Source organism: Lissotriton vulgaris, chromosome 5 (genome assembly GCF_964263255.1).
Source record: "Lissotriton vulgaris chromosome 5, aLisVul1.2, whole genome shotgun sequence".
Taxonomy (NCBI): domain Eukaryota; kingdom Metazoa; phylum Chordata; class Amphibia; order Caudata; family Salamandridae; genus Lissotriton; species Lissotriton vulgaris.
In genome coordinates this window covers 931,365,553-932,518,985 of record NC_141693.1, presented here as the reverse complement: position 1 = coordinate 932,518,985, position 1,153,433 = coordinate 931,365,553, and the positions used below count along the sequence as shown (strand labels likewise).

At 45.1% G+C, this 1,153,433-nt stretch overlaps 1 protein-coding gene and 1 non-coding gene across 2 annotated transcripts; one reads left to right on the top strand and one right to left on the bottom strand.

Annotated features, from left to right (window-relative positions):
* The first annotated feature begins 274,670 nt into the window (after nt 1-274,670).
* On the top strand, nt 274,671-989,708 carry LRRC27 (leucine rich repeat containing 27). The gene is made up of 11 exons (XM_086922538.1): nt 274,671-274,762; nt 417,036-417,312; nt 470,441-470,571; nt 539,519-539,577; nt 637,481-637,633; nt 721,419-721,656; nt 724,960-725,088; nt 747,247-747,352; nt 880,198-880,343; nt 929,031-929,148; nt 989,133-989,708. Exons 2-11 carry the CDS (start codon nt 417,088-417,090, stop codon nt 989,277-989,279), a joined length of 1,452 nt encoding a protein of 483 aa, XP_086778664.1. The 5' UTR covers nt 274,671-274,762; nt 417,036-417,087; the 3' UTR covers nt 989,280-989,708.
* On the bottom strand, nt 640,725-640,831 carry LOC147711813 (U6 spliceosomal RNA). The gene has a single exon (XR_015296277.1). It is a non-coding gene; the product is annotated as a U6 spliceosomal RNA (small nuclear RNA).
* Nucleotides 989,709-1,153,433: the final 163,725 nt, after the last annotated feature.

Below are 1,153,433 nucleotides of genomic sequence, written 5' to 3'. Positions count from 1 at the left end.
AACGTGTTGCGCTATATAATATGGCGATGGGTTGGATGGACAACCCACTTAGAAATCCACCCCGAGTTGTTCTTGAAACATTTAGTCAATTCAACATACCGACTCAGAGATATGTGTTTGACGAAATGTGTAAACTCCTACATGATCAGATAGCGGCCGTTGCGCCTGACGAGGTGCTGACCGCCCTGTCTAATCTTCGGCTTCAATTCGCAGCTGGATTGATAGTCGATACTAATGTCCGACGTGCTATTGAGCAGTTACTATCCCTACGTCCCGCTCCCATTCCTCACGCACTGTTTGTTGAGGATCTTGAACGCCAACAAGCCGAGTCTGGCCAATATCCTATGCGTGAAGTTCCGCCAGTTTGGGTACCAGCTGATAATACTGGTGCCCAGCCAGTTCCGGCACATTTCCAGAGAGTGTGGATACACCTCCCATGGAAACGATCGGAAGTGCTTCAGGTGAAACAAACTTTGCCCGATCCTCGCAAAAATCCTGCGGGGTATTACAAAGAATTATCGCAGCTCGTGGATGCTACGGTAATGAATCTTGCCGATATCGATATGTTGTTCGGTAATGTCGTACCGCAACCGGTATGGGCTAAGATTCGTCACCAAGATCACGCAAATGAATTAGGTGGTGATTGGGCTGCCATTACAGCGGCAGATGCTGGACAAGCGGCTGCTACTAAACCCGATCAGTTGATTGAACTTCTTCCCCAGCGAATCATTACATTAATGAAAACGCTCATGCCAGCTATGAGGGTAAATTGGGATAAGTTGTCAGCCTGTAAGCAGAAGAAAGATGAGAGTGTTTCAGACTTCTTTACGAGGTTTGAGGAAACATTCGTCGATCATAGTGGACAGGATATGGGTACTGAGGGTGGACAAAGGTTGTTTGTGGATAAATTTGTATCGAACTTATTGCCCGACTTGTGCAACAAGTTGAAGAATTCAGAAAGTGCGTGGGCCGTTTCTACCTCAGCTCAGATATTGGCCACGGCACAATATTATGAAAATAGGGAAAAGGAGGAAAATGACCGTGCTGATAAAAAGACGAAAGAGCTGAAAACTAAAGTGTTGTTGCAACAAGCGTATCCGCCGCGTTCTAATCAGAATGCGCCTCAGCAGAATAGATCGCAGTCGCAATCGAATCGATCGCAATCGCGTAATGATTCCTCTTTCCAAAGATCTTCATTGGGGTACAATCAATGTGCTTATTGTAGACAGGAGGGACACATTAAATTTGATTGTCCTGCTTTAAATGACCGTAATAGTGGTAATTCGTCTAGAGGAGGCCGTGGTGGTTCGCAGAATGCATCACGTGGTAGAGGTCGTGGTGCTCAGAACGACCGCTCTGACAACTCATCAAATTCTAATAACTGTTTCGATCAACGTGGATCATCGCAAGGACGATCTGCGCAGTACAATGTAGACGATTATTACGTCGATCAGGGAACTGACGACAGTAATTACTAGGACAGCCAAAGACAAGGAGAGGGAGTGGTATCAGTTCCGGTTGATCAGAGAGGGCCTTACGTCGCAGTTGCTACATCAGGCGTCGTTGAGCCTTTTCTGTTGGACACTGGTGCAGCGAAAAGTTCTATCATGCATTCGAAACTCCCTGGCGCACCTTTGTCTGGCTTAACAAATGTATCCGTCGGATTCTCTGGCGCCCCCGTTAGCAATCCAGTTTCGCGCCCTTTGCCCCTTAAAATTGGGCCTCGTGAGCTCGAAGCTCCGTTGATTTTAACCACTGGTTGTGGTGAAAATCTTTTGGGTCTGGATTTGCTTAAACGATTGTATGCAACTTTGTATTGTTCTCCTGCGGGTGTACAGCTTACGTTCGGAGAGAGAGTAGTCTCTCCCATGTATTTGTCCCTCGATAAGCTTCCACCGGAATTGGATTCTCTTCCTGCGTCTTTGTGGGCGACGGGTCCAAACGATGTGGGCCTACTTGATATCTCCCCTTATGTTGTTCAGTTGAAATCGAATGTGCGATTGCCACGTATTCCCCAATACCGTATCTCCCTTGATGGTGAACGAGCTTTGTTAGCGATCATCTATGATTTGATCGAGAAAGATGTTATTGAGGAGACTCGGGGAAACGTGTGCAACAGCCCTGTACTGCCCATTCTTAAACGTACTGATCCTACCAAACCGCCTGTTTATCGTTTTGTTATCGATTTACGGGAGGTAAATAAAATTGTGGTTCCTCAATTCCCTGTTGTGCCTGACATCACGGCGCTACTGACTCTGATTCCAGCTACTGCTTCGTGGTTCTCGGTGATTGATTTGAAAAATGCGTTTTTCAGCATCCCGATTGCCGAAGAGAGCAGGGACCTTTTCGGTTTCTCTCTTGGTGGACGTAGCTTCCGGTTCAAACGCGCTCCTCAGGGCTACTGTGAAAGTCCATCGATTTACAGTCAAGCCTTGAAGGGTCAACTGGATGCGTTTAGGTTGCCGGTTGGTGCGGCTCTAATCCAATACGTCGACGACTTATTGGTGGCGGCTGATACTCAGGACATTTGCAAAATTGCCACGGTATCGTTGCTGCAACATCTCTGTGAATTAAATCACAAGGTGTCACCTTCTAAACTCCAATATTGTTGTCAAGAAGTAACCTACCTAGGTCACTTATTGTCAAAGGAGGGAAGGAGATTGACCCCAGAGAGAATTGCAGCGATTGCGCGAATGGCTGTGCCACAAACCCAAAGAGATGTGCGTGCCTTTCTAGGTATCACGTCGTACTGTAGGCAGTGGATTCCTAATTTTTCATTGCTAGCGAAACCATTGGTGGCTCTTACGTGCAAGGATGTTTCAACTCCTTTACCATGGACGGAAGAATGTCAGAAAAGTTTTTCTGAATTACGTGATTCATTGTGTTCGGCTCCTGTGTTAGGTACTCCTGATTACAGCAAACCGTTCACGTTATATGTTCACGAGAGGGAAGGTTGTGCTTTGAGTGTTTTAACGCAACCTTTTGGTGGTAAGCAACGTCCATGTGCATATTTTTCCTCGACCTTAGACCCAGTAGCTAGAGCATTGCCGAGTTGTTTGAGAGCAACTGCGGCAGCTGCGGTCTCTATCCGACAATCAGCAGGATTGGTCATGGATAATATGCTTACGGTGATGGTTCCGCATGCAGTCGACACTCTTCTGAATCGAACGAAAACTCAGCACTTGACGAGTGCAAGGTTATCTGGGTACGAATTGACGCTCTTGGCAAGCCACATTCAGATAAAACGTTGTAATGTCCTAAATCCGGCAACTTTGTTACCAATTAGTGCAGAGTCAGATGAAGTAGCAGAACATGACTGCTACTTGCGGACAGAGGAGGAAACAAAAGGTCGAGTGGACCTTAAAAACACCCCATTGGAAGACCCTGATGGCACCCTGTATGTGGATGGGTCATGTTTTAAATTGCCGAATGGTGATGTGACTACTGCTTATGCTGTTGTGACGTTGAATACTGTTGTTGAGACTGCGAGATTGAATCAGAATTCTGCCCAAGCTGCAGAGCTGATTGCTCTTACTAGAGCATGTGTATTAGCAAAAGGGAAACGTGGATGTTACCGGATGCGTATGTACTGGCCGTTGTGACAATGGCACATGGGTTAGCACATATTAGCGCGAAAGGTATTTGCAAGTTGCTGGCTGATGTGTGGAAGAATGATGGTATTACGAAGTGTGCTGAACGTCTGGTGAAGAATTGTATGGTGTGTATAATGTACAATCCTGGCAAAGGAACCCCAACTCCCCCTGGCAGTTTTGCTCCTCCGTCGTATCCCTTTGAGGTGATTCAATTGGACTTCATCCATATGGAGCGATGCAATAACCTGAAATATGTTTTGGTTGTGGTTTGCGCATTCTCCCGATGGATCGAGGCCTATCCCCTCAAAGACAATACTGCTTTGTCTACTGCGAAAATCCTACTGAAGGAATACTTTCCTCGGTATGGAATGCCTAGAGTCGTGTGGTCAGATAACGGAAGTGAGTTTGTTGGAAGTGTGATGAAGAGTGTGTGTAAGGGCCTTGGAATTAATCAAAAATTCCACAGCGCCAATCATCCCCAGTCAGCTGGATTGGTTGAAGGGTACAATGGCACCCTTAAACTAAAATTAGCGAAGATTCAGGCTACGACTGGACTTTCGTGGCCTGACGCTTTGCCTCTAGCACTACTGTCAACTAGGGCGACTGTACACTCCCGAATAGGGCTTAGTCCCTATGAAATAGTGTTCGGCCGTCCTGCAAATGTGTGGGGGGTTCCTAGGCCAGGTATATTCGTTGATCTTGAGTATCCGATGTTGATTGACTACTTACATGACTTGACTGCTAAACTGAGGTTAATTCATCAACAGGTTTACGACGCCTTGCCGACGCAGACGGAGGGTCCAGGCCACCAGCTCCAGCCCGGTGATTGGGTAGTTACCCGTAACTTCTCACGCAAGAAGAATCTGGACCCCCGCTTTGTTGGACCTTACCAGGTGCTCCTGGCCACGAGGACTGCCGTTCGTCTTGAGGGGCGGAAGAATTGGGTACATGCTACCCATTGTAAGCGAGTCCCTATTCCTTTGCCGGCAGACCCGTGGGTGAGGAAAGGCATTGCGTCAACAGAAACAGAGACATTGCCGGCGTTTGTACCTTTTAGCGACGCACAGCTTGTTGAAGAACCCTCAGCGCAGCAGAAAGCCACTGTTGGAACATTGTCAGCAAAAGACTCAAGACCAGATCAACAAACTGATCAGCAGGACGCTGTCTCCTCAACGGATCCTTTGTTCGACGAGCAGACACGTCCCGGGAAACATCGATATTCTTTGCGTTCTCACACTAAGGACAAATAAAATTTTCTTGCTTTGCTGAAATTGATAACTGCAATATCTTCGTTTCCCCTGATCAACTTTGAATATTCGTATCATTGAAACTTGTTTTGTACATGTATCAAGCTTCTACCTTGTATCTTTTTCCTTCCACAGCTGAATTATTGTGCTAAATAAATACATATTGTGTATTGAGGGCCGTAGGGCCGCGCGCGTACTTCCTTCTGGACAGTAGGTCTTGACGCTAGGTTAAAGGCCGTCGGTTCCTAGGAACTCCTGGGGATTGACTATTGCTGCACAGAACGAAGTGCGTCAAGAAACGTTGCGGACGGTCGTAGGGAAATGGCATTTTCGAAGCTGAATGATTTGGAAGGAGCTCAGGCGTACAGAGTCAAACTGCAGAAACTCAGTCGTACTAAATGTTTTGTATTCCAATTGTTTGTACTGTTTTTAACTGCTTCTGCATTCTTGGCGGGTGGGGTGTATTACACTATGTCTTACTTCTTACTTGCTACCCCTACCCCTACTCCTTACCCTAACCTTACTTCTACTACTTCCACCGCTTCTCCCCATTCCTTTCATATTTTACCGGAACACGAGCAGGCTAGACGTGTAGAATTCCGCAACAATTCCTTTATCCAGCTCCTCCATCAGCATCAGTTAGTGGTTAACACTACTAATTGTTGGGTGTGTGGGTTGATGCCACATACTACGGGTAAGGGAATTCCATATCTGGTGTTACCGTATAGTTCCCAAGGGTCAGCTCGAGCATTCCAAACAATGTTTCGAAGCGCACTAGGTTTCCACCCCACTTCAGAACAACGTTCCCCCAACTCTGGTCCTACCTCGTATCAGTGGGTGCTATCGATGGCAATAGAGGATATGGAAGATGAGATCCATGATGCTTTTCTCATTCCCAAAGAAGAGGTACAAGCCTATAGGGTCCTAAGTAGAGGGGAATATAGTATGTTCACTAATGAAAAGCAGCTTAAAAGCTCGTCTCCAATATGGGTCGTACCCCACACTGGTAATCTTTGTCTTGTGGGTCGTGGTTCGCAAGCCTCACTTGGAGCAAGTGCTTGCACTGAAAGTTACGTTCTGCCAATGTCCCCGTCCCCTGTGTTTCTGGCTGCCAAGGGTACGTACTTTATCTGTCATGATCGTGCATACACATGGTTGCCCGCAGACTTCATGGGCTCATGTTTTGTTGCAAATCTGTTGCCTCCGACGTTCACTGTAGATGCTGATTATCATAAGACTAGAGTTGTACGAGGCGTAATTAGCGAAGAGGATACTGCCGGTCAAGAGGCAGGAGACTTTTTCAAGGGTTTCCTCCCGTTTTGGGGACCTATGGTTAATAGTAGGAACCTGAGACATTTGACTCGAGTGGTAGAATCGACAGCTAATGTTACTGCCAGTGCCCTTGGTAATATCACCACAGAACTTCAGGCGGAGAGACTTATGACGTTACAAAACCGTATGGTTTTAGATGTCGTCTTGGCAGATCGCGGTGGGGTATGTAAAGTGATCCATTCGAGCTGTTGCATTTTCATTCCAGATAATGCTCCTACTGTCTATCAAGCCATCTCGAAGTTGCATAAGATCTCCGAATCCATACACGTGGATGTAGGGGATTGGACGTTACTTGGATGGTTTTGGGGCCTGGTATCGACTTGGGGTTGGAAGATTCTGATGATCATCGGGGTTGTGGTAGTGTTCCTGTTCACGTGTTGCCTTTGCGTGCAGTGTGGTCCTGCCTTATGTGGCCTCTGTGCTACAACGTGTATGAGACAACCACCTGTTACCAAGGGGACTCGGTTGGACAGATCTATGCTGCAACGACATCTTGATGGTCTGATGAATATCGAATATGATTCCGACTAGTGCTTGCCTACATGAGGGCAAAAGGAGCGTCTGAGGTTCCGTGACAATTGTAAGTGGTGTTTTCGACTCGCACGAATATGGTCGAGTCTGGTATCTATGAACCGCAAATGACGAGTTTAGTAAGTGTGCGCAGTTTCGCTGTGCTAACTTAACCCGTTCGTTTGTTATGTGGGTTTCTCATCTGTACCCACGGGTTCCATCTTAGATACGGCATCCATTTTGTCTCTTGCCCTCAAGTAGCCAGCGAACGGACGCTGTCCGCTTCGCGACCCTGGGACTCCCAAGATATTTGCGGAAGACACATGTTCTTTGAAAGTGTCTTTATGACGAGGGGGTTGCTGCTGTAAGGCAGGTGGCGCCGCTCGAGGCTCATCTTGCCGCACGGACTTATTGTCTCAGCCGTGCATCTCATTAGGCACGTCCCTTTGATGCCTGTATCTCGTGCTTCCCGACACCTCCCCTTTTACACCCTTTCCGATCTCCCCACTGTCTCCGTCTTCCTCTGCACCTGTCTTCGTTCCTATCTCGATCTACTTTACTGCTGATTGGAATTTGCTAATGGTGGGAAGATGGGTTTTTACAGTTGGGAACCGCCAAATGTTTCCGCACTTATGTTCCGGACCTTGTGTGTTTCAAAGTGACCAAAGCGACCCCTCTGGGAGCTAGATGTGGGAACTGGGTTGTAAACTATTGTGTATCATGTTAGCCTATGGGTAAAAACTGTATAAAAGGAGCGATCCACAGAACCAATTTGAAGCAGTCTCCCCAAGTTGCACGTGTTGTACTTGTCGTGACTTCTGTGTTCCCTGCAGTAAAATAAACCTTGACTCTTTGACGCCGAAGGAAGTGTCCCGTGTCTCTGTGACTTGTACGCCGGAGCAGGTTACCCACGAAGGTTTCAGGTGTTGTGCCCTGGCACCGCTGGGTCCAAAAGAACCCAGTCCTTCAGTGTGCCACATCACAGCGGAAGTAAACTGCGTGTGCAGGCCCTGCAATGGTAGTGGCCTGAGACAGGTTTGAAAGGCTACTTTGGTGAATGGCGTAAGCAGCACTGCAAGCCCATTAGTAGCATTTAATTTGCTGGCCCTGTTTATCTGAGATCCCACTTTACAAGGGACTGATAGGTAAATTAAATTAGCCAAACAGGTGTAGACCACGTTTTACCACAGAGAGCACATGCACTTTACACTGGACAGCAATGTTAAAGTGCCCAGAGTCCTAAAACCACCAACACCAGGTCAGAAGAAATACCAAGAGGAAGGCAAAAAGTTCAGGACGACCCTGAAAAAAGGGCCAAGTCCAACAGGAGATGTCTAAATGCAAACTTCAGTCTGATGAGTCAGGGGCATCACTGATCAGCTCAATCTACCTCTGCTTTGCAGTAGTCCCTGAGTGCCACTTACCACCTGATCTGTACCACTGACCCAATCTGTGTTTCCTAGCAACCAGTATATTTTTGCTGAGGGATTCGGTGATTTACACTTTCTAGTCATCGTTTGTCATCAGCCCCTTCTTGTTGTTCTGCAGCAAACGTTTCCAGAAGATGCATTCTGCCCAGTTTGGGACAGTAAATACATTTTAAAGAAAGCTTGAAATAAAACTCTTTAACAAAGACGTCAAAGCATGGTAAATACCCGTCCCATGAATCCAATAGCTGTACTTTGAACGAAAGAAGTAGTCTGCCGAGTACATTATAATATCTAGATGGGTAGGATCATGACAGGGTCTACAAAGAACAAGGCCTAACTGACTGGAACCCCTGTGGAGATTATCTTGACCAAGTGAGCCATCCAGGAGCAACTAGGGTCATAAAATCACACCAAAATTGCTGAACCACCCAGGAGATTGACAACTGCATTGTACTTTTCAAGGCCTCCCCAGTACTGGCCATGCACTTCCCTAACCCATTCTGAACCATGCCTGTAGATGTAATAGCCTGTTTCTGATTTGGTCATTAATCTTGTTTACCATCTTCTCAAACACGCTCCCATTGTCTTGGGTCGGAATTCTGCTCGTTTTGGGTAGCAGGCTCTGTAATAAGATTAGGTTTGGATCTGCTTTCCTCAGTTATTGGTCCAATAGACGTGAACCAAGTTATTCTCCCTTGCATCCAGACATCATCAAACAGTAGGCCAGATGGAAAATGCGTTATAGCAGCATGATATGTTTTACAGTTTTCCTAGTACCCCAAATAATGGTATTTAGTAAACAAAGCAAACTAGAGAGTACAGGTAGACATCTCAGGACACCCAAACTAATAACCAGGGATAACATTAATCCCAGAAATTAGCGTTTTGTACGTTAATGCCTTACATCATTGGCGCTATAAATGCACTTTGGGTTGTATCTCAGCCGCACACAATGGTAGAGCTTTCTGTTTAGTGCATGGTTTCTATTTATTTTATTGGCCATATTGGCTAATTTTTGTTTACCAGAATACCTGTTTATTGGCTAAGGTTAACATAACAGTGTACACTGTCTTTATTGGATGTGATTACATGGTATCAAACAGAGTTCCAGTCCTAGTCTACCTTCTTGTGCAAAACTTGAATGCGTACTCTCACAATGTAAAAGGCCCTGGGACAGAGAGAGAAACAATAGTACCCAAGGTGCTTACTGTTCAGTAGCCAACAATTGCCCTAGGAATCGGAGAAAAATATTTACAAAGGGCAGCGGTGGCAAAATCATGACTGCATCCACCTGGAACTACTAGAGACAACGAGCTACAGATGGGAAATGAAATGTGCAAATGCCATATCACCCAATGACAATGCAGTACACTGTACGTTCATTGCCACAATAGTGTCTCTGCTGAATAGCAACGTTTAGGCTGTTTTTGCACACAAACAAGCAAAGGCTCAAGTGAACACACTTGTGTGAGCATGCACACAAGCCCATACCGCCACAATTTCACGTCTAGAGAATATCACATAGCACAGCACACTCATTCTAGTGCTAATAAAAGATACCCAGCTATAGAAATGAATGCCAGCACAGCTATTGCAACCGTGAATGGCCACACTTTAAGCGCCCGTTTTAACATGAGACAGACAGATAGATATTCGTTCTCACACTTGCATGCACACACATACATACACACGCACATACATCCACACAGAGACACACACACAACACACACATACGCCCAACCATACACACATGCCAGGCCTCAATCCTTATGGCACAAAATTATCTGCATCCATTCAAACAAAACTACCTTCAACATCTAAAGATTGCAACTGAGACTTATGTCCCCATTAACAAACACCATAAAGGGAACTGCCTGGCGACATCCCTGCAAACAGCTCTCATATAAATGCAGACAGAAGGGCTACTAGAATTGTGCAATATTCACAAATGAATGACAGTTGCCAAGACATTGTCCCTACCTCAATTATCTCATCAAGATGGCCCTCCCTCAATCCTAATCAATGTAGCATGCCAAGCATGGATAATGGATTGGATAGAGAGCGAAATGCCTCAAAGGATTGTTTTGTTGAGAAAGTTGTCCTTTCCTGCACAAAAACAATCCTGCCTTGAATGCAGGCATCCTTGCACCATGGCACAGGGGTGCCTGCATTGGCGCATAAGCTACACACATTGCACAAGTGCAAGGAGAGAGCAGAAATGCTTCATATCCTTGTAAATATGGAACATTGTTGCTCTCTCTCATTCATGCAATGCAGTGCAGCAACTTTTTTTGCTACTGTGCTTTGGGTGAAAAGTTTAGTAAATGTGCCCCCCGATGGCTGAAGCGCACCATCAAAAATAAACCACAACAATCCCCAAGTGAGTCAGCCCAATGGGGCCCAAGATATATATCTGTATTGATCGTTCTTTATGGAGAAACCATCTAGAAAGTTCCAAATGCCCTCAGGTGATTAAAGGCAATTTTTTGAGAAGCATTTTCAAAACTAACGTCTCCCAAGGACGGACTTGACACAGAAGACTATTCATTGATGGGAGATGTGACTGGCACCCCCCCCCCCCCTCCCGCCTCCCTCCTACTTACACGTGCAGGGGGTGCTAGGGACCCGGGACGACTAGCAGCTTGAGGGCTGTTGTGCTCCATTATTAAGGGCTGCCAGGGAAGCCCAGCACCACGGGAGCATCACTGTGTGCCTCCTCCAACTGGAAATGCCTGGGGAGCGCCTGTACCAAGATGGAAGTGAGAATAAACGAACGAACGAGTGGGAGACCACCTGCCTCTCCGCTGCTGAGGAAAGCAGAACAAAAAGATCCAGCTTGCTACCCTCAAAAAATGTCGTGGGGTTGGCGGGGATCCAACGGAGCCGCACACAGGTGCCACACGTGTGCAGGTCCAGGCTCAAAGTTACCAAAAAGAAAGGAATCAAAAAGGTACGATTGGTCGCATTTCTGATCATGAAAACAGGGAAGTCTTGAACAGCTGAAAGATAATGGCTGTGGGGGAAAATGCATGTCAGGGGGTTCTGAAAATGTTTCAAATGAGTATTGGCACTACCCCAGTAAAGGGTAAGCACAGGACTAATGATTTCTATAGGGGTTGCATAGAGAGTGGCAGAGGACCACGTGAGTTTTTCCTTGTAATGGTTTCTCACCCTAAGTATGCCAGGTTTCCCAGGTAGAGAAAAAGATGACATTGAGAGAGTTTTGCATTGTTTGAAGCATTCATTGGGCTATGATGTTTGATGAAAAGGCATTTAGGTGCAGGATTGCATTATATTAGGTCCTGTGGTTGGTTTGTAATCAGTGTAAATGTAGAAGAAATACACACTGCATAACCTTCACTGTGCCTGCATGTATTGTTAGGCCCATCCTGGAGAATTTCAATATTGATTTGCAGTGTGTATGACTCGATGTTTTGTATTTAACTATTGTGTTGATATTGAGAAAAAGTCTGTTGGCCTGAATTTTATTAAATGTAACCCCCTGTGTTGTGTTAGGCTCATAGTGGGACTATTTTGTTTAGGGTTAATAGATTGTTAATTGTGCTTCCAGCGTAGGGGGTCCAGGGTACATTATGGGGCATATTACCAACAACTAGCGATAATTATCGCTATGTTGGCTTAGCGGCAATATTTTTATCGCCGAGCTGCGGTGATTTTTATCGCTTAGGAACCTTGCTATTATCAAGGTTTATCTCCTAAGCAATAAAAATCGGCCGAAATGCATAAATATCGCTGAAAAGGCAGCGATATTCATGCATTACCGAGCTAATGCTCTTAGCCATGTTATCCACCTACCATTGGATAACATGGCTCAGAACTGCTCAGGGGCAGGTGTTAGCTTTTGGAGATAGCAATGTTAGCGACTGTTTCCAGTCGCTAACATCTTGGCACGCCCACTTTGCATGTCATCAGTGATAAATATCACTGACATGCAAAGCGGGGCCCAAGATGGTCGCTATCTCCTATTAGCTGTCGCTAACTGGTGTTAGCGACAGCTAGGTAATAGGGAGATAATTTTATCTCCGCTTTCTTGGCTTTCAAAGCCAAAAAAGCGGAGATAAACCCCCTTGATAATATGCCCCTATGTTTTTTTGTGAGGTGCTTTAGAGGGTGTCACTATAGGCATTTACACCTGTAATTCTATATATATTTGGCAATATGTGCATAATATTACATAGTGTTTATAATATAGTACTTTTCCTTTTCAAAGGGAAAAGCACTGGTTGGACAGGTTATATTATTTGGTTTCTGCTGTGTTGCTCAGTTCTGAATCTCATCCCACAGCACCTCCCAGGAGAGAACTTTGGACTGTTCTGCCTCACTACCCTGAGAGTCAAATGCTAAAAAGGGATACTTGGTTTCTAGCTGAGGAATCTGTGCCAAAATATCTCAGTTGTTACAAATGTGGCCAGGGAATCCCTATCTGCTGTGGGATGCTCTGACCCACATTCCTCATGGACCTGTTTGCCCGAAAAAGTGTATGCTCAAAAATGCTTAGTGCACTAAAGCCTGTTAAGCACTCTAAAAATATGTATAGTGTATCCTCTTATGTATTAGGTGCAGTGTCAAAGAAAAAGAAGTGAACCTTCAGATGTGAACCAAGGCTCTACACCGCTATTCATCAATATGTTTTACAACAAAAAAAAACATGAAGTGCAGTTAATGTACATCACAGTACTCTGCCAATAGTAAAGATTTACATGTACATGCATATACACAAATGAGAAACCTATGTGCTTTAATTGTCATGAAAAAATATGGCATGGTCATAAAACTTCAGGTAAGTCCATTTATTTGAGTGTTTCAGCACAACTAAGGAGTTGTAGTGGGTAAACAAGGCTACAGGGTAACTTGATTTAGAATACCAAGATGTGCCTTCTTGGCTGATGCAAGCTCCATCACGACATTCAGGGAAAAATCCCACCAGCATGGGATACATGTGACTGGTGTAATTCCCGGGTTTCCAGCTCACAAAGTGACAGTAGAGAAGTTTTTTTGGGTTAAAACAGTGATCATCTAAAAGTATATGATGATGTAACCTAGCACCAGCCCCAGTGGTGGGCTAAAATGACCAATGGTCAGCAATAGATATGTGAGGCTGCTGATATCTAGATAGTCCAAATTCAACAATAATACCTGCCAAGAAAGAAGATCCATAGAAAAGCACACTTGCATCTTTTTAGTGAAACTAACAATGTTCAATACCAATTTTGTGAAAAAGAAGGGGTTGTAAAACTTAGCCAGTCTGACCCTGGTGATATCAAAGAAGGGACCGAAGGGTGAGATAGATGGGATACAAGAACAAGGTTGGACAAAGGTAGTCTGAAAGCTATGACTTGTGTTTCCATTTATTCACACTATTATTAGTGTGTAGATCTTTTAGTATTGAAAGAGTTGGGAATCCACTAGTACATTGATCAAATTGATGCAATATGTGTAATCCTCATGAGACTATAATTATTAAAGAAATTAGGGAGGTTACAGTGATGGAGCAAGGATTCGCACGTAAAGCGACTTGCTCTTAATCAAGAACCTCGCCTAACTTGTAATAATATTAATCCAACCTGTCCGTCATTTATTTAGCATTTTCCCCAACACGCGGGTGTCCCTAGGAGGCTTGCCTGTGTGTCTTTTCATCCTAATCATGCTTGCACTACGGAAATGGCTGCTTCGCAGAAAATCCAATCTGCGCATGCGTCGGTCATACCCTTGTGATGTGACGCACTCGCATTTTGGAGGGATACTGTTGCACATGCGCATTGTTGCAAACATGGCCGCTTGCCTCTAACCATGCTCTCTGCTTGCCACCGCTGCTTCTGCCTATCTGTCTTTTTGCACTAAACCTTAATGCTATAGATATTATAAAGTAAGGGGTGCAGTGAAGCTTTTAACGGTATACAGTGTAATCATTTTTTCGTATGATTCTAATTTGTTTTCGCTTACTTTTCATGTACCGCGTATCTATGGGCCTGGGGACGGGGAGCCACTCCATATTGAAGCTCTTCTAAACCCTGTCACGTGACATGGGAGAAACCCCACTGCGCAGAAGCTGAAACAAGCCAGCTGGTTCCCGAAGCTCGATGCGCCTGGGAACCCACCTAGAAGATGCTGCAGTCCACCTTGACTATGAAACATTGTTTCTATATACTGTACACTCTCATTGTTTTCTATATTCCTATGCCTGGGAACGTGAACCCAAGGGACGGGTATGAAAAATTATATATTCATGATGGGAACACTGAATTATAGGTGGTGACAATGACAAAGTCACCTCTCCTGACCAATCATAACGTGGGAATTTTGTCACTTGCAACATTTGTGGGTGGTCTAGGGGTCCCAAAACAGTATAACTAGCTTAGTATAGCTTAGAGAAATTGTCCGACCTGTCCGAATAGCAGACCTGTCACTGACCCTACGAACTCTATAGGTGATTGATACAGAGTGCTGCGGAGCACTCTGCCCGTATTTTCCACAAAACTAGAAGGGGTGGAAATAGTCTTACGTGCTGGCGGAGCACTTTGCTGGGAAATTCGAAAACCCAATCGGGGTTACTGGCGGATTACTTGCAGAGAGGGGGTAACGCAGGCGTTGCATCCGAAGCTGTGGGTGTTGGTCGTACCTTGGAGGGCCCAGTCCTGATCCAAACCTGAGGGGTATCCTGTCCTGACTGTCCACGAGCTGTACCTGCTCGCTTTCTGGTATTCAAATCCTTGAGGGTCCTTGTCCCCGTCTTGTCCCAACTGACCCGTGGCCAGGGTTAGTCATCATTCTCGTTCTAGGTAAATATCCTCTGTGGGTGTCTGTCCGACTATACTCTTTCTTCCCTTCTTAATAAAGCTCTCTTGCCTGTGATATTGCTCTATCACCTCTGAAAGCAATTTATATGCAATTGTTTATTAGTGATGTTCCACTTCTCTCCCTACCTATAGGATATTATTAAACTGTCATATTACTTTAGTGTGTTCCATTTTTCCCTTCCCTTTAGCATGATTGCCGTGAACTTAGTAAAGATAGCATAAGATCCAGGGATTAGGTTTAAGAATATTAGGGCACATTTTAGGTCCTCCTCAAAGTCCCTTTTCCTTAGTTTAAACTCGTGCTGAATAGCGTGTTTTCCAAATGACTCATACCCTGTAGTGTTCCCAACTACTCTAATGGTACTTGCCCTGATCCATAGTTACATTGTGGCTTTAATATTAATAATTGATGTATTAATTTGTATTTGCCTCATTATTCTGGCATATTCTTTCTGACATCTTCTTTATATAAAACTTTAAAAACCCATCAGGTGTCTGTGGTCACTTTACAAAGTAAATGTCATTAAAGTATTAAATGTGAAAGGTGTTCTACTCTTTTAGGAATCTTGTTACCTGTCCACTGCTAGCTCCTGATCCATCAGGAGTAATGTGCCTGGGGTAAGTCAGGTACATGTATAGTAAGTGGTGTAAGTGACACCCCCCAAATTACTCATAGTAGCGTGGTAGAGGTTTCACCTGGTTCATGAAAAACTCTGTCATTACATGCACACCAGGGTCCAGTGCGTGGAAATTGGTAATCTAATGACCCAGGTAACCTACGCGCTCTATCAGTAATTTTCTGGTAGCCAGAGGATGGTTAGGACTAGTTAAGATAGGTAGACAAGATAGTTAATAAACAAACCGTGAAAATAAAAATGTGCTGCTAAAAACTTTTTATTGATTGTATTGCTTAAAATTATTGCGCGAATGTTTTAAAGGGTTTGATATATATATATATGATTTTTTTTTGCAATGCTGCTATAAGTGTTATATGTTACATTAACAGAAATTGTTTGTAAGTGTTCAGTGTAGTCCGAATCCCCGGGAAAGTCTATAGCTAACGGTGAGCAGAATCCGGTTAGCTGATGAGGTCGCATGTCGTGAGTCATTAGTGCATGGTTAGGAAGGACCGGAAGCACTAATTAGTGTCTTTTATATCTGAATCAATGATAGCCACGAGTCCTTTAGTGAAACTTTCATTGTGATATCTCCTAACAAAGGGCACATACGGAAGGAGTGATAGGGTCTCCGAGGCTTGACTGGTAAGCAAGGTAGTCCGCTGGTGAAAGCCTGACTTAGTATATATCCCGGAAAGAAGTGGATGAGTCAGAGGAGTAGCAGGTTCTATATTGCTCGTGTGGGAGGTTAGACAGAGAAGTCTATCCGGAGTGAATGAAAAGTAGACAGAAGAGGTTTACTTGTAGTGAGAGGAAAATTTTCTTTCTATTTAGAACCTCAGACACTGCGGCGAACGTTGCGTGTTGTTCACTAAAATTTGCACTCGCACTTTAGGAAAAATTCAAAGTTTCCATTACCTTGTGAAGGAGGGAGTCAGTCAGAAGACTGCCCTGACGTCACTTCGTGCCGCGCTGGTATTGGTCGAGACAGCGGGCGTGTAGTGGAGCTGAAATTGTAAGGGAGGGGTGAGTGCCGGAGCGTGAGACCTCGTCTCGCGAAAGGCCGCGCACCCATTGGACAAGGATTTTTTGAAGTCACAGCGTTGATTGGTTACAGCAAGATAGAAGTCGCGTTAGCATTGGAAGCACAAACGTAAACAAAATTAATCAACAGGAGCTTGAGAGGAGTTTGGAAAGGTGTATGTGGTATCCTGAGTTTATACCTAATCCACAGCACTTAGGCTTCTATAAGGAACAGATTTTACGAGGTAGACCAAACAAAATGTACGGAGTTAAGAGGAAGATGTCTCTTGCTGACAAAATTAAGAATTATTTCAAGAAAGACCAGCCTATTAGAACTAGGGAGGGTGTGATCATTCCTCCACCAGATACTCCTGCCTCTTTCATGATGTTTGATAAGGGGTATCATACTTGCGTATGGTTAGAAAATTGGGTAAAGTATACTGCAGATGACGGAGTCCTAGCCTTTCCTATTAATGGTTCCTTTAATGGCAGAATCCTGTTTAACCTGAGGAATCGAATGAATGAATTACACCCCAGACCCAGATTAACATAGTACGAGGCACTAGAGGAATGGGAGATTGAGGCTCTGGAAAGAGACAGGCCCGAATGGATAAGGGTTTGAGTAGATGGTATCCAAAATTGCCAAAAGAAACCAAAGAGCAGAAAATGAAACAGTGGAGGCAGAATATGATGGTTGAGGGGTTGTTTCCAATGATGGGGGTACTGGAACAAGGGAAAGGAAAATGTACTGAGAAAACCCGCCACTTAATGACCGTGGGGGACTCTGAAGATGAACACCTAGAAGATTTGTTGATGAAAAACCCCCCTCCCTATGTTGCAGAGTCAGAGCCTTTGAGTTCAACAAACCCGTTTTCTAAATATCCTAGATGTCGGAGGGATAGTGAAACAGATGGAACGGGTACGGATAGTAAAACCAGTGATGGGGACGGGTTTTGCAGACCTAGTTCTACAGTCCCGAATTACCGTCCGTTTGGAGAAGACCCACCTCGGTTGGTTACTCCAACAGCCCCAAATATTTACCCTCCCTTGGTACCCCAAGTGGTGCATCACAATTCCGCAGAAAGGGCTTTGCGGGAGAGAGAGAAGGAAGCCCTATCCAGACAGCGAGATGATTTAATTTGGACCATAGCCCAGATACATCCTCATCCAGATTCACTGACTATCCCAGTAACTATAGGTCCAGCCATTCCTCTTTACGGGGATAGACTGGCCAGCCCACGGACTCCTGTTATAACCCCGAATATGCCAACTCCTAGTGTTCCGCTCCCGAGAAAAGAGACGCTCATAGATGATGATCAAGAAAGCGAATGTGAGTCAGTGGTCTTAATGGATCTGCCCATAAGGGAACCTAGAACCAGTGTACCAAGGGCAAGAAGTCAGAGTAGGGTAAAAGAGGTAATGATCGAAAGCACCTCTGGGGTCAGGAGTGCCACAGTAGTATCTCCAGAGGAATTGGACAGATGGACCAAAGATACAAAAACATGAAGTGGAAGGTGCACACAATTAGAGTCCAAAGGAACGGTAGTGTATTGTTTATCTTCTTCTTTATTTAACAGTTTTTTCAAATACAGGCACAGCCAACGCGTTTCGTTCCATTAACCATGTGGAACTTCGTCAGGGCGGTTTGATTCAATTTTGGGATTGGAATCTATTCTGACCAACGTTGTGGATCGAAAAGCAGCTAATTCTGGGTCTTCAGAGGCATGTAACCTTCGTACATTCAAAGACGGTGTTCAAACTGGATACAAGTAGGTAAGCCCAGTAGATGTTCCCATGCTATATCCAGCAATATTCCGAGTATAAAGGGACTAGGTATAAAGATTGTTCAGGATAGTGCGGACATACGCAGGAAATCTAGTATTCGCAAAGACAGTCTCTTGCTCTTTTCTATAATGTCGAGCTCCGGTACGGGCATAAATTGCAGATGACGAGGCCACCGGTCCGTAGTAGAACCCGGTGTTCGTGGTAATAACCACTGAGCACCTGTAGTCGGGTGCTCCAATTTCGTATGTCGTCTCGTGGCGGCGTCCCGGGACGCCGCCACGAGACGACATACGAAATTGGAGCACCCGACTACAGGTGCTCAGTGGTTATTACCACGAACACCGGGTTCTACTACGGACCGGTGGCCTCGTCATCTGCAATTTATGCCCGTACCGGAGCTCGACATTATAGAAAAGAGCAAGAGACTGTCTTTGCGAATACTAGATTTCCTGCGTATGTCCGCACTATCCTGAACAATCTTTATACCTAGTCCCTTTATACTCGGAATATTGCTGGATATAGCATGGGAACATCTACTGGGCTTACCTACTTGTATCCAGTTTGAACACCGTCTTTGAATGTACGAAGGTTACATGCCTCTGAAGACCCAGAATTAGCTGCTTTTCGATCCACAACGTTGGTCAGAATAGATTCCAATCCCAAAATTGAATCAAACCGCCCTGACGAAGTTCCACATGGTTAATGGAACGAAACGCGTTGGCTGTGCCTGTATTTGAAAAAACTGTTAAATAAAGAAGAAGATAAACAATACACTACCGTTCCTTTGGACTCTAATTGTGTGCACCTTCCACTTCATGTTTTTGTATCTTTGACTCAAACACCTATTGGTAGCAGGTGTAGGAAGAAGTTTGCACCACCTAGAATTGAGAAATACAGAACTAGTAGTGCTTGACCTGGTTTGCTGCCTTGATCCTTTTGGTTTTTAGATGGACCAAAGAGTTGGAAAAGGAGACCACACCCCAACCGAAACCCTTAGAAATCTATAGACTAAGGATAGAAATAGAGGAACTAGTGGCTGGTAATGTAGGATTAGACCGGTTAAACTCCTTTAGTGAAGATGAGTTACTGTTTATCAGCAAAAACCTTACCCGAAGCACTAGATTGCTACATGAGAGACTGATGGACACAGCCACTGACATGGGAATCGATATTAGTCGATCCAAAGTCCTTAAGAAACCTTACAGAGCAGATTTTTCTGACAAAGACTTAGAGAATATGAATATGGCAGGAAAACAGACCCAGATAAAAGAATTACTGAAAGTCCTCCAGAATTGGGGAAATGTAGAAAAATGGAAAACCCGATGGGCGAAAAAGAAAGAAGAGAGTAAGGCAAATCCAAAGGGCTCAGAATACTTACTGAAAGAGGTAGAGCCAGCAGAAAAATTGTGTCCCATGAGAGAGGTACCGGGGGGGAAATATGTCCATGTCCCTTGGTCCCGACAAGACATTGTGTCATTTACTAATGACTTTCCAAAATTGAGGGAAAAACCAGTTGACTGGTACAGACAGGTTGAGCGCTTCATCAAAGTTCAGAAATGCCTTTTGAAAGACCTGGATGGATTTTTCGACATTGTGGTGCCTGTAGATTTGTGGACGGATTGCAAAATTGAAATTGATTGGCCCAATGATGAATATGCGAGAGACCCTAGAACGGGAGCTCCCTCAGCTGAAGTAATGAGGAAATATGAGCAAGTCATACAATACCTGAAGAAAAAGGTGCCCGCAAAAGAAACTGATTGGACCCGGATAGATAGAACTACCCAAGAGCGAGATGAAACTGTTCACTCCTTTTATGAAAGGTTACTGCAGGTGTTCAAAACTTACAGTGGAATTGATAATGTGGACATGAAAGACATGACCCATTTCAGTTACAGATTCGTGTTAGGATTAAGGCCTGAAATATCCCAGTGGATTCGAGATAATAAAATCAGTTGGCAAGGCAAGCTCATAGATGATGTCCTCAAGTACGATAAGTACTGTGAGGATGAGATAGAAAATAAGAAGAAAGCCCTAAAGGAGAAGGTGATGTGGGCACAAGTGAAATTGGCTGAACAGCAAGAAAAACAGTTAAGTAAAATGAATAATGCTAATAATGCCCAAAATCCCAATGCTGGGGGAGGAGGGAAACCCCGGGTAAAAATGAGTTGGGAGGAGGCTATGAAGAAGTTCCCCTGCCACGGGTGTGGTCAGATAGGGCATTGGAGAGACGAGTGTCCACATCTGCAGGCTGGTAATGCCCCTGTAAATGGTTTAAATCCACAGGTGCAGAAAGAGGGGATATGAAAGAACCAGCAACAGGTAAAGCTACCTCCAGTGCCTCGCGCTCCTAGACCGAATTATAAGAATCAGGGTCAGCAGAATGAAAGGGCCGAGATATGGGAGGGAGAGAGTGAAAGAAATGCAGCGATTCCACAGTTTTTGTTAAATGACTCCTTTTTCTGTGAAGATCAAGATTGACGGGGCCTGAGAGGGGAGGACAAGGAGTGCGTGCTTGGCGCCTCCTTACCGGTAGACCAGACTGGACCATATATTGAAGGAAAGGTTGAGGGAAAAGACGTCACCTTTCTGTTGGACACTGGTGCTACCCGTTCTACTGTGAGAACAGTGGATGTTCCTAACCTACCCCTCTCGGGAGAAGCCATCCAAGTAGTGGGTGTTTCAAATCAGATAATCAGTACTCCGGTAACTGAACCAATGGAGATTTCCATAGGGAACTTCAAGGAAATGCACAGATTCGTGGTCTGTGACTCCAGTCCCGTGAACCTGTTAGGACGAGATTTGCTGTGCAAAATGAATTGCACCATATTTTGCACACCAAATGGCGTCGAAATTCAGACCCCTGAGGAAGATGGCCTGTACAAATTGATGTTGCTAAGGCCAGATACAGAAGTTAGACCCCTGTCCATTGAAGACCTTCCTGAAGAATTACAGTCAAAAGTGGTACCTGAAGTTTGGGATTTCACTGGAAGAGATATCGGCTTAGTGGCGAATGTAGACCCAGTTAAAATAGCAATAAAAACAAATGCTGTTTATCCAAAACCCCGGCAGTACAAGATGAGTGCAGAAGTGAAGGCTGGAGTCGCAACTGAAGTAAAACGGTTGCTCGAAGCAAACATAATACAGGAAGTACTGAGCAGTCCCTGTAATTCACCCATAATTGGAATTAAAAAGCCTAGCGGAAAGTACCGGGTAGTGCAGGATCTGCGCAAGGTAAACCAAATTGTTGTACCTTGCCGTCCCATTGTGCCCAACCCCGCAGTGATACTATACCAAATTCCTTGGGATGCGGAATGGTTCACTGTCATTGACCTGTGCCATGCATTCTTTTCCATCCCATTGCATCCAGAAAGCAAGTTCCTTTTTAGTTTTGAATTTGACAGCCATATCTATGTCTGGAATCGTGTCCCCCAGGGGTACACCGAAAGTCCATCGATTTTCAACCAGATCCTAAAAAGATGCCTTGAATCGTTAGTACTGCCAAGAGAGTCTGTTCTGGTACAATACATAGATGACCTTCTGGTGGCGTCTAAAAGTCAAACTGACTGTGTCACTGATACTATTGCCTTGTTAAATCACCTAGGAAAGGGAGGACATAAGGTCTCGCCTGACAAATTGCAGTTCTGCAGAAACTCAGTAAAATATCTGGGGCACCAGATAGAGAAAGGAATTCGAAAAGTCACTACAGAAAGGATCAAGATAATTCAAAATATGGGCCTACCCGTGACCCAGAAAGAAGTGAGAATGTTCCTAGGAGTTGTAGGATACTGCAGACAATGGATTGTAGGATTCGCAGCTCTAGCAAAACCTTTGATAAACATGACCAAGAAGGGAGTGGAAGATCCAATGAAGTGGAATGATGAAAGCATGTCCGCTTGGGTAAAATTGCGAAATTGTCTGTGCTCAGCTCCTGCATTAGGAATGCCTGACTATTCCAAGAACTTCGAATTGTTCTGTGACACAAGAGACAATTGTGCGCTCTCAGTCCTAACCCAGGAACATGGGCTGATCAGGCGTCCCGTGGCCTATTTTTCGGCCACTTTAGATCCAGTGGCTGCTGGATTACCAGGATGTCTGAAAGCAGTAGCTGCTACTTGTGTAAGTCTAGAACAGAGTGAGAACATTGTCATGGGACATCCTGTCACTGTATATGTTCCTCATTCTGTTGTGATCTTACTGACCCGAACAAAAACCCAGTATCTCACCCCTAGTCGGCTGACTAAATATGAGAGAATCCTAGTTGGTGCCGAGAATGTAATTATTTCCCGGTGCAATGTCCTGAACCCTGCAACCCTGTTGCCTATTCCTCTGGATGTAGAAGCTGAGGATGAAATGGAGCATAACTGCTTAGATTTAACAGAGTTTAGCACCAAGCCACGTCCTGATATCAGAGAAATAGCCTTACTTGATGAGGATATTATGATGTTTGTGGATGGCTCATGTTTAAGACATGAGGATGGAGGTCTGAGTGCTGCCTATGCCGTAGTCACATTGACCACAACCCTGGAAGCATCTTACCTATGCGAAGTGAAATCTGCCCAAGTAGCAGAACTAATCGCATTGACAAGAGCTTGTAAACGGGGGAAAAACAAAAGAGTAACTGTTTATACCGACAGCCAGTACTGTTATGGGGTTGTTCATGACTTCGGCCAACTATGGTTACAAAGAGAATTCATGACTTCCTCAGGTACCCCTATCAGAAATGGAAGGTGGTACAGAACTTACTGGAAGCAATTCAATTGCCCAAAGAATTGGCTGTGGTCAAGTGTGCGGCTCACAGATCTGGAAATGATGATGTGACAGCCGGAAACCGATACGCTGACCAAATTGCCCAGTTTTGTGCCCGACACAAAATGTCCCTCCAAATTGGATTATGGGGTGGTGGAAGCAGCTGCCAACTGATGTTGTTTGAAAGTGTGTCTACATGGGAGGAATTGAGAAACTTACAACAGGCAACAGACAGGGAAGAAAAGGGCAGATGGAGGGCGAACGAATGCAGAATAAGGAATGATGGTGTGGTGGTGAGCCAAACTGGTATGCCTGTACTGCCAGACAGCCTGGTAGACCCCATGGTCAGAATGATACATGCAATGTGTCGTGTGTTTGACAAAGTGTTCTATAATTCAAAATTCAGGAACCAAGCGGAAAGGCTTTGCCAGAGGTGCCTAGTGTGCCAGCAATTCAACGCAGGAAAGAGGACTGTAGTAGAACAAAGTACAATTGGAAAGGCAGAAGGTCCCTTTGTCAGGATGCAGGCGGACTTTATGCCATTGCCCAAGTGCAAGGGATATAGATATGTCCTGGTCATAGTTTGCCTGTTTTCCAGTTGGGTGGAGGCTTACCCAGCAAAGAAAAATGATGCCATAACCGTGGCCGAACTATTACTGAGGGAACTGATACCTAGGTATGGAATTCCAGAGACTATTGAAACAGACCAAGGTGGGCATTTCTCAAACGAAATCCTAAAAGAACTCTGTACAGCATTTAAAATGGAGCAAAGGCTGCACTGTGCCTATCATCCAGAGGCTTCTGGAATAGTTGAACAGATAAATGGTACGATCAAGTCCAGACTGGCGAAGATGTGTGATTCCACCAAAATGAACTGGATAGAAGCTTTGCCCCTAGTGCTGATGAGTTTGAGAAGCATTCCAAACCGAAAAACAGGCCTAAGCCCCCATGAAGTGCTAATGGAGAGAGTGATGCGACAGGCATGGGTACCTGGACACAAACTGCTAAGTATTTCTGATGATTTGGTACTAGAATACTGCAAGCAGCTGGGTGACCAAGTGCGTTCTATCTCTCACCAGATTGGAGAGACTGCTGACGATTGGCCCAAGACTCCAGCACATAAACTGCAACCAGGTGATTGGGTGGTGTTAAAGAAACACACCCGGACGAGTTGCCTTGGACCAAAGTGGGGAAAGCCAAGACAAGGGATCCTTGTCACCACAACTGCTGTAAAGTGTGCTGGTGTACCGAAGTGGATCCATGCAAGCCACACGAAGCGGGTAACCGGAGAAAACGCGACTGAAGCTGAAGGTAGTCCAGCTGAGGAGACTCCCGAGGAGAGTCCGGATCTCGCTGACATCGAACTGCCGAGCACAAGTCAAAACATTGATTGGTTCCCTGCTGATGAACAGGTTCTTGATCCAATACGAACCAGAAAGTATTCCTACCTAGATAGTGAGTGGGATAGTGAGGGTGAGACAGAACTAGAGGACAAAGGTCAGGTCAACGAGACTCACATCATACCTGATCAGGAAGTAGGCCAAGTAGGGACAGACCAAGTCATCGACACTCCTCCTGAAACTCCGGAGTCTGGAAAGGGACAGATAGTGGTCAAAGTTGAAGTTCATGCGGAAGAAAATCAAGGGAACGAAGTGCATGAACAGGAGCAGATAGATATAGACGAACGTGTTCAGGAAAAGGAATCCAGATCGCCTGAAAGTAAAGAACAAATACAAAGCCAACCTGAACAAGGCCAGCTTAGAAACCAGGCAGAAGAAATAGATGAAAGACCTGGAACTAGTCAGACAGGAAGGGAAATAGACACTGCCAGACCAAAGGTGCCACAACAAAGCGAAATAAAAAGAGTGCACAAGGAAGGCCAAGTTTCCTCGACCACTGAAAGCCACCAAAGTAAGGGTGAACCCCGATACATCAAAAGACTGAGACTCCGAATAAAGACAGTTGAAGAAAAACTAAAAGACCGAAAAAGGGCTGAAAGTGAAAGGAAAGAAGCCCGAGGCAAGTCTCTCAGAAAAGGCGACAGAGTAAAGAAACAGAACAGATTGTATCGGAGCCCTGAATGGACTTACTTGGTGTTGGAAGAAATTGACGAGCCCAACCACAGTGGCAAAAGTGACGAGGAGTCCATTGCTGATCGGAGCTCTGACGAAGACCCTCCCTGAAACACACCTAAGTGAGCCTCTGGTGTAAAGAAACAAAGAGGGGTTGAAAAGCCACCTGTAAGCTATAATGTCTGATTCAAGTGTCAATGGAAGATCCAAATTTAGGTGTTGCAAAACTTGCTGTAAAATATGCTTATGTAGTGTAGCCATGTTGACAGTGATATGGATAGGACTAACAGTCTTTATACCTTTTATGATAAGTAAAGATCCTAACTTGTCACCTACTGAACCCGAGACGCTAGACACAAACGTTGTACAGACTGAAGAAACACCACGAAGTTTAGAAAAACGTGACAATACAGTTAGTATGAGACACACACGACCTAAATTAGAAGCATCAGATGAGGGCGGACTTCATTTTCACAAGATGAGAAACAGGACACATTTAAATGTTTTCGCTAACCTTTTAGTGCATTATGTAGAGGCTATGGAAATAGAAGATTGTTATGTCTGCATGAAACTTCCCACTTCTGTAGCTGAAGGTGTGACCTATCACCATTTACCCCTAACCTATGGAATTTCCTGTAGTATATTAGCAAGCTTGTTTTATAGAAGCACTTTACAGTACTACTACTCAAACACTGACGTAATCTTTTCAGAACTCCCTATTCAAGGAAACCTGAACCTTGTACATATTAGAAGTGAGGTGACCCGCTACATGGGAGAATATTTCCTGACTATAGGTGAAATAGACTTAAATGAAGCAAGACAAGCTAATCTGACCTGTTCCTTACAAGAGCAGGAAAAGATGTTTATAAAAATGGCAGATAGAAGGAGAGAAAAGTTTCAGAAAAAGGCAAATGACGAAAAGGATAGAATCCCTAGGTGGGCAGAACATATGGACAACACCTCACAAGGCGAAGCTACTCCTGCATTGTTGCTGGATTTTCAACGGAAAGGGAAACTTTGTCTCCATAGAGAAAGGACAGATTACTATAACAATGTATTCATCGGTTCCAGCGAGTGTGAACATAATTATAAGGTAATTGGAGGTTGGGGTTTCAAAAATGGGTCAGAACCTGTGTTTCCCGGAATTTATTATATATGTGGGAACAAGGCTTATTTCAAATTGCCGGATCACTGGTATGGGAGCTGCTACTGTGGCATTGTTTTCCCGAAAGTATACCATGTGAATAACGCTGCTGGAAGCAATGAAGAAACTAATGGCTTAGCGCGTAGAAAAAGAGAAAGTGTAGGAGAAATTATAGGTGATATTTTTAGTGCACTGATACCTGGAATGGGGGTAGTTCTGAATACTCACAGAATCTGCAACTTGTCTACAGTAGTGGATCGGTTATCAACTGACACTGCTGCCGGATTTCTGCTGGTCAATACTGAAATGGTTGCGATCAGATCAATGGTTTTGCAAAATCGCCTTGCTCTTGACACCTTATTGGCAAAAGAGGGCGGAGTCTGTAGAATGCTGAAGGCGCAACATTGTTGCACCTACATACCTGACAAAAGTATCGAACTTAAGAAATATGTAAGGAACATAACTAATTTGGAAAAAGAACTCAAACCATTAGAGGATGACAGTGCCTGGACGAGACTGACTGGAGGTCTCTCCTCTATAGGTAGTTGGTTTTGTAACTTAGGTAAAAGTCTTCTGTGGAAAATACTGATGCCAATAGCTGGAATAGGTGTGGTTGTACTAATCATCTTTATCTGTTGTAAATGTCAAAAATGCAAAAAGTACACTGTGAATAAGAGAGGAGTGAAGCGAAATATTGATGAGTTAGAATTAGAAGAATTGAGGAATCAAATCTATAAAAAGGCTAAGAATCACCACTCTCATAGAGAAGCCGAAAGAAAATTAAACAATAAGTCTGTTGAAATTGAGATGGAAGATATGGAAGAATGAAGTTGGCATCTGTTTCCTTTTTAGTGATGATAGTAAATATCATCAAAGAAGGGATTGATGGAGCAAGGATTCGCACGTAAAGCGACTTGCTCTTAATCAAGAACCTCGCCTAACTTGTAATAATATTAATCCAACCTGTCCGTCATTTATTTAGCATTTTCCCCAACACGCGGGTGTCCCTAGGAGGCTTGCCTGTGTATCTTTTCATCCTAATCATGCTTGCACTACGGAAATGGCTGCTTCGCAGAAAATCCAATCTGCGCATGCGTCGGTCATACCCATGTGATGTGACGCACTCGCATTGTGGAGGGATACTGTTGCACATGCGCATTGTTGCAAACATGGCCGCTTGCCTCTAACCATGCTCTCTGCTTGCCACCGCTGCTTCTGCCTATCTGTCTTTTTGCACTAAACCTTAATGCTATAGATATTATAAAGTAAGGGGTGCAGTGAAGCTTTTAACGGTATACAGTGTAATCATTTTTTCGTATGATTCTAATTTGTTTTCGCTTACTTTTCATGTACCGCGTATCTATGGGCCTGGGGACGGGGAGCCACTCCATATTGAAGCTCTTCTAAACCCTGTCACATGACATGGGAGAAACCCCACTGCGCAGAAGCTGAAACAAGCCAGCTGGCTCCCGAAGCTCGATGCGCCTGGGAACCCACCTAGAAGATGCTGCAGTCCACCTTGACTATGAAACATTGTTTCTATATACTGTACACTCTCATTGTTTTCTATATTCCTATGCCTGGGAACGTGAACCCAAGGGGCGGGTATGAAAAATTATATATTCATGATGGGAACACTGAATTATAGGTGGTGACAATGACAAAGTCACCTCTCCTGACCAATCATAACGTGGGAATTTTGTCACTTGCAACATTTGTGGGTGGTCTGGGGGTCCCAAAACAGTATAACTAGCTTAGTATAGCTTAGAGAAATTGTCCGACTTGTCCGAGTAGCAGACCTGTCACTGACCCTACGAACTCTATAGGTGATTGATACAGAGTGCTGCGGAGCACTCTGCCCGTATTTTCCACAAAACTAGAAGGGGTGGAAATAGTCTTAAGTGCTGGTGGAGCACTTTGCTGGGAAATTCGAAAACCCAATCGGGGTTACTGGCGGATTACTTGCAGAGAGGGGGTAACGCAGGCGTTGCATCCGAAGCTGTGGGTGTTGGTCGTACCTTGGAGGGCCCAGTCCTGATCCAAACCTGAGGGGTATCCTGTCCTGACTGTCCACGAGCTGTACCTGCTCGCTTTCTGGTATTCAAATCCTTGAGGGTCCTTGTCCCCGTCTTGTTCCAACTGACCCGTGGCCAGGGTTAGTCATCATTCTCGTTCTAGGTAAATATCCTCTGTGGGTGTCTGTCCGACTATACTCTTTCTTCCCTTCTTAATAAAGCTCTCTTGCCTGTGATATTGCTCTATCACCTCTGAAAGCAATTTATATGCAATTGTTTATTAGTGATGTTCCACTTCTCTCCCTACCTATAGGATATTATTAAACTGTCATATTACTTTAGTGTGTTCCATTTTTCCCTTCCCTTTAGCATGATTGCCGTGAACTTAGTAAAGATAGCATAAGATCCAGGGATTAGGTTTAAGAATATTAGTGCACATTTTAGGTCCTCCTCAAAGTCCCTTTTCCTTAGTTTAAACTTGTGCTGAATAGCGTGTTTTCCAAATGACTCATACCCTGTAGTGTTCCCAACTACTCTAATGGTACTTGCCCTGATCCATAGTTACATTGTGGCTTTAATATTAATAATTGATGTATTAATTTGTATTTGCCTCATTATTCTGGCATATTCTTTCTGACATCTTCTTTATATAAAACTTTAAAAACCCATCAGGTGTCTGTGGTCATTTTACAAAGTAAATGTCATTAAAGTATTAAATGTGAAAGGTGTTCTACTCTTTTAGGAATCTTGTTACCTGCCCACTGCTAGCTCCTGATCCATCAGGAGTAATGTGCCTGGGGTAAGTCAGGTACATGTATAGTAAGTGGTGTAAGTGACACCCCCCGAATTACTCATAGTAGCGTGGTAAAGGTTTCACCTGGTTCATGAAAAACTCTGTCATTACATGCACACCAGGGCCCAGTGCGTGGAAATTGGTAATCTAATGACCCAGGTAACCTACGCGCTCTATCAACAGGATTTCTACTGCATATTAATAATGTTATTCATAAGTATTCCCAAAAATAGGGATTCTCCTTGAGATATAATAAAAGACAATGACACAGATTTACTAGATTATCGCCCAAAGCAGCAGCCGTAAAAGCTGTGCTGCATTGCGTGAGAAGGAGCGAGCAGGAGAGTGCCATTATTCTGTAAATATGGCACTCTCCTACCCTCTCCCTTGTGCCTCTGCAGAAATGTGCTGCCCTGCCCCATGGACACACCTTTGCACCTTTGCACCATAGGTCAAGGGTATCTCTGTGCGTCTAGCATAGGTTTTGTTCTGGAAGGATAGCCTTCCAGCACAAAATGCTATGCTTAGACTAACTTTAAACGTTTTCTCACTTTGTATGTGTGCTGTTCATAGAATCACACATGCAAAGTCGGAAAAGAAAGGAGAAATGAAACATTTCTCCATGAGAGCACCTGGTTGAAGTGGGTGCTATTTTCTGAAACAAAACCCTGTCTACTTTTTTAAGTAAATATGTTTTTGCATCAGAAACCTGGGGTGGTTGCATGGGAACGCCCATGCAGCATCCAAGGAACAAACCCTTTGCGCTATCTGTTGCAAAGCAGCTCTGTGCTCTGCTTTGCATTACTTTAGAGTGATTTTCCTTCGCTAAACAGGTTTAGCGCTGGAGATTAAATAGGTAAAAGAAGTTTTGCGTCGATTTGCGTTACTTATGTGATGCACACGTGGCGTAAAAACCTTAGTAAACACACCCCAATGTCTTTCTGTAAATCATACTATGTATTATGAATCCAAATAGCAGAACTTTACCATACTAACCTGTGACATCGTCACCATCATGAATGTGGTGTAATAGCTAGTACTGGTAGCACAATTACCTTGTGATTGACTGCACCTGATGTTTTGCAGGAATCCAAGTATAACTGCACAAGAAAAAAATCTAAATTGATGATCTTCAGTAGTGTCCTGCTACATTGTGGAACATTGTTAATTTCAACAATGCATGTGTTGAAAATGGCCCTCTGTGCAGGGTCACCCCCACACCTTTTGCTTTCCTCCTTCAACTATTTGTTGGATGTTTGCCTCTGTTGGCCTTAGGACTCTGTGCTCTTTTTCATTGCTAACCAGTGTTAAAGTGCTTGTGCTCTCTTCTCTGAGCATGTTTTTTTGACATAAACCTGATTGGCACATTTAATTTACTTATAAGTCCTGTGTAGGTTAGTATACCTTATACCCTGGCCCTGTAAATGAAATGCTACCAGGGGGCCTGCAGCACATTTTGTACCCCCCACTTAAGTAGCACTCTAAAACATGTCCCAGGCCTGCCATTACAGCCTAAATGCAGAGTCACACTGCCATGTCGACTTGACAATTAAAACCCCTTTGCCAAGCCTTAAACTGCCCATTTATCCCATATGTCACCCCTAACATACGCCCTAGGTAGCCCATGGTGCAGGGTGCTGTGTAATTAAAAGGTAGGGAATGTCCTTTTCAATTTTACATGACCTGGTAGTGAAAAACCCCCAAATTCATTTCTCACTACTGTGAGTCCTACCCCTCCCATAGGATACCATTGGGGATTCCTTATTACATCTAATAAGCTGAAATTCCTTATTGAGAGGAGTTAGTTACATCATGTTTGGTACCTATGGAACTGTAATGATAACCTCTATTTAATCGCTTGGTCTGATTTTTCATTACAATTTTGAAAATACAACTTTTAGAAATTTGCCATTTTTTTGCTCTTAATCCTATGTGCCTGCAACCTGTCTCTGATTGCATGGCTGAGTTGGCTGACAGCTGGACTTTGTGTATTTTCCCTGGATAGCCACAAACAATGGGAGCTTAAGTATGATTTGCAGGACCATCCTCACAGGATGGGAGAGAGTAGCTGGGCACAGCCTCATGTACACCTGAATAGGCTGTGTCCTTTCCACACACAAAGGATGTATAACCTGTTCCCATAGGGATTCCCATAGTCCGTTTTTTATTTTCACTACCCTGCTCGCCTTCACACTCATAACGCTCACGGAGCACTTGCTCGCGAACTTCACGGAGTCTTTCTGAACTCCGGTCGCCTGTTGAAACCCTCCTTGTGGGATTCCACACTAAACTACCAGCATATCACGTAAGTGCTTGTCTCCTTAATTTAAATCACCACCGCGCGCCTCGTTGCGAGTCAGCGGTCACGCTCACTGTTCGTTTGATTGTTTTCTTCAGGCTCCGTCGACCGAGGAAACCTGAAAAGTCTCGTAAGTCTCGCTTGTACGAGATATTGATACCTCTTGCATGTCACTCGAATTTTAATACTCTGGTAGCCTCACGTCTCGCGTGCACCAGACATTGATACCTATTGCATGTCACCCGATTGTTAGTAACTCCGGTAGCCTCACCTTTCGCAACGTTTTTGCATTAATGGCAACCCTTGCCCCATCGCCGTTCTTAGCTTAAACACCCTTCCCCACCCTACCCGAACACCCCACTTGTCACTCACTGCCTTTTGAACTTTTCGATACACCCTCCCACCACCCTCCTGTATTTTTTCTTTTCCTCTACCGCATGACCCATATTGGTTATCCTCTTATGCACTCACCAGCACTGTATTATGTTATGAATATGATTTTCAGACATTGATGAGTCCGTTATGTATTTTTTGTAGTGCTCCTTGACAAAGGGCCCTCCGGCTCGAAATGCATCGGAGCTCGCATGCTTAAGAATCTTGGGTTCACCATGAAACTAAAAACTGAGAAAAGTCTGGATAATGAATAACTGAGAATGTATCAGTTTAACAAAAACGATAAAAATCAAGAGTGAACTTTAACCTTGAACTTTGTTGTTTACATTTATTGGAGTCAACGAACCATTATTGAGTGCCCAATTGCAGGGATGCATTTACACTAGAGGTAATGCACTCAACCTTTGCATAGTTTTCCGGCGTACCAGGACAGTTACGCCACCTGCTGGAGCACCTAAAAACTCATCAAAATAGTTATCCTGAACCAAGCACCTTTAGTAAAATATTCACACCATAAATTCAGCGCAGTGCGCCGTGCCCACACATTTTCTAGATTTCACGCCCACTGTCCAACGGGCAGGCAGCACGCCACTTTCCACACAATTGCAAAATGCAATACGACGAAATATCTAAGTCCACTGAAGCACAAGCCAGCTTATTGGCATTTGGATCTGAAGAAACAGAACGTATCTACGCACTCATCAATGAAGATTTATCACAAGCCACTACAAGTAGGACCAAGGAGCAATGTGCTAAACAACTATTATACCTTTCCAAACGAAGGATTAACAAAAAACTTCATGCAAATACATTAATCAAGTACCACAAGGCGCTACGCATACCTAGAGGCCTCCGGATAGCCTTAAAGCCCTCTTTATGTAAGAACTCAAAAGCTTTCCAAGAAAGATGGAACGCCATCTTAAACAAGTGCAGCCTGGATCTTATTTTGCTCATCGTGGAGGAACTATCCGAAATACTTTCTGAACTCACCAAAGAAATCACAGACATCGAAACAGAATTAAAAGAGGCAATCAACCCCGAAGAATTGAGCGTGATCCTGGAAGATATCAACAATCAGCTGGATAAACATACCAAAGAAATAAATGAACGAAAAATCCGGAAATCCCACCGGGATACACTGGATTACAAATTAGGGGAAGTTTACACGTGGGCGGACGTCTACGCCCAACGCAGACGCAATAAGCCTTATAGCCAGAATACAGACACTTCCTCATCAGGAAGTGACACCTCCAACCGTCCACCTAAAAAAAACAACAGCGGAAGCAACAACCGCCTCAGAAACAAGAAGCCAGAAACCATCGCAAACCCCAACTTCAACTGAGTCCAACTCCACCACTCCTGAGCCTTTTTTAGAATCAGGCCCAGGCACAACCGAAGACCCAGGCGGGGCAAAAGGGCTGGAAATAGAAGCAACAGACCCCCAACAACTTACAAAGACCAAACCGAAAGCGAGGAAGAATCGCTAGTCATTAACATTTCGGATACCCAATTCAAAGATCACGAAATTAATGTGTTACAGAAAGGTATGTCATTCATACCCACCAACAACACCAACCTTCTTGAATTGGAAGTCAGTACCTTTAAGTTCACTCGCAAACTACGTTTGCGACACTTTTTTGACAAAGTTCTGGAACCTCCAACTGAAACCAAACCAGACTTGCTATTAGGCTTAAGACCGTCTAGCACCTACATGCCTCCACTAAGCCACAAGAGCATTGACACATTTGAGACGTTAGTAAAGCAAGACATCTCAAAGATCAACTTTCGTAAAAAACACCAACAAAATCTCACTACCAAAGATAAGGGCACCTTAAGGAAGATAGCTAAGAACACTTCAATCAAATGTCTAAAAGCAGACAAAGGAGGAGCTTTAGTCATCTTGAATTCCGGTCTATACCATCAAAGAATCAATGAGCATATCAGAGATCAAGATACCTACATGGTACTAAACGGGAACCCTACTGAACAATTCAAAGCAGACTTGATGTTATTGATCAATAAAGCGTTTGATGACGATATCATAGATGAGAGAACAAAGAGATTCCTAACAATCGAACATCCAAAAAGCCCTACAATCACCATGTTACCTAAGATCCACAAAAACCTCAGGAACCCACCATTCCGACCAATCGTGTCCACAAGAGGGTCAATACATGAACCGATCGCGAAATTCATTGATCGTTACCTCCAACCGTCCGTGACCAATCTACAAAGTCACATCAAAGACATCACAGACTTCCTGACCAAATTGTCTTCTATACCTATTAGGGAGAACGAACAAATGATCTTGTGCACAGCAGACGTCAAAAGTCTGTACACCTCAATCCCCCACAATGGTGGCATTGAGGCAGTAGAAAAAGCCTTACTACAGAGTGACATTACGGGTCAACTTCAAACCTTCATCTTAGAATTAATGATATTCACTCTCTACCACAGTTATTTCTCATACGACAAAAACTGGTATCTACAAATGTCTGGGATGGCCATGGGAAACTGCGCAGCACCGACCTACGCCAATATCTACATGGGTGATTTCGAACTTAATCATATCTACTCTGACAGCAACTGGACCAACAACTTGAAATTTTACGCATGCTACATAGACGATCTGTTTTTTGTGTGGAAAGACTTTCAAGAAAACCTGGATAATGCCCTTAAAGACCTCAATTCTAAAGATCATCGCATTGAGCTCACATGGAACATCAGTAATGAAGAAATCACTTTTCTTGATGTACTCATAAGATCCACAGACCAAGGCTTACAAACAGACCTATATCGTAAAAGCACGGACCGCAACAACACCCTGCATCACTCTAGCTTTCATCAAAATTCTCTGAAAAAACACCTTCCCTTCAGCCAGATGCTTAGAATCAAACGCATTGTATCTGACCCAGAAACAAGTATCCAACAAATGGAACACATGGCAAAAAGGTTCATTAAACGAGGATACCCTAAAGGAATCATAGATGAAGCCATATCACGTGCATCTACTATTTCCCGTGTGGAAGCCCTTAAGGGCACCCCGAAAAAGGAAAACAAAAGACTAGTACTTGTCAGCAAATACTCTACAGCCAGTCAAACATTCAGAAGCATTATTATGAAACACTGGCGCATCCTATCCTCCGAACCTGATTTTGGTGATTTGTTCAAAGAAGCACCCATCTTCGCTTACACCAGAGCGGAGAATATCAAAGAAACTTTATCCAAAAAATCTCCTGAACATTGCACCTACACAGGCACCCGTCCATGCCACAATTGCAACAACTGCAATAATATCATAAAAGGTACCTCAATCAACCATCCCATGAGGGGATTTGAAATTAAACTGAAAGTCAACGCTACATGCGACTCATGCAACTTAATATATCGGTTGAAATGCCCATGCGGCATGATCTATGTGGGAAAAACAACCAGGAAGATCAAGACTCGTATTAATGAACACAAATCTAACATCAGAACCAAAAACACAAAATCCAGCATCGCTGCTCATTTCATTGAAGCGAACCACAACGTAGCACAACTTAAGTTTCTGGTTCTTGAGATGGTGCTGAACACAGAAGGAAGAGACACCAACAAGACGCTTCTCCAAAGAGAAACATCCTGGATTTACAGACTTCAGGCCATGAAGCCTCATGGCCTCAATGATCGGTTGGAATTGAGTTGTTACCTGTAGTACCCTTTGTGTACATATTATGCACTTTGCTACCATCATTGGCCCACACTGCTTGTTCACCCACTGTTTCACTAAATCCACCACTCTTTTCCCTGACGTTTCACTCCTCTTAACAATGGCCACCCCAGGCACGAGCATTCCCATAGTCCGTTTTTTATTTTCACTACCCTGCTCGCCTTCACACTCATAACGCTCATGGAGCACTTGCTCGCGAACTTCACGGAGTCTTTCTGAACTCCGGTTGCCTGTTGAAACCCTCCTTGCGGGATTCCGCACTAAACTACCAGCATATCACGTAAGTGCTTGTCTCCTTAATATAAATCACCACCGCGCGCCTCGTTGCGAGTCAGCGGTCACGCTCACTGTTCGTTTGATTGTTTTCTTCAGGCTCCACCGACCGAGGAAACCTGAAAAGTCTCGTAAGTCTCGCTTGTACAGGATATTGATACCTCTTGCATGTCACTCGAATTTTAATAACTCTGGTAGCCTCACGTCTCGCGTGCACGAGACATTGATACCTATTGCATGTCACCCGATTGTTAGTAACTCCAGTAGCCTCACCTTTCGCAACGTTTTTGCATTAATGGCAACCCTTGCCCCATCGCCGTTCTTAGCTTAAACACCCTTCCCCACCCTACCCGAACACCCCACTTGTCACTCACTGCCTTTTGAACTTTTCAATACACCCTCCCACCACCCTCCTGTATTTTTTCTTTTCCTCTACCGCATGACCCATATTGGTTATCCTCTTATGCACTCACCAGCACTGTATTATGTTATGAATATGATTTTCAGACATTGATGAGTCCGTTATGTATTTTTTGTAGTGCCCCTTGACAAAGGGCCCTCCGGCTCGAAATGCATCGGAGCTCGCATGCTTAAGAATCTTGGGTTCACCATGAAACTAAAAACTGAGAAAAGTCTGGATAATGAATAACTGAGAATGTATCAGATTAACAAAAACGATAAAAATCAAGAGTGAACTTTAACCTTGAACTTTGTTGTTTACATTTATTGGAGTCAACGAACCATTATTGAGTGCCCAATTGCAGGGATGCATTTACACTAGAGGTAATGCACTCAACCTTTGCATGCATCTATACAAGGTCATAATGTACATGGCCAAGTACTTTATCTTTGGGGGGAGGGGGGAATGCGGGCATTGCTGACCTCTCCGTGCCATTGACAGCCCTTCTCCACTGAAATGATGGGCCAATCCTGCATGCATCAAAGTGGGAGCAGTGGTGTATACAAAATCATCTATGGTGTTGGGCAGAACCAATACCAGTTTCATAATGTTTGACTTAAAGGTTCAGAAGTGGAGACCTATTATGCTATTTTCGTATTGAATGAGGCCAATGATCTAGGCTGTTGCTATGGGGGTATCTGCACTTTTTGTGGTTTCGAAATATGTGGAATGTGCCCTTGGTGGTATTTTGCATTTAAAACCAAGTACTGCGAAATTGTTCCACCATGCACATTTCTGCAAATGTCATAATTCGCAGAACGTTTCTGGCAGCTCATGGTGTTTCACGGTGGTTTGAATGACAGCAAAATACCAAAGGGTTTATGAAATATAGAGTTTTGTTCCTTGTCTTTTACCAGCCCAAATCCGTGCAGGTAAAAACGGTGGAGCCGGGTTGGGGGGGGGGGGGGGGACGATTTCGACAGACGACTACGATGGAAAATCAATTATTTATTTAATTTTCATAGGTGGTCGTCTGTCGAATTCCCCTCCCATGCAACTCGAACCTACCGCTCTTACCTGCACAGGTCGCAGCTGTCTTTTACACCTTTTCTCCCCAGTTTTGAGGACCACAGGAGAGAAATTCCAAGAATTATGAATGCCTATCTACTGCATTGTGTGAACAAAAATATTGCTTAATCAGTTGCATTGACCATCCTCTCAAACTCTCCTTGAAGCTGCTACTGCTGTGAAAAATTCTGCACTTTGACTACACCTCCATAGTCATAAATCATATCACTGTGATGCAAAAAACTGGATTGGTTGAGCATAATTTACAGTTTTCTATGAATAAATATGAATCATTCAATAAAGAAAAATGAATGAATCCTATCCCTTGTGCTGGCACTAAGATAAAACGGGATAGCTTATTTCTAATCTGTGCTCAAATATATCATTTTTTTTATAGCATGGTAGGGGTAAATATTGACGACTCATGATGGCTGCTCAGGCGCACAATACATTCTAATTTCCTTTCCTAACATTGTAGCCTGCCTGAGTCTTTAATTTTACCTCATTCTTGAGTTAACCAAACACAACTAAGAATCGTCCCGTATTCCGAATATATGTTTTTTCGCAGATAGCTCTGTTTCTTGGACGACAGAAAGGCATATGAGATATTTCTCAGGAATTGTGGCTCATTTAGTCAAAGGGGGACCTTAAGGTTAAGGTTAAGAGAAATAGAAGATATCACACTAGAATAATTTCTTAATGATATGAATTCACATAAATATGAGCCATCACAGACTCCTCATTGACTTGATTTAAGTCACTGTATTTACAGAAAACAACATTAAATTAGTTAAATGATATTATATTCTTAAATTATGCAAACAAACTTTACCGATCTAGCTTTGGCGTTCATGATACATGATCTGAAGTCTCCACCAATACTTAGTGCGTTGTAAGTGTAGGTACTGCTGGACGAATTATCCGTGCATCGAGAGACCTATGAAGTAGATAGAACATAGAGTGATGATTTTAAGCTACTTCTCAAACTATGAATCTCATATAATATTATTTTCCCGAGCAAAGAAGAAGATGACAAATTAAATGATCGTCTTGCTTAACATTAGGTTTCCACAGTTACCGCATTGGTTGTGCCATCATCATCGCCATCATCATCAAGAGCACAAAATGTACTCCGTCAAAAATGTAGTGCCATGGTTCTCTTCTGGTACCCTATGGATGTTCTAAGAAAAAGCACTCAGTCTCCCTAATGGTGACATGTCTCCCCAAAGGGCTGCTCTTCACATTGGTTGAGCTGATTACCAATGTGGACTACCCCAAAGTCAAAAGTTGTTCTTCCATGTGCAGCAATGAAGGTGCTCTGTGCACTGCAGATAAGGCTCCATGCAATGAAGACAAGCAGCAGCTTAATATACAATTGACCCCCTCACCTCTGGGTTGGTATTAAAAGACACCTATTATAGAAACGTAGTAGACTCTTTGCACTTCTGGGCATGGGTGCCACTGCATCTTGTGCCCTTATCATTGTACCTTCAATTCATCTCTGTTTGATATCTTCATGCCACTCTTATCTCCTCTCTGTACCTCTTCTTACCCCGTATCCACTTCCACTGAATCTAGCTCACTTGCCCTTATCTCATTCCTCCCATTTTTTTAGTTTCCCTCTGTCCTTTCTTCTTCTTACCCTCTTCACTTTTTTTTCTCTATTTCATCTTTGCTCCGGTATTTTCTCATCCTGTCTCCTCTTTTCACTCTACATTCTACCTCCTCTCTCTCAAAAATCCTTATCTTGACTATGCTTCTTTCACACTCATTTCGTTCTTCCCTTTGTCTCCGATCTCCTTCTTCGCCACCTCCTTATGTACGTATCTGATTTGGCTGTTTAATCATCCTTTCCTTCCTTCTTTATTTTACCTCCCTTTTTCCTCCTCTTTCTATGGTTCACTTCCCTTTCGTTCCCTCTTCTTTTCTTGCTTATTTACGTCTTCCTTTTTCTATCTACCTTCCATAGCTTATCCTCCAAGGCTAACCCTTCACATTGCATAAACAAACTTTTAAAGTATTCCGCATGCTGGAATGGCAATTGCGTGATCTGGCGTGTCAACGCGCTCACAGGGAGAGATGAAGAAATGGAGCTGTGCCTTCCATTCTTCACAGTGAGCGCGTTTATCACGTACTTATTAATGTACACACTGCTTTCTGGCCGCCCCTTCTGAATACGATTGTTTAAATCTTGTGCATGTTCGGTGGTGTATAACTTTTTTGACAGCCATGGTGGCATGCATTCTACATCGGTACATGTTAGTAGACAGTCCTTGGTCCTGTCAATTTTCGTAGTGAGCACGTTTAAAACCTGATTATCTTGGTGTAGGGATCCTCACACCGTTTGTAATATAACAGCTCCTGAGAATGCAAGCACTATCTGTGGGGTGAAGTTCCTAATTAGCCTGGACTCCGTTGTCTAAACCACATACCCCGATATTTAGTGGTGTCAACCTGATACCATCCACCTTCCCTGGTACTAGAATGCTTAGATCTTTGCTTGTCTATTTCTATTTAGGAGGCTAGTGACCTACCTCGTTCTGGCTTGGGGAAATTAAAATCCACCAACCTTCGTGGAGTTCAAGCTCCGACCCCCACTCATTTGTGAAGATTAATCAAGATCCAAACTTACACCATGAAGTAAGTGCCTTGCAACATTCAGGCTTTTACTCATTCGCCCTTACCCTCTAGGATTTCTGTTGATACATGCGCCTGGTTGTTAGCCAAATGTGAACTCAATTTCTCTTCCCGTTCTGACTTAGGAGCCTAAGGGCCCACCGTCTCTAACTCACCAGCCTGATAATTCTTGCTGCTGTCAATCGGTAAACAGCCATTGTCATTACGCATCCTTGTTTAGAACAGTACCCTTCATCACCAGACTAATATGGATTATTTAATTATCTCTAGGTATCCCCTCCCTCCCATCCTTCGTCCTGCTGAAAATCCCAGGCTATGGAACAAATAACCTTTATCTCACATAGGGGCCGAAACATCAACGGGCCTTCACAACCTTTCGAGCACAGACGTTAAAAATTAACTATCTGGGTTTGCATAATGCTATGTTTGTTTTGTATTCATTTGCCTTTACAAGGCAGGATAGGTTTCAGAAGTCTTTGATGTGAATATTGCACATTGCCTGTCATTTTCTACAACCCCCACAAGCACACATTCCTTCCTGAGCACTCTATCCACCCTTTTTTAAGCACCGTTTTAACAAAATGTACAGACAATCATGATATCCTCTATAATCATGCGATGAATTGAGAATAAATTGCATATATTTGATTTGTCATGGTGATGCTTGAATGATTGGATTCCTTTTTCATGCAAAATTTACCTCCACTGTGACCATCTTTTGCTGTACTGCACTTTACCCGGGTCCAGTGGTATTTCGGGTTACCCCATTGTTACATAACTCTTTAAATAAACTGCAGCCAGTGGAGAGGAGACTGGGCCTCTCTCCTTTCTGGGATGCATGCCACTACACTGTCTGCAGCAAAAATGGCCTCACCTCTGACTAAAATCACATGTTAGGAACAGAGGGGCAGATGTATCATTCTTCCATGCAGCGCAACACAGCAAGCTACCTTGGTGCGCTGCGTGAAAGGGTCAGGAGTTGCCATATTTATTCACAAAAACAGTCCTGAGAGCATTTCCGTCTTTCTACGTGTCCTGCAGAAGGCAGCACATTTGGAAAGAGGAAAAAACAAGGATAAATCAAGATATTTCTTATTGCTATGCCTCGCCTGGGTTGGGGTAGCATTTTGACACATTCCCATATCTACCACTAATGTAAAATCTGAGAATGCACCAAAGCCCATGGGTAGAGGCATGGGAACACCCACGCTCCACCCATGGAGCACTTCCCTGGAGCAGAGTAACAAAGGCAACTATCTGACCTGGCAGGCGTAACTCTAGGTTTATCAAGCCATGCAGGGCCATGCAAGGTGGCCTTCCATGTCTTGATAAATATCACTTAGGGCATCTAAAATCTGGCCTTAAGTATGGAGTGGCACTCACCATCTCTTCTGGACCACTCGTTTAACCTCCTTCAGACCCTCACAAGGTAATGAGGCAGGCGGCCTTGGCCAGGCCAGGTGCCCTCACCCTTTCTGCCACTAGGAGGCCCGCATCCACACCTCACCACTTGGTGATGGCTTTAGTACAGGAATAATGATGTGGTTGTTTGGTTTTCTTGTAATTATACAGTGCTAAATACTCTGAACAAAGCTGTCATGTATTCTGATTTGCATTGTGATTCCGGGCACCCTTTTGGACTGTATGGTTGATAGGGATGTTGGATGTAGTGTGGCCGATAGGAGAGGAGTTGGATTAGCTGCATGAATTTCAAAGACATGACTCAAACATCACTGCAGATAAATATAAGGTACCTCAGAAAGAGTGAACATTGACCTACTATTTTGCTCAAAATGTGCAGTTAAGTGAATTGGACCATCTACATCATTAGTCACCCCTAAAATTCGGATGTTTGTACATTTTATGATTTGGCACTCTGTAAGAGCCATAATTTACTGAAAGCTGTTGGAGAAAGTTTATTTCTTCTTTACAATCCAGAACAGGTCTACATAAATTTGGCCTGGCACCCCTTGATAATATTGGCAGCAGAGAAATTGACATTATATGACCTTTGACCCTGAATCTTCTCAGCAAGTGATATCACATGACCTAAACCATGATGACATCGCAAAAATTGACATTTCTGAAGTACCATAATAACTACACGGTCATTATAACGACTAAACACAAATGCCTGTTGCAGGTGCTAAGTTTCTTAGCGTGCTGAAATGATGTTTGAAAGTGGTAATACAATGCTTTCCCTTAATTGTAGAAAGTGAGCAAGCAAGTTCTCTTCCAAAGAGGTTTGTGGAGTGGTTGGAGGGTTGTGGTCGTGTTGTTTACAAGAAAAGTTTGAAAACATGCAGTTAAACAGTGCATTTAAAAGCACAATTTTCACAGACATTTGCAAAACCTAAGTGCTCTGAAAGGGCACACATTTCACAGTCAAGTCCTTCCTGGTATGACTAATCAATTAAGCCTGATGCACCCAGGAGTCGCCACACTTTTCAAAATGTGCAATCGGTGCCCCTATGTGTCAAAAACTACCTCCATTGTGCTAGGGTCAGTATTTTGTCAAGGGTGCCGCACATGCCTACAATTATATGGATTATGGTAGTTCCAGAATTTTGCCTTTTATGCCATCTATGTACCATGGGTGGCATTTATGTCAATAATTACCTCTAGTCTGTCCGGCCTACCACATTATTAGAGTTGGCCCCCTCATGTGCCACAGTAATGTGCTAGCGCAAGTATGTTGCCATGGGTGGTCCATACCATGATTTTTCTTAAGTGTGCCAGCTCTAGCCTTTTCCCACTGCTTCCCGTCATGCCACGAATTTCCTTTAGTGTGCCAGTAGCAGGTTTCGTTTGTTTTTTTTTTACCATGGGTGCCTATTATGCCAAGGATTATTTCCAGTATGACAGCAAAAACATTTTTCCATGGGTGCTTTTATGCAAAGAATGCCCTCCTCTATGCCAGCACCAGCCATTTGCTATGGATGCTCCATATTCCTAGTATTATCTCTGGTATGCCAGTGTGAGTATTTTGTCACCGATGCCTGTCATGTTCAAAATGACTTTCAGTGTGCCAGCATCAAATGTTTCCATGGGTGCCTCTATGAGCCAAAAAGATGCATTAGGCACTTTTATGCACATGTGCTCAGTGCGTTGCAGTAGGCATCAAGCACATCATCAAAGGACAAAGAGTGGAGCATTCGTCGATGAACACTGCTGATGCAATATCCCTGTGCATTACAATGGAGAACCCGCTAGCGTGATGCATTCGTAATAGTCCAGCATTGTAAAGTAAAAAGGGTGGTATTAGATACAAACATCCATACTCCTCATTTTGAGGCAGCATTGTCTGTACTCAAATTCTAGGATTAATGCTTTCATGTGTTCAGCCACAAAACACAGAACCACCAATTGTAAATTCTCACTTATGGTATGCATGCACTTGACATGAGGATTCAACTCTTAAATCGGTCACATCTATGCTACACACGTTATTGGTACTGTGTGTAAAATAATCCGGTTAACGAAAATGCATTAATAAAGTTGAAACTTTTCTTAATTTTATAAGGTTGAGTGGTTTCTAACTGGTAAACAGCCAAGTTGTGGTACAACTTGAAAACACATGCTTTGTTAGCACTTCTTATGCACAAGCTCTTTGGTTTTTTACTGGTACTATTACTTTCATGCTCTCCTGCTTCAACAGAACCTAACCTCTGATTTAGCAGATTTATGAAAATTATTGAAATGCTGGTTGTTTGCTTTATAATTGTGCTTTATAGGCTGCTGAGCCTCCGTCCTGATTTGCTATTCTATGATATCAGTTTTTGGTCTAGCGCCAGGATATGCCCTTGGGGTGCCTATCATAGATAATAATAGAGGATACTATGCAATAAGTGCCTTACTTCTATATGAAATTCCATTAATGGAGACTTCTTTATTGAATGCTCAGCCATCCTTAAATTGTACTGAAAACGAACCATTTTTCCTATTTTTAAGAAATATTCTCTGTCTTGAGAACCCCTGCCCCAAATAAACTATTGGAGCAGCTCAGGCTTGCTTATTTCACTTGCAAACTCTATGGAGATTGGGTATAATATTTAGCCCCATTGCATTCAGCGATTGCCCTGTTCGAGGCAGCTCTTTTTTGTTGATCTGAAATCGCATTTGTAATTATTGACAGCTTTTTTAATATGCACTAGAACATTATTATTATTATTATTGCATTTATTGAGCGCACAGCTACCCGGAGGTTTCCCGGCGCTTGCCTTGGGAACCCGTCCTGGCTTTTCCCTGTGAGATAGCCCCTACAGGGCATCCCCAAGGTGAAATCAAGGCATCCCGCCGCAGGGGGGCCGTTGTGGAAATTAAGCAAGCTTAATGCCCAGAGTTGCAGAGTGAGAACCCATGATTAGAGCAGGCACCGAAGCGAGAATTATCGAGTCCGTGGACATTTGAGCTCAAGACCCTGCCGCGTCGGGAATTGAACCCTGGTCCCGGGTCTGACCTCTGCTTCAGGGTCTGCCTGCTCTACACTGTGAGCCACACTTCTCCACTAGAACATACTTACCATCATAGAATCAGTTAGAATAAAACAGTGATTTCGATATTATAGCCAGCTATTCGGGGTATTATTACACTAATAATATTATTTTTGTTCATTTCTTGAAGGAGCTTCTATGAACCATGACCTGTTCCTAATCCACTCCTGTCAAGAAGGAGACCGAGTAGGCGCCGCCCAGCACCCCAACCAGCCTGTCTAGCGGTGGCCGGGATATAGAGAGGAGTGCCAAGAGCAGTCAAGAGTCGGTGGAGACTCCCTTTGGATGGCAAGATGATCTGGGGAGGCAGTTTACGACCCACCGAGAAGAAAATGTCTGAGGCCTCTGGAGGCAGGCCTAGCAAATCGGAGCTCTCATGGGAGGTGAGAGCCTGATTCTCCCCTGCAACACGCCACCGGAGATGCCAGGAGAGGTGTAGCGCTGGCCCCGGCTTGACGGGAGAGGATAGAGATGGCAGGAGGAGTAAACGACCCAACAGCCAGCCTCAGATGGGACAAGGAAAACCCCCTATCCCCGGACCACAGTGGAGGAGGTGGCTGTGAAGGTCGAGCCGGAGGGTCACAAAGGGCCTGCCCCTGTCCTTGGCACGCGAGGAGGTGACTGGGAGGCAAGGAGCCTGAGGTGAGATGGCACCTCATCCCCGGGGGCCATCTGATGGCATGGACAGACCCAGGGGCCCGGACGACCCAAGCAGGGGCTGCAGAGAGTGGCCACGCCCATTAAACAGATGTTAACTCAGCAGCGAGGTGCACACCGGAGTGGTGGGCCTGGCCCACTGTGGGGGCCCTGAGAAGAGCAGAGCTGGTTGAGAGGAGCGGAGGCCCACACGAGAAAAGAGTCAGCCTCCGGAAAATAGACAGTGAGTGCGAGGGACCCCTTGGACTTATGTGACTGAGGCAAAGCTCACCTATGGACGTCCGGGCAGCAGGTAGGCCTGGGGACACTCGCCTGATTGGAGTAGGACTTGGGAGGAGGAGGGAAGCAGAGCACTGGAGTGTGCCGCGGCCCAGAGCGAAGAAGTGGGCACCAGGGCGATGTGACCTTGGCAAGGTCGGCGTACTGGGGAGGCCCGAGAACAAGAGGGTAAAGCAGTCTGAGAGAAGCAGAGGCCACCGCGAGGAAGAGACCCAGCCCCCTTGGGGCAAATAGTGGAGGTGAGGGACCCCTGGGTGCATTTGATTTTGGCAAACATCACCTACGAGCGGACGGACAGCAGGAAGGCCTGGGGTTACCCTCTGGATTGGAGAAGGACCTGGGAAGAGGAGGGAAGCAGCACATTGAAGCCTGCCATGGCCCAGATTAAAGAGGTAGACTCTGAGGTACTGCGGCCTCGGCTGGGCCCGAGCACAAGAGAAAGCAAAGGGTGGCGTCATTGCAGGAGTATCTCATAGGTAGAGTGAATCCTCACAGAGAACTGCAGGAACCGAGTGTGGCTGAGAGAAACAAGCTCCTAGCAGGAGAAGAGGCATAGCCCTGATGGCGTCGGCATGAGCAAAAAAAGAGGGCACACTCAAGGATATGTTCACGACACAGGCTGCACCACAGGATTCAGAGGTGCAGAAAATGGCGGGTAGGACAGCCTCGCCCTGTGGGGAGAATACGGAAGCTCTGGTCACTCGCTCCTACTTGGGGTCTTTGTTTTCTTCTTGTAGAAATGATCTGCAACACATCAAAAGAGACATCACTTGCACACTGCAGTCTGCCAGGAAGGAGGTGACAGACATTGGGGATCTGGTGGATGCCCTGGAAGGACATGAGAGCACTCAAGACAAGGAGATCGAACTGCTACAAGAAGATATAGTTCGACTTACAGACCAGCAACTGGACTTGCAGGCCCACGCGGGGGATCTTGAGAATCGCTTGAGAAGAAATAATATCCGAATCAGGGGGGCTCCGCGTGATGGGGGAAAAGGAGATGTGGTACCTTATGTAACCGAGCCTTTCACTCAGATCTTGGGCAACACTCCAGGAACCACAAATTGCCTCGATAGAACACCTAGAGGGGTCATGGCAGCCCAGGGCAAACGCAGCCAGCAGACATTTTAACCTGCGTACAGAGCTTTCCTTTGAAGGAACGGATTCTACGAGAAGCTAGAGCATTGCCGCAAATAACTTTTCAAGGTCATTCGATACAACTGTTCCATGATCTTGCTCCTTCCACACTCCAGAAATGGAGGGAGTTTCGTCCGGTCACATCCTTCCTACAAGACCATAAGATTCCATACTCTTGGAGCCACCCCTTTAAGCAGACCTTTCTCTGGCAGGACCTACGATCTTTGAAGGAGGCATGTGCAAAGCTGCAGATCAACTCTCAAGATGTGGAGAACACAGGAGCGGAGAGATGAAAGGGTCAAGCAGGAGGACCTTTGAGGTGGGGACAGGTGGCTCCTGGGCAGGGAAGCTCTAGGCCAGAATGACAGAGCATCGCATTGGAGAGAAAACCCCTGCTGGAAAATACATGATTCCTTCTGTGGGAGGAGGTCGGCCGGCTCAGGGTGGGGGGATTGGGAAGAGGGGAAGATAGTCATGTTCTTCAGATACACTTTTCCACTGGACTGAGTTTGGAGGTTTGGGCCCTTCCCACATTCCGGGTACACATGTTGTTCTTTGTCCTTGACGGGGGGGATTCCGGGTACTCTACTTTTTAGCAATATCAAAAGAATGGTCAAGGGGAGTTTATACAGAGATAGGACAGGGAGGAATGAGACATGTAGGAGGGTAGGAAACGACTGGTATGAAAGGCTTCTCCCACTTTCTCTATGGTGGGAGATTTAAAAGTGTTATCTCTCAATGATAAAAGGCTTAACAACCCTGTCAAGAGACGTTCCTTCATTTCTTATCTGGAACAGACACAAGCTGATATTTGCTTATTCCTGGAAAGCCATTTGTAGTCTAGTAATTGGCATAGTTTACGAACCAGGGCATTTACCCAACAGTTCTCTTCTTCCTTGCCACGTAAGGCAGCAGGGGTGGCACTGCTTTGCTTACGCTCATTCAAAGGGAAGGTAGGGGTTAAAACCACAGAAATTAAGGGCCGTCTTTTGGGGCACAGGGTCCACATGGGTACACAAGTGTTGGTGGTCGGTTTCATCTGTACCCCAAATGAAGGTCAGGAAAAATTCCTACAAGGGGCAGTGGCAAAGGGGGATCGATGGGTGATCCTGGGGGAGACCTCAGATTAGTGTTACGCAATGACTTGGATCGCTCGGTCCAGAGACAAGGAAATACAGGAACAATATCAAAGGATGGGACCCAATGATTGCAGGAGTTAGAACTGAGAGACCTCTGGAGGGATAATAAACCCAGACACGCGGGATTATAACTTTCACTCCCATGCGCACAAATCTCTTGCCAGACTAGAGTACTTTTTAGGGTACTGGGAAGTACAAGAAGCCGTGGAGTCGATAGAGTTAGAGTTGTGTGCTCTATCGGACCATTCAACAGTTTGCATGGAGCTATCTCTATGAGGGTGGGAAACTGGGCGCATATATGGAGACTACGGCAGACTGTTCTTGCTAGACAGGAAGTGGTCGCGCTGATAAAAGTAGCAATGAAGAATTCCTTGCAAACTAATGACATGCCATTAGGTAAAAAACGCAACGGTTAGGGAGGCATTGAAAGTGGTGTTGAGCGGAGAGTTTATCACCATTTTGGCAGAGGACAACAGGGAAAGACTGGAAAAACACTCTTGGCTTCTAAAACTGGTGAGGGAGCTGGAACGTATCCATCACCTTACGGGGCGCCTAGAGTATGGCGGCAATTAGAGGCAGTCATGAAACGATTAGCAGTACTCGACTTGGATTATGCCAAATATGCTCTCCTATGTCTCAAACACTCTTTCCATGTTGGGGGTAACAAGTGTGGCAGTTTGCTGGCGAACAAGCTCAAGGGACAGAGGTAATCCACAGTGGTGGAATTCCAGTGGGAGGAGGAGGATACCCTGGTAAAGGGAGATGAGCAGATGGTGGAGAAGTTTAGATCCTACTATGCAGCCTTGTACGACTCTCAAGAATGCCCGTTCCAGACATTAAGAGCTACCTGACGGGTGCTACAGTTATGCACCTTACGACTCTAGTCTCGATGCACCAATTGGGGTTGAGGAGGTGATTTCAAGGTTAAAAGAGCATAAGTAAGCGGGTCCGGATGGATTCCTGGCGGCTTTCTACACGACCTTCGGCAGGGAAGTAGCTCCGCTTCTCAGTAGGGTCTCTATCTCCATTGAGGGCCCAGACAACCTCCCACAGCCATAGCCATGCCCGTGAAGAATAAGCACCATTATGGGTCCTACAGAATAATCTCTCTCTTGAACGTGGACTTGAAGTTAGTGACAGGTGTCTTGGCTGCTTGCCTGGCTCCATTTATGCAGGGACTAGTCGAGCCTGATTAGGTGGGATTCATTCCAATTAGACAGTGGGCGGATAACGCGAAGAGGGTCTCACACCTGATAGAAAAGATCACCCTCATGCGTAAGGAGCCTATGCTATTCGATATTGATGCAGAAAAGGCATTTCACCGAGTCCACTGGCCTTACTTAGCAGAGACACTCACTCACTTTGGCTTGGCTAAAAGGTTCAGGGCTTGGGTGTGAAGTGGATACGGCACCCCTGTGGTGGCCTCTGTCAAGGTGAACGGGCATAGGTCAAAACACTTCCCGATTCGACGAGGTACCCACCAGGGATGCCCCTTGTCTCTGCTCCTCTTTGCACTCTATATGGAGCAATTCGAGCAGAGGGATCAGACATCCCAAGGGGGACGGGAGTGAGCTTTGGGGGAGAGGAGGATACGCTGATGATGTACTGGTGGTGTTAGAACATCCACGGAGGAAGCTTCCAGGCTTTCTGGAGGAGGCACAGAAGTTTGGGGAGGGCTCGAGGGTTCCACATTAACATTTCTTTATCCCAAGGGCTGGACCTCAAAGTGGCCCCTGGGTCTCGTGAGGGACTCTCTAGGATGTTTTCCATTAAATAGCTTTGCGGTCCATCTCATATTTGGGCCTGTAGATCGCCCGACAATGGAGGAGGCATCTGCATTGAACTACCAGGATCTATTGCAGAGTGTAATAGTGCCTTTGTCTAGGCTGGCTGGATAGCAGCCTTAAAAATTACAATATTACACACAATTCTGTATCTGTTCCAGACCCTCCCACTGCAGCCCCCAATGGGGATGCTACATCAGTTACAAGGGGAGCACCAACAATTTGTATGGGCCGGTAAATGCCCCAGGATAAGCTGAGACCGTAGCTGGTGCTCTCCTTTGAGGGGAGGTCTGGGGGATTCCGTGCTTGCTCGATTATTACCAAGCCACTCAGCTTCGGTATTTGGTGGAGTGGTTGAGACCAGATTCCGAAAAACGGTTGCTACTTATGGACAAAGCTCTAGCTGGAATAGACCTGTGGAAGGTTCCCTTCCTGGCAAGCTCTAATTTCCCTATTAATCTTTATCTATCACTGGTAACATCGCCCACTCTTCAGTCTTGAGATGCAGCAGAGAGTTGAAAAGGGATGACATCCTCTCCTCCCCCCCTCACTACTGTGATAGGGAATGGAAATTTTGCACCAGGCCTGGACGGTAGTTCGTTCAAGGTTTGGCAGAGGCCGGAGTGTTGTTCAGTGGGTTACTTCTTTGATGAGGAAGGCCCCCTACCCTTCGATTACATGCTAGGAGAATTAGCAATTCCTGAAGGGGAGAGATACCGGTACACCCAGATAAGACACTGGTTGATGCAGCCCATGGTGAGAGAGGCAGCATAACGCCCGCTAACCCATTTTGAGAAATGGTTGCTACGCAAAGACAGGGGACTAATCACAGAACTATATGGGCAACTACTGGAAGGTGAGGCTGTCCTGATATCACCCTCGCAGCTCCTGTGGGAGCGAGAGGTGGGTAGACAGTTATCCACAAAAGATCTCTTCTACTGAGCACGACACACTGCATAAAACACAGCTAGTATAGAGACAGAGACAAAATCGTTTCATACTGGTACCTGACTCCTGAAAGACCACACCAGATGCACCCAGAACGAAGTGATAGGTGGTGGAGGGGTTGTGATTCCCTGGAACACTGCGGTACAAAAGGGGGTGGTGATAGACGGAGCATCCGAATCAATCAAACACTCACACCCAGTCAAAAGATCTGGGTTTAATCCATCACCGTTCTTTACCCCACTCTGCCGCCCCAGTTCAGACATGCCTATATGCAAATCAGTCTGACCCTGTGCCTCATGGGAACAGTCCAGCCCAAACTGCCAAGCCATGTCTTCCCTGGACCGGAAACAAGCTTCCGAGGACCGGTTTCTGGCATTCCAGCCGTCTTCAGCCCGGCTTGCTTGATTCCAGTGGCAAAGTGAGCAAGGGACTCACGTCTGAGCATACCCTGCCACACTTATGGCGGCCAAAAGCGGTACAAAAGGGGGTGGTGATGGACGGAGCATCTGAATCAATCAAACACTCACACCCAGTCAAAAGATCTGGGTTTAATCCATCACCGTTCTTTAGCCCACTCTGCCACCCCAGTTCAGACATGGCTATATGCAAATCAGTCTGACCCTGTGCCTCATGGGAACAGTCCAGCCCGAACTGCCAAGCCATGTCTTCCCTGGACCGGAAACAAGCTTCCGAGGACCGGTTTCTGGCATTCCAGCCGTCTTCAGCCCGGCTTGCTTGAATCCAGTGGCAAAGTGAGCAAGGGACTCACGTCTGAGCATACCCTGCCACACCTATGGCGGCCAAAAGCGGTACAAAAGTGGGTGGTGATGGACGGAGCATCTGAATCAATAGAACACTCACACCCAGTCAAAAGATCTGGGTTTAATCCATCACCGTTCTTTAGCCCACTCTGCCACCCCAGTTCAGACATTTGACTGGGTGTGAGTGTTTGATTTATTCAGATGCACCGTCCATCACCACCCCCTTTTGTACCGCTTTTGGCCACCATAAGTGTGGCAGGGTATGCTCAGACGTGAGTCCCTTGCTCACTTTGCCATTGGATTCAAGCAAGCCGGGCTGAAGACGCATGGAATGCCAGAAACCGGTCCTCGCAAGCTTGTTTACAGTCCAGGGAAGACATGGCTTGGCAGTTCGGGCTGGACTGTTCCCATGAGGCACAGGGTCAGACTTATTTGCATATAGCCATGTTTGAACTGGGGTGGCAGAGTGGGCTAAAGAACGGTGATGGATTAAACCCAGATCTTTTGACTGGGTGTGAATGTTTGATTGATTCAGATGCTCCGTCCATCACCACCCCCTTTTGTACTGCTTTTGGCCGCCATAAGTGTGGCAGGGTATGCTCAGACGTGAGTCCCTTGCTCACTTTGCCACTGGATTCAAGCAAGCCGGGCTGAAGACGGCTGGGATGCCAGAAACCGGTCCTCTGAAGCTTGTTTCCGGTCCAGGGAAGGCATGGCTTGGCAGTTCGGGCTGGACTGCTCCCATGAGGCACAGGGTCAGACTGATTTGCATATAGCCATGTCTGAACTGGGGTGGCAGAGTGGGCTAAAGAACGGTGATGGATTAAACCCAGATCTTTTGACTGGGTGTGAGTGTTTGATTGATTCATATGCTCCGTCCATCACCACCCCCTTTTGTACCGCTTTTGGCCGCCATAAGTGTGGCAGGGTATGCTCAGACGTGAGTCCCTTGCTCACTTTGTGAAAAGTGTGATCAAAGGGCCTTTGATAACATCCCTTAGGCACTCAGGTAGGTGTAATCCTCCACAAAATATTCACTGAAAATTCGGTATTTTCAACAGAGTTTATTACTCATATTTCAGGTTTGTAATATTTTCCAATTCATTGTTTGAATTGGAAAATATTACAAACCTGAAATATGAGTAATAAACTCTGTTGAAAATACCGAATTTTCAGTGAATATTTTGTGGAGGATTACACCTACCTGAGTGCCTAAGGGATGTTATCAAAGGCCCTTTGATCACACTTTTCACGATTGTTACAACATCGCCCTGGGTGTTGGGCGACACCTTAGAGCACCTACTATCATAAAAACCAACCGTTTGGAAAACTATAACAACAGCAGTGCACGGGTTTCCTCATACATAATCTGTGAATCCCTTGCTCACTTTGCCACTGGATTCAAGCAAGCCGGGCTGAAGACGGCTGGAATGCCAGAAACCGGTCCTCGGAAGCTTGTTTCCGGTCCAGGGAAGACATGGCTAGGCAGTTCGGGCTGGACTGTTCCCATGAGGCACAGGGTCAGACTGATTTGCATATAGCCATGTCTGAACTGGGGTGGCAGAGTGGGCTAAAGAACGGTGACTGATTAAACCCAGATCTTTTGACTGGGTGTGAGTGTTTGATTGATTCAGATGCTCCGTCCATCACCACCCCCTTTTGTACCGCTTTTGGCCGCCATAAGTGTGGCAGGGTATGCTCAGACGTGAGTCCCTTGCTCACTTTGCCACTGGATTCAAGCAAGCCGGTCTGAAGACGGTTGGACTGCCAGAAACCGGTCCTCGGAAGCTTGTTTTTGGTCCAGGGAAGACATGGCTTGGCAGTTCGGGCTGGACTGTTCCCATGAGGCACAGGGTCAGACTGATTTGCATATAGCCATGTCTGAACTGGGGTGGCAGGGTGGGCTAAAGAACGGTGATGTATTAAACCCAGATCTTTTGACTGGGTGTGAGTGTTTGATTGATTCAGATGGTCCGTCCATCACCACCCCCTTCTGTACCGGTTTTGGCCGCCATAAATGTGGCAGGGTATGCTCAGACGTGAGTCCCTTGCTCACTTTGCCACTGGATTCAAGCAAGCCGGGCTGAAGACGGCTGGAATGCCAGAAACCGGTCCTCGGAAGCTTGTTTTCGGTCCAGGGGCGACATGGCTTGGCAGTTCGGGCTGGACTGTTCCCATGAGGCACAGGGTCAGACTGATTTGCATATAGCCATGTCTGAACTGGGGTGGCAGAGTGGGCTAAAGAACGGTGATGGATTAAACCCAGATCTTTTGACTGGGTGTGAGTGTTTGATTGATTCAGATGCTCCGTCCATCACCACCCCTTTTTGTACCCCTTTAGGCCGCCATAAGTGTGGCAGGGTATGCTCAGACGTGAGTCCCTTGCTCACTTTGCCACTGGATTCAAGCAAGCCGGGCTGAAAACGGCTGGAATGCCAGAAACCGGTCCTCGGAAGCTTGTTTCCGGTCCAGGGAAGACATGGCTTTGCAGTTCGGGCTGGACTGTTCCCATGAGGCACAGGGTCAGACTGATTTGTATATAGCCATGTCTGAACTGGGGTGGCAGAGTGGGCTAAAGAACGGTGATGGATTAAACCCAGATCTTTTGACTGGGTGTGAGTGTTTGATTGATTCAGATGCTCCGTCCATCACCACCCCCTTATGTACCGCTCCCAGGAACACTGCTACACATAATGTGGGAATGCCCCAAGCTGAAACAATTTTGAGAGGAAGTATTGCTCGATATCAACACATTTCGATACTCAATTACCTAGGTTTCCCTTTTATATAGTGCTCAGTCTCCCTAACCCACTTATGTTCCTCCTGCATTGTAGACGAGGTAGGCCCATAGCTTTGGCACTGGGTGCTGCACATCAATCTATTTTAGATGCATGAGGAACGGAGAGGGCTCTGACACAATTAAATTGGTTGCATTGGTCGTGGCATATTTTGGGGAATGAGAGACTCTCATTGACTTTGGCACAACATGGCAATGCATATCAGAAGCTATAGAAACCGTTCCTCTGACTCCTCTCACAAGAATGCACAGAACTCACCTGTCCTAGGTATCTGCGCCTGCTCCTCCTTACGGCACAGACGGAGTGAACCTGATGAGGGGCAGACAGTGAGTTTCAATACTACCCCAGACCTTTTCTTTTTTGTTATGGCTATTAGATTTTTGTTTAGGTAACCGAAAAGGGGGGGGGGGGGTTAATCTAAAAGTTGATCGAGTGGCCTGATATAACTGCATCGAGATGTGATCTAACCTGTATGTAATGCCTGGCTCTTGGTTCCAATAAAACAAAATTTAAACCTAATCCACTCCGGTCTTCTTCTATGATTTATAGATAAAACTTACTTTGACATTTTCTATTTTTCTATCAATTATTAGAAAATATCCCTTCTATTCCAGTTGTTCAGAGAGCCCCAATTCATTCCTTTAGAGGTTATGCAAATGCCCTAAATGGTTACAATCAGTCCTACTTTAGGCTCTGTTCTAAGGGAACATATTGCTGCAGGAAATTAACACTTGGTCCCCTTTCCCTTAATACAATGGCTTCTAATAAATCTCCTTTTGTTTTTTTAATTAAATCTAGGGTAGTGCTTACGGTAATGTGCTGGATATTTAAATGGTGGAATGGAGTAACCCCAATATACATGGAAGAAAATACCGGCTACTGTAAGTTTGCAAGAGCTTTTTGGTCATTTGTTCTTAATAATTTGCCACCTCATTAAGAGTGCCGTATTATCTTTCTGTTAAGTCTGCCCACCTGCAGTTACCAATACTAGAGCTAAGGTAAATCTGGGGGGGTGGAGGTAACAGTGATTACAAGGTGGACCTTAAGGGTTCCCTTAGAAGTGAGTAACTACCAAGGAATCAGTTATTCTGGTCCTGATTCCCTCCACATGACACACACCTGGGTAAAGGCTCTGCCCCTTCACCATTCTTATTGATGGGAGTAGCACTGGCATACAGTGATAGAAAGTAGGGACAGAGGTACTAAGCGACAGGTTGCAATAAGTTGTCACAAATTGCACCAACTTTTTTTGATTTGTGATGGTACCTTTGCGCAGAGGAGGTTGCATGTCAAATGCACACTACACACGGGCAACACATTTTATGACCAAGACGATTACGTTTTATTGATCTGTGCATGAACAAAATGAAATGTGTTTTTCTCCATCTTCACTAGTAGATGAGTAAATGAATTAGTAAATCTGCCCTTTATTGTTTAATTATTTAAAGTAAATACTGATTGGTCTCATAATATTATGGTAATTGATATTTAATTTTTCCTTTTCTGTCGGGTAGGGGAGATAAACAAATACAATAGATTTCCTAATTAAGTGCAGATCTACAGTTAATAATGCCATTCTATAATGCAAGTGTTTTCAGATAACGCTACTGCACTGTATACTGTTGAAAGCTTTTGAACATTCAAATGCGAGTATATATTTATCAGTCAAATAAATGTGGAAAAATACCCATTGCAAAAAATAAATATTGATAAATACAGACTGAAATTTTGAAAAAATTAATACCATAAAACGGGGAGCCATAATTATTATCATAAAGCCCCAGGCTCTGTACGGACGTAGGAGGGGGGACCCATGTCCCCTCTCCTCAATACTTAAAAAGCTGCATGCCCCCAGGCCCTGCCGGCGGCAATATTATGAACAAGCACAGGAGACAGCGCTTGTTTTTTTTAGTTTTTAATTTTCACAGAATTCACAAATCAGTCGCGATTTTCTGCAATTGATTTTTTTAAAACAACAGGTTTTCTGCTCTGATGAGGTTCCTCTGGGACCCCAGCACCAAGGCTATGGGGGCAGGGTATTCCTACTCTGCCCCTTTTTCTTTTTTTTTTATCTTTTTGTTTGAAACTCGGCTGAGGGCTTAGGGGCATATTATCAAGGGGGTTTATCTCCCCTTTTTTGGCTTTAAAAGCCAAGAAAGCGGAGATAAAATTATCTCCCTATTACCAAGCTGTCGCTAACACCAGTTAGCGACAGCTAGTAGGAGATAGCGACCATCTTGGGCCCCACTTTGCATGTCAGTGATATTTATCACTAATGAGATGCAAAGTGGGCGTGCCAAGATGTTAGAGACTGAAAACAGTCGCTAACATCGCTATCTCCTATTACCAACTTTTGGAGATATTCGCGCTAAGCGGGAATATCTCCAAAAGCTAACACCTGCCCTGAGCAGTTCTTAGCCATGTTATCCAATGGGAGGTGGATAACATGGCTAAGAGCATTTGCTCAATAATGCATGAATATCGCTGACTTTTCAGCGATATTCATGCATTTCGGCCGTTTTTTATCGCATTTGCGATAAACCTTGTTAATAGCAAGGTTTATCTGCGATAAAAATCGCCGATGTGCGGCGATAATTTTTGTCTCTAAACAAGTTAGAGACAAAAATTATCGCTAGTTGTTGGTAATATGCCCCTTATTTTCTTTAAATAGCTCCAAAACTGCGGAACAAATTTACACAAAATAACAACAGGCACACTTTCTGAAACAAGAGCTAGCAAATTTGGTGTGATTTTGTTCAGCTGTTCGGGCTGTAGTTGTGTCAAAAACCCCAATGAGAATTAACATGGAAAATGCACTTTTTTGACCTCCCCCTTTTTCTTGGTCCCTGCTTGACAAGTCACCATGAAACTTTCCATGCACAACTAGAATCAGGTGGGCACTTTTTTGGAAACATTTCTATCATGCACTCATTTTGTCACCTACTTCACCATGTTATTCAATCACAACTCACTTTAAACTTTCACAGTCATTACAGCCACCACTGTTACAAAGAATTATGTGTATATGGGTGCAAGTATAAATTATGCAATTAATATAAAAATATTTTATCATCCAGCAAACCTGATTCACTTGTGGTTACTGTATCCTTGTTTTTCCATGTGCCCCTTCCCAAAATATTTCTTTGCCCCAAAAAAACTTTCTTTGCACATTTGTCTGTTGAGTGAAATAACGTGTTATTTGTAGATCCAATTGTAATGTGAAGCAATATTGTGGTCATACCCTACAGAACCACTATACCTTTTTGCAATTTATACCCAGGTTCTGAGGTACACGGGGTCACCCTATTGTTTACTTAACATAGACATTTTAAGAGTCATCTGGTGGCCATTGACCTTGTCAAGTTTCCACCTGTATGCAAAGTAGCAACTTTATATGGTTGCCTAGGGCTAGCAGCTCAGCAAGTTTTTGAAAACTTACCCTCCATTGCCCCCCTCATGGAAGCGCTGGCTGTATGAAGCACTGGGATGCTTACAAGGAGGCATTGGCCCGCTTAGGAAAACAACATGATCAAGAGCCAAGCATGTTTGAAAGGCATAACATTTTCACGAGGAGGCAGAGCTCAGCTGAAAGTGTGAATGAATATATTTCAGTGTTACAAGTTTTGGCATCCACATGAGTGTTTGAGGCTCACACTGACATTTATATTCGGGATCAATTTGTCTTTGCTTGCTGTTCTAAGAAGATCAGGAACGCATCCTTGGTTGTGGAAAGCCAACACTTGTGGAAATAATCGATATTGCTAAAAGCATTAAGCGCTCAATGGTCACATCAAGGGCACTTCTCAATGAACATTCTGGTAATGTTGTGAAGGTTCCTGGAAATGATACAGCGGACTATGTGAATGTAGTGAACATATCTAGACATGTTAAGCAACCTTTCAGGAAAGGTTCCACCAGTTTTTTTAGGTGTGGGTTCAAATCACATCTTAGCAATAATCCACCTTGCCCTGCCTTAGGCAAGAGATGCATGCTTTGCAAGAAAATAGGTTACTTCCAAGGGGTGTGTAGATCTGCGAGAAAAGCCACAAGAGTTAACAGCGTAGAGATCGCTGATGCTGTTGAAGAGTTTTCTAAGCAATTGCATGATGTGTTGTTCACTGTGGAGTGCAATGCCTAACAAAAATTAATCTGCCCACCTGTAACGCAACTGGTGCTCATGTAAAGTGCTCTGATACCTTTGCGCTATATAAAACTGAGGTGAAAAAATATATACTGTTTTCGAGACTAAGAAGGTCAAAGGACCTTGTTGAGATGTGTTGTTTGGGAGAATTGAGGTACCAGTCATGGCGGATTCGGGCCCACCAATTAAAATCTTATCAGAATTTTGTTTCTCTGCAAGTGGAAAGGAACTGTCACTTTAACTCGTGGCAATGGGAATCCCAAAGCATTCGGTGAATTCAATATAGACATGTTTGGATACTTCATGTCCAGGTTGGAATATTTGAGAAGGTCTACTTGTACAAAAGTTTACATTGCAGTCAAAGGACGCAAGATCTAGCGAGAATGGGTTTGTACTTAGTTCCAGGTTTGGTTCACCCCATCGCTGTGGGAGAGGTACCTGAAGACTATGTTGAGTTTGGTCATCTTGAAGAAGACACTCAGGAAGGTTGCGCAGGGGTCGAAGAATGCAATTTGGACATCAAGAAGGTGTTAGACCATTAAGACTGGTTGCTGATAAACTGGGAACTTTCAAGGGTTTCCAGCATCAAATTCGACTTAATGCTAATGCCCAAGCCATTGTTCATAAGGTGCATCCCCTTCCCCTGAGATGAATTTAAGTCAGTTCTGAAATCCTTATTGATGAATGTGTCATGGCACCGTGTGACTTCACGGAGTGGGTTGCCCCATTGTTGTAGTAAGGAAACGTCTGGGAGGGTCAGGTTATGTGCTGATTTGCGTTCTTTGATCAAAAATATCTTGATTGACTATCACCTCCTCCCCAAAATTCAAGAAATCCTTGCTAGCTTGGGGGATGCCACATTTTCCTCTGTCATCGACTTCCGTTCAGTGTGCCACCAAATGCCTCCAACTGTTTCTCAGATTGCCTTTTGGTGTGGCCTCCGTAGCCTGTGTCTTCCAAAAATTGATGGACAATATTTTTGGAGACATCCCGGGGATCCAGGCCTATCAGAACAGCATTTTGGTGTTCGATTCTGATTGGGATAACTCACTTGAAGAATCTAACCAATGTTTTAGGTGAGTTGGACAAGGCAGGTATGACTACTAGAATGGATAAGTGCAAGTTTGGTACTCAGCAACTGGACCACTTGGGGCACACTGTATCCTCAGAGGGCATCAAACCTATGCTATCCTTGAGTAAGGCCATTTGTAATGCAGTATGTCCCAAATATAAGGATGCCCTTCCATCCTTTTTGGGATTAGCAGAGTACTATGCACAGTTTGTAAAGGGTTGAGCTCAAACTCTTGAACGCTTGTGTGCCCTAGTGCGGAAGGGCTTAAAGTTTGTTTGATCTGATGAAATTTCTCAAAACGTTGGCCAAGTCAAGAAATTAACTGTTGAAGCACCTGCTTTGCCTGCCTTTCAAGATAACTATAAATGCTTCCTCATGGTGGATTGCAAGTCTCACTGGATTAGAAGCAATTCTGGGACAGTGGTTGCTGATAAGGAACATACCAGCCTTTGGCACCAGGATGCTTAGCCTGTCTTAGATACATTATAGCACAATCAAGTTTAAAACTTTGGTGTTACATCTGGGATCAAGAGTTTGAAGTTTTTACCGACCACAAGCCTCTTATGCACATACTTGGCGGAACTGGTTTAGGAAAGGCGTCAGGTATTGTGAGGTTGTTGTTAAAACTGCAAGAATTTCACTTTTCTATTAAGCATATACCTGGAGGGAAAAATTTCAGGGCAGACTGCTTATCCTGTATGGGCTTATCTGATGAGCGTGACGCAGTTGATGTTGAGCACACCAAATGCATAGTGGCAGCCGAGAAGGCAGTCAAGGAGTGTGCTGCTGTAATTGAGCAATCATGGTTCGCACCTTATGACAAGGGCGCCAATCTCAAGCAGGTCAAAGAGTTCATTGTAAAGGGATGGCCGGAGAGTGGAAAGTTGGCTGGTCAAATACGTTTTTTTTTAATGGTGACTTCTGATTTGTCTCTTGTCAATGACATGGTGATGCGTCATGACTTGTTCATCCCTCCAGAAAGTCTCAGAGAATATAATTATCATGTATGTGCACTTAGGTTTTTCTAAGACATCTCAACTTATTAAATTGTATTACTGGTGGCCTTCTTTAGAAACTCAGGTCACGTTTTGGGCAGACTCTTGTGCTAAATGTCTTGTGTCTGGCAAAAGGTGGAAGTTAATGGATACTCCCCTTCACCCTGTTCCTTTTCCGGACAAACCTTGGAGCAAGGTTGGGTTGGGTTTTTCAGGTCCTTCCGATATTTTGCTTGATAACATCAGATTTCTCAGTTGGTTGATTGATTATCGTTCCAAATGCTGCTTATACCATATGTTTTGTGATGCACCTAGCACTGACAATGCAATCAAGTTTTTGAAGATTGTGTTTGCAACTGAAGGGTCACCCTCCGTGATTGTGACAAACAACGACACACACTTTTGCGTCTCATAAAATGTTCATATTTTTGGCAGCCAGCGATGTAAAACATTTCAAAGTTGCCTTGTATTCTCTGTATTCCAATCGGTAGTTGAGAGGGCAAACAGATTAGTGAAGGAAGGGATACATGCAGCTCGGTTGTCATGCCAGGATGTGTAAGAATTTGTTGATGCCAAAGTGTGGTTGTATAACATTTCTCCTCATTGCACAACTGGGATGCCACCTTTTACTCTCTTAAGAGGAAGGAGAGTACACACTGATCTATGTCCTGAATGGACAAGTAGTGATAGTAAATGTGTTGCTTCTCAGGTGATGCAGAAGCAGCATGCCATGAGGTTGAGGCTGGATGATGGCAAACGTTTTAAAAATATGGATCTATAAATAAATTATTTGGTCCTTATCAAAAATCCTAAAAAGGTCTCTAAAGGTTTGTTGAAGTTTTCCTCTCCAGTTCAAGTGACAAATTTGAGCAAAGGTTTAGCACTCCTTGGGAATAAGGGCTGGTGGAACAAGAGGTCGTTTGTGCGTCTTTCAGACTTTCAAGCGAGCTAGTTGAAGAAATTGACAAAACTGGAGGTCGAACATTGTGATTGGCTCATTTGAACGCAGGATCCAGCTTCAGGTGTTTCAGTGTCTGCAAATGAGGGTGGCTCTGGGGACATCACTTTGTCTCAGTGAGTCACTCCATCAATTGGTGTTGACACTCTTCCTGCCACAAAGGAATCTGTTCAAAGGGGCATCGGTTCTCAGCAAAATGTTGGTGTAGGCAGTCGCCAAAGGAAATTGCCTTGGAAGTTTGATGACTATGTTTTGAGTTGGATACCTAATCTCAGTTATATTTTAAGTTGTGCTGTGGCCTTTCAACTGATACCAGTTTTTGTTATTATGATTGTTTGTGGTTGTTGTCTCCAAAAGGACGGAGAAGTTGTAATATTAAAACACCCCATGTGCCACTGTAGCACGTGGGTGCCCTGTACCATGTGCTGTTTGTATTGACTTGAATGGTGTTCCACGATCGAGGCTGGAATGATGGGTGCAATGACTCAGTGAACGTTTGGTTAGTTGGCAGAGTCCTGTGCACTCATCGGGAGCTCTCGGTTGTGGGTGTTGTTACTATAATAAAATTACCCAAAAATACCTACCTGTTGCAGAGTCTTCTTCTACCTTCACAAGCCAATAACATTTTAAAAAGAGAGGAGGCCCTCATAACCTCCCCTCCATTAGTCTCCTATCGCCTCGGGGACTTCATCCCCTAGGGCCGGCCTACTTGCTGTGTCACTTGGAGCCTATCGTAAGGACACCGCAGTTTCCCTGCCTGCACCGGAGTGGGCAGGAAAACTTGTTTGCTCTCACCTGGCGGGAGCATTTTAAAATCTCCCTTCAAATGAAAGCAGACACAAAGTCTGCTCCCAGCGGGCGGAAGCTTTAATAATGCTCCTGCCTCTAGGGAACAGACTTTTGATCTGCTTCCTTACCTGCAATGATGCGGGCAGCAAAACAGATGAAGATATTGCTCCCAGTCGGAGAGAGCAGCATAAATAGCTTCTCCCTGTGGAAGGGAGCAATGCTGGTTCCTGAAGCATAAGGGGAGCTGGCTGTGGTCACATGTGTATGACGGGCACCCATCTATGATAGTGAGAAGTCCCGGGGGATGGGGTCCCCGAGGCCAAAATAGGCTCAAGGAGGGGGCTGCACTGCCCCACTCCCCTTTAAAAAAGTTATGGCCATAGAGGATGGGGTTCTGTCACAACAGAGACTGGTTGGCTAACTTTGAGAAGCCGGATATAGCAGGAACGATGAGGATGCTAGACAACCTCTTCCCTGTAAGCAGCACTATCTGTGAACTGGTATATATACGCTCTACAAATATTACCACAACAGGGTAAGGGGGAAAAACGAAAAAACTAAACAATAAAGCTGTGGTAGTCAGAACACGTAATGGTGCAGGAGAAAGGAGTTGTAGGCTTCACCTCTATGAAAGCCCCGTGTTCCCTGTAGGAGAGACACAACACAACAGGTATTTAGAGTTCCCTCTAACCCACTCAGAGAATATATATATATATATATATATATATATATATATATATATATATATATATATATATACATACTGTGTTTGACTAAACTTACATAACGTCTGCCACAATCAGCTTGAGATAAAGAACAGCACAAAAGGAAAAATTAAAGAAAAGAAAACAAATTGTTCTTTGTTCCTAGTAATCCTGGGTTGCAAGATTCAGAATAAAGGAGGCACTGAAGTAATGTACTTATCTGTTCATGCAGTTTCGAGCCTCTTATATTTTCTTTATAAACGTGATTTCATAACAAGAACGGAGGCTACATTATGCAATGACTTTTAATTGCAGATCCAAGCAGCCGCATCACAATACAAAGGTTCCAATGAGAAAACTGAGATAAACTAAGAGAAATAACATAGCAACTATCTGCCTCTTTTAAATGCGGCTCCAAGCAGATAAGTAGCTTATTATTGTCTCTCTCTAATTTTACTAATATTATCTTTTAGTCAATAATTGATTGGTATTGGGGGGTTTGCGCGAAAGGGCGGCTTTATCCCCACCCCCACTTTCCCCCCTCCCTCCCTATGGTCTTTATGGAGATCATCCTCTCCCCTTTTTTCCTACGTGCTGCTTAAGCTAAACCTTTCCTTTCAGGTTGTTTTTTTCACAGGGTTTTGGCTAATTCTTAGATCTACCCTTATGCGCTCCTATCCTTTACAGGTACTTGTTTGATATTTTTTGTACATCTCTTATGCACTCCCAAATCGCCGCTAACTGCCCCCCCACCCCCGCGAGCATGGTCGGAGCAGTTCTGACACCTCCTTCGCTCGCTGACACCTTTAACCTCTAGTAGGAAACGAGCACTGATCGGATTACAGAGCGAGCACCTCTCTCATAACGCGAGCGCCTCTCTCACCCTCAATGCTCGAATGAGCGGAGCGGTTTGCGAGCGCTGAACTTACCCAGATTTCTAGGGATGAGCGCTCCATTATACCCGCTCTCCCTTCGCTCGCCTTAATATACAAACACCCGCGGTGACTTCGAAAGATCACAGCGGTGGACTCGTTTCTGCAAGACGTGCATTAGAGGAATGATCCCTGGCAAGAGGCATGCTTCGTGCGTGTCTCGCAAGGGTCTTTCCTCCTTTTACCGGCAGTTGGAGAATCAGCTGCTCGAGTCATTTTCAGAGTTTATCTCCGATGTACTCATTTGGATCGGTATTTAGGAGATTTTGTTACAACAAAACCTATTGTATTAACCCCTTAAGGGATAATATTGACAACAAAGCCTATTACCTTTAACCCCTTAAGGATATATATATATATATATATATATATATATATATATATATATATATATATATATATATATATTGGTGTTGATACGCCAATTTTACCAAATTTATTTTGGAAAACAGAGATCCTGCTCCAATAAGGTCAATTTGTGAGACATATATACTTAAAAAAAAAGGGGTGAATAATTATATTTTGTATGTTTAAAAAAAAAAAGAAAAAGAGGGAATATTATTATGGAAAATGTATCTGACTTTGAGTCGGAATTAAATAATACCGCACTCCCTAATTTTGATAGTCAAGAATTTCGACTTCTAATCCAAAGAGAGATGAAGTCTTGTATGTTGGAGACCCTTGCCCAAGTCGCACCTTATACAAGACCCCTTTCCTCTCAGGAAGATGTCTCTGATGAGACTCCCGGCATTGGCTTAACTGTGAGCGGCAAACACGCAAAGAAGTCTAATTATACCACTCCTCACGTCCCAGCGAGCACAGGGGGTCCTAGCACCTCTAGCGATATTGGTGGTTTTAGCACCTCAAAGCAACCTAGAGGTCTTCGCACCTCAACTAAAAAAGCTGTCCTAGCGACACGTTACCTTTGGGTGCCCTTCGCGGCCCAAACATCTCGGATGCCCTCAGCGGCTCTATCTCTCATGGTGCTCAGAACTATACAGGGGACTCGAATGATGATAATTCTGATGATCCAGATGAATATGTTCTGGACCTTGATGATGAGAATGTTGGTCTATTCGACACGGAGGATGAACCCCCTTCTACATCGAAAGACAGTATTTTAGATCCATTAGGGGAAGAAATATTCTCCCCCCTAAATTTAAAACACCCCCGTTCATCACAATGATCTCCCCAAGAGCATGTCTCGAAGTTCATTAAGAAATGGATACGTGTCCCTCTTGAAAGGGAGACGGCAAATATATTAAGGGCGGAGTGTTCTAGACCCTCCATTGATGAAAAGGCATGCTATACCCCTAATCTAGATCTGGAGCTGATTAAGTTCCTCTTCAGGCTTGGGCGCGATCCCAGGAAGGGACTAGAAAAATTGTTTAAAGGCTGCCAGGAACGCCTACTGAATGTCCTTGGGCCACTTACCAGAATACTTGATTCCGCAGAGGAGTGCCACCTTCACCGGACCCCCCTCAATACAGATTTGATTAGGGGATGGAGTCAAAGGGCACTCATTCTTCTAGGCAACGCCAACGTGAGTATTAATGCCGAAAAGCGTAGACTGATTCTTTATAAACTCGATCCCAAACTTTCTGACATGGCAGAGAAAGAGCCATCTTCAAACCCGAAAGGCCTTCTCTTTGGGGAAGAGCTTATAAAATCGCTTGGAAAGTATGTGTCTACTTTCACAGCACTCGATAAGGCCCAACATAACATAAGGAGAGTATTTAACGATAATGTTTTTTGGGAGGGCCGGAAGAAGGGGCCTTTTTTCCGGCCGTTATAACCAGAGACCCGACCAGAGATCACGCCCCTTCGGAAGAGGCTATCAACCATATAACTACAACACCCCCTTCAATCGTGGAAGAGGTAACCGAGCCAGATGGGCAAGATCGCGAGCTTCATTCACCTCGAATCCTCCAAGTAAGTCCTGCTCCTTTACTTTCTCCTTCTATCCCCTTAAAGGTGGCAGGCAGACTAAAGCTATTTTCGAAAAGATGGGAGGAAATAACACGGGATCCCTGGGTTCTGTCCACAGTGAAGGGCTTTATGATAGATTTTGTTCAAACTCCGTCTCAAGCTTCCTTACCAAAGGACATCCCTGTTTCACTAGAAAAAGAGAAAGTAGTAAAGGAGGAGATCTCCTCTATGCTGCAGAAAGGAGCGATAATAGAAGTTCCTTTAGATTCTTTAACTTTCGTAAGCACACTGTTCCTCGTGGAGAAAAAAGAAAAAGGTTGGAGATCTGTCATAAATCTGAAAGGCATCAACAAATTTCTTGTCTACAGGCATTTCAAAATGGAAGGAATACATCTCCTGTGAGATCTTCTCCAAAAAGAAGACTGGTTGGTCAAACTAGATTTGAAGGATGCCTACTCACGATTCCGATGGCGGTTTTACATCAGCCGTTCTTACAATTCGTATGAAAAAATCACCTTTACCAGTTCCAGGCTCTCCCCTTCGGACTTTCTTCCACCCCTTGGTGCTTTACCAAGGTTATGAGAGCAGTAGCCTCCTTCCTGAGGGAATGAGGCCTTCACCTTATCATTTACCTCGACGACATTTTGATAATGTCTCAAGACCTCCATCAAATTCTCCTAGATCTGGAAACGGTTATGAATCTGCTAGAAAGTCTAGGATTTATCATCAACAAAGAGAAGTCCATTCGATCCCCCTCAAAATCCCTGGAGTTACTGGGTTTCACTCTGGACACTTCCAAGTGTCTTCTCCTCTTACCTCCTTCAAAGATATCGAAGATCAAAAAAGAGATTTGACATGTATTGAGACAGGAGGATATCCCTTTAAGGGAGCTGGCAAAAGTACTAGGTCTCTTATCTTCCTCCATCCAAGAGATCTTTCAAGGCCACCTGGCCAAGAGACTCTGGATGTTCTGCTTAGAACACAAAATTGCCCTCAAAGCGGAATACTACCGAGGGAAATCGAACGTGCCTGCCGGTTGGAATTCCAGATTCCTTTTGGACTTCAGCGATTGGAAACTCAACGTCGCTGTCTTCGACTCACTGAATTCTTGCTGGGGTCCATTCTAAATAGACCTTTTTACGAGCCGTCTCACCTCTCAACTAGAGCATTACTTCAGCTGGATGCCAGATCTCGGTGCTCTAGCAGTGAACGCATTTCTCCAACCCTGCTCAGGGATCAATGCATATGCCTTTCCCCCATTTGCAATGATCCAGAGAGTCTTGCAGAAAGTGAGGCAAGAGCGATGCTCTCTAGTCCTGATAACTCCCTTCTGGCCGTCACAAGCGTGGTTCCCCACAGTTCTGGAGCTAACTTACGAACTTCCCTTTCAGATACCTTCTCTAGAAGATCTCCTTACAGACATAAACGGAGATCCTCACCTCCTGACCCTATCCGGGAGTTTGAACCTTCTTGCTTGGAGAGTGTCAGGAGATCCAACGAAGTCTCAGGACTTTCGACATCAGCTGCTACTCTCCTCAGAGTCTCATGGGCGCCTGGAACCCACTACAAATACAATACAGATACAATAATATCTGGAAATCTTGGTTTCGTTGGTGCCTGGAGAGGGATTTGGATCCCATACAGGCACCTATCGTTGATGTAGTGAACTTTCTGGCTGAACTTTTTGACAAAGGTTTGAGTTATAGATCGATTAATTGCTATAGATCCACTATCTCTGCGGGTCATGTTCTTGTTAATGGCAAGACAGTCGGTAAAAACATCATTGTTTGTAGGTTTATGAAGAGCATTCGTCTCAAAAGACCTCCAAAACCATAATATGATACACTCTGGGATGTGAATTTGATTCTAGATCTTTTCACCTCTTGGCCCGACAATTTTCTTTTGAATAAAAAATGTCTCTCTATTAAACTCGCCACTCTTCTTTGCCTTATCTCTTGTCGTAGAGTTTCTGACTTTAAAGCTCTGGAGATTTCTAACAGGTCCTATAATTTGTTTGGAGTCAAATTTAAGGTCTACAGAAGAACCAAGACCATGTCTGACTCAATCTTTTATCTTCGTTTCGACCCTTGGCCGAAACTTTTTGTAGTTGAATGTATGAAAGCTTATGATCAGACAATGTCTTTCCTCTACTTCAATTGCTAGATGGGTTAAGTCTGCTATGACTCTGGCAGGTATCAATATAACCAAGTTTCAAGCTCATTCTCTCAGAGGTGCTATGGCGAATAAGTCACTTTGGTCCGGAGGTGAGCTGGATGATATTCTTAAAGCTGCCGACTGGTCTAATGCTAGTACCTTCGCAAGGCACTATGGTAAACCAATTGAACACATGTCTAATGTCGTTTTACAAGGCTACCAACATGCATAATGTAGCCTCCGTTCTTGTAATGAAATTGCGATTCTCCTATTAACATGCCTAGAGAATCTAGGTTTCATTAAAGACACGGAGGCTCACATTATCCCACCCATCCCATTCCCTGATTGGTATTTGGTGTCTCATTATTATTCTCACTTATAACCTGATTGCTCATGTTTTTTCATTGACATGTGATTTCTAATAGGTTTGCATTGACATATGATTTAAACTGTTAAATTCGTTGTGATTACTCTGTTCCATTGCCCTTTTTCTTTTCAGATAACCCTTCTACTTGAGCTACGTTGGATGGTTTCTCACTGGCTGGTTGCCTTCTTAAACTCTTGTTTGGATTTAATTTCGAATTCTCTCCTTTCTACTGGATCTTCTTTTCGCCTGATTTAAAAGAGGCAGATAGTTGCTATGTTATTTCTCTTAGTTTATCTCAGTGTTCTCATTGGAACCTTTGTATTGTGATGCGGCTGCTTGGATCTGCAATTAAAACTCATTGCATATGTGAGCCTCCGTGTCTTTAATGAAATCTAGATTCTCTAGGCATGTTAATAGGAGAATCGCAATTGTCAGTTGGTTCCAGTTACACCATGTTGAAGACACACAGTAAATGCCCATCACGTAGTACTGATGGAGCAAAGATTCGCACGTAAAGCGACTTGCTCACACTCATGAACCTCGCCTAACGTATAATCACATTAATCCAGCTGTCCGTCTTATATTTAGCATTTTCCCCAACACACGGGCGTTCCCGAGAGGCTTGCCTGTGTGTCTTTTCATCCTCACAATGCTTGCACTAAGGAAATGGCTGTTTTGCAGAAATCCAGTCTGCGCATGCGTCGGTCATACCCATGTGATGTGACGCACTCGCATTTTGGAGGGATTGTATTGCTCATGCGCATTGATGCTAAAATGGCCGCTTGTCTCTCACCATGCTCTCTGCTTGCTACTGCTGCTTTCGCCTATCTGTCTTTTCGCACTAAACTTTAATACTATTGATGTTATAAAATAAGGGATGTGTTTAAATCTATCACGGTATACAGTGTGATCATTTTTTTGTATGATTCTAATTTGTTCTCGCTTACTTTTCATGTATCGCGTTTCTGGGGGGTCGGTAACACATGAGCCACGCCATGATGAAGTTCCTCTGAGACCTGTCATGTGACCTGAGAGAAACCTCACTGCGCAGAAGCTAAAACAAGCCAGCTGGCTCCTGAAGCCCAATGCGCCTGAGAAACTTCTCCAAGAGACTGGATCTTACCTTGAGCGAAGCAACACTGTTGCTACCTGCTATGAACTGTATTGTCTTGCTGTATTCCTATGCATGGGAACGTGAACCCAAGGGGCGGGTAGGCAGAAATTATTAGTAATGATGGGAACACTGAATTCTAGGAGGCGACAATGACCAAGTCACCTCTCCTGACCAATCATAATGTACGAAACTGTCACTTGCAACATTGGTGGGTGGTCTAAGGGTCAACAAACAGTATCATTGCACTAGTGTAGCTTAGGAAAATTGTCCGACTTGTCCGAGTAGCAGACCTGTCACTGACCCTACGAACTCAATAGGTGCTCAATCTAGAGTGCTGCGGAGCACTCTGTCCATACTTTCCACAAACTCCTAGGGGTGGAAATAGTCTTAAGTGCTGGCGAAGCACTTTGCTGGGAAAATTCGAAAACCCAATCGGGGTTACTGGCGGATTACTTGCAGAGAGGGGTAACGCAGGCGTTGCATCTGAAGCTGTGGGTGTTGGTCGTACCTTGGTGAGCCCAGTCCAGACCCAAAACCTGAGGGGTATCCTGTCCTGACTGCCCGTGAGCTGTACCTGCTCGCATTTTGGTATTCCTTTCTTGAGGGTCCTTGTCCCCGTCCTTCCAAACTGACCCGTGGCCAGGGTTAGTCCTCATTCCTAGATTAGGTAAATATTACTCTGTGGGTTTGCGTCTTTCTCTCACTTTCTCTTTTTCCTTAAAAGTGCTCTTGTCTGTGATATTGCCCTATCACCTTGAAATGCAAATGATATGTCATGGTTTATTAGAATTGTTCCACTTCTCTCCCCACCTGTAGGAGATTATCAAAACTGTCATATTTTACTAGTGTGTTCCAGTTTTTCCCTTTCCTTTAGCATGGTTGCAGTGAACTTAGTAAGAATAGCATAAGTAGCCTAGCTTAAATATACATTCTAGGTTCTGTTTATGTCCCTCGCCTTAGTTTAAACTTTTGTTGAATAGCGTGTTCCCTAAATGCTCATATCCTATAGTGTTCCCAAATATTCTAATGGTACTTGCCCCAATCTATAGTTATATTGTGGCTTTGGTTTTACTGATAGATGTGTTACTGTGTATTTGGCTTGTTATTTGACATCCATTCTAAAATCTTTTGATAAAACCTTGAAAACACATCAGGTGTCTGTGGTCATTTTACAGTACATAAAGTGGATAAATGTATTTTGGTTTATGAAGTATATTCTTTCCTAGGAAGCCTGTCACCTGTCCACTGCTAGCTCCTGATCCGTCAGGAGTAATGTGCCTGTGGTAAGTCAGGTACATGAATAGTAAGTGGTGTGAGAGTCACCCCCCGAATTACTCATAGTGGCGTGCAAGAAATCACCCGGTTCACGCAAATTCAGTCTTGCTCACTCGCGTCAGGGCCCAGTGCGCGGGGAAAATTGGTAAACTTGTGACCCGGGTGACCTGCGTGCTCTATTAGTAATTTTCTGGTAGCAGTAGTATGGTTAGGACTAGTTAAGATAGGTAGACAGGATAGCTGATAAACAAACCGTGAAAATAAAATGTGCTCCTGATTTTCTACTGTATTGGTTCAAAAAAAAAAAAAAAAAATACATTTTTGAAATGTTGTAAGGATTTATATATAAATGTATATGATTTTTTCATTGCTGCTATAAATGTTACATGTCGTATTAACCCAGAAACTGTTTGTAAGTGTTCAGTGTAGTCCGAATCCCCGGGGAAATATATAGCTAACGGTGAGTAGAATCCGGTTAGCTGAAAAGGTCACTTGTTTAGAGTCATTAGTGCAGGGTTAGGAATACCTGGAAGCACTAATTAGGATCTTCCTGCATCTGAATATATGATAGCCACGAGTCCGTTATAAAACTTCCCTTGTGATATCACCTAGAAAGAGTCACATGTGGGAGGAGTAATAAGATCTCTGAGGCTTGACTGGTAAGTAAAATAGTCCGCTGGTGAAATCCTGGCTCAGTACATATCCCGGAAAGAAGTGGATGAGTCAGAAGAATAACGGGTTCTATATTACTAGTGTGAGAGGTTAGGCAAAGAAGTCTATCCGGAGTGAATGAAAAGTAGACAGAAGTGGTTTACTTGTAGTGAGAGAAAATTTTTCTATCTATTTAGAACACTCAGACACAGTGGCAGACGTTGTGTGTTAGTAACTAAATTTTGCACTCGCACTTTAGGAAAAGTTAAAAGTTTCCGTTACCTTGTGAAGGAGGGAGTCGGTCGAAAGGCTGCTCTGACGTCACTCCGTGCCACGCTGGTATTGGTCAGGACAGCGGGTGTGTAGTGAAGCCGAATTTGTAAGGGAGGGGTGAGTGCCGGAGATTGAGACCTGCTCTCGCGAAAGGCCGCGGACCCATTGGACAAGGATTTTTGTATTCGCAGAGTTGATTGGTTTCTACAAAATAAGAGTCGCGCTAGCATTGGAAGTACAAAAGTAAACAAAATTAATCAGGCCGAGTTAGAAGCAAGCCTGGAAAGGCATATGTGGTATCCTGAGTTCTTACCTAATCCACAAAACTCAGGCTTCTATAAGGAACAGATTATACGAGGTAGACCGCACATGATGTATGGAATAAAGAGAAAATTGTCATTTGCCGACAGGGTAAAGAATTTCTTCAAAACAGATAAGCCCATTAGAACGAATACTCCTGCTTCCTTCATGATTTTTGAAAAAGGGTATCATACCTGTGTATGGCTAGAGAATTGGGCCAAGTATACTGCAGATGACGGAGTCCTAGCATTTCCTATTGATGGTACGTTTAATGGTAGGATCCTGTTTAACTTGAGGACCCGCATGAATGAATTGCATCCCAGACCCAGATTAACCCAGTACGAAGCCTTAGAGGAGTGGGAAATTGAGGCTTTGGAGAGAGATAGACCCCGGATGGACAAAGGAGTGAGTACATGGTATCCAAGGGTCCATAGAGAAACCAAAGAGCAGAAAATGAAACATTGGAGACAAAGCATGATGGTGGAAGGGTTGTTCCCAATGATGGGGGTATTAGAACAAGGGAAAGGAAAAAGTAAAGAAAAAACCCATCACTCGATGCCCGTAGGGGACTCAGAAGATGAGCACCTAGAAGATTTATTGATGAAAAACCCCCCTCCCTATGTAGCCGAGTCAGAGCCTTTAAGTTCACCAAACCCGTTTGCCAAATATCCCAGATGTCGGAGGGATAGCGAGACAGATGGAACGGGTACGGATAGCAAAACTAGTGAAGGGAATGGGTTTTGCAGACCTAAATCCACGGTCCCGAATTATCAGCCGTTTGGAGAAGGCCCACCTCGATTGGTTACTCCAACTGCCCCAAGTATTTACCCTCCCTTGGTACCCCAAGTATTGCATGACAATTCCACAGGAAAGGGTTTAAAGGAACAAGAGAAGGAAGCCCTGGCTAGGCAGCGAGATGATTTAGTCCGGACCATAGCCCAGATACATCCCCATCCCGATTCCCTGACTATCCCAGTAACCATTGGGCCCGCTATTCCTCTTTATAGGGATAACCTGGCTAGTCCTCGTCCTCCTGTTATTTCCCCAATAATGCCTACTCCTAGCATCCCACCCCCGAGAAAGGAAGTATTCATAGATGATGATCAAGAGAGTGAATGTGAATCAGTGGTTCTGATGGATTTGCCCATTAGAGAACCTAGGACCAGCATGTCGGGGACAAGAAGTCAGAGTAGGCCGAAAGAGGTTTTGATTGAAGGTACATCTGGGGTTAGGAGTGCCACAGTAGTATCCCCAGAAGAATTAGATAGGTGGACCAAAGAGTTGGAGAAAGAGACCACTCCCCGATCCAGACCATTAGAGATCTATAAACTAAGGATAGAAATAGAAGAGATGATGGCTGGAAATGTAGGATTAGACCGCTTAAACTCCTACAGTGAAGAAGAGTTACTGTTCATCAGTAAAAACCTTACCCGGAATGCTAGATTGCTCCATGAAAGATTAATGGACACAGCCACTGAAATGGGGATCGATGTCAGTCGCTCCAAAATCCTTCAGAAACCCTACAGAGTAGATTTTTCGGACAAAGACTTAGAGAGCTTGAATGTGGTAGGAAAACAGATTCAGATAAAGGAATTATTGAAACTCTTGCAGAAATGGGGAGATGTAGGGAAATGGAGAACCCGGTGGGCAAAGAAAAAAGAAGACAGCAGGGCTAAATCTCAAGTTTCAGAATACGTGCTGAAAGAAGTAACCCCGACAGAAAAATTGTGTCCCATGAGAGAGGTCCCAGGGGAAAATATGTCCATGTCCCTTGGTCTCGACAGGATATTGTGTCATTTACAAATGACTTCCCGAAATTACGGGAAAAGCCAGTTGATTGGTACAGACAGGTCGAACGCTTCATAAAAGTTCAGAAATGTCTTCTGAAAGACCTGGATGGGTTTTTCGGCATTGTGGTGCCTGTAGATTTGTGGACCGAGTGCAAAATAGAGATTGATTGGCCCAGTGAAGAATATGAAAGAGACGAGAAAACAGGAGCTCCCTCACCTGAAGTAATGAGGAAGTATGATCAAGTCATACAGTACCTCAAGAAAAAGGTGCCCGCAAAGGAAACAGATTGGACCAGAATAGATAGAACCACCCAAGAACGCGATGAAACTGTCCATTCCTTTTATGAAAGGTTACTGCAAGTATTCAAGACTTACAGTGGTATCGATAATGTGGACATGAAAGACATGACCCATTTCAGTTACAGATTCGTGCTAGGATTAAGGCCTGAAATATCACAATGGATTCGAGATAATAAAATAAGTTGGCAGGGAAAGCCCATAGATGATGTCCTGAAATACGCAAAATACTGCGAAGATGAAATCGAGAATAAAAAGAAGGCCCTCAAGGAGAAGGTTATGTGGGCCCAGGTGAAATTGGCTGAACAGCAAGAAAAACAGTTAAGTAAATTGAATTCCAATAATAATGCTCAAAATGCTACTGCTGGGGGAGGAGGGAAGCCCCGGGCAAAAATGAGTCGGGAAGAGGCTATGAAGTAATTCCCCTGCCACGGGTGCGGCCAGTTAGGGCATTGGAGAGACGAGTGTCCACACCTGCAGGCCTGTAATGCCCCTATAAATGGTTTAAATCCACAGGTGCAGAAAGAGGGGACAAGAAAGAACCAGCAACAGGTAAAGCTACCTCCAGTACCTCGCGCTCCTAGACAGAGTTATAAGAATCAGGGCCAGCAGAATGAAAGGGCGGAGATATGGAAAGGAGAGAATGGAAGCAATGCAGCGATTCCACAGTACCTGTTAAATGATTCTTTCCTCTGTGATGAACAAGATTGACGGGGCCTGAGAGGGGAGGACAAGGAGTGCGTACTTGGTACCTCCTTACCGGTAGACCAGACTGGACCATACATTGAAGGAAAGGTTGAAGGAAAAGACGTCACCTTTCTGTTGGACACTGGTGCTACCCGGTCCACTGTGAGAACCGTGGATGTTCCTAACCTACCCCTCTCGGGAGAAGCAATCCAAGTAGTGGGTGTCTCCAATCAAAGAATAAGTACTCCAGTAACTGAGCCTATGGAAATCTCCATAGGAAACTTTAAAGAAATGCACAGATTTGTGGTCTGTGATTCCAGTCCTGTGAACCTGTTAGGACGCGATTTGTTGTGCAAAATGAACTGCACCATCTTTTGCTCACCAAAAGGCGTCGAAGTTCAGACCCCCGATGAAGATGGTTTGTACAAACTAATGTTAGTGAGACCTGATGCTGACATTAAAACTTTGTCGATTGAAGACTTGCCTGAAGAGCTTCACTTAAGAGTGGTACCAGAAGTGTGGGATTTCTCGGGAAAAGATGTAGGCTTAATGGCAAACGTGGACCCAGTTAAAATAGCAATAAAGACAAATGCAGTATATCCCAAAACAAGACAGTACAAAATGAGTGCAGAAGTAAAGGCAGGAGTCGCAATTGAAATTACCCGATTGCTTGAAGCAGAAATCATAGAGGAAGTAATGAGCAGTCCCTGCAATTCGCCTATCATTGGGATTAAAAAGCCTAGTGGAAAATACCGAGTAGTGCAGGACCTGCGCAAGGTAAACCAAATTGTTGTACCTTGCTGTCCCATCGTGCCCAACCCTGCAGTAATCTTGTATCAGATTCCTTGGAATGCGGAATGGTTCACTGTCATTGACCTGTGCCATGCATTCTTTTCCATCCCATTGCATCCAGAAAGCAAGTTCCTTTTTAGTTTTGAATTTGACAGCCATATCTATGTCTGGAATCGTGTCCCTCAGGGGTACACTGAAAGTCCTTCGATTTTCAACCAGATCCTAAAGAAATGTCTTGAGTCCCTAATACTGCCCGGAGAGTCCGTTTTGGTACAGTACATAGATGACCTTTTAGTGGCATCTAAAACTCAAAATGACTGTGTCACCGACACCATCGCCTTGCTGAATCACCTAGGAAAGGGAGGACATAAAGTATCCCCTGACAAATTGCAGTTCTGTAAAAACTCAGTAAAATATCTGGGGCACCAGATAGAGAAAGGGATCCGAAAGGTCACCACAGAAAGGATCAAGATAATTAAAGCAATGGACCTACCCCGAACTCAGAAAGAGGTGAGGATGTTTCTAGGAGTGGTGGGGTACTGCAGGCAGTTGATTGTGGGATTCGCAAATCTAGCCAAACCTTTGATAAAAATGACCAAGAAAGGAGTGGAAGACCCAGTCAGCTGGGACAGTGAAAGCATGTCCGCATGGGTAACATTGCGAAATTATCTATGTACCGCTCCTGCATTAGGTATGCCCGACTATTCCAAGCGTTTTGAACTATTCTGTGACACCAGAGAAAATTGTGCGCTCTCGGTCCTGACCCAGGAGCATGGGCTGGTCAGGCGTCCCGTAGCCTATTTCTCAGCCACTCTAGATCCGGTGGCTGCTGGATTGCCCGGATGTCTGAAAGCAGTAGCTGCTACTTGCGTCAGTCTAGAACAGAGTGAGAATATTGTCATGGGACATCCTGTCACTGTATATGTTCCACATTCTGTTGTAATTCTACTGACAAGAACCAAGACCCAGTATCTCACACACCTAGTCGGCTGACTAAGTATGAGAGAATTTTGATTGGTGCTGAGAATGTAACAATTTCTCGGTGCAATATCCTAAACCCGGCAACTCTGTTACCTGTTCCTCTGGATGTAGACGACGAGGACGAAATGGAACATAACTGCATTGATCTAACAGAATTCAGCACTAAGCCCCGTCCTGACATCCGAGAAGTAGCATTGCTTGATGGGGATTTTACAATGTTTGTGGACGGCTCATGTTTAAGACATGAGAGTGGAGGTCTGTGTGCTGCCTATGCTGTAGTCACATTGACAAACACCATAGAAGCCTCTTACCTGTGCGAAGTGAAATCTGCACAGGTAGCCGAGCTCTTCGCATTGACAAGAGCATGTAGGAGGGGTAAAAACAAAAGAATAACTGTTTATACCGACAGTCAGTACTGTTACGGGGTTGTTCATGACTTCGGCCAACTATGGTTACAAAGAGAATTCATGACTTCCTCAGGTACCCCTATCAGAAACGGAAAGGTGGTACAAGAATTATTGGAAGCTATTCAATTGCCCAAAGAATTGGCTGTGGTCAAGTGTGCGGCTCACAGATCAGGAAATGATGATGTGACAGCCGGGAATAGATACGCTGACCAAATCGCACAATTTTGTGCCCGACACCAAATGTCCCTCCAAATTGGGTTATGGGGTGGGCACAGCTGCCAACTGATGTTGTTTGATAGTGTGTCAACGTGGGATGAATTGAAAGACTTGCAACAGTCAACAGGCAGGGAAGAAAAAGGTAGATGGAGTGAGAATGAATGCAAATTGAGGAATGACGGTGTGGTGGTAGACAAAAATGGAATGCCTGTGCTGCCCGACGGCCTGATAGATCCCATGGTCAGGATGATACATGAACCAACACATATGGGAAGGGACGCCATGTGTCGTGTGTTTGATAAGGTGTTCTACAATTCAAGATTCAGGAACCAAGCGGAAAGGTTTTGCCAGAGGTGCCTAGTGTGTCAGCAATTCAATGCAGGAAAGAAGACGGTAGTGGAGCAAAGTACCATCGGAAAGGCAGTAGTTCCCTTTGTTAGGATGCAGGCAGACTTTATAACAATGCCCAAATGCAAGGGATATAGGTACGTCCTGGTTATAGTGTGCCTGTTTTCCCGGTGGGTGGAGGCTTACCCAGCAAAGAAAAATGATGCCTTGACTGTAGCCAAATTATTGCTCAGGGAGTTGATACCTAGGTTCGGCATTCCTGAGACGATTGAAACAGACCAAGGTGGGCATTTTGCCAACGATGTCCTAGAAGAGCTCTGTAAGGCCTTTAAAATGAAGCAAAGACTGCACTGTGCCTACCATCCCGAGGCGTCTGGGGTGGTTGAACAGATAAATGGCACGATCAAGTCCAGATTGGCGAAGATGTGTGATTCCACAAAAATGAACTGGATAGAAGCTTTGCCCCTTGTGCTGATGAGTCTGAGAAGTATTCCAAATCGAAAAACAGGCCTGAGCCCCCATGAGGTACTAATGGGGAGAGTGATGCGACAAGCATGGGTACCTGGACACAAACTGCTAAGCATTACTGATGATTTGGTGCTAGAATACTGCAAGCAACTGGGTGACCAAGTGCGTTCTATCTCCCACCAGATTGGAGAGACAGCTGACGACTGGCCCAAGACTCCAGCACATAAGCTACGACCAGGTGATTGGGTGGTGTTAAAGAAACACACCCGGAAGAGTTGCCTTGGACCAAAGTGGGGAAAGCCAAGACAAGTGATCCTTGTCACCACTACTGCTGTGAAGTGTGCTGGTGTACCGAAGTGGATCCATGCCAGCCACACAAAGCGGGTAACCGGAGAAAACGCGACTGAAGCTGAAGGCAGCACCGCTGAGGAGACTCCCGAAGAGAGTCCGGATCTTGCTGACATCGAACTGCCGAGCACAAGTTGAGACGTTGATTGGTACCCTGCCGACGACCAGGTTCATGATCCAATACGAACCAGGAAATATTCCTACCTAGACAGTGAGTGGGATAGTCCAGGTGAGACAGAACTAGAGGACGAAGGTCAGGTCAACGAGACTCACATCACACCTGATCAGGAAATAGGCCAAGTAGGGACAGATTAAGACGTCGACACTCCACCTGAAACTCCGGAGTCTGGAAAGGGACAGATAGTGGTCAAAGCTGAAGTTCATGCGGAAGAAAGTGAAGAGAACGAAGTGCATGAACCAGAGCAGATAGAAATAGATGAACGTGTTCAGGAATCAGAATCCAGTTCACCTGAAAGCAAAGAAAGCCTACAAAGCGAACCTGAACAGGGCAAGTTTGAGGACCAGGCAGAAGAAATAGATGAAAGACCTGGAACTAGTCAGACAGGAAGGGAAATAGACTCTGTCCAGCACAAAGAAAAAATAAAAAGAGTGCACGAGGAGGGCCAGGTATCCTCGACCACTGAAAGTCACAGAAGCAAAAGTACACCCAGGTAGGTCAAAAGGCTAAAACTCCGAATCAAAACAGTCGAGGAGAAACTGAAAGACCGTAAGAGGGCTGAAAGTGAAAGAAAAGCAGCCCGAGGCAAGGCTCTGAGAAAGAGCGACAGAGTGAAGAAACAAAATAGACTGTATCAGAGCCCCGAATGGACATACCTGGTGTTGGAAGAAATTGATGAGCCTAATCGCAGTGGAAAAAGTGACGAAGAGTCCATCACTGATCGGAGTTCGGACGAAGATCCTCCTTGAGACAAAACAGAGCGAAGTCTTGGTGTAAAGAAACGAAGAGGGGTGCAAAAGCCACCTGTAAGCTAAAATGTCTGATTCAAACGTAGCTGGAAGGTCCAGACTTGGGTGTTGTAAAACTTGCTGTAAAATATGCTTATGTAGTGTAGCTATGCTAATAGTGATGTGGATAGGATTAACAGTCTTTATACCTTTTATGATAAGTAAAGATCCTAACCTGTCCCCTACTGAACCTTAAATATTAGAGACAGACGTTGTACAGACTGCAGAAACACCACGAAGCTTAGAACGACGTGACAATTCAGTTAGTTTGAAACACACACGACCAAATTTAGAAGCATCAGATGAGGGTGGACTGCACTTTCACAAGATGAAAAACCGGACACATTTAAATGTTTTTGCTAACCTTTTAGTGCATTACGTAGAAGCTATGGAAATAGAGGATTGTTATGTCTGCATGAAGCTACCCACGTCTGTAGCTGAAGGTGTGACATATCACCACTTACCCCTAACCTACGGAATTTCCTGCAGTATATTAGCTAGCTTGTTTTATAGAAGCACTTTGCAGTACTACTATTCAAATGCTGACGTAATCTTTTCTGAACTTCCCATTAGGGGACACCTGAACCTTGTACATAGTAGGAGCGAGGTAACCCGTTATATGGGAGAATATTTTCTGACTATAGGTGACATAGACTTAAATGAAGCACGACAAGAAAATCTGACCTGTTCTTTGCAAGAGCAGGAAAAGATGTTTATAAAAATGGCAGACAGAAGGAGGGAAAAGTTTCAGAAAAAGGCAAATGATGAAAAGGATAGAGTCCCTAGATGGGCCGAGCACATGGACAACACCTCACAAGGCGAAGCTAATCCTGCTTTGTTGCTGGATTTTGAACGGAAATGAAAACTTTGTCTCCATAGAGAAAGGACAGAATATTATAACAATGTATTCATTGGTTCCAGCGAGTGTGAACATAATTATAAGGTAATTGGAGGTTGGGGTTTCAAAAATGGGTCAGAACCTGTGTTTCCCGGAATATATTATATATGTGGGAACAAGGCTTATTTTAAATTGCCGGATCACTGGTATGGAAGCTGCTACTTTGGCATTGTTTTCCCGAAAATATACCATGTGAATAATGCTGCTGGAAGCAATGATGAAGATACTAATGGCTTAGTGCGTAGTAAACGTGAAAGTGTAGGAGAAATCATAGGTGATATTTTTAGTGCACTGATACCTGGAATGGGGGTAGTTCTGAACACACACAGAATTTGCACACTGTCTACAGTAGTGGATCGGTTATCTACTGACACTGCTGCTGGATTCCTGCTGGTCAATACTGAAATGGTTGCGATCAGATCAATGGTTTTGCAGAATCGCCTTGCTCTTGACACCTTATTGGCAAAAGAGGGCGGAGTCTGTAGAATGCTGAAGGCGCAACATTGTTGCACCTACATACCTGACAAAAGTATCGAACTTAAAAGATATGTAAGAAATATAACTAATTTGGAAAAGGAACTCAAACCATTAGAGGTTGACAGTGCCTGGACGAGACTGACTGGAGGTCTCTCCTCAATAGGTAGTTGGTTTTCTAACTTAGGTAGAAATCTTCTGTGGAAAATACTGATGCCAATAATCGGAATGGGTGTGATTGTTCTGATCATATTCATCTGCTGTAAATGCCAAAAATGTAAAAAGAAGTACACAGTAAATAAGAGAGGGGTGAAAAGAAACATTGATGAGTTAGAATTAGAAGAACTAAGGAATCAAATATACAAAAAGGTAAAGAATCACCACTCTCATAGAGAAGCCGAGAGAAAACTAAATAATAAATTTGTCGAGATTGAAATGCATGATATGGAGGAATGAAAGTTGGCATCTGTTTCCTTTGTAGTGATGATAGTAAATATCATCAAAGAGGGGATTGATGGAGCAAGGATTCGCACGTAAAGCGACTTGCTCACACTCATGAACCGCGCCTAACGTATATTCACATTAATCCAACTGTCCGTCTTATATTTAGCATTTTCCCCAACACGCGGGCGTTCCCGAGAGGCTTGCCTGTGTGTCTTTTCATCCTCACAATGCTTGCACTAAGGAAATGGCTGTTTTGCAGAAATCCAGTCTGCGCATGCGTCGGTCATACCCATGTGATGTGACGCACTCGCATTTTGGAGGGATTGTATTGCTCATGCGCATTGATGCTAAAATGGCCGCTTGTCTCTCACCATGCTCTCTGCTTGCTACTGCTGCTTTCGCCTATCTGTCTTTTCGCACTAAACTTTGATACTATTTATGTTATAAAATAAGGGGTGTGTTTAAATCTATCACGGTATACAGTGTGATCATTTTTTTGTATGATTCTAATTTGTTCTCGCTTACTTTTCATGTATCGCGTTTCTGGGGGGCCGGTAACACATGAGCCACGCCATGATGAAGTTCCTCTGAGACCTGTCATGTGACCTGAGAGAAACCTCACTGCGCAGAAGCTAAAACAAGCCAGCTGGCTCCTGAAGCCCAATGCGCCTGAGAAACTTCTCCAAGAGACTGGATCTTACCTTGAGCGAAGCAACACTGTTGCTACCTGCTATTAACTGTATTGTCTTGCTGTATTCCTATGCATGGGAACGTGAACCCAAGGGGCGGGTAGGCAGAAATTATTAGTAATGATGGGAACACTGAATTCTAGGAGGCGACAATGACCAAGTCACCTCTCCTGACCAATCATAATGTACGAAACTGTCACTTGCAACATTGGTGGGTGGTCTAAGGGTCCCCAAACAGTATAATTGCCCTAGTGTAGCTTAGGAAAATTGTCCGACTTGTCCGAGTAGCAGACCTGTCACTGACCCTACGAACTCAATAGGTGCTCAATCTAGAGTGCTGCGGAGCACTCTGTCCATACTTTCCACAAACTCCTAGGGGTGGAAATAGTCTTAAGTGCTGGCGAAGCACTTTGCTGGGAAAATTCGAAAACCCAATCGGGGTTACTGGCGGATCACTTGCAGAGAGGGGTAACCAGGCGTTGCATCTGAAGCTGTGGGTGTTGGTCGTACCTTGGTGAGCCCAGTCCAGACCCAAAACCTGAGGGGTATCCTGTCCTGACTGCCCATGAGCTGTACCTGCTCGCATTCTGGTATTCCTTTCTTGAGGGTCCTTGTCCCCGTCCTTCCAAACTGACCCATGGCCAGGGTTAGTCCTCATTCCTAGATTAGGTAAATATTACTCTGTGGGTTTGCGTCTTTCTCTCACTTTCTCTTTTTCCTTAAAAGTGCTCTTGTCTGTGATATTGCCCTATCACCTTGAAATGCAAATTATATGTCATGGTTTATTAGAATTGTTCCACTTCTCTCCCCACCTGTAGGAGATTATCAAAACTGTCATATTTTACTAGTGTGTTCCAGTTTTTCCCTTTCCTTTAGCATGGTTGCAGTGAACTTAGTAAGAATAGCATAAGTAGCCTAGCTTAAATATACATTCTAGGTTCTGTTTATGTCCCTCGCCTTAGTTTAAACTTTTGTTGAATAGCGTGTTCCCTAAATGCTCATATCCTATAGTGTTCCCAAATATTCTAATGGTACTTGCCCCAATCTATAGTTATATTGTGGCTTTGGTTTTACTGATAGATGTGTTACTGTGTATTTGGCTTGTTATTTGACATCCATTCTAAAATCTTTTGATAAAACCTTGAAAACACATCAGGTGTCTGTGGTCATTTTACAGTACATAAAGTGGATAAATGTATTTTGGTTTATGAAGTATATTCTTTCCTAGGAAGCCTGTCACCTGTCCACTGCTAGCTCCTGATCCGTCAGGAGTAATGTGCCTGTGGTAAGTCAGGTACATGAATAGTAAGTGGTGTGAGAGTCACCCCCCGAATTACTCATAGTGGCGTGCAAGAAATCACCCGGTTCACGCAAATTCAGTCTTGCTCACTCGCGTCAGGGCCCAGTGCGCGGGGAAAATTGGTAAACTTTGTGACCCGGGTGACCTGTGCGCTCTATCAGTACAACCTATCCGAGCCTCTCAACAGCTCAAGTATTCCAAAATGTAAAGTAAAAAATAATCCATCCGGGGTATTAGAATTGCACCTTGTCCTGCGGTGGACGCAGCTATAGAAATCCAAAAATAAGATTGTCTTCTCACCGCACAACATCTAATATGCAGGTATGCACTATTCCTGCCGTGATGTTCTATTCTTAATCCGTGCCGTTGCGCTCCAGCGTGAACACCAGCTGGCAACACACACACACGGAATTCCAGACGCTGCCGGCTAAAGAAAGGATGCGGTCGCGCTCCAGCGCGATAGCGTTTAAACTGAAAACGAGCCGAAAATGCTTGTAAATGCCAGACGCTGCCGGCGGGTATTAGGAAGCTGCGTGCATCAGCGTGAACAAAGTAGAATGAATAACGGAGGTGATCTCTGACTCCAAGAATCCACAAGTAGGAATAACATAGGCAATATTCTTTCATCGGGTCGACTTCACCTCAGAACACAGGTGAAAAGCACCAGACAACAGGAAAGAGGTGCCTATAATGGAAGTAGATTGAATGGATAGTAGACAGAGAAGACAGAGCTATCCTCTAGGTTTTATGGGAGATGTAGTTCCCTAAGCCCTTTTCTTTCATTCATACCCGCTGGCTGCCTATTTTCCTGGCTTAAACATTCCCAGGGCATTTTTAAAGCTCGGTAGGGGGCCATGCACTGCCTTCCCCTTTTTCTGTAAGATTTGGCTCCAAATGGTTAGCTCCCTGGGGTCTATATTGGCCCTGGAGGATGTGGTCCCCAGAGCCTAACAAGTCAATTTTCATAATTACTGGTCAATAAAAAAAACAATCAATTATTAAGTAATTGTTATTCGATTATTAATTAATTAACTTCCCACCCTGTACCCCTACACATATAGCAGCCCGCACCTAAAAAACAAAACAAACAAAAGACCAGTTCCATAACATACATATTTAAAGATAAATTAAGTAATTAACAGTTAATAATGAATTCCTAATTAATTTAATACTTAATTAAATTCCCACCAAGGACCCCTACAAACCAAGCAGCCTGCAACGAAAGAAACATGTAAATAAATGAGTATTACACAATTTACATTTTTATATTCCAATCAAATATTTATATTGTAAATAATAATTATCTGTTAGTTTAATATCACTCAGTTAACTACCCACCCTATAAACCTAGCATCCTACAACTAAAATAAAAGTACAAAAAATTAGTAGTCCATGTTTTACCGAATTAAAAATCTATTAAATAACTAGTTAACAATGATTAATACATTGTTAATTAATTATTACTTAAAATCCAACGTACATCCCTACATACCAAGAAGCCTGCAAATAAAAGCATGTAAAATGAATAAGTATTTCCTAAATTACATAATTAGAAATCAATTAAATAATTAATTAAGAATTAATTGTAATTAATTAATACTTAATTCCCTTCCCACCCTACCCCCCTACAAACCTAACAGCCCACAAACAGAACAAATCAAAAATGTGTCAGTATTACCCAAATCACATAATAAACATCAATCACAAAATTAAATTAAATGTATTGAATCAACCTTAATTAATTCTTACACAATTAACTTCCCACTCTATCCCTCTATAAACCCAACAACCCACTAAGACACTATAAATTATGACTAAAAATGTACAAAAAAATCGAAATCACTTACAATTATAAGCTATATTTTAAAAACCATTAATAACATTTACATAAACTATAGTAACACATAAAATGTATATTTCAAGCAAAGCACATTAAAATAATGTAAAAACGTTATTTTACACATTATGTGAGTAAAAAACGACATTTACAATAATATTATTTACAACGATATTACTTACCTCAAAAAACAACATTCTGTGAACGATATTTGTGCATCAGGATATTTGCATGTCACAATATTTAATTTACTAAAGTGGAAGACATAGGTGAGGTATGAATAGTGTGATAGAGAGTGGGCTAGGTACATAGATATATTAAGAGAGGTGAGGTGAAGTAAGAAGAGGGACATGAGACAGATTTTTTAAAATGTTATTGCCACCAAATGCACAAGAACACGTGGATTATGGTTGGACAGGCCCAGCTTCCACACTAAAGGTCCAGAAAGCGGGCATGCAGAGCTGTCAAATTAGAAAGGAACCTGTTTTTATGCATAATATTTACAGTCGCATTTATGCACATGAATTAACGCTAATATTGTGGTGTTCAAACATGTATTTAACAAATTCATGCACAACAGTTTAAATATGGTGTGACAACACAGAACGAGACAATCGCAATAATGCCAGCAGTGTATCCTTTATGTTTACTAATCACATGATCGGGGTGTCAGCATCACGAAAAAAACAGGGCAGAAAAATAGCAAGCGGACTGCTTTTCCGTCAGTGAACAAGGATACTAAGGTATTCGAAACGCGTCTGACTACTTGGCTTAATAAACCCAAACCTGCTAAAAACCACGACAACCGTTTCCCGTTTTCATCGTATCGCCAGCTGGAGTGCCTGAGAGTGTCGGGGAAATACTATTTGAATATTTACAGTGACTAACAAGGTCACTTTACCTGTGGACCCTTTGGAGATAGGGGTCCTGGGCATTTGCCAACTTTGCCCATGCCTTGAAATATCTCCAAAATCTTGCGCTATGCCCTGGGACACAATGTGGTGTGTTCTCTGGGGCAGTATATTATTACAGACAGAAGGCGGTTACAGACACGCGTGCATCTGCTTCTGTAATACTGATAGCACTGGAGCAAAAGTAGTACCAGCATTATCTTGTTAGGACAGTCTCTAATTTGCACGGGGTAAATGCTCAATGCAGCAAATAAGGGAATCACTTTGCCTCTGAACCTATTGCCTATTATGGATGCTCTTAGGTGGCACACTGACAGTGCACCCCAAAATGGAGATGCAGTGTAAGTGTGCTCAGAGCTCTAGAGAAATATTATCAGCTCTTGAAGTTTAGTAAAGAGGCCATAGGTCAACCACTTCCACAGCAAGATTCAATATCATTGGTAAACCTCTTTAATTTGATACACTGTTATATCATTTTAGTCAGTTCAACCAATGGACCAAATTATACATCGAATCCAGATGCTGATGCACAAATGAAGGTTCAGCTCTTTGCAAAGGGGCACAAGGGGGTTAAGATTAAACAGTGGAGGGTACTTGAATAATGCACATTGCAAAATATAACAGCCACCAACTAGAGTCCAATAAAAGGCATCTCTTCTACTTTACAAAAACTTCAAGCCAAATATATCAGATAAATTGGGCACTTGGCCTTATTCAGCACTTTTAAGGCCAATAGTACTATTCTGTCACATTCAACTATATCCAAATGTACAGAGAACCATGGCTCCTGGAGATAAGTCTATTCCAAACCCACAGCCCTATAAAATTACATGTTTTTCTTTCAGTATTTTTAAATACATTGTGATAATACACAATGGAAACAATTCCTTGTAGATCTATGTTGTAAATAAGATGGTAATTGATGACAGGATACTTCTAGTTGATGACATGTAGATTTATTGTAGGACACAGCTGAGCACACAACCTCGCCAGCTGACCAGACCATCAACTGACACTGGTAAAACACACTGGTACCGGTTAGAACACACACAGGTATACAGGAAGGCATAGAAGGTGAAACCACTAAGGAATGACTAAAGACTACAGTCAGCCATATTACAAAAGAATCAATGTATAACACATCTCCCTCCTTACAGAAAAGAAATGAAACTAACATCAAAATAAAGCTTGATGCATGGGAGACAACAACAATAATAATAACAACAGAAAGGAGTTCTAAGACGACTTGTTGGTACCCATGGTATACCCTATGTAGGGTATGTTGTAGTTTGTGTGTTTTGGGGGTCGTTGTGGAAAGTGTAAGAAGAGCTATTGTGGCTATACTTTCCTAGGGCGGTGTTCTAACCCAATAATCAATGTACAACAATCTACATTCTTGGGCCTTCTGTAAACTATTTTGAAATGGCCTGTCTCTTTGTTTTTTGGTTGAAATGTAGTTTAAAGGTTCCCTAAAGTGAAAGGTTTGTAATCACAAAAAAAAGGAATCACTGCTAAGCTTTCTGTTTTTATATTGGCAGCTCTCTTACCTTGTTTTCCTCCATTTGATGGAGCAGAGTATCCGCTGCTAGAAGCACAGCTATGCCTTCAAAGAGCCCTATTCACAATGCAGGAGGTATTTGGGATGATGAAAAGAAGTCAACAGTAAGTAAATGTCAGTGACTGTAAAACACAGAAAATAAGAATAAATGTACTTGAATACCTTCTCAGCCTCCAGTCTCCAGTCTCCAAGCTAAGAAATGACCGGAGAAACCCAATTCCGGAACAGTAAACCTTGACACAACAATGGCTACATCAGAGTTACCAGATGATTCTGCAGTGACAAGATTCCAGAGGCTTCCAGAGCTCCAGACAGAACATCAGGGCTACAGGATTCCAATTCATCTCAGAACTTTTAAGAACTTAGCTAATAGTAGATATGACCTTCTGAGGAGTAAAGCGGTATCACCAAAGTGTTAATTCAGATTATATATGGTATATAGGTTAATTTACTTTGTTTCACAAGCATCAACCACAATTCTCTTCAGGGTGAACCACAAAAAGTCACTAAATTAACCTGTGCTTAAGGCAGAAGGGAGATCACTGAAAATAATGACTTGGAACATTGCTGGTCTCCGATCCAAAAGGGAAGACACATTATGGCTAGAGACTATAAAACAGTATGATGTGGTTGCACTACAGGAAACTTGGGACACCAAATGTAATTTCTGGGTAGAAGGTTATGCATCCCACTTTTTACCAGCCCAAGAGTCACACATAGGGAGAAGCAAGTGGGGGCTAGGGTTCTTAATCTCAGTGAGTCATCTGGGGACGATGAAAGTATTAAATGCAAACTTCCCTACCTGTTTAGCCTTGGAGGTATCCATGTGCACTGGAGAAAAAATTCTATATGTTTATTTTTATAATGCTATATACGGTACACATGGCAGTGAGAATATTGCAATGTTGACTACATTTTTAAATGAGTATAAAGAGGGTCAATCTACTTTCGTTCATTTTATTCTTTTGGCCGATTTTAACACACACTTATGCAAATTGAATTGTCAGTATGGAGACTGCATGGAAGATGATTATTTGACCCATTCGCACTTTGAACACTCGGCTAAAGGGGGTGCCCTAGAAGAACTTCTGATAGATATAGATCTTTCAGAACCAGAATTTGTAAACCCCAAAGATAGAGTGGCAACATATAGTGCGAGGGGCAGTAATACAATAATAGATTTTATCTTTGTGTCACCAAGCATGCTTAAGAATGTTATCTTTTATAATGCAATACAGTCGTCATTCAGCGCCCATAACCCGGTAATTATGGAATTAATTAACGGCAACCCAACCATAATAAATAACGAAACCCAACCTAACTATCCTCTAAAAGTTTGGGCCCATGACCAGGGTAGACGGGTAAAATGGTCTAAGATTATTCCTGATGACTTTTTTAACGAACTATGTGGAAAAGTGGGAACAGAAATAAGTATTTGTAGAGACCCACTGACCGTTGGAGGGAATATCAAAAATGCCTTTGAAATAATATGTAGAAATGCAGCACAGTCACTTACGTGTAAGCCAAACCACAAGCCTCGCAAAGTGCACGGGTGGTTTAATGTGGAGTGCTCAAAGGCCCATAAAACCCTGCTAGACGCTCTGAAAAGTATACCGCGAGACACCTTAGAAGTGACTAGACTGAGGAAGGTGTATAAAATAACGGTTGAGGCATGCAAGAAAGAAATTAAGGCAAAGGCCTGGGAGTCACTCTTTGATAGATCAACCCTGAGGGATAGTGCAAAGTTCTGGTCCATAGTGAACACGCCTCTGTTTAATGGTAGGGAAAATGAGGTACTGGAGGTTAACATTACAGAGAAGCAATGGTTGGACCATTTCGAGACTATCTATGGCAGTAACATCGCTATACATCCATTCACCCCTACACAATCTATGACCTCAGAGATCCCGCTGAGATTTTCGGTGAAGGAAGTGCAAAAAGCCATAGAAGATACTGCGGGTGGTAAGGCCCCTTGCCCGGACGGGGTCCCTGCAGACATGTATAAGGCACATTCCCACATATGGTCTGTAGTCCTTGCAAATGTTTTTAATTTAGCATGTATGGACAACTCTAGTATACCTTCCTCCTGGTCCCACTCCATTATAATCCCCGTTTTTAAAAAGGGCCAAAGGGGAGTCCCAAGGTGTTACAGACCGATATCATTGATTGACTCATCTTTTAAGATATTAGGTAAGGTCATCCTAGAAAAAATCAGCAAGTGGGAAAAAGATAACGAGATCTTGTGTAACGCCCAATACGGATTTAGAACTGGGAGAGGCACGGAAGACCAGTGCCTTAATTTGTACCTGACTGTCAGTAAATATACTGTTGCTTCCAGGGGGTCGATCCATTTGGCTTTTATGGACCTGTCCACAGCCTTCGACCTAGTAAATAGGTCGAAGCTGTGGACAATGCTTTTGGAGCTGCTTTTGGAGCTGGGCATGGACCGGGTACTTGTAAACTTTCTAGCATACCTACATAGAGACCTGAGAGCATCAGTGCATCAGTGCGTATGACACAGGACGGGAAATGTACTGCTGGGTTTAGATCAGTTAGAGGTGTGCGCAGGGTTGCATTCTGGCCCCCATGCTGTTCTCTTTGTATATCAACTCACTGAACAAAACTCTATCCTCAGCCACTCCAGATATACCCAGCATGGGAGGGACTCCACTACCTGTTCTGTTATATGCCAATGACACGGTCTTAATTTCTAGGACCCCAAACGGCCTACAGCAGCTCCTTGATTCTTTTGGGGCCTTTATGCAGAACTTAGATCTGGTAGTGAACATGGAAAAATCACATGTCATGTCACTGGGGAAAGGGAAGAAAAACACGAAAACCCTGCGCTGTAATGGCGTAGTGTTGACAAAAGTCAAAATATTCACCTACCTGGGAGTAATATTCGATGACATGGGCTCCTGGACCCCCCAGATTGCAAACAAAGCAATGGCAGTGCGAAGATCGTCGGAAAAGGTTGGGAGGGAAACTCATAGAAGTCATATTGACCTTGCATAGAGCTAAAACATTGGCTCTAGCAAGGTATGGTGCTGTGATATGGGGTTTTAGAGATTCTACCCTAATACAGAAAGAGGAGAACAAATTTCTGCGTCTAGTATTGGGCCTACCACACTCTACCCCATCCTTCGAAGTACACACGGAACTTGGGATAGGCTATATTGAGGACACACTTAAAACGACCCCACTACTCCTCTGGATGAAAATATGGCTGAACCCAAGTTTAACATTAAATCATAAAATTATTAGCGATTGTATGGGGCGAGACAGAGCAAAAGATATACAATGGCTGACACACATTAAAGCTAAAGCCACCCAATTAGGCCGGCCTGAACTCTATTATAATCCCGAAAGCCTGAGTAAAGATGGCATCTCCTGGGTAAAAGTACACTTCATGGATAGCAGAAACCTTCACCGTGAAGCCCAGGAAATTGAGAAATCAACAGTAAGAGCACATTATTCATTGGTATCCACTATGGCAATACAACCCTACCTGACAGTCGTGAATAGATCTTACCACCGATGGCTTTTAACGAAATTTCGTTTCAATCAGGTGCATTTCTTACTGGGTGGATATACTAAAGGGTGTAAACCAAGGGAAAACGATCCATGTAAATGTGACAGCTTCTCGGATCAAGACTTGATACATTTAGTATTTTTTTGCCCTTTTTTTGCAGAGGGCAGAAAGAAATATATTATACCACTTTTGAGGGACAAGGGATTTAAGTAGGTGAAACCTGCTTTGATGTTCTTACAACTTATGGTGTCCCCTATAGTGATGTTTGGGGTTGCAAATTTTCTGGTAACATCTATACGTGCTAGACGGAATAGACTGATGAGAACCCCAATGATGGAATGTACACAAGTTTAGCATATTTTTATTCTTCATGAGTAGCCTATTTTGGATTATAAGGAATTAAGTAACCCTGTAAGATGATATTTATAGATAACTTCTTTTAATATGAGATGTTATGTAAAACTGATGCTTTTTTACGATTTTTAACTGTTTTTTATTTGTTTTTAAATAATTACTTCCCAGCAATTGCTCTATAATGAACTGAAATGACGATATGTGTATATTTGTATGTGTAGTATACTTTTATGATTTTAAATTAATCGAATAAAGTATTTTTGACTCTGAAAAAAACAAACCTGTGCTTAACCTTCTAGCTTTGTACAAAATCAGTGAGGCTTAACTTAGAGGTGATTTGTAAAGCATTTATGCAGCACTCAAACAGTAATAAAGTAAAAACACAACACAAGAAAGATCCCACACCAGTCAAGCAAATAGAGTATATTGTTAATAAAATGATAGCAGAAAGACATAAATCGAACCAGTGGAACTGGAGATTTGCAATTTTAATGTCTTGGGTAGTCTTGAGGTTATCTTGTTGTATCTGACTGGGACAAAGGCATACGTTCAAGAGGACTGCGATGGAGAGTGAGCCAGACACAGAACTATATTGGTTCTGATGAGGCCGCCGATCAGGAGCTCTCAAGTGCAGCAATGTGAGGTCTTACATCCGGAGCTTCTTATGTCCCTGTAGATCAGAGCAGAAGGCAAGTGGGCTATCCCTTGGAGTCCTTCCAATGGTTTGGGGTCAAGGAGCAGGTCAGGTTCTTTCTTTCATCTTCTGGCTGCAGTGCAGTTATTCTTGCAGCAGGGCAGTAAGGCAGTCCTTCCAGCAGCAGGGCAATAGGGCAGCAGAGAAGCCCTCCTTCTGAGTCTTCCACAAGTCCAAACAATGTCTGCAGAGTTGGCCTGTGGGTCCAATATGTATCCCTAATGCTAGATTTGAAGTGGGAGAAACTTATAGACTCCCCCCACATCTGGTTCTTGAATTTGCTTCCTCCCTACCATGGTCCCAGGATGTGTGGAGTCCCAAAAGGCTAGTGTGAAGTTCTTTGTGTGTTTGCTGAGGCAGTTCCTTTGTAAAACAGGTATGGTAGCTAAGAGCTCCCCTAACTTCAGGACAGGATGCCCAATCCTGCCAACACCCAGTCCCTCTTTCTTATGATGTCTAGGAGGAATACACAAAGGCTAACTACCAACTACACCTCATCATGGGACTCAGGATACAGGCTGCAGGCACCAAATGGTTAGGAAAAGAAAATACAAACTTTCTAAAAGTGGCATTTTAAGAACTGTGACTTAAAATCCAACTTTTTCATTAAAGAGGATTTTAAATCACAATTAGTTTGAGACCAAACTTGCCATCCTTATCTGCTTCCAATCAAACATTATTATGTAATAGGGTTACCTAATGTTATCCACTGGGAGAAAAAAGCCTTGCAGTAGGGAAAAAACGAATGTAAGAGTTTTTCACTGTCAGGACATGTAAAACTTCAAAATACATGTCTAACATGTTTTAAATAAATTGTACCCTGCCCTGTCGGCTATTTAGGGCATATAAGTATTCAAAAGGAAGGTTTTGACCTGGCAAAAGAGGTATGTGGCCAGATCGGAATGACAGTGTAAAACGCCACACAGGCTGCAATGGCAGGACTCAGACATATTCAAAAAGGCTACTTAGGTGGGCAGAAAAATAAGTGCTGCCATAATTTTTGGGTCGCCCCTGTTGTGGTCAATTATTGCAGTCCCACCAGTAGCATTTAATTTACTGGCCTTCAGTATATGTAGTACCCATTTACTAGGGACTTACAAGTAAATTAAATGTGCCTGTTTACAATTTTGCCATGTTTACAGGGGAGACCACAGGCACTTTAGAACTGGCTAGTCGTGGAAAAGTGCACAGAGTCCTAAACGCCAACACAAACAGGTTCAGGAAACAGGAGCTGTGATGGAAAAAAGTTCAGGGGTGACATTACAGAGAGGGCCAGGCTCAACAGGTCCACTTCAGCTTGCACAAAAGAGTGTACAGTCCCACCCTTCACCCCCATCATCTACCTAATGGCAGTACTTTAGAAGACCAGTCAAAATTCCCTGACTCAGCAAAGGGCTAATTGAATTTCTAAAGAGGCATTGTCTACTCTTCCCTCATTTTATTGTCTAGATCTCATCCCTCAAACCTCAGGAATGTCAACAGTGCACTTCCACTGTCTGAAAAAACAACTTAATCTCCATCTTGTGCAAGAGGCAAAGCAAGGAGTATTAAAAATGGATCCCAGAGACCTCTGCTACTCATTTACACACACACTATGCATGAATCACGTAGGCTCAACACACGAATATGCACAGATACACTTGGGAAAAGAGCATAGAATTGGACTATTATACGAATGGGCCAGTAAGTATCCACACCTGGGAGACAGATAAAAAGGTCTGCCCACCTCAATAGATTTACAAAACATGGTATGCTGCCACAATGCTCTATATGCTGATCCCATTATAGGGACAGGAATCCACTGTCTGTCAATTAGGGTATTCTTGGTGTGCCCCTCCAGGTCACAGGACAGCTCCAGGATACTATTCATGTCAAGGGACTGGCCTAGGCCTCTGAACAGCTGTGAGGCTAGCGTGACACCACAGCCAAAAAGCAAGATACCTAATGAATGCAGGTGTGAACTTAGGGCAGGGAAATACAACTGTAAACTATACAGGGAAAACCTTTCACTTAGCTCTCCCATTCAAGTACTGTATGCACGTTGGACTCAAACAGGTGAATTTCTCCATTCCTCAGTTGGTGTTCGAGCTAGAAATGAGATGAGTGACCAACTTGAAAGTTCATAGCCTTAATGGTATGTTTTAGCTCCTGAATCTTCACCAGGAGCTGTTCTATGTGTTGTTCCTATAGGCCAAGCAGACCTCTTCTAGAGGCCAGTCACAACACAAGCTAAGAAAATGGTAAGGGCATTCTTTAATATGAAAAGCAAAAGCTCGAACTAGGAGACTCCCTCTGGGGTGAAGAATGTGGTTTTCTTCCTGGCACTGGATGTACTGAGAGCCAGATTGCACAAACAAAACTAAAAATCTGTCCACCCCTGCTTGGGTAGCAGCATCACAGGACAGGTCTCTGAATTATGGGGGCATTCAATCAGTCCCAGGTTCAACATCCTGGCCACCTCTGCCTTCCTAGATCTGAACTGACATCCTGTACAGTTTGCTTTTCACTTGAAAACACCCCCGCCCCCAGTCCCTATGCTTTGTAAACAGACTGGAATTAATCATGAGATAAGTGAGAAGAGAAATGCAAAGTGTTTTTATATCCCTCTCTACACTTCTCCCACTGCTCAGAAGGCTGAACAGGAGTAGCTTTATACCATCTTTCTCATTACTGTGCAACAGAACTCAGAGGGGTTTTCTTTCTTCCTTGGCCTTTTCAACCAATGCCAGAATGCTGACTGGGTAATCTCTCTGGATGTATGGCTTAATCTGTTTTATATGGAACACCTGTTGAGTTCACGAGTGGTATCTATGTCAATCAGGTTATTGACATTAGATAGCTTCTTAGCCATCTTGGAAGGACCGCACCATTTCTATGCCAAAGCTCGATGTTCTGATACCTCCTGATGCTATTGGTAACTAGTTAGGTCTGCCACCTGGTCATAATTCTCCCTTATAATTTCTTGATTAACCTGGAGGTTTTATTCATTCTGAGCATATTCTGAGCATTCAGCATCCTAAGGCTCAGAACTTACCCCACCACATTGTCAGGAGATTCATGGGTACCTTCCAGCCCTCTCTATTGGAAGTGAGTAGACCACGAGAAGGATGACCAAACAGAACTTCAAAGATATTAATTCTAACCCCTTCTGTCACTGAAAGTTAACCAGAGACATGGCAGTAGGAGATCCCATATCCTCCTACGGGTTTTTGACACAGTTCCCATCACACTCTTTCAGGTCTTAGTAAAGTGTTTACTAAGACACTGGTCTGGAGGGGATAGGAGGGGGAGAATTGCCTAGTCAATTCCACCTGCTCTCATATCACCCACAATTGTGACAAGATGAAATGTTCACCCCTATCGTATATCACTGTCCAGGGAAATCTATCACAGCCTCCTCATCAAGCTGACAGGCAACCTGTGCCCGGAGAAGCATCTGGTGCATTCCAAGCAGACTCTTACACTCAGCATCTGCCAATTTAGTGACCATTCCTTGATTCCAAAAGCTGAATTTGGGGGGAAGAGGATTTGTGCTGAGAGCCTCTAAAGCCTGAAATGGCATACCTCTCCATTTTAGAGCCACATGCCACCACTTGGCATTTAGGAAACTTTTGAACACATGGCTTTTCTCCCTTAGTTAAACACTTGGGGTTTATATGGAAAGCAGCTTTAGCTTAACACCAAGACAACTTATCTTGTATTTGAGCGCTTTATAAGCATACGTAACATTAACATTAACTGCTGACTTTGTACACATCATATAGGCCCCTGGTCTGATGAGTGACTTGGTTGCAATCAGGTCATTGCCAATTAGGCACTGAACACCTTGTTTCTATCACAATCCTATGTCAACAATGGCACTCTTGCCATTGACGTCTCAACACTGGAAAGAGGAACTCTATGTCATTTCCACTAGGGATATTCTCCTTATAGTTAAGATATGTCCTCTCAAACATAGTCATGTATGCGCTAGTACACCTACAAGAGAAACCTTCTCCCCATTTTTACCCACATCATTAACAAACCCCAATGTTTTTGTGTCAATATGCTTGAGCGCACCTGAGTTTCTTTCCCAGATGTCCTTAGTGACCAGGTAGAGAGGGTAAACATTGTTTACCACGAAGTTTTTACAACGCGGTACCTTTAGCACGCATCCCTTACAAAGCAAGTCGTTACCACGACTTGCGCTGGAGGGCGCTAAAGGATTAAAAATAGTAAATTTACTATCCCAACACCTTCCCTAGGGTCCACGGGGACTGGTGTTAGAATAGTAAATTACACTATTCGAAATCCGCACCCCCAACGCAAGTCGTGGTAACGACTTGCGTTGTAAGGGATGCGTGGTAAAGGGATGCTTTGTGACGGTACGCGTTGTACCGTCATACATCCGGCAGAGAGCCAATGTCTAGGGTGCAGCAAGCATTGGATCCTTAACTGATCAATACTTCTTGCAATGCTCTTCTTTGTGGTACCTAAAACAGGTTACCCCCTTGTGTAAGGAGGGGGTTACCTTTCCTTCCTTTTGTGGTTTTGACTAAGAATCCAGTCTGTATCAGCCGGGAGCCAAAGAACCATTCTTACCCTTGCCTTCTATCTTGGAACCAATTTGCTAGGAGCTCTTCCCCCTCTTCAACTTGGAACCATGCTGCTCCAGTCAATTATTCATCTGGTTAGCTAACTAACCACTTGTTAGCCAATTCAGCTAGTTTCTTGGGATCACTCTTAGGTCAGAGAAGTATCGTATTTGTTGGGTACAACACTCCTCCCTGAGTCACACCCTTATCATCAAATATTTTAAGGGACTGGAAAGCCTTAACTTCCATCCCTCTCCCCCACTTCTTATAATCACACACTATATCTGGATCTGGCTAGCGAACAGAATCCAATCTGTCCTGGCTTCAGCACAAACCATATATTCAGAGCTCTCATGCACTCACGTCTGATCGTCATTGTCAAGTTTCCCTCCAATAGCAAAACGTCCCTTTAAAAGTGTGACGATTCAGTAGCGTCACTGTTTTAGACTTATCCTTCAACCTTACATCTTATATAAAATCTCACAACAGTGGAACTACCCCAAAATGGCAGGATCTGACAAATAAAATTGAATCAGCTCCTTTGGCGATTTAGTGGTGGCTTCCTGGGCTTTGGAGGGGAATTACTATTTCCTCCGCTATACCCTTTTTCTGTACTCTGCTAAGTTTCACTTTTTCCATTGCTAGCCACACCTTCTCCAAATACTGATCTCTCTCTTTCTCCTGTATTCCCTGTTCCCTCTTTATCTATTCATGGGCCCACCTCTACTTTTCGTCCAGGAGGGCTAACCTGAATTTCTCCCTCTCAAACTCCGTAATCTTTTCATAAGTTTTTCGTTACATTTCGGGAGTGCTAGCGCGGGTTTACGGCTCTCAGTAAGACCTAACCTACGGCACCAACAAATGGGAAATGGACATGGCCGCCCTGAGGACAGAAGTAGGACACTTTCAAGTGGCTATTACAGAAAATAATCTAGGTAATACAGTGGAGGACACTCTAGCAAAATCTGCACTCTAAGACACTCTCAGCCTTGTACACTTCACTCTCCTGCGTGCTATCTTCTACTGAACCAGCCCTGCGATTTCAAGAGCCTCCTTTTCTGTGACAGCCTGTTTCTCTCAATGGTACAAAAGGGGGTGGTGATGGACGGAGCATCTGAATCAATCAAACACTCACTCCCAGTCAAAAGATCTGTGTTTAATACATCACCGTTCTTTAGCCCACTTTGCCACCCCAGTTCAGACATGGCTATATGCAAATCAGTCTGACCCTGTGCCTCATGGGAACAGTACAGCCCGAACTGCCAAGCCATGTCTTCCCTGGACCGGAAACAAGCTTCGAGGACCGGTTTCTACACCTAGGCACCCCCCGCCCAACAGCTGACCAGGCAGACTGGAGGGGCAGAACGGGACTCGGAGGGGTGGGGGGGGCGGTGCCCACCAGGGCAGAATTATGGCAGCTATCCAGGGCTCTAGAAAGGTGCTAGAGGACAGAATAGACACTGTTTCCATGAATGTAAACCTACTAGGTGCGGATTTCCGCAAGATGGCTTACAAAGTAACAAGCGCTGAGGAAGATGTAGCAGAACTGAAAGACCAGGTTGTAGCCCTAAAGCATCGAGTAGCACAGATGACCATGGCCACAAAACCCATGGAGAGTCGCACCGAAAAGGCAGAAGGGAGGGCAAGGCGCAGTAATATCCACGTACTGGGCATACCAGAGATAGTGGACCAAGGATCAGCTGAACAGTTCCTGGAGCGCTGGGTCAGAGACAATGATGGGGGACACGCCCAGACAGAACCCGCTGGCAGCAGAAGTCTCGAGTGGAGTCGCAGAGTGCCCCGGAGACATAGCAACGGCGGATAACGGTGGGCGAGGATGGATGTCTGCAGGTGAACCACCTTGCGGAAGCCGCTGTGGACATTGACTCCCTGGGAGCTGCTTCTTTTGATCCAGCTGCACAGGATCAGACTCTAAACCTAACAATGGACACTGTGCCCGAGACCTTGATAGAAGGCCCTCCTGAGGGAGAAAATGATAAAAAACTGAATACAGGGCCCTATCATTGCAATTTTCACTAGGACTACTCCATAGAAGTACGGTAAAAATGCACAATGTTGTCTGTTGCTGTGAGAGATGGCGGGTGACCATGGTGGAGAGAGGGAGGGGTGGAACTGAGACACTTGCAGGCTTTAATGGACATTTATCAGCTTATAGATATATAAGTGGGGTATATACCCCGAAATGGCAGCAGGCTTACAGATAAGTGGGGGGCGGGTGGACCGTGGACAAGACTCTTTTGTTGCCCCTGTTGGTCCTAGTGGGATAATGTGTATGTCCTGGTATGAGGGAAGGGTGGGAAGAATTGTCTGCAATGTTAGTCGAGTATTGGCCCTGGGTGGGGGGGATTGTTCACTTAGTTGTTGTTGTGTGAATGTAAGTTACTTGATGAAGGAGGGCATGTTATCGCAGGAGAGTGATGAGTCCTGGAACATGGTCAGGTAGCATGTATGAGCAAATGAATATGGCGCAAGAGGTAAAGCTCCTTAGCTGGAACGTTAGGGGGTTAGGCACCTGCACCAAACGGCATAGAGTCCTCTCATGCCTTAAAAGACATAACATAATGTTTGCATGCCTGCAAGAGACGCATTTGGATGATGCGGGGGCTGCATGTCTGGCAAAAAGATGGAGGGCCAGGTGTTCCACATGTTGTACTCTACCTATGCTAGGGGGGCCCTGATTTGGGTGGCACCCGGTGCCCCTTTTACGCTATAGTATACCGAAGCAGACGTTGAGGGTCGATGTGTGTTATTATGGGGCAAGTTGGATGGTAGATACATTACCATACTAAGGGGCAGATTTACAAGCTCCTTGCAACACTTTTGCGTCACTTTTCCCATGTTAAAAGTGATGCAAAAGCGGTGCAAGGGGCTTGTAAATCTGCCCCTAAATACTTATGCCCCGAATATTGATGAGCCCAATTTGTTTGTGGCCCTGAAGGATTTGACCACCGCAGACTTTGATACCCTAATGCGGTGGTTAAGTGACTTTAAATATGTGCTGGATCCTGAGTTGGACAGGTGCCCATCCCGGAGGGGTACCAAGCCGCGAATCACCAAGCTGTTGCAGAGACTGATGAGCAACCTGGGCCTTCGGAATGTTTGGAGGTATCACCATCCAACTCAGAAAATATACACATGTTACACGCCCACCCACAATACGCATTGCCGGTTAGACAGGGTGTTGGTGACAGAGTACCCCGCATTTATTGCAGCTAAGATCACTCACTGTGGGCGGCAGGGGAGCAGGGTCACCGTAGATGGTGGTTCCCCTCCGATATACTGGAAGATCAGGTTGGTAGAGAGACAATTCCAAATGTGCTGAAAGAGTACATGTCTCTTAACTGGGGTACTGCAAGTATTAGAGCCAATGAGTGGTTCGCGATGAAGGCGGTGGTCCGGGGGGGACAGCAATGGGATTGACATATGGCATCTGGAAGCAATTGCAGTCCGAGCTGTGGGACAGGAAGGACACCCTGGCAGAGCTCCACTCGGGTCGCAGGGACAAGATGACACTCAGGGGCGAGAGAGTGCACTGCATGATCAGGTTGCAGATACGTGGGATAGGCTGGATAAATATACGCTTACTAAGTATTGACAATGGTTGCACGCGGAGACAAAACCGACCGACTACTGGCATGGATATTGCATAGAGAACAATCACCCCCTGCTGATTACTAGCCTCCGCGGCCAGTCAGTGAGCTGGTCTATGCCCATGCAGGTATGCTGGAGCTATTTTGGCAACACCGGGAAAACGTGTACAAGGGTGACCCCTTGGTCAGCACTGATCTCTATATCCCATTTTTGGAGGATCTTCAGCTGAGAAAGCTGTCTGAAGAAGCTAGGGCAGAGATGGATGTGCAGATCACCGAATAGGAGATAGGAGAAGCAATATCAGACATCCCTATGGCTAGGGCTCCGGGGGGCAAGGGCTGCCGATCGAATATTACCAGGCTTACTCAGCAAAGCTGGTCTAGCCATTGCTGCAGGCATTTAATGAGTGCTTTGATAGAGGAATATTGCCTCCAACGATGCGGGAGGGCGAAATTTGCATGATCCTGAAGCTGGGTGGGGATGGTCATACTGACCATTGACAATATTAACATAGACGTTAAAATCTTATGCAAAGTGCTGGCCAAATGGCTGGGACCGCACATGGGCTATTTAGTTCAGGGGGCCCAGTGCGGTTTTAAATCCGGGCCGTAGCATGTCCATGAACATACAACGGTTAGCGCATATGTTAAAAAATGTTATGTTACGTTAAAATTTTGTTAAAGCGCGCAGCTGCCCCATCTAAGGGGCGTCCCGGCGCTGACCGTTTAATTGTACAGAAAATGGTGAGACTGAGAAGATAGAAACCTTAGATCAGAGGAAAAAGATAGGTCTTAATGGCTTTCCGAAATGGGAGTAATTCATCAATACAGCGAATAGATACAGGCAATATACTGCACGAGACGTAGGCGTTCCCCGAGGAGATGGTGCTCGTCTCTATTGATGTTGAAAAAGATTTTGACAAGTGGACTGGGGTTATCTGTTGGAAATTCTCGGAAGATTGGGAATCAGGCCTTACTTTTGCAGGTTGTTCAAAATATTATATACAAACCCAGCGGTTAGGGTGCGTCTGGGTCAAACCAGGTCAGTGCAGTGGTTGCTAGAGTGAGGCATGTGACAGGGTTACCTTCTGTCACCGCTGCTGTTTGCTCTGGCTATTGAGCATATGGCGGTATGGGCTAGGCAAGACCTAGGTCATTGGAGCATACAAATCTGGAATAGTACACACCTTATCTTGTTGTATGCGGATGACACGCTGTTCTAAGTTATGTCTCCGCAAGAGGCAATTCCGAAATTGCTGCTGTTGCTGGATCAATTTGCGGTATACTCTGGATTGAACATCAATAGGGGCAAGTCCTTAGCCTTCCTCCTGGCAAGACTAAGAGAGTGTAGGGCAGAGGAGATACCTAGTCTGGCTGTGAGATGGGAGACGGACTACTTCAGATACCTGGGGGTGCAGGTGGCGCACAGCGACGCAGTTACCTCAGCTGAACATAACCAGGGTTCTTGAGTCCCTGAGGCATTCCGTGGATTTTTGGAACATGCTGCCACTGTCCCTAATGGGTAGAATAGCTGTGGTAAAGATGGTGATGCTACCGAGATGTCTGTAATTTTTGCAGAATGTGTCAAGCGCAATCCCTGCGAAGGTGTTTCGACAATTGAACTCGCTGTTATTATCCCTGTTATGGGCGGGGAAACTCTGCAGAGTAGCGCTGCAGGTCCTTTCAAAACAGTATGAGCAGGGGAGGTTGGGAGTGCCTAGTTTCGACCTCTCTTATTACGCGGCTCACCTTCACCATGCTGTGTAATGTTGGATGAGGGTGATAATTGGTAAAAGCGCTTACTCAGCGGTCGGGTGCAACCAGAGAATGAATGAACTTACCTGTTATTTTGATGGAGGGTGCTGGGATGAGCGTAGAACTACCATATGTGGTTCGGCAAAGAGCCTTCTTGTTGCAGAAAGTTGTGGACCGAGTGTTGGGTCGGGCTCCATTTCACCCGGAGTTGCCCATATGGCAGTTAGTTCCAGTGCGAAGGATGGTAGCGAGCATGTCCTTCCAGGCGTGGAGGGAGGGTGGCTCATGGTTTTGGCAGACTTCTGCATGAATGAAACCTTCCTTACCTTTGAGCATGTGTGCGAAGGATTTGACTTGGGGCAGGGGCAATATATTCAATACGCAGGCCTGGTGGAACTGGTCAAAGTCACATGGCCCACTTACCCAGATATGTCCCAGACCACTGAGACCCTCAATATTTTGTTAATGTGTGGTGGTGGGCGTGGGCTGGCGTAATTGTTGTATGAGGCCATGAGGATGGACTCGGGGTCCTAGCCCTTAAGGCAAGGGAAGCTTGGAACGAGGACCTGCAGGTGCCATTGCCAGAGAAGGACTGGGTGACGGTATGCACACTAACACGTAAGGTGTATTGTTATGCCCGGCTGAAGCTACTGCACTATAAATAAAGGTGTTTATGACCCCTGTGAGGCTCCACCGTATTGATGCCACCCGGTCACATGAATGCTATAGATGTCACAGGGTCCACTCAGAATTTTTGCACCTGGTGTGGGAATGCCCAGAAGTACAGCAGTATTGGGCTACTGTAGTAGCAAAGATCTGAGAAGGGTTGGGAATCTTGTTGGCGGCTACACCAGATCAGTGTCTCCTGGGGCTGATCCCACAATGCAAGAAGTGGAAAATGGGCAATAAGTTATTACATTTAGAATTGGTGCTGGCCAAATGGAGGGTGGCAATATGCTTGACGGGTGAACAGGTTCCAACGTTCATAAGCTGGATAAGGGATGTGGGAGAGTGGTCTCTGGTGGAAGAACTGCATATGAAAGCGCACATTGTAATTTGGAAAGAGTTATATAGGGAATTGTTAAATCCAACGGGGACAGGAAGTGAGCAGCATAATGGCTCTGATAGCAGTAGTATCATGTAAATGTTGGTGCTTGGACAACACTAACTATGTATGATGCTGGGTTTACTGCTGTGCCATGAATGTGTAAAGGTATAACTGATTGTGAAATGTGTTCAGGAGTCAAATGTATAGAATGGAAATAAGTCAATGGGTATTATCTCGAAGGATTCTGTGTATTCCCGCTCAGTTACGGTGTGAAATATTTCATAAATAAAGTTTGGTTTTTTAAACTAGAGATTAGGAAATACATAGAGTGAACAGGTGTACCATATAGAATATCAGAAGCCACCTTCCAAGGTCAGTAGTACAGTAAGGCTAAAAATCTTCTCTTGTTTTCCAACATTAATATACCTGCAGTACAGATTAGACCCAGCTGTGTAACCAGGCACTGTGATGATATCCAGTGTCTCTCTTTCTTTGTCTTGTCCCCTCCTCTTTTCCCTGGATCTACTGCTAAACTACAAGGTAATAATGTGAGGTTGGCTGTTGGTTAAGTGAAGTATGGAAGTTCCCATCACTCCTGGTGGTTCCAGATTTCAATGTTAGCATACAGTGGCAATGCTACATTCATGAGATATCATCCTAAAATGAACACACCAGACTATTTTACAACAAAATACCATACAAATTGAATACTGCTATTTCAAGGATATGTTCATTGAAAAACACACGGAGATTCTTGGCAAAAGTGCCTTGTGCAGACTGCCGTACAAGGGGGCCACTATGTGAGGCTAATGTTATGTCAATTCTCCTTCTGGTTTCTCTGGTGTCAACTATACTGCTTCTGACAGGGAAGCATCACATAGATTCTTTGGACTGAAAAGTGCACACATTGTCATTCAACAGTGACAACAATAGTAAGAAACACTGTAGTATTAACCAAGCACCAACAATATGCTGCTGCCAAGACTAGAAGTAGCTCTTTGCTTGCATCTAATAACTCATCATTCCCTGATGTGCTGCAGAGTGGCCCCAGAAGAAGGGTTGGGTTGTGCGTGCAGAGCTGTCCATGAATGAAGTGGCCCACCATCAAAGCATCCACTTAGGGGCCCAGAATGATTCCCTAGATACTTATTCAGTAAAGAGGTCAGAGAGACGGGGCAAGATCCAAGCTCCAAAGGTAAATAAGGATGACCCTGAATTCAGCTCATCATGGGGCGCTAGAGAAGCTTTGTCTAATCAAGTTCACAGAAAGCGTCTGAGAGACCACTTCTGTCCACCAATGTATATACCAGTTGCGTGTGGAAAGTTGAAGGGGCCCCCCTGCAAGGATTTAACCCGGAAGTCTCAGGCCTGAGTACAGTGCTGAGGGGGCCCCCTGCAGCTTGGGCATCCCCCCGCACCACCGGGGCTGCGGGGGCCTGTGTTCTGCCCATGGTATATACAGCGGTTGCATTCTTAAAATCGCTAATGGCATTTAATACAGCCAAGAAACATAATTTTGGAATTAGATGGACTGCATGACAGAGACTTTTGAAGTTTTAATAGATGAATTAGATGACAAGGATGATAAAAAGATGATAAAGTATTTGAAGAACATGGCTGGTAAAGGAGTGAAAGAAGTCATGAAAATGATACACCAAGAAGGCAAAGTGATGTATGATCAAATCAAAATAGCATTAAACATCATATTAATCCAGTGCTAACTGTGGATTATGAAAGATACATATTGAATCAGGAATGTAAGAGACCTGGTGAAACCATAGATGAGTTTATTGAGGGACTAGATGTTCTTGTGAAACACTGTAAATTCAATGCATTCAATGACGAGGAAGCGGCCCATCTCAGAGTAATAGATGGATATCTGTCAGATACCTTTTAACGATGTATGCTGAAAGAAACTCTAAGCTTAGAACAAGTCTTCAAGGCCACGCATGCTGAAGAGCTTGCTGACTTTCAAGTGACCGGCATGGAGACTGGAGGTGCCCAAAGTGCATCGGTCATCAGCATGAACATTTTCCAAGATACAAGGCAGAGGGACACAAGGCAATGTTTCTATAGAAAGAGAACACGTGTTACAGATGTGAACTGTCATTTCCACACAAATGTAAATGTCCTGCCATTGAACAGATATGCATCGGCTGTGGTGAAGCAAACCATTTGGTGACGGCTTGAATAGCAAAGAGAAAAATAAGTGAGGCATAGCATGAATACAAAATGGCCGACCGAATGCTAACTCAGCACTGTTTGACAAGCTCCCATAGTGCCAAGCAGTGACACCAACTGAGGCAAATCGACACCAAACAAAGTCAATTGTCATCTAAATCATCAACAAAGAGCTTCTCATTATCGGTTTCTAGTGACAGTGACACTAACAAAATTGTGAAACATTGATGCACATGTGGAACAAGTTAAATGTGAGGAAAAATTCAAAGTGAAGAAATATCAACACAAAAAAGCTCCAAAATAATTCAAACATTGTCTTAAGAGCACTCTAAAGATTAGGTTTAATACTATTCATAAGTGACATAGGTGTGTCAATAAATATCATGCCTAAGGGGAATTATCAACAATTAACTGAGTTACCACAACATGTGAGAGAAAGACTTAAGTATGCACCAGGGCTGTGTCAACGTCCTTAAAAATTCAAGGTTTATATGTAGCCACAATGAAAACTGTGATACAAGCACCTATTCATGTACTTCAAGGAGCAGAGACAAGTGCCTGTTTGCTGAGTTTCAACACTGCTGCTGATATGGTACTGATATCAGTGAACTACAATATGAATGCTTATCATGAAATGTTAGGTCAATTTCCTTCATTATTTCGTGGTCTAGTGAAACTCAAAACAATGAAAGTAAAGTTACATATAAATGAAGTTGTTCATTCTGATGCTCAAAGACACAGATCAGTTGCAGTTCACTTGCAAGAAGCTGTTGAAAAGGAATTTAATGCATTGCCTAAACATGACATAATTGAACGCTCACTGGTCCAACACAATGGGTTTCTCCCATTTTAGGAGTGCCTAAATGAGACAGTGAAGGAGCTGCCCACACATGTGTTGACTAGCATCATGTCAACAAGGCAATTGAGTGAGAGAGACATCCCAGTACGTGCATTGCTGATATTGAATAGTGTGAAGTGCTTTTCTTGACTCAACCTAAAAAATGGATATCACCAATTAGAAAAATCCAGGTATATTACAGTCTTTTCTATGAATATTGGTTTATTTCACTACAACCAATTCAGTTTTGGTATATCTTCTGCTTTCAAAATTTTTACAAGACATCATTCGATGTATCATACAGCTTGTTATAAATTTAGTTTACTATAGTGAAGGCATAATGGTTTTCAAAGCTATATAGAACCACTGAAATGGCCTACTTTGATCCGAAACTTTACACAGAGGTTGTAGTTGACAGTAGCCCTGTTGGGTAAGGGGCAATCCTTGTACAGCACAATGGACAGCAAAATGCCCGAAGACATATCATGGCATACGCAAGTACAAGCCTGAAAGTGCTTACTCGCAACCAGAAAAAGCAAGTTTGGCAGTGGTCTGCCCTTGTAAATATTTCCATGTGTTTTTGTACAGAAAGCCAATCGCAATAGTGACTGATCATCAAGGACGGTTGACGATATTCAGCAATCCCAAAGCTAAAATTCCTCCAAGAGTTGAACATTGGGGTTTGAAGTTACAAGAATGCAAATATACAATTCTTCATTGACCAAAGAAATCAATAGCAATTTTCTCCTAAGCATGATGTGGCAATGTTGACATGCTCAAAGGGTGCTGAATGACTTGACACGAAAGACAGTTGCGTATGTGACCAGTCTTCAATACTTTTAAGACCCTTTCATCGCGATATGGAAACCAGATTTGATCATGGAGAGCTCTCTTAGTGGCAACTATTCCTTGATGTCCCTCATGGGCAATGTTGATTGCTTGTTCGTGGAGACTCTCTGGAATCACAATTCATGTACCTCACAGAGTGAAGCTTTCTTGAGTCTCTGAAAGTCAATCTCTTCCATTTGTGAAATTCACATACTCACTGCCATTAGTGAGAGGTCTACAGTGATGGATCCACAATGGCAATAATATATTTTAACTTTAACATGTCACTATCTTGACTTGTATCAGTGACAATTTGTTCAAAAGACATGGCAGCTGGTGTGCCTGATTTCACAGTAAAATTGATGTAGGCCTCTGCTGTTTTGAATGGCGTACCAGGGGACTGTAATGGCACTCTTGAAAAATATCTAGATTAAATGGCTTTAACTTGCACACCGATTGCTTATATTATGAAACAATTGAAAACCTGTTAATCATAAGTGTAATCAACGTGTGCTGCTTTGATCAAGGACCTGCTAATTCCCAAGTGACTAAAATGCAAAACATGTGTGCATCAACATACACACTTTCACAAAGAGCACTACTCAAAGACCTCTAGGGTTCTGATGCAACTTCTCTATTTTAACTAAACACTGTGAATGACCTTATTGAAACATAAACCATTGCATTGAGTCATTCATTTGTAAGTAATACATGTATAATCTTACAACACAATACATGAACTGTCAAATGTTACATCACATCTTTCCACCATGTGTGTATATACATCAGTGATGTCACTGACCATGTCATGAATATGTGACATCATCAGCAGTGGATTGCGGGCGCGCGAGTTACAGTTAGTACAACTAACTATAACGGAGGAATTTCAATGGTTTTGCACGAGTGAAATATCCATCTAACTATAACACCCCTGAAATCTATGGTTTTTTCAATGAATTTCTAAGGTATTTTAAATGCTAATTTCTAACTATAACATGTCTGAAACCTATGGTTTTTGCAGTGAATTTCAAAAGTGTTTTAAATGATAATTCCTAACTATAACATATGTGAAACCTCAGGTTTTTTCAGTGAATTTCAAAGGTTTTTTCAATGACAATTTTTAAATGTATTAATTGTTATATTTATTTCTTTGGTACTGATTTACTAAATTTGTTTAATCTATTTATTTGTAGACATCTTACTTTTTACATTACATAACACCTTTTTAATATTTTTCTTTGAAAAAAAATATTTATTTAATACATTTATTTTTTATTTTTTTTACTATATTTTTATATTTTCTTTAATTTTTGATCAATCTGGTGATGTGTCTTGCTTTGTGAGTGATCTCTGCAAACATGCACAGCAACATCTATAGAAAGCCCTTTCAACATAAAGTGGTGTGTATGCTGAAGTCGTATTTACATGGAAAAGACAAGGTACACAGAATGCCTTTTCCTCTCCTTGTAAATATGAAAGATTTTTTACGCTATCACTATGTTACAATGAGTGACATATTGTTGGCATAGGATCCTTTCTATAAATATCTGTTGGGTTACTTGGTCCCCAGTGACACTCTGGGGCAGTTTTACAAGCTCTCTGCACCACCAGTACGTCACTTTTCGTAACATACTGGTGGCGCAGGGGGGCTCCTCCATATTTGCAAGGAGAGGAAAAGTCACCCTGCATGACTTTTCCTTTCCTTGTAAATACGGCCCCTTCACACGCAGCACTTTGCGGTGATTGGGCGTTTCATGGGTGTTGCTGTGGGTGTTCTCACGCAACACACATCGAGCAAGACACATCTCTAGATTTACGAGAAATCGTCATTCTGGAGATGTGTCTGAATGCTACGCCACCCCAGAGGTGGTGTAGGGAGGCGCAACGAGGAGACATCTTTTCATTTCTCCTCGTTTTTTCCTCTTTCAATGCGTGCTGTATTCTATAACATGCATTGAAAGAGGAAAACGCTTTTAGTGATTGTTTTTGTGCAGGTGCCCCTTCCTGCACAAAAACAATCTACCCATGGCACAGGTATCCTTGCATCATGGTGCAAGGGTGCCTGCGCCGTTGCTTGGCAGCTGTTTCTGCGCCAGCGCAGGGGAGAGCAAAGAAATGTGACATATCATTGTAGACATGTCGCATTCCTGTTCTCTGAAAGTGCAGCAGCATCTCGCAGTCAAAGGGCTTGCAGTGCCACGCTGCAGCACTTTCTTCTAGATCTTCCCCTCAGTATTCATGTTAATTTTATCCTGTAACTTAAAACACCCACAGAACATCTTTCCACATATTTCTACTCCGTTCTTCTCAATTTTCTTCACCTGTGTATAAACACAGGCTATTGTGCATTTTAATACTTAATTAAACTTACTTGTACAATAATATAAATAACAAATGCCAGACATCTTTTTCAGTTTTTTAATAAAATTAATATGAATAAATTTGATACTTTAGAATTAGAATCTGTAAAAGAGAAGAAAAAATACAGTTATAATACATAGTACTATACTTTTTAGAAAACAGAATAATTTTTACATTTCACAAATTATTTTCTTTGCCTTTTTTGCTGTTCTCAGAATATATTGAATTTCCCTAGAAACAGTGATTTCAATTATACTCATCACATAACAGCGGGCAAACAAAAAAAAATCAATAAGATTGTTTAAAAAACAAATCCATCCTCAATAAAATACCATAAAATACAAATCACACATATATAAAATACTTACTGGTAAGAATATTTTATAACTTAAATTTATAAACACTGTAAATGCTGTTGCTTAAAACTATACACTGAGACAATGTGCAAGAAAAAGCCCATAATTCAAATAAACACCTTTCCTGAGCGCCAAATGGTATTCTTGAAATCCTTTATCTCGAAATTTTGCAACAGTAATCGTATTAATGCATATTAATAAATTCCTCAGAGGCCGAATTGAGTTCCTAAAACTTTGGCTTTAAAAATATTAGGTAGGAATTAGGTAATTCGTTTGACAAACGTTGTTTAGAAACCAACTGAGGATCATTACAAAGTGTCCAGCCTTTTTCACATTTTAGATAGGTAGTGTAATGTCCAGATGTTGTGGAAGAACCATCATGGAGAATTATTGCTACTGCTACAAAAGTCCTTCCTGATATTGATAGTTGACTTGCTATGAAATGTTTCATTAAAGTTTCTAAATTTCTTTCATCAGCTGTACAACGTTGCATCATTAAAATGATATATTGTCCATATCCTTGTATAAATAATGTTGATAACATTTCTGATTTGCATTGGCTGCACTCCATGTTCTGATTTGCTGCTTTAACTAGTTTATTGAAAGAAACTGGTATACAGTGTGGCAATGTCAAATATACAAATCTTTCAGTGTCTATGTTAGCGCTACATGTATACACACAATTTTCACAATGATGTTCCCGTTTATAACAAAGACCAAAAAGGTTTTCAATTTGTATACCTTCATTTTCCAATATGGTAAGCATATACATTAGAAATTCCTGAGCATCTTGTTGGATATTTTGCTTAAATTGTGTAGAACCAGAACATACATCCAAAAGATTACGAATATCACAAACACTTTGTATTTTACCTTTATCAGTTCTCAATTTTTCATAAACGCAATACAACAATGAACAAAATCTTTCTTCCCGATTCTCTATAATTTGCTGTTGCAAACCTTCAAGAAAAATAACAACATTGACCACTACATTAGCATAGCAGTTGACACCTGAACTATTTTCAAACTGATAACCAACAATCTCTTCAACAGTGTCCTTTATCTTTTTGCTTGCAGTCACAACGTTATCTTGTTTTTTTCCCTTCTCTCCACCTCCCCTACAGATGTTCTCATCTCATATCTTCTGTTTCTTCCTACTACATGCTTTTCAAATACAGGATATTGACCTAAATTAGGAGCATAAACTCTTCTTAACCGAGTATACTCTTCTACACAGTTTGCATCTGCAGTAACCTTTGTATCATCAAAATCAATCAAAAACAAACCAGATGTAGTTTTGACTCGTGAGAAAGCAACATATGCCATACCCTCTTTAAACACAGTATTTTCAATGTTCACCAAAGCACTTTCTACACTTAAACCTTGAAATTTATGAATAGTCACTGCATATGCCAGAGAAACTGGAAACTGTTTTCTACGGACTTCTAAATCTTTAACAAGTAAAAAAACGAACTGAACAACAACCAATTTGTTTTACTTCTTCAATCTGATCAAATTAAATTTTTACAAATTTAATACCATCTTTATTCTGATAATTAACAAAATCCACAACTTTGCCCATTGCTCCATTAACTAAACATTTTTCTACATCCAAATTACACCTTAAAATTACCTGACAGTTTTTACATACATATAAATTCTTTTCTAAACCAGCAGTTTTAGATATCGATTTTTCTAAAGAATCCTATTTTGTTTTCAACTTTTCTGTCAAAGTAATAGTGATTCCTTCATGCTCAATTTTATCAATGGCTTCCATTTTTATGATTTTTTCATTTTCCAGCTTCAAAATGTGTTTGTTGAGTATAGAACACTCACGCAGAGTTTTCTTATATATTTTCTCAGGAAGTACATTTTCATTTGGAAACAAATTGGAAAGTAATCGACTCTGCAAAGCTTCTCTGCCATGTTCTATCAGTATGCCAATTCTTATATCTTGAAGAATAGTTCCATAATCAACATAATTTGCCTGTCGCATATTTGTAGTGAGCTACTTGTATTCAAAATATGATCAAATGTTTAAATTTCCAACACTACCCAGAGACTTGCTGGTGTCTTCATGCACAAGTGTTTTAAATGCTGGTTGTCCCTTTACTGGAGTAAGTTGCAGTAGATCTCGAAAAAACTATGACAGGTTTTCCTCCAAATAACATGAAATACTCTGTTTTAAGAATTTGCTGCCTTCTTAAATGCACAAAAGCTAGCATTAAGTTTGAGACCATGCTTACCTCATCCATAATCAGAAGTTTCATTTTCTTCAGCACTCTTGAAACTTCACAACAAACTTTTCCAGATAGCTTGTGATATTCCAATTTGTTTTCATTCTCCACAGGTAGCATCAGTAAACGAAGTAATGTAATTCCTTTCACGTTGTGTGCTGCTAACCCAGTTGGAGCAGTTACAACACAAGCCAAATGTGACTCAGTTATTTTCTGTAGATAACTGGTGATTACTTTAATTAAGAAACATTTTCCTGTTCCAGCGTGTCCACTCAAATACATTCGGATAGATTGAAAAGATGAGCATGTATATTCTTTCTTTTCATGAAGAAATCCAGGATCAATCTGTTGTCTCACTTGCTGATATATTTCTTTCTGTTCAACATTTAGTTGTTCTTCCAAGTTTGCTAAGTCCTTTACATCTTCTTGAGCTTGATGCATTACTGTTTCCTCCTCATTCATGGCGATTGCTGCTTCATTTTCAACAATTGGTTGTCCTTATGGATCTTGACTCAGCGCAGAGAACTAGGACTGTCTTGAGAATCTTCATAGCTCTGAAAATCTCCAAGTAATTCCAATTCTGAACGCCACAGTTTGAACAGTTGCAAAAGAGCTAAATAGTAACATTCCTTTTATCAGCAGTGTTGCAACTCAGATTCCTGTGATTAATCACATTTCATTTTGTTTGTTTTACCAAACATCCTTCGGAACCAATCACTCCATATTTTCCATCTTTGATGTTCTCTGTAGTATTCCGTTTAAAAGTGTCATTTTTCAGCACTTCATAGAGACACATGTCTCAAGATGATGACTTCTGTTTGGGTTATATGTGTCCAACATATTCGTTTTCAAAATATCTGTACTTTCTGGATCTTTTTCTGCTAAATATTAAATTTCTTGAACAGATTTCAGTACTCGATTTCGCATTGCAGAAAGACCAAGACTCACCCAAATAATTCTTCTAGATTTGGAGTATAGACTTGCAGATGATAACCGGTCTGAGCATTCATATGCTCAATTTCTCGATGGGATGACATCTTCAAACTGAACTGTATAATTTCTTACTTAGACTCTTTTCGTGAGAAACATCTTCCCACATTTCTTTCAATTCCGTCTTTTCTGATTTTGTAACGTAGGACGTTATATATCGAGCAACAGCAATTGAATTGTCCGCAATATATTGAATATCCATGTTAGCATTCCACATGGACAGAATAACCGGATTGTAGTCATTTATGTATTTTGACTCTTTGCTTCATCTTAAATTGTAGGTATTTTTTGGAGACTTTCTTGGGAGGACATAAAATGTCGCATAGCTGACATAAAACTGTTCACTCTTCCTTTGGATATTACAGGACGTGGAAATGCAAAACGACATATGGTATAGAACTTATCCTTAGACTTCTACTTTCGTCTGCAGTATTTTCCATATCAATGGCTTAGGAATCGTAAGACTTGCTGTCTTAAGTTGTTTTCTTCTGTACTCTTGGGTACAGCACATGTGGCATATTCTTCAATAAAAGACAAAACAGTATCATCTAAATCTGTTTCGAATTTTGGGGCATCCTTGATCCATAATAGCATATGTATATGAGGAGCACTTCGTGCTTGATACTCCTTTCTCCAAAATAAATCCACAACTTCTCCAAGAGGAGTATTTTTTTATTGTAGATAAAAGACATCATAGCTTCAGATCTATGATTAAATTATGTGCATACATTAACAGGATCCAAAGAGCACAAATCTCCAGGTGTCTTGTATTCAATATTTTTTATATTGGAATTTGTCTCGCGAAGAAGTTCAAGTAAATCATCCCAAGTGTACTCAGCACAGCTTAGGGTAAGGAACCATGTAGGAGTTCCTAATTTCCATAGCATAGATTTCAGTTCTCCATAACGACGGTGCCAATATTCATTAGTGCCACGCTGACATGTCATTAGATTAATCAGCAGAGATTCTAAATGATCATCCCTCTGGTGCACTTTATCCATAAAATCCTTTGCAGAAACATTTTGCAGATGTACCCCTGTTTTCAATATGTGATTGACTGCATATGAAAGTCCAGACAAGTCACTTTCAAACAAAAGATGAAATATATAAGGGATATATTGTCTAAATCTTGGATCTTCTGCATATAATCTTGCTGTCCAATATTCAGATGCAGGAATTTGTACAGGTCGTTCATCATATCGTCCTCCTTTTCCTGTTGGAAACAACTGCGGAAAACAACGAGCTTCCAAGCTCTCTTCCCATACACTCATGGGACTTCCCTTTGCTTTTTTGGTTTGAAACAACTCAATTGTCTGCCCCATCTTTTGAATGCAGTGGATGTACACTGTAATGTTCATAAATTTCTTCACTTCTTGACGAATCCACTTTTTCAATTTGTCCACTTGACGTTTCAGTATCTTCTGCTAAAAGTATTTCTTCTTCTCCGATATACACATTTTTATAGGACTCATTGTTTTTTATTAAATTCAAAGTCGCCTTCTGCACTTTCCTAACATCCACTAACTCCTGCCAGATTGTCTTACTCTTAGTAGGAACACCATTAACTAGAATCACTAGTGGTTCATTTTCTACACACTCGACACCAATAGTTTCAACATTTTTCTTTAAATCTAATGGTAAACATACAACTATACCTTTTAATCCTCTCTGTAAATCTGAAGGAGGCAATTTACCTGTTTTAGGCTCTATATGAACAATAGCCTGAAACGGGTGCATACGTTGAATGAGAATAGACTCATAGGTATTTAAATCTATGAATTCTGGAGGAATAGCAACCAACTCTAGATTATTATGGACAGCTCTAGCGCATTTCATTCTCATTCTAATTCTAATTTGTTATAACAATATTTACAAATACGCTGATCAGAACCCCAATCAAAACAATTTTCTACCAATAATTAAGCTACATATTCTTTCCACATATCATTATTTCCTCTTTCACTTTTTAATTACAGATCAACACTCCTATTATGATTTTTATAGTGAGTTCGCCGGCAACAAATACAAGAGTAATTTGGCCTTTCATCTGAAATCACCATAAACTTTATAATTTCACCTTCACAATTTTTTGTACAACTATGTTCAACATTCTTTTCAACATTTTTTTCTATTAATGTCTGGGTTTCCCCACTCTCTTGTTCAGGACCAAAGTAACAAAACTCAATGTCATCACAAATCTTCTTCACATCTGAAACTGACCCACTCAAAAGAGCACTGTTCAACTCATTTAACTTTAGTGCTGGACTTTTTGCATAATACAATCTTCTGACTAACTTCCGCATTTGAGTATGATATACTGCCAACATCCTGAAATGATGAAAAACACTTTGACATGCTTTTCTAGAAAGACAAGCCAGAGAATGACCTTGTAAACCAGTATTTTTTCTCACTCTGAAAAGGTCTAGTCCTTGCAACATCTTAATTTTTTGTTTAACACATTTTTTTTACTATATTCTCGTAAGAAATTACCTAAAAGATCAATAGATTCTTGTCGAACACTACAAATACTACTGTAATCCCACGTGTACACTGGGGCTTTAGCACGTCTGCCTAGAACTTCATCAGCTATCACTTCTTCTGCATTTCTGGGAACTATTTTCTCTTTCTCATTTGGAAAACCATTTCTAACCTCATAAGCTCGAACACTGGTGTCAACTGCATTAAAACAAATCATTGGTCTGAAAATAACTCTCTTTATAAATAAAGGCTCTGAACTTGAACTGTGTTTCCATTTCCCCCAAAAAACATCACAAAAATTAGTTCTATTAATTACTCTTTTCCTCTTACTTTTGGCCTTCATTGAATGGATTGGTTTATATCTAGTGATCGAATTCTGTTTAAAAACTAATATAAATAGTTTTCTTTTTACTTCAAAAGCCTTTTCAAAAATGGATTCAATATGCTTCTCTTCAAATCTTTCAGCAAATTATGTACTACTCTATTATAAAATATTTTCTTTCGAATCTCTTTATACTGATTTTCTCTCCTTTTACCAAAAGGTGATTTTTTTGATTCTACATTTGTATTTTCCTTTCCTATTATTTCGAAAAAAAAAATCTAATTGAACCGTCATCACTGCTTTCAACATTTTGAACCTTATTATTCGGTCTAGAAACATTTTTAATAAACTTCTTAGTAATCTTACCTGAAGATTTTCTCTTTTTGGCCACATTATGTTGCTCATCCAATACTTGTTGTTGAGTTTTTTTCAAGTAAATATCCTTTAGCTGTGTTTTTCTTTTTCGACCTTTTTCAGGCATGATAACTTTATTTTAATGATGATAAACAATATCTGTAAAAAATAAACATAAATAAAAGTATATCACTAATCTTATAAATTATACTTTTCTATTACTATGCAAACACATTCCATAGGGGATAACGGTTTGATCCCCGGTTCTGGCAGCAGGGGTCTGCCCAGCACCATGAGACTTTGGGCAATAGCTCCCTTAATCTTCCCAACAGCCCCCAGTGCCGAGATACCCCTTAGGGGATGATTTGTGTCCTTATACAAGTACTGGATTTACATTTACAAATGTGTGGGGAGACTCAAAGGTACTCCCCAGAAAAATACTTAGGTAGGACGGCCTTAAAGACCCCGTTCGGCTCCGGGAACCGCTACTCTTCGAGGCTTTGAAAAACAATGGGTCGGAGGGCTCAAAGGTACCTCTAAGCCTGGCTGATTACCACCCTCCGGGGCTTTTTATATTGTAGGAGAGAGGCCGCGTGGCCCCCATTCTGGAGCAGTCGAAAGCTTTGGGGAACACCACCCCCGAGGATCAGCTCCTGCTGTAAATCGGGGTGTCTACCCCCGGGACACTGGCACTGTTGTTTGCTATTGCAATGCGGAGTCGAGGTCCCGTTCTGTCATAGCAAACCTGAGGGTATATTAACAAGTGCCATTTCGCTGCAATTTTAAAAAAAAAGGCAAAAATACGGTTAAAATTATATCGTCCTATTTACTAGGAGACGATAAGAAGCATTAACGCATGTTTAGCAGCTGGTTTGTTAATGGCTTGCCTCGTATCTCCAATGAGTTGCAATGTAGGCATTCACAGAGGCAAGGTATGTTTTCCTTTGACAATAGAACATGGAAGAGGGGAGTACGATAATAGCGTTGTATTTACAAGGTAACGGAAGCGTGAAGATTTTGAAAACAGACAACGTTGCCATAATCTCCGCATCCTAGGACTACTGGAGAAAATAGAAGGGGAGAACGTTCGAGCTTTCATTATCAAACTTTTTAGCCAGTCTATGTCTGAAATACAGAACTGGAACTGGGAATTGGAAATCCAACGGGCTCATCGAGTCCCTTTTAATCCACCACCGAAGCCAGGGGTATACCCACGTGCTATCTTAGTATATTTTGGCAATTTTCTACTTTGGCAGGCAGTGGCGGAGAAAGCGAGATCGGATCGCAAATTAACTTTTAGTGGATTTTCCTTCTTTTCAAGACCTGACTTTTGTCACGCAACCGTCGAAAGACGATGGAGGTTGTGATTGCTGATCAAACCATTTCAGGAAAAGGGTGCTTTGGCTTTTTTGAACAACCCTGCTAGACTTAAGATTATTCATGGTGGCCAGACAAAGTTTTTTCAGTCTGAGATAAAAGCGAAAGCGTATCTAGATGAAATATCTTAGGCAATTTTGGATATGTCACTGATGATCGCAGCAATAATCTACATACTACATAATTTATAAATGCGCAGGGAGGGAAAGAATGAGATTTCAGTATTTCTTTTTCTTTCTGCTTCTTTCTGATGGCTTGTTTGATACTTTAAGAAATTGTTTGGTTTAATTTAGACAGAAGCCTGATGAGCCTGCTTAGGCATATATTAGATGTCGATGACAGGATGAACACTGTTATGATATATGATATAAATTTTCTGTTATTTATGGCAAGGAGCGGTAGCTCAGTAGAAGTGCAGCAACTTCATCACACAGACTCTGGTAGAGTCTGAATGCCTGTGTAAGGGGGGGAGGGAAAAGGTGAGGGGCAATGGGCGGGTCAGAGGGAGGGACAGTGGGGAGGAAGGGGGGGCTGGAGAAAGGGGGGAAGCGGAAAATAAGAAAAACAAACCAGGTTTAATAGAAGGAATAAAATTAATTTTTGAAAAGACACAGCAGGACATGGATATGGAGTACTATTTGAGCAATGTTATTAGACAATGTTATAACATCAACAATGGGTAAGCTTAGTATACAAACCTGGAATGTAGGAGGGTTACTGACTAGAGATAAACGCTTAAGGTTAGAGGAATTAGTAAAATTACATCCTGTAGACATTTTGTGTATGCAGGAGACACATATTCCTTGGAGTAAAAGAGCGTTAATAAGACTTAAGGGATATAATTTAATGGTAGCTTCATCTCAATCGACAAATATTAGGGGTGTGGCAATTTTTGTTAAAAACTGTTATGGGCAAGGAACACGCTTTTGATCTGATGCACGTGGAAGGTGGGCGATTGCTAAATTAGCAAATGGAATCACTATATGCACTGTTTATGGATCAAACCAGGATGATCCTACAATCTTTGAAACTTTGGAAACAGAACTAGCTATGTGGCAAGGTCCGCTAATTCTCTGTGGTGATTTTAACATTTCCTTGATACCACCCTTATCACCGTATGCATCTAAACTTAAATATATAGGCCGGAAACCGAAGGTTTACCGTGCTGTTAGTAGCTTAATATGTAGCCTTGGACTAACTGACGTATGGCTGCAAAATAATCCAATTGACCCTGGCTATACTTACTATTCTCATCCTCACCAAAAACATGTACGAATAGATTATATCTTTACTTCTAGAGACTTAGCACCTTCTTCACATATAAGTAAATTCCCAAAAATAATCTCGGATCATAATCCCTTAATATTACTAATTGATTATGATACTAATCTCACCCAAAAAACATCATGGTGTTTTGATAGGAAACTACTATGCAACAAAGAATATATTGATTATATTAAAATCTGGACTGAGAAATTTTTTAATATGAATCGCTTTAGCGCATCAAGAAACACCGTATGGGATACCTATAAATCTGCATTGAGGGGGGAAACTATCAGCTACCAATCCAAAATCAGAAAAAAGGAGAAAAAAAAAAGAATATGAAATAAGAATAGCAGCTCTAGCTAAAGCCGAGGAAGAACATACTCTCAAAATTATACAAAAACAAGATATTAGTCATGTGATGATGCAGGTAGCAGTACTGAAATCAGAATTAAATTCTAAACTTAGCCAGAAAGCTGCCCAGACATATCAATTACATAGGAAACAAATATATGAAAGTGGAGAGAAAGTGGGCAGACAACTGGCACTTAGTACACGACAAAAAAACTGCAAGAAAAGATATTATTGCTATAATAGAAAATGGGCAGACTTTTACTCATGCAGCCGAAATTAATTCTCAGTTCCAGAGGTACTATCAGAATGTGTATACTGAGGAAGCTTTAATTTCCGAGGAGGATATAAATAAAAGACTATTTAGATAATTTCCTTGTTAATCCTGAGGCCACGAAATTACTAGATGACGCCACAAAGGATGATCTTGAAAGAGAAATTACACTCATAGAGGTGGGTGCTGCATTATCATTATTGGCATCCGGCAAAGCAGCAGGCCCCGATAAAATACCGATTGAGTTATTTAAGCTCCTTAGTCATCAATTAGTTCCTATTTTGCATGATTTATTTCTTGGGATACAGTGTAATGGTGTACCTCCAATCTCTTGGGAGGAGGCTAATATAATAGTTTTTCCTAAAAAGGGAAAATCCCCTGAACGGATCACCTCGTATCGCCCCATATCCCTAATTAATACATAATATATGATATTATATTACTGGGCAGCACAGATAAAACAACTTACGCCTATGATTAGAGGCTATAACTCAGAGAACTCAGAATGCCCTGCTGAAATACCTTCAATATATGAGCTTCTGGTAGGTCAGGAGGCTAACGGCTTACTATTACGAAAGACCGAGACAAGAAATTATAAAGATTTTAAAGGAGAAATTATGGTTAATGCCTGGAAAACTTGGAATAAAATTGCTAAATATATGCAAATTGAGAAAATTAATCGATATACACCGCTTTTGCACTCTAACGCCATTCAGGGACAGGATCTTACTGGCATCTGAAAACAATGAGCTAAGCGGGGAATTAGAACAATTGGCGAGTTTTTAATAAATGATTATGATACAACCTTTCCTGCTCTAAAAGTAAAATATAAGCTACCCAATGGAGATTTTCTAAAATTTGCACAGATATTTGCTAAACTAAAGGCCAAAGAGTCCCTAATTTGTTTATATAAAATTGAAATCATGGATGTAATACCTAGATCAAATACTAGAATTAGAACTTTATATAATATTCTTTTAAGTATGAAGAATGATGATCTTTATAAAACGGAAAGAAAGTGGGTCTTAAAATTGAATAATCCGAATGTAGACATCAATAAAGTATTAAATATGAGTCAAAAACTACTGATGGCGAGTAATCTTAAAGCACAACTCTATAAAACCTCTACTTCACCCCCGCTAAACTGTTTATGTGGGGTAAACGTGAGAATGATCTATGTCCTAGATGTACTCAAGGGCCGGCAACTCTCACTCATATGCCCCGATTTGATTCTAGTCAAAAATATGATAATTTCCTTCTGGGAAGAAATATTAAGGCACAAAATACCAGAATCAGAAACTTTATTTTTACTTGGCCATGACCATTCTTTAAATCTGATGAAATCTGAAGAAAGACTAATTTTTATTGGTATGGCAGTATTTAGGATAATCTTATCTGCAAGATGGAAAGAGGTAGATCCTCCAAGCTTCCAGATGTGGCTAGCGCGCTTTTTGGCAGTTTATAAATATGAAATTGCAATATTTGAAACAAGAGGAATACACTCTAAGTTACGCGGGGATACACTTTGGCGACCAATAACTGAATGGAAAAATGGAAAAATGTATTATCCCCAGCGGTATTGGCTGACTTTGAAAAATGCTCGCAAGTGATCTTAGGGTTTATTAGTTTGGTGCTGTATTTAATTTTGATGTTTGATTTCATCCTGCTTGTTTCATCATGATCCTTGAACCACTCCTTGAATTTTAACACCTGCTGTTCGCTTGTATTGTTGTATTATCTGTCTTATGTATTTGTATTTTATGTTATATTATTGTAAAATGATTACTGCTTTTCGCCTGGTATAAAAATAAAAAAATAAAAATAAATTAAAAAAAGTATTTACAAGGTAACCCTGCACTTGAGGAACGATACCAAAACTCTCGCTAATTGTGGTTTATGCAGGATCCTAACAGCAGGCACACTTGTAATTCTAGACAAGCAACACTACTACCTGGATTTTACCAGGAAAAACACATTAATTATATTAAAAACAAAAACCTCCATGTAAAAGTCTTCACAAATTACTAATTTACCTTTCAAATTGATTTGTTGATTTAGAACAATATCGGTAACACACCAGATTTTCTTATACAGAATCTCTGTACTGCACTACTTAGCAAAACCAAAAAATGGCAAAGTTTCCCTCTCATTCTGCCCACATATACATGTAAATATCAAATCATATTGCTTCCCACATCAATTCAAAATCTAACACACATTTCGATTGGTTACACATTTCAGCCCTTTCCAATTGACATAAGTTCGAACCCTATGCCCAATCTACTTACTGCCTGTTACCATGGTAACAGTACATGCAACACTGAACTAAGCACACAGGTCACAAGTTCCGCACACAATGTTGATAATGGAAACAGCAAGTGTGCTTGACTTTTCAAAATATTACATAATCTAATGTAAAGTTCCATTCAAACAGTTTTTCTTAACCAATAAGAAATATGCTTTTAAAAAACAGAAACATGCACCCTACTTTTCAGACTACAATGTTTTTAAACAACCAATCATTTCTATTGTTTTTTCAAAACTACACCTTATCCACCATTTTAGAAAAATCTTACTTTTCAAACTGCCATTTCATTTACAGAGACCATCTCCGTGCATCCAGAGCTACTTTCAAGATGCTTACAATGTGGATTGGGGACACAGCTATATTTTCTGGAGCCAAAGGTATGCAGAAAATGGAGCCATTGACAAAGACCTAGGTTTACTAAATGTAGACATTAAATGGATTGGACAGAGAGGGTTAAAGTGGCACCAATTGATGCCATTGGTTAAATCCTTTTTATATCTCCAACACCCTGACCTCATAATTGTGCACTGTGGTGGCAATGACCTAGGCACTTTGAGTGGCGTAGGTCTGGAAATGCTTATGAAGGACACCTTTACAGAATTGATGTCACTTTTCCCCTAAACTGCCTATGTCTATTCAATTCAATTCAAGCAAGCTTAATTCGACCAATGTTATAAAGCATAAAATGCATAGAATTCATCTCAACGAATAGAAAGATTATAAAACACATAATATCTGAAATGCAATTCATCTTAATTTTTTTTAAAAGGGCATAAGATTCATAATAGCTAAAATACACAATATACTACAGAGTACCACAATTGCACAATATGGCCAAGTCACCCCTTCATCATTTTGCTCCTAATGGTTCAGGACCACCCTAGGAACTTTGCCACTGCTATGTATACAGGAGGGTTAGTACTTGTGCACATGATTCTACTAGCTGCCATACCACTCCTGGTATCCAATAGTTTACACATTGGGCGCAACCATGCCCTGCAAGGGACAGAGTACGCAGGGCACCCGAATAACATGAGGCCAATTGATTCCAAGGGGACCGGACAACAGGGACAAGAGGCCTTTCCACCGTTTGACCACCTAGATGTAAATGCTCTAATTGGTAAACTACCAACTATAAGCTGAAAATAGAGCTTTCTATCCAGTGGCTTGGTTATGTCATCCCAGAATGTTTCTAAAATAATCACATCTTTAAATTCCAGGAAAATCCCTGTGAGTGTGAAGTGGAGCAGTAGTCCTAAAAGCTTTTGAAGCTACCATCTCCCAGTACATACCCTTGAAGACCTTTTTCGGTGGAAACCTAGCATTAAGTAGATCCTCCCATAACTCTTGCATTCCTAACTCTACAAGAATCCCACCAATGCCCGATAACCATTTGATTTTATGAAAGGTATCACTTTTGATTATATCCATGAGTCCTGCGGCAAATATTCTTAGTTCAGGAGTTGACCATAAGCGCCTCCAGTATAATACTGGTCGGAGATTGGCAATAAGTTCAATTGGTCTTATTCCTAAATCATAGAAAACAGGACGCATAGGGGTACTCTGGGGTAAATTAATAAGAATGCGCGTGAACCTATTTTCAGATGCAGTCATTTTACCTAAACTCTCAAATCCCCAGATCTCTACACCATAGAGGGCTGAGCTAACCACCTTGGCGTCGTAAACACGAAGAGCAGGGGCAATTGGTTTTGTTAATGACTTAGCATGTTCTGAGCTCAATGCTCCAGCCAGTTGGCGATGCTTAAGCGTTGCCAACTCAGCCTGTTGGTTCCATCGCAAATCATGTTGTATACTAACACCCAGGTAGCTAAATGTCTTGACTTGCTCGAGGGGTAATTCATTCATAAATATATTGCCCTTATATGATTTATGTTGATTAAAAGACATACATTTAGAGTTTAAAACATTTACTTCCAGACCTCGGTTGGAGCAAAAAATTTCAAAATACCTAGCACTTTTTGCAATCCACTCTGGTCTTAGCAATGATTAGACAATTGTCAGCAAACATTAGAATGGGTACTTTCGCACCTACAAGGGTTGGGGCACCAACATTAGCTTCTATCAGTAGTTTGGCCACATCATTATTGTATAGAGAAAATAAAGTTGGCTTAGCACACAGCCTTGTCGTACCCCTCTTTCTAATGGAAACTGGCTGGTAACGCTTACAAGAGAACCCCATCTGATCTACGCATAATTATGCTTATTTAGTCTCATAATTAGCTAAAGAAGGGCACGAGGCATACCCATATCATTTAAAACAGACCACAGGATCGAGCGCGGAATGAGATCAAAGGCTGCCCTTGGATCGATAAAGACAGCATATAAACTAACCCCACCTAATTGAACAGTCTTCCAGTAGAGCATTGCAAAATGCAGTACTTGGTTGACTGTACTAATACAGGCTCTAAATCCTTCTTGGAGGTGGGATAAGAGACTCTGCTCACGCTCCCATTCCTGCACTTTGTTTAAAATCAGTCTACCAAAGATCTTTTGCATGGTATCAATCAGACTGATTGGGCGGTAGTTACCGGGGAGTGACTTGTCCCTATTCTTAAAAACTCGAAAAATGTCCTCACCATTCCACGATTCGGGTATAGGTGCTCCCTTTGCTATTAGATTTGCCAAATATAGTATGTACCATTCCCAAGATTCTCTATCATGCAAGAAGGTATCTGCTGGGACGCCATCTATACCTGGCGCCCTACCTAGAACCACAGAATCGAAGGCACAGTTTACATCCCCAATATTAAATGCATCTTCCAAAAAGGGTGTGTGTGTAACCTTTGGACTTGTATTTGGTTCCACACTTTTGGCATATTGCGACTTGAAATAAGCCTCCCACTCTTCTTGGAATACCCAATTGTGCGGCTTTTCAGGCTGGCCCTCACAGCCCCACTTAAGTATGTTCCAAAAACATTTAGAAATCTTTGGGGCACTAGCTTCCTTGAGCTCTTGCCGCCTCTTCTCGTCCCAAGCTCGCTTTGATTTGGATATTACACTTTTATAGGCCACCCTTGCAAGGCGTACATCGATGCTAGATCCAAGCTTAATAGCCTGACCCAAATCATAGCGTGCTTGTCTACATTCTTTGTAATACCAACGTGGAAAGTGGTGAATTTGTGCCTTGTTCTCCTTGCATGGTCTAACAAACAGTCCTTTTAATTGGTTAAACAATGTTTCATGTACCCTAGTACCAAATTCTACGTCTAGATCCTTACCACCACTACTGGCATGTGCCCCCAACTCCCTTGTTGCTTGCTCTAGCTTTATTTTTGCTTTTTTTTTGTTCTTGTACATGCCACCAGAAGATGGAACTTCTAAGTGGGATCACTCCGAGCCACTTGCACACTGAGTCTTCTTGGATTCCACCCTTGATGTTATGTGCGAAGCATACAGAGATCACTCAGAGGCAGGCAATTTCTTAGTCCAACTCCCTTTCGGCACGTTACCTGGGAGGACCAGACCTATAGCCTCTGGCATAATCATTGGACTTCAGTTATTTTTTGGCCCAAGTTCTTAAAGCTGACCACACTTTGCTAGCACTTTCGCCACCACACGCCATGTCCGACTGACTTATCATCATAACATTCCTCAGGCATTCTCCAAATTTTGGAGAGGCCTCCAACTTCCACTCTCTACATATTTCTCTCCTTGCAATCACAATTACATAGAAGATGAATTGAGTGACTGGATTGTTAATCAGGTACCCTTGTGGAAGCCCAAAAAAGATTAATCTAGGGCAACAGATGATCGATATTAGCAAAACCTCTTTCAAAAAACCACACCCCTGTCTCCAGTAACTAGTAATTTGGGGGCACTCAAAAAACATATGCTCCCAGCTTACACTTTGGGCAACAATCTGCTGATATCCTAGAGAGTTTGGCCGGAGTCCAATACACCCTGTAAGTTGTAAATAAGTGATTCTTTCTGAGGTTAGCTGGTTGGATTGTCTTTTGTGATATTGCAAATGCATCTGTCCAAATTTTCCTAATCTCCTCCGGATTTTCTGCTAGATCTCCACTCCAAAGGCCGGATATTTCCAAAGTTAAAGTGTCTTTTGCCCCTTTCTGAGTACTATACCAGAAGGCCACCTCGCGCTTCCAGACACTGCGTCTATCAATAAGATCTAGAAATTGGGGCTCCTCCTGCATCCCCCAACCTTGTCTCCCCCACCATGAGGACAACTGATAGAACTTAAATCGTGTTAGGGACCCCCCAGTTAGATTTACTAATGATTCCCAGTCAAGCAGCTGAGAGTTAATACTAAGGTCCCCCCACTTTACAACCCCGCCTCTCTCAATGGGGTTGCCAATCGATCTAGCAGACAGTCGGGGGTACCGGGTGAGTCCCAAATGGGGGCATGCATATTGTAGTAGGGGATTTGCGAAACTTTCCGAAGATACAGCCATGTTCTTAATGCAGCCTGCAGGATTTTCAGGCTGACCTTTTTTTAGAATTTTTGATGGCCAAATTTATAAAGAAAAAATTCCGAGCTAAATGACTGGTCTGATAACATTGCCTGAAATAAGCTACCATTGGAGGAGGAGTCAAGCCTGTTTGCCAAAATTCTAACATTTTTAAGCTGGAAGGCGTAGCAATACATCAGGAGATCTGGCAACGCAAGGCCTCCCAGCTTCAACCCCCTTCTCAACTTCCTCCAGGCAATTCTGGGAGATTTTGTAGCCCAGATGAATGAGCCGATTTTCCCTTGTAGGTTGGTGATGTCTTTGTGGTCAAATGATTGTGGTATATTAATTAAACAAAAAGGTTATTTTGGGGAGGATGGTCATTTTTATAAGGTTCACTCTTCCATAAATGTTCAAAGGGAGAGTCACCCGCCTCGATAATAGCTTACTGACTTCCTTTACTACCATCTGCCAGCTGGTTTTAGCGGTGTCTGCTAGTTTCTGTGTAAGCTGTATTCCTAGATACCTCATTTTTTGTTTAGCGCCCTGTACTGGGGGAGTACTATTCCAACTCATGATTTCGGTCTTCTCCGTTTTTATTTTGTAACCCGACACCCTCCCAAATTCTTCGGACAGTTTAAACAGTAAGGGGATCGATTCTGTAGGGTTAGTAGTATAAAGGAGAAGATCATCTGCATATAATGCGGTTTTAAATTCTACTTCCCCCATTTTAAAGGGCAGAATATTAGGATCTGATCTCAAGGAACATACAAAGGGCTCAATGTATACATCGAACAGTAGGGGAGACAGGGGACAGCCCTGCCTTGTACCTCTGGAGATGTTCAACCAGTCCGTCATGCCTCCGTTAATCAAGACTCTGGCCCGGGGATTCTTATATAGTAATTTAATTCCCTCAACAAACAAGGGAGGGACCCCCAGCCTGGCCATTTTCTCCCAGAGGAAACCCCAATTTACCTGGTTGAATGCCTTACCGGCATCTAGCGCTACTATTGTAAGTGGGAGGCCTCTTTCTTCTGCAACATCTATTGCCCCAACACCTGAAACGTGAGTACGTTGAGCTGCCGACCCGGTATGAAGCCTCTCTGATCTTGATGGATTACGGACTTAATAACTTTTGCTAACCTGGAAGCTAGTAATCCAGAGAATATTTTCAGGTCGGAATTCAAAAGAGAGATCGGCCTATAGGATTCTATCCTCTAAGGGTCCTTATTTGATTTTGCTATTAATACCATAGTAGCCTCCAGCCAGGAGGTAGGAGTACTTTCCCCTTGAAGAAGAATTCTGTTAAAAAGTGATACAAGGACAGGCAGAATTACTTCTAGGTTATCCTCATAGACTTCTGTTGGTAAGCCATCTGGGCCTGCCGCTTTCCCCCGACTCATCTTCTTCACTTGCGCCCTCACTTCCCCTTCTGTGATCTCACTGGCCAATAAGCTCTTTGCCTCCTCGGGTAATTGGGGCAGATCTATCGGGCCCAGCCAGGAATCCACCTCCTCTACTCCAATACCTCCATCCTCTTGGTATAGCCCCTTAAAGAAACCCCTAGCTTCCTCCCTGATCTCATCCTCACCTGTTAACACAATCCCAGAGGCTTGTTGGATTAGCGAGTCTATGTTATTCCTGCTCGTCTCTGCCCTCGCTTTCCAGGCGAGAAGGGCTCCACATTTCTCCCCATACTCAAAGTTCTACATTTTACTGACCTCCCACCTGTCCTTAATGACTTTATCGCTCCTTGCTTGGAATAGTGATTGGATATCCAGAAGGTATTTTTCTAGCCTTGGAATACTTTCCCTATCTGTCCGGACCGCTAACTCCAATTCCAATTCCTTCTTTTTAATCCCTTAGAGGTCCTAAATTTCTCTTATCTTTAAGGATTTTCTTTTAAAGGACATCAGGGAACTCAATATACCCCTTAAGTAGGCATTAAAGGAATCCCAGACCAGTTGTTCTATGCTTGAGCCTATATTAAAGAAAAAGAACTCGGATATACTACCTTTGACCTTGGACTTAGTCTGATTCTCCAGGGTCCATCTGGCCACAGTAGGCTTAATCCTGAAGTTTAATATAAGCTCTATCGCTGAATGATCAGAAAGGCCTACCGGAATATGAGTTACCAACACTAAATCAGGCATTAAGGTATCAAAAAATAATCTATTCTTGAGTAGTGTTTATATTTCTTGCTGTAAAAGGAGTATTCTTTAACAGCACCATACTTAACTCTCCATGCATCTTGAATATTGAAATCTTTAATGATATTTCTTAAAACTAGGAGAGAATTTTTTGGGGTAGAGTATTTCGCTCTAGAAGTACGATCAAGCAGGTTATCAAAGACCAGATTAAAGTCCCCTCCTAATATTACTGGAGCATTATACTGTAATAGACTACCCTCAAGCTTCAAAAGGAAGTTGGAGTTATCCTCGTTGGGGCCATAATACACTGCACACATATAACGGGCATTATCTAATAACATAGCCGCCACTAACCATCCACAAGACTAGTCAGTGTCCCATTTCTGGACTTTTATCCCTTTATTAGCTCTAATAATAATAGCTACCCCCCTTGATACCCCCATCTGCCTTGAACAAAGTACCTCTTCTACCCATCCTAGTTTGCTAAAGACTTGTTTACACAGCTTTGCCTCTAAATAGGTTTCCTGTAATAAACAGACTGATGCCTCTGAATTTTTTAAAAATTCACAGACCCTTGCTTGTTTCCTCACACTCCCAATACCGTTGAGGTTTCAAGAAAGAATTTTTTTACCATTAACCCAACTAGCAGCCATGATAGACCATAAAAAGTAACATTCCCACTTTCCTATGTGCTGACTGGCTTACTGGTTTTGCATTATATGAGGACTTTTTATTTTTTCCCTTCCCCCCTAGACCCTTCCCTAACCCTCCCACAGGGAACCCTACCATCACGATAGGCGCTGGTCTCACCTATGGGGAGCCCCCAGCTCCTGCGGCACTGCACACTCTTATTTGACTAATGCAGGACTTCCATATGTGGTTTTTTTTTTCCTCTCCGTGTGTTTTTGTCTTTTTTAATATGTTTTATGACTGTGTTTTTTTTTCCTTCTGGGTCACCCACTACTGGGAGAGAAGCTTTGCATTTAGTATTTATACATCAACATTTTTTTTTTAAATATTTCCCAGTGTTTCCTAATTTCTTTTACTCTTTTACTCAGATAGTGTCTAACAATAACTCCCATTTTAGTTCACCACTTCTCCGCTACTCAACTGGTTAATAATCTGAAACCAAACTATTTTCTCATTTTGGATAAGAGATCATCTACCTCCTCTGGGTGGGGACAATTATACATTTTATTGTTCCACATCACCTTTAACAGTGCGGGAAACTTCATCTGAACCTGTGCTCCTAGTGACCTGAGTTCTGGCATTCTGGAGCCTAATTCCCACTGCCTCTGGGCAGTGCGGCCTCCGATGTCGGAGCAAATTAAGTAAGGTTTAGCTCGATGATGTAAGGAGGACCGAGAGAGGCACCTATTTAGAATCAGTTCCTTGATGCTATGGGTTGGAAATTGACCAATATTTTTCTTGGTGCCTTCCGATCTGGATGTAACCTAAAGGGGTCCCTGTTCACCCTCTGGATTTCTGATTCCAAATCGATGTCTGGCCGATCCTTCAAGACCCCTTCTCGTAGGAGCTTGCACACAAAACTTTTAATATCCTCAACTTCCTCTCCTTCTGGAATTTTCAATATTCGGAGGTTGTTCCTACGTGTGTGCATCTCAAGTTTCTCTATATCCATCATTACTGATCGATTTTGTACCTTTAAGGAAACTATATCTTTGGTGTTTCCCGACGTGAAATCAGATAACAAAGAGACTTTAGATTCCAACGCATTTGTACGAGCAGAAATGTCCTCTAATTTTGCCTCGAGATGGTCGAATCTGTCAAGAAGAATCTTCTGATTACTTTCAAATATCAAATTTGCTCAGGAGATCCTCCCTAAGGGACTGGAATAGGGAGCCAATCCTATCCCCTTCAGACTGAAAATTCATCGAACACGGTTGTGGTAGAGGGACCGTGGTGTCTTGGGTAGCTACAGAGGTAGTCGAGACGTGGATCTGTGCCGGGATCTGACCGGGACCAAGACCCACTGGAGCCTGTATCAATGAGGGCGATGGGGAACTAGACAGCCCTGATGGTTGAGAATGCACTGGGGGACCCTGTATAGTGTTGACTTCAGACTCTACAGACTCCGCTCTAACAGTTGTTGTCAAGGTCCCTGGCTCCGCTCCGTCTGGAACGTTATCAAGAGGTGCATACTGATTTTCCAGCGTAATGGCTGCGGGCTCAGGCTCAGGCTCCGGCTGAGACTGAGGCTGAGGCCGAGCTGACTCGTTCGCTTTCCCCTTGGGACCCGCCACACTCTCCACGATTTTGAAGTAAGCTTCGAGCGATGGAGTGTTTTTCTGAGGCTGTAGCTGGTAGGTCACCTTGGGTGCCCCCGCTTTCTTAACTCCCAACTGTCTCTTTCTTTTCAACGGAGTTACAGGGGACGGGCCACCTCTCTCAAAGTTATCAACATAGTTCAGAACCCCCTTTAGCTTCAGGTCTTGCTTAGACCTTAATTGATATCTGTTTCTGCTATTTACGAGTTGTTTCCCTGAGTTTTCACTTAAATTACTCTCAGCAAATGGTGTAGAAACAGATATGGAACAGGACACCACCACAACCTCTGTAGAAGATAGTGTTCCGCTCTTCTTTCCAGGTGATAGTTGAGCTAATTGAGCAGATGACACCGGTTGCAAATCCATGCAGTCCCCTCTTTTTTGAACCGCCTTACCAATATTTTGGGCACTGACTCCGCTTACTGTTTCAACCAGGGACCGGCAAACTGGCCCACGAAACTGAATAGTAAGGAGTGCGAGTTGCGCGCGGTTCCACAGCCTCTTCCGCTGTTCGCCGACTGACCACGCTGATTCGGCTCCTGACGCCGGTACGAAGAAGGATCGTCTGCTGCTAGACTCGGCTCTTACCATCACGCCGCCTGCCATACGTCTTCAGGGTCTTAGCGCCCTCGAGCACTATAGCTGGCTCTGGTGTCTGAAAATGATCCCGAAGGGGAAAATAACAAAACCTAATTATCTCACCGCATCAGGAGATCGAAAACCGCGTCCCGCTAGTCGACCATTCCGCCTTCTTCATCTGCAGTACCGCTGAGCTGCTGGGCTCTGCGACGAGCGTTAACCTGCCACTGCCATGTTCCCTCGGCCCCCCGTCGCTTGCTCTAGCTTGCTTGAAATACAATCTATATGCTCCTGGCATTCTAACAATTTAATCCATCTTATGTGGCGCATGTCATTCCCAAGAACTATATTTGGGGAGGACACTTCAATTGATCCCCTGGCAGCCGTAGGCGCCTTCCAGTATGACAAGTACATACATAGAGGATTGTGATCGCTCTCCAACCGGTCAACAACCATCATGTCCTCTAGGTGATTCCGCATTCCAAGACTCACTAAGATGTAATCGATTCTACTTTCCCGTAGACCACTCTTGAAAGTAGTAGCACCCAACATGTCCTGCAATGTCCTGCCATTGGTTGCCCTCAACCCCTTGTTCAAACAAATTGAATTAATCTGGATTGCCAGCTCAGTCCACCTCTTTACTGGCTCCAATTCAAATTTAGGAACTCCCCACTGCTTGTCTTCTTCATCTGAGAGGTTCCAGTCGCCACTTAACAATGGCTCAAAAGTCGTAATAAAATCACCTGCTACAATTATATGTGATTGCGCGGAGTATCTTTCTATGAGTTCTTCTAGGGCGGCAGAAGTCTCTAGTTTCTTTCCCCCTGTACTCCTCGCATATACATTGTAGATATCTACAGGTTTGGCCTGTCTATACTTAAAGGTGACGATCTGTATGTCTATGGTTTGAGGGGAACACCTTTACACTAACATCTAGGTCCTGCCTGATCCAGATAGCTAAACCCCCTGAGGGTCGCCCTCTTTCACCCTTTTCCACGGGTATGCTGAAATTTAAAAACCCAGGGAAATGCTTTGCTTCAAGTATCCAGGTTTCCTGGAATAGACAGATATTATACAAATTGATAAACGAGGTCCATTCCGGGATTTGGATCTTCGTGTTCAGACCTGCGACATTCCAAGATAAGATTGAACCACATTTATCAAGGCCATCAAGAAGGTTAGAATTCATATTTCGATTTAAATTTGGGCATTCTGTAACACAACCTGACATGGGGTTATTGTGGTCTTCCAGTGGCCATGGAATTACCGGTGTGGAAGGAATGCCTGGGTTAGGGTCTACATGCAGGCTCAGACTTTCACCTGCAAGGCAGACTGAGAGTCCTGTTTGATCACCTTTAACTAGTAGCCAATCATTAGACTCTAACCCCGAGCAGACTTGTGCGCTTTCGTGTACTCGCTTTTCGGTTTTAGCCGACCAATGTTGAGGGAGAGAAGATCTCATTTGTATGGCAGAATGATCTGGGGAGCAACTTCAAAACTCCAACAGTATTACATTTTCTGCCATGTTTGCCTTTTAAACATCAATTCAATACAGTTGGTTTTGTCCCCTTGGTGTATAAGCCTTTGTGCCCTGGCAATGTCATCTCTTATCACGGATCGACAACCCCTAGTGTGCCTAATCCAGTGAATTGCTTAGTTAGAGATTCCCTTGATTCTCGGTCCCTACCGGGGCCCAATTTTGGAACATTTACCATATAAATTTTCGGTGTTTCATTCAGATTAGTATGGTGCTGTTGATCATCTCTGCCCATTGCAGCAATTTTATTATTAGTTTGTTTGAACATGCTCAGTTGGTCATAATGACTACCGCTCAATTTAGAAACACCACTTCTTTCCCTTAGCTGGGTTTCCCCTGGCATTACATTTGGTTGTTTAATAACATTAGTGTAAGGGACTTGCGACAACCCCTTCTTTGCCCTAGCTGCTTCACTATACAAAACACCAGCCTGACTCAAAACACTATCTCTGCTTGCGTGAGGCACGATGTGTTGGGCTGCCACATTTCCCTGGTCTATAGGTATACCACTTGTCATTTGCTAAACAAGTAAAACAGGGACCACAACCCAACATCGTGTTATTTACTGTGGCGGTAAGGCTTTCAATCTTAGCCTGCATGCCCTCAACCAGTTCACATAATTGTTTGACCACAATGGTCAGGGCAGTGCTGTCTTCCTCAGCAGAAACGAAAGAATCAAGAAGACCCCCAGTGATAGTTTACTAGCTCCTTGGGGAACATCAATCTCATGTGTGCTGGGTTGGGCTACTTCACCATCAATCATAGAACTACAGCTATCAGTATTTGCTAGGGCTATAAACCTGATTTTACAAACAATAATTGGATCGACCACGAGGGGTCAAATAGCTCTATGATCTACACCAGTATTAGTGATCTCATTTTCCCCCTCAGAATTCCCTTGTTCTTGAGCTCTATCACCTTGTTTTTTTCCCTAGGAACATGTCAGGGACCACTATTGGACCTTGTTTAATCCCCCCCCTCTCAGTACTTCCACGGGGCTCCTAGGACCCCTTTCTGGCTTCCGGTTTGGGAGGTGGTTGGTCATAAATAGTGCTCCACATTCCTTGATTAGTTTGTCAATGCGGTTCATAACACAGTTCCCCCCTGCATGCGTTACTACTTTCTTAGACTTTCTTGGCTTCTTCCCCTTTACCAACACACCTGCACCCTCGCTCCCTCCCTCCATACATTTTCTTTTCCCCATTACTTCGGTCCTCGCGTTATTAAAGCACTCGTGCATTGTCAACAGTACCTTCTAGAGGTGGAAACAAGGGGGATGGCCCAGCCCAGCCTCCTCCGGCCCGACGGCCACAGACGGCCCGCCCTTTCCCCGGTTTAGCTCAGCGCCCACCCGCTTACGTCCTGGGTTTGCGGGAAGGGCCAGTTATTTTAAGTCCTTTCGGACACAGGGGGGAGGGGCGAGTGGTCCGGAGCAGCCCAACAGCGTCCTGGGGCTTGTGGTCCTCCTGGCAGCCCCCAACCAGCACAGCGTCACCTGAGCGATGTGTCTCACCTATTCTGTCTATTCTAAAATATGTCACAGTCGGAAATGTGAACTGGTCTAATCAATTTTGTCCACAGATTGATAAAGCTAGGAAACATGTCAATAAATCTGTTTCTGCTTTTCTCCAAGATTATAGAATGGGGTCCATTTACCACAGCAATCTGCATTTCAATAGGGATGGCATCTATAGGACATATAGTGTACATTTTACAGATGCGGGTAACAGTGTCTTCCTCATGAACTTTAGACTCTGCATAGGTACTGTAGAAATCAATAAGGTCTGGTAGACAGCTCTTGTAGTTGTAGTTGATTCTTCAAGTTACCGCTTGATAAATTCCAATGTAAGTCTTAATATAAGCCCCACCAGGAGCAGCCTGCTGGCTGCTCAGCCCATCTTCTCCAACAGCTCCACCTTCAAATACAAACATCCATAACATTCCAAATTACATCATATAGCTAGAGCATCTGGCAGAGAACCAGGGCCAGGGAGATGCGTTACATAAGAAGCAGATTACTACACATCTTCCGCTTTATAATATTTAACAAAATTAAATAGTATACACATATGTAAACATAGGAAGAGAAGATAAACATTCCAGAAGTAAACGTAAAAGAACACCCTAAAAAGATGAGCCAAACTCTCCTTATGTAATAATAACAATAATGTAAAAGCAATGCAATAATGAGTAAATAGTATTGTAAGTAATAAAATAGCCTTTTTCTATGTAATAATATTAATATCGATGCAATAGTAGTAATGTAAGTATTATACAGTAAGACAACCTTCTCTATGTAATAATAATGAAAATAATAATAATGACATAGTAAATGTAGTAATATAAGTAATAAAGTAGTAATATAGAAGTTGTAAACTTAAACAAATGGCAGGACCAGGGAGATTTACATATCCTCTAATGCAGACACTATAATGTTCCATCTGCATACCAGTGCAGGACCACACACGCAGTAATACACAGTAACCTCCCAATAAGAGAACACATGCCTCTTCATAAAGGGGAATCCACCTCCCTATAAACCAACACACACAGTAACCCAGGGGGGAATCCACCTCCCTATAAACCACCACACACAGTACCCTCCCTAGGCGGAATCCACCTCCCTATTGCCACACACTCGCAGTAACCTCCCAAATAATTGTAAAGGTGGAATCCACCTCCCTATAAACCACACACTCGCAGTAACTTCCCAAATAGTTGTAAAGGGGGAATCCACCTCCCTATAAACCACACATGTGCAGTAACCTCCCAAATAATTGTAAAGGGGGAATCCACCTCCCTATAATAATACTGTAAAATGAAAATCACATTGAGTATCAATTTAGAATGACACGTTGCAAATCAAAAGCAGATGTACATAACATTGGCATATATCACCAAATTCATTGCAGTGTCACTGAGTGACTTAGCCGTCATCAGATGCACCACAACAAATGAGTGAGTGACTTAATACTTAACAATCATCTCACACAGTACAGATCTGGGTTTCTTATTTCATTTGACCCACACTCTAACTCCTTATAGCAATATTTTATTACTGTTCCAGTCCTGAATCCTCCTTTCTCTCCGAGTGAATTAGTTAATTCCTTTTCTTGGTGCAATTGCGCTCCATAACCAGAAGATGGCGTCGGTGCACTGGTTCTAATTTTTCTAAAGCGACATTCTCAGTAATATGTAGTTTTCAATTAGTGTACATGACAGTACCTGTGACGATCTTCAGGCAGCAATGCTCATGGCAACCCTCACATTAAAATCATCTTAATCACCAGTACTTGACTCACTAATTAGCTCTGATGGCAATCCAGGTCAGCTACAGAGCACAGAGACACAACAACAAACTGGGGACTTCTTGCGATTCCATTTCAATACCATGGAGACACCTGTCGTGGTTGGCAAACACTGCACAGTTACAAAAGACTGTGCAAAGGCCTGTAGACCACAATCCAAAGTTTTCTCCACATTTGTTCTCTGTCACATTTTTAACAGCGGGGCTTGATGATTCTTTAAAAGAATGTGATCAAAATCTGCCCCAATTATTTTCTACCATGTGCAGCCACTTCTCATCAGGGCACACCGGAGCCTTGTCAGCATTCAACACCGGGGCAGGACCTTCGCCCCTACCGGGGCTCGATGTGTGCCCCGACATCACTACATCACAGTCCATTTCAACACAGCGTTCCATACCCATTCAGCATTAGTGACAATTTGAGGTTGATTTAGCACATACCTCTTCATTGGGCTTCACAGTTTTAAAACAGGACTGCAGATACACTTTACAGTTTCATACACAGGTAGATATGGCACCTAAAATTATTTAGGGCGACCGTTGTCAGGGTCACTGGTGGGGCGGGTCCCTGAAAGAAGAAATAGTTCAATGTCTTTAGTTTTATTAGTACCTTAAGTGGGAGTAGCCATCAAATAGCCTTCTTTTCTCCATGCGTAAGTTCTTTTCCTTTTAAATCATCGCCAATGTAGAAATCAATAAGGTCTGGTAGACAGCTCTTGTAGTTGTAGTTTATTCTTCAAGTTACAGCTTGGTAAATTCCAATGTAAGTCTTAATATAAGCCCCATCAGGAGCAGCCTCCTGGCTACTCAGCCCATCTTCTCCAACAGCTCCTTTTTCAAGTACAAACATCCATAACATTCCAAATGACATCATATAGCTAGTGAAAAAGGGGAATTTTACCTATGCCTCTATTAGCAATTGAAGAAACAATTAATGCATAACAGAGGGTAAACCACTATTTATTAGTTCACCCAGACATTTGATTTATGTCATTTACTTTTTTTTTATTGTACATTAAGCATTTGAAGACAGAAAGAGAAACAATATCAACTTCACATTGAGCCAACCATCATTGTTTGGAAAGAAAAAACAATATATACAATTAATGTGTAGGGGAATAAACATAAAATACAAATGTGCATTTAAAAATTATCCAGTTGTCATTAAACAGTTGCCACAAAACCGTACACTAGAACTGTAATTGACCCATACATTGATTTTCAGGGGGTAAACCTTATTAACTACCACCCAACATTCCTGTGACAATGTTACTAATGTTCATGTTATTTGACACCAGGAATGTAATGAATGCCGATGGCAAAATTTGCACAAGTGAAATAATTTGATGCCGACGCGTTTCGAATCACAATGTATTAATCATAGGATTCTCTTCAGGGCAGGAAGTATATCCACAGGAACTGTTTAAAGAGAAGAAGGAGAATTATTTAGAGGGAGTCATCCTCTCGTTAAGTAAGATAACTTTTTCAAAAAACGCATCCGAAGATGCAGCATACCTTGTGAGGCCAGAAGTTTTCTGGTCTTAAAGAATCTTTTTAGGCATATCATCAAAAACCGTGGGTGTCAACCTGCAGGAGAGTGAGATTGTCGTTTACACTTATTGAATCACAAATGGAGACTGCCCCCAACTGTGTGGGTCGAGAAAAAAATATGAAATGGATTTACCTTCAAATTTGGTACATCCAAGTGGAGCTCGAGAAACAAGAAAAATGAGGTCCCAATGTCATGTCCTCTTTATAAATCTAAGAACAAATTGTATAATTGAATTTTAATGAAACCATCTTAACACGGGCACTGCCTTGCAAAATAAAAGCCACAGAAACAAGAAAAACGGCTAATGGCTTACTTGTTTGAAGATGTGAGTTAAGCGAGAGGTGATTATTTCTCTCAAGTGTCCTGTGAAAAAAACACGAAGAAATCAGTGATTTGCTCCGGTATTTTAGAAAAAATGTGTGTACCAAAGAAGACAAGTATGCACTGTAGGAGGAACCGCGAAGCGTCTTACCGACAGTTGTGACACTTGGCGCGGTATATTTTTCTATACTTATTTTTAGACGCCAGGAGCCGGAAAATGACTTCAATTGAATTTCCAAGATTCGGTCCTGAAACAGACCAACGTATTTGAGTCAGTAATTTTGTTCGTTGTTTAAGACAGGGCATGCGTCTACACTAGAGGTGCAGAGCAACAAGTCTTACCGTTAGTTAAACATCTTGACGCAGAGTCAGACGCCAGCGGTTTGGAGCAACAGCGTGCGGCCGCAGATGTAATGAAAACAGTCCACAGTTACATCACATGGTGTCGCCAGCCAATCAGGCATGTCGGAAGCATGCAATGTGGCAGCTATGGATTATGGGAGTTGTAGTTTACATTTTGAAAACAATTTATGTGAAAGGACGACATTGGGATTTATTGAAGTATAAAAGGAATTGTATCCTATTTACTTCACTCAAGCAGTTCAGGCCATTATTTACACTGTTGAATCTCATGATGAGGTATGCCTCTTTACGCAAAAGTGCAGCCTCAATATTTGGTGATTAATGTTTGGGATCAACCCATGCAAGTACTGTCCACGTGAAATCATTTTCCCCATGGTTGTTACCCAAACAATGTTCAACCATGGATGCAGAAACCACTTTTTTCTTGATTCTTGAACGGCGGTGCGTGATTCGTACATTTACTGGTTGACAAGTTTTTCCGATATACACTCTGTTGCAGGGACATACCACGGCATAGATCACATTCCTGGTCCTGCAATTCGTAAGCATCTCATGCTTCCATTTGACCCCGTCGTGGTCAAACACATTACCTTCCAGTGTAGTTGAACATGATACACAATTGCCACACTTGTGGTGCCCGCATATGGGTTTTAGATTCCACTGTGTTATCAAATCACTCCTCTGTTTGGGAATGTAGCTGTCTGCTTTTACCAATTGTTGGCCAACACTCCTATTTTTACGCTTGGCGAAAAAATATTTTTTAACAGATGTTCTAAATTTTCTAATAAGTGCCAATTATTCAAAATGATGCGTTTAAATTGGTTTGTGTGTGACCCAAAAGTTGTAACACAAACCAATTCATTAAATTCACCTTTTTCCCTTTTCTGAAGGAGATTTTCCCTCGGGGTGAATCTCGCACGTTTCTTTGAATGATTTAAACGTTTTTTTGGGTAACCCCTTTTCGCCATTTCAGCACAAAAAAGTGACGCATGATGTTCAAAATCTGCCAAATCCGTGCAGTTTCGCCTTATTCTCAACATTTGTCCTAAAGGAAGATTTTCTTTTAAGCACTGTGGATGCGAGCTTTTATAATGGAGGATGGTGTTCCTATCAGTTGCTTTCTTGCGTAAGGTTGTTGTTAGAATGTCGTCGCGGATGCCTACTGTGATGTTGAGGAAAGTCATTTCGCTTTTACTAGACTCTATTGAGAAACTGATGTCAATATGTCTTGAGTTTAGCCAATTGTAGAACTGGTCGAGTTCAGTCTGGCTCCCCTGCCACAGGAGCCAGACGTTGTCAATGTATCTTAACCATTGATTTATATGGCCAGCAAATGGATTGTTGTTATATATGAATCTTTCTTCATACTGCGCCATATATAGTACCGCCATCTCAGGTGCGTAGGGGCAGCCCATGGCGATGCCTTTGATTTGGACAAAAAACGCATTCTCAAACTTAAAATAGTTGCTGCGTAACGTGATCTCCGCCAGTGATAGAATAAATGAGGTGGGCACCTTGTGTGGTCTCTCCCGTTGATCAAGGTACAATTCTAACACCTGCATCGACTCATCTTGAGGGATTTGGGTGTAGAGTGAAGCGACATCTAAGGTCACCATCATTTGTGTTGCCTCATTGAATGATTGTCCTTCTATTCTGGTAATGAACTCAGTTGTGTCCCTGAGATATAACTTAACTTGCGGTAGAAATGATTTAAGAAAAAAATCTATGTATTTGGAGACCGGCTCTAGTGCGCAATCACAGCCCGACACAATTGGTCGGCCTGGTGGTGTTTGGTCGTTCTTATGAATTTTTGGTAAAAAATAAAGAACTGGCATTCTTGGTGATTTTTTATTCAAATATTCAAATTCCTTAGGACCTAGAAATCCCTCATCAAATCCTGCCTTGGCGATATTTGCAATCTTGTCCTGGATTGCATGAATGGGGTCCTCCTTAACTGGTCTGTACCAATCACGATTATTGACATGTGTTGTGCCTTCTTCTAGATACGTAGTGCGGGGCCAAATAACTACTGCCCCACCTTTGTCCGCCTGTTTTATTAGAATAGATGTATCTGATTTAAGATCTTGAATGGCAGATGTCAAGCCTTTATTGATGTTATTGTTTACAAAACTTTTTTGCTTTTCAAGTTTAGAGAGAGAGGAAAGGACCGCTTGCTCAAAGGCAATCACTTGTTTTGGGATATTTTGGGTCAGAGTGAACCTGGACTTGACCCTCAATCCTGTAGTTTCCTGATTTGACATCACTTCGGCATCCACGAAGAAGACCTTCAACCTTATCTTACGACAAAATCTAGTGCCTCCAATTTAAGTTTGGTAAAATCCGTTCTTTTATTAGGAACAAACTTGAGGCCCAGGGTTAAAAGTGTTTCTTCGTCCTTAGTAAGTTGTCTATTCGAAAGATTGACTATGGTTGACTGGTCTAATTCTTGTAAGATTTGTTGCGAGTTCGCATCTCCCATGGCTGCTTGAAGCGGACTCGTGACTGTCCGCCTCTGGCTAAAAAAGGAGATGAAAGTGCAGCCCCTCGTCTTTTAGAATTGTCTTGTCTAGAATCCGACGACGAGTCAGAAGATGTTGTATCTGAAAATGTGAGGAACCTATTCCTTGATCTGCCTTGGAATGATGTTAAGGCCCCCCTCGATTCTCCTGATGTATAGAAATCTTCCTTAAGGAACGGGTAAACCTGTTCCAATTTAAACGATTTAGAATCTCTTTCAAATTGTGTTGCTTTTACATTCAGTGTATTATCCTTGAAAAGCTGTATTTCTTTTTCAATCTTATCTAGGAGAATCTTAGCTTCCGTTACAGTTTGATTATCTGTAATAATCTTAATTAGCTCTTCGATTTCTTTCTCTTCTTGACTACAAATACGTTGGGCTGTCTCTATAGTGTGGACCATCAGGTCCCTACTACATTTGGTGTTTATTTGACTGAAACCTTTTTTGTAATCCGCGTCTTCAGTGAAGATCACCGGAATGTACCAACTGAACTACACGGCCATTTCTTACTTAAACACCTTAAAGCCGGAACAATTCCCTGAGGGCTCCAGGTAAAGAACATTCCGGTGATCTTCACTGATCACTCATTTTTTCTAAAATACTGGGGCAAATGACTGATTCCTTCGTGTTTTTTTCACAGGACACTTGAGACAAGTAATCAGCTCTCGCCTAACTCACGTCTTCAAACAAGTAAGCCACTAGCCGTTTTCTTGTTTCTGTGGCTTTTATTTTGCAAGGCAGTGCCCTTGTTAAGATGGTTTCATTAAAATTCAATTATACAATTTTTGCTTAGATTTATAAAGAGGACATGACATTTGGACCTCATTTTTCTTGTTTCTCGAGCTCCACTTGGATGTATCAAATTTGAAGGTAAATCCATTTCCTTTTTTACTCCGCCCACACAGTTGGGGGCAGTCTCCATTCGTGATCTCACTCTCCTGCAGGTTGACACCCACGGTTTTTGATGATATTCCTAAAAAGATTCTTTTCTCACAAGGTATGCTGCATCTTCGGATGTGTTTTTTGAAAAAGTTATCTTACTTAACGAGAGGTTGACTCCCTCTAAATAATTCCCCTTCTTCTCTTTAAACAGTTCCTGTGGATACACTTCCTGCCCTGAAGAGAATTCTATGATTAATACATTGGGATTCGAAACGCGTCGGCATCAAGTTATTTCACTTGTGCAAATTTTGCCATCGGCATTCATTACATTCCTGGTGTCAAATAACATGAACATTAGTAACATTGTCACAGGAATGTTGGGTGGTAGTTAATAAGGTTTACCCCCTGAAAATCAATGTATGGGTCAATTACAGTTCTAGTGTACTGTTTTGTGGCAACTGTTTAATGACAACTGGATAATTTTTAAATGCACATTTGTATTGTATGTTTATTCCCCTGCACATTAAGGGGGTCATTAGGATCGCGGACGGACTTGAGTCCGTCCGCGACCCCAGAGCATGAGGGAACGTCCGCATGGGCTGCGGCGTTCCCTCTGTGCAGATTAGGATGTGACCGCCAGGGTGGCGGTCACATCCTCTATTTTTAACATTGCTGCGGGTGGAGCTTCAAGCTGCACCCGCAGCAATGTTAAAAATGCATGCACAGCATTTGCGTGCACAAAGCGGCAGGCACCGCGCGGTGCCTGCTGCATTGTGCACGCAAATGCAGGGGGGTACCATAGGTACCCCCCATGTGCACCCCCCACTACACCTAGGGGGCCCGCAACGGGCCCCTGCAGTGCAGTTACACATGCTTTTCCACGGCGGAAAAGCCGCCGCGGAAAAGCATGTTCCCAAGCACATCCTAATCTGGCTGACGGTGTCTAAGAGACACCTTCACCATTTTAGTACTTTTCCGCCGCGGTTGTAAGCCAGCCGCGGCGGAAAAGCTGCGGACCTAAACCATGACCCACCAGCCATCCTAATGTGGCGGTGGGTCCTGGTGGGTCCGCAGAGGATTTTCCGCATCCTCCGGGCCGGCGGTGGCTTCCGCCGGCCCGGAGGATGCGGAAAATCCTCCATCCTAATGACCCCCTAATTGTATATATTGTTTTTTTCTTTCCAAACAATGATGGTTGGCTCAATGTGAAGTTGATATTGTTTCTCTTTCTGTCTTCAAATGCTTAATGTACAATTAAGAAAAAAGTAAATGACATAAATCAAGCGTCTGGGTGAACTAATAAATAGTGGTTTACCCTCTGTTATGCATTAATTTTTTCTTCAATTGCTAATAGAGGCATAGGTAAAATTCCCCCTTTTTCACTATAATAGGCCCAACCTACCCTCTTTCCCACAGGGCCAAACCCCTCCTTTTTCTCAAATCATATAGCTAGAGCATCAGGCAGAGAACCAGGGCCAGGGAGATGCTTTACATAAGAAGCAGATTACTACAGGTACTTACTTGTAAGTACCAACATTCTCTCAATAAACACAAGGGCTCTTTTTTGGGCCACCCAAAATCTAAACACATAAGCTTCATGTATATCTGAAAAATATTACTTTTTTTCCCTTGGATTCGTGCACCCGACGCGTTAGAGTCGTGCATCCAACACGTGCACACAAGGGAGCCATAGCAAATAGAAACAGCGGTCCCTGGGACTAGAGGGGCCTTTGAGCCCCCCTCAACCATTTTTTAAGAAGCCCCAGAGTGTAGCAGGCCTTTAAGCCCCCCACCCATCTATTTTACTGGTGGGGTGGCAGTTGAGCCACCCCGCCACCCAATAATGTTTTTGTACCGGAGGGTGGCGATCCCCTGTGTTAGGAAGCCCCTCTGGGACCCATAAAATTGAAAACTTTTGCCCCCTGAATTTGCCCCCCAGTAGCTAATTATTAAAGCCTGCGCTTCCTTTTATTTGTTTGTTTACAGCACGATCCGCGCACCCTAAGCGCACTTTGCCGTTTTTAGAAGAAAAAAAAGATTTTTTGGCCCTGGGAGTCATTGTTGGACCCTATAAGCAGGTATAAAGGGTCAAAATATTTCTACCCTACCCCCGTTATACGTTTGCCATACTTCTTCCACTGACTTCTTCAACCTCGCTTCTACCGAGGAACAAAATGGCTGCCAACACTTCCTGGTTTCGAATGTTATCAACCACTTGACAGCCAATTAGCATTCAGCGCGTGATTGGGACGGTACGCTTAAAGTCCACGCAAGATGCGCAGATCCACCAAGTTCATACATATATATGTATTTTTATGTATTAAATATTTTATTGAGCATAGGCAAAAAATGCACCTCAGCGACATCTGTAAGGGCCGCCACCACGTCAGGGAGGTCGAGGTCAGCGACCCCGCGGATACCCACATAGGGCCAGCGGGTACGTCATCTTATTAACACAGCAAGCCGCCTACAACCCAATGGGCCGGCCGCGTCTTAAGAGGTGCTACAACGGTGCAAGCTGGTCAGTGCTAGTGCATTGGAAGAAAACACAAGAAACAAAGAACTGTAAACAACCCCACCACCCACCCCACCCCAGCCCTCCCTTCTCCTTGTCCATGTCCGGAATCCAGCTATAGGTCGTGAACCACCCTCAACAGTCAGTGGACGCTACGCGCGTGGGGCCTGTGCGCTTACGGGTGTGTGTTTTGGGGTCCGGGAGAGGTGTTTCCGCCAAGCGTAGCAGACGCAGGTAGCGTGGGCAGCTCACCTCCCGAAACTCCCCGGTAAGCAAGGCGAGGAATGGCCGCCAGAGTTCCGCAAAGTCCGCCCCCCTCCCTGATGCTGCCAGCGATAGTTTCTCCATTCCCAGGATCGCCCATAGTCGGTGAAGCCACCCCAGTTGTTGCGGAGCTTGGGTCGCCCTCCAGTGTGCCACAATGTTTTGGACCGCAGCCCCAAGCGCGAGCGCGATCAGGCGCCCGCGCCAGGATTTCAGAGGATACATGAGTGCGTTTGGAAGGCCTAGTAGAATGTACGCTGGGAAGCGCGGCAGTTGTGTGTCCAGATGTGCATCTATAAGATCCAGGATAGGGTCCCAATAGGGGCGCAGCACCCTACAGCTCCACAGCAGGTGCTCCAGTGTCCCTAGTTCCCCACATCCCCTCCAGCACCTGTCACTGATTCGGGCATCCCAGTGGTGTAGTCTCTCAGGGGTGTGGTACCAGTATGTTGCAACCTTAGTCAATGTCTCGGTAAGGCCGGTGTGGTGCGCCGAGTGTCTGGCTCTATGGTACACCCCCTCCCATTCCTTCCTAGTGAGCTGCCTCCCCAGGTCCCTCTCCCACCGGACCTGGCCCACATTGTATGTGTGTGCCTGCGTGAGGAGCAGCTGCTGATAGAGGTCCGATATCAACTTCTTATCCGAGGTGCGTGTCAGCAGCCATCGTTCGTAGGGCGTGAGGTGCCGTTGGGCTCCGGGCTGGATCGAGGGATGGAGCACCCAGTGGCGCACCTGTAGGTATTGCAGGCGTTCCAATTCGGCCACGCCGTAATCCGCCTTGACCTGTTGGAACGGCAGGATGCCCTTGATATCGAACATGTGTCCTGCCGCGCGACAGGGTGTCGTCCGCCACGTCGTGAACGTGCCGGTGTCCAAGCCCGGTGTGAAGTCTGGATTCTCAAAGATGGGAGTCATGGGTGAGGGGAAGGTGGTCAGCCCCTTGGTCACGGCTACTCTATCCCACACTCGCAGGGCGGTGCTGGTGATTTCAGAGGCGTACAAGTTAGGGGGACGGTGTCGACGCGGAAGGAAGGGCACGCCTTGGAGGGTACGGCCGGCCACTGCCTGGTCCAGGAAGAGCCAGTGCTTACCGGACTCCAGTTGGAACCATTCCACAAAGGTGCGCAGCTGTGCCGCCTGGAAGTACAAAGTAAGGTCTGGCACGCCGACCCCTCCGTTCGCGGGGGGTAGGGTGGCGAGAGCATGCTTGAACCTGGGTCGCCGGCCGTTCCAGATGAACCGGGACAATTCCGATTGAGTTTGTTGGAGCCAACCCGCCGGGGGGTTCAGGGGGAGCGTCTGGAACAGGTACAGAATCTGCGGCAGCAGTGTCATTTTGACTGCGGCAATTCTTCCTAACCATGACAGCGTAAGCGGTTTCCAACGCCGGAGCTGCTCCCGGAGCTTGCGGGTGAGGGCCTCGTAATTGGCCCGCGCAGTGCCTCGGACAGTAGGAGCCAGGCGAACGCCCAGGTACGGGACGGTTGCGTCCGACCATTGGATTTGGAATTCCGACTTAATCTCGGCCACCACATCCGGGCTCAATGAGATGTTCAAAGCCTCAGATTTGGCTTCGTTGATTTTGAAGCCCGAGGCCAGGGCGAAGGTGTGGAGCTCCACAAAGAGAGCACGCAGGGATCGCATCGGGTCAGTGAGGGACAGCAAGACGTCGTTGGCGTACAGGCTGATCTTATGCGTGTCGGCCCCAAATTTAATACCTGAAATGAGGGCATGTTGCCGCACCCTCTGGGCCATCGGCTCCATGTACAATGCGAATAGGAGCGGCGACAGCGGGCAGCCTTGGCGCGTGCCTCTGCCAATGTCGAACCTCGGGGAGGTATGACCGTTCACCCTTACCGCGGCGTTGGGCCGGCGGTAGCAGTTGAAGATGCGGTGGCGGAGTTTATCTCCAAAGCCGAAGTGACGGAGGGCCTGGTCGAGGTATGGCCAGTGTACTCTGTCGAAGGCCTTCTCCGCATCAATGGTGAGCAGCATGCAGCCGGGTTTAGTGCGCGATCCGGCCTCAATGAGGTGCAGCACCCGCTTGGTGTTGTCGCTGGTCTGCCGTTGGGGGATAAAGCCCGCTTGGTCGGGGTCTATCAGTTGTTGCATATATGGGGCGATGCGGCTCGCTAGTATGCCAGTGTAGAGCTTCAGGTCTACGTTCAGTAGCGATATGGGTCTGTAGGAGCCGCAAACCGCCGGATCACGGCCCGGTTTGGGAATAACAGAGATAGACGCCTCCAGCAGATCCGGATGTATGGCGCCGGGCGTGTCAAACGTGTTAAACAGGTCACGCAAGAGGGGGGCAAGCTGCTGGCAAAAGGTCTTGTAAAATGCCGCAGTATAGCCATCGGGTCCCGGGGATTTCCCGACCTTGAGGCGTGCAATGGCCGAGATGACCTCTTCCAGGCCTATGGGCCGCTCCAAAAAGTCCGCTTGGGCTTGGGTGAGGGTGGGGAGCTCCGCGCCCCGCAAATAGGCTGGGCCGGCATCAGGGTCTAGGTGATCCGCGTCGTAGAGCGCCGCATAGAAATTGCCAAAGGCCGTCGCAATCGCTGCGTTCTCTGTGACCAGGTCGCCATTGGGCAACTGAAGAGAGCGCACTTGTTGCCTCTGGGTTTGCGCCCGAAGCCTACTCGCCAGCAATCTCCCGCAGCGGTCGCCACCGGTATAGTAGACGTGTTTGAGGCGCATAGCGGCGTATTCCGCTACGTCTTGGTCCAAGGCCGCTAACATTTTCCGCTCGGCGCACAGTTGACGCCATGCTCTGGCTGCCCCTGTGCGTTGGTGCATCTGTTCCAACTCCGCCACGCGCTGGGAGAGCTCGGCACGCTTCAGCTCCCTCTCCTTGTTGTTGGCCGTGGCGATGGAAATGATTTCCCCGCGCAGGACCGCTTTGAGGGCTGCCCACTGGGTAGCTTTGGTGGTGTCCTCATTGGCGTTGTGCTCCAGAAAACGGTTAATCGCTGTCGTGAGTCGGGCCTGGGTGTCAGGCAGCTGTAAGAGACCGTCCCGCAGCCTCCAGTGCCGTTGTGGAGCTGGCATAGCTCCCACCCGAAGTGTCGCCACCACCGGGGAGTGGTCCGAGAGCGCGGCTGGCAGTATCTCCACGCTCTCCACTTGCAGCGCCAGCTGCGAGGAGCCCAGAAAATAGTCCAGCCTCGCATACGTCTTATGCGCAGCCGAGTAATACGTGTAGGCAGTAGTTTGGGGGTGCGCGTGCCGCCAAAGGTCGATGAGGCCCAGGTCTGTCAGGTGCGCGTGACCCGCCGCCGTGAGCGCCCCTACTTGACCGGATCTCTGACCCGAGCGATCCGCCGTGTTATGAAAGACTATGTTGAGGTCCCCCCCAGCAGCAAGTGAGTGTGTGTGGTGGCGGTAATGGTCTCTAGGGCTGTATGCAGGAACTTTTCTTGACCCTCGTTCGGGCCATAAACAGAGCCCACAAGCAAGGTGTGGCCCGCGATTTGGAAGCTATAGAGTAGGAGCCGCCCCCTAACTTCGGCCTCTTTCTGGAGGACTTTCCCCTCAAAGGACTTAGCCACTAGGATCGCCACCCCTGCAGACTTCTTCGGGGAAGAGGAAAAGAACTGCCACGGGAACGCGCGGGATTTGAGTCTATGCTGGTCGCTGCGCACAAGGTGTGTTTCCTGGAGAAGGCAGATATCCGCCTTGGAGCGCTCGAGATAGGATAATATCGCCCTGCGTTTGTTCGGACTGTTGAGACCTCGCACATTAAGCGTAAGCACTATGAGGTGTCGTGGCATATCTGGGATCGTACGAGTAAAGCCAAGCCTGCCCGGCGGCCGTGACTGTGGGCCCGCGGGTCGCGAAAGACACTGCGTTAGGGGCCGCGTCAGAGCACCTCTTGGCGACCGAACCCTCTGGACAAGGAGAACCCCCCCGCCCCTCCCCCCTCTCTCCCCAAGACCCCCCCAACCCCAACTGCCCCCCCAAGCCCCCGCTCAACCGGAGCAACTGGAACAACCTCCCCACCTGGGTCCCCCCCTCCCCCGGCACAGACGCTTCCCATCCAACTCCCCGTGCCCGCCCCCCTACCCAACCTTTCTCCCCAACTGGCAAAGAAATGTGGTCCAACATTGTCCCAGGTCCAGGCTCATGGCCGCTGGACCCGTGGTAAGGTAAGTCCGTAGAATGGGGGCAGTGGTGGCGTCGCAAGCAGGTCGGCCCGCTCGCAGCACTCCGCCACAGACGAAGAGACAGAGTCACCATCAGGGAATACCAAGGAGCGCTCTGCACACGCCCCCGCCGCCGGACTAGATTAGCCCGAACCAACCATGGCTTGTGGAACCAGTGCGTCGCTCTCCCAGCGGTCAGCCATTGTTTGCCGGTGCCAGGCCCTGCGCCACCGTCTCCACCGCAGCCCTCTGCCCCTCTTCTATCTCAGTCGCCGCAGGGCGTCTCGGCCTGCGTCTGCGTCGTTGCTGCTGCCAGCGGCCTGGGCCAGCCTCGTTAGTAGTCTTTTCTCCCGGTGAGCCATCGTCGACCATCGGCTCCTCCAGGCCCAGCACGCGGCAGGCATCTCTGAGGGTGCGCGGCTGATGGAGGACATTGCCGAGCCGAAACACCAGGCGGAAGGGGTGCCCCCAGCTGTAGGAAATGTTGCGCTGTCTCAGTTCCGCCGTCACTGGCCGGAAGGTGCGCCGTTTCTCTAGGGTAAGTGCAGCCAGGTCCTGGTAAAGCGCCGGTGAATGGTCGCCAAAGGTGATCCTCTCCATGCGGCGTGCCTTGCTCAGGATCTCCTCTTTTGTCCTGAAGTCCTGCACGCACACCAGGATGTCCGGTGGGTGCGTTGCATCGGCCCTCGGCGGGCCCGTCCGATGGGCCCTGTCAAGTCGCAAGGGGGCGTCCGCCTGTCGGCCCAAGACGTGGTTGAAGAGACCCTGCGTGAACCGAAAGAGGTCCTCCGTGTCCGGGGTCATTTTCACTCCTCGGATCCTGATATTATGCCGCCGGGAACGGTTCTCCAGATCCTCGGCATGCGTCTGGAGATCCACCTGCTGGTCATGGATGCGGGCCAGCTCCTGCCTTAGGGCCTCTATTTCGGCGTCCCGTGTGTCGCTCTTTGTTTCCAGGTCTGCCACTCTCTCCCCTATGGCATCGGTGTCGCGGCGGACCTCTTTGATCTCGTCCTGGAGCTCCTTCTTTAGGGCGTGGATGTCCTCCCTCAGCCCAGTGAACAGGGACTCCAGAAAGGACCGCGTGACTGGAGCCTCGGGATCCGCTCCCCCAGGTGGTGACGAGGCCACCGTCTGTTTGTCCGCGTCTCCCCAGGGGTTTGACCCCGCGGGGCCATTCCGCTTCCCCACGGTAGGGGGGGTGAAGAGATCCTTAATGGTGCGGTCCTTCCTGGGCCTCCCGCCGGACATACCGTCCCAGAGTCCCCAGCCGCGTCCGCTGGTATCTCCTTCTGCTGGCCGCAGATCGCTCCTCAGGCCTTGTGGGCACCGATCCGGCCCCGGGACAACCAGTGCAATGTGAGTGGCACCTCCGCGATCCCCCCAGCCCTCCGCCACTCCGGGTGAGCAGTGCGGTGTCGCCGCTCCACGTATCCGTAGCAGGGCTCAGGGGGGGTCGCGTGATGGGCGCAGGGGCGCCGGCTCCAGAGGACGAGGCGGGGAGCGCCGGCCGGGCCGGGCGGGAAGCCGCCCAAGATGGCGCTCGCGGCTCACCGCGGTGCACTGTCCAGGGGGTGAAAGCTCAGAACGGTCGCAGGGGCCTCTTCGCAGCAAGGGGGACCCGCTCGCCTCCGTGGGGGTCGTGGTCGGGGGGGCTCGGCTACTCGTGTGGGTGCCTCCAGCATCTGCTCAAGTCGAGGGCCCTCGTGCTGTCCCACCACGTGCGTGGCCCCTGTGGATCCTCTCCGCACCCCCCGCGCCGACCGGCCACCACCTCTTCTGTCGAATGCCTAGGCGCGTGGATGCAGCCAGAGATCGGGGCAATGCTGCAGGCGGGGACCGGCGACCGCGGGGGTCTCGCCGATAGGCCCTGCGCTGGCCGAACGTGTCCTCGACCGTCCCGGACTATCTCTGTGTCGTACTGCCAGTGGACGGGCCTGCGGGGGTGCCAGCCGACCTCCGCTGTCTCTCGGCGGCCCCGCGTGAAAGGGGGTCTGCTGGGCCGGGGGGGTGGGGGCCCCCTCCACCACCGCTCCTCACCTCCTTGTCTTGGGGTCCCTCCCTCGACCCAGGCCGGGTCCGCCGTCGGCCACCATCAGCTAGGCACACCCACAAGCTGCAGGTCTGTGCGGCGAGCCCGCAGAAGCCCCCGACAGGTGTAACGGGGGCCTCGCGCTCAGCCGCGCGGGCCGGGCTCGCCGTCTCAGCAGCCGCCGGGCACAGGCGCCTTCGACCCGGCGTGCAGGCTCCGCCCCTCGCGGCCTCGCTGTCGTGCCGCGCTCCCTCCAAGCCGTCAGCGCCACCAGGTCGCCGGGCTGGGCTCAGCCGGGGTTCCGCGCCGGGAACCGGCCGCACAGTCGTCCTGCACTCCCCCGCAGCAATGCTGGCCTCAGGCCCGCCGGGGAAGTGCTCGGTTCAGGGCGTTTCGCTAGGAAGTATGCTGTAGTTAACGGCCGGCGGCGGGAGCTCCGACAAAGCACGTCTGCTCACGCCGCCATCTTGGCCACGCCCCCCTATATGTATTTTTAATTGTCATTTTCTCAGGAACTACTGAACTGATTTAAGCAAAAGGCACGAGTCTTAACCAAGGACTACCACTTTGCCAAATTTGGTGTAATTCCATTCAGACGTTCGGGCTGCAGCAATGATGAACGGTTCCTATGGAAAAGTGCATGGGGAAAACATGTTTTGGGAACCCCCTTTTTTTCTCGGTCCCCGCTTCAAATGCAATATTTTAGACCCGGGGATTTCACCTTCCCATGTAGCTAATTTTTAAACAAGCACAGGAGCCTGCCCTTCATTTGTTTTTTTTTTTCAGCAGATCCATGCACCCCGCACACATTTCTCAGTTTAAAAATAATTATTATTATTTTTGGGACCCTAAGGCTCCTTGTGGGACCCCCCTAAGCATGTCTAGAGGGTCATAATATTTCTTACCTGCCCCCTTTATAAATTTTAAACACTTGTTCCACTAATTTCTAGATCCTCGCTTCTACTGAGGCACAAAATGGCTGCCAACACTTCCTGGTTTCGAATGTTGACAGCCACTTGACAGCCAATCAGCATTCTGCACGTGATCAGGACAGTGCGTTTATAATCCAGTGTTGACATATATAAATAACTGTGCATAAGAGCCAGTGAATGTGTGAGTGGCTGTGTGGATCATTGTGAACATGTATCAGGGATTGTATAAGAGAGTAAATATGTGTTAGTATATGTTTGAATAAGTAAGGTGTGTATAACTGTATAGTTGAGGAAATGGAGGTGTGATTGATACTTTGCATGACTGACTAGGTGTGTGAGTAACTCCATGGATGAGTGACAGTCTGTGAGTGTCTGTTTACGCTGAGTGGATCTAAGGTTATATTAGAGTCTGAAGAGCTTCATCGTATTATCACATGAATGATGTCATCAGTGATGTCATCAGTGATGTCATTTAAGATGTCATCAGTGATGTCATTAGTGATGTCATTTGACATGTCATCAGTGATGTCATCAGTGATGTCATTTGAGATGTCATCAGTGATGTCATCAGTGATGTCACTGACCATGTCATGAATGATGTTTTATGTGACATCATCAGCAGTGGATTGCGGGTGCGCGATATATAGTTAGCGCAACTAACTATATATGCGAATTTCAATGGTTTTATGCGAGTAAAATAAGGTTTTGTAAATGCTAATCCCTAACTATATATGGTCTATAACCCATGGTTTTTTCAGTGAATTTTCAAGGTTTTGTAAATGCAAATTCCTAACTATATATAGTCTATAACCTATGGTTTTTTCAGTGAATTTCATTGGTTTTTTAAAAGCTAATATCTATAGCTGTAAAATATATTCTTTATTACGTGATGTACCACGTAGCCACGTGAGACGCCTCATGACGCGTCACATAAACGTGACGTATCGTCTCTGCAGCGCAAACAAAACCCGTAACGTAAGCGCGCCAGAGCACGCTTACAGATATATATATATATTTTTTTAACCTTAATTAGACAAAATCCACACGTGCACATATCTTGAGGCCTTGCAAAGGCACATTAAACAAACGGACAGTTTGTTTAATGTGCCTTTGCAAGGCCTCAATTTTGCCAAGTTTGGTGGAAATCTATTCCTTTAAATTTTATTTTACTGTTTCTCTTGGTTTTCCCCTTGTTACGCTTACCGGAACGCTACCCGGTACGCAAACCGGACGCTCCAAAAACACAAGATGTCGGACTCCCGTTACGCTACCATTTAGCTGCCCGGTTGGCGTACCGGGAAGCGCCTCTACCCCGAAAAATCACATTTTTTTTTTCTTTTTTCCTTTTGCCCTGCGGGGCACTTTAATATCCCCCTCATCAATCCTAGGGGGTCAGGAGGGGTCTACCCTGCCCCCTTTCCTTCATTTCCCCCTTCGTTTTTCACCACCTCTTGTCTCTCGATCCTACAGAGAGACAAGATGGCGGCCACTCCGGACTGTTTACAAAGTTGACAGCCAATCAGCTTCTCCTCAGACTCCCGTTACGCTGCCGGTTAGCTGCCCAGTTAGCTGCCCGGTTCGCGTACTGGGACGCGCCTCTACGGCGAAAAATCGCATTTTTTTTTTTTTTGCCCCGCGAGGCACTTTAATATCCCCCTCATCAATCCTAGGGGGTCAGGAGGGGTCTACCTTGCCCCCTTTCCTTCATTTCCCCCTTCGTTTTTCACCACCTCTTGTCTCTCGATCCTACCGAGAGACAAGATGGCGGCCGCTCCGGACTGTTTACAATGTTGACAGCCAATCAGCTTCTCCTCAGACTCCCGTTACGCTGCCGGTTAGCTGACTGGTTAGCTGCCCGGTTCACGTACCGATTTGCGCCTCTACGACAGAAAAAACGCCAATTTTCTTTTTTTTTTTTTTTTGGCCCCGAGGGGCACTTTAATATCCCCCTCATCAATCCTAGGGGGTCAGACGGGGTCTACCTTGCCCCCTTTCCTTCATTTCCCCCTTCGTTTTGGCCTCCTCTTGTCTCTCGATCCTACCGAGAGACAAGATGGCGGCCGCTACGGACTGTTTAGAATGTTGACAGACACCGGAGAGCCAATCAGCTTCGATTCGCAAAGCTCCGTTACGCGAAAAGTACGCAAACTGTTGCGCTATCCGGGGCGCTGTCACAGATATATAATTCTTTTTAAACGTTAATTTCTCAAAATCCACAGGAGCACATATATTGAGACCCAGCAAAGGCACATCGGGCTAACAGTCCCTACAATTTTGCCAAGTTTCGTGCAAATCCATTCAGCCGTTCGAGCTAAAAGTGAGGCCAAACGCCATATTGAAAAATGAATGGGAAAAACGCGTTTTGGGACCCCCCTTTTTTCTCGGCCCCCCCTTGACGAAACCCTCCCAAATTTTCAGGGGCTGCTCAGAAACAAAATGTGCCATTTTCCTGAAAATTTCAGCTGATTCTGTCCACAAACGCCAAAGTTATTAGACATAGAATTTTCAAAAGTCCCATAGAGAAAAAATCCTAACTATATACACCTACTGGCGACCGCCAGTAGGTAATATATATATATATATATATATATATATATATATATATATATATATATATATATATATATATATATATATATATATAGTCATGTGATCAAGGACGGGATCGCCCGAAACGCGTAGTGGCAGAGCTGGCTAAATAAAATATCTGCACAAATACTTGGGTCCACGCTCGTCTTTTCTGGGTGAGACAGACGGTGTGTTCGAGCTAAAATCATATATATATATATATATATATATATATATATATATATATATATATATACATATTTCCTATGGAAAGTAGGTCCTAACTATAACTACCTACTGGCGACCGCCAGTCGGTAAATATATATTTACAAGAACAAGAGTACATCTGTACTCGAAACGTTGTATTTTTGAAAGGCACGAAATAAACAACTTGCCTGGACAACGTGGGGTCTGCCTCTTCTTTCGCTGCTCGTGTGTGGAGGTTTGAAGCCTACGTGTATATATATATATATATATATATATATATATATATATATATATATATATATCAAGTTGATTCATGTGCAATATTATATTTGGAGGGATTGATCCCAATACTGTTAATTCTGTTTTTAAAGCGCAGCGCAAACCAAGGGGTAATAGTGTAGTATTTGTACTATTTTCCTTGCGCTTTAATTTGTACACCCACTGTAATTGGTTAAACCAGCTGCACTAGCACTTTAAATTTCTGCCGCCGCCCTCTGTGGCGCCATGTGACCAAGGCCTCTGGGAGTCCGAAACATTATGCTGTCCGTTGCAGAATAAATAATTACTCACGGAAAAATCTTGGGTTTCCTGTTTCTTGGCGGTGCCGCGGTGGGATTGAGCCTGCTGCATTGTTCGTAGAAATCTGTGGGATTTGTCAGCCGGTTGAGTGCTTCACCCGGCGCTGAGATACCCCTCCTTCAGGAAGTGACTACGCGGCAGGAAGTCGTAACCTCTTGTTTCTCCTGTTTGGGAGAGACAGCGAAAAGCCCCGGGATACCCGTTAACATTGCCGTTTTGAAAACCGACCCGGCGTGGTGGTGGGACGGCTGTCTCAGGACCGCGTTGTTTGAACTTCTGGAGAACGCGGCGAGTTGGGGACACGTCCCGTGAAGGAGTTTTTGTTCCATATTCGTCGGCGAGGGGCATTCATCTACCTGCCGACGAACAGTGAGTAACGCATCATTGCGTGTTTACAACATTGCATTCTAGCGGCATGGCAGCTGGCGCAAGAAGAGGGAGGGAGGTGGCTGCCCTCGACGTGTTCGATGATTCCCCGGCTGGGGGGTCACATGTGGCAGGTTCCACAGAGCAAACATTGGACAGTGCCACTAGTCTCCCTGACAAATTTAAAAAATTAACCAAACGCGAACAGGCCAAGTGGTGGGAGCACCGCTCTCTGAGCAGATATCTGGAGGTTGATCGCATACCCAGGGGGCTACGAGTAATGCTGGCCCCAAGTTATGACCAACCCGACCCCGAAATGCTCAGAGAATGGGCCGAATGCAATTTGGACTCTTCCAAAAGACTGGTTCAAATTCTGGTACGCTATGCAGAATCGGATCGGATTAAGTTACAGAAGCAGATTGACGAGTTGAATACAGAAATAGAGAGTTTGGGTGCGGATAGTGTCCCGGAATGTCAAAAACTAAGAGAGGAAATGATGATCCGAGTACAAAAGGAGGAAGACACGATTATCAAAAGGAAACAGTACAAATTCCAGCGTGACAAAAATGACTATCTTGAAGGGCGCATTTTTACATTTGCGCGCAAGTATGACGCTAGGAAGTTGTCGCAGCCCCATACAATTCGCAATGTTTCTGTCGGCAATGGCGCCCAGAGATCAGTTTCACCGGCCAGTTCTTCCAACGCAGACCTCAGCTCCAACATTGATAGCGGGTCGGAATATGAAACAGGCAGAACCCGGTCAGGGTTGGGGTTTACTCGGTTCACCCTGGCACAGGAATTGGAATGTGTGAGCCAGGACAGGCGGTACACGTTGCGGCCCAGGGTGGACCCTCAAACTACCAAAAAAGCCCCAACACAAAACGGAGAGAGCGCCGCAAAGCAAACGCAAGGCCCAATACCAAAACGCAAGACCTACAAAAAACTGTGGAACAAAAAGAAACAGCAATAGGGGTGCATGGCGCGACAAATCTATCTGTGATTAATCTCACTTCTATGACACTAACGCCTATGGAATTGAAGACTCTTTCTATGGGGCTGTCTTTTTGCCCCCCCAGAAACTTCAATTATGCGGACACATGCATCGGTTTGTTTAAATTCACGCGAAAGCTCAAATTGAGGAAGCATTTTGCAAACAACAAATCTCGCAAGGCAGAAGTGAGAATTGACAAAAACAACCCTAGCAGTCCCAGCCCTCATAGCAAATGATTTGCCATTATTACAAGACCTGGAGGGCCTACGACTTGAACAATCTCTTTCACAGAGTCCAAGCACCCTTTCTACTGTGGCCACTGGAGGCCTGACGAACTTCAAACCACGGTCAACCTATACACCAAAGATGTTGCATGACAACATCGATATTTTTCAAGAGGCAGCTGTCAAGGATATTAAGGGCCTATACGAACAAACACTTAAGAGCAACAAGCACAAACACAGACGCAACCGCAAATATACTGATTTGGTGGCTAAAATACAGAAATGCGGCAATGTCATCGTACGTCAATCTGATAAGGGGGGCAATATTTTACTGTGGGCACGAGATCTCTATATGGAGGAGGCGTTACTACAGCTGAATGACACCTCTTGCTACAGACATTGTGACCTGGCAGCAGTCAAGAGGTCCCAAATAACTTTTTATTCCATGTTGATGGGGTGGAGATCATCGGGCCTCATTAGCATGGATGAATTGAAATATCTCAAAAATGAGCACCCCATTATGCCCGTCCTTTATCTGATCCCCAAGGTCCACAAAAACCCCAATAAACCCCCTGGCAGGCCCATCATCTCTGCATGTGGGGGGCTGTTGGAAAAAACTACTATCTGTGTGGATACATTCTTGCAGGACTTTGTGCGTGGATTGCCCTCTTACATCCAAGATTCCAGCGATTTTTTGAGGAAAATCAACGAACTACAATGGGATCCAGATTATTTGTTAATTACGCTTGACGTCACGGCGTTATACACAAGCATTATACATGTGGATGGATTGAGGGCTGTGTCACACTACTTGGGTCAACGTCCGATTGAAATGGTTGAACACAACAAGATGTTACTGTCTATGATCAGTTTCTGCCTGAACAACAACTTTTTCATGTTTAATAAACAACATTTCCAACAGGTCAGGGGTGTAGCCATGGGGGCCTGTTTCTCTCCCAGTTATGCCTGTATCCATATGGGATACTGGGAGAGACAGGTCCTCCATGGTGAGCACTCAGCTATTTGCAGAGACCACATCGTTCGGTGGTACAGATACATCGACAATGTTTTTATGATCTGGAATGGTACACGCACACAGGCAGAACAATTCATAACTCAGTTACACATTAACAACTACAACCTAGCATTCACATCCAATATCAGTGAACATCATGCCACTTTCTTAGATGTTGCAATTGAAATCAACAATGGCCATTTGGAAACAGCTTTGTTTAGAAAATCCACGGCGGTAAACACAGTACTGCACGCCCATAGTCATCATCCTCCGCATTTAATCAGGAGCATCCTTATGGGGAGATGCTCAGGATTAGAAGGGTTTGCAGTACTGAGGTGCAATGCAGTGCAGCACAGCAGGCCAGTAAAATCAGGTTTCTGTCCTGAGGCTATAGTGAAAATATAGTTGCAGCGGCGATACGCAAAGCCAATGCTCTCCCGCGTGAAGTTGCCTTACTTCACAAAAAATCCCAACTTCCAACGGTCATACCCACACAACAACCTGTCAGACTGATATGGTCATTCAATAGCCAACATGGGGCACTCAGAAAGATTGTCAACAAATACTGGGATCTAGTGAGATGTGATCCGGTTATTGGGAAAGACATGCTTAGGAAGCCAGCTATGACTTATAGAAGGGCTTACTCCCTACAAGACGCTTTGGTAAAATCTAGCCCAGAACTGGAGATAAGCAAAGACTGGCTGGGAGGTAGTAGAGGGTTTAGAAAGTGCTCTACTTTAAAGGCATGCTCCCATGGGGTTAATAGAACAGAATATCTTACCCCCTTTTCTGAAGTCCCGTGCAAGATCAATAAAAAACTAACCTGCAAGAGTGAATTTGCAGTATATGTGTTGGAGTGCCCATGTGGCTTAAGATATGTGGGCAGCTCTAAGCTGCAAGTACACAAACAGGTTCTCCAACACCTGAGGACTATTAATACCAACGACCCAGTATACCCAGTGGCTAGACACTTCAAGGAGTATCACAACAGCAACAGCACTCTGTTGAAGTACTACGCCATTGATTCAGTAGCACCCCTGAGGAGGGGTGGTGTCAGAGATGCTGCACTTAGGAAGTTGGAAACCAGATACATTCTGATGTTAGATAGTAAGGCACCGCAGGGGCTTAATGCTTCGGAAGACCTTTACACCTGTCTCTGAACAAACATCGTCTCTAAGCTACGCCATTCTGTGTCTGTATTATTGATTTGTTCATGCCAACTGACACGGATATTTGACACAACCTTCTGTAATACCAACTGGTTGTCATAATTGGGTGCATTCACAGTCAGTTGTGCAGTAGATCCCCCCTTGTTTTTGTGGAACCTGCCATTAGTTGCGTTAGGCTGTCAGACTGGGATCAGTCTGTTTAACATCTCATCCACGCAACACAAATTTATGTCAACCCCCAAAAAAAAGGCTTCTTTAAAATATAAAACACAAAAAATCAATCAATCAATCAAAGACATTTATAGAGCGCACTACTTACCCAGAGGGTCTCAAGGCGCTTGGGGGGGGGGGGGGGTGCTGCTACTGCTCGAACAGCCAGGTCTTGAGCTTCTTCCTGAAGGAGAGGTGGTCCTGGGTCAGGCGCAGGTCGGTCGGGAGGGAGTTCCAGGTCCTGGCGGCCAGATAGGAGAAGGACCTTCCTCCTGTTGTCGTTCTTCGGATGCGGGGGACGGTGGCGAGGGCGTGACTGGCTGATCGGAGATGGCGTTTGGGAGCGTAGAAGTTGATGCGGTTGTTGAGGTTGCTCGGGCCTTGATCGTGTAGGGCTTTGTGTGCGTGGGTGAGGAGACGGAAGGTGATTCTTTTGTTGACGGGGAGCCAGTGCAGGTCTCTCAGATGTCCGGAGATGTGGCTGTGTCGTGGGATGTCGAAGATGAGTCTGGCTGAGGCGTTCTGGATCCGCTAGAGTCTCTTCTGGAGCTTGGCGGTGGTTCCGGCGTAGAGGGCGTTGCCGTAGTCCAGTCGGCTGGTGACAAGGGCCTGGGTGACCGTCTTCCTGGTCTCGGTGGGGATTCACCGGAAGATCTTCCGTAGCATGCGCAGGATGTTGAAGCATGACGAGGAGACGGCGTTGACTTGTCTGGTCATGGTGAGGGAGGAGTCCAAGATGAAGCCCAGGTTGCGTGCGTGGTCTGTCGGTTTGGGTGCGGTGCCCAGGGCGGGGGGCCACCAGGAGTTGTCCCAGGCGGAAGGCGAGGAACCCAGGATGAGGACTTCCGTCTTGTCTGAGTTCAGTTTCAGGCGGCTGGTCGTCATCCACTCGGCTACGTCTTTCATCCCTTCGTGAAGGTTGGCTCTGGCGGCGGCGGGGTCGTTGGTCAGGGAGAGGATCAGCTGGGTGTCGTCAGTGTAGGAGATGATGTTGAGGTTGTGTTGGCGTGCGATGGCCGCGAGGGGGCTCATGTAGACGTTGAAGAGGGTGGGGCTCAGCGAGGATCCTTGAGGGACGCCGCAGATGACTTCGGTGGCCTCTGACTTGTACGGTGGTAGTCGGACTCTCTGTGTTCTTCCGCCGAGGAAGGAGATGATCCATTCCAGAGCCTTCTCCTGGATTCCGACGTTGCTGAGGCGCTTCACTAGGGTGCGGTGGCAGACAGTGTTGAATGCCGCGGAGAGGTCTAGGAGGATGAGGGCCGCTGTTTCTCCGTTGTCCATCAGGGCTCGGATGTCATCGGTGGCAGCGATGAGGGCGGTCTCGGTGCTGTGGTTGGCTCGGAAACCAGACTGTGAGGGGTCGAGGGATCCGTTCGTCTCGAGGATGGCGGCCAGCTGTTTGTTGACGGTCTTCTCGATGACTTTGGCTGGGAACGGGAGGAGCGAGATGGGGCGGTAATTCTTGAGTTCGGTGGGGTCCGCTGTAGGTTTCTTTAGTAGGGCGCTGAGTTCGGCGTGCTTCCAGCTCTCCGGGAAGGTGGCGGTGTCGAAGGAGGTGTTGATGATGTCCCGCAGGTAGGGTGCGATGACAGCATCGGCCTTGTTGAAGACGTGGTGAGGGCAGGGGTCGGTCGGAGATCCGGAGTGGATGGAGTTCATCATGCGGACGGTGTCTACGGTGCTGATCGGAGTCCAGGCACGGATGGTGGTGGTGGGGGGCGGTGGTTCGGTCGTGGGGTGCGTCGGTTGGGTGCTGAAGCTGTTGTGTATGTCCGCGATCTTGTTGTGGAAGTAGGAGGCGAGGGAATTGCAGGGGTCTTGCGATGGGGTGATGTCGTTGTTTCCGGTGTTGGGGTTGGAGAGCTCTTTCACGATGTTGAAGAGTTCCTTGCAATTGTGTGCGTTGTTGTCCAGCCGGTCCTTGAATGCAGTTTTCTTGGTGGCGCGGATCAGTTGGTGGTGTTTCCGGGTGGCAAGCTTGAGGGTGGTCATGTTGTACGGTGTTGGTTCCCTTCTCCAGGCTTTCTCGAGGGCTCGGCAGTTCTTCTTGGAGCTCTTGAGTTCGTCGGTGAACCATGGGACCTTCTTGCTGCCGGGTCTGCTGGGCGGGGTCCTCAGTGGGGCGAGTTCGTCCGCGCAGTTGCTGATCCACTTCGTGAGGTTGTCGGCGGCCTGGCTGGGGTTCGCTGAGCTGGCGGGAGGGTGCTGGTTCAGGGAAGCGGCGAGCTGGTTGGCTGTGATCTTGTTCCAGCTTCTACGAGCAACCTGTTGCTGGTGGTGGTGGATCGTCGTTTTTCTGAAGGTGAAGTGGACGCAGCTGTGGTCCGTCCAGTGGAGTCCAGTGGCGTGGCTGAAGGCAATGTCTTTGCTGGATGAGAAGACGGCGTCGAGTGTATGTCCGGCAAGGTGGGTGGGGGTGGACACCAGCTGCTTGAGTCCGAGGTTGGCGAGGTTGTCGAGCAGGGTGATGGTGTTGCGGTCGTTGTTGTTCTCCAGGTGGAAGTTGAGGTCCCCCAGGAGGATGTAGTCAGCGGAGGGGAGGGCATGCGGGCTGACGAAGTCGGCGATGTCCTCGCTGAATTGTCTGCGTGGTCCCGGGGGTCGGTAGATCAGGGTGCCTCTGAGGGTGGTGTTCGGGTCGGTGCGGATCTGGAAGTGCAGGTGTTCGGCGGTTGTCAGAGTGTCGTCGGTGTTGGTCGTGATGTGGATGGTGTTCCTGTGGATGATGGCGATGCCTCCTGTTTGTTTGACGCGGTCTCTTCGGGTGATCTTGTATCCCTCTGGGATGGCGATGGCGATGTCGGGTGCTGAGGAGTCGTTCATCCAGGTTTCCGTGAGGAAGGCAACGTCAGGAGCTGTGGTGTCGAGGAGGTTCCAGAGTTCGATGGTGTGTCTGTGGACGGAGCGGGTGTTGAGCAGGATGCACTTGAGGTGGTTGCTGCTGGTGTTCGGCTTGGCGAGTGCTGGTGCGAGGCAGGTCCGGATGCAGGTGAACTTGCAGACGCGGCAGCTGAAGGGTCCGTGGGTGCGCTTCGGGGTGGCTCGGTAGCATCCGGGGATCCGGCCGGTGTTGAGTGCGATGAGTTCGGTGGCATCGTAGGACAGTCGGGTCGTCTTCCGTAGGTGGGGGCCAGGGGTCCTGGCACTGGGCGCGGTCCAGGCGCGGACGGGCGCAGACGGGCTTCCCTTTGGCGCGCCTTCGGCGCGCTTAGGGCGCGCCCGCTGCGCGTCAACGCTGCGCGTCAACGCTGCGCGTCAACGCCGCACGTTGGCCACTCTGCCATATGAGGAGAGTGGGGGGGGGCGGAGCGTGGGCGGAGCAGCTGGGAGGCGGGAGGGGTCGGCAAATGGGAGGGGGACACAGGGGAGTGGGCGGGTCCGCAGGGGGGCAGCGGCAGGGAGGTGGCGGGAAAACGCGGCAGGGGCTGGCCTCAGCAGGGGGCCAGGGGACAGCGGGGGAAGCTGGAGGCAACGGGGAGAAGCCCAGGCAGGGATCCTAGGCAGGCGGAGGTACGGCGGCGCTCAGAGGGAGGAGCAGGCAGCGCAGGCGGGGCACAGGCTGGGCGCAGCGGCCGGGGACCAGGGGAGCCGCTGGTGCTGGGGGGCAGCAGCGAGCCTGGAGCACGGCTGGAGCGGCAGACGGGCAGTGGTGGTTCTTGGCAGCAGCGGGGGCACACCAGCCTTGTACCAGGAGGAGTGAGCTCGGAGCATGGGGTGACCGGCCCAGAGGGTCAGTGGTCACCCCACGCACCGAGCTCACTCCTCCTGGTACGAGCCTGGTGTGCCCCCGCTGCTGCCAAGAACCACCACTGCCCGTCTGCCGCTCCAGCCGTGATGATTTGTTGATTTTGTTACACTATTGAGCACTTTATTATCATTTTCTTCACTGACTCATCCAGTAGGGTGTCATGATACAGAATATGTATTTGCGAATTTGCACATATATGTATTATAAATGCATTGGCGAATCTACTAAGGCTGCAGCATTGATGCTTACTCATTTTTCATGTACATAGAAAATTGAATTTTAGGTTATCTGTAAATATATGCTCAGCATTTTTAGGGGATTTTTGTATATATGTATATAATTATTTATAGCAAAATACCTATTATTTTACTGATGTTGTCGTGTATATTATTGCACGCTGTAATTATCAATGCTACTCACTGTGGTCCTGATATAGGGTCCCAAAGATTGATATTGATTTATATGGAAACCTTGAAAGATATAGTTAGGGATTTATCCCATAACTTTGTATAACTTTTGATGTCGGGACACATCAGATTGCCAGCATTATGCGACCCAATTTATCAAGTTTATTCATGTGCAATATTATATTTGGAGGGATTGATCCCAATACTGTTATTTCTGTTTTTAAAGCGCAGCGCAAACCAAGGGGTAATAATGTAGTATTTCTACTATTTTCCTTGCGCTTTAATTTGTACACCCACTGTAATTGGTTAAACCAGCTGCACTAGCACTTTAAATTTCTGCCGCCGCGCTCTGTGGCGCCATGTGACCAAGGCCTCTGGGAGGCCGAAAAGTTATGCTGTCCGTTGCAGAATAAATAATTACTCACAGAAAAATCTTGGGTCTCCTGTTTCTTGGCGGTGCCGCGTGGGATTGAGCCTGCTGCATTGTTCGTAGAAACCTGTGTGGATATATATATATATATATATATATATATATATATATATATATATATATATATATATATCCCACAAGATTGCCTGTGAATGAAGTGTGCCTCACGAGATGATGAAATTCTGCCACATTTATTGAAGGAGACACACAGCGTCAGGGAATTACAGCATGCACACAGATTGTAGTCCTTCCCGACGCGTTTCGTGCTCCTGCACTTCTTCAAAGGAACTGGACTCTGCAGGGATTGCCCAGGCGATCTTCCGCGCTACTTCAATTCCGCCCATATGGGCGTGGCCACTCCCGTGGCCCGATGGTACTCGTAGTGCCGGTTTTTCCACAAGTGCGGTCTTAGTGACATTCCCCAATGTTTTGGCATAATTGAAGTGTTACCCCAGTGGGTTGTGCATCTGCACTCATACTCATGCTGTATTCGTGATTCCCTCGTCAACTGGCATCATATCCCAGGAATGGAGACGTCATCAGGCGTCTCCTCTGGAGGGCTGGAACAGCCCCGGAGCCTCGCTTCGCGGCTCAGGCAGGCCGCCGTCAATCCCACAAGATTGCCTGTGAATGAAGTGTGCCTCACGAGATGATGAAATTCTGCCACATTTATTGAAGGAGACACACAGCGTCAGGGAATTACAGCATGCACACAGATTGTAGTCCTTCCCGACGCGTTTCGTGCTCCTGCACTTCTTCAAAGGAACTGGACTCTGCAGGGAATGCCCAGGCGATCTTCCGCGCTACTTCAATTCCGCCCATATGGGCGTGGCCACTCCCGTGGCCCGATGGTACTCGTAGTGCCGGTTTTTCCACAAGTGCGGTCTTAGTGACATTCCCCAATGTTTTGGCATAATTGACGCTGTGTGTCTCCTTCAATAAATGTGGCAGAATTTCATCATCTCGTGAGGCACACTTCATTCACAGGCAATCTTGTGGGATTGACGGCGGCCTGCCTGAGCCGCGAAGCGAGGCTCCGGGGCTGTTCCAGCCCTCCAGAGGAGACGCCTGATGACGTCTCCATTCCTGGGAGATGATGCCAGTTGACGAGGGAATCACGAATACAGCGTGAGTGTGAGTGCAGATGCACAACCCACTGGGGTAACACTTCAATTATGCCAAAACATTGGGGAATGTCACTAAGACCGCACTTGTGGAAAAACCGGCACTACGAGTACCATCGGGCCACGGGAGTGGCCACGCCCATTTGGGCGGAATTGAAGTAGCGCGGAAGATCGCCTGGGCATTCCCTGCAGAGTCCAGTTCCTTTGAAGAAGTGCAGGAGCACGAAACACGTCGGGAAGGACTACAATCTGTGTGCATGCTGTAATTCCCTGACGCTGTGTGTCTCCTTCAATAAATGTGGCAGAATTTCATCATCTCGTGAGGCACACTTCATTCACAGGCAATCTTGTGGGATTGACGGCGGCCTGCCTGAGCCGCGAAGCGAGGCTCTGGGGCTGTTCCAGCCCACCAGAGGAGACGCCTGATGACGTCTCCATTCCTGGGAGATGATGCCAGTTGACGAGGGAATCACGAATACAGCGTGAGTGTGAGTGCAGATGCACAACCCACTGGGGTAACACTTCAATTATGCCAAAACATTGGGGAATGTCACTAAGACCGCACTTGTGGAAAAACCGGCACTACGAGTACCATCGGGCCACGGGAGTGGCCACGCCCATTTGGGCGGAATTGAAGTAGCGCGGAAGATCGCCTGGGCATTCCCTGCAGAGTCCAGTTCCTTTGAAGAAGTGCAGGAGCACGAAACGCGTCGGGAAGGACTACAATCTGTGTGCATGCTGTAATTCCCTGACGCTGTGTGTCTCCTTCAATAAATGTGGCAGAATTTCATCATCTCGTGAGGCACACTTCATTCACAGGCAATCTTGTGGGATTGACGGCGGCCTGCCTGAGCCGCGAAGCGAGGCTCCGGGGCTGTTCCAGCCCTCCAGAGGAGACGCCTGATGACGTCTCCATTCCTGGGAGATGATGCCAGTTGATGAGGGAATCACAAATACAGCGTGAGTGTGAGTGCAGATGCACAACCCACTGGGGTAACACTTCAATTATGCCAAAACATTGGGGAATGTCACTAAGACCGCACTTGTGGAAAAACCGGCACTACGAGTACCATCGGGCCACGGGAGTGGCCACGCCCATTTGGGCGGAATTGAAGTAGCGCGGAAGATCGCCTGGGCATACCCTGCAGAGTCCAGTTCCTTTGAAGAAGTGCAGGAGCACGAAACGCGTCGGGAAGGACTACAATCTGTGTGCATGCTGTAATTCCCTGACGCTGTGTGTCTCCTTCAATAAATGTGGCAGAATTTCATCATCTCGTGAGGCACACTTTATTCACAGGCAATCTTGTGGGATATATATATATATATATATATATATATATATATATATATATATATATATATATATATATATATATATATACATATTTACCTACTGGTGGGCGCCAGTAGGTAGTTATAGTTAGGACCTACTTTCCACAACATTCTATTTGGAATAACTTTGGCGCCGGTGGACGAATCTTCGTGAATTTCTCCAAGAAAATAGCCTGCTTGGTTCTGCTCCTTCCCTGAAAGTTTGGGGGTGATTCGTCAAGTGGGGGCTGAGAAAAAAGGGGGACCCAAAACGTGTTTTCCCCATGCAATTTTCCATGGGGACTTTTAGCCAGGGCTACAGCCCGAACGGCTGAACGGAATTACACAAAATTTGGCAGAGAGGTAGATTTCTGTTCACAGATTGTGCTTTTTGTTAAATGGTGTCAATCTGTTCAGTAGTTTCTGTGAAAATCGCAAGTAAAATCATAGCGATAGCTAGAGACGGAGTTCAGCACGGGTACGGAAATCTGTTCAATAACGAGCGCGAGCTGCATGCTGATTGGCTGTGAACTGTCTGTCAACACTCGAAACCAGGAAGTGTTGGAGGCCATCTTTTGCCTCGCTAGAACCGAGTCACAAGAAAATAGTGAAGCAAAGTTGAGAAATAAGGGAAGGGGGTAGGCTAGAAACATACTGACCCTCTAGGCTTGCTCACGGGGTCGTACATGGATGTTTAGGCTCTATTTTTATTTTTATTTTTTTAAAGGAAAATCGAGGCGTAGTGTATGGAAATACGTACAATTACGAGCAAGAGCTGCATGCTGATTGGTTGTCAATACTCCAAAACAGGAAATGTTGGCAGCCATCTTCTTTGTCGCGAGAGCCGAGTCACAAGAAAACAGTAAAACAAAGTTGAGAAATAAGGAAAGGGGGCAGGGTAGAAACATTCTGACCCTACAGTCTTGGTCAGGGGGGTGGTACATGGATCTTTAGGCTCAATTTTTATTTAAAAAAAAGAAGAAATGGCGGGGTACTCGTGCAGTACTTGTACGCAGTGGAAAAGGTGAAAAAAAACTAGAAGTCCGTTTTGTTTATTAGGTCTCGGGGGCAAATTACGTGGGCAATTTTTAGAGCTATATTTCTATGACAGTATGTAAAACTTTTGGGGTTTTTTGCTGCATCAGTTATACTCTCTACGCATGCGCAGCCTTGTTTGTAAGTGCACTTTTTTTCTTTTTCTTCAAGTTCGCCAAGCAAACCTCTCCTGATTGTAGGTATTAAATTTGCTGCTTTCTTTTCCAAGGTCATGTGTGTTATCCTGTGCTATACTTTTGTAATATATTAATAAACATATTGTATGTATATTTATTTGAAATGTAGTGTCGAGGCGCCAAAAGTTGATTACATACTCCGTTCAACCGCCATTTTAGTAGTTTTCCTCCGTTATTTTTATTATACCTGTTACTTTCATTACTTTCATTTTACCCTGCACATATTTTCTCTGTGATCGATGATATTTCGTGCCACAGATACCACAGTGTTTGTCCTTGGCCTCTGATCTTATCAGACTTGGTCACACGTATACGTAGAAACTAATTTAAAGGACGTAAGGCACAGGCATTCCAACACGTGTTGGTCAACAAAAAAACCTTATTAAGATTATGCATTTATCATGTGTGGTAAATGCATACTAGTTGTAAAAGCATGTGTGGAAAAGCGATATGCGTGCTATTGGTTTTGTGGTGACGATCACGCGTGCTTATGAACCGGGTCTGGGCATGCTGGAGTCTAGGGTACCAGGTGGAGGGGCACGCAGCTGCACTCATACAATATAGAAGTAATGTAGGATTTTTAAAACTTTAAAAAAAAATATTCCATACTTATCCTAGATTAAGTCTTAAGTTAGTATGTTCATTAAATTCATGAATGTATGTTTTTAAACAATTCAAAACATTCACATCTTTTTTGTACGGGGCGTACATGACGTCACATGGAAGCTTTGATGCGACACGTAACCTCGAAGAGTATTCGTAGCGTATGCTGAGAATTATTAGCAGTACAAACTATGGTGCAATCACTCTCTCACTGTCAAATCAGAGCACAGGGCGCGCTATGAGAATGGTTAGAAGTGGTCACTCATTGGAGATCCAATTTAGGTGTGTGGCTTATCCACAGTATCATAACGTTATTTTTTAACCTGGTTAAGTTTGAGGTTTGCATGAAATACTGTGCTATAGGCAGATATGGATGTTTAGGGAGCGGTTATCTCCATTAAGCTTGGTTATTATCCTTTACATATAGTTGTCTGAGGGAGGGAATAGAAGTCTATGTGAATGGCGAGGATTGCACAATAGTACCAGATCACTCCTTAATTTGTAGACACATACAATTGCATGGCTCTTGTATACAAGATGCGCCTAATTTGGAATGAGTTTTGAAAGGTAGTCCGACACCTGCTATCATAAGAGATTTGAGATGTCATCAGTGATGTAATGAGTGATGTCACTGACCATGTCATGAGCGATGTACTATGTGGCGTCTTCAGCCGTGCATTGCGGGTGCGCGAGTTATAGTTAGCTGAACTAACTATAACGGGGGAATTTCAATGGTTTTGTATGACAGAAATGTCCAGCTAACTATAACATGGGTGAAACCTATGGTTTTTTCAGTGAATTTCTAAGGTTTTTTTGAATGCTAATTCCTAACTATAACGTTGCTGAAACCTATGGTTTTTTCAGTGAATAATATATATATATATATATATATATATATATATATATATATATATATATATATATATATATATATATATATATATATATATATATATATATATATATATATATATATATATATATATATATATATATTACATGCTGGCGGTCGCCAGTAGGTAGTTATAGTTTGATATTATTTGGTTTACAGTAACTAAACCCCCCCCCCCCCCCCGCCCCCTTTGTCTTTTTTTTTTACAGATTTAGGGTTTAATTTAGTGTGGCAATGTAAATTGTGGTATTTAGGTTTATGGCCATCCAGGCCTCAATCATTGCCAATTTTTCTGGAGATCATGGGGATTGGGATACTTGAACTGTACACCAACATGTTAATATGATCAGTCGAGCAGTGAGCCTTAAGCTGGTTTATGATTTCAAGTTTAATTTGTTAGAGTAATTGCCCATCCAGGGCTTAATGTTTTGAAACACATATTCTGGAGAGTTCACAGGATTAAGGATGATTAATTGTACAGCTTATATTCATTGCTCGAGAAAGTTTATCATTTTGTATTGTAAATAGCGTTATTTCATCTCTTTAAGATGGCGCTTTCATTTGTGTTATGATCCGTTTTTTGTTTCAATGAAATGAGCCTTATCAACTTCCGCCTTGCCGTCGCCAGCTGACACTGACGAAGGCAAGTGCTGAAACGCGTCTGTTTGGATTGTTTTTGCGCAAAATAAACTGTACGTGGTTTAAATCTCTGCTGCGAGTGCCGTTTTGTTGCTGATCTGTTGCCGGATTTTTTTCAATGTTAAATCTCAAAATTCTTTTTGGAATAACTTTGGCGCCGGTTGACGAATCTGCCTGAAAATTTCCTCAAAATGGCCTCGCGGCGCTCTGGTCCTTCCTTGAGAGTTTGGGGGGGATTCGTCAAGCGGGGGCCGAGATAAAAGGGGGGTCCCAAAACGTGTTTTCCCCATGTTAATTTCCATAGGGCGGTTGATTTCACTTTAAGCCCGAACGGCTGAATGGATTTCAACCAAATTTGGCAAAATTGTAGGGACTGGTAGCCCCATGTGCCTTTGCTATGTCTCAAGATATGTGCTCCAGTGGATTTTGAGTAATTTAGGTTCAAAAAAATATATATATCTATGGCAGCGCCCTGGTACGCGCACCGGGGAGCCCTCCGGGCGCGCCACGCGACTTGCGCACGGAAAGCTGATTGGCTCTCGGGTGTCTGTAAATATTCAAAACAGCCCGGAGCGGCCGCCATCTTGTGTCTCGGTAAAATCGAGACACAAGAGGTGGTAAAAACAAAGGGGCAAATGACCATAAGGGGGCAGGGATAGACCCCCACTGACCACCTGGGTTTGATGTGGGGGCTATAAAAGGGCCCGCGGGGCAAAAACAAAAATTTTTTTTTTGCTTTGCGCGGGGGGAGCGCCCGGTACGCGCACCGATGAGCGGACCGGGGAGCGTCCCATGGGGAAAAATGAATGATAGAGTTTTCAAAAAATGTAGCCTTTTTTTGAAATTGTAGGTAGTTCTAAAAAGAACTGTTTTTTTCTTCTTTTTGTTGTTTTATATTTTTTGTATTGTTTTTATGAACATTTTGTACTTTTTTGGGGTTTTCTGAACAGTTTTATATTTTTTTTGTATTTTTCATGGGGAGAAAAGAAAAAACAGGGAATTGAAAATGGCTCAACTGGAGCAAAAAAAAAAAGAAAAGAAATAATTAGGGTTGATTGGGGCATTTATGGTTGTCCCCAGCAAGGACGATGAGCTTCACGCTCTGTTCTCCGTAATGAGATGGTCTTCCCACAATATTTGCATGTGATTCTGAAGTCAACAAATAGTGGCTGAATGCACGGCATCGCCTCACTTTCTTCTGGTGCAGACGCAGTGGGGTGCTTACTTTTTGAGCTGGTTCGTGTTGATTGGGGAGGGTTACTGGCCAGTTCCCTCATCTCTGCAGCAGAATAGTTTATAGGATGCTTGCGCTGCATGTGACGGATCATTCGGTGATTTCCAAAGGAATATTTTTTATTAGGGTTCCCCCTAGAATGTTCCATGTCACAGATCAGGCAAGTCACCTTGGCTGCATTTACCTTTTTCTTCCCCTGTGGAACCGAAAAAAACTCCCAAATAATATGTGGTCTGGGCTGGTATGGGGTATTATGTTCTTGGAGAAATGGTCTCCTCTCTTCTTCCTCCTCCTCCTCCTCTTCCTCCTCTTGTTGACCACCAATGAAATCTTGTGGTGGTCCTCTTGGTTGTTGTGGTGGTGGTGGTGGTGAAGATGCACCAGCTGCTGCTACTACTGAAGCCATTATAATGATTAAATTGGTACAGAGAGGTACAAGCAGGTCTTCCTAAGTCAAAGGACAAAGTCAGAATAAGGAAAAAAGGTGGGGTCTTTCATCATTTGGAAAAAAAAAACTGTCCTGAACCAATGAAAAGTGTTATTTTCAGGTCACAAGACCAGGGGCTTCATCATTATGAAACCAAAACTGTTATGAAGCAATGAAAAGTGTTATTTTCAGGTCACATGACCCGACGCGCTTACGCTACGCGCCCCGGGGTGCGCCCGGGGACGCGCTCCGGGTCGTAAGCGCGTCGGAAATTTACGAGTACTTCCGGGTGCGCTTACGCCGTGCGTTTCACGCATACGCGGCTGCGCGATACGTCACGATCATGTTTTTGTTCGCGATAATGACGCTTACGGGACGCTAACAGGTGCGCGCCCCGGGGCGCTTCATTTAATTATGCTTTCCGGTGCGCTCCCCGGGGCGCGCACCGAAAGCGCACCAAGGCAAAAAATATATATATATATTAAAAAAAATTGGCAGAATTGTAGGGACTGGTAGGCCGATGTGCCTTTGCTATGTTTCAAGATATATGCTCCAGTGGTTTTGAAGAAAATTAACTTTGAAAAAATATATATTGGGCTACATTGGGCTATATATATGTTAGAGCCCAAATGTAGCCCAAATGTAGTCCAATGTAGCCCAATATAGCCCAATATAGCCCAAAGATGGCCACCAGAGACAAAAAAACAAATGTAGCCAAAATATTAGCCAGATGTAGCCCAAATATAGACCAATGACAGAATGTCCAAGAGTGTTCTAAAGAACAACTAGTGCGCTAACAGTCTTACTTATAAACTGAGATTTATAGTTAGCAATTAGCATTAAAAAACTTTGAAATTCACTGAAAAAAACATAGGTTTCACACCAGTTATAGTTAGGAATTAGCATTTAAAAAACCTTTGAAATTCACTGAAAAAACCATAGGTTTCACACCAGTTATAGTTAGGAATTAGCATTTAAAAAGCCTATTAAATTCACTGAAAAAAACCATAGGTTTCACAGCAGTTATAGTTAGCTGGAAATTTTACTGACATAAAACCGTTGAAATTCCAACGTTATAGTTAGTTGGACTCACTATAACTTGCGCGCCTGCAATGCACTGCTGATGACGTCACATATTACATCACTCATGACATAGTATATATATATATATTCACTGAAAAAACCATAGGTTATAGACCATATATAGTTAGGAATTGGCATTTACAAAACCTTATTTTACTCACACAAAACCATTGATATTCGCATATATAGTTCGTTGCACTAACTATATATCGCGCACCCGCAATCCACTGCTGATCATGTCACATATTACATCATTCATGACATGGTCAGTGACATCACTGATGACATCTCAAATGATATCACTGATGACATCACTGATGACATCACTGATGACAACATCCTGTGACTGTATGTTTCTGTAAAGTTAAAAAAAAAGTTTATGTTATTTTGTTATATTACACATTTTGAATCTTGCTAAGGAATTATTCTTCCTTTCTCTTATCATCAGACGCTGGTATATATTTTGTGTTTACATGTCAGTTTGGGGCTGCATATTCCAGTTGGTCTTTAAACTCTGGCCTTTGACCCTATCTAAGCTTTTTTGTGTGTCTTGGATAATTCGGTTTACCAGTTTTCTAAGTTCCTAAGATTTTTTGCATTTTCAATGTGGTAACTAGGAGAGGAGTCTTCGTAGTATAGATGGGCCTGACACAATAAAAATGTCAACAATGATGTTCTTTATTGGGATGGAGAAAGGTCTTCTATATGACTCACCAGAGGCTTCACCCTTACCTTGAGGTCATCATAACAAGCTGTAGATTTTTGACCCCCAACTCAGCAAACGCAACAATCTCACATGAGTGCTGGAGTCATTTTTGTAAAACTAATTGCGATCAAGAGGGCGGTTCTGTAGTCTAGAGGGGTACACACTCTGTACCCGCCTTATCAAGCTAACTATGGTCAGCTTGCTCTATTGTAGAGGACTGACTGTGGTTCCAGTGATACAGTTTGTAGTGGAAAGGCAAGCATTCTTGTTTGTCCATGCCAGGAGGAGTTACCTAATGGCTACTCCCATCCCTTTTAAATTGGTCTGCCAGTCCCCTGTGAGAAATTCCCTCATCCTATAAATGTGGGACATGTATGTTACAGATGACTAATTATCTGCATGTGTGGAGGATATGAGTGGAGCCTGTGTGATAATGTGGCCATAGCCACATTGAACCTCATTTTGCTATTGCACCAAGTGGTTGCTTAGATGTTGCGTCTGAGACAGCTGAGGCAGCAGATACAAATTGCAGGGCTCCTCCAGGACATTCCATGGATTGTCTGTAGTGGGTCAGACCTTTGGGTGTGAAGAAGAGACAGATGGCCTTTTGCAGCTTGGGGAGTTTCACCTGTCATTTTTTGACAAATTTTTCACAGGAAGGACACTCCTCAAAGGTGCAATAGTAGTTAAGTGGGAAAGCCTTCCTTTATTTTGTATCCTTGTTTGGGGTCTCTCCCACCAGGAGATGCCCAGCTCCATCCCACTTTTTTGTTTGCACCTTGTAACAAAACATTGGTTGGACAATTTTGAGTGGAATTAGCAAAAGAGCAGAATCGCTCTCAAATCCAACTCCTGGAATTCATAACTACTGTTGCTACTTTAGTGTAAGGATGGGTCAGAATCTTCCACCCAGTGTGAAAAGATATCTTTATCAGAATCTAGAGTTTCCACACCAGTGGTGACAGAGAAACCATGTGCCCCAGGGTTGAGGAATTCACTGCCTTCTCCCGTTCAGGACAAGAAATGCAGCAGCTTTGGCTAAGAATGACAGGAGGGGATGTCTAGACTGTTCTTTGAGGGAGGAAACTGAACTAAACCTCAGGAGGAGCTTTAGATATGACATTGGAATAGACAGTAGCGTACCGAAACTTGAGGTGGCCCCCCTGCAAGGTACATTTGAGGGGCCCCTGAATCAAGAGATCTCGGGCCATATAACAGTGCTGAGGCGGTGCCCTTTCAGCTTGGGGACCCACAGGGGCTGCGGAGGGCTGCTTTATGCCACTGGAGTAGAGGAAAAGAAAGGATCTGACATTAGTCCAGAGCTGCTGGCTGGGGAACCAGGTTTGAGTCACAGCAATCGGCTCACATCAACAGTGATTCTGAGCAAATCACTTAGGGCCCGATGTAGATGGCCAAATACCGGTCGGTAAAGCCGAAATTCGGTAAATTTCAGCTTTACCGACCGGTATTTAGCCCTGTGCGATGTACGTATTACCGAATGCCTTCGGTAATAACGAATCGGTAAATCCAAGGGAAACAGTTACTGATTCCTTATTTATGGATCAGTGAACACCGAAACAAACAATACCGAATCGGTAAATAACGAATCGGTAAAAATTGCGAAATGCAATGTAACAAAATTCGGTAATACCGAATTTAACCAAAATCCGTATTAACAAATTGGTATTTACCACTGATCCAGAGCAGGTGGTAATCAGGTGTAGTGCATAAAAACAGCCCCAAAATGCAACAGTGTGAACACAATGGCGGGCCTTTACCTCATAGCAAGGCAGCTACGTTTGAGAGCAGCAGGAGTGAGGTTTTGGAGATGGGAAGAGCGTGTGTACAGACTGCATATCACACTGTTCCAATTGACTGAGCCTGAAATCCATGACAGGTACAGGCTATACCCACACACCATCCTTGACCTGATACGGGACCTGAAACCATATCTTGAGCATTAGACACCAAGGGCGCACGCAATACCCACCCATGTACAGGTGCTCTGTTGCCTACACCTCCTGGCATCAGGAAGTTACCAGGGTGTGATAGCCGCAGAAGGTGGTGTGTCAAAGAGCTGCCTATCCCGTTTATTCAACACCTTCCTGGACGCCATGATGGACAGAATGCATCATTACATAACCTTCCCCAGCACACAGGCGAAGCTGCAGAAGACCAAGCTGGATTTCTACCAAAAGGCACAGTTCCCACACGTAATAGGCTGCATCGATGGGACCCACATACCAATCTGCCCACCAGCAGCAACATAATACATTTACTGCAACCGCAAATCCACTCACTCCATAAACTTGCAGGTGATATGTGATGCAAACTTCATCATCACTGACATTGTTGCCAAATTCCCAGGGAGTACCCACGACTCCTACATATTCAGGAACAGTGGCATCTACACACGTATGGCTGCTGGTGAATTTGGAGAAGGATACCTACTAGGTAAATCAATGTCACACACCCTGATGTATACCTTGAATTAACCTATTGGTGACACAAATTAATGGCACTTTCTTTCACATTTAAGTGACAGTGCATATGCCCTCTGGTCTTTCTTACTCACCCCATATCTCAACCCATCCACCCCAAGGGAGAGGAGATACAATGTGGCACATAAAGGCACATGCAACATGGTGGAGTGCACCTTTGGACTACTAAAAAGCAGGTTCTGTTGCCTCCACAAAAGTGGAGGTGCACGTCAGTACAGCCCCATCAAATATTACATAATAATAGCAACATGTGCAATGCTACATAACCTTGCCACAAAAAAATGGAACAGCAGTGGAACTAACTGACTCTGAGGACGAGGGCAAGGACAATCCCCAGACAGAGCCCTGCGCAGCTGGTGTGGCAGCAGAACAGGATGGGAGACACACACTGGCTGAGATAACATGCAACTATTTCTGAGTGAGTAAGGAGACAGAGCCAGTTACTGTATTTGTGTGATGTTGTTTAATAAGCACACCAGCAGGATCAAAACCAGTGTCCATACAGACATGGGTGACATCATCCATCAAATGAGTCCCAAATCCTAGTTGGATCTATTTCCTGTGTCCACGCACTGCATTTCCATGTTCCCTTGCCCCACTGTCTGTACTGCCTGTATGTTCCTGGGCAGCGCTGTGGTGTTCGCTGCGCCTCCTGCTCTCGGTGGGAGGGGGCGTAATGCTACTACGGCTAGTAGCCTCCTCACTGTCCAGCCCCCCGCTTCCATAGTGGTCACCTTCTCATTCTGCAGCAGTTCCAGTGCAGAAGTCATTGACACCATCCCCCTAGCCAAATCCCTACTACAATGTGCCATCTCCTCCTGCATGACTATTGACCGTCTGCATATTAGGGAGTTAGCAGTGGACAGCCGGTTCACCACCTTGGTATAAGCCTCAAGTCTCTGCCTCTCTCTGCGCCTACAAAGAGGGTCCTGTTCTAACTGGCTGCAGAGCTGGCTCACAGACGTCGCAATGTCTCTCATGCCCTCAGGCATGTTGTTGTTCATTGCACTTATGCCCTTTTCAATTCGGTGCATGTGCTTGTTCATATGAGACATCTCTCTATGCAATGACCGCATTTCCCTCCATTGCAGGCGCTGGTCCTGAAGCATGTTGCCTTCCAGTCCAGCGAAGACACTTTTACCCTGTTCCGAGACTTGAGGACTGGGTGGCCTTGCCCTGCAGCGTCTTGAGGATGTGTGAGCGCGCTCTGATGGTGTCTCAGCCCTCTCCATGTGGCCGTCCTCATCGACTGGAGACTGTTGGCCCCCTGTGCCCTCCTCCTACTCTGACTCCTTCATCTGCTGGAGGGTGGCCACGGCATGCCTCCTGCCTGACTTTGGTGGTGGTGGGGATTGTGGCAGTAGGGATAGAGTTGGGGGAGATGGTGGCGTTGTCTGGTGCTGTGGTGATGGTGGGGAAGAAGTTGTTGGTGGTGGTGCGGTGGTTGTGTGCCCTGCAGGCGACCTCTCATCCTCCTATTGTCTCCCCTCTGGCCTGGGTGCCTTCGCTCTGCTCCCCTCTGCTGCACTGTGAGATGTCTCGCCTGTAATGACAGAATGTAGATATACTCACTTCTCTGTCTGCATATGCATTGCATTAAACGTCATGCCTACCAATTACACTGACTGTCCTCTGTTTGCTAATTGCTTTCACATGCTATTGGGTTCGCTAGGCTGACTGTTCTGTACATGTGTTTCCTAAGACTACATCTCCCACAATGCATTGCAGGTAATGAGTAAAACATGGACTGGAGTGGGAGCCCCTATGCCTCTATGGGGATTGGGTTTGGGGAGGGGGAAGCACAGCATGTTGGGCATACATCTTACCTTGTTTCCTGGCAGCTCTGGCAGAGCTGTTAGCGTCTCTCACGCCACTCCCACTCTTCGGCTGGAGGTTGGACTCCACCATGTGTTCCAGTGCTGTTGGTGCAGGTGCTGTGCTCTTCCCTTCACCAGTTCTGCTGGCCTGCCCCTGCCTCTCTGCCATCCTTGCCTTCGCCATCTTCCTTGTGTCGTACGACATTTTCTTGATGTCCTCAATGGAGCGCTGGGTGACTCCAATTGAATTGATTTTGCTCTGGATCCCAAGCCAGATCTGTCTCTTCTGAGACTCGGGCACATGGAGGGACTGCTTTCCAAAAACCTTCTCATGGTCCTTGGTCACGTCTTGGATTAGGACCTCCAGCTCCTTCTCGCTAAACTTCGTCTTCCTTTTTCTTTCTGCTCCCTCCTTCTCTCTCTCCTGGCTTGCCTTTTCCAAGGTTTGTTGTTTTTTATTTGAAGATGAGAGGCTGTGTTGCTCTTGTATCCTCTGCTCAGCTACCTGCCTCACAGTCATCTCCAGGTTCAGTGCAGCTGCCTGGGTGTGGCCACTTCCTGTTTGGGAGGTAATTGGGATGCAGAGGATTGGCTGATTCATCAAAACCACATTTTTGAATTACTGATTTGGTATTTACCGATTCGGTAATGGATTCAGTAATAACGATTCGGTATTGGTGTTTCTGTATTTTTTTTAACCGATTGCTTCTGATTCGTTATTTTTACCGAATTTTACTGAATCGGTAAATTTTACCGAATATTTACGCACATCGGAGATACCGATTCCTTAATACCGAATCGGTAAAATTCGGTATTAAGGAATCGGTATTTCACGTTTACCTACATTTGGCCCATGATCTCCCAGGAATGTGTCCTTGTGTAATGTAGCCATTGCTCTTGTAAAGCACTCCAATATCTTAAGGCCAAGTTCGTGCTGTATAAAACTGTAAAAATAATTGGTTTCAATCACTCATTCAACCCAGTTTGCATCGCAGATACTTAAGGTGCTTCTTAATCTGCAAGGTGCAGGACGCCACCTGTCAGGCAACGCCTCCCTTCCTGCCACTGAAAAGATAACCCTTTCACAGTTCATAATGGGCTGAATGAGAGTTGATTGTCCTTTGAAAATGCCGGGGTGTCAAACTGCAGGACAATTGGCATCATGCTGTGCCTTTGAGTGGGCAGTCGGGATAGGATCGCCAATTACAGGCCAAACTGCTCAATGTATACTGGGCCTGAAGGTATGGTTTTGGGCTGCAAGGTCCAGGGGAGAAGGGGGTCCGCCCCTTTCTCTATTCCTCCAAGCACTACATGTTCCTGCGAGGCCCAGGAGAGAGACGCCCCTCCCCTCAGCGGGACTGGCAGAGCTGCAGCATAGGGGCGAGACCCCATGCTGGTGTGCTGAGCACAGGGCCCTGAGCAACTGCCCATGCCTAACATCGGTCCTGCAATCCAGACCCTTGACTTGGGCCTCCCTGTTAATTTGTTGGGTGGCCTACCTCTACTACACCCAGGCACGCAACGCCCATTGGGCTCAGAGGGCTTCAGCCCCCCCCGTCGTGTGTGTCAGCCGGGCTGAGACTGCATCCCGGGCACACACACAGCTGCACCTGAGTACTTCACAGGTCTTTCAAAGACCATTTACTGGCTTTGTTGTGCTTTCACCCCTTCATAGAGCCTCTGCATCTTCACTCTGCCTATTGCTGGAAGAATTATTCCCCCCCCTAAATTTTATTAGCCCCTCCTGAAATTTTATTAGCCCCTCCCGAAATTTGGCTCTAGTTGCGCTCTGACTGCACCCATAGAGTGATCATTCCCAAGAGTTCGTCCCATGCAGGGGGACTAGCCATGCCATATTAAATTGTCGATGGTGAGAGTTTTTTAAAAATGTAATTAATGCAGTTTTGTATAGCGTGAAATTTAACTAAAGGTGTCCGAGGGCTGTCATCCTCAAACCAAATAGAGTTTCTAGTCTATGAGATGGTCTTTTTCTTTCTCTTTTGATGCAAAGACCTGGAGTGTTTCTTGCTTTCAATTTGACTGAAACAGTTTTTAAATTGATGTATAAACTGTTATTAACTCAGCTCCTTGTGAAGCCGTTCTTCATGACTGTCCCTCACGACCCCCTCTTTTCTGCACCGCCCTCCGCCCTCATAGCTGCCAAGGTTTCAGATTGCTTGTGAGTGACATTTTCATAATTTCAGAGTGACATTCAACGACTATGAGTGACACTTTCTCTCGAGCAAAATCAGGCAATGAAGACGTGGGAAACATAAATATCAGAAATTACACTCATTTGAGTAAAGAGAAACTTTTTTGCATGTGTAATACTAAGCAATGTAGTCCACAGAAATACATTAATATCAGAAACTACACAGTTTGAGCAATGAAAAGCTCTGAAAAGGACCTTTAAACTACTGCAAATCCTTGAAATGGAAGATCACTAAAGTACAGCTGCTTTTTAAGACGACTATTACATCTTCCCACAGGCCTTTATTTGTTGGTTAGGACCTCATGGCACTATGAATAAAGAAATCAGTAATTCCCAAAGCACAAAACAGGGCACAAATCGGTCTTCTCTAGTTACACACACAACCTACATGTGATTGTATTAATCAGTTGAAGTTTCATAAGGTAAACGTAAAAGAAAAAATAATTCATTTCCCCATCAATGTAACTTGCATGATCTGTGAGCATCTTTAAACTAAAGTATATCATGGTTGTATATATGGTAACCTGAAGAACAAAGACCAGAATAGATTTAGAACACTTTGTTCGCAAAAGCAATGTGATGTCTTTTACACCCACAAGCACACTCTGAAAGACATGATTATTCCCCCATGATTATACAGCCCTCACCTTAGGTGCTCTGCTGGGCTCTCATCTCTTATGCCATCAGAAGCCCAGCGAGCGTCTTTTCTTTGGCCAGGTTGTTTGTCAGGGTGGGCAAGTGAGCTTCACACAGTGCTGAAAGTTAAGCAGCAGATTGTAGGTGGCTGCGTGCCTCTCTCCTCTAGGACCGTCGACCAGTGTCCCTCGATGTAAATAACTAGTCAAGCACCTGAGTAGGTGAGTGCTGGCAGCCCTCGATACTCTGGCAGACTGAAGGGAAAACAACATCCTGCCAACTAAGCATGGGCGGAAAATCCGTTTCGCTCGCGGATTTTGCGGATTTTCGGGAAATTCGCAATCCGCGAGATTCGCGAATCTCCCGCAAAATCCGCAAATCCGCGAGCAGCGGATTTTGCTCGCACTGCTCGCACTGTTCACGTGAGTTCGCGGCTTCCCAGTACAACTTCGCGCCCCGCGAATAAGTGCTAAATTGCAGAAATACGATCTTAGCAAAACTGAAACTACTTACCAGGTTCAAAAGTTCAGGCTCATCATTAGTAGCCATTTCCTGTAGTGCTTCCTGAGGGGCCCCTCCAGAGTTCAGTTGCCAGTTGCAACTATTATGTGACCCTGCTCTGAACCTAAGAATAGTTACACATATGCCACAAAGGTCCTGAATTACAGCTAAGGGAGACAAGCAGGAGCCAGGCTGGAAGTTAAAATCCATTAATCAGCCCCTAATTCATTATTGTCAGTTGGGGCAGGGCAGGTGTTGTAACTAATTTTGCAACAATGAAAGCACTTAGCAAGTGCAAAAGATCACTAATCAGGGCGCACTAAGGAAGCAGGTGCCAGCTAAAAAAATATTCTGTGACACATTAATCAGCCCCAAATTAATTCAGGTCACTTGAGGCAGGGAAGGTGTGCTTTGCTTTGCCGAAAATAATGTACACTGGACAACCAGAGGGTGTGGTGATGAAACAGAGGGTGGCATGGGTGGGCCAGAGGGTGGCATGAGTAGTCAGAGAGTGGCAGTGGTGACAGAGAGTGGCAGTGATGAAGAAGAGTGTCCCAAACAGGCTGGACACGTAGAAACAACAAGTTCGCAAAACTTGCGACCCGACAGGTAAGTTCGCAAATTGGGAAATTGTAAAAACCCTCGCGAACTGGCAGAAACACGGGCGAACACAAAAAAAAAATCTGCAAATTCGCGGGAATTCGCGGATTTTGCGGATTGCGAGTTCGCAAATCCGCAAAATTCGCGAACGCGAGATTCGCAAAATTCGCCCATGCTTACTGCCAACACAACTCTCCTTCGCAAGCTTGCTGAGCTCTTGAACCTGCTTCTAATTTAGCAACTAGGGAAATGTAACAGCTGCCAGCAGTGGCCTTAAACTGCAACTCACATCTGCTCTGCCAAATGCATTTCACTGTAGTACAATTTATTAGAAATGTCCATAACTCACAAGTTTGCATGTGCTTTCATATGTAACAATGAATAGAAGTAGGCCCAGTGAAATTGAGTATTTGCCCAGGATCACCCAACTTGGTCAAACAGGAAAGAGCAGGTGACAGGTAAAACCAGGTTGAAAAGTAGCCTTTTTTACTGCAAAGCAGATCGGAAAGGCAGATATGATTCTCTGTCTTCATGCTACCCGATGTCCCTCTTCAGAGTCTCCAAAATCACATGTGTGCATGTAGGTGATAATTACTGCTGCAGTGCTGAATGTATACATTATAGGCACAAGGGAATCAAATCACTAACCTAAGAGCAGAATGCATTCTTCCAAATAGGATACGGAGCGCCCTCAATTTAGGGTTTTGAGACAAACATTGGGAAAAGTTAACTAAGTGTAACCAGGGCTTTAAGTGGGATGAAATAACTGGAGGTTCTCTCAAAGGGACATGGTCAATGTAATTAAGGGTGTGGCTTAAAATCAGAATAAGCTAAAAATCTTTAGCACAGTGTGCCGCCCGACTTTTATTTTGCTGTTCCTGTCATTGCATACAGATGTATGATACAACAAATCAGGGCTATTGGTTTTGTCAATGGTTGGTAGTTGCATAAGATAAATAAGCAGCAATTATGGCTTGTATATAATATTGAAAAAGCTTCCACCTAAAGCCGTAGTGACACCGCAACAATGTTGCTGCTCCTGAGATTTAAAAAGAGAAGAAAAAAACCCAGAGAGATTATGCCTCTATAGGATTTCCCTTCCCCAACAACGCTCACCTGGCAATGCGTCATGACTTAACTTCTCCACTAGTGAGAAGTGAGCAGTGTAAGCACGTGCACATTGATGTGCTGCTGTCACTGCAGTCCGGAAAAAAAGGAACTGCCTGTGCCAGGCCACACAACAGAGCCCAATAGAGACCAGCTTTGAGGCCTCCTTAAAAAAAACTGCCGGTGCTTAGACCTGCCCCACTTAAAGCCCTGCGTAACTGGATAGAGCTGCAGAATTTGAAAATGGGGAACCAGATTATAGTCCTGGCATCGGCTCAACAATACAGTAACCCTGGGTATATCACTTCACCCTCATTTCCCTGTACCTTTAGAAAATACATTCTAACGTAAGGCATTCATATAGAATGCCTGGCTCTCATGTATAGCGCTACTGCCTTGGGTCAAGTTCACGCTGTATAAACTGCAATTATAAATACAAATAACAAAATACCCCTACCAATAGTCTTGGCACCTGGAAGTTTCCATTTGGGTATAGTTTCCATCTGCCAAGCCAGGAACAGAGCCTGACATACCGAGTTCTGAGACAGAACAACTATAGATGGTAAAGGGCTGACTGTTGGAGAAAAGGAGGCCACAGGAATGCGTCACAATTCAACCTTCATTCTGGTAAATGTGCTGGGGGTGGCCCAGTTGGAGACTGGATCCCTTCCTTTGGGAGAAGTTAATCTGTCCTTGAAGGGAAGTGCATGGCTGAAACTTGGTGCGTGGAGAGGGCTGGCGGCTGAATTACAAGGTATGGTTTGGGAAAAGGGGGTGGCAAGCAGTGTTCAGTAGGGGTGGCAGCAGGCACAGGTGGATGCTTCTTGGATCTAATTGAGCCACTCCCTCCCTCTGTCCATGCATGTCTGTCCTATCAAAATGGCCCCTCTACAGCAGCAGCGATACCGGAATGGTGTTTCTCTGAAATGGCCCTTTAACCCCTTCGCTGTGGGGCTAATTCCCCCGAGCTCAGCTCATGAGGCACAGTGGAGCTGTGCTCCACTCAATAGAATGTCCCGCACAGGAGGGGAATTATCCCCACGTGGGCATTCCGCGGCAGTCATGACACAGCACACTGTGCCTCATGACGAGCTGAGCTCGTCATGAGCGCCGAAGGGGTTAACCTTAGCTTTTATCCACAGTCACATTTCGGAAGTCTGGTGTAATGTCCTCCGGGTGGGTAATGCTAAAGCTGGGCCATTACAAAGAAAGGGATTTTGCCCTCTTAGTAAGGGGAAATCACCACATTTGCTTTTAGGGATAATGTGGCACCCCCGACAGCGCCGTAGCGCATCACAACACAGACTTGCCCTACAATGCCAGGGTGATGTGGCCTAACTGTAACTCATTTCTTTAGTCACTGTTCCCGGGCGGTGGTGAAATGCTCACCTGACTGGTGGGGGTTGCTGACACAGGGTTGGGGGAGGGGGCAAAAGCCTTCTCCTGATATGCTCACTCAGTGTGCACAACCTCCCCCTCAGTAGCACAGAGCAGCACTGACTGCAAAGCCGAAGGGGTAGACTTGCGCCTAGACAAAGAGGCCTGCGATACTTGTCTGAAGAGCAAAGCTGCCGCCACAGTTACTCCTTGTGGCCAGACAACGTTCAGAAAGCCGAAATAGTGTGCCGAGGGGGCCCCTGGAACTCAGGGGTCCCACAGCAATGCGAAGGCTGCGGGGGCTTGTGTTACACCCCTGGGCATAAGGGAGACATTGCACAGAAGGAGATGGGGAAGTTGAGGAGGGATGAGTCAAAGATGTCTGCAGCAGCACAATAGAAGGACCTGCACTTCTTTGCAAGGGTAAAGCCCTGGAGACCACAAAGTCTCTCCTCAAAGTAAGAAGAACTGTGGCCCCCCTTGGCTGGCTACTGAGGAACTAAAGTCTGTCTGAGTTGCACTATGAAGATGGAGCACCAAGAAGCCAGAAAGAGCTAGGAGAAACCAGACTGCAGTGGACCCTGTCCGCAAGAAGGATAAACAAGAGTGAACCAAAAAGGTAGGAACAATGGCTATTCTCATGGGGAGACAGAATAAAGAAGGAATAATTAGATGTGCTAGTCACATCCAAGTCAGCCTTTCACAAAGACTTAGGGCCTAATCATGACTGTGGTGGTCCATAGGACCACTGTAGTTGGTGTGGCGGGCCAACAACAGCCAACTGCGGGACTGCCCACAGTATTACAACTGCAGTAGTTGTTCCACCACGAGACCACCGCAACCGCCAGGCAACCACATTCCCTGGCGGTCCTGCGGCATTCTGAGGGCCGAAATATGCTTCGTGCTGTCCTGAGGCCCCGTCAAGCATATTTCGACTTTCCTCACTGCCAGAGGTGTCATGGAGGATCTTCCTCCATGTTACTGCTGGTGGAAATGAAAGAAAGAGAGCCCAACAGGGCCTCCTACAGCCCCCATGCAGGGGGGCATGCAAGGGGCTCATGGTGTACCCCCATGTCTTTCTGAACCTCCAGTTCCAGGACAGCATGGACTTTACAGTCCATGCAGTACTGGAACGCGCTGTGGCTGGCACTGCCTTTGAATGGCTCTCCTATGAGCATTTGAAAGCAGCACCGTGGGCCGGCCGCCGCACAACCTCTCACTGGATTTTAACTCATAATCCAGCGAGCGGTGAGCAGACAGCTTTGGCAGTCATGGAACGGGGCGGCTGTGTGGTGCCCTGCTTCATATCTGCCAAATTTGTAATGAGGCCCTTAGACTATTACAGGCTCCCACTAGGCAGAACCCCACAAAATAAATGTCAACTGTTGTACAGGGGGTATCATAGAAGGTTGTCCCACCTGAGCACCCTAGGATGCCTCCCAAGTAACCACTAAAGATTACTAACACTTCCCAGTATAATTTCCTGTTCGCTGAGATATTATTTACAGTATTACATTGTGTGTGATTCAAGAAAAGTACTTCTTTCTTAAAGAATAAGCACTGGCTTAACACTAAGGAGGTCATTAGAATGGCGGGTGGACATTCTCTCGGGGAATGGGACCACCCGCCATCGTTGCGGGGGTCCTGTTGGCATTAGGATGCGCCCACCAGTGTGGCTCTCAGCACCGCCCGCCACAATGCCAAGAAGGCATGTTGTGCAGTTTCATGCACCACATGGCAGGCACCGAGTGGTGCCTTCCATGTTGTGCATGGAAGTGCAGGGGGGTACCATAGGTACCCCCCTGTGCATCCCCCACCCCCTAGAATCCCTGGGGGCCCACTACAGGCCCCCAATGGCGAAAACCACCTGCCTTTCCGTGGGTGTGTTGCTGCCACGGAGAGGCATGTCCCGCCATAATGCTAATATGGATGGTAGTGTCTCCCAGACACTGCCACCATGTCAGCAGCTTTTCCGCCCGGTCGAGGAACCGGCGGACGCTCTTTCCGTCTGCCAGGCTCTCTCCCTGCCATGGTAATGTGGCATGGGGACAATTCAGAGCGGGCGGAGGTGTTTTGCGGGCGGATCACCACCACCATACGTGCAGTGGCGATCTGCCCGCAATCATAATGGACCCCTAAGTTATTGCCCTGTATTGATTTATTCATTGAGTTCTAAGTATTTACCCCACATCACCTCACTGAGTAAAACTTGGACTGTACAATAAACGAAGGATGGCTGAGTGATGGTTGCGCTGGGTTGTGAGAAACCTAAGATCACAATATGTAGAGCTCCAAGAATAAGGTGATGGCCATCCACCGTCAACCAAATGGGTAATGCAAAAACAAAACCACATATAATTCAAAAATAAAGATATATCCTGAGCTAATAGCAAGAGTCAATAAAGTAATAGAATGTGTAATCAGGATTAAGGGTCTGGAGACTTGTGATCCGACACTAAAACCAGGAACACTCTGGTTCCTGGTTTTAGTGTCGGATCACACCGCATCCGAAGGTCATTTGGGGCTCCTCTGTGAATTTGAAGCGTATTCTTGAATCATGATTGACTGAATCGAGAGTCTCCAGACACTTAATCCTTATTACTCGTTCTATTACACGTCGATATTACTTACCTAGCGATTACAAATTGTTGGTCTAGCAATAGCCCTGAAGAAGTCTATGGTCTATATCACCAAAGACGAAACACGTTTTGGCGGCTAGATTGTTTTAAGAAGAACCACATCGCAATAAATGAAGACATGAAGACCATCTTTTTTGTGACTTATTTGAAAAACGTTATTGACTCTTGCTATTAGCTCAGGATATATCTTGATTTTTAAAACTTGACCTGCTCAAGATTTCTACCTTGAGGGTGACATGCTAATGGGGTATAGTTGTTCTCAGTTTGGGCTCAATAGTAAGGTTAAGACCTTAGCACTATTTGTGTCTGGTTGACCCTGCTTGCTCTGGAAATCCTAAAAAGTTCCCACATCCTCTATGTTATATTTTCTAAAAACTGTATAAATATTGCCTATGGCAAATATTTGGGGAACTGAAATGTATAAATACTAAAAATCACCAATTTTGGGAACTTGGAAAAACACTGAAAGATGGCCATTTGAATTTATGAAAGATAAACACTGAAAACAGGAAACCTTAGATATGGGACACACATCGTAAGGTTCCTTTTCCTTATAGGCTTGACACAGACTATGCTAATTTAAGACTGATCCCTTGGACAAGGTACAGAGTTTCACAGTGCAAGTCAAGGCACATTGCCCTGTCCGATGAATAATGGTGGGTACTATTCAGATGATCCCTCTTTATTTGCCCATCTATGTCTCCCAAACATTTGTGGTTCTGCATAGTGTGCAGTGTTCAAAAGTTCTTCCTGGAATATTTTTCCCCCAGTACTGCACCTTTCTTGCATTCTGCTTCTCTGTCCTCCACAGTCTGGAGTTGCCGTTGTTGAATATGAGACAAGACCACATTGCTCTGCCCCAGACCAGCTGAGTCTGAAACTGCTTCTATTGGGCATGCGCACACAACTGATAGCACTTAGGTGGGGTGAGTACCTGTGGGAGATGGGGAAAACACTTTGTTGAGTGTGGTACCTGTTGGGTAAATCCGCGTTAAGGAGTCTTTCTCAGGCCAGCACCAGAACAAACAAAATGCCCATTCCAGGTCGCAGCCTTGATCTGAAAAAATGTGTAATTGAACTTGGATTATCTTAGTTCTAGGGCCAAGCCTGTCAATACTATTTGGCTCTGTTTCTTTGACTGTCTTGATTCTCTTATTACTATGCTATCATGGGCACATGATGTGCAGAGAAAACTGTGAAATGTGTTTGCTGTTTTCATGAGCACTCCGTTACAAGCCCTCTGGCTTCCAAGCATGCCCTTTAGGGACAATGTCTCAAAGCTCACCACAGGGCATGGCAGTGCAGCTCCATTCTTGGGCTGCAGTGATCAGCTTCCAGGTTATTCTGCCTCAGCCCTTCCATCCCACCTTTTCTCTGTAGTGTCTTCCTCGTGCAAGTATACCTCCAGAACACCTCCTTAGAAACCCATCAATTCCTTCCCACCAAGGCAGTATCAAGACTGATTTTCCAATGTCAGTGTATAGAGCACCAGCACTGTGAGGTGGATGATGAAATTGATGTCGCTGTGGTTAACTTAATAATTAACATACACACACACACACACCAATACAACATACAGGATTTAAGCATGTACATATACATAAATGTGTTTCTATGGGGGAACAATGTACTCTTTTATGAAATTAGGTTCCTCAATGTATGTAGTTGTGGGTGTATTCCTTCTGAGGTTGGTTGGGTCCTTATGGGAGTTGGAATTACTTTTCAGGGCTATATGGTCTGAATAGTAGGGTGTTACCAAATGATACACGTTCTAATGTGATATTATGCTCTTTCTTCAGCTGTAAATATTTAGGGAATCATCAGGTGTAATTTGTTTTGTTGTGATCACGTTGGAAAGTAGAAATAGTTCAGTTCAAAGCAAATTGCAGATGTGACACTTTTCATACAAAGTACTTTGGATCTGTCACGCACATAAACAAAAAGGGTTGCAGGGAAGGTGATGCGTCGGTTCCTTACCATCAGGGAAGGTGATGCGTTGGTTCGTTGTTATGGGGAAGGTGATGTATTAGTTCCTTACTGCTGCACAGGGGAGGTGATGCGTTGGTTTCTTACTGGAGAGGAGGTGATGTGTTGGTTTCTTACTGCGTGGGGAGGTGATGCGTTGATTTCTTACTGCATCCCCCAACGATGCGACAGACTTGGCACCTCGAGGCAGTGCAACAATCCGAGATGATGCATGGGTTCTTGGAGCGGCACAGCAGGGCTTGCGTCGGAATTGGTGCTGTGATATCGGACTTCGGAGATAGGTGCACTCGATGTGGCGTGCAGCGATTTTTCAAGCCGCGCGCAGGTGCGGCGACAATTTCTTCAGCGATGCATCGGAAACCGGCGCAGATGCATCACGCTTCTCGAAGTTGCGTTACTTTTTCACCTCCCAGCAGCAACAAGCCTCCAAAGGTCCAAAACAACAGCAGGCTCCTCTTAGCATGTTAGAAAACTAAGCAAGGAAGTTCAGGGGAGCTGGTGGTGAAGTCTTTGTGTCTCTGAGGCATCAGAACAGGAGGCAAACTCACTTTCAAGCCCTTGGAGATCTTCCTCAAGCAGAGGACACACCAAATAGCAAAGTCCTTTTCCCTTTCATTGGCAGAAAGTAGTCACTGCAGGCCAACCCCAGACAGCAAATAGCACAGGGGCAGTATTCCTCCTCAGTTTATCCAGCTTTTCTCCTTGGCAAAGGTTCCTATTGATTCCCAGAAGTGATCTAAAGTTCTGGGGTCGGGGCCCCATATTTAAACAGCACAATCCTTTGTTCTCTCGTGGCAGAGAAGCCCTGTGCTCAGTCAAAACCAGTTCTTTCCTCTCTGGTGCAGCTTCCTGTCAGGGGGTGGAGACAGCATTGTGGAAGACAGACCACGCCTATTCAAGTGAAAGGAAATCTCCTCTCGCTACTCTAAATGCAGCCCAGGTCTATTCAGTCCAACCCTGACTCATCCAGACTCTCTGGAGTCACTGTGCATCCTCAGCCTCTCCCACTCCAAAGCCAGACAGTCAATACACATCGTAGCAGAGGCTCACTGGATGGCTAAGCAAGAAAATACCCACTTTCTGAAAGTGGTATTTTCAAACACAGAATGTAAAATTCACCCTCTCTAAAAGATGCACTTTAACATTCTGAGTTCAGGCATACTAAACTTTATTTTTATACCTTGTTCCCAGGTGTAGGTATGTTTATAAGATGTTATAAGCAAACTCCCCGATCTATTCTATGGGAAAACGTTTGCTTGCAGTAGTGAAAAACGCAATGGGCAGTATTTCACTACAAGGACATGCCACGCACATCAGGCCATATCCTACCTTTCACATGCACTGCACCCTGCCCACCGGGGCACTTTGGGCCTACCTTAGGGATGAATAACATGTAAGAAAAGGAAAGGTTAGGGCCGCGCAAGTGGGGGCACTTGCCAGGTCAACATGGCAGTACTAGAGTGCACAAAGGCTATGCAATGACAGGCCTGAGTTGCATTTACAGGCTGCTTCTGTAGGTGGCACAATCAGTGCTGCAGCCCACTAGCAGCATTTTATTCACAGGCGCTGGGCACAAGACTAGGGACTGACTAGGAAATTAAATATGCCATTCATGGAACCACCAATCCATAACAATAATTTACAAAGGGAGCACTTGCACTTTGGCACTGAACAGCAGTGGCAAAGTGTCCAAAGCATCTAGATCAGCAAAATAACAGGAGGCAAAGGCAAAAAATACAGGGGAAACCCATGCCAATGATGCCAGGTCTAACACGTATGTTAATAGGAAGTTGTTTATCAGGTTTCTGACTGTAATGGCTTCTGATGTTGATGAGAAGATGTTCTTGAAGGCTTGTGTGGTAACAAGGGTCAGGAGCACTGTTCCCTTTAAGGTGCGCACACGCACCTCTCTTCCTGTGAGCACGCACTGCCATGTGGAGTGCGCACACACACAGGACATCCTGCCAGAGAGGTTGCGCTGCCACTTTAAAAAAGAGAGCAGCGCAAAAAAACTGGCACTTCCTGGATGCGGCTTGGACAGAGGAAGAGTTGGGACTCGGAGTGCAGGTAAGGCTGGCTGTCTGGCTTGGGGCTGTTAGTAAAGCGCGGTGCGGGGCATATTGTGTGCTTTAGTTTAAGTATTTATGTTAATCACAGCCCCTTCAGAGCTGTGATTACCATGAATACTTAAATAAAAGCACACAATCTGTCCTGCACTATGCTTTACTCACAAAAGAGTACAGCAAGTTGAAAAACACAGCGCTTTACTCACAAGAGTGCCACCCATCCATCACTTACTAATGTATGCAAACTCCATTTGTTCAGTCCTGTATTTTATGCTTCAGCTCCTTAAAGCCACAATCATTAGCTTTGCCCAATGCCCATTAATGTCCACCTTCTCACTACTTCCTAGTTCCTACTACTTTTGTGCTTGGCAAGCAGTATGCATAAATCTGCTAGTTGAGTACACTATCTCTTTAAGGATGAACTCTATCTTGACAGCAAAAAGTTCTATGTTTATCCAGAGCTAAACGTTCTCTGCAGCAAATCGAGAAAGCCCTTTCTGGGATTGCTAGTGGAGGTGATGGCTTCCAGTGTAGGGAGAGGTGGTTTTAACTAGGCTTGCAATTGGAGGTGATGGTTTGAGTTAGGTAGAGGAGGTGTCCAGACCAGCAAGTGGATGTGATGGTTTGTTCTAGGGAGAGGCAGGTGTCTGGACTTGCAAGTTCAGGTGATGGTTTGAGCTAGGGTGAGGGGGTGTTCAGAGTGGCAAGTGGGGGTGATGGTTTGAGGTAGGAGGTGTCCAGACTTTCAAGTGTAGGTGATATTTTGAGCAAAGTAGAGGAGGTGTCCAGACCTGCAGGTGACAGTGATAGTTTGAGTTAGATGAGATGTCCAGACTTGCAAGTGGAGGTGATGGTTTGAGGTAGGTGGGGGGTGTTCAGACTTTCAAGTGGAGGTGATGGTTTGAGCTAGTTAGAAGAGGTGGCCAGGCAACAAGGTGGAGGTGATGGTTTGTGTTAGGTAGAGGTGGTATCCAGGCTAGCAAATGGAGATGGTGGTTTGAGATTAGTAGGGGAGGTAGCCAGACTAGAAAGTGGAAAGATATTTTGAACAAAGTAGAGGAGGTAGCTAGTCTGGGGATGGTTTGAGTTAGGTAGAGGGGTTGTGCAGACTTGCAAATGGAGGGGATGGTTTGAGCTAGGCAGAGGAGGTGTGCAGAGCTGCATGTGGAGGTGATGGTTTGTGCTAGGCGGAGTGTGTGTGCAGACTTGCAAGGAAAGGAAATGGTTTGAGGTAGATTGGGTCGTGGAGTGTTGTCCAGACTTGCTAATGGAGGTGATGGCTTGGGATGTAGGGGAGACAGTTATAGCTTTTATTCATTTATTTGATTTTTTTGTAGCACAAACTAGACCCAAGGGCATCCAAGCACTTTACAAAAATTACATAAAGATTGTTTACAAGAGCTATAACCACAGAGTATGGCTTTACAAGAATTACATGTGCATCATTTACCTAGTTTTCAGTAGGCACAGCAAAGAGTCATCCAATATAGAGAGAGAAAAGTCATACAATATAGAGCAGGAAGCATGAAAACAGGGTTTGTTTACCGGGCTAAGATAAAGGGGGGGGGGAGCGAACATTAGTACAATATATGGCGGTGGTGGGGTATTCAGAGGAGGGGTTGAGTTCAGATTGATCAATTAATTTTTTTAACTGGATACTTGGTAGGTCAAGCAGGGAAGTTTGGGCTATTAAGAGGGGTATCCAGGCCATCGGCCCTATGAACATTAAGGTGATGAATATGTACATGGTCTACTTTTCACTGTGCTCTGGCCGCCCGGTTGCCGTGCTCACCATGCGACTGGACTCAAGCTAGCCTGGCTATTGAGGGGTGATACCTCCCCCAAAAATGCCCATCAATTGTTCTTTTTGTATTTGTCACCCTAAGTGGGATAGGTATGCCCAGACGTGGGCCCCATGCTTGTCATGCCACTGGTGTCAAGCTAGCCTGGCTGATATGGGGTGATACCTCTAAACCTTTCTCAGGATGATTGTTTCCGGTCCAGGGAGGACTTGGCTTGGCAGTTCGGGCTGGACTGTTTCCATACTCAGTGGATGATATGTATCTACTCGCGATCAAACGCTTTTGGCTCTGAACAAGTTAACGTTACTGGCCTTCTGTTAGATATCGCTCGAGATTTAAAAGTACCATTCTGCCTCACTTTGAACTGTGAACTCTATCATTCCTTTTTTGAACAGTGCAGAATCGCTTCCTCTTCACTACACAACCCATTGCTGTAACTCACCTCTCGTGCCTTTATTTACTTCAAATTTCTCCCCAGGAGTTAATGGAACTCTTACTTTTAGCAGGAGAGTCTCCTTATAGTAAGGAATTTGATGCAAAGTTATCTCTCAAAAACTATGTGTTGCATGAAACTTCGCTACCAGGTGAAGATCAAAGTAAGTTTGGCGATGCAGCCTAACTTTTTGAAATCCACCAATGGGTGCTTTATGCATTGAATACTAAAGCGTTATTTGTCAGGTAAAGTTTAAGTACTTTGCAGTTATCAGTTATCATCCCCATGTGTTGTAGGTGTCCATACACCCCTTCGGCACCCCTCTCTTTTACAGCCTTTCAGTCTCTTGTTCTCTGCTCCTTTCTCACACATCCGGGTGTTAGCTGTGGTTTCAGATCAAATTTTCTGAGGGCAATTTCGCCACAAAAGTGCTGATGCAAACTGTGTGTTGTATGACCTTTCAAGGCTTTACAACTTTGAAAATGATGTTATTTGTATCTGTATAGCTCTAACTGCTGTTACTGTTGCGTCATTGTGCTTTCTCTATCTGAGAAGCTCTAGGAATTAATAGAAATGGTGGTTTGTGAGACTTAGCTGTGGACTACTTCATGGGCCCATCTGTGGCCAGATGTTCATGTGTAGGTGTGTTTCTCTCCAGCTGTGAAACGGTATTCGAGTCCGAGGTTGTGGCCTGGAGTTTGTGGCCAGCTGTGGACAGTTGATTCTGTGGCCGGGTGTTTTTCACTCCAGCTATGAAATAGTGTTCATGGGCCTGAGGTTTGAAACTAGAGTTTATGGCCAGCTGTGGTGAGGTGTTTATGTACTGGTGTGTTTCTCTCCAGCCGTGAAATGTTGTTCATGTGCCTAAGGCTGTGGACATGAGTTTGTGGAAAGTCGTGAACAGGTGTATGTGTGCAGGTGTGTTTCTCTCAAGCTGTAAAACTGTGCTCATGAGCCCGAGCTGTAGACTGGAATTTTTGACCAGCTGTGGAAGGTGTTCATGTGAATGCGGGTTTCTCTCCAACTGTGAAATGGTGCCATGTTTGCAGTATTTTGACCTGTTGTAGATGCCTCACCTGGTATATTTTACTGCTTTAGGAGACCACATTTGGAGTGTTGTTTTTGGTTTTGGACCCAAACCTGCAGACTGTTTCTATTTCGGGATTCTGCATCTGGGGTGTGGTGTTCTGATATAGAGTCTTTGTCTGAAGTATTGTGAGTGCCTTGGATAATAACTTGGGCGAAGGCACGCATTTCTTGAACTGTTTTCTATGGCAAAATAAGATCAAAGCATCTATTTTAATATTCAAGGAACTCCGTTGAATAGGCCGCCCTACTGAGCGTTGTTCTGTGTTTTGTTTAAACTTATCTGCAAGTAAAACATGATTGAAGGTTATTCCTCTTGATGCTGATCTTGTAAGTTTAATCCTGATTATTTTTTTTAATTTTCCGTTCAAAAACACCCTTAAGTTCCTGCAATCAAAAGCTACATTACTCTTCCGCTCGGGGGGTCTGTCGCAGGTTTTCTGCCATTGCAATGAATGGGAATGCAGCTCTTTGATAGTTAATAGCCCAATGTTCTATATCAGTATTTAAACTTATAAACTTCAAGTAACAAAAGGGGCTCTCTGACAGAAGCAGTAATGCACTGACCTATTCACATTGCATGCTATTTGTGATCTGCATGGTTCACCAGCTTCTTTGCATCAGGCATTTTAACCACCTCCGCTACTTTATGATAAGTCAAAACTTCCACTAGACAAAACTCAGATCTCTCTGCAGCAGGTCCATCAATCTTCAAAGTTATCTTGACATTTTTATGGTAGCCTGAAAATTGCTAGAGCTTCTTTATCATATGTTTTGCATGCCACTGCATAATCTTCAGGTGTGATTTTTTGATGGCTTGTGTGCTTCTCAGTCTTTTTTGTGAATTTCCTTGTTCACCCAACTCAACCATTTGTGCAGTTTGAATGCCAGGGAAAAGCAGTATCATAGAAGGTGTAACACACTACAGATTTATAGGCTTGTTTAAGATAATGAATGCTAATAATGAAGCTCATGGGCACCTGCCTGTTTTGCCCTGAACTGGAATCCCAGGTAACTATTTGGTCATTTTTCCTATTGGGGTCTCTACACCGGTCCCATTCATAGTTTGTAACTCTTTGAACGTTTGCTAATGATCTTGTCTTCATTTGCAGGTTTCCAGTCTGTAAGGTATTTGGATTTGAGTGGTCAGGTACGCTTACCCACAAAGACAAGGTAATTCTGTTTACGTTCCTCGTTGGGTTGGGGGTTGCAGGGTAAATAGATTCACAATCTGCACCGCTTTTCTTTTGCAGGTTTGTGAGACCGTACTACGAATACAATTGTACAGGCAGAACAAACAGATAATTGTTTGGTAGAGTTAAACTGGTGCATCTTGTACATTGTACTATAACAACATATCTTACTCATGTTTACTTCTGTTGCAGGTTTTGCCGACAGTACCCCACACATTTATACAGGCGTCCGTGAGTACAAGCAGAACAGATAATTGTTTGGTAGAGTTAAACTCTGGTGCTTCTTGTACATTGTAGCATAATATACTTAGCCATGATTTCTTCTGTTGCAGGTTTCGCCAACAGTAACCCACACATTTAAACAGGCTTACGTGAGTACGAGCAGAACTGGTAATTGTTTCAGTCGAGTTCCCTTATGGTGCACATGGTATATGGCTCTATCACAATGTGATGTATCACACTGTGCCATAACAATCTTTATTTCTACTGAAGGCTCTCTATACAGTGCTACATATAAGTTTGGGAGGGCAGGGCAGAGAACAGAAAAATCCAGGTAATTACACTCTATGTTTTGCCAGCCATACCTCAGTACTATGTGAAAGATTGCATTCATGAGCATAGGCGTAAACATATGCTATGTTCCTTTCTTTTGCAGGCTTTGTAGCACAGCAGGTTCAAACCGGCGGGCACGGAAATGTTCAAGCGCAAAGCTGTAACTTTGGAAGAGTGTGGTGCTTCACCACAAAGGAAGAAATGTTGCCTTGTATTCAAGGAAGAGTGGATGAAAAAAATTGTGGAGGCTGAGACACAGAAACCATGAAGCAAGGTTTGCGTGCAACTCAGGGAAGTATTTCAATACAGTCCAGACGTGGGCTTGATTTGCAAAGCATGTGCCAAAGCCAAGATTGTTGGGGACTTTTTCTACATGGAAGAAATGGAGTGATGGCTGGAAATCGGATTACATGAAACGCCATCTAAGTAGCAAAGTTCACAAGTCTGCCATGGTGATATTGAGAAACAGAAGTGCTGCTGCCTGAGGAGATAAAGATTCTCATTAACGTGTTGCTGGTAGTCAATGTTATCTGTACAAGACATCCATGACCACCTAGCTTTGTATGTGAAGATACCAGACAGCTGGAGGAGCAAGAACTATGCCCTTGAGTTCCATGAGGCGATCAATGGAGTTATACACTGTGAAGCTATGGCACAACTTCGTAACGCCTTGTATCACATATTGGTAATTGATGAGAGCACAGATCATCTGTTACAAAAATGCTCATCCTGTTCTTCAAGTTTTGACCTGTAACATCAATAGAGCACAAAACACTGTTTGGGGGCATAGAGAAGCTGACTAGTTGTAATGCTGAGGCTATCACTACTGCTGTGAAAGAATTATACACTGCCAATGAACTGGACCTCATGAAAATGGTCATGTTTGCATCTTATGGTGCGGCTGTGATGCTGTGATGCTGGGTAAGAATAATGGTGTTGCTACTCGCCTTAAACAATCCATTCCTCAACTAGTTGAGCAGCATTGTGTCGCCCATCGAGAAGATTTGGGATTTGATGATGCCTGGAAGAGGTTTCCAATGATTAAAGAGATGGAGACATTATTGAGGACTGTCTACACTGTGTTTTTCAAGATCTCCTGCAAGGAAGCTCTAGCTGGATGAAATTGCATCGGTCATTGAAATTCAAGTGGTTTATTTTCGACCACTAAATGAAGTCAAGTGGCTTACAGGGCATTTTGCTGTTGGTGCACTAATTCGTAATTATGAGGCTGTTCTTAAGTACTTTAAGCATGAGAAAGTTGAAGGGAATGATCCGGCTGCTAAATATTGTTTCAAAAACCTATCAGATTCCAACTACCATATTTCCCTGGCAGTACTAAATGACATTCTGGCTGAATTTGCATCTTTGTGCAAACTATTCAAAAAAAGTTCTTTGACTACTGCTGAAGCTGTTCAGTATGCAAGCGCAAAGAATGGCTAATTTAAGGAACAGTATTTGGGGAAACTGTCTTTTGGAGCAGCAATGTAAGAGATATGATGGTGTTGTACAAGGAAAGGCAAGATTCTGACTGTGGGACTATTTTTATCTTTTGTTTCCCTGTTTGTGAGCACATGCAAAAAAGGTTCCCTGAAGAACGTGGTGCTGTATGTGTGGAAATGCATCATCTTTTCACTTTTTAAAGTAAACGTTTGAAGTGATATTTGGCACAGCACACATGCGCTGTGTGGTTCCTGGTGCACATAGACATGGTGCAGTGCACAGAGACCCTCCACTGCTGCACACAGAGGAAATACATTTAAGGGAACATTGGTCAGGAGATCAGAATGCTGGTCTGCTTGCTTTCACAAGTTCCATGTATTCAGTCATTGACATTTAGACAGATAGCAGACTTGAGGCTGGAGCTGTTTATTGATTAAGGTTTGAGGCAAACAACTTGCTAAGTTAGCAAGTATGAATCCAGCATGTCTGCTTGGCTACGTAGTGTGTTGCCAGTTTATTACAAGAGTCCTGAAAGTTAGGATAGGGTCCTTTGATGCTTTCTAATATGTGGAATTCAGACAACAATTTAAATAGCCCTTTATAGGGACATTTTACTTCAGTCAATCTGCCTGTGTCCTAGCATTTTCTTCTTTTTTGATTAATAACTTGTGATCCAGCAGAAGCGGGTCTGGATATACCCACTTGCTACCTGTCCTTTTCTGGTATAGCTTAAATCCAATCATTCAGGCCCATTTTCTTTTTCCTGATTTTACTCTTGACAGTTAAAACCTACTACCAACGGCTACCATGCACCACACAGGTCCTATGATGGATCTTGCGTTGAGCTTTAAGGGACTAGAATATTCAGGAAATTAACAATTATCCTAAGAACACCTGGTATATATAATTGTTAATCTCAATCTACCGTTTCAACGTAACTTGCACTTTCATCAACCATGAATATAGATTCATAGAGACAAAGAATATCAACAAAAGAATGAGACAGAATTGATAGAGGTAATTTAGTAAAAACATTTATCTAATGCCTAAAGAATGCTGTAAGTGCAGAAATACATTTAAAGATCAGGTTTAACAACAAGTTGAAACACAAGAAAACCACACAGTACATGACATTACTGATTCATTGATGCTCATAGAAACCAATCAATGTTGTTTCAGGTTCTGTCCTCAAGAAATCAGTTTGTGTCCGTTATGTGGCTCCGATTGCTACATCAGAATTAAGAATAACCCCCTCCGCAGAGAAAGGTTATCTACCTGCACCTGATTGCCAGCTGGCAATTGTACAGGATAGAATCTCAGTTTGCTCAGGATTTAATTAGTTAAAGTCTAAGACACTCAGATTGAGTGAGTAGGGGCAAGACAAGAAAGTTTAAGACAAGGAAGCATGTGTGAATCAAGGGAAATCCCGGCAGCATGTCAAGCAGGGAATGCAGGAAAGCTCAGACAGCCAGCCCTCGACGACTCCTTAATTTGGGCAATATTACTCCAATACATCCAAGTTTACACCCCTTAAAGTATCGATTCCATCAGTCCATGGGGATTCATTGGTTGCTCATGATGGGCTGTTATGTGGTGTTCGGTAAAATATACAAATCTGGAAGAATTAAGTAATTCTCTTCCTCACAGTTTCTTTAGGATCATTATATTTCATCTAGTTGATGTCTCGTAACATCCTCAGAAGTAGATGGTACATTTTGTCATCTGTCATTAGTTTATTCCCCGGTGCTTTTGTCTGGGATGCAACTGAGTTGTTACATATTCACTAGAGTGTGCTACAAGTGAGAAGTGAGTCCATTGTAAACGAGAATACAAATGGAAACTTTATAGAAAGTTCCCATAGGGCTTGGTTGACAACTTCTCATGACTCAACATTGGACAAGGAAAGAACATCCTTTGAGGCCTAAGCAGAAAACAGCTGTCACAAAATAATAAATTATTAAAGAGCACACATTTCTAAATGCATTTAGCCTTTTCTTATTAATCCAAATACGATTCACCCATGAAACACATGTAAGTATTAAGCACTAAAAACATATTTCTGTCAAGTCATTATGCGTACGTTACTATTGCATGTTTCAATTTCAATGTTTTACTTTTCGATATGTGTAAATATATACATTACGTAACAGAAGCCCTTTAACATTCTATGTCAGTTTTCTTTGATAAATGCATTCTTTACTTTCAATTAGTGTAAATACATGGGTTTATAGTGCAGTTAAAGGTAATACATTATGTATGCCTGTTATTATTCATCAATGTAAGTTTCTAAAGGTTACAGTTTGGTTTTCATCTCTTCTACCAAATCATGTAAATGCTCAGAATAACTTTATCGTTTCTTAGCATGGTTTCTCATTGCCACTTATATCATATATTTTCCAACAATCTGCATGCTTTTACGATGCAGTATAAATACATAAGTGTGCAGATGAAATTTCTCTCAGTAAGTAAACATATCATTATTTTGTCTCATCTCTTAAAAAGGTGTCGAAATCGATTTTACAGGTAGGAGTTGGTGTAGATGGATGGATGATAACATCTACGCTCTGTTAGACTTGGCATTTTTTGGCATGTTTCCCTGTCTTTTTGCTTTCTACCCTACCGGTTTTGACTCGGTTTTCGCTGGTTTAGTGTCTCTGCGCACTTTCTCACTGCTGTTCAGTGTTAAAGTGCAAGTGCTCCTGTTGTAAATTGTGTTATGGATTGGTGTTTCCATGGTTGGCTGATTTGATTTACTAGTCCCTGTACAGAACACCGTGTGTGGCCCGGGCCTGTAAATCAAATGCTGCTAGTGGGCTTGCAGCACTGGTGGTGCCACTCATGCAGGCAGTCTGTAAATGTAACTCTGGCCTGCCATCGCAAAGCCTGTGTGCAGTTTAATACTGCCATTTCGACTTGGCAAGTGTGAAACATTGTGTCAAATAGTTTTTGTCCGGATGGTTCATTTGAGTGGATATCACTAAAATTGTGAATGTTTTGTTTAAAGTGTTCAAACAGTTAAATTATTCTCTCGCAGTGCACACAGTCTTTCAAGCAATTTATTTGCTTGATTCCCTTACATATCGCTTTTCTATGCGGGACGGACAGCGCACAAATACTGTGTAGCACACTACAGCACATAAACTTGAAGAATCGTATGTTAACCTGGTACAAACCTTTTGTTTACTTCAACGGTGTGCACCGTTAACCTTTTTCATTTCAAGTGTACCCACTTGCCAGGCCCTAAGCTTCCCTTTTCTTACATATCAGTCACCCCTAAGCTACGCCCAAGATACCCCTCTGGGCAGGGTGCAGTGTATGTGAAAGGTAGGACATGCCCTGGTGTGTGTGGCGAGTCCTGATAGTGAATTACTGCCAATTTCATTTTTCACTATTGCAAGGCTACCTGTTCCCATAGGACGGAATGGGGAGTTTGCTTATAACATTTTATAAATATAACTACCCTTGGGAACCAGGAAGGAAAATAAAGTTTAGTATGCCTGAACTCAGAATGTAAAGATGCATCTTTTAGGGAAGGTTATTTTTACATTCTGTGTTTGAAAATACAACTTTTAGAAAGTAGGTATTTTCTTGCTCGGCCATCCAATGTGCCTCTGCTGAGTTTGTGGATTGACTGTCTGTTTTTGGGATGACAGGGGCTGGGGAGGAGCAGTGGTTCCAGAGAGTCTAGATGGGTTAGGGATGGGCTGAATAGACCTAGGCTGCATTTAGAGTAGGGGGAGGAGATTTCCTTTCACCTGAATGGGCCTGGCTGCCTCTGACAATGCTGTCTCCACCTCCTGCCAGGAAGCTGCACCGGAGAAGAAGACAGAACTGGTTCTGGCTGGGCACCGGCACTTTCTGCCCCCAGAGAACAAGGGATTGTGGGCTATAAAATGTTGTGCCCAAACTCCTAAACTTTAGAACTCTTTTAGACCAAGAAGAGTGCCAAGAAGAAGAGCTGGAGAAGCTGTAAGGAGGAACTACTACTTTGCTGTGTGCTTTGCTGTATTGGCCTGCACTGGCTGCTTCTTTCATGGGTAATGAAAGGACTGGACTGAACTTTCTACAAACTTCTTTATTGAGTTTCTCCAAGGGCTTGATCTAGAGCTTGCTACCTGTTCAAGAAGTCCCAGGAAAAGCAAGACATCAAGCTCTTCTGCCATCAGCAATGGGGACTGTGTGTTTTGTGCTACAACAGAAGAAAAGCAACCTGACACCATCTACGATGCCGCTGACGACTCCGCGTCCTGAAGGCACCACATAGGGCACTGCTGCAGCACCACACCACAACCCTGGTTTCACAGACAATGCCACCTGATGCCACCACCGAGCCGCTGCTTGCACTGTGACCTGTGGGCACAGCACTCAGCACCGCTTTGCTTCACGCCATTGCCCTGGTATCCCGACGACGCCGATCCACGCTGATATCAACGCTGCTGCTTGCATCGTGGTTCGAGGGCACCGCTCGTTAGCTACACAGCGCACCGTCCTCATCCTGCACCACAGCCTTGGCCTATCGACGCCGGCGCTTGAAGTACTGGGATATCAAATACCCAGCGGCGCCAGGGACACGCCCAAAGTCCTCTGGGTTCCCTTGCCTTGTTACACAGAGACACGGAATACTTCTAGGTGGCGTCAGAGATCAAATTTATTAGCTGCAGCTAGTAGCAGCAATCCCAGCAATACAACACAGTGTACACCTCAAGAAACTGCTCAATTTTACTAAGGCGAGACATCCCTATTTATACACAAAAAGGTACATTATAAAATGCATGCCCCTGCACCAAAATTCAACCAATAGAAAATACATGACATCACACAGCATCATACAGTAAAGCTCATTTTACAGTGTCCCAACCCACAAGTTAATATTTAGGCATATCTAAATAATAATCTGGAAGGCCCGGGCAAACCCTTAATTGAAAGCGTAACCCATGAAATGAAGAAACAGTAAAGAAAAGTAGTTTCAGATAATGTGCAAGATAACAGAAACGTAAAGAAACTTACAAGTTAACAAATGTCTTGAATGGTGATTGGAAAAGTGGATAATGATCTTGCAGGGAAATTGGCTTGGCAGGGTCAATTCCAGGTGAAAGGCCAGCTTCTGAAATTAACTCCAGCGCACGAAGAAAACCTTAGTTAATGTATACATGACCCACAAAAGGTCAGACTGCTTTGCATGCAGACTAACTTCTGAGGCCTACGTAAAAGGCAACACCAGATGGCAGTCACGACGCATGGCAAAAACCCATGTTTAGAAAAGAAAGTTGTAAGGAAAGAAACTATTTAGATATTGATTAGGATAAGATATGTGCAAGTAAACTAAAGGTTAACGAGGTCCTGAACAGTGATTGAAAAACTCAGATAACGATCAGCTAGTGAAACTGGTTTTGCAAAAGGTCAGTTTCAGGTGAAAAGGGTCACTCTCTCTGCAGTTCATTCAGAGTCAGAAAAACCCAAGTTAATATATGCACGATCTCAGAAGGCCAGGCCATTGTTCGTTGGGCCTACTTCACAGGCCTACGTGAGGGCAAGACTAAAATGGAGTCAGGTTTGAGAATTACAGAACCACAGACCCTCCTTTTGCCATTACGTAGGCAATAACCTAAACTCATGTCAATCTGAATCTAGGTCTATATCTATTCTCATCAGGTCATCAAGGTGTTGCTGTAACATCATCTTATTATCCTTCACTTCTCTCGGGACTGGTCTTCTCACACAGATCGTAGCACAAAGACTACAAATGGCGGGACCACACTGGATGCATAACCAACACGAGAAAGGGACAGCTAACGCCATACCAAGGAACATCAGAATCTTCCATCCCCATTTGGACAGCGATTCCCATAACCATCCCATCAACGACCAGTTACCTTCGTCCACATGAATAGACTCAGAGATCTTATGTAGTCTAGAGATGGCTTGGTACACTGTCGGGGCATTATTTGGTATGAAAACGCAGCAACTAGATCTAATCAATTTGCATACCCCACCTCTATCTGCAAGTATAATATCTAAAACAAAACGGTTCTGTAATCTCATAAGGCAATCCGCTTGAAGCTCAGCTGTAATATTGCCAAAGGCACCTGCAGTCTCATTTATAGTGGCCTCAACCACTCTCGTAAGCTGACGAATATTCCTACTATGAGCCATAGGACCCCAAAAGGGTAGGAAACCCTTGAAGAAGTCTCCAGCTTCTTGTGCGACAGTATCTTTCGCATTGATAATACCTCTACCATATCTTGTCTTATGGTAGTCGAAAACAGCAGTGTATGTAGGGGGAAGCAAAAATGCCACGTAACATATGCCGGAAAAAATCAGATGGCAACCATGTGTATGCTCTATCGTGACAAACAAAATACGTGCCTTTAGCTGGCACGAACGGAGGAGATTTCTGGGACGTATAAACGTATGTGTGAACACACACACTCTTGCCAAGCTGAGCTCTCGGATTCTGACCATTACCTTGCAAACAGAGATGACTACGGTGGGGTATAATCCAAATAGGAGGAGACCTTCGCGGCCTTTCTTTCTCCGTCAAGCTAACACTATATGTTGTCTTATTCTAACCGACATATGCTCGTACCTCATCTCTAGGGATAGCGTTATACGCATCGATATCTCTAATCATATCAACTATTCCCCGTATCAAGGCATTATTACTTGCATTTGTCTTTGACGGAACGTACAGGAGAGGCTTCATTCACATAGATAAACATTGATTGGAGTGCCCAAACTGACCCGTTAGGGGAAAAAGGCAAAACCAAATATGGCCTTCCCTTATCTGTAGTATGTGGGATAAGACCACTCACCCAACAATTTGTGGTATTTATGACTAGCTGATGCTGATGTAACATCTGTATAAACGAATTGTTCACAAATTCTGATCTTCGTGTCTGTTCCTGTTCAGGTAACGTATGAAACTCATGTGGAGAAACAGTAGAAAAAGAAAGAGTAGGTTGGGAGGTAGATGTAAGTGGCAATTGTGTGACATAGAAAATCTAACCCACACAAGCTAACGTAATATTCACAAGCATAAGAAAACACAATATTAAAAACAATTTGCTACGAATCAATATACATATTCAGACTTTAGAATCCACTTTCCTAACACATTTATCAGACTCAAGAAACTCCATCCTCTAACGTGCTGCTCACGGAAATTTTCCTTCTTCACTTAAGTGTGCGGCAAGATCGCACTAACGACCCTGAACCACAGACCTTGTGTCAATACGCGGCTCACCCCTTAAGAACTTCCTACCGTGACCCTGCAGCTGAGTCCGGATGGTGACTCGAAAAAGAAAAAAGCAAAAAAAGTCTCCTGATCTGACAAGGTGTAATTCACTGTATAAAAAAATCGTTTTTTTTGGTCCATGGTAATAGGCTTTCTTGGCCTCAAATTGTAGTGTTCTTTATCAGGTACAGTTGGATCCTTAAATAAAAGTTCCGGATTGGTGGTGTCAATCTTTAGATGAGGAGGCACAGCAGCTTGCAGAACATCATCATCCTCGCGTTCTGACCGTGTCCATGTCAAATGAGCATCACTAAAGGGCACAAATGTGGGGACTCTCTCGCAATCTGTGTCAGCTATACCATCCCTCACCCACTGATCATACGGTAAAGGAACTTTTTTCGTATGGGTGGCATGCACCCAGTTCTTTTTACCAGCTACTCTAACAGGAGTTCTAGTGACCAGCAATACCAAATAGGGACCAGTCCATCTCGGTTCCAAATTCTTGGATCGCTGAAAATTCTTTGTCAAGATAAAATCACCAGGTTGGATCGTGTGCCCTGGATCTGTAGTAGCTGTCGGCAAACTGTCATAGACCTGTTGGTGGAGAACACGTAATTTAGCAGTCAAGTCATGTAAGTAATCCACCAACAGAGGGTACTCAATACTGCTGTATTCTTTAGGACGAGGCACACCTCAAACATTCGCAGGACGACCAAACACAATTTCATACGGACTAAGTCCCACTCGAGAATGCCCAGTCGTCCTTGTTGACAAAAGAGCCAACGGCAAGGCATCCGGCCATGTAAGACCAGTGCTCGCTTGTACCTTAGCTAATTTCAGCTTCAAGGTACCATTGTAACATTCAAGAAGTCCAGCAGACTGGGGGTGATTCGCTGCATGGAACTTCTGATTTATTCCCAAACCAGCACATACATTCTTCATGATTTGACCCACAAATTCACTCCCATTGTCCGACCATACAATTCTCAGCAAACCATACCTAGGGAAGTACTCTCTCAGCAAAACCTTGGCTGTAGACAAGGCAGTATTATCCTTTAGGGGGTAGGCCTCTATCCACCTGGAAAAGGCACAAACAACCACAAGGACATCCTTCAAATTATTGCATCTCTCCATATGTATATAAGCTAACTGTATCACTTCAAACGGATACGTTGGAGGAGCAAAATGACCAGCTGGAGTTGGAGTTCCCTTACCAGGATTATACTTCAGACAAATCATACAATGTTTCACCACGTTCTCTGCACATTTCGGAATTCCAGCATTCTGCCAAACTGGAGCCAACAACTTGCATATTCCCTTCGAACTTATGTTAGCCATTCCATGGGCCATTGTAACCACTGGGAGCACATACGTATCTGGCAACAGCCATCGCTGGTGTTCTGACAACTCAACCCAACAACCTGTCGAATCCAACATACCCGTAGTCTCTCTCCAAACACTCACTTCTTTCTCAGTCGCTTCAGCCTGAATCATTTTCACACTTTCTATTGTGTCTTCGCACATTCCACCAGCCATAACCCAATTAGCTGGGCCTGCAACATACATACAGCTCATCAAGTCTTTCGCCGTTTCCTTCGCAACTTCATCTGCAAACGCATGCCCTCGATCAACATCGTCCACAACTTTCTCATGCGCACTACACTTCATAATTGCAATCTGCTTTGGGAGAGTGAGAGATTCCAAAAGTTCATTCACCAACTGCCCATGCTGTATTTTGGTTCCATGCGAAGTAAGGAACCCACGCTCTCTCCATAAATGCCCCAAACTATGGGCAACACCAAACGCATACTGGCTGTCGGTGTAAACATTCACTTGCTTTCCTTCTGACAACACACACGCTCTAGTCAGTACAATCAACTCTGCTGCTTGCGCAGAATTCTGTGGTATGCGTGCTGTCTCAACAACTGTATGCAAAGTTGTAATAGCATACGCTGCAGTTGTTTCACTATTCGGAAGCTTAAAACACGAACCATCTACCCATAGGGTACCATCAACATCCGTAAGGGGAGTATCCCTCAGGTCAACTCTAGCCTTCGTTTCTTCCTCTGTACGAAAAAACCAATCATGCTGTTCCTGAGGATCCGTTTCTGTAGAGATCGGTAACAATCTAGCTGGATTCGGGGGGCGGAGCTAGCCGGCAAGCGTAATGGCCGCTTAATCCCGCAGCTCCGCCGTGCACGAACCAGAATATCCTTATCTATCCTTGTATCGCGACGTCCGAAGACTGGCCCCGGCTCTCGCGACCTGCCTGGGGTGGGTGGAGTGGGCGGACGACCCGACGGAGGCGGGAGAGCAGGATCGAGGCACAACGGAGAGTGCGGCGCCTCGCTGAAGCAGGGACGCAAGACCACGGACTTGATTTCGGGAGCACCCGGGCAGCGTGCTAAGACGTGCGGCCGCAGCCGCAGTGAAGGTCCCGGTCCAGCGGCCCCTCCCAAGAGCGCAGACTTTGCCGAAGGTGTGCCTGGGGTTGACGCCCCCAACCCACGGCTCTACACAGCGGGGCGAGACCCGGGGGAATTGCCCCCCCCCCTTGAAGGACACTGACAGGGGGCGAAGAGGTGCTACGCCCCCCCCCCCCCCCGGGGGTTACGCTGAGGAGTGCCAGATTTAGTAGGACCCCGGGGGCTTCCTAACGACCCGCATTGAGGGGTGAGAGAGATTGGGTGCTACTTCCCAGCAGGACTCGCGCGAGGCGAAGTACTGCCCCTCGCACGATCTTCGCGCCCTTCCTACACACGGCGCCTGCTGGGCCGGAGGAGCGGGGCGACCTCGAGGAGGCTACTGCAATCGCTCCTGAGTGAGAAAGTAGCTGCTGACCCCCAGGAGGACGGCCTCATGACTGACGGAGACCTCAAACATTCCGACTCGCCCGCCAGAGATGAGCCTGGTTTGATCCTTTCTCCGGCGGCCAACGTCCCGATACCGACGGCCCGCAATACTACAGATCCCCAGTCGAGGGGTGGTGCGAGGAGTAGGGCAGACTGCGAGTGCCTGAGACTGGTGAAGATCCGACCTGAGGCCTGCCCCGGTGTCCCTGCGTTCTTGAGTGATCCCTGGGAGCGAGTGGTGGCATAATGGGGAAAGGGGACAGGACCCAAAGTAAGCTCCCCTTCTCGCAGAAGCGTCTATTGCAGCAGAGCCCGGCTGCGGAGGGCGCCTCGACGGAGCGAGCGGTGGAGGCTCTGAGCGTGGACTCAGACTTGAAAACTATGCTTCTCTCCATGGAGCAGGGCATCCAGACCAGCATATCGGCCCTGGGGTCCAAGATCGTCGCAATGTCCTACAGAATGGATCGAATGGCGGAGAGGCTGGACAAGCATGCTGAGAGGCATGATATGGCCGAACGCAGAATGACGGAGGTGGAGGAGGCGCAAACCGATCTGGACACGGCGCAGAAAAAGATGGAACGGATGATGCGGACATTGCAAGACAAAACTGGGGATTTGGAAGTGCGTTCTCGGCGCTGTAACCTGTGCATCACGGGCCTTCCGGAGTCTACGGCGACGGGCCCTATGGAGCGCTTTGTGGAACAGCTTCTAGTGAAACTTCTGGGAGACGGAGTATTCTCAAATATGTTTACAGTGGAGAGAGCACATAGATCGCTGGCGCCCAAGCCGCAGCCAGGCGCGCCTCCGCGCCCTGTCATTGCGAAACTTCTCAACTACAGGGACAGAGACACTGCTCTTCGCCTGGCACGCACGAAACAGAACCTGCAGTATGAGGGGTCGGCTATATCCCTGTACCCAGACTTTACAGCTGAGGTACAAGAGGAGCGGAAGCAGTTCATACCACACGAGAAACGTCTGAGGGAGATGGGTTTGGACTACGCGCTATTGTATCCGGCCAAACTACGTGTCAACAAAGTAGGCCACTCTCATATTTTCACGGATCCCAAAGCGCTGCAACAAGCAATGAAGAGATGGTCGAGGGAAGCGAAAGAGAGCTCGGACAGGAACCACGAGAACGGCGATAGCGACAGCCGACTGGACGATCAGGATTGAATCTCTCTTGTTTGAGGCGCCCCGGGACTCGCTGGGCGGACTATTCTCATTGAGGCCAACTCCAGGTGGGGTGAAGAATCTCATAATGCTCTTTCTGAGGACTGCAAGCTGCACAGATAAGTGATGTAGGGTGTGGGAGGGGGGCTACCCTGGTTTCGCGTTCCACGCGACTCCAGTCCTGACACCAGCAGGGGCATACTACATGGGACTTTTCCATGGCCATCAAGGGGTGCAGGAACTGGACCTGGGACAATTTGCCGGTCAAGGTCATGGGCAGGTCCCGCGCGGGGGCGAAGTGGCAATGGCTATTGTTAATCTGTAGATCGTCGCACTAATTAGGGTTCTTGTGCATGGCGGGAGCGGGTACAGAGGCTGACATAAGTTCTGAGACTTAGGTTGAGACTATGACATTTGGCTACCTAGGCCCCGCGCGTTCAGCGTATTGGTTTGTTGGTTGACTTCAGTTGGGGTGGGTGCTCTGGGGAGTGGGGTGGGTAGAACACTGCCGGACTGGGTTGGGGTGGTTCTGCTGTGGGTGGGGGGTGGAGGGTGATGTTTGGGAAGTTGATGTTCCTGGGGGGGAGGGGCGGGCGGGAGCTGGGGGAGGAAAGGGGCTATTTTTGGACTGTGCGCTGTACCCTCTGGATGATTGGAGTAATGTTGGTGTCATGGCGACATTGTACTACTATATGACCTCAGCTGGCTCCGATGGCTAGTGCCCGGGTGACGAACTTGGATAATCCTCCTGATTCCTTAAGGGTGTTGACCTGGAATGTTAGGGGTCTTAATGACCACAGGAAGCTAAGGAAACTACTCCATTATCTACAGAGACATCATATAGATATTGCGCTCATTCAGGAAACCCATTTACCGCTCACCAGCAAAATGCTACAGCACAGGGGCCTATTGGGGAATTCCACAGTGGCGGGCTACACTACACATTCTAGGGGTGTCTTAACATGGGTGAATCCGCGCTCTAACTTAGCTATACGACTGCTTCAGGCTGATCCCGAGGGCCGTTACTTAATTTCGAGATGTGAGGGTAAGGGACATGATCTAATTGTAGTGAATATGTATGGCCCGAACTATGATTCCCCTGACTTCTATTCCCGGTTAGCACTCAGTTGTAGGACCCATGCTTCAGCGCACATGCTCTGGGGGGGGGTGATGTTAACCTAGTGCTAGACCCAGGGCTGGATAGGTCTTCTGGTCCCGCGCGCAGACCGGCTGCAGCGGCTGTAACCCTACAAGCAGAGTTGCTGACATTAGATCTAGTGGATGTGTGGAGAAGCAGGAATACGGGCAGAGGTGGGTTTACACACTACTCCTCTTTCCATGACATTCATACTAGGATCGACTACTGGTTGGCCTCTCATTCCATCACTAGCCAGATCGTAGAATGCACTGTACTCATGCGAACGCTGTCGGACCACTCGCCAATACTACTGGTCCTTGCAACGCCGAATCGCAGGATCCCCCCGTTCACCTGGCGCTTCCCGCCATATGCCCTTTTGGATGATACCTTTAGAGGGGAACTGGTGGAGGAGATAGACCTCTTCTTTGAGAAGAACCTGGGCTCAGTAGACAACTTTCACACGATCTGGGAGGCATTCAAGGTCTTCATTCGTGGAGTGGCCATGTCCAAACAATCAAGTGTGCTTAAGGCTATACGTCAGCGACTCCGTACATTGGAGTCTCAACTGGCGGATTTAGAGTTGAAACTTTTGACTGACTCGGACCCCACGGTGGCTGACAGGCTGAGATCCTTAATCTCAGAATTCAACGAAGAAGCGGACAGGGAGGTCTGTTATATGGGGAAATACGCCTCGGCGAGAACATATGGCGAGAGCGAGTGCCCGAGCTCGCTGCTAGCCAGAATATTACGAGAAGATAAGCGAAGCCCCAGACTGACGGAACTGGAGGCCTCGGGATGGGGCACGGTCACGTTCGACGAGGACATTCTCTCTACCTTTCGGGACTACTACTCTGACCTGTACACTACCAAAACGCACGATCTGGAGGCGGACATGGACGATTACCTAGAGCATATTCAACTACCATTCTTAGCGTAGTCGGATAGGGAGTTTCTCAGGTCGCTTTACAGGCAGACGAGCTCTTGGAGGCCCTGGCTACCATGAGAGCACACAGCGCTCCAGGGATCGATGGCCTGACAGTCTGCTTCTATACAGCCTTCAAGGACAAACTTATCCCACACCTTTTGTCCCTGTTTGACGAGGTATGCGAGAAAGGTAGCATGCCCGGCACAATGAGGGAAGCCCTCCTGGTTACTATACTGAAGCCGGGTAAACCCCCTGGTGTCTGCAGTTCATACAGACCAATATCGCTCTTAAATGTCGACGCTAAACTTTACGCCAAAGTCCTGGCCGCCCGACTGTCCCTGATCGCGCCGGAGGTGGTTGCTCCGGAGCAGTCCGTTTTTGTACCAGGACGAAACTTGTCCTATAATATACGCACGGTGCTAGGTACCATGCAGCATGTGCGTCAGGATGCGAAGGCCGACGCCATCTTCCTGGACATGGAAAAGGCGTTCGATTCTGTCGAATGGCCATTCATGCTGAAGGTATTGCACCGTATGGGGTTGGGGGAGCAGTTTTTACAAATGATCGGCGCACTGTATTGGCAGCCAGTGGCTAGGGTAAGACTAGGAGATCAGGTCTCGAACCCCTTCCCCATTAGCAGAGGCACGAGGCAGGGCTGCCCCCTGTCTCTGCTGTTATACGCTCTTGTGGCTGAACCGCTCGCGTGCGCGCTGCGAGAGTATCACAGGCACAGGGGAGTTAGCTTTCCGTCCTACAAAATAGTTATTTCGACGTACGTGGATGACACGCTACTGTATGTTCGAAATCCGGAATACAACCTTTCGCCGGTTCTCCGCGAGGTAGTGCGCTTTGGAGCCCTCTCGGGCCTAAAGGTCAATTGGGAGAAATCGGTGGCGTTTCCCTTGACCCCAGTGACGGATTGCTTCGACATGGAATATCCGTTACGATGGACGGCGGACCCGGTACGGTATCTTGGCATAGTGATCCACACTGATCCAGAGGTACTTTTCAATGAAAACTATGGGGTGGCTTTCAGTAAGTGTGAGGACGACGTGGACAGATGGTGTAAGCTCCCGCTTTCCTTGATGGGCCGCGTAGCCATCATGAAGATGGTGATTCTCCTGCGCTTTTTATTCCTGTTCAACACTCTGCCCATCATTCTATTGAAGGCCTTCTTTCGAAACCTACCGAAACTCATGATCCATTTGGCTTGGGGGGCAGACAACCGCGGGTCCGATGGAGCACTCTTACACTCCTGTGTGAATTGGGTGGCCTGGGTGCGCCGGATCTGGAGAGGTATTATAGAGTGGCCCAGGCTGCACACCTGCACACATGGATTCATGGTGATGATAACATCCCGCACGTACAGATGGAGCGACTTTTTGCGGAGCCACTTCCACTTCCGGCCACGATCTGTACCCTGGTTGACCGTAGAGTGGGCGTTTTAGACTCGATCACAGCTACGAAACACGCCTGGAACGCCTTGCTGCAGGCGAGGGAAGAAGTGCTACTATACTTCCCTGCGATGGCGGTGGAGTGGCTGCAGTGGCTGGCACCTATTAGGGACAGGAACGTACTCAGAGCGCTGCATGAGCTGGGGCTTAAGTCAGCAGGGGATCTATTTGAGGATGGCAAGGTCAAAACGTGGGACCAGGTCACCCAGGGCGCTGAAGGCCCAACTCTGTTACAGCGGTTCCAGTTCCACAGACTTCGGAATGCCATGAGAGACGTCCTGGGCCCAGATCTAGCTGAGCCACCGGACATCCCAGAACTCTCGTACGTCATAGCGACGGCGTCCCCACGGCATTTGACGACACATCTATACAAGAGCAGTGTGTCATACAGAGCGCAGGAGCCTTCCAGGGCCCGACTGGCTTGGCAAGTCGACCTCGAGATGGACATAGATGATTCAATGTGGGCGTATTGTTGTGCCAACACTAGGAAGGTATCTCTGAATGGTCGCCACAGACTGGTACACTTTAAATTCCTGCAAAGAGTTTATTATACTCCGGAACGCCTGCATCGCTATGGCCTTAGACAATCCCCTGAATGCGAGCGCTGCCAAGCTCCGGTGGCAGACTTCCTACATATGGCGTGGGGCTGCCGCAGGATATATGAATTCTGGGTGGCGGTTATTTCGGAATTAAGCGAGATACTCGACCATGAACTGCCGGTAGATCCGGCGTTGGCCCTGCTGGTAGCGTGTAGAAGGTTGGCGGACATGGGTCTACTGTTGGCGAGACGTACAGTGGCGCAGTGCTGGATGAGGGGCCCGACCCCAACAAAAAAGAGATGGGCCAGGGACATGGTATACTGCTGCACACAGGCGGAACACTACAGCGAACTCTTCCCCCCACTAGCAGACCTAAGAACTTCTGGGGCTTATACAACATCTTCAGGACCACTAGGGGGGACACAGGGGATGCGCAGCGGGAGGAGGAGGGGGATACACAATAATCGACACTAATATACCTCCGTCGCAGGACCTTAGTCGAGAACAGAGATACAGGGATAGGAGAGACAGGGCGACGGCTGGGTGGAGTATTGAAGCCTGGCTGTCGTGGGGCGAGGAGCGGATGCTAGTATAGAGGGGTGGTCACAAGAAGGGACAGGTGGACACATTCCCGGGCCTTACAGTGGGAGCCACACTAGGGACGAGAGAGGGGGACACCAACACAAAGACTAACACATGGCAAATTCAGTAGCAGCCGGAGCAGCACACGGGCGGGATACCATGAGAGAGGGGGAGGGGTGTGGGGAGTTCTAGGGGAGTTTTCTACTTATTTTTGCATATGGAGGGGATGGGCAGGTTTCTGTAGGACGGGGAGGGGGGATAAAATACAAAACGCACCTACATTCCCAGATTCATGGCATACGACCTACGTATAATTCCTTCCATGAGCGTGGAGATACTCTCAGATACATCGTCATAGTGTTGACAGTAGTTCATGGGTGGTCGACCCATGGTAAGGTGATGTAGCGCCGCCGTACCCCCGGGTTGACGGCATAGGGATGTGTACTGCGCATGTACGGTTTATGGTCTGTATGCATTATTACATCATTGTCGCTTCGCCGGCCCGGAGGGTTGTAGGCGTAAAGCTGTGTATGACTTGGTCCACTTTAATAAAGGTGTTTAAAAAAAAACAAAAACAATGTAGCTGGATTCAACAAATTACATCTTTTAATGTGCACATGACTAGCCAACAATGTCAACTCGTAACCTGACAGACGTGCACTAGTAAGGTGCTGTGTCTTAGTCCTGTTAAATAAGGTATCCACTGCATGTGGAACCATCACAATCAACGTATTATCCAATACCAAACCAGCAGACTGTCGGATAGAAACAGCTGCTGCAGCTGTAGCTCTCAGACAACTCAGCAACGCCTTAGCAACTGGGTCTAACGTTGCTGAAAAATACGCACATGGACGCTGCTTGTCCCCAAATGGTTGTGTCAACACTGACAACGCACAACCTTCCCTCTCGTGCACGTACAACGTGAAAGGCTTACTATAGTCTGGAGTACCCAACTGTAAGAGGGCGGGTCTGATAAACAGGCGTGGAGGAGGTAGTGGTGGTTTAAAGGAAACAGGTTTATTGAATACAACAGATGAGGTAACGGGTAGGGAATCTTCAAACTTGTCATCTTCTTCTTCCTCTGAGGTCTCCGGGGAGGTGTCCGGCGATGAAAGGGCTCGGGTGGTTTTCATCAGATCTTCAGGACGTGGCGGTTTGCCCCGGTGGCTCATAAGAGAAGGGAAATAAAGGAGGGTATCGTGAGAACTCTAAAGAAAGTTTCTGAGACAGCAGCAATACCGTCACCACACCTTTCGTGACTAGGGACTAAAAAGAAAACGGACAGGGTAACGTGTGGGGAAAGGGAAAGTGGGAGAAAACGGTGATAAGGGAAGTTCAGGATATTTGCGGAAGCTTTATAGTGCCTAGGAAGGTACTGAGTGCTCATATGTAAGGTTCGTCACAAAGCCAAGGCGAGATTCGACAAAAGTGTACTGTGCCGAAAGAAGTAAATGCTGTCAGGATTAACCGTAACACCAAGCACTTTAAAATACCCCGTGCGGATACTCGTGGTTTGACTTTTTACACAATTGACCAACGCCCTTAACAAATAACGGTCGCGAACACTCAATTTCCCTCCCCGTGTCTTCTTCCTCCCACTTCCCAATACAATTTCCCTCGAGTCGGTATTACTCACCAACCCTGCCGTAACTCTTCCTAGAGTCTCGGCCGCTCTCCAGCATCCACCGGACACCACCAGTCCTCGCACCAGCTGTCGTCTTCGACGTCCTGTTCGGGGCTGAACTGGGTCTCCTCGGGTCCCGCGTCTTCGGTCTCCTTCTCTGTACTCCTTTCTCCGTCTTCGACGTGGACGACGGTTGTCTCCGCCCATGCCTCTTTATGGCGTTCTGTCATTCGTTCTGCCGTATCACATGCGGGTAGTTTCTCCTCCCCTTCCGGGTTACGGTACTCGGCATTCCCGTTTTCCTGAGAAGAAACAGTAAAGGATCGTGGGTGTTGCAATCCACTTTTAGTCCATGGCAAGGTACGATTGTCCTCAAAACCAGCCACATCCTCACACCAACACAGGAGCCGAACACAATGCTTCGCATAGTTCAGAAAAACTTTTCTGACATTCGTCAGACCAAGGAAGAGGATGCGGGGTATCTTTCAGAGTCAATGCTAACAGAGGTTTCGCCAACAGTGAAAAATTGGGGATCCACTGTCTACAATACGATGTAATACCTAAAAAGGCATGCACTTCTCTCTGTGTGGATGGTACATTCATTTGCGCAATTGCTTGAATTCGTTCTGGGGTCAATCTCCTTCCCTCCTTCGACAAGAGATGACCTAAGTAGGTCACTTCTTGGCGACAATATTGCAACTTTGAAGGTGACACTTTATGATGAAGGTTAGACAAATACTGCAACAAAGAAAGAGTAGCCTCTTTACAAATCTTTTCATCATCAGCAGTAATCAACAAATCATCGACGTACTGAATAAGAGTAGCACCAACAGGTAACACAAAACCGTCAAGCTGAGTTTTCAACGCCTGACTATAGATGGAGGGACTTTCACAATAACCTTGGGGAGCTCTCTTAAACCGGAAGCTTCGGCCTCCTAATGAGAAGCCAAAAATATCCCTGCTCTACTCAGCAATAGGAATACTGAAGAAAGCATTCTTCAAATCGATGACAGAAAACCAACCTGCCGAAGCAGGAATCAAAGTCAACAAAGCAGTAATATCAGGTACCACAGGAAACTGTGGCACGACAATCTTATTTACCTCTCGAAGGTCGATCACAAACCGGTACACAGGTGGCTGAGAAGCATCAGTACGTTTAAGGACAGGCAAAACAGGACTGTTACAAACATTACCTCTCGTTTCCTCAACTACACCCTTCTCAACCAGATCATAAGCAATCGCTAAAAGAGCCCGCTCACCATCACTCGAGATCTTGTATTGGGGAATACGCGGTAGCCTAGCATTTGACTTAAGGGTGACAACATAAGATGGAATCTGCAAAAGACCAACATCATTTGGACCTGTAGCCCAAAGTGTATCAGGAAGCGAACGCAATTCCAGTGGCAAACAACCCTTAGACAAATACATTGGGGAAATCACTTTCTTACCGAGGGTAAGTTGTACTCCTGAAGGAGAACAATGTTATGTCGCATACAATCTTTTCAGCAGGTCCAAACCCAATAGATTCTCACCACAACCAGTCGTTAGACTAAGTGGAGCTTCTAATTCACAAGGGCCAATGGAAAGGGACAAAGGACTAAAAACAGGATTACGAACTTGGGTGCCTGAAAATCCTACTGAAACATTGGTCAAGCCAGACAAAGGTGCGCCAGGAAGTTTAGAGTGCATAATAGAACTCTTCATCGCACCAGTATCCAAAAGAAAAGGTTCTGCCATACCTGATGTAATCACTTCAACATAAGGTCCACTCTGATCTACTGGAACTGACACTACTCCCTCACTTTGTCCTTGGCTGTCCTAGTTATCATTATAACCAGAACTCTCACCATCGACATAGTAATCCTCAAAATAGTACTGGGCAGACTGACCACTCGGAACATTCTGTCTGTCAAAATAATTTGCAGAATTCTGTAGGGAAGAGGAACGCTCATTCTGAGGGATCACACCACGTCCCCTACCCCTAGGAGCTTGCTGAAAACTACCACGACCTCTCTGACCAGATACACCATTTGCACGCTGTAACAAAGCCGGGCAACTATTCTTGTAATGACCTTCCTCTTTGCAATAAGAACACTGATTAGGGCCAGGAAAGAATCGCTGAACATAAGGCTCAGGCTTCTGTAACAATCTCTGAAATTGTGGAGGTTGCTGAAACTGAGGCCGATTCTGATGAGGCGGATTAGCTTGCTCCAAAAGAACTTTCGTCTTTAACTCTTTAGTTTTCTTCTCCACCTTATCCTTCTCATCTTTATCCCTATTCTCGTAATATTGTGCAGTAGCCAATATCTGGCACAACGAAGAGACAGCCCATGAACTCTCAGAGTCTTTTAGCTTATTAGAAAGTTCGGTAAACAAATTAAAAACAAATGTATCCACAAACCACCTTTGACCACCCTCCGTACTCATATCCTGACCACTATGATAAATAAACGTCTCTTCAAACCTAGTAAAGAAATCAGATACACTCTCGTCTTTCTTTTGCTTACATGCTGCGAACTTATCCCAATTCACTCGTAAAGCGGGCATCATCGTTTTCATCAGATTAATAATTCTACCTGGTAATTCTGAAACTAAAGGTTCAGGTTTAGCACCTCCCTCCTGTCTACCATCTGCAGCAACAATATTCGCCCAGGTATCACCTAATTCAGCAGCATGATTTTCATGACGAATCTTCACCCACAAGGGTTGAGGGACTACATTACCCATCAACATATCGATGTCAGCTAAATTCATAATACACGCTTCAACTGTCTGGGACAACTCCTTGTATTAACCAGCAGGATTCTTACGAGGGTCAGGTAAGGTCTGCTTAAGAGCCAAGACTAAGGGTGGGCGGAGTGGGCACAGTGGGGCTTCGCAAAGCTACGCGAAGTGGGCAAAAAACTATGTCCACCCACGCACTTTGCGTAGCCCCACTATGCGCCACCCACCTCCCTCCCGCCCTCCCTAAATGCTTACATTAATATATAAAAGAATTATAAAACCACTTACCTTGTCCTGCCGCGTCCCTGGGGCGCCCGCTCATCATTGCCCCGCCAGCGCGCACGTCGTGGATGCTAATGCGCGTGCGCGGCCGCCAGCGCATGCGCATTTCTCGTGAGAAATGCCCATGCGCGGGCGGCCGCGCATGCGCATTAGCATCCGCGACGCGCGCGCCGGCGGCGCAATGACAAGCGGGAGCCCCGGGGACGCGGCAGGACAAGGTAAGAAGTTTTATAATTCTTTTATATATTAATGTAAGCATTTAGGGAGGGCGGGAGGGAGGCGGGTGGCGGGCAACTTCGCTACGCCCACGCAGTGGGCGTAGTGTTGCCTGCTTCGACTACTTTGCAAAGGGCGAAGGAGGCAACACTACGCCCACTTCGTGGGCGTAGCGAAGTTGCCTGCCCAGGCTTAGCCAAGACCTCTGCTCTCTTCCAAGGGACATGTACCCATATTCGCTGAAAATGAGCCAGAGCGGCAACAATACCCTGATTTACATTGGCCTGAACTGCTTCTTTCCATACAGGAGGAACTTCTCTCATAGGGTACTGTTTCACTTTCCTCCTAACAGAGGAATCAGGTTCATACAATGTCTGAGGCGAAAGTCTAGATCTGAAAGCAAGTATTGTCCCTACGGCATCTGTAACATCAGATTCCACTATCATCCCTATAGCAAAATCTGACTGAACATTGAGCACATCCTGCGGAATCGGACCCAACTCATTATCTCCCCATTCCTGACGCAGAAAAGTACACATTACATCAAAAACATACCTTTGCTTAGGCGGTTCCCACTGAAAGAAAACATCCATAACTGCTTGCAAATCATACCTCGGAGCATTTAAAATCCACCTACGAGCCAACAAATCCAACACTGTCCGTTCTTCAGAACTAGGAAGCTGACTACGACTCTGTTTACGTTCCGAAACAGGGGTCATATTCAGTGACCCAAACAATGGTGACAACAGATTAACAACAGTCTCGGACATTCGTTTTCGAGCAGAAGGAGAAGAAGTAGACATAAGAACAGGAGAATAAGTATTCAATTTCTGAGGCAAGGAAGGTGTAGGGACAAGAACAGTAGAAGTCGAAGATGCAGAAGCAGAAGGCAAAGGAGTTTGAGGCAAAGCTGGTAGCAAGGCTGGCGACCCTAGAATGGGTTGCGCAGGAGGAGGCAAAACCATCTGTGGAGCACCGGGTGGCTGAATAACAGCAGGAGGTTGAACAACAAAGGGTGGAACAACCGGGGGTAATAGAGGCGCAGTAGTACCCTGCACATAGGAAGGAGGCAATCTCAGTAAATGAGAGATCAAATGAACTTTTTCAAGGTCTTCCATCACTTTCGGAGGAGAAGATGGCAAGGCTGGATAACATTTATCTATGGCCATGCAACGCTGTCTATCTAAGACTTCACTCGCACGCTCTTCTCCATCTTCCTTAAACTGTCTAGCAGCTTGTAGTACAGACATATTCTTATCTTTCCTATCTCTCTTTGCTTGCTTAATTTCTCGCTGTTTGGCTTCCTCACGCCAAAGGCGGAAAGAGTCAAACATTGCCGGCCGGGCTTTCTTCTTAAATAGCCTAACTTCTAGATTGTCTAAAATCTCTGTTTCAAAACTACCATGTGGGGGCCATTGCAAAACACCATCTTTTTTTGTGTAGCGGACCCATACTTCGTTATAAGTAATGGGACCCACTCCGTGTTTAGAATAGATCTCATAAGTCGGAGTTCCTACCGGAGGTATCGGACATGAATCCTCCAATCGGGAATCCCTGTTACTACCACAAACAAGCCAATTACCAAATTTACCAAGACCAGGCATCTTGCTCACTAGTCTGGTTTCAAACTTCAAAGGGAATCAAAAAATGATACACTCGTAAATATACAAGCCCTTCGGCTTTGGGTACTGCAGCAACCAAATCAAAACCAAGGAACCAAACAAAGTCGTGGGAGCGACCCACTTATACTTAACCAAATATCTGTCACGCCACCAGAAGGCCGTCTATCGTCTCGCTTTACAAACATCAATCGAAGGGTCCAAGACAAGGCGACAGTCAGGGCAGCAGTCCTTCGTAGCCGTTGGAAAGCGGGAAGCCTCGCAGAAAAGACCTTTGGTCCACGTCGACATGCAGGGGTCGATGAAGTGGGTGCCCTCCTCCCGAATTTCTTCACGTGGCTCCTCGCAATCTTCGGGCTTGGACCTGTACCACTGAAGTCGCCCCACGTTGGCCGCGCCAACTGAAGAACTGGGATATCAAATACCCAGCGGCGCCAGGGACACGCCCAAAGTCCTCTGGGTTCCCTTGCCTTGGTGCACAGAGACACGGAATACTTCTAGGTGGCGTCAGAGATCAAATGTATTAGCTGCCGCTAGTAGCAGAAATCCCAGCAATACAACACGGTGTACAACTCAAGAAATTGCTCAATTTTACTAAGGCGAGACATCCCTATTTATACACAAAATGGTACATTTAAAATGCATGCTCATGCACCAAAATTCAACCAATAGAAAATACATTACATCACACAGCATCATACAGTAAAGCTCATTTTACAGTGTCCCAACCCACAAGTTAATATTTAGGCATATCTAAATAATAATCTGGAAGGCCCGGACAAACCCTTAATTGAAAGTGTAACCCATGAAATGAAGAAACAGTAAAGAACACCACGTCCTGTTCGGGGCTGAACTGGGTCTCCTCGGGTCCCGCGTCTTCGGTCTCCTTCTCTGTACTCCTTTCTCCGTCTTCGACGTGGACGACGGTTGTCTCCGCCCTTGCCTCTTTATGGCGTTCTGTCATTCGTTCTGCCGTATCACATGCGGGTATTTTCTCCTCCCCTTCCGGGTTACGGTACTCGGCATTCCCGTTTTCCTGAGAAGAAACAGTAAAGGATCGTGGGTGTTGCAGTCCACTTTTAGTCCATGGCAAGGTACGATTGTCCTCAAAACCAGCCACATCCTCACACCAACACAGGAGCCGAACACAATGCTTCGCGTAGTTCAGAAAAACTTTTCTGACATTCGTCAGACCAAGGAAGAGGATGCGGGGTATCTTTCAGAGTCAATGCTAACAGAGGTTTCGCCAACAGTGAAAAATTGGGGATCCACTGTCTACAATACGATGTAATACCTAAAAAGGCATGCACTTCTCTCTGTGTGGATGGTACATTCATTTGCGCAATTGCTTGAATTCGTTCTGGGGTCAATCTCCTTCCCTCCTTCGACAAGAGATGACCTAAGTAGGTCACTTCTTGGCGACAATATTGCAACTTTGAAGGTGACACTTTATGATGAAGGTTAGACAAATACTGCAACAAAGAAAGAGTAGCCTCTTTACAAATCTTTTCATCATCAGCAGTAATCAACAAATCATCGACGTACTGAATAAGAGTAGCACCAACAGGTAACACAAAACCGTCAAGCTGAGTTTTCAACGCCTGACTATAGATGGAGGGACTTTCACAATAACCTTGGGGAGCTCTCTTAAACCGGAAGCTTCGGCCTCCTAATGAGAAGCCAAAAATATCCCTGCTCTACTCAGCAATAGGAATACTGAAGAAAGCATTCTTCAAATCGATGACAGAAAACCAACCTGCCGAAGCAGGAATCAAAGTCAACAAAGCAGTAATATCAGGTACCACAGGAAACTGTGGCACGACAATCTTATTTACCTCTCGAAGGTCGATCACAAACCGGTACACAGGTGGCTGAGAAGCATCAGTACGTTTAAGGACAGGCAAAACAGGACTGTTACAAACATTACCTCTCGTTTCCTCAACTACACCCTTCTCAACCAGATCATAAGCAATCGCTAAAAGAGCCCGCTCACCATCACTCGAGATCTTGTATTGGGGAATACGCGGTAGCCTAGCATTTGACTTAAGGGTGACAACATAAGATGGAATCTGCAAAAGACCAACATCATTTGGACCTGTAGCCCAAAGTGTATCAGGAAGCGAACGCAATTCCAGTGGCAAACAACCCTTAGACAAATACATTGGGGAAATCACTTTCTTACCGAGGGTAAGTTGTACTCCTGAAGGAGAACAATGTTATGTCGCATACAATCTTTTCAGCAGGTCCAAACCCAATAGATTCTCACCACAACCAGTCGTTAGACTAAGTGGAGCTTCTAATTCACAAGGGCCAATGGAAAGGGACAAAGGACTAAAAACAGGATTACGAACTTGGGTGCCTGAAAATCCTACTGAAACATTGGTCAAGCCAGACAAAGGTGCGCCAGGAAGTTTAGAGTGCATAATAGAACTCTTCATCGCACCAGTATCCAAAAGAAAAGGTTCTGCCATACCTGATGTAATCACTTCAACATAAGGTCCACTCTGATCTACTGGAACTGACACTACTCCCTCACTTTGTCCTTGGCTGTCCTAGTTATCATTATAACCAGAACTCTCACCATCGACATAGTAATCCTCAAAATAGTACTGGGCAGACTGACCACTCGGAACATTCTGTCTGTCAAAATAATTTGCAGAATTCTGTAGGGAAGAGGAACGCTCATTCTGAGGGATCACACCACGTCCCCTACCCCTAGGAGCTTGCTGAAAACTACCACGACCTCTCTGACCAGATACACCATTTGCACGCTGTAACAAAGCCGGGCAACTATTCTTGTAATGACCTTCCTCTTTGCAATAAGAACACTGATTAGGGCCAGGAAAGAATCGCTGAACATAAGGCTCAGGCTTCTGTAACAATCTCTGAAATTGTGGAGGTTGCTGAAACTGAGGCCGATTCTGATGAGGCGGATTAGCTTGCTCCAAAAGAACTTTCGTCTTTAACTCTTTAGTTTTCTTCTCCACCTTATCCTTCTCATCTTTATCCCTATTCTCGTAATATTGTGCAGTAGCCAATATCTGGCACAACGAAGAGACAGCCCATGAACTCTCAGAGTCTTTTAGCTTATTAGAAAGTTCGGTAAACAAATTAAAAACAAATGTATCCACAAACCACCTTTGACCACCCTCCGTACTCATATCCTGACCACTATGATAAATAAACGTCTCTTCAAACCTAGTAAAGAAATCAGATACACTCTCGTCTTTCTTTTGCTTACATGCTGCGAACTTATCCCAATTCACTCGTAAAGCGGGCATCATCGTTTTCATCAGATTAATAATTCTACCTGGTAATTCTGAAACTAAAGGTTCAGGTTTAGCACCTCCCTCCTGTCTACCATCTGCAGCAACAATATTCGCCCAGGTATCACCTAATTCAGCAGCATGATTTTCATGACGAATCTTCACCCACAAGGGTTGAGGGACTACATTACCCATCAACATATCGATGTCAGCTAAATTCATAATACACGCTTCAACTGTCTGGGACAACTCCTTGTATTAACCAGCAGGATTCTTACGAGGGTCAGGTAAGGTCTGCTTAAGAGCCAAGACTAAGGGTGGGCGGAGTGGGCACAGTGGGGCTTCGCAAAGCTACGCGAAGTGGGCAAAAAACTATGTCCACCCACGCACTTTGCGTAGCCCCACTATGCGCCACCCACCTCCCTCCCGCCCTCCCTAAATGCTTACATTAATATATAAAAGAATTATAAAACCACTTACCTTGTCCTGCCGCGTCCCTGGGGCGCCCGCTCATCATTGCCCCGCCAGCGCGCACGTCGTGGATGCTAATGCGCGTGCGCGGCCGCCAGCGCATGCGCATTTCTCGTGAGAAATGCCCATGCGCGGGCGGCCGCGCATGCGCATTAGCATCCGCGACGCGCGCGCCGGCGGCGCAATGACAAGCGGGAGCCCCGGGGACGCGGCAGGACAAGGTAAGAAGTTTTATAATTCTTTTATATATTAATGTAAGCATTTAGGGAGGGCGGGAGGGAGGCGGGTGGCGGGCAACTTCGCTACGCCCACGCAGTGGGCGTAGTGTTGCCTGCTTCGACTACTTTGCAAAGGGCGAAGGAGGCAACACTACGCCCACTTCGTGGGCGTAGCGAAGTTGCCTGCCCAGGCTTAGCCAAGACCTCTGCTCTCTTCCAAGGGACATGTACCCATATTCGCTGAAAATGAGCCAGAGCGGCAACAATACCCTGATTTACATTGGCCTGAACTGCTTCTTTCCATACAGGAGGAACTTCTCTCATAGGGTACTGTTTCACTTTCCTCCTAACAGAGGAATCAGGTTCATACAATGTCTGAGGCGAAAGTCTAGATCTGAAAGCAAGTATTGTCCCTACGGCATCTGTAACATCAGATTCCACTATCATCCCTATAGCAAAATCTGACTGAACATTGAGCACATCCTGCGGAATCGGACCCAACTCATTATCTCCCCATTCCTGACGCAGAAAAGTACACATTACATCAAAAACATACCTTTGCTTAGGCGGTTCCCACTGAAAGAAAACATCCATAACTGCTTGCAAATCATACCTCGGAGCATTTAAAATCCACCTACGAGCCAACAAATCCAACACTGTCCGTTCTTCAGAACTAGGAAGCTGACTACGACTCTGTTTACGTTCCGAAACAGGGGTCATATTCAGTGACCCAAACAATGGTGACAACAGATTAACAACAGTCTCGGACATTCGTTTTCGAGCAGAAGGAGAAGAAGTAGACATAAGAACAGGAGAATAAGTATTCAATTTCTGAGGCAAGGAAGGTGTAGGGACAAGAACAGTAGAAGTCGAAGATGCAGAAGCAGAAGGCAAAGGAGTTTGAGGCAAAGCTGGTAGCAAGGCTGGCGACCCTAGAATGGGTTGCGCAGGAGGAGGCAAAACCATCTGTGGAGCACCGGGTGGCTGAATAACAGCAGGAGGTTGAACAACAAAGGGTGGAACAACCGGGGGTAATAGAGGCGCAGTAGTACCCTGCACATAGGAAGGAGGCAATCTCAGTAAATGAGAGATCAAATGAACTTTTTCAAGGTCTTCCATCACTTTCGGAGGAGAAGATGGCAAGGCTGGATAACATTTATCTATGGCCATGCAACGCTGTCTATCTAAGACTTCACTCGCACGCTCTTCTCCATCTTCCTTAAACTGTCTAGCAGCTTGTAGTACAGACATATTCTTATCTTTCCTATCTCTCTTTGCTTGCTTAATTTCTCGCTGTTTGGCTTCCTCACGCCAAAGGCGGAAAGAGTCAAACATTGCCGGCCGGGCTTTCTTCTTAAATAGCCTAACTTCTAGATTGTCTAAAATCTCTGTTTCAAAACTACCATGTGGGGGCCATTGCAAAACACCATCTTTTTTTGTGTAGCGGACCCATACTTCGTTATAAGTAATGGGACCCACTCCGTGTTTAGAATAGATCTCATAAGTCGGAGTTCCTACCGGAGGTATCGGACATGAATCCTCCAATCGGGAATCCCTGTTACTACCACAAACAAGCCAATTACCAAATTTACCAAGACCAGGCATCTTGCTCACTAGTCTGGTTTCAAACTTCAAAGGGAATCAAAAAATGATACACTCGTAAATATACAAGCCCTTCGGCTTTGGGTACTGCAGCAACCAAATCAAAACCAAGGAACCAAACAAAGTCGTGGGAGCGACCCACTTATACTTAACCAAATATCTGTCACGCCACCAGAAGGCCGTCTATCGTCTCGCTTTACAAACATCAATCGAAGGGTCCAAGACAAGGCGACAGTCAGGGCAGCAGTCCTTCGTAGCCGTTGGAAAGCGGGAAGCCTCGCAGAAAAGACCTTTGGTCCACGTCGACATGCAGGGGTCGATGAAGTGGGTGCCCTCCTCCCGAATTTCTTCACGTGGCTCCTCGCAATCTTCGGGCTTGGACCTGTACCACTGAAGTCGCCCCACGTTGGCCGCGCCAACTGAAGAACTGGGATATCAAATACCCAGCGGCGCCAGGGACACGCCCAAAGTCCTCTGGGTTCCCTTGCCTTGGTGCACAGAGACACGGAATACTTCTAGGTGGCGTCAGAGATCAAATGTATTAGCTGCCGCTAGTAGCAGAAATCCCAGCAATACAACACGGTGTACAACTCAAGAAATTGCTCAATTTTACTAAGGCGAGACATCCCTATTTATACACAAAATGGTACATTTAAAATGCATGCTCATGCACCAAAATTCAACCAATAGAAAATACATTACATCACACAGCATCATACAGTAAAGCTCATTTTACAGTGTCCCAACCCACAAGTTAATATTTAGGCATATCTAAATAATAATCTGGAAGGCCCGGACAAACCCTTAATTGAAAGTGTAACCCATGAAATGAAGAAACAGTAAAGAACACCACGTCCTGTTCGGGGCTGAACTGGGTCTCCTCGGGTCCCGCGTCTTCGGTCTCCTTCTCTGTACTCCTTTCTCCGTCTTCGACGTGGACGACGGTTGTCTCCGCCCTTGCCTCTTTATGGCGTTCTGTCATTCGTTCTGCCGTATCACATGCGGGTATTTTCTCCTCCCCTTCCGGGTTACGGTACTCGGCATTCCCGTTTTCCTGAGAAGAAACAGTAAAGGATCGTGGGTGTTGCAGTCCACTTTTAGTCCATGGCAAGGTACGATTGTCCTCAAAACCAGCCACATCCTCACACCAACACAGGAGCCGAACACAATGCTTCGCGTAGTTCAGAAAAACTTTTCTGACATTCGTCAGACCAAGGAAGAGGATGCGGGGTATCTTTCAGAGTCAATGCTAACAGAGGTTTCGCCAACAGTGAAAAATTGGGGATCCACTGTCTACAATACGATGTAATACCTAAAAAGGCATGCACTTCTCTCTGTGTGGATGGTACATTCATTTGCGCAATTGCTTGAATTCGTTCTGGGGTCAATCTCCTTCCCTCCTTCGACAAGAGATGACCTAAGTAGGTCACTTCTTGGCGACAATATTGCAACTTTGAAGGTGACACTTTATGATGAAGGTTAGACAAATACTGCAACAAAGAAAGAGTAGCCTCTTTACAAATCTTTTCATCATCAGCAGTAATCAACAAATCATCGACGTACTGAATAAGAGTAGCACCAACAGGTAACACAAAACCGTCAAGCTGAGTTTTCAACGCCTGACTATAGATGGAGGGACTTTCACAATAACCTTGGGGAGCTCTCTTAAACCGGAAGCTTCGGCCTCCTAATGAGAAGCCAAAAATATCCCTGCTCTACTCAGCAATAGGAATACTGAAGAAAGCATTCTTCAAATCGATGACAGAAAACCAACCTGCCGAAGCAGGAATCAAAGTCAACAAAGCAGTAATATCAGGTACCACAGGAAACTGTGGCACGACAATCTTATTTACCTCTCGAAGGTCGATCACAAACCGGTACACAGGTGGCTGAGAAGCATCAGTACGTTTAAGGACAGGCAAAACAGGACTGTTACAAACATTACCTCTCGTTTCCTCAACTACACCCTTCTCAACCAGATCATAAGCAATCGCTAAAAGAGCCCGCTCACCATCACTCGAGATCTTGTATTGGGGAATACGCGGTAGCCTAGCATTTGACTTAAGGGTGACAACATAAGATGGAATCTGCAAAAGACCAACATCATTTGGACCTGTAGCCCAAAGTGTATCAGGAAGCGAACGCAATTCCAGTGGCAAACAACCCTTAGACAAATACATTGGGGAAATCACTTTCTTACCGAGGGTAAGTTTTACTCCTGAAGGAGAACAATGTTATGTCGCATACAATCTTTTCAGCAGGTCCAAACCCAATAGATTCTCACCACAACCAGTCGTTAGACTAAGTGGAGCTTCTAATTCACAAGGGCCAATGGAAAGGGACAAAGGACTAAAAACAGGATTACGAACTTGGGTGCCTGAAAATCCTACTGAAACATTGGTCAAGCCAGACAAAGGTGCGCCAGGAAGTTTAGAGTGCATAATAGAACTCTTCATCGCACCAGTATCCAAAAGAAAAGGTTCTGCCATACCTGATGTAATCACTTCAACATAAGGTCCACTCTGATCTACTGGAACTGACACTACTCCCTCACTTTGTCCTTGGCTGTCCTAGTTATCATTATAACCAGAACTCTCACCATCGACATAGTAATCCTCAAAATAGTACTGGGCAGACTGACCACTCGGAACATTCTGTCTGTCAAAATAATTTGCAGAATTCTGTAGGGAAGAGGAACGCTCATTCTGAGGGATCACACCACGTCCCCTACCCCTAGGAGCTTGCTGAAAACTACCACGACCTCTCTGACCAGATACACCATTCGCACGCTGTAACAAAGCCGGGCAACTATTCTTGTAATGACCTTCCTCTTTGCAATAAGAACACTGATTAGGGCCAGGAAAGAATCGCTGAACATAAGGCTCAGGCTTCTGTAACAATCTCTGAAATTGTGGAGGTTGCTGAAACTGAGGCCGATTCTGACGAGGCGGATTAGCTTGCTCCAAAAGAACTTTCGTCTTTAACTCTTTAGTTTTCTTCTCCACCTTATCCTTCTCATCTTTATCCCTATTCTCGTAATATTGTGCAGTAGCCAATATCTGGCCCGACGAAGAGACAGCCCATGAACTCTCAGAGTCTTTTAGCTTATTAGAAAGTTCGGTAAACAAATTAAAAACAAATGTATCCACAAACCACCTTTGACCACCCTCCGTACTCATATCCTGACCACTATGATAAATAAACGTCTCTTCAAACCTAGTAAAGAAATCAGATACACTCTCGTCTTTCTTTTGCTTACATGCTGCGAACTTATCCCAATTCACTCGTAAAGCGGGCATCATCGTTTTCATCAGATTAATAATTCTACCTGGTAATTCTGAAACTAAAGGTTCAGGTTTAGCACCTCCCTCCTGTCTACCATCTGCAGCAACAATATTCGCCCAGGTATCACCTAATTCAGCAGCATGATTTTCATGACGAATCTTCACCCACAAGGGTTGAGGGACTACATTACCCATCAACATATCGATGTCAGCTAAATTCATAATACACGCTTCAACTGTCTGGGACAACTCCTTGTATTAACCAGCAGGATTCTTACGAGGGTCAGGTAAGGTCTGCTTAAGAGCCAAGACTAAGGGTGGGCGGAGTGGGCACAGTGGGGCTTCGCAAAGCTACGCGAAGTGGGCAAAAAACTATGTCCACCCACGCACTTTGCGTAGCCCCACTATGCGCCACCCACCTCCCTCCCGCCCTCCCTAAATGCTTACATTAATATATAAAAGAATTATAAAACCACTTACCTTGTCCTGCCGCGTCCCTGGGGCGCCCGCTCATCATTGCCCCGCCAGCGCGCACGTCGTGGATGCTAATGCGCGTGCGCGGCCGCCAGCGCATGCGCATTTCTCGTGAGAAATGCCCATGCGCGGGCGGCCGCGCATGCGCATTAGCATCCGCGACGGGCGCCGGCGGCGCAATGACAAGCGGGAGCCCCGGGGACGCGGCAGGACAAGGTAAGAAGTTTTATAATTCTTTTATATATTAATGTAAGCATTTAGGGAGGGCGGGAGGGAGGCGGGTGGCGGGCAACTTCGCTACGCCCACGCAGTGGGCGTAGTGTTGCCTGCTTCGACTACTTTGCAAAGGGCGAAGGAGGCAACACTACGCCCACTTCGTGGGCGTAGCGAAGTTGCCTGCCCAGGCTTAGCCAAGACCTCTGCTCTCTTCCAAGGGACATGTACCCATATTCGCTGAAAATGAGCCAGAGCGGCAACAATACCCTGATTTACATTGGCCTGAACTGCTTCTTTCCATACAGGAGGAACTTCTCTCATAGGGTACTGTTTCACTTTCCTCCTAACAGAGGAATCAGGTTCATACAATGTCTGAGGCGAAAGTCTAGATCTGAAAGCAAGTATTGTCCCTACGGCATCTGTAACATCAGATTCCACTATCATCCCTATAGCAAAATCTGACTGAACATCGAGCACATCCTGCGGAATCGGACCCAACTCATTATCTCCCCATTCCTGACGCAGGAAAGTACACATTACATCAAAAACATACCTTTGCTTAGGCGGTTCCCACTGAAAGAAAACATCCATAACTGCTTGCAAATCATACCTCGGAGCATTTAAAATCCACCTACGAGCCAACAAATCCAACACTGTCCGTTCTTCAGAACTAGGAAGCTGACTACGACTCTGTTTACGTTCCGAAACAGGGGTCATATTCAGTGACCCAAACAATGGTGACAACAGATTAACAACAGTCTCGGACATTCGTTTTCGAGCAGAAGGGGAAGAAGTAGACATAAGAACAGGAGAATAAGTATTCAATTTCTGAGGCAAGGAAGGTGTAGGGACAAGAACAGTAGAAGTCGAAGATGCAGAAGCAGAAGGCAAAGGAGTTTGAGGCAAAGCTGGTAGCAAGGCTGGCGACCCTAGAATGGGTTGCGCAGGAGGAGGCAAAACCATCTGTGGAGCACCGGGTGGCTAAATAACAGCAGGAGGTTGAACAACAAAGGGTGGAACAACCGGGGGTAATAGAGGCGCAGTAGTACCCTGCACATAGGAAGGAGGCAATCTCAGTAAATGAGAGATCAAATGAACTTTTTCAAGGTCTTCCATCACTTTCGGAGGAGAAGATGGCAAGGCCGGATAACATTTATCTATGGCCATGCAACGCTGTCTATCTAAGACTTCACTCGCACGCTCTTCTCCATCTTCCTTAAACTGTCTAGCAGCTTGTAGTACAGACATATTCTTATCTTTCCTATCTCTCTTTGCTTGCTTAATTTCTCGCTGTTTGGCTTCCTCACGCCAAAGGCGGAAAGAGTCAAACATTGCCGGCCGGGCTTTCTTCTTAAATAGCCTAACTTCTAGATTGTCTAAAATCTCTGTTTCAAAACTACCATGTGGGGGCCATTGCAAAACACCATCTTTTTTTGTGTAGCGGACCCATACTTCGTTATAAGTAATGGGACCCACTCCGTGTTTAGAATAGATCTCATAAGTCGGAGTTCCTACCGGAGGTATCGGACATGAATCCTCCAATCGGGAATCCCTGTTACTACCACAAACAAGCCAATTACCAAATTTACCAAGACCAGGCATCTTGCTCACTAGTCTGGTTTCAAACTTCAAAGGGAATCAAAAAATGATACACTCGTAAATATACAAGCCCTTCGGCTTTGGGTACTGCAGCAACCAAATCAAAACCAAGGAACCAAACAAAGTCGTGGGAGCGACCCACTTATACTTAACCAAATATCTGTCACGCCACCAGAAGGCCGTCTATCGTCTCGCTTTACAAACATCAATCGGAGGGTCCAAGACAAGGCGACAGTCAGGGCAGCAGTCCTTCGTAGCCGTTGGAAAGCGGGAAGCCTCGCAGAAAAGACCTTTGGTCCACGTCGACATGCAGGGGTCGATGAAGTGGGTGCCCTCCTTCCGAATTTCCTCACGTGGCTCCTCGCAATCTTCGGGCTTGGACCTGTACCACTGAAGTCGCCCCACGTTGGCCGCGCCAACTGAAGAACTGGGATATCAAATACCCAGCGGCGCCAGGGACACGCCCAAAGTCCTCTGGGTTCCCTTGCCTTGGTGCACAGAGACACGGAATACTTCTAGGTGGCGTCAGAGATCAAATGTATTAGCGGCCGCTAGTAGCAGAAATCCCAGCAATACAACACGGTGTACAACTCAAGAAATTGCTCAATTTTACTAAGGCGAGACATCCCTATTTATACACAAAAAGGTACATTTAAAATGCATGCTCATGCACCAAAATTCAACCAATAGAAAATACATTACATCACACAGCATCATACAGTAAAGCTCATTTTACAGTGTCCCAACCCACAAGTTAATATTTAGGCATATCTAAATAATAATCTGGAAGGCCCGGACAAACCCTTAATTGAAAGTGTAACTCATGAAATGAAGAAACAGTAAAGAACACCACGTCCTGTTCGGGGCTGAACTGGGTCTCCTCGGGTCCCGCGTCTTCGGTCTCCTTCTCTGTACTCCTTTCTCCGTCTTCGACGTGGACGACGGTTGTCTCCGCCCTTGCCTCTTTATGGCGTTCTGTCATTCGTTCTGCCGTATCACATGCGGGTAGTTTCTCCTCCCCTTCCGGGTTACGGTACTCGGCATTCCCGTTTTCCTGAGAAGAAACAGTAAAGGATCGTGGGTGTTGCAGTCCACTTTTAGTCCATGGCAAGGTACGATTGTCCTCAAAACCAGCCACATCCTCACACCAACACAGGAGCCGAACACAATGCTTCGCGTAGTTCAGAAAAACTTTTCTGACATTCGTCAGACCAAGGAAGAGGATGCGGGGTATCTTTCAGAGTCAATGCTAACAGAGGTTTCGCCAACAGTGAAAAATTGGGGATCCACTGTCTACAATACGATGTAATACCTAAAAAGGCATGCACTTCTCTCTGTGTGGATGGTACATTCATTTGCGCAATTGCTTGAATTCGTTCTGGGGTCAATCTCCTTCCCTCCTTCGACAAGAGATGACCTAAGTAGGTCACTTCTTGGCGACAATATTGCAACTTTGAAGGTGACACTTTATGATGAAGGTTAGACAAATACTGAAACAAAGAAAGAGTAGCCTCTTTACAAATCTTTTCATCATCAGCAGTAATCAACAAATCATCGACGTACTGAATAAGAGTAGCACCAACAGGTAACACAAAACCGTCAAGCTGAGTTTTCAACGCCTGACTATAGATGGAGGGACTTTCACAATAACCTTGGGGAGCTCTCTTAAACCGGAAGCTTCGGCCTCCTAATGAGAAGCCAAAAATATCCCTGCTCTACTCAGCAATAGGAATACTGAAGAAAGCATTCTTCAAATCGATGACAGAAAACCAACCTGCCGAAGCAGGAATCAAAGTCAATAAAACAGTAATATCAGGTACCACAGGAAACTGTGGCACGACAATCTTATTTACCTCTCGAAGGTCGATCACAAACCGGTACACAGGTGGCTGAGAAGCATCAGTACGTTTAAGGACAGGCAAAACAGGACTGTTACAAACATTACCTCTCGTTTCCTCAACTACACCCTTCTCAACCAGATCATAAGCAATCGCTAAAAGAGCTCTCTCACCATCACTCGAGATCTTGTATTGGGGAATACAATGTAGCCTAGCATTTGACTTAAGGGTGACAACATAAGATGGAATCTGCAAAAGACCAACATCATTTGGACCTGTAGCCCAAAGTGTATCAGGAAGCGAACGCAATTCCAGTGGCAAACAACCCTTAGACAAATACATTGGGGAAATCACTTTCTTACCGAGGGTAAGTTGTACTCCTGAAGGAGAACAATGTTATGTCGCATACAATCTTTTCAGCAGGTCCAAACCCAATAGATTCTCACCACAACCAGTCGTTAGACTAAGTGGAGCTTCTAATTCACAAGGGCCAATGGAAAGGGACAAAGGACTAAAAACAGGATTACGAACTTGGGTGCCTGAAAATCCTACTGAAACATTGGTCAAGCCAGACAAAGGTGCGCCAGGAAGTTTAGAGTGCATAATAGAACTCTTCATCGCACCAGTATCCAAAAGAAAAGGTTCTGCCATACCTGATGTAATCACTTCAACATAAGGTCCACTCTGATCTACTGGAACTGACACTACTCCCTCACTTTGTCCTTGGCTGTCCTAGTTATCATTATAACCAGAACTCTCACCATCGACATAGTAATCCTCAAAATAGTACTGGACAGACTGACCACTCGGAACATTCTGTCTGTCAAAATAATTTGCAGAATTCTGTAGGGAAGAGGAACGCTCATTCTGAGGGATCACACCACGTCCCCTACCCCTAGGAGCTTGCTGAAAACTACCACGACCTCTCTGACCAGATACACCATTCGCACGCTGTAACAAAGCCGGGCAACTATTCTTGTAATGACCTTCCTCTTTGCAATAAGAACACTGATTAGGGCCAGGAAAGAATCGCTGAACATAAGGCTCAGGCTTCTGTAACAATCTCTGAAATTGTGGAGGTTGCTGAAACTGAGGCCGATTCTGACGAGGCGGATAAGCTTGCTGCAAAAGAACTTTCGTCTTTAACTCTTTAGTTTTCTTCTCCACCTTATCCTTCTCATCTTTATCCCTATTCTCGTAATATTGTGCAGTAGCCAATATCTGGCCCGACGAAGAGACAGCCCATGAACTCTCAGAGTCTTTTAGCTTATTAGAAAGTTCGGTAAACAAATTAAAAACAAATGTATCCACAAACCACCTTTGACCACCCTCCGTACTCATATCCTGACCACTATGATAAATAAACGTCTCTTCAAACCTAGTAAAGAAATCAGATACACTCTCGTCTTTCTTTTGCTTACATGCTGCAAACTTATCCCAATTCACTCGTAAAGCGGGCATCATCGTTTTCATCAGATTAATAATTCTACCTGGTAATTCTGAAACTAAAGGTTCAGGTTTAGCACCTCCCTCCTGTCTACCATCTGCAGCAACAATATTCGCCCAGGTATCACCTAATTCAGCAGCATGATTTTCATGACGAATCTTCACCCACAAGGGTTGAGGGACTACATTACCCATCAACATATCGATGTCAGCTAAATTCATAATACACGCTTCAACTGTCTGGGACAACTCCTTGTATTAACCAGCAGGATTCTTACGAGGGTCAGGTAAGGTCTGCTTAAGAGCCAAGACTAAGGGTGGGCGGAGTGGGCACAGTGGGGCTTCGCAAAGCTACGCGAAGTGGGCAAAAAACTATGTCCACCCACGCACTTTGCGTAGCCCTACTATGCGCCACCCACCTCCCTCCCGCCCTCCCTAAATGCTTACATTAATATATAAAAGAATTATAAAACCACTTACCTTGTCCTGCCGCGTCCCTGGGGCGCCCGCTCATCATTGCCCCGCCGGCGCGCACGTCGTGGATGCTAATGCGCGTGCGCGGCCGCCAGCGCATGCGCATTTCTTGTGAGAAATGCCCATGCGCGGGCGGCCGCGCATGCGCATTAGCATCCGCGACGCGCGCGCCGGCGGCGCAATGACAAGCGGGAGCCCCGGGGACACGGCAGGACAAGGTAAGAAGTTTTATAATTCTTTTATATATTAATGTAAGCATTTAGGGAGGGCGGGAGGGAGGCGGGTGGCGGGCAACTTCGCTACGCCCACGCAGTGGGCGTAGTGTTGCCTGCTTCGACTACTTTGCAAAGGGCGAAGGAGGCAACACTACGCCCACTTCGTGGGCGTAGCGAAGTTGCCTGCCCAGGCTTAGCCAAGACCTCTGCTCTCTTCCAAGGGACATGTACCCATATTCGCTGAAAATGAGCCAGAGCGGCAACAATACCCTGATTTACATTGGCCTGAACTGCTTCTTTCCATACAGGAGGAACTTCTCTCATAGGGTACTGTTTCACTTTCCTCCTAACAGAGGAATCAGGTTCATACAATGTCTGAGGCGAAAGTCTAGATCTGAAAGCAAGTATTGTCCCTACGGCATCTGTAACATCAGATTCCACTATCATCCCTTTAGCAAAATCTGACTGAACATCGAGCACATCCTGCGGAATCGGACCCAACTCATTATCTCCCCATTCCTGACGCAGAAAAGTACACATTACATCAAAAACATACCTTTGCTTAGGCGGTTCCCACTGAAAGAAAACATCCATAACTGCTTGCAAATCATACCTCGGAGCATTTAAAATCCACCTACGAGCCAACAAATCCAACACTGTCCGTTCTTCAGAACTAGGAAGCTGACTACGACTCTGTTTACGTTCCGAAACAGGGGTCATATTCAGTGACCCAAACAATGGTGACAACAGATTAACAACAGTCTCGGACATTCGTTTTCGAGCAGAAGGGGAAGAAGTAGACATAAGAACAGGAGAATAAGTATTCAATTTCTGAGGCAAGGAAGGTGTAGGGACAAGAACAGTAGAAGTCGAAGATGCAGAAGCAGAAGGCAAAGGAGTTTGAGGCAAAGCTGGTAGCAAGGCTGGCGACCCTAGAATGGGTTGCGCAGGAGGAGGCAAAACCATCTGTGGAGCACCGGGTGGCTGAATAACAGCAGGAGGTTGAACAACAAAGGGTGGAACAACCGGGGGTAATAGAGGCGCAGTAGTACCCTGCACATAGGAAGGAGGCAATCTCAGTAAATGAGAGATCAAATGAACTTTTTCAAGGTCTTGCATCACTTTCGGAGGAGAAGATGGCAAGGCCGGATAACATTTATCTATGGCCATGCAACGCTGTCTATCTAAGACTTCACTCGCACGCTCTTCTCCATCTTCCTTAAACTGTCTAGCAGCTTGTAGTACAGACATATTCTTATCTTTCCTATCTCTCTTTGCTTGCTTAATTTCTCGCTGTTTGGCTTCCTCACGCCAAAGGCGGAAAGAGTCAAACATTGCCGGCCGGGCTTTCATCTTAAATAGCCTAACTTCTAGATTGTCTAAAATCTCTGTTTCAAAACTACCATGTGGGGGCCATTGCAAAACACCATCTTTTTTTGTGTAGCGGACCCATACTTCGTTATAAGTAATGGGACCCACTCCGTGTTTAGAATAGATCTCATAAGTCGGAGTTCCTACCGGAGGTATCGGACATGAATCCTCCAATCGGGAATCCCTGTTACTACCACAAACAAGCCAATTACCAAATTTACCAAGACCAGGCATCTTGCTCACTAGTCTGGTTTCAAACTTCAAAGGGAATCAAAAAATGATACACTCGTAAATATACAAGCCCTTCGGCTTTGGGTACTGCAGCAACCAAATCAAAACCAAGGAACCAAACAAAGTCGTGGGAGCGACCCACTTATACTTAACCAAATATCTGTCACGCCACCAGAAGGCCGTCTATCGTCTCGCTTTACAAACATCAATCGGAGGGTCCAAGACAAGGCGACAGTCAGGGCAGCAGTCCTTCGTAGCCGTTGGAAAGCGGGAAGCCTCGCAGAAAAGACCTTTGGTCCACGTCGCCATGCAGGGGTCGATGAAGTGGGTGCCCTCCTTCCGAATTTCCTCACGTGGCTCCTCGCAATCTTCGGGCTTGGACCTGTACCACTGAAGTCGCCCCACGTTGGCCGCGCCAACTGAAGAACTGGGATATCAAATACCCAGCGGCGCCAGGGACACGCCCAAAGTCCTCTGGGTTCCCTTGCCTTGGTGCACAGAGACACGGAATACTTCTAGGTGGCGTCAGAGATCAAATGTATTAGCTGCCGCTAGTAGCAGAAATCCCAGCAATACAACACGGTGTACAACTTAAGAAATTGCTCAATTTTACTAAGGCGAGACATCCCTATTTATACACAAAAAGGTACATTTAAAATGCATGCTCATGCACCAAAATTCAACCAATAGAAAATACATTACATCACACAGCATCATACAGTAAAGCTCATTTTACAGTGTCCCAACCCACAAGTTAATATTTAGGCATATCTAAATAATAATCTGGAAGGCCCGGACAAACCCTTAATTGAAAGTGTAACCCATGAAATGAAGAAACAGTAAAGAACACCACGTCCTGTTCGGGGCTGAACTGGGTCTCCTCGGGTCCCGCGTCTTCGGTCTCCTTCTCTGTACTCCTTTCTCCGTCTTCGACGTGGACGACGGTTGTCTCCGCCCTTGCCTCTTTATGGCATTCTGTCATTCGTTCTGCCGTATCACATGCGGGTAGTTTCTCCTCCCCTTCCGGGTTACGGTACTCGGCATTCCCGTTTTCCTGAGAAGAAACAGTAAAGGATCGTGGGTGTTGCAGTCCACTTTTAGTCCATGGCAAGGTACGATTGTCCTCAAAACCAGCCACATCCTCACACCAACACAGGAGCCGAACACAATGCTTCGCGTAGTTCAGAAAAACTTTTCTGACATTCGTCAGACCAAGGAAGAGGATGCGGGGTATCTTTCAGAGTCAATGCTAACAGAGGTTTCACCAACAGTGAAAAATTGGGGATCCACTGTCTACAATACGATGTAATACCTAAAAAGGCATGCACTTCTCTCTGTGTGGATGGTACATTCATTTGCGCAATTGCTTGAATTCGTTCTGGGGTCAATCTCCTTCCCTCCTTCGACAAGAGATGACCTAAGTAGGTCACTTCTTGGCGACAATATTGCAACTTTGAAGGTGACACTTTATGATGAAGGTTAGACAAATACTGCAACAAAGAAAGAGTAGCCTCTTTACAAATCTTTTCATCATCAGCAGTAATCAACAAATCATCGACGTACTGAATAAGAGTAGCACCAACAGGTAACACAAAACCGTCAAGCTGAGTTTTCAACGCCTGACTATAGATGGAGGGACTTTCACAATAACCTTGGGGAGCTCTCTTAAACCGGAAGCTTCGGCCTCCTAATGAGAAGCCAAAAATATCCCTGCTCTACTCAGCAATAGGAATACTGAAGAAAGCATTCTTCAAATCGATGACAGAAAACCAACCTGCCGAAGCAGGAATCAAAGTCAACAAAGCAGTAATATCAGGTACCACAGGAAACTGTGGCACGACAATCTTATTTACCTCTCGAAGGTCGATCACAAACCGGTACACAGGTGGCTGAGAAGCATCAGTACGTTTAAGGACAGGCAAAACAGGACTGTTACAAACATTACCTCTCGTTTCCTCAACTACACCCTTCTCAACCAGATCATAAGCAATCGCTAAAAGAGCTCTCTCACCATCACTCGAGATCTTGTATTGGGGAATACGATGTAGCCTAGCATTTGACTTAAGGGTGACAACATAAGATGGAATCTGCAAAAGACCAACATCATTTGGACCTGTAGCCCAAAGTGTATCAGGAAGCGAACGCAATTCCAGTGGCAAACAACCCTTAGACAAATACATTGGGGAAATCACTTTCTTACCGAGGGTAAGTTGTACTCCTGAAGGAGAACAATGTTATGTCGCATACAATCTTTTCAGCAGGTCCAAACCCAATAGATTCTCACCACAACCAGTCGTTAGACTAAGTGGAGCTTCTAATTCACAAGGGCCAATGGAAAGGGACAAAGGACTAAAAACAGGATTATGAACTTGGGTGCCTGAAAATCCTACTGAAACATTGGTCAAGCCAGACAAAGGTGCGCCAGGAAGTTTAGAGTGCATAATAGAACTCTTCATCGCACCAGTATCCAAAAGAAAAGGTTCTGCCATACCTGATGTAATCACTTCAACATAAGGTCCACTCTGATCTACTGGAACTGACACTACTCCCTCACTTTGTCCTTGGCTGTCCTAGTTATCATTATAACCAGAACTCTCACCATCGACATAGTAATCCTCAAAATAGTACTGGGCAGACTGACCACTCGGAACATTCTGTCTGTCAAAATAATTTGCAGAATTCTGTAGGGAAGAGGAACGCTCATTCTGAGGGATCACACCACGTCCCCTACCCCTAGGAGCTTGCTGAAAACTACCACGACCTCTCTGACCAGATACACCATTCGCACGCTGTAACAAAGCCGGGCAACTATTCTTGTAATGACCTTCCTCTTTGCAATAAGAACACTGATTAGGGCCAGGAAAGAATCGCTGAACATAAGGCTCAGGCTTCTGTAACAATCTCTGAAATTGTGGAGGTTGCTGAAACTGAGGCCGATTCTGACGAGGCGGATAAGCTTGCTGCAAAAGAACTTTCGTCTTTAACTCTTTAGTTTTCTTCTCCACCTTATCCTTCTCATCTTTATCCCTATTCTCGTAATATTGTGCAGTAGCCAATATCTGGCCCGACGAAGAGACAGCCCATGAACTCTCAGAGTCTTTTAGCTTATTAGAAAGTTCGGTAAACAAATTAAAAACAAATGTATCCACAAACCACCTTTGACCACCCTCCGTACTCATATCCTGACCACTATGATAAATAAACGTCTCTTCAAACCTAGTAAAGAAATCAGATACACTCTCGTCTTTCTTTTGCTTACATGCTGCGAACTTATCCCAATTCACTCGTAAAGCGGGCATCATCGTTTTCATCAGATTAATAATTCTACCTGGTAATTCTGAAACTAAAGGTTCAGGTTTAGCACCTCCCTCCTGTCTACCATCTGCAGCAACAATATTCGCCCAGGTATCACCTAATTCAGCAGCATGATTTTCATGACGAATCTTCACCCACAAGGGTTGAGGGACTACATTACCCATCAACATATCGATGTCAGCTAAATTCATAATACACGCTTCAACTGTCTGGGACAACTCCTTGTAATAACCAGCAGGATTCTTACGAGGGTCAGGTAAGGTCTGCTTAAGAGCCAAGACTAAGGGTGGGCGGAGTGGGCACAGTGGGGCTTCGCAAAGCTACGCGAAGTGGGCAAAAAACTATGTCCACCCAAGCACTTCGCGTAGCCCCACTATGCGCCACCCACCTCCCTCCCGCCCTCCCTAAATGCTTACATTAATATATAAAAGAATTATAAAACCACTTACCTTGTCCTGCCGCGTCCCTGGGGCGCCCGCTCATCATTGCCCCGCCGGCGCGCACGTCGTGGATGCTAATGCGCGTGCGCGGCCGCCAGCGCATGCGCATTTCTCGTGAGAAATGCCCATGCGCGGGCGGCCGCGCATGCGCATTAGCATCCGCGACGCGCGCGCCGGCGGCGCAATGACAAGCGGGAGCCCCGGGGACGCGGCAGGACAAGGTAAGAAGTTTTATAATTCTTTTATATATTAATGTAAGCATTTAGGGAGGGCGGGAGGGAGGCGGGTGGCGGGCAACTTCGCTACGCCCACGCAGTGGGCGTAGTGTTGCCTGCTTCGACTACTTTGCAAAGGGCGAAGGAGGCAACACTACGCCCACTTCGTGGGCGTAGCGAAGTTGCCTGCCCAGGCTTAGCCAAGACCTCTGCTCTCTTCCAAGGGACATGTACCCATATTCGCTGAAAATGAGCCAGAGCGGCAACAATACCCTGATTTACATTGGCCTGAACTGCTTCTTTCCATACAGGAGGAACTTCTCTCATAGGGTACTGTTTCACTTTCCTCCTAACAGAGGAATCAGGTTCATACAATGTCTGAGGCAAAAGTCTAGATCTGAAAGCAAGTATTGTCCCTACGGCATCTGTAACATCAGATTCCACTATCATCCCTTTAGCAAAATCTGACTGAACATCGAGCACATCCTGCGGAATCGGACCCAACTCATTATCTCCCCATTCCTGACGCAGAAAAGTACACATTACATCAAAAACATACCTTTGCTTAGGCGGTTCCCACTGAAAGAAAACATCCATAACTGCTGGCAAATCATACCTCGGAGCATTTAAAATCCACCTACGAGCCAACAAATCCAACACTGTCCGTTCTTCAGAACTAGGAAGCTGACTACGACTCTGTTTACGTTCCGAAACAGGGGTCATATTCAGTGACCCAAACAATGGTGACAACAGATTAACAACAGTCTCGGACATTCGTTTTCGAGCAGAAGGGGAAGAAGTAGACATAAGAACAGGAGAATAAGTATTCAATTTCTGAGGCAAGGAAGGTGTAGGGACAAGAACAGTAGAAGTCGAAGATGCAGAAGCAGAAGGCAAAGGAGTTTGAGGCAAAGCTGGTAGCAAGGCTGGCGACCCTAGAATGGGTTGCGCAGGAGGAGGCAAAACCATCTGTGGAGCACCGGGTGGCTGAATAACAGCAGGAGGTTGAACAACAAAGGGTGGAACAACCGGGGGTAATAGAGGCGCAGTAGTACACTGCACATAGGAAGGAGGCAATCTCAGTAAATGAGAGATCAAATGAACTTTTTCAAGGTCTTCCATCACTTTCGGAGGAGAAGATGGCAAGGCCGGATAACATTTATCTATGGCCATGCAACGCTGTCTATCTAAGACTTCACTCGCACGCTCTTCTCCATCTTCCTTAAACTGTCTAGCAGCTTGTAGTACAGACATATTCTTATCTTTCCTATCTCTCTTTGCTTGCTTAATTTCTCGCTGTTTGGCTTCCTCACGCCAAAGGCGGAAAGAGTCAAACATTGCCGGCCGGGCTTTCTTCTTAAATAGCCTAACTTCTAGATTGTCTAAAATCTCTGTTTCAAAACTACCATGTGGGGGCCATTGCAAAACACCATCTTTTTTTGTGTAGCGGACCCATACTTCGTTATAAGTAATGGGACCCACTCCGTGTTTAGAATAGATCTCATAAGTCGGAGTTCCTACCGGAGGTATCGGACATGAATCCTCCAATCGGGAATCCCTGTTACTACCACAAACAAGCCAATTACCAAATTTACCAAGACCAGGCATCTTGCTCACTAGTCTGGTTTCAAACTTCAAAGGGAATCAAAAAATGATACACTCGTAAATATACAAGCCCTTCGGCTTTGGGTACTGCAGCAACCAAATCAAAACCAAGGAACCAAACAAAGTCGTGGGAGCGACCCACTTATACTTAACCAAATATCTGTCACGCCACCAGAAGGCCGTCTATCGTCTCGCTTTACAAACATCAATCGGAGGGTCCAAGACAAGGCGACAGTCAGGGCAGCAGTCCTTCGTAGCCGTTGGAAAGCGGGAAGCCTCGCAGAAAAGACCTTTGGTCCACGTCGACATGCAGGGGTCGATGAAGTGGGTGCCCTCCTCCCGAATTTCCTCACGTGGCTCCTCGCAATCTTCGGGCTTGGACCTGTACCACTGAAGTCGCCCCACGTTGGCCGCGCCAACTGAAGAACTGGGATATCAAATACCCAGCGGCGCCAGGGACACGCCCAAAGTCCTCTGGGTTCCCTTGCCTTGGTGCACAGAGACACGGAATACTTCTAGGTGGCGTCAGAGATCAAATGTATTAGCTGCCGCTAGTAGCAGAAATCCCAGCAATACAACACGGTGTACAACTCAAGAAATTGCTCAATTTTACTAAGGCGAGACATCCCTATTTATACACAAAAAGGTACATTTAAAATGCATGCTCATGCACCAAAATTCAACCAATAGAAAATACATTACATCACACAGCATCATACAGTAAAGCTCATTTTACAGTGTCCCAACCCACAAGTTAATATTTAGGCATATCTAAATAATAATCTGGAAGGCCCGGACAAACCCTTAATTGAAAGTGTAACCCATGAAATGAAGAAACAGTAAAGAAAAGTAGTTTCAGATAATGTGCAAGATAACAGAAACGTAAAAAAACTTAAAAGTTAGCAAATGTCTTGAATGGTGATTGGGAAAGTGGATAATGATCTTGCAGGGAAATTGGCTTGGCAGGGTCAATTCCAGATGAAAGGCCAGCTTCTGAAATTAACTCCAGCGCACGAAGAAAACCTTAGTTAATGTATACATGACCCACTAAAGGTCAGACTGCTTTGCTCGCAGACTAACTTCTGAGTCCTACGTAAAAGGCAACACCAGATGGCAGTCACGACGCATGGCAAAAACACATGTTTAGAAAAGAAAGTCGTAAGGAAAGAAACAATTTAGATATTGATTAGGATAAGATATGTGCAAGGAAACTAAAGGTTAACGAGGTCCTGAAAAGTGATTGAAAAACTCAGACAACGATCAGCTAGTGAAACTGGTTTTGCAAAAGGTCAGTTTCAGGTGAAAAGGGTCACTCTCTCTGCAGTTCATTCAGAGTCAGAAAAACCCAAGTTAATATATGTACGAATTCAGAAGGCCAGGCCACTTGTTCGTTGGGCCTACTTCACAGGCTTACGTGAGGGCAAGACTAAAATGAAGTCAGGTTTGAGAATTACAGAACCACACGCCAATAATTCCAGTTCTTCAGCCGATGACTGAACTTCAGCAATAACGCCGCCGCTGCTTGCACCGTGGCCTGCCAGCACCGCGATGAGCACAGCATCACTTCGCACAGCAGCCCTGAGCCCTGAACCGCTGCCTGCATCGGGATCCGGAGGGCACCACACGCCGCACTGCTGCAGTTCACACTGCAGCACCCGACGCCTGCCGACGCCGGAGCTCCCGACTTCGATCTGCAACACGTGTGACTTCAAGGGCCTGACGACTCCTGCACCGACCTCCGGAATCGACACCTGCGGACGGCGTGCTTTCGGATCTCAACGAGAGGTCGCTGACCCCCTGCATTTCTAAAGGTACTGTTTTGCGCATCTTCCTGACACTGTAGTTGGTCCGTGACGCCACGGTCAGCCAGAACTGTTTGGATTTGCTTTTCATGACGCCGTGATAGCCCCAGACAAAGCTATCGACTTCAATGAACTTTATTTCAAGTCTATTTTGATGACTTGCAGATTTCTAAGTACTGTATTGTGGAGTTTTTTCGTTTTTGGTCTTGTCTTAAGTATATAAAAATATTGGATATTTTTCTAAATTGGTGTGTTGTCCTTTTGTAGTGCTTACACTGTGTTACTATTGGTTTTGTGCAAAATGCTTTACACAATGCCTCTAAGCTAGGCCTGACTGCTCGTTCCAAGCTACCAAGGGGGTGAGCAAAGGTTATTTTAGGATTGCAACTTCCTTATCCTGACTAGAAGGAAGGGTCCGTACTTGGACAAAGGTGCCAACCCTTGCCAACTAGAGACCCCCGTTTCTAACATGCTCCATCACTTGTACATTCCTTTAAGCCTCAGAAGGGTTAATTTGTCTTGTGGGTTGTTTGAATAGTTGCAGGTCCATTAGTATGCCTGAACTCAGAATCTAAAGATGCATCTTTTAGTGAAGGTGATTTTTGCATTCAGGCTTGAGCTCACAAACACAACACTTCCCCTTCCCTACAAAAAATACAAACTAAAAAAAAAACGTAAGTAAACTAACACAATGATTGCAAAGAGGTGTAGGACCCCTCTCTACTCTCTATACGTAAGGTAAAGGAAATGAAACAACAGTGTCAGGCAGCAAGGAACTGCCAGAGAAGTTAGTGATAATGCGTAATATAACATCAACTTTTAAACTTGACATATGTGTGTGATATAATCATCAAAACATTTTGGTTTGACACAGGTTCTATCAGCTCTAGTGACCTTCCCACACTTGGTACTGCTCATGTGTCAATCGCCCACACAACTCTCCCTTTCCGTAACATTTGAGTTGGCTCCTCATGAAACAGGAAGTGGGTGGGCAAAGACCCCAGAACTTTGCCGTGAACAGACAGGTAAAGATGGGACATTGTCTTTGTAATCAAAAGGTGGGACATTGTAACTGGCTACTAAAGTGGGCATTTGGTGACACAGACTTTCTGAGGACACTACATCCTCAATCCAATCATACGTTAAAGGGCAAACATCAAGTTCTGGGCCAAAGTCAGCATCACTGTCATTCACAACTAAATCTGGAACAGCACTGCTATTACCTTTAAACAGTACTATTCTATTGGCATGCCACTCTTTGCCATCGCTGAGCAGAGCAGAATCGCACAGAATTCTAATTACCTCAAGAGGAGCTGAAAATGTAATTTCCCCTTTGAGTGTTAACATCCCTTGCTTTACCAATACGCAAACACAACGTCTTAGCTCCATGTGACTGGTCATACCTGTTTCTATGCTTAGCCTGTCTAATCACAAGGAACTTGATCACTTCATTTTAATTGCTATAGTTCTGTTTTTAACCCCTGCTGAAAATCAACAGGAGACTAATTTCACTTACTCTTTCAGGGCTCGGTGGTGTGCGGGCGCCATCTTCCATTGGGCTGGTCAGGCGACCTAGCTCGGCGCCACACCCCAGCGCTCCGCCCCTACTTAGGAGTGGCTTCTCATTGCTCGCTGTTGGAGGCAGGCGACCCCGGTGGCAGAGGATTCGCGTATGCAGTTAGGAGCGGCAAAGATTTACTGTGTGTGATTGTTGCGCCCTGCTGATTGAGAGCAGTGGCACTTCATTTTAATTGCTATAGTTCTGTTTTTAACCCCTGCTGAAAATCAACAGGAGACTAATTTCACTTACTCTTTCAGGGCTCAGTGGTGTACGGGCGCCATCTTCCATTGGGCTGGTCAGGCGACCTAGCTCGGCGCCACACCCCCGCGCTCCGCCCCTACTTAGGAGTGGCTTCTCATTGCTCGCTGTTGGAGGCAGGCGACCCCGGTGGCAGAGGTTTCACGTATGCAGTTAGGAGCGGCAAAGATTTATTGTGTGTGATTGTTGTGCCCTGCTGATTGAGAGCAGTGACACTTCATTTTAATTGCTATAGTTCTGTTTTTAACCCCTGCTGAAAATCAACAGGAGACTAATTTCACTTACTCTTTCAGGGCTCGGTGGTGTGCAGGCGCCATCTTCCATTGGGCTTGCCAGGCGACCTAGCTCGGCGCCACACCCCTGCGCTCCGCCCCTACTTAGGAGTGGCTTCTCATTGCTCGCTGTTGGAGGCAGGCGACCCCGGTGGCAGAGGGTTCGCGTATGCAGTTAGGAGCGGCAAAGATTTACTGTGTGTGATTGTTGCGCCCTGCTGATTGAGAGCAGTGGCACTTCATTTTAATTGCTATAGATCTGTTTTTAACCCCTGCTGAAAATCAACAGGAGACTAATTTCACTTACTCTTTCAGGGCTCGGTGGTGTACGGGCGCCATCTTCCATTGGGCTGGTCAGGCGACCTAGCTCGGCGCCACACCCCGCGCTCCGCCCCTACTTAGGAGTGGCTTCTCATTGCTCGCTGTTGGAGGCAGGCGACCCCGGTGGCAGAGGTTTCGCGTATGCAGTTAGGAGCGGCAAAGATTTACTGTGTGTGATTGTTGCGCCCTGCTGATTGAGAGCAGTGGCACTTCGTTTTAATTGCTATAGTTCTGTTTTTAACCCCTGCTGAAAATCAACAGGAGACTAATTTCACTTACTCTTTCAGGGCTCGGTGGTGTGCGGACGCCATCTTGCATTGGGCTGGTCAGGCGACCTAGCTCGGCGCCACGCCCCCGCGCTCCGCCCCTACTTAAATGCCCCCAATGAGGAAGCGCAGCGGACGAGCGCAGCGGCCGGACGGGGCTAGGGGCGTGTCCTCATGCCCTTCCCATCTCTTATACATCTGAAGATTTAACAGCTATACAGGGCCACTGGTCGCTGCCCGATTCCATCACTAGCCACATTTCCTCTCTCGGCCTCGCTCCTCCATCTCCTCATTTCCCTTCCTCTCATATGATCCCCTCGACGCAGCTTTTTTCCCATTCTGGCTCCTTATCTTCTTCCCCTCCTTTCCTCAACACCAGGTCAGCGGTTAGACACCATCAGGAGCTGTTTGTGCTGCTCGACTCTCACAAGCCTGACATGCTATTTTTAACCGAAACCTGGTTCTGTGAGTCCTCTTTGCCCTCTCTTCTGGCTGCTCTCCCCCCTTCTTATGTGGCTCTCCGCGCAGACCGCCAGGCGGGCAAGACAGGGGGCGGCGTGGCCCTCATTGCCCGGTCAGAGTATAATTTTCAACTTCTTCCCTCCCCTCTTATTACTCCCACCGAGCATCTTGTGGTCCGCTCTCTTACCTTTTCTCCCCCGCTCACTTGTTTATTAATGTACCGCCCGCCCCAGTTTTCACACCTGTTCATGCCAGCCCTTCAGGACTTATTGGCCACCTTGGCGGTCAATTACGCCTCAGTCCTAGTGCTAGGGGACTTTCACTATTGGCCCACGGACCCCCTTGAGTGCACTTCCTATAAGCAGTTTACAGAATCACTTCAATCCCTGAATTTTGTTTCTCACATACAAGTCCCTACGCACATACACGGACATTTGCTAGACCAGGTTTGGTCTCTTAATATTTCCGTTTCTTCTATGTCCGTGTCCTCATGTCCCTGGTCAGATCACGCTCTAATTTCCTTCTCCCTCCACCTCAACCCTGTAGCTAAGGTCCCGCTTGCCAAAAACATCTGGGCGCGGAATTGGAACCGTGTCGACCTCCCTTTGTTATCTTCTTCCCTCCTGAACTCTTCACCTAACCTGGTGGGCTTGTCTTCCTCATCTCAAGCCACCTCCATTAACACCTGGCTTGCTGGAGGCTGTGACTCGGTAGCCCCCCTACGTTGGATTTCAACTAGACGGCCTAAGGAGTCAAATCGGTGGTTTAGTGAAGACCTGAAGGAAAAAAAGCTGACCCTTCGGCGGGCTGAGAGGCAATGGAGAAGAGACTATTGTCCTTTACTGAAAACTCACTACACCACACTATTAGGTGACTATAAAAGAGCCATACTAGGCGCCAAAACTGCCTACTTCTCAGCAAATATTTTGGTGGCGGAGAATAAACCCAGGGAGATTTTCACAATTATCCATGATCTGGCCTTCTCTGACAGGGCTACACTTAAACCTCCCCCTACCCAGTCCTTATGTGATTGTTTGAATTCTTATTTTTTGGGAAAAATTATTAACATCAAAGCCAATATTCCACTTCCCTCTCTTACTTTTGTTGAACCCCTTCCCCCGACTGCCCAGTGCTGCCTTTCTTTGATCCCCCCACTCACCGAAGAAGTGTTCTTGGCAATACTTCCTATGGTAAAGTCAGGCTCCCCGGCGGATATCTGCCCGGCCCGTATTCTCCAACAGATTTACTCTGTCTGCACTAAGCCCCCGATTACTTTTCTCAACAGCTCCCTTGCCCAGGGGGTTGTGATTCCAGCACTTAAATCTGCTACAATAGTGCCTATTCTGAAAAAGCCTGGTGCGGATCACTCCGCCCCAGTTAATTATCGCCCTATTTCACTGCTGCCCTATCTGGGCAAGGTGCTTGAGCGCCATGTAACATCGGTACTCAGCGCCCATGTAGAAGGGAATGGGGGCCTAGCGTCTCGCCAGGCAGGCTTCCGGCCTAGGCACTCCACCGAATCCGTCGTGGTGTCGGTCCTGGACAACCTCAGGGAGGACATGGACCAAAACAAACACCAGGCCCTGGTGCTCCTCGATCTCTCCGCCGCTTTTGATACGGTGGATCATTCCATCTTGCTTTCACGTGTCAGAGCGGCGGGAATCGGGGGCTCAGCCTTGGTTTGGCTATCGTCCTTCCTGAGGGACCGTACCCAGGCGGTCCGGTTGGGAGATTTCTCGGCCACCCCACTTAAGGTCACTTGTGGTGTTCCCCAGGGTTCTTCTCTCTCTCCTCTTTTGTTTAATCTTTATATCTATCCCCTAATCTTTGCGCTCCAGCAGCTGGAGGTCACCGTATATAACTATGTGGACGACCTCCAGCTCATCTTTAACCTATCCTCTTCTTCCCATTCTATTTCCAATTTTCAGACTACTATGATTTTTATTAGGGACTGGATGAACCATAACCATCTGAAGCTGAACCTCGATAAAACTGAGTTGGTTCTCACGGGTGGTTCTTCCAGTCCCTGGAACTCTTTATTTTGGCCCTCTTCCTTTGGTCCCCCTCCCACTCCCTCTCCCTCAGTCAAGACCTTAGGCATCAAAATTAACAATCATCTTACCCTCCACTCACAAATTAGCTCTGTTGTTTCTTCTTGCTTTCTCACTCTTCGTACTATTCGCGCTGTTTCTCGTTTCTTTTCTCCCTTGGCACTTAAACTGATCATGTCCGCCTTGGTGATCTCCCGGCTGGATTACGCCAATGCCCTGTACAACGGCATTCCGGTGTACAGCCTACGGAAGCTCCAACTGGTCCAAAACCAGGTGGCCCGATTAGTGTACGGCCTTTCCCGCTCCCACCACTCAACTCCTTTATTGAAGGCGCTCCACTGGCTGCCTGTCAGGGAGCGATCCCTTTTCAAAACAGGTTGTATGGTCTTCCAGGCGTGCCAGGGCTCAGCTCCCGCCTTCATTGCCTCCTTGATAAGGGAGTATATCCCTGCTGTAGAGCTCCGTTCATCATCTCAATCACTTCTGCAGGTACCCCGCTACAAGCGCAAAAAGTGGGGAGGGGCCAATTTCTCATTTTTGGCACCCTCCTTTTGGAACTCCCTTCCCGACCACTTACGTTTGGCCAAGCACTACCCCCTCTTCCGTAAAGACCTCAAAACTTTCTTATTCAATCAGGCTTTCCCTTTGTAAATTGTCCCTATATTTTCCTTTCTCTGCACCAGCATCTACTGCCTCTCCCCTGCTATTTTAGTCTCCATAGCGCCAAAAAAACGCATGGGGAATGTAGCGCTCTATAAGTATTTTAAATTCAAATTCAAATTCAAATCTCTTACTTTCTTGGCAGACCATGAGACAGTTTTTGTGCCATTCAACCACCCCATGTTGTCCTTAGTACGTGGGGATCTCCCTCTCATCAAATCAAAGGGAGAATGGCCTGTAGATTCACATCGTATAAGCCTGTATGCACTCAGAATTTTCCTTAATTCATCTTCCCAATCCATGTGATTGCTGATAGCTAGCTAAATAATGCCCTTTATGACTCTGTGAAATCGTTCAACGCTTCCATTCCCTTCTGGATGATAAAGGGAAGTAGTTCTATGAACTATCCCTACTTTCTTATTGAACTTTTTGAAAATATTGCTAACAAATTGTCCTCCATTGTCTGAAATCAGATCCTTAGGTAAGCCTTAAGGTCCAAAAACCTCAGCCAAGAAATGCAACAAGTTTTCCGAATCAGACCTCTCAACAACCTTGACTGCTGGCCACTTAGAGAAGTGACTCGTACAAAGCTCACTCTGTTGAGAGAGAGCACCTCTGTGCACAACAAGCAAGACTCGTGGGTCTAATTCATTTAAACATCAAAAGTTCAAGCAGATTAAACGACGACTAGTTCATTAAGTCTTTACTGTTTATTCAACAGTTGTTGAAATTGCTGCTTCATAATCAACGTAAAATATCCAAACTTAAATTTCCATCATCAGATAAATCATTCTGAAGCAGGTTATCACAAATCCCGATGCATTTCGGGCCACGCCCTTCTTCAGGGGATTACTCTGATGGTGAGGAGGATGAGTCTCCAGGCAGCAGTACACAGAAGGAGGAGAATACAGAAGTGCATCTTCAGAGTCCGCATTCAATTGCTAGGACAACATTTTCGGGAAGAGGTTTCGAACCAATGAGCTGTTCAATAATTTTCTGGGGATATGATATGAGGCGTGACGTCCACACGTAGCAATGGTGCACACCCGGAAGTGTGCCCCCTGAAGAAGGGTGTGGCCCGAAATGCATCGGGATTTGTGATAACCTGCTTCAGAATGATTTATCTGATGATGGAAATTTAAGTTTGGATATTTTACGTTGATTATGAAGCAGCAATTTCAACAACTGTTGAATAAACAGTAAAGACTTAATGAACTAGTTGTCGTTTAATCTGCTTGAACTTTTGATGTTTAAATGAATTAGACCCACGAGTCTTGCTTGTTGTGCACAGAGGTGCTCTCTCTCAACAGAGTGAGCTTTGTACGAGTTCCTTGGATTACACACTGCTTGGCCAGACAGTGTTTCCTCTCGTAGCACACCACACATCTACAAAACGGATTACTTGTAAAACACTAAGCTGTGCGAGCTCCCCCTTCACCTCAGTTCACTTAGAGAAGTGATCAACTAAGAACAGAATGTACTTCTGTAAACCATTGATATCTCTCACAGGGCCAAATATATAAATTCTCACTCTATCCCATGGCATGTCAGGGATGACAATGGGGTGTATGGGTCATCTGTGAGTGACTAAACTCTCATTGGAATTTGCACCCTTCACACAATTACTGACAACTCTTTCGATGTCCTTGTCCATGCCAGGCCACCAGTAAGACTGCTTGATCCTGCTTTTACTTTTTACAATGCCCAGGTGACCCTCATGGCAAAAATTGATTAACTTGTCACTACTTAAATGGGCCTTCTCTGGCCACCCACATGAATGTAGTTAATGACAGTAAGTAAATTATCATCTTGAGAAAGACACTTGATCCACTCATCATGAGAAATACTATGCAGTTCTTCGCCAAAAATTGTAGCCACAAGCCAATCATCCCATTAATTCTTAGCTTCATCAATGACTGGTAACAGACACCTGCTCAGGAAACTGGCAATTCTCTTACGAACACCATGCACATTTTTGATCTCATACACACAGTCCAAAAGTTGCACAAACATGCATTTTATCCTCCAAGACACATTGCTAAGCCCCTTGGATGTGAGCACTTTGGTGAGAGGCTTATAGTCTGTTCTTACAGTGACATATGTGTCCCATACACACTGTCTAAAATGTTTAAGTCCCCAAACCAGTGGTCAAAGTGGGAGGGATCGGCAGGGCACGGTGTGCCCCTACTTCTTTCATTTAGCCGAGTCCGTTCCCCTACTTTTTTAGTTAAACACGCGTCCCAGGGACAGAAATAGCAAAAGACTATAGATAAGGTTTGCCGATCGTGGAAGGTCGGGGAGGCAGGACTGGCAGAGAAGGAAAAGGACTTGGTTTCCTGCCCAGAAGCCCTGCAATGCCCATTGAAGCCCTCAACCCCCCGACCCCACCCGTGTGTGTCAGCCCGCCTGAGGCAGCTTCTCGGGCACATACGCAGCCGCACCCAAGCACTTCACAAGTCTTTAGAAGACCATGAACTTGCTAACGAGGCCTTTGTTGCTTTTCAACCCTTCTTAGCGCCCCTGCATCTCCACTCTGCATATTGCTAGACGAGTCGGCCCCCCACTGAAATTTTTCGTAGCCCCCAAAACCCCCTCCCCTCCATGTGAAAGTAGATACACATGGTATGCGTCCAGGGTTAACGCACTCAAAGTGTATGTGGGGAGACTCTGTTAATGCAGACAAACTCATTGAGAATAAAATGCCCTAAATTATCTTCGTCCAAACAAGTACTCCAGTGCCTGTGCAACATTAACAGTTTTTCAACACTGTTACAAGTGTGAACAATAAATATCCTTTTGTCCTCTGAATTTATGATTTGCACTGATGCATTCTGAAAAGAAACGGCTACAATTGGCCCCTATTCTTCGCTTTTACACCATACACCTACCTGGTTCCTCGGTCTGCGCCTGGATGAATTGCAAATGTGTGTGATGCATGAGGCCATGGCTGCTGCGCTCAAGGAGCACTGCACAAAATGTAAATCTGTGCGTGGGTAAATATGCTTTTTGCTCTTGTAGGAGGTGAGTTGCCCCCTTTGATCTGTAAACTAGGCTAATTTCCACATGGTTGGTACCTGTCTGTAATGTAACGGAAGAGCTAAAAACGACGGAATGGAACGGGGACCAGAGTCATTTCCATCACCTTTTTGAGGTTGTGCTCTGCGCATGACACCCCTACCTGATTTGAGTGAAACTAGTGACCATCACTATTCTCATTCATTCTGTGACTGCAGGAAAAATACCACCCTGCCATTCCTAGATCATGAAGAAACACAGTTTGCCAGCTGCCTCACATGCTTATGCGTGCTCAACAATGTTTGAGCCTTTCGATCATTTTTGCAGGAGAATTGGTCGTTTGCAGTGTTTAAAATGGAAAACGAAAAGTACAGATACTTACTATCACACAGTACCTGGTTGCTACCAAGAAGTGCCGGGACTCTCCTCTTAAACGTATTGCTCGTGCTCAGAGAAGTAAGGTACTTGTGAGTACACGCCCACTTAAAGCACTGCTTGTAGGAGAAACATAAAACATTAAACATGCTAATTCCAGTGCAGACCATTTTAGCTTTAGGCTTTGTGATGATTTTTTTTCTCAATTTTTCCAACTTTACTTTTTCCACTTTTAAACTAATTGTTACTTGAAAGCCCTTTTCCCTTGAATTGGATCATTACTCCCTATTCCCAAGAATTGACCATGATTTTACACCCGTTTCCTATGAATTCATTGTAAACTCTTTACACATTGGCATTAAAGCCCTGTTCCTATGAATTTCACCTAAACCCTTTTCTTAAGAGTTGCTATTTAAACCCTTTTATTGTTAATTGCCACTTTACACCCAAATACTGGGAATTGCCACTTTATACCCAAATCCTGGGAATTGCACATTGACACTCTTTTCCTGTGAATTGACATTAGACTACATCCACAAATTGCCACATTAGACCTTTTCCCTTTGAATTTCTTCTTTATACCCTGTCTAGTAAATTGCCAATCTAGACCCGAGGACCTCGGATACTTTGTAGACAGTTGCATTGGTTTGAGGCAACTACATTGAATGTATCACAACGAGCAGATGAAAGGTAAGCTGAGTAAAGTTAATATAGCTCACATGATGGGAAAAGGCGAGTTCCTGAAAAGTAGCTACCATTTGCAGAGCTAAAGAATCTGAAGAACCCCCATATTTTTCTTCCCAACACTATTTGTGCCCCTACCAAACTGTATTGTGTTTCTCTGGACAAAGAACCCTCCAGTGGTGCCTGTTTGCTTGTTCTTTTCATCTTGTAGCAACTTCTAGCTCAGTAGCCCATGGGGCACTTTTGTCCAGTCTACTGGCCCGTATTTGTCTGGGGAGAAGGTCCTGAAATGGTTTCCTTTCTGCCTGCCTGTTCAAACACACCTTGCCCTATTGGGATCTTCCAGGTTCTATGCCACCTCCAGGCCTTGTGGAGTACCCCTGGGCTCAGTCCTGGTCGCCTTGGCTTTTGATATCTAAAGTGGGCTGCTTGAGACTGTAAGAGTATGGATATTCCCTTCCATTACATACTAAAATCCAGACCCATTCTCCCTCTGCGTGGGATGCAATACGGGGGTACGAGGGAGTGTTCAAAATTATAATAAAAAAATAAAATAAAAAGTTATGCTTACATGCTGCCGGACGCCTCCCACGTTGCGCCACAGTGCTGGGACTCTGGGGCATGGGGATTGGCCTGAGCAGGTTGGAAAGAGGCCCACTCAGGTCAGGGAGTCTGTGGGGTTTCTCTTTTTTTTCAGTTTAATAAAGTTTTATTGAGCGTAAAAGCAATGATACATCATAATATAACAACACGAGATAGAACAAAATCAATAGGAGATAATCATGAGAGATAATTGGAGATAAAAAGAACAAGGTTAGAAAAATTATGTAATGGAAGAAAATCGTAGAGAGAAAGAAAGAAGAGAAAAGGAAAGAGAAAAAGAGGAAGAGAGAAAGAAAAAGGAAGGAAGGGGGGTTAGGGGGCGGAGAAGAGGATAAGAAGTTAGAGAAAGGTAGCCAGGTAAGATCAGACTTAATTTTTAAGGTGACAGATGAAGAAGAAGCAATTGCAATTCTGTGCTCATCACAAACAAAATTCCACCATGTCTGCACAGACAATTTAGAGTTATCCTTCCAGCAAGATAAGATTACTTTGAATGCAGTTGCAATGAAAAGATCAAACAATTTAGCGTTATACGAATGTAAGTCCAAAACATCAGATAGAGAACCTAAAAAAATATGCAACGGTGAAAATGGTTCAGAGAAATGAAAAATATGCATGCAATATTTACAAACTGAGGACCAAAAAGTAAGAACTGGTGGGCAATCAAATAGGAGATGTATGAGTGTGCCTGGATTAGAGGAACATGACCAACAGAGGGGTGAGGAGGAAGGGGAGAATTTTGTAATGCTTACAGGGGTAAAAAGAGCTCTATGGTAAAGAAAAAAAAGTGACTGAGTAATACGGGCCGAAACTGAAGTCTTAAACAGTTTGGACCATAATCGATCCCAAATATCAACAGATAACGAGAAAGATAAATCAGTTTCCCAAGCAATTTCAGTAACGGTTTTAGGCCTAAGACCAACATTCTCTAATAACAGTTTATAAATCAGAGCAGCTTTGGGTATTTGTTGAGTGAACATAGGGTATAGAGGGGTGGAAGGAGTAAGGGAAGAAGGAGATCAAACGTAGGAAAGGTAGATAGGTGAGACACAATGGCAGAGGTAATAATGTCAAATTCTTTGCGACGCTGTACAGGTAAATCAAACTTAGTTTGCATTACATCACATGAAATAATGGTTGAATCAGAAAAAAATTGGTAGACAAACATAATATCCTTTTCTTTCCAATACTTGAAGTAGAAAGATTTACCCTTGTACTTAAGATATTTGTTATACCATATACTGGAGGAAAGAAAAGTTTGTAAGGGAGATGAGTCTTTTGAAAAGATATTGTGTAGCAGTGTATGAGAGTATTTCAAAACAGGGTGATTTGTCAAGAATGAACAGTTTGACATGAAAAGGGATTGTTGAAAAGTAAAATCCTTTAACAAAGATCGTTCAACTGCGATCCATCTGGGTAAAGGGGTATCAGTAAAATCGAACGCTAATGAAAAGGCTTGTTTTATTAAAAAGGCAGAATGGTATGATTGGAAATCAGGGAAGCGAACCCCCCCTTCAGATTTAGGGCGTATAAGTTTTTGTAAAGCAATGCGGGGTCGCTTATTGTTCCACAAAAATTTAGAGCAGATGGAGTTTAACCTATTAAAATACAATTTAGGGATTTTTACAGGAAGCATGGAAACAGTGTATAAAATATGTGGGGAAATCATCATTTTGATGGTGTCTAAACGACCCCACCATGAAAGGAAAAGAGGAGACCATGTCTGAAGGAGCGATTGAATTTTTTGAGTAAGGGAGGTAAAGGTCAGTTTGAGTGTGTCACGCAGGGTAGAGGAGAACCAAATACCCAGGTATTTGATCTTGGAGGGACACCATGCAAAATCGGTTGAAGCAAACATATATTGGTAACAGGATGAGTTAAGGGGTAGGACCTCCGTTTTAGAGAGATTAAGTTTATAACCAGAAACAGATGAATATAAGTGGACTTCTTCTAAAAATGGGGGAAGGGAGGAGACAGGGTTAGCCATGTAGACCAGAACATCATCGGCATAGGCCGAGATTTTTGTCTCAATCGAGGACTGTTTGAATCCCTGAATGAGGGGGTTAGAGCGGATTTTAATAAGGAAGGGTTCAAGACAAAGAATAAAGAGTAAAGGGGAGAGAGGACAGCCTTGTCTTGTCCCTCTGGATAAGGGGAAAAACTTCGAGAATTGATTATTAACAAAAACACTGGCGCGGGGAGCAGAGTAAAGGAGTCTAACCAGGGAGATGAAGTGGGGACCAAACCCAAACCAATGCAATGCCTTAAACATGAATTTCCAATTAATTCGGTCAAACGCTTTCTCAGCGTCTAGTGAGAGGGCAGCTAGAGGAGCGTTGAATCGATTACTGTGGGAAATAATATTGGCAAAAACACGGGCATTGTCTGCTGCAAGTCTACCTTTCACAAAGCCAACTTTATCGGTTGTGATTAACAGAGGAATAAGGGATTCGAGGCGGGTTGATAAAATTTTGGCAAAAATTTTACAGTCGTAATTAATAAGGGATATGGGACGATAATTTTTGCACAGGGAATGGTCTTTGTCAGGTTTGGGAATTATGATTATTAGGGCGTCCAAAAATGAGCCAGATGCTTTAGCATTTGCAATAAAGGAGTTAAAAAGTTGTAAAAGGTGAGGGACAAAAATGGAATGCATGTTGGCGTAAAATTCAATTGGGAGACCATCTGGACCAGGGGCTTTCGCTTTCTTAAGGGAGGTAATTGCCTTGAGAATTTCCTGAGGGGTAATGTCAGATTCTAATTGATGGAATTCTGTAGGAAGAGAAGGGGGAGGAGGAAGGTCTTCGAAGAAACGGGAGAGATCATCATCACCAGGATGTGTATCATCTGTATACAGGAGTTTATAATAATTATGGAAGACCTGTGCAATATCCTCATCAGAGGAAACCTTTGTATTGGTTTCTTCATTGAGAATAGAGCCAATTGATTTTCGCTCAGATTTAATTTTAAGATAATTTGCTAGCATTTTCCCCGCTTTATTTTGACCTCCATGAAATTTAGATTTCACCTTCAAAAGGGTGTTGCAAGCTTCAACTGTGGCAATTTGATTAAGTTCAGATTTGGCTTTAATAAGTTGGAGGAGAGCGTCAGGATTCTTGGATGAGAAGTAAGAGTGTTCTAGGGTCTTAATGTTGGAGAGTTGGGCGGTGTATTTGTCCCTGTTGAGTTTCTTTTTCCTAGATACATAAGAGATTGTGAAACCACGCAATGCAGCTTTAAAAGCATCCCAATTGTTTGAAACTGATGTGTCTTGGGGTAAATTGAGGGAGAAGTATTCAGAGATGAAACTTTTAACTTTAGACATAAAAACAGAATCAGAGAGAAGGAAAGTGTTGAATTTCCAACGATTGAAAGAGGAGGCGGTGTGGGACAGGTCAAAAGTGGCATATACAGGTGCATGGTCCGAAAGGAAAATGGAACCAATTTCAGATTTCTGAATCGCAGGGAGAAGGGATTTGCTGACTAGAATATAATCAATTCTGGACCTGGTGTGGTGAACATTAGAGTAGAATGTATATTCGAGTGAGTCCGGATTACAAGTTTTCCACACGTCAAAGAGGGGACGGGAGGCAATTGCTGATTGGAATGATTTATGTGTCTTATCCGGCTGGAATTTGGAGGAGGATAATCTATCCGAAAATGGGTCTAACCATTGGTTAAGGTCGCCAGCTAGGACAACGTTAGGGCAGTCAATAGATGAAATGAGGATTTTAATATCAGTCCAAAATTTAGGGTCTGGTCGGACAGGACCATAGATATTTAGGAGCACCATAGTTTTGTTTTGTATAGACACTTTTGACATAACCCAACGACCCTCAGCATCCGATTGAGAAGATAAAATTTGAACATCCAGACCTTTGCAAAATAATATAGCAACACCCCCTTTTTTATCAATCGCAGGAGAAAATACCACTTGACCCACCCAAGCCCTCTTAAGCTTCAGCGATTCGACATCTGTACAATGCATTTCTTGGAGAAAAGCAATCTGAGCATTTAACTTGGATAAGTGGGACAATACCTTTTGACGTTTAACTGGGTTGCCGAGACCACGAACATTCCACGTTACAAAGTTACACACGATGGGAGGTAAGGGAGGAGGGTAACAACTGGGTCCAATACACTGCAGGTAGGGAACTAAAAGGAGAAACAAGGAAGACAAACATGTTAGCAATACAAATCGGGTAAATATAGGGAAACAATATACGGAGGAGCATCACAATCAATAAGAAGAGTAAGGAGTAACAATGAGGAGTACTAGAGACCACAAGAAGAAAGACAATAAGGGATACAAAGAAGATAACGGAACATGAATGAGCAAGGAATAAGCAACAATGGCCTGTGAAAAGGAGGAGAAAAAGAAAGGAAAGAAAAAGAAGGAAATAGATAAGAAACAGATCAAGGCAAAGATGCCAGACCTGAGAAAAAAGAGAAGATCTAAGTAATAGAAGCATGGAGACGCCAACGCGGGCGCCTATCCAACAGAGCGAGGAAAACGCGGGAATATAGATAGGATATATTCAATAAGAAGTAAAGCTATAGCAAGACATGACAAGAAAGAGACCGGGACAAGGCCACAACAGTCGTCAAGACAGTAGAAAAATGATTGCAAAAAATAGAAGAAAGTTAGTTTCAGTATTTGGTGTCCATCGTGGGTGAAGAGACGGTGAGAAGATACTCTCGAAGCTTCTGCGGATCATCAAAGGTACGAGAACGGCCATTGTGGGTTATTTTGCAGAGACAAGGATGAAGGATTCCATATTGGATGTTTAGTTCCCTCATGCGTGGGCGCAGATTGAGGAATTCCTTGCGACGTGCATTCGTAGCATTCGATAGGTCCTGGGCTATGAAGATGGTGTGACCCGACCAAATGAGGCGACGTTTTGCTCTTGCAGCTTTAAGAACAGTCATCAATTCGGTGAATTCCAGAAAAAGCAGGATGATACCTCTGGGTTTGGCCGGGTTGGACGTTGGTCGACCCAGAAGGTGTGCACGCTGTATGTTTAGGGGGATAGATTCTGGTTGGAGACCCAAAAGCTCGTAGAGGAGTTTGCGGACGAAGGTCACCATGTCGCCCTCCCCAAGGGACTCCGGAACACCATAAATACGGAGGTTATTCCGCCTGTTACGGTTCTCAAGGTCCTCAGTGTGAAGTTTCAACTGCTGTATCTCCTTTTCAAGAGTAGGAATTTTTGTAGAGACATCCTGGACGTCACTAATGCGTTGTTCTAGTTGCAGGACTTTGTTTTCCATGACTACCCATCTGTCTTCAATCTGCTTGAGCTTCTCATTAGTTGCCACCATGAAAGGTTGTAGGCCACGAACCTCTTCTAAAATGGAGTCCAGCACCGGGTTTTGAGAGGTGCGAATTGGGGACGGAGGGTCATTCTTGAGGCGTTTTGGTTTTGTTCCGGTGACAGACGCTCTCGCATGGCCTGCGTCCTGAGACATGATGCCAACAGAGGGGCAGACTAGGAGGACCGCAGGAATGGAAGCCAAACCACAATAGTAAAAGTTGTGAGACCCTAAAAGTAAATGTGTAGAGAGTACTTGATGGAAGAGGTCCTGGACGAGGTGACAGGTAGCACTGGAGAAGCACTAATTCCAACCTATAAGACAGGTGTCGAGAGGCAGCAAAAATCAGGAATTCACAGCCAGAAAACCATCCAGGAATAAAGTGATGAATAAAACAGCAGAGCGTCCATGGATAATGGGAACCATGTGATTTATTCGGTGTGCCACGGAGGGTTAATGGTGAAAGAAAGGAGGTATATAACAATTGCGCAGATATCACCTCAAAATGGCCGCCGAGAGGTATTGCTAGTAGAAATAGATAAGCTGAGGAGAACTCTGGCGCCAATAGTCACAAAGATGCATAGGAAGCATGATGCGCAGTATTTAGGACATACCTTGTCTGAATATGACCTGTGGAGGCAGCAGACGAGCAGATACAGTGTTGGAAATGCCAAAAAAACGGGACGCGAGCGCGGCGACACAAAATGGCGGCCGCCCGCGTCCCGGTACCTGGAACAGAAGCTGCGGTGAAAAAAGATGTTAAAGCGGCAATTTCGGGCGCCGCTGCTGCTCGCAAAGCACGGGGACCATGTTCCGCCGTGCGAAAACAACTTTTCCCGGTGTCCGTAGAGGGAAAAGACAACAATAATACAGGAAGGACTCCCGCGTCATCACGGAGCTCCTTCGGGCAGCGCCATCACACGTCGGCGCGTAAGCCACGCCCCCCCCTGTGGGGTTTCTCTAACCCAGCTGTTCAATACGCGGTTAAAGAAACCTAAGTGTGCACGTGCATTGTGGTCAGCCTGAGATGGCCAGCCAAACACACATGAGTACTTAGGAAGTGCCCCTAGCACTCCTCCTCCCCCTCCCAGGCTTTGGCCCGCCCCTCACTGTACACGCTGGCTGAGCCAGCAGCTTAAAAATAAAACAATATTGCAATATTTTCTTTCTTTTTTTGCTGCTGGCTCTGAGACAGTGGGGCTACGCTCCTCCACCATTGCGGAGGGGCCGCCCCTGAATTTCCCCAGAGGTACAACTAGCTCACTACTTTTATGGCAACTTTTCAAAACCCTTTTCACGACTCCCTTCAAAGCGTACCTTGACCCCACCAGGTAGGTCGCTCCCCCTCCACACAGCACCGTCTGTGTGTTACCTGCCTCAGCTGCCGCTGCTGAGGAAGTTCGAGGCCCACCACCACCCGCAGACTACCACCTGCACCTCATCCCTGGTGGCCAGTGGTAGGCCTTAGGTTTGTTTGTCATTTGTCATTCCATTGTATTGCACTCTCTTGGTGTCGTGACTGCTGTTGTCTGTCTCACCTTCGTTGCCCCCGTGATCACATTGAACAGTGAGCTATTAACTGTCATCTAAGAGCTGCAACCAAACTGCAAGGTATAAATTAGAGAGTTATATTTTTCCCCCAGTGTTTGATTATCCTAATGTTGCAAAGGGTGTTCATATGGATAAAATCAATTCTGATTATTAAAGAGAACCCTCAACCATGGTATTACGTTCTAAATTCAGAGTTTGTGTTTCTCCAGGCAAATCACTATTAAACTATACTGCTTACTAGTATAGTGTCATGTGATTTCTACACCATGTAGTACTTTTCCTTATGTATTTCCTAGAGAGTGATTTACACACATATGATTGATTGTCTCTCTGTAATGTGTGTAATGTAAAGTGCTCTGACACCCTACACTGGTATCAGTGGCGCTGTAAATCAAATCAAATGCGTCTGAGCGAGAAAGTGGTTATGGAGACTCGAGGGATATGTTGAAGGGTAGTAATGAGGGAATAGAGGGAGTAATTGGGGGCACCAAAAATATTGTCGCACATAGCTTCCACCAGCCCTGAATCCGGCCTTGCCCTTGAGACCAGTCCGCTGCAGCTATTGGTACCTCTCTTGGCCTTGTTTCAGTAGTAGCAGGTGCAACTCACCAGGGGTTGGTGATGCAGGATTTGCACGCACACCAAAATTAGTTTACAAACATCATGGTCTTTCTGCTTCATGCACAAGCACTTTAAGCATGTGCTGCCTGCTTTGGGACCACTGGAATTATGTAGCAATGGAGGACAAAATTATTCTGCAGTGTTGACTAAATTATGCAGCAAAAAAAGCTGCAGCGTAGTAATGTATATTTTCTTTTACACATGCAAACAGTCTGCAAAGATTTTGACTTATTAGTAGCAGTGCAACACACAAATGCAGCAGTGAGTGCTTACTAGTATAGTGTCATGTGATTTCTACACCATGTAGTACTTTTCCTTATGTATTTCCTAGAGAGTGATTTACACACATATGATTGAACAGTCTGCAAAGATTTTGACTTATTAGTAGCAGTGCAACACACAAATGCAGCAGTGAGAAGCGTGATCAGTCAACCTTTGCAAAGGGCTGTCCACTTCGCAGAAACACAAGTCACGTTTGTTTTTTTAACTTTTGATCTGGTTGAGCTACAAACAAATTATTAGTTAAAATCATTAAATTATGCAGCTGGTGGTGCATTATCTGGCAAATATTGCAGAGTCATAATTGTATAGAAAACATTTGCAAACTAGGATATATTGCCATTCATGTTTGAACTGCACTAGTGGAAAAGGGGAAAAGTGCTGATGACAGAAATTTCATGGCTTGGACACAAATGGCTTGTGATTCCACTTTTAATTGTATTTGGGACATTCTGTTATTGAAAACAAATCCGACTTTGTGAATGTATTTTAATGTCAATAACTCATATTAAACCTGAAATAAACCTGTATCCATTGGCTGAATTAAATAACGTAATAAGCTGCAGCTGGGTAGTGAAATGCCAAACAAACACTAAAAATTCGAATGATTTGCTCTTTCTGGCCACACCTCTCACTCCGCCCACTGAGCTAATCCTTGGGTTGGTCCCGCCCCCTGACCTCCGACCACAGTTCCCCTACTTTTTTCCCCCCACTTCGTCCATTGCCCCAAACACACCCCAGAGTCTCTCGCTCAATAACAGAGTACTTTTCCTCTGTTGGAGTGAGGGCTCTGGAAGTAAACTCAATCACACACTCCGTGCCATCTTCCTGCGCTTGGGATAAAACTGCACCTAGAACCCTACTGCTGGCGTACGTGGTGATGAAACTCTTGAGACTAGGTTCAAAGCCTTCAAGTGCTGGAGCTGAGCAAATATCATTCTTGATGCCATCGTAACTGAGTTGGCATGCCTCAGTTCAAGCATATTTGCACCCTTTTTTTAGCAGCTGTCTAATGCAAAGCATTTTGTTGGAGAAGTTGTAGACACACTTAAAATAAAATTTGTCCAGACCTAAGAAGGATCTGACCTCATCTTTGTTCTGAGGAACAGGCACTTTAATGATGGCATCCATCAATTCGGACTTTGGACAAATCTCAAATGAACTTATCTCATGCCCCAAGTATGTTAGGCTCTTCCTTGCAAACTTGCATTTTGACTCCTCCGCAGTCAAACCATTCACCTCCAGAGTCTGAAGCACCTCAAACAGAACCTTGTCATGTTCAGTCCTATTTGACCCCATGACAAGAATGTTATCCTGGAAGAAGACAACATTCTCCATGTCCTTAAAAATTAGGTGGATGAAACGTTGGAACATGGCGGCAGCAGATGCCAACCCAAACGGGACCCGTTTGAACTGTAAGATGCCAATGGGGGTGGCAAAAGCAGTTAGGTGTCTGATGCTCTTATGCAGAGGCACCTGATGGTAGGCAGAGATCAGGTTTATCATAGGGAACCATTGAATATTCCTTGTAACGGACAACAATTCTGAGACCCTGGGAAGATGGAATAAACCAACAAAAACGTTTTTATTGAGGTCACTCAAGTCCACACATAAACAGATCCGCCCGTTAGCCTAGTGGGGGACTACAAGGGGACCGACCCAATCCAAGGACTCAACATGCTCAATTAGCTCATTGTCTACCAATTTCTGAATTTCACCAATCACTTCATCCTTGACACCCATAGGAATATTTCTCACCTTGTGGATACAAGGACAGGTGTCCATTTTCAGAATTATCTTATGTGAGAAACCTTTCAGATCACTCACACACCCAAAGAATACCTTGGTAAACTTAGTTACCACCTCACCACATGCATCCTCCTTCCTTTCTCCCACGCTTAGAACAGGGTCAGGGCTGTTGGGATCAAGTAGAATATCCAACTCTCCTTGGTCCCACCAACCTAGGACATACGGTCCTGAAGCTGACACGTAAAGTTTGGATTCTGCGAACCTCCCTTTAAATTTAAAAAGAAGCTTGCGAAAACCCAATAAATCAATGGTCTCGCCTGTGTAGCTCACAGGGTGCACATCATGTGGTTCTAACTTCTCAACATTTTTCCCCTTGAAGGAATCAACCCAGGTATTATTATTGATGATGGTGTAGGGTAAGCCAGAGTCAGCAAAAGGGGTACCAACACGCCACCGCAACGATCTTGCATACAGGCTTTTCCTTTGTCTGCCCTCTGTGTGTAAGACCCTGCATGTAAACACAGAACATGTGAGTCTTTGACACCAGATTCAATGCTCTCCTCCCCCTGCTTAGCTCATCCACCACAAATTTTACAGATTTGGTTTTATGACAAACATGTGCATAATGTCCAGTTAACCTGCACTTGGCAAACTTCTGCCCTAACGCAGGACACCTTTTATCATGTTCCAAATGTGATGAGCTACCACACCTGTAGCATTTGCTTTTTAAGTCAGAAAACTTGTCCTTCTTTCTTTGTTTGTCCCCCCTCCAATCTCCTTTACAAGATCCTTTTAATTATTCTTCTTTGCCTGTTCATTGATGCATGAATATCTCCCTTTTACTAATCTGACCATCTCTTTGCTTGAAGCCTTGGCACACCTAGAAGTAAGTTCAGTGTTGGTGATGACAGCAGTAATTTCATGTAGACTTGCATCCCCATTTATCCAAAGTTTGTCCTGAAGATGAGGGTTTTTAAAATGCATATCTACCTGGTCAAGGGTTAATTCCTCTTCTATAACTCCAAACTTAAAGGAGAAAGCTAATTTCCTTAAGGCAGCCACATATTCCTCTATTTTCTCGTTAGGAACTTGTTTACGGTGGTAAGAATGAAAGAAATGCACTGCTTTGCATACAGTGGGTACACAATTAGCTTCTAAACCTGATTTGGCCTGTGTAAAAACATTGCTTTCATCACCTGCCCTAGTCTTCTTTTCAGTGAAATAGTAAACTCGTAATCCACTTGGACGCAAACAATGCAAGATCATTTTTTTTTTCTTTTCAGGAGACAATTCTTTACTTTTTAAAAGTATCAATAAAATTAATAAGGTAATCTTTCCACTCTTCTCATTTAAGGCTACCAACTTCACCGTCCTTTGCCATAAACGGTTGTGGAGCAGGAAGATTCATTGTGGTCATAGCTACCAACTACAAGGGAACTGAAGAAAGCATGAGGAAGGTATGCCGCACTATTAGAACAGACAGTTATGCTTACTGGGAAAAAATCACAGATATGAAAGATGAAAGTACCATGTATCCGTGCACCCCGACACTTCAAATGAAACATGTAGCTAGTGTCTGTAAAAAAACGCTCAGGAAATTTGTGTGACACACAAGGTGTGTGGTCACCGTGTCAACAAGAACTCAGCCCTCCTTAAACTTCCACCGGAGGTGCAATCATCATGTGACGTGCAGAGTGTGTGTATCACCGTAACAGAAAATGTGCTGGTACCTTTTAAACCTCCACCGGAGGTGTAAATACTTGACACGCAAGGTGTGTATGTCACTGTGATCGGAAGCGAGGACAGCTTCCCTTCTGCCTCCGCCGGCTTTTCCACAGGTTCGGTGTCCTTCGTTGTAGTTGCACGCACAGACTTGCGTGTATCCTTCAATCGCCCCACGCAAGATGGCCGCCTCAACGTCCACGTTGCGTGCGTAGTGCGCATGAAGACACTGCACGCTCTTGGTGTAGTCAGGAAGGGAGCCGCGTAGTTTGTCGTTCTTCCACAGCACGGAAACGTCACACTGGATATGACGGGGGGCCATGTGCAGACCACCAGAAGTTCTTCGCAAGTCTAATGCTCAATGGACCATTAGTAAAAGAAATAAATTAAGGTACTATGATCACCCGCCTTTACTTTAAAGTACCAATGCACGGAGAAGTTCCCAAAGTTTGTAGGCCTTTGATTTTTCCTTAAGCTGTCACACTTAAGATTCTGTGAATTCCTGGGGTGGGAATCGCCGACGGCAGGCACTGATGGGTGGGTTCGACAGAGTTCAAGTCGCTCATCGCCACGGTCATGAAGCAATACTCAGAGACTGGAGTATTTTAGGTTTACTTTATTGGAGATATGAACCCAGAAACAGCGTCGAGGAGACATGTACAGAGACCTCCCTACAGCCCGGTTATCTCTCCTTTGGTGACCTAATAGCATTTGATGGAGCAAGGTGGAAACAAAAAATGTTTGTATATCCCTTGTGAAAGTAACTTTCCATAACAGTAATATGTACTAAACGTGTGGTTTTGAAATCAACCAACATAAAATAGAATGCAAACAAACAAATACACGTGGGATAATAATTTGCATGAAATTGCCAAGCATAATTTATTAATTTGTCGTATATCATGTCATAAAAGGTACGCATTTGTCAAAACCTAATTTGAAATTGCATGAATGTGCTTTTTGTCTGTTTATTTGTGGCATAAATTATGAAGATTGGTAAGTAAAATCACGCATATGTGTAGCTTAAAGCTAGGTAAATACTAACTGGGATATTACTAGAAGGGGGAGGTAAACAGAAGGGCTTTATTTCGTAAATGTACGTTTATTTGTGTTTGTTTCTATAATAGTTCCTAAATTGAGGCCTATGTGACCAAAAGAAAATGGAAGCAGACTGCGACTCTGAGGTGGCGGTCTGAGTATGCATTCGCCGACTGGAAGCGCAAGCTGTCTGTGCCTTTGCAGTATGGGTCAAGGACAGCGTGGTCTGCTACATGGAGTATATGCCAAGTTTTGTGAAAGTCAGCAAGATGACCCGTGGGAATGTGGCATTGAATAAAGATTTAAAGGACCCTTCAAAGGAAGTAAAACTTGAACAATGGCACCACTATTTTTTCAATTATAATGATGACTTTGCATAAATTGAATAGTTAAGCGATGAGGTGATGCTCATCCAACTCTAAATTGACCAATCAGGGACATTTTAGGACATAAGAGTTACGAATTTAGATAGATAAGTGGGTGAAAAAGGGTATAAAAGAGGACATTTGGGACTTTGAAGGAAGCTTACTTTTCGACGTAATCTTTGCACCCCGAGATGCTGTCCGTCTGCGCAATTTTTCTTGTGGCGCAGGGACTTTGACATATTCCTGAACTTTAACTTTTGAATGGGTGCAAAGTCCTATGAGAGGGGAACATCAAGAGAGATAGAGAGGTGTTTCTTTGGGAACTATTTTGTTTTGTGCTGAGGTCTGCGTCTCAGCATCTGGGTAATATATTTTTAACTTATTTTCCTAAACTGTCATGCTAATAAATGAATGTTTTAAATGTAATCTTTCTTTCAGGATTATTAATGAATATCTGAATTTTTCTTTCATATAAAGCGTAGAGATCATGCTGGGAGATTAAATCTCTAAATAAAGATTAAATAAATGGAGAATTAAGCATGCTTGTTGTCCTTTAGTTAACTTTTACTAGCTGATCCATCGAAAATGAATAGTGGGGTGTTTTAAATCTTTCCAATCAGAACAAACCATGGTAATAGAATTAAAACTGCAGATGTAAATAATGTATGAAATCTTATTTTAGACATTCCGCTATAGCCCCGTGGCTCTCCTGTAGTCTTCACTGAATCTTTGGAGCAGAGTAAATTGTGAATGAAAGATAAGTGATAGTGTTATGGACCCATTTGTAAGAAATTTGTGAATAGCTCCATGGGTTAAGGTGATGGTTTATGAAGAGATTTTGGAGCCGCGCTGCGCCACATTCCACTGCCTGAGGAAGACCCAAGCCTTGGAACCCCAGGAGCTCACCAGCACGCTCCTGCTCACAAACACAAGGGGCACACAGTGTTGAAAGCGACAGCAACAATATCAAGCCAGGCATACTGTGTATGGAGCTGTGACTCAGCTCAGGACTTTACTGTTGGCATCAGTGGCAGCCTTAGCCTCATGAACTGAAGCCTGCTGCTGAACCACGGTCGGTTGCCCCAACCAGCCCGGCCGAAGAATTTGGAAGCTGCTCCATGAATGTGCTTAGCCTTGCAGTCACACTCCCTAAGAACATCTGTACTGGAAGGCTACTGTCTCTCTCTCACCATCGACGTTTTCTAGGAAAACAACTTGTTAACCTTCAACATGAGCATTTGGAGTTTTCTGCATTTCACGCGAACATGCCACACTGGCTCTTCCCCGCGATTCACACTTGCAAAGACTGACTTTTTTTAAATCAAAAGTTGATATAAAATTTATACAAAAAGGATTTTGACCTTGATCATTTCTGGAATTCCAATAACTAAAAAGCTCTTACACAAAAGGACTAACAAGTTTTACTACTAATTAATTATGGGTTCTTCTTTTGTTGATTTATAGTGATGCTAGTAGTAGTAGTATACAGGCACCGCTTTACTGTGACAAACTTAGCAGCAATCTTCCAAGAGATTCTCCCTGAGCAATAATGAGAATCTTCATGGTTTTGTAGCAGGCGTGACACATGACATGTTCACAAGCTCATGCTTTTTCATCTACATCACATTACTTGCCTGTATGTTTAAACTTCATAGTGATAACAATATATCCTAATTTATCACAAAACGGTTCCTTTTTGTCTCATCAGAATCGTGACTCAACAGTATACATGTTTATATTTCCCTCAGTGGTGCAATCAGTAAGCTAGTGAAATTCCTCAAAAACAGATCTTATTTGCCTAAAGCAAAGTATACTAATTTTGCTGTGCAGACAAATTGAAATGCACTTCTTTATGATTCATACATTCTATATAAGTAATGCATACAACTTTCAATATGAGAGTTCTTTCAATCATCTGGGCTCTCTGCAGCATGTGCATAAACCATACTAAACCATCCTCCACTCCCAGTTAGATTAAGTTATACTGACAACTTGGGGCATGTTTCTCTAAGTTAATTTATAATTCAGACACAAAAAAATCCCTGTGACGTTGTATTTTACAGGTTTTGCCATTTCAACATATTTGTACGGCTACTTAGTGCTTGTAGCGGTCTAGTGTTCTGTCCCCTCTGGACGGAGCTCTGGAAGCACCACCACACAATGTAACACTCCCTGGACAGGCGTGGCCAGAGAGGATAATAAATGGGCCGGGTCGCTCATGGCTGCCGGTCCGCACTAGTAAGCCAGAGTGTGGTAGTCCTTGATCTACATGTGCCGCTGCCCACATTACACACCCTTACCTGTGAGATCCCCCCCTCACTACGTGACACTGGCGACGAGGGTAGGATGTTGCGGATCGCGTCACTGAGAAGCCGCGCGCTCCGCGCAAGGAGTGAGAAGCACTCGCTGTGCCGACCGACGGTCACCGCAATATGCGCAGAGAAGAACCGAGCCCAACAGCAGACACACGGTAAGCCGCGCGCAACGTGACACTACGCACTACAGCTGTTTGAACTTGAAGTCCCGGCACACGCTATCGAGGACTCTACAGCAACTTCCCGAGCGCCCTGTACTGCCGGTCTGAGTGCGCGCATGGGCAGAAGCGCCAGAGGCCCAGCAGAGCCACATTAAGCAGGAAGGGAAACGTGCGAGGACACAAAGCAGCTGGCAGGCTGTCACGCGGCCAAAGCAAAAGAACAGCAAACAACATACAAGCCACTCAGCGATCACCCGACAGCATTCTGCTGTAATCAGAGGAAGCCTATGCGAAGAAACATTGGCAAGTGCAATAAAGAAGTCAGGGCCCAAAATAACAACAAGCATTGGCGAAGCCAACAAATAAGCATTGGCAAAGACAACATAAACTCAGCACTAGATCAAAGAAACATAAATTAGAAGGCTATCGCCACCAGAGGAGTACACAATGTCAAACCAAGCGGCCCCAGCAGATCAACAGGCCGCGGCCCTACCTACGCCACCACCTCCGGTACACTCCCAGATTCACGCATTTCCTCCGTTCAGCGAACTGATTGACCCAGCCACCTCGTCACCAAGATGGAATGTGTGGGTTGGCCGCCTCAACAATTAATTTGTGGCAACGAGGGAGACAGACGGAGCGGTCAAAAGATCACTGCTTTTACATTTCGCTGGAGACGAAATGTACAAACTATTTGCGCATCTCCCGAACACTGGCGTGCCCACAGACTATGATGCTGCCGTCAGAGCGCTAAACACCTTTTTTGACCCCCAGCTTAACCCTCATTACGAGCGGTTCAAACTCAGACAAGCCAGAAAAGAGAGGGTGAATCACTGGACGCTTATCATGCCCGCCTCAGAGAGGTAGCAAGCACATTCACTGAGGACGATCAGACCAAGGAAGTGACGGCACAACTTATCCAAGGCTGCCGCAACAAGACACTGCGGACACTCATCCTTCGACAACCCCGCATCTCCTTAGAAGAAATTTTGATCCTCGCTCGCTCACACTAATTATCGGACATCTGAGCAACTGCAATGGAAACCGGGCTCAACCAACAAACTGAGCAAACAGTTAGATTCAAGACGGAGCGAGCTGGCGCCATCCGCACACCATCTTGTGGTGGGAGAGGGAGGTGGCCCACCAGGACAACGCGACGGTCACAGTGTGGATACTGCGGGAAAGAAGACCACCTCCAGATAGTTGCCCGGCGAGGGGAAAGATGTGCACCAAGTGTGGCATCTTCAACCACTTCGCGAGCGTGTGTCGAGGATGGTAGCGAGGTAGAGGCAACCCAGGGAGGAGGACACTGACAGGAGCTGTAAGACATCTATCGCTAGAAGAACCCACCACTTAGCGAACAACAAGAACCTCCACTCGCCACAACCAGAGCCAGGATGACTCCTCCACGGAAGAAGACGAAGAATGCTACTTGGTATCATTTGCAGGGGACCTCAAAAAGAGACTACGACCACAACCCAAGTGCAACATTGAGATTGATGGATCACCAGTAACTGGACTGATTGACACAGGAGCAACCGTCAATGTGATAGGGTCGCAACATTACAAAAAGCTGAACCCGAGACCACCACTCACCCCGTCCAAGATCCGGATTCTGACGTACGGAAGCCAAAAACCGCTTCCCCTGAAAGGAAAAATGATAGTCCAGGTGAAGTCGGAGACCCAAGAAGTAACCACAACGTTCCATGTCATTGATAGATAAACAGATATATTAGTCGGGAGTCATACTGCCGAAGACCTCAATTTGATTGCATTTGCAAAAGCAGTGAAACTTCTCCAGACCGACGACATTCTGGATTTATTTCCACAATTGTTTAAAGGACTAGGGAGCATAAGGAGACCACCCGTAAAACTGCATATAGATAAAGCAGTGCAACTTGTTGCGCTAAGACACCGGCGAATAACTTTCCATCTCCGGCCACTAGTAGAGCAAGAACTCCTGAAGCTAGAACAACAAGGTGTGATCGAAAAGGTAACAGGCCCAACTCCTTGGGTACCCCCCATGGTAATCGCCAAAAAACCAAAGTAGCCAGGGAAGATTCTAATCTGCATCGATATGAGATTGCCCAATCAAGCCATAAAACAAGAGAGACACCTAACGCCAACAGTTGACGACATTCTGGCCGACCTCAATGGCTCACAATGGTTCTCGAAATTAGACCTAAATGCTGGCTATCACCAGCTGAAACTAGCAGACGAAAGCAGATACATTACTACATTTTTGACCCACCTGGGGCTTCGTCGGTACAAGAGACTGAACTTTGGGATATCTTCGGCAGCCGAGATATTCCTGAACGCTGTGAGAGAGATTTTGTTAGGTCTCCAAGGCGTCCTTAACGTAAGCGACAATATTCTCATTCACTCTAAAACCATTGAAGACCACCACGATGACTCCGAGCCACTCTCCAGCGACTGGCGGAACATGACGTGAACCTTCACAAGGAAAAATGCCAATTCTTCTGCATAACGATTGATTTATTCGGATATGTGTTTAGCTCAGAGGGTGTCAAAGTAGACCCCAGAAAGTCCCAAGTGATTCAACTCGCTCCTACCCCAACCAATGCTTCTGAAGTAAGAAGCTTTCTGGGAATGGCAACATACTGCGGACAATTTATCCCAAATCTAGCCACAATTGCAGAACCATTGCGAAATCTCACAAAGAAAGAAACCTCTTGGAAATGGACGAAGAAGACAAAGCCTTCAAGGAAATAAAATCAGCTCTATTAGATAGTACAACCATGGCATACTTTGACACCACTCGCCCCACAGAGTTGCTAGTAGATGCCAGTTCAGTAGGCCTAGGAGCCCTGCTCACCCAAGAGACTGAACCAGGGACCTGGGTCCCATTAGCCTTTGCAAGTAAAGCGCTCACAGCAACAGAGGCCAGGTACTCACATATAGAGCGAGAAGCACTGGCTATCAAATGGGCATGCAACCATTTTCATTTATACCTGAGCGGTCACCCATTCCAAGTAATAACAGACCATCAACCTCTTCTTCCTTTGTTCAAAGGAATGGTGCCTCACCCACCTCCCAGGATCGAAAGATGGGCCATCCAGCTGCAACATTACCAGATGGAACTAATATATCGACCAGGTGCAAAGAACCCCGCCTGTCTCGCCACCTGTCTCGCCAGCCAGCCATCACAGCCGAAGCAGACGTTGATCAAGAGACAAGAACAGAAGAGTTTGTCAACATGATATCCCAGTGGTCATGCCCGCGATCTCTGTCAACAGGCGAAATAAAAACACACATGGACACTGATGTGATCCTCAAGCGAGTAGCCGAAGCTCTAAAACAAGGATCGTGGGAAGGTTTTTGCAAGAATATCCAAGGGTGGAATGAGCTCGACAGGACATGCTTAGGGAAATTTTGGAAGATTTGAGATGAACCTAGCGCCGCGGAGAATGGAATCATCCTGAGAGGTTCACGAATCGTGATACAGCAAAGCCTACAAGAACAAGCAACAATTCTCGCACATGAAGGTCACCAAGGCACTGGGAGAATGAAGTCAAGGATGAGGGAAAAAGTATGGTTCCCGGCACTGGAAGACGGTGTAGACACCGTTGTGTGCAACTGCAGCACCTGCCAACTCACTGGAAATTCTGAAGCCCCAGCACCAGCGATCAAGGAAGATCCGGCACCATCGCCATGGTTGTGGGAAAGCCTTGATTTCCAAAGTTTCCCCGACTGGAGAGTAACAGCGGTCCTGATCGATAGCTACACCAAGTATCCCATTGTAGAAGTATTGCCATCTACAGCATTCGCAAACGTACAACCTGTTCTGTAAAAATCATTTGCCCTAGTCGGCCTGCCTCATGTCCTCAAGACAGACAATGGACTTCCGTTCCAAGGCAGTGAGTTCAAAGATTTTCTGAAAAGACTGGGTATAAAGCATCACCGAATTACTCCACAGTGGCCACAGGCAAATGGAGAAGCCAAGTGATTTATGCGCACCGCCAACAAGATACTGAGCATAGCAACAGCTGAGCAAAGTGATCTGGAAGTTGCTCTCCAACAATTCTTAAGAGAGTACAGAAGCACGCCGCACTGTACGATGCAACGATCTCCCAAACACGGAGACAGAGAACCAACGACAAGGCAAGTTGTCAACGAAGGGCGCGAACCCGCGTGGTGACTTCAGGTTGCTCTGTGCTAATATGAAATCGGCGGAGTGGAGTGAAATTCCGCACTCCTTATGAGCCAGGGCTGTGGACCTTAAGGTCAATAAAAGGGACTGCCATCACTGTGGAACGAGACGGAGAAGTGATAACAAGTAACATATCATGGTTTAAGAAAGTCCCATCACTGATCAAGACACAGCAAGCCACAGAACGAGCACTGAGTGTGGAACCACAGCCAGACGTCATAGAAGACAACTGGGGCGAAGGCTCAGCTCCAAGTCCCATGAGGCCATCGCCATCTGGAACCCTCAGACCCGAGTGTGTTACTAATGACGGAGGATCAGTGAGTCCCAGACGGGAACGGGAGAGTCGCCAGCATCCATACAACCTCAGACCGAATCCCAGGCCCAGCCGGAGCTTGCAGACTTTGCATGATAAGAACTTTTAAGTGTTGGCTGAAAAGACTAACTTGGAAGGGATATAGCGGTCTAGTGTTCTTTTCCCTCTGGACGGAGCTCCGGAAGCACCACCACACAATGTAGCACTCTCTGGCCAGACGTGGCCAGAGAGGATAAATAAATGGGCCGGGGTCGCGTGTAGCTGCCGGTCCGCACTAGTAAGCCAGAGTGTGGTTGTCCTTGATCTACTTGTGCCGCTGCCCACATCACACACCCTTACCTGTGAGGTCCCCCCCTCACTACGTGACAGTGCTCACATGGGTGTAGTGTCTGATATGTATCTCTTTCCATGCACTTCATTGCTTGGTTTTACATGTGAGAAAGTGTCACTGTAAGTGTCACACAATAAACAGTTGAATGTCACTCATGAGTGCGCTGAAACCATGGAAATTTCACACATAAGCAAAATTATGGCTATGTACAAATAGGGTTGCCATCTGCAGGTTTTTTTTTTTACCAGGGTTGGGGAGGGGGGCTCGCAGACCTTCAGGGAGGTCCCATTCAACTCGAGACAAAATAGACTTTTTGTGAGATCAGGTGACTTAGGGCCCCTTCACATTTTGCATAAGGGCCCTATCATTAGCTTTACACCACTGCATTAGCAGTATTTTATTTTGTCAGCTGGTAGAAATATTGGGAAAATCACCTAAAGCCGATATCTGTGCATACTTTAACCACAAGGGGAAACATAATTTACTACGAAGGCATTACCAGGCATAACGTTTACTACCGTACACTTACCACGCAAACGTCTTTTCAACGCGGGTGCCTTCCACAACCGTCTTTACCACGCAAGTGGTATTCCTTCCAGTCGTCCTGCCTGTACGTTCTGCTTGGGCTTGGGGGGTCTCCCCCCCCCAAAAAAAAACAACGAGAGGGTTACTAACATAAAAAAACGCTCTTCAGTGCCTCTGACGTTGAAGGAAAGAGCCTCCCCAAAGACGTGGCGTTTAGTCATAATAGAAGTCCTTTTTTAATTTTGGTAGACGTGTTTTGACGCTTGTTTCCGTGGTAGGTGGAAGTAAGGGTTGCTGGTGAAAGGGGTGCAGGTGTCAGGTAACAATATAATCTATATTAAAAAATATATATATTTAAGCGCACTTTAAATTAACTGAATTTATAAAACTACGGTAATTTGTTCTTTTTGATTGTTTAAAAAATCGATCTATTGGGTTGTTATGCAGTTAGGAAAATTTTATTTAGCCTATCACTATCGTTATGTAGATTTAAATGACATATGTGCCTAAGGGACGTTAGATGTTTCGTAACGGTTTTTTTTTTTGCGACGTTAAATCCTGCGTTCTAAAAAGCTGCGTGGTAAAGCCACTTGCGAAGTAAAATTTGCGTGGTAATGCTATCCGTGGTACTTGTTAGCGCTCGTATAATCATATAACCAACCACAAGTATGTAGGACCAAAGCATTTAAAAGTGAGTTGCCATAATACGAGATGACTAATAATACAAACAAAGCAGAAAGTTCATGTTAAAAGTAAATAGAAACGATATATAAAGTTCTATGTAAGTATCATGTTCGGCCCTTTGCAGAATATTAAAATGTGAGCAAATGGCCGGCATTTTTCTGTGAAAAGTGGCAGGCGTACTTATATACAAGGTTACAAATCCATCTTCTTAAAAATTTGAATGGTGTCAGCTGCAGAGCAGTCGTTCTCAGGCGACGCTCTAATTTATAAATTATCTCAAAATAGTTCTCATTTGTTTCACTGTTACTACAAAATAAGTGAATGCTATCCACAATATTAGCAGCGAACAGCTGTTGACACTCTTTTTTATGAAAATGGCACCAGTGGATTACTAATTAAAGAGTTGTGCGAAAAATACAAAACACTTTTCTCTTCGTGAAAAAACACCCTTTCAATATGGCGTTCTTATTAGCGAACAGTTGTTCGTAGTTTTTCGAGCCTCTAGCAGGCAAGGTATGCTTCGCGTCCCTCGAGGCAGGTTGCCTGCGGGCTCCCGTAGGAGCGTGTTTCCGTTGCCTTAGAAACGGGTTTTTAATATAGACCCTCGCGGTGAGGCTCGGGATGAAAAGTTACGCTTCTGACACCAGTGTAGAAAAGGGGCAGTGTCGGCGCCTCCAAGGTACTGTGGTAGTCTGTGATTCTGAGTTTGACGCGCTTATCATGAAGGATATACATTCCAAGGGACACCACCTGTTGGTTTCCATGCCCCCGTACCCACTTAAAAAAAGAGAAACCTTACACTCATGTGATTAAGTGCAGAGTAAACACAAGCGCGTTTCATTACTATGCTCTCCATGGTAAGCAAAACACCGAATCCATCCAGTGTGACAGATCACAGTAGGAATGCAAGCATTGGAAATGCAATAGGTCTCGCATTTGGTGAGTTCGCTATTGACGTTGTAAATGACAGTGTCTTTTACCCATGTGCTATGTATGTTGGCATGCATTTAATGTGTAGTGGAATTATGTGTGATGGATGGTAATTGTGTGGCGTGAAACTGTTTGGTATGGAGTGGAATTATGTGGCATGGCGTGCAGTGGAAATATGTGGATAGTGATTATGTGGTATTGAGAGTACTGTGGAATGGGATTGTGTTATGGAGTGTAATTATGTGGAATTGTTTGTGTTGTGGAGTGGTAAGTAATGGAGTTTAATTATGTGGTATGCTGTTGAAATTTGTGGCATGATGTGGAATTCTGTTGTGTGGATCGGAAATGTGTGGAGTTGAATTGTGTGGCGTGGAACTGTGTGGATAACTTTGCCTTTTTGGTGAAGAAAAAAACCAAATCGGTACAAGCTAAGCTCCAGATCTGTGTTTTTGGCTGGTAAAAAAATAAAGACAAGGGCAGTGAACATTTAACTCTTTCCCCACCAATGACATAATCAGGTGTCCGCGTTATAGTAAGTCTTTTAGTACTCCTCACCCTAGCCAACTCCTGCATTTTTCAAGTACCCATTGTCACCTAATGAAATCAAATTTGCTTTTAATAAAAATTGTGTTATTTTTATTTCTGCATAGCTGTGTGAAAGGGTGGGAAGGTGAGTGAGTGGAAGGATGGATGTATGAGTGAAATGGTGGATTGGTGATTGAGTGGATGGGTGGATGGCTACATACATGGATTTAAAGGATGGATGTGAGGATGGATGTGGGTGGAAAGGGAGGAAAGATGGATGAATGAGTGGATGTATGAAACGGTAATGGATAATGAGCGAAAAGATGGATGGATTAATGAGTGAAAGGATGGATGATGAGTGAAAGAGTAACTGGATGGATGGTTGAAAGGCTGGATGGATGTGTTGAATAGATGGATGATGGATGGATAGGTGAGTGAAAGGTTCGATGTAAGGACGGATGAGTAAAAAGATAAATGAATAAGTGAAAGGGAGGACAGATGGATGCAAGGATGAAAATATGAATGGGTAGATGCTTGGGTGGAAGAGACAAGCAAGCTCTTCTGGGGAGGGTCACAATGACTTCTTCGCCTGGTTGGTTCATGGGACCTTTGGTTGAGTGGGGGTATTTTATTTTTCTGGCTACTCCCTTGATCAGAGGAACACTGGATCACCTTGCCTGTTTAATGTATGCAAGACCGAATAATAGTCTTCCGAGTCTCTGATCAATTCAAGTTCTTCATTGAGATCTGGTCTTTGATTTTGAATTGCTATAGGTTGGAGATGTGTGACAGCATGAACTCTAGACAATCTATCTTCTTTTATAGCTTTCTGATCTCAAATGATTTTTTGTGGAATTTTTAAAGTCTCCTTTTGAAAATTCATGTCAGTCGGAGTCAACTGTAACTGTATTTATATAGTGCTTACGACCCCTGATGAGGCAGTCAGGGCTGACTGGCTTGTCTGTCTCTCTGCAGTCATTCAAACAACAAATCTCCTTAGTTGAACTTGATAATACTGAGTAGTGAGAGCCAATGAGATCTCTTATTGGTCTGGAAGAAATACGATTATAATTTGCTCAGAGGGTGATTCAAGAGCTGTGTATTTATAGGAATGTTCTGGTACTGGTGAGCAGATGCATTTAGTGACTTGAAGTGCTGCAACAAAATAATTGTGGAGCCCTCATTGAGTCTGGAAGGCAAAACATCAAAGGAGCTAATAAGGTTTACAAATAATATTTTGAGCTTTGCGCTGTTGGCTTCATCATGGTGCTGGTTGCTTTCACTTCTATAGGTTTAGCTTGTCATTAGGAATGGATTCATGCACAGTTGCATTGAGTGCCCTAGTGTGTGCTTTGTATGTAGAAACGTGACCACATTCACCAAAAAAGCATTTTTGTACATAATGTATAAAATTTAAACAAGAAAGCAAGCACATTAGAAAAGTTATTTTTTTAAATAGATTACGGAAATGAATACCAGTCTGCTTGCACAACAGCGGTGTGCGTCAGTGTTTTGGTTTTATTGTAAACATCCCAATGATTTTGAAAAATATTTGTATTCGTCCCATATTTGAATAATTATTTTCATGCAGATGCCCTCATTTCTTCAACATCCATGGGCATGCTTCAGAATTTGCAGGTACTAAGGGCTCTGCTCGTGAGGACTGTGCTAGTTATAAGTAGCCTGTTATTGTTCTTTTTCAACAACATTTATGGGTAGGATGTCTACAGATTGAAAACGTGTGTTTTTGTATGACTTTTAATTGGAGGGACAGCAAGAGGAAACAGAGGGATGGTGTGTGAGGGGGCAACATGGACAACAACGGCGTGGGCTGATAAAAAGCCGTATACTCTGGGCATGTCAGACCACTTATGTTTTTTTGTGGGGTGGGAGGCAGCACTGCGGGTAGACAACATGGACAATGGCGGGTGGGCATACAGGCGACCTGTTTACAGAGTGTAGCGCATAGCTGCCAAGGTTTCAGATTGCCATGTGTTACATTTTAAAAATTGGAGTGAAATTATGAGTGACATTTCAACGACTATGAATGACACTTTCTCGCGAGCAAAAATCATGCAATTAAGACAATGGAAACTTCTAAATATCAGAAATTACAGCCAATTGAGCAACAAGAAACTCCAAGAACTTCTTGAAACTGTTGCAAAGCACCAGAAATGGAAGGAGACTAATCCTAGATACATACTGTTTATAAACACAGGGGTTTCGTTTCCATTTAGTTGCCTCTATTTTATGCTACTAGTTCCTGTTGTACAATATAAGTTGCAAGCTTTGATGCACCAGAGCACCACATGCTGACATTTACATAAAAATAAGTGACACCGGCGTCGCGTGTGCAGCGCTGCGTGGGGGCTGACTTACTTATGTTGAGTGACCTGCTGCAGCCCAGCCACGATGTGCAGCACAGACTGCCACTACTGCCAGTGCTGTCTTCATCCAGGCAGAGCTGTTGCTGTCCACTCGAGTCGGACACTCCTCGCCTCGACCGCTCCCCCCTCCCGCCGCGGCCGTGCTCATCCTCCTGGTGGAGCTGGCCAGCCCAGAGCTGACTTTCTCCGGCTCAGCTGTCCGCCAGGAGGTCAAGTTAACTGCTGCTGCAGCCTGGTTTGCGGGTCGCAGGCGGCTGGGCCGCCCGTGCCGCATTCGATCATGTGCCCGGACCCCCTGCGGCAGCGGCGGTCGGCCTGCCATCATGGCATGAGAGAGGCTGTGAGCAGCAGGCAGCATGCACTCTCAGATTCTCCCGCCGCTTTACTAACTTCCTGTTCCTGGCCGGAAGTGACAGCACTCTACCGCCCCGCATCCGGATTTAATCCCGGCCCCCCTGGTGACACGGTCGTTGATTGGCTGCACTATCGGACTGAGAGGGCAGGCAGCCTGGCCCCCTGCTGTGTCATGAACCGTGCTGGCGCCGCAGCCGCACCATTGCCGCATTCTGTTTCCAGGGCAACAGGCAGCTCCAGGGAGACAGAGTCACAGTGCAGTCGATACATTTTTAGCACTCTCAGAGCTGAGAGCTGCAGCAGTCTGGTTAACTGTTTAGGGACACACGGAAGCAGGTGCACCTCTCTCGGAGCAGCAGAGAGAGTCACGGGCACAGTGACAGGCGCCGCTGGTGGCTCGCCTGGCAGCAGGTGCAAAATACGTGACATTGCATTTCAGTGCGGTTATGCGGATCACAGCACTGAAATGCGTGAGCGTCACACCTGTTGCGTGATGGTTGGCAGTACTGGTAGCGTATGAACACAAGCATGTGCAGAAGCAGCATATGTCAATTAGGAGCCGATCAGAGTGTTGACTTATATTTTGAGTTTCTGGTTGCAACCTCTGAGCGCAAGTAAGGACCATGCACTTTTAGATCTGGCTTACCAGTACAACTATCGCTTTACCTAAAGCGATGACGGGAAAAAGAACTTTTAGGACATTATCAAAAGAGGCATTTAAGCTATGCCCACATGTTGATCTTCATCTTTGTATGCTTTTAATTGGACAGGTGGCATGTTCCTGCTTATCAAAAGTTTCATTGTGGTTAATGCATTTTGAAATCTACAAACTTCAATGGAGTTGTAATGTTATAACCAGGGTCACTAGAATAATGCGAGTCTGGAGCCGTGGCTTTTTATGACTCATTGTGGATGTGCCGCAGTTGTTAGTACTTTATCATCTTCTGCATACTTTACAGATTTTTTTTTAACTTGTGGTGCCTCTAACTGATCAAAGGTTATTAAAAATACTGCCAAACGTTGCAGGTGCTTACTGGTCACCTTTCGGTTGCTGCTTGCTGTATTTAAGTAAGATACTAAGTCCTTAAACCTTTGCCTAGTGTTACTGTGTAAAAAAAGTTTTAATATTATCACAATGAGTTTTACTTTAAATGAGCACTCAATACCGCAGACTGTGGCCATAGGCAACCCTAGTGGCCTTTAACAGCTAAAATTGATTAATTGGAATGCCACCATCAATGTAAAAGTTTCAAACTTGATCAGTCATACAGCTCCTACCTTATCTATCTCATAGAGACATCTAGCTACAGATTCCTTATCTTTGAATTTCCCAGGCGTCAGACTGGGTCCGGAAATGTTTGCATGAGCAGTACCCCTGCGCAGAATCGGGTGTTTCCGGTTCGTTGGCGTCTAATGTGACGACGCAGTCAGCTATATAAGTGCATCACAGGCACACAGACGCCATTTCCTATCTTTCCGCGCGAGTTAGCAGTGATCCCAAGAAGAGCTACCTCTTTTCCTTGTGTGTCGAGGGATGACCTTTAGAAAGGTAGGGTTTAAGCCATGTGGTGCATGTCACTGCACCATGTTGGTTACCGACCATCACCTTTGGTCGAAGTCATACTCGGACTGCTGGGCCAGGGCGCCACATGCTTTGAGGGAGCAGTTCCTATAGCTGCTTGCAGCCTGTCATTCAATGCCTTCTAGTGCAACACCTAGGAGGTCCTGGTCCTGTTTGAGGAAGAGAGGGTCACTGGACCACTCCAGGAGCCCCAAGTCTTGTTCATCGCACTCGAGTTCCTCTGGACACTTGGGGAAGAATCACAAGAAGAAGAAGTCTAAAAGGACTTCGACTTCACCTTATCCATTAAGGATTGACAAGGCGAATGAGGAACATCGACGTTCCAGGCACAGATTTGCTGTGGGACCTGATGTTTCAGTGGGTGCAGCATCATAGGAGTCTCTCCAATGGGGTCCAAATTATCGGGGTGGGCCTCAGGTAGGCCTGCCAGTGCTAGGGGTTTGCCCTTCTCTGCACAAGTCCTCAGACCAATAGGAAATAAGTTGGCACGGAAAATGGAATATAAAACAAAGCTTTAATTAATAAACCTCATGAGATGGAACCAATTCACACAACACCCTTCGGTAGTGTATGAAGTAGCACACTGAACAGAAGGAGCATGGTCCTTTTATACCCACACAGGGGCTCAAAAGAAGGTGGTACAAGTACAGAAGAGAAGGGTTACATACAAACAAGGCCATATAGAAATGCAAAGTCAACAGTAGGGTAGAGCTAGCAGTTTGCTGACTCCGGTAAGAATAACCTGTCATTTACAGTCTAAAACAGGTGTATGAAAAAAAAGGGAAAGGAGGCCTCCTTTTGGTTTAATCTGGGACAAGGAGATCAAAAGTGGGAAGACAAAAGGAAGTCCCAACTCATCAAGAAAAAAGCCTTATCGTGTTTTATCCTATTGTATCTCTACGTGCCAAGAGTCTGTTATCGTTATATTTATCCAATGTCAAAAACACAATATCATACATGAATCAAACTTTAAACAAATCATAAAACAGTGTGTGAATTGCTAAAAACATCCATTTTATTACAAATCAATTAAAACAATGTTACAAAACATGATAACGGTGCCAAGGAGAAACAAACACAATTGCAATGTCAACTTAAAATCATTAAAATGTACAGTTAAAAAATAAATAAGAGATTCACAGTTGTTCAGGAAGTCGACGCGTTTCGGTGTGTACAGATACCACCTTCTTCAGGACAAACAGTTTCTATATGGGAGAACATTACAATTAGATGTACATCTTTATTCACAAGGTCTAGTTTTCTCAAAACACATATTTATTATTTATACATGATTGGGGCACATTTGTTTTATCACACACTAAGGATAGTTAATTTCCTTATTCGGAGAAACATTAGTGTTATTCAAAAAGGCACTTGAGATACAACAAGGTCTACACGAGGATCTTTTCTTTGGTGACATTTACGACACCAGATAGGATGCTTAGAGAGACATTATCAAAAAGCATACCTGTGAAATAAGTTATTACTTTGCTTCTTGTGTAGAATTAAGAAGGACGGAAAGACCAGTATTACTCTGGTTTGTAGGCAGCTGGTGTGATACATTCCAGTGCAGGTTCCCTGTTCTGTAAGAAATATAGGGATCCCAATGTATATCGATCTGGATTTGTCAAAAGAGAATTATCCGATTTGATCCATTGTGAACAAGAGGCCCACCATTCTTTACCTTATATCCAGGGTACCCTTATTTGTAGAGAGGTTGCTGGAGGGGTGCCACCGTATTAGTCAATCTTAGAAACCTGTAAATGAATTAAGTTGTGGTATTAAATTACCTGGATAGAACTATGTTGTTTTGTGTATTTCCTCTCATTAACTGAGTGGATTGGCTCCTTCTCTAATGAATTAAATGCTAGGGGCTGTCTGTATCACACAGTGTCTCTTAGAGGTTGTTTGTTGTAATGCTCATCGAAATTAATGTCTGATAACTCACCCGTGGCATGGGAATATATGTCCCAACTTCGCAGTGCTACTTGATGCCTTTAATTCAGCAAGCAGTCTCCGACCATTATATCATAAAGTCTTTTCTTCAGTTTTGACCTGTAAAGGGTTACATTCCAAATATTTGTTCTTATCTTAAAGCAAATATACTGCATTGTTTTATAATACTTTATCTATTAATTGCACTGGTCATGCCTATATTATTTCAGGCAGCCGTTAGGTATTTGTTCCTTATTCGTTTACATGACTGAGCTACGTTGTTATATGACTCATGGACTGTAAATTGCTCTAATTAGGTATATACTATCAATGGCAGGCATTAGCATTCTATCGATTTAATAAACTTGCTGGGATTCCTGCCGATGGATTGAATCAGTGTCCCCGTAGTTAGTGTTTTAGCCAGGCATAACGGTTTGAAGTTACAAAAGAAGTATTTAAATATATGGCTAATAATCCCTCTAGTAAGCACATTAGATTGCACATGTTGGTTATAGTCGGCAGGATGCAGGTTGTCTAGTAACTAATTTGGACATTTTGTATTTTAAGAAAGGGTGCAGTATGTCAGGCTGCCTTTCCCTGTTGGTTAACACGTTCGTGCGTTTGTGAGCACTTCCTTTAAATTAAACGACACAGTTACAGTTTACCCAATGATAAGCGTTCTATTTGTCTTTCACGCTGTTTTAAAAGGAGTGTCTAAGACTCTCATATGGACTTAGAAAGATCAAGGGAATGCTAGGTTAAAGGGTGCAGAGTGTTTCTCTTACCTTATTCATAAAAACCGGCCTCCCTGCTCCCCTCGCAGCTCCTCCGTATCTCTTCTTTCGTTATTGTCCAGTCACGAATGTATGGCTTGACGATTCATGGTCCGATATTTAAACCCGAAAACGCGGGAGATTTGCAATTTAGTCCTCGCGAAGGGTATTGGTGGCGGGATCATTAGTGGGCGCGTTTATACCAATTGTCTATGACGCCTATTTGCGTTTTGAACTACAATTGTAGTTTTATTGTTTTAAATGGTGTCGTTTCTTTTGGAGCGAGCCCGTTGTTCGTGGTGACATTGGTAGACGTCATCTTCCCTACAGGGCCAGTATGTATTAAGAACTACTATTGTGAATTAGGTAGTTCTGGGCGAGAGTATTAAAATGTGGAAACGTTGGAATTTTTCAATTTGGTTCACGCGAGGAGTAATTAGTTAAAGCCTCGACCGTGGCCATGTTTGTTTCCTTCTATACGATGTCAATATGCATTAAGAACTACTTTTGTAGTTCTTTCGTTATAGCCACGTCACACTTGATTTATGCGAACACGTTACTGTTGCTAACGATCAAGGGCGTTTGTGTCATCTTCCCTACTGACTGGTTTAGTCACGAACAACGGGCTCGCTCCAAAAGAAACGACACCATTTAAAACAATAAAACTACAATTGTAGTTCAAAACGCAAATAGGCGTCATAGACAATTGGTATAAACGCGCCCACTAATGATCCCGCCACCAATACCCTTCGCGAGGACTAAATTGCAAATCTCCCGCGTTTTCGGGTTGAAATATCGGACCATGAATCGTCAAGCCATACATTCGTGACTGGACGATAACGAAAGAAGAGATACGGAGGAGCTGCGAGGGGAGCAGGGAGGCCGGTTTTTATGAATAAGGTAAGAGAACACTCTGCACCCTTTAACCTAGCATTCCCTTGATCTTTCTAAGTCCATATGAGAGTCTTAGACACTCCTTTTAAAACAGCGTGAAAGACAAATAGAACGCTTATCATTGGGTAAACAGTAACTGTGTCGTTTAATTTAAAGGAAGTGCTCACAAACGCACGAACGTGTTAACCAACATGGAAAGGCAGCCTGACATACTGCACCCTTTCTTAAAATACAAAATGTCAAAATTAGTTACTAGACAACCTGCATCCTGCCGACTATAACCAACATGTGCAATCTAATGTGCTTACTAGAGGGATTATTAGCCATATATTCAAATACTTCTTTTGTAACTTCAAACCGTTATGCCTGGCTAAAACACTAACTACGGGGACACTGATTCAATCCATCGGCAGGAATCACAGCAAGTTTATTAAATCGATAGAATGCTAATGCCTGCCATTGATAGTATATACCTAATTAGAGCAATTTACAGTCCATGAGTCATATAACAACGTAGCTCAGTCATGTAAACGAATAAGGAACAAATACCTAACGGCTGCCTGAAATAATATAGGCATGACCAGTGCAATTAATAGATAAAGTATTATAAAACAATGCAGTATATTTGCTTTAAGATAAGAACAAATATTTGGAATGTAACCCTTTACAGGTCAAAACTGAAGAAAAGACTTTATGATATAATGGTCGGAGACTGCTTGCTGAAATAAAGGCATCAAGTAGCACTGCGAAGTTGGGACATATATTCCCATGCCACGGGTGAGTTATCAGACATTAATTCCGATGAGCATTACAACAAACAACCTCTAAGAGACACTGTGTGATACAAACAGCCCCTAGCATTTAATTCATTAGAGAAGGAGCCAATCCACTCAGTTAATGAGAGGAAATACACAAAACAACATAGTTCTATCCAGGTAATTTAATACCACAACTTAATTCATTTACAGGTTTCTAAGATTAACTAATATGGTGGCACCCCTCCAGCAACCTCTCTACAAATAAGGGTACCCTGGATATAAGGTAAAGAATGGTGGGCCTCTTGTTCACAATGGATCAAATCAGATAATTCTCTTTTGACAAATCCAGATCGATATACATTGGGATCCCTATATTTCTTACAGAACAGGGAACCTGCACTGGAATTTATCCCACCAGCTGCCTACAAACCAGAGTAATACCGGTCTTTCCGTCCTTCTTAATTCTACACAAGAAGCAAAGTAATAACTTATTTCACAGGTATGCTTTTTGATAATGTCTCTCTAAGCATCCTATCTGGTGTCGTAAATGTCACCAAAGAAAAGATCCTCGTGTAGACCTTGTTGTATCTCAAGTGCCTTTTTGAATAACACTAATGTTTCTCCGAATAAGGAAATTAACTATCCTTAGTGTGTGATAAAACAATTGTGCCCCAATCATGTATACATAATAAATATGTGTTTTGAGAAAACTAGACCTTGTGAATAAAGATGTACATCTAATTGTAATGTTCTCCCATATAGAAACTGTTTGTCCTGAAGAAGGTGGTATCTGTACACACCGAAACGCGTCGACTTCCTGAACAACTGTGAATCTCTTATTTATTTTTTAACTGTACATTTTAATGATTTTAAATTGACATTGCAATTGTGTTTGTTTCTCCTTGGCACCATTATCATGTTTTGTAACATTGTTTTTATTGATTTGTAATAAAATGGATGTTTTTAGCAATTCACACACTGTTTTATGATTTGTTTAAAGTTTGATTCATGTATGATATTGTGTTTTTGACATTGGATAAATATAACGATAACAGACTCTTGGCACGTAGAGATACAATAGGATAAAACACGATAAGGCTTTTTTCTTGATGAGTTGGGACTTCCTCTTGTCTTCCCACTAAAACAGGTGTATGGACAGTCACAGTCTCCTCTGCGCATGTGCAGAGTAGCAGTGCTTAAATATAGTCTGTCTATAAGCAGAGTGCAAGAGTAAACGACAGCAAGGTAGGACATAGCACATGGCGAGCTCATGGCAGACAAGATGTCTGCCAAATACAAGATGGCATCAGCTAAATGCTAACCCCGATCGCTCCCAATTTACACAGACGACCATTTTAGCATTAGCTGAAGACATTCGTTCATTTGGGGTAATCTAGGTTCACATCTTGTACATCTATTTTCATCATTTCAATGACTTCTTTATTTAGCATACGTTGGGTGCGAATCTCTGCTACATTTCGCTTGGCGGGAGTACAGGCAGTAATGTAGATGGAGCAAAGCCTTGGACCACATTGTATACATACACATAGTATCATACATAGTATCATGAGTATTACACATAGGATGGTCAGTAGCTTCCAGCCCCAAGTGGCAAAAAGTGTCGAAATCCAGCTAGTAAAAGTCCAGGTGGCAGTCTCTGGATGAATTTCAGCAGTAATCTTATGTAGTTTAGAAATTGCATAAAACACTGAAGGTGAGCGGTCAGGAATGTAGACGTAGCAACTACTACCGATGATTCGACATGCACCACCTCGATCAGCTAGAACTACATCAAGAACCATACGGTTTTGGAGTGCTACAATCCTTGCAACTTGCAGCGCTTCTGTAATGTTCCCAAGTGCCTTAGCTGTCTGATTGGTCACAGCTTCTACAACACGAGTCATTCGTGTTATCTTTCTACTGTTTAATGCAGCACCCACAAACAAAAACATGCCCAAATTAAAGTCGACATATTGTTGCAAAGTGGTGTCAGTCTGGTCATCCTCATCTGTACTTATTGTCCTTTTGTATCTGTTCTTAGAGATATCATTGTATAGCTTAAAGGCTCTGTGATACGATGCAGGTGCCAGAAACACAGGGGGCAACCAAAAGGACACATAGCATCCTCCTGACCATCCAACAGGTAGTTGGTAATATCCCTTGTTACCACAGTCAAAGTATGTATTATGTGAGGATATGAAGCTGCTGTTATTGGCACCTTTAATAGTCAAAACCACAGTACAGTCACTCCTCCCCACTGGAATTCTCCCAACACTTCCTATACATAAGTCTGCTTTAGCTCTGGTCACATAAATCACAAAAGGTCCATTGTTCTTAATAGTTCTCATGTTTGGGAAACATATGGCGTAGAAATATTCTCAGGTCGATACTCCTCCCATTCCCATTTAGTTCCTTCAGCTTGCGGATTACCATCTTCATCTGAATAACACACTTTATTGAGATGATAATTAATCCTCCCAAATGTCGCCTTTCCAGAAGCAATTAAAAGCGCAAACCAAGCTTGGTAAAAACCATTATGAGAGAAAGGAAGATGAATAAAAGGTGTTCCTTCTTTTTTTCTGGTGAGCAGGTATCATCCCACACACCCAACAGTTGGTAGTATTTATGGCATTGTGAGTGTGATGCAACATCTGAATAAACATATTATTTAGGTAGGATTGTCAATGCTTTTGCTAATGGTACGGAAGCGTAAAGTAATGATGCTCAACTGGTACTGGAGTAGTGGCCATCAAAAGCTGTCGAACAGCAGCCACTTTCTCAACAAACCAGGTTGTCACTGCGATAGCCACCATAGCAACAACAAATCCTACAGCACAAATGGTCTTTTTATTACAGATCTTAGAAACAGATGATCTCCCTGTAGACATGATCACTTCGTCATCGAAACAATCGTTGGAGCTCTATGCCTTGGGCAGCCGCTGGTTTCTTCACCGAGAGTCAAGACAGGTGTCGCTACGCAGGACTGATCACCCCCCTTGCCACATCGGCGCTCCATTTCACAACCCAGGACGGCAGCTCAACCAGTCTTTTTCAACAAGGCAGATTCTTTCCTGTGTCTCAGTTGGTATCGCAATACTTCAGGGATCGTTTGGTCCTGGAAGACTCCCTCAGATTTGTCAGGTGAAAGAGTGTGGCCCTTCTCCGTTTCCAGAATCTCTCGATGATCAGTCAGCACCACAGGTTCCACCAAGGTAGGCGACACTCGCTTGCAGTGAGTGCTATGGACCCAGTTCTTCCTGTTCGTCACATGAACCGCTGTCCTCGTCGCTAGGAACACTTGCTCTGGTCCTCGCCACCTTGGTTCCAAGCTGTTCGACCTCTCGAAGGCCTTGACCATCACGTGGTCACCAGGCCGGAGTTCGTGGGCCTCACCAACAGATCTGTCAGGAAGAGCTTCTCGAACCTGTTGATGAATAGAGATCAAACTATCAGTCAACTGTGCTAAGTAATCATTCACCAGAACACAAGGAACATCATGTATGGGGCGTGACTTAGGATTTCCCCAAATGTTCATCGGTCTCCCAAATACCACTTAATAGGGTGTAAGCCCGGATCGTGAATGTGGCACAGATTTAATGGACAACAATGCCAAAGGTAGTGCATCAGGCCATTTCTAAGACGTGGAAGACAGTATTTTTGCTAATTTCAACTTCAATGTATCATTATACCTTTCCACTAATCCTGCTGATTGTGGGTGGAAGCCTGCATGGAACTTCTGTTGGATCCCTAATCTTTTCAGGACATGCTCAACAACTTGCCCAATAAAATGAGGTCCATTGTCACTCCACAAAAGTTTGCAAACACCAAACCTGGGGATGAATTCCTTTAAAAGCACCTTTGCTGTGGTGAGAGCCGTATTATCTTTAGTAGGGTATGCCTCTATCCATTTACTGAAGGCACATACCACCACTAGAACATACTTCAAGTTATTGCAACGTTCAAGTTGGATATAATCCATTTGCAAAACTTCAGAAGGTGCAGTTGGTGTAGCAAACCCTCCTGTACGAGTCCGTGTCCCTTTTCCAAGACTGTACTGCCAACAGACCAAACAGAATTGTAATATCCTTTTGGCTGTACCGGCAATGTCTGGATGCTCCCAAACTTCTTGCGTAAGCAATTTCGTTATCGCTAGAGCTCCAACATGTGCCGGCCCATGTGCCATCTGAACCATAGGCTGTGTTAGAAATTGGTATTTCTGTTTGCCTGAGGCTTGCACCAAAGCCAGGCAGAAACCACCACTCTAAATCAGGGCAAGGAAGTCACCCGCCAAGATAACCCCTGCTCACTCTCTTTGTAGCTTGGCACGAGCAGCCAGGCTTATCTCAGAGGCGATGTGTAAAGCATTTGCGCACGCACCCACCAGCAATAACATCCCAGGCCCCCCACAAAAGGAACTCCACACAAGGTTTATCAAAAATAGCCTTTGTATTATACCAAACACATTAGATAATAAATACACACTTTACAATGTGGCATAGGCACGGGCAGATTTTACAGGGGATTATATACAGGGGACAGGACCACATGGAGCACTGTCATGAATAAGCACTTTTAGAACTAGCCTTTGGTAGAATTAGCACTTTGTGGAAGCAACACTTTTAGAACGTAGAACATATAATAACTGGCTGCGGGTACGGACTGTGCCTTCCGTTCTGGTGGCGCGGGACAATGCGGGTGACCTCCTCGGCAGACCGGAGCGGGCGGGAGGCGGCCGGTACGCTTCAAGCGTGCGGGCGTTTCTCAACTCCCAAAGGGGGCTCCGGGCTTTTTCTGAGGCTGAGACGACCCAAAGGTCTGCGGCTCAGAGGAGAAGGGGGGCAGGGTGCGGGCGGCCCAGCGAAGCAGACACGGCTCAGAGGAGAGCGGCGCGGCTCAAGGCGGGGGCGGCCAGGCATCGGCTGCAAAGGGGGGCGAGCGAGGCACACTTTAGGTGGGGCTCCAGCGGCGCCTGGAGGTCAGACAAGTCCCGGCAACTTGGCAGGGAAGGCCCAATAGAGTCCACTGGTCTTGGGACTCTGGTCAGTATCAAGCCCATAGAGGTAGTTTTAAGCACCAAATAGCAAATATAGCACGCAACCAGTAACCACTGGTAAAAGGTAAGTACCACCTACGCAACCCTAACCACCTCAGGGAAATACCACGCAGGGAACCATGAAACTCACTAGCATAATTATACTAGGAAAAACAACCACCTAAGCATAAAAATACATTTAGTGGTATAGGCCAGAAACTTTACACAAGATGCATAAAAACACATTCAGAGGTGTCAGTACACAGGGTGCACAAAACATACTACACACAGTACATTTTCTAACACCCCAAGCATTAGAGCATAAATCATATTATCACATAAATCACATGTAGCACATAACTCGCATCAAAGTCCAGGTTGCGCCACTGCGCCAAAACCTAAACGTAGCAGCTGCCAACTACTTGCTGGGCAGCTGAGGAGAGGGACAGGACAAGGCCTAAACGCTGCAGCTGGCACTAAGTGCTGCGCAGTTTTGGAAGGCCAAGGTAGGGATGAAGGAGTGCGACTCACTCCTAAGTCCAAAGAACAAGTCCCTAGAAAGAAAGAACCTACACATTGCAGTTGCGGGGAGAAAACGCAATCGCGGCTCATGGGCCGGCGGCGGTGATCCGGGCACAAGCCTCCCCCAGTCTCCTCACAGCCACGAACAGGGAAGAGCAGCCAATTAACCCCACGCTTCCTGCAGACACCAGTGGGGGGGATTAGAAGACAGGCAGCACAGCGCTGGCATGCTGAAAAAGGAGCTAGATGCTATTTAAAGTGAGGCAGCCCTCCCAGGGCCAAAGTAAATTAAGTCCGATTTTTCTAGGGCAAACAAAATCCCCAATCATCCCAGGAAAGGCAGAGGGGTCCCAAAGAGTCCTCCAGCATCCAGGGCCTCCAGGGGCTGGGCAGGGCCCAGGGAGGCAAGCCTTACCCTGGAACCCCAGCAGCAGCACGCCCCTGGTAAATTCAAGTTGGCAAACAAGAATATTTTACAAGAGGTCACAGCCTCTTTTTATACACACAATTCCTTTGTCTAAAGGTGCAGGCAAGGGGCAAACCAGATACAACTGGTTCTTGAGCACTTTGTTTTGCTCAGCCCCTCTCTCTATTCACAGGATGGGTCAGGGATATCAGACACACCACAGGGGATGGAGCCCGCATTGTGAGGGGAAAGCCCAGCCCTATTCAGGTCCCAGGTGCACTCCTCCCCAGCCATCAACATGCAGATCTCCCATTCACCACCGGGGCAGACCCATCCTGACTCCAGGAGCCTGGCACACCAGCCAGCCCCAGACAATCACAAGTCAGCACATTCACTGCACAGACAGGCCAACTTCTAGAAGTTGCACTTCCTACTAGACACAATAACGCCGCACACATCATCGCGCAGCATTTAATCACACGAGTACGCACATACCAAACTCGCACCTGCACTCCCCACGCATCAGGAATTATCATGGACACACACATTCCCCGTGCATTTCTATGGAAGGGCAGGCCAATTTCACACACACACTCCGAGAGCGCACACACTTTATTCTGCGCCACAGTGTTAAAGTGCGCAAAGATCAGAAATCATTATAATTATGTAAAACTAAAAGGCAAAAAGTTCAGGGGTGAAACTGCCAGAAGGGCCAAGTCCAACACAACCCCTTTCCAGCCAAAATGCAGGGCAGACCAATCACCACTGTGATGGACTTCCCTGCTTTGGGCGATAGAACACGGACGCGGGCCCGCACTGCAGGGACACCCTCCGGTTCAGGCCCAACCAGGCTACCCCACTGGTACTCCTTAGTTGTCCACGGCCAGGCCCTAGGCCACCCAGATACCACTGGTCCTTGTCAATCCACAGAGTGGGGGTGGTAACCCCTGGCCTACAATAGCCATTCTCCACTCCCTTTCTAAGTGTAGTTCCAAACTACCACTGATCCTCCAACCAAGGTGGTACAAGTACAGAAGAGAAGGGTTACATACAAAAAAGGCCATATAGAAATGCACAGTCAATAGTAGGGTGGAGCTAGCAGTTTGCTGACTCCGGTAATAATAACCTGTCATTTACAGACTAGAACAGGTGTATGGACAGTCACTGTCTCCTCTGCGCATGTGCAGAGTAGCAGTGCCTAAATATAGTCTGTCTATAATCAGAGTGCAAGAGTAAACGACAGCAAGGTAGGACAGAGCACTTGGTGAGCACATGGCAGACAAGATGGCTGCCAAATACAAAATGGCTTCAGCTAAATGCTAACCCCAATCGCTCCCAATTTACACAGACAACCCTTTTAGCATTAGCTGAAGGCATTCGTTCATTTGGGGTAATCTAGGTTCACATCTTGTACATCTATTTTCATCATTTCAATGACTTCTTTATTTAGCATACGTTGGGTTCTAATCTCTGCTACATTTCGCTTGGCGGGAGTACAGGCAGTAATGTAGATGGAGCAAAGCCTTGGACCACATTGTATACATACACAGCATGTAAATAGTATCATGAGTATTACACATAGGATGGTCAGTAGCTTCCAGCCCCAAGTGGCAAAAAGTGTTGAAATCCAGCTAGAAAAAGTCCAGGTGGCAGTCTCTGGTTGAATTTCAGCATTAATCTTATGTAGTCTAGAAATTGCATCAAACATTGAAGGTGAATGGTCAGGAAGTAGACGCAGCAGTCACTACCGATGATTCGACATGCACCACCTCGATCAGCTAGAACTACATCAAGAACCATACGATTTTGGAGTGCTACAATCCTTGCAACTTGCAGCGCTTCTGTAATGTTCCCAAGTGCCATAGCTGTCTGATTGGTCACAGCTTCTACAACACGAGTCATTCGTCTTATCTTTCTACTGTTTAATGCATCACCCACAAAGAAAAACAAGCCCAAATTAAAGTTGACATATTGTTGCAAAGTGGTGTCAGTCTGGTCAACCTCATCTGTACTTATTGTCCTTTTGTATCTGTTCATAGAGATATCATTGTATAGTTTAAAGTCTCTGTGATACGATGCAGGTGCCAGAAACACAGGGGGCAACCAAAAGGACACATAGCATACTCCTGACCATCCAACAGGTGGTTGGTAATATCCCTTGTTACCACAGACAAAGTATGTATTATGTGAGGATATGACGCTGCTGTTATTGGCACCTTTAATAGTCAAAACCACAGTACACTCACTACTCCCCACTGGAATTCTCCCAACACCTCCTATACATAAGTCTGCTTTAGCTCTGGTCACAGAAATCACAAAAGGTCCATTGTTCTTAATAGTTCTCATGTTTGGGAAAACATATGGCGTAGAAATATTCTCAGGTCGATACTCCTTCCATTCCCATTTAGTTCCTTTAGCTTGCGGATTACCATCTTCATCTGGATAACACACTTTATTGAGATGATAATTAATCCTCCCAACTGTCGCCTTTCCAGAAGCAATTAAAAGCGCAAACCAAGCTTGGCAAAAAACATTATGAGAGAAAGGAAGAGGAATAAAAGGTGTTCCTCCTTTCTTCTGGTGAGCAGGTATCATCCCACACACCCAACAGTTGGTAGTATTTGTGGCATTGTGGGTGTGATGCAACATCTGAAAAAAACATTATTTAGGTAGGATTGTCGATGCTTTTGCTCATGGTAAGGAAGGGTAAAGTAATGATGCTCAACTGGTACTGGAGTAGTGGCAATCAAACGCTGTCGAACAGCAGCCACCTTCTCAACAAACCAGGTTGTCACTGCTATAGCCACCATAGCAACAACAAATCCTACAGCACAAATGGTCTTTTTATTACAGATCTTAGAAACAGTTGATCTCCCTGTAGACATGATCACTTTGTCATTGAAACAATCGTTGGAGCTCTATGCCCTGGGCAGCCGTTGGTTTCTTCACCGAGGGTCAAGATGGGTGTCCCTATGTAGGACTTATTCCCCCCCCCCCTCCCTTGCCACATCGCCGCTCCATTTCACCAACCCAGGACGGCAGCTCAACCAGTCTTTTTCAACAAGGCCGATTCTTTCCTGGGTCTTAGTTGGTATTGCGATACTCCAGGGATCGTGTGGTCATGGAAGACTCCCTCAGATTCGTCAGGTGAAATAGCGTGGCCCTTCTCCTTTTTCAGAATCTCTCGATGATAAGTCAGCACCACAGGTTACACCAAGGTAGGCGACACTCGCTTGCATTGAGTGCTATGGACCCAGTTCTTCCTGTTTGTCACTCGAACCGCTGTCCTCGTCGCTAGGAGCACTTGCTCTGGTCCTCGCCACCTTGGTTCCAAGCTGTTCGACCTTTCGAAGGCCTTGACCATCACGTGGTCACCAGGCCGGAGTTCGTGGGCCTCACCAACAGATCTGTTAGGAAGAGCTTCTCGAACCTGTTGATGAATAGAGATCAAACTATCAGTCAACTGTGCTAAGTAATCATTCACCAGAACACATGGAACATCATGTATGGGGCGTGGCTTAGGAACTCCCCAAATGTTCATCGGTCTCCCAAATACCACTTCATAGGGTATAAGCCCAGATCGTGAATGTGGCACCGATCTAATGGACAACAATGCCAAAGGTAGTGCATCAGGCCATTTCAAAGACGTGGAAGCCAGTATTTTTGCTAATTTCAACTTCAAAGTAGCATTACACCTCCTCACTAATCCTGCTGATTGTGGGTGGAAGCCTGCATGGAACTTCTGTTTGATCCCTAATCCTTTCAGGACATGCTCAACAACTTGCCCAATAAAATGAGGTCCATTGTCACTCCACAAAAGTTTGCAAACACCAAACCTGGGGATGAATTCCTTTAAAAGCACCTTTGCTGTGGTGAGAGCCGTATTATCTTTAGTAGGGTATGCCTCTACACATTTACTGAAGGCACATACCACCACTAGAACATACTTCAAGTTATTGCAACGTTCAAGTTGGATATAATCCATTTGCAAAAGTTCAAAAGGTGCAGTTGGTGTAGCAAACCCTCCTGTACGAGTCCGTGTCCTTTTCCAAGATTGTACTGCCAACAGACCAAACAGAATTGTACTATCCTTTTGGCTGTACCGGCAATGTCTGGATGCTCCCAAACGTCTTGCGTAAGCAATTTCGTTATCGCTAGAGCTCCAACATGTGCCAGCCCATGTGCCATCTGAACCATAGGCTGTGTTAGAAATGGGTATTTCTGGTTGGCTGAGGCTTGCGCCAAAGCCAGGCAGAAACCACCACTCTAAATCAGGGCAAGGAAGTCACCCGCCAAGATAACCCCTGCTCACCCTCTTGGTAGCTTGGCACGAGCAGTCAGGCTTATCTCAGAGGCGATGTGTAAAGCATTTGCGCTCACCCCCCCCAGCAACAACATCCCAGGCCCCCCAAAAAAGGAACGCCACACAAGGTTATATCAAAAATAGCCTCTGTATTATACCAAACACATTAGATAATAAATACACACTTTACAATGTGCCATAGGCACGGGCAGATTTTACAGGGGATTATATACAGGGGACAGGGCCACATGGACCACTGTCATGAATAAGCACTTTTAGAACTAGCCTATGGTAGAATTAGCACTTTGTAGAAGTAACACTTTTAGAACATAGAACATATAATAACTGGCGGAGGGTACGGAGCGTGCCTTCCGTTCTGGTGGCGCGGGACAATGCGGGTGACGTCCTCTGCAGACCGGAGAGTGCGGGCGTTTCTCATCTCTCAAAGGGCGCTCCGGGCTTTTTCTGAGGCTGGGGCGACCCAAAGGTGTGCGGCTCAGAGGAGGAGGGGGGGAAGGGTGCGGGCGGCCCAGCGAAGCGGAAGCGTCTCAGAGGAGAGCGGCGCGTTTCGAGGCGGGGGCGGCCAGGCACGGGCTGCAAAAGGGGGCGAGCGAGGCACACTCAGGCGGGGCTCCAGCGGCACCTGGAGGTCAGACAAGTCCCTGCAACATGGCCGGGAAGGCCCAATAGAGTCCACTGGTCCTGGGACTCTGGTCAGGGGGCGAGCTCAGTATCAAGCCCTTGGAGATACTTTTAAGCACAAAATAGCAAATGTAGCACACAACCAGTAACCACTGGTAAAAGGTAAGTACCACCTACGCAACCCTAACCACCTCAGGGAAATATCACACAGGGAACCCTGAAACTCACTAGCATAACTATACTAGGAAAAACAACCACCTAATCATAAAAATACATTTAGGGGTATAGGCCAGAAACTTACACATGATGCATAAAAACACATTTAGAGGTGTCAGAACACAGGGTGCGCAAAACATACTACACACAGTACATTTCCTAACACCCCAAGCATTAGCGGGTACATCATAATATCACATAAATCACATTTAGCGCAGAAATCACATGTAGCACATAACTCACATCAAAGTCCAGGTTGCCCCTCTGCCCCACAACCTAAACGTAGCAGCTGCCCACTACTTTCTGGGCAGCTGAGGACAGGCGTCAGGAGCAGGTAAACGGCTTCACTTAAGGCGTTAGAGAAAGCCCTCACTCACCACCTAGTAATGACATGCTTCATCATCGGGCCCCACAAAAGAGACTGAGTGTCTCTTTTGCGTGCTACAACACCAGATTTTACTGCGGAGCTGGTTGGTGAGTTCAGGCAGTGTTGTGTAAAGAATACTAGTGAGTGGTGGATGGTTAAAAATAGTCCGTAGTGTATCAAAATTAACTTTATTCTAATGATCACTAAGGACAGGTTAATTAAAACGTATGTATTGGAAATTCGTCCACAATTAATTAAGTGGTGGTTTCCTAGTTATCAGTCGACATGTTTCAGCCACGAAACGGTATGAATTTACCTGCCATTCATCAGGACTCAACGTGTACTAAACCCTGGTGGAATGGACTCTCTAGGGACGTGAAAGTGAAAATTAACAAAAAAGTGTAAAGTGCAAAAAAATTAGGAGGAAATATTGTCTTCCTAATTACTCCTGGTTTAGGAGGATTCCGGCTTTACGGTTTCTGCACTTTTGTGGTGTTCAGGATTCACACCATGGGTCACAGGAGGGGGGTGGGAACGTAATTGGCACACCGCCCTCGACGCTCGGCACCCGCTGTGTACCTGCATCTACCCTCGACTGGACCCCGAAGGGGTCCAGTCGAGGGTAGATGCAGGTACAGAAACCGTAAAGCCGTAAAGCCGGAATCCTCCTAAACCAGGAGTAATTAGGAAGACAATAATTCCTCCTAATTTTTTTGCACTTTAACACTTTTTTTGTAAATTCATACCGTTTCGTGACTGAAACATGTCGACTGATAACTAGGAAACCACCACTTAATTAATTGTGGACGAATTTCCAATACATAAGTTTTGATTAACTTGTCCTTAGTGATCATTAGAATAAAGTTAATTTTGATACACTACGGACTATTTTTTTTTTTTAAGTTCAAAAGATTTTTTATTAGGAGCTGCAAAGAGAATCATCAGTACAGGAATAGTCGGTTCAGTATGAATAGTTACAGTCACATGAATAGGAATACAGAAAATTGTTACCAATAATGCAATTGAGTCCATAAAACAATGAGTCCATCACGTTACATAAAATACCCTTAAAATGTCCACATACATTCCGATGATAACTGGTGTCATGTTTGTATAGCCTGACCTTGAAGGAGATAGGCACCACCCACTACGGACTATTTTTAACCATCCACCACTCACTAGTTTTCTTTGCACAACACTGCCTGAACTCACCAACCCGCTCCTCAGTAAAATCTGGCGTTGGAGCACACAAAAGAGACACTCGGTCTCTTTTGTGGGGCCAAATGATCAAGCATGTCATCACTAGGTGTTGAGTGAGGGCTTTTTCTAACGCCTTAAGTGAAGCCGTTTACCTGCTTCTGACGGTGGCCGAATACTACCATTGGACACTCTTTTCTTGTTTATTGACTAGTACCGGGGAATAAGAGTGTCACACTACTCTCCCTGCCTCTCTTTTTGTTTGGACCAGCTGAGGACATGTTCAGAACAAGGCCTAAAGGCTGCAGCTGGCACTAAGTGCTGTGCAGCTGTGGAAGGCCAGGGTAGGGATGAAGGGTTGCGATTCACTCCTAAGTCCAAAGAACAAGTCCCTAGAAAGAAAGATCTTACACGTTGCAGTTGCCCACTAATTGCTGGGCAGCTGAGAATTAGCAAAATGCAGCATGGGCTCTCTGTAGCCCTTAGGAAGAAAGACTGCGCAAAAGGGTGGAGCCCTCTAGCTCTAGAAATCCATATTGCGTGCATGGGAGCCCTCTAGACTCTTAAACAACTGGGCCCATTGGAACACTCTGGCTCCTAAAATACAATAATGCCCCCGGGAGCCTCGTGGCTCTAACCAACAATGCCCTTGCACTGGTGGAGCCATTCAGATCCGAAACAAAAATGCCCAATTCTGTAGGAGCCTCGTGGGCTCTAAATCAATAAGGACTGCCCCACTACGTTGGAGATGCCCTAGGGTAGGCGCGGGGCCACTCGGGGCAGGGAAAAACACAGGGCCTCAGTCAGGCTCTAGGACATTCGCCCGGAGCTTCAAGGGGCACGAAGCAGCATGGAGCCCACCCACTCACCGGACTTCTCCTGGGGCGCTCCTTCCGTGTTGCGGGTTTCCTCGGGAATGGGCGAGGCCTCCGTGGGGCTCTCTCCTCATTAGGAGAGCCCCGTACACCAACAGTACCCGGGACCGCCTTCTCTGCCGACCAAGAGCCTGCGAGGCTCTGCGTGGCTACTCGCCAGCCGGGAGAAGCAGAAATCGAGTCTGCAAGGCTTTGGCCAACGTCTCCTCTGTCGGCGCGGGGCTTCCCTCCTTCATCACGGGAGCCCCTCGCTGCTATGGGCGGCCTCGGCCGCGGCTGCACCACTTCACCCAGGCCCCATCCTGGGGCCCGAAGCTTTCTCTTCGGCGTGGAGCAATGGCTTCCCCAGGTAAGGGGGAAGCGGAGCAAAGGGGACACCAGGCCCCGCCCACCTCCAGTACTTCCGGGTCGCGGTAGGCAGCGGCCCGGCATCGGTTGAACAAGCAGCTCGGGCTGGTGCGCTGATTCATGGGGTGGGCACCCTTGCAAAGTTAAATCATTTAATCAAGAGCATAATGCAGGGTGGCACCTGCAGATAAATAGGACAAGGAGCAGGGAGAAAACGCAATCGCGGCTCACGGGCCCGCGGCGGTGATCCGGGCACATGCCTCCCCCATTCTCCTCACAGCCAAGAACAGGGAAGAGCAGCCAATTAACACCACGCTTCCTGCAGACACCAGTGGGGGGAATTAGAAGACAGGCAGCACAGCGCTCCCATGCTGCAAAAGGAGCTAGATGCTTTTTAAAGTGAGGCAGCCCTCCCAGGGCCAAAGTAAATAAAGTCCAAGGTTTCTAGGGCAAAGCAAATCCCCCAATCATCCCAGGAAAGGCAGAGGGGTCCCAAAGAGTCCTCCAGCATCCAGGGCCTCCAGGGGCTGGGCAGGGCCTAGGGAGGCAAGCCTTCCCCTGGGCCCCAGCAGCACGCCCCTGGTAAATTCAAGTTGGCAAACAAGAACATTTTACAAGAGGTCACAGCCTCTTTTTATACACACAATTCCTTTGTTTAAAGGTGCAGGCAAGGGCTGAACCAGACACAACTGGTTCCTGAGCACTTTGTTTTGCTCAGCCCCTCTCTCTATTCACAGGATGGGTCAGGGACATCAGACACACCACAGGGGGTGGAGCTCGCATTGTGAGGGGAAAGGCCAGACCTATTCAGGTCCCAGGTGCACTACTCCCCAGCCATCAACATGCAGATCTCCCATTCACCTCCGGGGCAGACCCATCCTGACTCCAGGAGCCTGGTACACCAGCCAGCTCCAGCCAATCACAAGCCAGCACAGTTTACAATTTTGATTTACTGCACAGACAGGCCAACTTCTAGAAGTGGCACTCCCACACTCGACACAATAACGCCGCACACATCATCGCGCATCATTTAATCACACGAGTCTGCACATACCAAACTCGCTCCTGCACTCCCCACGCATCAGGAATTATCATTGACACACACATTCCCCATGCATTCCTATGGGAGGGCAGGCCAATCTCACACACACACTCAGAGAGCGCACGCACTTTACACTACGCCACAGTGCTAAAGTGCGCATAGACCAGAAATCATTATAATTATGTAACACTAAAAGGCAAAAAGTTCAGGGGTGAACCTGCCAGAAGGGCCAAGTCCAACAGGCTGTCCATAGGCTATAGGCAGTTTCCACTTATCCATTTCTTTGTTTTGCCAACAGCCCTCATTATCTAACATTCCCTCTTTGGACCATTGCTCAAGGTTTTCCACAGAAGCAGATCTCTGTATGTCTAGCACTTCTTGTCTAGGGTTATGCCAACATTCAGCTTGTGACTTCACTACGTACAGAGATGTAGTGCATTGGTGCATTGCAGTCTCACGAGCTACGCGATCTGCAAAGGCATTGCCTTGTCCTGTCTTATCAGTCACTTTCTTGTGTACTACACTTCACAATAGCTATTTTCTTTGGATATGTCAGTGCAGTCTGAAGATTATGCACTAGTTCTCCGTGCATTATCTGCATCCCGTGGGACATATGAAAGCCTCTTTCCTTCCAAAGTAGGCCAAAATCATGGGCCACTTCAAAAGCATAGCGGCTATCTGTATACATGTTCACACAGAAATCAGTGCTAAGTTCACACGCTCGTGTCAAAGCTATTAGCTCAGCTGCTTGGGCCGACTTCTGTGGTATACGAGCTGTCTCCACTACTGTCTGAAGTGTCGTAATTGCATTTGCAGCTGAAGTCGTGCCATCTGGTAACTTCAAACAAGACCCATCAACCCACAATTCCCCATCTACATCTAAAAGGGGCATATCTTGCAAATCAACGCAACCCTTGTCTGTTCCTCAGTAAGGAATATGCAATCTTGAGACTCCTGTGACTGAGGCTGAGTCGCTGGATATGGTAACAAAGTAGCTGGGTTCAGAGTCGCACACCTCCTCAAGGTAATGTGAGGGGCTAACAGTGTCAATTCATATCCTGTCAAACGTGCACTAGTTAAGTGTTGCGTTTTAATCTGATTCCAAAGGGCACCAACCACATGGGGTACTAGCACCAACAATTTATGTGACAAAACTATTCCTTCACTCTGACGTATGGACACAGCTGCTGCTGCAACTGAACGGAAGCACCCAGGTAATGCACAAGCAGAGCAACAGGATCAAAAACCGCTGAAAAATATGCACAGGGACGCTGCTTGTCACCGTGTGGCTGCACTAAACCTGACGATGCACACCCGTCTTTCTCGTGTACATAGAGTGTAAAAGCCTTTGTGTAATCTGGAGTGCCCAACACTGGTGCAGAGCAAAGAGCTGGACGCAACTGATGAAAAGCATTCTGGCATTCAGTCGTCCATGGAAGGGGCACTGGAGTGTCTTTAGTCAAAAGCGCTAACAAGGGTTTAAACAATGTGTGAAAAACCTAATATCCATTGCCTACAAAACGAAGTCAGACCAATGAATGCACGAACATCTATTCTGAGTAGAAGGTACTGGTGTGTCTAAAATTGCTTTAATGCGATCTGGTGTAAGTGTACGTCCCTCCTTAGACAGAAGGTGACCTAAGTAGGTAACCTTGGGTCTACAATATTGCAATTTCTTCCGTGACACTTTATGGTGGTGTGAAGCAGGAAAAGAGAGTAAAGACAAAGTACATTTTTCACACTGTTGAGGCCTATCAGCTGCCAACAAGATGTCATCGACATATTGTATGAGAGCCACTCCTTTAGGCAAAGTGAAAGAATCAAGTTGTCTTTTCAATGCTTGGCTGTAAATACTAGGACACTCAGTGTACCCTTGAGGAATTCTACAAAATCTGTACGATCTATTATTCAAAGTGAAACTGAACAAATATCGGCTATCAGGATGAATAGGAATTGAGAAGAAAGCATTTTCCAGATCTATTACAGAAAATGTAGTTGCTGTTGGAGGAACTTAGGTAAGCAGTGTTGTTATGTCAGAAACCACGAGGTATTGTTGTTTTACAATCTTGTTCACTTCTCGCAAATCAACGATGAACCTGTAAGCCTGTGTATTTTTTCAGAATAGTACTATTTCAAATGTTATAGGCAACTTCTTCCACAACCCCCACTTCAATTAAATCATGGACAATGCGTACAAGGGCTTCTTCGCCTTCTTGAGAAATTCTGTATTGAGGCAAGCGTGGCAATGAAGCACCCTCCTGGACACTAATATGTACTGGCGGAATAACCATTTGCCCTACATCGGTGTCTGAAGTAGCCCACAAAGTACTAGGGAGGGAAGCTAATGCAATGTCCTCTTTAACAAGACAGGATCTCTCAATCACAGGGTAGTTGTCATTCAAAATAACACGTACTCCTTCCGGAGAACATCGTATCGTAGCCCTGAAATATTTGAGCATATCAAGACCCACAATATTGTCCGGTGTATTCGGAGAAAGCAAAAATGGACATGGAGCAGTACATTTGTCAACATGAACTGCAAGTGACAAAAGCTGTGGAATCAGCACCCATCAACAATGTACTTCTTTAAAATTGCAAATAATGTCCTTTAACGCAATGGTAAACATCCGTATCAAATGAACAGGTCCGAGCTTGGCAATCGTATATTATCAATCCTTTATTTTGTTTTCAAAGTAGAAAAATGATCCAGTTCACAATGGATTTTCTTTTTTTCTAGCCAACGCGTTTCGTCTCATTTACTGAGACTTCTTCAGGGCTTAAACACCTGTCTTTATGGTAAATACTGTGGGCTGGCAAGTTCTTAATAAGCACGAGAAATTTGTACAAGATCTGTCATGTCCTATGGGTATTCAGGAATGACTTAGAAACGGCATGGTGACCTGCTTAAACGAGCGTCATGGATTCGGAAGAAGTGTAACAGTGGGCTAAGGAAAGGTGTTCCATCGAAACCTATAGATGTCACGGTTAAGCCAGACAGGGGAGCCCTTGGAACCAATTGTTTTGACAATGCGCTACGAGTAGCTCCTGTATCAACCAGAAACTGATCATTAGAACCCAAAACATGTGCTGTAACATAGGGACCCTTCTGATCTACTAGAACTTCAACTGATTCCTTACCCCATCCTAGGCAGTCCCATGCATAAGCAGAATCTTTCAAGTCAGACGGCAAATGATCAGTCATTTGATATTGATTCCGTCTATCAAAAGTGTTAAACCCATCCTGTCCACGTGTATTGGCATCAAACCTAGCACGATCATCCGTGCTTCTTGTAGGCCCTGGATATCCTGAACGATTTCGTGTTTGTCCCCGTCCACGTGGATACTCTGAGCACATAATGCCGGACAATTGGCAGCCCAATGCCCAAATTTCCTGCGGTGTGCATACTGGTCAGCATGTATAAGGAGGAAAAGACGGACCATAAGACCCACGTCCACCTCTATCATTACCTCTAGAAGGCGGACCATAAGCCTGAGCCAACATAACCTTTGTTTTTAACTCTTTAGTCTTCTTATCCTCATTGCCCTTCGCTTCTAATTCCTGTTGCTCATAATACTGAGCCATAGTCAAAAGAGACACCGGAGAAGAGGTAGACCATGAACTCTCACTTGCCTTTAGGCAACTAGCTATTCCTGGCAACAGCTTGGCGACATATTTAACGACGAACAGATGCCTGCCCGTGTCATCTGTCAATGATTGGCCACTAAAATCGTGGAATGCCTCCTCAAAGCGTGTAAAGAAGTCAGAAACTGATTCATCTGCTTTTTGCTTGCAAGATGCTAACACAGTCCAATCTATCTTTTTAGGGGGAATAAATGTCTTTAACTTAACTAATATAGCTGCGGGAAGATCTAAAATTAACTGGCATGGCTTCTGTGTGGGTTCCCTTTATACATCCATTTGTTCCAATTCTTTCCATAACGCCCCAAAAATCACACAATCATCAACTTTACGAACAGTCCTCCACATATCAAGGGGTAATATCAATCCGAAAAACATGTCAATTTCAGGCAGAGTCATAGTACAAGAGCTAATGGCACCCTCAACTTCCTCATAAAAAGCGGCTTGATTTTTCCGCGGATCAGGCAATGCAGTTTTAAGAGCCATGACATTGCTCTATTCCAAGGAGTATAAACCCATTTATAAATGAAATAACCCTTTGCATCATGCGAATCCTTATTATCACTTGTTCCCTCACCTCTAGGAGAAACATACAAAGGTGCGGCTTCCCGCATAGGTTTCGCATGAACTATCATAGTCTTATCTGTTCCAGAATCAGAAGCCTGTGTCACGCTGATCTGAGATGTTTGTGCAGCTGCCTCTGCTGCCTTTTTCTCTTCTCACAAACGGACTGCTTTAGCACGTAGTTTAACCAAACATCTAATTGAGTCAGCCACCTGAGAAAAGACAAAAAGACCATCACGCATTTGCTTTTAGTCATTTGCTACATCAACGAGCTCTAATTCCTCAGAATGTTTCCTAAACCGCTCAAGGACCTCTACTGCAAATATCTGAGTAAAATATATTTGCTCCCTTTCCTGACAACTTTTTATGTCATCTAAAAGTTCAGAAGCACGGGCAACACTGCGAACGGCTTTGCGAGCAGCGGATCTAAGAACAGCTGCACGCTCAGCGGACAACATAGAACGAGTTTCCTGTGCATTCTCCTGGTCTGCAGAAGAGTCTTCATCTGACTCATGAGGAGCAGAAGGAAAAATATATGGAGGCGGAGAATGATCTAATAACAAGAAATCATCTTGCGGTTTATTAAGGATAGGATAGAGAGGTCGCCGAACAGCGTATTGGCCAGTTACCTGCAAATGGCGCTCCCTATCCTCTCTCTCTTTTAGTTCCTTCATTTCTTTATTTTTAATGTCTAATGCTTTCGCATGAATGCTCTTTCGCTGTTCTTTTTCAATCAAGGCTTGTTCACGCTTCATTCGTTCACGCACTTCTTTCTCCCACATTCGTACAGTCAAACATATCTTGCCTAGTCTTTCGCTTAAACATACATTGTTCCACATACTGAATCTTTCTTAAATCAAATGACCCATGCATAGGCCAATGCAACTCAGAATCCTTACTAGTATATTTATTCCATAACGTGCTGTACATTATAGAATAAATACCATACTTAATATACATGTCCCTATTAGGGGTTCCCTTCTGGGGGGGAGGGGGGGTTGTGCTTCATCAAGTCTCAAACTGGTACCACCACAAAAGCAACACATCCTATGAAGTGTGCTAGAAAATAGTGCAGAATATGCGGTATTATACACAAAGTAGCGCTTAAAGTACACTTGTACGGTGCGCCGTTCAAATCTTAGTCAAAACAGAGAAAATTCTCCTCATTACCTGCCTATATAAATTGCAATTTATATATACATCACAGTTTCTAAAATTGGCCAATACAAATTCCCACACCAACAGTAAGTCGCATAAAATGATTTTACCAATCACTGGTATCAAACCAACAGCAAGTGTCGCATAACGACCCTTACCAATCCCTTGGTGTCCATTTTCCAACTGCCAAGTTCTTAAATCGACCAAACGGTCACTGCACTGCGAATCAACAGAAGAGATCTCAGTCGAGGACCGGCACCACCTGGATGGTCAGATCAGAAAGAGAGGAAACACGCTGTGGTTTGCCAAGAGGCGGGTCTCCTCTGGCAATGATAGTCTGTAGCGACATTCCAATCCTTCGTTTCAACCACTCCTTCGGGCATCCGAGTCGCCAATTTGTCGAGGTGGGCCTCAACTAGGCCTACTAATGCTAGGGGTCCGCCCTTCTCGCCACAAGTCCTCAGACCAATAGGAAAGAAGTTGGCACGGAAACTGGAATATAAAACAAAGCTTTAGTTAATACATCTCATGAGGAGGAATCAATTCACAGAACACCCTTCTGTAGTGTATGAAGTAGCACACTGAACAGAAGGAGAATGGTCCTTTTATACCCACACAGGGGCTCAAAGGAAGGCGGTACAAGTACAGAAGAGAAGGGTTACATCCAAAAAAGGCCTTACAGAAATGCACAGTCAACAGTAGGGTGGAGCTAGCAGTTTGCTGACTCCGGTAAGAATAACCTGTCATTTACAGACTAGAACAGGTGTATGGACAGTCACAGTCTCCTCTGCTCATGTGCAGAGTAACAGTGCCTAAATATAGTCTGTATATAAGCAGAGTGCAAGAGTAAATGACAGTGAGTTAGGACAGAGCACATGGTGAGCACATGGCAGACAAAATGGCTGCCGAATTCAAGATGGTGTCAGCTAAATGCTAACCCCAATCGCTGCCAATTTACAACAAAATCTCAGAAGGAACTGCAAAGAATCTGTAGTAGTGCATTACAAACTGCGTTTGGGTCAGAGGCAGACCCCTCTCCCTTCCACAACCAGATCTCACAGTAGTGACAGATGAGTCACTCCTGGGATGGGGCGGCATTTGCGAGAGGTGGGGATCAGAGGGCTCTGGTCTCCTGCAGGAATCAGGGCTCCACTTCAACTTGTTGGAGCTCCGGACAATCCGTCTAGCATTGGAAGCATTTCTTCTCTCTGTCAAGGGGAAGTTAGTCAGGTGTTCATAGACAACACCACTGCAATGTGTTACTGCAACAAGCAGGGTTAGGTGGCGTTGTTAACTCTTTGTCAAGTGGCCCTGCGTCTCTGGACATGGCTGCAACAGTAGGGCATATCCCTGGTGGTTTAACACCTTGCAGTTGCTCTGAATGCCAGGGCAGACGACCTCAGCCTTCGATGCCTAGCGGATCACAAATGGCATCTCCCGCTGGGGTGGCGCAAGGTCTCTTTCAGCAGTGGGGAGAGCCTTAGTTAAATATGTTCACCTCCTAAAAGAAGGCGCAATGTCAGCAGTATTGCAAGTTGGGGTTTCCTAGGTGTGTATTGCTCAGCGACACTTGTCGTCGCGAGTAGTGCTCAGGCGTCCTGAATGCCTTCCCGCCTATACCACTCCTGCCCAGAGTTCTCAAGAAGATCAGGAATGACTGGGCCCAAGTAAATCTTGTTACTCCAGACTGGTCGCGGAGAGTTTGGTATTCTGAGCTTATGAAAATGAGTATTGATCCTCCAATCAGACTGCCCCTTCAGGATGTTCTTCTGTTGCAGCAGCAGGGGAGGGTTCTCCACCCGAAACTGTCAACTCCCCAGCTTCTTGTGTGGAGATTGAGTGGCAGCTGTTGATAGCTTTTGACCTTCTTCTCCGACTTGGTACAGAGATTCTAGAGTTTAAACAGTCCTCCACTAAAACAGTATACACCTGCTGTTGGGAAAAATTTGTAAAGAATGTTGTACAGAAAAGTCTGTTGACCCTGTTTCTGCCTCTCTTTCTGATATTCTTCTCTTTATTCTTACCCTTGCCCAGCAGGGCTCTGCTTTGGGCACTCTCAAAGGTTATCTTTCTGCTCTGTCCTGGAGCTGTCTGACCCAACCCTCTTTATTCACCTCCTCAATTGTAAATAGGTTCCTAAAAGGGCTTCTAAATATGTTTCCCCCCACCCCCTTTTACGCCTCAGTGGGATTTGAAACTGGTTCTCACTTACCTCATGTGTGCTCCCTTTGAGACACTAAATACTTATCCCCTCTGGGTGTTTACCAACAAGACCGCATTTTTAGTGGCAAAATCATCTGCCCGGAGGGTGAGTGAGCTGCAGGCTTTATCATCCAAGCCTCCCTATCTCATGATATTGCCAGGTAAGGTGGTGTTTCGCACCAGGCCTCTTTCCTACTTAAAGTGGTAACCCCGTTCCATTTGGGTCAGTCGGTCACATTACCTACTTTTTATGATCCTCCACATCCCCGGTTTATGCTCTTACATTGGAAGACGGTCACTCTTGGCAAAGGTAACCTTTATGCGGCCTTCGTAGACCTTAGGTCTGCGTTCGATCTTGTACCAAGGGTTGGGCTTTGGAACAGTCTTTTGGAAATGGGTATGCCATCCTCTTTAGTTCGCATCATTGTCAACCTTCATGCAGAGACTTATGCCTATGTACGGTGGGGAAAACCTGGTGAGGTGACCAAAAAGTTTCCTGTGCTGAAAGGGGTCAGACAGGGATGTGTTTTGGCTCCAACTCTGTTCTCCCTATATATAAACAGAGTCACCAAGTATTTTGAGGGCTGCCCCACAGATGCGCCAAGTTTGGCTGGCATGAAGATCCCTCTGCTCATGTTCGCTGATGACACTCTCTTGATTTCAAGAACCAGGCAGGGATTACAGCTTGCTCTGTCGAGGTTTGAGAGTTTCTGCAGCGAGCATGAGCTAGAGGTGAACGTTGCAAAGACCAAATTTATGGTCATGAGGGGTCACAAGCAGGTCAAGGCTAGGGTACTAATGGGGAATACCCCCCTAGAGCAGACCAAGTACTTTACTTATTTGGGTGTTTCATTTAGCGACACACTCAACTGGTCCCACCAGATCGAGCTCCTGACCCTGAAACATCAACAGTTGGGGGGAGCTCTGATTAAAGAACATAAAAGCTCTTTTACTAAACCCATGTCCCCGCTGTTGAAGATCTATGGTGGGAAGGTTTTGTCAGCAGTGCTATATGGTGCTGAGTTATGGGGAGGTAGCAACCTGGACTCCTTGAAACATTCTCAAAACAAATTTCTAAGGATGGCAATTGGTCTGCCACAATCGACACCTTTAATTCCCCTACTCTACGATCTTGGGTGTCACTCGGTGGTCGATTGTGCACGATTTCGACCGATTTCCTTCTGGAGGCGTCTGTGGACAACCCCTGACCTACACCACTATGCTGAAGCCTGCCTTGAGTTAAAAAACTCTCCGGGAGCACTAAAAATAGGATGGTTTAGAGATCTTAAGGCTACTCTCCTATCTTTGGGCCTCTCTGAGCTGTGGTTGTCGCCTGAGACAGCCTCTTTTCCATCTAAAAATGAGCTCAAAGAGTGCTATTGGGCCTGGGTGATGCACAATACCTTTATAAAATCAAGCCCAAGTAGTCTCTCAGGTTTATTTTTGGTGCACAAAGATCTTCCCAGGTTAGAAAACTACTGGGAGATCATTACCAAACCCCTGGATCGGAAACTCTTTTTCCAATTCAGATGTGGCACACTCCCTATTGGGGACTTTACCACCAAGTGGGGAAAAGCTAGTCAGGGGTTTTGTGCAAAATGTCAAGGATTAGGGGAAAGTCTATCTCACATGTTGTTTGTGTGTCCCCAATACTCAGCCCCCAGATCTAAGTGGCTAAAACCTGTCTGTAGCCAACTAGGTACACGCTCGTCTGCTGAGGCCCTGAGACTGTTAAAAACTAATTTGGATCCGATCATTGTGGTGGGGGTAGCAAAGTTCCTAGGCTGGGCCTGGATTATTAGAAGTAGGTTTATTAATCTAAATTAGCTGAGATTGTTTTATCCTGTACTACTGTGGTAACCAGTATTTGTATTTTTTTAAATTTTGTATACTTTTGCAAGAAGCTATTCGATGCCAACGATTTAATACTGTTTTTATATATGTTATTGTGTTATTTTGCATTTATGTCTTTTATGATGAATTAATCGAATAAAGACTTCTTGAACTGAACTGAAGAGAAGTGACTCCAACATCTGAACCCAAAAAGAGCATTGTCGTCCTACCTTGAACACACAAAAGAGTTCTGGGTGGACAATCAACTCTTTGTGGGCTTTGTGGGAGCTTAAAATAGTCAGGAAGTACAGAAGCGGTACATTTTATGCTTCAGATATGCTATGCCCTGGTTAAAAAGCAGCGTCCTGAGGGTTTAATGGCACAATCAAAAGGGGGATGGCTGCGACCAAGGGATGAGCTTGTGGGGTGTCAGTCCTAGACATCTGTCAGGCAGCATGTTGGGCTTCCCTGCACACGTTTTCTAAACACTACTGCCTGGACAGTCAGGTCTGCAAGGATGGGCATTTCATCCATTCGGTCCTGCAGGACTTTTTAGTCTAGTAATTTGTACCCAGTTCACCGCCAGGACGGTATTTCTTTGCTATCTATTCAAAGATAAGGAATCTGCAGCTAGAAGTCTCTATCAGATGAACAAGTTACTTACCTTTGGCAATGCATTATCTGGTAGAGACAATAGCTTGCTGCAGATTACTTACAGCCCCACCCATGCCTCCCCCACTCTGCGGACATATTTAAAGCGCTATGGTTGCTCCCTATTCAAGGCCTTAGTTTGCACACACACTGGGCAGTTCAATTTATGGCTCTGTGCTTCTGGTGGGGAAAGTTGTGAAAAGTAACTGACATCTGACAATGCTGACAATGCTACACAGAACCAAATGGAGCCACCCGAAGGTAAGTAACTTGTTCATCTTGGTGACCTCAGTGAAGGAAATTCACTGCCTGCCCAGATTACCGGAGGTTAAATAATTATTCAGATACTACCCAATTTGCCTTCAGAAACAGTAAGATTTTCCATGGTTTACTACAAAACTAAAATCTGTTTAGAACCATTAAGCTAGCTAAAAACGGCATAGGCAAATATGAATGTACCAATGAGTTAAAATCTTATGTTAGCATGATATTTTAGTAATCTAGAACACAAAAAGAAAAGCAAAATAGACAAGGAAGAGCTTAGCTTGAGGCCTGTGTGCTCCAACACCCAAGGAAATGCTGGGTATGTGTAAACGTGATTCACGCACCCAAGGGAACCTAGCAGGAAACAATGTGATTTCCTTCAAGTGGACAACATATGTCCGGTCTCTGTATGTATCAAGTGATGAAAGTGAATGGCTGAATATTCTGCCCTCAACAACTTCACTATCCATCCAAGTAAACTGTCATACCTTTGATTCAGGAGGTGTAAATTGGGTACCAACACTGTCTTGCACCCCTCAGCTGGATTTGAGCTGAAAAGGTGTCGTAAGTCATAATAGCAAGTTGCACCAGGCCAGAATGGTCTGCCAACAGCAGTCTTCAAAACCGATCTAATTTATTGGTCATACTCCCTGAGTATGCCTTTTACCACCGGTTTTATTAACAGTGTGCACAAACCGGGTCAAAAGTCAGAGCCAGCAAATTATAGGTTGTTAGCACTTCGGGGTGTTGATTCTAAAGTGTATGCTACCTAATTGTGAGAAGAACTGCATGCCTGAGCAGTTGACAACTTTAGTATTATTGGTTTCATGCAGGATTCATTCCCGACTGTGAAACAATCTGAAACATTGTAGCCGTCTCACTGTTTACCTATAGAAGTGTAAAGAGTGGAGAAGTGTGGCTCACTGGTTAGAGCAGACAGACCCTGAAGCAGATGTCAGACCCGGGACCAGGGTTCAATTCCCGACGCGGGAGGGTCTTGAGCTCAAATGTCCATGGACTCGATAATTCTCGCTTCGGTGCCTGACCTAATCATGGGTTCACACTCTGCAACTCTGGGCATTAAGCTTGCTTAATCTCCACAACGGCCCCCCCGCGGCGGGATGCCTAGCTTTCACCTTGGGGATGCCCTGTAGGGGCTATCTCACAGGGAAAAGCCAGGACGGGTTCCCAAGGCAAGCGCGGAGATACCCCTTCGGGGGTCGATTCAGGCGCTATATAAGAAACATAATAATAATAACATAATAATAAATAAAGGGGCTCAATACTTTGTCTGTTGTATTAACTTCTAAACAGCTTTTGACAGCATAAAAGAGATATTATGGTACAAACTGGTCCCATTCAGCTGTGGGCTATGATTGCATTGTTTCAAACAATTGGATTTAGTCAAACTAGGCGACATTTCAATTGTACCACACAAAACTTACAATAAGGGCCTAAAACAGGGTGGTGCATTGGCCCCTTTTATTGTTTAACCTTTATGTTGCTGATTTTAGATGATATTTGACCAACCGTAAAAAATCCGCTTGCCTGCCCACCCATATTGAACAGTCTGCCATTATACATCATGCAGTTTTCAGATGACACTACGTTGAATTAAACCATAGTTGGTCTCCAGCATACAATATTTGGTCCGGGGGATTGATGCAGTGTTAATTATGAGCGGATGAAGATGGTACTTTTCACTTGTCACTCAAATTCCAAGCATCCGTGGAAACCTCAAGGCACGAATTTACAAAGCATCACAACTAATTTCGGAGGCCTATTTTAAACTCAAGGGTTAATTAAAGCTCGCCATTCTTCTCTGTAAAACCAGACCATGACCTTAATGTTTGTATTTCAGAAATTATCCAGAATCCCTGCAGGGCCATCCATGAAAACCACTTCTTGAAGTGATAGGAGGAGCAAAGTTCCTCCTAACACTTACATACAGGTTAGTGCAGGTGTTTTCAAACTGGGAGGCGGCACCCTTTGTGGTGCCTCAAGTGATCCCAGGGGGGCTCCTATGCTCTGGCCAAAAGAATAATTATGCTGATAACAGTGCTTTGTTTTAAGTGGGAAAAATGAGGGGCCGTAAGCCTCTCTTTAATGGGACATCACTAACATCCTTTGTCTGGTACATCCTAGCTGGGAGTATGTATCAAAAGGGAAGGTACACCAAATATTCTTCAAAACCCTCACCCCATTTCTAATAATCACACTGTGGATACATTTACATGTTAACAAGATTTGCCAGAATAACACCTTACTGGGAAAAACCAAGATGGCGGATTGAAGGTGCCGCCGGGTGCAGCTTGAGAACGCCGCTCCCACCACCTCACGAATAGCGGATTAACGGATACTTGCCACACAGCGGAAAGAAACACGGACGGAAAGCTAATGGAACGATTTACCTGAGACTCGCCCACGGATTGTTTGAGCTTCAGAGAACGCAGGAGGGCTGGATGCGGCTACTGTTTGTAGGAGGCAGCAGCAGCGGCGGCGGCGGTGTCCGCGAGCGAGGGGCGGAGACAGGCTGCGCACGCTGGGCTCGCTGGACCTTGCTGACCTGGCTTGGCTCCGCGGGTCCAGGATCAAGGAGACTCATCGGAGTTGCTGATGTCAGGAGTATAGCCAGCTGTCTGGACAAGTGAGATTGGAGAAGTCCTTTGTTTGCGGGAGACATCCTTGAGTCGGAGGCAGGGAGAACAGACATGGCTCCTAAGACTCACGCGAGGAGCACTAGGACCACGAAAGGGGCAGTAAACCCGAGGAGAATGCCGCCACAGCTGCTATCAATGGAGTAGTAGAGAAGAAGGCGGCGGCGGCGGCAGCCAAAGCAAAAACACCAGTTAAGCCTCACGGAACAGAGGTAGCAACCACCGCTGCAAAGAACTTGCTTAATACCGGGAGCCAGGAGAAAGCAGCAAACTTGGTCGGTAAGCAACAACAACCATTGCGATCCTTAATGCTTGCTGCTAGCAATAAAGATAATGCTGCTAAAGATAAAGGGGCTAAACCAGATGTAAATCCAGCGCCTGTAGGGGTCAGCAAAGAGACTGGGCTGATAAATGATAATGGGGACATTGATATAGATTTAAGGAGGGATCTCCAGAGTGCTTCAGGAAGGGAGGTTTGTGCAACTGAGACTGAGTTGGTGGTACAAGACAATGCAGCTGTTCAAAAGGATATTGATAAGGATAAGGATAAAGATATCGGAAAAGGAACAGCCAAGCTAATGTCACAGGCACAGACACTGGCACAAATCTCAGACTTTGACATAAGAAGTGACCCCGTTTGTACCAGTCTGACCCAGGTGAGCTGCGAAGTCATAGCGGTCGAGGCAACGGATACTCAAAATTTAGTTCCAGCTATGGGAACCTCTAAAGATAATGTAGAGGAGAGCAATGGAATACAAGTAGAGTCGAATGATGAATATGAGGAATTGATTGACGAGGAGGAGGGCAATATGGGGAATTTTTCACAGGATAACTGGAAAACAGTGACACGGAAAAAAGGAAGAGGGAAAGCTAAAAATAAAATAAGGAGCAAGAAAAATACTAATCAGTCTACTCTTTCCTCCACAATAAATCAGGCTAATAATCGTGGAAAACCTATTATCGATGATAGTCCACTACGTAAGTGGATACAAGCTAAGGGAGGAGTAAAAACAATGGCCTTACGCTTATCAGGTAATAGCTCCATGGGGCCATCAAATCCAAGATATCGGTATTGCTGCCTCGTCCACCTCTATAAACCAATCGATAGTAGCCGATCCTAAAGGAGTACAAGATCTTCAACAAGACTCTAGTTTAAGGGAGGATGGTATTGAGACGGCCCTAAATGTAAACGAAATTACTGCTACAACAGAGGAAGAAACTGATCAGGCTATGCAAATTATGAAGGAAGCACATCAGGAGATCTCACCCCTGGAGATCCCATCTATGGCTCTAATTTTGCATATGCTGACCGAACAGAGACAAGAAGCACAACAACATTTTACGCAACTAAAGGAGGACAATTCTAAAATTCAGTCATACTTGCTTGAAGTCAATGGCAAAATGAACAAAGTAACTCAAGAAGTGGAGGAACTTCAACAACGGGTGGCACAAATAGAGGAGAGTTCGGTCAAGCACAATCAGAAAAGCACCGGACAAGAGGAAGAAATCCGGGCCTTACAATCCAAGATGGAAGATTTGGAAAATAGGCAAAGAAGGCAGAATCTCAGACTTTTTGGGGTCCCAGAGGGGGCTGAAGGGGCGGACCCAAGGGCCTACATAGTCAGACTATTCCAACGGGCTTTCCCAGATCTCGCGGACTGGGACTGGGATTCTCAGATTCAAAGAGCTCATAGACTGCCTTTAGTCAATAGAAACAGAAACAATAAGTTTCCTCGCCCTTTTTTGATTTATTTTGGAAATTTTCTGTTGAGACAAGCTGTTTCCCTAAAAGCTAAACCTAACTCTCCGATTACTACTGAAGATGTGACTTTCTTTGTTCGTTCAGATTTATGTAAATCTACTATGGAGAGACGATGGAATTTGCGTCAACTAATCGACTCTTTCAAGGCTGCAGGGGCCCAGGTTTTCCTTCAAGAACCTGCATGTTTAAAGGTTATAGAAGCCGGACATACGTACTATTTCAATCAGGTCAAGGAGGCAGAAATTGTGCTAGATAAATTCACTAACGTATAAGCTATATAATATTATACCTCAGGGGATTGTTAGTGGAAAAGGTCTGATTAATGTGACAATCTTAATGATAAATTGAGGATAAAGGATATAAGATAATCTAATCTAGCGAAAATGGCATACTTAATGAGGGTGGTGGAAGGTGGCGGGTGGCTGCACCTCTGAGAGGCTGCCCTACCAAAGGCAGCAGGTATAAAGGGGGGGTGTTTTTCTATGGTACGGGGGGGGAGCGGAGGGGGGGGAAAAACAAAACTGACATGACAAGTCAAGGCGAAGATATAATGTTCTTAACAAGACAGAGAGCTTCAAGGAGTGATAAGAAAGGGGAAGCGGCTTTTGATTTATTGTATATAAAATGACGTACTGCAGGTGTCTTGCCTGGAATGTATCTGGTCTGAACAATAAGACTAAAAGAAATTTAATTTACCAAGAACTAAAAATGTATGATGCACAGATAGTAATGCTTACAGAAACACATATATGTTTTAAAGATAAAAAATTGCTGAGTCAACTGGGATACGAAATGGTGATTTGCACGACCTTAAATGCACCAATAAGAGGAGTGGCTATCTTAAAGAAAAGATATTGGCAAGGGGAATTTGTTAAAACAGCAGCAGATAAGGGAGGGCGGTGGGCAATAATGCAAATAAGATTGGAGGGTACTCTATATGTTTTTTGTTCAGTGTATGGCCCCAACAAAGATGAGCCACGGTTATTTGATTGGTTGAATATTGAATTATTATCTTGGTCAGGAGAACTTATTTTAATGGGAGATTTTAATTGTGTTTTGAACTATCAACAGGATACAACTAAAAAGGGAGTGGGGCTACGTATGCGTCAAACTAGAGCAGCAATATTGGAACTAGCTAAAATACATAATATAAAAGACATTTGGCGTAGCTTATACCCAGGTCTACCTGGATTTACGTACTATTCAGCCCCCCATAAACTCTGCTCTAGGATTGATCTAGCTTGGGCTTCAGACGAATTATTGAGTAGGGGAGATATGAAGGTCATGCCAAAAATTTCATCGGACCATAATCCTATAATATTTATATTTGATCTGGCCTCAGGCATAAAAGAAGGACGCTCTTTTACCTTTCCAAGATACTTACTCTCAGATGAAGTCTTTGTAACCCTGCTTAAAAAACAGATAAAGGAGTTCATTACATATAATAAAGATACTGCTAGTATACTCTCAGTTTGGGATGCTTGTAAGGCCTTTATTAGAGGAATAACTCAACAATATATATTTAAACAAAATGCAACAAGGAAAAGAGAAACAAAGCTAATGACAGATAATATTTCACTTATTGAAAAACTATTGGCAGACAAGCTTAGAGATGGGGATCGGAATAGTAGAGATATATCACTTTTGGAAAATAGACTTATGAATATACGCACAGACATGAAAAGTTCTTTTAGGGAAAAAAACAGTTGCAAGATACTTAAATACAAAATATCACAGTATGAATCTGGAGATCGAATAGGAAAGCTCTTGGCATACAAGGTAGCCGAAGACCAAGCATCTACACTAATTAAAGCTATAAAAGGCCCCAATGGTATTATATATACACAGCCTGGAGATATAATGGAGCAATTTGCTTCATACTATGAAGAACTATACACCCCAGAGATTAGGGCTAGGCCAGAGCAGATTCAATCTTACTTAAATGATAATCTCCCCGTAGGACTTTTTCTAGATCAGGAGATTTTAGATAATTTGGAACATAATTATACATTAGAAGAATTGCGCTTAGCTGTGTTTTCACTCCCTTCTAACAAAGCGGCAGGGGAAGACACGATCCCGATTGAATTGTATAAAATTTGTGCCGAAGAGCTACTTCCTCTGTTCTGCTCAGTGGTGAACTCTATAGGCACATCAGGCAAGGCCCCGGAATCTTGGAAAACGGCGAAAATTATGTTTTTTTTTAAAAAACATAAACCTCCAATGGAATGCGGGTCATATCGGCCTATTTCTTAAATAAATACCGATGCTAAGGCCTACTCTAAACTAATATCAATGCGATTGGCATCTATTATGCCGCAGTTAGTCAACGATCAACAGCATGGTTTCATAGCGGGAAGGGATACTACCGCCCACATTAATATGGCGATCACGGCATTTGATATTGCTGCAACTAATCTCACCCCACTCGGTATGATTTTACTGGATGCAGAAAAAGCGTTCGACCGAGTGGGGTGGGATTATCTGTGGAAAGTGCTAATGCAGTATGGGTTCAAGGATCGCTTCCTTAGAGGTATACAGGCTATATACAGGGATCCCAACGCTAAAATTAGCTATGCGGGGGTACTTTCTTCAACGTTCGCAATATCAAGGGGGACCCGACAGGGGTGTCCACTTTCACCCCTGCTGTTTGCCCCCTCTATGGAGCCCTTTATAAATGCCCTGCAGAATCAAGAGAAGATAACTCCGGTAGAGCATGAACATAAAATTCTTAAAATTACTGCATATGCAGATGATTTAGCTATATTCACCACCAATGTTATAGACGCTCTATCAGGAATCACAGACGAAGCGAAAAAATTTGGAGACATTTCCGGTTATAAATTAAACTTTAACAAAACTCAAACCATCATGAACTATCAAGCTAACCAATCAGTCACCGGGCTATGTAATTCTGCTGTTTACCTAGGGGTGACCATATCTTCTAAAATAAATGAAATAATCAAACTGAACTACGAACCTTTACTTAAACAGGTTACTGCGATGCTTAAAAAATGGCACAAAATTCCATTGAACATTTTGGGAAGAATTAATTTGATAAAAATGAATATTTTGCCCAAATTTTTATATTTCTTTCGTTCTATTCCCCTTTGAGTTAATAATATTTTTTTTAAGAAGCTGGAAGGAATTTGCAGTAGCTTTATTTGGAGCTATAAAAAACCTAGGAGGTCAATAGTGATACTAAAACTACCTCTAGAGAAGGGAGGATTGGATTTCCCGGACTTTAAGTCTTATTATTTTGCATCTTTTATAGGGCGTTTTAGAAGCTTATTAAATAAGAATAAAACCTTTTTTTTTCATCAATTTATGTTAGGTATAAACTCATCTCAATTTTTAACAAGAATACAAGACCCGAACTTCTTCAAACGAGTCAAATTTAAGACAGCAAGGGACATGGTAGGGATTTTTAATTTAGTTATGAAGTTTTGTGACACTTCTTTTTTCCACTCAGACTTACCACTATGGGATAACCCAGGGCTACCTGGTATTTTTAATGATAAAATCGGGAGAGAGTGGGCCAACCATGGGATTAAGAGATTGGGAGACTTATATGGCCACGAGGGGTTTCTTCAGTTCTCAACTTTACAATTAATTTATTCGCTACCAAGTGAAATGATACTTAAATATTTGCAAGTAGAGACTATCGTATACGGAAAATGAATTTAAAAAAAATTATTAGCTCGGATATCTGGGAATTTTTGTATAGTTCTATAGAGAAATCAATAATTAGCACAGGATATAAACATTTAATCCAGCATAACTCGGATGATTGTCCCCGACTGTCTCAAAAATGGACGCTTGAATTGGGAACTAATGTGACACCTCAGAATATCTCAAATGCTTTCACAATTCTTAATAAAACTATACATTCTTCAAGTTTAAAGCTCCAACTATACAGAACGGTCAGCCAACTTTATCATACTCCTCAGAAAATTGCCAAATGGTCACAAAATAATGAGCGTACCAAATGCCCTAAATGCGATTTGAGGGCAGCAGATCTTATCCATATGATCTATTCTTGTCCGGTACTGAATCTGTTCTGGCGAGAAATAGAAACTACTTTATACGAAAAACAACTGATCAGCTCCCCACTTACCTCATCTATGGTATTACTTTATATACATGAGAGGGGCCATGATAATAGAAGTTGGTTAGACATAGCGATTTCCTGTGCTAGACTGGTAGTAGCTAGAGCCTGGATCTCACCGAATCCACCTCAGAGGACGGAATGGCTAATGTTATTACATGAAATATACACTATGGAAAAGGCCCTTGCCAAGAATAGGAGCAGAAAATCTGTAGATAGAATGGAAAAGATCTGGGCTAATTTTGTATAAACATTAAGTGTTTTTGAGATGAATTTACTTGTTTTTCTTTTTCTCATAAAAGTCTTTTTGTTCGGCTAAGTTGTAACATTTAAAGAATGCTGGTATAACTAACATATTGATGCTATCCCTGAGGTCACTCTAAAGTATGCTATATTATTTTTTTTCTTTGTTATAATGTCTTTTTGCTTGTGACTTGTCTGTCAAATAAAAAAATTAAAAAAAAAAAAAAAGATAACAGTGCTTTGTTTTAAGTGGGAAAAATGAGGGGCCGTAAGCCTCTCTTTAATGGGACATCACTAACATCCTTTGTCTGGTACATCCTAGCTGGGAGTATGTATCAAAAGGGAAGGTACACCAAATATTCTTCAAAACCCTCACCCCATTTCTAATAATCACACTGTGGATACATTTACATGTTAACAAGATTTGCCAGAATAGCATGTTTGGCAATTATGTAGTTGAGTGCATTTTAAAAATGGTAACATAACTTAACTGCAATGTTTAAAAAAAGTCTAGACATATTTAAACATTGCCAATTTAATAGAATAATTGTGAAAAATTTTGAGGGGGGCCTCTGATTCCCCCACCCATCCCTACTTGTGGGGCCGGCATTAAAAGGTTTGAAGACCACTGGGTTACAGGCCTTCCTGGGGCAATTTAGCATTTGCTTGAATAAAATACAGTTCAACTTTTTCAGTTGAGTTTTCGATTGCCATGATTAGCATGCCTGGAACAAATTCTCATGGAACTCAAGTTATAAAAATAATCTGAAACCCAGAATGCCACCATCCTCATACACTAATTTAAATTGAGGCATGCTGATCAAAGGACATTCAAAGGTGCCTTATGGGAAGAACGCAGCTCATCCATTTACACAGATGCTTCTCCTAGACATCAAGTTGCATGCTCTGTTCCAATACCTTAAAATATAGCCACCCTGGGATCAAGATGTGTTGCACCCATGTTTCAAGGAATTTTTGTAAAAAAAATATATTCTTAGATGCACTGCAAATGACACAGTTCTCTTGAAAACATATCTTAGCAACTTGGTCCTCTTCAGCTGCAGTACTGTTCATCTAAAGGCCTGCCACTACTCGCTTTACCATGGGACTTAAAAATCATAGCTACCAAGGTTTCAGATTGCCATGTGTGACATTTTCATAATTTCAGTGAAATTATGAGTCACATTTCAACGACTATGAGTGACACCTTATCACGAGCAAAAATCATGCAATGAAGACGAGACAAACTTCTAAATATCAGAAATTACAGCCATTTGAGCAACAAGAAACTCCAAGAACTTCTTGAAACTGCTGCAGAGCACCAGAAATGGGAGAATTCTAACCCTAGTGCTCCCTCTTAGTACCCAAGAAGGATGACAAGACACAGCAACCCTGCGGCCAGTGCTTAGATTATTAGTCTGTGACTGAATTTGAAATTAAATCTCAGATCTAGTTGTAAACCTCACTGATGACGAGACAGAGCGGCCCTGCGCCTGCCGATTTTACTGTGTCTCAATTATCAGATCTCATCTGCAATGCGTGGTGCGCTCCGCGCTGTAGCTGAAGTAAGAACAACTCTGATCATGAGAGCGGACAGGGGACCTCTTAGGCATGACGGTACCCCTCGCTACCCCCTCCCCTGCCCGACCCCAGTGCCAAGAAAGCAGAGAGAGCCCTGCCTGGTTAAACTGTCACGGACTCTGAACCTAAACCTTACTATTGGTGCCCAATGATAAGGAGACTCAGACAGAGCAGCTCTGCGGCCTGCAGATTTACTGTGAATTAAATCAGATGGTCAGACTGGAGATAAACCAGGATCACTCAGGAAGGATGATGAGACAGAGCAGACCTGCCTGCTGCAGATGCTATGGTGTGTGAATTAATTCTTCAGCTGATGACCTGATCATCAAACTCATGCCTGCCCCTCCATGGCGGCGCTGACAGTCATACAAGTACAATAAACCTCTCCATCCACTACACAGTTGCAGGTGTGGGGTTTGTCCCTGAATAGTGTTGTAACTCAAAATGACGAGGCCCTTGTGCAAAAAAAGTGGTAATACCACATGTAAAGGACTGTGAACACTTTAATTTCCCTGCCAGCCCAGACTGCCAGGAATACAAAAAGTGGCTCTCTCAACAAAAGCACAGAACAATACTACTTGGTAGCTCAATACACGTATTGAATATTAGTATGCGGTTACGCTACGTAAAAGAAAGTGGGCCTGATTCGCACAAAAAGGAGTACACCTGTATTAGTAGAAGCACTACAAAAAACAGTTTGCCATTTTCAAACGTTGCCAGTAGTACAACTGGAAAACTGCTAGTCACATGCGTACTACTGTCACTGTCATGCGACCTTACATGTTGCTAGTCCCTGCACAGTATGTTTCTGCACTATGTTTCGACACTGGGAAAAGGTAACCCCACTGTTAAACCGTACGATTATTTTTCCCTTCACTGGAAAATCTTTTCCCCCATGGATACACCACCCCTTCTGATACAACCCCAAGACATTTAGGAGTGTCTGCTGCCTGCCCTTCACACTCTGGCACAGAATGGTGGTGTTCAATTACACACTAGAAAATTTGTTTACACGTGCTAGATGTGTCTTTTTTGTGGATAGACGGTAGGATTAAAATGGCTCGATGAAGTGTATCCAGTAACTTTACACTATTTTCCTTGCTGTGAATAATGAGGTATTGCCAGGTCGTGTGTGCCATACACTACGACCAGCCAACTTACCCACAACACAGCTTGTTATAGTAACACAAACACTGCTGCTTAAAAGCACTTCTTAATTAAGACACTGGTAATTATTTGTTTCCAAGAGTTGGCAACTGTGATAATCACCGTAAGGGGGGAAAGCAGATAAAACAAGCTTGTGTGTTGCTTGTGGTGACGCGATCTGCCAAGTTAATTGTGTCGGAGCAAGTCGTAAAAAGAACACTGCTTCGGGAAGATTATATAAACACTATTAATCGACTGACATTGGGTGAATATATCGTGTCCCCTAATTCGATGACCTCTGCACCTTAACTGTCTGACATTACTATACAGTACAAAGTCAGTCACGGCTCTTCCTGGCGCGTTGCCCGTTGGATGTAGTAACTTAAGTAACACTGACTCAGACTTACTTGAACTAGACACTAGATGAGGAATTCAGTCTGTCCTCCCGGTCTGTGACTGTCCGGGGGCCCCGGCATGAGCTGCACAGCAGCCAGGGACCCGCAGCCACACAGCTGCAGCAGCACACTGGATGATGGTGCACTCTGCAGCAGTGCCTCCTCTTGACTCACTGACTCGTCCCCCGCCCGGCCGCACTAATTCTTTACGCCCACGGTCACCAATGCCTTTTGCTCGGCGGGCGGCCATGAGTGAGTGTCCGGTCGGCGGTGAGTGACAAATATTCACTATAAGTCTCGGGCCGGCTCCCCACCGGTCTGGCAACATGAATGCGGCAGGCCAGGGTTTTTAATATTGCGGCGCTGGGAACCCCAGACTGTAGCGCACAGTGCACCCAGCCGAGGACTCCACTCATGGACTCAGATTGAGTTCCCCAATGCTTTTGCCTCATTTCCTCTTCTCCGGAGGTGATGGCACTGTTCATCCAGATTATATTCCCAGGCCCCCATGGTGAGCCACAGCCACTAGCAAAGAAACTGCGGGCAGGCCCCCCACCCCCCTTGGTCGGTAATTGGCAGCAGACTACTCGTGTCGAAGCTTTGCGGCGCCGCAGGAATTAATCAAGCAGCCTGGAGCCAGGCGCAGCAGGGCGGGCAGATTAATTGTTATATTGTAGCACTCGCAGCAACTCCAGAGCTGAGAGCAAATGAATATTGAACTATTTATGAACTTACTGAGCCCAAAAAGCAGCTGCTGGCAGCACGTCTTGGAGCAGCAGAGCGGGTGCACAGGCGCTGCCGGTGGCGAGTGCTAGCGAGTGACATTAAATGCGTGACAATGCATTTCAGTGCCGTGATGCGGAACACCACACTGAAATGCGGGAGCGTTACACCTGATGCGTGATACTTGGCAGGCATGAAAAATACAATATTTCCATTTTCCTTTTGCCGTGTTTGGTCTGGGAGAAGTGCAGCACTCTTTGAAATACAAGACACAAGGTTCTGGTTGCCACTCCTGCAGTTACACATTTGAAAGCTTTACTCCTGTCATTTGCTGCTGCCCAGGTTTTGCCAGTAAGCGCAAGAGGATATTTTAATCGCTCTGATGGCTGTTTATTAAATGACTTTATGAAACTGACGAGCACTATTATGTCTAATTAGGATCACTTGCGCGATTTAAGCTAAAGGACAGTATTCAGTATGTTAATAAATGCTTGAGGATTTGTTAGGTCTTGCACAGACCATATATTCTGTTTGGTCCTAATATTGTTTTTATAACTTGTTTTAATTAACCATCACTAAAATGTATTCATTAAGAAAACTGCTGCATCAGGCATCATATTTTCATTTTTTTACTACATAATTTAGTCAAACCTGCCACATAATTTGTTTCTCTCCTGCCAAAATTTCAGAGGCCCTGGTTAATATATATACATTAATGTCAATAACAATATTTTTTAAAGTCTGATACTTGTGTTTGGAAAACAGCATCTTGTATTTCCTGAACAACCAGCAGTATGACTAACTCGGCACATCATCATTTACTGTGCAATCACTGCATGAAAAAGCTTCCACCATCAAAAGATAATCTGCCCAAGCCCTTCCTCTTACAAAAAACAACATGCTCAACCATCACCAATCTAGATTCAGAAACAGCTGTAGTACTTAATCATCTATTCTACAAATAATAGATGATGCTCTTACCATTGTGGGCGGATCCTGTGTACTAGTACTTCTGGACTTGTCAGTGGAGTTTATCGTAAAGCAGGGGTGTCCAACCTTTTCTGCAAGAAGAGCTACTTTTGTTCAATGAAAACCATCCTGAGCTACTGCAAATATTGTTGTAATAGTGAATGCATCAGATAAGATAACCTCAGTGGTCACCCTATGCAATATTACCAGCCATAATCACCTCAGTGCATCAGTACGGTTGCCAGCAGTAATGTAAGAAAGGCTTTGTCAATTTGGAATGCCTGTACATGGGTAATATATAACAGCAATAACTGCAATGGCCCGGCCATCAACGTGATAATATTATTAATAAGTTTCCCTCATCATCACATGCTTTTTCACTCAAATATCAGCTTTACATGTATTTTGGAAATTGATCCATGTTTCTCCAAGCATCAGCTTACGAGTTTTGAAAATACCAACATATTTGTCTCGAATAAACACTTTTCAGTTTTGGTATATGTAAATTAATTCAACCAAGCAAAAGGTTGTCATTTAGTGGGCTGGGCTGCAACCAGGAGAGCTACTTGCTGGAGAGATACCTGTAGCTAAAATACCTCACAAGCCTGATGTAAACTATATCCCTCTACTAAAGTTCCTGATGGAGCAAATCGGTCGCCAGCAGTGTTTCCCAAACTGTGGGTTGTGAATTAAATTTTGGTGGGTTGTGAAAGTCTTAGCAATAAATAGATATGTATTTGAATTCCGCATTTATCTTGTCAAATTTGCCGTGTTTTAGAGACAGATGTCAAATGTGTGGCTAGGTCTTCTGACAAATTGCTGCTTTTTTAACTAATGGTTTTGGTGTTTACAAGCTCCTCTTACCTTGTAGTCAGAGAAAGAAAAGTAAAGTGAAGTATCTGACAATCTTGCTGGAGTAGTGCAGAGATTGTGAAAGGAAAGACTGTAGGATGTCATTTTTAGTAACACACAACAACATGTAAAATACCTGTAAATGAACTGTGCACATTAACCAGTTAGGAAATCAAAAATGTAGTATATGTGCTTGGTAATACCGAATTGTGATGGAAACAAAGATTTGCAGGGGATCAAAACAAATCAAGACGCTTAACTTGGTGATTCACAAATGATAACTAATCACTGAAACACTAATTCTCACACATTATTATTTGTGTGCAACAGTTTTATCAGTAAGACTGTATGTCTGTGCGATTGTAGAGGTTATTTCAATGAAAAATGTTCTATTTGTAAATGACAGTGCACTACCACACGATGCTTTAGTTACATTAAAAAAACAAGCATTTACAATGCAATGGTTTCGCCTTTGGAAAAGTTAGAGCTATTGGCATTGTAAATGACAAAAATTTGTATGTGTGTTGGTTTTGAAAACAGATAAATAAATGGCATTGTCATTTACATTACCATTAGCTTAATCTCTCGCAAATGTGAGACCTATTGTACCCTATGGACGAGCTCAGCAGACCGCAATTACTACCACACACACACACACACACACACACACACACCCACCCACAGCCACACACACACCCACAGCCACTCACACCCACAGCCACACACACCCACAGCCACAAACACCCACCCAGAGCCACACACACCCACCCAGAGCCACACACACCCACCCAGACCCACACACTCAGGAGAGCAAGCACAGCGAGGGGGCAGAGAAGCAAGCTTGTGCGAGAGAAGTCCTAGTAATCAAGTTTCATGTGTGAAGTCAGCAGTTGAAAACAAATCGTTTTCCCCAACCCTTGTTTAGGTTTGTGTGTCTGCCTTTGAAGTGAATCCTTTGCAGAAATGGTCGACGAGGGGGTTACACAAGGGTTTCAGGCAGGCTAGCAACGGTTGAGCCAGTCATCTAGAGCCTGTTGTGAGAGGATGGGGTGCTTGAACAGTCATGCCACATGACTTTTGGATAACTATAAGGTCGCAGTATTACATTAGGCCCCATGGAGGTTAGGGGTGGCTCTTATCCTGCAGGAACCTCAGGTGGAAAATTCAAGATTCACAACAGACAAGAGGTTTTGGATAGTGGTTACAGATACCAGCCAATTTCGACACTATCAGTGAAAAGTGATACATCTAACTTATTGGCAAGAATAGATGGTACCTGAAATATAGCAGTCTTTGGTTTGTTTCAGCCTCAACCAAGGGAGAGGAACGAAGACCTGGGGTCACCACTGGAAGCATGGGCTTCTACTTGATGCTTGCAGATTGGCATCAATAAGAGGATTACGTTAAGGCACAGGAGAAAGAATCAGTAAGTCTGAATATTTGTGGCTTGAATTAAGCTACTGCTACACCAATGCTGTGCATGACCTGTACTTAAAGGAGGGAAATAGGACCAGTCTGACTTAGTATAAGACCAAAGGAGTTTTGATGCTCTGTTGTCCTGCATTTATTGTCAAGGAAGTTGGCTATCATGACGTGACTTCATCCTCATCCGAGCCCACTTCAGAACTTGTGGACTTTCATAGAAACACTGTCACCATAGGAGCAGATACCCATTAAAAGTGTCACTCTCCAATGCCTAGATACAAAGTAAATGAGGCTACAGTACCTTGGGTTCAACTTCAAAGTTGCTCTAATGGTATTAAGTACCCCGTTCCCTGTCCATTCTCATCATGCAAGAGGATACCAGATTACACCTAGAAACTCTGGCATATTCATTCCTCAACCAAATGTCTACTGTCAGCCCAGGAACTTACTGGTACAGATTGTAGGCGTATTGCAGTAGAAGAGAAACTGAAGAATCTCTTGTTAAGGGAGCGGTCAGATTACTCCCATTCATCTCCATAGCTCGCCCAGCCACTTCATAGTCATTTTTGGGGCAAGTGCTACTAATGAGGGAACTGCTGAGAGATGCTGGCAGCCGTTGGTTCCAGTGGTGGCAAGCTGGTTGGTCCACAGGGGTGCTGGGGGTTCTCCAGACCAGGACTATTTTGAGATAGTGTGAAAATTGAACTACTGTTCTTCCAGATGGACCGCGGATAGGCTGGAAAAACTCCATCCAGCCCACCCTTTGTACTCTATTTTGTGGTTCGAGACAAAGGTTTTAGTACCTTATAAAACAATCTTCTTGCAGAAAAGGTCAATAGCCAAAGAGTAATAGGTTTCATCTTTTTTTACCAGTACGATGCTTGAGGAATCTGACCCACAGTATTTTTAAGAGGATTAGTAGTACAAGTGGGCATCATTAGCTCATACGGGTCTCGCACTTGCATGATTTGCTAATATGGCCAGTGCAACAAACCCAAGCAGGTTCCTTTCCACAGAGAAGCAGTGGATAACAAGGACTGTAACAGTGATGTGTCATCTGCAGTCCCACACTGCAGAAGATATACCCTTTGCGGTCCGGTCAGAATGGGGAAAAAAATATAAAGAGGGGGGGGGGTGGAAGAAGAGACCCCCCACACACACACAAAGCAAATAGGCGAGGCTAGCATAGAGTCTACACTAATGTTTTTGAAACGTGTGCAGCAGCGAGATAATTGTTTACTTTCTGAAAATAAAGAAACAAAGAAAAAAACAAAAACATTCAATTTGTGAAGATTCAGTGTACTTTTGAGATGCAAAATAGACCCCGTGCCCTGCTGTGGCAACACACAAGGGCAGTTGGCCTGGTACACCAGAAACCAATAGCATTAGGTGCGACAAAAATACTTCGAGGGGGGGAGTCAAGGCCCAATATTTATACGGTTAGGAATCGGCAACAATAGGTCAAGCAGGCATACACGTTTTCGAGGCAGACCGGAAGCTTATGGTCTCCTAAAACAACGAGCATGCAATTAGGGATTTGTGGGAAGAATTTGTGCTTGAACGGGGAGTTGATCCTTATTTTATTTAATGCATTTTTATAAAGCGCTGACTTTATCCGAAGGTGTCCGAGCACTGTACAATAGAACCAGTTACCTTGATGAGAGAACTGTTACAGGGATGGTAAAACAAAAATAGCATGCCATAGAATCAAAGCGACGCAGGCAAAAAGCACAATCTTAAGTACAGCAAGCACAGACTGTACAAACAAAAATATAAATATACGTGACAAATTTACAGTGACTAAAGAACTTCCTGGTGGGGTCCTCAATCCCTCGAAGCGATTACAAACCCCTAAAAACCAATATAAAGGTGTGGCGTGGAGGGAGTCTTTCAGGGTAAGCACGTGAACATTCAGATGCACGTGTCATACATGGAAGCAAATCCACATAACCACCTATACCTCCATCGCCTGCACTGCGACGAAAGACCTCTTCGGGTTGTCCGGGGACTCACAAAAACCACAAGCGCGATCAACCAATCTTAACTCCCTCCGACTGATTCCTGTACAGTGGACGTTGCCACAGCACCCTCACTCACCTCGAAAGCAGCGCTAAAACTCAAAGCGTCTTTACCGGTCTCCCCGCGATCCAGCAGCCTCCTCGCACCGTCAGACGCTCGGTTTTTGCTGGTCAGCAAAGTTTTGTAAATCGATTTTGGCCACTATAGGTGTGGCAGGGTATACTCAGACATGAGTCCCTTTCTCACTGCTCCATCAGGATTCAAGCAAGCCGGGCCGAAGAGGCTGAAATGCCAGAAACCGGTCCCCGGTAGCTTGTCTCCTTTCTGGTAAAGAATTGGCTTGGTAGTTTAGTCTGCCCTGTTCCCATGATGCACTGGGCCAGGGACAGACTGATTTGCATATAGCCATGTTCTGAGCTGGGATGGGGCAGTGAGATAAATAACGGTGATGGATCAAGCCCTGATCTTTGGACTGGGTAAGAGTGGTCTGCTCAATTCAGACACTCTGTTCATCACCACCCCCTTTTGTAAATCGATTTTGGCCACTATAGGTGTGGCAGGGTATACTCAGACATGAGTCCCTTTCTCACTGCTCCATCAGGATTCAAGCAAGCCGGGCCGAAGAGGCTGAAATGCCAGAAACCGGTCCCCGGTAGCTTGTCTCCTTTCTGGTAAAGAATTGGCTTGGTAGTTTAGTCTGCCCTGTTCCCATGATGCACTGGGCCAGGGACAGACTGATTTGCATATAGCCATGTTCTGAGCTGGGATGGGGCAGTGAGATAAATAACGGTGATGGATCAAGCCCTGATCTTTGGACTGGGTAAGAGTGGTCTGCTCAATTCAGACACTCTGTTCATCACCACCCCCTTTTGTAAATCGATTTTGGCCACTATAGGTGTGGCAGGGTATACTCAGACATGAGTCCCTTTCTCACTGCTCCATCAGGATTCAAGCAAGCCGGGCCGAAGAGGCTGAAATGCCAGAAACCGGTCCCCGGTAGCTTGTCTCCTTTCTGGTAAAGAATTGGCTTGGTAGTTTAGTCTGCCCTGTTCCCATGATGCACTGGGCCAGGGACAGACTGATTTGCATATAGCCATGTTCTGAGCTGGGATGGGGCAGTGAGATAAATAACGGTGATGGATCAAGCCCTGATCTTTGGACTGGGTAAGAGTGGTCTGCTCAATTCAGACACTCTGTTCATCACCACCCCCTTTTGTAAATCAGCAAAGTTTTGACTGCATCTCAGCCGGCCAATCGCTGCACGTCTAGTTACCATTGAGCAGTGTCTCTCGCTAGCATCCTTTGGGAATTGTAGTTTACTAATCACGCTGCCTGGGCTAGTGGCGTCACAGCACAACTACAAATCCCAAGAAAGAACGGAACGGAAAGCTTCAACCCCGGCCGGTACAGGTGATTTCAATTGTTTTGAAAACAGGAGAAATGTACACGAATTGATACAAAAATGGCAATACATCAAAGAAAACCTACGCTAATCACTGCGCTCTTTACAAGTAGGAGAAATATGAAATCCATGTGCGTAGGAAACATTCAATTTCGGTGGAGGGGGGTGTTAGGATGTTTAGACACATTTGGGAAGAGCTGAGCCAGCCGTCTGTCTTATAAGCCTTAGCTGGACCAACAGGGCAAACAATTTTATAAAAACATAAGAAGGCACGGACAACTGGAGGGAGGGCGGGGGATAACCAAGGCACAACAACTCCTTGTGGGCGTGTTTTTCGTGCTCTCCCCTTCCCATTGGCTAGAAGGTAAAATTCCAGCCAATGGGAAGAGGAGAGGGCGGGACTAAAAAAAAAGACCCAGAAATGCCCCCGAATCGCTTTCTGACTGGGAAAGACTGATTGACAACGATGTCTTCCAATGGCTAGCCTCCATTTATGGAGCTAGCCAATGGAAGAAGGGGCGGATTCAAGTCCCCCATACTGTAAACAAAAGTTTTCGCCAGGGCGGAGCACTGCTTTGCAGTGCTACGGCCAGGTCGAAACCTAATGACCTGCCTCATGTGCATTAGAGCTAGGTGTGTAACAAACGTTTGCTCTAAAAATTGGGCTGTGCTTCTAAAAAGTCACTGGTATAGAGGGTGCAGTTCAATCATTGTTTAAATCACATCTATCATACCAATGTAAACAAGATAAAATTGCAAACACCATCTCAGGCCCCGGCACACTGGGTTAAGTGGTGAAGGAGCTGCTGTCATTATCTCATGTAACATAACCCGCAGAAGATAACATTTGTTTGGATTTCACCACACCACAGCAATACTCTCAATAAACGTGGTTAAACACATCAACCATCCTCCAGTGCAAACCTGCTACTGCAGATAGAGCAAAATCCATAGGTTCCACCCTGGACAAGAGTCTGTTTTCACAACCACATCAAAGATATGAAGAAGAGTGCACAGCGCCAAATCTGACTCCTTAAGAAAATAAAACATTTCATTACTCCAGATGACCTCTAAACTATAGTGCAATCACTAGTACTCACAAAACGAGACTATGACAAAGAGCCAGTATGCCCAAAACCACCCTGTGAGAGCAGCCCTCAACCCAGCAGCCCATCTGATTTTAGACACCAACACATTTAATCACATTTCTCCATTATTGTTTACCCTCAAATGGCTAGCGATTGAAGCCAGAAGTGAAATCAAAGTAGCCTGTATCACCCACAAGGCCACACACAGTTGTACTCCAAACTACCTTCCCCACAAGCTCTTCATCTTAAGAGGGTCATGAAACTTAGAAGTGCTGACTCTCTTTGTCTTGAAAAGCCTCTCTTTGAAAAAACACATACACACACTTTCTGAAACTCTCCCCAGGCGGTGCACCCAAGATCTGGAACTCCATTCCCACTGCATATATAGATGATGCCTAGAACTGTTCATTTCCCGGTATGGTGGGAAGAATGGAGGACATTAGGAGGTGCTTATTGAGTTTATTAAGTACACCATGTGACGACAACAAGGGTGTTCACTTTAATATTTTTATATATCCCTCTCTCTAGATCACTGAACCACACTATTGAATATTTCTATCATAGTGTCTACATGTGGTATGCAGCCATTAGCCCCACCACTGAGTGTAGATAGATTCACTTCACATAGAGTAGGTCCTGAAGAATTGCCACGGAATACTATAACCATTGGCCAAGAAACATGTTGACCTTAGGAGATGAGCATAGCTTGTACTGAACCTTGATGCCAGGAAAATTGCCACTCTTCACGTTTTTAGTCAAGGGGATAACCAGCCTGAATAAAGTTGTTCTTTGGATTATCCTACTTGTTTTACTCGCACACTTCACTATATCTACACTTCACGAGCCACACCCCCCGCTTCATCATACGGCCAGGAACACAAGATCTCTGATAAAGAGCCCCTTTATGGGTGCCCATTGGGTATTGCGGCGCCGACCTAACAAGGAGCAGGTCCAAATGATGAAGCTTGACACCTAGCTTGATGGGTGTGTGAAGACCCTAGTTCCGAGAGAGTGGGATCCCCTCCTATCCCTCTACCACGTCACTTTCCGACTTCCCTATCATTATTGATGATAGTGGTTGGCCGTCTGTCTGTTTGTTCACTAGGCATCACCTTTTAGGAACAGCATACCTTTGTTATATAGGACCTTACAGGGCATTTATGCTCGGTAAAAAGCCCCATAGTCCCCTCCTTTGTTAAACAAAGTTTCTGACTCTGCCAGAGCCCTCCCCATCTTACAAAACACTCGCTGTCTTACTTCGTCCCGATGAAGTTCTTATCTTAAGTATTTCACTCAGCTCCCATGCCCACCTTTTACAACGCCTGACTCTGTCCAAGTACTCTTTGAGTTCCAAGCCACTCATTTTGATTGCAAGCATCTCCATCACATGACACTAGCACGATCCTGGCTGAGCCAGGTCTCACTGTACTGAAGCTTCTCCGAGAGAGAGAATACAATGAGGTCAACGCCTGTGAAATAACAGGATTTCTTGAATTTCAATCTCTTAGTAAAATCATCAAAGAGAATCATCCATTGATCATATGGAACTTTGCTTGTCCACTTAATGTGTAAGTAAGGAGTTAACTAAAGTAATACATTGCAAATACAGTCAAACCAATGTGGCTCCAAAAGAATGACAGAGAAGACGGTCTCCAAACCCGAAGTATTTTATTAACAATTAAGTTCAGGTGAAAAGTTAAATCATTCAACAGAGTTGGAGAAAATATACATATTACAAGAGCATTCATATTTAAATGATCATGCAGCCTGAATTTGTTTATTATGAGGAAAAAGATGCAAAATAGATTCACATGCTGCAAAACAAAATCACCTAAGCATGTTTCATAAAGGAACTTCCCTATTGTAAATAAGGTTTGAAAAGTGTCACGAGGAAATTCTATAAGGGAGGTTTCCTTATCCGATGAAGCAAGTTTAAGGTTCCAGGGAAAACGTATGAGTGCTCAAACATGAAGCGCAACACTGCCCATTGGGAATTAGCAGTCAAAATAAGTTTTCTCTCATTGAAAGTCAGGATAGGGTCTGGTCTAGTGTTCTAAAAGGCACACAATTAATGCATGAAAGAAGATTCTAGAAGGCTTCTCCATATCCGTTTCCACCAAATGAACGAATCCGAAGACTGTGTGCTCTGCGAGCTTGTAGACTGCCTTGTTTCCCAGCTCTCTACAAAGTAGCAATCAACTGGGCGACCTTCGATGTAACATCAGTCCAGTCTGCCTCGTACAGGAGGATCTCTCCCACTGTCTCAGTCTCCTTATCCGAGGCCAAGTCCTAATTAAGGTTCAGATGCCCACCCATCTAATACAATAAGCTCATTCTACGATGATAAGACACCAGCAGAGGAGAGAAAAAAATAAGACACTTGCAAGACATTTTATGAAAGTGCAACGTGAGCAAATTGGGCCTGGTTACAGGTTAGGCCATTTAAGAAAGATATACATTTTCTGTCTAGGTAAATACATATATTCTATTTCAGCTAAATATACTGTTGGCTCTCAGCAAAGTGAATACAAAGCCACTCACTATCTTTGATTAATAAAATGCACACAGATTAAAACTGTTAAACAAGCATTGTGTATATAAATTGCATATAAAGGGGTGAGACACTAAATTACCTGGTCCACCTGCTTCCTTTCTTAGGCCCAATGCTGAGCCCTGTTCCTTTATTTATTGATTTTTTTTGTACCTCCATTGCCTGCTTTCTTCATATCTCTGTCCCGTTATCTTACTAGGTGCCACCCCCTCTCCCTGTCCAGCTATCTCTTCTCGAGTTGTAAGCCACCCACTAAGTGGCCGAATTTCCCCACTGCTTACTTTGCTTCATTTCATGCACTGTTTACAGTCTCACTACTCCAGAAATGCACCATCTGTGCAGCTTCCTTGTTCTTTGTGAGTTCGGTTCTGCACTTGGTTCTCTGCTGCCTGTATGAGTGCAGGTTATGGGTATTCCCGAATGAGTGCAGTAGCCAAGGTGTGTTTGTATGAGTGCCTGTCGAAAGGTGAGCAGTGTTACTGTGTGACAGTAAGATGCTAGGCGATAACAAAGGGGATAATTGACAAAGCACTTGAGCAAAGCAAACACTCACCCCCAGTTAACTGATCCTGGTTTAATCCATCACCATTCTTTAGCTCACTCCACCACCCAGTTTAGACATGGCCATATGCTAATCAGTCTGACCCTGTGCCTCATGGGAACAGTCCAGCCCGAACTGCCAAGCCATGTCTTCCCTGGACGAGAAACAAGCATCCTGGGACCGGTTTCGGGTTCATAACCCTCATCAGCCAAGCTATCTTGAATCTAGTGGCAGAGTAAGCAAGGGACCCACTTCTGGGCATACCCTGCCAACTTAAGGTGAACAAAGCGAGACCAAAGGGGATGATGGACGGAGCGCTTGAGCAAATCAAACACTCACCCCCAGTCAACTGATCTGGGTTAAATCCATCACCATTCTTTAGCTCAGTCCACCACCCCAGTACAGACATGGCCATATGCAAATCAGTCTGACCCTGTGCCTCATGGTAATAGTCCAGCCCGAACTGCCAAGCCATGTCTTCCCTGGACGAGAAACAAGCATCCTGGGACCCGTTTCGGGTTCATAACCCTCATCACCCAGGCTAACTTGAATCCAGTGGCAGAGGGAGCAAGGGACCCACGTCTAAGCATACCCTGCCAACTTAGGGCGAACAAAGCGATACCAAAGGGGATGATGGATGGAGCGCTTGAGCAAATCAAACGCTCACCCCCAGTTAACTGATCTGGGTTTAATCCATCACCATTCTTTAGCTCACTCCACCACCCTAGTTCAGACATGGCCGTATGCAAATCAGTCTGACCCTGTGCCTCATGGGAACAGTCCAGCCCAAAGTAAGATGCTAGGTACTTCCTTGAGAGTGCAGGGTGAGAGTTGTGCCCTTGTCATTGCAGCTGTGCTTTAGTATGAGTCTTGGTTGAGAGGTGTGTCCATGTGAAGTGGAATAAACGGTGTGCTTGTGTGAGTTCAGAGCGAACAGTGTGCCTGAGTGAGTGCAGTAGAAAGGGTGCATATCTGTGAGTGCAGGGTGAGAAGTGTGCCTGTTGAATACACAATTGAAGGCATGGTTAGCCCTTAGTTACGCAAAGTGAATGGCGTGTTTGTATGAATGCAGACAGAGACTTGTGTCTGTTATAGTACATGGGCCATCTCTATCAGTGGTGGATGAGAATTATGGCCTTGTGAGGCAGGGTGAGCCGTGTGACCATGTGAGTACAGGGTAAGGGGTGTGCTCATGTGGTGTGTCTTTTTTAGTGCCATGGGTGGAGTGTACCTCTGAGTGCAGCGTGAACAGTATACCCATGGGAGTGCAAACTGAGTGGGGGTTCTCAGGGGAGTGCTCAGTGCTCAGCGAGCTGTGAGCCTGTGCCAGTGTAGTGCTACATGTATAGGAGTATTGTGGCATTGTGAGGGCAGGGCAAGTAGTGTTACCATGCGGTGTGTTTGAGTAAGTGCTGTGGAGTGGTGATCTTGCGTGAGTGTAGTGGGAGGGACTCCCACAAACAACAAAGAAGAAGGGGGTTCCCCTTTGGGTTTTTTATAATACTGGCTGGAAAAACGTGGTTAATCAAACGGAAAGAGAAGAACAAGACCCTGCCAGAACATGTATATAGGTCCTACAAGAGGATTCTTTAGTTAGAAATTAGGGTGACCAACTCCAAACCATTAGAGCCAATTACTATTCAGCACAATTTCATTTTCTTTTTTATATATTTATTTTTTATCAAAGACATAGATATTCATGAACGACATTTACTTGATATTTAGAATAATACATAATTCCTTTTGTAAAAAAGTTATTTCAGATCAGATTCAATAACAATATTTAAAAAAATCATAGGGGTCCCACACACACCCAGTCAACATATCAACATACACAGTCATTGCACACTATAGACGTTAGTCATTCAAGACTCACTCATACACCATTTCCACTTTCATAAAGGTACAAGCTAGCCTACAGTCTTGATGGAAAAAAGACTTTGTAGACAAGGGAAGAGAAGGTGAGGTGGCAGAGACACGATAATAAAGTTTAGCCAGAGTAACACAGCTTCTGCCGCTCACAGGAACCACGCCTAGTGGGAGGGACTCATCTGTATAAATGCAGGGTGAAAAGTGTGAGTGCATGATGAAAGGTGTGCCGGAGTGAGTACAGGATGCGAGGTGGTCCTGGGTAAATAAGCTCGGGGTGCAGAACATTAAAGCCAGACCTATTAGCATTGCCAATGCTTGTTACGTATGTAATGCTTTCTCACTGCACATCTGCTCTGTGATTAGCAATTTGGGGGAAGCTACACTTTCCCTAAAATTTCTAGAACTGGAGTTAGGATGGAGCATTAACTGTCCAAGCATACCCCAAACTTGTGTTGTTGCCCTGCATGTTCTTCTGTCACGAACTAGTGTAAACCTATGAATGTACTCCCCAGTTTGGAACCGGAAAATTATGTGGGTCCCTGCAAAATGTGATGAGACCACTGAGTCTCTTATATCTCACTCATATTCATTGGATTTGGGGGGGAAGGGAGGCTTTTGAAGGTTTGGTGGGCCCCCTTTACCACTAGGGGTGAAGGGGACTGCATTGCACTCCTGGTACTCCCCTTGTAGTTATTTACCATGCAATACTCGTTTCATGTGAGGCCAGAGCATCCTAAAAAAAAATACAAATTGCAGCGAAAGACAAAAATAAAAAAATACAGATTGCAGCAAAAACAGTTAACTGGCTAGTGCCGCCCGATAATATTTTAACATTGTCCTTCCAATATCAACCAATCATAGAACCTTGCACTTACATGGGGGAACTACATCGAACGGCACATTTTAAAAAGAAAATTCGTTCAGTGACGGAAAACGAAATGCTGCTTTAAATATCACCGGCCGTTTGAATTCTGATTAGTTGAAGATGGTTGTTGTCATTGGCAGATTGACAGGGCGCTCGCTGCCTGTGACATTGGACACGCACTTTACCGTGCTTGCCACATGATGCAAAAGCTAGTGTCAGAATTGCCCACAGTGCATATACTCCAAGCTGTCAAGAACAAACGGCATATTCTTATATTTGCTTCATCACAAGTGTAGCGAAATGGCACTGACGAGGACAATGAATTGTGTGAGCTCTTGTTACAGCTTTTGTTTTTTGGGCGTGTGGTGTAGTATTTTTTTTTTTTTTTTACTGATCATCAAATTACAACTTGCATTCTAAATCATAGCTGTTTTCTTTGTGTTCAGTGCTAGTTATACTGTAGCTGGGAAACCTGCTGTTTAAAATGTTATGTACTAATGATTCAAGTTTTTAAGACAAAGTGATTCTAACTAAGTAGAAAAAGACAGTTTAATGAATATGATACAGGAAACACATCTTGCCAGCCATGGCGTTTCAGATTCATCAAATAAATTAGGCTTAAGCCATGAGCAAAATGATATCTCTTAATTGCATGGAATAATGAATAAAAGCACACAGTACCCTTAAGTAATAGCAAATGTGTTTCAGTGCAGTTTCACTAACAGAATAACTCCATATATAGACAATCTTAAAATTGATAGCTGTGATGGATAACAAGTATTGGCAAGCCAGTAAGTTTAGTCTTTCTCACTTGCACGGGTAACGACTCATACATGTGTACACAACATGACTGCGGCGGGCCATCATGATCCATCATCCATCATCCATCTACATAAGAAGTGAAATGACTGGATTTCCTATCATCCATTTCAACAGAAAGTGCAATCACTGGATTTCCCATCATTTATCTGCACATGAACTGACATCACTGGTTTCCTGCCACAGCTGTCTTTAAAAGAAGAAGGCAAGCAAGAGGACTCATTTTCGTCATCCATTTGCAAAGAGACACCCCTGGATTTCACATCATCCATCTGCACAAGACTTGACTTCATCACTCGATTTCCCATCATCCATCTGTACTGGAAGTGACATCACTCCTCCCCCTTCCCCCTCCCAGGACCTATTTAATGGTGGATGTTAGACCTGGGGGTCGCTAGTTGGCTGAGGTATGTAAGTTAGGCCAAATAGGGTCCCTTGCTTCCACGTCAGGGAAAGGAAGGACACCTTCTCAGATAACCCCTGCTCACCCCCTCGGTAGCTTGGCAAAATAATGCAATGCATAACGCAACAATCAGGTAGTTCGTCATGGAAAAATAGTGCAATGCGTAATGCTACAATCAGGCAGTTCATAATGCAGAAATAATGCAACGCGTAATACACTAATTAGGTAGGTCGTAAGGCAGAAACAATGCAATGCGTAATACGACAATCAGGTAATTCGTAATGCAGAAATAATGCAATGTCTAATACACTTCAGGTAGTTTGTAATGCAGAAATAATGCAATGCGTATTACAACAATCAGGTAGTTCGTAATGCAGAAATAATGCAATGCGTAATACAATAATCAAGTAGGTTGTAATGCAGAAACAATGCAATGCGTAATACGACAATCAGGTAATTCGTAATGCAGAAATAATGCAATGCCTAATACACTTCAGGTAGTTTGTAATGCAGAAATAATACAATGTGTATTACAACAATCAGGTAGTTCGTAATGCAGAAATAATGCAATGCGTAATACAACAATCAGGTAGTTCGTAATGCAGAAATAATGCAAAGCGTAATACACTCGAGCACCGATCACGGTGCCTTAGGCGGTCTCTCCGCCAGTCATACTGACTCGCGGTCAGCTTACGTCAACAGATGCCCCCACATGGGTATGATGTAAACCAAAGTGCAGCTCTGCACGCCAGCCCCGGTACTGCCACTCCTTGGCAAGTACAGGCCGCGATACGAGCTGAAGCAGAGGCTCGCGCTGCAGGAATGGGAGAGGCCGACATCATCTCCCTCCGAGCCTGTGACCAGGCGGCGACACACGTTACCTGGGGGTGCAACCTCTCTCTCCTCTCTTCTTCTCCCGACTTGGGCCTCTGATGTAGAGTGTGGATTCTGGGCAGTGGAACTTGGGCCCTCCCTCGACGGGGTTGGTTTGTGGTCCCGCTCTGGCAACGGCGGGCTCGGGCCAGTGGCTCAGCTCCTCTGAGGCTGTCGGTCCGGGCCGCTGGTGCTACGAAGATGTCAGGCTGCAATAGGGCACACGCACACAGCATCGCTGAGACTCACTTGAGCTTCGGTTGCGCACGATCACAGGACACTCTTCACGAAGGTCTTAGGCTACACAAAGCACACGCACACAGCATCGCTGAGACTCACTTGGAATCCGAGTGCACAATAACAGGGCAATCCTCACGAAGGTCTCAGGCTGCACAAAACACAGGCACACAGCGTCGCTGAGACTCACTTGGACTCTGGGTGTGCACGATAACAGGGCAATAACCACGAAGGTCTCAGACTGCACAAAGCACATGCACACAGCGTCACTGAGACTCACATGGACTCCGGTGCACGCAATTACAGGACAATCCTCACAAAGAGCTCCGGCTGCAAAAAGCAAATGCACACAGCATCGCTGAGACGCTCCTGGAAACTTTTGTGTTCTTGAGTTTCCGCAACAGGGAGCCAGCTCGCCCCGTGTCCTTAGGCATACGTTACTTCCGGACACAGCACATAGCAAAGTCCTTTCAAGCAGGGAGACACAGCACACAACAAAGTCCTTTAGCCTCTCCTTGGTTAAAGCAGCAAACTGCAGGCCAGCCCCAGAGCACACAGCTAGGGTCAGCCCTTTCCTTCAGTCTCTTCCCCTGTTTCTTCCTTGGCAGAGGTTCCTCTTGACCACGAAGTAGGTTCAATCCTTTTCAGCCTTGATCACTCCATTTCTCCCAAAGTTCAGGGGCTTCAGCTCTCATAGTTATACACCTAAATGTCTTTGAAGTCTTTGTGTTCAAGGGGGCGCTGACCCCTGTTCAAACCAGTTCTGGGTGCCTCCCTGCCAGTGACACCTTCTTCCTTTGATTAGTCCGGGTCTGGATTCTCAATCACTAAGCAGGAGATGGGACCTTTGTTATATGGCAGCAACCCAGGTCTCTTCACCTCCAGGGGCTACTCCTCTGCCCTGCACTCCAGATGCAGGTCACCTTGTGCTGTCTCACCTCCTCCCCTGGGTCAAGACATTCCCCAGATCCTATCACTTTCAAATCCAGACAGTCAATCCACAACCAGGCAGAAATGTTAGAGCACAAAAAACCAGCCACTCCTAAAAGAGTGGTTTCTAAACACACAATGCAAACACCACCCTTATAAAAAGTTGTGGTATTACATTGTGAGTTCGGGCACACTAAACTTCACCTCTCCATCTTAAGCCCAGGGGAAGATCGGCTGGAAAACATATTACACTGCCTCCCCATTCTGTCCTATGGGCAAGATGGCATTTCAACAGTGAAAAAGGAAATGGAGAGTATTTCACTGTCAGGACATGGTACACACCTTAGTACATGTCCTACCTTTCACATGCACTGCACCCTGCCCAGGGGTACCTAGGACCTACTATCGGGGTGTGTGATGGGCATAGAAAAGGAAGGGTAAGGCCTGGCAAGTGGGTGCACTTGTCAGGGAAACTTGGCAGTTTAACAATCTGCGCGCAGGTACTGCAATGGCGGGCCTGAGTTCTCTCTTTAAGGCTATATGTGTGGGTGGCACAATTAGTGCTGCAGGCCCACTAGTAGCATTTGCATTACCAGACCTGGCACACATAGTGCACTTTACTAGGGACCTTACTAGTAAGGTAAACATGCCAATCATGGACAACCAATTACCATTACACTTCACACAGGGAACACTTGCACTTTGACACTGATCAGCAGTAGCAAAGTGCCCAAAGCATCATAATTTGGAAACACTGTGTCAGAAAAAAGATCTAGGGGGAAAACAAAAAAGTTTAGGGAACTTAAGCCAAATAGCGCCAAGTCCAACAGTGGACATGTGCAGAGGATGCACAGAGGATACGCAGCTGTCATGCCAAAGGCAAGCCCTTCTGCGTTTGGACATGCCCAGCACCAGGACCCAGTTCCTCCCCCCTTCCACTGCTATCCTGCTGTGACCCTTCACACTCTCAACCCCAGTCGCCACTCCACACACTGCTGCCTAGCCATGCCACACAACACAACACAGAGAAAGCATTCTGCTCTTCCTGCAATTATTTGTGCACTTACCCACACCTAAGTACTTACTCAGACCCATCATTCACCACACCTGCACCAACAGCACCCAACACCCCACTCTCTCACGCTCTCACAGTCAAACAACCATCCACACAACATTCCGCATTTATATGCATGCTTCTCAACACCTCACCAAACACGCCACAGAAATCTGGAACCTGCTGCACAAAAGTGCCCCTTACGGAAACCTGGCTGAACCCTGCATCAGCACCTGACACTGCCACAGCCGTACCTGCTACAAGATTGCCAGGTAAGGCAATCTTCAGAATCCCGGAAGTGGAATCGCCATCATCCACAAGACCACCCTCAGCTGCACCACCTCCAAGGACAGGTCATCCTCCAACTTGGTTTTTAAGAATAGCAAATCCTAGGCAACTGTGGGGTCCTGAAAGATGTCAGGTACAATGGCACAACAGATATGAGAACACAACAGATATGGGCTACTGCAGTGTACAGGAGGAATTGAAAATATACATCACATAATCTCAAAGATTATTAATTAACCCACTTGGTTGTTTTTATCATTGTATTTGTTTTTACCATTTATGTATGATATATGATTTAATATATGTCTGAGAATATATGTTAACAATTCTGCCAATAATTGTAATAATATTAATGAGTTCTGTGTTTTTAACTTATGTGATGTATATTTTCAATAATAAATGAACTGTATATCCTTTATTGTATTCATCGTTAATTCCTCCTGTACACTGCAGTAGCCCATATCTGTTGTGCTCTCGTATCTGTTGTGCCATTGTACCTGACATCTTTCAGGACCCCACAGTTGCCTAGGATTTGCTATTCTTAAAAATATTGTGCCCTGACCTAGGAACTTGCTACTAGTTTCAGGGGGTCCCTTTCTTATATAGCAAAATCATCCTCCAACTTGGAACACCTGTCGTTAAAGCTCCACGTCACAGTAAACTTCACTCTTTATGGCACTCTTATCTACAGACCACCAAGACCACTCGCCACCTTCACTGACACCATCACGGACTTTGTCACACCCCTTAACCTTGACTCTAGCAATTAACATCCTACTCCGAGCTCTTAACTTCCACCTGGAAGACTACGTCGATCCCAACTAAAAAGCACTCATCAAAGACCTTGGAAGCCCAAGTAAAGGGACCTACCCATGTCGCGGATACCTCCTGACCCTATTTTTATCATCTTAGTCACAATGACTGACTGAAGTACTTATATGTGATGAGAAAAGCCAGGTTTTCAGTGCCTTTCTAAAACATTGTTTAGATTTTAGTGAGCGAAGTGAAGGGGCAGAGAGTTCCATAATCTGGAAACTTGATACGAAAAGGACCTGCCGCCCCATCGCATTCTTCTTATTCTTGGTTGACATATCAAATCATGACTGGCTGACCTTAATGTACGCAATGGTACATATCGAGGGAGGAGTTTGGACAAGTCGTCTTTTCCCGTACCGTACAAGGATTTGTGGACCAGGCAAAGGGCCTTAAACTGTATTCTGGATCTAATTGGGAGCCAGTGAAGTTCCTTGATGGCTTTGGACGTTGGGTGGCGGTAGGGTAGGTTTAACAGAACCCTGGCTGCCGCATTTTGGATTGCCTGAAGTTTATTCAATTGTTTTTCTCCTATGCCCAAGTAGAGTGAGTTGCAATAATCCACTCGGGACATTACCAGGGCACCCATTACAGTTTTTTTTAACGTTGGAGGGATGTAGGGTAGAACTTTCCTAAGAACCTTAATGGTGTAGAAGCAGGTGGAAGTAGCCTGGTTAATCTGCGCTTTGCAGGAGAGATCTTTATCCACCAAGAAGCCAAGATTCCTAACCTTGTCTGCAGGACTAGGACAGGAGCCCGCCTCCAGAGGCCACCAAAGGTTGTTCCAGACGGACAACTTCTGACCGAATTCGATTATCTCGGTTTTGTCCGTATTTAATTTTTAAAAATTACAACTCATCCAGTTTTTTACACCGAGAAGGCAGTTCTTAAAACACTCTGCAGTGGCTTCAATGGACTGGGATACTGACACTATAATTTGAGTGTCATCGACGTAAGACACTAATTGCAGGCCATGAGATTGAATTAAGGCAGCTAAGGGGGTAACATATAGGTTAAACAGAGTGGGCGATAGCGCCAAGCCCTGAGGGACCCCGCCTGGGAGGGAGAATTCATCAGATTGAAAACCTTCCCAGTGCACTTGTTGGATTCGAGAATCTGGAAAAGATGTTAGAAGAGTTAGAGCAGTACCGGTAAAGCCTAGAGTTTTTAATCTGTTTAGGAGAATCGAATGGTTCACGGTATCGAACGCCGCTGTGAGGTCTAGTAAGATCAGGGTCTTTCTACCACCCTCGTCCATTTTCCTACAAATGTTTTCGGTTGCCATGATCAGGGCAGACTCCGTTGAATGGATGGGGCGAAAGCCATGCTGAGAGGAGTCTAGGAGCTTGTTGTGATCAACATACCGCATCCTTTCTTGATTTATGGCTTTTTCCAGAATCTTAGCTGGCAAGGGTAGGCAGGATTGTTGGTCGGTAGTTAAAGAGCCTACAACAGTCTCCTGTACAGATATAGCCCTCTTCAAGTTAAGCTTCCTGATTTTGGTCTACCACATACGCACCACCGCCAGACCAGCACAGTGAAACTGGTACAGCATCACTGTCAAGGACTGGAACACCACTCTGTGCACCCACCCACTCAAAAACAGCAACAGCTTCCCCAAATCTGTCAATACTTTTAACAATTGGTCACCTCCTGCCCCCCCCTTAAACACAGCAACACAACAAGATCTAGACCCCTGGCCAGTTGGTTCAGTTCGAATTCAGGCTGATGAAACGACAGCACAGCAAACAAGTGGATTGCAGAGAATGAACCAGGACAACACTGAGAGGAGCACATTCAAAATCTGCTTTGAGGCGCTACCACCAATTGATCTGAGCCACCAAATGGCGCAGGTCTGACAGACTGCATCAGAGCCAGCACCAACTAAGCTAAAAATTGTGAAGGATTTCACCTAACCAGTGGCTGCCTCCTGCTCGATCTCCCTCTTGCAGGAGCTCTGCAACAATCACTCTAAATTGTTCAGTAACAGAATCACTACCATTTACTGCAAAACCTCAATACGCAACCGGACCCGACAAACCTTTCCAAATGCCTTCCGATCTTATTCAAAGAATCAATGTTATCCACATGGAGCATCACCCCAGAAGAAACCACCGCCACCATGAAGTTCATTCACTCACGACCTGTTCTGCGACCTTCCTAAATGCTTGGAAACACACAACTTTCCTCCCATTGCTGAAAAAACCCTCCACTGACCCTTTGATGCTTGCCAACTACAGAACTATCTCCCTGATACCCTTACCGGACAAGGTTTTAAAGAATACCTCAACTACTACCAACTCCTTGACACCATTCAATCTGGTTTCAGACCCACCGATGACATTCACATGACTCTGGACAGAGGACTCATGGTGGCCCTCATCCTCCTGGATCGCTCCTCAGCATTTAACAAGGTCTCCCATCCCATCCTCACCCAATGCCTATACATCTTCGGAATCCTAGGAAATGCTTTAATATAGATCTTTTCCTTCCTTACTGTCCAGAATAAGTCTGCCTTCCACGGTGCACCTCGGAACCCTGCAGCCTCGTCTGCTGATTCCCGCAAAGATCCTTCCTGAGCCCAACCTTCTTTAACTCATACTTGATCCTTCAAGCCAGCATCATCCTATCTCACCACATCAATATACTCCCCTGTGCCTGCATACGAGATGCAAATCGTTTTCAGGGGTGACTCCTCCGCAATGGCGGAGGAGCATCGCCCCACTTCCTGGCTCAGAGCCAGTAACTGAAAAATGAAATTGTTGTAGTCTTACTCTGCTAGTTGCACTCTCCCCATGGTGTCCCTCTGCTTTGCTGCTCAGCGTCTGATGAGGTCATGCGGAATGTTGGTGTGTGTTTGAGGTGGTGAAAGTCAGTTGGTCTGGATGGGCTGAGCAGCCAGGAGGCTGCTCCTGGTGGGGCGATTATGGAGCCATCTCTTAGGCATAAATTGGAACTGAACATCTTCTTGTACTTATGAATAAACATACTTGTGTACCTACAAGACCCTGACCACGCATCATCTTTCATTACAATACTGGCGACGAGTTGGAGAACCTACGTGGAGAACTTAAGATATCTACTATGGGCTTGTACATATGGAACCAAGAAGAACAAGGAAAAAGAAGCTGAAACTCCTGAAACTGAAGTAGCTTAAGAAAAAGAAGAAGCGCATGAAGTAAAAGCAAACTGGCTGTCCACATGCCCCACCAGTGACCAAAGACCGGTCGGCCCCAACGTGGATGTGCCAGTGCTTGTTGTACTTGGGTGAGTGCTATATGTATCTGACTTTATTTATTGATTTTCCTGGACTGGAGTGACTGTAATCTATTTTTACCGGACAACCTGTGTGAAAAGCTGTTCTGACTGAGAGAGCGCTACATCGTTTTTTTTTGTAAAGGGTTAAACTGCAGTCAATGTTTACCCATTTGGAAAAACACGCAGCTGCGCATGAGGAGAATATTTGCATCTCTACAGCTCGTAGCGTTGTGTGAGCAGAGCATGTTTTTTATTTTTAACTTTCAAGATCGAGCCAGCGTTTTTTTTTGTGTGCCAAGCTGATTCACCTTGTTAACACGTAGTGCCACGTTTTAGAGCAGCGCAACGATGTTTGTATATTTTAAGGCGTTCAACTGATAGCAGGTTTTCAACACGTAGCGCTCATGTTTTGGAGTGTTTGGTCTGAAGAGCGCAGTGTCAACGCTGAAATAAAACAAAGTGTGTACAATTTGAGAACTGCAGCTCGTGACATCTATTTAACAAATGGACTCTCTGCGCGCATGAAAGACTTTTCCTTACTTCTGCTCCTGCGCGTTTTCTGTCATTGGCGCTTCATTTCCTTCGTGGACTCACCAGTGACAGTTGGTCCAAGGAGCTCCTTCCACTTCGCCTGCCTGTTTTGCTTTGATGACGTCGTGGAATCCTCAGGGGTATTGGTGGAAGTCTCCTTTGACCCCTCTGACAGCATCTAGCTCAACGTCCAAGTAAGGTCTACTTCCTTTAGAAAGCGACGCCGAACGACGCTGTGGCGGCCATTTTGGGACATTGGGATGAATCCCTTTGTTATCATGAGTTTCACGACGTTTCACATCCAAGTTTGTCTTGCAGATACATCGCAAGCGAGTGATGTTTATTTTTGCCAACATCTCATTAACATGAAAGCTAACTCCATTATAGTTGTGGCAAACCTGTTTTACAAGCGCAAATCTGGATTTACATGCGCTAATGAGTATTTCTTGGTGTTTCTACGCTCAACCATGAGGGGAGTTCTCGTGCTGATGGTGCTGTTTGTGGCGCAATTCTCTTCTTACGCTGGATTTTACCTACTACATTTGGATTTTGGAGGAATGAATATTTGACATAGACTTTCATGGATTTGACTTTTCTGACTGGACTTTCGGGTGAGGTTTCGCTCATCTTAGACTACGGTGACCACGTTTATTGTTTTAGTTTGTTATGTTCTATTTACTTGTGATTTTAACATCTGGATGGGGTCATGTTACAGTTGTGTGTTTGTTGTGACGTTGGCAGAAATGTTGTGTTTTCGTGGAAGACGTCGCGAACCTTCCCGTATTCACAACATTCCTTGTTTTTGACAGCTCATTTGAGCATGAGACATTCTAATTTTGCTGGTCATTTATGGTTGTCTTTTGTTTTCTGGAGTTGTGGATGTTTAGTATGTGTGCTGCCCTTTTTGACTCTGGTGGAGTGTGCCCCATCCAGTTGCATGTGTGTGTCATGAGTTTTAAGGTTTTTCTTTATTTTTAGTTTGTCGTGGGTTTCTTGTAATTCACATCTCTGTTTTCCTTGGATTTAGTTTTTAGGAATCTGTTTGCTCTAGGTCTACCTATCTGATGTTGCCATGGGAATGGCGTTTTAAATTATTTTGTCTGTTTGCTCTAGGTCTTCCTATCTGATGTTGCCATGGGATTGGCGTTTTCCTTTATATTGTCTGTTTGCTCTTGGTCTACCTTTCTGATGTTGCCATGGGAATGGCGTTTTCCATTATTTTGTTGTCCTTCGGGTGAAGGAGTGCCCAGGTTGGGTTGCCTTTGGGTTGTTGTAGCTCAGTTGTTTTTTCTTCTGCAGTTTGGCGTGGCATTTTTGCTTCGTTTTAGGGTGACCTATGTCACGTTTGCCTTGTGTTTTAGGTACTCGTAGTTCAACAGTTTTTGTTTTACTGCTACCAATAGTTTTATTTGTTTTTGTAGTGCATCCTCTTTTCTTCCTTGTGCGTTGTACCATCTCTTTGCAATTTTGAGTAAGGGGGTAGGATGTGTAGTATGTGCGTTATCTAGGGGGTAGGATGAGTTGTATGGCATATTTTGTTTCATGCATCTTTCTTTCCCTCCTTGTTGTTCCGCTACACCATTTTGTTCCCCTACACTTTTTCCTACCTTTGACTGTTATTCTTTCCTTTGCTTAATGTGTGTCCAACAGTTCCACACTCTCTCTTTGTTTTCCATTATTATAATGGGGGAGATGTGTTGTAGTCTTACTCTGCTAGTTGCACTCTCCCCATGGTGTCCCTCTGCTTTGCTGCTCAGCGTCTGATGAGGTCATGCGGAATGTTGGTGTGTGTTTGAGGTGGTGAAAGTCAGTTGGTCTGGATGGGCTGAGCAGCCAGGAGGCTGCTCCTGGTGGGGCGATTATGGAGCCATCTCTTAGGCATAAATTGGAACTGAACATCTTCTTGTACTTATGAATAAACATACTTGTGTACCTACAAGACCCTGACCACGCATCATCTTTCATTACAATAGAAATGATGTTCTAGCATCGTTTTATTTTCAATTGTTGGCTCTGAGCCAGCTTGTGCAGGGAGGGGTGGTGCACGGGAGGAGGAGTGCTATGTGCGTTCCCTAAGTTCGCATATGTGTTTGGCCGACCATCTGAGGCCGACCAAAACACATGTGCACTTAGGTTTCTCCAGCCCGGCTGCACTGAACAGCCAGACTGGAGATACCCTCACAGACTCCCTAGCCTGGACTTAGCATCTTTTCATCCCACCAAGGCCAATCCCCACGCTGCTTTCCTAACAACGCAGGGATTAGAGAGGAGTCTGTGAAGTGGTCCCAGTGTCTGCTGGGGCAAGGAAGAGAAGAGGAAGCGTGACACCGGCGGCACCTTAAGGTAAGTTATTTTTTTTTATATATATATTCTAACACCCCGTGCCGCCCCGCGCTCCTCCTCTCGCGTTCCCCCTTCCTCATTCCCTACACACGCCCCTCCACCCTTTGTTTGTGGTGTATGCCACTGCTCATTTTCTTTCTCCCGGAGAAGACTACCAGTAGCCAGATCAAGTTCAATGCCTGCATGAATGAAATCGCCCACTGGATGAAGACCAACTCCCTAAAGAAGAACACCACTAAGACCGAAATTGTAATCTTCTGGAAAAGCACATAATCTGGGATTCCACATGGTGACCAACAGAGCTAGAACTGGCGACAACCTCTACAATCCACACCAAGAACCTCAGGATCGTCATGACAACAAACTCTGCATGACCGCCTAAGTCAACGCTGTCACCCCCTCATGCTTCCATACTCTGAAGATGCTGAGGAAGATTTTCAAATGGCTCCTATTCAGCACCTGGAAAACCATTCCAGCCACCCTGCTCACAATCAAGCTGTACTTGGGGAACACCCTTTATGCCGTGATCAACAAAAAGCTAACCAGAAGGCTGCAGACCATTCAGGACTCAGTAGCCATAATCACTCTCAACCTCCGATGCTGCACACATATCACACCACTCCTGAACGAGCTCCACTGGCCCCCACACACAAACAAGCACAATTCAAACTCTCATTCGTATAATACATTGAAACTTCAACAAAGGTCCAAAAACTGGTTAGTCAAAAACAAGCATCTTGGTGGACTAAATGGGCAGAACCCATTTGCTACTGGTATGTTTTCCTATACATTATTATTCAGCACCAATATACTCTTCTTAGGCGCTTGCCATTCGTTATCTCCTGTGAGATTCTCATAGCAGACAAAATCATTACCAGAACCCCAAAACTCACAAATGATCAGATCCTTTACGTAACTGCTCTTGAAACTTCCCACTCCTTCGCCTTACCTTACGTCCCACACTCCTCTAGTACTCTTTCCTTGCTCACATTTCCCTTCTTGATAAATTAATATGGATTTGGCCCCAATTGTTATTTGTACACATGGGTCCCTGGTATAGGTGTTGTGTAAGGCGCTCTTACATTCAATTGTTTAGAGGAGCTATATACAAAAACCTTAAATAAGAGTGTGCTCTATAGATATGTGTTAAATGTATTCCATTCATCCATCATCATTTGGCATGTGCTAATATGTATTGTTTTTTTATAAAAAAAATCTTCTCTAGTGTAGCAAGTCAGTTAATGCGAAGCACGACAATCAAAACTTTTCGCGGAGTTGCAAAGTGCTAAAGTAACATAAGCATCCTGTGATTGTGTCCTTCTTCGTAAGTCAGTCACCAAAGTGTGAATATTTTGGGAATTATTTTCAAAACACTCTGCCCTTTTTTTAAACAAAATATTTTTTTATATGTTGTTTCTTCGTCTTTTTTCGAAAGTCTTATCAGATGTTTACTTATGCACGACGTTATGTAAAGTCGTGTATAGCTAAAAATATTTATTCCCAACTGTAAAAAAAAAAGAATGTTAAAAATGATTACCTAAGAAAATGGATGAACAAACAATAGACACATTATTAAGAACACCTTCGAATTCCTTTATTTTGCTTCTTCATGACAGTTAAGTTCTTTTTTTGTTTGAGTGTTTAGTTTCCAGGAAACTAGAATTTTGGTGTGCGCAGTTCTTTCTTATATTAGTGTAAGAGTAGACATAATGTATTCTCCCTTTCAATGTTTATGCACATGTTTCTGTCCGTCCTTGGTGAGTGCCTTATGCTCATGGGGGTAATGAGCAATAAATGTTTCTTTCATTTTAGACAGCTTATTGTTCGAGTATTGGGAATTCTGCGAATATGTGTGGGCACCACGGGTCCTTGTGTATATAATTCTGTCCAGGGCTACAATGCGCTTTAATTATGCAGTGGGTTGATAGTTTAAACATGGGTTTGAAGACAGGAGGTTTATTTAAGGGCACTGGTCCTCCTTCGAGATGCAACTATGATCTCAAATGGTGCAAACCGTGAAAAGGAACTTTCAGCCCGTCACCTTTGAAGATGGAGTTTGTCAGCAAAGCACTAGATGATGTTATGAAGCTGCTCAGCAACAAAGTGATGAGTGAGTGGATTCAATAAGCTAAAGTGTCCTATGTTTCACTGTGACTTCATCAAACAGCCATGCTCTAAAGTAGATTCCGAGATTCGATCTTGTAGTATTCTGACTGGCATCTTTTTTAATGGATGTTTATTGTTAGCTGAGTGTCCACGTATTTCAGTTTTACCAATAGGGGGTTATTTAAAATAAATAAATAGTAATAATCTGCGTTTCCAAAGGACAAAAGCTACAAAAAATGTACCTGTCCTGTTAAAAAAACAAAAAAAAAAAACCTGCTTGTAGCCCCGACTTCCCAAATCATTTATGTAGGCCAGCACAGTAACATGTTCCCATTATGTGGTTTTGATACATTATGTGTTGGTCAGCATGTTGGTTTAAGTCAACTGCATCTAGATGATTGAACTAAACAAAAAACTCAGAAATTCAGTTATTGTTAACAGAGGTAAACATAACTTTCGCCCCCACCATGCATTGCTTATGACCTCGCATATCACATCACTCATGACATGTTCTCTGACATAATTCATGACATCACCAATAACATCTCAAATTTTTTTTTTTTTTATAGTTTACATAGAGGCAGGTAACTTCCTGTCACGGGGCTACAGGGCAGGAGGCGGACTTTAACTCTTCTCCGTTTCTGCCCCGTGGACAGGATTCCTGCGGCCCCTTTAACGTGGCCTGTGCTTTACCAGAGGAGGACTCATCGGCTGTGACGTCACCAGCTTTTCTCCAATCAGGAAGCGAGGCGTAATTCAAAGACCGCCTCCAGGAAGAAGACGGTGCGAAAGCCGGGCAGAGATCGAGCGAGGAAACGACGGAGCCGAGCAGCTTGGGCCAGGAGAAGATTCACCGCCGCGAGGAGAAGGAAGAAGATGACGGGCAGCCCAGAGGAACGGAAACGCCAGGAGGCCAACTTTGTTACGAGCCGCCCCGCCACACTTCTGGAGAAGTGTGACTAGACAAGGTACGGGGCTGGCTAAAGGGACTGTTTGTTTCACGGGCGGATACGGGGTAGGGGAGGTCTGAGGGAGCTCACGGGGCTGACTCGAGCTGTGCATGTTGTTTTCACCTCCCGAGCACACGCAGCCTTTCATGTAATGTTCCGATAGTTGCACGTTACGGAAAGCCACATCTGGTGATAGTCCCTGGTGATTCCCTCACTCCCCGTTCTCCCTCTATCAAGCCGAGTACCCCAGAACCTACAGTAATCTCAGGGATTTGTTTTTTTTTCCTTTACATGCCGGGAATACCTCCTGCTGGGCCGTGGCACTGAACATTGGAACTTCCACGCCTGAAACAAGGAATTCGCCCTCCTGTATAAAGACTGTTATTTGGAAATGCTTCCCCTCAAGAAGAGACTATTTGTGTTGTATCAAGTTTTGTTCCTCTAGAAACGAGGGCTATCTTTCATTTGACTGGCATGTTTGGTGACTACCAATAAAAGCACTTACGGAAATACGCAAAGTGGTCCTGCTGGTTGCTTCGCAAGCCCCCCCCCCCCTTCCCTGCATACCTGACACTTCCCTATTACTTTTCCGCCTAATTTTGTACAGCTTGTGTCCAGCTAATGGTTGTAAGTGTATAAAATGCATGGCTCCTAATGCATCTTAGGTGTGTAGAGGTATTAAACACGTTATCAGTTTTTGTACTGAAGACTAACTCTGTGTGCAGGTGACAGTTAACGACTCGTGCTCAGCAAGTTCCATGCAATTTTTTTGTCTCAGCAAAAAAAGTTTCCAAAAGGGCAACATGTTAATAAAATATATTAAGTATTGTACGCAGCCTTGAGTTATTAAACACAATTGTCTCAGCATAACATTTTCTACATAACATAGAAGACTGCACCAGATACTAACTTATACACATGTGCCTGTTTTGCTTCAGAAGATAGATTATCGGTAAAGTTTCACTCACAGTATGAAAACTGCAGTTAGCATACGGCCACATGTATCAACATTTGTAAAAGCGTTTACCCAATTGCGATTTTCTGCAAATCGATATTACAAATGTATGAAACTCATAGAGTTTCATTTAACGATTCCTAGGGGGTCGCAAATCGACCTACCTTCTTAATATTATTGAGGTAGATTGCAATTTGCGACCCTAACGAAACGCTAAAATCATGGGGATGGTGGCCTGCTGGGGTTTTCTTAAAATGCAGCCCATTTTCCTTAAAGGAAAACGGGTTGCATTTAAATAACAATAAAAAATTAAAAGTTTTTTTTAATTACCTAACTTATTTAGGGCTAGTGTGTTTTTACTTGTATTTTACTTATTCGGGGCTAGTGTGTTTTTACTCGTTTTTTACTTACCGCAGTCTGCCTACACACACTTCCTCTCCTGCTGAGCCTCCAGTCCGCTGCGGCTATTAGTGCTGATTGAGCGGAGGGTCGTTAGCTCCTCCCACCCCCTTCCGTTAACAGCCTCTCTTCCAGCGGGGAAACAAGTTGACGGGCTAGTCCTCCACTATAAGTGGAGTATGCAGAGCCGTGCAGAGGACACGTGCAGCGGGCGCGCCAAAGGCAAGCCCGTCTGCACCTGTACGCGGCCGAGATGGGCCAGGGGCCATACACTATGCCCGTTTACGGCCAGACCAGCCCCTACATTACTCAGGGAGTGCACTAGAAAGGCCTCTCGGCGGGTCATGTTACCATTCACTGCGGGTTAATGAGGAAACCCCACATTGTACTAGCTGCCCCTTTGCTGTCAAGACAAGTAACCCAATATTTTGAAAAGATGCAAGGAAGCTCGCCCTTGTAAACTGTAGGTCCCTCGCCAAGCACAACATTGAAATCTAGGATTTCCTCACTTACCATCAACCCGATGCCATGTTTCTCTCTGAAACCTGGCTTAGTGTAGACGCCGCCCCCGACATACTTGAAGCACTCTCCAATTACTATGGCATGCTCAGACTAGACCGTCCCCTTACACGCGGAGGTGGAATAGCCATCAACTTCCGCCTACCCCTTAAATGCACTCTAGACAAAGTCCAAATAGAAAGTGCAGAGGCAGCCCATCTCACCCTCTGGTCTCAGTATTTCAGCATGGATTTATACCTGGCCGAGATACTGCCGACCATGTTAGACGCTCCATAGCATTACTAGATTGGGCTCGGGTCACTAATTCGCCTCTCGGGTTGATCCTGTTGGACGCCGAAAAGGCGTTCGACAGGGTCTCCTGGGGGTTCATGTGGGCTGTCCTGAAGTGGAAGAGATTTCCAAAAGAATTTATACAGGCAATCTGTGCAATGTATATTTCTCCAAGGGCGCAACTCCGTATTTCTGGCCAGCAGACTCGTTCTTTTCCTATTACTAGAGGCACGCGACAGGGGTGTCCTTGCTCTCCCCTGTTGTTTGCTCTTTATATAGACCCCTTACTTTCTAAGATTATGGCTAATCAGTGTATAAAACCTATAAGAGTTAGCAATATGTCTTACAGTTTATTAGCGTACGTAGATGATATAGTGGTTATAACTTCCAAAGTTTCGTCTGCTTTTAGCGAACTTAAGCAATTGGCAGGACATTTTGGGGCAGTGTCGGGCTACAAGCTCAATGTCTCAAAGACGCAGGTGGTTCAGACACCTGGTATGGCCATCTCAGATGCCCCAGTGGTTCCTGATACCATGTATTTAGGGGTGCGTATAACCTCTGCAGTGGATAGTATACCTGATTTAAACATCTTACCGGTTATAGATGAAGCCAACAAAAAACTGGAAAGACTAGATAGTCTACATCTTTCCTTATATGGATGATGCAGTGTCATTAAAATGCTAATACTACCTAAGATTTTATATCCGTTTAGACCATTCCTCTTTTGTTTTCTCAAATAAGCTTGGTAAAGGCAGATGGAGTTTGTTATAGATTTTTGTGGGGGTATAGACGCTCACGCAGAGCAGCTAAATGGATGTGCCTTCCTAGAGATCGAGGGGGCTGGGCGGTTCCAAATCTTGTTATGTATTATTGGGCTGCAATACTGCAGGGAATGGGTGTGCTGTTATGCGGGGATAAAGTGAGTATACCAATATGTAACTTTCCCACTGTATATGAGATTGGGCTCGGTTCAGCTTCAAAAGGTATTCTACTTGAAGTCCTTGAACCTAGCTACTATAAGAGAACCCGTTTTAAGGTCTTCTTAGCAGCATATACCATCTGGCGAAAGATTAGGACGAACTTAATTATCCCAAATATGAATTTATATACACCTTTTAGAGCTACTCGAATATTTCCCAGCATCTTTCAGAATTACGTTATGTACAGATGGCAAAACAAAGGTATCTATGGGCTTGGTGATATTGTCGAGGATGGTGTTGTTCTATCATACAGGGAAATAAGGGATACATTTCAGTTATCTCCACATGATTTCTTTAAGTATCTACAGATCCAAAGTTTTATCCAAAAATGTTCGAAGATAAATACTTGCATTTTGGAGAAAGTGCCTGTTATTGAGCTGATGAAAAAGAGAAGTAGAATAGGCATTCTGCATCATTATGTTTTATCAACATTTCCGGATGACTTGACTGTTCAAAATGCCAAGTGGGAAGTGAAATTGGGTATAGCAGGTATTGATTTAATTTCGTGATGGAACTTGCTAATCAGGTTATAGTATCTGGCTCTCTAAAAACTCAAAGCTATGTGGCTATGCTGGACTTATATTATACGCCTGCTAAGATTGCAAAATGGGGGGCCACAAAAGGTAATACATGTCCACGATGCGGGCTGTTGGCAGCCGATGCAATACATATGTTCTATTCCTGCTAATCGCTCGTGCCTTTCTAGATGATATCGAGCACTTTATTAATGTTACACTTAAGATCCGATGTACAATAACACCGGCACTTGTGATATTTGAGGTCGATGTCTAAACCTGCATATGGAGGATCACCTGATGACAGAGGCGCAAGCCTTACGGGAGGAACTGGCTTGCATACAATTACAACTTATATCTACAGCACCAACTCACCATGCGGGCCATTTGTTAGACCCCATCTTCTCGAACACACGTTGGAAATCGTCTAGGTTCAATTGTGTGAGTTTCTCCAATGCACTACAAAAAATCCTCCTCTACTAAGCAGTGACATTAATACAGCTATCGCCTTAGTAGAGACAAGGATTGCGGAGGCACTTGATGAGGTGACACCCTGGGCAACTAAGACCCCGAAGAGAGGGTCGAAATCAGCACCCTGGTATAATGAAGAGCTGCAAATTGCAAAGCAGGGCTGCAAGCGCCTAGAACACAAATTGGAGGGTAGCCTTCTCCAAAGAATTAAAGGAAGCCTATACAGGCCTTGAAAATTCTACTCGACCACTCGCATAGTCGAGCTAAATTTAACAAGGTCGAGCTGTTTTTAGGTCCTACTCGCCCTTTCTGGCGAGTAGGAAAACAAACCAACTTTTGTCCTCTGTATGTGAAAACGGAGCAAATGTGACAAGATAACAAGATTTAAAGGCATTTTTATTGCTCACAAAGTTAATGAGCAATAAAGATGCCTTTAAATCTTGTTATCTTGTCACATTTTCTCTGCTTTCAGAGACGGAGGTCAAGTAGGCTGCAGTTAGGTCGAGGAAATTTTTTAAGGTACTAGTCCTGCAGGACTAGTACAATTTTGGGGATTTTGAACCTAGACGATTTCCAACGTGGGTTCGAGAAGATGGGGTCTAACAAATGGCCCGCATGGTGAGTTGGTGCTGTAGATATAAGTTGTAATTGTATGCAAGCCAGTTCCTCCCGTAAGGCTTGCGCCTCTGTCATCAGGTGATCCTCCATATGCAGGTTTAGATCACCTAGAACCGCAAAATTAGTGAAGTAGTGTGGCTCACTGGTTAGAGGCGGCAGACCCGAGAGCAGAGGACGGCCCGGGACCAGGGTTCGATTCCCGGCGCGGCAGGTTTCTGGACCAGGGTCAGCGGACTCGATAATTCTCTCGCCTCTGTGCCCACTCTGATCAGCGATCACACTCGGCAACTCTGGGCATTAGCTTGCCTAATCTTCACTAACGGCCCCAGCAGACCGCCGGGGATGCCTGGTCTCACCCTGGAGATACCCATTAAAGGACCATCTCTCAGGGAAGCCAGGAAGGGTTTCGCAGCGGTCGAAGCGCCTTGGGACCCTCCGGGTAAGTGGTGCGCTATATAAATGCCTATACATTACATAACATTACATTACATTTTTCGAGCCCTGCTATAACATAGCTAAAAACAAATACCACATCTCGACTAAAATAGAGACGCACAGTGTATTATAAGAAGAAAATAGAAATGGCAGAAAACACATCCAAGGAATTGTTTGCAACTCTTAAAGAGATTTCATCTCTCAACAGGACAATGTTCGCCCCTACCAGCTCTGAGGACAGGTGCAATAGGATTGCAGATTTTTTTCCTACAAAAAATATCCAGTATTTACTATTCCTTTCCTGAAGAAGCACGTAATGGTCATACTGGACACTATAGGAAACCTACTGAGCCAGGGTTCACCCCCCTTGTGTAAATTCTGCACCCTCCCCCCCTCCAAGAAACAGCTCAAGGAAGTGGCTCTAAAAATGAAATCTGGTTCCCCTGCCGATCCTGCTGCTCCTAGCAGAATAAGGGAGGGCATAGAACTGATTCTCCCCTACATACAACAACTTTTTGATGCATCTTTTAAATGTGGGAAGGTCCCTAAGTCATGGAAGCACACAATTGTCATACCTTTAAAGAAAAAGCCCTCAGCCAGCCCTGAGCTGTTGGACAATCACCGGCCCATCTCTCTACTTCCCTACATCTCCAAAATCACAGAGAAGGTTTTAAATGAGCAATTAGTGGCTCACATTGACAGGCACAAGCTATTTCACCCTACTCAATCAGGTTGTTTTAGAGCATCTTTCTCAACTGAGACAGCACTGCTCTTCGCAACAGAGTCCATACGTAGACAAGTAGATGCCGGTCAGACGGTCGCCCTAAACGCTGCCTTGGATACAGTCTCCACAAACTTCTCCTTCAGCGTCTCCAGGTCTGTGCACTAGATGGGGTAGCACTTAAGTGGATGTGGTCCTTTCTAGAAGACCAGAGTTACCAGGTGGCTCAAAACCCTTACAGATTCAAAACCCTGCCACTACTCCAAGGGGTTCCACAAGGTTCTATATTGAGCCCCACCCTCTTTAACCTGTACATCGGCCCGTTGGCAGATATTATGGACAAATTTAAGATCTCTATGGTGTCATATGCTGATGACACCCAGCTTGTGGTAACCCTCGCTCAAGACTCTGGTGTCTCAATGATCTGGCCTTATGGATGTTAAACAACTGCCTAAAATTGATTGGGAGTAAGACGGAGGTTATGATTATTGTGCAATCTCCCTCTATCTAGGGATCAGCCTGGTGGCCCCAGAGGTTGGGGCCGGTCCCCTTGCTTAATTCAGAGATAAAGAATCTTGGAGTGTGGCTCGATCCTAAACTATCCTTTCAAACCCACTATAGAAAGGTAGCAGGGAAATGCTTTGACACACTCAAAATGCTAAGGAAAACCTTAGACTTCCGCCCTGTGTCAGCAAGAAAAACTGTACTCCATGCCCTGGTGACCTCCCAATTGGACTATGGGAACGTTCTGTACCTGGGTGCATCAAAATGCCTTCAACGAATCCAGAACGCATCGGCTCGCCTAGTCCTTAATCTACTGAGGTATGCCTCAATGACAAAAGCCCTTGACTCCCTGCACTGGCTTCCAGTGGAAAAAAGAATTCTTTTTAAGGCCCTGTGTTTCTGTCACCGAAGTTTACAAGGGAAAGGCCCCAGCTATCTGTGTGATCTTCCATCCCTTTACAATCCTAGCCTGCAGTTAAGATCGACAGGAGTTCACCTGCTCAAAATACCGAAGATAAAAAGGGCTAGGACGGGGGCACGCGTTTTGGCTACCTGGCAGCCAAAAGCTGGAACACACTTCCACCTCTTCTAAGAGCAGAGAAATCAGAATCCACCTTTCGAAAAAGTCTGAAAACCTGGCTCTAGAAGACTTAGTCAGCTCTCCCCCTTTAGTCCAGCATGAAACTGCTTCCTAGCGCGGGGACACAACAGCAGCTGTAACCAGGCACTCTATAATTAATGTATTATTATTATTAGGCAAGGGTTTATGGGACCACTGCCTGCTCTTAAAAAATGCTTTTACAAACAATCAAAAAGGCCATCCGATTTGCGAATGGGTTACCACCAATTTGAAGTAGGTGGTAAAATGTGAATGTTTTGCGACTGCATTTCGGTCACAAAACATTCCAATATACCGATGTGATTCGGTATTAGGAAGGGACGCCCTAAACACACCCCTTCCTAATAGTGAATCGCAAAATAGGGATTGGTACATTGGGAAAGCCTTTTATATGGTCGCAAAAGGCCCGATTCTGCGAATCGGCCGTTTGCAAACTTAAAAAAGGTACATACATGTGGCCCATAATCTTTAGTACCTTCAGACTTTGGTTATTTTAAGTGAATAGATGCTGTGTGGGCATGTTTTGCATAATGTACACAGTTCTTAGTAGATACTTTTTAATACTCTGTGGTGTATTTTTCATGAGAGTTTCACCCTCTGCAAACACTGTTTACAGTACCCACTTTTCTACTCATATTCACGTCATTTCTTAATGTAGGTTCAGTGACTTTCAGGGGTTTTATACAGGTAAAGAACATCTGTAGAAGGCCATTATTTATGTAATAGGGTTTGAGTGTCTAGATGAACTTGGTTTTTCCCGAACAGTTGTATACAGATTGAACACTGTGCGCAGGAAAGGTTATGCTTTCATCTGTGGTTCATAGTAAACATGTTCTCTGCTTTCCATGAAGTGTATGTTGTAGGGTCAATGTTGCACATAACACAAGCATGCTTTACCTATGGAAGTTGTGTGTATGATACCAGTATTAAGGCATCTTTTTATTCTGAGCTATTTTGCATTTTCTTTCAGAGATCTAAAGCTATACCAGTTTATAAACCAATATGTACAAAACCAGCTGGATTGCTGTCATCAGTGATGTCATAAATGATGTCATAGAACATGGCATGAGTGATGTAATATGTGAGGTCATAAGCAGTGCATGGCCTATAACTATAACAAATGAACTTGTGTGGTTTGTATAGGTCAAAACAATAACATTTTCTCTGACCTATTCTCCTCACTAAAATGTTACTTGTTTTTTTTAGTGAAGTTCTAGGTTTTTTAAAAGTAATATTTTATCACCATGCATGGAGGGTTGGCGACAAGACCTTATGTTTTTTAAAGGGGGAGGGGTCCATGTCCCCCCCCTCCATGATCCTTGTTATACACTGGGACCCCATCCCCGGGTATTTATTATTTTTTTTAAGTGTGGGGGGATCAAGTGGTCGCTTTTCCTGAGCCTTCTTAGGCCCTAGGGACCCCATCCTCCAGGGCCTTTATTTTTATGAAAGGGGAGGTGCTAATTTTAGCACTAGAAAATACGGTTCCTGAATTCCTCACACTCCTAGTGTGTGATTTGTATTACTTTGTTCAGTCTTTTAATGAAAACAAACATTATTGACGCCTGAATGTTTTGAAAGATTCAAAGGGAAATCCTGTCAAGCACTAGTTGCTTTGGGGAAAGCTGGCTCAACTTAAAGGCAGTTTGCCATGGGCTCATTTGATCCACACGTTGCGTCATCAGTGTGTTAGAATACATGTTGCAGAAAGTTAATTGGCTGATGAAGCAGCCAAACCACAGTTAAGACTGCAACAGTAGCTGTGATTACTCATTCTCCTACGAGGGTAGATGAAGCCATCTTGGCTGCCATCAGGGCTTCAAGCAACGCCAACCTTTACCTAAAAAATATCGAGCAAAATATTCCTACCACTAAAGTGCACAAATTTTCCTTTTGTTACCAACGCTGGGGTGGGTGATCGTGTAATTCCCAATGAAGACCACAGGCTAGAATTTAACATAACTGCCCATGAGGGTGTTGCATCTACAGAAACGCTATTGATGGCATGGACTGTGCAAACATAAAAAGCAATATGTCTTTAGTTGTGACATTTGCCAACAAATAAAATTCTCCACTGTTGCATGCCCACCTCAGAAACCCCTCTTAGTTTCAAACAAACTGCTTCAATTCTTTGACCTAGATCAGTACAGTCCTCTAAATTCGGATGATGCGTTACATTTATTCAACTTGCTGTAGATTCTTGCTCCAGAATCCTATTGGTGTGGCAAAACGACCAGCTGATCCTCACATTGTTATTAAAGATTTGCAGGTCTTTATTGGGACATATGCAGTAGCTGCAGTCCCCTTAGACCAGGACCCTGCTTTTGCCTCTAGGGGTTATAGGGATACTATGGTAACCCTGGGTGGGGCTGTACATTATTCCTCGCCCTATCATTTGGAGGGACATTTGATAGTGGCTCTTCACTATCAGAGAATAAGGTTCAGGTCATAGTTGGATCCATCACTTATATGGCATCCAGAGAGGATGAAATGATCAGCCTAGACGATCTTAGGGTGGCCGGACTACATGCAAGGTCTTGTTTGACATCTGGATTTATGTCCCAGATCTTGACTGTCCTGAAGCTGGAGCAGAAGATAAACCTTTTGATGTGAATGAACTTTTCTCTGTCTTACAGGAATTACAACACTTCTGGGACAAGCGGTCTAATGACCTTCCCACTGATGGCGTTAAAGAGCAACCTGCACCTTCCGGCTGATTTCTGAAAATCGGGTATTTGGCTTGAGACATAACTAAGACAGAAATAGCTGAAAGCGTACACCACAATGGTCATATATCTGGTCAACCTTTACTGTTTTTACGTGAATATGATTGAGAGAAATATTGTTTTACGTTTGTACCACAGATCTTGCCTAGCTGGAGGACTTAACCACATGCTTCCATGAGGTGAAGCAATTACAGCTATATCAATAATTGCACAAACTCTAACAAACTTTGGCCGATTTAAGCCCTGGGGATCCCATCCCCAGGGCCCTATTCAGTAAAAGAAGGGTACTGAGATGCCCATCCATAAAGCACAATTAATGGACTGAATGCAGAACAATATCATACATTCACCCCAGTACAGAGATCCGGGCTTAAAGCCATCTTTTTTTCACCTTGCCATTCCAGTTTGGACCCAGCCATATGCAAATCAGTCTTGACCCTGCTCCCAATGGGAACAGTCCATCCCGAACTGCCAGGCCAGGTCCTCCCTGGACTGGAAACAAGCATCCTAGGACCGGTTTCAGGCTTTCAGCTCTCATCAGCCAGGATAGCTTGACTCCAGTGGCTTGGAGAGCACGGGACCCACGTCTGGGCATACCCGTCCCACTCAGGGTGACAAATGCAAAAAGAACCATTGATGGACAGAATGCAGAACAATGTCATACATTCACACCAGTACAGAGATCTGGGTCTAAATCCGTCGTTTTTTTGTCCACCATGCCATTCCAGTTTGGAACCAGCCATATGCAAATCAGTCTTGACCCTGCGCCCAATGGGAGCAGTCCAGCCCGAACTGCCTGACCAGGTCCTCCCTGGACTGGAAACAAGCATTCTAGGACCGGTTTCGGTTGTTTGCATTGTCCAGCATTCCGTCCATCAATTGTTTCTTTTGCATATGTCGCCCTAAGTGGGAAGGGTACCCAGACATGGCTGTGTGCTCACTACACCACTGGATTCAAGCTAGCCTGGCTGATGAAGGGTGATGCCCTGAAACCGGTCCCAGGATGCTTGTTTCCGGTCCATGGAGGACCTGACTTGGCAGTTCAGGCTGGACTGTTCCCACAAGGAACAGGGTCAAGACTGATTTGCATATGGCTGGATCCAAACTGGGGTGGTGTGGTGAGCAAAAGAATGATGGATTTAACCCAGATCCTTGTGACTGGAGGTAAATGTTTGCATTGTCCAGCATTCCGTCCATCAATTGTTTCTTTTGCTGATGCCCATCCAGGGCACCCACCATTCTCTTGTTGGGAGCCGTGAGGGGAGCCTGAAGGCCCCCACAGCCCCAGCCAACTCCCCACATACAGCGGAAGCCTACTTTGCTCCAGCCCACAGAAAGCTCCTAATGATGCTCCCTATGGCCAGGAGTAATATTGTGATCTGTTTTCCTGCCCTGGTTACTGCGGGCAGGGGAACAGATCAATAGTCTGCTCCCAGCGGGTGGAATACTTTTTGTAGCTCCCATCTGCTGGGAGCGGACTTAATGTTTTCTCCCACTTGGCTGAAGATTTGAAAATGCTCCCACCAAGCGAGAGCAAGCAAGGTTCCCTGCCAGCGCTGGCCCCAGTGGATGGTATCCCCGGAACTTTAGAGGCTCGGGGAGCGGGCCGTGTGGTCTTCCCCACCTAAAAAACAAATTGGGCCTGGGTGATAAGGACCCCGGGACCGCGAGTTGCTTAGGGAGGGGGCTGTGCACCCCATCCCCCTAACAACAAAGATCAGACCCCGGTGATGGGGTCGCCGGGGCCATAAACGGCCTGTGGAGGGGGCCATGTGCCCCTCCCTCCACCAAATAAAATAGAAACCACTTTCCCCCTGGGCCCTCGCCCACCCCAAGATTTTGTTGTTTTATAAACAAGCCTGGGAGTCTGCGCTTATTTTTTTTCCAGAGAATTTGCAGATTCTCTTTGAAGTTGTGTCAGAATTAAAAATTAAAAAAAAAAAATTGGGCCTTAAGCGGGGTCCTCTGGAGACTCCACCACCAGGCCTAGTTATGTCTTTATTTTTTTTTGTAAACTTTTTTTAAGACTCTTGACTGAATCCTGTGACCTACCATGACTGCCACCACTTTCTCATTGAGGTGGTGGCAGACAACCTGATCTCCACTTGAGATCTGTCAGGATCCACAGAGGCTCCATGTCCCTTTTATATACAACTTTTTTGAACATTGATTTCCCAAAACTACTGAACAGGTTTACAGAAAATCACACAAAACTCTTTCTGGGCAAGGATCTAATTTTCTGCCAAATTTGGTGTAAATCCATTCAGCGGTTTAGGCTGTAGCTGTGTCTAAAGTTCCTATAGAAAAAAGATTGGGAAAAAATCTTTTTGGGATCCCCTTTATTTTCGGCCCCCGCTTGCCGGATCATCCTGAAACTTTCAAAGTGCAAACCAGTTAAATAGTAGAACTTTTGTCATAAGTTTCGTGGGGATTCATCAAACGGTGACAAAATTAGTAGCAACCCAAAATATGCATTTCTATGACAACACCATCCTAACTACCCAGTAGAATCTGCCATTGGATATGGTTATCTATATGGGTATAGATATATCCATGTAACTTGAGTGTACTCTTGAGGTGGCACACTATAAGGCTGTGTTATGCTCTTGCTGGTGCCTGGAGTTGTCTACAGTGTACTGTCCTTGCAGGGAGGTGTGGGAGTACAGATTGAACCACAGGTATTGGTATGGTAGTAAATTCAATAGCGTGGCACAGTGTTTTGCCCATATTAGTTACTTTTGTTATGTCTAAGGTGCACTGTGAGTTGCCCTGTCAGAGAGAAGCACATGAAGAGAGTCATGTGATCAATGCTGTTAGATACCCGGATCTCATACCTCTCGCCTTGTTAGGTGCAAGACGTAAACAAACATTTACACTGGGTGACCTCCACTTGGTCAAGATGCATTCAAGACTAGAAAGACTACAAACCTGCAGAACCTACCTGCAGGACTCGGGTTGTCAGGAGCTTCTACTTTCCAGAAGCTAAGATGCACCTCCGATTTCCATCTCTCTCACCACCCGATCAGCATTGGCTATCGTTCAGTGAGGCCCGATGACATGGAAAACTGTGCGCACAGACTTTGATTTAACAGGGAAAGATAGGAGTCACATTAGGATGCTGCCCTTTTGCAGTGGGGAGTTCACTCTAAGGGTGATGGTAGAATCTATCTGGAACCTCGAAAAACATATAGGGATGTACTCTGAGGTGAAGGAGTGGAGAAGGGAAGAAAGGATGAAAACCTCTGCTGTCAATCCAAGCATACTTGAGAGTTTACTCAAAGTCCCTCACAGCTGAGGAGTTTAATCTAAGGGCAAAGATGAACTATAGATTCTCAAGTACATACATGAATTCACTCTTTGGGAGATGATACTTTTCAGGGACACTGAGATCAAAAGCAGCAGGGGACAGTATTAGCACTTACTGGTCTTCAGGGCACATACAGTATTTTTTAAGAGAAATAGTCGCATTGTGATTTGTAAGGTCATTTTAGAGGAAAATAATAAACCTATTAATGTAATATTTAATAGCACAATGTTTTAACATAGGAGAAGAAAATACTGGCACACAAATGGAGTATGTAAGGAAGGCAATGTGAGGGGGAAAAAGAAAAATATTTTATTTTGGGATTAGACATTTTATTGCGTCTTTCTCTATGGAACAAAGATTATTTCACCTAAAGCAATTGATGGGTCTGAAAATCACTCTATGTGTACTTCAAACTATAATCTATTTTTCTAAATTTTTATTCATTTTGTACCAGATTGATTTTTTTTTTTACATTTTCCCCCAATTCATGGTATTTTTATACTGTATTTTAAGGGCACATTGTATTGTGATAAGAAAGGCCAATTTAGTACAGAGCACCTTTTGGGAGAAAACCTGACAAGTTTACTTCTGGGCAAAGTATATTTATGCACTCCTTGGACACATCAACAGATAATACTTCTTACAAAGTTGGAGGATTCATTAGTCCTTACTGGGACCCAGTAGCACTGTCTATAACCAATTAGGCATTCCACTTTACAGACACACACACACTCCTGCACAAACACACCACCGCTAGACCCACATATCTTCATAGACCCCCTGCAGATCCTCTACATGGATCATGCAGACACCCCCAGCAGAAACTTCCTTTAACCAAAGGCAACACACACATAGTCTACATACGCTGGTGTTATATGCACACTACAGTAATGCAGACCACATTGGGGGACACACAGACCCCACAAACATCCACAGAAAATGCTTAACCTACAGCAGGCCTACCCACCAGAAAATCCACTGCCCAAACGTTCGTGCCTGCTGCCTGCATTGGTAATTATATGAAGCACTTTCACTAAGTGCCAAAGAGTGTGAATTGCCCTGCCTGAATTTAGATTTTGCAAAGACGTTGGGGTCCTTTACAGTTTCTCTGGACACTCGGATGAGGAATAACCCTGGGCGTAGTTCGCGTAGGAGCACTACGCGAAGTGCACTGCGCACTATGCATGCTACGCGTAACTAAGCGAACAGCGTAGTGCGGTAGGGAAAATGCTGTTCGCACTGATTGCACAGTGCCGGATGCTTGTCCGCACTGTGCAATCATTGCAAACAGCATCTTGCACAGTGCAAGCGGTATTTGTACTTGAGCGGCAGCTTTCTCAAAACAGACTGGTAGTTTCTCATCGCGAGCAGTCGCGAGCATACGCGACCACTCGCAATGAGAAACCTGACTTCCCCACGTTGAGAATCTCGCCAGGAGGTTTATTTTCCATGCTTGCGACTGGCAACTTGATGTTGCTGATCACGAACGAGAAAAAAGTCTCGCCGGGATGGTGATTTTGCTCGCTCGCGGTCGCTAACTTAATGTGGAGGACTGCGAGCTATGCATTTTTGCACTGTGCTATGTGCAATTCGCGTAGCGCGTAGTTGCGCAAACTACGCACACTCTGCGAGCGTAGCATAGTGTTCCGCCCAGGGTTAATGAGGAACAGAATAAAATTTCACTTAATGTAATTCAGCCAGTCTATAATAAGGCTTTAGATTGCTCTCCTGCTGGTTTAGGGCCTGTCTAGTTAAAAGCTGCTTTACTTAAAACTTTCACATTCCTACTTACTAGCATGTCTAAAGGAAATAACAGTGCTCACATGTTTTTTTTTCTGGGACATGTTCTGTGCTACATTAGAGCAATGGAATGTTGGGCACTCCATTGAAGACAATTGAGTGCTCCGGCTTCTAATGGCTCGTAAAAGCCCGGAGCTCCAACATTTCAATGTTGTAGTTGACATCTAATGCTGTGAACAAAGGCCTCAAGGAACCTAAGGGGATTTCAGTTGCCTCATGATCCATGAGGCCTTTGTATTATTTGTTAGAACATTCTGCCCTTTAGTTGTGGAATGTTCTAATAGGGTTTCAAATAGGTTGTGTTGCACTCAAAATTAAAAATTTAAACCAACAATTTAAGGTTTGTTCTAATGTTTGACTAACTTAGTGTGCACACTGAGGTGGGGCTGTACCCAGAACCCTACGTATGAATAGTGTCAAAGATTACTAGCGTGTGCGCTAGATTCTGCATGCACTACAAGGCCACAAGGGAACTTGCAGTTAGTCCTGTCTAATCTAGCTTATACATAAATATTTCACAAATTCTATTAGATAAACAATTAATAACACAAATTGGCTGGATAAACCTATTCTTTATTCCAGTGAATTCTTTTGTAGTAATAAATTCTTGACATTGATCTTCCAAATCACGGAGGCCACACTGTTGAATGAATGAATGAATGAGTGAGTTTTTTATATAGCGCATGGCTGCCCGGGGGCATCCCAGCGCTGTAGCAGGACTGAGGAGTGAGGGAAAGGTCCTTATAGGAAGAGTCAGGTCTTCAGTTGTCTCCGAAGGCCAGGCGATTGGTTTCTTTACGAATGGAGAGGGGTAGGGAATTCCAGAGCTTGGAAGAATTATATGAAAAGAGACGACCACCTGATCTGGACCTCGAAATTCTGGGGACCTCAGCCACATGGAGCTCGTCGCAACGGAGGCTTCTAGGGGCTTATAAGGTCTAACTAGGGCCTTGGTGAGGGGTGGGCCATTCCCCTTCAGAGATTTATGAGTGATACATAGGGCCTTGAAATGTATTCTTTCCTGAACTGGGAGCCAGTGAAGGGACCGAAGAGCAGGTTTGGCTGAGGAGCGGTTGCTGGTTCCTGTGAGTAGTCTGGCTGCCAAATTCTGGACAACCTGCAGTTTGGTGGTTACCAACTTCGGGGCACCCAGATAGAAAGAGTTGCCATGATTTAATCTAGGCAGGATCAGGGGTTGGATCAGGAGCTTTCTGGATTGACCAGGGAGCAGGGGAAGAACTTTCCGGATTGATCTGAGAAGGCCATGGCACACAGCAGGAGTCTTTTTGACTTGGGTCTTGAAAGAGAGCTCCCGGTCCAGCCAGATTCTTAGGTTCTTTATTTTAGGTTTTGGGGATGGGAGCCGGGCCCATACAAACTGGCCACAGGATATTATATTTGAAACTAAGCTGGTTACCAAGAACCATCAGCTAGGTTTAATCACCATTGAGCTTTAGGTGTGATAAGCTCATCCAGTTGGTGACTTCCTTACAGGAGTGGTGATCTGTGGGTGACTGCTCAGCCTGGTTCAGTGCTACAACCAGCTGGGTATCATCAGCATATGTAACTATATGGACACCGAAGGAAGATACAACATCCGCCAACCGGGCAATATATACATTAAAAAGAGTGGGGCTCAGAGAGGAGCCCTGGGGAACTCTGCACTGTAAAAGGAGGGATTTAGATGAAGTCTCACCTTCAAATACCTGAAAAAGACGATTGTCCAGGAAAGATTGAAGCCATGAAAGGGCCATTCCTGACAGTCCCACCTTTTTGAGGCGGTGAACCTAGGTGGAATGGTTCACCGCGTCAAAGGCTGCGCTTAGGTTGAGGAGAATTATGGCGGACGACCCTCCCTGGTCGAGGATCTTTCTTGAGGTTTCCACGACTGCTACAAGGGCTGTTTTGGTGCCTTGGTGGGGCCACAAGCCAGTTTGTTAGGGATGGAGATGGCCATGGAGTTCAAGAAAAGCTGAGAGTAAGATGTTTCTCCACTAGTTTACTAATACCAGGGAGAAGGGAGATGGGGCGGTAATTGCCGAGTTCGGCAGGATCAAGATGAGGTTTTTTCAAAATTGCCTTGACCATTGCCCTTTTCCATTCAGGAGGAACTATGCCTGTTGTTAAAGAGGCATTAATCAGGTTAGCGATGGGGGGGAACGATTGTAGGTACAGCCCGTTTGAGGATGTTGAGTGGGGCCGGGTCTAGTGGGGACCCGCTCTTGACAGAGGATAAAATGGGTCGGAGTGATTCCTGGTTGATGGGTGCAAAGGTGTCTAGGAGGGGCTTATTCTCTGTTTGTTCCCGATTCTCAAAGTTTGGTGAAGGTGTGGTGTCAGGAGGGGAAATATGCTTCAGAGTGTTTTGAACTTTGGTGAGGAAAAAATCTGCTTGTTCATTGCAGCGCCGTCCCGAGAGGTCAGGTGCCACCGAAGGATCGGGGAGTTTAAGAAGTTTTTTGATGATAGAAAATTAGTCTCTGGGTGCTTCCCTGTGGGCTACTTTCTTGTTTGGTACAAAATCCTTTTTCCATGTCCGTTTTTTCGCGTGTTGTTTCAGGAGGCGTAGCTTAGGAGAGTACCATTCGTGTTTGTTAGGTCTGGAATTCTTCCTAATTTTTTTTTGGGAAGTACCGTATTTAGGGAGTTCTCGATTCAGTTAAAGTTTCTGTAAGCTACGACAGGGTCAGTAGTGGAGATAGGTGTGGTGTTATTTAGTTCATAAGCCAAGTCTACTATAGAAAGTTTAGACCAGTGGCGTGTTTTGATTTAAGTTGCCTGTGTGTGGGAGCCCATTTTTGAGGGGTACCAGAGAGAAGGTACTAAAAAGTGGTCTGTCCATGGGAGGGGGAGAGGGGCTATTCCTTTTAATTCTTCAAGATTTGAGAAGATGAGATCGAGAAGGTGCCTTTTGGTGTGTGTGGGTTGCGAGACCTTCTGTGATAGTTGGTAGGAGGCGAGATATAGAGCTAGATCCGTTGCAGGCCGGTCCGACGGATCGTCAAAATGGAGGTTAAGGTCTCCAAGGTGGTGAAGTTAGCTGCAGTGCTAGCAAGGTTGGTGAGTGATTCTAGTAAAGATTGACAGAACTGCCTTGGAGCACTGGAGGGCCGGTATATAAGGATGCCTGTAAAACTGAGGGTGGGAGAGAATTCAATCGAAAAGTGTACGTTCTCACAATCAGATAGCGGGCTACCTAACAGGCGACATGTCAGCTGATCCTTATAGACTATTGCAATCGCGCCACCCTTGCCGGTTGCTCTTTCTAAACGTTTGATCTGATAACTTGGTGGAAGTGCTTGTACTATATCTGGATCCGAGATAGGTGTGAGCCAGGTCTCCGTTAGAAATAGCACTTCGGGTTTTAGATCGTTTAGGAGTATTGAGATCTCTGTAGTGTGTTTTGGCAGAGATCTACAATTGAGAAGGACTAATTTGAGGGGTATCCTGGTAGATGAGGAGGAAGTATCGGATGGGGTGAGTACGAACGGACAGCGTAATCATCTGTCCTGATCATTAGGTGAGATGGAATGGAAGCAGGAAGGTTTGGGATTTCTATTTAGTTGTTTAAGCTCCCTGCTGGTGTAATTAATGTGTTCTGAGGAGGGACGGGCAGGGGTTCAGGGCCCTGGGCCCGGTCGGGCGCCGACGGGCACAGACGGGCATTCCTTGGCTGCATGAGCGGCGCGTCTTCTGCGTGTCGGTGTATGCATCGTTTTTATACTTCAGGTTAAAGAGCTAGACTGCTAACCTTCGATATGCGCCCTGCCAGAAGTGGAGCCCTTCCGGTATGCTAAGTTTTTCCCTCCACTCAAACGGCGCAAGCAGCGGTGGACCGTGGAAAAACTAAGGGGAGAGGAGCAGTGGGCAAAGTGCAGTGTGTGCCAATGACCTGTAAGAGATTAAAATCTAAAGAGAAAAATACTTTGTAGAAAACAGCAGAGAATGGAGAATGTGCAGGTACACACAGAACCCTTTTCCAGGCATTCCGTATGAGCAGCTTATAAGGTATGAGGACAGTTAAAACAGTATTAAAAGCAGTATTTAAAATGTTTTTCAGAAATGTACAAAATACGTAAGGAACACTTTACCAGGCGTTCCGCTGGCAACAAGACCAGAGTTTCCTCCGATTTCCACTCCTGCGTCCTCGACAGTTCGTTATCGAGGTGATTATTATATCATTCTGTATTTTCACTAGACTCATTGACAGATGCATCACCATATCCTAATTCACTTGTGTGATGTCACCATCCATATGAGGTTATGTGTAAAAATAGTAATTCCGTATATTTTTGTTTGTAGAGACCTCTGATGAAGGGTCCCTCAGACTCGAAATGCATTGGGTTGGTATGAACTGTTATGCATATAAGAGCAGTGTGACTTCCCTGTTTTGGGAGATCAACGTAAGAATGTACTACTACAAAAGAATTCACTGGATTAAAGAACAGATTTATCCAGCCAATTTGTGTTATCAATTGTTTATCTAAAGCATTTGCAAATTGTTTATGTATCAGCTAGATAAACCCGGATTAACAGGCAGCCCCCTTGGGGCCTTGTAGTGCATTCAGTGTCTAGAGCACACAGAATGTTCTAATAGCCATATAGCCCTCCATAACTGGGGTATACCAGCATTAAAGTCCCTCTCCCTTGATAAAGGCCTTCGGCTCGGGCCTTTAATGCTGGAACGTACCTATACTGACCGGTATAGCCCGCTGCGGCGGGCTATACCAGCTCCCTCCCATTTACCTCGTAAACAAGCATAGCTCCTGAAGGGACCTTTGCTCTCTGTTAGTCAACAATGCATCATCGGCCTTAAGGAGCAAATCATGGAATGGAGAAGGATGAGTAGATATGGGAGGAGCCCAAAAGACAGATGAGAGTCCTGGAGGTGAAGGATAGAGGGGGATAACAAACTCCAAGTGAGATATTGGTGCACATGAGGGATGAAGAATAATAAACGTGAGCAGCACTAGGGGCAACCATAGAGGCTCATTGGGAATAATAACCCTTGGTCAGGTCTAACTTCTGCAGCATACGGAGCCCTGAGAGGAGTGCAAAGTTCCAGAGGAGAGTAAAGTAGCCCAGGTCTGGGACATGAACATCGGTCATCAGCTGCCCTCTTCTGTTACTGCTCACCTGTCTCTTAACCTTGCTCTACAGAGCCGCTGTGGTGGCCGGCCTTCTTCCAAGTAGCTTTTCAAGGGTTCTCAATCTGGTTGATCTCTTGGAGGAAAGGTTTGGGCAGTCCTAGATCTGTTTAGTTTTCTGAGAGGAAAGGCATGGGCAGGCTGCTGGCTCTACATCACCAATCAATGGCAGAATAGTGCTTCCCTGAGTATTCTCTGGACTGTCTTTCCCCAACAGGAAGAATGTTTTTACCTCTGGGTGGCTCATGATATGCCACCACCCCACAAAATAGACATTAAGACTTCTTACCCTGTCAGAAACCAATATATAATGGGCAATATGAATTTCAAACCCCTGGTACTCTTGAAGACATGAAGATTTCTATATATCAACAAGCAAACACATATGTTTTCTTGCACACCTCTGCTTTTGCAAACATCTCCACACATTGTATTCCTTACATAGTAATTGAAAAGATTTCGTTTTGTCAGTAGTCAGTTTTGGATTCTTTTAACTGCTGCTTCTTTCCATGTTTTCTTTCTCCTAAACGTACAAGAATTACTTATTTTCTTTTTGTCCTTGTTCCCTGCCCAAGGTCAATAATAGCAATAGCAGGAACCCGCCTAAATGTTTTTCAAAATTAAATCCTGTTTTATTTACTTATCTTCTCCCATTTTTTTGTGTTTGTTGCAAAATCCAGGAAGTTATGATTTGTACAATCCTCATTCTTCAGGCCTCCATTTTACTTAGGTTTCACTTGAATTTGGCTAATGCCTTTCTCTCTGATTCACGTTAGTCAATTCCTTGTCTACAGATAGATTTGTTGGAAGTGGCTTTCTTGTGGTGCCATTTCTCAGGGGTGGTGTTGTAGGTGAAGCAGATGATCATGATTACCAAATGGTCATGTATTATTGATGAACGTGGTAGTGGAGCATTGATTAATTTTCATGATGCCTCCACCTGATGGCTTTGCTATTGTGCCTGATAGAATAAGTATAGATGAGCCAAGTCTCTCTGGTATACTTTCAGGTTACATTTTCCTGGCTGCAGTTAATACCATTATCAAAAACCTACAAATCTCTATAGGATTTCTGATAGATACATCTGCCAGTGGATTCCTCACCTTGTGAATATCCCCCTGCGTCAGCAACATTCGGAAAATTCTTTTGTAGCACGCCGGCGTGGACGACGTCACAGGAGCATGGCATCGCGGGCGACTCCGGCTGACGTCACCGACTCCTTATTAGGCCTACATCGGCGTGATGACACCAGTTCCCTTTTTCCGCATGGTCGACGCTAACGGTTTCTTGGGATCTCTTGTGTTACGGATAGTGACTTTGTTGCTATTTGTGTGTTTCTGTATCTTTTTCGAGTTGCTGTCTTCCGCCGAAGATGTCGTCGAAGAAGACAGGTTTTAAGCAGTGCGGATCGTGTGCCAGGATGATGTCCATAACCGATCCTCATGGTGATTGCTTGTGGTGTCTGGGCTCGGACCACGATGTCGAAGGCTGTCGATCCTGTTCTAAAATGAACCCAAAGGGTCTGCATGAACGAGAAGCTAAACTCCTTCTAACCAAGGTAAAAGGAATGGATGCCAAGAGGTCTTCGAGGTCAAGATCAAGACGCTCGAGGTCGGAGGCGAAGCCAAAGTCGAGTTGAAGACGAGATCGAGGTCGAGGTCCCGATCGGAGTCGGCGTCGAAGTCGGCTTCGGGACATGCTTCGGGTTCCTCGAAGAAAAAACATAAGAGGAAGAAGCATAGCTCGAGGCACCATTCCGTCAGAGAGTCGGACTCGAAGAAGAGGTCTTCTTCTCGAAAGCATCGTAAGGACTTTTTGTCTCCCACACCATCTCGTGAGCCTGTAGGTGAAGCCTCGCCTTTACAGTCCAGAGAGCCTTCTCCATATCCAGGACTGGATCCGTCTCTGGATCCGTGTCTGTCTTCAGCACATGAGGAAGAAGACGTTGTGGATCCTCAGGCTTCGGTGCATCATCCAGAGGAACAGGAGGATCAAGAAGAAACTATTCCGGTGCAGCCTGCTTTGGAGCAGCCAGTGGGTTCGTACTCTCCTGGTCCTGGTCAGGACCCCTCGCATTTCCTTAATGCTATGTATGGCGTGTATGCGAGGGCAATGTACCTCACTGGTGCACCGGCTGGTCCCATGGGTACATTGTCGTACAACTTGGGTGTCCCTCAAGCTTACGCTCCGATGCCTTTTCTGCCATTTATGTCGACGCTATATCCACCTTGGCTTGGTTCGGCGCCGCCGAGGTCATCGACTCCGCACACGGCTTGGCCGGCTCCGGAGCCACCTCAGGATCTGAATCGAGGTTCGATGCCGGTTCCAGCTTCCCATCCTCAAGCTCCTCACTCGACGCCGGCCCGACTCCGTCGGAGTCGTTACCGGATCCGACGACTTCGGTTCGGTTGCAGTGGTCGAGGCGTAGAGCTCAGCGTCTCATGGAAGAGAAAGAATATGAGGACCCTGAAGTGTAGGAAGGCGAACTTCAGGAACAGGAGGATTATTTTGAGGAGCTGCATAGTGCAAGTGGTTTGGAACTTTCGCCGGAATGGGAGTTGCCCGCAGTTTCGGATGCACCCTCTAAGGATGTGGTTCCCTACCATGTTGTTTTTAAGAAGGCTGCAGAACTGCTCAATTTGACTTTGCCTTCTGTAGAGTTTAAATCTAACATCCTTACTGAGGTTCTACATTCACCTTCTTCTGTTGTTGAGCCGACTCTCCCGTTCACTGAGGCTCTTACTGAACCGATATTGGAAGTCTGGAAAAGGCCTCTGACAGCTCCTGCGGTGTCTAGAACAGTGGCGAGACGCAATAGGGTGGCCCCTGGCGACCCTGAGTTCTTGACTTCATCTCCTTCGCCAGAAAGTCTGGTGGTTCAGGCGGCTTGTTCAAAGAGGTCGGCAGGTGCTTTTCCCCAGGTTCGAGGAGATAAGGACTCCAAAAGGTTGGATCAGAATGCTAAGAAGGTATTCTCGTCAAGTAGCATGACCCTGAAATCGACAAATACTACTTGTCTGCTGGGCAGACATGTACATGCTTTGATGGACATGCTTAAGCAGTTATCATCTAAGCTTCCAGAGGAGGATAGGAAGAACTTCAATGAGGTAGTGTCTGACACGCAGGCTGCGGCTCGCCAGGTGATTCAGAGTAGCAGGGACATGGCGGACTCTGTTGCTAGAATAATGGGATCTTCAGTCGCCACTAGAAGGGCCGCTTGGTTAAAGTCGTCCGAATTTTCGACTGATGTTCAGGCTGCTTTGTTGGATTTGCCTTTTGATGGCACTGGCCTTTTTGGGAAAAAGGCTGACGCTGCCTTAGAAAGGTTTAAAGATAGCAGAGCGACTGCAAGGTCTTTGGGCTTACAGACAAGAGGCTTTTTCGCTAAGAAGTACAGGGGTTTTGGAAGATCTACTTTTCGTTCCAATAAGCAGAACCAGCAGCAGCAGCAGCAGCAAAATCCTTTGTACAAGTCCTATAGAGGTAGACAAAGGGGTCGTGGTCGTGGACATTAAGCCTCCTCCTCCTCTACTTCCTCCTCTAATACCCACCCCCACCTACAACAGCAAAGCAGCCCTAGATCCGCCATTCCGGATCATGCGGGTCCTGTAGGGGGTTGGCTTACTTATTTTCTACGGGATTGGGAATCGGTTACATCAGATCTTTGGGTTCTCAATCTCGTAGAGAATGGGTATGCTCTTCCCTTTCAGGAGTTCCCTCCCAATTACCCTCCTTGCCAAGGTCTTTGCTCGGAGGACCACCTGTTGCTCTTGTAGGAAGAAGTCCTGGCACTGTTCAGAAAAGGTGCAATAGAGGTGGTTCCGGAGCAGGAGAGGGGTCAGGGGTGCTACTCCTGGTATTTTCTGATCCCCAAGAAGGATGGCAGACTTCGTCCAATCCTGGACCTCAGGATTCTGAACCTCTATCTCAAACAGGAGAAGTTCAAGATGCTCACTCTTGCGCAGGTTCTTCAAGAGCTGATGGAAAAAGACTGGATTTTGTCGATCGACTTGCAGGATGCGTATTTCCACATCCCCATCCTGAAGTCACACAGAAAGTATCTTCGTTTTACGGTGGGGTCGCAAAACTACCAGTTTGCGGTCCTTCCGTTTGGACTTACTACTGCTCCTCGAGTCTTTACCAAGGTGATGGCTGTAGTGGCTGCACATCTCAGAAGGTCAGGGATTCCTGTATTCCCTTATCTGGACGATTGGCTGATCAAATCAGAATCTCCAGATATAGTGCTCCATCATCTGCAAGAGACAACTCGATTGTTGGACAGGTTGGGATTTTCGATAAATGTACCCAAATCTCACCTGGTGCCCTCCCAGCGCAACCTGTTCATAGGTGCGGTACTGGACACAGCTGTGTGTCGTGCATCCCCTCCTCCTCAAAGGATTCACGACATACAGGAAATGATACCTTTATTTCACAATGGAGCGGTCGTTCCAGTCCTGAAGGTGCTTTGTCTGCTCAGTCTTATGGCCTCTTGCATTCTGTTGGTCAACCATGCACGCTGGCACATGAGGGCACTCCAGTGGTGCCTCCGCAGCCAGAGGTATCAGCACAACGGAGATCTCAGGGAGTCAGTGAGGATCTCCAGAGAAACTGCGGTGGATCTGTCTTGGTGGGGCGTGGAAGGCAATCTGTCTCAGGGAAAGCCTTTTCAACTGCCTCCATCGGTGGCCACAGTGATAACGGATGCATCCACTCTAGGGTGGGGTGCTCATCTGGGGGATCTGGAGGTCAAAGGTCTTTGGTCTCCAGAGGAAAGGTTGCTTCACATCAACCTTCTATAGTTGCGGGCCATACGTTTAGCACTCAAGGCCTTCCTCCCTTCCCTTCGCGGTCAGTCAGTTCAAGTCCTGATGGACAACACGACCGCGATGTGGTATGTCAACAAGCAGGGAGGAGTAGGGTCGCGGTGTCTCTGCAGAGAGGCTCTGCGTCTCGGGTCCTGGGTTCAGGACCATCAGATTTGTTTGATGGCAAATCATCTGGCCGGGGTTCTGAACGTACGTGCAGACAGTCTCAGTTGGCAGTTCTCGGCCGACCACGAGAGGGGACTTCACCCGGAGGTGGTTCGTCACGTCTTCCGGACGTGGGGAACTCCTCAGGTGGACCTGTTTGCCACTCAAGAGAATGCTCACTGCCTGTCATTCTGCAGTCTCCAGTTTCCATTGCAAGGGGCACTGGGGGACGCGTTTCAGTTGAGTTGGGACTCGCAACTCCTTTCCGCGTTTCCTCCCATACCCTTGATTCCTCGGGTTCTGAGGAAGATTCGCCAAGACCCGGCCCAAGTTATATTGATCGCCCCGGATTTGCCAAGAAGGGTGTGGTACACAGACCTTCTCCACCTCTCCTCGTGCCCGCCGCTCCGTCTCCCTCACAGGGCATATCTCCTCTCCCAGATGGAGGGGTCGGTTCTACACCCTCACCTCCAGACATTACACCTTCATGCCTGGAGATTGAACGGGGCAACCTAAGTTCTTTTTCTCTCCCTCACGATGTGGTGGATGTCATCTTATCAGCCAGGCGTGATTCCACCAAATCCGCTTATTCTTATAGGTGGTCTAAATTTGTTGCTTGGTGTGGGGAAAGGTCCATTGACCCTTTAAGGGCTCGTTTATCCAATATTATTAAATTTGCACTTTCCTTAGCACAGCAGGGTTTTGCGGTGGCTACTGTCAAAGGTTATTTGTCGGCCTTGTCTGCTTTTCTCCGTTTGCCGGATCAGCCGTCACTGTTCAAATATCCTGTGGTTTTAAGGTTTCTGAAGGGTCTCAATAATAAATTTCCTCCTACTCCCTTTATTGTGCCTCAATGGGACTTAAATCTTGTCTTAACCTACTTGATGGGTTCTCCCTTTGAACCCTTGCACAGGTGTCCCTTGAGACTTTTGTCTTTTAAAACGCTCTTCCTGGTCTCAATTACCTCGGCAAGGAGGGTAAGTGAGCTTCAAGCTCTTAGTTCAAAGCCCCCATTCTTGACCATTCATGCTGAAAGAATGGTACTCAGGACCAGGGCTGCTTTTCTGCCTACGGTGGTAACTCCTTTCCACCTGAGGCAGTCCGTTACCCTCCCTACCTTTTATCATCCCCCTCACCCTTCCAAGGAGGAGGAGAGACTTCACCGCTTGGACCCTAAGAGGGCGGTGAGCTTCTACCTGGACAGAAGAAGGGAGTTCAGGTTGGATGACCAGCTGTTCGTTGGATTTGCTGGCTGCAGGAAAGGAAGAGCTGTGCACAAGCGCACCCTTTCAAGATGGATAATATTATGCATCAAGATCTGCTACTCCTTGGCGGGTAAGGACCCTCCTGAGGGTATAAGAGCTCACTCTACTAGAGCAAAGTCTGCTACTTCTGCTTTATCTAGAGGTGTTCCTGTTGAGTATATTTGCAGAGCCGCGACTTGGGCCTCCCTCCACACTTTCGCAAAGCATTACTGCTTGGATGCCGAGGTGAGGAGGGACGACCACTTTGCGCGCTCTGTCCTTCAGGATTTTCTGGTATAGGAGAGTGGACTCCCTCCTCCGAGAGTGGGGACTGCTGTGGGACTCTATTCACAAGGGGAGGAATCCACTGGCAGATGTATCTATCAGAAGAACAAGTTACTTACCTTCGGTAATGCTTTTTCTGGTAGATACATTATCTGCCTGTGGATTACTCACTGACCTACCTGCCTCCCCGTTGTCCACTCTGCTATACCTGAGTTTATGTATTTTTATGTATATTTATATTTGTGTGTATATTGGGTTTTTCATACCTTTGCTACGCACTATGTGTGCAGTTTTGAATTGTATGTACTATGTACACTATATATAGGTATATGTACTGTCATTGGTCCATCCGGGTGCCTTGAAGGCACGGAAAAAAGGGCGGAACTAATGTCATCACGCCGACGTAGGCCTAATAAGGAGTCGGTGGCGTCAGCTGGAGTCGCATGAGATGCCGTGGTCCTGTGACGTCGTCCACGCCGGCGTGCTACAAAATAATTTTCCGAACGTTGCTGACGCAGGGGGATATTCACAAAGTGAGGAATCCACAGGCAGATACTGTATCTACCAGAAAAAGCGTTACCGAAGGTAAGTAACTTGTTCATCAGGAACACTAAACTTAGTTTGAGGGCCATTTACCACATACAGTGCAGAATACTCCTGAAGGTATCTGGGGGGCTACCTGGCTGATGTTGGCTGATTACAATTCACATCCAGACTTAGGAAATCTAAGGATTCCAGAATTAAGACTTTACTGAATCAATTAGTGGCCTATTTAGCTGACCCAACTTTAACAGTACATTCTACAGAGGGGCTGGAATTTTTGTTTCTTGTTGCTGAACAACTGCTCACTCATATGCAGACAATAAGTCCACATATTTTTAAATGCGATTATGGGCATCCGGTGGGAAGAGATCCTGTTTTGGATTGGTTGCGGAACTTATCACTTGAAATCGGTCTTTCCTCATACAACACCTTAGGAAAAGCATAGAGCATTAACTATGTTCCTATTGGTATGGTAATACCTGGGAGACGATTGTACTTAACATGTAACAATTCTTGCTAGTATTTGCACTACTATGTATGGCACACCCTCTTCTGTGGTATTACCAAATCTATTAAAGCAAATTGGTATGGAGCTGCTTTATTGGCTGATTTGGGTACCCCATCTTCTGTGGTATTACCGAATCTAATGAAACAAATGCGTATGGAGATTCTCTGTTGATTGATTTGGGTACGAACTTGATAGGACATTTTTAAACTGTTTCTACCATAGTGCTTAATACCATTTGAGGTGAAGGGTCAGTTTTGGCAGTGCATCCGTGTTTAGCTGCTGTACCCATACAAAATTGAACATGAACTTCCTAAAATTATTTTGGAAGTATATATCTTTGTACAGCAAGATAATATAGGTTCATGCATCAGAACTGCAACTCAAAATGAAAAAATTAGCCTGAGGGTTCCAATAAAGAACAAGCAATGGAAACTAAGTAAAAGTAGAAAACTAAACAGAGAACTAGGACTGCTTCTCCTCCTCAGCAGGTATGTGGTAGCCGTGGACACAATTTGACAGAATCTGAAACAATACAAAAACTGGATTTGTAACTGTCTTCTGTTAGCTGTTCTTCCCGTTCTTTGCAGAACTCTGGGGAAAGCAGAAGAACAGAAGGGATTGGGAGAACTGACTACTACAAGTAAGATGAGCACAGAATACAAAACGTGAAAAAGAGCCAGCATGCACTATTGGGGTTAGCATGAAAAAAATAGAAGAGAAGGGTCTGGTGTAAAGAAAAACATGACTAAGACATTGTGAGAGCAAAAGGATCAATTGATGGACAAAATGCTGAACAATGCAAACATTTACCCCCAGTAGCAAAGATCTGGGTTTAATCAATCGATCGTTCTTTTGCTCACCACACCACCCAAGTTTAGACCCAGCCATATGCAAATCAGTCTTGACCCTGTTCCTCATGGGAACAGTCAAGCCCAAACTGCCAAACCAGGTCCTCCCTGGACCGGAAACAAGCATCCTGGGACCGGTTTCGGGGCATCACCCCTCTTCAGCCAAGCTAGCTTGAATCCAGTAGCGCAGTGAGCAAGGGATCCACGTCTGGGCATACCCTTCCCACTTAGGGCGGCAAAAGGAACAATTGATGGACGTAATGCTGAACAATGCAATCATTCACCCCCAGTTGCAAAGATCTGGGTTTAATTCATTGTTCTTTTGCTCACCACACCACCCTAGTTTAGACCCAGCCATATGTAAATCAGTCTTGACCCTGTTCCTCATGGGAACAGCCCAACCCGAACTGCTAAGCTAGGTCCTCCCTGGACCAGAAACAAGCATCCTAGGACTGGATTCAAGGCATCACCAATCATCAGCCAAGCAAGCTTGAATCCAGTGGTGCAGTGAGCACGGGACCCACGTCTGGGCATACCCTTCCCACTTAGGATGACAAACGCAACAATTGGTACACGGAATGCTGAACAATGCAAACATTAACCCCCAGTCACAAAGATTTGAGTACCGTAGGTAAGATGAGTACAGAAGGCAAAAACTTGAAAAAGCCAGCACGCAATGTTGAGCTTTGTGTGAAAAAATTGAAGAAAGGCGTTTGGAGTAAAAAAAAAACATGACTAAGACATTGTAAATACTTTTGCAGAACTCAGCTTGGGCAGTAGGGCTTCTGGACAGTGCGGATAAAGTAACTACAGTTTGCCAGACTCTCAAACAGTATCTGGTGATGACACCAGCTGAAGAATAATTATAGACTGGAACACTGGATGAACACAAAAACTCTTCTGATAGGTTTTATGATTTGGAAATACAAGTTGAAAGGCACCTTGCGCAAAGCAAAAGCTACATTTTGGTCACAATTATTGGCAACCATAACATAATTTTCACAGAAGATGACTGGCTGCTCTTTTATTTGCGACGTGCATTATGGAAAGGAGGTAACAATGTAAACACTTTCCTCCTTAGTACCTGAATAAATTAAGGGCAAATGTGCACCTGAGTTGGCTTTGAAACAGGCTCAGATATTGTATGGAAAGCAAGTAAAGACAAAGACTCTGTACCACATGTGATTCCATTACGGGATGAGCCACAAGTTCAGGATCACTATCCATTAAAGCCATAAGTGAAGCGCTATATAAGGGCCACTCTAGATCAATTACAGTATGAGGGTATAAATGTGCTACATCATTCCATCATGGACACTCCCCTTTTTACAGAGTTGAAGCTATACTACTGATATATAATTGTATTAGATTATGGAAACTTAAGTACAACCACTCACACATGCGGTGCTGGACTATTGACTAATTGAATTAGGAAAAATTCTAAAACAGTGCTGGATATCTCAAACAGGTTCTTTATTCAAAATATAGAGCCTGAATTACAACATAAAACCAATTTTTTCGTTTCAAAGGATTTCAATATGTTTATATTAGATTTTTCATGGGTATAAGAATACCCTGAGCTTTTTGTACCAAGAATTATGGAGATCTTGCCAGAAGATTCTGAGGTTTTATCAAACGTTGATGACATCTATGTCACAGATGATGACCTAACAGGACACTGAGATAGGGTGAACACAATCGACTCTTCTAACTCAACGTAGTTATACATTTTCATAAATCTAAGATTGCATATCTTACATTCTTAACATGATCTTCCTTGGATATGAATTATACATTAAGAGTAAGGGACGGATACCAGACTTCCTACTAAAGTGTACTACTTTACAACCTCCTAACACATCGAGATTCTTGATAGCCCTGATAGGTTTTTTGAACATTGAAAGAACTTGAAAGAATTGTTATAAGCTAGTTAAGCCCTTATAAAATTGGACCATCTTTGCGGACTGCAAGCAGACATGTTCTAAACCAAGAAGTGCAGACGTAATACAACAAAACAAGCCTAATAATTGGGACTGCTACAAGCATTTTTGGCTACGCATACATTTTCATATTAAGGGACAAACAACGCCCATAGCATACAGGTCACGCTTAGGTAGAGCAACTAGTAGCGCGGGGACACACAGTGCTTTGTGTAACCATGCGCGTTACAAGTTGTTTTATTATTATTATTATTATTCATCCCTACAGAGAAAACTGTCACTGAGGTTCAGATGACAATTTGGTGGGCGCATCTTCTGGGAAATCATCTTTTCATACTTTCCCCTCTAATTGCACTTGACCTGGCATCCTTGGTGTGGTTTTCCCTGACTTTTTCGCCTCTACCACGTGTATTTTTGATGCTGTGCTGGATTTCGTTTTTGCTGGCTTAGATGCTTTGGTCACTTTGTCACTGCTGATACGTCAAAGTACAAGTGCTCCCTGTGTAACTTGTTATTATGATTAGTTATCCATGATTAGATTATTTGATTTACTGATAAGTCCCTAGTAAAGTGCACTGAGTGCGCCAGGGCCTGTAAATCAAATGCTACTAGTGAACCTGCAGTGCTATTTGTGCCACCCACATGAGTAGCCCTGAAAAGATGTCTCAGGCCTGCCACTGCAGTGCCTGTGCGCAGTTTAACTGCCATGTCGACCTGGAAAGTGCACCCACTTGCCAGTCCCTAACCTTCTCTTTTCCTACATGTTAGTCACCCCTAAGGTAGGCCCAAGTTACCCCTGTGGGCAGTGTGCAGTGTATGTGAAAGGTAGGACATATGCGTGGCATGTCATGATAGTGAAAAACAAAATTGGCAGTATTTCACTATTGGTTTTCTTTTAAATATTTTTTATTGAGTTTTTTTGTCGATTTTACCCCCTAAACCGAGGGCAAGAAGCACAACATAACATGTAAATGAATTTGCTTTGTACATTCACAATTGAGGAATAAATTCATGAATCCCAAAGATATATAAACAACGGCCAGGGTATACTAGAAAATCAGAAAGTTATAACATAAATACATTGTAGCTAGTACTTCTTATCTCAATAATTGTTAACATTGATCATCAATACATCTCTATATACAGTTCAATATCCTAAATCAATTATCCTAAATCTCATCTTTCCATCTAGTTATTGGTTCCCATATTTTCAATCCCAGTTTCCCACCTTTCTTTCCCCTTCTAGCATAGATTGCTTTTTCCAAATTATATATATTTAAGATCCTTGCCAACCATTGTTGATATGTCGGTGGTACTGGGTCCAGCCAAGCTGATGCAATACATAACCTTAATATTGCCATGGCCACAAAAATAAAATAACTTTCTTCCACCTGTATACCGTCTGAGTTTACAACCAACAAGATTAAAGTGGGGGTTAAATTAACTGTTATTCTCAATGCCTTTTGCATATAAGTCTCTATTTCATTCAGAATTGTACATAATGATAGGCATGTTGCAAAAACATGTATAATATCAGCTTGCAGGCTTCCACATCTTGCACAATTAATACCAGTTGTAGCTCCCCATTGAGCAATTTTTGCCGGAGTATAATACAGGCGATACAATGTCTTGTAGTGTTGCGCCTGCAAAGCTGCAGAACACAAAACATTCTGACTAAGCAGGGGCAGAAAATCCGTTACGCTCGCGGATTTTGCGGATTTTCGGTAAATTCGCAATCCGCGAGATTCGCGAATTTCCCGCAAAATCCGCAAATCCGCGAGCAGCGGATTTTATGGCTTGCTCGCACTGTTCGCGTGAGTTCGCGGCTTCCCAGTTCAACTTCGCGCCCCGCGAATAAGCGCTAAATTGCAGAAATACGATCTTAGCAAAACTGAAACTACTTACCAGGTTCAAAAGTTCAAGCTCATCATTAGTAGCCATTTCCTGTAGTGCTTCCTGAGGGGCCCCTCCAGAGTTCAGTTGCCTAGTTGCAACTATTATGTGACCCTGCTCTGACTCTCAGAATAGTTACACAAAGGTCCTGAATTACAGCTAAGACAGACAAGCAGGAACCAGGCTGGAAGTTCAAATCCAGTGACACATTAATCAGCCCCTAATTCATTATTGTCAGTTGGGGCAGGGCAGGTGTTGTAACTAATTTTGCAACAATGAAAGCACTTAGCAAGTGCAAAAGATCACTAATCAGGAAGCACTAAGGAAGCAGGTGCCAGCTAAAAAAATATTCTGTGACACATTAATCAGCCCCAAATTAATTCAGGTAACTTGAGGCAGGGAAGGTGTGCTTTGCTTTGCCACAATAATGTACACTGGACAACCAGAGGGTGCTGTGATGAAACAGAGGGTGGCATGGGTGGGCCAGAGGGTGGCATGAGTAGTCAGGGAGTGGCAGTGGTGACAGAGAGTGGCAGTGATGAAGAAGAGTGTCCCAAACAGGCTGGACACGTAGAAACAACAAGTTCGCAAAACTTGCGACCCAACAGGTAAGTTCGCGTTTGCGAAATTGTACAAAACCCTCGTGAACTGGCAGAAACCCGCGCGAACACAAAAAAAAAATCCGCAAATTCGCGAGAATTCACGGATTTTGCGGATTGCGAGTTCGCAAATCCGCAAAATTCGCGAACGCGAGATTCGCAAAATTTGCCCATGCTTACTTCTGACCCGACTCTAATGACATATTAAAGCAATCTATTTCAGCATCTAATTTAGTTGCCCAGCTTTCCCCCCATTTCTCCAAGTCATCTTGTTTTTATTCTATTAATTCGTAGTAAAACCTTTTAATACTACAATCAATTCCTTCCTGTACCAGCTCCAAAATATTGTTTTTCTCAAATCCGGCAGTTCCCCCTCTTTTATTTAACAAAAAGCTTCTTACTTGAAGGTACTTAAAAAAATACCTTGTTTCTATCCCATATTTTGCTTGAATCTCTGAGAACTGCATGAGACCATCAGATCCCATCATATCTCCAATTTTAATAATTCCCTTTTGTACCCAAACCGTGAATGCTAGATCAGAAAAAATGTCATTCGGAAAATTTGAATTATTCTTCATTCTTGTGTATCTATTATTTTTACCTAAGCCATATCTCTTACTGAAGGCTTTCCAGATATTGTATGCTGCCATAAGTGTCTTGAAACGAGTTCTCTTATAGTATGCAGAATCAAAATATCTAAGGAGTACATTGTTAACATCTTCTCCCAGCAGGAGACCATATATTGCCAGGGTTCCTAACTCATCATCCCCCTCCATTTCTGCACCGCCAATTAAACCCACCATATTTTGCAAGGCTACGGCCGAATAATATAGTTTCAAATCTGGTAGTGCCCATCCTCCTCGTTGTCTTGGGAGTGCCATGAAACGTAGTGCTCTTCTGGTCTTTCCTTTGGACCATATAAACCTATCAATCATGTCTTCTAGCTTTTTAAACCAGGAGTTGTCAAACATCAGTGGGATTGCCCTAAATATATATAGAAACTTTGGTAACACTAGCATCTTGATAATGTTTATTCTGCCAACTAAAGAGAGGTGGAGGTTATGCAGTCTGTCTAAATCCCTTCGAACCTTAGCTATAATAGGAGCTATATTCAATTCCACCACTTTGTCCAATTCTGAGGCAATTGTAATACCAAGATAAACACTTGTTTGTACAACCCTATGGTCATTACATACTGCAATATTATTCTTAATTATTTGTGTTTTATTAGTATTCAGAGAATACCCTGAAACCCTTCCAAAATGTTTTGCCTCTATTTCCACCCTTCGAATAGCCTCCGTGGGAGTTGATGTAAGAACTGCCACATCATCGGCATAAGCAAGTATTTTGCATTCCCCTCTATGCGTAATCAGTAGAGCTATATCTTCATTTCTCTCCATCCTCCGAATCAGAGGATCCAAGTACATAGCAAACAACAGAGGGGAACATGGGCACCCCTGTCTTGTTCCCCTCTTAACTTGAATCTCCCTAGTTAACCCCGAGTTTACCCTTACCGCAGCTACCGGATTCCTATAGAGTGTTTTTATTGCTTTAACAAATCCCTCCCCGAATCCCACTCTTTTTAAAACACACCATAGATAGTCCCAGGAAACCTGATCAAAAGCCTTCTCGGCATCTAAAAACATCGCCGCCATCGGGCCCCCTGAGACTTCCATGGTGTCCAGTAAGGCAATAAGTTTCCGAGTATGATGGGTCGTTCCCCGCCCTGGAATAAATCCATGCTGATTGATGGAAACTAGTGGTGTTATCACGTTAGCAAACCTTACTGCTAATGCTTTAGAATAGACCTTTGTGTCAGCATTCATGAGTTTGATAGGTCTATAAGAGCCAGGCTCCTTAGACGATTTCCCTTTTTTTAAAATAACTACAATTTCTGCGCCTGACCACGAGCCTGGAACAGATACCCCTATCTGTGCTTGTTGCAAGGTTTTTACCATGTCCTTTCCTAATGCTTTCCAAAATACCTTAAAAACTCTATAGGTATTTGATCAGGTCCTGCTGCCTTTCCTGATGGTAAACTCATAAGGGCGGCTTCAATCTCCTGTGACTCTAAGGGTAAATCTAGTCTTTGTCGTTCTTCCTCCTCTAACATCACTTTTTCAATACTCTCTAGGTAAAGTGCAATTTCCACTGGGTCTTTTCCTTGCTGCTCTTCGTACAGTTTCATATAAAACTGTCTAAAAACTTCTTTAATCTCCTGTGTATCTGTTACCTCATTCCCTGAACTGTCTTTAATCGCCCTAATCTCTCCTAACGCGATTTTTTGTCTTGCTCGTATTGCCAATGTTCGTCCCACCCTTTCACTAGCTTCATAGCACTTCTCTCTATTGGCCACATATATTTTTGCCGCCTTAGTTACTATATCTTCCTCTGCCTCCATCCTTATCTTTGCTAATTTAGTGAGAGAGAGCTCCTGCGATTTACCTGCTATTATACATTCATTTAACTCCTCCTCGGCTAAAAGCAACTGTGATTTAACTGTTTGGATTCTATGTCGCTCCTGTTTACGTTTGTTCACACTATAACTGATAGTCTCACCCCTTATCCCCGCCTTGAAACTATCCCATACAATACCATCTGATGCAGTACCTCTATTTATTGTTAAATACTCCTCAATCCATTGCGTCATATGTTGAATATATATCTCATCCTCTAGGAGCACTCTTTCAAATGTCCACCTTGTAGCCTCCCTAGAGTTCGACATGGCAGTATAATTTAAAATTAACGGATTATGGTCAGACAGTGAGCGAGGCATCCTCTCAATCTGAGATTTAGATAAACAATTACTTGCAACGAGGAAGTAATCTAATCTTACACTTACCCTATGCGGGGCGGAATAGTATGTATATTCCTTCTCTTGTGGTTTTAAATTATCCCATAAATCTATTAATGCATTATTCCTAGCCATAGAACAGATTGCTCGGAATACTCTTCTCTTCCTACCTTTATACGTTGTATGGGATCCCGCAGTTAAGCCTAGCCCCCCTGCACCATTAATATTAAAGTCACCTCCAAGAATAATACAGGGTGCCCATGTAGCCAGTTCTACATCCAGATGTTCAAAAATTTCAGGATCATCCCCTGTGGAACCATAAATCGAGCCTAGAGTGATCCACTCTTCTCCAATCATACACTCTACCAGCGCCCATCTCCCCCACACATCCTCTGATTTCTTCCTCGTAGTAACATCCAGACGCCTTGATAGTATTGCCACCCCCCTATTTCTGGAGCCCTGTCTTGAGAAGGCTAAGATTACAAAACCCAGTTGCTCCAAGAGATATATTTCAGATGCCATAATATGCGTTTCTTGTAAGAGTAAAAAATCAACTCTCGTATTTTTTAATAAAAGGGATATCTTGTGCCTCTTCTGCCTCTCATTCAAGCCGCATATATACCATGTCATTATTCGAACAGCCATTGGTAAATAACGAACACATATCCAATACTTTTTAGCCATTTCAACTCCGGTATTTGTTTCACCAGATATAGCCTCCGCATTTCCTTATAGTTTATTTTCCTTTGTTTTGTTTGCATTTTTATATACATTATTTTCATATTGTGCCCCTTGCCCCCAAAAGGTTCCCACGCCCCCGTGAGCCCCCCCCCGACTGTCCCACCCCCCCCTACTGGCAAATAGGTCCATAAGACCTATATGTGGCAACTGTGACCCCTCGAGGGTGACGCTCCCTCTCACTCATCTCCCTTACCCCTGCACCTCCCCAAAAGCACACCACTTCCCCTTGTTTCTTTTTATCCTTGCCCTCGTCTCCTGTCTCCCCCCCTTCCCCCCCCTCTCCTCCCCTACACAATCTTTCTCTTTACTATTCTTATATCATTTGTTAAAGATTTTTTAAATATGCATCAATCTCGTGATCCTCTTTTTGGAGTTCTATTGTTTAAGTTTTCTGATTTCCGTGTGGAATCAGAGCAATTGTACCATCCTGCGATCTATTTTCCTTCATCCACACCAAATATTCATGGGCCTTAATCTCCGAGTGAAAAACCTTAAATTGTCCATTTTTGACTACCTTCAATCTACATGGGAACATCAAGTAAGCCTCACATCCGAGTTTTTGAAATGGGGTTATTAGCTCCCTCATCCTCCATCTCCTCTCAACCGTTGTGTGGCAAAAATCGGGCCTAGCAAAAAATTCGACATCTTTATATCTTCATTTAGCCTGAGGTTTTGCCTTTGCCATAATTTCTTCCCTTAATAAATAATTTCCAACACAGATAAGTATTGCTCTGGGTTTAGCAGACATATTAACCTTGCTCTGCACAAACGGGAATCTGTGTGCACGCTGTATTTCCTTTTCCCAGTTCCAACCTGTTATATCTGGTATTGCACCTCTGAGCAGTTCAATTACATATGCCCTCACGTCTTGCCCCTCCTTTCCCTCTGCCACGCCCAGTAAGCGTATGTTATTTCTACGCTGCCTATTTTCGAAATCCTCGAGTTTCCATAAAACATCAGACGTAGTTTTTTCCTGATCTTGTTTGAAATCTTGCCACTTATTAACCTCATCTTCCAAAATACTGGTTCTCTCCTCAACTTGAGTAACCCTTCCCACAAGATCGGTATATAACTTATTAACTTTCCTGAGAGAGCCCTGTATCTTCTTACTCTCCTGTCTCGCTCTACGGCTTTCCACTCTAGCCTCCACTTGAATTTGTTTCAACATAGTATACATCGTTTCAAATCCAAGCGGGTCTTGACCTTGTCCTTGTCCTGTAGTCTGCCTCTGTGTCATATCTTGGGTTGGTGCAGAACCCACTGTCTCTTGATACATTTGCGATGTTGCAGAGTAGTCCCAATCCAGTCTTTTTACAACCTGTACTTGTAGAGGGCTTACACCACTTTTAGTTCTATTCCTTCTCTTTTTCACTAAAGTTTTGCGTCTAGGGGAGAGTTTGTGAGCTGTTTCTTCCTTCAATTCCAAACTGTCTGTAGTATCTGAGTCTAATCCTGTTGGGAGTACCTCCATTTTTCACTTCAATATCGGTATCAGAATCTTTTGCAGCATTAGTTGATTCTGAGCTTGAGCCAAGTTCGGTTCCTCCCACAGCCCCATCCTCCTCCTCGTCACCGCCCTCATTCAATGAGAAAAAACAATCATCGCTCGGTGAGCCTGGGTTTAAAGGAGAATGTGGCATAACACTCATAGTATTAGAGTCCAAAACCAGTACATTTTTATCAATCTGTGACCCTATTGATACGGGCATTGTCACTCCATCTTTATCTTGTTCCCCTATATCCATATTATCCATAGTATCCCCTGTAAAGTTCATGTCTTGTATTTTGGCTCCTAACTCATCCGTATACTCTGAGCGTAATTCAGTATTAGAGAATATCTCCCCTTCATCCCCTTCCTCCTGTGTTACCTGCATTGTCTGAGATTGCTGGGTCTCCGTATTAACCGGTGCCTGATTAGTAGCAGGGACCCTCTTTGAGTCCTGTATCCCATTCTGCTCCTCGACTTGTGTGACACTCGGCCGCTCTGACTCCTTCGCAGCCCTTCCCGATCTCTGCTCCGGTGACTCCGGGTGCTCAATCTGTGAGGCCCGCCCCGCCCGCTGCTCCGGCTGTTCCGTCTGCGGTCCCGCCCCCAACAGAGCCGATGCTCCCCCAGTCATCGTAGCAATCTGCTCCTGAGTGCTGCTGGTGCTGAGGCAAGATGGCCGCCGGCAGACCGTAGGGGAAAGACGTGTTCTCTCCTCACTCCCGAGCAGAGGTTTTGAAGAGAATACAGAGCAAGTCACTCTTCTAATTAGCGATGAGAAGAGCGCGGTAAAAATTCCCCCTTTGAGAAGACTCCTCAAAACTTCCCCGATGAAAGCTAAAAACTATTTTGAAATTAAATACCAAAGTAGCCAACCTACGGTGAGCCTCCAATTGAGTAAATCGGACTCCCCCACTGGGACATTAAGACCTGTCCTGACTTTAAAGGACAATATAAAAGGGAGCCTGACTCGAACACATGAACTCTTGGAGAGAAGTATCATCACGAGCCGTTACTGTTTGTTTCGATTGAGGAAGCATATTATGGCTCCAAAACAAAGAAACACAAAGGAGGATAAAGAGAAGGGAATTACTAACGATCCTGATGCCCCAGCAGCAAACCTTCGGACAAAAACAAATATACGGAGAATGGAGGACTCGGAAGCAATTAAGGTGACTGGTAACAATATAACAGCAAACACAGTAAATGCAGTGCCAAACCAAAAGGAAAAAGAGAAAAAAGAAAAATTAAAGGATAAAGCTACCATAATCAGAAGAAACAACAATGGGACAAAGGCAATTGAACAGGCAGGTTTGAGACAACCTACGGTTTTGGAGGCGTTCTCACCTGCTGCTGCTATAGTGCGATTGAATGCTAAGGTGACGACGAGCACTAAAACAAACGAAGCAACAGGTAAAGTGATTGCTCATACCCCGCTGTCAACGGTCCCTGAGAGACCCCGGGACGCGAACGGGACACTCAGTATTTCACTGTTGTAAGGCTATCTGTTCCAAAACGCTAGAATGGGGAGTTTGCTTATAAGATCTTATAAGCTTAACTGCCCCTGGGAACCAGATAGGAAAATAAAGTTTAGTATGCCTGAACTCAGAATGTTAAAATGCATCTTCTAGTGAGGGTGATTTTTACATTCTGTGTTTAAAAATGCCACTTTCAGAAAGTAGGTATTTTCTTGCTTAGCCACCCAGTGCGCCTCTGCTAGGCTATGTATTGACTATCTGACTTTGGAATGACAGGGGATGGGGATGTGCAGTGGCTGGACGGGTCAGTGCTAGGCTGAATAGGCCTGGTCTGCATTTGGAGTGGTCGGAGGAGTAGCTCCTGCACCTGAATAGGGCAGTACCTGCCTTCCACAACGATGGTTCCGCCCCCCAATGGTGTGTCTGGAGCCAGGGCTCACACTGTCAATGGAGGTTGTTGTGCACTTGCACAGTGCCCCCCAGAACTGGTTTGGACTGGGCTCTGAGCCCTGGGCCAGGAGAGAACAAAGCGATTTACTGTATAAAAACAGAGGGTCAGACCCCAGACTTTTCGATCAGCCGTGGAATTCAAGAGGACACTTTGCCAAGGAGAAGAGCTGGAGAGACTGAGAAGTACTGCCCCTTTGCTGTGTGCTGTGTGGGGTTGGTATGCATTTGCTTTTTCTGTCAAGGAAAGGAGAAGGACTTTGCTGTGTGTGTGTGTCCCCTGCTTGAAGATCTCCAAGGACCTGTGTGTGGTGGCCTCATGTTCTGAAGTCTCAGGGACACAAAGACTTCACCCCCAGACCCCCTGTACTCTGCTGCTGTGTGTTCTGACCTGCCAGGGGGTGCCTGTGCCAGTATTGGACCTCTGGAGATTGTTGCTGCTGTTTGGGAGTTGAAAGAGAGGAGGAACTACAAAAGCGACGCATCACCTCTGGTGTGTCATGCATCGTACCTGTGCACCAAGTTTTTCTGCACATCACCTGCAGACCAGAATCGTCTTGGATTTCGACACCTCACTTCGCCCTACAGTCCGGATTTGACGCATCACTTCTCCTGTGTGCAAGCAGTGCTGTCGCCTTGCCTCCCCAAGGACTCAGGAACCGACTCATCGCTGTGTTTTCCAAGGCTTCCTTTCTCTGCGGCTGTTTGGCCTTTATGAATCTTGACGCATCTACAGGTAATTTGGTGTAAAATCACGCATCCATAGTTTTCTATGGACCAAGGTGTTTGAAACCTCTTGAAAGTCATATTCTTATTACATGTATGTTGGATTTTTTGTCGTATTAGTATTGTTAAGTTTAGATAAAGATAGTTTATATTTCCTAAACTGGTGCAGTGTCTATTTGTGGTGTTATTGCTGTAGTACTGTGTGCTTTGAGCACAAATACTTTACACATTGTTTTTGGGATAAGCCTGTCTGCTCATGCCAAGCTACCAAGGGGTGAGCAGAAGTTATCTAAAGTTTGTATCACCCTTACCCTGACTAGAAGCAAGGGTCCCTATTTGGACAAAGGTTCCTACCTCTGCCAACTAGAGACCCCCATTTCGAACACTACTGAAAAAAGCATTCCCAGTGTGCGCACTCTACACCTTCATTGTGCCCAGTGGACCTCAATGCAAAATGTGATTAGCGTAAAATTTGAGTACAATACAATATGCAGGACTCAGGAATTTCTACACTATGAATAATCGGCTGCACAAACTCCAAGTAGGGTACCCGTTTATGAGAACAAGAGTGGGTCCTGATTAGATGGCTCTATGCAGCCTGTGATTGGCACTAAGCAAAAATATTTCACAGCAGGCAAAGCATCCAGTCTGCAATTTGCTGATGTTTCCGATGGATTCTTACCTGTGGGTCTGGTTGTGACCATTGCATTACATCTGGATCTTTACCGCAATATGATTGTTCATTATTTAAACTCACAGTGTTGATTATCGATTCAAGTAGCTTCATTCTGATAAAAAACATATCCATAAAAGAGACAAACAAATGCAATAAATAAATACCTACACAATCATAAAATTGTTAAAAACAAAACAAACACATGATTCTTCAATACAGTACAGACTATAAAGTACAATTGGACAGAGTTCATTGATATGCGGGCTCTAACTGCAATTTTCAGAAAGGTGCCTACGCGAATTATTAGCTCATCCTCGTCCAGTGCGAGGAGGGTTTTGTAGGCATCTCTAAAATCGAAATATAATCTTTTTTTTAAAAAAGGGAGCAGGAATGAGTTAGTATATTTTCCATAGAACTTACGGAAAAATATGAAATGTAATAGGGTTTGGCCCGGGTGGCAATTACATCGGCAAGCAATAAAATCAATATTTGCTTGAAAGCCCAGAGGAAAGCATAGTAGATACTTGACAGTGCCAGCTCTTAGGCGGAACAGGAGGCTGCGCTTCCATCGGCCCATAGGTTTAATCAGATAGCTGGGCAAGTGTCGATCATTCTCAATATTCAGGTATGCAACTATGCTAGATTTACTGGACTGTGTGGCCCGTCGTTTCTCGTTAAAGCACCTACACAGTGCCGCCTGCAACTCTTTTTTTATTTACAGTATGTAGATCATTGGGGTTGTCAAAAACATTTCCATAACTAATTTTGCGTAAACTGGATCTCACAAGCATGGAATTTCCATACCTTTCTCACATTTAAGACAGTCAACTATGATATCTCTAGTAAGGGACGCTGCCTTGTTTTTCCATATGGTTAACCAAAACAGAGCAATGCGTGCTCTAATATAATCTTTGATATAGTGTAGCTCACAAATTGAGCGGAAGATATTAAAGTGCCCAAAAGCTGACGACAGAACCTATTCTCCTCAAACTGAATAGTATGATGTTTGGCAATTCCCCAGACCTCAGCACCATACTTTGCTTTTTTTAAAATAGGTAAAATACCCCCCCCCCCCCCCTTTCCTCCTTGGATGGGGCAAGCTAAGTACTGTGTTAACAGACCTAGAAAACTTACTCCTGCAATAAGCAGTATGGTCTGTCCAAAGACCATTAGAAGCAAAAAACAAGCCCAGATAGGAAAAAGTGCTTTTGCTTAATAAACTCTGATTGCCGACATTTAGGACATTCAACGCATGCTTCCTTGGTCCACAGGCCATTATAAAATATGTTTTAAATGAGTGCACAAATATTATTATTGATTATAATTTTGCTGATACTGCATGGGCCCAACTCCCTAAAAGTTCAGTGCCATCTCCTGTGGTTCAGGAATTGCAGCCACATACTTCTTCTCACTGAGCTAAAAGGGACTAACATGCTGTCGGTATCACTGCATACCCTCTGCTTGATGACGTTATCATTGGAAAAGTGCTGTAGCAGATTTTGAGCCCTGCAGAAACGATTGAAATGGCTTTGTTTCGGGAATTTCATTGTATGACATTATCACTACAGGTCTGTTAGTATGTTCATTGGGCGATAATGGTGTTAAAAAACTGATGACTGACTTGTTTATGTTATTCTTTGGACAATAAAGATCTGTATCTCATTGCAGAGAACCATCAGTAGCTGTTCTGTTTCCATTATTATGGCACCGCTACATTCCCCGATAGAATATCTTGAAGTCATTATACAAACAAAAGATTTTTTTTTTCTTTCACAGATTATCTTATTCACTACAGTTTATTGATTCATTTTAAGGATAAGGTTACACATATTGGAAAGAAAATATTAATGAAAAATGTGTTTGGCTAATTAAATTTTGATATCACTGATATCTCTTTCAGCACATGTAGGAGTCCTAGGGAAATTGTATTTTTCAATAAGACTATTAAGCAAATAACCTGCATGAGTTTCACTTTTCTTTAAGATTTAAAACCCCATCACATGCAAAAATCTATTTAACTCATTGTGCAGAGTGAAAAGAGGGAGAAAGCATTACTGGTAATGAATTGAATGAGATGGTACATAATGGAACCTGCAATTTAACATTGTTTGCTTTAAATGGGTGAGACATATGACCACCATTTACTGATATATGTATTTACAGGTTTCTGTCTAAAACTATAGGTTCTCTAGCAAATAGACCAGACCACACTCTAGGAATAACCCATTCTCACTTAGGACTCTAACTAATTGTAGTATAGGGATGTGGTGCCAACGATGGCTGTCACAATCTAGTTTGAATGTTGTCAACAATACATGTCAAAAATAGTTCAAGGTATTGATCTGAGAGATTTTCTTTTAGGATCAGATCCTGTAAATAATAAAATATTTATAGCTACTATAATTTATGAAGCCACAAAGAAGAACAGGCATACTTGGAGATTGAAGCTGTGGAGAGAATTAGGGAAACTTACAGGGATATAACGCAAAACACTTTTAAAGTTGTTGACAGTGAGTTTCAAATTCTTGTTTAGCATATCTATACTATCACCTCTTCTGCTTAAAAGTTTGCGAAAAAGTAAGGGTGTTCGACCTGAGTTTTGCAGGGTCGCCCGCCGTTTTTTGACTTCTGAAAGGGTTTTTGTTTTCATTAGGACACTGCACTTTTTCAAAGCTAACCAGTTATAACGGGCTTGTGCTCTCTCCCTAAACATGTTACAATTGCATCTACCTTATTGGTACCTTTAATTTCCTTTTAAGTCCTTAGTAGATGGCACTACATGTACCCAGAGTCTGTAAATTAAATACTACTAATGGGCAGCAGCACTCGTGTGCAACCCACTAAAGTAGCTTTTTCAAACCGGTCTCAAGCCTGCCACTGCAGCCTGTAGTGCAGTTTTAAACTGACATTTTGACATGACAAAAAATAAACCTTTTGCTGCACCTAAACCTTACCTTTTTAATACTTATTAGTCACCCTTAAGGTAGACTCTACAGCTTCCTGGGACAGGATGCATTGTATTTAAAAGAACAGGACATGTGTTTATGAGTTTTACATATCCAGCACGTGTAAAACCTAGTCATTTTGCACTGTTCTGAGGCCTGTCTCTCACTTGATTAACACTGGGTTACCTTAGTACGTTAATGAAGTGATAACTTTAGATTGGGAGCAGATAGAGGTATGCAGTTTACGCTCAACTGCCTTGCATTTTAAATTGCTCTTTAGTGGTATATTTGGATTTTAAGTTACAACTTTGAAAATATCACTTTTAGAAAGTTGGAATTTTCTTGTCCCAACCAACTGGTTGTTCTGCCAGTGTCTTGGGGCACATGACTGTGAATGGCTGTGCTGTTGGGGCTTGTGATTACTTCCAGACAGTTACGCAAAGGTGGCTTAGGTGTGGCCAGGATGGGCCCTCCTGATGAGATGACTGGGGAGGTTTTGTGCCCAGCCACACTTGCACTGCAGAGGGCCTTTCCTACAGCACACACAAAGGAACCTGACACAAGGTCTGCCCTGCATTTTGCCACCCCAGACAGTTTGGCGTGTTGTCTAGTGGACGTATGCCCCCCCATACAAAGGCTGGCACAAGGTATAAATATTGGACCTCCAGAGCCACTTACCACAAAACGCCTGCTGGACCTGTAGAAGACTTAAAGAAGGGCTTCCCTACTGCTTAAGGAACTGCCTTCTTGACTTAGGAGGAAGATTGGACCTGCTTTAAATAACGGTGATGGATCAAGCCCTGATCTTTGGACTGGGTAAGAGTGGTCTGCTTAATTCAGACACTCTGTTCATCACCACCCCCTTTACCCCCTTTTCTGAATCGTTCCTTCATCCCAAGCCACGATGAGTGACTCCAAGGATCAGTTAGCTGGCTGACCTTTTATTTGACTACAGGGACACAACAAGCCGCAGGGACCTCACTGCAACAGCTCAACTGACCTGCTGCAACGGGCCCTCCCCCCCACCCCCCCCCCGGGTCCCAGACCCTTGGCGGGCATCAGTGGAAGCTCCTCCTACAACAAAACTCTATGTGTCTGCAAACCGGACCGATTGCACCAAGACTCCACTGTTCGTAATGACCATCAAATCGAAGCTCCAGTGAACCCTGCTCTTTGCACCATTAGCGACTGTCCGCGGCAACTGCAATGCAAGACCAGTGCTTCACACTACAGCAGCGACAGCCTACGACGACCACCAATGCCAAGCTACAGCAGTAACTGTCATGTAACGCTGAACTGGCGTGCCGTGCTACAGTGACAATCAACCGTGACGCTCAGCCTCTCCTCACGGCCTCCTCCAATATGGGAATGGAACTCTTTGTGTGCACTTGAGAAGGTAACTCTTGACCAAGACTTCCTGGTCCCTGAATCTGATCCATGCTCCACTGTGGTCAGCCTGAACTTGTGACTACCCCCCGGTCTAGCGCAAACAGATTACCGTGAGTGACACTTTGTGCTTTAGGGCTGTTTTCACGTAAACCTTAAAAATTAAATACCTCCGGTACTACTGATTGAATTTTTGTCTTTCATTTTATTTACTCAAATTTACTCTATTTATCTAACTTGGTTTGGGATTTTTCTTGTGTTGTGTTTTCACTTTATTCCTGTTTGTTGCTGCATAAGTACACATTGCCTCTAAGTAAGCTAGAGTTCTTTTTGCTAAGCTACCAGAGGGTTAATTACAGGTTAATTTAGTAACGGTTTGTGGTTCACCCTGATAAGGATTGTGGCTATTCCCTGACTGGAGCTTGCATCCCCTTCAACCAATAACCTAATTTCTTACAATGGGCAAGCTCAAATTTCTGCACTGATACAGTTATGTTTGGGACTACAAACATTTTTGGTGCCTACAGTTATTTAGTCATTGATAATTGATACGGCTGTCTTTCGTCATTATAATCTTACTGCAAAGTTGATAGCGATTCCCAACAAAAATGCTTCCTATAATCTTCTCTAGATTAAATATATAGCGGGCACTCCTTCTCCTGTCACTGAAGATCCATATTTTATGTGGCTGTTGCCTGGAGCAATTTCCTTGCCAGAAACATAATTCTCTTGGATGGCATGAATGAATGGATGATACATTCCTAAAACAAGCTTGTTTTTTTTCTCATGAATATCATTGCTTGGCGTATCCACTAAAGAACTAACTTCCTCTGATGTGTAGGGAAAGGCACAGTGAGAAAAAGGAAACTGTAAATAAGAGAACCTTCCTTGTTTAAGGACGAAAGCCGTCACCCATCCCTTGCTTCATCACCAGGCCCCTTCTGGCACCTCTCCAATGGAGTACAGGGCAAGCTACTACCCATTAGCTCATATGGGAACTTAGGGGGAATTAGAGATAGATTATTGGCTATGCCACTCATTCCGTCTATCAGGTTATGAGGGTGGCGTGAAGATAGAAAAGTATATTTGTGGGTTAAAACTAAATACTCAGTTGAATGTATAGGTTTTATTAAATCCCCCAGTGGCAGAATAAAAGAGAAGTGGGGGTAATTCTATCCACTAGCGCATATCGACATGCTTCTGCCTATTCAACGCTCTAAGGCGGTGTCAGTGGCATTCGTCAGAACTAAAGCCACTCTCTCTGCTGAAAAAACGCAACCAAAGTCATGAATGCATTAGGTACTACTTACATCTGATCTGTATGAAAAATGTCAGATGCCTACCTTAGTCATTAGAAATTTAGGTCAAAGTGGAAAAATGGTTTCACTACATCCCCAATATTGGAGCATATAGGTCATTGCTCTAGAGTATTCCTGTCCTAGGCTGCCTGTCTTCTCCTAACAATGAGAGAACCCTCAATTTTACCACTGTGACCTACATTTCAGACGATTGCGGCGGACACTAGACATTTTTCATTCCCATCAGATGTGGGTAGCACCTGAGATGATACGAGCTCAGCAACATTGGTGAATTATCCCTAGCACCACATATTTAAATACAATAATGTAGTTTTCATGTTAGCCCTTCTCTGTGACTCTCAGAAGTCTGTAAAGCAACATAGCCTATAAATAACAGCATTGCCAAAGCCAATAGGTTTCACCTCTGCGAAATCTATTGGTTTTGTAATATTTGTTCAACATGTTACACAGCAGCGCTAGTTGCTGTGCAGCATTTTTTGAAGTTTAAAACAAGCATTGGCAAGGCCTATAGGTCTTGCCTTTGTAAATTTTATTGGCTGTGCTAATGTTTTTTAGCATGTTGCACATGGCTGAAGGTAACGTAAAAAAGCTGTATGACACAGTCAGCTTAGTGCGCCATATGTTTTTTTATTATTTTATTTTCAGTTCTGCTGCATTGATGCTAACCCTGCAGTATATTATGGCAAAAATAAATTGACAAAGCCAATAGATCTTGCATATGCGAGACCAATTGTCTTTGCCAATGCTTGGCATAGAATGCCACATGGTAAGTGCATATATAGTGTTTACAGCAGCTTAAGTGCTGAATGTTATAGAATAGAGAATGCCCATGCCAAGGTATTAGTTTGTCCACATTCAGAGACATTTTAGGACCAAGCAAAAATCGTGAAATTGTACCATATAAATGCGCTGAATGTAACATAAGTTGTAGGTAGACAGAAAAGTCCAATAGGTTACAGCTTTTATTACAGTGATGCTTAAGGCTATGTGTTATTTTGGGTGCAATAGTTACAAAAGAAACAAAAAGCACTCCCGACTGCTTGTTTAGTATGAAAATATAGCAACAATCGGTGTTCAGTGGATTTCCTGGACCTTTTGACCCCTGTGCCACTCCATCTGCCTGCAAAGTAACTGCGCTAGTGACTGCTTGTTTGGTAGTAACATAAAGCAATAATTATGTTCAGTGGGTTTCCTAGACACTTTGGCCCCTGTGCCACTGCACCCTCTGCACCATTCCAGTAATGGCCCTAGTGCTGACAAGGTAACTGCACTTGTGACTGCTTATTTAGTAGTAACATAAAGCAATAAACAGTTTTCAGTGGGTTTCCTAGAGTTTTTTGCCGCCTTGCCACTGCACCTGCTGTACTGTTCAAGTCATGACCCTCATGCCTGCAAGGTAATTGGACTTGTGACTGCTTGTTTAGTTGTAAAATATAGCAATATTTGGTGTTCTGTGGGTTTTCTAGAGCTTTTGACCCTGTGCCACGGCACCTACAGCACCATTCTAATCATGTCCCTAGTGCCTGAACGGCAACTGCAGCTGTGATTGCTTATTTAGTAGCAAAATATAGCAAACACTGGTGTTCAGTGGGTTTTCTAGAAATCTTGGCCCTTTTACCCCTGCACCTGCTCCACCATTGAAATTATGACCTTAGTGCCTGCAAGGAAAAATGAGGAAATCTTTTATATCCAGTAATGTATGTATTCCGAAAAAGGCACAGTTCCAGACGGAATACATCATTATTTTGTAGCTAAACATAAACACAAAGCTTTCCTAAAAAGTGCATTTAAATGTATTCAACTCTCTAAAACGAGTTGCCACAGACGTCATAATTAAGGCACATGCTTTACACATTAAAGTGAAAAACATGCATTTTTAAATTGTGTTACAATGTGGCTGGCTCTTTCCTATGAAAAGATCTTATCCTGTGCTTGGCAATGAATGGCTTTTAAACAGTGTAAATTGCCCAAGATTACCATATGTTAGGCTGACACTGAGACTGAAATGCATTTTTCTACTTTGTTCCTAAAAAGGCAGTTACACAAATTAAATGGACTCACGAAAGAAGAGGAATTTACCCAAAAATGTTTTGTGCTGCCTAAGAACAAGATACCTTTTAAGATGGCTTTATGAAAAATAAAATAAAAAATGGGCAAAAGCAGGCACCATGGAGAAAGTATGTTGCATTCCTCTTTCTTATAAATGCTCTCACTTTGTGGGGCGCTAGAGGGCGCGCTTACGGAATGGCTGCCTAGACGCGCAGCTCCCGTTCCTTGGCACATAATCCTTCACCGATCCTGCGCCACGGGGTGCTAATTCGCCCCAAAAAGGTCAGATCCTGTGTCCAGCATCGTTCCCCACACTCGCTCCAAGTTTGGCGGCTCTGCGTGCTCCGGAACAGGAGATACGGCCGGTAGCAGTTTGATCGGCTCCGCCACTGGAGCTCGGGCAGGCGCCGGACCGGCTGCTATATTCACGCGACCCTGGGGATCGCCACGAGGCTGCAGGCCGCACCTCGCCACCACGGCCTGTGACCCTGCTGGGAAAAGCGTGCGGCGATCGCCGCGAAGATAGGAGACGTCTGGCCGCCCTGCCTCGGCTAAGTCCCTCCCCCCTCCCATCGCTGCTGGACCCTTGCTGTTGGTGCTCGGGGGGGGGCTGCTCCTCCCGTGCTGGACGGGGCTGCGGACTGCCCGGACTGTTTCCCGCCTCGCTACCACGACTGGCCGGCACAGTGAGGTTTGACGGACCTGCAGGGTCTGAGGCCTGACCCCGCCGTGCTGGGACTTACCTCTGCACCGTGCTCCCTGCTGGCGGGCCCCTGCACCGTGACCACACCAGAGGATTCTGTCGAGTCGGGGGCTTGCTGTGTCTCCGTCCTGCGTGGGGGCCCTGGATTACCCCCCTGTGTGGCGATCCCCGGGGAGGATCTCTTCCTCGCTGCTGGCCGACGCTGCCTGACCTGCTGGCCCTGATCCTACTGAACTGGAACTGCCACGGGCCCTGAAGCCTGGGCTTTGTCTCGATCACCCCACGCCACTGGTGTCCTCTGAGTACTCTGCACATCTCTGCTCACACATCCTCTGACGCTTCTCTGGAGCCTGGGGGGGTGCAAACCGACAGGGCTCACCGACATCTCTCCTGTTCTAAATCTACACAACTGCACTGCGGTGGGGCCATCCTGCCCCCTCCCGACTGGCCACTCCTTCCCAAGACCATTGAACTGCCCTGCTACTGCCCATCCGGGTTTGTGGACTGTCGCTGGGAGCTGCCATGGGGCGACCTGAACACCGCCAGCCTAAACTGAGCTTCGACAATGCTCGCCGAAGCGCTAAATCGACGCAGATGAACCCAGGACCTAGCACATCTCCTCCGCAACCCACCCCCCCCCCCCCCACCCCAGGCCCCTGAGGCGGATCTCACGAGTCTGATCCAGGAGATGCGACAGGGCTTTGCCACTGTCGTGGAGAAAGTGGATGGAGTAACGGCTCGATTGGATGCCCTTGTTCACAAGGTTGACCGCCATGAGGAGCGCATTACGGCTGCGGAGCAGCGGATTTCCGACAACACAGACGCCACCGCGACCCATACGTCGCAATTGGCCCGGATGGACAATTTGCTACGCGTCATAGCGGCGAAGAACGAAGATTTGGAGGCGCGCAGTCGCCGCAACAACATACGCATAACGAATGTGCCGGAATCCACAGCCACAGGCAGAATGGAGCTGTACGTGGAAAAGTTGCTTAGGGGTTCCATCGGAGAGGACGCTTTTTCTCCTCAGTTCATAGTGGAGAGGGCCCACCGATCACTGGCACCAATGCCCCAGCCTGGCTTACCTCCTAGGCCTATAATAGCACGGCTATTGAACTATCGGGATCGTGACACGGCCCTCCGGGCGGCCCGCACTCAGAAATCACTGCAGTACAATGGGGTCGCTTTTTCAATATATCCTGATTTTACACCAATGGTCCAGGAAGAGAGGCGCAAGTTTCTGCCCGTAAAGAAAAAGCTGCGGGAGGCCCAAATTGACTACGCCCTCCTATATCCGGCGAAACTGCGAGTTACCCATCAGGGTAAGCAACGTTTCTTTACTAACCCGCAGAAAGCAGAAGATTTCTTGAAATCTGTACGTGCAGCGCGCAGGGGCGGGAATGTGCCTGCAGAGGACCTGGAGAATGCTGATATACCCCCTGAACAACGAGATGACTAACTCTACTTGCAGGATATGTGCACCACGCCGGCCACGCCTGCTGTCTATCCGACAGTGTATGGAACTTTGGAGGCTGGAGCGACGAGAAAATGATGGACATGCATGGACACTGCACCCCAGTGGTAATGTATGCCAAGGACCACTCCCTTGGCCTTAGTCTCCACCGAGGGTAGTACAGTACTGGAGCTAAGGACCAGGTGGTGGCAGTACGCACTCTATGCTTTACCCCTACTGGGTGCTCCCCATTACATGGTTGAATTTTTTGTTGCTGCTGTTGCGGTTGAAAGGGAGGTTGGGGCGGGACTACGAGGGGGGGATCCATGGCTACTGGCATGTTTGGGATGCTGGGGTGGGTGGGGGGGGTTGGATTTCACGAGGCCTTTGTTGCTTAGACTGTATCTTTATCTGCTAATGTGGTGTTTCTTTGGGTTTGGGCGAGATGGATGTGGCTATATCACTAGAGCCCCTCAGGCGCTTTCACATATAGACTTGCTGTATCTATGGCGGTATCGAATGCGAATGCGAGATTGACATGCATATCGTGGAATGTCAGGGGTCTAAATAATGCTAAGAAATGCAGAAATATAATTGCCTATCTGAACAGGCATCATGTGCAAGTTGTTATGTTGCAGGAGACGCATCTGCCTGCTCGGGGCATGGCCACGTTTGCGGCAAAATGGGCTAGTACCCGTGTTTTTTCCTCATACTCGACATATGCAAGGGGGGTTGCGGTGCTCGTTGCCCGCGGAGTGCCTTTTCATCATCTCGGAGAGGCGGTGGACAAAGAAGGGCGTTATGCTTTACTGTGGGGAAGAATTGGCCGTGATGTATATGTATTTGTCTCTATGTACGCACCGAATGTTGATACACCTGCCTTTTATTCCACATTGTGGGGGAAGATTGTAGCTGTCGGGGCAAGACATGTTGTGTGGGGTGGGGATTTCAACCTCGCACTAGTGCCCCCCTTGGATAGGGCGGATGGTGTCAGCTCCTACAAGCCCAAGTCTAGGGAGACGTTGGAGGGAATCATGGAGGAGGGTGGACTCTTAGATGCCTGGAGACACCTGCATGCCCAGGGGCGGGAAGGGACACACTTTACCTCACACACTGGGACATGGGCGCGTCTTGACTATTTTCTGGTTGACAGAGAAGTTACTGCGGAGTTGGTGAAAGTAGAGCACCTGCCTAGGACCTTTTCTGATCACAGCCCTGTGTCTATGCAATTCAGCATTCCTGGGTGGGACGATCCACGACCTCAGTGGCGACTGCGTCCTGATGTGCTTTTGGACAATGTCTTCTGCACTGAGCTAGGTGAGGAGATAGCAGATTTTTTCCCACGAAATAAAGGCTCAGTAGAGTCAGTTGAACACATCTGGGAGGCTTTCAAGGTCACCATTAGGGGCTTCTGCATCTCCAAAAGTCACGGGGTGCTACGTGATATCCTACAGTCCATAGCTGCACTGGAGCGCGACCTGCGGGCTCTGGAACACCGCATGATCACAAATTCTGACCCACACCTTCATGCCACCTTTAGGGAGACACTATCAAAGTTTGAAGAGGAGGCAGCCAGGGAGGCGAAGTACCGGGGCAAACACTGGGTGGCCCGGAAATATTGTGAGGGTGACAGGCCTGGGAAAGTGCTCGCTGCAATCACACGACCATCACGGGTGCACAACACTATACTTGAGATTACTGACGACACCGGCACCGTGGTCAGGGAGCCGGCAGAGGTACTGTCCACCTTCACAGCACACTACTCTTCACTTTACACTTCTACGGCAGTGGAACACACCTCATACGCTGACTATCTTGACGAGGTGGCATTGTGCTGGCTCAGCGATGGAGACAGGGAGTTTCTCGCGGCTCCTTTCGAGCTGGACGAGGTTCGTGAGGCCATCATGTCCCTTCGTAATGGCAAGGCGCCGGGGCTCGATGGCTTACCGGCCGAATTTTATAAAACCTACGTCGACATCATGGCACCGGTGCTCCGCGAGGTCTTCACGGAATCCCTAGCCGATGGAATACTTCCCCGCTCTATGCGTGAGGTGGTCATCACCTCCCTTCTGAAACCGGATAAAAACCCCACCACCTGTGCTTCATACCGACCACTATCCCTCCTAAACTGTGATGTCAAGATTCTGGCCAAGGTCTTATCCACCCGACTGTCGCTGCTCATGACCAGGCTGGTCTTACCTGATCAGTCTGGCTTTGTGGCGGGAAGGTCTACGTCCCATAATCTTCGCACCCTCTTTGCCTTGCTTCGCACAGTTCACCCCGACATCCCTGTCGCAGCCGTGTTCCTGGATGCCACTAAGGCGTTCGACTCGATCGAATGGCCTTACCTGTTTTCGGTTCTAGCCAGCATGGGTTTTCCCAAATTATTTCTCTCTTGGGTCCGACTTTTGTATACGGACCCCACTGCGAGGGTGCTCATCAATGGCCGCCTGTCACTACCTATTGCACTTACTAGAGGCACCCGGCAGGGATGCCCTCTCTCTCCCCTACTTTTTGCCATTGCGGTCGAACCGCTCGCCTGTCGTTTACGGCAGCTACACCGAGAGGGAGCAGTGCAATGTCTGCAACGGCAAATAGATGTGTCCCTATATGCTGATGATATCACATTATACGTTAAACATCCCGAGACGCATCTCAATCCCCTGCTTCGAGAGTTCGTAATGTTCGGAGGGGTATCGGGTGTCCACATCAATTGGGCAAAGTCGCAGTTTTTTCCCCTCACGGATGCAGTGCATGTCTTCCCTCTCGATTACCCACTAGAGTGGTATAGCGATGATCTTAAATATTTGGGGATTCGTATATCTCGCGATAGAGATGAGACGTTGCGTGCCAACTATGGAGTAGCCATGACCAAGTTAACTGCTTCAGTGGACAGATGGATCACACTGCCGCTCTCCATGGCGGGTAAAGCCTCACTCATTAAAATGATGATCTTACCTCGCTTTCTGTATCTTTTCCTTAATATCCCCTATTACCCTGGCGCTTTTTTCTTCAGGACGCTCCGCACGGAGCTGCGCAGGCTTTTCTGGGGTGGCAAATCCCCCCGCTTAAAATGGTCGACGCTGACCCTCCCCTACGATAGAGGTGGCTTTGACGTCCCTGATTTTGAAACTTACTACCAATGTGCACAGGCGCACTTTGCCTACCATTGGATGGCTCCGACTCCTTTCATGCCGCACATAGCGGTAGAGGACTGGATCGTACACCCTATACCGCTCAACGGTCTGCTGCACTGTCCTGAGACGTCCATCACCACTGCGAACACCTCAGTTTCCTGCACATTAGACGCCTGGCGCCGCATTGCTAGTCACCTGTCATGCCCATTGCCCTACTCTCCTAAATTACCACTTTCTTACCACCCACAACTATCTCTCTTGGCGGAACGAGGTTTCCGTCAACTATGTGACAAATTACTCATCGCCTGTTGGGGCGACCTGTTCCATGAGAGTAGCTTCAAGACTCAGGAACTGTTCTTTAAAGCACAAGCGCACACATCCCTTGAACTCTTTTACTACATTCGGCTGCGTGAGGGGATGCGGGACATCCTACCTGATTATCCCAATGAACCTGAGACCCTAGCGCCACTGCACTTCCTGCTGGGATCACAAGATGGGACCCACCTGGTCTCTGGTCTTTACCGCCAAATCCGCAATGCTGCCCCGGAGCCGGTCTCTAGTGCTCGTCTGCGCTGGTCTACTGAACTCGCCATTGTCATTACCGATGAGCAGTGGAAATACTGTTGCACGCTCACCTCTCGCGTGTCTGCTAGCAGCAGATTGAAAATTATCCACTACAAATTCCTTCAGAGGATATACTATACTCCGACTCGGAAGTATAGGTTCGGTTTGGCTGACAGCGACCGCTGTGACCGCTGCCGTGCTGACCACGCTGATTTCCTGCACCTGGCATGGGATTGTCCTCAGGTTGCTCGTTACTGGCAGCAGGTTGTAGAGGCACTTTCGGAGATGGTGGATGAGGCGGTGCCCGCAGACCCCTTGGTCGCCATCCTCGGATACACGATGCAGATGCCTAAAGGGTGCCGGAAATTTGTTGACATCGCCTTGCTCTTAGCCAAGCGACGCGTTGCTTGCCGCTGGGGTAGAGGAAGAGCGCCTAAGTTTAAGGACTGGCTTACAGATTTGACATATTGCCAAGATCAACACACCACTTTTGCTGAATTGATACCCCTCTCCTGCAGGCCCAGAGATATTTGGGAACCACTGATGCATTATCTGCTTTCGCGCCCGGACGACGATGCACGTTCGAACGTCCTGCCTGCCCCTCCTCAGCGTGCTGGCACCCCTCCCGGATCACAGCCCCTTGATGCCTCCTGCGACATCTGACTCTCCTCGTCCTCACACGCTCACATGACCCTGCAACGTCCTGAATGAACTAGGCCGCCCTGTCTTGGCCTGCCCCACAACCCCCCCTCTCTGGGCATGAATGTTCTCTTTCTTTTTTCTGCATCCACAGCCCGTTGTACGCTCTTGCTAGATGACACCCCGTTCTATCTTCTGCATCTATAGGACACACCTTTGCAGACTTCTGCCACACTGGGATAGCAGTCCCGGACATCAGTTCCGCCATGGGCTGCGGCTTGCCCGACCCACCTTGCTGCACCACACTTCATTTGCACTTTAATACAGTCACATACGGCCTCGTAGTTATTACCTGGGAAGTTTTGGGTTCCTGTTCTGGAGAAAACAAAAAACTACAGGGGAGGGATTTCATCTCTCGCCTACAAAACCCTGTTCGACTGCTGCTCATCCTTGCTTGTCCTACTCCCCGGGCTACAGAACCAGCATCATGTATGTTTTTCTATACGCCGCCGGGCCCCCGGGATGCCGGCTTCTGGGCTGTGTACTGTTCATAACTTTTTGCTGCCAGCCTCCGGGTTGTAGGCGGACCAAGCTGTGTACCATACTGTTTACTCCAATTAAGCAGGTTGAACCCCAAAAAAAAAAAAAAAAAAAAAAAAATGGTCTCACTTTGTAGTCAGCCGAAAGCAAAACAAACACCAGGCTCCTTCAAAAACACAACTTGACATTTCACCTCGGTCTTTGATTGCCCAAACAAATTTGGCGAGATAAGAACAAAATTTAAAGGTGTGGTTATTACAGAAAACGAGTTAGTGGAAGAATACTATAATAATGGCTTTAGCCTGGAGATGTACGAACTGAAGCTGCACAGCCTTATGCAAATAAAGCCAGCAAATCAAAAGCCACTAAACGTGAGTTCTAAACCACAAAGCCAATTGCAAGCTATGGGTGGAATGCATTCCCAAGTCAACTTTGTAAAAGTCCCCAAGATATCTTTTGCATACCAGACAGCTGGCCACTTCGTTGGGGACCGTGTGGGGATCACCAATGCCCCCACGGTCCCTGCAGGCTCCCCGCCTCCTGCGGGAGCCGGCATTGCTTTTCCACACGGGGAGCTGCTAACATGCAGCTCCCCGTTCCAATTTGATTTTTGAAAGTGAGTACAGGTTTCCTGCTCTCACTTTTCAAAACTCAAACCACAATTTGCTATGACAGGGCGGGAGCCGCACGGCTCGCACCCTGCCATAGCAAACAGCAGTGTCCCGGGGGTGGGCACCCCGGGACACTGCAGGTGCCAGTCCTGGGGGTGGCGGTCCCTAGGGCCATCAAGGGCTTCCTGGAAGGAGGCCCCCCTCCCACCATTGGCAAAGCCCCAGGGAGGTGGTCCCCAGGGAGCGGGGGTCTGTAATGGCACCCCACATTTAAATATTAGTGCCCTAGGGAGGTGGTGGTCCCCGGGGCATGTGGGGGGGCTCAAGCCCCCGCCCCACACAGATATATATTTTTTTAAAAGCCTTGGGGTGGTGGTCCCCGGGGCAGCTGAGGGGGCTGTGTTCCCCTGCTAAATAACTAATGAAAGCCCCAGGGTGGCGGTCCCCGGGGTTGGGGGGGGGCCTTGGACGACCCCCACAGAATAAAAAAGATGCCCCGGGGGGTGGCTGTCCCCGGGGCTGCGGGGAGGCTGCATGCGCCCCCGCAACTCATTAATCTTGCCCAGGGTTGGTGGTCCCCTGGGCAGTGTGGGGGGATTGGGGCCCCCCACACTTTTTGTCACTGCCCCCGGGACTTGGCCAACCCGGGGGCTTTAATAAAAACGAATCGCGGGAGTCCGCGCTTTGTTTTTTTTTAATTTACTCGCCCGGCTTCGTGCACCCACCGCGAATTCGGACACATTTTTTTTTAATGCTTTTTTGGGATCCCCTCAGCAGGCCTAGGGGGTCAGGATGTTTCTACCCTGCCCCCTTTTCTTGTTTTTTGCATTTGTTTTTCTGTTTTCTTGTGCCTCAGTTACCGAGGCACAAGATGGCTGCCAACACTTTCTGGTTTGGAGTGTTGACAGCCAATTAGAATAAAGCTCGTGGTTGGGAGGGTGCGCGGATCCACCGCGCCTGTATTTATCGAAACTTTTATGTTTTGAGTTTCTCAGCAAATACTGAAGGATTTACACCATTTAAAAAAAGGGCGCTTTCTGAAGCAAGCACTACCTTTTTGCCAAATTTGGTGTAATTCCGTTCAGCAGTTCCAGCTGTAGCCGTGTCTAAAGTTTCCAATGGAAATTAATTTTTCGACCTCTTAAAAAAAAGAATTCTCAGGACCTACTGAATGGATTTACACCATTTAACTAAAAGAGTTCTTTCTGAAACAAGGGCTACTTTTTTGCCAAATTTGGTGTAATTCCGTTCGGCAGTTCGGGCTGTAGTCGTGTCTAAAGTTTCCTATGGAAAATAACATGTGAAAACACGTTTTGGGACCCCCCTTTTTTCTCAGCCCCCGCTTACCGAATCACCCTGAAACTTTTAGTATAGGAGCTGACAGGAGCGCCCCACTAGCACCCTGCAGAGCATGAGCTGTATTCTAATTGGCTGTCAACATTCCAAATCAGGAAATGTTTGCAGCCATCTTGTGCCATCTTGAGGCACAAGAAACCTAAGAAAAAAACGCAAAAAAAATGCGAAAAGTGGGCAGGGTAGAAACACCCTGGCCCCCTAGGCCTGCTCAGGGGTTCCCACAAGGACCCCCAGGGCCCAAATTTCAGGGCCCAAATCAGCAAAATCCGCGCAGGGTGTGCGGATCTTGCAGATAAAAAAAAATGAAGCGCGGACTCCCGCGCTTCGTTAATATTCAGCCCGGGGGGGCAAATCCTGGGGGCAATGTAAGAAATGGGTAGGGGGCCCAAAGAGGCCCCCCAACCCAGGGGACCTCCACCCCTGGGGCTTTATATCAAAATGTGTAGGGGGGCTCATAGCACCCCAGCCCTGGGGACCGCTACCCTCGGGCATTGTTAATAAGAGGGTGGGTGGCTCAAAGGCCCCCCATGCCCCTGGGACCGCCACCCCCGGAGCTTTATCAGAATACATGCGGGGGCTCACGGCCTCCCCGCAGCCCCGGGGACCGCCACACCCGGGGCTTTTTTAATACAAAAAAATACTCTGTGTGTGGGGGCTCAAGACCCCCCACACGCCCCGTGGGCCACCACCTCCCCGGGGCTCTAAAGATTCCAAGTGGGGGATCCCTGACAGCACTGGTGACCGCCACTCCCCAGGGCTTTGTAGAATATGGGAGGGGGGCCGTGCGGCTCCCCTCCTGGAGCCTTAAGGGCCAGGGTACCGCCACCCCCCAGGGCCAGCTCCTGCAGTGTCCCAGGGTGCCCACCCTCAGGACACTGTAGTTTGTAATGTAAGGGCTAGACCCTCGCGGCTCCCACCCTGTCATTGCAAACTGCTTTGCTTCATTGAAGCAAGATCAGGGAAACCTGCTCTCGCTTCAATGAAGCAAGCGGTCGCCAGTAGGTAGATATAGTTATGACCTAGTTACCATAGGAAATCCGCAACATTCTATTTAGAATAACTTTGGCGCCGGTCGACGAATCTTCGTAAAATTCTCCAAGAAGATGGGGTGCTCCGCTCCTATCCCGAAAATTTTGGGGTGATTTGTCAAGCGGGCCGAGAAAAAAGGGGTGTCCCAAAACGTGTTTTCCCCATGCAATTTTCCGTAGGGACCTTTAGACACGGCTACAGCCCGAACTGCTGAACAGAATAAAAACAAATTTGGCAAAAAGGTAGACTTTGGTTTGCAGATTACGCTTTTTGTTAAATGGTGTAAATCCGTTCAGTAGTTTTTGAGAAAATCAAAAGTAAAATCATAGATATGTCTATAGACGAAGTAGGGTACGCGTATCCTCCGAGGATTATGCGCGTACCCTTATGAGCACGAGCTGCATGTTAATTGACTGTCAACTGTCTGTCAATATTCCAAACAAGCAAGTGTTGGCAGCCATCTTGTGTCTCGGTAGAACCGAGGCACAAGAAAACTGAAAAACAAGTGCGCAATAGTCGCAAAGGGGACAGGGTAGAAACACCCTGCCCACCCAGGCCTGCTCAGCGGGTCCCACAAGGACCCTCAAGGCCCAAAAAAAAATATATATATCTTTTTTTAAATCGCTGGATGCACGTAGGATACGCGTGTCCCCCGAAAAAAAAAAACCCTGAAGTCTGCTTTTTTTCTAATTAGCCCCGGGGGGGCCAAGTCCTGGGGGCAATGTGCTTTTTTACAATGGGGGCCCAGAGGGGCCCACAGCCCCGGGGACCGCCACCCCCTGGGGCTTTAACCGTACACATGTGGGATCTCACAGCCCCCCGCAGCCCCGGGGACCCCTACCCCCGGGGCTTCTTTTATTTTATAATAATGGGGGGCCCTGAGGGGCCCCCCAGTTCTGGGGAACACCACTGCCTGGGGCTTTAACATTATGTATGGGGGGCTCGCGGCCCCCCAGCCCGGGGGAGCGCCACCTCCGGGGCTTCTAAAATAAAATTTAAAAAACCTGTGTGGGGGGGCTCAAGCCCCCCCACATGCCCCAGGGACCGCCACCTCCCCGGGGCACTACATTTTTAAATTGACGGACCCCCCAACTCAGGGGCCACCACCCCGGGGCTTTTAAATGTTGGGAGGGTGCCGCGTGGCCCCCCTCCTGGAGCCATGTAGTGGCCCTGGGGACCGCCACCCCCCAGGGACGGCTCCTGCAGTGCCCCGGGGTGCCCACCCCCGGGACACTGTAGTTGGCTATGGAAACCTGCTCTCTCTTCCAAAAACCAAAGCCGATTGCTTTTCTACATGGAGAGCAGCATGTTAGCTGTTCTCCATGTAGAAAAGCAATGCTGGCTCCCGGGCCCGGGAGGGGGGCCACACGGCCCCCTTTCCAAAATGTTTTTAAAAAAATTAAAAGTTTGGGGGCAGGCCCTGGGGGACGGGGTCCCCAGGGCCAAAAAGAGAAAAAAAAAAGAATGGGGGCTACACCCCCCCTTCTTACAAGTAAATTTAAAAAAACGTGATCGGGGAGGAGGCCACGCCCCCTCATTGCACCTCTCTGCAAACGCGCCCCCTGGCGCGTTTGCAGAGGGGGAACTAATTCCCCTTGAAAACTGGGGGTCCCTGGGGGCCAACTAGCCCACCAGGAACTTCCATTACAGTAAGAAGGTGAACCCGGTAGTCAAGGGACCTGGGTAGCTATGTGTTATATAGGAAGTGGTCTCAGACCTAGTAGAATTACTTTTAACACTAACAAATTTTCTTAAACCAAATCCTTTAAGAAACACTATTGTTTATTCAAAATAGTGTGTATACGTTTTCCACTGTATTTTTTCTTTTTTTAGTGCATATATACATATAAATAATCGATACGCATTATAACAGTGCCCACTGTACAAGGGAAAGGAGGAGGGGGTGCGGTGTTGGGAAAGTGTGGGTAGGTTCAAGTGACAAACAAATCAATTGTAAATTTTTTCTAACAATTGAAAAAGTGGCTTCACAGGGGAGCCAAAACAGAGTTAATCTAAAGACTCAAAACAAACATCATTGGAGCATCAAAAATGACAGGTGTACTTAATCACACTCCAATCATGTGCTGTGGCTGGTAGTCGACGTTTCGACCTTCATTGTAGGGATATTACCCCTTACATGGCGGATCTTCTTCAGGACAATGAGTGGATGGGAGGTGGGCGGTTCCTTAGGTTCAGCGTCTGGATTGTTCTGATAAAGAACAAAATAGGGTCCTTAGTAGGATAGTTCCTGATAACCGGTCCCTACTGTGGTCAATTTCATGGTGAGACAGAGCACTCGGAGTTCAGTCCGGTGGCCGGGATACCTCATGGGCTGACAATCTGTAGTAGGGCGTACTGGTCGGAGCACGGGATGAAAATCCGTTATCACCGGGTCGCTATGGGTATGGGTCCAACTCCTCCATGCGCCGGCTCCTTCAATTCCTGTGCCGAACGTACGGCGGAGCCTCGTGGCTCTCGCCCTACCATAGCAAACTGCTTTGGTTTTTGGAAGAGAGAGCAGGAAACCTGCTCTCTCTTCCAAAAACCAAAGCCGATTGCTTTTCTACATGGAGAGCAGCATGTTAGCTGCTCTCCATGTAGAAAAGCAATGCTGGCTCACGGGCCCGGGAGGGGGGCCACACGGCCCCCTTTCCAAAATGTTTTTTAAAAAATTAAAAGTTTGGGGGCAGGCCCTGGGGGACGGGGTCCCCAGGGCCAAAAAAAAAGAAGGGGGGCTACACCCCCCTTCTTATAAGTACATTTAAAAAAACGTGATCGGGGAGGAGGCCACGCCCCCTCATTGCACCTCTCTGCAAACGCGCCCCCTGGCGCGTTTGCAGAGAGGGAACTAATTCCCCTTGAATACTGGGGGTCCCTGGGGGCCAACTAGCCCACCAGGAACCTCCAGTATGCGCCAGGGGGCTGCGTTGCAGAGAAGTGTAATGAGGACTTGCCCCTTTTTACACCTCTCCGCATTGCAGCCCCCAGGGGGTTTAGTTCCCCCTCTGGATACACGCCAGCGGGCTGCTTTGCAGAGAGGTGTAATGAGGCCACGCCCCTTTTTACACCTATCTGCAACGCAGCCGCTGGCGCATACTGGACGTTCCTGGTGGGCTAGTTGGCCCCCAGGGACCTCCAGTATGCAAAGGGACTTAATCCCCCAACTTAGAACGATCTACGGGCGCGTTTGCACAGTGGTCAAGGTAGGGAGCGGGGCTTCAGGTGATATGTGTGCAGAATTAATTCCTCCTCAATCCAGAGGTCCCCTAGGGGCCAACTAGCCCGCCGGTACCTCCTTTAAGCGCCACAGAGCTGCATTGCAGAGTGTTGTAAAAAGGGGGCTTGCCCTCTGAACACCTCTCTGCAACGCAGCTCCCTGGTGCATACTGGAGGTACCTGGTGGGCTAGTTGGCCCACAGGGGACCTCAGGATTGGAGAGGAATTAATTCCCCAACTTAAAACGTGCCACAGGGCGTGTTTGCACACGTCACCTCGGGACCCCTCCCTTCCTTCACTATTGAGCAATATATTCCTCTAAAATCAGCCAAACTACGAATTCTGATTTACTCACCTGTTATCACAAGAGACCTCAGTACTGCATCTTTGAGCCCAGTACGGACCCTGAAAAGTAAATCTAAGCATACTTACCAGTAACTTGTATTTCCTTCCATAGGAATCTATTGTGTGGTTTTCACCAGAAAAGTTTCTTAGTGTCGATCTTTTAAACGTACAAATATTCCTCTAAAATCAGCCGAGCTACGAATTCCGATTTACTCACCTGTTATTAGGAGAGACCTCAGTGCTGCATCTTTCAGCCCACTACTGATCCTGAAAAGTAATTCTAACCGTACTTACAGTAACTTGAATTTCCTTCTATAGGCTAACATTGACTGGTTTCACTTGGAAATTCTTTTAAGTGTAGAGTTTTGGAACTTTAAAAAATTCCTCTAAAATCAGCCAAACTATGAATTCCTATTTATTCCTATTTATTCACCTGTTATCAGGAGACACCTCAGTGCTGCATCTTTCAGCCCACTACTGATCCTGAAAAGTAATTCTAACCGTACTTACAGTAACTTGAATTTCCTTTCATAGGATATCATTGCCAGCTATATAATATATATATAATATATATAAATTAAAAAATATATGAAATAAAAAACAAATATTAAAATTTCAATATTTTTTTAAAAAAAATGTCAATGTATTTTAAAAATATGTAATGTCATTAATAATAAAATATCTAAAATAAATAGTTAAAGACAATGTAGTAAATCAGTATAAAAAAACAACAATACATTTAAAAATTATCATTTACAAAACCTTAGAAATTCACTGAAAAAACCATAGGTTTCAGCCATGTTATAGTTAGGAATTAGCATTTAAAAAAACTTAGAAATTCACTGAAAAAAATATAGGTTTCAGCCACGTCATTTAGGAATTAGCATTTAAAAAACCTTAGAAATTCACTGTTAGCTGGACATTTCACTCATACAAAACCATTGAAATTCCCCAGTTATAGTTAGTTCAGCTAACTATAACTTGCGCGCCTGCAATGCACTTCTGATGACGTCACATATTACATCACTCATGACATCGGCAGTGACATCACTCAATGCATCACTGATGACATCTCAAATGACATCACGGATGACATCATCCTTGTGAAAGAGTGGCAGACCTCCTCTCACCGTAATATAACCTTTGATACACACATGAAAAAATAGAAACTAAAATTTTCAAAAAAATGGAGATACCAATACCAGTTACAACAACCTATTCAGTAATTCCAACATCTACTTACACATCCACTCATTCACCAACAGTTCTATATAGTCACTCATAAATGTACTCACTCATCATATGTACTCATACACCTATACATCCTGTTACACACCGACACTCATCCATAGAGTTACTCACACATGCAAATAAACTATCAAACATCCATTTACTTGCATATACAGCTATACAGACACCACTACACTTACTTCTACAGAAACGTACACATACTTACTCTCTTAAACAATCACTTATAGAAACACTTACTTATTTGTACAGGAGCTCTTCCAATCTCTCACTCTCACATATACTCACTTATATACACCAATACTCACATATGCTAGTTTAAAACATATGTAGTTACTCATAAACACACTATTGAGACAGTCATTCACTCACTAACACACCCATACACACACTCATCCACCCATACAGTCCTTCACACATGCTGTCTTCAAAACACATACAAACAGTGAGTCACTCATTCATGCATTTATGCGCTAAGTAATACCCCACCAAACCATATAGGCACTCGTACTAATACCCAAAAAACCAACTAATAACCTAGATAGACACTTGTGTAGCTACTCACTAACCCATGCAGCCACTTATACACAAAGTGCAACACTGATACAGATATTTACATCTTTAAACATTACTCGCTAATACATGTATTCACTAAGATACACTTAATAAGTCAGTTATACAATCAATTTTGCAAAAAAAATCCATTTAGACACTTATTTACCCATTTATCCTTCCATCGACCTCTAGATATACATATATAAAAAATATTTATTTTTCAGAAAGACACACATTCACTGGATGATGAAATCAGTGATGTCATCAGTGATGTCATTTGAGATGTCATCAATGATGTCATGAGTGATGTCACTGGCCATGTCATGTCCCGACGCGTTTCGAGGCTACTACGCCCCGTAGTCAAGTATGTTCGTTTGACTCGGTTGGCGAGGCATGTAAACCGGATGGTGAGAACAGCGTGTGTCGCCCTCTGTAAGCTCAAGGGCATTTGCTATTCACACATACTCGCGGCAGCTCTGGCCGTGGCAGGGGAGCACCATTTCCAGGAAAGCTGTTGTGGCGCAATTGGAAAGGCTGAGGAGGAAACTGCTTTTCTCCACTACAGTATGCTGTTCTGCAATTGAACTCTGTTTGCTTCACAAGAACCGTTCCTACTCAAGGACAATAACCGAGTCAAACGAACATACAAACATTGAAACCAATTGAAGGTGAGACGAATACTTGCTGCTTCAAGGACCACAAATACCATCATGCCTGTGTGCATTACCTGTGAGCCACGCCCACTGGGGGCGGTTTTCAATAAATGAAGGTATTGAAATGAACCAGCAAGCCTCAATGTTTGTGTACATCGGCCCATGACTACGGGGCGTAGTAGCCTCGAAACGCGTCGGGCGGGCATGCTGAAAATTAAGGTGAACTGTGAAGGCAAACAATGCGAGGCATGTAAACCGGATGGTGAGAACAGCGTGTGTCGCCCTCTGTAAGCTCAAGGGCATTTGCTATTCATATATATATATATATTTATATATATATATATATATATATATATATATATATATATATATATATATATATATTTTGAATTCCTTGGATTGCTTGGAGTTGTTTGAGCGCAATATATATATATATATATATATATATATATAAACACACACAAAAACTGCAGCCAATTTATGGCAATTGTGGACAACGCAAGCATCGTACAAAAACAAAAGGGCCATCACTGCTTTGGAACGCATAATAGGAACGCATTATAATTGTGCATTCCAAAGGAGTGCCATACATCTTATGTGCTGATCTCAAGGGGGAGGATATGGCGTAAGGGCTAGAACAGCCAACCTTGAAGCTGGGGAACTGGTTTCGAGTCTCGGTGGGAGGCTCAACATCCTGTGATTCTGGGCAAATCACTTAATCTCTTAGTGTAAAGCACTACAATAGCTTGAGGTTGGTTTCACACTAGTTACCATAGCAAAATAGCAAAAAAAGAAGAAAAAATGAATAGACAGTGGGAGTGGGTGGTAAACAAATACAAGTGAGTGTGTTAAACAATGGTTAGTGGAAAGGCGGAACATGTGCACTTGCATGGAATGTGGGTATGAAATTAAAAAAGAATGCAAAAAGCATTCCAAAAGAATGGATATATACCACAAAAAGCAGAGCTACACCAATAAACATGCAGTCGATAAACCTGCTTGATCACAAAGAAAAAATAGAAGGACCATAAATGCAGGGGAAAAGTTCATAGGAGTACTTGGTCCATGCCCCTCTGATAAGAAAACACACAATGAGAAAGACGAACACAACAGGAGATAGCATGCTGCAACCAACAGCAAGCAAGGAAAGCAGAGTGACGAGCCCAATAACAAATGGAAAGTGAGGGCGGGCTATAAGCCCTTTAAACAAAGTATTTTTTCATTACTAAAGATTCCACAAGCGCTGTGGAGGCGAAGTTTAAAAAAAGTACAGCTGTTACTGTGGGAAGTAAAGTTTGTTTATCGAAATATTCTCTTAGCAATTAGAACAGCGTATTGGATATGCACTGGGATTTAAATTTTAATTACTCCTTAATTTTACCTGTACAACTTGCTGTTCTGTATCTCACAGGGTGCAGATTGCACACTGCATGTAGGTTTGCTTACACGAGTACCCTGCTATTTTTTATTGCATGTTTTTAGGATACCACCCAGGGCCGGGGCCGCAGGGCAAAGCTATGCGGCTATATTTATGCAATTACACTTTCTAAACTGTGCTGAAACAGGCAACCATTGCTCACTGTTTCCGAGCTGTGCTGTCTGCAGCGCATGCGATAGCTCGACGAAATTCAGAATTAAATGCAGGCGCTTTAGAATCTGCAGTCACATAAAAACAAGCACAAATCCCTGGCCTGCATGAGTGCGCGCGTTCAAGATATGCACCAGGATGTAATAAAAACAATTTTGATCATCATATGTGAATTTAATGAGCACTGCGTAAATTGATGAAACGTGTTGACTGAGTCACAACGTAAAAGCAATATTTATTTTTTCTTACAGACAAGAGCTCTAGTTTTGATGCCAGTTTCCACGGCACCCGGAGAGCTGACTAATGGATAGGAGCTGCTCCAACGAAACGCATGGCACCGGGGATTTCGCAAAAAAGGATGAGATTTTTAGAAGTAGTAAAAGACATACATCGCCAGAATCATTTTCACCAGTGGATATTAGCAGAGCCATTGAAGAAGCAATTTCTACTTCCTCGAGCACGCTAGACCTGAGTAGAAAAAATATATATCATCTTAAAGAAGAAATATTTCAAGTTCCCAGCATTAAAGTAAGTTTCAGGAAAGCCTACGGCTGTCTAAAGCACTGTTGCACCCCAGATGCGTGTTGTTCAATTCTGCACCTTTTCTTTTGATGCAGCTGGGGGGCCTACGCCTAGCTCTGGCCACCTTTTGTTCAAAGGCCTGCTCCAAACGATGTAGTGGTTGCAAAGTCTGCCATTTCTGTCTCTAGTCAACGCTCACTGAGAAGAGAAACGCTATATTGTGTCAACCAGAAATGTTCTACGACTACAGCCCATGAGCACACTTCAGGCAACCAAATTGCAACCTTATACAATCATGAATGGCTTGGCATAAAGTCATTACCTTTTATTCAGTGTTGAGATTCGACTGTGCTGTTGAGGACCAATCATTTTTTTCAAGTATTATTAACCTTAAATAATGAAAAATGTAGATAATGGTAGGAAAAAAACAGAAGTTTTGGTGAGCCCAACACTTAAGGCTTCCTACCTTGTGGCTTGTATGTTGTAGCGGGAAAAGCACAGAAATATGTGAGTTGAGAAATGTCCCAGTGTCTGTGACCTCCCCGCCGACTCCGCCGCCTTCTGTGTATCGTCATAGCGGGGACAGTGGTTGATTCATTGGGTCCACCTCCATTTCTCATCTCTTCCTATTCTTGTTGAATTGTGGAGACCAGAGAAGTTCACATGACAATTATTCCCCTCTTGATGCTATCTTCCTGTACCATTCTTTCTCTCTAGTAATATTTCCTCTACGGTGGGTATGCCCCTACTGGCTTCAACACTTAGTTTCGTACAATTCCGGATGGCTGATTACCACCTTACATTGAATCCTAACAAAGTAGAGTTCCTACTAGTTCACCCCATTCCGTCTCATTTCTACTTCAACACTGAATCTATTCTTCAGATATCTTAAACTTCTCTCCCAACCAATAAAGGAAGCTTCAAATCATCTGGATTCATTTGTTTTGTTCATCTTCACCAGCACAATAACAACATGGCTAGATTTGCTAGTTTTCAAGTCTGTCTAATTTGGGACTCAACTAATTCTTACCTAAATGGTCCTAAAAGTAGTAATCCAAGCCGCAGTACTTTACAGTTTTGAATATGAGGATGCAATCCTGTCTGGTATTCCTATCATGCATCCCACTTCCCTCAGACCTTTCTTGAATGTAGCATCACATCGGATCTTAGTGAATGACCATTATAATCGTTTTACTCGTGTGTTTCACTCCTGGAGTATGCTTCTTAATGAGGACAGTTTACATGTCACCGTTGGTGCTTAGTGCTTTCATTCTTGCACTACAGTCACTGGTCGAGAAATTACAAATCTCAGACGATTCTCTCCAACTCCAGCTCCATCTTACTCGAAATTCCTGTTTTGAGGTAAAAAACATCCCTTGAAACAGTTTTTCTCTGCTTTACATCCACAATCTGAAATTCTATTCCTCATACTATCCACATCAGTGCCTCTCTTCCTGGATTAAAAGTGGAACTAAACAGTTCCTTCCAGATATTCACTTCCTTTCGTCCTTCTTACTAACTGCTGGACCTCTGTTTCTTAAAGCTCTAGGTTTCTCCTCAGATTGCATGTTTTCGTCCACCTTAGTTTTTGATAAATGTTATGTATTTGTAGAGGCAGAGCCTCCTGTCAAGTGAAGTACCCTGCGTTAATGTGTGCATAGCTTTGACTGATGTTACATTGTTGTCTGTATAATACTGTTGATGTTTGCTGTATTCTGCTACCTGTATTTCTCGCGCTACATTGTTTTATACTCTGTACAGTGCCCTATTCAAGCCACTCTGATGCTCTTATGCTTTCTACATGCAAGCTATAATAAAGCAAATAAATATATAACATGGATTGAAAGTCAAATAAATGATTATAGTAGTGAAAAAAAAAACATTTACCTGGTATTAGACCTTCTGGAAGAAAATTGACTTTTAGGCCTGAAGTGAGGAGCTGTGTTGAGTTTGAGAGAGAGGTATTGTTTCTGTCAAGAGGTATGTCATAACAGTTTATTTAAACATAGAGAGCATGTTGATTTTTTACGTCATCGGAAGCCTCAAGGCAGGCAGTACCTAAATATTGTTAACTCCAAGAATGAATTAGCCAAATTAATTGTATACTACAAACACAATTCTACGAGGCCCCTTCTTGGGTTGTATTAAAAATACAAATAAAGTCATCTTGTGAATTAAGTCCTAGAGTATTTTCTGGCCTCCCAATCTTGTCTTAAAAAATTACACATTGAGCAGATGTAGTCTGCACTTTGCTGAACCCAACAGTTCTTTAAATGTATGTATCTCGTTTTCATTGCTCATAAGGGCTTAACCATGTGTATTTTTTCAAAGCCGGAGAATGAGGGACGATATTTCTCGATTGTATTAGAAACTGGAATGCAGTTCAGTATCTGCCAGGCAATAGTGTAACTTTTAACGGTATACAAAGAAACACAAAGAATGTTCATAATGTTTCAAAAGTGTCAGCGTGCACTGTTATAAACAGCACTTAAAAGTAGCTGTTTTTGTATGTTATAATAAGGAAGACGCACAAATAACTTTTCCTAAAACATTTGATTTCATTTGGGCAAATTGTAAATCGTATTTTTAAAACTAAGAAATGCTAAATATTCTAGCCGCCAGATTGTGGGTTTCTCTATGTGGAATGCTCCATGAGGACATTAATTTGTTAGTACAGAGGTTTGCAAACGTCTGCGAGTGCGGATTGGTGCAACCATATGTGTAGTTCAACTGCACTTGTTATTGCAGAGGCCGCCGCACCCGCCCGAAGGGTGGGGGAGGCTCGAAGGCCGGCGCCATAACCCTCGTGGTGCCGCCAGCGGGGAAAAACTGGTTCTGGGCGCTTCGATGCGCACAGGAACCAGCGGAAACGGGGTGCGCACCAGCCACCCGACCGGAAGTGACCTGTTGACCTGGCGCCCCCAAAGGGCGCCCAATGGTCAACCTGGCTTTGTTTGAACCCCCCAATCAGGGGGACTCACCTGAGGCCTGCATTGAGGGCTCAGGAGGATTTAAGCGACGCCGCCCTCCCAGCAGGAGCACATCGCATTCGAGGAGCTGGGAGAACGGCGCGACAGCAACAACGACTGAAGGAAGAGAGGCGACGCGGCGAGGGACGAAGCGGACGACGGCGAGGCCCCGGTGGAAGATCCAGGTCATCATCGCCGAGGACGCCTTACGGAGCGCGGCGCGCCGTGCCAGCTCCCCCGAAGCAACAACAGGTAAAAACCGCGGCAAGCTCAGAGCCCGGGATAAGCACACGCAGTTAGCTGTGCCCCCAGCAGACGGCCTGACGCAGACGCGAGAAACCAAGAAGCCACACACAAGTGCGCAGCGACTCACGACATGTCGGAAGGCCAGCCGGACGAGATGGCAGAGGTACTGACGAAGATCCGCGAGTTATCGGCCATCCACGGCGACGACTGGCTTCACCCTCACCTGGGCAAAGGGAAAGAGAACAGACCAGTGGAACAGGCGGACGAAGAACCAGGGCCTTCCGCACCCAAGAAGCTGAAAAACACGCCGATGAAGAGAACATCGAAGAGGAACCCTCCGAGGAAAGTACGGCAGAAACCTCTTATGCCGAGACCAGAGGGCAGCGACCAGGGCGAGACGACCGGCAAAAAGAAAAAGGGTGAGCATATTAGCAACATTGTAAAGGAATGCCTAAAATCGCTGGCGCCGGGGCTACCTAATGGCACAGGGCAAGGGGTACCAGGGCCTAGGGAGCAGCGCGCGGAGGAAGCGGCGGGTCTCACGTGGCATATGGTCGACCCGGGGTGGGCCCGTCAAACAAGAGTGCAAGAGCAGGTAAGCTTGTCCGCCCAGGGGGAACAAATTTCCCCACTACCCGGTTGGGGTTACGGCCCCGTTTCAGGAAGGCCACCTCCGAGTGGGGTAGTCAACGACCATTACATCAGGCCATCCCCCGGTCCGGCGTCTCTGACTACGAAAGCCACCGGCTTGGCATGTCTCATCCCCCTAGCGGTAAAAGAGAGGATATGGCGCAAGGAATTCATAGACATATTTTCGCTGCTTGAGATACAGCTAGAGGGACTTGATCTAACCACGTGCGACAGGAAGGAGGAGGACAGGAGAGAAAGGCGTGGGGCCAGAAAAGAGCGCAGTTTCGACAATTGGTTAGACGCCTTCAGAATTATGGCATGCATTATAGTGGAGAGGTTCCCCCATTGCGCGGCTGACTTGTGGCTGTACGAGGCCAATATCCACCTAGCACAGAGGCAGTTCCCGGGGGATGCCTGGTTAGAATACGATATAGGGTTTAGATTAAAAATGCAGAGGCACCCCGAAATGGAGTGGAATGAGGAGGATGTCTCGGGGTTCATCCACAAGATGCTCGCAGCCAAAGATGTTAGGGCCTGGGCGGGAAAAGGCGACCAGCCCTTTCGGAGCTCATACCAAAAGGGGAAGAGTGGTTCTTATCAAAGACGGTCGAACGGGAGATCGTACTCCCCAACCGCAACTAAGGCGATCTGTTGGAGATACGAGGCGGGGGACTGCTCATGGGGCTCGTCTTGTAAGTTTCAACACGCATGCGCTAGCTGTGGGGGCAAGCACGCCACCGTTGCATGCAAAGGTTCCAAACGCGAAGCGAAAAGGGAGAAGAGAGAAAAGAGCAAGAAGCGTTAGCCCCAACGCAGGGGAAAGGAGGGGACTGGTGGACATTTGTAGGCGCCAGCTGGCCAGATCCCCCATTATTACACAACAGCTGCGCAGATTAGCAAACAAATACCCGAACAAAGCAGAGGCCAGGTCACTGGTAGAGGGCTTCGAGCAAGGCTTTGTTATTCCATTCGAGGGCCCGCTCCCCTCGGCGGGGGCGAGCAACCTGAAGTCGGCAAGCCAACACCCCGAAGTGGTTAGCGCCAAGATAGAGAAAGAATTGAAACTGGGTAGAGTTGAGGGCCCTCTCCCAAAGGAATTGCAAGGAGGCATAGTCATCTCCCCGCTAGGCGTGGTCCCCAAGAAAGAACAAGGTCAATTCAGGCTGATACACCACCTTTCGTTTCCGGAAGGTTCCTCCGTGAACGACGGTATCGACCCCGAAGCTTGCTCAGTGGGCTATGCGTCAGTCGACGACGCAATCGAGCTGGTGAAGGCGACAGGCAGAGGAGCCCTCATGGCGAAAGCCGATATTGAATCTGCGTTCCGACTATTGCCGGTCCACGCTTCCAGGTTCCACTTACTGGGTTTCCAATGGGGCGATGACGTGTTTATTGACAAAGCCATGCCCATGGGATGCGCGATATCATGCGCATATTTTGAGCAGTTTGCCACCTTCTTAGAATGGGCGCTGCATGACCGGCACCAGGAAGGTGGAAAACTGCACTACTTAGACGATTTCCTGTTCACAGGCCCGGCAGGTTCTTCAGTGTGCGCAAGCACATTGGCAGCCTTCGAGGATCTAGCCAGGTCCCTAGGGGTCCCCCTCGCAAAAGAAAAAACTACAAGCCCGACCACAAGTCTCACGTTCCTGGGCATAGAATTGGATTCTATAGCGGGAACGGCCAGGCTGCCTCCAGGCAAAGTAAAGGAATTTCGCGAGGAAGTATTGAAGCTACGGGGTCGGAACACGGCCATCCAGAGGGAGATCCAACGAGTGATAGGTAGACTCAACTTCGCGGCTCGGGTAATCCCGCCCGCCAGGGTATTTTCAAGGCGCCTAACTGGGCTAACGGCCGGCGTCACCCACAAGCACCACCACATCAGGCTGAGCGCAGGTGTGAAACAGGACCTGCAGGTGTGGGACGAGTTCCTACAAGATTTCAACGGAGTGCTGATTTGGAGAGCAGGGTGGGTAACGGCCGAACAGATAGCCCTTTACACAGACGCGGCCGGAAGCCTTGGCTTCGGCGCGGTCCTGGGAAACAGTTGGTGCGCCAGCCAGTGGCCGGACGAGTGGCACGCGCAGGGGCTCACCAGGAACATCACGTTTCTCGAGCTGTTCCCGATCATTGTGGCACTGACCATTTGGAGCGAGGAAATAAAAAACCTGAAACTCACGCTTTGGTCAGATAACATGGGAGTGGTGCAGGCCATTAACAGAGGCGCAGCGAGATGCCCGGACATGCTGAGGCTAATGCGACGGTTAATTAAATTACAGCTGGAAGGGAACCTGGAGCTGAAAGCACGCCACGTGCCAGGGGCAGAGAACTCAGCAGCAGACGCACTCTCACGGTTCCAAATGAAGCGTTTCAGAGAACTGGTGCCCGGGGTGGACAAGGAGATGACCCCCTTTCCATCGTCCCTTTGGGACCTGGGGGAGTAGACTTATCATGGCTAATAGGGCAATCACTTACTGCAGAAGCTAACAGGAGATACAGGACATACGCGGGCACAGTAATGAGAGTTGGGGGCCTAAAATCGCTGGAAGACAGGGCAAAAACTCGCACAGCAGTCGAGAAATTCGTGCAATGGGCATTCGAGTCGAGAAAAACGAGATCGTGGGCCCAGGCGCATTTGTCCGCCATTGCCCATTTTGCCAGGCTTTACACAGGCGAGGACCCCACTACCTCGGCCTATCTAAAGACGGCCGTGAAAGGCTGGAGGAGGGTAGAAGGTAGAAAGAAGGACAACAGGCGTCCCATCGATTTTGCCAAACTGGGGCAACTCCTTGGAGCCCTCACAGGCTTAATATCGGATAAATATGAGCTGCTGCTATCTAGGGCGGCTTTCACGACGGCGTTCTTCGGAGCATTCCGTATCAGCGAATTGGTAGCCCCCAGCAAGTCGGGCCCAGCGCAGCAATGCCTGCAGGCAAGAGACATTAAACCAATGGAGAGGGCAGTGGAGTTAATGCTGAGACAGTCCAAAACGGACAGGGCAAGGAGGGGGACGACGATACGTCTCCATTGCATCCCAGAGTCGGGGCTCTGCGCGGTATGCTGGTTGTTCAGGTACATGGGGGCTCGACCAGCTGGTGAGGGCCCTCTCTTCATACATAAGGACGGGAGGAACCTGAGTAAGTTCCAGTTTACAGCCATAATGCGCCAAGGCCTTGGTAAAGCCGGGTATTGCGCAGCTTCGTTTGCCTCTCACTCTTTCAGGATCGGCGCAGCGACCTCGGCAGCGCAGCATGGCATGCCAGAGGACAGGATACATGCAGTGGGCAGATGGCGCTCCAGGGCGTACAAGTCGTACATACGCCCTCACCTCGTATAAAAAAAAAATTTAAAAAAAGGGAAGAGAAAAGACACAAAAAAAAAAAAAAAAAAAGACAAAAGAGAGAGAAAGCCCCAAAGGGGGGGGGAAGGAGAGGGAGTCGCCTTGGGATGCCGCACGGCAGGGTGACAGCACACCCCCTCCCTCTCTTAAATACACACGGTACGCAGAAAGCCACCTAACAGAATGCTTTCTCTCGACAGGGGGACGCCCGCAGCTGGTCTGGGTGGTGGGGCACTCATTCGTGTCCCGGATGGAGTCTTGGTGGCGGCAGGGGGGCCGCAACATAAACAGGCCCAAAGCGACGTACATCCGGTGGATAGGGCAGCCAGGTATGAGATGGGAGCAGCTACTGCCGACGCTGACGGCCTCATGGCAGATTCGGCCTGGTTGCCCGACGTCCTGATCATCCACCTCGGGGGCAAAAAGGCGAAAGCAGTCGGGCAAGCCATCCAAAGGGATCTCACCAAGACAGCAGCGTGGCTGGGACCCACGACGGTAGTCTGGTCCGAAATGATCAGCAGGAAACATTGGAGAGGTGCCGATTCCAACAAGGCCGTCGACAACGCAAGAAGGAAGCTAAATGTGGCAATGCACAAGTTTTGCCTCTCCAATGGCCTGGAATCAGTTCGGCACGGCCTCATCCACCCGGGCCGCCCAGAACTCTATGGGCAAGACGGGGTACACCTGTCCGAAAAGGGGATGAAGGTGTTTTGGGATAACTTGTGGGGTGCAATGTCACTCGCAGGTTGCAACTAAAAAAAAAAAAAAAAGGAAATATGGAGAAAGGTGGGAGCCACGAACCAGGTGCAGGGGGGGAGCCGCAGCGAGACGTGGGCCTCCCTGCGGCGTGGCGGAAATCCTACACTGGTTGGCTAAGAAAACACACCGGCGGGCGGTGTGTAAGAGGATGGCCACTCACTTTTGAATGCCGCACGGCAGGGTGACGTGGCGGCATAAAGGAGGGGAGTAACAGGAGGAGACGGCACTCGCGGCCCAGACCCGGCCGGACGGCAGGGCGCAATTTGGTAGCGAGCTGGGGACCTAACTCCCGACTGGAAAGCTCCCCTCCGCAACACGCAGAAGGCGTGGGCAACCAACCACTGGAGCACCAATAGACTGGCAACAAACTGGTTTGTGTACAAGCCCCATTTTCGAACTAAGGAGGGCACAAAGAGACTGACACCTGCTATTAGAAGAAGGTGTCATAATGTGTAATATGCCAATTATGATTGATGAGTAATGTTCGCAAAATGGAAGATTGCTTGAAACCAGTTTGTGGTATTAATATGTCTGTGGTTATTAATAAACTGCGGCCAACAACGACCACTACTGATACCAGGCTTTGTTGGCTGACATTATTTCCCACCTTTGGCAGCAGCAGAATGCGGGGGCCGGTAAGTATGGAGGCCGGGGGTCTCCGCAGAATAGGCACATGCGAGGGTTACTGCAGAGGCCGCCGCACCCGCCCGAAGGGTGGGGGAGGCTCGAAGGCCGGCGCCATAACCCTCGTGGTGCCACCAGCGGGGAAAAACTGGTTCTGGGCGCTTCGATGCGCACAGGAACCAGCGGAAACGGGGTGCGCACCAGCCACCCGACCGGAAGTGACCTGTTGACCTGGCGCCCCCAAAGGGCGCCCAATGGTCAACCTGGCTTTGTTTGAACCCCCCAATCAGGGGGACTCACCTGAGGCCTACATTGAAGGCTCAGGAGGATTTAAGCGACGCCGCCCTCCCAGCAGGAGCACATCGCATTCGAGGAGCTGGGAGAACGGCGCGACAGCAACAATGACTGAAGCCCACCCACCCACACCTAAGGAACAGCAAAAGTCGCAGTGCTGGATAAGGGAAAGGGCGTTAGCGGAAATCCTACACTGGTTGGCTAAGAAAACACACCGGCGGGCGGTGTGTAAGAGGATGGCCACTCACTTTTGAATGCCGCACGGCAGGGTGACGTGGCGGCATAAAGGAGGGGAGTAACAGGAGGAGACGGCACTCGCGGCCCAGACCCGGCCGGACGGCAGGGCGCAATTTGGTAGCGAGCTGGGGACCTAACTCCCGACTGGAAAGCTCCCCTCCGCAACACGCAGAAGGCGTGGGCAACCAACCACTGGAGCACCAATAGACTGGCAACAAACTGGTTTGTGTACAAGCCCCATTTTCGAACTAAGGAGGGCACAAAGAGACTGACACCTGCTATTAGAAGAAGGTGTCATAATGTGTAATATGCCAATTATGATTGATGAGTAATGTTCGCAAAATGGAAGATTGCTTGAAACCAGTTTGTGTTATTAATATGTCTGTGGTTATTAATAAACTGCGGCCAACAACGACCACTACTGATACCAGGCTTTGTTGGCTGACATTATTTCCCACCTTTGGCAGCAGCAGAATGCGGGGGCCGGTAAGTATGGAGGCCTGGGGTCTCCGCAGAATAGGCACATGCGAGGGTTAGGGCTGTAAGCCAAAATAGTGAGATGTTTCCTAACATATTTGTTGGAGTCAAAGTCACAGGGGCTGAGATGAAATCCCTTTTTCAAGCTTGACTATTTTTATGGACATTGCATTTTCCAGATAGATAAATAACAGCATCTTCCAAGTAACTATAAAAATAATGGAGACATCAAAGACAAGTAGTAAAAAGTAAATGGTGAGAGAAATGTGTTTTTAAAAAAAAAAAATTATTTTCAAAGATTTCATTGTTCACTTATTAGTAATAGGTGTACCATAATAATCATCAACAACTAAGATACATGTTCAAAACTGAAATATAGCCTCTTAAGCAGTGGCAGCTCCTCGTACATGGTGGAGCGTCGACCGCCCGCCCCTTGCTGGCCAGCTGAGAGAATAGAAAAGTAAAATGATAATAAAACAGTATTATTATAATTTAATTTTTTCTCTGAACGGAGCCGAGTCTTTGGGGGCGTGCCATGCCATGACAGGCATGGAAGGGGAGTGATGGGCAGCACTACTGTCAGTGCGCATGACGGTTTGGCTGGCTGTTTTACCGCAGCCAAACCATCATGCGCATTGACATCACCCCAACCCAAGCTGCATTGCCGGGAGGAAAGAACAGCAGTCGTAGGCTCCCAGTCCCCTTTGGAGCAGAAAACAATTCCGCTCAGGCCAATTGAGCACTTCTCTCATGCTGGTACCAGCATGAGAGAGAGTAGCTCTGGGAATAGCCGTGGGGATTCTGGGAGCCTTTAGTATGTACACAGCAGGAAGGAGAAAAGTGTCAGAGCGGCAATGAGCAGGTAAGTTATTGAGATTTTTATGTTTATTTTTTTGTCTGTCCATCAACACCCAACCCCATACCCCTCCCCTGCCACCATACCATCCGCTACTGCCTTTGAGTGCTGAGACTCCACACCTCCTTCCCCTGTGTCCTTTCTGTGCTGAACACCTTTTTAGGTCTCGCGTGTGAATGCAGCGCAGCTGCTTCGCTAGCGTGACTTTATAGTTGTCGCTTTCCTTAGCGAAGGTGGACAGGAGTTGGCACGCGTGGACAGGAGATGTGCACTCCGTACACGTGCACATCTCCTGTTCCTAGAGGCTGGCGCGAGCATAGTGCACTTTCACTTTGGCGGTTTGCCTCCCCCCGTCGGCTCCACGGAGACAGCTTGTATTTACAGCTGCAGAAGCATCAATGGGCGAATCTCTGACTCATAACGGCTGCGAGTTGAGCTCAGCTTCGAAAACACAAGCTTCAGGTAGGATTTCAGTCACAGATAACTGCCACTAGATGGACTATGAACCTAAAGCTGTTCAAGTGTAATATCACCAAAAACTCGTATGGGATGGATTTCCTTCATAATGCATCTTGCCTGCACACATTAACGCTCAATGGCTCACATACTTGCTCATCCACTCTTAAATACGGCCCTTGCAGTCACTGCTCCCACCAGATTGAATTACTGGTGACTTGTTATTTGTACTGGGGCGCCGCGCTTCATGGTATAGCACAGCGCTGGTTTCATTGTTTTACATTCACTTATGACAAACGTGTGTGTTGTTGTGCGCAGCTTATTTAAAGAATGTCGCAGTTCCTGATGAAATCAATTATTTTACTACCCCGCCTCACAGTCTGGCCGGAAACTAACCCAGAGAAGTGGTGTTGATTTGAAGTGTATTTCTTTTCTGCCCTCATGTGCAGAGTATATTCTCTGTTGTCTTTTACATGATTTACCTGTTCGATGTACGTGCAAACTGCCCGATGTCATGCACTGTAACATCCCGCAAGCTCCCTGACATTATAAAAGCTTCATAGCTAAGAAGCCCACCCCCCTCTTTTAATGGTGTGAAGCCTTCTGAGCGAGTGCACGAGCAACGGTGCACTGAGTGCAGACTTCAGTGCACGGCCACAGTGGGCCGAATAACTTTTACAGGACGTGCCTGTTGCAATCATGCATCGCCCATGATAAACACTATTACTGGTGCACAAAGTGAAAGATGCAACATTTCAACTGCGTTAATAAAGCGCTATTTCCGGCCAAGTGGATCCTCTGCTCACTTTATGTGATCAGATGTGCTCTGGTCTCAACCGTCGAGGTACATAATTGAGCCCAACAAGAGGCTTGCACAAAAATTACACTGCAATAAAATAAACAACAAGTGGAATTTGAGGGTTAATTCGTGCAATGTTTCTGCAGCGGCGGGATTCCAGGCGCTTTGAGCGAATTGGCAAAGTTAGTTCCTACTAGTGTGGTTTAAAGAGCCCTCAAACTGGTGAGGCGTCATTAGCACCTCTGGGTGGCCCTTGGGCTATAGGTGACTCCCTCGGCAGAAGTATCTCAGTGAGGGCCAGTGCTCTGGAGAGCTGTGCGCAAACAGACCACAGATTCGAACACCCAGTAAAATATCCTCTTTTTAGTGCGGCCCTGTGCCAGTAGGCGCTATATCTGGTGAAGTGCTTGAATTTGATATTGTGTTAACAGTACCTTTATGCGTGAACAGACCAGCCGTGGAGGTCTGTGCGATCTTCAGGTCATGGTTTTCCACCCACCGGATTTGACTCAATCTTTCATAATTTTAGCGCAGCTGCAGCACCGTTGTGAAACCAATGCTATTATCTACAGCCTAAGAACCAAGTCAGCAAAGCTGCTCCAGAGCCATAGAACCAGGTCAGCCGAGCTACTCTAGAGCCAGAGAACCAGGTAAGCCGAGCTGCTGTAGAGCCTAAGAACCAGGTCAGCAGAGCTACTTTAGAGCCAGAGAACCAGGTCAGCAGAGCTGTTGTAGTGCCAGAGAACCGAGCCAGCAGAGCTGCTCTAGAACCAGAGAACCGGGCCAGCAGAGCTGCTCTGGAGCCAGAGAACCAGGTCAGCAGAGCTGCTTTAGAGCCAGAGAACCAGGTCAGCAGAGCTGCTTTAACGCCAGAGAACCAGGTCAGCAGAGCTGCTTTCGAGCCAGAGAACCAGGTCAGCTGAGCTTCTCTAGAGCCTAAGAACCAGGTCAGCAGAGCTGCTCTAGAGGCAGAGAACCAGGTCCGCAAAGCTGCTATAGAGCCAGAGAACCAGGTCAGCTGAGCTTCTCTAGAGCCTAAGAACCAGGTCAGCAGAGCTAATCTGGAGCCAGAGAACCAGGTCAGCGGAGCTGCTTTAGAGCTGAACAACCAGGTCAGCAGAGCTGCTTTAATGCCAGAGAACCAGGTCAGTAGAGCTGCTTTTCAAGCCAGAGAACCAGGTCAGCTGAGCTGCTCTAGAGCCTAAGAACCAGGTCAGCAGAGCTGCTCTAGAGGCAGAGAACCTAGTCAGCAGAGCTGATGTAGAGCCAGAGAACCAGGTCAGCAACGCTGCCTTCGAGCTAGAGAACCAGGTCAGCAGAGCTGCTTTAGAGGGAGAGAACTAGGTCAGCAGAGCTGCTTTAGATGGAGAGAACCAGGTCAGTAGAGCTGCTTTAGAACCAGAGAACCAGGTCAGCAGAACTGCTCTAGAGGCAGAGAACCAGTTCAGCAGAACTGCTGTAGAGCCAGAGAAACCAGGTCAGCAGAGATGCTATAGAGCTATAGAATCAGGTCAGCAGAGCTGCTTCAAAGCCAGAAAACCAGGTGAGCAGAGTTGCTCTAGAGCCAGAGAAACCAGGTCAGCAGAGCTGCTTTATAGCCAGGGAACCAGGTCAGCAGAGTTGTTGTAGAGCCATAGAACCAGGTATTGCTACTCTGTGGTGCTATTAATATTAATTGTGGTAGTTATGGTACTGGTGGAAAATTACTATTCAAAATTACAATACCTGTTAATTATTCAAAAGGCATTGCCATTTACAATACCAATAGCTCTAAAATTCGCAGTTGCGAGACCTATTGCATTGTAAATGCTTGTTTTATTTTAGGAGCATTTTTCCTTTAAGCTTAAATACATTTTTCTCCAGAAAAGTTATCCAGGAAAAATGCGTGCCCTTTTTTTCTTTTTTATTTTAAAGAAAGATTTTATTTTGGAAAAAATTTAACCAAGTACAAACAGTCATATAAAAATTCAAGAGACAAATATACATTGAATAAGTAAATCTTATGCAAAATGGAAGCAAAATGTAAGAAACAGAAGAAGTTGCATATAGAACAGTATTCTTATAATGACTTATGAAAGAAAGGAAGGAGGGTAAAAGGAAAACAGGTAGCAAAGGAGCTTAATGTTCTGTAAAAAGTATCGACAAACGCTATGAGGAATAATTGCTGTTATACTAAAATCTGATAATAGTCCAAAAAGGAATAGAGAAAAATATTATGGAATTATTTACATAAGTAAACATATATCATTATAAACGTATCATGGTGGTTTGGGGACTTCTTCCGATGACGGGTGGTGTTGGGTAAATGTTTGTGCAGAAGTGTCTAAGAAAATAGTACTAGGAGACCATAGGCGTTCTCTTTTCAGGAGTAAAGAGATAGGAGAAATATAGGCCTGGTCCAGTCGATGGTCAAAACATACACTGTACCACCAAGATTGAAATGGGAGTTGTATGGAAAGTTTCCAATTTTTTGTTATCTGTTGGAAAGCTATTGCACTTGATAAATCCACAATGCCCATGTTACGAGAGAGGGTTTGCCAATGATCAGATAGTATACCTAGAAATATAACTTCAGGAGAGAAGGGGAATTGAGTATGACAGATGATGTTAATTTGGGACCATACTTTCAACCAAAACTGATGTGTGAAAGGACAAGAATAAAGCTTGTGAAATAAGTCTGCATGAGGAGCGTTGCAAGACTAGCAAGCTGAAGTAAGGGAGGATTGAAATGTATGTAGGGACATTGGTGTAAACATAAGTTGAGTATATATAAAGAAAAGTGTTTGTGTGGTGCTGGCTGATCTTGAGGTCTGACGGAGTTTCAGCCATAATTTGTCCCAAAGGGTAATGGGCCAGGAAGATTGAAATTCAGATTCCCACTGGAGCTCTATCTAAGTCTTAGTTCTGTGTGCAATGGGTGTAATGAGGAATTTGTAAATAGATGAAGCACTAGCTTGGGCACTTAAAATGGGAAGGATATTGCAGTTAGGCAATGTGGAGGATGATGTAGAGGATATCAGAATTAAGGAATCAGTTAGAGATTGAATCAGCAACCTAAATTTGGTATTTTATAGAGTGATTGTGCATCAGAAAAAGTAAGAAAAGAATCATTTGAGTATAACTGATGGACCCAAAGAAGATCCCTGTTCCTCCAAGTTACCAAAAAATTAGTTTGTTTTTAATTTTCAGAAAGCCAAATAGATGAATTAGGAAACTGGTCTTTAGCTGAGAGATGTGACAACATAAAAGAATGAAATAATTTGTGAGTATTGTTATGTATAGGTGAAGTTAAGAAACGTGTCTTGTGATTGAAAGAGAGGGATTTATCAAGGGAAGAGGGAGATAGAAAAGATTGTTCTAAGTCTTTCCACAATGGGGAGGGATTAGAAGGAGAGTTGTTTAAGGATTTAGACAATTGCTTAAGAAGAAAAGCATTATGGTAAAGTTGAAAAACCTGGGAAGTTGACTCCACCCTGTGATTTAGGGCATTTGAGCTTAATTAGAGATTTATGTGGTTTTTAGGTCTCGCTATTCGATGCGCATGCGCATCGAGCTTGCGAGCATATAGGGCTTTAACCAGAGTTAAACTGACTGGCGATTTGGTCCTGTGCCCGTGGCTTTTAGGTCAATGCGCAAGCGCATTGACCTAAAATGCGCGTGCACAGCACCAAATCGCCAGCCATCTGTTCCCCAGCTTGGATCTCCTGGCTGCTCCTCCCTTAATTATCCGCACATCAAAGGCTGCTCCCGCCCCCTGCTTCACACTTTAAAACGAATGCTACCGAGAGCATTTCCCGCCCGGCCGCTTTTAATTTCATTTCGCAAGCAGTTCCCCCTCCTCCCTCTCCTGACTTTCTCCTGCCTGCCACACCAATCCAAACTGAGGCGCTGCTGCTCCAGTCCCTGTATTACTCCCACTCATCTATGATTAGGAATAAAAGACTGTCGGTTAAAAACAGTTTCAAGATAAAAATGGTTTCCCATTACTTTTGCAGAATGTTCTGCATTTCCTTAACCGCCTCCAACTCTCCGACTTTCACATGCACATACCACTTTGCTGATACTGACCGAGACATGCGCTTTATAAGCAGGAAATAGAATTCTACAGGAAACAATACTACCGAAGACCATTCGAGGGTGTGAGCTCAATGCCACCGAAGAGTATGTACAATTATTATACTTAAAGTTCAGTCAACTACCCTTGATGCACGGACAACCTTTGAAGAAAGTGAAAAGCATGTACCCTCACCCTCACCCTCACTCACCCTCACTCACCCTCAACCCCTCACCCTCACCCTCACTCACCCTCACCCTCACTCACCCTCAACCCCTCACTCTCAACCCCTCACCCTCACTCACCCTCACCCTCACTCACCCTCACTCACCCTCAACCCCTCACCCTCACTCACCCTCACTCACCCTCAACCCCTCACCCTCACTCACCCTCACCCACCCTCACCCTCACCCTCACTCACCCTCAACCCCTCACCCTCACTCACCCTCAACCCCTCACCCTCACCCTCACTCACCCTCAACCCCTCACCCTCAACCCCTCACTCACCCTCACTCTCACTCACCCTCAACCCCTCCCACTCACCCTCACTCACCCTCAACCCCTCACCCTCACTCACCCTCACCCTCACTCACCCTCAACCCCTCACCCTCACTCACCCTCAACCCCTCACCCTCACTCACCCTCACTCACCCTCAACCCCCCACCCTCAACCCCTCACCCCCTCACCCTCACTCACCCTCACCCTCACTCACCCTCAACCCCTCACCCTCACTCACCCTCACTCACCCTCACCCTCACTCACCCTCAACCCCTCACCCTCACTCACCCTCAACCCCTCACCCTCACTCACCCTCACCCACCCTCACCCTCAACCCCTCACCCTCACTCACCCTCAACCCCTCACCCTCACTCACCCTCAACCCCTCACCCTCAACCCCTCTCTCACCCTCACCCTCACTCACCCTCACTCACCCTCACTCACCCTCACCCTCACTCACCCTCAACCCCTCACCCTCACTCACCCTCACTCACCCTCACTCACCCTCACCCTCACTCACCCTCAACCCCTCACCCTCACTCACCCTCAACCCCTCACCCTCACTCACCCTCACCCTCCCTCACCCTCAACCCCTCACCCTCGACCCCTCCCCCTCAACCCCTCACCCTCACTCACCCTCTCTCACCCTCAACCCCTCACCCTCACTCACCCTCAACCCCTCACCCTCACTCACCCTCAACCCCTCACCCTCACCCTCACTCACCCTCACAACACATATTGTGTTACAATAGGTGTCACATTTGCGAAAGATAAAACTATTGGCATTGTAAATAACAAAGCTATTAATTCGCTATTTTCAAAACAAGCACATAAATAAAAAATGTGTCCTTTACAATACCAATAGCTCAAACTTTCCTAATGCGAGACCTATTGCATTGCTGTGCTTCTCTCCCCTGCTGCACTCTCCTGCTCTCTAGAGATGTGGCCTAACGACCAGAGCTGCCATCTAAGTCACGTAAATACAAAACATGTTGCATTCCAAATGCTATAGGTGTCACATTCGCGAAAGTTATCACTCACCCTCAACCCCTCACCCTCACTCACCCTCACTCACCCTCAACCCCTCACCCTCACTCATCCTCACCCTCACTCACCCTCAACCCCTCACTCACCCTCACCCTCACTCACCCTCAACCCCTCACCCTCACTCACCCTCACTCACCCTCACCCACCCTCACCCTCAACCCCTCACCCTCACTCACCCTCAACCCCTCACCCTCACCCTCACTCACCCTCAACCCCTCACCCTCAACCCCTCACTCACCCTCACTCTCACTCACCCTCACCCTCACTCACCCTCACTCACCCTCACCCTCACTCACCCTCAACCCCTCACCCTCACCCTCACTCACCCTCAACCCCTCACCCTCACTCACCCTCACCCTCACCCTCCCCCACCCTCAACCCCTCACCCTCGACCCCTCCCCCTCAACCCCTCACCCTCACTCACCCTCACTCACCCTCACTCACCCTCACTCGCCCTCAACCCCTCACCCTCACTCACCCTCAACCCCTCACCCTCACCCTCACTCACCCTCACAACACATATTGTGTTACAATAGGTGTCACATTTGCGAAAGATAAAACTATTGGCATTGTAAATAACAAAGCTATTAATTCGCTATTTTCAAAACAAGCACATAAATAAAAAATGTGTCCTTTACAATACCAATAGCTCAAACTTTCCTAATGCGAGACCTATTGCATTGCTGTGCTTCTCTCCCCTCCTGCACTCTCCTGCTCTCTAGAGATGTGGCCTAACGACCAGAGCTGCCATCTAAGTCACGTAAATACAAAACATGTTGCATTCCAAATGCTATAGGTGTCACATTCGCGAAAGTTATCACTCACCCTCAACCCCTCACCCTCAACCCCTCACCCTCAACCCCTCACCCTCACTCATCCTCACCCTCACTCACCCTCAACCCCTCACTCACCCTCACCCTCACTCACCCTCAACCCCTCACCCTCACTCACCCTCACTCACCCTCACTCACCCTCACCCACCCTCACCCTCAACCCCTCACCCTCACTCACCCTCAACCCCTCACCCTCACCCTCACTCACCCTCAACCCCTCACTCACCCTCACTCTCACTCACCCTCACCCTCACTCACCCTCACTCACCCTCACCCTCACTCACCCTCAACCCCTCACCCTCACCCTCACTCACCCTCAACCCCTCACCCTCACTCACCCTCACCCTCATCCTCCCCCACCCTCAACCCCTCACCCTCGACCCCTCCCCCTCAACCCCTCACCCTCACTCACCCTCACTCACCCTCACTCACCCTCACTCACCCTCAACCCCTCACCCTCACTCACCCTCAACCCCTCACCCTCACTCACCCTCAACCCCTCACCCTCACCCTCACTCACCCTCACAACACATATTGTGTTACAATAGGTGTCACATTTGCGAAAGATAAAACTATTGGCATTGTAAATAACAAAGCTATTAATTCGCTATTTTCAAAACAAGCACATAAATAAAAAATGTGTCCTTTACAATACCAATAACTCAAACTTTCCTAATGCGAGACCTATTGCATTGCTGTGCTTCTCTCCCCTCCTGCACTCTCCTGCTCTCTAGAGATGTGGCCTAACGACCAGAGCTGCCATCTAAGTCACGTAAATACAAAACATGTTGCATTCCAAATGCTATAGGTGTCACATTCGCGAAAGTTATAACTATTGGCATTGTAAATGACAAAGCCATTAATTTAGCAATTTTAAAAACCAACAAATAAATAAAATATGTCATTTACAAGACCAATAACTCCAACTTTTCTAATGCGAGACCTATTGCATTTCCAATGTTTGTTTCTTATTCCATACAAATATTGATAAGATAGAATACATTTTTTTGAAGTACACAGGAAGATTGAGAGGAATCGCTTTGATCATGTAAAAGATGAAGGGAGCAAGCATCATTTTAATGGTGTCAAGTGTGCCCCACCAGGATAGATATAAAGGCTGCCATTTGGAAGTAGAAGTAGATAGATAGGGGAAGAGATGGGTCATGTTTAGGGAAAGTGTTTGTTTAATAGAGGGAGCAAACCAGAGACCTAAATGTTTAATTTTTTGGGGGGGTTCCATGAAAAGTTAGCAGAGACAAAATCTTGTTTAAAGCAAACAATATTCAGAGGTAAAATTTCACATTTGTCACAATTCAGTTTATAGCCGCAAATTAAAGAGAAATCATTGACTTCTGTACTGAAAGCTGGCATAGAGTGTTCTGGTTTGGACAAAAATAAAAGAATGCCATCTGTATACACACTCATTTTACATGAAACTTATCATGTTTGAAACCATGTATGGTAGGATTTTGTTTAATTTTAACCAGAAAGGCTTCTAATGCTAGAATAAAAAAAAGAGGGTAAAGGGGGCTACCATGGCGGACTCCTCTCTGCAAAGAAAAGGAATTAGAAATAGAGCCAGTAGCAAAAATTGAGGCTTTGGGTGGTGCATAATAAAGAAATATAAGAGATAAATTTAGGACCAAAACCAAACCAAGATAGGGTATGAAAAATGAATGACCAATTCATACGGTCAAAAGCTTTCTCCGCATCTAAAGACATGGCTGCAAGTGAATGGGGGTATTTATTAGAGGTATGCAGTATATTAAAGAAAGTCCTGGTATTGTCCGAAATATTTCATCCTTCAATAAAACTACATTGTCTTTACAAATAATGGCTTGTATGAAAGGATCCAATCGAAGAGCAAGAATTTAAGGAATATTTTATAATCAGACTTAACTAATGATATTGGGGTGTAATTTTTGCAAAAATGAGTATCTCTCCCTTCTTTAGGAATTAAGCAAATGAGGGCATCTTGAAAGGTACCAGAGGATGCATTAGAGGAGATGAAATGTAAAAATAATGAAATAAGATAAGGGAGGAGAGATTTGGAAAAATGGGAATAGAATTCCACAGGGAATCCATCTCGACCAGGTGCTTTCCCTGTATTAGGAAGCTTTAGAGCATGAGAAATATCTTTTATGGTAAAATGTTGTTCTAGTGATGAAAAATCAATATCTGTGGGAAATTGCGTTTGTATGGAAGTAAGATAATTTTGTATGTCCATAGAGTCCGGTGAAAGTTCAGGGGTATAGAGGGAGGTATATTACTTTTTAAATTCCTCAAAAATCTCGAAATGTTTAGTTACTGGGGCAGAATCTGAATTTAATACATAATCAATGTTGGAGTGACCCTTTTTGATTTTAAGGTAAGAAGCAAGGAGTTTGCCCGCGTTGTTCTGGCCGCCATAGTAACAGGCATTACCTCGAAGAAGGTAGGCAGAAGCATTTTCTGTGGATAGTTTATTGTATTAAAAATGTTCTTTAATTAAATTATTAAGATCAGCTGTAGAGTTACTTTTTCTATACAGAGATTCTAGTAACTTAATAGATTTAAGAATTTCATTTGCCTTGTGGGAATGTTGACATTTCTTTTTAGCGACATAAGAAATAATAAAATCTCTGGCTGACACTTTAAAGGAGTCCCACACAACGGAGAAGGATGAAACAGAAGATAAATTGAGTTTAAAAAGGTCAGTATTGAAATCTTCATAAGAAGATTGGTCAGGTAATAAAGAGGTATTAAAGTGCCATTTTTTGTTAGAGTTAGTGACTGGGAGTAATTTGCTGTCTAATATTACAGGAGCATGATCAGAGATCAATATGGATCCAATGTATGTGTGTAAAATAGATTGTGTTAGTGCTTTTGATACAAATAAATATTCTATATGTGATTGTGAAAGATGAGTGGGGGAAAAAAAGTGTATTCCCGGAGTTGTGGATGGCAGAGTCTCCAGGAATCATCAAGGGATCTATGCGAAATGAGGTCAGGAAAGTGTTGGTGCATTGGTGAGGAAATAAAAGGTATTTTAGATGTACGATAATTGTAAGGGTCTACAATGAGATTACAGTCTCCACCGAAAATAACATAAGGTGTATCAATAGACATCAAAAGAGTAGAAATGTGAGGGAAAAAAGCATTTTCAGGTTTGTTAGGAGCATATACATTAAATAAAGTAATGGGTACATCATTGATTTTAAGGTAAATTAATAACAATCGACCTTTATCATCGGAGTCTTGAGAGAGAAGAGAAACTTTAAGCTTTTTGTGAATGAGAATCACAGTTCCATTTCTTTTAATAGTGCCTGGGGAGGAAAAGACATGCCCTAGTAAGCAAACAACATCTGACTTAAGGTTATATATGTGGGAAAGTATGCTTTGACTTTTAATAGGTGTACCCAAACCCTTAACATTCCAAGAAATAACATGTAACGTCATTAGTCAAATATATTACAGCAAAAACATGAATGTAACAAGCAATTCGAAACAAATAGAAAGAAAAATACAGTAATAAGTTTCTAACAGGAATATTAAAAATGTAAAGAAAATAGTAATGAAATAGAGATAAGTAAAGTGTACTAAGAAAAAGAGAGAAATATATAAATTGAGAGTAGAAAAAAGAGGAGAAAGAAAAGGAAGAAATAATAGAAGAAGAAAGAGAGGAGGAAATAGAGAGCAAACAGCAAAAACATAAAACATACCAAAGACTCAAACATGGGTGGAGGGTGTTGAGGCCACAAGTGGAAGATGAATAGCCGTCCACGAAACTCCAGGAGAGACCACGAGGAAGACGTTGATGAATAACGGATAGGCAACAAAGGGATGATCAGGGGAACGGCATCTGGTAAGAAAGAAACACAAGGACATTGAATATTCAGGAAAAATCTTAGGAACATTGTTAGAAGTACATTGATCTTTAGTAAAGAAGAAGAAAGAGTTTCAAATGGATGATGGTTCTGCTAAATCCATGGATTCTTCTCTACATTCAGCAAGAAATCGATGAAGCAAGTCTGGATCTTCGTATGTTGTCGTTTTATTTTTGTAATTTACTTTAAACAGACATGGGTGTACTAGACCATATCTAGCATTCAGATTACGTAATAGGTTGCATGGATAGGAAAGCCTTCCTTTTGTCTGCTGTAGCTTTTGCATAGTCTTGTGAAAAGAATAGTTGGGAGCAATGTTCACCGCAAGGTGCGTGCATGCGTGCCCGCGCACCTCTGTTCTCCTGAGCGCGTAGGGCTGTGTGTGAAGCGCGCGCACAGCACATCCAGGGAGAGCAATTGCGCCGCCGCTTTTAAAATGTGAGAGGCGCGAAATATGGTAATTTCCTGTTTGCAGGAAGCCTGTGCAAGCAGTGGTTCCTGCACTTGCTTCATTACTTTCATAATGGAGCACGGACGGGGGTTGGTTGTGGGCCTTTGTGAAAATATTTGGTAATTGCAGCACCGTCATGGCAGCACCGTCATGCGCTGCAATTAACACAAATATTTTCACAATGGCCCACAATCGGCTCCTTTAAGGTAAGAAATGCAGCCAGTCCAAAAGCACCACACGTCATTCTTTTGGACTTGATGCATATCTTTTCTTAATGGAGCACGACTGCAGGCTGATTGTGGGCCATTGTGAAAATATTTATGTTAATTGCAGCGCTTGACCGTGCTGCAATTAACAGGAATACTTTCACAAATGCCCACATTCAGCCGGCAGCCACGCTCTATTAAAAAAAGAAATGCATCAAGCCCAAAAGCAGGACGTGTTTTAAACGTTATGCTTTTGAGCTTGACGTATGCCTTTTTAGGGCTCGGCCTACGTCACCACTTCGTCAGAAGTGGGGCAGAGCTCCGAGCCGTATTGTTAAGGGGCTCAGAATAGTAAAGTAAAAAATCCTCAGTGCGCGAGAATTTTCGTGGTGTTCTGTGCCATCTGCATGGCAATTGGTCCTCTCACGGCTGTGTTTTTGTAAGGCTTCACGCAATAGGCCCTAGGAATTTTGCTCTCTGTACTTCATGCATATTCCGTGCCAGAACGCGCTTGAGAATGCCATAAATTCCTAATTACCAGATGTCAGGGTCCGTTCGCGCATTCACGACTCTGCAGTTTTCTTGAGCTGTAAGTGCCCGCATGCTGTCTCCCCGCCCAGGAGAATGCCATAAATTATCAATTACGAGCTGTCAGAGGTGCCGGTAATTGAAGGCAGATGCCAGGCTTTTCGCCATTTTGTGCCATTGGGAAAGCATCGTTTTTCATCTACACCATTCTGCATCGACCCTCGGCATTGCCTTCGCGAATCGTCCCCACCATGGAACTTTTCATGAGCACGCGCCGGCCTTTCCTCCACAGGCAGGCAATCCGTCCCCGAGTGCTGTCATAACCATTTTTATTTAAGGTAGGGGGCGGGGAAGAGGGTGCTAAGCACATTATGAATTACTCAAGATCCCACGAACCGCAAGATAGAGCAGTCATTAGCAAGACACATCCCTTGCCGCACCACATATACCCTGCCTGCCCCATGTATACCCCCTGCAGGCTAATCCATCTCAGACGGCAGGCCCCCTCCTGACCTCAACAGCCCCAGGGCTGTGCTTACAGACAACTGCGTGTCTTACCGCCCGCCTCTTATGCACTTGTAGCACTGGAGTCTGCCATAAATTATTCAGTGGGATAATACACAATGCATCCCTGAGACATCGGAGGAGCCCCTAATCTGACTTGTGGGTCTGGCCCGTCCTCCTGTGCATGGAGGATGCGGTCTTGGTTGCAGTTTTATATAGCACGAACTCGACCCGAAGGTATTAGCGCTTTACATGATCACCATTTTGTTGCACAAAGGCACATTCATTTATGTAGGCATGGGAAGATAAGTGATTTGCCCTGAATCACATGACGTCGAGCCCACGCTGAGACTCGAACCTGCAGGGTTCTTTTGCTCCAAAGTCGGCAACACTGGCCCTTACGCCACATCCTCTCCTCCAAGAGAGGGGAGTAACTCCCAGATCATTAAACAGTGGCCCCCTTGAATAACCCGACAGGGGTTCTCATTCAGTGTAAATTCTATAGAGAGCTGTGACGTACCGTCTGGAGGGAGTCTCTAATCACATACTTCAGAGGAACCCCGGTCATTTTGCGTTACGTCACTGATCAAGAGAAGTCCGTGCTCCAGAGGGTTGCTGTGCTGCTGAAAATGGTGCTGGGCTGCAAGTAACGGTACTGCTTGTAATGGGAAAAAGTTCATTTTCTTACAGGTAAGAAAGGGATGTAGTCCTACTTTTAACAGGACAGACCAGTGCTGCATGGTTGTTGGTGATAGGAAAAGCACAGGTTTCTTTGCCTGTTTTTGCGATGAAGCCCAGTGGTTTGAAATGTCACCATCAGAAAGTTTGACCAGACTAGATGCTCCGTGACAGTTCAGCTGAAAAATAATAACTTGTGTTTAAAGAGCGTTTAATGTTATAGTTTATTGCTTTTGTAGACACTGCAAATACCAGTTTTTCCAAAGACGAAGGTTGGTGTTGCCGGGCTTTTTGTCATGTAAAAAACCATAATACACTAAAACTGCTCTAATGTGCCGCCGAGTGTCGTTTTCCATGAAGCCTAAAGAGAACCAGTCCTGTTTAATGACTGCCCTCTGATGTCAGGCGCTCAAATCCTTAACCGCATCGCTGCTGCGGCGATTTTTGCGCTGTGCGGCGTTTTTCATTATCGCGCTTTACATGACAAGCTCAGCTCGTCATCAGCACACGCCACCCGTGGCTGATGACGAGCTGAGCTCGTCATCAGCACCGAAAGGGTTAAAAAAAAGTCTGATGAAAAACATGCGTAGTTTTCCGGATAGCTATACTCTTTCGAACTCAAGTGGCATTTTGTTTAGCACAGTGACTAAGATGTATTGAAACTATGTTTGCAGTCAAAGGTTGACCCCTTTTGGAACAAACAAAACCGTTTTTAAAAGATGAGTCTTTTTTCCCATTAATACATAAAAGGACATTGTGCTGTGTGCTGTAGAGTGCAGTGTGCTGTGTGCTGTAGAGTGCTCTGTGCTGAGAAGTGCTGTGTGCTGAGAAGTGCTGTAGAGTGCTGTGTGCTGTAGAGTGCTGTGTGCTGTAGAGTGTTGTGTGCTGTTAATTGCAGAGTGCTGTGTGCAGCTGTGTGCTGTAGAGTGCTGTGTGCTGTAGAGTGTTGTGTGCTGTAGAGTGCTGTGTGCTGTATAGTGCTGTGTCCTGAGAAGTGATGTGTGCTGTAGAGTGCTGTGTGCTGAGAAGTGCTGTAGAGTGCTGTGCGCTGTAGAGTGCTGTGTGCTGTTGATTCCAGAGTGCTGTGTGCAGTTGAGTGCAGAGTTATGTGCTGTAGAGTGCTGTGTGCTGTAGAGTGCTGTGTGCTGTAGAGTGCTGTGTGCTGAAGAGTGCTGTGTGCTGTAGAGTGCTGTGTGCTGTAGAGTGCTGTGTCCTGGGAAGTGCTGTGTGCTGTAGAGTGCAGAGTGCTGTGTGCTGTTGATTCCAGAGTGCTGTGTGCAGTTGAGTGCAGAGTGATGTGTGCTGTAGAGTGCTGTGTGCTGTAGAGTGCTGTGTGCTGAAGAGTGCTGTGTGCTGTAGAGTGCTGTGTGCTGAAGAGTGCTGTGTGCTGAAGAGTGCTGTGTGCTGAAGAGTGCTGTGTGCTGAAGAGTGCTGTGTGATGTAGAGTGCTGTGTGCTGTAGAGTGCTGTGTCCTGAGAAGTGCTGTGTGCTGTAGAGTGCTGTGTGCTGTAGAGTGCAGAGTGCTGTGTGCTGTTGATTCCAGAGTGCTGTGTGCAGTTGAGTGCAGAGTGATGTGTGCTGTAGGGTGCTGTGTCCTGAGAAGTGATGTGTGCTGTAGAGTGCTGTGTGCTGTAGAGTGCTGTGTGCTGTAGAGTGCAGAGTGCTGTGTGCTGTTGATTCCAGAGTGCTGTGTGCAGTTGAGTGCAGAGTGATGTGTGCTGTAGAGTGCTGTGTGCTGTAGAGTGCTGTGTGCTGTAGAGTGCTGTGTGCTGTAGAGTGCTGTGTGCTCTAGAGTGCTGTGTGCTGTAGTGCTGTGTGCTGAAGAGTGCTGTGTGCTGAAGAGTGCTGTGTGCTGAAGAGTGCTGTGTGCTGTAGAGTGCTGTGTGTTGTAGAGTGCTGTGTGCTGTAAAGTGCTGTGTGCAGTTGAGAGCAGAGTGATGTGTGCTGTAGAGTGCTGTGTGCTGAAGAGTGCTGTGTGCTGAAGAGTGCTGTGTGCTGTAGAGTGATGTGTGCTGAAGAGTGCTGTGTGCTGAAGAGTGCTGTGTGCTGAAGAGTGCTGTGTGCTGAAGAGTGCTGTGAGCTGTAGAGTTCTGTGTGCTGTAGAGTGCTGTGTGCTGTAGAGTGCTGTGTGCTGTGTGCAGTTGAGTGCAGAGTGATGTGTGCTGTAGAGTGCTTTGTGCTGAAGAGTGCTTTGTGCTGAAGAGTGCTGTGTGCTGTAGAGTGCTGTGTGCTGTAGAGTGCTGTGTGCTGTAGAGTGCTGTGTGTAGATAAGTACTAACAGTCAGTACAGAATGAGTGCAGAGTGGCACTGAGTGCAGAATGCTGAGTGCAGAGTGAGTGCACAGTGAGTGCAGGGGCAAAGTGAATGCAGTTGCAGAGTGAGTGAAGGGTGAGTGCAGGTGCACAGTGAGTGAGTGCAAAGTGAGAGCAGGTGCAGAGTGCAGAGAAAGTGAGTGCAGAAAGAGTGAGTGCAGAGTGAGTGCAAGTGCAGAATGACTGCAGAGTGAGTGTGACTGCAGAGTGACTGCAGTGAGTGTGACTGCATAGTGACTGCAGAGTGAGTGTGATTGGAGAGTGAGTGTAGAGTGAGTGTGATTGGAGAGTGAGTGTAGAGTGATTGCAGGTGCAAAGTGAGTGCAGAGTGAGATCAGGTACAGAGTGAGTGCGAGTGCAGAATGACTGCAGAGTAAGTGTGACTGCAGAGTAACAGTGACTGCAGAGTGACAGTGACTGCAGAGTGACAGTGACTGCAGCTGTGAGTGTGCAAGGTAAACAGGGTGTGAGTATGTGAGTATGCAGGGTGAACAGTGTGTAAGTGTGCAGGGTGCAAAGTGTGTGAGTGTCCAGGATGAACAGTGTGTGACTATGCGAATGAACAGTGTGGGTGTGCAGAGTGAGCAGTGTATGTGTGTAGGGACACTGTCTGAGTGTGTGGGAGACAAACACTAAAACTAAGTTCACCACACACATACATAGGACCACACACAAACCCACACACCACATACACATACATCACACACACATACCACACCCACACACACACTAAACACACACCAGCCTCTCACCAGCACACACTCATCACTACACACAAAAAAACACACAAAACAACACACCTCCAGCCGTCAGTGCATACTTTCACCAGGCACAAATACCAACAGCCATCAATGTACGCTTTCACCAAACACAAACGCGACAATGCATCATTGCCGCAAATCCACCACACACACAACACACAATGTCAGTACATGCTTTCACCAAACACACACACACCAGTAGCTGTCACTGCACACTTTCATCAGTCACACACAACACCACCAAAGTTCACTCTTTCAATAAGCACACTCATTAACAGCTGTCAGTGCACTCTTTTATAAAGCACACGCATTACCATCCATCTCTGTACGCTTCACAGCCACACAAGCACACACACCACCAGCCATCACTGCACAATTCCTACAGGCACACACATCCACCACCCATCAATGCACCTATCAATTGTTAATGCATCCACCATAAAATATTGTAGCAATCGCTCTATGCTACACTTTACCTTTTCACTATAATGCGTTAAAGCACAGCACACCAACATTGCTAATATTCAAAAGCAAAACACATTTTTCCAACACACACCACATGCTCACACTCCAAGACACATGCATAAAATGCATTGCCATTTACAAGGTCATTTTCTCTAACTAAAAAAAACCCGAGACCTATTGCATTTCTAATGCTTGTTTCAATAGAGCTCGGCTGAGGGCTGATTGTGGGCATTTACAATCAAGGGTCATCGTTCTCACATAAACCTTTCACTTCTTGCACGCAGCTTTGCTCAGCCTCTTCTAGGTAGAGTTTGAAATCCGACCCCTTCCATTTTCCATGCAATACTTGACGACAAGAATGCAAGCCTCCCTCCCCACCCACACAGTTTATTTCCCTCTCCAGGACCTGGATGGGCTGCACTGAGCTCGGTTTCTGCAAAATCAAAGAGTCCTCCGCACTGTCACCATTCATACTCTGTTGTCCTACTCACCGACGCTAGTCTTTCCCTTTTTTCTGATGGCAGTATTTAGGGTGCACAGGTCATTTAACCCATCTCACGAAGCAAGGTTAGGCAGTTTACTACTCCGGTGTCAAGAGACTGTGTCATGTTTGACTCATTAGCAACTTGTCAGCATAGTTTTTTACGCACCATTATTTTGCACATTTGAAATTTATACGTCAGCTCGAAAAGTGAAACTGCGGGTCCCAATATGCAACAGGATGTAGGTTAAACAGTCAGAACTAAAAGAGGTGTCCCACATGATCAAGAGCTGTACGGAAGCAAAACTTTAAGTAGCAGACACCCTTTCAAACTAAAAGAGGCAGGAACATTAAATAAGCACATGAGTCACCAGGATTTGAGAGAGTGGAGAAGAGGGATGTTATGTTATGTTAAAAAAAATTTGGTACCGCGCACATACACCAATTGGTTTCTTGGCGCTCAAAGACCAGTGGATAAGGGCACAGGGGGGTGGGTGCAGCTAGCCACGGGCAAGGCGGAACAGATGTGTTTTCAGGGATTTGCGAAAGGAAGAATAATCGGAGCTGAGCCGGATGGAGAGAGGGAGGGAATTCCAAGTGGACGGGGCAAGAAAGGAGAAACAGGCACCACCGTGCTTCTTGCGTTTAAACATAGGAGTGATCAGAAGATTGTAAGCAGAGGATCTGAGGTGTCGAGAAGGAACATAGGGGTGCAGGCAGAGGGAGATGAAGACAGGAGCAGAGGCAAAAAGAGATTTGAAAATAGTGCATCCCAGTTTAAAGATGCAGCGTTGCGCGACAGGGAGCCAGTGTAGGGTTTTTAGCAACGGGGTGACATGTTGGTGTCTGGGCTGCTGAAAAATTTATCTGGCTGCCTGGTTTTGCACCAGTTGGAGGCGTTGGAGATGGTATGCCGGGATCCCCACGTATAGACAGTTGGCATAGTCTAAACGTGAGGTGACCAGGGCCATGATAACAAGGGTGAGAGCCTCTGGTGATAGGAACCTTCGGATCTTCCCGATTCTGCGGAGATGGTAAAAGCAGGCCGAGGTAACAGCGTTGATGTGCGGCCGCATTGAAAGGTCGCTAGAGATGGTAACACCAAGGCTCTTCACAGAGTTAACTGGGCAGGGAGGGGGACCAAGGGCAGGGGGCCAGAAATTGGAAGTCCAAGGATGTGGGGGCCCGCCAATCAGGACCAGCTCTGTCTTGCTCGGATTGAGCTTCAGCTGGCTGAAGTTCATCCACTCATAGATGGTAAGCATTGTGGTTTGGAAATTAGAGCAGGAAAGAGGAGAGGGGTCGATAGGAAAGATAAGTTGCAGATCATCTGCATAGTTAAAAGTGGTAACAGAAGAATGACGAAGAGAGACAAGGAGGGGCTGCATATAAAGATTAAACAAGAGAGGGGACAAGGCAGAACCCTGGGGAACACCACAGGAAAGTGAAATACGAGGAGCAGAAAAGGACGACAGATGTACCGATTGGGAGCGTAGGTGGAGAAAGGATACAATCCAAGACAGGGCCAGGCCAGAGATGCCAGCATTTCTGACACGGTCGACCAAGATGTCATGGTCGACCGTGTCAAAAGCGGCAGAGAGATCAAGTAACACTAGGGCCTGGGCCATGTTCTTGTCAGCCCCCTGTCTCAGCGTATCCATAACCGCCACCACCACTGCCTCCGTAGAATGGAACGGTCTAAAACCTGCCTGTTGGTCATCGAGGAAATGAGTTTCCTCGATGAAAGTGCTCAGGCATCGGGTGACGTAGGTTTCCAAGACCTTCCCCAGATAAGGGAGGAGGGAAATAGGTTGGTAGTTGCCCAGGACCGCAGGGTCAGAACCGGGTTTTTTAAAAATAGGTACCACCACAGCGCTTTTAAAAGCGGAGGGGACAGAGCCTGTGGAGAGTGAGCGATTTAGAAGGTCAAGGGGAGGGCCGGGACAGGCCATAAAGGCATCTCTTAGGATTTGAGGCGGGCAACAGTCATTAGGGGAACCGGAGCCAACAGCCTGGAGTAGTGAACGAAAAGTATCCAGGGAGATAGGGGGGAATTCATGCAGGGAGTGAGGATTCGGAGAAGGGAGGGCGCTGGCCTGAGACATGGTAGTAGGGGGGATATTGTTTTTGATCATGGAGATTTTATCAGAAAAAAAAGCATTAAGGGAGTCACACAGAGCTTGCGAGGGTTGAGGCTGAGGTGTAACACGGTCAGGTAGGGAGAGTTCAGCTACAATAGAGAAAATTTCTTTTGTTCTGGATGCAGAGTTGATAACTTTCTGAGAATAGTGAGAAGATTTGGCCAAAATAATAGACTTTTTATAGGATTTTAGTAAATCAATATAAATAGATTTTAATGGAGGATCATAGTTACGCCTCCAGCGGCGCTCAGCCTGTCTAAGAAGGAGTTTGTCAGCCTTCAGTTGATCGGTAAACCAGCGCTGAGCGTCGTGAGGACGTTTAGATTTGATAATTTTAACGGGAGCGACCACATCACTGGCTAGAGACAGCCATTGGTCCAAGGTGGCTGCTTGAGAGTTCAAGTCAGGGAGGTCAAGAGGGAGTGTGGAAGTAAGGGTCGAATGAAAAAGGGAAATATCGGCATGCTTCCAATTGCGTGCCGAAAAGTTGGAGGCTAGTGGGGGGCGGGTAGGAACTAATATTTTTAGGGAGAAAGAAATAAAAAAGTGATCGGACCAGGTGCAGGGGTAGACCACAGGAGAGGAGATATCCAAATTGGTGGTCCAAACCTGGTCCAAAGTATGGCCCTTGTTGTGTGTAGCAACAGAGATATGTTGAGAAAAATTTAAGCCAAGTAGCAGATCGGTAAATTCAAGTGAAAGAGAGGATTCAAGGGGGTCTAGTGGCCAATAATTGAAATCGCCAATGATCAAGACCCTGGCAGAGTTGATGGTGAGCTGCGAGATTAGATCGCTGAACAAGGATGGGAAGGAGGGCATATTGACAGGGGGACGATACACTAAAACACAAATAAAAGAGTGTGTGGGAGAAGTGAATTTCAACGATAAGAATGTCAGAATTTAATATGGGGGTAGTTGTTAAGGTAGTGAATTGTAGATTAGAGCGGATGATGGCGGCAACTCCACCGCCAGGTCTACCAGATGTCCTATTAGAATGAAGAATATAGTAGCCCGAGGGTATGGCGGCCAAGATGTCAGGGTAGGAGCCAGCATGGAGCCAAGTTTCAACGAGGAGCAAGATGTCAATATTGCCACCGTCCAAGAGTTGGAATACATCAAGGTGATGAGAGAAGGAAGAAAGAGAAAATTGGTGTAAGAAGAAGGGGGGACAAAAAGGCAGAGGGTCAGATGAGAGAGGGTTTAGATGAGGAGGGAGGAAGAGGAGTGAGAGAAGAGACAAAGGGCTGTGGGAGAGCTGAGAGAATGGGATGAGATTGTGAAGAGTTAGCGGATAAGAGATAGACATCAGAGAAGAGTTAGAAGAGAGAAAGTAGATACAACTGGAGCAGTGATGCAAGAGACAGTGAGAGAGATATGAGGGAGGGAAGTCAGTGGAGAGAACAAATACAAATAAAGGATAGGATTAAACGAGGGAAATGGGTAGACAAACGAAGGAGGGGCAGTAGAAGAGACAGAAAGGGAAGAGCTGTTCAAATGGAGGCAAGAATAAGAAAGAGCGTGGACATCAGGATGAGAGAGATACAAAAAGATGCAGAAAAGGAATGAGGGGAAAGGCGGGGGAGACAATAAGAAGGAGAGACTGGTTAGCGATATGACAGACTCCCAGGTTCAACTTATGAATACTCTGTGGCTCACTGGATCTGTTCTGATATGCCATTATCCATATCAACTGCATTTAATGGCTTCGGGCTGTTGCAGACTATCGCCTTTTACAATAGGATATAATTCACTGACCTATAAAGTGGCACACATAAGCCTTGAAATGTCACACACAAAAACATTGCACACATGAGAGTGTCACACATACGGCAATTAAAAACTTTGCAGCTAAGCTGGTGTGAACTTAACGTGTCTGCATATGTGCACAGGACTTTAGTTAAATACTACCTCGGAAAGACTTGTTTAATGTTTAATATCATGGTTACACATTTGTTTAACAGTACCATCAGGTTACAAGGGCACTAGGTTAGTGCCCTTCCATTTCTGGTGCTTTGCAGCAGTTTAAAGATCTTAAAGTTTGTTGTTACTCAAATGGGTGTAATTTCTGATATTTATGTTTCCCTCATCTTCATTCCTTGATACCTTGCGAGAAAGTGTCACTCATAGTAATTGAAATGTCACTCATAATTACACTGGCTGGAATAATTTCAGAAATGTTGGCCGCTAGACCACCCCCGGAGCTAGGTCATTGCCCGTGGCATTCCCCTTCTTTATTTGTGAGCAACAGCTGACCCTGTTTACTTCTCAAAAATTCCAATTATCAGCACATCCTGCTGAAATCAAATGAGCACAGGGCAGATATTTTGATGTTGCAGACAGTACAAAAATTAACAAATTCACTTAAAGCTGGAATTTGTACATTTTATCTGTACATGCTATAAAGAAAAAATATAAATAGAAAGCAGTTTTAAGAGTGACTAACACTTAAAGTAAACATATACAGAAACGGCACGTTACAAATAAATAAATTACATTTTGTTTTCAGTCTTGTTTAGTATCAGGTCCAGGCCCTTGCAGACTCCTTGAATAACAACTAATGGCCACTTTGTCTCTGGAAATGGTATCTACCCTAGGGTGAGATACCAGCCAGCTGATTTCCACCAGTGCCTGAGAACAGCCTTGTTTTAGTCTTGAGGTGTGATGTGTTTTGGTGCTTCAGCCAGGGAGGAAGGAAAAAGTCTATAACTGCAATTTAAAGATGTGTCAGAGCGCATGGAGAGCCACAGGTAGTTCTCCTACGGAGTTTCTCGCTCTGGCTCACAAGAGTTTTTGCTTCTTACGGGGCTCTTAGCATGCCCAGCCGCCCGCCCAAGCAGCAGCATTGTCTTCTAGGGTAAGGCTTGTAAAATGAAAAACATCCTGTATAGTGTCTGTCACCGACGCTGACAACACTGTGAAGTCTGGTAAGCATGCATACAGTACATTGCCACTGAGGCCTCAAGTGGACTATATGATACCAATCTCACACTCTCTCTGTGCCTGCAGCCAGCACCACAATAAGAAAAACAATGGTAAATTTGCCCACTACGTAGTTCATAGGTGTAGCTCAGTTCTTACTGTGGATCACGTTATTCAGTAATTCTGTCAAAGACGCATGTGTTCATCTAAACTTAAGCATTTGGTGCTAGAATAAACACCAGGTAATTCACCAACTCGTGTTCTTAAGTTATAGCGGCGATAGCAAGTCAGGCCTACTACCGTACCTTGTGTATGGCTTATGGCTTTGACGTTCCCCAATAGGCTGCCGGAAACTTCCAAAGAAACAATATCACGTGCTTTCCTTAAATTAAATCAGTTTGATTGTGACTATTATACTTTGACTGACAGTGGCTGGTGGTTATACCTACTGTGTTTGTTCTGTAGCTCTCCTTCTTCCCCTCGACAGTGAGACTCTCTACTAATGACAACTGGTTGTATCACCGCTGTCTTCTGACTTCACAATGCAGGAGTGCCGGGCTGCTTGGAAATAATTCGACGGCCTGGACAATGATTTAGCTCCTGTGCCCTCTGACTGAGCAGGCATCATGGACAGGTCTGAGCATCATCACGCTCTACACGTCGTGCTTATGGAGTTGCTGCATTTATTGTAGGTAACTCATAAGTTAGAAATCTCTACTTAGCCTAGTGTGCTGCCCGACTGGTATTTTGCTGCTTCTTTCTGTCTCTGCAGCCAGATGTATATTACAACAAGTAACATTACACCTACAGCAGTAAAATCTTATGACTGGGACCACCATGGAAGTCTTATGCTCTTCTAAACTGGAAGTGTACTTGCCTGTATAGCCAATTCATGTCATGGTGTGTGTATCCAAATTACAAACCTGCCTTAAGACCCTTAACGCGGAGCTGTATGTGTGGAAATGCACCATCTTTTCACTTTTTTGATCAAATGTTTGAAGTGATATTTGGTGCTGCACCACCCGCGCAGTCTGGTTCCTGGCACACAAAGCCGTGGCTGCAGTGCACAGAGACCCTACATTGCCACACACTGAGGAAAGAAAATAGAGGAAACATTGGTTCCGAGTCCTACCATGTAATGCAACATTTAGTTTTGGCTGCTTGTAAGACTTTTAGCAAATATATATATACTCTAAAAAAATATAGTATTACACCTCTAAGTTTACGTTGAGGCAATTGGTTCCGAGGAGAGCGACCAAGTCTATGAGTACGTTGTATGTTTAACCATGTCGAGTCTGGAAATTTAAGAACTTGCAGAAAAATAGATTGGACAAATGAGATAGGATTGGATCCTTCCAAGCCCCCAGCAAGACCATAAATATGCAGGTTATTACATCTTCCACTTGCTTCTGTAGTTGTAGAATTTCTGATTTCATGGCGTGAAGTTGGTGAGAGGAAATTTGTAAGGATTCTATTTGATGTTCCATTGTGTTAATTTTGTTGTCCAAAGCAGACAATTTATTTTCTAATGCTTACAAGCGGGTGTTGGTTTGTTCCATGTGAGGTTTGAGAGCTCTGATCTCATCCAATAGAAGTTCCATAGAAGTTGGGGGTGGAGACGTGGTTGGAGAGGGAGGATCCTATTTGAGTGTCTTAGTGTACGTTGATACAGAGGAAGTAGGAACATTAGGCGCATTTTTCCAATTTGCTGGAATGGGATGCGGCATAGAAGTAGTATATGACGGCGTAATGTGTGTCACATTAGAAGATTGGGAAGATGTGGTTTGATATAATTCTTCTGTTCCAGGGGATCCTCATCAATAGTCATAAACATTAGAATATTACCGCCCATGCGTGGGACCCCAGAAACAATATATTATATTTGCCACACATATATATACTCCTATATATACATACATATATATATATAAAAATAAGCAATTACAGCCAAATAAACAGTAGAGCTGAATTATGCTGTAAAGAATTTCCACCATACATGAACATCTGCATTAGAAACATGAGAAACAACACCAAAGATTGTTTAGAAACTGTTTTAATGCTTATAAAGCAGTAGAAATTCTTATAACTCACTGAAAGCATAGAAAGCTCCCAGGCTGCATTGCAAACACACAGTCTAATAAGACTGAAAAGCTATAATATGTAGCTGCATGTAATAAAAAACTGACACCATGCCTTTAAGGCACTCATGACCCCCAGTATCCCATCATACCTCAGGGGTGACAGTTGGGTCAGTTGTTCTTTCCGGCTCCTTCAGGAAGGACCCTGGTAACACAGCTCCACTCATTTCTGGCTTTTCTGACAGAAATTTGCTTCAATTTTCTAACTTTTGGACTTACTTTGACTTTTAACACCTTGTCAAGTAAGGTTTCTGTCTTTTTAGACAGTTTTTGTGTGGCATTTTATTTTACAATGCCTTCTCTTTTTGACAACTGTCCTTCTTGTGGCAACAAGAAGGCAAAATCAGACAGTCATGATGTCTGTATACTTTGCTTGCCTGATCAGCATGATCCTAAGGACTGTCCTCACTGCGAGCGCCTGTCTGAGAGAACTCTCAAGGACAGAGAAAGAAACCGCATTAATAGACTGGCTCAAAGGTCCACCAGAGGAAGATCTCCTGTGAAGAAGGGCAGCAAGAGAGCTAGAAGTCCTTCTAAAGGCAAGTCTTAACGTCCTTCAACTTCAACGTCGGGCTCGGCGCTGAAGAAACATCTACCGGTGATTTTTCAGCTGAAAAACGACCATCGACGGCCGGCTCACCGTCAAAAAGATGATCAGGTTCGTCACCGACGTCGAGGATGCTAGCTCCGTCGGCGAAATCCCCTCCGCCGTCGTCAACCAGGAGACGATCGGCGTCAAGGGACGTCACGCCTCCGCCGTCATCAACAGGGTGGCGATCGGCGTCGAGGTCAGTGAATCCTCCGCCGTCCTCAACCGGGCGGTGATCGGCGTTGAGGAACAAGACCCCTCCGCCGTCGTCAACTAAACAACGTTCGGCGTCGAGGACAAGGATCCCTCCGTCGCCGTCATCTCGACGACGTTCGGAGTCGAAGACCAGGACCCCTCCGCCATCGTCAACTCGGCGACGATCAGCGTCAAGGACCAAGACCCCTCCGCCATCGTCAACCCGGCAACGATCGGCGTCGAGGGGTGGTACACCTCCGCCGTCGCCATCTCAACGATGATCGGTGTCGAGAAGTGTGACTCCCCCGCCGACGTCAACAAGGCGACGTCCTGCGTCGAGGACCAAGACCCCTCCGCCGTCGACATCCAGGCGTCGAGGAGGCGATCTCCGTCGATGTCTCATCGACGTTCGGAGTCGAGGACATCCAGGGTTCCTCCACCGTCGTCACGTAAACACTCAACGTCAAGGGAGAAAGCTCCGTCGTCGGCAAGTCATCGCCGTTCGACGTCGAGAGACCATCGTTCTTCTCATCACTCATCGTCAAGACATCCGACGTCGGAAGTGATTGCTCTGTCGATGCCCCGGAGGCGGTCGGCGTCGAGAGGAAGAGTTTCATCATCGATGCATGGCGATTCGACGTTGAGGCACCATTTTTCACCGTCGAGAGCTGGATCGATGTCAAGGCACTCTGCGATTCTGGTTGCGGAATCAGCTTCGCGTCACTCATCTTCCCAGTCTTCTGGTTCCTCCAGATCAACTGCAAACACCAGAAGTCCTGTCCGGAAATCTCTTCCATGTCGGTCAGAGATTTCTGCTCCTGGGTGGAGGCTGTCACCTAGATGGAATGCGCCACTGCAAAATTGGCAGGACTCTGGGGCTACGGAACGCCTTCGGCAGTACGTCAGCCCGGAACATAGATCACCGCTACAAAGGCTGGTTGCTGAAGTAGACAGAGTCAGTCCTCCCAGACAACAGGCAGCACGTTCACCTGAAAGGAGGCCAGATAGATCTCGTTCTCCAAGAAGGGAGGAACGTCCCAGAAGGTCTCGTTCTCCAAGAAGGGAAGAGGGTTCCAGAAGATCGGGCGAGAGGCGACACAGTTCCCATCGCAGGAGTAGAAGAACTCCTTCAACCTCTTCTACTTCCTCTACCCAATCTTCCACTAGGGATTACTCCCCTACTCTCACAGACAGCCCTAGCTCCAGAGTCTCTCCATTGGACGACATCAATACCTATCTGAATGTCCTGCAGAGAGGGGCTAAGAAATTAAATATTGAGATGGCTGTCCCACAAGTGACACAGTAATTTTTGAGACATTGCACCAAAAATCTTCTTCCTGTCCGTTACTTCCTTTAGTCCCAGGAATTATGGAACCAGTCAAGAGCATTTTCCTCACCCCTGCAACCATCAGAGCAGTGCCGGCTCATACACAGAAGAAATACAAGCCTGCTGATTCAGCCCCAGTCTTTGTCAAATCTGATCCACCTGCAGATTCAGTGATTGTGGCAGCGGCTCGAAAGACACATGCAGTTGCTCCTTCATCTTCTGTCCCGCCAGATAAGGACAGTAAGACACAGGACTCATGAGGTCGCAAAGTATGCAATGTTGCCGCTTCTGCCCTGAAGGTATCCAGTGCGTCCGCGCTGCTGGGAAGGTATAACAGAGACTTGTGGGACTCGATGGAGCTCTTCAAAGCCAAGCTTCCGAAAGAAGACCAAAAGGACTTTGAAGAAACACTAACGGAAGGCAGTCTGGTGGCAAACCAAATGATAAGCACCACGGCGGATGGTGCAGTGTTGGCGGCACACTCTTATTCACATGGAGTATGCGCCAGAAGGTCTTCTTGGTTTCGCTTAACAGGCCTTAAACCGGATGCTCAACAACGCATCTTGAATCTCCCTTTCTCTGGGTCCTCTCTCTTCGGGGAACACGTGGATGAGGAAATTACCCGGATGAAGACTGAACTGGACACGGTAAAAGCGGTTGGTTTGGAGACAAAGAAAGAATTCAAACAACGCTTCAAATCCAACAAGGGCAGAGGGGCTCAACAGAGGGTTCAAACCCCTCTGTGGTCCCAGAACAAAAATCAGGGAAAATTTCACTTTCGAGGAGGCAAATCAACAGGGGTAGAGGAGGTCATCAGCAGTCCTCTTCCACAACGAGAGGAGGGAAAGCTTGAGCAGTGGCTTCCTCTGGCGCCGTTACCCACTCCAGTGGGAGGAAGTGCTTCGCAACATCTGGCAGAGTGGGTCAGCATCACAAAAGATCGTTGGGTGCTGAATATACTGCGCAATGGATATGCACTACGTTTCCATGCGATCCCAAAGGCCATACCTCCGAAAAAGTCTCGCCCTTACCAACTGAACCTTCTCTGAAGAGAGGTCAAGTCTCTTTTTCAAAAAAGAGCCATCGAGGAGGTGCCTCCCTATCAAAAGGGAAAAAGAGTCTACTCCAGATACTTTCTTGTCCCCAAAAAAGATCAGGAGGACAAGTTCAGACCCATCTTGGACCATCGCCTTCTGAACAAGGTGGTGGTCAAAGAAAAGTTCCGCATGTTGGCTCTTCACCAAATAGGTCCACATCTTCAATTAGGGGATTGGATGTGTTCGGTGGATTTGCAAGATGCGTACTTTCATATTCCAATCGCCCTTCGCCATCGGAAGTACTTGAGATTTGTGGTAGGAAGCAAGCACTACCATTACAAAGTGCTGCCCTTCGGGCTCAAGTCAGCACCACAAGTCTTCACCAAATTCATGGCAGTGGTTGCGGCTTATCTACACAAGAAGGGGCTCTTCGTCTATCCATACCTGGACGACTGGCTCCTAAAAGGCTCATCTCCCCGACAGGTACTCAGCGACTTTCAACTGTGCCTACAGCAATTACACAAGCTAGGCCTCCATGTGAACATGAAGAAGTCTGTCCAACAACCAACCAAGAGCATCCACTACCTGGGGGCAGTTCTGGACACAAGTTTGGGAAAAGCATTTCCTTCGGAGGAGAGACTATCATCTATGAAGCAGAAGTGCAGGACTCTCCTCCAATCTCGGAATCCATCAGTCAGACAGGTAGCTTCCCTGCTGGGCTCCATGGCGTCCTACATTTTTCTGATACCAAACGCCAGACTGAGAATGCGGCCTCTGCAGCAGGCTCTAGAGGACCAGTGGGACCAAGCGACAGGGAATTGGGAGGATTGGATGAGTCTGTCCCAGGCAGCGAGGACTTCCATCCTGCGGTGGACTCGCCTGCAGAATGTGTAGCTGGGTGTGCCATTTCACCAACCTCTTGCGACACTGTCCGTGGTCACAGACGCTTCTCTAGAGGGCTGGGGGGCACACATGGGATGCCTTCAAATAAATTCAAGGTCGTGGTCAACTCAGCACCAAACCTACCACATCAACATGCTGGAGCTTCAGGCAGTTCATCTGGCTCTCAAGGCTTTTCTTCCAGCTATAAACACCTACTTAGTCCTAGTTCAGACAGACAATACCACCACCATGTTCTATCTGAACAAACAAGGAGGCACACGATCTCGCCCTCTCTCCCTGGAGGCTCAGGTGATCTGGCACAGGCTTCTGGCTCGGGGCCTATCAGTAGTGGCAGTACACCTTCCAGGCGAATTAAACACCAAGGCAGACGCACTCAGCAGGCACTTCGAAGATCAGCCAGACTGGGTGCTAAACGACGAAGTGGTAGAAGAGCTTTTTCGTTGTTGGGGTCGTCCAACCATAGACTTGTTTGCAGACGACGAAAATGCAAAATGCCACGCCTTCGCGTCCAGATTCCACCGACCAGGGATGCAGGGGAATGCTCTCCTGATGGATTGGTCAGGAACATTTGCTTATGCGTTTCCCCCCTGGCTCTGATACCGAAGGTAGTGTCCAAGCTCCTCAGGTCGGACATGGAGATGATCTTGATAGCTCCGGATTGGCCGCGGCAGTGGTGCTACCCGGACCTTCTGCATCTGTCGGTGTGTCCACACAGACGACTTCCTTGCAGACCGGACCTGTTGAACAAGATGTACGGGAGGATACTGCATCCCAACCTCCCATCACTGAACCTGACAGCATGGCTCCTGAGGTCCTGCAATATGGGCACCTGAACCTGCCTCCCGAATGTATGCACATTTTAAGAGAGGCTAAGAGACCTTCCACGAGAGCGTCTTATGCGTTCAAGTGGAAAAGGTTTTACATATGGTGTAGGGATCGTCATCTAGATCCTACTAAAGGGCAGGAGGAGGTAATCCTTCCATACCTCCTTTTCTTGGCAATTTCTGGGTTGAAATATGCTTCCATTAGAGTGCATCTGTCAGCCATTGTAGCGTACAGAAAATCACCTAACCAGATTTCTTTCTTTCAGGTTCCGGTGGTCAAGGATTTCCTACAGGGGTTGAAAAAAGTCTATCCCCCTGTACGAAATCCTTCCCCTCCTTGGGAATTGAACCTGGTTCTATCCAGGTTAATGTCACCTCCTTTCGAACCCATCCACAAGGACTCTTTGCAACATCTTTCTTGGAAAGCAGCCTTTTTAGTGGCGATTACGTCAGCGCGCAGAGTAAGTGATATACAAAGGAGCCATATACTTTTTTCCACCACAATAGAGTAGTCCAGAGAGCTCATCCATCCTTCTTGCCTAAGGTGGTTTCTGATTTTCATATAAATCAGTCCATTTCCCTCCCTTTGTTTTTTCCAAATCCTACGACCCCAGCCGAGCGGTCACTGCACTCCTTGGATCCTAAGAGAGTGCTCAAGTTCTATTTCGAAAAAACCAAGGGGATCAGGAAGATGGATCAACTTTTTGTGAACTATGGTTCAATGAGAACGGGCTTTCCAGCGGATAAGAGATCCATCTCCAGATGGATTGTCTCCTGCATTAAATTGGCCTGTCAGCTTGCAGACAAACCTTTATTGATGTCACCCAAAGCGCATTCTACTAGAGGGAAAGCGGCCACAGTGGCTTTCTTACATGACATTCCTATGTCAGAGATATGCAATGCTGCAACCTGGAAATCAGTTCATACCTTTACGAGGCATTACTGTCTAGAATCTGATTCCAGGGCCGATACTCAAGTAGGGCAAGCCTCTTTGAGGAATCTGTTTGGGTAGCCTATGGCCTGCTCAGGCTTGTTGATGAGATTACTGTCTTGTTATTCCTTTGCCCGCAGGGATGAGGTGAGGCTCGCTATTCTATTCTAATGCTTATGACTATTGATGAGGATCCCCTGGAAGAGAAGGATTAGTTACTTACCTGTAATCCTAGTTCTCTTCCAAGGGTATCCTCATCAAAGTCATAAGCAACCCTCCCGCCTCCCCGGGCAAAGGACAATTGTTAATAAGGAGATATTGTTAACCTATTTGTTACTGGGTTTTTTCAGTCTCCGAAAAGAACAACTGACCCAACTGTCACCCCTGAGGCATGATGGGATACTGGGCGTCATGAGTGCCTTAAAGGCACAGTGTCAGTTTTTTATTACATGCAGCTACAGGTTAGCTTTTCAGTCTTTTTAGACTGTGTGTTTGCAATGCAGCCTGGGAGCTTCCTATGCTTTCAGTGAGTTATAAGAATTTCTACTGCTTTCTAAGCATTAAAACAGTTTCTAAACAATCTTCGGTGTTGTTTCTCATGTTTCTAATGCAGATGTTCATGTATGGTGGAAATTCTTTACAGCATAATTCAGCTCTACTGTTTATTTGGCTGCAATTGCTTATTTTTATATATATAATATATATATATATATATATATATATATATATATATATATATATATATATATATATATATATAATATATATAATATATATATATATTACCTACTGGCGGTCGCCAGTAGGTATATATATTTAGGATTTTTTTGAATAGGGATTTCTGAAAATTCTATGTTGAATAACTTTGGCGTTGATGGACGGAATTGGCTGAAATTTTCAGGAAAATGGCACATTTTGTTTCCGAGCGTCCCCTTAAAGTTTGGGGGGGTTTCGTCAAGTGGGGGCCGAGAAAAAAGGGGGGTCCCAAAACGTGTTTTTAACATTGAGTTTTCCATAGGGCGGTTGGACTCACTTTTAGCTCGAACGGCAGAATGGATTTCCACAAAACTTGGCAAAATTGTAGGGACTGGTAGCCCGATGTGCCTTTGCTATGTCTCAAGATATATGCTCCAGTGGTTTTTACGAAAATTAACTTTGAAAAATATATATTGGGCTACATTGGGCTATATATATGCTAGAGCCCAAATGTAGCCCAATGTAGCCCAATGTAGCCCAAAGATGGCCACCAGAGACAAAAAAAAAACAAATGTAGCCCAAATATCAGCCAGATGTAGCCCAACTATAGCCCAGTGACAGAATGTCCCAGAGTGTTCTAAAGAACAACTAGAGCGCTAACAGTCTTACTTATGACAAAAGTATGGCACACCTGAAGTCATCTTGATTGGAATAAAGTGTTAACACTTAAAACATTTAATTTGCAAAGGAACAAAATGAGGGGGTTCATTTTTGCCATAGAAATTATGATTAGTGCTGAAGAAAGAAAAATTAGGGCACATTTTGAGTGACTTCTCAAATCCTCTTATATTTGATTAAAAAAATTCTGATATGCAGTCTCCCAAGATGGCCACCAGAGACAAAAGAGCCCAAATGTAGCCCAAATGTCAGCCAGATGTAGCCAAACTATAGCCCAATGACAGAATGTCCCAGAGTGTTCTAAAGAACAACTAGAACGCTAACAGTCTTACTTATGACAAAAGTATGGCACACCTGAAGTCATCTTGATTGGAATAAAGTGGTAACACTTAATACATTTAATTTGAAAAGGAACAAAATGAGGGGTTTCATTTTGCCATAGAAATGTTATATATATATATATATATATATATATATATATATATATATATATATATATATATATATATATATATATATATATATATATATATAACCTACTGGCGGACGCCAGTAGGTATATATAGTTAGGATTTTTTTGAATTTCTGAAAATTCTACGTTGAATAACTTTGGCGTTGATGGACGGAATTGGCTGAAATTTTCAGGAAAATGGCACATTTTGTTTCTGAGCGTCCCCTGAAAGTTTGGGAGGGTTTCGTCAAGCGGGGGCCGAGAAAAAAGGGGGGTCCCAAAACGTGTTTTTAACATTGATTTTTCCATAGGGCGGTTGGACTTACTTTTAGCTCGAACGGCTGAATGGATTTCTATGAAACTTGGCAAAATTGTAGAGACTGTTTGCCCGATGTGCCTTTGCTAGGTCTCAAGATATGTGCTCCAGTGGATTTTGCGAAATTAACGTTCAAAAAAATACATATATCTGTGACAGCGTCCCGGTTAGCGCCCCGGTACGCGTACCAGACGCGTAACGGAACTTCGCGAGGAGAAGCGGATTGGCTCTCCGGTGACTCAACATTCTAAACAGTCCGGAGCGGCCGCCATCTTGTCTCTCGGTATGATCAAGAGACAAGAGGTGGAAATAAACAAAGGGGGAAATGAATGAAAGGGGGCAAGGTAGACCCCTCCTGACCCCCTAGGATTGATGTGGGGCGTATTAAAGGGCCCCGCAGGGGCAAAAAAATAAAAAAATTGTATTCGATTTTTCCCGGTGGAAGCGTTACCCGGGTAGCTCACCGGTAGCGTAACGGGAGTCCGCCATCTTGTGTTTCGGACGAATTTAGTCACAAGATGGAGGATAAACAATGTTGGGAATGGGTATAAGGGGGCACGGGAGACATATCCTGACCCCCTAGGTTTTCTGAGGGTGGCTGAGGAGGCCCATATATGTAAAAAAGAAATTTGCACGGTTAGCGCCCGGTCCGCGCACCGGGTAGCGTTCCAGAAAGCATAACAAGGGGAAAACCAAGGGAAATAGTAAAATAATATTTTAGAGTGCTTTGAGGTAGGGTAGCTCTGAATACAGCTGTTGTGTTGTGTGGGTGATGTAAGTACCAACATGTAGGTACCAATGAAGAGTCTAAAATTCAATGTACACCGTCTCCTCTGTAGATATTTTGTATGTTCTAATATGGGTTATTTAAATGTAAATGTGTGGAAAAGCACTTCATGCTTTAAAGCAATTGTATTTTTGAACTGATTGTTCTTTCCTCTTAGTCCTCCTCTTTGTTTTTTTTCCCCCACACTCTTCTTCAGCATGATAGTTGATCAATTTGTTCCCTCAAAAAATGTATATACATAAAAAAATTATATTAAATACATATAAAATATGTTTTTCGTTTAAAAGAAGAATACATTTTACAGCTTTTGATATTTGCTATTAAAAAACCATTGAAATTCACTGAAAAAAACATAGGTTATAGACCATATATAGTTAGGAATTAGCATTTACAAAACCTTGAAAATTCACTGAAAAAACCATAGGTTATAGACCATATATAGTTAGGAATTAGCATTTACAAAACCTTATTTTACTCACACAAAACCATTGAAATTCGCATATATAGTTAGTTGCACTAACTATATATCGCGCACCCGCAATCCACTGCTGATCATGTCACATATTACATCATTCATGACATGGTCAGTGACATCACTGATGACATCACTGATGACATAAATGGTTAAAGGCAAGTTCTGTGCGACTCGTGCTTCTCTTGAGGGAGATGTTTGATACAATAAATATCAGCGTGGTTCAGCTGAGGAGAAACGCACAGCAAAACGAAGCGCCTAGCAGCCCCGCACCTGAACCTTCTATGCCAGAGACCATCACACGGATCAGGGGTCTGCGGTGCTCCCGGGGACTGGACTCCGGTAATTTGCCCCCAGTTAATCCGAAAAGTGGACTGAAACTGGGGGAACCTTCAGCATAACATCGTCAGCAGAGGTCTTTTTAAAGTGGTTTGTACCAGAACAGGACAAATATGCACCACCCACTGGAGGGTTTTTAAAAAAAAGTCAAAATCGGACGCTGGCAACACTACAGGTACCATAATGCAGTCATCTAAAGGAAGTGATTCCGAAATGGGCGGAGCTATTCAGAGCCAATAAACATTGAAAAATCTTACCTGTGGCAAACCAACGGACTGACTTGGTGGCAGGCACAACCTTGAAAAAGTTTTTTGGTAAACGAAACATGTCGGAAAAGATGCCTTGTCCTGTTACCCTGCACGAAATAAATGGTTAAAGGCAAGTTCTGTGCGACTCGTGTTTCTCTTGAGGGAGATGTTTGATGCAATAAATATCAGCGTGGTTCAGCTGAGGAGAAACGCACAGCAAAACGAAGCGCCTAGCAGCCCCGCACCTGAACCTTTTATGCCAGAGACCGTCACACGGATCAGGGGTCTGCGGCGCTCCCGGGGACTGGACTCCGGTAATTTGCCCCCAGTTAATCCGAAGAGTGGACTGACACCGGGGGAACCTGCAGCATAACATCGTCAGCAGAGGTCTTTTTAAAGTGGTTTGTACCAGAACAGGACAAATATGCACCACCCACTGGAGGGTTTTTAAAAAAAATTCAAAATCGGACGCTGGCAACACTACAGGTACCATAATGCAGTCATCTAAAGGAAGTGATTCCGAAATGGGCGGAGCTATTCAGAGCCAATAAACATTGAAAAATCTTACCTGTGGCAAACCAACGGACTGACTTGGTGGCAGGCACAACCTTGAAAAAGTTTTTGGGAAAACGAAACATGTCGGAAAAGATGCCTTGTCCTGTTACCCTGCACGAAATAAATGGTTAAAGGCAAGTTCTGTGCGACTCGTGTTTCTCTTGAGGGAGATGTTTGATGCAATATATATATATATATATATAAATATATATATGAGTATATATATATGTGGGGCACAAATGATATATTGTTTCCGGGGTCCCGCGCATGGGTGGGTATATTCTAATGCTTATGACTTTGATGAAGATACCCCTGGAAGAGAACTAGGATTACAGGTAAGTAACTAATCCTTCCATGCCATTTTGTTGTACTGAAAAATGGTTTAAAGTGTGTAATATATTGGGTGTAGAGCGCAAAGATGGGCTGGACGTAGAAACCGCACCTCCTCCGGATTTAATTCTTGCCATAGACATGTATAAATTGTTAAAGGTTTGTCAAGTATATCAGTAACAGAGCTTGACTACAAATCCAGAATAGATGTATATCAAAGGAAAAGTAACAACAGCAACAATGGCAGCAAGCAGTAGTAGAAGTATCAAAGTCAGCAATATTATTGCAGCAAAAGCTCACTGAGGAATAAAAAGTAATATAAAAAGTCTCTATCAAGAGAGAAATATGCAGTAAAGTCAATAACTCTGTCAGTAATGTCGATTATAAACCCACAAAGCCAATCAATGTAGAGTTGGAGCAAAATGATCGCATTGGCATCAGGAGATAGTGAAGTCCGCATTAGAATCCTGTAAAAGTATAAATACCAAAGGTAGCACGAGTTTTGAAGCAAAAGACCATTGTAGAATAAGTGTAAGAGAATAAATGAAAACAAAAACAGTCTGTGGTACTAAAATTATGCAGCGGTACCTCAAAAAACGCTGTGAAACACGTAGATAAAATGGCGGACGTGAAACTGAACATGGTGACGCGCAGCACATTTGGCTGTGAAGAAACGTTATAAGGACTTACCACGTCTGCACAAAGTATTAAAGAACTTAAGAGACTGCAAGATATGTTTGGTGTCCAGGACAGTGTAATACGAAAAACATTGCAGCTTGTCAAAATTTTTCATCAAATTCGTGCTGGAGTGAGGAGAAACGAAATGAGTACTGCATCGTGTAGGATTTATAGAAAAACAAAATGGCGATCGCGAATTCAGTCAGGAAAACGCGCCACAACGCAATGTAAAAAATAACAATGCATAGGCTCACCCCGAGTGCCAAATATATCGCTGGAATCCTGAACCGTTCAGAGAGAGATTTATCGCATTTTTAAAGGTAGCGGGGCGATGACTTCGCCCGTCGCTTGAAAAATCCTTGTGTCCTCGGCAGAGCAACGCTAGGCAGCTGCATTCTTGCCTGGTGTCAGACCACGCCCCCTCGTGCCCTTTTTTTCTCACATACTAGGGATTCTAAATGTATCCAGATTTGGTGGATTCCACAGAAAGAAACCAAGAAAATAGCAAAAACTGTAGTAACATTTTGTATTTTTTGGTAAAATGGGAAAATATCCTGCGCAAGTACTTGTGTCATGTTTTGTTTTCTACAAGGGGCATAAAAAAAGGTTGGTTGGGTTAAAATTGCCATCTTCCAACCCTTCAGGAACAGGTAAAGATGTGAACAAAGCACCATCATTTTAGCAAATGTTTAAGTGGTAGTCAATATTTCCTAATTTTGTGGTTTTTAGCTATATGAAGTGTGTAGAGAATAATAGGTGTATAACCCCTGGGTGAACTCAAAAGCTGTACATTTCTGAAAAGTATTTACAAACTCTCTAGGTTTTAGATATACCCAGGGATGGGAGGGTTCCTGCTGACTCAGAGCTCAAATACTACAGCCACTTCCCAAGGCAAGTTAGAGGAAATTGGAATTGCAGTTTAGATATATGGGCTGGTGGGTTTGGAGGCTGGGGAGATTACTCTCACAGTCTGCTTGCATGCATAAAAGCTTCTGGGTACATGGGGGTGACAGCATTGGGCACATTGGGCTGAGATGTGCTCCTATACACTGATCATACTGAAAACTGTCAGGGCCTTTAGGCTCTGACTGTTTTCAGTTTCAATTTCAGTGACGTCAGCTTGGCTGGCACACTGCAAATCATTGACATTAAAAAATATATATCTTATGCTGCAAAGGAAGCTTTTTCCTTGCAGTCCAAGTTGACAGCATGAAAAGTCAATCCCTCTTAATGCTAGCACTATCCTGCCCATGGTGTAAGGATGTGACATGCACATTCTACATACTATGTAGATAGTGAGTAGGAAATGAACGCCATGTCAGCTACCCTTAAACAAATATAATCATAAGAGCATAACACAATAGTTGATATAGAAAAAGTGTGAGGAAACAGTCTTTTTGCAGGTTCCCCTCTACACTTTTTACCACCATGTGGACTGATGCTGTTGTTTTTTTTTTGGCTCAGGGTGCACTGCGGCCTGTTAATCAGACCTCAGTGGCAGTGTTCCAATCCATTACATAATGTGTGTTGAATTGGCTGCCCCCAATTGGTATAAGCGGACTTATGTATAAGTCCCTAGTATATGGACCCAAAGGATACCCGGGGCATGTAAGACAGCCCTCCCCCACCAAGAGCTTCAGCACTGGTTGTGCCACCCTGTGTGTGACAAGGTACAAACTGGCACCTACCCTGCCCTGCAGCCTGGAAAAGCAGTTTTAAAACTGCTAGTTCGGCTTTGCCATTTCCACCAATGGCCAAGCCTCCACTTCCCTTACCAATATATGTACATTTCTCCTAAGGAAGGCCTATGGAGACCTAAGGTAGGACATGCAGTTTTAATACATGACGACTCAACAGCAAAACTTCTGTGATTCTGGGCAAATCCCTTAATCTCCCCGTGCCTAACAAAAAATGAATGTGTCCTTCTGTAACGAAACTGGTGCTCATGTAAAGCGCTCTGATACCCGATGTCTCGGGTCTAGTTGGTGCCATATAAAACTCTAAAATTAAAATTACAAATAGTATCAAATGAATTGTGGCATTAAACCCGACTTGATGCCCAAGGTGAATTTAATATCACTTTTAAGGAAAGGCAACTTTTAGAAAGCTGCCCAGTTTGTCCAGTGGGCTCTCAAAGTTGCTGGTCACAAGATAGCTTTCTGCCCTTCTGGGCCCATATTATAGATAGAGCGCACTTTCCAAGTTTGTGCCATGGCCCACCTTAAAGCAGGTGTGCCAGGTACAAACATGGAAAGTATACTCTATCAGGAATAATGCGGTACCTTCGGTGCAGTCACAAACTAGTGCTGCCCCTGAAACGGCATTCAAGAAAAATAAGAAGCAGCGGTTTTAAAGCTGCCCTGTATTTCTCTGTGCAGGCGGCAACCTTCCTGCACTTTTAAAAGGGATTAGAGATCCTCGTGGAGATGAGTGCTGTGAGTGACTGCACCCAACTGCAAGGGGATGTCTGGGGGCTCCATGGGACCCCTTTTCATCACTTTACAGATCTGCATTTAGAAGGCACACTGAAAGTGTGCCACCTCTTTTTGGCGCACTTTCAATGTGCCTTCTAAACGTATTTTTGCCTCTGTGCCCATGTCAGTAATACACACGTATCGGACAGGAACTCCCCTCTCGTGCTGCCAAGCAAGGTGGGAAGTAGGCCGCTTCCACCCCCCTGGACTACCTAGTGCGCTACGAGGAAACACGTGGCAGTGAAAAAAAGAGAGCTGCTGAGAGGGGTGAGGTGCAGGCAGGCACTACCAATGGTGTATTATGCTAGGTCTGGAGCGTGAAATTTCTAGCGCATCTGCACCACAGAAGTCAGTGTGTAAGGGCCTCCCCTGAGAGCTACTTATGGCGCGGAGCAAGTTCTGACCCTGCTTTGCTTGGTTCCCTGATGTGGAAGGGGGACCAGAAAGACAGTTAACAGTTACGAGCAGCTGTAGCAGTTGAAGAGGAGGATTTCACCTGTTAGCCCCAGGCTACGCACTTCTCCTGCAGGACCTTACGTGTACGGAGCGAAGGAAGGCGATCCTCCCCCCCCCCCCCCCCCTACCCCCTTTGAGGACTCAGTATAACAGACAAAATGGGCATAGGAGATAAGACGCAGACGAAACTTACCTTTGACCAGAAGCGGTCAAAATCTCATGGCGCCACCACAAGTTAGAACGCTAGGATGCCACCCCCAGTGAGTGAAGACTCTGACTCGGACATTCGCAGTATCCTTAAATCGACTGAAAAATCCCTTCAGAGTGGCATCACCTCTCTGGGCACAAAAATGGACGCCCTCACATATAGAATGGACAGAAGGGCTGACCGCCTTGATAAGCATGCGGAAAGGCTGGATATGTCTGAAAGGTGCTTAACCGAGGTGGAGGAGGCACATACCACCTTGGACATATGTGCGCAACTAGGTCTTCCAAGTATCATGTCTGTAAAAATGGAGTCACCGGCCACCTTTGTTTTATATGCCGCATATTGCCTTTTCTTTACTATATGTAAAAAAAATAATAATGATTTAGTCCATTTTTAACTTTTTGACTTGTGGGCAGAGGAAAAAGCATAGGCAATTGATATGGCAGGAAAAAAATCAACAGAGGGAAAAGGATTGGCAATATGTCCACTCGATCGTGAGCAATCATAATCAGGCAGACCTATGGAGATACATCAAAAACAAAACAAGCCAAGACAAAGTAAGGAGCAACTCCATCACTGAAGCAATGTGGTCTTCGCACGTAAACAACCTCTATGTAGTTGATCAAACAGGAGCCTCTCAGCCTGAATACTCAGATCCTTCAGATGACTCAGAGGACAGTGCCTCCACATTTACGATTAATAGGATTCAAAAAGTACTAAGCAAAATAAGATCCTCAGGTGCACCTGGCCCGAATGGCCTCCCGGCCCAACTGTGTGAAGACTCGTCATTATGGTCTGCAATACTTCTCTCACTGTTTACAACCTGCACTAAACTCCAACAAGTACCCGACAGCTGGAGAGGTTCAATATTGCACCCAATTTTTGAAAGGGGCGACCGACTGAATCCCTGTAATTATCGGCTGATAGCCTTGTTGGATATTGAGGCTAAGATCTATGCAGCCATACTCTTAAAAGATCTAGAGGCTTGGGCAACAACAAACGCAATAATTCCTTTTTGCCAAACTGGCTTTAGACCCAATTCCTCCACACTGGACAACATAATCACCCTATCCTACCTTGCCTACCAGGCACCAAACCAGAAGACACCAGCACTCTACGCATCTTTCGTGGACTATTCATCTGCATTCGATCTGGTGGACAGAGGCATGCTACCAGCACTCTACGCATCTTTCGTGGACTATTCATCTGCATTCGATCTGGTGGACAGAGGCATGCTTTGGAGAAAACTGCAGGCGTGGGGCATTCCCGGCGGCCTTCTCAATTCCATCATATCGCTATGCGTAACTACCTGGGTGAGGGTCAAGTTGTCAGACACTGCGCTAACCAAGAAGATCAATACCACCCAAGGGTTGAAGCAAGGGTACGTCCTTGCTCCAATGTTGTTTAATTTATATACAGCGGACATGTCGCGGGCGCTTACCAATGCTAATCTAATCTCCCCAAAATTCGGCAACACAAAGATCACAATATTGCGATACGCGGACGACATCGTCCTCCTCGACAACTCAAAAATAGGTCTCCAGCGAGCACTAAACTCTCTCCATCTATACAATAGTGTAAATAAACTGAAAGTAAACGAAGGAAAAACAAAGGTTCTATCATTCGCAAAAAAAAAATAACACAATTGGTCCCTGGATCCCTTAAAAACCTCTGGAGCCATATCCTATAACTATTTGGGCACATGGTTTTCTGCAAACGGCGCATCAACAACACACAAGCGTCACATAAAGAACAAGGCAGTGTTAATAACCAACAGACTGTGTCAATTACACGCTGCCCTTGAAAGTCCATCCTCTGCGCCAATTAGAAAGGTACTCAGGGCAGTATTACCATCCGCAATTACCTACAGCAGTGAGGCCTTTCCAGGTCAACTCACCAACACCATCGAAAAATTACATCTAAAAATATACAAAAGAGTGTTTAAATTGATTGCCCTGTTAAACCAGGGGACCCTTGGTGAGACTTGAATTTGGCCTGGAGGGCATCACATGGTCAAGTATGGGGTCTTTTGTAAAGTACTATCACAGATGTATTACGGCAACACCGGGTACCCTGAAATGTATTTTGCAAGATATCTTCAAACATAAAATCAATCCATGGTCCACTTACTTAAAGACATCAGTAGAAACTTTACAAATCGACTTGACCACTTTAAATACTTCTTCATTTACGTTCGCTGCAATCAAAAGTATAATGAAAAAACAGACTAGATTACTTTCCAAGACCATGGACCTGCAAAAAATGAATACCACTCCACCATTAAGGGCCCTGGCAGTGTCATACAACAATGAAAGTCAAGTTGGACTTAGGGCAGAACCTTACCTCAATTGTACTATAGGGAAAGCATGCCTGACTAAAATCTTGGCAGTAAGGATGCTGGCATTACAAATCAAAGATTTTAATCCTAACTGGCCGCTGCTTTCTAAAGTAGACAAGTGCAGACTCTGTGGCTACAAATCAGAATCTCTTTTACATTTACTGTGCAGCTGTCCGATCTTGCTTGATTGCCGTTGAACTTTACTAAAGCCACTCTTTTTAATTCACAGCATAAGAACATGCAACCAAGCAATGAACTGGATTTTTAGCACAGTGGTCCCCCCTGAATTAGCAAGAATAAGTAAATTTTTTAAAGCTGCGCAGGACTTCCTAAAAAACTCGATACAAAGCACTGAGACAATTATGTATTAAACCTTAACCCATGGATAACGGGCATTGATGCCTAGTAAACTTAGCCTACGCCATAATTGAGTCTTTTTTGTTGTTGTAAATTTTTTATTTATTTTATGGAAGGTTTTTTATCTTACTTTTATACATTATTTTCATAACAGACATGGGAAAGGAAAGATGGCAGAGAGAAAGTCTATATACTAAGTGCTTCCTTTCCTCGGGCACAATAAGCCATCCATATTGCATGGTTTTGACACACAACTAGCATTTTATTTTACTTCTGTATAATTGTGTTTTTTCTTAAATGTTTTCTATTGTCATGGTTTTAAGTTATCTACACAATAAACTTTGTATTGACTGACTGACTTGTTATTCCTTCAGCATTTGCACCTGCAGGGAAATTCCTTGTCCAGAGTTCCTGAGGATTTCTTTCAACAATTCGCAAACCTTGTTTGGTTGGATTTACGATACAATAGACTTACAAGCTTACCCTCGGGAATTGGGGCACACAGGTAGGACAGTTTGAGATCTATAAATAAACACAAATATTTAACAGTTTTTTCTCGTACCTCTCTTTCTCGTGCCCCTGTGTTTCCTCTATAACATGTGACAATTGTTTAATAATTGGAATTATCTTTGTTTCAAAATTTCTTGAAGTTGGCAGAATGCATGCTAGTGACAAAATGTGCCATAGAGGGCAAGAGGGTGAATCCCCAGCAAGGCATACTCAATCTTGTATCATTTCATAGGTCAGTAAATTCAGTACCATATATTCAGTATTTACAGCACTTACAAGCAGCAGAATTCCAGACAAGTGGCATATATAACACCAATTATTATTGACTTAGGGCAAGATGTAGGTAACTTCAATTTAGCAAGTCCTTAATAGCGATTTTTACTGAATCGCTATAAGGACTCGCTAATTGGAATGTAGGTAGGAATCGCTAAAATATTAGCGATTCCTCAACATTCCTTAATAACAAATCAGTAATTGAGTTTCGTTATTAAGGAATACCTAGCCATTCATTCCTATGTGCTAGGAGGCCCATAGGAATGATTGGGAAGATATTCACTATTAGCGATTCGGTATTACCGAATCGCTAACAGCGGGAGGTATTTCAAGGGTGCCAGGGTGTCCAAAGGACACCCTGTTGCACCCCTGAAATGTGCGTGTGTGCACATGTGGTGCACATACATGCCCTAAGGGCATGAATGTCTGCCACATGGCACATTTAAACAAGCAAAAAAGTGTTTTTTAAAGGAAATCGCTACTGACCACCAACTTGAAGGCTCAAGTGCACTATTTTTAGTGCTACGTACATTGCATTTAAGGAATCAGTATTTCCGATTCCTTAAATGCAAGAGCAAAATAAGGAATCATTCCTTATTTTGCATCTAGGTATGAACTCACCTACATTGCACTGACGGTAACGCTGAAATTGTCCGAATTTCGGTGTTACCGACCGGTATTTAGCCACCTACATCTGTCCCTTAATGTGCAGGGTGGGAGGCAGATTAAAGGGTTAATGTGCTATAGTCGAGCCCCTGTGAAGCCTTTTTTCACACTAACTGGACTATCACAGTTGAGAGTTCTCTTTCCACCTTTTGGATGGTGTGCAGCTTTTTATGAGAGGATCCCTGGCATTGCGGATCCATGTCCACCCACTGCACACTATGTGCTCTAATGATGCTGGAAGGGGTGCCTGACACAGGGTTTCTTTCTTATTGTAGTGGTTTCTTTGCTGCAGAAGATACTGTGATGAATGCAGAATTCTAGTCTTGATATGCCTGACAGCACATAACCTATTACTCTTTTGTACGGAGGCTTGTGCAACCTCAGAACTTGGTGCGCAACACTGAGACCACTTCAAAGGACCTGCATTCAGCACTTCTCAAGCGTCATCCTGGGTGCATACAGTAGGAGCAGACCATTTGGTCTTCTCATAAAATAAGCCCTCAGAAAGTGGGCAGTATTTCTCAGCCTTATCTCTGGTGGGCATTTGGCTTCTTACAGTACCAGCTTTGGCCTCCAGTTTAATCTACTATGGAGTTTCTTAACATTATAATGATCTGGTAGTCAAGATCTACTGCAACCTGATCAGCAACCACAGCTGCCTTTGAGACATTCACCTTCATTGGTCCTATTGCTTTCTTGTTCTTTACTTTCCCTGACTAGTGAGTAAATCTCTTTTCAGTGAATGCTTGTGATTCTGTCATCATTCTTCATCATTACTCATCCTGTCTGTTTTTGCCTGTTATGCATAGCATGCTGTGTGTTGTTTCTCTGACATAAACAATGAATGCTTTTTCAAATTTGATAAGCAATCCTTTGATTTGGTACGTTTGAGGTGGGTTGTTATGCTCTTGTCTGTCTGTCCCTGCTGTTAAATGTGGTGGCCAGATCATGTTACCTGCTTCCAGCATCACAGTCAATAATAAAGCCAACTACATTTATACTAGGATATTTGCATGTAGATAGAATTTGCTAGTAATCTACTGTCCGGCTAGGGGAAGACCATCTACTGGCACTCCATGTGTCTGCCATGCACCTGAAAACCAACAAAACTCAGAAGTAAGCCAAGACTTTATAAAATATTCCAGTCTCCCCTATTAATAGCTCAGCCAAGCTCAAAGCTTAAACCTTTCCTGACCTGATCAAAGATGTATGATAGACCATTATACAATTATAATCTGATGAAATAAAGCATTGATATGTCAAGCAGGAAACAATGAAACAAACTGAGAAGAAAGTGGTCGATGCCTATTGATGAATGACCATCTGAATAAGGCATAATGAAGGTGTGTTGAAGACTGTGCTAAAATTACAATTCAATATATTGTCTCCAATTTTAATTGGGGGGCCTGGTCCCATCGGTTGAAGAGGGGTACATGCTTAAAGCTAAATAAATGTATGGAGTAAAAGATAAATGTGCCCCTCTATTTATGGAACATATGATTAATAGGTGTCAGAAATGGTCTTATTTATTTGGTAGAGGGGCACCCTTGTCCAACTCAATACATCCACTGTGGTTAAGTCAAAACACAGTTCTGATACAAACTCTGCTCAGCCCCTGGTAGCAATGGCACAAGCAGCAGGCAATCACTGGAGAAGTGAATGCATTGTCAAAGTAGTACCAACAATTTTAAAGTAAAGAACATGGCACAATAAAACTTCCAAACCAATTTAGAAAACTAGAGAAACATTTTATGTTCAAAAATGATACCAAGGTTACCCAAATAGGTTAATGGGAACAATTGATTTGAGTTTTCAGGTAAATAGGGTGTAATAAAATAAAAGAAATAAAGCACTATGGAAAGACAACAGTTCGCGGTGGACCTGGAACTAGGTGCAATGTAACGGTGATGCATGGGAGCCGAAGTCTTGACACACCAAGTCGATTGTCCTAGCCAACTATTTTACATAGTCTCCAACTGTTGGAAAAGCTTCTTCTGGTTGTTCTCCCAGCCTCCAGTGCCCCAGGACAGTCTTCTGGGATGCAGGTGTCTGTCCAGCTGGATCTCCTGCAGGATCCGGATCCTTCTTCTAACAAGGCCTTCTCTTCAGATGGAGTATTCCCTAGTACAGGAATGTTCTCAGGAGGTGGCAGCGGAGTTGGTAGATTTATCCTGTGTACTAACTGCTGGTGGATATATGTGTTCTCCCACCCAATCCTAACAGTTTTCTCACAGTCCACTCCTTTTTTAACAGCACTTCCTCTTTACCATACTGTCAAATTATCCAGTAACCCCACTTCAAGGTGCCGGGATCTAGCTGCCATCAGGCAGTCCTGTCTTCAGCTTCTTGCCTACTCCATTGCCTGACAGGGTCAAAACTGTGTTTCCCTCCTACTGTGACTGCCACTTAACTGTCTAGAAGGGTCCTGGGGATGCATAGAGGAAGCCCTCATTGGCATCCCCAAGTCAAACGATGTCGTGTTAAAGCTGCCCCTTGTTCTGTTCCTGTCTACTCCTAGATAGCTAATCCCTGCTAAGCATGGGCGAATTTTGCGAATCTCGCGTTCGCGAATTTTGCGGATTTGCGAACTCGCAATCCGCAAAATCCGCGAATTCTCGCGAATTTGCGGATTTTTTTTTTGTGTTTGCGCGGGTTTCTGCCAGTTTGCGAGGGTTTTGTACACTTTCGCAAATTGCGAACTTACCTGTCGGGTCGCAAGTTTCGCGAACTTGTTGTTTCTACGTGTCCAGCCTGTTTGGGACACTCTTCTTCATCACTGCCACTCTCTGTCACCACTGCCACTCTCTGACTACTCATGCCACCCTCTGGCCCACCCATGCCACCCTCTGTTTCATCACAGCACCCCCTGGTTGTCCAGTCAGTGTACATTATTGTGGCAACGCAAGCACACCTTCCCTGCCTCAAGTGACCTGAATTAATTTGGGGCTGATTAATGTGTCACAGAATATTTTTTTAGCTGGCACCTGCTTCCTTAGTGCTTCCTGATTAGTGATCTTTTGCACTTGCTAAGTGCTTTCGTTGTTGCAAAATTAGTTACAACACCTGCCCTGCCCCAACTGACAATAATGAATTAGGGGCTGATTAATGGATTTGAACTTCCAGCCTGGCTCCTGCTTGTCTCCCTTAGCTGTAATTCAGGACCTTTGTGGCATATGTGTAACTATTCTGAGGTTCAGAGCAGGGTCACATAATAGTTGCAACTGGCAACTGAACTCTGGAGGGGCCCCTCAGGAAGCACTACAGGAAATGGCTACTAATGATGAGCCTGAACTTTTGAACCTGGTAAGTAGTTTTAGTTTTGCTAAGATCGTATTTCTGCAATTTTGCACTTATTCGCGGGCGCGAATTTGTACTGGGAAGCCGCGAACTCACGCGAACAGTGCGAGCAAAATCCGCTGCTCGCGGATTTTGCGGGAGATTCGCGAATCTCGCGGATTGCGAATTTACCGAAAATCCGCAAAATCCGCGAGCGAAACGGATTTTCCGCCCATGCTTAATCCCTGCTAAGTGGTTAGCAGTTAACCTCCATTGGTCTTTACGGATTTCAAACGCAAGCCATTGTCCTCTGAGTCAGTTATGAACTCGTCCATTCAAGGATGTGTATCTCTGTTCAGGCGGACTAAAGTGCATTTTTACAGAGGTTATTTTCTGCCTAAATTATAAACAACATCCTGACTTTACCATTAAGTTAGATTTTGTTTTAAACAGGAAGTATCTGTGTATGAGTTTTTCCAGCCCTTTCCAAATCAAAGATGTCAAATAAAGATTTAAATCTAATCTAGACCTAAAATCATAGCCTGGCCTACATGGCAAAATAGCTTTTGGGGTTAAGTTCACGGTTGTGTAAACTGCGAATGTGACTTCGTTCTACAATGTTAATTTTTCCAAACATTGGTGATCCCAGTTCAATGCACCAACGATGAATGTGAAAGACAGACTATTTTAGCCCCGCAGAACACTACTCAACTGCACCCTAGTAACAAATATACTTAGTTATTCACAATTTCTCCCTCTCTCTCTCTCTCTCTCTCTCTCTCTCTCTCACACACACACACACTTTAAAATTAAAGTATTTATATCTTGAAGAGCAATATGTTTCTCAGTACATCTAAAACAACTACACAGTATATTATAAAAAGAGCAAGAAGACACATTGTAAATAATGAGAGTAAAATTAAAATTTCTAACATGTTTAAAATGTTCGTATGTCGGAACCACGCATGCATTTACAATACATGTCTTTACCATGCATCCATTACCACACAATGCCTTTACCACACATGCCTTTACTAGGTAATTATATATATATATATATATATATATATATATATATGTGTGTGTGTGTATATATATATATATATATACACACACACATACACACACACACTGATGTGTGTGTGTGTACATATAATAAATATATGTATATATATAATCACTGAAAAAAACATAGATTTCAGGTACGTAATAGTTAGAAATTAGCATTTAAAAAATCCTTACAAATTAACTGAAAAACCATAGGTTTCAGGGAGGTTATAGGTAGCTGGACATTTCAATCTTAAAAAATCATAGAAATGTCACCGTTATAGTTAGTTTAGCTAACTATAATTCACGTCCCGCAATGCACTGCTGATGACGTCACATATTACATCATTCATGACATGGTCAGTGACATCACTGATGACATCTCAAATTACATCACTGATGGCATCATCCACTTGATAATCTGAAGCACCTCCTCACACCATAATATAACCTTTCATACATGTACTCTACAATACAGACTACCATTTTCGAAACCATAGACACACCAATACAAGTTACTACATACCCACTCGCTGATTCCTAGGTCTTCACACTCATCCACTCAGTCACCCATACAGTCACTCATACATGCAGTCACTCATTATTACAGCACTATCACATGTACTCATATACCTATACAGACACTCACACACTGCCACTCATCCATAGCGTTACTCACAAACCTAGTCACTCATGCAAAAGATCAATCACACTTCCATTTACACACCTATACAGTTATTCAAAAACAAGCTCACTTACAAACACATACTTACTCTCTTATACATTCACTGATACAACCACACAACCACTCTTACAATCACTCATTCTCACATACAGTTCGTTTATTTAATCCATCACTCACATATACAGCTTTTCAGATATGTAGTTACTTACACATATACCACTGAGACATTCGTTCACTAATAAACACATCTATACACACACTCACCCATCTATACCGCTCTTCACAGATGTACTATTCAACACATACACCCACTGAATCACGCACTTATATATCCATGCACTGAGTCACTCCCCCACCCACCCACAGATACTCAGTAAACCAATCAATAACCGATATGGACACTCATTTAGTTACTCACCAACCCATGCAACTGCTTGCACACCAACAGACAGATTGATACAGACATTTACATAGCTTAGTGACTAACTCATTCATTCACTAAGACTCGTTTAATTACTCACTTATACAGACAGTCATGCACTTCCTAAATCATCCATTCAAAGACTTATACACCCACTCATTCTCATTCTTCAATACACCTTGGTGTGTGTATATATATATATATATATATATATATATATATATATATATATATATATATATATATTCACTGAAAAACCATAGGTTTCACACCAGTTATAGTTAGCTGGAAATTTTACTGACATAAAACCATTGAAATTTCCACGTTATAGTTAGTTGGTCTCACTATAACTTGCGTGCCTGCAATGCACTGCTGATGACGTCACATATTACATCACTCATGACATGGTCAGTGACATCACTCATGACATCACTGATGACACCATCCAGTGAATGTGTGTCTTTCTAAAAAACATATTTATTTTATATATGTATTTGTAAAGGACGATAGAAGAATAAATGGTTAAATAAGTGTGTAAATGGATGTTTTTTAAAAAAAAAATTGATTGGTTAACTGGCTTATTAAGTGTATCTTAGTGAATACATATATTAGCAAGTAACTTTTAAATATTGAAATGTATGTATCAGTGTTTCACTTTGTGTATAAGTGGCTGTATGGGTTGGTGACTGACTCACTGTATGTGTTTTGAAGACAGCATATGTACAGGACTGTATGGATGGATGAGTGTGTATATGTGTATGTTAGTGAGTAAACGACTGTCTCACTATTGTCTTTTTTAGTAACGACATATGTTTTAATCTAGTATATGTGAGTATTGATATATATAAGTGAGTATATGTGAGAGTGAGAGATTGTAAGAGTTCCTGTTTAAATACGTATGTGTTTCTATAAGTGATTGTTTAAGAGAGTAAGTATGTGTAAGTTTCCTTAGAAGTAAAGTGGTAGTGTGTGTATAGCTGTATATGCAAATAAATGGATGTTCAATAGTTTTTTTGCATGTGTGAATATGTGTGTGAGTAACTTTTGGATGACTGTCGGTGTGTAACAGGATGTATAGGTGTATCACTACATATAATGAGTGAGTATATGTATGAGTGACTATATAGAACTTTTGATGAATGAGTGGATGTGTGTATAGATGGTGGAATTACTGAATTGTTTGTTGTAACTGGTATGGGTATCTCCATTTTTTTGAAAATGTTAATTTCTATTTTTGAATATGTGTTTCAAGGCTTACATTACACTGAAAGGAGGTCTGTCACTCTGTCACAAGGATGGTGTCATCAGTGATGTCATGAGTGATGTCACTGACCATGTCATGAGTGATGTAATATGTGACGTCATCAGCAGTGCATTGCAGGCGCGCAAGTTATAGTGAGTCCAACTAACTATAACGTGGGAATTTCAATGGTTTTATGTCAGTAAAATTTCCAGCTAACTATAACTGGTGTGAAACCTATGGTTTTTTTCAGTGAATTTAATAGGTTTTTTAAATGCTAATTCCTAACTATAACTGGTGTGAAAATATGGTTTTTTCAGTGAATTTCATAGGTTTTTTAAATGCTAATTCCTTTCTATATCGAGTTTCTAACCTATGATTTTTTTTTACATTTTGCTGTTTTGTTTAAGTATTAATTATTATTATTTATTTATTTTTTTATAATTTTTTCCTGGGGCGCTCTGGGTGCGCGCTCCGGTAAGCTCTCCGGAAAGCGCACCCAGAGCACTACTTTCGTTCGTGAAAAAAAATATGGATGAAAACGAAATATTAACGCAAGACATTTAGTACCATACATATAAAAGCAGTTTTTTTTAAATAAGGAAATGAAAATGATTTTGCATTTCCGTGAAACTATCAAAACGTCACTTCAGCACGCCGCGTAAGCGCCCCCGGAAGCGCCTACGTTCGCGCCGCGTATGCGCCCCGGAAGCGCCTACGTTTGCGCCGCGTATGCGCCCCGGAAGTGCTCCGGTGCGCGCAGCGTCAGCGCGTCAAGTCATGTGACCTTAAAATAACACTTTTCATTGGTTGCTAACAGTTTTTTTTTACAAAGAATGAAATCCTCACCCATTTCCTTCACTTCTTTCACTTTTGTGACTGAAAGACCTGTTTTTTGCTCTTGGATCTTTCTTGGTCTACCATGGCTGCCAGAGAATCCAGCAGTGATGATGATCCTGAATTCATCGATGAAGAGCCTCCTCAGCCAAAGGTGAAGGAGCATTTCATTTGGAATTTTTTTTCAATACCACCTAACCAGAAAAAGGTGAATGCTCCAAAAGTGGAGTGCAGGATCTGCAAACAAGTCCTGTCACGGGGTGACCCCAAAAAGAAATATTCGTTTGGGAACTTTACAATGATACGGCATGTGGAGAGGAGGCACCCCCAGAATTTTGCCCGGGAAAGTGTCAGGGCTCTGGCACAAAAGGTTCCCAGTGATGGGGCCTCTACATCCACCGGAGGAGCAACTACTTCTGGGAGGGGGCGATCGCAGGAGCTTGTTCCAAATATTCAACCTGCTTTCAACAATGCTGTCCTGAAATGCAGATACTGCGATCAACTCCTTACCTATGGGGAGCAAAGTGTCCTGCTCATGGTTCGAGCATTGGAGAACCATCACTGCCGTTCCCAGCCCTAATTTTTTTTGTTTTTTTTGCTCCTGTTGAGCAGTTTCCATTCCCTGTTTTTGTTTCTGTTCTTAAAAAAAAGAAGAAAAAAAAGTTCTTTTCAGAACTACCTCCAATTCTCAACAAAGAGCTATATTCTTAAAAAAATGAAAAAGAGTAAGTGAAATGGAGTGCATTGATAATGGAAAGGAAAATGAGTAAGAAAGAACAGAAAGGTATGAGAGGAGAAAGGAAGTGAAGTAGGGGGGCTGAAAGAAGGTGAGTGTTGGGAAGGAAAGTAAGGAGAAGAAGAGTGAATATGGGGAATGTGGACATTCAAAGAAAATGTTGAAAAGGAACGGTGGTGTGGAAGGGTAAGAAAAGATGCATTGTTGGAGTTGAAGACTGAAGGCCTTATTTATGAAGCCATGCGTCACTTTAACGCCACCAGAGCGTCACTTTTTGTGACGCATCAGTACAGTAAAAAATGCACCTTATTCAGTCATATTTACAAAGTGGCGCATCTAGGTAGATGCGTCACTTTGTAAGCCCCTGCGCCACATTATTCCTACGTCAGGTGTAATGTATGCAAAAGGGACGTATTGACTCAAGAAAGGGTCGTAGAGGTGACGCAGTAAAATCTATGAGATATCACTGCGTCACTTTTATGACGCTGTTGCGTCCAAATATTACGCCTGTTTCACAGCAGACATGCAGGCCCTTTCACATGGGGCCTGGCCCCATGTGAAAGAATGCATTGCTGGATTTGCATCATTTTTGAGACACACTCCAGCAATACATCACTTTTGCGCTTACAGATACGTCTGAAATACTGACGTATCTGTAAGAACTTCCAACATAATACGTCATAAATTTAATATGACGCATGAGTATAAGACTGAAGGACTCATTTATGAGGCCATGCGTCACTTTAACGCCACCGGTGCGTCACTTTTTGTGACGCACCAGTGCTGTAAAAAATGCACCTTATTCAGTCATATTTACAAAGTGACGCATCTAGGTAGTTGCGTCACTTTGTAAGCCCCTGCGCCACATTATTCCTACGGCAGGTGTAATGTATGCAAAAGGGACGTATTGACGCAAGAAAGGGTCGTAGAGGTGACACCGTGAATAAACTGGGGACCTCATTTATGAAAAGTGACGCATCGCTGCGTAAAAACAGAGATGCGTCACTTTTCAGTGCGCACTCCTTACGACATTCCTGATGCGTCATATTTAATGTATGACGCATCATGTCGCAAGGAGTTACAGATACGTCAGTATTTCTGACGTATCTGGAAGCGCAAAAGTGACGCATTGCTGGAGTGTGTCACAAAAGTGACGCAACTCCAGTAATGCGTCCTTTCACATGGGGAAAGCCCCATGTGAAAGGGCTTGCGTAAGTCTTACGCCTGCTGTGAGGCAGGCGCAAGATTTTGACGCAACAGCGTCCTAAAAGTGACGTAGTGAAATCTCATAGATATCACTGCGTCACTATTACGAGGCTTTTTGCGGGGGAAAGCCCCCTCTGCATATATTATACCTGACACAGGTATAATGTGGCGCAGGGGTTTAAAAAGTGACACATCTACCTAGATGCGTCACTTTTTAAATATGGCGCAACGAGGCGCATTTTTTACACCGCTGGTGCATCACAAAAAGTGACGCACCAGCGGCGCAAAACTGTTGCAAGGCCTTCATAAATAAGGCCCTGGATTTTCCCCATGCTTCGCTCCCCGGTGCGCGTACCGGGCACTCTCCCCGCGCAAATCGACCCTATTATAGCCCCCACATCAAACCTAGGGGGTCAGGGGGGGGTCTACCCTGCCCCCTTATAGTCATTTCCCCCTTTTTTTTATACCACCTCTTGTGTCTCGATCCTACCAAGACACAAGATGGCGGCCGCTCCGGACTGTTTCGAATGTTTACAGACACCCATGAGCCAATCAGCTTTCCATGCATAAGTCGCGTTGCACGCCCGGTGCGCTTCCCGGTGCACGTACCGGGGCGCGCCTATAGATATATATATTTTTTGGAACCTAAATTACTCAAAATCCACTGGAGCACATATCTTGAGACATAGCAAAGGCACATCGGGCTACCAGTCCCTACAATTTTGCCAAGTTTGGTGTAAATCCATTCAGCCGTTCGGGCTAAAAGTGAGTTCGACCGCCCTATGGAAATTAACATGGGAAAAACGCGTTTTGGGACCCCCTTTTTATCTCGGCCCCCGCTTGACGCATCCCCTCCTTTCAGTGAAGGACCGGAGCTCGACGAGGCCATTTTGAGGAAATTTTCAGGCAGATTCGTCAACCGGCGCCAAAGTTATTCAAATAGAATTTTGAGATTTTGCATTCAAAAAAATCCTAACTATAACTACCTACTGGCGACCGCCAGTAGGTAATATATATATATATATATATATATATATATATATATATATATATATATATATATATATATATATATATATATATATATATATATATATATTTATATTCACTGAAAAAACCATTGGTTATAGACCATATATAGTTAGGGATTAGCCTTTTCAAAACCTTATTTTACTCACACAAAACCATTGAAATTTCATATATAGTTAGTTGCACTAACTATATATCGCGCACCCGCAATCCACTGCTGATGATGTCACATATTACATCATTCATGACATGGTTAGTGACATCACTGATGACATCACTGATGACAACATCCAGTGACTGTATGTTTCTGTAAAGTTAAAATATGTCTTACATATTGAAGAATGAGTGGATGTATAAGTGTCTGGAAGAAGGATTTAGTAGGTGCATGACTGACTGTATGAGAGAGTGTTTAAATGTGTCTTACTGAGTGCATGGGTTAGTGGCTAAACTGTCTTAATTTGTGCATCATTATGTCTGTTGTTCTACAAACTGCTGCATGTGTTGATCAGTAGCTATATGAGTAACTGTATGGGTTATTGATTGGTTGTCCAAGTATTTGTATGGGAGACTGAGTGTGTGTGTATGGGTGGCTGGGAGGTGTGTGACTCTGTACATAGATGTGTGAGTAGTTGATTCACTATATGTATGGGTTCAAAAGTGCATGTGGAAACAGCTGTATGGGCGATTGACTGTGCATGAGTGTATTGGTGAGTGAATAGATATCTCAGTGCTACATGTCAAAGTAAGTACATATGTAAAACACAGTACATGTGAGAGTTGACATATATTAATAACTGTGCATAAGAGCCAGTGAATGTGTGAGTGGCTGTATGGATCATTGTGAACATGTATCAGGGATTGTATAAGAGAGTAAATATGTGTTAGTATATGTTTAAATAAGTAAGGTGTGTATAAGTGTATAGTTGAGAAAATGGAGGTGTGATTGATTCTTTGCATGACTGACTAGGTGTGTGAGTAACTCCATGGATGAGTGACAGTCTGTGACTGTCTGTTTACACTGATTGTATCTAAGGTTATATTAGAGTCTGAAGAGGTTCATGGTATTATCATATGAATGATATCATCAGTGATGTGATCAGTAATGTCAAATGAGATGTTATCAGTGATTTTATCAGTGATGTCATTTGAGATGTCATCAGTGATGTCATCAGTGATGTCATTTGAGATGTCATCAGTGATGTCATTTGAGATGTCATCAGTGATGTCATCAGTGATGTCACTAACCATGTCATGAATGATGTAATATGTGACATCATCAGCAGTGGATTGCGGGTGCGCGATATATAGTTAGTGCAACTAACTATATATGAAATTTCAATGGTTTTGTGTGAGTAAAATAAGGTTTTGAAAAGGCTAATCCCTAACTATATATGGTCTATAACCAATGGTTTTTTCAGTGAATTTTCAAGGTTTTGTAAATGCAAATTCCTAACTATATATGGCCTAAAACCTATGGTTTTTTCTGTGAATTTCAATGGTTTTTTAATAGCAAATATCAAAAGCTGTCAAATGTCAAGTACGTGATAGGTAAAAACTTTTTCGTGTTTATGCACGCTGATGTGCTTTGAACGCTGCCCCCCCCCCTCCCCTCTTTTCTCTTAGTAGTACTCTCTCTTTGCAGATAGTGAAGGGTAGTTAACGCAGGCCTTTACCCCCGTTGTAATCCGTCGTGCCTGCTTGTCTCTCCATTTGATTGATTGTTATCCAAGCATTTACTGTTTTACAATTGATTCTCTTTGGTTCATTCTCTATTTACAAACAAGCACAAAGTCGCAATACTCTGTTTAGTCTTTGCAGATAGTGAAAAATCGTGAAAAATCGTGTAAAAAATAAAAGTAATCGAGCAAAATCAGTAGGCCACTAATTGGATCTCTTTTTGACCTCGCTAAAATAGAAACATTAGGAACAACCCTTCATGAGAAATACGAAAATAGTGAGATGAACTGAGCTCCACACCATGAGGGCTGCAAGACAGCTCGGCTCCGTCACCCACCCCGCCCAAAATAACGACAAACCCTATGCAAATATTAAAAATATATACAACACACCAGCAAAGTAACAGGGTAAAACATTTTATTAAATAACTATTTACATAACTATTTTATACTTTTTTTTGCCCGATCCGGCTAGCTCAATCGATCGAGCATGAAACTCATGCACTCTGATAGCAAGCGTTGCTGCTGATGCTATGCAGACCAAAACTGGTTTTCAGTTTGTACTTTCTTCTAGATTTTTCCATCCAAGGTTGGTTGAGTTTGTAGAACGATGGCTTCAGATTTTCAACATACGGTGTGGTGCCGCGGACTGGGAGGGGGCGCTTGGCTCCTGCCCCCTCCCCAAGTAAGATTTTCATACAGGAAAGTACGTTCATGGTTTTGGTCCCTGAGTTGCTTCGATGTCACTGCCATTCTCAAATGGCATAAGTTCTGGATGTTGGGTGCCATAGTTCAGAGTTCTGAGCAGCGCTTGTAACACTGTCTGAAGCTTATTTGCACCTACTGCAGCTTCACTATTCTCAAAGTAAGTGAGGGCCGTTTGTGGACCTGACTACATTTGAAAACAATGTGATATGGTACCTCCCTAAACCGCTTGACGGAGGGCCCCGAGGGGCGGTGTGATGGCACGGACTCGGAGAAGACGCTTGGCTCCGACCCCCTCCCCAAGTCTTATAGCACTGGTGTAGCCTGAGATCGCCCCCGACATAGGTGGCCGGCTCCCGGGGTCCGGCGGAACTTTTTGCCTTTTGATGACTCTTCTATTCTGGACCTTGTCCCACAATCCGTTTGACCTGAAGACACGCTGTAGTGGGGCGCCCCTTTACCGTTTCAGTTGCCATTCCGCCCGCTTTTGCTACACTGTGCCTCTTTCGCCATTCACCTGTTTACCGCCCGCTCTTGCGACTACAGCGTCTCGCTCACCATGTAGTTGAGTTGCTCCCGCTCTTGCGATGCAGCGATAGGCGGATGCCACAGGACTCTCAAAATGGCGGCCGGCTCTTCAGATTTGGGCGTGGTCCACTAAAATGGCCCTGGGACACCTTGGAACTCGGACGCTTGCCTGACAGGGCTTGGGTCCCATTCTCGAAAGCGTCCCCTCAGCCGTGAAGATTCTACAAAAGTCTTGGGGGCCCCCGACTCCCGCAGGCTTCTGGTGGGGAGCGGCTGCCATGATTGCTCGTGGAATGGCCACGACGGAGCTACGAGATGGTGGTGCTCTCATGCTGACGCCAGCTTCAGTCTGAAACATCCAGAAACACTGTAGACTACCAATTCGATCAGTTCCGGTAGCGGCCCAACATGACCCGGTAGAGAAGAACTTGCCCTCCCCTCTTTGACTGATGGTTCTTGTTGCCTGTCCCCTCTGTTGTCATTTAACAGAACTTTTTGGACTGCTGAAAGGGGTTGTGTTCCGAACGCTGGTTGGTGGAGACATTTTGACTATATTCTTGACCTACGTTGTCGTGTAATGCGTTATATGACACGCCGCGTTAGCGCACCCGGAAGTGATCCGGGGCGCGGCGCGCAGCGCGTAACGTAAGCATAACAGGTCATGTGACTTGTTAATAAAACTTTTCATTGGTTCATTTTACTTTTGTTATTTTAATGATGAAAAGCTTGGTCATATGACCTAAAAATTACGCTTTTTATTGGTTTCGAACATTATTTTTTTTTAAACATATATGTTATAATGTTCCAGGCTAATGTACTTTCCCGGAAAATTTACAACTGTCCTGCAAGTAAAATATATTCCTTTTTCGAGAAAAAGGGCGTTTCTTCGTCCCATGACGGAGCCGTTGAGTAAAAGAGGCTCGGCCTGCTGTCTTAGTCGCCGATACGCCTGATTATCAGATTCTTATCGATCACTTTATGTTGCAGGAGTGGAAAACACAACTGCCCTTGACCATTTATCTTTACTGCGTTCCTACGTATTATACCTTTTATCCGTCATGTAATTGGACTGCTTTATTTCACTTGCCTTTTACTGATTCGAAAACAGTGACTAAAAGTAAAAACTTTACCAATGTAAATACTACTACCATGTTTTGTTTTAAAAACCTTTATTGTGAAAATGTCAGTATACAAATACGGGCCTATAACCACGTGGGCCGGCCACGGAGCAAACTGAAATCGTATATGATGAGGAGACATTTACACTGTAGAGGAACGTAACGAGCGGGCCATTAGGTTGCAAGAACTAAGGTGTCTAACAGTTGCGGAATCGGTGGACGTACATTTTGTAATTAAAATACGACAGGGCCACTTACAAAAAAATTATCTAGATATACATTTGCGGGCAAGTACCATGGGTGACGTTAATTCGAACTTTCAATAGTACAGTAATCAATAACACATCAGAACTTAATATCAATAGGGATGTCGAAATATTCAATCAATTCTCGTCCCCGCCCACCATGAGCATCAAAACTGCATTCATATCTCGTGATATCAAGGTTGTTCAACCAGTACACAACAAGGAGTTACGAGTCCCATTTATACCGGCGCCATTTTTGGGCCAGGCCGGGCAGGTCCAAGATATAGTCAAAATGTCTCCACCAACCATCGGCCAGACCAGAACCCCTTTCGGCCCTTTATGCTACAAGATGGTGTCTTCCATTCAGAAAACATTGTTGGCAGCATTTTGAAAGGAAAGATAAACAGCCGTTCTCCTAGTGAGTCTCACATTCTTACATTTAGGAAGAATGTTGAAGAGTAGTATGTTGAAAATCTGAAGCCACTGTTCTACAAACTCTCAATCAGCCTTGGATGGAAAAAAAAATCCTGAAGAATGTACAAACTGAAAACCAATTTTTGTCTGTATAGCATCAACAGCAACGCTTGACTCAGCTTTGTGTGAAGCCGCCATTTTGATTCAATCAATAGCGTCCCCCTGCACACATTCAGGGACCTGGTCGTGTCTTCAGGTCAAACGGATTGTGGGCCAAGATGCAGAAAGGAAAAGGAAAAAAGTTCTGCCGGACCCCGGGAGCCGGCCGCCTATGTCATGGGCGATCTTTGGCCACACCAGGGCAATAGTGAAGCTGCAGCAGGTGCAAATAAGCTTCAGACAGTGTTACAAACACTGCTCAGAACTCTCAACTATGGCACTCAACATCCAGGACTTGCCATCTGGATCTTGGCGCCTTGTGCTGGTTCCGACCTATTCACACATCGGTCCACTACTGACATCACCTCATAAGCCAACGGGGCACCCCACGCCGACTTTCGGCGCAGCATTGTAGGATGGCCACACCAGTGCGGCAACTTGCTGGACACCACCTCGGTGCCATCCGGATCTCGGCGCGTTCGAGTCACTGTACCGCAAGAGTGACCGGAACTCAGCTGGACACGCCGTCTTTCGGCGCAGCATTGTAGGATGGCCACACCAGTGCGGCAATTTGCTGGACACCACCTCGGTGCCATCCGGATCTCGGCGCGTTCGAGTCACTGTACCGCAAGAGTGACCGGAACTCAGCTGGACACGCCGTCTTTCGGCGCAGCATTGTCGGATGGCAACACCAGTGCGGCAACTTGCTGGACACCACCTCGGTGCCATACAGATCTCGGCGCGCTGTGCTGCCTTCGGCCTACTGTAGCCGCAAGTGCGGACGCAACTCAGTTGGACGGCGAGTGAAACGCTAAGGGGCGCCCCACTGCAGCCGAGGAGCCTCCATCTTGGGGGAGACGCACAGCCCCCACTGACTGACGCGACCTCACAGGCCAACGGGGGGCCCACGCCGACTTTCGGCGCAGCATTGTAGGATAGCCACACCAGTGCAGCAACTTGCTGGACACCAACTCGGTGCCATCCGGATCTCGGCGCGTTGTGCTGCCTTCGGCCTATTCGCACATCGGTCCGCTACTGACGCCGCCTCACGTGCCAACGGATTTTCTACGCTTTTTGTAGCCCTATGCCGCATAACAGGTCATGTGACTTGTTTATAAAACTTTTCATTGGTTCATTTTACTTTTGGTTTCCTAATGATGGAAGGCTTGGTCATATGACCTAAAAATAACACTTTTCATTGGTTTAGAACATTTTTTTTTCCCAAACGATGAAAGCCCCACCTTGTTTCTGGATGATTCAGACTGAAGCTGGCGTCCGCATGAGAGCACCACCATCTCGTGGCTCCGTCGTGGTCATTCCGCGAGCAATCATGGCAGCCGCTCCCCACCGAAGCCTGCAGGAGTCGAGGGCCCCCAAGACTTTTGTAGAATCTTCACGGCTGAGGGGACGCTTTCGAGAATGGAGCCCAAGCCCTAGCAGGCAAGCGTCCGAGTTCCAAGGTGTCCCAGGGCCATTTTAGTGGACCAGGCCCAAATCCGAAGAGCCGTCCGCCATTTTAAGAGTCCTATGGCAGCCGCCTATCGCTGCACCGCAAGAGTGGGCGCAACTCAACTACATGGTGAGCGAGACACTGTAGCCGCAAGAGCGGGCGATAAACAGCTGAATGGAGGATGAGGCACAGTGTAGCAAAAGCGGGCGGAATGGCAACTGAAACGGTAAAGGGGCGCCCCAGTACAGCAGACGAGCCTCCACCTGGGGAGGCCCGTTCACGCCGCCTCCCCCACGCCCCCCCGGGGCGCCCCACGCCGTTTTTCGGAGCAGCATTGTAGGATACCAAAACCAGTGCGGCAAGTTACTGGACATCACCTGGGTGCCATCCACATCTCAGCGCGTTCTGCTGCCTTGGGACTATTCGCACAACAGACCGCTACTGACGAGGCCTCCCCGCGCACCCCCCGGGGCGCCCCACGCTGTTTTTCTGAGCTGCATTGTAGGATACCAAAAACTAGTGCGGCACCCAGGTGACATCACCTGGGTGCCGTCCAGAACTCAGCACGTTGTGCTGCCTTGGGACTATTCGCACAAAAGACAGCTACTGACCATTGTTGCTTCTTTTTGCCAAAATTTTTTTAAATGTATTTACAGTTTTTGTTGCGTTCGATATATTTTTAAGTTAATAAAGTTTTATAATCCTACTTTGTTGGAGTGCTATATATTTTTTAAAAATCGGGTGAATGGGGCCTTGAATCGGGTTATTGTCATGTGTGGGCTTTGGAAGTGTGCTGCTACAGGATCGGACATTTCAAACTCAAATGCACGTTCTTTTTCTTACCTTTCCGAAGCATGGAGCGCAATAGCAGGCAGAGAAAGGGTGATGCAAGTGTTGAACACTGCCTGGCCTGGCAAGTTGCTGGCAGTGCCCCCCCCCCCCCGCCCGCTCCTGAAAGAGGGCACACACACACCGCCGCCCCGAGTACTTCACAAATCTTTAAAAGACCATGCGCTTGTTAATGAGGCTTAAATGGTTTATCACCCCTTCTAGAGCCCCTGCATCGGCCCTCTGACGTTTCCTGGAAGAATTAGCACGTAACACAATACCAAGCCCTGTCAGCTGAAACCCCCGAGGAATCGGGTTTTTGCTTGCAGGAATCGGGAGGCGGGAGACTAGCACTGAAATCGGTAGTCTCACGCCTGAATCCGGAGGGTTGGCATGAAAGGATTCTCTACAGCTGGGGCCATAAACTACATCCGCAAGGCTAGGTGATAGCCTGGGACCGGCCTGGACAATCGGACACAGAGGAAGAGGAGTGTCAGAGGGTGCGGTAGTGAATAGGGTGAAAGGGAGGTGTCGGGCGGGCACAGGGTGTGATTCTCTGGGAAGAGCAGCGCAGATGGGGGGAAGTTTATGGCCCATGCATGAGAGAGAGAGCGGGGGTGACCAGTGCGTGGGGGAGATGCTTGCGAGGGTGGGGAGCTGTGCTGAGAATCGACGGCGTGCAGAGAGTGGGTCTGGTCAAGGCATCTAAAATGGCTGCCGTGCACGACAAAATTGTGGCATTGGAAAAAAGGCAAGATGGCGCAGACAATGTTCATCAATAAGGATTCATTTATAACAAAATATTATATCGCAGTGACAAATTGGCGGTCAACACTTCCTGATTTCCATCGAATCGAACGTTAACAGACGTCACGCAGAAAAAAAAAAAAAAAAAACGCTCACGCACAGCCGCTGGAAGACATGTATCAACATATATGAGCCTCCTCAGCCACCCTCAGAAAACATAAAGGGTCAGGATACGTCTCCCGCATCCCCTTATACCTAGTAATTTAATTAAAACGAAACACAAAATGGCGAATTCCCGTTTCGCTACCAGTTTGCGGCCCAGTTCGCGGCCCGGGAAGCGTTTCTACCGTGAAAAATCAATTTTTTTTTATTTTCCCCACGGGACCCTTTAATAACCCCAACATCATTCCTAGGGGGTCAAGAGGGGTCTACCTTGCCCCCTTTCATTAAATTCCCCCTTCGTTTTTCACCTCTTCTTCTCTCTCGATCCTACCGAGAGATAAGATGGCGCACGCACAGCCGCTGGAAGACATATATCAACATATATAAGCCTCCTCAGCCACCCTCAGAAAACATAAAGGGTCAGGATACGTCTCCCGCACCCCCTTATACCTAGTAATTTAATTAAAACGAAACACAAAATGGCGAATTCCCGTTTCGCTACCAGTTTGCGGCCCAGTTCGCGGCCCGGGAAGCGCTTCTACCGTGAAAAATCAATTTTTGTTAATTTTCCCCACGGGACCCTTTAATAACCCCAACATCATTCCTAGGGGGTCAAGAGGGGTCTACCTTGCCCCCTTTTATTAAATTCCCCCTTCGTTTTTCACCTCTTCTTCTCTCTCGATCCTACCGAGAGACAAGATGGCGGCCGCACCGGACTGTTTAGAATGTTGACAGACACCGGAGAGCCAATCAGCTTCGCATCGCAAAGTTCCGTTTCGCGAAAAGTAAGCGGACCGGAGCGCAGCCCGGAGCGCTGTTACAGATATATATCTTGTTTTGAACGTTAATTTCTCAAAATCCACTGGAGCACATATATTGAGACCTAGCAAAGGCACATCGGGCTAACAGTCCCTACAATTTTGCCAAGTTTCGTGCAAATCCATTCAGCCGTTCGAGCTAAAAGTGAGGCCAAAGGCCCTATGGAAATTAACATGGGAAAAACGCGTTTTGGGACCCCCCTTTTTTCTCGCCCCCCCCTTGACGAAACCCCCCCAAATTTTCAAGGGCTGCTCAGAAACAAAATGTGCCATTTTCCTGAAAATTTCAGCCGATTCCGTCCACAAACGCCAAAGTTATTAGACATAGAATCTTCAAAAATCCCATAGGGAAAAAATCCTAACTATATATACCTACTGCCAGCCGACAGCCAGTAGGTAATATATATATTTATATATATACATATATATAAAATCACTTTTTAAAAAATTGGTGTAAGCCCCAAACTCCTATATTTTAAGTTACCTTTACCACCCCATACCCCTGCCCACCTCTAAATTGTAAAAATACACTTACCACCCAATACCCTTACCCACCTCTAAACCCTAAAAACATCCTCACCACCCTCTCCCTGTTACTGTAATGCATTTAAACTGCAGCCCAGCAAGAGCACAGAGTTGCTTCTTGCAGAAACATATTATTGTCATACATGTGGGTGATGTAAATACAATACAGCCCATATGACATTTGACTTTCGATGCCTAAGGTGCAATTACAGCACCATTCACTAGTGGCTTGTAGAAAAGTTAAATAGGCCCTATAAGGAGTTCCAATGTACACATCCTTTTTAGAGGGGACACGCTAGCCCTTCACCCCTGTTTAGCAGTGGTAAATTTCACAGAGTTCAAAATCCAGCCAAAGTAGGGCCCAGAAAAAGGTGGAAAATCTGGGTGACCATGTAGAAAGGTGGATTCACTTCAGTAGCCAAATTATGAATTTGTTAAAATTGATATTTTAATATTTGTACCCTAAGTCCCTAGTTTGTGATCTAGGATTTTCTCACTTAGAGTATAATTTTTTCCCATAATTTCCTAGAGAAGTTGCATGGAATTATAAACTCCAACCTAGGCCCTCATTACGAGTATACTTGAGTTTGGTGCAGAAATATCAAGGGACAGCTGGTATCCCGCACCAAACTCTAGCGAGTATTACTTTTCTCCCTGGAATAGGGAATAATTAATACCAAATCCTTTTCTGCACAGTTTTGCACGATTTTGCAAAGAAAAATGCTTACATGTTAATCGTTGCTCTCAGTGTGGGATTACTGGATCAGTTCTTAGTCAGAGAGCCTGAAGTCACACTCTGTTGCCAAAAGAATAAAGTTGAAAGGCTGAGTTGGCCCTCTGTAACAACAACTCACCACCAAGGATAGCCTTCATTATGAAAACCATCAACTTCACTGAAAGAGAGAGACATGGTAAAACCCTGCACTGAAAAAAAAATACTACAGCTCAATAATTTCCCTTCCCGCTCAACATTCATCACCCACACTTTCCCATCTCCTTTGTCTCTAACACTCACACGACATGCTCTTGTTATGATCCTGTGCTTTCACAACATACCACCTGTCCACTTCACACGCTTTGACTTACCTCCACACCACACCACACATACTCCATAAACCATGCCTTCCATACTTCACACATTTCTATTCCCCATTCCCTCTCCACATCTATTGCGCTCCCTGCTCCCACACCGCTCCCTCTCCAGTCACAATCCCTTGCTGTCACTTAGGGGCTTGTGCTTTCATCACATGTACTCTCTTTACATCATACCCATTGTTTTAAATTCAAAATCATTATCTTCATAATTCATGCTTTCGTCATACCCTGTCTGCTCTTGGGACACCCCACATTCTCCAATCACAGGCTATGCACTCCTGTTACACTTCGACTCTCCAAACACGCCCAACAGTCTCCCATCACATTGCACAGTCTCCTTTTAAACCTATGTACACAACTTTCATGCTTCCTTCACTTTTCAAGTCAGACTCTATGTTCTACACACACCTTCCGCTCTATCTGCACATCCACTCTCTCCCATGACACTGGTGCTCTCCAACCACACCCTACACTCTCTCCACAGATGACTCGCTCCTTCCAAACCTCACAAAATAGCAATATACTCCAAGGCACCCACAACCACTCATTAGACACCATATCAAGAATTGCAAACTCCGACAACTCTGATTTATTGTAATGAACATTGTTTGAGTACGCCAGTGAGAAGACCTCCTGACAGAGCCTTTTTAGAATATATAGGAAGAGATATGTGCTAGTCTGAAGCCAGGCATTCAGTGGCTTGGCTAATGTTGCAGGTTTGATGGCATATTGATATTGTATTGGATTGTACAGCGACTTTCATGGCCTTGCCTTGCTGGGTTGAAGTCAGAAGCCTAACATAGAATACGCAAAACATCTTTTCTCTGCAACTTCAGTGTTGCAGATAAATAAATGCATGGAATCAAGCTAAAATGAACACTCCGAAGACCATAGCCATAAAGAGTCTGCAGTTCTGTGTGTTGTTAGCACTAGTAGTGAGTTTAATCAGCCTTCTTGATAGCAACAGCCCCAGCTAGCAGATCATTAACAATTTCATCAAAGGTTACCCTATCAACCTGGAAAGCCCAACCTCCAATTATAGGCCTACTGTAGTCCACCAACACTGGCAACCTGGTAGACCACTTGGAAAACTCTACGATCAGTATTTGGTGCAGAACATCTCTCCCCCTCTTCGCGGTGGAACACCCACATCGCTCTCTAGGAGCGCTACTCTCACTAGGTGCTCCACCGCAACCCATAATAGTGAGACTCCTCAATTTCAAGGATCGTGACACTATCCTACAACATGTGAGGGAGAAAAAAGACCTCATCCATCTCCAGCTTCTTAGACTTCCCTTTGACCACCCAAGCAGCGAGAAAAGAGCACCTGCCACTGAAACATAAACTGCAGTGTGCAGGCATCCCATATGGCATGCTTTATCCTATGCAATTGAAGATCATGAATCGCAGCAAGTCGCACATCTTTCAGGATCCACACAGTGAGGCCCTGTGTGTCAGGCATGTCTTCTCCGAGACCCGCTCAGCATCTCGTGCATACACAACTGGATCAGATGGTAACTTGAGCAAAGTGGAATGAGACTCTCGATAGAGAGAGGAGCTGACACGATGTGGGCTATCAAAATAGTTTAAACTGGTAAGACGTGCAGACCAATATAGGACAAGTTAAAACACCCCACCCCCCCATTCCATGGATTTCTTAAACTCTTCACTATGCTATACTGTACGATGCTAATGAGCTCCTGTTGAACTTTCATGTTGGACACAGACTAGCAGGTAGACTGCAGAGCACATTTTGTTTTCCCCTGCAAATGCCCTGCGTACGAGGCATTTGTTCACCAGAGTTCTGTTTTTCCCAATGGTAAGCCACCATTATATTGTGCTAACTATCACTAAAGTGTTTGCCTGAGGTTGCACCATGTTAGCGCAGGATAGGGGGAGGGGTGGATAGGGGCTCATTGGCATGTGTGGATGCCTAGTGTGGGAGGATAGTGGTGGGGTTATTAACTACATAACAGCTGCATGCAGGAACTACCACATTTCAGACGGCACAGACCGCACAACCAAATGGATGTCTGGAAGGACATAAGATCAGGTCATGCACCCACAATTCGCGGCCCAGCTAACTCCACTTGTTAACAAATAAGGGCAAAGTGACACATTTGCACCTCTTGATATGGACCGTCTGGGACTTAACCTCCGGAAGATGAGACCGGTATTTGCATATCTAGATAGGCAGCCCTCCTTCAAGAGACACATATAACGGCTGTGTGGCAACTGCTGCTTTCCTACTAAATGCTGCAGGCACATACAGTTTGCGACATACTCCTGCGTACGAGGCATGAGTGAACTTTTGACCAAACATGGCATTTCCTTAACGATATTCCCTAAATTCAATAACCCGCAGGGACAATACAATGTGCTTCAAGTCATGATACATGAAAGACACATCAAGCTCGTTAACCCATATGGTCCAAACACGATGACTCTGACCTCCTTGAACAGGTCTGGCAAACATATGCTTCACTGTTCCCCCACACTAAATTATAAGGGAGAGTCTTTAACCTGATACTGGACAAACAGGTGGATTTCTCATCGCAAAACCCGTTCATACAATAAGGCTGCAATGATGCTGACCACTATTATCAACACTGGGATCTTAACAGATATATGGCTCTTGAGGCACACTGACTTTAGAGAGGGGGTCCACATATACACAGCATAGATATCCTGCGTATGGCTGGATTACTGGCTGGGAACAAGTGAGGTGTGCATTTGGGTGACAAAGATGGAGTGCCTACTTCGTACATTGTCAGACCTTTGCCCAGTCAAACCTGTTTTGGAATTACTAACCTTGACACATTGAGCGTTCACATGGCACCTCTCCCCAATGTCCCTCCTAGACAATGCATTTAAAAAAGTAAGTGCAGACAGAAATTCTGAACTTATTTAAATCAACCGAGGGCTCAGTAGACTCCATGGGTACCATCTGGTAGGCCTGAAAGCCAAACAACATGAGGTCCATAAAGCCCTGTGCATCACACTCAACAAAATAGAGATGGATCTAAAGGCCCTAGATGATCACCTTTTTCGGTGCCCTGATGCCCAGAGCTGGTGGGTCTAGGTACTAAACTAGATGAATTTCTGACACTAGCCGATGAACAGCAGAAGCACACACACAAGTATTCATGTTCCAGAGTATATGGGGAAGCAGAATGCCCAATTAGAAAGCTAGTGGCATTACTAAGCAGCCACTGAAATGGGTATGGAGAGAACTCCATACTCAATAGGAACGCACAGCCAATAACCCCTAGGGTTTCATCATGATGATCAAAATAAACACAGATTCAATTCACGATTTATAACAAGAAGCAAAAAAAGTAATTGAGTTTGCCACTTGTATTTTCAATGATTCTTAATTGGAATTGAACAAAATGTTACAACATATATTACAATGTATGATTGACAAATCAAATCAGATTCACTTTTTGTCAATTCTCAGTAGCACATTAGTAGCGATCCCAATGCATTTCGGGTAACACCCTTCCTCAGGGGCATAATGTAGGATGAAAGTCAAAAACAAATCTTCAATGACCTCCTGTCGGAACACAAACAAAACAACCTAAGTGCCTTATATAACAATCAACACTCCATATTATACTTATTCAATGTCACTGTCTGCAAGCACGTTAGACTAGCCCAACACCGATGTGTGAAACAGTAATATGCTAACCATAATAGAGGTGAGTGTCTGATAGAACGTGCAATGTACGGGTGAACAGGGAATCAGTATAGTATCCATATCCCTATGAGCATGCATCATATTTATTTATTTATTGATATGCATTCTATAGCTCTAGCTAGACCCGAAGGTATCCTAGCACTTTACATATAACGCAAGATCATTAGATTGAAATACATGCACGGTGTGAGCTTTGGGAACATAGTTCAGTTAGGGTGCGTGCTAAAGTATTTGTTGAGCAGTAGGTGTTTAAGGTCCTGTTTGAATACGGAAAATAAGGTGTTGCAGTACAGGTCACTAGGGAATGAGATCCATATCGTGGGAGCATTTCCAGAGAAAGAACGTGTCTGGGAGGATTTCTTTTACAGTTTGGGAGGTATGAGAAGAAGTGCGTTGGAGCTCCTTAGAGATCTGGCTCTATCAGCTTTCGAAAGTTTGTTCTCCAGATAGTTGGGGTTATGTGTTTGAAGGGCTTTGTGGGTGATACAAACGGTCTTGTAGAAACATCTTTCTTCAATTGGGGGATTGGGAGCTAATTGACGCTCATTAGGGCCGGTGTGATGTGCTCAAACCGATTCCAACTTGTTATTAGCTGGCCTGCCATTTTCAGAACTGAACTTAAAGGTTGCCAGGGGAGTTTCGAAGTTACTGTGAAGATGGCGTTACCATAATCCAGTTTTGAGAGGACAAGTGGTTGCGCTACCGTCTTAAAATCTTCAGGGGGAATGAAAGGTTGGATTGATTTTCTTCAGGTGTTTTAGTATGAGGAGTGCTCCTTTGGCTGAGTTGTTGATGCGGGCTTTCAATGACATGTTTCTGTCCAGGGTGATACCTAAGGACTTAACGGTGTTGGACAGTGTTAGAGAACAGTTTAAAGCAACCAAATTCTTGAGCAATACTTGGAGTGGTAGCAGGTTCTTTTTCAGGGAGGATAGTAGTAGTTCAATTTTGCTGGGGTTCAGCTTTAAGTGGTTGATATTAAGCCAAGTTTGTATCTTGATTAGTGTGGTATTCAGATGGAGGGTGTTACTGGGTGATTTAATCTTGTATTAGAGTTGGGTATAATCAGCATATAGGTGATATTTGACCCCTGCTTGGTGTGAAACTACATAGTGATTTGAAAGTTCATAGTGCGCTGAAATTTGGGCATGCTACTACCCAAGCATGCACTGGAGTATAACCAGTCTTCAGAGTAACTGATGCCACGTACCTCCTAATTACTGTAGCCGTTAAGAGACAGACCAGTCTCCAGAGTTTCGAAAGTAACCCTGTCGATGAAAAAATCATGGTCATCATCCACTCTGCCTTGAATGCGTACCTAGTGTTAAATTACATGGGCGGAATGACTTGCCTCCAGAGCGTATTTACGATGGGTCAATAGAAATTTAGATTGCCAGGTATTGCGTCTAAAAACAAGACTAAATGCGAGGTTACTATGCATCATAAACCAACCTCGGTCTCGATAAACTTTCTGCTGTCTCTCTCGATAAGATGTTAGGCAACCGGTTGCCTCAAGATAATATACGATTATGGCGAAGGTTGAATTTATAGAAAAAGTGCCCCAAAAAACATATGTAGTGTGCAATGTTTCCACCAATGTAGACAAAAACTGTATAAGAATATTGAGAGCAATGTTTGCTGCGTTAGCATACTGTCCCAGATTCAGTATGTCTTCTCAAAAATGCATAACCTGATGTGTAAATAAGTGATCCAATGTGAAAATATGTATCCTGGTACTGAAAATCCAGATTTGATATGACCAGAAGGTCATGTCAGTAAGTGTGCAAATGTATAATGTCCATGTATACATACCGATGCGAACACTTGCAATCTGTGAACAGTTGTGATATGATCATGTATAATAGAATGTAAGTGTCAGGTGCCACGTATGCAATCTGAAAACCTATATCCCATGTAATCAGGCTATCGAGTGGGTAATCACTGTGTATACAGACAGTGATTCACAATCAGATGCAGGAATAGTGTCAAGAAAAGACTGATAGGTAGTAGCGTTTCCAATGAAGGAAAGAACCGCACCTCAAAATGAGCAACGTATGTGTGACTGACAACAATATGTGTGAATAATTTTGTTGCTATAGTTACAGTGGGGTGCTAGAGTAGCTTGAAACAACTACTAGCTGGAGGTGCTATTAGCACGTTACAAATTAACATGCATATCAATACACTGGGAAAAAGCTGTTACAGTACACCCATTAATATGTATAACAATCCAAATACAGTGTTGGACAAATACTAAACACAGTCTAAATTCCAATGTATTCCTAAGCAAATGAGGACAACCCAATGAGACAAATAGTATGCACTAGTCCAAAGATGTCATCAGGCGGTAATTCTTTCACTAATTATTCATTTTTCAAAGATTCCCAGCACACGATTTTGCCGACACGTGTTTCGTCTGTACTCAGACTTTTTCAAGGCAATATGGAAATAATGATACAGTACAGTCCAATGTGGATGATTCCGAGTTGCACGTCCGTTTGCATGTTCCACAGCCAAAAATGTCATGTATTGTACCAGGCGGTCTAGCCAAAATGAGCTGCTGTGGTGTGACACACGAAACAATAATAAGTCACGAGTTCCAAATTCTAATCCGTCCACTGCTATAGTTAGGACCCTTGAGTAATGTCACCATGTATAACTTAGAAAAGTCTAATTCAGTTATGTGGACCATACGTAGCATCAATTAAAGTGCACCACATCCTCGTGGTCAGTGACAAGCGCAGGAGGCAAAACCCTGGTAAGTTTGCGACCCTATAGATGACTGTATCCACACATCAAAAACGTGTGTGACCGCTCGCAGTATACGCGAAACCAAACAAAGGTTTATTAGTGCAAACCGTTTTGAAATCTGTTTCTTCTTCCAAAACTTCCCATCTCTTAGAATTTTTTATTTTTTATTTTAGCGACCTGGTGCGAAAATTTTAGCACAAACACTTCTCTCATGCTTAAAGATCGTGACGTTGGTGTTAATAAATCTTAGCGGGCTTTCTGCTCCATGAGTTCTTTAGCTGAATTTAATAGTTCCGAAGGATATCCATGCGTCCTGTATCTTTCGTACTGTTCATGAATCAAGCGATCAGTTTGTTGTTGGGTAGATGAAATTCTGTTTGTGTGAAAGAACTGGGATACCAGTAGATGTTTTTTCAGAGATGGTGGGTGGAAGCTCAAAGTGTAGCACGTTGTTTCTGTCTGTAGGTTTTTAGTAAACAGACATATGTGTTGCTGATGAGAATGTCCAGAAAGTTGATGGTATTTGGATGAATTTGATGAGTAGATTGTATGCGTGGGTTCTGTTGATTTAATGTGTGAATATTGTCCTCTAGTGACTGGCAGTCTCCGCTCCAGATCACAAGAATGCCATCTATGTCTCTCATAGAGATAATTAGATGTTTCGTCCAGTTCTCCTTGTTGATGATGTGTGTGTTCAAAATGAGCCATGAACATATTAGCGTATGAGGGTGCCCCCAGAAAACCCATTGATGTTCCTGTTCTTTGTAAAAAGAAGTTTTCTTTCCACGTGCAATAACTATGATACAAACAAAATTGTAAAAGTTCCAATAGGAAAACCTTGTCTGTGTCTGCTTGTATACCGCACCCCTACGTCTATGGTACATAGCAACGTGTCTTTAGTGATGTTTTTGTTGACATTTTCCAGTTTCACTAAACAATCCATTGTGTCTTTCACATATGTGCTGTATAATAAGGTGTGCAGGTTGACACCATTCATTATAGTACATTACCAGCCAGCCACCATGCAACCCCAGTAGTCACCCAACTACAAAGAGACTATGGGCAAATCCTCTATGAGGTGGAGGATATACTGGAGGAATTCATTAAATACTTCTTGTAAGGAATTGGGTGACTGGTTGAGGGGGTGAAGCCCTACTCAAGCAGCAGCCCCAATCCTTGTCAGGGTGAAATCACAGCAAACCCCAAATTAACCTGTCCTCAACCCTCTGGTAGCATGGCACAGAGTAGGCAGGCTTAATTTAGAGGCAAATTAAAGTATTTATGCAGTACTTCAAACAGTAATAAAGTGAAAACACAACACAAGAAAAATCCCACAGCAAATTATAAATAGAGTACATTTCAATAAATAAAACATGAGTAAAATGACATTAACCCAATGAGTAGAATCAAAGATATGCAAGTTTAAAGATTTCAGTGACTACAGTGCCAAAAAGCACTAAGCGCCAACTGTGGGGGTCTGGTCACACCAGACCCAGTCAAAAATAAAAGTTGAGACTGACTGCGATGGGGAGCAAGCCTGCTACAGAAACCCAGTTAGGAGAGCTGAGCAAGAGTGCCTTAAATCTTGGAAGTGGAGGGTTGTGAGGTCCCAGGCCAAGGATGTGACGCACAGCTGAGGCCATGTGACAGCCTAGTTGGAGATGCATTGCTCAGTGTCTGTTCCGCGGAGCTGCAAGACTGTGATGCCAGGTCCTGCATCATCGTTGAGGCGGCCGTCAACGAGTGGGGCTTGCGATTCACGGGCCTTTGTTGAGGATGCATCGCGTATTGGCTGGTTTCCAAAAAGTTGCGGAGCTTGTGATGTGGAGTCCTGCATTGTCATTGAGGTTGCAGTCTACGAAAGGCTTGCAATGCAATGGCCTGCATCGAGGATATTTTGTACAGCGGCAGTTCTGATGAAGCTGTGACAGTAATGCAAAGTCCTCAAGATGGCAAAATCCATGCAGCAGAGGTGATGCACCGGTTCTGCTCGTGGTTGTGCTGCACAGCAGGGGAGATGCATAGGTTCTGCTGGATCCACAGATGGGCTGGCAGAGTACCCTCAAGCCTTCCTCCAAAGGTCCAATACTGGGGTTGCACAACCTGGTAGGGTAGGTCTCACAGTTGCAGAGTTCAGGTGTTGATTTCAAGATACTAGCCCTTGGATTCATTCTGGTGTTTACAGGTCCAGTCCTACTTACCCAGGTAAGGGGGCAGTAGGTCAGCACAGTAGAGCAGCAGTCCTTCAGGGCAGCAGTCCAGCAGAGTGACAGTCCGTTTAGAAGCACAGAAGTCTTCCTACCTGGCAGTCTTCCACAGGTCCAGAAGTGTTGGTATCTAAGGTCCAATATTTATGCCTGGTGCCTTCTTTGTAATCGGAAAAGTTTCTAGAAAATTGCCTTTGAAGTGCTCAGGGTCCTCCCTCCCCTGCCCTGGCTCCAGACTAAATATAGGGGGTATGCAATCCTTTGCGTGAAGGCACGACACAGCCTATTTAGGTGTAAGTGAGGCTGTGCAAATCTCTGTTGCCTCATCCTGCCAGTGATTGCCCATCCAGGCACACCTTAGCTCCAAATGTGTGTACCCAAGTGCCAAATACACCTAGTCATGTGACCCAAACACATACTGCAGGCACTAAATGACAGGAAAATGCCAAATTTCTAAAAGTGGCATTTTCAAGATTGTAATTCAAAATCGGACTTTACCATGAAAGCTGATTTTTTAATAACAATTCCAAAGACACCTACCATGAACATTTGGAAGTTATTGTTATTATATGTAATAAGGTAACCCCGATATTATCCTATGGGTGGGGTAGGCTTTGAAATAGTGAAAAAATTTTCACTACCTGGGCATGTAAAAGTTAAAAGTACATGCCCTACTTTTTAAATACAGTGTACCCTGATCTGTGTGCTGTTTAGGGCATACGCTGGAGGTGGCATATGCTCTAAAAGGGAAGGTTTAGGCCTGGTAAAAGATGGAATTTGCCAGGTCTAAATGACAGTTTATAACTGCACACACGGCCTACGATTGCATGCCTGAGACAGGTATGCAAGACTACTTAAATGGCTGGCACAACAAGTACTTCAGTGAGCACACATACTTTAGCAGTGGTCCGCAGTGATAAGGTGCACAGAGTCTTAAGGCCAATAAAAACAAGATCATAAAAATATGGAGGAATAAGGCAAAATGTTTGGGGAAAGACCACCCTAAGTTATAGCACTTCTTTGTATTGTATACTTTGTGAATGCAAAATATCCCCAATGATTATTTTCCACATTTCATCTTCATTACCTTAGCATGGCTAGAAGGCCCAAGAAGACAATTCTTGGATGCACCTCTCACTTTGGACTAGATCATTGCTGGTATCTCCAGCCTCACAACCTGCAAGGATGCTGGAAGTGATGGGTTCCCAGCAGAATTCTTTAATGCCCACTCAAGCCAACCCGCTTCCAAGCTACTAAAGGTATATATTAAGGCGCTAGAGAAGGACTTTCCCTTCTTCTGGGAAGCCACACTTATCACCATATTAAATCCTGGCAAATCTAATGAATACTGTGACTTCTACCAGCCCCTGTCCTTAATAAATGTGGACGCTAAAACGTGGCCAAGGTCTTTTCCTGGTAGGCGTGGCTTGCCTGACTCCAAGATGGGCGCAGACTGACCGGGCTCTAGCAGCCGCCCATACTATCCTGCAATCATCTGCACCATCTAGAAAGCTAATGCCATAAAAAGTAGCGGAATCTGTGCAGGAGACGTAAAATTGTGTTACCAAAAGTTTGGTGTTCCAGAACGACTCCTTGTTTTGAGCAGTGCCTAGTGACGCGGGCGTTGCCTTGCTGAGACCTGCGGAGCACTTTGGGTAGCAGAAGACGCGGGGCGTAGACTCTCAGCCGGACCCCGAGACTGTTGTCCCGAAAATGAAGGGAGAAAGGTGATGAATTGCGGCTGCCGGCTGCTGCGGACTGCGGCGTAGAAGTATCTGCAGACGGCGAGAATCAGCATTAAGCCTGTGTGGGGACGGTGGAGCATTCGGAGTGGCCTGGAGAGGGGCGTTGCAACCACTGCGCCGTATACACAGGGCACACTTCCTCAGACGGGGGATAGACCCGAACCCCTGCATAGACATTGTTTGTGCCACCCTTGTGTGGGGGTATATAGAGACTTGCGAAGGGCTAGGGGCCCATGTAGATTGCACCTGGCGGGTGCCATGCCTTCTTGACCGCAGTACAGTTACCATAGGTCCTGGCGAGGCCTCATTGAAGGGAATGCGGCGAAGAATCAATAATGCATAACGTGGGGCAGCAGAGGACCCACCATGTGCATTGTGGGGTGTAGTGGATAAGGTGGCACTCGTAAAGCACACAGAAGCACTACGACTTGAATAAGGCCTGACTGAAGTGGCATACTGGTGCTCCATGGAACCCGTTGTAGTGGTGGTTTTCTGCCCCTCTGTCTCTCGGTGGAGGCGAGCGGCTGCTCGGGGGCCGCATGATGGTACCATTCTCCTTCTGGGCTGCTCCCTCTTGCCCTCTAGCTCTACTCTGCATGGCCCAGGAATAATAAAAGCGCATCCTGATTGTAAAATATTGATCATGGCGTTCGCATGGAAGGAAATTGTTTGTACCTGGGCCTGGCCCCATAGAGTTGCTCCTGCTGGGTATCTGGTTAGGCCTGGTTGTTGAACAGGCGAACCCCGGAAGGCCTGCCATTTTGTTCCACTCATCAAGTCTTCAGCCGACTACGGCCAGGATATCTACAACCAACTTGGTGCGCCATAGGTGTTGGCTGGGCTACAAAGAAGTGTTTTACACCTACTCGCTGCCCTAAGGAAGAGAAAATCATGGGGAAAGCAGACAAAACACAGACAAAGATCCAGTTCGATCTGCATAAGTCGATCAGGAATAGAGATGAGGACCCCATTCCCCCAACTTTGGAGCAAAGTGAGGACCTAATTGCCTCTGGTGATAATATACAACAAATACTAGCGGCTATGCAACAGAGTTTGGCATCCATCGATGGCAAGATAGACTCATTAGCTTTTGGTATGGATCGGATGTCCGAGCGTGCAGACAAACACGCTGAAAGGCTTGATATGGCGGAGCGCAGGATATCAGAAGCCGAAGACGCACAAGCCAAAATAGGGATGGCACAGAAACAAATGGCAAAGTTATTAACAGCAATGCACGATAAAGCTGAAGATCTTGAAGCACGCTAAAAAGTGCAATAATGTGCGCATACTGGGTCTGCCTGAGACCATTGCCACTGAAAATATGGAAATATTTGTAGAGCACCCGTTGGTGATGCTGTTTGGCCGTGAAACTTTCTCTCAGGTGTTTGTTGTCGAACGTGCCCATCGCACTTTGAGCCCAAGACCCCCACCAAGTGCTGCACCTCGCCCTTTCATTGCAAGAATTCTGAACTATAGAGACCGAGACGCCGCCTTGAGATGTGCCAGAGATCTGAAAGTACTTAAATACGAGGGATCAAACTTAGCCCTCTTCCCGGACTTCACTCCACAGGTACAAGAGGCACACAAGAAATTTGGGCCTGTTAAGCATAAACTAAGGGAACTTTGCAATGCTATAACCGGCTAGACTCCATGTGAACTTTGCAGGGAAATCCAAAATATTTGGCTAGCCTAATCTGTAGCAGCAGGACCTCAAAAAGTATAACGTAGAAAAATCGAGAACACCAACTCGATCACCGACAGAGGAGAGAGACAACACTCCAGAGGACATCTGAAGAGCATAATCTGCCTGAGCCAGGCACGCCAGCTTAGTAAGTGAAACTGGGACACTAGTTATGGCATAGTTATGGCAGACAATATTTACACTGAACTGCCTGGGTCATAGTGGATTTGCTGTAATCACACTGTAAAGATTTATATCACATAAAGCCACTACATAGATATATGGTACGATTATCTAGACGCCTAGATAGCAACATAGTGGGTGTGCAACTGTAAGGCTATCTAGTAACACATCAGGTCTGGCTGCCACCGCCTCCGAGTGTATTATACCTGGGTAGTATTTGTGGGGAAACCGTCTATGGGGGGATGGTCTGTTTCAGGGTGAGAGGCAGGTTAGTTGGTGTGTTATAAAATTGCCATGTCTAAATGTTTTGATATGGAGTGGGTTGGGGACGGGGAGTTATTTTCACTCAGCAGTCTATTTACTATATTTATTGTACCAGCAGGAAATATACACCCTGAAATACTTCGCTGCATATATATTGTATGATAAGTCAGATTGGATATGTAAGTTAGCACGTGACTCAGCCCCTTAAAGGTAAAACCAATATCAGATTTATGTTCTGGAATGTCAGGGCCCTGAATGATTAGAGAACAATACAAAAAGTGGTGGTCTATTTGTATAGACATAACATCGATTTTGCTATCTTGCAAGAAACGCACCTTACCCCAAAATCAGGGCAACTCAATAAATCAGGGTGCTACTCACCTGTGAGGGTCTCAAGACTCTGGGTGGGGAAGCGCACAGATCTGTTCAGCCGAAGAGCTAGGTCCTGAGGATCTTCTTGAAGGTGTTTAGGGAGGGGAAGAGTCTGATGTCTACCGGTAGTTTGTTCCAGGTCTTGGCTGCAATGTGAGAGGATGATCTTCCGCCTGCTCTGGCTCTTTGGGTGTGCGGGGTTTTGGCCAGTGCGAGGTTGGAAGATCGGAAGTTCCATTTCGGTACGTGGAAGTTAACTCTGTCGTTGAGGTATTGGGGTCCGGTGTTGAGCAGGGATTTGTAGGCATGGGTGATGACATGGGTGATGACTTTAAGGGTGGCACTCTTCTCCACGGGGAGCCAGTGGACTCTCCGTAGGTGTTGGCTGATGTGTTCGTGGCCGGGGATGCCAAGGACGAGTCTGGCCCTCGTGTTCTGAATCCTGTGGAGTTTCCGGTCCAGTCTGCTGGTGATGAGTGCTTGGGTTACTGTCTTTCTTGATTCGGGGGGGATCCATTTGAAAGTCTTGCGGAGGAGGCAGAAGGTGTTAAAGCAGCTGGAGGAGACGGAGTTGAACTGTCGGCTTATGGTGATCCATGAGTCGAGTACGATGCCAAGGTTTTTGCCGTGATCTGTGGATTTGGGTGGGCTTCCGAGGGTGGTGGGTCACCAGGTGTTGTCCTAGGCTGCTAGGGTGGTTCCAAGGATGAGGACTTCTGTCTTCTCAGCGTTGAGTTGAGGCAGCTGTTGGGCATCCAGATTGCAATGTCTTGCATACCTTTCTGGAAGTAGAGTTTGCGGTGGTGGGATCTCTGGTGGGGAATGAGCTTGGTATCGTTGGCATTGGGTACGATGTTGAGGCCCTGTTGTCGTACAAGAGCTTTGAGGGGGGCCATGTAGATGTTGAAGAGGGTTGGGCTCAGAGATTAACCCTGTGGGACTCCGCAGGTGATGTTCGTGGGGGTGGAGTGAAAGATTGGTAGTCAGATCCTTTGGGTTCCGTTGGTGAAGAACGATCGGATCCAGTCCAGGGCTGTGCTTTGAATGCCGGCATCATGTAGTCTAGTTACTAGCGTGCTGTGAGAGACGGTGTCGAAGACTGATGACAGGTCGAGTAGGATGAGGGCTGCGGATTGGCCTTGGTCCTGGAGGGCGCAGATTTTGTCTGTGGCGGCGAGTAGGGCGGTCTCGGTGCTGCGGTTGCTTCGGAATCCGGATTTGGATGGGTTGGTGACGGTGTTCTCTTCGATAAAACGTGTTAACTCCCTGATGACTGTTTTCACTGCCACTTTGGCCGCAAAGGTGTGACGCGAGGTGGCCGGTAGTCTTTGAGGTCAGTGGGGTCAGCCATGGACTTCTTAAGCAGGGGCCTGACTTCTGCTTGCTTCCAGTCATCTGGGAAGGTGCCTGTTTCAAGGGTGGTGTTAATGGAGCGTTGTAGTTCGGGTGCGATGGCATCCGTGGCTCTGTGGTAGATGTGCCGGGGCAGGGGTCGGTGGGGCCCCAGAGTGGATACTCTTCATGGTTGCGTTTGTGATCTGTGTCCATTTGGAGATGGTGGACTGGCTGGTGCATCTGGGAGGTGGGGGGCTGGATGTGGCGCCTTGTGGGTTGTTGGTGGAGTTGTTGCAGATTGCTTTGATCTTGAGGTGGAAGTAGGTTCTAAGCTTGTCGCAGAGGTCTTGGGACGGTGTGATGTCTGCGGCATCACTGCGTGGGTTTGTGAATTCCTGAATGACACTGAAGAGTTCCTTGGAGTTGGTGGAGGTGCGCATGATTTTGTTGTAGATGAAGTTCCTCTTGGTGGTTCTGATTAGGGTGAGGTAGTCCATCATGGCGTCCTTGAAGGTGGAGTAGGATTCTGTTGTCTTGGTGATCCTCCAGACGTCTGCAGGTACTGCGCATTTGGAGATCCATGTGTGAAGTACTCTGGCTGCGGTATATGCGTCAGGTGTCCAGGTGTGCTTGTCTCGTGTGAGGGTGGAGTATAGCTGCTCCGTCGGGTTACTGACCCCCAGAAGAATGAAAGGACCAGGTATATCCTCCGGGTTCACTTCTCATGCTATATCTGGGTACGCAGAATTACAGACTTACATGTACTGGTAATAGAGGTGGTTGCGGGGGAAGGTATGTGTTGGCAAGGTGCCGTAAAGTGAACTTTAATGTCTTGCTTGTGGGGTCTATGGCCCAAATTACGGCGATCCTCAATTTTATCATGCACTGCAAGACAAAATGATGAAACACTCCCATATGCCTATACTTTGGGGGTGACTTCAATTGCGTACAGAACCCTGACTTGGATGGCCTCCCCAGTCAGCGCAGAAGGACGCTGGGAGACACCGACGGATAGAGCGGTGCTCCTCTAAACCTGAGCTGCAGCCAGGTGGGGTGAAGCGCCATCCCTACAAATCTTTGATTGTGGTGGAATATCTAAACCTGGAATTTCAGGTGACATAATTTTTTATTTCCTTTTCACTTTTAGTACCATACAGCAGGAGCAATCATCTAGGTCCTGACGAAAGCAGTGGCGTAGCAGCCACATATGCAGAAACATGTTGACCTCCATTGCTGTGCAGATATTAGATTAAATCTGTCTTTCGCTCTTTTTTCACATATTTTTAGATTCGGAGGAGCTGAAAGATAATATTAAAAACCAGACTTCTATTCAGCTTCATCCAATTTTATCTTGTCACCATTCACACCTTTTTGCACTGCTTTTTCAGTTGCTTAACTACTCAATATCTGTACTACCCATTTGTTGACACACAATTCACTGGGTCTCCACAGCCTCTATTACACCTTTAGACTGTGGATACTTTTTCTCCTGGGTAAGGAGATCCCAGATGATGTAAAAGGGCGGTACAGTTGCTGAACATTTGATCTGCCCACGTGTATCCAGTCTTGCACACATGAGCACTTTGGGTTTTTCCACACTTTTGTAATTTACTTTTGGTTATGTCGAAGGTACCTCGTAAGTTGAGTTCTTTTTATCTTGACCCCTAGATACTTTTTGTTTGTTGATAGGTCAAAAGGAACCCTTAAGCGGCCATTGCATGCTGCTAGTGCAATAGCCAGTATCGCTGTGGCGGAGGTTCTATGTGATGTCTGGTGACATTGTACTCCCATGGGCAGAAAGTACACACACTACTGCTCTGTCCATGACACACACAGTAGAATAGATTATTGGGACGCCTCAGGCACACTACTTCCTTTCATACAGGACTGCACACATATGGCGCCTACATTATCAGACCATTCCCCGGTAATTCTACAGGTTATGCTAAATAACCTAAGCAACATCCAAGCATGGCGGTTCCCTCAAAACTCATTATTAGATACTGTCTTTCATGCAGAACTGGGCACTGCGATTGACAAATTCTTTACTACAAACCTGGGCAGCGTCTCTACCATGGACTCCATCTGAGAGGCTTTTCAAATTTACATAAGGGGCATGACGATTTCTAAACATGCAGAGGTTCTCCAATCTATTCGCGCCCAATTACAAAAAGTAGAAAACACGCTTAAAACAGTGGAATGTACTGTAGGCTTCAGGTAGAATGGTATCCCCAGGTACTCGCACACATTAGAGCACAGATTGACGAGTACAATGAGCTGGCAGAAGCTGAAGTCAAGCATTTGGGGAAATATGCCATAGCTAGGGTTTATGCAGAGGGTGACAGACCAAGAGCCACCCAAGCAGCTACAGTTAGACCCACAAAATTTACAACGAAAATCGTGAGCTGGTGGATGACACACCGGGAATATTGGAGGCTTTCGCCAGTTATTAAACAGGTTGTATACCTCTAAAGGGTCCTCCTCCTCAGAATCTGATGAGGAATACCTTGCACATATACCTATGACATGGTTGGAGAATAGCGATAGAGAGAGACTTGTAGCCCCCCTAAGGCCTACAGAAATACTGGCAGCGTTAAAAGTAATGCCTAAAGAAAAAGCCCCTGGGGCAAATGGACTAACAGTTGCTTTCTGTGGACTGGGGGTTGCTGCGGACCGGAATAACAGGCGTGGAGGCCGTATATATTTGGCTATGGTAGCTGTTTTTATTGTTCTGTCTGACAAACAAAACTGGAGTATGTACAGAGTTCAGGGGTGAAGCTGTAGTCGGCTCCCAGGCGTATACCGGCTGATGGATCTTCCGGAGGTCTTCACGTCTTCCGGGCGTTGGGATGACCTCAGAGGGAAATAGAGAAGCAGGGGTTAGTCCTTCAAGCATGGACTTCTCAAGTACCGGTACCAACACCAAGGCCGTGAGGGAATAGAGATGACCGTGAGGAGGGGAACGGACAGGGCTGTAGACGGGAGGGGGTCAAAGAGGTGTGGGGAGGGTAGAAGAGAGGTGCTCTCGTGACGGGTTGGGGTATAGGGAGTATGATACAAGTTATAAGTGCAGTGTCTCTAAGATCTATTATATACAGTGCAAAGGTGCTCTATCAGTGCGTTCTAACTCTATACAAATATTTACAGTTATTCACAAAGGGGACACGGAGATGGTAACTAGGTACTCACGTGCCCCGCCGTAACTCTCCCGCGAGTTACGGCCGCTCTCCAGCCACCTCCTGAGGACTCCACCACTCCTCGGTCCAGACGTCCTCCAACTCTCCGTCTTCGATCCTCACACTCCTTCCGCTCTCCTTCAATGGTTCGCTGCGCGCTGTCTCCTGCCACGAGTCGGCTATTGGGAACGCTCTCCTCTCTTCGTCGTCGGCTTTTGTAGTTCCAGGTCCTGGGAAGGGGGTGGGACTTCCGGTTTCCCGGTAGGCGGCTTCCGGTTCGGCACTTCCGGGTTCTAGGTGTTCGTGATTCTCCGTTCCCGGGTAGGGTCTTTGTCCGGTCCTCTGGTCACGTTCCTGTAGGGGGAACAAAAGAAAAGGACTCCTGGTCGTCAGGGACGCAGGAGGGTTAGAGGTCGTGGCACCCCCACTCGGGTGTCGCCCGGTTGAGGTAGGTGGTGTCCCCCTTCCACATCCCCTTTCCCTAGCTGTCTTTCTTGTGGGGGAGGACGGTGGGGGATATCTTGACAGGTAATCTGCATTGCCCTGCTCAGCCCCCTTCCTATGTAAAGTCTGGAATCTGTAGGGCTGTAAGGATAGAAACCAGCGTAGCACTCTGTCGTTATGTCCCCTATTGCATGCCATCCACTCTAGGGGGGCATGGTCCGTATACAGAAGGAATTCCCGCCCCTCTAGATAGTAACGCAGGCTCTCTACGGCCCATTTAATGGCTAGGGCTTCCTTCTCGACTACCGCGTAATTCATCTCACGAGGGAAGAGTTTCCTGCTAAGGTAGAGGATAGGCCTCTCTAAGCCTGCCTGGTCTTTTTGGGAGAGGACTGCTCCCAGTCCCTGTTCTGAGGCGTCAGTTTGGAGAATAAAGGGTTGCGTATAATCAGGACTGATGAGAACTGGCTCAGACACTAGTGCTTGTTTAAGGTCCTAAAAAGCTTTCAGCATCGGAGGGGAGGGATGTCGTAACAAGGATTCTGTTCCAGTGTTTTTCTTTAGGAGATCTGTCAGGGGTACTGCAATCTGAGAAAAATTAGGGATGAACCTCCGATAATATCCTAAGAGCCCAAGGAAGGCCCAGAGGTCCTTTTTGGTTTGGGGAAGGGAATTGACTGGATGGCCTTTATTTTATTGTCTTGAGGTTGTATGACTCTCTTCCCAAGGAGGTAACCAAGGTACTTTACTGTTTGTGCAGCAAGAGTGGTTTTAGCGGGGTTAATAGTGAACCCGTATTCACCCAGAGAGGTGATCACTCATTTCAGGTGGGACAGGTGCTCTGGCCAGTCATTGCTATAAATGACTATATCGTCAAGGTATGCTCCTGCGTATTGGGCATGAGGTTTCAGGACAATGTTCATAGCCCGTTGAAAGGTCGCTGGGGCCCCGTGAAGCCCGAAGGGCATAACTCTGAACTGGAATAGTCCGTCAGGCGTGGAAAACGCTGTTTTCTTTTTATCCTCACTCTTCAGGGGGATTTGCCAGTATCCCTTGCAGAGATCCAGCGTGCTGATGTAGCGAGCTCGTCCAATGCGTTCTATCATCTCGTCTACTCTGGGTAGCGGATACGTGTCAAAACTCGAGACTTTATTGACTTCCCGGAAGTCGATACAAAATCTTGCGGAGCCATCGGGTTTGGGAACAAGAACGATGGGTGAGTTCCAGCAACTAATTGATGGCTCGATAATGCCCATTTTCATCATTTCTTGGGTTTCCTCTTGGATGACTCTACGGCGGGCTTCTGGGACGCGATAGGGGCGTTGTCTCACGACCTTTCCGGGTTCTGTATGGATTGCATGTTCGATGACCGTGGTGTGTCCCGGAGAAGTGGAAAACACCATTTGTAAGGGTGACAAGACAGTCCTGAGGTCTTTCCATTTATTCGGAGGTAGTTCTGGATCTACACAACTTTCGAAGAGTGGGTTCCCTGGGTCGGTCATGCTGGATAGCACTGGTTGGGGACCCTCCCATTTCTTGAGCAAATTTATGTGATAGATTTGTCTCTGGTTACGGGTATGGTCTAATTCGATTTCGTAAGTAACAGGGGTTATCTGTCTCGTTACTGGATAAGGCCCTTGCCATTGTCCCAGAAGTTTGTGATCGGATGAGGGTAGGAGAAGTAGTACTAGGTCTCCAGGAGCGAAGGTTCTGGGTTTGGCTCCTCTGTCGTATTGCCGTTTTTGTGTAGCCTGGGCGGTCAATAGGTTTTGCCTCACTATTTCCCTAATCTGGCCCAGGTGAGTCTTGAGGTTGGCAACATATTCAGGCAGAGGTCGGGTACGGTCAGGCTCGGCTTCCCAAGCCTCCCGGGCCATATCCAGGAGGGTTCTAGGGGGCCTTCCGTAGAGGAGTTCATAGGGAGAATACCCTGTGCTGCTCTGGACCTTGCAGCGGATAGCAAAGAGGGCCAAAGGAAGCATTTCCTCCCAGCGACGGCTTTCCAGACCCAACAATTTCTTGAGAGTGGTCTTCAGGGTCGCGTTATACCGCTCTACAAGTCCGTCGGTGGTAGGCAGAGGTCCTGATTTGTTTAATGCCCAGTTGTGAACATACCTGACGCATGAGAGAAGAAACAAACGGGGTGCCCTGGTCCGTCAATATCTCTCGGGGGAAACCCACTCTGGTGAAGATGGTTACAAGGGCTCTCGCTATGTTCTGGGTGGTGGGATGTTTTAGTGGGACAGCCTCCGGAAACCGAGTGGCGTAGTCTACGAGAACGAGAGCATACCGACATCCACTCTTTGAGGGTAACATGGGGCCTATCAGGTCCATCCCTACCCTGGTGAAAGGGACATCAATGAGGGGGAGCGGCTGAAGGGGTACTCTTGGGGGCTGGTATCGACTGTTCTTTTGACATACCGGACACTCTTTGCAGTATTGGCTCACTTGTTTGTGTACGCCAGGCCAATAGAATTTTTCCAGTATCGTTTGTCCAGTTTTGTCGTCCCCGAAATGCCCTCCTAACAAATGACTATGTGCCAAGAACAGTACTTTCTCGCGAAAGGGACCGGGAACGAGCAACTGTGGTTCTTGTTGGGGTCCGCCTTTCCTATACAACAGACCGTTCCGTTTAAAGAAATAGGGACATACGTGCAAGGGATCCTCATTTTCCAGGGCCCGTCCCCAGGCGTCTTGTAACACTGGGTCCTCTTGTTGGGCTGCACGGAACTCCCGATCAGTTTCCCAAGGATGTGGGTCCACCTGAACAGGATAGGCAGTGGCGTGTGACCTTTTTTCTTTCTTCTTTTGCCCTCTGGTCTTCTGGACTTTGGTTGTGGGCTCTACGGGAGGAGGGTTTCGGGAAAAGGGAGCCTCGGACCACCATTTCTCCAAGGAGTTTGTAGCATCATGTAACAGACTGGGTAGTCCGTTGTAATCACTACCCAGGATAACCTGTTCCGGCAGGTTGGGTACTAGGCCAACATTAAGGGGACTTCTTTCTCTGGAGGACTGTTGTACCTGTACCCGGGTGGTGGGATATCTCTTGGTATCACCGTGTACGCATTGGATATCTACGGTGCCAGTCATAGGCCCCATCGGATTGGGCATTTCTTGCGGTCGTAACACGCTCTGCCGGCAACCAGAATCGGCTAAAGCCATCATAGGATGTCCATCGATCTTCACCGGACACCGGAAGGGAGGAGGACTGGCCTCCATGGTGAGACACACATAGTTCCGAGTTAGTCCGACCTCCATCGGTTCCTCCTTCTGCGGACAGAACCGTGCTATATGTCCATATCCCCCACAGTGGTAGCATTGAGGGCCGGGAAGACTTGGTCTTGGGGTCACCGGAAAGGGAACAAAAGGGATAGGTTCCGGTTTTCGAGGAACTAACGGCCTCGGGGGTCGTGGATGACTTCCATGGATCGTTCGTGCAGGATGTTCGTCCTTCTTCTGGAAGTCTTGTGCACGGCTGAAGGCACTTGCAATCTCGACAGCAGTGTCTAATGTGAGTCTAGAGTGCTGACGGACCCACTTCTGTGTAGCGGGGTGTAGGGAGGCCAAGAATTGCTCCAGGTATATCTTAGCCAAGATTTCCTCTTTGGTGGACGTGGCAGGCTTCAGCCAGCGGTTGGTTAGGTCTTGAATGCGGAACGACAAGGCCCTGGGAGTTTCCTGTGGTCCTTCACGAGCCTGTCGCAGTCGTGCCCTGTAGGTCTCATCGTCAATCCCAAGCCGCTCAAGGATGCATGTCTTGATATCCTGGTACGGGGTCTGCCCCTGGATGTTGGCCTGTTGGAACGCCGCCTGGAGTTCACCCGTCAGCAGAGGCCCAAGATAGTGGCTCCAGCGATCAACCGGCCAAGCAGCCGCCTGAGCCAAGCGCTCAAAGTTCGTAAAAAAGAAGTCCGGGTCCTCTCCTGGAACGTATTTCTGTAATACCACTGAGGGTAATGCAGTCGCGGGTCTCGATTGCCCCATGACGTCGACTAGCTTCCCAAGGGCTCGGTCTTGAGCGGTGCCCGGGTCTTTTAGGACATCGTGCAGCTGGCCTCGATCGTCCTCGGCCGTTTTGAGAAACCGCTCCATCATCTTCCCAAGGAGTTCCTGGCTTTCTGCGAGTTGCTTCACGGCGGCCTCCATGCTTCCGGATCCCACTTCTGACACCAGGTGTGGACTGGGGGTTGCTGCGGACCGGAATAAGAGGCGTGGAGGCCGTATATATTTGGCTATGGTAGCTGTTTTTATTGTTCTGTCTGACAAACAAAACTGGAGTATGTACAGAGTTCAGGGGTGAAGCTGTAGTCGGCTCCCAGGCGTATACCAGCTGATGGATCTTCCGGAGGTCTTCACGTCTTCCGGGCGTTGGGATGACCTCGGAGGGAAATAGAGAAGCAGGGGTTAGTCCTTTCAGCATGGACTTCTCAAGTACCAGTACCAACACCAAGGCCGTGAGGGAATAGAGATGACCGTGAGGAGGGGAACGGACAGGGCTGTAGACGGGAGGGGGTCAAAGAGGTGTGGGGAGGGTAGAAGAGAGGTGCTCTCGTGACGGGTTGGGGTGTAGGGAGTATGATACAAGTTATAAGTGCAGTGTCTCTAAGATCTATTATATACAGTGCAAAGGTGCTCTATCAGTGCGTTCTAACTCTATACAAATATTTACAGTTATTCACAAAGGGAACACGGAGATGGTAACTAGGTACTCACGTGCCCCGCCGTAACTCTCCCGCGAGTTACGGCCACTCTCCAGCCACCTCCTGAGGACTCCACCACTCCTCGGTCCAGACGTCCTCCAACTCTCCGTCTTCGATCCTCACACTCCTTCCGCTCTCCTTCAATGGTTCGCTGCGCGCTGTCTCCTGCCACGAGTCGGCTATCGGGAACGCTCTCCTCTCTTCGTCATCGGCTTTTGTAGTTCCAGGTCCTGGGAAGGGGGTGGGACTTCCGGTTTCCCGGTAGGCGGCTTCCGGTTCGGCACTTCCGGGTTCTAGGTGTTCGTGATTCTCCGTTCCCGGGTAGGGTCTTTGTCCGGTCCTCTGGTCACGTTCCTGTAGGGGGAACAAAAGAAAAGGACTCTTGGTCGTCAGGGACGCAGGAGGGTTAGAGGTCGTGGCACCCCCACTCGGGTGTCGCCCGGTTGAGGTAGGTGGTGTCCCCCTTCCACACTTTCTATAAGGCATACCAAGATAAATTGATCCCCCACATGGTAAATCTATTTGAAGAGATGGCTAAACTGGGCGTGATGCCGCCATCTATGAGAGAGGCAACCCTACATAAACCTGGGAAGCCTCTCGAACACTGTTCCTTCTACAGACCCCTGTCATTGCTTAACACAGATACAAAACTGTTCGCCAAGGTGTTGGCAAACATACTAGCACCCCTTTTGCCAAAATTAATGGGGCCTGAACAGACAGGATTTGTCCCTGTGCGTTCGCTAACTAGTAATTTACGTACTCTACTTGGAACTATAGCAAGAATCAACCCGCAGGTAAAAGCAGCAGCATTATTTATAGACATCGAGAAAGCATTCGACTCGGTAGAATGGAGGTTTCTATATGAGTTCTTAGAAGGGTGGGCGTGGGAGACATTTGTTTTTGACTAGTGGAGATTCTATATGCATAGCCAGTACCACATGTAAGTTAATGGTGCACTGTCACGTCCAATAGATATTGCCTGGGGCAAGATGCAGGATTTCTCCCCTGTTGTATGCTTTGATGGCGGAACCACTGGCGTGTGCAATGCGTGAATATCATGCATACAGAGGTATTAGATCATCCCAATATAACCCAACTATCGCAGCATATGCAGACAATACCTTACTATATGTTCGTAACCCGGAGCAAAACTTTGCACCTATGTTGCAGGAGGTGGTGAGATTTGGACACCACTAAAGGCTGTACATCAATTGGCATAAGTCACTAATTTTCCCGCTAACATCTTTCACCACTCCCATTCAGACTATCTATCCTATAGAGTGGACTACAGGCCCAGTAAGATACCTGGGCATAAAGATTCATACAGATCCAGAGGTCGCACTTTTCGAGAACTACGGATGTGCGATACAAAAATTAACAGAGGTTATTGAAAAATGGATTAAGCTCCTGTTGTCCCTTGTGGGCCATATCGCCCTAATGAAGATGGTGGTGCTCCCTCGGTTTTTATTTCTCTCCGCAAACATTCCCATCAGATTGTCTAAGTCCTTTTTACATACCTTGCGTACACTGTTGACACACCCCGCCTGGGCGGGTAAACAGCCTCGAGTGAAATGGGAGAAGCTAATCAGGCCATATTCGGAAGGTGGACTGAACGCCCCAGATATGGAAAGATATTATATAGCCACACAGACACTACATGCGTATGGTTGGATACATGGCCCTTCTAACTTGCCGCATCTTCATATAGAATATATTATGGGCTGCCCCCACCCACTACCAAAATTGTTGACTGGTGGCTCACAGAGTAAACCTCGCACAATCGATCCAGTAGGTTGCACAGGATCTCAATTACCCAAAATGGCATACAAGCAACAGCGAAGCACAATATACTCTCCCAAATAACCCATAATCTGGTGTGACTGGATCCCACTCAGAAATGACAGTGCCACAATACAAACTCTTCAGAAACTGAAAATAACACACATGGGAGACCTGTTCCAAGACGGTATTGTGAGAACGTGGGAACAGGTTTCCTCTCTGGCCCGAGGGGTGACTGCACTGGACACTTACCATTACTACAGAGTGCGACAGGCGTTGCGTGCGACTTTAGGCCCAGACATGTCCGAACTGCAAGAAATTAAACCACTGACGTATTTGTTACAATCGGAATCCCCACAATATGGCATCACAATACTTTACATACTTCTCAAAGGGCAGGCTACCCAAGTAAAGCAAACATTTCAACTAGAATGGGAGGAAGAGTTCGAAATTGAAATTAGAACTGTGCAGTGGCCCCACTGCTTTAGTAACACTAAAGCTATTTCACAGAACGATCTGTACAGATTGATTCATTTTAAATATCTTCATAGAACTCATTATATCCCAGCGCGGCTATATGGCTATGGGCTGAGGGAGGACGACAGATGCATGAGATGTTCATCAATAAATGCTAATTTTACACACTTCCTGGGAGTGCCCTGGGATCCACACATTTTGGGGTGCGGTATTCTGCGCACGGGCCGAAATGTTGAATCTAGCAATACCAGAATCGCCGTTGGTTGCTCTACTGGGGTTTGATAAGAACATTCCAAAAGCCGTGCATAGGCCGGCCTCCTTCAGCTTAATGCTGGCTAAACGTAGGATCGCAATGAGGTGGATGTGTGGCTCCTTACCTAAATTATCTGAATGGCACACTGACCTTGCATATTGTTCCACGCAATCTGAGAATTATAATGCGTTGATGCCTGTTAAATGTCAACCTAAAAATATTTGGGGACCATATTGCGCAAACTTACTGACAAAAGCTGCAGAGGATTCTACCCAAACAGAACAGGATCAGACCGGAGTAGGTTACACAATGCTATTGATAATGGGTCGAATGAGGAGATGGGTAAAGGTGGGTGGAGCTGGATCATACTAAGTATAGTGCCAGAATAGTTTTGATTTGTGAACTATAAGGATATCTAAATGCATTACATGCCCTCCTGGGACGTATAGTCTTTTCTGGACCGAACAAGTGGGTTGAGGACTATGTGGTGAAAATGTTGCCTATACTACATCATATTGGTATACCAATTATTGTATATGACTAGGGGCCCGATGTAGGTAAAAGGGATTTTCCGAATTCAAAATACCGAGGCGGGCCGAATCGGTATTCTGAAATCGGAAAACGAGATGTAGCAAAAAAACAGCGAAATAATACCGAATCGGTCGGCATCGGTAATGTGAATCGCTACGTACCGATTTGGCACGGACCGAATCGGAAAGTACCGAATCGGCTACCACCGAATCGGAAATAGCCGAATCGGCTACCACCGAATCGGAAATAGCCGAATCGGTAAAATCCGATTCGGCAATTACCGAATCGGAGGTCTGAAAACACACCCATGGGCAAAAAGCCCATAGGAATGCATTGAACAAACCGAATCGGTAAAATCCGAATCGGATTTTACCGATTCGTTAAAATCCGAATCGGTAAAATCCGATTCGGTAAAATCCGATTCGGCAAAAGCCGATTCAGCCAATGAGGTGGATCCCCCCTCCCCCACCCAAACAGGGAGTGGCAACCCTGGCAGGTGCAGCTAATTAAGAACTTTCTGGAGAGCCAGCCTGAGCTGAACACTCACAGTGAGCAGCAGTGGGAGCAGGAGGCAGAAAACTGTTCAGAGCAAGATGGCAAACCCCAGTGAGAGCCAGAAGTCCAGCCAGAAGAGGAAGCCAAAGTTCAGCAGCATCGAGCTGCAGGTGTTGGTTGAGGAGGTGGTGAGGGTGCACAGGCAGCTATTCGGGAAGCTGTCCCTCACTGTGCCGGACAGCACCAAGAGGAGGCTCTGGAGTGAAATCGCCCAAAAGGTCAATGCTGTAGGTGTCACCCCCAGGTCCCTTGATGAGCTGAAGAAGCGCTTCTATGATATCCGCAGCCTGACCAAACGTAAGATGGCTGAGATCCAGAGGCAAGCTGGAGTGACAGGTGGAGGCAGGAACCCGGCGCCACCCCTCACAGACCTCGAGCAAATGGTGTCCACCACCATTGAGAGGGAGAGCGTGACCGGAATTGGGACCCTGGACAGCTCAGCCAGAGCTACAGCTACAGGTAAGAAGCATGCGCATCATGACACACCCTACCAGACACCTCCCCAGTAGACACAATGCACAGCCAAACCCCAGCCCAGTACTGTAACCAACATACAAGAGACAAGCATCATGGTATATGTAGTCAGCAGAAGTTAGCAAAATATGGCAGTGCAGAATCACAAGATAGGAAACAGTGGAACACATTCTAAGGAGATGCAAGGACATGTGCAATGCTTTAATTGTACTGACTGTAATACATCGGCACTCAATTTACAAATGCTTCTTTATACCTAGGGCCACCATCAGGCGGAGGACCACAGGCAACAGAGGAAGCTTCACCAACTACCAGTGCAGTCGCAGGGCCTAGCACGAGTCAGGCTGCCGAGGAGGAGGAGGACAACACCATTGGGCTGGGTATTGAGGGAGACCTGGCAATAGACTATGATTTACTTCAGTCCCCATAAATGCCGAGCACACCCCCCTTGCTGTTCTCCCCAGAGAACTCCCCGACAAGGGACCACCATGCACCTACACCAGCTCCTGCCACGATTATGGCTGTGGCTCCAGTACACCCCATCCTGGAAGCAGGGGCTCAGGCCCCGGCCAGCACCACACCCACACCAGTGGCACCCCAGCTCACTCAGCAGGCCGGCAGCAGCAGTACCCGGCGCCGTGCCATTCCCAGCACTGCAGCGCCAGCACCGGAGGGCAGTGTCTTCCTGGGCCTTGAAGGGAATATGGTGAAAATCCAAAGGCAGCAGGCGAAGTCCATCATGGCCTGCCAACGCCAGCTCCGGCAGCACAACCTGCAGATGGGGGAGATGGTAAATGGTTTCAAAGCCTTTGTAGATACCAACAAGGAGGTAGCAGCAGGTCTAGGCAGGCTAACCACTGCCATTACCCAGTTATGCGGCAGGCTAGAGGAGCATGAGCTCTCGCGCAGGCGGGATGCCCGCGTGCAAAACCGCTCCATAAGCCGCCTTACTGCTGCAACGGCGCAACTCTGTCAGCGCGGTGCCAACATGGAGTCAAGTCTCACCCAAAATACCGCCGAGATAACAAGGGGAATGGCCCGCATCACTACAGCAATGGAGGCCATGATTATCTCAAACACTGCCGCAAATCCTGCCCTGGACCTGGGGGATGCTGGGGACAGCAGCAGCCGCAGCAGCCCGGCCAGCGCTGCGTCAGAGCCACGCAGGAGCACCAGGCGCTCCGCAGAAGCCGCTGGACATTCTGATGGGGGTGAGGGACACCCCAGTGGGGCTGCCAAGCGCTCAAAGAAGTAGGCTTGCAAGGGCGGGTGACGCATCCTGGACCTTAGACTTTTGTTTTCCGAGCTATTACACTTTTTTTTTGTTGCACATCAGTGCAGTAACTGTGTTGCAACAGTATTAAAATTTGCTTTTCACCACAACCATTTACCTGTCTGTGCATCTGTACTCACTCAGAAATAGTTTTCTGTACTCTCCTCACGTCTGTATCTGCCATCACTTGGCGTAGACACCCCAGCTGGCTGTGTTAGTGGCACAGCTTCGTCGTCGTCATGGTCCTCGTAGTCAGACAACTCCACCTCAGTGCCCTTCTTCACCGCAAGGTTGTGTAACATTGCACATACAGCTATGATCTTGCAGCAGGTGATGGGGGTATACTGCCTTGCACCTCCACTCTTGTGCAGGCATCTGAATCTACTTTTCCAGATGCCAAAGGTCCGTTCGACGACATTCCTTGTGCTTTTGTGGGCCCGGTTATACCTCCTTTGGCTGGGTGTGGAGGGGTTGAGGTAGGGGGTGAGTATGAATGAGCGGAGGGCATATGCACTGTCGCCTGGAAGGGAAAGGGGTAACATTACACACATGCATACATGTATTACACCTAGCTACTTTGTGTTATGGGGGTCTGATGATGTGTCTCACCTAGGAGGTATCCTTCACCAAATTCGCCAGCCATCAGCCGTGCATAGATGCCGCTCTGTTGGAAAATATAGGAGTCGTGGGTACTCCCTGGGAATTTTGCTACCAGGTCTGTGATGGTGCACTTCGCATTGCAGATCACCTGCACGTTGATGGTGTGCGTAGACTTCCGATTGCGGTATATGTATTCTGTGTCTGCTGGTGGGCATATCGGAATGTGCGTGCCATCTATGCAGCCAATGATTTGGGGAAATTGTGCCATCTGGTAGAAGTCAGCTTTAGTTTGTAGCAGTTCTGCGTGGGTTGCAGGGAACGAGATGTATTGGTCCATCCTGTGTATCATGGCGTCAAGGAATGTGTGGAAGAACCTTGACAGGCTGCTCTGGGTCACCCCTCCTGCCGCTGCAACTCCACTTTGATAGCTGCCAGACGCAAGCAGGTGTAGGCTGCATAGCACCTGGACGTGTGCTGGGATGGCGTGTGCCCTTGGGGTGGGGTGGTCCAACAATGGTTTGAGGTCCCTGGTGAGCTCAAGAATGGTGTCAGAGTCCAGCCTGTATCCCTGTAGGATCTCTGCCTCTGTAAGCATGAACAGGGTTATCCTCTGTCTGTAGACCTGTTCATTTCTTTGCCATTCCCTCTGTCCTTCCTGCTGTAGCCGTAGCCGCCTCGCAATGACATAAAAAGCTGCCATCCTGCAAGTTGCAATGCATTTTGGGGCTGTTTTTATGGGTTGCAGTTGGTTGCCACCTGATTGTAATCCATGGTAAATACCGAGTGAATTCTACCGATTTTGAGCCGAAATCGGTGTTTCTGTGCCTCCCTACTTCTCCCCATCTGTCCGATTCGGGGAATTTCCCGATCGGTGATTCAACCGAATCGGTAGGTTCTCCGATTCGGCTTATGTCCGAATCGGTGTATCTACCGAATCGGTACATGGACCGATTCGGATAATTTCCGATTCGGTGTCACTACCGATTCGGTACATGGACCGAATCGGATAATTTCCGATTCGGTGTCACTACCGATTCGGTACATGGACCGAATCGGAAATTATCCGATTCGGTGTCACTACCGATTCGGTACATGGACCGAACCGGAAATTATCCGATTCGGTGTCACTACCGATTCGGTACATGGACCGAATCGGTGTTTGCATCCGATTCGGTGTGTTACCGATTCGTTACATATCCGATTTTCGGTATGTACGTATCGGATTCTTTTCCATTCGGTACTCATTCCGAATCGGTTTTCGCTCCGATTTTGACTTTTTTCTTTGCCCTACATCTCGATGGCTGTATACCGATCGGTAAGGGCCCAAAATCGGTATTTTCGGCCGTTACCGATCGGTAACGGCCTACCTACATCTAGCCCATAGTGATTGTATTGTGTGCTTTCCGCAAGCACTGCTGTAATGTTTCTTCTACTTCTTATTTCTGAAAAATGTAAATAAAGTAAAAAAATAAATTAAGGGTTTGCTCCTGGATCTCGTTCTCCCAGACCAGGATGCATTCATCCCTGACCTATCCACCTCACACAACCTCCGTACTTTACTTGCCCTCATGGATGAGTTAAACCTGCAACTAAATGCTGTAATGGTCTTCCTTGAAGCCACAATGGTGTTTGACTTCTTGGATTTGCCCTTCCTCTTTGCTGTCCTTCCTAGGATGGGCTTTCCTACTAGATCTGTCTGCTAGTTAAAACTACTATACACAGGTCCGACTTTCCAGTGAGCTGGTGCACTTGATAGAGCTGACCCCTCTCCACACACCTTGTACGATTTCGATTCTGAACCCCTGTTGTGGGTGGTAAGACAACTGCATGCACGACGTGGCTTAAATTTTAGCCCTTGTAATCCCCTCATATCATTATACGCTGATGTTATCACCCTGTACCTGCATGATCTGGACCATAACCTAGGGCCAGTAATCAAAGTTCTCATTGTTTAAGACACTATCAGGTCTCACCATGAATTGGAATATGTTAATGATCTTCCCATTCACCCCTAACACACATGTGGTGGCACTGACATTTCCAATTTCCTGGTCCACAACATCTGTGAAATACCTGAGCATCTGGGCCAACCTAGACAAAAAAGCCATATTAATTGAGAACCATGGAATGGCAAATCCAAAGTAGTGTACCAAATTATTAAATGGCAGCGCTTACCTCTTTCTTTAATGTAGCAACTGGCATTGATGAAAATAGTCATACTGCCTCATTAATGTCCACAATCGAGTAAAAAAACAACTCTTTAAAACATTATGATCACATATGATATCTTGGGCTGGGCTGGCCTCACAAGGCTCTAACTTCATCCGGACTCTTCCTGCCTGAGGAGTGGGGCCCTAGACACAGATTTGATGCTTCTTGCCCAGGGTTGTCCACCCATAAGCTACTGGGCTGGCATTTTTGATAACCACTCTATAATGACCAAACTCTTCCTGGAGCCCTTCCCAAAATTAGCGCTCTTGGACTACACAAGTAACATCCACAGGAAAGTATGGTTCGTTGTCACTATTGCCCATCTGCTGGCTAAAAGAAAAGTGGCATGCTCTTGGGGAATAGGCAAAACCTCCACTGCCAGGCAGTAGCTGTTAGATATGGGCCACTGTTGTGAAGAATTGGAACTATACTACTTCACACTACACCATACAAGCAGACCGAAAGACATATGGGGCCCCCTGCATACCTGCTTGCTAAACATTGATGTACTGGCAGATTAAGGACATTTGGAGTGCAAGCTGGCACAGGGAGGATGGAGATTGCCAAGTAAACTACCCCCCAGCTTGGGCCGTGCTTGTCTGCCTGATTATGAATACTGTGGTAAAACATGGGTGGACCTGGCCCTAGCGGCACATATGCACTACCTGGATGCAAACAGTTTTTAGGCTGATTTCTTTCACCGGGACCACAAATTTATATTGCTGATTGGCAGTTGTATTTCTGTGCTTGTCAATTTAACACGTTTTAAAAATGATGTATTCTGCATGCGCTACACTGCTGAATATTATGTGATGTTACTTTATTTGAAGTTTGATACTCACTATAACTTTTTTAAAGTATGTAGTCATGCCATAATTCCATGACTGCATGAACCTGACAATGTACTGAAATAAATCTTTAGGGATTAGGGACAACTGCTAATAAGTAGGCCTGGGCGGTGAACTCCGCTCCGTTCGCGTAGTTTGTGGAGTTTTCTGCACTTGCCTAGTGCACCAGAGTTTTTTTCCCGCTCGCACTCGCGAGTGGTAAGTTCGCAAGCTGCGGAATTTCTACCTGAGCGGCAGGAAGACCAGAGCGAACTGCAGTTTGCACTGCACTCCGCACCTTGCGGAACTTCGGGGAGTTTTTTTGTAACTTCGCTGAGTTCCACGTAGTAAAACTCCGCAAACTACCCCCAGGCCTGCTAAGAAGCATGCTCACTACCACAGAAAAATGCCAAACACTGTGCATCAAGCATTTTTTAAATCTCATCCGAGGGAGGTTGGACTATGAATCTGTTGGTCAGAGACCATTCTATTTGCTATCCCTCTAATGGTGAGGATTGTAATGACGTTCAAGCAAACCAGTTCCAGCATGACTCAGATGTACTTTTTAAAATACCACTCTGGGTTTTCCTTTGCAAACAAGAACCAGAAAATCACTGAGCATGCTGTTGCAGCACAAACTATCCTTGTTGCATTTGTCAGTCCATAGACACTGTGAAGGTAGGAAATAGATCCTCCAGAGAGCCTTGTTATTGTTATAACTGGAAGAGATTTTGATTCTTGTGCATTGGGAAATGACTGACATTTTTTAGAGTTAGAAATATTTTTTCTTTAAGCACTGAGGCTGCACCTCTCTAGCAGCATAATATTATTTCATCCAATTTTTTTTAATCCAAACTGTCCACCACTCAAAACCATGCACAGAGACCCCCTGCAGCATAGATCATGGAAATCCGCTTTCCTAGTAGTTATTTATAAGCCCACAAATTCAAGTTCTATGTTCCATTATCACACACTGTGAAGGGGGCCACAGGGCACACTGGGGCTACTGGCCCATAACCGTGGCAGGTTAGGTTGTTTTTCACTCGTGTCCTGAGGTTGATTGTACAATGGCTCTGCAGAGAGGATGTGGCCTAACGGCTAGGAAGGTCGACCTCAAATCTGTGGAACCAGGTTCGAGTCTTGGCAATGACGTTCAACATCCTGTGATTCTGGGCAAATCACTTAATCCCCCTGTACCTAACAAAAAGAAACATTTGAATGTGTCCTTGTGTAGCGCAACGGGTGTTCATGTAAAGCACTCCGATACCTTCGGGTCAAGTGTGCGCTTTATAAAACTCCCCAAAATGAAAAATAGTGGGCCAAGTACACGGCTAGCTGCACTCTACTCTCAGGGTAGTAATGGCCGGCAGTCGTTCGATTCTCCGAGAGGTGGTGTGGGGGGTACGAGCTCAGAACTCAATAGTTAATCAACAGACACAATATTTTCAATGTCCAGCCCAGGACTTGTCTTTTTAGAAAAGAAAGTATTTTTTAATATTACAGTATTACTCATTATTACACAAATCAATTTAGCATACAGCCCAGGGATTTTGGTCACTACTTTTTTGGTGTGCTACACATTTTATTTGCCTCCATGCTATTTTCCACCTGGGTGACACTCAATTAACTTTGTCCCAAGTAATTAAAGACAGAACATGAATACAGCTTAGGTTATAGGTGGCAGACCAGTCAAGTGTGCAATCAGTTCACTTGCTCAAGTTCTTGCTCTTGTTGGCATAGTGTGTAGGAATTCAGTTCATAATTCCTGGTGCTTAGATAGCGCAGACTCGGGCTTGACTTTACTGCTGGCAGAGCCTGTGGTTCTCTGGTGCAGTCGATCGTTCCACCCTCATACGCTCCCTTGAGTCTTGAATAGAATTCACCTGCAAAGTCCTTCACTTTTTCTCCTCCTAGCTTTCCAACTGAACACAGTGTGTTGTCATAGGCACCTCAAGGCCTCTAAAGATCACTTCTTTTTGCAGAGACCCCCAGGGGTTCATACTGCCCCATGTCATCTTCAACCTCTACATGGACCAGCCAGAAAATAGTAACAAGATTCACCTATACGTCAATGATACTCAACTCTATTTGAAAGCCCCAAATGCTTCAGACATCCTGCTCCTCAAACACTACTTGCACATAATCCAAACCTGGATGTCCAGTCCCCCCTGAATCTCAACCCAACCAAGACAATAATTGTGTTATTTGCCAAGAAACAAAAACAATTTAAATGAGACTTTATGTCTTTGATCCCCAACTTTGATTGAATGCCAAGTCACTGGGATTCTCACTGGATACCAACCTCACCCTTAAGGAACCCATTTCCAAAAAAGCGAAGACGGCCTGATACCAACCCTGTAATTGGCCCAGTAATGTAATTGCATAACAGATTTAAAAAAGCTAACTTACATCAATGAAGTAAACATTACTTATTATAGCGGTGACTGACTCCTTCCTGCATCTTTAGAAAGCTGGAGCACCACCATGAGGCCCTGTGTGACATCATCTCAGCAACATGTACTCACACCATCACTTCATGACAAACTAAACATCACATCGAAAACGCCATTACATGTGTACAACAGCAAACGCACTGGCAACTAGATGGCTTTATACTTTAATTCTTTAAAATTCAGTTATGAATGATTTCATATTAATCTGTCTTTATGGCTGTGTTGATATGAAGCTGCATTTCATTCAAATAAGATATACAAATTACCTGTATCATGGATGACTATTATAAGGGGATGCATAAGAATGCTGAAATGTGTCAGTTAGAAACCTTAAGAGACAAAGTGCCGTCCGATGAGTGGTAGCGGAAGTGCTATTCATTTGTATAGCCATAGAGATAGATTTACTGTCAATGGGCTATTACTGGTCCTCTCAGCTGCCTTCGACACAGTCAACCATCCCACCCTCTTTTGCTGGAGTCTCAAATGAAGTTCATCAGCAATGTCCTTCACTATTTCACCTCCTACCTTTCGAATCAACACCAGTTTGTAAATAAGGGCACCTTCAGGTCCCAAAAGACCCTAACGCGTGCAGAGTCCTCCAGAGTTGCATACTATCTCCTATCATATTAAACCTCTACATGGAGTCCCTTGGTGCTCTACTCACAGATAACAGCATCAAGATTTATCAGTATACCACTGATACATAACTTTACTTGTAGGTTTCCACTGCCTCCTACAGCCAATGACTCAAACACTGCCTGCAGGTCATGCCGACTTTTGCTAAAAACAAGAAGAAAAAACTTTTGAAATATTGAAGTGTGCCCTGAATCTTAATGGCTTTAAACTTTAACTTTCACTGAATTGCCAAGTCACTTCGAGTCTCTGTAGACACCAACCTCATTCTCAAGGAACACACTGCCAAAAAACATAAAGACGGCCTGGTATCAGCTCTCGCTTCTAAATAAAGGGAAATTATTACTTCCAAAAAGGATGCTTTGGTTTACTATATTGTAACTACAAAAGTGATAATGAGTTGCAAGACCTGTTTTGGATAGTTCAAGTAGAACTACTCGACAATGATTTGCTTATTCTGAATTGTATATGTTCTTGCACGGTTAGGTGTAATCCAAATAATGCAGTTACATTTTTGAGTCAGGGTTGTTTATATTTTGTAGGTACAGGTCGAATTTGCACCAGAGGAAGTGCATGGAGTTTATTTTGAAGATGTTTTTTTGTATTGTGCTTTTGACGCTTCTTAAGAAACATACCAGGAATGGTTTGATATGTTATTGCATATTCTATGTATTTGATAATATTGGCTTGCCATTTCAGGATGGTATTTTCAAATTTCTCTGTAAGGCATTGGTAGTTTAAAGGGAACACCTCCATTTTCATTCATTAAGGAGTGATCTGTTGCTTTTGTATATGATTTTATTGCTTTAAGAATTTCTGGAATCGCAGAGTCTACTTCCTCAGAGAAGATGGTGGTGGAAAGGCTTTTTCTCACCTCGCCCCTTTGTACTGCAATAAACTCCTCTTTCATGTCCGCTCATGTTCAAACTACTGTAAATTCAGGAAACTACTCAAATCACATATTTTTTTAACATCTCTTCTTTTCTCCTAATCCTGTTTCTGCAACAGCGCCGAGAAGCCCTAGTGCAATTTTGTGTACTATATTAAATCGAATCAACAAAACAAAACATAACAAGATTAATACGTCATCGGAGGTTGTTTCACCTTGTAGAGACACAATACACTTTTCACTCTGGGGTCCACAAAAGCTTTTCCCGCTTAGATTACATCCTCGCCCCGGCAGCACAGGTTGACTCTGTCAAAGAAGTAAGACACCTAGCTAGGGAAATATCCGATTACTTCCCAGTTTGGCTGCACATGGAATATGAGAAGGGAGACTGTACTCGGGTTGCCCCTATTAGCCCCTGGTATCTTTGAAACCCCACAAATAAATCAAAACTAGAACAAGAAATTGAGCACTACTTTGCTGAAAACGATGGCACTGTTGCCTCTGCTCAGGTCCTTTGGGAGGTCTTTAAAACAGAAATAAGGGCACAGGCAGTAGCTCAGATCTCTGGGGCGAAAAAAGAAAGACAAACTAGACTTCTCTGATTGGAGTTGGAAATTCTCAGATTGGAGGAGGGCCTCATGACATCAGAAGATCAAGATGCAATGCATATTCTCCATTTGACACGAGAGGAATATAGATCCGAGGTGAGAGAAGCTGCCAAATCTACTCTCAGCAACAAATTGGGGAGCATATACGAGCTGGGGGACAAGGCCAGGAAACTGTTAGCCTGGTAGAAGGCCAGGAAACTGTTAGCCTGGTAGAAAGGAGGGAAGCAACGAGTCGACTGGTCACGGAACTTTAGACAGAAAATGGGAGAAAATTCAGTGATCCGCAGGACATCATGGACGAGTTTGGTAGATATTATGACTTTATCTACACTTCTAGGTCCACCAGAAAGAGGTAGAAACTAAAGAACTACTGGCTGAAATTCGTCTGCCGGTATTGGCGTCGAGAAAAGAAATTCTTTGGAGGGCGACATCGCCTCAGACGAGATAGCTCAGGCCATTCGTTCTCTACAGACCGGAAAAGCAATGTGCCACAACGGCCTCCCGATAGAACTGTACTAACTAAGGCCTGATAAGATAGCCCCCTACCTCAGGGCAGTGTTCTAACAGAGTCTTGAAAAGGGACTCCTTCCCCAGAACCAAAGGATCGTCACTCTGGTAGTGATGCAGTTGTGGTGTCTCTAGACGTCACCATGGCGTTTGACACCATAGAGAGGCCGTACCTTTTCGCTGTCTTTGAAAGGTTGGAATTCGATCCTAAATGTATCAGTTGGGTCTGATTTTTATACACTGACCCACTAGAGCGGATAGTGGTGGACAACAAAAAATCTGCTATATACCATCTCCACAGGTGGACTAGAGAGGGGTGCCTCCTGTCTCCCCTGCTGTTTGTGCTTACACTAGAGCCCTTGGCCTGCTGGATCCATTGAGACCCTGTAATGAGAGGGCTGCGCTGGGCTGATGACTGGGAGGACCATATATCGATGTATGCAGATGACGTTTTGTTATACTTGGCCTCCACATATAGATCCCTGTGTAGAGTCCTTGGTACATTCTCCGGGTACACTATTAAATGGTCAAAATCGCTAATGTTTGTGCTTCAGGGCACACCGCCGGTCCTACAGAAAGAATATCAACTCAAAATAGTTACAGAGGGGTTTAAATATTTGGGAAGTTTTATCAGCAAGGATTCCAAATTATTTTATAGTCCTAACCTCTTACCACCACTGCAGCGACTGAAGTCCGATGTTGAACACTGGCAGTCTCTTCCATTGTTTCTATTGAGAAAAGCTGCATTGTTTAAAATGATGTCTCTGCCTCAGTTCTTATACGTCCTACAAAATTCACCTGCCCTGATTCCCACATCATATTTCAGATAGGTGGACAGCGAACACTGCTCTGGGAAAGAGGTCAGCCGAGAAGCGCGTTCCCAAGGTTAGTGCGGAGCTGGTATGATGGAGGAATTGGTTTGCCAAATATTAAAAAATACTACTGGATGGCACAACTAGCGACTATTAATCACTGTGTATATCGGCCTCCTGCTGATCCTGGTTGTGCCATGGATAGATGCCTCCTCCCCGGGGGAATCAAACACAAGCATTATATTCTAAACCAGCCAAATTCCCCCTGACAGGCCCCATTAAACACTCTGTACAGGTATCGCACCTGGTCCAAAAAATATGGGATGGGCAAAAACCATAACTCGGTTTACCCGGCTATGGGACTCTGAACAACTGGGAGATCTCTGGAAGACTAAGGGGCTTAATAGGTGGGATATGATAGGGATCTCTCGAGGGGGCGATCTCTGGAAAAAGGGAGAGGTAATACCCTTCACAACCTTCCAACACAAGTTTGAGCTCGCAGACACTGATGGATTTAGATACTTTCAGGGGCAGCACGCACTATACACTGTTATCCCAAAAGGAGTGTCCCCTCCTGAGGCCTCTCCACTCGAGGATAGGCTTCTGGACGGCTATATGCCCAAGAAGGCAGTTTCCCTGACATACCTAAAATTGATAAATCATTCTCCTGATCTGCTCCTGCGGGTCCATGCAAAGTGGAAAAGTGACCTAACAAACTTGATGAGGAAGAGTGGATGGATGTGTTGGCATCCCCAAGGGAGTGGGCAATATCCTCAAAACTGAAGCTGGTGCAACTGAAAATACTGCTCAGGAAATATGTTACCGGGCCAACTTTGGTCAGAATGGGGTATGAAAATTAGGCTAATTGTAGATAGCGATGTGGCCAAGAAGGGACTTTTTTTCATATATTGTGGAAATACCCTCACGTAGGGCTATATTTGAGAGCAGTTACCTCATGTATGGGGGAAGTTCTGGGGCAGACAATAACAATGGAGGACAAGCGGTGTCTCTTGAATATATGGAAGCCAACTGTCTTGAGAAGTAAAGAGAAAACCTGGGTAACACTGGGCTTGATGGTCACTAAGAGGAACATTGCAAGGAAGTGGGGAGTCCACGCAGCCCAGACACTGAGGGAATGGAAAGGGGACATGGATTGGTGCATGTTTCAAGAAAAAATAGTATATGTCACAAGAGGATGCCCTAGAAAATGGATACAAATATGGGGGAAATGGAACAACTATAGAGGTACCATATGTGAGCCACCAGTGTTACCGGCACAGCCGCCCCAGGGAGACCTAACACCTTATTGTTCTATCGTACACTGTAAAGTATACTTCACAGGATAATATGGAATTGTGTGTGATGTGCCACTAACTAACATGCCTTTTGATCTCTATCAAGTATAAGCTGTGACGTTGTTTTGGTTAACAATAAAAAGAATGTAAAATTTTTACAAAGATTAATACGTAATCCAAGTTTGCAGCAGCTTTTTGTTTCCATCATCAACTGGAATCCCTTTGAGGCATTAATTGGAGTCTGAGTAGAGGCTCAATGGGCAATAGGAATAACAGTGGTGATAATTGACAGCCCTGTTTTGTGCCTTGGATAGATTGAATTCCTCAGATAGGGTTCCATTGATTCTGATGCAGGTTGTTGGGTTAGCATGTAGAGCAAAGATAATTTGTTCAGAGGCTAGTCCTAGATCACATTTGTGTAATACTGAATTCAGGTAGGTACACTGACTTTATAGAAGGCCTCCTTTGCGTTTAGTGCCATGGCCATCATTGGTAAAGTCAGAAGTGTAGCTTTTTCTATAATGTGCCTCAATAGTCGTATGTTTCCTGACGCTAGCCAATTTTTCACAAATCCTGTTTGAATTGGGTGAATTAATTTGGTTGGGACTTTCAAGTCTTGTGACTAGGATTTTAGCATAGATTTTACATTGTATATTAAATAACTACATTGGTCTGTACTTTTTAGTTTCCAATAGTCCCTTGTCTTTGTAGTGAATAACTATAAATGTGGCTTCCAAAATTGTGCCTTCCGTTGTGCCGTACTAGCGTAATGGTCTTTAAGCGGTCTATTAATTGTGCCTGTACATTTTTATAAAGCTTATTGGGAAGGCATCTGGGCCAGTGCCTTGTGATTGTTAAATGAATTGATTTCCTTAATGATGTCTAACTTGTTTATTGCAGAAATGTTCCACTTAATGCAAAATTCACAGATTTTCTTTACTTTGATGCTTTCAAGCCACAGCTGAGCTCTTTTATTGGACTCTTATTTTAGGTGCATGAAATTAATCAGGGTTTCTGTACACTTGCAGTGATCCAGGTGGTATTTTATTATTATGATTTCATTCTCTAGGATGTTTAGGTTTTTGTTCATGTTTCTGTTTTTAGTGGAATGATACCAAACATAGTCTCTCTGATGGTTCCTTTAATGGCTTCCCAGAAGGGGTTTTCAAGGATGGTTTCGGGCACAAATATTGGTCTTTAGCATCTAGGTCATAAAAAAAAATATGTCTCATTCCCAAGTTTTGTGCCAGTTTGTGTCTTGAAGATAATTATGTCTACAGAAAGGCAGGCATGGCCTAAAATTACAATTGATTGAATGTTGGGTTTGGAGCAAGTTGTCTTTACATAATAATCAGTTCTTGTAAATGTGTTGTGAGGGTGTGTGTAGAATGTGATTTCACTACCTGTAGGGTTATGTAGCCGTCCGATATCATTTAGCTTGTTTAGGTTGCTTAGGTTTCCCAGTTGTGTGTGATATTTATTTCCTCTGTATTTATAAGAGGCCATTATACCTAGGAAGATTAAAATCACCTCCTAGTATTTGTCCTGGTTTATTTAGTATTTCATTGATTCTTTTGTTCAAGTCCATCCTGAGTTAAGGCATAAACATTGATGTTGTATTGATTCATCCCTTCATTGTCTGCCTTAGTGAATAGCCACCTGCTATTAGTATAATGTGTATTATTCATTAGTGAGATCCCTGCTGTCTTTAAAATGAGTGTTAATCCCTATTTCCTTTCTTTTTTTGCAGTGGTGCAAGCATTTTATAGAATCCATTGCCACTGCATACTTTTTACCTCTGTAATACCAATTCTCCTTTCTTGAAATAGGATGGTGTATCTTAAGAGTTTGTGGTAGTATTCAATTATTTTCCTTCTCTTAACTGGGTGATTTAGGCAGTTAGTATTTAGGGAGGAGATTTTAATAGTGCAGCTAGACAATGGGGAGGTGGGTATAATGGGTGCTGCAGGTGGGTCTTCTGGGTAAACTTCAGATAGTATGATGTGAGCAGGCTTAGCAGAGTAGTCTCATTTATTTGCCCTTTCCTAGCACATATGATATCTCATTCACATGGTCTTTGAAATGTAGTGCCCTAGAACAGGTTTTGAAGGGTGATAATGCAGCTGGTGGATAGAGAAGAAGCAGGAAGGTAAGAATGAAAGATTAAAGAGAAATGGTAAAAAAAGACCACATCTAGAAGTATAGAAAAACCTTGCACTGGGCTCTACCTCTTTCCCAAAAGTTCAAAATGGATGGCACTGGAAGCCTTGAGTAGCCTAAGGCCTCTGAAACTACAGCCAAACAAGAAATCAAGCATGATTTGAGATGGAACAGATATATTGTAGCGGTTTCTGCATGTCTCACAAATGTTGGGTTAACAACCTTGTTGGAGGTAAATATATGGACATTAAACATAAAAGCATTTAAACATTTTCTAGGTAATTTTGTCATTTACAGAGAAGCAAGATATTCTTTGAGAATCAAGTGGGTGGTCTATCGTTCTCTTGTATGATACTTGCATAGGTGCATTTTGTGAGGATTAATTCAGATTCCATGTAGCTGTTAGGGTGGTCAATCAATGAATCCGATGTTTATGAAGCAAGTTACTCACCCATGAGGGTCTCAAGGCGCTGGGGGGGGTGCAGCCCTGGATCAGTCGAATAGCCAGGTCTTGAGGCTCTTTATGAAGGTGTGCAGAGCGAGGGGGCGTTTGATGTTGACTGGGAGCTTGTTCCAGGGCTTTGCTGCGACGTAGGAGAAGGCTCTTCCGTCTGCTCTGGTTCTGCCGATGTGTGGGGTCTCTCCCAGGGCGAGGTCGGCAGTGCCGAATTTCCTTTTGGGTATGTGGAAGAACACTCTTTTGTTGAGGTATTTGGGTCCGATGTTGTGGAGGGATTTGTAGGCCCGGTGAGTAGCTTGAAGGTTATTCTCTTCTCGATGGGGAGCCAGTGGAGTTCTCAGAGGTGCTGGGTCATGTGGTTGTGTTGTGGGGTTCTGAGGACGAGTCTGGCTGCTGTGTTATGGCTGGTTTGGAACTTGTGTAGCAGGGTTTTATTGATTCCCGGGTAGAGGGCGTTACAGTAGTCCAGTCTGCTGGTTATGAGAGTGTGGGTGGCAGTCTTTCTACATTTGGGGGGATCCACTTGAAGGTATTGCGGAGGATGCGGAGGGAGTTGAAGCAGGTGGAGGCAACGACGTTGGTCTGGTGGGTCATGGTGAGGGAGGAGTCTAGAATGATGCTCAGGGTCCGGGCGTTCCAAGGGCAGGGGGCCACCAGGAGCTGTCCCACGTAGTGGAGGAGGATCCAAGGACGAGGACCTCTGAATTCTCAGAGTTCTGTTTTAGGCAGCTGTCGCTCATACAGGCTGCAACGTCTTTCATGCCCTCTTAGAAGCTGAGTCTGGTGCCTTCAGGGTTCTTCGTGAGAGAGAGAGGATGAGCTGAGTGTCGTTAGGTAAGACACTATGCTGAGCCCATGCTGTCTGACGATGGCGGTGAAGGGGGCCATGCAGATGTTGAAGAGCGTGGGGCTGAGCGAGGATCCTTGGGGTACTCCACAGTTGATGTCTGTAGGTTTGGAGAGGAAGGGAGGTAGTCTGATCCTTTGGGTTCTGCCAGAGAGAATGGAGCGGATCCAGTCGAGGGGCGGTTATTCATATATCGGCATCATGGAATCTGGCAGCGAGAGTGTGGTGTGAGATGCTGTCGAAGGCTGCAGAGAGGTCTCGTAGGATGAGGGCCGCAATGTGGCCCTGGTCGAGTAGCATGCAGATGTCATTGGTGGCGGCAAGGAGGGTGGACTCGGTGCTGTGGTTGCTGCGAAATCCGGACTGGTTGGTGTCGAGGATGGCAATCTCTTCAATGAAGGTGGTCAGCTGGGCATTGATGAATCTCTCACTTGGCTGCGAAGGGAAGGAGGGAGATGGGCTGGTAGTTTTTCAGGTCTGTTGGGTCGGCCAAGGGTTTCTTGAGGAGGGGCTTGACCTCTGTCCGCTTACAGTCGTCGAGGAAGATGCTGGATTCTTGGGAGGTGTTAATGGTCCGGCCTAGTGCAGGTGCTATGGGGCCGGAGACTCTGTGGTAGATGTGCAGTGGGCAGGGGCCTGTGGGGGCTCTTGAGTGGGTGTTCTTCATGCTTGTGGTGGTGTCTTCAGTAGTAGCAGGTTTCCAGGTGGTGATGGTCGGCTGGTTTTCGGTGGTGGGGAGGAGGGTGGTGTCCGGAGTCTGTTTGCTGAAGTTGTCATAGAGGGCCTTGATTTTCAGGTGGAAGTAGGAGCTGAGTTTGTTGCCGAGGTCCTGGGATGGTGTGACGTCCGTGGCTTCGCTGGGAGGTTCGGTGAACTGCTGTATGACGTTGAAGAGTTCTTTTGCGTTACTTGCGTTGGTGTGGATTTTATTCCTGATAAAAAGGTCCTAGAGACTTGACAAGTTAAAAAAAAATATCTTGGCAGGAGCAAAGAGATTTTGTCTACAGATATGATCAGGTATCTCTCTATATGATGTTGAAAAAAAATATTTAGTAATTACATAATAGGCATAGCATAAGAAGCATAGCTTGAGAATACATTTGAGCATAAGCTTAGGTTGAGAACTTTTCATTTTATTGGTAACAAATAGCTTATATGGTGAACCAATTGAGTTGGTATGTCATGGATCTGCAATCAATTTGTAGCAACAAGATTGATGGTCATTTGTCAGTTACATGTTTCTGACAACTGTTCGGAGTGACTCAGTGTAAGCAGTTGGTGCATATGTAGGTAGTGGATGCATGGTATGATCAGGATAAGATGTGACAAGTGTTTTAGATTGACTGTGTTGGTGCATATGTCTATTGTATGTTTATAGATACTAATTGAGGTTAAAAAGTGAATTGGAACTTTCAGTTCTTTGGACACAGTTAGTGGATATCAGTTTGAGCATGAGTGTCAAATCGCATGGTAGTGTCAAGTCGCAGGGAAGTGGGGTGTCCAGTAGATTAGTTAGGGGATAATCTGTTAATAATAGGCTGGTATTCATATGTTGATAGCTTATTTATGTATTTGTTTATTCTGAGGTATAGTAAGGAGGTTGCTGTATAGAACATTGAGATGGGTAGAAAGTGGTTATACCATTGTCACAGTGTTATTTACAGCGTGGATGGTATTGATTGGCTATATTGACATTTTCAATGTGATTCTAATTTGTTAAAGAATGCTGAAGAATATCTTGTTGAGGAGCTGGAGACCATCTCAGACCATCTCAGACCATTAGTGGTCCATCTCCGATTGCTGCAGATTGTTTATATTTATGTTTGTCAGTAAGCAGGTTCACAGAAAAATGTGTTTTCTCTGTGTGAGAATTTCAGTTTGGAAGGGCCAACAAAAGGGGATGTTAATTTCTTATAGTTAGCTCTTCAGAACTAGAAAGCCACTTCTGCAGTTGTAAATGTAAATTGATACTTGTATAGCGCACTACTCATCCGCAAGGGTCTCAAGGCGCTTGTACGAATACCGCTGTGGAACCCATCCTGGCTTTCCCTGTGAGGCGTCCACTCCTGGGCACCCCCAAGGTGGAGGCCAGGCATCCTTAGCGTTGTGGGGGCCATTGTGGAGATTAAGCAAGCTATTGCCCAGAGTTGCAGAGTGGGACTCCATGATTGGAATAGGCACCGAGGCGAGAATTATCAGGTTCGAGGAATTTTGAGCCCAAGACCCGCCGAGGCGGGAATTGAACCCTGGTCCCGGGCTAGACCTCTGCATCAGGGTCTGCCGCTCTAATCATTGAGCCACACTTCTCCACAGTTCATCGTGTCTCTTCCGTAGTCTGGTGAGATAGTTGTTTTTGATCCATTCCTTTCAAGTACTTTGATATTTTCTCAAGTGATCGATTATCTTTTGTGCAGCAGGGAATGTCAATGGTCTGAATATAATTGGTATAGAGGATTTCAAGAGAGGAATTCGTTTGCTGGGTATTCTGTGTGCTCTTTTAATTTCAACATTTTTGTTGAAGAGGATCCTTAGAGTTTGTGGTATCCATGTTCCCTAAAAGGAAGCATATGATATAGCTTTTTTTCCATGCTGACTGAGAGATAAAAAGATTCTCATATTACTTCTTTTTTTTGTCTTCCAGCTCTGTTATCTGGTTAGTAACCATTTTCATGATACCAGCAAGCATTTCCGAATCTTACTCTCCACATTCCCTTGATGCACCTTAGGGATAATAAGAGTTATTTTCAGGAAGTTCAGCTTTACTGTACCATTTTTTATTTACCCTGGTACTGATTCAAAGTGTAGGAAAGTGCCCCTTTTTGCAAGGTCACCCCCTTGCCTGACATCTGACTTGATGTGCCCTGGGTCCCTGCCAATCAGGTTCCCCGGCCTGTGTTCTTTCCCAAGACTGTACCTTTGTATCTACAATTGGCACTTCCCTGGCCACAGGTAAGCCCCTTCTAAAAGGTACCATGGGTACCAAGGGCACTTTGACCAGGGAAGGTCTCTAAGGGCTGCAGCACCTATTGTACCACCCTTAGAGGTCCTGCACCTTAACGCACTGCAGGATGTGTGTTTTGGTGCACAGAAAAGTGAAGATTCAAAATAGCACAAATCCCTGTGTGCCATGCCTGCGATCCCCTGCTTGAGGAATAGGTGAGTCACTTCTCTAGCAGGGTGCACTAGCCCTAAGGTATGGACTGGGCCCTGTACCCTTACAGTGTCTAAGTCCATTCTTAGACATTGTAAGTGTAGTAAAGCCATAAAGAGTATACCGTCTGGGAGTTGGTCATTACGAGCTGTAACAGTAGGTTGGAGTGGAATTATGTGTAGTGGAATCATCCAGAGTTGAATTGTGCTGTATGGAGTGTAGTTATATGGTTTGATGTGGAGTGGAATTATGTAGCAGAGTGATATTATGTGAAAGGCATTTTATGGCATGGGGGGAGTTTAATTACGTGCAGTTTATCTTTTTTTGATTTACAATTATTTGGAATGATGTGGTGCAGAAATGTGTGTGTACTTCAATTGTGTTGCATGTTATAGTGAGATGTTAAAATGTATATGCTTCCTAAACCCATATGTGTATGTGCTCCCCTTTATCAGTGTGTTTGTATATATGCTTTTCTGCATCAGTGTGTCTCTCTGAGTGTGGGTTTGCGTACTTCCCTGTATAATTGTGCCTGTGTCTTTACTTCCCTGTATGTGTATTTGACACTTGTGTGCAAGAGAGCATTTCCCAGTGTCCGCCACTGCTTGTCTCAGACATCAGCTTTATGCACACATCCCTACCCTGGGAGGAACGGAAGAGAAAAAGGAGGGACAAAGAGGCAGGACAGACTACAAAAATTAAAAAATTTGATAATCAAGCAATCAAGGATTTTTAAAGGACACTGACACAGACAAATGAAAAGCAATGGCAAGCAATGGGCGGAGTTTAACTCCACAAACTATATACAACAGATAGCTAAGCAGCAGCGCAAGCCCTGTCTAGATTCGACCTAAAAACGAGGGGTCAAGCCAATATCTTTTCATTATTTATCAAAGTAAATCAGTTCAATTCTTTATCACACCAAGAGTGCCATTATGTTTTGCTGTCTTAAACTGGTGAATTTAAGCAGCCTCACCAACGGTCTCATCCTTTCTGCTTCTAATCTACCCACTGAATCAAATTTAGTCAGTGTTATCAAGGAAGAATGTATGAATTAACCTGGTCAAAATGTTTGCCATACTCTCGGCTCCTGCTTTTACGAGGTGAACAGCTCCGTCATCAGCTGCGGTGGCGCTGTGCTGATGACGTAGCGGTTCCGTCATGGCCCTGCCGCCGCGCCTGCGCGGCGCGTTCTATTGAGCGGGCGGGGCCGTGACGGAACCGCTCCGTCATGAGCACAGCGCAACCGGCGCTGGTGACGGAGCGGTTCCGTCACCAGCATGTGCCCGCCGCTCGGCCGCCCTCCCCCCTTAGCACTGCGGCGGAATAGCCGCCGCAGTGAAGGGGTTAAGAGAGTATTCTGCTTTGTAGGCGGTAGAACATTATATAAAAATACACCTTAACAAATATAGAAAAATACAGATACAGAGAATTAAAATGTCCACATGCTTTCCCCTATTGTTCTCCTATTCCTGTAGCTCTTTCTGAAGCTGTGTCATCAGTTTTCGAATCTGCGACATCCATAATTTTCATTTGCTGCAGCATGTGAACATTAGTGTATAACTTTGAGCTCAGGGCACTTGCATCTCTAAGAAGCTTAATTGTAACTAAACAAATGCTTTTTTGTTCCACTACATGCAAATAATGTGGATAGCGTTTTCTAATTTGTCAATACTGATCATGTTGTATATCTCATTTTAAAGGAATTTGAAGTCGCTGCTGTTAGAAGGAAATCCTATCAAAGCATTGCCCGTAGAACTCGGTGAGTTTGTTAAATGTTGGCGAGTCATTTTTGATTATTGATTTAGTTTAAGACTTTGATTTTGTATTATATTAATTTGGTGGCTGGTAGTGAAACTCCACCACAGTACACCTCGTGCCTTTTCTGTTATCTCTTAAGTAAAACGTATTTGAAATGTGCGAATCAATGTTCATAAAACAAATCTGAATGAATGCAAGCCTGCCAAACAGACTCCTCAAAAGTACTTGTGATGACATATAAGTGTCCACAGAGGTGCACTGTGACCTAAATGTGTTACTATATTTGACAATCCTTTTTTTGCCTTAAGTGCTCCTGGGTAAACCGAGGCCCCTAATATGGGTAGGTATGTTGGAAAATATGATAAGGAAGTGGGATTCTAAAGTTTTTTTTGTACACGTTTGTGGCAGGGAATTCTTCAAAAAGGTTTGGTTGAAGACTTTAAAGGCTGAACTCACCCTTTGGCTGGGGGTTAGAAGGATTCTGGGTATGGGCTATTTTTGGGATTTCTCCCCAATCTAGGACTCACCAGGCACGCCTGGGTGTCTTAAAGATGGGCTGTGTCTTCCGTTGATAAGGGATGGAATTGAAGTATGGTGGGATCTGCTAACAGTGCAGGGTATGTTGCCCTTGGAAGTGTTAGTGGCAAAGACTGGTAATTCCCTTTCTAGATTCAAGTACCTCCAGCTATCATCTTGGGTCGCAGCCAATGGACAGGAGATTGTGGGAGTGTGGTAATTCGATTCAAAGTTGCAGGATGAGTCCCCCAGGAAGAAGGAGGTTACTTTTTGGTACTGGAAACTACACAATGCTGAGGACAGGAAATTGAAGACACTATACTCGGTATGGGCAGGAGGTATACAGGGGACTGAGCTACAAACAATTTGGCAACTTCCTTTAAAACTGTTGTACTTTGTGGTTAAACCAGCCAATCGGAAACAGAACAATTTTTGTTTTTTACCATCAATAGGCTATATTGGATGCCCCAGAAGATAGCAAAGTTTGTGCACAAACCGATATCAAGATACCGGAGATGTGGTCATTTAGGAGCTGATGACCAACATATGTTTTTCAGGAGCCCAGAATTAAAGGCCTATTGGCAAGAGGTGGAGAAGGTGGTCAAGGATAGTCTTGGGGCAATATAATGCTGAGTTCAGCGTTAGTGTGGATGGGGGTGGAAGTCCTTAACGAGCTTTAGTAGTGCTGTGGGAGGGATGGGCGGAAACAGAAGCTAGGAGGCTTTAGGTGTTTATCAATTGTTCTGGTTTATTTCTAATTTATAGGAAAATCAAGAGTTCTTCTGGTATGGCTGTCCTGGTGGGTGGTTGGAGGTCTTCTTCTGTGGTATATTCCCGTTTCCTGGTGATTCCCTTTGGCTGTCCGTCCCCCTTTTTGCTTGAGAGGAAAGGAACAAAACAGGATGGTGAGACTCAGGTTCTTCGAAAAATATCCTAGCTCCTGAGATGAGAGAGGGTCCATCATCAGACCACGTTGTGTTTGAAGAGGGGGTCGATGCCAAGTTAACGTGGCCCTGGGCTTAACAGAATAGGGTCAGTCACTACACCACCTTACGTATAAAAAAAAACATAAGGGTCAGTGTCTAGTTAAGGTGGCCCCGGGCTTAACAATCCATTTCAAATCCCCACTCTTTGGTGGGGATAACCTAATTTGAGTCACTCAAGAGAATAGGGAGAGTATCACCAGTGACAAGTAGTGCCCCCAAGACATTTGTAAACATTATAGAAAAATTCATGGTAGAAACCACAAAAGGTCCTCATAAAAGAAATAACATTAGGCAGCCTACTTTGGTGTGTCGTGTAGTTCCTATGATAATTATACAGGATCTGCACGCTTAGACGACTTACACTGTAGGATTGGTGTCAGACTGATTCTGAACAACCCCACCGGGTATGTTGGCCTTTTGTACCATCTGGCTCACAGTGCCACTAGAATCTCCTCTTACAAAGGAGAGAATAGTTCTTGGCAACCATCGAACATGACAACCTTGATCCCTCAGGACCGTGGAAACAATATACTACTTTTCACTCTGTCACTCATGCTTACTTAGTCTGTCTCAGAGATATACACAGAATGGGCGTTTTCAATAAGTATTTATTGAACAGTTGTTCTGGTGTAGGATAGGTGAGCTACAACAACTGTTAGACAGAATAAGATATAAATGATTAGCAGTACTATAAAGGTAAATGGATGGTATAGCTCTACCAACCTACAATAATCATGAATACATTTGAGTATATAGAACACATGATAAAAGATGCGTACTCCTACAATGCCTCCCTAACGAGATGTACCTAAATGTACCTAGCATCGGTATAGGTGTTAAGCCAAGAATCCCTCTAAGATTTAGTCAACCCCATTACCTGAAGTGAGAGACTATGGTACCCCGTCTTGGTCTCGAGCTTGACTCCCACAAAGGATGTTAGACCACTGCGAGCTGGAGTATCTGCATACAGGAACCTCAGCCTCACTGGTCAGTGTGTTGGCCAGGAAGTCTTGGTCTCCTCTGCTCTATCTTAGCAAGATGTGATGTATATATACCCAAAGGTCTCCCCAGGGGTCCTACCTCGCTGTATTACTGTGTCGGCCTAAATATGACGTCGGGCATGAACTTTATACATAGATATTTTACAGCAGATGGTCATCCTGCTGTGCTTCCAAGAATCCTCATGCATAATATATGAGATCTCGAACTAGGGAAAACCTGTGTTTAGAATGCAGTGTCATATATAGGTAAAAGGTCAGTTCCTGTAAACTGTGTCAAGCGTAATGTAGGGAAGAATATAGGTGAAGGGTACTGAAGTTACCGGGGCCTATATTATGGTACCTATATGGAATATACCACCTACTCCTCTTCCGCATGGATGACAAAGTTAAATTCTAAACATACTACATAGCTGACTAGATACTTGTACGTAAATAGTTAAAAACATTAGTTTCTTGTTGTGCAAAAAAAACGTTTTTTTTTTAAATTCTAAAAAGGAAATTGTCACTCCAGCCATAGCCCTAATATGTTTGAAGGTATAGTTTGAACTACTATAAGCATTCGAAAGAAAGCCAGGCATACCCAAAAGAATGTCAATTTCTAATGGAGTTAAAAATGTTCAGTGTGTTTCTCAAAAATAAAAGGTCAAATTCCTCCCTGCACACAATGGGTCAAATTAATCAAATGTTTATGTGTCTTGGCTTGCAGACACAACATTCTCGTGGCCTGCCTCCGCAGACGACGGTCCCTGCAACCCCTCGCAAATTTTGTCAATTGAGCACAGATGATCTTTCGTACTGTCCACAACCGATCCTGGGGCAGCCTGCGTGCTATCCAAGGCCTGGGTGTCAGAGAAGGATCTGATGTCCATACCAACAAGAGCTGATACTACCTGTGGTGGATCTAAGAATGCCGCCATCAACATCGGAATATGCTGGGGACACTGCAGAATATGGGTCGTTATCAGGCCCAGTAAAGCATCAACGTCTGGTTGCGCACATGATGGGTGTGTCAGACAGAGAGCTAACACACATTCTTCTCCGCAAAACAGGCATCGGAGGGCAGGTAAGATGCAGTCCATCCAGACTGGTCTAAATGACAAGAACCAAGATGCACTTATTTCTCTTAGGCGCGGTGTGCCTAAATATTGTACCATGCGATCATTGTATTTTTGCTCCAGGAGTACTTTTAACATCTCCTTGGTGATTGGGATGTCCATTGCGTAGCAGAAAAATGACAATCAGGATACCTACTATTAGAAACAGGATCAGCGGCAGCCCTCCAAATATGCTTCCAAATCCGGAGTGTATAAAGTTTGGTATAACTCCAAGGACCGTCTGAAAGGTGCTTAATAGTCCAGAAACTTTGGTCTTAAATAAGTGGACGATGCCTGTCGTATGAGACATGTTAAATATACTATTTACCATTTATGTGAAATGGAAGGGGCAGTTTGTACTTATGAGTGCCTGTATCTCTGCTCAAGACCTTGCCACTTGAAGATCAAAAGTCTCTCGAGCAAAGGTTAAGGGCCCAGATTTCTGTATAACCATGGCTTTCATTCTGCTCAAACTGTATAAATTAAACATTTAGTGAAGGCCATAACGGCGCCTCCCTCACTGTATGTGTTGGTGGATACAATACTTGCATACAGCAAGTAACCCTGGAGCTCACAGTTACCAGATATGCGATGCCCAGAAGCATCCCACAGCAGCCTTGATCGTTCAACATCAAGTAACTCCTATTCGAAAGCAGCCTGAACACTGGAGTATTATCGGCAGCTGGGGCACCCCTCAAGTGACAGGATTAGTTTGCTACCGAACCGTTACAAGCATTATATCCTGGCATATGAGTGATCCACTTAAAGTATTCTCTCAGGTTGTACCCCTTAGAAACACTTCTTTTTCCTCACTCCGGCATACAAATCTGCACAGTAATTCCCGCGATTCCTTGATGAATTCCCTACCCATTTCTTCATATCTGTCGGCTTACATTTGTTCAAGGCAATATTGGAATTGAAAAGTAGTGACCGGAAGAGTTATATGGCCATGGATTAGCCATTCTGTGCACAGTGACTCTGCTACTGTGAATGCTAATCTGTACAGTTTTTCAATACGCAGCATTGTATACTTTGCTCCCCTCTGTGCCATTTCCATCTGTTTTTCTGTTAGATTGTATGAAGAAAATAGATACGTGCTGTTTATAAAATGCCAAGGCACATAGCCTGCACACAAAGATTGCAACGTCCAGCTTAATAACATAATAGAACACAATTGTTATTGACCGTTGGTGTAACATGAACAAATCCTGTTATAGTGTATCAATAGCAGAAGATATAATGTTGCCTATTGAATATATCCTGGAAGGTAGTGTAGTTAACCCATTGTCAACCACTGCTAGAGCTTTCTCTAGGTTTATACAATCTATTTCTCGTAATCTTTCAGTTGCCTCTTGTTGTGATATTTTTCAAATCTCATTATAGACAGCATAATAGAAACGTTTATGACGTGGCTTCCTAGGACCTAATAAAAAATCCTGCAGGTCCACATACTCTGTAGGTAAGGATAAGTGTTGTTTCACATGTGTAAGTGTTGAAGTCTTTAGCCAATCGAGGTATAACTTCCCAACACTGTATGATGTCACTACCCTGGGTGTTGTATCTTTACATAGCAGGGATCTGGCCTGTTGGTACTAAACCCTTTGGTTTTACCCATGAATCTTTCCTGACAGCTATTGGTGTCTGTGGCCAAATCAACCTTCCCTTCCAATCGGGGTCTTATCTATTGTAATGCATGATCTCATCTAGCGTAATCCCTTCTTGTGATGTTATGTTACCCTCTGTGTGTGATGGTGTGGGCATCCGAGGTGTATTCAAATCTTTGTTCTTGGCTAATCCAAGGCAGGTTGTTTGTTGCACTGTTTTATTCAAAAACATTATTTGCTGAGGAATAAAGCATGCTCTAAATGGTGCCTCTGTTCCCTGGACCTGCCAGTCTCTAGTACCCCAGACAGATTTTAAGTCTATGGTGCCTTTCCATAAATCGAAACGTTGTTCAGACAACTGGGCAATAAAGGAAGCAGAATAAATCTGTTTGGTGTTAGTCAATATATTTTTCTGTGCTGATGTTGGTGCAACCTTATAATATTATGAGACTGTGTCTGACGTGTTAAACCCTGAAAAATATTGACATTTCTGTGCAAATGTCTTTGAACTGCTTTTCAGCGGTGTCAGGCAATATTCCCATTGGTGGTATGCGAAAACATTTCTGGGATTGGCAGATTAATGCAGAAAGCGATGACCATAATGTTGATAGCAATACATTGTTTCACGGTCTGATGTGTCTTCTAACATTTCATTATTAGAAAAAGCAGCAGATTTTTCTGAATCAGACAACATATTATTTACAGTTTCATAATCCCAATAGTCGGAAAATGTACTCGAGGTAATGATATCACTCAATTAAATTTTAAATAAATGTTGTATTTTTTAAAGTTCAGTCGGGCCAAATATATCGTAATCAACCTTGTCCCACACTATACCATCAGGTATAGGAACTGCTGTAATGTTCACTGATGATAGGTCTCTTTTTTCACAATGTGATGATAGTTGCGGTTTTAGAACCACATTCACTTTTTGTGCTGCAGAGCTTTCTCGAAGATAAGTTCCATTTATAAGCATACTAAAGATAGTTACTAGGTCTATCCAGAAAAGAAAGAAAAGTATCCCAGTAGTTTCCCAGAGTTCCACCCTAGGTGATAGCAGGTAAGTCTTTTTAAGAAAGTTCAGGAAATCTTTGATTCTTTGTTGGTGAGTTTTTTGGGCTGTCATCGTTTCTGGTTCCCTTGGATCCAATGAAAAAGTATCAAAGTCAATGAAATAGCCAGATGCAGTTTGATCAGTTTTCGGTAATTCCACAGGTTTTGTGGAAATTACAGCTTGCTCTTGTTGGGGCATGTTGACGTAGATATCCGTGTTTGGTTGAATTAAAATTTGTCTTTCATTTGAGTTCTGATTTTGAACTTTCAAGAGGAACGACTTCCATCGCATTGCTGCATAGTCCATCATTCCGTGCAGGCGGCTCTTCAAACGTGATGAGTTTTTCTGTCTGAACTTCTTGTATAGTTGCGAGAGGAGGATGTCTGTTACTCCAGAGTCCACGCGGCCTACTACTCACTATTGGTCACATAGTGTTGTTTGATTAGGTCTATTCAGACAAATCTTTTCTCCTTTTTACCGGCAGGAGGCGGCAGCAGTACTGTTCTTGTTCCTTCCACCGCCAGGACAGGTACAGAATTTCTGTATGATGGCCCAAATTCTTTTTTGTCCCCTATTTTTTCTCTGACCAGGTTCCCGACTTTAGGGATCCAGACAGGTCTTGCTGTGACATACTTGACTTCCCCAGTGGTGGTCCGTTTTACCTGGACATTACTTTGTAGTGCCCTTTTAGATCCTGTAAAATAGCCAAACGTTTATGTGAGTCAAAAGGTTTTTCATCTGCCACTGTGCCTTCACAATCATGATCAGGTACCCACATGCTTGTCCCAAATAGGACCTCATAAGGAGTGCCACCGCCTAGAGAGCTTCTTGGCTGATATTCAACACCCTTTGAACTCCATACAGATGTTTTACCCAACTTCCAACCACGCCTAATAGTCTAGCTGTGAAAGACTGCTCTAGGACCCGGTTTTTCCTCTCCACAACCACATTTTCCTGGGGATGGTACGGAGAGGACTACCCCAGTGCTACACCCAAACTTCCCATGGCATCCTTGTAAATCCTAGAGTTAAATGCGTGGCCACTGTCAGAATGTAATGTGCCAATTGCGTATGTCCCTATACAGACTTGCAAACCTTTCATAACAGTTCGAGCGTCAGCCGAGGACTGGGGCCACACCCATAGGAATCTAGAGCAGGAATCCACTGCAACCATTATATATTTGTAAACCCCATCTGTTTGTAAGGGGCTGCAGTGGTCCAAATAAACACACTTGAGTGGTTTGTCTGAAATTAGCATGGTGTTTGCACTGGACGTGTTACGGTGGAGCCTTTCATCTGCTGACAAATGCCGCATTTCAAGACCTAGTCCTTAGTTTGTTTTGTTAATCGAGGTCACCAATAGCTTTGTTTCAGTAGAGAAACAGTTGCTGTAACTCCTGCATGTGCAGAACCTATAACCTCATGTGCTGCTAGAATTAATTCTAGCCTGCCATCCATATTTGGTATTACCCTACCCCCCACTCTTGGAATCTGAGCAAATGGAACGTAGCTTGCATCTAACTTGTAGGAGTACTTGAGTGGAAATCTTCTCGGTACTGCCGATTTATTGCATGAAGCAATAATCGCAACCATAATCTCACCAACTATTCTCATTTTTAAACGAGTGATTGCAGCTACGGAAGCCGTGAGTATAGCCTCCTTTGCCGCTTCGTCAGCCAATTAATTCCCTTCAACGTGGACGCCATTACGTTGATGACTCAGTGTGGTGTCATGTGGGCCTTAGTAGGTAGTTTTTCAACTCCACTACCTGTTCCCATAGCATTTGTGCATAATTGTGCCACCGTTTGCATCTTTAAATCCATTCTGTCCCCAGTGATGTAAATATTCATTGTATGACTGTACACAGTAAAAGGAATCACACACAATTAGGGTGGGAAATTCCCGATCCCTATTAATCTGTGCCAGTAACAGGGCTTTTAATTCTGCCAGCTGCGCCGTGCAGTCTCCTAGAGTCTGGGTTTTTGTACAACTTGGATGAAACTTTCCATCCTGCATGCGTCCTTTAACGATAGCACACACACAGCACTGTATTGCTGTTTACTTCTTATGGCCAGCTGAGGAGAGCCGCCAGTGTAAATTATATATTCATACTGCTCCAGAGGCATTATTTCATTTGGTAGAGGATTTTCTTGTTCGTATTGCAGAAATGCTTGTGTTTTTAGACTTGTGTCGTACCTGTTTTCTACATCTGTTGCAGTGAGTGAATTAGCCCATTGTATCCATTTTGGATGTAAGGATTTAGCGTTGGGAACGCTTGCCTTTCTCGTAGCTTCTAGGGCTGGAACTGGGGTAACAACTATTATACGCTTCCCTGGAGCCAGTCCTCTTTCTCTCACTACAGAAGTCTGTACTGCTGTTAGAATGTTTTCTGTTGATGCAAAGCGCATGTCAGCATTTGTGTACAAATGTGATTTGTATGTTGTTGGTACTGTCTATTGGAAAACGAGGCAGCATCTGTGAGGCCTGCACAAATAAACACATAGGTGCAAAGAAATCGCCCTCACTTTCTTCACAACCAGCTGCCTCGGAGCAGAACCTAAGTGACAATAATTAAGATGCTAACCAAGTAGCTCCACATTGTGTTCCACAAGTTTGTCTAGGCTTATGTCAATTACTATACTGCTGTTAGATACCTGGATTGCAGCAGAGTTGTGTTTATAAGGCACGGTGCTATAATGATGAAAGTTACTCTCTTTCACAGATTACTTATCATATATGAAAACCTGGTCGCCTTGCCCATTGCAGGTTATCACTGATGTCCCTAGCCTCACAGGGACAACTCCCATGTGCGTTTGTTTTGTTCAAAAGGTTTTTCGGGAGGGGGTGGGTGGGCGGGCATAAGTCACAACCTAATTGTATGTTGATGTGGGTGGGGCACGGGGGAGGGAAAACATGGTATATTCAGGCGCATGGTCCTTAACGGCACAGTATATGTTTGAGCTGCAACGTGCCTTGATTTTTTCTAATGATCATTGTAGGAAGGGGGAGGCTCTAGTTGGCGCAGTGCAACACTAGCGACAAGCAGGGACTCTCTCTTCCTTGTCAGGGCTGAGGGTTACCTTCCAGACAACCTCTGCTTACCCTCTAGGTAGTGTGGCTTAAGCAGTCGTAGGCTAATCTTTGGGGCACATAGGGTTAAACACTTGCAACAGTACACCTTCACAACCAACCCACCACACAACGAGACCAGACTGTATTCTGTAAAAATATATATCTTTATATAGATTTTAAGCAGGCTTGTGAATACAGTCAATATACTTTATGAAAAACGGTTGCAGGATACTTGATTCAGGTTACCACAGTTCTTATAGCAGTTCTCTTGAGGCCCGTAGGCCGGGGTTAACCAAAGTTCTTTGTGGAGCCAGCGGCTTCCAGGGGATCTGTCCCACGTCGCGTTGCCTTCCCGGGGTCGCTGATCGTTGCGGCTCTTCGGCCGAGCAGGTCACTGGTCGTCCGGGGCAGCGGTGTTCTGTGGCGGCACGGTCCTCTCCTCGTCGTCCGCTCCGACCTTGGAGACGGCGGCTGTGCGGCGGTGACAAGTGGCAGTACGGTCCCCAAGTGCAGGACGTACCCAGCCAAATGTCGGTGCAGCTGTGGGCTCACAGCTGGGCTGTCGGGCAGGCTACCGACCTTGTGGATTCTCGTAGGGCAACTGCCCGTCCTTGCAGGTGAGGGACTGCTCGCTGTGCAGTCTCCTCGAAAGCTCAGACCGGACGGGTCCTCCTTCCCTTTGCTCTCGGGCTCCCGGTGCAGTTGCGGTCACGGTGTTCGGGCCAGCGGCGGCTGGTCCTTGCTTTGCTTCCGCTGTTGCTGTGGGCCCCGGTCACGGTGGTCGGGATGACGTTGATGCCTTAGAGGAGATTCCTCTTTGTCGATGCTGCGGCGATGGTCAGCACCCGCAGTCGCTTTCTTCCAAGGGGGTAGCGTCCACTGGTCCTGGGACGCTGGTCAGGGGGCAAGTTCAGTTGCAAGCCCTTGGAGATCTCTTCAGCAGAGTTTGGCACAAAGTAAAGCAAAAGTCTTCTCGTAGTCTTTTCTCTAGTCTCTCCTTCAGCAGCAAGGCACCAGACACAGGCAAGAGTCAGCACCCCTCCTTGTCTCTCGCGGTCCTTCTCGTCGGGCAGAGTCTTTCTGTGGCCCAAACCGGATCTAACTTTCAAGGAGCAGGGCTCCTTCTTTTATAGGCCAATTCTTTTGTTCTCGCAGGCCAGGGGGGCCTTTGCATAGCCACTCTCAGTTCTGGAGTACCCCGGCGGGTGTGCTCCGGCTTCTGCTTTCAGTGTGAGGGGCAGGCGCATCAGACGCCCCACAGGAGGTGGAGCCAGCATTGTCCGGACAGGGGTGGCCAGAGTACCTTGTTGATGGGGGCTTCGCCCTTCCTGGGCCAGGTGCCGGCAGAGTCATCCGCCGCTCCCCAGGAGGGTGGAGCCAGCATTGTGGTGGCCGAGCACAGTGACAGTTCGAGTCAAGAGGCACTCCTACCTCCCACTAAGGTGTAATCTGCGCATTCACCACCTGTCATCCCTCCAGCCCTGTCACTCACACATCCCAGACAGTCGGATACACATACTGGCAGAGGCAACTGAAATAGTTAGGCAAGCAAATGCTAACTTTCTAAAAGTAGCATTTGCAAACCCAGGATACTGAAATAAACTTGCCTACAAGAAATATCTCATCATCCTGAGTTCAGGCATACTAAACATGACTCACTACCATGCTCCTTGAGCCTGCGGGGATTATAGGGTGTAATAATCCTCGCAGCTCAGTCTGGCCTAACGGAGCAGGTAGCCTTCAGCAGTGAAATACGGTCTTCGTGGTAAGTCACTACCAGGACATGCCACGCACATCAGGGCTTGTCCTACCTTACACTTACAACGCACCCTGCCCGCAGGCCTACCATAGGGGTGACTAATATGCAGTCAAGGGAATGGTCGGTGCGGGCAAGTGGGGACACTTGCCCAGCTAGCGTGACAGTACGAGACCGCACGCGGGTTCTGCGGTCGCAGTTCCCAGACACATCTTTACGGCTGCTTCGGTGGGTGGCGCAACCAGCGCTGCAGGCCCACCAGCAGTATTGGCATCTACAAGCCCCGGCACTCTCTCGTGCACTTTACTAGGGACTGACAGCAAATCCAATGCACCAATCAGGAATACCAATCGTATATACAATTTACAGTAGGGAGCACTTGCACTGCGGCACGGATCAGCCGTGGCGCAGTGCCCTGAGTATCGGAAAACCAGCAAAACATCGGAGGCACATCAGCAAAAAGTGGAAGGGAGACTCACGCCAAGGTGCCAGGTCTAACATGTGTCCCCTCCAGCTGAAATGTGGGGGGAACTACCCTTCCCCAGGGAGTTCCACATCACTAAGGCGGAAAAATCTGGACAGACCTTCAGCGTTGGCGTGATCGGTGCCAGGGCGGTGTTCCACCGTAAAGTCCATACTCTGTAGAGAAATGGACCACCTCAACAGTTTCGGGTTCTCACCCCTCATTTGCATCAACCATCTGAGGGGCCTGTGGTCCGTCTGAACTCGGAAGTGAGACCCAAACAAGTAGGGTCTTAGCTTCTTCAGCGCCCAGACCACAGCAAATGCTTCTCGCTCTATTGCACTCCACCTACTTTCCCGTGGAAGTAACCTCCGACTTATGAAGGCTACGGGTTGGTCAAAGCCCTCCTCAGTCATCTGTGAAAGAACAGCCCCTACACCATGCTCTGAAGCGTCTGTTTGCACAATGAACTCTTTGGAGAAATCGGGGGCCAGGAGCACGGGCGCCGTGCACATGGCAGTCTTCAGGGTGTCGAAAGCCTTCTGACAGGTGTCAGTCCAAATCACATTCCTGGGCTGCTTTTTCGAAGTCAGCTCTGTCAAGGGGGTCACGATCGTGCCATAGCCCTTGACAAACCTCCTGTAATACCCAGTGAGCCCCAGGAAGGCTCTCACTGCAGTCTGGGTCTTGGGGGGTTCCCAAGCCAGGATGGTTTCGATTTTGGGCTGCAAGGGGGCTACCTTGCCACTCCCAACTTGGTGGCCTAAGTACACCACTGAACCCTGCCCAATCTGGCACTTGCTGGCCTTGATTGTGAGGCCTGCTCTGCGCAGGGCCATCAACACTTCCCAGAGGTGTCGCAGGTGTTCGGGCCAGGTGCCGCTGAACACCGCGATGTCATCCAGGTAGGTGGCACTGAACTCGTCCAGTCCAGCCAACACCTGGTTGACCAATCTCTGAAAGGTGGCAGGGGCATTCTTCATTCCAAATGGCATAACCCGGAACTGGAAATGCCCATCTGGTGTAGAGAATGCCGACCTCTCCTTTGCCCCATCGGTCAAGGCGATCTGCCAGTACCCAGACGTTAAATCAAACGTGCTGAGGAACCGGGCAGCCCCTAGCCGATCAATGAGCTCGTCAGCTCTGGGGATGGGGTGCGCGTCAGTCTTCGTGACTGAATTGAGTCCTCTGTAGTCCACACAGAACCGGAGTTCGGGTGTGGCTCCCGGCGCAGCAGCCTTCGGAACCAAGACCACGGGGCTGGACCACGGACTGCTGGAAGACTCAACCACCCCGAGGGCAAGCATCTTGGAGACCTCCTCCTTGATGCAGGCCCGTACCCTGTCAGTTACCCGGTAAGCCTTATGCTTCACCGGTAAGCTGTCTCCAGTGTCCACATCATGGACGCACCAATCTGTGACACTCGGAACCAGGGAGAACAGGTCTGGAAACTGCCCCAGCAACTGGCGGCAGTCCTCCTGTTGTTCGGCGGTCAGGGAGGGTGAGAGGTTAACTCCATCCACTGACCCATCCTTCTCACAGGCCACCAAGAGGTCCGGTAGAGGCTCTGACTCCTCCTCCATTCCGTCATCGGTTGCCAACAACATGCCCACTTCGGACCTTCGCAAGTGGGGCTTGAGGCGGTTGACATGTAGGACCCGCAAAGGGTTCCTGGGTGTCTTCATGTCCACCAAGTATGTCACAGGGCTCTTCCGCTCCACAACCTCAAATGGTCCTGTCCACTTATCTTGAAGGGCACAGGGCTCCACTGGGGCCAGGACATACACCTCTTGTCCAGGCTGAAGCTCGACCAGAGTGGCATTCTGATCGTACCACCGCTTCATTTCCTCCTGGCTCGCTTCCAGATTTGCCTCGGCAAGTTGTCTGAAGCGCCTGGTTTGGTTTCTGAAGGCCAGCATGTAGCTATATACATTCTGGGGAGGTTTCCTGGGAGATTGCTCCCAGCCTTCCTTTACCAAACTCAGTGGTCCTCTCACGGGGTGGCCGTACAGTAGTTCAAAGGGGCTGAACCCTAGGGACTTCTGTGGTACCTCGCGATATGCAAACAGCAGGCATGGTAAGAGGACGTCCCACTTACGCCTCATCGGACCTTCCAGGCCCATGATCATGCCTTTGAGGGTTCGGTTGAATCTTTCAACCAACCCGTTACCTTGGGGATGGTAGGGGTGTGGTGAACTTGTACGTTACGCCACACTCTTGCCAAAGGGACTTCATATACTTCGATATGAAATTGGTCCCCCTGTCGCTCACCACCTCTAGAGGGAATCCTACTCGTGAGAAAATTCCCATCAGTGCACGCCCCACCACGGGAGCCGTCACTGTCCTCAGAGGAATGGCTTCAGGGTACCGGGTGGCATGGTCCACCAAGACCAGGATGAACCTGTTGCCCATGGCTGTCTTGGGGTCCAGAGGCCCAACGATGTCAATACCCACTCGCTGGAATGGCGTACCGACCACAGGGAAGGGTTGGAGGGGAGCCTTGTTCTTCCCTCCCGTCTTCCCACTTGCCTGGCAAGTCGGACAGGTTCTGCAATAAGCATCTGAACTCTTATGCATTTGGGGCCAGTAAAAGTGGGTGACAAGCCTGTCATAGGTCTTGTCCATCCCCAAATGTCCTGCTAAAGGCACATCATGAGCCAGACCCAGTAGGAAGGCTCTGAACTTCTGGGGTACCACCAGCACACGGGCTGACCCAGGTTCAGCAGCCTTAGGCTCCGAATACAGGAGGTCGTTCTCCCAGTACACGTAATGTGTTTTGGCCTGAACACCATTGGCCTGGTCTGCAGCCTGCTGCCGCATACCCATGAGAGAAGGGCATTCTTTCTGCTCCCTGCAGAATTCCTCCCTGGAGGGTCCTCCTTCTTGCTGCCAATGGGTCAGCTCAGGCAGGTCCCCCAGTTCAGCGATCTGTTCCCCTGTAGGCTCCAGGGCATCCCCCTCAAGGTCTGCCTCCTCCTGGACCGTAGGAACTTCCGGGGCCGGTTTCCCGCGCCCCCTGCGCCTTCTCCCTAAGGCCGGTTCCTGGGCCTCTCCTTCAGGCCCCAGGACCTCTCGATCACCCCTACTGGCTGCCATCGACCGGGTGGTCACGCACGCCCAGTCAGGCAGACCCACCATCCGCAGGTGAGTCGTTTTCTCCACCTTTTCCCAAGGGGAGTGCTCCAAGTCGTTCCCTAGCAAACAGTCAACAGGCATGGTTTTTCTCACACAGACCTGCAGAGTACCAGAGACCCCCCCCACTCGAAGGGAACTTGAGCCATCGGACATTGACTCTCAGAATTATCAGCGTTGATAACCCTACAGTAGGCATGGGGTACAACCTGCTCTTGAGACACCAGGTGCTGCCTCACTGCAGTCACACTGGCTCCTGTGTCTCTAAGAGCCTCGGCTTCCTTACCATTGATGATCACCACCTGCCCATATTTTTTAGTGTTAGAGGGCAGGTAGTTCGTAGGGATCATCTCGCTGTCTCCTAACGAGACCAGGGTCATGTGAACGGGATCTCCACCCCCCGGGACCATCATTTCTTCTCCCAGGTGAACGCTAGTCACTTGTCGGGGCGGAGCACCAGTGGGTGCGGGTTTTCCAAATAGGCGACACTTGGGGTCACTGGATATGTGCCCAGGCTCGCCACATTTGAAACAATTGAAGGGCCCCTTTGGAACAGGTTTACCTGTCGGGGCCCCATTCTGCTTCGGGGGTGGGGGAGGCTGAGAACCCTGCTGCGGATTCCCTTGGGAACTACTTTGGGGGCCTTTTTGGAACCCTTTCTGTTTTCCCCCTTTGTCCCCCCCACTCTTCTGCTGGGGACCCTGCCCACTCTTGGCGGAATCTCCCACGGGACCCTTGTGGACCCTGGTGCTGAGCCAGCGGTCCGCCTCCTCAGCAAGCTTCCTCGAGTTGGACAGCTTGCTATCGATCAGGTGTTGGCGTAACTCAGGAAAACAGTGATCAGACAAGTGCTCCCATGCAATTAAATCAAAGAGACCTTGAAAATCATTAACTTTGTTACCTTTCACCCAACCATCCAGCGCTCTGCAAAAGTAAGTCACATACTCCACATACTTATTCCCAGGCCGCTTAGTACATCCCCTAAACTTCTGTCTATACATTTCAGGGGTAAGCCCGTACCTGTTCAACAAAGCTTCTTTCATGTGGATATAGGACCTCTGATTCTCAACGGGCAAATCTAGCAAGGTATCTCTCCCTTCGCTAAGGAACCTTCCCCACAACCCCGCTCCCCAATCCTTGTCAGGGACCCGGTGGGAGGACATGGCTACCTCGTATGCCCTAAACCATTGTCCAATGTCATCCCCCTTAAAGAACTCCTTGACTACGTCCTTCGGGATATGCACTCTTGACTCTACCTGCACTGGCGATGTGCTGCCACCAGAGGGAGGACAATCCAAGTCTCTCTCCTTGAGACTTATCTCCCTCATTTTCACCTCATAATCCATCTGGTGCTTTCGCTCTTCCAGCGCCATTCTTTTCGTTTCAAGCTCCAGCTGGATTTTCAATTCTGCCAACTTTCTTTCGTGATTCCGGGTTTCCTTCCTGTCCGCCAGCTCCTCTGGCGACAGGCCTTTTCCAAAGCTGTGTTCGCTGTCCTGCCGCTCGAGATCGATCAGATCCCCAAGCGCATTCTGCTCCTCCGTGGCATTCTGCTCGGCGAGGACGTCTTGCTCTTCCGGGGTCTTTCGGGACTCTATCCAGGCTTTCAGGGCCTTGGAGAGCTGCGTTTTGTTTTTGCAGCCAGCGTGCGGAACTTTGAGTTTCTTGCAAAAGAATTTCAGTTCGTCCCTGGAATATTTATCCACTTTGGCGGGGTCCCACTCTACCTCCAACACCTCGGAGGTCGTGGACTCTGCTCCATCCAGGCTCTTTGTGCCCGGCATGGCTTCTGCACTCGGAATCTTCTTTCGGCAAAATTCAAAAAGCAAAGTCTGTGGCTAAGTACCTGGACCGTAGTCCTTGTGTAGTGGTCAGAAGCTCAGGTATAGATATCGCAAGTGTAAATTCGAAATCCTCACCGCTGCGTCCAATGTAGGAAGGGGGAGGCTCTAGTTGGCGCAGTGCAACACTAGCGACAAGCAGGGACTCTCTCTTCCTTGTCAGGGCTGAGGGTTACCTTCCAGACAACCTCTGCTTACCCTCTAGGTAGTGTGGCTTAAGCAGTCGTAGGCTAATCTTTGGGGCACATAGGGTTAAACACTTGCAACAGTACACCTTCACAACCAACCCACCACACAACGAGACCAGACTGTATTCTGTAAAAATATATATCTTTATATAGATTTTAAGCAGGCTTGTGAATACAGTCGATATACTTTATGAAAAACGGTTGCAGGATACTTGATTCAGGTTACCACAGTTCTTATAGCAGTTCTCTTGAGGCCCGTAGGCCGGGGTTAACCAAAGTTCTTTGTGGAGCCAGCGGCTTCCAGGGGATCTGTCCCACGTCGCGTTGCCTTCCCGGGGTCGCTGATCGTTGCGGCTCTTCGGCCGAGCAGGTCACTGGTCGTCCGGGGCAGCGGTGTTCTGTGGCGGCACGGTCCTCTCCTCGTCGTCCGCTCCGACCTTGGAGACGGCGGCTGTGCGGCGGTGACAAGTGGCAGTACGGTCCCCAAGTGCAGGACGTACCCAGCCAAATGTCGGTGCAGCTGTGGGCTCACAGCTGGGCTGTCGGGCAGGCTACCGACCTTGTGGATTCTCGTAGGGCAACTGCCCGTCCTTGCAGGTGAGGGACTGCTCGCTGTGCAGTCTCCTCGAAAGCTCAGACCGGACGGGTCCTCCTTCCCTTTGCTCTCGGGCTCCCGGTGCAGTTGCGGTCACGGTGTTCGGGCCAGCGGCGGCTGGTCCTTGCTTTGCTTCCGCTGTTGCTGTGGGCCCCGGTCACGGTGGTCGGGATGACGTTGATGCCTTAGAGGAGATTCCTCTTTGTCGATGCTGCGGCGATGGTCAGCACCCGCAGTCGCTTTCTTCCAAGGGGGTAGCGTCCACTGGTCCTGGGACGCTGGTCAGGGGGCAAGTTCAGTTGCAAGCCCTTGGAGATCTCTTCAGCAGAGTTTGGCACAAAGTAAAGCAAAAGTCTTCTCGTAGTCTTTTCTCTAGTCTCTCCTTCAGCAGCAAGGCACCAGACACAGGCAAGAGTCAGCACCCCTCCTTGTCTCTCGCGGTCCTTCTCGTCGGGCAGAGTCTTTCTGTGGCCCAAACCGGATCTAACTTTCAAGGAGCAGGGCTCCTTCTTTTATAGGCCAATTCTTTTGTTCTTGCAGGCCAGGGGGGCCTTTGCATAGCCACTCTCAGTTCTGGAGTACCCCGGCGGGTGTGCTCCGGCTTCTGCTTTCAGTGTGAGGGGCAGGCGCATCAGACGCCCCACAGGAGGTGGAGCCAGCATTGTCCGGACAGGGGTGGCCAGAGTACCTTGTTGATGGGGGCTTCGCCCTTCCTGGGCCAGGTGCCGGCAGAGTCATCCGCCGCTCCCCAGGAGGGTGGAGCCAGCATTGTGGTGGCCGAGCACAGTGACAGTTCGAGTCAAGAGGCACTCCTACCTCCCACTAAGGTGTAATCTGCGCATTCACCACCTGTCATCCCTCCAGCCCTGTCACTCACACATCCCAGACAGTCGGATACACATACTGGCAGAGGCAACTGAAATAGTTAGGCAAGCAAATGCTAACTTTCTAAAAGTAGCATTTGCAAACCCAGGATACTGAAATAAACTTGCCTACAAGAAATATCTCATCATCCTGAGTTCAGGCATACTAAACATGACTCACTACCATGCTCCTTGAGCCTGCGGGGATTATAGGGTGTAATAATCCTCGCAGCTCAGTCTGGCCTAACGGAGCAGGTAGCCTTCAGCAGTGAAATACGGTCTTCATGGTAAGTCACTACCAGGACATGCCACGCACATCAGGGCTTGTCCTACCTTACACTTACAACGCACCCTGCCCGCAGGCCTACCATAGGGGTGACTAATATGCAGTCAAGGGAAGGGTCGGTGCGGGCAAGTGGGGACACTTGCCCAGCTAGCGTGACAGTACGAGACCGCACGCGGGTTCTGCGGTCGCAGTTCCCAGACACATCTTTACGGCTGCTTCGGTGGGTGGCGCAACCAGCGCTGCAGGCCCACGAGCAGTATTGGCATCTACAAGCCCCGGCACTCTCTCGTGCACTTTACTAGGGACTGACAGCAAATCCAATGCACCAATCAGGAATACCAATCGTATATACAATTTACAGTAGGGAGCACTTGCACTGCGGCACGGATCAGCCGTGGCGCAGTGCCCTGAGTATCGGAAAACCAGCAAAACATCGGAGGCACATCAGCAAAAAGTGGAAGGGAGACTCACGCCAAGGTGCCAGGTCTAACAATCATCTTATCTTTTTATTTTCACTACATGTACAGCACAGTAATATTGCTTGTTATTCAATGTATGATGTTCTAATGCAAATTCATGTTACTTGTAAAATTATCATACAATTCACTTACTAAGAAATGACAGAAACCAAATTCCTCACTTGGAATGTCCGTGGGCTTAATGATTTTGGGAAAGCAAGATTGATACACATGTACTTGAGTAGACACCCTGTGGATGTGTGTTTCCTCCAAGAAACTCGTCTGAAATATGACTCAGACCCTAAATTAAAGAATAGATCTTGGGGGGGAAGTAAACTTAGTCCTAAATTCTAATTATGCCAGGGGTGACTCGATATTGATAAGATAGGGCCTTGGCTGTTCAACCACACGTATACAGACAGAAGCGGAGGTACGGTATATCATTCTTACGGGAACCCTTATGACAACTAAGGTCACCTTAGTAGCGATATATGGCCCAAATGTGGATGATCCACAATTCTTTCTCACTGTATGGGCTAAGATAGCAGCATTGGGTGGAGACTCAGTCATTTGGGGCAGGATTTTAATGTCACTCTTGACAATGCACTGAATAGAGTTGGTACAGCTCACAACCTGCATCTTAGGGCCACCCTGCAACTAAATAATATTATCCTTGAGCACAGTCTTACATATGTCTGGTGCAGCAGGAACCTGGACATGAGGGAGCGAACCTGTATAACTTCACACCATAATGCATTGTCCAGGATAGACTACTGACTGGTCAGAAGCGATATTGCGTCATGGATCATAGATACTCTTCACCTTGCACGCATGCTTTCGGACCACACCCGATAGTTCTACTCTGGAAGATACCACAAACATTACCCCGAGCATTCAGCTGGCGTCATTCAAGGTTGTGATCCGGGGAGCCTGCATTTCCAAACAATCAGGGGTGCTGTACTCTATTTGATCTACTATAATTAAACTCGAGCAGGAAATCAAATTGGCAGAACAATTGTTCTTCCAGACCAGGGAACCTAGACACTTGGCCACCGTAAAGGGGAACATCTCTGAATTTGAGGAAGAGGCTAATAGGGATACCCATTTTCTGGTAAAGGACTCCAGAGCACGTAGTTATGGAGAGGGCGACAGGCCTAGCAAACCCCTTGCTAATGCACTTAGACAGCGTACCTCTCCGGCCTTTATAGTTGAGTTATTGGACGAAGATGATTCCCCTATTAGAGGTAAAGATGCTACACACACACTTCTTACTAAATATTATTCCTCACTATACACAGCGACGCAAAGCACATCCCACCAAGACCTTGTTGAATATTTAAAATCAATTGAACTACTCAGGTTGTGTGACTCCCATAGAGCTTACTTAGATGAACCTTTTACAATAGAAGATATTATATCAAAATGAGCTACTCCCTGAAGTGTTTCATGATCAAGTCATGAAAAGATGGGATAGTGCTGGGGTTTGTATTATAGGAGACATTATAGATGATACAGGTATAATTTCATTTGAAAGGGATTGTCAAATATATAAGTTAGATCGTAGAGACTTTTTCAAATACCTGCAGATCAGATCAGCAATACAAAGGAAACTGCCCAGGGGAGATAATTTTGAAAGAGAAGATTTGATGGAATATATTCAAAAAGAGAAGGGCTGCTCAATCTCACAATTGTACGGGGCGTTCAGTGAATGCAAAGAAGACAACAGGATAAAAAAATTTGCTAAATGGAGGACAAAGTTAAACTTAGTGGGAAAAGAGGGGGAAAAATCGCTGCAGTTTGCTAATTCTATTCTGAAAGTTGCTAATTTACAAGCGCAATGCTACAAAACCTTCCATGAATTATATTATACGCAGCATAAAATAGCACAATGGGGGGGATTAGTGGAATATATTGTCCCAGATGTCAAAGTACACAAGCTGATACTATCCATATGTTTTCAGCATGTCCAAAATTAAATCCTTTTAAAAAGGCGATCAAAATATTTTTTAGGGACGAATTAAGGATATCGATTGACTTAACAAACGAGATTATGATTTTGGGTGTAGGGAGAGATGTGCAGGATATCCCCATCAGGAATTTTTATATATTGCAATGGCTATATCCCAACTTTGTATAGCAACTCTGTGGAAGGATCCTAATCCCCTGTCATTTAACCAATGGCTTACAAGAATGCTGTCAATGTATACATTGGAGAAATCATTGTATGAAAAAAAAGTCGTAAAGCGATGCAATTAGGTAAACGGATATGGGCACTGGTAGAGCATTGGAAATTAAGAATAGAGGGGTAATCTATTTTGTAATATTATTTTATAACATTATAATAATTCTCACTTTTTTTGTTTCTTGTTTTTATGAACTTTAGCTCATTTGTGTAAAGACTTATATGACCTGTGAAATTATTTTTTTTGTCTTGTTCATAATGATGCACATCTGCTAAAAGAAATGTATATTTGGAATGAAATAATTGATAGTAATCATGTGGAACTGTACTTCCTGATGATGAATAAAAAAAAAAAATAATAAAAAAAAAGAAGATATCACACAGGTTATTATCAGCTTACCTGGGGGAAAGGCGCTGGGATTGGATGGCCTGACCAACACATTCCATAAAAGTTTTGAAGAGGAGCTGGCGCCTCGGCTGTTGGATGTCTACCAGGAGTCGTTGGAGATAGGGATACTCCCCCTGATCATGCGTGAGGCCTCCATCATATCCCTTTTAAAACCAGACAAGGCACCTAACCTATGTGATTCATATAGACCCCTATCATTAATTAATATGGATGCAAAAATCCTAGCTAAATTAATTGCTAATAGATTACAACCGCTATTACCACTCATTGCAAGGCCAGACCAGTCAGGATTCATCCCGGGTAGGTCAACAGCCCACAATTTGCGCACTTTCTTTGCTACGGTACACCAAACTGACCCTCAGTTGCCTGCAGTTGCAGTGCTTCTTGATGCAATTAAGGCGTTTGAATCCTTGGAGTGGCCCTTTTTATTTAATGTCCTACGCAGATTGGGATTTAGTCCCAACTTCATCAAAATAATAGACCTGCTCTACACTAAACTCACAGCCTGTCTCAGTGTAAATAACTTAATATCAGAGCCGTTCCAAATAACCGGTGGAACAAGGCGGGGATGCCCGCTCTCACCACTGCTGTTTTTAGTGGCGATGTAGCCCCTAGCTGCCAGAATCGGTCAGCATCACACCGCACAAGGTTTAGAATTCACAGTCAGGGGTCTTATAATCTCAATGTATGCAGACGACATAACATTATATAATCGCAAACCAGATGAAAACCTCAAACCTGTGCTGAGAGAAGTTCTTCAGTACGGAGCGATGTCTGGCATACGGATCAACTTGTCAAAATCCTCCATTTTACCCCTGACTGGTGCTCTGCTAGACACCAATATGGAATTTCCGCTTAAATGGGCAGATGGCGCTGTTAAGTACCTTGGGGTGTGGTTGAGCAGGGACTTGCAGGAAATATGGCGAATGAACTTTGGCAGGTTACTAGATTGGCTGGAACAAAGGTCGAACTTTTGGGCTGCCCTGCCTTTGTCACTGGCTGGCAGACTTGCTATCACTAGGATGATAGTTCTTCCTAAATTTGTATACCTTTTTGTTAATATTCCTATACCTCTAACTAAAGCCTGTTTTAATTCCCTGTGTTCTATTGTAATTGCCTTAGTGTGGGCTGGTAAGCAACCTTGGATAAGTTGGGAATTGCCAACACGTTCACCCTCCGGAGATGGAATGGGTGCACCCGACTTTGAACTCTACGCCCTTTGTGCACAGGCCCAATTCCTCCATTACCGGATATATGCCACCCCATTCCAGCCACACGTGGCCATTGAAACAAATATAGTGGATCCCACCCCTCTACACGTGACTATTTATAAACCATATCACGGATCAGCAAACAAGATAAACACTGTTGAAACCTTGCGTTGGGCTTGGGAAGGTTTAAGGAAGCGTGTCGTAACTCCACTGCTTTACGCACCCTCTACTTCAGTTGCACATTACCCCTATTTTCCCTTTCCAATGACAACGGCTCCATAGAACGGGCACACAATCTGGGCATTACTACATTAGGTGACCTATACCCGCAAGATACCTTCTTAGAGCAACCACAAAAATAAGGAGACACTCTGTTACCAATTCCTCATTTACTCTTGTGTTTCTGGCTCCGTGCTGCTTGTCAGAAAATGCACTCTGCTTTCCCAGGCCCCCTGGATACAATGAAGCTGCTAGAACCCTTATTAGCTACTCCATCACCTCGAAGATTAATCACTAGATTATATAATCTCACGCAAACATGCACCCTCCTGGTTACCCCCAAGGCCTTAACATAGTGGAGAATTGACCTACCTACAGATGGGCAATGGTCATTTTGCTACTCAGTTACGATACCTATCCCCGAACTATAAACTAAGACTCATCCACTTCAAATTCATACATAAAATGTATTCCACACCATGCAACTACACAAACTAGGCTCCACCTGGAATCATACTGCTGGAAATGCAAACGCGAAGCAGCTGCCTTTCTACATGTAGTGTGGAGTTGCCCACCTATTGCTGAATTTTGGAAAGGGGTGTACAACACTATACAAGCTGTTAAGGGAGTGTCACTGGAATGCAACTCTATGGTGGCTTTGCTGGGTTATGTGAGGGAACTTCCACCTGAGAACGCTGTTTGGTTGCCAATGTGCTACTACTTGCTAAGCGCAGGCTATCCATCCGCTGGGGTGCCCCTAGAGCTCCCCAGATTGCTGCTTAGGTGAAAGATATTGCTTACTGTCAGGAGCAGCTTGCGGCGTTCTAGGACCTCACACCCACAGCATCCCGCCCGAGCGACATATGGGAGCCTTTTAATGTCTGGCTCAGAGGTCGGGATGCTGACCTCCCTGATGGTTCTTGCCCAGTGCCAGTTGTCTCCCCGAAAAGATCGACCCAATAGTAGCCTCAACACTAGCAACTTTGTGATGCTGTCCTTCGCATACATGGGCCTGCTTACTTTGAAACATGAGGGAGGGTCAGTCCTGATCATCCTTCCATCCCACATTTACAGAGTTTAATTTAATATGTTTGGTTGGCCTACGGATTCTTCCTCGTTGAACTCCGCAGCGTCTTTCGTCTCCGCCTTTTACCCCTTAGTACCCCCTACCTGATTCATCCTTCTCCCTAAAGCCACCTCCTTCTTTCTGCAAGGGAGAGGTCGGGAGTAACTGTTTAACCCTTTCCATCCCCTGGCTTTCCAATGTCCGCATTCTGCAGGACAGGTAACGGGGGTTCAGGGTCCTAGTCTCAGGGTCCTCCTCACATAGGCCTTGCTGTTTTATTTGATGCGCTTTACTAGAAGAGAGATTTGTAAGCATTGAACGGATCCCCTACCTCCCAAGGGGCTTGATTGGCTCCAGGTGGTTAGAAGTGTATGCAGAATGGATATCCGATCTCGATCGGGGGGGGGGTTCGCAACAGGATATGGGACGATTTCCAAAGATGGTGTTGAATGGCAATATCTTGAGGAATTGTCTTATGATTACACCTGCGTGAAGCCAGTAACCAGAAAACCGGTAGGACTGGATCAGCAGGGTCCGAGATATAATGCAACTGGCCTGAGGTCAGGACAGGTTTTACAGAAAGGCTTGGTTTTGCAGACATTTGTGAAATGAGTACAAAAAAAATAAAAAAGGTTTTTTGCCTAAAATGTACAATTCCATACACATTATCAGCTGTTATGGTACTCTGCAATATTAATATGCATTGTGGAATTTGTTGCCAAGATAGCACTAGATTGTCAAGTCTTGTCTTACATTATTCAGTTGCAGACATCAACCATTAAAGTACAGGTAAAAAAAACTGTTCAATTGGGGGGGGGGGCGGAGCTTGCCGGTGCCGATGGAGGGCGTGTGAGAGCTGAGCTCCGCGCCATTGCCCCAAATATCCTGCTAAATTATCCTTAATCGACGGAGCCTGCAAGCCCCTGGAGCGAGGAAATGCCCGCCGATAGTGGCTGGAGTAATCCGGTGAGCCGACAGCGAAAAACTGCGGCGAGCAGAGGAAGTGAATGCTGCCCGAGCCCTCTCGCGGACCAGGCCTCTGACCCCGGGCTTGCCTAGTGGACGGGCCGGCCTGCGTAACCCTGCATGCGGCATAGGAGGCGACGACTGTCCCGGGTCCATCAGAGAGCTGCCGGACCCCGGACCGACCTGACGAAGTTGAGCGGTGAGGCGGAGAACAGGAGTGGAACGGGCCGGGGCAGCTCCACGAGCAGACAGAGAGCTGTGGTCGGCCTCGGGGCGGGGGGGGAGGGGCGCGACTCGGGCCGAGGGTTGTGCGCCCTTCTTCGTCCCCGACATCGGGGGGCTGCTAAGTGCTGGAGTTGCGGTGCGGGAGGAGAGACGGCAGTGCGGCACGATACCTGGAGACAGCACACGCAGAACTGATAAAGCTGCCTTGGTGCTTCCACGCTTACTATTCCACCGACGCTGCGGCCGCCCCTCCCCACCCCCCTGGTGGTCTGCAATATTCGGCTGGAGCCCGTAAGGTGAAAGAGACGCGGTGCTTGGCCTTTGCACCAACCTTGCTGGAGGGGGCCCTGATCTGAACCAGAGGGAGATCGTCTCAGTGACCCTGCCTCCCCGACAGCATCTGCAGGGCGACGGGTATTGAAGGAGTGGGCTGCGCCCTAGCCACGTGCGGATTGGCCGTCGACCATACTGGTGGAAGTACAGTTGAAAAGCAGCGGTAGCTGACCGGACAGGTGCAACAGATAAAACGACCCCTCCTTGAACTGTGCAACGATGTGCTACCTGGAAGCTGAGGATGCAGGATACCCGGCTAATTGGGTAACACCGAAGGTTCTCATATAGCTATCAGGAAGGCGCAGCAGAGTGGAGTCCACGTTGGTACGAGCGAGCAGAGGATCGCAGGCCTAACAGTCGGAGTGTCCAATTGGAATTTGATACGGCTCTGGTACGGTGAAACTAGCACAGTTAATGTCCTGCAGATCCGCCATGGGTAAGGGCGACAGGACTCAGACCAAATTGTCATTTGATCAACGAAGAGCGAAGGGGCCTGACACCCAGGCACCAGAAGCATCCCCGCGTCGTGCAACACCTGAGAGCTCAATGTGCGCAGATATTAGAGAAATGCTGGTGTCCATGGAAAAAGGCCTGCAAGACAGTATGGCATCAATTGGTACCAAAATCGACGCACTCACGTACCGCATGTCGGAGCGCGTGGATAAGCATGCCGAGCGCCTTGACATGACAGAGAGGAGACTCACGGAGGGGGAAGAAGCACAAACGGAGTGGGATAAACACCGCAAACAATTCGGCAGACTGCTACAGGTCATACAGGACAAGTCAGAGGACTTGGAAGCCCGCTCGAGGCGCTCGAATATCCGCATAACGGTTGTGGCAGAGACAACGCAAACCGGCAGGATCGAGCTCTTTGTAGAAAAACTCTTACCCTTTTGGGGGAGGGTGTTTTCTCTCCGATGTTCGTTGTCGAAAGAGCTCACCGTACGCTGGGGCCTCGTCCAAAACCTGGTGCGCCCGCGAGACCAATCATAGCAAAGCTATTGAACTACAGGGACAGAGACATGGCTCTGCGGGTGGCAAGAGAAAAAGGGAAACTGCAATTTGAAGGAATGGATATATCTCTATACCCGGACTTCACTGCAAAAGTTCAAGAGGAAAGACGGCATTTCGCTCCATACAAGAAGCAATTACGTGACCTAGGCCTGGACTACGCGATGCTGTACCCCGCGAAACTCCGGATCAACAGGCAGGGCCACTCACATTTCTTCACCGACCCAAGGGAACTGCAGAAATCTTTGAAGGAATGATCCAAGGATCAAAGAAACGACCCACAAAGCCAAACTGGAGATCTGGCTGATACTTCACATCTGGATGAGCAGGAATAATCGGTCTGCGGGGGCCCGGCGCTCCTAACTGTGACATGGCCTGAGAACGATTGTAGGGCTGAGAGTGGAACACGCTTCTGCATTGGTTCCGGAGAGTCGAGATGCGCCGATACCAGCAGACTGTAAGGCCTCACGAGAAACACTGTAAAGAGGCCACTGGGTGAGATCCTCTCGTTATATATATGTTAAGCGGCAAATGTATTAATGGTCTTCTTGCTACATTGATGATTGCAGAGTATTCACTATTACTGTCTCCTGGTGCATCTTGCTATTGATATGGGTATCAATGGGAGAGACTTCCCCCCTATTTTATTTTTTTATTTTTTTATTTTTTGCTCCTTAATTTTGGAATCAGTCGCCAGCATGTGTGGGAGGCGAGGGGCTGCTCTTAAGAGGCGCACTGGGAGGTGTTGAAGGCTCACGTTGACAGCTCCTAAGGGGTGATGGCGCCGGAGTGATGATTATAGTGCACTTTGCTGGAGTGCTGGGACTTGCATACATGGCAACCTCTGCCCTAGCGCTTTTAGCACTGATGGTCCTTTGTGGGGCCTGTTGGGATTGTTTTTTGCATGATTTCAGCGGAAGGAGGGAGGGGGTGGGATGGGGCTCTGCCAGGCCAGTTTGGGGGTGGTCGGCTTTGGGAGGGGGGAAGGTTGTGTGGGAGGGGTGTTTTGTTTATGGTCTGTTGTGGGAGGGGGGGAGAATTTGCTATCATACTAGGCTATGTTGGGGTTGGTCTGCTGTGGCGGGAGGGAGGGGGGATTCAAGGAACAAGGGGGACGTTATTGTTTGGATGTTTTTTCACGAAATATATTGCCTCAGGGGGCACAGAGTGCTTGCTACGGTCTACTGAATGTTCATGATATAGCCAACCTTGTATTCCTGAATACACGCTCAGAATTCATGACACACCCTCATGGCTGATGTAACTAGAATGCAGACGAATGAACGGCCCTACTCGCTAAGTGCCCTCACATGGAATGTTAGGGGTCTGAACGACTATAGAAACTTAGAAAAGTGTTAGGCGCCACAATATTGATGTAGCACTCTTGCAGGAGACGCACTTACCACTTACGAGTAGAATGCTGCACACCAGGGGCCTCACAGGGCGTATAGCAGCAGCAGGATTCACCACGCATGCGAGGGGGGTTATCACATGGGTGAACCCAAAAACAAACATCCAGATACAGACTTTGGGAGCGGACACTGAGGGCAGGTATGTTATAGCGTCCTGTAAGGGTCTGGGGATGGACCTGCTAGTGGTCAATACTTATGGCCCCAACTATGACTCCCCCGAATTCTTTGACACACTGGCCAGTGAGATAACTAGGCACGGTAACCCACATGTACTGTGGGGAGGGGACTTTAATTTAACGCTTAACCCGGACATAGATAGATCATCGGGCCCCCTCCCCCCCGTAGACCCTCGGCAGCCGCACAATCACTCACAGCAAACTTAATAATGTTAGATATGGATGACGTGTGGAGGAGTAGAAACGTAGGGAGGGGCGGCTTCACACACTATTCCGCATTCCACGAAATACACACGAGAACAGACTACTGGTTTGCCACTGCGGGGATCAATCGTTCTCTCAGGCAGTGCAAGGTGCTTCCGCGCACACTCTCGAATCACTCCCCGGTACTAATAACCCTGGAAACCCCTGCGAAAAGGATCGCTCCATTCACGTGGCGCTTCCCGCCTTACTCCTTCCTGGACCCGATCTTCCATGGGGAGCTTGCGGAAGCGATTGATGTGTTCTTTGAGAAGAATATGGGTTCAGTGGAGGAATTCCAAACAATTTGGGAGGCGTTTAAGGTCTATATACGGGACATCGCTATGTCCAAGCACTCTAGTGTCCTGAAGGCGACAAAGACCAAACTGGCTGAGCTGGAGCAACAGCTTCAGGCGCTTGAGGGACAAAGACGCTCTAGACCAGACAAGACAGTAGAGGGAGAGATTAAGCGCCTTCTGGTGGAATACCATGAGGCAGCGGACAGGGAGGTCCAGCATCTAGGCAAGTATGCCACGGTCCGAATATATGGCGAGGGAGAACGGCCAGGATCAGTATTGGCTAATATCATCAAGGGTCGCAGGGGAAAGGTGCAAATTTCAGAACTGAGAAACGCAGACGGAGATAGGGTGACGGACGAGGCGGAAATAGCTGCGGTCTTCAGAGACTACTATTCGGAGCTGTACTCTTCCAAAAGTGGCGATATGTCAGCCGAGATTCTAGTTTATCTGGAACATATAAGGCTCCCGTTCCTCCCGAATTCCGACCGGGAATTCCTCATGTGCCCCATACAATTGGACGAAATTAGAGATGCACTAGCCACTATGAGATCAGGCAGCGCGCCAGGTATACATGGGCTATCGGTCGACTTTTATAAAACTTTCCAAGACCAACTTCTGCCGCAAAAGCATACGCTTCTGGAGGACATCTGTGACCAGGGCAGCATGCCTAGCTCTATGAGGGAGGCGATGATTGTCACTATTCTAAAACCAGGTAAGCCGCATGACCACTGTGGTTCATACTGCCCTCTCTTGTTGCTTAACGTGGACACCAAATTATACGCTAAAGTCCTGGCAACTAGACTGGCGTTGTTGGCCCCTGACTTAGTGGCCCCGGAACAAGCGGGATTCATACCATCCAGAAATCTGACTTACAACATCAGGACAGTGTTAAGGACCATCCAACACGTCAAGCAGGACTACCGACGGTAGCACTTTTCCTGGATATGGAGATGGCCGTTCCTCCTTCTGGTGCTATGGGGTATGGGACTTGGCGAAACGTTCATCCAAATGGTGGGCGCGCTTTATGACGGTCCTTCAGCAAGGGTGCGTGTTGGAAACGCGATCTCTCAACCTCTATACATAGGCTGGGGTACCCGTCAGGGATGCCCATTATCCCCATTGTTATACGCGCTAGCAGCTGAGCCTCTGGCATGTGCGCTGAGAGAGTATCACAGACACCAGGGCATTCGCTTCCCCACGTATAAAATAGTTGTGTCCATGTACGCGGATGATACGTTATTATATGCACATGACCCTGCTACCACACTTCCCCCACTTCTACGAGAGGTGGTGCGCTTTGGCGCGTTATCAGGTCTCGAGGTAAACTGGGCAAAATCGGTAGTGCTGCCCCTAACTCCAGTGACCAAACAAGTGGAGACCGAGTTCCCTGTCCAGTGGACTGAGGACCCGATTCGGTACCTGGGGATTCAGATCCATACAGATCCGGACCAGCTCATTGGCCAGAACTACGGGAAGGCGGTCAGTAGGCTTGAGGACGATGTAGTGATTTGGAGTAAACTGCCTCCTACCTTATTGGGACGTATAGCCATAATAAAGATGGTGGTGCTGCGAGGTTCTTGTTCCTTTTTAATGCTCTGCCTATAGTGCTCTCCAAGGCCTTCTTTCAACGCCTGACGAGCCTTATGATAAACTTGGCATGGGCGGGGAAACAGCCGAGGGTTAAATGGACAACGCTAACCCTGCCATACAGCATGGGGGGCCTGGCAGCGCCGGACCTTGACTTGTACTACAGGGCGGCCCCGGCATCCCACCTACATACCTGGGTTCATGGCGATTGTCGGATTTCGCATGTCCGGATGGAGCGCCTATTTGCGCACCCGCTGCAACTCCCAGCCACGATCTGCAAGCCACAGGACCGTCGAACGGGAATACTGGATTCCATCTCATCGACCAATCACGCTTGGCACTCTCTCCTGCTCCGCCAGGGAGGAGCCACGCTATACTCGCCGGAGATGCCGATGGAATGGATGCTATGGCTTCCGCCCATGGCTGAAAGAGCAGCCATAAAGGAACTAGCGAAATTGGGGCTAAGTAGAGCGGGTGACCTATTTCAGGACGGCGTAGTCAAAACCTGGGAACAAGTGCGGGGAGATGGAGGCGACCCTCCGCTGCTCCAACGATTCCACTTTCATAGAACCCGGAGTGCTCTTATGGAGATACTGGGCCCGGACATGGCAGAGCCTCCGGATGTCCCTGAACTGACATATGTAATTAAACGCAAGGAGCCTAAAAAACTCATGACAAACATTTACAGTATAGCCAGGTCACATGGAGTGCACCAACTCATGAAAGCCAGGTTGGAATGGCAGAGGGATCTAGAAGTCACGCTGGACGATGCGACATGGCACTATTGCTGTGAGAGTACGCGGCGCATCTCTCTGAATGGGAAGCATCGGCTCATACACTACAAGTTCCTTCAAAGGGTGTACTACACCCCGGAGAGGCTCCACCGATATGGGCTACGAACAGAGGCGAACTGCGAAAGGTGTCATGCGGCGGACGCCGACTTCCTACATTTGGCGTGGGGTTGCCCGGGCATACTGACGTTCTGGCGCGAAGTGTTCGCGGAAATGAGCAAAATACTGGAAGTTGAATTGGACACAGACCCAGGCATAGCACTTACAGGCAATTCCAGGAGGCTCCCTGGTGCGATACGCAGACTCACGGACATGGGTATGCTAATGGCCAGGAGAGTAGTGGACCAGTGCTGGATGAGAGGGCCTTTACCAACTAAGGCTAGATGGGCGCGGGATATGCTGTACTGTAGCACACAGACGGAGACGTACAGCGAACTACTACCTCCGACAAGTCGCCCGAAAAACTTCTGGGCCCTGTACCAGACTTACCTGCAAGGACAGCAGAGTGTGAACGGAAGCACAGCAGATACTGATCCCCAGGGATAAGAGACGAAGGCCACAAACGACACTACACTATGGGCCAGGGACGAAGGGATGAGACGGGAATGGATAGGGGAGGGCTACCATTGGAGAGGATAGAGGGGGGGGAGTGAGCAGAGTGAGGGGCGAATTGGCGAGGTGACACTATTGGTAACACACTGCAAGCACAGCCAAGTTTAGACATAGCATAAGGCTAGATGGATAGATAGCCAGAACGTGACAGGGTTACGATACCCTAGGGAATACAAGTGAAGAGGCGTGAGGGAGCGGGAGACAGGTTAGGCTACCACACTTTTGGACAATTAGGAGTAGCGAGGGAGGTCCCTCTGAGGCAGGGGTGGGGGGAGGGAGGGAAGTTGACGGCACTATTGGGTCTACATTAGCCCATTTTGACACGAACCTTCAGGAATTGTTGGTAGTCGGATACAGTACACAGTGGAGAAGCAGTGGGGGATACAGAGGGAGAAAAGATAAAAATGCACATGTAAAATGCAACCGACAATGCTGTGGATTGCAACTATCAACCGACTATCCTCTGAGGTACGCCGCCGGGCCCCCGGGTTGTCAGCCGACGGGCTGTGTAATATGAGATCTAGTTTTGCCTGATATGCTTGCGACGCGGCCGGACCGAGAGGTTGTAAGCCTGAAGCTGTGTCAACTGAGTTTGTGCAATAAAAAAAACTGTTCAATTACAATCCTAAAATACATATATGCAAATAAGTACAGATTAAAAAAAAATAAGAGCGAGTTCAACAGTCTGGCAATTTGATGACACACAGTAGAAATGTCACCCCAACGCAAAAAATGTACGATGAGGGTAGCGATTAAATCTAAACCATGGCTTCTTTACAATGACTAAGGTTCCCATTTTTCAAAATAGGCAGCAAGAAGCGATGTCTAGGAGTGACAGAGTTTACAACAAAAAAACACTGAGTGCAATGTGCATTGTCTAAAATGATCATCACAGGGTCATAATGGTGTTGACTTTCAGACTTGTTAACAAGTACCCAGGGAAATTATTTGGAACCCAAACCAAGTAAGAGTCAACCATTGGGCTGGTAGTGTGCAAAGACTAGTTGCTCACAGAGGAATTCCTGACTTCCTTGTGCATTCTTGATGAACAGCATACATCAAAGAATCTCTCTTTTAGGACATGCTTGAGATAGTCAAACCACTAGGATTATTACATGGTCAGGGATACCAAGGGTGCGACCTGGGGGCACATGCATCAAAGTAGGATTTTGCGAGTCCTTATTTGCGATTATTAAGGAATCACAATTAAGGACTCTCAAAAGCCTATGCATGTAGGAATCGCTATAAAAATAGCGATTCCTAAACAATCTTCAATTGTGACTCGCAATTAAGGCAGGGGCTACACCTCCTGCATAATATCTAAGTACAAGGTTCATCCCAATTGTCATCCTCAAATCCCCAAGGGCACCTGTGTGCGCAACATGAAACTTTGAAAAATGCACTTTAGTGCATTTTTCAAAGTTTTTGCAAATTACCGACCAGTTTAATTGCTCGGTAATTTGCGGCCCCAAATAGCGAAATCGCTATTTAAAAGTGGTTCTTGCATTGCATTTAAGGCATCGCAAGTTGCAATGCCTTAAATGCAATCGCAATTTAAGAAATTTGCAATAAATTGCAATTTCTTAAATTGCGAGTGCCTTACATCTTGATGCATCACAAAAGTCGTTTTTGCGGATGCAAACGGCTGAGTTTTGCGAATCGCACCATTTGCCCTCGCAAAAAAGATTGATGCATCTGCCTGCTGGTTCCTTGATGTACGTCAGCCAGGGAATTTTATTTGTGAAATCCAGTCTTCTACGACTTGGCGTATAAAGTTGTTTGAGGGGTTTGACCAGATTTACAACCACATTAGGGCAGGGAGGAGTCTGATTGCACTGTTCATGTTTTCCAGTCCCAATTCAGCATGGCACAAATATGTGGAGGTACATTGGGGGACTAACAGCAGACGTCTCAAAAATCTATTTTCCACTTTCTGTATCATGTAATTCTCTCACAAACCATCCAGCTCAGCACCATACGTGGCAATAGAGTGTCAGGAAACACACCATAGCATCAGTCTTTCACTCTAAAGGGCACCAAAGAACTCGAGTACTTGTAAAACCCAGCCGGGTAAACATTTGGTGTTACTGTAAATAGTTAACTTCCCTCCTCAAGATGGCCGTCGCTTTTGCGGTACTTTAATGAAGAAAGAATGCACCCGCACTGTCTAGTGTTCGTGGAAGTGCTCGAGATTCTATCTACGCACTTCAACGAACTTTTGTGAGAAGCAGCAGCTAGGAACCGTTGCTCTGCGTCTATTTCTATGACGGGAGTGAACGGAAATTCAGAGCTTTTGGCAGAGAAAAAAGAGTCTATTTCTATGACGGGAAGGGACGGTTTAATGCTTGGCAGAGATAGAGAGCGAGACGAATTCTACAGAGAAGCTTCGAGTTACAGTGGGACGAGGTCTCCTCAGTAAGAGCCTCGCTCAGCAATCAGTAATACCGAGTTAACGGGGGCCAGTAGAGTAGAGAAGTATCTACTCGACGGCAGTCCGACCTTCAAAACTGCAAGTAGACTTCAGCGGAGTGTAAAAATAGAAGAGAGGCGAATACTCTGGAGACAGCTGGTAGGATGAGCTTTAAATAAGAATATAGAGATCGTGTAGAAAAGTTGTTGTTTGTTTATGTGCTCCCTCCTCTGTGTATTAGGCACCCCTACGGCGCAGTCAGGAGAATCTATACAGAAGAATCCAGCAACATTGTGAGGGTGTTAGCAGTCGACGGAGTGTCTCTTCTCTCTATCCACTTCCCCTTTTCCCTCCTGTTGGTTACGTTGCTATTTAGAAGCGGCGGCACCGGTAGGCGGGCGATTGGGACTAGCATCCGTTCTGCCTCTGCAAAGAGTCTGGGAACCTTGACATAGAGAGGCATCTGGTTCTATAAAGCCCAACAAGCCCTTTCATGGGACCTAATTTAAGTGCACATTTCAAAAGCGCCTCTACAATTCTCCCAAACATAGCTGCTCTATTATGGTCTAGGATAGACCAGCCTTCAGATTCAGGAAGAACAACACCCAAATAGGAGAAGGTGACAACATGGCAAATCTTGCAACAACTAAAAATAAATGACTTGCTCTTAAATATTTTATCCCCAAAAACTATTATGTTGGGTCAGACTGGTTTACGGTAAGATCAAGATTTGTCATAAAGTTTGAAAACCTATCCGACAACTTCTGGAGAACAAGAGGATTCCGGGCCATGAGGATGACATTGTTCGCATATAGGAGTGCATTAATGAGGCGAGGGCCAACGTATGGAACATCGAAGGGATGGTTCAGGAGATATTTTTCCAGGCCAATAATGTATTGTTATGTTCCATATAGGTACCCTAATATAGGCCCGGGTAATATCATACACCTTCACCTACATTACCTCCCTTACACTACACAGTAACAAGCCTTTTAGGATTGAACCTTTACCTAGTTCTAGTCCGGGGCGCAGAAGGAGGGTTTCTCCCTGAACAATAGCGTCCTATAACTTCATCAATAGACTCACACAGTATGAATGAATATTCATTAGGGTTCTTGGAAACCAAGCAGGGGCTACACCACCTGCATAATATCTACGTACAAGGTTCATCCCAATTGTCATCCTCAAATCCAAAAATGGCTAATACAAGAAACTAGGGACAAAGGACAAAGGAGCTCTGGATACTTTCTGTATACTAGAGGGAACCAAGACTTCCAGCCAACACACTGACCAGAGGCGCTGAGGTTCCTGCATGCAGACGCTCCAGGTGACAGTACACTTAGGTACATCTAGATAGGCATCGTAGGACAACGCGCTTTCTTTTATCATGCATTTTATATTCATATATGTATTCATGATTATTGCAAGATGGTAGAACTGTACTATCCTTTTATATTCACTGTATTGCTGATCATATATATCTGCTACTCTCTAACTGTTGTTGCAGCACATCTATTTTACACTAGAAGAACAACTTGCAATAAATTCTTATTGTAACACGCCCAACTGTTTCTTCTATAGAACTCTTTGAGACCAAATAAGTGAGCATGAGTGACTGAGTGACAAGTAGTATATTGTTTCCACAAATCTGAGGGATCAGGGTTGTCATGTTCTAAGGTTGCCATAAACTATTCTCTACCCGTTAAGAGGAGATTCTAGTGGCACTGTGAGCTAGCTAATTCAAACAGGTTAACATTCTTAGTGAGGGTGCTCGGAACCAGTCTGCCACCAAACCCACAGTTTATGTTACCTGAACGCACAGATTCTGTATAGGAATATATAGGAACTACACAACAGTATAACAGAAAGTGAGCCAAAACACAACCTTGTCTGATTCCTCTAACAATCTGGATGGGTTTAGTGGTCTCTCCATTAGTGCCATACCTGACGCTAGCAATTAAATTACTATACGGTTGCCTTAGAAAGTGAACTATGTTGGCCTCGCAACCCAAATCAATCACGATGTCCCACAATTTAGTTCGAATCACATGGTCAAATGCAGAGCTGAAGTCCATAACAGCAGCAAATACAAAACTACATTTTGCAGCTGAGTATTTATCGGTTACAAGATAAGAATGTAGGCGCTCCTCTAATGTTTCTACACCCAGTCTAAAATCAAACTTAATGACAGAAATGACACTATTAGCCTTGGCCCAGGATTCTAAACAAGCTAATAAAAACCTGCTCATTAGTTTGGCTGCTGAATTGATCAAAGAAATTGAGCGGTAGCACTTTGGGTCCACTATTGTCTCATTTATTGAAAATCAGCACAATTATGGAGTGAAACCAAGACCTAGGGTGGCCCTTGACAGCAACAGCACACACAACATTAGTGAGAATAAGTGCCCACAAATCAATATAAGTGCTGAAAAGGTCATTCAGGACCCCGCCAGGGTCCAGTGCCTTACTCATGGGAATTTTGTTAATAGCACTAGTAACATCTTTGTGTATAATTGACAGTCCATTGGTAAAAGGCTCCACTTCCCCCGTAGCCTCATAAGAGGAGGTGCCACCATTGTAAATCCCCAAGAAGTGGGAAGAGTTAGTCATCAGAAGTATTAACTACATCTAGCCCGTACTAGTTGCATCATTAAAAAAAGAATGGTTAACCACTTACCAAAATCCTTTACTATCCTTTGTTTCACATGACTTTAGAAGACTACCAACTGCATTTATGTAAGCTGCCCAACACAAGCTTATATCTTCCTGGATTCTTTGTAAGCCCCCTTGATTCTGTGGGTTGATTTAAGGCTGACAACAAGTTGTTGTGAGCCCTAAAGCAATTGGCATCGAAACAGCGTGCAACCATGACCTTCTAGGGCTTACAAGGGGTTGTCAACAGCTCCTTGATAGCTACACAAAGACTGTGGTAACTACCAATGATATCTGTAGCAATAGCTTCCTCATCTAGGCAAGTCAGGACATTGACCATATTTCCAATGACCAGAGCGGAAGCCGATAATCTTTATCAATATTGTCTCATTTTTGCACAATACCCTTGTTCTTAACACGGGTGAGAGTTAAACCTGAAGAATTGGACCCAGCTACTGCCGTTTCCTAGGACATGTGACTGAGAGGATACAATGGTCGTTAAACACAATTTCTGCAAATAAATCATTGAAAAAAAGGTGAATAATATCTGATGAAAACAATTCAGAATAAATTAAGCTACTGCCTTCCCTGCCATTGTATGTTGGCTTGAAAGAAGGGTCAGCGTGTAGGGAATCTAAAGCATAATACAAACTATAGTAAATGAGAAAATTGTTAAGTGCATCCACATACGGAGAATGACAAAAGTTGGTCAACGCCTCTCCAAAACAGTCGACTAGGCCACAAGACCGAGAGCCAGATTGATGAAAGATTTTAATATTAAAATCACTTATCCACAGCAAACCTATTGGTTCCTTCTGAGTGTCGATAAATCTATCTAATTCATACATGAGACAGTCACTATCTCAGTGCTCTGTGTGTTCAAATCCTTATTGAAAAAACATTGTTAATAAGTTCATGGAGCATGAATTAAACCAAAAAAGTTGAAAATTAGGAGAATATAAATAGGACCATTTGACTGCCCCTTAGTACCCTATCTTAAATAGAGTTCACAAACCACACTTGGCCAGCACGTGATGGAACTGCCGATAAGAAAAATTAAATAAAACCATCGACATGGAGTGACTCAAGGGCCCACGTCTCCTGGCAGCATACATTACCAAACTCCTTAATTTAAAGTAACCAATCAGGGTTATCTACCTTGAAGTTGAGACCTACATCATTCCAAGAATCACATTTAAAAATGGGGTCACTGCCCAAAATCCTGCAATACTCATGGGTGATGGGCCATACAAAAGCAGGCATATTGGGTGAGCCCGTACAAATTGAGGCCAGAGAGATAGGAACAGGAGATATAAATAAGGTCCTAGGGAATGGGGCTATGAATCAAAGCCTCAGTGCCTGGGTGATTGTTAATGATTGTCAATCATTAACATTTCAACTGGATACTGCATCAAATCTGTTATATACTGGTACAAACAAATGAGAGGCCACCACAACTGTCTCATGGAAATGTATATTAGAACTTGTGCAGTGCTGCAATGGGCGATAAAAGTATCCTACAGGGAGGTCTGATATACTGCTGGCATTAGCTGGAATAGAGCTCAGCCTATTTAATAAGCCTCAAACTACAAATTAATTTATGAAGCACAAACCATTAGTATTCAGCTTTGGAGAGTTACCTACCTACTCAAGCCTCCTCACCCTGGATATTTTATCATGTAACAAATATCTATATTATGATAAGGGTGCAGGAAGTCAAGTAAGATACAGACCTCAACAATAAAATTCACAAAATGAAGTACAGGGAAACTGTGAGAAGGGAAATAGAAATCTTAAGTCCTGGATTTTAATGAAGGTTTCATTAAAGACATGCTTTTGGAGCTTTTACATTGTGATAAAATGCCCACATTACCACAAATCCCACAGCTTTAGCTAAATTTGATGGGGGTCAACTCAAGAAAGAATTACTTTGTCGAAAAATAATATTAACATGTATAATAAAAACTAGCCTTTACAACAATGCATTTACCATTCATGTTAAGTATTAGTAAGGTATGTACTTTGTGTATGTGTGTATGTACACACATATATAGTCTTTGAAAAAAACAAAGGTTACAGGGACAGTTCAGTTCGGAAACATAATTTACAAAAACCTTAAAAATTCACCGAAAAAATAAAGGTTACAGGGATGTTGTAGTTAGGCTATTTTACTCGTAAAAAACAGAGAAATTCAGGAGTTATAGTTAGGTAAGCTAACTATAACTCTCGGCCCCACAATGCACTGCTTATGAGCTCACATCATCACTAATGACATCATCCACAGAATCCTTGACTCATCCACTCACACCCCAATGTAATCTTTCATACACCCACTTCAACTTCCACACTAGCATTCTCAAAACAATTGACACTCCCATACCTGCACTTACACTCCCACTCACTGATTCATAGGACCACACACACATCCACTCAGTTACCCATACAGCCACACATACACCAACTCACTAATACAGCCACTGATATATCCACTCATACACCCATACTGCCAGTCACCCATAGAGATACTTAGACACCTACTCACTCACCTTTAAAGTCAATCAGACAGCCACTATACAGTTATACACACACCCACTCACTTATTCATAGATGCTAACAAATACTCACCTATACAGTCACTGACACAATCACACACTCACCTATACAGCCATTCATAACCAACTCACTGACCAATACAGCCGCTAATATATCCACTCATATACCCATACAGCCACTAACCTACTGTCAGTCATGCATAGAGCTACTCACACACCTACTCACTCACTCATAGAGTATTGCCTCACACACTCGTTGGGCCGACACAGTAAAGTAGACACATCCAGGACAGTGCTAAGAAAACAAAAGCTTCTCCTTTATAATCAAAATAACAGTTTCAAGTCTTTGAAGTTCAATTGAGAATAACAACGAGGGTTAAAAATTAACACTAGGCAGCACTGGCACTGTTTGAGGCGTCTGACAAATGTGGAGAGGAGTGATGGAGGGTTTTCCTGGTGCTGAGCGCTAGACGCACGCGGGCCCATGCGCTAAACTACTAAAAAAATAAACGCCTTGCCCAGCGGCAATTACGGGGAATACTGCAATGGCAGATAAGCGAGGGCAGAGGTCAAGGGGTCTACGCGAGGGTGCGTAGGACCGCTGTGCAATGAATGAAAACTAGGGCCACTGAAAACAACAAGATGCAAAGTGGCAAAAAAATCCAAAGTAATCTTGTCTGCACTAGAGTGCAGCAGAACGGAAAAGGGGGAAAGGAGGAATTCCCAGAGCTGTCAAAGGACGGGAGGGGAGAGACAAGGACTCGCAATTGCTGGGAGTGCGAGTGTCTCGTATGAGACTCATGGGAAATCCAAGACTGAACACGGCGAGAAATCCAAGCTTTCAGTTCTCCGACACCAGGAATTCAAGATCCAAAGGGGCTAGATCACGGGAAAAAATCAGTAAGCCAAGCGCCGGCTTCTTCCGGACACGTCTCTTTATGTGCCCTAGGAAATGTATCAAAAGTGTCTAGTGTCTCTATCACCTCTCGCGGAGTAAAGGGTCGTCTTAAAACTTCAGACTTTCTTTGCATTTGACGTGCGTCCTCACAATCCTGCCCGATTACTATGCAGGTTGCCTGTTTCCTGACATAGAGTCAATTACACAGCCACTTATTCACCTACACAGTTAAGCACACCCACTCACTTATTCATACAGATACTAACACATACTCACTCGCCCATTACAGTCACTGACACAAGCACACACTCACCCATACGGCCACTCTTGCAATCACTTAGTCACACATACAGTCACTCATATACTCCCAACACTCACCTATACTGCCTTTCACATATGCAGTTACTCACTCATATACCAATGACACATCCATTCACTCCCTGATACAGCCACACTCAGTCACCCATGCAGCCCCTCACAGATGCACTCACTAACCCATACAGCCAACCACTCACTCATCCATGCAGGCAGTCACACACCCACCCACACAGAAACTCATACAGGTATTCAGACAACCAATCAATCCCCAATACAGCCACTCACATACCCACCTACCAACCTTTACAGCCACTTAGACACCAACTGACAGATTGATACAGACATTCGCACAACGTAGTCACTCACCTATACAGGCACAGAGACACCTAACCACTCTCCTATGCAGTCAGTAACGCACCCACTGAATCATCCATGCAGATACTTATACAGCCACTGATTCATCAAAACACCTTGGTATATTTATTTAACACCCATAAACTTTTTTAAAACACTCAGATTCACTGGATGATATCATCAGTGATGTCATCAGTGATATCACTGACCATGTCATGAGTGATGTAATATTTATTTATTTATTTAATTTATTTTTGACATTTATAGAGCGCACTGTTACCCGGAGGTGTCCTGGTGCTGATGAAATGCTCCAAAAGGGTATAAACCGACTGGATTACTGTGTAAACAACCAAGTCTTAATGCCTTTCCTGAAGGTCATAAGATCAGTGGTGTTTCTCAAGGCAAAGGGCAAGGCGTTCCAAGCCTTTGTGGCCCCCAACACAAAACTCCTACCCCGCAAACGCACTTTCCTTATGCGAGGGACTATGACCAGTCGCAAACTCGATGATCTTAACTGCCTGAGGGGGTTGTACCATTTAAAATGATCTTTCAGACAGGCCGGTCCAAAGCCTTGGAGGGCCTTAAAAAACAGATACAAGGCCTTAAAAGCAATCCGCTTCCGCACTGGCAGCAGTGTAATTTCGTGAGTTCGCACAACACAGATGCGTACTTTGGAATGCCCGTCAGGAGTCTGGCTGCTGCATTTTGCAGCACCTGCATCTTGTTAAGAAGCCCCTGTTGGGCATTCAGCAGCAGGCTATTGCAGTAATCCAGCCGGGGTAAGACCAGGGCAGTAACAACTGTCTTTTTACTGCTTTTGGGGAGGGAAGGTAGTATCTTCCGCAACATTTTCAAAAGAAAATAAATTGAGGATGTTAAGGCATTGACCTAGGGCCTAAATCTGAGTTGTCATCTATTAGAACCCCTAAGTTCTTCACCTTTGCCACAGGAAGGGGGGAACACCCATCTCTTCTGGCCACCATTGCGGGCTCCAAAAGTCATTACTTACACCAAATACAATGACTTCAGTTTTAGCTGTGTTCAGCTTCAGGCAGTTTTTGCCCATTCACCTACCCACAGCCAACATACATTCCTGAAATTGTAAGGCCACTCCATCTTCCCTCCCTGGCAGCACTGATACCACAATTTGTGTATCGTCTGCGTAGGAGGTTAGATTAAAGCCGAAAGACTAATATATGAGGTGTCATAGGCAGTGCATTACAGGGGGTTATAGTTAGCTCAGCTAACAATAATTTCTCTGGTTTTATATGAGTGAAATGTCAGTCTAACTATAACGTCTCTGTAACCTTTGTTTTTTTAAGTGAATTTTTAAGGTTTTTCAAATGCTAATTCCTAACTATAATGTCCCTGTTGTTGTAATCGAATCTAGTCCCCTAGTGTAATTTTCCAGATTCATGCCCTTATATAGGTATACTTTATCATATCCTTATATAGGCATAGAAATCACTACCCTATTTGGTCTAAGCCACACAGCCCAAATACGGCATGGCTACTTCCACTAGGTTCCGAGAATTAACAACGATTTCTTGGAAAAACCTGCCTTCAGCAGCTAGGAACTTCCCCCTGCTTGAATATTAGGTTCTCCAAGAACTCCTGGCGTTTTCCAAGAATTTAGCCTTTGAGTGACGATATTAAGTCCAAACATGCGTCAAACTCGGCACCTTCAAAGTATAAATATGCCCAAGTTTGCCCAGTCAAACACACAGTGGTTTGGAGCAGATTGACTATCTACTTGCCCGACGCCCTGCAGCAGCAAGTGCCGAAGGAAGCTGACGCACTGAGAGAGACTTTGTCTTTTCTCTTGCCGAGAAATCCAGCTCCAGTGTTTCCGGCTTACCCTTGCGGGTATCTGGGAAATCGAGTCCTGAGAGAGAGATACAAGACCTCCCTCATTCTAATACCAAGGTACGGAGCTGATTAGACCTCTTAGATAATTCTTGGAATAGATTCCTGGCAGAGAACTACTAAACTTAGGCTACTCCTCACTTACCTCCTCCCTCGTACTAGACTTAGGTTAGGTACACCCGGGTAGGCGTATTTTAGAAGCACCAGTTGAGTACTTTTAGTCATTATTTATTACTGTATGTATGTTATACATTTTATGCATTTTTATGGCTTAGAAACCATATCATGCTTTTACAGTACTACTTTATAACACTGTTCGTATTATATGCATTGTACTTTATAATCAGTATTACGATTGTAGCAGTTCATTTCCAATGCTTGAGAAAGAAGACTGTTCAATAAATACTTTTATTGAAAACACCCGTCTCTCTATTTCTCTGCATCTCTGGTGAAACGAAGCAGGCACGACTGACTGAGTAAAATAGTTATCTATTGTTTCCGCGACTCTAGAGATTTGATTTCTTATTCTTGGGAAACAAAGTTGTCATGTTTATGCGGTTGTCAGAAACTAATCCCTTCTTGTGAATTCGAGAAAGTTTCTAGTGACCTCTGAGCTAGCTGGCACTCACTATTAAGTTTAATATATTCGGTAGAGACCTAGTAGACCTCAGTCCTACCTCTAAACTACAGTATATATTATTCCAATGCGCAGAGTCTATTGGGAATATAGGAACTATACTACATAGCGCCCAACGTTTGGTAAGGTGATAATTTAACGCTAGATACTAGAGTAACTCAGTCGTGCTTTTCACACAGACCCCTTTTTTCCCGTACAATACTCCAATAGACATCTGGAGTGGGTAAAAGGATAATATCCCCCAGAACTGAGTAGGACGAAAATCCTATGTATTCGTTTTTGGTTTATTCAACGTTGAAGGACACAGTGTTCCATAATATTGTGCACCTAATCTTTGTTTCCTTGAAACTTGTTCTGCAAACTTTCATTAAACAATGTCGGTTAACAGCGACAACAACGCAACCGGTGGAGCTGCAGTAAATGCGAACCAACCGGATTTAGACGTTACAGGGTTTAATGAAAACGACGATGATGCTGTAATCATCCCGGCAAATATAAGGAAAACCATAACTATAAAACTTATAGAAAACGGGTATCAACAAGAGGTGGTAAAGTTATATTTGTAATAGAGGCACATGAATATCGGCAGACAGAGGTATTCTATTCATTAATTACTTTTCCACAAGCAAATCCAGAAACACAGGAGTTCCACTACTACAAAGCAGAGGAACCTCCAGCGGAATACGTTCCTTTCGAGGACGTTGAAATTCCACTAACTTACCAGGAGCATCAGCTCTGGTTTAATGGCGCCCTACAACATCAAAATCACATGACCAGGCTCGGTCCACTAGGTAGACCAGGAGCTACATGGCCGGTACTAGCCAGCTATACACCACATCCTGACATTAACGGAATGACAGGTACAGAACTGTTAGCTCAGCTGAAACAGTTAATTAAAATACACAGACAATTGGTTCAATATGTCATGAGGACTTTAACAGTCCAACCTGCTATAAGTATTCCACAGCACACCCCTCACCAGGGGAACACAAACACAATTACACCACAGACTATACAATCAGTCATTGGTAAATTGTCGGCAAAAAGGGAACAACTTCCGTTCTGGTTAGCTCAAAAATTTACTCAGATATAGGCAGTATTCCCTGATAGTACACCTCATGAGAAACACAGAATTCTGACAGTCTGTTTACCGATGGGGATCGCACCACATGTGAAGGACTGTGAGACTTGGGGTACAGTCTTTGCTTCAATCTACACAAAAACACATGGGATACCATCTATGGCGGCAATACCAGACGTTCTGAGGCAGATTCAAAATGAATACAGTCCAGAACCGATATGGGAAAAACAACCTAGGCCATCAGCAAGAGTAAGTGAACAATTAGTCTAAACTATACAGAGAAAAGAACAATGAAATATGAATATATATTAAAAATATATGTTTAATTAGCATAGATAAAAATCATATAGTAACTGCAACAAGTTGAAACTATATGATACAATAAAAGAAACATTAACACATTATATTCACAATAAATGTACAGCATAAATAAATCATAAACATAACAGGTAAAACAATTCATACACAGTTGTCATAGTAGAATTAGAATAAAAACTCACCTACAGTCCAGAACCGGCCTTAAATCTAGGTATGAAATTGCTGAAAGATTTCAAACAGGTCTCAGCTATATTATTAGCTAACATTAAAGGTGAAGCAGCATCCGTGGCAATCCGCCAAAAGTTAAAAAAAACAGATATAACAGATCGACCATATGAGCTTGCTACAATTATTGAAAAATCTTATGAAGAATTAGGTAGAGATAGTTTGGGTGGGAAACCAGTAAAACCTGAATTAACAGAAAATCCTGAAAAGGTGTTTATTAAAAATAATCTCACTACTCCTAAAAAGAAGCGGGAAAACACTAAACAGACTCTTCCTAGAGAGAAACGTTCTCAGTCCAGAGGAAGATCTCCACAAAGAGGAGGTAGGTCTCCCCAACGGGAGCCCTCTGAAAAAAGGTATAACCTTAGGAATAGGGATAATTTGAAAAAACCTGACAGATATCAAGATAATGATACACGTCCCTCTCGATCTTTTCATACTTCCTCGCAGAAATCTGGAAGAAGAGGACGGTCAGAACACAAGGAGGAACGCGTCAAGTAAACCCGTTCCCCAAAGTAAAAAAGCTCAGTTTCTTAAAAAGAAGGTAGCAAGCATAAAGATCAGACATGCCGAGGATCTTGAGGACACAACTCAAGAACAGGGAATGGGCTCAAGTAGAAGTCACCATAGTTCGCAGGATCCTGAAGGATCATCTGGAGACAGTGGACTTGAATGAATGCATTCAAGTTGAAACTGCAGACACCAGGGTTAGTGTACCCCACAAGTTATATGAAGTAACACTCCGGATGGAGGGGGACATAACTAGAAAAATAAGAGCCCTCTTTTGGGAAAACCTCTCTAAGGGCTATGACATTCTTCTAGCTGAACAAGACTGGCCACCTGAATTTGTCAGGGAGTGCCCACTTGGCGAAGAGATAATTATGCCAGCCTTCTCAAATCACATTCCAATTCATAAAAAATACACTTATGCCAGAAAATGGGCAGTAGCTCAGGCTCCAGCATTATATAAAAAATCATGTAGGATGGGATGAGGATTCTCCTCACCATAAAATCCAGTTAAAAAATCAACCTGCTGCACAAAGGCAGTACCCAGTTAAGCAAGAAGCTAAGAAACAAGTCAGGGAGATTTTAAATCAACTCGAATACCAAGGGGTGATTGAAACATGCACCTCATCAATGAACAATCCTTTGTTTCCTGTCTCCAAACCAGACAATTCATATCGTCTAGTATTGGATTACAGACACTTAACTTCCTGTTGCAAAACATTTGCAGTACAACATGCACATAGTGCAGCACTGATGAATAACATTGTGCGCAAAAAATATAAAACTACATTAAATGTTTGAAATAGGGTTTTCTCTCAAAACATTGCACCTGAAAGCAGGCATCTGACCGCTTTCTCAATAATGGGGACGAAGAGACAATTTTGCCATATCCCCCAAGGATTCAAGAATAGTCCAGGGTTATTTTCAGCCAGGGTAACAGAGTTACTACAAACGTACGATGATGAGGCATTATCTTATGTCGATGACATCTATCTTACAGATGACGACTTGGACAGACACTTGGAAAGAGTGAACACAATTCAATTCAATTTAATTCTTTATTATGTTTTGGAACTCCGAGGAGATCCACATAAAAACCATACACAATACAGGAGCCATTGAATGCATGAGAGACATCTACAATGTTTTACAAAAAACAGAGAGTAATCGGATTCACATACTACAAAAAGCTGTCAATAAATAGCTAAAAAACATTTAAAAAAGGTAAAAATATTAAAACTGAAAATTTCATTTGGGGGATTATACAATGCAAATAAGAAAGAGTTAGCATTTAAAATACCCAATTGCAAACATACATATCTTAACCACTTACGCCTAAATGGGCGCAGTACAGGGCATATGAAGATGACATGCAAGCGATCTTGGGTGGACAAGTTGCAAAAATTACAAATTGCAGGAGCAGCATACCACTTTGCCAATAGGTTATTTAATGGCAGCAAATCCTGTCTTAGGAGAAACCAAATTTGCCGAATGCCATGTGGTAGATTCCAGGCGACATAAGGTTGCATAACTTTCCTAACATATGAGTCAGTAAGAAGGTTATCTCCCTTTTTAGAATGAATAGCCTCCTTGTCCATTTTAAAACTAAGATCCCAAGATGCCTCTTTCAAAAGTAATTTTAACTGTGCAGCGGAAAGAGTAAAAAGAGTGCTCTCTTCTAATTGGAGAAGGGCGACCGCCTTTCTGAAATTCTTAACAATTTGCGAGTACTCCTTTGAGCTGCCCAACAGTTCAACCTTCATAAGATTTCTTAATGAGCCCATTTCTCCTCTAGCCAAGCTGGCAACCCACCGTACTACAGCTGCTAGGCCCTGCACCCAGCTACTGCGAAGGCCATATTCAAGTCTGCAGGCAGCCGCTGAGCAAGCGGTGTTAAGAGAGGATATAGATCTTAACAGCTTCCCTTCTACAGAATGTAAACAATCCCATTGCCCTAAATCAACCAGTTCCATTCCATACAAAAGGGAAGATGGAATTTTTGCCCTAAAGACTTCCAATAGGCAATCGAAATGTCTTCTCCCAGTGGCTGAATATAATGCACTCAAGCTTTTTCCCTGAGACAAAGCTTTGCGGGTATTATTATCGGTGTGGGGCTTGTCACTCAAATTATTGGAGATGATTTTTCCTAAAAAGACATAAGTCTTTACCACCTCCAATTTATGGCCACCAACTGTCCAAACGAAGTTTTAAAACTTTTTTCTCCCTGCGATACACATAATTTTGCTTTTTGTTGCATTTATCCTCAAGTAATGGGCTTCGGCAAAAAGATGTAATGCACGAAGACGATTGGCCAGCCCTTTTGGTGTTAGTTCAAGTATTATAATGTCATCTGCATATAACAACTGGGGCTATGCCATCACTTGAGGAGAGAGATGCAGGAAGATCCGCAATATACAGGGAAAAGAGCAGTGGAGCAAGAAGGCAACCCTGTTTTAATCCATTCATTGACGGGATGACTCGTGATAACCCCCTTTCTCCACCTTGCAGGACACGACACCATGTATCAGTATGTAAAACCTGCACCAGATCTAGCAAGTGAGGAGGCATGCCCATGGCAGATAGCTTTCTCCACAGCAGGGGGCGATCCACTTTATCGAATGCTGTGGAGAAGTCTATAAATGCTGCATACACATAACCCCCACGAACCCTTACATATTTATCAGAAATGATCTGAAGTGCGGTAAGGTTATCTAAGGTGCCGTGCCCTTTGCGGAAACCAGTCTGTTCTAGGGGTAAAATGTGGTTCGCATCAAACCAATCATTAATTAAGGATAACAGACATTTGGTGAAAACTTTACCAATTGCGTCAAGGAGGGCTATTTGACGATAGTTCTTCAGTATATCCCTATCACCCTTCTTGAACAATGGAACCAGTATACTCCCTTTCCAAGAGGAAGGGACAATTTTCTTAATGAAGCAAAATCTGAAAACAGGATACAGTATTTTGCTCCATAAAACTGGTTCCTGTTTCAAGACAGATATTGGGAGTTCATCTGGCCCCATGGCTCCTGAAGAACGCATGTCCATAATCGCCTGTTCAATAGTTCTTTCTGAGGGGGGCTCTATTGGGGAATCAAGCTCAATACTAAGGCCCCTAAGCTCAACCAAGTGCCCATTCATAGCGTATAAAGTGGAGATATAATTGACCCATACCAATTCAGGAATAGGAATTGGGAGGGGACCAGCTCTCACACCACAACCCTCCCCAATAAGAGACCAAAACTGTCTAACTTTGCCATGAACCACTGCCTCCCGTAGACTTATCCATAGGGAATCTTCTTTTTCTTTTTTTATCTTTTTCTTAATCCTACTTCTCCTTCTTTTTAAACGATCAATTTTGTGGAGTCTTTCAATTGATCTGCACAAGTATTGCTCCCGCACTAACTTATTTATTTCCTTATTGAGGAGAATAATCGATCTTAGGAGGAAAATCTTTTTTGGCGCCAAATTTGATTTTTTAACATCCAAAATGATCTTCTTCATAAGATCCTCAAAATAGATTAATTCAGACCCTTTCCAGTTATTTAATTCTAATATAGTGTTATCAAGGATACGCCCCAGACCCTTTATGGCTTTAAAGTCCCAGAAACATCTTCCAGACTTCTTATGAAAATTAACTGCATCACCATTGAGTGACCAAGGGTCAGATTTAGGAGGGTGTGATGAAAGGGTTAAAGTTATCAACATATGATCACTAAATATATTCTCTGAGACCACTAGATCGCTCAATAAAGAGAAGGAGCGGTGGTCTGTGATTACATAATCCAAAATGGACTCACTTGTGGTGGATTTGTGGGTATATTTTGCTGGAACATCAGAAGGGAGCCTACCATTCACTATTAGCCCCTCCATAAGAGACAATTCTTCCAGCAACATTTTCCCTCTTTTATTAGTTTTGATTTTATCGGGGAAGAGGGCTTGAGGAATCAGAAGAGCTTCCTCTTTAGGCGTATTTCTAAAAAGCTCTAAGCTATAATTAGAAACTCTGCAATTGAAATCCCCCATTAACAGCACCTGGGGAGTAGGTATTGTCTCCTTAATCTTTTTAATAAAAATAAAAACCTGCTTTAATACACTATTGTAACATTCATCAGGGGGGATATAAGCATTTATTATAACCAGTGGGTTTTTATTTTCCCCACAACCAAAACTACTAAGGATGATCGCCTGAAAAAGGTTACTTTGATCCACATAATGGGAGTAGTTCCACTTTATTCTATTAGAAAGAAGGCACACAATTCCTCCTTTGGCATGCCCTCTCTTTGAAGGGGAGGCTGCGACCTCAAGAACATAATAGTCCCTCCCCACGTCCATTCTGTCTATACACCAGGTCTCTTGGATACAGATCAAACCGGGGTTCAACGAGGAAAGATACAGTAATTTTTCAGGACTATTGTTGATCCCCGCTGCATTCCAGGAAAGAATTTTTAAGCTACTGTTAAAGATGGGGAAATAGCTTTGGATTATCTTTTGATTTACTTAACAGCGCCCCAGGAAGCCAATTCCATTGTTGGTTATCCTCTCTTGGAATGCTATACGTTTTTTGCGGGGCAGGAATTACATGGGACACTAGCCGTTTAGTTTTTAATACACATATCTTTAAGTCCTCGAAGAAGGGAGGGTAACCTACTTGACCCAGGCCCAGTTGAATAGGTCTATTTTCACAGAATCTATCTCCACAATTCGCCAAAACAGGTATCACATCAATTCCTCGACTTTGAAAATTTTCAGCTTGATTCAAAAGGAGGTTCACTATTAGTTTAGAATAGAACGTTACCCTGATGTGTGGTGTATTATCAGTTCTTGACATAGATACCAAATTAATATCATTTGATTGAATTAATTTTAGGCTCTCTATATCTCTAAAGCATTTAAGTAGCAGTGTTCTATTTATTGCCAAGTCGTGGTCAAATAACGGAAGAAAATCTAGGATCAGTGTATCTACAGGATCTTCCGAAATTTTTCTAGGAGGTTCTTGCGAACAGGCTGCACCTTCAACCAGGGATTGAAAAATAGGAGCAGCAGGATTGAGAACAATTGGAATAGAGGGGACTGACTTTGTCACCTCTATTTTAGGAAAGAGATTCGTAGATCTCCCCACATCAGAGGGAGGTCCTCCTGTAGATAAAATAGAACAATTAGGGAGAATTTTATTGCAATCTGCAAAGGGTACTTGGATATCGGGGATACAAGTATTTGACTCCTGCTTTGAGAAACCATTAACTGGCTCTTCCATAATAGGCTGATCATTTGGCAGATCTTGAGATTCCTCAAATATTATTTGTCTCAGCCTTTTTTTCCTATGTTTGCGAATTGGTTTTCTCTTTTTTCCTCTACATCTTTTGTGCTTCCCTATTATTACTTTTTCTTCTTCCACTGTCCCCTTGGATTCTGGCATGAATATTGGGAAGAGCGGTTTATCAGATTTACAATCTGCGGAAACCCCATCTTCTTCAACAATTTCAAGATCAGAATCCCTTATACAGAAGATTTAGGGACTAGAGAGAGCTCGCTTTTGCTGGGACCCCCAGAATAATTTGATCAGGATTATAAGGCGTGAGCACAGGATTGTTTCCGGAAGGAGAAGCACCAGGGGACACCGGTTCCTGCGAACCCACTCTGGGATCCAGTTCCAATGTCTTCTCTGGATATCTAAGTAATAAAAACCTTTAATATCTGAGTAACAGATTCTAGGACACAGTCGGATCTCCCTACAAATTTACTCAATAATAGTAATATCGAAGACAACAAATGTTCCAAAGCAATCAATGACTCCGAAATAGGCTTTTCATGTCGATCCAAGCCTGGTGGCATAATAGGATCGATACCTGATATGTTGAGCTCAGGACTTTTTGAAAGGTTAGACTGCATAGATGAATCTTGAGATTTAAGGGAGGGGGTGCTACTATAAAGCTGCATGCCAGAGGGAGTAGCGCCAATCCGGGTCTTAGTGGCTTCAAATAATTTCAGTGAACCCTCTGCTAAATAACGACCACACAACTCCAGGTCAATATCTAACCCTTGAGAGACATCATTACATATCTCCTTTGTCTGGGTACTTCTTACTGAATCATTAGTCGAACACATTTCAAGCTTTGGGAGGACATTATTTTGATGCACATTCTCTATTCTAGGAGTGAGCAAATTAACACTAGCAGCGCCTTCCACTGGGTTTAAATTAGGCCCCTCACAGGACTGTACGGCAGAAATCAATTTATTTATCGAAACAGGCCCCCTCTTTACATACGCAGGTTCTACGCCAGGAGAGGGAGCTAGCCCTATGTTCTTATTTGTGGCAATTTCTTCATGGTCAGCCTCCTTCTTCAAGTCCTTGTCCGTTGTATTTTCCCATAACTGGAATAACTGGCATTGACCCTTTAATTGGAGATTTTTGAGTCCTTGTTTCGCAGGGGGTTGGATCTTGTCTTGACACAAGACCTTCCCCCCAAGAGTCTCCCAGAACGTAACTTTTTAGCAGTCATCTTTAAGCTTATATCCAAAGAAAGAAAAACGAAGGCAGAGCGCAATACCGATGAAAGACACAATAAATAGCAGCATAAATTATGTAAAATAAGGCAATTGAAGAATGTGAATCAGAGTTCCTGTGTTAGGCAACAAGTCAATGTCTATGTAAGCAGGAATGGTTACTGCAAGTATGTCAAACTAAACAAGAAGAAAACAATAAAAATATAAAATGTAAATAAGTGGGCCCAGCCCAGCCTACTTCAGCCACAGAGGGCCCGCCCTTTGCCCGGGCTTCGCCCCGGGCGTTCCCGCGACGCGGGGGTGACGCCTTTTTCAAGCGCCGCCTGGCGCGCTCTGTGGCCGGGATTCCCGCCGCTAGGGCAGGCGGGAAATGTAGTGCAAGCTCTTCTCCGTGGCCAGACGCCCCCCTCCGCTCTACGGCCGCGCTGTGGTAAATGCGGTGGCGGGAGGGGAATAAAACAGTCCCAGCAACAGCAAATTCACCAGTCCAGCAGCGTGTACAAAGGTGAGGGTCCCGAGCAGCGTCACCACTCACCAGCAATCGTCCAGCTTTTTTTTCCCGCTTATTTCCAGTTTATTTCCACAAGAAGAAAAAGAATTGCAAATTGCTGCTAGGAATGATGGGACACGTAGTCCTCTCCACACTTCAGCCACAGCGGGACAACTTTTGAGTTACAGACACAAGCTGAGCTCACTGAAAAGCTGGCGTCTTAAAGAACTAAACCAGTCGGTGCACTCGCTGAAATAACGCTGCAAGAGCCAAGTAAAGCGAGCCGGCGCCACAGCAGACCACTCGCGAAAAGAAGAACGCCACTGCCAAGCCGCCACAGGCCACCACAGTCCCACGCTTCTCGAGGTGCGGTAATCCAGAAAAAACAGCGTCTCAGCAGAACCGGCCCAGGCACCTCAAAAAAGAAAGACTGAACACCATAATACTTGGGTTCGCCTCTGAAGGGTATAAATTCAATTTTAAGAAATCCCAAATTGCCCACCTCAATGTCCTATTTCTAGGATACGAGTCATCAAGTGAAGGCAAAAGCCTGGCAGCAAACTTTCTAGAAAATTGAGCGCTGCTCCAAACTCCAAGAACGCTGAAAAACTTACAGTCCATTCTACGTTTCCTTAATTTTGGAAGAACTTATGTTCTGAATTACGCAGAAAAGGTTAAACCTCTCTATGAACTAATCAAACCTGATTTCAAACCAACTAATTGGACACAAACACACACAGAAACTCTGCGTTCAGTCCAAACAGACATGTTAGCTAAAAAACAGTTACAGTCACACGAAAACGTTCACAATCTTGTGATCCGAATCATCCCAGGGAGATGCGGATTCACGTACCTGACCTTTAATGAGGGAGAAACAGTACCAATAGCATACAAATCACACTTGTACAAACAAGCTGAAATGAAGTTCACTTCTACTGAGAAAATTCTGACAGCGGTTCAAACTGCAGTAGCAAAAGAGAGAGCTCTCGCGCAGGTTAAACGCATAATGATCGTTACACCTGTACCTGCCTTAGAGGCAGTGTCAAAAGCAAGCATCCCAAATGCTAAAGCTTTACATCCGAGATGGATACAATGGGTTAACTCTCTTGCTGCAACAGACGTTGAATACGTTTTTGACCCCAGCTTGAAAACGCAAGAATTTCTCCAATACGAACATGAATGTCCTCTGCTGACCGAAATTCTGCCTCTTGAACATTACGGATGTATAATATATACAGACGGTTCAGCACAGCCCGCAATTGGGGGTAAACAAGCCTATAGTGCTGCATGCGCGATTGTTAAAGGTCACTGGCTCGAAGGCAAATTCAGACCTATGGTCACTAAAACTCAATCACTCGGAGACTGTACAGCTCAGCGAGCTGAACTACAGGCTTTCAAGATGGCACTTGAAAATACCGATTGCGAATTCCCCACACTAATAGTGTGCAATTCGTATTTCTGCGTTGAATCTTACAACGCAAATTTGCAGAACTGGGTTAAAAACGGGTTCAAAAATTCAAAAGGTGGTACAATCAAGCATAAAATACTTTGGGAACAGGTAGTTCTTTTACAGAAAGAACTACAAAAGACTCACGTGATACATACACTGAGTCATCAGCGTGATGGCGTTCACGGTGCAGGGAATTCATTGGCCGATGAAGCCGCGAAGGCAGCTGTGCAAACGGCTGCCGTAGCTACAATCGCTCGTGCAAAAAGAGTTATAGATGGTGAAACGCTATTAGCAGTAAAAGCCTCAATTGATGGCAATCATGCAGCGTTACCTCTAAACTATCCACTCACGTATACATACATGATTGATGCAAACTCCGTTCCTTTTGCTCTAATCCCTGGAGTGGGGATAGAGTAATTCCAAACAGGAAGCGGAGAGCTTACTTGGTTCAAGAAGCACACATGGGAGAGGGTCTGACACATCAAGGGATCTTGAAATCTCTTATAGAGTTGGAAGAGATGTACTGGTGGCCAGGAATGAGCATCCAAGTTTACGAATTTGGAATCAACTGTGATACCTGTTACAGATATCATAGCTTTGACAACCACCAGATACCTGACTACAGTGAAGCCAGCCCAGCTCAGATACCACTGTTAGACAGCATTCGGCTATCTGCACGCAGACGTCCCTACAGACAGATGCGGTCCCACAACTACCAGGACAAAATTTATTTGGTTATGGCCCCAGCACTCGGCTGACGCCAGAACTGTTATAAAGGATTTGCGAGTCTTTATCGGCACATACGCAATCGGCACGCTAAATTCTGACCAGGGCCCTACGTTTAGCTCTCGAGCTTACAGGGAGGCCATGGTTAGCTTGGGCGTTGAATTGCGTTATTCTGGTGCCTTCCATCCTGAGGGTAATGCGGTAGTGGAAAGAAAAAACCGTGACATAAAGCAATCCATAACAGCTAAGATATTAGGTTTGGGTGATGGGTGGGTCAAACATTTAATAAGTGTCCAATGTAGTCTTAACAATCTGCCAAGAAATTCTCTGGGGGGAATCACTCATTATGAATTACTGTTTGGTACTAGAAGGATAATCGAAGACCTCGATTGTCAAACTTCAGTGGTGGAACAAAAACCCTTTGATGTCAAAGATCGTTTGGCTGTTTTACAGGACGTAAATGAAACAAGAAGAAGTCTGAGTAACACAACACACAAGCCAACAGCCACTGAAGAAAAACCACCTGTCCCAGCAAGACCTGTCTGGATTCCCTAGATTGGGGATCTAGTCAGGGAAAGGATAGCGGTGAAGAAGGAATTTGGGCCTTCTTACATAAAAGCAGTACCTGTCTTAGCAATCCAAAAAACAAGATCAGTTGTACTACCGCCCCTTGCTGGTAAAAAGGAGAACTGAGTTGTGTCCATCGACCTGGTCAAACCACAATCCTGTGGCCAATAATAAGTAGTAGGCCCAGTGGACTCCCAAGATGTAGCAGAAGACCAAATCTTGCTACTATCCAAGAGGTTCAGACTGAAAGACTTATCACGTTTTATAAACCTGCAGTAAGAAAAGAAGGACTATGCAACAAAGCCATGGAACTCGTACCTCTTGAGACCCAAATTGTCGTGTACGCTCCACGGGATCCGGATGATGATTATAAAGCCCACCTCCAAACGTCACAAACACTCTGATAATATATCAAAAGATGATTTGAGCCATTATGTGAGGGGTAAATACAAAATAATAAACAGGGAAGGGAAGGAAGGGGTCAGCTGGGAAAGGGAAGTACCTGAAACGACAGAACATACAGAGATAAGAACACCGTTCATATAGCACTGTCAATACCCAATGTACTTTCCTAATAGGCTATATACCTGTGTGAAAAAGCAGAAAGCGGAAATAGGTTTTCTCTGATTCCCCTCTTGGCAATAATGCTCGAGTCCTACATGGAATATACATATATTAAGACCAATCTCATAACCACTCCTGAAGCAATAGAACCAGGCAAGATACCACCTATCCTACCTTTGGTATGCAGAGAGGCTATAGTATAAGGGGTTCCTGAGGTGGGTTATCACCAATGACAAAGGATAAATAGAATGAGGGAAAAAAGTATATATGCACATACGTAGAAACACAGATCACGGTAATGCGTGGGAAGCAAGAACCACAGCATTCCGCTCTGCTCTTCCTCTACAAACTCAGTCAATAATACTCCACAGGTACCATAAATGAAATAGTTCAACAAGCTAGAATGGAAGGTTGTTGAATAGTATTATAATTGGCTAATACTATAAGAACACAACCTCCTCTATAATCCGCAGTATGCTCATACGGCAACGCGTAGCTGCGACCGCCACAGCGCTCCGCATGTAGGAATAATCCAGATTGATCACACAGTAACAAGTGCTTGTTCTGGATACACGGAGCAGCGACCGCCACCGCGCACCACCTACTAAAAGTAGTAACAGGATATAACTCAAAGTACCAGAAGACACGGCGGCGTGTGGTACCCTCTACCACTCCGCTCCGCTCTTCACTCTGAATTAAATAACATTCGATACTAGATACGAAACGGCAGCGTGTGGCGGAATACCACTACGCTCCGCTCAATGATCACCCAAACAAATGGCCAGGCGCGGCAGTTCCTTCACTGCGCGCACCAAGAAACGGCAACGCGTGGCAGCTACCACGGCGCTCCGCTCACCGACGGTCTAAGAAGGGCGGGGGACCGCTCCTACCTGATGCCGAAGAATAACAACGACAGCGTCCCAGGCGTCCTACTCGAACACAGCAGAGAAGCGACCTCCTTCCTCCCCTCAAGTCCAAACACAGAATAACACGCAGCAGGAAGCATGTCGCACAGTCTAAAGTAGCCTCAGCCGAGGCTTCTGGGAAATGTAGTCTTTCCTGCCTGAACAAGTTTACAGTCTTATATTCCTCTTAACGCTGTAATGCAGGCGCTTAGTCGGACCCTGACACAAATAACAGTTCGTCAAGAAACACCTGTCTACAATGATGTAGCCTCTGACTATACCAATATGACAAAGGAAGAAACAACTCCAAAGATTAATAACAATCCGGATGCAATTCCAACAATTGACAGAACTGCCTCTGGCTATTTTATCAACTTTGATGTATTCTCTGAGGATCCCAGTGAACCCGAAGAAAGGCCAGCAAAGAAAACTCTCAAAGAAAAAACAACAGAACTGTTTTATCAACTGGAGAAAATATATCTGGTTTCACCATGGATTGAATTTTGGATTGGTTTGGGTGTATCTTTTCTCCTACTCTGGCTGATTTTAGTTTTAAGCTTGGGACAAATGATAGATGGAAAATACAGGATAATGGACACAGCAAGTCAGAAAATCAACTTGGTCCTAAAACCTCACAAATCATCCCATCATTAAAATAGAGAGCTGTCATCAGTTAACATCACAACCGTTCCTATACCTGGTGGTATAGCATGGGATAGAACTGACTATGACATCTATGGTCCGGTGGAGCTGCTAAAGATTCTACACCAGTTCAAGGTTTCTTTACGTGACTTTGTATCACCCAGCACATTTCCTGATGATTGGGACTTTGAGAATATTAATAATATGATGTCAGATTTAGAAATGTCTGCAAAATTTACTGAACATGACTTTTTAGAAGGGTCATCAGACTATGAACAAATGCATTGTTTCAATCACTATGGTCACCACTATTTGCACAAATCTGCAAGTCCTAGGAATGTCTTTAAATATAATCAATGGGAACATTGTCCCACGCCACCAAAAGGCAGCTCAATAACATTCCATGAAAAGTTTTCGTACTTCTCAGGGTTTAATGTTACAAATCCAGAAGCGTTTTATTTCAAAAATGTAAATAAGACAGGAATGAAAACAATACCAATACCAATACTAAACAGATTTATTCTGCAAACTTTTATGCTCAGCTGTCTACATTAGGTTTTGACTTTTGGAAAGACAACATTAAGACAAAATCTGTCTGGGGCCCGAAAGAATGGCAGGTACAAGATTTAGAGGCCTTGATCAGAGCCTGCATTATACCAGAACAAATAATGTTTTTAAACAATACCGTTCAACAGACTTATTGTCTTGGCCTGGCTAAGATAAAATATTTGAATAAACTGTCTTTACCTAAACCCACTTCTGAAAGTAATGACACAACAGAAAAGGAGATAGACGTACCATTTATTTTAACACACAACAGAACTAATCCTGATTGGAAAAAAATGTTAATCTGGCCCATAGACACCAATAACTGTCATGATAGATTCCTGAACAAAACACAGGGGTTAAATCTGAACAGGCCAGATCCAAGATACTCCCAAAGACAACATCCAGGGATAGTAACAACATATAGTGTAGAAAAGCTATGCCTTGATTGGCTAAAGACATCCACACTTCCGGAAATCAAACAGCACTTATCTTTACTTAAAGAAAGCAATGATTTGCGAGATTTCTTAATGGGGCCTCGCTAACCACGGCAAAAACGTTTTATATACGCCAATATATATGCTGCGTACAACGAAGCTTGGAAAATAACGCAAATGGAAACTGCAGAAAGAATACGAGAAATTGATCGTATTAATTTAGAGAAAGCTCTCTCTGTAGTAGACAATGGGTTAACGACTCTGTCCTCCAGAATATATTCATTGGACAGCATTGTATCCTCTGCAATTGATATAATGGAACAGGACTTGCTAATGTTACAACATGGCCAGTCTCAATTACGTTCTATAATGCAGTTAGGCTGGACTTTGCAAAATCTGCGTTCGGGCTACGTGCCATGGCATCTAATTAACACAACGTCATTGTTTGCTGTATTTAACCTTACAGATAAAAAAATCTCTTTGGCACAAAGAGGAGCAGACTATACGGTGCTGAGCATTGAAAAACTGGAAAGATTACCATTGACAGTTTCTGAGAAACCGGTCATTGAATGGATAATTCATGGCACCATCATGATACCAATGACGATTTTTCAGTTTCAGTATTGTCTACAGCATATGCCAGCAGGCCTGTATGAAAGTTTGGGTAAAGAATACATTAAGTCAACATGGACTTTACCTTACACACACAAATGTTGGAACAAGGGAAAAGAGGTATTCCTTAGTGGAAAAAATTGTAAAAACTCACTAAGTGGTACACTTTTGTGCAAAGGTATTAATTTACACGGAGCCTGCGACGGTTCTGCAAATAACCTCTCTTACCACCTGCACGGTACTCCCTCAACTATGATAGCACCCATTTTCAGGCAGCCATCCAATGGCAGCTACGTTATGTTGTATGATCACAGCTGCTGTGGCATGATGCCAGGAAAACTTTATCTCGTTAGTGTGTCGTCCATGGTCACTTGTTGTATGCAAGTATTGTATTCAACTCAAAAGACAGACAGTGGGACTATATTATGGCCTTCACTGAATATCTCTTCTATACAAATTGATACTTTAAGCAGAATGAAAGCCATTCTTTTGCAAAAGTCTGTGCCACTGACCTCGTCTAAAGAAGCGTACGATCTGCAAGTTGCGAGGACATCTGCAGAGATACATGCATTATTATCAACAAACTGCCCAGTACATTTCGCAGAAATGTTAAGTCAAATCTTTAACATGTCTGATACCAGTGGCATCGCACATGTATTTAAGACGATTTTTCCGGGACTGTTAACACCATTTGAAGCAGTCCTCTGCATTTTTCCAAATTTTGTGCACTCTGTGTTCGGCGGCCTGCCTCTCATCCTGGGACTCATAGCAGGAATTCTATTTTTATTCATTCTGCTCCGATATGGCAAGTCCAGCAACCAACGATACCCAGACCAACATGGAAGGGACCCTCCTTGCCATGAGGTATCATGAAAGGATTTCACAGATTCTTGGCTTGGCTCGTTTAAGAGATCTGAACACTACCTGGTTTCTATCGTTCAGACCAATCTGGCAAGATTGCATCTTACCTGTTCTACGATGCCTGCTTTGCGGAGAGGAATGCTTGTTGGACTTTCTTACACTTCCATCAATCTTGCCATCGGATGTCGACTCCTTGCTAGGTCCTGAACGGCTCATGCATCGTGTTTTCCCCAACGGCTACCAATCCTGATGCCGGCATTCATTGAGGTCTCACCAGTAAGTCTAACTGAGGGTGAGATACGAGGATCAACAGGCACACAGGTACTATCTGATTTGAACACTGCTAGTGCGGCACCTGGCGCTGACGGCAATGCTTCTCATCTGTGCACATTTGATCTGCTTGATCAAGTGGTTCCACTTTCACCTACTGTGGTAGACGATTTCTGTGCCAGCCTTGATGATCTAATGTTTTCACCGAGAATAACTTTTGATTCATGCACACATCTTTCCCTGAACTCTGAAATTCGGCCTTCAATGTTTCAAAATAAAGAATTATAACTTTGGGACTTTTTATCAGAACCATTTGAATTTTTTCTCTCCAAAAACATTGAACTTTTTTGGCACAGACTAAATCTGCTTAAAGTAGAACTATTCTTATAAAACAAGAAATTCTTTTTTCCCTTTTGAACACTGCCTAGAAAATATATTTGGCCTTGTCCTCATGTAACCATTGACATGATATGTTATGTTATGAAATGGTCTCGACCTTTCTTTCTGTATTTAAGAGCCATTTTCATAAATGTAAATTCATGATTCATTCAGTTTGCATATTTAGATACCATACTATATGCTTAGAATGTCATCACTTCCTTAAAATGCGTACTGTAGAAATGCTCAATATTCTTATCATGTACAAACCATTTCAAGTGCATTTTTATGTATTTTGGGGTGGGATTGTAAACACTAGCTTTAGATATGTTCAGTGCTTATTAGGTTAGCTTAATTGAACTTAGGATCGTGGAGTGGGTGTTGTAATCGAATCTAGGCCCCTAGTGTAATTTTCCCGATTCATGCCCTTATATAGGTATACTTTATCATATCCTTATATAGGCATAGAAATCACTACCCTATTTGGTCTAAGCCACACAGCCCAAATACGGCATAGCTACTTCTACTAGGTTCCGAGAATTAACAACGATTTCTTGGAAAAACCCGCCTTCAGCAGCTAGGAACTTCCCCCTGCTTGAATATTAAGTTCTCCAAGAACTCCTAGCGTTTTCAAGAATTTAGCCTTTGAGTGGCGATATTAAGTCCAAACATGCATCAAACTCGGCACCTTCAAAGTATAAATATGCCCAGGTTTGCCCAGTCAAACACACAGTGGTTTGGAGCAGATCGACTATCCACTTGCACAACGCCCTGCAGCAGCAAGTACCGAAGGAAGCCGACCCTCCAGCTGACGCACTGAGAGAGACGCTGTCTTTTCTCTTGCCGAGAAATCCAGCTCCCGTGTTTCCGGCTTACCCTTGCGGGTATCTGGGAAATCGAGTCCTGAGAGAGAGATACAAGACCTCCTTCATTCTAACACCATGGTACGGAGCTGTTTAGACTTCTTAGAGAATTCTTGGAATAGATTCCTGGCAGAGAACTACTAAAATTAGGCTACTCCTCACTTACTTCTTCCCTCGTACTAGACTTAGGTTAGGTACACTGGGGTAGGCGTATTTTAGAAGCACCAGTTGAGTACTTTTAGTCATTATTTATTACTGTATGTATTTTATACATTTTATGCACTTTTATGGCTTAGAAACCATATCATGCTTTTACAGTACTACTTTATAATACTGTTTGTATTATATGCATTGTACTTTATAACCAGTATTACGATTGTAGCAGTTCATTTCGAATGCTTGAGAAAGAAGACTGTTCAATAAATACTTTTATTGAAAACACCCGTCTCTCTATTTCTCTGCATCTCTGGTGAAACGAAGCATGCACGACTGACTGAGTAAAATAGTTATCTATTGTTTCCCCGACTCTAGAGATTTGATTTCTTATTCTTGGGAAACAAAGTTGTCATGTTTATGCGGTTGTCAGAAACGTATCCCTTCTTGTGAATTCAAGAAAGTTTCTAGTGACCTCTGAGCTAGCTGGCACTCACTATTAAGTTTAATATATTCGGTAGAGACCTAGTAGACCTCAGTCCTATGTCTAAACTACAGTATATATTATTCCAATGCGAAGAGCCTATTGGGAATATAGGAACTACACTACACTGTAACCTTTGTTTTTTTCAGTGAATTTCTATGGCTTTTAAAGTAGTAATTACATTTGTAGAGAGGTGGAGAAAGGGGCGGGGCCTCCAGCCAGCTCCCAGGATTTCCGCTGTAGCATTTATAGGAGGTACAAGGAGTCTTCTTGGCCCCCAAGGCACCGCAGGAGTAAAGTGGACTAAATCCTCCAACCAGTTATGGCCTTCATAAACCTCTTTGCAAATCCGGTGTATGGGACACACTAGAGAACAGGGAAGGTAGTTGGCCCCCAAGGACATCCTTTGGTGCCAACTACCCTCCTGTTAGCTCCAGTTAGTCCCACACAGTGGGTTTGCTGAGAGGTTTTCGAGTCATTTTTGAGACTGCATGGAAATATCCTGCATAGCGCGAGTACTACCACTAAATTTGGTTATAAGCATCACACTCCGATATGGCTTCAATGGATTGTAAACATCACTTTGAAGTGCAACAGTCTTCTTTTGGGTCGAACCATTAATTATCCAATGGAAGGTGCCTGTTCAATTTAAAAGCATAGTGTGAAGACATGACTAGTTTAAATGGCGAGTATTGAGAAAGGTGAAAACGGAAACATATTTGCTTGAAATAAATCTGAGAAACTATTTCCAGAGTTTTCTCCGATCCTGTCCTTTGGGATTTTTCAAATGCAGATATCGTTGGCCCCCTCCCAAGCAATGGAGGCACCCGTCCTGAGTACGGTGAGTTACTCGTGGACTTTTGAAAATGAATATATATATATATATATATATATATATATATATATATATATATATATATATATATATATATATATATATATATATATATATATATATATATATATATATATGTGTGTGGGGGCGGGGTGGGTGTGTGTACATGTTTGCATATATATGTACAAGTATGTATACATATATAAATGTATCCAAGAAGCTCATATTTTCAAGCGCAGTTCCACGCAAGCAAAGAAGTGGATAATGGACCACAAATAGGTGCTGGTTTGTTTATTTAGTGCCACAAGTCGCCAATGTCGTGTTTCAGCCCTTCCCACGGGCCTTGATCACATGACATAGTGAAAGTTCAGCATTGGTTTAAATAGTTTTCCATTTGCTGACATTACCATTGGTGCTTAAAGGCATACAAATGTAATAGACATAGACAACAATTTTATGCGTTTGAAAACTACAAGTCTGTTTTCGCAGTGTTGCCTCATGTACAGATACCTTTTGTGATATTCAAAATAAATAATCACAATGCAGATCAATTATGCATATAAAACCATAAATACCTTATATATAAATGTATATGCATATACACGTCGCCAGTAAGTAGTTACAGTTGGGACCATAGGAAAAGTGTTTTTTGACTTGCCTAGATCTTTGACACCGGTTGATGAATCTTCACGAAATTTTCGAAAACAAGTGTGACGGAGATTCTTGTTGTGAATGAAAGGTTTCGGGCGATCTGTCAAGCAGGGGCTGAAAAAGTTGGGGCAAAAAAGTGTTTTCCAATGTTAAGTTCTAGATATGACTACAACCTGAACCCCTGGACAGAATTACACCAAATTTGGCAGAAAGGTAGCTTTGGTCCAAAAAGAGCCCTTTTTGTTATTCGGTCTAAATCCATTCAGTAGTTTTTGAGATATTGAGAAAAAAAATGTATATATAGGAACGTCAATACCTTGAGCTTCTGACAGTCACCGTACTGAAATCTGATTGGCTGCCAACACTTTGACCAGGAATTGGTGGCCGCCATCTTTGCACTCAGCTTTAGCAGAGTCCTACAAAAAACATTTACAAAAAAGAAAAGGGGGCAGTGTAGGAATACCCTGACCCCCCGAACTGTGTTCCTGGGGTCCCCCTGTGACACTGACAGGGCCCAAAAAAAATTGCTTTGGGAACGCGTCGGAGTTGCAACGCCGTAGGAAAATTAAAAAAAAAAAACAAGCTTGTTTACATCAAAGCCCCCAGGTAGGCCTGTTTTAAAAAAAAGGAAGGGGCACACAAGGCTCTTCTCCTGGGCCTTAATTATGGCCCGGGGACCACCACCTCCCCAGGGCTTAATTTTAATAGTGCAGGCGGCTGCTCGGACCACCCCGAGCTCCGGGGACCCCCACCTCCCCGAGGTTAGGAATACATTGACTGGGGGTCCCGCAGACCCCCTGTGCCCCAGCGACCACTACCTCCCTGGGATATTGTTGGCCTCAGGGACCATTACCTCCCCGAGGCAGCCCATGCAAATAGAAGGGGCACAGCCCCACTCCTTCAGCCGTACATGGCCCTGGGGGGCCAGCTCCTGCTATGTCCGGGGTTGCCCTTCCCCTGGACATAGCTGTTTGCTTTTGCTTGGTGGGATCTGTGTGAGCTCCTGCCAAGCAAAAGCAAACACTTCACTTCCAGTTTGTGGGAGCTGTCAAAGTACTCCCGCCTTTTGGAAGCAGAGGTTTCATCTCTTTTGTTGCCTGCAGACATGCGGGCAGGAAAAGAGATGGAACAGATTGCTCCTGCATGCAGGGAGCTGCATTTTCAGCAGCTCCCTTCTTGCGAGAGCAATGCCAGCTCCCAAAGGAGGTGGGGAGGCAACTGGGACCACAGGGGCCTTGAGGCTTCCCCCACGGTCCTGGGACAAAAGAGCTGTGAGAGGCAAATATTGATCAGAAATGAGCAGAAAGAGGCAAGATAAAGGTGAGAAACATGCTGAAAGAGGCAGAAAAAAGTCCACAACAAGCAGAAAGAGGCAAAATAAAGGTCAGAAATGAGCAGAAAGGGGTGGAATAAAGGTAAAAAATGAGCAGAAAGAGGCAACATAAAGGTAAGATACGAGCAGAAAGAAGCAACATAAAGGTGAGAAACAGGCAGAAAGAGGCAACATAAGTTGAGAAGCGAGCAGTTAGAGGCAAAATAAAGGTGTTAAATGAGCAGAATGAGGCAAAATAAAGGTCATAAACAAGCAGAAAGAGGCAAAATAGAGGTCAGAAACGAGCAGTAAAAGGCAGAATAAAGGTAAAAAAGAGCAGAAGGCAAAATAAAGGTCAGAAACTAGCAGCACGAGGCAGAATAGAGGTCAGAAACAAGCAGAAAAAGGCTAAATAAAGGTCAGAAATGAGCAGAAAGAGGCAGAATAAAGGTCAAAAGGGAGCAGAGAGAGGCATAATAAAGGTCAGGAGTGAGCAGAAATAGGCAGAATAACGGGCAGAATAAGCAGAAAGAGGTCAAATAGAGGGCAGGATCGTGGAGAGAAGAGGCAGAAAAGTGAGCAGAAAACAAGTGGAGGAGGTACAAAACCAAAGACAGCAGAGGGTAGCAGACTACAGGCAAGCTCGACAGGAGGACCGTCACAGGGGGAGCTGGCACGAGAACCTGCCCCGTGTGTCCCCCTACTTTTTTACGATATACCCACTGACAGACCCACTCATACATTCACACACCCACTCAAAGACCCACTAAGAGACTCATGCACCCACTGACAGACACACTCATGCACCCCCACAATGTACTGCTTTTGACCTCACACATTACATCACTCATGACCTGGTCAGGGACATCGTTCATGACATCATTGATGACATCTCGATTGGCATCACTGATTACACCATCCACAGAAGCACTCACATACCCATTCACATCCCTATACAACCTCTCATACACCCACTCATATGCCCACATACCCGCTCACATACCCATTCACACACCCATACAAGTACTCACACAACCACTCACTCATCCATAGAGCCACTCATACACCCACTTTCTCAATCACTCATATAGCCACTCACACAACCACTTGCTCACTCTTAGAGCTACTGATACAGCCAGTCACTTACCAATACTACCACTCACATGCCTACTCACTCACTCAGTCTCTCAACACAGCCACTCACTCACCCATTAAAGAACTCACTCACTCACACCCCACATACATACACATTCACACATCCATACAAGCACTCACATCCACTCACATTCCCATACAGCCATTCACATATACTCACTCTCCAATACGGCCGCTCACACACCAACTTGCTTAACCAAACACCCACTCAAACAGCCACTTACACACCCAGGCACTCACTCATACAGCCATTAACACACCAACCCACTCAATCACCCATACAGTCATTATGAACCGTTACCCACCCATTGAGCCACTCACACTGCCACTCACTCACCCGTACAGCCACTGACACACCCACTCACAAACTAATGCAGTCACGCACACAGCATCTTACTCACCCACACCGCTACTCACACACTCACTTATACAACCATACAGCCACTCACTCACCCATACACTCATAAAAACACTCACACTCACTTGATGGTGTCATCATAGATGTCATTTGAGATTTCATCTGTGATGTCACTGACCATGTCATGAGTGATGTAATATGTGAGGTCATAAGCAGTGCATTGCGGGCGCTTAAGTTATAGTTAGCTCAGGTAACTATAACTGCTGAATGTCACTGGTTTTATACAAGGGAAACCATACATAACTATAACATCCCTGTAACCTTTGTTTTTATTTTAGTGAATTTCTATGTTTTTTAAAATGTTATTTCCTAACTAATACGGCCCTGTAACCTTTGTTTTTTAAATGATATAAATGTATGTGTGTGTGTGTGTATATATATATATATATATATGCGTGAAACTCCACAAACGCCACCTCCAATCCCCAATCAGACCGGCGAGGCAAGGTAGGAGACGGACCACCAAGTCAGTTCACAGGTATCTTTTTATTGCATAGCCAGCTGGTAAAAGAGGGCAATACGTGTTTCGGGCTTCACAAGCCCTTGTTCACTTGCCAATATATATCAACCAAGGTTCTCTCCCTGTGTGGCGAGATGAGGAGACGCACACGGTACACAGGATGCAGGCAGCATATTTATTAGGCAGTATGAGGCACCTGGCGCGTTTCCTTTTGGATAAAACTTCTTCAGAGGTCTTGCCTCAGTCCGTGAGAGTTCAAAATGGGTTACAGGTGTGGTTTTTAACTTATATGCCAGCCCTCTAGTGGACACCCTCATTGTGGCGGTTTGCTCGGCATCATGGTACCTGAAGTCCCACATGTGTTGTTTATCTCGTAACTCTCCTTTGCCACTTTTCAAAAAGGGTTTTGCCTCAATTCAGTAGAGTGCCGTGTGGATTGCAGTGAAAGTTAATACCAACATTGCCAGTCCCCTCCATGAGCGGTTAACTCGGCATGCTGATTCCTGCAATTCCTCGCTTGCTGTTCACATAATGGCTCTCTGTGAGATGGTCGGTGAAATCATCACTGTCTTTCCTGGAACGTCCAAGTTTCAAGTTTCCAGGTCTGTGTAACTCCCTTGTTGCTTCCCAAACTTTAGTGGGACTGCGGGGGAACCCTACCCGACTCCGGTGTCAGGCGGCAGTCTGTTTCCCCTTGACTTCGGTTTTTCCGAGACGTGCAGTAGCGGTTCAAATCGGGCAAACTTTTTGGCGCTCTCACTGGTGGTGCGTGTTCTCTGCGACAGAACCACGTCGCTATGTATCAACCAAGGTTCTCTCCCTGTTTGGAGAGATGAGGAGACGCACACGGTACACAGGATGCAGGCAGCATATTTATTAGGCAGTATGAGGCACCTGACGCGTTTCGTTTTGGATAAAACTTCTTCAGAGGTCTTGCCTAGTGATATAAATGTATGTGTGTATATATATATATACCTGTCTGTGAGCAAGGGCGGATGCCCGAAACGCGTCAGATTGCTTGGTTCAGCTTTTGAATAAAAAACTGTGCTTACAATTACTGGATCCGCGTGGTTTCCTGGGTCGCTGTGGTCGGAGCTCGGGAGATTGCATTTGTTCGATATATATATAGATATATATATATATTCCCAAAAGTTCCTTCGTCGAGGGCCCCCAACCCTGCAGGGCGGCCGTGGCGAGCGGGGAAGGAGATCCCGGTAATTATTACCAAAAAACAGAATTGCCACAGCCCAGCCAGACTCAAAACAGCATTTATTCGTCTTGTTGTCAGCAAATAAATGAACTCCTGACGCGTTTCGGTGCAATACCTTAATCATAGGATTTCTGGCTCCACGAGCACCAGGTGTTTTATGCTGAGAGTCACGTGTGCTGCATTAGAAGGCTCAATGTCCCATAATACCCTGTTCTTGGCAATGCAATACAATGTCCGTTATTCCAAGTGGGGTTATGAATATTGCAATGCAGTTAATCACTCACAACAGTCACGTAACTCTGCATATTGTAAAGTGCCAGTGAAGTCGACATTCACACAATGCTGCCATAAATGTAATGAAACTCACTGCTGGTTTGTCTGTAGCTTACGAAGATGAGGCAGTTACCTCACTTGTCTCCCTTTCATTCCTCGAGCCTGGTAGTGTTTTGGAAAATCCTTTTCACCATCAAGAGGAAAGCGGGTCATGCCCTCCAATTTAAACATTCCCAAAAGTTCCTTCGTCGAGGGCCCCCAACCCTGCAGGGCGGCCGTGGCGAGCGGGGAAGGAGATCCCGGTAATTATTACAAAAAAACAGAATTGCCACAGCCCAGCCAGACTCAAAACAGCATTTATTCGTCTTGTTGTCAGCAAATAAATGAACTCCTGACGCGTTTCGGTGCAATACCTTAATCATAGGATTTCTGGCTCCATGAGCACCAGGTGTTTTATGCTGAGAGTCACGTGTGCTGCATGAGAAGGCTCAATGTCCCATAATACCCTGTTCTTGGCAATGCAATACAATGTCCGTCGCGTCAGGAGTTCATTTATTTGCTGACAACAAGTAATGAAGGATGGATAATGCGGACCTTTGTCCCCCGTTGTAATCTGTCATGCCCATCTACTCCCCACTGATTGAGAAACTAGTTCCACCCAGACCATTTATTAGAGGTACATCATCTGGCTCAACCGGAGAGTACCCCTAATAAAGAAGACATATGTAAAATACGAAGTAAAAACTATATCCTGTTAAACAGAAACTTTACAATGAAACACACTTGAAAAAGAAGGGAAAGAAATCGAACAAAATCAGTAGGCCACTGATGAGTTTTTGACTTCGCTAGAAATAAGAAACATGGAAGTTGTGAGAGAAGCCAAGCTTGACGTTACGGCAGCCACGAGGTAGCTAACCTCCGCCCCACCCACTGCTCCAAGCATGTCTGTCCCACCGCCCGCCACACCCAATAACGGTAACATGAAATAGATACAAATCAGCACATACCTACCCCCATTCCGGAAACTCCCGAAGTGCAACAGGTCCACGGTTACGCCCATCCGGAAGATGAGGCCTCGACACGTGCAGGGCGGGGCCCGACTAGCCGCCATCAGCCGGAGAAGTCGTGGGATGGTCGGCCCGGAATGTGCTGGTCTTCCCATTCTCTTCTGGCGCCCTTCAGGCCACAGGGGGGGATGTCTTGCCTCTGCCTCCGACCCCCCCCCCCTCTTATCGCCTGGTCCCGACATCACGGATATCAACGCCAGGTGTCGGCGTGGGGTGCGCTGGGAGGGAGAGGCAGCGTGAACGAGCCTCTCCCACCCACCCAGGTGGGGGCCCCTCAGCTGCACCCCCAACGCTCCACTCACCCAACAAAAGGGTTCGTCCACTCTTGCGATGCACTCACCCTACAGTCTCGGTTACTTTTGCGGTACAACGACGCTTTTCAGTTCAGCCTGAAAATGAGTCCTGCGTCCAGAAACGTTCTCCTCAACTTTGAAGATTCTATAAAAGCCACGGGGGCCCCCGACCCCGATGAGAAATGACTGCCATGATCACCCACGGAACGACCACGACGTAGCCGAGGGACGTCGGCGCGCTCATGCCGGCGCCGGCCTCAGTCTTGCAATGATCAAAATCCTGCAAGACTACCAACTTGATCAGTTCCGGTGGGACACCAGTATGACCCGGTAGGAGAGATTGTTTCCTCCCACCCCACATTCACTGATGGTTCATGTCACCAGTCCCCTCTGCTACCCTTCAACAAAAACTTTTTGACTACCGAAAGAGGTCACGGTCCAACCACGAGTTGGTGGAGACATTTTGACTATACTTGGACCTTCCTGACCTCACCTAAAATGGCGCCGGTACAAATGAAACTCTCAACTCCTTGTTGTGCCCCGATTGCTCAGCCTTGATATCATGAGATATGTATGCAGTTTTTACCACATGAATTGATATGGGATAAGACTGATTACACGTTCGAACAATGAATTGATATTAGGTTCTAATGCATCATTGATTACTGTATTTATTATTGAAGGTTGGAATTGTCGACACTAATGGTACTTGCTCACAATGAATTATCGATATGATTTTGTTGCACTTGTCGCACTTTTTACTATGAAATCAACGACCACTGACTCTGTTATGTTTTCCACACATAAACCCCCCTCCCCCTCCCCCCCATTTACAGTTCCAGCCTGCTCCGTGGCCGGCCCACGGGGTTGTAGGCCCGTATTTGGGCACCAAAATTTTTATTAAAGGTTTGTGAAAAAGCAAACTTAGTTGTAACGCGTACATTGGTAAGTTTCGAAGAAATGGCCACTGTTTCCGATTTTTTTTTTTTTTTTTTTAAAAAGCAGGTGAAATGAAGCAGCTCAATTAGTTAAGGGTTAAAAAGTATAGTACGCAGAAACATTGAAAATATGAATGGTCCAGATTTGTTGTATGTGTTTTTCATTTTTGTACAGCATAAAGCAATCGATAAAGATCCTGGTATTTAGCCTCTACTTTATATGCTACCTGCATCAGGGAAGCTGTTTTAAATGCCCCTAAGCCACCCCGAAGGAATGTCACCTGGCCCCCCTAGTACGAACGAAAACGACCCCGTACCACTGTAGGTTATCTCTCTTCCTCAAAAATGACAAAAATTACTTTCTAGGACATTTTGGACATTGATGATTTTCATATGATCTATTTATTAAAGTAATACTCATCTCTCCGCATGAAATTAATTTTCCACATGCTACACAAGTCAATCTCATCTGCCCAAAGTTCTTTTGCAGATTTGGGACCGTTTCCCTTGCCTCTGACTCACTTATTGCTAAGTCATTGATGGATGTTTTTGCCGGTCGGGGGTTATCCACCAAATCTCGAAGTTGTGCTTTAGAATAATTAGGAGGGTGCCACCTCTCCATGTGCCGATGCATGGTATGATTACCATAGCTATATTTTTTTCGGTCCCTCTCGAGAGTTTTTTTTTTTACAGATGAAGCAGGTAACGAACCTGACATTAACTTTTTTTTCATGAGAAGGAAAAGAAAAAAAATTGCCAGATAAAATTCACTTTCACATGGGACGTTCTTGGCATTTCTTTCAGAAACTTTTACATCACTCTGTCATTTCTTTGTCTATCCTGGTTAAAGCAATGTCATATAAATAGTTGTTTAAAAAGTTATTTTTAACGTGTTTACTTTGTTGGAGCGTTGTATATATTTATAAGTTATTAAAGTGTTATAATCCTACAACTTTGTTGGAGTGCTATATATTTTTAATGTGGCACATAATTGTGAAGACTTTGATGTACAAAAAGGCATCCCTGGAATCTTCCGCTTCAGGCTCGGTCCCACACACCCTTACAGTGAGAATCCCCTCCCCAATCACAATACAGGATCGTTATCAGATAGTAGGAACGCGTGTGGTGTAACTGATCTCATGAGGTGGCGACCTTGATCTACTGTAACTCCTTTAAACAGGGGTGATTCTTTACAGTTGGGGCCATAAACTACATCCGCAGGGCTAGGTGATAGCCTGGGACCGGCCTGGACAATCAGAAACAGAGGAAGAGGACTGTCAGAGGGTGCGGTAGTGAATAGGATGAAAGGGAGGTGTCGGGCGGGCACAGGGTGTGATACTCAGGGAAGAGCAGCGCAGATGGGGGAAGTTTATGGCCCATGCATCAGAGAGAGAGCAGGGGTGACCAGTGCGTGGGGGAGATGCTTGCGAGGGTGGGGAGCCATGCTGAGGATCGGCGGCGTGCAGAGAGTGGGTCTGGTCAAGGCATCTAAAATGGCTGCCGTGCACGACAAAAGTGTGGCATTGGAAAAAAAGCAAGATGGCGAAGACAATGTTTATCAATACTGATTAATTTATAACAATTATTTTTAACAATATATTTACTCGCAGTGTCAAAATGGCGATCAACACTTCCTAATTTCCTTCGAATCGAACGTTAACAGAAGTCAAGCGGCAAAAAAACCCAAAAAAAACGCTCACGCGCAACCGCTGGAAGACAAGTATCAACATATATGAGCCTCCTCAACCACCCTCAGAAAACATAGGGGGTCAGGATACGTCTCCCGTACCCCCTTATACTAGGGGGTCAAGAGGGGTCTACCTTGCCCCCTTTCATTAAATTACCCCTTCGTTTTTCTCCTCCTCTTGTCTCTCGATCCTACCGAGAGACAAGATGGCGGCCGCACCGGACTGTTTAGAATGTTGACAGACACCGGAGAGCCAATCAGCTTCGCTTCGCAAAGCTCCGTTACGCGAAAAGTACGCGATCTAGTGCGCTATCCAGGACGCTGTCACAGATATATCTGTTTTTTTAAATGATAATTTCTCAAAATCCACTGGAGCACATATATTGAGACCCAGCAAAGGCACATCGGGCTAACAGTCCCTACAATTTTGCCAAGTTTCGTGCAAATCCATTCAGCCGTTCGAGCTAAAAGTGGGGCCAAAGGCCCTATGGAAAAATGAATGGGAAAAACGCGTTTTGGGACCCCCCTTATTTCTCGGCCCCCCCTTGACGGAACCCCCCCAAATTTTCAGGGGCTGCTCAGAAACAAAATGTGCCATTTCCCTGAAAATTTCAGCCGATTCCGTCCACAAACGCCAAAGTTATTAGACATAGAATTTTCAAAAGTTTCATAGAGAAAAAATCCTAACTATATATACCTACTGGCTATCACCAGTAGGTAATATATATATATATATATATATAACCTAGCTACCATAGGAAATCCGCAACATTCCATTGGGAATAACTTTTGCGCCGGTGGAGGAATTTGTGTGTAATTTTCCAAAATTTAGGCCAGCTCCGCTTCTTCCCTGGAAGTTTCGGGGGGATTCGTCAAGCGGGGGCCGAGAAAAATGGGGGGTCCCAAAACGTGTTTTCCCCATGTTAATTTCCATAGGACGAATAGACAAGGCTACAGCCCGAACCGCTGAACGGAATTACACCAAACTTTGCAAAATTGTAGGGACTGGTACGCAGAAGTGCCTTTTCTATATTTGGTGAAAATTGCTCCAGTGGTTTTTACGAAAATTAGGTTCAAAAACACATATATATCTATATGCGCGCTTCCAGCGCTTTCCAGTACGCGTACCGGGGAGCGCACCCGGTGCGACACGGAAGTGCGCGAGCGGAAAGCTGATTGGCTCTCGGGTGTCTGTTCACATTCTAAACAGTCCGGAGAGTCCGCCATCTTGTGTCTCGGTGAAATCGAGACACAAGAGGTAAAAATAAAAAGGGGGAAATGATTATAAGAGGGCAGGGTAGACCCTCCCTGACCCCCTAGGTTTTCTGAGGGGGGCCTAGAAGGACCCTGAAGGGCCAAAAACTATTTTTTTTATTTTTGAAATTTTCGCAGGGTAAGCGCTGAGTGCTTTCCCGTGTGCGCTTCCAAGTACGCATAGCCTGAGCGCACCACGGGGAAAAACAGCGTAAAAAATTAGAGTAAAAAAATTATTTTGAGTGGTAGTGGTAGGGTAGCTCTGAAAAGAGCTGTTGTGTTATGTGGGCGTTTTTTGTACCTACAAGTAGGTACCGATGCAGAGTCTTAAATTCAAGAGGAAGACTCTTTTCCCCTCATCTGTAAAATGTACACCATCTCTCCTATAGATGCCTTCCATGTTGTAACGCAAGTTGTTGTGGTATATGGAACCCATACCATAGTCTCTGAGGAAAGCAGAAACAGATTTATTCACATGTTTCCTTGCTTTTTCAATCTGTGGACAAAATTGGTTGGACCAGTTCCATTTTTGCCTTTGGCATATATTAGAAAATACTAAGGCAGTTTTTGGAAAAAGTGACATAAATTTCCCAAAGATGTCCTTTAAAAGCATTTCCAGACCTACCCAAGTCAAAGTGCCCAGGTCATTGCCACCACAGTGCACAATTATGAGGTCAGGGTGTGGTAGATGCATAAAGGATTTTACCAATGGTATCAATTGGTGACTTCTCAATCCTCTCTGTCCAATCCACATAATATCCACATTCGGTAAATTAAGGTTGTGAATACCTCTGGTAGCTGCATATTTTTCATTCCAGTGAACATAGCTATGACCCACAATCCAGACTTTTGGCATCTTCAAGGTAGATGTAGTTGTATTCAGATGAGTTGTGGAAATGAAATGGCAGTTTGAAAGTAGGAGTTATGAAAAAAAGTGGTTGAGATTCAGTGCACTTGAAAAAGCAGAAATGATTGGTGATTTCTTAAAATTCTCCACTGTAAATTAGGGTGCATGCTTTTGTTTTTAGAAAAAAAGTAATTCTAATGGTTGAGAAAAAGTCATTGAAAGAAACATTGCACATGATTAGCTACTACATGAGAGGTCAAACACCCTTGCTGGATTCTTTTGCAACATAGTATGATGAACTTTTCAACTGTGTGCTGAGGTAGGTGGAAGTTACCATGGCAACAGGGTGAATGAGCACTGGGGGATGGGTGAATATTATGTGAGTTTGAAAGTGTTGAAATGTAGAACCAATTAAAATGTTACTTTGGTTTTGAAATAGTGTGGGAATAATTTTAATTGGTTAAGTCCAGTGATATGTGTGAAGAATTACAGGGAATCAGGGCCGTTTCTGGTTGCAGTGTTTGATGTGCATTTCAGAGATTCTGCTTAAGAAAATCAGGTGTGTGTGACTGACACTGTTCTAAATCTTCTAAAGCATTTTAAAGGTGAGTAATGATTCATTTAATAAAGATAGACTGTTGTATGCACTGATGACACCATCCAGTGAATGTGTGTCTTTCTGAAAAATAAATATGTTTTATATATGTATATGTATAGGTCGATGGAAGAATAAATGTTTAAATAGGTTTCTAAATGGATTTTTTTAAAATAATTGACTGGTTAACTGGCTTATTAAGTGTATCTTAGTGAATACATATATTAGCAAGTAATTTTTAAATATTTAAATATATGTATCAGTGTTTCACTTTGTGTATAAGTGGCTGCATGGGTTGGTGACTGACTCACTGTTTGTATGTGTTTTGAAGACAGCATATGTGCAGGACTGTATGGGTGGATGAGTGTGTATATATGTGTGTTAGTGATTGAATGCCTGCCTCACTAGTGTCTTTATGAGTAACTACATATGTTTTAATCTAGTATATGTGAGTATTGATGTATATAAGTAAGTATATGTGAGAGATTGTAAGAGTTCCTGTTTAAATAAGTATGTCTTTCTATAGGTGATTGTTTTAAAGAGTAAATATGTGTGTTTCCTTAGAAGTAAGGTGGTAGTGGGTGTATAGCTGTATATGCAAATAAATGGATGTTCAATAGTTTATTTGCATGTGTGAGTATGTGTGTGAGTAACTTTTGGATGACTGTTGGTGTGTAACAGGATGTATATGTGTATCACTACATATGATGAGTAAGTATATGTATGAGTGACTATATAGAACTGTTGCTGAATGAGTGGATGTGTATATAGATGGTGGAATTACTGAATTGGTTGTTGTAACTGGTATGGGTATCTCCATTTTTTTGAAAATGTTAGTTTCTATTTTTGAATATGTGTTTCAAGGGTTACATTACACTGAAAGGAGGTCTGTCAGTCTGTCACAAGGATGGTGTCATCAGTGATGTCATGAGTGATGTCACTGACCATGTCATGAGTGATGTATTATTGACGTCATCAGCAGTGCATTGCAGGCGCGCAAGTTATAGTGAGTCCAACTAACTATAACGTGGGAATTTCAATGGTTTTATGTCAGTAAAATTTCCAGCTAACTATAACTGGTGTGAAACCTCTGTTTTTTTCAGTGAATTTAATAGGTTTTTTAAATGCTAATTCCTAACTATAACTGGTCTGAAACCTATGGTTTTTTCAGTGAATTTCATAGGTTTTTTAAATGCTAATTCCCAACTATAACTGGTGTGAAACCTATGGTTTTTTCAGTGAATTTCATAGGTTTTTTAAATGCTAATTCCAAACTATAACTGGTGTGAAACCTATGTTTTTTTCAGTGAATTTCATAGGTTTTGTAAATGCTAATTCCTATCTATATATAGGGCCTCAAACCTATGAAATGTAATATTTTTTTACATTTATATAATACTTTTTTTAAAAAAAATGTTTGCCTTGGTGCGCTCCTGGTGCGCGCCCCGGTGAGCGCACCGGAAAGCGCAGTTTTCTAGCGCGCCCTTGGGCGCGCACCGGTGAGCGTCCCATTAGCGCTATTGCCGCGAACGAAAACATCATCGTGACGTATCGCGTAGCCGCGTCCGCGTGATACGCACGGCGTAAGCGCACCCGGAAGCACTCGAGCGAATACGATCGCGCAACATAAGCATCCGACGTGCTTACGCGACGCGCCCCTGTGCGCGCCCCGGGCCGCGCCCCTGGGCGCGTAGCGTAAGCGTGTCGGGTCATGTGACCTAAAAATAACACTTTTTATTGGTTCAGGACAGTTTTGGTTTCCAAATTATGAAAGCCCTGGTCATGTGGCCTTAAAATAACTCTTTTCATTGGTTGTTATCAGTTTTTTTTACAACTAATGAAAACCCCACCCATTTCCTTCATTACTTCTTTCACTTTGGAGACAGCAAGACCTGTTTTTTTCTGTTCTACCATTTTGTGCAAAGAATGGCAGCTAGACCATCCAGCAGTAGTGAGGACTCAGATGGCATCATTGAGGAACAGCCTCCTCAGCCCAAGATCAAGGAGCATTTTATTTGGAAATTTTTTTCAATACCTGAAGGATTTAAAAAGGTGAATGCTCCCAAAGTAGAATGCCTAATCTGCCAAACTGTGCTTTCCCGAGGAGACCCAAAAATGAAGTACAGTTTTGGCAATTCGACAATGATTCGCCACGTCCAACGCAGGCACCCCCAGAACTATGCCCGGGGTGGGTGTCCGAGACCTGGCACGTAATCCCCCAAGGGATGGTGCCTCTACATCTACAGGAGGATCCACAACATCAGGGAGAGGACGTGCAGCGGAATTGGAGATGATTCCGAACATTCAACCTGTTTTTAGTGACATTACTATAAAGTGCAAGCAATGCGATGAACTGCTTTGCTTTGGTGAGCAGAGCATCAAGCTCATTGCACGCAAGAGGCAGCCCTAATTTTTCCCCTTTTTTTTATTCCCTGTTTTTGTTTTTGTTCTGAAAAAAAACAACAAAAAGAAGAAAAAAAAAGTTCTTTTTAGAACTACCTCCAAATTATAAAAAAAGGCTACATTTTTTTAAAACTCTGTCATTCTTTTTCCCCATGGTACGCTCCCCGGTGCGCGTACTGGGTGCTCCCCCCGCGCAAATTGAAAAAAAAATGTTTGCCCCGCGGGGCCCTTCTATAGCCCCCACATCAAACCTAGGGGGTCAAGGGGGGTCTACTCTGCCCCCTTATGGTCATTTCCACCTTTGTTTTTGCCGCCTCTTGTGTCTCGATCCTACCGAGACACAAGAGGGTGGCCGCTCCGGACTGTTTAGAATGTTTACAGACACCCAGGAGCCAATCAGCTTTCCGCCCGCAAGTCAATTAGCGCGCCCGGAGCGCTCCCCGGTGCGCGTACCGGGGCGCGGCCATAGATATATATATTTTTTTGAACCTAAATTCCTCAAAATCCACTGGAGCACATATCTTGAGACATAGCAAAGGCACATTGGGCTACCAGTCCCTACAATTTTGCCAAGTTTGGTGGAAATCCATTCAGCCATTCGGGCAAAAAGTGAGGTCGACCGCCCTATGGAAATTAACATGGGGAAAACACGTTTTGGGACCCCCCTTTTTATCTCGGCCCCCTCTTGACGAATCCCCCCCAAACTTTCAGGGAAGGACCGGAGCACCGCAAGGAAAATTTGAGGACATTTTCAGGCAGATTCCTCAACCGGCGCCAAAGTTATTCACAATAGAATGTTGAGATTTTGCATTGAAAATAATCCTAACTATAACTACCTACTGGCGACCGCCAGTAGGTAATATATATATGTATATATTAATTTTAAAAAAACATAGGTTTCAGGGGCGTTTTAGTTAGCTGGACATTTTACTTGTACAAAACAATAGAATTTCCCCCGTTATAGTTAGTTCAGCTAACTGTAACTTGTGCGCCCGCAATGCACTGTTGATGATGTCACATATTACATCACTCATGACATGGTCAGTGACATCACTCATGACATCACTCATGACATCACTGATGACATCATCCTTGTGATAGTGGCAGACCTCCTCTCACCCTAATATAACCTTTAATACACACACTCAAAAATACAAACTAACATTTTCAAAACAATGGACATACCAATACCAGTTACAACACCTACACATATATCCACTCATTCACCAACAGTCCTATACAGTCATTCATGCATGTACTCACTTATCATATGTACTCAAACACCTATTCATCCTGTTACACACCGCCACATATCCATAGAGTTACTCAGACACATAGTCACACATGCAAACAAAGTATCAAACATCCATTTACTTGCATATACAGTTATACACACACTACCACACTTACTTATACAGAAACTTACACATACTTACTCTCTTAAACAATCACTTATAGAAACAGTTACTTATTTGTACAGGAACTCTTCCAATCTCTCACTCTCACATATACTCACTTATATACACCAATACTCACATATACTAGTTTAAAACATATGTAGTTACTCATAAATACAATATTGAGACAGTCATTCACTCACTAACACACCCATACACACACCCATCCACCTATACAGTCCTGCACACATGCTGTCTCAACACATTCAAACAGTGAGTCACTCATTCATGCAACTATGCACTAAGTAATACCCCCCTTCGAATCATACAGACACTCAGACACTTATACTGATACTCAAAAAAACAACTAATAACCCATATAGACACTCATGTAGCTACTCACCAACCAATGCAGCCACGTATACACAAAGTGAGAGACTGATACAGATATTTTCATATTTAAACATTACTCACTAACCCATGTATTTACTAAGATACACTTAATCAGTCAGTTATGCAATACATTTTACACAAAAAATCATCCATTTAGACGCTTATATACCCATTTATTCTTCCATCGACCTTGAGATATACATATATTAAACATATTTAATTTTCAGAAAAATACACATTCACTGGATGGAAAAAATGGATGGAACTGACGTCAGCAAACCGACGAGGTCCTCTTATGGCTCCGATGACGTCATTCGGTGTCGCTAGCGGAGCCGTGCTATTATGACGTCCTTGTTGACTTGGGAGAGCTAGGAAAGAATTTCTGTGGAATGCGGGTGCAGGGGATATTCACCTAAATGTTCAGGCTAGTCCTTTGGGAGCAACTGTTTATGTTGCCACTCTAGAAACCGAAACCAGTGATCCAAGGGCAGAGGCCCTGCAGATGGCATACGAGGTGGGGTGCCCAATCATGTGCACCGGCGGGGCAGCAAAGTGACAAGCACCACACCCACAAAAAAGGTAACGAGAGCACTGAATAACACAGATTCTTCTCTTTGTATCTGGCAGGAACAACAAAGTTAAAATGCCTTATTACTAACCCTGGGCGAAGCACTACGCTACGCTCGCATAGTTTGAGAAGTTTGCGCAACTTCGCACTACGCGAGCTGCACGTAGCACAATGCGAACATGCGTAGTGCAGCGTAGCGTAGTGCCGCGGTCATTTTTGGCTTGTTCGCGGTCCTCAACATCATGTTCGCGACCGCGAGCAAGCAAAATGACATCCCCGCGAGATTCTCAATGCGGGGAGGTCAGGTTTCTCATTGCAAGTGGTTGTGCATGCTCGCGACCGCTCGCAATGAGAAACTACCAGTTTGCGTTGAGAAAGCTACCGCTCGAGTAAAAATCTACTCGAGCAGCAGAAAACTACAGCTCACACTGTGCAAGATGCCGTTTTCAATGATTGCACAGTGCTGGATGCTTGTCCGCACTGTGCAATCATTGAAAACGCATCTTGCACAGTGCGAACATGCTACTACGCAGCTCGCGTAGTGCTACGTGAAGTTCGCATAGTGCGAAGTGCACTTCGCGTAGCTTCGCGTAGCACTACTTCGCGAACTGCGCCCACCCTTACCTATTACCAAAATGTAGAATTAGTGCTACAATGGTTTTCAAGAGGACCTGTGATGCCGCTTCTGCCTCCTGTACCCTGGAGGCGGCACATGGGTCACGCGATACGGTCATACTGCGGTGGGACGCACACTCGTTGACCTCTCCTGGCACTTCTCCACACTTCAGGGAAGAAGCTTTCCATTAGCTATGTTTTCTGATGACATGTCGCGCCTGCCCGTCCAACAACAGAACTCCTTTAGATCCAAACAGACTCTTCCACTCTCTCACCGAAAGTGAAACCAGGCCACGCGGACACTTTCACAATACAACAGCCGTGAATGCACTTTTCAGTAAAAAAACACATTCCTTTCTCTTATTTAATCAAATAAACATCTCACTGAAGAACAGGGACCAGCTTCGATCAGAAAACAGCTGTTACAACAACTTCTTTACTTCGCGATACCATTACAACACATGCATTACCGCGCATGCGTTGTACATCGCAAAGTCATTACTATGCATTTTTTTAGAACGCATGGTCATTTACCACGCATGCCTTTACAACGACTTTTGTTGTAAAGTTATGTATGGTAAATTACTAAGTGTTCTAAAAAACATGTAGACAATCCACGTCGTTGTAAGGAAACAGAGGCTGTTCCATTTCCTCACAACGACGTGCACCGCCCCTCAGAATCGAAGTGAAGCAGGAACTACAAGGAGAGAGGAACCACAGGGAGAGGTAAGGGGGATTGGGCAATGGGTAAGGGATGTCTTTTCTAGGGTTAGGGTAGTGCAGTGGTGTTTGGGTAGTGTAGGGGGTCATGCTGGGGGTAGTGTTTTAGGGTTTAGGGTAGTGCAGTGGTGTTTGGGTAGTGCAGGGGGTCGTGCTGGGAGTAGTGTTTTAGGGTTTAGGGTAGTGCAGTAGTGTATGGGGTTGTGCTGGGGTAGTGTTTTAGGGTTTAGGGTGGTGCAGTGGTGTATGGGTAGTGTAGGGGGTCGTGCTGGGGTAGTGTTTTAGGGTTTAGGGTAGTGCAGGGGTGTTTGAGTAGTGCAGGGGGTTGTGCTGGTGGTGGTGTTTTAGGGTTTAGGGTAGTGCAGTGGTGTTTGTGTAGTGTAGGAAGTAGTGCTGGGGGTAGTGCTTTAGGGTTTAGGGTAGTGCAGTGGTGTTTGGGTAGTGTAGGGGTTAATGCTGGGGTAGTGTTTTAGGGTTTAGGGTATGGCAGTGGTGTTTGAGTAGTGTAGGGGGTCGTGCTGGAGGTAGATTTAGGGTTTAGGGTAGTGCAGTGGTGTTTGGGTTGTGAGGGGGTCATGCTGGGGGCAGTGTTTTAGGGTTTAGAGTAGTGCAGTGTGTTTGTATAGTGTAGGGGGGTTTAGGGTAGTGCAGTGGTGTTTGTGTAGTGTAGGGGGACATACTGTGGGTAGGGTTTTAGGGTTTAGAGTAGTGTAGTGGTGTGTGTGTAGTGTAGGAGGTAGTGTTTTAGGGTTTAGGGTAGTTCAGTGGTGTTTGTGTAGTGTAGGGGGTCACGCTCTGGGTAGTGTTTCAGGATATAGGGTAGAGCATTCATGTTTGTGTAGTGTAGGGGACTTGCTTTAGGGTATAGGGTAGTGCAGTGGTGTTTGTGTAGTGTGGGAGGTCATGCTGGGGGTAGATTTAGGGTTTAGTGTAGTGTAGTGGTGTTTGGGTTGTGTAGGGAGTCGTGCTGGGGGTAGTGTTTTAGGGTTTAGGGTAGTCCAGTGGTGTTTGTGTAGTGAAGGGAGTCGTGCTGGGGGTAGTGTTTTAGAGTTTAGGGTAGTGCAGTGGTGTTTGGGTAGTGTAGGGGGTCGTGCTGGGGGTAGTGTTTTAGGGTTTAGGGTAGTGCAGTGGTGTTTGTGTAGTGTAGGGGGTCATGCTGGGGGTAGTGTTTTAGGGTTTAGGGCAGTGCAGTGGTGTTTGTGTACTGTAGGGGGTTGTGCTGGGTTCTAGTGTTTTAGGGTTTAGGGTTGTGCAGTGGTGTTTGTGTAGTGTAGGGGGTCATGCTGGGGGTAGTGTTTTAGGGTTTAAGGTAGTGCAGTGGTGTATGGGTAGTATAGAGGGTCGCTCTGGGGTAGTGTTTTAGTGTTTAGGGTAGTGCAGTGGTGTATGGGTAATGTAGGGGGTCTTGCTGGGGTAGTGTTTTAGGGTTTAGGGTAGTGCAGTGGTGCTTGAGTAGTGTAAGGGGTTGTGCTGGCGGTAGTGTTTTAGGGTTTAGGGTAGTGCAGTGGTGTTTGTGTAGTGTAGGGAGTAGTGCTGGGGGTAGTGTTTTAGGGTTTAGGGTAGTGCAGTGGTGTTTGGGCAGTGTAGGGGTTAATGCTGGGGTAGTGTTTTAGGGTTTAGGGTATGGCGGTGGTGTTTGGGTAGTGTAGGGGGTCATGCTGGAGGTAGATTTAGGGCTTAGGGTAGTGCAGTGGTGTTGGGGTTGTGAGGGGGTCATGCTGGGGTAGTGTTTTAGTGTTTAGAGTAGTGCAGTGTGTTTGTATAGTGTAGGGGGGTATAGGGTAGTGCAGTGGTGTTTGTGTAGTGTAGGGGCACATACTGTGGGTAGTGTTTTAGTGTTTAGGGTAGTGTAGTGGTGTGTGTGTAGTGTAGGAGGTAGTGTTTTAGGGTTTAGGGTAGTTCAGTGGTGTTTGTGTAGTGTAGGGGGTCACGCTCTGGGTAGTGTTTTAGGATATAGGGTAGTGCATTCATGTTTGTGTAGTGTAGGGGACGTGCTTTAGGGTATAGGGTAGTGCAGTAGTGTTTGTGTAGTGTGGGAGGTCATGCTGGGGGTAGATTTAGGGTTTAGGGTAGTCCAGTGGTGTTTGTGTAGTGTAGGGAGTCGTGCTGGGGGTAGTGTTTTAGGGTTTAGGGTAGTGCAGTGGTGTTTGCGTAGTGTAGGGGGTCATGCTGGGGGTAGTGTTTTAGGGTTTAGTGTAGTGCAGTGGTGTTTGTGTAGTGTAGGGGGTCATGCTGGGGGTATGTTTTAGGGTAGTGCAGTGGTGTTTGGGTAGTGTAGGGGGTAGTGTTTTGGGTTTACAGTAGTGCAGTGGTCTTTGTGTGGTGTTGGGGTCATGCTGGGGGTAGTGTTTAGGGTAGTGCAGTGGTGTTTGTGTAGTGTAGGGGGTAGTGTTTTAGGGTTTAGGGTAGTGCAGTGGTGTTTGTGTACTGTAAGGGGTTGTGCTGGGTTCTAGTGTGTTAGGGTTTAGGGTAGTGCAGTGGTGTTTGTGTAGTGTAGGGGTCATGCTGGGGCTAGATTTAGGGTGTAGGGTAGGGGTCGTGTTTTAGGGTTTAAGGTCGTGCTGTGGTTTTTGGGTAGTGTAGGGGGTCGTGCTGGGGGTAGTGTTTTGGGGTTTAAGGAAGTGCTGTTGTGTTTGGGCAGTGAAGGGAGTCGTGCTGGGGTGGTGTTTTAGGGTAGTTTAGTTGTGTTCAGGTAGTCAAGGGGGTCGTGCTGGGGGTAGTGTTTTAGGGTTTAGGGTAGTGCAGTGGTGTTTGTGTAGTGTAGGGGGTCATGCTGGTGCTAGATTTAGGGTTTAGGGTAGTGCAGTGGTGTTTGTGTAGTGTAGGGGGTCATGCTGGGGGTAGTGTTTTAGGGTTTAAGGCAGTGCAGTGGTGTTTGTGTAGTGTAGGGGGTTGTGCTGGGGTAAATTTAGGGTTTAGGGTAGTGCAGTGGTGTTTGGGTAGTGGAGGGGGTAGTGTTTTAGGGTAGTGCACCCAACCAGACTCAATATCCATGGACAAAGGGGATCCTGACTCTTTTGAACGTTCCGTCAATTGAATAATTTGGGTCAAGGGCCCTACCACGTCCAAGACCTATCAATTCCTTTCTTGGGATCCCTCATATACTTGGAGAAAAAGGTACATAGTTTCTCATCAATTTCAGGCGTGTGTGCCACCTTCCCCTTCAGTGAGGGCCTGGGGCATGCTCCCCTCATCCTATTCCTGACCTCCCTTTCAAGGGTTGATGGATTTTTCCCACCACATACTCTGCCACTTTGGCTTCAGGGGTCCACTCTGCCGACCTAGGATGGTAAATTTGGATAGGCTCGAATATGTCCGAGTGGACCCCGTCCCCAACCGGGTACTGAAAGGAGTGGGATTCTGGATGCCAGGGACGCCCGGGTCCTTATCCTCATCGGAGGAGAAATCGTTCTCCGATACACCCTCTCCTTCTAAGGGAAACCCGCCCTCGGGGTCTACAGCAGTGGTGACAGCGCCGCAATTTTTGCTGGGCGCCTCCTCCTCCCGGCAGGGTGCATGTTTTAGCGTTTGCGCACTCTTGAGGAAGGTCTCCGTAAGTTTATCAAATCCTTCCAAGTGCCCTTGTTATGCTTAACGGCCCTTTTATTCCCCTTTTATTCCCCATCTGGGGGATACTGGGACCCGCCACCACCAGATCTGGGTCACTGAACACCCCTGGGATGCTTTTCGCCAGCTTATCAACCTGTTCCCTAAGAGGAGCCAGCATCCTAGAAATAGCCAGAGAGAGGGCTTGGTCCACTCCTGGAGGGAGAAGTTGGGGGCCATTCCTCTTCCACTTCCTGGTAGGTGGAGTAAAAATGGTCTTCTGGAGAAGACATGATAGCAGAGGGTGTGAGCACAGAACTAATGCCCTTAAAATCCTTAAAGCAGCCCCCTCGCAGGTGCTCCAACAGCTGGGTTTTCCCCGCAGCTGTTATAAGAATAGACTGAGGCACAATACCAATTACCACCACTTAATCTCCCCGTTCCTATCAAAATAAATTAATGTGGCCTTGTGTAATATAACTAATGCTCACATAAACCGCTCCAGTACTTTTGAGTGGAATACGCATGACAAAAAACTGCAAAATACGAGTAAACATTAGCAAAGCCATTAGTTTTTCCCCCCTCCAAAATCGATTGGTTTTGTCAATGTTTTTTTAGACATGTCACACTGCACCACTAGCTCTTGTGTTTCAGTATGTCTTTAAGTTTTTTTTTTTTAAAAGCACCATGATGCGGCCATTGTTGTCAGTGTCATTCCTCTTTTTTTTTAAACTTTAAGTTGTACAGCAGTCAGCGTGGCTGTGCAACATGTCTTAAAACATTTTACAAAACTAATAGATTTCTTTATTTTTATTTACAACTAAAATAGCAGAGGCTTCTCTCTTGCTGTGAGGGAGCAGGGATCTGTGTCTGAGGCACCAGCGTGAGGTGCAAGTTAGCAGTTAGCAACAGGAGGGAGGCACAACAAACCGCTTACTAAGCGAAGAACTTACACCAAAATAAAAAAAAAGTTTAAAATATTCAAGAGCAATATTTAAATTTGTTAGAAGCACAGCTGCACAAATCACATGCAGTCGGCAAACACGCTTGCTCTCAAAGAATTAAGTGGGTCGAACAAAGCGGATGAAAAGTTATAAAGGAGTGCTTGGGCCACGCTCTGCTGATAAGAAAAACACGCAAAGAACAGGAAATAGCATGCTACAACCGCCAGAGACCGAGGAAAACAAATTGAAAAGTAAGGGTGGACTGTAAACCCCTTTTAAGATGTATATTGATTATATGACATTTCACAAGCACAGCGCAAGTGCTGAGCAGGCAACACCTAAATAAAAGGCTGTACCACCAATCTAGAAAGTGTAAAGTCATGCATGTGTCAGAAGCAGTGAAAAATATTGGTGGCAGAACCGGACAAAGGTAAATAGATGATCAAGAGTAAGTGCTGTTGCTATAGGGGTCAATTCAATTGTTGTGGCATGAGGCCCCGCCTCAGAACTAACAGTTCTCCTCATTTAGAGGTGGGAAAGGGTTAGATTTCTTAGGGTTCCTCCTCAGCTGGCATTCACCTCTGGGTCCCAGTAGCAAAAGCATAGGTCTGCAAGGCAAGGCAGTTCAAAGCAGGAACATTATGACATTCCCCTAGTGTACAGGGAGAAAACTAGTCACATCCGGGACATTTTTATTTTGTTCTGCAGAATTAAACCTGCGCTTTGGGGGTTTTATTCTGCAGAACAAAAATGAATGCAGAGCTAGCCCCACGAGCATTCACAGAGATCACTGCCAGGAAGGAAAAGATCTCTCATTATTGTAGGTAGGGGCACTGGTCTCTGCCTGTCTGTAGGGCTTCCCACCAAACTCAGAATTTACCCATATGTTTTTGGCACAAGCTTGGTTTGCGAAACACAAACTTGGTAAGAGCCGCACCTAGTGTTTGTTAGTTACAGAATAGCACCAACAAGAACACACCTTCCTGCAAACCCTTAGCCCTTAATAGGAGAGAAAAAACAAGAAATGTTGAGAAGAGAAATGGTACCCGTTGGAAGACTAAACTTGTGCATGGGTGTTGTGTCCAATCAAGGTAGAACACTCTGGGTATGTGTAGAATAAAAAGTACAGAGTGATCACCACTAAGAATGAGGATACTCAGAAAGTTGTATACAAGGTTGTTTGCCAGGTACCCGTGTTACCTCTTAATCACACTCCTTTAATTCCCTCCCCTACCCTACGATGCTCCTTTTTAATGTTTTACTTATTTTCTGTCTTTTATTCCAAGATGTTCTTTCTGAAGACACTGCTCCTTCCCGCTTTACTTCCTCCTATAACACTTTTCAACACTCTCACCCTTTCTTATGTTTACTTTCGTCGAAGGCCTCCTTCACCCATTCCTCTTTTAAGGAGGTCTTATAACTTAGTTCTTGTTTACTGGAACAAGGAGCTTAATTGTTGTCTGCAAACAGTATGTGCAAATTAGACTTTACCTAACCACTCCCAAAGTTATATTTCTCCAGAAAATGTGGGTTCCAATACCTCACTTCAATGGATATTTTCATTCTTGCTCTAGAGATTTGGTTCTTCTGTGGAATGTTAATTTGTCATTAGCCTCTCTGATGTGTAAACCATGTGAATCTTTGGCTTTGTGGCAACAACCAGTGTCAGAAAAGCAGCGTGTTTCTTGGTCATTTTACAAAGGAGCCTACTGTGTCTTTCCGAAGGACATGGTCGTACTTTAGATGTTTCCTTCCTGAAAGTAATTTGAGATTTCCAGATAAATCCGAGGGTTTTCGTGATGTTTTCCAGCTTTTAATGATGCTTCATTGGCTGAGCAAATGTTACACAATCTTGACAATACTCAACTTCAAATGAATAGCTCCTGCCAATTTTTGAATGTCTGATCGTAACTAACGCTTTACTCCCTTAGACAATAAAGCTGCAGACGCCATTATTGCGAAGCTAATAGATTCTTATATCTTAAAATACTAATGACAGACAATAATCCTGGTTTTCTAACTAAGATCATCATGACATTAGAGGTGATTCGGCTCCTCTGATGCCACATTCTAATCTCACCAGTGCATGGGCAGCATAAATAACATTCCAAAAGCAATTGCAAGGCAACAACATGGGCTTATCAGCATGCTTCCATTTCTGGACATATGAAGCCTAAATTTCTTTCTACACTGAAAAACCATTTATTAAGATTGAAACATCATGGCGTCCTCATTGTCAGTGCAAGGAGTGCCTCAGCGATCAGAACTTTGCGGTGCCGGGAGATGCGGACCAGTTGTTGTTGGCACGAAAAGCTCCAGGGTCTGTATCCGTGATGGTCTTGACAGCAGTTGGATGCGATTTCCATGTTGGCCTCAGTGAAGTCCATTTGTGAGGAGACTGGGTACAATTCTTTTTGTCGCAGAGAGCTCAGAACCGCTGATTCTTTACCTAGAGTCCAGTTCTTGTAGACCTAAGGTTGGAGAAGTACACTTTAACATCAGCCAAGGGTCCAGGACCTGGGGGGCACTGTTGGGTTTTAGGACCACCTTGAGGAGAGGACAGCAGCAGAGTCCAGTCAGGTCCAATAGGTATTGGTCAGCTGGGCAGTTGCAGAGAAAAGCCTCTGGAAGCTTGTTGTGTCCCTGTAGCTCAAACAGGAGGTCAGCCAACTAACCTTTGGAGTCACTCCTGGGGTCCTAGGTTCAAGATAAGCAGGCATGCATGTCCTACTTTTTGAATGCCATGCATTTGCCCTATGAGCCTTCAGGGCCTAACAAAGATCAGGAAGGAGGTATTTGCACAGCTGTATGTGATCCGTGGTTTAAACAGGTAACGATGTGTAGCGTGCAGCCAGGGATGAACGCTGTCTGCGCCGGTCAGCGTATGTTCAAAGACTACTACAAAGCCACCCCTGATGAGAGGTAGACTCCCCAGTGCACAGCTTCAAAATGACACAAGGTCTAAAGTTTTGAAACACCCTTCATGTAAAGTTCAATCCACAAGATTCAATGATGCTTCATCTTTTAATGAATATACATTATGCTCCATGTATGCTTCATCATATTCCAAATATTGGTACTGTATATCATCCACAACATAAGTTCTCAATATTCACTGATCCCAATGCATTTCGGGCTAAACCTTAGCCCTTCCTCAGGGGATAGCTCTACAAACAAAGGAAATGCCATCATCAGGTAATGCAGGTATGAAATGAATCATACTACAAATGTGTAAGTACTGAATAATCCCACTGTGTAAACAAACGAACTAAACACATAGCGTGAAAGAACCCAACTGACCAAAAAGTGTGTATCACCAAAAATAAAAATAATAGAAAGCCAGAACACTGAACATGTAAAAGTCGCTACATAAATCACCATTCTAGAAACTCCAAAAGGAGCCGTCTAAAGTCCAAACTTCCTCTGCACAGTATAACCCAAAAACGTGTGCAGCGCGTGTAAATAAAAGCGTGATGTTCAAACAGAAACGGAGCTGAAATACACCTCGGTGCAATTAGCGCGCGTTTAGTAAATAAAGTATAAACGTCTGTTAAACCACAGTCCCCACCAGGAGGTACTTACAGCGGAACGCCGTCAGCGTCAGACCACATTGAGTATCAGGTTCACGAATGTGGGCGCGCGAGTGTGCTACAGTTCAAACAACGTTCATAAACATAAAGGATGGACAATAGGGCGTCCCGAATGGGCGCCATCTTAAAGTGGTAAACGCACACCCAGGAGAATGAATGTGCCTACAAGTGTAACCAAACATTAAGTGAGGGAATCCCGGTCAAAGCAGATAAAGAGGTACAATGATAACATACACAAAACATAAAACATTAAATTAAAAAATGGGACTCCAGGATTAAGGCAGATAAAGAGATAAACTAACAACAAACAGATAAAGGATAAGTAACACAGGGGAAATTTCACAGATAACACAGAAACTCCATGCGATCATTGAGCCCGTGCGGCTGCATGGTCGCCATATACCGGATCCAAAAGTTCTCCCTTTTCAATAAAGTTTTTTTGTTATCATGGGTCAATGGTATTTGTTCTAGGACTTGATATTTCAACTGGGCAACTGTATGATTGTGGTCCAAAAAATGTGCTGCGACAGTGGATTTCAGGTTGCCAGTCCTGATGTTACTCTTGTGTTCCAACAAGCGTGTCCTGATTTTCCGTTCTGTGTGTCCAATATAGCATTTGCCACATGGACACTTGAGTAGATAGATGACATTAGCAGAGTTGCACGTGGCGTTAACACGTAATTTGATAGGGTGACCCTTCATGGGGTGATTTACAATATTCCCAGGAATACAATTGTGGCAATTGCTGCAGTTATAACAAGGGCGTAGGCCCTTGTAATTCTCTGGTGAACATTCAGATTTGGGTTTGCATAGTATCTCCTTTAAGTTTCTTCCCCTGGTGTATGCAAACAAAGGTTGTTGTGAGAAGGCTCCCTGAAAATCCGGTTCCAAGCTTAATAACGTCCAATGTTTAGAGATGATGTTCTTGAATCGTTTGCTCAACACTGTATACTTGGAAACTACAACCATTCTAGTATTTTCAGTTTTGGTGCGAGTCTTTAATAGTTCATCACGAGTCATGTTCCCACACCGGGTAACGGCCTTTTGGGATCAGTGAATATTGAGAACTTATGTTGTGGATGATATACAGTACCAATATTTGGAATATGATGAAGCATACATGGAGCATAATGTATATTCATTAAAAGATGAAGCATCATTGAATCTTGTGGATTGAACTTTACATGAAGGGTGTTTCAAAACTTTAGACCTTGTGTCATTTTGAAGCTGTGCACTGGGGAGTCTACCTCTCATCAGGGGTGGCTTTGTAGTAGTCCTTCAGGGCCTAACTCAGGGATGACTTATAAGTATTAAGAAAATTATTCAGGCCTGGCAAAACATTTATTTTGCGAGGTCAGAATGACAGTTAAAAAAAAGGCTGCAATGGCTGCCCGAGATATGTTTTACTGTGCTTCTTTAGTGGGCGGCACAATGAGTGCTGCATCCCACTAGTAGCATTTAATTTACAGGCCGTGGGTAAATTTAGTACCAAACTGGGGACTTATTAAGTAAAATAAATGTACCAATCAGATGTATACCAATTTTACCATGTTTGGAAGGGAGAACACAAGCAGTTTACCACTGATTAGCCGGAGGAAAGTGCACTGAGTCCTAAAGCTAACAAAAATGGGTTAAGCAAAAATAGATTAGTAAAGGCAAAAATATGGCAGAATACGACTCAAAAGATGGCAATTTCCAGCAGTAATCCAGGTGTGTAAAATGGAGTTCTGATAGATACATCTGCCAGTGGATTCCTCACCTTGTGAATATCCCCTGCGCAGCAGCCAGTTGGAAACTTTTGTAGCTCTCCACGCCGGCGAGGTCATGGGCGACGGCACAGAGGGTACGACTCCGCTTGCAACCCCGCTGACTTAACTGGATCCATAATAGGGCCTCGTCGGCGTGATGAAGTCAGTTCCCTTTTTTCTGCGCCCTCAACGCCAACGGTTTCTTGGGACTCTCCGTAGTAACATTGTTATTATAGTTGTTCTTGTCTGTTCTTCTCGTTTCCTTTCGAAGATGTCTGGGAGAAAATCTGGTTTCAAGCCCTGCAGGGAGTGCGGTATGCAGATGTCCATCACTGACCCGCACGAGGATTTCGTATGGTGCTTGTCTTCCGATCACGACGTTGATGGATGTGCGTGTTGCAGGAAGATGACCTCTAAGGCATTGAAGGAAAGGGAGGCGAAGTTGTTTATAGTCAAGATGAAGAAGAATAAGAAGGCGAGTAAAAGAAGATAGAGGTCGAGGTCTCGTTCTGAATCCGGATCGGGTTCGAGGTCGGCGTCAGGACATTCGAAGTCGAAGAAGCATAAGAGAAAGAAGCACTCTTCGAGGCGTCACTCTGATAAGGAACCGGCGCCGAAGTCGTCTTCTCCTCGACGTCACAGAGGTGAGGTCGATCCTTCTAATTCAAATCCGGACTCGCCAGAGAAGGAAGTGGCTCCTGAAGTCGAGGTCACTCGATCACCAATGCCGGCTCCTTCGGATTCGGTCCATTCTTCGGATCCGGGTGAAGCCGAGCCAGAGCAAGAAGATCAGGAGCAGCCTGAAGAGGTTCCTTCGTCGGCGGGCCCGACTCCAGGTACACCGGCTTCAGAGGCGGCGCCGGGAAATTATCCTCCTTTCCCGGCTCCAGGTCAAGACCCATCACACTATCTTAACGCTATGTATGGTGTGTTCGTAAGGGCCATGTACCCCTCTGGCGCGCCTGCGGGCCCCATGGGTCCTTTTGCCTACAATTTGGGTGTTCCTCAGGCATATGCCCAAGCTCCATTTATGCCCTTTCTTCCAGCGATGCCGTCCTGGAATTTTTCATACCGAGAATCTCCGACGCCGTACCGAGAATCTCCAGCGCCGTCTGTTCGCCCTCGTTCAGCGCAAGCGGCGCTGTCGGATCTGCGTTCGACGCCGGTCCCGAATCCGATGGAGTCGGTTGTGGATCCATCGACTCCAGTCCCGAGGATCCGCTCCAGGAAGGAGGCCCAAAAAGCTGTGGAAGAGGCACGCTATCGGCAGGAAATGGAGGAAGGTGAACTTCCTGATTCTGAGGACTATTTCGCAGAATTAAAAGATACAAGTGGTCTTGATGTTTCCCCTGAGTGGGATTTTTCTCCAGGATCAGATGCTCCTTCGAAGGAGGTAGCCCCGTATAATAAAGTTGTGAGAAAGGCTGCTGAATAATTGGACATTAATATTCCTTCAACAGAGTTTAAGTCCAATTTATTGACTGAGGTGTTGCATTCTCCATCCTCTGTGACTGAACCCTTGTTACCATTTAATGAGGCAATTCTGGAGCCAGTGTTGGAGGTTTGGAAGAAGCCTTTGTCTGCACCTGCATTCTCCAGGACTGTGGCACAGAGATATAGGGTGGCACCTGAGGATCCAGAGTTTTTGTCGGCTCATCCTTCGCCTGAGAGCCTTGTAGTTCAGGCGGCTTGCTCGAAGAAGCCTTCAGGGGCTTTCCCTCAGGTTTCAGCAGACAGGGAGTCTAAACGGATTGACCAGTTTGCTAAGAAGGTGTTTTCATCCGCGAGCTTGATGGGAAGGTATATCCATGCCCTGATGGATTCCTCTAAACAGTTGCTCCCAAAACTGTCTGATGAAGACAGGAAGAACTTTCAGGAGATTTTGGATGATACCCAAGCTGCTGCGCACCAGGTCATTCAAAGTGGCCTGGATACGGCTGACTCAGTGGCTAGAATTATGGGCTCTGCAGTGGCTACGAGAAGGGGAGCTTTGTTGAAGTCTTCAGACTTTTCTCAGGATGTGCAGGCTACTTTGTTGAACTTACCATTTGATGGTACAGGTCTGTTTGGTAAGAAGGCTGATGCCGCACTTGAAAGATTTAAGGATAGTAAGGCCACGGCGAGATCACTTGGCTTACAGACTCAATCCAGAGGTTCCTTTCGTAGATACAGAGGATTTGGGAAGTCATCCTTTCACTCGCAAGGGCAGCCTCGTCAGCAGCAGCAGCAGCAACAAAATATGCCGTATAAATCTTATAGAGGAAGAAGCAGAGGTCGTCCACAAGGTCGTCAACCCTCCTCCTCCTCTTCCTCTACCTCTCCCCCTATCACCGCAGCAAAGCAGCCCTAGAATCCCCATTTCCAGTTATGTTGGTCCTGTGGGGGGTCGGCTTACCCATGTTCTGCGGGATCGGGAATCGGTCACTACAGACCAATGGGTTCTCAATCTTGTGGCAAATGGGTATGCTCTTCCCTTCAGGGAATTCCCTTCAAATTACCCTCCTTGTCAAGGGGCTTGCTCAGAGGAACATCTCCGTCTCCTACAGGAGGAAGTTCTGACCTTGTTAAAGAAAGGCGCGATAGAGGTGGTTCCAGAGCACGAAAGGGGTCAGGGATGCTACTCCCGGTATTTCCTGATTCCCAAGAAGGATGGCAGGCTTCGCCCAATCCTGGATCTCAGGATCTTGAATCTTTATCTGAAACAAGAAAAGTTCAAGATGCTTACCCTTGCGTAGGTTCTTCAGGCGCTGCTGGAAGAAGACTGGATGGTGTCGCTCGACTTGCAGGACGCGTATTTTCATATCAAGTATCTACGGTTCACGGTGGGGTCGCAACATTATCAGTTTGCAGTCCTTCCGTTTGGAATTACTACTGCACCTCGAGTTTTTACCAAGGTGATGGCAGTGGTGGCAGCCCATCTCAGGAGGGTGGGGATTCCTGTATTCCCCTATCTGGACGACTGGCTGATCAAAGCAGAGTCCCCAGAGAAGGTGCTCCATCATCTGCAAGAGACAACTCAGTTGTTGTACAGGTTGGGTTTTTCAATAAATGTACCCAAGTCTCACCTGGTGCCCTCACAGCGCAACCTGTTTATAGGGGCGGTACTGGACACTACTGTTTGTCGAGCATTCCCTCCACCTCAAAGGATTCTCGACCTTCAGGAAATTCTTCCTTTATTTTACAATGGAGCGGTCGTTCCAGTCCTGAAGGTCCTTCGCCAGCTCGGTCTGTTTGCTTCCTGCATTCTGCTGGTCAACCATGCACGCTGGCACATGAGGGCGTTCCAGTGGTGTCTCCGCAGGCAGTGGTATCAGCACAACGGAGATCTCAGGGAGTCTGTGAGGATCTCCAGAGACACTGCAGCGGATCTGTCTTGGTGGAGCGTGGAGGGCAATCTGTCTCAAGGAAAGCCCTTTCATCTGCCTCCATCGGTTGCCACAGTGATAACGGACACCTCCACTCTAGGGTGGGGTGCGCATCTGGGGGATCTGGAGATCAAGGGTCTTTAGTCTCCAGAGGAAAGGTTGCTTCATATCAACCTTCTGGAATTGAGGGCGATTCGTTTGGCACTCAAGGCCTTCCTCCCTTCCCTTCATGGTCAGTTAGTTCAGGTCCTGACGGACAATACAACCGTGATGTGGTATGTCAACAAGCAGGGAGGAGTGGGGTTGCATCTTCTCTGCAGAGAAGCTCTGCGTCTCTGGTCCTTGGTTCAGGACCACCAGATTTGTCTAATGGCAAATCATCTGGCCGGAGTTCTGAACATTCGCGCAGACAGTCTCAGTCGGCAGTTCTCAGCCGACCACGAGTGGAGGCTTCACCCAGAGGTGGTTCGTCACGTCTCCCGGACGTGGGGAACTCCTCAGGTGGACCTGTTTGCCACTCACGAGAACGCTCACTGCCTGTCATTCTGCAGTCTCCAGTATCCGTCGCAGGGAGCTTTGGGGGATGCGTTTTAGTTGAGTTGGAGCTCGAAACTCCTTTACGTGTTTCCTCCCATACCCTTGATTCCTCGGGTACTGAGGAAGATTCGTCAAGACCGGGCCCAAGTTATTTTGGTCGCCCCCGATTGGCCAAGAAGGCTGTGGTACACAGATCTTCTCCACCTCTCCTCGTGCCCGCCGCTCCGTCTCCCTCTCAGGGCACATCTCCTAGCTCAGATGCAGGGGCAGGTTCTACACCCCCACCTCCAGACCTTACATCTTCATGCCTGGAGATTGAGCGGGGCAACCTGAATTTTTTTTCTCTCCCGCCTGATGTGGTGGACGTAATTCTTTCGGCCAGACGTCTTTCCGCCAAGTCAATTTATTCCTATAGGTGGTCCAAATTTGTTTCCTGGTGTGGAGAGAAATCTATTGACCCCTTGAGAGCTCGATTGTCCAAGATACTTCAGTTTGCTCTTTCTTTAGCCCAGCAGGGTTTTGCTGTGGCCACTGTGAAAGGTTATTTATCGGCCTTGTCGGCATTCCTTTGTTTGCCGGACCAGCCATCTTTATTTAAGTCACCTATTGTGTTACGTTTTATAAAAGGTCTTACCAACAAATTCCCTCCAACTCCATTTATTGTGCCTCAATGGGACTTGAATCTTGTCTTAACCTATTTGATGGGTTCACCTTTTGAACCTTTGCACAAGTGTCCCATGAGACTTCTGTCTTTTAAGACTGTTTTTTCTTGTAGCAATTACCTCGGCAAGGAGGGTAAGTGAGCTTCAAGCTCTTAGTTCAAAACCCCCATTCCTGACCATTCATTCTGAGAGAATGGTACTTAGAACCAGGGCTGCTTTTCTGCCTAAGGTGGTAACTCCCTTCCATCTGGGGCAATCCTATACCCTCCCTACCTTTTATCCTCCCCCTCACCCTTCTAAGAAGTAGCGGCTTCACCGCCTAGACCCTAAGAGGGCGGTGAGTTTCTACCTCGATAGGACTAAAGACTATCGTGTGGACAACCAACTTTTTGCTGGATTTGCTGGCTGTAAGAAAGGAAAAGCGGTGCACAAGTGCACGCTGTCGAGATGGATTATCCTGTGTATAAAGATCTGCTACGCCCTGGCTGGTAAGGAACCTCCAGAGGGTATAAGGGCTCATTCTACTAGAGCAAAGGCTTCAACATCTGCTTTGGCTGGAGGTGTGCCTGTAGAGGATATTTGTAGAGCCGCAACTTGGCCTCACTCCACACTTTTGCAAAGCATTACTGCTTGGATTCCGAGGTGAGGAGGGACGGCCACTTTGCGCGCTCTGTCCTCCAGGATTTCTTGGTATCGTAGAGTAGACACCCTCCTCCGGGAGTGGGGACTGCTGTGGGATTCTATTCACAAGGTGAGGAATCCACTGGCAGATGTATCTATCAGAAGAACAAGTTACTTATCTTCGGTAACGCTTTTTCTGGTACATACAGTATCTGCCTGTGGATTCCTCACTGACCCACCCGCTTCCCCTTTGTCCACTCTTCTATTCCTGCTAAGTGTATATTTGAAGGAATTTTTTAATGGATGTATTTATATGTTCATGCATATTGCATTGATTTCACACTGTGTGTGTCGTTTTGAATACTGTGTACTATGTATACTATTACTGTTTATGTTGGCCCGTCCGTGTCCGTCGGGGGCACGGAAAAAAAGGGCGAAACTGACGTCATCACGCTGACGAGGCCCTATTATGGATCCAGTGACATCAGCGGGGCCGCAAGCGGAGTCGTACCCTCTGTGACGTTGTCCATGACCTCGCCGGCGTGGAGAGCTACAAAAGTTTCCGATTGGCTCCTGCGCAGGGGATATTCACAAGGTGAGGAATTCACAGGCAGATACTGTATCTACCAGAAAAAGCGTTACCGAAGGTAAGTAACTTGTTCTTCACAAACAAAATTTGGGGATTCTAGCTGAAGTCGGTGTACATGTTCAGGATTATTCACATGGGGATTTAGAAAGCTAAAACATCAAGAGGGATTGTGGAAATGGGACCCAGGTATGATAAGTAAAATGACAGAGCCTGCTATGCTGTTCAAATAGTGTGTTATCCTTTAATGGCCCTAACACTTGTCGAGAAGCACAGTTTGTGGCAACCATTATGGTGCCACTTATAAGTATATGAGGAGAGTGTTTGCTAGCATGGGTTTTCTAATAGGATTCCAGGTTATTTAAATTGGTGCTTTCAGCTAGCATACCAGCAGGTGCAGAGTGTTCAGAGTGGCACCTCTGGAAGGCGTTCAGTGTCAGCTGATGCCAAGATAATGGAGCTCAATCATTCAATAGCACCCACTGCAGACCAGATCCCCTGCCTTCGACACCCCAGAAGTCGTCTTGTTCTAGTTCTTAGATGCACCACGTGCTGTGTACTGCAGGTTTCCACTTCAGTAATGTTCTATAACCCTCAAAAAATTTTATGTTCGAGAACCAAACCATTCAGTATTAGTCAACTGTAACTCATTGTATTTGAATATTACCACACATTGTTAAATGACACCATGTCCTGTAATGTGCTAGGACTGTTCTCTACAAAAATCAGTATGAAATGTTTGGCACTACCAGGCATTTGCCATTAGTCTCTTTAATCAATAGTAGTATAGGACGAAAGAGGTAAGGCCGCCCCCGCTCAAACAACTGTAAACAAAACACGCCTTACCTACTGTTACTACATCAAAAATTCATTGACCAACCGGGGTACCGGCAATCATACATTGGACCCCTGTGTCAGCTGATCACGTGTCCTTCGATGCCTTGGTAAAACTTAAGCCCGTATTGCTGCGTCCCTCCGGCGCTTCCAACGGTGCCATTAGTCTGTCAAGAGCTAATTTAATCCTGAAATTAGCGTCCTACCCATTAGGCCTACGATACATAGCCAGTCATAGGCATACATCAGCCTGTTTTTGATAACTGTTATTTAATGTCATGTCTGCATGGAAGACGTAATCTCTTGTATACATTTGCAGCATTACAAATCTGTCAGCCTTCTGTAGATGTCAGATGTCTCTCTGTCTATTTATGTGTGTTCCATTATCCTATAGAGGTCAAATATTTCATCTAAAAAGCAACATAACCCTGTTTTAATTATAGTTGTGTGATTTTTGTAGGCAATGTAACTACCCTGAAAGCCTTGAATCTGAGGCATTGCCCTCTTGAGTTTCCACCACTTGAAATTGTGCAAAAAGGTCTTCAGCCAATCCTGTTGTTTCTTCAAGATGCAAGAGCCGGAAAGTGTGACCACGTGGAGCCAACTCTCCCTGGTATGTAAGAATTGTGTCAATAATGTAAAATGAGATCTAGATTGTAAGTGACCACGTTTATTTAAAAAGAATGCTAAATAGCACAGATGAGTTTTGATTGAACTGTGTTGTATCCTGTGTTCTTACAATGTATCCTCTCCACAGTTTCCCATTCCCTGCTGCTCAGCCAGTGTGTGTGTGATATGTTTGGAATGCTGATGAGTGCTTGGTTGGTAAGAATGTCAGTTGGAGACAATGGGCTGACCTGTGAGGATGCTGCACCTGGTGAGGCTATTTAGACGTAAACTGGCATATTCAGAGTTTCATCGCGTTAGGAAGGACTTGATGGTGAGGAGTGAACCAGCAGTGTAGATGCCCCTGTTACTTACCGGTAATCTTCATTACTCCGAGTATAGTCTTTCTCGCCACATGACTTACATAATGAGCTTCAGCTCCACACCAGAACCCTCCAAAGCACATACCAAAGCCAAGCGGCTTCATGGAAACTCGCAAGAAAACCAACAGACCAGAAGGGGATGCCCACGAAAGAGGGCAAACCAAACAGACCAGTACGAGTGGAATGACCACCCAGGAGAGAGGCAACCACGAGTAGGAGAACCGACCGAAGACATCGGGAAGGCCGAAAAACAAACCGGACCCCAGAGACACCAAGAGTCGCCAGGAAACCCGCCCCAACCGAAGGAAGGCAGAGAAAGGCACGGGACCGGACCGCACGGAGCCAAAATAAAGGCAACAGCAACCAGGGCCAGAACAGCAAAGAGTAGGCCAGATCAACACAACAGGGCAGCCCACCAGGCAGCACAAAGTGAGAGGGGAGCAAAAGAGGAACAGAGGGCATCCCCACCACAGCGACCCAACAAAAAACACCAGTGGAAAGAGACAACCAGTCCGCCCAAAACAGCAACACCGCAAGGGCGACCACAACCCGCGAGTGAGCCGAACCAGAAAAACAGGGAAGCGGCACCAGAGCCATCCAACAGACAGGCAAGAGCCGGAAGAATGGAAAAAGGGAGCCGAAAAGAAACAGAAGGGGAACAAACCCCCGTCACACAAAGGACCCCCTGGAAGGGACTGCAACTCCAAGGAGAGAACCCAGGCAGGCACCAGGGAAAACGAACCCAGGAAGGAGCCGGAAACGACACCGAAGAGACCCAGAGGAGAACCAACCGGGCAACGGCGAAAAAAAAAAACGAAAACCCACAGGCCCGCCCACGGCCAGAAGGGAGAAGAAGAGGCAGAAAGCAGCCAACCGGCCAGGGACTGAAACACCCTGCACAGGGATCAAGCAAACTGCCCAGGAATAAACCCAAGAAGGGAGGGAGTCGTTGAAGAGAGCACCCAGGCGGCCAAACAGACAGCCAGCCCACAACCAGGCCCAGCTCAGCGAGACAAAGAAGAACCGACAGGCATAGTAGCGCGGCAGCAACACACCAAAGGCGTGAAGAAAAGAGAGGGAAGGGCGAAGACGAGTCCAAGCCAAGACAAGAAACCCAGGGAGCCAACAGGACCCGGGACCCCAAAACCAGGGGAAAGAAACGAGGACACACCCACACCAGAAGCGCAGGGCCCCGCCAGGAAATCCCATAGCACCGCCAGAAACAAACGACAGCCAACAGGCAAAGGGACCCCAGGAAGCGCAAAGCCGGGAGCCCGGATGAGAAGGCCGAAGAGCCAAAACCGGAGACCCAAAGGAAGCAGACAGGACCAGACGGACCCAGGAGACTCCCGAACCAGGCACCAAAGAGGTCCGATCCATAAACCACCGAAGGAGAGCCGATGAGAACATGAGCACACAGGGCCAGAAAGGCCGGAGCCAAAAATGACCCAGGCAAGGACAGTACCAATGCACCAAAAGACAAAAAAGGGGCGAACCCCACACACACCCCGGAGCACGAGGCAGGGGACAAAACCATCACAGTGACCAACAAGTCCCAGTAAGGCAGGGGAAAAAACCCCGGAGAAGCCAAGGAGCGGCAAAAAGAAGCCCGAAGGGAAAAAAGACCACAGGGAAAACAACCGACCCAGCACAGACCGGGAACCCAAGCACGGCCAGAGGAAGGCACCACCAACACATGGGAAGGAGGAACCCAGCCCACCCCGGAGACAGAGCGGGAAGAGGCGGGGGAAAAAAGGAACCAAGGAAAGGCCAGACGCACCGAGACCAACAGGAAGGGGAGGATCCGCAAAGGACAGACATCGGTGAAAAAAGAAAAAACACCACCAGCCAACAAGACCCAAACCACGACCAGAGGCAGGCCCCACCAAGGCAGACAACCCCAACCGGAAAACCCACGAACAGGACCCGGAGAGAAAGGATCAGCAAAACCGTCAAAAACGACCCGCAACAAAAAGGAAGAACGCACGCCCCACCAGAGGCAGGCGCCAAACCCCGGTCCGACCCGGCAGGCAACACCCAAAGGAAGCAGAGCCACCAAAGGGCCATAGCCCCAGTGGCATCGAAAGCCCGGAAGAGAAGGACCGCAACAAAGACCCAACCCCCAGGGGGCAAGGAGAAGCACGGTGACAGCAGGAAGCCGACAGGAAAAGGGTGCAAGAGCCGCCCGCCGAGACAGGGAGCAGGAAAAGGAGGGAGTGGCAAAGCTGCGGACCCCGACAAGACAAGGAGAGCCCACCAGGCGCAGAAAAAAGACAGCAAGAAAACACTGACGCAGCCCAGAGACGGACGGACAGACCCCAACAGCAGGAAGCCCACATCAGACAAGCCGTAGCCTACAGCCCCCGGAAAACCCCGGAGGACGGCCAACAAGGAACCAACCGGGACCGAACCCACACAAAAACAACGGGGACAGGAGTCCACAGGACAAAAGGACCACAGGCCCAAAGCCCGGAAGGCAACACAGCAAATCACGAAGCAGAGGCCCCACAACCCAACGCCACAGGCATCGAATAACAAGTAATCCAATGCACCACACATGGATACAACTACAACAAGGGCAGGAACCGAACCCCGGCCAGACATTGGCGGGCACCACCAAAGGCACAAGACCTACCACCGAGCCATAGCACCATGGCCCCAAGCCAAACCAAGGAACCCTGCGAAAAAGCAGAGAGAGCAACCCAATGGGAGATGCCAAACATGGAACGCCACACGAACATGCGTGTCAACCATGCGCAGGGGCCATGCCAAACCTCACGGGATAGTACCAACACCAGTATATGCGCCGCTGAAGCGTGCACTGAGGAGACACAGAACGCACAACAAACATGCGTGTGAACCACTGGCAAAAAGGCAACCCCAGAGCCCCGAGGAGGCAGCCGAAGCGAACACGGCCCATGAGCACCCGCCGAGCATGTGAACCACACACGAGGAAGAGGGCGTAAGGGGAGCCCGGCGAGCAACGGAGCAGGAGGAGGAGAAACCACCGCCAAGGCCCATGGAGAAAAAGACATAAGCCAAAAGCCAACCTGGAGACCACAGAAGCAGCCCGAGAAGAAAGAACAGGAGCAACAGCCCCCGGAATCCCCAAAGGCCACACCAAGCAGGACCAGGAACAACTGCGGAGGGCACAAAAATGTCCAAAAAAACACAGTCCAATAATAGGAACAGAGAACCACCAGGTCGACAGCACCAGGTAAACCCAGGAGGAGACCCACCCAGGCACCAGCCCCGACCATGCCCAACAATAGAAAACAGACCAGAAGAGGAGGCCAAAGATGAACCCTGGGCCATAAGCGCCGGCGCCACCAAAGGCAAACCACTCGAAGAGCCAAAGCCCCATCCAAGAGTGAGGCACTGCCACAGAAAACCAGCGCAGGAGCCGGGAATGGAAACAGACACTCAGCGACTGCAAAACGTGCAACTTAAGAATAAAAAAAATAAATAAAAAAACAACGTCCGAAAATCAACGGACACAGCATAAGCGGGACTCGAGCCCAGGCCTGTGAGAGCAGACGCCACCAAAGGGAAAACACTACCCAATGAGCCACAGTACCCGTGAGACCCGAGAGCGTTGACAGAACACCCCACCATGACACACAGGCCAAGCCACCGAAAAGGTGGACAGAAGAGCGGGGCACCGTTACAGCAACGAGCGAAGGGAACACCAGTGTAAATTCCAAAAGAAAACACAAGAGAGATCCACCCAAAAAAATGCGAATACTATCCTATACGCATTCCGTCCAATACATGAATGTCAAGCCAGGGACCGAACCAGGGACCATCAGCACTGCAGACCAACGCCCTCCCAACTGAGCTATCACGACCCGCCTGCCGCACCACTGAGCGAAGCCAGGTAACCGGACCCGCCCACATTCGGAGCCCCGGGGGAGGAGCAGAACGCCACAGCCACCCAGGCCGGAAAACATGGGAAGAAGCACCCCGACCGGACCGTACACAGCCGCGGATGTCCAAGGACCGCACCCGCCCGGATGGCAAAGGTGAGCCCGACAATATCCAGGCTGTACGGAGGCCGGGCCCGAGGAGCGTAGCAAGGCAGGAAACAGGCGGAGCGGCCATAACGAGCATCAAAACACTCAAGAGACTAAAAGCTGCCGACCACAAACACGAGCGGTGCAGCGAGACCCTTCGGAGCAGGTGCCTACGGGCGCAGCAACACCCCCACCCCGAGTCACCCCCTCAACACTGCACGCGCTGCTCAGCATCAACCCGTACAACAACAGAGCTGTATAAAAATGCGCCCGATACATGGGAAGGAAGGGGACCCGGGAAAAGAGGAGGACAAACACGGGCCCCTTGCAGACACCGGTGCCGGCAGAAATAAACAGTCACAGGCAGCGCGAGGCGAGGGGCCAGAAGGGCTCAGAAACAGCAGAGCCCCAGGCCAACCCCCCCCCCCCCCCGCCCCCCCTATTGACCCCTGGCCCGCTAGAGCAGAGCCTAACCGGTCTCAAAGAGGCCGGAGGAAGGAAGGGGGGAAAGTCCAAAAAGCCCCAGAGCCCGCTAGAGCAGGACCACTGACCAAGGACCCATGCTCCAGCTACAGCAGGAACCACTTACCTGAAGACGCATCCTGAGAGAAATGACGCGCAGAACTAAAAAAACAGGCTCAAGGGTTGGGCCGGCCCGCCTCTTATAGAGGTCAGGTGGTAATGGGTCGGCCATCTTGGGAAGGGATGGGAGGCATGGGAGGCTGAATTTTTGCTTTGGAGGGTTCTGGTGTGGAGCTGAAGCTCACTATGTAAGTCATGTGGCGAGGAAGACTAACGAGGAGGTAATGCAGCATCTAGGATAGGAGTGAACTGACAGTGAGTGGTATCAGCCACTAGAAGCCCTGAAGTACAACTTTATGTACACTGTCAGTAACAGTAATGGTTGAGAGAGTGAGCTTGTGGATGTCAGGGGCTTGCTAGCGATGTAATGTGTCCGGTTTTGGAACCAACCGGGTTGTGAGTACGTGGGAGCATTGCTTTGTGGCTTAAATATAATCGCTGCAAAACTGAAGTATTGTTGTGCAGTGGGTGGGTGCCAGAACTCATCTGCGTTGTCATGGGAAGTGTCACGTGCTCAAAGAAAGAGTGACCGGCATGTGAATTGATGCCGGATCTGCATGTGTTTACCACACAATAACAGCTTGTGAATAATGCTGTGCATGGTCAACCCATGATAGCCAGGCATGTGGGTGTTGTCCTGGTAGTAACCAGTCAGCGTTGCCTGGTTTGCCAAAGTTCCTGTGACAACGGGATGCAGTGTAGAAGCACCGCAAATGAGTGCCAGCACTGTATTGTTATGAAGGCCCCAGAACGTTATAGTAACAGCAGGACGTTGGAGGGTGCACTACTCGCATGTGCACTTTTATGCCAGACCTAGTCTGAAGAAACGTGCTGAGCTGTTGCGTTGCACTGTAGGGAGTATGAGGATCACGCACATCTCAGTCCCTTTGTGTGCATTGAGGCATTTATCAGTAGCGCAACTCCCGGCGGGTGAGGAATGCTGGGACCAATTTATAGTGTATATTCATCTACTAGGAGTTCAGAGGGACTGCAGGACTAGGTCGCCCTCCACTCAATCAATTCAAAATCACAAAGACCTAGCCCCAAGGGCAATAATTATTAAAGATCTAAGGGCATATGGGGATTGTCAAAAGATCATTCCACTCGCACTCCTTGTTACAAAAATAAGTGTCATGCTCAAGACTATTGCCATAGAATAAAAATAGCCAACCTCTGATAAGTCTGACACTAGACGACACAGTACCAACATTCACTAGAAGGACAACATTTAGAGAAAAAGGTGTGAATAGCTAGAGGACACCTCACGGGCGCACCACCAATGGGGCCCCTGGTTGGTACTCACCAGGATGGCCCTGTTCTCATCATCGGTGTCAACTAGCGTAACGTAAACGTGTCCAACTCCCAAAAGAAAAGAGAAAAAGACAGTGAATGGTGCAGTGTACACAAACTTATATGTGACAAGGACTAACAACGTTCAACATATAACACAACAAATACTGTGCATACAAGATTATGAACTCCTTTATTTATATTCTCTTGTGTGCCAACAGTAAACATATATACATAAAATGGAGAGAAGCGAATACTACCTATCGATTCGCATTCAACTCGCTGCCGACATGTTTCATTGCCTTGGTAAAAATTCAGGCAATTTCTTCAGGGCAAAGATTATTGAAAAGCCACTGCCAGCAGTACTGTGTTTAGCGTGCTAGCTAGTGGTTTGTGCTCTCATACCATTACAGCCACTTCATGTCAGACTTATCAGAGGTTGGCTATTTTTATTCTATGGCAATAGTCTTGAGCATGACACTTATTTTTGTAACAAGGAGTGCGAGTGGAATGATCTTTTGACAATCCCCATATGCCCTTAGATCTTTAATAATTATTGCCCTTGGGGCTAGGTCTTTGTGATTTTGAACCAATTTATAGTGACCTGATCAACGTGTGTCACTGTGTAGCGCAGATTGGAAAAGGAAAACTGGTGAATCCTTACTGAGTTGTCCGATTTCTTGTAACGGAGTGTAGATCATGCCTGGTACCTGGGATGAACTGCAAGAATAGTTGAAATAAAGAAAAGACTATCCACTTAATGGCTGTATACAAAATGACAAGAGGATCATTCAGTGGCCATGATGGATTGGAGAGCCTGCAGAATAGAGAAAGGACAAGACTTGTACATTGAGTTCATGCTGGTGTTTTGGCATTGTGTTCGGGTGGGAGGTCGCTCACCTGCTACTTTGCATATTATTGGTGGATATTTTTCAATGTAATGCTTAATTTGCTGCCTATGTATATTTTCATGGCTATTTTTGAATGTATTGCCTGTGTGTATTTGTATTAATGCCTTTCTGTTTTGCTACCTGGGTATATTTGCCACGTTGTTATGTGCTAAAGTCTCATGTGGATAGGTGACTGAAGAGTCTGGGTGGAGAATGTAGTTGTTATGATGAGTCTGTGTTTTGGTGCTTACCCCTGGTCCTGTTGTGTATGCAGTAGGGGGTGCAGTGGCAATGTACTCCTGGTCCTGTTGTGAATGATGAAGGGGGTGAGTATTCAGTTGTGTTTTAGTACATACTCCTGGTCCCGTTGTGTATGCAGTAGAGGGGTGCACCCTAACCTTCTAGAGGTATGCAATGTAGGGTGAGTGTGCAGTCTATGATTTAAGATGCTTCTCCATCAGGGGTAAAGAAGAAGTTGTAGAGGCATGTGTGTTACACTCTATGTTGCGAAGGTTGTAGGGGCATGTGAGTAGCACCCTAATATTGCATGAAGTATGCATAATGTTAAAAGTATCCTTCGTAAGGGATAAAGGATTTACAGTTTGCAGTAGAGCGCATTCTCCTAGTTGTATTCTATTTTTATAGATTCGCTTCTGTAATGGTTTTAATTAACTGTACAAATCATGCACCTGAAATGATGATGGGTTAGAAACACTTGTAGCTGCTCTAATGCTGTAATAGTATTTATTTTATCTTTTATTTAAAAGATAAAGAATATTACTTAATTGTAGCCAAGTGGTTTTCTTTTCTTTTCCATTCTGTGGAGGACACCTGAGAACATTGGCTTCTTTTTTTCAGATTTATTTCGGTGCAAAAATGATATTGTGAAAAACTAATGCTTCAGTGACATCTTTAATGTCTGTTTGGGTTTTAAAGGCATTTTTTCTTGGAATTAACTTTTTTTTCAACATTGCTAACAGTGTCTATCCATCCGTTTTTACCCAGCCCTTATTAGCAGTAAGTATTGTTACAGGGGTGTCCTGTTCAGATTGGAGCCAGCTAGGTATCCTTTGTTTCTTGTGGCAGTGCCACGTGAAGTACGGTTTTCCTGGGGGTAAATTGTTTTTCATGGGGATGGACACATCCATCGTGAAGTATCATGCTTCCTTTCTTAGTGTTTCTAGGTATTTAGGTCTTTGTTGGCCCGGTTTGTGTGAGTGTGTGTGTGTGTATGGGAGGGGGGCGGGGGGGGGGGGGGGTTGCAGCACAGGGATTACCGTTCTACATCATGTATGTGTATGTCAGGGACTTTTCCAAAATGTTCACTGCTGCGACCACCATTAACTACTTGATGTTGAGGGTTCGACATTAAAGGTGCCTCAAAATAAGAGTTTCTTGAAATTGAAAGTCCTTTGTCTTTGGGATCACCTCAATTTGAAAACTCTCGCAACAATTACAGCCTTTCTACATTGATTACCCTAATCTGTAATTGCCATTACTCTCAATACCGCTCAACCCAAATTAATGCTGGTGTGTGCTTCAGTTAAAGACACAGTGAATCTGTTTTTTATTTATGTACATTACATAATTCTCAAGCAATTTTTGTTGCATAGCAACCAAACATCAATGTATTATTGACCCTTTCAAGAAGCTCAGATAGTATTTGTTTCAATTATGTCTTTTTAGGGAAATTATATCAAAAGTTCTTATACCCGAAGAGCTCACATGGTGTAAGTAAAAGTACATTAGAACGATTATACATACAAATCAAGACACTAGACCAATGTAATACACATATTATTGTTGCTACAGTAGTAATGATTCCTACCCAACAGGCCTAATCTAAACATAATTTTTCACTGGTTTACTTCCCTGTTGAATGGACAGCGTTCCAACACGTATTTCATGGGTCATCATCAGAATGAGTTAAGGCCATGTGTGGGATATTTTTAGAGGTACGTAGATAAAGGCAGGCCAGAAAAATCACAGTTTCGTGAACTGGAGTAAGTGCAGAATATTTCATGTAAAAAAATAACACTTAGATGGGCCATGTAGAATCTAGTATGACCCCTTTCATCATCACTAGTCTGCAGATAGCAAGAAAAAGAATGATTTCATTCTATGCAGTACTGCAGACATCACTGTTTGTGTGGGAAGCCAAATGAGGGGACACTGATGAATATTTCTTTTTTACTTAGAGTGAGCTATGAGCCAGCCCCTTGCTCAGGATTAGATGGCTGTGTTGTCCATCTCATTCGTTCTTGTTTAAAGCTTCCCTCCCAACTCTTCTGTTTTTTTCCACTGAGGGAACTCCTTTTCGGTGTCACCTATATTTGGCTTTATTTGACCTGGGCACCTCATGTTACTTAAAAAACAGACATACATTAAGAAGTGGTGTAGCGAGGGAGCATTTTTCATGTTCTGCATTGTTTGACGGGGTGTTAATCAACTCTATGGCATTTCATTAAAGGTACCAGATAGTGAATACATGCCACTCATATGTATATTCCACTAATGGGAACTGCAACATGCTAGTATTACGTGACACTGTGCACTGGGCGTACTTTGCACCTCGTATGCTCATGTACCGCCCTGTGTCAGTATATCACCTTCCAGTTCCATCACTGTTATCCGCTGACTGCCTGCAGCCTTCAATGACTTGCTCTGTTTCCTGCTTGTGGGATTTGCATGTGGGATTGGCCTGTCCTGGTCACCTCTGTGCAGTTTCAGGACCCCTGAAGGTGAGGCTGATGCATGTTTGTGTTTAGGGTTGACATGTAGGTATATTTCGCAAGCACCACTGACAAATTCTGACAAACTTGCCAATAAAGCAGCATTAGGCACCTACCATAAAAACATTAGGGAAGCGAGAAAGATCCACATAGTGAAATTATCAATGCAGGAAACCCAACAAAAGAACTATATAAGATTCTAAAAGAATTCACCAAACCCACTGCTTGCCCCTCTCCCATTCCAGCATCCCAGTCTCTTTGCGGTAATCTTGCGGACCAGTTTAAGGAAAATAATCCCCCAAATTTACAGTACTCTTTAAAACGGTCACACACATGTAGAATTGTCCTCACTTGCCTCTTAAGTCACCAACTATCAGACCCTCTTCTAGAATTTGAATCCAGTTACCTCTGAGCAAGTCTTGAATTTGATGAACAAAATCAAACCAGGCTCATCAGAGGATCCATTTCCTCCCCACATCAGGGCAACCCTTACCCCAGCACTTCTCCCCATGATTACGAGTCTGTATAACCAGTCTCTAAGTACCGAAATTCTTCAAGCAAAATAGAAAGCAGCCCAAGTCAGACCTATCTTAAAGAAACCTATGGGAGACCCATTAGAGCTAGCTAACTATAGGCCGATATAGTTGCTCCCTTTTCTCGGCAAAATAATAGAGACACTGTTTAACAAACAGCGTGTCTTCCCTAGAAAGCCACTTCCGAATGGACCCCTCCCAGTCTCGTTTTCTTGCGTCATACAGCAGAGAAACAGTGCTGGGGCTGTGCTAGACATTATCAGACCTTCCCTGTACAGAGGGCACCTAGCTATGCTGGTATTAGTCAACGTACCCACCACATTCAACACAATCTGACACTCTATCCTGATCCAAAGACCCGTTGAGATTGGTGTCGGCAGAAAAGTAATTAGCTGGCTTAAAGGGATGGGACCCAAACTTTGTAGCTAGAGTCCTTCAATTCCCGTACCCTGGCCCTTGACAAGGGGGTTCTTCAGGGTTCATCCTTGAGCCCCACCCTCTTTAAACTCTATGTGCCCCCACTGGATCAAGTGGTAAGATTCTTTAGATATGAGATCCTGCTTTTCGGTAAGGCACATGCCCTATGATCAGCTGATTGGTGGCCCCCAGAACTAGAAGTGGCCCACACCCCTATAAAGGTAGTAAGAAATGTGGGCATCCTGGTGGATGACAACCTTTCTTTGAAGGAGCAGATTAACTCCACCTATGGTATGTGTTTTAGGACCATGCACCTATTTAGAAAGGCATTCCAGTGGCTGCCCCTCCAACCCAGAAAATCCCTCACTCAAGCACTCACTGTAACCCGCCTAGACTATGACAATGCTCTCATAGTAGAAGCAAATTACGCTCTTCCAGCTATACTTTAGGTAGTGCAGAATACTGAGGCCATCCTTGTTTGTAACCTTCCACCCCTCACCCCCTTCAAGCCTACTCTTAAATGTCTGCATTGGTTACCAACCAAAGAAATCCCTTTTCAAACTCCTCTGCTTAACCAACAAGTCTCTATCTGTGAACGGCCCTCTTTACCTGCTAAACAAGCTACAACTTTACCTACCAACCCGCAGCCTTGGGTATAGTGGGCAAGCTCTGCTATGCCTTCACAGCATACCTCCATCCAGTTACTGGGATAAATAATTCTCATACCTGGCTCCTTATCATTGAAACAGACTACAGATACAGTCTTGACCTGACTTAGCCTTATTAAAAAAAAGTCTTAAAACTTGGCTCTTCTGACTCCTCTCGATCCCTCCTACCTGTGATAAGCTATAGGGCTGAAAGACGCTCTTGGGGGTAATTCGTTTTGAGCCATAAAAATACTAATAAAATAACATAGAATTTCAGCTGTGGTTGGTGCTAAAATAAATTTAAATACAGATAACCTTGATATCCACAGGATATTTGTAGAAGCCCATTAGTGTTAATTAACCAAATTGACCCCAATTTTTTCCAGGAAAGCATTCACATGGCCATAACATCACACTTTCTTGCCGTACACCCATTCTTATTTATTCTCACTCACTCTCTTGCAACACTCAGGCCCTGGTTTACTAATGGTTAGCGCTGTGTTTGCGTCACTTTTGTGATGCAAACCCGGCACAAAGTGTTATGGTGGGATTTACTATCCAATGCAAACTCATATTTGCATTGGATAGTATCTCAAAGTGATGCAAAGTTGTGCTCTGTTTTGTGTTGTTTTGCTTCAAGGGGGTGCTCCATGGGTGGTGCACGGGCGTTCCCATGCAACGATGAATGGATTATGATACAAATCTCCATCTACACATATTGATAGACAGGAATTGCACCAAACGTTTAAGACTCTTCGAGGTGTGCATAATGAGGGCAAATGTTTTATTTTCTCCTCGTTTTGTTTTAACTGTGCATGTGTGCTGCATTGTACAGCAAAGAGTGAATGCTTTAAAGCATAGTTTTTGTACCGTGTACTGAAAGGGACCCATACCAGTTTAAAACATATGCTTCAGAGAGCAAGCATACCAGAACACTATGGCCTAACCCCTTCGATGCTCATGAGCATCGGTCGAGCTGTGCTCATGACGGAACCGTTCGTCATGACCACACCCATTTTCATTAGGGCCCAGCACCGGCGGTAAATCTGCACCGCATGGATGAGATTAAGGGTGTGTGTGTTTTAAAGTTCATTCCTCAGGTACAATGTCTGACTCCTATTTGAAGTACAAAGCAAGCATTAGCAGTGCCAATAGTTCTGGCTTTAAACAAATGTTTTATGGTAATGTGAAGCATTACAAGTAAATAGTATTGGCATGAACATGTATTTTTGCAGAAGCAAAGACCTGTCAAGTCAGACCTTAAAATTCATGTAGGTAAGTGACTGCCCTTCTCCCTTCTGCGCCTCTGCCAGAGAAAGACAAACATCATAAATTATCTTCTTATCTAAGACACTGTTACAGCATTGCAGTGTCACATGTGTGACCAGCAAAGTTCAAACTCAGCCAGCTGGATCAATAAACAAAATCATTACAGCTCTGTGTTGGCAAGCGCTTTTTTTGTGGAAGCACAACTTCTGCCAATTGGAAACATGTGCTCCTGGCTCCCAACATATGGGCGGGGCTAAAGCTCCTATCTAGTGATGCTCACATAATTGTCTGGCGACAGATGTTCTGTCAAGCCAGACCATAATGATAATTTTCTGCAGTCAACCTTCAAAGCAGGCTATGATTGTTAATTTCAATAATGTCCAGCTTGTGTAAGCTCAATGCGAGCTCACTCAGTTTTCTTTTTTATTTTATTTTTATTGAAGCAAAACTGAGAAAGAAAACATGACTACCTATAGTCCTAGAATGCCCGTGGAATTATTTAATAAGGGTTTAAAATGTTTGAGACATTCTGTACAAAAGCCAGAAAAAAACAGCAGAAAATGTCTGCCGTACACTATTTAACCATCATTCCCACCACACTAATATCAACGTTAGCTAGAAATCCTAAGCTGTTATTGATAAGGCCTCCTTGTTGAATTGCTCCAAAGCACTACTAAATGTTTGCAGTGTAGCAAAGGCATAAGCTTCTCAAAGCAAAAGATGTTCATAATTTCTTTCTCCCAGAAACATGTATCTAGGCCATTGGTATCTAGCCTATGGTAGGCTTCTATCTTCCAGGCATTGCCTGTCTTTAAAGTTATTGTGAGTTAAAAGAGATTCCAAATAAAATCAGTGCACTATCGGCAAGGAGATGCATATCAAGGTCCTTAAAAACACAAATAATTTGCTGTTGCCAACAGGGCCAATGAATAGGGAAAGAAGCCTTTTCCACGCATCTGACGGTAGAGAGAGCACACATCCCTAACCATGCGCCTGCCTCTGGGAGCACCCCCACGCCCGGTGATTGTTTGCTTTCTAAACTACTGCGACCGAGATACTGTCCTACGCCTAGCCTGAGAGAAAAAGCAAGTCCCCTACGAGTACACCACTTTAGCATTCTTTCCGGATTTTACAGAAAACGTGCAGGAGGCAAAACGCAAGTTGGCAGCGGTTAAAAAAAACTACAGTCACAAGAGATTCCATATGCAATGATGTACCTGGCAAAGTTGCGAATCACACACCAAGGGAAACAACACTTCTTCCAGACTCCACTACAGGCAAAGGTTTATCTCAGACGGGAAACGGCCTTTTCACCGAAGTCGTTTCCACGAAATCTTTAACCACGCATGCAGTACAACGCATGCGTGGTTACCACTAAAGCCTTTACCACGTATACCTTTACTACGATGTTTGTAGTAAAGGCCTATGTGGGAAAGGTAAAGAGAAAAAAAAGGGGGGTTTGGGGGGTCTCCCCCCAAATAAAAAAAACTCACCAGAAGTCACGACGGAATCTGCACATAATCAGCGTCGTTTAAGAGAAATCGGAAAAAAATTCCGGTTCCTCTTAACGACGTATGACGTCACCACGCAAATAGTCGAGGTAAAGGTTATGCGTGGAAACGAATTCCGTTGTAACGCATGCGTGGTAAAGGCATGCGTTGCAACGGAATTCGTTGTAACGTCATACATTCATCTCAGACACCATCACCGAGCGTCCTCCAAAGAAGTGGAGGCCCGGCAGCGCTCCAGATCCTAATCTCCGATGTTGAACCCGGAAGGATGTCTATACCATTCCTTACTGAATACTAGTCCATCCTTACCACTTTACCTACCACAAACTTATATTATCTGAAAATGACTCTCATAAGGCAGCACTGTTCTTCCTGACTCGCCCGGACACTCACCTCCATCCCACGGCAACTGATCGCCTGCTGACAGACAGGTGACAGGTGGGTGAAATAGTGGAGTAGAGTGGGTACGACGTGGGCCCCTAGTGACTCTCCCGAGAGGGTGATCCCCCATTTGTATTGCTTTTTATTTCACTGTGACTAGGTAATTGTTAGTTCTTCACCGATTTAGAAGTTGGAGGGGGTTAAAATGCTCGAAAAGTTGGGGTTGTCGGAGTGGGAAGGGGGAGGAGGTCCATGCCTGAACAATTTGCTTCATATATAGTGTGAGCACGCCAGAAATTCAATTTTACATTGTGTCTTACAGGATGGGGAGATATGGTGAACATAACCCAACAGAATAGCAAACTGAATATACTAACATGGAATGTCCGTGGCTTGAATAACCCGAGGAAAAAAAGGCAGGTACTAGGGTATCTAAACAGGCACCAAATTGCCATTGCCCTACTGCAAGAAACTCACCTAAACCTTGAGACTAACAGCCTGATTCATCAACAACCCATTTTGCGAGTCTATAATAGCGATTCATAAGGAATCGCTATTACAGGCTCGCAAAACGGGATTCATGTAGGAATCGCAAAAAAAAAATGCGATTCCTACATATTCCTTATTTGCGATTAGCAAATTGCTAATCGCAAATAAGGAATAACTCCCCATTCATTCCTATGGGCCAAAAGGCCCATAGGAATGAATGGGGAGTATTCCTTATTTGCGATTAGCAATTTGCTAATCGCAAATAAGATAGCGATTTAAAGGGTGCCAGGGGTGTCCAAAGGACACCCTGTAGCACACCTTAAATGCTAATTTAAACAGGTGTTGCGCACACACATGTCCAAAGGACATGTGTGTGTGCAACATGCAGCTTAGAAAAATGCTTTTAAAAGCATTTTTCTAAGTTTTCGCTATTTACCACAAGGTTTGACCTCGCGGTAAATAGCGGGCCGAAATTGCGAATTCGCTATTTAAAAATGGATGATGAATTGCATTTGAGGAATCTCAAATAGAGATTCCTTAAATGTAATTCCTCGCAAAATAGCGAAATCGCTATTACCGATTTTTGCATTTGGGATGATGAATCCCAAATGCAAAAATCGCACTCGCAAAGGGCCAGATTCTCAGAATCTGGCCCTTTTCGATCGCAATTCAGCTTGATGAATCAGGCTGTAAATCCCAGTTTGCCACGAGATGGGCATTGCACCGCTGTTTCTCGTCATACTCTGGGTACTCGAGGGGAGTGGCCATTCTCATTAAACGAGGGGTGAGATTTGAATTGGGAGAATCGGAGACTGACTCAGGCAGAAGGTATTGCCTCATCTGGGAAAGGCTTGAAGCTAAGGACGTAACGATTGCTAACTAATATGGACCCAACATTGATGACCCGCACACTCTACTCCTTCTATGGAGCAAGATCCAGGCAATAGGTTCCACTTATATCATCTGGGGAGGGGACTTCAATACTGTAGTATGCCCTTAGAAAGATAGGTCTCACGCCTCCCCCCTTCACTACACGAACACACAGGAGACACTAAAAGATCTGATAGACACAAATGATCTACTAGATACTTGGCGATACAAACATTCTATACTGAGAGAGGTTACACACAACTCTGCGGTCCACTCCACATGGTCCAGACTGGACTACTTGATTGTGCCGGTGGGCATGGCGCATTGGCTGGACACAGTTACCCACCTAGCCCGTACTTTCTCAGATCACTCCCCAGTGATGGTGACTATGCAGGTCCGATCGAGCAATCCCCCTATGCTGGCTGGCGGCTGAATCCCCTACACTTGCACGATGCAGTTTTCAGAACTGAGATAGGACAGAAGATACAGACTTTTTCTGAGAGCAACACCACATCAGTGTCTAGCCTAACCACTGTATGGGAAGCATTCAAGGTCACAGCAAGAGGGTGGCGCATTTCTTTGCCAAGTAGAACATTTTTCTCAGTTTTAATCTTGCCTGCTTACCTGGGGACACACGCTGCTGCCTGGGACACCCAGCTGGTCTCCTCCGCCGCCGCTGCATGTTTCCATCAGTGCGCAGCCGCCGAGAGGGGGGACCACAACCCCCAGCGATCCCTGCGGGCGACCACGCCCACCACTCGTTTCGGCGCCAGGAGGCGCATTTAATCATCGATAGGGCTGCAGAGGAGCGGGCGCCCTTTGCCAAGTAGAACATTTTTCTCCGTTTTAATCTTGCCTGCTAACCTGGGGACACAATCTGCTGCCTGGGACACCCAGCTGGTCTCCTCCGCCGCCGCCGCTGCACGTTTCCATCGGTGCACGGCCGCCGAGAGGGGAGACCACAACCCCCAGCGATCCCTGCGGGTGACCACGCCCACCACTCGTTTTGGCGCCAGGAGGCGCATTTAATCATCGATGGGGCTGCAGAGGAGCGGGCGCCCTTTGCCAAGTAGAACATTTTTCTCAGTTTTAATCTTGCCTGCTAACCTGGGGACACACGCTGCTGCCTGGGACACCCAGCTGGTCTCCTCCGCCGCCGCTGCACGTTTCCATCGGTGCGCGGCCGCCGAGAGGGGAGACCACAACCCCCAGTGATCCCTGCGGGCGACCACGCCCACCACTCGTTTTGGCGCCAGGAGGCGCATTTAATCATCGATAGGGCTCCCGCGTTGCGGGACGCGCGCGGGTCCACGCCGGGCTAAGCACGGGCTAAGCCCGGGCAAAAGGCGGGCCCTCTGAGGCCCTCAGAGGCCTGAGGAGACTGGACTGGGCCATAGCTCCTGGCCGAAAAGCGACTCTCATCCACCAGAACTGTAAGGCCCCACTGGTTACATCTAACCCCCTATGGTGGTTTCTGATTTGGCCCCTATTGGTGCTAATTACAAACGTTGTTGGGTACTGAAAGAGGGACTTCTTTTCCTTTTCCCTTTCTTAGATTTATCGCTTTCAGTGATTTGTATAGCCTATGGAATGCCGGGAAACTAGAAGCATTGCTGCGGTGGGCGCTAGGAAAAAATTGACTGGAACTCTTGACGATTTTATCGTCCGCATTAACTCTTTAATAGACCAAGGAATCGTATTGATGGAAAGAAGGGTTTCCCAAGAACTAGTAGCAGCCAAAAGGTCATCCCTGGGCCATATCGGATCTGTGCGTACCCCCAACACCTCTATAAGCAATACTAACTCTGTACTGATCCATGCTGAGCTTCATAACGTTACCAACAGCCAGTCAGCAGTAGCAACACTAGACCTTACACCTCCTGATGCTCAGCCCCTGTCCCATACCCAACCTGACTCTAGTCCAACACCCACTTTGGCTGATCCCAAAAACGATAACTCAACTATTCGTAAGAGGGGGAAGCGGGAGGGGGCTATCCCTAAATGTAGGCAACCCAAGCCCACTATCCCCAACACCAAGATAGCCAGTGGAACAAAACTCGGAAGCACTGGCATTCACAATAGTGAGAGAGACAGCATAGAAGAGGTGAGGGAACCAAATAGAGTACCCAATGGGAACAACACGGGGATTGAAGAGCCTCGAAATGAGGCCCTACGCCTACCATTGAGCATATTCGATGACACCATCCTGGATAACACCATGGCTGTTATCCTTGAAGATAGCCCTATAGCTGATAGATCAGGAGCTGATAGACTAGGAGGTTCAGCTGGAGGGGATGAGCCCTTAGCCCACGCCCTGACCAATGTCATTAAAACCCTACTTGCTCCCCTAGAAGCTAGGCTTCTTGGCTAGCTTCGGGGGAAGACAGTGGCAGTGTCCTACTCCGCTTGCTGGCTACTGGATGAGCTGGTAAAACTACACTGCAATCGGAAGAGCGTTGCTGATTAATAGCGCTTTTTAAACTTACTTTTTTATAAAATCCCTTGTGCACGATTTTAGCGAGTGTGCTACACGTAAATTGTTTAACACCATTTTAAAATCTATCCGGAGTGCTGGTCTCGATTCCTGTGCCTGCCCGCCTCGGTCCGACTCGGTAATTCATTACCGTTGTGCGGAGGGCGGACAGGTGAGGGCCAGGCACTTCCGGGAGCGGTCAGCGCTCTAGTGCTCAACTGGGGGCTATTTAGGCGGAGCCTTAGGTCAGCGCAGCTGCGGGGGAAGACAGTGGCAGTGTCCTACTCCGCTTGCTGGCTACTGGATGAGCTGGTAAAACTACACTGCAATCGGAAGAGCGTTGCTGATTAATAGCGCTTTTTAAACTTACTTTTTTTATAAAATCCCTTGTGCACGATTTTAGCGAGTGTGCTACACGTAAATTGTTTAATACCATTTTAAAATCTATCCGGAGTGCTGGTCTCGATTCCTGTGCCTGCCCGCCTCGGTCCGACTCGGTAATTCATTACCGTTGTGCGGAGGGCGGACAGGTGAGGGCCAGGCACTTCCGGGAGCGGTCAGCGCTCTAGTGCTCAACTGGGGGCTATTTAGGCGGAGCCTTAGGTCAGCGCAGCTGCGGGGGAAGACAGTGGCAGTGTCCTACTCCGCTTGCTGGCTACTGGATGAGCTGGTAAAACTACACTGCAATCAGAAGAGCGTTGCTGATTAATAGCGCTTTTTAAACTTACTTTTTTATAAAATCCCCTGTGCACGATTTTAGCGAGTGTGCTACACGTAAATTGTTTAATACCATTTTAAAATCTATCCGGAGTGCTGGTCTCGATTCCTGTGCCTGCCCGCCTCGGTCCGACTCGGTAATTCATTACCGTTGTGCGGAGGGCGGACAGGTGAGGGCCAGGCACTTCCGGGAGCGGTCAGCGCTCTAGTGCTCAACTGGGGGCTATTTAGGCGGAGCCTTAGGTCAGCGCAGCTTCGGGGGAAGACAGTGGCAGTGTCCTACTCCGCTTGCTGGCTACTGGATGAGCTGGTAAAACTACACTGCAATCGGAAGAGCGTTGCTGATTAATAGCGCTTTTTAAACTTACTTTTTTATAAAATCCCTTGTGCACGATTTTAGCGAGTGTGCTACACGTAAATTGTTTAATACCATTTTAAAATCTATCCGGAGTGCTGGTCTCGATTCCTGTGCCTGCCCGCCTCGGTCCGACTCGGTAATTCATTACCGTTGTGCGGAGGGCGGACAGGTGAGGGCCAGGCACTTCCGGGAGCGGTCAGCGCTCTAGTGCTCAACTGGGGGCTATTTAGCCATCGCCTCACAGGAAGCGCGCAGCGATTGCGCGCAGCCTCATCTCAGCCGAAGACCAGCCAAAGAGCTGCCCGTCTGCGCCTGTCCGCGACAGGACGAGGCGACGGGGCGTCATTTATACATCATGCCGCCTCTCGGCGCTCCCAAACATATCAGGTATGACTCCATATTCCTGACTTCACAGAGGCAACTCTCTGCCCCATGTTATGCAGAGGGTAACAGACCCTGTTTCAATGGCCCGTTCTCGTGCAACAAATGTCATTACACTTCAATGTATTCAAACAACTCTTACGAACCTTGTAAATCATTTAATAATTTACAATGCATCCTTATGAATGTTCGGTCAATGCCTAAACACCAAACTGAGATCTGGGACCTATTACATTCCCTGTCCCCAGACATATGTTTCATTACTGAAACCTGGCTAAAACCCCATACGGTGTCTGCCATTACTTTGGGAGTACCTATGGGATACAAACTTCACCACTCTGACCGCCCTGATAAAACTGGCGGTGGCGTCGCTATAATTTATAAAGAGTCTATTAAACTGGATGTTTTAGATAGACAATGTTGCAGAGATATGGAAACAATGGTTTTTAGAATCATTCTCCCCAACAGAAAGACCATCAAAGGTGCACTTGTTTACCGACCACCTCTTCCATGCCCCAGTTTCTCCACATCTCTTTTAGAGATACTTGGCCCTTATATGCGGGCCAATGAAAACTTTCTTCTCCTTGGAGATTTTAATATCCACACTGACCAATGTGAATCCACAGGGACAAAAAATTTGTCGACTGATATGACAACTATCGGTCTTACACAAAAGAATCAGGATCCCACTCACAAAGGCGGTCATTGTATCGACCTGATATACACCAACTTCGACAATATACTGAGTCACAAACCTATTCAAGTCCACTGGTCAGATCACTTTCTATTGCAGTTTACCATTTTTAAAGTTAATAAAGGTCCCCCAAAGAACTCCCTCCCATCCACCACACGCAGACAGTGGCACAAACTTACACTGGATGCGCTAGAAAAGGCGTGGGAAAAACCCGAGATCAGAGATATCGACGAAGTAGAACAAAAGATAACCGTGCTTCAGCAAACTCTGACGGTGCCATTGATAAAATTGCCCCTCTGAAAACATTCAGACAGTTTCCTGTGGCTAAACAGGAAAAATGGTATACCGAGGCCCTAAGGAAAGAGAAGCAAGAATGTAGAAGGATAGAGAAGAGATGGAGGAAATCACACTCTGAGGATAATAAAAAGGCACATCGTGCAGCCCAAGCCAATTACTACAAACACATCAAGGCTGCCCGCAAAAATAACATCGCTCAACAGCTCTTGGAAGCCAATAACTCTCCCAGAGAACTGTATAGGATTCTTGACACTTTTGTAAAACCTACGGCATGTATATGCCCAGACGACTTCTCACAAAGTCTATGTGAAGAAGTGTCATCTTACTTTGAAAATAAAATAGAATCCATCTATGGAAAAATCCTAGGTTCCCAACCTAACAGCGATTCCCAAATTGCCTCCTCCCTCAATGAGAATATAAACCATACCTTAACTACATTCCCTCCTATAAATGCTGAAGAGCTTGATACTATAATGACCCAAGTCAAATCTGGATCTCCGGATGACCTTATCCCTGTTAAAATCTTAACCCCCCTTCGTACCCTGTTAGCCCCCTACATTCAGGATATTATTAACCAGTCTCTTAAAGAGGGAAAAGTACCAACTGAATGGAAAAGAGCAGTGGTGAACCCAATCCGCAAGAATGCGGCCCTTCCATGGACGGAGCTTTCCAACCTCCGTCCTATCTCCCTTCTACCTTACTACAGCAAGATGGCCGAGAAACATGTCAACGTACACCTGTCCAACTACATCCAGGCAGCGGGCGGCCTAGACCACTCACAATCTGGTTTTAGGCCTAACCATAGCACCGAATCAGCCCTTCTGTCAGTGACAGATAACATCAGAATGTCACTTGACAGAGGGAGCTCAGTGATTTTGGTGCTATTGGACTTGTCCGCTGCCTTCGACACGGTGTCGCATGAAGTTCTTCTCGGCCGTCTGAAGGGAGCTGGAGTAGAAGGGACCGCCCTTGCGTGGCTGGAAAGCTTCCTCGAAGACAGACAACAAGGTGTCAAATTAGGCTCCTATAAATCTGTCTGCAGGAAGCTCACCAAGGCGGTGCCACAGGGCTCATGTCTAAGCCCCACGTTATTCAACGTATATGTGGCCCCCCTGGCAGAGATCATTAGATCTCACGGGTTCTCACCAATCTCTTACGCTGACGATACTCAGCTGCTTTTCCCCTTTCAAACCATTACTCCCGCAGTCATGCAATCTTTCCAAGACGGTATGAGAGCGGTGGCAGGTTGGATGGCCCAGAACTTCCTCCAATGCAACGTGACCAAAACTGAGGTTATGTTGTTTGGAGGGGCCACCCTGCTCTGGTCCCCGGAATGGTGGCCACCTGAGCTTGGACCTGTCCCAGCGCCCAAACAAACCATCAAAAACCTGGGGGTACGCCTAGACCAAACTCTGATCATGAAAGATCACGTCAGTCAGGTTGCGGGAACGTGTTTCCGTACAATTGGTCTTCTACGGCGTATTTTCCCTTTCCTACCAAACACTCATAGGAAGACGCTGGTTCAGGCACTAGTCCTTGGACGGGTGGACTATTGTAATAGTCTACTCATTTCCGCCAACCAGGAACAACTTCGCAGACTGCAGGTGGTACAGAACACCGCGGCAAGACTTATCCTGAATGCTCCCCCCCGCACCCCTTCCCGCCCCCTCCTTTCCCACCTTCACTGGCTCCCAGTGCAACAGCGGATTCAGTTCAAACTCTGCTGCATCATGCATAAATGTATCTATGGTTCTGGTCCCAAATATCTGAAGAATATCTTTCTTCCTTACTCTCCTGGACGCACTCTACACTCTAGCAACACTATGTTGCTATATGTACCTAAAGTAAACAGAGCAAGACAGGGTGGCCGTGCCCCCTCCCTTAAAGGTCCAATGCTGTGGAATTCCCTCCCGCCCCAGCTAAGACAAACTCCTCACCTTCTCAACTTCAGGAAGAAATTGAAAACTTACCTATTCACACAGGATTAATTTAGCCTCCCCTCTGCCTTTTCCGATCTACAGTTTTGTTTAACTCAATCAGAAGCCACGCGCGGAGATACCCCTTCGGGGCTGATTCACGCGCGATACAAGACTATAAATAAATAAATAAATAGAAAAATTGCTCCAGGAATTTCAAAAGGATCTAAGACCCCAGGTATCACACCGAGCTAATAGGGCAACAAATGCAACTGCCCCAGCTAGTAACCCCCAACAAGTCAACAAACGCCCAGCAGTAACAAAAAATAACACACCTAAGACTCCACTGCCGACCTGCCCCAATCCTGAGTCCAACAAAGGGGGTGCCCGGTCCCACGTATTAGCTGAGCCCACTAATCAAACTAAGATAAATAGTCACGCTGCCCTCACTCCAAAATTGGACTCATCCCATCCTGCTAAGAGCCAGAAGCGTCAAAATATCAATTGACCACCAGAAGCCTGTCGCTTTGTAATCGTTTTGACAGGTGTACCGGAACTGGCCCGACATCTTTAGAACCTTTTTGGGCGCTTAAAAACAAGGTATGCCATTGGCTAGCAAACATCCACCCACTACCACCCAACACCCGCAGTAACATCCTGATGGTTGAGAGAGCCCCCTGGGTGGGCCCTAATAGGAAAGTCTTGCAGGGAGATTGTGTTGTAGTGACTTTTGAGGATCCTCGTACTGTAGAGCACATTTGCTTGGGGAAACCAGGAAACAATGGTACTGCGATTGTGGCCCGACCACTGTCCTATTTTTATATGCCCGGGGAGCACCTGGATAATGGCTGGAGTTGGCTGAGGGATACCAACCATACCCGGGAAGGGAGGAGGCATGAGGTGCGTAGGGACTTGAACTGCTTCATCCCGGGTGGCGGGGTAGTATAGGGATGGAATTTGATACAGCGCAGAGTAGGGTGGCCTAACTATGGCGGTAGTCAGTGTAGCGATGAATGGTATGGCCCCCAGTTTACCTAACCCCCCATTTCCTGTTACAATTGGTACAGCGCACTGGAGGCTGTCGATTGACTCATGGAATCTCCAGGATTGTCTTGCCCTCCTATAGTTCCAACTGAGACTGCAAAAAACCAAACCAGCAGTCCACAGAGGTCAAATGTAGACTGTGACAACCCACTCCCAATGCTCTCCCTTTTGGTGACCGGGGATGACAACCACAAGGCCCAGGGCACCGATCGTACCTTATGTGAGAGAAGAACTGAGGTGGACTATTTTACATCACTGGATATTGGTAATGCTGGGTTTGAGGAGCTTATAGTTTCCGCCAGCCCCAACATCCCGATCCCCACCGATGATCATGGGACTGAACCTGTCACACTATACATCAATGGTAAGAGTAGAGATTTGAGCGTTGTTTCTTGGAATGTCGCAGGTCTTGGGAACAAAATAGCTCTTCCCGATTGGAACGAACTAACAGGAAGGTATGACCTGTGCATCTTCCAAGAAACATGGTGCTTGGAACCAGTGTACAAGCCTGGCTATTCCACTTTCCATGTCCCAGCAACTTCCTCTAGAAGGGGTGGCCCATCTGGTGGCTTGCTTGTTTGGGTCAAAATTTCACTAAACTGTAAGATCTCCTACTCCCCTAACATCTCCCATGACATGATGAGGCTAACGATTCCGGTTCCCCAAGCCCCAGTGACCCTGGAAGTTTTTAACATCTATGCTAGAGGTATACCAGGGGGTGGTAAATCTCCAACCATAGCCTTACTTGCAGATTCACTCTGTAACTGCTCCCCAGATACTCTGCCATTAATAGCTGGCGGCTTCAACTGCACATTTGAGCCGTTGGCTGCCGACGGTGCGGTAGGTCTACTGGAGGAAGATGCGAGATGGGGAATCCCGCAATTGACGACGGTGCCGATTAAAAAGTGGACACCTGTCATTATCCAAATGAATGCCATGGTGTTGTAACAGTGAATGGGCGCACGCCGTCTGACTTCTCCGGTGCGTGTACCTATAATAGGGTTAGTTGCCCCTGTAGAATAGACTACATTCTGGTAGATAAGAGACTGTGGAGATATGTGTCAGATATGGCAGTTATTCCATCTATCCATAGCGACCATAACCCTCTATCCCTTAGCCTGTGCAACCTGATAACTGTGGGGAACTCCCTGTCTAGCAATAGATTAACAATGGCGACTAGAGAAATAGTACCCTTGAATTGCAAAAGGTTCATCAAATTGCATAAATTTGCCATCAATGAGCAAAAGACAAACGCCTTGGGGGAAATTGTAAGAGATCAGACGGAGAAGCTTTCTACACTCTGTTCTGATGATCCCGGCTCAGTCCAGACCAACATGGTCTACGAGGAGACAAGACAGGATGGCCGCTCTCTTCCTTGATGGACGTGGGGCAAGTCAGCTGAAGCGTAGGAAGCCCACAGCCAGGTGGTATAACCATGAATGTAGAGGGGCTAAGTCTAAATTGATTTGCGCCTTCAAAACCCGAGATCCAACTGAGGTTCGCCTAGACCGAGCCGTGTACAGGCGTGCACTATTAGTGGCAAAGAGGGCTTGGGATGACTCCCACTGGGAAGAGCTAAAACTGGCCAGTCAGAATAGGAACGGGGAACGATTCTGGGCTCTAGTAAGAAAAATAATGATGATGGAACAGATTTATTACCTAACCATATCACGGACAGAGAATGGTTCGATCACTTTAGGAAACTGTACGCAGGGGTAGGGGTCCCCGAGAACATCGAAACGACAGCAGAATGCATATTACCCCAACACGATGCACCCCCACCTATTGATCCTATAGGGCAGAGGGAGGAAGAGTCTGCAATCAGTAAAATTGTCCAAGGCAAGGCACCGGGCCAGGATGGCATCCCTGCCAATCTGTTCCATGCCAGCCCCAAGCAATGGGCCAAATTCTCCTCCTTTCTGACTAATGCCCTCCTTCTTGGGTCTCTAGTCCCAAACTCATGGAGGGGAGCAGAAGTGATCCCTATTTATAAGAAGGGGCCAAGGGGTGACCCTGCCAACTATCATCCGATCAGCTTGATTGATGCTGGTCAGAAGGTGGTTGGCAGAGTCCTTCTTGAAAGAATCCTCTCCTGGGCAGAGGAGAACAATATTATCTCCCCCTTCCAGGCGGGTTTCAGGGCCTGTACAAGCACCGTAGATCAGGCTTTCAGGCTGTTACTACTTCATTGGAAGACAGTCTCGATTAGCAAGGGTGGTTTGTACCTGGCCTTCATCGATCTGAAGACAGCGTTCGACCTGGTCCCCTGAGGGCGCCTGTGGGCGGTTCTCCATGAGATGGGGTTCCCTCTGCCCATTCTGCACTTGTTGGCCCGCATGCACGATGGAACTTACGCACGCATTTGGTGGGGCACGAAGGAGCAGATAACAGAAAAAATCCCGGTGAACAGAGGTGTCCGCCAAGGATGTGTTCTGGCGCCGACCCTCTTTTCCTTATTTGTTAATGGGGTGGTTTCTTTTTTATCTGACATTGATGCTGATGCCCCTAGTTTGGCCGGTGTGAAAGTCCCTGCCATGCTCTTTGCCGATGATACGTTACTAGTCTCTAAAACGCCCATGGGGCTTCAAAAATTGCTGGATCGGTTTTGTGTTTTCTGTAATTTAATGGGCTTGGCTATTAACACTTCTAAAACCAAGCTCCTCTATTTTAATCCCAGTAGAAAAGCTAATCGTACGCTCACTCTTAACGAAGAGCCACTAGAACGGGTCAAAATGTTCGATTATCTTGGGATTAGGATATCCGACCAACTCAAGTGGAACCCCCACATTGAAAAAATGGCTTTAAACCATAAACGGGTTGTGGGCACCATAAGCAGGGAGCACAGATCCTCAGTATCAAGACCCATAGCTCCTGCTTTAGAGATCTATTCTGCAAAAGCAGTAGGCAGTGCACTGTACGGGGCAGAGCTCTGGGGTTTTAATAATGTTGACCCCCTCGTAAATGGCAGAAAACAAATTTTACAAGGAGCTATTGTCCATACCCTGGAGTACCCCTAGCAAGCCCGTTCAATACGACCTTGGACGCAGATCTATTAAAGATCTTATAATTCTGTGTCCGCTTCTTTATTGGGCTCGCCTGTGGTGCACACCAGAGCTAGAGAGCTACGCAGACGGCCTTAAAGAAGGCATGAGCTTGCAGGGGTCACACAAAATAGTCTGGCTCTCTAAAATGAAGGAACTTCTGACGGCCATTGGCATATGGGTGGCGTGGGAGTCCGGTGCTTCATTATCCAAACTGGAAGTCAAGCGGGCTTACTGGCGGTGGGTCGACGCCCAAGAATCTAGAACGGATAACTTGGGCAGACTCACTGACGACTTTCGCCTGCATAAGACCGTACCCCTGCTTGAACCCTACATGGACTTTATTAGAAAACCTAAAGATAGGGCTTTATATGTTCAGTTTAGAATGGGAACCCTACCAGTCTGTGAACGCACCTCTAAATGGAAACCCCCCTATCAGACGCTTGCCACCTGCCCGCACTGCAGCACTGAACTGGAAAACTGGAAACTATCCCACATGTTTTTTTTGTCTGCAGTGCCTACAATTACAATAAGCCTAGATCCAAATGGCTAAAACCTGTCTGTTGCCTACTTGAGACCATAGGCTATGCCCCAGCACTAAGAATCTTACAATCTAACCCTAATACAGTACTGGCGTGCGGGGTAGCCAAATTTCTGAGCTGGGCGAGGGTGATCAGATTTAAAGCTATGTGATGAACCCTTTTTTAGGCAATTCCTTGTTTTTCTTTTTTAATTTAACTCAAAGCTGTAAATGGTTTATTACTGTTTTAACTCGTCTTTTTAACTATTTATCAAGTGTTTTTATTAACAACATGAATTGTATTTTCATTGTTATGTGCTTTTAAGATATCTCTATATCGAAATAAAGCTTTGTACTACTACTGCATTTCTAAGGGAGGAGGTATCCTCAGAGACATCAGACGAGAACTAAGTAATATAGAGAAGGACATCAAGGCCCTAGAGAGGGAACTCAGTGACGGAATGGGGGAAATATAACTAGAGCTAAACTGAGGGGAAAAGTGACAGACTATGAAAAGGCTTCTGAACGAGAGTGTAACTTTCGTGGAAAGTATCACAGGGCTAGAACATATGGGAATGGAGATAGGCCAGGGAAGGTGTTGGTGAACGCAGTGTGCCAGCCCAAATTTCCAACTGCATAGCAGAGATACAAGACTCACAAGGTAGGACACATAGAAACTTGCGGACCTACTGCAGACGTTTGTGGAGTACTACAGGTCCTTGTACAACTCCCAAAGAGGGCTTCCGCTTGACCTCCACCAATACTATGAGGACACAGTATTAACCTGGCTAGCGGACACACAGCGCAAATTTTTAAGTTTGGACCTAGAAGTTGATGAAATCAAGGAGGCAATCATGCAAATGAAATCCGGACATGCGCCAGGGTCGGATGGCCTGCCTATCGAATTTTATAAAACTTATATGACACACCTAGCCCCTATCCTGAAAGAGGTATTCTATGAAGCAGTGGAGGAGGGAAGTTTGCCTAGAACCATGAGAGAGGCCCAGATAGTCTCCCTATTAAAACCGGACAAATCCCAGCTTCACTGCGAATCCTACTGCCCCCTGTCACTACTGAACTGCAACACTAAAATACTCACTAAAGTCCTATCCAACCGATTTAGCCTCCTGATGGAACGTTTAGCGTTGCCGGATCAAGCTGGATTTATCCCAAACAGGGCTAGGGCGCATAACTTAAGAACCCTTATGGCAGTCATGCAGGACATAGACCTGAACAGCTTAGCGGTAGCAGTTTGCCTAGACGCTACTAAAGCGTTTGATTCGGTGGAATGGGACTTCCTCATAGGCACATTGGGATACATGGGAATGTCTCCCGTTTATTTTAACTGGGTACAAATGCTCTATACGAGACCGATAGCTATGGTGTTGCTAAATGGCGCCCGATCCAACAGTTTTAGTATTTCAAGGGGCACTAGGCAGGGCTGCCCCCTGTCCCCCATCCTTGGTGATGTCATGAGTGATGTCACTGACCATGTCATGAGTGATGTAATATGTGACGTCATCAGCAGTGCATTGCACGCGCAAGTTATAGTGAGTCCAACTAACTATAACGTGGGAATTTCAATGGTTTTATGTGAGTAAAACTTCCTGCTAACTATAACTGGTGTGAAACCTATGGTTTTTTCAGTGAATTTAATAGGTTTTTTAAATGCTAATTCCTAACTATAACTGGTGTGAAACCTATTGTTTTTTCAGTGAATATATATATATATATATATATATATATATATATATATATATATATATATATATATATATATATATATATATATATATATATATATATATATATATCCCTCCAGAACATCCATGCATTTAGATACGCACTCCTCCAGCCGGTGATTTTCACAAAACCTTTTAATTCAAAGGAACAGGCAAAGTAAAACTGTTCATTTCTGTCCTGCTGCCTGACGCGTTTCAGAGCCTTCGAGCTCTTTCCTCAGAGGCAGTTTGATTGCACTGAAAGTTTCCTGCTCACCCAGTCCCCCACGTGCTTTAAACAATTAATTAGACCTCAGGTGTGCCTCTAATAGATTTCATTTTCCAAGTGCACATCGGGACTTGTAGTTCAGTTCCATTTCTAGCCTCCAGTGGCTTGCGTGTGCATTTCAAACCTTTTTCCAGGACTAATAACACCCTCCAGTGGGTTGCAGATTAACCATCCTGTTCCTCACAATTAGAAACCAACTGCGCCATCATGTATTCACCCGAGAAGTTCAGGTAAGACGGGCCCCTTCTGAGTTTTCCAAGGGGTGGTGCGACATCCCACGGCTGGATCGGCCGTGTTTTAATCTCCCTCCAGAACATCCATGCATTTAGATACGCACTCCTCCAGCCGGTGATTTTCACAAAACCTTTTAATTCAAAGGAACAGGCAAAGTAAAACTGTTCATTTCTGTCCTGCTGCCTGACGCGTTTCAGAGCCTTCGAGCTCTTTCCTCAGAGGCAGTTTGATTGCACTGAAAGTTTCCTGCTCACCCAGTCCCCCACGTGCTTTAAACAATTAATTAGACCTCAGGTGTGCCTCTAATAGATTTCATTTTCCAAGTGCACATCGGGACTTGTAGTTCAGTTCCATTTCTAGCCTCCAGTGGCTTGCGTGTGCATTTCAAACCTTTTTCCAGGACTAATAACACCCTCCAGTGGGTTGCAGATTAACCATCCTGTTCCTCACAATTAGAAACCAACTGCGCCATCATGTATTCACCCGAGAAGTTCAGGTAAGACGGGCCCCTTCTGAGTTTTCCAAGGGGTGGTGCGACATCCCACGGCTGGATCGGCCGTGTTTTAATCTCCCTCCAGAACATCCATGCATTTAGATACGCACTCCTCCAGCCGGTGATTTTCACAAAACCTTTTATTTCAAAGGAACAGGCAAAGTAAAACTGTTCATTTCTGTCCTGCTGCCTGACGCGTTTCAGAGCCTTCGAGCTCTTTCCTCAGAGGCAGTTTGATTGCACTGAAAGTTTCCTGCTCACCCAGTCCCCCACGTGCTTTAAACAATTAATTAGACCTCAGGTGTGCCTCTAATAGATTTCATTTTCCAAGTGCACATCGGGACTTGTAGTTCAGTTCCATTTCTAGCCTCCAGTGGCTTGCGTGTGCATTTCAAACCTTTTTCCAGGACTAATAACACCCTCCAGTGGGTTGCAGATTAACCATCCTGTTCCTCACAATTAGAAACCAACTGCGCCATCATGTATTCACCCGAGAAGTTCAGGTAAGACGGGCCCCTTCTGAGTTTTCCAAGGGGTGGTGCGACATCCCACGGCTGGATCGGCCGTGTTTTAATCTCCCTCCAGAACATCCATGCATTTAGATACGCACTTCTCCAGCCGGTGATTTTCACAAAACCTTTTAATTCAAAGGAACAGGCAAAGTAAAACTGTTCATTTCTGTCCTGCTGCCTGACGCGTTTCAGAGCCTTCGAGCTCTTTCCTCAGAGGCAGTTTGATTGCACTGAAAGTTTCCTGCTCACCCAGTCCCCCACGTGCTTTAAACAATTAATTAGACCTCAGGTGTGCCTCTAATAGATTTCATTTTCCAAGTGCACATCGGGACTTGTAGTTCAGTTCCATTTCTAGCCTCCAGTGGCTTGCGTGTGCATTTCAAACCTTTTTCCAGGACTAATAACACCCTCCAGTGGGTTGCAGATTAACCATCCTGTTCCTCACAATTAGAAACCAACTGCGCCATCATGTATTCACCCGAGAAGTTCAGGTAAGACGGGCCCCTTCTGAGTTTTCCAAGGGGTGGTGCGACATCCCACGGCTGGATCGGCCGTGTTTTAATCTCCCTCCAGAACATCCATGCATTTAGATACGCACTCCTCCAGCCGGTGATTTTCACAAAACCTTTTATTTCAAAGGAACAGGCAAAGTAAAACTGTTCATTTCTGTCCTGCTGCCTGACGCGTTTCAGAGCCTTCGAGCTCTTTCCTCAGAGGCAGTTTGATTGCACTGAAAGTTTCCTGCTCACCCAGTCCCCCACGTGCTTTAAACAATTAATTAGACCTCAGGTGTGCCTCTAATAGATTTCATTTTCCAAGTGCACATCGGGACTTGTAGTTCAGTTCCATTTCTAGCCTCCAGTGGCTTGCGTGTGCATTTCAAACCTTTTTCCAGGACTAATAACACCCTCCAGTGGGTTGCAGATTAACCATCCTGTTCCTCACAATTAGAAACCAACTGCGCCATCATGTATTCACCCGAGAAGTTCAGGTAAGACGGGCCCCTTCTGAGTTTTCCAAGGGGTGGTGCGACATCCCACGGCTGGATCGGCCGTGTTTTAATCTCCCTCCAGAACATCCATGCATTTAGATACGCACTTCTCCAGCCGGTGATTTTCACAAAACCTTTTAATTCAAAGGAACAGGCAAAGTAAAACTGTTCATTTCTGTCCTGCTGCCTGACGCGTTTCAGAGCCTTCGAGCTCTTTCCTCAGAGGCAGTTTGATTGCACTGAAAGTTTCCTGCTCACCCAGTCCCCCACGTGCTTTAAACAATTAATTAGACCTCAGGTGTGCCTCTAATAGATTTCATTTTCCAAGTGCACATCGGGACTTGTAGTTCAGTTCCATTTCTAGCCTCCAGTGGCTTGCGTGTGCATTTCAAACCTTTTTCCAGGACTAATAACACCCTCCAGTGGGTTGCAGATTAACCATCCTGTTCCTCACAATTAGAAACCAACTGCGCCATCATGTATTCACCCGAGAAGTTCAGGTAAGACGGGCCCCTTCTGAGTTTTCCAAGGGGTGGTGCGACATCCCACGGCTGGATCGGCCGTGTTTTAATCTCCCTCCAGAACATCCATGCATTTAGATACGCACTCCTCCAGCCGGTGATTTTCACAAAACCTTTTAATTCAAAGGAACAGGCAAAGTAAAACTGTTCATTTCTGTCCTGCTGCCTGACGCGTTTCAGAGCCTTCGAGCTCTTTCCTCAGAGGCAGTTTGATTGCACTGAAAGTTTCCTGCTCACCCAGTCCCCCACGTGCTTTAAACAATTAATTAGACCTCAGGTGTGCCTCTAATAGATTTCATTTTCCAAGTGCACATCGGGACTTGTAGTTCAGTTCCATTTCTAGCCTATCTAGTCTATTAGTCCTGGAAAAAGGTTTGAAATGCACACGCAAGCCACTGGAGGCTAGAAATGGAACTGAACTACAAGTCCCGATGTGCACTTGGAAAATGAAATCTATTAGAGGCACACCTGAGGTCTAATTAATTGTTTAAAGCACGTGGGGGACTGGGTGAGCAGGAAACTTTCAGTGCAATCAAACTGCCTCTGAGGAAAGAGCTCGAAGGCTCTGAAACGCGTCAGGCAGCAGGACAGAAATGAACAGTTTTACTTTGCCTGTTCCTTTGAATTAAAAGGTTTTGTGAAAATCACCGGCTGGAGGAGTGCGTATCTAAATGCATGGATGTTCTGGAGGGATATATATATATATATATATATATATATATATATATATATATATATATATATATATATATATATCGCTACACAAAGTGATCCTTAAGCCAGTCGAGAGCGCTCCGCAGTGTGTGCTCTGCCCAGGGGTCGGATCCTGACCCAGTGAAATTTTTGTATACAAAGGAGGCGGCACAACCAGGATACTTTAACAGCCTTGTTTATTTCACTTCACCCCACCAACGCGTTTCAGCCACAACTGGCCTTGCTCACGGTCGGTTAGTCCCTCCACAGTGTTGCTTTTTGTACTATTCCATGTTAGCTGATTATGAAGCATTATGGGAATTGTAGTTACAATTTTAGTGAAAAAATAGAAAAAGGACATTGTGTGCGTTTCAATTACTGCACTTTTGTGACTGAAAGTTCACTGTGGCATATCCATTGCAATTTTTCAATTATTGGGTATAGTACCCAGGTTTTTTATTATAGTTCATCGATAATTGTTTTTTGATTTATTGGGTATAGTACCCTGATACCCTATACCCAATATTACAGCTTTGAATTGGTAAAATGCCAACCAAGCCAACCTGAAGTGATTAAAAGCAACCCCTGACACAGTGTTTCACTCTGATTAGAGCTCTTCAGAGAGGTATAGCTTTGTCAAGACACAAGGGAGCACCCAGCATAAGTAACAAAAATACCCTTTCAGGCATAGAGTGACAAATAAAGTATGTATGTATGTATGTATGTATGTATGTATGTATGTATGTATGTATGTATGTATACTTTTCTTTTCCCCACCAAACTCTTTCACAAATTTCAGAAAGGAAGAGATGGATGCCCTAAATAGGATGTGTTCTGGCTGCAAGGCCTTGATCACAATCACAGAACAAGGCATTGCATCTGTAACACGTTGAATCTGTCTGTTGGATTATTTTCGATAAACAGCGTGTTATCACATCCTCCTGAGTGTGTCCATCATCCTTTCTGAAAGTTGCAAAGCGCTTGGTGAAATTCTACTACTGCGTGTGGCCAGGTCCCGCAACGAGGCACAACTTCCTCTTTCGCACATAACCGATACAAGTTTGTAATGTTCCTGTATTTACTAAGAGCTTCCAGCGATACCAGACCGTTTGTGTCTATTGCCATCCGATGCCTACTTTACATTATAATAATGCTTTAATTGATGCAATGCATTGGAGGATATGTTTTGGTTTATTTAGTAAACCACCAAAATCATTTCATTATAAACAAAATTTACTCAGGGCCCTAGGTTCGGTAACAGAAAGGTCCTGATTACGATGTCCGGCGGAAATGCTCTGACCAGCGGTCAGAGGCTTTTTGCCCGACATGGTAGGTATAAAGTCCGACTGCCGATATTAGGATATCGGCGGTCGGAGTTTACACCTGCGCTGGTATTTGGATGTGTTGCCGACTGGCTCAAGGACCCCGTTGGTCCATCAGAAAATCTGAATAATCCCTTAACAAGGGTGGCTCCGCCGTTCGGATTATGAAGTCAGTTTCCGACAGCCATTCCATGTCGGCCTTACCGACATGGAAAGGCTGTCAGAAAGCACTATTGGGGGCCCCTTTCCCTCTGGCCCTCCACATTTGGGCTTGCCCCCTAGATATCCCTGCAGTGTGTGGTAGGCACCTCACGCCCGCCACACAACCTTCCATTGTGAAGTGGATGTTCACGAACGCCCTATGTGCAGTTGCATCATAATAGTGCTGTCGGAACTGCGGGCCTAAGGTCGGACGGTTCCTCTCTGCAACTGTGCTGGGCGGATGAATATCCACCCTACATCGTAATAAGGCCGGAAGTGTTTTTTAATGCATACTCTCTGCCAACAATTGGAAAACTGTAGTGAAGGATAGCCTGCACAAGTTGAAAACTTCTGCTTAAGGCAATAACATGTTACAAGTCTAGGAAATTGTGTTCAGAAATGTTTTGATTCAATTTTATCTTGAAAGGAAAGCTAGGAATGAAACCCTATCTGATATGGGTTATGGAATCGTGTAAGAGACACCTGCACTTTAGTTGTTGTTAAAAACACTTACGTTTGAAAGCCATCATTATGCCTTTTTTCAAATTGCGTTGCTTTCAACTCAAGGTGAAAAAGGGAATATGTGAGACAATTCCTGGTGCCTGCCCTGAATCACAGGAATAGTTTTTAATTAATACACCGTTCAAGCTTGTATCAGCTGGCACTCTGATAACATGTGACTTTTGATCTTAGAATGATGTTTTAATGTTTTTTTTCTATTTTATGGTGATTGTGATAGTTTTTTACGGTTATATTTTTTAACCAAAATAAACTTATATAATGATTGGTTGCTTGATGACTCATTATCAAAAAACGTCATTATAGCTTTGTTGATATTTACGACTACAATTTAAAATAACACTCCATGTACGATAAAGTTCTGTGTTCCACAGAAATGTCATCAAAACTCCGCGATGAAGCAAAGCGAATTGTTAAAAAGTACAAGAGAATGGCAAAGAAATTTGAATTACCTAGCAAAGCCTACATGGGAGCCTGGAAACGGAGGAGTTTTATTAGTGAGTTATTAGGTATTAGTGTTAGAGAAGGATAGTTATTTTAAACACATTTTCATAATTGCTTTACTTGCTAGAGTCTTGTTTTAAATGACAGTTTAGGTTTGCATGTGATGTTGAAAGAATGTTTTGACGCATGAAATTTACTATAAGTATTTATGCTGAAAAAACTGTATAACGTAACCTCCAATGTCTTTGTCTGCCAAATGTACAATGGTCAGGTCAATGTTGCAGTGTCTCATTCACAGTCTCTTTAATTGTGTTACTTTATACATCTGAAATATAGTTAGAAAAGCTCAATAATCTCCCTCCCTACCAGAATCCTTTACTCCTACATCCGGGAAGTTTCCCTTTCTCAACATGTGATTCACTTGATTGGTGGGACCAAAAATTGCTTCTCAACTAGCTACGTCAGAATTGGATGCCGAAACATTGCGCACATTTGTGTGTCACATGTAGCATGCCCATAATCCCTGGATGCTTATGCATCCTCGCTGTTCCTTTTTCTTCTGCCAGAAAGTGTGATCGAAACCTACTTCTCGCTTGCTTTGTGATTTCCTACAAAGGGGATGGCTGTATTTCTTTTAGATTTGTTCATAATCAAATCCTCTGTTACTGTCCTTCCCTCACCCTCTTATGCCGTCGTTCAGATTGGATTGCTGGTGCTGCAATGCTACGCCTTTAAGATTAAACTTTGCTCATAGTGGAATTTAACATTTGCAGAATCTGACTCGTATAAACTCTGCATCTCTCCTCTGTCGAAAATTAATATGGTGTACATCTGTCTGTGTTGCCACTGCTGCAAGGGCCCTCTGTAGGGAAAGGGTGCACCTATCTCACAGGAAACGTGGACTACATTATTTAGAAGAAGAGTTGAGAGACTCATAAAAGGTCTACGCCACAGGGCACGGTCCTAAGTACCCCTTTCTGCCAATGAGCTAATAAAGTGCCCTACTCAGTCCTATCCTCCTTCCTTCCAAAGGTCACCTTCACTGGTCCTACCAAATGTATGTAAGTAACTCTTGGAAAGATAAACACACTGGGTCCTTCAATCATCTTTTCCTTTATCTGAGAAGTAGAAAATTGGATTTTGATTGAGGGAGCAAAGACTCTACTCAAGCAGCAACCACAATCCCTGTCAAGGTGCACCAAAAAAATCATTAAATTAAACTGTGCCTAATCCTGTGGTAACTTGGCCCAAAAGCTGTGGAGATTAACTTAGAGGTATTGTGTTAAGTATTTAAGCAGCACTCAAACAGTAATAAAGTGAAAACACAACACATGAACAAATAGAGAAAATATTCTTGAAAAATTGATACCTGCAATCCAATCACTAGGGCTAGATGTATTTGATGTTTTAGTAAAAACGAGGGCCTAAAAGATCAAAGCACCAAGTGCGGACATCCAGCTGTGCAAGACTGGGGTAAAGTCGAAAGTTAAGTGCAACCGTGATGGAGTGCAGTTCAGATACCCAAGGTTGATTGAGCCTGGTCTCCATTCACCTTCACACTTAAAAGAATTTTGGAAACAAAATATCTTAGAGGGTAAAGTTCAGTGGGGCAAGGCAGCCAGCAGTGTCGTCATCTGGGAGCTGTTGGACAAAGATGTGGTAAAGATACGTGGTTGGAATTAGACTCTTTTATTGAAAATCTCCAGTGGGATGAAGATCCAGACTGTAGTTAACAATGGCTCCAGGAGGCCCAATGCCTTTTTGCAGAGTTGCCACTGGACCGGATTTGCTGCTGCGGAAAATAAAGTAGCGGGGGTTACTGCAAAGTCATCAGACCGACTGGCGATGTACTTTGGGCAGATCAACAAGCAGTCTCTGTTGGTTCTCAGAGCACTTTTCGGTGAACAATTTCCCAAGTCGCACATTATATTTTTTGTCTGGTTTAGCTCCTTTAACACCACCTCCAAGGCTCCAGGCCTGGAAGCGCATCACTTAAAGGGCTAACTCACTTCAGATATAGCTATATATATATATATATATATATATATATATCGCCGAAAACTCCTTGCAGCTGCTTCTTACCTTCGCAGGATGCAGAACAGAAAGAACACGAACCACCAAGCTTGTTGAAATACCTTCAGTTTATTTGCATTCAGTTACAGGTAAATGCTGGCAGCGATGACGCGTTTCGTCCCTGCTAGGGGGACTTGATCACATGACGCCTTACTACCTATTACCTCTGTTTATATAGGTCATCACTCTTTTTTCTGTTTTTACTTTTTTCATTTTTTGAACCAACATGTGTTTTCCAATTGGCTACACATATATCATGTGACATTTTTTAAAGTGCTAGACGTAATGTGCAAATACGCGGTCCTTTAAAATCTTTCAATTTAATTTTCAATCTTTGATTTTAAAAATAAAATTGTCTGTTTGGATTAAAATTATTTTCAGTTTTTGCTCAATGCGCTCACTAGAATAGCAACAGTTAAAGGCATTTAATTCATATATAAACCATTGTTTACTAGAATTTCATTCTCAATGTTTGATTTGTACAAATAATTCCTTCATGGGTAGGTTATCATAGATGCATAAATGCTTAACCATATAGACGTACACATTAGCCTTTAAAATTTCCTAAGGCAAAATAAATATGCATAAATAATAGAACATTCCAAAATTTAAATATATGAATATATATAAATAAAGTATATACATATATGTATTAAATGTTGTTTTATATAAATATTCTCACATATGTACATTTAAAACCCACTGAATAAATATATACTTTTTAAAATAACTGTTGTTATATTCAAATATTTAACCAAACATTATTTATGCCCATCTCAAACTCGGATTGTATTCCCTACTCTGCAAGTGCTAACCTTGGAAAAAAGTGAACCGTGCCTATCAGTGCAAAGTGAGATAAAAAAATAGAAAAATAGAAATGGAAAATTGTTGGGTTAGGGGAGGAGGGGCGGAGGCAATTCAGATTCTGTATTGTCGCAGGGATTCCGTGCTCATACAGAACTGTGCATAGAGGCTTGGAACTCAGTGAATTAGGGTGTGCCAAAACTCACTTTAGTACCCAAAAATCCCCTACCAGACTAGCTACAGTGTCTCATTGGTTTTGGTTATCACAAACTCCCAATGCTTAGACAAACCAGAACATGGACTTAGTACACCTCAGGTAACGTGGAACACATGAACACTCTTTCGTTATACCATCATTTCAATCCAGAACAAGGAGTAAAAGAGGACACGTGCATATTTGAAATGTTTATTCACTAATGCAGTGTTCTCAAACGCAGTATCTTAGCTAATACAAGCAAACATATTATAAGAAACAAAGTAATCAGCATAGTCACTAGTCCATAGAACAAAAACGGCGAAAGCATGGTATTATGCTAAAATGAATAGGGTTTAGTAACACCTAATTCTCACCCTCCCTAGCTAGTATATCATATTATATCTAAGAAGGTCTCTTTGGGTTTTAGCAGGGCGGGCCCATACCTCAAGATCCTAGTGGTAAGGGATCACATCATCTTCCACCAGCTCTCTGCATGCGAAGCACCATCAAGTGTGTTTGTATGCTCTTGTGCAAAGCAATATAAAACACGCCTAAAGCCAGAACTTGGCTGCAGCTGCATCTATGTTATGTATAGGAACGAGCGAAGATCAGAGCTCACAACAACCCTGTGTTGAGATATCCTTGAAGGTTTCTGCACTCACTGTACAGACACTGCTCGCCAAGCAAGGCTGATATCAGAGTAACAATTTATTATTCTCGCATGAATCAAAACATTCTACTAGGCTCAAAGCTAAAGCAACAGCTATGTGTTGTGTGCAAAAGCAGCAGAAAGGTAAAATGGCGTTTAAACTCATGCTAACTTAACACAGCATACAGGCAATATATATCTATATGACACCCTCCCTTGATCCGAGCACGGATAAGATAAGATAAGATAAGGGACTCAATTTTGAAATGCAGAGTTCAATAGAGTAATCAGTTCAAATTCGAGTAGGTGAGGAAAAATAATTTAGTCCGCCCAAAAATCCAAAATCTCACCAGCATGACAATGTAATGTCCAATGTTATCAAAGCCAATAGGTCTGATATAAAAAGTCGTCCATCATAATTTTGAAAAAATCTTGAGAGAGAAAAGAGAAAAAAATACTTCATGATATTAAAGGCCTCAATAGGAGTCAGCCTAAAACTGAGTATGCAAAATAAGCAGCAACAGCTTCCAAAAGGAAGTCACTGTTATCATCCGAAAATAACTCCGCCACCCAATTCAATAGTGAGAAAGAACATACATGCTCTTCAATTACCGGAGCCTCTAGTAGCATCAGAGGACAACTCGGTGGGTTTTCAATAAAGCTGTGTGCCAAGAAATCATGCGCCGCTGCGAATATATTCCAACGACCCAGTACTCCATGCATCGCTGCAAAGGCCATAATCCCTCCGTCAGAACAAAGCAATTTATGAGTAACTAAGGGACTCATGAGATGATTAAAATCCACTTCAGGAGACACCAAATTGCAGAGACATAAATCCAGGGCCCAGTCGAAATCGCAGCTCAGGCATTGAAAGACAGGCTGGACACAGGTGAAATAGGAAAATCGAAACGATAATCCATATGCTGCACTTAAGGTCTCGAGTGGCAGTGCACCATAGTATTCAAGCATCCTGTTGCGAAACAGTGCTAACTGCGACTGCTCGTCTGCAAACACAGGACGGGCATCCATTTTGAATAAAACAAAATAGCACCAAAAAGCCAGCAGCCAGTGCCAGTGAAACGGGAAATCCACCAAATAGGCTGGAAAAGATCGAATGGAAGAAAGCAGGAATGACTCCAAATATCTTTTAGAAAGAAGTCACTAAACCACTGCTCACTACCTTAAAAAAATTAGCCAGCCCCGAAGTGGAGGACGCGTTAAAGATTGTATGAATCAGCTCCCCGAAATGTAAAGGCAGGTCAGCGTTTAATAAAGCATGCACTTCTGTACGGGTGTTAGCTACATGAAGGACAAATCTTTCACTAGCAGATGTCCGGGCAACTTCTTTTTGTGACAATTAGGCTCTTATTCTGCTCATCTTATTGAACTCTGACTTCAAGGTCGGAATCCTCGGCAAGATGAAAACATCCAAGTTCCTATGGGTGGGTGGATACAACTCATTTTTACAGCAAACCACACGCTCACTGACTGTTACAACATAAGCTATGCCTTTCAATAACCCACAGCAATCTTCATTATTTAAAAATAAATAACTACCGTTTGCTAATAAAGTAAAGTTGGGACAATACCGGGCACGGGTGTACCTTTTAAAACACACGCTAAATTTGGCCGTTCCTGATTACAAGAGCCATGCAATTGTATGTGTCTACACATTAATGAGTGATCTGGTGTGTCCGTGCACTCCTCTCTGTAGTGTAGTTCCTATATTCCCAATTGGCTCTGCGCATTGGAATAACATAAACCGTAGTTTAGACGTAGGACTGAGGTCGACTAGGTCTCTACTGAATATGTTAGACTTAATTATGAATGCCAGCTAGCTCAGAGGTCACTAGAAACTTTCTCGAATGAACAGGAAGGAGTTAACTTTCCTGATTTAGACAAGAAGGGATTAGTTTCTGACAACCACATAAACATGACAACTTTGCTCCCCCAGAATAATGAGTATATCTCCAGAGTCGTGTGAAAATTATAGATAGCTATTTCACTCAGTCAATCCTGCATGCTTAGTTTCACCAGAGTGCAGAGAAATAGAGAGACAGGCGTTTTCAATAAAAGTTTTTATTTATTGATCAGTCTTCTTTCTCATGCAAGAGAAATTAATTGCCACAATTGCAATACTTGTCATAAAGTAAAGTGCGTACAGTAAAAGGAGTATTATAAAATAATACTGTAAAAGCATGTATATGGTTTCTGAGCCATAGGATACTTAAAACGGATAAAATATATACAGTTACATACAATGATAAAAGTTGACTAAACGTACTCAACTGGTGCTTCTAAAATACGCTTACCCCGGTGTGCCTAACCTAAGCCTAGTACATGGGAAGGAGTAAGTGAGCTGCAGTTTAAGTAAAGTTAGTTTTGCCAAGAATCTGAATCAAGAATTCTCTAGGGGTCTAATCAGCTCCGTACCTTGGTTTTAAAATGAAGGAGGTCTTGTATCTCGTTCTCAGGACTCAATCTCCCAGCAACCCGCAAGGGTGACTGGAAACACTGGAGCTGGATTTATCGAATGGAGAAAAGACAGCGTCTCTCTCAGTGTGTCAAATGGGAGGGTCGGCTTCCTTCGGCACTCGCATCAGCTGGGCTTTGGGCAAGTAGATAGCCGCTCTGCTCCAAACCACTGTGTCTTGCTTAAGGCAAATGCTGTTATATTTAAACCTGGAAGGTGCCGAGTTTGACGTAAGGTTGGACATAAGACGTCACTAAGAACTGTCACTAAGAACTGGCAGTTATTTCAGGACTCGCAGTAGTTCTAGGACAAATCAAAACAAAAGCAGGGGGAATTTCCCGGGCTGCTGGAGGTTTGGTTTGTTTAAAGAACATGTTGTACTTTCTAGGAGTCTTAAGGAAGTAGCCTTGCCGTATTTGGACTGCATTGGCTATTACTAAATATGAATATGATTCTTATGCCTTTATAAGGATATGATTTGTTATAACCACATAAGGGCATAAATCGGGAATATTTAATTAGGGTCCTAGATACGTTCACAACATCTCCTTTCAGATAAACTTCCTTTCCGTCCCTAAGGCATCTGTAAGTGAAAGGGCGTGACCAGGCTTCGTGTAAATAGGAGCTACCAAGAGGCTCGTACCGACCAATGGCAAAATATTTCATGCAATTTGTAAACTGGAAAAAGGCAAATGGTAAAGTTATTAACCCGTGGATAAGCCACGTAGCAGCAGTGGCCTCTGCCACTGAAAAGGGCAAAGACTCCAATCGTTCAATGTGTAACATGGAAAAAGAAGCATCTCTCATTGAAAGCAAACATTGTTTTTCAGTCAAATTAAAAGGGGCAAATAGAGATGAGACATTAATGTAATTCCAAGGCACTTTTCCGTTTTTCAGTGTCCGCAGGGTCCATGCAAACTGCATAATAGAACGCAATTGATTTTGACCATGGTACAAAACAGACACTTCATCCTGTACAATTTCAACAACAGATGACACAATATTATCCAACGTGTAAATGCGGGAGGAAAGTGTGTTAATGCTGTTATCCACTACTGCAAGCACTTTTTTCAAATTAGCTTGATCAATAGCCCTAAGGCGGGTAGCCGCTTCAATCTGTGATGTTTTCCAGAGTTCATTATAAACGCCATATATCCATCTTCTAGACCTACCTCTAGCCCGGCCTTTTTTGAAATCATTCAAATCAACCTCGTCAGTCAGTTTAGACAAATGCAGTTTGACTGACGCCAATGTAGAGTGTTTGAGCCAATTCTGACACAATTTGCCTAATGAATAAGTGGTTACAGAATTGTCACTCTCAAAACGGGGATCTACTCTGACCTTTGTAAAACCCTCAGCCAGACCCAAAAAACGATGTTGGTACGAATCTGCACTTCTGTGCCACATAAACCAACCCGTGGGATCCAAACTGAATATGTTAAAGGATGAATTTAGCAATAGGGTCTGCAACTCTCTAATCGAAAATTTTGTTGAATTTTCCCAACCCGAGTATTCTTCCAAATCAGGGAAGGAAGGAGCATTTAATTTTTTAGAAGTAGCCAATCCAAAGCATGTTGTCTGTGAGATGGTAGAATTCAAAAACAACATATGATTTGGGATGAGATATGCACGGTGCAAAGCCTCAGTGCCTTGTACCTGCCAACTTTTAGAACCCCAAACTGATTTAAGGTCAATAATTTCCTTCCACAACTCGTAGCCACCAACAGCTATCTGATCTAGAAAGGACTTCGAGTACAATAACTTAGTATCGGTAAGTCTAACTTTGGACATGGATTTATCTGTCATTTTAAAATAAAATGAAGCGGTATTGGACTGATTAAAGTCAGTAAAATAAGTGTACTTTTTCAAAAATGTATTCAAGCTGCCTCCTAAAGGAGCTGGACAATGCTCCCACTGTGTATAGTTTTACAGTACTCCTCCTGGAATTAGTTTTATGTAAGTAGTGATTGCCAAAATTTTGGAAGCAAAACAAATCCCCATAATTAGCAGATTGTAAATATAAATCCTCAGCATCAAAGGCAGCATAATATTTCAAATCAGCAAGCAAAGCCTCTAAGGCCTGAACATCCCAATCATCAGAACGTATGTTTTGTTGAACCACATCCCCCATGTTAACTCTAAGCACATTAGGAACATTAATAACTTCAGTCAGGCCATGGATTTGAAATTTAACTGCATCCCAGACTATCCCATCCAGGACAGGCCACGCGGTGATGTTAACAAAGGCCAAGTCTCTCTTCAATCTGTGGGCAGAATGTGATGAGGAGTGGGGAGCTAATGTTCCATTTAGATGTCGAATGCATGTTCTCTCCTCAACATAATGTCCATTGATGATCGGTAAAAATAAAACACAAAACCCATTGACATAAAAAGGTAAAGCGAAAAAAGCCCCAACCAAATGTAAGTCCAAGGGGGAATCAAGAAATGTTTTTTAAACAAAGTCGCATAGGCCCTAATTTTGTTTCCCTGAAGTTTGTGAAATAGTGTCAAATGAAAATCTGGATTCTGTGGCTAAACGAGTTTGCAAATCAGGCATCGATAAGTCAGTTGGGTAGGTGTAGTCTGTATCATCAATGCGAGTACCAGGCAAAGCACTCAATAAAGGACTTGAAACTGTAGGCATCTCAAGGGCCACCTCCGGTGCATGATCCGAAGCAGTGGTCAATACAGAATTTCTCATCATCGAAGGACATGAGACTGCCGGGGTCATGCTAAGAAGAATCGGCCACTCTGTGTATTTTGACATTGTCAATGGAGATATACCTGTTTTCTTTATGACCTGGAAGTGGTGGTAAAATGACTGTTCTTGTGCCCTTCACACCAAGCACGGGAACCGGAGCACGGTATGATCGACCAAATTCCTTCTTATTATCGATCTTCTCCCGAACCAGTTCTCCAACTTGTGGTAGCCAGCCAACTACCGGAATCTGCAACGCATCATCCGAAGCGGAGGGCAAATGTTCCTTTGCAAGACTGACTCTCGTCTCTTGTAGAGTCTGTAAAACATTGCAATGTTCATCTACGTCAAAGGAGGCAGCCGAACCAAACGTGTCTAGACGGTCAAGGTCCGGGACATACATCTTGATACCAAAGAGCATTTCGTATCGGGTCCGCCCACCCAGAGACCTTCTAGGCAGATTATTAGGAGCACGCTATTAAGATGGGCCAGCCAGTTTCTGCCAGTGCCTATAACTCGAGCTGTCAGTGATTGCTTTAAGTCACGGTTCATTCGTTCCACAACACTATTACCCTCAGGTCGGTATGGAGACGAAAACTTGACTTGGACCCCATCGAAGCCATGGCATCCCTATACGCCTTAGAGACGAAAGCAGGACCCTGGTCCGAATGGAAGGTGCCACAGGCAAAAATCCCTACAAAGACACGCAAATCCCTGATGACAGTCCGTGAATCAGCACTGCGATGAGGCCAGACCCATACAAAGCGTGTGCATGAATCAACTGCTACTAAGATGTACTTATACGCAGTATCAGAAGAAAAAGGACCGCAGTGATCTAAATAAACACAACCTAATAGTTTATTAGAAATGAACAGCTGTGTTTGGGGCGGACGCGTAGCAGTTGAAGGCTTAATCTGCTGGCAAATGTCACATTGAAGGAATAAGTCACACGTCTGTTTGTACAGTCCCCGCCACCAAAAACGTTGTTGTAATTGAGACACAGTGGCTGAAACGCCCGCATGCGCAGACGCAACACCTTCATGGGCCGCTGTGATCAGTGCATTTCTGCGGTCCAAGTTAGGAATCAATCTCTCCCCAACTTTAGGAATTTTCACATAAGGAACCTTATCGGGACTTAAGTGGTATGTGTACTTCGAAGGGAACCCCGTAAGATATTTACCTCCCTTCTCAGTGGCCGCAACTGCCGCCAAGATATCGTCATCAATCTTACTTTTGGACCGTGTGACTGCTGCAACTAAATATGTCGATACTGCTGATTTCGCTGCTTCATCAGCAAGCGAGTTGCCAACAGCGTGGACTCCCACGCGCTAGTGACCGAGAGTATGAATTATAAACACGAGTGGCAACTGCTCTTTAAGCTCAGCCACTCGGACCCAGATCATTTTATGTTTTATTGTGCTACCCTTGGAATCACGAAAATCATTCTGAATCCAAAAGAACAATTTCTCATTGTAAGACTAGACACAGTAGTAAGAATCGCTTACGATAAGAGTTGTCACACTAGGATCAGCATACTCCAATGCAAGCATCAGAGCACGAAGCTCCGCCAATTGTGCGGTGCAGTCTCCTAGAGTCTGCGTGTGCACGACTCTGGACTTGAACTCATCGTTCACCATGGCACCTACCACAATTGCACATGCGGAAACGTAGGCGTGTTTAGAACCATGCGCAACCTGCTCCGAACCATCAGTGTATATCATGCAATGGAAATTCTCCAAAGGTCGCATAGCCAAAGGTGCAGGATGAACAAACTCATATTGCAAAAACTCCTGCAACCGTAAGGAGGCATCAAAAATGAATGTGATATCCGGAGACGTCAATGATGCTGCCCATTGTATCCACCGAGGGTGCAAAGCTTTAGAATTAGGTACACTGGCTTTCGTAACTGCCTCCAAAGCAGGACACGGGGTAACCACCAACATGCGTTTTCCCTGTGACAGAGCGCGTTCTTTCAAAATCGCCATCTGTACAGCCGTCAAAACTTTCTCCACAGTGGAAAATTGCATTTCAGCCGAAGTGTACAAGTGTGACTTGTAAGCAATAGGTACAGTGTCTCCTTCGTTAAAAGTAAGGTATGTGAAACCCACCGTCCCAGGGTTGATTTTTATCACCAGGTTGGTGTGATTATCACGAGTCAATAAGTATTTAGAAGCAAGCAGATCAGCCTGCAAAGATTGCAGTATAGCCGAGTGCTCAGGCAGCCAGTTTGATTTTGTAAAATTTGGTTGTATCAAAGCATACAGGGGCTTGATACGCTGGGCATATTCAGGTATGTATGTCCTCCCGAAATTCAAAAATCCCAGCAAAGACTGTAATTTCTTCAGAGTTGTCGGAGCGCGCAAGTGTGCGCATTTCTCCAAGAAGTGAGGAGCTAATCCTCGACCTTCATTGTTGAGCTCGTAGCCCAGGAACAACACTGTGTACTCTGCAATGTGCGATTTTGCAAAGTTGAATTTGTAACCGAAGTCCGCAAAGCTACAAATTAAGCGGTCAACTCAACACAGATGTTCCCACAGTTCATCATCCGTGAGATAAATGTCATCCACATATGAACAAGCATCTGTGTCAACTCTCTAAGAGAGAGACTATGCGGGCAGCAAGCACTCCAGGACAATTTTGTAGCCCATCGGTAAACGTTTGAAATGTTTTTAAACACCGCCGCAAGTAAAGGAGGTCCATTGGGAACTCAGACCATCCAAATGGTGGGCATAAAAACCGTTGGAAATGTCAAGCGTGGTTTTAAACCGCTTAGCACAATACTATCCACTAAAGCAGAGCCGTGAGTATTCTGCACTGCACAGGTACGGTAATGCGAGTTTAAATGCCGGTAATCCAATACCAAACGATATGAACCGTCAGGCTTGGTCACCGTAAAAAGAGGGTTATTCATTGGTGACACACAAGTTTCAATCACACCTTGATATTCCAATTGTTCAAGAATTTCCGCAACGGAAGCCTTCGCTTCGCGCTTTGTGGGATATTGAGGTTGAGGCTGAGGCATAGACCGTAAAGGAATTTCGTGGTGTGGGGAAAATTTATCCCATTCACAGTGTGTACGGTACAGAGACGGCGCAAGGGCTTTAGCCCACTCTTCTGCAAAATGCAGCGCATACTCCTTCGAGACAGTGTGCGCGAAATCCTCCCCTCTTGGAGCTGTGAGCACAAAAGGTGGGGGCCAGTCATCCTCCGCTAACAAAATGTCATAAGTAGTCGTAAGATTCTCCCTAAATACCTCCTCTATGGTACGTTGAATGTCACCTTCAATGAATAAGACAATTTCATAGAGTCTGTCAGGGGGAGCTACTCTAGTGTCAGCTGTCTCCACAACAACATAACGGTCAGCCGTTGTCACCGTCAGTAGTGGACGCAGGGCTTCTCGCACTATGGTAATCTCCGCTGCGCTGTCCAGCAAGGTCAGAGCCCATGTCAGATTCCGAAACTGGGTTCTCACTATCTGTGGCATATCTGTGTGCTGTTAAAGCAGCGACTTTCTTTTTCTGAAACTGGGGTCTCTTCGGTGTAGAATCGTCCTGCTTGCCTTTACCGTCTTTCGGGCGGGGCTGGTCACGTCCTTGCTGGCCACCCCGACCCCTGCCGCCTCCTCCCCCACCGGTCGTAAAGGCCGATGACTCCTGAAAAGAACGAGGAGAGCGTTGGTCAGAATCCTGAAAACGATCAGGTGATTTTATCATAGCGTGATCACGCAAGTCATACACACGTTCTGTGGGCGCAGGCAATGGAGACGCAGGACGAGACTCCTTTTCTGTTGTTGTTGTTGCTTTCACTGTTTTTGTTTTTTAGGCCAATTTTGTTTTTTGGTCTTGGGCTGGTCGTCGGTTTCATACTTCTGCCCTACTATTGCGGCCCACGGTTTTATAAGCCGCCACAATAATCCTCGCCAACTGCCGGGGTTTTTCGGCATCGGGAATCGCCTGCAAAGCATTGGTAACCTGAAAGTTCACCGCATCCCCCTTGACATTAGCATGTATGAGATCGGAAACCACATCAAAGGTGCCACAGAACTAAATCAATTGAAGTGCAACTCCAATAAATCGGAGGTCCTCTTCTTTGGCTGTCCTCCTGACCCTGGCTGGAAGTCCTGGTGGCCAGCAGCCATGTTTCCACCTGCCACAGATACTGCAGTTGCTAAGAATCTCGGAGTGAAGATGGACAATGGTCTCACTTCTAAACCGCAGATTCTGAGCCTGGTGGGTCAGTGCTTTGGCCTCTTAAAAAGGATGGGAAAATTCCTCTCACTTCTGTCTATTGCCCATAGGAGGACGATTGTTCAAGCCTTGATTGGATCCAGGTTGGATTATGCGAATGTGCTGTTTCTCGGCCTCCCTGTCTATCTTCTGTCTCGCTTGCAGGTGGTGCAGAATTCTGCGGCGCGGGCAATTTTCGGTCTTAACCGGAGATCCCACGCCGGGGGGCTTTTGAAATCTCTTCACTGGCTGCCCATACTAAAACGCATTGCTATTAAGACCCTTACAATTGCGTTCAAGGCCTTGCATGGCAAGGGTGCCCGCTATTTAAGGCACAGGATCAGCTTTCACCATCCGGCCAGAGCCTTGCCCCCAGCTTCACTGTCGCTGGCCACGATCCCGGCTATCAGGCGTGCTCGCATTGGAGGTCGCTCCTTTAGATACCTTTCGCCCAAGTCTTGGAATGCTCTGCCACTGTCACTAAGGAAGATCGACAACCTGCTGTCATTTAGAAAAGAGCTCAAAACTTGGCTGTTTTGTCAATAAAGTCCATCTGGTTCTTCGTTCTGTGCCTTGTTGGGTCTGATTGCGCCGGGACACTCTGCCTGAGTAGCTGAGCGCTTTTCAAAACCCCGGATAACATAACATAACATAACACAGAGACGCATACCCAATTCAACTGCAGCCTCGGGTCCGTGTTCATCCTGAACACGTTTAAGGACCGTCGGCAGGACAGTTATAGACGGAGTGCCGTAACACCTTGTGTAGACGGCTGCAAATGTCTTACCCCAGGTCTCACAGTCACCGATTTCAGGGATCAAGTCTTTGGGTAAGCTAATTGTCAGAATCCTGTGTTTTTCACCAGGAGACGTGTTAGGAAATACTGCTTTCAGCTGGTCAAACTTCTCGGCAAGCCAGAAAGGAAAATCATCCTTTTCTTGGGGGCGCTTGCCCATCACAGCGTTGACCATAACGGGACTGAGCTTCATTCCGCCCTGTCCGGCAGGAAGAGCCGCACCACCCCGGGCCCCGCCCTGGAGATTACGGGTAATGTATTGCACCAACGACCGAATAACGCTAATTGCGACTACATGTAGTCGTCTTAACTCAGCCACGTTACATGCCCCGTGCTGAGGATGAGGCGTAAATCCAGCCAAAACAGGCCAAGTTGCGCCCGGAATGGACAAAGGACCTAACCTCGGAGGTGTCAGAGAGTGGGGTAGGGCGCCATTAAACCAAACGCGATGCTGCCAAGTATCTATAGGAATATCCTGTGCCCTATACGGTGCATATTCCTGTGGCACAGCCGTGAAAGTGTACGTGTCGAACACACGCGTATCTGCGTTCAGAGCTGGGAAGGTCACCCATTAGTAAAAAATATCATACGGGTAAGCCACCTCTGCACTCACCACCATTATCACGGCCAAGCCATCTTCGGGGACATTATATTTCTGTAAATGATTGCGCACCGCAATGCGGCTATGTTGCGCAATGTCCACCTCAGCCATAGTGACACAGAAAGAAAAAGGTACAAAGGAAACTTTTTAGCGCCACTGGGTAGTAACTCAATGAACACGTTTTAGAAAGATTCAAGCTTGAAAGGACCCATACGAATATAGGTAGGTTTGTCCGACACCACCGTTAACCGGAAACAACAGTGAAGGGGTTAAGGACCGAATGATGTACTACTCAAGTATCATGCAATAAGACCACCAACGTTTGGGCGCCATGTTGCAGGGATTCCGTGCTCATACAGAACTTTGCATAGAGGCTTTGAACCTCAGTGAATTAGGGTGTGCCAAAACTCACCTTAGTACCCAAAAATCCCCTACCAGACTATCTACAGTGTCTCATTGGTTATCACAAACTCCCAATGCTTAGACAAACCAGAACATGGACTTAGTACACCTCAGGTAACGTGGAACACATGAACGCTCTTTCGTTATACCATCATTTCAATCTAGAACAAGGAGAAAAAGAGGCCACGTGCATATTTGAAATGTTTATTCACTAATGCAGTGTTCTCAAACGCAGTATCTTAGCTAATACAAGCAAACATATCATAAGAAACGAAGTAATCAGCATAGTCACTAGTCCATAGAACACAAACGGTGAAAGCATGGTATTATGCTAAAATGAATTCGGTTTTGTAACACCTAATTCTCACCCTCCCTAGCTAGTATATCACATTAGAAGGTCTCTTTGGGTTTCAGCAGGGCGTGCCCATACCTCAAGATCCTAGTGGTAAGGGATCACATCATCTTCCACCAGCTCTCTGCATGCGAAGCCCCATCAAGTGTGTTGTATGCTCTTGTGCAAAGCAATATAAAACGCGCCTAAAGCCAGAACTTGGCCGCAGCTGCATGTATGTTATGTCTAGGAACGTGCGAAGATCAGAGCACACAACAACCACTGTGTTGAGATACCCTTGAATGTTTCTGCACTCACTGTACAGACACAGCTCGCCAAGCAAGGCTGATATCGGAGTAACAACATATTATTCTCGCATGAATCAAAACATTCTACTAGGCTCAAAGCTAAAGCAACAGCTATGTGTCATGTGCAAAAGCAGCAGAAAGGTAAAATGGCGTTTAAACTCCTAAAAAGCTCATGCTAACTTAACATAGCATACAGGCAATATATATCTATATGACAGTATATACATAAAGATTAATGATAATCATCAAGTTCTCATAGCATTGGGATAAAGTGCAAGGCCATGCTGGTAATTTAACCTCAAATTCTTTATAGGGGGTTTGTTCAGAATTTATACTCTCGCATCTTAGGCCACTGTTAAAATATTGATTTGCAACTTTTTTCTTTACTCATCTTGTCTAGGCCCCCACTTTGCTGTTATCTTCATTACAGTAAGCTAGCGTGTAGTTCTTCCGAACTGTTAAGGCCATTCGGTTGTTTGCTGACAAGACTGAGAATGTAGTTCATTTCTAAAAGTCTAAGGTTCCTCTCTCTATCTCCTCCTCGTTTGTTTTTAGGGACCGAGTCAATGAGATAGTATTTAAGGTCCTTAGAGTTGCCCTTGTGACACTCATGGAAATATCTGGCCACTGGATATGCCTGATTGTGGTTCTTGATGGCCCTTATGTGTTGGAGTACCCTCTTGTGTCCTGGTAAGATGGTACTTCCCATATATTTTAATCCACAGGGGCACTCCACCACATAAACCACATGATCAGTTTTGCAGTTGAGACTCTTGGTGATTTCTCTGTTTGGACCTCCAAATGGTGTAGAGAGTTCTGTGGTATTTACACCATGTTGACAGGCTTTACAAACCTTACATTTGTAAAATCCTTTTCTCTGAGCAAACCAAGAGCCCTTGGCTTGCTGCCCACATTGGTCATTCACCAAGAGGCTGTCCTTCATTGATACCCCTCTTTTATAGGTGATCATCGGGTTTTTTGGGACAGTCATACCAATTATAGGATCCTGCTTGATAAGATGCCAATTTTTTCTAATTATCTTTCTGACTGCTAGGTGTTCTTTATTGTAATCTAGAATAAACCTAAATGTGTTAGGCGTCTCATTTTTATTTTTAGTTACAACATTTTTACTAGTAGATACCAAGGTTTCTCTCTCAACTTGATTACATTTTGTGAGGGCTTTTTTCAGGCAAGTATCACTGTATCCCCTTTCCTTAAATCTGGTCAAGCATTCTACCTGAGCTATTTCTGTCATTGCGCTGTTACTGCAAATTCTTTTTATTCGCAATAGCTCCCCATAGGGAATGCTATGTACCAGATGGGTCGGATGTGCACTGCTGGCGCGGAGAATCGCATTGCCTGCAGTGGGCTTGCGATACATTCTTGTCTCTAATCTGTCTTGGTCAATGTAAATTTCCACATCTAGAAATGTTATTGATGTGGAACTCACAGTAGCAGTGAAGTTAAGATCTAATTAATTTTTGGTTCAATGTTGTAATAAAAGCATTTGCTTCCAATTCACTATAGATATATATATATATATATATATATATATATATATATATATGCTTCGTTATTTTCATTTGACTTCGGGAGAGTGCAGTAATAAATATATTTTGCCTTCATCTTAAAAGTGCTACATTAATAAAGGCATTTGCTTCATTTTGACTGTGCTGAGTTCCTTTTTCTAAGTGTGTCCTATTGTTTCAAGTCTGAAGCAACACAGCTTGCATCAACAGTAATCTCAGTATGTAATTTAGGATCAAAGTAAGCCATCTCAGATGCATTTTCAATTGCATGCTTTATGCTTTTGAAGCTTTGCTTGCATTCAAAGGGCCATCGAAACTAGATATTTTGTTCAGTCGGGTCTCTCAGTAGGGCAGTCACTGTAGCAAAATCACAAATGTACCTTGAACAATATCTTGCCATGCCCAAGAATAATTGTAGCATGATGACATCTTGTGGGGATTTGGTGGTTGACAGGTGCTTGTACTTTATCTGGATCAAGAGTCGTTTCCCCATCAGAGAATATGTGCCCAAAGAACTTGAGTTTGGTTTTGTGAAATTCACACTTGTCAGCAATTAGAGTGAGACCTGCATTTAGTAACTGGCACAATTGTTTGAGAGCTTTATCATGCTCCTTCCATGTTGTCCCAAATACCATGTCATAACTGTAATTGAAAGTATGCTTAGCAGGTTGAATTATTCTACATATAAAATCTTGAAATATTTCTGCAGCAGATGACACTCAAAACCTCAACCTTTTGTATCTGAACAAACCAATATGAGTCAAAAAAGTGGTAATGTACCTACAGTTTTCTTCCAATTTGAGTTGATGGTATCCCTTGTTCAGGTCAAGACGGGAGAAAATGTTTGCTCTGTACAGCTGCATGATCATGTCTGCAATGTGTAGACCAGGATGTCTTTCTCTCTCAATTGCTTTATTGGCCTGGTGCATATCCATGCAAATGTGAACTTCACTGCCACTTGCTTTTTATGGCACTACCTCTATGGGTAACGCCCATGGTGTGGGACCAGTAGAGCGCTCAATGATGTTGTGCTTCAACAGCATTTCTAGATCTTTTTCGTAGTGTAGTGGGGCTTGAACCCCACATACTCTAACTGCAGGCTCCTTTGCACTGGTTTGGAGTGCACATGGCTCGCACAAGCAGTTTGCTTTATCCTTGCAAACTCTCAGGAAGAGCAGTCCTATTTTTCGCACCACTTATCCCCTACTATTTGCTAGTTGTCTTGTTCTCTCCAGCCCGGGCGCATTCAGAATGAACACTCCACACATGTAGTTTGTAACCAATATTTGTATCCATCAGAATACAACATTCAACTGAACTTTTCATTATCTCATAACCATTAATAACCACACCTTAACACCTTCCAAATAGTTACGTAGTCCTTTAATTGATTCCGCCCACAATCACGGTGTTCTAGTGCTCATAGTTTTAAGACACTACAGTTACCACCTGCTGAGTGTGTGTTTCTGCAAGCTGGGGATATTGGGAACTGCAGACAGTGGTTCCAGGGACTGCTTCAGGCACTTTCCCCTTGTCCACTTCACAATAAGCCATAGTTTGTGGCATTGCATTTTTTTTCCATTTCAAACAGAGGTCAGAATCTACTCAAATTGTGAATACCAATGTCACAATGGAGGAAGGTGATCTTTCTCAAGAAGGCCTTCCTCCCAACATTTGCTACGTTTTCACAATGAGTGGGGCTGATATTTGTGACCAATGTGGAAAATTCCTTTTGCACTGTGAGTATTTGAAAATCTCTTGCACCAAACAGTTAGGAGGCTGGTGGGAACACAGTGCAAAATACTGCACTACAACCATTCTCTTGGCACATCGCGCCTTTGCTGTTTCACAAATAGCAATGCCACATAAGTAATCTATTCTGCTAACTTGATTTTAGCCACATTGCTTTTTTGCTCCTAATGGATGTTTTTTGATATGCCTATACTCCATAATTTCTGATGGAATACATTTTTCTTACATGAGTGTTATTATTTATTGAAATGACATTTGTATGTTTTTAATCAGAAGCACATTTACCTTTCTCAAGGGATTTCTAAAAGTATATTTGACAGGTTTTGTTCTGTTTCCTACTTTATAATCCCTGAAAGTTCTGAATTATAGCTGGAACCAATCTTTTTCTTGTCTCATGTTTGTCAGTATCATCACAGATGGTCTCTATATGTAAAGTGAAACAGTAGATTAAATGGGGCTGAGTAAGGAAGTGCAACAGTAAAATGGTTTCAAGCATTTATGACCAAAGTATACAAGAACAAATTAGAAAACCTTGTCATAATGTAAGATCTCAAGATCTGGTTGAATTTGCATGCAAAGTGGTGGTTTGATTTGTGTGCTGCTATATTCACACTGATTTTTTTCTGAATAAATCAAAACTTTTCTTTCTGGATTTGTGTGTATAATATGAATTGGTATAATTTTCTCTTTAGTGCACTAGAGTAAATGTGCTAATCAGGGGTGGACTACTTCTGGACTTAAATCTGCCTTAGATTGTGAATTAGTACCTCTGTACTACTAGTTGTGTTCCCAATTTCATCAAACACATGATTGTCTTCATCTCCCTTTTGTTATCCTCTTTTTGTTTAGGTTGGCAGACACATTTTTTTGTTTATTTGTGTGAGCTCTAATGGTGACAGGCATTTGTGCTGATATCCAGTTCACAGAGAAGTCATGGTACAATTGGTTAACTGACACTGGGAACCACAATAGTAATGGTGAGATGTCATCACAAGTCACACTGCCATTATTTGGGTGCTGCTGTAGCTGTACTGTCATTGGTTGACATTTGCCATAGCTGCGCTGTGGTTAGTTGTTGCTCATTTTGTTTTTGTGAGTTTACAGGATTACTTTGAGTGAGAATAATGGGTGCTGTATCGAAAGAGCCTAAGGTTCCTAGTGTACCTGTTATGGAGGGTGAGAAGATTCCTCCCAAGTATTTGTCTACATTCAAAATGATGACAGATGTCGGATATTACACGTATATGTGGTTGAAAGACAGGCATGAGTATACTTCTGGTGACAACGACATGCACTTTCCTTTAGAGGGTACCTAGAAAACTATAAAGTTTTTTTTCCATAGACATGCAATGTGTGAGGGAAAGCCATAACGTAGGGCTACACATTTTGAGGCACTAAATAAATGGGTTTGGATGGCCTTATAGAAAGAGAGAAGGAAGAGGAAGAGGCAGTAAAAAAATGTAAAGACTTGTTAGCTAAAATCTAAATGGTGCATAAAGAAAAAGGCATGGAGTGAGGATACAATGGTGGGCTACGGTTTTTCCTGTAGTAGTTGATAAATCAGATAAGGAACATTGATTTATCTAACTCTGGTAATCCAAAAGGAAAGGAGGATTTTAATTCAGATGAGGGGATCATTTCTTAAATGGTCTACTGAATTCTCGACCTCCTTATACAGATGGTGCTCAGGCACAGAGACCGACCGTACATTGTAAAGGTGCAGGCAAAGCAGGCAAGAGTACACAAGATATAGTGGTTATTGGTACTGTAAGTGCAATTGTTCAACCCTAGAGTGCATAGACAGCTTTTCCTGCTTTAGTGGGGTTACAGCTGCTGTGGATAAAGTGGGTACTGTTGTTGAAGCAGTGGTTAATACATCTTCCGAGAAGAGAGAAATTAATACTGCAAAGTTGAAAATTGAATCTGGAGAGATTTTGGAGTAAATTTGCACAAAAATAGTCGTTTGTATAAAAATTACAAAATTAGAGTTTGCGAAGCAGAAATAGCAAACAAGGTCCTAATGACTCTGCAAGTTAATATCAATATTTATTTGACAAGTAGAAGATGAAAACTAAATCTAATAGGAGGAATACTGAAGCAGGAAAGAAAGCAAATGTGGTCACGAGTGAACCTGAAGCAGGATCAGTGACAGAGATTCCTTTCCTTTACAAGAAGTTCATGGAGGGAATTATGTTCCTTGGACCATGTGTGATTTCTATGCTTTTACGACAAACTTTCAGAAACTGAGAGAGAACATTATAAATGTTTATAAAGAGTTTCACACATTAGTGACAATTTCCAAGGTGCTTTGGGTTGATTTGTATATGTTGTTTTATAAGTTCAAATACTCGTGGGCAGAATACAAGGCTGCAGTTGCTTGACCCACACAAGAATCAACAAGAGTTCCATCTAAAAATGCTCTGGTGATTAGGTGATGGAAATTAAAGAGAAATAATAGAGCATTTGAGAATGATGGTACCTGAGAAGGAGGTCAATGGGGCAAAGATAATGAGAGACACACAAGAGCCGAAGAAGTTGGTGCATGCCTACTATTAGAGACCTATGCAGATGTATAGCAAGTACAGCGGAGTTACAGAGGCAGAAAGGGAAGGTATTAACAGATTAATACCGGCTTTTGTTTTAGAGTTAAGTCCTGAGTTTGGTACTCATAGATAACAGTGTAATATGCGTGTAATATGCTGGCAAGCTAACAGTATTAACGACATACTCACATATGCCAGATACCGTAGTGACTGATTTGATGGGAAGCAGAAAAAGATCAAAGAGAACTTGATGATTGTGCAGACGATGCAGATTCAGAGAAGCAATAAAAATCAAATGGGAAATTCTGATACAGATTTCCTGTCCCCTGCAGGTTCTGGTGTGAATGTGAATCTGAATTTTGGTAAGGGTAAGTCATACTAGGAGCTGGGGCAAGGAATGATATGGTGCAGCTGCAAACCAAAGGCAGGGGTAAGGGTTTGTAAATCATTCTGGGACAAGTATGGATGTCAATTTTCTAAACATGAACACTGTTTGTCACATCTGCAGAAAAATCAGGCATTGGAAGTGAGAGTGCAAACAGAACCTGGATCTGAGTAATGTATTTCCACAGTTTTCAAAGGATGGAACTAATTCGTAATGAATATGCCTGAAGGGGGATGAGGATTGTATGCTTGGAGCAGTCCTAGAGGTATACCGGCATGACCCATACATAGATGGTGAGCTGAATGGCCACCCTGTATAATTTTAAATTGAAATTGCTACTACTTCTGTCACGGTTCGTTCCATGGTGGTTCAAAATCTATTCCACTCGGGAAGAAAAGTCCAAGATGTAGGGATAAGCAAGAAAGAGGTTACTAACTAGGCTGCTGCAAATGTCCTCTGAAATAGGATCCATGGTGAACAAGAACTAATTTATATTGTATGATTCAAGTTGTGTTAATTTACTTGGCCGTGACCTGCTTTGCAAGAATAATTGTGTGATTCATTGCATAAAGGATTGTGTTTTGAGTGAAACTCAAGATGAAGATTCAGGGGCTGGTTCCGATACAGTTAGGAATGGCTCCGACCCTTGTTTAGAGCCATCCTAGCAGCATCGACCGAGCCATTCCGATGGGCTGTCAAAGACCCCACAAGCCTTACCATCTGTAGAGTAGTCTCACAGGGATGACATGAATAACCTCAGCCGTCTCTTACCTACTCCCCTGTCCTACCTTAATAGTACCGGACCGGGCATGGTGAGAGCGGGGGAGAGGAATCCTGGTAGGGAGGTGCCTGAAGGTATGGCAAACCAATAAGGGACCCTCCTGAGTGAATAAGCCTTCCTGCCTTGGAACCTGAAGGAAGGATAACCCACAAACAATTACTAGCTGTAAAAAACAGCATGCACACCATTTCTCATGCTTTCACTAAACAGGAAGGTATATTGAAACCATAGTCACCTGAGGGAAAGGAAGAGTACAGGTAATCCCTGAATGTGAAGAAGAAAGTAACAATGCGCTCCTGCGCTTGGTGTCCGGTATAAAAGGCAAGGAAGTATAGGTGAAGCACTCCTGCGCACACCAGGAAAATAATAACTAGGGCAAGAAACGGTACCACGCTCCTGCACTACCAGGAAATAACAGGGTCATGAATGGTGACGCGCTCCTGCGCTTACCATTAGGAAACAATGAAGCACTGACCGGTGTTGCGCCCCAGCGCTCACCATGTTGTTTGGAAACCAAGTCGAAAATGAAATGCGCTCCTGCGCGCAAAAGGGAAAGGTAGGACTAAGAAAGATGATGCAAAAGCAGGGCAAGGGCATGGTGTTGCGCTCCAGCGCTCACCGTGCCAACTCAGTGCAAGGACAAAAGGAAAAGAAAGCGGTAACGCGCTCCTGTGCTTACCGGGATTGCAGGGCAAGGTACGGTGTTGCGCTCCAGCGCTCACCGTGCCATCTCAGTGCAAGAACAAAGGAAAATAAAGCGGTAACGCGCTCCAGCGCTTACCGGGATTGTAAGGCAAGGTACGGTGTTGCGCTCCTGCTCTCACTGTGCTGACTCGAACAAGGAAGTGTAACGGTAACGCGCTCCAGCGCTTACCGTGAAAGACTCGAATACTTGAGCGTACGCCAGCACCAGCGTCCGAAGAGAAACAGAAGCGCCGGTGTAGGAGACCATCGGGTACTTAATGGCGTCACCCGGATGTGGTCAAGTGGTGACCTGCGGTACTGAGCTGCTGTATAGCGTTAAACCGCCAACCTGCCGCAAACGTTCCTCGTTCGTTCGGGGACATGACAGGGCTCGGTCGTAAAGGAATCTGACTCGATATTCTAGATGGCTTTCGACTGGCTCGGAGAGCCCGTTCGCCATCCGGAAACCCTTCAGTACTCCCCTGGCCTGCTCCTTCCCCCTGAAGGAGTACAATGGCAGACTCCCACTTTCTTTGTGTGCCGAACTTTCCGAAAGAGAAAGGCATGAGGAAACTGTCTTTGGGGGTCCTTTCCGGAAGAGAAAGGCATGAGGAAACTGTCTTTGGGGGTCCCCTGCAGGGCCCCCATGGGTGCGAGGCCACCGCATGGTGGAGTAGTGCCCCCTGTTGATCCCTGCACCCGGTGGCCGTCACCTTGGGGTACCTGCCATGGGGTGCAGAGATGAACTGCATCTCTGCACTTAACGATGCGAGCATGCATTCCATTCCGTTGTTAAGTATAGGATTGCGACCAAACAGGGTTTGGTCGCATCCTACTTGCAGGTCTGGAACCGAGGAGTTCAGCTGTTTCCAGTTCTTACAAAAGACAACCTACTTCTTGATTTAAGATACTCAATGAAAGAAGAGTAATAGGATTTCACATAAAAGGTAGTAGGGCTAGTAAAGAGCACAAAAGAAGTTAGGCACGTAAACCAGATGCTGCTTACCATAGAACTCAACAGTACAAACCTTCAAGAGAAGTAGTTGGAGGAATTAACCCATCATTGAGAAAATGATAGAATTACATGAGAGATGCTTGGTAGTCCTTGCAATTCCTCGGTGATTGGCATTACAAGAAAACAGAGTGGAAAATGGATAGTGGTCTAAGATTTGAGAAAGATTATTAAAATTGTGGCCCCAAGTTTTTCAGTGGTACCAAATCCTGCTGTGATATTTTTTTCTTCAGGTTTCTGAGGATGCAGAATGGTATATAAACATTGACTTATGCCAAGCCTTATTTTTCATTACTCTTCAATAGGATAGCATATATCTTTATGCATTTTGGTTCTTCAATAAAGTCCTTGTTTTTCGAATCTCACAAAAGTATAAAGAAAGTCCCTCAATCATTATTCAGATTCTAAAGAAAGACATGGGGCCAGATGTAGGTAAATCTCATTTACCGATTCTTAAATACCAAATTTTACCTATTCGGTATTCATGAATCGGTAAATGAGATGTAGGTAAAAAATCGAAATTTTTTACCGATTCGGTAAAATTCGGAATCGGACTTTCGCTATTTACCGAATCGGTATTTACCGAATCGGTATTTCCCATTCATTCCTATGGGCCAAAAGGCCCATAGGAATGAATGGGAAATACCGATTCGGTAAATACCGAATCGGTAAATTCCGAATCGGAAAGTAAGCAAAAGTGAAACTTAAGAAAACAGCCAATCAGGTGCTACCACCCTCCCCCTCCCTACCAGGAAGTGGCTACACAGGCAGCTGCAACTAATTAGAAGCTTCTGGAGAGGCAGTTGGAGCAGAGAGACTGGGAGCAGCAGCAGAAAGAGTTTATGCAGTTTTAAACCTGTAAAATGGCAACCAGCAAAGACACAGAGCAGCCAGAGAGAAAGAGAAAGCTGAAATTCAGCAGCATGGAGCTACAGGTCCTTGTGGAGGAGGTGGTTAAGGTGCACCACAAACTCTTTGGCAGGCAGTCCCTCACTTTGGCTGAATCTGCAAAAAGGAAGATTTGGCTGGATATCCTGGACAAAGTCAATGCTGTGGGAGTGACCACCAGGGACACAGAGAACTTGAAAAAGAGGTTCTATGACCTGAGGAGCGTCACAAAAAAGAAATTGGCAGACCACCACAAACAGGCATCGAAAACTGGTGGAGCAAAGAACACAGCACCCCCCCTCACTGACCTGTAGAAGATGGTGGCCTCAACCTTAGAGCCAGAAAGCGTCTGCGGACTGGGAGAAGTGGACAGCTCAGCCAAAGCTGCAAGCAGAAAAGGTAAGATGCATGCACGGCAATCCCACTCACACCCTCATCCTTCCCTCACCCCTTGAAGCTACGTGACCCAAGTCTAGGTGTGCCAGCACTATACAGTAGCAATGGACCATGGGACATGTAGTCAGTTAATGAAAGACCATGTCATACAGCACAGCAACCATGATTGCAGACATAATGAAGGGCAGGCAACATGTACATTGTGCAATTTAAAAAGATTTAATTGTAGTGGCTGTGAGACATTTGCGCTTCACACATCCGGAAGGCGGTCACAGGAGACTGAAGGCACGGCACCCGAGAGGGATGAAAGTTAGGAGCCAGGTCCCAGTGCATCACAGGACACAGGTGTACCGAGTAGCCAGCCACCTTCCCAAGACCCTGAAATCACTCAAGATTTGCAGGCATCCCCACGACGTTCACAGTCCCCTCTGTTAATGTCTTCACCAGATATGCCAGCATCACTGCATGTTGAAACACCTGCAGCACAACCAAGCAGGAGGCATTTCGTTGCCCCACTGATAGAAATGGACACATCTGCTGGTGAAATGGAGGTGGAAGACACACACACCTTGCCTGGAGATGATATCTCTGCCACACTGCAGTCCAGTGCAGAGGTTGTTCGTAGTAGCACTAGACGCCGCAGAGTCCAACAAAGGAGTGTAGGTGAACGTGGGGAGGGGTCCAGTGTGTTCCAAGGCCTGGAGGGGAGCATGGTGAGGATCCAGAGGATGCAGGGGAAGGCCATCATGTCCTGTCAACGCCAAATGCGCAACCTGAATAGCAATATGGAAGAAATAGGAAAGGGCATCAGGGAACTGGTGGAAGTGAACAAGAACATGGCTACAGGGATACATGAATTGACACAATCGGTGCAGCTACTGTGCACCAAAACTGGACACAGAAATTGCATAAAGGCGCAGGGAGAAGCAGCGTGCACAGCAAAACAACAAAGCAATTCACCGCCTGGCCATAGCCACATCCCTGCTATGCAGGCGCAGCATAAAAAGTCAGGAGTGTTTGACGCAAAACAGCAATGAGGTGACAAGGGGCATAGCCAGGATGACCGGTGCTCTTGAGGCGCTAATAAATACTCAAACAGCACAAACTGCTGCTATTGATGTGCCAGAGAGTGAAGGGAGCACAAGTAGGAGCAGCATGGCAAGCTCCCTTGGTGTAGAGACAAGGAGGAGCAGCAGGCGACAAGGTGAGGTTACAGCCCAAACGCCCAGCAAACACAGTGAGCCACATACATCTGGCGCTACTAAGCGTGGATGCAAATAAACAGTTAATATTATGGGGAAGTGACCCAGGACATACAATTTTGAAAGTTCAGAGTTTGTGTTGCACATTTGTGCCTTAGATACCTGCGTAGTGACAAAATTAAACTACGTTGGGTGCATACTCCACCTGTCTGTGTCTCTTTACTTACTTAAAAAAGTTGTGTGTGATCTCTTCCCGTCTGTGTCTGCCATCTGTTGGTGTTGCATGTCCAGCTGTGTGTGGTTCAGGCAGAGCTTGCTCATCATCATGGTCCTCAAAATCTGATAATTCCACTTTTGTGCCCTTCTTAACTGCAAGGTTGTGCAACATTGCACAGGCTGCAATCATTTTGCAGCAGGTCACTGGTGTGTACTGGCGTGCCCCTCCACTCTTGTGCAGGCACCGAAACCTGCTCTTCCACAGTCCAAAGGTGCGCTCCACAATGTTCTGGGTGGATTTGTGTGCCCTGTTGTAACTCCTCTGGCTGGGTGTTGAAGGGTTGAGGTAGGGTGTGAGGATGAAGGACCGAAGGGCATATGCACTGTCTCCTATTTGTAAGAATAGAAATACATTACCCACATGCACATATCCACATGCAGCTGCAATATGTATCAAGGGAGATTCACACAGTGTATTACCTAGCAAGTAGCTTTCGCCAAATTCCCCCGCTGTCAGCCGTGAGTAGATGCCACTGTTCTGAAAGATGTAGGAGTCGGGGGTACTCCCGGGAAACTTGGCAACTATGTCCGTGATGATACATTTGGAATCACAGATTACCTGTACACTTATGGTGTGTGTGGATATCCTGTTTCTATAAATGTACTCTGTGGCAGCAGGTGGGCATATTGGGATGTGGGTACCATCAATGCACCCAATGACATTGGGAAAATGCGCCATCTGATAAAAGTCAGTCTTGGTCCTGACCAGTTCAGCGTGCGTTGCAGGGAAGCTGATGTAAAAATGCATTCTCTGCAACATGGCGTCCAGAAATTTTCTGAAAAACCGGGACAGGCAGGTCTGGGACACCCCACCTATCGATGCAATGACACTCAGGTAGCTCCCAGAGGCAAGCAGGTGTAGGCTACAGAGCACCTGCACATGGGTTAAGATGGCATGGGCCCTTGAGGTTGGGTGCTCCAACAGTGGGTGGAGGTCCCTGATTAGCTCCAGGATGGTTTGGGGGTCTAGCCTGTACCTTTGTAGGATCTCTGCCTCAGTCTGTTGGAATATGGTGATCCTCTGCCTGTACACCTGCTCCTCTCTTCTCCATTCCCTCTCTCCTTCTGCCTGGATCCGTAGCCGCCTCGCAATCACATAGAATGCCGCCATTCTGGTAAAACTGTAGCATTTTGGGCCCTTTTTTATGGCCTGCACCTGGTTACCACCTGATATCAATCCATGGTAAATACCTACTCTTAAATACCGAATTTCATGCAAATTCGGTATTTTGGAGGGTACCTACATCTCAAACTTCATTTTTACCATTTCTTATTTACCGATTCGGTAAAATTACCGATTCAGTAAATTTACCGAATCGGTAAATTTACCGATTCAGAGGATTTTCGGTCCCCTACATCTCAAATACCAAATACCGGTCGGTAACGGCTGAAATTCAGTATTTTCGGCCGTTACCGACCTGTATTTGGTTACCTACATCTGGCCCCAAGAGAGCTTGCAGCTGTCCTTTGCTAACAATCATCATAAGGTATCACATACTAAGATGCAATGCTATAAAAAAAGAACATAAATAGGTATACGGAGGTACTGGATCAGACATCACTCTAAGGCAGATGGCCGTCCAATGGTTGTGCACCCCTGTTTAGCACATTTACTGTAGTGCACTAAAGAGCAAATTCTACAAATCCATATTAGACACATAAATCCTGAAAGAAAACTTTTGACTAGATCAGAAACATCCCTACTACGTGTGAATGTGGTACCTCGCAAATCACGCCACCACTTTGCAGACAAATTCAACAATATCGAGATCTTTAGATCACAACAAATGTGATTGCCTTAAATGATGAAATTTTGTATGTTTAAACTAAAATGTGCATTGATATTAGTCGCTCTGCACGTTTATTCACACATGTATATTGACATGGAGCAATTGAAATGAAATCATTACAATGTGTTAAACTGTGTTTCTCTGGCTTAGGCTTACTAGACCTCAGTTAGGCCTCAACACCATCTTGTTCAATAGGGATACCATACCTTGATGTTTATTCTGTGTATATTTCTCCTCCGACTCTCTGTGCAGCAAGATTTTGATTATTTATTTCTGAATGGCACAATTCTTGAAGCGCCTGCCGAAGGAAACCCTTTTGCTACAATATCAAAGGTCTTTTTCTGCCTGCACACTGTATTGTATTCATTCACAACGGTTCACTGTTGTTTATTTAATTTGTTTGTTCTAACACCTATGGACGATATTAGGTTATAAGAGGCAAATACGTTTTCATGTAAGGTAAGAGATCAGAGAGAAAAAAATAATTGCTCTGGAATATGGGGTTCTTTGTTTATTGAACTTTGAGTTTCCCCATGGCCTATGATGAAAAATGCCCTTCCCTACTAATTACTTTTGTAATCTAGATTACATTTCTCTCCACCCAAAATCTTACTTCTAAGCTGTTGTGCCAAAGCATCTGCAGTCATGCTTCTCCATACCACACCACTTTATTCAGTTTACAGGGCACTGAATCCTGCCTACCTCTTGTTAAATATAAAACAGGGGCTGAATTTCGTAAAATTACTTAGTGATATATTATTGCCAGCTGCAAGCTCCCGTGCATGGACTTTTTTTGAGTCATTAAATGTCATCTTAAGGGGCACTCTTAATGCTAGCGTGAGCAGGGTACACTATTTTTTTGCATCTTAGTCTGAATCGCCTTACGTGCAATAAACTCTGGGGTTTTCTGACCAAGCTTCAGGTTGTGCTTGCAGCTTCTGCGCATCCTGTTTGCGGCTTGCGCCTTGATACTTGATGTGTGTAACAAGACAGGCACACCCCGTCAGAAGGAGCTTGGAAAGCTCAGACAAATTAGTTTGTGCAGACATCATCTCTGGTTATAATTTATTTTATGTAGATGACTTGTTAATGCTTATGGTGCAGGTTAAACCCTGCTCTTCACACCAGCAAACTGTTTAGTGGAATACAGCAGATTGCATCCCATGAGCTGTAGGGTCTGCTGTTCTGGGAATGAATCAGTTCCTGAAAACAGTAAGACATCTCTGGGTATGCTACCAGAAGGCGCTAGGAGATTTAAGGAACAGAATCACTAACGTCGGATTACACAGCTACACATTTTACACCAGTTATCTAGCAAAAAGCAACTAATGTAAATTCCAACATTTCACAATCTACAGAAGCAATAACGGCCGCACTGCCCCAATCCCGGAACTGTCCTATACCCCTGTACATGTATAACTAGAGACACAGCCAACAGACATTGTTATTTTGTGGTGGTTGTTGGCCGCAGTTTTTATTACTCATGACATACGCCATATTTGTACAACTCCCCTGGGTACCTTCTCAGGCCAGGGTCATAAATCATTATCATACATTCACATAATTGGTTATCGCTCAGTGTCATTCGTACGTCATAAGTCGTGGGTCATAATTCATCGGGTATCATAAATCACTCAGTCACAAATCGGTCATCATCTTATTTTTCATAAATCGCTCCGCCTAATCGTTGTGAATCTGTCACCATAAATCATGGTCATAAATCATTGTGCTATCATAAATCATTTGGTCACAAATCTGTCATCATTTGGTTATCACAAATCATTCTGCATGGGCATCGTAAATCATCAGCCATAAATCATCGGCTGACCATAAATCACTGGTTTGTCATTTGCTCATTGGCATATCCTAGGGTCATAAATCACCCTGCCAGCTTGTAGATTGTTCTTCGTTGTTTTCCACGCCTCTTTGCGTGTGGGGGATAGCCTTTTCCCCAGAGCCAGGCCCAACTCTCTCACTTGCTAGTCTCTCCTGCGCCCTGCCGTCTGCCGGGGCTGGGCTGCGAGTGCCGTCTCCGTTTGCTACCCCAATTTTTCGTCAGGCGTACTCACCCAGCCGTGAGGCATCTGAGAGTGAGTGGCCCTCCTTCTCCACACCACCCTGTCGGTGTGTCTCCATAACCAAACCAATAACCTTTTGTTTCCGCCCCTTTTGGTCTGATTTGCCCTCTCTGTGGGGCCTCCTTGATTGCGGGTAGCCTCTTCCCGGAGTTAAGCCTCCGCTCGCTACCATGTTGGACTCTTTTGTGCCCTGCCAACCGGCGGGGACTGGGCTACGAGTGCCGTCTCCATTTCCTACCCCTTCTTGTTAGACCGCTTCACTCAGCCGTGAGGCATCAGAAAGTGAGGGCCTTCCTTCCAAACACTGCTCGGTGAGTCTCCAATGCCACTTGTTGCACCCTTGGTTCTTTTTGTCCCTGTCAGCACTGCGACGCCGCTGTTGTAGTTGTGGGTGGGTGGGACTTGAAATTCTTTTGGCGCCGCTCCCCCAGCTCCCTAATGCAAAAGGTGAGCTGCCCAGGGGGAGCGCGCCTTATATCCCCCTTCTCCCCTTCCCTTTGTTCCTGGGGAGGGCCTCGGGCACTCTTCGCCGCGCTTCCTGGTGGCGCTAACCGGTGCCAACCCGTTCTGTTACTTGTGGGTCGTGGCGGCCGTTAAGGCGCCGGACCTTGAGGCCCCCTTCGGAGGCCAGCCTCTGCTAGATCTGCTGAACCTACCTTTGGGTCTATTCGTCAACTTCTCTTGACACATTGACTGGGAAAGACTGTCTACTAAACCGTGTTGTGACTAGAAAAATACAGGTTACTATCTGGAAAATAAAAAACCTGATTGCAAATATTGGGGAACGTTTAAAGACCGTGGAAAAGTGACACCTGCCTTTAGAGACTGATCTCAAGCAGATAACAAATCAAGTGGAAGAACATGGGCATTAGTTGGTGGGCATACAGTGAAAACTTGAACATTTTGTTTAAATCATCAGCAAGGAAATCACTTTGGGGTATTGGAAATAGAGAAAGGCTCTGAAGAATATAGCACCAGAGGCTTTGGGGTCGATTGCATTTTAAAAGCTTTCTCTGATTTCAAAGTTTGGGCCTGGGATCGGCACTTTCAGCAGCAGGTAGATTGGTAGATTCCCTCTAAGCATAAAATCCCATGTGCACCATTTTTTCAGACTTATAAATCAAAGCCATTCACCATAGCAATAGGGCTTTAAAATAACGTCATACTTAAGCAAAGTTTAGCTAAATAAGCAAGACACAAGCCCAAAATTATGGCACATGATCAAACTTTTTTGTACGATACTAGGATCATATTTTTACAATGTCACCATGGAGTGTAGGTGGTATCTTTGCCAACTTATCAAACCTTTTCAGGATGCAAAAATACAAGCATCAGCAAAACTTAGAGTAATTAAAGATGGGCATTCATATTTATTCATTCAGAAACAAAACGTTAAGGACTTTCTGGGAAACTTCTCAAAAGGCATAAGTGAATGGTAATATGAACATTATACAACTCTTGAATATCTTTACGTATTTAGGCATAACAAGTGTGTGATAGGTATATATTGGGTATGATAATACTAGTCTATATTTTTAACAGGTTTCTTGGGCAGGGTGGCAGAGGAGATCATACATAGAGTGCAGTACAGGATGGCCGTCTGCAGAGAGCCACAATAGAGGTGTTGTCCCTAGACCAGAGTGCTGTCTCCTCTGTGGATGCCTGGAGGACTGGGGGCAAGAGGGTTTGGGTTGGGCAAGTGGGACTTTTTAGGTCAAGCCTAGGCAGCGCATGCGCCACGAGGCATGCTGTATTGGAATATGTACTTTAAACTCTGCCCATATTTTTCATTGGCTTGTGTCATTGTCCTTTGTACACGTTGGCTTCTGATTTGTTGATAGGCTTATTAGTCCCTCCTTAGTACCTCCCTGTCCTCTGTTGTTACCTCCCATTAGGACTGGCCCTTTTACCTGTGTCCTAACTCAGAAGCTTTCAATAGAAGTTTGGAGCACTATTTACTTAATTAATATAGACAGGACTCACACAATGGCGGCGCTTCTATGTATTAGCAACGCGCCATGTGTGCTTTAACTGTGTCTGCCCCTCCCCCACAACACTCGCAAGGACACCAGCAATGGCGGCCACTTCTATGTATCTATATATGCCAGCGTTTATACCACTGTGACTGCTTCCCCCCTTGCACTGGCCGGTCGCCGGCATTGGAGGCCTGTTCTATGTATTGCCAGCACTCCATGCGTGCTTTAATTGTGGCTTCCCCTCCTACCCCCCTCTCCCCACCCCACCCCACCCTCAGCACTCTCCAGACGAGTGAAGTAAACGATGTCTGCAGGCACTGGACACCAGGACAGAATCCCGGTAGAACAGCATTTTATAGACGGTTACCGTACTTTATCAGGCTAACATTTTGCTCAGTGTAAGACCCAAATATTGAAGATCCAAGCATACATGATTAGATTGAATCTGAGCTTCCCTTATGGCATGGCCTACTTAAAATTGGTCAGATTTAAATTGCTCACTGGACAGATGAAAGTGTGGTGCTGGCAGTCGGATAATGTATCAGAATGGATAGTCATTTACTAGTATAATGCAATGTATGGGTTATTTGACTCCTGGCACATGTTAGGGGCTGGTGAGCCTGGTCATACTTTTTTCTCACATCCTCTTAAGAAATATGTATTTCTTGTAGTATAAATGCATGATGCCGAAATTAGATTATTTCCTAAAAATGCCATCATACCAGGGTCCTTTGCTGCCAGAGATTAAAATTCAGAGCCAACAAAAGCTTCAAGCTAGATGTACATTTAGTAGGTCCTAGCTAGCTAACCTAAAATATATTCATATGATCCACACATGGGTGGTCAATGTTATGCATCTTAATCCTGGCACAGCTTCCCCTCAAGTTGTATGGGATGTTTTAAAAGCTATTATTCAATCACAAAAACTAAAAAAAAATCATATATTCTTCCTGTATTAACATCTTTTGGGATTAGAATAGCAACATGCTCAGGTAGCCTTAAATAAATTCCCTAGTGAAAATAAAGTTGTCAAACAAATCATGCTGGTGAATGCAGAAATTGGCATACATCACAGTCAAACATCTGCTAAAACATCTACGGCAAATAGAGAAGAAATGTATGAATACCGTAAATCTGTGAGCGAGTCCCTTACTATTTATATAGGAGACTGTATGACAGAACAGAGTAGATGCAATTAAAAAGGCACAAGGTGATCTGATATCTAGTGTGGATGACTTTGTGGAAATGTTAACGGACTTTCAGCAAACATTATATACCCATGATTGTCAAACAACTGATGAGGAGATTGTTATATAAATGTTATAGGTCTTGTTTCTGTATGTTGGTATGGACACTTTAGATGCTGCTATTTCTTCTACAGAGATAGACACTAATATTTTTGATATCCCAAATAGTAGTCTGGGATTTTTGCAAGATTTAAAAAAAATCTTTACTAGCAACATGCATGATTTTTTGGTTTTTCAGCTAGCCCTATTTATAGATATTCAGGAAAAGGGTATACTTCTTACTTGTTGATCTGAGACTAACAGTCTTTTTTAAGAAGGGTAAGATATCAACCGACCCTAAGTCCTACAGACCAATTTTGATAGTAAATCGCAATGCTAAAATCTTTTCTAAATCTTTTGCCACTCTGATCACTAGCATAATTTCCAAACTTGTTTCCCATGTCAGAATGGATTTGTACCAGATAGAGGCACTATTGACAATGTAAACTGGAAAATTGCCTATTTGATTAATGCAATGGAGCAGAGTGATCCTTTGGCATTGATGATGCCAAATGCTGGGCAAACATTTGATCTGGGTTCTTACATTCTTTATGGGTGGTCATGCAAAATTTGGGACTCTGCCCTATATTTATACACTTCATCTGGGTGTTACATCAGAAACTTAAGGCAAACATACTAGTGATGGACAAAAAGTCCAATGCTATTCCGATAAACATGGGATTTGTCCTCCATTATTGCTTGCTCTTTATTTGTAACCTTTTTGAGTACATAACTAACGTGAAGCTATACTTCTGTAAATTAAAAGCGGTTTGTAACAAAACTCTTAGCTTACACTGTTGTATCTGTGTTTTCTTCAGAGGTTGAAGAAGAATTCCAAGCTATTGAAAATTAAGCTGTTCTCTTTGCTGCAATTTTGAGTTATCATTCGAATAAAAATAAGACACAGATAATAAATAATTCACTTTGTCATACACAAGATTAGTAGTTTGTAGAATTTGCTGTATATTATTAGGTCATTCTTTCAGCAAAAGTCAGGAATTGAATACTACTTAGTTATGAACATCTTCAGAAAGTCGAAAGGAATTTCAGAAATTAGCGTTGAATCCATGTTTGGACTTGTTGGTCAATGTAATATTGTTAAAATGTCAATTATATCTCAGTTGTTATTCCTTTTTTGGTCCGTACCCCTTTCCTTAACAATTAAATAGTTTACCATTATTGACTCCTATAAATAGTTTTGTTTGGGACAAAGAAGGCTGAGAAGAGTGATAACATATCTCAGATAAACTTTAGTACTGTGTTGCTATGTTGAAACACATAGGTATTCTCATGAACGAAACATTTTGCACAACCTTACTTGAAGCTGGCTTCTATCAATGTATAAACTTCACTTAAAAGACATTGTGTATGTTTTTTTCTCTAGTTTATAAAACATAGTATCGTAAAAAAAAAACAGTTTCAGGGCAATGGGATCTGAAAGACCTGGGTAAAGCTATATGATATTATTATCATTAAAAGATACACCTAAATATGGCACATATACTGCATTAGTACATTTTGTACATTCTTGATTAGTAGGTGCGTTGGCTTACATGCAGGAATTCCAGATGATGACACTGGCCACGAAGGGCAGTTGATGGAAATCCTTTATACTTTTGTCTGTTATGCTATGAGTCTATGTGTATGAGTAGGAATTAGTTAGGACAACTTTTACTGTGATCCTGGATACAGTTTTTCCTATTTTTCTCTTGCACCATGCTCTTTTGACCACCAGATTCTTTTTGCGTTATGTACTAGTATTGAACTGGGGATTGAATCTGAAGGGGGTCGGTAAATATTTCCCTTGGGACATTTTTCCTTTTTGGAATAATGTTCAGTACATATACTTCATTATCAGGCATTTTACATGAGTTGTATTGTCAAATATGAATAATATTTAGTATAACACAGATAAGAAATGTTTTCTAATGATACCATGCTATCTTTTTCTTATATTTGAGCATGTTTTTATAAGCCGAGCCATCTTAAAGCCGGTTTAACTTGTATCACCCTATCTGATAGATACATTTAGTCAAGTTCAAGTTCAAGTTCTGGAATTTGTATAGCGCACTACTCACCCAGAGGGTCTCAAGGCGCTTGAGGGAGGGTGGGTGTATTACTTATCGAATAGCCAGGTTTTTAGCTGCTTTCTGAAGAAGAGGTGGTTCTGTGTAAGGCGGAGGTGGGTGGGGAGAGAATTCCAGGTCTTGGCCGCTAAGTAGGAAAAGGATCTTCCTCCCATGGTGGATCTCTGGATGCGCGGAACCGCGGCGAGGGCCCGACTGGACGAGCGTAGTTGGCGGCTGGGTGTGTAGAAGGACAGTCGCGTGTTGAGGCAATTGGGTCCTAGGTCGTAGAGGGCCTTGTGTGCGTGGGTGAGGAGACGGAATGTTATTCTCTTGTTGACGGGGAGCCAGTGGAGGTCTTTCAGGTGACCGGAAATGTGAGCTTGACGGGGGATGTCCAGTATGAGTCTGGCTGAGGCGTTTTGAATGCGTTGGAGTTATTTCTGAAGTTTGGCTGTGGTTCCGGCGTAAAGGGTATTTCCATAATCCAGCCGGCTGGTGACCAGTGCGTGGGTGACCGTTTTTCTTGTTTCGGTGGGAATCCAACGGAAGATTTTTTTGAGCATACGTAGGATGTTGAAGCATGAAGATGAGACGGCGTTGACTTGTCTGGTCATCGAGAGGGAGGAGTCTAGGATGAAGCCCAGGTTACGTGCGTGATCTGTGGGTATGGGTGCTGTACCCAGGGCCGGTGGCCACCATGAGTTGTCCCAGGCAGAGGGAGATGATCCTAAGATGAGGACTTCCGTTTTGTCCGAGTTTAGTTTTAAACGGCTGTTCTTCATCCATTCGGCTACTTCTTTCATTCCTTCATGTAGATTGGTTTTGGCGGTGTTTGGGTCTTTGGTGAGGGAGAGGATCAGCTGGGTGTCGTCGGCGTAGGAGATGATGTTGAGGTTGTGTTGTCGCGCGATGGGTGCGAGGGGACTCATGTAAACGTTGAAGAGGGTGGGACTGAGTGATGATCCTTGTGGTACGCCGCAGATGACTTTGGTGGCCTCTGATTTGAATGGGGGGAGGCGGACTCTCTGGGTACATCCGGCGAGGAACGAGATGATCCAGTCCAGAGCTTTTCCTTGTATTCCGACGTTGCTGAGGCGTTGTATGAGGGTGTTATGACAGACAGTGTCGAAGGTGGCGGAGAGGTCAAGTAGGATGAGGGCAACTGTTTCTCCGTTGTCCAGTAGCGTTCGGATGTCGTCTGTGGCAGCGATGAGGGCGGTTTTTGTGCTGTGTTTGGCTCGGAAGCCGGATTGTGAGGAATCGAGTGAATTGTTGGATTCAAGGAAGGCGGCGAGCTGATTATTGACGGCTTTCTCAATGACTTTGGCAGGGAATGGGAGGAGTGAGATGGGGCGGTAGTTCTTAAGTTCAGAGGGGTCTGCTGTGGGTTTCTTCAGAAGGGCGCTGAGTTCGGCATGTTTCCAGTTTTCCGGGAAGGTAGCAGAGTTGAAGGAACAGTTGATGACATCGCGGAGGTGGGGTGCGATGATGGAGTCTGCTTTGTTGAAGATATGATGGGGACATGGGTCGGTTGGTGAGCCTGAGTGGATGGAGTTCATCAGGCGGATGGTGTCTCCAGTAGTGATTGGGTTCCATGCGCAAAGGTTGTGAGAGTGCTGTTTTGGTGCGGAGGTGGGTGGAGTGGACTGTTCTTCGGACTGGTTTTCCAAGCTGTTATGTATGTTGGCAATTTTGTTGTGGAAGAAAGAGGATAAAGAGTCGCAGAAGTCTTGGGAGGGGGTGATGTTGTTGGTGCCGGCGGTGGGGTTGGTAAATTCTTTGACGATGTTGAATAGTTCCTTGCTGTTGTGGGCGTTGTTGTTGAGTCGATCCTTGAATGCTGATTTCTTGGTGGATCGGATCAATTGGTGGTGTTTGCGGGTGACATCCTTGAAGGTGGTCAGGTTGTCTGTGGTTGGGTTTTTTCTCCAGGTTTTCTCAAGAGTACGACATAACTTCTTGGATTTCTTAAGGTCATCGTTGAACCAGGGGGACTTTTTGCTACCTTGTTTGATCTGGTGGTTTTTCAAGGGCTCTAATTCGTCCGCGCTATGGGTGATCCATTGTGTGAATCTGGTGGCAGCTTGGTTTGGGTCCGATGATATGGCAGGCGGGTTTTGGTTAAGCGATGTGAAGAGTTGGTCGGTGGTGATTTTGTTCCAGTTTCTTCGAGGGATAGGTTGTGGGGGGTTGTGGGTCATGGTCTTTTTGTAGCTGAAGTGATCGCAGCTGTGGTCCGTCCAGTGGAGAGCTGTGGTGTGCTCAAAGGAGATGTGTTTGCTGGAGGTGAAGATAGGGTCGAGCGTGTGTCCGGCTAAGTGGGTGGGGGTGTCAACAAGTTGTTTGAGTCCGAGATTGGCCAGGTTGTCCAGAAGAGTGGTGGTGTTGCTGTCATTTTTCTTTTCCAGGTGGAAGTTGAGGTCTCCCAATAGAATGTAGTTCTCGGAGGTGAGGGCATGTGGGCTGATGAAGTCAGTGATGTCTTCGCTGAATTGTGTGCGGGTTCCTGGTGGTCTGTACATGAGGGTGTCTCTAAGTGTGGTCTTGGGGTCGGTGTGGATCTGGAAGTGAAGGTGTTCGGTGGTTGTGAGGTTGTCATCGGAACTGGTCGTAATGCGGATGGTGTTCTTATGGACGATGGCGATGCCTCCTCCTGTTTGGTTGGTGCGGTCTTTTCGGATGATCTTGTAAGCGTCCGGGATGGCTATGGCGATGTCGGGCGCTGAGGAGGCGTTCATCCAGGTTTCTGTAAGAAAGGCAACGTCCGGTGATGTAGTGTCGAGTAGGTCCCAGAGTTCAGTGGCGTGTCTGTGGATCGAGCGGGTGTTGAGTAGGATGCACTTCAGGTGGTTATAGTCGGAGCTGTGTTTGGTGGAAGTGGATTTGGTGTGGGTCCTGATGCAGGTAAACTTGCAGGGGTGGCAGGCGAAAGGTCCATGGGTGTGTCCTGGGGCAGCTACGCAGCATTGTGGTGTGCGGCCAGGGTTCAGGGCAAAGAGGGTGTCGGTGTCATATGTTATGCGAGTGGAGTGGGTTTTGCGAGGACCAGGGGGTCTGGCGCTGGGCGCGGTCCAGGCGCGGATGGACGTAGACGGGCTTACCTTTGGCGCACCTTCGGCGCGCATGGGGCACGTCCGCTGCGCGTGAAAGCTGCGCGCAAAAGCATCTGTCATATGTAGATAGTGGAGGGGCGAGGGAGGGTCAGCATGGAGGCGGGAGCGGGGTGGAGAGGCGGGTACCTTTGAGTTTCCCAGGAGTCAGATTGGATCCAGAAGATTTTTCTGTGAGCAATACCCTTGCGTGCTGGTAGGTGGCGTCGGAAGGCTCCACGTGACTTCATCAGCATTGTCACTGCCATTGTGACGTCCACATCACCTGTGTCTGCACCACCTTGGCACACTGACATCAGTTAATTTCTTTCAAAGCCAGCCAGTGCTGATCCGTGAAGAGAGCTACCCCCTGTCCCTTTTTGACTGTCTTTTTTCTGCATTTTGTTGAAAGTATTTTGATGTGTAGGTTTTTAAAAGTCCAAGAAAACCTCTGGATTCAAGCTGTTTGGCGCATGCCACCGTGCCATGTCTGGGATGGAGCCACACTTAGGGCCCTATTATGATGGCGGTTTTCCCGCAACCTCTGGGCCGGCGGAAGCCAACTCCGGCCCGGAGGATGCGGGAAAACCGCAGCGGACTGAAAGAGACCCCCGCCAGATTAGGATGGCTGGGGGATCGTTTTTCAGTCCGCAGCTTTTCGCCGCGGTCGCCTCCCGTCCGCGGAGGAAAAGCACTAACATGGCTGGCGGTGTCTATCAGACACCGCCAGCCATATTAGGATGTCTGGAGGAACATGCCTTTACACGGCGGCATTTCCGCCGTGCAAAGGCATACAAATTTTTGTTTGGGGGCCCGTTGCGGGCCCCCAGGGTTGAAGGGGGGTGGGGGTGCACATGGGTACCTATGGTACCCCCCTGCATTTGCCTGCACAAAGCGGCAGGCACCGCGCGGTGTCTGCTGCTTTGTGCATGCAAATGCACAACTTACATTTTTATCATTGCGGCGGGTGCTGCTTCAAGCAGCACCCGCCGCAATGATAAAAATACAGGATGTGACCGCCAGGGTGGCGGTCACATCCTAATTTGCACGGAGAGACCGCCGCTGCCCCTGCGGACGGTCCCTCCTACTCAATGTAGGCGGACGGACTCAGGTCCGTCTGCCATCATAATCTGCCCCTCAGTTTGTCTTTGGTGCCTGGAGCATGACCACGACTCAAAGTTGTGCTGCGACCGTTGGGCCATGGCTCCAAAAGCTTTGAGCGAGCGGTCCTTAAAGCTGCTTGCGGCCTGGCACTCAGCACCGCATCATTTGTCTTGGAGTTCTCGTTCATGGTCCCAGTCAAGAGGTGGCCCAGGCACCGCTCCGGTAATCCCAGGTCTTCACCCTCTCACTCCAAGGCTTCAAGTCAGTCAGGTAAAAAGCACAAGAAACATAAAACGTTGAAGCATGCTCCTACTTCTCTTTGTCCGTCAGCTGACACGAAAGAGGAGCATCGGTGTTCTAAGCCTTGTTTCTCTGAGCCTAGGCCAGCTCCACACTTCCTAGCCTTCCTGGGAGTTGGAGCGACCCCAGCTCATGGAGTTTTATGACGCCATATGCCTCATATTTGGGCAGTCTAACCCTACCGTGCGCCTTCAGGCCTGGAGTCTCAGAGTGGGCTCCATCAAGTTCTGCACTGTCAGCTCCTGCCCTGGTGCTGATGACGCCATGGATCTGGTGATGGATCCAGACCGATGCGGGTCATACCTTTGGAAACTTCCCCGGTGACACCAGCCCCATTCTTATCCCCAATGATCCAGAGCAGGATCGGTGCTGATAGAACCCTTGGTTTCTAAGTCATTTCCTCAGCCCTATTCTGAAGGCCTAGTAATGGAGGAAGATTGGGAGGGGTCGCTGGACCATTTACATGACCAGCCTTACCACAAAGTGTACTGGTGTGAGGAATAAGGTGACCCCAGCGGATTGTACACCTCATCAGATTCTAGCCTGCTTTATCCCCCCACCGTGGCTATGGAGGAGGGTGCAACATACTGTATGGTGGTGCAAAGGGCAGCTGGGGTCCTGGGCCTTGAGCCCCATTCTCTGACAGCCAAGACTAACATCTTGACAGAGGTCCTACAGCCTGGAGTCTCTGTACCATAACTCTTGCTGCCTTTCAACGAGGCCTTGGCGGATGTCCTACTGGGCACCTGGTCCAAGCCCAGCACAAGGGCTCCTGTGAATAGAAGTGTGGAGAAGTGTGGCTCACTGGTTAGAGCAGGCAGACCCTGAAGCAGAGGTCAGACCCGGGACCAGGGTTCAATTCCCGACGCGGCAGGGTCTTGAGCTCAAATGTCCACGGACTTGATAATTCTCGCTTCGGTGCCTGACCTAATCATGGGTTCACACTCTGCAACTCCGGGCATTAAGCTTGCTTAATCTCCACAACGGCCCCCCGCGGCGGGATGCCTGGCTTTCACCTTGGGGATGCCCTGTAGGGGCTATCTCACAGGGAAAAAGCCAGGACGGGTTCCCAAGGCAAGCGCTTAGAAACCCCTGGGTGATAAGCGCTATATAAATCCAACATACAATACAATACAATAGGACACCACCATTGCCCTGCACTGGGTGACCCATCTTTCAACACCAACGCCTGAGAGCTTGGTAGTCCTAGCCTCTACCTCCCAAGGAGCATTCCCTTCCGCATCCCCGGACAGGCCATCCAAGAGGTTGAATAGTTGGGTTAAGAAAATTGTTTTCTTCCTCCAGCCTTGTATTGTGGTCAGTGAACATTGCATGCTTACTGGTCAGTTATGCCCATACTTTGTGGGAAATGGTTGCACAAGTGCTGCCATTGGTCCCAGAGAAGGCCCGTGCTATCCTTTCATTAGCGGTATCAGACAGGAGCGCTGCAGAAAAGTTTGCCATCCGTTGTTGACTCGATGCGACCCACTCATTGGGCAGAGCAATTTCAATGGCAGTGGCTGATAGACACCACGCTTGGTTGAGGACTTCACGCTTTCCGGGGATGCCCAGGCCTCTCTCATGGACATGTTTTTGATGACACCTGTCTCTTCAGAGGCAAGGCAGATATGGCACAGGAGCACTTTAAGAATTCCTGGGCTACGGCCAAGTCCTAGGGCCTCTCAGTGGCCACTTGTCCCCAGTCTGCCTCTTACCCTGTTCATGTCTAGAGAAGGGGGTTTCAGCTGTCTCAGCCTTATCCCAGCCACAAGACTGCGCAAGTTCAGAAACCTCTTCTTGGTCATGGGCGCTGCTCGTTCCAGCCCGTGGGTCAGGCAGCCAGAGTTCTGGTTAGTTCACCACCCCGCCACCTCAGCCTCCAAACCTTTCTTGTCCGGCCCTTCAAGATCATGGGCGGCCAGTTGGTGGCAGAATCACCCGTCCCCTCCACCACTGACAGGACATCCCGATGGACAGGTGGGTTCTTCAGATAGTCTAAAGGGGCTACTCCCCTTCGAGACTACCCTCTCCATGCCTCCAACTTATGGCCAGTTTATGGAGGATCACCTGACTTTGCTTCAGGAGGAAGTCATGACTCTCTTGGCCAAGGGAGCCAAAGAAAGGGTTTTGGTGCCAGAAGTAGGCTGTGGTTGCTATTCCAGCTTCTTTCTAGTCCCAATGAAGAATAGGGGCCTGCGCCCTATCCCAGATGGCCGAGCCGTCTACTACATCCTCAAAAAGGAATAGTTCAAGATGCTTACTGTAGCTCAGATCTTATCTGCCACAGGAAACTGGATGGTAGCGTTGGACTAGCAGGACGCCTGTTGTCACATTCCTGTCCTGCCTACCCATCGGCGCTACCTGCGGTTTACGTTAGGCTATGAGTACTCTCAATTCACCGCACTCCCCTTTGGCCTTACCAGTGCCCCTTGAGTATTCACCAAGGTGAGGACGGTGGTTGCAGCTTATCTGCACACAGCATGTATTCCAGTCTTTCCCTATCTCGATGACTGGTTGTTGAAGGCAATTTCACCCCAAACTGTTGTCTCCCACCTCCAGACTACGGCAAACCTTCTGCATTTGCTAGGGTTCTCTATCAACATGTCGAAGTCACACCTGACTCTCTCTCAGACTCTCCTTTTCATCAGAGCTGTTCTGGACACAGTGCAGTTTCTGGCCTATCCTCCCAAACGGCGAATCCAGGATATTCAGGCTGTGATACCGATGTTTTCCTGGATTTCGGTGAGAATGACTCTGAGGTTGCTTGACCTCATGGCCTCCTGCAACCTTCTAGTGGTACATGACAGATTGCATATGCGGGCTCTGTAGTGGGAATTGAAGTTCCAGTGGGCGGAACATCAGGAGAATCTCGCCGGCATAGTCCAGATCACAGAGAGAACTGCACATGAACTGCAGTGATGGCTAACAGACCATGATTGGGTTAGATGCAGACCTCTCGCCCCTTCCCCAAAAAGACCACACTGTATTTACAGATGTGTTACTTCTGGGATGGGGTAGCCATCAGGCAGAGGTGGGGATCGGAGGACTCTGGTCTCCGATAGAATTCAGACTCCACATCAATTTGCTGGCGCTCCGAGGGATTCGTTTGGCATTGACAACCTTTCTTCCTTCAATCAGGGAAAAATGGTTCAAGTGTTCATGGACAAAAGAAAATAACATTCCTAGGCAACAATGGACTTGATGAATATCCAGTCCTATACATAACACATGATTGATCAAAATAGACTCAGTGTACTTAACAGATTAAAATTATTAATCATTTTATTTGTATTGCTTAAAGTTGTGGATATAAATATCCATACTTAAATATAAGTAACACAACATAAAAAATTATCACAAGGCCATTGATATTGAGACATTAAACAAACCAATGAGCATAAAATGAATAGACTAAACAACATTATATAAAACAACACAGAAGGTGGCTCAAAACAGTTGTTATTGGTAGACAGATGTTAATTTTCTACGCGTGTTTCAGCGTACTGGACGCCTTCTTCAGGAAAAGCCACATAAATTCTTCAGGGTTGATATGATGATGCCTCAAACAATGGGCAATGTCCGCTAAATGCAAAAGATTAAGGTTTGGGAGATAAAGGCCCTGGTCAGTGCTGATACAAATGAAAATGCACAACCGTGGATCTGATAAACAAGTCCTGAAACAGGCCCTGGTCAGTGCTGGTATGAATGAAAATGCACAGCCTTGGATTTAATTGACAAATCTTGATAATACCTGATATGGCTAGGAATTTCCAACATCCGTGTTCGCTGTGAAATTGAGCACGGAGGGTGCTTGAGTTCAAGTCACCGAAAAAAAGAACAGTTTCTACAGGAGGGAACCACGTATGTATTCTGTAGTTAAATTCATACGGGTCTGGATGCCTAATTCTGGCTTGAACATTAGGGTGCAGAAAATGATTAGGTGAATACTGCCGAAAGTCCCTTCCTCGTCCTAAAGATCAGGAAAGCTGCACTGCAGTGGTAACAGGAAATCTGAATTGCAGTGGTGGCTAACAGACCATGATTGGTTTAGAGGCAGACCTCTCGCCCTGCTCCAAAAAGACCAAACTGTAGTGACAGATGTGTTACTTCTGGGATGGGGTAGCCATATGGCAGAGGTGGGGATCAGAGGACTCTGGTCTCTGCCAGAATCCAGACTCCACATCAATTTGCTGGCGCTCTGAGTGATTTGTTTGGCATTGACAACCTTTCTTCCTTCAATCAAGGGAAAGGTGGTTCAAGTGTTCATGGACGACACTTCTGCAACAAACAGGGCGTGTGGGGTCGTAGACCTTACAAAAAGAGGCCCTGCATCTCCGGATGTGACTGGAACAGAAGGGCATATCCCTGGTGGTTCAACACCTGGCAGGTTCTCTGAATGCCAGGGCAGACAAACTCAGCGCGGTTGACGCCTAGCAGATCACAAACGGGGTCTCCAGTCAGAGGAGGCGCAAGGTCTCTTTTAGAAAAGGGAAGAGCCTTGGTGAGGTATGTTCTCCTCCGCCGAGAACACCCAAAGTCAGCAGTTTTACGTGCTGGGGTTGTTTCTAAAGTGGCACTCACTCAGCGGCTCTTTTCATCTCGAGAGGAGCTCAGGCCTCCTGTATGCCTTTCCTTCTATTGCTCCTACTCCCCTCCTGTCTAGAGTGCTCAAGAAACTCAGGAGCAACCTTGTCCAAGTCATTCTTGTGACTCCGGACTGGGCAGAGAGTCTTGTACCCCAAGCTTCCCTAACTGAGCATCTATCCTCCGATTAGGTTACTCCTTCGGGAGGGGATGGTCCTCCACCAAACCTGTCAATTCTATGCCTTCTTGCGTGTAGATTGAGCGGCAGCCCACGCCAGCTACTTACTATCAAAACAGCCTTTTTAGTGGCAATAACTTCTGCCAGGAGGTTGAACAAATTGCAGGCTCTATCATCCAAGACTCCTTACGATCTTGCCTGATAAGTTGGTGCTTTGCTCTAGGGCCTCTTTCTTAGTGAAAGTGGTAACACCATTCCACGTGGGGCAATTTGTCACTTTGCTCACTTTCTATGCTACTCCGCACTCCTCTAAAGAAGAGGAGTGACCCCACTGTCTGGACCCAAAAAGAGCATTGTCGTTCTACTACTGCCTGGACAGCCAAGTCAGGAGGGATGGACCTTTTGGCTGCTCTGTCCTGCAGGACTCCCTGGTCTAAACTTGTCTGCAATCCCTCCCCAAGGGATGGTATTGCTTGGGTATCTATTCAAAGGTAAGGAATCTGCGGCAAGATGTCTCTATCAGATGGACAAGTTACTTTCCTTCAGTAACGCCTTACCTGGTAGAGACGTGAACTAGCCACAGATTCCTTAGCAACCAATCTATCATCCAGGCACAGCAGACAGGTTTTTAGGGTCGGGGCTGACCCCCATTCAGGGCCCTAGTTGTTGTGAAACACACCAATGTCAGTGCACTTCATGGCTCTGTACTTCTGGAGTGGAATGTTGTGAAAAGCAACTGGCGTTAGTGCGCCAAAGTGATGCCTATATAGCCTATATCGGTGACATAGATGTCACAATGGCCGAGATGACACTGACCACGTCACGCGAAGCCAACCGATGCCACTTACCAGCGCGCAAGAGTATTGTTCAAAAATCTTCTGGATCATGTCAGCTGCCTCGGAAATTCAAAGGTAAGGAATCTACAGCTAGATTATGTCTCTACCTGATACGCCATTACTGAGGTAAGTAACTTGTCCATTAAAGCAATGTTTAGAGACAATATAAACATTAAGCTCTGAAACCTTAATACGGACTATCCTGACGATTTGGCTGCTCAAGTGATATTTTGGAGCATGAAACTGAAGTTTGATGTGTGTATTTCTACAATCACTTCATCCATCAATTATTTATATATGCTAATCTCAAGATTCAGCATTATAAAACCCTTATATAAGTGGTTGCATCGAAATAACCTTGAATGCCCACCGGGTCAACTAGATGATGTTGATCTTTTGCACATGTTGTAACAGTGTTCCGTGCTGCAAGTACATTGGGCATCAATGACGCATAATAAAAGTAAGATGTTCCATACACAGATTCTTATCATAGAGCACTTCATTATGCTAGTGATTGATCATCTGGTCTCTAGTCATCATATCGAAGAAATATTCATTGCCATTATAGTTTCATTAAATCACAACAGACTGGTTAAAATCTGATCTTTCTTTAGTCTGGGAATGCTTGCGTAGATATTTATCTTTTTATTATCTGGAGACTCCTTTTCATAGGTTGAAATGTAAAGTAAAAATGACTAAAGATCAAAACATACTGGATTACTAGAAAACTGGACGAATACAAATGCTCAGTAACTTAATCACATTGTAAAGGGTTTTATGGATGCTTTTAGCTAATTCTTTTTTTAGAAAGATGGTTCAGAGAGTATGTATTTAAAAGTCCTTGAAAGATTTAGTTTGACTTCTTGATCATAACTGTTCTTCAGATGATGAGTTGTACTTTTCCCACTTTCATAATAAAAAAATAATGATAAAAGTGTTTTTTAAATAGCAAGCAATGTCTCGTTTTCTAAATGAAAGAAACTGGACTTACCATCTAACAAAATCTGCTATTTTCAGAGTAGGTACTGAAATATATTTCAACACTGAAATCTTCCTTGCTTAATGCACTGCGAGATATGTAAAGACAAGAGTTGGTGTGTATATGCATTTTTATGGCTCTTAAAGGGATCTAAGAGGATTATTAAGATCTTGAACAATAGATTTGGCCTGAAGATTCCGCACTCCAAAGAACGTTTGTACTGGTTGATTGCCAAAATTGTGCCCGATGCACACTTTTGTGGAAATTGGATAGTGCGGATGCAAATAATTTAAATTCTCCTTTTTAACTGTTATTACCTTCTTTTCTCACATTTAGGGGGTCATTAGGATGGATGGATGGAGGATTTTCCGCATCCTCCGGGCCGGCGGAAGCCACCGCCGGCCCGGAGGATGCGGAAAATCCTCTGCGGACCCACCAGGACCCACCGCCACATTAGGATGGCTGGTGGGTCATGGTTTAGGTCCGCAGCTTTTCCGCCGCGGCTGGCTTACAACCGCGGCGGAAAAGCACTAAAATGGTGAAGGTGTCTCATAGACACCGTCAGCCAGATTAGGATGTGCTTGGGAACATGCTTTTCCGCCGTGGAAAAGCATGTGTAACTGCACTGCAGGGGCCCGTTGCGGGCCCCCTAGGTGTAGTGGGGGGTGGGGGGTGCACATGGGGGGTACCTATGGTACCCCCCTGCATTTGCGTGCACAATGCAGCAGGCACCGCGCGGTGCCTGCCGCTTTGTGCACGAAAATGCTGTGCATGCATTTTTAACATTGCTGCGGGTGCAGCTTGAAGTTCCACCCGCAGCAATGTTAAAAATAGAGGATGTGACCGCCACCCTGGCGGTCACATCCTGATCTGCACAGAGGGAACGCCGCAGCCCATGCGGACGTTCCCTCATGCTCTGGTCCTAATGACCCCCTTAGTGCTCAATTTTAACATCAGCCCATAGTTTTGTTAAAATATAGTGGTACACCTAAGTGAACAAAAGTGTTGATCAACCATTTTCCTACAGTCCTACAAAACCAGAAGCAAAAGTCATTTTCACTACTACAAATCAATTTTCACACTAGACCATGTTCATTCTTCGTTTGTTAAAGTCTGTTTGATTTCAATAGACATGCCACCTGTTGAAAAGTTGAAATTGGGTGAACTAATGAGATCCAGTCTGGAATTGTCAGACGAGTGGCCTAATGAACACGAGATGAAGCTATTTCAAAGTTTGAAACAACGAATTATGCAGCGTGAGAAGGATGATTTAATTCCAGGACAGCCATATTCTATGCAGGGTGGCCTAGCTGAAGATTCTAGGTCAACAATAAAGGACTCAAAGAAAATACCTGCATTAAGTGCCAGGTAAGAACGACAAAGACTGTCCTTCTTTGGTTATGTAAGCATTGTGTTTAACTGATCTAATTTATTGGTGTTTAGAGAAGTGGTACTAATGTTTTCCTAAGCCTTCGAATAGGCCTCTTGGTGTTGCTACACATCCATACATATTGGCCTTGCTTTACTTAAATTTAGTAGCAAAGATAAAATGCTAGCTAGGAGCAAAATATACTTTTGAACAGAATGAAAAAAGTAGCGGGAATTATTTTTGTCTTCTTATGGAACTGCAAAATGTACCTTTTATATAATTCAAGGCTGTTATGGGATTGTGACAGCACCAAATCTATCAAAAGAGATCAAGTAGGGTCCAGAGTGTCCTCATCATTGTAGATGTAATTTGGACTATCCAAGCTTTAACCAGCATTGAAAGTGGACTTGGACTATTGAAACAGCTTGTTAAATTACTTTTTTACGTATGCTGGCATGTCCTTAACTCCATATTTTGATTGACAAAAATGTCTGACTGTCAGGCCCATTTCCTGATCTTTCTCTATGTGCCGGGTGACTCTGACCCCTAAATGATGCAGTCAGCGAGATAGAAGTTATTTCCTGATCCCTTCATAAATGTTAACCTGCCTCAACTACATCCACAACCCTCATATAGACTTATTTTGATACAATCAAAAATGCTTGCCCCAGGCTTTAACATCAGCGTCATCACAAGTTTAGCAAACCTCATTGACTTTCATGCAGGAAACACGTTTTAAAAGAATAGTCCACAAGGTGAACAACTCATTTAGGAGACATTTCTTTAAAGGGTTGAAATATCTCACCCAATCTGTCTTCACTCTGGTTTCCTTGCAACTCTGTGACAACTTAAACAGATACTTTCAAGGAAAAGCTAATTTGATTTGTTGACATGCTGAATCACCTGGATCCCTCAGTGGCAGTTTTATTCTCTAAATGTTCTCAGGTTATTAAATTGGATATAACCAAGACAAGACCTTCAAATCCCCTTTCAAGTAAAAGAGAAAAGTGATGGGTGTAATGCTTGAATCAATTTAAACCACTGGTTAATACTCAAGACCACCTTCTAGGCCAATTTTCCTTTTTGCACACCATACCACACTAGAAATAGACCCACTATAGACATGAAAGAGACAGTAGTGTAAATCCAAGAAGCAGGCAGCAATTGAAAACAGTTGACAAAGGCAAGCAAACTGACTTGGTTACTGTGTATGGAAGACACCCATGCCTGTCTATCAGCTTTCAAGTATGCACATTACAGGAGGTCCAGGGATAGAGATATTGGAGACTGTAATCAGAGCTGCAAATATTACCCCCGTTGACAGAGGTTGAGGATGCATGCTCCCTACTGTTGCATTTATTTAGGACCTTCAAAGATCAATCTAGCTTTTCTGTAAGGGGTCCCGGACCAAATAATCTGAGTATGGGGATGATCATTGTGGACGAAATAGTTCACAGAGGTAAGCAGTAGCAATAGCAGCAGCAAAGAATAGGGCCTACTTTTTAACGGAAGCAAGACTCACGTCTTTCCACACTCAAGCATTACAACCGAGAGGAGACTGGCAGAACTGCAAATCATACACAGACATTTTCAAATGTAGGTTTTGCCTTGCACAAACGTCTCCCTAAAAAGGCATTGACATACACATATCTGTCCTATGTTGGGGAGAGGGCTGGAAAAGCATGTACACTGGCGTTCAGGTTCCATGTGTCACGTGCACTGTTTTCTATCTCATATTTGCCTCTATGATATTGAACGTTGTTTAAATTATGTATATTCATGGCTTGGCACTATCTTACCATAACTGCACACATTAAACCAGGACCCAAGACTAGCATTATGCTACTGCAGGCACCATCGTGCCATGCCATAGAGCATTAATTACAACCATGATGCAGAAAACAGCATTATAGTAGGTGTGGGTGCCATAAATGCCCATTATATGTCGAAAATTGCTACCCATATGCAATAGATGTCCACAATATAGCAAGAATCAGATGTATAAACCAGCATCATAAAAAGCTGGTGTGGAGGATGTTAAATCTGAATAGCATGCCACCCACAGTGGTACTAAACCCCTTGTGCTAAAACAAGTGTTCATAAAAATCTTTTTAAGTGAGTGCCTGCCCGATTTTCTGGTGCAAATGTTAAATTGGAATAAACACCAACTAAATTGACCTGCAAGAAAGAACAAAGGACTGGATTTGCAGCAACTTACCTGCCACTGTGGCAGGATTCACATTTCCCACACCTGCTATAATGCTGTTGAGGTACAATGGTGGCAATTCATCAAATAGTGTGTGCATCCATGTCATAGTTATGGTTCTTAAAGTAGCATGGTAATTATAGCACATACTTTGTCACAGTGTAGATGTCTTGCAGAGGAAATTGGATGCAGAGTCCTTTTCTGGAGAATAGAAGACTGTTACATATACAAATGTTTCTGGCCTCTTTCAGTTTTGCAAGGCGATGCTGAAAATATTCCTTGGCCCGGTTTATAAAAAGTTTTATCTATGGCTATGTACAGTGGGTGGTTGCATTCGAGTAATGCTATTAGGCTTTTCCAACTTCATCTCTGAGATCGGGTGTAGGAGTCCAAAATATATAAGTTGATGAGGCTTAACCAGTCAGGGTATGTTTCATTATTCTGCCTATAGAAATGTTAGGTTTAGCTGTTCATTGTCACAAGACAGCTCATGTTTATCTTCTTATGTGGAAGCTTATTAAAATGTAAATTGCATCTCACCACTGATGTGTTGATGCTGTTTACTGTGATCTCTTGTTAACAACTTCTGGCATAATCTAATTTTCTCAATTTTTGCCAGTTTTACAGCCGCATGGCTTCTCTCTGTTGCTTGGCAGAGGTAACTTCATAATCAGTCAAGCATACAGTTACATTTAGAGCTTTTGCTCAGACAAATCTATGGTTAATTTGATCACTTTATCTAAGATGGCCTTACTTTACAAATATCTAGAGTAATATTTCCAGTTTAATTCTTACATTTTAGATTCCGTCCTTATTACACTTTAAGGTGTTGGGTTCTTAAAGCCAATGTTGAGGTGTTCCTTAAATCCGTTTGCAGGAACACTCTTGCTCATAATCTACCTTGCATTTGTGCCTTGTTATTGGTTTCTGTTGTAAGTTATCATGACATCTATTTAAGTTCAGTTTTCTTGATATGTCTTGCAATTTTAATATATATTTTACTTCTGCTTGCTAAGGATGTTTTGTATTTCTCATGATTGTACAACTTTGCAAATACATTTGTACTAAAGAGAGTAAAATTCATACATTTTTTAAGAAAGAAGAGTAATTTGACTGATCCTTCAATGTATGATGTAAAAATTCAGAACAGAAGAGCCGAAGAACGCAAACAAGCTGCACTTAAGGAAATGAAGGAGAAACAAGATAATTTTGAGCAACGGAAAAGGTTTAGTAGTATAGTTCTTTAATGATATAATTACTTTACATTCTGCAAGCTAATACGTTCATGTTATAGAAATGTTGCTTTCTGCATTGCCAATTCCTTAAGAGATATAATACCAGTAAGTGGTTCTGGAATTTCATAGTTTCATAGTTTGCTTTGGCTGAATGATAAAGAAATGCAGTTATGCTTTATGATAGAAGATTGACAATGTATATTCGATTTTGCATCACTAGTTTTCAAAGGTGTAAATGACATGGTAGGTCGTGTCTTGGAAAATGTAATTATTTTGTTTGATTTTTCAATCTCTCTTGTGGGTTTACTTATTCTTATTCTTAATCCCTGTATGTACATGTATGTTGTCTCTTAGGGTTTTAATTAATATGTGATCACAAACATCTGCTTGCAACCCATTGCAATTCTGTTGTTTCCATCTTGTTTGTTTGCTCTGGGACTTACAGTACACCAGAAATGTATTTGCAAATGCAAATATATCTTATGTTACTTCAAAATAGTCTACCTCTTTCAAGGGTGGTATTCTTCTTCCTCCACCAGCAATTTTAAATCTATGATCGGGCCCCGGAATGGTGATAGTATAGGAGCTACTCTTTTTTAGTTGCAAGAGTAAAACTTCAATTTTGAAGATTATTTGCTGCAGTTTGAAGGGATATTCCAGTGGGTGTTTAATCATTGCTTATCATCTTCACTCAAGTTAGAAAAATTAGAAGTTAATTAGATTAATATAATAGTGGTTTACATTAGGGCTTTATAATTCCTCTTAGTAAGTTAATATTAGATATTGTGAAAGATAAATGTGTCAAATTTCCAAATTGTTAAACTTGCTCTCAGTCATTTTTGATTACTCTAGAAACATAACGTCTTTATGCTTCTGAAACTGTGCACTTCTTCAGGAGGTTTGCACTGTGTCTTATGGTTTCTTGTAAGGAAAACATTTGAAGCTTAGTATTTTTTGCATTTTTTGTTCTTTCATTTTCTTGTCTTCATGACTGTCTTTTTATGTTCATCACAACTAAAAGGCTGATATGCAAGAGTCGTTATATTTGTTTTGTTCCATCAATAAATTTTTCAACTAAAAAAGCAATTGACACTTGTGACTAAAGTATACATTTTGGTCAAGTAGCATTGGCAGTAATTTGAGCTCACATATCAATTTATAGAGGAAGCTTCACAAATAAATGTCAGAATGGCTGTATATTTTTTAACCTTTGAGATCCACAGCCTACAATTCAGAACAAGGGGAAAGCCGTCAACAAAAGTGATGTTCTTTGCAAAAGTTGAGGTCAGATTGTGTATGAACAAACTCTATGCCATACCATTGCAGTATTTTAATTTTCTACTTGCATTGGCATTGGTTGTCCTGCCTCAAATAAAAACTGTGGAATTGCAGGTGTAATGTATAGCAAGAATATACTGTATACTTATAATAAGTTTTACTTAATGGTCCATAATTTACATCAACACCACCATCAAGCTATGGTGTTGGGCCCAAGGGGTTGGGTGGGCATGGGCAATAGTATGGGTAAGTGCCAAGACTTGGCCAGGATGTAGAGGTAAAAATTAAATGGAAAGTAATTCAAAGCAATACCCAAACACTCTTGCATATACGTGTACACACATAGGAATCCCTTTAGGAACGAAATATTTTATACAATATTTTGTTTGTGAAATAGCAGTGAAAGAAGTCTGCTAATCTGTGTACATGCAATCAATAGCAAGTCAAGGATATATTATATCAGGTGAGAGGCGTTCTCAGTATACTAAATATAACGTACAATTTATTAATCAGTTACATAAGGATATAGATAACATGAAAACGTTTGAGCACAGGGTCAAAATAAATATAACCATGAGTTGCACTCTCCCGTGGTCCTACTCAGATTAATACTTGAAAATACCACAATCGTGATACAAGGCGCAACTGGGCTCACCCAATATTATAATCCTCCTTATAGTCCAAAAGAGAACTTCGAGGCTAGGGATTTGCTTCTCTTTATAATCAGATAATCATAGTGATCACAGCATCAACGTTCCTGTCCCCAAGTATCTGACCAGTACATCTAACCATCCTCAAGACAAAGTGTTGAGTACATATAAATATGTAGATCCCTGTCAGATCATAAAACCAACAATAAAATGATTACAATAAATAGTCTTATGGACCCTGCAAATGTAAGAGTAAATACGTACAACTACAAAGATACCAAGATGTATGTCACATAGCCCTAAGTGCAGAAACAAGACCAAATCCGTGAAAATAAAATGACCAGTAATGAAACAAAATGTAAACAAACAAAATTACGCAAGAAAATCAATCAAAAACCCACCATCAACTCAGTGTCACAGATAGAAACCAAACAAAACTCAATGAGTGTCCAAAACGGGAATTGTAAGTCAAAGGTAAGTCTAAGGTAAGTCTGTTCACTCCAACAGTATGACTCATAAAATGAATCGTTTGCCAGTCGTTTAGTATTGAATAGCAACCAAAAAGCCTAGAAGTCAAAACCAAAGTCACTAAATAGCCATGGAAAATCTGCAAAAGCAATAAGAAACACAACCCTGGTGAAAAGGCGCTAACCATCATCCGAGCAAATCACAATACAAATCCTCCTTATCGTAAGGAGTACATGAGGGGAGGTGTGGGCGCACACAGCTTATTTGGCAATACCGCACATGCAAGCACGATGCTCTAAATAACTGCATGCATTCCGGTTGCATGCCACATTCAGTAAAAAGTGTTAACTTGTTGCCAGGCATATTGGAACAGAAACACTAAGTAATCCTCATGCAACAACAGGGAATAGAATGGGCCTTAATGCGGCACCCAACATAAACAGTAAGGATGCGACAACACAAGAAACTGAGTCAGTATGTGCCCTAGGGCCACAAGTTACATTTAACACATGTTGCGTATAAAACGTCTATGGAGGCCATCTTGTAACGGTGTGTCTCACCAATGGACCACATCACAGAAATGCTGGTAAGCAATATTGAATAAATGAGAGGACACACAATAGGCGGCATTTAAAAAAAATAACACATATACCAAATCAATCAGTAAGATCTGCACTAGCAGGACAGAAACAGGAGATGCAAAAGTGCTAACCAATACAAACAGACACAGAAGGAGACATTTCCTCCTGGTCCATTACTCAGCTGTAGTGTAGAATATGCACTAGACATTTACCCAACGAGTTAGCATTCACTAATTAACCTTAGAAAGTAGTCCAGTTGGGTAGATATTTTGTGCAAAACTGTGGACTCTTGTTGGATAAAGGGGCATGTGAGGTTCTATTCTGGCCCTGTTACTCCCACAGCTTCTTACACGCCACACAGACACTCAGACACCCATTCTGCCACTGGCACATTCACTCACAGACCCACATAACTCCTCACATACCCATCCCCACACCGTCACTCACACACCCACTCAAAGACCTATATAGCCACTCACACATCACCCACATGACTATTCACACCCCCACTCACAAACCCATACAGCCAGTAAGAAACCAACTAGCACACCTACACAGCCACTCACATACCCACACAGCTGCTCACACATCCATTTAAAGACCCAAACAGCCACTCACGCACCTACTCATCTTAAGATCGCACAGGAGCACCGGGACACCCCGTTGGGGTAGCTGTGCGCTATACAAGACACACTAAATAAATAAAATACTCACTGACTCACAAATCTACTCCCACTCAACTAGTTACACACCCGATCATACACCCATACAGACTCTCACACAACCACTAACAGACCCATAAAGCCCCTCACACATCTACTCACAGAACCATACACCCACTTACACACCCACTCTCAAAGTTTATAGAGAAGAAATAAAAAAAACACTAAAAATACCAAAGGTTACAGGGACCTTTTGGTTTAGAAATAACAACAAAAAAAACCTATAAAATTCACTGAAAAAAAGAAAGGTTACACTGACTGAATTATCATATATATATATCACATTCTTAATCTTTTTAGAAACACTCAGTCACTGGATGATGTCATCAGTAATGTCATTTGAGATGTCACCAGTGATGTCAGTGATGTCACTGACCATGTCATGAGTGATTTAATATGTGATGTCATCAGCAGTGCATTGCGTGGTTGCGAGTTATAGTTAGCTCAGCTAACGATAACGGTAAAATTTCTCTGGTTTTGTACGAGTAAAATGTCCAAGTAACTATAACGTCCATGAAACCTGTGGATTTTTCAGTGAATTTCTAAGGTTTTTTAAATGCTAATTACTAACTATAGCATTCCTGAAACCTATGTTTTTTTGAATTTCAAAGGTTTTTTAAATGCTAATTACTAAATATAATATCCCTTAAACCTATGTTTTTTTCAATGAATTTCTAAGGTTTTTTAAATGCCAATTGTAAACTATAATGTAGTAGTCGGGTTTGCAGAGTGGTGCAGAAAGGAGGCTGGGCTTCCAACCAGAGCTAAGGAATTTCACTTTGTTGGACATACAGGAGGTACCAGGAGGGCTTCTTGGTCTCCAAAGTCCCTCAGGAGTAAAGTGAACTTCCTCTCCCAACCCATAGTGTGCCAGGAGGCGTGTTTGCAGAATGGTTGAGAAAGGGCGGCGCGGCCTCCGAAGATCTCTTAACAATACCACTGTGTGGGGCTTACTGGAGGTAACAGGAGGGGTAATTGGCCCCCAAGGAAGCCCTTGGGGCCATCTACCCCTCCTATTACCTGCAATAAGTCCCATACAGCAGCATTGGTAAGTACTCATGGCAGGCCATGCCCCTTTAGCTCACCATTCTGCAAACACACTCCCTGGCACTCTCTTGGATGGGATTAAAGTCCCCTTCGATGCTGGGGGTCCTTAGGGGGCCAACTAGCCTACCTGACACCTCCACTAACCACCAGATAGTGGAATTGCTGAGAGGTGACAGAGGTCACGCCCCCTTTCTGCACCACTCTGAAAACGTGCATCCTGGCGTACTTTTGTTGGGGGATGAAGATCCCCTTGCCTCCTGATGATCCCTGGGGGCCAACTAGCCCTCCTTTTATCTCAATAAGCCAGACACAGCTGAATTGCTGAGAGTGGTCCGAGGCCATGCCCCCTTTCACACCACTCTTCAAATGTGCCTCCTGGCGCACTGCTGCTCGGGAGATGGAGTCCACTTTAGTCCTGAGGTCCTCCGGACACAAGAGGACCTCATCGCTCCATCAGCAGTTTGCCGAGAGGTGCGTTTGCAGAGTGGTGTAAAAGGGGTGTGGCCTCAGAACACCTCTCAGCAATCCCACAGTGTGGTGCCTACTGGAGGTTCCTGGTGGGCTAGTTGGCCCCTAAGGACCCTTAAGAGTCTAGGGGACTTAATCCCCCAACCCAGAACGAACCTGGAGGTGCGTCTGCAGAGTGGTGCAGGGAGGGGGCGGGCTTCCGTTGAGATGCCGGCTTTTTTTCTCCCTTTTTTTGGTTAGAAGGGGAGCTGTGTGGCCCCCTTCTCTCAATATTTTGTAGAGCCTGGGGACCCCATCCACCAGGGCCTGCAATATATTCTTATTTAACGGGAAGGGGGCCCCTCGGCTCCCCTCCCGAGGTTGATTTTGGCCCCTGGGACCCTACACACAGTGTCATGGCCACATATTTTTATTTTTGGGGAAAAAAATCATTGTAAAGAAGGGGGGTCATGCAGCCCCCCTCCTCCGGCCAATATTGTCCCCGGGACCACATCCCCCAGGGAATTACTTGGGCCACTTTGGGGGGCGATGGGGACAGCGGGGGAACCCCAATGCCCCCACGGTGACTCCCGGTACCCCACCTCCTGTGGGAGCCTACATTGCTTTTGGGCAAAGGGAGCTGCTGACATGCAGCTCCCTTTGCCCATATGCAACTCTGCTTTACTTCACTTCCATGAAGCAAAGCAGTGTTTGCTATGACAGGGCAGGAGCCATGCTCCCGCCCTGCCATAGCAAACTGCAATGTCCCGGGGGTGGGCACCCCAGGACATTGCTGGAGCCGGCCTTGGGAGGTGCCCAGGGCCATAGAGTGCTCTAGGAGGGGGGCCGTGCAGTCCCCCTCCAGTTATAAATAAAGCCCGGGGAGGTGGTGGCCATGGGACCACAAAGACCCCCGCCCGTAATTTAAGTTTGCCCCGGGGAGGTGGTGGTCCCCGGGGCAGTGTGGGGAAGGGCTGTAGCCCCCCACACTTTCTTCAATCAAATTTAGGCCCTGGGGAGGTGGCGTTCACCGGGGCTGCAGGGGGCTGCGTGCTCCTGCAGTTAAATAACAAAGCCCCAGGGAGTTGGCGGTCCCCGGGTTTGTGGGGGCCCCCACTGGCTCCGCATACCAGTTTCACATTGGCCCTGGGACCTAGCCCACCCGGGGGCTTAAAAGTAATGAAGCGCAGGAGACTGTGCTATATTTCTTTTTATTTTCTCATCCCCCCACTTGAAGTATCACCCCGAAACATTCAAGACAGGAGCTGACCGAAGCGCCCCATTAGTTTTGAAAATTTCATGAAGATTCATCGACCGGCGCCAAAGATATGGACAAAAGAAAATACTTTTTTCCTTTGGAAACTAGGTCCTAACTATACCTACCTACTTGCGATCGTAATCGTAATTAACTGGAACATGGGGAGACTCAAGAGTGGCATGATTTAAAATTCCAATTTTCAGCATCAATATCTGAAAGTGAACTCAGAAGCAAATAATACAAATACTGTCCTAGGCTTTTTAGGGAACTGTTCCATTTCAATTAAATTCTTATCTCCATTAGCCTTCCAGTAGAGTGCATATCAATTGCACAAACGTTTGTCACCACTGGAAGTCTATTGTATAAGACTTTGTAAAGGAATTTTTGGGTTCTTTCAGCAGCTTACTCACCAGATTAAGCTAAAATAATTAATCAATTAACCTAACAAAGTTCACCTGTTATTGCCTGTTGATATCAAGAGTTGTTTTATTTATTTAAGATATAATTAAAGTAGTATGAGTTGCATGAGACTCTCTTCGTTCACAATTAATACAGCTCTTTGCCTCTCATTAAATCCAAGGAATGTGTTAAATGACTGCATCAAACACTTAATGTCACATTATAAATAATTCAAGTATGATCAGCACAGTAGAGAAGTCTGTATTGATTATATGCTCGTGGTGGTCAAGAACTCAACGAAGAAACCCCAGATGTTCTTGAAAATGACTACTTGAAAATAGCCTGTGCATGACTCTAACATATGAAAACAGTTAAGCTATCTCTGCCATCCAGTGCTGAGTTGAGTACTGGTTAGACACTTTGAAGGTCATCTGGCTGCATGGTTAAAGAACTCGAGAATTTAGGCAGCAGATGAATTGATGCTATTTTGGTATTGTACCAGTGTTGGATTCTGGCTTGAACCTAACATGTTCCTTATAGTTCAATAGAGTAGGGAACCGCCTTAGAATGTAGAATTCCTGTTTCGTTGCATCTCAAGATGTTAACCTAGTTCAAAGCTTGCATTAAAGATGCAACATTTTTTATTAAGATTTATTTTAGTATGGCCTACCAAATACCTTTGCCATTGAATTTCAGTATTCTGACTCATTGTGCGTCTAATAACTACAGATAAGTACATTTACTTTGTGTTATTTAGGAGGTCTAGGCAAGAAGTTCAGCTAAACCTAATTTATACTTTCGAAGCAAAAACATTTCTACTTTTCTCTAGTTCTTTGATTATTATGCTCAATAGCTCTGGGAAGGTTTGCTAATATGGTGTATAGGGAGATGTAATTGAGCTGATGCCAAAATAGATGTATACGTCTCAAGAACATTCCTATATTCTTTCAGAAGGTTCATCACGACTGTAGACGTAGTGGGGGTTCAAAACTCGTGATTCTTGGTAGTGGAATGCTGAAACTCTGAAATGCCTTTGAAGTTTTTCGAGTGAATCTGGCAATACTTAATTGTAGATGCTGGGCAGACAAATATGGAATAGTGGGTTCTTAGCCCATTAATGTAATTTTTTGCTAGCTATGGCCAGCAGTGGTTCTCAGGAGTATATTGTTACGAACCCTTCATATCGGGCCGGTGGGCCCAATGCAGCACCACTGAGTGCCCAATATTCTCAAGGACTCCTGCCCAGTAACCAAAATGACTCTCAAAAGTACAAACATTGCAAGTTTCCTCTGGCACCTTCAGTTCATGCATGAAAACCAGGAAATGTGTTTGTATGTGTCTGAATTCTCATCAGACTGAGAAATCTTACGACTTGGCCCTTATCTTGGGCAGAGCCTCTATTTAAGCCCATGCCCGCATTCTGCAAGGTGCTTGCTTTTTAGAACTCACCACGAGTGTCTGCACGTCCCGGTATTCCCACGCGGAACCTGCTTCCCTAGATCTTTGCCACCGAGACTTTGACACACCTGTGGGAAACAAAGAACAAAATAACTTATGGACAACATGAAACAATACTTACCAGGTGGTAAAGCACCACAACTTAGTGAACAATAGAGCTAATAGTAATAGACTTGAATTACTTTCGCACAATAGCACGTTGAGCCTGCAAAAGGAAAGAGAGACTAATGTTAACTTGATTGATTGAAATGTTACTTACTCACTAACAGTGATGTTACTACAATTGGGTTACCTAGCAATGTGGTTCAAACTGTAATGTTTTAACTGCGGAGTGTAAACAGTGAGGTTTAACTGTGACGTGTGTCTATGCATATTACTTTTTAATCACTGTCTTAATCTGAAGATTGAATGTTAAGGAGTAACGGTCATTTCAAATGTACTGCTCGTTTGATAATTACTTACTTGGAAAGATTGTGAACTAATAGCCTTTGACCAAGAGATAACATAGGAAGAAGGAGTGTTTTGCAAGGACTCTATTAACTCTTTACTTAAGATAAGAATCGGGGGTAGTTGCATAGGTCCGCATAAGGGAACAAAGTAAACGACAGGGTAGAAAAATATTGCAGTTTATTAATTGTTATTTTCTTCTCCAAGATCAACCCCAAGCCATATTGTGAGCAAGGAGATAAAGAGAGCTCATGAACAGTGGGAAAGGGGACTAATATAGGCAAATGATCGATGCTGGAGGGGGAAAGGGACAAGAGGATGAGGTTAGCAGAATGGTATAACAAATAACATGCCTCTTATAAATTCAGATCTCACATACCAGTGATTGAACAAACAACACTTGCAATACTAAACCTCACACACTAGAGATCATCCTCCAAGCCCTTGCCCCTTTCCCCCAGAGTACCTCCCTGCAAAAGAAAACTTGGAGAGCATACCTACTGACTCTGCGGCAACGGAAGCGAGCACCTCGGGCACATAATCTGTAACTGCTCAAGCCTACATGGACGTCAGATGCTCAATGCTCTGCTCCATTTTTAATCAAAAAAGGCATTCGGTCTTGTAGACCGGCAGTAAAGTCCTGCTTCAACCCAACCGCCACTCAACTAAACTGCTGCTTTACAAGCTTCCTCAACATAGCAGAAATAAGACTGGCCCAATTGACAACTCACAATGAACCAACAGGCGAGTGAAACAACAACTGGGCCAAGTACAACTCCAACACCAACTGCCTACCCTCCAAATAAGGACAAGTTAGGCTGCTGCAAACAATTTCAAATCTTGTGAATATCATCACACTATTTTATATGCAAATCGCACTTTCGCCCAAAAAGACATAATGCAGACAAAACCGGTAAACCAAACAATCACTAGTCATAAAGTCCCACAAAAACCTAACCAAATGACTATTTTTCACAGCAAACTTTGCGCAACAACTTTCTTGCACCACATATCGCCACAGTCAATCCTCAGCCACCCGGAAGCTGCAAGCTCATCATGATTTCTGTTCAAGACCCAGCGGCTAAGAACAACACCAGTAATAATGAATGACTGTCAATCTTTCTCCTGAGAAATGGGTGCAAACGGGTCCACACTGCACTTGATGATACTACAGCTCTGAACCAACTGCTTGAAAGTTCAGGTTCACTCAAGCAGCTGCCATGTTATGATGGTTTAATCCTTCTTTCCTTTTTTAATATCTTTTTTCATGTATGTAATGAATTCGCAAAATGACACATGTATGCAACGGTTTTTATTAATCAAGCAAAATAAACCTCTTTGTACCTTTGTACAACCCAGAGTACCATAGTCCTAACCGCATGGAAATCGCGGGAAGGACCTCTGTGTCAGGGGGAGCTGGGAACCACCATCTCTGAGTTCCAGCATGCCCTTGTGGGACCAAACAGGTTAGTGCTTGACACTTCAACAGAGTAATACTTTAATATTTGTGTATTCATATATCAATCAATCAATCAATCAATCAATCAATCAATCTTATCGCTCAATAAACGAAAACAAACAGGACAACATTTAAAACGATACAGCATCATAATCCCTGTATATTTAATGCAAACCGTACATAATAACCAAGAGGAAACTTCATAAACAGACATAATATAGCTTACATTATAACATTGATAACAATCCAGTTAAAATCATATAAGTGAAAACATGCTGCACATCAACACTACACATTTACGCTAACAGAGGTAAAAAAAATTGCTACAGTGAAACACAAATGATTCAGAAAAGGGGGTGGTGATGAACAGAGTGTCTGAATTAAGCAGACCACTCTTACCCAGTCCAAAGATCAGGGCTTGATCCATCACCGTTTTTTAGCTCACTGCACCATCCCAGCTCAGAACTTGGCTATATGCAAATTAGTCTGACCCTGGCCCAGTGCATCATGGGAACAGGGCAGACCAAACTACCAAGCCAATTCTTATACTGGGAAGGAAACAAGCTACCGGGGACCGGCTTCTGGCATTTCAGCCGTCTTCGGCCCAGCTTGCTTGAATCCTGATGGTGCAATGAGCTAGGGACTCACATCTGAGTATACCCTTCCACGCTTATGGTGGACAAAAATGATTCAGAAAGGGGTGGTGATGAACAGTGTCTGAATTAGGCAGACCACTCTTACCCAGTCCAAAGATCAGGGCTTGATCCATCACTGTTTTTTAGCTCACTGCACCATCCCAGCTCAGAACTTGGCTATATGCAAATTAGTCTGACCCTGGCCCAGTGCATCATGGGAACAGGGCAGACCAAACTACCAAGCCAATTCTTATACTGGGAAGGAAACAAGCTACCGGGGACCGGTTTCTGGCATTTCAGCCGTCTTCGGCCCGGCTTGCTTGAATCCTGATGGTGCAATGATCTAGGGACTCATATCTGAGTATACCCTTCCACGCTTATGGTGGACAAAAATGATTCAGAAAAGGGGGTGGTGATGAACAGAGTGTCTGAATTAGGCAGACCACTCTTACCCAGTCCAAAGATCAGGGCTTGATCCATCACCGTTTTTTAGCTCACTGCACCATCCCAGCTCAGAACTTGGCTTTATGCAAATTAGTCTGACCCTGGCCCAGTGCATCATGGGAACAGGGCAGACCAAACTACCAAGCCAATTCTTATACTGGGAAGGAAACAAGCTACCGGGGACCGGTTTCTGGCATTTCAGCCGTCTTCGGCCCGGCTTGCTTGAATCCTGATGGTGCAATGAGCTAGGGACTCACATCTGAGTATACCCTTCCACGCTTATGGTGGACAAAAATGATTCAGAAAAGGGGGTGGTGATGAACAGAGTGTCTGAATTAAGCAGACCACTCTTACCCAGTCCAAAGATCAGGGCTTGATCCATCATCATACTCAGACATGAGTCCCTTTCTCACTGCACCATCAGGATTGAAGCAAGCCGGGCCGAAGACGGCTGAAATGCCAGAAACCGGTCCCCGGTAGCTTGTCTCCTTTCTGGTGAAGAATTGGCTTGGTAGTTTAGTCTGCCCTGTTCCCATGATGCACTGGGCCAGGGACAGACTGATTTGCATATAGCCAAGTTCTGAGCTGGGATGGTGCAGTGAGATAAATAACGGTGATGGATCAAGCCCTGATCTTTGGACTGGGTAAGAGTGGTCTGCTTAATTCAGACACTCTGTTCATCACCACCCCCTTTTCTAAATCGATTTTGGCCACTATATGTGTGGCAGGGTATACTCAGACATGAGTCCCTTTCTCACTACTCCATCAGGATTCAAGCAAGCCGGGCCGAAGAAGGCTGAAATGCCAGAAACCGGTCCCCGGTAGCTTGTCTCCTTTCTGGTGAAGAATTGGCTTGGTAGTTTAGTCTGCCCTGTTCCCATGATGTACTGGGCCAGGGACAGACTGATTTGCATATAGCCAGGTTCTGAGCTGGGATGGGGCAGTGAGATAAATAACGGTGATGGATCAAGCCCTGATCTTTGGACTGGGTAAGAGTGGTCTGTTTAACTCAGACACTCTGTTCATCACCACCCCCTTTTCTAAATCGATTTTGGCCACTATAGGTGTGGCAGGGTATACTCAGACATGAGTCCCTTTCTCACTGCTCCATCAGGATTCAAGCAAGCCGGGCCGAAGAAGGCTGAAATGCCAGAAACCGGTCCCCGGTAGCTTGTCTCCTTTCTGGTGAAGAATTGGCTTGGTAGTTTAGTCTGCCCTGTTCCCATGATGTACTGGGCCAGGGACAGACTGATTTGCATATAGCCAGGTTCTGAGCTGGGATGGGGCAGTGAGATAAATAACGGTGATGGATCAAGCCCTGATCTTTGGACTGGGTAAGAGTGGTCTGTTTAACTCAGACACTCTGTTCATCACCACCCCCTTTTCTAAATCGATTTTGGCCACTATAGGTGTGGCAGGGTATAGTCAGACATGAGTCCCTTTCTCACTGCTCCATCAGGATTCAAGCAAGCCGGGCCGAAGAAGGCTGAAATGCCAGAAACCGGTCCCCGGTAGCTTGTCTCCTTTCTGGTGAAGAATTAGCTTGGTAGTTTAGTCTGCCCTGTTCCCATGATGTACTGGGCCAGGGACAGACTGATTTGCATATAGCCAGGTTCTGAGCTGGGATGGGGCAGTGAGATAAATAACGGTGATGGCTCAAGCCCTGATCGTTGGACTGGGTAAGAGTGGTCTGTTTAACTCAGACTCTCTGTTCATCACCACCCCCTTTTCTAAATCGATTTTGGCCACTATAGGTGTGGCAGGGTATACTCAGACATGAGTCCCTTTCTCACTGCTCCATCAGGATTCAAGCAAGCCGGGCCGAAGAAGGCTGAAATGCCAGAAACCGGTCCCCGGTAGCTTGTCTCCTTTCTGGTGAAGAATTGGCTTGGTAGTTTAGTCTGCCCTGTTCCCATGATGTACTGGGCCAGGGACAGACTGATTTGCATATAGCCAGGTTCTGAGCTGGGATGGGGCAGTGAGATAAATAACGGTGATGGATCAAGCCCTGATCTTTGGACTGTGTAAGAGTGGTCTGTTTAACTCAGACACTCTGTTCATCACCACCCCCTTTTCTAAATCGATTTTGGCCACTATAGGTGTGGCAGGGTATACTCAGACATGAGTCCCTTTCTCACTGCTCCATCAGGATTCAAGCAAGCCGGGCCGAAGAAGGCTGAAATGCCAGAAACCGGTCCCCGGTAGCTTGTCTCCTTTCTGGTGAAGAATTGGCTTGGTAGTTTAGTCTGCCCTGTTCCCATGATGTACTGGGCCAGGGACAGACTGATTTGCATATAGCCAGGTTCTGAGCTGGGATGGGGCAGTGAGATAAATAACGGTGATGGATCAAGCCCTGACCTTTGGACTGGGTAAGAGTGGTCTGTTTAACTCAGACACTCTGTTCATCACCACCCCCTTTTCTAAATCGATTTTGGCCACTATAGGTGTGGCAGGGTATACTCAGACATGAGTCCCTTTCTCACTGCTCCATCAGGATTCAAGCAAGCCGGGCCGAAGAAGGCTGAAATGCCAGAAACCGGTCCCCGGTAGCTTGTCTCCTTTCTGGTGAAGAATTGGCTTGGTAGATTAGTCTGCCCTGTTCCCATGATGTACTGGGCCAGGGACAGACTGATTTGCATATAGCCAGGTTCTGAGCTGGGATGGGGCAGTGAGATAAATAACGGTGATGGATCAAGCCCTGATCTTTGGACTGGGTAAGAGTGGTCTGTTTAACTCAGACACTCTGTTCATCACCACCCCCTTTTCTAAATCGATTTTGGCCACTATATGTGTGGCAGGGTATACTCAGACATGAGTCCCTTTCTCACTGCTCCATCAGGATTCAAGCAAGCCGGGCCGAAGAAGGCTGAAATGCCAGAAACCGGTCCCCGGTAGCTTGTCTCCTTTCTGGTGAAGAATTGGCTTGGTAGTTTAGTCTGCCCTGTTCCCATGATGTACTGGGCCAGGGACAGACTGATTTGCATATAGCCAGGTTCTGAGCTGGGATGGGGCAGTGAGATAAATAACGGTGATGGATCAAGCTCTGATCTTTGGACTGGGTAAGAGTGGTCTGTTTAACTCAGACACTCTGTTCATCACCACCCCCTTTTCTAAATCGATTTTGGCCACTATAGGTGTGGCAGGGTATACTCAGACATGAGTCCCTTTCTCACTGCTCCATCAGGATTCAAGCAAGCCGGGCCGAAGAAGGCTGAAATGCCAGAAACCGGTCCCCGGTAGCTTGTCTCCTTTCTGGTGAAGAATTGGCTTGGTAGTTTAGTCTGCCCTGTTCCCATGATGTACTGGGCCAGGGACAGACTGATTTGCATATAGCCAGGTTCTGAGCTGGGATGGGGCAGTGAGATAAATAACGGTGATGGATCAAGCCCTGATCTTTCGACTGGGTAAGAGTGGTCTGTTTAACTCAGACACTCTGTTCATCACCACCCCCTTTTCTAAATCGATTTTGGCCACTATAGGTGTGGCAGGGTATACTCAGACATGAGTCCCTTTCTCACTGCTCCATCAGGATTCAAGCAAGCCGGGCCGAAGAAGGCTGAAATGCCAGAAACCGGTCCCCGGTAGCTTGTCTCCTTTCTGGTGAAGAATTGGCTTGGTAGTTTAGTCTGCCCTGTTCCCATGATGTACTGGGCCAGGGACAGACTGATTTGCATATAGCCAGGTTCTGAGCTGGGATGGGGCAGTGAGATAAATAACGGTGATGGATCAAGCCCTGATGTTTGGACTGGGTAAGAGTGGTCTGTTTAACTCAGACACTCTGTTCATCACCACCCCCTTTTCTAAATCGATTTTGGCCACTATATGTGTGGCAGGGTATACTCAGACATGAGTCCCTTTCTCACTGCTCCATCAGGATTCAAGCAAGCCGGGCCGAAGAAGGCTGAAATGCCAGAAACCGGTCCCCGGTAGCTTGTCTCCTTTCTGGTGAAGAATTGGCTTGGTAGTTTAGTCTGCCCTGTTCCCATGATTTACTGGGCCAGGGACAGACTGATTTGCATATAGCCAGGTTCTGAGCTGGGATGGGGCAGTGAGATAAATAACGGTGATGGATCAAGCCCTGATCTTTGGACTGGGTAAGAGTGGTCTGTTTAACTCAGACACTCTGTTCATCACCACCCCCTTTTCTAAATCGATTTTGGCCACTATAGGTGTGGCAGGGTATACTCAGACATGAGTCCCTTTCTCACTGCTCCATCAGGATTCAAGCAAGCCGGGCCGAAGAAGGCTGAAATGCCAGAAACCGGTCCCCGGTAGCTTGTCTCCTTTCTGGTGAAGAATTGGCTTGGTAGTTTAGTCTGCCCTGTTCCCATGATGTACTGGGCCAGGGACAGACTGATTTGCATATAGCCAGGTTCTGAGCTGGGATGGGGCAGTGAGATAAATAACGGTGATGGATCAAGCCCTGATCTTTGGACTGGGTAAGAGTGGTCTGTTTAACTCAGACACTCTGTTCATCACCACCCCCTTTTCTAAATCGATTTTGGCCACTATAGGTGTGGCAGGGTATACTCAGACATGAGTCCCTTTCTCACTGCTCCATTAGGATTCACGTAAGCCGGGCCGAAGAAGGCTGAAATGCCAGAAACCGGTCCCCGGTAGCTTGTCTCCTTTCTGGTGAAGAATTGGCTTGGTAGTTTAGTCTGCCCTGTTCCCATGATGTACTGTGCCAGGGACAGACTGATTTGCATATAGCCAGGTTCTGAGCTGGGATGGGGCAGTGAGATAAATAACGGTGATGGATCAAGCCCTGATCTTTGGACTGGGTAAGAGTGGTCTGTTTAACTCAGACTCTCTGTTCATCACCACCCCCTTTTCTAAATCGATTTTGGCCACTATAGGTGTGGCAGGGTATACTCAGACATGAGTCCCTTTCTCACTGCTCCATCAGGATTCAAGCAAGCCGGGCCGAAGGAGGCTGAAATGCCAGAAACCGGTCCCCGGTAGCTTGTCTCCTTTCTGGTGAAGAATTGGCTTGGTAGTTTAGTCTGCCCTGTTCCCATGATGTACTGGGCCAGGGACAGACTGATTTGCATATAGCCAGGTTCTGAGCTGGGATGGGGCAGTGAGATAAATAACGGTGATGGATCAAGCCCTGATCTTTGGACTGTGTAAGAGTGGTCTGTTTAACTCAGACACTCTGTTCATCACCACCCCCTTTTCTAAATTGATTTTGGCCACTATAGGTGTGGCAGGGTATACTCAGACATGAGTCCCTTTCTCACTGCTCCATCAGGATTCAAGCAAGCCGGGCCGAAGAAGGCTGAAATGCCAGAAACCGGTCCCCGGTAGCTTGTCTCCTTTCTGGTGAAGAATTGGCTTGGTAGTTTAGTCTGCCCTGTTCCCATGATGTACTGGGCCAGGGACAGACTGATTTGCATATAGCCAGGTTCTGAGCTGGGATGGGGCAGTGAGATAAATAACGGTGATGGATCAAGCCCTGATCTTTGGACTGGGTAAGAGTGGTCTGTTTAACTCAGACACTCTGTTCATCACCACTCCCTTTTCTAAATCGATTTTGGCCACTATATGTGTGGCAGGGTATACTCAGACATGAGTCCCTTTCTCACTGCTCCATCAGGATTCAAGCAAGCCGGGCCGAAGAAGGCTGAAATGCCAGAAACCGGTCCCCGGTAGCTTGTCTCCTTTCTGGTGAAGAATTGGCTTGGTAGTTTAGTCTGCCCTGTTCCCATGATGTACTGGGCCAGGGACAGACTGATTTGCATATAGCCAGGTTCTGAGCTGGGATGGGGCAGTGAGATAAATAACGGTGATGGATCAAGCCCTGATCTTTGGACTGGGTAAGAGTGGTCTGTTTAACTCAGACACTCTGTTCATCACCACCCCCTTTTCTAAATCGATTTTGGCCACTATAGGTGTGGCAGGGTATACTCAGACATGAGTCCCTTTCTCACTGCTTCATCAGGATTCAAGCAAGCCGGGCCGAAGAAGGCTGAAATGCCAGAAACCGGTCCCCGGTAGCTTGTCTCCTTTCTGGTGAAGAATTGGCTTGGTAGTTTAGTCTGCCCTGTTCCCATGATGTACTGGGCCAGGGACAGACTGATTTGCATATAGCCAGGTTCTGAGCTGGGATGGGGCAGTGAGATAAATAACGGTGATGGATCAAGCCCTGATCTTTGGACTGGGTAAGAGTGGTCTGTTTAACTCAGACACTCTGTTCATCACCACCCCCTTTTCTAAATCGATTTTGGCCACTATAGGTGTGGCAGGGTATACTCAGACATGAGTCCCTTTCTCACTGCTCCATTAGGATTCACGTAAGCCGGGCCGAAGAAGGCTGAAATGCCAGAAACCGGTCCCCGGTAGCTTGTCTCCTTTCTGGTGAAGAATTGGCTTGGTAGTTTAGTCTGCCCTGTTCCCATGATGTACTGGGCCAGGGACAGACTGATTTGCATATAGCCAGGTTCTGAGCTGGGATGGGGCAGTGAGATAAATAACGGTGATGGATCAAGCCCTGATCTTTGGACTGGGTAAGAGTGGTCTGTTTAACTTAGACACTCTGTTCATCACCACCCCCTTTTCTAAATCGATTTTGGCCACTATATGTGTGGCAGGGTATACTCAGACATGAGTCCCTTTCTCACTGCTCCATCAGGATTCAAGCAAGCCGGGCCGAAGAAGGCTGAAATGCCAGAAACCGGTCCCCGGTAGCTTGTCTCCTTTCTGGTGAAGAATTGGCTTGGTAGTTTAGTCTGCCCTGTTCCCATGATGTACTGGGCCAGGGACAGACTGATTTGCATATAGCCAGGTTCTGAGCTGGGATGGGGCAGTGAGATAAATAACGGTGATGGATCAAGCCCTGATCTTTGGACTGGGTAAGAGTGGTCTGTTTAACTCAGACACTCTGTTCATCACCACCCCCTTTTCTAAATCAGTGAGAGGGGAGGGCATCGTCGTGACTTGCCAGATTTGAAACCAAAGTTACATTCCCTTACCTGTGCCCTTTGTCCCTTCAAACTTGCACACCCAGCGGTTCAACTAATTTTACAGCTATAAGGCAAAACCGTTTCCACTGATCAGCTATGGTGCTGAATCATTTCCAGCTGGGCTGACAAACGGGCTAAATCTGGTCTAATATAATATCTGTAATATCTATTGGAAAACAATGTTTGCAAGCGCAAAAAAAGGTGGGATATACTTTTCTGAAGGAGTGGCGGAAGTATCCTGAGGCTATGGTTCAAATGGAAGAGGAAGCACAGGTTCTTTGAAATCACAAATCTGGGCAGAAATATTCCCAAATGAAAATACAAGCTCAAACTCTATGGCCACAAGTTTGAAGATATTAATTGTAGCCATGAAGGGCATTCAGTTTTGGGGTTTGAATGTATCCTATAGCCGACTCAAACATAATTGCTCACTAGCTACTCAATCTTTGAATAAATTCAAGTTCAGCTTCTGGAGGCACTTTCATTATGTGCATGATATTTATGAATGAAGATCACACAGCATTGCTTATGTAAGTCTGGCCAAGAATTGTATGGCATAAAATGTCCTTGTTCACGGTTTAGCCTGTATAACATATGGGCAGTCTGCCTCTCTTGTGAGTATGAGTACAATCAATTTGCTGATATTGAGTGTTTTTTAGGACCCTGTAGAAAATAGCTACACCCACCATTTGTTAATCCAGGCTTACTATCTTGTGTGGATGCTATTAACTAAACGATGCGGTTGATAGTGCACACTAAATTGTCAGACTTGATGAGCATTGCCCAGTGTGCGTTGGTGAGATGTTTCGGTGTTAACAATTCAGCGTTCGACTTTTAATACGATCTGATTAATTTGGCTTTCCTGTCTGTGGACATTGGTGTCTATAAGAATAAATCAACTGGATAATAAGTGCTTTATACACTTTAAATGATGCCTACATGTAACCTACTTCTAGCTTTTGTGGCATGTGCAGGGTTGATGTGTCCTCTGTTGCTGTACTGTCACAAAAGTCAAATTTATCGGTTTTTACTTATTGTTGATCCACTGTGAAGTGCTGAAACCTACAGCTTTCCATTATGCCATCTTGATTAATCTTGCATTTGAGGGTGTGGATTTTATTGACTATATGATTGAACTGCATGCAGCCTGAATGGAGAAAACAGCCTCCCCATAGATGCCTGTTTGGACATCATCCTAGCCAAACACAATGCTGCCATTGCAGCGTTGTGATTGGCTTAGGGGAGGAGATGGAGGCTGCCTGCTTCTGCTTCCTGTGAGCAGAGTGCGAGCAGGAGACGCAACGCTGGACCGGAGGCGAAGGTAAGTTTTATGGGATTTTTAAATTTTATTAAATTAACCCCTCCCCCCCCCTCCCTGTGCGACCCACAACCCTCCCACACCAACCCACGAGTAATGCCGGCCGCCACTGAAAGGAAGTGACGTATATGCTTTGAGTGACTGCATGCAACAACCCTTGACTAACGGAATTTTAGCTTCTATGTCTATTTTGATGCATGCTGTATAGCTGTTCTGTTTTAAAGGTCTATTATATTTGTTGCCATCGAGCCTCACGTTGTATTGTTTTCCAGCTTCTTATTAATATACTTTGTTTTGTATTGCTATGGTTTTAATTAACTGGGCAATGAACAAACAAACTAAAACTAAACCAAAATCCTTCATAAATATATTTAAATCGTTTAATGTTGTAAATGTTAATAAATGCAAGGGAAACTTCACATTTAAAGAGTACATTAAGTCACATACACATCTGCTTTTATCTCCATTTATGAACTTCGTCTCGGCTCTCTGGTATGGAATCATGAAGTAGAAGTATATGAATAAATTTATATTAAGAAAGTTTTCTGCTACTTCATGGTGGTTGTTAACTGATTGCGTTCATATGTGAAAATAAAGATACCTACCTTAGTATTTGCCTACTGATTCCAGTCAGTGCATCAGATTTCTCATTCTCATAGAAATAAAGCTTATTACACTGTGGCCTGATGTCCATAAGTAAAGGTTGTTAGAAATGGAGGTACCTAGTTGGCAATGGTTTGCACCTTTGTCCAAGTAGGGACCCTTGCTTCTAGTTAGGATAAGGGAGTTATTCCATAGACAAACCCTGCTCACCCCCTTGATAGCTTGGCGCGAGCAGACAGGTTTATCTCAGAGGCAGTGTGTAAAGCATTTGTGTACACATACAGTAACACAGTGAAAACCCTACAAATGGATACCACATCAGTTTAGAAATATAGGAAATCTTCATCTAAACCAAACAAGACAAAAACAACAAAAATACACAATACATATATTCAGATATCACCAAAAATAGGTAATTCACACAAATAAAGCTTGTAGCAGCAAATACTTCCATCTTTAGCTATTACAACGTCTTGTCAGATCGAAATCCCAAAGTACGGCGGCGTCTGCAAGGTGGGCAGCGTCGGGCCCGTGGTGACACGGACCCACAAAGAACAGTACTGTGGTAACCGATGAAAACAAAGACGGTGCACGCCGTCGGGGAGGTGATGCTTCGTTGGCACTAAGGGTGGGCGTAATTTGCGTAATTGAGTTACGCAAATCTCCGCGAAATGGTAAAAAATCTCCGCAAACACGCAGAAATTCCACAACCACGCGTAATTGTTTGTTTGCGGTGCTTTTTCCCTGTTCGCAATCACCGTTTGCGTGCTCAGGGGGAAATATCTCGCGCACAAGCAGAAAATTTCACGAAGTTGCGGAACGCAGCATTTTGGCCAATTTCATACTTTCCGCGGAACGCGAAATTACCCAAATTCCGCGAGGGGAACGGAATTTACCGCCCAGGCCTAGTTGGCACCAGGCAGCATCGGTTCCTTGCGACTACAGGGGAGGTGAGGCGTCAGTTCCTTACTGCGGTGCAGGGGAGGTGAGGCATCTGTTCCTTACTGTTTCCGGGAAGGTGACGTCGCGGTGGCATCGGTTTACTGCAACAAGGATGGGTCGATGGATTCGGGAGGTCACCCACGTCGGGAATCAGCTCTGCGATGATGAAGCACCAGTGTCTCTGAGGTCGGGGCTGCGGTGCAAGTCTGGGCGGTGCATCGCGTCGTGAGCATCACAAGCGCTACCCTCAGCTCCTCGGTGATGGCTTCGGAGTCTATGCAGTGTAGCATCGGCAGGCGTTGGGCTGCAGTGTAAGTCGGGCGGTACATCGTGTACTTAATGAGCAGTGCCCACGGCTTCGGTGTATGTCGCAGCATCACTCGCCGGCATCAGTGTTGCTTCTTCCCTCTGTGGTAGCTAAAACAGCAGTTTCAACTGCAGGAAGACAGAGTGGGTGAAGCCTTTGTGTCCCTGAGACTTCAGAACTGGAGGAAGCTCTACACAAAGCCCCTGGAGATCCTCTTCAAGCAGGGCAGGATACACACACAGTTCCTCTCCTTGGCAGAAACAGCCACTGCAGGCCAACTCCAGACAGCACACAGCAAAGGGGCAGTACTCCTCCTTCATCTTTCCCGGCTTTTCTCCTTGGCAAAGGTTCATCTTGAGTCCAGAATTAATCTGAAGTTCTGCAGTCTGGTCTGAATATTTATACTGCATTTCTTTTTGTTCTCTTGTGGCAGAAAGACTATGTGCTAAGTCCAAACCAGTTCTGTCCTCTCTGGTCCAGGTTCCTAGCAGGAGGCATTCTTTACATTCAATTTAAAAACTTGAAAAAGTGCTTAGAGTTCACATACAAGAAATATAAAGCATCTTATACCTTAAATACTTTAGAAACGATTGTCTGTGAGAAAGGTGCATTGATTAGGTCCCTAAAGGAACTTTTAAATGTAAGTATTTGAAGTGGGAGAAAATAATGAGAACAGTAAAGAAACTAGGTCTTATAACCAAACTATTAATATTTTTGCAGAGATCAAGAAATACTTAATGAATGGAGGAAACAAGCAAGGACAATGCAGGAGAAAAAAGACATGAAAGATAAAGCGTCCAGATTTCCACATGCAATTGGAGATCAGGTATTTGATTCATTACAAAGTAAATCTGTGATATTTTGATTTTGTTTGTCTCTGTTCTCGGAGGGACCTCTTTGCACAGAATGTAGCCCTCTGCTCCGGCACAGGTCATAGAAGTCTTGTCACACAAACCTAATGTATTTACTTCTCCAGTGATGGAACTACATTTATGTAGATGCAATTGAATATTTGGTAATCAACTGTGAATCGGACGTTAGCTTTAACTGCTGAAATAATCATTCCGTGTCAAGTATAAGCAGCCAATCAAAATGCAGGTTGAGTTTTTGCATTCTTAAAGCAACCTTCGGAGAATTCGAGTTGTGATTTATATTCTAATATTTGCCCATACTCTGTTTATCAGTGCTTAATCAACTGTTCTGATGAGCTCTCATTAGAGTATGGGCCACAAACAAAGAGGAAGTAAAATTTCAAAGCAAAAGAAATGATGGTAAAGTCATCCTGATAAATTGCTTTATTCATTTATGATAAATTTCCACATATTTGTGTTATTAGCAATACTAAATGATACCCAAGAAAAGAACAAAACATCTCTACACATTTGGAGGTATTTTTAACCTTAAACATAAAGGGTATCAAACAATATTGGTTCTGCAACTCTGGGGTAGAATGTGTTGGACTACGGAATAGGAGCATGTGCTTGGTTCCACCCCCAATGCCTCTGATGCCGCTCAACGACAAGCCCATCATCATTCCAAATTCTGCCGGCGCCGGTCACGCCTTACCGAATCCTGGACTCACCGCCCTTAGATAGACCATTTCTTCCTGAAGGGGGATATGGAGAAGAAGGGTTTGGTGCCCTAGAGGAGGAACCTGAGGTAGAAGAAAATTGGTATGAGGAACTGGGTGACACCAGTGGCCTGGATAACTGCCCAGATTCTGGCAAGCCTTCCCCTCCGGGCCCTGTTTTGCAGAAGGGCGCATCCTTTGCAACCGTGATGCACAGGGCAGTGGAAATCGTTGGCCTTCAGCTGCCAGCTGTATGGGTCAAGACCAATGTCTTGACAGAATTGCTTCAGTCACTGATGTTCTCCTGTGGGCCTTGGCTAAACCTTGCACAGGAGCTTCTGTGCACTGCATGATCGTCCGTCACTACCTTGCCCCTGGGGACCCAGACTTCTTCTCCCAGCATCCTTCCCCTCTCAGCCTGGTTGTGCAGGCCTTCACGTCCAAAGTGAACGCAAATGCATTCCCTTACAACACTTTAGACAGGAAATTCAGGAGGCTGAACACCTTTGAGGAACCATGTTTTTTCTTCTACCAGCCTAGGTCTGCAGTTGGTGAACACTGCACGCCTCTTGGACTGGCACTCCAACACATTGTGAGACTCAGTTGTATAGCTGCTTCCCATGCTCCCCTAGGAGGGTCGAGCATTCTCAACCAAGCTCTTGTGAACGGTCCAGATGTAGTGAAGTTCACGGTTGGGTGCGGGCTGGATGCCAATGACTCCATGTGTCGAGCCTTGGCTTTTACAGTGGTGTTATGGCGCAGCGCCTGATTGTAATCCACTGGGTTCTCGGGGATGTCCAATCATCTGTGAATAACATGCCCTTCTATAACTCTCACCTATTTGATGACAACGCTGACATGGCGCTCAAATGCTTTTCAGAGAGCCAGATCATTGCCAGATCGAGCATGTTGTCCAGTCCCCTACCCCTCTGGCTGCCACAGCCTCTAAATCTCTTTAGTATACCCTCCAGCTAGAACAACCATCCTGTTGGTGGCAGGATCTGGCACCATATGCCTCAATGGTCTGCAATTACATTCAACACATGGAAGCTTCAAATTGTGCAGAAGTGGTATGCCCTTCCATTAGGGTAAACACCTTCCCCGTTGTCACCATCCTCTGAGCGGAGTGGAGAAGTGTGGCTCACTGGTTAGAGGAGGCATACCCTGAAGCAGAGGTCAGACCCGGGACCACGGTTCGATGCTCGACGCGGCAGGGTCCTGAGCCCAATTGTCCACGGACTCGATAATTCTCGCTTCGGTGCCCACTCTAAGCACAAGTTCACACTATGCAGCTCTGGGCAATAAGCTTGCTTAATTTCCACAACGGCCCCCCACGGCGGGATGCCTGGCTTTCACCTTGGGGATGCCCAGTACGGGTTATCTCACAGGGAAAAGCCAGGACGGGTTCCCAATGCAAGCACCGAGATGCCCTAGGGTAAGTCGAGCGCTATATAAGAACACACATACATACATACATGAGCAACTGCCGGAGGGCCATCTTCCTTTGCTTCGTCAAGAAGTGCAGGCTCTGTTGGCCAAATGAGCCATCAAGTGGGTGCAGGTGCCAGAACTTGGATGTGGTTGCTATTCCTACTACTTTCTGGTATTAAAAAAGGACAGAAGCCTCTGCCCCATACTAGATCTGCCCCCTCTCAATTCCTTTCCGCGGAAAGAGAAGTTCAAAATGCTCATGCTGCCTCTGGTTCTGTCTGCCTTTGATCCTTGAGACTGGATGGTGTCATTGGACTTGCAGGACACTTTCTTCCATATCCCTGTCTTTTAGGCTGATAGACGTTACATGCGGTTCACAATGGCCACAAGCCTTTCCTTGCCAGTTAGCTGTGCTCCCCTTCGGCCTTACAGTGCCCCTCGGGTGTTCATAAAAGTGATGACAGTAGTTGCAACACACCTTTGGAGATCAGTGGTCTCAGTTTTCCTCTACTTCGACGCCTGGCTGCCGAACGTGAGCTCGCCATAGTCAATTATCACCCACCTCCAGACTATGGTGAACCTTCTGCATTCGCTAAGGTTCACTATCAACATATCAAAGTCACTCCTGACTCCTTCTCAGATAATCCCTTTCCTAAGAACCACTATAGATACAGTGCAGTTCTGTGCCTACCCACTGGAGCGGAGAGTCCAGGACATTTGGGTTATGATCCTAATGTTTCCACCTCAGTCCTGGATTTGGGTGTAACTGACTCTGAGGCTAATGGATCTGATGGCCTCCTGCATCCTGCTGGTGAAGCACGCTTGATGCCTATGTGGATTCTGCAGCGCTATTTGATGTCCCCATGAGCATAGCACCAGGGGAATCTTTTTAATTTGATCCATATTTTGAAAAAATTTGAGAACGATCTGCAGTGGTGGCTTACAGACTGCACCTGGGTCAACAATAGACCACTCTCCCTTTCCTTCCCAGACAGTTGTGACTGATGCATTGCTCTTGGGTTGGTAAGACCACCAGGGAGAGGTGGAGAGTAGAGGACTCTGGTCTCCGGTGGAAGCTCAGCTCCACCTCAATATTCTGGAGCTGTGGGCTATTACCTTGGCATTGAAAGTCTTCTGTCCATCCATCAAGAGCAGACTGGATCAGTTGTTCACAGACAACTGTATCACTATGTGGTATTGCAACAAACAGAGTGGAGAGGGGTTGTAGTCCCTGTGCCAGGAGGCTCTGCGCCTCTGGACTTGGCAGGAACGCAGGACATATTCCTGGTCGTACAACACCTGTCGGCTTCTCTGAACACCTGGGAACACATACTCCAACATCAGTGCCTCGTGGATCACAAATTCCGAGAATGGAGTGAAGCAATATCAGCACTTCTGGGTGCTAGAGTTTCCAAAGCGGGTCATTGGTTCTGTTTAGACTCCTGTACTCCTTTCTGCTGATACCACTCCTGCCCAGGGTTCTCAAGATCAGGTCAAGTCATCCTAGAGGATCTGGACTGGGCACATAGAGTATGAATTTGGAACTCCTGTCAATATTTCCTGAGATCAGGCTGCCCCCTCGGAAGGAGCTTCTGTCGCAGCAGCCTGCATCGGAATGTGGGCAGTTGAGTGTTTTCGATCTCCCTCCTGAGGTATGTGATGTCATCTTGGCAGCCAGACGTACCACCACTAAAACGGTGTACACCTGCTGGTAGAATACGTTTGTAGCTTGGTGCTACAGGTGGACCCTCCCTGTTTGTACCTCTGTCTGAGGTTCTGCTTTGTGTTTTATCCTTAGTCTGACAAGGCCTTGACCTAGGAGTTGTATGCCAGCTATTTTGACTTTCTTGCCACAGTCAGAGCAACCGTACCTGTTCATGTCTCTGGTTGTAAACTCATTTTATGAAATGTTAACAGCATTTGTTCCCTCCTCCCCCTTTTGTGATGCCCCAACAGGACCTCAATCTATTCCTCATATATTTCAGAAGTTCCCCTTTTGAGCCACTGTACAATTGCTTTCTGCAGCTCTTGACCATCAAAATGGCTTTCCTGGTGCCCACTACATTGGCCAGTAGGTTCAGCGAGTTTCAAGCTCTGTCTATCCACCATCCGTACACCACCTTTTTCCCAGATAAGCTGGTCCTTTGAACACACGCTTCCTTTCTTCCGAAGGTGGTCACACCCTTCCATGTTGGCCAGAGCATCATTCTGCCTGCTTTTTATGCTTCACCTCATCCTTCTAAGGCGGTCCGTCCCCTGGACCCAAAGAGAGTTGTCTCTTTCTACATCGAAAGCACCAAGGACCACCAGGTGGACGATCACCTCTTCATCTGAATCACTGGCACTTGAAAGGACAAAGCTGTGCTGAAATGGATCATCTATGTATGGACTGTACTCTGCATTAAGATCTGCTATGAGCTAGTGAGGAAGCAACCCCAGAGAGCTTCTGGGTCCACTCTACCAGGGCCAAGACTGCTACTACTGGGGGCTATCTGTCCTGGACATCTGCTAAGCTGCCACGTGGGCATCCCTTCATATTTTGACTAAGCACTACTGCTTGGGCAGTTATGTCAGTCAAGATGGATACTTTGCCCGCTCAGTCCTCCAGACTTTCTTGTTTGAGCCCTTTTGCAGGCCCACCATCTGGGAGGTATTGCTTGCGTATCTATTCTAAGGTGAGGAATCTGCAGTTAGAAGTCTCGATCAGAAGAACAAGTTATTTACCTATGGTAACTCCTTTCCTGTTAGAGACTCTATCTAACCCCACATTGCTCTCCGACTCACCCATTTTGCGACCTGGGCTCTTCACCTTAAGGATCCTTTAAAACACTGCACACTGCTCAAATAACATTGTTTTATACACGATCCCCATTTTTTGTACAGAAATAGTAACTAAAGAGATTGATGTCAGCGTGCCAGGGTGGCGCTTATGTGGGCACTGCAATGTCACTTCTACCACGGTTGATGCAGAGCTGACCAACGCCACCTATCGCATGATTTTACAGATCCAGTCTGATGCCTGGGGAATATTCTAAAGTGAGGAATCTGTGATTAGATAGTCGAACAGAAATGGTGTTACCGAAGGTAAATAACTTGCTCATCTGCTCGTCAATCTGACCAATTAACAAAGCCATAGCTACTAAACAGTCTGGCTTCCCTGTGTCATTCATGTGTTCCTAACAGGGCCTACTCTCATCGGTGCTGCTTTAAGGAGAAACCTGGTATTACATATACTTGTTTTCTGAATGTGCAGCGCTGATTCGTTGTAGGAAACGCACACTCTGGTAACTATCTGACTAAATATAAATAGAACACCTAAGACCAACTTAATTTTATTTGTACAAACAAACAGGCATGCAATTTAACCGGGTATAGAGATGTTATTATCAGTATCTTTTATAGCTTGTATATCTTTAGGAAAAAGATTAGCAAGAGAGAAGCACTTATCCGTTGTTGTTTGGAAAATGGAAAACAGCTAATGTATCCCACTGGAACAAAGAATTAATACATCAGTAAGACCTAGCCGAGTCAATAACACATGTTGAAATGATCTTGGATGTTATAAATAAGCATAAAAAGGAAAGGAGTAAAATAAAAAAGAAAGTCGAAAACATTTAAGCATGGCCAGTATTTTGATTATGTCGGAGTAATCTGAGTAATTTCACGTTACTCTTTGATGTGGAATTACCAATAATTATGCAATTACTCGTCATTGCATTATGAAGCGTAATTTTGGGTGTAAAATCCTACTGTGAGATAACGTTTTGTGAGCGCAAGCAGTTGCTTGTGCTCGCTATTCATGTTCTGCTACATTTAGAGCTGTTTCTTAGAGCAAAATGTATCCTCACGTCCATTTTAGATGCAAGGGGGCAATTCGTTCAAGAAGTAAGGGCTTATAAGGGTATAGTCAGTGCTAAAGTGCATGTGCTCTCTCCTCTAAACATGGTATGATTGGTTTACACCTGTTTGACATGTTTGATTCACTTGTAAGTCCCTTGTAAAGTGGTATCCCATATACCCAGAGCCTGTAAGTTAAATACTAATAGTGGGCCTGCAGCACTGCTTGTGCCACCTACAAACGTAGCCTTTCAAATCAGTCTCAGGCTGGCCACTGCAGGGCTTACGTGCCCATTTTACTGCCACTTTGACTTGGCATTTAAAATAACTTGCCAAGTCTTAAACTCCCCTTTTATTACACATAGTTCACCCCTAAGGTAGACCGTAGGTAGCCCTATGGACAGGGTTCTGTGTAAGTAAAAAGTAGGATATGTGCCTTTATGTGTGGTATGTCCTGGTAGAGACAAACTGACCATTTTGTTTCTCACTACTGTGAGGCCTTCTCCTCTCATAGGCTAGCATTGAAAATGTCCTTATATGTACTTAAGTGGTGTAGCCATGTTTCGTATGTTTGAAATAGTGGTGATAAATCCTGCTTGCTGGTGTAGTTGAATTTGACATTACTGTTTTAGAAATGCCACTTTTAGAATGTGGCGGTACAAAAGGGGGTGGTGATGGACGGAGCATCTGAACCAATCAAACACTCACACCCAGTCAACAGATCCGGTCCAGGGAAGGCATGGCTTGGCAGTTCGGGCTGGACTGTTCCCATGAGGCACAGGGTCAGACTGATTTGCCTATGGCCATGTCTGAACTGGGGAGGCAGAGTGGGTTAAAGAACGGTGATGGATTAAACCCAGATCTGTTGACTAGGTGTGAGTGTTCGATTGGTTCAGATGCTCCGTCCATCACTGCCCCCTTTTGTACCGCTTTTTCGCCTTAAGTTGGCAGGGTATGCTCAGACGTGAGTCCCTTGATCACTTTGCCACTGGATTCAAGCAAGCCTGGCTGAAGACGGCTGTAATGCCAAAAACCAGTCCTAGGAAGCTTGAATCCGGTCCAGGGAAGGCATGGCTTGGCAGTTCGGGCTGGACTGTTCCCATGAGGCACAGGGTCAGACTGATTTGCCTATGGCCATGTCTGAACTGGGGTGGCAGAGAGGGCTAAAGAACGGTGATGGATCACAGTAGTTGTATTACCCAACAGGACCAATTGAAAGGTATTGTTGTGCAGTTCTAAGGGTTTTTATGAAGTCACCCCTACATCAAAGTCATGTTTAAGGTCGCGCTGAGCCAGCACATGCGCTGCTATGCTAGAAATTTAGTGAGTGGCTTTTGAAAGTGCTACCAGAGGCTTTTGCTGGCCTCAAGCTTGCAGTCACGTGCACATGCGCAGCTGCCATGTGGGTTTCTGTTTAGGCTCATTAAGCCTGCGTGCCTCTCTCTGCCTTGCTTGCGCTACAATTCCCTCCCCCTCCATCCACCACAGATCACGTCACTCTGCGGGCCTCCACCCCTCCCCCCCCCCACATCCCCCTCTCTAAACTGCAGCAGGCCGATGCTTGTTATTTCCTTTTTGCGCGCGCGCACACAACTCTCAGGCTTGTTTTTCTATTTAAACTTTCAGCGCGATACTCGCGGGACACTGCATTAATGCTCATGGCTTGTTATTAGTTGGCAGCAGCCGGGAGGGCAGGCTGCATTCTCATCTCAGGTCACTTGTTTGGCTTAAAATCCTGAACAGCGCCACATGAAGATTAAACCAGAAGCCTCACTTAAGTGTGCCGATTCCACCACACCACTGAAGCACTCACCCTTCCGTCTGTGTTGCTCCCGTAGGTAATTGACACCTCTTATGACCTTCCTGGAAGTAACTAATGAGATATTTTATTGCTCTCTCTGACTCGTTGAAAGTCTCTGTTTTCCTCCCGGACGGAGCAACAGATACGTCAGACCTCAGCCGGGCTTCTCCACACGCAGTTGCTCGAACTGACACACGAGGAGCGCATTCAGGCCGTCCTAAATGCGGGAACTACGGAAACTGTGTCCCTCACCAAAAGCAGGAGTTGGAGGTATTTCTCCTGTATCCAATTGATTCTTGACGCGTGGGGCAGCACTTGACATCCTGTGCCCAGCCGCAGCTCACCAGGAACTCCAATCGTCACGCTGTTTTGATCAGTGTGAGATCCGCCGGTGGGTGAAGCAAATTCCTTAATCATCGCCAAATGCAGTAAGTGTAGTAGGCTCACACCTTTATCTGTTTCAAATGTGTTTTATTCTTAATAGGCTTCACCCACGACATGGAGCGACTATCTGGTCTGACGGTCGAACCGCAACTACCCATGCCATTCGAACATTTCTACCAGCGTTCGCTCCATGCGCAGGTACACAACTGAATCACAACACTGAACGAACATTGCAATGCATTCCCAATACTACATGTGCACCCAGGGCACCTTCCGGGCATGAGAAGTCTGATGCTAACCCTACAATGCTTCCCACGGTGGACGAGTCCTTCTTTCCACCTGTCTGCAGTCTCCTACCCACATCCCGCCCTCACTCACTTCTCTATATGTAAACGACCCCCCTCAAACATCCTATGATTCCGCTTAATCTTCCCGAAGTAAAAAAAACAATATTTAAAAATATGAATCTCACTAGTGTAATGTAATTGATGCTTGTGCAAAGCGATGCAATGCCCGTGGGCCGAGGCTGTGCTATTTAAATTGTAAAAAACAAAAAAAGTACAGCGCTACATTGCTTTGAAGTTAGCCACGAGTTACATAAATCAACATGCACACTTAGTAAATAAAGGACAATAATTCAAATGCTCCAACGAGGGCCCATCTCCAGAAATATCATTAATATTACATTGTAAATCAAAATCTTATTTTACTATAAAGTTTTTGTCCTAGCTGGCACGCGCATTTGTAAAATGTCAGCTCTTCCTTAGAGCATTAATGCAGTCTGGCTTCAAACTATTAAAGAGACAATGAAGCAACGACTCTAGTTATACGACACCCCACCTGCCGAGTAGCGGCGCAGCCATTCACAGCTGTAAAATCTCTCACAGGTTGGGCAAGGGTAGAGACATTTTAGAGCTCACAACATTAATTTGGGCATTATGGGTTGTTACACACGGTAGCAGCATGCCATCTGGAAGAAGACCAAAAAAAAGAGGTGATTTCTTTTTCTTATTAATTAAACAGTAGTTTAAAAAAAAAAGCAACTATATTACATTTCAATCGCTTTTAAACACCAAATGTTTTCACTTTTTCTTATATCGTTTATTTCTTATATTTGTGTGTGATGGTACATTTACTTCTCAATACATTGCGAACTCTTACTTAACAAGCATTTGCAATGCAGTAGGTCTCGCATATACGCAAGTTTGGGCTATTGACATTGCAAATAACAGTGCTTTTTATTTTTGCTTTTAAAACAAATAAAGCATTGTCATTTACAATTCCAATAGCTTAAACTTGTGCAAATGCGAGACCTATTGCATTGCAGATGCTTGTGTTACCCTCCCATTCAGCCACTGTGTCCGCAGGGGACACTGTATCCAGGGTCTAGGTCTCCTCAGAGGGCTTTCTGTGTTTGATTCACTCATAACATAATTCACCCTATTTGCTGCTGATATGGAAGGCTGTACTTTCCAAAATGTTTCTTTTTGACCTCTGCTGCACAAGCCTCCAGAATTTATGTGAATTTCTTGGTATCGAGGCCTCATAATGTTCTACTCACTGCTTTTCTTCATTCAGTTTGCTCAGTTCCCATATCTTTGATCTGTATGGCTTTCTAATTGTTCTGAAGTCACTAGTGAGTGCACCCGAGTTGTTAATGCCCAGCTCCTTCTCAGTTGATTGTTCAGCTTCCATTGGAGATTTTTTTGTTCCGTTGATGAGTGAAGTAAAGGGTGGTGTTAAGGTGGGCCTAACATTTTATTTATGTTATTCTAGGATCGAACAGCAGTACACATGTGAATATACAGTACTGGAGATATAAATAATACAATATAAAATACAGTGGTATAGTGCATCACATCAGACCTAAAAATCTATAATAAATATGAAAAACACAAGCAGTTAATGAGAATGTGCAAACATAATCATGGAATTATCATAAATACAGTCAATACGTTAAAGATAACGAACATCAGATGGAAAATCCAGTTTTGTACAATTCAGATAAAACGAGTTAAGTGCCATCGTGCCTCGTGCAGTCCCTACTTATAAAATCACAACATTATATCAGGTATCCCAATTATATACACCAAAATTAGGATAACAATACAAAAAACTTTCGAGTAACAAGCCACTTTTGTACAGATACAGTGCCATTGCCCCTCATAGAGTGCCTATATTTAAAATTCCCAATCTCATATCAGTGATCCCAATTATATACAATAATAGTGGGATAGCAGCAATGCACCTAAAACCTTCAAGTAACAAGCTAGCGAAAATCCCAGTATCAGAAGCTAAATCATCCCTCTGCCCCCTAGAACTCAGAAAACAGGTAGTGCAGTTACAGTGCCCCACTAAAGCGGCATACTATAGTGCAGTCATGCCATAGCTACTTAACATGTTTAAATAAATGCAATTATTGTGCAGCTTCAATGAGGCCAACTTCACCATTTTAATACTCCGGAAATGTAAACAGCTGTCAGCATACCTCAGGTTGCACTAATAGGAGGTCGGGCCCACATTTTCAATTTAGTCATGATACTGCCAAGAGGCATAACATCTCTTTAAGCGCCCAACCCGTCTTGCATATGCCTTCTCAAACTTCTTTGTTCTGAGCATTTTTTTAAGCCACTCTTGGTTTGTTGGAACAGGACATGTTCTCCATTTTTGGAGAATCAAGGAGCGAGCCATCGAGAATGCAAATAATACAAACCCCTGTCCCCATTCGCCAATGCTGGGGTTCTGACTCTGATAGAAAACCCCAAAAAGTATCACACAAGCTTCTTGATCTATCTTAGCCTGAAGACCGAGACTGATAGCAGAGTATAGCTTTTTTCAAAACTGCCCCAGCTTGTGACAAGTATCACAAATCAAATATTGAGCCAGGCCCCAGCCCCCCTCTATTGGCAAAAAAAAACAATGATCTTCAACCGAGGGGTCCATTCTATGAAGGGCTGCAGGAGTGTAATATGTCATCAATCTAGATAAAAAAAGACATCCTCTTAACATTTGCAGCTCATAATGACTTTTAGCCTGTACCAAAATAATGGCAGTCATTATCAGAAAGACGACATTGTGTAGTCAGCCAGGTTTTTTCTGCTGCATTCTATGGTTACTTAATAACCTATACCAATTTCCAGTTCCCTGGAGCTTAGACCTTAAAAGCGAACGTATAAAAGGACGAGTGTCTTAACTAGATTCCTGGCAGTGATTACTCAAATAAGCATTGGCATAGCCAATTGGTCTTGCCTTTGGGACCTTATAAGTGTTTAGCCATGCAACAGTTGATGTTGTTGCACCAAGGATATTGTGCTGCATAACTAAATACTTATAAGGTCCCAAAAGCGAGACCTATTGGCTATGCCAATGCTTGTTTCGTATAAGTATTAGGGCTCTGACCCCAAAGTTGTATATACTATCTGGGACTTGTTCCCAGACGCTGCTGGTTCTACAAACTGCACATTGCCAGACGACTGCTGTGCTGCCAAGAGGAACCACTATTGGGACTACTTGCTTTGCTGTGTTGGCCTGCTGGGCAGCAGGAGAGACTGTCACTTTGCAATCTACCTCCTGCTGTGCACTACTAGTGCTCTCCAAGAGCATGTTGGTGTGCCCTATATGTTCCTGCAATCTCAGGGCCAGAAAAGATGGCATTTAAGCCCCTTTAAGACACAGGACACTGCTTATTTGAGAGTCCAGCAGCTGCGGGCTCATTGAGGAGCTGGGATCAGCTGCTTACCGCTTAGATATCTCCAGATAGTGCATGGTGAGCATGGTTTACTGCTCTTTTGTTTCCTCAAACCCAGAACATGGTGAGTACTGTTTACTGCTCCTTGTCTTCTGTGCTCAGCGCATGTAGAGTGCTTCCTGTCTCCTGTGAGGGGCGAGCACATTCACCAGGACTGAGCATTCTGCTCTGGGAAAATGCACACTGTTAAGGGAAAGGCGCAGACACTTTCGTCAAGGTTCCACAACTACCATGTGGAGAGCTCTTTGTCCTGACCAGTGTTGGGAGTGTGGGTGTCTGGATGTCTTAAACCAGTGCCGCAGCACCTCTCAATGCGCCTCCCCCTTCAAAGGCACATTGGCTGAGCAATGCTGGGGATTCCACCTACATCCGGACTGGTGGCATCCCGCCGACCGGGTCGCGAGTCTGCTGCACTCCGGTCTCACTCCCGAGACCCGCCGCCATTGCTGGACGAGGATCCCCTGGACTCGACCCAGTAACTCCAATAGGTACGGTGGGATTAACGGGGGCCTGATAAGGAGCCACAGTCATTCTGTGTTCCTTAGTAGGTGGCTGGCCTTTTAGAAAGGGACTGAGCTTTGGAGTGTTGGCAGCTGCACCACGCGTTTGCTGGCAGTTGCCAATAATTATTTCAAATGAGGGGTATTGCCCATGGTAAAGGTGCTACTCCCATCATCTGATTGGATTTCCTCCTACCGTCAGAGAAATGTGTGGAGGACTCCAGGAGTTACCTACTACACTGATTGAGTCGAGATGAGTCGAGTGCCGAGAGTCAGCTGAGCTCGAAGCGGCATGCTCTGAGCGGCATGCAGCTAGTGAGCATGCTGCGAGCAAGGAGTATACCACGAGACACACAGAGACACATCAGGATTAACCACGGGGACAGCGTGTTGCACCAAAGAGAGCCCTGGGATCAAGACAGAGGATTTGAGAGAGGATTTGAGATCTACAGACTACGGCTGGCAGGAGGCAGAGGGTAAGCGGGATCACAGGACCGCGGCCGCTGGCAGCACGGTTGGTCCGCTCGTCCCCAGCATGCCAGCTTTCTGCTTTCCACTCTGTCCTCTCTGCTCCTCTGCACTGGTGCGAGTCAGCGCAGCTGGTCTATGGCTGCATTTGCATTTGCAGTGGCAGGAGGCAGAGGGTAAGCAGGAGCACGGGACTGCGGAGGCCGGCAGCACGATCGGCCTGCACGTCTCCAGCTCGCCAGCTTTCCGCTCTCACCTCTGTCCTCTCCCCCTCTGCTCCTCTCCCCTGGTGCAAGTCAGTGCAGCCATTGTGGCTACCAGCGGCCCTGAGAACTGTAGGCTGCAGGCTGCATTTGGCTGCAAGCTTTGTGAGGCACTCCTGAACCGAGCCCTACTGCATAGACCAGACACAACTCAGCCAATTGTAAACCGTACCACGTGTACCCTGCACCAGTGCTTCGACAGCAACCACAGATCCCACAGAACGGTCGAACCTGGGACTGCAGTAACAGGCAGTTACAGAGTAGAGACGCACTAAAAGCATACAGCCTCAGCTCAGAGTTTTAAATCAAATAGCAATTAGCAATTATAGTGCATTATAGTGAAAACAGAACACAAGACTGTAAGCTACTGAGGATGAGATCCAGCAAAGTTAGGCGGACCCTAAAGCAGCCACAAAAAGCTCAAAAAGCCCAGGAGAAACTAATCAAAAAACAAACCACAAAAAAAAGGGAACAGTTGCAACTCTACAGAGCCCATTAATCTCCCCAATCGCAACTCTATTCAGGAACCAGGAAACTAGAGGCTCATTAGAAACAAACAAAGCATTCTTTTTCCTCAAAAACCCAGGCCGTAATCTTTTCAACACCCAGTGCCCTTCCTGATTTGCCCGCCCCATTAACCCCTTGAAGGGTGACATAAAACAAAGGACCAGACAACACTCCTACTGCCCAGACAGTCTTGGGACTAACTGTCCCTACAGAGGACCGAATGGATCCAAGTAGTCAAGATTTAAACCATGACTTAAGCGGAAACAAATGCCAGCTACATAAGGAAAATGAAGAAAACAGCTTGAGAAAAGAAACTATCTTGGTAGGGGTGGTCGGAGGGGAAACATCAATGCCAGAAAACCAGCCTGAGACTTCAATAGAGGGTCTGGAAAAAAGTAGCAATTCTGGGAACAAGTCCAAAGTAACCCTGGGCAGAGCACTTTGCTCCACCCACGGAGTGCACGTAGTGTTGCCTACTACGCGATTCGCAAAATAGGCAACACTACGCACACCCATGGACGGAGCGAAGTTGCCCGCCGCCCGCCTCCCTCCCACCCTCTTCTACACCCCTAATTTGGATTTTTATTAGGTTAAAAGGTAAAGAAAAGCACCTACCTTTTATGCGGCGTCCCGGGGCTTCATCTTCTTCTTTGCGCCGACTTCATCCAACCAAATGCGCATGCGCGGGCGTCCGCGCATGCGCATGTCTTGCGAGAAATGCGCATGCGCCGGCGCCCACGCATGCGCATTTGGTTTGGAAGAAGTCGGTGCAAAGAAGATGGAGCCCCAGGACGTCGCATAAAAGGTAGGTGTTTTTCTTTACTTTTTAACTTATTAAAAATCCAAATTAGGGGTGTAAAAGAGGGCGGGAGGGAGGCGGGCGGCGCGTAGTGGGGCTACGCGAAGCGCGTGGGTGGGCGTAGATGCATGCCCACTTCACAAAGCTTCGCGTAGCCCCACTACGCCCACTACGCCCACTACGCCCAGGGTTAGTCCAAAGCAATTGCCAAGTCCTCTTACGAAGGAGGAAGCAATTTGAATAAAAACAATTGGATTAAAGAAGGTGGAAAGCAAACTGCAAGGACCAGCATTTTAGACTTGAGTGCAACTCCGAAGATTGCTTCATGTCTTAACTCAAAATCTATAACCTCCCTCACACCTATAAAGACATCAGACTCCAAACAGGCACTGAGAATTGAAACCCAGATGCACAGGACAATCATAGATGAAGTTAATGACCTGGAAGATCTCGAAAACTCATGGTTAAAGCTCCTAAACCCCACATTGAGCAAGGAGACTTCACAAGATCTAACAAAATAGAGACACCCGAGGACAATAAACCCTTAAAGCAAAATGCAGGGAAGCAGACCGACTTGAGGATAAATCGGGACAACAACCAGAATAGCAAAATCCCTGTCCAGAATATCGACCAAACAGAATCCAGTAATCGCTTGCCTAAACCAGAAAAGCATATGGGTATTAATCAAATACTGCAGCAAGAGAAAGTACCCAGCGTATCTACAATGCCCCTGGAACTTCTTAAGTCTGTAATAGAAACACTCCAATCATCAGCAAAAGCACTGACTTGGCAATCGGACAAACTTGACGCCCAAATAGTTTTAATGAATATTATAGTGCTCCATGTAGCAGGGATAAACACTGAACTGGATAAACTTAACAAGCTAATAACAGCCGCACAATCAAAATACACACTAGAACCAAGTCCCCGTGCCTGCGGTTCAATCATTGACAAGCTGAGCCTCCCCCATCCCTCTTAGAACAATTACTAGCACTTAGGCAGCTAAGCACGTCATGTTCTAAGTACAAAGAAGCGGTAAGTAAAACACACCAGCTTCCTTTAAACAGGTGGACAAAAAAGAAGTGGACAAGGAAAAATAAAAAACGTCAGCTGAGAAAAAAGCAGGCGGCTTGTTAAATTCACCTATTTCACCAAAACCAATCAAACTAACAAGAAAACAAAAGAAACGTCAAAGGAAAACAAGAAACAAATTACCAGCTGGCAATACGGAGCTAGGAGCCAACATATTTCCAATATTTAGTATAACTAAAGAAATAGACTACACATTAAACACAACAAGGTCTTAAGAGGGAACAACAAACTTATCAACTGGGGCTCCAAAAGTGTGTTCTCTATCAACATCGGTAAGGGAAGAACAAGACCCCAAGAAACAAAGAAATACCAACGCTAAAAGAACAGTGGAACCCGTCAATAGTGAAAAGGAAAAAACAGCAAGGACCGGGAAGTGCACAGAACTTGTAACATGGAAAAAGCCAACAACAAGCCCACAGAGCAGCACCCAAATAGAGAGTGATGACGAATCAAGTCCAACAAGATGGAACACGAGAAATCACCAAAGAAGTGAACACCACAACGAATTACAGCCGGCTGGGAACAGGCAAAATGAGAAAAAAGAAGGGTAAGTAATGAAATCTACATTGTGTATTCCCAACAACTTTGCCAAAAAGGCGAAGCAAAAAGAAGGGACTAAAGGAACGGAACTTAGAAAGGAAGGATTAAACCCACAACAAAGCAAGGGGAAACAAAATGCCTGGAGCCAGTTGTGACGATTTGTGAACAGACAAGTGGAAAATACGAACAACAAACAAAGGTTTAATGACCTTGTGAAAACTACCCCACGAGGTAAGGCCAGTAAGACCTCCTCATTTAAGAACATTAAGAGATCATCTCTTAGCCAGGCAAAAAAGACTGCCTCACAACATGGAAGTCTTAGAACTATGGTCAATAACAAGGTGGAAGCTGCCTCCGTAGAAAGTGCGTATGTGAACCGGCCAAGGTTAGCTACCCTCGGAAAGGAACAGGTCCCCCAGAGAAATTACCTCGCCGTTACTGGGAAAGAGAACAACCAGACTAGCAGGCCACCACTAATAATTACAATACATGACATTGAAAATAGTAATAAGCCCAATGGTGTCAACCGGAGAATACAAACATCTACATTGTTGGGAACAGATCAAGAAGGCAGCACCACAAGTTCCACAGGGCAGCATGGACAACAATCACAACAAATACTATTAACACAAGAGTACGAGCCCGTGGGGTGGTACGATACCCTAAACAGAGGTAACATACTCAAATTGATAGCATGTATCCCAGGGCTAAAACATCTATAGTCAGACTATTTACTCTCTGTGTAATTTTGCCAGGCAGGACACTGTAACTCTAATGAGCAAACACTCACAAGCTGGCAAATGGAGGAAGTCGCCCAACTAATTATGACCTTTAAACAACAATTTGACACATGGGGCATAAAGCTACGCTACCCAGGCCCACTTAAGGAAAAATGCGCAGAGAAGGGAAACGTAGGGCATAGCATGGCAAAAAAGGAACAGGCTTATTCAGTCCTACAGAATGCAAGGGGGCACAGTCCACCAACAACAAGTTGCACTGTGGACCAGCCCGAGGAAAAAGCAATCTTGGAACCCGCTACGGATCACTGGAGTTGGATTACAGGTACTCTGAACAAAGTGAAACCTAATTGACCTCTACAGAAATACACAACGAACAACAGCCAAGACACTCTCCAACTCATCTCATGGAACATAGCTGGAGCCAAGAAATGCCTAGGAGATTGCCGGCCCCTTCAACGCTGGGTGTCCTGCGATATAATCGCCCTACAGGAGACTTGGGCATTAGAGGAGTTGCCGCTCTTCGGATTTACACATTTCAGTACTCCAGCAGAGAAAAATAGGAGGCACGGTCGCCCAAAAGGTGGGTTAGCAGTCTATGTCTCGACTGAAATTAACCTCAAATCAGAGCAAATAGCTCCATATGAACCAAACATGAAACTAATAAAACTCTCTCTACCACACAAAGAGGCACCTATACTACTAGTCAACACCTATATACATCGGTCGGCATAAGAGAAGAAAGCCCACATTCACTTGCTAACATCTATAATCAATGAGGTATGAAACAGCAATCCCTTTTGGGAAATCATTTTAACAGGCGACTTCAACTCAAACTTAATTCACACAACGGAAGAGGACGAGATATTAGCAGCGGATAACGAGTTCTGGGACGTGCAACCTCAATACCAGTTGGATTGTCCCGACCTAGTAGGACAACAACTGGTGACAACTTTGGAATATCTGGGGTTGAGAATAATAAATGGTAAAAAAACAGAGACTACCCGCCAATGAATACTCACCTGGGACGGAAAATGCAATCAAGGCTTGATAACACAGCAATTTCACTACCATTATTGCCCCATCTCACCCAGCTTTCAATTGAATTCACTACTAAAAGTGACCATTCATACCAACACATTCACTTTAATTTAAAGCTCCCAAAGCATCAAAATAGTGTGATCATTGCAGAAAGCACGCTCACAACTGACTTGAAACGACTGAAATGGTCATCAGAGAATTCAGATAAACTACAGGTAAAAGTCCAGAGAATTAAAACAGAAAATGAAACTAGTGATTGCAATAAGATACAAGAGTGGGTAAGTTTCACTTGCAAACTGACAACAATTATGGCTGTTAAATCTAAACAAGCCTCGGAGCCGAAAAACACAATTTTAACATCAACTTAACTTGTTAAACTTAAACGAGAAATAAGGAAAAATGTAAGGAGCCAAAAAAGAACTGAGATGTCCCTCCAAGACTGGGAATTAATGTGGGCTTTCTTCTCTTATGCCGATGGATGTATGTAGGTGTTGACTTGTAGTATAGGTGCCTCTTTGTGTGTCCAAGAACTCATGGAGTTTTCAAAGAACTGAGACTCTATGATGACGTTATTATGTCCACCTTTACATCAAACTTGGTACCTTCAAGGTATAAATATGCCCACACTTGCCATAGCAAACACACGGTTGTTTGGAGCAGTTTGACTATCTACTTGCCCGACGCGCCCTGCTACTGCAAGTGCCGAAGGAATCCGACCCTCCAGCAGATGCATTGAGAGAGACGCTGTCTTTTCTCCAGCCGAGAAATCCAGCTCTAGTGTTTCCAAGCTACCCTTGCGGGTTGCTGGGAAATCGAGTCCTGAGCCTGACCTTCTTCATTCCAAATCAAGGTACGGAGCTGATTAGACCCTAAGAGAAATCTTGGACAGATTCTTGGCAAAAGAATACTACATTTATGCTACACCTCACTTACTTCTTCCTTCATACTAAGCTTAGGTTAGGTACATCAGGGTAGGCGTATTTTAGAAGCACCAGTTGAGTACTTTTAGCCTCTGTTATTTATGTATGTATTACGCTATGGTTTAGGAACCATACAATGCTCTTACAGTATTATTTTATTCTACTCTTTTTAGTGTATGCATTATATTTTGAAACCAGTCTTATGGTTGTAGCAGTTAATTTTTTATGCTTGAGAAAGAAGACTGTTCAATAAATCCTTTTATTGAAAACGCCCGTCTATCTATTTCTCTGCACCTTTGGTGAAACGAAGCATGCACAATTGACTGAGTGAAATATCTATCTATTGTTTCCACGACTCTGAAGATCAGTTTATTCTTGGGGAAACAAAGTTGTCATGTTTATGCGGTTGTCAGAAACCAATCCCTTCTTGTTTATTCGAGAAAGTTTCTAGTGACCTCTGAGCTAGCTGGCACTCACAATTAAGTTTAATATATTCAATAGAGACCTAGTTGACCTCAGTTCTACGTCAAATCTATACAATATATTATTTCAATGTGCAGAGCCTATTGGGAATATAGGAACTACACTACATGGCGCCCAGCGTTTGGTAAGGCACTAATTTAATGCTAGATACTAGAGTAACTCAGTCGTGCTTTTCACAGAGACCCCTTTTTCCCGTTAAATACTCTAATAGACGTCTGTCAGTGGGTTAAAGGATAAAAAAATCTGGCATAACTGAGTAGGACAAAAAATCCTATGTATTAGTTTTTGTTTTTGTTCAACGTTGAAGGATACAGTGTTTTAAAGTATTGTGCACCTTATCTTTATTTCCTTGAAACTTGCTCTGCAAGACTCTCAACAAAATGTCAGATAGCGACACCGAGAACGGTGCACCGGCAGGAAATAATACTCGACCAGGTTTTGACACCAGAGGGTTTAATGAAACTGACGTGGATGCCATAATCATCCCGGAAAATGTAAAGAATGCCATAGCTATAAAGCTTATAGAAAATGGCCTATCACCAAGAGGTGGTTGGGTAATATTTGGCATAGAGGCACATGAATATCGACAGACAGAGGTATTCTATTCATGGATTATCTTTTCACAAGCAAATCCAACAACACATGTGTTCCACTTCCTTAAGATGGAGGGACCTCCAGTGGAATACGCTCCTTTCGAGGACGCTGAAATTCCATTAACATACCAAGAGCATCAGCTCTGGTTTAAAGGCGCCCTCCAACATCAAAATCACATTACCAGGCTCGGTCCACTAGGTAGACCAGGAGCAACATGGCCGGTACTAGCCAGTTATATACCACATCCTTCCATAGAACAAATGACAAGTCCAGAACTGTTAGCTCAGCTAAAACAATTAATAAAAATACATTGACAATTGGTATAATATGTTGTGCAAGCTTTAACAGTCCAACCTGCTATAAGAATTCCACAGAACACCCCTCATCAGACGCTGAAAAACTTACATTCAATTCTAGGTTTCCTGAATTTTGGAAGAACTTACATTCTAAATTACGCAGAAAGGGTTAAACCTCTCTACGAATTAATCTAACCTGATTTCAAACAAACTAATTGAACTAAAAAAAAAACACAGAAACGTTGCTTTCAGTGCAAACAGACATGTTAGCAACAAAACATTTACAAACACCCAGCAATGTACGCAACCTTGTAATCTGAATCATCCCATGAAGATGCAGATTCACATGCCTAACCTTTAATGAAGGTGAAATGGTACCAATAGCTTACAAAGCACACTTGTACACACAAGCTGAAATGAAATTCACTTCAACAGAAAACATTCTGACAGCGGTTCAGACTGCTGTAGCAAAAGAGAGAGCTCTGGCACAGGGTAAACGCATACAAATCGTTACTCCTGTACCTGCCTTAGAGGCAGTGACAAAGGCAAGCATTCCGAATGCAAAAGCTTTACATCCAAGATGGATAGAATGGGTTAATTCTATTGCTGCGACAGACGTTGAATACGTTTTTGATCCTTACTTGGAGACACAGAATTTCTCCAATATGAACAAGAATGTTCTCTGCCCACTGAAATTCTGCCTCTAGAACATTACGGCTGTATAATATATAAAGACGGATCAGCTCAGCCCGCAATTGGGGGAAACAAGCTTATAGTGCAGCGTGCACGATTGTTAAAGGTTGCTGGCGCGATGGTAAATTCAGACCCAAGGTCACAAAAATTCAATCTCTTAGAGACTGTTCAGCTCAGCAAGCTGAACAACAGGCTTTCAAGATGGCGCTGGAAAATACCGATCGCGAATTCCCCACACTCATAGTGTGCGATTTGTATTACTGTGTCCAGTCTTACATTGAATACCTGCAGAACCGGGTTCAACATGGTTTTAAAGACACAAAAGGTGGCACAATCAAGCATTAATTGCTTTGGGAACAAGTTGTTCTATTACAGAAAGAACTACAAAAGACTCACGTGATCCATACACTGAGCCATCAGCGTGACGGCGTTCACGTTGAAGGGAATTCATTGGCTGATGAAGGAGCAAAGGCAGCTGTGCAAACGGCTTCCGTAGCTGCAATCACTCGTTCAAAATCAAAAATAGACAGCAAAATAATGCAAGCTGTCACTGCTTCAATAAAAGACAGTGGTAAAACATTACCAAAAGGCTTTCCACTCAAATACTCATGTATAACTGATGCAAATAATGTTCCGTTTGCTCGAATCCCTGGAGTGGGGGATAGAGTAATCCCAAACATGGAACATAGATTAGGACTAATTTTAGCAGCACATGAGGGGCTTGCCTCTGCACACGCAGCTGTTTCTGCCACAGTTTCATAATTAAAACAGCGATACTGGTGGCCACGCATGAGGAAACAGACCAGAATCTATGTTTTGGAATCTGAAATCTGCCAGAAAATGAAAGTTTCAACAGTGAACCGCCCGGTGCAGACGTCCCTTCTAATTTCAGATAAACCATTAGCATGTGTTTACCTGGACCACTGTGGTCCCCTTCAGAGGAACGGTAACTATAAATACATCATGGTCGCAGTAGATTCTTGCACGAGATTCATTTGGATGTGTCCTCAATGCTCGCCTGACGCCCAAACTGTTATAAAAGATTTGCGAGTCTTTATCGGCACATACGCAATTGGCACGCTACATTCTGAGCAGGGTCCTGCGTTTAGATCCAGGGCTTACAAGGAGGCCATGGCCAACTCGGGCGTTGCATTGCGGTTTTCGAGTCCATTCCATCCTGAGGGAAATTCGGTTGTGGATAGAAAAACCTGTGACATTAAGCAATCTATAACAGCTAGGGTACTAGGTTCTGAATCACTCCATATGAAATCCTTTTTGGTACTAGAATGTTGGTTGAAGACCTCGATCGTCATACTTCAGTGGTGGAACAAAAACCCTTTGATATCAAAGATCGTTTGGCTGTTTTACAGGTCTTAAATGAAACAAGAAGAAGTCTAAGCAACACAAGCGAAAAGCCAACGACCACTGAAGAAAAAGTACCTGTCCCACCAAGACCTGTCTGGATTCCAAAGATTGTGGATCTGGTCAGAGAAAAATTGCGGACTAGAAGGAATTTGGGCCTTCTTACAGAACACCAGTACCTGTACTAGCAGTCCACTGATCGAGAACAGTGTTACTGACGCCCCTTAATGGAAGAAAGGAGAACCGGTCTGTATCAATTGACCTGGTAAAACCACACCATGTAGCGATAATAAGTAGTAGGCCCAGTGGACTTCCAAGATGTAGCAGACGACCAAATCTTGCTACTATCCAAGAGGTTCAAACTGAAAGACATCACCTTTGAAGATTATGCAGTAAGAAAAGAAGGACTATGCAATAAAGCCATGGAACTTGTGCCTCTTGAAACCCAAATAACAGTTCGTCAAGAAACTCCGGTCTACAATGATGTAGCATCTGACTATACTAACATGTCAAGGGAACACGCAGCTCCAGCGATTTCAAATAATCCGGATGCAATATCAACTGTTGTCAGAACTGCCTCTGGCTATTTCATCAACTTCAATACCTTTTCTGAGGATCCCAGTAAACCTGAAACAGCACTGACAAACAAAACTTTCAAGGAACAATTAACGGAACTTGGTCAAGAGCTTGCAAATACATATCTGGTTTCACCATGGGTTGAACTTTGGATTGGATTAGGTGTATTTTATCCCCTACTATGGCTCATTCTCGTTTTAAGTTTGGGAAGGCTGATATATGGAAAACACAGTAAAATGGATACAGCCAGTAAGAACATCAACTTGCTCCTGAAACCACACAAATCATCTCATCATGAACAACGAGACCTGTCATCAGTAAACATCACAGTGGTTCCTCTACCTGGTGCAATAGCATGGGATAGAACTGATTATGACATTTATGGCCCTGTCAAGCTGCTGAAAATTCCACACCAATTTAAGGTTTCCTTGAGTGATTTTGTTTCACCTAGTACATTTTCTGATGATTGAGACTTTGAAACTGTTAATAACATGGTGGCAGATTTAGAAATGTCAGCGAAATTTGCAAAACATGAATACTTAAAAGGTTCATCAAATTATGAAGAAATTTATTTTTTTAATCATTTTGGTCATCTTTATTTGCACAAATCTGCAAACCCTAGAAATGTTTTAACTTATAATCAATGGGAACATTGTCCGACACCTCCAAAAGGTAGCTCTAAAACATTCTATAGAAAATTTCCATATTTTACAGATTTTAATGTCACAAACCCAGGAAGTTTTTACTTCAAAAATGTTAATAAGACAGGCATGAAAAGTATGTTGACAAATACTAAACAGATTTATTCTGCTGCATTTTTTGCTCAAATATCCACATTAGGCTTTAACTTTTGGAAAGAAAACATTGAGACAAAAACTATTTGGGGCACAAAAGACTGGCAGGTACAAGGTTTAGAAGCATTATTCAGAGCCTGCATCATCCCAGAGCACATAATGTTCTTAAATGAAACTGTTCAACAGACATCTTGTCTTGGCCTGGCTAAGATAAAAGATTTAAACAAACCATCCATACCTAAGCCCACACCCGACAGTAACTAAACTTCAGATGAGGAGATAGATGTAAATTATATTATTCTACAAAACAAAACAAATCCTGAACGGAAAAAATGGTTAATCTGGCCCACAGACACGAATATCTGTCAAGATAGATTCCTGAACAAGACACAAGGGTTTACAGTAACTCGGCCAGATCCAAGGTATATCCAGAGACAACATCCAGGGATAATAACAACTTACAGTGTAGGAAAACTGTGCCTTGAATGGTTACAAAAATCTACACTTCTGGAGATAAAACATCACTTAACTTTACTTAAAGATGGCGTTGATTTGCGAGAATTCTTACTTGGTCCTCACAAACCACGTCAAAAACATTTCATATACGCCGATATATACGCTGCTTACAATGAAGCATGGAAAGTCACGCAAATGGAAACAGCTGAAAGAATACGAGAAATTGAATGTTTTAATTTGGAGAAAGCACTCTCTGTAGTTGACAATGGGTTAACAACTCTGTCGTCCAGAATTTATTCTTTGGACAGCATTATATCCTCTGCCATAGACATAATGGAACAGGACTTGATAATGTTAAAACGTGGCCAGTCTCAATTACATTCTATAATGCTGTTAGGTTGGACGTTACAAAACCTTCGTTCTGGCTATGTGCCTTGGCGTCTAATCAACACAACGTCATTTTTTTCTGTATTTAACCTTACAGATAAACAAATCTCTTTGGCACAGAGGGGAGCAGACTATACGGTGCTGTGCTTAGAAACACTGGAGAGATTACCATTGACCATTTCTGAGAAGCCATCAGTTGAATGGATAATACATGGCACCATCACGATACCAGTGATGATTTTCCAGTTTCAATTTTGCTTAAAACATATACCAGCAGGCCTGTATGTAAGCTTGGGTAAAGGATACATAACGTCTACCTGTGATTTACCATACACACACAAATGTTGGATTGGGCAGAAGGAGGTATTTCTTAGTGGAAAAAACTGTAAAACCGCATTGAGCGGTACACTTCTGTGTCAAGGCATTATTTACATGGAGCCTGTGAGGGTTCTTCAACCAACTTATGCCTCCTGCAGGGTTCCCCAACAGTGCTGATAGATTCAATATTTTGGCAGCTTTCCAATGTAATGCTCAGCTGTTGTGGAATGATGCCATGGACATCCTATCTGGTTAGTGTGTCAGCCAGGGTCACTTGTTGTATTCAAGTATTATTTCCAAAAAGCAAGACAGACGGGGAGTCGCCACTATGGCCTTCACTGAACATCTCTTCTATACGAATTGATACTTTAGGCAGAATGAAAGCCATTCTTTTGCAAAAAACTGTGCCACTGACCTCGTCCAGAGAGACGTATGATCTACAAGTTGCAAGGTCCTCTGCAGAGATGCATGCATTATTTTTTTTTAACAATTCTTTTTATTTAAGTAAGCATCAGCCAAAATCATATTACAGAGGTAGTGTCATAGCATAAATAACACAGAGGGGGCACAGGAAGTCCAAGTATACACATGATGAAGAAATTTGTGGGGAAGTGGGTACATCAAGTACAGCAGTTCTGGGTGGTGCACAAATCTCTCCCCTGTACCGGATCCAGGGTCCCCCTACCAACGACCATTTACGAGGGCGCCCCCTTGCAAGGTACACAGTTTTTTCCCTGAACATGCACCAGTCCAAGTTATTTTCCCATACTTCCAATGTGGGTGGTTGCCCAGCGCCCCATAACTGGGCAATGTTTCTTTTTGCTAGCATTAAATCCTGTGTAATACCTTAAGTTGAACAAGCCTCAGCCTATCTGGGATAGCAACCTCCTTTGGGGAGGACACAGCCGACTGCCAGTCCTCATCGTCTAGTTCTATCCTGTCTTGGACCCACCTGGTCCTCAACTCCGCAAGGGAATCAGCCCTATGATTAATCAATTTCTTGTATATTAGGGAGATTGTTTTTTCAGGGAGGTGGACATCCAGAATTCTGTCCCCAAGAGGTGAAGCCTCTGGGGGGTCCGAATCTCCAGGCAGTGTTGCCCGGAGTGAATGGAAGATTTGCACATAGCGGAAGTATTCAGAACCTGTCAAGTTATATTCTGCCTGCAGTTTCTCACATTTTTTGAATTTTTCTCCTTGCCCCACACATCTCCAACTGTGGAAATCCATATAAGGTCCCATTTATCAAATCCTTTCGACTTCCAAAGCTGGCCTAGTTTCTCTGAGTCGAAAGAGCGGGTGGCCCTAGTAACTGTCCCCCTCCAACCCAGGGAGTTAGTGACAACATGCTAGATCCGAACAGCATGCTTGGTAGGCCCCGTCAAACCCAGTCTCGCCGGCTTTGAGTACAGTGCCCTGTGGTACCTCCGCCCGGGAAGAAGCAATCTATCCATGGCATAGCCCGGGTCTGCGACCAGGCCATACATGCCATGATTGATAGCCGCCAGCTGAGATGCCCAGTAGTATTGTTTGATATCAGGGAGAGCAATACCCCCATCATACCAAGGAAGTGTGAGCTTAGCCAATGCAATACGTGGTCTGCCATCCCACTGCAGGCCACTCTGTAGTGCTTCAATCTCGCGGAAATAACCTGCTGGCACCACATCAAGAGTGTTCTGAAGAGCATAGAGGAAGCGGGGCAGCGCCATCATTTTAAAAAGGGCCGCCCGCCCTAGCAAAGATAGGGGGAGCCTCTTCCAATGTGCAATGTCACTCCGAAGTCTCTGCAGGGGGGGGGAAGAAGGTTATGGTCATACCTAGCCACTGTATCAAGGGAAATGTAAATCTCCAGATCCTGGAACCCCACTGTATTAATTTGTATGTGGTAAATAAAATTACCGGGACTATTTTTCTATACATTAAATGACAATAAGGATAGCTCAATCAAGTGAGAGGCAGAGTCCGTGATATCTGAGTCATACAGGCTTTAATTAAGTGGCTCGAGACACTGGACATCGGGTTCCATCACCACTAAGGTTCAGGAAGGGATATTCAACGTTTTATTAACATCACACATTATATATAGTAAAACTGAACAGTTGCATTGAATACAGTAGGCGTAACAAGTGAAAAAGAGAGTGATAAGAACACATGGGCGTAAAAGAAGGCGTGTAAGGAGGCGTACACGGAGGTGTGTGCTGAAAACGTCACAGAAATGTCATAGGTGGGTGGATGCAAAGAGAAAGTTTGCAGGGTCAGCAGAGACCTTTACCATGGATGCGCGCGCAACTGAGCATGACGTGGTATTGACGTGTAACTGGGGAGAGCTGGGGGCTTGACTTTAGCACTAGTAGAGGAGTCTGGTGTCTGGGATGTCAGAACGACCTTCACCTATAGCATATCTGGTATCTCGTGTTTGGAGGATGTATTGTCTGAAGTAAAAGGTCTCTCGGGCAGAGGCCGTTCAATACTGAATGCTAGTGGGTGCATACGTGTCTTGGTGCAATGCGCGGGGGCCATGGGCCTACCATGGTAACGGGTTCGGTAAATCACTTGCAAGGAGACAGGAAGGCAGGGCCCTTTGCTCTGCAGCCGGGAACATGTTTACCTATTTCACTAGACTGGAATGTGTTTTTGCGGAGGCAGAGCAGATAACTGTAGGCAAAATACCGTCTTGGCAGGCAGGCCAGGCCGAGCCGGGCACCGCTCGCTGGGCAGGAAGTAAGGTAGAGGTCAGGGATGCATACCTAAACTGCAGCTTTCAGAGACAGAAGAGGCTCGGAGCCTCAATTAAGGGCCTGGCTCGACTGAGCCAGAAAAACGTGGAAAACGTGTGCTTCGCGTTATTTAAAAGTGCACCATGTAAATGCATTGGAAACGTGGGCCCTAATACGGAATTGGTGCTTTATACATGGAGGGCTCACTAACTGACATGCTAACATTAGACGGAAATGCAGAGGCATTATCATGGCGGGCACGGGAAGGGAATTACATGACATACATGGGGCACGGGTGCATGGATAGGGTGCGAGTGGGGGTCACACTGACTACCTAAAAATTTCTATTTCCTCATTCCCTCCTTGGCCCCTACTGCGCCCTTTAGGATATATCTATTTTAATGAGACCATCTATCTGTTCGTATAACATCATTTGCTCATCTTTCTTCATTCGGGAACGGGAACGTGAACGTGGACGGGGAATACAAGCTGTGGCGCACAAGCCGCAAATCGCTGGCCCACATTGCAGACAGAGACAACAACTGAATACTATAAGCAGTATTATTCCTAGAAATGACAGTACTTTCCATCCCCAGGCTGATATCAAACTCCAGAGCCAACCGGACCATGTCCAGGTGCCAGGATTCTGGTGTATCTGGTGAGCTATTTTATGAAGCCTTGTTATTGCTTTATATACTGATGGTGCGTTATTAGGAATAAACACACAACAACTGGAGCCGATCACTCTACAAGCCCCGCCCCTATCGGCCAGGATGACGTCAAGAACAAGGCGGTTTTGAAGGACAACAAGTCTCATAGCAGACTGCTCTTCGGTCAAGTTACCTAAGGCAGAAGTAGTCTCATTCACTACTGCTTCAAGAGTTCTGGTTAATTTGCGTATCAGTTTACTGTTTTGGACAGGACCTACAAAGAAAAAGAATCCTTTATTGAAATCTGTATATTGCTTCCACGCTGTCTCAGTCTGATCGACAATTGGGAACTCAATCTCCCTTCTATGTCTTATATGTACAAGGTGTGAATTTTGATGATAATCGGATGGGGCTAGAAAAACAGGTGGTAATAGGAACGCGATGTAACACGTTCCATCCCAATCTAATGGCAGACGTACATAAGCTGTCTGACCACAAATAAAATAAGAATGGCGGAAAGCTTTGAAGTAGACTTTCCTTTATCACTGAATTCAACCACAGTATTACAATCACTGTGTCCTAGATGTACTGAACCATTCTTTCTAACGCATAATTCACCTTTCACTGGTAAAACTGTTATAAACGGCAAGTCCGAATTAGTCTCCGACTGAATGTTCAGAATCATGAGGCTAAGGGTAAAATTTCCTAATCCATACACTTCATTTTCTAGATCGGTCCCTGTCCTTTGGGGAAGGCCGTCCTTGTCGGGGAAACATGCTTGATTCATAACTGTATTCAGGTTCCCCCATATCCAATTGCCTTGGGAAACTTTGGACTCACTGTCTAAGGAGGACATTAAAGTAAACCATGCCCCGCACGAACCATTATGTGTAAACGGATAGGGAAAGAGGGGCAGAGCTCCCTTGTATTTCTGATAAGGTGGGAGTCGGCCACATACCCAGCAATTTGTGGCATTGCTGGTCTGATGAGAATGGTGTAACATACGGATAAAAGTGTTGTTGCGCAGTGCTAGACGATAGGACAATTCGTGTGGTGGCAGGTCACTGAAAGTGTGCTCTATAGTGTCATTGAAAGAAGAATGTACATGTGAACCAAGAGGAGGGAAGAAAACATGTAACGTCCAGCTTATACATATGATCGTAATACTCAGAAAAAACATAAAAAGCAGTGTAATGATGCATCTACTACGTAGATTTTTACAGTATTTCATTTTCTTGACTTTCTGTCTATCTCTCTCACTATTTGGGTCTATCTCATACATGTCAGAAACCTGTCTAACCGCTTCACCCGAGGGGGACTTAACCTCATAGATGCTATTAAACATTCCTCCCCAGTGCTGCGCTGTCCATTGGAACTAGTGCTGAATGGACGTCCAATGGTCGTGCTCAGCACTGGGGAGGTAGTGCTGCCGTCGGCCAATGCACCGAGGCAGCACTTAAGGGGTTAAACAATTAAACGCTGTCTGACTTACTAGACCTTAACTTTGCTTTATACTCCTGTTGCGGAGTTTTCTCTAACAAAGGGAGTTTAGTGTCAGTATCAGAATCAGGGCAGTCCTTGGGAAATGTCTCTGGACACAGTCCATGAAATCTTTTGATGTGGCTGGAATGGAGCCAGCCTTTCCTTCCCTCGACTTTTACCGCGGTCCTCGTGGTCATCAACACCAGCTTCGGCTCCCGCCACCTGGGCTCCAGAGAGCTTGAGCGGTCAAAGTTCCTTATGCATACAAAATCACCCGGAACGATTTCATGCGGTTTTACTTGGGTGTTGTCCGGGAAGGCAGCCGCGACCTGTGAACGACAAGAGAGTAGTGCAGACATCAAGGAAGCCAGGTAATCTGTCAGCATATTACTATCAACATCGGTGATCTTACGCGGCATAGGCGTACCCCACATATTTGGTGGTCGGCCGAAGACTACCTCATAAGGAGATAGTCCGGTTCTGGAATGAGCTACCATACGCATGTAAAAGAGGGCAACCGGCAGGGCTACCATCCAATCGACACCTTTTTCTGCACAGACCTTCACTAACCGTGTTTTCAGAGTCTGATTATGTCTCTCGACGAGACCAGCTGCTTCGGGGTGTCGTACGCAGTGGAATTTCCTCTGGTACCCTAACAGGAGTGATACCTGTTTCATGAGTTCGGACGAGAATGGCTGTCCATTATCTGAGTACACGACACGGGGCAAGCCGTATCGCGGGAAAAATTCACGAACCAACTGCTTGGCAGTGGTCACAGCAGTGTAATCTGGAACTGGGTACACTTCTGTCCATCTGGAAAGGGCACATACAACTACGAGGACATACTTGAATCCTCGGCATCTGTCCATCTGGATATAATCCATCTGGAGGACTTCAAAAGGGTGGTCAGGAGGATGAAATCCACCTTGTTCCACGGGAATGCCTTTGCCTGGATTGAACTGACAACAGATCATGCAGGTACGCACTTTCTGTTTTGCTGCTGCACGTAAATGCTTGTTGAACCAAATATGATGGATACTGTCTAACATAGCTTTTTCTCCTAAGTGTGCTGGACTATGTGCTGTATTAATGATAACTTGAACCATAGAGTCGGGGAGAAACCATGTGGCTTTTCCCTTCGTCATCCATCCCTGATCTGTCTGGACCCCTCCTTGTTCTGTCCATTTCTTGATTTCGTCCGGAGTGGCATGTGTCTGTATGTCGAGTACATCTTGTGTGGGATCCCTGACTGTCATGCAATGCGTCAGTGGAGTTACTTCAGTCTTTGTCGTGTCAGTCGGAATGTCTCTTTGAGTCTGAGCTGTAAGCTTGGCTGTTCGATCTGCCAGGTCGTTACCCTGGGAAATGGTGTCAGTAACTTTCGTATGTGCTTTGCACTTCATGATGGCAATGGCTGTAGGCAAGTGTATTGCTTCTAACAGAGCTTGAATGAGGGGACCATGTTGTATCTTGACTCCATGGGAGGTCAGGAAACCTCTCTCTTGCCAGAGAACACCGAAGTCGTGAACGACTCCGAATGCGTACTGTGAATCTGTGTATATGTTTACTTTCAGGTTCTTGGCTCGTATGCAGGCTGGGGTCAGAGCGATGAGCTCTGCTGCTTGGGCAGACAGTGTGTCAATACTATGTGTTTCTATGACTTCAGTTTCAGTGGTCACTGCATATGCGGCCACTAACTCTCCTGTACTTGTTCTCATGCATGAACCATCCACATAAAGTGTCAGGTCTGGGTCGGACAATGCAATGTCTGTCAAGTCTTGTCTTGGTTTTGTAATTGTGCTAATGACTTCCACACAATCATGTGGTGTAGGGTCAGCTATGCTCGAGGGTAACAGTGTAGCAGGGTTTAATATGTTGCAGCGTCTGATCTCTATGTGTGGCTGAAACAGTGTCAGTTCATATCCTGTCAATTGTGCTATGGTCAAGTGCTGAGTCTGTGTCCTGTTTAGGAGAACTTCCACGGAGTGTGGAACCTGTACTGTCAGGGGATGTCCTAATACTATGGAGTCGCTTTGTCTGATTGCTAGAGCTGTTGCTGCAACTGATTTTAGGCACGCAGGCAGAGCCTGGGCTACTGGATCCAATGTACTAGAAAAATAAGCACAAGGCTTGTGTTTTCCTGCTTGATCTTGTGTGAGAACAGATAATGCTGTGCCATCGCGTTCAGTGACAAAAAGTGTAAAAGGTTTGCTGTAACATGGTGTCGCTAAAACAGGTGCTTGACATAAGGCTTTCTTCAATTCATCGAAAGCTTGTGTATGTTCCTGAGTCCAAGGGAGGACAGTCGAAGTCGCTGCCTCCTGTGTTGTCAACTGTATGAGTGGTGTGGCTAGATATGCATACTGGGGAATCCATTGTCTACAGTAAGAAGTGAGGCCAATGAAGGCCCGTACTTCCTTTTGTGTCTTGGGCTGTGGAAGATGTGCAATTAACTGAATGCGGTCAGGTGTCAATTGTCTACCCCTCTTGGACAGCAAGTGTCCAAGGTAAACCACTTGCTGGGCACAGAATTGTAGCTTCGAAGGGGACACTTTATGCCCCTTTTCGGCCAGAAAATACAAGACTGTCAGTGATGCACGTTCACCGTCACGTTCTGTTCGTGCGGTGATCAATAGATCGTCAACATACTGGAGTAGGGCAGTGTCAGTAGGCATGTGAATACTGTCTAGTTGTCGTTTCAGTGCTTGGCTGTAAATACTGGGGCTTTCTGTGAACCCTTGAGGAGCACGTGCAAATTTGAAGCTTCGGCCATTTAAACAGAATCCGAAGAGATACTGGCTTTCCGGATGAATGGGGACACTAAAGAAGGCGTTCTTGAGATCAATTACAGTAAAGAACGCAGCTTCGGAATCAATGGCAGTCAATAAAGAAGAAATGTCTGGGACCACTGGGTACTGGGGTATTATGCATTTATTTAATTCTCGAAGGTCGATCACCAGTCTGTAGACCGGTGGTGCATTCGGGTCAGTTCGTTTAAGAATCGGGATGATTGGGGAATTACACACATTGGAGTCAGTTTCTACAACCACTCCTTGTGCAATGAGCTCGTCAATAATTTTCAGTAAGGCCACTCCAGCCTCAGGTGGTAACTTGTATTGTCGGATTCGGGGCAGCACAACTCCTTGTTTGAGAGTAACACAATATGGTGTAATGTGCATGCAACCTACATCAGTTGGACCTTGTGCCCATAAATGCTGTGGTACATTCTGTAATCTTGGATCAAAATCTCTTAACACATAATGTCCTTTAAAATCACGTAAAAACAATCTCACTCCTTCCGGGGAACAACATATCACTGCTCCTAGCGCTTTCAATGTTTTTATACCAAGCAAGTTTTCTGGACATGATTTCGTAAGTAACAAGTCAGTAGTACGGGACAATGGACCAACTTCTAGGGAAACTGGCTTTGACACTTCGTTAACAATAGGCTTTCCTGAAAAACCCAGGGAAACATTTCTTGAGCCTTAGAGGGGTGCCCCTGGAACCTCGTCATGACTGATGGTAGTTCTGCTCGCCCCTGTGTCAATCAAAAATTTTCTGTCTTTCCCTAATACCTGACTATGTACATAGGGACCCTCTTGATCTACAGGAACCTCGATAAGGGGCAAGCCAACCTCCCTCTCTAGGCTGTTTTATGAATACTGTTGATAATCGGGGTAATCTGACTGAGCATACTGGTACATTTGCTGTGTAACTTGTTGTGTGGCAGCTATAGGCTGGGGTACAGCTACTGTCTGTTGCGTGTTCTGAGGAGGTTGCGTGTTCTGCGGAACATGTTCCTGTCTTGGAGGACGTGGTCTTTCTTTCGTCTTGCCTGTAGCTATATTGTGTTTCAGGACAGCGCATTCATTTATATAGTGACCTGGCTGTTTACAATAATTGCAGTTCCCTTTAACAGGAGCTGCAGGATGATCAGTCGGTGCCGTACCCCTCTTCTGACCATCAGCTGGGACAGACTGAGCAACTAGTACTTTCATTTTCGTGTCTTTCATGCGTCTCTGTTCGTGTTCGTGTTCTTCTCTAATTCGGTTTTGATGGTACTGTAACATTTGTAACATTTGGGAAGGGGTATTAGCTTGCCAGGTACTCTCTACCTTTAGTACTCTATTTTTAACCTGTGGTAAGGAATTCTCTACTAATTTGGTCACAAAAAGATGTGGATACGATTCACTACTTGTTTTCAGGCCGCTATTAATAATGAAACATTTCTCGAATCTGGAATAAAAATCACTAGTGTCTTCGTCTTGTTTCTGTTTGCAGGCTGAGATAGCATCCCAGTCTTCCTTTTTAGTTGTCAATAACCTCGGCAAGACCTGTACTAATAATTCTGGTAATGCTTTAGCTTTTTCCCCAAGACCAGTACCAGGGACTTGTGTATTTTCTTCGTGTTCTAATTCTGCCCAATCAATCTTTTTCTCTCCCACTTCCCATTCTTTTTCTTTAAGTTTTTCGTAAATGCCGGCTGGCAACAGTACCTTTAACATTTTAATGATATCGGGATACGTATACTCCCCCATGCGGAGCATGTCTTTTAATTCACGGTGGAACCCTGCTGGATCTTTATCATGACACGGCACTAATTTTTTAATTTCCAATAATTCCATTTTCGTCAAAGGTGTGTATACGAATACTCGTTCAAGCTCACCACCTGTTGTCCGCACGGGATGAACTTCTCGTAAGGGATTCTGTCTGTCTATGTAAAATGTTTTCCTTACTGGGGGTGGAACAGGAACGAAATGTGGAGTCAGGAAAGTCCTGTATTTGTGTCGCTGTTCTAGAATGACATTAATTAAATCGGTACCTAGGCCTCTCCATCTACCTAGGAGTAACTCTTCCAATATATTATATAGGGGACCTGGATCATAATGCTGACTTTCGTACAATGTAATGAGATGTTGAATCATGTACATACCAGCTAGTCGCTGTTCGTCTGTAGAAAGATTCAAAAATGTTTGCGCTACTATGTCATCTTTATATACGCTAGTATTTCCAGCCCATTGTACTGCTGACCGGGCTAGTTCCTGTTCATGCATGGTACTAAGTTCACTGTAACCTATTCGTTGTTTCAGTACTTTATCAGTGGCTTGGAATAGATGTTCAAGAGAACATTGTTCTGGTATGGGAGAAAGAAAACGTTTCTTGCATTCTAGGCGTATGGGTTTGTCAAAGGGTCTCGCCCTACCTACGTACGCTATTCTATTTGGGTTCTCAGTTAGTATGTCATCGTCTTCTGAGACTTCATCCTCTTTCTCAGTTTCGATCTCGTCGGCCTGTGCCAAGGCCCGTTCTTTCTCACGTATGTCAAGAATTTCCTTACGGATTTTCCTGTACATTGACTCTACACTAGTTTGTTTATCATGCTTTCCGACCGCGATGTTATCACTCCAATCTGACATACGTTTAGTTATTTCTCTGTGTGGTTGATCTTGTTCCCTGATCAAACAATTTATCAAGAACTGTAAAATCATACGTTGAGTCTCCACCTTTCTGTGTGCCATGGCCTCCTGTATACTTTCTGGTCCCTCCCCCGTTCTAATGAAGTGATATATCTTGTCTAATTTCTCTCTCATGCCTGGTAAAGTGATCAAATAATCTGCAACGCGCCTTAATCGTAGTGAGTGTAAGACCAAGGAGTCCTCACCCGGTACTGGATCATATATACAATCAGTAAGGTTCTTTCTAAGAGCTGCGTATGTTGCCTTTGGCGTTTGTTCCAGTGCTAAGTCTCGTAATGATTTTCGTTTTACTTGAGGAGGGGTGGAGAAACCCCCTCCCGCGGCTCCTAGATGTGAGCCGCCGGGGCTTGCAGGATGCACTGGCACTGGTAATATGGGTGCTGGTAAAGTAGGTCTTGGAGATGTAGGTTGGTCCTGGGTTACAGGTGGATTAAAAGGATTTTTGCCCCTTCGGTGGCTGGATTGTATGCCAGCCAATTTGAGCAACAACATGTACTCAATGAAGGCAATCCGTACTCTTCCAGTATTTTATACTGGAAGAGATACATAGATGATATCCTCCTCATTTGGGACATAAAACTTGATTTGAAGTTGTTCATAAACTGGCTCAATGAACGAGATCCCTGGTTGAAATTCACATACACTTCAAACAGTTCATCCATAGATTTCCTGGATCTAACTATCTTTGCTGAAGACAACCAGTTGAAAACCAAAACATACACCAAACCCACTGCTAAAAACAGTCTACTATCTTACAAAAGCCACCATCCAAAACCTTTGAGGGACAACTTGCCTTATAGCCAGTTTTTACGAATAAAACGTAATTGTACTAAACCTGAAGACTACAAGGCCCAAGCTATAGAACTCAGTGAGAAGTTGAAACAGAGAGACTACACTCAAACAACTATTCGCAAATGCATGAAACGTGCGAATAATCAACCCAGAGAATGCCTCCTTCAAACTTATCAAAAGGATCCCATACCAGATCTAATGACCTGCGTAACAACATTTTGCCCTTCCACTTATGAGGTCCAAAAACTGATAAACAAAAATTGGAATATCCTCAACACAGGGAAATTCAACTGGCCAAAACCTCGGTTTGCGAATAGGAGAACTAAAAATCTACGGGACACTCTGGTCCATACACGACCTAAAACTACGCAAAATCAAGAGGTAACCAGAAACATCACCATGTCACCAATAAATGGACATTACCCATGTGGTAATTGCACAGCTTGCAAATATACAACTCACACCAAACAATTACAACTTTCAGAGACTCTCCTATGGACCCAAAAACAACACACCAACTGCAACTCCTCCCATGTAATATACATGGCCAACTGTCCATGTAAAAAACTGTACATAGGGATGACCTGCAGGAAGGTCAAAACAAGAATAGGAGAACACAGAAGTAACATCCGTCTCAAAAAGACCACTACCAAACTCTGCGCCCACTTTATTGAAGCTGGCCATTCCTGTGATGACATCAGATGGACTGTAATTGAAATGCTCACCGAAAAAAATGCCAATGCTGAGAAAAAGCTTTACGAAAAAGAGCAGAGATGGGTAGACCGTTTGAAAACCAACGTTGTGGGTCTGAATGATAACATACCCTGGCATCAGTTTGCAGTTCATTAATTTGACCTTTCTAGGTTCATTTCATCCCTGCTCTAAATTATCGCTTTAAAATCATGATGGTTTTTTAAGACATAACAAAGATGTCCATACGGAGCTTTGCTGATATTTCTGCTCTAAAATATCGCTTTAAAATCATGATGGTTTTATAAGACATAACAAAGATGTCCACACTGAGCTTTGCTGATACTTCATGTCGTACCTATCAGCGCTATGTTTATCTTTTTGCCAGTCAACAAACAGAGATCGTGAAGACTTACTTTTTGTCTTCCTATAACACAAACGAAGTCTCACCACCATCGTTTGTTTGTTTGTTCATCCCTCAACGTAGCGAATAAAGTTACAGTTTCACTCTAAACAAAGAAAATACACCGCTTAAAAACGCCCTCCTGACGTATGTTTCACATCCGGGGGCAGAGTCAGCACAAGCGGCAATACAGCATTACACGCGGGTAATGGCGGCTTCGTTTACGCAGGAAAGTAACTTTCTTCCTAATAGGTAAGGAGACGCTTACATTCTCTTTACCTCCCTTTCTGCAGCTCTGGGCATCCCTGTTGAAAGCGCATATCCAAACAACTCGGGGTAAGACTTGAATAAGTTGTGTTTTACGAGTGAGTCGAACGCTCTATTTTTCCTAAGAGTAATTTCTCTACGAGTGAGTTTTTAACCGCGCAGCGAGCACCCCATCACTTAGGGACTGTATTGCATTTCCTAGCTCCTATTCTAATATGTAACAGTGCAACATCTACCTAGATAGCGCTACCTCCAGCTAGATGCTATTTATGCCAGTGGGGTTCATTACTGACTATTGATGAACCTTTGTTCCCCTTATGTGAGATAGTTATTTGCCTGGACAATTTTATTTGTTAGATGTAGAAGCCTCTTGATATTCCCTAAAAGTAGAATCCTCTTTCCACACAGGAATCCCTTTAGTTGACATCATGGGAATTCCACGCGCCTGACGCATGAGTAGAATCACTTTACATCATGGGATCCCACGCGCTAGACCACCAGCAGAGTTTAGAGTTGTTGATATCTTCCTCCTCTCATATCAGCGAAATTTGGAGGAACATAGATACAATTGAGGCAACCAAATCTCTATTACTGATGTTTGCTAATTACACAGCAACCATTTTGTGCCCTGACAATTGTTCACTTTTGCTGCTTTTTCCTCTGCTTGACACGGTTCTCCTCACCATGTTAATTTACATGCTCGTATTGTTAATAAGACATTCATCCAGCAGATTAGACCACAGCTAACTCTGCAGCCTTCCCCCCTACCCATCTCAGTAGTATGAGTCTTGAGGATAATAACATTTGTTCAATATGTCTATGTTTATATCTTTTTCAGGTTAAAAAGTTCCGAGTGGTCAATGTTTACCCTCTTTCCAATACCACTACACAAAATGTGTGAGTAAATTCCAAATTCTATGTTTTGTATGTCTATTCTGTCCTGACGAAAGCCCCACAGACTCCTTTGAGCCAGAGGGGGCTGAAACATGTCGACACATTTTGGGAATCCACACTTCTAGATCTAGTAACTCGATCTAGTACAAGTACTCATCTATTTTTAATTAACAAGATCTTCACCAACCCATTAAAAACATTTTAGGTGTCGATCTTATTTTATCCTTTTCTTATTTTGCACTTATCCTCCCCCCCCCATTTTTCATCTCTGGACACTGCAATCTAGACCAGAGGAGCCTCTGGATGAGGCAGGCACCCACCACTTTCTATGGTATCCGATGATAACTGCCAAAAACTACAATGCAGGGGCGGATGAAAGATATATACCGCACTACCAGCACACATTGAGTTTTTTGAGGATACCATAGTATTTTTAAACCAATGGTTTAGAATTGTTACAAGTGTCCATTTCATCCACTTGATTATCCTTGTATCCTACCTGGGGAAATAAATGGACATTAATTCCTCCTCCCTAACCTATTGATTATTTGTGGATTAAAAGGATTGCCAGGACCAGTGGCAGGAGAAACAGTGGGGGGAATCGTGTCATTAACAGGGTTGTGAGGATGAATATTTGGAGGAGGATTTGTATTTGCATACTCTGGGACAGTGTCATCTAAGTAAGAAGAAAGGAAAATTTCCGCTGCGGTCTGTTTATGACGGAGTTTAGTTGGAACCAGTGGTGGCGGTAAATTACTGGGTACTTCCGGGGTAGCCTTAGGTAGGCCCTCGGCGAGAAGGGGGTACATGCCTTTCATAAGGGCATTTCTTTGTCGGTCTAATTGTTCTGCTTTAACTTGTTCACCTTCTTCTAGTAACTCTTTTTCTTGGGCTTTTTCTGATGATTCTCTACTTTTCTCAGCTTTTCTAATTTCTTTCTCTGTTCTTCTATGCGCTTCTTTACGCCACAATTCTATGGCATCTTTCTGGGATTGTCTGGCTTTCTTTTTCCAAAGTGCTTCTTCTACTCTCATGATGCAATCAGCATCCCATGTCCCTGAGACAGGCCATCTATATTTCTCTTCCAGATCTTTGGTATAGTCAACCCATAAGTCTAAGTACAGTATGGCATCTAAGCCATGTTTATGGTACATGAAATGTCCGGGAGTGTCCCTAGGCGGGACGGGAACTGCTTCTTCGAGTATCCCTTTCCTGGTTCCTATCTGACGTCATTTCGAAAACAGCGGCATATTTGAACTTACTTGAGCGTGAACACAATAAACAAAGTAATGAATTGCAAACAATCATTCATACCATGACATTAAACACATTAAAAACATTTCGGACAGATACTACCTGGTACATAGAAAAACATAATTCTGAAAATCTCGAAAGACAATACTAGAATACTGAATCACTGGATGCACTGCTAAAACAGTACAGACATACCGGTCCCATAAAGAGACACGTCATACCGTATCCACCTAAGTGAACACGTCTGGACCGGGTCTGTGTACCCAGACCCGTCTTGACCGGGCACAAATTAATGAACCCGTCTAGATGCGTTCCCAACAACGGTACTCACCGGGAAGCAAAACTGAAGGCCTCAGAAACTCGACACTGGACTGGACTGGACTGCTACGGCATCTGGCTGCTACTACGCATGCGCTTCGGAACAGGTGGGCCTCCGGATACCTCGGACCTTGCTCTCTCGGCTTGGGCTCTGGTCGGGACTCTCCGCATTCCTCACCGCATCGTCTGGATGCCGGACCGCAGTCTCCGTCTCCTCCGTGGGCCTGAGGGAGTTAGCAGGAAAACTCGCGAGTGTGCACAGAAAGGGGTCCGTCACGGCTGTAGAAGGGGTCAGGGGCCTGCGTTACATCGCCGGCGCGTGGGGAAGGGGAGGGGTCCCTATTCGGGCGCCAGATTATGTGGTAAATAAAATTACCGGGACTATTTTTCTATACATTAAATGACAATAAGGATAGCTCAATAAAGTGAGAGGCAGAGTCCGTGATATCTGAGCCATCACCACTAAGGTTCAGGAAGGGATATTCAACGTTTTATTAACATCACACATTATATATAGTAAAACTGAACAGTTGCATTGAATACAGTAGGCGTAACAAGCGAAAAAGAGAGTGATAAGAACACATGGGCGTAAAAGAAGGCGTGTAAGGAGGCGTACACGGAGGTGTGTGCTGAAAACGTCACAGAAATGTCATAGGTGGGTGGATGCAAAGAGAAAGTTTGCAGGGTCAGCAGAAACCTTTACCATGGATGCGCGCGCAACTGTGCATGACGTGGTATTGACGTGTAACTGGGGAGAGCTGGGGGGTTTGACTTTAGCACTAGTAGAGGAGTCTGGTGTCTGGGATGTCAGAACGACCTGCACCTATAGCATATCTGGTATCTCGTGTTTGGAGGATGTATTGTTTGAAGTAAAAGGTCTCTCGGGCAGAGGCCGTTCAATACTGAATACTAGTGGGTGCATACGTGTCTTGGTGCAATGCGCGGGGGCCATGGGCCTACCATGGTAACTGGTTCGGTAAATCACTTGCAAGGAGACAGGAAGGCAGGGCCCTTTGCTCTGCAGCCGGGAACATGTTTACCTATTTCACTAGACTGGAATGTGTTTTTGCGTAGGCTGAGCAGATAACTGTAGGCAAAATACCGTCTTGGCAGGCAGGCCAGGCCGAGCCGGGCACCGCTCGCTGGGCAGGAAGTAAGGGAGAGGTCAGGGAGGCATACCTAAACTGCAGCTTTCAGAGACAGAAGAGGCTCGGAGCCTCAATTAAGGGCCTGGCTCGACTGAGCCAGAAAAACGTGGAAAACGTGTGCTTCGCGTTATTTAAAAGTGCACCATGTAAATGCATTGGAAACGTGGGCCCTAATACGGAATTGGTGCTTTATACATGGAGGGCTCACTAACTGACATGCTAACATTAGACGGAAATGCAGAGGCATTATCATGGCGGGCACGGGAAGGGAATTACATGACATACATGGGGCACGGGTGCATGGATAGGGTGCGAGTGGGGGTCACACTGACTACCTAAAAATTTCTATTTCCTCAGAAAGAGCGGGTGGCCCTAGTAACTGTCCCCCTCCAACCCAGGGAGTTAGTGACATCATGCTAGATCCGAACAGCATGCTTGGTAGGCCCCGTCAAACCCAGTCTCGCCGGCCTTGAGTACAGTGCCCTGTGGTACCTCCGCCCGGGAAGAAGCCATCTATCCATGGCATAGCCCGGGTCTACGACCAGGCCATACGTGCCATGATTGATAGCCGCCAGCTGAGATGCCCAGTAGTATTGTTTGTTATCAGGGAGAGCAATACCCCCATCTTACCAAGGAAGTGTGAGCTTAGCCAATGCAATACGTGGTCTGCCATCCCACAGCAGGCCACTCTGTAGCGCTTCAATCTCGCGGAAATAACCTGCTGGCACCACATCAAGAGTGTTCTGAAGAGCATAGAGGAAGCGGGGCAGCGCCATCATTTTAAAAGGGGCCGCCCGCCCTAGCAAAGATAGGGGGAGCCTCTTCCAATGTGCAATGTCACTCCGAAGTCTCTGCAGGGGGGGGAAGAAGGTTATGGTCATACCTAGCCACTGTATCAAGGGAAATGTAAATCTCCAGATCCTGGAACCCCACTGTATTAATTTGTATGGGACTATGCCGAGAAAGGACCGGGGGGGTCACCACTCAACACGAATAGCAAGGATTTCTCCCAATTAATGGAAAGCCCTGAATTCCTCCCAAATTATGCCAGGACATCGCAGACCACATTAAGGGACTTCCTGGGAGAGGTCAGAAAAAGCAGAATATCATCCGCATATAGGAATACACGATCCTCCCATTTCAGAAACCACCTCAAGCCGTGGATAGATGGTTCCCATCTCAACCAGGCAGCAAGTGGCTCAAGGGCCAACGAAAAAAGGAGGGGAGACAGGGGGCAGCCCTGTCGGGTGCCCCGACCGAGTTGGAATGGCGCCGTCACCCTGTTGTTTACAACTATTTGAGCAAGTGGTTTGGCATACAGCAGGCACACCCACCTGATAAATTTGGGACCGAAACCAAACTTTGCCAAGACCGCCCAAAGATAGGGCCATTCAACGGTGTCAAAAGCCATGGTCGCATCCAGTGAAGCAATCACGGCTGGCTTCCGAAGAGTATGGGCTCTAGCTAGTACTCCATGCAGTCTGCGCAAATGTAATGACATATTCCTGTGGGGTATAAAGCCCGATTGATCTGGGTGAACCAGGCCTCCCACCACCTTTACCAGCCTGTTCAACAGGAGTTTGGCCAATATCTTTGGCTCTGCGTTTCAAAGGGAGTTAAGCCGATAGGAGATACAATTTGTTTTGCTCTTACCCTCCTTGTGAATTACCACAATGGATGCTAGTCTCTGGTCCCTAGGGAGAATCCCCCGATCACAGAATGCACAAACATCTCTTTGAGGTAGGGCGCCAATTTGTCTGGTCTGAGCTTATAGAGTTCAATGGGGAGCCTGTTAGGGCCCAGCGCCTTCCCTGAATTAAGAGAACGAATAGCTTGGGCAATCTCATCAACTGTAAAAGCGCTGTCCATGAAGTCCCGGTCTTCAGAGGAGAGACACGGGAGCTGTATGTCTTGGACTAAAAGATGAGTCATCTTCTGACCGGACAGAGACCGAGGTATAAACTGCCTGAAAAAGAGCTTCAAACCTGTCAACAATGTCCTGCGGATCAGTGATAGAAGTTCCCTCTTCATCAAGCAGCGTTGGGACAAGACGAGTGGCCCAGTCCTTTTTATCTAACCAAGCAAGGAGCTTCCCTGCCTTATCCCCAAAATCATAAAGCCTACCCTGCTGATCTCTACCGAGTGTCTTGGCCCTGTCGGTTACCAGCGCTTTATAGTCATATTGTTTAAGGCTCAGGACATGAAACTGCCCAATACATTTCGCAGAAATGTTAGGTCGTATCTTAAACATGTCTGATACCAGTGGTATTGTACATGTATTTAAGACGATTTTTTCGGGACTGTTAGTACCACCTGAAGCAGTTCTGGGCATTTTTCCTAACTTCGTGCACTCTGTGTTCAGCTGCCTGCCTCTCATCTTGGGACTCGTAACATGGATCCTATTTTTATTCCTCCTGCTCGGTTATGGGAAATCCAACCACCAGCGATACCCAAATTAACATGGAGAATGCTCTCCTGGCCATGCAGTATCGTGACAGAATTACATAGATCCTTGGCTTGGCTCGTTTGAGAGATCTGAATACCATATGGTTCCTGTCATTTAGACCAATCTGGCAAGATTGCATCTTACCTGCTCGACAATGTCTGCTTTGTGGAGAGGAATGCATGTTAGATGTCTGTCTAACACTTCCATCAGCACTGCCAACAGATGTTAACGCTTTACTGAGTCCGGACAGACTGAACTTCTCTTGGAACGACTGATTGATTCCTTCAACACGACGGGCCGCGGTTAAACCGACACCGCTTGCCGGCTTTAATTTGGTTCAGTGACCAGGCGCCTCCATTACCGTTATTTTGAACTCAGCCAACAACATCTGCCGCCAACGACACGCCGCCCAATCGAAGGTACGTACCGATCAACCATCTACCTATACCCGAACTGATCTGCTTGCCCTAAATCACAACATAAAAAACTGTTGCAACATCATAAATGCCGAGACATGGTTAGGACCCGCATGCTGTCATCATTGCAGAACTCTCCTCACCCCTGTAAAACAGCTACCAAACGAGAGTAACGCAACTTTGCTTCGTGGAGCCTTGATCAATGCAAGGTCCATGTGCAAGAATAGTGAGCATATTTATGATCTCATCACGGAATATGACTTTGACATGTTCTTCATAACTGAAACATGGCTCAAACCCTGGTGTAACCCGACCATTGCCCAAACGGTCCCCCAAGGATACCTCATTCAGAGGATCGACAGACAAGAACTTAGAGGTGGTGGATTGGCCATCATCCATCGAGACTCGCTGAAATGCAATATCACTGAACTCCCGGACGTAAAAGGGGCAGAAAGCATGGCTTTCTGTATTAAATTAAATGAGGAAAACACCTTTGCGGGAGCTCTCATATACCGCCCCCCAGGTCCCCAAAACGGCTTTTCTGAAAGCTTTGAAGAGACTCTCAGCATGCTCACTTTAAAATATGCAAACTTCACCGTTTTGGGTGATCTAAATTTCCATCTAGACAAACCCGACGACCCCAACACCATGTGGCTTAACGACCTGACAAACATTTTAGGAATGAAAATACTGACCAAACTGCCCACGCATAAAGCAGGCCACATATTGGACTGCATCTGCACCAATACCCAAACAATAACCGTAGAAGACCCACTGACCCAAACATGGACCGACCACTGTCTAATCCCTTTTAGTCTAACTACCAACAAGAAAAGGTCTAACACCGCCAACCAAAAAATCGAAGTCCCTATGCAAAAAGACTGGAAAAGGCTTACAAACTCACCCAATCTTCAGCTCACCGCAGAAAAATCCACACCTCCATTGTCGGGAGATACAGAATCCGACTACAAAATATTTTGCAATTGGATCTCGAAGTGCTGTGGTACGGCCAACTCGGAGAAAGTCAGGAAAAAGCAGAACAGAAAATCAGCACCCTGGTTTTCCCCCGAAATTAAAGCAAAACGTACAGAGATCAGATCCCTCGAAAAAAAATGGCGTCGTAACTATGATCCAAATGAAGCTCTTGCCTATAAAACCGCGAGGAAAGCATATCACTCTATGATAAAAAACGCCGAAAAAGACCATTTCCTTCAAAGAATCAACCGGTCTAACAACAACCAGAAACAAATTTTTAAGATCGTCGACGAGTTCATGAACCCCAGAATTCTCAGGCAAGAAATACCACCCTCTCAAGCCCTCTGCAATGACATAGCTGACTATTTCGAACAAAAAATACTTAAACTCACCTCAGATTTCCCCGACCCTCCTGAACCCCCTCCATACCATGAAACATTACCAACTAACAATAAACCTCAGTTGCAAAATTTTACCCCCATTAGTCTCGATGAATCTAGACAAGCCATCCTCTCCAGTAAGTCCGGTTCCCCATTCGACCCATGCCCCCCTATGCTGCTTCACTCTCTGGTAGATACGGTAAATCCAACCATAAACTCTATTATAAACTCCTCCCTATCTACTGCAGCCATTCCGATTGAATGGAAGCTCGCGGCAGTTAAACCTCTGCAGAAGAAACCCTTACCTGACCCCACCACGCTTTCCAACCTTCGCCCCATTTCACTACTCCCCCTACTGTTTAAATTGACTGAAGCCGCAGTCAATAAACAGTTGACAAAGCATCTAGAGGAAAACCACCTTTTCCACCCCAACCAAGCTGGTTTTAGGGCAAAACACTCCACAGAGTCAGCCCTCCTACACACTGTAGAGACCCTCAAGATGGCTTTGGACCACGGGAAAAAGGCCGTCCTGATCCTGCTTGACCTGTCGGCGGCCTTTGACACGGTCTCACACGCCGTGTTAATGGGCCGCCTGACGGAGTCAGGACTATCAGGTACCGCCCTCGAATGGCTGAAAAACTTCCTAAGCCAAAGGAGACAAGTTACCGTGCTAGGAAACTACTGCTCGGATGAAAAAGCGATAAAAACAGGGGTTCCGCAGGGCTCAAGCCTGAGCCCTGTGTTGTTCAACCTCTATATGACCCCCCTGATAGAACTTATCACATCCTTCAACATCAGCACGATATCTTACGCTGACGACACCCAGCTTATCCTAGTATTGGATAATAACTCCTCCAAAGCAGAGGAAAACTTACAAAACTGTCTGACGGCTACATTTGACTGGATGCGATCAAACCACCTCAAATGCAATTCAGGAAAAACTGAAATCCTCCCTTTCGGTCAAAACAATTCCTTTTCCCCCTCAAACTGGTGGCCTCAAGACGCCGAAATTCCCCCCAACACCATCACGTCGGCCCGTAACCTAGGGATAAGGTTCGATGAAGCACTATCCTTCAAGCAACAAGCAGGTACTGTGGCAGGGTCCTGTTTCAACATCATTAAAAGTCTCAGAAGATTCTTTGACCTTCTTCCCCTAACAGCCAGAAAGACTGTGGCAGTAGCTCTCATTACATCTCGCTTAGACTACTGCAACAGCATCTATGCAGGCACAAACAGAGCTGTTCTGCACAAATTGCAGATGGCTCAAAATGCCGCCGCTCGCCTGGTGCTACGGCTACCCAGGAAATCATCTGCCTCAAAAGCACTCAAAACCCTGCACTGGTTACCCATCCACAAAAGAGTGCTTTTTAAAATCCTGCTCATCACTTTCAGAGCCTACCACCAGTCAGGACCTACATACCTGTCCCAAAGGTTTGTAAGATACACTCCCCCTCGATCACTCAGATCATCCAACCTCAACCTACTTGCAGTTCCCAGATTCAGACTAACCACGAAAGGCGGAAAATCCATCGGAGTACTGGGAGCCAGGGCCTGGAACAAGCTCCCACCTCAGATGCGCCTGATACAGTCAGAAAAACTGTTCCGGAAAATGCTCAAAACTTGGATTTTCAATACCGAAGACTCATCCTGCTTAGCTTTAATCTAATTCCTTTCCTTCACCTATAGACCTTGCTCTATCATTAGGATCCTCCCCAGCAGCCGCCCTATTTTTCTTCCCTGTTGAGACAGCGATGTCTAGCGCCAAGATGCTCCCTGGAGTGTAAGCGCGCTTTAGAAAAACCCATTCACATTCACATTCACATTCACATCTGCGCTACAAAATGTGAGTTGTTCACCACCTCGAGTGTGCACCGCGCGGCGGGCATGACGTCTTCAGTCCACCACTGCGTGAATTACAGAATTGACTGCATACTGAGATTTACCCACACTACGGCAACCTTTGTGCCCCTGTGCAGATTCACCATCCCCAGTCCCTGTCCTGAAGAGAACCTATAACACCTAGGTTCGAAACGCGTCGACACTTCCACCCTGTGGCAATTTCAAAGGGTGCCGCTAGGATATAAATCATTTCACTACCTTGGACCCTAGCAGTGCAACCCCATTTAAATACTCAACCACAGGCTTTGGTAGACAGGCAGGCACTCCTTTCCATCTCTATCCCGCCTGTCCCCTGGTTTTTTAGTTCTAAGGACTGGTTTTCTTTCCTTTTTCATGCACTAATCATGCACTGTATATAATTGCAATTCAATTGGATCACTGTATGTTTTACTGTTTTTTGGTGTGTCATTATTCGCATCGTTTGATTCGTTGTTGTAAGTGCTGTACATTTGTAAATTTGTATATTTGTAGATACTGTACACATGAACCTACTGTTCTGACGATTTTTTGTTTGTGTCTGTGTTTTTGAAACTTTGAGAATCCAAGTTAAAAAGAAAATAAATTTGTTTGGAATACAAATCCAGTGGCCACGTGGTACATATTGACTGCGTGACTGTAGAATTTTCTTGTTAATTTTCCTGTCCAGCCAACCTGTTCTGTTTTCCCTGTGGTTGAGATCCGGGCTGGGCAGATCTAGGATCCAAAACCTTCACTGTTTCACAGATTACTGAGTCCGGTGACAGCTCATGTACTGTGTTGCCCCCAACGGCTAACGATCCTGATGACGGCATTCATTGAGATCTCACCGGCAGTTCCAGCTGAAGGTGAGATACGCAGATCAACAGGCACACAGGTACCATCTGCTGCAAACATTGCTAATGCGACTGAAGCTGACGGCGATGTTTCACATCTGTGTACAATTGACCTCCTTAATGAAGTAGTTCAACTTTCATCTACTGTGGTAGACGATTTCTTTGCCAGCCTAGACGACTTAATGTTTTCTCCTGATACTGAGAATGACTTTTGAAGTTAGCACACAGCGTTCCTTGAAATCTAAAATTCGACCTTAACTTTCTTTTTCTTTTAAACTAGAAACTTCTAACTCTGGAACTCTATTTTTCTGCAATTTGATTTGACTTTTTTCCAAAACACAATGAGCGTTGGCACAAAAGCAATCTGCTTAAAGTAGAACTATTCTAGAGAACAAGAAATCTTTGAATACTTCCTAAGAACAATATTTACCTAATACGCATACCATACGCATACCGAAACCGAAACAATTTGTATATTCTGCTATGGGATGCCTCGACTTTTTCTTCTGTAACTAAGAGCCATTTTGTCAAGGATCCTCCTCGGTAGAGGAGGCTGTTCATCCACGGAAGCAAAGATGAAATGTCCCACACACTTCTAGACACCAACGACCCAAGCGAGAAGAGAAAACTCGCTCAAAGTCAGCTGCTACCAAAAAGTGTGGGGGGAATTTTCCCAGGGAGTATACCACTCTCCCCCAGCAAGGAAGATGTAGCTGCAGTCTCGATGGCAGGAGATGGCTGGAAATAAAAGTACAACAATACTAACCTCACAAACACTTTACAGGACTGATACATAAGTGTTCAACATAGTATTCCACTTACCTCACAAGGTGAGCGTCAGGGCTTTAAATCTGGCAGTCAAGGCGAGTACCAGGAGGCACTAAGGGAACTTGAGTGACTACCAGCAAGGGTACCTTCGAGGCAGTAGATACACAAGAGGACAATTCCAGTCTGGCTCATAAACTGAAGATAGAGCAAACTGGGGGCCACGAGAGCAGCTGATGACAAGCTTGTGCCACTTATTGAGCTAAAGACAAAGTGACACAGAAATTCCCACTTCCAGCTCATAAACTTAATACAGAGCGGAGTGAGAAACAAAGAACAGACTACACAGACACTCCCCACTTCCAACTCCTAAACTTAAGACAGAGCGGAGTGGGGAACGAATAACACACAACTAAGACAATCCTCACTTTCCTGCTCTTAAACTTAATACAGAGCGGAGTGAGGAACAGATAATACACCATACAAACAATTCACTCGAAAATACACACCGCGTCCAAATCGGGGATGATGGAAGGGGCGGAGCGGGTGTATCTTGAATGCTGAGCGGAGCGCGTAACACAAACAAACAAACAAACCCCATTGATCAATCTGCACGGAAGACAGAATGATCTACGAGCAATAACAATTCTGAGGAATCAAGGAGCGAAGGAAATCTTAGAAGCAATGCGGAAGGGAGTGAAGGGAGTGAAGGCACCGGGGAAGGGCGTGCCGGGAAGGAGCAGGTAGCGGGAAGGAGCGGGAGGAATTGACAACGGGCAGGAACCGGGCAAATGGAAGGAAATACCGTAACTCAAGGACGATACCACAGGAACATGCAGGGAGCACAAACGGGATCAATAAGGCATAACAGGATCTCGAAAAGCTACAGGAACCTCACGGAGCAGGACGCTGAGTAGAGGGGGCGTGGTCACTAACAGAACAGTAAGCCAAGCATGGATTCGCGGGTGAAGCTTCCTTTTCTGTCAGTTAGGGAGCGTCACCAAATACCATTGCAAAAGGGTTTGTCAGAGATTTAGGGAATGTCACAAAAGAGCTCAAGGGCACAAAACAATAAAGGAGCATTCTACACGACCCTGAGGAATCTACGTTGAACACTCATGAATGGGGTCAAATCCGACCACCCCTAACACATTTCATAAATGTAATTTTCGTGATTCATTCGGTTAGCATTTCTGATATCATATCATATGCTTACAATGAACTTGAAAAAGCGTACTTTACAAATGCTCATTTTATGTGTACAACCATTTTCAAATGCATTTTATGTATTTTTGGGTGGGATTGTAAACACATGCTCTAGATTATATGTATTAGTACTTGAACTTAGATGAACATGATAACGTGGATTGGGTGTTGTATAACATTTTAGGACCCTATTGTAATATTCCCGATTCATGCCCTTATATAGGTATAAATCGTCATATCCTTATGTAGGCTTAAGAATCATAACCATATTTAGACATAGCTCATGCAGTCCAAATACGGCAGGGCTAAATCCACTAGTTCCAAAAATCTACAACGATTTCTTGGAAAACTCGGCTTCAGCGGCTAGGGACTTTCCCTTGCTCGAAAACTGACTTGTCCAAGAACTCATGGAGTTTTCAAAGAACTGAGACTCTTTGATGACGTTATTATGTCCACCTTTATGTCAAATTCGGTACCTTCAAGGTATAAATATGCCCACACTTGCCATAGCAAATACACAGTGGTTTGGAGCAGTTCGACTATCTACTTGCCCGACGCGCCCTGCTACTGCAAGTGCCGAATGAATCCAACCCTCCAGCAGACGCACTGAGAGAGACGCTGTCTTTTCTCCTGCTGAGAAATCCAGCTCCAGTGTTTCCAAGCTACCCTTGCGGGTTGCTAGGAAATCGAGTCCTGAGCCTGACCTTCTTCATTCCAAATCAAGGTAAGGAGCTGATTAGACCCTAAGAGAAATCTTGGACAGATTCTTGGCAAAAGAATACTACATTTATGCTACACCTCACTTACTTCTTCGCTCATACTAAGCTTAGGTTAGGTACATCGGGGTAGGCGTATTTTAGAAGCACCAGTTGAGTACTTTTAGCCTCTGTTATTTATGTATGTATTAAGCTATTGTTTAGGAACCATACAATGCTCTTACAGTATTATTTTATTCTACTCTTTTTACTGTATGCATTATATCTTGCAACCAGTCTTACGAATGTAGGAGTTCATTTCTTATGCTTGAGAAAGAAGACTGTTCAATAAATCCTTTTATTGAAAACGCCCGTCTATCTATTTCTCTGCACCTCTGGTGAAACGAAGCATGCACGATTGACTGAGTGAAATATCTATCTATTGTTTCCACGACTCTGAAGATCAGTTTATTCTTGGGGAAACAAAGTTGTCATGTTTATGCGGTTGTCAGAAACGAATCCCTTGTTTATTCGAGAAAGTTTCTAGTGACCTCTGAGCTAGCTGGCACTCACAATTAAGTCTAATATATTCAATAGAGACCTAGCTGACCTCAGTCCTATGTCAAATCTATAGGATATATTATTCCAATGCGCAGAGCCTATTGGAAATATAGGAACTACACTACAATGTGTTCTGGCCCCGAATCTTTTTAACCTTCTCATGGCAGACCTGGCACCAAAACTTAACATGATCATATCTCATTCACCCAAATTAGGTTCCTTATCATTATCACACTTATCATATGCAGGCGACGTCGTTCTGATGAGTCTTACTAAGATCAGCCTACAAAGATCACTTGTAGGAATGCTGGAATGTATAGCCGATTACAGGCTAGAGATAAACACCGCAAAAAGCAAAACACTGTTGATCAGTAGACATCGGACGGCCAAATAGCAATTTCAACTAGAGGGCAGAAAACTAGAAGCAGTATTGAATTACAAGTACCTGGGTTTCTACATCGACAACAGGCATAATCACCGGGAGCAAAAAGCATACATGACCCAGAGGACAAACGCCTTATCGTTCGCCTTCAGGTCTATAGCAAAAAAAACTGAAGGGGCCATCATTTAAACCCTTATTAGCAGTAATAAAAGCCAAAATGCTACCAACACTATCATATGGCAGCACAGCATTACACTGAAACTCTTTATACATATTAAGATGTGCAATGTTTATTTTTAAACATAGTTCTTCTACATCTATCATCTATAAAATAGGCTTCAGCTGTAAGCTTGAATAAAAAAATTGAAGTAGCCAGTATCTCTTTCTATCTTCTAGTCCACTGCATTCTTCATCCAAGAAAAATGAAAAATGAAAAAATTAGGTTTTACTTACATTTTCTCCTAAATCTTGAGCTACTAAGCTCCATTTTGATACACATCTGACTCTCACCAAACATGAACAATGTATCAAGCTCTGGTAATGAATCAAGCTTCTTCCAATGAAGCCGTATCCATTTTGTAGAAGCAGCAGCCAATTTAGCATCCATTACCGTCTTCTTGAGTTTATGCCCAAGTGAAAAACCCAAATCAGCAAATGGCATCAGACTTATTTGTCTTTGTTCTGTCCTCATCCACCTCCACTGCTTTTCAGGGTGATCCTTCTAACCTTGGGCCTCATTATGGCATGTGATATGGACTTCTTTGCTGACGTTCCTTTTAGGTCCTCTTCTGACTTTGTCTTTGACTCCTCTTTTCTGCCTGCTATGAACACAGTGGTCCCTCACAAGAACAATGAGAGAAGGAATGAATATACAAAATACAATTAGATCTATATTATGCTGTCCAGCCGGACAGGAATCTCTTTAATGTAACAAAAATTAGGACAACAGTAAAGGTGGAACAAAGTCTTGCGTCAAGCAAGAAATGGACAGGAAGGCTCAGGCAAAACGTGGTGCTTGAAATGTCAACAATTCAAAAAGCATAAATGAAAAAAGACATCATTACACATTTAGAATACTAAATATGGTTGTGTTAGGGTGTCGAGGAGTCGACGACGTTTCGATCCATACATAGAACTGAAGATCATCATCAGGACATTAGTTTACGTGCCTGAGTAATTGCCATCTGCAAGAGAAGAATGGCCTGCAGTGGTGTAATGTGTTTCCAAATGGGCTGGTGGCTGCGAAGGGTGATCCTAGGGAAGGAACTACAAAATTGGGAATCCGCGAGCAATGGGCAAGTAAGATCACTCGATCTGTCGATTGTAGGATCTTGCGGGGCGTGAGTGGTACATACCTCTGTGTGAGCCGCTCAGTGGCGACGTGTTCAGAACGGGTGCCTATCACACTGAAAACCCAAGTCATCCTCCAACATGGAACACCTGTTGTTCAAGTTCCATGTTCCAGCCAACTTCACTGTTAGTGGTGGACTCATTTACAGACCACGAGAGCATGCACCAACTTCACAGACACCATCACAGAAGGGAACTACCAATGACACTGGACAACTCTTGGACCCTATTTTCACCACTTTCAACAACATTGAGTCGACAAGCCCATAAAAGTCTCCTGGACAGACCACTTTCTCATCAAGTTCAACATCCCTGTTCAGGTCCAATGCACACACACTACCACCAGACCAGACCACCAAAACTGGAACAGCATCACTGAAAAGGACTGGAACACCGCTCTCCACACCCCCTGACCTGAACACAGGAACAGCCTCCCCAAAGCCATCAAGAATTTCAACAATGGAATCACCTTCTTAGCCTACTCTTTGGTCCCCCTCAAACACAGCAATACAACAAGATCTAGAGAGACCCCAGGCCAGTTGGTACAAGATGGAACTCAGACTGATGAAACACCACTAAAAACAACTACAGGTCAAATGGAGAGTGAGCTAAGACAATTCAGACAGCAGCATCTTTAAATCTGCCTAGAGACCCTTTCACCAAATGACCCGGGCCAAAAAATGCGCCACTCTGGTGGACCGTATCGATGCCAGCACCAACAGAAGCAAATAAAATACATACATGATCCTTCCAACCAGCATCATCTGCTCTCCCAACATCAATGTCCTCTCCTATGCAGATGACATGCAACTCTTTCTCTCCCTCACTGACTAGACGCTCAGTACTCTGTGCAAGATTCATGCCTGCATGACTAAAATTGCCCACTCGATGAAGACCAGCTTCATGAAGCCGAATACCAAAAAGACCAACATTATGATATTCGGGAAGAGCACTTCACCATGGGACTATATCTGGTGGCCTAAAAGATAGGACGGGCATCCACCCCACCAAGATCCTCGAGATCGTTATCAAGAGCAAACTCTGCATAACCCCCCATCTCAACGCCATCACTGCCACATCCTTCCATACCCTGAAGATGCTGAGGAAGATTTTCAAATGGCTCCCAATCAGCACTTGGGAAACCATCACACACGGCCTCGTCACAAGCAAGCTGGACTACGGGAGCATCCTCTGTACCGGGATCAACAAAAATATTCACCAGAAGACTGTAGACCATTTATTACTGTGTGGACAGAATCCCTCTCACCTTTCCATGCCGCAGTCACAACACACCACACCACACTTGAAAGATTCTCACTGGCTCGCCATACATTAATGAGCACAATTCAAACTCCTCACCCACACTTTCAAGGCACTACATACCACAGCCCCAGCATAATTCAATTTCATGTAGTATCACAAACCTTCCAGACACCTCATCTCGTCCAGACTTCTACTTGCACACATCCCAAGTATAAGGAAAACTAGATATGACTGTTGAACCTTCTCCTATATCCCCCTAAAGCATAAAATGACCTGCCACTGCACATAAAAGCCTTCTCCATACTTCTTGAATTCTGAAAAAGGCTGAAGACCTTGCTTTTCAAGCAGCCCTTGTAGGTAGTAGGTTTGGCTAGACCCACATCTGCTCAGCTCCAGGATATCCCTCCTTGTCATAGTGCATTCTGCAAATCTAAATGACAAGACATAATATACAGAGACTCCCTCTCTACAGGAGTTGGTATTGCTGACAAGTTGACTGCACCATCCATGATATTTCTTCTGATATGGCTGCTGTTCCCTATAGTCCTACCTTTTGTTTGTCAAGGTATGTGACATCCATGCTTCAAATACAGGAAATAACAATCTACAGCTACCTCCATTGCTTCATTGTCCAAATGTCAAAACAGGTGAAGTGCTTTTCTTGTTTATTCAAAATGCTAGTGGGCTGAACAACTTGCACGTACAGTCCTTCCCTAGTTCACATGCCATGCCTTGAAGTAAATTCACATTCTCTATGGTGGTACTCAGGTGTGTGGCAAAGACTTTGGAAATGGAAATAGGCACCACTTCTGATGTTGTTGTTTGTACCACTCTAATGCACACTGCTGCTATGGTGAAATCTCAGAAGCGTCTTTGCTATTGCAAAGTTGCAATGTCCAGTCTGGTCAGGCTGTACCCTATTTCTGTAAATTAATATCAAATTTGTTGGGAGATAGATCATGCATCTGAAGGAAGTTATAGAAGGTAATGCAAGTGTATATCCACTTTAGAATTGCACTGCTGTATAATAGTCAAAGTTAAAACGTGTACCCATATATTTCACAGAAGTATTTCAGTAACCCCAGTTTTTAGGATGAGCTACGACAGTGCATGGGCTCTAACTTGCGATACTATTTTTTACAATAAAGGGCTTGGAGACCGACCATTACTTACCAATTGTTGGCATCAGTGTCACTCTTCTTTACAACCTCCAAATTGGCGAGCGCAGGCCAAGCATCACTTCTGTTTCTTTCAGTGGAGAATGGACTGAGCACAGATTGATTCAACTTAGTACGTGTCCGCTGCAGGCACTATGATTGATGTATTATTTCTTCTTCCTTCCTTCATTTCCCCCTGCTCCCCATTTGGTGCACCCTCCCTCCTCACCTTCATCTCCCTCGTGTAGCTTCCCCTACCAGGCTTATTTTTTTACATATAACACAGCAGCCTACGTTGCTGTGCAACATGGCTTAAACAAAAAAAAGGAGCTACCACGTGGTCAACGCTGAACGTTTCATATCACTGTTTTCCTTGCCTTAAAGCCATGTTGCTCAGCAGCTCACTCTGCTATGCAACATGTCTAAAAAAACATTGACAAAGCCAATAAGTGTCGCATAGATGAGACCTATTGGCTTCATCAATGCTTTGTTGCTTCAGGACTCAAAGAGCTCCAAGAAGCTGACTGTGATGGTCGCACAAAGAAAGCAGGCAGCCCCTGCGGTCCACCGACTTGTTAAGTATTTGCAGTGCTCGAAAGAGCTGACTGGGGTCTAGGGTCAGGCTTAAGTCCCCTCTCATATTTCTTGGGTTGTAATTAAAACTTGACCCCCGAGAGCAGAAGAGCTGCGCCCTTGGTGGAAAAGGTTTATTAGAACACGGTCATCTGTTACCTGCAAAAGCTGAAGGCCGTGAAAGGAAGCCATGTTGCACGAGGTATTAGCCCTCTCCCAAACTGAGCCCTTCGGCGCGGACTATTCGCAAACGGCTTTTGGTGATCGTCCATAGAGCCCACAGGTGGTCCTGGGAAACCACTCTCGACTCCGCCTGCGCACACAGGCAGGCTGCGTTCCCAGCAGGCCCGTGGATGCAGGCCCACGATGACAACCACGCCTTTGAACCGTCTCTGCACCGCTGCTGCCAAATTATATCAACTTCTTGGTACACTCAACAAAGCGTCCCTCCCAAGCGTCCCAGTGCTGCTATATGACAAACCTGTTACTGCAGCAAAAAAATCTATCGGAAAACTGGAAATTTCAAAATATTAAAATTCTTTTTTTAAAGAACAATTCACGTTGAAATTACTTTTTTATTAAAAGCTCGTCACCTATGTTATGCATGTACTGATTTCAAATGTTACCTTTCTGTTTTTAATGGGCTTGCCTTGCAGTGCCAAGTTAGTGTTGTAAAACTTAAGGACAAATGTATTTCATAAAACACCACATGGATGCTGCTTATTTCTTTGTGTTTTACAGAGCGTGAACTAGACCCGTAAGGGTATCAGAGCGCTTTACAGGTGGTGTACAAAAGACTTAGGATGGGTGGATACATTTGGGATAAAAACAGGTGGATACATTTGGGATAAAAACAGGTAGATACATTTTATAAGAAACAGGCAGTCTCGAATCTCGTGTGGGATGCCCATGTTCTGAGAACCATTGTATCCCCGTGAGTGGCTGCCCCCCCTACGTCACGGGCGGAGAAGGGCAGAGAGCGGCCGCGGGGTCCTTGTGCCAACATTGTTCAGAGCCTCGAGCCGCCAGCAGCCCGAGGCGGTGTACGAGGCTGGAACACTTCAAAATTCATTTTAATTAATGCCAATTTAATCACCATCTATCTGATGGAGATTTGATTACAGAAGGAAAGGGAGAGGGGTCTGAGAAGAAGTCCGAGTGAGGCCGATCAGATGGACATAGCAAGGAAAGGCTAAAGAATTGAGGACACTTACTGGGGATACGCTGAGAGCTGTCAGAAATGTAATATGTTTAACACATACATTTTAAATAAATATGTAGCAGCTTTAATGCGGGGCAATACCGGCCTGCAGGTGGGGGGTACGGAGACGGGCTGTGTATAGAGGTCGGCACAAGGACCCCGCGGGCGCTTTCTGCCCGAGACGCGAGCCATGTTTGAATAGAGCATGCGCAATGGTGATGTCACGGAATGATGGTGGGCGTGGTACCACGTCATCAGCCGTAATATGCGCATGCGTGCGCATGCGCAAAACAGGGGGGGCACTGCCTCACGGGGGGCAGCGGATTATGGAACACCCAGAAGTGCGTGGATGACTGATGATTGATACATAATTAAAATGTCCTTAAACTGAACCATAAAGCATTGTTGAAGACTGAAACGTGAGAGTGGAAGCGATACTATGTAATAGGTTTAAGAGGCAGTCTTCGGTACATGAAGGAAGTCCTACATCAGTATCTGAGATTTTGGCATGTACCATGCTTAGTTTAATATTTCACCACATTAGTAGATCATGTAACCATCTCCAAAAAGAAGAATGTCAAAAAACATGAATCGCATGTGGCAGAAGCCTCGGTATTACTGAGAAAGCATTTTACTGCAAAACTTTCTGACATAAACAAACTAACCTGCTTCTATGATAATATATTGTGGGAGGACTGGTGCAACATGTGAGAGTGCCAGTAACAACCTGCTAAATGTTTTAAAAAGGCTTCTTTGGAACATGAAGCCCTATATAGGTAACCTGAGCTGATGACACATGGCACACTTTGTTGGTATTCCACTACAATAATATACAAGGAGTATGTAGGCACTCCTGGATGTATAGGAATGCTCTCTTCTGAAGAATGGCGAAAACCCTGAAATATGTTTCAGGTGTGTGGTTTGATGACTTAGTAAATATTTAACTACAAAAACAACTGAAATATGAGTAAAGTGGACTACATCTACCATAATGTACAGCAGAAATGCTGGTTTAAAACGTTGGTGTGCCAAACCAACCCTATGAGTTACCCTTCTTGTTATGCCTAGTCATGAGGGTTACATATGTGCAAAAAACAAATTACATCTGACGCCATAAATTAAACAGATATGTATCTTCCCATACGATTTTTTAATTAACGTTGGGATATAAGCATTTATATTTTTCTCATGTTTCTTATTCAATCCGCAAAACAATCATACCCGTCATTGGGCAAGCTAGACCCAAACTTACTAATCTTTTCAATATGTACAATTGAACATTGAAATAACTCTGTGTTTCCAAGGAACAATGTGGCCAACAATTATATACAGTGAAACAACTTAAATGTATAGTGTTTTGTACGTTCAAAAACGTGCATCAAACAAACACAAATTCTTCAAAGGTGCTTATCCAAAAACGGTCCTATTAACTTTAAGACAAGGGCAAGGGCAGATTGCTATATTCTACTGTCCTCAAGCTTTAACTGCTTTTTCAACCAGGGGAGAGGTCCGTAAGAATTCTTAGGACACGAGAGTAGACCCTAGATTAGGGGCTGGTTTTAGTCCAATTTTGGGACCTGATTTCAACTCGGTGCACCTAGGAACCTCTCTCAAATGGGGCCAACGCGTTTCGACCTTCTATGTGGCACTTCTTTTAATGAATGTCTTTGTCAGGGAAGGTAGATGTTCAAAACAGGACTTGTGTACCGTAATGCTTTCTGTGGGTCCTCGTGGGGTCCAAATGTAGAATTTATTTATTTATTATTACAATTTATAGAGCGCAAACAAATGCCCGTGGGCGTCTTGGTGCTGTGAGTTCAGTTAATGTCTCAGAGGAAGGAAGATGGAAAAACCTGTCAGTAGAAGAAAGGAGCAGATGAATTACTGGTCGAACAACCATGTCTTTAGCAATTTCCTGAATTGGAGAAGAGATTGACTTGATCTAATCATTAACGGAAGAGAGTTCCAGAGTCTGGTTGCTGTAACCGTGAAATGTCTGTCTCCCCAGGTGACAGTTCTCGTGCGCGGTACCACTAGTTGAAGCGGTGTCAAAGATCTTAGTTGTCTAGTTGGATGGTAGGCAATGAGCTGCTCTTTAAGAAACTGCGGCCCTTGTTTATGAAACGCTTGAAAGTCAGGCAAAGAGTTTTACATTTAATCCGATTTTTGATCGTCAGCCAATGGTAGTTCCTAATTATTTGCCTAATTGATTTAAATTTGGGGGTCCTTGAAAGCAGGCTTGCCGCCGCATTCTGAATTGTTTGTAATTTGGTAACCACTCGGGCTTGGGCATTGGCAAATAGGCCGTTACAATAGTCCAGTGAAGAGAGCACCAATGAGTTCACCACAGTTTTTCCAGCACTGTCTGGAAGGAAGGGGACTATTTTTCTGATAAGCCTAAGTTTGTGGAATGAAAAGGACATTGTTTGGGTTGCATGGGTGAGAATCCTTACACTTCTTATCTTGTTTCCTCGTCTTGCTTCGCGGTCCGTTTTCTAGCTTGGGCAAAGCAGCGTCCTCCCTCAGGTCTCTTGGGGTGACAGTTTGTGTGGCACTGCGGGCTCCAGGTGTCCCGTACTTCTTTTGCTGGCGCGTCTCTCCTAATGGTTATTCCGGTGGTTTCTGCAACTTCACCGTCCTTCTTCTATTTTCGCCGTCCTGCCATGAGGGTTACGGTCATCGGTTACTATTTGGGAAACAGTGATGCAGAATGGGTTATTGCTTGGCAGTATGTGGTCTCTGGAGATTTAGGGGCGGCCCTCTTGCTCTCTGCAGCTCTCCAGAAATCATCTGAATACGATGGAAGATTTCCATTACAAGATTTATAAAGCGATTCTTTGGTTTTAGGTCTTGCCGAACACAGCATGCATGCATCGTCTCTTGCAAGAGATTTTGTTTACTAATAGGGATTTGGAGCCCAGCCAATTGTTTAAAATTTGTAGATTTAGTTGCACTTTCATTTACTGCCTCCTAATTGGCCAACACATGCCTGTTTCACTTCCTCTTCATATGTGTGGAGCATGGACCAAGTACCAATTGCTTCATTTTGATTAGTGTCCCTCTACTGCTTGTATTTTTAATCTGAGGTACTATGTTTAGGTTTCACATGCACTGTGCTTGTAAAATCTTTTGTATAAAAAAAATCTTCATAGGGGCTTACAACTTGACCAATACTTACCTAAACATAGCATTCGTTGATTTGTTCCTCCCACCCTTCGGTTGTCCATGCTGCTTCTTCCTCCCACCTCGTTGTCTGAGTTGCTTCTTCCCTCCCAACCCTGTTGCTTGTGTTGCTTCTTTCCCAACCCCCATTGTCTGTCTTGCTTCTTTCCTCCCAACCCACAATGCCTGTGTTGCTTCTTCTCTACCCTGTTGCCTGTTGCTTCTTCCCTCCCACCTCCCATTGTCTGTGTTGCTTCTTCCTGCCCTTCCCTCTTGTCTGTGTTGTTTCGTCCCTCCCATCCCCGTTGTCTCTGTTGCTTCTTCCCCCCCACGCCTGCTGTCCATGTTGCTTCATACTTCCCAACCCCCATTGTGTGAGTTGCTCCTTCCCTCCTACCACCCCGTTCCTCGTGTTGCTTCATCCCTCCCGCCCATGTTGTCCGTGTTTCTTCGTCCCTCCCACCCCTACGTTGTCCGTGCTACTTCTTCCCTCCCGCCGCCCCCACACTGCCCGTGTTGCTTCTGCCCTCCCGGACCCCCATTGTCCGTGTTTCTTCTGAACCTGTCAGCCTCCGTTTTTGCTTCTGAACCTCCTACCCCCATTATCTGTGTTCCTTCTAATCCTATTACAACCCAGTTGATCATGTTGCTTCTGTTGCTTTGTTGTAGAACGTGGCTGAAAGCAGTGCTTTAAATAGGCAGGTACTGCCCGGTACTGAGTACCGGCACTTTTCTACTTTGAGTGGGAGAGTACCTAGACTTCTCAAGAAAAACGAATACTTTTAATTGGAGAGTACTGGCACTTCTCAAAAACAAGCAGGCACTCTGGTACAGGGTACCTACACTTCTATTTTTCCATTTCAAGCACTGGCTAAAAGACAATGGCAAAGCTAATAGTTCTCACATATGCGAGACCTATTGGCTTACGCAATACTTGTTATTTTACTCACGAAAGCTCGAGAAGTTGTATCTACAATGCTTATTTTAACATTTTCCTCTATCTCCGAAGTTTACACATCAACTTCAGGACTTTCCTTTACTATTAATTTGTTAACGCCCTTTGGCCAAGAGCTTTCAAAGTATTACTCCAAGAGAATCTGTGTGAAATAATGTAAAATGTATTGGACTTTTTACGTCAGACTAGGCAAGCAAATTTTATTAGGTTCAGTGTCAGAAATATTGCTCGTTTGAAATTGAGTCATTTTGAGCTGCTGTGCTTTAAAGCTTCTAAGCATTGTTGTGAATAAATTAAACGTCTTTGTGCCATTCATGCACATACAACCATATTTAGTCGCTGTTGAGTTTGTGAACACAAGAGGGTGCTATGAAGCAAGGCAAACTTTTTCATAGTACAGGTTAGGAAGAGTAATTCGTTTATTTTATTAGACGCCGTCGTTTTTTTAGTGTAAAATTAATATCGTTGCTCGGTATTAAGAATTGTGATTTAATGTTCTGCTCTAGTGATCCCTAGATGTAAATGAATTATTTACTCTAACAGTGTAACTGGATACAAAATTTGATTTTTACAAATATTTCACTTTCTAACTCGGTATGGTGTACGACTAGTACTCACATTAATAAGCGTATGGAAGCCTAGCGAGAAAAGAAAACAACATTGGACCACAGTTACTCCACCAGTGGTGTTGGCTACATTTGAGCAGCATGTGCACTGGCGCGTGGCCCAGAGTGCCTCACTGAACCCTGAGTGTTCCTATACTTTGACATTCAAACGGCAAGTTGGGGTGGGAGGGGTGGTGGGCATTTCCTTCCTTGCATTTGCCATGACATCAGCTCCGACACGGTACCCCACGTCGCTCACACGTTATACTTGATAAAACGTCATAACCGGTCGTGCCAAACTAAACACGAGTGCAATAGAAACTCACAACATCATTAAAATGTTCCAAAAAAGGAGTGGAGCCTGAATGAAGGGTGTATCCTAAATTTCACTGGGAAGTAATTGAGACGATAGATTTTTAGAGCACGCCAGAAGCAAAAGTTCCATAAAACCGGTCTGATGCAGGAGTACCACGAGGGATAGATTAATGCAAGGTACGGAAATGATGTATTTGAATCTCCACACACTCCCTTCACAAGGCTATTCTGCTACCTTAGCGTCATAAATAAACATCTCCAGCAAGTTAAAGGAGGATCTGAATAGCATTCAACCAATGTATTTAATACCTGATCACTTATCCCATTATGTCCACATACTGGAAGGAAGGCCCCTGTTACTTATCAAAATCAAGTTTAAACTCCTCCACTTACAGGTGTATCTGGACCACCTCGACCCAGAACCCTCCTGTTTTGTCTGCCTTCTGTGGGAGACAGACAACCTGTGCTCCCAATATATGGTGTTGTGGGGTAGGACTGTACCTTTCCCGCTGAGGCCTTGCAGGCCCGGAGTGTTTTGCATAGTTGTATGTCGGAACAACAAGTTCCTCTACAATGCCTACCTTTACAACGTGGTCTCTACAACGACCACGCCTTAACCACAAATTGATTTACCACGCATTCCTTTAACACTGTGGTAAAGGCATGCATGGTAAACAGCTATCCGTAGCTAAGGTTACCACCTCCTCCCGCTCCCCCTGAGCCCTAAATACACCCCATACCTCCTAAAAACTACCCTGAACCCCCACCCTCTAAAAACTGCCCCAATCCCCTCCCACCCCCTAAAAACTACCCCGAACCCCACACCCCCTAAAAACTACTCCGAACCCCCACCCCCAAAAATCTACATTGAACAGCCCCCACCTCCTAAAAACTATGCTGAACCCCTCCCACCCCCTAAAAACTACCACAAACCCCCACACCCCCTAAAAACTGCCCCAAACCCCCCATCCCCCTAAAAACTACCTCGAACCCCCACCCCCTAAAAACGACCCCGAACCCCCACCCCTGAAAACTAAACAGAACCCCTCTTACCTGTCCTTTTAACATTCCGACTCTCCTCTTTCCCCCGCTCATCCCAAACACTAGACCGACTTTGCCTTAACCACGCACATGCTTGGTTAAGGCCAAGTCATTGTTCAGGCAAGTTGCTGTTTGGCTTGCAGGCTTCCAGAAATAGTGGCTGTGGCCTCGTTGTTCCAGATGTTTCCTGTTTTGCACAATGAACCCGAACACACAGTTGTTAACTGCCGGCTAAGACCCTGTGCGGTCTTACACCTTTTTAGGTTTCGACTGGGGAACGGAGCGCAAGCTCCGCCCCCAGAGAAATCTCTAGTGTTCAGTAGGGACTCTTGGAATACACCCTCTGTCCCATTGGCTAGCTCCATAAATGGATGCTAGCCATTGGAACAGAGAGGCGTCCGTCATGGCCGGACCAGATTCGGGGGCGTTCCTGAGAATTTTTGGCTTTTGGCTACGTCATGCTACGTCAGCCAAAAGCCGGGAACGCCCCCGAATCTGGTCCGACCGGGCCGTGCTTGCTGCTGTCCTGCCTTCCTCCGTGTCCCTCCTCCCGCCGTCCCCCCTCCCCCCTCCTCGCTGTCCTGTGCACGTTTCCCGCCTCCCTCCCGCCGTCCGTGTCCTCTCCCGCCATTCGTGTCCTCTCCCGCCCCCCCCTGTCCTCTCTCGCCCCCCCGTATCCTCTCCCGCCCCCCCCTGTCCTCGTAGGTGCTTGTTCATTCTTAGAGTCCAGCGGTTATCATCCCGTTTCGAAAGGATCAGGATACTTTCATGTCATCTGCGCCTCCTGATTGAGAGAGTGTTATACAAGTTTCTATACATGAATAAGTCTGCTTGTTATTCACTAGCCAGCCCCGCCTCCCTCCCGCCGTCCGTGTCCTCTCCCGCCCCCCGTGTCCTCTCCCGCCCCCCCCTGTCCTCTCCCGCCCCCCCGTGTCCTCGTAGGTGCTTGTTCATTCTTAGAGTCCAGCGGTTATCATCCCGTTTCGAAAGGATCAGGATACTTTCATGTCATCTGCGCCTCCTGATTGAGAGAGTGTTATACAAGTTTCTATACATGAATAAGTCTGCTTGTTATTCACTATCAACCTGAAATACTTTCTTATACCATTTTTGGATATCGTCCCATTGTTCTCGCATTTCAATGATTTATTGTTTACAATGGCCTTGGTGAAGCAACGTGAATCGTGAAACTCGTTGTCTGTGTTGCTTTTCTTCATGCACATTTTACAATGTAAAGAAACTTTTTGAGAGCCCACTGAGACAGACTTAAGAATATTATTTCCCTGACGATGACCTCAAACTTAGTCTTTCTTTGTGAATGTCAGTATTAGCTGCCTCATATAAAAAGAAATGTCAGGCTCGCTTTATAAATCTATGGATGGTTTTTGCATCCGAAGCGTGGGGCGCGAGGGATAATGCTCCCTCTCACCTCCACTCTGGACCCCTGCGGCAGTGCGAGCTTTTCTTTCACACTCGTTCAGCATCAGTGTCTCTCGTGTGGTTGCACTCCGTCATACTCAGGCTCATTCCAGGTGCACTCCAGGTAGAGTGCGGCCAGCAGTGAGCACAGATCCAGCTCAGGCTATCATCACAAACTCCCAGTGTGAGCCTCCCAGCTCACAGATGCCTCGGAACTGCAAGGTCTGCTTCCATAAGTGTTCTACCAGAGGTGCATGCTTAGGCTAGCCAGCAAAAATCAGAAAGAGACTATCCTAGGGAGTCGGGTCGGTCCGAAAAGGTAAAAACACGATTTTATCTATTGAGTGATACATATGGCATGTAAATCTCATTAACAAAATATTTTGCTATACTTCTTTATAGTCCAAAAAAGGCTGTTTCTTCAAAACGTGTTTAACTGAACAATTAGATTACACGACTACGTCGAGTCACATTTGTTCACAGCAAAAATGTCTGAACAAATCTGTATTACGGATTGAAAGGATCTGTGGCTGGGGTCTTGTGTTTTACTTTTGCTCCCCCGCCTCTATGGCACAAGAGCTGAGCCTTGCTCTATCCCCACCTCTGCATGAGCTGTGCTTTCCTTTATTATCTCTATGCTCTCGGTGCCGTTGGTGCCCACCTCTGCTGGCATTTTGTACGCCCATGCAGTCCGTGCGGTGCCCTCCAGAGCAGCGTCTTGGCCTGGCCTGTCTCAGCTGCGTGTGTGGCCTCTGAGGAAAATGCAGCGTTTTAGCTGTGGACGCGCAGGCTTCCGTAGAGGCAGGCAGGGCGGGCCACTGGAATAATGCAACCGGGGAATCCCAAATTATGCAGCAGGGTTGAATAAATGTTGTGGCAAGAAAAGTCACATTTTGTGTAAATCAGCTAGTTTTGGAGCAGACATGTATTATTTGGCTAATGCAGCAAATTCATGATTTTGTTAAAGACGCTGCGGCCGCAGAATCCAAGTGACCCTGAGTAGATGACGGACGACAGGAGTGCACGTGTCCCATTCTAATGTCCACAATGAAGCCTGCCTATACTGCGTTAGTGGACATGTGACGCATGTGGCATGATGCAGTAGTGGTTTAATACCTCTGCTGGGGTGGTCTTTTTGGTGCCATTTGGGTGTTATGTACGGCGTGTTTGATAAGGGTGTGCTCCTGAATGCTTTTTTTTTCACCCGGACTCCCAGGAAGCTGTCCGTTATGGCTGGCGTGTGAACCAACCGCACTCTCCCCTGGGTCACTCGGCTATGTGGCGCGGTTCCTGCTGGGTGGCTGCCCTGAGCATGCGCGGCATCGGTAGAAGGCACCCGGGGCTGGCTCCTTCCTTTGGAGCCCCAATCCTCGTCCTCCCTCGGCTGCTGCTGAGAGCTGTCAAAACTGCTCTTTAAAAAAAAAAAAGAAAATAAAAAAATCTGATTTTGATTAATATGGAGAAAGGGGACATAGCATGACTGATAATAAAACTGATAAATGACATCTGAATTACGTGTAGCGGTAATTTATTACATAAAATATCTTTTATTTGACATACGATTAGTTGCTGGAAGCATCACTCACCCTGACGAGTTGAAGTCACAGCGGCGAGGCCGGGATCTCCGACGGCTGCCGCAACCGCCGTGTGAAATATACCGATCCCGCGCTCTGGGAGAAGGATCCGACTTTAAATACTTCAGTAATTAATTGGGTTTATATATTCTTTTTTTCTACCTTTCTCACCCCCTTAATTACGATCGATCTTCTGGGAGTTAGCGGCCTGCGCAGGTTATGCTGACATCTGACGGCTCTGCCTCCGCGCAGGGTGCCGGACTCGAAAGCCTGTGTCTCAGGGACTGGGTGCCCTCAAATGCTGGGTGCCCTGTCTCTTCAAATGCTAGGGGCCCTGTCTCTTCAAATGTTGGGTGCCAGACTCGAAAACCTGTGTCCTCCGCTACTGGCCTGAGAGGCCTGTGCCTTCAAGCGTTGGGTGCTACACTCGGTAGCATGTCTCCTCAAATGCTGGCAGGAACGCCTCACGCCTGTGTCCATAAGTGCTGGGTATCAGACTCGAAACCCTGTGTCCTCAGAAGCTGGGTACTGGCCTGAGAGGCCTGTGTCCTCGGGTGCTGGACTCAGCACCCTGTGTCCGCAAGTGCTGGACTGGGTGGCCTGTGTCCTCAAGGGCTGGGTGCTGGCATCCTCAGCCTGTGTCCTCAAGGGCTGGACTGGGCGGAGCGCTGGGGTTTGACCTTGGTGCCCTGTGTCCTCAGGGCCCATGGCACTCTTTTTTTATTACTCCACCGCCGATGGTCACCGGGTTGCACAATGAAGCCCCCTTTCTGTTCAATCGTACTTGCAGCATGCATAGTTTTATGTGTAATGTAAGATTATAATGTTTTTCTTTCAGTGGTACTCCAGGAGGGCCGGATCTCTGCCAGGTTTTCAGGCTAACCACTATGTTAACGAATGCAATTTAGATTTAATTTTTAGGGATGCGTGTTATGTGTAAATCCTGAAAATGTGACTTTTCACAAAAAAAGAAGAAGGACTTAAACATGGCTGTGCTTGCTTCCCTGCCCCCTGGCTGTGCTTGCTTCCCTGACCCCTGACGTTGCTTGCTTCCCTGACCCCTGGCTGTGCTTGCTTCCCTGACCGTGCTTGCTTCCCTGCCCCCTGGCTGTGCTTGCTCTCCCGCCCCCTGGTTCCCCTTCCCCTGGCTGTGCTTGCTCCCCTGCCACCTAGCTGTGCTTGCTTCCCTGCCCCCTCGCTGTGCTTGCTCCCCTGCCCCCTCGCTGTGCTTGCTCCCCTGCCCCCTCGCTGTGCTTGCTCCCCTGCCCCCTCGCTGTGCTTGCTCCCCTGCCCCCTCGCTGTGCTTGCTCCCCTGCCCCCTCGCTGTGCTTGCTCCCCTGCCCCTCGCTGTGCTTACTCCCCTGCCCCCTCGCTGTGCTTGCTTCCCTGCCCCCTCGCTGTGCTTGCTTCCCTGCCCCCTCGCTGTGCTTGCTTCCCTGCCCCCTCGCTGTGCTTGCTCTCCTGAGTGTGTGTGTGTGTGGCTGTGGCTCTGGGTGGGTGGGTGTGGCTCTGGGTGTGTGTGTGTGGCTCTGGGTGTGTGTGTGTGTGGCTCTGTGTGTGTGTGTGTGGCTCTGGGTGTGTGTGTGTGGCTCTGGGTGGGTGGGTGTGGCTCTGGGTGTGTGTGTGGCTCTGGGTGTGTGGCTCTGGGTGTGTGTGTGTGTGGGTCTCTGTGTGTGTGGGTCTGTGTGTGTGTGGGTCTCTGTGTGTGTGGGTCTGTGTGTGTGTGGGTCTCTGTGTGTGTGGGTCTCAGTGTGTGTGTGTGGGGGGGCTCTGTTGGTGTGTGTGGGTCTGTGTGTAGGTCTGTGTGTGGGGGTCTGTGTGTTTTTGTGTGGCATTTGCCAGAGATTAAACTATTGACATTGTAAATGACAATGCCATTTATTTATCTGTTTTCAAAACCAACACATAAATACAAATTTTGTCATTTACAATGCCAATAGCTCAAACTTTTCAAAAGGCGAAACCATTGCATTGTAAATGCTTGTTATTTGTAGCCTTGGGCTGCGCCCGGCCCGGGGAGTGTTATAGGTGCCAATAATGTATTGTAGAGGCTAGGAGGCTCTCTACATCCCTCCTGTTCTTTAGTGGGACCAACCCACCCTTTTACTGCCCAGTATGCGGGACCCACAAAAAGTCTCAGAGTCTCTGGCTGGGAGCCGGCTTCGCCTAGAGACCATATGTCTGGCTCTGGGAGTTGGTGCAGGGTCCCAGACCCGCCTGGCTTTCCTGGAGGGTGTCTTCTCCTGGAATTGGGCTGTTCGGCCATTAATGGCTGGTGCCTCCGGACACCCTGCTCGGGGAACGACATCCACCGTTGCTGGCCAGGGAGAGGATCTCTGCATCGTGATAACGCTCTGCATTGTAGCTCAGCTTCCCTTTCATCACTTGGGGAAGGCCTAACCACCTTCTTAAACCATGATTCGTTCCTGATGACCATGCGAGGGCACTGTTGTGCAGAGATTATGGTGCCATTGGTCGCAACGATTCTCCACACCTCCGGTTCATAGGGTGTTCAGAACTCCCGCCCGGGGTATCTGTCCTTCACAATGACATAGTCTTCCACTTGCAGGGAGGAAGGCTGTGCTTTCTGACTCAAGCTTGCCTTCCTTTTAGGGGCTTCCCTCCTAGCCTGTGTGGCTTCGCTGTTGAACTCTTCCTCACCTCGTTCTACCCTTATCTGGAGGGCCTAGTTGAGTGTCACATGAAGCGCTCTACTTCTCTGTTTGTCAGGCACCACTGGAGCATGGTTTTCCCATGCCAGAAAGCAAGAGAGGCGAGGTACTCCTGAAACTCATGGCCCTGAAGTAGAGGCCCGTTGTCTGACTTTATCTCCTCTGGCAGGCATTGCATGGCAAAGATCTTATCCAGCACTGCCTTGACTTGAGAGAACACTGTGGATGACACCACCGCCACAAACGTGAATTTTGAGTGTGAGTCCATCATTACAACGGAGCTCCAACCATCAGGGAAACTCCTGAGGTCGATACTGATTTTTGTCCATGGTTCCAGGCTTGGTTCTTCATTGAGGACTGGCGCGGGCAGCTGTTCCCTACCCATAATGGCATTGGTCTTTGCCGCACCTTGGTGCCCCACGTGGGCGAGGTTGACTACCTGGACCCACAGCTCTCAAGGGACCACGATCAACTGGCCACGGAGCATTCTTTCATGCAGTCATTCACTGAGCTTGTCGCAGACCCTCCAAAGCTGCTGCCTTCTGAGCTGGTCGTCCGCGGTCAGCGACTGGGATCTGTCAAGGAAGTGTTACCATTTTCTTTGGTCTAACGCTTATTCGACTCGTGTCAGATTCTTGTCACGTTGGAGGCCTCCCCAAGTTCTTTCAGCATTAGCGCCTTTGGGCAGTCTTTTTGGTGGACCATTCTGACTAATTCTTTGATGCACTCTTCCTCCTGGTCCAGCCGCCAAGCTTCTGATGGCAGGGGATGATAAGACAGTTGGTCGGCCGGGGTTGTTGACGCCGGGGTGGTAGGAAATGTCAAGCCTGTACTCCTACAGTTTTACCGCCAATCGTTCTATCCTGAGGGAAGCTAGGCGTGTGGCACCAGCAAACAGCAGGCTAGGTGGTTTATGGTTGGTCACCACCCTGAACTCGTGGCCATAGAGGTAGAGGTGGAGGTGTTTACAGTCCCACTTTATGGCTAGAGATCTCTCTCGATCTAGGCATACCTCATTTCTGTTTCCAAGAGTGCCCTGCTGGAATAGGCTATGGGCAACCAGTCCTTTTTGGTGTTTTCCTGCATGAGCACGGCTCCTAGGCCAACAGGGCTGGCGTCAATGATTAGCTCTGCCCTTCTCTCTGGGTGGTAATAGGCCATGGTGGCTTTGTCCATGAGGGCCTCTTTGGTTGCCTTGAAAGCCTTGGTGGCTTGCGGGCTCTAGTCCCAAGACACACTGGTTCGTGTGAGAGCCCTTAGGGGTTCGGATAGAGAGGCCAGGTTGAGTATAAAACGTCCATAGTAGGTCGCCATCCCAAGAAAGCTGCGGATTCCGTTGGGTTCCTAGGGGTTTGTGCAGTTTGTATGGCTATGGCCTTTTTCGGATCTACTCGCAGACCCTCTCAGGGGAATAGGTACAAAAAGAAATCAATCGACTCCTGGTAGAAGGAACACTTGGCTTTGTTAAGGGTGAGGCCACAGTCAGCTATGTGGTGCTCTTCCAGGCTACTCGAAAATATCAAGATGTTGCTTTGAGGACTCGCATTTGGACGGACAGCGTCTCCTTGATGGCGTTTTGAAAGACCTCTGCTGCTGAGGAAACGCCAAAACTCAGCCTCTGTACTGCTTCAGGCCCAGGTGCCTGGAGAAGGTTGTGATGTACCTGCTCTTGGGGGCCAGCTCCAGATGGCAGCATCCAGATTTAAGGTGGAGCTTCTATGTCTAATAGTGCATTCAGACAATAGTTTTTTAGTGAGGTTTTGTCGCCGGCCTTGAACATTGGAGAAATTATGGATCCCTTCCATGAAGCAGGTAGAAGTCCGGACCGTCTCACAGTGTGAAAGAGGGGGGCCAATATTTATGACCAGTACTCAGGGTCTTGTTTAAAGAGAGCTGGAGGAATCCCGTTAGGCCCTGGAGCCCCTTCTCTCCTTCCTTTTGAGATTTGTTTTTCTAATTGTTGTCACTTCGTTTCCCTTTGCCTCTTCCTCTGGGTTCCTTTCAGGTTGATTTGATGGGTCAGTTGGCTATCCAGAATTGCTTGATGACGAGATGTTTGCTGATTGAAGTGGGTTTCTAGAAAAGTTTTCAATGAGTTCTCAGTGATATACGATATGAGGCCTCCCTGTGCCGGTTGTAAAATGTTGTTGACGGTGGCCCAGAAATGCATGCTGTTGGTCGCTTGATAGAGTTTTGCCCAGAATGCAATTTCATTGGACCTTTTGATATCCCACTTGAGTTTTTTGGTTTGGGCTTTACTTTGGCGGAGTTGATGGTTTAGGCCCATGTTCCCAGGGTAAAGCCTCAGTGCTCTGAGAGTTTTATTTACCGTTTTGTTTAGCAATTTTAGTTCAGTTCGCATGCTATATGTATGGCTATAGTCAAAAAGGAACTTTCAAGTGTAACTGTGAAGGTTTCACATGAACTGATCGGGGTGGCACTGATATTTGTATGATCACGTAGCAGTGTCTTTGCAGCCAGGAGCACCTCCCAGTAATTTACAAGGGAGGACCTGATTCTTTTTAAGTTTATTGTGTGGCATGCATGCCTGCCTACTGGATTAAGCATCAGTTTGTGCGGGAATGCTTGAATTAATACTTCCTGGGGCCGGTGATGACAGTCCCCTTTGTCTCCTAAGCGAAATCCTGATACGTATTGGAAGAGTGAAAGGGAGACTAAAGTGTAATCTATCATGGAATTTTCAGTTTCTGAGTAGAATGAAGCGGCCGGAAGGGAGTCATCAGTAAATCTTCTGTTTAAAACCCTCAGATTGATGTGCTCCAGATATTCTAGCCGCTCTTTCCCTTGCTTGATTGGTTTGCCATAATTGCCTTTATTTTGGTTTGGTATATTCCAGTAGAAGGACTAAGCCTGTATGTCGTCGTTTAATGATGTACCTAGGATTTGCTGGTTTAAATCCCCGGAGAGGATGAGGTTGGTGGTATTCTGAGAGCTAAAGATAGTGAGCGGGCGATCGATTAATTGTTTTGACTCTTGTTTTTCCGTCTCAGATTTATATATGTGTTGACCACTAGCACCTCATCTTTATGGTCATTGAGGTTTAGGTGGATCTTGTCTGAGTTTACTGATGGCAGTGGAGATTGAATTTCTTGTGCTATATCGAATTTTGTTATGGCGATGTAGGTGGCTAGACCCGCAGATAGGGTACCATATTTTGATTTTCTCAGTGCCGGAGCATGGAAGCAACTGTACCCTTGTAGTTAAGGATCATCTGACCATGTTTCCTGCAAAAGGACTATGTCGAAGGATTTTAAGTAAGCGAGGAATTCAACATCAGGTACCTTACTTTTCAGCCCATTGATGTTCCATGAGCATAGTCTCAGAGTTGTTTTGTCATAATTTTCCTGGATGTTGTGTCAAACTTTTAAACACGTGTGTGGGTTTTTGCCATTGCGTCGGTCCGGTTATGTTGATAGTTCTGAGAATCTAAGTGTTTCTGGGAAGCGTTCCATGATGGTGATTGTGGCCACGTTAGGTGCCCAGTGCCTGCTCCTTTTGGGGTTACTGGCCTAAAGCTCTTCTAAGCACCGAGGATGTGTTTTCTCTGTTGCCGGTGGTTCCCTGCCGCTTGCTGGCAAGTAGTGGGAGAGGGTATCCAATGTTGCCATACTGTCAGATTCGTATACCCCATGATTTAAAAATGTCCCATTTGTTCAGGACTTTCTTTCCAATGCTCGTTGATCCCCAGGTGACCTTGGTGGATTCCCTTCCATGAGCCCTGTCTGCCTTTAAAAATTCTATAGAGAGAAGATTGGCTCTGTTGATGTCTCTTAAGGTTAGTATTTTGCACAGTAGTTGGAGAATGTTCCCTCTGTTCAGGGTGTCACAGATCCCTTTGGAGTCGTGCTTTGGGGTAAAGAGAGAAATACTGTAGTTTGTTTGCTGCCTGGCTGATGAAGCACTGGGTGGGTGTTCCTCTGGATAATTTTGCCCATAGGGACAAGAGCGCTGCAGTAATGGCCCGTTATAGTTATTAGACTTTGGACTTTCATGACGAGAAAGACCCCAGGAGCCTTCTGAGACATGTTCTCTGTTACTGGTTTGAAGTTGAGATAAGGATGTGTCCGAGATCCCCATTGTCTTTGTTAATATCCCGTGAGGCATTCCCTGTGCCGTATCTGGTGCTGAATTGTCACCGTCATTTTCTCTTTTCTTTGACTTTGTTAATAGTGTTAATTGCTGAACGAGGCTCGGGGCTAGAGACTCATTTACCATAGTTAATATGTTATTCTGACTTTTCTGTGGTTGCGGTGGGGGTAAGTTGGAGATAACCGTGTCCCATGAGTTGGCCCCGCGTTCCTTCGAGTTTGTGTTTGGTGCCTGCATCTACTTTGGTTCCTGCATGGTAGGGGACTCATTTTCTTCTGTTGTTGATAGGAATCGGCTGTGGTTACTCTCTTGCTGAGTCTGTATGGCTGTTTCTGGTGACTAATGTAACTGTTGAGCTGTTCGGGGCTTCCATGTCAGCCTGGCAGGACGCTGTTGCCGGGTGAACCACGTTTGAAATTTTAACAGGCTGATTAGTTGTTTCATTTGTTATCGTTTCATGTTCTGCTATGTCTTGTGGTTGCTTTTTGATGACAAAGAGAGGGTATACCGTTCTATAAGTGGTGACTGTTGTTTTGTTGTGGCCTTTCCAAAATTGGCATAGTTGTGTAGCGTTTTGAGCTGGAGTTTTTGGGACAGATTTGCACCAGACGGGCGGCTTTCTGGCGTTGCGCTATGTGGTTGTTAGCAGTAGGGATCTTCGTGGTTGAATACTTGAGTGCCATTTTTTCAGAGTAAACAGTGCCTTAGGTAAGCCCTCTAGAAGTGTAGACATAATTGAAGGAAGTGAAGACAATTTGTCAATAATAGGACCACAGCTTCAGCTTAGTTTGGCCTCCTGTTGGGCTCTACTGATTAGTGAGTTTAATTGTCCCGATTTTTTGTCTGTCCCCCTACAAAAAGAGCCAAGGTGTCAAGTCGTGACAATTGCAGGTCCATTTTGTCTGATTGGTAGTGCAAGGCGTCGACACTTCTTTGCATGGTGTTTAGTAAGGTGTACCAGGTGTTGGAAACTCGGCTTGTCGAGTCTGTGATGTGGGTTTTAGGACTGTAGCACAAAGAGGGTGAGATCTTGGCTGCATGATGGGCCGGGCATTGTTCTGTGCCTGCGCTGCCTGTGTGCGGGGAGGATTTTTTTTGGGGTGTTCAAGGTGCAGGAGGCAGCTTGATCGGCCCACTCCTGGGATCCTAGATAAGATAAAGCGTTGTGCTCGCCTCATCAGGCTTCTGGGGTTGCCTCTTGATTGAGTACGTCCTCTCCCCTCTTGACGTCTGAGAGGTTAATTTCAGCCTTGTTTGTGGCATCTGTGGGTGCCAGACTGGAGAGTGTTTTTGGAGATATAATAGGGGTAGCGTATTCACTTGCAGTTTGCCAGAGATGTCATGTAGTGGCCCTTTCTCCACACTGGCAGCTATCAGTGCTGTTTGAATTTCTGTGCACTTGTCTGGGCCATAGACTGTGGTTCCCGATTGGATGGGATCTTGGGATACTACCCCATCCTTGCTTTTGGTGGGTTGGGTGGACAAATGAGTTGGAAATTCTGCCCCGTGCGGCAGCTGCCTGGAAGGTGAATTAGAAGACTCTTGGGAGGCTCGATTTGGAGAGTTAACTCCCTCTGTCTCTACCTCTTCCTCTGTTCTCCTGTGTGGATTGGTAATGTTGTGTTCAGTAAGGTTCGTAAGCTCCGGTCGTTGTGGGGCAGCCACAGGTTGATCTGTGAGAGGTGAGGCACTAGTTTGTGCAGCATCCAATTTAGAGATTGGCTGTAGCGTGAGAAGTGGATTATGGAGGCCTTGTATTTCGCAGCTAGAAGAGAATATGGAAGAGGCTGCGTTTTTAAGGGGAAAAAATGTGAGTACATTTTTGGTTGAAAAGAATGTGGTGCAGGCCTTCCCCCTGAAGAACTCCTGTCTCCAGGGGTCACTTGTAACAGCACTTGTGGCTCCTGTAACTGCTGAACTGAGCCAGAAGGGATTGCCTCCTCTGTGTCCGCTGTGTCCACTAGATCCTCTGGGGAGGTCGGATTTGGTTACCCTGGCATTCAATTTTCGCAGTGGGTCGCAAGCACTTGACCCCTTTTCCTTCCTAACCTCATAACAGTGCTGGACTTCCTCTATTCTGGTCTGGGGGCCTAAGGCTTGATTTTCTTTTAATCCCCGGCTTGGTGCCGGTTCTCCTTTCTTTTTCAGTTTCCCACGACCCAGATGTACCTGCTGTTAATGTGACCAGAGGTCCAGTGAGTGAATGCCTGGGATTAGGTTAGCCATGTGTACATGGCTAACCTAATGTGCAGTAGTGTGGCTCACTGGTTAGAGGCGGCAGACCCGAGAGCAGAGGACGGCCCGAGACCAGGGTTCGATTCCCGACGCGGCAGGTTTCTGGACCAGGGTCAGCGGACTCGATAATTCTCTCGCCTCGGTGCCCACTCTGATCAGCGATCACACTCGGCAACTCTGGGCATAAGCTTGCCTCATCTGCACTAACGGCCCCACCAGACCGCCGGGGATGCCTGGTCTCACCCTGGAGATACCCATTAAGGGACCATCTCCCAGGGAAGCCAGGAAGGGTTTCGCAGCGGTCGAAGCGCGGAGATACTCCTCCGGGAGTCTATCCTAGCGCTATATAAACCCACAATTAAGGGGGATAGTTGGACGACCTTGGTCTTCCTTAAGGTGTCCTTAAGGGATCCTTATGTCCCGGTAATCAGTGGTTGCTGTCCTGTGGGTTAGGTTGAAGACGGTTGCCCAGAGGCTGCCTGGGACCTGGTCGTCCCACCCCCTGCCTCCCCCCCCCCCCCCCCCCCCACTGGATCAATTCTCCGACCTCCTCTTTTTCCACATTCTGCTCCTCCTGTTTCGTATGCTTGCGCGCTGGCCACTGTGGTAGACAGACCCCTTAATGGAGAATCCGGGAGAATTCAGGGGGCTCCTGGTGTCGCTGGTCCAGCAGCTGCTGTCTACCATGGCCGTGCTTTCTTCCCTTGTTGGAGCTCAAGGATTCGCTTTCCCCCTCTGCAGAACTCCTACGCAGTGGCGAAAGTGCAGTAGCCAGAGCCAGGAGGGCTCTGGCTGAGAGCCCTGAAGGTAATGAGGAGACCTGGAGGCGAAGGGAAGGCACTGGTAGCACTCTGGTGGTAGGCAGGTGCAGACGGGCCCTCCACCCACAGAAATCCTGCAGAGACTGAGACTCCTCTCTTATTGGCGGCAAAAAGTACTGCTAGGCCTCGTGGCTGGGGCAGAGGAGAGGTGGTACCAGGCTGCGCAGAGCTCCTGATGCCCTTGCGACCTCCTCCTCCCTTTCACCCTGCCGTAAAACGCCCCCTGAGCACAGCCCGGCTCCTGCCGTAGTTGCCTTCTGCTCTCTCCCTTCTGCTGGCACCAGAGACGGGAAGCGGCGGATCATGATCCCGTTTGGGGTGTGCAAACACTAGGAGAGGGGTCTTGGCGAGCAGGGCTCACGAACGGATCCCCAAGCCGACCGAACCCGGTTGGGCCACTTCCGCTGGTCCGTTGGGCTCGCACTCCGCTGTGGCCTGCTATTGGTGGCAGCGCTCGCCACCTACCTTACCTCTTTGGCAACAGCCTCCATCTTGCCATCTTGCCGTGAGAACCGTGCTCTACCGAGGTCAGGGGCGGATGTGTTTCGGCATTTGCTATTTGGCGTCTGATGTCACGTTCACAGGCTATGAACCAAGTACTCTGCACCACACGGATACCCTCCCACCTATACAATGGGGTGGGGGAGCAATAGCATGACAGCGTTTTCTCTCAGTGGGCCCCTGGGTGGGGGGAGGCACTAAGCCAAGGACTCCCCGCGGTAAATGCAATAAACCAATGAACGTGATTACTATTTTCTCATCCTGGCAGCCTCCAGGAATACACCAGGCCAGTCATTCATTATATGGAGGATCTGCTGTGGTTATCTCTGGCTTTGTTGGCTCATTGCTGACTGGGTTTACGTGGCTGGATTCCTAATTGTGTGCTCCAATAAACAAGCATTAAAAATGCAATAGGTCTCGCCTTTTATTAAGTTAAAGTCATTTGATTTGCTATACAATACTATTAGCAAAGCAAATGGCTTTAACTTTATCAAAGGCGAGACCTATTGCATTTTCAATGTTGTTCTGGACTGCAGTGACACCAGGCACATCGATGTGCGCATCGTGACACTTCTCACTAGTGGAGAAGTTACAGCATGCCAGGTGAGCAGATCGATGTGGGCAAGCTCACACCGCTCACTTCTCACTAGTGGAGAAGTTACGGCATGACGTCATGCCAAGTGAGCGTTGTAGGGGAAGGGAAATCCTTTAAAGAGTCATTTTCTCTCTGGATTTTCCATCTCTTACACAGAATCTCTATTTTTAAAGATGGAAAAATGCAGTCTTTATGTCTCTCTATGCTGTCACTTGTCACTGCCAGGCCATTGGTTGTACATTCTGATAGCACATTGAGTGGAAAACAGAGAGTTTTACTAATGAAGATTAAGTAGCTCCAGATATGCATGGGCTAGTTCCTAAGACTGGACTGTATATGTCTGCTCCGCGCATTAAAATTCTACCGGCATCAAAGTGTGGTTTACATGTATCAGTTACATAAATACGGAAAAATACTAATGGCAACTTCATTTTTCCCTGATCTAAAAATAAATATGTATTAATGCAAATAAGGTGAGAAAAAGTTAAAAGTTAATATGGGTAAATACAGACGGAAATGTACAGAAAACATATAACTGGGAGGCCCAATTATTATATTATAAATGGGCATTTGCTACAATGTGGGTCAGGATCTACATTATGACAGGTTTAGGGTTTGGTATATCCATAACTCGGGATAAATCCACAGTGGCAGAGTCCTCCTTCCCACACTCTACTGAGATTTTGGAAGCAATACTTTGGAATAAAAGTGAGTAGTGACAGGCAAGGCAGCTAACAACAACTGAAGGAGAGGCCGAGTGTGGAGGCTGAGCAAGTGATGCACACATTGACTCGCATCCCTCCAATTCGCATTTGTTTTTTATTCAAAATACTTGTCTCTCTCTGCCTACATAAGGCCAGTGCCCGTCCCACTCTCCCTAATGCTTATTTTGTTCAAGTATTATTCAGATTCCACACACTAATTGATTTGAAATCCAATCTATTTAAATTCATTTACTTTTAATCGGTGTAGTAATGTCTCAAGAATACCTCTGTGAGAGCTAAAAACATGCACATTTTTAATTGACTGTCACGTCTTTGTGGCGGTGTCAGAAGTGGAAACGTGAGCGCTAAGGGAGACCGGCCTTCTCAACACCAGGACTGCAGCACCTCGACTATGGCCAGACCATGCTCTGGACGCTGCTGACCCTAGTGCGTTGTGTCAGGCTGAGGCTGCTCGCCACAGAAGAAGCTGTGACTGATTTCCTTCAATTGTGTGTCTCCTGGCTTACTGGAGAGCGTTCATCGCAATGGCAGAAGGGAAAAAAATGGAAAGGGAAGTCTTTTAATTTTGCATCGCAACACACAAGTGGGGGCAAATGTTGATTTGCACCACAGCAGTGATAAAGTTCTTTTAAAAAAAGTGTGCTGTGTGAGAACTCGTTTTAACTCAAGACTGACCGCAAAGGGTGACTGTCCAAGCCATGACTTTTGGGTGATCTAACGTGAAAAACACCAGCCTAATTGCTCTTCTTTATTTTATGCCACATCCCATTTTTGTAATTGAAGATTTTTGACCTTGGCAGCTCAACCAGTGTTACTGGGGTTCACATCCAGTCTAAGTCCAACATATAATGACTTACCCTCAAGTCATCAGCTGTCGTTGTGAACCCGGGCGTTCAGGATCTTTCATTCTTACTGGTGACTCTGAACACGATGTGATTCATGGACATGAAATGGTCAGTTGTTAGATTTGAAAGGTACATCTGGACTTCATCTTGAAGCAGCAGCAACCGGACTACAGTTTCAGGCTTCTGGGTACGTGAAAAGAGGCTTAAATGTGCGCTGTACAGTTACAGTAAGTTGCTGTTTCTCGGACTATTTAAGGAGCAGTCTTTATGCTCACCCTGATGTCAAAGTTATCTGTGTTTTACTGTTAAGGACTGGGGCAATGCCTAGATGTTTTCTTTCCGCTCACTCTGCCACGACAGAAAATTGGGACTATGGATTCATAGTCTAAAGTTTCTAATCCAAAACTGGAATTCAAATCAATTAAAAAACAAGCGCCATTACTCATCAAATCTAAAAACACACAGCTACTGGCTCCCGGGCAGTTTGTTGCAGAGTTTAAACACACACAGGTATCTGTTGACTCTAAAAACCCGTCCTTCTGAGGCGGAAGGCGCGCAGCAGTTAGTTATTTCTGCAGTACCCGAGAGCAGCAATGAAACTCCCAAGCAGCAGACAGGTGACGCGCTGACTCCTGTCGGTTCACTTCGCTCGCCTTACCTTTCCTTGTGCAAAACTAATTTATGTAAAGTGTAGCAGTGCCAATCGTGCTATCTTCATTCCGTAATAAAAAAAGCACAGCCATGCATTCACACGAATGTACGGCTACAGACCATGACCCGATGGTGCCCTAAATGACGTGCATATTTTTGTTTTTAACTGTTCGAAGACGACAGACGGCACTTGGAACGGTAAATAAAACAAAAAATAATTTAAACATGTGTGAAAGTGTTTTTATAAAAACCTGCATGGTATATAGCAGCTGTTGGGCGAACAACTAAGCCTCCGCCGGCGAACTGCTGCATGTGCACCAGCGCGAGACACGCAAAAACGATCCCCTTCCCCAGGTTCAGGCAGAGTAGTGCGCGAGGTGAGAGTGCACGAGACGCCGTCGCCGTGAGCGTGTACGCAAGCTGAGGAGGATCGCCGGAGAAGACATGGACCCTGATGCCAATGCCGAGACTAACCTGCTACAGGAGGGAGAGGGACACGCGGAAAGAACACGGTGAGGAGGGGGGGGGTGGAATGTGTGTGTGCACATGTCAGTGTGTGGGTGTGGGGCTTAGTTGTAGGGGGAGGGGTGGGGTGTCCGTGCGCTCGTGTTTTGCACGGGTGATTGAGAGGCTGACTTGCTGTGCGCGTCCACATAACCGAATCTGCTCGTACCCCGTCCTGCCTCCCTTCAGAGCTAACTCAGTGACAATAGGTCGAGAGAGCTCGACCTAAAAAGGGCATAGATGTAGGGCCATCGGGCCTCTCAATATTTGATATAACGTACTGCTAATTATTCTGAAGCTGTTTTTTAACTGCTCTACTCTGCTGACAAAGAGCATAAGGGACCTTGCATTTTGCCCCTTGCTTCTAGTAATCTCCTCACCCGGGAGCTTCAGCAGCAGCACCACCCCATGGCTTTCAAGGCAGACTGCAGCACCTGCCAGCATTCTTCAGGTCTCAAGGCCTCATGGCCACTTTCACCACTGTGACCTGTAGATGTCTGTGCTACCCTGGGGGACCAGAAGTCCAAGTGACCTGTAGAAGTCTGTGCTACCCTTCCACAGGGTACCGCAACTCCAAACTGGTTACCATAAGTCCAAGGAAATCCTCTCATATATGACACTCAGTTAATACACCTCTATTGTCCCCCACGAGGGAGTAGGAAGGCCATCACCCCTGGCCCTGAGGACAGGGTTCACGGAGTCTGGGAATACAAGTCCACAGCGTCTCTTCACTCTGTATGAATTTATACACGTAGTGGTTCTGTCACCTGTTCTCTTCCCTGGTCCACTCTTCTAACTTAAAAGAGGAGGTGGAGGAGGCGAGTTCTAGAATGTGTGCATTTGTATCAAATCCAGAGATGCTGCATTAACCCTAGCAGGCCTTATTTTAAAGACCAGGGACAGGCGGTTACCACTGAAACCCATTTTAACAGGCTAGTAGTGGGTGAGACTCTATTTCAGCATTTCCCACATCAGAGATCCAAAATCCGGGAGATCTAAATTCTCTTAGAAGTAACTTCTGCACTTCCCAGTCATCTTGCCTTGTTTGTTTTTGCTGCTATAGGTAGCTTGCTTTCTCATCCCAAATGGTAGTCCTCCGTTGGATTCTTGGCTTTGAGACCTCTGGTGAGTCCCCTGGGATTCTGTTGTCCTCTCTGCCTGTCCAGAATTGGGCATTGGGCTGTGTGTCTTGAATCATGCAGGCTGAGTAGTTCTTCTTGTTGGTGCACCTTTTCATGTGCGGACTGCTTGCTCCCTACTCTTGCTGTGGGACAGGCGGTTACCACTGAAACCCATTTTAAAAGGCTAGTAGTGGGTGAGACTCTATTTCAGCATTTCCCACATCAGAGATCCAAAATCCGGGAGATCTAAATTCTCTTAGAAGTAACTTCTGCACTTCCCAGTCATCTTGCCTTGTTTGTTTTTGCTGCTATAGGTAGCTTGCTTTCTCATCCCAAATGGTAGTCCTCCGTTGGATTCTTGGCTTTGAGACCTCTGGTGAGTCCCCTGGGATTCTGTTGTCCTCTCTGCCTGTCCAGAATTGGGCATTGGGCTGTGTGTCTTGAATCATGCAGGCTGAGTAGTTCTTCTTGTTGGTGCACCTTTTCATGTGCGGACTGCTTGCTCCCTACTCTTGCTGTGGGTTCGGTTGTGGACTCCCCTTGTGCTCCATCTTAGGCTTGGTCTGTCCTGAGTGTGCTTATGTGCCTAGCTGTTATATGCCGTCTTGGGGGTTATTGGTAGATCTCTCCCTTCCCTTGTTGGCATGGGACCTGTCATGGTACTTTCACCTATGCATCCTGGCATGGTGCTGATACTCTGATGTTTCTTTGACCAGTAGGACTTGTTTTCTGTGCTACTTGCTTCACTTCACAGACATTGTTGGTGCGCTGGTGTGGGTAGTCCTACTTTTGAGGGTGCATGCATGTTGCCATCTGGGCTTGTCTCCTTGGCCTCATTGTTCCTGGACCTGATATGCGGATGTGTTTTTCGCCTAGTGCAGTCTTCGATTGTTTTCTCTTGTGTGGTTTAGAGTACCCCTTGGCTTTCTTATTTAGCATCCCTATCCCAAAGTAGCGGCCCAAGACCCAGCATTGAAGATTGGTAGTGGTCTCTCCCTAGCGCCCTCATTTTTGCTTGGGTAGGGCATACAAGCTCTGATGTGGGGCACTGGTGGCCTTTGTCCCTTTTCTTTGTGCCACTTGCCTTATGGACCTCATTTGGCCTTTTCCCTTATATCTCTGGCTGTGTATAAAGGCTCCTTGACCGGCAGCTGCCTCTAGCTTCCTTGGCTTTCTTTTTGCCTCACATGGCCAGCTTTGCCAGCATCTGCTGTACTAGGAGCTGCTTCTTTGGGAGTAATGGTTATACCGTCTGCTTATTGGACTTCGTTGCTTGCCAACTACCTTTGCCTGTGGCACATGGATAAATCCTACATTGGTATACCTTCATGATGTGAAGACTGGGTCAAGCAGAGGCAGCTCCTTCGGTGTGGCGGAGGTGCGTCACCCCACCGCCAGCTGCCTCCAAATGGCAGGAAAGGAAAAATAAAACTATAATAAACACGTTTTGTTATCATTTTATTTTTATTTTTCTGCTGAGTCTTTGGGGGCGGGGCCATGGGGGATGACAGGCGCAGGAGGAATGGTAGTTCACTGTGATCAGTGTGCATTACAGTTTGGCCGGGTGTTTCAGGCTGGCCAAACCGTCATGCGCACTGAAGCTCTCTCCAACTCAAGCTGTGTTGGCGTGTTGTAGAGAGCAGGCACAGGCTCCAAGTGTTTCTGGGAGCACAAATCAAGAGCCCTCTGGCCAATCCCGACGCTGCTGTCATGACATGAGAGCAGCATCGGAGTTGGGCGCAGTGGAGTCTATGATCCTGTGCTTGCGAGAAGAGGAGCAAAAGAGCCCGATGAGGCCGGCTGCAAGTACGTTTTTTTGTGTTTTTATTTTAAATTTTGTCCCCCCAACCCCTTCCCAACCTCCCCCCCGCCCCTCTTTCGCAACACTAGCCGCTACTGAGGTCGAGAAAGTGGTGATAAGACAATGCCTCTATTACCTTTTGTTATTTCAAGTCTAATTAGTTAAACCACAATTTTCAACCTGCTTTCTAGTATGCAGGCTTCCTGCTGTGTAGTTCCCAGCACCAGACTTTTCACTGTCTTTACTGCAACATTTACAAAAATAGCACAGTACTTCCCAGCAGCAAAATTGTAGCTACCGCGTGGACAATTATCAAGAGTATGGGGGCACCCCATGTTGAAACATTGTTGTAGCAAGGAGGGGGTGTGGGGACCGGTCCGCGGGCGGCATGTGTTTTATGGGCGGCGGCTTCCCCTCCCTGCTCTTACCTGCGGCTGTCACGTGGCAGGAAACGCAGGAACCGGCAGCACCCCTACCACTCTTACAGGTGCTCGCCGCAAGGCGGCAAACGCAGGGACCGCCATGGGCGGGCAAAGGTCTAGCTACACCACTGTGTTGAAGAAAGAAACCAAAAAAAAACTAAAACAAAAAATCGCACTGCGAAAACCTGTGTTCACATCTAAGTCGTGGTCTACCCATGAAAAAAAACTAAACTAAATAAGATATTGCCATAGACCAACTTCTGACATATAGAATTTGTGGTTGCAGGTACTACAGTAAAGTTTCCCCAAATTCTGCGCTCTATGTATCTGTGTTGTGCTCTACTCGAGTGAATTATGGGCAAAGGTAGTCCTTCATAGGTGTTCGTTGAGGGGAGAAGAGTTTAAACTTTTTTTTTTTTTAAGCTAAGTAGAGTTGTTAATGTGTCCAGGCTTTGACACACCTCACTATGTAACGACTAGGAGAAAGAAGGACTGGACTAAATGCAATAGACGAAGTATACGTCTCGTTTTGTTTGATGCTTTCCTTGCAGCCGATAGTGTATGTTCTGATTAAAATGTAATTTACCTTAGACTAGAAATCTAGTGGTGCCAAGCAAAAAGTAATGTGCAACCCAGAGCTAAGCCAACGCTTTTGTAATGCATCACGATTTGGAACATATAAGGGGTCTTTCTAAATGTAAGTCCTCATTTGACATGAAAAGTTTTATTTGAGCCTACTGTGAATATCCAATCAAAAACAGATAATATGTTACACGCTCTCAAGGTATGCTCTCGGGCGAAGCTAGAAAACAGTAAATTTTGAAAGACATTAATTTTTTTGAGAAATATGTGATTGTTGGGACTCAGCCTAGCCTTGGATATAAACTGGAACGAGCTCTGATTTCATGCTGGAAATGAATAGTAAGTGACAGGCAGCTGACTCTAAAGCATGTGAAAAGGATATGGACTTGATAGAAAAAGGAAGCACCCATGGTTTCAGCCGAGCGAGACAAGTGAAGAAACAGGTAGTGATTATCATGCCTCCCCTTTCACCTCCTGAACAGAAATACACAGATAATGCGTTGTCAGAACACTGACCTTTGTGTCCGCGCGCGCCCATTTGAAAGTTAATGACACATCAGGAGCCACTTTTGCTTCAAACAACTCGGAAATAATAGGTTTTAAAAGGCGACTGCAGGAAAATAGACCACGCTTATTCGCAAATATTAGCCTCTTGGATGATATGTTGAGATCCTGAGATGTGAGTGTTTACTTACAAAACAAAGAACGAGTTAAATAAACATACACGCTCTTCTGAGCAAAGTCAGCTTAATGGATCTTTTAATTAAGTTCCACAGCGTAAAAAGCATTGAAAAAGCCATTCGTTTTGGCTTTCGCACAGTGCATGATCACATCACAGCACCGCAAAATACGGGGACACACACACCTGCGCAAACAAGGCCTGCATGTAGGCCACGCACCTCCAGACACCCCTTTTAACAAATTCCAACTTACACAGAGGCAACCAATCGAAACTGCCACACAGACCAACTGCCATACTTAATCCTGTGCAGCAGGAACCACAGGGTAGATTGCGTCACGAAAGAGCCGCTTGAGAACAATGGTTATTGTTCGTGAGATGGATCAGAACCGAGTGTTGTGCAATGAGGAAGCGTTGGATGTTATACAGTTCTGTCTGTGTGTGCTCTTACGGGTAGAGTAGCATTGTGTATTCGACGAGTGTTAAAACTATACATTGTAATGGTCAAACTACAAATCTGGGAATGCAATGTCTGCTAGCTTAAGAGCCAGAACTGGCTCAGGGTGTCACGCATAACTTGAGCTACTTGCATCGAATCACAGGTATGGATGGATTTCGGGCAAAAACATACGATTATATTTTAAGATGTAGACAAACTGACATGTTTTTGTTTTGCTCCTTAAAAAGTGTTCTCCTTATTGGGTGTTCTGCATTCTGACCAACATGTGTTCTTGTGACGGTTTCACGTACTTTCTTTTAATGCGCTTGTAGTATTTGACTGATCTCTTCAAAATATTATATGGCTGGATGCACGCGTGGACTCCACAGCCTATGGAGGAACAGACATACGTTTGTGGTTAAGGCTGATGCAGAACTCCATATGAATCCCCATGTCTGCAATGTTAATAGCTTTGCATCCCCTTGACTAGCTATCACAAACCTAGGAAAGACAAAGATAAAAATTCCAGCTTTGGTGAAGATTGGTGACCGGGCAAAGTGTTTGAAGGGGAGCCCCAAAACCAATATCCGTTTTCATTTACTACACTTTGGCAAGGCGGCAGGGGGCTTAGAAAAGAACCCACCTCTGCCCTTAGGCAAACTGTAGTCAACAGACCAGACACATCAGGCAGGAAACGGTAAGTTATTATTACATATGAGCTACATCTTATCAGGACCGCCAAGAGGACCGCCTTCAAGGACCGCCTAGACAACAACGTGCACAACACCAAAGGGCTCTTCAGCATCGTAAAAGAACTCTCCAACCCCAGCGCCAACACCAACGACATTCCCCCATTGCAAGACCTGTGCGACTCACTGGCCACCTTCTTTCACCGGAAAATCACCGAAACCAACAACAGCTTCAATTCCGACACCCCCACACCCACCGCCGAGACCACCACCCCTGCTACCTCAACCCAGTCCAGGCGCCTGACCACATGGTCCAATGTCAACGACGAAGACACCATCAAGACCATGAATTCCACCCACTCCGGAGCCTCATCCGACCTGTGCCCCCAACACGTCTTCAACAAAGCCAGCACAGCCATCGCACCCCATCTCCGGAAATCAATCAACACCTCCTTCGAGACAGCAACCTTCCCGGAGAGCTGGAAGCAAGCCGAGATCAACGCCCTACTGAAGAAACCCAAGGACCTCAAGAACTTCCGGACCATCTCCCTGCTCCCTTTCCTGGCGAAAGTCACAGAGAAGATTGTCAACAAACAGCTGACCCGATACCTCGAAGACAACAACATCTTGGACCCATCCCAGTCCGGCTTCCGTAGCAACCACAGCACAGAGACTGTCCTCATCGCCGCCACCGACGGCATCAGGATCCTGATGGACAAAGGAGAAACAGCCGCCCTCATCCTTCTGGACCTATCAGCAGCCTTCGACACGGTCTGCCATCGCACCCTAAAAGCACGCCTACATGACGCCAGAATCCATGAGAAGGCCCTGGCCTGGACCATATCCTGCCTCTCTGGCAGAACCCAGAGCGTCCGCCTCCCACCCTTCCGCTCCAAGACCAACAAGATCATCTGCAGCATCCCAGAGGGATCCTCCCTCAGCCCGACGCTCTTCAATATCTACACGGCATCACTCGCCCACGTCGCACAACAGCACAACCTCAACATCATCTCCTACACCGACGACACCCAGCTGATCATATCCCTCACCGAAGACCCCCACACCGCCAAAACCAACCTCCACAGAGGAATGAAAGCCTTCGCCAAATGGATGAAGGACAGCAGGCTGAAGCTGAACTCAGACAAGACGGAGGTCCTCATCCTTGGCCCCACCCCATCAGCCTGGGATAACTCCTGGTGGCCAACAGCGCTAGGAACAGCCCCAGAACCCACCGACCACGCACGCAACCTCGGGATCATCTTCGACTCCGCCCCCTCCATAACCAAGCAAGTCAACGCCGTCTCTGCGTCCTGCTTCAACACCCTCCGAATGCTCCGCCGGATCTTCAAATGGATCCCCTCCGACACAAGAAAACACGTCACCCAGGCCCCCGTCACCAGCAGACTGGACTACGGGAACGCCTTCTACGCAGGAACAACAACCAAGCTCCTGAGACGGCTGCACCGTATCCAGAACGCCTCGGCACGACTGATCCTCGACGTCCCCCGTCGCAGCCACATCACACCCCACCTGAGAGGTCTGCACTGGCTCCCCATCAACAAGAGGATCACCTTCAAACTCCTCATCCACGCACACAAATCCCTACACAATGCCGGACCAGCATACCTCAACGACCGACTCAGCTTCTACACCACCACCCGCATCCTCCGCTCTGCCAGCCTTGCCCTCGCCACAGTTTCCCACAACCGGAAAACAACCGCCGGCGGCGGATCCTTTTCCTACCTCGCCGCCAAGACCTGGCACACTCTCCCTACCAATCTACAACAGACCCAAGACCTGCTGGCCTTCAGAAGACTCCTCAAGACCTGGCTCTTCGATCAGTAGCAGCCCCCCCCTCCCCCCCCCCACCCAAGCGCCTTGAGACCCTCACGGGTATGTAGCGCGCTCTACAAATGTACTGATTGATTGATTGATTGGTAACGGAGGGCAAACCCACAGGGTTCCCTCCGCAATCAGCAACAGTAAAATCCACAGTTGAACTACCAGTACAATGGACTGGACATTCCAATAAGCACTTATATCATTACATTCTTCACAGAATACAGTGCTGAGAGTTCCAAGTGACTGAACCCTGAAACTTACATTGGAAGGTATTACAGATTTTCCCTTCTTCTCAACAAAACACAAACAAGGAAAAAACACATAAAAAATACACATATTGCACCTAAAGAACATAGACCAGGACGCAAACGGACATGGTAACAACACACACTAAAGCACCACGACCAAATAAAGCAATAGATAAATTTGAATAAACGACCCCAAATTCACGTGCAAAACCTGGTTGGCATAATTATGGTTCTGAAACTCTCATCTGATTTTAATTCGAGAGAGGCCACTACCCCTGTGAGGAAGACACATAATATTTTTTTCCACCATATCACCATCCTTCTGAGATCCCTCACCATGATCAGGTAAGTTTACGCCCTTGACAACTTTTGCCAGATTCCACCAAGGTCCATCCCTGACTTTGGTGGCATTACCTCAAATATTTTCTACTTTAACAGGAGCGCTGCATTTACTTCTCCCTTTCCACATGAATAGCAGATTTTATGCAAACCAAGTCACCAATCTTAACAGCAATTATTTTGAAACTTTTCTTTTTGTAATACCAAAATGTCTGTTTTTCTTGATTTAATCCTACATTCTTCTTTACCGATTCTAACAATTGCTGGACATCAGACTCTTCTTCCATTTTGACATCCACACAGGTCAGAAACTAGTATTAGCTTTCCTCCCTTTTAAAAGCCAAAACGTGAGACCTTGGTGGTAGAATGGAGTGTGGTGCCGTAAAACCAAAACTTGCCTTTATGACATCCAGATTTCTGCTTTTAGCCCACTTAATGAATTCACCCACTACCCTGTTCATTCTTTTCCCCAGGCTATTACTTTGTTGGTGGTAAAAGGAGCTCCACATATGCTTGACACCACATTACAAAAGAAAAGACTGAAACTCTTTACGTCCTTCACTGTCGGAAACTAGATGTTCAGGAAAGCCCTCCCTCAGGAAACAAGATGTTCAGGAAAACCCTCCCTCAGGAAAACTTCCCTAAGATACTTCACAATAGTACCAGCATTGGGATTCCCTGACCATTTTGAGCTCAGGCCATTAAAAAAAATAGTTCAATAAAACAACTATGAATGTGGAACCTTCTGGTAAAGCATCTTACCTTATGTCGATTCCCAACTCGACCCAAGGGCCAGACGGACATTCCACAGGTATCAAGGGTGCCGTGGAAAACTTCAGACATTTGTCAGCAGAAATACAAACCACACATCTTTCTACAACCTCATCTACACCAGAGTCCATTCTGGGCCACCAAAACACTCATGTATGTGTCTCTTGGTAAGAGAGCATCTAAGATGACCCTCATGGGCATTATTTATGATGCTACTCCTAACGGGATTTGGGGAAACAAACTTGTCTGACCTCAACACCATAACGTCCTCAAAACATATTTCAACACTTACTTTAGAATATGGTTGCAACAATGGTGAATGTACCTTCTCTCTAAGTCAAACATGTATGACTAGATCGATGATTTGTTGCAAAACTTGGTGTTTTGACATAGCTTCTTTCCACGCTTCTTCTGAACAAACTTTTAGCTCTGGGATGTCTAAGGAAGCCATTAGGTAGTCTTCAACATCCTCATCTGACAAATTCACATTTCTATCACCATCATCCTCAGTTCTACAGGGAAAATGAGACAGAAAATCTGCCCTGCTGTTCCTGCCCCCAGGAATAGGAACAATATCAAACTTAAATTGCCTCAAGGTCGTTTAAAAAAACCTCAAAATACAAGGAAAACAGAATTGCTTCTGTCAGGCAGCGCCGTGGGCAACCCTGCACACCTTTACCAGACACTACTGTCTGGACAGCCAAGTTCAGAGGGACGGGTACTTTGCCCGTTCGGTCATTTAGGAATTCCTGGTGTGATCTTGGTTTGCAGACCCTCCTCCGGGGATGTTATTGCTGAGTTATCTATTGTAAGATTAGGAATCTACAATTAATAGTCTCTAGCAGATGAACAAGTTACTTACGCTCAGTAACTATGTATCTGATAGAGACATATATTAGTTGTAGATTCCTTATGGCTCACCCATCCTTCCCGCTCTGCAAAATGATTTCTAGGGATAGGGACTCCCCTACAGGGCCCTAGCTTTGACTCATAAGTGATCAGTGTCTTTCATGGCTCTACGCTTCTGGCATGGAAAGTTGTGTTAAGAACTGACGTCAGCGCGGATGGGTGGAGTCTATGTAGGTCCTGTGACATCTTCCCGGCGCCCACAATGCCGACGATGGATGCGGAGCTGACCAACACCACCAACTAATTCGCAGGGTTACTACTGTTGAAAAATCTCCTTATCCAGACTGACGCCGGGGGAATTTCTATGGTAAGGAATCTACAACTAATATATGTCTCTACCAGATACATTGTTACTGAAGGTAAGTAACTTGTTCCTCCTGCCCTTGTGCATGGCAGAGGAGTTGGTGGCAATCAACCATCCTTAGTAATGTGCAGGCATGACCACCCCCTCCTTTGAGCAAGCAGCATATGAAAAACCCTAATATGACGAGATTGGTTTGATGGGCACAAAATGTCTCAGTTGGGTAGCTTGGCTGAAATCAGAATACCCATGCACTACCATTGCAGAGACGATGGAGAGGTGCACTACCATTATATCCAAAGATTAATAATGAAGCTCAATCAGTTCCTTCGTGGAAAAAAGTCTTTAATCATATTAATCCAAGTGCATGAATATAAAACAACAGCCAACGTGTTTCGTTCTTGAAAGAACTTCGTCAGGGCAAAATTTGTGTTGAATGATAGTCTCACTATGTAGTTGAATTCAATAGTTGAAGGAGTAAATATTCCTATCTTTGGGATATTGAGACGTGGGCCACCATGATAAGGGCTGAAGACATTTGGAATTTGGAATCCTGTACTGACCCATACACTCTTAATTTCCGCCACTCCCTCGAGATTTTTGGGCTCTCCCAATTAGTCTCCCTTCCCACGCATTATGCCGGGCACACCCTGGACGGCATTTGCACAAACCTGGCCTCTTTAGATGTTTCTCCTCCCTTACCACAAATATGGACAGATCACTGTCTCATTCCTTTTTCCATTAAAACCAAAACCCTGCTCCCTCCCCCTACTAAACACTCTCACACCTCCTTTCCCGTTAATTGGAAAAAGGTAGCTGAGTGCATCAAACTCAACCCCCAACCGGCTGTCCCCCCCCCTCCCATTATAGGTGATGCTTCACTAGACTCCATACATTTTCATCAGTGGATTGACAAAATGGTCTCTGCCAATTCAATATCTGCCACTCAAAAACCAGTTCGAGGTAAAAAGAAGCCCAATGCCCCCTGGTATACTCCAGCCCTCACTGACTGCCACCGCAAGTGTAGGCTTATGGAGAGAAAATGGAGAAAAAACTACGACCCTACTGCCAGATCCTTATACATCCTTCAGAGAAAACAATATCTTTCCAACATAAAAAAGGCAAAAACGGCATTTTTCACTCTAGCAATAGACTCAGCTAAACAGAAACAACAAACGATTTTCAACATCGTAAAATCCTTTACTCACCCCAAGGCTTTGGCACTTGAAATTCCCCCCTCACATACTCTCTGCGACCAAATCGCTGATTTCTTTGAGGAGAAAATTAACAATATCCATAAGGACTTCCCCTCCCTACCCCCTCCAACCCAAGAACCCGATACCACTACTCCCCTACTAAATCAATTCACAGCAGTTTCCCTTCAGCAAACGCAAAAAGCTATTCTTGCCTGTAAATCAGGTGCCCCTACGGACTCTTGCCCCCCAGTCATCTTACACCACCTCATCGAGGCCGTCAACCCTCTGATCAATGCTATTGTGAACCAATCTCTCTACTCCGGTATTGTTCCCACTGACTGGAAGAAGGCCATAGTCAAGCCACTTATGAAAAAGCTAAATAAATCCCCTACTGATTTGTCTAATATGCGCCCAATTTCCCTTCTCCCAGCGCTAGGCAAAATCACCGAGCAATTAGTCCATGAGGAACTAAAACACTTTGTGGAAAAAAAACGCATCCTGCACCCACAGCAATCCGGCTTCCGCCCTGGCCATTCTACAGAAACCGCCCTGATTGAGTTATCAGACACCATCAAGTTCTTGCAGGATCGGGTCGTGGCCAACTGCCGAACATGGCGGCAGCTTAACTCGGGAGCTCCGCAAGGCAATCCGGCCCGCGCAATAATCCGCATGCACATCCGTCTACTGACCTGCCCGAAGGGGTGAAATCGGCTCCGGGAACCAAGCGGCGCCCATCAAGTCGCCCCCGGCGCAAATCCGACGCCGGGAAGTGCTCCATCCGCCGTCAGCGAGGCGAGGCCCACGACAGCTCAGCAGCACCGGCCTGAAGTACGGGACCAGGCCGGCCGGAAGCTCACCTTGCCCGGCCGGAAGAAGTCAACCTCAGCCGGCGCCTGCACCTCCCCGCCTGGCGCCAGGTCTCACCACAGCGCTCAAATAACGCTACATCTGGGAACGACCTCCGGTCCCCCTGAGCCAAGACTTCGACGACATCAAGGGCGGGCGAGGCCCCGCACAGCGCTGCAGCAGTCCTGGATCTGCGCTGCCGGGCGGACGCCCAGCCACATGCGGCAAGGTAGGGCGGGGGACGCCTGGGTCGGCACAGTCCCCCCGCAGCTCTGACCATTACTCCGGGCCACCGTTGGGCAGAAGGGCCGAGTACACCGTGGTGGCGCCAGTCTCCGGCCACCCATTGCAGCCCTAGAAGGCGGCGGCACGGCCCACGTGGAGCGGGGAAATGTAACGGAGTACGAGTAGTGCACACGCCGCCAACAACACAGCAATAACCCTTCTACTGCTCCAAAGGCAGCCACTATAAGACTAAACTTCAGGCGGGGAACGACCTGGGCCCTGCGGTACGCCACAACCCGACCCTTTACCGACTGCTTCAACGGCGAACACCAAGGGGAAGGTTTACACGGTGGGAGGCCGGGCTGGGACCAATTGAAAGACCGGACACTGCAGACCCAAGCATAACAACATGACGGGCAAAAACATGAGGAGCATGACAACGACGCAAGCAAAGCTTGATAAATTTGCCTATGCCCAAAGCGGCCACTCACAGGGGCCTGGTCGACACTCTGCCGTGCTTCCGCCGGTGCCTCCACTGACGCCAATGGCACTGGGAAAGTCACGCTGGAAGCCATTATGAGAACCCTCACGGACGTCCAGGCGACGGTAGGCACCATCTCCACCGAGGTGAACCTGCTGCGAGCAGATTTTAAGAAAATGTCGGAGAGGGTGTCGCAAGTGGAGGTCGTCACGAAATCCCTCATTGAAGACACCTCAGATCTTCAGGTGGCGATGGAGCGACTGGAAAAGACCACTAAACAACTACAAGAAAAATTGGATGACCAGGAAGGACGCTCGAGAAGAAATAACGTCCGCATAGGCCTTCCGGAATCGGAGGGGAAGGGGGCCATGGACCTGTACATCGAAGACCTCATTAAGACCAAACTGCAGCCTAAAGGCCTGTCCGCCTTCTTCTCCATCGAGAGGGCTCATCGGGTCCCGGGGGGTACGGCCAAACCAGGGGCCACGCCACGACCGGTGCTGGCCAGACTCTTCAACTTTAGGGACAGGGACGCTATTTTGCAGGCAGCCAGGGTGGCGCCGCCGGTGAAAATTCTGAACTCCACTCTGGCGTTCTTCCCAGACTACACAGCCGAGGTGGCCAGGCGTCGAAAATCCTTCAATGACGTCAAGAAGACGCTACGAGACAGGGGTCTGCCCTATTCAATGCTCTTCCCCGCCAAACTGCGGATTGTGGCTGAGGGGAGGACATGGTTCTTCGACAACCCCGAGGTGGCACGAGAATGGCTGGATGGCTGGAGACCGGCGGGCAAGCCTCAACGCCCGCACAAAGACTGCCAGGACCGCCGTAGTGAGAGGACGTCGGACCACCGTGCGGCCCGCCCGGCCACTGAACAGGGCGCGGCCGGGGGCCTAGAATCCGATCTTGAGAGGGACCCGTTTGTTCTGGTCAGCCTAGCAGGGGCTGAATGACTACGATGGGAGCAACAAGATCTGGACACAGCCCTTGGTACCTTGGGCCGATGGAACTGAGGAGGGCGGGTTATGGCCGGTGCCTGTAGGGGACTCACCAACCCCACAAGCAAGTAAGACTAGATAGGGGGGGACAAAAGCACTCTGCAAAGTTGGGGATGCGGGCGGGAATTCGTCCGTGGTGCAGGGGAGCAGGGAGGGGGTGGAGGGATGGGAGTTGCGAGGTTCAAGTTAAAGTTATGTTTTTTGGTCATCATCATTGCGATCTTACAAGGCACAGAAACATTGCTAACTACGGGCGGCATACACCGCCTCCACGTTCTGGCTTCCTTATCCTGCTGCACATAGTGAGCACGGTTCATACACTCAAATGGCACAACATGACCAAGCAACACCCGCTATGGGTACCCCTGTAACGACAAAGGTACCCCCACTGAAGCTCCTTACATGGAATGTCAGGGGGTTGGGGGACAAAATTAAACGGGGTCTGGTGCTGCAAACTGTTAAAGGTGATCGATCTGACCTAGTGCTGCTGCAGGAAACACATCTAGCAGGGACCACCTGTAAGGCTCTGAACAGGCGTGGGTACACCATGGCAGTACACTCAGAGTTTACCTCAGGTTCCAGGGGCACCGGGATACTCCTCAGAAACAATTCCCCCTTCTTGGTCAGTGGCCACAAGACAGATGATCAGGGGCGGTTCGCAGCACTCTCAGGCCAGTGGGAGGGGAGGGCCCTGAATGTGATATCTGTATACGTCCCCCCAGCACTTCACGCTACAGCCTTGCCAGCACTTAGCCGATTCCTTATTGATCTCCCAGAAGGGGACGTGTTCCTAGGGGGGGACTTCAATGCCATCACAGACCCCCTACTTGACACCTTTCCCAGGCGAGATCGTCAGAGAGGGACTGCCGCACTTCCGGGATTCTTGTCAGCTATGGGCCTCACAGACGTCTGGCGTCACCTGAACCCCACAGCGCAGCAATACACACACTACTCAGCACCCCACAATAGCCTCTCACGTATTGACTACTTCTTCTTTCTAGGGGTTGGGCTGAGCTCCGTGGATAGACTTGATATCCTGCCACGAGGCATTTCCGATCACTCCCCGATCTCCCTTCACCTTTCTACCAAAGATTGTAAAGGAGCTAGGCTGTACCCGATCTATCCCAATTATCTACAGGTTCCTACCATTAGGAAAAAACTCAAGTTAACCACCACACACTATTTCAATGAGAACACAGGATCGGTCACCTCACCCTCAGTTCTGTGGGAGGCTTACAAGACGGTCCTCAGAGGGGCGTCCATATCAGCCATTACTGGGTATAAAAGGGAGTCTAGGGCTACACTGGCCAATTTGGAATTAGCATTACACACGGCGAACACTGCGCATATGGCAGACCCCACCCCTGAGACGCTCCATGCACTACAGCTCCGTCAGCAGCAACACCAGGCACACCTCACTATGATCACCAAAGGGCACCTCGCGAACACTGCGCACAGAATCTATGATGTGGGCGATAAGGCGGGGAAGATGCTGGCATGGCTGGACAAACGAGGTGGCAGTAACAAGGGGATACACGGGCTCTACAATGCGGCCGGCGTGCTGCAAACTCACCCGGAACAAATAATCCAGGCTCTAGCTCGCCACTTACAGGGGATCTACACACCGACACGGCCAGTCACTGAGCGGGAGGCCACAGAATCACTTAGTCACATTCCTGTCCCCGTGCTCACACCTGAAGCACAGCAGGAACTTGATGCAGACCTGACAGAGGGAGAGGTCCAGTTGGCAATACAGGCGCTGCAGTCAGGCAAGGCCCTAGGCCCAAACGGAATTCCTGTGGAGTGGTATAAGACGATGGACACTGTGCTGGCCAAGCCCCTCTTAGACATGTATAAAGACAGCGCAAAAAAGGCGCTGCTTCCACTCGACCAACGCACGGCCACCATTGTGGCCATCCCCAAACCAACCAAGCCACCAACAGACAGTGCCTCATACCGACCCATTTCCCTGCTCAACACAGAAGCAAAGGTCCTGGCGAAACTCCTGGCCAGTCGCCTAACCAAACATCTGAGTACCCTAATACACCCTGACCAATCGGGCTTTATGCCACACAGAAGCACAGCGCTGAATCTACGGAGGGTCCATGGAGTACTGGCGAAGGCGCATCTTCTTACGGAGCAGGCTGTGATACTTTCCCTAGATGCTAAAATGGCGTTTGATTTGGTAGAGTGGGAATACGTTTTTGCTGTCCTAACCCGCATGGGTTTCGGACCCCAATATCTGGCATGGGTGCGGCTACTCTACACCCAACCGATGGCACAGGTGGTTGCAAATGGTCGCATATCTTCGACCTTTCCACTGGGGAGGGGAACTAGGCAGGGGTGCCCGCTGTCGCCCCTGTTGTTTGCGATAGTGCTGGAACCACTGGCAATCCTGCTTAGATCGACGCCGTTGTTCCGGGGAATCACTTGGAGCGACGGGTGGGAGGACAAGGTCTCCCTATACGCCGACGACATGTTAATATACATGGCCGGCCCAACTGAAGGGGTCCCCGCCCTGTTGGCAGTTTGCGAGGAACATGGCAGGGCCTCGGGATATACTCTGAACTGGTCCAAATCTGTACTCTATGTCCTTAAGGGCCCGGCTCCGGTGCTGCCGGCTGACTGTCCTCTCACAATAACCACCTCCTCCTTTAAGTACTTGGGTATTTATGTGACGAATGACTCTAAACAGTTCTATGTCGAAAACCTGCAGCCGCCTCTGCAAAGATTGCGTGCTAATGTCAAATACTGGGCGGCACTGCCACTGATCCTCCTAGGGCGCGCGGCGCTCTACAAAATGATGGCTCTCCCGAGATTTCTGTATGTGCTTGAAAACTCCCCTTATGTGGTTAACCCACAGTACTTTAGACGGGTAGCGGCGTTGGTCTCCAGCCTGTTGTGGAGTAATGGCCCGGCGCGGATAGCGCAGGCAAAACTGGTGAAGAGCTGGTACGAGGGGGGTATTGCATTACCCAACCTCCAACTATATTACTGGGCGTCACAGCTTAAGGTTATTAATCATTGGATCCACGCCTCACGGGAAGACCCCGCATATAAGGCGGACTGGTCGCAACTGGGGACTGAGGGCATGCTCTCGGTGCTGTACAACTACCCGCAGGTGAAAACCCTGCTTGGCCCAACGTTCCACACAGCGACAATCTGGCATGCGGCACAATCACGCCTAGGGTGGAAGGGTAAAATCACCAGGCTAACACCGCTATGGGACACTAAAACACTGGGTAACCTACGGACTTGTAAGGGGTTTGCGAGATGGGACGACATAGGGATCTCGGTGGTGGGGGACCTCTGGGACAAAGGCACGGTTATTCCCTTCCAGCACCTCCAGCAACAATACGGCCTGGGGCCCACTGAAACGTACCGATATGTACAAATCCGGCATGCACTACTACAAGCGATCCCACCAGACACCACACTCCCAGAATCGTCGCCACTTGAAGATAGGCTACTCACCGAATTCATGGAGCAAAAAGCGACCTCACTCACGTACAAAAAATTGATTAACAACCTGCCAGATCCCACACACAAACTTAAAGAGAAGTGGGTGGAAGAATTGGGCGACATGGATGAAGCGGAGTGGAATGAGGCATTGGCTTCGCCGAGGGAAGTGGGCATATCAGCCAGATTCCGCCTGGTGCAGCTCAAGGTGTTACACCGCACCTACTACACTCGCACACTGCTCCACAAAATACAGAGAACACCACACCCATACTGTCTCAGGGGATGCGGGGAGGAAGGGACTCTCCTACACACGTTATGGGAATGTCCACAAATCAGGGAAATATGGCGGCAGATTATGCGCACAGTCTCTCAGGCCATCAATGTCTTTGTCCTACCGGAACCTCGTAAATGCCTGTTGAACATATGGGACCCTACAGACTTAAACAGGTATGGCCAACTGTGGGTCACCCTAGCAGTGACAGTGGCCAAACAAGACATTGCACAGAGGTGGGGCGCCCCGGAGTTGCCGACGGTGGCAGGGTGGATAAGAAACATGGACCTTCTCATGGTAAAGGAGAGAGCAGTATATGTACTAAGAGCCTGCCCCCGCAAATGGAATCGGGTGTGGTTGCCATGGAACAAATATAGGGGTGACCCATGTGAGGCATTGCCGGAGGGTGAGGACTCGGAATCGGAGGAAGACGAGGACTAGTGGCAATGGACATGCCAGCATCAACAGGGGAGGGACCGGGAGGCGGAGGGCATGCACCGCTACTGAAGACGGGATGCTGAATGTATGAGCCTGTAAGATATTATATGTGAACGTACACACTTATTGGTATAATGATGACCGTTGTTGGGTTTATAGACTTGTTTTCTTTATTCTTATATGTTCCCGCTACACACCACGTATGGATGGAGTCAGCCTACTGAATCGAAATAGTGTGGACGGGATGGGCGTTAAGAAGAAGGGGTGAAATTGGGCCATGTAATACATATGACTGTTCTATTCACTTTTCAACTACTAGGCCATAATTGGAAATGAAAGCTGTTGATGCAAATTGTGTTAAATCCTTTCCCCACTGAGGGATCATAATGCTGTTATGTCGCTACAAACACAAAATGTCGATATGAATATCTCTTCTATACTCCTGACAATAAAGAATTTTCAAAAAAAAGTTCTTGCAGGATGAGGGCAGGCAGGCTGTCCTCATCCTGCTCGACTTAACCGCGGCCTTCGACACCATCTCACATGCTATTCTTATCAATAGAATGCGTGGGATTGGTGTCTCGGGCTCCGCGCTTGCTTGGATAATTTCATTTCTGTCCAACCGCTCTCAAACGGTTTCCTTAGGCCCTTATCTTTCTGGCGAACGTTCCACCATCTCAGGTGTGCCCCAGGGTTCAATCCTGAGCCCTCTCTTTTTTAATGTATACATGGCCCCCCTCCTCACGTTGATTGAGTCACATGGGATTCTTGTGACATCCTACGCCGACGACACTCAGCTCGTCGTCACTATCGACTAAAGACTCCCTGATGCTGCCATCAGATTTCAAAATTGCCTGTCAGAAGTCTTTTCCTGGCTTAATCTGAATCATCTAAAATGCAACAGTGCCAAAACCGAAATAATACCCCTCGGTAAAGGTACACTCTTTTCCCCTAAAGAGTGGTGGCCTCATAACTCCGAAGCACCACCAAGCGCGGTTGTTTCAGCCCGCAATCTGGGAGTTCAATTCGACGCTTCCCTCAGCTTCGATGAGCATGTGCATATTACCGCAGGGCGCTGTTTCAGCCTAATCAGGCAAGTAAAGAAATTCTTTAATTTTTTGCCTATTTCAGCCAGGAAATCAGTCGCGGTTGCGCTCATTCTTTCCCGGCTGGATTACTGTAACGGCCTCCTAGCAGGCATTAAGAAGTCCTCTCTTAAAAAATTACAAAGCGTACTACACGCAGCGGCTAGGCTCGTCCTGAAACTCCCCCGCAGGTCCTCGGCCTCTGCAGCCCTTAACACACTACATTGGCTGCCCCTCCATAAGAGAATCTTGTTCAAGCTTTTAGTCACTGTCTTCAAAGCCAACAAGTGTACGGGTCCATCTTATCTGATCAAGCGCTTTCAGCGTTATATTCCAACCCGCTGCTTGAGGTCATCAGGCGCTAATTTCATCTCTGAACCTCGAATAAAATTAAAAACCAAGGGCGGAAAGACCTTTTCATTTCTTGCTGCTAAGGCATGGAACCGCCTCCCCCCAATCTTAGGCATGCCCCCTCAGAAAGCCTCTTCAGGAAATCCCTGAAGACCTGGATTTATTCTCAATCGGACTCCTCAGTTCTCGCAGCCATCTGATTCATGCTACCCATAGTAGATCTGCTGTGTGCTCAGCGCCAAGATGCTCCCTCCGGAGCGATAGCAGCGCTTTATAAAAGCCAATAAATATCAAATATCAAATAAGGTACTAAATGCCAATCGTAACAGAATAACACCGGATATTGGGGGACTCCCCCAGTATCCGGTGTTATTCTGTAACATGTTGGCTGTTGTTTTGTATTCATGCACTTGGATTTATATGATTAAAGACTTTTTTTCTACGAAAGAACTGATTGAGCTTCATTATTAATCTTTGAATACTCTGGTAGTGCACCTCTCCTTCGTCTCTGCAATTCTGTTTCCAGCCTATGGGTTGCACCCCTCAACGGTGGGTACAGGAGCTGTGTATGCACACCATATGAACATAAATATTGCAAGATACTTTTGGAAATAATCAGGGGTTGTGCGGCATCTGGAGTCCACCGTTGGCCCTCTGCACTCAGTACAACACATGCACTACCATTCCATTTAATAATACGTTCTTTGCAGTAGCAGCTCTGATCACCAGCTCTCATTGGTCTGGATAAACAAACTCCACAATTATTCCACCCTTAATCACCGCCCTTACAGCAGAACCGTTTGTGGGAAGGCTGGTGACTCTTAGGACAACAACAGGAGTGTCTAGTTCTACTCCTAGCATCTCAGTGATGAAAAACTTTAATAAGATGTATTTTAGTTTTCCATCTTCAATAGAGGACGGTACTCCCAGAATCTTGATCCTGGAGCCTCTCTCTGCATTTTCGAAGAGTTCATCCATGGATTGGAGTTGCACCATTGAAACACCACAAGATTCCTCAACGTTTTCTACCATGAAAGCAGATGTACTCGCTGATATTCTAGTTTACGCGGCCCGTGACTGTGTGTTCTGTAAGATTCATTTTTATCTTTTCCATTACTCCCTCCTTGTAGGTCACTGTGGAGTCAATGCACTGTGAACTTTTTTGTGTAGCTTATTCATGCTTTTCCTTATCGAGCGTCTACTGAGCCTTACAGCGGTGGCCTTTGAGCGAGGCCTGGTGACTCTCAGGACAACAACAGAAATGTCTAGCTGTACTCATAGCATCTCAGTGATGAACAGCTATGGTACGGTGTGTTTTATTTTCCATCTTCAATAGAGAACAGTATTATCAGAAACTTGATCCTAGAGGCCCTCTCTGCATTTTCCAAGAATCCATCCTTGGGTTCTTGTTTTACATCTGAAATACCACAAGATTCCTCAGTTTCTACCTCTGAAAGCAGATGTACTCACTACTGTTCTAGCTCATGCTGCCCATATGTGTCAGTTCAATCAGTTTTTGTAAGGTTCACTTTTTTTCTCTTCCATTACTCCATCCATGTAGGTCACTGTGGAAGTATTGCATTGCAAGCTTTTTTGTACCTTTTTAATGCCTATTGAGTGTCTGCTGAGCTGGAGTGGTCAACAGGTTCATGATCACTTCTCCAAGTTCCTCTAGAAGTCACTAATGGTGGTGTGAAGAACTCCTCCTTTTTATAATGCAACTGCTGCTTATTCACGTAAGTATTCTGGTGCCGATAGGATTCCAATGGTAAAAAGAGTTCATATATGGTCCTGTGCCAATGCTTATAACTTCTCTCTCTCTCGTCAAGTTTAGTTCTGTTGTCAAATACAGTGGGCATTATTTCACAAAACAGACCAGTGACGCACAGTTGCACCTTCACTGAGAGATACCTCACCATTCTTCGTGGTGACAGTACTGCTTTGTGTTTCGTGGAAACCCATGGGGCTGTGGTTATTTTAAAGTGCTATGTGGCATTCCCCTCCCCTGCTGATGGCCACAAGTCTCTTCTGTGAATTGCCAAAGGCACGACTGAACAGAGAATACTGTAGCATGTCAATGTGACTTGGCATTGCTTTAACCCATTGCCTGCTTCCGTCGGCCAACGGTCGGCGCGAGCACTACCTTGGTAGTGCTGCGCACGTCGGTTGGACGAGGCTGCCCCACCTGTTTTTCGAACGTTCAGCACTGGAGCTGAACGTTCGACGCAGCCAACGGGTTAAAGCTGGGAGTTGCTGTGATCATGTAAAAGGAGCGGGGGCTTATTCTCTGGTATCATGAGGGAATCTGTGAAAGCACTCCTTGTCAGAGATTGCTCAAATATCATATTTTGGACTGTCCCAATCACTGCCTCAGCTCTATCTGATAGCCTTCTGTAGGGATAATGGCTATTCAAAGAACAAAAGGAGAGCTTAAGAGGGTTCCTTTCACTATTTTTATTGCATATTGCAGTGATAAACGAAGGGGTGAAAATAATATGCTGGTCCTTTCTTCGGTCGTTCTTCCTTATTTAAGGGTACTCCTGGACGTCTCCTTTTTGACCTTTCTCCCTGTGGGACGTGTGCCTCAAAAGGAATGGAGATGTGGATAAGTATATAGTCATGTTAATCAAACATTTAAAGGAATTGGGAGGTGAGGGGCGAACCAGCACCTTAAGTAAATCCTCAATTAGTGTTAACACTACTAACTCGCTAACGTTTTTTTTTATTCTCTGTGTGCTCAACACGTCTCAGGCTTCTCTGCCCTCCTCCCTACCAACCCCTGCAACCGAAGACGTACCAGGGTAAGCCAGGAACACCTTAACAATTTTGGGGGCCATGGGCCACACCTATTTTGGGGGCCCCTGTTCGCACCAGCTTAAATTTTATGATCTAATTATAGCTCTTTAAAGGCCTCTTTGAACAGGTCACCGTCAGCGCACTGGCACATTTTTCCGAGTTCTTAGTTTGTTTACACCGATGTGTGTTTTCAATATTGTACCATACTAGCAAGTCAATAATATTACTGCAAATCATTTCAGTGGCCCCTCCCATTTTGTATATGTGGGGTCCTGTTTTGATCTGAAAGTAACACATTTTTCTGCAATTGTTTAAGAATTACTTAGGGTCATCAGGACAAGACTCTGCAGAACGGAGCTGGCTCTATCAGGGGCCCTCCTGAAAGGCTGGGGCCCTGGGACAGAGCACACTTTTTCTATGCCTTAAAACGTCTCTGGGGTAAGCCACACTCCTCCAGTAACATGGCTGGACACTTTGCCTTCCTGCCGGTGAGCTTCAGGCTCTTCCTCCAGAGGGTCAGGTTCCCGCATCTTCTCTGTCCTCATGTCTGGCGGAGAATACCTGCTTGTCTCTATGGTTTGGCCTTTTTTCGAAGTAGCGCAAGTTCTGTTCCTCTCCTTCCAGCTGTCTTGGCTTTTTCCCACAAACCTTCTCCTTCTCTTCCGGGTTTCGTAGCACCGGTGGGGAAGGAACAAACCTTATTGGTTGCACGTCGTTGATCGTGTGACTCTGGGTGGGAGGGCAGTATTCCGGTAAGTACGATACCTTAAAGGGATCGCTTTCCCGCTTATGTTCCTTGTCCTGATGGCACAGCTGTCCTAGTTAGTCAGGCTGTGAAAGAAACAGAGGTGTGACGTGAGGGGGGCATTGATCATCTTCATTTTCTAGTTCAGACATTTCACGTAGCGGGATCGTCACATAGTGACACCTACTGAAGACAGCAGTGCTTGAGCTTAAAGCAAAGGCGACTTTTCTGAAACATCAAAAGCGTCATCCTTTTAAACAGTAGGTGCTGCAATAGCCTTGTATGCACTGGTGTAGCATTGTATGCCCATTGTAACCTCTAAAGCCCAAGTATGGTTCTATATTTTTATTGCATTCTAATGTAATAAGCTTGTATACTCGGGGATGGACTCAAAAGGCTGTTGAAATATCATAGGTCTATCCATTTGGAACGGGCCCTCCTACTATGCGGAGGAGATCAAGAGCAGTGCTAATCCATCTACAAGTATCTTCTCGATACTGAAAGAGCTGAAATCGACAGCTGAGACTGTTACTCTGATATCATCAGACGAGCAATGCGGTGCTCTAGCCTCCTTCTTTGTTGGGAAGGTGGAGAAAATCTATAAATACTTCCCTCAGGTGGTGTCAGGTTCCGTCTTTGTGTCTCGACCTCCTACTTTGTGCACTCCAACTACTTTCCCTGCCATCTCCCAAGGGTTGTTGTCCGTGCTATGCAGCAAAGTCTAGTCTGGTTCCCCGTCAGATCCTCTTAAGCCGCCTTACGCGATTAAAATCTTACCTGTGCTCATTCCTCCATTAAGTCATGTGATTAACTCATCTCTCTCTACGACTGTTGTGCCGAGCATTCGGAAACATGCTAGGGTGGTCCCCTTGCAAAAAAAACCTAACTTGGATGCAACCAAACTGGAGAGTTTCCACACCATTCCCTCCTGCCCTGGGTCTCTAAAATCTCTGAGGCCTACATCAATACCATCTTGATGGGATATCTGGAGGAAAACAACATACTTGACCCCTCTCAGAATGGCTTTCGTTCTGGTCATAGCATGGAATCTTCTCGTCTTGCTGTCACCGAGCATCTGAGATGGACCTTGGATGAGGGTCATACTTCGGCACTGATTCTGCTCGATCTCAGTGCCGTGTTCGACACGGTCTCCCACCAGATCCTGCTGAGGCGTTGGAGGAGGTGGGTATAGCGGGCTCTGCCCTGGATTGGTTTGCCTCCTTTCTGTCCAGGAGGACCTTCCAGGTAGCTGCCTCCCCCTTTAAGTCCAGAGTGTATGCCAACAAGCAGGGGGTACCGCAAGGCTCAGCTCTGAGCCCTACCCTCTTTAACCTGTAGTTCAACCACTGGTGTCGGTGGCTAAAAGCAGAGGGTTCACAATAGTGTTGTATGCAGATGACACTCAGTTGGTAGTCACTCTATCCGATTACATTACTCTGGACACTTGTAAGTTTCACAGTGATCTCGAGGCCGTCTCGAAGTGGATTACTGCCAACTGCCTCCAGCTTAACGCCAGTTTAGTAACAATGGGGTAACCCAGTATCTCTCAGAACCTGGACAGTTATACAAAAAATATACAGTTGGTTCTGTCGGGTGACTATTATTTCTTCATACAATTGACTTGATTAAGAGTTATTCCTAAAAGAGACCAATTAATCATAACAACACAAAGACCATCAGTGGTATTATACAAGCTTTTATAAATTGCATCATTCATAAATACCCAAAATACATTTCCATAAGGCTGTCATAACAACATATGAAAAATATAGTGTACACCAAGGTGATATTTTGTGCTCAGTGATTAGGTGGTGGTGTCAAATATATACAAAGTGATTGGGGGAATGGGGGAGGTTATGGCCAGAAAAGCAATTTTTTCAAGTAGAGCTGCGGACTAAATTAGTAAGTTTCATCGCAGAATATTTAGACCTATCCATGGGGTACTTATCGACGTTTCAAACCTAGTTCTGCACTATTGTACGGTCAGTGCGGGTCTTCATCAGGACTGGGACAATGAAAAGACAGCCTGTAGATATTTAAGGGGAGTGGTCAGGTTTGTGTTGGTTGTATGGTGCTAAATAAATTTACATCATGGTGGTCAGCACTCACCTAGAGAAGCCCAGAATTGGCTCACAGGGTGTAACACCATAGAAATTCTGCAAAATGGTGGGGCTTGAATCCAAAATTAGACTGAATGCCTCCTTGTTTGGGATCAACCTTCCATGTGGGGCTACAGAAAAACGGATGAGGTAACATTACTTTAGTATACAATGTAGTGGGGAACTCACCTAGGTTCAGGTAGGTTGCAATTCGGTTCAGTTAGGTTCTGAATTGCATTTCAGTTACAGGTGACTAATCCAACCAGTCAAAAGATCTGGGTTTAATCCATCACCATTTTTTAGCCCACTCTGCCACCCCAGTTTAGACATGGCTATATGCAAATCAGTCTGACCCTGTGCCTCATGGGAACAGTCGAACCCGAACGGCCAATCCATGTCTTCCCTGGACCGGAAACAAGATTCCGAGGACCGGTTTCTGGCATTCCAGCCGTCTTCAGCCCGGAGACCACCACCAGCATTTGGTTCACAAGCCCTGGGCACTCCTGGTGCACTGTACTAGGGTCTGACAGGTAAACCAAACCAGCCAAACATGGAATCACTAATTCATACATCAATTTACAATAGGGTGCGCTTGCACTGTGGCACTGGATGCAGTGGCACAGTGCCCAAAGCATCTAACACCAGCAAAAACACATGAGGCAGCAGCAGAAATGGAAGGAAGACCCACGCCAAGGTGCCAGGTCTAACATTGGCCTATCTGCATACTTTTTACATCCTTTCCCGCCAACTTCGCTCTATGGGCCAGAATCTTGTGGCTGACCCTAGGGTGAAGAGGGTCCATGCTTTTCGTGTGCTGGCCACTAAACTCTGGAATGGCTCCCCACTTCTATCTGCAGTATAAAGACCTATCTGCCTTTCCGTAAAGTTGTGAAAACATTTCTCTTCCCTCCGTTACAAGCTGTCTTCTGCTACAAGCTGTGCAGTATTTGGTTTCAGCGCTGGGACGCCCCTCTGCTGGGGCAGCCATGCGCTCTAAAAGTCATGACATAACATCTGAATATTTGGAGATAGAGCCTCATATGCTCAGGCAACCAGCTATGCCCCCGGCAGTATCATAATAAGTGTATCCTCATATACTCAGGCAACCAGCTTTGCCCCTGGCAGTCTCATAATAAGTGTAACCTCATATACTCAGGCAACCAGCTTTGCCCCTGGCAGTCTCATAATAAGTGTAACCTCATATACTCAGGCAACCAGCTATGCCCCTGGCAGTCTCATAAGTGTAGCCTCATATGCTCAGGCAACCAGCTATGCCCTGGCAGTCTCACAATGAGTGTAGCCTCACATGCCCAGGCAACCAGTTATGCCCCTGGCAGTCTCTTAATAAGTGTAGCCTTGTATGCCCAGGTACAGTCACATATCCACAGAGCAGTCTTGTTAGGGAACTTATTACATCTTGAAAGAAAAGGATATTTTGTTTAGGATGACAGTTAGGTTTACAAACATTTGGTTTGTGAATCTTTTGCAAACAACTTTTCAAATTTAAAATAAATCTGAATAGTCCTGAAAGCATTTCTCAGAAGTATCTGTAGGCCCTTCAAAGACTGCAGTAAGTGGTCAGGGTCAATGCAAGATGGCAGCACATCATAACCATTTTGAAGTGTTTCCAGGTAATTTCATGATGGTGACTGAGGAACCTGAAAAATATCATATTATTAAAAAAAGAGAGAATGTCTTGGTGCCAAAAACGAGAACTCGTGTTAAGGATGCTGAGTTAGCGCTTGATTGAAGGAGACACCCTGCACACCAGGGCAGATACACAAAGGTGAAGACTTACACGCTCTAAAATACACATAAAACCAATCTTCTTTCACACCCTCCCACACCGGATCAGGAAAAGGGAGCAGGAGAACACATCAGCTGTTTTTACAGGTGACACAGTTGTAGCTGTACGTATGTTGGGCCGGTTTAGTAGACAAGATGCTTATCTAGAACCACCTGTTTGTTACAACTCTCAGAAGTAGGGCTTGTTGAAGAGGACTGGTGCAAGATTACCTTCTCAGAAGGGACCTTGGCAGTACAAACCTAGTGTGTGGGCTGAGAGCAGTAGCTGGCAGTTTAATAAAGAAGGAGCTGGGTAGCTACTCTTGAATAATACGAGTTAGTGCAAAACATAGTGGTCACAGCGGCTCTGAAGCATTCATTACCACTCCAGGTTAATACAGACATCTTATATCAAGCAGCATTGGAGCAGAGAGATAAATCAATTATTCACGATATTTGCCTTTTATCTTTGGGTCTGCTGTGACAAGAATGTTAGCGTTACTTAGTTCCACAACCAGACATGCTTGAGGATCATGTTTAATCTCAAATCTATGAAAGTGTCGCTGACAATCATATCAGTGAGCTTCTTTTTCCAATAGAGATAGAAGGGACACCATGCAATGCTGCATGAGCATGGCCCATGATCTCTACTGCGAGCAAAAGGCTTGGAAACTACATAATATTTCATTCAATATCATTTTATGGTCTAAAAAACCAATGAGGAACCAAAGTAGACCAGTAGGAATTTCAACCTCTGATACCTCTGTTAGTGATTGTGCCACTCAGTGGTAGTTATGTGACATGCATTTATCCTGAGCATATCAACGGTGTGAAGTCGGTACACTGGTGAGGTGACTCTAGTAGCTCATACCCAGATATAGAGCTTACATGTAACAACTCATGGTGGCAGCTCGTTGAATAAAATCAGTGCAATACCTAGGAATTGCTTTCTTTCCTTCATTTGCAGTGGGACACTTTTAATAATATATGAAATATATTGTAATAGTTTATTAAACAAGCGATCTCCATAGTATGAAGACACTTCCCTTGGAAATAGAGTGTTCTTGTGTGTCTGGACAGCATAGCATTATTGTCTCATCAATGAAACGTATTCAGTATTTAGCCTGCAAACTGAAAGAAACTATTCCTTGCAGTTCTAGGTCTATCTAAGCATGGGCGAATTTTGCGAATCTCGCGTTCGCGAATTTTGCGGATTTGCGAACTCGCAATTCGCAAAATCCGCGAATTCTCGCGAATTTGCGGAATTTTTTTTGTGTTCGCGCGTGTTTCTGCCAGTTCGCGAGGGTTTTGTACAATGTCGCAAAACGCGAACTTACCTGTCGGGTCGCAAGTTTTGCGAACTTGTTGTTTCTACGTGTCCAGCCTGTTTGGGACACTCTTCTTCATCACTGCCACTCTCTGTCACCACTGCCACTCTCTGACCACTCATGCCACCCTCTGGCCTACCCATGCCACCCTCTGTTTCATCACAGCACCCTCTGGTTGTCCAGTCAGTGTACATTATTGTGGCAAAGCAAAGCACACCTTCCCTGCCTCAAGTGACCTGAATTAATTTGGGGCTGATTAATGTGTGTCAGAATATTTTTTTAGCTGGCACCTGCTTCCTTAGTGCTTCCTGATTAGTGATCTTTTGCACTTGCTAAGTGCTTTCATTGTTGCAAAATTAGTTACAACACCTGCCCTGCCCCAACTGACAATAATGAATTAGGGGCTGATTAATGGATTTGAACTTCCAGCCTGGCTCCTGCTTGTCTCCCTTAGCTGTAATTCAGGACCTTTGTGGCATATGTGTAACTATTCTGAGGTTCAGAGCTGGGTCACATAATAGTTGCAAGTAGGCAACTGAACTCTGGAGGGGCCCCTCAGGAAGCACTACAGGAAATGGCTACTAATGATGAGCCTGAACTTTTGAACCTGGTAAGTAGTTTCAGTTTGGTAAGATCGTATTTCTGCAATTTAGCGCTTATTCGCGGGGCGCGAAGTTGTACTGGGAAGCCGCGAACTCACGCGAACAGTGCGAGCAAAATCCGCTGCTCGCGGATTTGCGGATTTTGCGGGAGGTTCGCGAATCTCGCGGATTGCGAATTTACCGCAAATCCGCAAAATCCGCGAGCGAAACGGATTTTCCGCCCATGCTTAGGTCTATCCCTATTTTGACCTTGATCTCATCTGTTATATTTCATAGGATTCATTATTTGTTGTGTCTGTTAGGATTCTTATATTGGATTATGCTCCTTCTCTCTTCATTTTTCACATTGGGCTTCCCATATCTTGGCCAGTTTATAGTGGTCCCATATGTGGTGCCCCCATGTCCTCTAAGCTATATTATTTTGGAAATAATTTAGAATATTGGGATTCTGTGACTTCACGTATTCTGCCATCATCCAGACTGATGATCATCCTAGCTGGTTCCCAAGATCTAAATATCCTGTAACCTTGCCATTAATGACCGTCAATGGAGCGAATTGCTCCTCATGAATGCCAACATTTTGATCACACCTGGTCACATCTCAGCCTTATGACCCATGAACCCTGTAAATTGGTGAAAACACGTGGGTTTCTGGGCCCTCAAATTGGCTGTATATAAAGTAGGGCAAGAATGAAGATATGTTTTTAAACCTGCAAAGGACTCAGTAAGGTGTTTATAGATGCAACATTCTTCATTATTCCATCGATGTCCGTACACACACAATCCTTTAACTACAAATCTATATTATGTACTGCCCTGGTGCAGATAATATATAGATAAACTGCTGCAGCAATGATCATGTCATTAGCCTATGAAAACATTTTAAATCAGCAGCAGATGGAGAGGTACTGCTGTATTAGTCCTTCTGTCTGTTTGGTTGATGAAACTTTGACTAAGAGGTGTTAATCTGGCAACTAGTTCTTTTGTTCTGAGAATAATCTTTTCACTGTTCTCAGTGGGATATAAATATAAATCTGACTTGAATGGCAGTAACACTCACCAGTCTATCCACTTTCTAAGACTAGGATGGTATAATAATGTGAAATACTTTCTGAGAGTTTGCATAATACCAATAACAGAGTGCAGGAAAATAGAGCTCTGAATGGCAGTCGGTCACTGTTCTTTGGTCAATGGGTCTTAGATACCACCGCTCACTTGTGGTGATTTTTCCTCCTTTTTAACCAGTCAGCAGGAGCAAAATAAAATGCTTAAAAAGAATGGTGCCACTTAAGCAACTTTGCTGCAACTCAGCAGGAGTTTCACACCAGGTGTCATGGCATAGCCATTTACCTATGCAGCACCATCTGTTCCAGTTCACACCTATTTCACTTATGGGCAAGGTGTACAACTCTGCGTCTTCTAATATATTCCAGGTTTTTGGCCGTGTGTCCATTATTTGTCTCTCTTTTCTGGAAGGGGAATTTGAAAAAAAAACTGTGTTCACTTTTGTCTAGCTAGAAAAAAAAACCGACTTCTGTTGCAAGCAGTTTTACAGCTTGCTTCAGGCACTGCATTGGCTTCAGACAATCCAGCTTTACACCTCTGACCCACATAGAACTTATGTTTGTTGCCTTGGAAACTTTGATCTGCTAGCTCCTTGTTTCTTTTACACTGAGAGTCATCCAAGGTCTCTGGATTTCTAACAGACTGTATGTTTAGTATGGAGCCAGTGATGCAGGTGACTTTAGTGCTGATTCAGGTTTGTTTTACCTTGTTGAAGAGGGGAAACAGTACAATGTACATAATCAGCAGTGCATAACAATATTAGCAAAAAAGCTGCATCCTAGTTTCAGGGTCCGCCACTTACTATTACATTTTCTCTTTCGGTGTAGATGTACAAAAATACCTCTTGCAGGACCAGTTATAAATGGCAAGAATTACTACTTTCTCTAGATAAGGTTGAAAAGGTTTCACAAATGAGTGAAATGCCTCTGGAACATCCAAAACTGGACCAGTACAAACTTGGGTTGGCGAGGCTGTAGCTACTTCCTGACAGAAGCATTGGTTAAACCCTTTGTCTCAGAATATGAACTTAGCTTCCCTCGGGATCCTGGTAATAGAACATTTGTACGATTGTGTTAATGACCAAATAACCTCTCACCTGCCAAAAAGAGATGTTATAGAGATTCTGGGCAAGACATAGTCGTAGTATACAAAATGATCTGGAGTCTGTCATGATACAATCTTCCTACATGTGTAAATACAATAAAAGATTCATAAAGAGAAAAGAAGGCAGTGAGACGCTGTCCATTTACTCTTAAATGCTGAGAGATTTTTAATCTTAACCAATAGAAGAGTCAACACAATGCCTCTTCTCTAATACCATACCCCTATTGTCAACCTTTGGACCTCGTATTTAGGAATATTAAGAAACAGGCGTACTGGTTGAAAGTGTGAAACCTTACTTAAACAGCAATCTTTAAACGCGTGGCCCAAGAAGTCCAGACATTGCTATGGCAGGGCGGTTCACCCAGAATAACACTGCATAAACTTCAGAAAGGGGTCTATGTTGGCAGCCTCGCCATCCCATGCATGAAGCTATATTGCTTGGCCTCACAACTACTGGTTATAAATGACTGGGTCTACACAGATGAGTGAGCCGGCATATACGGTAGACAGAGACGCAATGACGGGGAGGGACTGCAAATCGCTTCTATATGCCAAAAAGACATGCCCAAGTGGCCTTGACACACTGCGACTGTGGTGGCATGCTGAAGAGAGGCGCACAGACTCCCGGGATAGCAGAGCAAATTTACCAGCATGACACCCCTGTGGGTCAGTAACCAGCTGAAAGAAGTGCTGACATTAGGAGGCTTCGGGGGCTCGTAGACAATAGACATTGCGCAACTGGGAGACATGTGGAGGAATGACGCTCCTCTTTCCTTTGAGGACTTACAAAAAGAGTACAGACTGACTCTGGCTAAGAGATTTTCCTACCTGGGATTCACACACGCCATGCGGAGGCATATACATCGGGGCATGACCCTCCCAGACCATTCTCCCCTAGAGGATAGACTCTTGGCAGATCTCATCCTAGAAAAGGCGACCTCAGCCATTTATCAAAAACTCATGAATAGTATGCCACACCCACTAACTACCCTCCGGGCGGCTTGGATTGACAAACTAGGCAATATAGATGACGAGGAGTGGATAGAGGCACTGCAAAGCCCTAGAGAAATAGCAATCCGTACAAGATTTAGGCTGGTACAACTTAGGGAACTACACCACACATACTACCTATGCACACTATTTTCAAATTGCGGAGGACAGCAACATCGCTCTGCACCAGGGGCTGCCAACGGGAGGGCTCTTTTTTCCATATTCTATGGGAGCGCCCCAAGATTGCACAGTTCTGGCAAAGAGTCAAGACAATAATGGCAAAAGTGTCGAACACGGAGGTCCCAATGGACGCCAGATGGCTTCCGGGGCGTCCGAGAGATACAAATATGTCAGTATTTGGTTGACACTGGCGGCACGTATTGCAAAACTAAACATAGACGCTAGGGCGTGCCCCAACCTCCGTCAGTGACTGAGGGGGAAAAGATCTAGACTAGTGCCAACTAGCAGAAGAAACTAAGAAACTGTGTACAAAAGCAGGGGATGTATTAAGAAATGGGAGAAGATTTGGGCACCATGGCGTAGATCCAGGGGGACATAAAGCGACCTGAAATATATGTCACAAATGCCTACCAATATGTAATGACGGGGCTGCCCATGTAGTATGCACACTCCAAGCCACCAGCCGGGTCTCCAGTAGTGATATTACTATTTATATGCTTGGCACCCACCAACCCAATGATGTATTACTGATTCCAACTGATGTAATGATATACATGCCTACTTGTGAACATACATACTGTACTTGGAACTTGTTCAATAAAAAGATTTATATAAAAAAAGAGTACCTTAAATCCTGATTGAAAAGAGTTGCAGAGTCCCGCATCAATGTTGGGTAGCACAGCTGAGGCGATGCGAGGTTGTGTTCGTCGAAGCTACTGTTGATGAGTGGCGTGTGATGCGTGGACCTGCATTAGGGATGCGTCACGCAGTAGTGGTTCTAATAGGGCTGCGGACTGCAATACTAAGTCCTTGTGTCGGGAAAGTCCATGCAGTGGATGCCACGCAAGGGCCTGGTCAGAGATGCATTGCACAGCTTTGGTTCTAAGTAGCTGCAATGCAAGGTCCTGTGTCATCATCGAGGAGGCTGTCTATTGGAGGGCTTGCAAAGCGAAGTCCTGTGGCGAGGGAGCATTGGCACCAGCTGGCTCTGAAGAAGCAGTGGGCTTTGATGCAAAGTTCTTGTGTCAGGAAAGACCACCCAGCCGAGATGGTGCATAAGTTCTGCTCTGGTTTGCGCCGCACAGTAGAAGAGATACGTTGGGTCTGCTAGTGCCACATATGAGCTGACTGAGCACATTCAGGTCCACTTCCAAGAGTCCAGGACTGGGGTAGTACCACTTGTCTGAACTTGCCAAGACTCATAGAGGCAGAGTCAAGGTGCTGGGTTCAAGGTTGTTGGAGCTTTCTGTCCCCGAGACTCTAGTCAGGAGGCTATACAACTTACCCTTGGAGTCGCTCTGGGGTCCTGTGTTCAACAGGCACAGGTCCATTTCCTTTCAACCAAGCTAGAGGGCAGAAAGTCAGCACAGCAATGCAGCAGTACAGCAGAGAGGTGGCCCTTTCAGCAGCACAGCAGCCCTTCATCCTGGAAAAGTCCACAGGTCCAGAAATGTAATGTAGAGTTGAGGTCTGAGATCCAATATTTATACCTGGTACCCACTTTGAACTGCAGGAAGCTTCTAGAGGTTTCCAAATCTCTCAGGTGTCAGGCATCCCCTTCCTCCCAGTCCTGGCACCAGCTAGTCTGGGGTCACAATAGACTATTGACAATCCCTTTGTGAGAATGTTCAGGCAGTGCCTTTGCGATTTGCAAGAGTGGTAGGTGACCGCTCCACCCAATTTTTAACACAGATTGGCCCATCCTGCCAACACATATCTTCCCTTTGTCTCACTGTCTGGGAGCAATACACAAAGACCAACTGCCAGCTACACCTAGTCATGTCACTCGGGATCAGACTGCAGACACCAAATGAGTAGAACAAGAAAATGCCAACTTTCTAAAAGTGGCATTTTCAGAATTGTGATAAAACATCAGACTTTACCATTAAAGAGGGCTTTTAATTACAATTCTTTAGACACCAAACTCAACGTGTCTACCAGCTCCCAATTGGATATTACAGCCTATTAAATGTAATAAGGTAACGCCTATGTTATTCTATGATAGAGGTAGGCCATGCAGTAGTGTAAAACGACTTTACGATTTTTTCACTACCATGACATGTATAACCTAAAGGTACATGTCCTTAGGGCCTGCCTTAGGGGTGATTTTTATGTATTAAAAGAAAGGTTTTGCCCTGGCAAATGAGTATTATGCCAGGTCAACATGGCAGTGTAAAATTGCATTCACAGACTATGTCAGGCCTGAGACATTTATAAAGGGCTTCTTAAGTAGGTGGCACAATATGTGCTGCAGGCCCACTAGCAGCATTTACTATACATGCCCTGGGTACAAGTAGTACCACTTTACTAGGGACTTTCAAGTAAATTAAATAGGCCATTGGGGTAAGCCAATTCTACCATGTTTAAAGGAGAGAGAGCACATGCAGTTAAGCACTGTTTAGCAGTGGTACAGTGTGCAGATCCTAAAGGCCAACATAAATTGGATCAGAAAATAGGAGGGTGAAGGCAGAACGTTTGGGGTGTTCCTGCAGAGAGGGTTAAGTCCAACAGAAATAAAAAAAATCCAGTCTTCAGTTCAACAGACTTCTTCAAAGTTGCACCTTGGAAACTGTGCTATTCTGCCTGGGAGGAGTGGTCTATTGTTCCTCAACTGTCTATCTCAAATTTGAGCCTATAACCTCCCAAGCAATTGAACACCAACAAGTTTGTTCCTGTGTTCTTTAGAAACCAGATACCAAGCCTATTTGGTTTGACTGTTTGTCAATACACAACTAATATTATTCCATCTCTTAATCAACCATCTTTAGCACCTGCATTACTACAGTTGAATCAGGTACTTTACTGACCCTTAAACGTGATGAAATCGATTTTTGTACATTCTAGTCCTGTGTCTGAGGTGCAGAGAATTTCGCACATGTAGTAAATAGAATCAGTGACAGCCTCTGCAAAGAGCCTCTTGCTCAACTTGTATTGCTCAACTAGATACTCAGTCAGTTCAAATGAATCTATGTTTCTCTGCTGGTGTCTAGTACTCCACAACCTCGCCTTCCAATAGTTGACATAGTCAAAGTTGACACAGGTATGTATACTTCAAACCTAGATCTGTTCTGGAAAAAAAGGGGACCCCCTATAAAAAACAATTAAACATGCTAGCTGTAGGTCACATTACACTGGAGGTGATAAGATAAATGCTAAATGCAAGTAATTCAATAATTATAGTTTATTCATTTCTGGCTACAGATCAAAAATAATACATGAAACAAAGTGCACTATGATGAATATACACACATGACCATGTTATGTGATTGTATACATTTATTTTAAAAAAATCTTCATTCAAAGTGTTGAAAATACTTATTAATCATTATCAAAATATATTTAATGTTTGTTAATTTTCTGATAAGTATTGATTTACATATAAAACATACTACAACACATTCACATATCCATGAAAACCATGTACATAAACACATACAATGGGGAGAGACAATCACTTGACTTTACTGTATGTTAAACATATGAATAGAAAAAGGAGCAGATGAACTGTGAACAGTTTGAAGGCTGGAAGTAGATGGAAGCTAGGCACATTTAGGCTGGGGTGCCTTCATCAGGGGGACCGTCTCAACTTTCTCTGTGACAAAATATACAATAGACATGGACTAAGAATACATGTGCACATACATCTATTTGTGGCCTGAAATAGGAACTCTCTTTTTATGAGCACTTCATGCTTCTAAATTTGATCAACTATTTGTTCAGTGTAAATTCGTCAAGGAAAAATAATCATATATACAAATTTAAAACCATTTGGTGAGTTAAAACACAATGCTTGAGGTGCAATGTGACCAGTATAGACACCCAACACCGTGATTATAAAATGTAGTTCCTTATATCCCAAGAACATATAAATGTTATGGGACAGTGCACCTTAGTGCCACCATTAGTGAGCTGAAAATCACTAATGGGAACTGTACCCCATGTGATCTTAATAACTAGATACGAATGGGAAGATTTGAGTTAAACACCTGTATATAGTTCATGCTAGACTCAAATGAAAGCAAATAGGATAAATGTTACAATTTTATATGCGTAAGATATGAATCTGGGTGCCGACATTAAGATCAATGTTTCTAATAGTGTTTGGCTGTCGGGCAAAGCCTGTTTTTTTCAAGTGATGAACGAAGAAGAGATAATAAAGTTCCCTCCCCCCAAAAAAAACCTGACATGCTATTTATTCAATTTTATCTCATTTTAGGGGGTTAAAGGTTATAGTATACCTGTGCAACAATTAGGAGAGAAGTGCTTCAACAATATATGCACTCTGTCTATCGTCTACTTCATTAATTGTTGCCACTCTGCGGTAAGAGACAGATAATGTATCTGTGTCTTAAAAGATGTAAAAGTTTACACACACTTTTAATCTGTGTAGATATGTCTGGGGTTGCAGGTCACATCCCTTGCATATCACTGATATAGATCTAAAACGCACAATGTCGTCAATATGTGGATCGTTGTATGAATGGGGAGTCCTCAAATGTACTTCTCCGGCGTAGATTCTATTTTGCATCGTATACTACAGTGAAAAAATATACTGCAATCAAGGGGTAGGAAGATCTATCGTAAAGAGCCCCTATTTTTCTAGCTGATTCTCACTGACAAAACTTACAAGGGAATTTTATTTTCACCAGGCTCGATCGCCTATATACGGGATAAATGACATTCTGATCCAGATTTCAAGGGTTCAGCTGGAGATGGCCTTTAAATGAAAAAATATATATATCCCTAGTGAGGACTCGAAGAGTCTAGAAGTGGGTTATTCTGATCATAGCATTATTACAACATAGAAATTATAGCATATAAACGAATCACTGACAAAATATCGAGTACCACAAAATGGAGGTACAAAAATATCATGACAAAAATATTGAAGTCAAGAATATCGATATCCTATGTACATCATGGTAAGTACAAAAATATTGATGTCTAAAATATCATTAAAAATATTGTTTTTCTTAAATGTTAAAAAAATAATGTAAAATAAAGTAAAAAATATATATAATTAAAAGAAACATAGTTAAAAGTATTTTAAAATGTTTACAAATCATAACTAATACATATAATGTTCAAATAAATTAAACATATACATATAAAATATAATATATATACTTAATACTATTTGTAAATAATTATTTTATTAACTTATAAATTGATAACAAATGTTATAAATTATAAATACATTTATACACATACACAAATAATATAAATACAAATATAAAAAATCTATATAACAAATTAAAAAACTACAATATTTTTAAAATTTATAAAATAAACACAACATTAACTAAAAGAATACAGAAAAATATTGGGTAGCGGAGGGAATAAAATTACTATTCCAACTCCACAGAGTGCAACAGTAGGGAAAGTGTTGGATAGCGTAGGGGTAAAAATAACTATTCCAACTACAGAGAGTGCAACAGTAGGGAAAGTGTTTGATAGCGTAGAGATAAAAATTACTATTCCCACTCCAGAGAGTGCAACAGTAGCGAAAGTGTGTGGATAACATGAGGGTAAATATTACTATTCCAACTCCAGAGAGTGCAACAGTAGGGAAAGTGTTGGATAGCAAAAGGATTCAAATTACTATTCCCACTCCAGTGAGTGCTACAGTAGGGAAAGTGTTGGATAGTGTAGGGGTAAAAATTACTATTCCCACTCCAGAAAGTGGAACAGTAGGGAAAGTGTTGGATAGCGTAGGGGTTTAAAATTACTATTCCCACTCCAGTGAATGCAACAGTAGGGAAAGTGTTGGATAGCGAAGAGGATAAAATTACTATTCCCACTCCAATTATTGCAACAGTACGGAAAGTTGGATAGTGTTGGGGTTACAATTACTATTCCCACTCCAAAGAGTGCAACAGTAGGGAAAGTGTTGGATAGTGTAGGGGTAAAATCACTATTCCCACTCCAGTGAGTGCAACAGTAGGGGAAGTTTTGGATAGTGTAGGGGTAAAATCACTATTCCCACTCCAGTGAGTGCAACAGTAGGGGAAGTTTTGGATAGCGTAGGGGTAAAAATTGCTATTCCCACTCCAGTGAGTGCAACAGTAGGAAAGTGTTGGATAGCGTAGGGGTATAACAGATATTCCAACTCCAGAGAGTGCAACAGTAGGGAAAGTTTTGGATAGCGTAGGGGTAAAATACTATTCCCACTCCAGAGAGTGCAACAGTAGGGAAAGTGTTGGATAGCGAAGGGGTTAAAAAAACATACTTATCATTTTATTAGTTTTTTTATGAAATAATGAATTCATAATAAATTAACAATACATTATTTATAAATAACTATAAAAAAAAATGAATACTTACTTTAATAACACTAAATTACCTCCCACCCTATTCCACAAATAATATTATTATCAATTAATTAATTAATACAAAAACCAATTAATATTTAATTAACAATAAATTAATAATCAATTCCAATTATATAATAATTAATCAACATTAATTACCAAGTATTCATTATTTAATGATGAATTAATTATTAATACTACTAAATATTAATTAATAATTACTTAATTATAATAGATTACTTCCCACCCTATTCCCCTATAAAAACACAAGCCACTCCCAAGCTAAATTAACACAATTAATATATTTATCAGTGAATCAATTATTAAAAATTAATCACCAATTAATAAACAATAAATGTAATAATACCCAACTTCTAAAATGTATTAATTTATTATAATTCATTTACTTCCCACCCTTTTCCCCTATAAATCCTCAAGACATGGCTCTTCGAAAAGTAGCGGCAGCCCCCGCCCCACCTCATCGCCTTGAGACCCTCACGGGTAAGTAGCGCGCTTTACAAGTACTCTGATTTATTGATTGATTTATTGAACCCGCTCCGATAAAAAATTAACACAATTAATATAATTATCAATTAATCGATTAATAAAAATGAATTACCAATTAATAATTAATTAACAATAAATGATCAATCCCAATAAATACAAATTAATCATTACTTAATTACAATTAAATTACTTCCCACCCAATTCCCCTATAAACCCACAACCCACTACGGAACTAAAATGCAAAATGTAATTAACAATAATTAATCATTTCTAAAAATTATTATTTTATTTACTATAATTACATTACTTCCCACCCTATTCCCCTATAAACCCACAACCTTTGATAGTACTAAAACGCAAAATTAACTTTAAAAAAAATGACTAACTTCTAAACATTTAATGCATACATTTAAAAAAAATACAAAACATAACAAAACATGTGAAAGACATAAATATAAAATACATAACACTAACATAAACCGATATTATCATCGATATTTTTGCAATAGATATTACTAACTTCGATATTAACAAAAGCGATATTTCTTACCTTCAGGTCGATATACTGGTCACCGATATTCTTGATGTCGATATTCTGTCCCTACGATATTTAAAACTCTATATTTATGTAGGTCGAAATAAAAAACTTAATATTATGTCTGTGAACCCATATAGCAAAACACACAAGATGATGGACGGAATGTTGCACAATGGCAAAACATTCGCCCCCAGTCACAGATCTGGGTTTAATCCATCGTTATTTTGCTCACCAAGCCACCCCAGTTCAGACATGGCTATATGCAAATCAGTCTTGACCCTGTGCCTCATGGGAACAGTCCAGCCCGAACTGCAAAGCCATGTCTTCCCTGGACCAGAATCAAGCATCCTAGGACCGGTTTCTGGCTATCAGCCGTCTTCAGCCAGGATAGCTTGACTCCAGTGGCTTAGTGAGCACGGGACCCACGTCTGGGCATACCCTTCCCACATAGGGTGAACAGCAAAACACATAAGATGATGGACGGAATTTTGCACAATGGCAAAACATTCACTCCCAGTCACAGATCTGGGTTTCATCCATCGTTATTTTACTCACCAAGCCACCACAGTTCAGGCATGGCCATATGCAAATCAGTCTTGACCCTGTGCCTCATGGGAACAGTCCAGCCCGAACTGTAAAGCCATGTCTTCCCTGGACCAGAATCAAGCATCCTAGGACCGGTTTCTGGCTATCAGCCGTCTTCAGCCAGGATAGCTTGACTCCAGTGGCATAGTGAGCACGGGACCCACGTCTGGGCATACCCTTCCCACATAGGGTGAACAGAAAAACACACAAGATGATGGACGGAATGTTGCACAAAACATTCACCCCCAAATCAAAGATCTGGGTTTAATCCATCGTTATTTTGCTCACCAAGCAAACCCAGATCTGTGACTGGGGGTGAATGTTTTGCCATTGTGCAGCATTCCGTCCAAAGGATGATTGCCCAAGACAAATAAAGAATAAATAAAGAAAACCTATGCAGACAATATTCAAAGTCCAAACCATGTTGGTTTATTAAGAATTTAGGAATCATTATAGGAAGTGAAATGGTAGTTATTTAGCTTAAAAATAGCACATAAATCAATAGTAAGTCTAAGTATAAGGTCAAATGACAGACAGTCATAGAGACTGTCTTAGAAGAAACAAGCAAAAAGTCTAACTTGTACAAATGACAATCTGACTTAGAGTCCGTCCTGTGTGAAAACAAAGAAAAGTCTGGCACACATCCCACAAGAGGCACATTGTATAGCTTCAGAGGAGTAGAAAGCCATACTCTCATCATGGTGTGAAGCAGCACTATAGGGCTGAAATAAGTAAGTTGCATGATGTAAACGAATAAACATCACAGAAATAGTATTTTATAAAACATGCTACTCCAGGAGCCACCTTAACTATTAAGGGGCCGATTCCGATCTGGGTCGAAAAGCACTCCGACCGAGCCAGATCCGGGGTGTTTTCCGACCAATCCGGACTCCGGCAGTCCGACTAAGCGAGTACGATGCGGCCGTATGCTGTCAGACTCGGTTCGGTCGGACTCCCATAGAAGTCACTGGGAGCCGGTCGTATGACGCGTACATGGTCTCCCGTTGACTGAATGTGTACGTCGCGGCCAAGTGCGCCCCCTACAGTGGGTACATGTCATGCCATCCGCACCGTACATGCCTGTGTTGGGGAGACCCATGAGTCTCCTCCTGTGGGTATTAGCGGGCGCCAGGAACATTCCTCGCAACGCGAGATTTAAGGTCATCCAATACTACATAATACACCGCGCATATTTATCCCCGGACAAACTAAACCGCTACTTTGGCCTCACCTCATCGGCATGCCCCAGATGCGGCCTCCTGAACTCGGACCTGCTGCACGCACTCTGGAGCTGCACTCACCTCACTCTGTACTGGTCGGCAGTCACTGACACATTAACGGCGGCCACGGGCGATACCCTCCCCAAGACATGGGAGGCATGCCTGCTGGGACTCTACAAAAGAACCAAACAGACCAAACTGCGGGCGCGTTTTTGGGACCTGGGGCTCATCACGGCTAAGCGACTCATCACGAAACGATGGAAGAATGATGCCCCCCCGCGACCTGCAGACTGGCGTCGCTCATTTGACAACTGGGCTTGCGCGGAGAGCGTGTCTCTACACAGGGAAGAGACGGCGGGCCTCCGTATGTACCCGATTGCCCAGGACTGGGACACTACCCTGACTGCGTACCATCGGGCTTGCATCCAGGCTGGTATCACGTGACCGCCTAGACACGGAGCGATGAGAGACCTGGCATCCACCGCCCCGACATGACGCTCCCCCCCCTCCCCCCCCCCCCCGCCGCTGGGGACATGCCCAGCAAAATCTGCTTGCTACCATTCCACCCCCCGTCTTGCGACCACAGCAGCCCTCCATCTACAGCCGCCCCCCGCCCCCATACTGCCCATATATGGCGCAACATACACCGCTAGGGTCACTGATACACTACTGTACACGCTAATACTAGTCCAACTGTTGTTGACATGTTTTCCCTCTTCTTTTTCTTTTTCGTTATTTCCCTGTTGTAACTCTTGGTTGGCAGTGGGTTTGTTTCTACTGTACTCACGGTGATGTTCTTTATTCCCCTCCCCGCTTACCCTTTCCACGATGTTTATTGACCACTGCCATGATCACAAGAATGTAGCCCAGCGACCCATATGGCAATATGGGATGTGACTCCTGCCTTTGACTTTATCCGTGCCAACCAGGTTATGCAGCCTAGAACACTCGTTGTTGGCTTTTATGGCCACCTTGGTCCTTTTGCTATGCTGAATGTTGCAGACACTGCAACCCGAGACTCTTCCTGGCACTGATAATTGTGAACTAATGCATCTCCCCTGGCTACTGTTTATTTTCACCTATGTAAGACTGACATGTCAAAAATGTTACTGGTTGGAAAATGTTTGCAGATTTTATGACATTGTATGATCTATTGGCTTATTGCTTGTGAAACTAAATAAAATCTGGGACCATTGGTCTCAAAAAAAAAAAAAAAAATGAGTCTCCTCCTGTGTCTGAGTCGTAAGGCTGCGGGTACGCGGACCCCCGAAGTCTGACTCTGGCAGCTATTGCGAGCTGGATGCTCCAACTCGATCCAGCTGTCCGAATAGAGCATCGTGCTAGCTCGATCGTGAAACTTCTCCATGGCGCACCACGGGTTGCTTGTGACCAAGTCGTACGCGCGGTACGGACCCGAAAACTATTCGGACGGAGATTTTGCGCTTGTTCACATCGTACTTGTGCTATTTTCCGCTAATGGAAAAGATCACCAGCAAACCTTTTTAACGTGAAGAAGAATACAGCATTTCGTGATTGCAAAAGTGCATATTTAGACATGCCATCTGACACCCAGTCATGCCAAATCGAGGGCTGGTATACTAACTTGAACACACATAAACATAAAGATTCATTATTTTGTATAGGTAAACACGCTTCCTCTAGTATACTGAGCAACAGGGCCCTCCTAGAGATGAAACACATAATGTTCTCTAGCGTCGTCTTTTCAACACTGATTTCATTTCCATAAAAGTTTGCATTGATTCATCAGTTTAAAATGTCCGGCGTATCCCATTTCAAAGAGCTCAAAAAGACGTCGTTTTTCTATTCCCAAACCTTCTTTCTAAAATTCAGTCTTTAACACACTTTGCTAAATGAGCTGGCAAGCAGCAGGTAAAAAGCCGGAGGCCTGGGCAGGTATCTTCGTGCTCTTTGTTTTTCAAATTCTACTCTCATCCTGTGTGATTTATCAGCTCTACTACAAAGCGGCCTGTGACTGAGAAGTGAAGAATTCCTTGAGGAGCAGGTTATTCATATTAAGATAAACACAAATGTCCCCACAGGGACCTTATCACTATGTATTTTGAACAGTATACTCTTACTCCTGATTCAAGAGGCCACGAGTTCAGAAGGCATGGCATGTCCGTGCACCTGAATGGCCAATATTCTGGAGTGCCCGAAAGGTGTGGCGCCACCCACACTAGGGCGACTGACTCTGGAATCTGGGGATCACGGTTCGATTCCCAGCACCTGCAGCAGATTAGCCCAGCACCATGTGACTATGGGCAATAGCTTGCTTAAACTTCCCGACGGCCCCCAGCGCCAAGAGACCCTTACGGGTGATTTTGCGCTTTACAAATGTGGATTATCATATCTCTTAGTGTTGGTCAGTTAAGGTTCTTCAAGGTCAGGCATTTATCCTTCATACACCAGTGTCTTGTAACGTGTTTGAGTCGGAATGTCTGGAGCATGTAGGAGAAATTAATTTTAAAGGTACTAAACTCATTTTTCGAACTTTAATGTTTACTCCATGTTAAGAAAAATATATATAATTACAGTGCCACTTGATGGTCATTGGTGCAACGAATCAAGAAACAAGCACACTTTAGTGGATCTGAACGGATAAGTAGGATATTCTGTTCTCTTCTAGCCAATATAGCGTTTGCGGCTGTTATGCGTTCAGCACAGTTGAGCCTGCTGTTCCATTACTGCATGATACAAGCGCACTGTGCTTGGTTGTTTTAATGTCTTACAAACACATACACACCTCCTAGTTTCCTCCAGTGTGCGCGCATTTCCCCATGCGGGTGAAACGCAGTACAGTGCGAATCCAGTGTCGAGACAGAAGCCATTCTACCCATGTGTTCTATTCATTATTTTGATTACTGTCTAGACGGCAAAATTGAGCCACACCAAGGGACAAAGCAATTTATTCTGAATGTGCCTCTGTTATCAAGCAAGACTGACAGAACCACAAACACTGTGCACGCTGCACATACACCTGGAATCCCATGGGGCCTTGTGCGGTCTGACCATTTAATTAGATTCTTACACTAAGATCACACTTTAATGAGATTCTTACACTGAAGCAGCGCCTCGATTTGGCCAACATCACGTGAGGACTAAACATAATTTTTACTGGTGTAATATCTGCGATTAGACATGCAATAATTTAACTGAGTACTGCAGGTTTCTGATTCCTCTCATCTCGGAATGAAAAACTGTGCATCTCATACAGAACGGTCAAACCAAAAAAAAGTGTATTCATCGATAAGCCGATACCTCCCTAAAAAATATAAAATCGCATTAAATGATCTTTCCATCCTTATGTTGGGACACAAAACGGCAACGTGCTAAAGATTCAGCTATGGGTTTAATGGCAAAATCCTGCATTTTATCAGGGTTTCTCTGACTCTGAAGCTATATTTGTTTACACTGGCCTTTAAATATATTCTAGTTCTTATCTATAAAACATGATGGTTATATTTCCTACTCCGCCAGCCTAATTTGTTTGCAATGGGCGATGCATTGTATCATTTGCTAAAACGTTTTACTCGCTCAATAAATATGCGTTTTTTCTGTTCACGATCAAATGAATCTTTTAATATCATACAATTGTAAGTGAATTGAAAGCACAGATTGCAAGGATATACCGCATTAAACACAGTCTTGCTCATTAGTGCATGTTTAATCCAGGGGGTCAATTGGGTGAGATTGTCATCTGAAATGCAACTCGGATAAAACTGTAATTTTGATCTTCGGAAAGGCTCACAAGGCATGGTCTAAGTTCTGGTGAACTTGGGATTTGGGAGCACTGCCTCGCCCTTCGATTGTAGCTATGGACTTGGAAGTCAAGTTCGATACAGAGTCAAATTTCGTCAGTATCATGGACATGCATTTCCTTAACCTCTTCGCTGCTGATGACGAGTTCAGCTCGTCATTAGCTACGGCGCTCGTATGCTGATGACGAGCTGAGCTCGTCATGTAACGCGGTGTTTTGAAAATTGCCTCACACAGCGGGAAAAGCCGCCGCAGCGATGCGGTTAATGTGCTCATAAGGTAACATTCTTAAGTGGCTACCCAAGGAGATTCTATATTCCTTGATTACTGCCTGGTTAGATGTACTCTATCTAGGACTCCCGAAGTATCTTACTGACCACCATCAGGTTGTACAAATCACAGCCGCCAGGTTGATCTTAAAGATTCCTCCTCCTCAGGCAGTCTTGAAACATCTGATACAGCTTCCTAGGCTGCCAATTCAGAAAAGAGTACACTTTAAGTCTCTGGTCCTGGCCATAAAGCGTATTACAAGGCTGACCATAGATGTCTTAGTGATAGGCTGGCTCACTATCATTTTGCCAGGGCTTTAGGGCCTCCAAACGCATGCCTTCTTAAAATTTCTATGATCTAGCTAGTGAGAAAAGCTGCCTGATCCTTCACTTAATTATCAGCAAAGGCATGGAATAACACTCCTTAAAACTTGCGCTACACTGTACATGAAACTCAGTTCCACAAGCAGTTAAAAACATTTAATACTCCTTAGCATGGTCCTGCTCGATGTGTCATCAGCCTAACTATAGTGCCAGGCCGCCCATTGGGGCAGCTTTTGTGCTTTGCATTTATTTTCATCCACTCATTCATAATCCAATTAGGTTTTTGTTCTCACTAAAAATGTATTCCTAGTCCCACACTCCCACACAAATTCCACAAGATCACATATTACTTTTCATCTGATCTTCTTTCATATTCATATTTACAGTACAAATATTACACTTTATTCCATATATCTGCCATAACACCAAGAAACAGGTCTATGTACATCATTCCCAATACATATTTTATATTCGCCTACTAGATCGTGCATATTGTTAGCTATAATTGGCATAGAGCCCACCCATTGTTTATTTATTTATAAAGTTTTATATAGCTCAAATTTGATCCCGAAGGATATCAGAGCGCTTTACAATTTGAAAGGAAGGAAAGTAACAGTTCACTACATGAGACAAATGGGAATATAAACAGGCAATGAGTCGGATAGGTCTCACATAACAAGGCCGGTTACAAATCCTGGGGTCAGCGAAGAATGGGCTAGTAGCTGATACATAGCTACATAGGAGAGGATCAAATGCGACAACACGAGAGGAAGAAGAGAAAAAAAAAATAATAATATACAAGATTAACATCCAATTCTGGAGCATGTCGATGCTTCTTAAGGTAAAAACGTATTCATGAGGAATGTTTTTACTTCCAATTTGAAAGCAGCCTTGGAGGAGATTCTACGAATTTCCGGTGGAAGAGAGTTCCAGATTTTTGGTGCATGGCCATAGAAGGCTTGTTGGCATGTTCTCTTTTTACAAAAGATCTGAGGTTTCAGGAGGAGAGTGTTAGCACTCCTAGACTGTCTACCCCCTCTGGATAGTTCTAGCTTTTTGGCTAGATAGTTGGGGGATTTGAAGTGGAGGGCTTTGTGGGACAGGCAGGCAATCTTTAGCTGAATTCTAGCTTCATAGGGCAGCCAGTTTACGAATTTTAAGACTGGGGAGAAGTGTGCATGTGTGCAATCAATGTTACCATTGATTGGCTTCATTGTCACTACGATTTAGTGGGGTGTGTGGGTGTGTGTGTGTGCGCGCATGCGTCCCCCTCGCATGGACGATATAGTTGTGTCCTTACACTGCTCGCGTTTTCATGCATTACTTTTTTCTTCTTTCTTAAACACTCCACAAAAGTGGATGTGTTTCCAGTTGTCTCCCTAGTGTGCATCTCCACCTCTCCACACAGTTCTCTCTCGCTTATGTGGCTCTTTCCTTCACTTCTCCATGATGTGCTTGTCCTTGTGTGCTCCAGCGCCCATTCTGCTGTCTTGCCTGTGTGTTTCTTCCCGCTCCCAGCTCCATGTTGTTTTCCAACACTGACATGAATCCAACTTTACCCCCCCCCCCTTTACATAGTGTTGGATTTGGGCAAATGCTAGCTTTTCAAGCACTAGACCTAGATAAGGGAGATGAAATGAACATTTTAGGGATCACCCTCTTAAGAGGTGGTTTGTCCAAGAGTGGTTTTATTTCAGCTCACTTCCACTCCTTGGGATTTGGCCCTGCATAAGGAGCAGTTACAGACAGTAGCTCATGTATAAGAAAGGGTCCTAAGGATTTCATGAATCATGCTGGACAAATGTCAGAAGAGAAGTGCATAGGACAACTGTTGCCAATCACCACCTGGAGTTCAGCTTCATTGTTGAAATGTGAAGTGTTGAATGCTTCATGGGGAATGATTGTGCTTAAAACATCACGACATTCACAGGAAAAGGAATAGATTTCTATAAGATGTGTGTGGATCTTGCAGATTTTTACATTAAAGGAGGTAGGCAGGTCTTCACATAGACTGGTTAGAGAGTACAGATTGACTTACCTGCTGAGTTCTTAGTTCTGCTATCATTACATGCAAGTCTTTCCAGAGTATGAAAAATAATCTCCGTTTGGGAGCACTCAACATAGAACTAGCACTCACCAATTAGCTATTTGGTGGCACATAGCAGGTACTGAGTGCAATACTTGTTTGCAGCATAACTTTTAAAGAAAGATCAGTACTATCTTAATTGTTCATCATGCAGCATGTTACTGCAAAGGTCATCTCCCTCTGGTGCTCCGGGAACAATTTAATGAAAAATAGTCTCCAAGGTGGCAGCACTCAAAACAGGACTGGCAATCGCTACTAGCCTTTAGCTGTGGATTTTAAGTGAACCCTTTTCTCGCGTCAGTAATTGTAACTCACTGCTTACAGGTTTACGTATAACTCATCTAACTTCTGTAGCCTGATTCATCTCTGGTTGCGAAAAAATTGCCCACGTAACCCCGGTTCTTTTAACACTCAAATGGCCTCTGACTGAAGGTAGAACTTCTGTTTGAGACATTCTGAATTACTCCCAAAGCAGTGCAACCTGTGACTCTCACCTGACACGCCTGTTTTATTTACACAAAAGTAGAAAGTTAGCAGTAGAACATAACCCAATAAGTGCAAATGCATCATTAAAATTTAAATGTGCCTGCCAATCGGAATGGAATTCGCTTTCCCTCCTCAGACATGTATTTGAGATACCCTGAACCTATTTCAATCCGCACGGAGTGAAGTTTAACCCTTTCCTGGTGGGAAACTGTGTATCCCTCAAGACAGGGGCGGATTGGCACTGCGGGCATTCGGGAATCGGCCGAAGGGTCGCTGTTTCAGTGCCCTCTGTGGGCCGTTTTTTTTCTCTCCTTTCCCAGTCCACAGAGAGTGCTCTCTGCTGTCTGCTCTCTGTCGACTGGGAAATGGGCGAAAAAAAAACGGCCCACAGCACGGAGACAGAGACAGAAATGAAAGCGCTTCACTGTGCTGGCCATACAGCGATTATCAGCTGTGGCCTCTACTGCACCCCCTGCCCTGCAAAGCAATCGCTGAGGGTGGCTGGGGAGAGGGTGATTGTTTACAAGAATCGGCCTCCCTGGGGGCCAGGTGTTTTCTCAGGCCTTTTGAGCCATTTTCACCTTGCCCCCCCCCTGGGCCCACGCCGACGGGGAAACAGTGGTATTCTTAACACCTCGCCCACAGCCCCTCACATTCAGGGCACAGTGGGTGAGGAAAAATGGGTCTGGCTGTGGGGGCACAATCTTCACCTTAGCCCCCCCGTGCAAGAAGTTTAAAAAAAAGGGTTATAGTTCTTTCTCGGTGTCATCATTTTAGAACTGATGCATTTTCAATATTACATTCAAGGAAGTCATGGTTGCAGCTTTTCTATTTTATGCAACTAACAACCATTGACAAAACCTACAGTTCTGGCTTGTTGTAGGTGTAACATTACTTGTTGTATTAGATAACTGAACGCAATGACAGAAGCAGCAAAATACCAGTCGGGCAGCACACTATGCTAAGCACAGATTTGTAGCTTAGGTGTTTTAAGCTACGCCCATAATTACATTGAACACCCCCTTTGGAGAGACCCCTCAGTTTTGTCATCCCACTTAAAGCCCTGGAAACAACACCATGTCACAGACACCTCAGGGCCTGGCACTGTGCATCATGCATGACTCATGACTTCCAAGGTTTCAGATTGACTATGTGCAGGGGCATCTTGAACGCCTCCCTTTGCTTTAGGAGCTACAGCGAGGGGTGAGTTCCTGATGAGTCTCTTCTGTCTGCAACTCTGCGTACAAAGGCTCAGCTCACAATTATTGTGAAAAGGTGGGTGAGAGAGTAAGTGAAGGGATGGCAGGATGGATCAGTGAAAGGGTGAATGGATGAATGAAAGGGTGAATGGATGGATGATGAGAGAGAATGGGTGGATGGATGAGTGAAATGATGGATGGATTGATTAATTGATAAGTGAAAGTGTGAATGGATGAACAGATGTGTGAAAGGGTGGCCGTAAGGATGGATGAGTGAGTGAAAGGGATGTTACAAGGGCAAAAGATTCGATAGATGAGTGAAGGAGTGAAAGGATGGATGAGAGAAAAGATGGATGGATGATTGAAAGGATGGATGAGTGATAGGGTCAATGGATGGATGCATGAGTGGATGAGTAGATGGATAGTTGGGTGGATGGAAGGAAGGATGGATGGCTAAGTGAAAGGGTTGATGGAGAGAGACAGGGAGAATGGATGGCTGAAAGGGTGAATAGGTGGAAGGATGAGTCACTGGGTGGATGGATAAGAAAGTGAAAGGATGGCTGGATGGGTGAGAGGGCAAATGGCTAGATGGATGAGTGAAGAGATGGATTGGGTGAAAGGGTGGTTGGAGAGAAAAAAAGAGGATGGATGTGTGGATGACTGAAAGGGTGAATGTGTCTAAGGATGAGTGACTGGGTGGATGGATGAGTAAGTGAAAGGGTGGCTGGATGGGTGAAAGGGTAAATGGATGGATGAGTGAATGGATGGATGGGTGGAAGAGTGGATGAATGGGTGGATAATAGGTGGATGAGTAAAAGGGTGGATGGAGGGATGGATGAGTGAAATGATGGATGAAAGAATACATGATGGATAGGTTTGCAAATGGTTGAATATGTTTGGATCTGGATTAGCGGCATCTTATGTTTGCCACTTTACATCGCACAATGACTATCCAAGCAGATCTTCCCGACCATTTCTCTCACCAAACATGCCTGCTCAGAACCATGAATTGTAAACAAAATATCAGACTGGACAACCCAGTGCTGTAACTATATATATATAGATTATTATCATATGAAATATCACAAAAAGACCTGCACAGTTGATCAAAGCTGCGTGCATACTGAAAAACCGTGAAGTACACGATTGGTTCAACCTGATATAAACGTATTTTGACTAGTGCTTAAATGGTTGTCTATTTACTTACTTACATAATAATGCGCAACCTCCTCTGATGGGTCTGTAAAACGTACCTTTTGTCCAGAAGGTTTGTTCTGAATTTTAACCCTTTGTCCTGAATTTTTACACTCCCCATCCTGAATTTGCACCCATGCCAGTTGGTCACCCTAGGCCTGACACTCCCATACAGAACTACAGAGTGTTCACCCTGCCTTTTCTATTTGGTTACTCTTGTAACCAGATGCACCACACTGCCAAGCTCTAACTCAAGAGCGGCCATCTAATCCCCTTGGCATTCCACTCTCCACAGGGCTGACCAAAGTAGGCTGAGTAAAGCAGTACTCAAAGCTACATTGAGTGTGCCTCAATTGTCATCCCACCGAATCCAGAAAATACTGCACTAGACTCAGTGCAGTAGGTCTTCCTCAAAGGTTTACTTGACTTGCCACATCCAGCCCCCAGAAATGCAATGTGTTGCTAGCCGATCCCTTCCTCTGAAGCAAGAAGGAACCGGTGGGAACCATTTTGTTTACCATTTCTTTGCACAATTTACTGATTCATTTGTGTGCCAGTAAATAATGTAACTTTATTTTAAAGACCTCATCCAAAATGCAGACAAGGGGCATATTTCTCTATGTGCCAAAAATATTAATTAGTAAGTTTTGGTTAGTTTTTTGTTTGTAGTGTGTAGGTCTGACTGCACTCTATTTTAGGTCCTAGGCCAGAATGTGGCAACATGTTTGTGTGTTGATTTCAGGACATGTCTAAGTCTTTGTGTAATGTGATTTCTCAAAAGAGAGCTGTTCAGCCTCATTCTATGCTAGGCCTTGTTCGAGGTCTAACCAAATTTGCAAACTTGGCACTTCTTTCTCTGTGCAGAAGAATTAACTTTTCTAGCATGTTCAGGTTAGAATTCCTTTTTGCAGATTTTAGATCATTTTCATGGTTAATTGAGTAATCCTCAGTCTCCTCATGGCCCAGACGTGAAGGCAGCAACAGATGTGAATAAAACTGTGTTTTTTGTATGTAGACATCACTTGCTGGCTGTGAAATAAATTTATGACTAGATTGTACAGTTACATTTTTTCAGCATTCTTTACACCCCAGCCTGCCTTTTCCTCATTTGTAAATTCTTACTTTTGTTATTACATGTTCTGTTCCCAGAGATTCCAGTCTTACCCTTTCTCCTTGACTTTGTACTAGAATTCTGATTTATGTGATGATTAGCTGGTTGGGAAAGAGTATCTAACGACCTTGTGCAGGGCGTTAAGACTGCATGTAAGTATTCAGTTATCAGACCTGAGTGCTCCTAGTCTTTACCAATGTTACTTGCTCTGTAAGCTTTAAAAGGCTTAATTTACTAAATATTTCTCTACGAATTAGACCTCAAAGAGTAACCAAATAGTGTTTCATGAAAGGGCACGCCCCTTGAATGTGGGCCACGCCCCTTAACTGTAGGCCACGCCCCTTAAATGTATGCCACGCCCCTTGAATGTATGCCACCCCCCTTGAACGTGGGCCACTTTTTTCGTCAGTGCCCGGGCCAAATTGTGATCCCAATCCAACCCTGCCCCAAGATCACACAAACCAAAGCGAAGAGCAGGAAGGAGGAGAGGAATCGGGCTGTCCTCTGTGCAGGCAGGACAAATTTTCCATCTTGCAGACTGCATTCGTACCTTATGGCAAATGTTTTCAAATATGTATGGGTGTAGCTAACCTTGGCATGAAGGTAATACTGTGAACCCTTCTCAAAATTCATATTCACCAATGTTTGCAAAGGCACATTCTAGTAATAGCTGCAAAAATGTGCAAATATTGCATATAATAAAAACATATATTTACATGAAGGGACCCCTAACAGCTTAAGCCTGTGAACTACAATTTACACAGGGAGGCGATTATGCAACACTCCTAGGAGCACTTGGGCACTAAAAGAGACTACAATCAAAAAGACTAGCCAGAGTTGTTTTGAGGAGTGTATGGGACTACAAATAGTGAATTGACCCATCCCTCTCAGGGTCAAATCAAAAGTGGGGACCCTGAGAAATCCCAGCTCTTCAGTTTGATGGGTTCTTCGGGGTTAGAAACACCAACAATGCTGCCTAAATGAAGTTTAAGGTAGCCACTAGCCACTAGGGACATAGCAAAAATGGGGGGAATGGGACAGCCCCTGATCTGGTTCTGAATTTTCATCCCTACATCAAACTGAGATTTAAAGGCTGTGGTGAAATTCGGGAGAAAATAATAATACAATAACTACACAGTGATTAGTGTATTACTCTAGAGTAATATTCGTGTTGAGACGACATCTAGAGATGAAATAGAATTTAATATTTTCAGTGATTTTGAGAATGGAATTTATACATGAAAATTGATGATGTGTAAAGAAAAATTCGAATGTCAACTTGTGTAGCAAAAAATAAGAATTCTGCATTGAGCATTCCTTCAACGATGAATGTGTTTTGCAATAGTCATTACAGCTGTAATTATGTTTTCCTAGGTTCCGATAAGTGCACCGTATGCAACCGATCACGAACGAAGTCACGCCAAAGATTCTTTGGAGCATAAAAAGGTGCATGGTTATAAACAGCAAGAGAGAATCCGGAGGGTATCCTTAAAATCCTTGCAAGAATATGAACAAGCAAGGTTTGTAACACTCAACTACTGTACCACAATCAAAGAAAATCGTACACAACTCTACTTGAATGGACATTGTAAGACACTGGATTATTGTTTGGGGTGGGTGACTGATCGCATTTCTTGTCAACATGAACCCTTAAAGTCACTAAATTAATCTCAACTCAACCTTGTGGTAGCTATGCCACGTAGCAGGCAGGCTTAACTTAGGGCAATGTGCAAAGTATTTATGTAGTACCAAAAAAGTAATAAAGTTGAAATGCAAACAATAAATCCCCAAAAGAATAAAAAAAAAATAGAGTTACATTCAATAAACAAAATGACACCAATGTGACAAAAATCTAATAAGGGAACCATTGGTATGATGTTTAAAACTTTAAGGAAATATAGTGCCAAGAAGCGCCAAGTGCCAATGATAGTATTTAGTCGTGGTAGACAGGAACCTAAGCATAATTTGACACTGAATGCAAAGGAGCGCTTTTTTGAGAAACAAAGCAAGTTTGTCCTGGACAAAGATATTACTTTTTGACTGAGGGCCTGATTTAGATCTTAGCAGACAGGTTACTCTGTCACAACGGTAACAGATATCCTGTCCGCCGAAATATTAATCCTTTTCTGGCCTATGTGATTTATATTTCGGCTGACGGGATTTCTGTCACCATTGTGAGGGATTAACCCATCTGTCATTTAAGTCCCAATCCACGACAAATGTACACTTCTAAAATCAAACAGGACTCAATGGGTCACCAAGGGAATCACAAAAGACACACAATTGATGGACGGAATGCAGCCCTAATCAAAACATTCACCCCCAGTCAAGAGATCTGGGTTAAATCCATCAGACTGGGGCTGAATGTTTTGATTGTTCTGCATTCCGTCCATCAATTGTGTGTCTTTAGCTTTCATGCCCTAAGTGCGCCAGGAATGCCCAGACGTGGGTCCTGGGCTCACTGTGCCACTGGAATCAAGCTATCCTGGCTGAAGAGGGGTGAAACCCCAAAACCGGTCCTAGGATGCTTGTTTCCGATTAAGGGAGGACCTGGCCTGGTAGTTTGGGCTGGACTGTTCCCATGAGGCACAGGGTCAAGACTGATTTTCACATGGCCAGGTCTAAACTGGGGTGGCATGGTGAGCAAATAAATGATGGATTTAGCCCAGATCTCTTGACTGGGCTGAATGTTTTGATTTGTTCTGCATTCCCTCCATCAATTGTGTGTCTTTTGCTTTCTCGCCCTAAGTGCGCCAGGTATGCCCAGATGTGGGTCCTGGGCTCACTGTGCAACTGGAATCAAGCTATTCTGGCTGAAGAGTGGTGAAACCCCGAACCCGGTCCTAGGATGCTTGTTTCCGGTCCAGGGAGGACCTGGCTTGGCAGTTCGGGCTGAGTGTTCCCATGAGGCACAGGGTCAAGACTGATTTGCATATGACCAGGTCTAAACTGGGGTGGCATGGTGAGCAAAAGAATGATGGATTTAACCCAGATCTCTTGACTGGGGGTGAATGTTTTCATTTGTTCTGCATTCCGTCCATCAATTGTGTGCATTTTGCTTTCTCACCCTAAGTGCGCCAGATATGCCCAGACGTGGGTCCTGGGCTCACTGTGCCACTGGAATCAAGCTATCCTGGCTGAAGAGGGGTGAAACCCTGAAACCGGTCCTAGGATGCTTGTTTCCGGTCCAGGGAGGACCTGGCATGGCAGGGTCAGACTGATTTGCATATAGCCATGTCTGAACTGGGGTGGCAGAGTGGGCTAAAGAACGGTGATGGGTTAAACCCAGATCTTTTGACTGGGTGTGAGTGTTTGATTGGTTTGGATGCTCCGTCCATTACCACCCCCTTTTGTACCGCTTGAGGACTGTTCCCATGAGGCACAGGGTCAAGACTGATTTGCATAGGGCCAGGTCTAAACTGGGGTGGCATGGTGAGCAAAAGAATGATGGATTTAACCCAGATCTCTTGACTGGGGGTGAATGTTTTGATTTCTTTTGCATTCCGTCCATCAATTGTGTGTCTTTTGCTACAGCAGAGGCCAAATAGCAGGATTCAATCCAGGTCCATTTGCCACTGGCCAGCAGCGCAGTTGCAGAAAAAGGCCTCTTGTTATTTGTTGTTTCTCTATAGCTTTAGCCTTATGGTCTTTGTTGCCTACTTATTTTGTCCTGGGTACAAGAGAGAACATGTCTAGTCCTTCCACAGCTCTTCGTATGTCACAGACAGCAGATTTAGTCCTCTTCTGTCTTCCTCAGATCCAGGAGTGCTCTGAAGTAGGTGCCTGGAGATGCTTCATTTATTCGTGGCACAAACTAACATGTGTGAATGGCTCTTTGGCATGCCCTAACCAATGGGGTAAAAGTTCCCAGTACCAACCCAACCCTCTTTGGGCATTTTCATGATGGCAGGTGCACTGAACTTGGGCTCTAAGGGCTGACGGGTCAGTGTGGAGAGTATACTATCTAACTCTAAAATCCAGTTTGGGGCAGTCACTTTACCCCCAATAAATCCAGAGGCAGATATCTGGTAGAACAAAGCAGTGTTTTCCAGCAAGTGGACAATGGATGGACACTTGAAGTGTGCCTCAAGTGTTCGCAGACCTGTCAAGCAGGAATTGACAGTCGAGCAGGATTTGAAACTGTATGTAAAGAAAAAAAGCCCGCTATGTTAGGAGTATAGATGCCTTCAAGGGAATTCGTTTAAGCAACTATTGATGATTCAACTTTAATTAAAAAGGATAAATCAATGATCCTTATAAGAATTCAATTTCTCAAAGTAAGTTACTGGTTATAAAGAACACAATTCATCAAAACACAGAAAAAATACATGGATAACAAACACAAACACAAGGTGTATAGGAAAAAAAGAATTTATCAAGTGGTAAAACAATGAATTTCATATACAGGAAGAGTTAATTCAAAATTGATTAGGTCTGCAGGGAAAATGTAACTTTCTAGAAATACCTTTTTCGTTATATTTATTGAAGCTCCAACTTCAATGGTGAATTAGATTTTTAACAACTATTTAAATGGTTGTAAAATTATTTGTCTACCTTCTTTCCTAACTAAAATGAGCAATATCAAATGTAATAATGTAACCTAGACTTTTCGAATGCAACATCCACCCTTGCTACAGTGAAAACAGCTTTTGGGGTTCTTACTGTGTGTGCAAAATGCTGCTCTACCTGGTTCATTTCTCATGTGTCTTCTATTAACCTTGAATTTTGACTTGGGAACAAACTAAGTGATTGAGCCTGTCAAGTTGCTACTTGTTACTTTCGACCAAACATTACAGTGAAGGCCACTGAGTAAATATTCTTGTCATATGGTTTTTACAGTAGTCTCACTTTGTGATGTCACTGGTAAAGCTGCCGTCTCTGAAATCTTAAGGAAGCATTCTACAAGTAATAAATCGGCATTCACAATACCCCACCAGCTAGCTCTTTCTTTCTGTCCACTAATGGGAGTTGCCACCACCGAGTGCTCACACCGGAAATGGTTTTTATGCAGTGTCAATTTGTCTGCTCATGCATCCCCAAATACGCATGTACAGAAAACCTTTATTGTCTTCTTGCCCACCACAGATGTCCACGCTTTTATCCCTGATTACCTCTTGACAGTATGGCTGGAAACATGCAATGTACTTCCATGTTTGTACATTCTGCCACCATTGTTATTTCCCTGTGTTCGTTTTTCTGATCCTACAATCTCTTCTGTTTTTATTTGCTGCTCATTCTTGCATGACCACCACTGGGATATCAAGAAATCTATGCTTTGTTTTCACCAACTTTGTGACAGCCGGTTCTCATAATGCTTATGTAAGAGTTCAAGTGATTTCTTGCCCTATTTTTATAAATAACTTCACTGAAGTTTTTGATGATTTATCTACAGTAAATATGAAACATAGATTGGGAGATACTGAACTTTCTGAAAGGCTGTATAGTAAAAAATTATGTAAGCAGGACTATCAAAGTCTAAATGAATTTGTTAACCAAAGAAAAAATTATCTCAGTATCTCACATTCTGTTGACCATGGGGTCACCCAGCAAACCATAATGAAGTGAACTCAATAAGTAAAGGCAATGCACAAATGTTTAGAAATCTTCATAGAGGCTTCCAATAAAGATCACATGACCTCGCATAAGAGAAGGAGCACCCAGGTACTAAAGTCTAAGATCATGCGAAAGGAACAAGATGGCCTTCAGTTGTATTGAGAATGTATACTTTTCTGCTGGGAAAGCAATTCAAAACTTTCTTATCTCTGGAGCGAAGATGCGAAAGAGAGGCTGCGGCTGTGTTATTTACCTCAAGGAAGTAGCTCACATTTTAAAGAAGGACCTTGCAGGACCAATGAGAAAATCGCTCTCTTTGTTCCAGAGTACAGTTGGACCTTTAGATGGGAATCTCTTACAGCCATATTCATCAATCTCCCGTTTTGCGAGGCCCTAATAGCGAATCATAGCGATTCGCTATTAAGGACTCGCAAAACGGGATTCATGTAGGATTAGCAAAAAGTTTTGCGATTCCTACTGATTCCTTATTTGCGATTAAAAAATTGCTAATCGCAAATAAGGAAAAACTCCCCATTCATTCCTATGGGCCAAAAGGCCCATAGGAATGAATGGGGAGTATTCCTTATTTGCGATTAGCAATTTGCTAATCGCAAATAAGATTGCGATTTGAAGGGTGCCAGGGGTGTCCAAAGGACACCCTGTAGCACCCCTCAAATGCACATTTGAACAGGTGTTGCGCACACACATGTCCAGAGGACATGTGTGTGTGTAACATGCCAAAGAAAAAAATGCACTAAAGTGCTTTTTACTCTTTTTTCGCAATTTACCACGAAGTCAGATTTCGTGGTAAATTGCGACCAAATATTGCGAATTCGCAATTTCAAATAGGGTGACGAATTGGATTTAAGGAATCTCTATTAGAGATTCCTTAAATCCAATTCCTCGCAAATATGCGATTTCGCAAATAGAGATTTTTGCATTTGGGATGATGAATCCCAAATGCAAAAATCGCACTCGCAAATGGCCAGATTCTCAGAATCTGGCCATTTGCGAGCGCAATTCAGTTTGATGAATATGGCTGCTAGATCTCTGTTGGACTTGGCTCCCTATGCAGGGTCACCCTCAAACCTTTTGCCTTCACAACTCCTAGTTTGCTGGATTCATTTTTGTTGGTCTTAGGACTCTGTACCCTCTACCACTGCTAACCAGTACTACAGTGCTTGTGCTCACTCTCTTAAACATGTTAAAACTGGTTTAAACCGTATTGGCATATTTAATTTACTTATATGTCTCTAGTAAAGTGGTATACCATATACCCAGGCCTGGTAAATTAAATGCTACTTGCGGGCTGTAGCACATATTGTGCCACCCACTCAAGTAGCCCTTTAAAACATGTATCAGGCCTGCCTTTGCATCCTTTGTTTAGTTTTAAACTCCCAATTCGATTTGACAACATAAACCCCTTGTCAGGCCTAAATCCTCCTTTTTATTACATAGGGAAAGGGCCTAAACAGGCCATAGGCCAGGTGCATTGCATGTGAAAAATGTAACATGTACTTTTAAGTTTTGCGTGTCCTGGTAGTGTGAACCTCACAAATTAGTTTTTCATTACTGTGAGGCCTACCTCTCCTATAGTATAACATGGAGTTACTGTATTATATTTATTAATTGATGCGTTTTGTCTGCGAGCAGGTAGAAATGTCAAGTTTAGAATCTAAGGAATTGTAATTTAAAATCTTCTTTTAAGGTGAAGTTTGATTTTTAGTCACAATTCTGAAAATGGCCCTTTAATAAGGTTGGCCTTTTCTTTTCCTAAACCTTTGGTGCCTGTAGCCTGGGCCTTGGTCATATGACTAGGTACAGTTGGCCTTTGTGTATTTCTTCTAGACAGCCACACAATTGGGCAACTGGGTTTTGGCAGGATGGGCCAACCTGGCAGGGCTCAGCTGTGCATAGCCCCACTTTCACTTCCAAGACACTGCTCCTGCTCACATACAAAGAACTTCACACTAGCTCTTTAGTGACTCCAGACATCCTAAGGTCCAGGGCAGGGAGGCAGGAAAGCAGGAAATTCCAAACACTTCTGTGAGGGGGGACAAACTCCAGAAGTGGACTGTACTTCTAAGCTGACACCAGGTATAAACCTATGTCCCTTAGACCCACTCCTCATTTCACTTACTGACCTGCAAAAGGACTCTGGGAGGACTGCCCTGCTGCCTGCGGCCTCCTGTGTACTTCACAGGACTGCCCTGCTGCACCAAGTGGACTGCTCTGCTGCCTGAAGCCTGCCTTGTGCCATCAGAGAACTACCCTCGTGCTTGAGACCTGCTTTTCTGCTTGAACCTCAAGAGTGCCAAGGGCTACTTTGCTGGCCTCCTGATCAGAGCCTTACTGGCAGAAAAGACTCCAACCATCTTAAACCCGCACCTGGATCCATCCTAAGTGAGTACTGACCCTCCAGGTGGCGGTCCTCAAGTCCTGGACCCTTGAAGGTGGTGCAAAAGGTGCTCAGTTAGCCCAAAACCTGAGACTTAAAACATTTCTGCCACAAAGTGCTCTGAGAACTGAGAGTAGACCGGGGCCTATCTGCTCGACAATCTGTCCAAGGTGCATCGCCGGTTGGCCTGACTTCGAGGTAGCTTCTACTGCATTCTTCTTTACACCAGCAGATCCTGTTCAGTGGCACTTCATGAGAAAGGTATCCAGCCTCCTGGGACCCTCATCGGGTACAGCCTGTAGCTTCATCCCGCTGGAGATTTGAGACTTTCAAAAAAGAGATTAAGCCCGAACGTTGAAATATTCACCACAAAGTCATCCAACAGCTCCCCAACAAAAATGCCTCCCCCTCAGACACTGCCTGCTGCATTGGCCCGCGGTACTTTATCTTCTCAGACATTTTTCTTCAAACTTTCTTCCAAGTCTGAAGGTAAGTGGAGACCAAACCCTATCCACTTCATGTATCAATACTTTGCTCCATTTTGGTTGGCTTAACTTTGACTTTGCACCAGTCTCGCATGACTTGATGCCCTCATTGATGCTTTTCTACTTTCAGGGGCTATTTTTCACTTCCAATTTTTTAAAATTCATAACTCTGGCTCTACTGATTGGATTTTTGTTGTTTGGGTGTCAAATACTTTATTAAAATTTACTGTTTTCCTAAATTGGTGTGGTATATTTCTTGTGTTGTATTTTCACTTTATTACCTTTTAAGGGCTGCATACATTATTTACACATTGCCTCTCAGTTAAGTCTGACTGATTTTGTGCCAAGCCACCGGAGGGTTAAGCACAGATTCATGTAAGGATTTTTTTTGTTTCACCCAGGTAACATTGTTGCTGTCGCTTGAGAAGGGCTTACACCCCCTCAACTAACAACCCAATTTCTAAAAATTCACCATCAGTTTTGAGTGTCTCCTACAAATACGGACACACCAAAACCCCCAACAGGGGATAACCACTTCATACCAAAGGTAGTTTGTTAGGTGCATGAGGTGCGGTGCAAGCCCCATGGACAACAGCTCCAGTTGCTTAGGAGTTAGTCTATTTAAATATCAATTAAAAAGGATAATCTGAATGGCTGGTCCTAAATAAATGCCCATGATTGATTGGGGTGCGAGGCCCCATATGCCTCATGGTTATGATAGCCCTACGTTACTTGTTGCGACTTGTTGTATCCTGCTTGTCAAGTTACCCAAAGATGTCATGAAATGTCAGAGTTGTGAGGGTTCCCTGGAAGACAGTTGAGCCAGACACACCAGGCTGAGCATCTAACTACACCGGCTCCTGGTGGGGTAATTTATGAAAATAAATCCTACCTCTTCCTACCTTTAAGAGAGGTGCTGCTTTTGTATGCACTTTCAACCCCACCACTGCTATTCCACCTGGCAGCCTTGTAGAAAAGAAGAAGCACTATTAAGGAAAAATTGATTAATAAGAATCTATGGTTTGAAGCTGCACATGGCACCATGGACTATTTCCTCAATATCCTGGAGGCTTTATAACTGTCAAATTGTCATGTTGGTGATGGTTTAATGGAGTAGTTGCTAATAAGGCCTATTGTGCCAAGATCACAAGTGTGTCTGAAGAAAGTTGTAGCAGATACATATTTGCCCTTGGAAAACATGTTTTGTGCTTTCAAATTTTGTATAAAAAACAAAAGCACTGTGGGATGTTCCATGACGGTGTACTTAACACTGAAAATATACTGTAGAGAAAGAATTGATTTGCATTTGTATGGAAATATTTTCAACAAATTGATCTTAACATTGTGCCTCATTTTGATGAATATATTTTTTTGTTTTTAAAAGCTTTGTGTCTTGCAGGACAGATTTACAGAGTGTTATATGGCCACAGATAGGCACTGCTTTCAGTCAACTCAATTTTTAAATATATATATTGTAGTGACCACTGACGTAGGGCACTAGGACCCTGTGGGTCACAGGGCAGTGAACAGGTCACTGGACACCACGTCCGGTAGGGGACAGGAAGTGGACAGAGGACGGACGACAACAAAGAGGACAGACGTGCTGTGACATGCTCCCACCATAGCAATAAAGAAAGTAATCACCCTCACCTGGCGTCCTGTGTTTCTTATGCTGACCGAATCTGTTACAACATGACATCTGGCGACGAAGGAAGCAACGAATGTCACGTGTGCAAGACATCCGACGTGAACAAAGTCAGCGGCGAAAGAAAGACGCAAGGAGCTACATGGGAGCCCACTCCGAAAGCGTCCAACGGAGATACAGCCGAACGCGGTAAGAGGCGTTCAATATAAAGCGCTAGTGCCTGAAATTAGAAACGCAAGGTCCTCGCGCTCGAAATCAAAGCGCGAGGTCTCGCGAGAGGAGCACATCTCAGCGGCCATCACAAAGTCAGGCGGGGAAAGCCAATCAGGGCAAAGAAGCAACGCGGTGGCCATTTTGAGGACGATCGAAATCTCGCGGGAATAAGGGCAGCCATTTTGGATGGGACAAGAAGACAAAAACAAGTGAAAATAAAGGGCAGCCATTTTAGGGGCAGGCAAAAGACGAAAAAGGAAAGGAATAAAGAGAAAATAGGCAAGAGAAAAGGAAAGGGACACAGAAGGATCCCAAGAACAAAGAACAACACATAATAAAGTCAGAATTGAGTCAGAAAATTAAAAGAAATAAAGAGAGAACAATATAAAAGAGGACAAAGATGCCAGAAACAAAACAAAGCGCACAGTATCGCAGACCAATGCCTTTCAGTGTATCAGAGCCACAAGTAGGAATAAGATGGGAGAAGTGGATTGTGAAATTTGAGCGATACATGGAGGCGACAGATGTAGTAGACGGAAAGAAACTAGGACTATTCCTAAATTTGGTGGGGGATGAAGTGGATGACCTTCTGATAACACTCCCAAAGAGCGAAACGGAAACATACGAAGGACTAATAAAATGTCTAACAAATAAGTTCGACCCTCAAAGAAACGTCGACTTTGAAAGATACAGCTTCAACATAGCATTTCAACAGCCAGAGGAGTCAATGGACGATTTTGCAACAAGGCTGAGAAAATTAGTAGCTCATTGCGAATTTGAAAAATATGACAATGAGCAGGCCATCCGCCTAAGACTGATAGAAGGCTGTCGTGACACAGACTTTCGCACGAGAATACTAAAAGAACCGATCACTCTAGAAAAAATTCTAGATCTATCGAGAGCGGAAGCAAGGGCGATGGTGCACGCAAGACAGATGGACCGAAGAGAGGAGCAAGTCCACAGAATGACAGACACGAGCAGAACTGGAAATTGGAAGAAAGGGTCAAAAGAACAGGCGACAAGGAAACAAGGGTCCCAGTGTTACAGATGCGGGTTGGAGTTTCCACATTGAGGAACCTGCCCAGCATTCGGTCAAACATGCAGAAAATGTAACAGAAGCAACCATTTCGCCACCATGTGCCAAGGAATGCAATTCAAGAATGAACGGGGAAGGCCAGGGAGACTGAGAACAACAACAAACAGACATGTACGACACATGGAAGCGACCACCAGGAGCTCGTCGCTGGAGTCGGGAGAGGAAGAAGAAGAAACAACAGAGAAAGTGGAGCGCCTATACCTCATGTCCACGGACGAAGGGCATGAGGAAGAGCACATCAGATTAGTGGATAGGAAATCAATAACGAAGACGGACTGGGTGACCATCGACGTAGGACCATGCCAAACGGAATTTGTGCTAGACAGTGGGGCCACGTGTAACATTATGTGTGCCACTGAATACGACAAAATGAAGAGAAAACCACCCCTACAACCATCAAGTATACGAGTATTTACCTGGGGTGCACAAAATCCAGTAACAAACATGGGAACATTCACGGACACCATGACACACAAGGGCAAGACCGTCACTGAAGAAATGCATGTGCTATGAGGAGACATTCCCGCACCATGTTTACTAAGCAATGTAACAGCGAAAATCATGGGCCTATTAAAGAAGATGTATCATGTATCGGACAAAGAGAACACTTTACAAGAGTACCCGAAATTAACGAAAGGACTTGGAAAGCTGAAAGGACGACAGATCACACTGTACATTAACGAATCAGTCAGACCGGTCGCCCAGCATCACCGAAGGGTACCCATCCATCTACAACCTCAGGTGGAAGAGGAAATAAAGGCACTCCTAGAACAAGACATCATTGAGCCAGCTGAAGGGCCAACGCCCTGGGTATCCCCAATAGTGGCTGTACCAAAATAGGACACTGCACAGATTAGGATATGTGTGGACATGAGAATCCCCAACACAGCTATTGAACAAGAACGACATCCGGGGCAGCACCTAGATGACATGATAAACTGCCTGACGGGAATGAAAAGATTCTCCAAGCGAGACCTATGCAAGGGGTACCACCAACTGGAGCTGGACCAGCAGTCCAGATACATAACAACCTTCTCAACACATCTAGGTCTATTTCGCTACAAACGGTTAAGCTTTGGAATATCGTCAGCAGCTGAGATTTTCCAGGAAACGATCAGGCAGATCATTCGACCAATCAAAAATAGCCTAAACTACAGTGACGATATCCTGGTATTTGGCAAATCAGATGAAGAACACGACAAAGCATTGAGGGAAGTATGCTCACAGCTAGAAGAAGTGGGCCTAACAGTAAATGAGAAGAAATGTGAACTGGGAAGAGAAGAACTGGTCTTCTTCGGACACATCTTTTCGAAAAAAGGAATGAGACCAGATCGCAGTAAAGTGGACACCCTCGAAAGGGCCAAAGAACCAAAAGATGTAGCTGAAGTGCACTCATTCCTCGGCCTTGCCAGCTATTGTGCGTGATACATCAAGGACTTCGCAACAGTGAGCACCCCACTGCGAGAACTAACGAAGCAGGGCCAAACATTCAAATGGACCACAGAATGCCGCAAGGCATTTGAAGAAATAAGGGCGTCAGTAACGGCAGTAGACCACCTGGCATATTTTGACCCGAGCCTATGCACTGAATTGACAGTGGACGCCAGCCCGGTAGGTCTTGGTGCAATACTAGCACAACATAAGCCTGGAAAAGACTCACCACGACGGATCGTAGCATATGGAAGCAAGAGTTTGTCGGACATTGAGAGAGCATACTCTCAACCAGAAAAGGAGAGTTTGGCGATGGTATGGGCATGTGAGCACTACCACATGTTCATCTATGGGAAGCCATTCACGATTGTAACAGACCACCAAGCACTAGTGACCATCTACGGAAACCCGAACGCCAAAATACCACCAAGAATTGAACAATGGGGGATCAGACTGATGGACTACAACTTTAAGATTGTCCACAAGCCTGGGAAAGACCAAAACCCAGCGGATTACATGTCACGACACCCGCTTCCCCATCGAGAAAGTGGCACCACCATGGCAGAAGAATATCTAAACTTCATTCTAAAACAGAACACTCTGGCATCAATAACGAGTGCAGAACTAGAGCGAGAAACAAAAAAAGTTCCGACAATGCAGGCAATCGGGAATGTAGTGCAGCAACAGAGATGGAGACACATTAACAATAACAGCCCCGCAGGAGAAGGAGTCATAAAAGAAGAACTGCTAGCTTTCAAAAAGATAAGGGAAGAACTGTCTGAAACTGAAAACGGAATTCTGATGAGAGGTTCAAGAATTGTGATACCGTATCGCCTGAGAAAGAGAACCATTGAACTAGCTCACGAATCACATCGAGGCATTGTAGCGACAAAGAAGATGTTGAGAGAAAAAGTATGGTTCCCAGGACTGGACAACATGGTGGAAGAAGAAGTATCACACTGTCATGTCTCTCAAGTGACGGGACCACCTGCCAAGCCAGCACCATTGAAAATGTCAGAACTGCCACCAGCAGTATGGACTGAATTGGCAGCAGATTTCTATGGACCATTAGAGACTGGAAAGTACCTGCTAGTGGTCATTGACGAATTTTCAAGATTTCCAATCGTGAGAGAAATATCGTCAACATCAGCAAGTGCCACATTACCAGCACTAGACGACATATTTGCCGCCTGGGGCTCACCACAAACATTGAAAACAGACAATGGCCCTCCATTTTCTGGAGAAGAATTCCGTAGATTCATGGAATATTTGGGGATCAAGCATCGGAAAATAACTCCCCTGTGGCCACAGGCCAATGGAATGGCAGAAGGGTTCATGGGGACTACAAAGAAAGCCATCCAGCGAGCAAAATTGACACAGATATCAATTGGACAAGCATTATGTCAAGTGCTAAGAGACTATAGAAACACCCCTCACAGCTCCACTGGTCGATGCCCAACGGAACTGGTGTTGGGAAGATCAAGCAAGACAAGACTGCCTCAAATAGACACAGAAGCAAGCACGAATAGAAGCGACATTGCAGAAAGAGATCATCAAGCCAAGAAGAAAATGAAAGAATATGCTGACAAGAGGAGAAACGCATCTGAACATCAGCTAAACGAAGGAGATCTGGTGGTAGTGAGACAGAGACAACAACAGAAGTCAGATAGTCCATTTTCAAAAGATCCGCTAGTTGTGACCAACGTAAAAGGATCAATGGTAACGGCAGCATCAGACCGTCAAAGAATAACGAGAAACAGTTCCCACTTCAAGGAAGAGGAAGGACCAGTGGCATCATCACCAAATGTGGAAGAAAGAGAGCAAGAAACTAGCAGAGAGACAATATCACTGAAAGTGGAGAACGGAGGACAAGAACATAGCAACAGAGGACAAGAACCTAACAGAGAGCAAAGACCAAGCAGAGTGTGCAAGAAGCCAAGAAGACTAGTTGAAGAAATGTAGAGAATCTCTCTCTCTCTCTCTCTCTCTCTCTCTCTCTCTCTTTTCTCCCTTTTCTCCCTCCACTACTACCTGGATAATTTACCAAGAGTTTGTGCATGTGACAAAGAACTTTTGTTTGTGACAAAGGGGGAGATGTAGTGACCACTGACGTAGGGCACTAGGACCCTGTGGGTCACAGGGCAGTGACCAGGTCACTGGATACCACGTCCGGTAGGGGACAGGAAGTGGACAGAGGACGCACGACAACGAAGAGGACAGACGTGCTGCGACACGCTCCCACCATAGCAATAAAGAAAGTAATCACCCTCACCTGGCGTCCTGTGTTTCCTAGGCTGACCGAATCTGTTACAACACGACATATATATATATATATATATATATATTTATATATATTTATATATATATTTATATATATATATTTATATATATTTATATATATATATATATTTATATATATTCCCACGTTATAGTTAGTTGGACTCACTATAACTTGCGCGCCTGCAATGTACTGCTGATGACGTCACATATTACATCACTCATGACATGGTCAGTGAGTCCAACTTACAATAACGTGGGAATTTCAATGGTTTTATGTCAGTAAAATTTCCAGCTAACTATAACTGGTGTGAAACCTATGGTTTTTTCAGTGAATTTAATAGGTTTTTTAAATGCTAATTCCTAACTATAACTGGTGTGAAACCTATGGTTTTTTCAGTGAATTTCATAGGTTTTTTAAATGCTAATTCCTTTCTAAATCGAGTTTCTAACCTATGTTTTTTTTTAAAATTTGCTGTTTTGTGTAAGTATTAATTTTTAAGTTTATTTATTTTTTTTAATCATTTTTTCCTGGGGCGCTCTGGGTGCGCGCTCCGGTAAGCTCTCCGGTAAGCGCACCCAGAGCGCTACTTTCATTCGTGAAAAAAATATGAATGTAAAGTTAATAATAACGCAAAACATTTCGTGCCATACAAATAAAAGGATTTGTTTTTGATAAGGAAATGAAAATGATTTTGCATTTCCGTGAAACTATCAAGACGTCACTTCGGCGCGCCCCCGGAAGCGCCTACGTTCGCGCCGCGTATGCGCCCCGGAAGCGCCTACGTTTGCGCCGCGTATGCGCCCCGGAAGTGCCTGCTTTTGCGCCGCGTATGCCCCCCGGAAGCGCCTACGTTCGCGCCGCGTGTGCGCACCCGGAAGCAATCCGGTGTGCGCAGGGTCAGCGCGTCAAGTCATGTGACCTTAAAATAACACTTTTCATTGGTTGCTTACAGTTTTTTTTACAAAGAATGAAATCCCCACCCATTTCCTTCACTTCTTCTTTCACTTTTGTGACTGAAAGACCTGTTTTTTGCTCCTGGATCTTTCTTGGTTTACCATGGCTGCCAGAGAATCCAGCAGTGATGAAGAACCTGAATTCATCAATGAAGAGCCTCCTCAACCAAAGGTGAAGGAGCATTTTATTTGGAAATTTTTTAAAATACCACCTAACCAAAAAAAGGTGAATGCTCCAAAAGTGGAGTGCAGGATCTGCAAACAAGTCCTGTCACGGGGTGACCCCAAAAAAAGATACTCTTTTGGGAACTTTACAATGATCCCGCATGTGGAGAGGAGGCACCCCCAGAATTTTGCCCGGGAAAGTGTCAAGGCTCTGACACAAGAGGTTCCCAGTGATGGGGCCTCTACATCCACCGGAGGAGCAACTACTTCCTGGAGGGGGCAATCGCAGGCGCTCGTGCCAAATATTCAACCTGCTTTTAACAATGGTAGCCTGAGATGCTACTGCAATCAACTCCTTACCTATGGGGAGCAAAGTGTCCTGCTCATGGTTCGAGCATTGGAGAACCATCACTGCCGTTCCCAGCCCTAATTTTTTTTGTTTTTTTTGCTCCTGTTGAGCAGTTTCCATTCCCTGTTTTTGTTTCTGTTCTTAAAAAAAAGAAGAAAAAAAAGTTCTTTTCAGAACTACCTCCAATTCTCATCAAAGAACTATATTCTTAAAAAAATGAAAAAGAGTAAGTGAAATGGAGTGCATTGATAATGGAAAGGAAAATGAGTAAGAAAGAAAAAAGGTATGAGAGGAGAAAGGAAGTGAAGTAGGGGGACTGAAAGAAGGTGAGTGTTGGGAAAGAAAGTAAGGAAAAGAAGAGTGAATATGTGGAAGGTGGAAATTCAAAGAAAATGTTGAAAAGGAATGGGGGTGTGGAAGGGTAAGAAAAGATGCATTGCTGGAGTTGAAGACTGAAGGCTTCATTTATGAAGTCATGCGTCACTTTAACGCCACCAGAGCGTCACTTTTTGTGACGCATCAGTCCAGTAAAAAATGCACCTTATTCAGTCATATTTACAAAGTGGCGCATCTAGGTAGATGCGTCACTTTGTAAGCCCCTGCGCCACATTATTCCTACGTCAGGTGTAATGTATGCAAAAGGGACGTATTGACGCAAGAAAGGGTCGTAGAGGTGACGCAGTGAAATCTATGAGATATCACTGCGTCACTTTTATGATGCTGTTGCGTCCAAATCTTACGCCTGTTTAACAGCAGACGTGCAGGCCCTTTCACATGGGGCTTGTGAAAGGGCCTGCACGTCCCCATGTGAAAGGATACATTGCTGGAGTTGCTTCATTTTTGAGACACACTCCAACAATGCATCACTTTTGCACTTACAGATACGTCTAAAATACTGACGTATCTGTAAGAACTTCCAACATAATACGTCATAAATTTAATATGACGCATGAGTAGAAGACTAAAGGCCTCATTTATGAGGCCATGCGTCACTTTAACGCCATCGGTGCGTCACTTTTTGTGACGCACCAGTGCTGTAAATAATGCACCTTATTCAGTCATATTTACAAAGTGACGCATCTAGGTAGATGTGCCACTTTGTTAGCCCCTGCGCCACATTATACCTACGTCAGGTGTAATGTGTGCAAAAGGGACGTATTGACGCAAGAAAGGGTCGTAGAAGTGACGCAGTGAAATCTATGACATATCACTGCGTCACTTTTATGACGCTGTTGCGTCCAAATCTTACGCCTGTTTCACAGCAGGCGTGCAGGCCCTTTTACATGGGGCTTGGCCCCATGTGAAAGGATACATTGCTGGAGTTGCTTCATTTTTGAGACACACTCCAGCAATGCATCACTTTTGCGCTTACAGATACGTCTAAAATACTGACGTATCTATAAGAACTTCAAACATAATACGTCATAAATTTAATATGACGCATGAGTAGAAGACTGAAGGACAAATTTATGAGGCCATGCGTCACTTTAACACCACCAGAGCGTCACTTTTTGTGACGCACCAGTGCTGTAAAAAATGCACCTTATTCAGTCATATTTACAAAGTGATGCATCTAGGTAGTTGCGTCACTTTGTAAGCCCCTGCACCACATTATTCCTACGTCAGGTGTAATGTATGCAAAAGGCACGTATTGACGCAAGAAAGGGTCGTAGAGGTGACACAGTGAATAAACTGGGGGCCTCATTTATGAAAAGTGACGCATCGCTGCGTGAAAACAGCGATGTGTCACTTTTCAGTGCGCACTCCTTACGACATTCCTGGTGCGTCATATTTAATGTATGACGAATCATGTCGCAAGGAGTTACAGATACGTCAGTATTTCTGACGTATCTGTAAGCGCAAAAGTGACGCATTGCTGGAGTGTCTCACAAAAGTGACGCAACTCCAGTAATGCGTCCTTTCACATGGGGAAAGCCCCATGTGAAAGGGCTTGCGTCAGTCTTACGGCTGCTGTGAGGCAGGCGCAAGATTTTGATGCAACAGCATCCTAAAAGTGGCGCAGTTAAATCTCATAGATTTCACTGCGTCACTATTACGAGGCTTTTTGCGGGGAACGCCCCCTCTGCATACATTATACCTGACGCAGGTATAGTGTGGCGCAGGGGTTTAAAAAGTGACGCATCTACCTAGATGCGTCACTTTTTAAATATGGCGCAACGAGGCGCATTTTTTACACCGCTGGTGTGTCACAAAAAGTGACGCACCGGCGGCGCAAAATTGTCGCAAGGCCTTCATAAATAAGACCCTGAATTTTCCCCATGCTTCGCTCCCCGGTGCGCTCCCCGGTGCGCGTACCGGGCGCTCCCCCCACGCAAATCGAATTTTTTTTTTAAATGCCCCGTGGGACCCTATTTTAGCCCCCACATCAAACCTAGGGGGTCAGGGGGGGTCTACCCTGCCCCCTTATAGTCATTTCCCCCTTTTTTTTATGCCACCTCTTGTGTCTCGATCCTACCGAGACACAAGATGGCGGCCGCTCCGGACTGTTTCGAATGTTTACAGACACCCTTGAACCAATCACCTTTCCGTGCGCAAGTCGCGTAGCACGCCCGGTGCGCTCCCCGATGCGCGTACCGGGGCACGCCTATAGATATATATATTTTTTTAACCTAAATTACTCAAAATCCACTAAAGCACATATCTTGAGACATAGCAAAGGCACATCGGGCTACCAGTCCCTACAATTTTGCCAAGTTTGGTGAACATCCATTCAGCCGTTCGGGCTAAAAGTGAGGTCGACCGCCCTATGGAAATTAACATGGGGAAAACGTGTTTTGGGACCCCCCTTTTATCTCGGCCCCCGCTTGACACATCCCCCCAAACTTTCAGGGAAGGACCGGAGCTCGACGAGGCCATTTTGAGGAAATTTTCAGGCAGATTCGTCAACCGGCGGTTATTCCAAATAGAATTTTGAGATTTAACATTGAAAAAAATCCTAACTATAACTACCTACTGGCGAGCGCCAGTAGGTAATATATATATATCATACTTCAAATGTGTAAGCAGTATGGCAGCTTTGTTTCAAGTCGGAGCGAGCCTACCTCTGGCCTTTCCTGTGGAGAGACAGGCTTTCCAGCAGCAAGCAAGAGTCACCATCATCTTTTTTATCTCACAGGCCTGCAGTGAGCCATCCGGCCGGTGAGAGGCGCACTGCGTAAATGGGTGGATACGGAATTTATTTCAGTCAGACTAAACACTGTTTAACAGTTAAAATTCATTCACAGTGTGCTCAAAGCAATTTCTTTGCAACCATCAACCTCGGAATTGTTTTTAATATATTTACCAATTGAGGTGCGCCTTGGAGTAATTTGTGCAGCACTTCCAAACAGTAGGAACTAAACTAAAGTTTAGGGTTGGTGTTTTTTAGAAGTAAAATGACATATCGTGTGCTTATGTAGCGCTGACCTATTCTGCAAAGGTTAAACAGAATATCTCAGTAAGGTAGATATGCATGAAAACCTCATCTGGATTATATTTTATCACATTCATTATATTGTGTTATTATGCCGGCCAACCAAAGACACTTGTACTGTGACAGTGTGTGAATTATTCTTTTGGGTAGGTTACCAGTAACAAATTGAAGTCTTTAAATTTACAATATTTGTTTTTGTTGCGCAGTGTTGATAAAATACGAGTATATGTATTGTCATGATGCATCTTTTAATCTAGCACTATTGTCATCTACATTTCTGTGTTTGCCTATCCAATACAGTTTTTGTTTAAAGTTGTATGTTTTTAATTTTGAATGATGTTTGTTTGAAGAAAAAATATTCTGCATTTGTTTAAAACACTTGTTCGTTCTCCATGTGTGAGAATATTGTTAATGTGTAGCTGTTAGCTAGGGTTGTGTTTCACCCTGTTTTGTATGATTTGCCCTCAGTGTTTTAGAAGTGCTTGGGTTGTGTTGAACCCTTTCCCGTGTGATTCTACCTCAGTTGGCAGGGAGAGGCTTGGATTGTGGAAAACCCTGTTTCATGTTTAATCTCCCTCAGTGACGGAGTGCTTGCGTTGTGTTGGGCCCTAGTCCGTGGGAATTTCCCGCAGTGGTAGGAAAGTTACTGTGTTAGGGTACAGGGAATTAGTATGTTGTTGCTAAAACACTAGATGCCTTTACATGGGATGAGTGTGTGGCGTCAAAGATTCCCAGTGCTAAAGCACAAGATGCCCTTTCGTGGGATGCGTGTGTGGAGTGTAAGATGCCTGTTGTGAAAACACTGCCCTTACAGGGTATGAGAGTGTGTCTTGGAAAAAACCTATTACTGAAACACTAGATGCCCTTATGTGGGATGACTGTGTGGGTTGAAAGATACATATTGCTGAAATACTAAATGCCCTTTCTTGGGATGAGTGTGTGGAGTGAAAGATACCTGTTGTGAAAACACTAGGGCCCAGATGTAGGTAAATCTGATTTACCGACTCTAGAATACCGAATTTTACTGATTCAGTATTCTAGATTCGGTAAATCAGATGTAGGTAAAAATTTGGTAATTTTTTTCGAATCTGTATGATTCGGTAATTACCGAATCGGTATTTACCGATTCGGTAATTGCCATTGATTTCTATGGGCCTACAGGCCCATAGGAATCAATGTCAATTACCGAAACGGTAAATACCGATTCGGTAAAATTACCGATTTTGCAACGGTGACAGGGTGTCACTTTGACACCCTGTTGCACCCCTGATTTTGGCTTGTGTGCCATGTGACACACATACATGCCCTTAGGGCATGTATGTGTGCCACATGGCACAGGTGTACATGCACAGATGTGCATGTATACAGGTATTCGTTATTTACCATGCAATAGAATTACATGGTAAATAACGAATCGGTAATGGCCTGTGGCACTGTTTTCAGTGCCACCTACATCTGGATTTACCAATTCGGTATATTTACCGATTCGGTATTTTATCGAATCGTTAAATTTACAGATTCTGTATATTTGAAGGCCCCTACATCTCCATTTGCAAATACCGGTCGGTAACGGCTGAAATCGGCCGTTACCGACCGGTATTTGCCGACCTACATTTGGCCCTAGATGCCCTTACAGGGGATGAGTGTGTGGCTTGAAAGACAATTGTTACTAAAACACTAGATGCCCTTACATAGGATGAGTGTGTGGCTTGAAAGACAATTTTTACTAAAACACTACATGCCCTTATGTGGGATGAGTGTGGGTTGAAAGATACATATTGCTGAAACACTAGATGCCCTTACAGGGGATGAGTGTGTGGAGTGAAAGACAATTGTTACTAAAACACTAGATGCCCTTACAGGGAATGAGGGTGTGGACTGATCAATTGCCTTTGCTAAAATACAAGATGCCCTTTCGTGGGCTGAGATATATCTTTTTGCAAGTGAACATTGTATGAACATTGAAAGATACCTGTTTTTATGTTTTTGTTGCTTCTTTGGGTGTGTCAGTGTTTTTTGGTGTGTTGTGGTACTTAATTGTTTTTAGTATTCTCTGTTCTACCAACGAGTTAAGCTTGTCTGGTCTAGTGGTGTAGTTTGGTGGTGGTTAGATTATCATGTTTTTGTGGTGTCCTCTTTATATGCACTATTTGATGATGCTGTGAAAGGTTGCATAATCTGGTGTTTTTTAGGTCTATGTTTCCATTGTGTTTCTTAAGGTGGGAGGCATTTCCTTTTTTTCTCAAAAGGAGAGAAATATGTGGTATCCTGCTTGTCAGGTTACCCAACAATGTCATGGATTATGAGGGTTGTGGGGGTTCCCTACGGGGCAGCTAAGCCAGACAGATCAAGGCTGAGTATTGAACTACATCTGCTCTTAGTAGGGTCGTTCATGTAACCATTCAATTTACAATAAGCCCCTCTTAATCTACCTGTGATGTCTGGTTATGTCTACACGCCAATATGAAATACACAAACACTCCTGAGGTAGATAATTTTCAAAACTTCTTCAAGAAGACTTCCTCTCTTTCAGTTCACAACTTTAAGAACATGATGAGTAAGCACAAACTAGTATTGTTGCTACCTTTTTTGATACTGCTTTCGCACACTGAATCTTGCCAATCCCTGTTAGGATGGAAAAGTCCTCTGCATGGAAATGGATGTGCAATCCAGTCTTGAACTGTATTGATGTCTGGATCCCTAATACTGATTTTTGTTGTCCTAGGCAAGCACGGATCATGCGTGTGCGCCATGACATGGGCCTGTCACATGAATTGTGGTCTTGTTGGACCGTGAGGGCCACCAAAGTGCTACCCCCTTAGTGGTGAAAGACTATTGCCTACACCAGGAGTTAAGCAGCCCGAGTGCCATGGTGGCAGCATTCATTGTAATGATTAGTAGGAGTGAACAGGTCCATTTTAACCTGTGTCACTGGAGTAAGACCTATAGGCTCACTCATTTCAAAGTTCTGCTGCTGTGTGCTTAACTCACTCCTTGACCTTGTGCTGGATGTATGTGTGGCTATGAGTGGTACAGTACCAGGAGGATTCAGTACTGTGAGGTGTGTTGTATGTTGTATACATACACTGGATGTATGTGTGCCTGGGAATGGTACAATCCATGGACGAGCCTGTGTTCCTTTTTGGGAGCCAAAGGCCTACATGGTGAAATATGAGGAGAGGAAATAAAGGAATCCCCCTTGACATATTTGTGTATTGCTGTGTGACTGTTAACAGGGTGGGGGACACACTGGATGGGTAGAGAGCCAGGCGTTCCCTGTACACTTCAAGGGTACCCTTTGATCCAGTGTGAGGTCTCAAGGAAGGGGCTTGGGAAAATCTCAGGAAGGAGATGGGGCTGATAAGAGAATAATAAAGAGTAGGGCTGGAGCATAACTTTGTGTGAGGAGATCAGTGATCAGAGAGTGTAGCATGCCTGGGTGCGATAAATTCACTTAGATCAGCCGCTGCAGCTCCGAAGCCCGCAGAGGAGGGGCACTCAGGAACCCTGGACCCGCTGAGCCCGGAGTTGCGGGTAAGGCTGACTTCATTCCAGTTGGCCGTAGATGAACTTTCTGGCTAGACATCTCATGAGCGCTGGAACAATTTTGACTTTTAGAACAGTCAGAGTGGAAGTCTTGAGACTCAGAGTACTAATAGGGCATACCCAGGCGTTTACCATCAGTGAATTGGGAATAACCACCATAGCTTTAGTGAGGAAGAAGTGGGACAGAGTACCACCAAGAAAACACTGGAGCCCTGACCTTGGGAGGATTGTGTAGTTGTTTGTGAATGCCATATTTTCCTTTGTGATGGCAAGCAGTAGATATTAAATACTTCTCTTTTTTCATAAATGTGAAAATTTGGTTGGATGATGATTTATTGCTGGTGCGTGCATTTTGAGTTGTGAGCCTGTGTTTGCTACCTTGTATCCATCCTCCCACCCTCAAAGGGAAGCTTGGACCACGTTACTACTGAGAGTCAAGTGCAGAAGGGGTACTTGGACTAGTTGTTCAGGATCCATAGTAGGCTGGGACCTGGGATGCACAGAGTAAAAGGCCTCCACCCCCTCGGTTAGGGTCAGTAGCCCCTTTGTGCTCCATGGTCCACTGAAAGAGGTTCTGACATAAACATAAAGTGATAAAATGGTTAAGCCAAAGTCCACTTCTCAGTTAAGACAATGAAGCCAGGATCTTCCACATTTTTGACACGAGTACAAGGGAGCAGCGGTGTCTTTCAAAGTCTAATGAAGATTCACTTTATCAGCGAAACGGCTTACAATCATACCACTAACATGAAATAATAACATTAGTTCTGTTACATGCTGAGTGACTGATATCCTTTATTTAATTTGACATTCAGCTGAATCAGGCCACATGATTGGCGCATGTAACAACTGCCATGCATTTTCCAAAATTTCTATCCCACTTTTATGGCAACTAGCAATTTTGTTTTATTGTACTCTTTCCCACACTTTATGCTTCTTAAGAGCAGGAGATCATTCATAATTTTAGAAAACATCAATTGTGTTTTCCTCATAGATCCAAAATCCACATCTTCAGTTTTTAAGTTGTGTTGCATGCTGGTAAAATAGAATCAAGAGCTACTGTTTCAAGATGACTAGATATCCACAGCTGAGGTGGTATTATCAACAGATGTCTTTTGAGATCATTTGTAGAACTGCTATTTTGACTTTGCGCTTTACCTCTTCAGGCAGTATTACTTGTATGAATTGCATGAAATGATTCTCAGTGTGACCAGTGTGTTTTCCTGAAGCCTGGCTCACATGTACTGGTTTTCTTTCGCTCTATTCTTATTGCACTTGTGCATCTATTCACATCTGCTAGTAGTAAGAGAGTGTTGGGCCTGGGTCTTAACAGAACTGAAGCAAATGTGCCCCTGTCCACAGGAATAGGTCCGGTTTCATGCACCCGTAAGTTATTGGTATGCAAACCTTTGATTATTAGGTTTAGTTTTTAACTATTGTGTTTAAGGTATTTTTAATGCCCTTGAGGATAATAAAAGCTCTATGCAGAAAATTCTGTCAAAGCTATAGGAACAGTATGACCTACAAAGTGTGCTGACCATAAAGTCCCCAACAAACATATGCCAAGAAGTGGAATAGTCCAAGGGAAAGTAGGAAAATTGATAAATAAGTAATCAGTCATCTCTATTGTAGTTGACGAAACTGTAGAAATCGCACAAATGTTCCAACTAGTGGGTTGTGTTATTATGTTTTAAGTACAGTGAGATGTATGCCCATACCATGGACTGATATGGTCATCTTTAGTAGAAACAGTGTACCGTCTGGGTACCTGTGTGACAGGGCACCATGGGGTAGTGGGAACCTGTGTAGGAACCCAATGGCAAGCTTTCAGCAAAGTGTAGGGTAGGAGCCAAAATAAGTACCATAATCTGTTGTGTTTTGCCTTATCTTAGCCTCCAAGTCCCCCACATTAGGTATATTTGCTTGTTAGCTTCATCCTTACCTAAGGCTTAATTTACATTTTATAATACCTAACTGTTATATACTATTTCATTTTTTCCCATTCATAATATGGCAGTGTTTTATTATTCTTTGATTGTGAGTTTATTTTGTATGTGTTCATGAAGTGTACATCTGAAGGACAGTAAAGTGACTATGCATTATTATACAAGGGAATTCAAAATGTTTCTATCCCTACCTTACATGACAGCCCACAGGGTTATTTTTCACAAAATAAGGCTTAAAGATATTATATAAATCATGTTTGCAAACTTCTTGAGGAGAAGAGCTTCAGCCATTCCTGAGTGAGTGTGAATGACAAACAGTCAGCATCAAAGTTGTGCTTTCTTTGTTAATGTTTTGTTCATTTGAGACTAGAGCCGTAAGAGAAACAAGAATTTGCTTGCCTGATAGCAGGCATTAGGTTGGAAAAAATCGAGCGATGGACAGGAATGAGTGCGTGCCGTCTGGGAAACTCTTACTTGTGGCAAGACGTTGGTGCTAATGACGACATTACTGCAGGACTAGAAGAGAAGGGACTATATTAAAGACTGCAGCATTATATGCTCTCAATGTTCCTATTATTCACATGTTGTGTCTTTATATTAATCACCAATGTTCTGCAATTGCGATTTTGTTTATATTCTGTGTCAGTTCCACGGATTCCGTATTCCAAATCTAAGCATTGGTTCTATGCTCAAGGTGACCCTTTCTAAGCACCAATGAATCGGTTTTAGATATTTAGACATCTTTTTTGAGTGACTTGATGAGGCGAAGAGACTAGGGAAGGATACAGATGGGAAGTAGATTTAAATGAATAAGTGAACAATGTTAACACTTCTCTTTCTGCAACTCATTCACTTGATTCCCTCAACAAATTGTGAATCCTTAACTCATTCACTTGATTCCCTCATAGAATTGTGAATCCTTAATTAGCTGAATCAAAACAGCATTTCTCTTTGTTGATTAATTTATTAACTCTGCACCTTCAATAGCCAACCTTTCTACTTTGATTTAAACTACAATAGGATATCAGACATATATCTACTGAATTGCCTCTCTGTCTTTCTACAGTATGCCCTTAAGCTGCTATATTTGTTCAAGAGCCAAAATAGAGTTCAGACCAGGGGCAGCTCCTCCTCTGTGGTGGAGGAGCGTTACCCCCTGCCCCCGCTAGCAGTGTGTAACAAAAGAAAAAACAATAATAATATTAACAGCTTTATTATCGTTTTATTTTGTTTCCCCGCCGAGATCCTGGGGGTGGGAACAGGGGGATGAGAGGCACTGGCGGGGAGTGGTTACACTGCTATCAGTGAGCATGACGGTTTGGCCGTTCATCTCAGGCCAGCCACATCGTCATGCGCAGTGAAGGTCCCTCCAACCCAGTGCTTTGCTGGGTTGGAGACAGCAAAGCACAGGCTCCTAGTCTCCCTGGGAGTGCAAACCACCGGTGCTTAGGCCAATGCTGAAGCGGCTCTCATGCATAAGAGGAGCTTCAGGATTGGCTGCAGGGGAGTCTGGGAGCCTCTGCCTGCAGTGGAACCACAAGAAGAGCAGAAGACGGCGATGCAGCGGGTAATTTCTTTTTTATCTCAATTTTTTCGTTGTTCGTCGTCTACCCCCCTGCCTCGCCCCTCTCCTCTGACACCAGACACAACTGGTTACAACACACTATTCTATTTACAAGTCACCAATGTCGTCATGTAAAATCAGAGAAGTTTGCTTAAAAAAACAAAATATTTGAGATCATATTTGTTTATCAATTAAACAGCAGGTTTCAATCCAAATGGATATCGGCAAAATCCATTCATGAGTCTGACGTAAAGCTGCGACTAAATGTTTTATTCAACTGTCTCAGCTGAAAAAAATGTGTGTAAGAAAATAAACTTTCCACCCTATCGCTATCCAACCATTCAATGTGGCAAAATAAAATTCCAAATGTGCTCTCTTCAAAATGTACATATTTAGTGTTTTTAAAAAATGTGTGTTACTTGACACACTTCCCAGGCTGCAGAATGTTGTCTTTCCAGTAGCTCACAAATCATCTCCTAATCCAGAATAAAAACATCTTCAGTTGGGACGAGCGCTGCAGCGCTGGAACCTCCCACCTGGATTTCTTTGTCATACTCAGCAGTGCAAGCTTGAACGTGGCAATTCTATTTATACTGCGACCATACCCAAAATGGTTGCCACTGTGAAGCTTCTGGGACATGAACACTGGTTGCAATTTTACAATCCAGGCTCTTTAATACATGTAATTTCTATATATATATATATATTTCAGTTCTGGTTCTGAAGCATATTTTCAGGTATGGAGGCACCTCACACCTTACTCTGCTGCACATGCAAAGTTTTAGCTATTGTTTTGGTGGTTGTATTCTCTGTTCAGTCCTCATTACATATAATTATACACTATTGCAATGTTGAACATAAACACAGGACTTCCAATACTGTCATTTCCTGACTCTCTTATATTGCTACAATGCAGAGTCTTTAAGTACATTCCATCCATAGCTATACGCCATCCTTTGCACACTGCCCAACTTATATCGTCAGCCGCTTTTGCCTACAACTTCTAAAGCATGACGCTCCGTGAGTTATGCACAGTTTTGTCGCTCACGCAAATAAGCGGAGTGCATTTCCAATTAACCCCTCTTCGACACAATGCTTCCTGCATTATCCAGCACCTTTTTAGGTCCCACCTAGGCAGCACATGTGATGTCTCTTCGAGACATGCTGTTCCTAGAATATGGGCTTTAAGCACCGCCCATCATTTCAATTGGCTCCTCTTCCTGTCCTTTGTAAATGTCGGATTCGATTGGTGAATATTAGTAGTCCCTCCTTTTGGACTTTTGTATCCTCCCATGAGGACTGCCCCTGTTACACGTGCTCTTACTCTTCAGGTTATTTAAGAAACTTGGAGTGCACTCTTTTTTTTTTTGTTGGCCTGCCTCTGCTCGTGTTCTGTTAACTTTGTGCACGGTTTTAAGGAAATGCTCTCAGCAGCGGCTTCCTTTACCGTGCTGTTTGCCCATCTTCAGTGTTTATTAAGCTTTGCCGTCGCTTAATGTCCCCGTGCTGACCTGTCACCCCCTCACCTAACACTGCATTTATTTTGTTTTTGTTTTTTGCACCGTCTTCAGTATTTCAGCTTCGCCGCTACTTAATCTCCATATGCGGCCCATACCCAGCCACCCCCTTACCCTTCCTCACCCCTTCCACAATGCTGCTTTTTTATTTTATTTTTCTGCAGTGTTATATAGCACAAACTTGACACAAAGGTATCAGAGTGCTTTACATGACCACCAGTTGCATCACAGATTGACAGGTTCAATTTTTAGTCCAGGCCAACACCGAGACTCGAACCTGGTTCCCCAGCTTCAGGACCGGCCACTTTGGCCATTTCCACACATCCGACTGCTGAGATCCCCTCTCCTGTACCCCCCTCTTTCCTCCTCCTCACGTAGTCACTCACTGACCACGTTTCACACAGGGAAGGGCGGGGGCAACTAGTCACGGCGGCAACTTGGTTGACCTCAGTTTCTTGGGCTGTTCGACCCATATTCATAAAAACAGCTAACGGTTGCAAAAGAGTCAGAAGCACAGGCTAGAGAGGACACGCAAGACTCCGGGAGCATACCCAACAACAACAGGCTAGCTCTTTACAAGGCAAGCATCCGTTCCGCAGTACCTTTGCAGTAGATTGTGTCAAATCCAGTGCACTTGTAAATATTACCATTTTAAGGATAGTCACTAGCACAGGATTTGCTCGAAAATCTGGTGCAGTTTTTTTATTTTTTCATACAGTATCATGCCTGGGATCCGGGAATGGCTTTTATTTTTATTAGGGTGCATCTAATTAACAATGGTCTTGGTTTTTCTGAATCACATTGTATGAATTAAAACACAAGTGATGTTTTCAATCTACCACTTTTGAAAAGTTTTATTTTAAACTCTTGTTTGAAAAAAGTAATTTCTTAACTAAAATCTGGAGTATAGTTCATAACAACACTACTGCCCTTTTGGGTACCTCTGAAATGTTTGTGGCACAGTCCCACACCATTAATCATGTACCCATAAATTCAGGCCTTTTAGCTGATGTATGAATGCTGACTACGCCCAACCAACTCCTCACTCACTACTCTCTGTCGCTCACGCTCATATCTTGCTCTGGTATCAGTCTTTCTCCTGTCGTGCATTATCCACTACCCTTTACAGCAACTCCTTCCCTATTTTTCAATTCCATTTTCCAGTGATGTCTTTATTTTCCACCATCCCTCCCTCGTAACATATTTCCAATCTTTTGGGTTCTCCAGCACTGCAAGGTCATACGAGTTGCAATGGCACTATGCAAATGTGATCACTCAACTGCAAACAAAAAAATTAAAGTAAAAAGCATTGTCATTTACAACACCAATAGCTCTATCGGTCCCTAATTGCATTGCAAATACTTGTTATTTATACAATGAAGGCATCGTAGCCGTTGCCAGCATCCCCGAACCTGGTTGCGGACGGGCATCTACAAAGGGGCCTAAATGATGGTAAGCACAAGTGCCATGCGCCACCGGCGCAGTGCCCATTTTTTTGTCTCATTTGTAGTCATGTTTGACTGTTTAACTTTGTTGTATTTTTACTGGTGAACTGTGTATTAGCTCACCCTCTCCGGACTCTCTGAGCCGCTCTTTATTGAAAATCCTATTAACCTAGCAGCAAAAAATAGTGTGGCCGCAATTCCCTTCTGAATGTGTATATACAGTTCATTTGGTTTGTTTTTACCAATTAATCGTTTGTGTTCACAACAAATCATCAGTTACCTTGCTCTTTGAATTGCCACCGTTGGCACACGCACTTACTCAAGATAGAACATATTTTAAAAAACGAATGCGCTGGCAATGTTTTTGCCTATTAAAGGTTCTCTTACCTCTTAGCCTGCAATTTGTGCGAGTTATGTTGCGGCTTCTGTTGCGGAATCGCATTGACCGTAGGTCCTTGCGCATTTATGTGTACACTAAGAAAACTCATGACTTCACAACGTCCCAAGAGTTTAAAGAGACTCCCAGGGACATTTATCAAAACGGAAATCCAGGAGTACCTGGGACAAATTGCAACAACAGATTTCAGTCTTCCGGATTTTAATGTTATTTTACCCACTCATCTTGTTACTAAAGATACTCAAAAACAGCCAGTCCGTATATTATCTAGCAACTTGCTAGAGCCAGATCATAATTTCTCACAATCTTCTGAGTTCCCATCGTTTATCATGCCGCAATCAGCAAGTAGACAAGATACTGTATCAAACACTATTCTGCCACTACAGAGAATTATGGATTCTATATTAACACTCTTGGAAAAGAATTTGGAAAAGTCGGATCAGAGTTTGGAAACTCAAACCGGAATCCTTCGATATCTTGTAGATAAAAAAAGGAAAAACTATTGATTCAACCAAATCAACCTGGTCAAACGACACACGCTCAAACTCTTATTCTACAGTATGACGCAGGCAGTAAAGAGACGTGTCTCGTAAATCCCTCATTCCCCAGCATTTCCCCATTGCAAGAAAATGGGGCAAAGCAGAAGGAAATTCAGATTGAAAAAAACCAAATACAAAAAATCGAAAATGAATCCCCGGGGGAGGAGCTACGACGGCAAACAAGATGGCTGCTTAGGTTCCCGGCTCCGCTGATCTCCGTATTCCGCCGCAAGATCCTGTACAACATCCTGACCACGCCCAGCCTCTGCTTGTATGAAGTGTTCCTCACTCCGATGGCGAAATCCCGATGTTTTTATCTGCTGATTTAACGAACTTACACCATGTTGAAGATTGTGGCCTGTTCCGAATGTGAAGCCGGGGCCTCGAGTATCCGCAAGGCTGGGCTGCAGTGCAACAACATCGGCTGGGGACCTTGGCAGGGTCCGGTCGGTCGCAGTGGAAACTTCATCTATGCCCGAAATTGGTGGCGATTGTTTTCCTATCCCAGCATCGGAAGCGAGGTGACCTGCTTGCTGACTGAAGGTGGGATCCCCGTCCCGCGGACCCGGCATAGATTTCTGCGGGGTCTCGGCGGGTCGGGACCCCGGCCCGCGGTGTTCCGCCGAGTCACCGCGGCTGTGGATAACGGCAGGTCACCATTTACGCCTGCCCTCTCGTGATCCTGTTCGCCATTCCTGGAAATACCAGTTTTCACCTGGGGAGCTGATTGATACTGGTGCCGAACTTGATAAAATGGATCAAACGACATCTGGGCTAACGTTAAGATCGATACTGTCAGAACTTTGGAAGTTTCGCTCGCAAATGGATGTGTCCTTGACTAAAATGGATGCATGCCTAACTGGGATTCTGCTCGGGGCCCCGGACCCTGCCTTACGGTTGAATCAGCAATCTACAGCCGTTCAAGTAGCGGCCATTTTGCCTTTGTGTGAGGACCTCGTGAGGGAACCAGTAGAGAAGCAAATATTAGAACCAACGGATGGCGCCCTGGAAGATTGTGTACCCGAGAACGAGAGTGTGTCACTGTACCTTACATTGTCACTGACTTTGGACGTATCGTGTGGCGCTCCCCCCCCGGAGACCTATGTCATAGACTCTCCCCTCATCGTGTGGTGGTCTCTTCCTCCTTTGGATATTCTACGATCCCGGGACGAAGAATATCGAGACGGTCCAGCGCGGGGAAGGACACTTTCAGTGCTTGAACTTTTAGTAGAGTTATCAGCTACAAATGGTGATGGCTTGACTTTCGATGGCTTCCTTCTTATTTCCGACATGTATGTGTGCTCATGGATCTCGATGGGGAAGGTCCGTGTGCTGGTTCGGAGGGGCCAGGGTTAAGTCAGTTACATTGGGATGATTTGGAACTACTGTTTTTGGTGCCTGAATTGCAATTCACGGTACCCCCTGTGGTCCTTTGTAGGAGTAGCTCGACATCCGTCCTTTGCGACAGGGGGGACCTGTGTTGGGCGGGGGTACTAAGGGGTCAGAAACATCGTATGAATATGCCCTCCTCCACTCTTCTTTTTCTTTTCCCTTCTTTTAGGGTTTAGGTTAGTGGGCTGCTAGTGGGGTTAGGCTATAGCCATCGGCAGGGGTGCAGGGTGGGGGGTTGGAGTTTTTTTTTTTTTTTTGCCTTTCTTATTTTCTATGGCCTTTCTTTTCTCCCTTCCCTTTCTTCCTTTGGATCAGTATGGTTTGTGCCTTATTTTGACTTATCGAGCTCTGGTATTTAGTGCCCTTGATTTACGTTCGGTCGAACCTTGGGTGGGCAGACCCGGAGTACTGGCGTCTACGGAAATGTATGTTCAGATCTTGTATGGAGGCGGTTGGTCATTGGATGATTCAGAACTCCTTAAAACTGAATGGTGAGAAGACTGAGGTGATGGTGTTCGGGGGGAAAGAAAACATCTGGTCAGCCAATTGGTGGCCTGACTCTCTAGGAACCTGCCCTTCCCCTACAACGTCTGCCAAGAACCTCGGGGTGCTGATAGATCCTGCCCTTGACCTAGGCAGCCAGGTGAGCAGAACCGTCTCCACCTGCTGGGGTCTGATCCACACCCTACGTAGGATCAGGAAATATCTCTCCCTCGAGGCAAGAAAACAAATAGCTGTTGCTCTTATCGGCTCTCGCCTTGATTACTGCAACGCGCTGTATGCTGGGCTTAATAAAGGCCAGCTGCAGCGCCTGCAGGTAGTCCAAAACGCGACAGCTAGATTTGTTTTGGATATTCCCAGACGCTCCTCGGCCACCGCAGCCAGGAAAACGCTGCATTGGCTGCCGGTTGAACACCGGATTCGGTTCAAGGTTCTATGTATGACCTACAGAGCCATTGTCAAAAATAGCGACACAGGAATCGGATCCATTATTTCCCACTATACTCCCGGAAGGAACTTGCGTTCCTCTGGAAAACAGCGTCTGACCACCCCTCGTGTACGAAGAGCCAAATGGGGTGGTAGAGCTTTCTCCACTCTTGCTCCCAAGTGGTGGAATGAACTTCCCCTAGATCTGAGATCTCTCCCTTCTTTACAGTACTTCCGCTCTGCGCTAAAAACCCTTCTTTTTCGGCAAGCATATATATAAAGTTCCCTGGTTCTTTTCTTCCCTTTTCTGATTATTTTGCTAGGCGCCTTGATACCTGCGGGTCATTGTTCTGCGCATTATAAATTGCCTTTCATTCATTCATTCATTCATTGCACTGTTGTGTTCTATGAATCGTAAGTCTTAACGCCAGAATCCCATTAATGGTTCTTTTATCCGCATATCCTGATTTCTTGGCCTGTCCCCCGTGTCCTATTGTTCATATTGTATGGCACCTGATCCGCTCATTTAAATAATATAAAATGAAACCTTTATTATCTCCTGTAATGTATCAATGCATTCTAGTACAAGATCCATTCTGAATCGCTGCCGTACCTCAGGGTTGTCGGGTGAGGAGCTGTGTTAAATTCTGATAAATCATGATAAATCAGGTTTCGCTTCTGTTTAGCGGCCGGCCCCCGTGGTTGTAGGCCCATACTTGTACCTTATGAATGCTGCAATAAAGGTTTAAAAAAAAAAATGAATCCCCCTAAATGGTGATGATTTACTCCCTTCAAAAACTATTCAAAGACCCTTGCCTAAAAAGTGTTTAGGGAAAGCCATTCAAACCCCCAGATCTTTATTTCCAATTTTTCAAGTAAAAACCGCAAAAAACTGGTCTCTCCCCCTTTCGAATAATGGATAGGAGAGACTCAGGGAAAGGCCCAACCCGGAACCAATCATTTAAACTGGAACCCATAAGAACGCCTCATGGAAGAGGAGCTTCGCGGGCAAGCAAGATGGCCGCGTAAGCTCGGAGCTCCGGAGACCCTCCGACCCTCCGCATAAATCCTGATCAAAATCCTGTTCCACAGTGGTGGATTCTTGTTGGTGAATGGTCGTTGGAGCGGGATCTGCTGTCCGATTCAAAATCCGACACTTATAGACGAAGATACGTTGTGCTGAAGATTCGTGCCAGGGACGAACCAATGTCTCGGTGATGGCCGACGGCAGCGACACTGAAGCGCATGATCGATATGCCGAGTGAGTGACTCCTGCGCCAGCCGGCGGAGTAAGCGAAGTTGCGAAGTGGCCTTTCGCTGAATAAACATCTGCGGCTGCTACGCTCCACACTTGTCTGTGTACTCGAAGGGGTTTTGGTGTACCACCCTTTGTTCAATCCCCGGCTCCAACATGGGGAGCAAGGGCGACCCAGACAGAACGGTGAACCGGGTCAGTAGGAAGACGGTCCAACCCCATACGAACAAGATTGACCGATATGCCCAACAAAAGACCTCGCCGATTGTGGCCGCCCATTCAAAAGACACTCTACGAGCGGGATCGCCGGACGAGGCAGAGCCGACACTCCGGGACATCATGGGGGCTATAGCTGGCATCAGGACGGAGATGCATAAGCAACACGAGGTCCTGACGCACAAAGTTGATACCTTGGCGATCGACCTCAACCTGATCAGGGCCGCCCTCGGCAAGACCAATGACAGGGTGAAATCGCTAGACATCAAAACTGCGAGCCTCACGACTGATGTCTCAGACCTGCAGACGGAGGTCCGAAATCTGATGTCTGTCAACGATCTTTTTTCGAGGCGGCTGGAAGATTTTGAGGGACGTGCCAGGCGGCAGAACGTCCGAATAATTGGAGTGCCGGAGGGCGCAGAGGACTCGGCCACCGATCTCTTCGTCGAGGAACTGATAAAGACTCATCTGGCCCCCGCGGGCCTCAGCCATTTTTTTTCAGTTGAGCGGGCCCACAGAATGCCGGGTGGACCGCCCAAGTCGGGCGCCACGCCACGACCCATCATAGCCCGCCTGTTCAATTTCAGAGATCGGGACGTGATCCTACAAGCCTCGAGACGACACAGGACCCTCAAGTTCCAGAACGCGGATGTCAACTTCTACCCGGACTTCACTAGGGCGGTTCAAAGACAGCGCCAAAGTTTTGCGGGAGTGAAGCGGCGTCTCAGAGACTTGGGGATGAAGTACTCGATGATGTTCCCCGCTAGACTGCGTATTGAACACGATGGTCGTGCTATGTTTTTCGACATGCCTGAAGTAGTGAGCGACTGGCTGGACACCTTGCCGCACAGACGCGAGGAACGGGAAGAACATTCGGAGGGCGCCTCGGAAGGCCCCGATCATCAGGAGTAGAACTCATTTCACTAACTTTGCCGGTCGGTGATCCTGTTGACAATGACCAAAAAGCCATACTGTTGCACTTTATGGTGAATATCCTTCTTCCAAACATGGAGGGTGGCGGGGGGGGGACTACGTGATCTCCTTTCTCCTCTAGGGTCTTCTTGTAGTTTAGTTCATGGGGCGACAGGCACACTGCTGGTTGGGGGGGCTATTTTGTCTGCTGCAGGGGTGCAGGGTGGGGGGTGGTTCGATAGTTGGTTTTGTTTGCTTTCTTTGTTTCTCCTTTCTTTTTCTAAGGCAATGCAACGTATGCTCTAATTCTTTCACTGTATCTGTGAGGCCTACTTAGGTCGGCGAAGGCCCGCGATTTGACGATGGGGGGTAGGACATTAAAAGTTCTGTGTTGGAATGTCAACGGCTTGGGTGATCGCATCAAGAGAGGGGTGGTTTTGCAATTATTCAAGAGATGTATGCCTGATGTTATTCTGTTACAGGAGACACACTTGGTGGGAAATACGTGTCGAGCGCTTAACAGGAAGGGTTTCAAAATGGTGGCACATTCGGGGTTTTCCTCGGGGTCCCGGGGGGCAGGGATTATGATGCGCACGTCTCTCCCATTTGAGATTGACTCCAGTGTTGTGGATGAGAGGGGGCGGTACGCTGCCATCACGGGGAGATGGGAGGGGCGGTCCCTGATTCTGGTTTCAGTTTACGTTCCCCCGGGGCTACAAAACAACACTTTTCAGGACCTTGGAGGCGCCATCTTGGGCCTACCCGAGGGGTTGCTTATTGGGGGTGGTGATTTCAACTCAGTCTGCTCGGGGATCTTGGACAGACATCCGCCCAGAGATCTCCATAGTTCACAATCCTGGTTGCCCAATTTCCTCGACACCATGGGACTGATTGACTGCTGGAGACTTATGCATCCCACCCAGAGTCAATACTCGTTTCACTCCGGGGCGCACGGTAGCCTCTCTAGAATAGATTATGTCCTGGCCCTGGCGGCCCATACGCCGGCGATTTCCGAGGCCCGCTTGCTGGCGAGGGGCATCTCGGACCATTCCCCGGTCTGGGTGTCTTTCGACTTCGACATTGTGGTCACCGAGCGGCCTGTGGTAGTTAACCCGTGGTACTTTCGAAACCCGAAAACGCGCGGACTCCTGGCCAGAGCTATTGAGCTCTATTTCTCTGAGAATACTGGGTCGGTCTCATCAGCCGCCACTTTGTGGGAGGCGTTTAAGACGGTTCTGCGAGGTGAGGCTCTCACCCTTATAGCGGACGTCCGGAGACACAGAGATGCCGACATGGTGCGCATCAAAGCAGAGATCATGGAGCTGGACTCCCAATTGGAAGCGGGCCCGACGCCTGAGCTGCTCCATGCTCTCTCGCTGAAGCAATCAGAATATCGTGATATTGTCTCCGATGCCGCCTAAGTCATGGGTAGGGAACAGCAGGGTAGAATTTACGATGTCGGAGACAAGGCGGGCAAGCTCCTTGCTTGGCTTGACAAGAAGGAGAGAGCTGGTCGCGTGGTTCCGGAGGTGTTGGGGGACGACGGTTTGCTTGTCACTGATCCGAGGGCTATAGTTGAGTCGTTCGCGGACTACTTTGAGAGCATTTACACTTCGGTCTCGGACCGGTCTGAGACCGACTCCAGTGCACTTTTGGCGGACATGGATCTCCCGTGCCTGTCGGAGACGGATCGTGACGACTTGGACAGGGACATCACTGCGGACGAGATAGCCCTTGCCATTCGCTCCCTCAGACCTGGTAAGGCGCCCGGCCCCAATGGTATTCCAGTGGAACTGTATAAAATCAAGCCCGATGTCGTTTCTCCACCCCTACGGGACATGTGCTTGGAGGCGCGAGAGACGGGCATGCTTCCCCACGACCAGAGGCTGGCCACCATTGTGGTTATCCATAAGGAAGGGAAACCAAGAGATTTGCGCCGATCGTATCGTCCCATCTCTCTGTTGAATGCAGAGCCTAAGATTCTTGCCAAATTGCTGGCCAATTGCTTGATTGGCGCAATCGGCGACTTAGTGCACCCGGACCAGTCAGGCTTTATTCCACATCGCAACACGGCCCTTAACCTTCGGAGACTCCACGGAGCCATGGCTAGGGCTCACACACTCAGGGAGCCAGCTGTTCTGGTGTCGTTGGATGCCACAATGGCGTTTGACTCCCTCGAATGGAACTATCTGTGGGCAGTTTTGGTGAAGCTCGGCTTCGGTCCGGAATTCGTAGGGTGGGTTAAACTTCTGTATGCCAGCCCGCTGGCTAATGTGACGGTCAATGGTCGAGTATCCGCGTCCTTTGCTCTTCAGAGGGGCACTAGGCAGGGCTGCCCCCTGTCGCCCCTCTTGTTCGTACTGGCACTTGAACCGTTGGCAGCCTGGATATGGCACCACCCTGACATACATGGCATTCGCTGGTCCCCTGGATTCGAGGACCGAGTGTCATTATATGCAGATGACATCCTTCTGTATCTTGTCTCCCCTTGCAAATCTCTCATCGTAGCATGTGACGTGCTTCGACTATTTGGCCGGCACTCTGGCCTGGTCATTAATTGGTCGAAGTCGCACTTATACGTTCTGAGAGGGGGGACACCCCGTCTTCCGAGGGACTGTGGCATACAGGTGGCGAGACAGGGATTTAAATACCTGGGGATCTATATTTCAACTGACCCCAAGGCACGCTACGAGAACAATTTGCTTCCCCCTCTTGTTCGTCTCCGACGTGATGTAGAGGGGTGGCGTAAACTTCCTCTCTCCCTCCTTGGGCGCGCGGCGTTATTTAAAATGATGTCCCTGCCCAGGTTCCTGTATGCCCTGCAAAATACTCAAGATCCGGTCCCAGCCAGATACTTTGGGGAAATCGAGAGCTTGCAGCGTGCCCTGCTCTGGGATGGCCGGCCATGCATTGCTATCACGAAGCTCACGCTCCCGTGGTATGATGGGGGCATAGCATTGCCTAACGTGCGGAGATACTATTGGGCCTCTCAGTTGGCGGCCCTCAATCACGGTCTTTACGGCCCGGCAGATAGTCCAGGTTACGCCATGGATCGGTGGCTCCTGGATGGCGGGAAATACCATAGGGCGCTGTACACGAGATCTCTTGATAGGCGGATGTCTGGGCCAACGAAGACCGCTGTGCACATCTGGAGAACGATCACAAAGGCACAGGGGTGGGGGGACAAGCTCACAATGGCAACTCCACTTTACGACTCCGAGATTCTGGGTAAATTGTGGCACACTAAGGGGTTCGACAAGTGGGACACGATCGGAATCTCTAGGGTGGAGGATATGATGATGCGAGGGGAGGTGAAGTCTTTTGCCCAACTACAGACGGACTTCCAGCTGGGCGGAACGGAATATTTTCGGTACGCTCAGCTGTGACATGCACTCCTGTCCGCCATGCCGGAGGTCGAGGCAATTCCTGAATGTTCTCCCCTGGAGGATCGGGTACTGGACGGCCACATGCCGGGCAGTGCTGTCTCCCTGACATATAAAAAACTGATTAATGTTCGCACGGATCTTCTTCTGGGGGTGAGAGATCAATGGGTACGGGGCGGGATAGAGATCGACGACGAGGACTGGCAATATGCGGTGTCGTCCCCCAAGGAGGTCGCTATCCCCGCCCGGCTTCGATTGGTGCAATTGAAGATCCTGCACAGAGTCTACGTCACTGGCCCCAGATTAATACATATGGGACATTCGGTTGACGGCCTCTGTCGGCGTGGCTGTGGCGCTCTGGCCACCTTCATGCATATCATTTGGGAGTGCAGTGTGATAGCTTCCTACTGGAGGCGGGTGCACATGATCATGAGTGAGGTGACCGGGGTGGAAGTACACGCGGAGGCCCGGAGATGCCTCTTGAATATCTGGGGTCCAACAGATTACAACACCGCACAAACCCAGTGGGTTACCCTTGGGAATATGGTCACAAAGCGGGACATTGCACAAATGTGGGGAGCGACAACTGCCCCGAAGGTGGTACAGTGGAAGGCCAACATGGATTGGTGTATGTTCCGAGAAAAGACTGTGTCTGTAGCCAGGGGTAAACCCAAAAAGTGGCAGAAGTTGTGGGGGGCCTGGAACGAGTATAGGGGTGACATCTGCATACCACCGGACTCCGCCCCACTGGAAGAACACCTGACTCCATAGCCTATAACTCCAACTGACGATTTGGTATCACTACTATCCTGTGTTTCCTTCCCCCCGTGGTTCTATGCATCCATACTGTTTTGAACCTAACTGTGATCACTGTGCCTAACCGACTCCTTGATTAGGCCCCACTGCATAATAGTTTAATTGCCTTTTTTCTTAGCGCTAGTTTTGGCGCCTCTTTCTGTTCCTGTTCCTTTTTCATAAAAAATACAAAAAATGTAAAATTATAACCTTCACATGTTCTGGTACCTTGCTTCTTGCACTTTGACCTTTTGCTTATTGAGTTGCTGCCTAGCCTCCGGGATGTAAGGCTGAATAGCTGTGTGCACTATTTGCAAATAAAGGTTTAAAAAAAAAAAAAAAAAAAAAGAACGCCTCATAAAAAGGAGAAATACAAGTTCGGGAAAAAGAATAAAACAAAGCTGACAAAGAAAAGAGCAAAACAAAGAATATCGAAAAGAGCTTTTTGAAAAGTAAAATTTCTCCAAGCAAGCCCAATAGAACAAGAAGGGGAAGAAACCAACCACATCAAGAAGAGTAGTAACGGATCCCTCAATATTTGCCAGCAGTCACCCCCAAAATCCCTCTAATGGATATAAAAGACAGAAAAGTCTTAAATCCGCTAGCACCAAATTTCTCATCAAAATGTCCAAAATCAAAAGGACATACATCAGAAGATAAACACATCTATCAAGATTTGCAGGATGATTCCGAAAGCCCTATCTCAAACCTGTTAGATTTTACAGACATATTTCCTAGCGGCAATTGTCCATTAATAAAGGAGAATAGTCAAACTATTAAGTAAGATCAGACTGCTCCAATTGTTAACTACAGGAGAAATGAAATTAGTTTATTTTCCTGACAAAATTACCTGCTCAGTGGCTCACGTAGAGTTCTGGTCAAATGTAGTTCCAGCAATTATAATTAAAGAACAAGGCATTCTTCATAAAAACGGCTTTGATATCGCCATGGTTAAAAAGGCCAACTCATTATGCGAACAGATGAGGGATGTTGAAGAAATAATAGACATCTCTAACAATAATTTTAATCAGCAGAGCATGGAAGGTAAAGAAAGGAAATACGCGCAAGACATCACTCTGCAGATCTCTATAAAAGATGGAGTCCTTCAATTCTGGCATGGATTGGACTCATGGCAAAAGCCACATCCAGGTGAAAATTCATGGGGTTGGATAGCAGGATCTCTGAACAGAAATAAGTTGGACAAGGACTTGAAATTGCCTTTTTAGCGATAGATATTTAATAGTGTCATGGAACATCGCTGAAAGACAACTGAAAAAATGCTTTCTATTCAGGAATATTCACTGCCAATTGTGTTACTGCAAGAAACATTGCTTATGACAACTTTCTCACAAAAAGATTACTTTATGTTTGTTAAAGCAGCAGAGGCCTCTAGAAGAGGCCATGCAAAAGGAGGCCTAGCAATTTTACTGAGATAAGAGATAGACTGGGACCCGGAGGAAATTGAGCTATCACTCCCAAATGTCCAATGCATTAGCATTAAGTGCCAGAAAGAAAGAATGGAGACTTCATCTAACCTCTTACTTTTTAATATATATTTTCCAACATGAACCTCAAAAGATCAAATCTTGACCAAAGCATTCAATAAAATCAAATCAATCCCAGAAGTAAGTAGGTCTGGGCGAAAAACTATGATATGCGTGTGTAATTTGCGCAACTACGCGCTACTCAAACTGCACATAGCACAGTGTAAAAAAACGGGGAGCGTAGCGGGCATTTTTTGCTTGCTCGCGGTCCTCAATGTCAAGTTGGCGACCACAAGTGTGGAAAATAAACCTCCCGGCGAGATTCTCAAAGCAGGGAGGTCAGGTTTCTCATTGCGAGTGGTCGCGTATGCTCGCGAGGAGACTTTACCAGTTTGCGTTGAAAAAACTGCCGCTCGAGTACAAATTTACTTGAGCGGCAGAAAACGACCGCTTGCACTGTGCAAGATGCCGTTTGCATGATTGCACGGTGCGGACAAGCATCTGGAACTGTGCAATCATTGCGAACAGCATTTCCCTACCGCACTATGCAGTTCGCGTAGTGCTATGTGTAGCTCGCGTAGTGCGAAGTGCACTTCGCGTAGCTATGCGTAGCGCTACTACGCAAACTACGCCCAGGGTTAGAAGTAAGGGGATATCCTATGATGATAATGGATGGGGACTTCAATGGAAAGATCTCTATTATACTAATCACTAATAAGGGGAAATCTCCACAGGAAGACGCCTGCTCAATGCCAACTCCCATCTTCCCCAATAAAATAAAAGCAGATAAAAGGGGGAAAATGCTTTTGTCATCTATTAAAGCAATTAATGGCATTATAATACACAGGGGAAAAGATGGTGATATTCCGGTGGCATACACCAGACTGAGTCCAACTAAGTCCTCAATCATAGATTATTTTGTCCGTAGTCTATATCAAAAGGTCCAATCGCTTTCTACTCAATATTCTCATGAAAGTGATCATGCATTACTTTCTGTAGAAATTGACGTCTGTACTCAGCATACTTCCCCGTGGTCACTCCATTCCTTTGAAGGACAGGCAGTTGTAGATCACAAAACTGAAAGGATACATTGGAATTCCAAAGCAATCAGTAAAATAAATCATATATTTTCCCAAGTTCTGCTAACATCTATGAGTAAAATAGGCAATCCAATGCACAGATTTGAAGCTACTTTACAATCAGCAGTTGCCTCTCTCCAAGAAAATACTGCGAGATGAGAAATCGTTAAAACATGTCATATGGGAAAACTTGTGGATAATAATTCTCAACAATAAAATAAATTGACTAGAATTCAATTTCGCTCTTTCTGTGTGTTAAGACAAGGAGAAATAAGGAAACTGAAAAAACTCCACCAACGGAAAAAGGAGAAAGAAAGACAAGCTCTTAGAGATGGTGTCTGGGTCGACATCCAATTAGCAGTAAAACATAAAAATAATAAATCATTCTGGAACATAATCTCTGCACAGACGGGGATATGAGAATCTGCTCAAGCGACACCAGTATCATCATCTAACTGGGAAAAGTATTTTTTAAGGCTCTATAAATCTAATTATCAGCACCTCATTTTCCCCGGACTGGATCAAGCACTGAAGAACCAACCTGAGCAGGAACCAATGAAAATTTCAGCAGCACAAATCTCTATTCTGAAATCCTCCACCAGGTCTTCAGCAGCGGTGGGACCAGATAAGATCCCAATTAAAGTTTTACAAAAAAAACACTGATGTCTACGGTAAATTCTTAGACCCTCTCTTTCAAAATTGCCTGTAAAGCGGGGAAATACCAGAATCTTGGCGAGGGAGTGTGGTGGTTCCCCTCCTAAAAAAAGGTGCAAGAACGAATCCTGCAAACTATAGACAAATAGCTCTTCTAAACATCACTGATAAGATCTTTGCTGCTTGCGTTTTGCAACGCTTAAAAGACTGGGCTTTTCGAGAAAAGTGATCCCCATGTATCAGGCTGGGTTTCCCCCAAAGCATTCTACATTGGACAATATTGCTGTGTTCCAAACAGTGCTTGATAAGTTAAATGCTCAAATTTTATATTGTGCTTTTATTGATTTTTCGTCAGCGTTTGATAGCGTAGAAAGATTGTCACTATGGAGAAAATTGGCTAATATGGGAATTCCCAAAGATCTCTCAACAATGATAATCTCCCTTCACACTTCAACATGGTGCAGAGTCCAAATAGGGGGAGAAAAAGGCCTAACCAAACCTATCCCTTCGTGGAACGGGCAGAAACAGGGATGCTTATTAACTTCCCCTTTACTCTCCACCTACATTAACGATCTTCCAGGGTGTCTTTCTCAAAATAAAAATTACCCTCCTAAATTAGTTCAAGTTGACATACTGTGTTTAATGTATGCCGATAATATCGTTATACTCGATCAGACCCCGATAGGACTGCAAAGAACCCTGAATGAATTAAATCTTTATGCAACAGAAATTTTTCTGGAGCCAAATATTACTAAAACTAAAGCACTTCCCTTCAGTGGCAGAAGGAAGCCTTTACCTTATATTTTGTCTTTAGGAGTCGAACCGATAGAGGCAGTAAGAGAGTATGTTTATTTGGTGGTATTTTTACTTCTAATTTACAAGATATAGCCCACCTCCAACACCTGAGTCGGAAGGCAGAATCCCACGTTGGGGTTTTACAGAGACTGTACTTCTCTACGGGAAATACACACTTTACACCTATGTTGGAAGTTTATGGTATGAAAATCCCTCCGATTTTATCATATGCCATGGAATACACACAAATTTAAAACATGGCAATCTATAAAAACAAAGGAAGTGCCCATAATCCGAAAATTGTTAAAAGTGTTGCAGCCGGTACCAGTTCAAACCCTACGTCTCGAGCTATCGGTAACGGAAATCTCAGCCAGAGTAATTTCAAATATTATTAGGTGGGCGTACAATTTATTACATGCTGTGCCAGACACCTTAAGACATCTGTTAAAACTGGAGACTTTTAGAGAGGAAGCATCTGGGTATACTTTTAATAGGAATATGGTAAAAGCCTTTGAGGTTTCTCAATGCACGGGGACAGGAGTGGTCCCCAGCACACTTGAAATAGTTTTTAAAACATCTGGCCCTTAGAATCAGTTATGAATCTGATAAAGAACATTGCATTCAATTGAAGCATTATAAAGTGTTTGCAGAACTAATAGAATTTAAAACCTATGCTCCCTATTTGCATTTTCAACTAGAGCACGGAGTAAGGCGCTGTATCCTACTCTTACGTTTGGGTATACTCTCTTTAGCAACCTTTTCAGCTAGATGGGAAGGTACAAATACCCCCAAAGGCATATGTGAATTATGCAATGGTGGCGGACAAGATTTGCTTCACGTTTTACTAATATGTCCCAATGCGAGTATAGTAGAGGCACGACGACGTTATATAATTCCAATTCAATTAAAGTATAATGCATTCTTGGCCCAAGATCTAATTACGTTGTGTAACTCTCCTGTTAATGAATTTTTTTGCCATAACTTGTTTAAGTTTTAAAAAAGCCTTCTGAAGCTGTTCTAAGTTAAAACGCACAATCAGAAGATTTTATCTTTTCTTATCTCTATTGAATGTTGTATGGGTAGGCAATAGAATATTGTTACTGTACCAATTTATAGTGTGTTTTAAAAGTAAATGTTTTCCATCTTCATCATGTTAAGATCATTAATAATCATTGTAATTCTGTATTTGTTGATCTCAGTTGAGGTCTGAATTAAATAAAAATTTACTGATTGATATCTGATTGTTGTTTTGGTGTTTCTGGGCTGACAAACAGTGAAAGTGCACAATCAGTTTGTTTTCGTTTCTGTGCTCATTCACAATTTCTTACACGTTTGCCTTGTTGCTCCTTCTCGTATCCAACTTATTTCACGTAGCATTTTCCAGTGTTCTGACGTTGTGAAGGCAATTGATTGAAGCATGTTTCATTTTTGCTGTGCTCACTATCTGCGTGCTGAAGCTCCCCATATCAAGTACCACTAGTTTTCACATTGTCCACATACCTCAAGCTCTCTGTGCCTCTAGCTCATCAGCATCTTGCACTGGCCAAGTGCCACATGCACCTCATAATGTTTATCTGTGCCTCAAGATACTATCATTGTCTCTGTCTATGCCTCATATTTCGCACAGTATCTGACCATATGCCTCAAGAGCCTACAACAGAAAAAATGCAACCTATGCCCCTGTTACCTTTTGTTAATGTCTCAAGATTCTCACTCTGTCTGCCGGTGTGCCTGAAGCTCCTCACATTAAGTGCCTTGAGTTTTTCACAGTCTGCCTAGTTGCCTCAAGATCCTCTCACCGTCCGAGGTCCAGGGGCTTGTTCACGCCACCTACTCATGTGTCCCAACTTTCTTGCACTCTTTGTATTTGTCTCAAGGCTTTATTGCGGAGTACATATGGCGCTTTGATAGGTGTCTGGGAAGAAAAGAACAAGTAAAGCATTTCATTTTGACAGCTCCTGGGCAAATATGTTGCATGACGAGCTATGGGTGGCACTGAGGGCTGTGTAAAAATCAATTTTTGGAATATGCTAGAAAATTCTCCCTTGAGGCACCTGATCACTCCCAAACCTTCATGAATGAGTTTCCCATTGTAGAAAGTCCACCATTTCTGGATGTTAACCCCAGAATGTTTGTGCTTTTCTGTAGCCTCTTTTTGCTGGACTTAAATGTTTATGCACTGTTACTCTTGGTGAACATTAGTAAAGGGCCTGTGTTCCTTCTTCAGAGATGTTGGCTCATTCCTGTCTGATGTATTTAATTTGCCTGTATGTTCCTAGCATATTGTGTAGAAAGTTTACTCAGTGCCTAAAAGTTAAAAGCCACCTGTGGACTGCAGCACCTATTGCGCAATCCACAGAGTGGGCTGGTGAAACATGACTTCAAGCCTACCATGTATAGCCTGTCTGGCGTAGCCTAAAACCCCTGCTGCCAACCTGTCAAAATAATCCTATTTGACAGTCTGGAAACCCTGCTTTTACATATTATTAAGTGACTCCTAAATGCAACTTGTTGCCCACAAGGTAAGGTGCCTGATGTTTAAAAGTGGAACATTTGTGAAATTAAAGTTGGCATGTTCCTGCAGTGACTAGCCCCCATAAGCTATTTTCACTGGCAGGGCTGTAGCTGCCGGGGCAGGGGGACCTTGTGGCCAAGGTGGCAATTTCGATGCACCTTCCACAATACAGCTTCAGGCTTGCCTCCCTGCAGGATTTTGAGTTCCACAAAAATCAATAGGTAAAACCTTTGACTGGGATAAATCTGATTGGTATAACCAACCCAGACTCCATTGTGGCTGGCATAAAATCGCACCTAGGTCCCGGTTTACCCCTTTCATAGACAATCATTGGCGCTCAGTGATTTTTGGTGCTGTTGTTACTTAAAACTTTGAAAATTCATATCTATGGTCCCCTTATTAGATGTGTTGGATGTCATTTTGTTTTACATTTTACGCCAATCTAATTCGGTTTGAGATTGATATTATTTGCTGATTTTTTAAAAATGTATAAGAGTGTCGGTACTGCCTATCTGCTCTGTGCCATTGATGTTAGAGGGTGGAGCTCAGGTTAATTTAGTGGCTTTGGGGTTCACCCTGCTAAGTTAGTGTAATTATTCCTTGAGGTGGGAGACAGTACTACCCAAACAATAATCCACATTCTTACACCTATATATTTATTTCATGACTGACTTTCCTATACAATGCCTCTGTCACACATTTAGTCACATCAGAGCACTTGAGACCATGGACAGAGAAGGAGATTGACAGAAAGAAGAAAGAGACGCATTACGAAGTACAACATGGAAAAACTGTCGGAATTATGTTTTTATTCATAGTAGCCTGGCTTATCGGTGTAAATGACCTTGATGATAATTCAGTAGGTTTTAAATGTTATACAGACTGTAACTAGGAGACACTAGAGTTAGGTTATGGGAGATGTAATTGTATTGTTCCTGACAGTAAATAGGCGTACGTCTCTGCACAGGTCAGTTTACGAAGGTTGCAGTGTGGCGTTGAATAAACATATTTGATGGGCATTTCATTTTATTTTTATTTATTTCATTTTAACGGATTTGTATAGCGCGAACAAGACCCTTGCGGGTATCAGAGCTCTTTACAGGGCAAATATAGGTGACATCAAGACAAATAAAAATATCATAGGTTATAATAGAAGAACTCAGAATATTGTAGCCTAGCAAAAATAGGAAATAAATACACAAATGTATGAATAGTTCAAGTGAATTTGGCCAAGAGAATAGATTTCACTTCTTTTTTGAAAGATGACATGGAAGGGTTCTGTCTCGTTTCTGGGGGTAAGGCATTCCAAATCCTGGGAGCCATTCTTGAGAAGGATCGGCTGTATGTTTTCTTCTTGTTAAATCGTTGTGGTTTCAGTAACAGATTGTAGGAGCTCCTGGTGGTTCTGTTACCACATGATGGCACCAATTTCTCAGCCATGTATATCGGTGTTTTGTGATGTAATGCCTTGTGCATCATAAGGCTGATTTTCAAGTGAAATCTAGCCTCAAAGGAAGCCAGTGAGGGCACGCAGGTCAGGGGAGATGTGCCAGTTTCTTTTGGAACCTGTGATGAGTCTAGCAGCTGCGTTGATAGAGGCTCTTTGGGGGGGCCGTCGTCGATTTGGGCAGGCCACAGAGAGCCACACTACTGTGCTCCAGTCTAGGAATTACCAGAGCTTGAACTGCCTGTTTAAAGTAATTTGCGGGCAGGAAGGGTTTCAGTTTTCTCAGAGTGTTCAATTGAGAATTGCTGTATTGCTGTTGAAACAGAATTTATGCCATGGAAACATGATCAAGTAGCTAGTTGGCATTACAGCATTACACCTTGTTGTAGAATTGAGTCCTTTGCTGATTTCTTTATGACAATGCTTTTTTTGCTGAGTAAACAACTAGGAGTTTGATGGAGTTTGATGTAGAGATTGGAAATACAAAGGGAGTAGAGATATAGTACTTGGGGATATACTACTGGTCTGTAAAAATGGCAGGTTATGTGAAGGTAAATATATATATATATAAATTGGTGTCTCTATAAAAACTGGAACTGAATTAGTCTGATTGTGAGGAAGTACATATATGGGAGGATGGGCAGAAGAGGAAGAGGACCTGGTGGTCTATAGTGACAAATGCTACTGAAAGGTCAATGGGAATCAGCAGACAGTCTACTTATTTGCAATGCTCAGGGAGTCACTCACTATCTGGAATGTAGACATGCCACCGCTTCGATGGAGGCTGAACCTGTATTGGAACATCTGAAGCAATAAGTGATGGCCTGGGTGGTTTCGCAGCTGAAGGGCAATTGCGGTTTTCAGAATATTCCCAGTGAATTTGAGGTAAGTAGTGGGGAAGCAATTTAAGAATTTGTATCAAAGAATCATTGCAAATTTCTTGAGTTTTCTACTGGGCACGCCTATCTAATCACTAGACCATTTGGTACCTACAAGATGTTAGTAAGTATAATTACTGCACCGGAGGCACTGAGGACTGAGGTGCATTGCTTTTCCTCTTGTAAATCCAATTTTAGCAGAAAGCAGAGATTCTGTTTTCAACAGAATTGCAAGTTGTGGTAGAAAAATCGCACTTTGGGATTTTCTGTGGACACATGCTGCCAGTAAAAACCTGGCAGAATATGTCTGGGGAGGTGCCCAGAGAGTGGGAAAGCCTCTGGAAATTGGTAAGCAAACTCCAATTTATGCAGCTATTCTCTAGACAAAATCTTGGAATAGGGCATCTTAGGTATATTCCAGGCCTGAGGTATTCTGAGGTAGTTCTTATGCACGCTTTTTAATAAGAGTCTTGGGGTTTGATTCTGAAAAAGGTCCTAGGAGTCACAAATTTAGTTCTACTGTCCCATGCCTTCATGAGGAGTATATTTCGAACTATTATGGAATTCAGAAAGAGATCTATGGTTTCTGCAACCGTGGATGATTCCGACGAGTATTCATGGACATAACCCTTTACAGATACGTAAATGTATTGTGGGTATTAAGTATATATCCACGATGTAATCCAATGGTTCCTTTGCTCTGATTATTTTTTTCTTTTGCATGGAGAAAATACTTTTCTCTCGGGAAACCGCTTTTATCCTAATCTGTCAAAGATCTGTTAGTTTGTTACCTCCTTATTGCCATGCCATATTCACATTTACTCCTGCTTGGATTGGAAACGACCTAAAAAAACCATTTACAGGTATACATGTACAAAAATGCCCCCAAATCATCAGATAGGAGCACATTTTTTCCTTGCTGGCAGAATTTCTTTGTGACCAAATCCCATTTATAAATGCACTGAAGATTCTGTGAATTAGAACGTTGCCTTGCTTGAGCAAATTTTTTAGCATCCAACTTGCGCTTGTAAGTACAAAAATCTTGGATTGCGTGGCCTGGTAATAGCCACTGTTGCAAACAACTGCAGGATTTATTTACTTCTTCCTTGAGGAGTGCTTGATCTACAGCCAGTGCTTGTTCTACAAAATATCTACCAATGCATGTTTAACAGAGCTACCTAGTTTAGTCTCCAACCAAAGCCCCCTGGGATTTAGCATTGTTGTGATACCTGTAATGGTGTATGCTGCCTGAAGTTGTGGCATCCACCAGACCCACAGCTTCTAATCAACATTTTTTCATAAGACTGTTGGATGAAGATGCTTGCAGTAAAACATTAATATTAGCAGTGTGTATTGAGGTTTGAGGGAGTCTCAATTTTTTGCCTGGAGTCCCTTTACCTTCAGTTTACATAGTATGCAGTGGGTATAGGGACTTTTCGTGGATGTACAGTCTAAAGGCTTCTTTCATTTAGATTTATGTAAGGGATTAATATTACTGTTTGACCATTTTTTTTTACAGAACTTCAAGAGACATTGATTTAGAGCATAGAATTAACCAACACATTCAAATGATGCAGGAAAAAAGAAAACAGCCAGCATTGGTTGAAATGCGGACAGCAAAACAAGACCTGAAAACTGTAAGTCTTTAGCTTTGTTGTCCATAAATATTATATGACTCTAACAGGCGGGGGGGCTGTAATGTTTAAGTCATAGAAGGATGTACGTCTATTGTCAGTGAGGTGTGAGGATATCGGTCGAACAAGTAAAGGACCACAATTTGTACAAATGTTAGCCCCCTCAAAAATATTATCTTTAGTTTTATTCACTGAGATTTCTTACTACGATGTTTGGAACCTACAGCAGCATTTACAACTTTCGGTGGGAGAAAAACATTGGCCTGCCGCAGTGTTAGTTCCCCGAATGTTAGTTCTATCTTCCCAGAACTATGTTAAGTCAGACAAACACAAACAAGAGTCTTCTATTAAATGCAATTTTATTTGTCTTTGCTGAGGCTTGCATGATATATGTATTAATACTTTTATGAAACTCAAGGGAATGTAACTAGTGGGTGTAGTGAATTGTGGAAAGAACAACATGTAACTTCATGCTGGGGAATTGTAGATGGGTTAAAAGACCCTTCTCTAACGCACCACATCAGTGAGGTCCTCTTGTGTCCCTCAGTTAGACTTCAGGGCTGCGGTGTCATTATCTGCACAGGTTGTACATTAAGGCTTTGTGCAGTTCCATAAGTAACCGAGTCAACAGCCGCTGGCTCTGGGGAAAGTTGCTATTTAACGGTAGAAGGAGATAGAAGATGACACCGGAATGCTACTGGCAAAAGTGGCGGCAGCACGAGTGACAAATACACAGGACGAAGGGGTGCGTGTACATAAGGAGTGTAAGGAACAGTTCCCAATCATCTTCCTGTAGAACACCCAGGAGCCTTTTGGGTCGTGAAGCTGCCAAGTAAAGTAATCCAACAGAAGTGTTAGAGCAATAGGTCCATTGATTTGCAGGGGTAAAAAAAATTGTATTTCAAAATGTTGGGGAACAAAAATGCAAACAAAAATGTAGAACTAAGAGGCAGAGGCTAAAAACAAGACGTAGCAGAAAGATTTTATAATATATGCTTCGCCAGGATCACCTTGATCATTGCAAGATAACTTGTGTATTCCTGTTTTGTTTTTTTGTATAGATTCTGATTTTTGTGTGTCGACAGTGCCGTGGCATATTCTCTCTATCAGGTCTCCATATTGACTTTGGATCTGCAAGTTGTGATTGACAGCAATTAACATTTTGGATTGAGGCACATATAATACAGGTTTCCAATCCCTGGTAGTCATGCCGACTTAATCTGTTAGCATTCCATTGTGTGCTGTCAGCATGCCTACAGAAGAGGATCAAAACAGTGGCGTACAATTAGTCTCCACAAACCCTATCATGCAGGGAGCCCCGCGCTCCAGAGGGTGCCCTTCGGCACTGCGCATGGTTGGCGACCCCTGGCCTGAGAGCTCCTGACTGGGTCTGAAGGTTGGGGGGGCCCCTCCATGTACTTTGCAGAGGGGCCCACTCAAGTTTCGTTACACCTCTGGACCAAAAGTTGGCAGCATCATCAATGTGGGATCCAGCCCATCGGCCGGACACCAATGGGTTCCACCATGGAGTAGCAGAATTAAGATATTAAGGCTTCATATGCTGTGATCTAACATACAAGCTGGAATTAGATTGAAGAGCATAATGACAACTACTGGATACTGCTCTAGTGCAACTAATCCCCATCATGTACCCACACATTCCCAATCTCCTGCTAACAATTTTACCACCCCTTTACCTAGAGAAACATACTGTCTGTGTCAATAATCCTGAAGGAGTTGGTGCTTCCTCTGCACTCCCACCTCTACCTCTTATACTAGGGATGAGGGGGTAAGAGGAGGTTGACTACTTGCCTCTAAACCTGTATGTGTTTTCACTTGGCCACCAGTCCAGACCTAGGAGTGATTCTCTCTGCAGTCAGACAGCATACCCTTCACTCTGAGCCCCTTTAGCTAATATGTGGTGAGTCCAAAGCCCTACCAGCCTCTCTTCAGCTCTCACTTGCTCCTGGGAATACAAATGGTAGGCAAGTAAGCTGGGTGTGCCCTGGACCTACCCACTTCTTGCATCACAAGTGTACATTACAGATGCTGGTGTCCTTATCCTGGCAAACTTTTCCCAGGCTCCCGTATTTTGAGTGGAAGGAATGCATGGGTTGTGATATACTGCAATACCCCTGCTTTACTGATTACACAGGATCCCTCACTCTATAGGTGTGGAGGACGTGGGAAGTCCCCTCCATGTGCTTGCCCTAACAGCGAGGACACATAATATCAGATGGCAGCAGGAGACACATTGCAGAGATTATGAAAGAGAAGGTGTTATGCTTGTCCTTGATTACCCAGCTTTCGCTATCTTTAGTCACTAGAGAGATGGTTTCGCCATTGTGCTTTTCATACGCAGGCAGTGGTCATAGTGGCCTTCATACAACAATGCTTAATATATAGGGGTACAATTGAAACTTGGAAGACACGAACGGAGCTAGGTGACCTCTGGAAAGGCCACCATTCCCTGTGGCTCCAGAGCAAATCTTTTCTCAGTACCAGAGAGGGCAGTTGGAAAGTAGTATAGGACCGTGTGTGAGAGAGTAACATTTGTGGGAGAGATAGCAGTCATCCCGCAGTGTTGCCTTATGGACTAAGAAACACCTTATTTTCGTCAATGGATTTGACCATCCCTTTCCAGTTTACTGTGGATTCAAGATGGTGACACCACTAAAGAGGTGCACTAATATCTAGGGATACCTTACTGGTCTCTCTATGTTTCAATAATGGCTGGCCTGGGTAAAGGGGGAATCTGAGAGGTCTCCCAGAATGCCAAATTGAGGACAACTTCCCGACACCTGAGGCAGGAGATGCACCATGGAGGCTGGAGAGGCACCCGTCAAGGGAGAGTGGTTGGACTCCCAAAGTATTCTGGCACTTCTTCCCTCCACGTATGATAGCAGAGCATGATTCAGAAGCTAAACTGAGGGTGAGACTGGGTTCTAAGTTGCCTGTTGCCCACAATGTGCCTCCAGTTTTTTTGAGGTGAGTTTTGGTGCAGTTGACATTGAAATGTCCCTAAAAGAAAGTAAACAAAAATGTGTTAGGAGCAGTGCAAAATGTATTTCCAAATCAGTATTTAATGAAGATGCCCAGAATGACGATAGTGCCCCTACTGGCAGTACTGACTCTACTGTAGCAGGGATTCCATTCTCGTACAGAACTGTGCATAGAGATTTGGAACCTCAGTGAATTAGGATGGCCCAAAACTCACCTTAGTACCCAAAATCCCCTTACCGAGCTAGCTACAGTGTCTCATTGGTCATAACAAACTCCCAATGTTTAGACAAACCAGAACATGATCTTAGAATACCTCAGGTCACGTGGAACATATAGACACTCTTTCGCTATATAATCATTTCAAACCAGAACGTGGAGTAAAAGAGGACACGTGCATATTTGAAATATTTATTTACTAATGCAAGGTTCTCAAACACCGTATCTTAGATAATACAAGCAAACATATTATAAGAAGCAAAGTTATCAGCATAGTTACTAGTCCATAAAATGCAAAAGGTGACAACATGCTAACATGTTGTAATGAATAGGAGTTAACAACACCTAATTATCAACCTCCCTAACTAGCATATTATAGTATATCTAAGAAGGTCTCTTTGGGCTTTAGCAGGGCGACCCCAAACCTCAATCTCTCAGTGGCAGATGATCACATCGTCCTCCACCAGCTTTCTGCATGCGAACCACCATCAAGTGTGTTTATCTGTTCTTGTATAAAACGCGCCTAAATCCAGATTTGCCAGCAGCTGCATGTATGTTATGTCTAGGGAAGTGCGAAGATCAGACCTTACAATAACACCGTGTTTACTCATCCTTCAAGGTTTCAGCACTCACTGTACAGACACCGTTATGCTAAGCAATGTTATCAGAGCTCTTCTAGGCTAAAAGCTAAAGCAACAATTATGTGTCGTGTGCAGAAGCAGCAAAAAGGTAAAATGGCGTTTAAACATTTAATAAGCTCATGCTAACTTAACACGGTATATAGGTAAGCAGTAACTATATGACATCCCCCATGATCGGAGCACTGCTAAGATAAGATAAGATAAGAAAAGGCGCGGGGCACATCAAGAAGACAAAGTTCAAGAACAATGAGCCAGGTCAAATTATATAAATTCAATGAAAAATGTACTTGTAAGTCAATTTAGAAAAAATCGGACCCGTCAACCCAGTTTTTATTTCTGCTCAAGTCAATAGGTCTGGGTAACGAAAAATTCACACATAATTAAAAAAAAATTCAAAAAGCACTGCAAGTAAAGACGGGGCAATTAATCAATAGTCTTGAAGTTCACTCAGGACACGACTGAATATGCAGCAACAGCCTCCAGCATGAAGTCACTGTCATCATCCGAAAACAGTTCAGCCATCCAATTCAATAGTGGGAAAGAATATACGTGCTTTTCAAGCACCGGAGCCTCTAGCATCATCAGAGGACAACTCGTGGGTTTTCAATAAAGCTGTGTGCCAAGAAATGTTGCGCCGCTGCGAGTATGTTCCAACGACCCATTAGTCCATGCATCGCTGCCATGGCCATAATCCCTCCGCCAAAACAAACCACCTCGTGAGCAACTATGGGACTCATCAGATGATTAAAATCGATGTCAGGAGTCACCGTCATGCAGAGACACAAATCAAGGGCCCAGTCGAAATCGCAGCTCAGGCAATGAAACACAGGCTGGACACATGTAAAATATGAAAATCGAAACGATAATCCATATGCCGTGCTTAAAGTCGCAAGCGGCAACGTGCCATAGTATTCAAGAATAAGGTTGCGGAACAGTGCCAGGTGGGGCTGTGCGGCGTGTGTAATACAGGACGGGCATCCATTTTTAATAAAACAAAATATAACCAAAACGCCTGCAGCTAGCGCCAGTAAAACAGGAAATCCACCAAATAAGCTTGAGAATATGGAATGGAAGAAAGCAGGAATGACTCCAAATATCTTCTCAAATGAAGTCACAAGACTACTGCTAAATATTTTAAAAAAGTGTCCAAGGCCAGAAGTGGAGGACGCATTAAAGATGGAATGTATCAATTCGCCAAAATGCAATAGTAAGTCAGTATTCAAAAGGGCCTGCACCTCTGTGCGGGTGTTAGCGATGTGAAGGACAAATATTTCACAAGCCGAACTCAGGGCCACTTGTTTTTGAGACAAAGGGGCTCTTATTCTAGTCATTCCATTGAACTCTGCTTTCAAGGTTTGGATTCGCGTCCAGATGGAAACATCTGAATTCCCATGTGGAGGAGGATACAGAACGTTTTTGCAACACACCACACGTTCAGATACAGTTATCACATAAGCGATGCCTCGAATAAACCCACAACAATCTTCATTATTCAAAAGTAAATAACTCCCGTTCGCCAGTAAAGTGAAAGTAGGGACAATTGCTGGAACCGGAGTACCATTTAAAATACAGGCTAAATTTGGACGATCCTGATTACAGGAACCATGGAATTGGATATGTCTACACATTAATGAGTGATCTGGCGTTTCGGTGCATTCTTCAACTTTTAAATAAACCTCCTACCCATCTTTAAGACAGCTATATGTAAAGGGGAGGGACCAGGCCTCGTGCAAAAATGCACTACCAAGGGGTTCATATCGGCCTATTGCAATATATTGCATAAAATTTGTAAATTTAAATAAGGCAAATGGGAGCGTGATTAACCCGTGGATAAGCCACTTTGCAGCAGCGGCTTCTGCCACAGAAAACGGTAAGGACTCCAGCCTCTCAATGTGTAGCATAGAAAAAGATGCATCCCTCATTGAAAGTAAATTTTGCTTTTCAGTCAAATTAAAAGGGGCAAAGAGGGAGGACACGTTCATGTAATTCCAAGGCACTTTTCCAGACTTAAGTGTCTGCAGGGTCCATGCAAATTGCATAATGGAACGTAACTGATTCTGGCCATGGTATAACACAGACAATTCATCTTGTACAATATCAACAACGGAAGACACAATATTATCTAGCGTGTAAATGCGGGAAGAAAGCATATTAATGCTATTATCTACAACTGCAAGCACTTTTTCCAAATTAGCCTGATCAATGGCCCTAAGGCGTTTTACCGCCTCAATCTGTGAAGTCTTCCAGATTTCATTATAAATCTCATATATCCATCTTTTAGACCTACCACTAGCCAGGCCTTTTATGAAATAAATCATTCAAATCTACATCATCTGTCAGCCTGGATAGATGCAGTTTAACTGATGCCAAAGTAGAATGTTTGAACCAATTCTGACATAGTTTGCCTACTGAATAAGTGGTGACCGAATGGTCAGTTTCAAAACGAGGATCTGGCCTAACGTGAGTAAAGCCATCAGTCAAACCTATAAAACGACGTTGGCAGGAATCTGCACTTCTGTGCCACACTAGCCAACCCTTTGGGTTCAAACTGGATATATTAAATGAAGAATTTTGCAAAAAGGTATGTTATTCCCGAATTGAAAAATCAGTTGTATTGCTCCAACCAGAAAATTCTTCCAAATCAGGTAGGGCAGGAGAATTTTAATCTTTTTAAAGTAGCCAATCAAAAAAGCATGTGGTTTGAAAAATGGTAGAATTTAAAAAACAACATTTGATTTGGGATGAGACATGCACGGTGCAAAGCCTCAGTGCCTTGTACCTGCCAGCTCTTAGAACCCCAAACTGATTTAAGGTCAATGGTTTCCTTCCATAACTCGTAGCCTTCTACAGCCAACTTGTCTAGAAAGGACTTCGAATACAACAATTTAGTATCGGTAAGTCTAACCTTGGACATGGACTTCTGTGTCATTTTAAAATAAAAGGACTCGGGATTGGACTGATTAAAGTCAGTAAAATAAGTGTACTTTTTCAAAAAAGTACCCGAACTGCCTTGTAAAGGAGCCGGGCAATGTTCCCACTTTGTATAATTAACAGAACTTCGTCTGGAACTTGTTTTATGCAAAAAATGTTGGAAGCAAAATAAATCACCATAATTAGCAGATTCTAAGTACAAATCTTCAGCATCAAAAGCAGCATAATATTTCGAATCAGAAAACACCGCTTCTACGGCCTGAATATCCCAATCATCAGAACGTATGTTTTGTTTCACTACATCCCCCATGTTCACTCTGAGCACATTAGGGACATTAACAACTTCAGTTGGGCCATGGATTTGAAATGTAACCGCATCCCACACAATCCCATCAAGGACAGGCCAAGCAGTGATGTTAACAAAAGTTAAGTCTCTCTTCAGTCTGTGTGCTGAATGTGATGAGGAAAGGGGGGCCAAAGTTCCATTCAGATGCCGAATGCATGTTCTTTCCTCGACATAGTGTCCATTGACAATTCGAAAAAAATAGAATACAAAACCAATTGACATAAAAAGGTAAATTGAAAAAAGCACCAGACAAATATATGTCCAAGGGGGAAATAAAAAATGTGTTTTAAATAGTGTGGCATAAATCGCAAAACGTGAGGGCTTGTTTGAATTATGTGAAACAGTGTCAAATGAAAACCTGGATTCTGTGGCCAAACGTGTTTGCAAATCAGGCATAGATAAGTCAGTTGGGTAAGTGTAATCAAGTTCAACGTTAGTACCAGGCAAAGTACTTAATAAAGGACTGGAAATTGTAGGCATCTCGATGGCCACCTCTGGCTCAGGATCAGAAGTAGTGGCCAAAACAGAATTTCTCACAATCGAAGGACAGGAGACCGCCGGTGTCATACTATGAAGAATCGGCCACTCTGTGTATCTTGACATTGTCAATTGAGATAAACCTGTTTTCCTTACGACCTGGAAGTGGTGGTAAAATGACTGTTCTTGTGCCCTTCACTCCAAGCACTGGATATGAGGGACCAAATTCTTTCTTGTTATCGATCTTCTCTCGAACCAGTTCTCCAACTTGGGGTAGCCAGCCAACTACCGGGATCTGCAACGCATCATCCGATGTGGAGGGCAAATGTTCCTTTGCAAGACTGTCTCTCATCTTTTGTAGATCCTGTAAAACATTGCAATGTTCTCCTGCGTCAAAGGCCGTGGCTTGGGCCACGCAGTCTAGACCGTCAAGGTCAGGGACATACATCCTGATACCAAAGAGTATCTCGTATGGGGTCCACCCACCCAGAGACCTTCTAGGGAGATTATTAAGAGCACGCTGCACGCCATTGAGATGGGCCAGCCAGTTTCTGCCAGTGCCTATAACTCCAGCTGTCAAAGATTGCTTTAAGTCACGGTTCATTCGTTCCACTACACTATTACCCTCAGGTCTGTATGGAGACGAAAACTTGACTTGGACCCCCATCGACATCATTGCATCCTTGTACGCCTTACAGGCGAAAGCCGGACCCTGATCCGAATGGAAGGTACCACAGGCAAAAATCCCTACAAAGACACGCAAATCTCTTATGACAGTCCGAGAATCAGCACTGCGATGGGGCCAGACCCACACAATGCGTGTGCATGAATCAACTGCTACTAAGATGTACTTATACTCCGTATCAGAAGAAAAAGGACTGCAGTGATCTAAATAAACGCATCCTAGCGGTTTATTAGATATGTACAACTGTGTCTGTGGCGGACGCGCAGCAGTCGAAGGCTTGATCTGCTGGCAAATGTCACATTGAAGGACATAATCGCGCATCTGTTTGTACAGTCCCCGCCACCAGAAACGTTGTTGTAACTGTGCAACAGTGGCCGAGACGCCCGCATGTGCAGACGCCATACCTTCATGTGCCGCTGTAATCAAGGTATTCCTGCGGTCCGAGTTAGGAATCAACCGATCCCCGACTCCAGGAAGTTTCACATAAGGAACCTTATCGGGACTTAAGTGGCATGTGTACTTCAAAAGGAAACCCGTAGAAACTTTACCTCCCTTCTCAGTGGCAGCCACCACCGCCAAGATGTCATCATCTACCTTACTTTTGGACTGTGTAACTGCTGCAACTAAATATGTAGATGCAGCTGATTTCGCCACTTCATCAGCAAGCGAGTTACCCACAGCGTGAACTCCAACACGCTGGTGGCCAAGAGTATGAATTACAAACACAAGTGGCAACCGCTCTTTAAGCTCAGCCACTCGGACCCAGATCATTTTATGTTTTATTGTGCTACCCTTGGAATCACGAAAGTCATTCTGAATCCAAAAGAACAAGTTCTCATTGTAAGACTGGACACAGTAATAGGAATCACTCGCAATCAAAGTCGTCACACTAGGATCCGTGTACTCTAATGCAAGCAAAAGAGCCCGAAGTTCTGCCAATTTTGCAGTGCAGTCCCCTAGAGTCTGCGAATGCACGACTCTGAACTTGAACTCATCGTTCACCATGGCAACGACCACAATGGCGCATACGGAAACGTAGGCATGTTTAGAGCCATGCGCAACCTGCACCGACCCATCAGTGTAAATGATGCAATGGAAATCTTCCAAAGGCCGCATAGCTAAGGGAGCTGGATGAACGAATTCATACTGTAAATACTCCTGCGACCGTAATGAGGCGTCAAAAACAAACGTGACATCCGAGGACGTCAAGGAAGCAGCCCATTGTATCCACCGAGGGTGCTAAGCTTTCGAATTTGGTACACTGGCTTTCGTAACTGCCTCCAAGGCAGGACACGGGGTAACAACCAACATGCGCTTTCCCTGTGACAGAGCACGTTCCTTGAGAATCGCCATCTGTACAGCCGTCAAAACTTTCTCCACAGTGGAAAATCGCATTTCAGCCAAAGTGTACAAGTGTGACTTGTAAGCAATAGGTACTGTGTCTCCTTCGTTAAAAGTTAGGTACGTGAAACCCACCGTCCCAGGGATGATTCTTATCACCAGGTTGGTGTGGTTGTCACGAGTCTGTAAGAATTTAGAAGCGAGCAGATCAGCCTGCAAAGATTGCAGAATAGCTGAGTGCTGAGGCAGCCAGCATGATTTGTTAAAAGTTGGTTGTATCAAAGCATACAAAGGCTTGATACGCTGGGCATATTCCGGAATGTATGTTCTTCCGAAATTGAGAAAACCCAGTAAAAACTGTAATTTTTTCAGAGTTGACGGAGTGCGCAGTTGTGCGCATTTCTCCAGAAAGTGAGGAGCCAAACCTCTACCTTCATCATTGAGCTCGTAGCCCAAGAACAACACTGTATATTCTGCAATGTGCGATTTTGCAAAATTAAATTTGTAACCCATGTCTGTGAAGCTACAAATTAAGCGATCAACGCGACACAGATGCTCCCAAAGTTTGTCGTCTATGAGATAAATGTCATCCACATAGGAGCATGCATCCGGGTCCACTCTCTCGAAAAGAGAGACAATGCGGGCAGTGTAAATGCCAGGACTATTCTTATAGCCCATAGGCAAACGTCGAAACTGTTTTTCGACACTGGCGCAAGTAAAGGAGGTCCACTGGGAACTTAGACCATCCAATCGATGAGCATAAAAACTGTTGGAAATGTCAAGCGTGGTCTTAAAACGCTTCCGCACAAGACTATCCACCAAAGCAGAGCCGTGAGTATTCTGTACTGCACAGGTACGGCAATGCGAGTTTAAATGCCTGTAATCCAACACCAAACGATATGAACCGTCTGGCTTGGTCACAGTAAAAAGTGGGTTATTCATAGGTGACACACATGTTTCAATTACACCTTGATATTCCAATTGTTCAAGGATTGCCGCGACGGAAGCCTTTGCTTCATGTCGAATGGGATATTGTGGTTGAGGCTGCGGCTGAGACCGTAAAGGAATCTCGTGGTTTGGGGAAAATTTATCCCAACCACAATGTGTACGGTACCGAGCCAGCGGCAGTGCCTTAGCCCACTCTTCTGCAAAATTCAGCGCATGCTCCTTCGAGACTGTGTGCGCGAAACTGGGGAGGATTACCTCCTCCCCTCGTGGAGCTGCGACAACAAAAGGTGGGGGCCAGTCAGCCTCTGAAAGCAAAATGTCATACGTAGACGAAAGATTTTCCCAAAATACCCCTTTTATGGTACATTGTATGTCACCTTCAATAAGCAAGACTATTTCATAAAGTCTGTCAGGGGGAGCAACTCTAGTATCAGCTGTTTCGATCACAACATAACGATCAGTGGCTGTCACCTTCAGTAGTGGACGCAGGGCCTCCCGCACTATGGTAATCTCCGCCGCGCTGTCCAGCAAGGTCAGAGCCCATGTCAGATTCCGAAGCCGTGTTCTCACTATCTGTGGCATATTTCGCTGTCAAGGCGGCGACTCTCTTCTTTTGAAACTGTGGTCTTTTCGGCGTAGAGCCGTCCTGCTTTCCTGCACCTTCTTTCGGGCGGGGCTGGTCACGTTCTTGTTGGCCACCCCGACCCCTTCCGCCTCCTCCTCCACCGGTTGTTGAGGCCGATGAGTCCTGAAAGGAACGAGGAGAGCGTTGATCAGAAACCTGAAAATTATCAGGTGTTTTAATCGTCGCGCGATCGCGCAAGTCATAGACACGTTCTGTAGGCGGAGGCAATGGAGACGCAGGACGAAGCTCCTGTTTCTGTTGCTGTTGCTTTCCCTGTTTCTGTTTTTTAGGCCAATTTTGTTTTTTGGACTTGGGCTGAACGTCCGTTTCAAACTTCTGCCCTTGGGGTTGCGTTTTTTCTTTTGTCGAAAAAGGTTTTAGTCCCCTACTATTGCGACCCACGGTCTTATAAGCCGCCACAATAATATTCGCTAACTGACAGGGTTTCCCGGCATCAGGAAGCACCGCCAAAGCATTGGCCACCTGAAAGTTCACTGCATCCCCCTTGACATTAGCAAGTATGAGATCGCAAACCACATGAAAGGTGCCACACAGGCTCATACCTAATTCAACCGCAGCCTCAGGTCTGTGGTCATCTTGAACACGCTTAATGACCGTAGGCAGGACAGCCATAGACGGAGTGCCGTAACACCTCGCATAGACCGCCGCAAATGTCTTACCCCAGGATTCACAGTCACCGATTTCAGGGGTCAAGTCTTTGGGCAAACTAATCGTCATAATCCGGTGCTTCTCACCAGGAGACGTATTAGGAAACACCGCTTCCAGCTGGTCAAACTTTTCGGCAAGCCAGAAAGGAAAATCATCCTTATCCTAGGGATGCTTGCCCATCACAGCGTTGACCATCACGGGACTGAGCTTCATACCGCCCTGTCTAGCCGAAAGCGCTGCACCACCCGGGGGCCCACCCGGAAGATTGTGGGTTATATATTGCACCAAAGCTCGAATAACGCTAATGGAGGCAACATGTAGTCGTCTCAACTCTGCTACGTTACAAGCTCCGTGCAGAGGATGAGGCATAAATCCAGCCAAAACAGGCCAATTAGCTCCTGGAATGGACAAAGGACCTAACCTCGGAGCGGTTAAAGAATGGGGGAGGACGCCACCAAACCAAACTCTATGCTGCCAAACATCAATAGGTACTTCCAGTGCCCTGTACGGTGTATATTCATTCGGTACAGGAGAGGGAGTGCAATTGTGGAACACACCCGAATTGTCGTCCACAGCCGGAAAAGTCACCCACGAATAAAAGATTTTGTATGGGTAAGCTGTCTCCGTGCTCACCACCATTATCACGGCCAAGCCATCAAGTGGTACATTATATTCCTGCAAATGATTGCGCACCGCTATGCGACTTAGCTGCGGAATGTCCACGGCCGCCATGACGGCACAGAAAGAAAAAGGTCAAAGTAAACTTTGTAGCACAACTGGGTTGTAATTCAAGGAAACCGTTTAGTAAGAATCAAGCTTGAAAAGGACCTATTTCATAAATAGGTAGGTTTTTCCAACACCACCGTTTTCCGGAAACGACAACGAAGGGGTTAAGGAATGAATGATAAACTACTCAAGTGTCATGATATAAGACCACCAGAAACGTTGGGCGCCATGTAGAAGGGATTCCATTCTCGTACAGAACTGTGCATAGAGATTTGGAACCTCAGTGAATTTGAATGGCCCAAAACTCACCTTAGTACCCAAAATCCCCTTACCGAGCTAGCTACAGTGTCTCATTGGTCATAACAAACTCCCAATGTTTAGACAAACCAGAACATGATCTTAGAATACCTCAGGTCACGTGGAACACATTGACACTCTTTCGCTATATAATCATTTCAAACCAGAACGTGGAGTAAAAGAGGACACGTGCATATTTGAAATATTTATTTACTAATGCAAGGTTCTCAAACGCAGTATCTTAGATAATACAAGCAAACATATTATAAGAAGCAAAGTTATCAGAATAGTTACTAGTCCATAAAATGCAAAAGGTGACAACATGCTAACATGTTGTAATGAATAGGAGTTAACAACACCTAATTCTCACCCTCCCTAACTAGCATATTATATTATATCTAAGAAGGTCTCTTTGGGCTTTAGCAGGGCGACCCCATACCTCAATCTGTCAGTGGCAGATGATCACATCGTCTTCCACCAGCTCTCTGCATGCAAAGAAGTGTGTTTATCTGTTCTTGTGCAGAGCAATATAAAACGCGCCTAAAGCCAGATTTGCCAGCAGCTGCATTTATGTTATGTCTAGGGAAGTGCGAAGATCAGTCCTTACAATAACACCGTATTTACTCATCCTTCAAGGTTTCAGCACTCACTGTACAGACACCGTTATGCTAAGCAAAGTTATCAGAGCAATAACATATTATTCTCGTATAAATCACAACGCTCTTCTAGGCTGAAAGCTAAAGCAACAATTATGTGTCGTGTGCAGAAGCAGCAAAAAGGTAAAATGGCGTTTAAACATTTAATAAGCTCATGCTAACTAAACACGGTATATAGGTAAGCAGTAACTATATGACCCTACATTGCCCCAAGGGGAACCCAAGCAATCAAGATCTGCATATAGGGGTCGCTAGTTGCGACCCCAAGCTTGCCTCTTGCTACTCCTGGTCACTGCCTTTGCAACACCTGGCCTCAGAAGTGGGAAAATCAATGCCAAGAACAGGCTCTAACCTCGTTTTCTGCTTATTTTTATTTACATTAATAGTGAATAACCATTTATTATTCACTATTAGTGTAAAAAAAGTGGAGCAGCAAGATCTGGACCTTCACTGGCATCGTAGATAAGAAAAGTAATATTATTTTTATGCATGCATGTGGGTGAGTGTGAGTTTTTCCGAGTGTGTATATATGGGAGCATGTATGTTTGTATATGGGATTGTGGATGTGAGTGTGTGTGTCAAAATGAGTGAGTAAGTATACGTGAGAAAAAGTAAGAGGGAGTGAGGAGTGTGAATGAGTGAGTCAGGGTGAGTGAGTGCACGAGTAGGTGAAAATAAATGAGTGCAAGTCAGTACTAATGATAGAATGAGTGTGAATAAGTGAATGTAAGTGAGCATGTGTTGATATGCTTGCAGATCTACAGTTGTACCTGAAATGCTAATTGGCTTATAGAAGCACCCTTGACAAAATGTTGGCTCTGGAATACTGGAGGCAATACTTGCAAATGGGATACCCTCTGCAAAATGTTACTGCTGGCACTCTAGCTGATATTTGAGCATGGAGCACCCATGAAATAGTGCCAGCGATGGAGTCCTGGAGGCAATTCTTTGCATAGTTGGCACCTGTGGCAAATCTCCTGTGATGGCACATTGGAGGAAATTCTTGGCATATGGGAAGACAACTGTGGCAAAGTCATGGGCCCATCCATGACAAAATGTGGTCCTTGGCGTATTAGACATAACCTTTAACATAATGGACCTTCCAAGTGCAAGAGAAGCAGTATTAGGAAAATTCTGGCACTGGCATATTGTATGTAATGTTTGGGGAAAAGGGGCCACCATGGCAAAATGCTGGTCCTAGAAGTGGAGGTAATTTTTGACGTAAGGGGGCACCCATAAGACATTTAAAAAACAAAATTGGGTGAACTCATGGGGACTGTCAGAGTTCAGTAGCTTGAAGAACACAAGAAAGTACCAACCACACTTTTTTTCAATCCTTCTAGTGAAGGAAGAAAAACAAACCAGTATTGCTCATAGGTTTGTTGGGTATTTCTTACCCTTTTGAATTTATTTTTTAAATTTTCAAGAAGAAATTTTATGTGTAAAAAGGAACACAAAACATTTAAGACATTTATACATAAATACAAAACATTATTCACATATATATATACACACTGTACAATATTCACTTATTCTGATTAATGTACACAGATCCTTGTCTAAATTTGACAAAGTGACGCTCAGTATCGGTCTTAATTCAAAGCAAGGATTGAAAAAAGTGTGGTTGGTACTTTCTTGTGTTCTTCTAGATATATATGGTCCAACCAACCACATGTCCCAGGGCCTAACTCCACTTTTTGTATGAAAAATTTTAAAAAAAATTTAAAATTTTTTAAAAAAAGAGTTCAGTAGCTTGGCACACCATAAAAGGACTTGAATATTTAGTAAGTGTTTTTTATTTAGAACCTATGTTTTTTCCACATTTATTTGAAAATTGCGCAATAATATGCACTAGAAAAGCCCATTTCTTCAAAAGCTTCTCAGTGAAAAGACAACCCACCCATTATTGTCCCCTAGAAGAATATATAATATTAATTATGCAGTTGTTTAACTTCAACAATGTTTGTTATGATGCAGGCTCTAAGGTCACATGATGTCACTTCCTGTGACATCATTAAGGTCAAAGGGTATATGATGTCACTTCCGCTACCCCAGGCATTTTGGTGAATTGGCATCCATGCTAGAAATATCAGTAATGGAAGAGTTGTTGCCTGCCAGAAAATAGAGAATAAGGTAGCAGGAACAGGAGGGGCATGGCTTCATGCTGAGAACTGCCTGAAAGTACTCCTGCCTCCTGCTCCATACCTCTGCTCCTCCTCTAAAAAAACACAGGAGCGTGCTGAGACTGCTACCGATGTCCTCTGGTGTTTTCACACCAGTTAATGGGCATTGGCTGCTACAGCCTCGAGTAAGCAAACAAAATGCTCCCTCTCCCCCAAAAATTAGCCCTGAAGCCCCTGCGCCTGTTGCACTATTGATAGCGAGGCATGAATACAAGTAAATAACGGAAACGCAAACCTGCAACATTCTCTTACTCTTCCACAATTTATCTGTTTGTTATAACAAAACTGTAAATACGTTTTCAAAAATATTTATTTTGAAAGTAGAATGTTAGCGTGTTCAGTAAAAGATTATAAATCATATTAATGTAACTATTAAAAGAAGTAATAGTAGCAGCATCAGTTAATTGAATAATTAGCATCTGATATTATAATTATTTGTTGCAGGAGTTTATTATTATTATTAGTAGTAGTAATAGGAGTAGCGATGGTAGCACCAGTTGTATCAAGAGCATTATTGTTAGTGGTAAGGACAGTGACATTATTATTTCTTTACCGTTAGAAAATACGCAAGTAGAATGTTGCAAGTTCCTGACGGGCGTGCGTTTCTTGCACTTTTCTACGCATGTGCATACACTTTGCCTCACTAGCGGCCACACACTTGCTGGTGCCCCTGTCCCTCAAATGAGGGCACTGTACTGTACCTCTTATCAGAGGGTCGCCCTCACTCCGCCCCCCATTGACACGTTAGCGTCTACGACCTCCCCGTTGCAAACACCTCAGATGTGCCACAATGCTGACCAGATAGCACCCCCTTCAAGTCCCGCGTTATCTGTGTCTTGCTCTTTTCTTTCCTGATGAGAACCAGCAGATAGCTTATAGGAATGCTTCATGTGCGGGACTTGTATGCAGAAGAGCAAAATAACTGAACCCCGGAAGTGAGGTTTTATTATACATACAATTTGATATATCCGCTCACAATCAAGTAATCGATGTGGTCACCTGCAGGTCACCAAGCACCTTCCCTGCCAGTGGATTAAGATGCAGAGCGCGCTCCTTACTATCTCTTCTCTCGAAAAAAGATTAACCTTACGTCCCTATCCCAGAACATCCAATTTAATTATGAGCCGCATCCGGATGAAATATGGGTATGGCAGCTGCACAGAGAAGCCCCCCCCGAAGATCTAAACTACATGCGCCTGTTGCCAGTCAGTGAAATGGCAGCAGTTGAGCTGAAGGCATGATCTGTGCCATGCACTGGTCTAGCAAGGGAGCTATTGGACCTAATGCAAGCTAACAAAATGCGCCCTCTTCCAAAACAAGGGGCGAGGCTAAATAGGTTCACCGTGGAGCAACAAAAATGGCTAAATGTACACGTTTTAGCTATGGATATAAATGCTCATTTGCTTCAGCTTTATGTGTGTGAAAAATGTAAGCATGGGCGAAATTTGCGAATTCGTGATCTGCGAATTTGCGGATTTGCGAATTTGCGTTCTGCAAAATTCGCGAGTATGTGCGAATTTGTGGATTTTTTTATTTTTCCGTGTTCGCGGGGCGCTTGCGTGTTCGCGGGTGTTCGCGGGGCACTTTGCGTGTTCGCAGAGTTTTTTTTTTGCCCGGTTAATCACTGCCACCCTCTCGTTTTTTATGCCCTTCTGCCCTCTGTACCACTCATTTCTGTTCCCTTCTGCCCTCTGCCCCACTCATTTTTTGTCCCCTTTTGCCCTCTGTCCCACTTTTGTGCCCTTCTGCCCTCAGCCCCACTTAGAATGGCGCCGGCAAGGTGCCAGCGCCATTCTAAAATAGCTACAAAGAGCTTCAACAGGAAGCAATAATAGATAAAGTAAAGCAGGTGCTCGAGTTGAAGGTCAAATTAAGTTACACAATCATTAATCACCCCAAGTTTGGGGTGATTAATGATTGTGTAACTGAATTTGAGCTTCAACTCGAGCACCTGCTTTACTTTATCTATTAGAGCTTCCTGTTGAAGCTGACTTTTGGAACTATTTTAGAATGGCTCTGGCAGCTTGCCGGCGCCATTCTAAAAGAGTTACAAAAGTCAGCTTGAACTTTCGACCCAATCCGTTCCGCTCGCGGATTTTGCGGGAAATTCGTGAATCTCGCGGATTGCGAATTTACCAAAAATCCGCAAAATCCGCGAGCGGAATGGACTTTCCGCCCATGCTTAGAAAAATGCATGTTCTATTTAATGCCTGAGCCTACTCAAAGAATCCTGTCAAGATTTTAGTGAGTACTTGCAAGGTGCTCAAACATGAGAGTAACCCCTACAGGGCCAAATTTACGATTTTCAAAGCTTTGTGACGCAGGACGTATATCTTTTGAATATCCTAATGGTGTGAGTGCCAGTTTTGAGGAAGAGTTGGTTTTTTGTTGCCAGACGATAGGGACTGGAGAATGGGAATCCAGCAAAGCCTTGTGTTTTGTTAGGGATGCCGTCTTTAATGAGTGAGGAGGCAAGGCTCTAGCTCATAAACATGCATATTATTTATGAATGCCCACCGCTCTATAAGCATGTGTGTTTATATATTTTTGTATATCAATGTGGGCTAGCTAGTTTGAGGGAAGAGGTTGTTTGAGTGACTCAGGTACGTCAGCAAATAGATAAGGAAAAAGCACTGTTTTCCTTAGAAAGCCCTCACCCACCGACCTAGTCGGTGGCATGCTTCATCATCGGGCCCACCACAGTGGCACCGAATGTGCCCCGGGTGTGCTACAACGCCAGGTGACTGCGGAGCTGGTATATTGCTGAGTGTGCAGTGAAGGGGTGTGATTAGTGAAGATTAAAATGCTATACAAGAGGTCCCAGCACCCGAGGGTTAACAATATTTAATAAACTGGGCCTCTGTTAGCAGGTTAAAAAGGCAAAAGGACGTTAAAGGAGTGTTACGATGACCTCCGGCGTCCAGTGTGGTCTACATGTTTCAGCCAGTGCCTTTTAATTCTAAGCTGGCTTTCCTCAGGACCAAAGAGAAATGTGAAAAGGTGCAAAATTATAATAAACTTAACTTAAGTGTGTGTCTGATTTTTACTATGTGTTGCGCACGCTAAGGCGCTGTAACTGTTAGAGGGGGATTCCCTCAAGCTTTTTCTGTTATTTCTCAGTAAAAAGCCTCATGGGTCGCCTGGCAGAGAAAGAGACCGAGTAGTTCGATCTGGTTCCTCCTGGGACCTAGTAGTCCCTCCGAGGCCCAGTTTATTAAATAGTGTTAACCCTCGGGTGCTGGGACCTCTTGTATAGCATTTTAATCTTCACTAATCACACCCCTTCACTGCACACTCAGCAATATACCAGCTCCGCAGTCACCTGGCGTTGTAGCACACCCGGGGCACATTCGGTGCCACGGTGGTGGGCCCGATGATGAAGCATGCCACCGACTAGGTCGGTGGGTGAGGGCTTTCTAAGGAAAACAGTGCTTTTTCCTTATCTATTTGCTGACGTACCTGAGGCACTCAAACAACCTCTTCCCTCAAACTAGCTAGCCCACATTGATATACATATATAATACTGGGGATACGGGCTAGCTTACCTAGTCCTCTCTCTCTCGTTGATCTGTATAATATATGTTTATATATTTTAACTTAACATCTTTAAGAAGCATTGGCCGAGCAGCCGGGCCGCAAAGAACAACAAAAAAATGCGGGGGAAAAAACGTGAGTGATGTGCACGCGCATCACCGCAAATGCTGCTTTGCCGGCGATCTGCGCGTTCTAGCAAGCTAATCGCCGGCAAAGTAGCATTTCTGAGAGCCCCAAAATGTCTCGGCCGAGATCAGCGCATGCGCTGGATCGGGCCGAGACCTAAAAATGAGTTGGAAACCCACTCAGTGCAGGGTTTTGTAGCTCTCCCTCCATGCCTGTGTGCCCTTCTGTTACGTGACCGTGTGAAGAGCGCCAGTATCATGTGACACAGGGTGGCATCATGTGATTTTGCAGATCTGTTACTCATGTTGCATCTGGCATTAGATCCATTAATCCTCGGTTTTGCTAATCATGCATTTTCAACGCTGAATCGGCTTCTAAGGATTTTGCGACTAGTCAGGTTGCAATGTTGTTTGTGAATGAAAGCAAGAGTTCCCCTGCATGTGTTGTGAGAGCTCTTTAGGTGAAAGTAGTGGGAGTCCCTCAATCGTCTAAACCTAAATTAGTACGCCAAGGAATGAGTTTGCATTAACTGATTTAGCATGTGATCTGATTTTATTGTTTTTGCTTTCTCTTCACTCTGAGGTTTATGAGAGTCCTCGTGAGTTTTCATTGTTTCCTAGCTATTTTACAAGGTCAAAATAGCAGTTCAAACAGATTAGAATCCACTCAGAACGTGATTGTGATCCCTAAAGTGATGGGGAGCACACAGTGTTGTTTAAATGCCCCTCACACACCAACAGGCCCCTTGGTGTCATGCTTCATCATCAGGGCTTTCGCACCCGTCTACGGGATGCGGCGTGCTACGACTCACGAATACGTAGGAGCACTTGTTAGTGAGCTATTTGTGGGTGTGTGATTAGGGATGAAGTGTGAGTGGTGAGGTGAGGTGAAAAAAGTGAAGATTTAATTAAAAAATACCTGGCTCATAGGAAAAAATTATTTATTATGTCCTTGGCTGGCCTTATTAAAAAGTGCAAAGTGAGGTTGACAATATACGTATTAGGGTATAATAAACCAAGCGTCAAAGGTTGATATACCCTAATATGTATATTGTCAACCTCACTTTGCACTTTTTAATAAGACCAGCCAAGGACATAATAAATAATTTTATCCTATGAGCCAGGTATTTTTTAATTAATTCTTCACTTTTTTCACCTCACCTCACCACTCACACTTCATCCCTAATCACACACCCACACATAGCTCACTAACAAGTACTCGTACGTATTCGCGAGTCGTAGCACGCCGCATCCCGTAGAGGGGTGCGAAGGCCCCGATGATGAAGTATGACACCAAGGGGCCTGTTGGTGTGTGAGGGGCATTTAAACAACACTGTGTGCTCCCCATCACTTTAGGGATCACAATCACGTTCTGAGTGGATTCTAATATGTTTGAACATATCACTAAGGGAGACCGAATCCACTTGTTTCTCTCTCTCTCCCTCCTTTTGTTATATGTAAGCAAAATAGCAGTTCGTCAATTTGTGTCTGTTTTTTGGAAAAGCAGCATTAATTTCAAAGATCAAACTTGTTTTATCGTTTCTCAAATTTCTCAATCAATTGTCACTTAGAGTATGTCTTGCTCGCCTCTCCTTGGAGAAATCCCTGCAGGCACATCAGAAGCCATTTTGGAGAATGTAAATTCTGCAGTTCTCTCTTTTGATGACATGCAAGTCCCCAGTGTGCTGTGTGCTTTGCAGTGAGGCTATTAGCAGTTGAGCACAATTTAACAACTTGCAATATTCCAGGAGGAAAGCTTAATAGTCCTTACTGCTACTTTTCTGCTGGCTCTAAGGCATTAGATATCCTGAGTCCACAAGAAATTTCAAGCATTGATTAGGTCTAAAGCTATAAGAACTAAAACTAGCATTGGCAAAGCGAATAGCTCTTCCCTTGGCAAGTTGGTGCAATGGATTATTTTTGTAATTGCTCACTCATGCTTCAAAAATAAAAGTTCAAAAGAAAAGAATATGTGTTGCCACCTTATACTTGCAATGAAAATGTTTCATTAAAAATTATTCACAGCTATTGTTGTAATGATATTTATAAATAACAAGCTTTTCAAATGTGGTATGCATTTCATTATTACTATGAACGCGATAATAATAAATCGCCACCTAAGCAAGAACTCAAATCGCAGACAGCTGCAATCTTGCATTGTAACTTAAGCACTCTACACCACCAACATTGAACAGAAACTAAAGCACAGCATAAAATAAATGTGTTGCTGAAGTGCACATAACATAAATAGCCAATATTTAAAGTTAATGTAAAAATAAATAAAATAAAGTAAGCATAAAGTGAACCAGCATGGTTGAAGCCTGCTGACCAAAAGCTTCTTTATGAATGTATATTATGTGTTAATATTATGAAGGATATTTCTAATTGCAGATTCCTCGCCTTGTCAATATCCCCAGGTGCCACACTGGATCCTGAAACTCAAAGACCAATAGGTGGCAGTCTTCATATCTGTGCCAACTTCGTTTCACACCTGAAGTGATTAGCAAAGGTGCATATAAGCACCACCCATGCATACTGACGTCAATTGCTTTCATGCCTCACCTTCAGGCGCAGGTTCAGAGGGTTGCTCCTTTTCTTCACTCCTTGTGTTCAAGGAAACATGCCAACCCCTAAGCAACAGGGTTTAAAACTTTTCAGGACTATCGCAAACAGATGTCTGTGACATATCCCTACAAAGTATGTCTCTGGTGTTTGGGTTTCACCCATGACTCCACTGTCTGCAACAACTGCACCCTTTTGCATCTGAAAGCCATCCGGTAACATGAATTCTACATGGCAAAAACTAGACAAGGCTCCATGCAGGTTCCTCTTCAGGTTGAAATTGAGAGTGCGGGCCCACTCATTCTTGACAGCAGGTCTTTGCAGTCCAATTCTTAGGGTAAGTCCCAAGAGAAATACAGAAGGTCCAAGTGGGACTCTGCCCCTTCCCACCCCTCTCATTCTCCAGAGAAGGCGTAAGGAAGTCCCTGTGCCTCCTGTTTCAATGAGGAGCCGATTGCAACCTTGGTCCTGATGCACCCTAAATTTCTTGGTCCTTCAGCAGTGTCAAAGCAGAGAGGCCAAGTTGTGCAAATTTGACATACTTCCGACACCCTTTGGCGCACCTTCAGACCCCAAGTATTTGCAGGAGGCTCCAGGCTGGTTTCCACTGGAAGATCCATCCTCTGCACCTTCTGTGCGAACCTCAATTTGCATCCATTATCCATCTCATAAGGTTCTGGTGCTGCGAGCGTACACCAGCAGAGTGAACCCTATAACCTCTACGACTGCTCCTCCTGACAGATAAATTTGTAAATGTATGTAAATATTTGGCAAGAGAATGTTTTAATCGGCAAGTATTGCCTTGAGGTTTACCACTAGCAGCCTCCTAAGACTTTACACCCATGTAGCCTGGAACATGATTGGTGAGATCTTATCGGCAGTCCCAGAAGACTTATGGGCTTCCTGGGTCCAAATCATTCAGGGTAGCCAGGATGCAGCTATGTTCATCATCCTCTTAGGTTTAACCCCTTCGCTGCGGCGGCTATTCCGCCGCACTGCTAAGTCACAAGCACGGAACCGCTCCGTCACGGCTCGCGGGTGAGCTGTGCTTGTGACGGAACGGTTCCATCACGGCCCCGCCCGTTCTTTAGAACATTAACGTAGGCGTGGAATTCGCACCGCCCAGGCGCCGTGGCAGGGCCGTGACGGAACCGTTCCGTCACCAGCACAGCCCACCCATGGCTCGTGACGGAACGGTTCCGTCACGAGCATGGAAGAGGTTAAACACCATTGCTTGTCTAGTTAGAGCTACTGGGACAATCATAACAAGCATAGTACTCCAGCGCCATGCATGGATGACTTCCACAGGCTTTTTAGGAAACTTTCAAGCATCCCTAATGAGCATGCTCTTTGACGATTTCCACTTGTTTGGTGATAAGGTCTACTCTGCTCTGGAGCATTTCAAGGACAGCCTAGCCATGACACGTTCTTTGGGCTTTTTGGCACCAGTCTGGCAGTTCCTCCACCAATTTTGCCCTTTATGTTGATAGTCTAGGAGCTTAGTGTATCGACAGCATTTCTGCCTGCACCACACGCCTTACAGCTGTTTTAAAGTCTCGGCCATGAGCCCAAAACAAAATGACTAGGACAATGGAGGGGTGCATAATCCCCTGCCAACAGCTTCAAAACCTTTTTAGAGCACCCATAGCAGTAGGAGGCAGGATCAGCCTCAGCCTCTTCCTTCACGAATTGCAGGGCATCCCATCCGAGAGGTGGGTCCTTTAAATTGTCCAATGAGGCTACACCTTGCCATTCCTTTTGAACCCGCCACGCATTCCATGTGAATCTGAGCAGCTCTCGAAGGACTATTTTGGAAAAGAAGCCATAGAGAGGGTACCAGCCTCGGACGTGTGGACTGCATGTTATTCCCGCAATTTCATTGTGCTGAAGAAGGATGAATGCCCTTGTCTATTTTGGATCTTCACCCTCCCAATGCTTAAGGATAAATTGAAGATGCTCACACTCTCCCAAGTTCTGTCTGCATTGGAGCTCAGAGCGTTGGAACTTCAGAACAATTATTTTAATATCACTGTCCTGCAGGCCACAGGCACTACCTGTGTTTCGAGGTGGGCAATGAACACTTTCAGTTTGCTGTGCTCTTTTTTTGGCCTCACCAATGCCCCTTGAGTGTTCACAAAGGTGAAGGAGGTGGTTACTGGTCATCTTTTTAGGTTGGGGTCCCGGTCTTCCCCTACCTTGATGAGTGGCTGTTGTCATAGTTGGTCGCAAACCACCTCCAAAGCACCACAAACCTCTGGACATAGCTGGGGTTCTCACTCAGTCTGCCAAAGTGGCACCTACCTTCTCACATCCTCCCTTTCATCAGATCCTGGATACTGAGCCCTTTCAGGCCTTTCCTCCGGACCAACAAATCCAGGACATTAAAGTTATAATCTCGCTCTTTCAACCTCAGCCCTGGGTCTCAGTGAGAACGGATCTGAGGCTTCTTGGCCTACTGGCCTTCTGCATTCTGCTTGATGACCACGTCGGGTGGCACAGGTGAGTCTGTCACAAATGCTATCGCCGTAAGTGGGTTCCTCAGGAGCAGTACCCTCAAGAGGCCAACCTTCCAGCAGCTTCGACTCTGGCTTAGTTGCACAGAGTATGAAAGAGGCTAGATAGGGGGGAAGGGAATTAGAGAGGGTACTGTGGGAAGGGAGATCTGGAACAAGACGTTGTCTCAAATTAGTACTCTTGATGACTCCTATTGTTTAAAGACACTTTATTTGCATGCATTTATAAACATAGAAAACCTATGAACATAGCATACCTGTAAAAGAAAAAGATTGTTACCTTGCTCCAATTTCTGAAAGAAAAAGATTTAACATATGCTGTAGTTTGTTATATCACAGTTTCCATTAATGTCGTAAAACAGCTTTTCTCCATGTGACCTTGTTGCCTTCTTCTTGATTTTGTGATCAATTGTAAACAATATATAAGTGTTCAAGTCTTCATCTATATATTAGCAAACCAAGATGTATCTATTAACACAATACTTGGGGCCAGATGTAGGTAATCTCAATTTACCTATTCTTAAATACCGAATTTTACTGATTCGGGATTTAAGAATAGGTGAATGGGATGTAGATAATTTTTCGGTAAAAATTACCGAATCGGTAAGATTCGGTAATTAAGAATCAGTATTTACCGATTCGGTATTTACCAAATCTGTAAATACTGATTCAGTAATTCCCATTCATTCCTATGGGTTTGGAGGCCCATAGGAATGAATGGGAATTACTGATTCGGTAAATATCGAATCGGTAAAAACCGAATTGGTAATGGGGGAACCCTTTCAAGGGTGGCAGGGTGTCACATTGACACCCTGTTGCACCCCTGAATAGTGCATGGGTGCACATGTGGCACACATACATGCCCTAAGGGCATGTATGTCTGCCAAATGGCACTGAATAAAAAGCAAAAAATTGCTTTTTTAACGGTTTTAGTTATTTACCACCAACTTGTAGTTGGTGGTAAATAACTAATCCTTACAGGTGAAAAGCACTCACTTGAGTGCTTCCTACATTTCAGATTCGGTAATTTACCAAATCGGAATTTAAGAATTTGGTAATTTGCCGAATCTGAAATGTAGCCACCTACATCCCAAATGCCAAATACCGGTCGGTAACAGCCGAAATTCGGTAATTTCGGCCGTTACCGACCGATATTAGGGTTCCTACATCTAGCCCAAAGTTTCAATTAGGTTTGTACCAATCAAGTCTGTTAAGATCAAAACGTGAAGTCTATTTACAATAACAAGTTCCACTTCTGAATAGTCTATATTATATCAATGCTATTCTCTTTGGTCTTTTCCTCTCAAATACTGAACAATTGTACTATGACAAATGCCCATGGTCCGCTCCTACGAAGCAGTGATCAGAAAAATCGACAATGCATAGGGGCCGCTTCCACTGAGCGGTGATTGAAGTCCAGCAATGCCCAGAAGGCCACTCTCATGGATTGGAAACACAGATGCGAGGCTGTCGGTGAAAAACTAAACCAGCGTTTTGTTTCAACAAAAGGAGCCGATCGGGAAGATTATACACATCCATGATGAGGAGGATCTCAAGACTGAAGAGGAGGATCTCAAGAGTGGTCACCTGCCAAGCAACAATGAGAAAACCTGTTCGCCGTCAACCTGCGTTACGGCTGCATCCCAAAACTCAGTGTTCTCAATAACCCGTACTGAGGATGGGGCGCAGCAGGTATTTATACGTTTCAGGAGGATTCAAGATGGCTGCTCTCATAGGAAAATACCGGAACTGCGAGGGGACATAAAGTCTTTGTAGTCCTTGGCATGTTCCCAAACAAGCATTGGCTAAAGCAACGGAACATGTGCTGGTAATAAACATAGTGAAACTAGAAATACGATATAAACTAAAAATAAGAAATAATATTTTGGTTACATACAAGATTGAAGGATTACCCGTCCATCAACACAGTCTTTCTCTCTCTTTATTATTAGTTTACTAACACTGTGAGGTGAGTCTCTGGAGGATCATGACAGAGTCCTCCAGTTGGATCTGAAGTTTCAATGGGACAAGCATCATGAGAACTTGTCAGATTCCATACATGCATCAGAAAAGACTGCAAAAGATCTACAGAGGTGACTGCTCCGCTGCAATTGGACCAGTGGCAGACTACATTTCCTAATCCACCGAGAGCTGACAGTGTTGACGGACATGTCACTGTTGGGTTGGGGATGCCATCTGGGGGAGGAGTATGTCAAGGGACTCTGGTCTCCAGCGGACGCCGCTTTAACATCAGTTTGCTCAAGTTGTTGGTGACTCACTTGAAGTTGAATGCCTTCCTGACAACCATCAAGGACATGCTGGTGCAGATTCTTGCATACAATGCCATGCGATCTGGTACTGCAAGCCATCCTGGGTCCTGTGCCTGGAGGCCCTACATCTCTGGAATTGGCTGATTTTGTAGCTCATTTCCTTGCTTGTACACCACCTGGCAGGATCTTTAAACACCAGTGTGGACAAACTCAACCAGCTATTCTAGCGTGTCACGAATGGCAATTGCACCCTAAGGAGGTCCAGAGCATCTTCCTGCAATTGGAAGACCCCTGGCTTAACCTCCTCACTAGTTCAGAGAACTCACAATGTCAACACTTTTGTGCACTGGAATTGCCAAGAATGCCCTCATTTGGAGCAACATTTTCCATGGCGAGGAGCACAGGATTCCTGTATGCCTTGTCGCCATTACTCTCTTGCCCCGAGTTCAGAAGAAGATCAGGAACGACCAGGCCCAAGTCATCCTAGTGACTTCATATTGGGCCAGGAGAGTGTGGAACTCACAGTTTCTCTGCATCAGCATCTCTCCTCTGCTTTGGGAGGACCTTCTGGTGCAGCAGCAGAGCAGGATGCTGTACCTGGCCTGTGCAATCTACACCTACATGCATGGAGATTGAGTGGCAGCAGTTGATCTCCTTTGTTCTCCGTTATGAAGTCATGCATGTAATCCTGGTGGCCAGGTGCCTTTCTACAAAATCTGTGTATGCCAGGTAGGGGGGCCAAAATATAAATCTTCAACTGAAAATTGAGTATTAATGCAAACTAGTTAATGTATAAAGAAATAATTAAAATACCTAAAAAAACAATGCAATATCGAAAAATAATGCAGAGGGAAAAGCGAGAAAGTAGCAGTCTATTGAGGTTGAAAATTTTCAGAGCGATTACGTAATACACAAATTGTTGCAACCTTATTTAAATGATTAGATAATCATGACCAAAAGAAATCCCTGTTTACAAATGGTTTAAAAGAAGAGGCAAAAGCAATATCCAATCTGTGATAATGACAAACATTATTCCACCAGGACTTAACTGAAAGTGAAGTTGAACATTTCCAGTTTAGTGTAATTTGCCAAAAGGCTAAAGCCAACATCAGGTCAACGAATCTCTTGTCATGTAATAATAATCCCTACGACTCTGATAGACTTACTGTGAAAAGAATAAAATTTGATAAAGGAATATGCAAATTAAAGCTAATAGAGATACAAGACCAAATATTCCTCCAAAAGAAGGCTACAGCAAGGCAGGAAAACAAGAGATGCAACAAATCAGCCAAGGGACCATCACAAAACCAACAAGCCTTATTATTATGGTGTGTAAAATTCACTATGGCTAGAGGAGTGAAATATTATCTATTGTGTAGAAACAATATGTTACTTCGCAAGTCCTCAATATCGGTTTGATGCCTCTTGATCAAACAAAGCCTGATTGCCGTGATGGCACAGGTCAATAGAAGGATCAAGCGAGGGAAGGAAGGGAAGGGAACTGCGTGGAGGGAGATCTGGAATGACAAAGCACAGTTATCACATAACCTGTAACAACACTTCTGCCATATCAAGTCATCTATGCTATACCTTCTCTTCAAACCAGATAATATAACAAAATAGGCTTTGTAGAAAACAAGCAGTCTGTTTAGTTGAGCCCTCAGGGTGCTGGCAATAAAAGGAGGATGTAACTGCAGAGGGAATACAAGACATCAACAGATACACTATTAATTCGAGGAAGCGAATAGTCAATAGACAGGGTTCCAATCAGAATTATGTTGCGATTGCATACCTATCCTCCTCATGGGAAAGTCTTTGAGAACAAAGTGTCAATACACCCAAGGGACCACTGACCCACTATAACAGCTGTGAGAAATTGCCTGGATCCAAATGGTTCATCACAGTACCATAAAAGAAATGAACGAGTGTCCCGAAAAAGAACCCAAATAGATAATTTCCTGTTAAAGTTAAAATGCACCTTACAGGACTGAATGTTACCTCGAGTGCAGCTTCCAATACTGCTCCTGTTATCCGATACACGTGCAAAACACGCCTGCGTGAATACCAGGAAAAACGCGATTCCGTCCTCTGCATGAATTCCGGTCATGGAGTTCGCCAACAGAGGACACTGTTGTGGTAAATTCTAATTACCCATGCTTAATTTATGCAGAAAAATCAATAAGAATAACTCAGATAAATAAGAGGCAAAATCCGTGATATTGAGGTTTACTCAAAAAGGGTTTTATTCCTTAAAAAGGAATTGGGTATTTGGCTCGAGCCAAGGTGGCATACCATTCCGTCACCACATAGGTTCGGGAAGGGACTGACAGACAACATTTTATTGACAGTTATTCATATATATAGTCAATGCATTACAGTAAAGGCATATGCAGAAGGCGTAACAGCTGAGAAGAGAGATAAATGTTCATACGTAACTGAAAAGGCGTTGCAATAGGCGTGCATAAAGGCGTGTACTAAAAACGTCATTTATCATGAGGTCACAAGTAGGTGGATCCATAAGAGAATCATGCAATGTCAGCAGGAATACATGGCAGAGATGCGCGCGCAGCAGTATGACGTGTGACTGACGTGTAACTGGAGGGTGAAGGGGACTTGACATTTAGCCCTACAGTGCAGACATAAGACCAACCTAATCCCAAATCGTATCTGATATCTTATGTTTAAGGAACTGTAGTATCTGGAAGGGAAAGGTCTCTCGGACGGAGGCTATTCTATACTGGTTGTGAGTGCGTGTATAAGCGTCTTGTGTCTACGTGTCTACGTGTCTGCATGAGAGGTGAGGGGGCATGGGCCTACCATGGCAACGGAGTCTATGAATTACTTGCACGGAGACAGAAAGGCCGGGCCCATTGCTCCTGCAGCTGGGAGGATGTTTACTTGAACGACGAGACAGGAATGTATTTTCGAGGAGTGGAGCAGATAAATCGAAGGTTGAAGACCGTCTTGGCAGGCAGAAGGCTGGGTTAAGCGCCGTGAGCCGCGTAAGGAGTAAGGCAGGGGTCACTGGTACAGAGGCAGCCTGGGCTGAGGCCCTCAGAGTCAGAAGGCAGGAAAAAGAGGCTCGATGGCAGAATCAGGGCCTACTTCGCCAGAGCTGAAAAACGTGTAAAGTATACCACAAAAAGACGTTGGCATAGCATATTTAAAAACTGAATATTCAATCCGTTCATGGCGGATCTGAAAGAGGACATGTTAAAGATGGACGCAAATGTATTTGCGTCTTCATAGCTGGCACAGGAGGGAAATTACATGCACTTCAAGCTAGTACATGGAGACGGTGGGGTACGCGTTAGGGAACACTATTTGACCAAAAATTATATTTCCTCATTCCCTCCTTGTTCCCTACGGACCCTTCATGATATATCGATTCTCATTAATTGATCAATCTGTTCACGTAACATCATTTGCTCTTCTTTCTTCTTTTCGCGTTTTGAATGGGAATTTGAATGCGGAATACATGATGTGGCACACAGGCCGCAAATCGCCGGTCCACATTGTAGACACAGGCAACAACTGAATACTATGAGAAGGCCAATGCCTAGGAGGGATAGGATCTTCCATCCCCAAGCAGTTAACGTTGTCCAAAACCAACCGGACCAAGTCCAGGTGCCTGGATTCTGGTGTATTAAACTTGCAATTTTATGAAGACGTGTGATAGCTTTATATACAGTTGGCGCGTTATTTGGAATGAAAACACAGCAACTTGACCCGATGACCTTACAAGCTCCATCCCTATCTGCCAAGATGACGTCAATAACGAGACGATTTTGAAGAACAACAACCTGCATGGCGGACTGATCCTCCGTTAGGTTACCTAGAGCTGAAGTAGTCTCATTCACTACTGCTTCGAGAGTTCTGGTTAATCTACGGATCAGTTTACTATTAAAAACAGCACCTAGGTAGGGGAAGAAGCCTTTATTGAAATCTGTATATTGCTCCCATGCCGTTTCAGTGTAATCGACAAGCGGGAGATCTCTTCGGAGTCTATGGTTTACTAGATTTGTATTTCTATGGTAGTCAGGAGGGGCTAGGAAAACAGGTGGCAAAAGGAATGCGATGTAACAGGTACCATCCCAATCTAGAGGTAAGCGGATATAGGCAGTATGGCCGCAAACAAAATAGGAATGACGTGAAGCTCTAAATGTAGATTTGCCATGATCACTGAAATCGACCACAGTAGTGCATTTACTATGACCCAAGTGTACGGAACCATTTTTACGGACACATAATTCGCCTGTGGTTGGTAATACTGTCATAGCGGGTAAAACTGGTGCAGCATCAGATTCGACAGTTAGAATCATGAAAGTAACTGTGTAATTACCTAATCCATACACTTCATTTTCTAGATCAGTTCCTGTCCCAACGGGACGTCCCTCCTTGTCAGGGTAGCAGGCTCTAAGCAAGACTAAGTTCAGGTTTCCCCAAACCCAGCTTCCGTCATGTACAGCAGTATCAGGATCTAGGAAATTAAGCAATTTAAACCATGCACCACAGGTACCATTGTGAGTGAACGGGTACGGAAAGAGGGGCAGAACTCCCTTGTTTTCTTGGTAGGGAGGGAGTCGGCCACATTTCCAACAATTTGTAGCATTGGTAGTCTGATGGGAGTGATGTAACATACTAATGAAGGTGTTGTTGCGCAGCGCAAGTCTGTAGGATAATTCGTGAGGGGGTAATTCACTAAAGGAATGTTCAGCAGTGACGTTATAAGTAGATTGTGCACGCTTGAATATAGGGTAATATATGTGCAATACAATACTAGCAGCAATAATCAGAAGGCTTATAAAAAACATAATCAGTAGCGTCACTATACAGTGACTACGAAGTGATTTACAATATGCACTCTTCTTGAGTTGTCTTTGTCTATCTCTCTCTCTATCTCGATCTAGGGGATACATGTCAGAAACTAATTTAACCGATTCACCTAGGGGAGGACTTAAACAATTAAACTGTCTGACTTGCTAGATCGTAATTTCAGTCTATATTCTTCAGAGGCGGTTTTTTCAACCAAAGGGAGTTTCGAATCAGTTTGTGTAGGAGGGCAGGGCTTAGAGTCCAAGTCCGAAGGAAGTCCGTGAAATTTCTTTACGTGGCTGGAATGCAGCCACCCCTTCCTGCCCTCTACTTTTATCGCTGTCCTGGTTGTTAGAAGAACCAATTTCGGGGTTTGCCAGCGGGGCTCCAACGGACTTCTCCGATCGAAGTTGCGCACGAAGACAAAGTCCCCCGGGACCACCTCGTGGGGTTTCACCTCGGTGTTGTCGGGAAAGGCTGCAGCTACCTGTGAACGACAAGATTGTAGTGCAGACATCAAGGAGGCAAGGTAATCTGTCAGCATAATACAGTCAACATCTGTAATTTTACGTGGAATAGGCGTCCCCCACATATTCGGTGGCCTACCAAAGACCACTTCATACGGGGATAGCCCAGTTCGAGAATGGGCCACCATCCTCATATAGAAGAGGGCAACCGGCAAAGCAACTATCCAGTCAACACCCTTCTCTCTACAGATCTTGGAAAGTCGGATTTTTAGAGTCTGATTATGGCGCTCCACGAGACCTGCTGCCTCGGGATGCCGGACACAGTGGAACTTCCACTGATAGCCTAACAGGAGTGTAATGTGTTTCACAAGCTCGGATGAGAATGGCTGACCGTTATTTGAGTACACGATACGGGGCAAACCATACCGTGGGAAGAATTCACGAACCAGCTGCTTGGCAGTGGTCGGAGCAGTATAATCTGGGACTGGGTATGCTTCTGTCCATCGGGAAAGAGCACATACGACTACGAGGACATATTTGAATCCTCGACAACGTTCCATCTGGATATAATCCATCTGGAGGATTTCAAAAGGGTGTTCGGGAGGCTGAAATCCACCTTGCTCTACGGGGATGCTTTTACCTGGATTAAACTGACAACAAATCATGCAAGTACGCACTTTCTGCTTGGCTGCTGCTCGTAAGTTTTTATTGTACCATATGTGTTGAATACTGTCTAGCATTGCTTTCTCTCCTAGGTGTGCAGGACTATGTATCGTGTTAATGATAACCTGAACCATAGAGTCGGGGAGAAACCATGTAGATTTTCCCTTCGTCATCCATCCCTGGTCTGTTTGGATCCCTCCTAGTTCAGTCCACTTCTTAATTTCATCTGGCGTGGCATGTGTTTGTATGTCAATTACATCATGTGCGGGATCCCTGACTGTCATGCAGTGTGTCGGTACTACTATTTGTGTCTGGTCAGTTACATGAGTTCGGTTTTGAGCAGTTTGCTTTGCTGTTCGGTCTGCCAGGTCGTTGCCCTGGGAGATGGTATCGGTAACTTTTGTATGTGCCTTACATTTCATGATAGAGATTTCAGTGGGTAGATGTATTGCATCTAACAGAGCTTGAATGAGGGGACCATGTTGGATGTTGGCACCGTGAGAAGTTAAATAACCTCTCTCTCGCCAGAGGACTCCAAAGTCGTGAACGACTCCGAATGCATAACGTGAATCAGTATATATATTGACTTTCTTATTCTTGGCTTGAATACATGCTTGTGTCAGAGCGATGAGCTCTGCTGCTTGAGCTGATAAGGTGTCGATACAATTGGTTTCAATAACATCGGTGTCTGTCGTGACTGCGTAGGCTGCCACTAATTCACCTGTCTTTGTTCTCATACATGAACCATCCACATAAAGTGTCAGGTCTGGATCTGATAGTGGAACATCTGTCAAGTCTTGTCTGGGTTTTGTTGTAATAGTAATGACTTCAATACAATCATGTGCCAATGGATCTACTCCATTGAGTGGCAATAACGTGGCAGGATTTAATGTGCTGCAGCGTCTGATTTCTATGTGTGGTTGAAACAATGTCAGTTCGTAACCTGTCAATCTTGCTATGGTCAAGTGTTGGGTCTGAGTTCGATTTAAAAGGACTTCCACGGAATGTGGAACCTGTACTGTCAATGGATGTCCTAACACAATGGAATCACTCTGTCTGATTGCTAAAGCTGTTGCTGCAACTGATTTCAAACACGCCGGAAGGGCCTGGGCTACTGGGTCTAATGTGCTAGAAAAGTAAGCACACGGTTTGTGTGAACCTGCTTGTTCCTGAGTGAGGACTGACAAGGCAGTACCTTCACGTTCTGTGACAAAAAGTGTAAAAGGTTTACTGTAACATGGTGTCGCTAAAACAGGTGCTTGACATAAGGCTTTCTTCAAGTCTTCAAAAGCTTGTGTATGTTCCTGAGTCCAAGGGAGGACAGTCGAAGTCGCTGCCTCCTGTGTTGTCAACTGAATGAGTGGTTTTGCTAGAAATGCATATTGGGGAATCCATTGTCTGCAGTATGAAGTGAGGCCTATGAAAGCCCGCACCTCCTTTTGTGTTCTGGGTGGTGACATGTTTACAATTAACTGAATGCGATCAGGAGTGAGCTGTCTCCCCACTTTGGACAGCAAGTGACCCAGGTACACAACTTGCTGAAAACAGAATTGCAGCTTCGAAGGGGACACCTTGTGCCCCTTGTCAGCCAGGAAGTTCAAAACAGTCAGTGAGGCATGTTCACATTCAGGTTCGCTTCGAGCGGTGATCAGCAGATCATCGACATATTGAAGCAGGGCAGTGTTAACTGGCATGTGGATACTGTCGAGTTGTTTTTTCAATGCTTGACTATAAATGCTGGGGCTTTCTGTGAATCCTTGAGGTGCGCGTGCAAATTTGAAAGATCGTCCATTTAAACTGAATCCGAACAAATATTGGCTTTCCGGATCGATCGGGACACTGAAGAAGGCGTTCTTGAGGTCAATTACAGTGAAGAACGTCGCTTCTGAATCAATAGCTGTCAGTAATGAGGAGATATCTGGGACCACAGGATACTGTGGTACAATGCATTTATTCAATTCGCGCAGATCAATAACTAATCGATAAACAGGTGGTGCATTTGGGTCAGTACGTTTAAGAACTGGAATAATAGGAGAATTACATACATTGGAGTCAGTTTCCACAACCACTCCTTGTGCAATGAGCTCGTCAATGATTCTCAGTAAAGCCACTACAGCATCTGGGGGTAACTTGTATTGTCGAATACGTGGTAATATCACTCCTGCTTTGAGTGTGACTCGATATGGTGTAATACGCATACAACCTACATCAGTGGGGCCTTGCGCCCACAAGTGTGCAGGGACATCCTGTAACCTGCGATCCATGTCTCTCAATACATAATGGCCTTTGAAATCTCGCAAAAACAATCGTACTCCTTCCGGAGAACAGCATATAATAGCTCCTAGAGCTTTCAATGTCTTTATGCCTAACAGGTTTTCTGGGCATGATTTCCTAAGCAATAAATCTGTAGTCCGTGTCAAAGGACCAACTGCAAGAGGAAGGGGTTGTGATACTTCATTAATAATGGGTTTTCCTGAAAATCCAAGGGACACGTTCTGTGAGCCTGAGAGGGGTGCCCCTGGTACTTCATTGTGACTTATCGTGGTTCTGCTTGCCCCTGTATCAATGAGAAACTTTCTGTCTTTTCCTAATACTTGACTGTGTACATAAGGACCCCTTTGATCTACAGGAACCTCAATAAGAGGCAAGCGGAACTCCCTCTCTAGGCTGTTTCATGTGTATCGTTGATAATCGGGGTAATCATTTTGTGCATACTGGTACATCTGCTGTGTCGTGTTTTGTGTTGCGGTGATAGGCTGTTGTTGGGGTATCGCTACGGTCTGTGATGAAGCTGGCATCGGCGGAATATGTTGTATATTCTGGGGTACTTGTTGTTGAACTTGATCTTGTCTAGGTGGACGCGGTCTCTCCTTGGTCTTACCCGTGGAGATATTGTGTTTCAGAACTGCACAATCATTTATATAATGACCTGGCTGTTTACAATAGTTACATACCCCTTTAACAGGAGCCGTTGAATTACTGGGCTGGGTCGCACCCTTTTTGTGACCGTCAGCTGGAACTGACTGAGCAACTAACATTTTCATTTTTGTATCTTTCATACGTCTTTGTTCGTGTTCTTGTTCTTCTCTAAGTCTATTCTGATGGTACTGTAACATTTGTAACATTTGTGAAGGAGTATTAGCTTGCCAAGTGCTTTCTACTTTCAGTACTCTGTTCTTAACCTGGGGCAGGGAATTCTCGACTAATTTCGTTACAAAAAGATGTGGATATGACTCGCTACTTGCTTTCAGACCACTATTAATACCAAAACATTTCTCAAATCGGGTGTAGAAATCACTAGTGTCTTCATCGGGTTTCTGTTTGCAGGCTGAGATTGCACCCCAATCTTCCTTTTTCGTACTCAATAAACGTGGCAATACTTGCACTAACAACCCTGGTAACGCCTTGACTTTGTCTCCAAGCCCTAGGCCTGGAACTCGAGTATTTTCTTCATCTTCTAATGCAGCCCAATCAATCTTTGTGTCTCCCACCTCCCACTCTTTTTCTTTGAGTTTCTCGTATATACCTGGAGGCAGTAATACTTTCAATATTTTCATAAGGTCTGGAAAAGTGTAATCACCCATTAATAACATATCCTTTATTTCACGGTGAAAACCTGCGGGATCTTTGTCATGACTAGGTACTAATTTCTTCATCTCCAATAATTCCATTTTAGTTATGGGTGTGTACACAAACACGCGTCTAAGCGTATTGTCTGCGTTCTGTACTGGGTGCACTTCTCGCAACGGATTCTGTCTGTCCATGTAATACATTTTTCTTTCCCTGACATGTGTTGGGTTGATCTGTGGACATAAGAAGGTACTATACTTGTGACGATGTTCTAGAATTACTTTAATTAGATCAGTACCTAGACCACTCCATCTGTTCATTAGCAGTTCTATTAATATATCAGGAAGAGGGCCTGGATCGGAATGTTGGCTTCTATACAATAAGAGCAGGTGTTGTATCATGTATATACCAGCTAAACGCTGTTCACTCGGTGTCAGGTTCAAAAACGTGTGTGCTAACGCATCATCACCATATTTCTCAGAATTGTCAGCCCATTGCACGGCTGACCTAGCTAATTCTTGTTCGTCCATAGAATCGAGTACATGGTACCCCATTCGTTCTTGAAGTACTTTATCAGTGGCCTGGAATAAGTGTTCGGGGGTTCTCGGATTACACATGGCTTCCTGAAAAATCCTTTTACTTTCTGGACGCACTGGGCGCATTGAATTATTGAACGGTCTTCCTTTACCTACATAAGCTATCATTTCTCTAGCTGGTAACTGTGTGTGCTCTGGTGTCTCTGCTTGATCGTCCTCCTCCTCCTCCGAGGATTCATGTTTGTCTGAATCTACTTCCGGTAGTGGCTGTCTTTTCTCATGCATTTTATTTATTGCAGTTCTGATTCTTCGGTACATATTATCTACACAGGCCTCTTTATCGTGCTGCCCATCTGCTATATTCTGGCCCCACCTGTGGAGTGCTTTCACGTCTTCCGGGTTCATACCCGGCCTATCCACTTCTCTTATGAAACAGTTTATAAGAAACCGTAATATCTTGGCTTTAGTATCCACTTTCTGGAAGGCCATGGCCTCCTTAATACTTTCAGGCCCTACTCCTGTCTGGACAAACCGATATATTCGATCTAGATGATCTATCATTCCAGGTAGTGTTAATAAAAAGTTCGTGACTCGTCGCAATCGTACTGATGCGAGCAACATTCTTTCATCATTCTTTTTACCAGGTACTGGATCATATCTACAGTCTGCGAGACGATCTCCATAGATGGTAATATCGCCTGTTCTAGGTGTACGTTGTTGTGCTTGTTCTCTAAAAGTCATCCGATGGGTGGGTGGCGGGGTCTGGAAACCTACCGCTCCTCCGGACGCGCCACCTGAGGCGCCGGCTCCGAAGGGGTTAGTTGGGGCCATATCAAGGGGTGCAGGTCCAGGAAGAGGTGGAAGGAGGATTGGAAGGCCAGGAGGAACAGCGGGAGGAGGAGTAGCTTGTCGGGGAGGTAGGGGCTGACCATCTTGACCGCCAGGCGGAGGTGTGCGTGGCGGTACGGTATTAACATATGCAGGAGCTACATCGTCTAGATAGGAAGAAAGGAAAACGTCCTTTGCTGTTTTCTGGTGCTTTTTAGTCGGGAGCAGTGGGGGTGGTAGGTTTTTCGGGACTTCCGGGGTGGCCTTAGGCAAACCCTCAGTCAAAAGGGGGTACATGCCATTCATGAGTGTGTTTCGCTGTCTGTCTACTTGTTCTAATTTTACTCGGATACCTTCCTCAACTAATACGTTTTCTCGGGTCTTTTCAGGCTCCTCCTTATTTTTCTCTTCTAGTCTGTGTGCTTTTTCTGTGCGCCTATGCGATTCTTTACGCCATAGTTCAATGGCATCTTTCTGTGACTGTCTGGCTTTCTTTTTCCATAACGCTTCTTCTACTCTCATGATGCAGTCTGCATCCCATGTCCCAGCAGCGGGCCATCTCTGATTCTCTGTTAGGTCTTTAGTGTAATCCACCCATAAGTCGAGAAATAAAACGGCATCTAGGCCATGCTTGTGGTACATAAAGTACCCTGGAGTGTCCCTAGGTGGAATGGGGACGGCTTCTTCTAGTACCCCTTTTCTAGTTTTTATTTGTCTTAATTTGGAGAATAACGGCATTCTGAAATCTGGCTACTTGGTTCCTACTCAGATATGAACACACTGAACATGAACACAATAATCACAATAAAGAAGATCGAACATTCACTCATACCACGACATTTGAATGACACATTAAAACACATTAAAATATTTCAAAAACGAACCAATATAATTATAATAAAACCTACTAACTGAGCGAATCTGGATGTACCGCTAAACGGTACAGATACACCGTAAACAGTGCAAACTAGATATACTGCTAAACAGTACAGATACACTGCTAAACAGTGCAGACCAGGCTTGTGTACCCAAGCCCGTCTCGACCGGCACAAACTAATGCGCACGTCTAGATGCGACCCTAGCAACGGTACTCACCGGGAAGCACGGAAACAGAAAGCCTCGGAAACCCTGGACTGGACTGGACTCGGACTGGATTCGGACTCGACTCGTGACGCAGATACTTCGGAACTTCGGAACCTGGTGGGCCTCCGTATACCTCGGATCTTGCTCTCTCAGCTAGGCTCTGGTCGGGATCCTCCGCACTCCTCACCGCCTCGTCTGGGTGTCGATCGCAGCCTCAGTCACCTCCATTGGCCTGAGGGAGATACAGGAAATCCTGCGGGTACGTGTAATTGTCCGTCCGGCTGTGGCAGGGGGCCAGGCCTGCAACGCACCGCCGGCGCGTGAGATGGGGGAGGGGTCCCTATTCGGGCGCCAGTTCTGTGGTAAATTCTAATTACCCATGCTTAATTTATGCGGAAAAATCAATAAGAATAACTCAGATAAATAAGAGGCAAAATCCGTGATATTGAGGTTTACTCAAAAAGGGTTTTATTCCTTAAAAAGGAATTGGGTATTTGGCTCGAGCCAAGGTGGCATACCATTCCGTCACCACATAGGTTCGGGAAGGGACTGACAGACAACATTTTATTGACAGTTATTCATATATATAGTCAATGCATTACAGTAAAGGCATATGCAGAAGGCGTAACAGCTGAGAAGAGAGATAAAATGTTCATACGTAACTGAAAAGGCGTTGCAATAGGCGTGCATAAAGGCGTGTACTAAAAACGTCATTTATCATGAGGTCACAAGTAGGTGGATCCATAAGAGAATCATGCAATGTCAGCAGGAATACATGGCAGAGATGCGCGCGCAGCAGTATGACGTGTGACTGACGAGTAACTGGAGGGTGAAGGGGACTTGACATTTAGCCCTACAGTGCAGACATAAGTCTGGGATGTCAGACCAACCTAATCCCAAATCGTATCTGATATCTTATGTTTAAGGAACTGTAGTATCTGGAAGGGAAAGGTCTCTCGGACGGAGGCTATTCTATACTGGTTGTGAGTGCGTGTATAAGCGTCTTGTGTCTACGTGTCTACGTGTCTGCATGAGAGGTGAGGGGGCATGGGCCTACCATGGCAACGGAGTCTATGAATTACTTGCACGGAGACAGAAAGGCCGGGCCCATTGCTCCTGCAGCTGGGAGGATGTTTACTTGAACGACGAGACAGGAATGTATTTTCGAGGAGTGGAGCAGATAAATCGAAGGTTGAAGACAGTCTTGGCAGGCAGAAGGCTGGGTTAAGCGCCGTGAGCCGCGTAAGGAGTAAGGCAGGGGTCACTGGTACAGAGGCAGCCTGGGCTGAGGCCCTCAGAGTCAGAAGGCAGGAAAAAAAGGCTCGATGGCAGAATCAGGGCCTACTTCGCCAGAGCTGAAAAACGTGTAAAGTATACCACAAAAAGACGTTGGCATAGCATATTTAGAAACTGAATATTCAATCCGTTCATGGCGGATCTGAAAGAGGACATGTTAAAGATGGACGCAAATGTATTTGCGTCTTCATAGCTGGCACAGGAGGGAAATTACATGCACTTCAAGCTAGTACATGGAGACGGTGGGGTACGCGTTAGGGAACACTATTTGACCAAAAATTATATTTCCTCACTGTGCTTAGTGACGGCCGACAATGCCGTTCGAATTAATACCGTCCTCCTCACGAGCTCCAGATTGGCAGCTCAACCAACGGAGGACACGGTGGAATGAAGGTTGATAGTGCCTTTTCAAATCAAATACCGTCCTCCGCATGAGCTCCAGATGTTGGGCTCTGCCAACGGAGGACCTGAGAATAACGGCTGACAATGCAGATTGAGCGCAGCCGCGCTTACGGGTCTCTCTCCCCAGAGCAGCCGCTCCCTTCAAAGGTAGGGAGGAACAGGGAACAAAGAATAAGGCTTCCAGGCTTGAAATCCCTCTGGACAAGAATCTGTAGAAAATCAGCAGCAAAGGTGGGTCTGATGGGAAGAATTTTCAACATCCTTCTGGGTCTGCCCACGTATTTTATGGGCGGACCCGCCACGCTGCGGCGAGGAGCAAGGGTTGATGGGAGTTGTGGTTCTGGGCCACAATCGGAGCCGTTTGTCATTCCGCGGCCCCCTTCAAGGCGTAGTTGCGCTCAAGACAGCTATGTAACAGTACATCCCCCCTTAAGGGGAGCGCAACAATGGACCAGCTTTCAAAGGATATTAGCAGTGGAAAGAGGACACCAGTCTTGGTGCACCCCTGAAGCGGGTTCCCAGGAATTCTCCTCTGGACCATACCCTTTCCAGGCCACCAGATACCACAACTTGCGGCCTCGCCACCTTGAGTCTGGAATGCCACTCACTTCATACTCCAGCTCCTCATTGACCAAAAGTGGCGGGGTTAGTTTCTTTATCGAGGAACCAGAAGGTTTAAGCAAGGAAATGTGGAACACAGGATGAATGCGCACATGCGAATGGCAGTTTGAGACGCATGTTGACAGGACTGATGCATTTCTCGATCAGGTATGGACCGATATACTTAGGATGAAACGCATTGTTTTTCCTGAAGCACACATTCCTAGTGGGCAACCAGACAGAGTCCCCTGCCAAGTACAAATGCCAGGCCCCTGCGTTTGTCCGCCGAGTCTTTGTAGGCAATCTTGGCCTTCTTCAGGTGTTCCTGTGTCTCTCTAAGAGTGTCCTTGATATGTGCCACCCTATTGGCCACTTCGGGTGTGTTCGTATCCTTGATGGGATGAAGAAAAGGGAGGAACCATCGATGATGGCCGTAGGTACAATAAAACGGAGACTCCCTCGTGGAACCGTGTGTAGCATTGTTATAGGCAATTTCTGCCAGCCAAAGAAAATCCACCCATCCTTCCTTACTGTAGTCCACATAACATCTTAGATACTGCTTCAATGTTTGATTAAGACGTTCGGTCTGACCGTCTGTCTGCGGGTGAAAACTGGAAGACAAGGCCGATGTTACATGCAGCGAAGAACACCATGTCTTCCAAAACTGGGCAGTGAACTGGGATCCCCGATCTGACACAATAACGTTGGGTAACCCATGCAACCGAACCACGTGTAACATCAACAACCGTGCAAGGTGATCGGCAGTAGGTACCTGTTTGCAGGCTGTAAAATGTCCCATCTTAGTAAGATAGTCCACAACTACCAGTATTGTTGTATGCCCCTGATCCAATGGCAAACTGACTATGAAATCCAAAGAGATGTTCTCCCATGGTCTGGAAGGGGTAGGAAGAGGGTGTAACAACCCTTGTGGTTTACGATGGTCGGATTTCATCGTGCCACATTTAACACAAGCAAAAACCCACTCCTTCACATCCTTCCGAAGGAAAGGCCACCAGAACTATCTGTTGATCAGGTCAGTTGTCCTTTCTACTCCAAAATGGCCCGCACTGGGAGATTCATGGCTCCAACGGAACGCCTGTTTCCTAAGTTGCGCTGTAGGCACCAACAGACGATGACTATTCATCGGGAACCCATCTCTCAATTACCATTCCTTGTGACTCTGTAGCCAGGTTCTCTATGTAAATGACTGTACTCCCCTCTGAACCCCTCGAAGAAAGGCCTCTGGTTGAATCACCCCCAAAACTGTGGCAGGGTTGATAATGGCGTTGACCGGTGAGAGAACCGGGTCTTTAATAGAGGACTGGCGAGTGAGCGCATCAGCATTCTTGTTCTCCGCTCCTGATCGATAGGTAATGAGAAAGTGGAACCCTTAAAAGAAAAGCTTCCACTGGAGCTGACAGAGTGTGAGATGCTTTGCAGCAGTCATGAATTGAAGGTTCCTGTGGTCGGCAATGTTTCCTCTAATTTTTTTCCTCTGTGTGCGGCAGCCATGGCTATGTGCGCCAGAAACCAGACCGTGCGTGTGTGCAGCGCCAAATATTCCTCCAAACTTTTGTTAAAAAAACTGAAAATACTGTGCTTTTCCACACCCACGGCGCCACATTAAGGGTCTTAAGGCAGATTTGCAATTTGGATACACAGAGGCTTATGCTTGTTTAAATCTGCTGAGTGACGTTAACCATGGTTATGGAATGAGGCTATGTCATCTAGAAGTGCGTTCATACTTTGGTTTTCTTTCGAGGCAGCTACTCATAAGTATACTTCTTACAAACTTCGTGAAAAAGATTGGCCTAACACGATGACCATCATTGTGTTAGGCCAATCGTTGAAAATGTTAAAAAACCTAATTTGAAATTGTTTTTATATATTTAAATGGCCTATTGTATAAATTAGCAATTGTTCCTTTTTCAAGTATGCTTTAAGTATACCACTTGACTAACACCAGTTGTGTCAAACACAGTTATTGATATCTTTTGATTTGCTCCTTTCCTTTTTTCACCCTTCCCTTTTTTTCTTTTTCCAATCTTTTTCACGAAGTTTGTAAGAAGTATACATATGAGTATGAATGAGGTTCCACGAGTGAATGCTTGATTGAATGTTAGCCACAAGTGAGTGTAAAGATTTCTAGGAAGGATTCTTCTCCCCTTTCTCTCTCCTGTATATTTGATACTAATCTTTTGTAAATGAAGTAAAGTTGTCGCCAAATTAATATAGTGTGACTCTGCTTTTGAAATAAATAGATCAATACAAATGAATCAATGATTTGAAGAACTAGTTTTACTTCTGTTCTTCTCGGTCCATTCGTTGTTGTGAATGAATTGTAGTATTGGCAATTGGTTGTCGTTTCTTAGATCCTTTGAAACAACAGCTGTCGCCGCAGCAGGGATGAGAAATCCCAGCTGGTTGGCTAGGGCGGTAGGTGGCGCATGAAGTGAAGGCCGAGAGAGAGAGGAGTTACAGTGTCACTGGTCCGAGCACAAGGAGCTGGTGTTAGTGGATATCTATGGCCTGCCAGCTGCTGTGAGGCATACTGTGGGAGGGGTGGCACCATGCCACCAGAGCTCAGCTACTACCGACAACGGTGCAGTTCCTCGTCGTCCCACCTTCACCTTCCACCCTCGGTTCTCTTTTTGGTACTTATTCCCTAAACGGCCTGCCTCCGCCCTGGCTTCTGTCTCATTGTCACCTGTCCCACCATTCTCTCTGATGCCCAACCTCTTCTGATGTGCTAATAATAATAGCAGGAACAATAATGTGTTTTTGTATAGCCCTTTACATACCACGCCTCATTTATAAGGATAGGAAATAGCAAGCAATATTATGCAATCATATAAAGTCTAAATGCACTTGGATGTGGGCAGTGAGCATTTTATTAACTTCGGGGTGATGCATGGGTACATTGTTGCAGGCCCTCCGTGCCCCATCATCACAGCTATTGCAAGATATCAGCATACTCTTTCTTTCACATAAAGAAAACTCTGACATTCTAAAAGTATTACTTCTTGTACGTGTGCAAATTTCCACTCAATTAAGCTCCACTTATTTTCAACCTCCTAATGTTCCATCAAGGAGGGTAAGGCACAAGCACCTAAAGAAATCAAACATAGAAGTCACTAAACTTTTGATAAAGTGTTAATCTTTCAAAAAGCTTAAGGTTGTTACTGAAGATCCTTCAGGAGCCTAAAACAAATATAGAGAGATTGTCAGTCAGTGCTAGATTTTCAGCATCTGAACAAGTAACTCCATAAACGAGGTTTTGAAAGATCACACTCCAAAAAATTCTCCCTTTCACGAAGGAGGAACATTGTTTAGCTTTCTTGGATTTACTGGATGCATACATCAACATCCTGATACAGGAGTCACAGAAAGTCTGAGTTTCAGGGACACAAGACACCATTTCCCATCAAAGCAGTTCCATTGAGTTCTGAAGCCAGCACCTCAGATTTTCACAAAGAGTATGTCCACAGTAGCAACCTTTCTACAGTATTAATAATGTACAGTTTATCCATACCTAGAAGGCTAGCAGATCAGAACAATCACTTTTGCAAAAGCCAAGTTAAGACCACAAGCAGCTAATCAATTATTATCAAGTCCACGACTAGCCATCAACATCAAGAAGTCTGTGCTTGACTGATCCACAGATGCTGTCTTTCTTGGTGCAAGAATCCTATCCAAGCAAGACAATATTGTTCAACCCATGGAAAGAGGACACATATTTAAGGTGCATGGCAGCACATATACAGTCAAAGGCAAACACAAGAGTCATTGTCACTGTGCATCCTGTGCTTTCTCAATGCTGCCTGCAGATGAGAAAAATCTAAGAGCAATTATGAAAATCTAAGAGCAAAGATGCAGTGCCAATAAGTGGATGGGGAGTTGAAAGACGTCAGTCAAGCATCAGATGAGAGAGTCCTGAGAATGGGTAGGAAGAGGGAGAACATTTTCAGGACAAAATCTAATGCCAGAAATGTAACAGCTATTTCTTACAAAGGACATCTCCCTACAGGGCTAACACACCTTAAAGGCATCCATATCAGTGTCTCTAGACAGAAACAGAAGAAAAATTACACATCAATTTGCTATAATTCTGAGCATTCAGATTTGCACTAAAAGCTTTTCTTCAGGAAGGTAAAAAATGTGCATGTGACGAAGTGGACAGAAAATTTGACAATGTACTATATTCTCAAGTAGAAACCAAGTCTCGTTCTCGCAATACAGCACAAAATAGAGGCATCAGAGGAGTTCAGACCAGGATGCAAGACGATTTTCCATATTTGCTCAGGCGGCAAAGATCAGCCAAGCATGAGTGAGAGTTAAACAACAAGCAACACTCACTCCACCTGTATCGCTGCCTCTACTGCTCACCTAGTGAGAGAGAAGTGTAAAATGTCATTGTGCAGGACACATGCCTTCATAAAACACTATGGCAAAAAACGTGTAATTCAGAAAAGAGTTGTTGGTGGAATCAGTGGTGAGCTGGACCATATTGACGTAAGGTGAACTTCATTATCAACTCCTGGCCTTTAGTACGGTTATGTTAATCTTATTTCAATCATGTGAATTTATGAAAGATACTGGAGAGGAAAAAGGAAAGGTACTTGCCTTCAACTGCAGATCTCCACAATTGGTATCCTTCAGATTCAAAGGTGACCCTAATTTACCTGCTTTCACAAAGTTCAAATAAATATCCAGAGTGCTTAGTGCATTGGAACCGATAACTGGTGAACTTCAGTGGCTTCATGCACTCTCCGTTGTAATTTCAAATATTTTAATGTTTCCCGTGTCTTCATTGCTTGATTTTCCTCACAGGAAATTGTCACTCATAGTCCTTGAAATGTCACTTATAATTGCACTGATATTATGAAACTGTCACACATGGGAATCTTAAACCTTGGCAGCTATGCACCTCCCGCTCCGGCCTCTCTTCCCCTGCTCGGATCCGTCGCCTTCTTCCTTTCCAGCCTCTGTCTGACAGGCGCCTCCCTCCTCCCTTTCTCTTCAGCGTCTGTATTCATATTAATTACAGCGCACACGGGCTGCAATTAATATGAATACTACCTCAATGGCCCACAATCAGCCCCGCATCTGTGCACTGTTAAGAAAAGAAAATCAGTGTCAAACACCGCGTGTGCTAATGCGAACGCCGTGTTTGAAACTCAGTTTTTCTTTTCTTAACAGTGCACCGCTGCGGGGCTGATTGAGGGCCATTGAGGTGGTATTCATATTAATTTCAGCCCGTGTGCGCTGTAATTAATATGAATACTACCTCAAAGGCCCTCAATCAGCCCCGCAGCGGTGCACTAGCAGGAAAGGAATAGAGCAAGTGCAAGGGCCAGTTGCAAGTGAACACAATCAGAAAATTACGTGTTTTCGCGCCGCTCGCATGTTAAAAGCGACGGCGCAAACATTCACTGAAGGTGCGCGCTAAATAATAAGCACTGCGCGCTTGGGGTGCCTTCAATGCGCGCGAGCGCAGGCGCGCAGGTTATTGGGAACAGTGGTGGTCGGTATACACCGTGACCACATGTCTGGCTCCCATCAAGAAATGCCTCCACTCCGTGAAAGCGTCCCTTATTGCTAGAAGCTCTTTTTCAGCAATATGGTAGTTTCTTTCAGCCTCGATATGTTTTCTGGACATAAACGCCACCGGATGTAGCTGTCCAGTGGAGGGATGTCTTTGTGACAGGATGTCTCCCAAGGCCACTTGTGACTCATCAGCTTCCACAATGTAGGGTCTCTCAGGATCAGGTTGAGACAAAATCGGTGCTGTCACAAAACCTACCTTTAAGGCAACAAAGGCTGTCTGGGACTCTGAAGTCCATGCAAAATTCTGTGCTTTCTTCAATAATTGAGTGATAGGAGCCACAAGCTTGGAGAACTGATCTATGAAGCGCCAGTAGAAATTGGCAAAGCCGATAAAGCATTGCACATCCCGGACGTTCTTGGGAGGAGGCCACTCCTTGACAGCAGTGTTCTTTCTCTCAGCCATCTCCTGGCCTGAAGGACTTCGCATGACCCCTAGGAATTCTACCATGGTCACCTGAAAGTCGCACTTGCTCAATTTGCAGAACAATTGGTTTTCCTGGAGGATCCGTAGTACAGATGTTACTTGCTGTATGTGCTCCTCTTCTGTCTTGGAATATATTAGGATGTTGTCTATATACACTACGACGTAGTGGTCCAAAATCTCACGAAGCACATCATTAAGAAAGAATTGGAATGCCGCAGGGGCATTACAGAGCCAGAATGGCATCATCAAATACTAAAACAAACCGTATCTGGTCTTGAAAGCCGTCTTCCACTCATCACCGCTTCTCATACGCACCAAGTGATATGCCCCTTTCAGATCAAGCTTCGTGTATATCCTGGCACTCTTTACTTGTTAAAATAAGACATTAATGAGCAGCAAGGGATATCTGTTCTTCACTGTTATGGCCTTCAGTGCCCTGAAGTCCACACAAGCTCTGAGCTCACCATTAGCTTTATGTATAAAGAAAAGCAGAGACGCGGCAGGTGATTTGGATGGACGGATAAAGCCGATTTCGAGTAGTTTGCTCAAGTATTCTCTTAGATGGATATTTTCTGGTTCCATCAAGGCATACAGCTTCCCTCTAGGAACTATAGCCCCTGGTACAAGGTCAATTTGGCAGTCATACTGCCTGTGGGGAGGGACTACCTCCGCCTGGATGTTGTCAAATACCCCCTCATACCTCCGATATACTGGGGGCAATTGCGCCACCTTTTCAGCGGCAGTGGCTATCCTTAGTCCACCTGCCAATACCCTGGCAGGACTTTCTAGGGCCAGACTGCAATGTTCCCTGCAATAAGGAGAGTTCATCAGCACCGTCTTGTTGACCCAATTGATTTCAGGGTGGTGTTTCTGAAGCCAGGGTAACCCCAAAATGATCCCATATTGAGGTGCCCGGATGAGATTGAAAGTGATTAGTTCCTGGTGCGTGGAACGGTATTGAACTATGATGTCTTCTATGTGATATCTGATAGGCCCTGTAACCAGTTTCCTCCCATTTACTGCGTATACATCTTCTGGTGTGGTCTTAGGAATCAAACCAACTCTTACTTTCCTAGCCTCTTCCCAATCCATGAATAAGCCTGTGGCTCCGGAATCAACCATAGCATCCATAGTAATCCATTTGTTTTGTATCAATAGCCTGACCTTGATGTACAGGTGACTTTGTCCTGCTGGGTCTTGGCTTAACAGAGAAGAGATATACGCAGGACTCCAAGATTCCCCTTCATTATTCTTGGAGTCATCTAGTTTTCCGTAACCTTGTCTACAGCTACTGTTATCATTTTGCAAGCACAAAACCGATTCGTCCTTGGTTTAACGGGACATTCACGCACAAAGAGACCTTTCTTGCCACAATATAAACAGAGTCCTAGTTTGCATCATGAATCCTTTATAGTAGAAGTCAATGCAGCCCTTATGGAACCTATATCCATGGGCTCAGATATTGAGGCGTGTTGTGTTTCAGAAGACCCTGGGTGTCCATAGGTAGGGGTGTATTTTTCCTTTCTTTTATGTTCGCCTTTGCGTTCGCTCATTCTGTGATCAAGGAGTAAGACCAGATTAATCAGATCTTCACAGGTAGCAGGCTGTGGATCTATCTGGGCAATAACATCCTTAAGATTGTCCCTTAACCCTTGATGGAATAAGGCTGCTTGCTTTGACTCAGGTCACTTAGTTTCAGCCACAAGGCGTTGAAAGGTATTTAAATACACCAGCAGGTCCTTGCTTCCCTGGCGGAGCTCCAACAACTCTTTATCTGCCGTGTATGAACCAGCTCTCCTATCGAACACCTTTACAAACCCCTCTCTGAAAGCTTTCCAATCATGTAAGAGAGGGTTGTTCCAATTAACCAAAGGTACGCCCCACTGCGCTGCATCACCTGCAAGTTAAGAAATGAGGAATGCTACCCTAGCCTGATTTGTAGGGAAGGGTTTCGGCTTACAAGAAAAATGTAGCAGGATTTCAGTCAAGAATACCTGTACAGCACTGGAATCCCCATTATACCTTTCAGGGGTGGCCAGAGGAATGGTGATCGGCATTTTCACCACCACTGCACTAGGCGTTGCAGCTGCTGCTCCTATGTTGAAGGGGTTCCTTTGTAACCCATCCAACCTGGCCCTCAAATCTGCTGTTTCTTGTCTAGATGTAGTCAACTCAATCTGTATGTTGGCTGGTGCCTCCAATACATCCTCAAGAGTAGCCATTCCTAACACAACCCGACCGGGAGGACTATATTCTGTGGGTCCGAAATTCTGTTCCTTCACAAGTCCTCAGGATCGGTTTGATGCCAAAAAGGGTAGACCTGTTGATCTAACAAAGCCTGATTGCCATGATGGCACAGGTCAATAGAAGGATCAAGCGAGGGAAGGAAGGGAAGGGAAATGCGTGGAGCGAGAACTGGAATGACAAAGCACAGTTATCACATAACCTGTAACAACACTTCTGCCATATCAAGTCATCTATGCTATACCCTCTCTTTATACCTTAAAATATAACAAAATAGGCTTTGTAGAAAACAAGCAGTCTGTTTAGTTGAGCCCTCAGGGTGCTGGCAATAAAAGGAGGATGTAACTGCAGAGGGAATACAAGACATCAATAGATACACTATTAATTTGAGGAAGCAAATAGTCAATAGACAGGGTTCCAATCAGAATTATGTTGCGATTACATATCTATCCTCCTCATGGGAAAGTCTTTTGAGAACAAAGTGTCAATACACCCAAGGGACCACTGACTCACTATAACAGCTGTGAGAAATTGCCTGGATCCAAATGGTTCATCACAGTACCATAAAAGAAATGAACGAGTGGCACGAAAAAGAACCCAAATAGATAATTTCCTGTTAAGGTTAAGATAAACCTTACAGGACTGAATGTTACCTCAAGTGCAGCGTTGCTTCCAATACTGCTCCTGTTATCAGATACACGTGCAAAGCACGCCTGCGTGAATACTAGAAAAAGGCCGATACCATCCTCTGCATGAACTCCAGTCCTGGAGTTCGCCAACAGAGGACACTGTGCTTAGTGACGGCCGACAATGTCAGCTCAACCAACGGAGGGCACTGTGGAATGAACGGCTGATAGTGCCTTTTCAAATCAAGTACCGTTCTCTGCATTAGCTCCAGACGCTGGGCTCTGCGAACGGAAGACCTGAGAATAACGGCCGACAATGCCGATCGAGCGCAGCCGCGCTTACCAGTCTCTCTCCCCAGAGCAGCCGCTCACTTCAAAGATAGGGAGGAACCGGGAACAAAGAATAGGGCTTCAAGGCTTGAAATCCCTCTGGACAAGAATCTGTCTAAAACCAGCAGCAACAGTGGGTCTGATGGGAAGAATTTCCGACATCCTTCCGGGTCTGCCCAGGTATTTTATGGGCGGACCGGCAGGGCGCAAGGGTTCATGGGAGTTGTGGTTCTGGTCCACAATCGGAACCGGTTGTCGTTCCGCGGCCCCCGTCAAGGTGTAGTTGCGCTCGAGACAGCTATGTAACACAATATGGGTAGAGTGGTGGAGGTGGATCTAGAGATCTTCAAAGATCTAGCCAAAATCTTATTCCAGATCGATGCTCCAAACACACCCAAATTCCGTCTCCCAGGTAAGTTCCAATTTAGATTTAGGGCAGTCAGAGTTAGGGATGTGAAGATGTTTATAGATCACGGATGCTTTGGGAAGTCCCGCCAATATTTTGAGAAGCGGATCCTCTCTGGGTATAGACACTTAGAGAGGAGGGAGTCAATTCTTTAAAGTAAATAGGCGAAATATGGATGAGATAAAAAGAGGGTTCCAGGAAGAGATAAGTTTAGAAATACATCTAGCTCTTCCTTCAAATTGATTTTAACTGATTCCAGTATGGAATTATTAAACCAGAAGCCTAAGTATTTGATTCAAGAACTATTCCATCAGAAACTAGTTGAATCAAAATGCTGCTTGAGATACAATTTGGTGATGGGAAGGATTTCTGTCTTGTCAGAATTAATTTTATAACCTAACACTGGGGAAGATCTCCACGATTTCTTGCAATAAAAGAGGAATAGAAGTTTCAGGGTGAGATATAAAAAGTAAAATATCTGCATAGGCTGATAACTTCAAATGTTGATCACCATAAAGAAATCCAGAAAAGAGGTATTCTGGCGGATATGAGATATAAAGGGTACAAGTGATAAATAAAAGAGGAGATGGAGGCAACCTTGATGTACACCACGTTGCAATTGAAAGAACTGAGAGATAAGACCATTAACTACGACAGTAGCTCTAGGTATCGTATACAACAAAGAGATAAGAGAAATAAATTTAGGAGCAAAATCATGCCAATAAAGAGCTTTAAATAAAAAGAGACAATCTAACGTATCGAAAGCTTTCTCCGTGTCAATAGAAACTGCAGCTAAAGAATAGGAAAGAGTTGAAGCCTTGTTTAAAACATTAAATAGTAACCGGGAATTATCTGAAGTTCATCTGCCTTTAATGAAACCATACTTCTCTAGGCCATATAGATTTGGCAAAAGAGGTTCAAGAAGTAGGGCAAATAATGTGGGAAAACTGTTATCATCGACATTTACCATAGATATAGGGCGATAATTCTTACATTACTTAGGATCACAACCATCCTTATGAATTAGGCATATTGTAGCTTTTTAAAAAGGTGCCATCCGCCTTACCAGTAATATAAAAGTATTGAAAAAGATGTAAGAGGTTCGGAAGTAGTAGATTTGAAAAGTGTAAATAAAATTCTATTGTAAACCCATCTGGGCCCAGAGTTTTATCTTTTTAAGGAAACTTAAGGATTTAGATAACTCCAGAATCGATTAATCAGATTCTAAAGATACAAAGTCAGGCTCTACATGAGAAGGAGGGGATACGTGACTAAGTAAAAGAGACAGGTGAAGGGGATTCTGGAGTATATAAAGTTTTATAGCATTGCATAAATTCATCTAAAATGTCCTGATCTTTGAAAAGATGCTTTCCATCCAAAGAATGAATGGAGTCTATCAACACACCCTGTTTCCAAGATTTGAGGTAATTAGCCAAAATGTGGGCAACTTTATTTTGTCCACCATAGTAACAATCACTATTACCAAGGAGAATAGATGAGGCTTTATCCATAGTTATTTTGTTAAAATATAGCTTCTGATGAACCAGCTCCTGAAGTGTAAAATTGATGTTCTAGGCGTTTAATGTTAGCTACAAGAATTTTATGTTGAAAAAAGATATTGTTTCTGTTTTTTGGACACAAAGTGTATGATAAAGCCATGAGCAGTAGCCTTAAATGGGTCCCATATCAATGGAGGGTATGCATCCAGATCCACATTTAAAGAAAAAAATTATTCAGCAAAAAAGTAAAAGAGGAAGAAAAGAACGGATCCTGTAAAAGAAAGTTGTAAATCTTCCATCTAGAAGACTTGGGTTGCAGACGGAGCACATCGAAATCAGCAACAATTGGGGCATGGTCAGAGATCACAATAGGTTCAATTGAGGAGGAAATAAGATGCTCAGTCAAAGATTTAGAAGGAAAAACATAATCAAACCAGGTCAGGGAACCATGTGAAGGAGGGAAAAGAAAACATTCTGTATCTGGGTTACAAAGCCTCCAGGCATCTACAAGATATGACTGAGAGATTTAACTATCGAATTGTTTATTATGAGCCTTGTGAGAGTCAAAAAGAATTTGGGATTGGTAGTCAATAAAAGGGTCAATTACCTGGTTACAATCACCTCCTAGGATAAAAACATCTTTATATTGAATATACTTTTTTGTAACATTAGGCCAAAAAGAATAATCCGGTTGAGTCGGTCTATAAACTTTAAATACTGTTAAAGATACATTGTTAATGAGCAACTTAACTAATAACCATCTACCCTCCTAGTCCATGTCTTGAGAAATAACCGTGTTTAACCACAAAACCTCAGGGAAGACCTGGGGAAGGGAACTAGAAGCACGGGGTGCTAGGAGTAGGCAGCCTCCAAACTACAATGTTTAACACAAAAGAGACGCTCCTAGTATGATGGCCTAAGTGCTATAGTGAAATAGTGTTAACTTGTGAGTGCAGGCATCTCACAAAAAGTGAAAGACTGGTCTCACACACCACCTGGTGTCATGCTTCATCATTGACCAGTCCTCGCCATCTAAAAACTTGGTTTGATAGAGGGCAGGCATACAGATGCCAGGTACATTAAAATAAGTATGACAGTTGTAATGGCCTTTTAACCTCACTCTTTTTTTGTAAGGGCCCCCACTTAGCTTTAGAAGTGCATCCCTGTCTTCAGGAGCATGCCCGCCCTTTATCAAACCAAGTTTTGAGAGGGCGAGGTCTGGTCAATAACGAAGTATAACACCAGGTGGTGTGTGAGACCAGTCTATAACTTTTTGTGAGATGCCTGCACTCACAAGTTAACACTATTACACTATAGCACATAGGCCATCATACATGAGTAATAACAGAACAGTTCAACTTTTTATGACATAAAATAGTTACGCCATTTTTCATAGTGGTCCTAGGAGACACTAAGACTAAACCAACCCAATTCCATTGGAGCTTCAAAGCCTCTGTCTCCGTCAAATGGGTTTCTTGCAACAGAACTAAGTCAGGATTGTAGGAGGCTAAATGGGATGATATTCTCTGCCTCTTTATAGGGTTAATAAGACCTTTCACATTCCAAGACATAACTGAATATCGAGAAATCGAACTAGATATAAAACAACACGATCAACAGTAATGAAGAAAGAAGAATAAAATAGTGAGAGAGAGCATATAGGAGAAAAAATACAGTAAGTTTATTGAAAGAAGAGTTAGAGAAGAAGAGTAGAAAAGAAAGAAAGGGAATAACTGAGACAATAAGAGAAGACAGTACAAGTCAAAAATAAACTGACAACTGTGATGCGTACCTTCAAAGGGAAACAAGCAAAAACAAGGGCTGCGACAGACAGTAAAGACGGCACAGCCGACAGAGGGAGACGCACCACCGGCAAGCCAAGAATGAACAGGGGATGGATATGTAAGGAATCCGGATGTTCTGCAATGATGATAGGAAAAGAGAAAAGCAAATAGAGACGGCTTAGTTCAGAAACAACCATCAAAATATAATCGGTAAAGGTAACAAAAATGAAAAATAGATTGAAATTATCATGAACTTATTTAATTATCAAAGGCTGTCACATAAGAGTCAAGCTATAGTGAAAGGACCAGCAGTATCCATGGAAGCTCTGGAATGTGAATGAGGGAAATTTTGATGGTCCGCAGGGACTTCAAAAGTAGAGGTGCGGTTCTGAAAGTTCATTTTAAACAAGTATGGATGAAGTAAGCCGTAGCACGCATCCAAGGCATGCAAAGCTGGTCGAACCTCAAGGAACTCCTTCTTCGTTTAGCAGTTACTGTGGAAACATCTTGGAACAAAAACTATTTAGCTCTAGACCAAACTAATTGTTTTTTAAATTTGGCTGCATTTCAAACTTGTAAAAAATCAGTAAATTTCAAGAATAGGAGGATTACTCCACAGGGCTTTGAAGGAGCAGATGAAGAAGAGAGACAGAGTCCCAATCTATGGGCACACTGGATTTTCAAAGTCACTGACGCAGGGAGGTCCAAACGTTTCGGAAGAAAAGAGGGGTGAAGAAGGTCACAGGGTTATCTCCCTCAACACCCTCTGGAAGACCATACAAGCGAAGGTTGTTGCCTATGTTTCTGTTTTCAAGATCTTCAGCAGACTTTCTTAAGAGCAGAACATCTTCTCCAGAGATACAATTCTTGCAGAGGCATCTTGTGAATTATTGACATGTTGCTCTACTAAGGACACCCTGAAATCGAGTGAAAGCCACTTAGGATCCAGAACTTGTACACGTGTATTGGTTTCCTCAACAAATGGTCTCAAGCACGTATTTCCTCCAAAACAGAGTCCAAAGATACAGGCGAAACAGATTTTGGTGGAGGAGGAGGGTCCTGCTTAAGCCTTTTGTTAGCAGAGGAGGGTTATTGCATTTTTGATGGAGCAACAGACATAGACGCTGACCTGAAAGAGTTTGATAGAGCCGTACTGACAGGATTATGCAAATCAACCATAGGGGCCTCTAGGGAGGTAAAGACTGACACAGGTTTACCAGCAGTAAGTCTTCTATTTGAATGTAATAAATGTTTACTTCTGCCCATGTATTAAATAAAGGCATTCATTCCAGCATGAGCATAGAAATCAAATAAAATCTCTTAATAAAAATAAATAGCCCAGTGATGTGAGTCTTTAAAATATAAGAGGAGGAATCCAAAATCCACTGAGAAACATTCCAGCAGCCAATAGAGATAAGTAGGGAGATGCAGCACCTCAATAAAAATCCAAAGCTGAAAATCATTCCTTCAGTCAAATAGGAATAGAAAATGGCTGCCAGAAGACAGCTACTGATGTCCCTCAACATTTCAGCCAGGAACAGGAAAGAGAATTTGAAGGACAGCCTCATGTTCATGGGATGGTCTTCTGCAAGTATTTCCCCATTCAAGGTGTTAAGCGGCTTGGGAACCGCTGGAGCAGCATTTCCCGATGCAGCGCAGAGCTCCAAGCTTAGGCGGCCATCTTGAAAGATGCAGCGCGTGCGTCTTCAAGGAAGCATTTGTTATTATGCATATTTTCTGCTCACACCTGACAGACATCTTTCTCTACAGTTTTTTCTGCAAAATGCTCCTCTTCCGGCTACAACAGATCTGGGAATAATTCCAGATTGAGTGATGTGTGACTCCTAAAAGTAGGCCTGGATGTGAAAAAAATTAACTTCATACCACGTTATTCAGATTTCCTAACATTGAGGGGTCCTAAGTTTAATGGTCATCTTTGCTAAGTTGTAATAGAAATAGAGCACGATCATGTTCATTGGCCTCCTTCAAAAGCATCTCCAGAAAACGAGACATGTTTAAATTAATGCATAATTGTAATCGGCAGGGCTGCTGCCTTGGCTAAAACAAAAAAGAAGATGCTTGGGAGTACAATTTACAGTTTGTGGATAGCCTGGACCGAATGCAGTTCTATATGGCTATTAATAAGTTGTTTCCTGATTAGAACCTCAAGCATTTGTATTCATAGAAGGGTCCCGAGCACAATAAGGAAAATTTTAGGAAAATGGACCGCTTCACCTTGACAATGGAGCAGACACCTGAATTGGACTCTCTACTAGACAAACAGGAATATACAGCCTTCATTGAAGGAAAGACTAGGGGAAAACACCTGGTCTCAATAGGTGCCATTGAGTATCTTAATAGAAAAGCTTATTGGGGTGTGCATCGAAGCATTTCAAAAAGGATGCTTACCAGAATCAATAAGAGAGGATCTAATAGCGCAAGTGTTAAAGCGTGATAAAGAATACACAGACTGAAAATACTGTAGGCCCTTATCAATGCTTAACGTTGATAGCAAACTTATTTGAAAGGCGTTTGCCCACGTCTCCTTAAGGTGCTTTCTCAACCGATTCACACAGTTCAACCTGGGTCCATTCATCACAGAAGCACCATGATTAATGTGAGGAGGGTGACTTATATCAAAAACGTTTTGGGACTGTTCAGAGAAGAAGTTGCTGCTACAGCCTTGGATAGAGAGGGGACATTTAACACTTTCGGCTGGAAATATCTGTTTTAAGTATTGAGGAGGTTTAGCTTTGACTCCATACTCCTTGGATGGATAGAGTTGTTCTTTGGAACACCCGCTGCAAGAGTTAGCTGGGCAGGGCGATTCCTGATGGTTGGGAACTTGTGAGCAATTCTGGGCATTGGTGCCTGTTATATCCTCTATTATATGTTCTTCCTGGGTAGCCCTAACTTGCCTTGTTCCATAAAGATAGGTTGGAATAGGGCACAGAAGGTAAAGGTTCAATATTGTGTTAATAAATGCATACACCAAATTAATATATTTAAAAAGTCAAGGAGACTGTGCCACACAAGGTGAATATTCTGGATTGATTTGGTGTAGGTTAACCGAACCACATCCTCTTTGCTACCGATAGCGAACCTGTTGGAAAAGCACAGATCTGACTTATGCCCAACTCTCACACCTCCTCCACCACAATGGTACACGCTGTGGCCCAAGACAAGATGAGAAAACCTCTCTGGTCACTCAATCATTACAACTAAAAACCTCCCATTTTGGATCACAAAAACAAATACAACACATTGCCAACCATGCACTCCCTCAGTGTGTAGTGTGCTATCCTTTCAAAAAGGTTATTTGGCACAGCACAATGGGGTATGAAGTGCTATATAAATGCTGAAATGCAATATAAAACAGACGTTGAGTTGAACTGGCAGTTAAACAATTTAAAATATCTTGGAAAATAAATTGCTCACGTGGCTAGTGACGTGATAAATATCAATATGGGCAAGGTTCTTAAAGAGTGACAACTATTGTTATGTATTCCATGCAGTTTTTGGTCGAATACAAAGGTGCATTTTTAAAGGTGGATTCAACTACTCTGCTCTGATATGGGCGGGCAAAAGACTTAGAGTCCTTTTGGAGACATTAAAATGACCATATGACCAGGGCTATTTGTCCCTGCCAAATTTAGAATATTGTTATCTAGTTGCTCAATTGCAGCACCTATAGACAAAACTTAGAGGAGCTCAGCACAGTCATGTTCTAGTTGATTTTGCAAAGTAACCTCAGTACTCCCCATTCCCATTAACTTCAAAATATAAAATTAAAAATTTTCAAAATTGCTACTCATCCACGTTCGTGCTTTAAGTGTATTGAAAGGAAATACTTAGACTGACGTAGACAGCTGACTCAATTGAAATACCTACATTGGGTGTACTTCACACTGATTGTCATAATTACAATGTATCCACCCAGATCAGATACTTTCCCTAGGTATAACTTGGATAGAGCTGATGTAATGCATATGTGGACCAATTCACCAGGGAATTTGAGGACCTGAGGAAATAGTCCATATACTAACATATGCCTTTTTTTAGTTGATTGGCCGCATGTTGTTGAGATGTCAATTGTTGCTGGATTTTGGATTTCTGTGTTCATTATGTTACTGCTGGTTATGGGAAACTTGATTGAATGTTCATTGAAACAGTTCGTCCTTTGGATGCACCCCAAAAACTTGTGCTCCAAATTTACAGCGCAGTCTTCGGCTCTAGCAAATAAGTGCATCACAACACTGGCTGTAACAAATTGGCCTTTTGGTTGAGAGATGGGGAAATGATGTCAGTGTGTGCTGGCAAGCAAAGCATATGTCATTTGTCCACACAGTTGCTAAATTAGAGGAGGACCTTCGAGACTGGGGACAAATAGTATTGAGGTTTATTGAGCCTGAGGATAGCATAGAACTCTCTCTAGGGAATAATAACTCTGTCGACTGAAAGAGATGTTTCTCCTTGATAAAGAAGGCTTTGCCATACCTGATAGAAACTTGTAACAATGTACAATGCTAATGCTTTGTTGTATCTGCTATACTGCGTCTACAATTATATGTCAATAATGTGCTCGTTTTTTATCAGCTGTTTATTTTTTATTTACCTTTGAAAAAAGTTTGACGTTTTTGTTCTTTTAATGCTTAAATTTAACCTCACAACCCTGTTTCGAAAGCTAGACTAAGTTCTGAGAATCAGTTTAAGATCTAGTGTTGCACTGAGCTGTTTTGTGGAAATGGTATTGCCAATTTTTCAGCCATGTTAAGGCTAAATCAACCAGTGTGCTAGAGTATGGGATCCATACATGTAGTTACAGAATTTGAAACTTGGGGTTAGAGTCTCTCCCTATCTCAAGATTCATACCAAATGAGTGAACTGAATCTAGTATAGCACACTATAAAAAATCATCCTTTTTTGGTTGTGCCTTCAGCACGTATGCGTTGTCAGCAAAAGCTATTGTTTAGGGGGAAAAAGCTTAAAAACAGACTTAGAGCACGCCCATTACTTACCAATATTTACCATTGGTTGACTTCTACATCACTCCTGTTTCCTCGCTACTTGTCTTGCTGGTCGCGGCTCCTACTACTACCTGCTGGTTCCTCACTTCCTCCGGCATGCTTCCCGGAGCTTCTGTCCCTGCAGTGAAGCCTGGACCTAGCACAGCTTCCTATTTGCAGCCCGTGTCCTTCCACTGGCCGTGCGTTGCTCCAAGCACTTTTTTTTTACTATTGGCGGTGCACGTTCTAAGAGTGCTTGGTACTGTGTGTTCTTCCCACCCCCTGACATTATTCCTCCCTCCTCCCTTGCAGCACACTATTTGTTGCCCCCTGCCCTTCTCCCTCCATCCGTTGTTTGTTTAACCCCTGTGCCTTTTATGGCTGTCCATTGCTAGTTCCCCCCACACTATGCTCCTCCTCCTGCTGTCTGCTGTTGTAATCTGCCCTCCTGTTTTATGCCAACCTCACACCCACCCACCACGTGCAACGTGTCTTAAAAACCATTACCAAAGCCAATATACCTTGGATAGGCGAACCTTATTGGCTTTGCCAGTGCTTGTATCGGGAGGGCCCAAATATTTATTGATTTAGAAAGATTTCTTCCAAAATGTTCTATCTTAAGTATTCATTGGTTCGTAATTTTCTCTTTCTTCTATTATTCGTAAAACTTTCTTTTATGTGTTAAACTTGTCAGGAGCTGTCCTCCTTAGTGTGACGTGCATTCTCAATATGGCGTTCGGAAGCAGCCTTTTGTGGCAGCATTTGACATTTCATTCTAAAATCATTTTGTAACTACAGCTTTTTCATCTTGGCGGAAGCGCAATGCTCGGTTGGTGCAGGTTGAAATGTTATGTACATTATACATAGTTATCGTATCAATTAAGATATTAACTGCACAGTTAAAACGTAATGTTCGTTCTGTTAATGTCCGGGATGGCCCGAAAATGCTCCGAATTATATTAACAAGTTTCTGTGCTTATTTAATTTGTGGATAAATATTGATTAATTCCCATATCTATTTTTGAATTCTTTAAATTTGTGGTTTTTTGATAGGCCGAAAAGTTGCAAAATGAGCTCCTACAGTTGAAAGAAGAAGCACCTCTGGAGTACCGGTTCACTGCATTTACTGGAGACATTTCACCTACTCTGACACCAAAAGGACAACCTCTGAACATCTTCTCAACAACACAGTTCTTTTGAAAAAGAAGTGTCCAAACGTTTCACATTTGATGCATGTCAAAACTTGATTTTAAAAGCTACCTTCATAAAAGAAAATTGTAAGATAGAAGTATTGACTATTTTCAGGGTTTTCGAGTGACCAGAACAATGTGAACAGTCGTCTTCTAAAGACCGGTTTTCAGTTCACTGAGGTTATTTAAAGCATTTTCGCTACATTACAGTGTTTTTCTGCTTGTGATGGTATGTACACTGAGATGTCAATGGCGGGAGGGCGATCTGTGTTATGAGAAGGTGCATGTTTATCTGTCTCACTAATCTTTGGAAAAGGTATCTTGTCACCTGATTATGTCAGTATTATGTATCCCAGCCATTCAGAAAAGCTACTGTTTATTCATCACACCCTACATCTTTCCTTAAAACAGCTTTATTAAACAAACTTAGCAAAACGTTACATGCTCGTGTTTTTTATGAGTGGTTTTGTTTTGTACAACCCAGAGCATTTTACCTTGTCATTCTGTGGGGACCATATGTAACCAAAGTGTGAGAAGTGTGGCTCAATGATTAGAGCGGCAGACCCTGATGCAGAAGTCTAGCCCGGGACCAGGGTTCAATTCCCCGCCTCGATGGGTCTTGGGCTCAAAATTCCACGGACCTGATAATTCTCACCTCGGTGCCTATTCCATTCATGGAGTCCCACTCTGCAACTTTGGGCAATAGCTTGCCTAATCTCCACAACGGCCCCCACAACGCTAAGGATGCCTGGCCTCCACCTGGACGCCTCACAGGGAAAGCCAGGATGGGTTCCACAGCGGTATTCGTACAAGCGCCTTGAGACCCTTGCGGTTGAGTAGTGCGCTATACAAGTATCAATTTACAATTTTTTTTAGTTATGAGTTTCTTCTCACTGTAGGGGGAAGTGAGTCACAATGTGTATAAGGTGTGAATCCAACAACAAGCAATTCAATCAAAACCTGAATGAGAAGTGCTGAACAAAAGTTATTTTGAGTATTACTTTGTGTCGAGACAAATGTAAAGAAAGCAGCATTTAACCTGGTTCAGATTAAGAAATTATAAGGCCCTCTATGTTAGCTGTTTGTTTCACCACAAAAATTGATCCGGGTAGTACATAAGAGCAGGAGGTCCTGCACAGACTCATGATCTTAGAATTTATCCCAGGCTGTCAAACTGACGCTCATAAACAAAATTGTAATTTAAAAACAACAAAAATGGCCAAATATTGGCCTTGTTTATCTGCCTTTTATTAATATATTTTTGTTAAAAGTAAGGACAGCATTGTCATATCAGCAGAGTCTTTTTCAAGAGAAGCATTTTTTATACCTCTTGTCGCTTGCATGGAGTATTGCTGGTGAATGATGGTAAGATCTCATTCGCTGATGTGCATTCCAGATGCCATGTTAGCATTCCTCACTAAACAGGCCTTCTAGGTCTGAAACAAAACATAAGATGGATTCCCTTCACCCCACACGCCTTCCCAACCCCAGAAACTTGCAGCCTCAGGTATGTCTCACCACGTACAGCAAAGTTGCTGCATTGCATGTTACCCATGGTCTTTTTCTGTGCAAAGTCTTCCATATGTGTTTTTCAGTACTCTTGTCTTGGCTAAAGCACTGTCCTCTTTTGTTCCATGAGATTGTTAAAAATAAAACATAATACAATTGTAAGCCTAAAGTACAAATAGCATTTAATGCAGGATAGCATAGCAGGCAACAAAGCAAAAGATCAAAGACACTCATCATTTTAACCGACCATTGCTATCGCTAGAAAACAGCAAGTTGGAGATAAGAATTACAATTCATGTAAATTAATCTTAATACATATAGAGTGTTTCTTATTACAAGTCAATCCATCATGTTCATGTGACAGAAACTGGCTACTCTCAGTGAAAACATATGTATTGTGCTGGAGTCATGGTTATCTCCTCAAGGAAGTGCAGAACAGCCTTGAGGGGAAGATATCATTCATGTATACAATACTTGTCCGATTTTTATCAGAAACCCCCCCCCCCCGTCCCGTAATTCCCAGGTTTGAAAACGAGATTATGCTACTGGAAAACGTGCAAAGTACAACACTGAACACTATGGCTTCTAGGCCAGCAAAGGCAAAACACGTTGTATACGCTTTTCAATGTCATAGAAAGTTTTAAACTATTAAATGGCAACATCCATATTTGATTGATAGTTTATACATGCATAATTACATATTTGGTTCTTAACATGGCACTTAATAGGAATGTCTGAACATAATACAAACACATTTTAAGTATTTTCAGAGCCAAGAGAATAGTCGGTGTGAAGAGAGAATTTTATGTTGTAGGCTGAGATATTTTAAGGGCTGGGCTGGCTGGTGGCAAATGTAGTCCTATTATTATGAAAACGTAAAGCTATACAGAAACGCATGATATTGTGCTCTATAAAGAACACAAGGAATCTTAGGATGCCATACTTCTTCTAGTCTCCTCTTTTGGCTCTTTTTAACAAGTATCTCTTTTATGACAAAAATGAAGCCATCCCTTCAGTCCCTGTGGGAGAGCTATTGGGTATAACAACTAGGTTGAAATTGAAGGCACTCTGCAAGTAATCCAAGTCCTCCCTATTCTGCTCTGCACAATGTATTGTTGTTTGTGGATGTGGTGAATATAGGGACTAAGAAATGATATATTTCTATGCCCCACTCAAAGACATAATTTTATTTGTGAATTTGAGATGTTTGATACTTCTTCAGTACCTAATGGTTTGATCCCTACTATGAAGGGCCTACTAGTTCAATGTATTTCATTCTTTCTAAACCAAGCTGTGACTAAAAGAGTTAACAATGAAAGAAAATACAAGGCCTCACACTCTGATCCTGCATTTTCCAACGGCTACGTTCAGCTGATTACTGATGGTTTTAGTACTGGTAAAGAGATATCCATCCCTTCAAGGTACAGCTTCCATTCCTAGTGTTCAGCAATAGCTATATTGATATTCGCAATAGAGGGTATGAACACATGCTGTATCAGCAAGATGAAAAATTTCATCTTTTTATCTATGTGATTAAGTGTCATTTTAGAGTAGATGTAATATCAGTATTAATCAGTGATACAGCACTACAAATCCCACATAGCTTCTGACCCCAGGTCAGGTTCTCTTTGGGAATGTGGCTATATTAGTTTTTCTCTGCAGGATGGAGACATTGCAACCTTACTATCAAATATATTCACCAATGTCAAGAAGAGTGGAATATTGCAGATCAATGTTTGTAACATCTAAGGGAATAGAAGCTGCACTAGAGCCTTGCCATCATCTGAATGAAGTGCTTCAGTCCCACTAATTAGTTCCTGTAATGTGAAGGGTGTTATGAGTGTGGCAGATTTCAAAGACCCCAATGCCCCCTTCTCCTCTGGAGCCCAGAACTATTTTAGGGAGTTCAAGGAGTAGGTTTGTAACTTTTCTGCAGAATTCAGAGTAAAATTCCATAAAAATGTCCATTATGGCCCTAAATTCCAGCACCTTGATTCCTTATTCAATAATTTTACTGGCGATATTTCCTTTATTTATTTGCTCATTCAGCTTGAGAACTAATATCTTTCCTGTTGTTTCACTTGAGTAAAATAATTTAAGCCAGTGTTCAATAGGCCCTTGTGGCTTCAGCTCTAATTCCCTTCAGAAGAAAATATTTTGTGGCAAGTAGCTTCTTATAGTTGGTCTCCAGCTCTCTGTCCATTAAGTCATATCCACTAACTTGCTGTCAGAGTTCAAGCTCTAGTCCGAGAAGTGATTGGCAGTTTTACATTGTTCTGTATACCACATTATCTCGATGTTCAGTGAAGCTTAGTGTGGCTCCACAAATTAGCGATTTTAATGTACCCCATACCATATTTAATTTGCAAATATTTTAATTCCTTTTAAAAACTTATTGGATTACATTATGTAGTTTATTTTTTATATCAATAACAAAGAGTGGTCCGACTCCCCTTTGAGATATTATATTTACTGTAATGGCAAACAAAGCAAATGAATAGAGACCAGACTGCTCTGTGAAAGAATGTAATTGCACATCCGCTTTCATGAGCACAGAATAACTTCAGTAGCGGAATACTGTCCACGCGGGCTAGAATAAAAGGGGTCTCCCACAACAACCTCCTGAAGGGCAGGTCCACTGTATTTGAAATTAAGATTCCATGCTGATGTACAGAGCAGCTTGAACCCGCTGGATGTCATTTCTGAGATCAAGAAAGCAGCAGTCCGTCTCCTTTCACTGTCCATGATTTATCTCACTACCCAGTTGTTTCAAGTCCCATAGTTTAAAGTCTGTGAAAAGAATAGTCATACATTGCTGACCACGGACAAGGTTTGCTTAGCGAAAAACAGAGAAGAGTTTGTCTTTCCTCCTCAGCCAGCTGTCATCTTTATTATTTGGATGGCTCATAGTACACATCATAGTATGATTCCATTTTCTTCCTTTGAAATGTTAAAAAAGGGTGCATTTGACAAACATTCACAAAGGGCGGTTGAAGCTGATAAAAAACAAAAAAAGGTGATATCACTTAAGCATGATGTTTCAAGGTAGAAGGTTATCTCAGAACTAGCGAACCTTAAGACTTCATATTGTAGGCAGAGGTCCATCAGAAAGACTGATGTTCAAGTTGGAGATTGGGTCAAGATTCCAAAACCTGGCAGTCATAAGGTTATGACCAAACTTACTAAACACCATAGAATTACATACAATTCGAGTACAGTGGTTGGTGCAAGTAGAAGTGAAAGGTTAGCAGAATAATCATCTGCTCTGTTTCGAAGGCCTTGAAGCAGGTTTGTGGTAGAAGAGGACAGTTCTGAAAAGTGTAACTGCCTGTGAGTGAGTTTTCAAAGTGCACACCTGTGATGTGGACAGGACTGGTACGTCATTTGCCTTTCTTTGTCTTTGGCTTCCAAATAAAGAATAGGCCTCAAATGATATGTATCCAGCTGTCCCTGCCTTTTCCAGCTCCACACAGCTCCTATTTCCTGCATAGTTTCTCCAAAACAACTTGTGCTCTGCAACGCTGCACTGTGGTCTTCTGTAACCCCATTTTCATGCAGTACTGGGTCATGTGACCAGAGCTTTTTTTAAAGTGGCGATACCAAAGGGGAGACACTCACCCCCAGTCAACAGATCTGGGTTTAATCCATCACCATTCTTTAGCTCACTCCACCACCCCAGTTCAGACATGGCCATATGCAAATCAGTCTGACCCTGTGCCTCATGGGAACAGTCTAGTCCGAACTGCCAAGCCATGTCTTCCCTGGCCCGGAAACAAGCATCCTGGGACAGGTTTTGGGTTCATAACCCTCATCAGCCAGGCTATCTTGAATCCAGTGGCAAAGTGAACAAGGGACCCACGTCTGGGCATACCCTGCCAACTTAGGGCGAACAAAGCGATATCAAAGGTTTTGTATGACATTGTTCTGCATTCTGTCCATCAACTGTTGTTTTTTCATTTGTCACCCTGAGTGGGACGGGTATGCTCAGACGTGAGTCACGTGCTCTCCATGCCACTGGAATCAAGCTACCCTAGCTGATGAGGACTGAAAGCCCAAAACTGGTCCTAGGATGCTTGTTTCCAGTCCAGGGAGGACCCGGCTTGGCAGTTCGGCCCATGGGACACAGGGTCAAGACTGCTTTGCATATGGCTGGGTTCAAACTGGAATGGCATGGTGAGCAAAAAACGATGGATTTAGGCCCAGATCTCTGTACTGGGGTAAATGTATGACATTGTTCTGCATTCTGTCCATCAACTGTTGTTTTTGCATTTGTCACCCCGAGTGGGACGGGTATGCTTAGATGTGAGTCCCGGGCTCTCCATGCCACTGGAATCAAGCTATCCTGGTTGATGAGGGCTGAAAGCCCGAAACTGGTCCTAGGATGCTTGTTTCCAGTCCAGGGAGGACCTGGCTTGGCAGTTCGGGCTGGACTGTTCCCATGGGGCACAGGGTCAAGACTGATTTGCAAATGTATTTATTTATTTATTTAAAATATTTATAGAGCGCGGCTGTCACCTGGCAGGTATCCTGGCGCTGGTTGCTAATTCCTGGGTTTTTTAGACGGGGGGGTAGAACTATGGCAGGCGGGCTTAGAGGGGTGGAGGAAAGAGCCATGTTTTGATTCGTTTCCTGAAGGGTAGGAGATGAGGGATTTGGCGAATGTCGGCAGGCAGACTGTTCCATAGCTTGGCTGCAGCTACTCTGAACGATCTTCCTCCAGTCCTGGCCTTCTTATATCTAGGCACTTTCACAAGGCAGGCGGTTGTAGACCTGAGTATTCTGGTGGGGGAGTACCACGAGAACAGACGTTGAAGAGGTCTGGGTCCTCTGCCGTGTAGTGCCTTAAAGACCAGGCAAAGGGCTTTGAAGGCGATGCGTTGCTTCAAAGGCAGCCAGTGCAACTCGGCCAGGGCAGCGGTGGCCGAGGATCTCCTGGTCCAACCAAGGGCCAGTTTGGCTGCTGCCGACTGTACTCGTTGGAGTCTGTCCAACAGTGTCGCAGGGGATTCAAACAGAAGGGCATTACAGTAGTCAAGGCGACTAAGAATAGTGCACATGACTATCAATGCTCGGGCAGAAGGTGGTAGTAAAGGCAGGACTTTGCGCAGTGAGCGCATGAGGCCTGAGCAGGTGGCGACTGTTCTTGAGACCTGCGTTTCCATGCTAAGTTGATGGTTTAGCATGACGCCCAAGTTGCGAACACTGGTAACAGGTGGCGGGTTGTTAGAGTTTTCCGGGGGCCAGAACTTGGCAGGCAGAGGGCGGGGTATGCGGCTCGCGGGGCAGAACAGAACCTCGGTTTTCGAGGAATTGAACTGGAGGGAGTTCCGATGCAACCAGCCTGCGGTATCTCTTAAACAGTTATGGAAGGCTTCTAAAGAGATGGAGTCTTCGCCTTCCCAAGAGAAAAGGAGCTGGGTGTCGTCCGCATAGTTTACTGTGGTCATATTGTGCGATTTAATTAAAGTGACCAATGGTTTCAAGTAAACATTAAAGAGAATCGGGCTGATGGAGGAGCCCTGAGGAACACCGTAAGGGACAGGGGAGAAGACAGATTGGAAGGGGGGGAGGGATACAGCCTGTTTCCTGTCACTGAGATATGAATGAAACCAAAGCAGGGCCGTGCCGTGCCGTCGATCCCTGCCTCTCTCAGCCTCTCAAGCAAGGTCCCATGGTCGACAGTGTCGAATGCGGCAGACAGGTCCAATAAAATCAAGGCCACAGCTTGGCCCCTGTCTGCACGCATTCGAAGCTCCTCCATAGCAGTGAGCACAGCAGTTTCAGTGCCATGGGCTGGGCGAAAACCAAATTGGAATTCGTCCAACACGTGGTGCTGCTCAAGGTGGGCTGAGAGGCAGTTGCTGACCCAACGTTCAAGCACCTTCACCGGAAAAGGCAGAAGTGATATGGGGCGGAAGTTGGACAAGCATTCTGGGTTTAGCGTAGGTTTCTTTAATAGCGGGGTGATGAGCGCCTGCTTCCAGGGGGTGGGGACGAAACCACAGCTGAGGGATTGATTACAAATCATCCGAAGAGTGTGGAATAATTCGTGCCCATAAGCTTTCCAGATTTTCGGAGGCAGAGGGTCAAGGGGAGATCCCGAGGTGATGCCCAGTGCCACTTTCTCAAATTCTGCTTGAGAAATCAAGGGGAAAGCCCGGAGCGTATCCGTAGGAGGGCAGTCTGGCCTTGGAGAGTCAAGATTGGTGGAGCCAGCTTCAGGAGGGGTGGGGTGGATATGTACCGGGGGCGTTGCCAGATTTTTGATGATAGTCTCAATTTTATCGGTGAAAAACTGAGCAAGGTTATCACAAAGAGTCTGAGAAGGGGGAATGGAGTTTTTGACGCAGTCAGGATGTATGATATTATCCAGGATCTGAAATATACTTTTTGGAGTGTTTGCCGCGTTGGCTATAGTGGAGCAGAAGTAATTCGATTTACTCTCTGCTATGGCAGATTTGTAATCACGGAGTAAATTTCTCCAGAGGGCTTTGTTGTTGTCGCAGTATCCGTGTCTCCACTTTCTCTCAGCCTGTTTACAGGCTGATTTGAGGGTTTTCAGAGAGTCATTGTACCAGGGAGCGGGTGCTCTACCTTTGGGTTTACAATGTTTTAGAGGGGCAGCTGAGTCCGCGATGGAGGTAATTCTCGAGCTGAGGGATCTATAATTGTTTTCCACCGAGCTGGTAGGAGAGAAACTATCCTGCACCTCGAAAACTTTGGTGGAGGTGCTGAGTTTTTCTAGAGCTTTCCAGTTTCGATAGGAAAATTGTGGTGGAGAATGATTCTTTGGCTTTCTTATTGTGGCGTTGTTGATTTAAAGTTTGATGAGCGAGTGGTCTGTCCAACTCATAGGCAAGATGTCGCCTATTTGAGATAGACCAGGACTCGAAAAGATAAGGTCAAGACGGTTGCCTGCGGAGTGAATGGCTGTGTTTAAACTGGAATGGCATGGCGAGCAAATAAACGATGGATTTAGGCTCAGATCTCTGTACTGGGGTGAATGTATGACATTGTTCTGCATTTTGTCCATCAACTGTTGTTTTTATATTCTTCAAAGTGGCAGCACAACCCAGAGTACCGCAGGTGTGAAAAAGCTAAAATGGACCACATTTGATATTGATGTCTGAACGAGAATCTCAGTTCAAGCATTAACCTCTGTTGAGTGAATAGACATTCTGTCTTTATATTGTGCTAATTTCTAATGGTTACTTTCATGCAATACTTTACCATCTTGAAAAATCCTTAGGCCTTACAGGCCCCCAAGGGCGAACCATATGTTGACTGATGTACCAAGGTATAAAAAATTGTAAACTATGTGCAGAGAGAATAAAAAAACCAATGTATATTTGAATGTACATAAAATAACATAAAACTCCCTCTGAAAACTGTGAATTATGCCTGTAAATTGTCTAAACAATGGCTTTCTGCTGTGGAAGAGCAGTGATTGTACAAGAATAAAACGACGAAGTGCAGAGGCAATGGTGACAGAATCACCCTCCTAGACATTGTACATAACCAATGAGATTCTATCAATGTGGGGAGTGAATATTTTTTAGTTTTTGTTGGCTATAAAGACCTGGTTATTTGGAGAGGTGAGGAAAGCTCTCTTTGCGGGTGGCAAAAGGAGAGCACTATGCGCTTTTAAAATACCCCTCACACACTATCAATCCCATAGTGTCATGCTTCATCATAGGGGTCTTCCCGTCCCTCTACGGGGGGGGCGTGCTAGGACCTACGACCTACGCGGGAGCACTTTGTATAGTGACGATAGGCTATGTGTGGTGTGAGGATAGTGATAGGTGATAGGGGGGTAGGGACCTAGTTAAGTGTAGTGGTGAAAAAACTGGAAAACTAAAAATTCCCTGGCTAGTAGAAAAAATTAGTTTATTAACTTCTCTGGCTGGGAACAGTAAAAAGGGGTAATGACAGTAGAACGGAATACGTTATCTACTTGGTCAACATGACATGTTTCGTAAGCAGACACCTCCTGCTTACTCCTCAGGACCTCTAATGGTCCCTACTGACAATACTCAATTGTAAATAAATGTAGTATGCCTAAAGTCCTAAACTTGGTAGCAAAAATAAGCTACTAAGTAGTGCTTCTGGGCTTGAATGGGCCCTTGGTGAAGTGTGAGAAAAAAGGATGACCTATTGTGGTCCCTGTAAAGAGAAAAAAGGGGGAGAAAAAAATACACATGTAAAAAAACACATAAGGAAGAATGTTTACATATTGATCACGACCTGCTTATTTGCGTGGGTCACATTGTGGCATGGTATCTATGCGGATGTGAAGTTTAAATCTCTCCTGGTCATGCTAGACAGAGTAAGAACCTTGATGTATTGTTCATCATATTCTTTTTTACATAGGGTGTTATGGCCCTTCAAAATCTCACACACAATGCACAATGCACACACATCATTACATTACACACAATCAGTCTCCAGCGATCTCATGTTATATGGGTCTGATCGCTATATAGGTTCCAATTTGCGAATGGAAATATAATTGTCAGAGACATGATATTTTGTGGAAAAAGGCAGAACCCTGGTTCGTTTTCTGAAAAACTGGCAAAAAACAAGGTGTAAATACAAATGGCCTCTACATACAGTCATTTCACATGTTGCGTGCCCCATGAGCCTGCATCTGGGGTCTTAATCGGCGGTATACTGTGAAAGAAACCACAAGCAAACCAAGACAGAGTCACTCGAAATGCTGGTGCTCGAGTGCGAACCAATCCTATCGTTTTTACCAAATGTTATTAAAGACCCTTGGTCTAGGTCTAACTTACGTGACCGCTTCTGATATTCTCTTTTTTTCAAATCACAATAAGAGAGTCAGGGTATATTACAGTCGCTCTTCTACCCCAGACTAAACAATATTGAAATAACAACAAAAGAGCGATATAGTCGAGTGCCTGAAGGTACTCAATCAAGCTATCTTAACAAGGAGCTAAACCCAGTGAGTAAATCAACACACAATTATATGGTCAAAAGAACCCTCACTCACCACCTAGTGGTGATATGCTTCATCATGGGGTTCCCACTGGAAGGAGCGAATGTCCTCCTAGTGTGCTACTACGCCTGCTTACAGCGGAGCGGGTTTAGTGTGTTGAATAGTGCCAACCAAAAGAGTGTGAAAGTGTGCAAAAATTAAAAAATATCGAGTTGTGACTATCAACAACTTTATTAAGAGTCCAACTCGCATTGGTTAAAAAAGAGATGAAAGTAGGACTTATACAATGGTTCTTTTATTGAGAACCAATAGTCCTAAGTGAGACGGTCAACATGTTTCTGCATATGAGCCAAAAAATCGCTCTGCATTTGTCAGGACCTTCTAATAAATCTTCTGGCGCTATGCACACGCTAAGGCGCACCCGTCCGTGAAGATATTAGTGTGAAAAAGTGAAATATACTTGTTTTTTTACTCACGGTTTTACCCATGGGGGCACTCACAGTATTCACTGGGGCCCGTTTACTGCGAAGGAAAAGAACATATTAACAGGTTAGGCAATCAAGGTCGTACGTTATTATGATTATCAGTTCAAGCCCTTCACCATAAACAGTGGGTTTAGTGCCAAGTTATTTACTGATCGTGCTTCAATCCATAAGAGTCACGGGAAATGACATTTTTTTATCAAACCCGACAGACCCAGCTAATAGTCAAAAAACGACTAGCAATGTCGTAATCGAATTCAAACAGTTTGCATCTCCGGGATAGTTTCATTTTTCTGTGACTGACTCTAAAATAGAGTGTAACATAAATGACTGTCGTTGTCAATAATGGCCAGTGAGATGCATTTTTTTAAAAAAGGTAAACGAAAACGTTTTAGTTTTGGCAGTGCATACTAACTGCGTTAAAATCGTGGTTTATGGGTTAAAATTAAATCAAAACAAAGGTAAGACTGTGAACTACTTACATAACAGAGGTTAATTCAATGCTTCATGGGTAACCACGGCAGGGGTTTTCTTCACGCCGTGCTACCTACAATTCAAACAGTCTGGATGAATATCGTGCAATCGGCATAAGTTTACCCGTATAGGTGTTCTAACTACTATAATCCAGGACTTACAGTTCAGTCGGCGGCTCCCCGAAGTAAACCTTACTCATTCACTTCCGTGACCCGAATTCCGATGCGCCCATACTACCTCTGAGTGAAATAACGTCATCGGCGTGGTCACGTGATTGGAGCATCGGGAGCAAGGCGCTTAGTGTCTTAAAGGCACAGGAATGAATTTCTGTGAGCCCACGGTGGTGCAACGTGAGAACAAAACTTTATTGTTCTCGTAACCTGTTTCAAAACACTCTACACTGATACGTTAGTACACGAGGAAACAGTGGTTAAGATGACCTTAAATTCAAGTTGTTCGGTGTGTAAGCAGGGAGCTGCGAGTGATTAGGAACTGCTCTATATTTCTGTTAGGTCTAAGCATTTATATTTTACTGAATTTGTATATATAGTCTGCACTCAGATTGGCATGCAAACTGTTGGCAAACAGAAACAGAAGCATAGTATACTCAAAATGAAAGATACGAAAAGTACAACGTGGAAGCGGTAAGCATTGTGGACAGTACCAATACAAACATATATCAATGCTTTGATTCCCATGGTATCTATCCATAAGCTACTCTCATTGTACTGCACTAGCGACGGAGGACTGACCCCCAAGGGATATCATCGTTCAGTCCTGACCGATGCGTGGACAGACGGTATATCCATCTCTGTTCTGTCTCGAACAGCCTCCTTTCGTTGCCACCACTGATATGTTCGATGATGGTCCACCGCATATCATTTGGTGTGTGATTCCTCTCCAGAAAGTGGTCTGTAAGTTTAGTTGTATTTCTCTTGCATCGGATATTACTCCGATGCTCACAGATCCTCAGTTTCACTCGTCTGGTGGTCATCCCAACATACTGCAGGGAACAGGGACATGATATTAAATAAACTACATTTCTAGTGCTGCGATTAGTATGGCTCAGTTGTTCCCATTGTTTGTTGGGTTCGATGTTTAAAAAATTGGTGTGTGAGGTCAGGTGGCAGATGCTACAATTCCCACACGGGAAATGGCCCGTCACTGGTGGGAGTCCCCAGGCATTCAATACACTTGTTTCGTGTGTTTTCTGATGTTGTACAGGGCGGGTATGAACTAATAAATCTTTCAGACTTGCAGCTCTCTTGTACGAGAACATGGGTTTAACCCAGTCTCGTTGGTTGCTAGTTATAATCTTCCAGTGTTTTTGAATAACACGGCTCACTGCATTTGAGATCGGATTATAAGTGGTTACACAGATCATAGGTATTTCTGTGGCTGTTTCTTTTGCATAGGTGTCTAACAGCGCATCCCTATTTTGATTGGTAGCTCTCTTCCTGCTTTTTGATAAGATCTTCTTAGGATAACCACGTGCTTCCAATTTGTTTTTCAGTTCATCAGCTTGAAGATTGTAGTCCATCTTCTCACTGCAATTCCTCCTAATGCGGAGGTATTGTCCATAGGGGAGATTTTCCCTCAATGGGCGTGGGTGGAAACTGGTAAAGTGTAACAAACTATTCTTAGCTGTTGGTTTGTAAAAGGTCTTAGTTTGGAGCAGATTGTCTTGCTTTTTGATTGTTACATCCAGAAAGGTAATGCTTTTTTTCGCATATTCGTGGGTGAACCTCAAATGCGGATTGCAGGTATTGATCCAGTCAAAGAACGGCGAAAGAGTATTCTCATCACCTTTCCATAAGACAAGGACGTCATCTATATATCTTTGCCAAATAATGATATTAGATGAAAATGGATTGTTCGGAGTTAAGATACATTTTTTCTCAAAATCATATACGTACAAACCAGCCACCGAAGGGGCAAAAGTGCTGCCCATCGATGTGCCTGTTCTCTACAGATAAAGTTTATCTTCATATTGAAAAAAGTTCTTTTTGAGTGCCAGTGTGGCACAGTCCACTACAAAGGCGCGGGTGGTGGTGTAATTCCAAGTGGTCTGATCAAGAGCCTCCGCTAATACCTTTATGGTCTCATCTTGTGGAATGCATGTATAAAGGCTCTCAATATCGAGAGTAATCAGAAAGCATGGTTCTCCTGGTATCTCGATAGTCCTTAACATGGCTAGAAGACTCTTAGTATCCTTTACATAGGTCTCTGTGGATTGTATTAATGGTTTGAGAAAGACATCGCAATACTGCGATAGAGGTTCCAATAGAGACCCTATGCCAGAGACTATAGGGCGACCTGGGGGTGGCAAGATGTTTTTGTGGGTTTTGGGCAGAGTATAAAAATATGGTACTCTCCCACTTGAAGATGTTAAAAAATTTGATTCGTGTTTGGAAATCAGCCCATCTTGTTCTGCTGTAGACACTAGTTCGCAGATCTCTTTGCGAAGATCTTCTGAGGGGTCTTCTCTCAAGAGTGTGTAGTTTTGAGTGTTGTCCAGAAGTCGTCGGCATTCGTCATAATCTCGCCTATCTTGAACGACTACTCCACCCCCTTTATCTGCACTTTTTATTACGACTTCCGTATTTTGCTTAAGTGTCTGGATGGCTTGGTATTCGGTAGCATTCAAATTTTTGTAAAGGTTTGGTTCTGTTAATGTTTCAACCTCATTCAATACAGTCTGTTCAAAAGCTAAAATTGCAGGTGGTGTGAGATGAGGAGGGGGTGTAAAGTTCGATTTGAGTTTCTGATATTCAGCAGTAATCCTACCCCTCAGCAGCTCCGTGGGATCCAGAAACGAAGTCAAGCGCCATCTATTTATGCCGGTAATGTGAAAGCGGGACGGGCGCTGTGTCATCCTCTCCAGTTCGTATTAGCTGAAAGACTAGAGCGCTGACTAAAGATGGCTCACAGCGGCACATTCAGAGGTGGAGATGGAGTCTTTTTTCTGTCTTTGTTATCACTACGAGGTTACCAGCAAGGTTGTTGCGATAGTTAGAGATAAAGTGAATAGTATCGGTTACTTTGCAGCATTAAGTCAGATTAAAATCCTGAATAAGGTTGTTGCAATAATTAGAGTTAAATAGTGAACGTTATCAGCTACATTGCATCATTAGGTAAAAATAAAAATAAAAACCCGAAATGTTATTCTAATCTAAGTGGGTATTTAGATAAGGCAGTGGTACCAAAATTTGCCGAACAACCCCAGATGTCCATAAGGTGCTGGAGCCAACGGGACATGGCAGTTTTTAGTCAGAGGAAAGGGGGTATTCTTAATATCGGTACCTCCATGGAGGCGCTGTGGGCAAAGTGCTTTCGAGATATTAAGTCACATTTTTTCCTAACTGAGGACGCCACTAATTATAAATGAGAAGGTGTTCTGTCAGCAATGTTTTGTAACTCAATACTAATAGGGTTTTTGCTCCCCTGCACCTCGATGTAGGTTCGTAGATATCAGCTTGTTATGATGCAGATCTAGTAAGTCTTTCACAGCTGTCCCCATGGTATCTCGTCATTAAGACCAGCGTTATTAGTGTCCAGAAGAAACACCCACCTTTGTTCCTTTTCGAGGAGGTGTTCTTCACTTGCCACCTGTTCGATTATCGTCCAAGAGATGTCTTCAGGTTTGTGATCACTTTAAAAAAAGTGTGTCGTTAGTTTTGTGCTTGCTCTGCGGCATGAAGAACAGTGAATGGCATGGTGAGCAAAAAAAACGATGGATTTAGGCCCAGATGTCTGTACTGGGGTGAATGTATGACATTGTTCTGCATTTTGTCCATCAACTGTTGTTTTTGCATTCTTCAAAGTGGCAGCACAACCCAGAGTACGGCAGGTGTGAAAAAGCTCAAATGGACCACATCGAGTATTGATGTCTGAACGAGAATCTCAGTTCAAGCATTAACCTCTGTTGAGTGAATAGACATTCTGTCTTTATATTGTGCTAATTTCTAATGGTTACTTTCATGCAATACTTTACCATCTGGAAAAATCCTTAGGCCTTACAGGCCCCCATGGGCGAACCATATGTTGACTGATGTACCAAGGTATGAAAAATTGTATACTATGTGCCGAGAGAATAAAAAAAAACAATGTATATTTGAATGTACATAAAAGAACATAAAAATCCCTCTGAAAACTGTGAATTATGCCTGTAAATTGTCTAAACAAATCCACAATGTGTGTGATTATCACCTTCAACAAGCCCCTAACCCAGTCACTTTGTCATATGATCAGTCTCTCGGGCAAGGTCCAGGTATCCTACACACTATGGCTTTCTGCTGTGGAAGAGCAGTGATTAACATGTAAAGCTTGCCATGGAATGAGAGCTTTGAGACAGCAGTCCACATATAGGGTTCGAACAAAAATTAGAAAGTCAGCAGTTACCTTGCACACATTTTTTGTTACATCATCTTCGAGAGAGGTGAAAGACAAAAATGACCTGAATTTGAGTATATCATTACTGCTGGTTCGGTAGCTAAATTTCCACCTCCAAAACGATCAGTAAGTACTACTAGTATTCTGTACCTCCTGATCTTATTGTACACCAGTTAGAAGTACCAAAACATTTAAGAAGTTGAAAATGCAAACAAAATCCTACTCATTTATAAATATAGGAAATAACTTAACAAACAAAATGATACCAAGATGCAGTTGTGAAAAAAAAAAATGATACCAAGATGACAAAAATCCAAAGAGGGGTACCCGTGATCTGAATGTTTAAAGTTTTGAAAGTAAATACTGCAAAAAAATATTCAGCACCAACTGTGGTCATCTGGTTGCAACAGACCAGTACCTAGGGGCGAGTTAAGGTCCACTGCAATGGAGCGTGGGTGTGATATTTGGAACAAGTTCATCCTGGTGAAAACGTTACCTCCCGACATTGACTGCTGTTAGAAATGGGGTTTCTAGTTGGCTAGGATATGCACCAAAGTCAGGCAGAATTTACCTGTCTAGTCAGGGTAAGCTAGATACACACCTAGGATAACCTGCGCGCACCCTCTGGAGCTTGGCTCAGAGGGGCATTGTATAAAGTATTTGTGCAACACACACACAGTAACACAATGAATACATCACAAAAATACTCCACATAGGTTTAGTGGATGCGGGGACTTCTTCCAGGGGGACGGCAGCCTGCGGTCGTCCGAGCCAGGCACCGGGTGGCGATCTGGTGCATGGTGTACGACTCTGCAGCTCTACATGCCAAGAACAGATACTGGTAAGTAGCATATTCCTTTAAGTAGGGGGCTCTATGTGTGTGTAGCTCTGTCTGTGTGTGTGTGACTCAGTGTGTGTAGCTCGGTCTGTGTGTGTGGCTCTGTGTGTGGCTCTGTGTGTGTGTCTGTGTGCCTCTGTGAAGGTTTGTAACTCTGTGTAAATAGCTTTCTTTGTGGGTGACTCTATGTGTAAGTGCCAATGTCTGTGTGAGGGTGGCTCTGTGTAAGTGGCTCTGTGTGTGTGGGTGACTATGTGAACAACTCTGTCTAGGTGGCTCTGTATGTGTGTGTGTGTGGCTCTGTATGTGTAAATTCAATAAGTCATGCATATGCAAAATATTAAGTTATTAGCATTGTAAATTACAATGCCATTCATTTAACGATTAAGCTATTGCCAATTAAAAAGACAATGCTATTTATTTATGATTTTAAAAAAAACATAAAAAATAATAAACAATACCAATAGCTCTACCTTAATAATGCCAAGGCCATTGCTTTGTAAATGCTTGTTCAAAAAATCCTTCACTCTTTTATCCTTCCACTAGCCTTTTCAATCAAAACTAACAGACTAAAATGTTCACTTCTCAAATTCCTTATTCAACTATACTAATATACTGCCCAAATAACTGAATATCTTATCTGCTACTCAAATTACTTCATATTTATACTATACTCATTTTAAACACAAATCTTTTATGGGTTCCAGTCCTGTGATTAGGGTTGCCAACTCGTTATATTTATGTCCCAGACTGAACAAAAAGAAGCAGTCACCTAAATCCTATTTTCAGCTGTTATCTGCACATACTTGGAACAGCTAATATAAATAGAATGCATTTGTAATTGTGTTCTAGGGCTGCCTGCATGATCCATGACTGGTAATTAAATGTAACAAAGACTGAAAAGTCACATTACAAATCAATACATACTATTTTATTTTATAACCGTATTTAGTGTCAAGACAAGGCCTTTGCAGGCTCTTTAACCCCTTGCCCGTGGCCGGAATTCCGCGCCTGTGCGGCACATTCCGATTGCGGGCGTGGTCATGACGGCTCCCGGCCGTCATCAGCACACGTCCACCGTGACGCATGACTGACGGGAGCCAGCATCCTCATGCAAGGGGTTAAACAACAAAGGACTGGCATAATTCTTTTGGTAACCCTACTTTATATTCCTTTTCATGAAATGCATTCTCACACTAAGGCAGGAAAAAGTAAAATCCAAATGTAAGAAATAGGCTGAGTGGGGGCCCAGGGGGTACTTGAACCAGATAACAAACAGATTCTTTAACCAGTTTACAAAGGCATGTAAATATCCAAATGTCTTTAAAGACCTATGAAATACTCGGGCATGCTGGAGATAAGACTTCAGACACTGCCCAGCCGAGCCCACAGCAGCTCCTGACCACACGACAGAGGTACTGACGCCATTTCTGCCCAATGGGCGACGCGCGCCTGACACAGGATTTGTAGTCAGTAATATTATGTACTGATTGCACTGGTCTAGAGCTGCGTTCAGAGGCCATAGGCTGGGGGTTGTTGGAGGGACCAGCCTCCAATCCCACAGTCAGCAGAGGGGCACGTGAGCGTCCTCTGCAGCCGTTGAAGCGCTGCCCTTTTGAAGTGTATCACGAGCTGGCAGTGGTAGCTTTGCAGAGTAACCAGTGTGCTTGGCCACAGCTTAGCATCTATCTCTGTTACTTGAACTGTTTTCTTCAAACCTGTCGCTTTGGCTGCTGAAAGCACATCACTCATCAGCAGCGTAAAAAAGTCTAAGTAATATGATTAGCAGACAACTCTTAAACCCCAAATCCCCACAGCCCAATTGCTAGGGTGACCAGATTCTCAAAACAAAAAAAGGGGACCAGTCATGGACATAGAAGTAGGACTACGGTTTGCAGCAACCATCGACATAAAAGTAGGATTATTTGACAGCTGTTATAGACATAGAAAAGGGACAACAACGGCAGCTCCCTCCACAGACCGAGATGAAGCATACAGACAACAAATCTGAGGTCTTTTATTGGCACCCCTCTCCTTTACACAGCAGCATTAGTACTTCCTATTACATTTACACTTTTAACCCCTTCCATGCTCATGACGAGCTCAGCTCGTCATGCAGTACACTGGTCGTGTGCTTATGACGAGCTGAGCTCGTCATGAAGCATGGAAATCTGAAAAGTTCAGCACCCAGCAGGAATTGCTGCAGCAGTAGACTACAGCATGTATTTGCCAAAAATCAATAAAACATCACAGGCTAGAAAATGCCAGTGCAAAGAGAGCATGCACGTGTATGCTCAACTGGAACAATGAAAAACAGGGACATTTCTGTGTTTACCTGGGACACTGGTTGAAAACGGGGACATTTGAGTCACTTGGAGAAAAGTGTCGGGACACGGGGGGCACTTCCCCAAAAACGGGGACCATCCTGGGAAAACGGGGACGTCTGGTCACCCTACCAATTGCCCTATCACTGTACGCTGTATTTCCATATTTTGACTTTATTTCAGGCTAGGTAAATCCAGACGATGTCTATCATGCCAGCTTCACTGAAAAAAATGTGTTTACGTCTCCCTTTTCCCCACTCAAATCCAGAAACATGCTTCTTTTTAAATTTGCAGGTCCACTACCTCCTATATTTAAAACAAAACCTTGTTTGAGTTTCCTTTTTTCCAACAGGCCAAACCAGAAGCATGCTTCTCTTTAAATTTCAGGTTCACTCCCCACTAAAGTGAAAATAATCTTGCTTGTGTCGGCCTTTTGCCAACAGGTCCATCTAGAAACATGATTCTCTTTCAAATTTTGTGCACTATGAACATTTCAGGCTTTTAAATATGGTGCGCTATGAACATTTCAGGCTTGTAAATATGGTGCGCTATGAACATTTCAGGCTTGTAAATATGGTGCACTATGCACATTTCAAGCTTGTAAATATGGTGTAGAGGGGAACATGTTTAACCCTCCGACCTCCAAACGCATTCAGAAGGGGGCCAACGGGGCCCAGTCACAGTTAACCCCGGGGGAGGGGCGAACTCGGGCCTTACTCGGCCTACCGCCCTCCTCCCCAGGGGGTTACCTCTCTTCTTCGGCCCTCCGGGGCCCTTGCTTAGGCTGGAGTTGGCGGGAGAAGCTTCCGCCGGTTGAAGGACCTCTCGCGCCCCGGCGCGGTGCCAGACGCTGCTGCAGTGCACCAGGGGCGAGGAACACACTGCGGGACCAAGCGGGGGGCGCTTTCAGCTCCGGGCCCTCTACGCGATGAGTCGCGACCTGTTTCGGGTGCCAGCCTTGAAAGAAGGGCTGGATCGGGGCAGCCAATGGCTGTGCGGCTTGGGCGGGGGCGTGGCCGATGGCGCGGCGGCGCTCCCGCTCACGTGACCAGGGCCCAGGGTGGCTTCAGGCCCAGTGCGGCCTGACGGGCGCGATGAGGCGGCCCTCTCCTGGCCTACGTGGGCCACCGTGAGGGTCAGGCTGAGGCGGCGCTCCAAACAGAGGGTGCTTCCCGGCCCAGCGCGGCCTACCGAGGATTCCGGCGGCCCTTTCCTGGCATACAGGTGCCGCCGAGGGCGGATACACACTCCCTCTGAGGAGATTCCTCGACACCCCAGGAGGGCGCGGGCGGCTCCGGGCTGTGGCGGTGAGTTGGCCTGGCAATTAACGCTTCAGGGCACAGAGCTCGGGGACAGCAGGTGAGCGCTTGGGGGCCAATGCAGCGCCTCGCAGGCAGGATGATTCCTGAGGGGAAAAACGCCTTGGGATTCCAGTGCCTCACAGGGGCCTTCAGCGCTAGAGTCACGAGGGCCCAGTTAGCACAGGGCAGGCAGGATGAGAGCACATTATCGCACTTGTCACACAGTTCAGTCAGGGGGAGACAGGTAGGCCCAGTTGAAGGCAGGGGGGTGCGCAGGGCAGCACAGTCCAGTACCTGGTCGCTCCCCCAGCAGTCTCTGCTCACAGGAAAGCAGTTTTCTTGGCGCTTGGATGGTTCTGCGCCCTTAGATGGTTGTTTCTTGAAGTGGAAGAGGGGGGGGCGGGGGGGTGATGAGTTGAAGGCTTGAAGAGTTTTTCCTCAGTCACTGCAGATGGACCCTGGGGTTCCCTACCACTGGGACAGATCAGGGGGCTAGCTTAGGACATCTCACCCAGCTTAAGAGGCAGCACCTAAATCCTGTCACTCCCAGTAGCATAGGTTCCTAACTAGGCCCTCCCGCCTAAACTCCTGCATGGGTTCCCCAGGTCAGTGATGCCCCAACTGACTAGAAAAAGTTCCCTCCCTTGCTTATATATGCCCAGGTCAGGTGACCACTCTCTAAGGCGGGAAAAGTCAGGTCCGCCTTCCTTCTGGAAGGTTCCAGGAGCTTCCCCACTCTAACTATGGACAGGGGCTGGGTGGCTGGTGTTGCAACATTGTATGGGGACCCAGCCTCCTCCTGGCAACTAGGGTGCTACACTAAAAGACCACGCTGCAGTAGCAGGGGCCATTGGCAGCCATGTTGGAAGTAGAGAGCACCTGCACCCTAACACAGATTAGCCATGAAAAGGTGCCCGAAGACCTAAGGGCCAACAAAAAGAAGGTGGGAAAAATGAGGCAAGGGCAAAAAATCACAGGGAAAGACCACCCTAGGGCTGACAGGTCTAACAAATATCTTTTTTTTAGTTTTTTATCAATGTTTTTAAACACAAAATATATTTTATAATTAGAATTTGATATCACAAAATGTCATTCATAAATATTCATATATACAAAAGGATATTTTTCATAAAAACCACAGCACAAACACATAAACAAGGACAAGAGTTGATGGAGGCAAAGCGGTAGATAAGACTTTCACCTTTGGTGCCACAGCCACATGCACCAGATATAGATCTTACCCACCATGCAGACGACACCCAAATTGTGGTGTCCCTGCTACCCGGGCAGGAGGTTGGGATGGAGAAACGTTTTCAGGGCTACATTGAAGCAGTAGGCTACTGGATGGGGGACAATTGTCTAAAACTTAACTCTGACAAAACAGAGGTAATTCTATTCGGTAATGACCCTAACTTCTGGACCCTCAACTGGTGGCCGTCATCCATGGACTCCCTTCCTGTACCTGCGAAGAACCTAGGTGTAATTGTTGATGACAAACTTAACTTCGGAGACCAAATAAATGCAGTTTTATCTAAAACCACTTTTGTCCTTAAAACAATAAAAACAATTCTGCCTTTTCTGCCATAGGGCAGTCGACAGACGGTGGTTACCGCTTTGGTCCTATCAAAGCTTGATTGTTGTAACAGCTTGTACTTAAACATCCCCGAACGCTTTATGAATAAGCTCCAAACGCTGCAAAATGCTGCAGCTAGGCTTATTACCGGCATACCAATGTTTGCCTTTGCCTCAATTTCAAGAGGAATAAAGAAAACTACATTGACTCTCAGTGAGAAATAGAGTTCACTTCAAGGCGTTGTGTACGATTTACAAAGCTCTACATGGAATTGGACCTGAATATCTGATGAACCAATTCACATGGTATACACCGAAAAGGAATCTTCGCTCTTCTAGAGCCAAGCTGATTACCATGCCAGCCATTAAAAAAGCCACTTGGGGAGGTCGAAGATTTGTACTCTGGGCAGCGAAAGCCTGGAATGACCTCCCTGACTATCTCAGACATTCCACTGATTTAATATCTTTTAGGAAAAGTCTGAAAACATGGCTTTTTGACAAATAGTTCTGTTAAGTAATGACACATTCATCTCCTATTACGTATGCTGTTTTATGTAATGGAAAGGTAACTAGCGCTAGGACACCCCCGGGTAATCGAGCACTATATAAGCTGCCATAACATAACATAACATAAATGATGGCCAAGAAGATTAACAGCTAGCAAACACACCCTCATATTTAGGCCCTAAATGGGATGACTGTGGCTACAGCACCAGATTACTTCACTCCCCCAGCAGTAGATTTCCCCCAGATGACATCAGGGGCTTCCATAACTTAATAGAAAAAGAGTCAATAAGATATGACTTACCAATAAAAGCAAAGGAGAATGACTGTTTCCTTTATGATTTAAGGACCATTTTCCCCGAAAGACTAATAATACTATGATCCCAAAACTCAATCACATTTGGATGGTAGGTGTAAACATTATGAGGACACCAGCCATAGCTGCAGTCGTGAATCCACTCCTGGACAAAAATACAATGCACCAGAAAACACTCCCCTATGTCTTACTGGCCATCCCAGAACAAACTCAGTTCTCCTGCAAGCTGCCCAAAGCCGATCTAGAAACTCAACATCACCATTTGCAGCACCACTGGACAGAGAGGGCAGAAGGCTAGACACCCTTGACAAAATATATTCTGCATCAGCAGCCACCTCAATCGGACCTCAAGAACTTTAGCAGTACTTGTTAAATATATTGCATTAGATGTGGTCAGACTTAGGACCATAATTGAATCAATTGTCAAATGGTAAAAGAGCAGAGGCAAATGCAATTCTTCATGAAGGAGAAAAACCATCTTCTGGTTATAACATCAACCGGTTTCAGACAGCCAGGTGGAGCCCTAGCCCTCTTGGTCCCATATCAGTATCGCCAATCCTATTGACAGCAATATAGGGCTCCACCATCTACCTCATAACAATATGAAGTCCCTCACAAGACAGCCGGAAACATGTAGGAGCAACGAAGGTTCAAGGAGACAGTGACAACTTGGTGATGGCCACAATACTTTACATAATGCCTGTAGGTGGAGAGATCTTCTCTCAACATTACATCAGAACGTTGGACCTTATCAAATATAGTCACATGTTTAGAGTATGTACAAAAACATTCAGCGACTCCACTTTAGAAGAGGAACCATCATTATCTACATCTGTTCCAGAAGGAAATCAACATCATGTTTTAATAATTGAGCAACAGATTGGTTCCAAAATCCCAAAGAATTTGAGCTCCTTTTCCCATTTATTCCTAGTAAGGAAAAAGTCTGGAGAGTGGAGACTGATTTTAATTCTTCGGAACCTCAGCAAATATCTAAAATATCAAAAGTTCTGTATGGTGGCTTTTCAGGAAGTTCTACAATTTCTATGAAACAAAGACGATATGACATCTTTGGACCTACAGGACACAAACTTTCATTCACCAGGCAAATTAAAGATTTCTGAAGTACCAGATTGCCATTCACCATTATTAATTCGTATTCTTCCTTTTCAGTCTCAATTCTGACCCAATAATTTGTATGAAATGCAAGGCACTAGTAACTGCTTATCTCAGTGGACAGGGTTGCCAAATATTCCCCTATTTAGGCAAAAACATTAAGAGCAGCTACAGAGTCTACTACAAACTCTCTGCAACTCTTCAAGAATCTGGGGCTAAGTTTGCTAGGAGAAATATTAACCATACCCTCAAAGGAGCATTCTGTTTCTCAGAGCAGTTCTAGACACAAGTATAAACAAAGCCTTTCTGACATAAGAGAGAGTGCCACACCTGGCAGCTCGGGAAGTCCGCTTGCACGAGGAAAGGACATCCACTATACACATTTTGAAATCCATTTTAGAGATAATATCATCTTGCTTTTCATTCATCCCGCACTGCCGTTTCAAGAGGCATTAGACAAACAGTGGTTGCAGAAAACAGGCTCTTTTGACAATCGAGTATGAATAACATAAAGATGAAAAGAACCCTCACATAGCAGCTTAAATGCAAGAATACAATAGCCAGCCTGTCTTTCCTCCAAGTAGCTCACTTTGTCAGGATAACAGACACCTCACTGGAAGGTTTGGGAACGAACTTGTAAGATGGAGAAAGCAACAGGCAATGTTCAGAGAGGAGGCTCAAATGCACATCAAACATCCTAAAGTTTGATCTAAGGATCTTTTCTGCCATGAATACGCAATTTGTCAGTCTTAATATGTACAGACAAGCATGTATTGTCTAAACAAACATGGAGGAATACAATTTCCCAAATTATCCAAGGAGGCACAATAATATGGGTTTGGACAATATAACATGACATTCAGATAAAGGTTGAACATCTTCTTGATCTATTAAATTTTATGGGCTGACAGCCTCAGAAGGACAACAGAGAATGTCACAAGTGGTAGTTTAAGGAAGCCCAGGTAAAGAAAATATTTTGAGGCATATTTACAAGTTTCCCTGCGCCATCCTGCAAAACCCTTGAGCCACCATAGATGCGCCATATTTACATTACGGCGCACCATAGCGCAAGGATTGACAGATGCATCAGAAATTCTGGCGCATCTGTTGGCGCAAAAGTCATGCATTGCTGGAGTCGTGCTGCAAGCACGGAGCAATTCAAGCAATGCATGTTAAGGCCTATTCTCACCACTCCACCACTCCTTCTGCCTGCTTCAAGCAGGCGTAAGGTTTTTACGGAGTGGCGTCCCCAAAGTGGCGCAGGGAAATCTTGTTGATTTCACTGCGCCACTTTTACGAGGCTTTCTTGCGTGGGAATGCCTACCCTGCATACATTATGCTTGACGCAGGCATAATGTGATCCAAGGCTTTACAATGTGATGTATCTCCCTAGTTGCGCAACGTTGGCAATTGGCTGCATTTTTTATGCTGCCACTGCATCACAAAAGTGACGCAACCAAAAGTGATGCCCCTTTGTATCTGGGGAAAACTAAAGATAGAACTGTTCTCTACAAACCTGAACTGGAAATGCCAGTACTAGGTCAGCAGAAACCTTCTTTCAGGATCATGGGGGGAATGCTTTTTTAATGAACTGGTCAAGGACCTATGCCTGCACATTTCCCCTATATACCACTGATTCCAAGGGTGCTGTTGAAAATGAAGAGGGAGCTATGCGGGATATTCCTCATACCTCCACAGTGTTCAAGACACCACTGGTTAACGGAGCTGTTTCTCCTCTTGGAATAGCGACAAATATGATTAGAATCAACACTGAATCTATTCTCTCACCGCAATAGGCAGATTCAACATCCAGAAACATGCTCACTGAATTTGTCAGCATGGCTCCGGAATTCAATGAAGTCCAGCTATTAGGCATTTCACATGTCTGTACAGAAATACTATCCATAGCAAGAGCAGGGTCTACCAACAAGACATATACAGTAAAATGGTGTGCTCAAAAGAAAGTGAATTCTATAACGTTGCTGCCTCAACAAATATAACTCTATCTTCTTCATCTATCAGACTCAGGTCTGACACATGCTTCATGTCAGAGTACATTTAGGGGCATCTTCTCTAGAACTTGTGATAACCATTGCAAAAGTAACTTAACGCAACTTCCAACATCGCAGTCTATCGCGGGAAAATTCCGCCGTGTTAATGAAGCATTCTCAACATGGCGGCACCATGCGATAGTCTCCATATAATTTGTCAACTGGCCGCGTTAAAATCAACGCCACGTCCCAAAAAAAGAAACCTGAACACAAAAGAAGCTGAGATGAGGTCAATCGCAATACAAAAATCAGAGAAAACCAGCGTTAGGCCTGCAATACACATGTCAGGCGGGAAAAATCACAATAAAAATAGAAAAAACCAGACAAACAAATGCAAAACAACAGCAAAGCACAATGGATGTTGCTGGAGCAAGTACAAAGGAGAACCAGAACCCCACAAGCCCCCCGGAGGACCTTCCTGGGACCTCAGGGTCTCGGAAGGCTAAGGAGAAGAAGAGTAGGAAGATGCGGTTATCGCAGGAAAACAGGATCCTGATAACGGAGGTGGTAGAACATCATCAACAACTGTTCGTCACCTGCACTGTGTCATTGGCAACCAAAAATGGACTATGGCAGTCCATCATGGACAAGGTGAATGCAGTCGGAGTGCTGAAGAGGACAATGGAAGAGGTCAAGAGGCACTGGAATGACATCAAGTACAAAACCAAGCTGAAACTCAGCAGCAATGCAGACTGGAGGTGGGAGTCCTGTGCCACAGGAGGAGCTGGACGATATGGAGGACATGGTGTCCACAGTCATCAGTGGGAGACAGTGGCTGGAGTCGGGGGGACCGGACACTCTCAACATCACCGGACACAACAGCAGCAGTGTGATTAACGACCAGGGATTGGGGATATGGGGGAGATGGGCACAATGGCACACATGCACAAGTCAGCTGAACACATCTGCGGACACACCATGCCCCAGACCCCAGCTCCCACCAAGAGACCAATGTATCCAAGTATGCAACATCTCAGCACTGTATGAGCACAGAAGTCAAAAGTGCATCGCAGGAAAGGGATAAGGGGAAGCAAAATCAGAGCAGCAGGGGCCACTCCCCCAAAATGCGGCACACACACATAACATGCAGAGCACATCAACACTGACAACAATGTGGCACAAACCGCAACAGGTCCACAACAGAACACAGGACACAACTGGTGCTGACTGGGTGTAGACACTGGCCAATTACAATTGGCATTGTAGGGAAATGTGAGTTGATAATGTACAAGTACAAACACACAAATGTCTGTTGTCGAAATGTCCACTGTCCCCATCAAATACGCAGCTCCTCCCAAACAGCCACGATGTTCACAGTCATGCAGTCTGTACGTAAAGATGTGCAATGCGACAACATACATGTGACACATTGTTAAACTGCATCTCCACTTCACATTGCAGAGGGAGAATCAACACCTCCTGCAGTGCAGCCCGAATCTCTCTTCTCTGATGACGAAGAGGACCACCACAGCTTCAATTTCGACACCCTCCAAGAGTTCATCGACAGCCTCTGCAACCCACCTCCAGGAGCAGAGCAGCCTAGCTGCAACAAGGATAAACCACCCCCTGCAAAGACCACACAGCAGGTAGTACCCACCACCACGGCTGCCTCCCAGGACCCCCACGAAGAACACATGACCTTCCAACGCCGTGCATTGGGATTCCAGGAGCAGCTGGCCGTACAGGTGCGGGTTCGGTGGGCGTCGACCACATGGCAGCCAAACTGGATGCCATACGTAGGTGTCTAAGACCCATCAGGGACCACTCACGGTCCCTAATGGACACCCACAATACACTCCATGCTCTCCAACGGATCATGGCTGACATTGCTGGAGCCCTGACTCAGAGACTAGAACAACTGTCCAGTCAGAGTGGCTCTAGCGATGTCACCCGGGGGTTGGGACACATGCCGAGGTTAATGGAGACCATGGAGCGGGCCAATGCGGAAAGAGCCGCCGCCATGGCTGCACACCAGCGAGTGGTAGCTGGGTTCCTCAATGACCTCAAAACCATCCTCATGGCATTGCTGCCACAAGGCCTGGCGCTGATGCATGCACTGCTACCACTACATCCACATCTCAGCACCCTGAAGTGCCAGTGCCACACAGTGCAGCAGACATTCCACCTCCGGCACCTGAAGCGTCACTGCCATACAGTGCTGAAGAAAGGCCAGCACCACCCACACGTGAGGCACATGGAACAGCAGAGAACGAAGATGCAGATGAAACCGCCTTTGTGTTCAGAAGGATGATGTAGCATTCATCTCCGCTCTATGGCTGGTTTCTGCCTGGTTTTGCACTCTGCATCATCACCTTTCACTGTCCCCCGATGCAACCTGCAACACTCACCTTGGACCTCAATATGGACTGCCATATACTGTGTGATCGCCAATGACACAGCAATCAGACTGTGGACTGCACACCTCCTCTTCCTTTGGACTTATCATTCCCTGAAGGACTCTGGCTGGCCCTCCACGGGCCACCATTGTAAAGTGGGGTTTGCGTGGCCCTGTACTGCTCCAGATGCAACACTCCACTGAATGTGCATTAAACATTCCGAATCACACAGATGTGTTGTGTATATGATCTTTCAAGTGTGGTAGTATGGATGAATGTAGGGTCAGTGAATTTCTCTTACGTCCATGTTGCTCATGTCGTTGGACTTCGGTCACAGGGTGACACATTGCCGAATGTTGTTCGGGTGGCGCCGACACAACAACAGGGACACATGCATTTGTTACATCCTTGTCCAGCCCCGTACAGAACAACGCCCAGAGCCCCGGGGTCATTGTTCAAACCCTTTTGCTGGACTAGCATACGCCAGGCCAGCCCACTACACTTACGCACACAGGGGTCGACAACGCTACATGTGCCAGGACTTCACTTTAGTGATCTGCTGATCACAGGTCTAGTTTTCATCATGCCACAGCCACTCCCTCACAGCTGGTATACACCCACACCACACCCATCCGGCACACGCGTCACAGGACATGTGACCCTGCCAATAAAAAGGGCCGGGCGCACGTGCTCGACGCAATTTCCAAACTCTCTCGGGGTGTATCCATGTGATGTGCATGTGGGCATGGGGGCCCAAGGGCCTGCGACATCACATTCCTCCGGCGACATGATGGCGTCCGCACCACGATACCCAATCATAGAAGGAGAACAACCGGTTGACAGTGTACCCTGTAAAGACCTAGCACCTGACCTGTTTTCCCTGGTTAATATATGTTAAATGGGAGTTCCCCATAATTCATGTGTGCACACTGTTAATACACCCACTGTTGTGGTGCAATCCAATAACGGATTATAACAGATTATAAAAAGCAAAAGTGCACCACTAAGCAAATAAGAAACAAAAGAAATAACTGGTCTATATCCATAAAGTGTTTTTTTAGTTTCTTCTTTTATTCACAAAATTCTTGTTTAAAAAAACACAGCTGACGCGTTTCGTCCAGTAAAGGACTTCTTAAGGGCATGAAGATAAGAAATTGGGCACTCTCGGCAAGCATCATTGAAGGAGTGTCCTTGGTGGGTAGATACCAATTAGCTAAGGTAAGTTAAACAGAAGTAGATGTCTTGAAGAAAGGGCTTCTCTAATATCAGCGTAGAGACTCAGAGATATGATAGTACTCTGTCAGTCCATTTCTGTGGACACACTGCAGTGGGTGCGCCAAGGTTAACTGGAAATTTCACCCGATCAGCCGCAATTAGGCAACGGTCCAAATCGGCAAAAGCACTTCCTGTAGGATGAGGATGGTCGTCAATCATAGAGGGTCCATGATTTGCGGGGCACAGACTTGGTGGCACCGGCTACACTGCGGCCGGCACAGGCACACTGCCACGGGACGGTGACTTTAAGTGCACTGAGGTAGGGACACCTTAAGTGCTGAGTGGGTGTGCAACCTGCGATGATACCTCGTCCCGGCGGTCCGGACTGCTCAGGTTTTGTGTGCCCTGCTGTACCGCAGTGTAGGCCTGAGCCAGCGGACAGCATGGGCCTACCGCCACGTAGTGTCGTCTCCTGGATCACAGGGTTAGTGGCACCTATGTGGCTGAGCGGGTGTGCAGCCTGCGATGGGTACATCCTCTGCCATTGCGAAATCAACACCCAGAAACAAAAGTGAGACCTGGTAGCCTGCGGAGCAGGGCTGCATGATGTGGAGGGTGCAATGTTGTCACAGTTCGTTACGAGGCTCCCCTTCCCCGATCACCTGTGTGTCTGTGTGCGCATGAACCATTGCTCATGCGGAAGAGAGTCTCCTCACTTCCGGGTTGCTGGTGGTTCAGCTTCCATTGCCTAAACCGCTGCCACGTCAATCAGCGCTTCCGGGGGAATACGCATATCCTCAGCGGTGCCCCCGGCTCAGCGCTTCGTATTGACGCCCGTGCCTGGACAGACGCCTTCCAAGCCTGGAGGACACGTAATCAGGTATTCAGGGTCGCGCAGGGGCACTGCCCACTCTTCCTTGTGTTTTTGGCATTGACTTGCCCACTTGTGCTGACACCTTTCTGAACATCGCCTTCTGCCTGTGCGCGCACACTGGTAGTGCCTCTTGCAAGCAACCTTGTGGAGGTTAGTTACGTTCCCTGGGAGGGCCCAGTATGTAGCGCCTGGTTGCACAGGAAACTTGACCTTTCCCACATGGCGCTGGAGTGCTTGTTTTGTGTTTATTGGTTTTAAGTTAGCCACACCGCGCTGGAGCGCTTGTTGTGTTTACCTTTGGATTCAGCCACACCGCGCTGGAGCGCTTGTTTTTGGGTTTCTCTACACCGCGCTGGAGCAGTTATTTTGCTGTACATTGTGCAGGAGCTCTATTTACTTTGGTGTGCATATTCTTTTCATGCTATTGATGGTTTCAGAACATATGATGCCCAGTTATGAGATAACCGCTGTTTTCCGCATAAGTGTATGTTAGTGACCAGAAGTGGGTTTGTCTGTGCTGATTGTAATAGGTATTCCTTTGTCTCCCTGTCTAGCCGGTGTCCACGGTTACTGCAAACTGAAGGACGTCCTCTACTGCTCTTCCGGACATCGTCCTGCCATTTTTTAGCTTCCTTCCCCATTCCCATCTTTATCCTACCATGTTTTCAAGTCGCGATTCTGGTAAGGTGGGTACGGGGTCGATAGCTCATGTCATCTCTGCAAGATCTCTCCGTAAAAAAACAGGTAAAGTTTGTGGGGTACTGGACACATGTCCTCGGGCCTTGGGCTTGTGGCTTGCAGCGGCACGTGGTGGGCCCTCTTTTCTACGAAGGTGAGCAGTGAGGCCTGGGTGCGCAGGGGTGAGAATGCACTGCTGGGTGGCGGGATGGGCTAGGGTGCAGCTGCCTGGGTGTGCAGGGGAGGACAGGTGATGATGTTGTGTGCAATTGTATGTACTGTGCCATTTATGTATCTGGACTCTGTTTCAGATGACGGGTCTGTCTAACATGTGGGACATGGTGAACTGCACTACATACTGGCACGTGATCAGAGACACACCGGTGGCAGCAGGTGAGCAGTGTGGCCTGGGTGCGCAGTGTCGGTACTCTCTCTCCCTGTCTGTCTCTTCTGTTATCTGTGTCTCTCTCCCCCTCTCCATCCGTCTATCTCTCTCTTCCCTCTCTCTGTTCGTCTATCTCTCTCTCTCCCCCTCTCTGTCCAGCTATCTCTCTCTCCCCCTCTCTGTCCATCTATCTATCTATCTCTCTCTCTCTCTCTCTCCCGCTCTGTCTGTCTATCTCTCTCTCCCCCTCTCTGTCCATCTATCTCTCTCTCCCCTCCTCTGTCCGTCTATCTCTCTATCCACCTCTCAGTCCATCCTTCTCTCGCTCCCTCTCTTTCTCGCTCTCTATATCTCCCTCTCTCCTTCGTTCTCTCTCTGTCCTTTGATGTGAGCAAGACACACCTTCTCATCATGATTTTGTCTTGCAGACTGTAACCTATGGATTGTCCCGAGGGGAGCTGCCATGTGTCTTCATTTCTGTTCTGTGTTTCTTTGAATACATTTTTATTTGTTGATTCGAAGGTGAATGTGTGATGCTCATTTTTGTGATGACATATTCATGTCAACAGATGTGATTGTGCGACATCAGGCGGGTTATTTGGTACATGATTCCGTGTAGTTGATGTGGCATGTCTTTGGCCGGGGGTTTTCCCGGGGAGGGGGTTCCTGGGGGTGGTGGCGGTAGTTGTTATGGTCCTGTTGGGGCTCCCAGCTGTATGATCAGTGGCTCCATGGCATCAGTTTCCCTTCAGGTGTGGCTCTGGGTTGGGCTCCCTTTTGTGGTGCAGGCTACGGTCCGACTTTACACCAGGTTAGAGCAGGTGTTAATTTCCTGCTGCTAACGCGCCTTCTCACATGTTTTGTGATCGTATCGCCTATCTGGCTGGTCATTGAGAATGTTGTGGAGTGGTGTTGTTGCAGCTTTTGGCACTGGAACGCCTACTCTGCATCTCATTAACGATAGTTGCGGGGGTCATCTGTGGCAATGTTTTGGGCAGCTGCTATCGCAGGTAAATTGGTGCTATGGGCTGTTAGCACTAGCTTGTGAATGGAGTGATAAATTTATCGCGACTTTGGCTGCGATAAAGTGCTTTTAACTCAGCGATAACTCCTTGAGAATATGCCCCCAGACGTTATTTCTTGCTTTAATAGACTATGGAATTAACCATCTCTTTGGTATAACAGGCTTCTTAAGAAATTTCTTAAAGGCCTCCTCAGAGTCTTCCCACCCATAAGATACCATCCTGCTTCATGGCGACTAAATATTGTTTTATCTCAACTAAGCCCTTCAAGCTAATACATTGGGTAGAACAGAAATACATCTCTTGGAGAGTAGCCCTCCTTTTAGCCCTCACGTCAGCCTGAAGGACAAGCAATTTAATGGATATGAACAAGATGGGCTAATAGATTCACATGCTTGGATCATCCCAGTCATCGAGCTAGAATTTATATATATATTTCCGGAATCAGCAGCATTTGAGAAAGGCACAACCCCTCGAAACACGTCATGCCCAAGTGTAAATAGATTAGACTTTCCGATGTTCCCCGCTGTGTCCTCCGATTGCTTTCAACTGAAGTGGTCTTTGTGGTGATATTTTACATGCCAGCCAGGGGCTGGCACGCAAAAGAGGACCCACCCTACAAGAGTCCGAGGCTTCTCTGGCGCTTGCTTCTGTTATTTCTCCAAGAGATTGGATCGCCTCGGACCGCCTCAATCAAGCACAGTAAGAGGATGCTGCCAGGAGTGGTCCGTGACTTCAAGGAGAGACACGTTCATTGTATCGGTGTCTCACGGCCCGGCTGATACTTGCAATTGCGCCTGGTTGTGTGGGGACTAAGGAGAGTTCCATGATATTTTAATTAACGGGACTTTATATTTACACACAACAACCTTTTAGCAGGGAATACCAGCGCTTATTATGAAATCAAAAGGGGGCCATGAGACACTAACCCAGCAGTGATGCCTGCTGGGAGATGTAGTTTGTTAATCAGAAACTACGGCCATACTTGGAACAACACTCGGGGCCAGCTGGACTACAACCAATGGGAGTACAGTGGGATGTTTAAAAGGTTGCTTGGGGCAGGTTTTTCCGGAGTCAGCGGCATTTGAAAAAGGCACAACCCGCCGAAACGCGTCATGCCCAAGCTGTAAATAAATTTGACTTTCCGATTTTCCCTGCTGTGTCCTCTGATTGCTTTCAACGGAAGTGGTCTTGGTGGTAAAACTTTACGTGCCAGCCAGGGGCGCTTTAGGAGGACCTGCCCTACAAGAGTCCAAGGCTTTGCTGGCACTTGCTTTTGTTGTTTCTCCAAGGGATTGGATCGCCTCGGACCGCCTCAATCAAGCACAGTAAGAGGCTGCTGCCAGGAGCATACTGTGACTTCACGGCGAGACACGTTCATTGTATCGGTGTCTCACGGCCCTGCTGACGCTTGCAATTGCAGCTAGGCATTTGGCGACTCAGGAGAGTTCCATGATATTTTAATTTCCAGTACTTTACATTTACACACAACAACCTTTTAGTACAGAATACCAGAGCTCATTATGAAATCAAGCGGGGCCCATGAGACACTTACCCAGCAGTGATGCCTGCTGGGAGCGCTGTAGTTCGTTAATCAGAAACTACGGCCATACTCGGAACATGAAACTGGGGCCAGCTGCACTACAACCAATGGGAGTACCGTGGGATGTTTAAAAGGTTGTTTGGGGCAGGTTTTCCCGAAATAAGCAGCATTTGAGAAAGGCAGAACCCCCCAAAACGCGTCATGCACAAGCTGTAAATAAGTTGGACTTTCCGATGCTCCCAGCTTTGTCCTCTGATTGCTTTCAACTTAAGTGGTCTTTGTCGTGAGATATATATCTACATCTATATATATATATATATATTGGCTCCCAAACACCAACGTGGTGCACTCACAGGCGGGTGCTTCTAGATGCGGGGTGCTCCGGCATAACAATTGCGGCTCGACTCCCCTCTTTATCCGACTTAGTGCTTTCTTTCCTGATGAAAGTCGGATGAAGAGGAGAGTCGAGCCGCAATATATATATATATATATATATATATATATATTCACTGAAAAAACCATAGGTTTTACACACGTTATAGTTAGGAAGTAGCATTTGAAAAACCTATGAAATTCACTGAAAAAACCATAGGTTTGACACCAGTTATAGTTAGCTGGAAATTTTACTGACATAAAACCAATGAAATTCCACGTTATAGTTAGTTGGACTCACTATAACTTGCGCGTGTAATGCACTGCTGATGACATTACATATTGCATCACTCATGACATGGTCAGTGACATCACTTATGACATCACTGATGACAGACCTCCTTTAAGTGTAATGTAACCCTTAAAACACATATTGGAAAATAGAAATTAACATTTTCAAAAAAATGGAGATACCCATACCAGTTACAACAACCAATTCAGTAATTCCACCATCTATATACACATTCTCTCGTTTACCAACAGTTCTATATAGTCACTCATACATATACTCACTCATCATATGTAGTGATACACCTATACATCCTGTAACACACCGACAATCATCCAAAAGTACTCACACACATACTCACACATGCAAATAAACTATTGAACATCCATTTATTTGCATATAAAACTATACACACTCAACCACCCATACAGTCCTGCACATATGGTGTCTTCTAAACACATACAAAAAAAGAGTTAGTCATTCATGCATCTATGTGATTAGTAATACCCCCATAAAACCATAGAAACACTCATACTGATACTAAAAAAACATCTAAGAACCCAAATACCTACACATGTAGGTACTCATCAATCCATGCAGCCAGTTATTCACACAGTGAAACACTGATACATATATTCAAATATTTAAACATTAGTCGCTAATATATGTATTCACTAAGGTACACTTAATAAGCCAGTTATCCAATCATTTCTTTTTGAAAAAAACATTCATTAAGACAATAATTTAAACATTTATTCTTCCCTCGACCTTTACATATACATATATAAAACATATTTATTTTTTAGAAAGACACACATTCACTGAATGGTGTCATAAGTGATGTCACTGACCATGTCATGAGTGATGTAAAATGTAATGTCATCAGCAGTGCATTACACGCGCAAGTTATAGTGAGTCCAACTAACTATAACGTGGAATTTCATTGGTTTTATGTCAGTAAAATTTCCAGCTAACTATAACTGGTGTCAAACCCATGGTTTTTTCAGTGAATTTCATAGGTTTTTCAAATGCTACTTCCTAACTATAACGTGTGTAAAACCTATGGTTTTTTCAGTGAATTTCATAGTTTTTTTGAATGCTAGTTCCTAAGTATGTAATCACGTTCGTAACTACATAGTGTCACCGCCTACACGTCCTGAGAAGCGCATGTAAAGTCATGTGACTTGAAAACAAAACTTCCAATTGGTTATTAGTAGTTTCTGTTCTGGAATATACACGAAGCACTCCACCCACTTTCCTCACAATCTTTTCTACTCTCAAGAGACAACAACGTCGAGCATCTTCCGGAAGACTTTGCTGAAATGGCTGCCCTACCGGATTCATCTTCCGAATCTGAAGGAAATGAGCGACCACCGTTAAGAAGAAAAAAGGAATCTTTCATTTGGCAATTTTTCACTTATCCTGAAGATCAAAAGACAGTGAATGCGCCAAAAGTAACCTGCACGATATGCAATTCGGAGCTCTCAAGGGGAAATCCAAATAAAAAATATTCCTTTTCTGCACACATCATGCAGCGGCATGTTAAACAAAGGCATCCTGAGCATTATGCAAAAGCATCGACAAGAGCCCTGGCCACGCTATTACCATCAGAGGTGGCCAGCACATCTTCTGGTGTACGACCTGTATCTCCATCGAGTGCTGAGATGGACTTGAGACCATATCTTGCGAAGGTGCATATGAAATGCAACAAGTGTGGAGAAATTCTTTTGTATGGAGAGCAGAGCCTCGTTCTTATTAAACTCAAAATTGACAGTCACAAATGGCCCAAGAAAAGATAAATTTCTTCACTTCATTTTCAAACTATTACATACTGAAAAATGTAGTAGCAACTTTAAGAAATCGAAAGCATTATAACACTTCTTTCCCCCCCCAAAAAAAAAAAAAAGTTCTTTTCAGAACTAACTCTTTCTACCAAAACGTGCTCCAAGAGCATATTATGAGATATTTTTTTGCCGCTTTATTTTAGTGCGAGACCGGGTGCGCGCACCCTCCTATCGCGTACAGGACCTGACACTTGCATGTGAAGTCATGTGACTTCTAAACAACACTTCTAATTGGTTCTTGGTAGTTTCTATTCTGGAATTTACACGCAGCACTCCACCCACTACCATCACTTTCTTTTCTACTCTCAAGAGACAACAACGTCGAACATCTTCCCGAAGACTTCGGTACAATGGCTACCGTTCCGCATTCATCTTCCGAATCTGATGAAAATGAGCGACCACCTTTGACAAGAAAAACAGGGGCCACGCTATTACCATCAGAAGTAATCAACACATCTTCCGGTGGACGACCTGTATCTCCATCGAGTGCTGAGATGGACTTGAGACCATATCTGGCGAACGTGCACATGAAATGCACGAACTGTGGACAACTTCTTGTATACGGAGAGCAAAGCTTTACTCTAATTAAACAAATAATTGAGAGTCATAAATGCTCCAAGAAAAGTTAAATTTCTTCACTTTATTTGGATAGTATGACATACTGAAAAATGTCGTCGCAACTTTAAGAAATCAAAAGCATCATAACACTTGTTTCCAAAAAAAAAAAAAAAAAAGTTCTTTTCAGAACTAACTCTTTGTACCAAAACAAGCTTGAAGAGCATATTAGCTGATATTTTCTCGCCGCTTTCTTATAGTGCGCGACCGGGTGCGCGCACCCACCTATCGCGTCGAGACACGCATGTGCAGTCATGTGACTTTAAAACAACACTTCCAATTGGTTCTTACTAGTTTCTATTCTGCAATTTACACGGAACACTCCACCCACTTCCCTAGAAAACCAGTTTATCGTAAAACTTTTAAAGCCTCCTCTTATGAAATATTCGACATCAATCACATAGCAGAGTACTAAATAGCACTATATACACTCCGTCCCTTAATTATAAGAGACTTATTGCTATGTAAAAGCAACTTTTGTTTTCCAAGATAATGTAAAATGCTGAGCCTATTACATAATTTTATTTCACATATATGTTACTATTCTCCTTCGAGTACTAACACCGTAGAAAATACCACCAATAGCGGTGATATTTTTTACACCGAGAACGGGCGATTTCTATCGCTTACAGCCCTTACAATTATAAAGTTTTATTTCCTAAGTCTCTGATCTCGAACTGTGCAACGTAGGTCCCCTGTGTGTCGCAATAAGGTCCATAAACAAAAACTACAGAGCCAGCATTATAAACATACACAGAACCACAAAACGACAAGAGCCACCATGTTGATATATATCCTTAATATAATAAACCTCTGAGAATAAATACATATTTCCGTGGAACCCCATAACACAAATGTGGCGTCCTCTGACTCTGCTCCATTACCAAACACCGTAACTCCCCGCCCCCCTCACTTTTCACTAAACTCCGCACTCCACCCCAGCGGAACCCCCTATTACAAACCCCCAACCTACCCTCCCTGCCCAAACCCACCACGAACCTCAAACCGCCCCTAGAAAACTTATAAGACACAGGATTACTAAAACTCAAAGAATACGCAACAGGCACATAATGTAAATAGTACATAAAGGCACATATTTTTTCCAAAATACTATTTAAAAACATGTTCTATTTTAAATAAATCTATCATGCATCTGACCCTCTAGAACTGCTTTCAAAACGTGAACTATAAACCTCTACTTTTCATTTTCAAACCATACACTTTCATCTGACCCTCTAGAACTGCTTTCAAAACATGAACTATAAACCTCTACTTTTCATTTTCAAACCATACACTTTCAATTACATTATTTTTTTTCCACAATTCATGTAATGTTACAAACCTTTTCTAAAATACACCAGTCCGTATCATTTATAAGGATTTATTTTCAGTCTTCATCAGTGACACTTTCTTCACATATAATAGAAATCACTATAACTTTTTAAACGACAATGCTAACGCGGTAAAAATAACCCTTCATTTGCTTTCCTTTAAGAATGCACACTATGTACCCCACGCATGCGTTTCTTAATCTTTGTATTTGGCAGCGAATACCGACCTTGAATCGGAAGACATGAACAAGACCGCCATTGTCACATTTAAAACTGAACGTTGCATCTGCTCACACACATATCTTTCACTAAGCTAACATTCACAGAAAACAGCATTGATGTAAAAAAAAATTGACCTTGCTTTACAACTCCCTCAAATCACTCCCTTATTTTTTAACGCATCCTCCAGTTCAAAAAAAGCTACTTTTTTAATAACCACTAAGCAATATATAAGTGACTAGACTCCTAGAAAATGTATCAAGTCATTCTGCTCCTCTCCACTGCATAGCCGGCGACCTAATTCTGTGGAGTTGCTATACAACCAGCGGTGCTGCGCCGTTTCCTGTACCATCTTGGGAAATTCAAAATGGATGTCCCTTCTGCCTTCGCAAACGAGCCGGGCCACTTAGAACTATTTCGACAGAGAATGCTTCTATACTACGGCACCTTACCACTCTCAACTTTGAATACTTCATATCGATTATCATTTCGATATTTGTATTTCACCTGTGTGCAGCCTGTATTTCATTGCCTGAGCTGTGATTTCACGTGGGCCCTGGATTTATGTCTCTGCAATTTGGTACCTCCTGAACCGAATTACAATCACCTCATGAATCCGTTACTTGATCATGAACAGCTTTGTTACAACGGAGGGTTTATGGCCTTTGCAGCGATACAAGGAGTTCTGGGTCATTGGAATATATTCGCAGCGGCGCAAGATTTCCTAACAGAGAGCTACATCGAAAACCCACCGAGCTTCCCTATGATGGTAAAAGACGCCCCAATAATGACAGATCATGAATGCTCCTTTCATCTTCTCAATTGGATGGCTGACATGTTTTCAGATGATAACAATGATTTCATGTTAGAGGCACTTGCTGCATACTTTGCCTACACAATGGACGGTTAACTCTTTCCTAACTGCGAGCTACATCGAAAACCCACCGAGCTGCCCTCTGATGGTAAAAGACGCTCCGATTATAACAGATCATCAGTACTGCTTTACTCTTTTCCATTGGATAGCTGACATAATTTCAAATGATAAAACTGATTTCCTGTTACAAGCAGAAGGTACCTATTTTGCCTAAACAATGCTTCAATAACTCTCAAACAACCCATTGACGTCCTCATTTCCTTTTGGTTTTCTATATTCTTCACGTTATTTTCCATATTTTCTTTTGAAGAACAGACCTATTTGCTTTACTAACAGTGGACATTATGATTTCGTGTTGTTAGACAGCTGATTCATAAAGTAATGATGTATAACCACTTGCATTTTCATATATCGTTCCTAAACTGAAAGGCCAGAAACCTTCTTCCATTTATTAAAATATAATATACTTCCTTATAAGACTGTACAATGTTTTTTTCCAACTATATTCATTTTTCTTCAACTATAGCGTTTGTATTCCATGTACTACTGACAATACCAATTACTGTGTTTTTTGCAATTTCTGTACTCAGATTACATAATGATTTGCCTTTAAAATAGTACATTTCTAAATAAACATTTCAAATATTCACGGTTTCTCTTTTAATCCATAATCTCAACTGAAATGATTTCATATTGAAAAACTATTCATGGGTTCCACATAACCTTAACTGTAGACACGGAGGACCTTATTTATGAAGACCTTCCGCCTCCAGTGCCTCATTTTTTAAAATGGGAAAAAGTAACGCACCGGTGGCGCAAGGCCTTCATAAATAAAGTCCTGAATATTTTCTTTTCTCGACCTCACTTACTGATACTAGAACCTGCAAGCCAAATACGGCCCGTGAACTCTTTCTTAGTAGGTCGCGCACCGTAAAGACATTTATACCACTGTTAACATTTTCTTTTTACTGTTACTAAGCACCGACACAGTTCCACTTTACTCAGAGTTAATCACTGCTCCCACGCTTCTACAGGCCAGACGCTATGTCGTATTTCTCTCCTTATCACCCTTTCATCTCCACAATAACAAACAGTTGTCCGCCAGCCACCAGAGAACAGACTCAGATGCAGAGGCACCAAAGAGTGAACCCATCACCAACTGCCATCTCCGGCTGTTTCCATGGTTACACCTCATTCTGCACCTTGCTGAACGCACAGGTCAAAAGTTCATGTCTCAACGTTCTACAGCAAACTAAGAACACTATTTTCCCTCCAGAAACACCTGCCAATCCACAACTCTGTTACATGTCTTGTTTTTTCACACCCAATAGTACTTTTCGTTTAATATAAACATTGACCTGTTCACTCTTCACTTGTTACAATCAACCAATCATTTTTATTTTTTTAAACACACATAGCCTCTTCCTTTTTCTTTATTTAAAATTTCAACTTCTAACTACCATTACACTTCCAGAACCGATCGGAGGACGACTACAAATCCCTTGAAAATGAAGGTCTGGCTAATAGGACACAGTTATATTCACTGGAGTGAAAAATATGCAGTAAGCAGACGAATTTGCAACCTCAGCTTACCAAATGTACACATAACATGGATTTCCAAAAGAGGATTGAAATGTCACCAATTAATTCCATTGGTGAAAACTTTTATGCATCTCCCAGAACCAGACCTTATAATTGTGCACTGTGGTGGGAACGATCTAGGCACAATCACTGGGGTAGGTCTGGAAATGCTTCTAAAAGACACCTTTCGACAATTGATGACACTTTTTCCTCGATCTGCCTTGGTATATTCCAATGTATGCCAAAGACAGAAATGGAATTGGTCCAATCACCATTGTGCACAATTTGAGAAAGCAAGGAGACATGTAAATAAATCTGTTTCTGCGTTCCTCAGAGATTATAGCATGGGTTCTATTTACCACAACAACTTGCGATACCACATGCAAGACGTCTATAGGAGAGACGGTGTTCATTTCACGAATGAGGGAAACAGAATCTTCCTCTGCAACATCAGGCTCTGCATCGGTACTTACTTATAAATGCAGAAAACACTCAATTAACACAAGGGCTCTTTTCAGAGCCACCTTATATCTAAGCACTCAAACTTCTGATTTACGTCCATTTTCACACTCTTGTAAATAGGTGTGCGCGACCGGGTGCGCGCACCCCGTATTTTTTTCGGATAAAAATTATATCTTTTCGCGTTTAAGGGCCTTACTGCACACCCTGAGAAAACCTACGCAGGAAGACAATCTCTACCTTCTCCCCTTTCCATGTTTCAACGCTTTGAAATGAACAATATATTTACTCGCAGTGACAAAATGGCGGACAAAACTTCCTGATTTCCTTCGAATCGAACGTTAACAGACGTCACGCAGCCAAAAAAAATACCGCTCACGCGCAGCCGCTTGGGTGCGCGCACGTGTGCGCGCCTATAGATCTATAATTGACTTTAACTTTAATTTTCTCAACAACTACTGAACGGATTTACACCATTCCAAAAAAAGCGTAATCTGCGAACAAGACTCTACAGTTTTGGCAAATTTCTTATAAATTCATTCACCCGTTCGAACTGTAGCTGAGTCTAAAGGTCCTATGGAAAATAACATGGAGAAAACACGTTTCGGGACCCCCCTTATATCTCAGCCCCCACTTGACCAATCCCCCCCAAACTTTCAGGGAAGGAGTGCAGCGAACCTAGCCATCTTCTTTGAGAAATTCGCAAAGACTCATCCACCAGGGCCAAAGTTATTCCAAATAGAATGTTGAGGATTTCCTATGGAAAACAATCCTAACTATAACTACCTACTGGCGACCGCCAGTAGGTAATATATATATATATATATATATATATATATATATATATATATATATATATATATATATATATATATATATATATATATATATATATATATATATATATATGTATATATATATCCGAAAGAAACCACACTCCAGTGAGAGATTCCTCGCCTTTTGCCGGGGTGGCTCGCAGCTGGCGGAGCAGCCGGTCAATAGCAATGTGAGTGAGAAAGAAGTAGAATATTTAGACACGAAAATAGAAATAAAGAACAACAAACTTCAAACTATACTCTACCGCAAAAGCACAGCTGGTAACACCCTTCTACATGGCCTGAGCAGCCACCCAGAGAACCTCAAATGGAGCATTCCGTATGGGGAGCTGCTCAGGGCCAAAAGAAACTGTAGCACAATTGAAGCATACATGAAAGAGCAAAGCATAATGGTAAAAAGATTTCAAGAAAGAGGCTATCCAGGATGGGTAATAAAGAAAGCAACTGAAAGAGTAAAAATGATTGAACGAGATTCACTGTTTGATTCTTCGATTTTGACAGAAAAATCGAAAGAGGTAACAGAACCTACTCGTATCATCATGAATTTCAGTGGCAACTCAGAACAGATAAGAAAATGCATCAATAAGAACTGGAGCATACTGAGAAATGATCCTATAATAGAGGATTAATTATCTGACCGCCCCAAGATAACATACAGAAGGGGGCAAAATCTCAAGGATTTGTTAATACATAACGACATAGGGAGCGGTAGGCCAGTGGAGGAATAAACCTTCACGGTTTTTACCCGTGTAGACACTGTAAAGCATGTAACAACAGCCAGTATTGATTCTCAGACCTGATAGTTAAAGTAGCCATCACACTAGTACATGCTTACTTACTCAACTCGGCTCTAACTTTAATACTCCACCAGACTTATACACTCTATAGTCACCATTCTGTATCAAGTGTGACAAAGAAACTTTTTGAACTGAGATCTTACACCTTATCTATACCTTTTGTAACTCATTTATTGAGTTATATATACACAAGCCAGATGTGGTACAAGGCACTAACAAGCCAATATCCAAACCCCTGGAAGGGAATACTCTAATACAGATTCCTACAAAGGGTGATGTGAGTGCAAACATTAACCTTTAATTGCATCCACACAACAAGAGCCGGTATTTACATTCCTTCTTTTCAAATTAATCATACATGCTCTACCAGACTTTAACACCTTAGGTCTGACTTCATCTATACAAAGGCGTGCAGAGGATTAGATTCCTAACCTGTATTACAGCAATACCACTCTCGCGCGGACATTCATCTACAGCGTTACAACAAGAACAGTCACTGTTTACCAAATGTAAAACCATTGAAAGTTACGCTATCATTTTGCGACATTTGATGATAACATTGTGCAATTCCGGTTAAGTAAACAGACCTTTGATTAATATGTTAGAATCGCAAAGAGTTAAAACATCAGGATTGTTTATGTTTAAAAAAAAACTCTCTAAGATGGCGTGCGCTGTGCTGCAAAGAGTCAGTCCTCTTTTCATGTTGATGGATTACTGCAAGTATTGTATTGTTTTGTTTAAATGGACGAACTTTATTCAACTCAAGTTGGTGAACAAGCGCTCTGTGAAGCGCGAAACGCGCCACGACGGGTTTATGGAAGTTAATAACCTGTTTTTTTATCTAAGACGCTGACCTTTGTGTGTGCATTGATTGATCCGAGTGCTCGTAGGAACGCCGCTTTGTGTATGGATAACACGAAAATCGTCACCATTAAACAGGAGAACACCCCTGTCAGTTCCAAAATGACGAGGAGTCGACCCAAGAAAGTGCTGGGGCAGGAAAGTTTATTCAAATAGAGCCAGCGCTGCCGCCATGACGCGTTTCGCCTTCGAAGAGGCTTGATCACACAGAAACTCTATGGCAGAAGGCACGGACTCGAGGTGATTCCGGATTCAGCATCTTTTTATTTATTCAGGTCGCCCTCATTCCCAAGCACAAGGAGAGACGTGTTTCAGCATTCAAGAGGCCTTTGTTGAACACCTCTCCTGCGTTGCAGAGAGGTGTTCTGAGGCCACGCCCCTTTTTACACCTCTCTGCAATGCAGCCTCCTGGCCCATACTGGAGGCTCCTGGTGGGCTAGTTGGCCCCCAGGGACCCCCAGTATGCAAGGGCAATTAGTTCCCCCACTGCAAACACACCAGGGGGCTAGTTTGCAGAGAGGTGCATGGAGGGGACGCGGCCTCCTCCCGATCCCATTTTTTAAAATTTACTTTTAAGAAGGGGGACCGTGTAGCCCCCCTTCTTTTTCTTTTTTTTTGGCCCTGAGGACACCATCCCCCAGGGCCTGCACCCAATTTTTAATTTAACAAAAAAATCAGGAAGGGGGCCGCATTGCCCCCTCCCTAGGCCATACTCTGCCCCGGAGACCCCATCCCCCGGTGCACGGGCCTTTTAAAAAATAATAATAATAATTAGGAGGGGGCTGCTTTGCCTCCCCTCCTGTGGCCACTATTGGCCCCGGGGACCCCATCCCCCGGGCCCCCTTCCCAACAATTAAAAGCCCCGAGGGTGGTGGTACCCGGGGCTGGGGGTCCATCACGGACCCCCCTATTTTGAATATTAGTGCCCCAGGGAGGTGGCGGTCCCCGGGTGTGTGTGGGTGGGCTTGAGCCCACTCACACAGGTTATTTTTTTTTTTAAAGAAGCCCCGGGGGTGGAGGTCCCCGGGGCTGCGGGGGGGGGGCGTGAGCCCCCACATACATTTCATGGATGCCCCGGGGGATGGCGGTCCCTGGGCCTGGGGGGCCCCTCTGGGCCCCCCATTATTACAAATAAAAGAAGCCCTGGGGCTGGGGGGCCTCAGAGCCCCCCACCCTATTAAAATAAGCCCCAGGGGGTGGCAGTCCCCGGGGCTGGGGGGCCCCTCCGGGCCCCCCTTTACAAAGAGTCAATTGCCCCCGGGATTTGGCCCCCTGCAAAAATGTTTTTTATCGGCAGGATACGCGTAGGGTACGTGTACCCCGCGATTAAAAAAAATAATAAAAACCACAATCTACGAACCAAACCTTTTTGCCAAATTTGGTGGAATTCCGTTCAGCAGTTTGGGCGTATCCTTTTCAAAACACTATCATCCTGATTCATCAAAGGTAATTGCGCTCGCAAAGGGCCAGATTCTGAGAATCTAGCCCTTTGCGAGTGCGATTTTTGCATTTGGGATTCATCATCCCAAATGCAAAAATCGCTATTACCGAAATCGCATATTTGCGAGGAATTGGACTTAAGGAATCTCAAATAGAGATTCCTTAAATGCAATTCATCAACCATTTAGAAATAGCGAAATCGCAATATTTGGTCGCAATTTACCACCAAGTCTGACTTGGTGGTAAATTGCGAAAAGAGAGTAAAAAGCACTTTAGTGCATTTTTTTCTTTTGCATGTTACACACACACACATGTCCTTTGGACATGTGTGTGTGCAACACCTGTTCAAATGTGCATTTGAGGGGTGCTACAGGGTGTCCTTTGGACACGCCTGGCACCCTTCAAATCTCTTTCTTATATGCGATTAGCAAATTGCTAATCGCAAATAAGGAATACTCCCTATTCATTCCTATGGGCCTTTTGGCCCATAGGAATGAATGGGGAGTTTTTCCTTATTTGCGATTAGCAATTTGCTAATCGCAAATAAGGAATGTGTAGGAATCGCATATTTTTTTGCGATTCCTACATGAATCCTGTTTTGCGAGTCTGGAATAGCGATTCCTTATGAATCGCTATTTCAGACTCGCAAAACGGCCCAATAATGAATCAGGCTGTATGTCTGGTGCATAGACAACTGTATGGAAGGGGTCCAAAATACTGGTCCAAAAAACTCAAATGGTATCAGCCATCAAGAAATCTCAGGTCCAAGAATTAATTTTTACTAACACATCTCTGAGAGTACGTACTTCCAGGAATGGTGGCCGAGCATTCTCGTATTTGGCCCCAGCCGCATGGAACAAAATTCCGCTTCATCTCCGTAACTCCCGTGATCATGGCCGTTTTCGCAAAGGACTAAAGACCTGGTTATTTGCAAATTAGTGCCGTTTCTGATGTCAGAGTCTGCTGCAGGTGCCATGAGACTTCCTGGAAGTGATTTGCGCGCCATATAAATATCCATGACTTGACTTGACTTGACTGGGCTGTAGCCGTGTCTAACGGTCCCTATAGAAAATTGCATGGGGAAAACACGTTTTGGGACCCCCTTTTTTCTTGGGTCCCCACTTGACAAATCACCCCGAAACTTTCAGGGAAGGAGCGGAGCGGAGCAGGTAATCTTCTTTGAGAATTTCGCGAAGATTCATCGACCGGCGCCAAAGTTATTCCAAATAGAATGTTGCGGATTTCCTATGGAAACTAGGTCCTAACTATAACTACCTACTGGCGTTACAGGGACGTTATAGTTGGGCTCAGACTTTGCTCATACCAAACCAGTAAAATTCAGCAGTTATAGTTACCTGTGGTAACTATAACTTATGCCCCTGCAATGCTCTGCTTATGACCTCACTCATGACATGGCCAGTGACATCACTGATGACATCTCAACTGATATCACTGATGACATCATCTAGTGAGTGTAAGTATTTTCTAAGAGTTTTTGGGTGTAAAACATTAATACTAACCTACTACAAAAGTTATATTAGTATACTAGGTGCACAACTTCTGAGTGAGACTATTTCTAACATATATTATATGGGTGGCTGTGCGACTGTTTGCATCGGTGTGTGAGTGGCTTATGGGTGTATAAGTGGATGTGTGAGTAGCTGTGTCGGTGAGTAAGTTGCTGTGTGAGTGGCCATATTATTGAGTGAGTGGGTGTGTCATTGGCTGTAAGGGTGAGTGAGTGGCAGTGTAAGTAGAGTAGGAAAATGAGGGGGAGGCATCACTGTAGCTGTTGCTGCTAAGGCCCTCATAGAGATTACCCGGCTTGACTCGTTTTCTAACGACAAGCTTGAAATTTTGATAATTAATATGAAATACAACACTGCTTCCTTTGGCAGAGTAGCTCTGGTATATAGACCCCCGGGAGAAAAATCCGACTTTGCCAACAATCTGTTTTAGCATCTCATGTGCTGGCCACTGATAATTTTATCTTATTAGGTGACTTTAATCATCATGCAGAGTTACTATATGACACAGACTCATGTCATTTAATTACAACCCTGGAAACCCTGGGATTAACCCAACGGGTGCAAGGCCCCACCCACCTAGCGGGTCACTCATTGGATCTAATATTCTCCAACATAACTGATTTAAATTGTGACTCTCCCTTGCAGATGATTTGGACTGATCACTTTTTAATGCATTTTAATTTTCCTTAACCCTTCAGGTCTTGGAGCTCTACTCATAAAGAATCTACCTCTATACGACCTTGGCATAAATTGACTCCTGAGGCCTTTCTGATGCATTTTGAGCCTCCACATAATAGTGCTAATAGTACTGAAATAATGGCCACTCAATTAAAAGCGTCTATTTGAAACACCTTTGACGTAATTATCCTGGAAACAAAAGTTAACCTAAAAAGAATCGCCTCACCTTGGTTCACCGAGACCTTGAAAAGAGAGAAAATGGTCTGCAGATCGGCGGAGAGGCTTTGGCGGAAATCTCGTACGCCGGAAAATCGCAAGAATTACAAATTAGCCCATTTTAACTATTTAAAACATATAAAAGCAGCCAAATCGCTCTATATTACACAAAGAATAAATAAGGCCGCCCAATCTAGTAAAGAATTGTATAAAATACTTAGGGAGTTCACCACCCCACAGGTGGAGCAATCAGTATTCGCTCCCACCTTGGAGTGGGTGAACTCATTGTCCTCTTATTTTCATAATAAAATCCAGCTAATCTATTCCAAGTTCCCTCCCACTCACCAAAAAGTGGCCTTAAGTGGGGTGGCTTCTTCCTGTCTCGAGCCCTCTTTTGGAACCACCGACTCTCCATCCATGTCAGAATTTGAGCCCACCTCCTCAGCAGAAGTGCTCTTGGCACTCCAAAAAATTTAATCAGGATCTCCTACAGATTCATTGTTTCCATGTAAGTGCAGCGAGATATTCCCGTTGTTGGTAGATAGCTTGACCAGTATATTCAACACCTCTTGTGAGAGTGCTTCTTTTCCCAGCTATTGGAAGCTGGCTCAGGTCAGGGCAATCCTCAAAAATCCCAACAGTGATCCCTCCATCTTGTCTAATTACAGACCAATATCTCTACTGCCTTACTTTGGGAAGGTCCTTGAATACTCAGTTAACAAACATGTCTCTTCTTATATTGAAACACATGCACTTCTTGATCCTTCGCAGTCAGGTTTCGGTGTCGCCCATGGCACCGAAACCGCTGTGATTGAGATAGTGGATAACATCAGACTCTCCCTGGACATGGGCGAATCAGCCATTTTGGTCTTATTGGACCTTTCCGCTGCCTTCGACACCAACTCCCACAGCATTTTGAAACATCGGCTGTGGGAGATTGGTGTCAGAGGCAATGCTCTGGCCTGCTTCGTGGATCATCTCAGGGACCGTCATTCTTATGTTAAGATGAACTCCCATGCTTCCGTAAACATCCCTCTTTCTGTGGGGGTTCCACAGGGGTCAATTCTCAGCCCCTTATTATTTAATCTCTATCTTTCCCCCCTGGCCCACATTATAAAATCCTACGGCTTCACCACAGTGTCTTACGCAGACGATACGCAGGTGCTTATCACCTGCAGTCCCAAATTCCTGGAAACCTGCACTAGATTTAAACAATGCATGGTTCATATCAATAATTGGATGAGTGAAAACAGACTTCAACTCAATTGCAGTAAGACCGAAATTCTGCTATTTGGTAAGGCCAAGACTATCTGGTCTCAGGACTGGTGGCCTAATGATCTAGGGCCTTGCCCGGAACCTAAAGAAGTCGTACGAGATTTAGGCATCATGCTGGACAGTACTCTTTCTATGACAGCACATTTCAATCAAGTATCTGGAACTTGTTATGGTATACTACGGCAATTGCGAAAAATCTTTAAATGGCTTCCTCCTGAAACCAGAAAGCCTTTGGTTCAGGGATTGATAGTCAGTAGGCTTGATTATGGAGACGCGATGTTTGCCTCCATAAATGAGAGTCTGCTGACCAAGTTGCAAACTATCCAGAATACGGCTGCCAGACTAGTGTTGGGTTTGCCTCCTAGGTCTGCCTCCAATCCCAACCTCAAAAAACTGCACTGGCTACCTGTGCGTCAAAGATGCCATTTTAAAATCTTGAGTTTAACTCATAAACTCCTCCATGGCATTGGCCTCTCCTATTTAGCTAAAAAACTAGTCAGGTATACCCCATCTAGAGCTCTTCGCTCTAGCTCAAAGTTCTTGCTGTCCCAGCCTAATGTCCGGACGTCCAGGAATGGATGTCGGTCCTTTTCATATGTGGCCCCTCTTCTTTAGAATAAGTTGCCAACACATTTTCTGGCCCTCTCCAATCATCTGGAGTTCTGCAAGAGCTTGAAAACGTGGCTCTTTCCCAAATAAAGACTCCTCGCAAGGTTTTTCTGTGTTGGTAGGTTGTTGCCTCTCTTCTGCTAAGCGCCTTGAGACCTCTTTTGGTGATAAGTGCGCTATATAAAAGCATTTGACATTGACATTGACATAAGTGGCTCTATGGGTGGGTAAGTGGATGTGTAGTGACAGTATGGGTGAGTGATGCTTGCATGACTGACTGTATGGGTAAGTGAGTGGATTTCTCAATAGGTCTGTAAGTGTGTGAGTGGTTGTGTCAGTGGTTGTTTAAGGAAGTGAGTGGCGATGTGAGTGGTTATATTGGTTGGTGTCTAGTGACTGTGAGTGAGAGGGTGACTGAATAGCTGTATGAGTGAGTGACTAATTGTGTAAATAGCTGTATTGGTGAGTGAGTGGCTATTTGATTGAGTGTTGTTTGGTTAAGTGAGTTGGTGTGTGAGTGGCTGTATTGGAGAGTGAGTCTGTGTGAAAGGCTGAATAGGTGAGCAGATGTGCGAGTGCTTGTATGAATATGTGAATGAGTACGTAAGTGATTGTGTGCGTGTGTAACTGAGTGTGTGAGTGCTTGTATGGGTGAGTGAGTGGCTGTGTTGAGAGGCTATATGGGAGAGTGAGTGGGTGTGTGAGTGACTGGATGAATAAATGGGTGTGTGAATATATATTACTTTATTTTTTGAATAATTAAATCATTACAATCCATGTAAAAATAAAGAAGCTAAAACAGTATTCAAACGTTTTTTACTGGGCTGCTCCCATCATTCTCAATAAAAATAAGGCAATAAAATTGTTGAATAAAAGTTATCTTCTAGAACAGGGTGACCTTCACCTATGTGCAAACACAAGATGGAATTGTGTAAATAAATTCAGTTAATGAAAGTAAAAATCCCTTCTAAAAACAACAAGTAAGCCACCAAACTGAAAAAAGTGCAACATAGCGCAACGGGGATAACGTGTTCATGGGCCAGTGAGAAATCAGAGTGTTAAGCAGCTGGCGGGCCTAGGAGTGTGTTATCCAATTCAGCCATGGTTTGCAGAATGGGTTCTCTAAGTCAGATTTAACTTGATCTGTTTTGTGCTGCCCCAAATTTAGTGTAAATTCAGGGTTCCAGTAGTCAATAGCAAAACGTTGGTGGTACATCCTTTCCTCAGCCACAAAACTTAAAAGTTTAATGGCTCCTTTGGCAAGATTCTGCTGTTATTAGGGGGCATAGACTTCTAGTTTAAAGGATAGTTTCAAGTTCCATTTTATGAGGCTGGGCCAGGGGACACCAGTTTACTGGAACGTAGCTTCAAAAATATGCCATTGTTATGTTCACCTGTGTTTGTTTCTTGGTTTTGACATGATATTTCTGGTTGAATATATGATATACAAGATAGACAAAGATTGCGAAGCTGATGTTTAAAGCTGTATTCCCCGGGTTCAATGCCATGATAATACCCTGCCTGCAAGACTGGACTCCCAATCTGTTCCATTCAGGCCTCAATTTTGATCTACGCAGGGTTTTCAGTGCTGGGCAGAGATATACAACGTGCTCCAAAGACTCAACCGATTCCCCGCAACCTCTGCACACGAACTCGTCTGATGGACACCGCCAAAAGCGTAGATGTTTCAAAAGATGCCACTCATCCAGTCTAAGTGCCAGGAATAGGGGCCAGCTGATAAGAGTTGATTACTGCCCATGCGTGCTTGCATTTGGCAAGGGTCACCTTGACTGAAGAGTAGGAACACAATTGTGTGCGCTTCTTAATACTTATTTTGAATGCTGCATTACTAGTGTTAAGGTTCCAGAGGTCACTTGCTGATTATTGCTGCACACATTCATAAAAGAACCGACTGTATTACCCACTAGGGTTACTGGAGATGATGTCTAACCATATCAGAGACTTGAGGGATCCAGCTCTAGCTTGCCTTAACTTGTGACAGAATTTTAAAAGAGCATCTGCGCTTAGCATTTCATAATTTAGGAGGCCTAGCGCTAACATGGTCAGTGACGGCTACCGCCCCCCTCCCTGTGTGCCCACATCAAACCCAGAACACATAGACACGGAACATGATTTGTCTTTGGAAGGCAGAATTTATTAAGATACAAAATAATAAAATTGTTAAACACAATTATACAATTTTTTATGCAAAAATATTCAGGAACATTATATACAATCATATCGACAAGTATGATCGGCTAACCTTAACAAGATTCTAATACAGCTTGTTTCCTAACCGAATCTAACATCCTCCTCTGAAAATTTTTGCATACTAACATTATGGCCATATGGCAAGGTCGCTAACCGGTGTCAGGTCTTACAAGCTGCGCCCTTACCGCAGGTGCGCATGTGCAGCCGAGCCCGTTAATTACTCGGTCCACCCTTGCAGCCGAGCCCGTTAATTACTCAGTCCACCCGTGCTGCCGAGCCCGTTAATTACTCGGTCCACCCCGTGAACTCCATTTAACCACTGAAGGAGGGCCCTTACTCACGTCACACGCTGACGTCATGAGTACACGCGGGATGGCTACCAGCCTAAGGACAGCGTGACTCCCCTACCCGCGCCCCTTTGCAACACCAGTTATACCTGCCCCTGAGGTTCTAGGAGGGGCCAGTGACCCCCTCCTCCCCCTGGGCGGACACCTCCAAAGGATGATGCCGCCCCCTCAGACCTTAAAATAGCTGCTCACCGGTCATGACCTTACCGCATGTCCAATACCCTAATAAATACGACGGCCTGTGGAAAAAGAACTAAAGGACAACTACACTATCTAAATCAACATGTCATGACATACCATCATCAGGCTACTAGGGAAAAAAAGGCCTAAACAAAAATGCAAACATTATTTACACTTCAACACCACTTCCCAAACGGGAAGCAAATAATTAATACACGATAAATACACAATAAACAGTATGGACCAAACAATATTGTAACCAACATTCATGCTTCAATAACATTTCCTAATCGGGAAAAAGTAATTAATATCAAAACAGGTATACAATATGTACAACTCCGCTTTGTTCCAGGGATGGTGGGTGGGGAAAATTAGGAGGCCCCGAGCGCGGGGCACGACCAGTGTGGGGGAGCGTCCAGGCGACAAGAAGGGCCACCTGAGCACTCCCCCTCCTTTATTCCCGCGGAGGCTGGGAGGGGGCGGCACGCCCCCTCTCTCCGCCCCCATCCGCCCGCCCCTCCGACTCGGAAGTCTGCGCAACGCCTTCCGGGTCAAGGGATCGGGCGCAAGCCAATCGGTGGTGCGGCGTATACCCCCCGCGTGATCATTGGACGCCGGGAGGTCACGCCCCCCATCACCGGGAGACGAGGGGAGAGGGGATCGCTGCACCGGCATGCGGGCGGGGGGGCCGAGAACTCCCACTTTTCACATGGTCAGTGACGGCTACCGCCCCCCTCCCTGTGTACACACATCAAACCCAGAACACATAGACACAGAACATGATTTGTCTTTGGAAGGCGGGGGATCGCAAGACCCCCGGCCGTATTTATGAAGATAAAAAATAATAAAATTGTTAAACACAACTATACAATTTTTTATGCAGAAATATTCAGGAACATTATATACAATCATATCGACAAGTATGATCGGCTAACCATAACAAGATTCTAATGCAGCTTGTTTCATAACCAAATCTAACATCCTCCTCTGAAAATGTTTGCATACTAACATTATGGCCATATGGCAAGGTCGCTAACCGGTGTCAGGTCTTACAAGCTGCGCCCTTACCGCAGCCATTAATTACTCGGTCCACCCGTGCAGCCGAGCCAGCGTGACTCCCCTATCCGCACCCCTTTGCAGCACCAGTTATACCTGCCCCTGAAGTTCTAGGAGGGGCCAGTGACCCCTCCTCCCCCTGGGCGGACACCTCCAAAGGATGATGCTGCCCCCTCAGACCTTAAAATAGCTGCTCACCGGTCATGACCTTACCGCCACAGGCCAGCATTGTTACCCGACGATCTGGCCTCCCCCTGTCCTACACCTAAGAAAGGTCATACTCACCTCGCAAATCCCTCTAGCCATGCCAATATGTTATTCGTCCACAGAACGTTCCCGGCCTCAGTCAAGTGTACCCCATCCCGCAGGTAGAAATGCTCCCCCAAATACAGCCATGGGGAATCGTCTGCAACCGGGGGGCTCGAAATAATTTGCCCAATTGTGTGTTGATCCTCTTTACCGAGTGATCCAACGCCTTGACCGAGTCCCCCCCTCCCCACTGCCACCGAGGAATAAGTTGCGACCAAACTACTGTACCACCCGGGCATGTCCGCAGTGGATATGATTTCCTCTATAAGGATGCGCTTCCCTAGTTTGGCCAAATCGTTCTCCCCCAGGTGAAATATCACCACTGACAGGGGGGCGGGATGCTGAGATAGGAGTTCCTGAAAGTAATCTCTGAACTGGCTGATGCATAAGCCTCCCCTTTTCCTCGGCCCTTCTCTTCCTTTCACCTGAAAGAAACACATGTTTAGCGCGCCGCACATAAGAGTGGCCCACAATCCAAGTCACCAATGTCCGTTGATCTTCTTGTTGCTTGTGTTGAGCTGCTGTCGTTCCTTGCCGCCATTCGGCGTGTTCCTCCCCCGCGTGACAGGTTTAAGAAACTGCAAAACCAGAAAATACCAAGCGTGAGTCACCTTGCCATGTTATAACATGTCAATCCGCACATATTGTTTGTAACATTCAGACGACCATCTTCCAATCCTCTTAACCTTTTCTACTGAGAGTCCCCTTACAACTGCCTCAGTTGCTGCCCAAATTCTGAAAGAATGGGTACCAAATTCCGTGGGATCCAAGCCTGCTTTTGCGACCGCCAACTCCAGGACTCTCCTAAACTGATACCTGGTCAGTGGTGTACCGTCGGTGTGACACAATAGTGCCCCCCGCCGTACCCTCCCGATGCCTTCTAAAAGCCTCTACATGCGAGACCGGGCAGCAAGGATTGGTCCGAACCCGGTGGAGCACTATGGAATCCCCCCGTCCCTCCTGGTCAGTTTTCGATCTTTGAATCGTCACCCACATTGTATCCTCTCTGATCACAACGCAGGCCCCTTGAAGGCCGCCCTGCTTATCAGCTTTTGACGTCGCTACCAACTCGCCTATCCTTAGAGCTCCTTAGAACGCTAGTTCGAATGCAGCTTTGAACAGCAGCACCTCCCATGTTGAGCTACAGACGCCCTGAAGTGCCGACAATAGGGCTGTGAGCCTTACCAGCCCGATCGGCTTTCTCATATCCGTCGAGTGTCCCTGTATGCGGCGCCAACCCCTCACCATCTTGCGCACTACAAAAGTGTTCGTAGGGTCCCTCATGCCCTTGGCTTGTGCGAAGAAAGAAACTGCCGCCCTGTGCCTATTTTCAGCTGTCACCGAGCGCCCTTCCTTGTGCATCAATTCTAAGTATGCTACAAAACTGTCTTCCTGCGCCCAGCTAACCTCCCACCTGTGCCCCAAGAAAGTACAGTAAGACAAGAACGCCCCTTCGTATGCTGTATTCGTCCTGGGGGCTAAGCTAGATGCCACGAGGTGCGGTAGTCTGGGGCACCATTCCGCCAGAGAGCAGCCGGGAAAGGTGCTGGCGAGGGATCTGCTGCTGGAAGCGAGAAAGGGCGTCAGCTGCATTATTGAGGACGCCAGGCATGTGTTTGGCTCTGAAAACTACATTCCATTTCAAACATTGTAGCACAATCTCCTTTTCCAAGCGCAGTATGAATGGACACTGTGCCGCTTGCTGGTTAATGCATTCCACCACGCTCATGTTATCCGACCAGAACACCACCGACATATTGCATAGGTGCTCCGGCCAAACCATCAATGCTACCCATATCGGGAACAGTTCCAGAAATCCGATGTTGGTGGTCAAACCCCACAACCTCAATTCCTCAGGCCACCTCTGGGCGACCCACTTGGTCCCCAGGATGGAGCCAAAGCCCACGCTACCAGCAGCGTCTGTCCTTAAACCCAACTCTGCTGATGTCGTGGGGGGGCCGGGCCACACTATCCTGCCATTAAAGTCCTCCAGGAATGCCATCCATATCCGCATATCCTGGCGAACCTCGGATGACAACCTAGTGCGGTGATGTTTCTCTCGCAATCTCTTTATGGCTTGGGTAATCGAGCGTGAGAAGGGGCGTGCCATTGGGATGACCCGCAATGCAAAGTTCAGTTCACCCACCGTCTCCTGTGGTTGTTGTAAGGTAACCTTTTCTTTGAGTAGGCACTGGCACAGCGTTGCCTTAAACCTAGACACTTTATCTTTGGGTAACCTGAAGCACCCCTCCACTGAGTCTATTTCGATGCCCAGGAATTCCAAACAGGTGGACGGGCCAACCGTCTTCCAAGGCGCTAGCGGAACCCCGAAAGCACGCATGAGCACGCAAAATTCCTGCAATGCCCAAGCACACTCCCGAGTCCCCGCCGCTCCCAGGAAAAGGAAGTCGTCCAAATAATTATTGAACGTGTTTGTGGCCCGTGGACTGCCTCATGACCCATTCTAGAAAAGAGCTAAAAGTCTAAAAGTATGCACATGAAACGGAACAACCCATAGGCATGCATTTATCCATGTAAAATTTGCCTTCAAAGGCGAAACCCAGGAGATGGTGGTCCAAAGGATGTACCGGTAGGAGACGAAAAGCAGATTCAATGTCCGATTTAGCCATTAGTGCGCCCTGCCCTAATCCTCGCAATAGTTCCACTGCCTGGTCGAATGAAGCGTACTTCACACTACAAATACCCTCATCTATAGCATCATTCAAGGATTCCCCTCTTGGAGCCGATAGGTTGTGAATCAGTCTAAACTCGCCCTTTTCCTTCTTGGGTACTACACCCAATGGTGAACACACAAAGTCGGGAACAGGCACCTCCTGGAATGGCCCAGCTATCCTGCCCAGGGATAGTTCCTTTTCAATCTTAGCAGTCACTACTGCAGGGTTATGCTGTGCCGATAACTGATTCCTACAATGTGCGCTGCCTGTGTATCCCCCTGCCGGGATCCGGAAACCTTGGGAGAAACCTTCCTGCAGTAGGGCGGCCGCTGTGTGGTCTGGGTATCTGTTCAACCATGGGATCATTGCCAAGACGTCAATGGGAGAGGGACCAACCGTGCCTTCTACACTATTCTGGTTTCTTCCCCCCTCTCTGACTTTAATTACCATTTCTCGATCTGCATGTTGTTTCGGGATGGGAGGTGTGACCGCAAATTGCGCAGGCATGTCTGAATTTACATGTGCCAGCCGGCCTCGCACAGGAGCACTTATTAAAGTCCCAGCACACACCCTTCCTTTCTCTGCCGCCCCCCCTATTCTTCCCCGGGAACTTGTTCCCCTGTGCTGACCGAAAGGGCTGTTGGGGTTTTGCGGATAACACATTGGCTACACTGGTGGACTGGGATGGGGCCATGTTCCCGAGAACTGCTTATGCCACGACAGCGAGTCAACCTTGTCCCATGTCAATGACGAGTCAAATTCCTTAGATTTCCTAAATATTCCTTCCATGCCTCCCCAGGGTACTGCTCGCTCCACCCTACAATCCTGCTCTGGTAGCAAGCCATTGCTGCCTGTACATTAGGAGGGCGTTCAACAGTGATAGCCGTAAGGATGGAGAAGGCCCTGATCCAATTAATCAAAGTTTCCTCCACCCTGAATTTAGCACACTGTACTCTCCATTCACTAGGGTGCATCCATTCTTTAAGTACTTTGGCATTCTCCATTTCCCTATTGGCCAATAACAGAGAGAAAATATAAATATAATTTCCCGCCCAAATCATTTCCTTTACAGCCCGAGAAACATGTTGTGCTAAATCCTCACTCCTAGACGGGATAGAACCATCCCCCAAGAGAGGCAGAGCCACCTCCTTACCATTACCGGACACTGGAGCCGGTCCACCGTCGCTTCCGTTCGGTTGAGCGGTATTCACACCTGCAAAAGAAGGAGAATAGGAGCCCGCAGCCCCACCAGCAACTGTTGCTGCCCTAATTTTTTCAACCATCTTAGGCGCCTCAGCAGTATGATCCAACGTTGAGGGCAACACCCCCCCTTCTGCAGCCAAGGCAGTATAGCCGCTATCTGCGTTGTTAGCTCGGGCGGGATTGGAGCTTCAGAATCCGGCACTGCTGCCGGCACCACCGGTGGGGTGGGCCCAATGGGTGCTGGCACGGGGGCCAACGGAAGCAGCCCAACAGGGGCTGGCGGAGCCGGCCCCACAGGAGGGGCCCCGATGGCAAAGCAGGAGCCGTGCCGCGGGAGCCGGGACCACCGGCTCGGGGGTAGTGGGAATAGCCATAGGTGCAGGAGCAGGTGCGCTGCGCCTAGATCTCTTGGCCTTGCTCCTTTTAGGTGAGGAGTCGGAATCCCCATTTGGCAGAGGCGCCGTAATCTGCCGTTTGGGCCTACCTTGTGGGCCCGCAATATCATCAATCCTCTCCATCATGCAAGCCTCTAGGCTATCAACCTTACCCAATCTCTTATCAATGGCATTCATTCTACGCATCATGGCTTGCATCATCATCTCCATTTTCGTCCCCTTAGCCCCCTTAGCTCCCGGCATTTTGCTGCCCACTGTCCGACACTCTTACTGCCCGGATTCGCAACCCGTGCACCTTGTACCTTCACCAGACGGAGGATACGCAGGGGGATGTGGGCACCACGCAACTGCGACCGCAACACACCGGCTTGTCCGATTGTTAGGGGTGGCCAAACTCTAACGTAGACCCACCCGGCGGCCACAAGAAGCAATGAAATGCGAGCCCCCCGCTCTCCTCTTACCGCCGACCTCCTGCGTGTTCTACGCCCGTACTCCAACCACCGACTGTAACCCAGATTGTCAGATGAATGCCCCGGAATGTACGGTCCACACTCAGACTGTCTGCTTCCAATGTCACGCTCACACACACTCCAGCGGCAATCGTTGACCTGAAAGATAAGAACAGAAAATTAGGAGGCCCCGAGCGTGGGGCACGACCAGTGTGGGGGAGCGCCAGGCCACAAGAAGGGCCACCTGAGCGCTTCCCCCTCCTTTATTTCCGGGGATGCGGGGAGGGGGCGGCACGCCACCTCTCTCCGCCCCCAGCCGCCCGCCCCTCCAACCTGGAAGTCTGTGCAACGCCTTCCGGGTCAAGGGATCGGGCGCCAGCCAATCGGTGGTGCGGCGTATACCCCCCGCGTGATCATTGGACGCCGGGAGGTCACACCCCCCCACCACCGGGAGGCAAGGGGAGAGGGGATCGCCGCACCGCCATGCGGGCGAGGGGGCCGAGGGCCCCCCTCTTCATTGGATTTGTGCTGCAGCTGAAGAACCTTTTTGTAGATCTTAGTCACATGTTTGTTTACTGTGGAGTTGAGCTTACCTCGGGAAATTTCAAAGCCATACGACAAAGTAGGGCCTATTTTAGCTCGTATAATTTCCAACATTGGGGCTAGGCTAGGACCTGTCAATTTTTGGGAAAGTTTAGAGAGGCTAACTTGAAGAGCCATAGCTCTCATAGCAATGTCACTAGGATACTTGACAAAAGTGCCCCTTGAGTCGATGTTAATCCCCAGGAATTTATATGATTTTTCTACTGTGAGTACAGAGTTGTTTTATGGCCAGCCACCACCTCTGTAGTGTTTCCTGCCAAATATGACCACTTGGGTTTTCTTTAAATTTACCTCAACATTGTTCATGGTGGTGTAACTGTATAATTTATTTAGCAATTGTTGCAGCCCGACTCTCGTGTGGCTGAGGAGGGCAAGGCCATTGGCATACAAAAGATTGCTAAACTGAACACCACCAATCTTGGGGGTGTGACTGTTTATTAAATCTACCTCTACAGAAAGGTCAGCTATAAACAGATTGAAAAGCAGCGGAGCTAGCACACATCCCTGTTTGACTCCCCTCAACTGCATAATTTTTTGAGATAGGTGTGAGCCGGTGCCAAGTTTAACTTGGATCCAATTGTTGGTGTACAGTTGGACTATTGCATCCAGGAGTTTAGCTGGGATTCCTCATTTCATTAGCTTGGCCCAAAGCTCCTCCCTTGGAACCTGGTCGAAGGCTGCTTTGAAATCCACAAAACAGCAAAAGAGCGCCTTTGAAGAAACAGCTGATTTATCGATAAGTGTTGATCGGGCTAATAGATTGGACGTAGTGTCCGAGTTCGCTATGAAGCCTGATTGATTTTTTGGGATCAATCATATCAAGTCAGCTCTTCAAGTAGAAGACTTGCAAAGTGCTTTGCCTCATTATCCAGTAAGATTATCAGCCTATAGTTGTTTGGGGATGAATGGGAGACAGACATATAAATTGGATGGATTATTGCCCTGCGCCAAGAGTCAGGTATAATTGAGCACCTTCATGAGTAATCGAAAAAGATTGCTAACTGTTTTGACCAAAAAGAGTTGTTATATTTAAACAAGGCCTGTGGGAGGCCATTTGAACCTGGCGCGCCATCTGATCTTGCTTTGTTTAGTATTTTAGCCAGCCTTGTTTGGGTGATAGCAATTTTCTCACTTAGGTGTTGCTGCAAGTCTTGCGGGTGGTCCAGGCAATCCTTGAGGGTGCTTTTTGTCAGTGTGACATTGTTGATCAATGTGGCTTCAACTCTATCGTCAGCCTGGAAGTGGTCGGTCAGGAATGTTACCCATGCATCACCATTCCGAAGTGGCTGAGAAAATTCATGTGGATGCTTCCTAGCCATACTCAGAGAACTGTAGTCCAGTCTCTAGTTACATCAAGACAAGACTACGGTTACATCCTCTATCTTGGAGTTAATAAAGATGTCATACGAAAGCTACAGAGAGTACACAACTCCGCGGCTAGATTGCTTTGCCGAACTCCTAGAACAACTTCTATTTCCACCTCCCTGGGAGACCTTCATTGGTTAAGAGTTGAAAATCGGATTAAGTTTAGAGCTCTGAACTATATGTTCAGAATTAAGCACGGCATGGCTCCCATGTATGTGCAAAATGTAGTCCATCTTTATTTGCCTTCTCGTACTCTCAGATCCACTACTCAGGCTAAATTTCGGGGAACATCGTTTACGACACGGTTTTTACACCGCAGTGCCTTTACCCCGCAGCTATTACAACGCAAGTCGTTACTACGACTTGCGCTGGATGGCGCTGTGGGATAAGGAATCTTGCAATTTTATATTCCAACACCTTCCCTACTGTTACGGGGACTGGTGTTGGAATATAAAATTATAAGATTCCTAAATCCACGCCCTACAACGCAAGTCGTTGTAATGACTTGCGTTGTAAGACTTGCGTGGTAAAGGCATGCGTTGTTACAACATGCGTTGTAACAACGTACATCCCTAAATTTCAGGTGCCAAAGATCAGACTATCCCATATGGGTGGCCGTTCTTTCTCTTATTTGGGCCCTGTTCTGTGGAATGCTCTTCCGCTGTCACTTCGCACACAGATGACTGTTACACTTTTTCATAAGTCTCTTAAAACCTGGCTTTTAAATCAGTAAGTTTTACTCCCTATCTTTTGTTGTTTCCGCCGGGCACCGGGAAACCCTTTTAGGTAGCTGTTGCACCTAGATATAAATTTAAATAACATAACATTCTTGTTCTGAGATCTTTGCTCTCCCCTGGCTGATGTTTCCGTTGATTTGCCTATTTACTAGCACCCAGAATTTTCTTGAAATCTGGCTTTTACATTCCCAATAGAGCGTACACCAGAATTGATCAAGGTGGTGTTGTTTGTCCTTTTGGTATTCCCATCTATAATTTTTTTGAGCAGTTTTGTGCTTGTTCAATAGTTCTACAGCTTCTGGATGCTTCCTGGCTGCCCTGAGGGCAGTATTTTGAATTTTCTTTAACAGCATTGTTTGGTTTGAAGTAGGGATCTGTTTGCTGCATGGATTGGCATAAGGTTGTGGGGGTAGTTGAAATTGTCTTAAAAGTTGGGAACAAAAATGTGTCCAGTCAGCTGTTGTGGAGGCTTTCCGCAGGTAAAGACCTGTAGTGAGTTACAGACATTCCTTCATGATGTTTATACTGATATCGTCGTTCCATCTTAAGCTTTTAGATTTTTGGAGTGAACTCACCTGTGTGTGATTTAGGCAGGGTCTTGATAATCTAAGTGTAGGGTAACAGTAACAACTTGTGGGCGGTGATCGCTCTCAGAACGTGCAATGATACTATAATTTTCTAGGTATGATAGCAGGTTTAAATTACAGATTGTATAGTCTAGATAAGAGTGCTTTCGCCCATTTGTCCACGTCAAATTTGGTGGGATGTCTTGTGAAAATCTGCCGTTCATTACAATGAAACCGGCGCTGTAGAGTTGCAGCACACAGTGTTCCCCTAGGCTACAGTGAGGTTGAAGTTTAGGTTTAACCTGTTCATTCAATACTGGCTGTGGAAATAGGAGGCTTTCTGAGTCCTCTGGGGTTCCTTGAAAGCAGTTGGTATTAAAATCCCCCGTAAGCAGTCAATCTGCGTGAGGAAAATCCCCAACCAGATCACACAGAACTGTGAACAACCGATTTAAATGAGACCTCTTTGTTCGGACACTCAGATTAATGTAGACATTGAAAAGCAGCAGAGGACACTGCTGTCTCCATAAATTGATTTTAACTCCCAGCAGCCAGTCCTTGTCAAAATGTAGTGGTTCAATAGAACCTTTTAAACTGTATGAGGTGTATATGGACAGTCCCCCTTTAGGTCGACCTAAATTGCAATCCCTTACAGCTGATTTCCAGTGTTCAATGTATCCACTTAAGGGATAATTTTGAGTAGCCAATGTTTCCTGAAAAGCAAGGAAATCATGTCTGGAAATAAAGTTTTGAATGTCTGGTAAGTCCATTTTGTGTTGAAGGCCACTGATATTCCAGGAGCATAGCGATGAGGAGGGCTGCAACTGCAGGTTAATGGGAGTTATGGGTTTAGGGTGAGGTTCACTATGTTTGACGGATTCCTGATGCTTTTGTTGTTGTAAATATTGCCCATCTGGCGGATTGAGCCTTTCTTTGACAAAGCTGCTGGCAACCGTCTATAGTCTTGGTCTTTATTAAAGTTGAGAGTCATGATCTGTCTTTTGTCATTGCATGACCTTCTGGGTTTTTTTAAGATTGAGCACAGTTTAATTCTATCTTTGTCCGGTGTCCAGCAACAACTTGGCCACGTACCTGATAAATTTGATAGTGCATTTGGATAGCCTGGTTTGTGATATGGGTAAATTTTGATTCCCCATAACTGAAAAATATCTATGCTGGCTAAAAGGGCTTGAGCCCAGATGGAAGATTTAAAAGTTGCCAATGTTACTTCTGTGGGTTGTATCCCTCTTGAAAGGAGAAATTCAATGTACTCGATATCTCCAGATACCAGTGTATAAAAACCCGGTACTCCTCTTAATAGTTTGATGATGTTACTCCTGTTAAGGACATCATGTTGTCCTTTTGACTTGTATTCAGGTGCAAGAAGAATCTTGGTATTCTTGGGGTCGCTGGCAACTCCTGTTGCCGAGTGCCCGACTCGAATAGATCGTATTTTTCACTTGAAAATCTAAAAATAAAGTTACTGCAAAGGCCACCGTAGAGTCTTGGTATGGTAACAACTGCAGGCCGGCATATAAAGCTTTATCCCAGGCGATCCGTACCAAGAACAGGGACAATATTCAACAAGCTCGTGTGGAATATAAGCAGGCTCAACATAAAGCCAAAAAGGAATGGGAAGAGGAATATTGGCTAGAATTATATGGAGCCAGCTTATATAGGAATATGGCAGGTTTCTGGTATCTCCTGAAATGGCGTAGGGGTTGTACCGGCCAACTACCGACTAACCATGTACCCCCAGAGATCTGGGTGTCCCATTATAAAAAACAATTTGTTTTGGGACAGGATGAAAGTATCTTATCTGAAAGGTGTGTGGTTAACCAAATAGGTACACCTATGTTAAGTTTTACTAGAAAGGAAGTAGAAGTTGCCCTTAATAGTGTTCGTAGTGGTAGAGCCCCAGGGATTGATTGTGTCCCTGCTGACTTGTTTCTGTACAACAAGGAGCTTTGGGCAACTTATATACAGATTCTGGCAAATGCAATAGCAAAGGGCGCCCCTATACCAGACTCCTGGAAAGGAGCAGAGATTTTACCTATTTTTAAAAAAGGGGATAGAACTGACCCAGGAAATTACAGGCCCATAAGCCTGATCGATTGTTTACAGAAGGTAATTGCCAGGCTGGTCCTGAGTCGTATACAAGTCTGGATTGATGAATGTAGTATTTTATCCCCTTTACAGGCAGGGTTCCGGGCACATCAGAGTACCATAGACCAGGTTTTTAGATTTGTTTCAATTTATTGGCATGTAGTCCTTCTTAACGGTGGGAGAATTTATGCCGCTTTTGTAGACCACAAGACGGCATTTGACCTGGTGCCAAGAGCTAGGTTGTGGGAAGTCTTAGCCGATCAGGGGATGCCAAGGGACTTGTTGGCATTTTTGATTAAGTTACATGAAGGAAATTTTGCTCAAGTCCGTTGGGGACAGTATGGCCAAGTGTCAGACAGATTTAATATAGAAAGAGTGGTTAGGCAGGGGTGCGTATTGGCACCAACTTTATTTTCATTATACATTAACAGGGTTATAAACTACTTTGAAAAACATCCTATCGATGCTCCAACTTTAAACGGTAGAAAAATACCCCTGTTAATGTTTGCCGACGACACCCTGCTGTTGTCAAAAACCCAAATGGGTCTTCAGGTGGCTATAAATAGGTTTGAGACATTCTGCAAGGACAGGGTCTCATAATTAACGTAGCCAAGACCAAGTTTATGGTTCTCCATAACCAGAAATTAGTAAATGGGAAGGTTATTATGAATAATTTTCCACTTGAGCAGGCAAATGTTTTTACATATCTGGGTATCACATTAAGTTCCAAACTAAAGTGGACTCCGCACAGGGACATGTTGTTACTTAGACATGCCCATATGTCAGGGGCACTGCTTAAAGAACATAGACAATCTTATTCAAAGCCTTTAGCCCCTATTTTGAAAATATACAACGCCAAAATTTCAGCATCTGTCCTATACGGAGCGGAATTATGGGGCTTTAGTAACATCTCATCTCTCTCGACCTCACAGAATAAATTTATGCGGTCAATAACGAGTTTACCTCAATCTACTCCACTCATACCACTCTATTATTATCTGGGCAGCCAATTCTTGGAGGATGTGGCCTGATTTAGGCCAGTGGCATACTGGAGGAGGCTCTGGGTTACAGAGGAACTTTCCGAGTATGCCCATGCCCTTCTGGAGGTCAGGAATGGATATGGTGTGGAAAAGATTTTGTGGCTGAAGCAGGTTAGGCTAGTCCTGAGTGATCTGGGTTTAAACCTGTTGTGGCTCTATCCAGCTAGTGCCCCATTTCCGTCTCGTAAAGAACTGAAGGGGCTGTACTGGAACATGGTGATGATTAAAAGATTTTCGTCCCTGACGAGTACTTCATTGTCCAAGGTCTTTTTAGAGACCAAACATGTACCCGTCTATGAAAAATATTGGAATCTTATCACAGTCCCAAGTGATAGGAAATGGTATCACCAATTTAGGATAGGTACCCTTCCTATCAAGTCGTTTATTAATAAATGGGGTACTGGGACAAGTAAGGATTGCCCCTTTTGTCCTGCACAAATGGAATCTATAGGCCATGTCCTTTTCAATTGCCCAATATACAAGAACCTTAGGCACAAATGGTTAAAGCCTACATGTCAATTGTTGGGAATCACTTCTGGTACAGAAACACTAAGGATTTTAAGATCTGATGAGAATGAATTCTGTATAATCGCCATCGCAAAATTCCTACATGGCATGTGGTTCCGTCGAGCACATGGTTTGGTTACATGATGAACTATGAGATGGGTACATACTCATCTGTTTTAATGGACCTGGCTTTGTAAGTGGATGTATGGACGCCATTGTTTTAGCTGGATTTTATGATAATTTATTTATAGGAATTATGTACTGAGGCAACATTGGAATTTTTAAGGGAATACTGAACTCTGTAACTTCTGGATAATGAATTTGATTTTAAATGTATGGATTATTGTATTTAATGTATATATGTCTTTCATGAATTCGAATTCAAATAAAGACTAATTTGACTTGATAGGACCACTTCCATTTCTGTCTTTGGCATATGTTAGAGTATACAAAGACAGTTTGGGGGAAACGCTAAAGCAATTCTGCAAAGGTGTCCTTCATTAGCCTTTCCAGACCTACCCCAGTCAATATGCATAGGTCATTGCCACCACAGTGCACAATCATGAGATCAGGGGCTTGGAGATGCAAAAAGGTTTTAACTAAAGGCATCAATTGGTGCCACTTTATTCCTCTCTGTCCAATCCATTTAATGTCTACATTTTGCAAAGCTAGGTCTTTGTCAATACCTCTGCGTTCAGCATACCTTTTGCACCAGAAAACATAGTGGTGCCCAACAATCCAAACTGAAAGCATCTTGAAGGGATGACTGCAGGTAATGAAAAGACGCCAGTAGCTGAGGTAGTCAGTTGGTAGATTGAGAGTTATCTAAAATGGTGGAGAAGATGCTGTTTTTAAGAAAGTAGATATTTGCTGTTTGAAAACATTGTTCATTCAAAAATAGGGTGCATTTTACTTTGTTTAAAAAGCAAGTTTCTTATTGGTTGGTAGAAAATGTTTGAAAGTTACAGCAGACACAATAAGGTCATATTTTGCAAAGCCAACCACGCCTGCTGTTCTCAATTGCAACATTGTGTGGTGAACTTGAAAATATGATGAACTTGTGATCTGTCAGTTAAGTTGAATGTTGCATGACCTGTTGCTTTGGAAACTGGCATTAAGCAGAAGGGGTGAAGAAGACAGTTGATAAGGGTTATTATCTGTGCCCAATGGAAATGTGTTTTACAATTTGAAAATCTCTGGGAAGCAATGTCATTTGTTGCTTATGTGCATTTGTATGAAAAAAGAGAGGGACACCTTGCCATTACTAGTTTCACCTTGCAGAGTCTGGTGATTTATATTGACTGTGTGTAAAAGAAAATCCTGTCTGCATGTTTGAAATTTTTCATTCAACAGATTTATTTGCAAGGTGAGTTATATATTTTTGAGATTTATTTAAAAAAGATTTGACATTATTCTAAAACTGTGTTGTTTGAAATATATTATTAAATATAGAGATGTATATTGGAATTAGTTACATTGTACTTGAAGTTTGCTTAAAAACAGTCTTTACAGTAATATGTGTATTTTTAAAGATGATTACTTATGTAATTAATTAAGCTTGTTTTTTAAGTCTGTTCAAAGGTATAGCTGAATAATGCCGCATGTTTTTAGATAGTTGGTTGAAGATTCAGTACACATTTGTATTTTGAAAGATGTTCACATAAGGTGTAGTTTATTATGCTTCATTTTTTTTCTCTCTCTACAAAGGAATAGTTGAATGATACTGCATAATTATAGAGACTATGGTAAAGATGCAACACAACTGTGGTGTTTGAAAGATGATCATATAAGGTGTTATTATTTAGGTTTCTGTTATTAGTTTGTACAGAAGGTAAAATAAAATGATGCCATATATTTAAAGATACAATGGTGAAATAAGATGCTCTTAATTAGGTTTCTTTTTGTAGTCAAAGCAAATGTATAGTTGCATTTTGCCAAATAATTTTAGATACAAAGCTGAAGATGTATAATAAAAGTGTGGTTTAAAAATGATCATTTAAGGTGTTGTTATTTGCTCTTATTTCTTAAGTCTGTTGAGAGGTATAGTTTAATGATGCTGCATATTTTTAGATTGAATGGTCAAGATGTAACTCAAAAATTAACCACCCTTTCTGGCATGTTGTACTTATCTACTTAACTAGATAGTATGTAATGAGTTATCTATGTGTTCAGATTCTATTTATACTGTTGCATGTATGCTTAGTGTAATCATGCAATGACCCAGGCATTAACATATGCACTTCTACAATCCCTTGAGCAGTACCTATAAAGTTCAGTAATCTCTCTGTTACTACCTATGCACTCCTCCAATCACCCAGCCAGTCCCATGTCCTTATCTAATCATTGCGCCAAAACCCACGCACTTATAAATTCACTATGCACTCTTCTTGCAGTACTCTATTCATCCACTCACTATCCATGTACTCATGCAATGACCCATGCACTAACTCATGTACTTCTACAATCCCTTGAGCGCTACCTATTAGTTTAGTAATCACACTGTCACTCCTCGTGCATTCCTCCAATCACCTAGCCAGTCCCATGTCTATATCTAATCACTGCACCAAAACCCAAGCCCTTATAAATTCATTATGCACTCTCCTTGCGGTACTCTAATCATCCAGTCAGTACCCATGTAGTCAAGCAATGACCCAGGCTCTAACTGATAGATTTCTAAAATCCCTTGAGCGCCACCTATACAGTTTGGTAATCTCTCTGTTACTACCTATGCATTCCTCCAATCACCCAGCCAGTCCCATGCCCTTATCCAATGATTGCGCCAAAACTGAAGCACTTATAAATTCACCATGCACTCTCCTTGCAGTATTCTAATCATCCAGTCACTACCTATGTACTGATGCAATGACCCAGGCACTATCTCATGCACTTCTATAATCCCTTGAGCACTACCTATGCAGTTCAGTAATCTCCCTGTTACTACTTATGCACTCCTCCAATCACCCAGCCAGTCCCATGTCCTTATCCAATCACTGCGCCAAAACCCAAGCACTCATAAATTTACAATGCACTCTCCTTGCAGTACTCTAATCATCCAGTCACTACCCATGTACTCATGCAATGACCCAGACACTAACTTGTGCACTTCTACAATCCCTTGAGCACTACCTATACAGTTCAGTAATCTCCCTGTTACTACCTATGCACTCCTCCAATAACCCAGCCAGTCTCATGTCCATATGTGTCGGGATTGGCCGCAGCGCAAGCATAGAGTTTCGCCACTAACCTTTGTTCAGATGACCAGCAGAAACGATGTCTGACGATAGGCCCCCCAGTCACGCCTAAACACGATCCCAACAGTGTAACTACCAACTCTCTGTGTGAATACGTGCCCAGGGGGGAAAGGGAGAAGTGGATAAAATAATAAACAGGCAGTGATGGTTTTCTGTGGGTCCCTCTGAGTTCGGGCCAACGGACTGCGAGATATCAGAAGGAGCGTCCACACTGCATAAAGGAAGGACAAGACAGAAGGTTTTACATCAATCCTTTAGAGAACTATAATAAAGCCCAGAAACCTTCTCTTGTTACTCACCAGAGTATCACACCACCCATCCAGGGAATTTCGGCATTGGGCATTACTGCAGACAAGACTGTCAATGAGAATGTACTTAATTCTTAGGATGAATACTGATGGATCATCCTTTACATGGAATAGTCTCTATATGCCACCAGAAAACAGAGTAACAGGAGCGCAAGTTCATCAGAAGCAGTTCCGGTTGTTAGTTGCACAACACGAGTCACTGTCCTTGTTCGTAGTGCTCCTCTATTTAAAGAACCAAAAACAAACGGTATTCTTCAATTCGAGTTTCCCTGTGACTTCTCAACACAGTACAGAGGTTAGGAGGGAGTCGACACTCAAAACGCGTCTCTCGCTAAATACGGAAGGAATGTCGGGGAGCGCGTCTTTAACAGCAGACGCGTTCTCTAACAATGACCTTCGTGAACTCGTAAATGCCAGATAAACGCAAAAGCGCGTTTGTAAGACACCGCGGTTGCTATCTAATTGAAACAAAATAAAGGAACAAAACACACACGACGGAGGCGAGCCCGCACTCCGGTCGTCTCAGTACTTATCGCTATACGCGAACAATCCACAAGTTCCAGGAAGCAAAGTTTGTAACGGGTTCCAGGCACGGCAGGCTTCTATCTTCCAGCTGAATTCCGGCAGGGATCACCATCCGCCATCTCCAAACAATCCGGGTTGATTGACAAGCATCTTCCTCTTGGGAGGGAGGTGCTTTTGTATGAACCGCCTTGTGACTCCGTTTGCCAGCCCCTTAGCATGCTGGTAGTTGTAGTGCATCCGGCCATTAATTTTCTCACTACATTGGATACACAAGCAACGGGGCAACCTAGGATGATAAGGCACACGCCCCCTCGACCATGAAACCGCTACAATATGTAATCACTGCGCCAAAACCCAATCAAATATAAATTCACCATGCACTTTCATTGCAGTACTCTAATCATGCAGTCCCTACCCATGCAATGACCCAGGCACTAACTCATGCACTTCTATAATCCCTTGAGCACTACCTATACAGTTCAGTAATCTCCCTGTTATTACCTATGCATTCCTCCAATCACCCAGCCAGTCCCATGTCCTTATCCAATCACTGTGTCAATACCCAAGCACTTATAAATTCACCATGTACTCTCTTTGCAGCACTCTAATCATTCAGTCTCTACCCATGTACTCATGCAATGACCCAGTCACTAATATATGCACTATTAAAATCCCATGTCCACTGCCCATGCAGTCCTCTAAATACCTAAACACTACTCATTCACTCCTACAAGAATCCAGGTAGTGCCTGTGTCCTCCAGGAAATGCATTGTGATTTCAGAAACAAAGCATTTAATTGGTTTTTATGTAGAACATGTTTGTTTAGTAATAGAATGGCATATTTTATAGATTTACATTAATAATATAAAAACATTTTTACAGATATTCTTCATCATCATTAAAAAAGACTTACAAAGACTAAAAAAACAGTAGAGGAAACAACAAAAGAAAGAATATTATTTAAAGAAAAGACAACAGCAAGAATTCGATGAACTACAACGGGGGGAAAAAAAAGTAAGAGAACAAAATAATTTATTAAAAGACTTTCAAGGACTAGAAATAGTTTGCACAACGTAGAAAATAGAAAGAATAATTCAATAAGAAAGAAGAATGAAATGAAAAAAGGACAAATTATTGGCAAATCATGTTCTAAAAAAACAATCTATGGTAAAAGGAGAAAGAATCAATTTGCTGAAATAAGGAAAAGAATGTTCACAACAGAGTAGCATTAAATGTATTAAAAGATGGCAAGACATATAAAAGAAATCACTATTTTATAAAAAGAAGAAACAGATTGAAACTATTGTTGAAAAGGCTTTTGAATTAAAAAGGAAAATTTTCATTTTAGTTTTCAACAGAATTCGATCATTAGATAAGTCAATACATTTTATGAAGACCAAAAGTAAAAAGAAGAGACTAATTAACAGAACTAACGTTTGTGACTTTTTGGGGTGAATTAAGCACATTTCAAGTTTAGAGCCTTTTTTTAATGAAGAGAGCTATTTTCAAACCAATTCATTAGTGCACGCAGTTGATACAAGTGGTTGTGCTTATGAAGTGAAGAACGGTTGTACAATTGAGAAAGAAAGGATGGCTCCTAGAAATGTAGAAGAAGTGATAGTTGATGAAGTTCTAGGGAGACGTACTGAAGCCCCAGTATATACTTGGGATTGTAGTAGTATTTATACAACAGGAGTCTATTGATATTTTACGAAATTTCTTACGAGCATACAGTAACAAAAGTGTTAAACAAAAGATTAAGATGCTGCAAAGTCTAGATCCTTGCAAAGTGAGAAAAAGATACTGGTTTGCAAGGTCATTCTCTGGCTCGTCTTTCTAGAAAAGTGTGTCAAAGTGTTTTTTCATAATTTCAGAATGTTAGCAGTACATCACTCCCAAATGCAGAAGTTAGTCAGAAGATTGTACTACGCAGAAAAGTCCAGCAGTAATTGTAAGTGATTTAAATAGTGCTCTTTTGCATGGGTCAGTATCAGATGTTTAAAAAGTTTGTGATGAAATAGATTTTCGTTACTTTGGTCCTGAGCAAGAGCGTAGAGAGAGTGAGACATTGACAGAAGTAGCTGTCGAAAAAGACGTGCAAGACAGTAGGACTGAGAAGTTTGAAGAAGAAATGACAAAGTTTAAGGTAATTTGTTGGGAAAGACCAAATTATGTTTATATGTGTTGTCGACAAACTCACTATAAAAATCAAACTAGGAATATTGATCTGTATTTACAAAGTGAAAAAGAAACCAATGATAAGTGGAAGGAATCTGCAACTTATTTGTTGGTAGAAGACTGCTTTGGTTTGGGAAGTGATCAACATATTTGTACATATTGTTATACCAAATTAGAGGGAAAACAAAATGCCAGCTAGAGCTGTACATAATAACCTAGAGTTGGTAGCTATTCATCCAGAGCTGGTAGATTTAAATACTTATGAATCCATTCTGATTCAATTGGTGCACCAGTTTCAGGCTATTGTTCGTATGGAGGTTAAAACAGGTAAGTTACCTCCCACAGATTTACAGAGAGGATTAAAAGGAAGAGCTGTATATTTACCTTTAGATTTAAAGAAAAATATTGAAACTATTGGTGTAGAGAAAGAGAATACAGAACCTGTAGTTATTCTAGTTAATGGTGTTCCTACGAAGAGTCGGGAAATTTTACAAGAAATAGTAGATGTGAGCAAAGCACAAAAGGCTATGTTCTAATAAAAACCAATGATTACTACAAAAATGTGGACGTGGAAGAAGAAGAAATAGTTTTAGGAGATGATAGCGAAATTTCAAGTGGCCAATTTGAAAAAGTGGACATGTCTAAAAGTGAAGAAATTTACGAACATTATAGTGTACATCCTTTACATTCCAAAGAAGTGATGGGAAATACTATTGAATTATTCCAAATGAAGAAAGTGAAGGGGAGTCCCATGAGTGTTTGGGCAAAATGTTTGGAAGCTCGTTGTTTTCCACAGCTCTTCCCAACTGGAAAAGGTGGACGATATGACGAACAACCAGTACACATTCCCGCATCAGAATATCGCACCACAAGATTGTACTCAAAAGATCCAAGATTTCGACAATGCATCCCATATATATTTCATCTTTTGTTTAAAAGTGACTTGTCTGGACCTTCATATGCAGTCAACCACATATTAAAACCGGAGTTCATCTTCAAAATGTTTCTACAAAGGAACTCATGGACAAAGTACATGAGAGAGATGATCATTTAGAATCTCAACTTTCTCTGTTGCCTGCGTTGCTGCCTGCCCTCTGCCTGGTTTGCATCTTTCCCCGTGGTGGTGGAAACACCCTGGTGGGACGCGGTCCCAGGGTCAATGATGTTCTTGCAATACACCCACTGTCGGCGCCAACACTTTGGGAGAGGACTCTATCTCCCAGAGTGCAACCTCCTTGGACCAGCTGCTGATAGTGAGGAGGAGGCGTGGTCACCGTGCTTAAGGCACTGCCTCTCCCCCAGCGGCGTGGGTTTCTCTGTTACCTGCTTTGCTGCCTGCACCGGTTATTTCTGCCCTCGGCATGGTTGCCATCTTTCCCCGTGGTGGTGGAAAGACCCTGGTTGGACGCCGTCCCAGGGTCGTCGCTGTTCTTGCAATACACCCACTGTCGGCGCCAACACTTCGGGAGAGGACTCTATCTCCCAGAGTGCAACCTCCTTGGACCAGCTGCCGCGAGTGAGGGGGAGGTGAGGTCACCGCGCTTAAAGCGCTGCCTCTCCACCTGCGACACAGGATGCAGCCCAGACGAAGCCCGGACCAAGGGTGGGCCCGTCAGAGCCCATCCGATTCTGGAGGAGCCTGGGCTGGGCCACCCCTCTAACGTTTGGACTATTAGGAGGGGGGACGGTTTAGCAGCTGTCTTGTATCGCTATGCCACCTGTTGGGGCCAGCTTACTGGGCAAACGCAAATCAGGAGTGGGTGGGGGAGTTGTGGGAACACTTGATACATTTTTATCTAGGGCTGAATCTGCACTTATCCATGAGATTCAACTAATAGAGCGCAGGTTATCATTAGAACCTTTTACATCAACAGGTTCAGGTAATCTAGCCCCTTCCACCTCATTAATGCATTCAGACTCCTCCGTAGTTGTCCCTCCTGGGCCATCTAGTCAGCCCATATCTGTTTTAACTGCTTCGCCTCCTCCTATTCCAACAAGCTCGGAAGGCTCCCCTAGAGCCTTACCGGTCACTACCAGGGGAAAGAAGGCCAAGCAGGTTAAACAGGGGGTTGTGGGGAAGGAGGGGGAACCTCCAATGAAGAAAAGGAAAGCCCGCGGCCTAACGAAGCCACATTCTTATCCATCGGGGGTACAAGTCGGAAGGTACCTGCAAAAGGATGTGGGGGCATTTGCAATCTTCCCTGGCAACTACCAGCGATTGCTCTCCTGTATATGATATTGCTAAAACTGCCAATTGTATTGAGCATGATTTTTCTTTACAGTTATTGCAGAACATTTCCACATTAATTGATCCCCTGCTGCAGAAATTAGCTTCGATAGAAGATAGGCTCACTAAATTAGAGCAGGGTCTCCCTAAGAGCTCATTGAGTAACCCTAACGCACAACTGGGCAGTGAGGAAAATTCCCAAAACCGAGCGATGGAGCTTTAGGACACTCAGCCTGGTTCAGTACATACTGTCGAAGGCAGGGAATCGTGATACAAGGAATACTATTTCAGTACTTCCATTGGGATTCTTCTACCGACCCACAACAGATCCCAGCAGTGCCAACTAGAGAGGGATATCCCACCCCTCGGGGCAATTTAACTACTCTGTCCCCGTGAGCAACCGATTTGATGCCCTTTCTTCATTGGAAGGTATTGATTGACCTGACCCTATTGGTGGTACAGCAACAATAACAACAACAAGCCTCAAAGGGGGGTATTCGGGATTTGACCAAGGTTCTTTCATTTGTGACCCTGTTGGCCCTAACAAAATTATCACTACCAAACTAGCGAGGGTTGAAACTGGTGATAACTTTGGCTATTCAGGGGAAACCAACATTTCTTGGGAGGAATTGTGTCTGGAGGGCAAGAAGGTAGGCCTAGCCAGTGTGACAAAGGTCGGATGCTCCCCACCAAATTGTTCCCTCGGTTTGGCTGTATCAAGAACTGTGAATGTACCCGCAGCTCAAATACCCCTCTCGAGTACACATCCAGGACATAACAAGTCTAGCATTACAGTGGGTTCTTGGAACATTGTGGGGCTTCTATCTAAAATTGAATCAAGTGATTGGTCTATTTTTATCGAACAGCATGATATATGGGTATTCCAAGAGACATGGTCCATGGATCAAGTTTATTACCCCGGGTTTTTGAATTTTTTCAAAGCTAGCACAAGGGGGACGAAAGGGAAGACCATCTGGTGGACTCACCTGTTGGGTGAGACAGCAATCGGGTTACACTGTTGAGGTAGTAACGATCGATAGCCCTGATATTATGGCTTTTCGGTTAAGAATGGGACATTTTGTTAATTAATATCTATGAACAAGGGCTGCCGGGTGGGAGGCGCTCCGAGACAGTTGCCCTCCTTGATAGATTCTTGGATAGTCGGAGGGAAGGATGCAACTTGAGTATAGCGGGTGATTTTAATTGTTCTTTTGAACCCCTCGATCGAGAGGATGGTAACCTAAGCTCTGAAGAGGACTTACAATGGAACATTCCGCCTTTAGAACTTAGCCCAATTAACAAATGGACAGCAGCAGCATTGCAGCTTAAGGGGCTGTGTCTGGAAAAGGGGGTGAGGGCAGTAAACGGGAGGACACAGTCAGATCGGAAGGGTGCGTATATCTTTAATCATGGTTTGAGAAGAAGTCGGATAGACTATGGGCCATATGTATCAAGCTAATTAGCATTCGCAAAGGCCGAATTTCGGCCTTTGCGAGTGCTAATTAGCTAAATGGTATGTATGTAACATGTTTGATGCAAAATAAGGAATCGCAAAATTTGCTATTCCTTATTTTGCGATTGCACTTAAGGAATCGCAAATTTTGTGATTCCTTAAATGCAATGTATTAAAGAAAAAATATTCAAAAAATGCCCATAAGGATTCGCAAATTACCACCAACTTCTAGTTGGTGGTAAGTTGCGAATTCTTTTGAAAAAGCTTTTTTCAAAAAAACCAAAGGTGCCATATGACGCTCATACATGCCCTTAGGGCATGTATGTGCGCCATATGCTCCCAAATGTTATTTTCAGGGGTGCAGCAGGGTGTTCTTGAGACACCCCTGCACCCTTGAAAGAATTCCTAATTTGCGATTAGCAAATTGCTAATCTCAAATTTCCCCTTCATTCCTATGGGCCTCCTGGCCCATAGAAATGAATGGGTAATTTGCGATTAGCAATTTGCTAACCGCAAATTAGGAATGGAAAGGAATCGCTATAAAAAAGCGATTTTGTTCATACATACCATTTTGCATTTCCTAAATAGCGATTCCTTAAAATTCGCTATTTAGGAAATGCAAAATGGTTTGATGATACATATGGCCCTATATTCTTCTCAATGTGGAATTTTGGGCCTTCCTACAAGATATGTTGGTTGTTGTGCAGACCGAAAGTGACCATGACCCACTGGTATTGTCACTTAAGGCTCTGTGTCCAATAGACAATGCCAAGAAGGAAGTTGACCACACCCGATCAGAGGTAGTAGTCCGGAATGACGATAGGAGAGTTAGATGGGCCAGGCTTGTTGATAGAGAAGGGGACCTGGAGCAGATGAAGTCTATGGTTGCCATTCTTAACAACTGTCCCACCCAGGAGGATATTAACCTTACTGTCCCACGTCTTCATAGTGATCTATTCTCCATCTTAAAAACTTTTTTTATTAAGTCTAATCCAAGGAAGAACAAGCCAGGTGTAAAAACGGCTACTTGGTATAAAAAGTCATGTAGAGAGGCATATCGGATATTAACGCATGCCATTCGATCCAAAAATATGGGTGCAGTCAGATTGGCCAGGGCCAGGTATAAAGCAACTAAAAAAATAGCTAAGAAGGAATGGGATGTTAAATGATGGCTTGATCTGCTTGAAGCAAGTAATGAGAGAGAGAGATGGTAAAATTCTGGCAGCTAGTTAAGTGGGGTAGTAGTGGAATACCACACATACTAGTCAATCATGTAGCACCAGAATCGTGGGTTGTATATTTTGAAGCACAATTTTCTATTTCAAGTAACATTCTAACCTACTCTCAAATTGGCACCTCATGCATTACCTTATCGTTTGACAGCTCTGAGGTTGAGACGGTTCTCTCATTGATCCCGAAAGGAAGGGAACCAGGCCCGGATTGTATACCGGTGGACTTCTTTCTGCACAATAAAGAGAATAGAACATTACTTTTTTAGCCAACGCCATAGCTAGTGGTGCGCCCATCCCTGATACTTGGCCTGGAGGAGTTATAATATCTATACATAAAAAGGGGGATCGCTCGCTACCCGCAACTACAGGCCTATTAGCCTTATTGACTCAATGCAAAAAATAATTGCCAGATTGGTACTCCGTAGAATCCAAATTTGGCAGGAAACTCAACTGGAAGCCTCACATTGACTTGTTAGCTTTAAAACACGTACAGTTAGCAGGACCTCTTGTAAAAGAGCATAGGCTTTCGTTCACCAAGCCAATAGCCCCTGTCCTTAAGATATACTACACCAAGGTCATTACTTCAACCTTATATGGTGCTGAATTATGGGGTTTTGGGAACATCTCCCCTTTAGTATTAGCCTAGAGCAAATGTGTCAGAGTTATCACGGGACTCCCGCAATCATCCCCATTGTTGCCCCTCTTCCTGGATTTGGGTTGTTTATGCATTGAGGATCTGGCCCGATATAGACCAATAGCGTTTTGGAGAAGGCTCTGGGTTACCCCTGAGCTCCCCCAATATGCTAAATCCCTTTTGGATTTTAGGGGGGTTAAATGTTTAGGCAAGATCAAATGGCTACAGAAAATAAAAAACACCCTGTGTGGGAAGGGGATGAGTGGTTTATGGGAGCATCCAGAAGAAAATCCATTCCCGCCTAAAAGGGAGTTTAAGGTTGCCTATTGGGATATGGTTAAGAACAATTATTTTTCTTTCACTACAAGGCCCACCCTGTCCAGGGATTTTTTTATGCTTAAACAGGACTTTGTGTTTGAAGCTTAATGGGATGTCATCCTAAGACCGATGGACAGGAAACTATACCATCAGTTTAGGGTTGGCTCTCTTCTGATTAACAACTTTACAAGTAAATGGCTTTTGTATGGGTCAGATCAATGTCCTGCATGCTCATCCGAGACGGGTTCCATATCCCATGTCTTTTTTGTATGCCCGGCCTATAAGTTACCCAGGATTAAATGGCTGAATCCCACTTGTATGTACCTGGGTACTAGATCTGCCATGGAGGCATTAAGGATTCTTCAGACATCTACTAATGAACCAATAGTTATTGCCATGGTGAAATTCCTGATCTGGGTCTGGGAAAGAGAAACTCAAGCCTAGTTATAATTATTTAGACATTGTCATTTTAGCGTTGCTCTGCCTATGAAATAACAGTGGTGTTGAATTATTTTATTTCTATATATTTTACTATTGTATATTTAAAGTTTTTACCGTTTCTTTTACATCTTTGAGCTCTTGCCATATGGTTTAAACCTTTGTACTAGTTACTTTGCTTAGTTATACCCTAATGAATGTTATGTACTGTTGTGTGTTTCTATTCCTAATCAAAATAAAGAAAGAAGAAATGAAATGAATCTCAATTGATTAATTTAATGGTGTGCCAGCGTGGTACTAATGAGTATTGGTATCGTCATCATGGAGAACTTAAATGCATGTTAAGGAACTTACGTGGTTTGTTACGCTAAGCTGTGCTGAATACGTATGGGACGATTTACTTGAATTTCTTCGAGAAGCAAATTCAAATATTAAAAACATTGAATTAAAGACACCTGGAGAACTGTGTTTCTTGGATCCTGTAAATGTGTGCAGATATTTTAATCATAGGTATCAAGCTATGATGTATTTTATCTGCAATAAAAACAATCCTCTTCTTGGAGAAGTAATTGATTTCTTTTGGAGAAAGGAGTATCAAGCTAGAGGTGCTCCTCATATACATAGGCTTTTATGGATCAAGGATGCACCCAAATTTGGAACTGATTCGGATGAGACTGTTTTATCTTTTATTGAAGACTATATTACATGTGCTGTACCAAAAACAAGACAAGAAAACAGCCTAAGATTACAAGTTTTACGGTTTGAAACTAATCAATGTGGCAAATACTGTCAACGGAAATACAAATCGAAGGAAAAGTTTTATACCAGATGTCGCTTTGGATTTCCAGGTCCAGTAATATTGAAAGGAAGAGTCAACAGTTTCATGTCAGCAGTGAGACATACTATCACTAGAAAATCGCCAAAAAACACTATTTAAAAAGAAGTGAAGAATCAAAATATATTAATGATTATAATCCAGGTATTTTATCAATGTGGAATGCTAATATGGATATCCAGTTTGTTGTGGATAACTACATTGCTGTTGCTCGGTATGTAACGTCATACATAACAAAATCTGAAAAGATGGAGTTGAAAGAAATTGAAGAAATTTCTCAAGAGTAGACTCTTAGTAAGAAATTGTACAGCTTTAGTTTGAAGATGCTTTACCATCAAGAGATTGGATCCTACAAATGTTCGGATCGGTTGTCCTCTTCAAGTTTATATTCATAGTCAAGTGGAATCATTTGGGTTAGTCTAGGTCTTGCTGCAACATGAAATCGAGTACTTAAATCTATACAAGAAATTGAATATTTAGCATTATATGAACCGGAAAGCAAACAAACATGTTGGATACGTAATATCCAAATAGAAGTCCCCATCTTGAAAACATATGTCTCTATGAAGTACTGCAATATTACAGTTTTAAGAGAAATATTCCCGAGAACATAAATGAAGAAAAATATGCAGTGATTGGTTCAGAAGGATGTTTGGTGAAACATAGTAAAGGAAATCTGATTAATCACAGGAAATTGAGTTGCGATACTCCTGATAATAGAGAATTTTACTATTTAGCACTTCTGCAACTCTTGAAGCCTTGGCGTACTGAAATGGAATTACTTGGAGATTTTCAGTGCTATGAAGATTCCTTTAATGCATGTAAAGATAGCATTGAATGCACAGTTTTTCCAAATTATCTCCAAATGTTAAATGAAGAAATTGCACATGAAGCTAGTATTGCAGTTGAGATTGCTAGAAACAGTTCTCAAGATAGTCAAAGTTCTGCTCCACTGAGTCAAGATCCACTAGGAGAACCAATTCTTGAAAATGAAGCAGCAGTTGCTATGAGTGAAGTAGAAACGGGATGCATCAAGCTCAACAGGATATTATGGAGTTGGGAAACTTAGAAGAGCAACTAAATATTGAAGAGAAAGAAATATATCAGCAAGTTTCACAACAGATCGACCATGGTGTACTTCATGAAAATAAAGAATGCAACTGTGCATCTTTTAAACCTATTCAAATGTATATCAGTGGTCAAGCTGGTACAGGAAAAAGTTTCCTAATCCAAGTTTTGACCAGTTATTTACAGAAAATTACTGAATCACATTTATCTTATGTTGTAACTGCTCCAACTGGGTTAGCAGCACACAACATTAAAGGAATTACATTACATCACTTACTAATTCTGCCTGTTGAACATGAAAACAAGTTGGAATATCACAAGCTTTCTGGAGAAGCTTGTTTGGAAGTTTCAAGATTACTAAAGAAAATGAAACTTCTGATTATTGATAAGGTGAGCATGGTCTCAAACTTAATGCTTGCTTTTGTGCATTTAAGAATGCAGCAATTTTTGAAAATAGAATACGATGTATTATTTGGAGGAAAACATGTGATCGTTTTCAGCGATTTATTGCAACTTAATCCTGTAAAAGGGCAAACAGTTTTTAAAACACTTGTGCATGAAGACGCCAGAAAATCTTTGGGAAGTATTGGAAATGTGATCATTTGGTCATAATTTAAATACAAAGAACGTATTAAAGATATATGCCACAGGCAAGTGATGAAGATTATGTAAGCATTCTTCATGATATAAGAATTGGTGTATTGACAGAACATGGCAAAGAAGCTTTGCAAAGTCGCCTAACTTACAAATTTGTTTCCAAATAAAAATGCTGCTCCAGAAATAGAGGAATTGAATTTTTGAAGATCAAATTTGACCAGATTGAAGAAGTAAAACGGTTTGCACATTGTTCTGTTCTTTTTATGCTTGTTAAAGATTTGTATGTTGGTAGAAAACAGTTTCCTCTTTCTTTAGCATATGCAGAGACCATTCATAAATCTCAAGGTTTAAGTGTAGACAGTGCTTTGGTAAACATTGAAAGTACTGTGTTTAAAGAGGGAATGGCATATGTTGCATTGTCCCGAGTCAGAACTTTATCTGTATTGTAGTTGATTGATTTTGATGAGAGAAAGATTAGTACAGATACAAATTTGCTAAGAGAGTATAATTGGTTAAGAAGACTGTATGCTCCCAACTTAGGTGAATATCCTGTATATGAAAAGCGTGTAGTAGGTTGAAAACGAACATATGAGAAACTCTGTAGTGAGGTTGGAAAGAAGAAAAAAATCAAGAGAATGTTGAGATTCCAAACAAAAAGAAAAAGGACACAGTTGAAGAGATTGTAGGATGTCAGTTAGAAAATAGTTTAGGTATCAACTGCTATGCTAATGTAGTTGTGAACGTCATATTTTTTCTAGAAAATCTCTAACAAATAATTATTGAGAATCGTGAAAAAAGTTTTTCTTCCATGTTGCATTCTATTTTTGCACAATTGATTACTGATAAAACTAAAATCCAAAGTGTTTTTGCCATTCAGAATCTTCTGGATATAAGTTCTGGTTCTTCACAATTTATACAGAATGTACAACAGGATGCTCAGAATTTCTTATGTTTATGCTTGCAGTGCATGAAGGTATACAAATTGAAAATCTGTTTGGAGTTCGTTACAGATGGGAACATAAATGTGAAAATTATACATTTACTTCTACCACTAACATAGACACTGAACGATTCATATATTTGGCAAAACCAGATTGTAAAACAGTGTCTTTAGTTAAATCAGCTAATCGAAATATGGAGTGTAGGCACTGCAATTCAGAAATGTTATCAACATTATTTATAGAAAGATTTGGACAATATATCTTTTTAATGATACAACGTTGTAGAGTAGATGGAAGATAATTGGAAACTTTAATTAAAAAAAAAATAGCAAGTAAACTATTAATATCAGGAAGAACTTTCAAAGCAGTAGCAATTATTTTCCACGATGGACCTTCTACAACATCTGTGCACTACACCGTCTATTTAAAGTGCAATAAAGGATGGATACATTGTAATGGTGCCCATTGGCTTTTCAAATATTGGTTGCCTAATGAATTACCAAATTTATACCTAATATTTTTGATGCCAAAGTTCTGAGAACATCCTTCGGCCCATTGGGAAGATGTCAATATGAACTAATGAGATTATTTTGGATATATTCAATACAAAGGATTTCAGAAACATCATTCGACCTATTGGGAAGATGTTAATATGAATTTAGAAATTTATTTTTGGCATTCTTACTGCAAATGATTTCAAGAACATCATTTAGACTATAGGGAAGATATCACGAATCGCTGATTCAATTATCGTTTCTGTTCTTTGATATTGTATTTAGAAAATTGTTTTAGAAAGAAGCATTTCATATATTTGATCTTTGTATTATATGCAATGTTTTTGAGGATGTTTATTTTAGGAAATGTGAACAGATAGTTGAGTTTGTTGTTAATATTTTGAACACAAATTTGTTTTTTTAACAATCTTATTGGTAGTATTGTTTTTCCCGCTCGCTGTTACATGAGGAACAACATTGAAATCACTGTCTAAGGTGAAATTCAATAGATTCTGAGAACAACAAAAAGGCAAAATGAATATGTTTTGTAATTGTAAAATTATATTGTGTACTTTAAACTATAATATCATATGTTATAACAGTATTTTTCTTCTCTTTTACAGATCAAAATTCTAAACTTTGAAACTTTCCAAAATGTAGATTATAAAAAACAACTGAAAAAATGTTTCTAAGACTTTCATATCTACAAGGTAAGAGTAACTCAAACACTACCCATGCACTACTATATTTACCTCTGCACTACCCATACAGTCCTCTAATCACCTACACACTACTTATTCACACCTTAAATTACCCATGTAGTACCCATGTACTCCAGAAACCACCATGTCACTCCCCATGCACTCCTCTAATCACCAAGCCAGTATCATCAACTTATCCAATCACTCTACCAATACCCAAGCACTTAGAAATTCCCTCAGGCACACTCCTTGCAGTACTCTAATCTTTTAGTTAGTACCTATGTACTCATGCAATGACCCAGACACTAACTCGTGCACTTCTACAATCAATTGAGCACTACCTATACAGTCTAGTAATTGCCCTGTTACTTCCAATGCACTCCTCCAATCAGCTAGCCAGTCCATTGTTCCTATCCAATCACTTTGCCAAAACCCAAGCACTTATAAATTCACCATGCACTCTCCTTGCAGTACTTAAATCATTCAGTTACTACCCATGCCCTCATGCAATGACCCAGGCACTAACTCATGTACTTCTACAATCCCTTGAGCCCTACCTATACAGTTCAGTAATCTCACTGTTACTACCTATGCACTCCTCCAATTTCCTAACCAGTCCCATGTCCTTATCCAATCATTCTGCCAATACCCAAGCACTTATAAATTCACCATGCACTCTCTTTGCAGCACTTTAATCGTCCAGTCACTACCCATGCACTCATGCAATAACCCAGGCCCTAACTCATGCACTTCTACAATACCTTGAACACTACCTATACAGTTCAGTATTCTCCCTGTTACTACCTATGCACTCCTCTAATCACCTAGCCAGTCTCATGTCCTTTTCCAATCACTGTGCCAAAACCCAAGCATTTATAAATTCACCATGTACTCTCATTGCAGTACTCTAATCATCCAGTCACTACCCATGCACTCATGCAATGACCCAGGCACTAACTCATGCATGTCTACAATCCCTTGAACACTACCTAAACAGTTCAGAAATCTCCCTGTTACTACCTATGCACTCCTTCAATCACCTAGCCAGTCTCATGTCCTTATCCAATCACTGTGCCAAAACCCAAGCATTTATAAATTCACCATGTACTCTCCTTGCAGTACTCTAATCATCCAGTCACTACCCATGCACTCATGCAATGACCCAGGCACTAACTCATGCACGTCTACAATCCTTTGAACACCACCTATACAGTTCAGTAATCTCCCTGTTACTACCTATGCACTCCTCCAATCACCTAGCCAGTCCCATGTCCTTATACAATCACTGCGCCAAAACCCAAGCACCTATAAAATGATCATGCACTCTCCTTGCAGTACTCTAATCATCCAGTCACTACCCATGTACTCATGTAATAACCCAGGCACTAACTCATGCACTGCTACAGTCCTCTGTGCACTTTCCATGCAGACCTCTAACCACCTACACACTACTCGTCACTCCTCCAATTACCTAGGTAGTACCTATGCAGTCCAGCAATCCCCCTGTCACTCCCTGTGTACTCTTCTAATCACCCAGCCAGCACCATATACTTATCCAATCACTCCGCCAAAACGCAAGCACTTATAAATTCACCATGCACTCTCATACTACTCATGCAGTCATGCAAAGACCTATGCACTAACGCATGCACTGCTACAATCTCTAGAGCACTACCGATGCAGTCCAGGAATACCCCTATCACTCCCTGTGCACTCTTACAATCACCCCACCAGTACCATGTCGTTATCCAATCACTACGCCAAAACCAAAGCATTTATAAATTTACCATGCACTCTCCTTGCAGCACTTTAATCATCCAGTCACTGCTCATGTAGTCATGCAATGACCTAGGCACTAACTTATGCAGTGGTACAATCCCTAGAGCACTGTCCATGCAGTCCAGCAATGTTCCTGTCAATCCCTGTGCACTCTTCCTTTCCCCCAGCCAGCACCATGTTCTTATGCAATCATTCCGCCAATACCCAAGCACTTAGAAATTCACCATGCACTCTCCTAGCAGTACTCGAATCATCCAGTCACTACCCATGCACTCATGCAATGACCCAGGGACTAACTCATGTATTGCTGCAATCACATTTGCACTACCCATGCAGTCCCCTAACCACCTAGACACTGCTCAATCACACTTTCAATTTCCAGGTAGTACCCAATCAACCTCTTACTCCTCGTGCACACCTCCAATCACCCAGCTATTATCCATGAACTCATTCAATCACGTTGCCACTACCCTAACATTCATAAAATAATGATGCAGTAATCTATCAGTTCACTAATCACCCACACAGTCTCCATACTCTCATGCAATCACTCAGGTATTTTTTCTTTTTTTAACCAGTAGAAGTGGGGGGTTTTAACAATTTGTTTATGTTTGTGTATTATTTAAACCTTTTAAAAAATGTTTATGTGTTTTAAATTTTTTTTAAACAGAAAAATGAGGAACAACAAATAAAGTCTTTAACAAAAACAGAAGCACATAACAAAAATTGCATTTGTTTGCTTTCAATGCAGCACTAATGACATCTAGGCATTGTTGAGCAATGCAAAGTTGTACATTGCACGTCTTGCAACATATAGTTGCATCAAGGAGTTCAGGCATGATGTGAGGCCTTGGGGCAGCTGCAACTTGCTGTTTTGATGTAGAAGGTGCATTAGGGCTGCAGCATTTAACTCCCTCCTTCGTTCTTCCCTTGCAAGATGGACTGGGTGCAAGGTTTCTAGATGTTTCTTCAAGCTGGAGGTGCCACGGGAATATTTTTCTGTGACCCTCTTGACAAAATTCTGGAGCAAATAATGCACGTAACTTTCCGTGCATTGACCTTTTTTCTCCTTCAGGAACTGTGAAGAAGGCCCACACAATACTTTACTTCTTCTTCCTGTTGTCCTGCACCATCTGTTGCTCGTCCTCCACAGCCAATGGATCCACTGATACAGTACTAGAAGCCATTGTTGTTGACCCAAAAATCAACAAAGACACACAAAAAAATATAAAAGGCAGAGAAGCAATAAACAGGTCTTTTCTCGAAGAATAGTATAGAAAAAGGGAAGTTCACAGTGGTGGATCCTCCCTCTCCTAGAATGAAAATGATGTAAACCAATCAGAGTCTTCTTTTTTTTCTATTGACATGAAGTCGAGTAGGGTCTGCGCCTACGTCACGTACCCTTCGGGCACCCCTGAAAAATTGCATGTATGAATATAAACTATAAATAAAAAAAATCTATTATATTTTAATAAGTATATTATCAAAACTATTTACTCTAATCTAATATTCAAACTTTCAAAAGTAATTTTTCAAACTTTGAAAATACGCCAATGGCACGACCCCAGCGCTAGGACGGCGCAATCCTGGAAATACATGCGGGGAGGGGTCTTGCACCATACGCGCATATATCGTGCATACAGCAAATTTAGTATTGTTTGGAGTATACTGAAAAAATTTATTTATAACAACTTTTGTAAATAAAATAAGACAAACACTAAAGCAAAACTTTTATTGATAATTGTTTTAAAGATATTTCATACTTTCCAAATGACGCCGAAGTCGCGACCCCTGCACAACTTCTAAAATGGCTACGCGAGCAGGCATCGTGTAGGGTGCGAGAAGGGTGCGTGACTTCTGTATAATAGTTTAAAAAATGTAAAAAAGAATGAATATAATTTTCCTAATGATAAATTATTCTCACCTTTTGTTTAATATATATATATATAGTCAATTATAAAAGCATAGGATTGAGGTACATTATACTTAGAAATTCTCATTTAAAAAACCTTCGAATTTCACTGAAAAAAGCCATAGGTTTCAGGGACGTTATAGTTAGATATTAGCATTTAAAAAACCTTAGAAATTCACTGAAAAACCCACAGGTTTCAGGTGCAGCTAACTATAACTCGTGCCCCGGTAATGCACTGCTGATTGCGTCATATATTACATCCTTCATGACATGGTCAGTGACATCACTGATGACATCTCAAATGACATCACTGATGACATCATCCACGTGAAAATCTGATGCACCTCATTATACCCTAATATAACCTTTGTGTGGCGGGGCGGGATGTTCCTTCGAGGGACCGGACCTTATACGCGATTGGTGGTCAGTTGCCCCCTCTCACCAGCTTCTATCCCCTCTCACCAGCATGACAGTCCATATTTCGAAGCCGAATGGAAACATGATAAAGAGCCCATATGGAGTCCCGAAGAGGAAAAAAGACAAGGCTCCTTTAATTGGGGATTCCAACCCGACGAGACTCCTCCCCTGATGAACGTCATCGCGCCAGGTTCATCAAAAGAGGGAGGAACCAGGAAGTCGATGGACGGCGTTTCCCTGGAGGAAAAAGAAGGTGACGGTGAGCTGTGAAGGAGAGAGGAGCCGAGTATTCAGGAGGAAGAGGACGAGACGAGCCAAGAGAAAGACACCAGAGGCATTCCCGACAAGCCAGGAGGCCAACGTCTTCACGAGCCGCCCGCCACGCTCCCACGGGAGGAGCGTGGCTTGAGCATGTACAGGGCAAGGTTGCGGGTTGGGTGGGACTACGTAACCAGCCTGCCGTATAACGAGCCAGCAGTATCGAAGCCCGCCTGTGTATAGTTGTAAATTTTGTGTATAGTCTCCAGAAACCCTTTCCTCCTCATGAGCACTTGAGCACGGCAAATTAACGTGTACATAGCACTCGTTCACTTGGTTTCCCTCACTCCAAGCCCCTCGCATTTCAACCTCCAGAAGTCCCCCTAATACCTGTGTTTCTTCTCTGTTTTGGTTTCCGGTCTTGACGGAGGGTCCCGCTTTTCATCCGTGGCTTGCCATTCTGGATCACCAGAAGAACACCAAGACGGACCCTGCAGCTTTTGCCCGAGAAAGAATTACCAGCCGGAGAAGGAAAGCTTATATAAAAATAAAGTCGTCTCTCAAATCATTACTCAAAGTCTCTGACTCAGTTACTCCTGCCACTGCCGCCCCTTTACACTTTGATACACCCATTCTAAAATACAGAGTACCATTTTCAAAACCATAGACACACCAATACAAGTTAGTACATACCTACTCACTAATTCATAGATCTACACACACATCCACTCATTCACCCATACACTCACTCATACTCATCCACTCACTCAACCATCAATAAAGCACTATCATATGCTCCCACATACCTATTTAGACACTCACACACCGCCATTCATCCATAGAGTTACTCAAACACGTAGTGAGTCATGCAAAGAATCAATCACACTCCCATTTACTCACCTATACAGTCAAATACACAGCACCACACGTATTTATACAAAAACTAACACATACTTACTCTCTTAAACAATCACGGATAAAAGCACATACTCACCCATACACCAACTCTCACAATCACTCACTCTCATCTGTGATGTCACTGACCATTTCATGAATGATGTAATATGTGACGTCATCGGCAGTGCAACAGGGGCTGAGTTATAGTTAGTTGAACTAACTATAAAGGGCACATTTCTTTGGTTTTGTACGAGTGAAATGTCCAACTTACTATAACGCCGCTGAAATCTGTGGTATATCCTACCGGCGGTCGCCAGTATGTGATTATAGTTAGGACCTTGTTTGTATTCAAAAAGCATTTTTATTTTTGCCAATATCTTTATCACCGTGTGACGAATCTTTGCAAAATGTTCAATACTAATGGTCAAGTCAGCTCCTGTTTCAAACGTTTCAGGGTGATTCGTCAAGTGGGGGCCGTAAATAAGGGAGGTCCCATAACGCGTTTTCTCCATGTTAATTTTCATAGGAAACTTTATACTCGGCTACAGCCCAAACTGCTGAACGGAATGGCACCAAATTTGGTAAATATGTAGTTTCTGGTTCAGAAAGCACTCTTTTTGTTAAATGGTGTATATCCGCTCAGTAGTTGCTGATAAATGTAAACATTTCTCAGATATTCATATGTCGCAGGTCTGCGCTCTTATTGGCTGCCAACAGTTACCAACCAGGAAGTGTTGGCAGTCATCTTGTGAAGCCCCCAACGAAAAGTGGTGCAGAGTGGTGGGGAAAGGGGTATGGCCTGCGACCACCTCTCAGCAATTCCACTGTGTGGCGCTTACTGGAGGTAACAGGTAGGCCAGTTGGCCCCTAAGGACCCCCAGGAGCAAAGGGGACTTCATCCCCAACCAAGAGCGTACCAGGAGGCGCGTTTGCAGAGTGGTGGACAAAGGGGGTGGGACCTGGTATCAGAACTCATCAATCCTGCTGTGCGGGACTTACTGGAGGTAATAGGAGGGGATAGTTGCCCCCCAAGGACGTCATTTGGGGCCAGCTACCCCTCCTGTTACCTCCAGTAAGTCCCACACAGTGGGATTGCTAAAAGGTTTTTGGAGGCCATGTCCCCCTTTCTCCGCCACTCTGCAAACGTGCCTCCTGGCACACTGCTGGTTGGGGGATGAGGTGCACTTTACTCCTAAGGGGCCTTGGGGGCAAGAAGCCCTCCTGGTACCTCCTGTAAGTCCTAATCTGCGGAATTCCTGAGGACTGCTTGGAGGCCCAGCCCCCTTTCTCCACCATTTTGCAAACATGACTGCTAGTTTAAAAAACATAGAAATTCACTGAAACAAAAACCACAGGTTTCAGGGACATTATAGTTAGAAATTAGCATTTTAAAAACTTTAGAAATTCCCTGAAAAAACTCAAGTCTCAGGAGCATTTTAGTTAAAAATTAGCATTTTAAGAACCTTAGAAATTCACTGAAAAAAACACACTTTCCAGGGACATTATAGTTAGGAATTAGCATTTTAAAAACCTTAGAAATTCATGTAAAAAAGAAAAAGGTGGAGCTTTTTGTTTTGTGCTGGTCGACATTGGCGAATACATTCTAGAGCTGCTGTCATATCTGTCACCACTTGTTTGGGTCTCTTCGTACCCTCAAGATTATGAGCACTTCTTCCAGCTGAGGCATAGGGTACCGGTATATCTCCACCTGACTTTCGACCATATAAATATACTCCACTAATCTGATCTCACTTGATTGCTTTCTCTGATTCTCTGATGCACAGTGGACAATACCTTGCACTTTGAACTTTTGTAGTTTAGCCCCCACCTTGGCCTTTATTGCACACTGTACTTATCCAGTTTTGCAACATTTTGGATGGTCTTGAGGGCATTATATTAACTGTGTCTACATTCCATTTACCTCTCTGCAGGACCAAATCAAATAACATGTAAACTTTGCCATCCAACCCATGGACCTTTTGAATATTACATGTGATATTTTCTACATACAGCATGCTTAATGTCCAGACCCAGAGTGCTACCATACCATTTTTCCCATGATTTAGCATTTTCACCATACCACCACCTAAAGGCTTCATGGTGTTGCCATTGTAGGACTTAAAATGGATTGTTATCACTAAAAGAAACATTACAAACTAATGAGGCACGAATCAAGGGCAATATTAATCTGCTATGGAGCAAGGAAATTCCGCTAAAATGGCAAATATATAAAAAGGGATTGCTACGAGTATTGGGAGGCCACAGGGCATTGCCTAGCTCAAAAACAACGCTCAAAGGAGGCTGCACAGAGATTAACTGTTAACCTGGGAAAACTTGAAGTGTTAATTTTAAATTTATTCTGTACCTGCACACCGCACTTTAGGGATTAGACGGTCCCAGGTTCACCACGGTCTTTTTGGGCCGATTGAGTGGAGGGACATAGCTCCTCCCCTTGCCATTCTCACTTCTGGGGGTAATCGGTATTTAAGACGGTTGGTTTGCCGGCCACGCAGAGATAGTAGCTGCCAGCCGGAAGGCTAGGCTTTGATCTGTTTAACAGTGCTAACTGCGTTTGGGGCAACTTTTAACCTGGGAAAACTTAGTGTTAATTTTAAATGTGTTCTGTACCTGTCAGCAACCGCACAACTGCACACCGCACTTTAGGGATTAGACGGTCCCCGGTCCACCACGGTCTTTTCGGGCTGATTGAGTGGAGGTACAAAGCTCCTCCACTTACCATTCTCACTTCTAGGGGTAATTGTCATTTAAGACGGATGGTTTGCAGGTCACGAGCTGCCGGCACGCCACAGGCATGCCAAGGGCAAGCCCGTCAGCGCCCTTCTGCGCCTGGTCATGACCAGAAACTCTACCCAGACCACCAAAGATATGCTGAGCTCTTGTCATACAACACTAACTGTGCCACTTGTATAAAATGTGCTCTACCAGTTGGCTCTCTCAAATGCGAACAATGCCTATTTCAATTTAGGCCACATGGGACGGATATACCTCTCTCCAACTCTACAAAGTTCAGGTTGCTTAGCCTGAACTGCCAGTTTTTGACAAAGCATCATGCCGAGATATTCGATCTACTAACAGAAGAGTCCCCGGACAGATTTTTCCTGACCGAGACCTGGCTAACGCAGGATTCCGTTGCAGAATCTTGGCTTGCACTCCCCCAAGGCTATGTTATGAACAACTTAACAGAACCGGAAAAAGAGGTGGTGGAATTGCATTAATCCATAGGGAGTTATATTCCTGCAGCCTCGTCAGGGAAAATATCCCAGAATGCGAAAGGGCACTCTTTAAAATTACCCTTAACTACAATCTCATGGTTTCTGGACTCCTTATTTATCGACCACCAGGGCCATCAAAAGTCTTCAGTGAAGAATTATTAAATAAAGCTGTTCTGCTTGCTAACAGGGCAGCAAATTTTACTATCCTAGGAGACCTCAACCTGCATTTAGACGATAGTGGCAAGAAGGGATTTTCGAATTTCTTAACTGACTTAGGGGCATGTCAGTTAGCACAACGGGTCTCAAATACTACACATGTAGCAGGCCGTTTGCTAGATCCTATATTTTCTAACTTAGGCCATCTAATAACTGAGCCTCCGATCCCCATTGCCTGGTCGGACCATTTTCTTATCCCTTTTTCCTTTCGCTGGCAAGGTAAACCAGCTTCGAACCGCTCTTTACTGGTATCAACATGACCCTGGCACAAACTAGAGGCAAATAAATTTACAGAAATATTGTCAAACCACATTCCTCAGCTGTTGCCAAATGTTGAGCTAGCGAATACATGCTTCCAGGATTGGCTGATTCAAGCCCTGGACAGCTGTATCCCTGCCAAAATTGGTTCTAAACAAAAAAGAGGACAGTCGAGCCCCTGGTTCGATGAATCCCTGATCAACGCTAAGAACAAATGTAAACAACTTGAATGGGCTTGGAGGCGCGTGTATGATACTGAAGCTAAAAACAAATACCGCAAATCTATTAAAGCCTATCATAAGCTGGTCCGGAGAGCAAGAGCGGAGTACATCGCTGGTAAAATCGCGGAGAGCAACAATTCTCCCAAAACAATTATTTCTCTTCTCAAAGTCATGAAAGGTGCAAACTTAAAAACTGATTCACCTGTTACTTCCAAAAAGGAGTGTGACGAATTGGCTGGATATTTTGTTGATAAGGTGGAAAAAATGTATAAGAGCTTTCCACCAGTCAATTTTAACATCGACCAGAGGGAAGGGCACAAGGATAAAAGACCCATTACGGAAAAGACACTGTGCTCCTGTCCCCAAATATCCCTTATTGAAACTGAGCATCTCTGCCTGAAAATTAAATCAGGTTCTCCAGCTGACTCCCTGAGACCAGTTCAATTCTGTCAATTCCGCAATCACATTCTACCGGTGGCAAGGGAATTGATTAACTTATCCCTGACCTCAGCCCGCCTACCATTAGCCTAAGCATGCTAAAGTGACACCTCTTTTGAAGAGTAACTACCGCCCCATCTCTCAGCTCCCTTTTTTAGCCAAGGTTACTGAATCCCATGTCAACCCCATTCTGACAAAGTTCATAGAGGAAAACGCCATCCTGGACTCCTCGCAAAATGGCTTCAGAGTCCGTCATAGTACGGAGTCCGCTTGGTTGGCAGTGACGGAGGAAATTCCTAGTAGCTTAGATTACGGAAAGTCGGGGGCCTCAATTCTGTTAGATTTAAGTGTCGCTTTCGACACTGTCTCGCATGAAATACTACTGTGCAGGCTAAAGGAGATAGGGATTGAGGGTTTGGCCTTGGACTGGTTTTGTTCCTTCCTAGAGGGTAGAACCTTCCAGGTCATAGTCCCACCCTATCACTCCCAGGATTCAGTGATCAGACATGACGTTCCACATGGATCTACACTGAGCCCCGTGCTCTTTAACATTTCTGTACAACTCTTGGCAGTGATGCCAAAAAGTAGAGGGTTGTCGTTGTTTTCCTATGCTGACGACACCCAATTAGTCATCGCCTTTTCAAAGAATTGTAAAAACAATCTTATTAAATTCAAGGGGGGGCGCTAGAGGGCGCACTGCAGTATGGTGGCACTGCCGTGAGGCTCCTGCCGCCCGGAGCTTTTATCCTCGCATTGATCCTCTCGGCCATCGTCAAATCCTGCTTTGACCCTGGATACTAGCTGTGGGGACTACCGACCGCACTCGGTCCAACTCCTGTTTTGTTCGGAGAATGCTGACCGGAGATACGGGGGCTTGAAGTTTCCCCCGCCAGACGCTCTGGAGGTTGGGTGCTCCGTGGTCCGGCGTCCCTGCCGAATCCAGACTGCGGCGTCGCACGTGTGGTGGAGGCCCTGTCCCCTCCCCCTCTACGTACTTTTGCGGCTGGACACCCTGCCGTGGCGGGCGCTTGTGGCCGTTGCCTGAGACCCGGGGAGGCTTGTGTGGAGCATCGGAGCGGGAGCCGCACCGGACTCCGGAGGTGGAGCGCGACGGGGCCACGTCTGCAGCCCGAGGTGAGACGCGGCCATTACATAGGCGGGAGTGGCGGGGTGTTCGTGCCTGCTCGTGCCCCCGGCTGTGGTGTTGCTCACGTCCGCTGGGAAGCTGCCTGCGCTGTGAAGTGGTGGGCTCAGTGTGGACCACGGGTGCTGGAGGCGTATGCCTGGACTTTTGTTTGGCGCCATTTTAAACACGAAGGTAGCTGGGTGATGGGGCCGGCCAGTATCGATGGCACCTGATGTTGGAGCGCTGCGCTTCTCCTTTGGCGTGGTGGCACCTTCCGGCTGTCTGCTCTATTGACTGTTGTCCCTGCCTTGGACCACGGACTATACTGTCTGGAGTGTGATATCTACTACTTGGGAGGCATCGCCGGTGCAGGTCTGTGCACGCCGTCCCTGGTGCAGCCTTTGGGTGGCGCTTATTTCCCTGCGCTGGGAGGTGATATGCTGCATTACTGTTGGGCCCCCCCTGCCTGATTTTGCCTACAACTGAGGGTGCTCTTCTTTGCCATTACGGGAGTGGCTGGTTCTGGGACTGTTGGAGGGGACGAATCCCGTAGTAACGTGACGACATTGTGTGGCTGGCCGGGCATTACACGCTGGTCTGGGGCTTTAGTGCGCTGTGTGTTCTGGCTGGTGGGACACACCGTTAGGACCTCGTGGCTTTGGACCCTGCAGTCCCTTGGCTTCTTCCTGTGCACCTCTGTGGGGGCTACCACACGCTGAGAGCGTGTCAATATGGGGAAACCTGACAACAAGCAGCCTAAGCTGTCCTTTGACTCTGTGGCGGCCAGGAGGGGTGCTCGTCTGGTGCAGGAGGCCAGGAGTTCGCGATCCCCCCCCCACCTGTCGCTGATGCTGCTCTACAGCCTCCCACCCCAGACTTTCAGCAGATGATGCAGGAGATGAGACAGGGTTTTGCCACTTTTGTGGATAAAGTGGACAAATTATCCTCTCGCATGGACGCAGTGGTGCAGAAACTGGATGTGCATGAGGAACGCCTGACCGCGGCGGAGCAGCGCATCTCGGATCATGACGACACGGCCGCCACTCATACCACCCAGCTGGCGAGAATGGACAATATCCTGCGGGTGATCGCCGCTAAGAATGAGGAGTTGGAGGCGAGAAGTCGGCGTAATAACATACTCGTGGTAGGTGTGCCGGAGACGACCAATGTGGGGAAAATGGAGACGTATGTGGAGAGACTCCTTGTTGGCGTGATTGGCGCGGAGACATTCTCTACGCAATTCATTGTGGAACGGGCGCACCGCTCCCTTGGGCCACGGCCGGCCACGGGGGCTGCGCCGCGCCCTATCATTGCCCGTCTCCTGAACTATCGGGACCGGGACGCTGCTCTCCGGGCGGCTCGCGCTAATCGGGCACTTTCCTTTGAGGGGGTCAACTTCACCATATACCCTGACTTCACGCCTATGGTGCAGGAGCAATGGCGTAAATTCCTGGCGGTCAAGAAAAAACTTCGTGATCTGCAGGTGGACTATGCTTTGCTGTATCCTGCTAAACTGAGGGTGACCCATCAGGCAAAACAGCATTTTTTCACGAATCCGCAACATGCAGAGGACTTTGTAAAGCGCCTCAGGAGGGAACGATCTGCGCATGACCGACAGGATGTGGAGGAACGGGAGGGCCACCGCTCGGCGGGAGAGGAGGAGGACGCTTGAATATGTTTCTCTCGGCGCGACGGCTGTAGTGCACGCCGTGCACGGACATTCGTATAGCTGCGCTTGTGGCCTGGGCTCTTCCAGCCTTGTACTGTTGGAGGTGGACGTGAGGGTTACCGGTTTGGTCCGAGTGGACGCTGTTGAGGGTCACTGAGGGGGCGATGGTTGATGACATTGATGTGCTCCGGGCACCCACCCCCACGCTGCGCCTGGGCCGTGTATACGCCCTGTGGTTCGGAGTACGGCGTAGTGTGTGGGAGTGGTGATGTGCACCTCTGGTGGGCACCCCATCGGGAATGCCCCATTATTTTTGAGTTTCTTTGTACGAATGACTTGTTGGTTGTATGGATGGATGGATGGGGGGAGAGGGGGGAGAGGGGGGAGGGTACCTGGGGGTCCTGACGGGTTGGGGTTGGTCAGGTGGGTGGGAGGGGGGGGAAGCTGTGTTGGCAGCGCGTGTCCCACTTGCTCCTTGTGATTGTGGCGGGGCTGGCTGCGGCTGTGTGTCTGTCCTGGCGGTGGTCTGGGAATACTGTTCTGCTTCGTCCTCGGCCTTGCCGAGTCTAATTTGGCCTAATGCGTATGGAGGGGGACTGATCTGCCCGCTCATAGTGGCCACTGTTGCGAGGGAGGGGGCGGACGATGTCGGGCTGCTCCTGTGACGCTCATGATCGTTGCTGAGGGGATGTGGGGTGTATGCCACGCGCTATTTTTTGAGCTGTATGCGTGCCTGTTGCACGGATGTTGTTGTTTGTGTTTGGGAGGGGGGTGTCTGTTTTTTTGGATTGAAGATGGCAGGGGTGAATGTGGTGTGAGGTTGTTAGAGGGGTTGGTGTGTGCGATGGTACCGTTCCACTGCCTTGTCCCGAGAGAGTGGGATGGTGCACTGCTTGCGTATGACCCGTTGCACGTTGATCACGGGTGATGTCGATTGATGCAGTGGATAAGATATCGATCTTGTCTTGGAATGTGCGTGGGCTTAATGATGCCAGGAAATGTCGAAATGTGCTACACTATTTGGATAGACATGCAATACAAATAGCTTTGCTGCAGGAAACGCATCTGCGACATGTGCCTGCTCCTACGTTTGGAGGGAGGTGGGCTGCAGTGAGGAAATTTGCATCGTACTCCTCGTATGCTCGAGGGGCTGTTATACTTATCAAGAGGTCGCTCTCCTTTCAAGAATTGGGGTCGCATGTGGACCCTGAAGGGAAATATGTGTTATTGTGGGGGAGGCTTGGGCAAAGCACTGTGCTCTTTGTGAATTGTTATGCACCGAATATTGATACACCTGCTTTTTTTCTTACGCTTTGGGGTCATGTTCTTGCTGTGGAAGCCTCACATATTGTATGGGGGGGGACTTCAATTTAGCAGTTCAAGCTCTGGAGGACAGATCGGAGGGGAGTACTCAGTACAATACACAAGCCAGGGATGTCTTACGGGGCATTGTGGAGGAAGCAGGCCTGATTGATAGTTGGAGGTATGCTCACCCGACGGATAGAGAGGGCACGCATTTCACTGCACAGGCTCGCTCCTGGGCGAGACTGGACTATGTGTTCCTCTCCAGAGGACTGGTGTCAGGGTTGCGAGAGGTGGTACACCTAGCCAGAACGTACTCTGATCATTGCCCGGTTAAAGTGGTGTTTTCGGTGCCTGGGCTGCACAGGCCGCGACCGCCCTGGAGGCTTTTCCCCTCTGCCTTGTTGGATCCCGTTTTTAAGGCGGAACTTGGCAAAGAAGTGGAAGCTTTCTTTCCAAGGAATAAAGGATCTGTAGATAGTGTGGAGGTGATATGGGAGGCGTTCAAGGTTACGATTCGAGGTGTCACTATCTCCAAGAGCTGTGGGGTGCTTAGGTCTATTGTTCGAAATCTCGCGGGTTTAGAGGCCGACTTAAGACAGCTGGAACGCAGACTACAGTCTGGTTCTGATCCTGACCTCATGCATCTGTTTAGGGGTAAGCTTTCAGAGTACGAGGAGGTGGCTGCCAGGGAGGCTAAGCACAGGGGGAAATACTGGACGGCGAGGAGATACTGCGAGGGTGAGAGGCCTGGGAAGGTACTTGCCGCGCTCACGAGGCATCAGAGGTATAGTTCGGATGTGTTGGAACTGGTCTTGCCGGATGGCACTCGCTGTAGGGACACGAGGGAGATTCAGGAGGCATTTCTCCACCACTACGCTCAACTGTACACTACTCAGCAATCGGGAGATGTGAGATATGAGGGATTCCTTGATGAACTAGCGCTCTGCTGGCTATCAGACGATCACAGGGCGTTCCTAGGCAGGCCCCTTGAAGAGGAGGAGATTAGAGGCGCTATTATGTCTCTTAACAACGGAAAGGCTACAGGGCTGGACGGCCTCCCCGCCGAATTTTATAAATGTTATGTAGATACTATGGCTCCAGTTCTCCGTGAGGTCTTTGAGGAGTCCCTTGATGTGGGGAAATTGCCAGGGTCTATGAGGGAAGTTGCTATCACCTCGTTACTCAAACCGGGTAAGGACCCCCTGGACGTGGGATCCTATAGGCCTCTTTCATTGCTTAACTGTGATGTCAAGATACTGGCAAAAGTGTTGGCGGCGCGGCTTTCGGAGCTTATGCCTGGTATTGTCTTGCCCGATCAGTCCGGGTTCGTGCCTGGCTGGGCGACGTCTCATAATCTTCGAACGCTGTTTTCCCTAATCCCGACTATAGCTCCGGAGCTCCCGGTAGCCGCCGTTTTCTTGGACGCTACGAAAGCGTTTGATTCCGTGGAGTGGGGTTACCTGATCTTGTGCAGGATGGGGTTTCCTCGGATCTTTATCTCGTGGGTCAAATTGCTGTACACTGACCCGGTGGCGAGGGTGGTCGTGAATGGTGTGCTCTCCCCCCAGTTTCCTATTACAAGGGGTACTAGGCAGGGATGCCCCCTCTCTCCCTCCTGTTTGCCATTGCCATAGAGCCTCTTGCCTGTCGTATTCGCCAACTGCACCAACAAAGTGCGTTTAATTGTTTTCAGCGCCAAGTGGGGATTTCTTTGTATGCGGATGATGTCACGCTCTATGTGAAAGATCCGCAGACGAATCTTAACGCGCTTCTGCGAGAGCTTGTTGCCTTTGGGGGTGTCTCTGGGATACATATCAATTGGCAGAAATCCCAATTCTTCCCGCTCACTGCAGCGGTTCATCGCTTTCCATTGGACTACCCTCTAGAGTGGTGTGATTCGGAGCTGCGATATCTTGGTATTGTGGTCTCGTTGAGCAAAGAGGAGACTATTAGGCTTAACTACGGGGTCGCTATCACTAAACTTGTGGATAACATTACGAGATGGATGTCTTTGCCGTTGTCCATGGCGGGCAGAGCGTCTCTGATAAAAATGGTGATCTTACCCCGCTTTTTGTATCTTTTTCAGAATATACCATACCACCCTGGCGCGTATTTTTTTAAACGTCTCCGTTCGGAGCTGATTCGTCTGTTCTGGGGGGTAAACAACCGAGAGTGGCGTGGGCTACCATAACGTTGCCCTATGTTGATGGAGGTTTTGATGTTCCTGACTTTGAACTTTATTATTTGAGCGCTCAAACACACTATGCATACCACTGGATGCGCCCCACACCGTTTATGCCACAGATTGCGGCTGAACAATGGGTTGCCCATCCTCTCCCATTGGAGGGCATGGTACTGGGCAATGTAGGGGATGTGGATACACACCAGACAACGGTGACTTGCACAGTGGATGCTTGGAAACGTGTGGCGAAGCTACTGGGTCTTTCGTTCCTCTACTCACCTGCACTGCCCCTAGCATATCATCCTGCTTTGTCCCTATTGCATGAGCCAGGGTTCCAGCGTCTGTGCAAGCGGCTTGGGACGCTTACGTGGGGGAGCCTTTTTCGCGAGGGCACCTTTCGTACCCGTGAACAATTTTTTGGCGGCGTGATTTGTTCCCCCTTGGAGATGTTTTATTATGTCCGCTTGCGACAAGGCCTGCGGACCTTACTGCCTGAGTTCCCTAAGGAGCCAGACGTGACCTTACCGCTCCACGTTCTATTAGTCTCCGATGGGCGACATTTGGTTTCTAAATTGTATGGCGCCATCAGACGGCAACGAGTTACGCCGGCTAGTCGGGTACGGGAACAATGGGACGCTGAACTTGGGATCACCATCTCTGACGAGCAATGGGCATACTGTTGTGGTGTGGCTGCCAATATCTCTTCTAGTTGCCGCTTGAAAATCATACACTACAAGTTCATACAAAGGTTTTATTACACCCCAGCCAGGAAACTTAAGATTTCGGTTGTCAGAGGACGATAGATGTGCCCGTTGCCGGGCAGCGGGTGCCGATTTCCTGCACCTGGCATGGGAGTGTGCGGCCATCTTGGAATACTGGGTACAGGTCCATACTGCTCTTCAGGCTATGACTGAGGAAGGGGTGTTGTTCGACCCTGTGGTCCTACTATTGGGGTATACTAAAGAGGTGCCAGCACTCCACCGTAGATTTGTGGACGTGGCCTTGTTGCTGGCCAAACGACGAGTGGCTTGCTGCTGGGGGCGGGGCAGAGTGCCAAAGTTCGAGGACTGGTTGGGTGATCTCATTTACTGCCAGGACCAGTACAACGTATATGCCGTGTTGGACAGGCCACATGAAGGGCCGCTCTCCCCCGGCCCGACCAGGCCCGAGCCCGGTCACGCAAGTACCACACACCACCATTGCACGTCCTCCGTCCCCTCAGGGACCCCTGCCCCCGAGCACGTTAACCTCGTGGATCCGATTCACTGCCGGCCCGCGCGCCCAGCCCGGGCCGCCATCTTGGACACTTCACCACGAGGCCGCCTGGCCCCCGATCGACCTCAACCCTGGGCCTAGCCCGGCCTCAGACATTCCGGCACCACCCTCCACCCAGGAGGTGAGCGGGCTACTTGGCAGGTCAATGAGAGGAAGAGGTGCCGATGGCTCTCCCCCGCCAGGTGCCGCTCGCCCATCGCCTCCCCGAGCGCTGGCTCCACCCCCCTGCTGGGTGTCTGGACTCCCTCATCCCGGACCTCCCGACCTCCCAGTGCGAGGGTCCGGACATCAAAGCACACCAGCCCTATAACTGGGGCAGCTCCAGAGCAGGAAGGCAGTTGTATCTTGGAGTCGAGAGACGTAAAGAGGAACTCATCCTGGACGGACTACTGGCGCTGCCGTAGCTCTGTCCTGTGCACCATCGTCCTGCCTGTTGGCGCTGCCACAGCCGTCGTAACCTTCATCCTTCATCGTCGTCGGGATCTGCTGGCGTGGCCGCGGACCGTTGTAACCGTCATCTTTCACCGGGACCTGCAGGCTCCGCCGCGGACCGTTGTCCTTCCTTCATCCATCTCGGGACCTGCTTGGCTCCTCCACGGCCCGATCATCCAGAACGCCGAGCTCGAGGATTGAGAGCTATTTTTGTACTCATTGGTAACTAAGACTGTCCCGCTACCCCTTTCCTCAACCAAAGACTAGAACCGAGGGGACCCCTGAGTCCAGACCTCCTTGTATCATACCAACGTAACCTAAGAATTGCATATAAAGTCTCGTTAAACTTCAATCTTGTGTGGTGTCCGTCTGTGGGGGGGAAGTTACTTGTCTGTACAGTCGTTGGAGACGGCTCTCCCTGGAGACCTCTCCCCGTAATCTCGGCCGACCCTCCCGGTCCGTCTAACATTGGTGGCCAGCGGCGCGATCCGAATCACCGCATAACGTACAGAGAGTAGCTCACCCCACAACGAACCACAATGACAACTAAAGAGAGCGGATCAACTGAGAAGTTCCAAATGTAAAAACTAGAGGAGTACAGCCATCGTGAACTAAAACAGTTCTGCATCGAACTAGGTATCGCTACCACCGGACTAAGCACCAAGGACGATTTTAAGCATGCCCTAGAATCTTGGGCAGAGACCGGGGCTGCCGGAACCCCCGATCAAAGCACCGCAGAAAAAACCACCACGGCCCCTGAAGGGCAAAGAACGGGTCTCTCGCAAGACGAGATCCAAGAAAGAGAAAGAACCCGACTACACGAGCTAGAAATGGCCCGACTCAAGATGGACATAGAACTCAAGTTGGCCGAACAAAAAATAAACTTAGAGCACCTACGTCTCCGAGAAGAAAGAGAGGAGAAACAGAGACAAAGGGAGCTCGAGGAAAAGAAACTAGCGTACGAGCACGAACGAAACCTAGCCGAGATCAACCTGCGCAAACAGAATAAAGAGTTAGGGGTGCCCGAGAGACCACACACCCCAGGGACCACGGAGAAAAAAGTACACATCCCCAAGGATGTTGTCCGAGAATATTTTCGAGAGGACGACATCCAGCAATGGTTTAAGGCCTATGAAATCGCTATGACTGCGCACCGGATCGATAGAAACGATTGGGGAGCCGGCCTATGGGGCAAATTCCTCAATGAGGGCCGCGATACCCTGTTACAGCTCCCAGACCACCAGATGACCTCCTACGACCATATGAAAGCGGCCCTCCTCACCCGCTATGGCCTCACGCCCGAGATGTACCGTCAGAGGTTCCGAGACTGCACACGCATCCCGGGTACAACTTGGGTGGACTATGTAACGTACTTTAGCCGAGCTTTCGAAGGCTGGATCAGAGGGAACAACGTCACGACCTACGAGCAGCTGTTCAATCTGATGGTATGGGAGCATCTGTCCAACAATTGCTTCATTGAACTACGCCAACACCTCCTCGACAGCAAGTTAACCGATCCCCGGCAGCTCGCAGCCGAAGCTGACCGGTGGGAGATCACCAGAGTGGGCCGGAATGGGTCCTACGAGCAGAACAGGAACAACAATGGTCACCACCGACCCAGAGGAGGAGGAGGGGGCCAAGGACGAGGAAGAGACAACACTCCGGCCGCCCCCGCTACCAGCACCACCCCCCCGGCCAACCGGGGCAGCACCCCGGCGCGACCGGGGTATAGAGCTAATGTCACGTGTCACCGATGCCAACGAATCGGCCACTATGCAAACGACCCAAGCTGCCCGCAGTATCAGAGTCCAAAACCCCGCCATGTGGCCGCCGCGGCACTAGGGGAAGAACAGATCTCCGAGGAACAAGAAGCAGACGAGCAAGAGTATCAAGAGTGGGAGCCAGCCGCCATGACTCTCGCATGCTTAGGGGGAAGAGACATGGTCCCGCGGGTCCCCCTACCCGCTAACACCCAGAAGTACAGCCGATGGGTGAGCATCAATGGACAACGGGCCGAAGCCCTTCGGGACACCGGGGCCAGTGTGACAGCCGTCCGCTGTCACCTGGTGACCCCAGAACAATATCTACCGAACATTCTCTGCCCTGTGCGATCAGCCGACAACTCGGAAAGTCTGTGTCGGATGGCCTGCGTCCCCTTTGAGTGGGGAGGGGTCTCCGGCATGTTGAAGGTGACGGTCCGAGACGACGCCCCCGTGGACTGCCTCCTCGGAAATGACCTGGAGAGCTCCCCGTGGGCAGCCGTGGAGCGAAAAGAACACTTGGGGATGCTGGGCGTCCCGGACTGGGCGTGCGTCACCACCCGGTCCATGGCCGCCCGTGCCAACCATCACCCGGAAGAACCAGAATGGCCGGCGCCACCGCCTCCGGTCGCCCCAGCCGAGGCCCCCGATCATGACACCCCCCTCGAACCTGCTCAACCTTCCGACCTCGCTAACCTTGACCAGTGGGCTCAAGAGGGGGGACCCACACAAGAACAATTTCGCCAGGAACAGAAGACCTGTCCCTCCCTCGAGGGACTCCGCCAACAAGCGCTCGCCCAAAGCGCAGGGGATACCTCCGGAACTCATTGGGTCTACTGGGACAATGATCTGTTGTACAGCGAGCAACGAATCGCCGAGCTGGGGGCCAACCGAGTACTAGTAGTGCCCCTCCGCTTTAGAGACTTCCTACTAAACCTGGCCCACGATGTCCCCCTGGCAGGGCACCTGGGACAAGATAAAACCTACAGTCGCCTAGTGACCCACTTCTTCTGGCCAAAAATGCGAAACGATGTGCACCAGCATTGCCGATCTTGCCCCACGTGCCAAGCCAGTGGGAAGAGCGGCCGCAAACTAAAGGCCCCCTTGCAACCTTTTCCAGTAGTCACGACCCCATTTGAGAGGGTCGGAATAGACATTGTGGGACCCCTGGACCCGCGTACAAGACAAGGCCATCGCTTCATTCTGGTACTAGTGGACCACGCCACCCGCTACCCTGAGGCTGTTCCTCTCCGGACCGTGACAGCCCCAGTGGTCGGCCGGGCCCTGATGGGGATCTTCTCCCGTGTGGGGTTCCCCCGAGAAGTCGTCAGCGACAGAGGCACGAACTTTATCTCCAAATACATGAAATCCCTCTGGCAACAGTGTGGGGTCACCTACCGGTTCACGACCCCCTATCACCCCCAAGGGAACGGACTTGTTGAGCGGTTCAACCGCACGCTAAAAGGGATGATCGGGGGATTGGAAGAGCCCCTCCGTCGCCAGTGGGACGTGCTGCTGCCGTGCCTCCTCTTCGCCTACCGAGGGGTCCCACAGAAATCCCTAGGCTTCAGCCCATTCGAACTGCTATATGGGCACCCAGTGCGGGGGCCGCTCAGCCTGATCAAAGAAGGCTGGGAGATGCCTCCGGCCAAGAGCCCTCCAGATGTCTTCCGGTACCTCCTCACCCTCCGCAACCAGTCCCGGCGGTTCAGAGACCTAGCAAAAGCCAACCTAGAGGCCAGTCAAGAGGACATGAAGAAATGGTATGACCAGAACGCCTCATCTATTGAATTCGAGCCGGGGCAACAGGTATGGGTAATGTCCCCCACGGAGCCATGCGCTCTCCAAGACAAATGGACGGGACCCTTCAAGGTAATCGAGCGCAAGGGTCCTGCCACCTATCTGATCGATATGGAGTCCTCCCGGAACCCACTCCGAGTCCTCCACACCAACAGACTGAAACCCCACTTTGCACGAACAGAACTCAGCCTACTGATGGCCACAGACAATGGGGTTGAAGACGACTCCGAGCCTCTCCCTGACCTCCTGCGGACCCAGGAGCAAGACGGCTCCGTGGATGGGGTCCGACTCTCGGAGACCCTCACCAGAGAACAACGCCAAGAGTGCCAAGCCCTCCTGTCACGTTTCGCCAGTCTGTTCTCCCTCACCCCAGGTGTCACTTCCTGGTGTGTGCACGATGTGGACACTGGAGACAGCCCTCCAATCCGCCACCGGGCCTACCGCGTACCTGATCGGGTACGGGCCTGCATCCAGGCGGAAGTGGCTAAGATGCTCACGCTCGGGGTCATCGAGCCCTCAGACAGTCCATGGGCCAGCCCGGTCGTACTGGTCCCCAAAGCAGCCGCCCCCGGAACCACACCAGAACTCCGGTTCTGCGTCGACTACCGGGGCCTGAATGAAGTCACCAGAACAGACGCACATCCCATCCCCCGGGCAGATGAACTGGTCGACCGAATGGGAGCTGCCAGCTACCTCAGCATCTTCGACCTGACAGCAGGTTATTGGCAGATCGGCCTCACACCCCGAGCACAAGAACGTTCGGCCTTCTCCACCCCCGATGGCCACTACCATTTTACGGTCATGCCCTCCGGCATGAAGAATGCTCCAGCGACTTTCCAACGGCTCGTCAATCAGGTCCTGGCGGGGCTCGAAGGGTTCAGCGCCGCCTACCTAGACGACATCGCTGTGTACAGCCACCATTGGACCGAGCACCTCCAACACCTCCGAGCAGTGCTGCAAGCCCTTCAGCGAGCTGGCCTCACGATCAAGGCTAGCAAGTGTCAAATTGGACAGGGGTCTGTGACCTACCTCGGACACCAGGTGGGAAGCGGCCTAGTGGCCCCTCTACAGCTCAAAATTGCCGCCATCCAGGACTGGCAGCCCCCTATCACCCAAACCGAGGTACGAGCCTTCCTGGGCCTCACGGGCTACTACCGAAGGTTCGTGAAAGACTATGGTACCATAGTGGGGCCTCTCACCGAACTCACGTCAAAGAATCAGCCCAAGAAGGTGAACTGGACCCCAGAGTGTCAAGCGGCATTCGAACAGTTGAAGGCCGCCATGTGTTCCGCTCCTGTGCTCCAGGCCCCAGACTACAGCCGGGAGTTCGTCGTCCAGACGGACGCCTCCGACCAGGGCATTGGGGCGGTCCTGTCTCAAGTGAACACCGAAGGCCTTGATCAACCGGTGGCCTTCATCAGCCGGAGACTCCTACCACGGGAGCAACGCTGGAGCACCATAGAGAGGGAAGCCTTCGCTGTGGTATGGGCCCTCAAGAAACTCCGGCCCTACCTTTTTGGCACCCACTTTCGGGTGCAGACCGACCACCGACCCCTGCAGTGGTTGATGCATATGCGGGGGGAAAACCCAAAGTTGCTACGCTGGTCCATCTCCTTGCAAGGTATGGACTTCACAGTCGAACACCGGCCTGGGTCAGACCACGCCAACGCGGATGGCCTGTCCCGGTTTTTCCGCCTCGACGAGGAGAGTCCCCAAGAGGATGGGTAACTCTCCCCGCCTTCAGCTGGGGGGGACGCATGTTGGACAGGCCACATGAAGGGCCGCTCTCCCCCGGCCCGACCAGGCCCGAGCCCGGTCACGCAAGTACCACACACCACCATTGCACGTCCTCCGTCCCCTCAGGGACCCCTGCCCCCGAGCACGTTAACCTCGTGGATCCGATTCACTGCCGGCCCGCGCGCCCAGCCCGGGCCGCCATCTTGGACACTTCACCACGAGGCCGCCTGGCCCCCGATCGACCTCAACCCTGGGCCTAGCCCGGCCTCAGACATTCCGGCACCACCCTCCACCCAGGAGGTGAGCGGGCTACTTGGCAGGTCAATGAGAGGAAGAGGTGCCGATGGCTCTCCCCCGCCAGGTGCCGCTCGCCCATCGCCTCCCCGAGCGCTGGCTCCACCCCCCTGCTGGGTGTCTGGACTCCCTCATCCCGGACCTCCCGACCTCCCAGTGCGAGGGTCCGGACATCAAAGCACACCAGCCCTATAACTGGGGCAGCTCCAGAGCAGGAAGGCAGTTGTATCTTGGAGTCGAGAGACGTAAAGAGGAACTCATCCTGGACGGACTACTGGCGCTGCCGTAGCTCTGTCCTGTGCACCATCGTCCTGCCTGTTGGCGCTGCCACAGCCGTCGTAACCTTCATCCTTCATCGTCGTCGGGATCTGCTGGCGTGGCCGCGGACCGTTGTAACCGTCATCTTTCACCGGGACCTGCAGGCTCCGCCGCGGACCGTTGTCCTTCCTTCATCCATCTCGGGACCTGCTTGGCTCCTCCACGGCCCGATCATCCAGAACGCCGAGCTCGAGGATTGAGAGCTATTTTTGTACTCATTGGTAACTAAGACTGTCCCGCTACCCCTTTCCTCAACCAAAGACTAGAACCGAGGGGACCCCTGAGTCCAGACCTCCTTGTATCATACCAACGTAACCTAAGAATTGCATATAAAGTCTCGTTAAACTTCAATCTTGTGTGGTGTCCGTCTGTGGGGGGGAAGTTACTTGTCTGTACAGTCGTTGGAGACGGCTCTCCCTGGAGACCTCTCCCCGTAATCTCGGCCGACCCTCCCGGTCCGTCTAACATGCAGAAATGATGCCTGTGCGCTGTAGGCCTAGGGATTTTTGGAGCCCTTTGCAGGTGTACCTTCTTACTAGAGCGGTGCAGGACTCTGAATCTGAGAGTGAGGATCGGGTTGGGGTTGGTTAGTGCTACGATGTTTGTTGGGCTGCACTAGCAAATGCCGGTCACCATGTTTCGTAGGGAGTGGTGATGTTGCTTTATTCTATTGCTATGCTAACTGGGTGAGTTACACTGTGCTGTCCCTATGGGCGGTGTGCTGGACCAATGACTGCTTTCTTGTGGTGGTGGTGGGGGTCCCTCATCTGATCAAATGTTGAGTGGTGGCTCGGCGTTTACTGTGATGCTACTTTTCACCCTCCCTTGCCGAGTATGAGCTACGGGCCCATACGCCTGCAGTCACCAACTGTTCTGTGCAGATGCGTTGCACGCAGTTCACTTACTGATGTTATGTGTTTTTCCATTGATGTCCACAACTGTACTATGCCTATTTATTTATTTTATTTATTTATTTTAGCTGTTTTATATCGCGCTCACATACTACCAGAGTGTCCTGGCGCGTAAAAAGAAACAGGTATGTGGCCGGAGGGAAAGAAGAGAACAGAAATTTTCTTTTACTATGAAGAAATTAATAAGCCATTCTGAAAAGATAAGTTTTAAGTGCCTTCTTAAATGTCACAAAATTTTCAGTTAATCTCAGGGAGAGGGGGAGGATATTCCAAGCCCTGGCCGCGGTGACAGCAAGTGATTGGCCTCCCAAGCGAACTCGCTGAAATCGGGGTACTCTTAAAAAATTGCAATCTGCTGAACGCAGAGCCCGAGTAGGGACATAGCGGGAAAATCTGTCTCTCAAATAAGAGGGGCCAAGGTCATGAACTGCTTTAAAAGCTATAGTAAGAATTTTAAAGGTTATCCTCTGCGCTACTGGCAGCCAATGTAGTTCCTTCATGTGAGTCCGAGTACTTTCTCTATATGGCACATTGCACAGTAGGCGAACAGTCGCATTTTGGATGATCTGGAGCTTTGAGACCAAGAAAGCCGGAGAGCCACACAACAGAGAGTTGGCATAATCGAGTCGTGATAGAATAAGGGCTCTTGCGACCGACTCTCTTGCTGAAGAAGGCAGATAAGGAAAAATCTTCCTCATGGCTTTTAGGGACCCGAAGCACACCCCAGTGAGTTTTTTTATGTGTGCCTCGAATTGCAAATCCTCCCCAAACCAGACTCCCAAATTTTTAGCAGGGATATTGACGGCGCCTGGCTGGGGAAAATCAGAAGGCCATAGAGTTTCTCTGAAATTGGACGGAAACTGGCCATATAGCAAGATTTCTGTTTTATCTTCATTGCACTTCAGCTGTGCTGCTGCTAACCAGTTGAACACAGCGGAGAGGCATGAACGCACTACCTCAGTGTCAGTGTTCGCATCTGGCCACGTAAACAGGAGCTGCGTGTCATCCGCATATGCTATTATTTTTGCTCCCATTTCTTCAGCTAAAGAAATAAGAGGAGTGAGATATACATTAAAAAGGAGGGGGCTCAAAGTAGAGCCCTGGGGTACTCCTGTAGTAAGGGATTTAATTGAGGATGAATAAGGAGGAATCCAGACCTGCTGAGATCTTTCTGTAAGAAAGGATTTCACCCATTCCAGAGCAGAACTCACTATGCCGATATCGGCCAGTCGTGCCAAGAGAAGTGTGTGTGGAACAGTGTCAAACGCAGCAGAGAGGTCCAATAAAATTAGGACCGCTCTGCCGCCACTGTCCAAGCACCCTCTAATTGCCTCTGTAACCTCCACCAGCGCTGTCTCTGTGCTGTAGGCTGCACGAAAGCCAGATTGGGCAGGATGTAACGCCCCTGAAGTTTCCACAAAGGCATTAAGCTGGGAGAATGCCAGCTTCTCACCAATTTTAGCCATAGCTGGTAAAAGAGAAATAGGTCTATAGTTATTCGGCACAGCTGGATCCGCGCCTGTTTTCTTTAGCAATGGCAAAAGCTTAGCCTGTTTCCATATTTTCGGGACAGTTGCAGTGGAAAATGATAGTCCTATTATTTGGGAGACTTCAGAAGCCACAACTTCGGCTGCTTCGGCCAACACCCGGGCCGGACAGACATCCCCGGGAGCACCAGATTTTAAAGATTTAATTGCTGCCAGGGTATCCTCGACCGAAGGAGGGATAAGTCTCTCCATGATGATGGTGGGAGGAACCTTAGTTTCGTTGTTATCTATCATCTTATCGCCTCCTCTAACTGTTCTCAAACTGTGTTGAATATTAGCAATTTTTGTTAGGAAGAAGGAGGAGAGCTTTTCACACCATTCAGTAGAAGGACTCATGGATACCTGCTCAGCACAGGGAGAGAGAAAGCTCTTCACTATCGAGAAAATTTCCCGACTGTTGTTGCTGGCTCTCTCAATTCTTTTAGAAAAAAACTCCGTTTTTGCATGTTTAATGCTAGTATAGTAGTCTCGCTGGGCTGCGCGAAACACTGTTTTAGCCTGTGGACAGTAAGCTAATCTCCATGCTCGCTCCAGTTTCTTGCAAGCAAGTTTCAGAGTACGGAGGTGGGGCGAATACCAAGGTTGAGAAGGAGTCATCCTATTTCTGCCTGGATCGGCCTTCTTCGAAGAAGAAGTCACCGCTGCATTCATCCATCTGTCGTAAACCTGTAGCGCAGAATCCAAATCTGCCCCTAGGATGGGTCTGTTCAAATCAAGGTAGGTCATCAAATTACCCACGTTGATTTTTGGGGGGCCCATTGTTTTAGCAGACTTAGGAGGATCTCTCAAGGCGGACCAAGAGAATCTAATCAACTGATGGTCGGACCAAGTAACTGCTTGTGGGGCCTCAACCATCAGTGGGAAGTTGGTGCATACAATGTCTAAGATATGGCCACCAGAGTGGGTAGGGGAGGAAACCCATTGGGTAAGGGAGGCCAAATCAAAGTAATCATATAGCAGCTTTCTTTCTCGGCAGTCCTGGACATCAACGTGGATATTAAAATCACCCAGCATTAAAAAGCGAGAGAACCTTAATGCACGGGGAACAAGAGTCTCAGAGAGAGCTTTAAGAAAGGGGCCAGAATGACCTGGAGGCCTGTAAATAAGGGAACCACCCAGTGTGAAATGAGGGGATAGACCTAAGGCAAAATTTAAAAGCTCACCTTCATCTAAAATATCTGAGTCTTCCACCTTAAGAACCCAGCATTCTCGAAAAATAATTGCTAGCCCCCCACCCCTGCCATCCTTCCTGTCTTTCCGTTGGATTTTGAACCCTCTAGGAATGGCCAATTCAATATCAGGAGCACAAGACTCATTCAGCCACGTTTCTGTAATAAACAACAGATCTAAAGTACCATCTTCTAGTAGAGCGTAAATGTCTAGAGCATGTTTGCTCATAGAGCGGGCATTTATTAAAGCTGCCGAGATAGAACCCAGCTCAGAGGCGGGTTCGGGACTGGCAGTATCATGTATGCAGCAGGAATAACCGCAAGTAGTGCATGGGTAAAGATTAACTTGGTCGAGCATAGTACAGTCAGCTCTTTTGTCTAATGAGGGGCGAAGCGCCATCAGAGACGCACGAGTATATGAGATGCTAGGGCTGGGCAGGAGCGACGATAGTCCGGCAACCCGTCCTGCGTCCGCCACGTCCGAGGCGCGGACGGGCGCAGACGGGCTGACCTTTGGCTTACCTTCGGCGCGCCTAAGGCGCGCCCGCCATGCGCGACCGCTGCGCGTTGAAGCAGGCATGCTAATTTTATGGCGCGTCCTCTCTCCACCAGCTAGAACGCTGCCACCAGTTCTGCTGGGGAGAAGGACTACCATCAAGATGGCCGCCCCACCCTCGCCACAATGGAGATAGCAGCTATGGTGAAGAGGGGGCCAGGAGAGGCTTAACGAAGATGAACGGGTGAGTAAAAGCTCATCCGCGATGTACCTGCACAATTAAAGGGGGTTAGGCAGAGTAAAATACAATTTTTAAAAAAGTTCGATCTATGCACTAAAAATACAGAACACACAGTAAAAATCACCGCTGATCGAAATATGGCCACAAACAAAGCGGGAGTAGCAGGGAGCTGCCACCACCCTTAAACACACCGCAAAGACTGTTGCCCTCAGCTGAATTTATGGCGCGTCCTCTCTCCACCAGCTAGAACGCTGCCACGAGTTCTGCTGGGGAGAAGGACTACCATCAAGATGGCCACCCCACCCTCGCCACAATGGAGATAGCAGCTATGGTGAAGAGGGGGCCAGGAGAGGCTTAACGAAGATGAACGGGTGAGTAAAAGCTCATCCGCGATGTACCTGCACAATTAAAGGGGGTTAGGCAGAGTAAAATACAATTTTTAAAAAAGTTCGATCTATGCACTAAAAATACAGAACACACAGTAAAAATCACCGCTGATCGAAATATGGCCACAAACAAAGCGGGAGTAGCAGGGAGCTGCCACCACCCTTAAACACACCGCCTAGACATGACACCTGGATCCTTCAGGTCTACTGCTGCATTGCACTATCTCTGACTATTTGTATGGTTTTGTGAATGTACCACTGCTATCTCCTGCTCGTTTTCTAATAAAGGTTTCAAAAAAATCTTATTAAATTCAAGGAGGACTTGCTGGCAGTCGCTAACTGGCTGACAACCAACTGTTTGCAGCTAAATGCCAGTAAATCAGAAATGTTGCTGTTCGGAAGAGACAGTGAGATGTGGTCAGAACAATGGTGGCCAGATCAACTAAAACCAGCACCACCGCCAAAGGAGGGGGTCAAGAACCTGGGCATCTGGATTGATAGAGGTCACTCTTTTGATGCACAATCCAAAGTAGTCGCAGGGACCTTCTGCGGGCTCCTGAGAGGGTTAAAACCCCTACTTATTTTTTTCTCCAAGGTCAGGCAGACTATAGTACAGGTTACAATCCTATCTAGATTGGATTATGGCAATTCCCTTTATTTAGGTGCCAACAAATCCTGTATTCAGCACCTTCAGAGAATACAAAGCACAGCAGCCTGCAATCTATTGGAGCTGCCGAAATCATGTTCAGTGTCTAGTCCCTACCAAAACTCTACTGGTTACCAGTAGTGAAAAAAATTCAGTTCAAGATCCTATGCGTTGCTCATAAAATCTTAACTCAACAAGCCCCCCCCCCCCAGTTTTATCAGACCTGCTAACACCGTATGTTCCAAGTCGCGGCCTGAGGTCAGCGTACCAAGGGTTGGCATGTACACCTAGAGTTTTAAGAGCCAGAGCTGGAGGTCGTTCTTTTAATGTTCTGGCGGCCAAGCTCTGTAATTCCCTTCTGGCTGGTATTAGAGGGCTCCAAGATCATCTAGCTTTCCAGAAAGCCATAAAGACCTGGCTCTTCCCAGCGTACCTTTCCTCCCTTTCCTGGGCTGTCACTACTTGCGGGTATTGTTGGGGTAGCGCTGGGATGCCTTGTTGCTGGGGCAGCTATGAGCAATATAAATCTGTTAATAATAATAATATTAGATGGTATGAAGAATGCTCTGGGTAGTATAGTACATGATCCTCAGGAGATCCTTAAGATTTTCTATAACTTCTGTTAGAACTGTACACACAACAAGATACGGGGCGACACCCTAGGGATCTGAGGCTGCAATATTTATTATTGGAGTGGTTGGAACAGGAGGAATCCGAGATGCTGGACAGCCCTATCACTATTGATGAATGAGAACAGGCTATCAATAGTATGGCGATCGGAAAAGCGGGTGGCCCGGATAAGCTTCCCTTAGAGGTCTAAAGGACCTTTTTTCAAGATCTCAAAATGGATATGCTTGCTTTCTTTCAAGCAGCGCCAACTGGGGGCGTGCCGCGATCTTGGGATGAGGCTAATATTGTCATATTTAAAAAGAAGGGCAGACCATCTGACCTGCCAGGGTCCTATTGCCCGATTTCTCTTGTTAGCTGTGACAGGAAAATCTACGCTAAAATCCTTGCGATTCGATTGGCTAAAGTAATTTCCCCCCGGTCTCTTCAAGACAACTCAGTTTTATACCTGGTAGGGGGACAGTGAACCATATCAGTAGGGTGGTGACTCTATTTGATATCGCACAGGTTGAGTCTAGGGACCTAGGACTGATCTTGCTCGATGCTGAAAAGACATTTGATCACGTCGCATGTGAGTTCCTTTGGGGGTTCCTGCAGCAGATGGGGTTCGGCCAGGGTTATATTCAGGCTCTACAGGTTTTATATCGATCTCCGGTGGCAAAGATATGCTCAATGAAGCTTGCATCTGAATCAGTACAGATCTCTAGAGGTACACGGCAGGGGTGTCCTTGCTCCCCGCTCTTGTTCGCTCTGTGTATTAACCGCATTTTAAACATGTTGGAGCGGAGTGACCAGATTAAACCTTTTGGTGTTCAGCAGGATCATTTCTGTGTTCTGGCATACACCGATGACATTGTGATTGTAACATCTGGTCTTTGTGCGGCTTTACCTGAAATTGAATATTTGGCACATGAGTTTGGCTCTGTTTCAGGCTACAAGTTGAAGAGGTCTAAAACACAGATTCTCTGTACAAACCAAATTTTGGTTAAAGGCTCCTGAGCGGTTAAGGAAGTTACATATTTGGCATTAAGATTCGGGTCTGTCTAAAAGAGTTGGTTGAGGTTAATTGAGTGGCTATTATTGGCAACGTTAAACAATCACTAGAGAGATGGGAGTGCTTACACCTTTCCTTGGTGAGCAGATCCAATGTCCTTAAAATAAATATATATTGCCTAGAGTTATGTACTTTTTTAGATCGGTTCCATTGGAATTATCCAGTGGACAACTTCAATATTTACAATCACTTTGTGCCAGATTCCTGTAGGCCCCAGAGAAACCATGTAGAGCTGCACGCTTTATGACTCTTCCTCAGGATAGAGGTGGGTGGTCGGTTCCCGACTTTGCACTCTAATATTGTGAGTGTATTTTATCAAATATACGTATATAACTGACCGGAGAAGAAAAGAATAATCTAGCCAAGGTCCCTTCAATATATCAGATGGTCTTTGGGACCGGTGTTAAAAACTATCTGTTTAAAAGAATAGATGGCAGTTATAAAAAAACTTGCTTTAAAACTTTGGGTGCAGTTTTTAAAGTCTGGAAAATAGTGCGGAAAAACGTGCAGATTCCAGGGCTAGCATTTTATGCACCCACCTCCGCAGTAGGGCTACTTCCATTGATTTTCTGCGATCACATGGTTCGTAATTGGAGACTCAAGGGCATCACGCCAATTGGTGATTTTTATCAGGCTGGGGGCTATGCTCTTCTTTTTCAAGTTTGGTGGACAAATATAATTTACCTAAGACTCTATTTTTCAAGTTTTTACAAATACGGGACTTCTTAGGTAAACAGTCAACTATGATGACACAGCACAAGATAGTAGAAGCTATTAGTTAGACGCAGGAAAAAATAGGGTGTCTTTATAAAGTATTGCTAGCTTCTAGGATGGATGATTTAGACAAGCATAATTCTAAATAGGTAAATTGTCTGGGAGAACAGTCTTTGGGCCCGATGTAGGTAATTCTAATTTACCACTTCTAAAATACCGAATCATACCGATTCGGTATTTAAGAAGTGGTAAATTAGAGGGGGGGAAATGTAGGTAATTCAGAATCGGTAAATACCGAATCTGTAAGATTCGGTATTTACCAATTCTGTAAATACCGAATCGGTATCCCCCATTGATGCCTATGGGCCTTGAAGCCCATAGGAATCAATGTGGAATACCGAATCGATATTTACCGATTCGGTAAATTCCGAATTTTGCAAGGGTGCAGGGGGTGTCACTTTGACACCCTCAAGCACCCCAATTCCGGACTTGTGTGCCATGTGGCACACAGACATGCTTAGGGCATGTCTGTGTGTCACATTGCACAGGTGTGCATGCACAGATGTGCATGCACACCTGTATTCGGTATTTTCCCACCCAATAGGATTGGGTGGTAAAATACCGAATCTGACTGGTCTTTGGGACTCAGAAGAGTCCCACCTACATATGGAAGTTACCAAAATCGGTAAAAATACCGATTCGGTATGTTACCGATTCGGTAAATTTACCGATTCAGTAAATTTACCGAATCGGTAAAATAGGCTCCCTACATCAGGAATGACCATTTACCGGTCGGTAACGGCCGAAATCGGCCGTTACCGGTCAGTAAATTGCCACCTACATCTTGCCCTTTGTCTCTAGAGAAGTTGATCGATATTGCAGGGAAAATTTTCCATGCAGCAAACCTAAAAGCCCAGCACAATAAAACCCTGTTTAATCTGTACCACACCCCTGCAAAGATGATAAAATGGGGGGGAGGAAACGATGGGAAATGTTTTCGGTGTGGTGCAGACAATGCTGACCCCCTCCATATATTCTATTCTTGTGCTAAACTGACTCTTTTCATAGGATATATAGAAAGGTTTTTATCAGAGGTCACTGGAGTGTCTATAAAAAACTTGGCCTCCATGATGTTGCTAGGGAGTGGGGAAGATTTACATCAAGGGATGCGATACATACATTTTGTTATTTAATTTTTATTGCCATCGCAGTAGCACGGTGTGTTCAACGTCCACTTGGTTACAGCCCGATGCACCATCTTTCGAAATGTGGCATGCAGTTTCCACAGTACCTTCAATCTGGAGTTTAGTCTGTATTCTGTTAAAAGTCCCAGAAAGTGAAAATTTGGTCTGTATGTATGGGAGGCAATGATTGGTCATATGACGGGCTGACATTACCGTTTGTACGAGGAATGAATTGAATTGCTGCTGTGCTCTGATTTAAGATTTGTTTAAAAAGCAACATTTCCAGATTAAGCATTTGTTGGAAATCTGCACTTTCTGCAGAGTGATCCCAAATATTCTTGCCTTTCTGCTGAACACTAATTTGTCTTCCTATAGAACTCTGTGTGCTTTACCCCTGCTAACCAGTTGTAAAGTGCTCAAATTATATACTCCGGATTGGCATCTTTCTCTTACCTATTGGTCCCTATTATATGATGGCAAGGGCAACTCAGAGCATGTAAGTTAAAAGTTACGAATGGACTGCAGCACCTATTGTGCCATCCATTATGGTGACAATGTAAAGATGACTGCAGGCTTTCTACCAGTGGGCTGGATGTACAGGTTTTTACTGCAAATTTGACCTGTCAAAAAAAACTCTTTTAACAGACCTAAACCTTCCATTTAAATATTTAAAGGTCGAGGGGTGTGGCTAGCTCGGCAACCAAGGAGACAGCATTGCATAGAGCTCCTCATCCCCACCGCAGCAACACATCAGCCCTTAGCAGTATTATTTATTATTTATTAATGAAATTTGTTAAGCGCAGGCAATTGCCCGAAGGCGTCTCGGCGCTAGATAATGACAGCTCAGAACGGGAAGATAACAAAGGTTTATTGGTTAAAAAGCCAGGTCTTTATTTTCCTTCTAAAGAGAGTAAGAGTAGGGCAGGAGTAGAGACTGCAATGCATCATCTGTAGCAACCCGCGGAGGATCTCAGCCGTTTGGTGAGCCAGTAGAATGGCAAGTGGAGCAGGTTGTTCCACCCACAGCTATGTGCATGGCCTAGCTGCGTACCCGCCGATAAGTACACGACTCTGAGGCCCAGCCATGACGGGGGACCTCTGGTGAGTCTGAGACCATCGGCATAGCTGGCCGCCTTGACGGGCAGCCCCAGATAGCCTGGCTGTGCTGAACATCCTCCTCCGGGACTGTCAATCGGCTGTCTGCGTTGGGCCGTTGTGTGACATCCAGTGGGGTGGACAGCCCTTGAATTGAATGTGAGAGTGCAGGAACCATCCTGGATGCTGGCCGGAGGGGTTTGTGTTGGTGTGTGGCCTTTGGGTCGGGCATAGGCTGGTCAGTTGTGCTCTGCTCTGAGCAGAAGGGAGTTCAGACTGTTGTGCACTGACGTCTCCTCACATGCGGATCAGCCGCCGGTGGGGGGATAGGCTTTGGCCTTTTCCCTGCCTGGTAGTGTTCACCTCTCTGGGACTATTGGCAAAAACCAATCCAAAAAAAAGAAAGCTGGCATTCGACCAACGCCATAATGCCACTCGGCACTCAGTTTACCTGCATCGACGATGGAAATGAGTGACAGGGACCCTTTGTGTGCAAACTTATGCATGGATTCCATTCTCCGGGACCTCAATGGTAGCCTATAGTTGATTGGCCGCAAAATAGATTCAGTTAATACTCGCTTGGACATGCTGGTGGAGAGGGATCGAGAACCAAAATGTCAGGACTGATGGTAGCAAATGGCGAATTTAGGACTTGGAGGATGGCTGCAACACGACTGTGGAGAAATGACTTTAAATGGAGAAGCTGGTCAGTGTGATTGCAGCAAAAAATTAGGACTTCAAGGCCCGCTCATGCTTCAACAATATTCAAATCCTAGGAGTGGCAGAGTCGACAAACATGGTGAAACCAGAGGAATATTTTGAATCTCTACTGACAAGGCTTTATTGGAAAGGCATTCTCCCACACCTTTTCTGTGGAGCACGACCATCGATCCATGAGCCCCAGACCTCCACTGAGGGCCCTACCATGACCAATAGTGGCCCAATCCCTGAATGTTCAATATTTGTGAAATCATACTGCAGCTTCAGGGTGTGAACATTTCCACCTAAGTGGACTTTACCTTTGCAGTGCAAGAGGCAGGCATAACTTCATTCAACGAAAGCAATTTCTGCACACCCAAGGATATAAATATGCAATGCTACATCCTGCCAGGCTATGTGTCAAGCTGGTAGTAAAGCCCACGTCTTCTTGTCCATCTCTGAAGCATCTAGGATCTGTTGGAGATTCTTTAAGGAGGACGCATCGTAGCAGCAGCACCAACGATACAAGTCATCCATACGATGAGTGATGTGGAGAACAGTTGACACCATGAACTCTGTGTCTTTTTGACTATTTTGACTTTTTGGTCAGTTGATTCATGATAGAACTTCTGATGCAGTGACTCAGCCCAGAGTGAATCATCTCAAACGATGGGTGGCTGGCTGAGTATAACAATGTACATTACTGGTTCTCGGCTTATGCTCTAACTCATAATGTTTGGTCCCCTGGGACCCATTTGCTGTCCTAGTGCATATGTAGGAGGGGCTTGGCTGTTGCATGTTCATACCCTTAGATGTGTATCACTGCTTTGTTCTTGATTATGGTAGATGACTACATGGGAGGGATCCATGGTACTGGTGGTTGAGTGTCCCAGTGTGGGTGGGGGGCTGGGAGTGGTATTTTCAATTGCACCTGTTTTTGTGATGGAACAGGATATAATATGCAGTGGGAAGTAAAGAACTATCGTCCAGCTTTATAACCGTTAACTCATTCTAGCAGAGGACAAAAATGCATATAAGTCCTTGTTGACTATTCCACTCGTTATCCTCAGGACCTCCTCCTCAGAGAAATCGATACCACAAAAATAGCTCAGGCCACGATTGAGATGTATTTCCCTTATGGGTTTTATTTAAAGCCTCGTGGTATAATGTTCATCATTATCGCCGGCTAGATGTTGCTTTTGCTTTATCGTGTAGACAGTATGTTAATGGACAATTGTTTTGGTTTCCCTTATCAGATTTTTTAGATCTCTTGGGTAGAAATCAGGTTCAATCTGCACGCTTGGAAAATTTTAAACCACTGTGAATTGTATTTATTTTCTTGTCTTTGTTTTTCTTGGCTAAACGTATCACTTGTATATTTTACATTTGAGATGTTTGATTAAGTAATGCATATTGCTACGCGATCTTCAATTGTTATTATCTCTTCCTTGTTCCCCCTCCTTCCTTTCCCTACCCCTCCCATTCTCTCTTCCCTATAACTTCATCTAAAATTGTAAAAAGCTTCATCTTTTTTGTAATTTATTTTTTGATATTGATGTCTTTACATTTCTATCTGATGTCCTTATTACTCATGCTTATATTTCTTCGTTTTTTATAAAAATGCCTACACTAAAAAAAAAGAATTCTTAAGTGTGAAATATTCATCGATACAGTTCTCTGTTTCTTGCTGAACTAAGGGGTCCATCAGGACGGACTGATGTAGACACCATCTAATGGATGGATTTGTACTGGGTCCTTACTCTGCGCTTACGGTAACAGAAGCATGGTGTGAAATATAAATATAACCAATCTCTGATGAGGTGACAAACAAGTTCAGTCCATTTCTTGTTAGAATGTGATCTATTCTGGAGTACCTTTGATGGATGTTAGAAATGGGGGTCTCTAGTTGGCAGTGGCATGCAACCTGTCCAACTAGGGACCCTTCCTTCTAGTCAGGATAAGGGGATTATACACCCATCATAACCCCTTCTCACCCCTTATTAGCTTGGTACGAGCAGTCAGGCCTATCTCAGAGGTAATGTGTAAAGTATTTGTACATAACACACACTGTAACTCAGTGAAAACACTGCAATTGGACACCACACCAGTTTAGAAAAATAATGTATCTTTATCTAAACCAAATTAGACCAAAACGTCAAAACTCCAACATACAGAACTCAAAATATGACTTTTTAAAGGTTTCAAGCAATTCTGTCAATAGAACTCTATAGATGCTGTGTTTTTACAGAAAGTACCTCAGATGCGTCAAAATCGACAAGGCAAAACAACCGCAGAGGAGGGAAGCATCAGAAAACACGGCGATGCGTCGGTTCCTGAGTCCACGGGGAGATGATGCCTCAGTTCTGCTGCACGCAGGAGAAGTGTTGCGTTGAATCTGGACTGTAGGGGGAAGCGATGCATCAAAATCCAAGAAGGTTCTTTTCTGCGGCTGATGCGTCGGAAAAACTTGGTGCCCAGGTGCGATGCGTGGAAATCCTGATGCGCAGGAGGTCGATGCGGCGAAGGCAAACAGGCACTGCATCGATGTCTTCGGCCACATTCCTAAAATGCGTCAATTCTTTCAACTGCACAGCGGGGCCTGTGTCGGAGTCAGTGCAGGTGTTTCAGACTTTGGAGACACAGAGCGCTGAACTCGAGCAGTAGCGGTTTCTTCAGCCACTGACAGGTGAACAACCTCCAATGGCCCAGAACAGTATTTGGCATCCCAAGGCAGGTCAGAACTCCAAGCAGTGGATATTAGAGGGGCTGCAGATGAAGTCTTTCATGGCCCTCAGACTTCCAACAGGAGGCAAACATACACAAGCCCTTTGAGAAAATTGAAAAAGCAGGATACAAAGCAAAGCCCAGTCCTTTCACTGCCCACAGACAGAAGCAGCAACTGCAGGACCACCCAGCAAAGCAACAGTCAGCAAAGTGGCAGTACTCCTCCTGATAGCTCTTCAGCTCTTTTTCTTGGCAGAATCCTCAGTTCCAGAAGTGTTCTATAAGTCTGGGGCTTTATGTCCAATACCTATACACCTTCTGGTCTTGAAGTAGGCATTCTTCAAAGGTTTGTCCTTGTAGTGCACAAGTTCTCTTCTTCCTGGTCTTGACTCCAAACACACTCAAGTGGGTGGAGGCAGTATTGTGAAAGGTCAGGAACAGCCCTATTTAGGTGCAGGTGACAGCCCCTCCCAACAATCTAGCTCAGGAAGGCCCATCAACCATTTGATGGGCCAGTAGGTTATGTAGGGCACAACTTCCTTTGTGTGACTTTCTAGAGTGAATGCATAAACAGGCCCCTGTCAGTCTAAACCAGACATTGATTCCACAGGCAAGCAGAGGCACAGGAGGGTTAAACAAGAAAATGCCCACTTTCTAAAAGTTTTAGGAACTGGGGGGTATGGCCCTGTGGACAGAAGTGGGATTGGGCCCAATATATCTTTGACAAAAAGCAAAAGTACCCACACTTCACGTTATTTCAACAAATCTTACTCAAAAAGAGAAATGAACCAACTTTATCATGTTCATCTCGTCAATTATTTGTACCTTTTAATCGTTTTTTTAGAATAAACAATGCTGCTTTTTAGAAAGAGAAGAAGGAGTTCTTCACAGACATAGCCACACGTTTTTGTGATCTAAATTGTGCAACAGCATATGTACAGAAGAAGTGAAACATACAATCAATACGATTCATTTCATAGTATGACGTGTTATAAAACAAACAGGTGGAAAAAGAAATTATTAAAGTGAAAAAAGATGTCAAACTTGTTTCAAATAGACATCAACACATAAATACAATTATTTTAAAATACTGAAATGTCATCAATTACTGTAGATATTCAGTGTAAGGTCACATGTCAACAATATTTTCAATAGATAAGGTTCAGTCCCCTTTGTCTACAGTATTTTCAAAATTGTGGGATTTAATCCTTTATGCCGACGCGTTTCGAGTGTGGGTTTCCTGTACCCAAACTCTCATCAGGGCCGAGTAAATCGTTTTTCCAATCCTTATCCTCAAAGGTGTAGAGGTGAAGGTCACACTTGGAGCTTTAGAATGAAGCTGTGTGCATGCCACCATTAAACACGTGAGAAAACTCGCGAACTATACGGCACGAGTGGTCCCGCTTGTTTATAAAAACTATGAGAGAAAATAGTATATACTACTGAACCTTTGAGACACATCGTGAAAGAAGCATGCACACAGCTTCATTCTAAAGCTCCAAGTGTGACACGTCATACTATGAAATGAATCGTATTGATTGTATGTTTCACTTTTTCTGTACATATGCTGTTGCACAATTTAGATCACAAAAACGTGTGGCTATGTCTGTGAAGAACTCCTTCTTCTCTTTCTAAAAAGCAGCATTGTTTATTCTAAAAAAACGATTAAAAGGCACAAATAATTGCCGAGATGAACATGATAAAGGTGGTTCATTTCTCTTTTTGAGTAAGATTTGTTGAAATAACGTGAAGTGTGGGTACTTTTGCTTTTTGTCAAAGACACTTTCTAAAAGTAGCATTTTTTCAAACACACAATTTAAAAAACACCTTTACTGAAAGATGTGTTTTAAAATTCTGAGCTCAGAGAACCCAAACTCCAAATCTCTAGCTGTTCCCAATTGAATGTTACAAGGTAGCTCCAATAATTGCCGTTGGGAGAGCTAGTCATTGCAAAAGTGAAAAACGAAATTGGCAGTATTTCACTATCAGGACATGTACAACACACCGGTACATTACTACCTATCACATACACTGTACCCTGCCCAAGTACATACCACCCCTCTTGGTCTTTGAGTGAGTCTTCTATCTGAAAGAGGTTATCTCTATTGAAAATGAGCACCACTCCATTACGTTTTTTAGTAGCTGCGGTATGTAATGCCATAGGATAGAGCCACTGCTTCATTGTGTGGTGGTCAAAGCGTGTCAAGTGTGTCTCCTGGAGGCATAATATAGCTGGAAGACTGCGCACCAACGATTTCCAGACTCTCTTTTATCTGGCCCTTAACATTGTACGACATGACCAATGCCATGATAAACACAGGGATTTGTAAGATACTGTGGTGTGAATTTCATGAGATATGACTGTGCCCTATATTGGGAACTATTGGGCATTGTCGACCTTGTGTCAAATGCAATGTCAATGCACCATGACAGTAATGTATTAACAGTTGGATGGGTAGAACAGATAATAGCCTAGTAAATAATAACAAAGTATAACTATAAAAACGTATAACCATTTTATAACTCCTAAGAACAATCATGTAGGCGTTGTACTATTATCCCTGGGGAGAAAAATTCCCTGAGGCACAAGCAGGGATCATACCCACAACACCACTCTGCATGTGATTAACTCCTTAGGGAGGAGTGGTACAAGTCTTCAAGCTTCCCACATCCTCGCCCGGGCCATCTCAGTCATCCAGTGGAAAAAAGAGAAGAATCATAGCACCCAAGAAGTTGCAAGAAATGATGTGAAATATTCATCCCTCATTCTAATCTAGCAAAAAAGGGAGTCAAGGAGCTCCACATGTAGTATTGATTAGAAAGTACTCAGGGACTCACACTTCCTCAGTTTGGAAATCCAGACTTGAGAAGGTTCCTTTGTAAGGTTCAAATCTATATCTACATAAAAGTAGATGCCAATCAAAAAATGGGCTCACCTCCTTCCATGCAGTGCCCCTCTGTGACCACTCATTCAATATTTGGTGCTGTTTCTTTGTCTGGTTTCTCTGTGAGTTTGTGCTTTTGTTTTGTTCCATTGCAATTCAGCACTGCATCTCGTGAGACAGTAACTCAGCTGGGAGTCTGAGAGGATGCACCTTGAGTCACCCCCTCCTGAAGGTCCAATTCCAACACCACAAATTGCGTCCTCTATATTCGTAAAGTGATATGTTTTATTGCCGAGTATGCTGAGAAGAAAAGTCAATTTGTATTTGATGCTGTCTACTTTGAATTGGTCTGTTATAGGTCAAAACTCCTGCTCCCTTCGCAGTGTCTCTGCCAAGATATTATGATAAAGCTGACAGTCGTAGCCCTAAAAGGCGATATCATTTCTGCCTCATGCAGCTTTCATTATTTCTCCCTTGACTGTAAAATAATGGAGCTGGACTAAAATGTCCCAGGGTAATTTGTCGGTGCTAGGTCTCCTTTGGCCCACTCTGTGCTCCCTATCAATTTTGGTGGCACACTTTTCTCAACCAAGAGGGAAGAGAAAGGGCCTGCAATAAATGCTTCCCGATCAGGCCCCTCCAAACTGCCTTGCAAGCCTCTGACATGGATATTCTCCCTACAAGAGTGATTTTCAAGTACTTCACACTGAGCCAAGGCACTGTTGTCGCAGTAGACATTTTCTCAAGTTCTTTTGCCATTTCTCCAATGGAAGCTTCTTGGGACTTCATCTTAGCTTCCACGTCTACAGTTCTGGTTATCAATGTTTTCACATTCATTCGTAACATATCCAGTTTCAGGACCAGATCACCACGCAGATTCTGGAGTCTTTTGTGAAGATCTTCTTTAAATATTCTTTAATATCTTTGTGAAGTGTTGCCAGACTGTAGAGAGGATTAGCTTTCACGAGTGTCATTGTGTTCCATAGCTAACAATGTTGTTGGTCCTTCTGCTGCAGTGCCTGTGGTGTTTCGCTCACAAGACAGTTGTGTCGATCTCTCTGGGTAGTCTTCTTCAGTGGCATTCATTCTAGAGAAGCACCAAATATGTCAAAGAGCTGGCTGCAGCCTGAAGATGCTGCCAGCGACTCTCCGAGACAAGATGGCTCTGGCAGTAAGTCGAAGAGGCAGGTCAAACTTCAGCAAAAGTGATTTTAACCCGCGTAATATGTCAGCAGCTTTCCCCCTCAAACCAAGTACCTGCAAGAGGCAGTAGCAAAGAAGGGGTATGGTTATCCCCGTTCTCTCTTGTGCAGAAATCGATGGGTTTCTAGTATCATGCCCATGCTCGACGAGTGTCTAATCGGTCCCGTGACAGAGAAATCAACAATGTGCACCCAGGTATTCAGTCCAAATTGAAGAGAGGTTTCTGGCTGTACCTCACATGGGACTGTGTTGTATGAGATACATGTGTATAGAATTGGAGGGCTAGAGACACCTCACTACAGAGTCTGATGATTCAATCGTATTTATTATTTATTTTAGTAGTTTTATATAGCGCTAGCCTGACCCGAGGGTATCGGAGCGCTTCACAGAGGATACATTGCGAAGATAACAAGAAAGTACAAGAAAGTGACAAAAATGCAAGTCAATGTTGAGGTATCAGCTTCGTATTCGAGGAAACATCTGTTTCGTATTCTTCCCGAGATGGTGCAGGGGTAGAAAAAAAAGTTTGTACCTTCACCCTGAGCACTCCTATCGGTTCCCTGGGGCACGGTTGAGGAACAGGGATTTGACTTGGTTGTTGAATTTTACAAAGGAGGGGGTGGTTCTGATGTGGGGGGAATGGAGTTCCAGATTTTAGGTGCGCTTCCGGTGAAGGAACGAGTCGCAGTTTTTGTTTTTTCAAGTTTTGGGTGGGATGAGAAGGAGGGAGTTGGAGCTTCTGAGGTTCCTGGCCTGACCGGCTTTTTTGAGTTTGGCCGCCAGGTATTCGGGTTTGCCGGTATGTAGGGCTTTATGAGTAAGGCATGCTATTCTGAAGCTGATCCTCATTTCAACTGGGAGCCACTTAAGTTCACTGATAGTAGGAGAGATGTGGTCAAATGTCTTGATTCCGGTGACCATTCTGGCTGCCGCATTCAGAGTTGTTTTAATGGGAGCTAGGTGTGACTTTGCAACTCCTGAGAGGACTGCGTTCCCGTAGTCCAGCCTTGACAGTACCAGGGATTGGGTGGCCTGCTTGAGATCACCAGGTGGGATGAAGGGTTTTATTTTGTTTAAAAGTCTGAGGTTAAGGAAGGCGCTCTTAGCCGAATTCTTGATGTGTCTGGACATGTTTAGTTTCCCGTCTAGAGTGGTGCTGAGTAATTTGACAGAGTCAGCAAGGGTGATATTCCCGTTCAGCGCATCTACGGTTTTGAGCCATTCCGCAATTTGAGGGTTCTCCTCTTTGTTCGAGATGAGAAGAATCTCGGTTTTGTCTGGGTTTAGTTTAAGATGATTCGAGGACAGCCAGTGTTGGACATCATTCAGTACGTCATTGAGTCTTTGAATGTCACTGAGGGAGGAGGTTTCCCGATATATCTGAGTGTCGTCTGCATAGAGATGGAAGCGGATGTTGGCTGCTCTGAGTAGTTTGGTGAGGGGCTCCATGTAGATGTTTCAGAGTTGCGGGGAGAGTACTGAGCCTTGAGGGACTCCTTTGTTGATAGGGTGAGAGTCAGAAGTAAAGTTTTTGATTTTTATTTTTTGAGTGCGCTTGTGCAGGAATGACGAGAACCATTGGAGGACCACTTCACCAAGACCAGCTCTTTCTTGGAGAGCCCTGATGAGGAGTATATGGTCTACTGTGTCAAATGCTGCCGATAGGTCGAGGAGAATGAGGAGGCAGCATTGATCAGAGTCAAGTGAGTGGTGCATATCGTCTTTGATGTTGAGGATCGCGGTTTCAGTGCTGCAGCTTTTTCTGAAGCCAGATTGGTGGGAGTCCAAGAAATTGATGTTATCCAGGTGTTGGGTAAGCTGTTGGAGAACGCATTTCTGTAGACTTTTGGATAGAAGGGGAAGATTAGATACCGGTCTAAATTTATTCAGATCTGACGTGTCAAGGCCTGGTTTTTTCAGCAAGGGTGTGAATCGACCTACTTTAAGGCAGTCTGGAACGACTCCGTTTTCCATGGAGCTGTTTATTATTGTGCACCAAAGCGGTGCTAGGGAGAGCTTCAGTTTTTTGGTTAACAGGGGTGGGATGAGGTCAAGGACATGGGAAGAGGGTTTGGAAGTGGAGATCAGTGTGACTATCTCTTGGTCTTGGATGGGGCGGAAACTTAGCCAAGAATTGGAGGTGGAGCCAGGAGCGACAGCGAACGTCCCGGGCATGGTGCTCTTGGAGGGTTCGGTGTTGATGATGTCCAGAGAGAGTTCTATCTTAGTGATCTTGTCATTAAAGAAGTTGGCGAAGTTGTCACAAAGTTCGTTGGATGCCTGAGTTGAGGAGGCCACCGGCTTGGAGGCTTGTTGTCTAATGATGCTGTAGAGTTCTCAGGGTCTATTTTTTGCGCTATCCAGCACAGAGCAAAAAAAAGCTGATTTTTTGTTTTTGATGTGATTGCTGTATTCCCTGCGGGCTGTTTTGAGTTCTTCGCGGAGAGAGGAACAGGGGTTCTTCCTCCAGCTTCTTTCAATGGCTCTTAGGTTTCTCCTTTCGGTATTAGAGTCGGTGTTGAACCAAGACGTGGACGGAATGGCTCTGTTTTTTTTTTTAGTTTTCGGGGAGCGAGCGGGTCCAGCATGGTCTCCAGGTTCGAGTTGTACCAAGTAGTGAGATTGGTAGTGGACAGGTGGTCATTGGGGCAGGGCAGGAGTGCGCTTATCCTTTCTTCAAGGACTTCCAAGGGAATCTTGGAAAGGTTTCTGACCCACTTGGGGGGTCTTGCAACAGTGTTTGAGAGAGAATATGTTGGTTGATATGGAATAGGATCATGTGGTGATCCGACCAGTCCAAGGAGAGAACGTGTTCGATTGAGATTGTGTCTTGTTTGGCGATAATGGCATCTAGTGTGTCTCCTTTGTAATGCGTCTCCTCTGTGCAGTGTTGTGTAAGATTATGGTCGTCGAGAAGATTGGATAGCGTTTGGATTAGTGGATTACGTGTATCATTCCATCGCAGGTTAAGATTGCCAAGAATTAAGGAGTTGGAGTCTCCAAGGGCACAGTGAGTAATCAGGTCTGCTAGTTGCGCCCCAAAGGCTGAGGTGTTGCCCGGTGGGTGGTACAGAAGGTGACAGAGCATTGATCCTTTATCTTTGGTCTTTATGTTTGCGGTAAGGCATTCAAAGGTCTTGTATTTGCACGGGTCTATTTCCATGATGGAAATGTTATCTTTATGGATGATGGCAACTCCACCCCCTCGTTGGTCTTTTCTGTCCTTGTTGATAATGGAAAAGCCTAGGGGAACAAGCATGTCTAGTCACAGTGAGGAGTGCTCCTTGAGCCAGGTCTCTGTGATGAATGCATTGTCAATGTTCTGCGACAGATTAGCTTCTGCTAGTTCGGTTGCATGCATTGGTGCTGATCTACAGTTGATGAGCATGCAGTTGGTGGGAAGCTCTTTAGGGCTAGGGATTGTTTCCTTGGGAGCTCTGGTCAGGGCTGTGAGGAAAGGTGTTCTAGGGAGTTTAGGGCATGGAGGGTCTCTTCCAAGACCCGTGATCACTTGGATTTTGGATTTAGGGGAGTCAAAGGTGGGTGTGTCAAACGAGGAAGCTAGGTTGGCTGCTTCTTTGTCAGACATTGCTGCTTTGAACCTCATAGGTCTAGAGGAGATGGGCTCAATGTTGGTATTGGAGTGTGTTTGAGCTCTAGAGCCGCGGTCTGGGTTTCTTAGGATTTTTTGTGGCAGGTCATCCTTCTCCCTTCTAGAGGGTCTCTGTACTTGTATCACGGGGAAAGCAGCGGGCCTAGTGAGGCTCTGTTGGATGAGGGAGTCGTATGCCGGGGGAGACCTGGGGGGATATTGTTGGGGTCTTCGGGCCTTGCCGAGATTGGTGAGGATTTTGTTCAGGCCCCGGGAGATGGTTTCAAGTTGGAGTTGTAGTGAAGCGGTACGCTGCGTCATGGAGCTGTGTAAGGGAGTGGGGTCATCAAGGGGCTGGTTGGTCAGAGCAGTGACGGTCATGTTATTGGGGGACGAAGGCGGTCGAGCGGGTTCAAGGAGATGAGGAGGGTGGATCAAATTAGGAGGACGGGCTTGTTGACCATTTGAGCTTTGGCAGACAATTTCTGTAGAGGCGCTGGGGTAGGCGGTATCGCTGGGGTGGGAGATGTCTCTGGGGTGTCAGGAAGAGGAGGCGTGAGACGAGGCAGGAGTAGTTTGAGGACCCTGGTGGGGATGGTTAACTGTTGATGGGTGCTGTGCCGGGAAGGAACTAGGGTTGTGCGAAGGAGCGGCGCAGAGTGTAGGGAAGAGGGAGTCTCTGGGGTGTTTGAAAGAGGAGGCGTTGGACGCAGCAGGGGCAGTTTGAGGGCCCTGGTGGGGATAGTTAATTGTTGGTGGGTGTTGTGCCAGGAAGGAGCTAGGGGTGCGCGGAAGAGCGGCGCGGAGTGTCGGGAAGAGGGAGTCTAAGGCTTCCAGATTCTCGTTGTTTGCCTGAATCAGGACACTGCCGCAAAGGCAGCAACACTTCAACAGTGCGATTGTCCCCATAGAATGTCTCAAAGGGGCTGCTCTGCTGAGAGTGGCAGCTTTTGAGTGGATGCAGGGGCCTTTGCACAGACACCAAATGCCACTGCAGTCTGTCTCTCTGCCTGTGGTAAAAGATGACACTTAGGGGCCTATTACGATTTAGTTAGGAAGGCCTCCAGACGGGTTCTGTAATGAGCAAATCCGATTTGGAGCCTATGTTTCCGACCGAATCTTTTCCTGTTCCGAACGACCAAGTACGATGCGAAGATCTCGCCCACGTCGACCAAATCGTTTCCGAACCCGAATCTGTCAGTCCAACTCATTCGCAGTCGAATCATGCCGCATAAAGGAAGCCAGCTTCAGAACGAGCGAGTACGATGCACGATTCAGACAGCCGTATCGACTCGGTTTCAGCCAAATGAAACGTCTGTGGGAATCAGACTTCCGGGGCTGTAGCAGGCCCGCCTTCACCCGGGGCCCTCAAATTGGTCCAGTGGGGGTACCCATGGGTCCCCCCTTTCCATGCATGCACAGGGTGCATGCTTTTCCCCACTGTTGCGGGATAAGTGGGTCAGAAGGAACTGACGCAGAAGCGGTTGTTGTATGTTTCAGTGAGGGCTTTATTTTTATGAACACTCGTCGCTTTCTACTGGTCAGTCTTTCCCTGGCGAACGCGGAAAGGTCCGTCCTGGTCTGACGTGGGGGCTCCAGGCTCTTGCGGTATCAACCCAGGTGGCTCCGGCGGTGTTGTTGCCCCAAAAGAAAAGAAAAGAAACCAAGGTTTAGGACAAGCGTCCTCTTGCTTTTTACCAGGGACCCGGAGTGAGGGAAACCAAGTGCTCCGGTGCTCCGGGGTTTCTAGTGAGGGAAGGGTTGAAGGAGAGTGGTGCTCGTGATCGGGAGGAAGGGCAGTCACCATATTTACACTATGTACAATGAAGTCTGAATATGCGTGGCGGGGTGATTTACTCAGCAGGAGGGTTGCGTCTCCCCACCCAACCCGCTACCTTCCCCCGTACCTGGTCGAGCCACGCTCCTCCCGCAGGAAAGTGGCGGGGCGACTCGTAGGGACGTTGGCCTCCTGGCTTCCCATCGATGTTCCTCGGTTCCGCACAGCTCTCCTTCACTTCGTCTTCTTCCTCCGGTCTCGTGCTCTCCACTCCGCTCTCTCGTCTTCTACACCTTCCACCTCCAGGGAAACGTTGTCCGCTGACTTCCTGGTTCCGCTTGTTCTTGACGGGTCCTGCGTGATGACGTCATGTTGAGGAGGAGTCAGGTTAAAAGAGCCGTGGTCTGTTTCATCATCCTGCCACCAAGGGAGTCTTCCGTCCTGTATCCATTCGTCAGCGGGAGGGGATTGCTGCATAGAGGGTACAGAGGTGGGTGAGAGGGGGACAGCGGATCACCAGTCCTGTAGGTCTTCGGACCCCTCAGTTGCCTGACCCGCCCCGTCACACCCACCCACCCCTTTTTTGTATGGGAGGCTGTGTACTCATTCAGTATACTGGCTCCCATAGAGTTCAGTGGGAGTCCGAGCAAACCGAGTCCGCCACCATACGGGTGCATACCAATCGGTCGCTCAGACTCGCAGAGCGCAATTCGTTAGGAAAGCCCTCCGGATCCAAGACATGCGGAGGCCTTTCCTAGCCTGATCGTAATCGGCCCCTAAGAATGTGTCTCTCTGCTCCACACACAAGGCAACAAAGAATTTTGTGTCCCTATCCCCTCAGCTGTGGGGATAGGGACACAAAACTCGGCAGGAGAATACACAAAGGAATCTTTTTCTAGATTGTTGGAAATCAGGAGGAAAGAAGGTTTAAAAAGAATACGAAAAGACTGGGTGCAGTTACCGAGTGACGTTGACATGTCCACAGTTATTATTTAATATTCCATTAACCCCTGACGAAAGGGACCCAGGTCTTGAAATGCATTGGGACTGCTGATGGAATTATGAATACCATATTGTTTTATGTGTTATGTAAATCTGTGATTGTAAACAGATTAAGGAATTGTTTTTGGGCATATTTATCATGTAATATTGTACAGAGCATATACTGCTTGAACATTTGAGCATAAAATAAGGTTCACATTTAAAATATTAAAATATTGAAAAAGTGATTTTCCGCATATTTGCTACAGTGCACATTGGTGCAAGTATGAGTACCTGTTGATATGATTTTAGGTATTAAATGGGCATGCTGGACAACATGCCTTCTAATGTAGCAGGCAGAGTTTACAGGATTACTAGTTTATAAGAAAGTTAATTTTGAGTGCTCCACTGATTTAAAAAAAAGTTACATAGTTCAAAATGCTGACCCATGCCAACAAAGCCCTTCATGACGAGGGTCCAGCCTATACCAACCACTGCATGAAAATCCACCAGCCCTCCAGACATCTGCATTCCGCCTACCCCACCCTTGCTCACGTTCTCCTCATCCACCGGAGCCACAGCAGAGGTTGTTCCTTCTCCTACCTCACCGCCATGTCTTGGAACTACTTCCACCTAGGAACAGCACCCTCTCTAGTGGACTTCAGGAAAGTACTCAAGACCTGGCTCTTCAACCAGAGACCTCGGAGACCTCAACGCCTGGATACCCCTAGGGATGATTAGCCGCTCTTAAAATACTGATCGATTGAGGTAAATTGCTCTCTTCATTACAATTTGAGCACAGTATACCACCTGCCCTGAGTCTCCAGAAAAAAAACCTAAACCAAATGACAAGCTTTTCTTCTCTGTTTACCCTTCTCCTGGATGATTGTAGTAATGTTTTGCTTCTTATTGCTCCCTTTATTTAAGTTTATGTTCTATAATTTGATCATTTTGTGTTCAAGAAGTGTGAGTGGTTCCACTGAGCATATTGCTTTCCTAGGCATTTCAAGATTTCCCAATAATAGGTGATACTCAATTTGTGTGTGGTAAATCAAAGTACTTAAGGAGAGCTTGCAACAATCCCTTGTGTGTGAGGTGGAGTGGGCAAATGAAATGAGAAAGAAAAGTGTGAGAATACCACCTGACACTGCACTCCACCTCTGGTTTATCCCCCCCCCAAATTGCTTAAGGGAAGATTCTCAGTTGTGAGGCAGTTCATGGACGGGTGAGTGAGAGAAGAAAGGAAGTGGATGATCAGGTAGGAAATGTTGAAGGGTGTGGAGAGAGTGAGTGTGAGTGAAGAAGGTGAGAGGGAAGGGGCACTAGGATGTACGGAAAGTTGTTAAGGTTACTCTGGTGCAAGTAGAGGATTGGATAAAAATCAAATCCCCAAGGAAGGAGGGTAATGCTTCCACATTTAGTGAGCCATTCAAGGTGTAAAACTGTTTAAAAACACAGAAACACAGTAACAACAAGTGGTCACATGAGCTGGAATCTGAACAGGGCGACCAGATACTATCCCATGAAGTGTGAGCATGCTAGGTCTTCTGTGGAGGATTTATCAGAAAATCAAAGTGTGACACTACAGTGGATTAGGAGGAAGCGTGTGCATCTACAAGATTATGTTTAGATGTATAACTCTGTTCATCTTTCTCATCCAAGTTAACCCTCTGTTTATTTATTTATTTTGCGGGTTTGTAAAGTGCTAGAATAAAATCCCAAGGGAGTATCTCCGCGCTATCTGACTGCTGAACCTGCAGGAGAACGAATTCCATGGCTCCACTCTGGTTCTCAAACTGTGTGGTTAGATCTGGAACAAGAACGTCTTCAGCTTTTTCCTGAAGGCCAGATGATTTTCTAGCTGCCTAAGCTGGAGCGGGAGCTGTAACAACTGTATCATCCCTGGATTGTAATGGAGACCCTCTAATCTTGGCAGCTGTGCCGAGCGGAGCTGCTTGGATGCAAAGAATTTGTAGATATTCTCATTTATGATGTAGATTTCAAGTGGTCATCTTGGAAGTTATTTGGGATTGTATTGGGTGAGGGAGATGATGTGTGCTCTGTAAATAGGGGATAATGTGGTATTCTGTAACCATTGCATCATCGCTGGAATGTTATGTTGGGTTCCAAATGGCCGACCGTGCCGAGCGGAACTGTCTGTGGCGAATATATGATGTTATTCCGAATTCTTTCATCCCGTATACCATTACTCCGCATTTTTTACTACGAAAGTACCATTTCTCTGCAAAGCAATAATTCCTCAAACTTTTACAACGCATATGACTTTATCACGCATGCCATTACAATGCACAAATGCATGTGTGGTGAAGTCATATACTTTGTAAAAGTACTTTATAAATAAATAAATATATATATATATATATATACATATATATATACATATATATATATATATATATACATATACATATACATACATCTCTTTAAACTCGTCTCACACCACTGGAATTCCGTTTTCCAAAGAGACACGGTGAACCCAGTATCGTGCTGAATTTTTTATTGATTTTTCTCGCCCAGCACTGCCGCCATGACGCGTTTCGGTCCCAACTCGGACCTTGATCATGTGACACGTTACATGGGGCAGGCCACAAATTTAAAGTGACAGTGCAACAATATGTAAAATAAACATGGACAAAAGACTATACAACCTGTCATATTACAAAATAGCTGCATAATAAGTTGCATGTTTAGTGCAAAGCAAAGCAAATCCTATGTGCAATTCATCAATAAATATTTTTAATAAATATCCATGATAAAACCTGATTTAATCCATTCGCCTTTTAAAAGCAATCCTATTTATAAAACACGATTAATTAAAATCTGTGTAAAAATTACCAAATGGCAACAATGGAACATATCTTAAAATTATTAAACATTTAGATAAAAACATACTATACACAATGGATAATAGCAGCTTCAAATGCAAACAGGGCTGTAAACAAGTTTGAGATAAAGCCCAAGTGGGCATTTCACAGTTATCAATCCTAAATAAAGTGCAAAGTGTTTCTTAAAATGTGTGCCAACCCTAAAACCAGATGTGTGTAAAGACTACCATAAAACTACTGTAATTTGTTCGTTGCGTACGGCAAGCAATGTTCATTGATGAACACACAGCGAAGATTATTCTAAAAAAAAGGAATTTTAAAATAATTCATAAATAAGTATAAAAATCTACGCTGGAATTCAATCCATTGGGGCTCTTTTGTCCATTTCAAGTATGTATTTTGTTTCCAACTTTCTTAATAGCATGTTGCGATCAGCACCACATCTTAACGGGGGGATGCAGTCCACCACATAGTATCTCAGCTCATCAGGGTTTTTAGCATGCATAGCATCGAAATGACAAGCCAATGGGTATGATTCATCCCCATTTTTGATTGCGCGCATGTGCTGGAGTATCCTCTTGTGGCATTGAAGCTTGGTACTACCCATGTACCGTAGGCCACAGGGACACTCCAGCACATATATAGCAAACTCCGTTTTGCATGCTAGTTTTTTGTCTATTTTGATGGGCCTGTTCTTGAAAGGGCTTTGGTACTCTGTCTTGTTCACACCCTGTTTACACGCCTTACAGGAGGCACACTTGATGAAACCCTTGCTTCCCATAATCCTCAGGACGGCTTGAGACCAGCGGATTACTCATAGCATTGGCCTTTCTGAAAGTTAGATTGGGAAAGCGCGTCAATTTCTCACCTAGTGTAGGGTCATTTCTAATTGGAATTGTGTGAGACTTGGCCCTTTCCCCAGAAATTTTTCGCTTTTTATCCCCTGTTAATTTAGAATGCCCCCCTTGAAACAACAGTGTGTAGGTCTTGTGTAGTGCTGAAGGGCCTGTGTAGTGTAAAACTAGTGTTAAAAGGCAGGTGCCTTCTACCCCTAACATGGCCGCCACAGACCACTGCTGCAGCAGCGTGGTTTAGAGGGCGCATTCTAGTAGCCAGGGGCAGGCTGGAACCCTCAGGCAATGTATCCATCTTAGCCTGCCAGCCTGTCCACAGGTAGAATGGTGGAACCTCGGGAAGCCTCTGGAACCTTCTGGAAGAGGTGAGGTGACACCAACTGACACCAACTGACACTATCAACTGTCAACTGGCACTATAAAAGGAAAGGGAGGGAACTTTCCTGAGGAGAAGAAGGAGATAAGACCTGGGGAAGTACCTACGCAGGAGGATAGGCAGTGGGGGTCAGGGTAGGGTCTTATGATGCTGGAATGACAGGGCCTAGTGTGCTGCTTTGCAAGTGTTGAGGTATCCTGTTCCCCCCCCACTGACCTAGCCCCGCGGCAGGGAACCCCCAGGGACCCCTTGAAGGGATTGGCTGAGAAGAACTTGGAACACCAGCCACCAACTTAACCCCCTTCAAGGAATAAGAAACCAAAGGAAACAAGAAACCAAGCAACTAAACTAAGGGCACAAGAAACATCACGCCAAGAAGAAAACTAAATCACCACAGGACTTTTGAGGAACTACCCAGGTATTGGCGCTGTGTCGCTCCCTGTGCCCCTCCTGACGCCACCTGGGGTTCCTGCGCTAACCTGCCACTGCTGTGTGGCTTGACCTGTGAACTGCCTTTATTTAAAGTCAGCTACTGCTGAAAGCGCTTTAGTCTATTGATGTAAGCGCTATTGACTGCCTATATTAAGCGCTGTCTTTTTCCCTCATCTGGAGAAGCGCTGTGCTAGTATCTCAAGTGCTTTCTTGTGTGCCCCCAGAGGAGCGCTGTGAGGAAGAGCGCTGTATTATGCCTCCAAGCGCGTGACTGGCTGGGAAATGCCGTGCCCTGTGGTAGCGCTGTGAGACCTGCTGTAATTGACCAAGCGCTAGGCCTCTGCGCTAACTCTGGACCCAGGCGCTGGACTGTTCCAGGCTATGGTGCCAATGGATGGCTTTCCCCCGCACCTGAAGCGATACAGTGCCTGTACACAGCGCTGTGTTCTGTTCCTCTTATCAGCGCTAGAGTCTGTGTGCCCTGAAAAGCGCCGTATCCTGTGCCCCTGCGGAGCGCTATGAAGTAATTGACCCCTTTGGAAGCGCTACTGGTGATTGCTGCCTGGAAGCGCTATACTGCCTGGGAACTGCTGGGCTGACCGAGCGCTGCATGCCCCCCTAAGAAGCGCTGGCACCGTGTGCCATTCAAGCGCTGTGAAGCTTCTCCGCGCTGAAAGCGCTGCTGCCCCACTCACCGCCGCAGCCGAGGCTGCCCTGAGGAGAACTGGAGTTGCCCCGGCAGCCCTCGGTGCCAGGAGAGGGCCGCCATAAAAATTCATGTCAGGCCGCGTTAGGCCCTGAGGCAAGAATCCCTGGTGTGAGGAGAGGACGCCGGTATGTTTAGGAAGACCCGCGGCGGTCCCTGAAGCTGCAAGGGAGTCGGCGCCTTTGTCACGTGACGGGGGTGCCGCGTCTAGAGCCGCGCCCCCACCTTGCCTGCTCCTGATCGTCTTTCTGCCCTGAGCCCTCCGTGAGAGGACTCGTGCCCAGGAAGGAGGGGGAACTTGGAATCACCGCGGAGGAGTGGAGCCTCCTCCGACTTGCCCCCACGTTTTCCTGCTGCCTCGCGACCGGCGCTGGTGCTAACAGCTCCTTTCTGCACCGCGCCCGGTCGAGCGAGGCCCCCAAGGAATGCGCAAGGGCCCGGAAGGGCCGAACAATAAGGTAACTCCCTAGGGGAGGCGGGCGGAAGGCCGGAAGAGGCCCCGAGATCCCCCTCCCCTGGGAAAGCTGTGTCTGGGTCCCGTTGGCCCCCCCTCCCAAGAGCCTCGAGTGTGGTGAGGCCTTACCGGAGCTTAGACCACTGGGGGGCCCGGATTTATAAAAGTGAACCCCTAACTAAGGGAGGAGATATTAATCAGAAGACCAGTTAGAATGAAATGTTGGTCATTGCCACAGAAGGTGTTGGTTACATATGTTAGGGAATGCTTGTGCTAGCCTAAAGGAAGGTTCTGTTCTGGCATACTAAGATGGGGCCTGGGTTCTAGTAACCTGTACATATCTAATTGAATGCCGGTTACTGTAGCCTTATACATGGTTTGTTTTTGACTAAATGAAATGACCAGTCTAGCCTGGTGCATGGGTTATCCCATCTAACTGAAGTGCTCACCTGTCCTAGTGGCCCCATTCAATGTTAGAAGCCCCAGAATATGTGTGAAGTGCTCAGACCAAGTGCATGCATCCAATGTAGTACAGATTTTCTACAAATGTATGGGTCTCCTTGCCTGTTGAGTACTGGAATGGGAGTAATCCTCTAATGAGAGATGTATTCCTAATTAAGGAACTGGTTATTGTTATCTAAAGGAAATGGGTGGGCCCTACATGGTGAATTGGGATTCAAGTTCTAATGGGATGTTTACCCAGTGAGGTGGTTACCTAAAAGGATACCCGTTCTTGCTATAAAAAAGGCCTATGTTTGAGTTCTAGGGTAATTTGATTCCTGATTAGGGAAGGGCTGCTACCCTTCCCCTGAAGTGGTTACTCCTGATTAAGGAGAGGTTTTACCTTGGTTAACTAACTGTTCTACACAAGGAAATGTTTGACCTACACTTAAGGAACAGTTTATTCCACCATAGGGCAACTGTTAATTAATTGCCTAGTTATTTCATGTCTACTGAAATGTAGCCTGAGTTTAAAAGGACAGGAACTGCCTATGGTTGACTCCTGAAATGTTTATTCCTGAGTAAGAAACGGTTTACCCTTACCTACTGAAATGCATTGCTCCAATCTAGGAAAATGTTCATTCCTACTAGGAATAACTCATAGAATGTTTAACCTACACAAGAGGTCATTTATTTATAATGGAATGTTCTGCCTCTTGAGGGTTACTGGCCTGTTGGTCAGGGGGGGTGGTGAGATGTTTGCTCATTGACCCTGGAATGTTCCACCTTGGCTGGATGTTCTGATGTAATAAGGCCCAATGGCAAGTTAAGCCCTAAATAAGGAACTGTTTATATTTACCTAATGTGATGTGGCTTGATCTGTTAGGAAGTGTTCTACATTCCTGCCTAATGCCATGTTTAGTTAGAACTAATGGGATGTCTACATAAGGAGGTGTTTACTTAAGGGGATGCCATCCTTGTTGCATGAAATGCATATTCCTGATTGCTGAAATGTTTTCTTCCACGTAGTACTAAATTTACTAGAAAAGCTTACTGTTATTTATTGACATGCTTCCTGTTATAATTCCTTAATGTACTACTTTCAGGTGCTGGCTCAGAACAAGGCTGAGGTCAGGCCTGTGCTCTTCAAATATTTATTTATCTAATAATTAATATTAATTGCATATTCAAGGTTCATTCATCTAGAATTTATTCCAGAGAAATACAACATATGTATTTGTAGAGGTAAATTGAAAAGCTAATGTTATAATGAATTTCTTCTACCCTGATCCTGCTCCATCTACTTGATTATCTGTTTGAATAAAGTTAACTTGAGTTTTTACACAAACTCACTGGAGTGGTGTCACTAATTGCGTGCCTAGGTTTCTGACTCAGTGGTTGCGTGTGCTGCATGGTTGCTTAACACATAAGCTTTCTGATGCCTACCCGCTCGTGCCATGCTACCCTAGGGGACTGGTGACCCCAGTTCCAACATATTGGTGTCGAGCGGTGGGATCCGGGACTTGTGGCCATGCAGCACCCTCCATTGGGACAGGGTGCACAGCAATTGGGCTGCACAATTATTGTATGTAAGCCAAAGTAATCGACCCCTCCACTGTCTAGCCTCTAGAGTGTATCAAGATCTGTTTGACCTAAACCTGTCACCCACGTCCTGGTATCTTTTCCTAGATTCATCTGAGTCCCCACCTGGCATAATGGAGTTTTGTCAGGGGATGGGGGTGCCTGTTGGGCAGAGAACCGGGAAGAAGGAACTCCGTACCGCTTTGAGGGCATGGGTAGGAGCCCACCCAGAGGGGAGAGGGGATGGGGGACAGGAGGGGCAGGTCACACCCAGGGAGGCGGGCACACCAGAGAACCTTGGAAGGGGGTGTGTGTCGTCAGAGAGGTTAGAGCATGAGAGGGAGAGTGAGAGCCTTGCAATGGATGAGAGGAAGCTGGTGCACAGGCTTCAGCTAGAAGAGTTAGAGCTGAAGGCCTTGAAATCATGTGTGCCAGGTACTTCCAATGGTGGCAGCGTACCCGAGGTTCGGGGTTTGGACCAGTCACAGGGGGAAGGACCTGGACTGGGGTTTCAGGATCAGGAATTGCCTGACCTGGAGGGTGGGGTACCAGTAACTATGGACCCTACCGGTGTGACTCCCAGGGGTACCTCTCCGGGTGGGAGGGTGTGGGGAACTCTGGGAGGGGGTGCAGAGGGAGGGAGGACTCTCCTCTGGCACCGGTCCAGCCACGGGGTTAAGATCCTGGGTTGGGTGGCCAGGTTCAGGGGTTGCCTGACCTGGCGGGAGGAATCTCTGTATTCAGAGTTCCTCCGGTTGTGACTTCTAGGGGTACCTATCCGGGGAGGAGGGTGCGGAACCTTGGAAGGGGGTGCAGAGGGAGGAAGGACTCTCCTCTGGCACCGGTCCAGCCACGGGGTTAAGATCCTGGGTTGGGTGGCCAGGTTCAGGGGTTGCCTGACCTGGCGGGAGGAATCTCTGTATTCAGAGTTCCTCCAGTTGTGACTCCCAGGGGTGTCCCGAGGTGCCCCAGCTGTGGTCACTGAGCCTGGCGTGTGCTTTAAGAGGACACCAGGTTGGGAGACTAGGCTGTCCCGATGTGTCATCGAGGAGGGAGGGTGCGGAACCCTGGGAGGGGGTGCAGGGAGAGGTAAGTCTCGCCCCTGTCACCAATTCAACTTAAGGGTTTAGACCCTAGGTTGAGGAGGAGAGTGGAAAAAGGTACCACGGGCCTGGGGCGACTGCCCCCCACTCTGGGAGAGAGTAAGGGCCAGAGACCTCTGGATTGGAGGTCTGTCCTGGCGCATCCCACTAGGAACACCAGTGGGGTGGTTGGATTAGCGAGGATGTTATGGTGGTATTGGGCCTGCGTCCACCTTTTTCCGCCCCAAGCAGGGAAGCCCGTCAAGGTAATGACCAGTCTACCCTGGCTTTTGGCTGGGGGGGAGATGTGTGAGACTTGGCCCTTTCCCCAGAAATTTTTCGCTTTTTATCCCCTGTTAATTTAGAATGCCCCCCTTGAAACAACAGTGTGTAGGTCTTGTGTAGTGCTGAAGGGCCTGTGTAGTGTAAAACTAGTGTTAAAAGGCAGGTGCCTTCTACCCCTAACATGGCCGCCACAGACCACTGCTGCAGCAGCGTGGTTTAGAGGGCGCATTCTAGTAGCCAGGGGCAGGCTGGAACCCTCAGGCAATGTATCCATCTTAGCCTGCCAGCCTGTCCACAGGTAGAATGGTGGAACCTCCGGAAGCCTCTGGAACCTTCTGGAAGAGGTGAGGTGACACCAACTGACACCAACTGACACTATCAACTGTCAACTGGCACTATAAAAGGAAAGGGAGGGAACTTTCCTGAGGAGAAGAAGGAGATAAGACCTGGGGAAGTACCTACGCAGGAGGATAGGCAGTGGGGGTCAGGGTAGGGTCTTATGATGCTGGAATGACAGGGCCTAGTGTGCTGCTTTGCAAGTGTTGAGGTATCCTGTTCCCCCCCCACTGACCTAGCCCCGCGGCAGGGAACCCCCAGGGACCCCTTGAAGGGATTGGCTGAGAAGAACTTGGAACACCAGCCACCAACTTAACCCCCTTCAAGGAATAAGAAACCAAAGGAAACAAGAAACCAAGCAACTAAACTAAGGGCACAAGAAACATCACGCCAAGAAGAAAACTAAATCACCACAGGACTTTTGAGGAACTACCCAGGTATTGGCGCTGTGTCGCTCCCTGTGCCCCTCCTGACGCCACCTGGGGTTCCTGCGCTAACCTGCCACTGCTGTGTGGCTTGACCTGTGAACTGCCTTTATTTAAAGTCAGCTACTGCTGAAAGCGCTTTAGTCTATTGATGTAAGCGCTATTGACTGCCTATATTAAGCGCTGTCTTTTTCCCTCATCTGGAGAAGCGCTGTGCTAGTATCTCAAGTGCTTTCTTGTGTGCCCCCAGAGGAGCGCTGTGAGGAAGAGCGCTGTATTATGCCTCCAAGCGCGTGACTGGCTGGGAAATGCCGTGCCCTGTGGTAGCGCTGTGAGACCTGCTGTAATTGACCAAGCGCTAGGCCTCTGCGCTAACTCTGGACCCAGGCGCTGGACTGTTCCAGGCTATGGTGCCAATGGATGGCTTTCCCCCGCACCTGAAGCGATACAGTGCCTGTACACAGCGCTGTGTTCTGTTCCTCTTATCAGCGCTAGAGTCTGTGTGCCCTGAAAAGCGCCGTATCCTGTGCCCCTGCGGAGCGCTATGAAGTAATTGACCCCTTTGGAAGCGCTACTGGTGATTGCTGCCTGGAAGCGCTATACTGCCTGGGAACTGCTGGGCTGACCGAGCGCTGCATGCCCCCCTAAGAAGCGCTGGCACCGTGTGCCATTCAAGCGCTGTGAAGCTTCTCCGCGCTGAAAGCGCTGCTGCCCCACTCACCGCCGCAGCCGAGGCTGCCCTGAGGAGAACTGGAGTTGCCCCGGCAGCCCTCGGTGCCAGGAGAGGGCCGCCATAAAAATTCATGTCAGGCCGCGTTAGTCCCTGAGGCAAGAATCCCTGGTGTGAGGAGAGGACGCCGGTATGTTTAGGAAGGCCCGCGGCGGTCCCTGAAGCTGCAAGGGAGTCGGCGCCTTTGTCACGTGACGGGGGTGCCGCGTCTAGAGCCGCGCCCCCACCTTGCCTGCTCCTGATCGTCTTTCTGCCCTGAGCCCTCCGTGAGAGGACTCGTGCCCAGGAAGGAGGGGGAACTTGGAATCACCGCGGAGGAGTGGAGCCTCCTCCGACTTGCCCCCACGTTTTCCTGCTGCCTCGCGACCGGCGCTGGTGCTAACAGCTCCTTTCTGCACCGCGCCCGGTCGAGCGAGGCCCCCAAGGAATGCGCAAGGGCCCGGAAGGGCCGAACAATAAGGTAACTCCCTAGGGGAGGCGGGCGGAAGGCCGGAAGAGGCCCCGAGATCCCCCTCCCCTGGGAAAGCTGTGTCTGGGTCCCGTTGGCCCCCCCTCCCAAGAGCCTCGAGTGTGGTGAGGCCTTACCGGAGCTTAGACCACTGGGGGGCCCGGATTTATAAAAGTGAACCCCTAACTAAGGGTTGAGATATTAATCAGAAGACCAGTTAGAATGAAATGTTGGTCATTGCCACAGAAGGTGTTGGTTACATATGTTAGGGAATGCTTGTGCTAGCCTAAAGGAAGGTTCTGTTCTGGCATACTAAGATGGGGCCTGGGTTCTAGTAACCTGTACATATCTAATTGAATGCCGGTTACTGTAGCCTTATACATGGTTTGTTTTTGACTAAATGAAATGACCAGTCTAGCCTGGTGCATGGGTTATCCCATCTAACTGAAGTGCTCACCTGTCCTAGTGGCCCCATTCAATGTTAGAAGCCCCAGAATATGTGTGAAGTGCTCAGACCAAGTGCATGCATCCAATGTAGTACAGATTTTCTACAAATGTATGGGTCTCCTTGCCTGTTGAGTACTGGAATGGGAGTAATCCTCTAATGAGAGATGGATTCCTAATTAAGGAACTGGTTATTGTTATCTAAAGGAAATGGGTGGGCCCTACATGGTGAATTGGGATTCAAGTTCTAATGGGATGTTTACCCAGTGAGGTGGTTACCTAAAAGGATACCCGTTCTTGCTATAAAAAAGGCCTATGTTTGAGTTCTAGGGTAATGTTGATTCCTGATTAGGGAAGGGCTGCTACCCTTCCCCTGAAGTGGTTACTCCTGATTAAGGAGAGGTTTTACCTTGGTTAACTAACTGTTCTACACAAGGAAATGTTTGACCTACACTTAAGGAACAGTTTATTCCACCATAGGGCAACTGTTAATTAATTGCCTAGTTATTTCATGTCTACTGAAATGTAGCCTGAGTTTAAAAGGACAGGAACTGCCTATGGTTGACTCCTGAAATGTTTATTCCTGAGTAAGAAACGGTTTACCCTTACCTACTGAAATGCATTGCTCCAATCTAGGAAAATGTTCATTCCTACTAGGAATAACTCATAGAATGTTTAACCTACACAAGAGGTCATTTATTTATAATGGAATGTTCTGCCTCTTGAGGGTTACTGGCCTGTTGGTCAGGGGGGGTGGTGAGATGTTTGCTCATTGACCCTGGAATGTTCCACCTTGGCTGGATGTTCTGATGTAATAAGGCCCAATGGCAAGTTAAGCCCTAAATAAGGAACTGTTTATATTTACCTAATGTGATGTGGCTTGATCTGTTAGGAAGTGTTCTACATTCCTGCCTAATGCCATGTTTAGTTAGAACTAATGGGATGTCTACATAAGGAGGTGTTTACTTAAGGGGATGCCATCCTTGTTGCATGAAATGCATATTCCTGATTGCTGAAATGTTTTCTTCCACGTAGTACTAAATTTACTAGAAAAGCTTACTGTTATTTATTGACATGCTTCCTGTTATAATTCCTTAATGTACTACTTTCAGGTGCTGGCTCAGAACAAGGCTGAGGTCAGGCCTGTGCTCTTCAAATATTTATTTATCTAATAATTAATATTAATTGCATATTCAAGGTTCATTCATCTAGAATTTATTCCAGAGAAATACAACATATGTATTTGTAGAGGTAAATTGAAAAGCTAATGTTATAATGAATTTCTTCTACCCTGATCCTGCTCCATCTACTTGATTATCTGTTTGAATAAAGTTAACTTGAGTTTTTACACAAACTCACTGGAGTGGTGTCACTAATTGCGTGCCTAGGTTTCTGACTCAGTGGTTGCGTGTGCTGCATGGTTGCTTAACACATAAGCTTTCTGATGCCTACCCGCTCGTGCCATGCTACCCTAGGGGACTGGTGACCCCAGTTCCAACAAATTGGAATTGGAATCGGTATTTATAAAGCGCGACTGTCGCTTCGAAAGAAGCATCCTGGCGCTAACTGGAAGGAGTGCGGAGGGGGAAGAATTTAAGGCAGGATTAGATGGCGTCCCGCGCATACTCGTCTGATAAGCTGAAGATCCATGTTTTCAGTTGTTTCCTGAATAATGGAAGGCCACTTCTTGCAGATAATTTTTCTGATAGCAAGGTGTTGGTTGCTATATGTTAGAATGAGCATCAATGTTTGTTCCTCACTAGGGATGTTGTTAAGTATGCTCCTGGTTGTGAATGCCTGAATTCTACCCTGTGAGTTTGCTCAATTCGTGGCTCTGTCAATTATTTTCGGACTGTATCCGCTCTTAATAAATCTTAAACGGCAATCAGACTGAGCTTTGAAGCAGTCAGTATCCAGGCTGCATATCCTCCTAATAGGCAACATCTCCCCGTAGGAGATGCTGCGGATCAGATGTGCAGGGTGGCTACTTTCCGCATGCAGCACTGAATTGCCTGCAGTAGTATTCTTTCTATGCAGTCTGGTGTTCAAGTGGTTATCAGCGACAAAAATCTCCACATCATGGAAAAATACAGATGACCTGCTAATGTGGCTGGTAAAATTCAAATTCATGATGTTCACATTTAGAGAGTCAATAAAATCCTGTGCCTCATTCTCTGTACCTTTCCAAATGATTAATAAATCATCAATGTACCTGTACATGCGAACTACCTGATTGTTCACAAACTCATTGTTGTCTGCAAGTAGGACCTGCTTCTCCCACCGCCCCATGTGTAGACAGGCGTAGCTGGGGGAGAAGCAGGCCCCCATAGCTATGCCCCTGATTTGTTGGTACACTTGCTTTGCAAAAAAAACATAATTGTTTTCTAGGCACAAGGTTATTGTTGCCATCAACATTTTGTTGTGCTCCAAATTGCACATTGGACGTTTCTTTAGGAAATGGTCTACCGCCTTTAGTCCATCTCTGTGGTGAATACTGGAGTTCTGGACTTTTTGGTTCCGTCCAGAGGTGTCAGGGAACAACACCCGAAGACCCCGGAGTTCCACCTGCCTTGGTGCACAAATGAACAGAAACACGGGCTTCTCGATGGTGGCGTCAAAGACCAAAGGTTTATTACTGCAGGGACACAGAAGTCACAGATACTACACACGGGCAGAATCTAGGAGCCTGTTCGATTTGTACAAAGAGGGTTGCTCCTTATATACTGATTTTTAAGCTGGGGGCAAATTCTTTACATGTAATACATTCCCAAAACCTTTGTGCCCTAAACAATAAATATTTGGCGTTACACAGGAATCGTCGATAATATCTGGTGTCAAACATTACGAAAAAGGGGTTCCCACTAGTTCATCACAATTCCTTGTCAATATTGCATTCAAGAGTCGGACCGCCTCATCGTAAATTTCGTTACCTCCCCCTAATAAAGATTCAGAAAGAAAGGAACGGAGCCAGGTGTGGAAGATAGAAAAGCGGGATAAGAGATGTTTGTGGGTTGTAAATGGGCAAGGCTACCGGCTTCGGCCGCCTAATCGTGATCAGGACAATGGACGCAAAGACCAGTTTAGCAGGACTGGCCTCGGGCAGAGGAGGCAGCCTTTGTCGAGTCATGCAGCTACAGCGTGATCTGGTTTAAGGTGCACGTGTCACGAAAGAGGTGAATCTCCGGCTAAGACTACGTGTCCTTAATCGAAATGAAGTGATCAGAGGTTATTGCGTATGTGAGGGCAAGAAACACAAAATGGCTGCCATGATCTAAGATGGATGCCATGGGTAGATCAGAAATGTGTTTGTATCAGAGGTACTCTTGCTCGTAGCGTAGCGAAAACACCAGGATATGCTAAATGGATCATTTGCGGTTCGCTGATACCAATATTATGTATTTTCGACAATATTGAAAACACGGGTTCAAATCGTCACGGAACCTCAATACTAGTGTATAATGAGGAAACGCCAATGATATGAGCATACAGTCTTCAGTCCAAACCACATTTTCCAATTTTCGCAGAAAGTCTCCTGTATCTAAAATAAAAGAGGGAAGAGTTTGCACAAGTTTCTGAAGAAAGTAGTCCACGTATCTACTTGCATTTTCCATTAGACTTCCCCATGCCGATATTATGGGCCTGCCAGGTGGATTCTCTTTGTTCTTATGAATTTTTGGTATGAAATATATTACTGGCATTACCGGATAGTCATTCTTATGAAAGCGAAACTCATCAATTGATAATAGGCCAGTGCTTTTCCATGCTATAAGGCAAGAGTAGAATTTTTCCCAGGATGCTTATACAATTCCCATGTCACTGCGCCTATAGCATTCTGTATCACTGAGTTGTTTAATTGCCTCTGCCATGTACATAGTGCGCGGCCATAGGACGATGTTACCTCCTTTGTCGGATTGACGCACTATTATGTTGATGTTTGATCTTAACTTCTTCATTAATTTGGAATAGGCGTCATCCTTTGCTGTATATCGTTTTTTGTCCTCATTTTGTTTTTTGTACAGAATTTTTAATTCCTGTGTCACTTTCTAATGAAAGACATCGATATTGTCACGTATCATCACCGGGCAAAATTTGGTTTTCACTTTGAATGCAGTCAACGGTCCTTGTGCTTGTTCTCTAGGCATTTGGCTAAGGGTCTCAGGTGTGATGTTTCCTTCATCTCGTAACTCATAAAGATCTTGCAGTAGACCAACATCCCGTACTGTTATACCAGCTGGTATTACATTTGTTGTAGCCAATGATGTTTTTTGTTTCCCTGTTCCTTGCAGAAGGTGGAATTTTTTCTATTTGATTTTTCGCACAAACTTGTATACATCAATTCGACAGTCTGCATATTTGAAGTCTCCCTTGGGACAGAATGACAGACCCAATGATAATGTAGAGATTTCACTTTCAGTTAGATTGACATCCGTTAGATTTATTATAGTTTGAGCTTCCTCTGTGTGCTTTGATATACCATTTACTGATTCCATTGTTTTTTCTTCCTCTTGGTGTATTGTTTTTTTGCCGTTGTTCCGCTGTTTGTGGCATTGCCTCCGCTCCCATCTTTTGCGGTTCCTTGTACGTTTTGCTGCACACCTTGTACACCCTGTGCCCGTGGACGCAATGTTCGACGCCTGTCCTGTCGTAGGCAGTTGACTTCTTGTTCCAGGGTGTATTTTTGAAACCCCATCCTTTGTACATGTATTTATATGTACATGTATTTATATAGCGCAAATCACCGACCCGGTATCTAAGCGCTTGCTTAGGGAACCCGTCCTGGTATTCCCCTGTGAGATAACCCCGGCAGGGTATCCACAAGGTGAAAGCCAGGCATCCCACCGCGAGGGGCCGATGTGGAGATTAAGCAAGCTATTGCCCAGAGTCGCAGAGTGTGAACTCATGAATCGAGTAGGCACCGGAGCGAGAATTGTCGAGTCCGTGGACATTTTTCAGACTCAAGACCCGCTGAGCCAGGACTTGAACCCTGGTCCCGGGCTGACCTCTGCTTCCAGGTCTGCCTCCTCTAACCAGTGAGCCACACTTCTCCACTTTGTGAAGGTAAATATTTGGCAATGTTCATAATCTAACCTATCTCTCTGAAACTTGAAACTTTTTCGTTTCTTTATAATTTCTTCTTCTTCTTCTTCTCGAGATAGTCGGGCCAACATGTCTTCCCTATATTTGGTGATTGTGGGTGTTATTTTCACTTTTGCTATTTCCACATTCAGGGAATCAATTTCAATTTGGAGTTTCTCTCTATCGCTCTCCGCGTACTTTACTAGGAGTACTACTAGTCTCCTTGAGAATTCCAAATTAACCTCCGCCCAGTCAGACAGCATGTTGGAATCTGGATTTTCGTAGCTGGGGGCTAGCATAATGGGTAGCCCCCATGGTATTCGTCCCACTTCCAGATAGCGGCTGAGAGACCGATGCTCCCACCACTTAGCCTGCTCAGACTTCATTAGTTTTTCCAACTTTTTGTACATATATGATTTTTTTGTAAAAAAAAAAAATCTTTTATATTGTTTTATTTATATTTATATATATTAATATTACATATATATTTTATATATATATATTTAATTTTTTTTATTTATTAATTACCCTTTACACCCTAAAAACGAATCCCACCCTAGTCCCTTTAAATACCCTGCATCCCTTTGAGGGGGGCGTGGCCAAGATGGCGACGGAGTAGGACGTGTCTCCGAGTCCCTCCGGCGCCATGAGTTCTACAGCTTTGTCTAGCACCATCTTGGGATCCCCCACGGTCGCCGATTACTAGCCGCCTGACACCCCATTGCTGCGGTGGACCAGCTGGAGGCCCCATCTCGCTTGCCGGAGCTGTTTCTTGTCACGGCTGTGGGAGCGGCCTAGAGCGCGCCGGGAAACAGGCGCCGGAGCGAGCACTAGTGGCGGGAGTGCCCCGAAAGTGGAGACGGCGACACGGAGGAGCAGCCCGAGCGAGAACTGGCGGAACCGGGGCCTTGGGCTGGCTCGGACCGCGGAGAGAAGCACCGGGAAGTTAGGGGTCGGCGATCCCCGGCGCCCGCTGGCGTGAGGAGCAGAGGACTGGAGGCGAGCCCGGAGAGAGGAGATCCGGCTGGGTGGCCCACTTGAGGCCGATGCTTTGGGGCCTAGATGGGCCTGGTCTCCCGGTGTAGCGCATGGAATCCCAGAAGCGCTGACACTACATGCCTGGGTAAGACGAGAGGGTGCCTGGGGCTTGTGGAGCTGACGGCGGCTGAGTGGCGGCAGTGGCGAGATAGCTGGGCAGGAGCCCCGATCAGCCTGGAGCAGGCCTAGGAGTGAGCTGAGGCTTCTGTCGCCGGCTGTGCAGGGGTAGGCCCCCGCTGGAGAGGTTCGCGATCTGGAGCAGCCCGGCCCTGGGGAATAGTGTTCCTGTGCCCCCCGCATGGCGTGTGACAGCAGAGGCGAAAGGCGCCGATGGGGAGTGCATCCGGCAGCCTGCAGCCAGCAGGAAAGAGATCAGCGCGTGGTGACCATTCCGGGGGCAACCCACGGAAGAGAAGTCCGATGGTGCGTCCATTTTGACCTCCCTGATAGGGCAGGAGCTGCGATTGGCCCTCGTACTGCCTTCCCTGGGTGCTTGCACTTGGGGTTGCACATTTGGAGAGCAAGGTCTGTGGAGCTGCGGAGTGGTGAACTCGCTGGCCTGTGGAATCTAGCACGGGAACTAGCGTGAGGGCCCTAAGTGGATCGGCATCGGGGCCCTCCCACGGCTCTGTGGACGGTGAAGCAACCCTGGACGGCCGTGGTGACATCCCCCTGTCTCCTTTGCGCCTTGAAGGTGTTGTTTAACAGAGGGCGACATGGCTACAGCTAGATTGAAGAAAGACAAGGCGGAGAAGGATAGCCTTCCGAAAGGAGCAATGCAGGCAGTAGCTGCTAAATCACTGCGTCAGGGCGAGAATGAGGAACCCGCCACCAAAGCCTTTATGATTGAACTCTTCGCCGCCATTAAGGAAGATATTTCGGAGCTACGTACCCAGCTGGCATCGGACTTGCTGGAAATGCGGAGGGATCTGGATGGAGTGGGGGAACGTGTGGCGACACTGGAAGAGCGCGATTTGGGGACAGCGGAGGACATACACCAGCTCCAGCAGGATGTTATTCGGGTGACGGAACAGAACCTACATCTTCAAGCCCATGCCGAAGACTTAGAGAATAGGTCCCGTCGCAATAATATAAGGATTCGTGCAGTTCCTTGGAAAGGGGAGGGGTCGGACTTAAGGGAGTACGTAGAGGGTCTTTTTAAGCACGTCCTGAATGAGGAGGCATCGTGTTGGGTTACCGCGGGACCCGAAGGCCCCTCCCCCTGATATCCTGGTCTGCGTTCATGACTTTCAGCTGAAAGAGCGGGTACTCAGGAAAGCACGCGACTTTAACCCTCTACAGTTTCGGGATCATCGTCCCTTGCTTTTCCAAGACTTGGCAGCATCTACCCTGCTGAAAAGGCAAGAATTAAGGCCCGTTACGGCTCACTTGCGGAAGCACAATGTGGCTTACTCCTGGGGACACCCATTGCGATTCATCTTCAGGTGGCATAATAAATTGGTCCAGGTGCGTTCCCTAGCAACAACCATGGAAATTCTGGGATTGGATCGTGCTGATCCCGAGCCTGACGACGGCGGAACACCTTCTGGGCGACAGCGGCGCCCCTCGGACTGGCAGAGAGTGGGCAAGCCTGTGTCGGCGAGACAGCCTGATCCGTCGGCGAGCCTTCAAGAGAGAGGGGCTGCGGTGGCTTCCGTGGCCCTAGTGACAGAAGCAGCAACAGAAGATAGTGCAAAGGTTCCGTGACGTCCTGAGACGGTGGATCGTTGGCATCGGAGGGGGCCTCTCCGTACAGGTACAACTGGAACTATATGTCCTTAGTCATGAGGGAGTCCCGTATCGGGAATTGGTGGATTGACGACTGGTGCCATATTCCCCTACCACTGGGAACGGATCTACGAACTGACGTTTGTTACTTTCTTCTTGTCCTATTTTGTTCTTTGCTGTTGGGGTTGGTTTGTCTTGAGGGGGGGACTTGGGGGGGTGGTTCAGGGGGCGGGGCTCCGCATCAGCTATGGGGGTTTTCTGGAAGGCTACGAGGTATGGCTGTCTCCTGTCCGCTATAAGTGGGCATCTGGGAGGGTGCTTAGGAGGTCGTTCCAGAGGTGGTGCTGTCAATGGGATGTTGTGCGCTGGGCTGGGGTACTTGAAAGGCACCTGTGGCTACCTGTGGCTGCTAGAAGCTGCCGAGATAGCGTCCATCTCCTTCCTGTGGAGTCATGTCTAGGGAGCTGAAAGTGGTGAGCCTTAACGTTCGTGGGCTTAACAACCCTGTGAAGCGCTCTGCGGTTTTGTCCCTACTTGAGAATGCAGATGGTGATGTGTGCCTCCTCCAGGAAACTCACCTCCTACCTAAAGATGTGCATCGCATGCGAGACATTCGTTACCCCTTGCAGCTCTGGTCCTCTGGCCCCGCTAAGAAGAACGGAGTAGCGCTAATGTTTAGCTCCCGTGTGCGATGCAAAGTCTTGGCCAAGCTTGTAGATATCAAAGGGAGGTTTCTGGCGGTGCGGGTTCAATGGGGGGACACGACTTTCACCATAGGGTCCCTTTACGCCCCAAATATTCAGCAGGAGTCTTTCCTGCGCACAGCCCTAGCGCAGGTCCTTGCTTCCCCGATGCGCTCATATTGATTGGTGGGGACTTTAATCTCGTGATGGAGGGGGTCTGGACAGATCAGAAAACAGGGTGTCTCACACCGGTGCTTGGTCCCAGGAAGGGAAGCAATGGCTTGCGGAGGGTGGGCTCCATGATGTGTGGCGTTTGCAGCACCCCCAAGAACGAGACTATACATATTATTCAGCAGCGCACAAGACTTATGCGCGATTGGACCACTTCCTAGCCACATCCGCCCTTCTGCCACACCTGCCTGAAGCTGACATTGCCCCGGGCTCTTTTTCCGACCATGCGCTCCTTTCAGTAAAGGTCTCCCTGAATAGCCCACGACCCCTTCTGCTGGTTGGCGGCTGCGAGACTCCATGTTGAACGCTGACACAGTTGTCACGAAAATCAGAAACACAATCACTCACTACTTAGCTGAAAACACGGTGGGAGACACTGCAATAGCTTCAATTTGGGAGGCATTGAAACTAGTGGTCAGAGGGGACTTCATTGCGCTAGCGGCCACGTATGCTAAGTTGCGTAGGGAGAAGCGGGGGGAGCTGGAGGGAGAAGTGCGGGGACTGGAAGCGATCCACAAGAGGACAGGGGCACCAGGGGTGCTTGAGAGAACTAGAAACAAAGGGACGTATGCTTAAGCATCTGGACCTAGATGTCGTGCTTGTAGCCGAGATCGTGGTTGGCAAGAACCACATCCAGTTTGTTGGCAATGTGTGACGCGCATGCGCAAAGAACCGAGCATGCGCATGAGCACCTGTTCCAGCATTGAGCCACTTCCTTCCCTTCCCAGAACGCTTCGCGTTCCATTCCGGTTCCGGGGTCCTGTGTTCTCGAATCCGTGTCATGGTGGTGGTGTTTAGCGGATCCCGTCGGGTCTGCGGCTGGCGTCGGGTCGTGTCCGATCAGGTACCAAGCTTAGTTTCGATATCAGTAGTCTTAGTTGCTTTTCAGTATTTAGTTTGGCGTTTATGATATAGAGTGTCTGCAAGCCTCTACGGTTGCTCTAGTACGAGCTTGGTTCGCTATCACTGAATGTTTAAGGGATCAGCAGTTGGTGGGATTTAACAGTATAAATCCCTTCTTACGGACCACGTCGGTTCGTGTTTTTGTGTATATCTTCATTGACAAACAGAGATCCTTTCTGATTTATTCGTTGGGACTAGTGGAGTATTGATACTAGTCCCGGCAGTGATTTATTGTTTTTTCTGGAAATAGAGGAGTATTGATTCCAGTTCCAGCTTTTAGGTTTTCTCCTAACACATACACAGGTAGGCATAGAAGCATATCTGTTACATTGTTGAGCTTAGTGCAAGTAGCTAGGATAATCATTCTGGAACCATTGCAGGGTACACGGAGAGCTGTCATTCCTGAATACCAGACCAGTCCTTTCTATCTATGTTTATACCACCCTCTACACTCTAAACAGTACGCATATTTCTCAACCCTCTTACCTTCTATACTACATGTCACCAAGAGCTGCACTAACTTGTGTTCCTTGTTCTCACATATAGGAGACAGCTTTTACAGAAGTTCATTGGTTCCCCCAGGATCATCAGTCACTCCTCCTGTGTATGAAGAAACCTGGGTTTTCCCCCACTTACCTTGTTTCATTTTCCCTGTTTTCCCCTGACGGGCATCACTATTTGTATCCAGTCATTCTACTCTGGCACATGGTGAACCGGTTAGGGGAGATAGTGGAACGAGCTGCATTTCCTTGGTGCTTCCGAGGCAACAATCGCGACAAGCATTACACTAGACAGGGCAGAATACGCCTTGCTGCGCCTGCGCCACAAATTTTATCTGTGTGGAGACAAAGAAGGTAGGATGTTGGCGCACCGCTTACGCGAGAAGGCCCAGGCCTCGGCCATCGTGGAATCAGGGATCAACGGGCGACAGCCCGTACCACCGATGCGGAGATTGTTGACTCCTTTTGCCACTTTTACCAGTCACTGTACGCGAGAGAGGGTGCGGCCCCGGCCGATGTAAAGAAATACCTCACAACAGCTGGTGTCACGCCCCTATGCCCTGACTCTGCAGACTTGATGGAGGCAGAGATTCGCATGGAGGAGGTCATCTCAGCCATTTCTCGGCTTAAACTGGACAAGTCGTCCGGGCCCGATGGGTTCTCTGCCATCTTTTACAAAACTTTTTGCAGGGAACTTGCCCCATTTTTAACGCGACTCTTCAAATCCTTCCTGGACACCGGGGCAGTCACCCCTTCCATGTCCGATGCGGCCATTACGGTTATCCTCAAACCCGGGAAGGACCCTGCCGAATGCAGCTCTTACAAGCTGATCTCGCTCCTGAATATAGACGCTAAATTGTTCCCGGGAATATTAGCTGCGCACCTTAGCCTGCTGATGGATGGTGTGATTGACCCAGACCAGGTAGGCTTCATACCCACCCGGCAAGGAGGTGATAACTCTAAGAGATTGCTCCATCTGCTGGACTTGGTACATCGCTCAAAGGCGCAGGCTTTTCTGCTTTCCATTGACGCAGAGAAAGCCTTCGATCGGGTAGACTGGGGGTTCCTTTTCGAGGTGCCGAGAGCATTCGGCTTTGGTCGCAACTTCTTGCGCTGGGTCCAATGTCTCTATGCTGCCCCCAAAGCTGTGGTATGAGTTAATGGCTGCAAATCGACACCCTTCCCCATTGCCCGGGAGACGCGGCAGGGGTGGCCCCTCTTGCCGCTCCTATTTGCGTTTTATATGGAGCCATTTGCCCAGCGAGTCCGGTCCCACGATGATATCACAGGCCTACGCTTCGGGGCAGATGAGCATAAAATAAGTTTATATGCGGACAATGTTATCTTGGCGCTACAGGATCTCTACCCCTCCCTAAGGTATTTGTCAGCAGAGATCCAAGCATTCAAAAAGAGGCGGGGTTTAATGTCAATTTCTCCAAATCCCAAATTCTGAATATATCGGTCCCGCTTGTGGAGGTGGCAGATCTGCAAAAGGACTTTGATTTTCAATGGACACAGTCCGACATTACGTACCTTGGTTTTCGCCTGGCCCCGACCCTGCCTCGAACGCTCTCCCTTAACTATGCTGGATTAGCTGAGCAGGTCGCTAAGTCCTTATCGGATTGGTCCCGCCTGAATCTAGCTTGGTTTGGCAGGCTGGCTGCCGTTAAGATGACGATCCTCCCTAGAATACTTTATATGTTTCAGATGCTGCTGCTGATGCCGCCGAAGGGCATGTTGCAGAGACTCCAGGGGTTGCTCAATAAGTTCTTATGGAACAATAAACGCCCGTGTGCTATGTTCACAGTGGCTACGTCCCCGAAAGCGGCGGGTGGACTGGGCTTCCCGAATCTCGCTGCATACTTTCAGGCGTCCTGCTTGCGTTATATAGTAGAATTGAATAGACCCATGTCCAGCAAACATTGGCTCTTCATGGATCAAACGGTGGCAGGGTGTAATATCTGGAGGGAGCTCTGGTTGCCGCGTAGAGATAGAGCGTGGGGGTTGTACTCCTCCCTGGTGACTTCCCCGACATTACGGCCTTGGGACCAGCTGGCGCTTCGTAGAGGGTGGACATCCTTTCCCTCGCCTATGACGCCGATTGTGGACAACCCTGACTTTCCCCCAGGGCGTGCGTCGCCAGTCTTCCATCGCTGGCGGGAGAAGGGCTGCAAGAGGGTGGTAATGCTCTTTGACTTGGACGGACTGATTCCGTTCTCTGTGTTGCGGTCGGATTATTTCCCGCTGGACCCAGAGGACCCTTTCTGTCATGCTCAGGTAGCTCATTGGGTGACCAAACCAGCTAATGTGTCCTCTATGTCGCGACCTCTTACGGTCTTTAAACGTTGGCTGGTGCGTAAAACTGATGATCGAAGCCTCATCTCGGAGCTATATGCAATGATTTTACGTTGCGCTACGAAACAGCGTACGAAGGCGCAGGTGCGGTGGGAGATAGAGCTAGGAAGGCCCCTCTCGACCCAGAAATGGGAACAGGTGTTCTATTGGGCACATCACACGACATCCAACACGGCAGGGACCGAATCAGCATACAAAACAGTGACATACTGGTACTATACACCAGCGCGCGTCACACAGTGGGATAAATACAAATCAGGCCTCTGTTGGAGGGGATGCGGGATGTCTGGGACTCTGACACACCTACTGTGGCGCTGTCCGAAATTAGAACGCTACTGGAAGAGGGTGCTTGACGAGTTGGACAGTGCGTTCAAGATAACACTCCCCCGGCTTCCGGAACACACAATACTTGGGCTGCCTCATCCTAAATATTTCCCACTACGCTCAATTGTTGGCCGACAACTGGCGCTGGCGCTGCTGTTGTTGAAGTGGGGCTCGCAGGTAGTACCTGACATGAGAGATTGGCTTCAGCGTCTGTGGCACACCCTCACTATGGAGCGACTTTCCCTGGGCATGGATGGTAGGGGGTCAGAATATTCTACGCTATGGGTGCCATTCTTGCAGCTTTTGTCCAAGGATCTTCGGGAAGTGACTTGACCGAAATATCTGCAGATTCTTCAACTTATACCCCTAGAGCCGGTTGGAGCCACACCGTGTAAATAAGGCCTTGGGAGCTACGCCCCAGGGAGGGGAGGTACCTCTGAGATAGTTGCTCCTAGTTTTGTCTGATGCGGAGTGGAGTGGGCGGGGAAGGGAGGGGAGGGTGGACGGGGGGTGGTAGGGAGGAGAGGCTAGCGAAAGGAATAGTTGGGAATGTATTTTCTGTTTTCTTTGGACTTTCATCTTTTAAAATGGCGGAGATGATGCATCTGGTGGGGTGATTATGCAACCACAGATACGTGGGGCCGACCTCCGGGTTGTAGGCCCAGACGCTGTGTTCGATTCTTGTGGGAGTACCCCCTGCCGGCGAGTTGATGTAGGCAGCTGGGCTGTGTAATGTGATGCTTTGCCGCTTAAAAAAATGTTTGATTCTAAATACCCTGCACCCCATAATCATAACTCTAAAAATACCCATACCTAGCCCTGAACCTTAAAAGTACCCCTGTACCCCAAAACCTAAACCTAGCCCTGAACCCTAAAAATACCCCTGTATCCCAAAGCCCAAACCTAGCCCTGAACCCTAAAAATACCCCTGTACCCAAAAACCCAAACCTAGCCTGAACCCTAAAAATACCCCTGTACCCAAAAACCCAAACCTAACCCTGAACCCTAAAACCACTCCTGAACCCTAAAACCCCCCGTACCCTAAAACCTAAACCTAGCCCTGAACCCTAAAAATACCCCTGTACCCCCAAACCTAGCCCTGAACCCTAAAAATATCCCTGTACCCCAAAACCCAAACCTAGCCCTGAACCCTAAAAATACCCCTGTACCCCAAAGCCCAAACCTAGTCCTGAACCCTAAAAATACCCCTGTACCCCAAAACCAAAACCTAGCCCTGAACCCTAAAAATACTCCTGTATCCCAAAGCCCAAACCTAGCCCTGAACCCTAAAAATACCCCTGTACCCAAAAACCCAAACCTAGCCCTGAACCCTAAAACCACTCCTGAACCCTGAAACCGAAACCTAGCCCCGAACCCTAAAAATACCCCTGTACCCCCAAACCTAGCCCTGAACCCTAAAAATACCCCTGTACCCCAAAACTCAAACCTAGCCCTGAACCCTAAAAATACCCCTGTACCCCAAAACCCAAATCTTGCCCTGAACCCTAAAAATACCCCTGTACCCCAAAACCCAAATCTATCCCTTAGCCCTAAAAATACCCCTTACCCCAAAACCCAAACCTAGCCCTGAACCCTAAAAATACCCCTGTACCCAAAAACCCAAACCTAGCCCTGAACCCTAAAAATACCCCTGTACCCAAAAACCCCAAACCTATCCCTGAACCCTTAAAATACCCCTGTACCCCATAACCCAAACCCACCCTTAAAATACCCCTGAACCCCTAAACATATACCCCAACACCCCCAAACTAAAACCATATACTTACCTTAAACTTAAATATTAAAAACATATGCTTTTACCATTCATGCTTTTACAACGAATTTCGTGGTAAAAGCATATAAGATGTAATGGCATGCGTTATAAAGGTTTTGCGGAGTAATGGTACTTTCGTTGTAATGGTATGCGGAGTGAAGGTATGCGGAATGAAAGTTGCGTTGTAAAGGTGTTTTACCGTCTGTGGCTGTTGTGTGATTGGGGTCTCTGATGTGGTTAACCTAATAAAGAGACTTTGGATCTTCCTTGTTTGTGTGAAACACCCTTTTTTATTTGACTTTTACATGAAGCATAAATCCTTTCATTTACAGATAACTTTGTGATTTACTATTTAGTCTCATTTACATTTGTGGGTCTCATTTTCATGCTTCCTCCAATTCAAAATATGTCTCATTCCGAGAACCCTCTAATTATTTCTCATTTTTTCCAGCCTACTCCTTGACATATTTTATCTAGAACCTTTCTGTTTTGCACAAATGTCCTTGACAAGGTCCTGATGAATACCCCTTCCCTTGTGAATTATGTTTGTGGCTGAAGCCCTGATATTTGTTTCTGTTTTGGACTGTTCTGCTTGCACCACGCAAGACTGTTCAGAGACATAAACCATAATTAGCTCAATGTGTCTCCATTTCTGGAAATCTTTTACAGCCCTTGAGTATTTATTTAGGTCTTGGGCACATTTAGTTTTTGTTGTATGTGGGCGGACCTCTTGTTTCCAATCCTGAACATACACTTAAAGTGAGCTTTAGGTCAGCCTCAAGTGCATGATTGGATAACTTTGCTGCCGATCTCATGTGTCTGATGTACGTTTTTCGCTTTTCTACACATTCTTGCATTTGTCTCTCCCTAGAGAATTTTGGTCCCAGTGTTCAGATTGGATTAGTTGCATCTTTCCACTGCATATTTGAGGGGACTCTTTTTTTTTCTTTTGTATTCGGCACTCCATTTGAGCGCATGTTTTTTCTTGCTCCTGTTTATTCTTTATACCACATGCACTCTCCTTCCTGATGTTCCCCATGTTGAAGATATATATAATAATAATATAATAATAATAAAGAAGTTTATAAAGCGCCTGGTGACGCCATCTCGGCGTGTCCCCGCGCTGTGGAGATAAGATACGTACAATGGTAATGGTAGGCTCCTCTGCCCAGCTATGTTTTAACCCCTTCGCTGCTGGCCCGTTTCCGCCGCTGTGCGGTAAACAAATGAACAGGGGCGGGCCATGACGAACCCCAGCCGTCATCAGCACACGAGCACCGTAGTGCATGACCGCTGGGGTTCGTCATCAGCATACAAGGGGTTAAAGATTGTACAGGTGGGTTTTTAAGAGTTTTCTGAACTTGACCTTAGACCCATCCAGTCTGAGGCCAACCGGGAGTCTGTTCCAGTTGCTAGCCGCTACCAGTCTGAATGAGCGGCATCCCAGTTTTGCTCTTTTTACGCGGGGAATCCTCAGTAAGCCCGCTCCTACTGAGCGTAGTGCTCTGTTTGGCTCATAAATGTGTACCAGGTCTTGGAGAAAGGATGGAGCTTTATGCCATATAATCATGTGGCATATTAGGAGCGCTTTATACATAACTCTCTTTCTGACCGGTAGCCAGTGTAGCGCCGCAAGAGCCGGTTTAGAGGCTGCTCTTTTAGGGAGGCGGGTGGCCGTATTTTGAAGGACTTGCAAGCGCCCCATGCTTTTTTCTGTGGTGCCTAAAAGCATTTTTTTGTTTTCTGTTTACCAAGGGCCTGCCAGCTGCAAAGTTCTACTTGGCCACCCGCTTTCTTTTTATGTCGAGCTGGTGTAACAGCGCGAAGCACTGCGTCCAGTGAAGCATCTTTTGTTATCCACTTCCTGGGAATGTGAGACAGGAGATGGGCATGCGCAAGCCCTCGGCGCTTTCACCTCGTGGGCGTGCACGCCCAGCCTGGCGCCGTGCACATCTCCTGTCCCACATTCACAGTAAGTCAGCCTCTCGCCTCTCTCAATTGCGCGCGCACACACACAGCCACACTCACGCATGCACACACACACACACGCACACACACACACACGCAGGCACACGCACACACACGCACACACACCCAAACAGACCCACACACACCCACCCCCTACAATTAAGCCCCACCCGCCCCACTCACCAGGCTACAGGCTCCGTCACGCGAGGTTTCCCCTCACTTGCAATGGCGGCCTCTGCTCCTCCTACGTGCCTACAGCATTTCACAGCCTCCCCTGGGGCGGGACTTTCGCCTTCTGCCCTTCTCGTCCAGTCACTTTGTGAGCACGGGCTTCCCGCAGAAGGCGGAAGTAGCGGCCTAGGGGAGGCTGTGAAACGCTGTAGGAGGCATACGAGTGCTGGTTATTATGAGTCGTGGCCTTATTGAAAGAGGAACTCCGCTAGGAGATGAGGTTTGCTGTATAGATGCAACAGTAAAAATATAATCCAAAACCGCCTGCCTATTAATGGAGATGCGCATCTATTGGCCGAGGATCTGCACGTGCATTGCATCCCTCCCCTCCACATACCCACCCTCGGCCCTGCTGATTGGTTGCATAGAAGCAGGCGTCTCCCTCGCACCGCCCCCCCATCCCGTTCACAGTCACACACCCAGAGCCATGCTAACGGCACCCCGGGGCCAGCTGCGCCCCGGACGCCCCCATGGCCGTGCGGCTAGGCTACAGCATCCTCATCCTCCCTCTAGGGAGCGGCCTGTACAGCTGGGAGGCCCTCATCTTCTTCCTCTGGGTGAGTCTGGGCTGCGGAGGCAGATCCGGGGGCAAAGCGCCTGCTGCCGAGATATGCGTGTCAACTACTTGTTTTTATAAGGCCATTGATAGAGCGCTTCATTGTGACCCGTATTTAGGAGCTTGAGCAATCGATGTTATTGGTATAGGTGGGATATTGGGGCAGAGAAGGCTTCCTGCCGCGCCTCGCGTCATAGGTTGAGGTCAAGGAGAGTGCCTCGTGCAATCTACGGCGGATTCCTTTGTCTGCCTAAGGTGCTGCGAGAATTAAAGGATTGGGACAGCAGTGTCTAGAACCGCCCTGGGGCACCCTAATAAAGCTTGATCACCCCACCCCTGACCCACCAGGCACTCCATGCACTCCCACCAGATGAATGCTATTTCTGCAGCGAATGTGCCTTATGTCCAACAGGCCCCCTCCCAGCTCGCCCGGTTTGGAAATGACAGGCGATTGCAGCATGTTCCCACTCTGTGTTTTTGTTTATTTTGGGAACGCTGATGTTACCTCCTGTGAAGAACATTTCCAAAGTGACGTGCTCTTAAAAATTGAATTTTTAAACTTTCATAAATACTGTGTAAATATTGGGCAGGGCCAGTGGAATTGATTCCGCGGCGATTCGAGGTTTACTACACAATTTTGCATTTGTCTCACACACACACACACTGCACTGCCTCACACACACACTACATAGTCACACACTGCTGTTTGTCACTCACACTGCCCTATCACACACACTGCGCTGCTACACACACACTGCACTGTGAGACACACACTGCACTGCCTCACACACACACTGCGCTGCATCACGCACACTGCCCTGCCTCACAATGCGCTGCCTCACACACACACTGCGCTGCCTCACACCCACTGCGCTGCCTCACACACACACCCACTGCGCTGCCTCACACACACACTGTGCTGCCTCACACATACACTGCCTCACACACACACTGTGCTGCCTCACACACACACTGCACTGTGACACACACACATTGCACTGCCTCACACACACACTGCCTCACACTCACACACACACACACACACTGCACTGCCTCACACACACACACTGCCCTGCCTCAAACACACACTGCGCTGCCTCTCACACACACACTGCGCTGCCTCACACACACACTGCGCTGCCTCACACACACACAGTGCGCTGCCTCACACACACTGTGCTGCCTCACACGCACTGCACTGCCTCACTCACACACACACTGCCTCCCCCACACACACTGCACTGCCTCACACACACTGCACTGCTACATATTTACACTGCACTCAATGCAACATACACTACAAATACCTCTCAGTGCCACATAATTACACACCACATAATTACTCTACTGAATGCAAAACACACTCCACACAATACCACTCAGTGCCACATAATTATATGATACATAATTACACTGCACTCAATGCAACATACACTCCAAACAATACGACTCAGTGCCACAAAATTACACACCACACAATTACACTCTACTGAATAAAACATACACTCCACACAATACCACTCAGTGCCACATAATTAAATGCTTCATAAATACACTGCACTCAATGCAACATACACTTCAAATACCACTCAGTGCCACATAATCACACGCTGCATAATTACACTGCACTCAATACAACATACACTCAAAATACCACTCAGTGCCACATAATTACACACCACATAATTACACTGCACGCAATGCAACATTCACTCCAAATCCCACTCAGTGCCACATAAGTACACTCTACTGAATGCCACATAATATGCCACATAATTACACTGCACTCAATGCAACATACACTCCAAACAATACCACTCAGTGCCATATAATTATATGCTACGTAATTACACTGCACTCAATGCAACATACACTCCAAATACCACTCAGTGCCATATAATTACTCTACTGAATACAACATACACTCCCCATATTACCACTCAGTGCCACATAATTACACGCCATATAATTACTCTTCTCAATGCAACGTAAATACACTCCACGTAATACCACTCAGTGCCATATAATTACACACCTCATGCTTACATTACTCAATGCAACATAAATACACTCTATCTATCGCCATCACTCTATCTATCTATCTATCGCCCTCACTCTATCTATCGCTTCACCAAAGCATCACTCAGCACCACCACAGCATCACTCATGGGAAATACAACATCACTAGGCGCTACCACAGCATCACTCGTCGCCACCACAACATCACTCAGCGCCACCACAGCATCAATCTGTGCAACCATTCAACAACTGGTTCAAATATGCTCTCTCAATGTTTCAAGCTTTATTACAAATGTCACAAAAAGATGATAATATTTCACTTCTGTCCTTGGATTTTCGTCACAATAAAATACAATTAACATAATCTTTACAATTTTTTTTTTACAAAAGTTTAAGCTATTTCTATTATAAATTACAATAACTTTTATCTAAGTATTAATTATTAAAAAATGTAAAAAGCCATTGTTATTTGGAATATCAATACATCTAAGTCACGTAAATACAACACATATTTCATTACAAATGCTATAGGTGTCACATTTACGAAAGTTAAAACTATTGGCATTGGAAATGACAAAGCTATTAAGTTGGCTATTTTCAAAACCAACACATAAATAAAAAATGTGTCATTTACAATACCAATAGCTCAAACTTTCCTAATGCGAGACCTATTGCATTGCAAATGCTTGTTTTTGAGTGGTTTCACACTTTTTGCTTACTTTTAATGTATCATAACCAATCACCATGCTAGACCAATACATTAAAAATAACAAGATAGTTGCTGTACATCATGGCACATGTGCATGCATGCATCACGACACACATGCACACAAACATTGTGATGCAGGCATATGCTTTTGAGGCCACCTTGAAATTGATTTTCATTCAAAGAAAACACATGGCAAGATTGCCATCAATGCTTTTGCATGTCACAATGCCTGTGTTAGCACGCAAACAGCGATCAAAAAGGCATTATCAAAATCAATACTCAGCCTTTTATAGTAGAAAACCTAAGGCTTGTTTTGTTTGAAGCTCATCTGTCACTCGTTTTGCACATTTCCACACCGGAGTGCTGCACTATCGCCACAGAGTATATGTTGCACCTTGTGCAAATTTATAATACAAATAATGGCACCAAATGCATAGGTCAATAAAAACAATTGTGATCAATCTTTCTGTTTGACTTAAGGTTATTACACCTTTGCATTAGTTGAGTGTCTTTTTCTGAAACTGTTGCTTGACTAGTTCGGCCTTGGCACAATTTTTGTTAGGACTCCTTTATTTCGCTGAGCCAGTTCTAAAACAAATCTGAAAGAACCACAGCGTGTCCTGTTTACATGTATTACCCAGGTTCCTGGTGACACTGTCATCACATGATTTTTGTAAACTGTCTGCTACTAAGCTGTGTCTTACAGTCAGACATTTGACAAATTTAGCTCCTTTCTTGGAGGTATGTATTTTTGCTGGAGTGGAGAACGGAGGAATACCATCTGAGGCTCTGATCCATATCTTCTCCCCTGTTGGGGAAAAATGCTTCAGAATTATGTGGGAGAGTGGTAAAGGGATGGTATGTAGCTAATGGTGAATTTTGGAGTACACAGTTTCAAATATATACTAAAGCATGGTGTGGTAGCTCACTGTCATTTGAAGGTAGTACATTTTCTATTGTAATTGCTTTTACATTTGCAGACATTTGATAAAACTACATGGAACACAAACAATAAATAAAAAATGAAGAACAGAACGACCGACCAGGGTCCAGCTCGACCAAAACACATGTACCATAAACAATCCCAAGTTTGGTGCAAAACACTTCCCGCACCCGTCGTACCAAGGTGCAAATCAGGTCAAAATGTTCATCGAAAGGTGGAAGGTGCGCTCGTTGAAATCAAACGCGAGCTCGCTTAGTCCAAAAAAAAAATGTTTTCTTTATTCTGGAAATCTTTAAAAAGAACGGCACACAGCCAACTCGTTTCGTTCCCAGAAGAAACTTTGTCACGGCTGCAATGATCACAAAGAAAACTGACATTTACAAACTACATATATAACATCCATAAATAGGGACACATATCATACATCAAATCAAAAGTTAAAGACGAACGGCCCAAAATAACAAACAAAAAGATAAGAACATTCTTTTACACATGGATAATTACTTACATGGATAGAAAAAAACACTAAAACATTACATTTAAAAGACCAACAATATAGAAAAATCGTTGACACAAAACTTCATTTAACATACATTTCTTAAAGCTAATACCAAAAGTTAAAAATGGGGAATGTCATTTATGTAGATAAAGAACAAATGATGATGATAAAAAAAATGTTATTGAACTAAGCAAGCTTGCGTTTGAATTCAAGGAGTGCACCTTCCGATGAACAAACAATAAATAACGTGTGGGGTTTCAGCAAATATTTATAATTTGTGCATCACAACGTAAAGTGCTTTGGTTTGGTTTGATTTGATTGTATTAAATCTTTGTTTCCATCACACTTCAGAACTGCAAAAAACGTGCTTCATTTGTGCTTTCCTAACTGCTGAAAACGTTTGAAATAGTTGTGTAGTTCATTTATAGGTATTCAAACATGATTTGTGTGTTCAGAAAAAATTGACATCCTATATCCTTTCCTTTCTCAGTCCTTGAACACAAGCAACATTACCACATAGTTCACTGTACAAAATCCTCACACTTCACAGAAAAAGAAAAGTAAACACCAACCTCTAACTTAAAAGAATAAACAGTAATTTGTCAGAAGACTTAGGCTGACATTTGACCTCTGACTTTAAATGTAGAGTAAAAGGGACAACATAGTATCAAAATGTAAAGTAATATTTATTGTTCATTGACCTTCTCAGCAAGCACCCCTGCTTCCAGCACCTATGTGGATAGGTAGAGTAATTGATGATTATGTATCCACTATCCTTTCTAAATCCATGCTTTCCTTTACACTTTCCTAGGATTAATTTGTGTCTTTCAAAATAACAGTCACTATGCACACACCAATCATTTTCCATGGTTCCGACTGTCAAGATATTTTTTCAGTTACTAGTTATAATCAGCTGTGCAACATGCGTTTTTGTCCCTGAAGCCTTAATTTACTAACATTTCAGTAGAAAGTGTGTGTTGCTTGAGTGGGATTTTAGGAGTAAAAAAAGTTGCGTTTTAAAAAGTACAGCTCCAATGAGTGAGCCTCTCTTCAATTCAGAGTGGCCACCA

Excerpts from the sequence above, each read along its gene's own strand:
- LRRC27 (XM_086922538.1), top strand. The coding sequence starts at position 417,088 with ATGGATAGGAGCTGCTCCAACGAAACGCATGGCACCGGGGATTTCGCA. Across the intron at positions 747,353-880,197 it reads CACATGCAATTGGAGATCAG|GTTCCGATAAGTGCACCGTA; the intron begins GTATTTGATTCA and ends ATGTTTTCCTAG. Across the intron at positions 880,344-929,030 it reads CAAGAATATGAACAAGCAAG|AACTTCAAGAGACATTGATT; the intron begins GTTTGTAACACT and ends TTTTTTTTACAG.